Source organism: Xenopus laevis, chromosome 4S (assembly GCF_017654675.1).
Source record: "Xenopus laevis strain J_2021 chromosome 4S, Xenopus_laevis_v10.1, whole genome shotgun sequence".
In the NCBI taxonomy this organism is placed as follows: domain Eukaryota; kingdom Metazoa; phylum Chordata; class Amphibia; order Anura; family Pipidae; genus Xenopus; species Xenopus laevis.
Genome location: NC_054378.1, coordinates 34,869,396 through 36,022,828, shown reverse-complemented (window position 1 = coordinate 36,022,828; position 1,153,433 = coordinate 34,869,396). Strand labels below are relative to the sequence as shown.

The following is a 1,153,433-nucleotide window of genomic DNA, read 5'->3' as shown; positions in this document are numbered from 1 at the left end:
AAATACTGCTGGTCATATACGTACCTCTGTGCTCTTCCACTGCCATGCCACTCTGTCAGTCAGTACAGTGGCTTCTGCTACATTCCATAATAAAATGATAACTAAAGGTCCATTCAAAGCAGTTTATAAGTCTGCTGCACTCTACATATATAATCTCAAAGTATTCTACTCATTGTGTTCTTCTCAGTTTTCTCCTTCACGTCTTACTTATCATGTGCCTACAGTGAAGACATTGCAAGAGCTATACCCCTTCACTCAACCTTTAGTACAATTCTCAATTGCTTATCTATCTCTCTACTTAGTGCAACAGGGACTTTTATATCAGTTAATCCAGGACACCAAGTTCAATTCTTACAAATCATAGTACAAGTTGTTTATAGTGCAAGTTGATCCAGGGACTCATCCGATTGATTTTGGAGTCAGGAAGGAATTCCCCCCCCCCCCCGAGGCAAATTGGAGAGGCTCCAGATGGGGTTTTTTGCCTACCTCTGCATCAACTGGCAGTTAGGCAGGTTGAAAAAAAAAGTTAAAAGGTTGAACTTGATGGACGAGTCTTTTTTCAACCTAACTTACTATGTTACTATGTAACTATGATACTATGTAACTACAACTAGCAGTGTTATAGCCAGTTTTGCCTCCAGTAGGGTTATGCCTAATCCATGATCCTTAGGCCTACATAGCACAATACTAAAGGAAATAAAATGATAGCTCTTCTGAGAAAAAAATTTATAATCAGACTTGACTTCAACTATTCAGACAGTGGAGTCCGTTTACTAAAGTGCGGTAAATCAGACTTTTAGTTTCCGCATGTTATCGCTGAGAATATTTTTCCGCCAGAATATTCGCAGCGACAGAAGTCGGAAGTCATTGCGATCACTTGCGGTAACTACTTAACGAACCAGCTTACGTTAGCGGTACTTTTAGCGAGTTGCAAATTTTCTGGTGCCAAATTAAGTTTTTGAGAATATTTATGCTATAAAATAGTCTTGTTTTATGGTGTTTATTATGGCAATTTTTACTGTGACATTTATGGTCAGAAATGCATCTTCAAAACTCATAAATGAATATACCATCCAACAACATTACCAGAGTAACATCAATTAAACATTTATGCATCATATAAACCCTTCTGCCAATAGAATCATATGAACAAGAAATCATACCAGTCAATGTCTTTGCTTCCTATAAATGCACAGTTTAATGTAGCCAATCACAGTGAAACCAAAAAAGCGTAGAGGCTGACTAATCCTTGGACTGTGATGCCCGTTGCCAATAATACGCCTCTGAGCTGAACTGCTGCTGTTGCAACAGATAGAAGCAGAATCCAAAAAACCCTGTCAGCAATAGCTACAGATCTCTCTCCTGCCAGCAAAGAATGATGAGTAAAAAAAAAAAAAAAAGTATTATGGGATATTTCCTGCTCCTTGAGAATTTTCTGGCGAAAAAATACTTTACCGCAGGTTAGTAAACTGGCAAAAACATATTTGCCGACAAATTTGTCTATATTTTGTGCGCATATTTTTACCGCACTTTAGTTAACTGATCCCTTTGTTTATGAAAAATTTAACACACATCCAACATTAAAGAAGCAGTGGTTCCTAACACAAAACTAACAGTAGTAGATTCACATTAACCATGTCTGATTACTCCACTTCAGGGTGGTCCATGAGATTCAGAAATAAATTCTCGTCTTTATGCCTGTTGCCTTAAAGATGTTCGGTCATCTTCATTTGAAATATTAGAAAGTCATACCATATGGTGGGGGGGCATTTATATTAATTCATTTATTCCACCAAGATGTGAAAACTATGACTTATACTGAAATACATCACATCATTATAGTTTATATATGTAAAAAGGTAATTATTAAGACATATACTCCTGGTCAAATCTTTTCTGTAACTTAAAGAAATCTTTCACACTTTTCCCAAAACGTTCCTTTAGTTTTTATTTATGACAAGATGCCTTCATTGACAATATTGCAGAATAAAAGGCAAAACAAACTTACAAAAGAGGACACGTAATAATATAGATAATGAGCAAATATTGTAAAAGTGCATATTATGCATCAGAAGAGTAGAACAGTGAATAATATTACACTTTGTATAACATAACATAATGTTCACTTTGTATATACAAAGGCCTTTGATTTATGTTGCTTTTTATCCAAGCCTTGTCAAAAGCACTGTAATGTACCATAATTTACTGAGAATGGCCCAAAAAACATAGAATTCTTGCACAATAATGCAATCAAAGCTTATGGATAACTGGTAAAATATGTCTTGTAGATAAATTGACTTTAATCTTGTCCCATTCTGCACTGACAAAACTGAAATAGGATTTTGAATAAATTTTTCCCCCCTAGCCTTCTGGTATGTTATAAAATGTCAAAAAGCTGTGGATTCCTACATAGCACAATATAATTAGTATTATGATTAAGCTGTCCAGTGAGAGCTTTAGAGAGAGTTGGTAATAAACTGAGCTTATTATATTTTGGTGCGTGTCTAAATATGTAATCATTCATAGAAGCCCTGAACCTACTTCTCCTAGGAGCAATTGGTTATTAGGAACAAGAATCTGCAATTTCTCCTTCATGAATATTATGGTTAAAACATTAGTACCTCTTTGAATAGTCCATATTAATAACTTAGGGGGTATTTATTAAAACGATTTTTTTTTAAAAATCGACCAAACTCCGAATGGCCTTAATTTACTAAAAACGGAACAAAAAAAGCATGTGCAGGAAAAGTTTTGCCAAAATCAATCTGCCATTGACTTCTGCATGACAACAGGTTTTCGCTGGAGTATTTTTGGATTCATATTTGTCGCAGAAAAAGTTGTGCTTTTTTTCCTGCGACTTTTTCCGAAATTTTGGGACAAAAATCCAGAGCAGAAAATTTCAACCTTCAATAAATATGCCCCATAGTCTATAAAAGTTACCCAGAATACAAGATAGTAGGAACACTACTCACTCTATTCTTCCAGCACTTTGCCTTTTATTACACCAGAAAATGACTTGTGCAGTGAATTCAACATTTTAGGGGGATAAACCCTCCCTTAATCCGAATGTTTTAAGTGAATGTTGTTCCTACTTTCTTGTATACTGGTTAATGGTGATGCCCTGTAAGGCATCCAGGAAACCAAAGCACTACTAAGGAGTACAGGTGAAATATATATATATAACTATAAAAAATAGGGGTATTCAGGGGTGCTTCGCCAATGAGACGAGTTGAGGCTGTTGCCTCAGGCGGCAGCGCCCCACTAGGTACCAGGGGCAGCAAAAATGCTGCTCCTGGTACTTTAAGAGCGAATTTCCAGGGGGGGGGAGGCGGCGGAAGGGCCAGGATCGCCCCTGGGGGTATTGAAACTATTATCTGGAATACTTGGGACCTAGGACTTTCCTAATACTGTGTATTTCCATAATTTTGGAGCCTTAAGGCTTCGAAAAACATTAAAGGGGTCATTTAAAAAAAGGTGCTGAGTATGTTACCGATGACAATGGTCATCTGTTTAAAAGCAAATGTTTTATTTGTTGCTATGGGCTTCTGTCTTTGGGCAAACCCAATGGGTTTATTACATATGGAAGAAAATCATTAAAATGCCCATTAAGATTATTTTGCCACCAACATGACTTGTGCATAGGCAGGTGTTCAAAAGGGATCTTTAAACCTTCATTAACTACTGATGTGTGACTAAATAAATCAATTTTTAATGGCTTTTTCTATTACTGCAGAAGCCATTAACAGCAATGATTTTTAACAGACTGAGGGAAAACATTTAGCAGTTGATAATTTTGTTCTCTGCTATTGTAAGTGTTAGTGGTAAAAAAACATTTTTAAAACGTGTTCAGTTTCAGACTAGCCCATCGGCATACAAGGAAAACTCCCGGTGGGCCCAGGTGTCAGTGGGCCTCTTGCTTCTAACCATTTAGCATATTTCATGGTCATTCCCTATTTCTTTATGGAGAAAAATGCTTAATAATGGAAGACTATAAAAAGTAGATATAAAATACTAGGAGAATAGGAGAGGAGGAATAATAGTTTGGAAGTGGGTCCATGATCTAAGGTTTTCTGGACCAGGGTCAAAGGTTTTCTGGTGGGCCCCTGGCACCCCAGTCCGACACTGAACGTGTTTCAATGCAAAGTTGTTCATGTGAGACCTGTGTGGGGCAGTCCTTATATATAATATACAGTATGTGTCTCCACTTCATTGCAGGAGTGCTCCTGTTTTTCCCAAAAGCTCCAGGTGAGACAGGCCTTACAATGAACTGCCTGAACATTCCAGTATAAGGAATAAGTGAGGGATATCTGCAGTTGTGGCAAATGCCTACTCAGAACTGTCCCATGTGTAATAAATGTTAGATGTTTGGTAACTGAGTATTTATTAGTAGAAGTGTTGCGTAAGGATGAACACATTTTTTGCCTGATACAGATTTGCAATGAAATTTGTTTTTCTCCATGCAGAAAGAAAAAAAAAAGCCCATTAAATCCAATACATTTGGCACAAAAAAAAACATTTTTACATTTACATTTTGAGAAAAAGTTCAGAGAAAAATGTTCATTGACTCCAATACATTTGGTACAAGGAAAAACACAGCAAAAATGGCAAATGCATTTGGAGAAATTTTGGCAACATTTCACCATTTCCCAGTTTTTTTGGGGATGTAGTTAGCAAAATAACTTGGGATTGGTGTTGGGGAGCAACACAAACATGGAGAAATACCCTGTGGGTGCCAAATAAGGGCTGTGGTTGGTTATTTGTTATTCCATTTGTGGACTGGCATCTACTTGACAGTACACCTAGTTTTTATGCAATTAAAAATAAGCTCCTGCTTTGAGGCTATTGAGATCAACATCCAGGGGTTAGTGAGTGGCATGTTGCTCACAAGAAACTAGTTGGAGATCAGTGGATTAGAGTAACAAACCAGACCAAGTTGTCACTTGCATAGATTATCCTTTGCCTGTGCTTACAAAAATAAACTTTGTACTAAGCAACAACAAAAATGGATTTTGATTTTAATTTAACCCTTTAAGGAATTATAAATTGATATTGAAATGTAATATTCAAATTATGAATTACGACATATAGAGATCATGCTATATGTCTTAATTTCCACTGTGATTAGAGACAATCTTCTTATTTCAGCAAGGTAAGCATGCATTATTTGAGAGGATGATTTTTTTTTTATTAATCCATTCGGTTACTATGAATATGTATACAATACAAAATATTCCTTAAATATAAGTGCATACTGCATTTAAAATATAAAATCCAAGAGCAATTTGCAAACATATTTTGTATACTATCTTCTGTTACACTGCTGACTGCTGTTGGAACCAACCTTCTTCTCCCTTAGTCCTGTAAAATAATCACACAGACATTTCCAAACACAGCCTATTAAGCCTGTGTTTTGTAACCATGCCCTTTGCTTAAACTAAAAGTGCCGTTCAGCTGTCTGCTAAGAGCTGGTACTTCTTGATGACGAGAAAAGAACTGACAGGGTTTGGGCTGACTTATGAGCCAGTGCCCTTAGCTTATGTCTAACAAGGACATTCTTGTGTGAAGTATAAATATTTCTTGCCAGCTTACATCTGTCACAGTAATGATCAAATAAAAAAAGTACTACTTACACAATATGCCTAACAAAACAATAAATATATTAACCTCTATTGTATTCTGTATAAATAATGCTAGAATAACTTCCATTCAGCCTCCAGCTGTGTCAGTTTTTTTTTTTTTTTGCTATGTTTGAAATTGTTTGGAATTGTAGTTTATGAATTTAATGACCATCTCAGTTCTTGCATTTTATAATGATAAATCTCTTAATGTATGATCTGCTTAAACATTGCTGCTTTGCATACAGTTGCCCATATATTTCTTATTTTGCCTGCTTCCTGTGTGCCTTTTTGTTATTCATTACGTTGACGACAGTGTTTGAGATCTGGATAGCAAAGGCATGTATGGAACGGTGCTATCAATGTCATTGTAAATACATTTGGGTTAGTTGCATTAGCAAAACCACAACAATGCCAGTACCTTCTCAAGACCAAAGGTACACATGCTAGAGCTGGAAACAGGTCTAGTAACATGTGAAGGCCTGTTTATCAACAGTCTCATTTTAGCGGTTTTAGAGGTTTTTGAAACCATGACTAAACTCACTTTCCCTAAAACCATAAATGTTTTGAAATTCAGTAAAAGATCAGATTTGAAAAAGCACAAACGGAAAAAGTTTTGAAAACCGCAACTTTTCCAAATTGTTGCTCAATAACTACGACTTTTTCATATTGGCAAAATGCCAGCATCAAAAACACCCCAAAAACTCTAAAACCACGAATCAAAGAAAGATCTTACAATTTTAAAAGGGACATCTGACATTGACTTCTAAATGATTTAACAGGTTTTAGCTGGAGTGCTTTTAGAATTGTTGCAGATTTGCAGCAAAACCTGATCAGAAAAAAGCAGCGGTTTAATAAATCAACCCCATAGTATCCATAACAGCAAGTAGCATTTTCTGATCACCTGAAATAAAACATCATACAATGGTTACTAGACCAAGCACAATATTGTGCCTACTATTACATTACCTTATTGTATTACTGTTCCTATAGCCCAAACAAAAATACTAATTATGTTAAGAGGTATAATTACTTGCTGCATTTGTTGATGCCTTTTTTGAATCTCCTAACCAATTGTATGTCAAAAATTATAAGGAAAAACCATTACCCTATATACTCGAGTATAAGCCGAGTCTTTCAGCACCCAAAATATGCTGAAAAAGTCTACCTTGGCTTATACTCGAGTCAGTGCTGAAAAACTCGTCTTAAACTGGTTTGGAATCTACAAGAATCTACAAGAACTGTGAAAGACAACAGGGCTCACGCCACCCCCCTCCTCTCCTCTAGACCCATGGTTTACTTACTGCCGTGATCTCTGGCGGGCCCAGTGGGGGGAGCGGGCCACTGTTGCATTCATCGGGCTTGGTCCTTTGGTGCGGTGCTGCCCGGGTCATGTTCTTGGGGGGTGCCACCTGCGGTGGGGGGTGCTGCAGTGCACTCTGCATGGTGCGGGAGTGGTCTCTCCTTTGGTCCGGGGGGTGGGGCTTCCCTTTGGTGGCACTGCCCGGTGTGGCCTGTTTCGGGGTGGGACTAGCGGCAACTGTGTGTGGGATGGGTTGGCTGGCTGGCGGATTGTGGGGGGACTCTTTGCTGCTGGGCATCGTGTTGTGCATGTTGGCGGTCGGGGGATGTTCTTTGCAGGGTGGGAGAGGTTGTGATTCTGGGCAGCATTCTGATGGTGTGATTGCAATTGCACACTTTTAAAAGTGATTCATTAAAAAAAGAAGTCTACCAATTACCCAGCGTTCCAGCGCGGATCACTTCTACTATAATGTCACAGCCTCGAACTCGATTTGAGCCGATGATCTCAAAAGGGCAACACAAGTTCTTAAAGAGGAAATGCCGTCAGGGTTAGTATTTTTCATGGAAAAACAAGAAGCTGGTACAGTGAGTTTTAGATTTGGACATTGGTAGAGTAATTCTAAAAATGTAGCAGGGTATTGATTTTCTTTTCTTGTCTTCAGGAGGTAAATCAACTCATATAGTCGAATAAAAAATAGCTGAACCCTTGACCCTTTTCCCATAACCTCTAAACATAACTGGCTATAACAATTATTTAGAATAGAAAATGCCTATTTTTACAGCATTGAAAAGTCTATGTTTACCTGCTGCATTTCTCAGCTTTTGTAGGTAAAATTATTACCTCGGCTTATACTCGGGTTGGCTTATACTCGCGTATATACGATAAATGTATTTTGTAAAGAATTACAGTATAGTTTCATAGATTTTTTTTAAAGGAATTGTTCACTAGCCTTGCAGTTTGTAGTTTGCTGTAGATAGGCATACAGTATTTTGGATTAATCAGAATGTGTACTTTAGAAAATACATGGTTTTCTGGGCTTGACTCACTAATTTGCCACTCTTATCCCACATAAATCAGGCAGTATTTATTTGGGTAATAGAAATATCTGCTATGAAAGGTGTATGAACATCATTTTGGGGTGTCTAAACGCCAGCTACTTTGGTAATACTATGCACAATTGGCATCAAACTGTTCAGTGGACCCCTGGAATTGATATTTTTTCTTTGTACCTTATGCTTTGTGGGAGATATCATGCTAGAAAGTGGAAGCTTTGAGGCGATTTTCTGGCATTTCATCAAAACAATCAACTTCTGGAAAGCATTGTGACTAGTTTGAAGTAAAAAGACATAGCCACCCATTTTGGATTCACCTGTGTACTTTTGGAAAATGTATGGTTTTTTTGGGAGGGGGAAAATATTTCTTTGTGTTTTTACCCTCCCCCCAAAACAGCAGTAAATGTGTTGATTTTTCAGTAGCAAAAGTTACCTCTGGGACAATTTGTATGTGCTAACAACATTTTGGTGTCTCTAAGCTTCAGCACCTGAATGTGTACTTTCCAAAAATATATGGTTTTGGGGGGATCAACGTATTTCTATGTGTTTTTTTTTCCCCAAAAAATGTAGTACATGTGTTGATTTTTTAGTAGCTGCAGTGACCTCCAAGGCAATCTGTATGCACTAACTTCATTTTGGGGTCTATAAGCACCAGATACTTTGGTAATTCCATGCACAATGGGCATCAAACTGTTCAGTGGACCCCTGGCATTCATATTTATTTACATGCCTAAGTATATACTAATGTAATAATGATAAAAAAAACATAAATGAATTAGTAAGAGCCGCCCACCCATGACAGGTAATAGTCTGTGTAAAGGGACAAATAAAATATAAAATGTCAATTGCAACCCCAGTTTTCTAATACGCAGAGACTAATCCTAAGCCAGGTGGACGCAGGAGGATAATTGGTGGTCCAATAAACCACTGTACTTACGGTAAACCTGTACTTATGGTAAATGCCTTGCCAAGGATATAAAAACTTGGACAAATAGGCGTGATACTTGAAGCTCTTTATGTCATACTTGTTAAGTATGACATTGTGACAAGCTTTCCAAGACTCCTATGTTTTGCGTGTACAGTATATGCTTTTTTATTTTCAGTATCCAAGTATAATATAAATGCGAGTTATTCATTAAGAGGCATATTTATTATGCTGTGTAAAACTAAATTTGGACAAAAACCGGTGTAAAAAAGCTGTGGAAAATATTTGGTGAATTTATCAAGATGTGTTTTATTTTATGCCATGCAAACACCAGATTTATTGTCGTTATTTTACATTGCATCTGGCAGAAGTAAAATTTACGACATTGTTTACACCGTGAAGCCTGATGATGTGTGGTGTATTATCCTGCCATTTATTACACCACATAATAGAAATGCTGGTTGCCATTCTGCTTAAGAGATGTGATAACCGGTAGCTCAATCTCATGTGAGCCTGCAGCTTTCTTTAGACAGAGGAGAAACTGCACACATACACCATGTTTTTCTTGCTTCAAGAAGACAAAACTTTATTAACACTTCTGCATTAGCAGACACAGATCATGTTACATGACACTGGGGGTCATTTATAAAGTTAGCGCAATGCATATTTTTTCGCAAATGGTTGTATTGCTCAGTTTTGTTGTATTATTGGTTGTAAATGGTTGTATTATTCAGTTTTTTCCTGAATGCTAAAATATTGCACTGCTGTTCCTGTCTTTCTATTTTTTGTGAATTTGCATTGAGAATAAATTTTCGCAAATGGTTTGCAAATGAGACGTGTATTTGCTTGAGTGCGCCCACTGTGCAAGGTTGTTGTGCATGAAAATAGTATTGACAGTAACTTAAATTTGCAGTTTTGTGAATATTTTCTCTGCCACCAAGGTTGTGTCATAATTCAAACGAAGAGTGCGCAAATAATATTCGCAATTTGCAATTATTGCCATATTTAAAAAGCTATTGTAGGCATTTGCAGTGTGAAAAAAATACACAATTCTCTTATTCAGCTTTATAAATGTAACCATGTGCAGGGCAAATATATTCACTGTGCGAACCAATCTGCCCTGTGCAAGGTTTATAAATGAGCCCGACTGCGTCAGTATCAGATTACTGTGGAATCTGTATGAGAGTACACACATTAATACATTTCTTAACACCCCCACTTGCTCTCATACTACAGAAAGACATATTTGTCATAAATGTATTGTGCATTGATTTATACTCCAAATAGGTAATGTACAAATGTAAAATACAAGTTTAAACTTTTTTACTGGCTTAGTCATAACATCTGCTACCATTTTGTTTGTAGAACAATTCTCAAGAGTTATCTTTCCCATTTTTAGTACAGATCTAAGAAAATGGTATTTGATATCAACATGTTTGCACCTTTGATGACAAACTGGGTTATTTGCAAAAGCTATTGCACCTTGATTATTTTCAAATTTTTTTACTGTCTCATATTGACATTTACTGTCCATTTCTTTGAGTAACTGCACAAGGTATAAACTCTCCTTTGTGGTAGCAGCCTATGCTATATATTCAGACTCACAGAAAGACTTTCAAGAAATCAGTGCACCATTTCTGGATAGACTAAAACAATATGCTGTTGTGCTTCTTCTGCCATTTAGGTCTGAGGCCCAACTAGCATCACTATATGCCCCAAGTTTTAAGTTCTCCTTACATTTTCTGTAGCTCAACTCAAAACCAATAGTACCTTTCAAGTATGTTTCAGTTCCATATGCATTGCTTTTTATTGCACAGACCCATCTACCCCCCCCCCCACACTGCATTTTTACCTTCTGGTAGAGTGATCAGTGTGAACTTATCATTCTTGTCATGAATGGCACCCTAAATCCAGAACAAGTGCTAGGCTCCCTGGTCTCAGCTCTGCTTCCGTCTGTAGCAGCCGCCTTTCACTTCGGGAGTAGTCCTACGCTAATCGGATGCTGCAAGGTCTTAATAAGAGGGGAGCCAAGCAAGAGTTCTGGATGAGCAAAGGGGCACGATTGTTTACCAGGGATTTAGGATGGAAGGCCACACTACTCAGGAGGAACAAACAGAATACTGTGGTCGGACAGGCCGGATTGAGGAGACAAGAACTATTTGGCATGCGTCCCTGTAGGAAGCGTGGTGGGCGTCTCCACTGGCCACTAGACCACCAGGGTAAGCTATCATTACAATTCTCTTTTAGTGAATCTATTTCATATTTCATTGCATTAAGCCATATCCGTGACTGGGGTGAAGTTTGTGATACATCATGTTCTCTGTAACAGTAGTCAATGTTTGTCAGTATCTGATCATTACAATCTGACTTTAGTACATAGTCATCTAAGTACTGTTTTTCTGTCCCTTTTTGGGGTATCTTGTACAATGGCTGAGTTGTATTTGGCCATTATCATTACCCTCTGCACTCTCAACTTCAGATACTGTAACCTTCCCTGGATTTGGGTTTAATATAGGGCACACACACCTTTCCCTATAAATGTTATCATCAGCAGTCACACTCTTTGTAATGAACTTTACTAGCATGTGTTTAAATAACTTTCCAGTGCTTGGCTAATACACCAGGTATGAGGGACTATTTTTGTCATATCCTACAAAAATTCCCTTTTTACACTTTGAGTCTAGTTTCTTTCTGTCATACTGGTATGCGAAGCATTCTGACCCAAAAGTTTTCATCTTTGATAGATTATGTTTTCTCCCAGTTAGCATATAGTATGGAGTTTGCCTTAAACGATTGTTAAAACACCTGTTGTCAATCATAGCAGTAGTCATTACTGAATATGTCCATAACACTTTCGACAATTTACTCTCAAGTAACATACACCTTGCCATCTCAAATAGTCTTGGGATGAGTAAGGTGCTTAGGTCTTACTAAGCAGTGACTGAAAGATCTTTGCCATAAATTCTGTGCCATTATTAGGCTGTATACATTTGATAGTCCCATAGGGAGCAGTATCAGCAATGAACTTTTCTGTGGCTAATACTGTATCACTCTTATTTTTCAGAAAGTACACAAATACTGCACCAGAGTAATCATCAGTAATTGCTATGACACATCTAAAACCATCTTTTGCATATTAGCTTTATGGGGCCTTCTAAATTAGTGTGTACTAGTTCAAGTGATTGTTTGGCACGGGTGTCTGACTCTCTGTTTCTGTTCTGAACAAATTTTCCCTGGGTGCAAATTTCACAATTTAGGTTAGACTTATCAACCGTTAAAGAGATACGGACACCAGAAATTTAACCTTTTTTTTACATCTACTATAAAATTGACTTTGCATGCTTCTTATAATGTTGCCATAAAATATTTGCCCAATGCTTTTACATTGCCTATCTGACTCTGAGGGGGCTGCCATATTTGTGCAGCAGGAGTCAGCATTAGAAACTTTAAGGGTAGGACTACACAGACATTTTTGGTGCGATCCGACGAGATCCTAACTGACAGGCTGAGATGGGACAGACAGGTTGGCAAAACAGTCAAGTTTAGGAACTTCAACTACCAATTACTTACAAACACAAACCTCTTGGCAAAAAATAATCAGCATGACCTATAGGTAACGTTTAATGTACATAGTAAAAAGTTTAAAAAGTAGTTTTTTTGTGTCAATATCACTTTAATCTTCATTCCATCAACTATGCTTTGTAGGTTTAAAAGATCATCATAATTACAGTGACCAAGGATTTCATGCCAGGTTTGAATATCATAACAACTATGACAACTGTCACCAGTCTCATCAAAAGCGTTCAAATAATAAAGTTGATTATATTTCTTAATGGTGAATTTGGAACCGTTCTTAGGGATCAGTTCACTCCCATCTTGCCGAAATTTTACAAATGCTCCGTTGCTGCTTCAACAGAGAAAATGTCCTATGGATATGTGGGGATATACAGTGCATTTAGTCTTAACTCTGTTCTCCTTGCTGTCAGTCAGGCACACTTCTGCGTCACCTCTCCTTAGTGCTACACCAGAAGTCTTTTTAAAGGGATCCTGTCATCGGAAAACTTGTTTTTTTCAAAACACATCAGTTAATAGTGCTACTCCAGCAGAATTCTGCACTGAAACCCATTTCTCAAAAGAGCAAACAGATTTTTTTATATTCAATTTTTAAATCTGACATGGGGCTAGATATTTTGTCAATTTCTCAGTTTCCCCTGGTCATGTGACTTGTGCCTGCACTTTAGGAGAAAAATGCTTTCTGGCAGGCTGCTGTTTTTCCTTCTCAATGTAACTGAATGTGTCTCAGTGGGACATGGGTTTTTACTATTGAGTGTTGTTCTTAGATCTACCAGGCAGCTGTTATCTTGTGTTAGGAAGCTGTTATCTGGTTACCTTCCCATTGTTCTTTTGTTTGGCTGTTGGGGGGGGAAGGGAGGGGGTGATATCACTCCAACTTGCAGTACAGCAGTAAAGAGTGATTGAAGTTTATGAGAGTACAAGTCACAAGACTTGGGGCAGCTGGGAAATTGACAATATGTCTAGCCCCATGTCAGATTTCAAAATTGAATTTAAAAAAAATCTGTTTGCTCTGTTGAGAAATGAATTTCAGTGCAAAATTCTGCTGGAGCAGCACTATTAACTGATTCATTTTGAAAACATTTTTTTTTCCCATGACAGTATCCCTTTAACGTCTGTCAAATCCATGTACTGACTCTCGGTTTGAATGTCTCATGAAATCTTTTAAACTTTGTAATGTTTGTAATTATATGCGATGTTGCACCTGTATCCACCATTACTGCCTTTGGTGTTAAACTGTTTGACTGCCTCTAACTTATTTTGAAGGCAAACGTTTGCTCTGTCATCAGCTGCTTGCTCAACTGTTTCTCTCATAATCAGACTTTTATCATCCAAAAATTTAATTAACTTAGCATAAGCCTCATATTTTATGATAGCTTCTGCGGATTTCCAGTGAAATTCACGAAACGGCATGAAACGCAAATTTTTATGCGGCATCAAATTATTTTCCACGCCGCCGACAATTCTGACGCCCATTAAAGTCACCAACATCAGAATCGTCTTTTGATGATAGTGAATTTTTCGCAAATTTAATCGCCGGCGGTGAAATGAGGAAATTCACCGCAAATTTGCGGCTGGCGAATAAATTCGCCCATCACTACTCATATTAATTACTTCTGTCCTCATCCAAGTTTGTGTCCTCTGTGGGTTCACGAAGGATGGTTTTTCTAAGATTCGCTTGTGGCCTAGAAACGTTGTCTCCCATAGTTCATAGTTCTTTTCATCACCATCAAAAATCAGCCTGCTCCATCAGTTTCCTCCCTCTCTCCAGGGCCCATAACCTGTTGCCATTCTGCTTAAGAGATGGGATAACCGGTAGCTCAATCTTATATGAGCCTGAAGCTTTCTTTAGACAGAGGAGAAACTGCACATAGACATCATGCTTCTCTTGCTTCAAGAAGACAAAACTTTATTAACACTTATGCATTAGCAGACAACAATCATGTCACATGACACTGTGTCAGGAGGCCAACCCTTTCGAGCAGAGGAGCAGAACTTTCATTTGAAGTAGCGTAGGTGGTTCTTCATAGTAAGAACAGTGGGGTTGTGGATTGCACTGCCAGGTGATGTTGTGATGGCAAATTATGTTAATGCCTGTAAGAGTATCTTGTATGTATGTATAACTTGGATGATTTCTTGCACTAGCATAATATAAAAGGCTATTGTGACAACATTGACTTATTCTTTAATGTCTGAGGCACTATCGAAGAGTAGGATTCCTAGGGTTTCAGAATGCCAGTGAATCTTATTTGGAAGAATTCATTTGAACTTGTTTATTTGCATTTGTTGCATTTTCTTGTGGGGAAAGTAGGTAAAAAGTCACAAAATTTACACAGGGTCGAATATCTCATAGCCACCAATAGACCAGTAAATATAACATGCTAATTGGAAACTATGGATTACTTGACATGATGCATACTTTATTGATTTACATTGGAGTTCTAACCAACAGTGATATTCAATGTTTTAGCCCAAAAAGAACCAGGATTAACAATAAGTCTAACATTGCAAATTTATTAGGAGACATTTATGGTAGAAAGTAAAATAGTAAAAGGAAGACTTTTATGTTTTTAGTTATTTATTTTTGTTCACTGCTCTAAGACCATTGTTTCCTTCAAGATCTCATCCATAGCTATTTTATTTCTTTCCAGTGTACAGTAGTTCATATCTATGTGGGCAAAATCCATTATTTTGTAAGCTATCCTTCATCAACTGACACAACAGTGTAAATATTTTCTTCCCAATGAGCAGTACTGCATCATAGTTTATTTCGATATAGCCATCCTTCCTGACTTTTATGAATTCAGTATAACGGACCACATGAGATTGGATTTTATCTGCGACTGTGCGCATTATGATTTTTTCCTTTGATCTAAAAATAAATAAATAATTCAAAACATATGAATTAACAAAGCTAAGGTTATAAAACAATTCCAGTTTTTCACTTGAGAAAATATGTCATATGTCATTTTTATTAATGCTTTTGGTAGAAACCATTCCAGCAGATATGACGGATAGGAACAGGTGAGTTTATGAAGTCTCTGATTTAGAGGTAGGAAATTACATTTACACTCTGGGGTTTCTGTACTGATGGAATAAGTTCATTTTTCCATCTGAAGAAAGTAACTAATCCTAAAGGGAAACCAAAAAAGTTTAAAATTTGGGACAACACAAATTTGTTCTCCGTACAGGTGGATAATCCATCAGGACTAGAATTACACAGATGTGAAATGTGCTAAAGGTTTCTCAGCAAATATGTTTTTTCTAGTCAACTTATCGATTATAGACTATCTGAAAACAGATTACACAATTACACAGATATTTTGTCCTAGAAATGTGCATTTTTTCTTTACTCTTTATATGGCAAAAATGTTTTCCTTGACACTACCTCTGAATGTCCTAGGCAATAATAAATTATCTCCCATATCTCCCATAGCGAAGCGAAACGCCCCAAATTCGCCCATCACTACTCTTAAATAATAAAACAGTACCTTGTACTTGATCTAAACTAAGACATTATTAATCCTTATTGAAAGCAAACCCAGCTTTTAGGGTTTATTTAATGTTGAGATGATATTAAGCTATGAAGATCCAAATTATGGAAAGATCCATTATCCAGAAAATCCCAGGTCCCAAGAATTTTGGATATCAGGTCCCATACCTGTACCTCATTTCAGAGCAAGAAAGTAAAGTGAAATAACAAAATGGAGCAAAAGGTTACACCTAATATTTTTACAAAGTATATGAACGAGTACTAAAAAGCGTTAAAATGGTGACATAGAGTAGTACAGAATGCTAAAATTCTTAGGCTTCTAAGGAGTTAAAATAAAGAATTTATTTAATAAATATACAGTTGTGTTCAAATTAATAGCAGTGTTTTTAAAAAAGCGAATATAACTCAAAATCCTTACAATCACTTTTATTTCCATACATGCAAATGCATTGGGAACACTGCACATTCTATTCTAATTCAAAATATGAAGCAAAATGTATCAAATTTGTGTTATTCCTTTACAGAGCGTGAAGAAAAGGCAATATTAGGCTGTTTCAAAAAACAATATCAGTATCTACATGAATTTTTGGGTGTTTGATGCTGTTTTTCGCTCAAAAACTTGATAGATTTGATTTTTGCAAGTGACAATTTGAAGCTGTACGATGCGAATTGAAAGTTTTCGATTTTTTTGGTTTGTAAACAAGTTTTTCGTACCTGAAATTTTAGTAAATAAGCCAAATTCAGGGATGGAAGCTAAGTGGAGTTTGTTTCTTGTAAAATATAAGAAAAAAACAAGTTTTAATAAATAACCCACTCACTGTATAAACTAAAAAATGATTCAAGATTTTGCTTTGCTTTGAATCACTATTTAGTTGTATAAGCAATGTTTCTGAGAACTGCTGCACATCTGTGTTGGAGTCGACCAACTTCTGGTACCTGTTACATTCCACAATTCTTCTGCATTTCTTGGTTTTGCCTCAGATACAGCATTTTTGATGTCACCCAAAGTTTTCTATTGGATTAAGGTCCGGGGGTTGGGCTGTCCACACCATAACGTCAATCTTGTTGGTCTGGAACCAAGATGCTTGTTTAATGGTGTGTTTGTTGTCTTGTTGAAACTCCCATTTCAAGGGTATTTCCTTTTTGGAATATGGCAACATGACCTGTTTTGAGAAACAGCCCCATATCATGATGCTTGCACCACTGTGCTTCGCTGTCTTCACAGTGTACTTTGGCTTAAATTTAGTGTTTGGGGGTCATCTGACAAACTGTCATCTGACTCAAAAAGAACAATCTTGCTTTCATCAGTCCACAAAATGTTGAGTCCTTTCTCTTAAGGCCAGTCAATGTGTTCTTTGGCACATTGTAACATCTTTAGCACGTCTTTTTTTTTCAACAATGGGACTTTTTGGGGCCTTCTTGCAAATAGCTTGGCTTCACATAGGCATCTTCTAATTGTAATACTACTCACAGGTAACTTTACACCTTCTTTGATCTTCCTGGAGCTGATCATTAGAGTCTTTGCATTTTCTTCCACGTCTTTCAAGTTTTGGTTGCCATTTGAGATCATTTTAGCTGAGCAGCCTACCATTTTCTGCACGTCTTTATATGTCTTCCTCTCTCCAATCAACATTTCAATCAGAGTACTCTTCTGAACATTATCTAGAACGACCCAGTTTACTCAGATTTTCAGAGAGAAATGCACTATAACCAGCATGCATAACATTTGCTGCCTTCCTTCCTTAAATAAGGGTCGTAATTGAAACCTGTTTTTTTCACAGAATAAATTACGTCACTTATTGAACTCCACACTGCTATTATTTGGAATTAGCTATTATTATTTTGACGGGGAGGTTAGTACTTTCAGGCTAGCTAGAGAAAAGCAGTGGCACATGAGTTCACTTTAGCATTGAAAGTTAGAGAGGGCTAGTGATTTTCAGTTGTCCCGACAAGCAGTGACTAGGTGGGGATAGCGCCCCTGAGGCAATTGCACCAGTGTTAGGAAATTGAACATTAAGGTATAGGTTTTGATAGAGGGGGCCTATGGTGGATGCTTGAGCTTTTTATGTGCAGTCACGCCAAAGAAAGGGGGAGGGAAGCTTTCTGGAACAGTTAACGGCACAAGTGATGAGCAAATTTTTTCGCCAGCCATGGATAAGCTGCAAAAATTTAGCATTTCACCATCTGCGACTTTTTTCCCTAAACTGCTGCAAAAATTAGTGTGGAAAATTTGCTCCAACAAAAAAGTCACACAACAAAAAAATGCTGAGCCCAAAAAAACTGCAGATTGACTTTAATGCATTAGGAAAAAAAAAACAATTGTTGCACACGTCAAAAGATTGTTGCACGGAAAAAAAAAATTGACGGCCATTGATTTGCGTTTCGCTAATTTTTCATTGTTTTGCAAATTTTTCACAGCAAATTTTTAGGTGATGTGAAACAGAACAAATTCACTCATTCCTAAATTGCACTCTGCTTGTGCATCCCTGCAGGACAGGAGCCCTGGAGGCCAAGAGAAGAAGAGAGAGAGATAGAAAGAGTGAGAATTTGCTTAATAACTATTGTGCAACTATAATCATTTGTCAGCAACCAGAGCCCCAGGTCTTAAGTCTGCCTCCCTTCTAGAAGCTGTTCACCAATATAATGCGCTTGGGTACATCGCACTTTTATGAAGATGGCTAATTATTTCAGCAAAGACCCTGTATGAGCATTTGACAAAAGTGGATGTCTGCCACCCACGGGTAGGCATTTTACAGGCTGAAACCATTCTGGGCATTTAACCAGTTGCAGCTCTAATATTAGTTTGATAATCAGGAATAGGAGTAAACCCAAACTGTATGCAATACTGCAGTGGCTGCAATAATAATAATACAAATATGTGCCAGTCTACAGTACACATTATTAGTCCATGCTACATTGAGTAAAAACCCATGCAAAAAATGCACCGTTTCAAAACTTTGTAATTCAGCTGGCAAAGGGGATGGTGCAATGATGCTTTGTAATGGGCGGCACTTTGACATCAGAGGGCAGTCCTGTAAAGTTTGGAGGAGTACCAGGTACATTGGGACTGAGGTTATAGAGTCACAGGCCAATAACTGAATGGAATGTTGACATGGTTTTACAATGCCAGAAAGGAAGCTTTAAACTTGACAGCCCTTCAAAACCAGAGGTGTCAATTCTAGAAATACATTTTAGTGAGTGTGTAAAATGAGGTTTGTGCTTAAAAAAATCTTGCAATGCTTTTTCCATGGTACAGTGTTTACTTGTAGTCCAGTCCCTGGTTTACTGGGAGCAGTGTGAGAAGAGCCGCTAATAAATTGTATCACTATCTCTGAAAAACCCTGTTGTGTGTTTGAACAATGCCATATGAAATAGCTAGTGGTGGGCGAATTTATTCGGCAGGTGCAAATTTGCGGTGAATTTTCGTGGTTAGCTGGCGGCGAATAAACTTGTGAAATTCTCGTGAAAATTCACCAGCACCGGCAAATAAACGAGTGAAATTCTCGTGAAAAATCACCGGCGCCTGCGAATCGCTTTTGTCAATATTCCTATTTTCACGAATTTCATGGCGAAATGGGACACATTAGCCCATCACTAGAAATAGCTACTGTTTTACAATCTTACCTTTAAAAACACTCCATGATGCATGGACGCTAATTATACATTAGGCTTATCTGAAAGGAGCAGAATATTGATAATTTGTGAATCTGAGACTGAGGGGACATAATTTGGGTCATGAATTTACTTACTCTACAGCTTTTAAAAATAGGGAAAGTTTACTGTTAAGATCATGAATAGTTGAACAGGCCTAAAACATCATGAATAGAATAACAGGCCGAAAACTCTCAGGTCAAGCTTACTATGATTTTTTTTTTTGTTTTACTTATATGAAATAACATTGCTTACTTTATTTTAACCGGAATTTGTTGATAAGTTGTTTTATCCTTGGAGACGTTTAGTACCAATGACAACAAACATTCTTCTTGTGTAGAAATAAGGGGGTGATAAGGAAAATGCATAATAGCATAATGATAATAATGTATGTGTAAAATGGTATAAAAGGGTATAAAAATTAATTGTACTAATGAAAGGAAAATACGCTTCTTTGTCCAGAGCTGTTGATGGCTGTTTTTGCTAATCTGCAGTGTTGGTGCACCTCCTCAATAAACCTGATCTTCTCAATTTGAGCATTATTCGTGTGACTAGGTGTGGTGATTACCAGAGAGATAAACTACAGAACTCTTCATTACTTTATATTTTAATCCATATACACATGGCGGCTCTCAACAGATAATATTTATAGGTACAGTAAATACATTTAAAAAACATTTAAATAAAACCATCTCATTGATCAAAGAACCAACCAGAAACTAAGGGGCACATTTATTAAAGGACAAATGTTTCTGGTCACAAAAAATCTGAAGAAGCAGCAGGAAAAAAATGCAACTTTTTTGGGATTATTAATCCTAAAATGCTCCAGCTAAAATTAACCTGTGGAAGTCATGTACTGTAGACATCAATAATCAATGTCCCTTTTACAACTGGAAGATGTTTGTTCAAAAAGTCATGATTTCCGATGAATTAGAAAAAGTCACACAATCTGAATTGTCGTGACTTTTCCCACACGTGCTTTCATTCAGATCTTTTAGTAAATTAAGGCCATTCATGGTTGGAACGTTGGTCGACTTTGTTTTTAAAAAAAAAAACAAGTTTTAAAAAATACCCCTCTTAGAATCTACTATGTCTGCAATATGTTTGCTTTTTGTGAAAGCCATAGATTTTATATTTGGTGGAACTCAGCTCCTCTATTCTAACTGTATTTTGTCATACCATACCTTTTTCTGTGGGTTCCCTTAAATTCTGCATTTGGTGTTAATTCACACACCTGCCAACATATTGACATACCTTAAAATATTAAATGCAAACTTTCAGGATGAAGAAACATTACAACAGATACATATTTGTTCTGCTTGTTATTAAAAGCTATTCAAATTATTTCAGATGTATTTCATAATGATCTCAAGGTCACAGGAATGTTCCTTATCGTATATAGAGAATCTATGGCAACATCACTGATCCAACCAATGAACATCTGTTATAAATACCAAAGAATGGAAAATGATGTATGATGTTACATTTTGCTTCTGTTCTGTTGAGCTGATTTTAAAACAATTTACTATGATTTTTCTTTGTCTCAATCTTTACAACTTGACATCTGGAGGAAATTAAGAGAGGATTATCCTTTATTCACTGAAGTACTCTGAACTAAACTTGCTAAGTAAAATGACATAATTCAACTTTCAACACATTATGTTCATGTTAAATGGCCATCATCCACCCATTACTAAAATAGTATTCTTCCCCCATTGCCAGATAACTATCATAACAATGCATGTTGAAGCATATTTCCTTGAGAGTTATGCCTTGCATCTTCCTAAGCCAACTGAATAAGATGTTAGACATCGCAAGCTGTTTTTGATGACTGGGAGTTGATAGTGAGTAACCTACAGCACTATTGTTTACCTGTTGACTGCCTAAGACAGATGGTGTGAATACATTAAAATCTAAAGTGTTCTTTGGAATGTTAATTTAAGGAATGCTTGATTAAGTTTTTTTTTACATGTTTATTTACATCATCGCAGCTATCTCATTAGTTATGTTTTTATTGCGGTTCTTTTGAAATATACCTTCCCATACAGCATACAGTTTGATTAATTTTCTTTATATAATTGAGTTTAAGGTTTGCATGTCTATGTATATGTTTTAACTTTTTTAATGTTGTATTAATGTTTGTCCAAAGTCTCGACAGATCTGTGACCTTCTGCTTATCCTTTGCATACTACAACAGTTTGTAAAATGAGGCAGCTGAGTCTTTCTCTCTCAAGATAAACAATATACCTGCAATAACAAATGAAGCAAGGCTCTCACAGGACTTTGTGTAATAATTTTTTTTCAACTTATTGCATAGTATTATGAGTGCCTTGCTTCATGCGATATTGTATATAAGCTTAATTTGCAATCAGGCACCTACTTAGGTAAGTGAGTGCAGCTATTTTTGTATATATAATATGTTAAGAAATAGATGGACTTTGTTCACTCTAAAGTCTAAAAAGACAGAACATGTGTTGAGAAACCTCTAAAACAGGGTTGGGCCTGGAGTGAAATCTTAGTCCAAAAACCGAGAGGCAAGCTGGTGGAGCTTGTTGGAGCAGTAATTTAAAATATTTGTATTTTATTGATCTAATTTGCAGTAATAGGGTATTTTTTTACAATATGCAAACCAACAAGTTGAAGTTCATTCTTTAATGAACTGACACTCAGAATACCTCACACTGTCAGGACTCATTGTGTCATCTGAACTAGAATGCTGAGTAGGAGGCCTCTTATACAAGTTTTCACGTAGTGTACACTTAAATGGAGATATAGAGAGACTGGTGATAGAGGGCTATGAGAGCCAAGAATCATTGACAAAATCTGGTTAAAGCTGGGTGAGACAAGCCGAGGTCAGGGGCAGGCAGGACGTATCAAAATGGTAGACAGGCAGGAGTCAAAACCAGAGAAGCAAGCAGAATCCAGACAAGGTAAAGAGGGATTATCCAAGAGGCAAAGTCAAACACAGTCTGTAACAGTAGTAACAAATAATAATACAAATACTATGGAGTTAGTTTGGATGCTATTACATAGTTAATTTTGTTTATAAAAAGACCATTGTGAATCAAGTTAAACCCTTCCACACAAACTCCCCATTGTGCTACACCAAGAATCTAGGTCTATGTTCACCAAATGAGCATTTTAAATGATCACTGAATCTGATTGTTAAATTAACCACACAATAGGTATGAGAGCCGTCTATTACTATTTGCCATCCATATTTATTATCTGACTCACACTTAAACAATCATTGTCATAAATGTCCATACATTTATTTGTGATTGATGGTGCCATAACCACAAAGAATGTGAAATGTTTTTCTCATAAATACAAAAGTGTTTTTGCCTTGGAAAAAAATAGAGAAATGTGCTATTGGAAAAATGGAGCAAGAATTGGCAGGGTTTTTTTTGCCTACTTTGCATATGATTTTCAAGAAAATATAAATAAGCTTCCCACCCCAAAAACCAGTAAGTGTCAATGTTCATTACTAGTTTGCTTTACTATTGCAATAACATTGGTTAAAATAGATCTCTAATGCGCTAATGAGTTCCAGTGATAGTAAAATGTAGTATCTTGGCAACTAATCAACTGAAACAGTATCTAAAATTTAAAAAAAAAGATGCAATTAGTGGCATCCAGTGGGAATGCAAATTAATCTATATTGGTTAATTATGGCTACAAAAAATCTAAAACATCTGAAATTCTCCCTTCTGATTTAGCTGTTGACTTTAAACTTAGCCAATGAGTGATCACAATAGACTTGTTATAATTTAGAAGCTAATTAATAAATAGCTTTGCTTTTTATTTGTGTATTATGATGTGTTGGTGATCACTCTAAGGGGGTTATTTACTAGGCTCCAAATACCCAAAATTCCCCGAAATCCGAAAAATTTGTGACTTTTAAAAAAATCACACATTTTTCGGAATTTATTAAACCCCGAGGGCTAAAAAGCCTGAATATAAAAACACGGCATCTCAAACCTGTCGAGGTTGCAAAAAAGTCAATGGGAACCGTCCCATTGATTTTTGGTTGTGTCGGGGGTTTCGGGCAATTTCACTATGTTTTCGGAGCAAAGCAAATTTTTCGGGAAAATTTAATAAGTGTTAAAAACCCGAGTGGGTTAAATTGGAGTTTGTAGCAGCCGATATTGAGATACATTTCGGACCTTGATAAATAACCCCTTAAGATTCACAGCTGGCCCTTATATTTTTTGGTTTGCCCTGACTGGTTCCGATAACTTCCTTACGACCTGTTTGCGGCATTAATCAATGGCTGCCATCATCTCACTGTTGAAAGCTCTGAAATACCAACTGCACTTTTAACTCACAAAATCTATTGCATTCATCGACAATAAATCCATCTACTCTAATAACTTTCCAATGATTTTTCCCTTGCCGTACTCACACTGGTTTGTAAAATGCAATTTATCAACAGAAACTTGCCTGTATATCTCGGTCATGTTAAAGTTGTGCTATGAAAAACTTTTATTCTGTTTCAAAAAAGCTGGAAAATATGATCGCTTTCAATACTCTTACTAAATATTGATTCAATCACATGTATAATATCTCTTAATTACATGGTGCTATAGTGAAAAAGATATATATTAAGCACAAGTGCTGTTAAATGGGCTAATGGGTATGCTCATGTGCCTATTAGTGTCCTTGCACTTACGCCCCCTGGGTTGTAAATGACCCCTTATTAGTTTTTCATTTTTGCTCGATCTATAGGAAAGATTTCATCTCATGTTTTTTGCACAAATTTGTTTCTTGTATTTAGTGCTACATTTTTTTAATCTGTAACATTTAGAGGCCTATATAAGAATGTGTGAGCCTTCAGGGAGAATTTTTAAACTCTTCCATGGTTTCTTTATTCAAATACCTTGGCTTTTCTGTCATTCATTTTTGAGCAGGTTTTTTTTTTAAAATAAATAAATAAAAAGCTTGTTATCTAAAACCTGAGCTTTTTATTTTATTGATTGATTTATTTTTTGTTGAGGTAAAAATGATGGGCTGAAAGCTAAGGTTGTTTCTAGTAACCAAATTCTGTTTAATGGAATTACTAACTCAGTTTAAAAATCCTCAGATAAATCAACTATAAAACAAATCCAGGTATGCCACATTTGATAGAGTTGATCTTTCAGTACTAACAAATTAGGGGTTGGGGAGCACCATCCATCAAGTACAAAGAAAGGTGTGCAGGGTCAAATAATGATTAATATAAACAAAAGAGAAGAAAGAAATGACCCATCTAATTGCACCACCCCATTCAAATATTGCCAAACTCAAGTGAAGTAATTAATAAAACTTAACTTTTAATGAACTATTAAAAAATAGTCTAGAAAGCACCATTAAAAAGAAGGTAAAGGTAAGGAGGCTGGTAGACTGAAAACCAGGGGGTTGGAGGGGTTTTCTGAGTCAGAAGTGACGGTTGGTTCAGGAGAGCTGATGTATAAACAACCAGCACATTGTTAACACTATATATCTGTACGTACACCAGTAGTGCCCCGCGTGCAGCCACCCCTTCACCCACTTCAGAATCCCTCCCTTCAGGTGTGCGGGCGAATCGCTAAGGATCCGATTAGCAAGCCTCAGTACATTTAAATCGTTCCAGAACTCTGTGTATTGGAGTATTAGCTTCAATTGGTAAACCCACGGATCGTATATTGAGCCAACCCCTTCACCCTCGAGGGTGAAGGGGTTGGCTGAAGGGCTGAAGGGAGGGATTCTGAAGTGGGTGAAGGGGTGGCTGCACGCGGGGCACTACTGGTGTACATACAGATATATAGTGTTAACAATGTGCTGGTTGTTTATACATCAGCTCTCCTGAACCAACCGTCACTTCTGACTCAGAAAACCCCTCCAACCCCCTGGTTTTCAGTCTACCAGCCTCCTTACCTTTACCTTCTTTTTAATGGTGCTTTCTAGACTATTTTTTAATAGTTCATTAAAAGTTAAGTTTTATTAATTACTTCACTTGAGTTTGGCAATATTTGAATGGGGTGGTGCAATTGGATGGGTCATTTCTTTCTTCTCTTTTGTTTATATTGATCTTTCAGTACCTTGCAAGTTATTAAGGAGAGAAAACATCAGCAAAATGTATGAGAAACCTAAAAATAAAACAATCTGCAAGAGAAATGCTTTTTTTAACATGATATTTTTCATTACCACAATCTTGATCTTTATTAAATCAATTACTATTCACATACATAACTAAATATCTTGCAAAGTGATCAGCAAGTATTTTGGTGTGTTCACATTAGTAGATTTTTAGCCAATGTGTTTGGCTTCAAACAAACAGAATATGATTGTAATGCTACTGGTTAAAAAATATGAATTTGTGTGACCATGTGCTTAAATTGTGTACCCAATATTAGGACCATATTTTCTAAGTAATTTGCCAGCCCAAGCACTAAGGATTTGCTGACTTCTGAAAACATTCAGTAGGCATAGTACATATTCATTTTAGGTTTTGGACCATGTATGTGGCAGAGGTCAAACAAATCCGTGAGAGTGCCCAATACATAAATGTCACTTTAAAAAGTACTAAATTGTAACTTGAAAATCAGCCATAGAATTCAATTTTTTTTTCAAAACTTAAACATCATTGTGCAGAAATTCAGCTCTATTTACTGTCGACATTTTTTCAATAATGGAATTCAAAAATACACCATTATAGCAGGAAAACCAAGTTCTTGTTATTAATGACAGTCTGAAACTAACTCTACATTTTAATATGAATTAATTGTCATAAAAGATTCTAATAATTCAGAGGATAATAATGCAAATAGTATCATATAATGGGTATTACCATCTGCCCGTCTCCTAACGTTTTAGCCAGACATCATGCTGCAGAAAGCTGACCTCTTTTATACATTTAGCCTGTGCAAAAGCATAAAAAGATTAAAAGCTGGACTTTCCAAGAGATACAACATCAATTTTTAATGTTTAATATGTATTACTATAAATAATTAGCAAGTTTTATGCATTTCAATAATAATGTATGAGCGAATAAACAATACAGCTGGTAGCAAAAAATATGGCCTGGGCCCAAAATGATTAAATTTGGCAGGTTCAGATTCTGTTTAGTTTACACATGAATAGAAGCAATCTGCATTTAAATACAGACCCCCAGCATAGAGCTCAGTCGAAGGAAATACTGAATTTAACAGTTAAAATATAACAATGGCAACATCCCTATGTGATAATTCTTCATTGCTAAAAATCCTTAGTAATACAGTACTATACTCTTTATTTCACAAATAAATTCTTTAGGATGCAGAGTACAGAGAAGTTCAGTTGAATTGTCAATTGAAATGCTTCCAGGTCCAAATTCTAATTATGGCTTTGATTTTTGTCAGTAGAGATGAGGCCCTGCTACTGATATTTGTTTTGCCAAGGTACAGACCGACATGACATTACCTAGGAAAATAGACATTCCCACAAAGTCTGTATCTAGGATTTATTTCTGTCACTTCATTTGCCAGTTATGTACTGCTGTGCTTTAATTCCATTGTTGCAACTCCTTTTTAGGTCTATAGGGCTTTTTGTGCAATGCATTGTGTAAAAATTTTTAAATCAGTCGAACATCAAAGATAATAAAAATAATTCTATAAATATTTATATTAACACTTAATGCAAGTTTTTAAATCAGTCGAACATCAAAGATAATAAAAATAATTCTATAAATATTTATATTAACACTTAAGTTATGCAGATTTATATATATTTATTGTATGGCTGAAGCCCAATACATGGGCTAAAGGAAGGTAGCTAAAGACTACATTTCTGATCCAGACATACATTTGAGATCTGATAGGATTAGCTAACCAATAACTCAATGCTAGATAATCTGAAGTAATACCAATAATGTCTAAATGAACAGATAATTACTCACGTTTTTAGGAAATTGGCAGACCTTCAGACGAAGGTTGAAGCTGGCTGAAATATCCTGAAAACTTTGGTCTGAAACCAAAGTTACAGTTACATTCAGAAGTCAGAACACCAACATTGCTACATATTTCTGAATACATCAATGAAATATTTTGGGCACTAAATCCTGTATACTAACAATAGCATTGCAGCATGAGATTTGCACTTGTAACAGCAGAATATACATTTAGAACAATAACTAATACACACCACCGTTACCCACAATTACCTTTTGGTAAATCTACTTTCAGACGTAGCAATTGAAGCCCCTGGTCTGTTTCTAACCAAATCTAACCTTCTTCATTTTTTTTCAAACTCTGGAAAACTAGCATATCCCTTTTGTGTTTAGTAAGGTCTCTTTTCTCTAAATATGTTTATGCACTGTTTATGGTTCAGCTTAATCCAATTAGTTTTCGTGGAGGTGTGCAAGCAAGTCTTTGGAGCTCTGTATTGGGTCAGTTGTACCATGTAAGATGAAATTGTTCCAGTGATTCAGAGATCACAAGGACTGAACAATATATTGAAGGAGTGAGAGTGGAATGAAATGAAATCAAGTATTGTTTCTAAAATATGAGAAACATAGGGGCCTTCGGTTTATTACAACATATAGTAATGAGCAGTCACAACTGAGGTCTATTCCTCAATATTCCTGGAATATTGTATTGTCTGATCTGGGTCTGTTTGTGTTACTGAATGATAATGTGACTTGTATGGTTTGTGCAACAACAAAGACTCATCATGAGGGCCTTGGGTTTCCATATATGGGAGTAAATTACTCCCATTCATAATAGGAATCATCCTTGTGGATGCTGCAAGACACATGTATACTTCAAACAAAGGTGCTACTTTTAATTTAATTAAAATACTGTCAAAACATGAAATAAAAAGCCTTCAAATTTGTTTCTCCTCAAAATGCAGTAGTGGTGATCGCAGGCAACAAAAGCAAAAAGGAGCAAAGATAAATGTTAGATTAGCTTCTGCTTATTTCTTTTGGATTTACTTTGCTGCTTTTATGTCAAATGGAAAAAGCAAATGCATTCCCCTATTTCTTCAATATAGCATCTAAAATACCCAGAAGATTATCAGTGGCTAGGTCTGTTCAATTTGAAAGTCATGATAGAAGTTAATTAGTACTTGAACAAAAACTATTTTTAAACAGGAATTTCCAAGATATTGTTTCATATACAATTGCGTATCCTTTAAAATAAAACGAATGCTACCTTTAGAAACAAGATGGAAATCAGATAACGGTCATCTTTATTAATGCAAGGAATCTCTGAATTAATAAGGGGAAAACTAAGTACAGTGCAGCTGATTGATACCCTTGTATGTGTGTGAGTATGTGTGTATGACTATTAGAATTCATGCTATCTAGCAAAGGGGAGTATAATTAGGAAGCATTTTGATTCATCTTTTTAATAAAAAATGTTGGGTATTGCAATGTTTCTTATCCCCAAGCAGTTTCCAAATCTTATGAAATAACCAAGTTAACTGTATCAAAACCAGACAGAGCTCTGCATTCAATCTTATCTTATCTCTAAAAAACATTTGTTGAGCCCAGTCATTTTGAATTTTTTATGCTATGTTTTGTTAGACAACACCCAGTTTGGCACAGATAAAGTGAAGCCTGAAACATATCAAGAACCTACAGCTCTGATGGTATATTTGTATCAGTGCTTTAGATTTCACATTGTGTAGCACATAAAATGCATAAAAGTTTGCACATACTAGCAAAAATGAACAAGGGGAAGACTCAACAGGTCTCATTTAAGGATGCAAGCAAAAGTTTGGAAGTCATGTTCCGGTCCATCTTAATAATGAGCAAATAAACACACACATGGAAGTGACCCTGGAACTGCCACCATTCCAAAAGTGAGTGTGATTCAAGGGTGGTGTCAATAGTTGCAACCAATTTGCACCAAGTCATTTAGAAGTTAAAGTCGTATTTACATCACAGACTCAATAGTGGAATTTGTACACTCCTGTTTCTGTGCCCATTGATACACACACAATTTTTAAAATCACATGACAAAGTATTTAGCATACCTTCTTAATATATACTTTATATCCACATTTAAAAATATTTTCATGAGTTTAGAAGTTGCCAAACACTTGCACAATCCCATATTTTCCCTGTGTTTGTAACAATTGTGCTCACATATCAGACATTTGCAGAGGCAGACTAACAAAGGCGCAAGTGGCATCTCTGCAGTGCTTTATTATAAAGAGGATTATGAACAGGCTGTAGAGTACAAACTATATGTTTTGCTTTCTAGTTGTAAGAACATCAGTTGCCTCACTGAGACTAAATCCTTACATCTTACACTACTAGCAAATTTTAAAGGTCATGGAGGTATGAAAGCGTTGAACTTCCCAGTGCTGAAAGTATTCTACTTTAGCTTTTCTCCTTACTTTTTCTTAAATGAAACTGAAGGCTAGCACATTATATTTAGCAAGAGATCAGAGGGGGAAAAAATTTCAGCTACAACACTTGAACTGGTAGAGGAGCATCATTTAAATTTGTAATAAACCAGATTTTCTCATGCTTTTCCAGATTAAAGAGGACCACCTCCATTGGCTTGTTATCAGCAATCAACTTCATGCTGTGGCCAGAGAACACTAGCAGAGAAACACTAAAATAGTAATTTTTTATTACTATTTTGAACAAAATCGACTGATAAAATAGGTTATGATTCTGCACTTAACAATTTAATCAAGAAAGTGGCAGAACATTCCGACTACAGCTAAAATTCTAATATATTATTGTGGAGAACTATACTGAACTAGTAACCCATTGCGTTTATTTTTCATCTGAACTTATTTAATTTCATTCCCAGGTTATAATGAATCATTGACCAAATTATATATGAGTATGGTTATAAAGTACCCCCTACTGTTTATTATAAGGATTTTATTATTGAAAGGCAAAAGACTGCAGGACATGAATACCTTACTGAGTGCCAAGGTGGCCTGACATATAGAACATATAATTACGAATATGTTACATGTGATGCAGTCAGTTTACCATCATATAGTTGTGTCTTTTTCACTCAATTTTTTATTTCTATTTTAAGCCTATCAATAATTTGCCAATTATACCCACTAAGCCAACAAACACTGTAAATCCAAGTCTTAGCTGTACTGAAAAAGTACTTGGTTTTGAAAGGATGTTCCTCTTTTATTCATCTATAGTTTATATTGATGTGCTCCTTATTAGGTCCTGCAAGTTTTATGTTACTAAATATATTCAGTTTGTATGAAATCATAGATTTTGTGGCATTGTTCTTTGGTCTTGCCAAGCTTTCTTTTCCCAGGCAACAATTAGTTAAAGCCTCAAATTTCCATTCAATAGTGTAAGAAAAAGGTTTCAGATATGATTTCAGGCAAGTGTAGGAACCCACTTGATCCATATGGATCCCAAGTAATATTTTCCTAGTTGCTAGTTAGAAGCCTTTGTATATTATCATATATACATATTTAATAATTACTGTTCCACTTTAATATACTGAATGTAAAGGGCTATCCTCTTTGGCTGCCATCTTCCGACCCAGGTGATGTGTCTGGGAAGCCTGGTATTAACAAGCCCCAGCAAATAAGTCCTGCCCTAGAGGGACAACCATTCTAGAGAAAGTTGGAGAACAGGGACTTTGTAAATGAGGTTTAGCCAGATAAAGAACTAGCGTTCAACTAGCCTAAAATGTAGGGACCACGGTGTTGAAGGGATTCAAGTTTAGTATTCCCTAGCTGGTAACCTAAATGTTTTGTTTTTTTTAAGTTTTTATTTTTGCATTTTTCTCATAACAAATCATACAAACACGTACATAGAAAGAAAATAATAAAAAGACATACGGGGGCCAAGTTTTATAAAATGTGTGAGAACAATATAACCCCGGTTTTATTGCCATTTTTTAATTCGATCTCTAAAGCTTCTCCCTTAAATTCAGATTTTTTGTTGGCCCATATATCACTTATACCGAAACCGGAAAAAGATCACTCTGTGTGTGGAAATTATAGGCCGATCTCGCTTTTAAATTTAGATTTAAAAATTTTTACAAAGATATTAGCTCAGCGATTAAAACCAATCCTTCCCCATTGTGTTGGCAGAGATCAAGTAGGATTTGTTCAAGGACGGGAGGCGAAAGAAAATACTATTAAAGTAGTTAATTGGGTGATTTGGAGTAAATATAAAAAGATTCCCTCGCTACTATTATCGACAGATGCCGAAAAGGCATTTGATTGAGTGCAATGGGATTTCTTGGAATTGGCATTAGAGAACATGGGCCTACCACTTAAATTTCGGGAAAAAATTATGTCGCTATATACGATTCCTGCAGCGCAAATTAGGGATAATGGTACTTTGTCTTCCCCTTTTAATATTCGTAACGGGACGCGACAAGGTTGTCCATTGTCGCCTTTATTGTACGTGATTTGCATGGAGTATTTGTTGGTAGCAATTCGGAATAATGTAGATATTACTGGATTTCATACCTCGTCCCACGACTATAAAACAGCGGCCTTTGCCGATGATTTACTTTTCATAATATCTAATCCAGTAGTTTCATTGCCAAATATTATTAAGGAATTTACTACTTATGGTCGTTTGTCCAATTACAAAATTAATATGGGGAAATCGGAGGTATTGTCCATAAATTTACCCCCCAATTTAGAACACCAATTAAAACATTCTTTCGCATTTAAGTGGCAAGATACTAAATTGAAATATTTAGGTGTGCAGATTTCAGCAGATCCTGGACAGTTGTTTGATCTTAATTATATGACACTTTTGAGTGATACTAAAACCACCCTGATGAAATGGGCGACGAAACACTTTACGTGGAAAGGGAAAATTAATAGTATTAAAATGAGCATTTTACCCAAATTTACTTATCTGTTCTCCACTTTACCTATCGCAGTTAATACCACGTATTTTGCAAATTTAAAAAAGATTGTTTTTTATTACATTTGGCAGGCAAAGACCGGGAGAGTTAATAGGGAAACTTTATATATGCCTAAATTGAAAGGGGCTCTGGCTGTGCCAGATTTTGAATCGTATTATCAGGCTGCGGTGCTCTCTACTTTATTAGAATATAATAAACTGAATTCACTTTGTCAATGGCGTAAAATAACTGACCTATGGACTGGAAATATGCTTTGTAGCTTGCCGTGGGTACAGAAAGGTAGTATTCCTCAGCAGTTTAAGGGCCATGCTCTGTTAGATAATTGCTTGGCGATATGGTTTAAAGTGAATGCTAAACTGGGCTTAGCTCCTTACCCCTCACCTTTGTTCCCAATTAGAAATAATTTAGAATTTTTACCTGGGCAGTCTGATACTGGATTTGATACGGTGTTTGCTTGTATTAACCCATTATTACGACACTTTATGGGCTCGCAGTTGGACCCAGTTCCAAAAGCTATACAGACGAAAGAAAGATGGTCTTACAAGGATCATTGGCGATATCATCAGGTGCAAAATCTGTTACACAGATTTCACTTAAAAGGGACAATAGCGAGACCCCTTACAGCATTTGAACAACTTTGCGCATTAGACGCCCCATTAAAGCATACTTTATCATTATTATATGGTATAATTATAGATAGGAAATACCCTGCTTATCCGACCTTTACCAAGCAATGGGAAAAAGACTTGAACATTATGTTATCTGATTGTGAATGGGATAAGGTGTTCCGAACAATAAGTAAATGCTCTATTAGCAATAGGTTACAGGAATCCTCATACAAGTTGTTATCTCGTTGGTACAGGACTCCAGTGGTTCTTAAGAAAATGGGGTTGGTGCCTACTGATCTTTGCTGGAGATGTAACAGCAACCCGGGAACATTAGATCATATTTGGTTCAATTGCCCTAGGATCCAGATATATTGGAGGGAGATATTGGATATATGCTCTTTGATTGTTGGGGAGCCATTTAAGAAAAATGCACCTGCTATATTGTTATTTCATGATTTTGCTCCTGACGGTTCCCAAAGAAGTGACTTACTGAGACACCTTCTTATAGCAGCTAAAGCACAAATTCCTATGTTATGGAGAACTACGCTATCCCCTAGTAAGGAAAAGTGGTTTCAGTTAGTGACTGAGATATGTGTAATGGAAGAACTAACAGCCTCCCTAAATAATAAATATGCAAATTATATCGCTACATGGTTGCCGTGGAGCCATCAGTTAAAGTACCCTCTCATGCAAAACACAATATTAGTGGGTGTCTTCCATCCAAGTGCCCTCAAACTTTTTGGGGCAGCCCCTAGTTATATAAATCAATTTTTGGTAAGGCAAGATATTGTTAAACTCTCCCCTCCAAAAGGCAATGGTCAATTGACTTCCAGTGTAAAAGGATAGATTTTTTTTGCATAGTATAAAAGTTGTAGATAGAAAAGTTTGACAGTAGACTTCAAATCCAAATTGTCCATCCCAAAAGACAAACCAACGGGGTTCTGAAATGTGGGACTTCCAAGACTAGAGAGGTGTGTTGCAGAACCCCCTACCAGAACCCTTGAATTCTCGTGCACTCCCAGAATGCATGTATAACTCCTGGTTACATTTGATACATTGATCTGAAACCGCAGGATATAGTTATCTATAAAGCAATTTTTATTTATTTCCCAAAAATCTTTGTTTTCTGTAAAGTAAATGAAAATTGATAATCTATTAATACATTGCACCTATTGCATTGATTTCCAGCAATCAAAATGTTACTTTAAAAATGTTACTTTAAATATGTTCCAGTTTATTTTTTGTAGTTGCAATTTAGGAATGCATAATATTTAAATTTTGCCCATAACTACTGCCAAGCATTATGCAATATACATTTATTTATATTGATGAAGCAGCCACTTTTTACCTGGCACAGAGTGACAATAAATTAGGGATGCACCGAATCCAGAATTCGGTTCGTGATTCGGGCAGGAGTTGGCCTTTTTCAGCAGGATTCGGCTGAATCCTTCTGCCCGGCCTAACCGAATCCTAATTTGCAAGGGGCGGGGAGGAATATTGCATACAGGTACATTTGTACTAATTTATTACTATCCACTGCCGTAAGCAGCTGTATGACATTTTGAAAGAAATTATATAGAAAACAATATTTTATAGATAACTTATGGTGAGTAGCACTAGGGAGTCTGAGAGGTATTTGCATTTGGAATCAACTCTTGATATTGTTATATAAGTATTGTTTTATTATTATTATGTCAAGGTGGGATGGAAAGGTAAATCAAGGAGGGGTGGTTTTTATTAGGCAGCCTTAATAATTTTAGTCACTTACCCTGCTATCCCAGATTGGAAAAGTTTGCTAAGTGCTGCGCCACTACATTCTTCGGGCATAGTGTGCCCCTTTGTGCTTGGGTGAGCACATGCACAATATAGAACTTTTTCTGAGATATCTGTATTGAGCATGTCCCTTTCTAAAACTGGTACAGAGGATTCCTGGCAGAATAAAAGAAGATGTTGGTACAATGCTCAGCAAACAGTAGCAGTTAAAAAGTAGAATCATTGAGGGGTTCCAAACAACATGGTGCCCCCTTCCTTCTCCTTAAATTGACTGCTTAAAGGAATTGTTCAGTGTAAAAATAAAAACTGGGTAAATAGATAGGCTGCGCAAAATAAAAAGTGTTTCTAATATAGTTAGTTAGCCAGAAATGTAATGTATAAAGTCTGGAGTGATTTGATGTATAACATGTCAGATCACTACTTCCTGCTTTTCAGCTCTCTTGATTTACACTGACTGGTTACTTGAGGGGGGCCACATGGGTCATATCTTTTGCTTTTGAATCTGAGCTGAATGCCGAGGATCAATTACAAACTCACTGAACAGAAATGTACCATGTGACCCCCCTTCAAGTCGCTGACTAGCTCAGAGTTATAGAGCTGAAAAGCAGGAAGTTGGATTCTGGCTGTTTTATTAGACATGTGTTCACTCCAGCCTTTATATATTACATTTTTGGCTAACTAACTATATTAGAAACATTTTTTATTTTGCACAGCCTATCTATTTACACAGTTTTTATTTTCACACTGAACTATTCCTTTAAAGCTTTATGTAAGTTTACATGTTTATGGATGGATGGACACAAATGTATTGATGTCCAGCCATCAAAATCTTGACCTGTAAAGCTGCAAGCTACAGTATATCAATATTTCCTGAACTCTGATATAAAAATAAAAGTACAGGACGTTTCGTATCTCCTGTTCTTGTTGTGTACAATATGTACAGTATATTTATATACACCATTTGTGGTCAGTCTGTATTCACAGTAAAGCATTACAATATGTGCATCAGATTTATTCTAACATGAACAGGAACCTGCTTTAAAACTATCAATATCGCTTGTTTTTCTCAAAAAGAGCCAGTCTGAACTGAGACATGTAACAAATGTACTGCAAAGTGATCTAAGCAAATCATCGGACAATATTGCTGCACAGTGTGAAAACAATTGTATATTCTGTATTTCCTGGGGAGCTTAAAATGCCACATACCTACTTTGGAGAAAATAGAAAGAAGCCTATTTATTTGATGGTCACATCTCACAGAAAGAAGGCAATCATTTTTAGTTTTGTATAAAATATTGTCTGACCCATAGACAAAACCAATTCAGTGTAATGATATTCAAATTGGTATACACACTCTATACTGAATACTATTCTCACATAACAGACTTGTTAAATGAAATCTATCATATAGTACAATGGCTTTTTGTTGTTCTTTTTTAATGCAAAAGTGCAAGAGCAAAGTGCTCATTTATATGTTGGAATCTTAATATTAGTCTACTCTCAGCAATGTTCTAAAGAAACATAACAAAAAGTAATTTTAACTTGCAATATTGCATAATCCTTTGTCTAACATTTTTTTTTAATATTGAGAAAATGAAATGCCCTCTTCTCAGAGCGATTAAACTTCTTGGGGGTCTTAGAATATTTCGAATATTCTTCAGACATAAAAGGCTTACTTGTTGCCATGGGGATCATTCCAAGTTTTCTTCTAACTGGTTGCCTATTCAGCTGTTGGTTTTATTTGCATAAACTTAATAGCAACAACTTTGCATAATAGTTATTTACTTTTGATAAAATTTTGTAAAAATAAAATTAAAATGAGGAATTAGTCAGCCTTAATACATGTTGTATTTGAAAGAAGGCCTTTCAGATCTCAGGCATATATTGCAGCATTCAGGTTGTTTTCTTACATTTTGGCAGTATTTTTAATAATTACTGAGCTTACATAATGCAATATAATTTTTATGTTTGTAAGTGATGTTGTGTTCATCCCAGATCTTCTTTACCTTGTGTGAGACATTGCATTGCATGGTTACAAAACCTTTCTTTAAAGTGCATATGGGATCCCTTATCTAGAAACCCATTATCCAGAAAGTTGTGAATAAAGGAAAGGCTATCTCCCTTAAAGTCCATGTTAAGCAAACAATTCTAAATTATTTCCTTTTTCTCTGTAATAATAAAACAGTACCTTGTACTTGATTCTAAGTAAGCTAAATAATGGTGGCAAACAATCCTATTGGGTTAATTTCATGTTAAAATTATTTTTAGCAGGCTACAGTGACCCAAATTACAGAAATATCCCATATCCTGAAAATTCCAGGTCCCAAACATTCCAGTTTTAGCAGTTATCCTATATAATAAAGTTGAAGTGTCTCTGCGTCCAGTCCCTGTGTCCATGGGATTGCGCTACTGCGCATGTGCCCCACGGACCGTCTCTGGCGAATTTTTTTTAGACTAGAACAATTCTGTTTTTATAAATGTTTGACTACATATGTTCTAGCGCCCGTTAATTTAACGGGCTTAATGTCTAGTCTCTTATAAATCCTTGATTTTTCCTTTTGCAATTTCCACAGCCCTCCCTACCTGTTGCAAAATGCCTCTTAACTTTGTTCTAACTTTTGATATAGATTACTGTGAATTCAACCCTCTCTCAGTTGGTTGCAATTTTGTAGACCTAGATGCTTTTATAAAATAGCCTGTCAGGATTGCTATCAGGATTAATCACAGCTGTAGTACTGCTTCAAGGAACCTATGTGCTAGGTAACCAGATAGAAGCAGGTCAGTGCTTTACACAAAAATAGGAATTAACTGCAGTGCAATAAAAGATTTAATAAGTGATTAGTGATGGGCTAACATTTTAGGCAAGTTTCGCTGGAAAATTATGACCATACACTCTAATGGGTGAAAAAAATTATCGTGTGTCAAAAATTTGTCACGCAATTTGTTGTCTGTCTAAAAATAAATGTCACCCCTAGACTTCAAAGCATTTCTGCAAGTGTTTTACATAGGAGCAAACAAGTGGCATTCTCTCCTGAATACATTATTGATAGAGTAAAGCCTTTCAGCAGAGTCGCAATTTAAAAGTGAAGTTACCTGCATACTCTTTGTTATAGGGCTGGATCGTTCTGTCAGGATTGCTAACAGGCTTAACCATAGCTGTAGTCAGTGCTTAACTATAGAGGAAGCAAACCAGGTAGGATCGCCGGGGGAGAGGGGAATTAACAAATGTAAGCCAAAAATGCAGGTTAAAGACAAGTTAATATGCAGGCATTAAATCAGGGCAGTGGTAGAAAAACAAAGTCCATGAGACAAGCCAAGGGTCATCCCGGGAGATCAGTAATGACAACTAAATAAAACCAGGATACTCAGAATAGACTTGATCACTACAAATAGTTGATTGATCCAGCTAAGAAAGCAAGAAAGAGAATGATTGAAACAGCTCTTGTGAAATTAGCTGTAGCTGGATCAGATAACTAAAAGGTGTGAACCAAAGAAGGCAAAGGCATGAACAGTCATCATCATTATTTACCATTCTGAACTCCCACTGACTCCTGTGGCTCAAGCAGGGGGGCAGCAGTGCATGAACAGGAGATTCCCAGCCCAAGACTGAAGAGATCCTAACACAGTCTGTCATTGCCATAAGATAGGAAGGAAATGAAAAGATAAGCAAACAAAATTAGTTAAGCCAAAGCAGAAATAAACATGAATCTATGCATTAAAACACTGAAATGCAATAGTTACTTTTCAAAACCTAAATTTATATGTCTGGATTGCACTGTATAGCTACAGGAACGCAAGTGTGACCTTCAATGCTTGGGGAAATGTTGGATTTTACATACATTGACCATGTACTAACAAATCAACATCATCAAAAAATGGATTACTTTGAGCTATCAGATTTTTAGGCAAAAGGACAACCATGAATGGATTTCTTACGTTATAGTCATTCATAACATGGTGTTATACACTTATGAGTTACATGAGTCAGGCTAAAGGGCTTAAATCAAATGTGCATTCTCAATATCCACATGCAGAAAGTGTTTCTTTTCCACATAAACATGCACTTTGTAGTTTGTGTCTTTCTGACTGTTCTGATAGATCAAGATCCATATCAACCTGAGCTGCTCAAACCTCACTCTTTATGCAATCTTGACATTCAGCTAATAGCATCAAGCATCATTAAGTGATTTTTGTTAAAACGGGCTTAAAAGCTCTACTAATCTTCCTTAGTCGCTTTGTGATATAGGTATTAATGTAAAATATAAGAATTTTAGTAGTCATGAGGCCTACCATGATAAGTCCTTACATGCAGATCACAGAACTAAGTAGTAAATTAAATATGTTTTTTCATATACAAATATTATAAACTATTTTTGCATGTTATCACATTATAATACACAAAAGCCATGAATATCCTGTAAATTATATCCTTATAAACGGTGAGTAGTGATGTCATCAGTTATAAACGGTGAGTAGTGATGTCATTTCTGTCACATGACTCACTAAAATTTGTGTATTATAATAAATAAAGTACCCCCAGTTGTAAAATATGAGGATATTAGAAGTTACCTCGGAGTTCCATGACCTGTATAAAAACACTCGGCCTTCGGCCTCGTGTTTTTATATGGTCATGAAACTCCTCGGTAACTTATAATATCCTTATATTTTACAAGAGGGGGTACTTTATTCACTATATATTTGTATCTGTATCTTAGTATTACCACGAGTATTTCTTATAAATACCTTAAATCAAACAGGTAAAAATTCAGACTACAAGGATAAGGCATAGGACAATAAGTCTGATTAAAAACATTTGTTTTATGGAGAGTTTTGGTTCTCATTCTTATTTCATCGCCTGTTTATCAGAAGCAATGACCAGGCCAACAGGAATCATAATTATAGGTATAATTACAAGTGACTCCAGTAACATTACTACCCCCACCGAGCCTGCACCCGGGCTCCCCTCCAAAAGCAATTTTTGCAGCGTATTGATGCACATGCAATCCACCGATGGGCCCTGATGCAGTGGTACCTCCAGTAGTTCCACCACTGAGTGACTTCCAATTCTATAACACTGTTAAATGCATTTTTACATAGCTCCATAGAAAATGTTGCAACTATAACTTTTCAGAACATTCTTAGAACCCACATTTCTGTTCAGAAGATGAGAACATTTACATTTAGCTGGGCTTTATAAAGAAAAAGCAGTTGATATTGCCTAATTCAGTATGTGTTGCAGCATTGTCATGTCTGCAACAACTTGCTACAACAAAGAACATATGTAACTCCAGCACAAGTAACTGCTGGATTCCTCCCGTGTTTAATTTGAAGCCAACAAATATTACATTTCGGGGGCATACCCCTTCGTCATGTGACCTGGCTTGACGAAGGGGGTACGCCCCCGAAACTTTGTATTTGTTGGCTTCACATTAAACACGGGAGGAATCCAGTTCTGTGTGCTGGAGTTAACTATGTTAGTAGAATTGTGCAGGGGCCGTCCTCCTATTACCCAGACACCGTACGTGGTTAATTGAGAGGCTAGGTGTGCGTGTGCAATTCTTTGACTAAATTGCTACAACAAAGAACCTGGAACTTGTTAACATAATTATGAATTATTAGCAGAAACCTATAGTTACATATTAACTAAAATTATAAACTAAAATCCCCAATACTTCTGCCCCATTTCTTACAGAAAACAGCTTATTGCTGTTTTACAAGAGAATGCTTTATTATAATATTTTTATGTCTATTATCTTCCCAATTGGCACTCTGATGTGAGAACAATAGAGAGTTAACTTAAATAAAGGACTTAAATGTTCAGCAAAATGCCATTTTAGTTATGAGCTTCCTTTAGTGACATCTCTTTAGGAATACACTTTTTTTAAAACTGCAAATTCCAAACCCTCCAGCTATATGTGAATACAATGAGACAACCCTCTCATGTGTGACAAACCTTGGACCTGGCAGAGTAAATCCTTATATTCCATTCAGCAAAAAATAGATCACCCTGTAATGAGAATATAACAGTTAATCATCAAGATGTGATTGTGACTGATACTTCTGCACAGAAAGCTTAAGGGGGTCAATTTCAGCTTTGGTGCTATGGTGCACCAATCACCTATGACGTATCTCAATAAATGCGCTGTATTGTTTGCTATTTACTTTGCCACTGTAGAAAAAGATCATTCTTTAAAACAAACCATAGAACTAAAATAATATTGGGAGGAATGCAAAATAAAATACGTCACATGCACATTCAAAGCTTCACTAAAATAATTGCTAACAAATACTCCTCATGCGACTGCAGCATGTCGTTTTATGAAATTGATTCATTGAGGTGATAAAACAAAATGGCTGCCAGTTCTGCCTCATGAAAATAAAGTAGGCAATGATGTTGGTACTTTACACGATTTGCAATGAATTTGAGCAGAAGCATCCTTAATGCACTTCAAGATGTAAGAACCTTAAATTATTGCATATAGTCTCTCCAGTGCACTTCTGCAAATGGTAAGGTGAATAGTATTTCCTTCCAGAATGATAGCAATGTTTGTGCTGCTTGTGGATCTTCCTTAAGTTTCATTAGGTTGATTAGTTTAATGCGTTATTGGAATGCTTGCAGTATTTACTGTATAAAATAGTCCGGGGGCCAAAGATGAATCAAACACATTTACAGAATAACAAAAAAGAAACATTTAAAAGTTAAAGAACCTTGCAATAAAAGGGATATCATCATTTATAATGAAAATCCCTGGCATTTTAATCAGAGGGCCATCGTTCTTTGACAGGATGGATATAAACACACTCCTATATCTAATCTATTTATTATTCTATGCCTCTCAGCATAATACATTGATGACCATTTCAATGGCCTTCATTACTGTATAAAAATGAAGGGCATTTAATGTTGTAAAAGCTCTCTGTAAAAGTCCTTCATATCCATGCAGTAATGGAGACCATTTAAAGCATAGATATCTGAGAATGCAAACTAATAAAATATTCCATCCAGCAGTTTAAAAGCATAAAACACAGGACTATACTGGGGACTACACAAGCTATGAATTTATTATTAATTAGTTCTATCCCACTTAGATTGTAAGCTTTACTGGGCAGGTAGCTACTTTCTTCTGCATCTCTGTATATTTATACCTATTTATTACAATGGTTGTCCTCCCTGTGTGTACTTTTCTATACTGTACTAGTGTACAGCACTGTGTAACCTGCATATACCAGTAATGATTTTTCAATAAAGTTATGCATACTGTATTTGCATGTAATAGAAGTATGGGATCTGTTGTCCAAAATGCTTGGGAACTGGGGTTTTTCCAATAAGTCGTCTTTCTGTAATTTGGATAATCATACCTTTAATCATTTACCTGTACTAAAAATAATTTAAGCATTAAATAAACTCAGAAGGATTGTTTTGACACCAATATGGATTTGTACAGATTAGTTAGGATCAAGTACAAGATACTGTTAAAGTAAAAAGAAAAGGGAAATCATTAAAAAAACAAATAGAATTATGTGTTATCTGTGGGAGATTGCCTTCCAGTAGTTCGGAGCTGTAAGTCTGTAAATATGTTTGTCATCTTTGGTTTCTGACCTTTTTGATATAGTACTGTACATAATGCAAGTATTAAAATAGTAATTCTAATTACAAATTAGCCTAATGGTTAGTTAAGGTTTTCTTCCTGGATAAAGTGTTTCGAGAAACAGACCCCTAGTGATGAGCAAAATTTTTAATCAGGTTTTGCCGCGAAAAAGGCCCCATAGACTCCAATGGGTAAAAAAATTGTTGCACATCAAAAAACAAAAGCCACATGTCAAAAAAAAAATTCTTGACCAAAGCAAAACAGGTCAGATTTGCACATTACTACAGACCTCCATTCATGTTGACCTGAATTACTATTACTAAGCATGGACACCCCGAAAACAGTATTTCAAACTCAATGTCACAATATTAGTACAGGTATGAGACCTGTTATACAGAAAGCTTGGGACCTGAGATTTTCCGGATAACGGATGTGAAAGGTGTTTGCTGACTCCGTGGGCAGCTACGTATTTGCTTTTGCAGGCAATGTGCTCAGCTCATGGCAGAAACCCCTTTAAATGCAAGGTATTGTTTTCATAGTAAACTTGTCGATTGTACTTTTATTCAGTTCAACACAAAGTAACGATCTTTTTCAAAAGTCAGAACAAGCTTTTCTAATTTATTCTAATTGATGTTAAGATTGATATAGGGGTATGTTGTAATGGGCAAGATTCAATTGCTTGAGAAAATATTATCTAATGGTTTATCACATGAAAACTCATGGATGTGATTCAATTCGAGGAGAAAAAACTGTTCTCCAAATTCAGTTCTAATTCTTTTCACATTCACTTCGATTGCGTTTTCACATGATAAACCGTGAGATATGTTTTTCTGAATTGAATCTCATACATACGTGATAAACCTTTTTCTCACTTAATTGAATCTCGCCCACTATCGACAAAGTCTAATCTGGACCAGTAAACATAGTATCCAATCAGTAATTAGAATTAGTATAATGCATTTATAATAACTAAACCTAAATCAGTAAAATGTTAGTGTATTTCCAAATGGCATCAGTTACAATAAATTGCTTTTATTAAAGAATCTGGGCTCAGATAAAGCTCCTGTAAAGATCCTATGAGAATGCCCATCTCCCATAGACACAATTTTACCCATATAATCCAAATATTGATTTCCTCTAATTTTTTTCTCTAATAATAAAACAGTACCTTGTACTTGATCCCAACTAAGATATAATTAATCCTTATTGGAAGTAAAATCAGACTATTTGGTTTATTACCAAAGAATCCCAAGTACAACTGTGAAACCAATATCCCTTAGGATAAATAGGTGGATTTATAAAATAAATCTGTTTAGTCATCTTATTTTATTCTGTGGCATATCTGTGTATTATTTGTTTTCAATGGGAACTAAAAACCACTTAGAAGAAGATGACACTTAGGGGTCTATTTATTAAATCTTGATTTTTTTTTTCTGGTTGAGTTTTTAAAGGGAAAACCTACATTTTCAGATGGAAAAAAATAAAAAAATGGTACGATTTATTATGCTCTGAAGCTGCTAAAGAAATGAATCAGAAAATAATCCAGTTAAAATCTGTTGAAATCATGTAGAAGTCAATTGCAGATGGTCCTTTTAACAATTGGAACCTGTTTTTATCCTTCAGCATTCTCGATAGTTTCGTGCTGTTTGCACTTGTTTTCGCTCAATAATCTAATAATTTCGTGTTTTTTAGGCGGTTCAAAAATGTCACGCTTTCCGCGGCAACGAGAAAAAGTCAAACCATTCGAATTGATTTTATCACGACTTTTTGTCAAATTTGGTCGTTTGGTGAAATTTCTTTTTTAATATAATGTGAAGAAGTCAAGTTTTAGTAAACAATCCCCTTATAGTTGTTTCTTGTCTTGTTTTAATAGTCTAATTTTTCCAGTTTTTCTTTGCTAGTTCTAGAATAATGCATAATAGCTATTCTGTGATTTCAAATGCTGCTTTCAATTTAAATTACAAATTGCAAGTTCCCCTCCTCCATGACCACCGACTTTATGAATGAGGAAGTGTACATAGGAAACAACATTAATTTTGTGCTACATACCTGTAGGCTCTAAAAGGGAAAGTCTGCTGAAGCCAAAGAGAACTAATGAAAAAGCATTTTTCATGTCTGTTACATTTGACTTAACACTAAGTTGCTTAATAAATTACATTTCATATTCACTTACAGGCTCATTAAGGATTTACATACTAACATTTTTAAATGATAGATAGAGCAAGTGATGAGTTATGAGAAAAGGGCTGTAAGTTGACATTGCTCTCAAAATCTCTGCCAGAGGCAGACTAGCATTTTTTTTAAATGTGGGATAAATATGCAAAAATCCATAATCATTAATGTTTGAGCAGTAAAAACAATTCATGATTTCATGCGGTATTGGAAATGCATCAGCTTCTGCACACTGGTTTATGACCTTGGCGTGGAGGTTCCACTTTAATTCCATCAGTTTAGTGTTGACAAATGATTGCCGTTAGCTATTTCCAGTTGGTGGAAGCTGTAGTTCAATAACAACTAGAGTGCCACAAATTGGATATCACCAAAAAAAAAAATGTAAGTAACAGGGTCAGTAGCTGTAGTAAAGGAGGCGGTTATAATATGTATTAGGACTTTGATATACAGATGTTTTGGCATATTTAAATGACAACACCATGCTCCAAAAGAGATTAAACCAACATTTTGTATAAAGCAAGGGGTACTGATATAAAGTATTGACTCTAGTACAGGTAAAACCAACTCAGTTGCAAAAGCTCATAACAACAAAGTAAATGACATTTAGTAGGCAGTACTTGACCCCTTTCAGGGAACATGTAACACACAAATCATTTGTGATCATTTTCAAACCTATTTTCATCCATGTCATTGAGTTAAAGTTCTATTCTTCATGTAAAAAAAATACAAATCAAATATTGCTTTATAGGATACTAAAACTTCTTAAAGGGGTGGTTCACCTTTAAGTTAACTTTTAGTTATTATCTTTATTTAACTTTTTTTATTTTCATTCTTATAGTTTTTTTAATTATTTGCCTTCTTCTTCTGACTCTTGCCAGCTTTTAGATGGAGGTCACCAACCCCATCTAAAAAACAAATGCTCTTTAAGGCTACAAATGTATTGTTTTTGCTACTTTTTATTACTATTTTTCTATTCAGGCCTCTCCAATTCATATTCCTGTCTCTTGTTCAAATCAATGCATGTTTGCTAAGGTAATTTGGACCCTAGAAACCAAATTGCTAATATTGCAAACTGGAGAGCTGCTGAATAAAACGCTAAATAACTCAAAAACCACAAATAATAAAAAATTAAAACCAATTGCCTCAGTACAATTTCTTCTTATACACAATTCTTCCATATACTCCAGAACCTGGCATAAATGGACAGAATTATGGTGACCTTGCATAGATTGTGTGTTATATTTGATAATTAGTCCACCAGCTTGTAGTTAACACTGAACCTCCTAATTACTGCATAATGCCACCTCATAATACCAGCAAGGGAGGTTATCACAATCTATCTAGAATGAGCCTAATGTCACCTATGCACTTTGGGATCAAGTTCTGTGTTGCATAAATCATTTTAGGTTGCATAGTTGGTTATATGATTCGATTAATTGCCCTAAAGTAACAGGGATGCTGATTTATGTATTAATTTATACCTGGAAGACAACTCTTAAAGGCTACAAGGATCAACAGTCTCAATGTGATTCACTATTTCCCTTGTAAATTCCATGTCAGACAGCTCTCTACTATTTAACTTACCCTTCTTTGTTCCAATTCATCATTGTCTCCTGCTTGCTGTCCTTGCTCTTTCATGTGCTATAAACTTACTTAAAATCATTTGAGCAGTGATAGCAAGTCAATAAAGTTAGAGAAAGAGCACTCAGAGATGAGCAGAGCCCTTACATGTGGCTTTGTCCTTCACTACCTACAACTTCCATGACTATATCTGGTGACACTAGTATACTTGCAGATTTTCAGATGTACAGAGAGCCCTTTACAGCAGCTTTGTCTATGTCCTTATTAATAAAATGGAATATTATCTTTCTCCAACTTCACAGAATATGTTGGACATGAGTCTATTAAAATGAATCAGGCACTTAGAAGTGCACAGCAGGTCTCACAGGATTACACATAGCAATCACTGTCTGAGAATGTCAGCAATGCAGTAATGCACATGAATACAATTAGGATGATCAAATCAGGGAACTGCGCCAATTTACCAGGACAAGGCACAGGCTGATTATTGTGTTATGCTCTTTAACTGGCCTTGATAGTGATTGTTGTACTAAGGAGTCGATACCCTTGACAATTCATTTTATTTGTAAAATCAATTTTCCCTATTCAATGGGTCTCTACTGGACTGTAATTTACTTTCCACAACCTGTCACTGACAAAATGATTGGTAAGATTTCTCTTCCAATTAGTTATTTAACAAAAAAAAAAAAAAAAAACGCCCAACAACAGGAGATTTTATAAATGCATGTACCTGTAGCTTTATATCCCTATTGGGAAACAGAAATAAATTAAAATCAAATAAATATGACAAGTGTGATACATAAAAGTACAACTCTATACGTGATAGTAACAAGGGAGACATACAGGATGAAAATGTACAAAGGATGTTGCCTTTATGAGCTTGCACTCTAATTTAAATGCATTTCTTCCAAGACATTTGTTAAAATAACCACATACTAAATTATTCAGGAAACTCCTTGAGGGCCACTTACAGGCCACTGTGCCAAGGTGCCTTATAGTTAAATGTATTGATTGCTTAAACAAAGAGGATGCTTGATTGCATGTTTCTGAGGGAAACCACAGAACTTTGGCAGATCAATGACTCTCAAGGCCTGAGTCAATAATGTCTGTATGTGTATCCCTGTATAACATCCCTAGTTTAACTCATCAATGTACCCAGACTTAGTGCAGGCACAGTTGTCCCTAACATGTAGAGGTATTGAATGGTGAGTAGTAGTGATGGATGAATCTGTGCCGTTTCGCTTTGCCAAACAAATCACAAAATACATTAAAATCAATGGGCATCAAAATAATTTTGACGCGAGTGACAATTTTTATACGCGCGACTATTTGGGCCAAATGCATTAAAGTCAATGGGGCAAATTTACTAAAAGGGCAAAGTGACTAATGCTGGAGAAAATTCGCCAGCATGACGTCATCTCGGAACTTCGCTGATTTACTAACAGGTGCTGGCGTAAATTCGCTAGCGAAGGAGATAGACTTTATCGATACTTCGCACTCTAACGCCAGGCGAATTTTCACTCTGGCGAATGGACTTAACTACGCAAATTCACTAAAATGCGGATTTTAATGAACGTTACCTCTTGCGCTAGTCTTGCCTTCGCCACCTCAGACCAAGCGAAGTGCAATAGTAGATAGGAGTTCCACAAAAACAAAAGTCCCAAAAAAACACTGGTGACTTTTCAGTTTTTCAGGGTGATAGGCTGCAAAAGATTGTAATTTTTTTTAGGGTACCTGGCTTCCCCCCTACATTTGGCACATAAACTATACACTGGGCACATGTGTAGGGCATTATAACAACTCTATTTTATTTTATTAAGGTTCCCTGGGCTTGTGTAGTGTAATGTATTTGCTGCAACATATACGTCCATGGAAATTTAACTTCCCGCCATATGCAAATTAGGCAGTGCTAGAGCAACTTCACTTTGCTTGCCGAATTAACGCTAGAGATACTTTGGCATCGTTCGGTGCCCGGGACGCAACTTTGCATTTTAGTGAATTAGCTTTGTCCTGGCGAATTTCCGCCTGCCGTAGTGTGGCGATGTGAGCGAAGCGTCGCTGGTGAATTTCCGGAGGTTAGTGAATTTGCCCCAATGGGCGTCCAAATAACTTTGACTCGTGTCAATTTTGCCACATTGTCGCAGCAGTTTCTACTTGCGTTGAAACATGGAAATTAGCGCCGAATTTGTGTCTGGCAAATTTGTTCACCCATTACTAGTGAGTAGAAATGTAATACCCTCTTTTACCAATCCCACAACCACCACACCCTATACAATATCCAATCCCACTGTAGTCCATTCTTGTTTTTGTTTATTTTTTTACTTAAACAATACAAGTCAAAAGAAAGCACATTTATTAGCATCAGAGATGCAACAGATTCAAAATTATAAGTGGCCCTGCCACCAAAAAGTGATATATTGAACTTCAATGTACTTGAAAATATGTGTACCATGTTAAGCAAACTTTGTGGTTATATAAAAATAAAATACCTACGGTATTTTTACTAATACTAGGTTTGTAGCTTTTGCAATTAATGAGCAGGTGATAAACTCTGTATAATTATCATATAGTATTTAGGTATAATGTTTTATTATTAAAAAACAATACTATAAGTAGAGAATAGTGATTGGCAAATCTGACCCATTTTAGTTTCGCCAAAATGCTATTGGCATGGGCATCGAATTTTAAGGGGCACCTAATCTCTCAAAAAAGGTGATCAACTATTGTGTACTTGTGTATATTTATAACTTCTCCAGTTTAAAGCCTTTCATCAGTAGCCACTTTAAACAAAAAATAAATCAACCTCCTCCTTTTACTATTACAATGGCAGTGAATATGCATTTGCTTTGCTGAAGTGAAATGGACCACAAAATAATTCTTTGGATTCACTTCCGGATTTATGGAAAAAACAAGCCCTGTCCCATTTCACCTTAAATTATGAATTTCACAGTAATAAATTAGGGAAGTCCCGCGAGAATGCAGCTATACCTAAGTCTCTAAATTGACAGTATGTTTGGCATGTTTTGTCTCTGAAAGAAAAACAACATTTTAATACAATAAACAAAGCACCCAAAGATGAGAGAAATTGCTGAAGTGTTGGGCTGCTGCGGGCTACTTCTTCACACATTGGTGCCTGAGTTCCAAGATTTCAGTATGACAGCCTGACTTTCCTGCTGGCATCATTATATACTTTATTACATTATTTACTTCATGTAAAATAACACTGCATTAATGCTCCTTCAAGTCCTGCTGCTTTTCAGAGTTCAAGGGGGGAAAAAAGATTCAGTCGAAGCAGAATTCTCTGCTAGCAGCTCGTTAATACAGCTCGGAGATCATTATTAAAGAGACTGATATGTGCCCATTATTTCATGCCTCATTTTCTGCTTCAGCTAGATTTGTATTTCTGGGGTATTGGTCTCTAGTGAAATTAGCAATACAGAAAGCACTGCTGCTTGCTTTAGTGAAACAGACTGTTTACTTCCCACTGCTGATAGAATCATTTTTACAGTTTCCGTCTCTTAGTCACCGCAAATCAAGGCAAGTTATTCTTGCTGCACAGATGGTTAAAGGTCATGTAAAGGCAAAAAAAATAAAATCCCATATTTGCTTTCTTTAATGAAAAAGAAACCTATCTCCAATATACTTTAATTAAAAAATGTGTACCGTTTTTATAAGAAACCTGACTGTATGCAGTGAAATTCTCCCTTCATTTACTGCTGTGGATAGGAATTGTCAGACGATCCCTAACTGCTCATCAGGGAAACAATCATACTTATGAACAACAAGGGGGGGGGGGCGAGCCTTACTTCCCAGTAATGTTGCCACCTTTTCTGGAAAAAAAATACTGCCCTTCCTTTATATTTATCTTTTTGCCCTATTAATAACATTGGGATCACCCATAATTGTTACCGTAAAATACCAGCCAGGTGGCAACCCTACTTGCCAGCCATGCAGAACTCAAGCAGCTTTGTTTCCCTGTAGAGCAGTCGGCGACTGTGTAAAGGTTTGTATTGGAGTTTATTTTTACCTTTACATCCCCTTTACAGTTTCCAACTCCAGCTGCAGGGACAAAGATCATGGAGCCAGATTTAAACAGATAAACTGGGATTCTTTTTGGAGGATTATCTTGCTGGTTCTGCAGAGTTGGAGAAAGTTTGTATTAAATAATACAAAAACTATAAAATCCACATTAGATTACATGGCAACACAGGACCCAGTGCAGTCTGCATATTCTGATTATTAATCAGTCTTGCTGTATCGGCTTCTGGCAAATATTATTTGACTTGTGTTGTTTTGATAATCTATGATGATCCCTAAGCAGGTCAGACCACACTGAACATGTGTACAGTCTTGGTCTTGCAAAGATTTTTAACAAAGTTACAAGATGGTGACCCCCTGTGGCCAACTTTGAAAGCATAAATTATTTGTTTGATTAGGCTTGTGGTGCTGCAAATTCATGTTTATGTTTAGTATACAAAATACAGTATTTCTAGCATTATTCTATTTTAGACTTTACTTCCCTCTTAAATAAGGCAATGGGTATTTTGCAGAGAGATTTGTATTGTACTGAAATAACAATGAAATGGGGTTAAAAGAGTCAAGATCAGTAAAAAGGTACAGTTATATAAAACTGACCTGAGAGATGTTCCTCAGCAATCAAACATATATCTGTGCCCGCTGCATCTGTATTTTGTTTAAACTTGCTTTGTAAAGAAATTGCTTTTACCATGAGTATTCAGTTTAGGCATTAGCTTTCTAAAAGCCTGCAGTCTCTAAACATCCAAACTTAGCTTTCTTTGTTTGACATTAGAAAAATAATGAAGCCTAGAGAGACAGCAGTCTGCCACAATGGCGGGTCTTTTTGATGACAAGTGTCTACAGAGTATGATGTGAAATGGGTAAATACAGGATATTGTGTGAATGAAAGATTTACATTTCACACCAGAAAAGGAATGATTGATAGTTGGTTTAATAACCCCTGTGGAAAACAGGAGGGCACTGTTAAGTTGGGCTAAAAAAAAAAGAGAAACATTAACATGACTGTACAAATTTGAAACTACTGCTTCCTCTCAGAAATCTTTAGGCTCTGTCACCGCAGTGCAGGCACCAATTGTAATCGTTTTTTCTTACTTGTGTTATCAGTTTTGAATCTGCCAGGGAGATTCACCTAAAGTCAGTAACGGCAATACAGTGTTCAAAGCACTGAAAAGAGGAGACTGTTAGAAGGGGATGCAATAAAAGGTGGGAAGTTTGTTGCAACAAATAATATTTTACTGTATTACTACACCCCTTAACCCTTGGAGCTGGTCCCTGATTTTTTTTGCATTAGAGATAAAGGCCAAATACAGCTTTTGCAAATTGATAATGTTTAGTGATGGGCGAATTTGCGTCTCGTTTTTAATGCCGGCGTCCATTTTTGTTTTTTGACACCGGGGAATTTTCACAGCCCTTTCGTGAATTTATTCGCCGGCGGCGAATTGCGCAAATTTGCCGCAAATTCGCGCCTGCTGAATAAATTTGCCCATCACTAATAATGTTGCATAGCAGGCCATAGTTAATATCTCAAGTACCTAGACCCAGTTACATATGCCCCCAATGTTAGTTTGACTCAAAAAGCTATATTGTATTTCAGAAAAGTACCAGCAAGCCAGCTAATAATTGAAGCAATCAAGTTTGGTCCTGCAATGCCAACATTAAACAGCTGTCTAAAATAAAAAATCAGACATTCATTTTCCAAACAAATTGCCCCTGACTCCTGCTTTAATGTGTTACTGGCCCTTGCCCTATAATAGTGAGAGGGAAATGAGTGAGATCAATTTTATAATCCACTGGTTGGACAGGAGTACAAGGGGAAAGAGCATCAGAAATATGGAATAAATCCTTTTCTTTATTTTAATCATGATTTGAGAACACAAATGACAACACATATGGCTCATAGAACATTCTTATTTTCAGGATTTAGGAATATGACATACCTACAAAGAAACAGCACAGCATCATTTGCACCGCCTTCTAATGCAACAATGATTGTCTATTCAAAAGTGTAGGACAAAAATACCATTAGGCACAAAAAGATGCCCAACAGGTGCCTTTATTCACCATCATGCCAAATCATAAAGGCACCTGTGCAGCATCTTTTTGCACCTAATGGTATTCTTGTCCTACACTTTTGAATATTGGATTTATGCTGTGGATGGAAGCTGGGATTAAAGATACCTAAAGGAATTACTTCAAAGGATGATTATACCCAGGGCAGCCATCAGGGGGGTACAGGGGGGAGAGTTATAGGGGGCCCAAGGGTAAGGGGGCCCTGGCCCCGCCCCCATCTTTCTGAGAGCTGCTGACTTCGGCAAGTCATGGACGTTTAAGGGGCCCTTGCCACCAATTTTCTTATAATGTGAATTGGCCGCCAATTTTTTTTTAGCCACCAATATTTTTTAATAGGGGGGCCCTGACCACCAATATCTTTTTATTTCCTGGGGGGCCCAGGAAATTCTGTCGTATGGGGCCCTGCGATTTTTGATGGCAGTCCTGATTATACCAGTTCATGTGATTGACTACATGTGAAATCTGGAAGTGCTCCATATCTGTAGTTCATCATGTTGGAGGAACCTCTTGTGCTAGCCAATCAGTTTCCTCGCTCTGTCTAAGTAAACATTTATTGTGGTATGTAATATACAGAAATACATTTGCAAAATATAAAAACAAACAAAATGTAAATGTAATAATGCTCATTAGACAGTTTAATACACTTAGGGGGTTATCAAAATTCAAAAATATCAAAAATTGTTTTCTGAAAATGAGAAAAAACTCGATATAATCTTGAAAAAAATCCAAATTGTATGATTTTTTTTGGATTTTGCCAATACTGTGACTTTTTCAGATTTGATGAGTGAAACCTCAGACTTTTGATTTGACACCAGAAAACCACTAAATCTTAGGAATATTTAATGAAACCCAGCACAAATCAGGATATCAATGTGATATCTGCCATTGACTTCTGCATGAACTCTGAGTTGGAATTCTTTTTTATTTGGACTTTTAACACCATTGGGGTTTAATAAATCATAAATAAATCATGAAATATTCTAGGTTTTTTTCAACGAAAAAATTGTGTTTTTCCCATTTAAAAGTCTGACCAGAAAAAAATCGTACTTAATAAAAAAAAAACATTAAACTGCCAAAGCATGTAATCTGTCTCTTTTTTTACAGTTGAGTCCACTGTGTTTGCAAAACATATCTTTACTTACAAAGAGAAAAAAATTAACCACACAGATGGTTTACACTTCAATGCTGTTTATTACTTATTTGGTTCATGTTTACTGACAGACCCTTTGTTCAGCCCTAAATTAGAACCCACATACAGTAGTTTTATTACTCAACATAACTTTTGCTAGAATACATCTAGACTAAACTAAACTGGTTTAAAGGTTGGAAGATTAAAGGTAGACTGTCAAGGTGGGAGTTTTCTTCTCTGAAAAAAAAGACAATTGCATGGGGACGATTACTCTTTATAAGTACATTAGAGGACATTCTAGACAGAGAGCACAAGATCTTTTTGCCCAAAATGGATAAGCACAGAGGCCACTTTTAGACCAAAGGAAAAAAGCACTTTTATTTGAAGCAACATAGTTGGTTCTTTACAGTGGGGTTGTGGAATTCCCTGCCAGATGATGTTGTGATGTCTGATTCTGTTAATATCTTTAAGAGTGGCTTGGAGGATTTCTTGGACAAGCATAATATCCACATCTTAAGTGATACTAATATCTACAATTATTATAGATATTGATCTATATAGTTTATGTGAGTATATGGAGGGGTCAGTATAAGTGTGTGTATGTATGGGTTTCATTTGGAGGGGTTAAATGATGGACTTGGTCTTTTTTCAACCCAATTATCTATGTAACAATGTTACTAGACAGTCTTTAAAGCAGAAGGAAAAGTAAGATCACTGGGGTTTTAGCCTCCTTTTCTTCAAAGAATGCATTCGTTTTTGGGTAATTATAGCCAGAACTGCACCACCATATTGTCCCTGTGTCCCAGGCATCCCTGATACTTGTTTATGAGCAGTCCAGCTAAGAATCTCTGTAATGCACTGACTGAGACAAGGGTTGGAAGTTAGCAATGAGAATCATTGAGGTGCCTAACAATTCAGTATCCCCCAGTGATTTTACCTTGCCTTCTCCCTTAATAATCAATAAACTATGCAGTTCTAAAAAAAGTGCAACTCTACCATTTCACTAATTAAAAAGCTGTTCGGTAACATCAAAACACACCTAAAACACTATTTCAAAAGAATGTTGTTTATTTTTCCATTGAAGATTTATGTAAAACTCCAAGACAAAGGGTATAGACATCGCAATCCCAATGCAGTTTTATTATTATTATTTAGCTTTATTAATCAGTTATATGATCAAAACAAAACCTGGAACACACACATAAAAGTGAACTTTGCTAACATTCGAATATGATACATTTGTTATTCTCTTAATTAAGACATATAATTACAGTTTTGCCAGAAAAGACTACCAAATATTCTTTGGAGCAGACAAAAAGTCAATAGTTTAATAGCACATGCAATTTCTTTCTTCACAGAGAGCAGACCCAAATGTTACATAAAGTCTTAACCACTGATGAACCTTTGAAGACATATAAAAGCCTTAAATGCAGTTGAAAATATTAATACAAGTATTCTGAGTTCCTGGGATTAGAGGTGATTGTCTGTCAGTGATTCCTCTTAAGCGCTTACATGTTATTACTTCAAAGAGAAGTTGTTTGTTTAGAAATTGTGAATAAGGCAAAAGGAAATAGGACCTAATGCAAAAAAAGTCAGTATTTCTCTCTAGACAAACCTTCAAACAAAATCATTTTGCTCTCTTATCCACATCTTTCTCATTCCGTTTGGTTTTTGTGTAGTTCATCCATGTCAATCCATTCATGCTGCTCTGTTTATCCTAAGCACAATGCAATTTCTTTTCCCACTTACTGATCTGCTTTTTCTATTGGCTTTTAAATTTGACACTAATAAATGTTAAGTAGAAACAAAAGTCAGTCAGAAAAAGTTCCTGCTGGAAAATCCAAGTCAGGAAGTTCTACATCCCTAATTTACACTAAAGAGGGAGATACAAAACTATACATTTACATTTTCCATATTATCTGCATTTGGGTAATAAAACAATAAAAATAATTTATTATGCTGTGTAAAATGAAATGTAAAAAGCTGTGTAAAATAAATGGCAAATTTACCAAGCTGTGTTTTATATTATGCCATGTGAATGTCAGATTTGACTCCATTATTTACTTTGTAAATAAATTCCGGCATTTGTTACTCAAAGAAAAAGCAAGTAAAAAAACACCATTTTATACTGTTTTGTACATGGCTATCCCTGATGATTTGTGATGAATTCACTAAAATACTAGCCAATAGGTTTGAATTAGTGATATCACAACTAATTCCATATATCTATACAACATGGAAACCCTGGGAGCAGGATTGTAGTGTCTTTGGACACTGCCAAAGCTTTTGACAGATTTAAGTGGCAATATTTATGGGAAACATTGAACCACTATAGATTTGGCCCTATATTTAAAACCTGGAAACAGTCACTTTATGCTCACCCACGGGCTAGGATCTTGGTCAATGGAAGGCTATCTGGTCAAGTACTGTATCTTTGGAGAGAGGTACCCGTCAAGGGTGTCCCCTCTCCCCGCTGCTTTTCGTCCTTGCCATTGAACCGCTGGCCATCCAAATCAGAGCAAGTAAAGAGATAAAGGACTTACAAATAGGAAATGTAACAGAAAAAATATCACTTTATACGGATGATATGCTGTTGTATTTAGCAAATTCACACCATGCCCTAGAAAATCTCCTAAAGGTGGTTTCTGAATTCGGCCAGTACTCTGGACTTGAAATGAATCACTCAAAATCAACTATTTTCCCCATTGACCCCCTTTCCCGGTGCATGCCAGATTGCATATCACAACTGCAGGTCGTGTCCTCATAATGACCCATATGGATCCAGATAAATATGAACTGCTAAACTTGAACACTGTGGTACAAGCACTGACTAACAAAGTTTGCATATGGCAAGACCTTCCTTTATTTCTCCCTGGCAGAATCAACATTTTTAAAATTATTTTTCTTCCCAAGTTTTTGTATGCTTTACATAATTGTCTTATAACTCCTCTGGCTCAATTGTTCAATGGGGTGGACAAAATAGTAAGGGGAATTTTGTAGGTGGGAGAGCACCCATGCCTGAATGTGAAGGTGCTGCAAACCCCTTTATCTGAGGGAGGTCTAGCTCTACCCAACCTTAAGTTATACTTTCTTGCTGCCCAATTAGTATATGCCCACTGGTGGATGTTGTCTAAAGCAGATAACCCAGCAGTGGTTTTAGAAGCTGCAACAGTGGGCTCCTTTGAAGCTCTATCCAAACTCCCTTACCATGAGAACTCTCCCTACTATCCTACCACACCCTCCATGGTTACAGTCATACAGGCCTTATAGAAGGCATTGAAGATTGCACATGGTTCCTCAGAGGCTCATTCTCCTTGGACCCCTATGGGGTAACATTCATCCCCCTCATTTTTACACTCTTCCAGGTATTGCTAGGTGGGCACAGCTGGGTATTAAAACCTTAGGTGACAGTGACAGTGGGTTAAAGCAAAACCTATGATCTAATCCAGCAAGAAGTCCAGGCCCCCCTGACATGCTATTCAGGCACCTGTAGCTTCGGCATGCCTTTAATATACATTTCCCGACAAGACATATAACCCTATCTGTAACAACACTTGAGACCTACCTTCATAGACAAGATCTGACCAAACCCCTGTCTTGGTTCTACATTTTACTATGGTCGGCAGGTCCCTCTCCTCTGGAAAAAAAACAAGATTAAATGGCAGAGATATTCCCTTGCTAGATGATGAAATGTGGACTGACACCCTTAAATTGTTTCCTGACACCCTTAAATTGTTTCCTGACTTATCAATCACTATGAGAGATAAATATATACAGATATACAGGGAGTATTTGACCCCGTATCACCTTTTCAAAAATGTATAATAATGTATCAGATCAATGTCCCAAATGTAGAGAGGAAATAGGCACTATATTTCATGTCTTCTGGACCTGCCTGGCAATTCAGAGATTCTTGGGCGAGGTGCTGCAATTTTTGAATGAGAAGCTTGCACTTCCAAATATCCCCTCTCCAGAATTGTGTTTATTAGGAGTAATAGGCAACTTACAACTTTGGCCTACTCCAGAATATCTACAGTTGCTATATTATGCCAAAAAAAGCTATCCTAATGCACTGGAAATCTTTTGACCCTCCTCCCCTATGATTTTGGCAAAAGTTGGTAAATGATTCCCTTAAAAGTCACTTACTTACCTAGCAAGAGGTTGTCCAGAGAAATATAATGCTATATCTGCAATATCAACATCTCCTTTATTTTTTCTAATTTGGTGCCTTAGTCTCACTTTGTATTGCTTTTCTCTTTCCTTCCTTTCCGTTTTCTCTCTCCTTTAACTGCTTGTTAATTTTAAAAGAAGCCTAATGCAATCCTACTCCCACCATATTCCAAATTTTCAGGATGTAATAATAAGATATTTGATGGTAAACAGATGGTTGCTCCTACCATCTAGCTAGGGCAATTGGTGTCCAAGATCAAACTCATTAGTAGTCATATAAACACTGGGCAAATTTCCACCTAGGTAGTAGCCCATGGCAACCAATAATATAATTGCTTTCGCTATTCAACCTGCAGCTGACTAAAAAAAACTAATCACTGATTAGTTGTATGGGTATTTGCACAGGTGCAAATTTGCTGAGTGTTTATAAATAAGCCTTACTGATTATTTATAATAGGACAACCCACCAACTGCTTGTTATTTTGATGAGGTAGAGACGATAAGTATTTTTTTCTGAGGTCCCTTTAGTCACTCATTGGAACAAAAAAATAAAGAAGGTACCAATATATATAATTACAAAAACAGCTACAGCAGTTCTATTTGCTTATCAGGAAACTACAGCCCTGCTATGATACTTCAGTTTTCTTCTAATGAATAACCTCTGTACTACCATAAGTGTTGCCACATAAAACTGTGATAACTGGACTGAATGCAGTTGCAGATTTCATAAATACAGGGAGAGGGAACCACACATACAGCAGGGAATACAATAGGACTTGTATAAAGAGAAGCTATACCCATGAACATTGCAAGCCTCTGTAAAAACATATCACATGAATCAGTCCATATGTAAAACACTGCTTAATCTAAAACCATTTCCATCAAAAATATATTTTTTACTAGTATGTGCCACTGGATAATCCCAAATAAAATAACGGGCATTTAAAATAGAAAGGTCCTCTGCCTGGCTCATATGATTCACTTTGCTCACACAAACCAAAGGCACACATACATTCTAGGTTACATTTATATTTGTGCGTGTGTTGTGTGTGTATATATATATATATATATATATATATATATATATATATATATATATATATATATATATATATATATATATATATATATATATATATATATATATACAAGAATTTCCCATCTGTCCAATTATATACACCCTCCCGAAGATACACAAAGGTTTGACATCACCTCCTGGTCGTCCTATCGTTAGTGCAAGGGAATCAATCCTACAGCCTTTAGCCATCTTTGTTGACCACTTTTTACAACCAATCGTGAAGAAGACTTCTACATATATTTAAGACTCGGGTGATTTCCTGATTAAACTGCACTCGGCATCACCAGTTCCTAGGGAAACTAAACTTGCTACCATGGACGTGTCATCCCTGTATACCGTCATACCCACAGACGAGGGCATTGAAAACATCAAGGACTTTCTATTGAAACATCCCGCCCGTGGTAGACCTCCGATTGAGTTCCTGTTGCAACTTCTCCGTCTTTGCCTCACTTGCAATTATTTCAAATTCGAACACTCCTATTTCTTACAGATAAGTGGGACAAGTATGGGTTCAAATGTCGCGCCAGCATTCGCTAATCTGTACATGGCCAAATATGAGGAAACGTTCATTTTGTCTAAATATGGTCCTTTTATCCACAAACTATATTGTTTCATTGACGACCTGTTCCTTTTATGGACTGGCACCACGGATCAATTTACTGCCATGGTCAACGAACTTAATACTCTACCAAAGAATATACGATTTACGGCCACCATCAATGACAAACAAATTTCTTTTCTAGATTTGACTGTGACGCTGACTGACGACGGATTCAATACTACAACATACAGGAAACCAACAGACCGTAACACCCTGTTACATTATACTTCCTGTCACCCACCACACATTAAAAAAAGTGTCCCCTACTCACAGATGGTACGTATGGTGAGGAACAATTCTGACCCGGTGCAACTACGTATACAACTTGATGACTTGATATCGAGATTATCCCAAAGAGGTTACCTCCTGCATGAGCTACTCTCCTGTAAGGAAAGGGCCTTATTTTATACACAACACAACCTCCTCCATGGTTCTATAAGTACACCGAAGGACACCGAAAAAGAGACCCTGTTTTTTTTGACCACTTACACTCCAGAAGTAAAACCTCTGACACGTGCTATACAAGAACACTGGACAGTACTTGAAAGAGATACAACACTCCCGTCCATTTTTCGGACCAGACCTTGAATAGCGTTTAGGAGAGGAAGAAACCTCAGGGACATCCTGGTAAAGATGGATCCGAACCATTGTTACCAACAGGGCACCACCCCCACTTGGCTCAACGCGGAAAAGAAGGGCTGCTTTCGCTGTCCATCGTGCATCACCTGTAATCATCTCATCACTGGTTCTACATTTAATCACCCACATTCGGGCAAACCCATTGCTATTAATCACAAACTGACTTGTACCTCCAAGTTCCTTATCTATTTCATCAAATGTCCCTGCGGACAGTTTTATGTAGGTAAGACAATAACCACGTTTCGCGAACGGATGGCCAACCACCGTTCCGCGATTAGAACAGCACTCTCATCAGGGAAGGTGGACACACCGGTTGCTGCTCATTTTTTGCTCCACAGACACACACTGGCAAGTCTACGCTGTATGCTGATCGACCACGTTCCCCAACCAATTCGGGGGGGCAATCGTGAGAAGATGCTGCTCCAACAAGAGTTAAGATGGATCCACAGACTGAACACCATTAGCCCACATGGACTGAATGAACTTATTTCTTACGCTCCATTTATCTACAAGTAATTCAAACTGAATCCAACATTACAATTAGTTGCCAATGTTTAACCATTTTTTCTTCCACTGATTAATCGTTTTATTAATGATATCTTTTGAATTGTTGAATATGTGACCCTGAGATGTAATAGTGCTCGAAATATACAGCCTGTTTTCAGCAGTAATTTTCGATAATAGTACAATAGATATTGTATGCATTGTTTTTACTCCCCTTTCTTTACCTCTATCGTTCCTTGATGTGCTCCCTCATCAATTTATCTTTCTGAATTCAACTCGACGTTATAACGGAATAACTTTTTCGGTGCTGTTGTTAATCAGCTCTTTCAGCTAACACTCCCCTGTTTCCCCTGTACAATGCTGTTTTCTCACCATCTTTTCTTACCTTCTGGTTATTTTTTCTTTTTCTTTTTCTGTTTCATCTCATTTTTATCTTGATTTCTTCTTCTGCTTCCCTTTATTTTTTCTTTTCTTTTTTTTCATTTTACCATTTTTCTTTCTTCTTCTTTTTCATTCCATCTGTTTGGATTCTTTATTTAGATTTTTTATATTTTTTCTTTATATTTTGTTTTCGCTAGTCAATCATAGACTCTATATACAGCGGAACCCTGGAGGGCCCCGGCCAGCTCATTGAGCAGCGTCAGATGAACTCATTCTCCCTTGAACTCACTGCATCAGAGGGGGAATATTCATCCCGAGGGTCCGGTGTCCAAACTAAGTCAAAGTATACGCACCGCACTGCCGGTAGATCTAGCCTTAGATGGCTGATGACAGGTTGGTTCATTGAATCGAGGAATGCCTCATTCCATTAGCCCAATACTGGGCTTAACTTTTATGGTAGTGCCGTGCAGGTAATGCCTTGTTAATACAACTAACACGTTCAAGGCACTGTGGACGGAGATCACCCCGCAACAGTAACTTTGTTTCAGTTTGCTCTGTATTTGGACACACAAAGCGATCTTATCAGTGATCCACTTGCCGATTTGTCCAAGTTTGACATCCATCAATGTATTGTTCGGCAATATCCCTGTCAGCGATGCGGCATCACACTGGATCGATCAGTGCCACTAGATCGAAGGGACTTATAAGCCTTCTAACATGTGAGCCCTACTTGGTCGATGTCCTTATTCAAAAGACAAGTGACATAGTACCCACACCGATGAAACTTACCTCGATTTACCGAATGGATTACACTTTAAGCGGTCAGTTTTCGTACAGACCAACATGGCTATGGACCCTGCCATACTGGCTGTCTCACCACAGATCTGTGTAACATGATCCTACGGACTCTGCGATGCTTACAGTAAGCTAACGTTATCCTTATTTAAGTCTGGTCAGTGCCCTCACTACATAACGTAGTGTTCATTTCGTTAATCTCCTAATTCAGCATAGCTTCGTCCCCCATTTTCCATTTTTCCTTTGTTCATTTGTTTATATATATATGGTCTATATATATTTATTTGTATTTTTTAATTTCAAGTCTTATTCTCTTTATTTTATTTTTACGTCTCATCTTTTCGTTTGAGCCTATACTCTACTTTTTATTTTTTATTCTTATTTTTTATTTTTTATTTTTTTATTTTTAAATAAATTCTTGATTTTTTCATTTTCCGTTCCCATATATATTTTTCACCTGCCTGCTCGCTACTTACTATTTCAACTTTCAAGACTTACTTACACTGTTCTTTGCTTTTCCCCCCTTTGTTCTGTCTTCTACACCGATCCCTTACCATATCTAGCTGCTCTCCCGTTCACTACGTAACTGCTTATCTTAATTGACACATCCGTCAATAACTTTGTAACATTCTGACATAGCGTCCACTTTCTTTTGACCCGTTGCTAAATTGTGCTGTACCAAGCAACATGCATATAGCGCTTACAGAGGGTTGATTGATCCTGTTTTTTAGGGGTGTTTATTCACGCAAGCGCACAGAGGCTGCACTATGTGTTAAATTTTGAGTTTAGACTTTCTTTTCATTCATGCTTTATTTTCCAGTTTTTCGTTTGTGATTTATGTGTTCGTTTTCTTGGTTTCTTTCCAATTGTTTGTATTTTTACTAAGATGTTTAATTATCATTTATATTGCCCCTGACACGTCATTTCCTCTGCCCCGGTGTTTTCTCTTGTATTTGATTTTGTTCCCGCCTTGCTGTGTATTTATATCCGTTTGTATGACACTTTTTTCACTTTGAGAAAGGCTGTTGTCTCAGCCGAAACGTCAGCACTTGTCCACAATAAATTTTCTTTTTCAATATTAAGACCTGTGAGTGCGATCTCTACCACTTCTAATATATATATATATATATATATATATATATATATATATATATATATATATATATATATTTACATATATATACACACACACACACACACACACACATATATATACACACACATATATATACACACACACATATATATATATATATATATATATATATATAGCAAAAAAAACGCACTCACAGGACTTTTTAAAGGTGCAAAATCCAAAAATGATGTTTATTTCAACGTTTCGGCTATTCACTTAAGCCGTCATCAGGAAGTGAAACACACACAAACAAACACTCCATTTAAAGGCCCCCCTTGGCGCCAAAACCTACTGTATTCAAAACCCATCTGGAGTGTCAACCCCCACCACATTGCTTCATTCATTATGTGCATAGTAATTACTGTGACATTAGTGAACACCAGGACCTTTCAGACCGTATCCCCAGTGTACAATAGTGTGCTGCAAACAACACATTATTTTCGTAATGTTCCCCCACATCTGTGCTCGTATCGTTGCCACATGTGTGGCCAGTGTGTGAAAGAAACCAGACCCACCAGAGGATATGTTTACTGCTCCGCATCAATATCGCCAGAAATGTCCTAATCACAGTTATGCCACAAAAGTCATAATGTTCAACATGTTCAACATTATGACTTTTGTGGCATAACTGTGATTAGGACATTTCTTTCTTTATTTGTTTTTATACTTTTTATCTTTTTTCCAGATCCACGGAGGAGGATATGTTGGGGACACAGGAAGGTGGGCTGAACACTGAGCTTCGCATCACGCTGCCCATTTTTGCCTTGGAACAACTAGGAATCGCTGTACAGCCATGAATAGGTGTACAGCATACTGCTAACCCTGATTGCCATAGGCGAAGTGCCCTTCTAGCTTCCTCCTAGCTCCCTCTAAGTATGTTTGTAGGTTGATATACCCCTACCCGGAATGGTGTTCCAACACTCTAGGCGCATGGGTGCCAAATGGTGACCTAGGCTCCTGATGTGGAGACCAGGGAAGCATAAAGGGATTAAGTAAATCACTGCTGCGAGGAGCAGTATGACACATCCATATACCTATTTGATATGTGCGGTAGCGAGAGGAGGAGTATCACCGGCTTGAGGCTGGGTAGGGCTCCCCATTGGCTATCATCACAGAGGAGAGGAGGAGCTAGCTCCACAGCAGGCACGGGAAGGCTCCGTGCATATACGGAGATGTAGAGCTGAGTAAGCATGACGGGCACAGTAGGAAACGGAACCGGCACTATTGGCAGCTTATGTGATGGCGGAAGCTACAGCTGGTGGCGATATTGATGCGGAGCAGTAAACATATCCTCTGGTGGGTCTGGTTTCTTTCACACACTGGCCACACATGTGGCAACGATACGAGCACAGATGTGGGGGAACATTACGAAAATAATGTGTTGTTTGCAGCACACTATTGTACACTGGGGATACGGTCTGAAAGGTCCTGGTGTTCACTAATGTCACAGTAATTACTATGCACATAATGAATGAAGCAATGTGGTGGGGATTGACACTCCAGATGGATTTTGAATCACTATGCACACCCACCTATGACGTCATACAGTAGGTTTTGGCGCCAATGGGGGCCTTTAAATGGAGTGTTTGTTTGTGTGTGTTTCACTTCCTGATGACGGCTTAAGTGAATAGCCGAAACGTTGAAATAAACATAATTTTTGGATTTTGCACCTTTAAAAAGTCCTGTGAGTGCGGTTCTTTTGCTTTATACATGTGTTATTATAACCAGCACCTAGGCAGTAGCGCTTGTTTTGTGTGCACCAGTATTTGGACTATATATTATATATATATATATATATATATATATACTGTATATATATATACACACACACAGGTTTGGGACTTGTTATCCAGAATGCTTGAGACCAGGGGTTATCAAGGTAATGTAATTTGGATCTTCATACTGTAATCTACTAGAAAATAATTGAAACATTAAATAAACACAATAGGCTGGTTTTCCTCCAATAAGGATCAATTATATCTTAGCTTGGATCAAGTACAAGGTTCTGTTTTATTATTACAAAGAAAAAGGAAATTTTTAAAAATCTTGATTATTTGGATAAAATGGAGTCTAAAGGTGACAGCCATTTCATAATTCAGAGCTTTCTGGATAAAGCATCCCATACATAAGGGCAGGTATACTTTAACATTATTGGTGTAGTACAGCTGTTACACCTAACAATGTATTTACTACATCCTTTCGAGTAGATGAATTACTGGAAAAATACCAATGCTGGCCTCTGATGATCCTTTAAAATACTATTGACATTTATTTTTTGGTTTTGCTTCTTCCTCCCTGGAAATGTATCCACACTCATAAAACAAATGTGCTTACTTATGTGTAGCAATATTAGTAAAATATACAAATTAATCAGAATCATTCCATCAGACATTGCATATGCTGGAAAAGTAGTGCTAGAGATCGTTATATCTAAATTGTAAGATATATAAATGTAGACTCTCAAGAAAGATTTGACTCAAAATACAGATACAAAAACTATCTAAAACCAATTAGATTATCCCGTTGATTTCGGTTGGTATTTAGCTAGATCTGAGCTTTAAAAGAGATGAAACATCCAATGGATTTAAAATTGTTATATCAAAAAGTTAAAAAATTAATTGCAAAAGCATAAATCACATGACATCATTTGACAAAGTCATGATAAATTAAGGGTAAAGTCAATTACCTTGCATTTGCTTAATAAACAGGAATGCTTAACTTTAACCTTAGCCTAAATGTGCCCCTCAGCCCCACTAAGACTGAATCACTGAGCACTGTTGAAAGAAAGTGGTGAGATACTCATTTCCTAAGGGCTTACCCAAAGTGTTCCTTCTAACACTTTTTGAACATGCCATTTTACTGTTTTTCTAGGCAAGGGTTTTACTTTCCGTAATGTGCAGCAGCAGGCCTTAGGTTTTCTATTTCAACAGAAGAAAAACAAATAGGATTGCTTTGCCATCACCACACATTTATGGGAATTTAAGTAAGATGAAGTACTGTATAAGGTCTTCAATCTCATTATTGAGATCAAAAATTAAGAAATGCTTCTGACACATATGAAAAATGCTGTACATATATTTACATTAATTTATATTGCTGGGAAGAAAGATAGTTACATACAGTTACATTCTTAAGTTGGGTTGAAAAAAGACTATCAAGTTCATCCCATCGAATTTGAACCCCAGTACAAATAAAAACACATATACACTAACCTATACAGACCTAACTATACAAAAAAGATACACATCTATACAAAAATCTGGTCCTGTATGTAAGCTGCCAGCCTTTCCAAAAATGACCTTAAAGAGTATTAATAACTGGAGGTGTCATACTGTATGCTACTCTAGGAGCAAGGGACCCAAATGAGTCACATTTTTCCTCTTAATGTGTTTTTGGCTTGGAAACGAAGGGGCTAATTTATTATGCTGTATAAACAGAATCTTGGTGAAATGGAATAAAATGCTGGATAAAAAAAAATGCTAAATTATCAACATTTGGACGCCATTCAGACCTCACGCAATCCATTTGAATTGAAAAAATTCTAGCAGCAAGTTTGTTCTGCTGGAAGTTGCTTTAGGAAAAGCTACTTTAAGGGGTCCATTTACTTAACTCGAGTGAAGGAATAGAATAAAAAAAACTTTGAATTTCGAATGTTTTTTTTGGCTACTTCGACCTTCGACTACGACTTCGAATCGAATGATTCGAACTAAAAATCGTTTGACTTTTCGACCATTCGAAAGTCGAAGTACTGTCTCTTTAAAAAAAACTTCGACCCCCTACTTCGCCACTGAAGTGCAATGTCCCCATAGGCTTTCTAATGTTTTTTTGGTCGAAGAAAAATCTTTCGATCAATGGATTAAAATCCTTCGTTTGAACGTTTCGAAGGATTTAATTATAACTTATCGTTTGATCATTCGATCAAACTATTTGTGATTTACATTCGGCAGTCAAATATCGAGGGCTAATTAACCCTTGATATTCGACCCTATGTAAATCTGCCCCTAAAAGTTGCCATGCCATATTTTCCCACAGCATTTTCAAGCGGTTGCTTACAGTTACACCAAATTTGTTTAGAATTTTATTCACAAAGGTATGTGGTTGATGAAAATCAGTAGAAAGCTTGATAAGTACCCTGACTTTTATGCAGTGGTGCCTGGTGATGCGTGGCAAATGTTTTTTTGCTGTTTTTATTTTCACAGAATAAATAGACTTTTATCAGGACGAGGTGTAGTTTGGAGAAAACAATCAATGTAATAGTGTTTTTGATTGACAAATCCTTACATTAAAGTTACCTGTAGGGTTTATTACACAAAAATAACTACATACCCTAGTTTTTCAGCATCCAAAATGTGCTGAAAAAGTCTACCTCAGCTTATACTCGAGTCAGCGGTACCCGACCCGAGTAGCTGAGATTGCAGTCATTTTTAATCATTCCTATACCAACAGTACACTTGGGGAGAGACTGCAATATCCCACAATGCCCTCTGTTGGTTGTATGAAAGAATAACAGTGCACCCTCTGTTGGTTATATGAAAGAATAACAGTGACTGCAATATCACACAGCGCCATCTGTTGGTTGTATGAAAGAATAACAGTGACTGCAATATCACACAGCGCCATCTGTTGGTTGTATGAAAGAATAACAGTGACTGCAATATCACACAGCGCCATCTGTTGGTTGGTTGTATGAAAGAATAACAGTGACTGCAATATCACAGCGCCCTCTGTTGGTTATATGAAAGATTAACAGTGACTGCAATATCACACAGCGCCATCTGTTGGTTGTATGAAAGAAGAACAGTGACTGCAATATCACACAGCGCCATCTGTTGGTTGTATGAAAGAATAACAGTGACTGCAATATCACACAGTGCCCTCTGTTGGTTGTATGAAAGAATAACAGTGACTGCAATATCACACAGCGCCATCTGTTGGTTGTATGAAAGAATAACAGTGACTGCAATATCACACAGCGCCATCTGTTGGTTGTATGAAAGAATAACAGTGACTGCAATATCACAGCGCCCTCTGTTGGTTATATGAAAGATTAACAGTGACTGCAATATCACACAGCGCCATCTGTTGGTTGTATGAAAGAATAACAGTGACTGCAATATCACACAGCGCCATCTGTTGGTTGTATGAAAGAATAACAGTGACTGCAATATCACAGCGCCCTCTGTTGGTTATATGAAAGATTAACAGTGACTGCAATATCACACAGCACCCTCTGTTGGTTATATGAAAGAATAACAGTGACTGCAATATCACACAGCGCCCTCTGTTGGTTTATACGAAAGATTAACAGTGATGGCAATATCACACAGCACCATCTGCACATGGTAGTGGGACAGTGGGACAATGCACACAGTAATCCGTTTGGCAATTCTCTGTCACCACCAACTTTGCAAAGAAGTCCGGTTGATCGCTGGGGGGGTCGCTTTGGCAGAATGTGCTCTGCTGGGAGACAGGGCTGTAGTTGTGTCTAGGCTTATACTAGAGTCAATAAGTTTTCCCAGTTTTTGTAGGTAAAATTAGGTACCTCTGCTTATACCCGGATCGGCTTATACTCGAGTATATATGGTACATCAAATAAGAAGACTGATGTGGTCCCTAGCAACCACAAGTATATGCCGAAAATTATATTGGAACCAGTGTTGTATGTATAGAATATATATGTTTTATGTGTGTTTCAGGCATAGCTTTGCTGATAGAATCAAAGTTTCTACATATTCCTGCCTACGCTGATTAATCTTGTATTGTTTTGCAGTACACTCAGTTTTTCTCTGCTGGGCTTTCTCTTAACTGTGACAGTGGCCTTTTACACTTTCTGAAATAAAGAGCAAATTATTATGGATCTAATGTACTTAGACTTTAATATGTATAAATCTATGAATGGCCTTTGGGATTTAAGTATGTATTACAAAATGCTTGACAGAATTTAACCTTTCAGGAAAAAGGGCTCGGAGTCGGTATGGTAAAGGTCAGAAATATTAATACGGGTTTCAGTGAAATTCCATACAGTAAGTGATGTGACTTTAATCATAGTCAGATGCCCTGCCTTTTGAAAATCCTTATAAAAACAATAGGATCTGGGTAAAAGCCTTACAGCTGCAGGCCTATGAAATAGAACATGAAGGGTGATGGAAAGGAAGCCTGAGCCTCGAAGTGACAGTTGTCCTTATTTTTCAGGCCCACCATCAACATACATATACTGAATAATATGACAGAGCATGCAGGTAAGGATTTAATATTGACAAGAGCTGGCACTGAAAAGAGCATCTCAGCATGCTAATTCTCATCAGTAGCATGCAAGTGCACTTTCTTTTTCAGGAGATTATCAACTGGTGGTCAGATTTATACCAATCCTACTAGTCCCAGAGGGATTAATTAGGTGCCTTAGAAAATAGCTGCAACAAGCAAATCATTGTATCACCTTTTGAAAGATGGGTTTAAGAATGATCACATTCTCCTGAGAATCTTCTGAGTTTTGGTTGAAAAAACTGCAGGTTTTAGTGATGGAACTTTTGGAAAAACAACTGAGGGGCTGTTTTAGTTCTATAACTGCCATTTTGGTGAATTTAAAATCTTGAAATGCCAAAAAGACCTAAAAGAAAATAACCCAGTTTAATAAAATAAACTACATTCAAGTGTGAAAAAAAAAACTCAATTCAATTATTAAAGCTCCATGCTGCAAAAAGTCAGAATCTGAAAATCTGGCATCTCAGACCTACTGTACCAAGGTTGTATATAAGTCAGTGGGAGAGATCCCTATCTTATTTGAAATTTTCTATGGTCTGCACTGGAATCAGCCCGAAAATACGTCTATTTCAGACTTTTTGGGCAAAAATCGGAAAAATTGTGCGATTCGTGAAATAACTCTGTTCGATTCAGATTTTGCTCTATTTTTTCGGGATTGTCCCAAATCCGATTAAATTGTGCTTTTTTTTAATAATAAATAAGCTCCAATTTGGTCTGAATTTTTTCATTAAAATAGTCCAAAAAATTCGGATTTTGATAAATAAGCCCTGTAGATCCCCTTTACAACTTATTGTTTGTTTGGCATCTCCAGTTCATTTTTTGTATGTATAAATAGACATGAATTATGTGTTGACTTGGATATTCTGTGTGCTGATGAAATTGATAAACAGTGCAAATTTCAGTATGAAACCGTTTTTAGTCACATAACTGCTAATCTGCCATTTAAACAGGAAATATTTACATACCAGCGTGAATTTAATTTATCAAGGAATCCGATGCTCAATTCTGTGACAGCTGAAGACTTTTTGATTTGATTCCCATCTCAATTGCTTTTTAACTGTGGGCAAGGTATGCCCTGTACAGCCTACACTTCTTTCATTGCAAAATACAGTACACTGAAAGCCCATTAGGGCAATGACTGTCTCTGCTTTCTGCCTAAAAATCAGCAGGACAGACATCTCATTCTATTCCAGACACTTTTTTTTACAGACTTTGCATCCCCATGAAGACAAAGATGCAAAATGCAGTGTTCAACCCCTGTCACCAGCGAGACACAGTTCTTGTTATTTCAGGAGTCAAATCTTGTAACCATTGCCTAAAAGTATTAGTGATCCTCCTGGCACTGAAAAGGTGAAACTCCGTTCTCTGTTGTAGCAGCATCACTGTACGCCACCTCCATTGTTCAGTTTTTATACAGAACCCTGGCTGAGACAGCCCCCTTGATTAAGAGAAATAGCAACAGTTTTGTTTTAAAAAACTATGGCCGAAAGAATAGGTAATACATTATGCGAGTGTGGGGGATAAAGAAGACAAAACAGCATCAGTAGCAATTTATGGATTTGCCATCTTAAAAGCTTATATTATAGTCTGTCGTGTTGGTACCTGACGACAAGTAAATCTTTTTCTTTGCAGTTCTATTCTTCTTCACAAAGAGGCAAAAGCTTTAAGTCACACCGGCTCACAGTATGACTTTATTACTTTTTCTTTCTATTTTCTGGAAATGCTACTTTTCCCGCTTGCAGTTCGCACAGAGAGCCCACGGATTTGCTAGCAAACACTGTTCCCCTTTTTAATTCCCCTTGGACACACACAGAATAGGAATGCATGACACAGATTTAACCCTTTTATAGGGTGCTATTAGGAAAGATGAGGAAATGAAAGGAGGGTAATGCCATATGCCAGTCAGGTAAATAATCCTACAGAATAGTAATGCCTGACCCGACCCTCAAATAATCTAGTTTATTAAATCCATCCCAAGAGGAGAAATGGCAAAGGCAAAGACAGCAGGTGGAACGCATTACCATCACAAAGCCATGAGGAATAGTCACCGCATAGCAATATGAAATGGAATGAGCTGGAGTTTTATAAAGTCACGCAGTAATAATATTGCTAGTAATAACTGTGCAATGGTAATGTAATAAACTCTAACCTTATCTTGCTTATTTGCATAGTGCAGCATCTGTACCATGAGTGCTCTTTAATTTAAACACCTTTTTTTGTAATGCTGCTCTCTTTCTGCATTTTACAGTTTCTCTGAACTTGACGATTACATATATTTGTGGATTTTTTCTCTACAGTATCTGTTGTTGCCCTCTACTGGTTAATGATTTTAACTGCTGTCACTGATTTTTAAATGTCACCTCAGCATCCCATATGGAATTGCTGTCTTATTTTTTTGAGAACTTTCAATAGCCTGAACAACCACAGACATTTTTTTTTATTAATCCTTTGCATTTTCCAACTATGTCAAACCTTGTCCTCCAGGCCTCCTCCGTACTGTGCAGATTTTAGCAATATATTAACATGAGCACAGGTGAGTCAGTCAGAATGATCAAGGCACTATATCATCCCCTTAGTGTCAGGAAATTCTGTTGGAGGGACCCGGTTACAAAAGCTGGGAGCCCATGAGGAGCAATAAAAATATACATCTTCCATCTAGCCGATTGCTGCAGATAGCTAGGATATAAGAGTACTTCACAAGGAAGGCAGAGCTCATTCTATCTCCTGTGGAGTTGCTGAATACAACCTCTGTATCAGCTGCTCCTGTCCTGCCAGAGAAATTCTTTGATTTAGATTCATACAGAAAAACGTCGGCAGTTATTTCCCTTTCTCGTACCTGATGTGAGACGCCAGATCTTTTTCAAGTTTGTCCCCTTGACTCAATGATAGAATATGTTTTTTTGGATAGCCACACAGCTGTGCTAGACTGTAAACTCAGGGGTTAACGCTGAATAAATTCAGATGCAGAATTGTCCACTGATGCCGAGGCCACAGTTTTAGGAATAAAAAATTGTACATGTCAACATAGTCCTTTAAATAAGGAGCCTTGTGAAGAAAATATAATGCAAGCCCACACACAGATTTGCAGATCCATGCACAAATGTGACATGCTGTATGTATAAGATATTTTAGTGCTGGATATTACATTTTATTTTGTATATATGCAGGGGCGATCCTGGCCCCTCCGCCGCCTGAGGCAGCAGCAGTTGCTGCTGCCCCCCCCTCCCCTGGAAATTCGCTCTAAAAGTACCAGTAGCAGCATTTTTGCTGCCCCTGGTACCTAGTGGGGCGCTGCCGCCTGAGGCGACAGCCTCAACTTGCCTCATTGGCGAAGCACCCCTGTATATATGTTAACTATACTAGGTTGTGTTGCACATGAAACCTTATCTGCATTTTTTTCACATACAGTTGCTTGTAAATTCAGCCATCACTGCTCAGGCATAAAGGCCCACAAACGACAAAACATACTTTCCTTTCTATTAAATATTTAAAGCAAAATAGTATATTTTTAAGGCATCCCTAATATGCATTTGTTTTTGGGCTATGCTGATTTAAAGTGCTATATGCATCTGCCTTTTGCCTCTATTCAATCAACCAGTATCCGTGCATTCAATCATATTTCTGTTTGTGCTTCCTATGCAACCCATTGGGTCCTCTGCTTACTGCTATGAGTCCTTTCTGTGGGGCCACATGCAAACTGTCGGACCTTTCTCCCCAACTTGCAGTGGCACAAGCGCTAAATTTTGTTAGTGCTTTTCTCTACATGTTATGAATCAAGTTGCAGATTATATAAATACAGAAAGTACTGTATATATGTGGGATGGCAGTGGATGTGATTTACTTAGACTTTGCTAAAGCATTTGATACAGTGCCACACAAAAGGTTACTGGTTAAATTAAGGAATGTTGGCCTGGAACATAGTATTTGTACCTGGATAGAGAACTGGCTAAAAGATAGACTACAAAGAGTGGTGGTAAATGGAACATTTTCTAATTGGACCAGTGTTGTTAGTGGAGTACCGCAGGGCTCTGTACTAGATCCCTTGCTTTTCAACTTGTTTATTAATGACCTGGAGGTGGGCATTGAAAGTACTGTTTCTATTTTTGCAGATGATACTAAATTGTGCAGAACTATAGGTTCCATGCAGGATGCTGCCACTTTGCAAAGTGATTTGTTTAAACTGGAAAACTGGGCAGCAAACTGGAAAATGAGGTTCAATGTTGATAAATGCAAGGTTATGCACTTTGGCAAAAATAATATAAATGCAAGTTATACACTAAATGGCAGTGTGTTGGGAGTTTCCTTAAATGAGAAGGATCTAGGGGTCTTTGTAGATAACAAGTTGTCTAATTCTGGGCAGTGTCATTCTGTGGCTACTAAAGCAAATGAAGTTCTGTCTTGCATAAAAAAGGGCATTGACTCAAGGGATGAAAACATAATTATGCCTCTTTATAGGTCCCTGGTAAGGCCTCATCTGGAGTATGCAGTGCAGTTTTTTTGGACTCCAGTCCTTAAGAGGGATATAAATGAGCTGGAGAGAGTGCAGAGACTAAGTGCAACTAAATTGGTTAGAGGGACGGAAGACTTCAATTATGAGGGTAAACTGTCAAGGTTGGGGTTGTTTTCTCTGGAAAAAAGGCGCTTGCGAGGGGACATGATTACATTTTACAAGTACATTAGAGGACATTATAGACAAATGGCAGGGGACCTTTTTACCCATAAAGTGGATCACTGTACCAGAGGCCACCCCTTTAGACTAGAAGAAAAGAACTTTCATTTGAAGCAACGTAGAGGGTTCTTCACAGTCAGGACAGTGAGGTTGTGGAATGCACTGCCGGGTGATGTTGTGATGGCTGATTCAGTTAATGACTTTAAGAATGGCTTGGATGATTTTTTGGACAGACATAATATCAAAGGCTATTGTGATACTAAGCTCTATAGTTAGTATAGGTATGGGTATATAGAATTTAATTAAAAGTAGGGAGGGGTGTATGTATGGATGCTGGGTTTTCATTTGGAGGGGTTGAACTTGATGGACTTTGTCTTTTTTCAACCCAATTTAACTATGTAACTATGTACTATGTAACTATATACATAGTAAGATACAGTAGTAACATAGTAGTTGAGGTTGAAAAAAGACACACGCCTATCAAGTTCAAACTTTTAAGTCTATATATAACCTGCCTAACTGCCTAACCCATTTGAAGCCTCTGAGGGAGAAAAAATTCCTTCCTAACTTCAAGATGGCAATCAGACTAGTCCCTGGATCAACTTCAACTAATTCACTAATGTCTTGTTAAACCGCTAAAAGGACCAAGGGGCAAATTCAATAACCAGCGAAAATTCGCCAGTGAAGGCTTCGCTGCCATCGCCACACTTCACCAGGCAAAACTTCGCTCAGGCAATGCAAATTCACTGAGTTGCTAAGTTTTGCCGCTGGCGCCGAAAGGTTGCGCTACCGTTAATTCTGCAAGCAAAGCGAAGTTGTGCTACCGCCAGCTAATTTGCATACGGTGGGAAGTTAAATTTCAATGGACGTATGTGTTGAAGCAAATACATCACACTACACAAGCCCAGGGAACCTTAATTAAAGAAAATAAAGTTGTTACATTGCCTTACACATGTGCCCAGTGTACAGTTTATGTGCCATATGTTAGGAAATGTAGGGGGGAAGCCGGGTACCCTAAAAAAATGTACGATCTTTTGCAGTCTATCACCCTGAAAAACTGAAAACTCGCCAGCGAGTTTGCAGGTGCATGACTTTACGTTTATCAACACTGAATCTCAACTGCCACTTAGTTGCCCAGATTGCCAGTTTGTCAAGATCCTGTTGCAAGGATGCCACATCCTGGATGGAATTAACTGGGCTGCTTAATTGTGTGTCATCTACAAACACTGATACATTACTTACAATAGTCATTAATGAACAAGTTCAATAAAAGTGGACCCAATACAAAGCCCTGAGGGACCCCACTAAGAACCTTACTCCAAGTAGAGAATGTACCATTAACAACCACCCTCTGTACCCAATCCTGTAGCCAGTTTCCTATCCATGTGCAAAGGACAGACCTTAATTTAAAAGCAGTCGTTAGTGGGGCACGGTATCAAACACTTGTGGGTAAATCCAAATAGATCACATCTACTGCCCCCCCACTGTCCAGCATCTTACTTACCTCATCATAAAAAGCAATCAAATTTGTCTGACATGACGTATCCTTCATAAAGCCATGCTGATTGCTGTTCATAATGCCATTCATTAGGACAAAATTTTTAATGTGATCCCTTAGCAAGCCTTCAAATAATTTGCCCACCACAAACTTACTGGCCTATAATTACTTATTTAGAACAAATATGTTCTTTGTGCGATTTCTGCCCAGTAACCAGAACACTGCTTTGCTGAGTGCCTTCATATAAACATTACACATATGAGGATTCCATGAAAATCTGATCTTGAATAGTTAAAGTGCATTGCGGACTTGAGATAGTTTCACTCAATAAGAGAAAGCAAATATTGTAGGTGTAACATTGTGATTGCTTCATCGGCTGGTAAGTCACTGAATCAAGGCAAGTCTTCAGACATTTTTAAAATCATTTGGCAGCTCTCCTCCCTTACATCCTAACTAAGCCACAAAAATATCATAAGATGATTTATTCACTTTGAATATTCTAATAGGGCTTCAGCTTTGGCCCCCTGTTTTTGGGCAACAGGGGCATATCTGCAGTGTGCCTTATACTGTTACTAAGTCAATTTTGCTCCAACAGCTTGGCACACAGACACACTGCTTTAACAGTTTAATGGTGAGCTAATTGCAGGTACACTAAGTGCTATACACATAAGCTTCGAGGGATTGGGTTTAGTAAGACAGATCCAGGCTAAAACAACACAGCCACCAATTGCATTTTAGAGGCATCTTTAACTGACAGTACTGCCTCCTGCAAACATGTAAACCAGAAGTGCCAATACTTTACTAATGCGAGGTCTACTTTTAGTGATGTTGTCCCATCTACATCCATAAAAGCATTGTTAGAATTCTATTGCATGGAAAATATTACTTAATTACTGATTAATGGGAAAATGTATATTGATATATTTACCAAACAACTATTTTTCATGTGACCTTAACATAATACATATGTGAATGAAAAGCATGAAACAGGAGGGTGATTTAGACAAGCTGTTTGTTGACAGAGTCCTGAGATCTACTGATCACCAGCTATCTACTGGTCTACTGGTCTACTGGTAGATTCTGATCGACCTTTTGGGCACCCCTGATGTAAACGTTTAACTAACCGATCTGCCTCTTACATTTGAAGTGATCTATAACAGGTCTAACCTACCACTTGTACTGCACCAATGTGTTACAACAGGGCAAAGGGGACATTCCCATTTCCAAAACTCTCACAGACCTCAGCCTGCAAAATCGCTTCCCTTATAGGGAGTATTACAGAGGTCAAACTTTAGGTTTCACTGCCCTCTTGAGGCCCACATAGAAATTACCATTAACAAAATCTGCATCAAACCCTTCTAAACAAAACGTACTAAATGACAGCAAAGGTTCAGCCAAGAACATACTGGTATGATAAATTGTTATGTATGACCCCAGTGAGCAAAAAAAAACTCTTTGCCCCGTGGCAGACAATCACATGGGTATTTCTCTGCTGAATCTCCAATAATAATTTTAATTCACATCACAGTAACTTACTTAAGTGAAATGTTATTAGCTGTATATGCTACATATCTATCCAAATAGCCATTAACTCTAAAAATCCATTTCGAAAGGGATGGGGGCTCAGTAAAAATCTCCACGGGATACAGGCAAACTGACAGATATAGAACTTAAAGACTCTTCTGCAGAACCTCTTGAGAAATGATGTTAATAGTTCTGCAATGTGAAAAGTCTGCAGCCTTATGCACAGTGAGAATTACGAGCTGGCTCTGCAGTAGATTGTGCTGCACAGAGCTCTGTGGTCATGTGTGCCAGTTCACCTCACATTACTATTAATACACACACTATCCCCTTACGTACAAATGGCTCACTAACGTCTTGTACTGTCTGAGGAGACTTTTATATGTCATTGTTGCCTAAAATGCGCAGTTCTGTCCTGAAAATGAGTGATTACTGATATCAATTGGGTTCTCTTCACGCCAATTCTGAATGCAGCTGTTGCTCTTTAATAACTTGTTGCCAGGCTATTAATGTGGCCTGCCTGGCACAAATGCACAAAGACGAACATTGAAATATTAGGAAGTAACCCAACAGAAAAAGAGCAAGGGTGCCATCTAGTGGTAAACTTAGTAAATCATTTCTTTTATGTTGTCTGGACAGATCAGTGTTTCGATCATTTTGCTTGTCTTAAAAGCAGTGAAAGTCTCAATCAGGGATAAACAGAATGATTTGAAATGAACGTTGTACTTTCTTGAGAGAAATACAGCTGTGCGTGTGTGTGTTTAAGTATAGAAGTTTTCAAATGCCGTAAGTAATTTCCTTTGCATCCTTTCGTTTAAGCAGTGGCAGAAAAGTCAATGAACATTAAGGGGCAGATGTATCAAGGGTCGAATTTCAAGTGGTTAAATCCCTCGAAATTCAACTGGGGAATAGAATCTAATAGGGATACGCGCTGGCGAATAGTCGAATGGGCAAATAGTCGAGCGATCGAATATTCGATCAAAGGATTTTCATTTGATCGAATGATCGATCGAATGCCTTTTTATTCGATCAAAAACTTAGAAAAAAAGCCTATGGGACTTTCCCATAGGCTTTTAAAGCAATTCGGTAGGTTTAATCTGGCGAATTAGGCAGTCGAATGATTTTTAAAGAGACAGTACTTCGACTATCGAATGGGCGAATAGTGGCAGCGTTTTTTCTCTCGATCTATTCGAATCATTCTACTCAGGCGAATTTACGCCAATTGGATAGTCGAGGAGCACAAAAAACTATTCATTCACCCGAGTTTAGTGAATGTGCCCCTTGGTATCTGTGCAGCATCTGGCTATTATTAGCATGACTCCTATAAGGATACAGAACAGAGTACATACCCAATGTTAACTATATTATAGACTGGCCCATTCTAAGCAAATTTGTAATTGGTCTTCATTATTTATTTTTTATAGTTTTTTAATTATTTGCTTATTTCTCCTGATTCTTTCCTGCTTTCTAATGGGAGTCACTGACCCTATCTAAAAAACAAATGCTTTTTAAGGCTACAAATGTACTGATATTGCTACTTTTTAATGCTCAGTCATATTTCTATTCAGGACCTCTCCTATCCCAGTCTCTTTTTCCAGTTATTGCATAGTCAACACAATAATGTGGACCCTAAAAACCAGAGCTGCTAAATAAAAAACGAAACTCAAAAACACCAAAAAATAAAAATGAAAACTAATTACAAATGGTCTCAGAATATCATTCTCTACATCATACTAAAAGCTCAGATGTGACCAACCCCTTTAATAAACGCTAAGGGGTAAATTTACTAAGCAGCAAAAATTTGCCAGCGACGGCTTCGCAGCCATCACAACACTTCACCAGGCGATAATTCGATCAGACAATGCTAATTTACTAAAGCGCAAAAGTTGCGTCCAGGGTGCTGAATGTTGGCAAATTTTTGCTAGCGTTACTTTGGCAATGCGAGCAAATCAAATTGAAGATGAGTTAGCATTCAATTCTGCCTTGCGCAACTTCGTTAGAGGTCTTTGCTCAGACTAATTTGCATACAGTGGGAAATTGAAAGTTGAATGGACGTATATGTTGCAGCAAATATTACACAAGTCCAGGGAACCTTAATAAAGACAATAGAGTTGTTATAATGCCCTACTCATGAGACCACTGTATAGTTTATGTTCCATATGTTAGAAAATGTATGGGGGAACTTTTTTTAAGGACTTTTGCAGGCTATCACTCTGAAAAAAGGAAAAGACGCCAGCGTTTTTTGGACTTTTTCCACTAAAAGATATGATGTAAGTAACAGAAGATTGAGGAAGATCAATGCACTCCAGTGCACTTCTCCTGGTCTGTTCTGGCGAAGGCAAGCCTGGTGAGGAGGTAACGTTCCGTAAAATCTGCATCTTAGTGAATTTGCGGAGTAACGTCCATTCGCCAGAGCGAAAATTCGCCTGGCGATAGAGTGCGAATCACCACTAGCGTCTATCTTGTTTGCTAGCGAAGTGAATGCCTGCGCCAGTTATTAAATCGACGAAGTCCCTGAAAATGTAACGCTGGCGAATCTTCACCTTTGGCAAATCTGCCCCTAAAGCTGATGAGGTGAAATCTTAGTCAACCTTACCTTTATAAATATATCATAATTATATTTATGTTTAAGTCTTGGTATGTTTTTACATTCTGAAACAATGTTACAGCAGAAATTTTGGGGGGTAAGATGCAACTATGAGTAGTGTAAATACAGATTTGCAAGCACTATGCAGTAAATATGGCAATACTAATTCACAAAAAGATTTTTTTTTTTTTTTCCGGTAGCAAAGGCTGGTTGCACATCATATAAATCATACAAGTCAGCAGAAGCATTCAGAGCTAGAATTTATATAACACTATGCTTTGCTTAACATCATGGCACAATGGTATATTTCCCTGATTGCCCCTCCTGCTATGAATAGATTAAACTGGCAACAAAGCCCTTATACACATCAGCAGAGCTCTGTCTTATCTCGCTGCCCAGGCACTGCAAACATTATTGCAGGAAAAGCACATGTTGTCAGATAAGCAATAGCTGTGTTCTTCATCAGTTCTCCATCTTGTACCAATGCCTTAATATATAGAACTTTGTGGCATGTACCTGCTGCTTTACTAAGAATTACATTAACATTTCAGTAAATAATAAGAATCAACCCCATATGCTAGTAACAGATTTGTCTGCTAGTTAAGCTTATTAGAAAAGAGACCCCTGACAGTCAGTTTAATTATAATCAGTATGAGCTGCTGTCATGTACAATTATGCCCTAAAGGGAGTATGGCAAGCAGACTCTGATACCTCAAATTATTTTTTTAAACACTACAGTCTCTATAAAACTCATAGCTTGTTTACACTAAAAACTTCTGAACGTTTATTATAGTTACTATAACGAAAGGGGTTTAGGTCCATCCTTGATCTTGCCATATTACTCATGGAAAAAAGTCTAGACTTATCTAAACAAGAGAATTGATTGAATTTAAAGACCTACCGAAAATACCAAAAATTAAAATAATTTCTATCCATTTATATTTCATATCTGCCTGTCTATCTAATGAAAATATAATATTTCTTGATAACATCAAGGGAAAAAAGGGCAGGGGAGACAACAGAAAACAGTGCAAGGTGTGAATGGCTTTGACCTGTTATCAGATAGCTTTATTATCTATCATCTATTTCTGTATATGTTTATATATACTTCTCTATATTGGTTAATGATATAATATTGGTAACGATGGATGTGCAGAGTTTGTATACCTACATACCCCATGATGCAGGCATGTGAAGAGGTTTAATACAGGTAATCCAAGTTACAAGGATCTTGATTATGTGTTATTGTTGTAGAGCTTTGTAGTTCATAGAAATTATTTTATTATTTTACATTTGAAAAGCAGTTCTATGTACAGCGCACCTGGACCATCATAGGTTAGTGAGTGGCACCTTTGTGTGCTAATGCCTTTATGCATGAATTTGAAAAAAAAACTGTATTTTCCAACATATAATATTTAGGAAAAATGAGGCATTCTACAGGTGTTGTATAGACAATCTGTTTTTATATGGACAGGAAGAGTACTGGAACTTAAGTTGTTTGCACAGAGAATCAATGTTTTGATAAACCTGTTAATTTAACTCCAAAGCCATCAGTTTGCTGGATGTTCTTGTCTATAAAGATATGATCATCTCCAAACAAGTCTTTATAATAAGGCTAATGATAGGTATAACCTTCAACATTATGCCAGTCATCATCCCAGGCATTTGCTTTTTAAGGATATACACAGCTGAATAATAATAAATTATACATAAATGTACAATTCCTAATCCAGAAATCCTCTGTCCAAAAAACTCCAAATTCTGATTAGAATCTCGCATGGAGTACATTTAAAGCTAATCATTTTATTTTTTTTAAATGTATTTTTTTCTTTCCTGTAAAAATAAAACAGTATCTTGTACATGATGGTAACTACGCTGCATGAATCCATACTGGTGGCAAAACAATCCTATTGGATTTATTTAATATTTGCAAAACATTCTAGTAATATAATAATATGGTACTGCAAGAAAGGAAGTGATATGATTCTTACAATATATTCATGAAAGGGAGCCATTAATACAAGACTGTTCTCCAAATTTGTATTATATGAATACACCTGCTGATGAAATTGGATTTTTGGTAGAGTTTAGAGAATTTTATCTGTTTTGCCAATAATGTATAGCTTCTTATTGTGTCCATAAGATTGGATTGAGACCACTGAACTTCTGCCATTCAGAAGGTATGTCTAGTTACACTAGCTAGTGTAGGACTCATAACTGCTGCTTGGGCAACTGTCATGCAAAATACTGTAGATGGGTTTGGAGAAAGAGGTGTAAAATGAACTGACATATGGGATGTGCCAGTGTTAATTAGAATGGAACAGGGCTGGATGTACATCTGGAAATGCCCTAGGCATGATTCCCACTGCCCCCAAGCATATCCAGTTTGTAAATACAAAGAAAAGTATCCCTCGTCCTTGGTTCTTCCACCAGATTTAGTTGCAGTTGTCCAGTTTTAGGTAAGGGGTATTTTAATATTTTTTTTTAATAAAATATATAGGCACCCATAGGCTGGTTCCCTAAAGCTCCTACCCTAGGCATGTGCCTCTTTTTAATATAGAGCAATATATTGTGGTACACCTATTTGTTAATAAGTAATATGCATGCAGATTATTAATTAAACACACATACATCTATTGGTGCATTTATAGTCAAATAATCTTTTGACACTACACTTATATTCTGCCATTGCTTTCCTCTGTAATAGATCTGCAAATTCTTCTTTATTTCCCAGCATTTCACTCGAGTTATTTGGAGAATTTACTAAATATTACCATTACAAGTTTAGCAAAATGCACTTATTTAGAACACTGCAAAGTTATCATATGGTTAGCAGGAAACAGAGCAGAAAAATTAACAAAATAAAGTAGTGTTTGCTATTTCCACTCTGCATTATCTCTGCACAGAAATCAATGTGCCATAACACTGGACCCCACGCGGGGTCTTCATCAGTTTTTCCCCCTGAAGCTAATGGACTTCTTAAAAATTCTGGCAAGGGCCATTACCTGCATGTGAATTATTGAACAGTGGTTATTGTCAGGAGCTCCACTACGACAGAATTCTGATAAAGCAATTATATTAACAGTGAACTTTTGTTAATTAGAAGAATATGCTCACCACTGACTAGATCTAAATTGAAATCCTTCTAGATCTAATCTATTTTCAACAAAAAGAAAAAAAAACTACAGGCTGCAGTTACAGCAGATTTTAAGCCCCATTTCACAAGCAAGAGCTGCTTATACTGGTGTATAATCTTTAGACAGCTCTCTTGTGCCTTCTTCATATGGAAATCATTTCTTTTTAATGCCAAAAAAGATTTTTATTCAAATGAGATTTTACATACTCTGGAAGCAGATCTGCACAGAACACGGTGATTAAAAATACGAGGTAATTTAACTCAGATCTGAATACATTTTTTCATCCATCCCTGTCTATCCTTCAATTCACAGGCTCATTGACTGCTGTGTGAATCCATGTAAGGATATGTCTGCATTGTTAAGTGGTTTTATAATGGAGAAAGCTTTTTCATATGGCACACAAACCAGTGCATGCAGATATTTACACCTATAATAATATATTTACATATAAGCCTGGATGTGAGAAGGAAAATTATTTCACGTCTTGTTTTCTTTTCAACTTTGAAAAGGATTTATTAGAAAGAAAGCCGTGACTGCTAATTAACTTTGCGTTATTTCCCTTTTATTATTTTCTCTTTTTTTAAAGTAATGGGTGGACTTCGACACTATCAGCAATGAGTTTATATGTTCTCTTCATGTCTTACACTGAAGCACAGCACATGGAACACCTGCTCAAACTGTTCAAAATGTATTTAAAAATTTTACAGACATGTGTGGTCCAAAAAAATTCTTATTGAAGGTGGGATAGAGAAAATTAATTCCACTGTTAGGGTAGGGGCATGGACACAGGGACAGAGAGAAATGAGACAAAGACAGAAGTAAGTATCTCCCCATATAGCAGATAAAGGAGGGATGGGCACAATGGTGATAGGGATAGAGTAAAGTGGATAGGGACATCCAAGAGAAACACGATAGTATGCATTGTTGCAAATTACCTTGCTTATGAGGTCTCTATTATCAGGAAAGAAGTCTTGTTGCAAAGCATCTACATTCCATATGAAAATTCGACATTGGAGCATGCAGTGTTGAAGCAAAATAATCTTTTATATAAAGCCTAGGCCTAGGGCTTAGAGTTCCAGGCTTAGGCATTGTACAGGCAATACATTTGGTCAGCCAAATTGTTGGGGGAAAAATTGTCTGCTATATATTCTAAACATGTAATAACATAACAGAAAAGTCCAGATATACAGGAGCTTTGAGGCTCTCAAGTGTGTGCAATATGAGGTGAAATTCTTGATAAAATGAGCCATGTGAGTTATTTACCATATCTTCATTTCTAATTTAAACTAGTGTCCCCTGATGAACCCTGAGTCAGTAATCACCATGATAGTTTCACCCCCTGCTCCCATCACAAGGACCCTCCCCAAATCTTTAAAAGACCAACCACACCCACCTGCCAGCATCTATTTGGTCCTCCTGGCTTCTGATTTTGCTCCCATTAGAAACAAAATTTCCATTTTTAACCTTAGGAAAGCATTAAGCCTGCCCATAAGGCATCTTAGGAACAGGGGTTTTTGGTCCATGGGGCTTTTTGTTCCCCCGCACCTAACCTCATATCTTGAAGTCTTTTATGTTTCAGCTCCTGGATCAGATAGGGCACTGGTGTGCAATATTTTGTATCCCATATCTGCCTGCATTTCAGTTGTGTTCCTGTATTGCTGTCAGAGCATCTGGTGTCAAATGCCTTTCCCCACATCCATGTGCCCTCCTGGATTGCCAAAAGGTGCCCAGTGGTATACAGTATGTGGCCCCTACACCCCATTTTGTTTTAAAGATATGGCACTTCATAGTGTCCATACAGGCCATCAGTGCACTCTGGTAGTTTTTAGGGGTTGTCCTAAATAAGTCCAGTTGTGTGCATAATATTGTAGTATTTTGTTTTTGTGTCTCATACCTCAATATTCAGATTATACGAGTCCTTCAACCAGCAGAGTGGCTTGGCATTAGAGATGTCCTTTGTTTTCATGCACTTCAGATGCTTAGTTCTAAATATCAATTGATTGTTACTCAGCCTGACTCATTACGTACTTCTGGCAGTTAGATTTTTCAGGTTATAGCAAAATTAAGGTATGGTTTGTACAGGATGAATGCTCTGTTAGGGGTAGGAGTCTTTTGGTTATACTGCTGGCAAAAGTGGAACATTGTGGTGGCTTAGAGGTCAGGTTTCTGCTCTGAGTCTAGAAGGCAGACTTATTTTGCATCTTTTTAGTCTATTATGTGTCCAATCTCCTGGTTATTGGGAGTTTAGGATACATGGCTTGCTGTTGTATACAGATAGGTAACTGATTTAGACTTCACACTATAATGTCTTTTAAAGTGTAGTTACTTGGAGTGGCCTAGTCTTCACCTTATGTAAGGTGTTTGCAATTATTGCAGGGTGGTGCTGCCTGGTAATGCCTGCTTCTATCAGCCTTGGGGATTTTATATTTTGTGGATAATTCAAATCACTAATGCTGCAATTTTATCAAGCAGGACGTTTGGATGTATTTTGTCTGTTTAGGCTGAGAGATTGTTTCCTGTGGAGTTTTCCCATTTACCCTGGCAGAGCATGTTGTGTATATGGTACATAGTTACAGGGCTCTCTGTCTAGGTAATTTTCTAGATATGGCTCTCCTATTCTGGATTATTTCATGTTATGTTGCTCTGTAGAAGGAGGGCATTCCTTGTGAGGCTCCACCACTCCTGATACACTAGTTTCAAGAAAACTTGAGTTGATCTAACCAAGTAATGCTCTAGTCTGATGGATTAGCAGCCCTTCCGGCATTTATTGGAATGGCCAATTCAGTACTAGATTCAGCTTGGTTGATGGGGGTCATATTGTGTAGGATGGTTGATTCTTTCTAGACTTAAATATGTTTCTTACATGCAGGATAAGGACAGACTGGCTTTTTATGTGTGATTCTAATCACCTGCTCAAATGCTACAGTCTGCCTCAATGGCTCATGTGATTACATTTAGCATCATTTGGGTTATCTTATTTTTGGACCTGGTTAACCAGTTATACCTTTCTCACAAGGTTTCTATTTTCTGCCATCCAACAAGAGTTCTGTTTCCTTAGGTAGTTGCTCGCTGGGTGATCTTTTCTATATAAGGAGGTTGGTACCAGTGTTTCCCATTGTTAGTTGAATTTCCCTCACACAGGATCTTAAACTTTGAAAGAAATTCTCACCCCAAGTAGGTCTCACAGGGCCCTTATCCCTGTTCTTTAGCGATCCGTTTTCTGTTAGAACAGACCTGATTGCTAGGCAAATAAGTGTTACATGCCTCATGCGTGCCTCATTGTATTGTATGTCCGGCGTATCTTGTAATATTTTAAATGAGTCATATCTAGAAAGGGTCTGTTTTGGGGTTCTCATTTACGGATTTATACAGGAGCCTTGAGATCTGCTCTAAAACTCAGCATATATGTGATGGATCCTTCCTGGTGAGTAGGGGATTAAGTATTTCAAACTTTGTTTGAGGTCGCCATGTACAAGCACATCTAAATATTTCTCTGTCTTCTGAGAATGTCAAGCTGTTATGTTATTGGACTCACTTTTTCCTCATTCTGGCAACTTGCTGTCGCCTCACTTTCTGTACTATAGAGTCTATACTGTAGTATTACACTTATCCTTGTGGACATCTTATTTCTGGGGCTTTCATCTGGAATCTTTACATTCACTTATAGAAGTTACATGGTTGCGTGCTCTCTCTTTCTTCATTTTTCTGGCATTCCTTATTACAGGTTCCTTTTAGAGCCTATTCCCCTACCATTGGGAAAATAGTAGCTTGCTACAGCCTGGTGAGTACTGACATGGAGTTCAACAAGGTAAAAGGGAAGATTGTGTAATAATACCTTTTCTAGATGAACTTCATGTCAGTACGGTCCACTCTTTTCTGGTGGTTTTATAAGCGTGTTACAAAGATGCCAGTAGGTGGGTGTGGTTGGTATTTTAAAGCTTTAGATAGGGTCCTGCTGATTGGAGCAGGGGGAGGGACTATCCCGGTGAGTACTGACATAGAGTTCATCTAAGAAAGGAGGTTACAGTTAGTTTGACACAATCTTACCTTTTTTGGGGGGCTGGGGGAAACCACATGCATCCACATGGTCAGATATCTTGCTCTATCACACCATATTTTATGTTGCAATTTTTTATGTAATGAGTTTATGGTCTCAAAATTTAATTTATAACAATTTAATGGTTAGCAATCCCCACACTTTACTACCCCAGCCCTCATCCTGTATAACTTCAACTGTTTTTATACTTTACAGTGACTAGCATTTTTATCTGGACATGGGAGAGGGGTGTGCCGTTGCCCACAGTTCGAGATGGGGGGGTGGGCCTGGGTTGCCAGGGACATCCGTGCCCAAAAGGGTTTGGGCCCACCAGGTTTTTTCCCGGTGCCAAGCCATCAGAGAGATCGTACAGTTGTTGTCAGTCTCATTAAATGGTATTTAGTTTTTAATAATTTTATGCCATGGTATCGATTATAACTTGTCTTTCATCTGCATAACATTTGCTGTCATACTGTTATCATTTGTTTAACATGAAAATCAAATAAAATATTTTCAAAATAAAAATAAATAAATAGAGAGATCGTACATACTGCTTCAAGCACTTCACTTCAGGATAGATGTGCTAACCACTGAGCCACTATGCAATTTATTTTTTTTCTTTTCCCTACAAGTCAACATTTTTGGGTAAAACGGTATTTGTTCTGACCCCTGTACAATTCTAGAGTTCTCCAAAAATTTAATTAAAATATGTGGTTTTGTGAATTGTAACCAGTAGGTGTCAGTCTACAGACATTTCAAATTAAATCAGAACTGTTCTATGGGTTGTTTCTGCTGCTAATTGCTTCACGGACAACTGAAAAAAAATTATGTACAAACATTCTGTTTTTCAGCAGTAGAGAAATTACATTACATTATAATTACACCTAGAACATGTCAGATGTGCTGTTTTGTTAACATAAATGCAGACACTTATTGCTCCCTTTGACTTGCACTTACACTGGAATTTTGGAAAATAATGCTGGATCGGGGGTAAATAATAGTGGATTGCATGTGAATTTAGCAAAGTTACCTAAAGTTACCTATAGTTATGTAAATAAATCTCTTGTAGTTTGGAACTAAAGTTTTTTTAGTGCAACATTGACAAAAGCAAAAGAATGGTATATGACTAGTACCACTGCACTAGTCATATACCATTCATCTACAGCTGATCTGCAGCATGTCATACAGTGTCCATCTTTCTTATTCTTATTTGTATGTTTTAGGATTACCATACTGTATCTATTATTAAGATACTGTGGCTAAAAGAGGTAGGGTTAATTACATAATCTCTATTATATTTGCCAAACTGCAATTTTAATAAGGCACACAAGCTTAGAGAGCCTCCATTTTGAAGGTTCTAGCAACAAGACCTGATATTATGTTCTTCATTTACTGGAAGTATACAGTCTGCTTATTTACACGTTTCTTCAGGGCAAGCATTAAATGGCTGTTCCTTGAACAGAATAAAATATGTGCTAGTCAGTCAAGGCCCATGAGATAATAATGTGAAACAGAAGCCACAATTTATTCTTTCTGCGATTAAATCAATTTTTGCTTTAAAAATTGTGATCTTTGCTTACAAATCTATTTCCATTGAGATGTCCAGCTTTTTTCATAGGGACAAGCACGGATTGGATGCCTGTGTTGTTCTTCAGCTCACACATAATTACCCATAAGATGAAATGTTGTCTAATTCAGGTATTTTCTTTAAAAGGCTTCAGATCTTTTTCTCCACCTGTTCTGACTAGAGACAATGCTTACAAACCTCATAAACAAGACAAAACAAACATCCTGAGAATAACATCAAGTCAAATGGCATATTTAATACTACATCTTTAATCTGGAGAGATGTAAATGCTTGCCAGTAGTGATGGTCGAATCTGTGAATCTGAAACGCATGGAAGTCACTTATGGGGTGCCATTTGTCCCAAATACATTCTGTATACAAAACTATCCCTAATACACAGAATGAACGTCTCTCATGGTATATAAGTATTTGTGACCATATAAATATAAAAAAATATACAAAAGACTTATTTCTATTAAAGAATGAGAACAAAATCTGGTTAGTGCACAAAAGGATGTAATTATATTACAAACTCCATTCTGTACATTTTAACAATCAATCTGTCTCAATTTATAACATCCATATAAACACGCTTATGTGCAAAGTTACTTACAGAATGAATTATGTAAAAAACTTGGACATAATATATAATAGTGTGACTAACTACTGCATGCCAAGCTAGATTCTAGTGACAAAATAGATATTTATGATAGAAAGCAAGATTTTATAGAACAGGATTAATTCTTTTAACAAAATTAAAGCTCCATTTCACAAAATATATCCATTCTGTGAAGCAATATTACTGAACCAATAAGGACAAAGCTTATTGCCATATAACAAAACTATCTGTCCTGCTATAGAGGGTACACTCTAATGTCCCCTGTGCTACATAGTAATAAACATAAATATGATCCTTTTAGCTGATATGGCTATTCTTATTGTAGTAACCTGCTTGTGTGGACATTTTGGTTAAGGGCATTCCTGCTGTTTTGCCATTGTCTTATGATTCATATTCCTGTTCCCTCTTTCTCTAGCTGAGAGCAATTATGGGGCAGGCCACACCTACCTGCCATGTTGTAATACAACCTACCACAAAATGATTGTTAGACTCAAATGTCTCCTCCTGGCTGTAATCTGCACCAGTTAGCTTTTAGCACTCTCTTAATAATGTGCTTAGCTATAGTTCAACTACTACATAATAGGTTTAGCCAGAGACATGGGACTGATCATGTGGACACACATTCTGTATAGTATGATGTTTAGGTCTTATGAGCAGCCACTCCTGAGTACTGTGTTCAAAAAAAAGGAGTCATTTATGCAGGGACAATTTTAGGGGATCATAATTTATTAATATAGCAGCAGCAAGCTGCACAATGCTTTACATTAATTTATAACAAAAGGGGTCTAATGATGCCGCCCCCCTTACCTACCCAGTGCTTACCCCTTTCTGGGCAAGGAACTGAGCAGTTCAGATTTGGCAGTGTAGCGCTATAGTAAACTGACTTTGTTTTGGTCAGTGTGAGCTACTATCAGTTTGTGGTTATACCACAAGTGAGGCTTTCTCAGGGGTAAGCCCTCGCAGCGAGGTGGAGGCAGGGTGTAGTGCAACTGTAACCAGGTGCAATAGCACAATGATGGGCACAGTAGTTCTTTAACTCTTAAACAATGAACTGTCTTTATTCAACATAGCACAAATCAGATATCCACAATGGAGTATAGAACAATCAGACAGTATAAAGGTAGCATATACTCACAGAACCAGTATAGGCTGAGTCACTGCAGGCCAGGGAATATACAGCAGAGAGTGTGGCAGCTTGTGAGGGGGTATTGCCCAGTTTTCAGGATCTCTGTCAGTGGCAGTCTAGGGCAATTCCTATCATGCACAGATTTTCAGGGTCTGACGAAGTGCCGGGAGAGAAGGCACGAAACGCGTAGGTTTCCTCACCACCCCACTGCCAGAAGTTCACTAGATGTGCCAAATAAAGCCGCAAGAAAATTGAACTTAACCGTCTCTTGTGATTCCTTTGATCAGCGCCGTATAACGGGGTAAATCTGTGCACTATAGTTACCTCCTTAGCGAGGTGAGGAGGATCCCGCGAGAGCTGCGACCGAGGGGAGAGACACTGTGCTATCAAGAAGGGTGAGCTCTGATACAATTTCTATACCTATTTTTGTGCCAATTCCTATCATCCCTAGTCTCAACACTTTAGTCCCTACTCTGGGTCAGTAATACCCTGGGATCTTAATCCTTCTAATATCTTCTCTATCACTCCTAGAGTGATCTATAAAAGAGTATGCTATCTAATTACTAGGGCCAATGCGCCTAGGGTCGACATGTACCCATTCCCTTCCAGCCTGCTTGGTTGGGCTAAAGTAATGGACCCAGACCTCATGGTTCCCAAGACCTTTATACTACTGCACAGTGCCATCTGGTGTACACTGTGAGAACTACAGGGGTTACATAAGCACAAGGTCCCCATAAGGACCCACTTGGGTGTCCATATTACTAGGGATGTGCCTGTCTGTAATGTGTAGGGGTGTCTAAATTTTCACATCCCTACAGCAGTATTAATTATACAACATCCCTAATAACCAACGCTATGCATTGTACTACATAGACTTTAGGGGTCATTTACAACTGCAATAGCCATGTTTTTTTAACCACAATTCATCACATTCCCCATAATGTAGGTGCATGATCAGTCTCACATCTCTCGCTAAACCACTATAGCTAAGTTCATTATTAAGAAAGTGCTAAAAGCTATCTGGTGCAAGATTTAGGAGGAGACATTGGAGCCCAACAATCATTTCTGGTACATGTATTACAACATGGCAGGTAGATGTGGCCTTCCTGATAATTGCTCTCAGCTTAGACAGGAAATGGGAAACAGGAATATGACAAAATGACAAAACAGCAGGACTGCCCTTAACCAAAATGTCCACATTAGCAGGTTACTACAATAAGAATAGCCATATCACCTTAAATTATTATATTTATGTTTTGCTTACTTTTCTTTCTCTAGAAGCATTATCAGTGCAACATTATATTTCTCATTTGTAAAAACATCCAATTAGAAACCAGTATTGTTTTAAGAAATGTTTGATCATATTCATTGCTATGCAGCACAGGGGGGGCTATGCAGCAGAGGGGACATTCGAGTGTGCCCTCTATAGCAGGCCAGATAGTATCCTATGCATTAGGAATGAAGCAACCATGTGAAGCAGAGCTGTCAACTTTTAATCTTGTTTGCTACATGGCAATATGCTTTGTTCTTATTGGTTCAATAATGTGACTGACAGTATTGCTTCACAGAGTGGATATAGTTTGTGAAACAGAGCTTTCATTCTGTACTATAAAATCTTGCCTTCTGTCATAAATATCTATTTTGTCATTAAAATCTAGCTTGACATGCACTAGTTAGTTACACCATTATATATTATGTTCAAGTTTTTTTTTACCTAATTCATTCTGTAAGTAACTTTGCACATAAGTGTGTCTGTTACATGGAAGTTATACATTTGTGAGACAGATTGAAATGTACAGAATGGAGTTTTTTTTACTATTTACATAACAAAAAAATAATTTTGCATGATTTTTACTCCTTTCTACAATTCCCCTTTTCATCTCAATTTTAGCTTGTCAGAGCTCTGACTTAAATTCAAGTAAACATCTGTGAGATGGACCAGGTCTGATCTCAAACATTAGTGACCAACCTCACTAATGATATTGTGATTAAATCAAAGAAAATTCCACAGTGTTCCTAAATGTAGTGGAATACCTTCCCAGATGAGTAGATGGTCTTCTAGAGCAAAGGGAGGATCAGCTTGGTTTTGCGGGTGTCCAGATATTTTTGATCATACAGAAGTGGTTGTTCTCTCATCTCATCATCTGTTCATCTCATCTTATCATCTACTTGTTTTGCAAGGTCAGCAAATACAATATTTTACTCAATTGGCCATAAACATGCTTGGCCACATCAACATGACACAATAATTTTTCCCCTGGAGTGCAACAATTCTTAAATAGTGCTGGCGGATGCCAGAGCCTTTACATATGAAATTCATATCACTGACGAAGTTTGTTTTTGAAGTATAACAAACATTATGAGGAAAGAATTTTTTGTGTAAAATTAAGCACACCAATTTATAAATTTTCCCCTTTATTGTGCTCATCTGTTTAGTGGTGTCCCTTAGACCTCTCAAAACAATGTAAAGCTTAAACTCCACATAAAAAATACAATTTAATTGATTAATCAACTGTGAATATGTTTTATTCAGCAGTGTGAACAGCAATCGGGATGGGCGAATTTTTTCGCCTTGTTTCACTGAAAAAAATGATGCCCATAGACTTGTATGGCGTTGTGCGTCAAAATAAAAAGACGTGTGACAAATTTTTTTTTTGACGCCCATAGACTTTAATGAGCGTCGGCAACATTTCGTCAGCTTCAAATTTTTGGCGAAACGGAACGGGTCAAATTCGCCCATCCCTAACCTACAGCAATAATACTTACCACCTAATATAGTAATTTACATCAGAAAAAGACACATGAATAACATTGGTCTAAATAAAATCTGATACTTGATAAAACATTCATCAGAACTTTTCAATTTAGCAGTTATACACCTTATATGATTTAATAAATGTATAATTTCAATAATAGTGTCCTGACAGATGGGGAAGTTTTGACAAATGCAAAAACAGCTGCTGGGATCCCCCATTTTGATCTCTGATAAATTGGATTCTTTTTTTATTGCACCAGCCATTTGAACAATTGGCATTGACTCATTACTTCCAGTTATAACTATTTTTATACCGGCACAGATGTGTCTCTGTATGACATTGCTTTGTTACACACAGCTTTATGATTTTATTGGAAAAACGTACAGCATTCTGCATGTAATGTAAAACATAAATAATACAACTCTATACAACTATTGTACATCATATTATGGGTTTTGGACCATTCTAATTCCAATGCACAGTTAATAACAATGTATAACCCCTTTTAGTGCCAGTGGAGCTATTACACAGTGATAAAAAATACACAATTCACAGATAATAATTCATTATTATAATAATTCATTATGTTCATATGTTTAAAATTATAAAAACTCACACACAGACCTGTCTGTTGGACTTTGTTTTTTTGTGGGTTTTTTTTTAAATACAGTGTTTCAAATACAAAAATATATTTGAATATGGGCATAAATAAATGCATGATTTTCCCAGAAGTTTTAGAATTGCCGCCAACAGCATAAACATGATAAAAGAAAGTTATTAAAGGCTCAAGCCAATAGTTACTTAGTCTGGCTCTACAGTTTGTATGTAAGGACTAATTTGTAAGCAGAAATCCATAAATATATTTCATATTGCCACTCCTCAGAAAATTATAGTAGGACATAACCATGTCTGAACCTCATTGGTTTGGCAATTCAATCATTTATTTATTTGATCTTTTTTTTTTTTTTAACCTAATTTGGATTTAAAGAAGCATTATGTACTACCTGGACTCAAACCAAACATCTACAGGCAATCACTGCACACAGCATTTCTAATGGTAATGACATATATTCATTAAATATATATTTTAATTCACCTAGGGGCAGATTCATGAAAGATCAAAGATTCAAATAATTTGGAAAATAAATAAATAGATAAACTCCAGTATTTTTTTTAAATGTTACGCAATGCATTGCTTGTAAAAAATAAAATACAAAAAATTAATTGTAAATTGTCTGCTGCCCATATACAGTATACTGTACTGGTAATTGTGCAGTATATTAAATAGGCATTTTGCTTTTATTTGAATATATTTTTAATTTACATACACCTTCCAGCAATTGATGTGGATACTATTCAAAACTGTCTTTTTATTGTAGTGTTAGGATGCTTCTGCTATTGCATGGGAACACCTTACATTTCATATGTAAAATGTACAGTTCATAACAGCCAGACCATTCTTTAGTTTAGCACATGCACATTGTTAAGCATTCAGTCTCCAAATACTCTGGCATTCAACCGATACTATCTGAAATTTCAAGTTAAAAACTACTATTGTGCTTCGTGTAACTTTACAGTATTTTTATTTGCCAAAATAAATTAATACATTTATAAACCATTTTCCCTCAATGTTTTTGTTTTGCTATAGCTTGTTCTAACTGTACTTGTTTATTTTTTACTACATGGAATCTAAAACAGTACGAATCATATTCACAAAAACTTGCTTTTCCAGCAGCAAGCCAGGTAATAAGCACCACTAAAAATCTTTTTTGTCACCTGAAAGTTTTTCAATCTATGATGTATTGTGCCAAAAGGAGTGTCCTGGATCCAGCATTGTCACAGTATTCATATTTTTCATACAAGTTCTTGCCAATGGATATTAAATAAGGTGGAATATTATTCTGTTCCAAATATATTCAACAAATCTTTGTTTATCCAGGTGGAATAAAAAGTTGTTTTATTGTGAGGAGATTGTAATTGGCCCATGACCTGTCAAAGAATTCATTGGCCTGCTGTAAATTATGTTAAAAATATTTTTCTAGGGTCCAGCCCGCAAAATAATTATGCTCAGCACCATATATAATTGGACAGCACCAGTTTAACCATCCATCTTATGACAACAATTCATGAGCTCCTAAATCTTTCTTAACTACTAAATCTTCTTAAGACTTAGTCAGTAATAAAAATATCCTGTTTCTTCTTGGTTTTTCTTTGAAACAATCTTGAAAAGTCATCAGAATTAATATCAGTCCTCAGAATGCTAATGAAATAAATTGCATTGTACAAGTGCTTTAATTAACAGTCCCTCTTAAAACTGAAACTGTAAGACCTCGCTGTGTGGGCTCAGAAGTGACCTCTGTTTCTTTTGACAAAGGCACTTCAAAACATAATTTACTTCCAGGATGATCTCAGTCTTAATTCTGATAAGTTAAAACGTTTTCTTAAAACAATTAAATAACTTGCAACTGGAGGTAAAATTCCACCATCGCTCAAAATCTCTCGACTTTTCTCCAAATGTTTCAGAACTGATGGTCTTGCTTATTCTCTGGATACCAGATACCAGAAAAAATGTTAGCTGTGATATATTAAAAAAAGATGCATTCAAAAGAAGCTCAAAATGTGTCCCTGTAGTTTCTCTTCCTTGCACATGATTTACAACACTGTTTGCCATAGAATTTATGGTTACAGACACCATGCTGGGGGACCAGGGAACACCAGCTGTAGTAATCAATGCAAGATGTACTTTCTGTATAGAAACAAATCAAATAAATAAAGTTTGATGGTTAGTTCTTTGTACATTTTCAAGCAACTCGGACAGATTAGAAATACACATTTAGCAAAAGCAGTCGCAGGCCTACAAAAATAAAAGTATTATACAATAGTATAGTAAATAGAAGTACAATAGTATAGTAAAAAAAGTTCTAATAATTTAAATGAGGGGCCATCAGCTACTTCCTTCTTCAATTAGAAGTAAAGTTAAGGAACAAATAGCTGGAAATCATTGGTGACATACAAACTTTTAATTATAGAGGGCCTATGGTTTTACTTGCAATGTATTTATAGGTTGTGCTAATGTAAAAACTCCTAAAGGTACAAACTGGCCACATACAACAACTGGGGTGATAGGTGTAGCTAATAATAAAAAAATGTTCGCTAAGGCTGGTGCAAAGCATGCAGCAAACAAATGAACATGTATATTTAAAAAAAAAAAAAATAACATATTCAGGTGTGTAGATGCAAATTAGGGAAGAGAAGGAGGGAAGAAAATATTTTGATCCCCTAAATCAATTGACCTAAAGTCCCATCATTTTAAGGGTTCAGATTTGGTTGGTCAGGCTCTTGGCTTCGGCCAAATCCTGCTAAAGAAGGCTCGCATTTAGATCCCGGATTCAATGCATCCCTAATTATAATTATAATTTTTTAATTATATTTTAATTCTTAATTTCAGTAGATTTTTTAGGTAGAGAGATAAAGTTTGCTGGCAATAAGGGAACCAAGGTTTATTTCTTTGTAAAAAGTTTTTTTAATTCTGAAAATCTGGTGTTGAGATAATTCATATCAGAACTAGAATACTCATTCACAATAAGACCAAGCACATTCACAAACTAGGCCATATTGTTCTTAATCAGTAAACAATAAGTCTATGTTTTTATAAATATCATATTACCATGTGTTCCTGAAGTTGGGCAAAAGTGTATGTTACAAGCTTGAGAAGTTGGAGGCTTCTGATATGGCATACATCCAGTAGCTGGTCTTCCCTGGAGAACGCATTGTACACTCCGGGTTTGCACTCCTCCACCACATGTAACTGAGCACTAATTCAACATAGACATGTATTTGTTATTCACAAATGCACTGATGCACTGAAATAAATATACAATATAAGCTTACTGACATTCATGTGGTGATTTATCAAGGTTTGAATTTAAAACTGCCAATATTCAAATTGTTTTTGCACAAAAACTCAAATGTCTGAATTTATTAAGCAAAAAAAAATTAAAAAAATTTGAATGAAAAAAATCAGCATCTAAAAGCTGACGTGTTCATGTAGAACTCAATGGACGTTGTCCTAAGCAAAATTCAAGCCATTTTTTTAATTCAAGATTTCAAGTTTATAAGATTGTAAATTCACAACTTCAAGTTTTTAAAGCTTATAAACTTGAACATTTTGAGATATTCAAGGCTTTTAAGCCTATAAACTCAAAAAATTCGAGATATGAGTTGTTTTCATTATTGTATTCAATTGAATTTCTTTACATCTGGATTTTTTTCATAACTGAGCAAACATTCAAGTTTTTTTAAATTGCGAGTTTATTCAAATTAGAAAAAAACTTCACAAATTAGATTTTTTATAAATAAGCCCATCAAAGTGAAAACTGAAATTGGGCTATGGAATTTATAAAGCAAACACCATTTTTACTCAACCATTGGGTAAATTTATCAAAGGTTATTTTTTTTTCTGCTAAAATGTTGGGGTTCTCCTCAAAACTATTTAATAATTCATATACATCAAGTTCAACAAAAAACTTTTTTTGAGCCAAGTTTTAAAATTGATTAAAAAAAACTGTCTATTCTTACCTGTTGCCATGGAGATGCATGCCATCCATTTAAAGTACTGTATGGTGTATGCACAGGACATGGTGCGCTGTTGCATGGCTGTTCCAGAGCTATATTTACTTTTTTTACACTGCGGCATCTTTTTAATGGAAAGGGTATGAGTTTGCCATTGGAATCTTTTTCTACACACTTCAGTTCACGCTTCTTCATACCAGGACCACATGTTGCTGAACACTGTGTATTAAATATAGAGTAAAAAATGTTAAAACTAGGGGAATATGATTTTAATTTTTTTACATTATTTCTTGAGACCAAAGTAGACTTGACCTCTGTTGGTAGAACCACACGTAAAGTAAAGTAAAAATTAAAGTGATTTAGTGCCAGATTCAAATCAATAAGAAAACATTGTTTTGTAGTTTATCAAAATTGAAAAATTTAATATAACAAAATCTGTTTGCTCTTTTGAAAAATGGATTTCAGTGCAGAATTATGCTGGAGCAGCACTATTAACTGATGCGTTTTCAAAAAAACATGTTTTCCCATGACAGTATCCCTTTAAAGTAAAACATTGCTGAATCAGTAACTGCTTTGGGTCTTAGGATGGCAATTCTGTGGATTGCTAGCCGCTGTTCTAAACAACTGGATTTATGCAAAACAGTTTGATATTTATTGAGTCTTGTTATATTATTACCTCTGTCCAAGCAGATATTGCCCACTGGAGTTTTTCATGTTTCTGGCAGCGTGCTAACATACAGGTTTCTGAAGATTCTGGCTTCGATTGCATGGGACACAGATTTTCTGGAAGGATTTTATATTTTCCAGAATTCATATTTCTGCAGAAAACCTCTCGCTTCTTCAATCCCTTGCCACAGCTTCTGGAACACTGAAAACAAATATTGCCAATGATGGGTAAGAAATCAGGTATCTCATATGATTACCAGATAGTCCTGTCCCACAACTCTCTGCAAGAAACTCTGCTCCATACACTCTGTGCATACATTGCTGACATTGAAAATGTAGGTGCCACAGACACAAGGGGTCCTCCACCCAAACACAATTTTTTTGGACGCCTGTGCCAGCAAATTTGTCAAAAACGGATGCCGGTGTCAAAAACAAGACGCCGGCGCTGTTTCGCGAACTTTTCGTCGTTTCGCGAATTTCGCATAAAAATGGTCTTTTTAGCTGATGGACAAATCATACATTTAAGCAATCATTTCAGGATCTTACAATAATGAAAATATCTTTTAAAGATTTTAACATCTATGGTCACCTTAAGGTTTGATGTGCCCATTTAATCTTTTCATCTTTAGTCTGATCTGTATGGGCACAATACATGCATGGAACCAATTCATTTTTTTTTTTAATGAAAACACACTGTTGCAATGACATTAGAGCTTATTAATAATAATAATGACAACCAGTTTCCTTAGTTTTTGATTCCACTTGCCTTTATGTCTCAGTCCTTATTAGGTCTTCTATAAAGTATAATATACAGTTTATTCTAATTTTTGCTATTAAATACATCATATTAGTGGCAGCAGGAATTACATTTAATGTAATGCAGAATAAAAATGACCTCCTTATAAATAAAGACAGTACAAGTTTCAATGCCATGCTGAGGTCTCTACCGTTAAAATCATTAATAATTAGATTTATGAGAAATTAATCATATTTTTTAAAGAAGTAAATTGAGAAAATGCAAAATGGTACTTCCTCTTGCTGTGCTCTTATTGCAGGACTACGTTCATAATACTAAACAGGCTTAATCAGGCTTATCAGCAGTTATAGCTTTAAATCCAAAAATGCCAATGATACAGACAATATTGTTTAAACTACAAAAAGTCTGAAGGCTGTATCTTGAATACCTGAGACCAGGGTCCTGAGCTCCACTCTGCTGGGCAATCCTGAATGTTGCAAGCCTGCACTTGACTGGGAGTGATCACTGGACACTGTGAATGGCCCACCAACATCTCAGTTTGCATTGTAGATTTCTGCACGCATTGAATTTGGCGAGTTTGTTGTCCTCCACCACATGAAACACTGCAAGAACTCCAATCACTAACTGACCAGCTGCAAACAAAACAATGCTTAGATGAAATTTTAATAAAGGGATTTTTTGAATGCATATCATGTGCAAATGGGCCACATTCAACTGAGGCCTATTCACAGTAGTTCACAATACACATCTGTTGTGTACTTGCAATTAAATATACATTTAAAACTTACTATGCTGGACATGGCTGGTCATTGCATACTTTGGTACCAGAATGTGGTTTGCTCTTAAATGCACACAACGAGGAATCAACTTGTATTTGATGATCTTGTAGACAAACAAGTTTTGCCATCATATGACCTTGAAGTGACATAGAAACAGATTTAATATGTGTGACAATTTAGGGTAAAGTATAAAAGAGAACACAGTACATGAAGCAATACAAAGAAATAATGCAAGAATAATTAATGCTCACCCCCACCGCAAGTGACAGAACACCCCGAATACACAGGGAACCAAGAGAAGTTCTTTTTTATAGCCGTGGTATTTTCTTTTGCAGAGTTGGGTAAGGTGTACTCCCAAGTAAGTCCTTGATTCTTTCCTTGGAAAAGAATCTGATTTAATGAAAGAAAATAAGAGAAAAGAAATGAGAGAAATGTTGTCACATGATGATAAACCATAAAGTAATGTATTCTCATTGATTTGAATATGGCCCTATGAGACTAAATATTATATAACTTATTCTTATACATTTTACCTTGAAATGTAACTATTCACAGTATTCCTCATGTTTCACCTAACTCCAACTAACTGAACAAACACAATTCATGACATTTTCCATATTGCATTGTCAACCAATAAATATACAGGGCAAGAATACACATGCATAACATTGTGTGAATGAAGAATAACATTTTGATCATTTCATATTGCTGATATATGAGATGGAGGGAGAAAGATGTAGAAGGATAAATATTTGTATAGCATTGTATTCTTTTAATAGAACAAAAAAAAAACCCTCAAACAACCAGGTTTTCTGTGAGTGATGCCACACAATAGCTTATCCTTGAGTTATTCCTATTGCTAGAAATGGGACGCAGCACGTGGAGTTATTGTTTTTGATAAAGCATTTTCAGCAGAGTGGGGGAAACGTGGGTGAAATACCCCAGCATCTCTTTACCCTAAGGAAAGCTTAGCAGTTGTTTATCATCTGTCGGGGTTGTTCATGCTGGAGAGATATGTATAAATAGATCATATAATAATCTCTCTAATGCTTTATTTACCAGTAGATCTTTCCAGCTGATGCGAGGTCACCCATTCCAATTAGAAGAAAGGAGGTTCCATCTAAATATTCAGAAGGGTTTTTTTTACAATGAGAGCTGTGAAGATTTGGAATTCTCTCCCTGAATCAGTCATACAGGCTGATACATTAGATAGCTTTAAGAATGGGTTGGATAGTTTTTTAGAAAATAAGGTGTAGGGGAAAAGTCTTGCAGGCCTTGCTTGGCCCCCCTTAATGGAGTGAACAGTTTCTAGGTGCCCATGAGGCCCTTCTAGAAACTGTTCAAGGTTATGTGTAACATCTGTGAGAAGGTTCGTATTACTGTTATGTTTTTGTTCTCAGTAACAAGGTGCAATATCTTTGAAGCTCGCACATAGTGGTACTCCCTTTATTTTCACATAACTAGCTAATCACACTGACTTGTACTCCTCCTCACTCCCTATACTCCCTTCCGTACTCCTTTCACATACCATTCCCATGAAGTTCCCCACCAGAGGGTATATAATGTGTGGTCAATCTTTTGTTTCTCAGTTCTGACCTACTTGTGTATCAGAACCCACGGAGCTCGTGTATGTTTATTATATAAATAATAAACCTGGATTATTCCTTTTACCTCGGTGATCTCCGGTCTTTGGATTATTCCCTAACAAAGGGAATACAGGGTTATGGAGGATAGCTCATAGTACAAGTTGATCCAGGGGCTGGTCTGACTGCCATCGTGGAGTCATGAAGGAATTTTCCCCCCTCTGAGGCAAATTGGAGAGGCTTCAGATGGAGTTTTCTGCCTTCCTCTGGATCAACTGGCAGTTAGGCAGGTTAAAAGGCGGAAATTGATGGACATGTGTCTTTTGTCAACCTAACTTAGTATGTTATAATAGCAGAAATCTTTAAAAAAAAAATGTTTCCATAAAAAATACCCCAATCTCCTAAAGCTGTGTACCCCATTAGAAAAATTTAAAAAGTTATAGCCCATACAAGCACAAAAAGTAAATATTTTAACATGTTAAAATGAAGCAATGTTCAAAATGTATTTCAAAAGCAGCAAAAAAAACTTTACAGCTGAAATGATTTTAAGAGATCCTCTGCCAAGCACTTCAGTATGTCTTTTGGCTACAATAACACTGTACTTTAAATCTGCATAATACATTGATTAGTTGCAGTAGCTTGTAATGTGTGTAGTGTGAAAAATAGAAAATATAGCAGTCATAACAAAAATCTAAAGCTATCATCCAAAACAATGTAATGATTCTATTAATAGAGATTCAGTGGAAGTTTTCCAACCCTAATTTAAGAAATCTCCTAAAAAATAAATAAAGCCGTTTCCTAACAAATCAGCAATAAAAGTCTGTTCTTAAAGCCAATAATATGGTGCTTGCAAGCTGGAAGGACCTCGGTTACAGTCTACTTGGCTGGACAACATCCAGATCTTACTCAGCCAAATACCAAGTGTTCTCAAATTTAAAGTTGGTAAGCAAGTTCCCTACCAATAGTGTGTTGAGCTTAAGATGTACGCCTAACCCACTGACCACCTGACCAGACACAACACTCAGCAAACTTGACCGCAAAGAAAGGAGTTATAAAATTTACAGCTTCTTAAGTTCAAAACCACAGACGCTATGACTGGAGTCTGCCAGATGCACAAAAGTAAAATATTATGTTATTTCTTGTTTCAGCTGATATCTTTCCATACAATTTTTAGTACATTTTTTACTACCTACAAAACCAAAATTACCCCCCCCATAAAGGGGCCAAGAGCCCTTTAGGTGTTTCAAATATTGGCCTACTGCTTTTTTTTTAGCTAAAATGTATGAAAATATCATTAACCTTTAATTACAGATGTGTGGGTCCCTGTGGTCAAGTCTGAAGTTTTCATGAGTATCCATTTGTGAGGTTTATGTCCAAATTAATAAATTATTAAAATTAAATATCAATGTATTTTTTTCTTGAACAGTCACCTAGAGCTTTGATAGTGATGGGAACAATAGCTTGGGAACAACTATTGATGTCTTGATTCTATTTCTCAACTTTATCATGGAATTCTGACAAATGGTGCCAATTCAAATTTTAAAGCACCTGTGATGACAATGTTGCACTAAATTTTCCTAACCTGGGCTTGCACAAAAAAAAACAACTTCCAAGGTGGTATTTAAAAATGAATTGTATTTGCACAATGGTAGAACAATAGTACAATATTACATCTTAAAGGTAAACATACTAGGCAGCTTATATCATACAAAACAGTTCGATAAGCGTAACATAAGAATTCCCCTTGATAAAGGCTTATTGCTGAAACGTTGGGGTAATTCTCTTTCTGTGGCCAGTATATCAGCTTCCTTTAGCTTTTGATTACACTATGGTGGTATGTATCTATATTCTTATTATTATGCTTATTGAACTGTTTTGTATGATATAAACTGCCTAGTGGGGTTACCTTTATTATGTAATATTGTTGTCTTAACACCTGCCTATCTGTCTGTTTCCCAGCCTTCAGCTTGATCTCGGTTCCAAACAATAGGACCACTGACCCCTGTCGTGACTGACAATAATAAAAAAAAACATATTTTTTAATACATGTTATTCTATGTGCCTTTAATCCCACACTTCTGCTTTGCTAGTGCATATAAAGTATTAATAGTCAGTGCTTTGCCTGCTTAATATTTATCTTTTGATTTCCATAATAATGCTATTCATTGAAAGATCAGTTGCCATGACAAACATCCATGAGCTCCTTCTATACTGTGATTAGTTTTAAAGGAATTTTTGGATACTTTAAGCAACCATAGCACATTGGTGCATTTCCATGAAGTATACCATTAAGTATCATTGACTGAGGTTTGACATTTGATTCAAAAATGTCACACCAATTTCAGAGACTGGGAATAAAATAGCAAAGACTAAAATTAAAATTGCAGAGTAAATAAGTAGTAACTACAATATACACATTTGCTCTAGTGAAATACTAGGATGTTAACATTTTAAAATAGTCAATATTAATGAGTCTTATTTAAAAATAAGGCATATGCTATAATTTCTAATTAAAAGATTTACAAAAAAAAGCAGGTCCTTCTGATATATAAAAACAGAAAACACTTCTGGATTTAACTTAGGTATAGACACTTAGGGGCAGATTTATCAGGGGTCGAGATTTGAAGTTAAAAAAACTTCGAATGCAAAAAGACCAACCAAATAGAGGTCGAAGGTTTTTGGGGGTCGAAGTGGTCCGTATTCAGCTTACTTCGAATTGTACGATCGAATGAATAGCGCCTTCAATCTACTTCAATTATAAGTTTTTCCCCAAAAAAATTCGATCTCTCAAACTCCACCAATTGCATCCATATAGGTTCTAGGATGTCCCCCATAGGCTAAAACAGCACTTCGGCAGCTTTTAGGTGGCACATTTCCCAATAGAAAGACAGTAGGGGTGATTCTGAAGGGGGCAAGACAACCCTTTTAATACATACATAAAAAACAAAGAATATAATGCATTATCAGAAACAATTAAGTCTAAAAGCTTACTTCAAAGATCAGTGTCTCATTGGTGGGTCCAGCTGCATAAATGCTTTCAGGTTGCTGGAAAGATCGTTGATAGTCAAAAATAGTGCCAGCAAATGAGAACTTCCTAGGCCAGTCAATAGTCCAATCAGCAGTTAGGTAATATTTTTTCTTTAGGTTGCGCACTGCAAGATAACTTGTAGATGCTTCAAGTTCACGCACATGTATACTTCTGGCCCCAGCTGGAACAGTTACAACTGAATAATAACCTATCACAAAATTAAAAAGAAAAAGTAAACTATAGAGAAGTTAAATCGATAGCAAATGTGTCTAAAGGAAGGGTACTGAAGAAAAAGATTTATCAAGTAAAAAAACAGTACTTTTTTTGTACACAGATAGCAGGGAATCTTTTTTCACATAGACATTAACAAGAGGATACTCCTTTAGACTTGAGGGGTTCTTCACAGTGTGGGAAGCAAGGTTGTGGAATGCTTTGCATGGAGTCTAAAGTAAGTTTTGTATGTGTAAACATTAAACTCACAGGGCTTAAAAAATGATTTTAGATTTTCAGTTTTGCTCAAAGAACCTTTCTGAAGACATACTGATAGAACTGAAATGTTGACTCTAAATATAAGATATACATAGATATTATATTAGATATAAGGCTATGCTTAAGTATCATCAAAAATATTTTAATATTTTCCTGTCTATAGCACAATAAAACAGAGAGAACAACTAAACCCATGTGGTTACAGTGATAATGAGCCATTTTTAAAAAGCTCAGTTGGGTTTAAAAAATCCAAAGCAGGGTCATCATCACTCTTATGGCATGAGGCTACATGACATTTCAGGAGGAATACAAATTTTATTTGGCAGAAAAAAAAATCTCCATTTTTATCATGCCAAAGAAAACCAATAGAATTCAGAAAGATGTCCATGTCAGATTAGTTTTTATTCTATGTATGAAAAATAATCCTGAAAAAAAAGAATAGATTAATAAATTCCATAACCTCTTTTATAGTTTTCAACTCAACAGGATGTGACCATATTTTTGCAGCACTTAATATCACAGTATATTAGACATGTTGTGTTCATGGATTGTTAAAATTCAGATATAAATTAATTGGTACAGGCCAATTACTTTCTTACCATTGGTTTTGTGCTGATTCAGATTCTGCCCTCTGTAGAATGTACATGTTGAATTATCACCTTTACAAACCCCACAGGCATCTAGAGTCGCTTTTGATCCAAGAATATAATCACACCCTACAAGCTGCCAACATAATTGCAAAACAAAAACAGCATTAAAAGCCTGTTAATGTCAGAGAGGATCATATCACAGGATGCAGTGTCTCATTTCTTCATGATAAGAGCAAAGCTGAAATGAAAATCTGCTTTCCAATTTATACCACTAACTGGATATTACACCTCTGTATATAATGAAAATCTCAATGCAGACAAATAATAATAACCTCAGTGTGCTAAATGGAACTGCTGAAATTATCTGTGCCGTGCATCTTATGAGAGAAAGAAAGAAAGAAAGAAAGAAAGAAAGAAAGAAAGAAAGAAAGAAAGAAAGAAAGAAAGAAAGAAAGAAAGAAAGAAAGAAAGAAAGAAATTTTGTACCCAGTTCAAAAGTGCAATGTTGCACTTAAAAAAATATACAACAGGGTACATGTAAAAAGATTTTGGTAAACAGTATTTGCATATTATACACAAATACACAATATCTTGCCCCCATGTGGTGTAGGCCTAAGGCAAATGCCAGTTGAGATGTTTTATTGGCCAAAGGAAACCACACTCCTGATGGGCAACAAAGCACCCAAAATTTATTTAAATCACTATCTATATGTCAAGCACCACAGTTAAAATGGACTTAATTTATAATTACAGGTATGGGACCTGTTATCCAGAATGCTCGGGACATGGGATTTTCTAGTTAAGGGTTCTTTCCATAATTTGGATCTGTATACCTTAAGTCTACTACAAAACCATTTAAACATTAATTAAAACCCAATGGGATAATTGTGCATCCAATAAGGATTAATTAAATCTTAGTTAGGATCAAGTACAGGGTACTGTTTTATTATTACAGATGTAAAGAATTATTTTTATAAAAATGTGAATTACTTGATTAAAATAGAATCTGTGGGAGATGGCCCCCTGGTAATTTATAATTACAGATGACTTCATTTATAATTACAGGTATGGGACCTGTTATCCAGAATGCTCGGGACCTGGGGTTTTCTGGTTAAGGGTTCTTTCCATAATTTGGATCTTTATACTTAACGTCTACTACAAAATCATTTAAACATGAATTAAACCCACTACAATAGTTTTACTTCCAATAAGGATTAATTGCATCTTAATTAGGATCGAGTACAAGGTAAAGTTGTATTATTACAGAGAAAAAGGAAATAATTGTGAATTATTTGCTTAAAATAGAGTCTATGGGAGACAGCCCTCCGGGAATTTGGAGCTTTCTGGATAACGGATTCCTGAATAATGGATCCCATACCTATAAAATATTTATAAACTATTTATAGTTTATTAATAGCCTTGGATATTATGATTGTCCAAGAAATCATCCAAGCCACTCTTAAATGCATTAACAGAATCAGCCATCACAACATCACCCGGCAGTACATTCCACAACTTCCCTGTCCTCACTGTGAATAAGCACCTATGCTGCTTCAAATGAAAGTTCTTTTCTTCTAGTCTGAAGGGGTGGCCTCTGGTACGGTGATCCACTTTATGGGTAAAAATGTCCCCTGCTATTTGTCTATAATGTCCTCTAATGTACTTGTAAAGTGTAATCATGTCCCCTCGCAAGCATCTTTTTTCCCGAGTCAACAACCACAACCTTGAGAGTAGTGATGGGAGAATTTGTCCCGTTTCGCTTTGCCACGAAATGCGCGAAATTCGAGAAACAGACGAAAAATTTACAAACACGAATCTTGACACCAGCAACAATTTGCTAGCGTCAAAACTGATGCCAGCGACATGACCAGCACCATTTGACGCACATTAAAATCAATGGGCGTTAATTTAATTGTTGCTGGCGTCTAAATTGACGCCGGCGTCAGAAGAATCGTTGGCAGTAAAAATTATTTTTGTGGCAAATTCGTAAATTTATTCACTGGTGGCGAAACGTGAAAATTTTACGCATATTTGCTCCTGGCAATAAATTCACCCATCACTACTTGACAGTCTACCCTCATAATTTAAGTCTTCCATCCCTCTAACCAGTTTAGTTGCACATCTCTGCACTCTCTCCAACTAATTTATATCCCTCTAAAGGACTGGAGCCCAAAACTGCACTGCATACTCCAGATGAGGCCTTACCAGGGACCTATAAAGAGGCATAATTATGTTTTCATCCCTTTAGTTTATGCCCTTTTTATAACAAAACTTTATTTGCTTTTGTGGCCCCAGAATGACACTGCCCAACTTGTTATCCAAAAAACCCTGAGATCCTTCTAAGTTAAGGAAACACTCAAAACACTGCCATTTAGTGTAAACTTTGCATTTATATTTTTTGCCAAAGTGCATAACCTTGCATTTCAAGTTTCCTCATTTTCAAATTTGCTGCCCAGTTTTCCAATTCAATCAAATGACTCTGCAAAGTGTCAGCATCCTCTATGGAACCTATAGTTCTGCACAATTTTGTATCATCAGCAAAAATAGAAACAGTACTTTCAATGCCCACCTACAGGTGATTAATAAACAAGTTGAAAAGCAGAGCCCTGCGGTACTCCACTAACAACAAAATGTTCCATTTAACACCAGTATTTGTAGTCTATCTTTTAGCCAGTTTTCTATTCAGGTACAAATACTATGTTCCAGGCCAACATTCCTTAATTTAACCAGTAACTTCTGTGTGACACTGTATAAGTGAGTTTGTGGTGCCTGATCCTCTGCTTATTTCTGCCTACAGACACTGGAATAAAACTTTGCTTTGCTTGATCGTTGATAGATGCTGGAACTACAGCATATGTTAGCCATTTCCTTCATTCCTCCTAGCCCTATAGAGCACAACAACTCCAGTGAGATTTCTTCAAATGAGATAATGTTCATTCCATTAAAAGAAGGTGCTACACTAAAACCACTTTTTGTAGCACTGGGTGCAAGCTGCTTACCCCACTATAAGTGAAGAAACCCCACTCTGGGTAGGCATTATCAGCCTACCCAGAGTGGGGTTTCTTCACTGATAGTGGGCTGGTTTTAAACCTGAAACTTCACAACATTTTTTGCCACAAATAAACACATTTTGGAGTGTTACTGTATGATTGCTTTGAAATATAATGGTTAATTTAATTGATATCACTTACAGTATGTTATACCAATATAAAATGTCATACTATATACTGTTTGATAGTTAGGGATGTAGCGAACCGCCGATAATGTGTTCGCGAACGCCGTTCGCGAACACCGGCAAAAAATGCGAACAGTTCGCGAACAGTTCGCGAACTTCGAACATCCGAAAATCGTTCGATTCGAACGATCGAAGGATTTTAATCGTTCGATCGAACGATTTTCGTTCAAATCGAACTCGATTTTAGCGACCGAATGGTCGAACGATTTTGACGCGAACGCCTATTGGCGAACGTCGCGCGACGTTCGCGAACTTGCGGCGGACGCGAACAGCCGATGTTCGCGCGAACAAGTTCCCCGCAGAACAGTCCGCGACATCCCTATTGATAGTGTTATGCAAATAAAGAGAAGATCCTACCTCACAGCTGCCATCAATGCAGACATCATAACCAGTTGTGGAACATGGAGTGCCATCTTTTACTTTGTTGGACATTGCAAAGAAAAAGTCAAAATCTTCAGCTGTACAATAAAGTTTACAGATATTTTCCTCTGCAACAAAAAGTAAATCACTATCAATCCACATGAAATCCTGATGTTTTATAAAGAAAATAGAAAATAGTATTATTAAAAAAAAGTTGCTCCCAAATCTGAACTGCATAGAATCATTTTGTGTTGTTTTGCAGAATGACCTTTTTTGGGGGGAGATTATTTTCAAATGTATGGCTTCTATTTAAAACATTTTGCATTAACCAAAATTAGCTGCACCTTACAGTACACTATAGGATATAATTCATGGCTAGCATATGGGTTATTTTACTTTTTATTTGTAATATTGTATTGAAGTCACATTTATAGCTACTGGTATGTTAATATATATTCAGCATATATATATATTCACCAGGGGTAGGCAGAAGAGGCACCTGCCTAGGGTATATCAATAGAGGGGCACTGTGCAGGTACGTGTTAAAGTGTCATGTTTGCTGATCTCTGTTGCTCTCCCCTCCGTTGCCCTCCCCTCTGTTGCTCTACCCTCCCTCCCCAATGCTATGGGCATGCATGGTGGGGTGCGTGTGCTCACACATGGGAGGGGCTTTGTCCAGTTCTGATATTCAGAAATTTGTTACCTGTAATCTTATGAAAAACATTCAACCACTACAAAAAACCTCAGCACACTTACCTTCTACCCGAGTATAAGGCTTCCATTTATAATACCAGCCTCTGAAAGGCTTGCTGTTGTACTCTGCACATTGCTGTGCGCGGAAATCTACTGTATTTGGTGGACACGACTGAATATTGCAAAGCTGATAAATACGACTGGAACCCTGACAAAATTTTCCTCCAAACTGTGGTCTGTAACAAAAAATAGATTTGCTCAAAATGGGCTCTATGGGAGATGGCCTCCACATAATTCAGAGCTTTCCAGTTAACAGAATTTCAGAATAGGCATCCCATAACGGTATTACATATTTACAAAATTAGGTAAGATAATGGATGATGAAGAGTTAAAAAAAATCTTTCAGCCTTACTTTGGTTTGTTGCAATGCCTCTCTTGATACATCACTCCACCACCACATTTTCTAGAACATTCTGACCACTCAGACCAATCTGACCATCCACCGTTAACTGGCTTTGGACCATGATCCCCAAATTTTACACACTGTCCTCTTCGACACCACTGTAAACAAATAATTTTATTACCACTTACAATAAAGCTTTTGAGCTGCTGAAGTAAATCACAAGGGCTCATTTATAAATTTTTGCCTAATTTGCACTTAATTTGCAGCAACCAATCAGTGATTAGCATTTTTAAGCAAGATGTATCTAGAACAATTCTAGCAAACATTTGATTGGTTTCTCTGGGTTACTGTCCAGGTGCAGATTTGCCCACTGTTAATGCCAAAAACGCTATTTAGGGATTAGGGGATTAACAGGCCAGATTTGCATTTATTTTTGTGATAAGGAATAACATAGGGAACAAAACTAGTAAAAAATACACTAATTGCATTAAAGTGAGATAAATGAAAATAAATATAAGAAAGCAGTTCATTTTCACATATAATTATTGTTTTTTTACAGATTTTAAAAAAGTAGTTTATATTATTTTACCATATTTAGACCACAAACGGTGCCTTCTGCTGCCGGCATGAACTTTGTCTCACACCTATGCCCAGCTTTGTGGCACCAAAGTGACTTGCAAATGTCCTGGAGACAGAAGCAAAATTTTGAAAATTAAAAAGGATAAGAAAATGTAGCCATAAAAATACCCTTATGGGCAATACCCTTTTTTATATTAAGGCTAGGTATTTTAAATTACAGTGGCCATCTCACAAAGAACTTACGAAATCATAACTCTATGACCTGTCAGTTGTGATATATTTATAGAGAGATATGCAATATTCAGGGCTATAGTTTGTGCAAAGTAAAATAAATAAAAAAAACCTAGTCAATGCTGCACAATATGTTGGCACTCTAAGAATACATGGTAATAATGATAATTATACCTTGACAAAACTCAGGCTGCATTGCTTGGCCCTCGGTCCAAACTGCCATTTGCACTGGATATCTGCATCATATATCTGCCCAGGCAGTTTATTGGGATATTTGAAATCTCCCAACTGCTTTGGCTCATCAATAAGACATGCAGACTGAGCTGTGCTGCAATAAATTGCAAAGACATTTTTTTAAACATATACGTATTACTTATGTAACCTTATTTACAATAGCAAGCACAATGTGAAAAGTGATAAAATAGACATAAATTGCCATGTTTTTACAAAAATGCTGCATTTTCCAGAGCTATTGTGAGTACAGAAATAGGATCCATTATTCAGAAACCCATTTTTCAGAAAGCTCTAAATTATGGAATGGCCATCTCCCATAGACTCCATTTTATCCAAATAATCCAAACTTGTACTTGCTCAAACTAAGATATAATTAATCCTTTTTGGAAGCAAAACCAGCCTTTTGGGTTTATTTAATGTTTGAATGATTTTATGGTGGATTTAAAACATGAAAATCCAAATTATAGAAATATATGTTATCCGGAAAACGCCAGGTCCTGAGCATTCTGGATAACATGTCCCATACCTGTATTTGCTAAACAGCAAGCACTGAAACTTGCAGGTCATTCACAAATTTGCATTGATCAATCATACTTAAACTGAGGTGCACAACATTTTAAGGGGGGTTGCACCAGTTTGGGGGGTGTGAATGTGTATAGTGTCAATAACACTGGTAATGCAGGGGTACCTGATATCCACTGAGCACCAACAGTGGGCTGCAGATTTTGTTAACCTTTGAGATCAGGAGCAGTTTGTTATACAGAGAGCTTATTTGTGGACTAATAATTTGTTTTACTAGCATCTTTTCAACAAACAATGACCCCGTGAAATTGGTTATATTTTCTTGTTTATGGCAATGGCACACCACGAGATCGATTGCCAGCAATAAATCCCTGCTCCTCCTGTAAAAATTTCCCGACCAGCAATAATGTGAATCACTGGTGGTAAAACCCTTGTGTTGCTTCCCAATATGGCTTGAAGTTGCCTCTTATCCCTGGTAATTAATCTCCTGCTGTGCCATTGTGCCTAAAGGGATACTGTCATGGGTAAAAAAAAGATTTCAAAATGAATCAGTTTATAGTGCTGCTCCAGCAGAATTCTGCACTGAAATCCATTTCTCAAAAGAGCAAACAGATTTTTTTATATTTAATTTTGAAATCTGACATGGGGCTAGACATATTGTCAATTTTCCTGCTGCCCCAAGTCATGTGACTTGTGCTCTGATAAACTTCAATCACTCTTTACTGCTGTACTACAAGTTAGAGTGATATCACCCCCTCCCTTTTCCCCCCCAGCAGCCAAACAAAAGAACAATGGGAAGGTAACCAGATAGCAGCTCCCTAACACAAGATAACAGCTGCCTGGTAGATCTAAGAACAACACTCAATAGTAAAAACCCATGTCCCACTGAGACACATTCAGTTACATTGAGAAGGAAAAATAGCAGCCTGCCAGAAAGCATTTCTCTCCTAAAGTGCAGGCACAAGTCACATGACTGAGGGCAGCTGGGAAATTGACAATATGTCTAGCCCCATATCAGATTTCAAAATTGAATATAAAAAATGCATTTGCTCTTTTGAGAAATGGATTTCAGTGCAGAATTCTGCTGGAGTAGCACTATTAACTGATGCATTTTGAAAAAAACATGTTTTCCGATGACAGGATCCCTTTAATGCAAGAATAAAATATGTGTTTACTTAATTGAAACAATAGGCCCTATTCCTTAAGATCCAATAAAAAAGTGTATATTTGGCCCCTTTAAGGGTAGTGGCAGATGGGGAGATTAGTCGCAAAGCAACAAATCTCTCCTACTTCGGACAACTAATCTCCCTGAAATGTCTACCTGCCAGCAAGAATACGAATTGCCGGCAGAATGGCATACGAATCGTTTTGGATTTCCGAAGTCACCCGAAGTTTCCTAGTGAGGCAACTTCAGATGACTTCGGAAATGTATGCCATCCCGCTGGCGATTCGTATTCTTGCCACTACTCTAAAAGATAAACATCTGAATTATACAGCAGTTTTTACAGACTTTTATAATGACCTGAAATCTATTCTGAAAATAATTAATTGCCTCTGACAATAGCTATGGATGTTCAGAGAACAGTTGCACAGAGTCTCTACACAAAGGAAAAATTCACAAATTCTCCAGAAGTAGAATGAAAGGTGAATGTTAACAGCAACACCTGGCAAGCAAAATAAAAAAGTCAATTTCTAAAATGTTAAATGCTTCAAAAACAAGAGGAACATCTGGTCTGCTCTTCTTCATAAGGTAACAATATGTTGGCTTGGGAGCTGTGCTGTCACACTGACAGAAGTGATAGGTTTAGAAACTCATAAAGCTGTTGTGGTCATTTCTGCTAGTATTCTTGGCAGCATTACTACCATTCAAGTGAAACAATTTAATAAGTTAATTAAATTAAGAAAATTAACATCTGCAGAAAGATGACAGTCATTTCCCATTGCAGTGTAACAGATGGCAGTTGGCTCTCACCTGAGAAATTTCTTAAGATATTGCCTGCTGCATGCAGACCAGGAAAAGAGACCATTGTTTCCTGTTAGCGTGGGAGACATGATGTTGCCCTCTGCCTTCCCACATGGGTTGCCTTCTCCATCATGGATCATTCCAAAACTGTGAACAGTACGAAGCAAAAATGTGAGAGAGAGAATGTCACTTTTAAAGTAGAACTAAAGTTTAACAAAAAAAAGTAGGGCACAAATGTTGTACATTATGTTTTGGGCTTCTATGCCTGCCCAAGGCAGTCACAGCCCTTTAAAAGGAAAGATTTGGGTCTCCAAAGATGTCCCTGTGGCTCCCCATCTTCTTTTCTGCTGATTCACTGCACATGCTATGGACTGCAGTCAGTTATTGAGCTTAGGGGCCAATGCACAATATATTGTATACAGGTATGGGACCTGTAATCCAGAATGCTCGGAACCTGGGGTTTTTCAGATAATTGATCTTTCCATAATTTGAATCTTCATAACTCAAGTATACTACAATATAATGTAAACATTAAATAAACACAATAAGCTGGTTTTGATTCCAGTAAGAATTAATTAAATCTTTGTTTGAATAAAGTACAAGGTACTTATTACAGAGAAAAGGGTAATCATTTTATTTATTTTTTTAATATTTGATTAGAATGGAGTCTATGGGAGACAGCCATTCCATAATCCGGAACTCTCTGGATAACAGGTTTCCGGATAATGGATCCCACACATGTATATGCAGTATAATATAAATGTCACTTTATAAGGATGATTAGTAAATAATTCAGATTATTTGTACATGGCGGCTCAGAAACTAGCACAATTAGCATCAGAATGTAATAATCAACCCCTGTAGCATGAGCTCTGAACAGCTGCAGAGAGCCCACTGAGCATGTGAGTGTCGCAGACACTCCTAACAAGATCCAAGATGGGAAACTCAGATGACAAATTTGAAGGTTTCGATGATTATTACTAGACTTGTTCCATAAATTCAATATGTAAAATATGGCATTTCCTGCCAAATTCATTCATAAAGTTTATAAAGTAAATATTCATTCATAAAGTTCAGTTTTAATAAGTTTTCTCTTAACAGGTTACTACAGTATATCTCTATAAAAAAAAATTCTCTAAATCAGTGCTATTCACCTGGTGGCCTGCGGGCTGCATCCAGCCGCAACCCATCCCCCTGTGTGGTCCCCCACATTAAAGTCTGCCTGCTGTGACTGCTTCCCTTGTGTAAACTTTAAAAGGAATTACTTTATTTTGGACCTGATAACTAATAATACTGAACTCATCTCTAACATTTTCATGGTTAAGCATTTAGTGAATAGTGATCATAACACGGTCCTCTTTGAGATCTTTTTGCAGAAACAACGAAATGAGGGAGTAACTAGAACAATAAATGAAAACCTTGCCAGTATATGGGCATCTCTACAATATATTAACTGAGAAAGGCTTTTCAAAGGATTAAACACAGAAGAAAAATGGGATGTCTATAAAATGCTGCTTAATAAATATATATGTCAGTATATTCCATTTGTAAGCAAGGATTGTTGGCACAAAGCAAAACCGTTGTAGTTTAACAGAAGTGTTGGTGTTGAGGTTGGTAAGAAAAGACATGCTTTTAAGGCTTTCAATTAACTTGGACAGCTGAAATGTTTGTCATGTACAGTATAAGGAGGCCAACCAATCATGCAAAATAGCAAGCTAAAATTGATATGGAAGGGTATTGCAGGAAAGTGGATTTCAGGCAAGGGGAAATTCAAAAGAAACTAGAACATGTAAAGATAGACAAGGATCCGGGAACAGATGGTATTCATCCCAGGGCACTAAAAGATCTTAGCTGTGTGATTTACTTAATGTTTCAGAATTCATTGAGGTCTGGGATGGTGCCTAGAAAGTGGCAAAAAGCTAATAATGTGGTGCAGCTATTCAAAAAGGGATCTTGTTCTCAGCTTCAAAACTATAGGCTGGTTAGTCTGACACAGTGGTAGGAAAGCTTTTCGAAGGGGTACTAAGAGATAAAATACTTGACTTTATTGAAATCATAATACTATGAGTTTGTGCCAGCATGGTTTTATGCATAAGCAATCTTGCCAAACAGATTTCATTGCCTTTTATGAGGAAGTGAGCAAGAACCTCGGCTCTGCAATGACGGTGGATGTAATCTACTTAGACTTTGCTAAAGCATTTGATACAGTACAACACTGGTTACTGATTAAATTATGTAATATTGGCCTGGAGCACCGTATTTGTACCGGGATAGAGAACTGGCTAAAATATAGATTACATAGAGTGGTGATAAATAGAACATTTTCTAATTGGACCATTGTTGTTAATTGTGTACTGCAGGGATCTGTCCTTGGCACTTTGTTTTTTAACTTGTTTATTAATGACCTGGAGGTGGGCATTAAACATACTTTCTATTTTGCTGATGATAATAAATTGTGCAGAACTACAGGTTCCATGCAGGATGCTGCCACTTTGCACAGTGATTTGACTGAATTGGAATTTTCAACCCTACTTAATTGTGTAACTATGTAACTATACAACTTATGACTTAGATAGAAAAAAATAACTTACTTGTGACCAGACTCATGAGCAATAGTAAAAGCCAAACCCAAACCAGTGTCCTCATTTATTGTACAACTGCGGTATTTGCTGCACATTCCATTGATAGGTGCAAAACCTGAGTTACAAATAACAAATATTTAAAAAATGAGTGTTTGAAGGGGAAAACTGCAAACTGCCAATGCTGGACCATTCCTCAACTATTGTTTGAGGAACTCCTATCTACTCTATTGCACTTTGTCTGGTCTATGGTGGCAAAGGCAAGTCTGGCGCAAGAGGTAACATTCAGTAAAATCTGCATCTTAGTGAATTTGCATAGTTACATCCATTCGCCAGAACGCAAATTCGCCAGGCATTAGGGAGCACTTCACTAGTTGTTCACCAGCAACCATTAGTAAATTGGCGAACTACCGAAATGACGTCACGTTGGCGAAATTTCACTAGCGTTAGTCACTTCGCGATTTAGTAAATCTGCCCCTATATTTTTTCTTTCTGTAGAATGGATATAGGGCACTAATGCAAACATTCGGCTAAAAAGACAGATATTTGGTAGGGCTAGCTTTGATAGGATAGATCAGATTTGTACTTATGGATTTGTGGATTTGTGGAATGGCACAGATTAACATTGGGAATAAGATTATATCTACCCATCTTTAAACATCTCTATACATCTCTGTATACATATGTGCATGCACCTGTCAGCTTCTACATTCAATTTATGGCTAAACTAGAGTGCGCCAGGCCCCCCTGCAAAAACATCCTCAGAGGGGCCAATCGTACTCTCATCCCCCTCTGATCCCCCATCCTGCCCACTTCCCATCCCGCCTCCACCCCATCCAAGCCCCACGCCTCCGCCCCACCAACTCCCCCACTACTTGCGTCCCCCTTCTTTGCCGTAGGTAAGAGATCGGCTGGGATGTAGGTTTTTTTCATTAGCTATAGAAGATGCTGACCCAACAGGCCCCCTGCAACTGCTGGGTCTGCTTCCTCTATAGTTACTTCACTGGTTTACAATGTTTTATAATTTACTGAAACAATATGAAAAAGGAATTTCAAATGTTAATAGAATCCCCTTAGTGCAACTGTAATGTCCTGTGCTTATTGAAAGCTTAGTAGTTTAATTCTATTTACCTAAAGTATCGCAAGGCTCATTTTTCCATGAACAGATATCTAATCCCGTTAAAAGTATGGCATGGTCGTGCCTTTTCCCATGCTTTCCCGTTAGAGCTGACTGCCACTGACAAAAGTTGTTTAATGATTGATCAGCGTGATGATTGATTGTAAATCCTGCCTGTGAGGGGGGGGGGGGGACAGAAAAGGAAAACTAATTATTCACAGGCCGTAGCTAAAGGTGTCAAACAAACAGTTTTGTCACATGCTTTATGCAGGTTGGCAATAGATATAACTGATGTACCTTTGGGAAGTGGGATCAGTGAAACAATGTGGCTGAGACAAGGTGACAAAAATGACTTCATTTATTTACACTTGGAAAGCAGCAGATAAAAGGTAGAAGAGAAAAATCATTCATATGTCAGAGACCCGGGAGCTTGTCTCTATATGGCTGCAGTTCCTAACACTACCATTCCAACAAATGCTGGGAGTTCTACAGCAGGCTGCAACTCCATAACCTATATTCAGGACAAGCTTATCTTAGTTGCTTTCATTCCCTGTCAGTAGTTTAGTTAATAACTTCAAGTTATTTATGCTGCTGAACACGTTTTATTTTGCACTTTGAATGGGTATTGTTTATTTCAACAGCTCAAGCTTTCCTGTATATTAATGTAATTAATATACATTTTCCATGGAACTACAATATCCTCCTGATAATGCCACTGATATTGTCTATATTGATATACTGATGGAATAGTATTCCTAAAAGATTAGAGCCCTCATTGGAAAAGGCTGGGCATTGTCATTCCTTATCATTGAATACCTTCCTCCTGAAAATATAACAGAAAAATACACTTAAAAAAAAAAGGTATGTGACCCACTGCCCCCATCTCAAAAAAATAACCTTAGTGGTTTAGGATATGTGTGCTTCCATTTTATGGGCATAACTCCCAATAATAATCTTTCTGACAACCTAGTAGAACAACATACCTGTTCATCTTCTAGTAGCAAAAGGCTAACAACCACGATATTGATATCTGTTCCTATTGTCCCATCCTTGAAAAGACTTGAAACCTAAAATACAATTGGAAGGGTATGTATGTGTCAATTGATGCTCCATTTTAATGTTATTTATATTTTTCTTTAGACCCACCACTACGCTTATGAAATTATGGTTTCCAAAATACTGTCAGATTAGGATAATTAGGCACTAGCAACCTGATAGTAGTTAAAATTCCATAATTACACCTGCACAACAAACAATGTTATAATTTATAATTTATAATTTTTTTATAATTTAAAAAAAAAAATGTAGGCAAGTAGAATTACGTCTTTGAATTCCACTTGAAATTCATTTTAGTGTGAACTACTGCCTTAATAGTGATCCCTATAGCTGGTGTCTTGCTGAAAATGTAGTGGGGAGACATACAGTAACATCTTGCTTACCAAGTTACATAGACATATTTCTATGCAACTTCAATAAGCAGTTACCGGCAAGACTTAGGGGGCTCTTTATAAAAATTCAATTGTGCGACAATTTGAATTGCTCAACTTTTTCGAATTGTCAGCCCAAAAACTTGAATAATTCAGACTAACAAACAGAAACCACACGTGTATCAAACATGTATGTATCAAATGAAAACCAGCATCAAACAGCCCAAAACTCTCAAAAATCATGTAGGCAAAAAAATAATTCCAATTGTAATAGGGGTCATCTGCCATTGACTTTTTAATGACTTCAGCAGGTTTTAGTAGTATTTTCAGAATTTTTCAAGTTTGTTATCTCTCTAAAAGTTAGAGTTTTTCCCCTTAAAAACTTGACCAGAAAAATTTGAGGTTTAATAAATAAATCCTAAAGGTAACCATACAGTACATGCTCTGCTTGTATTTAGAAGTTTGCAAATTAAAAGATCTTAATTGGCTTTTTGGGTGGTGACAAATCAGGCTGACCCGATCATTTAGTCCATGGATTACATAATTACGTAATGGATTACAGATTACATAGGGGTCTATGCTCACAGTTCAGGAGAAGACCATATCTACTACCTTATGTGATCCTTATCTGATATTTTTTTATCAGCCCAACAGATGTCTGACAAAAACCCAAGTAGATATTGATTGAGGAGGCTGGAACAATAAGTTCCAAAACCATTGCTGTTTACTGTTACAAAAAAGCAATAATGTAATATATTATATACTTTAACGTAGACATACCACAGTAGAAGTAAAGATTTAAACGTCAAAATTAGGTACGGTTCAGGATTTCAAAACATAGCACAACCAACACTAGGATTTGTAAAGGCTAGCCTTTACAATAGCTTTCATATGAATTCTACATTCATTTCAACATACAATAGATCCCACCTGATTTTCTAGCCATAATAACAACTTAGCGGTTAGCTGATATTATCTAATGTATTTGCAAATATGTATTTGATGTTTATGTTTACCCAGGTCTAGTAACCCCAGATGTCTGGTTTCATGCAAGACCACCAGTTAAGGCAGCCTGCTAATTTTCTTGAGCAGCCTAAAATAACCTCTCGATGCAACTATGGGCTACTTTGAAAAGTGATGCATATGTGTTCACCCTGGTGAGTTACATTATTGCCTATGGGAAAGCATTTTCAGGGGAGTAGCTGTCCACAGTAGAACAGAATTAGAGCAGGCGACTAATTTCCACATCTGCCATAGCCCTTATAAACAATTCAGATGTATAGTACATGTTTTAGGTTCATGTCAAACCCCAAGACCTTACCATATTCATAACCGTCAGTATATAAGTGGTTACGCTGTCTTTGCCATGTTTGTCAACCATTTTCTTATCTGCCACAACTAGAGTTTCAACTACCAAGCCCCCTGAATGTTGGGATTTTGTAGCAGATCGCTTTGCTCTTGATAAATTTCCATATTCATCGGTTCTTGCATAAGCATCTTTTGGCAATAAACTCTGTGAATCTATGATGAAAAGTTATTTAGACACCTTCATCAATACATATATACATTACAGAACATTACCTAATTAAGAAACATTTGCCTGAAGATACCAGTACACTGTTTCCATATTGTAGACGCTCATAAATTCAGACAACCTTTAGTTCACCATTGCAAATTTTCAGACAGGACAGTTTATCTTCAATCAGAGAGTATTGCAAGAAGATATGATATAACCTAACCTCTGACCTGGTATACATGCCCAGATGATGGGCATTGAAAGACGGCACACTACAAAGCCAAATCTGAGCATGTATAGCCAGCTATAGCGTTATTGAGATGTTGACCAATATATTTATTAACAGAGATGGGGAAAAGTGCACAAGATCCAAGCTTCAAGCAAGAAAGATTGCAAAAGCAGAACGGTTGATAAAATTGCCTGTCCTGACGACAGCCTATATGACCGGAACAGCAGGAAGAGAGTCAGAAGTGCTGAGTGGGGGTATTATGTTTGGCAGAGGCTGCAGCTAATTGTTCTGACTTATAAATTTAAATCATTTCATCTAGGGCCCAGTCTTTAAAACGAATTAAAAGATAATATCATCTGAAATATTACTGAATTTATTCTTTTAAATATTCTCCACTCACATTTGTTTTGCCTTCCACAAAAATGTTTCTGCAAGCTATGAGATCCACTTAAAGATGTTTGATCAGAATCTGCTGGATGCTTCTCATTGGTATGGCTGGAATGCACCTTGTTGGGGGCAACTTTGTCTTCTACTGACCGCTTATATAGTACGTGTGGATGGTGTCCATCGGGTGATGTATAATTGTGCTTTTCTGCAAGGTGTTGAGGTAATGGTGATATGAAGAATTCACTGGTAGGTGTCCTTAGGAAACCTGACTAAAAAGAAAACATTTTTAGAGTATTTTGTTAACTCTCAATGCTATATAATTTGTGACACTTGCAAGTTGTTTTTTTTTTATTATTATTTAGAGGTGTTTTAAATCAATGCCAAATGGATGAATTCCACCATATGGATGAAGTTATCCAGAGGTTTTGGCATTTTCTTGGGTTAGGCTCCTCTTTAGTGTGCCAGCATTTTAAAGACAAGTAATAAAAGGAGAACTAAAAAAACGTCAATACAATTGGAATTAATTGAGAGGAAAGTCAAACACTTAAACATTACAGTAAATAGCTGTACCACTGTTATAATATTCTGATCGGACACTGATCCAATGGAAACTTTTTCCACCTTTTATATATATTTTATATAAAAGGCCATACTCAAATCAGTTTGGATGGTAATCGGTGACTTAAAAGCTAAAAACTGTGCACTGAACTGGCAAATCATTATTCACACTATTGCAAACCATTGATGAAAAAAGTCCCTTGGTTCTTGGTCGATCCCGTATCACTGGATATTCATTTGCTTCACCTCTTAATGTAATAGTAAAAAAGTCCAGCATGCTTTATAAATAATTTTCAGTACTATTATGCTTGCTTAAGGATGCATAGTGTATTTAAAACTATTCAGTACATAATCCTCTCTGACTTGTGTTCTCAGGTACAAAAGCCAGTACATGAATTATAATCCCTTTGATAAATGCACACATATCTATTTCCGCTTGGCTTCAGGGTACATATTTTAAATGGAATTGGCAGAGCAAAGCTACAACAAGACTGTCATTTGGGAGAATAATAATCTTCTTTATGCTAACAAAAGGGCAGCTATTATTTTAATGGCAAACTACATTTCTTTTTATTCTGTGCTGTGCCAGAAAAAGCAATAGTAATGCATTGTTGATAATTGTTCCAGTGAATTCCATGTGGTTTAATGCACAGGATATTGTTTGCATACCTCTTTAGTCTCATTCATCTTCTAAAGGAACTTGTATTAATTAAGATGTTTTGTTTCCTCAGCAGTTTAAAGATACAGCAGTTGAAATTATTTTATTTTTTTTCACTAAAGATTTACAGTAGTTAAAATCAAAATCAAAAGTTTCTAATAATTATTTGGCAAAATTAAACAAAAATAAATTTTTTATAGGACAAGTTACATGCCATAAAAAACTGTTGTTTCTTATTATTACTCCTCATCTTCATAGCATGTTTGCAGTATTATCTTTGTAATTTTCCATTCACATCAGACATTGATCTAAGCTTCTAATGAAGACAATAATCCACCAAAAAAATGTTATAAAGTATCAAGTCAATGAGAGAGTGTCAAAATCACTGCTGGTTACTTAATACATAATAAATTGATTTCTAGCCTCATACAAGGTAAACCATTAAAAATGACAATATTCAATTTTAGGCCACTTTTATAAGGATCTGCAGGACCGTCTAGCATTTTGAAAAGTAACAGTGAACGGAATAAACAGAAGCAGTAGAAATTACAAAGATATGCCAGAAATACATAAAACAGTTTAATTTGATATATCTTTATCAAAGATGCTGGCTAATTACGCATTTGACAATTTATTGTTTGAAACATGGATGTGACTCCTTACCCCCAACTTGCAATTTGCAGGTATTGAGCATGATTTTTGGTGGCTCAAAACAGAAAAACTATTTTGGACAAATTGATACTGCTAATGAATAGTGAAAATTATGACCAGTTTAAAATAAAGTACAGTTTAAAGAGGGTAAATAAACAAGCAGCCACAAGCACCAATATTATGAAACCAATTTTGTTATAAATGAATCAATAATATGCTCAGTCAAGAAGTCATCTAAACCCTTCTTAATGGCATTAATAGATTCTGCCATCAAAATGTCACCTTTTCTTAAAGAAAACAAGCTCAATGTGTCTTTCCTCATAGATTTATTGTTCCATTCCACTTACCAGTTGCACGTCTCTGCACTCTCTCCAACTTATTAATATCCTTCTTAAAGGGATACTGTCATGGGAAAAAAAAAAATTTTCAAAATGAATCAGATAATAGTGCTGCTCCAGCAGAATTCTGCACTGAAATCCATTTCTCAAAAGAGCAAACAGATTTTTTTATATTCAATTTTGAAATCTGACATGGGGCTAGACATTTTGTCAATTTCCCAGCTGCCCCATGTCATGTGACTTGTGCCTGCACTTCAGGAGAGTAATGCTTTTTGGCAGGCTGCTGTTTCTCCTTCTCAATGTAACTGAAGGAGTCTCAGTGGGACATGGGTTTTTACTATTGAGTGTTGTTCTTAGATCTACCAGGCAGCTGTTATCTTGTGTTAGGGAGCTGCTATCTGGTTACCTTCCCATTGTTCTTTTGTTTGGCTGCTGGGGGGGAAAAGGGAGGGGGTGATAATCACTCCAACTTGCAGTACAGCAGTAAAGAGTGATTGAAGTTTATCAGAGCACAAGTCACATGACATGGGGCAGCTGGGAAATTGACAAAATGTCTAGCCCCATGTCAGATTTCAAAATTGAATATAAAAAAATCTGTTTGCTCTTTTGAAAAATGGATTTCAGTGCAGAATTCTGCTGGAGCAGCACTATTAACTGATTCATTTTGAAAAAAAAATTTTTTCCCATGACAGTATCCCTTTAAGGATTGAAACACAAAACTGCACTCTTTAAAAAAAAAAGGAAATCTATATAGCACTTTTCCCTGTGGGACACAAAGTTCTTTTACTCTTGTCCAGGGTCACAAGGAGTTGCCACAGGGAATTCAACCAGGTCGTTAGCATGAGTTACTACATCAAGGGCTAACCTAGAGGTCAACAGCTTCTCCTCATACTAAAAGTGAAGCCTTACCAGGGACCTATACAATTGTGTTTTCATTCCATGATTTAGCATTTGCTTTAGTATTCACTGACTGATGTTGCCTAGAGTTTGTTATCCCAAAAATCCCCAAATCTTTCTCAATCACAGAGGCTGCCAAAAATGATTTAGTGAATAACTAGCATTTATGTTATTTTTGTTCAAGTGCCTTTCATTTATCAACAATAACTGGAAAACCCCATCCCCATGCAAACAGAACAGAGGTTCTAGCTTTATAATAAATCAGATTAAACCCATTTTTCAACACTGTTCTACAGTGATTAATTTACCAGAATATATTGTTTTCAGGCACAAAGAAACCTTTTTTTTTTTAATGTTGAGGATAGTTTCCCTTTAGATTATAGGTAACTCTACTGAATATTCCACATCATTTAACTTACAAATACCTATACAACATAAGAATCCACATCAATAATCTATACATTGTTTTAATCCTTGCTAAAATAAAACCCACAAGATGTTTATATTTTTATAATTACATATGATAACTATCACTAAACCACAACTATCACTAAACCACAATTCTTATCAGTAAAGGAAATCTTTAAATTACCGTGAACAATAAATGCATACTCAACACAATGATATAAACGGTGACATAATTCTAGCTTGTTAAGAGCTCAACTTCAAACTGGCTTAAACTGTTCAAACACAAAGACATGCGCAGGCACGTAGCAGAGACAGGGGGAAGTAACAGGTACAGTACTACAAATCAAATGCACTGATCCAAGAACTGAAATCAATCCTTGATGAATCCACTCATTGTCTAAGCAGCCATAGTGCATAATAAACCTGCTGCAGTTATCATCACCATCAATTTTTGATTTTTAAAATACCATGATTGCCCTCATAAAGATAGACTTGGATGTTAATTGCACAGTGAATACAAAGTGATTCTGGTTGGAAATACAGAATACCATGAAAGTGTCATTCTTCTGTGTTTAAATTGTGTTAGCAATTTATTAGTATTTAGGGAGGCCACTGCATAAATTATTATTTCTCCAGCTCCAATCTGTGTAAATTACTGAAGGTTTTCAATTATGTTTTAAAGGGAAGCGATCATTCTAAAACAGAGTTTACGCAAAAGATGTAAATGAGCTAAGAACCTTCAGAATAAGAAATGCAGCCTTAGAATGTGAATCATCAGATATTTGGATAATGAAATCAATTGCAGCCCCATATCCAAGGCCTAAATTGATGTGATGATTGCAGATTGTATTTAGGTCTTTAAGGGGCCGATTCACTAACTTCGAGTGAATTTCGAAGTGTTTTTTGGGCTACTTCGACCATCGAATGGGCTACTTCGACCTTTGACTACGACTTCGAATCGAAGGATTCGAACTAAAAATCGTTCAAGTATTCGACCATTCGATAATCGAAGTACTGTCTCTTTAAAAAAAACTTCGACCCCCGAGTTCGCCATCTAAAACCTACCGAACTCAATGTTAGCCTATTGTGAAGGTCCCCATAGGCTTTCCTAAGTTTTTTTGATCGAAGGATATTCCTTCGATCGTTGGATTAAAATCCTTCGAATCGTACTATCTGCACTAAATCCTTTCGACTTCGATTTTCGAAGTCGAAGGATTTTAATTCCCAGTCGAATATCGAGGGTTAATTAACCCTCGATATTCGACCCTTAGTGAATCGGCCCCTCAGTGTGGCTTGGATGACTTATTGAACAATATCCATGGCTATAGTAGTCTTGGGATTGCTAATGTAGTGCCCGACAAATAATCTGACATCAGTGGTAGAAAATCTTTTCGAAGGGGTATTAAGAGATAAGATACTTGACTTCATTGCAAATCATAATACTATGACTTTGTGCCAGCATGGTTTTATGTGTAATAGATCTTGCCAGACTAATTTAGTTTCTTTTTATAAGACGGTGAGCAGGGACCTCGATTCTGAGATGCCAGTGGATGTGATTTACTTAGACTTTGCAAAAGTATTTGATAAAGTGCCACGCAGAAAGTTACTTTTTAAATAAAGGAATATTGGCCTGGAACATAGTATTTGTACCTGGATAGAGAACTGGCTAAAAGATAGATTACAAAGAGTGGCGGTAAAAGGAACATTTTCTAATTGAACCAGTGTTGTTATTGAAGTACCACAGGGCTCTGTAATTGGTCCTTTGATTTTCAACTTGTTTTTTAATGACCTGGAGGTGGATATTTAAAGTACCATCTTCTAAATTATGCAGAACTAGTTCCCATGCAGGATGCTGCCGCATTGCAGAGTGGTTTGAATAAATTGAAAAACTGGGCAGCTAACTGGAAAATGAGGTTCAGTGTTGATAAATGCAAGGTTATGCACTTTCTCAAAACTAATATAAATGCAAGTTATACGCTTAATCGCAGTGTGTTGGGCAGGGGCACTGCTGCCATGAGGAGAGTTGAGAAACACGCTTAAGGAGGCAGCAGCTCCCAGGTCAACAGGGGCGGCAGAAAGCCTCTCCTAGTAACTTTAAGAGCCGACATTTCTGGTCATTAAACCAGAAATTCGTCTCTTTTAGTGCAGAAAGCACAATGGTGCCCCCCCGGACCTTGTTCCTGCTCAAAAAAGGTAAGTGCTGGGGAGAGAAGGGGGGCTGTACTACCGGAGCAGTCTCAGGCAGCAAGAGGCATAGAATCGCCCCTGGTGTTGAGAGTTTCCCAAACTGAGAAAGATCTAAGGGTTTTTGAAGATAACATGTTGTATAATTCCGGGCAGTGTCATTCTGTGGCTACTAAAGCAAATAAGGTACTGTCTTGCATAAAAATGGCATAAACTCAAGGGATAAAAAAATGGTTTTGCCTTTTTATAGGTCCCTGGTAAAGCCTCATCTGGAGTATGCAGTGCAATTTTGGGCTACAGTCCTTAAAAGGGATCTAAATGAGCTGGAGGGAGTGCAGAGACGTGCAACTAAATTGGCTAGGCAGATGGAAGAATTATGATGGTCGACTGTCAAGGTTGGGGTTGTTTTCTCTGGAAAAAATGACGCTTGCGAGAGGACATGATTACACTTTACAAGTACATTAGAGAACATTATACATTATACTATCCAAGGCTATTGTGATACTGAAATCCATAGTTAAAATAGATCTGTTTATTTGTATGTATGCTGGGTTTCATTTGGAGGGGTTGGACTTGATGGTCTTTTTTTTTTTTAACGCAATTTAATTATATAAATATCTACAGTTAGGAGCCATACAAAGGTGGCAATGCACAAAGCACAACATTATTGGATTGGTGGTGGTGAATAAATAACAAATGAGTGTAACATGTGTGGCTGGTATAAACAGGTGTACACCAAACTACCAAAAGATCTTCATGCTTTATGTTTAATCACAAAAAAATATTTGTACAATAAACAACATCTTTCCCTTATTCCCTTTATTCTAATGAATGTCTTACAAACATATTTTATACAGTGGCAAGAAACCATGGATAAATCACTTCATTCTATGAAATTTGTATAGCCATGTTTTTCTTAAGGGTGTAATGAAATATAAAACACTGCTGGTAAAAGGTCAATCTAAACATCTAATATGAACTTGCAAAACAGTAAGAAACAGCTAAACATTTGTCATCTTCTTAGAGTAATGATCCATCATCTTCAATAGTCTTATAATACAGGAATTAGAACTTAAATACATTTTACTGGAAGAAATCTCTGAAAGGAAATATAAAAGCATTTGCCCAGGTAGCCTTCTACACTAAAGTGGGCAGAAACAACTTATTGTAAGCACAGAACATTGTTTGTTCTTTTGGTTTTGCTACAAGTTTAAGAGGTTCAGTTAGTTTCCAGAGTATGTACCCTTCAGTTGCATCTGGGAGAAAGAAGGAATGGTCAGTCATCGTTTACAAACAGGGGCAACTGGTATTCTTTATGTGTGTTTTTTTCTTTTGGGGGGGGGGGAATCTGAATTAAAGGGGTTGTAAAATAAAATATTTTGCATAATGAAAGCAAATGCAATTCTAAACACAATCTCAAAAAGAAAAGAATTAACTAGCAAAAATGGGAGCAAGCTCTTTCATAAGAAAGTTGCATCCAAAATGGATTACCCACTGTGTTTGTCTGTTTTGGAATAAGGGCCAGAAATTGTCAAGCTAATAACCAAACCAATAAAAGCTTGGCCTGTCACTCAGAATTCAACCTCAACTGCTGCTGCAGATTATTGAGGCAGAGACACACATCTGGGGGGAAAGTATTGGACTCAAACAACTAATTTAATCAACTATACTATTACAAACTAGTAAAAGTTTGTTATTTTAAGGAGATCTATTTAATATGATTCCACTTTAAATGAATGGATATTTGAGGGCCCAGAACTGACATAATTGCAATGATTTGTTTGACCAAGTTCAGTTGCTGGTTTTTGTCTTTTAGAGAATTTATTTTAAACTGCAAAGAACAAGCTGTGAATTCTCATTGTCATCTTTAGATTGAGGAATTCTGTTTTTATCACTGATAACATGAGTTTGAAATTCTACTTTCAGAACCATAGATAATAAGGTTCATTGTTATTTACTGTATAATGATTATGGAAATGCCATTTCTTGCTATGATAGCTTTTATTTTCCAATCACGTTCAATCCTAAATTATTTATCAATCTCAGGACCCACACCATGTTTGTGTTGTTAAGTAAAAAAATATATAAATTCCCAGGGTCCCAAAGGAAAGGCTAATCCAAGATTAGTTACTAAGGTGACCATGAACTGAATATCTATCAGGTAACTTGCTTATAATAGATAATAATGTTTTTTTATCCTTGGTCAAAACAAGCGAGCCTTTGAAGGGGCTTGAAAGCTATCAGAGGCCATTAAAGGAATTGTTCAGTGTAAAAATAAAAACTGGGTAAATAGACAGGTTGTGCAAAATAAAAAATGTTTCTAATATAGTTAGTTAGCCAAAAATCTAATGTATAAAGGCTGGAGTGATTTGAAGTATAACATGTCAGTCAGAACCCAACTTCCTGCTTTTCAGCTCTCTTTGTTTACACTGACTGGTTACCCTGGTTACCAGGCAGTAACCAATCAGAGACTTGAGGGGGGGGCACATGGGTCATATCTGTTGCTTTTGAATCTGAGCTGAATGCTGAGGATCAATTGCAAACTCACTGAACAGAAATGTACCATGTGCCCCCCCTTCAAGTCACTGACTAACTCAGAGTTATAGAGCTGAAAAGCAGGAAGTTGGATTCTGCCTGTTTTATTAGACATCTGTTCACTCCAGCCCTTATAGATTAAATTTTTGGCTAACTAACTATATTAGAAACATTTTTTATTTTGCACAGCCTATGTATTTACACAGTTTTTATTTTCACACTGAACTGTTCCTTTAATGTTTGTTCTTTTAAAAACATTCCATGTGTATCAAGGATTGAGTGATGTTTTCTGTACAAATCAACAGCAGTAGTACTTTAGGTTTTACGCAGATCAAGGCAACCTTAACTTAAAAGCAGGTTTGTTGTTCATTGTCTGTTCAGTACAGAGTCACACGACTAAAGGATCTGATCTTTATAATGCAATTGATTCACCTTCCATCACCACTGTAAATTGCTATCTTCCTAAGGTAAGGATGCTTGCCAGAGTTTATCATCCATCATCTTTTTTCCATAAATCCAGATTAAAGTCATATTTCTAAAGATAATGCGATAAAATAAGTTGCAAACTTTATCAAGTCATTTCTGGTATTCACAAAAGGTACTTATGCCCATACATGCTCCTATAAATGTGTGCCAATTTGTGCAGCAATGAATAGCTTGCAAGTGCCAGTCCGGACATGGCAGTAATTTCCGGTTTCCCTTAGGGGGTTGCATGAGTAACCACAATTTACGCATTGTTTCCAAAAATGTAGCTAACTTTGTGGACACAACTTGGCGAGCACTTGTGATTCCTAAACAAGCCTTATATTAACTTATTAGCAAATGGCATTTAGTGGTATCTTGTCTGAAAGCAAGCAAATGATTGGTCTTTTATTTTATAACACCCTTAAGTTACTGTATATTACTTTTTTTCTGCCAGTCCCTTTCTGCTGCTCATAACAAGTTGGTCTCTCATTAATGAGTCTCAAATTGTTCAACAATTAAAAGATTAAAGTTTTAAATCAGTTACATATACTAGGATAATTTGGTATACAAGTAAACATCTTTCTTTGATTAATATGGTTAATTATGCCTAGGTACACAATGATGTTCCCATTTGTTTATATTATATATTATATTATATATTATGCAACAGGCAATACAATATGAGGCTGACATTTTTTTTAGGTAAAATCACGGCAATCAGCCACCAGTTATCACTGGTTGCTTCCCTGTAAGGATCAGCCGGGACTTGAACTCTTGGGACTGGTGTTTCTGGACATTCGGTACACAAGTAGTTAGAAACCATAGCCATCCCATGGCTGAAATGTTAACACTTTAACTTTTAGATCCCATTCTTGTCAGGAACTACCTAGTGACAGATATAGGCCCATGTTTTTTTGCTAGATGTTTTTTGGCTGCATTTCAATAATGTCTCCATTAATAGAATGCAACAAAATCTGTATAAGGTTTCAGATTAGCTCAGATGACTAACTGATGGGATAAAAAGAAACATTTTGGGAAGCCTCTAACATTTTGCTACAATTGCTATTCCAACTCCTTTTTTCCTTATCAAAATAACACAATTTGTTCAGCTCCTTCTGGTTTCTGTTGAAATGTGTCAGCAAATTTCTACTGTCACAACTAAGAGTAGACACAGGAAGATGCATTGAACACAGATGCCACTGGTATGTTGTTTCTACCTTCTGCATCACCCCAGAGTTTGCCCCCAATTCCCTTATGCTAAACTAAGGCTAAGCTAAATCATGTAATTTTACCCAAAACATCTTCTACCAGCTCATCTTAGAGCATTCCTCCAAATCACTCAAAAATAAACATCAAAATAAGGAGATTATGAAATATCCACTGAACAATGTTCTTTGTGTCCAATTAATGAATATGTGCACATTGTCTCCAAATTCAACCGTATATATGGGTCAAAAAATTTTCTTGGAACTTAAAATGCATCTTCATATGTGTAATTTCCTCCCACTAAAGAGGCCTTTGTACACCACTTTATAATTTGCTGTTTATATATTGGTGTTAAATGGGCGATTACATGTAAGTGCCTCTAAATTTAATAGTACTTAAGGAAGTATTTAATGGGTTTGATGCGTCATATAATATACTGTAAGTATATCCAAGTAAAAATCACGTTTGAACATTTTCGGTTAAAGCACAGGTTTTTAATTGGAAAATTACATTTTTATAGGAATATATTTGGCTTCTATACTATTGGCTTCAACCTTAGCCTCTACAGGAACAGGCACAGTGTTTATTGATATAAACACTATACTGAAATTGATTATGTCCTACCACTGTGTTGCTTTGCTTGACTGAGCAACAATACGCAATGTACAGTGCTATGGGCACTTTGATAAGGCATCCCTTTCTTGGCAGCCTTTGTGTACTGTGCCCTCTCACTACTTATTGTGTTCCTGTTAACTGGTGCACCAATTGAGGTTACAATATATGAGAAACCAGCCATGTTACATTTATGTTATGTCAATATTGACTAAGTCACAATTATCACACAATTTACAAAGCGACATTTCTCGTGTGCTCAGAAATGAGTGAAATGATAGAAAGACTTGGGGAAAATGCTGCATTAAGGGTACAAAACTTGGCTAAGAAACTGGATCATTTTCAATAGTGCAGATTAAGTGAACATTAAATGTAAAGACTATTACAGTGCTTTCATTTCCTAGTGTTGCTGGTCCATGAAAAGGAAATGATGACTGGGAAACAAATTTAACAATATATAACAATAGAGATAGCACAGAAATATAAGAATTGCTGCTGCAGTCCTGTTAAGGTCAAAGTGACTGTGACTACCTAAAGGGACCTCCTATTTATGTGTATGAGAAACATTCTGCTTATCGGAGACAATAAAAATAATTAGATAGGTAGTCACATAATGCCCTTTTTTCCGTAGTACTGTATCTTATTGTAACAGACATTTATCAAGCTGTGTTATTTTCTGTCATTGTTGAAAGTCTTTTTTGTTTAAACACTCTACTCTACTCTTTTATGCGTAATAGATCTTTCCAGACTAACTTAATTTATTTTTATGAGAAGGAAAGTAGAGACCTCGATTCTGGGATGGCAGTGGATGTGATTTACTTAGACTTTGCTAAAGCATTTGATACAGTGCCACACAAAAGGTTACTGGTTAAATTAAGGAATGTTGGCCTGGAACATAGTATTTGTACCTGGATAGAGAACTGGCTAAAAGATAGACTACAAAGAGTGGTGGTAAATGGAACATTTTCTAATTGGACCAGTGTTGTTAGTGGAGTACCGCAGGGCTCTGTACTAGATCCCTTGCTTTTCAACTTGTTTATTAATGACCTGGAGGTGGACATTGAAAGTACTGTTTCTATTTTTGCAGATGATACTAAATTGTGCAGAACTATAGGTTCCATGCAGGATGCTGCCACTTTGCAGAGTGATTTGTCTAAATTGGAAAACTGGGCAGCAAACTGGAAAATGAGGTTTAATGTTGATAAATGCAAGGTTATGCACTTTGGCAAAAATAATATAAATGCAAGTTATACACTAAATGGCAGTGTGTTGGGAGTTTCCTTAAATTAGAAGAATCTAGTAGTTTTTGTAGATAACAAGTTGTCTAATTCTGGGCAGTGTCATTATGTGGCTACTAAAGCAAATAAAGTTCTGTCTTGCATAAAAAAGGGCATTAACTCAAGGGATGAAAACATAATTATGCCTCTTTATAGGTCCCTGGTAAGGCCTCATCTGGAGTATGCAGTGCAGTTTTGGACTCCAGTCCTTAAGAGGGATATAAATGAGCTGGAGAGAGTGCAGAGACGTGCAACTAAATTGGTTAGAGGGATGGAAGACTTAAATTATGAGGGTAGACTGTCAAGGTTGGGGTTGTTTTCTCTGGAAAAAAGGCGCTTGCGAGGGGACATGATTACACTTTACAAGTACATTAGAGGACATTATAGACAAATAGCAGGGGACCTTTTTACCCATAAAGTGGATCACCCTACCAGAGGCCACCCCTTTAGACTAGAAGAAAATAACTTTCATTTGAAGCAACGTAGGGGGTTCTTCACAGTCAGGACAGTGAGGTTGTGGAATGCACTGCCGGGTGATGTTGTGATGGCTGATTCAGTTAATGCCTTTAAGAATGGCTTGGATGATTTTTTGGACAGACATAATATCAAAGGCTATTGTGATACTAAGCTCTATAGTTAGTATAGGTATGGGTATATAGAATTTAATTAAAAGTTTGTAATTACAAACTCTCCAAACTCCTATACTCTCTTATACCAACATCCAAGCAATTTCATCAGCTCTTGGAGGAAAAAGGTAAACTATACAGTATGTTTTAAACTCTTTTGTATATATGTATATATACTTGTTTTGGTTTTTTTACAAAGAAGACCAATTTTAATAATTTTAAACCTGTGAGGAGCACCCACTGGTGCTCCTCTCCTCTTCCTCAAATGTCAGCACACCAGGATTTGGTACAAAATTCAAACTTAAATATAAGTTTGCCCGTTAATAGTTTCTACTTCTGTACGTTCCTGGGTATGCTCCTTCTGTATTTTTGAACTGATTCCTGATCTCGGCTTTGTCCCTTGACTACTAACCTCTTCTGCATGTATGGACCCTTTGCCTCAATATGACCACGTACTTGCTTAACCCTTCAGATACTTTGCTTGGATTGTGCTGTTCTTGGTCCCTACTATTGCTATTTGAACTGCAAGGCCCTGACAAAACCTTATTCAGTTATTTGTAGCTTTCAGAATTCACAGACCCATAAATTTATTGTGCCCCATGACATGATGAATTGGTGAAAGTATCCCTGCTGTGAATTACAGGTCTGGAAGTAAAGAGGAGATAAGAAATGTGTAAATCTTTAGTGATTTGATGTCTTCACACAGTTGTGAACTAGGGAAGCAAGTGTATGGGTTACAAATTACATTAACAATGGACTTCCTTGGTGCAATGTGCCATAAATGTACAGAGTTCCCATGCTCTTCTATTTGATTGTGATAGTAAAAAATGCTTTAAAAAGATCAGTAAACATTACTTAAATATGTCCCCTATTCACAGGCTTAGTAACACCTTTATGTCACTGGTCGTTAAATCTTATTCATTAAAGATTAGTATTAGGGACTTCCTCTGCAGATGTAAAAATAAAGGGTGAAAAGATTCCCAGCAGTGTTTAGGATTTAGCAAAACTGATACATTTATTCAGGCTCATAATTAGGGCATATCTTCACTAAGTGGTAAGGGTGTGCTTCAATCCTACAGAAAAATTAAGTCTGCTTAGTCGATATCTGGCCTATTTTAGGCCAAAAATTGATTGGGGAGGCCTGTCAGTGGGCCCCATACATGAGCAGGTAGGCTGCCAAATCAGTCTAAAGGACCCAAATCTGCATCTTAGATCTGTATGCGTATGGCCACCTTAACTTGCACACTTGAATGAAAGACAAATTAAAGAATAGGCAAGGGCTTTTTGTAAATGGTTTCCACAGGTGAAAATGACTCCTATCAGTGCCCTAAGCACTGAAAGTCAAGATAATTGTTAATCTCTGGTACAAATCAGATGCAGGGATTAACTGTTAGGACATTAATTTTGCAAGATGGAACAATTCATTCTAGTATGGAAAATTATTATGGATTACTGAACTTGAAAAATGTGCATTTATAAAATTTTAATACAGGGTAAATTTGCTAAACTGCTAATAAAAATTATTTTCTAGCATTATGTTAATGTTAGATACACACAGTATATGTTTTATAGACAGCGCAAAATGGCAGTTTGCCCCCACAGTGGACACTGCAGCATTTTATAATGCTTGGAGACTATTAGTTAAATATATCTGACACAAAGAAAAGGAAACAGCAAGTTGGTACAGCATAGGCCAACCTATATGTGCATTTAAAAGTAACTTAACAAATTAAACCATTACCATGCGTAGAACATAAATGTACTGTTTTGGAAGACTTTTTGGAGACGTTTAGAAGACTTTTGGGAGGCCATCTATAATAAATGTATCCTAGGTGTGCCACCTAAGTTATAATTTTCTGCACAATTCTAAATCTTAAATTAAAAGGAAAACTGTAACATTGATTACCACTCAAAGGTGACACCAGAAGCGCTTAAAGAATATTTGACTAGAGCTTTTCCTGTTCGATGAATCGAAACACAATAACATGAACTACTTCCTGTTGCTACATGATTCTAATTTACAAGTTTGTGTTACTTGTTCGTCACTGTGACAGGGTTCAGAGTGAAATAAACTTCTTGCCACAGATCTTTAACAAAGCAAAACATCCCTGTGTATGTGTGTATTTCTGTCAGTCTAAGATCACTCAGCCTAGCAACCCTTTCTAAATGAGTCTTTTCATTCTGAATTCTTCTATACAAGCATCAGTAGACAAGAGAGCTCAGAATTACTGAATCCTTTCGGTCATCCAAATATTAGATCAAAGAGACCCTCCAGTCTATTGAAATGCAATTGCTTCCAAATGACAGTGCAGAGCTGGGGGCTTGAAAGAATGGGTCACTGCCATTTTATTGTTAAGAAGCTACTGCTAATGAAAGGGACAATGAAAAGATAAGGGCTGCCAGCCATACAGAAGAAACACCACTTTCTGTTTAATTGCACTGAACAAAAGAAATGGGAAAGAAGGGCATCCAAGTGACGAAAGTAATTGGTGTAAAGAGGATATTGAGGCTATTCAGTCTTGATAATATTGTTGAGACTGGCAGTGTGATGGCTAAACCTGGATTGTAAAGACTGATGTATGAACAATCCATTGTGCAAAAAATAAAAACACAGACCTTTTTAAATACTGATTCACAACCCATCTAGTCATGTATCCGCAGGCAACTATCAGCTCTATTAGGTTATAAGTAAAAGAAATGACATGCCATAAGGTGAGCACATAGGATGCCTTTAATTGTCCTAGTTTATCAGCATCCAGACTGCCAGGAACGTTCAAACACAGCAGATTATTAGGTAATTAAAAGATCTGCACTGTTGAACCCAGGAAGGGTAATCAGGGGATTACATGATTAAAAAGACTGACACATTATCATGCCATTTTCATTCGATTTGGATATCTCTTTATTTGACAGTATTTAAAATGCTGGATATTCCGTTCACAGGGATAAAAAGGATAGGCATTTGACATGAACTTTAAAAAAATAATATGTTTTGCTACCATTCAGAGGAAAAAAACCTCTAAAATGGCATTTGTTTTGCTATGAGAAATCAAAGAAATCATAAAGTAATGAGAAAACTTCAGGAGTTCACTGGTATAATCAGTGCCAGGCAAGGCCAGTCGAGCTCCCTAGGCAACCCCACTGGGCTCATCGCCTCTCAACCCCTGGAGCCTGCACACTCGAGCATGTGAAGGAGAGCATGCATGTGCACACTTTAACTATGCCAGTGCAGAACACCATGAGGGCCGAACTAGTGGCAGGCGACATAGTAGGTATGTGCCTGATGCCCGCCTGCATTGTGCCCTAGGCACATTCCTCTTCTGGCTACCCCTAGTTTCTGGCCCAGGCACAATTTAGCACCTATGTTAGTACCCATACTGTCATCAATATGGAAAGTTTTATGTTCTACAGTCCTGTTTAATACTGTGTAAAATACAGTGGCCTGGTATCAGCTGATGCTGCAGTACATCACACCAAACACAAACGTTTTCCAAAGTGTGTAGCTGTGCCCCCTGAAAGGGTTTGGTGCAGTGACAGAGGGGGCTTAACCTGAAGGCCAGTTAGAGTGAGAATTGGGGTAAATGTCCATTTGTTCTCCAAGATACATGTGAAAGTCAAGCTTAAAGGTCAGTTGGAGTGAGACTTAAGGCGAATAAGTGTTTGCTGAACCATCTAGTAGGGCTTTAATTATAAAAGTTTGGTAACTACTGCCATACACTGTTGGGCCAGAGCAGGTTATGAAGCCCCATCCATAATGGAAAGCATGGAGACCTCAGTGTTCTTTCAAAAACTGAAGATGCTGTTTTTATGAAAACATATAACAATTATGGTTTAAATAAAATTAAAGGAAAGATAATTTCACAAAAAATGCATAATTCACACATGAGGGCTATGATTAGCTATGAAGAGTGGCTGAGCAGTTACAATTAATGCCAATGGGACCCATAGCAAACTGTGGTTGTACACCACTAATTATTAATATGCCTTGGGTTACCTTGTTCATATTCAAACAGTATAGTTCTTGAAGGGAATTCACTGCAAATAGAAGAGATTTCTCTTATTGCTACCTAGGTATTAAGTTTAAAGATCTAAGGCACTGAAATATTTGTACTAACCTTATAGTTAACCGTATTAAGTGCTGTAAGGCTAGTGGCACACAGAGCTGTTTTTGCACATGAGTAGAATACTAGTATACCTATATATCCTACGGTTTTCCCTGTCACTAAAAAAACTTTTTTGTAGCTAAGACTAAAAAAGCAATGTATGCAGTGCTATACACCGATCTACCACCCTGGATGCATTTCCATTTTTTTACACCTTTGGTCATCATGGAAGCTTCCTCTAGGAATATACTAACCAGATATTGTCCCCACCCCTTTATAGCACTTGAAATATCTAATATTATAGCCAATAAGATCCTACTAAGATAACCGAACAATTATAAAGTGCATTCAAACATGTTAGATTTGTTACTGCCCTCCTAAAGCTTCTACAATAGAACAGGGATTTTTTGGCCCATATAGGGTATATACACATATATACTGTACCTTTGCCAGCATTTAGGGGCTTATTTATTATGCTGTATAAAACATTGGAAAACCAGTGCAAAAAGCGGTATAAAATAAATGTCAATCTTGTGAAAGTTTGTGATATTTTAAACCATATGAATGCCAGATTTTCTGCTGTTATTTTACACTGCTTGAGACCTTTGTAAGTTCCAGCAGAAGTTGCTCAAAGAAAATGCCGCTTTTTACACAACTGTGGCTGGCAATGTGTGGCCAATTATTTCACCATTTTTTACACCACATAATAAATCTGCCCCTTACTGTTCAGTGTACATTGTTCAGTAAAGTTGCCTTTCCTACAAGAGTAATATTTTCCTTGAGTACATCACCTAATGCCACTTTGCATGCTTCTAAATCAAACATGTTCTGGAGTGTGGTGAAAAAAACTGCTTACTGTAGTTCAATTATTATTTGGCCAAGCTGAGAACAGAACAGATATCTGCAGAGTCCAATAAAGAAGCCAATAATGAGCCTACTCAAGCTTAGGAAAAGCTAAAGTCATAGGCAAAATCAACTTGAATGGCCAGCTAAATTCCAGATAAAAACAAATCTCATCTGATTTCTGTAAAGAACCATCCCACATGGGAATGTAATTAGTACTGCAGGCCATTTAAATAATGAATACAGCATATCTGTCTATGTAAACAGAGGACAAAGTCTTCTGTGATCACACCAGTGAACCAAAAATATAAAAGTTCACCAAGCAAAGCTAAACCCTAAAAACAAAAAGAAGCTGCATGTGTTGAAAGGAAACATGACCATGTGATTGTTTTACTTACAGACAAATTATGTTGCCACATGATTTGACTTCTACTAAAGAAGCAACCAATGCGGAAAATCTAATCTGGATTTGGTAACACAAAAGGCCCAATCAACCTTTGACAAAGGCTTTAAAGACAGCAGGCGGGCAGAAGACTAAAACAATCTCAACATATGGAACCCATTGTTCTGTGTTAATCACCTGTAACTGAATACAATTATCTGAACTCTGGGTGTCCCTGTCCCAAGCTTTTCAGGATAGAAGGAATGTTATCCCAGGTTTATGGCATTAGTATTGATGGAATTAGACCACCTGAAAAATAAACACAACGCTTTGTAAAGTGTGGCATTTGAAATACTTACCAAAGTCACATGACCAACTAAATGACATAACATTGTGAAACTAGGCTTTTATATTGAATAACACAGCCATGGTACCTTGTAGAGAAAATATATCCCATTTGTATATTTGTATTTAAATATGGTTAGCAAAACATACTTAGAACAGCTAATACTAGCTTTTGCCAAGGAAAAATGGAATGTGACTCAAACAGGAACAAATTATCATATTCCAATTCCTTAGGAGGACTCCACAGTTCGCTTTGCTTTTGTACAATATTTTTAGAGTTCTCCACTGGCAACTGCCCTTTTATAAACTTCTATAAAATGGTGCCCACAGTGGCTCCATTATCATTATTTATTATATGCTTTTCTTATTTTAATAACCAGAACAAAGCACCTTTCTTAAATGAGACTATTTTTGATTGTAACAGTAAGACAAGTTATACAAGATATCTGTTATTTTCAACCTTAGAAAAGAAACATTTCTGTAATGTTAAAAGTAGTATGGCAGAAATAAACCTACAAACACATAGAACATACAAACCATGGTCATAAAAATACCAAGGACTTCTGCACTGCAAGGTAACAATAACGCCTGAGCCACCACACTATAATTTGAGCACATAGTTACTCTTGCCGCATATTCATACATATAGCAATGGCTCATTCCACTTATCTGTATATCCAAATAATCCAGGGCCCACTCACCTTCAAATCATTAAATGTGAAAGTATGACACAATATTCATCCATAGATATGAACAATGTATTGAATTTCTGTTACTTGTTTATTTAAATGACTTACCATGCCATCACATGTGGATATGGCGACAGAAGAGTTTTCATAGTTTCTAATAAAGCCTTGGTAGAAACACCATTCAACTTCTTGTTCCACATCTGTTACGGATCCATTTCTACCAAGCACTTGTACATAAAATTCATCTGATAGCACAGAAGACTGCTGGAGCTCTAAGTGCAGTTCCTGTCCAAATGCTGAAAATCTGTAGTGCAGGGAAGACTTTAAACTTCGCACTGATCTCCTTTTTCTACTGATGTGCAAAATATCATGGGAAACATAGGCTCCGCTAGAGTCCACTTCAAAGGGGGTTACAAAGTAATAATCTGAAAGTAAACAATAAACACCATCATTTTCACACAAAACGTATAATGATCATTGTAGAACATTTCCACTGCCTTCTTTAGTACCTTCTACAGGTACTGTAATAAAGAAGAAATGAGCTCACTGCATTTAGTGGAGAAGTTTAGGAATTGTAGCATGGAGTGGATAATTTATTATCTAAGCATTGGTTCCTTTAACCTCAAACAGATTAGGGCATGAACCTTTCAATGTGACACTTTTATTAATACAAGTTGTAATAGTAAATAGGTTTTCTATTGTCTAATGACTACATCGAGAGGAATGGCCAAAATAAGGGATGAGGATGCCTGTAATTATTTCTGTCAAGCTATTTGTCAACACCAGGAGCTTTGGGTAATTAATCCCTCCCTAATTAGCACTCTCAGAGGGCTATGTGATTTCCAAGATAAGCACTAAATGTGTGGCATTTTTTTGTTGTCACTCATTTCTCTGTTAGTACTAACAATTTTGAAACTTAATAGCCTTTCTCCTTTAAACTGTTAAAACTGAAAGTCATAAGATCAGTTATACTTTGGATTTGCTACATATTCAGTATTCAGAATCCCCTTTATGCCTTTGGATCTTCAGACTAATCTGTTCCTGTATATTAACGTGTAGATGTTTCACTAGATCTTTGGCCCCTTTGGTTGCAAGGGAGAACTAATTGCTCAGATCATTTAAAAAAGTTACCTTGGTTGGAGGCTAGCCATGCCTACAAGAATTAGAAGCCCAACTCAAGGTGGGCAGCATTTGGTGCAACTGAAATCCTATACTTGAATTTGGACATATATATTGTAGCTTAATCTTATCGACAGTAGTTTAATGCTATTCATGTCTGGCATATTCAGTGATTTCTTGTATTTTTGGAGTAAATTGCAGATGTTATTATGATGATGATGGGGAAATTATCTATTCAACATCAACCCCTCCAGTCTATTTATAGGTATACCAGTCCTGCTGGATTCAAGGTGCAGCTGCCTCTCCAGGAATGTATCACACCTGGAACATGTCTTTGAATGCTTTTGGGTAAATAAGGTATTAGGTAGCGATATAAGAAATAAATCATGTTCTTTCCTTTAAACATCATGTAAAAATCAAGCTCCATACACTAACTTAGCAACCCATGCCCTAATATAGCAACCAGAAAGCTGTTCTGCTTTGGAAAGCTTTTACATGCATTCCGGTACGCTAATCTATATTATCTCTTTGGCACATCAAAAAAAGTTATTCTTCATCTCTTATCCAATTACTTCCAGTGGCCAAAATATATGATGGGGAAAATGTTAACTTTGACAGAAGAAAATGTTCCCATTAGAATTAACCCACTACTTTCAGGTGGTCCAATAATTCCCTGCTCTGTACATTACATATGATCCATCTGGCCAAGAAAAGGGTTACATGAGCCCAGCCGCTTTAGATATGCATACGTGTAAATGCACAATACATCAAGGACTTTTTTACAAATGCTGAAATAAATGAATAGCAGAGGTTCCCAGGGCTGCAGGACAGAACATCTGCAGGAGCAGGCAATTCCTTAGCAACATTGAAAGGCTATGCACATAGCATGCGCTAGACCTGTCATTAATTCATAATATCACAGAGAGCACTTGGTTTTACAGCCCCACTGTGATGCCTAGTCTTTAAATCTGACAATAAATTAATCCTGTCAGTGCAGGGAAGTCATGCACTCCAAAGCCTTGAAAGGGTTACTCATGGCTATTCATCCTGCCTAAAAACCTTTGGATAAACTTGCTAAACACTGTTCTGCATACTGAAACAGTATTTAAGATATTGTTATATTATAGATACAATAACTAAGCCTTAACAATGAATTCATTTTTCATAAAAGCAGGAAAAAAATAAAATACACAGTTAAAAATGAATGCAGAATAGGATATTGTACCTTTCGGACAAGTGAAAGAATTACTGTACTATTATTGCTGTGCAAATAACCAATATCCTCTGTTTAGCACTGCAGTAACTGTTAACTGATCATTTGCATTAAATGGAACAAAAATCCTGCCATTTAAACAGCATTATGTTTCTAGAGGATGCATGGAGTTAAAGGTAACGATTTCACAAACCATGGTTTAATCCAACCCCGCTGTCACTGTTCAAAGATGCTGCAAATGATACACAGCATAGGCAGTACAGCTGAAATGTCTGTAAAAGAAAAAAAAAAGAAGAGAAGACAGAGTAAGAAAAAGTAAGACAAGAGCATGCTTAGGTACAACATCAGAGATTAAATGGAACCTGCCTTATCTAAACTTCCAATCCATAGGATTGTCAAAAGTTGCATGGATGTGCATTTCAATATAATGACAGGTAAAGTCCATAGGAAGAGAGCTAAATATTCCATCTTCTGTAGAACTTGCAATCTTATGTCCACTCCAAGAATCCCAGAGAAAGAAAGAGAGCATATTCTCAGCATGCTGAAACAGATGGCATTCTTGAATTCAGTGCAAGAAAGTTGCCTGTGATCGGTGATATACTTAGATAGCAGAGGGAGACTGACTGACCCACTGCAGGGAGAGAGTGTCTTGCTGTACTGATCATTTTATGCTCATTCCAACTCCAGCTCCACAAAGCAGCATTCCTAAAGAATACAATACCATTCAAGCTCAGCATAGAATTTCTACTCCTCTCTCCGCCTCACCTTGTCACACCTCCAGTGATGTCACCTGTCACTCAAGAAAGTGCAAGACTATAAAGTACTCCAGGCAAGGTAAAAGTACCCCCTCCCTAGCACACACTTCCTCGCTCATCCCTCCACCTGAGTTAACTTCACATTTGGAGATGAAACACACATAAAGTAACAAAACCGAAATAAGATCTGCATATATTCATGCATAAATATATTGTTAGAAAAAAACCTATGGAGCAGTACTGGGTGAGCTGCTCATAATTCTTTTCCATGAAACATTTGGCGTGACATTAGAAAACATTTCACATTTTGTCCAAAAATCTAAGCACACGTTTTTAAAACTTAAATTATAGCTTTGTTTCAAAAAAAGAGTTTGCTCTTGTTTTGAAATGACTTGGCAGGCTAAATAGAAAAAAATATAGTTTTCAGGTGAAGTAGTTCAGTTGCTAAAGTGAAATGAGAAAAATATCTTTGTAAACCTCTCTTTTGGGATATCAGTACTACATACACCCTATTATAAGATAAGATAAGATTTTTTATTTGTCACATGCATAGTTATACAAGTACAACATGCAGTGAAATGCATCCTGATCCACTTTTTTAGACTGTGCAAAGTTAAAAAATACTAGTTAAATACTACAACTAAGTAAAAAAAATAGTATTAATAATATTAAAAATAATAATAATAATAATAAAATCAATTTTTTCTAAATTAAGTATAGCAGCAGAGCATGTGTATTACAAGATTAACCATGTTATTTACATAAGTGACAGTGAGTGTAAAAATATAAAATATAAAAATATCAGTGCAGTTCAGTATACCAAACCATATTATGGTGATGGTGAATATAATAAAAGAAAACGGTGCACTAACAGTACACAGTATTAAAGTGCAATATTTGTGAATTGTATAGTTCTGTATTGTGGTGATTTAATGTGTCACATACATCAAGTAGGTGCAAGTGAAAAAAGGGAGAGGGGTAGAAGATATGGGTAAGGTGACATAAACCATATTATTTACATAGTGACAGTGAGTGAAGATTGTATAAAACATATAGAAATATAAAAAATAATATAATAATGCATTAATAATAAATGATGCTGAAAATTAACTACATATTTTAACTACATATCCAGTTTATAATTTTTTCACATATTTTATTCTATCTTATTACAGATATGGGACTTGTTATTCAGAATGCTCAGGACCTGGGGTTTTCCAGATAATGGATCTTTCCGTAGCTTGGATCTGTATACCTTACGTTTACTAGGGAATTATGTAAAAATTAAATAAACCCAATAGGCTAGCCTTGATTCCAGTAAGAATTAATTATATCTTAGTTTGAATCAAGTACAAGGTACTGTTTTATTGTTACGGAGAAAAGGGAAATCATTTAAAAACATCTGGATTATTTTGATAAAATGGAGTCTATGGGAGATTCTGGAGCTTTCTGGATAATGGGTTTCCAGATAACACATCCCATACCTGTACCTAACTCTGTGTATTTTCTGATCTGTGCATCTTTTCTACTGCTTTAAGGCATATAAGGCATTTTCATCTGATCAAAACACCTGAAAACTCCAGTAGAAAATAATTATAAATGCTTTATCTGTGCTAGTGACAATCTAAGGGGCAGATTTACTCGAGGGTGAAGTGGCTAAAACTAGCATCAATTTGCTAGCGTTATCCACGCAGGAACATCAGAAATTTACTAATGGGCACAGGCTTGCGAAAGAGATAGACACTAGCGGTCATTCGCACTTTATCGCCAGGCGACAATTCGCTTTGGCAAATGGATGTGTAGGGGCCCCTATGGGTTAATCTGCCCTGCAGCTTTAAGGCCCCCACCTTTTTCTTAGAGTGATCTTCCAGGAGAGAATGACACTCCCCTGCTACACTGCTATATAGTGTGTGTAGGGAGTGGCCACTTCCTCTTTTGCCTGTGGATGGTGATGCAGCTGGGTCTGCTCAGGGAAGCCTGGGTACAGCTAGGCCCAGAAAGGCCCATGTGCTTTGGAGAAGAAGTTGGGGACCAGGAAACCCCGTGAATGAGGAATAGTTACACTAGGGCAGACTTGTCATAGTCTCTCTAGGAGAGAAAGGCAGATAGGATAGAGAGAAAGAGCAGCTGAAGCTCCAACAAGGATTTGCAGTAAGGAAGTAGCTTCCCAGAGGCTCTGTGTGTTGCCTCCAGTCAGGGACCTCAGTGAAGAGGGATTGTAGGGTAGAAGCTGCTTTCCTGACAACTTCCAGGAGGGAAAGGTTGTACTGCATTTGCCTGTGTACTCTCTGTGTGAGCCTGCCTTTGATCTGTGTGAACTCTCAATATGTTGTTTTCCTCAACTCTTGCGTGAGTACTGAAACCTGTGGTCATTTGCCCTTTTTGGCATAATAAACCGTTCCTGATTGTTAAGAACCTCCTGGCGCCCAAGTTGTTTTTGTGTGCACAGTAGCCTGGGGGGATGTAGTTGCACTACACCATAGAGGGAACACTTCCACTTAGCGAAGGCCCTGCCTTGGGTGTAAGTCGCGTGTAACCCATGCTCTAGTGTTCTAGCTGGTGAATTAACCCCGAGTGGCCCAAATAGGTGTTACATTTGGCGCCCAACGTGGGGCATTAACCCTTTAATTACCAGGCTGTGCAATTTTTGCTATTTTGAGTACTTTCTCTTTAAATTTTGCTGACAGGCTGCCAGACCAGATAGGCAAAGGGCAGTCCTGCACGCAAATGTCTGTTTTTGTGCGAGCGCATGCTAGGCCGTGGGTTCGGGCTTGGAGGTTTTTCCCGATTACCCTTTTACGCCTGCGCCACTACTAGTCACGCCAGGTGAGATTTCACTGGCGTCCATTTGTTCCCGCGCAAGAGATTTTTCGCGAGCTTGGATGGGAGGAAGATGGATGTCCTGGATGGAGCCATTTCCTGCTCATGTGTGATCCTGGATCATGGATCTGGAAGAGGAGAACCTGGAGGATGGATTCTTCTGATGTTTGCTACAGCTCTTCTATGGACTCCTGCAGAGGGAGATGCCTAGAGTGCTGCTTGCTTGTTTTTTTGTGGCTAGAAGGACTGCTGGACTAAGTGGGTTCTAACAAAAGACTATTGATCCCCACCACCATTTCTTCTGCCTTCACCTACTCGCTGAGTAGTGTTTCTGCACCCAAGGATTGGCCTGTGTGGACCCTTGGGAGGGGGAGAAGAATTTTTGCTGATGTGTAATAAAGTTGACCAACTGCAACTGTTTATTATGCAATTGAAAATGTTTTATACAGTATTGTGCATGCTGTGTTTCCTTTACAGTGACCATTGTTACCAGGTATGCCTTAGGAGAGGATACCAGACGTGGATGTGATGGTACTGTAAGTTGATATATGTTGGGGATGTTTGAACCATTGTCGGGACGAAATGGGTTTTTCCCCCGGGTGTATGTAGGGGCCCCTATGGGTTAATCTGCCCTGCAGCTTTAAGGCCCCCACCTTTTTCTTAGAGTGATCTGCCAGGAGAGAATGACACTCAGGGGGACTGAGTGCAATAGGCCCAGAAGAAGGCATGTGTCCAAGTCGGGGACCAGGATACCCCGTCAATGAGGAACAGATATACTAGGGCAGACTTGTCATAGTCTCTCTAGGAGAGAAAGGCAGATAGGATAGAGAGAAAGAGCAGCTGACGCTCCAACAAGGATTTGCAGTAAGGCAGTAGCTTCCCCAGAGGCTCTGTGTGTTGCCTCCAGTCAGGGACCTCAGTGAAGAGGGACTGTAGGGTAGAAGCTGCTTTCCTGACAACTTCCAGGAGGGAAAGGTTGTACTGCATTTGCCTGTGTACTCTCAATATGCTGTTTTCCTCAACTCCTGCGTGAGTACTGAAACCTGTGGTCATTTGCCCTTTTTGGCATAACAAATCGTTCCTGATTGTTAAGAACCTCCTGGCGCCCAAGTTGTTTTTGTGTGCACAGTAGCCTGGGGGGGATGTAGTTGCACTACACCATAGAGGGAACACTTCCACTTAGCGAAGGCCTTGCCCTGGGTGTAAGTCGCGTGTAACCCATGCTCTAGTGTTCTAGCTGGTGAATTAACCCCGAGTGGCCCAAATAGGTGTTACAGATGTTACTCCGCAAATTCAATGAAATGTGGATTTTACTGAACGTTACCTAGGCAAAGTGCACTGGAGTGCATAGATCTTCCTCAATCTTTTGTTACTTACATCATATTTTTTAGTGGAAAAAGCTTCTAAGTCCAAAAAATGCTGGTGAGTGATAGCCTGCAAAAGTCCTTACATTTTTTTTGGGGTAACCGGGTTCCCCCATACATTTTCTAACATATGGCACCTAAACTATACAGTGGGCTCATGTGTAGGGCATTATAACAACTTTATTTTCTTTATTAAGGTTCCCTGGAAATGTGTAATGTAATGAATTTGCTGCAACATATATGTCCATTCAAATTTAAATTTGCCGCCATATGCAAATTAACCTAAGCACAAGACCTTTAGCAAATTTGCACTAGGCAGTAATGAATGCTAACGCATCTTCGCTTTCAATTGCTTGCATTGTCGAAAGTAACGCTAGCGAAACATCGGTAGCGTTCGGTGCCCACGACGAAACTCAGCATTCCAGTGAATTAGCGCTGTCTGAGCAAATTTTCGACTGACAAAGTGTAGCGATGGCTGTGAATCAGTCGCTGGTGAATTTTCGCTCTCGAGTAAATCTGCCCCTAAGACTAGACAGACGTTTGCTGAGATTTGTTCTGAGAAGTGATAACATGGATTTTGCCCATTGGACCCCAGTGGTTTCTAGTTAGGGCACCAATGTAGTCAAAATGTCCTGTTTGCCATAGGCCTAAGTCTAATGTCTCACATGATTTTTTCCCCACATGCTTAAAGGACCAGTAACATAATTTAAAAAAAAAAAATAATTTGTACTTAACGAAAAAAAAAAACACCAAGACACTTTTAACTTTAAATTCGCAAAAGTCTTTATTAAGAAATAACGTACCGATTCTCTGCTTGCGCTCCTCTTCAGAAACGGCACCAGGGCGACGAACCATCATTCAGTACTCGATTTCTCCTCCCTGTCTATTTTCTATAGAAGGCAGGGAGGAGAAATTGAGCGCCGCACGATGGATTATCACCCTGGCAACATTTCTGAAGAGCAGCACAAGCGGAGAATTGGTACGTTATTTTACATAGTAACATAGTAGGTCAGGCTGAAAAAAGACATGTCCATTATATTTAACCTTTTCTGTCTTATATAACATACCTCCCAACATTTTGGAAGTAAAAAGAGGGACAAAAAAATTGTTTTGCACGTAGCGCAGCAACATTTTTTGACCATTCCCCTTTGTGTGGCCACACCCCCTAATTACCATGTTCATTTTACAACATTTGGCAGGTTATGAAAGTTCAGAAAATATTTTTTCTTATCTAAACTGTTTTTTTGTGTCTCAAAATTGTTACAAAGTATCTTATTTGAACCTGTTAGGTGTGCTGTGCTCTCTGCTAAAAGCCAATTAAATTAGAAACTTTGTTTCTTTTTCTGGCTTTTCAGTGCAGAGAAAATAGGGACTTTCCAGTACAAATGAGGGGCTGCAGGTTGAGCTGTCAAAAGAGGGACTGTCCCTCCGAAAAAGGGACAGTTTGGAGGTATGATAACCTGTCTAACTGCTAGTTGATCCAGAAGAAGGCAAAAAATAAACCATACAAAGCTTCTCCAATTTGTCTTCCTTCCAGACTCCAAAATGGCAATCGGACTAGTCCCTGCATCAACTTGTACTATGAGCTATCTTCCATAACCCTGTATTGCCTCACTTGCTAAAAAGCCATCCAACCCCTTCTTAAAGCTATCTAATGTATCAGCCTGTACAACTGATTCAGGGAGAGAATTCCACAACTTCACAACTGTAAAAACCCCTTTCTGAATTTTACCCCAGATGATTCCTGTTTTCATAAATTAATAGGTATTTTCAGGAACTTTGTTACCCAGGGGAGAGGCAATTTCTTGTAGGAGTCCCCTACTATCCATATGACACAACAGACCAGATTCAGTCTCAAAATCAGACATGTCAGCTCACAGATTTTTTTTTTTTAAATTCTTTTTATTGAGATTTTCAATAAAATACAAGAATATGACAATATGATAAACATACAGTGTTTCAACAAGGAGCAAAAGAAATATTCTTAAGCATAACGGTCAAAGCATTTGACATGAAAGAAAGGTAAATAAATAAATAAATAAAGAAAAAGGGGAAAATACAAATAGCATTAAATATTAAAATATTAGAATAATAATAATGAAGTAAAATAAAATTAAATTAAATAAATAGACCTGTTATTCTTTCCTTACAGATTAAAACCTGACAATGCAAAAATACATAGAGAAACATTTTTGTGAATGTTTTGTTAATATTTCTTTTAACGTATCAATAGCATTAATCTTGTCCCATAAATTATTTTCTTTTTAACAAATGCTAAGAGTTTTTAATCATTTTTATGTTATAGTCATAGCCCACATCTTATTTTTTGGGTTTTAGGCAACGTTTATATGTTATGTCATTGCACCCTTTCAGTTTTCAGTATTACATTGTTGCAATGTTGCATGTTGCCAGCACACACACACAGTACAGCACAGATCAAATGAGAAGCTGGAACTGTGCAATTGTTTGCCTACCTGTCAATTCAGTGTCATTTGAAAAGTTGATAGATCTGTAAACTACTCTCAATCAAAATCAGTCGTGTGCACATCTGGTCAGTCACCTGGGAAAGTGTGTACAGTGCAGGTGCAGACTAATAAAAGGAACTTCCCTACCCTATACATTCCCTTTGTGCTCGTTTCAAATCTCTCAACAGGGCTGCTATTAAGAGCCCTAGATATTTTGTGAAATCCCAATAATTTCACATATTCTGTACATAGTGAGAGTCATTTCTGAAATGAGTGATCCTTTGTGAATAATAATTGCAATCAAGAGCCACCATAGTTGAGCAAACACTAGTATAGGCGCTATTATTCTTTCAAGTGTAGTTCACCAGAACACCGGGGTGAACTAACCTCATTTTTTTTCTGTGGGTACTGTAATCACAAGAGCACATTCAAATACAGAATGAAGATAATATGCTGTGTGACATATTTTATTTGTGTTCATCTATTTCATTGTGCTCCTGCGGCTCATGTACGGTATAAGAGCACTTACTAAACATTTTAAATGAAATACTTTCAGTCTCTGCTGCATTTCTTTAAAAACAAAAGCTGCCTTTGCTTCTGGATAGATGCATGAAAAATGAATGTCACCTTTCTCTGTAGAATCATATTAGTTTTCCATTATTTGGAAAACAAATTGTGAAACAATTTGCTTCACACAGTTTGCAAGTTCATTTTTAAATGTGCACCATCTGTAAACAAAACTTTCCCAGGACCTAAATGCTTTACAGTTTAGTCTAAGTGGTAATATTATTTATTTGGCACAAACAGAAGACTTGCCACAATAGAATTTTGTATATGTGTCCAAGAGTTGCTGTGTAGGATGCTCTTTCATCTTGTGGGTATAGCCTGTGGTACAGAACATAATTATAGTTATTTCAAGTTTAAGCCCACGTTTAAAATGCAGGTATAGGATCTATTATCTAGGAAATCTGTTATCCAAGAACCTCCAAAATAGCCATCCAATCTCACATAACCCATAATCACAAAGTCCAATTTAAATAAGTCTTCATGGTTTACAGATTTCATTTTTTCGATAAAAATAAGACAGTACTTTGTACTTGGCGTTCACTAATCCATGTTCTTGGCTACACAATCCTGTCGGTGTGTTTTAGTTTTGGTAGTCTGAAACCAGGAATTTTGAGGAATGAGCATCTGCTTTGAGACTATTGCAAACAGCATCAATGGGGTGTTGGACAACATGTTGTTTATGAATAATTTTTTGGGGATCACTGAGCTAAGGTACAGGACCTTTATTTGGAAAAACCCCAGGCATTATTTTGTTAGGTATATATTGATTCTGACATTATGGGGCCGATTCACTAACTTCGAGTGAAGGATACGAAGGTAAAAAACTTTGAATTTCTAAGTTTATTTTGGGCTACTTCGACCATCGAATGGGCTAATTCGACTTCGAATCGAAGTAAAAATCGTTCGACTATTCGACCATTCGATAGTCGAAGTACTGTCTCTTTAAAAAAAACTTTGACCCCCTAGTTCGCCATCTAAAAGCTACCGAAGTCAATGTTAGCCTATGGGGAAGGTTCCCATAGGCTTGGCTAACTTTTTTTGATCGAAGGATATTCCTTTGATCGTTGGATTAAAATCCTTCGAATCGTTCGATTCTAAGGATTTTATCGTTCGATCGAATGAATTATCCTTCGATCGTTCGATCGAACTATCTGCGCTAAATCCTTCGACTTCGATATTCGAAGTCGAAGGATTTTAATTCTTAGTCGAATATCGAGGGTTAATTAACCCTCGATATTCGACTCTTAGTGAATCGGCCCCTATGGGTTACCAATTACCATACAGCAATGCTCAAGTAATACATAAAGGCTATAGCACAGATTTCGGGTGAAATGGAAGCTGCAATGTATGGTACAAAATAGTGGAAAAAATGCATAATGCAATTACCAAGATGAATGTGGTCAAATCATTTGTGTTGCCTTCTCCTATCAGTAATTTCTCCATACTGATTTTTAAATGTTCAGCTTAGGGGGCTGTATATATCAGTTAAAAGTTGTGCTTGGCTGAGTGAGCAATTGTACTTGAACAAAACCCAGTACCTTTTAGAATTTTCTAAATAAAAACTTTTTGAATGCAGATTTTACCCCTTTTTTCTGCATACCTTTTTTGACACTAGTGTAAGCAGGCCTTTTAATTTGTGTACAGCTCTGTAACAATCAATCAGTTGAGCAGCAGATACTGATCTCTGGTGGCAGTTAGTTGGAATAATATCTGCATCTGGTTCCAGGGCTTCCTTAAAAACAGTGTTTCCTAAACCATTTACCCCACCCCAAGTGCTTGTTTTCTGGACATGGGCACAGCTACAGAGTTAGCAGGGGGGCTCAACAGTGTATGGGACCCAGTAAGGCCCTAATTAAGAAGCAATTTCAATAGATATTGCTATAATAGGCCAAATAACCAATGTTTTGTGGCCCTAAATGTAATTTGCGGTGGGGCCCAGTAACATCTTGTTATGCTACTGTTTCTAGATATCCAGTAATTAACTTTTTAAACTGTCTTTGGACATTTTTGGGCCACTAAGTCTACTGCTACATGGGGCTGATTCTCAGCCAGTGGATACACACAGGCCTAGAATAAGCCTCTACACTATCATCAGCCTTCACATGGAGCCACTGCATTAACCCAAGTGCAGCACACAGAGCAGATTTAGGTGCCAAAATGCATACTAGTTTGCATAAGGAACTGCAGAGTAGTGACTAACAGAGTAGAGATTTTTACATTGCTGCCAAAATTATTTTTACAGGGTTAAGTTTAGGATCAGTAAAACCAGATGAAGGTTTGCCCTGTCTTACTGAAAATTAACAAAAATACTGTACAAGGTGTATTAAGTTTGTTTCAAACACAAATATTTTTTGCATTGCTACTCATATTTGTTCTTAGGGTTAAGTTCTCCTTTAAGTAAACCCATGTTTTATTAAAGCCAAGTTAAGCAACTGTGGAGTTTTACCAGAAATTAAGCTTTGAATGTGCAAAGTATTCTTGATAATTATAACTGAAAAGCACAAACAATGCACAAAAAATAAAAAATGAAACTTTTAATTGTTTTAGTACAATAAAAATCATCCACAAGTACAAAGTAGAATTACTGGAAGATCATCCAGTGCATATTAACTGGTTTCAAGAAATGGCACCATGAGAGAAAACAGCTGTATTCCCCCTCCGCCCCCTTTTTATAATGGTAATAATGACAATATTAATTCTTCCCTGTTTAAATTGCAGCAAGATGATGCATTGCAAAGGAATATCTGGAATTATTCCAGCCATCTGGAAATCCTTCATAAGTACCTGAAATGAAACTTTAGTGCAACATATCAAAATGCTTAGAGAATCTACCTAAAGACTATCTAGGTGGCCTAAGGCTACTGGAACATAATCCAAGAGAGGCTACCTGCCAAACCTGCTATTGCAATATTCACACTCAAAACTGTGTGGTGCTTTTATTAGCTAGGTATGTCAGGAGAGGGTTTTAAAAAGCAGAAGTTCTCTTTTCTTTCATGTTGTTTTCTCTTTAAAAAAAAATGGTTTGCCATGTTCCTGCAAGAAAAATGTTTGTGCTTTGTAACATAACATGAATTAACAGGAAGCAAGCTAAAATACAACTTGCTATCATACAGTATACAGGGATTTATGTGTATGCTGTTTTATGTAAAACACTTTTATTGATGGGCGAATTTATTTGCCAGGCGCAAATTTGCGACAAATTTGCGTGATTCGCCACCGGCGAATACATTCACGAAACGGGCGTGAAAATTTGTTTGCGTAAAAAAAAATGGACACCGGCGTCAAAAACTAGACGCCTTCGATGTATCACGAATTTTTCACCATTTTGCGAATTTCACACAAAATTCTCACATTTTTCGGACAAGCGAAACGCCGCAAATTGCCGAGCACTAAACACTATTTATGTGCATATCTGTCCATGATCTTGAACTTGAGAATGTTAAAAGGCTAAGGAGCCAGTTAATCTTTTCATTTCTAATATTTTGGTACTTGTTATAGAGCATAGCATAAGTGTGCCTAAAATTTCTATAAATTCCTAGATTACTATACATTACTATAAAATCCAAAGTGGGAAAAAAAACTCAGATTTTTCGAGATTTATAATACACTGAGGCTGCAAAAAGTCAGAATCTGAAAATACTCCATCTTCAACCTGTTGCGTTCCTGTAGAAGACAATGGCAAAAGGTCCTATTTGCAATTTGAAGATATTATTGTCTGCACTGGGTTCTTCCTAACGTTATTTACAATATTGACATTCTGTGCAGTGCCAGATTTTTAGGGTCCCAGCAAAACAGGGCCTCATAGAGCTTATAACCAGCCGGGCACCCCACAAAAAATCTTTTGAGGGTCCTGGGCGCACAGCAGCCCCTACATGGCCTTCCAACCCACCCACTGTCTCCCGGCCACTCACACCATGATTAGTAAGCAAGAGGAGACTTATTAGAAATATAGAAAAAGCAGACCACGCAATCTGGACCCCTTGTTCCAAACTCTCCTATGCTTGCAGGGTTTATTTCTATAATTATTTACCCTTTATACTTCCCTCTGGCTACCTTTTTGGAAAGTCATTACAAGGCCCACTTTATCTATTGCTTTGGTGGGTTTTGCTATAAGTTTAATGTATACATCTGTTTATTATACAACACTTCAGAAATTGCAGAAAAATAACTGACTTCCATAGAAACATAGAAAACTTGCTTTTATTTTTAGTAGATTGTTCCAAACTATCTGCAGATTTTATGCTATAGGTAATTTTTAACCTACATTACTAAATAAGCATTGTGAAGCAGTGGTTAGCAGTGCTAGGTTTTTAGATTTGATCCAGTCAGGGAACTTTAACCCAAGTGGGTTCTGTGAAAGGAATATTACACTGCAAGCTTCAGTTTGGCAGCAACTAATGAGATTTATAATATCTGGAAAGTGCTGCAAAATATTTTATGATCACATATATATTTTTAAAGTGCAATACTGTACAATAAATGAATACATTGACCATTCAGATTTGCATACAAAAACAAACAATTACCAATATAAGAGTTAAAAATGACCCAAAAGAGCTTACACTCTAAAAAATAAAAATATCAGTGCTATATAAATAAAGATTATTAATAATAATAATAATAATCTCCATGGTGGTCTAAAGGTTATTTCCCTGAGCAACGTAATAGGCAAAATTAAACAAATATTATTTAGGGGTTTTGAGTATTAATTTAACTATTCTGGTAATAATGATTCTCCGTTGATTGGTTCCCCACATACTCTTAAAAAATACATAAATATTACAGGGGTTAATAATAGGACAATATGCAGTTTTTGTGTAAAACTATTTTAGTACTCCTATATTCCTCCAAAGACAGGATTAATGGTCTAATTTTAAGATGGATACATATTTTACAGTAGGTGAATCAATAAAGCATCAAGGGTGAACGTAAAACCATAATAAAGAGGCCTGTTTATACATTGGAATAAGGTTTAACTATAGAGAAAGCTTCATCAAAAGCTGTTGAGACATCCCCATTCACGCTTGGGTAGGATTGTGGGCCAGAAGAGGGAGATACAACTGGGTGGAGGGAAGCTACTGGGTGAGTGTGCTGGGATTGTGATGCACGCCAGGCACTTTCAGAGATTTTTTTGTGAGGTAACCCAGCACCATATAGTTACACCACTGGAGAGGAATATTTGTCTGCTTTTTGTGTTGTTCATATTATTGGGTAATGATTGTGACATGCTGGGAAGAGATGGAACTTGGATGAATCCCTGGCCTGACAAGGCCTCTATTATCTTCTCTGTGTGGCATCATGATTTCTAGCAACAGCCACTTAGATTACGAGATGATCCTGCTACTTCAGTGGTTCTCAAACTGTGAGTGTGCACATCTAGCAATGGATTAGATCAGTACTGTCTAACTTCTGTGGTACAAAGGGCCAGAATTTTTTTTTGCCTATGTGGTGGAGAGCAGATAATGGAAGCCAGTGTTGACCACTCCCTGTTTTTAAACCACACACACTGGTGGTCAGTACTTAAAATTCCAAAACTTGCGACCAAGGTTCACTTGATAAAGGGTATTGTACCCGAAATATGTTGTTACTACAATCTGGAATAAAGGTATATATACCTTTATACACCCATGTCACCACAAGAACTTTTAAGATCATGTCCCTATTAATAGTGGTAGCACACCAAAACAAAAGGAAAAGATTGGTGCTCAGCAGTGATATCATTCATATGTAAAAAATGTAAATCAATATGCCTCCTCCTTCCCCGTGGAAAATACAGCACCCTTCCCAGCACATGATGAAATACCTTAGGGGCCCCTACAATTTCCAAATGCCAACAACCCCCAGAACAAACCTTACCAGGCTAATGTCCAACTAGTAGCATAGGGCAGGCACACACAGGTAGCATAGGGCAGACAGAGTATGGCACACACAGGTAGCATAGGGCATGTAAAGTATAACACACACAGGGAGCATATGGCAGGCAGAGTTTGGCACACACAGGTAGCATAGGGCAGGTAAAGTATAGCACACAAAGGGAGCATATGGCAGGCAGAGTATAGCAAACAGAGGAGCAGAGGGCAGACAGAGTATGGCACACACAGGGAGGATAGGGCAGGCAGAGTATTGCACACACAGGGAGCATAGGGCAAGCAGAGTTTGGCACACATAGGAAGCATAAGGAAGGCAGAATAAAGCAAGTGACAGGGACCACTCTAAGAAGAAAAGATCATACTGTTCTACATACAGTGACACAATGCTGGTGCTCCTTCGACAGTTTATATGAGCTGTGAACTGGTGAACAATGCGAGCGCATTCAGTCTGGATATGAGGGTTGAACCGTACAAGGCTTGTGGGGTGGGAACAATAGAGGTGTTACAGGTGTGAACAATGCAGGGCATTAAAAGTGTGAACAATTCATGTTACTGTGTGAATTTGAGGGGTAAATAAATCAGGGACCAACACCAAGGGGCAGATTTATCAAAGGTCGAGGTGAATTTTCGAATGAAAAAAATTCGAATTTCTAGCTTTTTTTTTGTGCACTTCGACAAGGGAATAGTCCAAATTCGATTTGAAAAAAATTCAAAATTTTGAATATTGAAATTTATCTGTCTCTCAAAAAATTCGACTTCAACCATTCGCCATCTAAAAACCTGCCAAATTGCTGTTTTAGCCTATGGGAGGCCTCCTAGAACTTATTTGGAGTCAATTGGTGGACTTTGAAAAATCAAAGGTTTTTTTGGGAAAAAAACTTTGACTCAAATTCGCTATTCCTTCGATTCGTATGATTTGAATTCAGCTGAATATGGACCTATTCGATCGAAAACAGACCTATTGGACAAAAAAAAACGACTACATTTCGGTTGGTCTTTTTGAATTCAAATTTCAATGTTTTTTCAATTCGAAATTCGACCCTTGATAAATATGCCCCCAAGTATGAGTTCCTCCAAAAAGTATTCAGGCAGCCCATATTCCCATATTCTTATTTGGACATTGTATTGACTTTGTAGAGCTTTTCACAGGTTGGATGAATCATACTCTCTTTTTGTCGTAAATAAATCAGGGGCCAGTTATTTCAGTACTAATAACTTTTTAAGCTTATACTAGGTAAGCAGTCACAGAAGGCAGACTTTCATGTGGATGCCACACAATGGAAGGTAGCGGCCCCCAGTTGGACAGCACTGAATTAGATAATCCTATTAGCGTAGTTGTAATTTGTGCAATTTATTTTTTATGGATTGGCAGCATTGTTAAAAGGGAAAAGGGTACATATAAAATACTATGCATGGGTTTGAGGACCTCCAGTAACCAATTGTAATTATACATTACAAAATGAGCTGTTTAAAAACAAGTATCTTATTGTTATATTTGTACATGAGAAGAAGACATAAAAGGGTAATTATGATACAGTATTTTGCTACAAGTTGTAACTGCTCAACAAGAAAACTGAAAGCCTGATGAAATGACTGGAAGCATCTAGTCAGGTGAGTTCTATGTAACTGTGTTACTCTGCAAGTCAATGTGCCAGTGCAGGAGGAGCGAAGCTCTGTGTTTAAAATGCTGAGCAACTAAAAACACTGGGAACAATAGTATACAGGGTATGTTCTAGCTAAGCAGTTCTAGATGTGATTGGTCTACTGCACACCTATGTTTCAATTACACTGCACTGGTGGTGCAGGTTAACCGTTGACCAGGCTTGGTCCCTTAGCAACTGTACAATATATATACGGATCGGCACACACAATGTTTTGCAGTTGGGGAGCTTACACCATTTATTACATCACCAAAAGTATCTGTTTTGGGGGGGTACACCTTCCTTTCATCAGGATAAAGTGGATCAAAAATAAAGTATACTCACTGCCAGTGGGGCTGTTACGTATACCCTACCCATTATGTGATTCCCCCCCCCCAGCATTTCTTATATTCCCTGCATCTCTAAACCCCCCCCCCCGAACTGTTGATATTTTTGGTGATGTAATAAATATGGTAAGTTCCCCAACTGCAAAACATTAAGGGTGGATCTGTATATACACTATATATTAGCTAAACAGTTTACCAGGCTGAATCGTGCACAGGGGAATCTAATAATTAAGAGATGCACCAAAAGGATTTAACCAAAAGAGGAACGTATTCCATATCAGGCTACACACAAATTTTAAAATAAACACAGCACCAAAGGATTAGACAAATTCATAGTCACACTAGCCAATTCTCAAACACCGATTATGTAAGTTTTTAGGAGCACCCTTACTAACACAGAGAAAACCTGTTTGAGCAACGCCAGTCCAGCCCTATATAAAGCCTCTCACAGCTCCTGATTGGTGCAAACGACAGCAACAATTAACCCTCATCCTTGCTGGATAGGGCAGCCTGAGAAACCCTAACACTTATTAGCTATAGGTGACTAGACCAGTAGCAAACAGTATACTTTTTGTTACACAACCCCATAGCATTTATTGATTTATTTTAAAATCTACAAATGCCTTTTACAGTGTGGCATAAACTGTTGATCTTATTATTAATAGTTTATATGAGGGTTAAGAATAAAATGATTATAAACCACTAATCTTTCCAAAATGAAGAATGAGGAAGAGAAATAAGTTATGTTATCAGCACCTCATACTAAACTACTTAATTTTAATTTAACTTTTTAAATTTTAATTTTTATATAATAACTAGTTAAACTGCTAGTACAGGCAGTTCTCAGCTTGCAGATGCTCATTATATTGTTTCTGGTCAATAACAAGAACTTTACTAGTGTTGGTCAGTTTCCATTAAATTTAAATGGATTCTGTCACATGAAAATGTGTTTTTTTGTTTGCATCAGTTAATAGTGCTGGGGCAGCAGAAATATGCACTAAAATCAAGCAAACAGATTTTTTTTATATTTAATTCTGAAATCTGACATGGGGATAGACATACTGTAAATTTCCCAGGTGCTCCCAGTCATGTGACGTGCTGCACTGCAAGTTGGAGTGATATCAACCTCTCAGCTCCGATGCAAACCGCATCCTTATTAATACATTTGACATCACCCTCTCCCTTTCCCCCCAGCATCCTAACGATGGAACAAATGGAAGGCAACCAGATAACAGCTCCCTCACACAAGATAACAACTCAATAGTAAAAATCCAAGTCCTACTGTGACTCCTTCATTTACATTGAGTTGGAGAAACAATAGCCTGCCTGAAAGCAGTTCCATCCTGAAGTGTTGGCTCTTTCTGAAAGCACAGGATGAGGCAAAATGACCTGAGATGGCTGCCTACACAACTAAAAGAAATATACTTGTTGGTTCAGGAATATCATTTTATATGGTAGAGTGAATTATTTGCAGTGTAAACAATGTAATAAAAATGACACCATAAAAATTAAGACAATATCTCTTTAAAGATTAGAGACAATTGCCAGCTGAAATACACCAGTACAGAAAACACCCCAGGTAATATTAGCCTTACAGTGTCCCAGCATTCCATCAATTTGTTTCACTGCTCAGTGTATCACTGTCGACAGGCTATAATAACCTCATTTGTAAATGCCTCATACACAAACAAGTTGCCTGCAACAAATGTAAAGAAGTCATGCATGCTGAATTTTTCTCTGTGTGACACAGGCATGATGTTTACTCAACATTAGTACTACAATGATACTGTATTTAATACAAGCTACAGTTGGCATCCAAGCAACCAAATGACAAGATGAGCCATCCAGACACAGTTTCCTTTTTAGGGTGTTAAACACCATAAAGAAAAAGTAAACATTCAAAAAAATATATGTAAACTTGCTCAGGGGGCTTTTTTAAGCACATCTGCAATTTTCTTTCACTATTTTTCTTTTCAGTTTAAGAGCTATTTAAGTTTGTGTCAACTGCCAATAAAATGCATTTTGTAACAGCAACACCACCTGCCTGCCATTCCTGTAGCAGAATAATACACTTTCAGAAGGAAAACTGATGTTACTCTGCCCAGGAAGGAGATGGTAAAGGGCATCTGAGGCTTCTAATCTCTTTCTTCTTGAGCAAAGCAATGTTGGTTTAGCTTTACTTTAGAAGTTTTACTTAACTTTTAAGCTGGCCAAACACTTAATGATGAAACTGTACAATATTTTGTATGATATTTATGAGTGGGGCAGTTGGCATTCTGCATCACTGGCTAGTGACATCTAATCTGCCTTTGGGCTGGAAAGTTGAGGAGTAGTTTGTGTATTCCAATTCTATCTCTGTTGACCTGACCCATTGTTTACCCATTGCCATCCCATTGCTTAAACATAGACTCTGAGACTGTATAACCCTCTTCATTCCTTCCTTGGACTTGTGCCAGTCTATTTTGCCTGGGCGTGTGTCTTGCTTGCCTTATATATATCAGGACTTGCCTTCTTGATTAGTCGCTCGTTCCTCAATAAAGCGTGCTTCAGTTTTCAAGTATCTGCCTGCTGATGTACCAGTTAAAATTCCCTCACTAAACCCTTTAAGAACCAGTAGCTTCTGAAATGAAGACCAGGAACCTGTTTATGACAGTATGTTTGGGCCCCTGGTTGCTGACAATTTTGTCAGTCAGACAGGTTTTGAAATGTCAGATGTGAAGAGACCATGTAAGTTAAAGCATAGAGCAGGGATCCCCAACTTTTCGAAGCTGTGAGCAACACTCAGAAGTAAAAGGAGTTGGGGAGCAACACTAGCATGATAAATGTTCTTGGGGTGCCAAATAAGGGCTGTGATTGGCCATTTGGTAGCCCCTATGTGGATTGTCAACCTACTTGATACTCTGTTTGGCAGTACACCTGGTTTTTATGAAACCAAAACTTGCCTCCAAGCCTGGAATTCAAAAAAGGCACCTGCTTTGAGGCCACTGCGAGCAACATTTTGGGGTTGGAGAGCAACATGTTGCTCACAAGCTACTGGTTGGGGACCACTGGCATAGAGCATTGTCATTCAGAGAAACTATTCAGAAGCAAAAATGATAAAGCATTGATGTAAATGTTATAATGTGAATATTTGTGTAGCTTTGTAGCTGGTAAATCCCCTTGAATGCATTGTAAGCCAGAAATACAAAACAATTTTTATAATCCCTTAGGCAGTGGCCTGTTATTTGAAATGTTAACATGGGATATTTGAAATTGCTTTTAAATAGTTTTATGTTAAGTCAAAAATAAATATGCTCTCCTTTTTTGTTAAACATTGCTGAATGAAGCCATTCTGATCAAGTTATTATTCTGTGACTGTGACTACACCCTACTGATTAAGCTTTTGCCTACTGAAGCTTCAAAGCTTCCTCAACAAGTGCTTAGTGTCCGTCACTTTTATAAAGTAAATGTGCTTTCAGCACTCCCAGCCTACTCTCAGGTAATCAGCAGGGTGATGAAATGTGTTATACTTTATTTTATTAAGCTTTACCTCCAACAGGGTATGGTATTGGGTCACATATAGAAATTCTAATGATCTATGTCAAGTAGCATGCATTTATTCTGCAATAAAACCAGATTAATCTTAAAAAAAAAATATTTAAAAAGGCAACACCTAGCCAAGCATGGGGTGTATGTTGCAGTAACATATTTGTACCATGACATTTGGTTTGTCACTTCCAGTACTTGCCTTTAAAATGATAGGTGCAAGCATGCTCTACCTATTGACAGCAGGTAAATGTGGGAAAGGGTTTCCATCCAGTTGTTATTTTACTGTCCAGGTCAGTAAGATACCTGGCACTATTACAAATTTACCAGAAATGTACTTGCGAGTAATTTCACGATTAGGCTGAGCCCCTGGTCTGCCCATATCAGGTCTTGATCCGCCGCTGATCCATACAAATCTTACCCTTTCTCTTCTGCTATCAATCCATAATACAGTCTTGACATATCCTCGCATCAATACTCTGCCTCCATCATCACCCTTATCCCTCGTGGCAAAACCACTCCATCATTTGTCACTGCCCACTCCACCAGACTTAGTGGCATTGAGCACAATTATATGCAAGGTGAGCTTTTTTGACACCAATAAGTAAATGACCCTATACTCTTACAGGAAAGGCAATAAAATCATCTGCATTTGAAAGAAAGGTGTCCATTGCTTGACAAATTAATCTGACAAACTGCACTGTTGTCAAAACAGTTATTATTCTCACTTGCATAAAAACTCTTGTGTCTTTTGGAAATTTATATTATGCTTTAAAAGATGACCAATGTTTGTAAAGTCTCTGGATTAACAATTTTAATATTAATAGCATTTAATAATTCTTAAACATGCACCATCATTGCAAAAACATATGTACAGACCAAAAGCCAAGTCTGTAAGTTATATGAACCATAGCATTAGAGCAGAAAAATTTAAACTTCATGTGGATGCAAACACCAAGCCGAATATTAAATTGAGATTTTTGGAAGCAAACATTTGCTATGAGACTAGAAACTTCATTTCTAACAAATATAAGAATTATATTAGTCCAATATACTATAAATCACGGATGTATTACTTTAAAGTCACATTTCTTTTTTGTTACCAAACCCTTCTACCTAGACTCTTACAATGTCCCTTCATAATTTTTTTCCCTTTTTTCAGTATGTTGTAAGGAAATACTGCAGTGCACAAAATATTGTGATTTAAGAGTTGAAACAAGTTCAGTGAATTGTTTTCTCTTTATTTTATGAGGATATTGGGGCTAAAACAATAGTAAACACGGGGAAAGAGGTTTGACTAGATAAGGAAGCGGCAGGCCAAAGTGTGTTAGGCAGTTTGAGAGAACTGGCAGCTGACAAAATTTGAAGGGTGCAGGGCAGTGGCAGCAGTTGTGTAGGTGGGGGGGGGGGTTCTGCAGTGCATTCACTCCTGAGAGTGATGTATTTATCTGGGAAGGTAAGAGGTAATGCACATTGATATAGCAGAAGTTATTCCATCTCCACTTTGAAAATGTGTGCCAGAACTACCCAGAAATCGGAGCCATTATTTTACCAACTGATATTCCACATAATGCAGTTATATTTAGAAGGGAAATTAACCACTTCAAATAAAAGGCTGGTGGTGTGAAAGACAGGGGGTAACACTCTCAATAACCCCTTTAATTTCGAGTACAATATCACAAATGGAGAAACACTACATTAAAAAAATATTGCACGATCATATAACTTTTTCTGTTGTACAGAAAGTGATTAGGGATTAATGAAGATTATTTCCCCCCACAAAGCCTGGTTCCATTACTATTATGGCTGTACCATGTTTTTATAAATTAATTTAGTGCTGTATGGCTGAGAATGAGCTAGAAAAGCTAAACAATAATGTAAATGTTCTAGACAAAATTCAGTTACTACCAATTTTCATATAGATCTGAGGTTCTTTTCTCCAGTCACGGGAAGATAATATGGGTGGATTTCTATTTATGCAAGTTTAAAACTGTCATTTTGCAGGGCAGGTTACATCATGAACACCGTGGTGGTGTAAAGGGAGCAAGGAGATTTAGTTCTAATTCTTCTGTAAACAAAACTTCAAAAGATGTAACAAAATGTTGTCTAGTACACTCGAGAAATAAAGCAGTCTAGAGACAAATGTTTATTTTACATAAAAAGTCATCTTTCCTACTCTTCTGATTATTTTAAAGTGCATGGGAAACCAATGCCTTGCTAATCTAGACTACAAAAAAAAAGACGTTTGATGCCAATAATGAAATGGCTTTTAAAAGAACAAAATGTATATAATCTGTCAGGGTTATCATTCATACAATAAATGGAATGCAATTTAATAGGAAAAGCAAGGCTAAAAAACACTATAGCTGTCAATGTTAACAATTTGTTTCTATGTTATACTTTTAAATCAGATAGTAGATCCTGTAAATCCTGAACAAATATACATTAAAGACAGTTAAATCCAGGTCCAGATTTAATTAAATAAGCGCAATTTTAAAAAACATTTTATAATATGGTCTATGTAAATCACTGATGGCCTTTCTTGGTGTCACTAGAACATCACCTAATATTTTATTGTAATTGTAATACAGTTGGCTGTCAGCAATATTATTTTAGTTTATATCAGAAAACACTTTTGCAATTAAAGGGGACCTGCCATCCAGACATAAAAAGCTGTATAATTAAGTCCTTTAATACCTAAAAAGGAAGTTCATCCTTATATGTTATCAATGAACCTATTCTAAGAAACTTTTTATCAACATATTTATTCTACTTTTTTATAATCAGGTTTTGCTTATCTTGCTTTTCAGGCCCTCTCCTACTAATCTATTCTGACTTCCAAGCTGGCTGGTTGCTAGAGTATTTAAGCCTTTGTAAAAAAGAATGAATGTTTCAAAACCAAAAAAATTATATTTTAAAAAACCACAAATATAAAGACTACTTGCTAAATGACTTAGAAAACTGTTAATTTATAACATACAGCATATAAACATACATTTTAAGGTAAAGTAACCCTTTAAGACTTTAAACACAAAAATTCTTACAGGGTCTTCCTATGGCTGCTATCTGGGGCAAGGACAATTTGGGCAACTGCTAATAACCGATGACGGAATCATGTAGGAATTAAATCCTGATACTTCTTAAACAAACAGCATCCTTTGGGATAATTTAAGTGAAAGCAATCAGAGATGTTGTTTTGTACCAGATGAAATCATGTACGCACTTCTTGAGGCCCAATACTTTAGCTATATTATAGAACATGGAAAATACCATGATTTGAAAACAATCTGAAAAGGTCATTAATAAATATTTTTTTCAGGTTATATTATTTTAGGTTTCAGTTTAAATCTTTTTTCATCTCTGACATTCTCTGGCTCAGTAGAAATGTAGGAGTGTTTCCCCCCATGCAAAATTCATCCTTCAGTGGTTTGTGGAAAAGTGTTTTAAGAATAAACCATGTATACAATTGTAGTTAAAGCAGACTGTTGTAATGATATGCAGCTTGTAATTACACTGTCTACTGGTTTTATGTTTTAGTCATATTTTCTCAGTACACTCAGTATTCCATTCCAATTAGTAAACTGACACTGATTTTAGAAGTGTTTCATTCACTTTTTATAATACACCTTTAAGTCTTTAGTAAGGATGGAATAGAATATCAATAAAAGTATATTAATATTTGAAAAATACAATAAATATTACAATCCCAGATTAAAAAAGCAACATTTGTCCCTGATTTCTATGGTTATTTTGATTAAAAACTAATTGTGGTCATGCTAGGAGAATCCCTGTTCCGGTATTTTTCTTTCATTGTTTTTTTCTCTTAAGTTTGGGACAGAGAAGGAGGACAAAGTTTTAGAGAACAAAATATGATTTCCCATTTTAAATACCTCCATCATTTAGTCTAATACAAAGCAATTGTTAAATCAAGTGGGAGATGCAGTGGAAAAGCAATTTAAAAATTGTCAGGACAGAACGTCCAGGCAATAAAAAATAATCTCCCAACATAGAGAGAATATTGTGCAAAATATCTCTGGCATTTCCTCTTCTGCTGGGGTAAAATGTCTTTAAATATATATGAAGTAGCTAGTTTGGCTAGAGATAAGCAGCTATAATGGACTCTATCCCTAAAGGCCAAATTAATTCACATTTCAGTTTTTAGTAGTATCACATAACTAAAACAGAAGGTCAAATAAGTTTAAACAATTCTGTTTCTTTTTAAGTGGTATTAGTCTTATTTTTGAAAGTAATAAACAATGTCCAAAATGTACAATATACCAGCCATTATAATTGACATATTGACACAGAGGTTGTCATCCTTTTATAACTATTTCTGTATTTTTCACAGTTCTAATAATGCTAGTTTTGTTTTCATTTTTAATGAAAAAAATGCTGACAGTGACTTGACAACCTGCAAGGATCCTATCATAAATTCCCCACTCAACCAAAGAATAGAACTGGAATGAAAGGTTGGAAAACCATATAGAACCATTTGACCTAGAACACGTTTAAATGGAACTTTATTAATAATTCTCTTCTACATGCCTCCTACTTGGAAATTGTAGGTATGTAGGCATGCCTAAAGCAAATATTTACTTGAGTAGGGAGGCTGCTTTTGTGCCCATGCCCTCACCCAGCACCAGTACTTACACTCATACCTGTAGAATTAAAGAAATGTATTTATGCTTTAAATTGCCTTGTAAACTAGTTCTATTGGAAGGTGTTTCTTTGGCTCAAACTCAGGGGTCTCTTGATCTTATGAGGAATGGAAATATTATTCAGGCCAGTTATGGACAACCATTACCATAACCCACTGTATTATTACTTCACTATTAAAATGTTTAATCAAACATTCATGATGGTTTTCTCACTGGAGTTTTTGATATATTATCCACGGCACTCCCTCAAGGAAAAAAACAGTTTCAGTTTCATTCATAAAATTAATTAGTTGTATTTACCTGCCAGAAAAAAAGCTTGGTTAAGCAACTATGCCTTATTCATCAACTGACACATTTGAAATGTAGATGTTAATTCTTTAAGTGCTTTCAATAGTTCAGCCATGTGCACACTTATACTTCTGCTTAAAAGACAACTAAGCCAGTAATACAGAACTTTATTTGTGTATACCTACCTATGAAAGAATAGGTATTAGATAGTAGATTTAAATTATTCATTAAAGGTAAATCAACACATATATCCATGTTATTCTTTTATTTCTACCCAAAAGCATTTTGACAAATCTAGTTTAAAGGGCTAGTGTAATTTCTATTGGTCTTAAGAGAATGATTTTTTTTCTTGTAAAGTATGTTGTAATTTCAATTTTATCTTATTAAACCACATATTTTTATTATCTCTTTAAAATTGTTTTTGTAAATTTTTTTATAGAAAAAGAAAATCAAATTATAGTACATATTATCACATTAGTGCAGTTAACAGTTAAAGACGGAAGAAGGAAGGAAGGAAGGCAAAAATAAACAAATAGCAGGTATAAGAGTATTAGTGCTGCAAATATAGAATAAGAATAATATTATAGATCTTCATTGTGTATATAGCCTTAGAAAACAGTTAAATATCGGTTGATATTGAAGTCTAATATTATATTGAACAATGGTAGCATCGTTGTGTAAAGCCTTTAGGCAGTCTCTTCAATATTGATATTAGAAGAGATATTGTCAGATGTGAAATCATTTTTCATTTAGCTGATGAAATTAAAGTTGGTAAGTCTATTTGTAGATCCAAAAAGATAAATCTAGTATCACCAAATGCATTGAAAAGTTAATTATTTCTAATTTGCTGCAACACTTTTTATTGAAGTAATTCGGAGTCTCCCCATAATTACAAAGACCTCATAATTAACACACACTTCAATACTTTTTTTCTTTAGTTACCACAACAATTTTTAAAGAACCTCAGTCAAGTTTACTGTTGTTATAGTTTAAGATCTTTTTTTAGTTTACATACATAAAGGTTAAGCTTGACAAACGCAAATCCTTGACAAACCATGTAGGGTACTTTATTGTTCCAGCCATCTTCAAAGAACTGTGTAACTGGCTTTAAGGTTTGAATATAGTATGAATCAGAAATTGATTGTTCTTTTTATCTACTACACTAAACTATTCCTGTGCCTTTTTCAACCTTTTATGGTGTTATTTTTTTATCTGTGCTCTAGTTCTTATTTGTTGATGTTTACTCCCACATTTAGTAACTTTATGAGTGATTGGCAAGGCTCAAAATTACTCTGTGTTTATTTCACCTGCAATTGTAAGAGCAGGTATTTTGTCCCCCACCAACAAGGCTATTTTTTCCTTATATATTTGCATGGGGCTGAGATAAATTCTTATTGTACTTTTAGTATAAATACCAACAGACAATGTATATTATAATAAGTGACCTATTTAAGAATATTATCATATCATCATAAATACAGTATATCAGTAAACATTTTCTTTCTATGTGCATTTACTATGACCCACCATTTTGTGATGCTGTGTGATCCATTAGAGATCACCTACAGCGCAAAATACAGCTCTAAATGTGACAAAATGCAGTGTAAAAAGACAGCGCTCTGTCCATTCATTGACTGATTTATCTCTTAGAATGTATGGGTGCCTCTGGTTTGTGGGTGAGAACAGTGAACGGCACAAGTTAAGGGCAGCGCTTATTGTTTAAATTGGTTATTGTTTATTTTTGGATTATCTAATGGTACATACTACCAGAAAAATATTAAATAAAAAATAGTTTATTAAGATAAAACAGTGTTTTACAAATTACCCACTTTTTGAAATATATTTTTGTAAAGATTTGCATGTCCATAGGAATAGTTTAATAAATTCCAAAAAATTTGTGATTTTTTAAAAGTCCCATTTTATAAAAAAAAAAAAAAAAAAAAAAGTACACATTTTTCATTATTTTTGCATTCGGAGTTTAGTAAATAACTCCCTAAGAGTGTCAACAATGCTAATTGTCTATGTATTTTCTATGCATTTTCTGGATTTTTACCCCTTAGGTCGTTCTCAGTTGAGTCAGTATTAGAAGTCTAAAAATAAAAATATTTAATCTTATATAAAAAATATCTAGAAAATATCTCAGAAACTGCTAAAATTGTAAAAGTGCTCAGAGAAGCACCAAATAAATTATTTCATGGATGATATAAATCAAATACAACTCTGATCACTTTCAATCAGCATAGTATTTAAAGGAACATTCAGTGTGAAAAAAAACTGTGTAAATAGATAGGCTGTGCAAAATAAAAAAATGTTTCTAATATAGTTAGTTAGCCAAAAATATAATGTATAAAGGCTGGAGTTACTGGATGTTAGCTCAGAGTTAGAGAGCTAAAAAGCAGGAAGTAGTGTTCTGACTGATATTTTAGACATCCAATCACTCCAGCCTTCATACATTACATTTTGGCTAACTAACTATATTAGAAACATTTTTTTATTTTGCACAGCCTATCTATTTAGCCAGTTTTTATTTTTACACTGAACAATTCCTTTAAAGGAGCAAAGGAGTTAAAAATCGTATGTTCCATATAAATGACATTTTATCTTAGAAAGATAAGGAAAAAAAGCATCATTTAAAATAAATTAATTGTTCAAGATTGAAACCACAGTTAATAAATAAAATACAGTTAGGTTCATCAATATTTGGACAACTTTTTTTTCTAATTTTGGTTCTGTATATTAACACAATGAATTTTAAATGATACAACTCAGTTGCAGCTGAACTGCAGACTTTCAGCTTTAATTCAGTGGGTTGAACAAAAAGATTGCATAAAAATGTGAGGAACTAAAGGCTTTTTTTAACACAATCACTTCATTTCAGGGGCTCAAAAGTAATTTCATGGGCAGGTGTGGGTAATTCCTTCGTTATGTCATTATCAATTAAGCAGATAAAAGCCCTGGAGTTGATTTGAGGGGGGGGGGTGCTTGTATGTGGATGATTTTGCTGTGAACAGACAATATGCGATCAAAGGAGCTCTCCATGCAGGTGAAACAAGCCATCTTTAAGCTGCAAAAAAGAAAAAAACCCACGCGAGAAATTGCTTGCTACAATATTAAGAGTGGCAAAATCTATAGTTTGGTACATCCTGTGAAAAAAAGAAAACACTGGTGAACTCAGCAGAAAAAGACCTGGATGTCAACAGAAGACAACAGTGAAATGAAATAAAGATCAACCTCTACCAGAATGATGGGAAGAAAAAAGTATGAAGAAGGCGTTGAACAGCTCATGATCCAAAGCATACCACATCATCTATAAAACATGGCGGAGGCAGTGTGATGGCTTGAGCGTGCATGGCTGCCAGTGGCACTGGGACACTAGTGTTTATCGATGATGTGACACAGGACAGAAGCAGCCGAATGAATTCTGAGGTGTTCAGAGACATACTGTCTGGTCAAATCCAGCTAAATGCAGTTAAATTAAGGCATTTCATAATACAGATGGACAATGACCCAAAACATACAGCCAAAGCAACCCAGGAGTTTATTAAAGCAAAGAAGTGGAATATTCTTGAATGGCCAAGTCAGTCACCTGATCTGAACCCAATTGAGCTGCATTTCACTTGTTGAAGACTAAACTTCGGACAGAAAGGCCCACAAACAAACAACAACTGAAAGCCACTGCCGTAAAAGCCTGGCAGAGCATTAAAAAGGGGGAAACCCAGAATCAGGTGATGTCCCTGAATTCAAGATTTTAGGCTGTCATTGCCAATAAAGGGTTTTCAATTAGAAATAAACATTTTATTTTCAGTTTTTTAATTTGCCCAATTGCTTCTGAGCCCCTGAAAGGAAGTGATTGTCTTAAAAAAGGCTTTAGTTCCTCACATTTTTATGCAATCTTTTTGTTCAACCCACTGAATTAAAGCTAAAAGTCTGCAGTTCAACTGTATCTGAGTTGTTTCATTTAAAATTCATTGTGGTAATGTACAGAACCAAAATTAGAAAAAAGTTGTCAATGTCCAAATATTGATGGATCTAACTGTAAGTGCAAATTAGCTTTTTATCAAAGCACAGATTGTACAAGTTATGTCCTATGAGTTTGCTGTTCTGTGATTATAATTTACTAAGCACATATTGAACATGCTGTAATTGAAAAGTCCTTTTTTTTGTCTTGGAAATATAGAAAAGCTTAGAAAGTATAAAAGCAACCCTCATTAGCATTTGCTGTCTTTGATGGCAAGTAATTAAAGTTCTGAAGACTGACACTTCTTCTAGGAATAATGCATAACAATGATAATTGTAATATCTGAAATTATCTGTGAATTCTTTGAAAACTGTCCAAGAAAATCAGAGACCATTTATCTTTCTAAAGAGGAGCAAAAAAGAACGCAATGTAAGCCCTTGTGTGTGATTTTCTGCCCTAATTAATTACAAAAACTGCTAATTGTGTGTGTGGAAGTAGTAGCAGAAAGCTTTAGTACTTCTGTCTCACCATTATGTCTGAATTAAAACTGTAAAGGTTGTGCACCATTGCTAACAATACTCGTATTTATATCAAAACACTGCTATTTGTTAATATAAGTAGACAAGAACATTATCTGCCAGTATTTCAGTAAAATAGGACTTAATAGAATCAACATACTGTAAAGCAATTCCGAGTAAATGTATTCAAAATATTGGGTCAAAAATCTTTTAAAGAGATTTAATTTGATTTCACAAAAGTGTTTTTCAAATATTTCGTCTTTGGTAAAAAACACCAAACATTGTGCAGAATAATAGGTATTCCTCTAAAGGTTGATATTATTGGTAGGTTCAACAATGTGGTCAGTACTTGGCTACCATTTCAACATCCACTATATAAATTTAAAATATTCACATAGCCTTCACCCACATTCACTGTAGCAACAGTGATTCCCTTTTTTTAAAGGATAAGTAAATAGTGATGGCAAATCTGACCTATTTTGCTTTGCTGAAAATTCGCGAAACTATGAAAAATTCACCAAATGCATTGAAGTCTATAAGCGGCATTTTATTTTTGACGTGCAACAATTTTTTTCACCCAATGGAGTCTAGGGGTGTCTTTTTCATTGCCTTAAAAACCTTAAAACTTCAATAGCTCTGGAACTGAAAAAAATAATGAATGTAAATTGCAATTTTTTTTAAGAAAAGCTCCATTGGGGAAAACCATTACTTCACTGTCCTAGCTGTTGGTATTTTAAAATAATGATGTATGATCAGTGCTTATCTATATGTCATAAACCATAAAGGCCTAGGAGCTAGGGACAAGGAATTTAATACTTTAGAAATTTGCTGTAATTTTCCTTTTTTTAAAAAAAAATTGGACCTTTAAAATGCTCATACTCTAAAATAGTACTGTTCAAGGTGACCCAGTTTCCATAAAACTATTTATTTGTATAGTTCCATGGATTTGAGGTTTTCAGTTTGTATTTATTTTCTTATTTTTGCACTCTGCTCATGATTGCAGTGTAGTGTTAGGTTCAAGTTTACTAAAATTCACTAGCGTGACGTCATTTTCGCACTTCGCAAATTTATTAACAGTGACCCTGGCGAAAATTCGCTAGCGATGTAGATAGCCTAGTGCAACTTCGCACCCTAACGCTGGTGTAGTTGCACTTTTGCGAAGGGGGCAAAACTACGCAAATTTACTAAGATTGCTTTCTTTCTGAATGTTACCTCCTTCGCCAGAGTTTATTTCGCCAGGTGAAGTTCAGTAGAGTAGATAGGAGTTTGGAAAATAAAGTTGAAAAATTTTCTAAGTCCCAAAAATATTAAAAAACGCTGGCGTTTTTTGGGTGATAGGCTGAAAAAGAGCAAAATTTTTTTTAGGGTGCCCACCTCCGCCCCTACATTTGATAACATATGGCACCTTAAACTATACTATGGGCACATGTGTAGGGCATTAGAACACCCCTATATACTTGTATTCACTTTCCCTGGGCTTGTGCATTGTAAGGTATGCGCTGCAGCATACATATCCATTCAAATTTAAATTTGGCGCCATAAGAAAATTAGCCTTCGCTGATCGTAACATCGCCGCTGATCGTAAAATCGCTAGCGAAACTTCACAAACGATTGGTAACTTGTGCGAAACATTGGATTTTCGTGAATTTGCGAATCTACGCCTGGCGAAGTGCGGCGAAGACAGCGCTGGCGGATTTTCGGAGGTAAGTATATTTCCCCCTTAGAATTTAGATTGCTAGTTCATTTTTGGGTGAGACTGAAAAACAAAAAAATATATTTTAATGATAGTTTACATTTACAGACCTGATGCTCATCTGGAAACAAGTGATTTGAAATTAAGTAACATAAGATGATGCCAGTATTTTACTTCAGTGCTTTTTGATTACAGCAGAATCATGCATCCACTAAAACATTGTAAAAGCTGCAAATCCTTCAAGCAAAATTTTGTTTGAAGCTGTGTTCTATTTAGCAATGCTTATATCTGTATTGTAAGTATAAACAGTTTTACTGAAATAGCTATACATCCCCATGGGGCTGCAAAATTTATTGCAAAGCCAGTTCACATTACAAAGAGATCCTGCACTTTAAATGGACGGTTACTTGGTAAGACATGCTGCAATTGTTTCTATAACTAAAATAATGTAAGGACTACAAAAAAAAGAATAATCCTTAATAGTGATGGGCAAATAAATTCTTTTTCAATTTTTTGTCCACAATGCCCCTTGCACCAACTTTTAGTGCATATACCGGCTAGCTACAAATCTTTGCACTATTAGAATCTGTGAGCATTTATGAGTTACCTTTTAATTGACTGAGCCCCAATAGTACCAGCAGAGCATGAGTGATTATTATTAAACTCAATACATGGAAATGGGTGTATTTTGCCACCTACTGAACTGGCCACACTGCTAACAGTTTAGCGCTACTAAACACATAACACCCCCATTTAAGCATGTCGTTTTCAAATAATTTAAATAGCAAAAATCCTTCACCTGAATTCTAAAAAATTGCATTTGCAATTCGTATAATAATATTCTGTTATATTGTAATGATATTCTGCGGCAGTAGAAAAGACAGTTGCCTTGGTTGGAATGGTTCCATTTTTCAAATCCATGTTTGTAAAAGAAACTAATTTATGCAAACTTTATCTTGTCTATACTAGAATTTGAAAAAAATAAAAGAAAATAAGGTATTTTAAGGTCACAGTTGTACATTAGTTCTCATATCAGCAATGTGATTCATTTAAAAGCATTTTATGCAGAAAAAATAGCAAGTCATTGGGTAACCGTTTGGGCAAAGAGCCAGAAATGTGATCTTTAATCTCTGTCTGATCGACACTAATCGCTGGGCTGAAGGTGCCATCCTATGTAGGAAGAATTATTTATTTTCAAAATTTGGGTTATATGTAATTAGATGAGAAAAACAACTAAAGGTTTACAGTATGTGAAAATTCAGAACTGTACTAGGATATACATTATTCTCACCAATATAATCTGCCTAATTTAGAGCAAAGCATGAAATAATTATTTGGTTTTATAATCCCTCATAGACTGAAACTGGGTAAAAACCTCATGTTTTTGTATTATTACTACCTAGAGTACTTTAGTGGAATGAGTACTGTATTTAAGTTGTTTTGCATTTAAATAAATGAAAGGCTATCTACAAATGACCATGCTCACCAGGCTTTTATACAGTGATATATACAGTTGCTATTTCAATGCAATGATTCATCCAGAAGTTATACTTTAAAATACTGTGATGATAATAAAAACGAATATCAATATCATCCTACAATAAACTCCCCAGTCCTGAGGCATGAATTTTAATCTGCCTCAATAAAACTGCCCATTAAAACACCTCTCTATTTTCCTTAGGTCTTTATTATTTTTCCTGTTGTCCACAAATACCACAGCTATGTTTACACTACATTTATCTACTCCATTCTAAGCTGGCTGAGAAGCTTTGTATTGTTCACCTTAATGCCCAATGGGCAGACATATTACTCCTAAATCTTACATTAGCAAGAAGAGTACCAAACACTGAAGGCAACTGAAGTAGGGAGATCCCCTGCATGTTTATTTAGTCACTTGACATCAAGTGACTAAATAAATGTGCAGGGGATCTCCCCGCTACACCTTCCTTCAGTGTTTGGTACTCTTCTTGCTAGAGTAAATTGGGAGAGGTTGCCGACCCCTCCAACTAACATGAGGCATTCAATTTCCGGAGAGACTTGGGGAAAAAGGAAAAATTGTTTGCTACATCCTAAATCTTACAGGCTGGGTTTCTAGATGCTGGTTGTAATATATTTTATTCATTAAACTAGCATGTTGAAACAGAATATGATATATCTTCATAGCAGCAAAACAAACCATTGCTGCTTCGTGGAAAAAACGTTCCATTCCTATAATTATATTTCATCAAAGGATGAACTGGATAATGATTAATGAAAGATTGTTAGGTATCACGACTGACAAATATATTGTTTTTACCAAGATCTGGACGCCCTGGATGTATTATACTAGTATGTAATACTGTCACACTATTGAGAATTTTTTCCCCCAATTGTGTACCTTGTTTCCTACACTGCCTGGGTTATCATGTCGAGTTGAAACCTCTTTGACAATATTTTACTGTTCTTTAGCACTATTCTTGGAGTAAGTGATAAACAAATATGGAGAAATACTCAGCTGTAGACGGTTTTGTTTGTTAGTTAAAATTTTTATTGGTATGTAATATATAAATGGAATGTCATCTCTCCTTGTAACTGATTGTACTGCTGGTGATTCCCTCTGTGTAGGTGAACATCTGTTATCTGCGAAAAATCAGAAACATGGTTACTTCATATCGTACATGGATGTAATATGGTAAACCAATAAAAAAGTTTTGAAAAGAAACAGAATATGATGACGTGATGTGACAAACCTACTGTAGCTGTTTCTGAAATGAGCCTCAACAGAACTCAGTTTTTAGATACGGCAAAAATTATTCATCGTTAAGTCAACAATTGAAAGATCAATCAAATACTGTATGTTCACCCAAAACACACAATGAAACCATCAAAAGTGCAAAATGGACTCTAATAGTTATGGCTTGGAACATTTTGCACACACTATGTGGCTTTCACATAGAATTTGACATTAGAAATGCTTCAAATTGTCGGCAAATGGAAACAGTGTGACTGCGTTTTCAGATAAGAATCACAAGAAAACCACCTCACTTTAAGGCAAAGATCCCATTTAGGTATTTCCACCACCTTTCACATGATCCTCAGCTGAATATTAGGTGGAAATCATGCAGGGCCGGAATTAGGGTAGGCAGAAGAAGCATGTGTTTAGGGTGCAGAAGCAGTTGCCAGGCATGTACCTCTCGTTCCATCTACCCCTTGTTCCCTCACCGCTGGCTGGTTTTAATCTGCACTCTGGGTTGTCGTACATGTGAGGCGGGCAAGTTGGCTGCATGATTGGCCAATTGTGTGCACAAGGTGGGGACAGAGAGTTGGCCTGTCGTGTTGCCTAGGGCACTCGGCTGGATTGGTTCGCCTCTGAAATCATATACTTTCTATAGATGTTAGGTAGAAGCAAACTTTTTATTCTTAATCATGCACTAGCTTTCCCACCAAAATCTGTCTTCTCACAGTGTCATGTTTTATTTGTGGCTGCTTAGAATAGGCTTATTTTAGCAATGATATCACTACATTTACAATGTTATGTTTGTTTTAATTCATATGACTTTATATTTACTTAGTCATCCTATAAAAACGTATCAAATGAGGCAAGCATAGCATTTGTTTACACCTATGCAATTATGTATAATTTGCCCACAATAACGTGGTTACTGGTTTGACTAAACTTGTCGTTTTCACATTATATTCTTTAATATGATGAGAAAAAGGGTGACGCAGTTCTCATCACTTTAACAGATGAAAGACAGATCTACCTTTGTAGTAGAAATAACAATTGATGCAAAGGTGATTCCTTTAGTGCCTAATTGAGTTTACTTCCTGCTCGCCAGGTATAACATTTACATCATAGATTTATTCTTTCTTAGAAAGGAAGTCCTCTCTTTCATCTTTTAATGAACATACATACTGTATTAAAAAAAACTCCTCTTTTCATTAAGTAACAAATTCTATACTGAAATTTTTGGTATTGTTATTTGAAAGCATTTAAATTAGAAAAAATAGTTCTTAATATGTTGCTAACATAATTATCCAATTCCCACACATTATTACTTTTTAAGAGCAAGCTTTGGAGTACATTTTACCATCTTTGCACTCTGATTTTGGCCCATTCCTTCAGGAACATATTCTACAGGTTGTTCAGATTAGCTGTCTGATGCTAGTGCAACTCATATAGTGCTACGGCTTCTCTTGAAGTTTTTTTATGTTTTGTACCATGCATACTTCTTTCGGTATTAAAAAGATACCCAGTCTCTTCTGATGAAATGTATACCCATAGCATGAAGCTACCAGCAGCATAGTGCAAAAATAAGGCCAGTTTTACTGAGAAGGATTTCAAGATTTCAGGGCTGAAATTTTCTTGCTCAGCCAAAAGGTGAGAGCATAGAATATAAATGGCACAATATAAGGCTGATTAATAATGAATGCAGATAATTGCTACATAACAGCACAGAAACCAGTGCAATTAGCATCAGAATGTAAAAATCAGTCCTGTAGCATTGGCTTATATTATATACAAACCTCATTTTCTACTCATTTGTGTTGATCCCTAGGCTTAGCTTCTCAACAGCTGCTCAGAGCCCACCGAGCATGTCAGTGATGCAGACACTTTTCAAAATGGTGACCCCCTGTGAAAAGTTTGAAATCCTGGATCATATATATAAATATATATGCACATACTGGAAGCACTCACGGATATAGAGCAAGTTCCTTATTAGAGCTTCCTCCTGCTCTCCCCAACTTAGAACTGCCAGCTTCCGGCGCCTGAATTTATAGGCTTCCGGTGCCGGAATTTGTAGACTTCCCTGCCCCTTTTGTGACATAACTTCAGGGCGGGCGCGGGTGTATAAATAAAGGGGAGTAGCGGGCCCGGGTCGGATGCGGGTAGGGAGCGGGTGGGTTAGGGTCAGGTGCGGGTCGAGAAATTCTCGACCCGCACATTACTATCCATCACATCTGAATATCTGGATGTGGGGGACCATGTGAAGCTTTAATAAACAATCTTTCTCTGTATCTGTGAGTTCTTCCAGTATGTCAGTGTGTGCATCTGTTTGAATGAATTTAGAATCACTTGGAACTCGTTTGAAATATGGTGAGTGTTGGTATTTACAAGAAAAGAATCACATCACAATTGCAATGTTTCAGGCACTGTTTGCCCTTTATCAAGCTATGTTAAATACAACTCCCTTTATCAATTGGATGGTGTCTTTGGAAGAGATCATGCTAAATAAAGATAAAAGCACGTATGGTCTTTCTCCCCCCAAAGATAACACTTTATCTTTTCACTTAGGATAGGACTGACGCATGGACACTGCCTTGACAGGGCGCATCAGCTTATGTATGCTTTGTACAAACTTTGTAACTAAAAGTGTCTTTTTTTAAGAAAGCTACAGTTCAGTTGGGCAAGAATATTTTTTCAGGGGGTTATATATTTAGAGTGTTGGGGCTAACTTGTTTAGTATGTAAATTAAGTCTTGCCCACGTGTACCCAATAAGAAAGGTGAGGAGTGGCATTTCAGCTTGTTTTAAAAAACTATATATATACATATATATATATGCAAATTGTGAGACTGCTGCACACACTTAAAAGTAAATAATGCCCTGGTGCCAATAGAATATTTATATATTAACTAGAAAAAAGAGAGCTGTTGCAGGGGCTTTGTGAAAAAGTAAAAAATGTTTTATTTAGATCAACGTTTCGACCCTCACTGGGATCTTTATCAAGATATATATAACTTGGGTAGTATTAATGGGTACAGTGTACAGAAGTGAAGTTTAGTTGGGCAACAAAGTTTTTATGATGAGTAGACAATTACATGACGGGGAGATGAATACCCATGAGCCATTTTATTAGACCTTTTTCTAATTTTTTAACATTTATGTAAGACAGTTCACAGAATTCTCTTGCACCGAGTGATCTGTTAAGTGAAGGATACAATGTTACGAGCTAACAGATATAAGAATGTTACATATTGTTTTGTTTTTAGCTTCACTTACCACTATGATACTTTAGGAATTATTCCGTTTGAAGTATATATGGGTAAATTTTAACTTATTATGGACTATAAACTGCAATAGGCAGAGTGTTATTTAAATCATAGTCGCTTACCATATGACGACACGGACCAGTAACCTTGCTGTTTTTCCCGCCAGTATGTGTATTTAAACAACTTTTTCTGTTCGGTACTTTAAGAAAGGCTCTGGAAGGGCCAAAACGTTAGTCCATAGTTCTTCAATAAATTATTATTTGTTTTTTTAAGACCTGTGAGTGCTGATCATAAAAGGTGACATAGCAGTTATTTCAATCCTGTATAAGTAAAAATATTTTCTCTGATAAAAAAACACTGCAGTATGGTGCTATCAGTTTTGCTGTGTTCAGCCATCTTTAACCTGTCTTAACAAAGCTCTACCTGGTCCAGTATGACCTACCCCCAAAAAACCTACATGTATAGCTGTTTTTTTTTTTTTAAATAAGAAATTTAACTTCTGGATATAATACAGAATTAACAAAACTACGGACATAAAGATTTTTTTTTAAAAAAAGTAAAGAGTAAAGATTTTTTTTTTAAAGATTTAAGTTGCCAAACTTTTCCACACACGGAAAAAAAAGATTGACGATGTTCTCAAGCCCAAAACCCTGAATGACTTCATTAACTGATGCAGGGTTTACTTAAAGCTTGCATAATCTTAAATAAGCATTTAGTGCTTTTTCATTTCTGGTGTTAGTGGCCCATTTAAGGTGGAAAACCATAGGAATGACTAGCCTAGAGTAAATGTATTTTGGCCACAGACAAGGATGGCAAATGAATCCAATGATTTAGGCCCCTGTTCAGGAGAAATAATGTGTTATAAAGCTAGACTGGCAGACCAGCAGAGCTGAGTGCCACCTGCTGGGAATACTTGGAGGATACTTTTTTTTTTTCAAACTGGCATTTATGACAAAGGTTGAAACTACAAAGCTGATATAACTGAATGGCTGTCTGCATGCTGAACACCAGCATTCATTAGGCCTCTGTACGGTGTGTATCGCTAAAGCATGCAGTGCCTGAAAGCTTTTATATTTAATCACATTAGCTGTTTACTCTACAAACATAGCAGTCACTCTGTTAGATAAATCCTGTAAATCCAAGCTGATGAGAAAATACTATACAGAGTATTGTGATTTTGTCCAATAGACCTGAAATTTGTCTTGCTCTTCTCTGGCTCATAAATGTAATTGGTGCAGAGAACACAGCTTTAACACATGAATGGAAAATGCAGCATAGTTCAGTTTACTGAGAATTTAGCAAATCTTTGAAATGCAGACCACTTTGACAGACCTGTCCTTGCTTGTACATATCACATGTCCAACATTTCTTAGCTGAACAAGCAAATCAGTTCATGTTTTTTTTCCCCTAAGTAAATTTTGTTCCAGTAGCTCAGTGCTAACAGATATTTTTCTAGTTTCCCATCTGACCAGCTTATATCATAAGCTTATATCATAAACTGACTTATATATGCTTGTTGTCAGATTTATTCAAATATTATGAGAATGAACACAATTTATTAATAGTTAAAGGGGTGGGTCACCTTCAAACAACTCGTTGTTTTCAGATAGATCACCAGAAATAACGACTTTTTCCAATGACTTTCTATTTTCTTTTTGTGTGACCATTTTTCTAATATTGAAGTGTAAAGTGTAATTTTTCAACTTCTGAAGCAGCTGTGGGAGGGGGGTTCGCCGAACCTGTAAACTGTTCTAAAGTGATACATTTAGTTGATACATTTCTTATGTTTGTCCCTGCAGAAGCTCTGGGTTTCATTACAGGCAGCTGTTAGAATTGATACAATAGTTGCTAGTGCTCCAGAGATGCTGCTGAGAAATGTATCAACTAAATGTTGCAAAATTGTAAAGGTTTGGAGTCTGTACCTCAATTACTGAGCTGCCAGACAAACACCAGAGATGGGAACATTCAACTTTAAACTTAGATTTTGGAAAAACAGTTAAAAAGAAATAATGGATGTAATCGAAAAAAGTCTTTATTTTGGGGTAACAATCTAAAAACAACTGAATTGAAAAAAAGTGTTTGGAAGGTGAACAACCCCTTAACAGAAATATAAAAAAAAAATAAAACAATCATTTACTCTTAAATCCCAGCATGCCAGATCTGAAATAGCTTTATTTTTAAAATCTTCTATATCATTTAAAGGAGAAAATAAACCCTAAAAAATTAATATGGCTAAAAATGCCATATTTTATATAATGAACTTTTTGCACCAGCCTAAAGTTTCAGTTTGTCAATAGCAGCAATGATCCAGGACTTCGAACTTGTCACAGGGGGACACCATATTGGAAAGTGTCTGCAACACTCACATGATCAGTAGGCTTTGAGCAGCCGTTGAGAAGAAAAGCTTAGGGGTCATCACAAATTATCAAGCAGAAAATCAGGTTGGCCTGTAAGATAAGCTGAGGCTAAAAGACTGAATATTACATTCTGATGCTAGTTGAACTGGTGTATGCGCTGCCATGTAGTAATTATCTGTATTAATTACTTTTCTGCCTTTTATTGTGACATTTATATTCAATGTGTACTGTATATTGTGAGTTGGTCCCTAAGCTCAGTAAGTGAAAGCAGTACAGAGTATGTGCAGTGAATGAGCAAAAAAGAAGATGGAGACTTACTGGGGCATCTTTGGAGGAACAGATCCCCCCTGCTAGAGGGCTGTGGTTGCCTTGGGCTGGTACAGAAGCCCAAAACACTATGTACAAAATGTACTTCTTTAATAAAGCTTTAGTTCTCTTTAAAGAAAACAAGGTTTCCATTATTAAGAGCATGACATATAATGGAACTGAGATTTTCTTAAGTCTTAAGTGAGGGTGACCCCATGAAGAAAATAGTATTAATAATAAACCCAGTAGGTTCAAATGTGGTATTAATTTAGAATAAAATATAGGGTGACCACAGCCACCAACAGGAAACATTTTTATTGCCTAGTGCCTGCAGTTAAATATAAACAGATTACAGCATATACTGGGGGTTTGTGATTTGAGGGTTATATGAGGGATGAGGGGCAGATAGATGAATAATTCAAACATATTTACTACCATACACACAGACAATATTTGTATATTTAAAAAACAACTCAAAAACATAATTAAAAAAATGTTTGACTTAAATCAAATTGGGTCACCTTCCAAAGTGAAGTTGCCAAGAGCAGATAATCCACATGGCCCTTACTTACAGGTGTTAGAGGAATACAGGGCCGCATGTGAACCTATCAAATTTTATCAATATTGTCACATGGTATAAATGCTGTTTCACTGATGCTGTGCCAACAAGGAGTGAGTGCCCAAACTGACATATTTCGCTTCATAGGCAGCAAATATTTATAATTTCAGCAACTTCTCATGGTGTTTAATCAACATTTCTAATTTAATAGCAATGTCACACAGGAATGTGAAGTATTTGAATAAAGGAATAAAAGTCAAATTGGAATGTAAGGAATTTTTATCATGTTGCAAAATAAGAAGGTTTTTTATTTATTATTATAATGGGCAAAATTGCCTTCAAGATTCAGCATTGCTACTTTGTCAATGTGACTGGAAGAGTAACAAAAAGTAGAGCAATGCTTTCTGTGGCATCTCACAAAAATAACTATAGAATGAGTCTGAGGCTCACTTCATAGCTGCATTGATGGTTCAGCTCAATCTAGTCAGTTGCTGACTCCGGATATCATCCATAAAGCTTTAATAAAAATGAATGTAAACAAGGCTCCAGGGCCTGATAGCATACACCCCCGGGTTCTAAGAGAGTTTAGTTCTGATTTTCTCGGATTCGCTTTTATCTGGTATGGTACCTATGGATTGTAGAAAATCTGAGGTCATTCCAATATTTGCAAAGGAATTACGATCTCAGCCTGGCAATTATAGGCCAGTAAGTTTGACAACTGTGGTGGGCAAATTATTTGAAGGCTTTTTAAGGGATCACATTCAAAATTTTGTCCTGGTGAATGCCATTATGAGCAGCAATGCATGGTTTTATGAAGGATAGGTCATGTCAGACAAATTTGATTGCTTTTTATGATGAGGTAAGTAGGATGATGGACAGTGTTGGGGGGGCAGTAGATGTGATCTATTTGGATTTTGCCAAAACATTTGATACCGTGCCCCACAAACGACTGTTTTCTAAACTAAGGTCTGTTGAAGTCGTTTGTACATGGATAGGAAACTGGCTACATGATTGGGTACAGAGGGTGGTTGTTAATGGTACATTCTCTACTTGGAGTAAGGTTCTTAGTGGGGTCTCTCTGGGCTTGGTATTGGGTCCACTTTTATTTAACTTGTTTATTAATGACTTAGGGGAGGGTATTGAAAGTAATGTATCAGTGATTGCAGATGACACAAAACTATCCAGCCCAATAAAGTGGCAAATGAGATTCAATGTTGATTCAATGTTGATAAATGGAAAGTCATGCACCTGGGATGTAAAAATATCCAAGCCATTTATCCCCTTAATGGGACTGCACTAGGCAAATTCATTATGGAAAAGGACCTTGGAGTCCTTGTAGGCAAATAAGCTCTTGAGCTGTATTAAAAGGGGCATTGTTTCATGGCAGGAAGCGGTCATTCTTCCACTTTATAGAGCACTAGTAAGGCCCTCAATCACTCAAACAGGACATTATTATATAAAAAGGGCAGTTGCGCCCGAAACATGTTGTGTGTGGATTAAAATAAAATTTGGCACATTTGCAGTTATCCTGCGATTTGGTCCTTTGTTCCAGACTACAGATATTGGATTGATATTTTAGGTGCTTGGACGGAGCACCATAGGAACAGTAATATGATCCACTGCAATCCTCCGTGTGTATCAATCACATTATTGAGGACATTATTATATTAGAGAAGGTACATAGAAGAGCAAATAAGCTGGTAAAAGGTATGGAAAATCTTAGCTATGAACAAAGACTAGCCAAAGTGGGTATGTTCACACTGGAGAAGAGGTGTTTAAGGGGTGAAATGATAACTCCTTAATATAATAATCTCTCTAATACTTTATTTACCAGTAGGTCTTTCCAGCTGACACAAGGTCACCCATTCCATTTAGAAGAAAAGAGGTTCTGCCTAAATATTCGGAAGGGGTTTTTTACAGTGAGACCTGTGAAGATCTGGAATTCTCTTCCTGAATCAAGTGTACTGATACATTAGATAGCTTTAAGAAGGGGTTGGATGGTTTTTTAGCAAGAGAGGGAATACAGGATTATGGAAGATAGCTCATAGTACAAGTTGATCCAGGGACTAGTCCGATTGCCATTTTTCCCCCTCTGAGGCAAATAGGAGAGGCTTCAGATGGGTTTTTTTCGCCTTCCTCTGGATCAACTGGCAGTTGGGCAGGTTAAAAAAAGTTAAAAGTTAGAACTTGATGGACATGTGTCTTTTTTCAATCTAACTTACTATGGTACTATGTATGTAATGTAAGAATTAAAACTAGGGAAAACACATTTTCATATTATTAGGATCAAAACTCTAGAGAATAAAAGTGTGACAATATCTAAAGATGGTAAAAAATATTATTACCCCAGTGGCCAGAAGCTCAGGGATCAAGGCATAATGCCCACAACTCCCTGCTGATTAGCAGAAGGGGTTTAGCAAAAAGCGATTAAAAAAATGTTGATAACTGTAAAGTCATGCACCTGGAATGAAAAACTATGCAAGCCACTTATACCCTTAAGGTCTACACTACACAAATCCATTATGCAAAAGGACATTGGAGTCCTTGTAGATAAACTTGGCTGTATCAAGCAATGCCAGTCAGCAGCATCAAGTGCAGGGGTAGGCAACCCACGGCACCAGGAGCATCATGTGGCTCTTCATCCTGCTTGCTGTGGCTCGGTCTTGCGGCTTCACATCGTCTATACAGCCCTTTCACCTGCTGGCGGTTTCTTGAGTGTGCGACCGGGGTAAGCTAATGGTTAGCTTACCACGGTTGCACACTCTGGAAGCCACCAGAAGGTGTGAGGGCTGTATAGACCTCCCAGTGAGTGACAGGCAAGACCGAGCTGCAGCAAGATGATTCATCATGGTCCTTACCATGGTCACACAATTAAGACAAGGGAGGGAAGATCAGCATGGAGCTTCAGAAACAGAAGTCACATTAAACAGATGAGAACATTTATTTCAAAGTAGGACTACACATACACATTGCACTTCTGTTTGTTGTATTCTGTTTTAACAGTTAAAATTAAAAAAAGGTTAAAACTTTTTAAAGTTTATAAGCTGTGTTATGTTTTGCGGCTCAAGACTATTTTTCTTTAGTGGAAGAGGGGGTAAAATGGCTCTTTTGATAGTAAAGGTTGCTGACTCCTGATCAAGGGCAAATAAAGTCTTGAGCTGTATTAAAAGGAGCATAGATTCAAGGGAGGGTGGTTATTCTTCCAAGAACAGATAACCGGAAATGCCCCATCTAGAATACGCCGTACAGTTTTGGTCTCCAATGCTCAAATGGGACATTTTTGAATCAGGGAGGGTCCAGAGAATCACAACTAAGCTGGTAAAAGGTATGGAAAATCTAAGCTATGAGGAAAGACAGGCCAAGTTGGGTTTGTTCAAACTGGGGAAGAGGCGCTTGAGGGGTGATGTCTTGCAATCTATATATAATCTATATCTATATATATTTATACATGTCCTGTCAGGTGTGGGAACAATATTTTTGTGTGGCTATTGTATTTATAAATTTCTAAAACACTTGAAGCTGAAATCCTGGCTAAATGTATAGGCTTACCACTTGGGTCCGGGTGTTCATGTCCCAGACTTTCAGCAAAGCAGAGTCATTCATGGAAAATTACAGTTGTAGGTAGGCACCATTCCGCAACATCCAAAAGTAGAACCAAGGAGCCCAATGTTCAGATAATACAAAAATATTTATTTTACATTATGTATAAAAGATAATAGCCTTACATGTTTCGTGTCATCAAGAGACACTTAATCATAGGTTAACTTTTTTTAGACACCCGCACCTTGTTTGTCTTTTAATTTGTTTTAACCTAGATTTGGGGCATGGTTGTTAATAAATACTGCCTTTTTAAACTACTTGGATCTTGTTCAATTCAATTCATTGATAGAGCCCTGGAGGTTAAGTCCCTTTTTTCCTATTTTTGATATTTAACTTTGTTATTTGTGGACACTCCTTGGACTCTTTTCAATGACTATAATAATAATTATCTACTGTCTGGCTTGTTTATTTTTTAAGTGATAGTGAAAAATTGCTGTTTTGGGATTCTCTACTTTAAGAATGGTAGCACTAGTTCCATCTTTAATATAAACATTGGGCTCTTGGGCTCTACTTTTGGATGGTCCGGAATGGTGACTGCCTACAGCTATAATTTTCCATATTGTATACATCAGATAGATGTATTTTTCTTGGACCACTTAATTGTTTTGCATTTGTAGAATTGGATATGCCCTTTACTGTACATATTTAAATATTAGCTCCCTTCTTGTGTGTAGTCTTAGTCATATCCAACGGGTACATAGGTACTGATAAGTATAAACAAAATAGTCTAGTTTCATTGTGACACCTGACCTATTATTGAGTTCATTTTGAGCTTGGTGTGTGGCTTATTTTAATATGTGTTTGTTTTAAATATATATTTTTGTCTATGAGGAATAAATAAAGGCATTTGGTATTTTCTGTACCTTGTCTAGGGAGTTATTTACTAAACATTTTTCTGGCCGGAGATTTAAAGGGGAAAAACTTTTTGTGATTTACTTAACCCCGGTGCTGTTAATAGTCAGAATAAAAAAGTACTCCATCTCAAACCTACCAAGGTCACCTAGAAGTTAATGGCAGATGCAGGGCCAGATTTACATAGTAGGCACCCCTATGCCCACTGAAGTTCATTGACTTGTCCCCTGCCTTTTATTCACTCAAATTTTCATCATTGGGACCGGAGCAATGGGGATTGGTGCACGAGAAATTAAAAACACTATTTTATCTTCTGTGCATCCCCAGTGTTTCTGGACCAAAGTGGGTGTGGTTGGGCAGCATGCCACCCTCTAAAATCTTGCAGCCCTAGGCCCAGGTCTTGGTGGCCTTTCCACAAATCAGGGCCTGGGCAGATGTACCATTTACAATAGGAAGATATTGTGATCTGTGATGGGTTTCATACAATAATCCAATTGATTTGTGTTTTTTGGGTGATAATCCAGAAAAATATGAGTTTTAAGTGGTCAAATCTGCAATTCACGATTCAATTTTCCCACACCCGATTTTTTCAAGTAAATTTATTGATAAATAAAGTAAAAATGTGCACGGTAGTTTGGTCAAAGTGGTTTTAATAAAATAGTGAGAAATTTTCAGATAGCTCCTTGTATTTAGGGGTATTTAGGGGTTTCTTCTGTTCTTGTATTTATATGTTATTTATTGTCCTATGGAGCTTCCAGAAATTTGGGTTCATTTGAGATGAGGACTTTCGGTTTATTGAGTGCATCTTGAATGCATCTGAGTATTGAGTACATCTTAAGGCCTGCTTAGTTCTCCACTGATTTTTAACTTTGTCTAAAGGGAAAATAAAGTGTGATGTATAGTGATCTTGGGACAGAAAACTCCTAAATGTGAAATGTGGTAAATTTGATTGTCACTAGTTCCACTGCTTGATGAACTCTTTTGAGTAAGATGGCATGCATAGAATCATGTTCTCTGGCCCCTTCTCCTTCATAATTTACTACCAACCTTGAACTGGGAAATTAATCAGTGTCTCCTTACCAGATCAAACAACATTATGCAAGTAAGAAAGCTTAGAATGTTATGTGTCTGTAGTGAAAACAGGTTAGAATTATGTTACAAACCATTCAACGCTTATAAATGCAAAGATATGCATATGGGGAACCAAAAGAATCATGCCACTCACACCACAGGCCATTCAAACTTAATACTTCACGGATAAGAATTTGTGATGAATTGCAAATGATAAATACTGCATTCATATTAAAAGGCTAATAGTATCATATACAGAACTTATACAATACCGCCTTTCTAAAAGAAAAGAAATATATATACTGTACATATATATTTTTTCCCTAAGCATTGTAAGTCTTCTCTCGCTTCCAGTGTTGTTTTCCGTTAAAGAATTGGAGACATTTCACATACAAACTACAAAATAAATACAGGTATCAAAAGTTATAAGTATAGGATAACATGTTGTTTGATCTAAACGGAAAAAAGGTGCCCACGAGGGTTATGTGTTCTATACACAAAAAGAAAGGTGAACAGAAATTACTCTCCAGGGACCTTTTCCAACACAGGTTTGCACAAAGAACAAAAGGTCATTAATTAACACTGGAAGAAAACGGTTTTCAGCTTCAGAGATAGAAAGATGTAGTAATCATAAAAGCAGTAAATGTATGTAATTTATTGCCAGAAGAGGCTTGCTGGAGGATAATTTGCTTGTAAAGGCATTTAATAAAAGAGTTTGTGCAGTTCTGCAATAATTTCAAACAGAAAACACGGATTAATAAAATGTAGGTATTGCGTTAAAAATTACATTCATGTGACTCTGTGGGGGTTATTTACTAAAACTCGAAAAAAAATCGGATTAAAAAAACTTGCATTTTTTCGAGTTTACTGAAAAAAAATGAGTTTGAAATGGAATCGTATAACTTTATTGATTACCACTCGAAAACTCGAATTTTTAGAGTGAAAACTGGCATCAAACACCACAAAACTTCCGAAATTTGTGAAGGTTAAAAACATCTTCAAATGGTAAAAGAAACAGCTGATATTGACTTTTATCTGAAAAAGATTTTAGCTGGTGCATTTTTGGTTTCAGACTTTTAGCTAAAAGACTTGATTAGAAAAAATAAAGTGTGCGTGTTGGAAGATGGGAGGTGATTATGTTGTCTGGATTGGCATCAGGGAAATGGATTATTTTAAGATGATTGCACAAAGCGTATATTCTCCACCTGCATACTATGTTTTAGCCAGCCAACCATTTTCAGGCAGAAAAGCACCAGGGCCAACAATATCACATACCTCTATTGAATGGGAGGCAATAGCGTTGGTTTGAGCTGACATATGCAGGCAGAATATGTGCTCCATGTGCCATAGCTGTAGGGCTAAAATAAATGAGGATGTTGTATCCAAAACTGGCATTCTTAGTGGCTTCATTTTGATTATAATATTTTAAGGAGCTGCAGATTGATAAATTGATTTAATTTGAATCCACATCAAATTCCATTCCTCAGGTTACAGTTAAATGGGAAGCTTTCAGATATTGAGAGTGGTAACTAATATTACAGTGCTGAAAATGTTTACACCCCAGGATGTATTTCTCCCAACATTCTACTTTAAAAAAGGAGACGATTGATGAACACCTGATATTGTAATGGACATGCATCAATACAGCTCTCCATAATAAGTTTGTCATTATTGGCCTTATTTAATGTATAATACAGAGAAGAATTTGTGTGAGGTTCTGGTGCCTGAAAGATCCATCCTAGTGACATTTGTTTAGTTTCATTTTCAATAAAGGAAAACCATACCCCCCACAGACACACACACATAGGTCTCTATAAAAATATATTGCATAAAACAGCTCATATAAAAAAACAGTGTTGGACTGGCTCACCGGGACACTAGGAAAACTTTTTTTTCTAACCATTTTGCCAATTTCATGGTCATTCCCTATTTCTTTATTGGAAAAAAGAGACACTATTGGAGAAACAGAGTATAGTAAGTAAATATTGAAGACTAGGAGTATAAAGAGGTTGAGTGAGGAGAGGAGGAATAATAGTTTGTAAAGTGGGCCCACGGTCTAAGATTTTCTTGTTGGCCCACGGTCTAAGGTTTTTTGGTGGGCCCCTGCATCCCAGTCCTACAGTGTGTAAAACCCTGCTTCATCTAAATAAACCATTTTCACAATAAAATACTTGTTTATAGTATGTGCCATTGGGTAATCCCAACTAGAAATTTTAAAATTTTAAAAAATAAGGCCCCCCCGGGATACTACAATTCACGGTGCACACAAACAAACCATACATGTTAGGTCACATGAGTCAATTAACAGACAAAGTTCCATCTTTTGCTTTCACATTTCTCCCTTTTACAGTTAGAGCTGTAGTATTTCTGGTCAGGTGTTCTCTGAGGCAGCACAGAGACCATCACAAAATGTTGGTTCAAGGCAAGAGATGTAAAAGGGCAATATTTAATTAAATATATATACCAGTTTGGTAAGATTCTTTAATATGCCACTTCATTTAATATAAACTATCTGTTGCTTTAGTATTTATTTTGGGGGTATAATTTTCCTTGAAGAGTAAGGTATACATTCTCAGGGCCGATACCACACCCACACTGATCTGCAACCTCAGCTGCCTCCACCACTCCACCCCCTTCTGTGCTTTGAGCTGGCTTGGGGAGCAGGTGTGCAAAGCCAACTGGGCACCCAAGGCAACCTGGCTGGCCAGCACCTTGCCCCCCTCTTCGTGCGCATGTGTTACCCAGCAGAGCAGACAATAACAGCCATGGGGACAAGGGCTGGAATGGGGGTAGGCAGCAAAAGAGGTACATGCCTGGCGCCCCTCTTCCACTGTGTCCTAGACATGCGCGATGCGCCCTAGGCATGCGCCTATTATACCTACCCCTAGTTACAGCCCTGGAGCACGGTGTGACAGGGAGAATGGTGGGTCACTGTGGGCTCCTCTTTCCACCAGGTCCCCATGCAATTGTGGTGCCTGCTGTATTGTTAGTTATGCCCCTTGGTATGCCAATGATGTACAAACATCTGATGCTGGCCTTCACAATTATGTACAAACCATTTTTAACTTTTAATGAAGAATTTAATTTAAAGAAGAATGCCTGTGAGCAATCTCATAATGATTAAGCACCATATTTATTTACACAAAGTGTGAATTGGTGCCAGCTAAAACGCTTAAGATTTTGACAGACTTTTGTGTTGCTTGTAAATAGCCTCTGTGTGACCGTAGGATAATGATTGGAACTTTTAGTCCTCTAACTATGCAATATGCATTTTTATTTTGGCTAGTAGTGTAACAAACAGTTAATTAGGTCTATCCATTTTGTTTGCATATAGAAAGGAAACAAAAAATTTGCAGGCTACTAAATCATGTTGGATCCCAAATGTTCTGCTCTTACCAGAGAAAAAAAACTGAATATAGCCATTTCAATCAAATTAATTAAAGGAAATAATGATACTAATTCTGTCTGGTTTCTTTTTATAAATTAGCTTGGTTTTAACAGCACTGTTAAACCTTATTTTAAAGGAGTGTATACATAGTTTATAAAGTGTCCTCAATAGACCCTCACTAATGAAGGCCTACAATGCGACATTGTAACTTTAACTACTGATGCTTAGAATCAAGGAAAACTGACCTTGAAATGGAAGAAATAGCTACCAAAAACATCACATTTGTAGTGGTACATAGCATTTGGAATACACAAACATTTTGAGGCTAAAAGCCAATGCTTTGCTTGCCATAGTGTGCATTTATTCAGATATCCCATAATAGTAGTGTGGTAACAGCACTATAGTTAAAATGAGGCACATGTAATTACTGCTTACCTTGCATTTCTGGTCTAGGTCACAAACTTAACATTCCATTAAAATAGCCCATGTATGTAATTTAGAACTTGTTGGGTTCCATTCAAAGCACAAAGACTAAAAACAAAATTCAGAACACAAAAAAAGACAAAAATCTCAATGTTTCTTAAAGTGTTTCTCCCACATTAATATGAGCAATAAATGTTAATAATTTCCTTTTTCATTTATAAAATAGAAAGGTTACAAACTTCTCACAAATTTAAAGCAATGGCGCACATACACGTACCCTTCCTTACTTATATTTATCCTAGCTAAATTCAGGGGTAGTTCAGCAACATTCAGTATAAAGGACCTCTAATTCCACAAGATTAAAACTCAGTAATCCCATGCAAATTATATGTACTACATCAAATATATAATGGTTTTAAAAATATTTTAACAAACAAAATATAGTCCTCTGCAAAAATCCATGAGTATAATAAAGGATCTTTAGACATTTTGTAAAAAAACCAATTACAAATGTCAATAAAGTCCTGTTATTGCTAGTACATCACTTTTTTTCTTTTGATTTAGTCTTAATGCCAGCATTTTTCTATTCAGTTATACAGGGACTAAAATTTACCTGAAATTTTCCTGCTAAAGTTAAAACTAAGTAAATAGCTATTTTCTACACCCCCAAAGGATCACCTTGGTATAAATCAGGAATCAATGCATTATATCTGTTTGTATTATTTGGTCACAGCCTAGTTATACCTAAACTGTACAATTTAAAAACATTTAGTAGTGAGAAGAAATGCAAGTCGCAATATTAAGGGTTAGGGTTTTATTCATCTAAAATTATAAATCCTGAAAATATTGACAGTCTTAATCTGAATCCGAGATTTTGAACAACCCCATATATTAGTTTAAAGAAGCAGTGATAGGATTTTATAGTAGCAGCAACTGTTTTATATAGAAGTATAAGGTTGATAGCACATGGGGCACATTTCACCATCAATTGGCAGGTTTGATCATCACACAAGCACCTAAGAGTTTGCACGTCTGGTCTGATTTTGGAAACAGGTAGGGTCACAGTTTAAAATCCACCAGAGAGATTTCATGGTAGATTCACATTGCCAATGGAAAACACAAACATATAGGGGCAAGTTTACTTAGGTTTGAATTTTTGCTTCGGAAAGCTTTGCCATACTTCACGCAACTACATCAGATGTTAATTAGTCACGTCTACGCGTATTCATCAAAATGCAAGCTTCAAATTGTTAAAAAAAGTGTAAATAACATACATTTAACAGTTACAACTTTTAAACACAGTCCCACGTTAGAATATGAAAAAACACCAGTGTTTTTTCTGTTTTTGTGACTTTTTTTTGAATATAGTAGATGATGTCACTGACATAGTAATGTTGAAGATGTCGCTTCATCTTAACAATTCACCAGGTAGAACCAAGTGAAGTAGACTTTGGCAAAAAAGTTAACGTATTGGAATGTTTACACTTTGATAAATTTGAGGATTAATGGTCTTTAGCCTGAGCAAAAATTAAACTGGCAAAACAGTGTGAAAGATCTCAAGCACTGAAGTTTTCGTTAGCAAATTGTCCTCTTAGCCATTTAGTAAATAGGCAATGCCATGCCGAATTATCTTTTTGGTAAATTTTCGCTAAAACTCCCACAATTTGGCCCTTTAGTAAATGTGCCCCAAAGAAAGAATTCAAGGTTGCTCAGGAAACACAAAGTCAGGAGAAGAAATCAGGTCGATGTCAAGACTGTCAACAAAAACTAGAGGTCATGACACAGTCTGGTTACAATATACAGCAAATTTGCAGAAAACATATTTAGGTCATTACTAAATGCAAAACAGTGTTTTGTTTATATCATAACTGCATACATCAATTGACGCTATATTGGTGTATGCAGAAATGCTTAAGTGTATCCACACTCCTAGGACTTTTATTAAACCTCTAAATTTTCTAGTCAATTTTTTTAAATGGGAAAACTGGAATTTTTGCAGGACAAAAAAAAAACTTTTGTCTAGCTTTATTATGCTCTGAAGCTGCTAAAAAATTGAATCCGAAAATACTCCTGCTAAAACCCGTCAAAATCATGTACAGTAGATGTCAATGGCAGATAGTCCTTAGAACATGTTTTTTACCTTCAGGATTCGCCATAGTTACAGGCATCAACGTGAAAAAGTCATACGATTCAAGCGGCAAATCAAAAAGGTTGTACAATTCAAATTGATTATTTTGTCTGAATGTTTTTTCACACCAATTTTTTCGAGAATAATTATTGATAAATTAAAGGGATTCAGGTTTGGGAGAATTTTGTTTTAAATTATAGTGAGAAAAAAACAAATTTTATTAAACCCACTAAATACCCATCTATAGATGTCAGAAAGTGTTAAACCCTTAAAGGGTAATGATAGATTTAAAGAAGAGAAAAAGATAACTGGGATATAGGTGCCAACCAGTAATTAAGGTGTATAGAGAAACTATGCAGGAAGAGTTACAGTAAAACTATTTAAAGTGGAGGTCCTTAGATATTGAATTTGCAGATATTTATGTGAAATCAGAAATCAGTTACCAAGTTTTTTTTCTCACCGTCATGTGTTAATACAGTACATTTCACATCAGTCACAAATCTTGCAAAATTGATGTGGCATTTAATAAACTGGCCCCTATATATTCCTTTTGTTGTCACAGTGGAAATTCCATTTTGTTGTCACTTGTGCGTAATGTAAAATTCTTCATGAAAAAAATGTACTTGAAAAGGTAAAGGTAATAATATATTAGAATGGGGATTATATTGGGTAGATGGCATACAAAAGCTGACATTGAGGTTACCCAATGGTTCATAGTCCAATCAGGCAATTCACAAGAATAACCAAAGTAATCTGGTTTTCTTGAGTGGTTAATGACCTGAATAGTGATGGGCGAATTTGGGGCGTTTTGCTTTGCGGGAAAATTTGCGAATTTCCCGCTAAATTCACAAAATGGCGCCGGTGTCTCGTTTTTGATGCCATCATCCATTTTTGAAGCCGTCGTCCATTTTTTTTTAACACCGCCGAATTTTCGTGGTGGTTTCGCAAATTTATTCACCGGTGGCGAATCGCGGGAATTCGCCCATCACTAAACCTGAACAAGAAGCTCTGAAATGAAGGAAGGAGGCTCTCATTGTCTGCTTTTCTAATACCATGTCCATTAACAGGTGGGAAGCTAAATTTCTTGTGTAGACAGATGTGATCCTGAAAATGTGATCCTATGGAATAACAATAAGATCTTAACTGCCCCCACAGATATTACTTGCTTTGGGGTTGATTGGTCAAAACATGCAGCCATGGTAGCTGTATGGTAGCCTAAGGCTAGGGCCACATAGGGGACAGAAATCAACCCTACTGCGGGCAGTAGCCTCCACTCTTTTCTGCATTAAGCATTGAATCAGCTCAGCGTGAACAAAAGAAAGGAGGTTACTGGTAGGCTTCAAAGTTCATATTATGAGGTATTAAATCATAAAACATAGCTTAGTGTGCCACTATTTGCCATTATTGCTTTTAGCACAGTCTATATTAAATGATCCGGTCTCCCAAGATTTTCTTATTCACAGTAGAAGCCTCATTTAGCTGCTGTGTAATGCTCATTATTTCCAGTGTTTTGTACTCAGTCCAAGCAGGAAGACAATGAAGAAATGCATTAGTAATCAAATTTTAAAGTAAAATGAATAACTTCTGAGTAACTCTCTGAATAGACACAAATTGGCAGTTATATCATTTACTTAAGGGAATTCCCTTTTACTTGCAGTTAAAATCAAATGTGCCTTTGTTTGACTAGTTAATGGTGCAGTTTTTTTTGGACAGGTAACAGATGTGAGGCTATGAATATCAACACTCCATAAAACCATTAATGATTTATATTTTTTCTGGAACATCATGAATTACATTTACATTACATTTTAGAGGGAACTATTATGGCACACTGTATCTTTTATCCAGGGGCATATTTGCAACATTAACAGGAAAACTGGCAAAATACAGGTATTTCCAAAACATTGTTTTTATTACATTTCTTAAACAAAAACACAGTAAAAAAATAGAAACTGCCATTAAGACATATGTGTATGTGGTGTTAGATGATTATCTGGCATGAGAAAACATTTTACAGCATTATAACTCAATTTATAGCTAACACAGCTTTACTCATCCCATGTTTGCTACTATTAACCAGACAGCATGTGGATTTCAGAACTTTACGGGGCAGATTTACTAAGGGTCGAATTTCGAGGGTTAAAAAACCCTTGAATTCGACCCTCGAAGTAAAATCCTTCGAATTCGATATTCAAATTCGAAGGATTTACCGCAAATACTTTGATCGAACAATCAAATAAAAACTAACGATTCGAACGATTTTAAGCGATCGATCTTAAGCGATCGATCGAAGGATTTTTATTCGACCGCAAAAAACTTAGAAAAGTGCTGGGGAAGGTCCCCATAGGCTAACATTGAACCTTGGTAGGTTTAAAGTGGCGAAGTATGTAGTCAAAGTATTTTTTAAAGAGACAGTACTTCGACTATCGAATAGTCGAACGATTGTTACTTCGAATTGTTGGAATCATTCGATGCGATCGAATTCGAATTCAAATTTGACCCAATCGATGGTCGAAGTACCCAAAAAAATACTTCGAAATTCGAACTTTTTTTCATTCGAATCCTTCAATCGAGCTTAGTAAATCTGCCCCTACATGTAGCCTTAATAAAGGATGACATGGCAATTAAAGCTGCCCTGGGCACTTCATTATGGAGTAAACATGGGCCTCTGCACTGAGAGCAAGTTATTTTTTACATATTACAGGTATGGGACCTGTTCTCCAGAATGCTCGGGAGAACAGGTCCCATACATGTTGGATCTTTCTGTCCTTTTAATCATCATATTTTAAGACTACTAGAATATCATGTAAACATTAAATAAATCCAATAGGCTGGTTTTGCTTCCAATAAGGATTCATTATATCTTAGTTTGGATCAAGTACAAGGTCCTGTTTGTTATTACAGAGAAAAAGGTAATTATTGTTTAAAATGTGAATTATCTGGATAAAACACAGTCTATGGGAGATGGTCTTTCCATAATTTGAAGCTTTCTGGATAACGGGTTTCCGGATAATGGATCCCATACCAGTACTTGTATTTCTTTTGTGTGGAACCCAGTACCTGTCCCATAAATATATATGTATAAATGCATATAGGGTTATATATAACCCTGATTGTTGCATCAGCACATGGCTAATTGCCTGCTTATTGTTGTCTACTGACTGATGGGATTGGTTCGATATGGGGGTTGATTTCATTACATGGGCATGCAGAAAAAACAGGTGCCTTGGATGCATATAAATCGGTATTTTTAATTTATTAAACGCCATTTGAACATCAGTCATACATAAACATGCATGACAAAAACATCATAAGAACTTCCAAATAAGGTTGCGATTGGCTATTTGCTAGCACCATGTGGACTGGCACTGGTCACTGGTGAGACTGAAGTGACAGTTATGCAATCTGGCTGTCATTGCACACACAGGGTTGATTTTAGGGCAGAAAATGCTTGTTTACTTTAAAAGCAAGGCCAAATGTACAGGCACAGGATGGTCAAATCAGTGTTTTTTTCTGATGGATGAAAATTGCCAGTGAATGCTCCTAAGATCATCATCCAGAACAGACTCAGAATAAACTGAAAAAAAAAGTAACATATAGATGTTATCTCAGAGGATTTGATTGATATCTGGTGCCTCTAGACTGGATCCATAGTGAAACATATACATGACTACTTACAAAACTCTGAATGCAAAAATCGAGAAAAATTTGTGATTTTTTTTTCATAAAATCTGACTTTTCGGAATTTATTAAACCCGAGGATGGAAAACTCCGAATCTGAAATCCCGGCATCTCAGTCCTGTCGAGGTTGCATATAAGTCAATGGGAAAAGTCCCAATGATTTTTTGATGTGTGCTGGGTTTCGTGCCATACCCCAAAGTTTTCAGAGTTTTCGGTCAAAAAGCATAAGAAATCGTAATTTTCTGCTGAAAAATCCAAAAAAAATCTCGAAAATCTGATTTTTATTTCCCTGCAAAGCAAATTTTCGGGAAACTGTGATAATAAATAATCGTAAAAAAACAGAGCGAATTTGATGTGAGTTTGTAGTAGAAAATGCTGAGATAAAATCGGACTTTAATAAATAAGTCTAATCATTATTGGGCTTAAAATCAATTTCAGTGATTAGTGCATTATGTCATGAAATACCAGATACATAATTACAACAACAGCTGATTTATGACATCACACTGGTTTTATGTAATTAGAAGACTTTAGGGTTATTCACTTACCAAACCGCATTTGCAGGGCAGGTCACATATTGCCAGCAGTTGAACTAAACATCCCATTCATTGAAGTACATGAAAGGTACATATCACCATTCCCTCCTTGAATTTCTATATAGTTGTGCTCAGCACCGCTACAGCAGTTGTGCCTACTGATGCACGACCATGAAGTCTTCACCACAAAGGTAAAGAATCCAGCATACATGTCACTCAAGCTGAACTACAGAAATTTGCCAAACAGCATTGGGTGCATCTACCCCTGGTGGCCACAATTAAGCTGGGCTCATGGGAAAACACACAGCATGATGGGTAAAAATCCTGGCTATTGTAAATTTTGCACTATGAAATATGCAGTACAGAGGTAAATTAACCCTTTTAATTTTCATGCATATTGCCCTTATCCATTAGACTCATGTAGGGTCTGTGAGCCTTTAACCAGGAAAATGAATTCATGCTTAGGGACCACATTTTAACTTTCAATTTATTTTAGATATAATGAAGACAATTGTATTCTAAGGCAGGTTACAATTTGTCTCTTTTTCTTCTTTTTTGACATTTTATCGTTTCCCTTTTTTCTCCTACTGCTTTACAATTTGGAATTTAGATCTGGTTGTCTGGGCTCCCACAAACCATAACTTTGTTTGAATGAAAGACTGGAAGATTATTTGTAAAGGATACTAAAAAATCTAGTTTTTGGGCCGTGTTGGGTGTTGCTGACTGGCAAACAGATAATTTTTTTAAAAAAAATGAAAAATATACAAAAATAAAAATGAAGACCAAAAGGTAAGTCATCTCAGAATACCACTATTCACATCCTACTAAGTTTAATTTATGGTGAATGTCCCATTAAAGCTGAATTAATTGTGTCCCTACTGTGATACTATAAATATGCAGTAGCTGAAAGAGCTATCATCTATGCAGGCAATATACAATATTATGCTGTGCGATGCTAGGTCTGCTTCATTAATGCAAACATTTAAAATTCATAACCCTCCAGATAATCTTAAATCAGTATTGGCTGGGGGTTCTACATTTTTCAACAGCTGGAAGGCCACAACTTTGTCAGCCCTGGCTTCTGTTAGAGAGAATTGCAGCTAGGACTGAACTAGATCAATGCTGCTGAGAGCAGTATATTTTGTCTGTCTTGCAGGTCATTAACATTGCTTGTGTCTCGCTGTCTACTGTCTAGCAGCCTGCAAGCTTCCTCCTATTTTCCCGGCTGGAGAATTTCCAGTCTTCTGTTCATGTGGTTTTATTTTGTTGGGGCAGGATGGTTTTCAGTGTATCTTTCTATCAGATTTCTCCCACTGGAAAACACTTGGTTCATGGAACATGATCAAATGCATAGTGCTGTTAATTAGAAAGTGAGATTTGACTTCGCAGATGTTCTATATTTTGACTTTGGGTTTGGGTGCAATCTAAGTATCTTTTTTATAAACTCTGCCATATGTCTATCATAAGACAAAACACACAGCTAAGGTCATGCATGTTATTGCACCCGTTAGGAAAATTTAAATTAACTTGTTTACTTCATTTTCCACTTTGTTTTACTCTCCAATTAGGCATTAATCCCCCTACCAAATTGTTATGCATAATACTTTCAGAGCTTACTATTACAGCACTGCCTTTAAATGCACAATGTCTAGCTCATATCTTCTTGCTGTATTTTTTTCCTTTTTTGTAATTAGAGTTACTGTTTATTTTATAACTCATGCAGTCTTGGTAACTGCATTGATGTGTAATCCTTCTCTATTCAAGCCTTATCATTTATTATCAAGGCAAAGTAGTAGCCTTCATACAATCTTACAGGATAAGCATAAGATACTGGACTTCATAACAAATCACAATACTATGTGTTTGTGCCAGCAGGGTTTTATGCATAATAGATCTTGCCAGACTAATTTGATACAGTGCCACACAGAAGGTTACTGGTTAAATTAAGGAACATTGGCCTGGAAAATAGTATTTGTACCTGGATAGAGAACTGGCTAAAAGATAGACTACAAAGAGTGGTGGTAAATGGAACATTTTTTAATTGGACCAGTGTTGTTAGTGGAGTACCGCAGGGCTCTGTACTACAGATGCAGCCACTTTGGTTTGTCTGTTTGACACAGAATAACTAAACACAGATATCCCATTTATCTCATTTAACACAGAAAACTGTGTCACAACAACCCATCTAATTAAAGCATTCACCATTGTGAACAATGGAGCTTTGGTATGCTAATGAAAAGGTTAAATGCATTAAATGAGTTAAGATGACTTAAGATAACACAGTTTCTTCAATTACCCCTGAGTCATGACGCATTTAACTCACAAATCCAAGTGGCTTCATCTGTAGGTCCCTTGCTTTTCAACTTGTTTATTAATGACCTGGAGGTGGGTATTGAAAGTAGTGTTTCTACTTTTGCTGATGATACTAAATTGTGCAGAACTATAGGTTCCATGCAGGATGCTGCCACTTTGCAGAGTGATTTCTCTAAGTTGGGAAACTGGGCAGCAAACTGAAAAATGAGGTTCAATGTTGATAAATTCAAGGTTATGCACTTTGGCAAAAATAATATAAATGCAAGTTATACACTAAATGACATGGTGTTGGGAGTTTCCTTAAATGAGAAAGGATCTTGGGGTTTTTGTAGATAACAAGTTGTCTAATTCAGGGCAGTGTCATTCTGTGGCTACTAAATAAAGTTCTAAAAAAGGGCATTAACTCAAGGGATGAAAACATAATTATACCTCTTTATAGGTCCCTGGTGAGGCCTCATCTGGAGTATGCAGTGCAGTTTTGGACTCCAGTCCTTAAGAGGGATATAAATGAGCTGGAGAGAGTGCAGAGACGTGAAACTAAACTTTATTATGAGGTATGGAAGACTTAAATTATGAGGGTAGACTGTCAAGGTTGGGGTTGTTTTCTCTGGAAAAAAGGCGCTTGCGAGGGGACATGATTACACTTTACAAGTACATTAGAGGACATTATAGACTAATAGCAGGGGACCTTTTTACCCATAAAGAGGATCACCGTACCAGAGGCCACCCCTTCAAAATAGAAGAAAAGAACTTACATTTGAAGCAACGTAGGGGGTTCTTCACAGTCAGGTCAGTGAGATTGTGGAATGCACTGCCGGGTGATGTTGTGATGGCTGATTCAGTTAATGCCTTTAAGAGTGGCTTGGATGATTTGGACAGATATAATATATAAGGCTATTGTGACACTAAACTCTATAGTTAGTATAGGTATGGGTATATAGAATTTATGTGAAAGTATGGAGGGGTGTGTGTATGGATGCTGGGTATTAATTTGGAGGGGTTGAACTTGATGGACATTGTCTTTTTTCAACTCCAACTAACTATGTAATGCCATTGTTTGAAAAGTATTTTTATGGACATGGGGAGGCCCATTTATCAAAGTCCGAATTTATCTCATTATTTTGTGAAAAATACTCCCACCAAATCCACACTGTTTGTACATCCACCCGAAAACTCTGATTTTTTCAGATTTTTGACCAAAAACCACAAAATCTTCAGATTATTGCACGAAACCCAGTGCAGATCAAGATATCTTCAGGACTTCAAATATTTTCTGAAAAGAACTCCGACCAAAACCTCACAGGTTTTTTCTCCATATTTATTAATACACTTTCCCGAAGAATTTTGTTGTTGGAAAAAAAATGAAAAAACATCATATGAATTTTTCGGATTTTCCACCTGAAGATTTTTTTCAGATTTTTGCCCGAAAACCACAAAATATTTGGATTATTGCACGAAACCCAGCGCAGATCAAAATATCTTTGGGACTTTTCCCATTGACTTAAATGCAGCCTCGGCAGGTCTGAGATGCCGGATTTTCAGATTCGGACTTTCTCCATCCTCAGGGTATAATAAATCCAGAAAAATTTGTGGGTTTTTCTTCAATAAAAGTTTGAATTTTATAGTAAAAAACCCACGATTTTTTCAGGTTTTTGGCATTCGGTGTTGAGTAAATAACCCCCATAATGATCTTCAATACCTTAATGCACTTTCATTTTAAGCATTTCTCTTTAATTTTAACTTTAGCTTGCACTGAGAATGAATAGGGTAAAAGGTAATGAATGCAATGTTTGAGTTACATGGTTACATATTTAAATTGGGTTGAGAAAAGACAAAGTCGATCAAGTTAAACACCTCTTTTTGGTAGTTGCAGTCTGATTTATCACACTCAGTTGCCTTTTGTTAGAACTTCCTTTATTCTTACCTGCTTTATCCTGTCCCCTGGAGGTTCTTATTGCTTCACCCACTGGATTTAATTCATCGCTCTTTTCCTGAAAAGTGGACTTCTTTCTACTTTTGAAATCCCATGCAGAATTACAACCAGGTGTGAATGATGAACAATAGTTTCATCAGTAATATAAAGTGAATAATAGTCAGGAAATGTGAATTGGCAAGCAGAAGCTGGTTAGGACACTTAAACCTGAAGTACAGTATATATGTGATGTGATTGTTTCCCATTCTCACAAATTGATATTGGCCTCTAAGTTCTCGACTAATAAGATAGCCATACACAGGCTGAACTTAGGGACTTCCAGTTTCTTAGCTCCTTGTCCAAACAATAAGATACTTTATGATAAAGAATTGTTTTGTAAATGCAAGAACTCAAAGAATGGACACTTAGACCTACAATCAATCTATAGAAGTGGTAAGAATGCCCTAATGTTGATGCAGTATATTCATGCCTACATTTGTGTTATTTAGGCAAGTGCAAATTCTGTATATATTGGCTTTTGCATAAATGTTTTGCATAACTCTATTTCTGTAAGATTACGTGCTTTATTTTAACACACTTTTTAATATGCTGCTGACTTTTTCCTACTGATCATTGGCAAAACATAATTTTATCCATTTATCATATTCTTCTTGTTTTCCATTTCTGTGTTTAGATCTCATTTGGATTGTGAATCTTGTTGTGCTTATATTTGACTCTATTGAACATTTCCATACTCATTTATCATTCATTTTTCAAGCAAGTGGTTTGTTCATTTCCATATTCATGCATTTTTTGTTCCGTGGGCAGCTTTGTTCTTCCACTTTTATCATACTACAGACCTACATTCTCTGTACTGGTATGCAGTCATGAATTGACCTGTGTATCCTTGTTTACTGTACATCAAATAAACGTTTTAATTATATTCAGCCTTAAAACAAAAAACATCCAATAAAATATGTGTCTATTTGATGTGCAGTTAAAATGTGTGAGTAGGTCAATTCAGAATTTTTGTCTCTATAAATTTGCAGTTGCTTCTCTAGCTAAGCATTATTGTTTGGCTTCAGTTACTCGCATTTGGAACTAAAAGAAGCTTGGCTCATTCTGTAAGCTGACTGACTAAAAACTCTTCCTGGTTTATTAGCCAATAATGATTCTGGCAAGGACCAATTTTCCTGGTGAACACAAATGTGTACTCATTTTTGAATACCAGTGGTTAAAAACCTGCTGTATTTGAAGTCAGTACCCCACAATAGATCTTAATGCACTTAATACAATTAAGAAAATTAGTGGGATACTACAATAGCTGTTAACACCAGCTGAATACTATGCACTTAAAGCAGTTATTTGAGTTTATGGGAGCCAATATTTCTAGAGGACTTTCAGGAGAAATGTATTTAGTACTTTGATAAAGGATGGTGTCGTTTCTATGGGGCACATACTGTAGCTATGCAATATTCCCTTATGAAATAGGCCACCTTCAATATTGGCTCAACCCTAAGGTCTTTCTCTGAGACATACAATATGTAATTTTAATGAGACATTTGCTAACACAGGTAAAAATGTACAAATGCAGAACCCCCAATCATTTTTACCAATATAGTTATATTCAGACAAATGGGTTGCTTATCTGATCACTGCTGATTTTCAGCAGTTGCCGCCTGCATGTTTCCAGATGTCTACATTTAAAAACTAAAGAACAACATTGCCCAGTTGAGTTTTAAATGGAAAAGCCTGGAAGTCAAGAGCATACAAAGGATTTTAAAAAGAAGGTTATATTAAACATTTATATTTAGGAAAAAAACATATTCATGAATACTACATTTTGTCTTATACAGACTTTTCTTCAGGCTAATTTGTTTACTGAGTAAATGCTCCTTATTCACATGAATCCATTCTTTGACTTTGATATTAGTAAATTAGAGCAGTAGGAAAGCTTCAACTGCTTTGCAGTAAGGTATAACCATACTCTCGGCAGGGCAACAATTTAATATTAAACATGTGTGGAAAAAACTTATATAAATTGTATTTCAGCACCTTAGGCTAAAATCACACAAGGTGCTTTTCAGCCAGCTGACAATGCCTGTAATCCCAACATTGCCTGAAATGAAAAAGCTCGGAAATACCCTGTAATAATGCCTTTAAGTCAGAAACTGTTCTAGTGAGCATGTTTTTGTTTGAAAAACTCCAGTACAGGAAGAAATTTCAGGCAGTTTCTCAGTTAGCTGAAAATTTCCCTGTGCGACATCAGCCTAAATTGATAAAGATGGGGAAAAAGGCAGCGTGTTACAGAAACTACTTCTATATAAAAGGCGAAACAAAATAAATATTTGTAAGTCACCTGCAACCCAGCCTTGTGTGCCCCATGTTTGTGTTCACAGGGTCTACACCAGGAGAAGTATTTTATGTGGTTGGAAAAAAGCAACACTTTATTTTACGATTTCATTGTTCTCTCAGCACATTCTCCTAGATCAGGGCAAAGTACAAGCATGTTAGCAAAGCTCAACAAAATCTTTAAATAATTAAAATACAGAATACAGAATTTTTTTTATTAAAATACAGAAACCAAGAAAAAAGCTACTGTGCAGTATGTATTCAGCTTGCAAAGAGCTGTATAATATTGGGAAAAGTTCAGAAGTGTCAATAATTTCTAAGTCAGGTTGAGGGAGTTGTTGGTTTATATGGTAGTAGTCATATTGTTTCAACTGCTTCTTCAGTAATATAATTCTAGAATACTAATGGCCTACTACCTTGAATTGCATTTACGTAGTTGTATTGCCTTTGTCATTGTTAATGAATCATTCTTCTCCAAAACAACATGTTTCTGACATATCAACACCTCAAATACTCGATTTAAGCATTTTATGCAGCACCTAGGCTCCTACCTGCCAACTACTCATCCGTGAACGTATCTGACAAAACAATTATTATCAAACTATATTCGCAGTTTGCAGAAACAAATTCTTTTTGGTTTACAGATTTTGATCCTGCAAGATTAGCCATCTGCCTTGCCTACTGCCACATGCGGAATTTGTTCTTACAAGTTTGACAAGTTTGCTAGCATAACCACCATAAATCCAGTCAAAAGTCAAGGGGAGTTAACTACCAAAGCCATCAATGTTTTCCTATGGTGAAGGTCACTAACCCATAGCGGGCGACAATCAGTTAAGCAACAGGCTGAAAAATACCTCAGCTATAAATTTAGTTGGAGCAGATTATATGACAGTAGGCAGTAGTCAGTGTCCCATTTCGCTTTGCTGACAAATTTGCGAAACTGTGAAAAAAAATTGTGAAACAGCTTAATTTTTTGAAACACATTAAAGTCAATGGGCGTTTTTACGCGCAACAAATTTTACACACGCAAATTTTTTCTCACTCCAAATGCATTAAAGTCAATGGGCGTTTTTTCGTATGGCAACTTTTCTCACCAAATGCATTATAGTCGATGGGCGTTTTTTCTTATGGAGACTATTTTTCCAAATGCATTAAAGTCAATGGGCGTTTTTTTCTTATGGTGACTATTTTTCTCCAAATGCATTAAAGTCAATGGGTGTTTTTTTCTTATGGCGACTTTTTTCTCCAAATGCATTAAAGTCAATGAGCGTTTTTTTACTGCAAATTTTCGCCACAGTTTCACAAAACAAATTGTTGCAAATACATGGCTAGAGAATAAATTCGCTCATCACTATAGTTAAGCATTGAAAAATGTCAACCAATATCCCAGTGAAAGAAATTTACATGCAGATTGCAGAGTAGTAATGAGTCTTTATAAGTAGAGTATTTGTATGTGTATTAGGTACATGTGGCAAAAGTGAAAAGGTAGATAGATGATAGATAGACAGGCTGTCCACTTTCTGACATTTTTTTGAATAAATGTTAGTATACATTTATTCACATCACTGCTAAATTCCTAACATAGATAGATCATGATCAAACTGTGGGCAAATTTGCACCTGGGCAATAATCTATGGCAACCAATCAGATGATTGCTTTCAGTGCCAACCTACAGCTGGCTGAAAAAAGCTAATCACTGATTGGTTGCTATGGGTTACTGCCCAGGTGCAAATTTGCCCACTGCCATGAGCACCAGTGTGTATGATCTTTGTGTACATAAACCCTTCTCACTATTTTCCGCAATACAGTAGAAATTACAATTTTTAAAGGGACCAGGCAAAAAATTGTGTAATATCCTGGAAAAATGTTAAATCAGGGAACTGTGTTAAAGTAAAGCTGGCCATAGACTCAAGATTCAATCATACGAATCCTTGATTTGTACGATTTTCGGACCATGTGTGAATGTCCCGGCATTTTTGTCCCATGGAGATTGGTTGTTTGGTCGATGGGCCAGGTTAAAAGATTTCTGTCGGCTGCTGATAATATCTCTGCATGTATTGCGATCTGATGATTTTCAGTGGGAGACTGTCACCAACTTTGTCGGACATAAAATTTCTTACGATTGCTGTTAGGGGCAGAGCATCGGCTGATCTGTTATTTTAATACATCATTCAAATTGAAGGTTAGTGGCAGGTCGGGAGATGGGGAAATCCACTCGTTTGCGGATTCAAACAATCGGATCTTTGCATCTATGGCCAGTTTAACCTATTGCTCAGGTACTAGAAAAGATAAAAGCACAGGAGTCTGTTTTACTTTGAAATACAGTATTTAAAGGGATCCTGTCATCGGAAAACATGTTTTTTTTCAAAACCATCAGTTAATAGTGCTACTCCAGCAGAATGCTGCACTGAAATCCATTTCTCAAAAGAGCGAACAGGTTTTTTATATTCAATTTTGAAATCTGACATGGGGCAAGACATTTTGTCAATTTCCCAGCTGCCCCAGGTCATGTGACTTGTGCCTGCACTTTAGGAGAGAAATGCTTTGTGGCAGGCTGCTGTTTTTCCTTCTCAATGTAACTGAATATGTCTCAGTGGGAAATGGGTTTTTATTATTGAGTGCTGTGCTTAGATCTACCAGGCAGCTGTTATCTTGTGTTAGGGAGCTGTTATCTGGTTACCTTCCCATTGTTCTTTTGTTTGGCTGCTGGGGGGGAAAGGGAGGGGGGGGTGATATCACTCCAACTTGCAGTACAGCAGTAAAGAGTGATTGAAGTTTATCAGAGCACAAGTCACATGACTTGGGGCAGCTGGGAAATTGACAATATGTCTAGCCCCATGTCAGATTTCAAAATTGAATATAAAAAAATCTGTTTGCTATTTTGAGAAATGGATTTCAGTGCAGAATTCTGCTGGAGCAGCACTATTAACTGAATCATTTTGAAAAAAAAAATTTTTTTTCCCATGACAGTATCCCTTTAATGTATTTGCAGCATTAATGTTACACTATGGGGATCACGTGCAAGACACAGAGATTCAAAACCTAAAACAATAAGTGATTGGTGCATAACCTTATGAGGTTCAGTGAAATGATAAAAAAGTTGGGGAGCAACACAAGCATGAAAATTATTACTGGGTGGCGCAAAATAAGTGCTTTGATTGCCCATTTGGTAGACCTTATGTGAACTGACAGTCTACAGGAGACTCTGTTTTGCAGTAACCTGGTTTGTATGCAACCAAAACTCAAAAATAAGCTCCTGCTTACAAGGGGTTGGTGAGCAACATGTTGCGCACGAGCCACTGGTTGCGGATCACTGCTTTTACGTTTCACTCAACCAGGGCAGTCCAAATCAATCTGCAGCCTGCAACAAGATGTGTCTGCCCATTTCCCTGCACTCTCTCTTCTCAGTTTTTGCTTTCAGTGGTTATTGAGCTTACAGTTTTGATGCATTGTCCTTGTATTGGTCCATGTTGGGGTTTAAATACTGACACTTCAGTTGTAAGCCCATTTAAATTAATATTGGACGTAGTGATGGGCGAATTTGGGGCATTTCGCCGGAAAATTAGTGAATTTCCAGCAAAAAATTTGTGAAACGGTGCCGGTGTCTCGTTTTTGGATGCTGGCGTCCATGTTTTTTTTTTACGCGGGCAAATTTTTGCGCCAGTTTCACAAATTTATTCAGTGCCGGCGAATCGCTGTAATTCGCCGTGAATTCGCGCCTGGCGAATAAATTTGCCCATCACTAATTGAAAGCATAAACCAGGTAAGACACCCAGATTACCACTGGGCTCTATTAATGGATGTGTGTTGAGATGTTCTAAATATGCTTCTGCTCATTACACCAAAAACACCTCATTCAAAACACTGATCACTTTAATTATACATTTTGTGTAATTTAAGTAATGCAAACATCCTAAATACTCAGCTATATCTTCTATAGTTTCCATAAATTTTTGAACTTTTTAAACCTCTTCACCTATAGGTCAGGAACACTTATTTACTGTATATATACCATTATTTGTGCCTTCCCATACAGATCAATTTGATATTTTTATATCTGAATGTGAGCCCTTTTTTTTTTCTTTTAACGTATACTGAGAATATATTTACTGTACATAGGCTACATCAAGCTATTAGGAGATTTGCATGTTCTTAGTGGGTGAGTCTGATGAAGATTAGAGTGTAGAAACTTATCAGAAAAATTCAAAAATAGTCAGCAAAATGTACTGTACGTTCACATCAGCAGCATGAGAGTAACTGCAACACACACAATTTCATATGCCTTGTTTTCAATAATGTTCCCTTCACAGTGCTATTACATATATTATACAACATATTTAACTGTTTCCTACCCCCTGTTTTAGCCCATTTATCATCACTGTAACCCCAGTTTTCTATTAGCTACCATAAAGGAGCATTGGTCTTGTTTTTTTTTATTGTATTTTAATTTCAATTAAATAAAATTATTCAAAATAATCAGGTTGTTGTAAAGGAATATGCCTTTGTATGCTGTTTGAATCTTTCCCCTTTGAGAGATGCATAGCATAGTATCAGAAATAAATTGTGTGCTTTTGTTCCCTATTATATTACAGTATGCTAACAAATGCATCTGTGGTAAAAGCCACAAAAGGCCAACCTCTATAATTCAGCTGGTTAGTTAAGCCAACAATTCTAGCTACATCATCATGATTGCAATTTATTTTTAAGCATTTTTAGTCCAAACCAAATTAAAATAAACCATGACAAAGAGAAAAATATTTTGAACCAAATTTCATTGGATAGATTCTAGATTTATAAAATATTGGAATGCATGACTATATTTTAATTTCACACAATTCTGTCCAAACCTGTAACCCTCTCTTAAAAATGTGCAACTTTTTTCCACATGACACCAAACATTTTGGAATAGTCATTATATATTAAAAGTTATATTTAACTTTATATACTGTACATCTACTTCCCTTCAAGTGGCAGTACGTTGTATCACAACTACAATTTTAATTTATTACTTTATTAAATATTGCCTTAAGCAAATGTGAAAAAGGAACATGCATTGTTCGTGTTACTACTTTTACTTTTCAACGATGATGTTGCTGCCTATGCTGCCACTGTCTTCCCTACTAGAAATACTGCTTAGGAATTGTAGGGAATCATTGGCAGAAATACTGAAATTAAGTAACTAGCTGTTAGTGTTCCTTTTTCTAACATATGTAACATAAATACATATGCTGTGCTGTCTGTTGACTAATGTATTGCGAACTAAATAGATTCAAGTGCTGATTGTGAGGACATGCTGGGTAGCTCTGTACAACCCAAATATTGTTCAAGTATTTAGGGAGGGCTTAGTGGTTCGCTTCCAGGAGATTGGGGGGGCGGCACTGCAGCTGGGCCTAGGGGGGCAAGGAAGGTAAATCCGGCCCTGCATGTCAGGCGTTAACTACTGGGCTTCCTTGCACCTATAATTGCTGTGCTCCATAACTTGTGATACATTATTAGTCTGGAACATATTGCCTTGTAGGTGCCCTAGAGAGCACCTCTATCCAATATAAGTCATTTAGTGTGCCACATACTTTACACAGAGTAATAGAAGAATGGACAAAACATTTTACTTGTGTTCTAGGAAAATTATCTCTATGACATCTCAATGATACTTTGGGATTTTTTGCACATGAACTGCATGAAATGGTCATGTATAATTAACTACTAGTAATGGGCGAATTTGGGGCATTTCGTTTTGCCAAAATATTTACAAATTTCCAGCAAAATTCACGAAATGGTGCCGGCATCACGTTTTTGATGTCAGCGTCCATTTTTCTGGCAAAAATCCAAAAAAACAGATGCCTGCGTCCATTTTTTTTTGCCGGTGAATTTTTGCGGTTGTTTTGCGAATATTTGGTGGTGAATCGCGGGAATTCGCGCCTGGCGAATAAATTCGCCCATCACTATTAACTACTGGTTTTAATGCATAAAAAGCCTATTTTGTCTTTAGTGACCTTTTAATAGCAATACAGTAAAATGACATTGGTTACAAGTCAATATGATAAGATGCACAAAGATTAGTCAAACAGGTCATTCTGATGTATTCCTACTTTGATTACTACCAGGCATACAGATACACCATGCATGGATTAAACAAGTCTTTCTGAATATTATTTCATTAAAAATATGGCAGCCCATTGAACAGTGGCCAAAGCAATAGATTAACATACCAGATATCTTGTATGGTACAGTAGTTGGGTATCATCCAAATATATTTTACCTCCCTGTTTTCATTATTAATTAATGGAAATTAACTATTTAGAAATGATGGCAAATTTCAAAAATAGATGTTATGTGAGCAAATAAAATAAAAAGACTTTCAGCATCCTGGCAGCCTTGTACTAAATAATAAACATTTTATTGCATTGGAACCCAAGTTTGCTGTTTGCATTTAAGAACATTTAATAATGCTTTAGTCTTTAAACCTAAATTTGGTATTCTCAGTATCGCATTGACATGTAAATGACCTGCAACTTTGTTATACCAAAATCCATCTGTTTCGCTTTTTTATGTTCTGATTTTTTTTCTTGTTGCTCCTGTGATTATTCTCTATGCCAAGACTACACTGAATAAAATGATAAATTATACAGTGGCACCAGCAGTTCCAACTCTTATACATGCACATAAATCTTAAGGTTGTTACTGTATGCTAAATTATGCTTACATGTTCAGACCTCTATGAATCTTTAACTGAACAATGATTGCCATCAGTGTTATGCATTTTGTGACACACCTGCCATCAGGACAAACTACAATGAGACAACAGAGCACAAAGAGACAATAATTGCACTTATCACTTTCTTAAAAAATCATATGGTCATCCTAAAAATGTGCAAAAAAGTGGGAAAAAAAGTCTATCAATGCAAAATGTGTCAAGTAATCTATAAACTAATTTGTAAGAGTGGGACATTAATTCAGTGCCCATGAAATACTTAGGGGTTACTTGTTTCATCTCATAAATAGGCTATGAATTGCCCTATTTAAGTACAGTACATCTAACTTAATAGGTACTTTTTTTTAAGTACTGTACTTACTTAAGTACCTGGCTACTTATGTATTTGCTTAATTACTTATGCAATTATTTTTTAATCAAAAAAGAAAATGAAGCAGGAAGGTCTTATTATCAGAGGGGGGGGTGAGTTGTTGATGAGATTCTAAAATGTTATTTTATGTCTGTCTATACAACTAAGGGACAAGCTAATAAATGCTTCATTTTTAATAGACACAATGCTAGTATTGCTACTACTAATATATGGGTCACTCAAGAAGAAATTTGAAAGAGACTTGAACATGTAAAGATAAACAAAGGTCCGGGACAGGATGGTATTCATCCCAGGGTATTAAATAAGCTTAACTCTGTGCTTGTCAAACTTATTTGCATAATTTTTCAGGATTCTTTGAGGTCTGGCATCATGCCGAGAGACTGGCGAATTGTGGTGCCAGTTTTTAAAAAAGGAATTCCATTCTCAGCCAGAAAACTATAGGGCATAGGAATTGTAGTTCCATACAAGATGCTGACAAAACTGGGCAACAAACTGGAAAATTAGGTTTAATGTTGATAAGTATGTTGGGAGTATCATTAATTGAGAAGGATCTAGGGATTTTTGTAGATAACAAGTCTAATTCCAGGAACTGTCATTCTGTGGCTAATAAAGCAAATGAAGTACTACTGTATCTTGCATAATAAAGGGCATTAATTAAAGGAATGAAAGGATACTTTTGCCTATTTATAGGTTACTGGTAAGTCCTCACCTTAAAGGGGAACTCCACGAAAAAATAACTTGAGTTTTTTAAAAAGTAAACATAATTCCAGGCAACTTTGCAATTTACATCAATTAAAAAATATGCAGACTTTTCATGATTTTTAATGGTATGGAACATTCCCTAAGCCTAGCCCCCGGCTCTCCTGCTGCAACTTTGCTGAGTTGGCTGACTACTGTTACTTTGAATCAACAGCCACCTGTCCTCAGCCACCAATGTGTATAAGAAACGGATCCGCACACATGCTGATTAATGCAGTCGGGGAATATCCCCTTTTATTCAGCCACCAAACATTCCACATTTTGGGTGGGAGCACCCACCCTTCACCAGGATACCATTATTTGTGCAGTAACCAATTTATACAAGAAATGTAACCCTTATATGAAATACAACAAAACAATAAATTTTGATAAAATTGACAAAATGTATTTCATATAAGGGTTACATTTCTTGTATTCCACATAAGGGTTAATTTTTGTGGCAAGTTGCATGATGGGAAAAGAAGGCGTGGGAAGTTGGGTTTAAATTGGTTACTGCACAAATAATTGTATCCTGATGAAGGGTGGGTGCTCCCCCCCCCGAAACGTTGAATGTTTGGTGGCTGAATAAAAGGGGATATTCCCCGACTGCATTAATCAGCGTGTGTGCGAATCTGTTTCTTATACACATTGGTTGCTGGGGGACCCGGCCGGGTCAACGGAAGGAACGCACCACCAATTGCAGGATTGGTGAACTACAGGTGTGCGGTAGGAGAATTACATTGTAACCTGTCCTCAGCCTGCATCCTCCAAACCCCACAATTCCCTGCACATGTGATTTCAATAAGGAATGGAACATCACAGTGCAATGCATTGTGGGTTATGTAGTTCCTGCATGCTGTCTGTAAACTGTGGAAAAGTTGTTACAATTTGTAACATCAGTATGTTATCCCTCCTTCCCTGCCTGGATTTCAAATGATGCAGAAATGGATTTCAGCATATAAAATGGCATTTATTCATACTTTTTGAAGAAACCGGTAACTGTGATGGGTATATTAGGGGGGTGTGTGTTAGGTGGGCCTCTTTATCAATTTTTTTTATCAAAAACCGGAGTTCCCCTTTAAGGAAAGCTCCAATGCAAGAGGGTACCAGATTTTAGGACATCCCCAAAGGATTGTAATGACTTGCCTGATACCCCAGGCTGGTGCTCCTGTTAGCAGAAAACAGCAAGCAATGATCTTCCTCCCTTCTTCTTTCTTTTTTTTTTTTTTTTTTAATTCTTTTTATTCATAGATAATGAAATAAGTACAATTGATAAATGTAATAATATGGATAACCACAATAACATTAACAATAATTACATTAAAGGTAGCAAACCTGCCAGAGTAAAATAAAACAATATAGTATAAAGTATAAAGTATAGATTTTCTGTACGTCCAGAGTTAAGTACCTTCTTATTTCTTCAGAATTCAAAGGCTGATGCTAAAAAGCCATCTTTCTAAAAAAAAAAAAAAAAAAAAGTTCAGCTTTTACTGAAGATTTATTTGCACCAGTTCAAAGAAAGAAGGAAGGAAATTGCTTGCTCTAAAACTTTGCACCCGTCTTGGATTGGAGCTTCCGTTTTTCTTTAAGAAGGATAATGAGCTGAAGAGAGTGCAGGGATGTGCAACTAAACTATGTGGTATGGTGACAAAAAGGTCCCCCGTTTCCTGGGGAAAAGTGATTGATGGTATGTATGTTGGGCCACGGATTCTCAGATATCGTTACTGAGGTGAGACCACTAGTGCTGTTAGCAGAGAAACACTATGTATCTCTACAATGTTATTGTAATTGTTGATCCGGGACTGGTCTTACTGGGAATCCGCAAGAGTAGGGTGGGACGGATTCCCAAATCCGTAGGCCAGGTTTTCAAGAGGCCCTAGGTCTATTTAGTACACCTGATACTGAGCAGCAGGGCTGAATGTGTGTGTGAGAAAAACTGCTGGTGTTCTCAGCTTCAGGAGAGAAAGCAAAGCATTTGTTTTTGTGTTAACCAGAAGGTTGGATTTTTCTGTTGAACTGCTGTTTTTCAGTTACCTTCCCCCTGCGAGGGGAAATTTCTGCAGCCGTTGGAAAATAAACGCGGGCAGGAAGCCCTTAAATCGATCCTGGTGTGTGAAGTCACCTCATTTGCAGCCTACCAGCGCAACTGGTTAAATAGATGGAGGATTTACATTTTAAAGGGAAGACTGTCATGGTTGGGGTTGTTTTCTATGAAAAAAATATGCTTGCAAGGGGACATTATTATAGACAGATAACAGGGGCACCTTTTTCCCCCAGAGGGACCATTTGATGTATGTGTTTCATAGCGTCACGCCTTTTCCTCCGAAACAATCACATGACCCATACAGGACCACTTAAATAAATACACTGGGGAATATACATCCATAAAGACATTAATCTCTTAGCATACCTTCCAAATGAAAAATTATACCAATAAAAAATATAACAAGCATATCAACATTTAAACCAAAACACAACTCCAAAAAAAGGGAAAGAAAAGAAAAAGGCATAAATCAAATGTAAATAAAATTCCTAAAGAAGTTACAGCTATGCTCAATAGAACTACAAGAGTTCCCATTCCCTGTACATACCACCTAGAGTAGCGGTCCTCAACTTTTTATTCATGAGCCACATTCAAATGTAAAAAAATTGGTGAGCACAACACAAGCATGAAACAAGTCTCTGGGTTGCAAAATAAGGGCTGTGATTGGCTCTTTGGTAGCCCCAGTGTGAACTGGCAGCTACAGGAGGTGCTACTTGGTAGTACACCTGGTTTATATGCAATTTAAACTTGCCTCCAAGCCTGGAATTCAAAAATAACAACCTGCTTTGAGGCCACTGGGAGCAACATGTGTCAAGTGTCTTCAGGTGGTAAATTCAGAAAGCTTCTTTTTTTCAGTAACCGCCTATCCAAATCACCCCTTCTTATATGAAGCTTATATGCAGCTTCATGGATTTACCACCTGAAGACACTTGAGTCTCTAGATGGTATGAACAGGCAATGGGAACTATTGTGCTTATATTGAGCATAGCTGAAACTTCTTTAGGAATTGTATTTGGTTTTGGTTTTAGCTTTCATTTTGTTTTAATTTTTATATGATTTGTATCATATATTTTATATTGGTGATATAATGTATCGGTTGGAAGCGATACTAAGGGATTAATGTTTTTATGTGTGTTTTCCCTGGTGTATTTATATAAGTGGTCCTGTATGGGTCATGTGATAGTTTCTGAGGAGGTGACGTGATTCCACGAAACGCGTTAATCAGAAGGTTCCTCTTGTGTGTTGTGTAAAGTTTTGGCAGTTGTCACTGGTGCTCTGCCTGTAGTTTCTGTGTTTTCAGGCAAAAATCCAAAATAATTCATGATTTTCAGGGGGGGAACACGAAAAAAATTGAGCGATTCAGGAAAAAACTCAGAAAAATCTTCAGATTAGGGGTTTTGATTGCTTTTATCGAATTTTTAACCAAACTGGTTAAACCAAGCTTTTTTAAAACAATAAATAAGGTCAAATTGTTTATTCTAGTTTGGTCAGACTTTTATTTATTTAAAAAATCAGAAAAATTCAGATTTTGATAAATAACCCCCTAGATGTCCAGTTGCCTTTGATTTACTTAATTCTACTTCTGAAAATACAAAAAAAATACACAAGATCTGGCTTTTAATATTTCCTATGGTGTACAAAAGAACATACAGCTGTTCTGGTACTGTTAGTGATTATCCTCAACTCAAAATACGATTAAAATCAGCAATGAAACATGTGCTGGACCATAAAATATTTGGGAAATGTATAAAGATAGGATAATCTAAAGAAACAATCACTTATCAAGCAGTCCACTCATCAAAAGCTGTGGACCATTAAGTCACTTAATTATTTTTAACTGAGAGTAAGTATGGCCTCTGTTGTTGAAGGAGCAGCTTCCAATTTTCCACTGCGAAGTACATTGTACATTCTTCTTTCCACTGATGGGTTCAATAGAATATTAACCTTTATTGCACAGAGGTGTGAAAATCTAAAGCTGTATTATAAAATCCTATTGTTTTCTAAGACATCAAGTAGAGTAGCTGACATCCCAGATTTGTCTCAGAAATAAATATGAAAACAAGAGATTCATGTAGTGAAAGCTGATATGCACTAGTGGGTTTTTCAGAGTCAAACATAATGAATAACATAAGCATTTTCTCTAAAATCTGTTTTATACTGAGTTTATTTTAAGGCTGTGTTATGTCAACAATACTTTAACAATATGTATGCAGCTATAAGAACTAGGCAGGCTGACAAAAGTTTTATTTTTCTGGATTATTTACAGAAGTTTCCTTCAAAGAGATGCACATTACAAATGTTGCTTCATTATATTTGCCTGAAAGGGCATGTGGTTTTAATTCTTTGTTATGCGATGACTGTTAAAATTTAACAGACTTGATTATGTTGTTGAGTAAAACTAATAAAACCATTGTTTAGGGTTTAAGTGATGAGCACTGCTTTGTAAATTTGCTAGTTTGACCACCTCCCCTGGGGTTTTAGAAGTTCTTTTGTACTTATTCTTGAAATAAATTATACTTGAAATAATAAAACTGACAAAGTCTGTAACTGTAACATAGATTATATGGTATGGGATCCATAATCCAGAAACCTGTTATATATATTGAAAAATAATTCTAATTTTTAAAAATGATGTTATAACCAGTACCTTGTACTTGATCATGACTAAGATATAATTAATACTTATTGGAGTAAAGACAATCGTTTGGGGTTTATTTCATGTTTAAATATTTTTGTACTAGATTTAAGGCATGGAGATCCAAGCTATGAAAAAACCCTTATACAAACTCTGGGCATTCAGGATAACAGGTCCCATACCTGTATAGGGAACAGTGTAGACTGTAATGTAAAATGTAAGGATCTTGGAGTTCTGTAACCAGACAGGCCTCAGGCAGAAGGCTTTTAGAAAGGTCATATAACTTCTTAGAAAAGGGGCTACTTTTTTAATGAAACACAGGTTTCACTGAATCATGTGACGAAAATGACATCAATAAGCACTGTTTATAACAGCAAGATGCTAGCCATAGTTTGCTCTTCACAGATCAGAACCCTACAGATAAAAATCCTCTGGCTTATTTGTGGTCTGAAATTTGGTGCCTTGGAGCAGCAATGGATGGTTCAGCTGAAGGATGGTCCACCAGATGGAGACTGTCAGACAGTGGAACAAAGAGCTGGAGGTGATTCAGATTTGTCCTTCGAGAGTGCAGGCTGGGCAAGGGTCCAATAGAACACAAGTGTTGTTCGGGAACCCCTCAGTGAGATCTATACTTGGAGGAATGGAGAGATGTACAATGGGACAATCTAGCTGTGTAGCAGTTGGAAAAGGCAAGGTCACTTACCTCCAGGTTGGGTGAGGGTTGGGATGGCCACTGTTGTAGGAGTTGAACCGATTGAGTGACAGAGATGGACTGCTATACTGCAGAAGTGAATGGGAAAGAAAACATTGGGCATGCTGACAATTAGTGTCTAGTGTTCTAGTGTTCCCTGGCTGTTTATGTGTAAAAGCAGACCCCACCAAAGATCAAACAGCACAACAACCACCCATTTTATGGTTTCATTCTGCCTTATGGTTGCCATTCCAATGTCATTCGGCCATGTGGTTGTCCCCAGCAGTTTCTGTTGGATCAGGGATCAAACTTTGAACCTTTGCAATTTGAGGCTACAGGAAATTTTGCTAATCAAATATTTGTATCAGCTCCATGACTGCCACACTCTGTCTGCTCATTGTTCAAGGCAGTAGTTTCTATCTTATATGCTATTTCAGGTGTGGAATATTGCAGAAGCAATTTTATTTTGGTAACAAAGCACCTTCCATCCTTATTATATTTGCTTGCCCTGGTTACTTTTCCCCCTTTTCCCTTCAATCCTGTGCTGTTTAATCATCATAGCACTGCCAAAATTGGTTCCAAACATCAAGGGTTATGAGTTGCTCAATACAAATATAGTGACATACATTAATAAAACACTCCTGTGTTTGCCAGAACTTCATTAATGCCAAGTTTGAAATTATTTCCAGTCTGCCTAGAAAATGTCAAATGTATTTCTACTTTCAAGGAAAATCACATTGCACATGTGTTCCCCAGCCTTGGAGTGGGTATCTGGGTAATTCAAAACTTTCCAGATTTTTTTTCCAACTATTATACAGTAGATATTTTATAAAGGCCCTTTCAGCTCCCATTACATTTGCTTGTTCTGGTTAACATAATTTTAAATGTGGGTCAAATCACCACAAAGAGCCTTGTACCCCAAAAGGGCATATGTGAACTCCACCAATTGTTGAGCTTTTCCTCTTTGCCAATGGTGCAAAATAAGAAGAAGAGGTTTCTTTATTCTGATTCTGGATTTGCAGGCACTTGCTTTATGACATAACAAATGCCAAAAATATGTCTGTCAAGCTAAACAGCGCTGCAGTGGTTTAAATACCTAGTCAAACAGTGACATCTTCTGGTGTGTGTATATATATATATATATATATATATATATATATATATACATACATACATATACATATATATATATATATATATATATATATACATATACATATACATATACATATATATATATATATATATATATATATATATATATATATATATATATATATATATAAGCATTCACAAAGTACCTGCACTCCTTCCTTGTTGTTCAAATGTGGGTGCTTGGTCAATCAGCGTATACAATGTTCAAAGTGGACCAGCACACCGAAGTTTTCAATCAAAAGAGTTTTATTTTAACATCACTCATGTGTCCAACGTTTCGGCCCACATCCTTGATAAAGGCCCTAATGTGGGCCGAAACGTTGGACACATGAGTGATGTTAAAATAAAACTCTTTTGATTGAAAACTTCGGTGTGCTGGTCCACTTTGAACATTATATATATATATATATATATATATATATATATATATATATATATATATATATATATATATATATATATATATATATATATATATATATATATATATATTAGATTAGATTCAACTTTATTGTCATTACACAAGTACAAGACAATGAAATGCAGTTTAGGTCTAACCAGGAGTGCAATAAGCAGTAAGTGCAGGATAAGGTATAAATTATAATTGATATGTACAAGAATGAACTGGATAATATTTACAGAGGGATTTACAGTCATATGAACATAATATACAGTTTGTATTAACTATAACCAGGAGTTACAAGCAGATGAACAAATGTACAGGTTGCTGCAGTAATTATGAATATGCAAAAGATATGAACAAAATTTACAGGTTTATTTATCAGGGATTGACATATGTATAAAAATGTATAATTAGAAATTTACAAATGTATATGTGCAATGGATATGTACATTTACAAGTGGGTCTGTACAGTGTAGTGCATTGACTATGTGCAATATTGAATGTGCCAAGTAGGTAGTGCAATGGTAATGGGGAGAGTGTATGGTGGGGGGGGGGGGGGTTTAAAGGAGTCAGTAAGGTGCAGAGTTCAGTATGGAGACAGCTCTGGGGAAAAAACTGTTCCTCAGTCTGCCTGAAGACAGGAGAGAAAACAGTCTGTGGGCAGGGTGAGAGGAGTCCTTAAGAACACTGCGTGCTTGACGAAGACAGTGCTTCTTCTGGATGTCCTCAATGGATGGAAGCGGAGTCCCTGTGATGTGCTGGGCAGTTTTCACCACTCGCTGCAACACCTTGCGCTCAGCAACAGAGCAGCTCCCATACCACACTGTGATACAGCTGGTCAGGATGCTCTCTATTGTGCAGCGATAAAAGTTCACCAGGATGGCAGAGGAGAGCTGGTTCTTCTTAAGTGTTCTCAAGAAGAAGAGGCGCTGGTGAGCCTTCTTGACTAGACTGGAGGTGTTGGTAGTCCAGGACAGGTCCTCCGAGATGTGGGTCCCCAGGAACTTGAAGGATGACACAGGCTCAACAGCCATCCCGTTAATGTGGATGGGATCATGAGAGCCTCTTCTCTTCTTCTTCCTGAAGTCCACAATGAGCTCCATGGTCTTGGTGGTGTTAAGGAGCAAATTATTGTCTGTGCACCAAGTGGCCAGATGCTGGACCTCCTCCCTGTAGGCAGTCTCATCGTTGTTGCTGATGAGACCAATTACTGTGGTATAGTCTGCAAACTTAATGATGGAGTTAGATCCATTTACAGGTCTGCAGTCGTGGGTGAAGAGGGAGTAGAGGAAGGGGCTCAGCACACAGCCCTGTGGTACACCAGTGTTGAGTGTGATGGTAGTGGAGCAGATGTGGCCTGACCTGACATGCTGTGGTCTGTTGGTCAGAAAGTCCATAATCCAGTTGCAAAATGAGGAATTAATGCCCAGGGCTCTAAGTTTAGTGATTAACTTAGAGGGTATGACAGTGTTGAATGCTGAGCTGAAGTCAACAAACAGCATCCGTGCATAAGTGTTTTTATTGTCCAGGTGTGTGAGCACAGAGTGCAATGCTATGGAGACTGCATCTTCTGTGCTCCTATTGCTACGATAAGCAAACTGGTGTGGGTCTAGAGTTGATGGGAGAGAGTATTTCAGATGTGACAAGACTAACCGCTCAAAGCACTTCATGATGATGGGTGTGAGTGCTACAGGGCGGTAGTCGTTTAGGCACGATGGGCTAGAGTGTTTCGGCACTGGCACAATGGAGGTGGATTTACAGTATGTTGGAACAGCTGCTTGGGCAAGAGACATGTTAAAAATGTCTGTGAATACCCAGGTGAGCTGCTCTGCACATGCTCTAAGTACGTGTTCAGGGATACCGTCTGGTCCAGCAGCCTTGCGCACTTTGATCTGGCTCAGTGCAGTGCAAACATCTGAAGTGGCCAGTATGATGGGTGAGTGGTCGGTTGAGGGGGAGATACTGGTAGCGGGTTGGTTGTTGTCTCTTTCAAAGCGAGCATAAAAGTCATTAAACTCATTCAGAAAGATGACATTAGTGGTTGTGGGGGTGGAGTTGCTGGGTTTGTAGTCTGTAATGGCCTGAATGCCCTGCCACATGCGTCGAGGGTCAGCGTTAGAAAAGTGCTCCTCTAGCTTTAATTTGTAGCAGTGCTTGGCCTTTTTGATGCCCCTCTTCAGATTTGCCCTGGAAGTCCTGTAGGCCTGGGCATCACCTGACTTGAAGGCAGTGTTACTTGCCTTTAGCAAGAGACGTACCTCCTTGTTCATCCAAGGCTTCTGAGTTGAGTATGTAGTGATCTGTTTCTGGGTAGTAACACTGTCAATGGTGGAGTTAATGTAGTCCAGAACCAGGAGCTTGTTGTAGACAAAACCCTCCTTTATCTCCAAAGACAGGCAACACACCTATTTGCAGCTAAAGATCAAAGATGCTTTTTCAAGCTGATGTATTATAGATGAAAAGGGAAAGCCAATTCTTGTCTAAATACACTTGAGCTTCGTTGTTATTGGAGGGAGCCACAGAAAGTACTTTTAAGCATCTAGAGATGATCCTAGGGTGTTTTGTTGTGTCAGACTGTATTTCTAGCATGGGCAGTGGCATAACATGAATGGGCTCAGGCCCCCGCAATGGTACCCTCAGGCAGTCCTTCCTCAACCACCCGCTTGACCGCCCTACACTTTGCTTGTTGGAGGTGAGCAACAAAGTTAAAGCTGCAGAAAGTGTTGGGGAGGGGGACTATCATACCCACAGTCCATGCCAGTCTGTCCCTAGGGTTTCTGTCTTTTCTAGAAAATATTACTGTATATGTTGTTTGTCTTCCCTATTACTAACATTGGCATCAAATATAATTTTTACTGGTACTACACCACTGCCCGTTGGTGTCTTGATAACTATAGAGGAACATATCCTCCTGCAACAGCTTACTCAGCTCTGTTTTTACAGCAGCACTTATAGCTAAAGGGGTCCTGCACAGTGGGGCAGAATCACTAAAGGGTGAAGTGGTTGTGGCTAGCGACAATTCGCCAGAAATCTCATCCACAGGGACATTGCCAATTCACTAACAGTCGTAGAGGACAGAAGAAAATTGCAAATCATTCAAAAAACTATGAAAAATAAATTATGAAGACCAATTGAAAAGTTTCTTAGAATTGTCCCTTCTACAATATACTAAAAGTTAACTTGAAGGTGAACCACCCCTTTAATACTAATGAATTAATTGAATTAAAAAATTAATTTATCAGGACTTGAATACCCTGTGCTTTTTCCTCACAAGGACATACAGTAGAAAGGTGAAAAATGTATAGACGGTGGAGAGTTGCTCCCAAGATTCTAACTATTAGGATTTCCCTAGGAGCACCAATAAGTTTCCCTAGGAGCACAAAATGTACAGTGATTAACTTTGTGTTCTGTATAATGGTACTGTGTAATTTTTATAGATCATTAACATATGTATGGAGTATATTTGCACTAGTAATGCACACACTACTCTGTATGATGGTATGGAGTATCTCAGTATAGATAATGCACCCACTCATCTGCTCTATATGTATGGAAGCTGAAGGTCCCACACCGGCTGCAGTTTATTATTTACACAGTGGGTTAGAACTGTCACTTATTTTACTTATTGTATTTATACTTTGACTTTAGGCTGCTATACAGATGATCACGACATTCTTGGCCTGTCACAAAATATTACAACACGGAACCCCAACACCAGCACCAATCCTTGTCTAGGGGAAGGTTCAGAAACTGCTGGTCACTCCTCGGGAAACCACACACTGGTACGTACCTGGGGCAAAACTAATGAAAATAATGAAAGCAGCAATTTGACTGGTTGCTACTGGTTACTGCCCATGGGCAATTTTGCCCAGTGTTGATAAATGACCCCCACAGTGTACTATTTAGTCATTTCTTGGCTGCTACTAAATACTTTACTTTTAAGTGAGTACTGATTTTGCACTGATTTTTGTAAGAAATATTGCACTTTCGCCATAATATTGCAAAACATTTTTCATCTTTTGAGGAATGGATATCCGACATTACTTTAAAAAACAGAAGCTTCATGAATCAGAGGGAACTTCAGCAACTTCATGTCAGGAAGCAGCAGCTGCAAAATGTCCATCTCAACAAAAAGTGGTGGCACTTGAAGTTCAGCAACAAGGATCATTGGCACTTCCACTCCAACAACAAGCAGCAAATGTACTTCCCTTTGAACTGCAATCTGAAGGTCTTCAAGTTCCACAAACAGGAGAACAATTTCAACAAACAACTGGATCATGTCCACCTCAGTTTCCATCATCTTCACAGGAGGAATCATCAAGGTCACTTGAAGGTACAGATACCCATGAAGGTGCTGATGTGAATGACATTGGGTTATATGTTAAGTTGGCAACACAACTTGTAGATGAGAGAAAACATGAGCTGCTTATGAAGGTTTTCACTCCCTCTGAGGCCTATGATTTTAGGAAGGATGCCAAAGGGCCACGTTGTTTCCGCCATGTGTGGTTAAAGCAATATAATTGGATTAGTTATTCACCATACCTTAAAGGAGTACTATGCAAATATTGTGTAATTTTTCCCCAGCCTGTCCATCGTGGCTTTCAAGGTGCCTTTATAACTGCTCCTTTCTTGACGTATAGAGACTTCACAACAGTGCTAGAAAACACTCTTTAACTACATGGCACAAACAAGCAGATGATGATGCAACACATTTCATAAATCTAAGAAGTCACCCAGAACAGAGCATTGTGTGTCAAGTTAACAGTGCACTTAAACATCAGGTTGAAGAAAACAGAAAAAAACTGTATTCAGTTCTATCAACAATCGTTTTTTGTGGAACTCATGACATTGCTCTACGAGGGAAAACAAGCACAACAGGCAATGTACAAGCCCTCTTTGAGTTTCGTATTGAATCAGGAGATGAGATCCTAAAAAATCATTTGAAAAATGCACCTGTTAATGCACGTTATACATCAGTTCGTGTAGAAAATGAACTGATAGCACTCTGCGAATACGTCTTACGGGAGAGAATAATTTCTGCTGCAAACAGCTCTTTTGGTTTCTCAGTTATTGCAGATGAAAGTGCTGATATATCTGGGCATGAGCAGTTGTCTCTTGGTGTAAGATTTGTAGATCTAACTATTACCCCAGTTAAAATCAGGGAAGAATTCCTTGGGTTTGCTACATTAAAGGCATTTGATGCCACATCCATTGCTAATGTAATTATGGAACAATGTATAAAGTTTGGTCTCAATATGGACAAACTATATGGTCAAGGCTATGATGGTTGCTCTACAATAGGGATGTAGCGAACTGTTCTGCTGCGAACTAGTTCGCGCGAACTTCGAACGTTCGCGAACGTTTGGGAACGTTCGCATTTTGAGTTCGCGTTCGATTCGGATACAAGTCGTTCGACCATTCGAATTCCTTCGACCGCTAAAATCGAACGATTTCCATTCGTTCGAACGATTGTAAGCATTTGATTCAATGAAAAGCATTCGATCGAATGGCTTCGATCGTTCGATTCAAATGAAAATCCTTCGATCGTATGATTAAAATCCTTCGATCGTTCGAATCGAACGATTTTAGCGGGTGTTCGAAGTTCGCAAACTGTCCGCGAACGTTCGCATTTTTTGCCGGTGTTCGCGAACGGCGTTCGCGAACACCAAATCGGCAGTTCGCTACATCCCTACTCTACAATGGCTGGCAAGGAAGGTGGAGTACAAGCAAAAATCAAAGGAAAATACCCAAGAGCAATTTTTGTTCACTGTGCTAGTCATAAATTGAACTTAGTAGTGAATGATCTTAATGCTGTTCCTGAGATAAGAAATGCTATTGGTAGTGTGAAGGCCATTATCAAATTTTTCCGTGAAAGTCCAAAACATAGATCTCTGATTCCTAATGTACCATTACTTTGTGAAACACGCTGGACTGCCAAATATAAAAGTATCAGGGTTTTTTCAGAAAACTTTGACAGAATTTTTCAGCAACTGCAGGATCTAGTTTCTACAGCTTCTGGTAAGACGTCACAAGAAGCACACCAACTAGTATGCTGCTCGAGCACTTCCACATTTCTTTTCTGTCTTGTTATTATGGCTACTTATTCAGCAAGACTTGAGCTTTTAACTCAAGCTATGCAGGCTGTTCAGATGGATATAACAAAAGCACATAGCCATGTTCAAGAGCTTGTACAAATGTTTCTTAACCACAGACAACGGGCAGAAGAATATTTCAAAGATATTCTTGTAAATGTTCAAAATATTGCAGACAGAATTGAAACTGAGCTATCTCTTCCAAGACAATGTGGCAGACAGAAGCATCACTCAAATGTTCCAGGCTCAACTGTTGAGGAATACTATCGTCGTGCCATCTATGTGCCATACCTCGACTCTCTTATCGCATCATTAAAAAGCCGGTTTGATTGCCACAATATAACCAATTTTAACCTTTTCTCTCTTCACCCACACCAAATGGCAAAAATAACACAGCAAGAATTCAAACAAAAGATCAAACAAATTACCAGCATATATAACATTGATAACTTGGATGCTGAAGCTTTGACCTGGTTTGATATGCGGTCAGGGAAAGAAAAACAAGACTTTCAAAATGGCCTTTTGGATTTATTACCATACACAGATCTAATTCCAGCTGTTCGACAAGCAATTTTGATTGCCCTTACCTTACCAGTCACTACTTGTACTGTGGAAAGATCCTTCAGCTCAATGAGAAGGGTGAAAACATGGCTCAGGTCAACAATGACCGTGAATCGTTTGTCTGGACTCTGCATGATGAGTCTTCATCATGAGATAGTGAATGAAAACAGGCCACAGTTCATACAAGAAGTTATTGACAAATTTGGCCAAGATCACAGACGTCTACAGTTCTTTTTTCGTGCTAACTGAGTATACAGTTTTTGGTCGATAGAACATAATTCAAGCTAAACAATCCTACTTCTATTTCAGGACTTCTTGAAACTGTATGTTGTCAGTATATGTGATTTACTGTTCTACGGGTTCCTTGTCTCAAGTTTTGTGACATTTGCACATAGCTTTGCACTTTGTTCAATGCTATTTATATTATTTTCGGAGAGTACATATATATATAAAGTGTTGTGGTTGCAGAATCATCAGTAGTTTCAATTTAGAGGAACAGTTCAGTGTAAAAATAAAAACTGGATAAAAAGATAGGCTGTGCAAAAATAATGTTTCTAATATAGATAGCCAAAAATGTAATGTACAAAGACTGGAGTGAGTGGATGTGTAACAGAACAGAACACTACTTCCTGCTTTTCAGCTCTCTAACTCTGAGTTAGTCAGTGACTATAAGGGGGGGGCCACATGGGACATAACTGTTCAGTGAGTTTGCAATTGATCCTCAGCATTCAGCTCAGTCAATTATGTCCCATGTGCCGCCCCCCCTCAAGTCTCTGATTGGTTACTGCTTGGTAACTAATCAGTGGAAAACAAGAGAGCTGTAAAGCAGGAAGTAGTGTTCTGTTCTGTTACACATCCAGTCACTCCAGCCTTTACACTTTACATTTTTTGGCTAACTAACTATGTTAGAAACATTTTTTATTTTGCACAGCCTATTTCTATTTACCCACTTTTTATTTTTATACTGAACAATTCCTTATACTGATGATATATTTTTCTTATTTATTTGCTGTTTAGAGCAAACCTGTTTTGTGCCATGCTCAAACAGAGCACGGGAGTCTGTTTTATTATGTTTTAAAATGTATTTTTACGAATAAATTATTATTTTTGATCCATCTATTGTGTGTATCTGAGTACTGAATGTTAATAGTAGGTTGCTGAGTAGAGCAGAGTAGCCGTAAAAAGCACTCACTTGTAGTACAGTTGTAAATGTATTCAGTAATCAAAATAAATTCAGCTAGAATTGTTATTTTTTTTTTTTTACATACATACATACATACATCTTCTTGATCTTGTACCTCAAAATCACAAATTGGGCTTTAGCGCTGGTACATTGGAACTTTATATATATGTGTATATGTATATATATATATATATATATATATATATATATATATATATATATATATATATATATATATATATATATATATGTCTGTTGGGGGATGCTACCCTAAACTAAATTACTTGCCCCCCCCCTGGGAAATTTTCTGCAGACGCCCATGGGAGGGGGGTCACAGCATAGGCTTCAACCATGTTTGTGTATACATGGTCCAAAGTTTTGTTTCCTCTGGTGTGACAGGAATGTTTTGATGAAATTTGGGGAGTATTGTCTTTAAATTGGAGTGATTAAAATCCCCCGCAACAATAAATGCAGCCTCTGGGTGAGAAGTCTGTTGTTTACTGATGGCTGCATGAAGTTCCTTCATAGCAAGCTTGGCATCAGCATCAGGTGGAATGTAAGCAGCAGTTATAATGGTGGATGTAAACTCCCACGGCAGATAAAATGGTCTACACTTAACCATGAGAAACTCTAGGTTAGCTGAGCAGTGTCTCCCAACGATAACAGAGTTCGTGCACCAAGCTTTGTTAACATAAATGCACAATCCTCCACCTCTGGTCTTACCGGAGTCATCTGCCGTTCTGTCTGACCGGAAAGTGTGGTGCTCAGCTAGGGCAATAGCATTGTCCGGTATTCCACTGTTTAGGCAGTCCAGGCAGGCTGTGGTACTTTTGAACATTTATTTTGTTTTTAAGACTATCAACACTACCCTAGTCCTGTACGTTTTTCACAGAATGTCGATGGCCTGGTGTGAGCACTGGTGTGGCACTGTTGATAATCATTATAAAATCAGTCAGAAGTATTTTTTTAGTACCCTGACAGACTGGGTGCTAAAAAGCCTCCTACCACTATTTTGGGTGATTACCCAGGACCAAACACAATACATGCGTTGAAGGTGAAGGGTTAGGTATTGCCAGGCAATGAAGCACCCCATCTGTCAGGGCCATTAAACTGTTTCTAACATGGAAATAAAGGGAAAATGTTAAAGATCTTTAACAAAGCACCGTGCTTAAGATGTTTCCCTTGATGTGTTAATTGTTTTCCTTCCTTTTTTTAATATTGAACCTTGCATTTTATTCATGAGATATTCAGAACTGTAAGGGGTGGCAGCTCATACAAAAGAACACATCTGAGTTTAGTAGCCCTTTTGCAGTACACTGAGAGTAAGTTAGGTAATAACTTAGGAGTAAGGCAAATGTCATACGAAGCGGGTTCTCTGCAGATAGAACCCATGCCCAAAATCATCCATTATACTCAGAGCCGCCATCAAGGGGGTGAGGGGGTACGAGTGTCGGGGGGCCCGTCAGTGCTGCACTTTCGAAAGAGCCAGGCCCCCCTTGACAGCTCCAAAACCTGCGGCCATTTTCGAAGTCCCAAACAGCCGAAATGCAGAAGTGCTGAAAAGCCAATCAGCAGAAGTCCCAAAGTGCCGAAAAGACCCGAAGCCACTAAAATAGCTAAAGCCGAACTCCCGAAGTGGCAAAGTCATGAAAACCGCCGAAATTGAAGTCCTGAATCGGCGAAAAGACCTGAAATTAAAGTCCTGAAGCGGCAAAAAGACCCAAAGTCACGAAAAGAGGTGAAGTTGAAGTCCTGAAGCCATGAGTTTAATTCTACGGAACATCAATTTGTGTTTTTTTTATTGTTTTTTTTTATTTTATCCCCTGGCCACCAATGTATTATTTTAATATTCTATAAGCCCCTGCCACCAATGTTTTTTTGAGAAAATATTCTTTGGGGCCCCTGGCGCCAATGTTTTATTTAAAAATATTCTTTGGGGCCCCACTTTTTTTTTTACTTGTAAGGGGGGCCTTGGCACCAATTACTTTTTTTTTAACTTGTAGGGGGCCCTGACCACCATTTTTTAAAAAAAATTTAAGGGGGGCTCTGGCACCACAGTTTGTTTTTAACTTATAAGGTGGCCCTGATCATCAATAGCTTTTTATAACTTATGTGTGGGGAGGGGGTTACCTTTTTTAGCACTGATGCCTGTGTGGTCTTTTAACTGTTGTGTGGAGTGGGTGGGATCTGGGTGGGGCTTGGGGGCTGGGGGTTGGGGGCTGGGGTGGGCGGGGCCCAGGGGGCCCCAAAAATGTTGTTGTACGGGCCCCATGATTTCTAATGGCAGCCCTGATTACACTTACATAGACATGTAAAATAAACAGTGCCTGCTAAAGAAGAGAGGAATAACCTTAACTCGACACCTCACACCCTATTTTCTAATGGTTATTGAGCCCGTTATTTGTGAAGGCACGATGGCACGTTTGCCACTTAACCACTTCTGCTGGGTTGGTAAAAAGACACGTTTTCTTGTCACGTTCGCTTACTCAGCTTGTAGAGCTTGTTGATGGGAGAATGAGAAGAAAGTTTATCTGATCTTCATTAGCAAACACCGTGTCCACCCAGTGTCTGGGGGCAGACCCACAAGTGCTCCACATTCACTGTTACATACGAGCAGCATCTCCCAGGAACTTTAACACATAGAGATCTTCCCGAGACCTGCTACTAACACCCAACAACAGCATGAAGCAACCTCTGACAGTCCTATCTTGGTCTTTCTGATGAGTGCGTGAAAAACACACGTGGTGAATGTAAGGAGTAACCTGACACCCTATAGTAAGATTGGAAAGTTGTGGAACTACAACAATGAAAATCTACTACACTTAGATTTCCCTTTATGCTGCATTTTTGTTTTCTCAAGCTTTTTAAGCTCTGACTCATACAGACTTTGATATTGTGAATTTCTACCCGAGGAGAAACGGGAATACTGAGTCGGAACAAGTGGGGAACCCCCAAGACTGTGGTTAAGCTATACCCAAATAAATGTATTGTATGCAACCCACTTGCTGATGCAGACAGTTTTTGGCCTCAATGGACACTTGTGTGTTTTGGGAGTAAAATCTGCCTGTATCAGTTATAAAAACCACCTTCCATAAAAGTCTATGGGATGCATCATGGTTTGAGCTGTTCCCCTGCCAGTGGAGAATCTGCATTGTAGCATAAAGTTTATTTGAAATTTACAATTTGCCTTCACTTTTTTTTACCGTGGCAAGATTTTGTTTGACCACGTCTATGTTTGTACCTAAAGACATGCAGGAAACAAGATTCTACTAAAGTTGCATTTTGAGTAAATTTTTATAAATTTCATCTGCTTCGCTACTCTCCCTACACACTCAGAAGCCATGTTCCAATATCTTGCACTGATGAGATCTAACAAGATTGATACAGGCTGTCTGAAAGTTTGGATATATGGCTCTAAACTATTAGGCTGTATTTGTGCTATAAAACTAGCCATTATGGATGCATAGTTGACCACAGGGATATAAAAGGGCGATTTGTATGTCGTCACCCATAGGGGCAGATTCACTAAAGTTCAATAAAGTGAGTGTTATTTATAGCATGGCGTAACATTTTTATCACTTATTATATTTTTAGAATTAACGATCGATTCACTAAAAGTTTACTTGTCTAACGTAAGTGTAACACCCCTATCTAAAGCAAGAAACATGAACAAGTGCTGCATAGACAGTCTACAGGACTACATATCCCAGCATGCCTCAGAGCTGAGGACCTGGCTGGGGCTTTAATCCACCAATGATAAGAAAAAATGTTTTGAGGACCACACTGCTGGACTATAAAAAAGGGAGAGAAGTGTGTGTCTGCGGGGGGGAAAAACTGCTGACTGCTGCCTACCTGCTTTGCGTGGGAGAACTGCCAGAAGGGAGAGACATCTGCAGGGATCCTGCCCCAGGGGAAGCTGCTACTGGGAGAAGCTGACCCTGCTATCCCAGTCCTAGACTAGCACCTGTAAAAGAGCTATCAGTGCTAGCCAGAAAGGGAGCAGGGGGAAACGGCCTGCGGTTGGTGGGAGAGTCCTAGGCTGACATGCTGCAAAGAGGCCCAGGTGATTTCAGCTGCTAGAGAACAGAGCTGCCTGCATCCCATCTGAGGTCTGTTACTAAAGGTGATACAGAGTTTGGAGCACAGACTGTGAGTAACCTGCAACACCACACACTATTGGGGAACTGTGTATTATCAAACCATAGGAGCTAATCCATCTGTTGCTAACTATACACTCTGCCAAGTCATTTCTCACCTGGGAGGAAAGTGTTTCTTCACTAAGTTTATAGAGTTATACTGCTAACCGACAGAGGAAATGATCAGTGCTATTGGCCAATAAGCTAAACTCAATAAGGGCCCCAACGTGCACAAATCATCTGGGACTGTGACAGGGAAATTAAGTTACAACATTTAGCACATATATTTTCTGCATACTTTGTATTAGCAATTTAAATGGTGTCATTGTTGGTTGGTGTATTGTTATACATATATATCTTGCTTTAATATTTTAAATCATAGTCGGATCCCTGCTGATTATTTGTTACGCTTAATAAAGAAAAGGGATATCACTGTTTATCATTATTGTGGTCCGTTAAATGAGGTGTCACTGAGCGTGCTGGAGTTACCCATATATATATATTAGTCTCACTCAAGGGTGTGCTACATAAGTGATATTTTTACATTCATTTTAGCTGAATTGTGTGCAGTATTTTATATCATGCATTATTTTGTGCTTTATTTTGTGCGATATTTTAGGGCATTTGATATAGTAACACGTTATTAGTGCAATCTATAGCACCTAAGACATTTGGGATACCACTGGCAGAGTAGAAGTCTCTTTTTACAGTATTCTGGTCATTCCTTTCCCTCACAGTGCATTCTGGACCTGCCCAAGGTATCATGAAAATGTGTTAGTGGCAGTGGGTAAGGCTCCAGTTCCTCATAAAGGTCTTCAACTGCTGCCCTACAGCTCCTCACTACATCTTCCTCTATTAACTCTATTAATCCATCTGATGTTGTTAAGTAACGCCTACTCTTAGAGGTGTTAAATTTCACAGAAATTATTGCACTATTTTATGCTTTTATCGAGTAAAAGATGTTAGTGAACAAAGCATTTACAATTAATTCTATTCTATAAGTATTGCAATGCCATTAGAATACTGATGTGCAGAAATGTAGAATTTGCGATATGTCTATTAGCACATGGGAAAATACTTTGATGAATTGTTACTTAAATAACGCGTCTTAAATAACGCACAAAACAGTGCGTTAATGAATAACGACCTTTAGTGAATCGGCCTCATAATGCCTTATGTTAGAGTTAAAGTCTAATTTTTGGTATTAAGGCAGTGTTACGTGTGTAGCATGAGGCATGTACCTTTTGTTTTCAGAAGGCTTTCCACTGCATGTCTTGCTTTGTGAAGGGTTTTTGCCTCCTTTTAGTCCATCTAACCCTACCCAGGTTGGTTTCTCTATAATGTTATCAAAACTGCAAATTTTAGGAAGGCTTTGCAGTTTCATAGTTTAAAATATGTACCCTATATGGATTTCCAAAAATATATGGCTTTATGGGGTGAACTTTTTTGTGACTTTGTCCAAATATAAAACCCAGTAAATGTATTGATTCTGCAGTAGCTGAAATGATACATGTGATAATTTATATACATTGTTTTTAATTTAGGGTCTCTACATGTCAAATTCTAAATCTATGCACATTGGCCATGAAATTGTTTGGTGGACCTCTGCCATTCATATTTAAAATGTTTTATCTTGGTACCTAATGGCATGTAGGAGATAAGTGTCACGTTCAGAATCCCAAACTGAGAACAGATGCCAAGGTTCTGGTCATGGCTCACGCTTCTGCCTATAACAGCTGCTTTTCACATCAGGAGGAGCCCTTTGCTACTCAGATGATGCCAGGTCTGAAAGTGAGAGAACCAATGCCTTTGTTCTGGGCAGGCAGAACCAGAACATGTGACTGGATTAATGGAGAAAGAGCAGAGCCTAGTTGGGAAACAGCCCCGGGTCAATAACCAATCACCAACTTAAATGGTTCCTGTTAAAACTGACTGTGTTGTGTCAATATCATAAGGACTTAGCTTGTAGGCTCCACAGAAGAAGGGAATGAAGCATAGTGATATGCAAAATAGCATGGTACTACATAAAATAACAAAAATTATAATCCTGTAAGTATTCGCTGATATTTGTGTTAGCATTATCGGGCTTTGCAACAGGACCTTCTTATAAATTAGGGTTGCCATTTGTCCAAGCACCACATATTGGTGTTTATACATTTTATACAATTACATTTATAAATACGTTTAAAATCACTTTACATTTGCATCTAATGTATATTACAAAGTTGCTTAGAATAACATTTGCAAAAAAATAATATATTAAACTTGAAATCCTATGTGTTAGCATAATTATCATTTGGCATCCTGTTATTATAAAATATATCTGGAACGGTCTAAATCCTAAGACGGACGAATGGCTAGTGTCAGAGGGTTGATAGTTGTCATCCCCCACCCTCTATGACGCCATAACGCTATAGGGCCCAAGGCAGGATGGACTATAAGGGCTAATGGTCTACTGTGGACAATGGTCACTCATATAGCTTATACTAGGCCATACAAACAAAGGATCATCACTCTGTTACTTAAATTCCAGAGTGTCAGCATAACGCCAGCCTGTCTGATGGGGCCCCTTTTAGCTGAAGTGCTGCTCAAATTACTGGAAATACCACAATGGCCTTGGTTAGCCAATAGCTGATTGCGAGGTTGTGGACCGTTGGAGCTAGGCACAGTATGTTACAACATTCCTTTGATAACATGTAAGACTAAGTAAATCATTTAGACATTAATTGTACAAGGAGGAGTCAGACTATGTATGGTATTTCCGTGAACCCCTTGTCACAATTACTGAAAATGCCTTCTGAAAAATAAACCTATTTAATTTTGTATAGAATAGAATAGAACGACAAGACAGGAAAATAAGCCTCCCATATATACAGCAGAGTGTGGGGCCGAATAGATTGTATTGTATAGTATATGGATTAAAGTTTTAGATTGCATTCTCTAATATATATGGTCTTCTTTAGCTCCTGTATTGGTTAGTATTTGTATACATCCTTCTTTTGTATAGTGCTAGCAGAATGTGTCAGGGCCGGAACTAGGAGTAAGCAGAGTAGGCACGTGCCTAGGGCGCAAAGCTGGGAGGGTGCCAGGCACGTACCTCCTCTGTCGCCTACCCCAAGTCCGGTTCCCTTCTCTGCCCGACTCTGCATTTTTTCTTGCTTTTTTGCGCTTCTGCTCATGTGCACGAACTTCAATTCGTGCATGTGCACGTGAGCACAAATTCGCGCAGGCGTCGCGACTGCCGGGCCTGCCTAGGGCGCCTGCCCAGCGTGGCCCGGCACTGGAATGTGTTGATGCTCTATAAATACCTATTAAAAATAAGAATTAACAATTTTGTTATCCAGGTTATAGATTCCTGCACAAGTTGCATTTTTCATACAAGACCAGCAGATGTCACTGGCCAACCAAGTAAACCACCTATAATAGTTGCCGTTAGCCTGAAAGACTAGAAGAATCAACCAGCTGTGTTCGCATCAAGCCCCACTAAATAAAAAAGCCATTACGAAGTGCTATTCTATTTGATATAAATATATTTTTATTCAATATTTATTTTAAAACCTTATTATTCAACACACACATGAATGAGGAAATAACTGATACATATATTCCTAAATGGAGATATTCAGAAATGGCATCAACATTTCAGCAGATAGAAGTTATGAAAATGAGCCAATGAGCTTGCCTGTATGTTTTTGGGGTGTGAGAGAAGTTGAAGGAGAGTAGAGACCCAAGCAGGTTTTTGCTTAAGTTTCTGTTTAAGCAGTCATTTTCATTTGCATCTTGTCATTTTATGTACAATATGAACACTGCCTAGTAGTCCTTACAAAAATGCTTTATGTACAGTTGTAATGAACGTTTTTAGTTCTTATAGAATGAAGATCTGCTTTTTAAAGCAAATTCCACAGAAGAGCAAATGGTAATGGCAGATTAAAAGGCATCTGCCACCTAGTTACAATTGCGTGAAAAAAGAGGTTTAAAGGAGAACTAAAGTGTAACTAAAGAAGTGGGCTAGAAATGTTGTACATTAAATTTGGGATTTTTTACCAGCCCAAGTAAACCACAGCCCTTTAGCAGTAAAGATATATTCCTCTGAAGATGCCCCAGTAGCTCCCATCTTCTTTTCTGCTGATTCACTGCACATTCTCTGTGCTGCTGTCACTTACTGAGTTTAGGGACTTACTCAAAATATACAGTACACATAGAATATTAATGTTACAATATAAGACTGATTCGTAATTAATACAGATAATTACTACATGGCAGATCATAAACCAGTGCAATTTGCATTAGAATTTAACAATCAACCCTATAGCATCATCTTATATTACAGGCCAGCCTCATTTTCTGCTTGATAATTTGTGACGACCTCAGCTTAGCTTAGTTTATTTTAGATTATGGGCGTCACAGACACTTTCCAAGATGGTGACCTCCTGGGACAAGTTTAAAATCCTGGATCATTGCTGCTATTGAAAAGCTGAGACTTTAGGTTGGTGTAATCATTTCTGTATATAAAATGTGGCATTTTTAACCATATTCATTGTTAAGGTTTAGTTCTCCTTTAATATAGTGCCCCATGATGGAAACCATGGGCATGTGTAGGTGTGGGCAGGAATTATCTTCAGGCTGGTAAAACATAACACACTGTGGTAAGGAAAAAGTACTGCATGAAAATGTATTAACTGCGCACCTAAAACAAATGTATAGAAGAATCATTTGCACCAGAGACAAAGTCTTTTTGCGTAACAGCAGCTCAAGGTAAATCATGGTGTGAGGGAGCAAAGGTTAGCTTACACTTCAAACAAAAGTATGCACTGATCAATAGTAACCAGGCGTTATGCATTGCCCAGTCCCATTGCATGCTGGCCATTGTAGTTTTTTGTTAACCTTTGCAGCAAGCCTAAAGCAGGTATGTCCAAAGTGCGGCCCATTTTCAAATTTACACCGGCCCTCAGCCTCCATCATGAAATTAATAATAATGAGGCCCCCCAGCACAGTGCGATCAGGAATCACGTAGCAGTAATTTTAAGGCACATTAGTGAAATGATCTGCCACTTGGTCTATACTGCTGCCTGTGTGCTGAAGGTGTTAGCAATAGACACGTACTGGCACGTAGCGACGCGCTGTTTTCGCATACTTCTTTAGGGATGAATGTGTCAATAGATGTACTGATGTGCCAGTACAGTAAACTAAAGAAGTATGGTATCTCTACATGCCAGTACATATATTGCTAACACCTTCAGCACACAGGCAGCGGTATAGACCAAGTGGCAGATCATTTCACTAATGTGCCCAAATATTACTGCTATGGGATTCCTGATGGCACTGTGCTGGGGGCCTCATTATTATAAATTTCATGATGGAGGCTGAGTGGCAGATGTGCCCAAATATTACTGCTACGGCTACGTGATTCCTGTAATTTAATGTTAATGATTCAAAGAATGTCAGGCTGAATGGGCGGCCCCCACACATTTTCACCTCACCAAATCTGGCCCTCGTTGCAAAAAGTTTGGGCACCCCTGGAAGAAACATCCACATGACCCAGCATGCACTGGGACTGAATGAGGATTCTCTGACATCACAGGAGAGGTTTTTATTATACAAAACCCACCACGAATTTGGGTTTGTTTATGTACCCTTCCGAATGTGCCTGGCCCACTTTCTGCTAATATCAGTAAATCTTCAATTAGGCAATACCCCATGCATGCTGGGTAATGTAGTTTTACTTCAACTTTTTGCCTACTGCAAAGTTCCTGTAAAACTACAATATCCAGCATGCATTCGAGCTCGGCAGAACAGAAAGAAGCTTCCTATTACGTTCCTGCTAGTAGCAGGAGTAGCTTCGCCTTCTCAGTCCCAAACTGACAGCACTACTGCCTGTTTTCAGCTGCATTTGGTTTGTGAAGCTTCTGTGGGTTTGTACTTGGGAAACGTACTAACTTTTTCTATTAATTGTATTATAAAGTGTAACTGTGCAAATGTTGCATTCTCGGTAATGTAGTCTTCTTTTACTTTGTGCCTTCTGCAAAGGTTAATGTAAAACTTAGGGCAGGACTACACGGCCGATTCCGACGCGCTGCGCAAAATTGCAAGTGTCCTGTCGGATGCAACGGAAATAAGGTAAGTAATTCAATTGTCGCATTGTGTCGTTGCATTGATGCAACACGACTGTTGGATGCAGACGCTGCACACTGCGTCTGCATCCAGCAGTCGTGTCGCGTCGCATCAACAATGCGACACGATCCGACAATGCCATTACTTACCTTGTTTCCGACGTGACGCCTGCGATTTTGCGCAGCACGTCGGATCGTGGCAGAATCGGGCGTGAAGTCCTGCCCTTAAATACCAAGCAAGCAATACCTAGCTAGGTATAGCTCCCTAGTCTGTCCCTTATAGAGACAGCACCAGCAACTTCACACTCTCAAGCACTACAACTTGCATGATAATGTTGGAATTAAACACACACTGTGATTCATAGTTGAACATATCCGTACATATATATGTTTATACATGTTCCACAGAACTTCACATTTGCCCCAGTGGAGCTTTAAATCCAAAATACAAATTTCAATTGCAACTACTAAACAACTTTGAAATAATTTCTTTGGACTCTGAAGCCAGATTTGCACACATGGAGGAGTGTTTTTAGGGATCCCACCAGTGATTGGCAAGTAGGGAAAGAAAGACAAGCTGCAGCATTCTGATAACCATTACTGTGCTTTGTTTTGTAGACCTGCACCCAACCCGGATTCTGATAAACATCAGTACACAGTCTTGAGCCCAAAGTCCTGCTACCAGCAAGTTAAGAGACATGAGGCCAGCATCGCCACTCCAGATACTGGATAATGATTACAGGTATGGAACCTGTTAGCTGAAATGCTTGAGGCTGGGTCAGGGTTTTTTTTTTTTATATAATTTAAAAAACTAAAAAAGCATTTAAAACTCCCAATAGGCTTGTTTAGATACCAACATGACTTTATGCAGCTTAGTTATCTTCAAGTACTCTGACTTTTCATATATTATATACCAGTAATTGTTAAAAGTGATGTGCAAATATTTTTAGGATCTTGACAAATACTGACCCTTAATGTAGGAAGAGTCAGAAAATAACAAGAAGAAAACTACCGGCCACTTGCACATGATGGCCTCTCCTCTTACTTCTGCCCATTGATTTTAATTAGAAGGGATTGGCACCTTCAGAAGTCTTTAGGCAGGAGTTAAAACAGCACAATATGGCGATTGCAAGTAGGGCATGAGCATCTCCATAATTATTTGCAGAAAGGAAGTTTTTGGGGGCACAGCCATTCGTGTCAGACACAGCAATCACTGATCTATATATCTATATCTATCTATCTATCTATATATATATATACTGTATATATATATATATATATATATATATATATATATATATATATGTATATATATATATATATATATATACTTTTTAGAAATGATGGACAGCACTCACTCTTAATGCAAAAATTCTGTATTAAATATTAAAATACATCACCGTGTATGTGCACATTATTCAGCGACGTTTCGAGCCAAACTTGGCTCTTTCTCAAGCCATATGTGACATGGTGCAAGCATTCAATCTGAATCATCAATGATTTTTAAAGTCCAAAAAAGGAAGTGACATAATATGCAATATGATTCATTCAGTGCAGGGATTCCACCCCGTAACCTGAATAAAAAAACATAATCAGCATAAATACAATACCTCAAGCTATTCTCTTTATAGATACAAATATAAATCATAATCTTTGTTTAGACCATGTGGATGTAGTGTGTTCAATTTGTTAATCCACCATACCTCTCTCTGTTTCAATCGCAATTCACGGTCCCCTCCTCTTTTTAATGGGGGCACCGTTTCCAACACCATGTATCGCAATTGGTCACTGGTGTGCCCATATTCCTTAAAATGTCTTGAGAGAGGTAATGCTAGATTCCCCAGTCCTAATGGTTGATTTATGTTGGGAAATTCGTGACTTGATTTTCTGCACGGTTTCCCCAACATATAACTTGCCACAGGGGCACACAATGACATAAACCACAAATTGGGACAAGCAAGTATAATAGCCCCTAATTTGGATTGCCTCCCCAGTCTCTGGATGAACAAAGGTTTTTCCTCTGATAACATTTCTGCATTGTACACAGTTTAAACATTGGTACATACCTGTATTGCGAGTACCTAGGAACCTATCCGTATGGTCCTCATCTTTCCTTACTTCTGCTCTGGTGACTAATGATCCAATTGTTTTTCCTTTTTTATATGAGATCAATGGGGGAGAGGCAAATTCCCTTACCATGGGGTACGCCCTGCGCAGTATGTACCAATGTTTACGTAAAATCATATTGACTCTGCCACTTAGTGGCCCAAACTGGCTAACAAAGGTAACCCTAGATTCTCCTACTCTTCTTTTCTTTTTACTGCTAATAATTCTCTCCGCTCTGTCCAATGTCTGTGCTGGATAGCCCCTCTGTCTAAACTTGCCTTTCATCTGTTTGATTTGTTGTTCCTCACCTTTGGATTACTTACCAATCTATGTACCCGTGTCAATTGGCTGATAGGAATGGACTGTTTCGTATGTAACGGATGGTTACTGGAAAAGTGTAATATCTGATTTCGATCAGTGGGCTTTGAATATAACTTCGTTTGTAAGCCTATTTCTCTATAGATTACAATGTCGAGAAAAGAAATTTCCCTCGAGTTGAACGTATGTGAGAATTTAATTGAGGGATGAAATCCATTGATGTGGGCGTGGAACCGAGATAAGGAGTCAACGTCACCCCGCCATATCACAAATATATCGTCGATATATCTCCACCAGGCCACACAATGTGTCCGGTAGAGATCATCGCGATAAATGAAAGTGTCTTCAAGCCAAACCATGAAGGTATTGGCGTACGACGGGGCGACGTTCGATCCCATCCCGGTTCCACGCAACTGCAAATAGAAAACATCCTGAAAAGTAAAATAATTCATTCTCAATATTATCGCAAGCATCTCAAGGAAAAAATCAATTTGTATATCCTGGAATTGACCACTGCCACGTAATAACCATTCACAGGCTTTTATCCCCTCATCATGGGGTATGGAGGTGTATAAGCTCGACACATCAAATGTGGCAAGCATTATTTCCTCCTCATCCTGTATATTAAGACCTTCCAGTCTTTCCAAAAAGTGTCCACTGTCTTTTACATATGAGACAGTAGTGGTAACCAACGGTCCAAGGATCCTGTCTAGAAATATTGCCAATGGGCAAAATATAGAATTAATGCCCGACACAATCGGACGACCTGGAGGATGGACAGGATCCTTGTGGACTTTAGGTAATGTATACAGTGTCGGTATACGTGGGAATGTCACAACCAGATATGTTTTCAAACTTTCAGATATCACATCATTATTCACTTTATCATTCAACATCCGTTCGATTTTAGCTGCAATCTCTGCAGTAGGATCATGATCTAATTTTTGATAAACAGCCCCATCCGATAATTGTCCCAGGATTTCATTGATATAGTAAGAAGTATCCATGATCACAATCGCACCCCCTTTATCAGAGGGCTTGATTGTGATCTTGTTATTTTTCGTTAATGTCTGTAATGCTTCACGTTCTGTTTTAGTGATATTATGTAACATGCTAGGGACATCCAGTCCCAGCTGATACATTTGTTGCAAATCTTGCTGAATGTTATTGATATATGTCTCTACAGCAGGGTAGGTAGTTGGTGGAACATACCTGCTTTTGCTGCGGAGACCAAATTTATGTGGTGTCAATAAAGCAGTCTCTTCCATCTCAAGTGCTTGTGTATCTGTAATGTCTATAGTAGAAAAATGTACCTTTAATCGCAGCGTCCGGTAAAACCTGTAAAGGTCGATATCCATTTGGAAGCGATCCACTGGAGCCGTTAAGCCAAAATTCAGGCCGTTTCCCAGGACTGTGATCTGTGTATCGCTTAACTGGAAAGAAGAGAGATTAAATATCACTTGTTCCCCTTCTTCCCTTGTTTCTGCCTCTGGGGTAATATTCTCTTTTTGATGGCTCCCGTGTTTTCTCCCACCTCTACGTCCCCTGGAACATCTAAAAAATGACTTGTATTGGGGTTGATATCTTCTCGTTGCTGCTGTACCCGTGGCAATCTCTCCATATTACGTGGTACACTTGCACTCCGTGCCCCATTTCTATTGCCTCCTTCAAAGCGGTTCCATGAATATACTCGCCCTCTCTCATAATCAACCGTATCTCGATCAAATTTCTGTCTTTTTTGTTGTTCATTCTCAGATTTATATTTATTTAGTTTGGTCTGCATCTGCTCTTTTAATTCAGCTAATTCCTGCACAGTAATACCAGTGGCAAGCTGGTCATTAACCTTTTGCATCTCAGTATGAACCACTTTTAACTCCTTGGAGATGTATTCCACTGTCAAAGTCATTATGTCATACGAGCATTTATTAAGGATTTGTGCATACCTTAGTCTGAATTCCTCATTGTCCACAAATAGCATGGGTCGAAGCGAAACCCGCAGACCACGTGGAATACGCTTATTCATAAAGTATTCGGCAAGCGTCTCCGCGTGCAATTCCAGATCTATGGCCCGGCGGTTGAGTCCCTCCAGTTTTCTCTGCAGTGTCGATGACACCGGGACTCGCTATAATCCCGCCGATTGAGCAAATGTGGCCACAATCTCCTCCGCTTGTGCCTCAGTGTAACTAAATGCCTGGCGGTCTGGATACTGTGGAGCCGCCATATTCAACTCTTCCTTTCTCGGACTGGTTAATCAATTAACCCGTGCGGGTGCGCGTTACTCCCGGAAATATAAAAAACAAAAAAATTTCAGTAACAGCACTCACGCTAAAATCCGTTGTTGCGGTGCACGTCCTTAGGAGCTCTCCGGTAGTTCCTCCATAATATACTTTTTAGAAATGATGGACAGCACTCACTCTTAATGCAAAAATTCTGTATTAAATATTAAAATACATCACCGTGTATGTGCACATTATTCAGCGACGTTTCGAGCCAAACTTGGCTCTTTCTCAAGCCATATGTGACATGGTGCAAGCATGTCGAGTATATTCATGGAACCGCTTTGAAGGAGGCAATAGAAATGGGGCACGGAGTGCAAGTGTACCACGTAATATGGAGAGATCGCCACGGGTACAGCAGCAACGAGAAGATATCAACCCCAATACAAGTCATTTTTTAGATGTTCCAGGGGACGTAGAGGTGGGAGAAAACACGGGAGCCATCAAAAAGAGAATATTACCCCAGAGGCAGAAACAAGGGAACAAGGGGAACAAGTGATATTTAATCTCTCTTCTTTCCAGTTAAGCGATACACAGATCACAGTCCTGGGAAAGGGCCTGAATTTTGGCTTAACGGCTCCAGTGGATCGCTTCCAAATGGATATCGACCTTTACAGGTTCTACCGGACGCTGCGATTAAAGGTACATTTTTCTACTATAGACATTACAGATACACAAGCACTTGAGATGGAAGAGACTGCTTTATTGACACCACATAAATTTGGTCTCCGCAGCAAAAGCAGGTATGTTCCACCAACTACCTACCCTGCTGTAGAGACATATATCAATAACATTCAGCAAGATTTGCAACAAATGTATCAGCTGGGACTGGATGTCCCTAGCATGTTACATAATATCACTAAAACAGAACGTGAAGCATTACAGACATTAACGAAAAATAACAAGATCACAATCAAGCCCTCTGATAAAGGGGGTGCGATTGTGATCATGGATACTTCTTACTATATCAATGAAATCCTGGGACAATTATCGGATGGGGCTGTTTATCAAAATTAGATCATGATCCTACTGCAGAGATTGCAGCTAAAATCGAACGGATGTTGAATGATAAAGTGAATAATGATGTGATATCTGAAAGTTTGAAAACATATCTGGTTGTGACATTCCCACGTATACCGACACTGTATACATTACCTAAAGTCCACAAGGATCCTGTCCATCCTCCAGGTCGTCCGATTGTGTCGGGCATTAATTCTATATTTTGCCCATTGGCAATATTTCTAGACAGGATCCTTGGACCGTTGGTTACCACTACTGTCTCATATGTAAAAGACAGTGGACACTTTTTGGAAAGACTGGAAGGTCTTAATATACAGGATGAGGAGGAAATAATGCTTGCCACATTTGATGTGTCGAGCTTATACACCTCCATACCCCATGATGAGGGGATAAAAGCCTGTGAATGGTTATTACGTGGCAGTGGTCAATTCCAGGATATACAAATTGATTTTTTCCTTGAGATGCTTGCGATAATATTGAGAATGAATTATTTTACTTTTCAGGATGTTTTCTATTTGCAGTTGCGTGGAACCGGGATGGGATCGAACGTCGCCCCGTCGTACGCCAATACCTTCATGGTTTGGCTTGAAGACACTTTCATTTATCGCGATGATCTCTACCGGACACATTGTGTGGCCTGGTGGAGATATATCGACGATATATTTGTGATATGGCGGGGTGACGTTGACTCCTTATCTCGGTTCCACGCCCACATCAATGGATTTCATCCCTCAATTAAATTCTCACATACGTTCAACTCGAGGGAAATTTCTTTTCTCGACATTGTAATCTATAGAGAAATAGGCTTACAAACGAAGTTATATTCAAAGCCCACTGATCGAAATCAGATATTACACTTTTCCAGTAACCATCCGTTACATACGAAACAGTCCATTCCTATCAGCCAATTGACACGGGTACATAGATTGGTAAGTAATCCAAAGGTGAGGGAACAACAAATCAAACAGATGAAAGGCAAGTTTAGACAGAGGGGCTATCCAGCACAGACATTGGACAGAGCGGAGAGAATTATTAGCAGTAAAAAGAAAAGAAGAGTAGGAGAATCTAGGGTTACCTTTGTTAGCCAGTTTGGGCCACTAAGTGGCAGAGTCAATATGATTTTACGTAAACATTGGTACATACTGCGCAGGGCGTACCCCATGGTAAGGGAATTTGCCTCTCCCCCATTGATCTCATATAAAAAAGGAAAAACAATTGGATCATTAGTCACCAGAGCAGAAGTAAGGAAAGATGAGGACCATACGGATAGGTTCCTAGGTACTCGCAATACAGGTATGTACCAATGTTTAAACTGTGTACAATGCAGAAATGTTATCAGAGGAAAAACCTTTGTTCATCCAGAGACTGGGGAGGCAATCCAAATTAGGGGCTATTATACTTGCTTGTCCCAATTTGTGGTTTATGTCATTGTGTGCCCCTGTGGCAAGTTATATGTTGGGGAAACCGTGCAGAAAATAAAGTCACGAATTTCCCAACATAAATCAACCATTAGGACTGGGAATCTAGCATTACCTCTCTCAAGACATTTTAAGGAATATGGGCACACCAGTGACCAATTGCGATACATGGTGTTGGAAACGGTGCCCCCATTAAAAAGAGGAGGGGACCGTGAATTGCGATTGAAACAGAGAGAGGTATGGTGGATTAACAAATTGAACACACTACATCCACATGGTCTTAACAAAGATTATGATTTATATTTGTATCTATAAAGAGAATAGCTTGAGGTATTGTATTTATGCTGATTATGTTTTTTTATTCAGGTTACGGGGTGGAATCCCTGCACTGAATGAATCATATTGCATATTATGTCACTTCCTTTTTTGGACTTTAAAAATCATTGATGATTCAGATTGAATGCTTGCACCATGTCACATATGGCTTGAGAAAGAGCCAAGTTTGGCTCGAAACGTCGCTGAATAATGTGCACATACACGGTGATGTATTTTAATATTTAATACAGAATTTTTGCATTAAGAGTGAGTGCTGTCCATCATTTCTAAAAAGTATATTATGGAGGAACTACCGGAGAGCTCCTAAGGACGTGCACCGCAACAACGGATTTTAGCGTGAGTGCTGTTACTGAAATTTTTTTGTTTTATATATATATATATATATATATACACAGACAAAGTGACCTCACTAAATTAATTTACATTATACACTCTAAAAGATTTTAAGACCATGTAATCCAGTGATTTATGTTATTCAGTGTACAGTCCATAGTAGTTTGACACAATGGATCAAAGTTATTGGTCTGTATTTGTTATTGTACAACACTGTGGAATATGTTGACCTCACAGTATAAATACGTGTTAATAATAAATATAATAATGGCAGCAAAAGCAATTATTTAACCACTTCAAAATTAAAACATACAGTCACTACCTTACTCTAACAAACCTATGCAACCTGGCAGTTATTAGCCTGGAGCGTAAAATCCCAGATTTGAAGCAGCCTTTTTCAGCAAATTGACATTTGTTAGTGAATGGTAATCATGATTAACATAGTACTGGCTTTTACTTTTACTAGATGGCTACAACAACAGTATTATAAAACAAATCTATAAATGATATGCAGTCTAGAAGTAAAACTAGGCTGTGGTTAAAGGGTTAGCCTAAAATACTGTTCTCATTGTTACCTATTGCTCAAACACTGGCACCCTCCAATTAAACTATAACAAAGGGGAATGGTCACTATAATAGATGGGCCTGGGTTGGTGGGTAGGAAGAAGCAATATTTAAAAAAATGAATAAACATAGACGTCTAACTGTATCTTGGTTCACAAATACAACATGTTTTTACCAGACAACAATTTTCCAGTACCATCTTACTATAATACACTTGTTTTTGTGTAAAATAATTTTTTTGTATCTTTGTTGAATTTCTTTTCTTTTTTTTTTAAGTAAGAAGATCAAGAATATCATAAAGAAATATGATACTGGGACCTGGTTTGCCAGTATACCACTTCAAAAAGCCTCAGTTCTGCTAACTCTTTTTATAAAGGAAGGGAAATTCCATTTGCTATTCACTGTCAGGTCAATGAATGTATGTTTTTATTTCACTTAATGGAACATTTAGTTGCTTCACATTTTTAAATTGAGATATAATGTTTGTAACCCAGGATTTTCCAAGACGGCTCTCCTGCACAGCATGGTACTGGGTATGTGATGTTCATGCTTCAAGTGGTAAAGGATCTTTGATTCAGGACAAACATGCACAGACATGTGCCATAAGACTATATAAGATATATTTGAGTGATGACATATACAGTATACAAGTTTTTTTATTTTGTGAAATTTATCATATTATATTTGTAATAGATTATAATTATATTTGTAATTGCATAAACATATTTATTACTTTCCAGCTTAAGACCATGCCAGGAGATGTGTGTTTTCCAGGAGGACGGCGTGAGCAAACTGACATGGATGATGTACAGACTGAACTCAGAGAAGCCAAAGACTAAATTGGCCTTTGTCCTGAGCAGGTGGAGATCATTGGCCGACTTATTCCATGCATGTCATGTATTCACATTTCCAATGAAGACACATAAATACAGTTAATGAGGAGTCTTTTTCAGACATGCAGTACTGTGCAAAAGCTAAGGCACATTAGAAAAAGCATGGAACAAGACACAAGGTGGTCATCCTGCATCAGCAAGGAGAAATTTTGAAGACACAGATGTTTCCAGAAGTGCTGCTCAAACTCTGCAACAGAAGTGCAAACAAACCAACAAGGTTTAGGAAAGGCAAAGCATTAGTTGGTCAGGGTTCCTGAGTGCAGCAGATAAGAAATATATCAAGCTTACTTCCCAATTAAATCAGATCTCCAGAAACGCTAGCAGAACTGGCAAAAACCACTGATACCCTGGTACACCCATCTACAGGTGGGAGAACACTTTTATCAGAAATGATCTGCATGAAAGAGCTGCAATCAAAAATGCATTATTCTCCCATTGTATATACCTTTGCTGGTCATTCAAACATACTTGTAAGTAAATTTAGGTTACTTAGGCGCCTTTGAACATTGTACTAAATACTTGGGGGTTGGGGAAATAGCCCACTTAAATTAGAAGGAAACCCTTTAGAAAAAACCCCGTACCCCCCACCCCATGTAGACCCCCGTCCCTCCTCCCCCCCAGGCTAACTCCCCCCCCCCGGGGAAATGCCTCATACTTTATAGTTACCCCTTGTCCCACATTCTGGCAGCGGACTTCAAGGCATCTATCTTCCGGGTCCTCGGTAAGCTGACTGGGTGATCTGCAATATCCGTCAATTTCGGCGCATGCACAGTTGTCGAAAACCGGCAAATTGCTCCAACTGCGCATGCGCCGACATACTGCTCTCCCAGTCAGCTTACTTTGGACCCGGAATATGGGTGCCGGGAAGTCCACTTGCAGAATCTGAGACAAGGGGTAAGTATAGCGTATGGGGCATTTCCCTGAGGGGCAGTTAGCCTTCTCCTTTAAGGCAGATGTATTCTCTGTAACACCAGATTGCTGGCCTCTCTCTCTCTCTTCTTGAGAGATGGACACAGACACATATATATAAAACTTATATATGGAAACTGTCAGCAGACAGATTTGTATCCATCTGCTATACCATCTGATTGGTCCTGACTTTCTGTAGCATGACAACAACCCCAAGCAAATGGGCACAATTATAGGAAACCATTTGCTGTGAAACAAAATAAGGAAAACTTGGCTCCCACAGAGCTCTGATGTCAATATCTTGGGTTACTGTCAGAGAGGAGCACATAAGGCAGGCAAAGACTGTGGCAAGTTCTACAGGATGGTTAAAACTACCTACCACGCAGGTACCTCCATGTGTAACTGCTATTTTTTTACAGCATACCCTCTAAACATAATTTTTTTCACAAGTGCCTACAACTTTTGCACTGTACTGTATAAAACATTTTCCATATATCTGTATATTTTTGTTTGTTACAAACTCAGCACCTTGCAAAATAACATTCTACAATGAAATTTTGTTCTAAATTATATTTACATTTCTATTTAAAGAAGGCTGTTGTAGTTTCATCTGATACATAAGAGGAAAAAAAGGGGGTACAGTATATGTTATCTGCATCACCTATACAATCCTTTGCTATGTCAAAGTACAAATAGTGTTTCTTTCATCCACCATTACATGGCAGCCTAGTAAACAATATTAATTACTTCCCCTCAAATTAATCCTCATTTAGGTAGTAGCATCAATCCAATCATTCCATATTTTTTCATATTTGCTAGGACAACCTCTGGTTAGATAGGTTAGCTGGATAAGTGGGATGTTTTGTTGGATAAGGATGAGCCATCTCCATTTGGGGGGGTTTTTTCCCACATCCATTCCAGGATCATTGTAATGACCTCCAGAAATCCCTTTTTTCATTGGTAGGCACAAGCTTATCATTTATGCTCAGCAGGAAAACCTATGGGGAAAATGACTTTTTTTGCAACATTTAGTTGATACATTACTCAGCAGCATCTATGGATTATTAGCTATTAACTATTGTATCAATTCCAACAGCTGCCTATAATGAAACCCAGAGATTCTGCTCAGCAGAGACAAAGATAAGACGTATCAATTTAGAACAGTTTACAGGGTCGGCTCCCAGAGCTATTTTAAAAAAATTACACTTTACAAAACAAAAAATCTAAAGCAAAATTTCCTTAAAGTATGCACCAAAATCATAACACAACAGTGTGCTAAGATTATATGTAATTAGCCATATTGCTGCAGAAGGTGGCTCTACAAAATATTAAAAGTGTGGGGCATACAACACTGATGCAGATAGTGTTATTATTAATATAAAGTTCAATACTTTTAAAATAATTAGAAATCACATGAATTATAATGCATCAAAATGAGATAGCATGTGGAATCTATATTACTTGTAATCCTAATATAATTTGCTCTTGCATGCTGCTGTTCCTGTTACATTCATTACAGTCTGTAATAAGACAATGAAATGTGGAAGGACAGCACAGGGGTTATTAAGTGATGCTCAGTGTAAGAGTGTTTCCAGGTCCTGGTTATACAGAATATAGATAATGTAAGACTAAGAACTTGTGTGTATTGGTAGTGAATAACATTTGGAGTCACCAAATTAAATCAGAGCAGCATTTTAACTGGTATGCCTTTAAAAGTACCATATAAGCTTGATTGTGGAAGCAGTAATTTATTTACAGCATTAGAGCAACCATTAGGTTGCAGTTTGGGACACAGGATATAGACCAGGGATATCCAAACTTAGGCCCAGACACCTATGTGTTAATTGCATTAACTTCTTGTCTTTCAGTCACCAAGATATTTGATCACGCTAGTTGTTGCAGTTGTAGAGGATCCACCGTATCAGCCACCAGCCCCCATTTTTCTCTAGCATGGTGGGTACGCCAAATAGAATGGTGGGTATTCCAGATTGCATGCTTTGACCCAGGTATCTTGATGTAACGTAACACCTCCCAGAAAGGAAACATCCAATCATGGGCCACACATGCATGATCCATGCAACACTTGCAGGATCCCGTACCAGCCACCAGCCGCTTGTGTTCTCCAACACAGCTCAACCATGCTGTGGAGACCAGCGCTCCGACAGCCCAACCACGCTGTGGAGACCAGCGCTCCAACAGCCCTTCCATGCTGTGGAGCTCCGCGCTCATGCAGCCCTTCCACACTGTGGAGCCCCATGCTCCAGCAGCCCTTCCACGATGTGGAGCCCGCGCTGCAGCAGCCCTTCCACGCTGTGGAGCTGGCGCTCCAGCAGCCCTTCCACGCTGTGGAGCCTGCGCTACAGCAGCCCTTCCACGCTGTGGAGCCCACGCTCCGGCAGCCCTTCCACACTGTGGAGCCCCATGCTCCAGCAGCCTTTCCAAGCTGTGGAGTCCCCACTTTCCAACAGCCCTTCCACGCTGTGGAGCCCGCGCTCCAGTAGCCCTTCTACACTGTGGAGCATGTGCTCCAGCAGCCCTTTCATGTTGTGGAGCCTGCGCTCCAGCAGCCCTTGCGTGCTGTGGAGCCCCGTGCTCTGGCAGCCATTCCACACTGACACCCGAAAAGTTCGAATTTTTTGTGAAATCAGCAGAAAAGTAAAAAAGGTTCTGATTATCCTACGAAACCCAGTGCAGACAATAATATCTTCAAAATGCAAATAGGAGCTCTGCAATTGACTTCTACAGGACCTCGACATAAAATATAAAATATGCCATATTCAGACTTTTTGCAGCCTCGGGGTATAATAAATTTCGAAATATGAGGTTTTTTTCCACTAAAAATTCGGATTTTATAGTAAAAAAAAAAAACTTGAATTTATCGAGTTTTTACCATTCGAACTTTAATAAATAACTATCATAGTGTATTACTTTTTTCTCATGACTGTATGCAGTTTGCTATGTTATGATAAAGGAATACAACAATTCTGGATTTGTGTGGGCATCTGTTCTCTTCACATCAGTACAGTTTTTAGGCAGCATATACTGTAGTCATTTAGAGATAACCCAATACTGTGGTATCATTTTGGTAATTTAGGTTCAACTAAAAACACTTATCAATGCTAGGGATGTAGCGAACCGCCGAGTATGTGTTCGCGAACGCCGTTCGCGAACACCGGCAAAAAATGCGAACAGTTCGCGAACAGTTCGCGAACTTCGAACATCCGAAAATCGTTCGAATAGAACGATCGAATGATTTTTAATCGTTCGATCGAACGATTTTCGTTCGAATCGAACGAAAATCGTTCGATTTTAGCGACCGAAAGGTCGAATGGTCGAACGATTTTGACGCGAACGCCTATTGGCGAACGTCGCGCGACGTTCGCGAACTTGCGGCGGACGCGAACAGCCGATGTTCGCCGCAGAACAGTTCGCTACATCCCTAATCAATGCAGACATGTTTGAGTGGTTTTAAAAAAGTGTGGGCAAAGCTCCTCCTATGTATTATCATTAAAGATTAACTATAGATTTAAAGTTATGACATTTTCTCTCAAGTGTGTCCATTAACTTGGTGTAGTGTTTATACAAATGGCCTGTAGATGTCACTGTGTTCAGACATACTGTGCATACTTCCTGGACATCTTAAAAAGTGAAAGTTAGTGTTGTGTAATGGCTGCATAAGTCTGCTAATAAAGCACTGTTATACTCTACTCATCCTCGGCTACCCAAAACATAACAGATTGATGACGAGATGGATCTTCTACCTCTGTAGCAGCTTGCACCTTTTCTTCCAAACCCTGGTGAGCCTGCCATACCTTTTACTGCTTGAATCCATATGTTTGAAAATTACATTATTGCTGCTGACCAAGGGGAGATTTCTGCTGCTAGAAAGCGTGCTTTACTTATTCACTGCCTGGGAGCAGAGGGACAGCGTATATTCTATACATTACCATTACCTTATGATACTTATGAAACTGTTCTTACTGCTATAAAGAACTTTTTCATGCCAAGAGTAAATGTGGATGCAGAAAGACACAAATTCCGCCAATGTGGGTAATGGGGAATCAACAGAACAATTTGTAGCAGCTTTGAAAGAGCTGGTTGTAACCTGTGAGTTTGGGAATCTTATCTAACAGATGAAATGCTAAGAGACCTAGGGGGTAAATTTATCAAAGAATGTAGTTCCGCCACTAGAGTGAAATTCTGCAGCTCTCCATTCATTTCTTTTTTTTTTGTAAGTCTTTATTTTTCATTTTCATATGTAGGGGTACAGAAGAAAGAGAGGGAGGGGAGAAAATCCATAAAACAAGGTAAGTAACAGGTGTAATTAACAGATTAGCATGCAGTACATACCTGTCTATTGTAAGCCATTCTCTGTTATCTCTAGGTATTTTTTTTTTTTTTTTTTTTACGACAAAGTTTTCTCTGGTCGGTATACTGCTGCTACATAACTTGTGAGGGGGGGGGATGATGAAGGGTTCGGGTAGGATGGGGGGGGGTGATGGGGTAGGGGAGCAGAAGCAGAAGCTTTTTTTTTTTTTTTTTTTTTTGATCATGTTAATCTGTTCATGAACAACTTCATGTGTCTTGTGGTCTATTGATTGTTTATTCTGGGTTTTCTTGTTTTTCTTGTTTTTCTATCATCTTCGATGGTTGTTTGTTTAATTTTGCATTTCTTGCCAGTCTTTCCATATTTTTTCAAACTGTTTCATTCTGCCGTTTTTGAGTGCTATCAGTTCTTCCATCGTCCTTGTGTCTTCCAATTCTCTAATCCAGTCCATTTTTCTAGGGGGTTCTGTTTCTTTCCATTTCTTCGGTATGGTCATTCTTGCTGCTTGCAAAACATGTAGTATCAATCGGTCTTTTATTATTATTCCTGTGGCTTTGTTTACGTTGAAGATCGCTGTTTCTATACTTTTTGTGTAGGTTCTGGGTCTTAGTTTGTCTATCATTTTGAAAATCTCTTCCCAATATCTTTTAAGCTTGCCGCATTCGAACCAGATGTGGGTGAACGTCCCTCTTTCTTTTTCACATCTCCAACAAGTCTCAGGTACATTATCATAGATTTTATGTAATGTTGTGGGTGTTCTGTACCATCTGCTCAGCAGCTTGTAATTTGCTTCTTGAACTCTAGTCGATCTAGCCCCTTTGTGGGCCGAAAGCATTATGTTTTCCCATGTTTTGTCTGTAAATCTGCTATTGGATTCCTTTTCCCATTGCTGTTTGTAGCTTGGTTCTTCTTTCATTGAGTCGTTTACAAGTTTTTTGTAGAATTTTGCTATGGGGTGGCTGATTAGTGGTTGTTGCAGTAGAATTTCCCATTCCGTTAAGTTCCTTGTTAGCTTTCTGGTGCCCAATGATTTGATATAATTATTTATTTGTAAATAGTTCCAGTAGTCTCCTGGGTGCTTGCCCCATCTAGTTTGTATTGTGGTAAGCGGTATCATTTTCTTCTTCTTGATAAACTGTTTTAGTCGAGTCGGTTTCCCCTTCATAAATGTCCACCTATCTAGTTGGCTCTTTTCCCAGCTGGGAAGAAAATCTGGGTTTCTCGACAATTCAAGTTCTGGTGAAGGGTAGGGGGCAATGTTAAGTTCTTTTTGTAATTGGTTCCACACCGCGATTGTAGCTCCCATTATTGGGTGTGCTACTGTTTGTAGGGGGATTTTGTTGGTTCGTATGTTTGCGAGGTTTCTTAAGTTGATTTTTGTTTCAAATTGCTCCACTTCTTTCCATAGTTTAAATATCTCAGTTTGTTTCCAAGACCAAATTCTCTGAAGGTGTACTGCTTTATAGTACAGTTCTGGATTTGGTAGCGACATACCTCCCTGTTGTTTTGGCTTCATTAGTAGTGTCAACTTAAGTCTAGCTTTTTTTGAGGCCCATAGGAATCGTGAGAAAAGTGAGTTTATTTTCTTGAAGAACGTTTGTGGAAGTTTTATGGGGATCATCTGAAACAAATATAACAATTTTGGCATAATCATCATTTTTAGTATGTTTCCTCTTCCGAACCACGAAATACTCTTAGTGTTCCACTGGTGGAGCAGGTTTTGAATTTCTGTCAACAATGGTAAGTAGTTTTCTTTATACAAACTGTTTGGAAGTTTTGTTAATTTGATACCTAGATAGGTTATTGAATGTTTCGCCCATTTAAAGGGGTATTTTTGCTCCAGTACCTGTTCCAATCTTGCCGGTAAGTTGATGTTGAGGATCTCTGATTTCGTGTAGTTTATTTTGAAGTTCGACAGTTCACTAAACCTGTCGAATTCTGAGATTATATTAGATAGGGAAGTTCCCGGTTTAGTAACGATCAGTAGAAGATCGTCTGCAAAGGCTGCTGCTTTGTGGACTTGCGTTCCCAACTGTAGTCCTGATATGTTCTTGTTCTGTCGTATAGCCGTTATTAAGGTTTCCATTGTGAGGATGAAGAGAATAGGGGATAGGGGGCAGCCCTGTCTTGTGCCGTTCTTTATTGTTACTGTTGAGGATAGGATTCCATTTACTTTGATTCTTGCATGTGGAGACTGGTATAACGCCATTATTCTATCAATTATCTTAGATCCCAGACCGAATGACCGTAGTGTGAGTTCTAAGAAGGACCAGTCAACCCGGTCAAACGCTTTCTCTGCGTCTGTTGTTAATAGCAAAGTTGGTATTTTCTTTTCTGTTGCATGATGTATCAGGTTGATCAGTTTGGTAGAGTTGTCCTTTCCCTCTCTCCCCTTCACAAATCCTGCCTGTTCCGGGTGTATAAGGGTAGGGATGACGTCTTGCAGTCTATTGGCTAACATTTTGGCGTATAATTTCTGGTCTAGGTTTATTAACGAAATGGGTCTGTAACTTCCACATGTTGCTGGATCTTTATTGGGTTTGTGGAGTACTGTAATCTGTGCCTCTTGTGCTTGTTTTTGAAAATGTTTTTTATCAGATATGGAGTTAAAATGTCTTAGCATTATGCTAGTAATCAGTTGTTGATATTCTTTATAAAAGCCAATACTGTATCCATCAGGGCCTGGGCTTTTGTTTTGTGGGGCTTCTTTGATTACTCTCCATAGTTCTTTTTCTGTGAAGGGACTATCTAGCTGCTTTATTTGTATGTCCGAAAGCTTGGGTAATTGCAATTGATCTAAGTATTGTTTCATTTTTTCCAGTTTCTCCTTGGAATTGCCTCCTGGGTTCAGGTTGTAGAGTGCATGATAGAACTCTTGGAAACAATTCGCAATTTCTGGGTAAGTATGATGTAGTTTTTGTTTATGGTCTTTCATTTGTGTTATGAATGTTTTGCTTTTTTGTTCCTTTATTAAACTAGTCAGGATCTTTGTGGGTTTGTTTCCCATTTCGTAAAAGTCTCTTTTGCATCTTAAATATGCTTGTTCAGACAGGATGTTGAGGAGTTGTTTTAGTTGGATCCTTTTATTTTCTAATTCCTCTTGTGTCTGTTTCATTAATGTTTCTTTGTGTTTGTTTTCTAGTACTTGTATTTCTTGTAGGAGGGTTTGAATTTTCATCTCATGTTCTTTCTTTCTTCTTGTGCTCAAGGCTATCAAGTTGCCTCTAGTGACCACTTTAATCGTTTCCCATAAGATAGATGGGTCTGTGTCTGGTATATCGTTATGTTCTATTGTTTCTTTTATATGGTTAGATATAATTCCTCTATTCTGTTTGTTTAATAACAATCGTTCGTTAAATCTCCAAATGTATGAGCCTTTTAGCGTATTTGGGATTTCAATCTTGATGATATAAGGGGCATGATCTGTTAATATTGTTGTGCCAATCTGGATATCTTTTATGAGATGTAGCCATTTCTGATTTATAAAGAAATTATCAATTCTGGAATAACTGTTTTTTGGGTGAGAGAAAAAAGTATAGTCTCTTGTTTTAGGGTGGTGGGTTCTCCAAATGTCGATCAAGGACAATCTGTTCAAAAAAGTTTTAATTTTCTTTATTGCTTTATAGGTTATGGACGATTTCTGAGAAGAACAATCAAGTAAAGGGTTAAGAGTTACATTAAGATCTCCGCCGATCAATATTAGTCCTTCTGCGAATTCCTGTAGCTGTGATGTGACTTCTTTCATATATTTTATCTGTTCCTTATTTGGTATATATATAGAGCAAAGCGTCATAGTTGTATTGTATAGCTTTACTTTGGTCATGACATAATGGCCTTCCGTATCTTGTTTCGTGTCTAGCACTGTTAACGGAATGTCTTTGTGGATTAAGATTGCTGTTCCTTTCACTTTTTTTCCCGTATTCGAGCTGAGAAAAATCTGTGTATACCATCTATTTCTAATCACTGTCTGGTGGGACTGTTTGATATGCGTTTCCTGTAAATAAACTATTTTTGCTCCATGTCTGTTGCAGTTGTTGAGTATTTGAGCTCTTTTTTTTGGGTTATTTAGGCCATTCACATTTTGGGACCAAATTGTCAAGTTAATGTTTCTGTTCATTTTTTTTTTTTTTTTTTTTTTTTTCTGCTTCTGATATGTAAGATAGGATTGAAATGAAACTGGGGGTTGGATGTGGGTGAGAGAGATTTAGAGGTAGGGGTCTCAGTAATGCTAAGGTGGTAATTCTCTAATGGGTCCGTTCTGCCTAGCTTTCTCCAGCTTTTAGTGCAGTTGACCTCTGGGGGGGATGGTGGTGGGAAGTGCGATTAGAGAAAGAGTTGCTTCCCGAGTGCTCTAGCATAACCAGCTTAACCAGCTTGGCCCACTGACTTTTTGTAACTTTGTGATAATAATACATTTAACTTACATATTGTAACTTGCATCTAGTCTGATTATTATTTTAAAAACATAATGCTTGCAATAACTGAGTACCAATATTTATAACATGAGAGAAAGAGACAATATAACCATGAATAAATTGTCCTTAGGTAAGTATTTGTTGACTTTGAATATAATATGCATTTACATTTCACAAAGTTGAAGAGGAATAGCATAGTTAAAGATAAAAGATGGAAGGGAGAGAATCCCAGTATAAATTTTTTTTTTTTTTTTTTTTTTTTTTTTTAAGTTTTCAGAAGTATTCAGGAGAAATTAGGAGAGAGAAAAGACAGGGTAAGTCAGCTTGTATTAATGCTGATACAGTAAGATATAGCAATATTGAGTATTGCTTACTCCAGACCTCTGTCCTTTCAAGTCTCAGTCCAGTCTTTGTTCGGTGTTCTCTTGTTAGGGGTCTGCATCTTATTCGGTTTGGTTCTTTGATTCTTGGGGGTCCTCTGGATCAGGGGTACTTCTTGCCATATGTTGTCCAGGTCTTGGGATCCACCTTGGTGAGGATTCTCAATTTCAGTCCAGTTTGGGATGTGTATGTCCTCCAGTTGAAACTTTAAGATGAAGTCTCTTGTGTCTTCTGGATATCTGATGATGGCCTGTGTTCCATCTTTTGTAGCCGATAGACTGAAGGGGAATCCCAGCGAAATTGGATTCCTTTTTGCCTTAGTTGATCTGTAATTGGTTTCAGTTGCTTCCGCTTAATCAGTGTGGAGAGAGATAAATCTTGCAGTAAAATAATGCTTTTTTCCTGGAATGTGGCCCGTTTTCCTGCTCTTGCCTTTGATAATATTTCCTCCTTCAAAGGGAAGTCGTTTATGTGGCACAGGATATCCCTCGGGGCCTCTGGGGGTACATTGCGCGGTTTGAAAACTCTGTGTGCCCGATCCATATGGATCATAGTGCCAGGGTCTCTCTCCAATATGTTATTGAAGATTTGGAGGAGTGTAGGGATAATCTCCTCCCTTGCGACAGTCTCAGGGATCCCCCTTACTCTTAAATTGTTTCTGCGGCTTCTATTTTGCAGGTCCTCTATGTGTCTATGCAATTCTTTAATCTCTCTTTCCTGCTTATCAATGAGTGCGTTATGTTGCTTTTGGTTACTCACAATTTTGGATTGATTTCTCTCCAGTGTATCCGTTCTCGCTCCTATGCTCTCCATTTCCTGTCTGATGCCCTGGAGGTCGCTGCGTATTTCCGCCATTACCGAGTGCAGCATATCTTTTATGTCTTTCTTCGTAGGCAGCCGTCTGAGGTAAGCTTGTGTGTCTACGCTGCTGTCCGCATCACTTTCCCCTTCTGAAGAGTCTTGTGAGCGGTAATCCGGCATCTCTCTTCCGTCGCTCGCGGTGAGTCTTGCGGGCGCCATTTTGGAAAGTGATGCGTCTTTGTTTTTCTTACCAAACATCGCCGTGATGTCTTTTTGCTGCCCAGGGTGTTTGGGGGTTTTGCTGTTCTCTTTGATGGGTCGGATTCCTTGCGACTTGCCCATGGCAAAAGATGCTTAATGCAGTCAGTGGGTTGTGGGTAAGCAGAGCTCCGGATTATGCGGCCATCTTACTCAAGCGCTAGCCACGCCCCCCGCTCTCCATTCATTTCTATGGGATTTTAAAAGGTGTATTTATCAATGGGTGAAAGTGAAATTTCACCCTTTGATAAATACGCCTTTAAAAACCCCATAGAAATGAATGGGAAGTGGCGGAATTTCACTCTAGTGGCGGAACTTCACTCTTTGATAAATATACCCCCAAATAGTGTAAAAAAACAAACTCACCTCGCATTAGTGAGAGACTGCTCCTAGAGAAGGATTTAACCCTTGCAAAGGCTATTACAGTTGCTAGCCAAATTGAAACAGCAGTGGCAGAGGCTAAAACTCAGCCAGGGAACTGCTGGGATTGTACAGATTGTGAATTCAGCACTTTGGCCTATTAATGCACAGTCACAGGCAAAATATAGGGCTAAGGAAAGGGATTCACCAACATTGCAAAACCATACAGCAAATACAAATAGAAAATACTGCTTTTGCTGTGGTTCAACACAACACACTGCAAATCATGCAATTAAGAGTACAAGTGAAGCTCACCAAATCTCTTAGTCGGATTTTCCCACGGGGTATCCTGTGCGTGATATCCCAATTAGGTCAATCTGTAGAAATATGTAGAGGTGTGGGACAAATCCAAGGCAGCAACTGGACTGCAAAACTTCTTTATTGGGGATAGAGGTACACAACATGTTTCGGGCAGCGCCCTTTGTCAAGTGTGCTGCAAATCATGTTACCTGCAAAAGCTAAACGGTGCCGCAAATGCACAAAAGTAGGACATTTTGCTAAGATCTGCTGTAGTTCTGCTAAAGATGTTCATGAAGTCACTACTACAAATGTCACAGTATTAAGTGTGGATAAAGCTGATACATTTATTCCAGACAAGTTTATACGTGTCAGTACTGCTTCAGCTGACAAGGGACACTCCATTAACCTGATGCTTGATACAGGTTCAGCTGTTTCTATGCTACCAAAGAATATTTTCTTGAATTATTGAATGTCTGATTGGTTATCCAGAACACTTCTGTGATTGGTGTTTTTTCATTTAAATATCACTGGTTGTATGCTATAACTCTAGCCTATGACTAAGTGCCCAGAAGGCACAAAACGTGTAAGGCCGCCCTCTGAGATGATTCTTTTTGTACAATAAAAACTTTTTTATTTGCATCTATTTTTGGAGTGAAGTCCAGTTTTTGTGCCAGCCTGCCATTGCAATTTAAATGTTTCAAGATGCCTCCCCGAGCTGAAGGTCTGGGACTTGAGCACCTAGACCCCCTGTTGATATTGGTAAGTGTACCTTACCTCCTATAAGTCTTTGCAACTACTGGATATTATTCCTTTTTCCTGTATCCCATGTTTTCCTACGGCGCGCTGTTAATTGCATTGCCATGGGAACAGCTTTTTTCCAACCTGTTGGAAAGCTTCTAGAAAGAAGAATGCAATATGCCAAGCTTTATTCCTGTGAGGATTCATTGTTGATCCCCTGGCAACAAAGAGATTTAATATTATACCTTCACACGAAAAGGTGAAATATTACTTTCAATATTTTTTCCATTATCATATATAACCTTCTGAAATAAAATTCTCTATGATCCCGAAGCTGATTGCTAGCAGGTCAAACACACTAATAATTATAGTGTTTATCTATTGCTACACAGACAAATATGATCATGTTTTTCTGCCTTGTGTTTTGTAGGGAAAAAAAAGTGCAAACTGCTGAAATAGAAGCAAATTTGATCATGCATTAGTGCTATTCCCAAAGATACTGATGCCTAGACATGGGTCTAATAATTTGTGGGCCAGCAACAATACACCGACCAGTCTGAACCAATTATTTCCTTGCAAGCACACACATAGGCATACGAGAACCCTGGAATTACAGCTAGCGTGAATACAAAAATAGTTCCAGAGTTTCACTGATTGAAAGCCATTACAGACTTACCCCAAGTGAACTGGACACTAATGCTTATTAACAGTGCTTGCTTTGGCACCAAGGAAGTGATGTCATATTTATTATTAAGTGTTTATTGCAGCTTGCAATTCAGCAGAACTAGGGTTATGATTCTTTGGGGCCCAATATTTTTCAGTAACAGGAGATCCAAAGTACATTATTCATTCATGCCCAAGTAGTTGTTTATGGTAACTTAATAAAGACCTATAATATAATACACGTGATTCAGCAATTCACCAATGTTGGTGTATCCACTATTGTGTATATGGGATTCCACTATAAAATACTGAGAATAAATATGATAAAAATTATAAATATGTATACCACCACTTCAGATCTTGAATAGTTTGTAGGAAAATGTAAGGTGTCAAGTAAGTTCCATTGGAAGTTGATCTGTAAAGACTACAAGTTCCAAAAAAAGGGGTGATGGATAAATGCTGTATTTTCATACCATTTTCAAGCACCTACGTTTTTCTCATACAGTTCCTCGTTCAAAGGCTTCTAATTGCTTTGTGTCAAGACTGATCACAGGTGAGTGGCTGGTAGTTAGGAGCCTTGGTGCTGTATAACACGAGTACAGCGGTATTTGAGGTTTTGATAGGCCGGAAACATGTTATGCAGAAGAATATTTTAATAATGAAAATTATGGCAATATAACAGATGAACAAAAGATAAAAAATAATATAAGTTCACCAGGCCAGTTGTCAAGGGCAGGCAACAATAAAGGCAAGTCCGAGAAACAGGCTGCGGTCGGGGGCAGGCTGATGGCAAAAACAAGTCCGTATGGCAGGCGGAGGTCGGAGGCAGGCTGATGGCAGATTGTAGTCCAGTAAACAAGCCGAGGTCAATTACCAGGAGATCCAACAGAGTGCAGGTAATTGGAAACTGTAGCAGAGAACACAGGCACACAGGAACAGGGAACCGGATGGAGACTCAGGAACAAAGCAGGGATCAGGAACAAAAGCAAGAATCTCTGGTCTGTAGAAACAGGCTGTGATGCTTAATGATCAAGCACCTGGTCATGGTTTGCAACAGGCTTATAAAGCCCCTTAATGGGCAAGCTATACACACCTGTGTTTGATGAAGGAGGAGGAGGAGTTGAGCAAACACATAAGGAAACCAGAGTGTCTATCATCAATTCCGTAGAGTCCAATCTCAAAGGTCTCCAGTGGATAAGTGAGGTAATGCAGGAACTTAAAAGTATGTAGTCCAGAGTTTGATTCCAGATAGTTCCTGACACTTTGTCTGTTTGTCTTTCTTCTAGGACAGTGCTGTCCAATTTCTGTGGTACCAAGGGACGGAATTTTTCTGGCCTACATGGTGGAGGGCCGATAATGGAAGTGAGTGTTAGCCATTCCCTGTTTTTTAACCACACCCATGTTACCACAAGACCATGTCAACATCAATGGTGGAAGAACACCAAAAAACCAAATGGTTGGTGCTCACTGCAGGGATATCACTTATCACTCAAATGTGAAAAAGTTGTCATATCAAGATACAGTATACCCTTAAATTCATATGCCTCATCCTCCCCTGTGGCTAACACAGCACCCAACCTCAGCACATAATTAAATACTTTAGGGGCCCCTAACAATAATTTTCAAATGCTGACAAGAATAAATACCAGGCTTATGTTCCACAGGCAGAGCAGGGCACACACAGGCAAAGTATGGCACACACAGGAAGTATAGGACTACTACATACAGTGACACAATGCTGTTGCCCCTCCAGCAGTTTGTATGAGTGTGAACAATGTGGGCTGTTTCAGTCTGGGTCTCAGGTGTGAACAGTACAGGGATTTATTAGTGTGAGCAATAGAGGTGTTACAAGTGGGAACAATGCAGGGGGATTACATGTGTGAACAATACAGGGGATTTGTCTCAATTTGATTAAACAATACAGGGACCAGTTAATCTCTGTAGTGATACCTTTTAAAGTTTACACATAGTAAGAAGACACAGCAGGCAGACTTTCATGTGGGGGGCAACACAAGGGGGGGTCACGGCCACCAGTTCGACAGCCCTTTTCTAGGTCCAACTCAGACCTGCCATGTTCATGTTGAAGTCAATCCCAAAGATATCCTGATTTGCACTGGGTTTCCGAAAAAGTTTTGGCATATGGGCGTCAAATCTGAAAAATTTGTGAATTTAGATTTTCTTAAGATCTTATCAAGACTTTTCTTGCACAAGAATTTTTCATGAAAATTTAATGATAAATAGGGGGGAAAGTTTGTGTGGATTTGGTCAGAGTGGCTTTTCAAAAATTGTGAGATAAATTCTGATTTTAATAAATAAACCCCCTAAAAGTTACCTATAGGTCATTGGTTTTTCTGCTTTTTTAAGTAATTGTTACGTGAAGCTCCTAAACCTGACTGTTTTGCCAACATAACTGTCCCATTAAAAATCTATTAGCTCATTTCCACTGTTTCCAAACTTTTTTGCAGTCTCATTTATCTGCTAATAATTATTATACCAAAAGAGAGAATATTCCAGGCGGCACTCCGGATATGTATAAAGAGGTGTCTTTATTGTATCATGGTGGGTAACATCATTGCCTTACGCGTTTTGGGTAAAGCATTCCCTTAGTCACAGGCATACAAATTCACATACATTGCTTCCTTAAATAGTGGATGTCACAGTGACCTCTAGTGGGCTAAACATAAAACAATTGCCCAACAGGTTACAAATGTTTTTTAAAAAAGAGAACAAAAAAATTATTTGTATATATACATAAATATAGGGAATGGTGGGGGCAGGCTGCACACCTTGAAGTACACCAAACGACCTGGGTGCTCTGGTTATAGAATAAATAAGGACTACACTTGGTACCGGCACTCACAGGATTTGCATGAAGAATCAAACGTTTTGATATGGTGAAAATTAAAATTTAGATTTATTAAATCCGAAGTTTCGGTTCCTCACAGGAACCTTTCTCAAGTTTTTCCTTGAGAAAGGTTCCTGTGAGGAACCGAAACGTCGGATTTAATAAAACTAATTTTTTATTTTCACCATATCAAAACGTTTGATTCTTCATGCAAATCCTGTGAGTGCCGGTACCAAGTGCAGTCCTTATAAATAAATATATATATATCAAAATATTTCAAATCTATTTCAAATCTATGTACCAAAATTACTAAAACCAGCTTTTATTAGTATATTAAAAGGAACAAAACAGAAAGAAAGCTTTTGGTTAAAATCACTTTTGTTTAATAGAAATTGTTACCCAATTTTGAAAATGATCACTGTTTATTAATTAATTGCATTAAGATATAAGGCTGCTATAGGTATCAAATTGCATATTATATTTGTCTAAAGTGACTCATCTGTTGTTGCCATAGGTATTAAACCATAATTCTGAAAACTCAAAATCATGTGTTATATAAATACTTATATGGGAAATGGGAGAAGGAAGAAAACGTAAGGAGAAAAAGTTCTTTTATTCTGCTTTCTTTTTACTTTTAGGCTAGATCAAGGAAAATATTAATATAAGTATGCAAGATCATGCCTGGTATTCAGGCCCTTGGGGACCCTAGTATCCAAATTAAAAATCCAAAAGGCTTCTATCAGATTCAAAGGACGTAGAATGTCCCCACCTCTGGGGGGAATCTTAACCGGTTAGATAATTTTTACTCCCAAATCGAGGGGGCCCCTACGGGAACAGGTTGCAAAGTGTTTTCCTATAGGGGATTTTTCCTCCTTCTTTTCAATATCCCATATATGCTCCCGTATTCTATCCTTCAAAGTGCGGGTCGATCGCCCAACGTACTGTTTAGTGCAATTTTTACATTCTAACAAGTAAACTATGTTTAATAAAATTATATATTTATAATCTACATTTGAGTCATTCTCCTAAAGGACCAAACTGTAAATTATAAATCTTTATAAACAGTGCGCTCCTATCTAACTATAAAAATGCCATTTATAACTTATGGTGTTATACTTTCTCCCCTTGAACACTGTCTGTCACTTGTCTAACCTAAGCAATTATTATTTTGAAAAAAAAGTACTGGAAAAATCCTATGCCACATTTGTACCAGTCAAAGCTCTTGACTAACACAAATCAATGGAGGGCACTCCAAACAGCAAAAGAATCTTTTTAGAGTAACACAATTGCAAATGTAGGAGGTGCTGATAAACCAGGGATACCACCAACAAGTAACCCAAAACTCAATATCACATACAGTGGGTTTACACACTCTGAATAATATACAGACAGGAGGTGGTATAAAGTGACTTTCTTTTTATATAGATATGAAATGTACATCAGGTAAATCAATATCTTATACCAAACAATTTATACATAATACATCCTTTGGCAAAGTGTATCCGTTCCTTGTGGTTTGTTTTTCTCCTTTTTGCTTTGAAACTGGTGGTATGTTTATTCTTGTCAGCACTGTTATGTATAAATTGTTTGGTATAAGATATTGATTTACCTGATGTACATTTCATATCTATATAAAAAGAAATTTACTTTATACCATCTGCTGTCTGTATATTATTCAGAGTGTGCGAACCCAATGTATGTGATATAAAGCTCTTGACTAAACTATACACATTTAACTGTAGATTATAATGAATAATATACCCTCTGCTAAAATTTATTTATGAGTAACTTGACCTGTAGAAAAGCATTCAGCCTGTGCTTTTATATTGCCTTGTAACTCGTCATTGACTAATAATATCTTTATAAATGACAGTAGGAGGTACATTATCCACTGTAAAAGTAACATGTCACCAGTAATGATGAGTGAAATTTTCCACCAAGTTTCTCAGCAAAAAAGATGAACATAGACTCCAATGGGAGAAAAGAATTACAAGCGTCAAAAATATTTGTGTCGCGCGTCAAAAAATGTTGACACCCATATACTTTCATGCACTTTGGCGAATTTTCGCCATTTTGCGAATTTTCCGCAAAATGGCCCAGATTCGCCCATCACTAGTCACGGGGAGGTCATTTATCAGTGAATAGCTTTTTAAAGCCAGCTGCAAGTAGAACAGTGGATGCAGCAATTTGATTGGTTGCCATGGGTTACTGCCCATGGGCAAATTTGCCCAGTGTTGATAAATGACCCCCAGGTCTCTGTTAATAAATCCATCTAGAAGTTGGTCAAATTCATAGAAACACTCTAGGCTAAGGGGTTGATTTTCCTTTCCAGCTATTCTGTTTGTGTTTGTCATTGTAAATTACATTTAACCTTCTAAATAGGAATTGATTTACTGTTGATTTACTGATTGATTTCACATCTGAACCACAGGAAAAAATTATCTGTGACATTTTAAGATGTTGCAAGAGTCATTATTCATATTTATTTAAAATGAACAGTTAGCAGGACAAGTTATTCATTCTTATATATTAATTCCATGCATTTACAAAACTGAACATCCACACAAGATGCAATTCCTTGTGACATACATGATAAGCACACAACCTGCAGTATACACCTACATCTACACTAATCTTTCTTTGCACTAGTTAATAAAGATGTACTATTATAGTTATTTATCAACGATATTTCAAATGTTCAAATGCTTACCAAATTCTTGCTTTCTTTTCAATTCCATGATTCTTAGTTCTTGGCAGTTTATTTTGTTCCTGTTAATTTTATTTATTTTTTGGTTGGTTTTCTCTAGCATTCTGAAATCGACTATATGATTAGGGATGTAGCGAACGTCGGAAAAAAAGTTTGCGAACATATTCGCGAACTTGCGCAAAAACGCGAGCGGTTCGCGAACGGTTCGCGAACCCCATAGACTTCAATGGGAAGGCGAACTTTAACATCTAGAAAAGACATTTCTGGCCAGAAAAATGATTTTAAAGTTGTTTAAAGGGTGCAACGACCTGGACAGTGGCATGCCAGAGGGGGATCAAGGGCAAAAATGTATCTGAAAAATCTGCCTGTGTGTGCTTGGAAGAGATAGTGTAGGGGGAGAGCTGTTAGTGATTTCAGGGACAGATGATAGTAAGTTTGCTGGCTAGTAATCTGCTTGATACTGCTCTGTATTGGAGGGACAGAAGTCTGCAGGGATTTGAGGGACATTTTAGCTTAGGTAGCTTTGCTGGCTAGTAATCTACTGTTCTCTTTAAACAACTGCCATACGTTGACCTTGTAGGCATTGTTTGCCCAGTTTTTTTGGACGCAGCCACTGAAGCACAGTTGCCAGAAAAAATATGCCATATAAATGCTGAAAATAGTCATTTTTCGCCATACGTTGACCTTGTAGACATTGTTTGCCCAGTTTTTTTGGACGCAGCCACTGAAGCACAGTTGCCAGAAAAAATATGCCATATAAATGCTGAAAATAGTAATTTTTCGCCATACGTTGACCTTGTAGACATTGTTTGCCCAGTTTTTTTGGTTGCAGCCACTGAAGCACAGTTGCCAGAAAAAATATGCCACATAAATGCTGAAAATAGTCATTTTTTGCCAAAAAAAGTGACTCCGGTGTTTTTTCTGGAGACGGTAATATTATGGATATTTAGACAGAATGGGAACAAGGTCACACAGCTCGATGGCGGGTTGAAGAAAACAGTGTGCAAATAATGCCTACAAGGCCAACGTATACACTACTACAGCGGTGGATACGGATTACGTAAAATATATGAATGCTGCTTGAAAAAAGTGACTCCGGTGTTTTTTCTGGAGACGGTAATATTATGGATATTTAGACAGAATGGGAACAAGGTCACACAGCTCGATGGCGGGTTGAAGAAAACAGTGTGCAAATAATGCCTACAAGGCCAACGTATACACTACTACAGCGGTGGATACGGATTACGTAAAATATATTATGGCTGCTTGAAAAAAGTGACTCCGGTGTTTTTTCTGGAGACGGTAATATTATGGATATTTAGACAGAATGTGAACAAGGTCACACAGCTCGATGGCGGGTTGAAGAAAACAGTGTGCAAATAATGCCTACAGGGCAAATAATGCCTAAAAGGTCAACTTATACACTACTACAGCGGTAGTAAAATAAAAAAAAGTAAAATAAAAAAAAAATGAATATTAAAAAAAAAAAATTAAAGTTGGTGCTGCTGAACTACTAGGAGCAGCAGATTAGCACACCAGTCCCACTCCCCAACACTGCTAGACTAATAGCACTGGGCTCTTATAGTAGTAGTAGTAGTAGTAGTAGTAAAACAACAAAAAAATAAATAAAAGCAGTCCTTACAAGGACTACTGTTATTGCAGCAGTCAGCAGATGAGATCAGAAGCAGGACAGCTGCCCACTGCAGCTACATACAGAGCACTGCAGTAGAAGGTAGATTACTAGCCAGCAAAGCTACCTAAGCTTAAATGTCCCTCAAACCCCTGCAGACTTCTGTCCCTCCAATAACAGAGCAGTATCAAAACGATTACTAGCCAGCAAACTTTCAACTGTCCCTGAAATCACTAACAGGCAGCAGCTCTCTCCCTACACTATCTCTTCAGCACACACAGGCAGAGTGAAAAAACGCTGCAGGGCTTCGGTTTTTATAGGGAAGGGGAGTGGTCCAGGGGAGAGCTTCCTGATTGGCTGCCATGTACCTGCTGGTCTGGGGTGAGAGGGCAAAAAAAAGCGCCAACAATGGCGACGTTCGCGAACTTCCGGCGAGCGCGAACACCCGATGTTCGCGCGAACACCCGATGTTCGCGCGAACAAGTTCGCCGGCGAACAGTTCGCGACATCTCTATATATGATCGGTCCAGCCGAAGGCAACCACAGCCCTTTAGCAGGGAAGATCTGTGCCTCCAAAGATGCCCCAGTAACTCCCTGTCTTCTTTTCTTCTGATTCACTGCACATGCTCTGTGCTGCTGTCACTTACTGAGCTTAGGGTCCGACTCACAATATACAGTACACATAGAATAGAAATGTCACAATCAGTGGGGTAACAAGATATTACTGGGCCCCACAGCAAATTATTTTTCAGGCCCCCGAAATGTTTAGAGGTTGACTTTTTTTACCAATATTTATTGAAACTGTATATGAATTAGTACCTCCTGTGGCCCCTATACCTCCTGGGCCCCCCTGCAGTTGCAGGGTCTGCTTCCTCTACAGTTATGCCCCTGGTCATAATATAAGGCTAACCATGTGAGTGTCACAGACACTTTTCAAGATGGTGACGCCCTGTGACAAGTTTGAAGTCCTGGATCATTGATGCTAATGAAAAGCTAAAACTTTAGGCTGGTACAATACGTTCAGCATATAAAATGGCATTTTTAGCCATTCATTTTTAGGGTCTAGTTCTCCTTTAAATACGTTCAGCTATACCTTCTTCATACTCAAAGAGTTAAAAACATTGGAGTTGACACCTGCCATTAAAGCAGAAGGAAAAGCATCCTGCACTTGGGGGTGCCAAATGTTAGGCACCCCCAAGTGATTGTATTGACTATTGACTTACCTGAAACCCCGGGCTGGTACTGAGCAGAAAACAGCACCGGCCCAGGGTTATACCAGTGAGCACCACAGAGCGATCCTCTTCTGGCTTCATCTTGCTTCAAATTTCCCGGGGCAAACACATGCGCAGTTGAACGAAATAGCCAGCTTTTTAGTTAAAGTTCGGGTTTTCGCTCTACTGCGCATGCACAGCCACGCGAAGAAAGCGGAAGATGGAAGAGAAGCGCTCTGTGGCGCTCACTGGTATAAACCCGGGCCAGTGCAGTTTTCTGCTGATAGGAGCACCAGCCCAGGGTTTCAGGTAAGTCAATACAATCACTTGGGGGTGTCTAACATTTGGCACCCCAAGTGCAGGATGCCTTTCCTTCTCCTTTAAGAGGTAAATACAGTGTAACCATTCAGCTCTTGCCTTTACATAAGCAGGGGCGATTATGGGGCTGCTGCTGCCAGATACCCCCCCCCTCCTGCTCCATGCTTACAAATTGAAGCTGGTCAAAGGGGGGCAGCATTGCAATAGCATTCTCTGCACTAGCGGAGTCAAACCTGGAAATGCAGCTCTTAAAATTACAAGAAGTGGCATTTAGCCTCCCCTTGTAAAAGGCCACTCCCTGCCGCCCAAGGCAAGGTTATCACTATGCCTCATTGAAGACTGTCCCTGTACAAAACAGACCTGGCCAGGAGCTGCAGTATTTCTGTTTTTGTTACAGTTACAGGATTAAAACTACCACTTCATTGCCCTTTGCCGGAAACAGAATCACAAATGCTGGTGTGACTGTTTGCCCCAAGGCAGGACATATGAAAATTCACTGGCTCATGACAAGGCCTTGGGCAAACTGCTGTGAGAACAACAGTTATTTAAATTAAAGTTATTTAAATTAAATATAACAGCCTCAACCATTCCTAATAAAATGTTATGATTGCTATTCATATATTGCTCTTGTGTCTGTGAGAAATTTGGTTCAGTTATAATTTTGACTGAACTGTTATTAAACATTGCAGAGGTTAGTTATTTAGGCAGGGCAGAACATTTTCGGTTTAATAGGCAATTCAAAATTGTCATTAGTGCTAGCTTAATTACATGCTTTGTTTGTGCTGATTGCATTGGAAAGTGAAAATAATGTAATGTCTAATTGCTACAGTTTTTTGCATAGCTACAGTCACAGAAATTCTTAGAGGGCTGGTAACACAAATAAAATACATTATAATAATAAAACACGAGCAGGGTGCAGTAATGGGTGACAGTTCTAATTTATGAGGGGCACAGTGATATTCAGTATCACAAATACGCAAGTTCAGACCTTTAAATACTTTAAGTCAACATATTCAGAATCAAATATTCGTAGAATATTTTGAAATACAGATATGGGGTCTGTTATCCGGAAACCTGTGTAGCGCACTGGTAGGTGCTGGCAGTAGTACATATATGAGTCTGCTTTCCTTAACCAGGTGACACCCCAAGGCCCCAGTAACCAGGCACACAAGATGGCAGTGCAACAGGCACAATCTGACTTTATTAAACAGCTGCAGCTGTAAGAGATGATTGTTTAGAAAATGAACAATATTATGATAATTAGTATTCTGCTAACACTGCAGTAACTATGACAATTCATCCAGAACCGCTCCTGTAAAACCTAAGTTCCGCAACAGTTGTGTACCGGTGGGGGGCCCCCTTACTGGGTTGAAAGTACTGGATGGGCTGCAAATGGCACAGCAGCCTAAATGAATGGCAAATTCCACTTTAAATTTCTGCTCAACTGGGAAACTGGATTATGTTCCTGGGTGTAATGCCAACAAAAGATGGTGATGTGTCCCTTGGTAAGGGTATAAATGGTGCTCCCTCTGGTGCTGTTGGAAGTGTGCAGCAATGCTGTCAGTTCTCCTTGCACAATATGTCTCACCCTCCAATGGACTAGCAGGATAATGTCTGTTACTATAACTCCCAAACTGGCAGCACAAGGGTTAATACCTTACAGTTGAGAAGGAATCTTGCTTCTCTCCACACTGTGGCTTTCTCCTTATCAACATGGCTGACTACTCTACTCCTGGATCACAGTGGGAGCCTGACAACAAAACTTCCTCCAGTGAACAGCAGCAACTAACTCCAAGCTGGCTGCACACTGCAATGTTCTCCCCTTGCAGGTTAATAGTCTCTCTCTCTGGATGGGCACTCAGCAGGCTGGAACACAAACTGCCATACGTAACGCATTTTAGGACATCCTCCGGCAAAATACTTGTCCTCCATGTGAATGTCCTACGGCTTAGGAATGCCGCATTGGGTGCTTTTACCATCACTCATCCTCCAAATCTACCCTCCCTTCTCAGCCGTCAGCCATACGAAGTTCACCCTCATCCCTCCGTCTTCCACCCTCTGTCCTCCGCCTTCTGCACTCCGCCTTGCACCCTCAGTTCTCCACCGTCAGTCCTCCGCCTTCCGCCCTTCCTGCTCAGCCCTCTACCCTCAGCCTTCCGCTTTACCTCTTCATCCCTCTGCACTTTGCCAGTATTATTATAGAGATGTTTTAAACACATTTCTGCTTTCTCAGACTGAAAATGCTCTCTCACCACTTTAGGAGCTTAGAGAGAAGACTGACGGAGGAAAAGAGAGTTCTGAGGGGGGAGAGCGAAGGGAAAGTGCAGAGGGGTAAAGAGGTAAAGCAGAAGGCTGAGGCAAGGCGGTAGAGGGCTGAGCAGGGAGGGTGGAGGGCTGAGGGCGGAAGACGGAGGGATGAGGGAGGAGTTCGTAAAACGTGTCAGTATGAAGTAAATGCTGCACAAGGAATAGTTCCCCAGCAAATAACCCCACCCACCCCCACCCGCAAAGCCGCCCCCAGCCCTGCGCACCTGACACAGCTAACTGATCTTCTGGGTTGCTTCAGTGATGCTGGGCTGGGGGCAGAGTGATCCTTCCATAGGCTGAAGTCCTGTTTTGATTTGTAATCAGCCTATGGAAGGATTGCACGGCTCCAGCCCAGCTTCAATGAAACGGTTAAGAACATCATTTAGCAGTGTCGGAGGGTAGGGTGAGTGCAGGTTTGCAGGGGCTGGGGCGGCTTTGCGGGGGGCTTTGAGGGGAAATATTCTTTGTGCAGCATTTACTTTATACTGACACGTTCTTATGATTTTTATAGGAACATGTCAGTATCACTTTAAGCTAAAAAAAAATTGAAATGCTTGCAAGGTCAAGTAGAAGTCCATGGGAAAAGATCTTGCAGAAGCTCAGGAAAAATGTACATTATTAATTCAATTTGAGTTTATTAAGCTCTGTTGAACTTTTTTAATTTCTTTTTAGGCATTTTAGTTTCTTTTGAGTGATTGTATACATTCAAGGTTTTATATTCTGATTTTTTAATAAATAAGATATCTTTTTTTTTTTACATTGGGAATTTATTCAAAGTAGAAAAAAACTGTAAAGTTACACAAGTCTGAACTTTCATAAATTAGACCCTAAGGGGCAGATTTATCAATGGTCGAATTTCAACTTTGAAAAACTTCGAAATTCAAATAAAAAAAGACCAACTGAAATTTATTATAAAAAAATCTAAGTTTTTTTTTTGCAGGTGAAAAGTACGTATTTGTCCGAATTCGAATTGCAAGAATTGAAGTAATAGCACATTCGAATCATTACGAATCAAAGTTTTTCCAACTTTGATTTTTCACCAATTGACTCCAAATAGATTCTAGGAGGTCCCCCATAGGCTAAAACAGCAATTCGGCAGGTTTTAAATGGAGAATGATTGACAGTACATGATATATTTCGATATTTGATTTTTAGATCTTTTTTCAAAAAAGGCAATTTGGACTATTCCCTAGACTAAGTACACATAAATTAGCTTGAAATTCAAATTTTTTAAATCGAATTTTCACTTTGACCTTTGATAAATCTGCCCCTAAGTGTATCAATATCTTCTGTAACTTCCAAATACATATATTCCATGAGTAGAATAGAAAAGTTGCACATTTATGGATTTTTACAGACAAGCCTTTTTTGAGAACACAGTCATTTCATGAGCTGGGGGGAATGTGCAATCACTCATAGTTGTAGAGCAGGTAAGTCACATAAACAGCAATATAAAGCATGGGTCATGCATCTACAGTGTCACACTAATTACACATCATGATTAATGAACAGATTAACACCTGGCGAAAAAACAGCAGAACATTCCCCATAAACAACTACATATCTGGTTAGAGTGTAGGTTAGTCTGAGAGCTGGCCAGATAGTAGTGCTTTTTTTACAAGCTCTTAATTAATATGCTAAGCATTTGCATGCCCAAAATAGTCAGCCAACTGAAAAATGTCTGTTGAAGGGTTAGATTCAATTAAATCTCTTTCTCTTTTCTGTATGTTGTACTTACCCTTTACTTAAGTTTGCATATTTTTCATACCAATTTCCCACCCATAGTCCCTCTCCCCACTGATAACACGGGATGTCACGTTCTTATAGAAAACATTAGAATTTTAGACAAAGAGACTTTTTGAGATGTGTACAGGAACGATTCTGTAAGACAAAGAACTTTATTCAGAGATGGCATTGCTTACATTACTGCATGGTACTCAAGTATGAACAAATACACTGAGATTCTTTTTCTTACAGTTTGAATGCCAGAATGTGAATGCAAACCACCTTCTAGAAACAATGCTCTGAAAAGAAATTGTTTACTTTGTTGCATATCAAATTCTTTATAATGTTTTTTTTAATCTTATTATACAGTTATGGACACCTTTGCACTTTTTTTCAAAAAGACTTCTCAAGAATAAATTGCTGTACAACAAAATTATTTTGAAGCTTACAAAACCATGTATCTGCAGCTTCTAGTTTTGCTAATTCCGTAATTCAGAACTTTCTGGATAACAGGTTTCCAAATAACGGAAACCTGTCTATCTATCTAATCTATCTATCTATCTATCTATCTATCTATCTATCTATCTATCTATCTATCTATCTATCTATCTATCTATCTATCTATCTATCAGAAGGAGGCTCGCACTCGCAGGTCTTACCAAGAAATAACTGTTTTTATTAGTCAAAAATAAGAACTAACGTTTCAGCTAGCACTCTAGCCTTTCTCAAAGTGAGAAAGACTAGAGTGCTAGCCGAAACGTTAGTTCGGACCGTTTTTTCCAGAGCTGTGGCAGCAATTCTTATGGAATGCGATTATGCGATATTAAGCGCATGCGCACTTGTGCTTCCTCCGCACATGCGCGCTCTATCACCCATGTGCACTCACGATTCCTCAGCGCTTGCACTTGTCTGCGCATTTGTCAACGGTGGGGGGAGACATAGTGGGCCGGGTTGCCTAGGGCGCCTGGCCCACTTGGCCTGGCACTGCTGACTGTTAGCTGCATGCCACAACCTGTGCTCTTTGCTGATGGTCCATATTTCCAGTCTGATCTTCTCCAATGAATAATTACATAGGTGGCTAACCCCAAGTAAAATCAGCAATTTGTATTTTTGCATATCCTATATGTCTCGTTTACACGTGCTTCGTGAGGTTTGTTAGTGACTGTACCCCCAAAGCTGCTTGAGGAGGACACCCAAGCATTTTGAGGCGTTACATTTTTTTACCCAACTAGATCAATAGCATTAGCCACAAAACAGCTTCTGTGCTTGATGTCCCTAGTAACTTTCCTGAGCGCACACTGGCTAAGTAGCACTATACAGATGGGAAGTGCTACAGCAACCAAACTGTGATACACACACAATGCATCGTGACTAGCTATGGGTCAAATTTATTCACCAGGCATGGAATTTCCACACTTCGACGCCCACGAATGCTTTTGCGAAACTGCTGCGAAAATTTGCAGTGGAAAAATTAGCTGAGACAAGAAAAAATTGTATTCAGACACCCATAGGGGCAAATATACTAAGCATCGAAAATTCGCCAGTGACGGCTTCGCAGGCAGTGCAACACTTGGCCAGGCGAAAATTCGTTTAGACAACGCTAATTCACTAACATGCGAAGTTACGTCCAGTGCGCCGAACGGTGGCGAAGTTGCACTAGTGTTAATTTGGCAAGCAGAGCGAAGTTTCGCTAGCGTTGACTAATTTGCATACGGCGGGAAGTTAAAGTTGAATGGACGTATATGTTGAGGCAAATACATTAAATTACACAAGTCCAGGGAACCTTAATAAAAGAAAATAGAGTTGTTATATTGCCCTACACATGAGCCCAGTGTATAGTTTGTGTTCCATATGTTAGGAAATGTAGGGGGAGAAGCCGGTTACCCCAGAACAAATTTACGCTCTTTTGCAGCCTATCCCCCTGAAAACAGGAAAAGACGCCAGCGTTTTTTGCGACTTAGAAAAATTTTCAACAAAATTTTGAGGAACTCCTATCTACTCTATTGCACTTCGCCTGGTCTGAGGTGGCGTAGGCAAGTCTGACGTTCAGTAAAATCGGCATCTTAGTGAATTTGTGCAGTTCCATCCCTTCGCCAGAGCGCAACTTCGACTAACAATTGAGTGTGAATGAGCACCAGCCTCTTTCGCTAGTGAAGTTACGCCTGCGCCCGTTAGTAAATCAACAAAGTAACGAAATTATGTCATGCTGGCAAATTTTCGCCAGCATTAGTCACTTCGCCCTTTAGTAAATTTGCCCCATTGACTTTGATGCATTTGGACAAAAGTCTCACGCATATAAAATTATTTTGACGCCCACTCTGACTTCAATGCGTTTTGTGACTTTTGCTGTGTCGCAATTTTTTTCTGAGTTCCGCGAATTTTTCGGCGAAACAGGACAGTTTCGCCCATCGCTAATAGTGACCTGAATAAAAATACTTTTACCCCATCACCATAATTCATGAAAACTAAATCAATTACATTATGTTATTTGAGTATTTACACTTCTATGCCTGTACATTTGAAAATGTTCTTGGATGTATGTTTTATTTCATTATATGCAAACATCAGTTTTGGGAAGCAAGTGCAGATACTGGAAATGAGATAGTCACACAAAGTACAACATGATTGCACCCTCGCAGTAGTCACATGACTTGTATTTGATGAATATTTAATTAGGTGACACCCTCCAGCTCCGGCTGCCAGTGTCCCTCTTTAACCAATATCCATCAAACTGCCGATTATTAAGTCACAGGTTCCACGGCATCCACTCTCCTCTTTGGGCGCATTACTCGGAGTGTGCGCGCAGCTGTGCTCGGGGCGCTGTGAGGCGGAGAAGGGCAACGCGCAGCTAGAGCGCGCATTACGGTAAAATCAAGGACCAGCGCCTGTAGTCGCAGCTCAGCCCGAGCAGCATCCCGTTCAACTGGAGCCATTACCCGTGACCATCATGGCCAAGGAGCGGCCAGAGAAAGCAGAGGAGACGGAGCAAATGATAGAGAAAGAACTGGGGAAGGAGGCGGCGGAGGGAGGAGGAGCCGGGGATGGCAGAGACATGAGAGCCGTGTTACTCTCCGGCTTTGGTGGGCTCAACAAGCTGCGGGTGGCCCGGAAAGTGATGCCTGAAGCACAGGAGGGAGAGCTGAAGATCCGAGTCAAAGCCTGGTACCCCATATTTACCGTCACAGATACAGTGGCCCTTGTTACTTTGCCTGGTAGTGAAAGTGTTAATGCATGGCAGGGCCCTATTGGGTAGGGTTTGGATTAGTCAGGCTGATGCCCTCTGTGCCAGAACGAGGCTGGGCAGGATAAGGGCCACCTGGGCTGGAGTAGACTGTACATTAGGGAGGAAAAGGAACAGCAGGGAATTAATGGGGCAGATAAAGGAGTCAGGATGAGGCAAATCAGGGAGGAGTAGGGTTGCCACCTGCTCCGTTTTTGTAAGGCCTGTTCTGGTCTGAACTTTCTGCTCTGTTTTCAGCCTTATGAAACCCGAACAATAATCTGGCCGATACATAAAAAAAACATTTAAATACTAAGATACTCGCCTCAACTTGACTTAGTTACTATCAAGTGCAGTTAATTTCTTATTACTACAGATACAAAAAAAAAGCAAATCAATCAAATGTTTATTTCTAAATTAGCATTGCTTGTATTTCAGAGCTTTCTGGATAATTGATTTCTGTATAATAGATCTCATGCCTGTAATTAAAGGATTGGGTTTACTCATCAAGCAGAATATAGCTAGAGATAGGGTTTTGAACATTGTGAAAACTGAATAGAAATCCAGCCAGTTGCACCTAAGTGAATAGCCTCGCCCCGGTGTCATAAGTCAACCAACATCATTGTGCTTATCTCTGATGTCATCATGCCTGTTCCTACATCACTGCCCCACCCCCAATGCTATCTGCCCGCCCCCCGTGTTCAGGTTTTGCCATCAGCAAAGGTAGCAACCCTAGAGAGGAGTGAGTTATAAATTAGGAAAACTAAGGGACCTCAGGGAATTAGTGGGACATTAAGCTAGGAGGAGATATTTAATATAGGATATAAAATTGTCAGGGACAGGGGTATTGGGGGAGGCCTAAGCTATTAGATAGGGAGGATAAGCGAGAGTGAGCTATTAAATAAGGAGCCCAAGTAACATCAGGGTGGAGCTGTGAGTATAGTATCTGCTATGGGGGAAAAAGAACATCGATTGTTGAGCAGGCTGTACCTTCTAAAAGGGGAGAGGGTGGTAAGGGACATCAAAAGACTGAGAATAAACTATAAATTGGGGTGAGTAAGCAATGTCAGATGTTTAGCAGGCTATGAATTAGGGAGAAAAAAGGAAATTGTGGTGGAATGCCCTGTACCTGCCAGGGAATGAGTGGGATATAAATTATGCAGATAAGGGGTATCAAGAGAATGGTTGACCATGAACTATGTAGAATAAGGAACATCAAGGAAGGAGTAAGAAGGAGTTTATGTGCGAATGGATGTAGTTTGTCTAACTTGCATAGTGCCTGATGAATGGGTTAACTAACTCAAAGTCTTTCTTTTCATCAGTCCCTTCAATTGTAACATAAATGGTTATCCTTGCTTGGCAACCCCTGTGCTGTCCATTGGCTGAACCCTGCCACTTAACGGTTTAACAATCAGGCAAATCCCTGCCTTGGCAGTCGTTCCCTACCTATGCTGAGACTAAGCACTTAGCTGTCACTATGGTAAACAAAGACGAATGAAGTGGGTGTTGGTCTCTGGTGTAGAGAAGGGGTTAATATTTTTAAGGGGGATAGGATATTATGATTGATGATTGTATATTCTCTGTAAAGCCCTGAAGAATATGTCGGTGCTATATGAATAACAGGGACGCGTCTGAGAAATGTGGGTTTAGAATATTGTTTAAAGAATTGTTTATGAAACCTTCTCTTGTAGATTTTGAAGATTGAGTTCCACAGAGTGCATACAGTACATTTATTTTCAATGTTGGCACCCCCAGTCTATCCTGCCCTCATTCATATGCTAGTTATAAAGTATACTGTGATGTGTAGCTACACAAACTTTTGTTTTCTGTTTTCTTGACATAACTTAGGCATTAAACTGTAGTGCAAACTTTGGGTCTGGTCCCAATAGGTACCCTAGAATGACTTTGTGGTGGTGCCCAGCATGAAGGCCAGTAGGGTCTTAATATATAATAATAATAATAATAATAATATATAATATATTCTTAAAAACTCTTCCTCAGACCTGATGGAACCATGCCAAGTAAAAAGCTAGATATTTGAGAAGCTTAACTAGATAGACACGGTTGACATAATTATATTTAAACAGCCTAAACAACAAAGCTCATAGACAAAGGACTGATGCTGTGTCATGATTAGGTTCATCAATATAAATATTACTTAGTAATAAATATTATGGGCAAAAGCCCTGTGAGCTTTTTTTCTCTTTTTTTAATATCAAAAATACAGCCCCCCACACACAGAATGTTTATATTGTTTCATATGCTATATGCTTATTTCACCAGAAATGCATAATATTGTTCCCCTTTTTTATATTACGGCTATTCCTAGCCACAGCCTAATACGTTTTCTGGGCAGATGTTCAACAACATGTAAATCAATTTATTTAAATATCACACTGTGTGCCTTCTGTTTTGTCCTGTACTTCTTGCCGCTTGCGTGTTGAGGGATTAGTGGATAAAACAGAATGCATTTTTTTCCTTTCATTTGGCTTCTTTTTATTTCACCTTTGTCCACTGTTAAGTCATTGGGATTTATTTAATATTTGATGATGCCACCATATGTGTGCATTATCCAAAAACGTCAACTCCATTGCAGATGAAGGATAATTCGATTAATTAAGTGACTTTCTAATGAAACCAATGAATCATCTCCCCCCCCTACACTTTTATTTTAAGCTGCCTTGAAGGTTTGCTCAATGGCTGCAGCTACACTTACTAGTCTTGGAAAACCTCACTATACCTCCCCTGAACCTTGCAAAGGAAAGTATAGTATAGTATATTTTTAATACTCCTCCATAGAGAGTACTGTTTTGAGATTTTCTGTGCCTGGGGTATAATAGACCAACAGGTGTAATAATATTACCTGTGCGGCGGGGTCGCCCGCCACGTGGTTCCTTGGCGCCAGATCCAGCGCCATCTTGATTTCTAGGGCGCGCGCGGCGCGCCTCTTAAAGGTACAGGCGTGCTGGCATGATTACGTTTTGGCGCGAAAATTTTGTGTATTTAAGGCCCATTCTGACCCCCAGCCAGTGCCCGTGATAGAACTTGTTTCTAGTGGTTTCTTGAGCCTTGTGCATCCGATCTGTTCCGTATGTCGTCTGTTTGATTACCCGTGTTTGACCCAGCCTGTTCCTAACCATTCTGCATTCTGTATCCTGACCCGTGCCTGCCTACGACAACTCTTCCTGCTTAACCCCTTGATTGACAACCCGGTTTGACCCTTGCCTGCCTGACGATTCTTGATATCTGCCTGCCTCGACCCAGCCTGTCTGACGATTCTCTTGCCTGCTCCATTTGTACCGTGACCTTCGGCCCAAAAGACTAACAGCCATGCCCCTTTGCCAGCCTTCCACCTTTCGTTAAGTCCAGGTGGCACCCAAGTAAGCTGAGGGCTCCCCCCCGAAGCCCAACGGTGGTCACACTACTGGTGAAGCTGAGCCGAGACCAGGGTGCTTGGCACTTGTTCTGGTATTGGGTGCCGGTTGTGACAACAGGCCTCTGGATTTCCTACAGCTGAGTGGGACAATGCCCTTACACACCCCATACTGCATACTGGAGAGATGGTGATGGTGTAGATCAGTGCTGTTTAACTTCTGTGGTGCCAAGGACCAGCATTTTTCTGGCCTACGTGGAGGAACACCGATAATGGAAGCCAGTGTTGACCACTCTCTAATTTAAACCACATCCACCTTAAACCACACCCATGTAATAGCAAGAACTTTTAAGGCCACGTTAATGGTGTAGCACACCTAAAAACCAAATGGTTTGTGCTCATTGAAGGGATATCACTCATATGTGAAAAATGTAAGTCATATTAAAACATACACTTAAATCCATATGCCTCCTCCTCCCCAGTGGATAGCAATGCACCCCCAGTACATGATTAAATACCTTAGGGGCCCCTGACAACAATTTCCAAATGCTAACAAACCTTACTAGGCTCGTGTCCCAAGGGTAGTGTAGGGGAGACAGAGTATGGCACACACAGGGAGCATAGGGAAGGCAAAGCATGTCACACAAGAGTATAGCAGACACAGGGAGTATAGGGCAGGTAGAGTATGGCACACAGAGGGAGCACAGGGCAGGCAGAGTATGACACATACAGGGAGCATGAGGAAGGCAGGATATAACACAGAAAACTATCAGGACCACTCTAAGATGAACAGTTCATACTGTGCTACAAACAGTGACAAAATGTTGGTGACCTTTCAGCAGTTTCTCTGAGATGTGAATAGGTGAACAATGTGGGCAGTTTCAGTCTGGGTCTGAGGTGTGGACAGTACTGGGTTTTAGGGTTGTGAACAATGCTGGAAGATTACCGGTGTGAACAATGCAGGATTTTACAGTTTGAATTTGAGGTGTAAACAATGCAGGAGTCAGTTAATCTCAGTACCGATATCTTTAAGGAAAAGCAGTCATGTGGCGCTAACACAAGGGGGATCTGGCTCCCATTGGACAGCTCTGGTGTAGGCCACCCATTGGACAGCTCTGGTGTAGGGTTATAAAGAATTTTAACTGATGGTGTTTGTAAAGACACTGTTTAGTCAACTTGTGAAGAGAAAGTGAGACGTAGATAACTCTTTCCCTCCCTATTTTCCCAACGTTGGGCTAGGATGAACGAATGTTTTGGTGATAATAAACTCCAACCTTATAACTTAAATAAGGACAGGGACATTAACTTCAGACAGATGTATATTGACAAAAAGCCCACTAGGCCCCACAGCTGGTCTGAGTAAAATCTAAATATTAAAATAACTTTTATAACTCAAATACATCCAAAACCCTTCAACAGCACCCCTTAATCTTTTGTGGGGGAGGTTAACAAAAATACTTCCTGTTGCCTCTTTCCCCTTATTTTGGCATTAGGATTTATAATGCACAATTACATGTAATTGACAAAAGTAATTTTAATGGCTAGACTTCTCCCGTGTAGTGATCTGAAACGCTCCCTTTAGCCACCCGAAACACAATGCATTAAAAATATATTTGTGATAGGCAATATAAATGTGAGATCTTAGTGGACTGCTGATACTGTATACTTGAAAAGCTCCCCCTTTGATTAGATGCAAATATATTATAATTATAACCGTCATAGAGAAGAATTTCCCCTGATGTTTTGTACAACATTTGTTTTGCATATTGTCAAATCTCTAGTGGAATATTTGGAATCTCAATAATAATAAAAAAAAAATACTTAATACATCCCAAAAAGCAATGAAGTGTTCTTATTGTCTGTAATGTAGCATTAGATTTTCTTACCGTAGCAGTGGTTAGAGTTTCTGTAAAATTAAACAATTATCTTTAAGGGTTTGTTGTATTTACTAGCACCTATAAATTTAATCTTGCTGCTAAATACAGAGACATTAGTCCAATTTCAATGCTGAGCAGCTGTTATAAAATTGAATCCTACCAGTTAGAAAACAAATGCAATCCATTCAATTACTGCCGAATGCCTGTTCACACTATGGTGGATGGGCCACAATTACAGCAGATTATAGAAATGAATACACAAATACAAATAATTCTAGTAGAATCAGATTTTAGTATTGACAGTTTTAATAAAATTTGGACAAAATGGGGGCTTTTTGTGCCCATAGGTAAAACTTTTCTAGTGTTGCCATCAGGACAAAAACGTACAAAATGATTACAAAAAAAACTACTGCATGAGATTACTTTTGGGCAAAGAAATTGCATGTTAGTGTCAGACTAAATATCCCTTTATATTTATACACTAACTTGTTATACTGGTTTGGGAGCCATTATCCAGGAACCCATTTTCCAGAAAGATCCGGATTACGGAAAGGCTTTCTCCCATAGACTCCTTTATAATCAAATAATCCAGTCAAATAATTTTCTTTGTAATAATAAAAATATTATATAATAATAATAAAAAGTACCTTGTAATTAACCCCAACTAAAATATAATTGATCCTTATTGGAAACAAAACCAGCCTATTAGGTTTATTTTATATTTACATGATTTTATAGTAGACTTAAGGTATGAAGATCCAAATTACAGAAAGATACGTTATCTGGAAAATCCCAGGTCCCAAGCATTCTGGATAACAGGTCTCATACCTGTAGTACAGTAGACCTTTATGGTACATTAGACCTACAGTAGACTTACATGCTTGCCATAGGTATGGAGGTCCATGGTAGTTTTACATCTGGCCCTTCTACAGAGGTTTTCTTTTTGACTTCTTCAAAATGTAAAATCTGGGTTTGATTGTAAGTTAACTGACTATGTACCCTTTTCAATGAGGGTTGGTGAGTGCAACTTGACTAAACTTATACTTTAGAGCAAGTGAACTTGTATCTTGGATACTGCCTCCCCCAAGAGAATAATGAGCTGTTACTTCTATCTGTGTTTGGTTAATATTATATACTGGGTTTTTTTGTAATTCAAGTTTTATTGATCAATTTGTCAATTTTTTTTTTTTTGTGTATAGACATAGGCCTAGACAGTGTAAGTAACATCGAAAAGTATTAGTATATGTCACGATCCTATAGTAAGATTAGCTACAGTTGAATAGAAATAGTAATACCATACCAATAGTTGAATACTGTACCTGCGGAAAGTAAAGTAACTAAACCTTAAAATTAATGACATATTTAATGAACTTACTGAACTAGCCTAACTGTTCAGCCTCTCTATAGTAGTAATAATCCAGGACTTTAATGTTGTCACAGGAGTTTCCTATCTTAGATTTCGTTAGGAGTGTCACTAACACGTACAAGCTGATGCTACAGGGATGATTATTAAATTCTGACACTTAGGGGGTTATTTACTAAACTAAGAATTTATCTAGTCTGGCTTTTTGGGGCAAAAATTTTTTCGTATTTTGTTTTTTAAAAACTCACATTTTTCAAGATTTATTATAGACCGAACCAAATCCAAAAATCCGCCATCTCAGACCTGCGATGTTGTGTATAAGTCAATGGCATAGGTCCCTATCCTATTTAGAAGTTTCTGTGGTCTGTGCTGGAATTAGCCTGAAAATCCAACTATTTCTAACTTTTCTGGCAAGAATCCGAGCTTTTCGGGAAAAAGACCAAAAAAAAGATTGATTTGGGTAAAAACTGAAAAAAAAAAATTGGATTTTCGCTTGATTTTTTTTCGGATTTGTCCCTGATCCGACTAAATCATGCTTTTTAAATAATAAATAAGCTCCAATGGTGAATTCTAGTTTGGTTGATTCTAGTTTTAATTAAAATAGTCAGAAAAATTAGAATTTTGTTAAATAAGGCCCAAATTGTGCTGGTTTTGGAGTTGTCGTACAAATAATTTGAATTATTTACGAATCAGCCCAATATTGTGACATTTATATTATATATATTCAGGACATTGTGCATCAGTCCCTAAGCTCAGTAAGTGACAGCAGCACAGAGCATGTGCAGTAAATCAGCAGAAAAGAATATGGGGAGCTGCTGGGAAATCTTTGGAGTCTCAGATCTTTACTCAGATCTTTACTGCTAAAGATTGGTTGCCTTGGGTTGGTGCAGAAGCACAAAACATAATGTACACTCTTTCTACCTTACTTCTTTAAACGGGTGGTCACCTTTTACGTTAACTTTTACTCCCTACATCATACTAAACGTTAATTTAAAGGTGAACAACCCTTTAGTTCTCCTTTAATAGCATATGTCAACATGAGTACTGTAGTTATCTTGTTTTATTTGCTAAATTATCTACTTATATTAAACACTGTTTTGAAGATGAACTTTCATGACTGAAGGTGACAGTGAGATTAGTTTTTAGTTCATGTGCAACTATTTATATGTAACATTGATTGAGTTATTATATCCTCTGACCTATGGATGATGCAGCTAGTTATGCAACACTGATATATTCACATTTGATACATTAAGATCTGTGAGATTCTACTGTTATAACAAGTTTGCTATGTTTTTTTTTTTATCTTCCTACTCTCACCTCCTGATCTCTCACTTCGCTCATGCTACACATTCCGTGGGAAGGATTTTAAGTATTTTGTGTCACATTTCCACTGTCAGTTGCAAAAATTAGGGTATTTGTTGTTTCAACAGTAGAGCATATACATGTACAAGGATGTGGCAATATTGTTGAACTACAACTTCCACAACCAAACAATATCCGGAAGCCTGCAGTTTGTCAATCTCTGATGTATGCTATAAACTTTCATTAAATTCCGTGGCAGATTTTTTTTCTAACTATTCTTTACACAACAATGGTTTTCAATCACCGTTTCACCCAACCGTAACTGTTTAAACTTCTGAAAAGTTTGCTTGGTGCTTAGTGTTTCCTCCTCCACTGAGTTTCCATGTTGCTATCAACATTGCAGAATTCTTTTAGTTTTCATATGATCATGTCAGGTAGTGGAAAATTACTTACAGGCAAATAACTAAATCAAATAATAACTGGTTTCCGAAATATAGCATGGTCGCTAAATTCTTGTGGCCTGACGAAAACTCAGAATAAATATTTCCTTTTAGCTCAGCTGAGGAGACTAACAGCTCCCTTTTATGACTATAAATAAGAAAAGAAATGAGAATTATGGGGAGGGGCCTGCATATTAAAGGGAAACTCCACAAAAACATAATTTAAGCTTTTTGAAAAGTAAACATAATCTGAAGCAACTTTGCAATAATCAATCCAAAAATATGTAGACTTTTCATGATTTTTAATGGTTTCTGACAGTTCCATAAGCATAGCCCTCTGCTCTTCTGCTGATCTTTCTGACTACTTTGCTGAGCTGGCTGACTACTGTTACTTTGTATCAACAGCCAGCAGTCCTCAGCCTGCATCCTCCAAACCCCACAATTCCCTGCAAACATGATTTCAATAAGGAAAGGAATATCACAGTGCAATGCATTGTAGGTTATGTAGTTCCTGCATGCTGTCTGTAAGCTGTGGAGAAGTTGTTACAATTTGTAACATCAGTGTTTAGTCCCTCCTCCTCTGCCAGAATTTCAAATGATGCAGAAAGAGAAAAACTGTTACACAGCTGGATTTCAGCATAGAAAATTACATTTATTCATACTTTTTGAAGAAACAGGTAACTGTAATGGGTATATTAGGGTTTCTGTGTTATTTGGGCCTCTTTATCAAATTTTGGTTACATTGTGCCCAATGTAAAATTCTGGTATAAAGAGCTGCCAAAATGTCTGTGTTAAAAACTGTTATGGTGACCTCTTTTTTCTCTTTCCTCGAGCTCCATTGGCCACACATGGGGGGGGGGTAGACATTCTCATCTCTTCATGCTGTCATTTATCTTTTGAAGTGCAGCCTGTAAAACTATTCCACTATTTTTTTGTTGCATACGTTGCTCTTAAATAATGATTTAAAAACAAATTTTGCCATCACTGTGTTCCTGGATATAACCATGCTCCTAGAACTCGTAGTTATTGAGATTGTCACTTTGCAACCATCTGAAGGAACCACAGAGTGAAAAAATGAGCCCTCAAACTTTTGCACTAATTATTAAGTGATAGGGGTGCATAAGTGATAGGGGTGTACTAGGAAACAATATTGAATGTTTTTCATAGTTTTTCAGTAAATTGATGCTTTTTGTATCTGATTGTGGTAGTATCGAATTCCATGCTGATTCATTATTGTAGATTTCCACAGCACCCACTGCACACGTATCCAGTATGTTGTATAACCTTAGGCAATCCTAAGTAACAAATGTGTTTGAATTAAATTAGCTTTTTCTAGCATTCAACCTGCCGTCACTTCTACTGGTTGGGGATGTTGACATTTCTTCTTCACACACCATAAGGCTTTCTGTGAATTGCCTGCAAATAATGCCAAATGCTTGTATGAATGTAGATGTGCATAACATATATTTCCAAGTACCTAGAATCTATAGTGATTTTTTCATTTTTAGCAGAATTTTAAATTTGAAATTTCCCTTTATCTTACTTACCTGACAAACTGTCAGGGAGCCGGGAGCTCCCTCCAGGGAGGTAGTCTGGATCAAGGAGGAAGCCCACTGTGGAATCAAGGTCGCGGTATCCAAAGGGTAATCAAACGGTTTATCAAAGTCCAAGCAAGAGTTCAAAAGGCAGGCAGAATACCAAGCGAAGTCCAAAGGGGTCAGGCAACGATCAGAAGCAAGGTAATATCTTAATAGTTCACAGGAAACCCAGGAAACATGTAGGAAATGGATCCTATACTTGGGCGCCATTCAGGCGTCTTGGTGGCGTTTAAATATTTGAATTTGGCAACAACGTGACGTCACTGGCGTCCTTACGCCGACGTCGACGCGCTGGCGTCATTGTGCCGGCGCCGCTACCCACGTGGCGGCCCTGGGCGCCGCCATTTTGGAATCGCCGCCGGCAGGGAAGGAAATTTTTTTTATTAGTAGAAAAATTTAAATATTAGCTCCATCTCCATCCACCCAGGGTGGAGCTAATATTTAAATTTTTCTACTAATAAATTTATTTTTTAACTGAATATCTTTGGTCTTGTGGATCCATATGAGTGCTGGTCAGACCTGCTTCTTTATCTAATGCTGTACCGCTCCCTGAAGCTGGGGGTCTGGGGCTGGTGCACCTGGACCACCTTCACTGTTTGTTGAGTTACTTTATAACTAATTCTGGAGCAACATGTCACCCATAATGTAGAAACACGCCAGCGTTTTTTGGGACTTAGAAACAATTTTGACTTTTTTTGAAGCAATCCCTATCTACTCTATTGCGCTTCGCCTGGTCTGAGGTGGCGAAGGAAGTCTAGCGTAAAACGTAGCGTTCAGTACACTGCGCGCATTAGTGAATTTGCGTAGTTACGTCGCTAGCGAAACTTTGCCAGGCGTAAGGGTGCGAAGTAACACTAGCGAAACTACGCCAGCGTTCGTTAGTGAATTTGCGCAGTAACGAAAATGCCAAACGCTAGCGTTCGGCGCTTCGGCGCTTAGTGAATTTGCCCCGTAATGTCCTCGTCCAGTAGCAAAGTGTCCCTTGGAACTTTTTACAAATGTCGGCTGCTATTAGCTTTCTTCATTAATCTTCATGCGATGCCTGAGAAGGTTCATTCTGAATTGAAAGTTCTCTAATCTCACCAATATGCTACTCAAAGATGCAGGCAATGGTTTCTGATCTATCTCATATGTAACTATGTGGAAGGGAGATTGTGAAAAAAAAATCATTAATCAGCTAATTATTTTATATTTCAAACACTCCATTAGAGAAATTTACATCAATAGTTTTTGGAGCTTTAATTTCAAAGCAGACACTGTGATATAAATAGATGAGTACAGTTATATTTTAGCTTAAATTACCTTCAGTCAGCACATCTAGCAATCTGAACAAACTTTCTATAAATAGAAGCTCATGAATCTTAATATTCCCTGTTCTAAAGTGATTAGGTTGGGGATATAGTCTTTAGTTAAACTACTAAGGAGCAGGAGCACAGAAACTGGGAAAGTGGTTTAACCTGCTGCATGCACAAGACTCAAATCTGAGCATCAGTGTTTATTGTTTGTACTGATGAGACATGTGATGAAGTTCACTGACTAGCTGTCAAGGTTTCAATATTGTATGCTTGTTTAGTATTCAGCTACATTGGTTTATAAAATTTAATATGGAAAAAAAAGAGTTGCCAGAGGTAGATTTCTAATTTCCCATTTCTCATGCATATTTTCATTTTGTTGCTCTTTTCTTATCTGCCAACTAGAAAGAGACACCCTTATTTTCCTTACAAGGGTTGCCTTGCTGTTCATTGCTATACTCTTCATGGGGGATGTATTAGGGTTAATAGATCGCTGGAGCATAACTAATAAATGCATGTTGCATTTTTACAGTAATAGGTGCCCTTTAAAGCCAAATATTGTTATACAATACAAAATATTGTTGGACCTTTTTTCATTAGTACCATAACTGAATGTGCATTTGTGTCAGCCACACCTGTACAGAGGAGTAGTTGTTGGTAGGATCAGTGAGAGTCTGTATTAGGTGCAGTAGCAGTAACATTTTATGCCTGCAACCAGTATTTGTTGAAATAAAATTCTCAGTACCCACTGAAGGCTGGTGGGGGTATTAGAAATTGTAATTCATAGGGCATAGGATGGTCCTGCTTTATATAAAACAGCTGGCACCTTAAAAACTGTTCTTCCCTGGGTCCTATAACTACTAAACAACTCTTGGTGACTCTCCTAGCATTTGCCATTTTGAACTAACTTGCAAGTGATTGGAAGGTTTAAAAATTGTTATTTCAAGTTTATTTGTAAACAGCAAAATAAATACAAGCATAATACACTAACTTGATTTTTTTCCCCAAACTCTCTTCATTTATAGTGGTCTAAACTTCATTGATTTGATGGTCCGACAAGGAAATATTGACAATCCTCCAAAAACACCACTGGTACCTGGTTTTGAGCTTTCTGGGATTGTTGAAGCTATCGGAGGAAATGTTACCGGCTTTGAGGTAATGATTATTTCTTTTATGAGATCAGAATATTTGAAAAATGACATTCATTTGTTTTTATTTTAATTGGGACAAGCTATGCAGAAGGGTTAGGGCTTAGAGCTGTATTCTTTTGGATAGATGTTATATGTACAAATTATGGTGAATCAACAAAAAGATTATTATGTGTAAAAACTGTTCACCTAGGATAAAACTGTACGAAGAAAATAGATCTAAACTCCAATCTGGTGATTATCTTTAATGATAAGCACCCCCATAGGCTTTCTAACAATTTTTAGGTCGAAGAAAAACCATTCGATCGATGGATTAAAATCCTTTGAATCGAACGATTCGAAGGATTTAATCGTTCGATCGAACGATTTTTTGTTTGATCAAACTATTTGCGCTAAATCCTTCAACTTCGATATGTTGAATTACATTAATTAACCCTCGATATTCGACCCTATGTAAATTTTCCCCTTTAGTTTCTCTGACATAAAATGGTTATTTAATCACCACTACGAAAGTACATGACGTTTTGCAAAAAAGGAAATGTTATAAATGTAAAACTTGGGGGCTACATATTGGCTCAGACTTAATTAACCACATTACCATTATCTACCACATTACCATTATCTGTAATGGGAAGAAAATGTAAATTATCTTTGATATTTTGTCATTGAGTGCATTTCTGATTGATTGCTATGGGTTAATGCATTAGTGCAATTTATCATCTATAGCAATAAATGAGCTCTACATTTATTTGGTTTATTTAAAAAAGCTTGGTGGCAGTAAAACCTTAACATTTTCTCTAATTTGAGTATCTCTAATATGGTGTGCACCTCTCAATTTTGGTCACCCATTTAATACAATGTATAAAAAAAATATATTTCTATGTGATATTAAAGAAAGATTTCTGTTATTTTTAATTGAAGTCTCACTTTCGGTGTTTGTGTGCTGCCGTGATAAGTCTTTCTCTCTCCATGGCAACAATGTCTGGAGAAGGGACTAAAGGGCTTGCACGGTGGGGCAGTAATTAACTGAGTAAGAACCAATATTATACATTTCACAAAAATAGTTGTGGTTGACTAATTGATTCCCAATCCCAGTCCACAAGAGATCCCCCCCTTGAATGCAAAGCAAAAAACAACTATTGCTTCTACTATTTTACACCATACTTAAATATTTATATATGAAATATTGTTATCCATGTGCTGTTTCCGGTTTGTTGGTAGAATAGTGCTTTTGGCCTGGTCATTTTATGATCTCTCACAATAATGTCCTACTAATGCAGCAAATGCAATTTTAATAAAAAGAACATAGTACAGTTTACTATGATTGTATCATTGTATTATGCTTAAGAGATAAACTACACGGGGCTTTTTGTAGGATCATGTCATCTACTGATCAAATTGTAAAAGTTGGATGTATCCAGAAACTCATTACCCAGAAGGCTCCCAATTACGGGAAGACCATCTCCCGAGACTCCATTTTAATACAAATATGAATACATACAATACAATTTCGTAACAATAAAACTGTACCTGGTACTTGATCCTAACTAAGATATAATTGATCCTTATTGGATATAAAACAATCCTTTTGGGTTTAATTCAAGTTTAAATAATTTCTTAGTAGACTTAAAGTATGGAGATCCAATTTACAGAAAAATCCCTTATCCTGAAAACTCTAGGTCCCAAGATCTGGATAACATACCTGTAGTTGCTTGGGTCAAATACAGTATAATGGCATTGATAGAAAAATCTGCTGTGTAAACTCATGGAAGGTTTGCCATCTGTGAAAGGTAAAACTGAAGGATGCTTCTGCATCTGGTAACATAAAATCTGATGGAGTCTGAAAGACACTTTGTTGTCACTGAAATATATTAGGGTGCATTCACATACCAAACTGCGCATGCACAATGTGGCAAATCGGATGCAGTTGCTCCAATTATTATACGGAAGCCCAAAGAGTGCATTTGGATGCAAATACCTTTAATGAAAGTAGTTTTATGAAACTCAGTGCAGGGAAAGGCACAAGTTTCCAATTGAGCCTGTCGTTGTAAATAAGCCCTATTAACTGTCACGATCGCCGCCCGGAGCTCCGGGCGGCGCGTCCCTCCTTGCCGGCGTCGCTCCCAAAATGGCGGCGACCATGGCCGCCATGTGGGTAGCGGCGCCGGCGCGATGACGTCAGCGCGTCGACGTCGGCGCAAGAGCGTCAATGACGTCAGAATGGCGCCAAATTTGAAAATAAAAGCGCCAACTAGACGCCAGAATGGCGCCCAAGAATAGGAATACTTTCCCTAAAGTGTATCCTGGGTTTCCTGTGTGCCTTATTGCCAAATCTTGTTCCTGATCTGTTTCTTGACCCTTTGCCTGGACTTTGGACTTTGTTTGTATTCTGCCTGCCTGTGAACTCTTGCCTGATCCTGACTATTCTTCGTTTAACCCTTTGGACACCGCGACCTTGTTCCCTCAAGAGGGCTTCCTCCTTGATCCTGACAACCTCCCTGGAGGGAGCTCCCGGCTCCCTGACATTATTCTTGGGCCATGGATCCTTCTGAGGAAGCCACACCTGATGTCGGACGAGCACTCCGCGGACTGGCATCCCGCATGGAGGACTACGAAAACCAGCAGGTTCGCATTGGGCAAGCACTCGATGTCCTGCTTGCTCGAGTGCCTTCTGCGCCCTCCGCTGCTCCACCTACTTCAGATCCCCCCATGGCGGCAGCCTCTATGAACGCAAGCTACCCGACAGGTGAGCCTCGCATTCCACCTCCCCTTCGCTTTAGTGGGGATCCACAAGCCTGCAGGGGATTTGCCACACAGTGCCAAATTCAATTTGAGTTCCAACCCACACAGTTTCCAAGTGAACGTTCCAAGGTGGGGTATGTGATGTCTCGATTGGAAGGCAAGCCACTGGAGTGGGCAACGTCTCTTTGGGAGAAGAATTCCCTGGTGACTTATGATGTTAAAGACTTTCTCCAAGCTTTTCGCATAGTCTTTGATGCTCCAGGTCGGGTCACGAACGCCCCTGCCCGTCTCTTGCAGCTCCGGCAGGGAAGCCGCAGTGTCAATGAGTACGCTATAGACTTCCGAACACTGATGGCGGAGACTTCCTGGTGTGATGACGCTTACAAGGCCGTATACTACCAAGGCCTATCCATCCGCATCAAAGATGATCTCGTCTCCAGAGAGACTCCTGACACCCTGGAAGGACTGATCGCTCTATCTATTAAGGTGGACACCCGCCTCAGAGAACACCAGGTGGAGAGAGAGCGCAGCAGACGATTTTCTCCCATGTTGGCCCCTCGCTTTCAAAGGCCGATTCTGCAAGCACCCGCTGTCCCTGTGACTCATGTGTCCACGTCTCCCCTGGAGGAACCTATGCAAGTAGGAAAAGCTCGCCTCTCCGAGCAGGAAAGACTCCGAAGACGTATGGCAGGGCTCTGTTTGTACTGTGGTGGGCATTCCCATTTTGCCAACGCCTGTCCTGCCAAAGCCAAGAGTTTTGTACCCCGAGGTATGTCTCAGGTTTCTCATGTAGGGGGCATCACTCGAGGTCCTCAGGAGAAGTATCAAGAAAATTCACGCAGACTTCTCCTTCCTTTGCAGATTCATCTGGCAAGTAAGTCTATCTTCGAAAGGGCCTTCCTCGACTCCGGTGCGGATGGCAATTTCATGGACGCCTTCTTTGCCGAACGCATGAAGATTCCCCTGCTTCCATTGTCTTCACCCCTGCGAATTACCGCCATAGATGACAAACCCCTGGAGTTTGAATTCGTCACAATGTTCACGGCGGAACTATCTGTACAAGTTGGGGCGCTGCATCAAGAAAAACTTTCATTCTTCATCATTCCCTGTCCTTCTACTCCAGTAATATTGGGTCTTCCATGGTTACGTCTGCATAACCCCACCATAGACTGGTCCACTGGGCAGATCTCTCGTTGGAGTTTATTTTGCCTGCAACATTGCCTTCCGCCAAAACCCCTCGAGAAGGTGAATGTCTCCACTGCGGAACTAAAGACTTTGCCCTCCACTTACAAGGGATTTTCCGATGTGTTTTGTAAAAAGTCTGCAGAGTTCCTTCCCCCACATCGCTCCTATGACTGTCCGGTTGAACTCCTGCCAGGAGCCATGCCCCCCAGAGGGCGCACTTACCCTCTCTCTCCTGCTGAGACTACCGCTATGAAGGAGTACATCCAAGAAAATCTCCAGCGAGGGTTTATCCGCCCTTCTACCTCTCCTGCAGGGGCTGGGTTCTTCTTCGTGGAGAAGAAGGACGGAGGCCTTCGGCCTTGTATAGACTATCGGGGCCTGAATAAGATCACCGTGAAAAACAGGTACCCCCTGCCCCTGATTGCCGAGCTCTTTGACCAGCTGAAAGGAGCAAAGATTTTCTCCAAGTTGGATCTCCGGGGGGCCTACAACCTCATTCGCATCCGGGAGGGTGACGAATGGAAGACGGCATTCAACACTCGGGATGGGCACTATGAATATCTTGTCATGCCCTTCGGCCTATGCAATGCTCCTGCCGTCTTCCAGGAGTTTGTTAATGATGTGTTCCGAGCAGGGCCGCCATTAGAAATCACGGGGCCCCGTACAACAAAATTTTTGGGGCCCCCTGGGCCCCGCCCACACTGACGACCAAGCTCCACCCCATATCCCGCCCACTCCACATCGCAGTTAAAAGACCACACAGACATCAGCGCTATAAAAGTAACCCCCCCACACAAGTTGTAAAAAGCTATTGATGGTCAGGGCCCCCTTATAAAAAATTGGGGCCCCAAAAAAAAAAAAAAATTTTTTTTTTTTTAAAAACATTGGTGGCAGGGGCCCCCTTATAAATTAAAAAAAACTTGGGGCCCCAACAAAAATTTTTTAAAAAAACTAAAAATAAACAAACATTGGTGGCAGGGGCCCCCTTATAAGTTAAAAACAAATTGGGGCCCCAAAAAAAATTTGAAAAAAAAAAAACCATTGGCGGCAGGGGCCCCCTTATAAGTTAAAAACAAATTGGGGCCCCAAAAAAAATTTTGAAAAAAAAATTTTTTTTGAAAAAAAAAAAAAACTGGTGGCAGGGGCCCCCTTACAAGTTAAAAAATTAAAAAAAATTTAAATTTAAAAAAAACAAAAAAACAATGGTGGCAAGGGGCCCCTTACGAGTTAAAAAAAAAATTGGGGCCCCAAAAAAAAAGTTTTAAAAAAAAGATTGGAGGCAGGGGCCTATAGAATATTAAAATAATACATTGGTGGCCAGGGGATTAAAAAAAAAAAAAAAAACACAAACTGGTGTTCAGTAGGATTGAACTCATGGCTTCAGTACTTCCACTTCGCCTCCTTTCGTGACTTCGGGTCTTTTCACCGCTTCAGGACTTCAATTTCGGCTCTTTTCGTGACTTCGGGTCTTTGCGCTGCTTCAGGACTTCGGCTTCGGCTGTTTTCGTGACTTCGGTTCTTTTCGGCGCTTCGTGACATCGGCTTTTTCCGTGACTTCGGGTCTTTTCGGCGCATCGGCTTCGGCTTTTCGGCACTTCCGCATTCGGCACGCAAGAGGCAAGACGTACGGCTCGGGCGCTCGTAAGGGGGGCCCGGATCTTCAAAAAATGCAGCGCTGCCGGGCCCCCCTTCATGCCCGGGCCCGGTACGCTTGTCCCCCCTGTCCCCCCCTGATGGCGGCCCTGGTTCCGAGATCTCCTAGGAAGGTTCGTAGTCGTATACTTGGACGACATCCTGATCTTCTCCAAGGACCTTGAAAGTCATCGCTCCCAGGTGAAGGAGGTACTCTCTCGTCTGAGGAAGAACTCTCTCTTCGCCAAGTTGGAGAAGTGTGTCTTCGAGGTATCCAAGATCCCCTTCCTAGGGTACATTATCTCTCCAGAGGGATTTGAGATGGACCCCATGAAAGTGTCGGCCATCCAGGAGTGGCCTCTCCCACTGAGTACCAAGGCAATCCAGAGATTCATCGGATTTGATAATTATTATCGACAGTTCATCCGGGGGTTCTCTTCCCGCATTGCACCTATCCTGGCCCTCATCCGGAAAGGGGGTAAACCAAGCCTGTGGCCTCCATCTGCCTTAGAAGCCTTTCAGTCCTTGAAAGAGGCCTTCACGTCCGCTCCTGTTCTCCGACATCCCAATCCCGCACTACCCTTCTGCATCGAGGTTGATGCTTCAGAAGTCGGAGCCGGAGCTATCCTTTCTCAGAGACACTCCACTGATGGAAAATTGCACCCCTGTGCGTATTTCTCCAAGAAGTTCTCATCCGCAGAGCAGAACTATGATGTCGGAAATCGAGAACTCTTGGCAGTCAAGCTTGCCCTTGAAGAATGGCGTCACCTCCTGGAGGGCTCTGAAATTCCTGTCCAGATTTACACAGATCACAAGAATCTGGAGTTTATACAGTCCCTCAAGAGGCTAAATCCCAGACAAGCCAGGTGGGCACTTTTCTTTTCTCGATTTAACTTTGTTTTGACTTATCGCCCAGGTTCCAAGAATCTGAAGGCCGACGCCTTGTCTCGTAGCTTCACTCCGGTGGACCGTGACCCTGAGAGGCAGGAACCAATCATTCCACCAGTCAAGATCATTGCCTCTCTGTATCCCCAATTTGCCGACCAGATCTTGGCTGGGCAGTCCTCGGCTCCTCAAGATACTCCGATTGGCATGGCCTTCGTCCCTCCAGAACTTCGCCTGGCCATCCTGCAACAGACCCACTGCTCCAGGCAAGCTGGACATCCTGGTCCGGCCAAGACCCTTGAACTCTTGAGGCGCCTAGTCTGGTGGCCTGATATCCGCAAGGATGTAAAGGACTTTGTGGCTGCTTGTAATGTCTGTGCCACTTCTAAGCCTAGCCATTCCCGCCCCAGCGGGTTGTTACAGCCTTTGCCGGTTCCCTCTCGTCCGTGGACGCACCTCTCTATGGACTTTATTGTCAAACTTCCTCCCTCCGGTGGGAATACTGTGATCTGGGTTGTCATAGACCGCTTCAGCAAAATGGCCCATTTCATCCCTTTGAAGAAGTTACCCTCTGCGGTGGAATTATCCCAACTCTTTATCAAGTACATCTTCCGCCTGCATGGTTTCCCGGTGGAGATCGTCTCCGACAGAGGCACCCAGTTTACCGCCAAATTCTGGCGTTCCCTATGTAAAGACTTGGGAATAACACTTCAATTTTCGTCTGCCTACCACCCGCAGACGAATGGGGCAGCTGAACGTGTGAACCAAGCCCTGGAACAGTTCCTGAGGAACCACGTATCCCTCTGCCAGGATGACTGGTCTGATCTCCTCCCATGGGCGGAATTCGCTCATAATAATGCTTGTCATTCCTCTACAGGGAGGTCTCCGTTCATGTCGGTGTATGGTCAGCATCCTCAAGCTTTTCCCCAAGACTTTGTGCTATCTGACGTCCCGGCTGCTGACGATTCCGCAGCCCATATGTCTGCTATTTGGGCTGCTACCAAGTTGAACCTAGAGAAGAGCGCTCTTGTTCATAAGACTTTCGCGGATCGTCGTCGAAGATCCTCTCCTCCCTACAAGGTGGGTGATAATGTCTGGCTCTCTTCCAGAAATATCCGGTTGAAGATACCATCTCCCAAGTTGGGTCCAAAATTCGTGGGTCCATTTCCCATCTTGGAGATAATCAACCCTGTGGCTGTCAGACTCCAGCTTCCACCAGAGATGAGAATCCCCAACGTGTTCCACGTGTCTCTGGTGAAACCCGCCATCACCAACCGGTTCTCTGGCGGTCAATCTCCTCCTCCTGCCATCTCTGTGGAGGGTCAACTCGAGTACGAGGTGGAGAAAATCCTAGACTCCAGGATCTCCAGAGGGTCCCTTCAGTACCTCATTCAGTGGAGGGGCTTTGGTCCTGAAGAATGCTCCTGGGAAGGACACCGTGATGTTCACGCTCCTCGTCTGGTGAGGGAGTTCCACTCCAAATTTCCCCAGAAGCCAAGTCCTGGTGGTCCGGAGGCCCCCCGTGAGGGGGGGGGTACTGTCACGATCGCCGCCCGGAGCTCCGGGCGGCGCGTCCCTCCTTGCCGGCGTCGCTCCCAAAATGGCGGCGCCCATGGCCGCCACGTGGGTAGCGGCGCCGGCGCGATGACGTCAGCGCGTCGACGTCGGCGCAAGAGCGTCAATGACGTCAGAATGGCGCCAAATTTGAAAATAAAAGCGCCAACTAGACGCCAGAATGGCGCCCAAGAATAGGCATACTTTCCCTAAAGTGTATCCTGGGTTTCCTGTGTGCCTTATTGCCAAATCTTGTTCCTGATCTGTTTCTTGACCCTTTGCCTGGACTTTGGACTTTGTTTGTATTCTGCCTGCCTGTGAACTCTTGCCTGATCCTGACTATTCTTTGTTTAACCCTTTGGACACCGCGACCTTGTTCCCTCAAGAGGGCTTCCTCCTTGATCCTGACAACCTCCATGGAGGGAGCTCCCGGCTCCCTGACATTAACCTTTGGATGTAGATGCATGGCCTAAACATACCATCTGGGATCAAAATGTAGCATCCCACAAAACTCATGCTTTTCTGTGCTGTTGCATAAAAAGATTTTAAAGGTCATACTTGCAAAATCTGACCAATCCCCCATGTAGTTCAGCCCTTAGAGTTCAGAAAAACTAATTTCAACTGGGTCAAGTCAATCATTCTGAATATTAGGATTATTCTATGGTAATCTGAGGTGTGTAATGGTATGATCTCACTGTTTCTAGTCTGTTTGTGTTGGCTCAAGCTTTAGTGTTTGATTTCATATTTATTAAAAAAAAACAGGTTAAAACCTAATAATAGGATAATAAAAAAAAGTGACAGTATTTTTTTTTAAGACAACCCTGTAAAGACAATATATTTTAAAATGTATGAAGAGTAATGGCTTACTTTTAAGCATTCAGACTGAGAAAGAATAAAATTCTATGTATGCAGATTCCACAAGAAGTGCATCATATCATATTATCATATATGCTTTAAAGGAGAACTAAACCCCAAAATGAATATGGCTAAAAATGACATATTTTATATACTGAACTTATTGCACCAGCCTAAAGTTTCAGCTTCTCAATAGCAGCAATGATCCAGGACTTCAAACTTGTCACAGTGGGTCACCATCTTGGAAAGTGTCTGCGACACTCAAATGCTCAGTGGCTCTGAGCAGCTGTTGAGAAGCATAACGTACTGAATTAAAGCAGCCCGTACCAGACATGTTTTATACTTATCTTATACTTACTTACATATGGTGTTGGTAAGTCTGCCCTATGCAATGGCTAGCTGTAGTGATGGACGAATTTTTCCTGTTTCACTTCGCCACAAATTTACAAACAACAATTTTGAAGCTGCCGATTTTCTACTGCACGGCTTGCGAATAAATTCGCCCATCACTAGCTAGCTGCCAATATTTCCCAGTGGTTTAAGGGAACAACAACAGCTCTGGCATGAAGTAGTATTACTGTTTAAATTTTTTTTCTGTCTTGGAAGTTTGTAAAAGTTGAAGCCACAAAAAACAAACAATTTATGAAACGTACATGCAAATGCTTTTAGCGATAAGGAGTGGGGAGAAATTTCATCAGAAAAGGCTTTTGTTTACAGTGTGCATTACAATAACTTACATTTCTTACCACAGGAATTAAAAACATTGTTCCCAAACCTGTATATTTCTGCCCCAGATAGGTGACCGAGTTATGGCTTTTACCAACTACAATGCATGGGCAGAGGTTGCGTGCACACCCGCAGAGTTTGTCTACAAGATCCCTGACGACATGAGCTTCTCTGAAGCCGCCTCTCTTCCTATGAACTTTGTCACAGCCTACATGATGCTGTTTGAAGTGGCCAATCTCAGAGAAGGAATGTCTGTTCTGGTCCATTCTGCTGGTGGCGGAGTGGTAAGTCATTTGACTTTTTATCCATCGAAAGCTTTCTCATTCAACATGATACATTCTTATTATTCTAGTTAATGGGGTTGTTCACCTTTAATGTAACTTATAGTATGATGGAGAGAGTGATAGTCTGAGACGATTTGTTCATTTTTTATTATTTGTAGTTTTTGAGTTATGTAGCTTTTCAGCAATTCATTTGCTAGGGTCACTAGCACGTTGCACATTACTCTAGCAACCCTGCACTGATATGAAAAGGAAACAGTAATAGGACCTGAATAGGGCCTGAATAGAAAGATGAGTCATAAAAATTAGTTTCACCTATACATTAGTAGCCTTACAGAGCATTTATTTCTTGATGGGGTCAGTGAAAAAATGAAGGCATATTGAAAAGTTGCTTAGAATTAGCCATTCTATAACATGCTAAATGTTAACTTAAAGATTGTTCTTCTCAACATACTGTATCATACCTGGACCTAGAAACGAGCAATATATTGTATCAACTATTTTCCTTTTTTTCAAATTTATCAGCAAGGCACAATTTTCCACTGGAGTCTTATGGATATTAAAACTTTCTTACACAGTACATATCTGACACATATTCTTATGTCATTGTTGTAAAGGTTTGTTCATGCAAGCAACATCATTTTGAAGAGAGTTTGTGAATTTAATTATCATATCATTTGTTACGGGTCTTACATTGGTTTATCAATTAGAAGTAAATAACACCAATCATTCCCAGTCTTGTAAATAGCACAGTCCAATCCCAGAACAGCTACAGTATATAGCCCTGCAAATCTGAGTTTAATTTGATTGAAGTCAACTGTGTATGCCAGTAAATCAATATATGTTGACTCTCAATATTATGACTTATTAATTGGATTTTTTTAAATGTAACACATAAACCTGTGTATAATCTGTAATATATATATATATATATATATATATATATATATATATATATATATATATATATATATATATATATATATATATATATATATATATATATATACAGTATCCTTACAAAAGTTGCTTGGCGATGCCACTTTTGATGTTACATCAAAACATAAATATAAGGATATAAGATGTTATCAAGGATGCCCGCTACTGATTATAGTGGTTTTAGAGACCACAAAAAAAACTCTTTCTCTAAACCCACAAATGCCAACTAATTTATTTAAACAGCCTAATATAAAAAGCACAAACCAATACAAATGTGGAATTAATCTAAATCAGGGATCCCCAACCTTTTGAACCCGTGAGCAACATTCAGAAGTAAAAGAAGTTGGGGAGCAACATTAGCATGAAAAATGTTCCTGGGGTGCTAAATAAGGGCTGTGATTGGCCATTTAGTAGCCCCTATGTGGATTGTCAACCTACATTGAGACTCTGTTTGGCAGTGCACCTGGTTTTTATGCAGCCAAAACTTGTCTCCAAGCCTGGAATTCAAAAATAAGCTCCTGCTTTGAAGCCATTGGGATCAACATCCAAGGGGTTATAGAGCAACATGTTGCTCACGAGCTACTGGTTGGAAACTACTGCTCTAAATCCTCTACTTTTCTTGTGCAAATAAAACCTCAAAACCCCATAAAGCTTGAAATAAAGGAAGATTTTTTAAATTGGAAAAGGACAGATACCATTTACATCTATATGACCTTGACCTTTGTTAGCTGTCAACGTTTTTTTTATTTAATAAATCACTAATTAATTGGTTTAGTTAAATTAGTATAATCCATAATTATTATTACCGTATATACTCGTGTATAAGCCGACCCGTGTATAAGCCGAGGTACCTAATTTACCTAAGAAAACTGGAAAAATGTATTGACTCGTGTATAAGCCTAGGGGCCCCATGTCAGATTTCAAAATGTGAATGTGACCCGGCCGCAACAATTGGGGGACACTGGGCAGGTACCTGTTAAAGGGTCCTCTGTCTACCCCTATTTCATGTTTGCTTCCCACGTGGCGGCCATGGGCGCCGCCATTTTGGGAGCGAACGCCGGCAGGGAAGGGCGCGCCGCCCGGAGCTCCTGGACCTGCTCCGGGCGGCGACACAGTCAGTCACAGACAGTCCTGCTGGGGCCGCGGAAGGAGGTATGACCCGCGTATAAGCCGAGTTTGAGTTTTTCAGCACATTTTGGGTGCTGAAAAACTCGGCTTATACGCGAGTATATAAGGTATCTTTAAAAAAATATGATTCTGGGAAAAGAACAAAATAAGAATGTTGGGAAATCGACCCAATGCCATTCGGCTCCCAACCCATGTTTGCATTTTTTTCGGTGATGCCTCGTTCACAAGAAAAGCAGAACTTTTTAAACATTTTCTGACTTTCTCAGTTTGTGTGCTTAGTGTTTGCTAAGCTGCATAAAAACAAACAGATTGCCTCTGTGTGGTTTCTTATATCTTTTAGCTCATACTTAAATGACTGAAGTAGAGCTACAGACAAAGGACTTCAGATCTGATTATGAGTCAAAACTGTTGCCAGCAGTGCCTTTATTACAGACAGGGGCAGAAAGGGCTCAGATGATGTAATTGATGGGGTGATTCATGTTTGTCTTCATCTCAATCTGGATTAATTATAGCAGTAGCAAGTGGCAGCTTGATTCCAAAACCTCTTTGATTTCCATGTAATACCTGCTAGAATTGTCAGATAAGGTGCAAGCTTATTGCAGAGACAGTAAATAAATAGAAAAGAATAAAAGTAAATGGCCTGAAGGGATTACACAGTAATATTGTCATGCAGGACAGCAAAAGCACAAGTTGTGACTTTGTGCTGATACAGGGAGCAATTTGTTGGTCTGAAAATAATGGAATGACTGGCAAATTACTACTTATCTTTATTAAGTTGGGCTTATGTAGAAAAGGTGCATACACACATACATAAATGTATTTTTTTACACAGACTTTTTTGGTTGAACAGATTGAAATGAACCATTTCACACTGACCTTGTTCCATTGTAAAGTGATTGATTTGGAAAATGGAATCCCTGTGCTTCCCATTGTGAGTAGTGCCCAGACTTTTTGGGCAGCAAAGGGGCTTCAAGAATTAAGGGCAAGCACAGGAAGGGGTTGCATGACTGAGAGCTTAAAACTATGATATCTCCACCTGTGGATAAATGTAGGCAAAATCAGCCTTTCTGCTGGCATTAACCTTCTCATATGCCTGCACCCAGAGCCACTGATTCGACCCGGGTGCAGACACACATAGCGCATTTCGGCCCATGTGACATTAGCCTAAGGAGGGTAGAGAAATAGATTAGAGGCAAACTATCATGGTTTCCTTTTACCAAGTGGAGTCATTTATATCCATTTTTACATAAGCCGAACTGAATGAGCTCATTTTAAAAGGGGGTACCGTATTTTTAACTTTAATAATAGCTGTACAGTTTAGCAGATCAAGACTGGCAATTTGGGCTCACTTGGAGTCATTTGAAACTTTGCACAAAAAATGGTAATTTGTAAATACAATGGTAATTGTGCAGGTAATTGTGCACAGTGGTAGCATCCATTGGCAAGCTCTCATACATTAATGTTGATTCCTAGTTCACCACACTCCATCTGTAGCATTACAGCATTACACTCCAGGAGGAGGCAAACATCAGAGGCTGTGTATGATGAACAGTACATTAATTATACCAACTGTAACACTGATTTACTAAGCCTCGAATGCAATTATTTTGCTAATACCTGCATGAATAAACCAATTCAGGTTTTAGATTTTGAAAAGGGATGTCTTTATATGTCTTTAGCAACATATCTGTTGTCCATACATTGAATACAAGGCAAAGGAATTCTGAAAGTATATTAACTGAAAATCTTTTTGTATCAATTAACAAATAAGTTACTTTGTGATATAGTTATTCATAGATTCATATAACAATAAATATGACAATAATAAGATAGATATATATATAAATATACCATGAGCAGTATTTTGCCAGCCCTGGTAACCTATCTTTTTCACCTTGCCTCATGGCAGGAGTTCCCCTATATATAGTAACAATAAACTTGCATGTTCTGGGGAGTCACATAAAAAGTAATAATTTTGTTTGTCGCATTCCATGTAGATGTGTGCTGGAATTATTATGCAACTCATAATATAGTAGGCATTTATTTTTTATAGTAAATTTTAATAAATGTAATTAAATAAATTTAATATAATAAAATTGCACTTTCAATTGTGTGGCTGTTTGTGTGTGTTCGTGAGTATAGATAGATAGATAGATATGGGACCTGTAATTCACAATGCTTGAAACCTGGGGGTTTCCAGATAACGTATCTTTCTGTAATTTGGATCTTTATACCTTAAGCCTACTAGAAAATCATGTAAACATTAAATAAACCCAATAGGCTGGTCTTGCATCCAATAAGGATTAATTATATTTATTTATTATTAATTTATTTATTAATTATATTTTAGTTTGGATCATGTATAAGGTACTGTTTTATTATTACAGAGACAAAGGAAATCATTTTATAAAATTTGGATTAAATTTATAAAATGGAGTCTATGGGAGATGTCCTTTCCGTAATTTGGAGCTTTCTGGGTTTCCAGATAACAGATCCCATACCTGTATATGCTTATCACATACAAAGAAACCTCAGCAGGAGTATTCCTGAACTGCCAGCCCATTGTGGGTTTCCCAGAACCCCTTCACTGAAATGGAAAATAAATATGTAAGTTGAAGTTGGAAAATAAATATGTAAGTTGAAGTTGGATACATTGTGCTAAGACTAATCAGTAGTAAAACTATAAACTATTGGCATAAAATTCCCATTGTGTTTTGTTGATCTTGAGAACCCACTTCTTCAGGGGAAATAATCAACACAGATATTTCTAAATACTTTTGTGGGAATGTAATAAAAGTCACAAAGAGAAAAACAATTTGCACAAATAAGAATAAAAATTTGCATTTGTATTTGTAATGTAATATTCTTCCTTAAACTGTTATTGCATTGTGAATTTTAACTGTGCACTTTTAAGAATTGCTTGAAGGTGTCGTAATCTGTCGTAATTTTTTTCACATACAATGTGCACTTGTGCTAACTAGAATATTCCCAAACCTTCTTACACTGTCGAAGAGGTCACTAAATATCAAAAGCTATTTTAAATGTTTGTGCAAAGGCATAACTTTTTGCATTGCGAATGTTATTTCCGTTAGTGACTTAAGGAACCCTGAAAATTAGTACATATGTTATAAATGCTAATGGAATTTAGAAATATAATGAAAAGGGATGATAGACATTGTAATAATTTCTTTTGGAATAATTATATTAAACCCTCTTTAGTAATCTTTATTTATCATAGAACAAACGAGTATAATTATTGGTATGATGTGAAAACAAACACAAGGGCACAATGTTTCTCATTAATTAATGCAGCCAAATTATTAAAGCCAAATCATTTTTAACATGGCACTTTGGTAATTGTGGTTATTCATTTTATTTGTTTTTCCACTGGATACAGAATAATATAGACTAGAGCATAACATGAGATTGGCTTAATCCTGATGTCCAGATAACAACTATCAACTGAAGAGATTCATTTTAGTCGTTTCGTTTTTTATTGAATGAGGGATGCCATGACATTCACCCACACTTAATGCAAACTGTAACCTTTTATATCATATGTACTTTATGTGATAGCAGCATGTCTGCTAACAGGTCTATCACAGCATGAGAAACCACGTTGAAATGTCTCATCTACAGAAAATCAAATCTGTAACACTGGTAACGAAGCTAAGTTTACACTTGATGAGTCACATTAGACTTGCGGTGCAAATATGCACTTTAAGGGGCAGATTTACATATGGTTGAATATCGAGGGTTAATTAACCCTCGGTATTTGACTGCCGAATGTAAATCCTTATATCGAAGTCGAAGGATTTACCACAATTAGTTCGATCGAACGAAAAATCAAACGATTTGAAGGATTTTAATCCATCGATCAAAACGATTTTTCTACGACCAAAAAAACATAGGAAAGCCTATGGGGACCTTCCCCATAGGCTAACATTGCACCTCGGTAGGTTTTAGGTGGCGAAGTAGGGGTCGAAGTTTTTTTAAAGAGACAGTACTTCGACTATCGAATGGTCGAATATTCAAACGATTTTTAGTTCGAATTGTTCGAGTCGAAGTCGAAGTAGCCAAATTTTTTTTATTGTATTCCTTCACTCAAGCAAAGTAAATGTGCCCCTAATTGTTTAGACTCTAGGTTCATAAAATATACTTTCATTTTACTCAACATATATTCTTTTTGTGCATTAGATGCTGAGTAATATGATAACATTCTACATTTCCCATGAAAATGATCTTATCTGGACATTCCATCCTCCTGAGCCTGTAGCCTTTTTTTAAATTGGAACATTTAATTCCACTATCATCCTTTTTATACCATTCAATGATTTTTATAGGCACTGCTCTGAAATTGTATCCCTGTGCATGGCAACAATCTGAATTTAGAAATAAGAGAAGACAAGTACAACTGCAGGAGAAAAATCAATCACAAAAATGATCTGAAAATGAAAAGAAAGTTTATACAAAGATATAAGTGGTTCTTATTTTCTTGGAGATGAGGATTTGATACGCATTTACCAATCATTCAGCATGCCTACAGGAATCCACTCATCTTTCCTTATACCTTTAGTTTTAGCATGTCCAAAATCTAGTACAATGGGAAAAGCCTAATAAATGGTATATTGATCACCCCAAAATATCCTTGGCTATAAAGTAGGACACCACCACACAATTTCTAAAGAAACACTATACCCCTGAACCTAAACGGTTTTGATAAAAAAAGCTCAGAATTATGGAAAGACAGTCATAGACTAAATTTTTTCCTAATAATCCAAATTTTTAAGAATGATTTACTTTTTCTCTGCAATAAAAAAAACAGTAACTTGTGCTTGTTTGATGCAAAACCAGCTTATTGGGTTTATTTAGGAGCAGATTTATTAAAGGTCGAATTTTAGAGTTAAGTCGAATGAACTCGAATGACCTCGACATTCGAATAGTATCTTATTTAAGAAAAAAATCTAATATCTAAAACTCAAACAAATATTACTGACCCAAAAACTCGAATCTAATTAGACTAAACACAAATTGATTTTTTTTCTGAAACAAACTTGAATGCCAGGAAGGCTATTAACATCTTCAAATGGGTCACTGTGCCTCTGCTATTGACTTCTACATGAACTCGGTAGGTTTTAGGTGGCGAATAGTCAAATTCTAATTGTTCCTTTGTGAGTTTTGACCAAAAATCCAACTCAAAAATTTGGATTTCCAATTTGGAACCTTAATGAATCTGCTCCTTAATGTTTAGATTATTTTCTAGAATGTATGACAATTCAAATTATGGAAAGAACCATTATCTGGAAAACCCTCAGGTCCCGAGCATTCTGGATAACAGATGCCATACCTGTACTAGTACAATATGTGCCAATTCCTCCTTACCAGATAAGGAGATCTATCTGTTACAATGAAAACAAGCAAATAGTAAACTTAGATCTAAATCTCTGTTAAGTAGAAATAATATCAGTGCAAGTTATTCACTAAGGGGCCGATTCATGAAGCTCGAGTGAAGGATTCGAATTAAAAAAACTTTGAATTTCGAAGTGTTTTTTGGGCTACTTCGACCATCGAATGGGCTACTTCGACCTTCGACTACGAATCGAACGATTCGAACTAAAAATCGTTCGACTATTCGACCATTCGATAGTCGAAGTACTGTCTCTTTAAAAAAAACCTCGACCCCCTACTTCGGCAGCTAAAAGCTACCGAAGTCAATGTTAGCCTATGGGGAAGGTCCCCATAGGCTTGCCTGAGTTTTTTTGATTGAAGGATATTCCTTCGATCGTTGGATTAAAATCCTTCGAATCGTTCGATTCGAAGGATTTAATCGTTCGATCGAAGGAATAATCCTTCGATCGTTCGATCGCAGGATTTGCGCTAAATCTTTCGACTTCGATATTCGAAGTCGAAGGATTTTAGTTCCTAGTCGAATATCGAGGGTTAATTAACCCTCGATATTCGACCCTTCATACATCTGCCCCTAAGTGTTAGTGTGTCCTTAATTGAGAAGGATCTGGGGATATTTGCAGATAACCATTTGTCCAGGCAGTGCCATAACATGGCTTCTAAGCAAATCAAGTACTGACTTGCATCAAAAAGGGCATCAACTCAAGGGATAATATGTGACTCTTTAAAGTATAAAACTCTTTTTTGGTATCTGGTAAGGCCTCACCTTGAGTATGCAGTGCAGTACAGGGCTCCAGCCCTAAGAGAAAGATATTCGTGAGCTGGAGAGAGTGCAGAGAATTTAAATTATGAAGGTTGGAAAAAGACATTATATTTTTTTCCATAAAATGATCAGCGAACCAGAGGTCACCCCCTTTAGACTGGAAGAACAGAACTTTCATTTGAAGTAGCGTAGGTGGTTCTTCACAAGTGCAGTGAGGTTGTGGAATGCACTGCCGGGTGATGTTGTGATGGCTGATTCTATAATATCTACAATAATTTCTTGAGCAAGAATAATATCAAAGGCTATTGTGATACTACAATCTACAATTAGTATAGATATTGGAGTATAAGTCTGTGCTACTATATATTATTAAATGAGTGTATACATATGTACAGTAGGTATGAGTGTGTGCATAAATGCAATGGGGTTTGTTTGTAGAGGTTGAACTTTTTTTTTCAACTCAACTTACCTATGTAAATATGTAACTTAACTAATAATGTTACTATGTCTTGTTTTTCCTTTCTGAGATGTTATCTCTTAAACTCACAAACAGCTTTTTGTTCCATTTTGTCTCTTTGACTGACTTTAAGTAACACAGACTACTCAGTCTAATCTGAGACACAGCCTGGTACAGGGAATTCATGATTCCAGGCGCACCCAAGACTTGTAGGACATGATGATTACTACACAAGTTGGCGCATTTGGGCCACAAAAAGGGTCTGCATGCTTGGGTTTGGGCAAGTCCAATGCTGGTATTTTTGTGTCTGCTCCTTCCTTTTGCTTACCTCCTTGCTGTTCCCTTCTCCATTGGTGGGGCCTATTCTCTATAACTCATGATGTTACCAGCACGTTTGGATTACAGTTGGAATGCAATGAGTTGGAATTGGGATGCATGTTATTTAGGAGCTTCTAAGGGTTATATTTTTTTTCAACATTTGCATCACTAGAGGGTATGAAGGTTGGAGTATAAAAATCAATTTAATTGTCTAGACATACAATGATTTTTCATACTTAAATTGCCTTTATTTAATTCACTCATATTGGGGGAAGAATTTACACTTCTAATAATATAAATCAACCATACAGTTTATGTGCTGTGGGCTGAACATGCACAGAAGGTCACTGGCAGCTCTTGGGAACAAGAAAACTCTGTATGTTATATAACATGGATGTGTGCAGTCAAACACCAACCTTTTGAATATATATATATGCTAAATAAGTTCATTATTTTCATACTTTTTAGGGACAAGCAGTGGCACAGCTCTGTTCCACAATTCCAAATGTTACAGTTTTTGGAACTGCTTCATCCTTCAAACATGAAGCTATTAAGAATTCTCTCACTCATCTTTTTGACAGAAATGCAGATTATGTCCAAGAAGTTAAAAGGTAAAATACATTTTTTTTATTGATGCCTTTTAATATGTATGTTTGGATGGGGGGTATTGTTTATATTATATATGTATAGGATATTAAGTTGAACGTAAATAACCAAACACCTTGCTATCCGCTGTTATTATTGTAGTTAAAGGTGTTCTGTCATGATTTTTATGATGTTATGCTAAATTAAACCGTTTACACTGCAAATTATTCACTCTACAATATAAAATTTCATTACTGAATCAGCAATTGTATTTCTTTTAAAGTTGTAATATTGGTGTGTAGGCAGCCATCCCGGGTCATTTTGCCTGGTCATGTGCTTTAGCTAGCACTTTAGAATGGAATTGCTTTCTGGCAGGCTGTTTCTTTTACTCAATGTAACTGAATGTGTTGCAGTGGGAGCTGGATTTTACTATTGTTCTTAGATCTACCAGGCAGCTGTTATTTTGTGTTAGGGAACTGCTATCTGGTTACCTTCCTACTGTTCTGCTGATGGGCTGCTGGGGGGCGGGAAGAGAGGGAGGTGATATCACTCCAACTTGCAGTACAGCAGTAAAGAGTGACAAGACACATGACTGGGGGCAGCTGGGAAACTGACAATATATCTAGCCCCATGTCAGATTTCAAAATCAAATGTAAAAAAAAATGCTGTTTTGAGAAATTGATTTCAGTGCAGAATTCTGCTAGAGCAGCACTACTAACTGATGCGTTTTGAAAAAAAAAAACATTTTTCCCATGACAGTATCCCTTTAATATGTATAGCACAAGCATATTACACAGCACTTTTACAGAGACTATTCATAATCTTCCTCCCCAGTGAAGCTTACAATTTAAGTACAGGTATGGGACCTATTTTACAGAATGCGCATGACCAGGGGTTTTTCAGAAAAATTATCTGTTAAAAAAAATTTAACTATGAAATAAACCCATTCCACCATCAAGTACAGGGTACTGATTTATTACTACAGAAAAAAAGGAAATACTTTTTAAAACTTAGATTTATTTGTTAAAACAGCACTCTTTGTGAGATGACCTTCAGGCCCGGATTTGTGGCGAGGCCACATAGGCCCGGGCCTAGGGCGGCAAAAAATAGGGGCGGCATGCCGCCCAGCCGCATTATGGGGACATGTGCCAGCTTTTTCGCCGGTGCGCTGGGAAGGGGAAGTGTAGGCGGGCGCTAGGAACGCACGGCTGCCTGGTTGGACCTCGCAGCCTAGGGGCGGCCGGCAACCAAATCCGGTGCTGATGACCTTCCCTTTATTCTCAGCTTTCTGTATAATGGGTTTCCCGATAACAGGTCCCATACCTGTATCACAGTTACACATACAGGGGTCAATTTAATCAGGGGCCAGTTAACCTGCTTGTATGTTTTTGAAGTGTGACAGGAAACCCATGCAAATACTGGCTGAAAATAAACTGGACCCAAAATTCCAGTGATGCAAGGCAGCAATGCTACTTACTGAGCTGTTGTGCTATTATCTGGTGATTTAGCTGAAGGCAGAGCAGTAAAATACAACAGTGATTAAGTTATTTGGTTGTCTGTACTAAAAATAATATATTCATTAAACATACAGTTTAGATTAAAACAATAAAAACCTTCTACAACCACTTTCTCGTTCTTTGAAACAGTATACTGTATGTACCACTACACTATACAGTGCTAATATGGGATCTCTCTGGGACCCAATATCCAGAAAGCTCTGAATTAACGTTGTTTTTTCAGTAAAATTCAGCAACCCTGAAATAGCATAGCTCAAAACGGAACTGTAGAATCTGCAGTGTAGACACAAGGGTACTTTATGTTTTTCTTTTACGGGTCCATTTATCTTTTCTTTTTCTACAGATCGCTCTCTTTCACCTGCTGTTTTGTTCTTGCCTTTTCAGTCTTCCCTTTCTTTTGTAAAAGGAATGTGTAAATCAGTATCTAAACATTGTGACAAAACAAATGTAATGTTCATGAAACCGCTTCATTTTCATGTCAATTATTTCTTAAAAAAAAAAATTAAGATATAAAAAAATGTTTACAAAATTGCTAGTACACTGTGCCTAAAGACATTGCTTTTCTCAAGCTTCACTTTGTGCTATTGTCATACCAGCATGTTTCTTGGCTCATGGTGAAATATTCTCTGTGAGTGTGCACCCAGGCTGAAGCAGTGGCTAAAGGTGCAGACACAGATGTGAGCAGATTGGCTGATTCTTACCCTGGACTCAAGCTGGCCATAGACACACAGATCCTATCGTACGAATCGAGGATTCGTCTAGATTTTCGGATTGTATGTGGAGAGTGCCACCGGCGGAGATTGGTCGTTTGATCGATCGGTCAGGTTTCATATTGACCCGACCGATCCCGCCGGAGCCCATTGCACATCGTAATCGGATCGCTCGGACATACGGCCGAACAATCAGATTACCCCCGATATAGCCATGCTCGTTAATGGCATATCGGGGAAAGATCCGCTCATTGGCGATATTGCCAAACGAGCGGATCTTTGCGTCTATGGCCACCTTTATACATAGCCAGAGGTGCACCCTAGTCTGGCATTAGCCTACCAAGCAATTCTAAATATTCTAATACTCCTTAATGGGGATCTCCAAATGTTATGCACCCCCAAGTGATTGTATGTACTTACCTGAAACCCGGGGCCGGTGCTCCTATCAGCAGAAAACTGCACCGGCCCAGGGTTCTTCCAGCGAGCACCACAGAGCGATCCTCTTCCGGCTTCTTCTTTCTTCTGTCGGCTGTGCATGCCCAGTAGAGCAAAAAGGCGGCTATTTCGTTCTACTGCACATGCGTCTACACCAGAAAATTTGAAGAAAGAAGAAGTCGGAAGAGGATCACTCCATGGTGCTCGCTGGTATAACCCAAGGCCAGTGCAGTTTTCTGCTGATAGGAGCACCAGCCCAGGGTTTCAGGTAAGTTCATACAATCACTTGGGGTGCCTAACATTTGGCACCCCCAAGTGGAAGAAGACTTTCCTTTTCCTTTAAAGGAAATTCTAAGCACTTTTCCAATATACATTGCTTAAACATATTGAAAGTATGGAAATGTAATTGCTGCTGAAAGGAGTAATTACTGTATCTACATTGGTAAGTTGCTTAGAGTTACATTTTGTTTTTTTAGTTAAAAAAACAAAACAAAACAGTTTTTGGTTAGAGGACCCTAACTAAAGCCACTTTATAAAGTTCCTTAGAATAAACGAAATGTCTCAGAATATTATGCCATATTTTGAAGTTCTTAAAGCTCATAAGTTTGGCTTTAAATGGTAAGTATACACTCTTTTTGTTCAACATTGGTTCAAAGAACAAGGCAAGTTCTGATCATATTTATTTATCAAAGGTCGAGTAATGTGAATTTATTCAACGCTAATAAATTCGATTTTATTCACAATTTGAATGGCATGTTATTAATGAAAACATTTTTTTCTCCCATCTTCAAAAATCGGTTAAGAATATGTAATAATGTCAATAATATCTATCCAGTTGCAGAATGTAATAATCTGTCATAGTGTTCGGTGATTTTATTTTTTTACTTATTGGCACATGCAGTTTGACCTGCTTTCCTGCTTTCTGCTTTACAGAATATCTCCTGATGGAGTAGACATTGTTCTAGACTGTTTATGTGGTGAAAACACTGGAAAAGGCATTGGTCTACTTAAACCACTGGGAACATATATATTATATGGTTAGTTCTTTTATTGTGTATTGCATTAGAAATGTTCTCTGCTTTCAATATAATACCTTGTGAGTCCCATTTCTCTGTCAGATCCTTTTCACCTGTTGAAAGTCATAATGACTGGATGACACCAACACATGTAGTGATATGCTTATTATCTGGGGTTATTTTCTGACTTGGGTTGTGGGATCAGTATTTACATATAGCCATGTATGTTTACAAGCTGCACTTGTCATTTGGGTAAACTGTCAATCACTGAAAACAATAGCCTGAAGCATATATTTATATATGCTCCAGGCAATTATTTATTTTTTATATAAAAATATGCATTATTTATATTGAATCCTGGCATTGTTACAGAAAAATTACAAACTTTTAATTTAACTTGTGTTTTAGGCTCATCCAATATGGTTACTGGAGAAACTAAAAGCTTCTTCAGCTTTGCTAAATCGGTAAGACTTCATATTTCCTTACTTAGAAATATGTTATTCAATTTTTTCTTGTCTTAGTACACAATAATGGTTTAAAAAAATCCACTTTTTTGTCTTCTATTTAGATGTGTTTTATGGAAATGTAAAGGGAAGAAGCAATGACTATATTTTGTCTTGTCTCTGTAAAGGTGCTTCTTCCTTGCCATTGTTCTTTTCCCTCTACCATACTTCCACTCCTTACCAAATCTTTCCTCTGAGACTTCACTAACAAATTAGGGACATCGGGATTGAACCAGAGGAGCAGGTAATGGAAGTGACAGATTTGGGTTTCACAGCCAGGAACAGAATCTGTTAAGAATTAGCCTCAGGGACTAGTAGTATTGACCTGGAGAAATCAGTTCAGACTTCAGGTACACTAAGTAACAGACCAATGTTTAGGACTGGTAGCTAACAGAGTAAAGTCAAGAATCCAGGAACAGGTCTAGGAAGGTAAAAAGGCAAAGAAAGGATAGGAATATAGATTAATGGAGAGAAAGATAAAATTAAAAAAAAAAAAAGAAATATAGATTAATGGAGGGCACAATATTTACCACTGTAATAGTAATATAAGTAATACATCAGTGCTCCCCAACCAGTGGGTCATGAGCAACATGTTTCACACAACCCCTTGGATGTTGCTCCCAGTGCCCATAAAGAAGGTGTTTATTTTTGAATTCCAGGCTTAGAGACAAGTTTTGGTCGCATAAAAAACAGGTGTACTGCCAAACACAGCGTCCTATGTGCTGCCAGTCCACATAGGGGCTACCAAATAGCTAACACAGCTCTTGTTTGGCACCTCCAGGAATGTTTTTTATGCTTGTGTTGCTCCCCAACTCCTTTTACATTTGAATGTGGATCATGAGTAAAAAAAAAGGCTGGGTATCCCTGTAATAGATAAAAAGTGCAGGGTCCTCAAATCCTCCCTCCCCCCATAGAAAGAAAGAGGGCCTAAATTGGTATACTACCAAATATATAAATAGCCAACACAGCTCTTGTTTGGTACCTCCAGGAACGTTTTTTATGCTTGTGTTGCTCCCCAACTCCTTTTACATTTGAATGTGGTGTTCATGAGTAAAAAAAAAGGGCTGGGTATCCTTAATAGATAAAAAGTGCAGGGTCCTCAAATCCTCCCTCCCCCCATAGAAAGAAAGAGGGCCTAAATCGGTATACTACCAAATATAAATACAATAAATAAATCACACAGGATTGGTACCACAAAAGTTCATCTTTACAGGAAAAGTATTGCACATTAAGGGGCCAATTCATTATGTGTTGTAAAAAAAACACAGAATAATTTGGCAGGCATTGCTGTATAAAAAACAGCATAACATTTTTTTATGCTTCTTTTCTTTGAGCAGCTCCTGCCAGAACTTATTAACAAAGGTCTGAAGCAGTGTAAAATAATGGCGGCAAATTTAGCGTTTGCACGGTGTAAGATAAAATACACCTTGATAAATTGCCATTTATTTTACATAGCTTTTTACACAGTTTTTTGGCAAATTTCGTTTTACACTACATTTTTTCAAGCAAATGAAAATTACCCCAACTTTTCAGCAAAAACCCTTTATCAAGGGGCTTTTTGCCAAAACAAGTGAGCCATCACAAGGTGGAAAGGTCAATTAACTCTTCAGTGTTTGCTAATAAAAAAAGGGAAATGATAAAATATGTCTAGCAATCTGTCAAGTAAATTCAATTCTCTGACATACTCAAGCAAAGAAAATGTAATTTGGGTGAATTTAAGAAATCTATTCTCCAGAAAATAATTTACATTTTCATGATATTATCTTTATCTTATTACATTTCATAAATAAAGCTAAAGCACACTTGTATTGTGACAGCTGACTAAGCTCCATTCCATTCATTTCTGTCTTGGTTGATGCCTGAGGGCAGAGCTTCCAGCAGTAGAATAACTGTGCACATAAGCTGACATGGTGTTTTTTTACCAAACTGGTCAGTGTCCGTTGCAATCAAGTAAATTAAATGACTGCTTTGGAACTGTAAGCATGGCAGAATAATGTCTTTTGGCAGAGAGGGTGTCCTCTGCTGAGTATCTGGTGGCCAAGATGGCTTCAATAAAATTGCTAATTATAAATTATTCCGCGATTGTAAAAAAATGGCGGAATAATTTGCCTCACATCGCCAGGCATCACTGTGTAAAAAATGGTGTTACAATGGTGTCATTTTTTTATGCACTCTTTCTTTGAGCAACTTCCGCCTGAACTTACTTACAAATGTCTGAAGCAATGTAAAAAAAAAACAACCGAGGCAAATTGGGCATTGGCATAGAGTAAAATAAAACACACCTTGAAAATTTGCAGTTTCTTACACAGCTTTTTTCCAGTGAATTTAATTTCACACAGCATACTAAATAGGCCCCCTAATGTGTTTTTTTTAATACTGATGGGTGTCATAGTTTTGTATGAAAACAGCTGTAGTGAACCTTGAATCCTTTGCCACATTACATATTTTATGTGTACTCTTGCACAAGAAAGTCTACATGGTATTTAACAAGTGCCACAGGATAACTTGTGTGATCTTTTGGTCTCTCTGACTTGCAGCTTTAAAATGATAAATGTGGGGATGGGAAAGTTGCACTGTTTAGGAGAAAGGAAAAAACTAAAATGCCTTGTAAGGCTAATGGGATGCAGGGGAATATAAGGATCATTTCAGTGTAATGGCAGCCATTATCCGAGTTGTGTCCACCACAATTGTACCGACTCATCAAAACAGACACAATTGCACACAAATCAGGCATAGGTAAAGGGTGATGTTTTTGTTTGGGTAGGCCAAGTCTAATGTTACATCAACAGTTTCTTCACCAGCGATTTTCCACTGGCTGAGAAACAGCTGATTCAGTCCCATATTATAAGCACTGGCAAAAGTTGTAATTTTCTCAGCACATAGGGTGAATATATGTTAATTGCACTACACTCTGAAATCTGCCCCATACATGGGCTCACTTAAAAGCTATTACCTGATGGGCCCAAAGGCTTCATGGTTAAATACTAATCATTTTTCACTTGACATGGATGAAGCCCAGACTATTTGTAAATTAAATGCATAGCACTACTTTTTTTAAAAAAAAATCTTTTTTTGTGTTCAGATTTAACGTAAATAACAGAAATATTCCAACCAGATCATAGCACTATCTTATTAAAATTATAAAAAAACATTCAGTTCATCCACATTACTGGAAATCAGGACTTACGCTTGGGTTGTTTAACATTAAACTATGTTTATTGGTCTACACGTAAAACACAAGGGATATGCTAACTGTGTCATTTATGAGGGATCTTACATATAGAAAGTATAAATCAGATATAAGCAGGCCTGTATTTGTGACGAGGACACAAAGGCCCAGGCCTAGGGCAGCAAGTTGGTAGGGCCTGCATAACATCCAGATGCTTGCTGAGGAGCACTGGGGACGCGCAGCTCCCCAGTGCTCCGGTGTGCCTGCTTTAGGGCTCTTACAGACGAGCGTTTTTACCTGCGCTCCCCTGCGTTCCGTTTTTCTGCGTTCAGCCACAGGAAAAATGCAGCATGTTGCGTCTCAACCTGCGTTCGGCGCCTACACGCGCCTGTGTGAGTACAGCCCCATTGGAAAAAATGTAATGCGTCTATCCCTGCACTCCCCTGCGGCTGAACGCAGAAAAACGGAACGCAGGTAAAAACGCTCGTCTGTAAGAGCCCTTAGCTAGAGACAGTGGGCGCTAGGACTGAGCGGCCTAGGGGCGCCCGCCGCTGAAATCCGGCCCTGCATATAAGTTGGTCCCCTTGCAAAGAACAGTGGCTGCCTTTTTACTGCAGTTTCAAAGTAATACAGTATAACAGTAGACGAGGTTAAATTCAACTATCAACACAAAATTTGTGTGTAAGTGAATGTAGCCTACCTGATCTGCTAACTGAGCTAGAGCAATGGGGAAAAACATTAAAGGCATGTATGCTGCAGTCTAAGCTGTGATACAAATGAAGGCAGCACTCCAGTAAGAAGGAATGGCATATTTATTTGCCAGGCAGCTAAGGGTACAAGGCCTTAAACCCCTTAAAGGAGAAGGAAAGCCCCAGGGCGCAAAACCCCTCCCTCCCTCCCGTGTATTGCCCCCTCCCTCCTCCCCCCTGGCCTACCCCTCCCGCTGGGCAAATGCCCCTAACTTGTTACTCACCCCTCTGCGCAGGTCCTGTCCACGGAGTTCACAGTCGCCATCTTCTCCCACGCGCGTCTTCTTCCTTCTCTGACCGGCGTCTTCTGGCGCATGCGCAGTAGGAACAGGTACCGGTACAGCTCTATTGCGCATGCGCCGAATGTCACGAAGTTTTCCGATTTCACTTCGTGACATTCGGCGCATGCGCAATAGAGCTGTACCGGTACCTGTTCCTACTGCGCATGCGCCAGAAGACGCCGGTCAGAGAAGGAAGAAGACGCGCGTGGGAGAAGATGGCGACTGTGAACTCCGTGGACAGGACCTGCGCAGAGGGGTGAGTAACAAGTTAGGGGCATTTGCCCAGCGGGAGGGGTAGGCCAGGGGGGAGGAGGGAGGGGGGGCAATACACGGGAGGGGGGAGGGGTTTTGCGCCCTGGGGCTTTCCTTCTCCTTTAAGGATCAGTCACCAATATCCAATCACAATGTTTCATTGAACTCTACAGGTAGGTGTTGGCAGAACTCACAGAGGTGTGAAAGTGTGATTTGGCTACAATGGCACCATAATGACTGCATCACACCTTCAAAATGTTTTAAATATTTAGCTAAAACCTAACAGCATAATTCAATGAAACTACCATTGACGATGGTATTTATGTTTTGTGCCAATAACCCCTTGCAATAACTCCTTCCAGAACTCAGATGTCATATAAGTATTAAACAATCCCCACATACCAGACAAACAGGTGGAGAATAAGCACCTGCTTTGTCTATTGGCCCTGATTCCAAGCACAAATAGCTAACCCGGGTAAAACTCAGTCACACCTATTCCCTAACTGTTCTTGGCACACAGGTCAGCTCTTAAGATTTCCCATTCTAAATATTTTCTTTTAATTTTTCTTAGCAGACAGGTTTGGGGAGGCTTAGCTTCCAAAAAAACATTAAAGGAAAACTATACCCCTGAAATGAATACTTAAGCAACAGATAGTTTATCAAATTAAGTGGCATATTAAAGAATCTTACCAAACTGGAATATATATTTAAGTAAATATTGCCCTTTTACATCTCTTGTCTTGAACCACCATTTCGTGATGGTCTGTGTGCTGTCTCAGAGATCACCTTACCAGAAATACTACAACTCTAAGGGGCACATTTACTAAGCTCGAGTGAAGGATTCAAAGTCAAAAAACTTCAAATACTTCGACCATCGAATAGGCTACTTCGACCTTCGGCTACGACTTTGAATCGAACGATTCAAACTAAAAATCGTTTGACCATTCGATAGTTGAAGTACTGTCTCTTTAAAAAAAAAACTTCGACTACCTACTTCGCCACTTTAAACCTACCGAGCACCAATGTTAGCCTATGGGGACCTTCCCCATAAGGTTTCTAAGCTTTTTTTGATCAAAGGAAAATCATCGATCGATGGATTAAAATCCTTCGAATCGTTCGATTCGAAGGATTTCATCAAAGTATTTGTGGTGAATCCTTCGACTTCGATATTCGAAGTCGAAGGATTTTACTTAGATGGTCGAATATCGAGGGTTAATTAACCCTCGATATTCGACCCTTAGTAAATGTGCCCCTAACTGTAACAGGAAGAAGTGTGGAAGCAAAAGACAGAACTCTGTCTGTTAATTGGCTCATGTGACCTAACATGTATGGTTTATTTAGTTAGTTTGTGTGCACCGTGAATCATACGATCCAAAGGGGGGGGCCTTATTTTTTTCAAAATGGCAATTTTAAAAAAATCACAAATTTTTCATGATTTTTGAATTCGGAGTTTAGTAAATAACCCCCTATGACTTATGACAGAGGAGAAAATAAAAGTTTTACTTGTGTGATATTGGCCAAAAGATATCTGTTGTACCTAAATCATTGAATTATGCAAAACACTGTCTAATTGAGATCATGCAAATGTAATCAAAACTCTTATGTTTCTTTACATTCTAACAGTGGTGGCAAGTGGAAAAAGTGAATCCCATCAAGTTGTATGAAGAAAATAAAGTAATGGCTGGCTTTTCACTCCTAAACCTGCTATTCAAACAAGGTCATGCTGGAGTTATAAAGGGGGTGGTAGATAAACTTCTTGCACTGTATAACCAGAAGAAAATCAAGCCTTTGGTTGATTCATTATGGGCCTTGGAAGAGGTAGGGAAACTTTCCTCCACATTAACAGTTGCAACTATTGAATATTCCACCAAAGAGACATCCTTAATGCAATAAATAGGTTTAATTAAGGAACCCTTTGTATTTGATACAGAAATCACCAGTGAGACAGACTTGGTACTTGTTTGCTTAGCATATGCATGAATATTCAATAAGCACATAAATCTGCATGTTCAAACAGTTTTACAGTGTGTCTAGTGTTGCAGCTATAGAAATAATCAGCAGCTTTACTCTGTATATGTGAGTGAGGCCTTGTAGGCCCAGAGGGTGCATTTACAAGCCTGGAATAGAAGGGAAGAATGTGCAAAGCTGGTAAAGGTTCCATGCAAAGATATACAGTATGGAGGTATTGTAAGAAAAGTCTTGATTGGTTTCCCTTACTGGCAGAACATTTCATGTCAAGCAGAATTTACATTTCAAGGATAGAAGCAGTTACTGACAAACTGCTTAAAGGAGAACTAAACCCTAAACATGAATATACAGTAGCTAGAAATGGCATATTTTATATACTGATATTTTTGGACCAGGTTAAGAATCTCTATGGTAGTAATGATCCAGACCTTCAAAGTTGTCACAGTCGTTTCCCATCCTGGATTTTGCGAGGAGTGTCTGTAACGCGCATGCTCATAAAGCACTGCGTATCTTGACAGCGCTATATAAATAAATGATGATGATGATGCTCATTGTGCTTTGAGCTGCTGTTGAGAAGCTAAGCTTAGCGGTTGTTGCAAGTCATCAAGCAGAAATGAGGTTTGCCTTGTGATGCTATAGGGCTGATTAATTCTGATGCTAATTGTACTGGTTTCTGATTTTCCATGTACCAATAATCTCAATTATTTACTAATCAGCCTTATAATGTGACATTTATGTGATATATATCTGGCAGTGTCAGTAATGACTCATGAGCTATTAAATGCACTTTGGCCAGTCAAATAAAGGGCCAGCGTATATGGATTACTCACAACAGTCAAAACAAAAGTTGTCCCATAGTGATAGGCGAATCTGTGACGTATTTTTTATCGCAAAATTTGCAAAACTGCGAAAAATTTTGAAGCAAGCGTCAATTTTTATGCTATTTGGTCCAAATGCATTAGAGTCAATGGGTGTCCAAATAATTTTGACATGCAACAATTTTTATGTGTGCCACAGTTTCGCAAATGAATTTGCTTGCGGCACAACATGGAAATTCTACGCAAATTTGTGCCTGTCGAATTTATTCGCCCATCATTACCCAAAATCTAAAAAACTATTCAAAATTACACATTTTATTTAGAATTCCATATTAAAGGAATATACATACAAGCCCATTCTTCCTTATTCGTTCATACCCTCCGGTACTTAATTATAGGCAATCATGACATCATTACGACAATCAGAATTTAAAATGAGCATAATACTTAGTTTGCTGTAACTTGGAATCCTATGCTGGGTGACTTAAACCTTTTCTTCTTTTCCCCAGGTAAAGGAAGCTATGCAGAGAATCCATGATAGAGGGAATATTGGAAAACTTATCCTGGATGTTGAAAAAGCACCAACCCCTTTGGTTAGTTTCCAAAAAAATATTTTTAAATATACAATGGCAAAATTACTATAACTTTTACATGGCAAAACATTTTGAAGCTAGTCAAGTACCTTGGTGGGTTTTACAGTCACCCCCATTCATAATTATGCTTTGCATGTAAGAGATAAATATATGTGATGGGTCTGCGACATACCATAGCCCTCAGTCCAATTGGTGCCAAATAGGAGTTTCATTTTCAACATTCTGTTGTTCCTTAATATTGTAGAGCCTGGATTCAGTGTCAGAGAACCATATGACAGGAGCATTATGTGCATACACACCTACATTACAAAGATAGAGTTTCCATCTTGTCTTAGGGAATGAACCAATTGCTTTTTAGGTCCATTTAACTTGTAATGTGTTGAACACATCGAAATGAACACTGGTAAAAGTGCCAAATGTACAAGAACAACTGTGCCGCAGCATTAGGATTAGGGGCCATGCACATGCCCCCCGGACCTTGACCTTCACCGACCCCTGCACCAACCGCAGTTCCCCTCCCCGCTAGCTCATACCTGCCAACACTTACCAGTGCGTCGGGGTTCAGGAGGCAGTGGGGAGTGGGTCTGGGCCAGAGGGGCCGACCAGATTTTTTCCCAGTTCGACCATGTACTGGTATTCATCTGTGGTGTGTTATATGAGTGCTGAAATTCAGCACATCAGACCCAAAAACACTAATTACCTGAGAGTATATGCAATCAAGGCAATTATTCAGCTTGTATATTATACAGTATCACAATATCCACTGCATGCCCCTAATAATAATAACCTCTAGGATTTTTTTTCAGTGATCCTAAGGCATCCAAGCATTCTATAGATCAGTCTCATAATTACATGTATATTCTCCTGCTCTCCACTCTTAGTGATTTTCAGTCGGTACACTACTCCAAAAACGATTTTATTCTAGGAGCTGCAGTGCAACAATCCCTGGATTATAAAATGAAAGCAGAGGGGGTTAACAGTGGGACTTTGCAAAACAAAGTGCAGTTTGTACACTCACACAAACAGTCTATTTGGCAAAGAAATTTTGCAAAGGTAGAAATGTTTATACAAAATCTATCTCAGAACATGTCTGAGCATTGATGACTCAGGATGTTGTCATTATGCTACAGGGCCACCATCTGTTCCATGCAGCGCAGGCACAGTAACGCTTTCTTCCCAAATGAGATGGCCGGGAGTAATGTACCAAAAACATTTAACCAATATGCTTGTTAAAGAAATGTTTTGTGCACAGCCATTTGGAAAATACTGTGCTTTTAGTGTTCTCTTAAGAAGCTAACATTATCCCTGATTATTTTATGCTCTACGTCTAAATCTTTAAAGACATGTGTGAATCTATACATAGCACAGAACAAGATTTTATGCAAATATTATATAAACTAGGACTTAGCAAGACAGTGGTACATACTGTACTGTACTTTTCCCAGATGAGAATAGAAACGGAAATTAAGCTGTACTTTATTATACATAACTGATATTTTTTATAATAAGCCTATACTTTCTATATATCTGTACAGGTATAGGATCCTGTATCCGGAAACCTGTTATTCAGAAAGCTCAAAATTACGGAAAAGGCCATCTCCATTTTATCCAAATAATTGCAGTTTAAAAAGATGGTTTCCTTTTTCTCTGTTCTAATAAAACTACTTAATCCAAATGAAGATATAATTCATCCTTATAGAAGCAAGCTTTTATTTAATGTTTACATGATTTTCTAGTTGACTTAAAGGGGTGGTTCACCTTTCAGTTAACTTTTAGTATGTTATAGGATGGCCAGTTATAAACAACATTTCAATTGGTCTTCATTATTTATTTATTTTTATAGTTTTTTAATTATTTTCCTTCTGACTCTTTCCAGCTTTCAGATGGTGGGTCACTGACCCATCTAAAAAACAAATGCTCTGTAAGGCAATAAACTTATGGTAACTGCTACCTTTTATTACTCATCTTTCTTTTCAGGCCCTCTCCTATTCTCTATATTCCAGTTTCTTCAATCAGTGCATAGTTGCTAAGGTAATGTGGACACTGGCAACTAGATTGCTGATATTGCAAACTGGAGGGCAGCTGCATAAAAAGCTAAATAAAACAAAAAACACAAATAATGAATAATAAAAACCAATTGCAGATTTCTCAGAATATCACTCTCTACATCATACTAAAAGTTAACTCAACCACTTTAATGTATGAAGATCCAAATTATGGAAAAATCCATTATCCTGAAAACCCAAGGTCCTGAGCATTCTGGATAACAGGCCCCATACCTGTACTGAGTTCTGTTTCCACAAGGCTGAGTGAATTATGTAGGTGACTTTTAATATCCTATAAACAGTTGAGTGGGGGCCTGGAGGGGTATGATGAACTGGAGGGGTATGATGAACTGGAGGGTTGATCTGCTTAAATGGCTGTTTAAGTGTCTCCAAACTAATCTGCATATCAAGGCAAACTCATTTAAAATAAACTTAATTTATTATGTATTAATATCAGTAAGTGAGTTTTCCAATTTTTTGTTTATTGACAATATGGTTTGATCCAATCTGGCAGCCAGGAAGTGGCATATTTGAAAAAACTATTCATATAGTTTTAATTGGCTGCTTTGTCCATAATGTTAAAGGGAACCTGTCACCTAGATATAAAAAGCTGTATGATAAAAGTAGTGTTCAAATGATGCATGAAATCCCAAATTATTTTTTTATTACAAAACCCATGCCCGTTATAAACTTGTTTAAAAGTCTCATTTGTCAATCATATATTGCCTGACACTCCTCTATGCCTGAGGCAGTTACTGCCAATCACTTTCCATTCAGCTCTTCCTAGATGTCACTTGCACGTTTCACATTTCCCCTTCTGCTCAAGGTCTAATTGTGTTGGTTGTGCATAGGCACTGGTTTCAGATGCTTCATTCTGGAGCATAAACTCGAAATTGATGCAAATCTTGTCTCAATAACAGTGTCCACAATATGGTGCCTGTTTGCTTGCTGTAATCATGAATTCCAATATAACTAGGGGGTGTAGGAATATTCGTAAAATTGCACATACGAAAAAAGAAATTGCTGGCTCTAATCCCTCTCAAGACCAATTAAATATTATCAAAAAGCATCAAAATCTAATCTTGCTTATAAAACATTCAGTGACGGAAAGCCAGCTACTGGGTAGTTCTCACCGAGTGGAAAGGGTGACCTGGGTGTCCAAACCCCAGGTCCGTCACTTAAAAGATGAACAATTCAATTTCAATATTGAAAAAGGTCAGCAGAGCTTACACTCACCAAATTGGCCAAGTGGCCCAGGTGCCGTGCCCCGAACCCGTAGTTTAGGCAATGCAAATCATCCAAAATAAATGTGCACGCACTCCTGCAGCCAAGGCATTAGAGGTTAAAACTTGTAACTTTATTCCATCTTGTTAAAAGATATGCGCATATCTTTTAACAAGATGGAATAAAGTTACAAGTTTTAACCTCTAATGCCTTGGCTGCAGGAGTGCGTGCACATTTATTTTGAATGTTCGTAAAATATTTTATTACATTATTCTCCGACATGAATGAAAGTTAATATATACATAGGAACTATTCACTCTATTTTAGGTATACAATGTCTACTGTACAAAGTAGTATGTTGAAAGTGTGAGGTTAACCGGCAACTGAAAAAGCATTGCAAATGTTACATAGGTCCATTTTGGCGACCTTCGTATCACCCATAAATGCTAATGACCTCATTCGCTCACACTGTATTAATCCATCAGCATTAATCTGCAGCTAGTGCAGCTCAGATACCAATTAGGGAGGCCATTGTTTTGGTCTCATGCATAGGCTAATAGGCTAAGGACTGCAGAACAAAGTCACCAAAAAGTCACCCAAACATGACTTTTACTATATTCAGGTTATAATATCTGGTCAGGGGCTATTCCCAGTCTGTCGAATTGACATTGTTGCAACTGTTTGCTTTCTTTAGAGTTCCCAGGAAATATACTAGTAGAACACTCTACTCTGTAAAAATTTGGTGTTGCAGGCCATTTTCTGTTCCTATATCACCATAACCTGCAAATAGCAGTATCAGCAGCAGTGAGCTACTGTCACTTGGAGACCGCTTCCTAAATACTTCTGAAAAGAGTGCCTCTAATGACATTTGTTCTGTCTCTGCAGTCTATTGCCAAGAGGATTCAAATGTCAAAACTTACTTAAAGGCCAGTGCCATCAAATAAAATTTTCCTAGTTATTTTCTAAGTTGCTGAAAAATTATTTGTCTTTCTTGAACCAAGATGTCTTACTTCTCCAAGTCTCCTAGATTTATAATGAATATCCAAAGATATACAGTACACACTCTGTAAATGTAGCTGATCCTGACATAAATATATATATAAATAAAAACTTTGATTAGACAAGATTAGAGACTGTCTGGAAATACGGCAGGCCATGCAAACATCGTGAGTAGAGAAAAAAATTAGTTTCTTTTTCAAAAGCTACACAGCCGTTTATTATTTTCCATCAAAATCCCTTTAAAATGAGTATTTAACAATGATACTGTATATCGATGTAATAAAAGGACTGAACTATCCCATAGCAATATATCAGCTGATACGTAGCATTTGCTGGTCTACTGCTTAAAGGAACAGTAACATCAAAAAATGATTTTTTTTTAAAGTAATACAAATATAATGTAGTGTTGCCCTGCACTGATAAAATGGGTGTGTTTGCTTCAGAAACACTACTATTGTTTATATAAATAAGCTGCTGTATAGCAATGGGGGCAGCCATTCAAATGAGAAAAGGTTCAGGTTACACAGCAGATAGCAGATAAGCTCTGTAGAACATAATGGTGGTATCTGTTATCCAGTATTTAACCTGTGCCATATAGCTTTTTTTCAATTTCTGCTATTGCTGAACAGCAACTTGTTTATATGAACTACAGTAGTGTTCTGAAGCAAATACACCAGTTTTACCAGTGCATGGCAACACTACATGCTATTTTCATTCATTTAAAACACTTTAAAAAAAATTTGGTGTTACTGTTCCTTTAAAGGAAAGGCTAAAATTAAGTAAGCTTAAACAGAAAGGTCTATATACGGTAAATACACCAGTGAACCCTCAAAGTAATGCTTCTCTGAGTCCTCTGTCAAAATAAACACATAATTTATTTCCTTCTATTTTGTTGGGCTTCTGTATCAGACTTCCTGTTTTCAGCTTAAACCTCCAGGGCTAGGGCTTGAGTATGCTCAGTTTGCTCCTCTCTCTCTCCTCCTCCCCTCCCTGCTGTAATCTTAGCCCAGAGCTATGAGTGAGCAGGCAGAGACTCAGACCGGAAGTGATGTCACATCAAGCTAATATGGCAGCTGTATCCTAAACAGAGTGCTTCTAGAGCTGTTTACTTAGTTATGGTAAAGTATTCTGCTGAATAAATTTAGTGTTATAGCTTGCACCATTGGGGCTAATATATTGGCAATAAAAAACCTCTGTAGCTTTCCTTCTTCTATAAAATAAATATTCTCTTGCTTACTATGGGTTACTAAAATAATAGAAAACTTTTCATCTCTAATCCAAAATGTAGTCAGAGTAATTTATTTTAATTTTGTGTGGTATCAAAGCTTTTCATTTGCTATTTCCTATATTTCTTTGTTTCTAGATGGCCAATGACAGCACCGAAACCAGTGAAGCAGGGGAAGAAGAAGAAGACCATGAAGGAGACACTGAGAACAAGGAACGCATGCCTTTCATTCAGTGAATATATCCTGAGAAAGTCTGATGAAAAATCTGGAAACTCTACTCTGTGCATCATTGAACAAACCTGCTGTAGTACAGTGTGTGTTGTATTTGTCTGCAGTCAGCTGAGCTCTAAGCTGTTGAACAATGTTGTTTTTGATGTGGCAGTAAATGTCTAGTTGGCAGCCTTTAGTGGGGCTGGCATAGCATGGAATAGGCTTAACACTCACTGGATTTTTAAATCCTCTGCAGCCAAAGGCCTGAGAACCAAATTATTCAAACAGTTAATCAGAAAATTCCAGAGGTTTAGCCATAGTGGAAGCAAAAACCAATGGCTGCCACGGATGGCTTACATTCCAACTAAATGTTGCCAAGAAGCAGAACTGCCATTATTACTAAGTGCCAATCCTTGTTCAGTATTACTGTGTTTCATAGTGTGACCAAAAGCCACCCATTCCACCCACTTCATATCCCAAATGAGTTAACCACTTCAGGACTTCAGGAAAAAAAATTGTGTCTGAAAATTCTGAATTTGATTAATCAATTAGAGCCTTACCACATTTTTATTCTAATTGGATTATTACATTTTGTAATCCATCATTCCACAGGAACCAAGGAGAATGAGTGTTAATTTGTTTTACCAATTTCAGTATCCTTGTTATAACTAAGAACATAAATCAAACATTTGGGGCATTTTTGTACCAACTGTCCACTGTTTCCACATGAGAAAATACCTCATTTAATAGAATTAGCAAGGGGCAGGGTTATTCCACAGCATTATTAATTTAGCATCAACACTGGTTCAGCTTGAATTACATTAATCAGGGACTTAATAAAACCAGTGGTATTTTTCTGCTCCTTATTATCCTAGATAAGAAAGTACTGGATAAGAGAGGAAATCATAAACAATACAATATTAATGTGTGGGGCAAATCACCTAAATAAAACACACTAAAATTATGAATGCTAAGGACAATTGAAACACCATGGGGCACATTTACTAAGCTCGAGTTAAGGATTCAAAGTAAAAAAAACTTCGAATTTCGAAGGTTTTTTTTGGGTACTTCGACCTTCGACTAAGACTTCAAATCGATCGATTTGAACTAAAAATCGTTCAACTATTCGACCATTCGATAGTCGAAGTACTGTCTCTTTAAAAAAAACTTTGACTACCTACTTCGCCACTTTAAACCTACCGAGCACCAAGGTTAGCCTATGGGGACCTTCCCCATAAGCTTTCTAAGCTTTTTTTTGTCGAAGGAAAATAGTTTGATCGATGGATTAAAATCCTTTGATCGTTCGATCAAAGTATTTGTGGTAAATCCTTCGACTTTTATATTCGAAGTCGAAGGATTTTACTTCGATGGTCGGATATCAAGGGTTAATTAACCCTCGACATTTGACCCTTAGTAAATGGGCCTCCATATGTTTGTATATTACATTCCACATGAATTTCTTTAAATAGGTTGGTAGATTTTCATCAGGCCACAATACACACTTTTAGTGCTGGTATATGAAACTTTATATAAGTGAGTAATACTAATGTAAAATAATAATAAAAGTTGCTATGTTTATACCAAGTTTGGTAACACAGAGCAACCAATAATACATTTCAGTACAAACAGGAGACTAGTAAATACTTGCTAAGTGGCTGCTAACAGTTACTAGGCCTGGTCCCAAAAAGTCTTAGTGGTGTTTTCCTGTAAAATACAATTAACAAGTTGTAGTCTTTTTGTTAAAGGGAAGTAAACAAATAAAAGGCATTTAAATATCCTTTCACCCCCCCCCCCTCCCCAGAATAAATTGAATTCTTCAGGAAAAGAATAAGAAGATCACCAAACAAGTGCTTTAAAATAGAAGGTAGGGAAAAAGTATACCCAAGTATACTTCTAAATTGTTATAATAAGACAAATGCTCAGATGATTTATAACACACACCATTTATAATTCAATTATTGGAGCCAAATCAATTTCATCTAATTATATGAGCATAGAACAGAACAGACTTTCTTCACCTTCAGTCACATAAGAAGCCATTTTTGCCCAGTAGTATGGCTTGATATATTACAAAAATAAGACTTAAATGCAAGGGATCTTGTGAAATCAAATATGTGGGATGTGGAATATGGGATATTTAAGAGTATATGACCATGATTCCATTGCTAAAACATGCTTGCACTGCATCCAGTTATAACTAATGGGATATATTGGGGCGTGGGTGTTAATACTCTAAGCTGAGAGAAATCTCATAAATTCTCAGAATATTTGAGAAATGTGTATTTATGATCTAAAATACCAAATTTTGAGCACTAATACCAAATGTATTTTGACCGTACAGTATTAAATATTCTGTAAAACTCTGCTAAGTCCATATGATGGCTCCACTGGCGAGGACTGCTGAACCACGGGACGTAAATATTGTTGTCCATAGAAATCCACAGAACATAATTAACCAGTGTGCTTTAATGCTGGTGTGGTGGAGTCATGTTTAGAGCCTGACCCTTACTTTTCAGACATAACAAGTCTAAAAGTATGTTCACTATTTTCATGATTACACTGGCTTATTTTCACTAACTTTTTTTCCTCTTGTTTGCCTTAATTCTTTCTATATTACTCGATCTGCAACTGAAGCCAATGTGAAATAGAGTGAGACATTGTTTGATTGTGTTTGTTGCTATAGAGCTTTTGTTATCTTGTGCCTACAAAACTGTTTACATGAAAAAAATAACATATATAAAATGATCAGCATAGCAATGTATAGTTGTACGTTAAGTTATTGTGCAGGGTTTCTCAACTGGTTTCTTAAAACAAGGGCTCACCTCGAGTGGGAGGGGTTGAATTATTGGGGTCACAGAGGACACATGAAGGACCTGACTGCTGGAAGAAAAATGATTGCAACAGGAGGTGGTTTAAATTACCTGAAACCAGTATTTTCAAACACATAAAACACATTTCATACTTTTATTTCACTTGTGTGCTCTTGTAGTACACACTCCAACAAACGAGAGAATAGCTAGAAGATAGAAGTTGGGCTATTTCCATTGTTTTCTGGAGCAGCACTCTACTCAAATGATTACCTTCATCAATTCTTTGAATTAATTAAAGGTCTCATTAGGATCATAAATGTAAATACAAAGTGCAAGATTTAGATTTAATGGTATGTGTGTATGTCTTTGTATAGCTTGCGCTTCTGTGTGCACAATGCTGTACGTTTAAACAATAGTACAACTAGCACAGAGGGGCACAGACACAAAGGAACCTTGGAATAAACACCTGCTTTGAGGCATTATACCCCTTTTTATGTGTTGCACTTTCACTCGCAACTGAATTGCACCTAGTGAATTGCATGCCAGTGCCTTTTCTGAAGCACCATCTACAATTACTAAGAAAAAACAGCATAGCAACTTAAATGCAATTTGTTAGCACTGGTCCCTGTCTACGTTGCGGCACACATTATTTTGCAGGCACCTGCTGTTGGAATTCCGTTAAAACTGGTGCATTGATGGTTAAAAAAATGCCAACTTTTATGCATCTAGTCCTTTGAACTTGTGTTTATAAGTGAGCCCTCAGAGTGTACTGATATGGGTACAGGAAAGAATCTTATCACTGGAGCACTAGAGACATTTAAAAGACCAGTAACATAAACTTTTATTTAAAAAAATGAATTTCTACATGACAACACATTTAACTGGATCGTCACCCTGTTGCCGTTTCTAAAGAGGATCGCAAACAGAGAATCGGTAAGTTATTTCTTAATAAAGACTTTGCGAATTTAAAGTTAAAGGTGTTTTGGTGTTATTGTTTTTTTTTGTTAAGTACAAACAAATTTATTTTTTTTAAAAAAATATGTTACTGATCATTTAAGTAGAGCCTAAACTGCTTGGCTAGAGGCGGGGGTTTTGGAGAGCTTCGTTATGTTAAGGTTATCTGAGAGCAGCTGCTGCTTCAATGAAGAATATATTGCACTGTATGTATATGGGAGTCTGAAAATTATATGGGTGTATGGGTTATTACTTTGGTATCTGTGGATCATAGACCTGCTGGATTATCACAAGGGGTTCAATAGAAGTGATAACTGGATTTACCACAAAGGCCTCACTGAGTGGCAACAGCTTTGACATCTTCTCAAGAGCAAGAGCCATTACAGAACTAAAAGCCTCACAGTTTAAGAAACACTATTGTATTTGAATAGTGTACCCATACCAAACAGATATTTTATTTAACAGCCCTTACATTTTAAGCAAAATGGTTAAAGGAGAAGGAACGTTAATGATAGTGTATAACAGCTCACAAAAAGTAACAAATGTGTTATGAGGGACGCTCTTTCATTAACCAAACTGTGACCCTTTTATGTTTATAAAAGCCAGAGAGGGTCTGGATAAAATTAGTTTAACCATAAAAAAGAAAATAGAGATATCCACTTTTTTACAATGTGGAGTCGGTGGCAAAAATGACAATTGGTCTTTGTTTGGAGCCACTCCTGTTTGGCATCTGTAGAACAATACTTGGAGTCCTACCTCAATCCTCACAACTTAATGACTACACGTATGATGAAAAAGAAAATGATTTTCACTTCACATAATTTAATGGATGAAAATTACTAGCAGACTCATTAGTGATTGTATCACTTTATATTTGTCCCTTGTGTTTGTATTTCTTTTTAGTCCCCACCATATGTTCAGGTAAAGTTCTGAAGCACCGAAAAGACCCAAAGTCACAGTAACAGCCGAAATTGAAGTCCTGAAGCGGCAAAAGACCCGAAGTCACAAAAACAGCCGAAATTGAAGTCCTGAAGCGCCGAAAAGACCCAAAGTCACGAATGGAGGCAAAGTTGAAGTCCTGAAGCCATGAGTTCAATTCTACTGAACACCAGTTTGTGTTTTTTTTTTTTTAATCCCCTGGCCACCAATGTATTATTTTAATATTCTATAGGCCAAAAACCAATGTTTTTGTAAAAAATATTTTTTGGGGCACCAATTTTTTTAACTTGTAAGGGGGGCGGGGGCCCTGGTGCCAATGTTTTTTTAAAAAATATTCTTTGGGGCCCCAATTTTTTTTAACTTGTAAGGGGGGCCCTGGCGCCAATGTTTTTTTTTAAAATATTCTTTGGGACCCCAAATTTTTTTTAACTTGTAAGGGGGGCCCTGGCGCCAATGTTTTTTTAAAAAAATATTTTTGGGGGCCACAATTTTTTAACTTGTAAGGGGGGCCTTGGCACCAAGGTTTTTTTTTTTTTAAATATTGTTTGGGGCCCCAATTTTTTTAACTTATAAGGGGGCCCTGACCATCAATAGCTTTTTATAACTTGTGTGTGGGGGGTTACTTTTTTAGCGCTGATGTCTGTGTGGTCTTTTAACTGTGATGTGGAGTGGGCGGGATCTAGGGTGGGGCTTGGGTGCCAGTGTGGGCGGGGTCCAGGGGGCCCCGAAAATTTTGTTGTTTGGGGCCCCGTGATTTCTAATGGCGGCCCTGCGCTACATCATACTAAAAGTTAACACAAAGGAGAACAACTTCTTTAATGAGTCACTTTAACACGGTAAGAGTCACATGAGATTATTCCCTTTAACATGGTATCCAGAAATGAAGTCTAATTAAGATTCAAGCAACTAATGGAATTAGGTGGGAATAGCATTGTAGAGGGACAACATTTTCTTTAAAAAAAAAAAAAAAAAAAGGTCACATAGTAGAGAATAAATGAAGAAGCAAGCTTTGCTGGTTTTATGGAGCTATGGTCATTGTTAGTGGTCTCTGTCCTTGTACTTTCTGTCTTTGGTGATAGCAGAGTTGAAACTGTTAACTATTGTTAATTCATGCTGGCAAAGCAATACTGACATACTTAGTTCTGCAATAGCTGTAACAGTGGTTCCCTACCTCAGCTACAGACAAAACCTATGAAGGGATTAGCATGATTTATTTCAAAGGGATTCCATAAATGGTATTCTTCCAAGATTGTCCGTTAAGTTTTAATTAAAGAATGAAACAATACACTACATATTTTCAGAAAGAGGTTAGATAAGGTGAGTCACCTTTTTTTTTTGCCATTCGCTGCACATAAATTTCAAGGCTGTTGCTAAAATGGAACATAAAGTCAGCTGTTGCTGCTAAGCAACCATCTGTCATTTTCTTATCAGTTTCAATTAACTATCTGAATTTCTTCCAATAACACATCTGGTTTAACCCCTTGCACTCAGCGGCAGATCTCCACCCTCACTCACTGGAAGTGGTTAAATCAAGTACAGAGAGGAAAACAAATTAATGATTAATATTTTAGGAGATTATTGCTTTGGTGTCCTGCCACAGAAATCCCTGGAGATTTGCGCACCAATTCCTTGGTGATACAGGGCTCGTTTGTGATCTACAAAGGTTATTTGTCATTTTTAGTCAATTAACACAAAGGCCAGCTCCCCAGTAAGCATTGGAGTTTGTTCAGGGATGAGCTGTTTTTGATTGGAGTATGAGCTTCTATTGCCTGTTTAGACTTTTAGCTTGTTCTCTCTTTAGGCTAGGGTCAGACATTTGTAGATCTTGGCCTGCATTTTCATAGCTTGGCTTATAATTCTCAAAATGTTATGTTAAAGGGAGCATTCTCTTATTTTAGTGCTCATTCAGAGAGCATTCTGTCCTGGCTGTGCTCTGAACGTTGTGCCAGATATAAAAAAAGGAGAGTGTGGTCAGCGAGTGCAGACAAGGTCTGTCCCTAATGCCTGTCAGGTTTCAGATTTTCCCACACACTCTCAATATAGTCCCATGACACTGGACTTATCAGGTACACTTTAATGGGTGTCCAATATCAGTCCAGTTCTTTGCTTGAAGCACCCCAGGGCCTAATACTACCCCATCTGTAACCCATGGGATACCCACCAGAAACCTACTGTCACATGGGACAAGCCCAAAACACAGAGGGATTGACTGGGTTCTGGTCTAGGCATTTTCCTGCCCATAACATCCACCTTTGGCATCAAAACTAGCCCTCAGCTACTCAGGTGTCATAAGGTCTTACCGTATGAGAAAAGACCAAATTAGACAGCCAGGCAGTCCAAGTCAGTACCAGAGAACAACTGCAGAATCATGAGACAAGCTCAAAATCAAGGATAAGCTGGGGTAGGAAACATGGGACAGGACCAGGGAAACAGGAATCTGGGAATAAGCAAATTCAATCTGCAACGAGCAGTGAATTAGCACAGAGTTGGGGATTATATAAGCAGCCTGATGGCAAGCTCTCAGCACCTGTGGCCAAATTAACAACAGCCACAGCCTACCTGAAAAGCAAAAACACAAAACCAAAAGAACACAGCATACTGTATACAAGGAGCTTTTCTGAGCAGCAGTAATTCATGGTAATCAGCAGGTCAACTGTTTTAAGCCAGACATGATGTTACAGCTACTTCCACTAACTCCTTGTTGTGACTAGAACTGCTTGTTCTACCTGATAGGGATGTAGCGAACGTCGGAAAAAAAGTTCGCGAACATATTCGCGAACTTGCGTCAAAAATGCGAACGGTTCGCGAATGTTGCGAACCCCATAGACTTCAATGGGAAGGCGAATTTTAAAAGCTAAAAAAGACATTTCTGGCCAGAAAAATGATTTTAAAGTTGTTTAAAGGGTGCAACGACCTGGACAGTGGCATGCCAGAGGGGGATCAAGGGCAAAAATGTTTCTAAAAAATACATTGTTGACACAGCGCTGCGTTTTGTGCTGTAAAGGGCAGAAATCACACTACATTTCTAAACCTGTGTAATAAACTGCTTTAAAACGTCCAGCGTCTACATGTAAAGGTTACAGCCTGTTCACACGCAAAGACGAAACGCAGCGCTTACTGCAACGCAAAAAAACGCAAAGAACTTTAATGAATGATACCGTCAAGTGAGCAAATAATAGTTGTTAATTACTAGTTGAGCTTGTCACCTCCAGGATGTTCGTCCTGTTGGTGGCAATATTTCTGTAGTGGTGTGTTTAGCAGTCACCGTGCTTGTGCGCACGTGCACGGTCAGGCAGAGGTAATTCCATATACAGTGAAGTGAACCAAAAAACACTGATTCTGCAGTGTGGGCCCAGTTTTGGTCTACTTTATTGATCACCTGCGGTGACAATAAAAGATGCGATTTTGCCACTGTTGCAGAACCCTGAAAAATTAGGCATGTGTACTTTCCTGAAAAATTATGGTTTTTTTGTCGCAGCCACTGAAGCACAGAGGCCAGAAAAAAATATGCCATATAAATGCTAAAAATAGTCGTTTTTTTTGTCGCAGCCACTGAAGCACAGAGGCCAGAAAAAATATGCCATATAAATGCTGAAAATATTCATTTTTTTTTGTCGCAGCCACTGAAGCACAGAGGCCAGAAACAATATGCCATATAAATGCTGAAAATATTCATTTTTTTTTTGTCACAGCCACTGAAGCACAGAGGCCAGAAAAAATATGCCATATAAATGCTGAAAATATTCTTTTTTTTTTTTGTCGCAGCCACTGAAGCACAGAGGCCAGAAACAATATGCCATATAAATGCTGAAAATATTCATTTTTTTTGTCACAGCCACTGAAGCACAGAGGCCAGAAAAAATATGCCATATAAATGCTGAAAATATTCTTTTTTTTTGTCGCAGCCACTGCAGCACAGAGGCCAGAAAAAATATGCCATATAAATGCTGAAAATATTCATTTTTTTTTGTCGCAGCCACTGAAGCACAGAGGCCAGAAACAATATGCCATATAAATGCTGAAAATATTCATTTTTTTTGGTTGCAGCCACTGAAGCACAGAGGCCAGAAAAAATTTGCCATATAAATGCTGAAAATATTCTTTTTTTTTTGTCGCAGCCACTGAAGCACAGAGGCCAGAAACAATATGCCATATAAATGCTGAAAATATTCATTTTTTTTTGTCACAGCCACTGAAGCACAGAGGCCAGAAAAAATATGCCATATAAATGCTGAAAATATTCATTTTTTTTTGTCGCAGCCACTGAAGCACAGAGGCCAGAAACAATATGCCATATAAATGCTGAAAATATTCATTTTTTTTGGTTGCAGCCACTGAAGCACAGAGGCCAGAAAAAATATGCCATATAAATGCTGAAAATATTCATTTTTTTGGTTGCAGCCACTGAAGCACAGAGGCCAGAAAAACTCAGGATTTACCTGGATTCAAATGAAACCAGTAGGGTTTGCACCCTAGTTTGTAACGGTGGCGGAGGGAGGAGGACGCTAAAGGACAGCTGTGTGTGGAGTCATGAGGCGTGCAGAGAAGGACAGCTGCATGGGGAGTCAGAAACTCAGAACAAGTCTTCCGGCGTGCAGTAACCCTCCGAGATCCACCCCTCATTCATTTTAATAAAGGTCAGGTAATCCACACTTTTGTGACCTAGGCGAGTTCTCTTCTCAGTTACAATCCCTCCTGCTGCACTGAAGGTCCTTTCTGAGAGGACACTTGAGGCGGGGCAAGACAAGAGGTTCATGGCAAATTGTGACAGCTCTGGCCACAGATCAAGCCTGCGCACCCAGTAGTCCAGGGGTTCATCGCTCCTCAGAGTGTCGATATCTGCAGTTAATGCCAGGTAGTCCGCTACCTGCCGGTCGAGGCGTTCTTTGAGGGTGGATCCAGAAGGGTTCTGGCGCTGCCTTGGACTGAAAAACATTTGCATGTCTGACGTTACAGAGTGGCCAAAGTGCTTTGTCCTTGCAGGTGCGCTCGTGGCAGGATTACTGGCACCTCTGCCCCTGGAATGTTGATGAGTTCCTGAAGTGACATCACCCTTAAAAGCATTGTACAACATGTTTTACAGGCTGGTTTGTAAATGCAGCATCCTTTCGGACTTGTGGTATGTTGGTAACATTTCTGCCACTTTATGCTTGTACCGAGGGTCTAGTAGCGTTGCGACCCAGTACAGGTCCTTCTCCTTAAGCCTCTTGATACGGGGGACCTTCAACAGGCATGACAGCATGAAAGACCCCATTCTCACAAGGTTGGATGCAGAGGTATCCATCTCCGCTTCCTCGTTATCAAGGACTGCATCATCCACTGTCTCCTCCCCCCAGCCACGTACAAGACCAGGGGTCCCCAAAAGGTCACCACCAGCCCCCTGGGAAGCCTGCTCCTGTTGGTCCTCCTCCTCCACAAAGCCACCTTCCTCCTCTGACTCCACTTCTGACACCTCTCCCTGCGTTGCAGCAGGTGCCTGGGTTCGTTCTGGTGATTCCGACCAGAAATTGTGCGCTTCCTGCTCCTCGTCACGCTGGTCTACAGCCTCATCTGTCACTCGTCGCACGGCACGCTCCAGGAAGAAAGCAAAGGGTATTAGGTCGCTGATGGTGCCTTCGGTGCGACTGACCATATTTGTAACCTCTTCAAAAGGGCGCATGAGCCTGCAGGCATCGTGCATAAGCACCCAGTAACGGGGGAAAAAAATCCCCAGCTCTGCAGATCCAGTCCTACCACCCAGTTCAAACAGGTATTCGTTGACGGCTCTTTGTTGTTGCAGCAGACGTTCCAACATGAGGAGCGTTGAATTCCAGCGAGTCTGGCTGTCGCAAATCAAACGCCTGACTGGCATGTTGTACCGCTGCTGAATGTCAGCAAGGCGTGCCATGGCTGTGTATGAACGTCTGAAATGGGCCGACACCTTCCTGGACTGCCTGAGAACGTCCTGGAATCCTGGGTACTTCGAGACAAAACGTTGGACTATTAAATTCAGAACATGTGCCATGCAGGGCACATGTGTTAAATTGCCCAGTCTCAGTGCTGCCAACAGATTGCTTCCATTGTCACACACCACTTTTCCGATCTTCAGTTGGTGTGGGGTCAGCCACCGATCGGCCTGTGACTGCAGAGATGACAGGAGTACAGATCCGGTATGGTTTCTGCTTTCCAGGCACGTGATCCCCAAGACAGCATGACAACGGCGTACCTGGCACGTCGAATAGCCTAGGGGGAGCTGGGGGTGCACAGGTGTGGAGGAGGAGGACCCAGCAGCAGAGGAGGAAGAAGATGAAGAAGACGAGGTAGAGAGCGAAGGAGGAGTAGAGGTGGTGGCAGAACCGCATGCAATCCGTGGCGGTGACACCAACTCCACTGTCGTTGTTGAGCCACACATTCCCTGCTTCCCAGCCATTACCAAGTTCACCCAGTGGGCAGTGTAGGTGACATACCTGCCCTGACCATGCTTGGAGGACCATGCGTCAGTAGTCATATGGACCTTTGGCCCAACACTAAGTGACAGAGATGCGGTGACTTGGCTCTGCACATGGTGGTACAGGTGTGGTATTCCCTTTTTTGAAAAAAATTGCGGCTGGGTACCTTCCACTGCGGTGTCCCAATTGCTACAAATTTGCGGAAGGCCTCAGAGTCCACCAGCTGGTATGGTAAAAGCTGGCGGGCTAAGAGTGCAGACAAGCCAGCTGTCAGACGCCGGGCAAGGGGGTGACTCGCAGACATTGGCTTCTTACGCTCAAACATGGCCCTCACAGAAACTTGGCTGGGGGCAGATGACTGGGAATGGGAACTGGTGGTCAAGGTGGAAGGCGGAGTGGAGGGTGGTTCAGACGGGTCAAGGACAGCAGAGGTAGAGCAGTAAGATGCTGGACCAGAAGGAGGGTGGCTTTTAGTTTGCCTGTTGCCTTTGAGGTGTTGCTCCCAAAGTGCTTTGTGCTTGCCGTTCATGTGCCTTCGCATAGAAGTTGTACCTATGTGGCTGTTGGGCTTCCCAAGACTCAGTTTCTGACTGCACTCATTGCAAATTACAACACTTTTGTCAGAGGCACACACATTAAAAAAATCCCACACTGCTGACCTTTTTGAAGCTGGCAATCTGGCGGTAACAGTAGAAGTTGGCGGCGTTGGCGGCAATAGCGGGCGCGTTGGCCGGCTGACCACAGGTGCCGATACATGTTGTTGCCCTACTGTTCCCTGCGAGCTGTCCTCCCTGCTTCTTCTAAGTCTTATTCTCCTCCTGCCTCTCTGACTCTCCGTCTCTCCATCTGAACTATCCTCCTCTTGCTCTCTTCTACTGGGCACCCACAAAACATCAATCTCCTCATCATCATTCTCCTCAGATGCATCAATTTCTTCTAACAGCTCACAGAAGGAAGCAGCAGCGGGGACCTCCTCATCACTCATTATGTCCATCTCTGTTGTGTTCTCTGCCAGAATTAAATCTGGTGTAACGTCCTCATCTCCTTCATCTTCTTCTGCCAATAATGGTTGCGCATCACTCAGTTCAAGAAACTCATGTGAAAATAACTCCTCTGACTCCAGTGAAGAAGGGGCGCCGGTGGTGGAGGAAGTGTTACGTGGGGTGGCCATAGCAGTGGAGGATGAGGATGTTGTGGTAAAGTTAGAAACGGTAGAGGATGGGGTGTGCTGTGTAAGCCAGTCAACTACCTCTTCAGCATTTTGGGAGTTCAGGGTCATTGCCTTTTTAAAACTGGGCAATTTCCTAGGGCCACAGGATAGCATAGCAGCACGGCCCCTAGTGCTGCGTGGCGGCCTGCCTTTGCCTGGCATTATTTTTAAAACAACAACAACAACTCAGGTGGTGTTTCTGGAGACGGTATTATTATTGATATTTAGACAGTATGTGAACAAGCTCACACAGCTAGGTGGCAGTTGTTTGAAAATGAAGAACACACTGGGCAAACAATGCCTACAAGGTCAACGTATACACTACTACAGCAGTGGATACGGAATATATTATTGCTGCTTGAAAAACGTCACTCAGGTGGTGTTTCTGGAGACGGTATTATTATTGATATTTAGACAGAATGTGAAAAAGCTCACACAGCTAGATGGCCGTTGTTTGAAAATGAACAACACACTGGGCAAACAATGCCTACAAGGTCAACGTATACACTACTACAGCAGTGGATACGGAATATATTATTGCTGCTTGAAAAACGTCACTCGGGTGGTGTTTCTGGAGACGGTATTATTATTGATATTTAGACAGAATGTGAAAAAGCTCACACAGCTAGATGGCCGTTGTTTGAAAATGAAGAACACACTGGGCAAACAAATTGAAACAATGCCTGCAAGGTCAACGTATACACTACTACAGCAGTGGATACGGAATATATTATTGCTGCTTGAAAAACGTCACTCAGGTGGTGTTTCTGGAGACGGTATTATTATTGATATTTAGACAGAATGTGAAACAGCTCACACAGCTAGATGGCCGTTGTTTGAAAATGAAGAACACACTGGGCAAACAATGCCTACAAGGTCAACGTATACACTACTACAGCAGTGGATACGGAATATATTATTGCTGCTTGAAAAACGTCACTCAGGTGGTGGTTCTGGAGACGGTATTATTATTGATATTTAGACATTATGTGAACAAGCTCACACAGCTAGATGGCAGTTGTTTGAAAATGAACAACACACTGGGCAAACAATGCCTACAAGGTCAACGTATACACTACTACAGCAGTGGATACGGAATATATTATTGCTGCTTGAAAAACGTCACTCAGGTGGTGTTTCTGGAGACGGTATTATTATTGATATTTAGACAGAATGTGAAACAGCTCACACAGCTAGATGGCCATTGTTTGAAAATGAAGAACACACTGGGCAAACAATGCCTACAAGGTCAACGTATACACTACTACAGCAGTGGATACGGAATATATTATTGCTGCTTGAAAAACGTCACTCAGGTGGTGGTTCTGGAGACGGTATTATTATTGATATTTAGACAGTATGTGAACAAGCTCACACAGCTAGATGGCAGTTGTTTGAAAATGAACAACACACTGGGCAAACAATGCCTACAAGGTCAACGTATACACTACTACAGCAGTGGATACGGAATATATTATTGCTGCTTGAAAAACGTCACTCGGGTGGTGTTTCTGGAGACGGTATTATTATTGATATTTAGACAGAATGTGAAAAAGCTCACACAGCTAGATGGCCGTTGTTTGAAAATGAAGAACACACTGGGCAAACAAATTGAAACAATGCCTGCAAGGTCAACGTATACACTACTACAGCAGTGGATACGGAATATATTATTGCTGCTTGAAAAACGTCACTCAGGTGGTGTTTCTGGAGACGGTATTATTATTGATATTTAGACAGAATGTGAAACAGCTCACACAGCTAGATGGCCGTTGTTTGAAAATGAAGAACACACTGGGCAAACAATGCCTACAAGGTCAACGTATACACTACTACAGCAGTGGATACGGAATATATTATTGCTGCTTGAAAAACGTCACTCAGGTGGTGGTTCTGGAGACGGTATTATTATTGATATTTAGACAGTATGTGAACAAGCTCACACAGCTAGATGGCAGTTGTTTGAAGAACACACTGGGCAAATAATGCCTGTTAGTGCACTACTATTGGTGCACTACTATGAAGAACAGCAAACAGCACTGTACACGTTAAAGAACAGTAAGATAAGTAAAATAAAAAAAAAATTATATGTATATTAAAAAAAAAAAATTCTCGGGTTGGTGCTGCTGAACTACTAGGAGCAGCACAGTAGCACACCAGTCCCACTCCCCAACACTGCTAGACTAATAGCACTGGGCTCTTATAGTAGCAACTAGCAAAGTAAAACAACAAAAAAGAAAATAAAAGCAGTCCTTACAAGGACTATTGGGTTATTACAGCAGTCAGCAGATGAGATCAGAAGAGATCAGTGCCCACAGCAGGCAGCTACATACAGAGCACTGCAGTAGAAGGTAGATTACTAGCCAGCAAAGCTACCTAACCTGAAATGTCCCTCAAATCCCTGCAGACTTCTGTCCCTCCAATACAGAGCAGTATCAAGTAGATTACTAGCCAGCAAACTTACTATCAACTGTCCCTCAAATCACTAACAGCTCTCTCCCTACACTAGCTCTTCCAAGCACACACAGGCAGAATGAAAAAACGCTGCAGGGCTTCAGTTTATATATGGAAGGGGAGTGGTCCAGGGGGTGTGGGGGTGGTCCAGGAGGGACAGCTTCCTGATTGGCTGCCATGTATCTGCTGGTCTGGGGTGAGAGGTCAAAAAAAAGCGCCAGGTAAGGCGAACCCAAAATGGCGAACGTCGCGCGACGTTCGCGAACATTCGGCGAGCGCGAACAGTCGATGTTCGCCGGCGAACAGTCCACGACATCCCTACTACCTGACACTGCTACAGGGTGCTCTTACTGAACTACCCCTGTCTTAGTTAGACCTTAGCCCTTTTCACATATAGGGGCAAATTCACAGAAATTCACCAGCGACGGCTTCGCTCACATGGCCACACTTCACCAGGTGAAAATTCGCCAGGACAACGCTAATTCACTAAAATGCAAAGTTGTGTCCAGCCGCCGAACGTTGGTGAAGTTCCGCTAACGTTAATTCAGCAACCAAAGCAAAGTTGCGCAAGCGTTGGCTAATTTGCATATGGCAGGAAGTTAATAGAACCTTAATCAAAATAATAAAAAAAAAATTATATTGCCCTACACATGAGCCCAGTGTATAGTTTATGTGCCATATGTAAGGAAATGTAGGCGGGAAGCCGGGTACCCTAAAAAAAAATACGATCTTTTGTAGCCTATCACCCAGAAAAACTGAAAAGTCACCAGCGTTTTTTGGGACTTTTTTTTTGAGGAACTCCTATCTACTCTATTGCACTTCGCCTGGTCTTAGGTGGCGAAGGCAAGTCTGGCCAAGAGGTAACGTTCAATAAAATCCGCATCTAAGTGAATTTACGTAGTTACGTCTATTCGCCAGAGCGAAAATTCACCTGGTGTTAGAGTGCGAAGTGGCGCTACAGTCTTTCTGCTTCACTAGCGAATTTACACCAGTCCCGAAATGACGTCACGCTGGCGAATTTTTACCAGTGTTAGTCACTTTGCCCTTTAGTAAATTTGCCGAATAGTGTTGGCTGTAAGTTTTCAGTAAACTGGCTTCTGCTTCAACCCTTCCTTCCCATGATGCACACTGTACAAGGTGACCTGGCTCCTTTTATATCCTCATTTAAAGGGGAACTATCGGGAAAATGAAAATGTAATATTAGCTTCAGCAATGTACTGTTTCTCATCAATCATAATCAAGTTTATCTTCACTATTACTCTCTCAGCATCTGTTTCTCCTCATTCTGTCTTCATTCAGGAGTTGGGTGTCAGATGAATGATCCAATATATCTTATAGGGGGACACCTTTTGCCTAGAAGATGTATTAGAGCTTACTCTATTAAAATCACCAGAAATCCTGTCTCTCTACATGCAGGATTTGTGCAAAAGGCAGTTATTTTGTTATATTTTGTTTATACTAGAATCATTTGAGTAAGCTCTAATACATCTGCTAGGAAAGGAAGCCACCCCTAGATATATTGGATCATTCATCTGACACACTGCATCAGAGGTGATGTGCTCCCCTAGTAAATCCACTTAAATACAAGAAAACCAACATGACTGACACTTAAATGAACATTTCAGTGTGAAAATAAAAACTGGATAATTAGATAGTCTGTCCAAAATAAAAAATGTTTCTAATATAGTTAGTTAGCCAAAAATGTAAACTATAAAGGCTGGAGTGACTGGATATCTAACAGAACAGAACACAACTTCCTGCTTTTCAGCTCTCTAACTCTTAGTTAGTCAGCCACTTAAAGGGGGGCCACATGGTACATTTCTGTTCAGTGAGTTTGCAATTGATCCTCGGCATTCAGCTCAGATTCAAAAGCAAACAGTTTTGACCCATATGGTCCTCCACTAAGTTACTGATTGGTTACTGCCTGGTAACCAATCAGTGGAAACCAAGAGAGCTGCAAAGCAGGAAGAAGTGTTCTGTTATGTTAGACATCCAGTCACTCCAGTCTATATACATTACATTTTTGCATAACTATATTAGAATTCAAAGTCCAATTAAGGAAATTAGGTAAAGGCACTGGCCTAGCCACACGACAGAAATAATGCAAATAGAAGAAATGAACATCAATACCTTGTCTGCTGCAAACTAAGTGTTCCCAAAATGTATTCCATGGTCCACTTTACAATGCTCAAACGTTTCGTGACCACATGGCCCTTCCTCAGTGACAAAAAAACCCAGAGAGACTGTGCAAATTTATAGGCAAATAAATTGCCACCCCCTAGTGGTGGTCAACAAGTGCATGTAGATAAAAAAGATATTTAATTTTTTTTGTCTATTTTGGATTGAATCCATAATCATGTTAGCAACATCACATAATATTATACGACAGATTCGCAATCATACGAACTGTCAGCGGGCCCGAGGGGGTGCGGGCCCTGGTGCACCTCCTGCAACCCTGGTAGTTCCGTCACTGAACTGAAATAACTGACTTTTTTTTAACCGTATCCACCTCTCTGTACCTCTTTGCTAAACATCCCTTGTAAACACTGTCAGTTCTTCCTATGTCCACTGATGATACAGTAGTAAATGGGAGGCATTCATTCAGTGAAAACTGACTGCTTGAGAAAGGCAAAAATATGAAGACAGTGCAAATAAAAATATCAGAAGAGCATGAGGAACAAGAAGGTACCTTGTACTCTTGGCCAAGTAAGTATTTAACACATTCATAAGCAAGGAGCAGAGCCAGCTGTGTCAGAGCTGACGTGAAGCAGCTCTATTTGAGTTGGTCTCATTAGCCAGGTCCAGCTTCCCCATTACTTTCTTTAGGAACCCTGTAAAAGAAGCATGGCGCAGGCTGGACTTCTCATTTGTCTCTTCATTACCATACTACTTTTGGATCTGACATGCACACAATCTGCCAAATTAAAGACAAGGAAGGACCGCAGAACTAAAGAGAAAGGCGAGTATATGTGGCAAAGTAAATAAATAAGTTCTATATTTAACTGGGGAAACCTGTATATTAGTGCAGCTGTCTTCATTCAACAACAGCCTTGTTTGAAGAATAAACAGACATTATTATACACAATGGCCATAAAGTGTATGCTAAGACATTTTAACATAGTTTGCGTTCATATTTTATCCTTACAGTACATCAGTATCATTTTTATGTGTCCGGGTTAATTACAGACAGCAAGCAGGTTCTCCGTGATACAAGACTAATGCCAACTGCTCTGGTACAGGTTACTTTTAAAAGATGTGCTTGTCAAAATGTAACTTAGGACCAAGGGATTTATTTAAAGTTAAATACAGAAACAACATAGGTTTTTGCATTTTAAAGTGAGCTCAGTTAAATGAACTTCACTGGGGTTATTTATGGGACAAGGGCAAATGCTACTTTGGCACAGCTGGCACGTGATATTTTATGGTGCACTAGTCAAAGTATCAGAATTCTAATGCCTGACTATGGCGTTGTTAGTGAAAGGGATGTCTTGGTACCTGGGCACTTCATTGTGATATTTTAACTTTGAATAACAGTTAAAAGTAAAAAATCTATAGTTTCATATGCCGACTAGGGTTAGTGTCTGTTAAAGGAGTTGTTCACCTTCCAACACTTTTTTTTCAGATCAGTTGTTTTCAGATAGTTCACCAGAAATAAATACTTTTTTTTCAGTTACTTTCTATTTTGTATTTGTGACCATTTTTCTAATATTGAAATATAAAGTTTCATTCTTCACCTTCTTATGTCTTTCTAAAGCCGCTCTGGGAGGGGGTCACTGAGTTTAATTAAACTGTAATAATTGATACAATAGTTGTTAATATTCCATAGATGCTGCTGAGAAATGTATAAACTAATGAACATTTTAACAGTTCAGAATCTGCACCTGGATTACTCTGCTCTCAGACTGAAACAGGAACATTAAAATGTAAACATCAACTCAGTTATTTCTGCATTTTGTTATAGAACGCTGTTGCATAAAACTGTCCATTTAGCTTGCAACTGTTGCAGAACTCCAAACGATCAAACTCTAGTTCTCTTAAAGTTTGGGAACAGAGGCTGATCTTCGACAAGATCTTAGACATTGTCTTATATTGCTGTAGATCCCAAACATTGGGGGTCACTGGTGCAGTGGAAGAGGGGCTCAGTCTGAAGGCCAATTATGGGAGATTTGGGAATAATTCATATTAGCCCTCCTATATATATATATATATACAGTACCTGAAACTCAGCTGGAAGGCAATATTGGATAAGGTTTATCTATATAACATTATCTACCTGTATAGGCTAGCCATCAATTATATAGTGAATAAAGTACTCCCTGTTTGAAAATATAAGTACAGGTATGGGACCTGTTATCCAGAATGCTCGGGACCTGGGGCTTTCCAGATAACGGATCTTTCCATATTTTGGCTCTTCATACCTTAAGTCTACTAGAAAATCATGTAAACATTAGGGGGCCGATTCACAAAGGGTTGAATATCGAGGGTTAATTAACCCTCGATATTCGACTGGAAAATAAAATCCTTCGACTTCGAATATCGAAGTCGAAGGATTTTAGCGCAAATAGTGCGATCGAAGGATTATTCCTTCGATCGAACAATAAAATCCTTCGAATCGAACGATTCAAAGGATTTTAATCCAACGATCGAAGGAATATCCTTTGATCAAAAAAAGTTAGCCAAGCCTATGGGGACCTTAGGATACTGTTTTTTATTACAGAGAAAAAGGTAATCATTTTTAAAAATTTTGAGTAATTTAATAAAATGGAGCCTATGGGAGACAGCGTTTCCGTAAATTCAGAGCATTCTGGAAAACAGGTTTCCGGATAACGGATCTCATATTATAAGTCAACGAGGAGTTCCATGACCATATCAAAGCACAAGGCTGAAGGTCATGGAACTCCGAGGTTACTTCTAATATCCTCATATTTTCCAACAAGGGGTACTTTATTTATTATAAAACACAAGTTTTAATGAATCATGTGACAAAAATGACATCACTAAGCTCCGTTTATAACTGATGACATCACTGAGAACCATTTATAAGAATATAATTTACAGGATATCATGGCTTTTGTGTATTATATTTATGATTATTTTTGAGCCTAAGGTGAGCCTTTCATAAATTAAAAATGGAAAAGATAATATTCTTGCAAAACTCATGTGTTTGTCTGTTTTTTTTTTTTTTTTGAAAGATGGTGATCTGAAGACACAAATTGACAAGCTGTGGCGAGAGGTTAATTCTCTGAAGGAAATGCAGGCATTGCAGACAGGTAGGACCATAAATATAACTCAGACCAAACATGGTCCTGTCCTTAGAATATGGGCTTGTTGTGTCTTTTTTGTTTCTAAATCTAATATTTCCTAGTTTATTAACACTTGAGTTAGTGCATTTACCCATAGCAACCAGCACATATATATTTGATCTACTGAAGGCAGAACAATGAAAGCATATTTCTGAGTGGTTGCTGTGAGTGACTGCCTTGTAAATTGCTACTGTAATCTTACTAGAGTTTCATTGTTGTGTCAATATCCCCATTAAGGGGCATATTTATTAATACTGGAGAAAAGAATCGCCTGTGATGTTTCCCATAGCAAACAATCAGATCTTTCCTTTTGTTTTATAAATTGTAGGTGACTGTTCTAATCTAATAGTTGATTGGTTGTTATGGGCAACATCACCGGTGATGTTTGATTTAAGTGTTAATAAATATGCCCCTAAATGTTGACTTATTGTTCAGTGTGGTCCTACTTGATGTAGCTGAATTCAGTATTCTGCAAGCTTATAATGTTTAAGCAACATTTAGCATCTGTTAACATATAATGGTAATTCTAAACAATTCTCAAACAGTCCTATATTCAATGTGTAAATGCAAATTTGCAAATGAGTATTGTTTCTGCAACAATAAATGATAGATTTATACATATACATAAATATGTATATATATTTACAAATATAATTGAATCAATACTTCTGAAGGTGTTATATGTTTCTATTGCAAATGATCCACAATATAAAAGCAAAATTCAGACTGTCAAGTACATATTATACAAAAAAACCCTCACAGCCCAACTTTCTTTAATTGAGACAATATTCTTAATTATTTTTCATACTTCTAAAACCCTGCTTCATGCCTTTGTAGGGAAAACACATAGTCAGGTTGCTCAGTACAGAAAAATTATTTTAGCCTTTACAGTACATCCCTGTCCAGCAATAACATTTCAGTAACCACTTGAAGAAAGGAGGATTATGTACTTTCAGTGAATCTTTCATGAATTTCAGTACAGATACTTTTTATTAGTTATTTACCCAGGCCAGACTACATGTTCTTTGTGTTGGCTCTGAAATAACTAAATCACAGTAACTAAAAGTCCTCCGAATTTCATGTTGTCAGCTTGACCTCCAGGTGTAGTTGTGCCTATTGAGTAATTTACAGGAGCCACATTAGAGATATTATGTAAGTTCCTACACTGTATATAAATCTTCATTGAGTGTTATATTTAGAGATTTTTGAAATATAATAAAAATGAAAGTATCATCAACAGCCGAAAAGAACAGAAAAGACATATGACTACTGATTTGTTAAAAAAGTATTTTGAAGTATTTGTATGCATAATATTTGCTTAATAAATTGGTAAGAGTATTCATTTATTTATTTTAAGGTACCTAAATTCTTTAGAACACAAACATTGGTAGTCACCCCTAAACACAAAGTACAGGTATGGAACCTGTTAGCCAGAATGCTCAAGACCTGGGGGTTTCCGGATAATGGATCTGTCTGTAATTTGGATCTCCATACCTTAAGTCTACAAAAAATAATTTAAACATTGATTAAACCCTGTAGGATTGTGTTTGCCTTGAATAAAGATTCATTATATCTTAGTTAGGATCAAATACAATGTACTGTTTTATTACTACAAAAAATGTAATTATTTGCTTAAAAGGGAGTCTATGGCAGATGGCATTCCCTTAATTCTGAGATTTCTGGATAATGGGTTTTCAGATAATGGATCCCATCCCTGTATTAACTTTCATATCGACATCCAGCAAAGACGGCTTTTGTTCAGAGTGTACACAAGCAATTACTTGGCTCAACAAAGAAGGTTCACTCTCCCTTTTTTTCTTTTTTCTTTTTTTTTGTAGACAAGCAATTGTTTGTTTTACCCAGAACAAAAAAAGTCTAATTAAAGAAAATAATGAAAGGCACGTCAGTCTCATAAACAAAATAATTGGTTAACTCCAAAGTCAAAACAAATCTAGTTATAGTTGTTAGCAATATAGATACACTGAAAAGTTAGGTAAGGTATCCATAAACCCAAACTGAAGGATCACTACATGCATTTATATTTTTTATAGACTCTATCATTGTTAACATCCAAACCAGAGGGTCACCACTCCTGTTATTTCAGTAGTATTCCTTACAGGGAGGCTCAGTAGTCCCTTAGTATCAAAATCCATGTCTATGGCCAAATCCATTTAGGTATCAGAGGCAGAAGAAGAATCCTAGTTTCTCTAAGCTCTGTTTCCTGACTATAGGGGGAGTTGGATGTAGTGTTTTGCAATATTTGTGGCCCGTGGATGATCCCCATCCTATTTGGGTTACATAGTTAGATCAGGGTGAAAATAAGACCAAAGGTCATCAAGTTCATCCCTCCAAATGAAACCCAGCATCCACTCATACAAATCCTGACTGCTCCATACACCCACATAAACTATATACTGTATACTCAAACACTACCTATAGATTTTAGTATCACAATAGCTTTGGATATTGTGCTTGTCCAAGAAATCATCCAAGCCACGCTTAACAGAATTGGCCATCACAACATCATCTGGCAGAGCATTCCACAACTTCATTGTCCTCACTGTGAAGAATCACCTATGCTGCTCAAAATGAAAGTTATTTTCCTCTAGTCTAAAAGGGGTGGCCTCTGGTGCGGTGATCCTCTTTATGGGTAAAAAGGTCCCCTGCTATTTGTCTATAATGTCCTCTAATGTACTTGTAAAGTGCAATCATGTCCCCTCTCAAGCGTATTTTTTCCAGAGTACACAACCCCCAACTTTGACATTCTCCCCTCATAATTTAAGTCTCACATCCCTCTAACCATTTTAGTTGCACGTCTCTGCACTCTCTCCACCTCACTTATATCCCTCTTAAGGACTGAAGTCCAAAACAGGTGAGGCCTTACCAGGGACCTATAAAGCATAATTATGTTTTCATCCCTTGAGTTTATGCCCTTTTTTATGCAAGACAGAACTTTATTTGCTTTAGTAGCCACAGAATGACACTGCTCAGAATTAGACAACTTGTTATCCACAAAAAAACCTCTAGATCCTTCTCAGTAAAGGAAACTCCCAACAACACACTACCGTTTTAGTGTATAACTTGCATTTACAGTATATTATTTTTGCCAAAGTGCATAGCCTTGCATTTATCATTATTGATTTAACTTTAAACTTACATTTTAGAAAAACTATAAAAAAATAAAAGATGGAAAGCAATTTAAAAAAGTATTTGTTTATGGTGAACAATCTGAAAATAGCTGAACTCAAAAAAATGTTTGGAAGGTGAGCAACCCCTTCAACTTTATCTTAAGTTAGTATTAGCCAGTTTTCCTTGTAACAGAGGGACATCCTTAGCTGGTAAACTGTATGCTCACTCAGCTCCCCTTGTCTACTTTAAACACTCCTCCAACCTCTTAACCATTCTTTCCCCTAGCACAGTGGACCCCCTTCCATTAAGGTGTAAGCCGTAATAGGTTGTACCCCAAGGAAAAATCATCCCAGTGCTCTAGGAACCCAATCCCTTCCTCCCTACACCAACACTTGAGCTACACATTTAGCTCCCTAAGCTCCCACTGTCTTCCTAAACTTGCACATGGCATGGCAAAATTTCAGAAAAAATTACATTGGAAGACCTTCCCTTAATCTTAGACCATAGATCCCTGAACTCACTCTTTTAGGTATTTTATCTACCATTAATTTTGTCGTTAGTACCAATATATACGAAGACAGCTGGTATTGTCCAGCTAGGGTTGCCACCCTTTCTAGAAAAAAATACCAGCCTTATTATATATTTATCTCTTTTTTCCCCTATTAATAACATTGGGATCAACCATCATTTTTACTGGCCAGGCCGGTAAAATACCGGCTAAATGGCAACCCTATGCCCAGCCCCACTCAATAATTTGTCTGCCTAATCAGCCACAGATCAAAAAACTGGAATAAAAAAAATGAGGGCTTAGAACAAAACTTTCGACATAGTTTGAACCTTCTTTAGTTTGAAGCTCCTATGTTTGCAACTCCACTTATAGAGAACCCACTTAAAGAGCAAACACCGAAGAGAAGCTATCCACTACGCATGCTCCACTGGAGTCCCAGGGGTTCTATTTATACTGTCTGTTCAGGTGTACTAATCAAACCCCACCCACCTCAAACTGAGGGAAAATCACCTGCAAAGTAAAGCAGTTTGTGGAAAACTTGCTGTAAGCAGAATAGCACACCAAACTTTGCTGTTTAGCACCCAAGACAGAAAAAAACCTATAAAAATTAAACCACAGTACTTTAATTTACAACCCTTACTTTAAAATAACAGTTAATAAATACTTTTTTATTTTTTACTTTAGTTGCTTTCACCAGTCAGCAGCCTGTTAGTAATTGGTTTATTATACAGTATATCAGCACATTGGTTCACCACCAGGGATTTTCCATGCAGTTCATACTTCATACTTGCATGTCCAAATGATTGCCAACTAGGTTAACAACCAATGCCTTTACTCACTGTTGTTTGTCACAGTAGTCCAAAACTGATCAGTTTGGTTTATATATTGAAAAAAGATCATATGTAGTGATGGGTGAATTTATTCACGAGGCATGGATTTGTGGCAAACTTCTGCACTTCGCTGACTGCAAATGTTTTTGCAAAACTCGCCATGGAAATATTTTCTGTGACAAAATTGTCGCACATCAAAACTGACGCACTTCAAAATTATTTTGATGGCCATTGACTTTAATGAATTTGGACAAAAGATTTGCGCCTGTATAAATTTTCACTTGCGTCAAAATTATTTTGACGCCCATTGACTTCAATGAGTTTCATGAATTTTTCGCCGTTTTGTGAATTTTTCTGGAGTTTCGTGGATTTTTCGGCAAAGCGAAATGGGACAGACTTGCTTATCACTACTCATATGATATAAACACACTACATTCATATACTACAAAAAGCTAAAACTATTTTTAACTGTAGTAAATAAAGGATAGTCAGTTACATACCATACAGTTTAAATTATTTTTTTTTTTATGTGAAATTATTCTTAAATCTTAGAACTTAAATGTAGTTTGCTTCAGTTAGACAGGGTTAACAGCTTTAGAATAAGTTTCTATGTTAACTTTTAAACATCTATGGAACCACTCAACAGGATGGAAAATAAGAAACATTATGATTTGAATAGGTTGATCGCTTATTGTTTAACAAGCTTGCAATTGTTTTTTCTTCAGTATAATGGAAAAAGAAATGGAAAATGGAAAGAAATTTTTTTCTAAATATGTCTCATTACATGTTGTCACACTGATCTGTTGAGACATTAACAGCGAAACAATATGCAGATCAATCCAGTAGGGGAGATTCTATGTTTACAGCTCAGCTCTTGCCACATGGTAGGCTAACAAGTTGTTTTCTGTTAACAGTCTGTCTGCGTGGTACCAAGATTCATAAAAAGTGTTACCTGTCATTTGAAGAAACAAAGCACTTTCATGAAGCTAATGAGGACTGCATAGCCAAAGGAGGAACACTGGCCATTCCCAGAGATGCTGAAGAGAACAATGCTCTCCGGGACTATGGAAAGAAGAGTCTTCATGGTTCTGGAGAGTTTTGGCTGGGTATTAATGATATGGTAAATGAGGGAAAGTTTGTGGATGTTAATGGTGTTGCCATTACCTATTTCAATTGGGAGCGCCCGCCTAATGGGGGAAAGCGTAAAAACTGTGCTCTCCTAAATCAGGCTTCCCAAGGTAAATGGGTTGATGAAGTGTGTCGGAGTTTAAAGAAATATATCTGTGAATTTATTATCCCTTGAATGCTACATTTTGAGAAGCAAGGATTCACAGACCATGAATGATCTGTGAGAACATAAAACATATTTAGCCCATATTTACCAACATGATACCCTTACTTGGTGATACACAAGGAAACCATCTACAATCAACTGGTGAATTTTCCAGTTGGGCTAAATGTCCATAAAAAATAATAAATTTGGAAGTAGAGAAAAAACAGCCATAGTCTAGTGACCATGATAACAGAATAGAATAGAAATGTTCGCTTGAGTGTAACGAATATGTTGGTATTTGAAAAAGTAGATCAGTGTCTATTGAAGGGAAATCATGTTTAATTTAGGAATAATTAATTAAAAACAATATTTATTTAATTTAAAATGTTTTATCTCAAGTGGCCGAACTGTAGAATTTGAAAGTAAAATACATTTTTATTTTTGTTATTGTTTAAAGCTATATAAAAATATGTTCCCTGTTTGGTAAATTAAGCATTCTATAAATCTTCCTTTGTCAGTTGAATTCTTTATCTGAGAATCGAAATGTGATATTAAATGGTGTGGTACATTAAAGTACAGGTATGGGATTTATTATCCGGAATGTTTGGGACCTGGGGTTCCTCTGTAATTTGCATCATCATACCTTAGTTCTGCTACACATTAAGGGGCAGATTTATCAAGGGTCGAAGTGAATTTGAAGGAAGTAGAAAAATTTGAAGTAATTTTTTGGATACTTCGTCCATCGAATAGGATACTACGACTTTGAATTTACTTAGAATTCGATTCGAATAAAATAGTTTGAATATTTGAGTATTCGATTATCAAAGTACTGTCTCTTTAAAAAAACTTCGACTTCAATAGATCGCCAAATTAAACCTGCCGAAGTGCTATGTTAGACTATGGGGACCTTCTAATGCATTTTTTAAAGTCTTTGGAAGTCTAAGTAAAATCCTTCGATCGATCGCTAAAATCATTCAATTCGAACGATTTAATTGTTCGATCGTTCGATTTTACTTCGACCGCAAGAACCCCAAATTCGAAGAAAAAAAATTAAAGTATTTAAATCTGCCCCTAAATAACGATATTATTTTGCCACAAATATGGAATCATGCAGCTTATGATCAAATACAGGGTTCTGTTTTGTTATCACAGAGAAAATAATTTAATTAATTTGCTCAAAGTTAACTTTATGGGATGTGGTCTCCCCAGAGAGGTCTTGACATCAGGTTTCTGATAACAGATTCCATATGGAAAAACAAAAAAGTTATTTTTCATTTTTAAGGGGCAGTATACCCCTGAAAATATGATAATTAGTTCATCATATTATCAGTGCACAGGTAATTTCCCTGGTCAATGTACTACTGCTAATAAAACAAACGGGTAAAAAATGGTAGCATATACTGGTAATTTAATTCTCTACCTTGCAAGGATCAAACATGGTGTAGCTTCAGTTTCCCCTTGTTTCTCTTGTTTAGCAAAAAAAAAAAAAAATGATTTAGGGCTATGACACATGGAGCTACCTGTAGCCAGCTACTGGTTGTGGTTTCAAAATGTCAGAAAATATCCTGCCATAGAAAATATTGAGTACAAAAAAAGAGTTATAAAGGATTTATTTGTGCTAAATGTAGATAATTCTTAGAGATCTATAGGAGTATAGCTAACATGAAATCAAATTTGTGAAAAAAACTTGTAAATGCTAAAAGTTACTGTAAACAAGATCCAAAAATAATGAAACTAATTTAGTAAATTTATGAAAGTAAGGAATTTTATTGTGAAAAAAATAGCAAACAGCAACATTGGGACAGGTTTATGTAATTTTAAGTACAATGGGGAAATGTAATACAAACCGCAAATGGAAAAATAATTTGCATAAATGTTATGACTTTTTCAAATTCCCTCAATTCATTCTTTTCTTCTTGATCTAACAGGCTGAACCCTGCAATTTTGTGTGAGAATGTCTTAGGGTAGGACTCCACGAACGATTTTGTAGCGATCTGTCGCGCTGCAACAAAATGCATGCAACAAAACGCTCCAGCGTCTGCATCCGACAGTCGTGTCGCGTCGGATCAACGCTGCGACACCATGTGACAATTCTATCTCTTACCTTATTTTTGTCGCATGCGTTTTGTCGCAACACGTCTGATCGCTACAAAAGTGTTCGTGGAGTCCTACCCTTAGATTTATGGCCGTAGACAAAATAAATGACTTTCCCGAGGCATTTAAAAAATGCAGAGTGATCTAGCAAAATGAGGTGTTTGTTTTTAAAACATTAATGCTTCCTGCTGATTGCTATGGATTACTAGACCTGGTACAAATGTCAGGTTTTGCTGGGCATGCACAAGTACTGCAGAACATGGATATCTCCAGCTAAAGCTGCATTAGGTGGGTCCATGTTAAGCAACTTTTTAAGTATGTGGTCTGTAAGACTTAAAGGAGAAGGAAAGGTTAAAACTAAGTAAGCCTTATCAGAAAGGTTCATCTAAATATACCAGTAAACCCCCAAAGTAATGTTGCTCTGAGTCCCCTGTCAAAAGAAACAGCACATTTCTTTCCTTCTATTGTGTACACATGGGCTTCTGTATCAGACTTCCTGCCTTCAGCTTAAACCTCATTGCCCTGGGCAAGAGCATGCTCAGTTTGCTCCTCTTCCCCCCACCCCTCCCTTCTCTACTGTAATCTGAGCCAAGAGCAGGGAGCGACTCAGGCAGGAAGTGATGTCACACCACATTAATACTGCAGCTCCTATTCTAAACAAACAGAGAGTTTCTAGAGCTTTTTACTCAGGTATGGTAAAATATTCTACAGAATAAATATAGTGTTATAGCTTGTACTATTGTGGCCAATCTATTGGCAATTAAATGCCTCCGTAGCTTTCCTTCTCCTTTAAAGGAGAACTAACGTCTAAAATTAATATGGCTAGAAATGGTGTTTATACTGTATACTGAACTTACTGCACAGCATCTTAATAATAAAAGTTGACACAGGAGTTTCCCATCTTGGATTTTGTTAGGAGTGTCTGTGACCACACACATGCTAATTGTGCTTTGGGCGGCTATTGAGAAGCTAAGTTTAGGGGTAATCGCAAATCATCAAGCAGAAAAGCAGTCAAAGAAGTTGATGTTTTAGAGCTGATTATTAAATTCTGATACATATTGCACTGGTCTCTGAGCTGTCATGTAATATGAATTAGAATTAATTAAGAACCCCAAAACATAATGTTCAGTATCTCTAGCTTACTTCTGTATTAAGCTTTAGTTCTCTTTTAAAGGCCATGCCTGTCAGTCCTGGTAGATCATCGGCTAGAAGTGGTGTTTCCTCTGCTGGCATATTTTCCCTGGAGAAGAAATTGCTATCAGTGATGTTAGCCTCCACACAAAAACCCTGTGCTGTCCATTTTTGGTTTTGAATGGAGTTGTTTTTAGCTGTATATTTGGAAACAATTAAAATGTTAGTTAACCAAGTTCTATATTTTCGTTAAGGCTTAGATATAAGGAATTTTTCTCACCTACGAAGCCAGTGTTAACCACTTCCTTTGTAAACCACATCCATCTTATCACATGAAATTTTAAGACCATATCCACATTAATGGTGGTAGCCCATGCAAATAACAAATGGTTGGTGTTCACTGCATCGGTATCATCATGTGAAAATGTTTTTACCATATTAATACTGTACATACCTTTAAATCCATATACCTCCTCCTCTGTGGATAGCATCTACCCTCAGCATATAATTAAACACCTATGGTACTCCCTAACAAGTATTTCCAAATGATAACAAACCCCCACCAGGCTCCCACAGACAAAGCAGGACAGGCAGAGTATGGCACATGCAGGTAGGGTAGAGCAGGGCAGGGAAACCCATAAAGACCAGGTAATGACTGATCAGCATCACTCTGGGATGAACAGTACATACTGTACTACAGGGTCCCTAACCTTTTTTACCCGTAAGCCACGTTAAGATGTAAAAAGAGTTGGGAAGCAAAGCAAGTGCAAATGTTCCTGTATGGTAAAATACTGCGACTGGTCATTTGGTTGCCTCTAAGTGGATTGACAGCTACAAAGGGCTCTGTTTGGCAATACACCTAGTTTTATAAAAAAAAAAAAAAAAGAAATTAAAAAAACAGTGACATCCAAGGGGTTGGTGAGCAACATAAGGCTCATGAGCCACTAGTGGATCACTGCTGTACTAGGTAGAGTGGCAGTGCCAGTGGTGCTTCTACAAGTCTGTCTGAGTGTGAACATGTTAACAGTATTGGCACTTACAGTCTGAATGTCAAATGTGAACAATGTTGGCTCTTACAGATGTAAACAATACAGACTTTATACAGCCTGAATCTGAGGAGCCAGTTAACCTCAGTTCTGATACCTTTTAAAGCTTACACAAAGTTTAGCAATCACAGCATCCAAACTTCAATGGAGGGCCACACAAGAGGGGTTGGTGGGCTGCCAGTTGGACAGCACTGATATGTGAGCAATAAGGTAGCAAAGTAGACAGTGGAAAAGACCTGAAGATGTTTCATTTCACTGATATATGTACAACATATGAAAGAACTGACATGCAGATACACCCATGGATCTGTGAGGCATGTGAGCAACATTTGGTCTTCCAAAAGATTTTTATGGTGTCCTGTCTGTTCTGTTATGGTGCTCCACAGACTTCTTTTGTGTGGCAATCACTTTAATTTATTTGATATGGGGAAAATATTAACCCAGTACATGTAAAAAGTTAGACAGTTCTGTCCTAGGGAAAGTACAGCTGTGAGGTACAGTAGTAAAACTAGATTAATAAGAAAATGTACATGAATTTGCATTTTCCATGTTCACTGGGGTTGCACTGTGGTGTGTTAAAGGGTGTCTGTAAGATTAAAGTAAAAGGCTTCTATATTTGTTTCTTTTTAACAACCTTACATCCCATTATCTGAAGCTTGCATCAGCAGTGACTTTAATACTCTCAGGATTCAGATTAAGAAAATCCCCTATCTAGTCAGTTCCTGGAAAGATATATCTCTTGTCTTATTGATGCAGACATTCTTGCTTTCACTGACTGATCATCCTATTACTAGGATGTCCAAATTTGTTCATTCAAACACTGAGGCTGAAAGTCCATGAAACCTAAAGTCTTCTACAACTTGTTTTGAATGCTTTATTTTAGCTGCTAGTGCTTCAAAGATATCATTCTGGTCCACAGCTGTAGCGACTTTATAAATAAACTCCTCCAGTGATTCCAGACCTCGAAGCCCAAGGTTAACGCCACAGCCTGCAAGATAACAGAATACTCAGTGAAATGTACATTTTCCACAAGGGGCACGGTCTGTTTCTTTTCCTGCTATGTACGGTATGCCCCTTGAGAGAGAGAGATAGAGAGAGAGAGAGAGGCAAGCCCCTTGAATAGAGTTCTGTCTGCACTAGGCAAGAGTCGGTGAAGGCAGCTTAGTGCTTCAGCACTTGCTCATCAGTATATGACCCCTACTACATGTGCCCACGTACAATAATATATAGCAGGTATCATCAGCAGGTTTCATTTTCGTGTGACCTGTTTAAAAATGAACATCTTGGTGGTTGCAATGGATTACTGCACAGAGGCAAACTTAGAAGCATTTATCAAATATGGTGGTTTCTCTCTGATCCCCGGTTTATATAGCAGGCCCTTGGCCATGAGGTGGCACCTAGTCAGGACACAAACTTAACCTACGCACCCTCCCCTCTTATCTACTACTGCGCTGTTTAATCCAGGCAGGCGTAAGATAATAAATGATGGGGGTGGCAGGGGCAGGGTTGTTAGATTTTAGGGGGGCTGCTGTTAAGTTAGTCAGTTGACAATCAAACAGGCATTTTGATTTAAATTTGCATTCCAATATGGCATCTCCCAAAAAAAGTCTTGTGTTATATATACCATTTCTTCAGTTAGCAGAGAAATGCCCAACCTTCCCCTGATCCCACAAACCCTTGCATTGTATAATTCATATAATGTATTATTTTACGTGACACACTCAAATGTGTATTTACACAGACCAAAAACAAGCAGGGAAGGGAGGCTTCAATTCAGAAACAGCAAGCACTGGGTTCACTGGCGTTTCTCTGCTGAAATATGCAGGCAGAGAAATTTTATGTGGCAGATTTATTAAGGTTCTAATTGGAAACTCAAATTCAAATTAAAATTTTCAAGTTGGATTTTTGGTCAAAACTCACAAATTCGAGTTGGGAATAATCGAAACTTGAATTCTAATTAGAAATGTATCATACATTGTATCATACCCTGGGAACAATTCGAATTAGAATATTCGCGACCTAAAAGCTGCCAAGTTCATGTAGAAGTCAATGGCAGAGGTCCAGCGTGACCCATTGGAACATGTTAATAGCTTTCCTGACATTCAAGTTTTTTCCAGATTTCGAATTTGATTCGAGTGTTGGGTTGTAAATATTAGTTCGAGATTTAGCGACTCAATTTTTTTCTTAAATAATAATAATAATCAAGGTCATTCGAACTTTACAAACTCTAATATTTGACCTTTGCTAAATTTGCCCCTACATGTCATGCAATCCTAAGGGGGAAGACACACAGAGCTACAAGTAGCAGATACTTGTCACAGCTACAAAATGCCAGAATATACCCTGCCATAGACAATGCTGAGAATTGCCTTCGCTAAAACACATGTAAAGGCAGCAGTTAATTGTAGCTGCTACTAGTCTTCACCCTTAGAGAAACTTTCACACTATGATTTAATTTTAGCTAATAAGAAAGATGTTCTATAGCATGATCTGAATGTTAATAACTCTATATTTAAAAGAGAGCTAAAGAGACTTCAAAATGAATAAAGAAATGCATTCTGTGGCTAATATAGCCAGAAGGGGGAGCTCAAGCATCTTACTGTACATGCAGCTTTATTATAGGTTTTAATTAAATATCAGAGACAAATGCAAATAACACATGCATCTGGCATCAACTCTGCCAGCAGGAATTTAAAGGTCATAAACTAGAATTATGGGCAATAATGGAATACATTCCCCTCTGTTAAATACTTGCTTTTTAAGGTTTTACTGCAATCCTCTGAGCAACAGAACAAACACAATACAGATATTGTGTATAATTAATTTAAAATAATCATATTTAGAAAACCAATACCGTATGAACTGTGACTGACCTGTATCAAAGTTAAGGACACGAGCAGCTTCCCCTTCTAAAGTGACTGGTATATTTTCTCCTTCAATAAAAGCAGCAGTTACCCTTCTATGGGACAGCAGTATCTCAAAGAGTCTTCTGCTGCACTGCAGGTGTGGAAGGGTTAAGTCGCTGGCTCTTGGTTCTATGTCTGTTTTGTAGGCATTAAAAGACTCATGAAATATGTTCTTCATGATCTGAAAGCAGGAAACAACTGTCAAGATGTAATTTGCATTTTGTATACAAATATAGACTGTTACAGCTTTGTATAATTGGTGAGATGCCATTTATCACTCCAGTAGATGCATTTCCACTGCTCCAGAGTCAATGACAGTGACCTTTACTCCATTCCAAACAACAGGCATTGAGCATAGTGATGTTAGGCTTCTGGGTGGTTGCTAACCCTTACAAGCCTCATGCTATAGGTCAATAGATCTTTTTTTTATATCTAGAGATCCAGAGATAATTTGGAACTCAACAGTGAGTGTTGTTTAAACTGAGGAAGAAAGATTTAGATGATATAGTCAGATACTTTTGGCAATATGGTGTAAAGCTGTATGCATAAAGTACAATAATACAATAAAGTAAATATACCTTAGAATTAGATATACAGTAGTATAGATCTTGCGCAAAAATAAAATAAAACACTGGATGCGCAAAGTACAAAGGGATTCCGTCCCTAAAAGATTAAAACAATTGGTTTGATATGCGCTTCCGTTTATAGAATAAAGTACACCAACTTTTGTGTCCCCCAAATGTCTCAAAAGTTCCCTGTATTCTACAGGAATCCGGAGCCAAAAGATTTGTCCCGATATTGCGTTCACAACTGGCGATCGCTTCTTGTCTTTAAAATAAAAGAAAAGACAAAACGCAACAATGTGAAATATCGTAAGAGCCGGTATCAGGGGCCTGCTTAGTTAGTACTCACAGGATTTCCCAGACACGGCTACAGATAGAAACCGATCCGCAGTGTGGCAAGGCTCAACCCGTCCCTCCAAGCGGTGTTGCTGCTCTCTTCACGGTATGTTGCGCTCACTATCTTTGCGATCTCGCTCCTGGACGCACTAGTTGCCTCGTGTCCCACAGTCTCGGCGTCTTCTCATCCACTTCCTAGTTCAACCAGGGTCAGATCCTGTACAAGCAACAAGAGGGAAACTCTTTTGAAGTGTAAGTAACTACTATGTTTATGAATAAAAGACATTCAAATATTTGAGTTTCCCTCTTGTTGCTTGTACAATTCCCCAGTACAAGGCATCTCTTATCCGCTAACTTATCCCGTGAGGATCTGACCCTGGTTGAACTAGGAAGTGGATGAGAAGACGCCGAGACTGTGGGACACGAGGCAACTAGTGCGTCCAGGAGCGAGATCGCAAAGATAGTGAGCGCAACATACCGTGAAGAGAGCAGCAACACCGCTTGGAGGGACGGGTTGAGCCTTGCCACACTGCGGATCGGTTTCTATCTGTAGCCGTGTCTGGGAAATCCTGTGAGTACTAACTAAGCAGGCCCCTGATACCGGCTCTTACGATATTTCACATTGTTGCGTTTTGTCTTTTCTTTTATTTTAAAGACAAGAAGCGATCGCCAGTTGTGAACGCAATATCGGGACAAATCTTTTGGCTCCGGATTCCTGTAGAATACAGGGAACTTTTGAGACATTTGGGGGACACAAAAGTTGGTGTACTTTATTCTATAAACGGAAGCGCATATCAAACCAATTGTTTTATACCTTAGAATTAGGTTTGCCACCTTTTGTGGATGAGCAGGTGAGGTCAGGGGCTGGGCGGTTATGTTTTGGGGTGATACTAGGACATGGTGATAGATGAGTGGCTGTTTTTGACACCACCCACTTCTCCTTTAAAATACTTCAATAATGAAATATGAATGAAGTGCCGCCAGTTCTACCACAATACCTTTCAAGAACTAAGCATGATGTAGCTTCACTCTCCTGTTCCCATTGATTAACTCAAGAAATAACAAACGCCCCCTATTTTTAGTGATTGAAACAATATGCAAAAATATGTTCAGTGCAAGCCACATTCATTGCACTCATGTTGAACAAGTATATTGCCTTTTTAAAGGGAAGGATAAATCTTTTATTCACAATTCCCTTATTAATCTCTGAATACTGATTTAAAGTACAGGTATGGGACCTGTTATCCAGAATGCTCGGAACCCGAGTTTTCCGGATAAGGGACCTTTCCGTAATTTGGATCTTCATACCTTAATTCTATTGGAAAATTATATAAACATCCATTTACCACATTTATATTTTTACACTGAACTGTTCCTTTTGTGAGGAGATGCCAGTGCAACGCTTAAGAGTGTTTTTGCATTGGCTGGTGCAATTGTCTTCTAACATGAGCAACCACCCAAGGAAAAACAGTTCAATCACTGAAAGGAGCAAAACATTTTAGCACCCCTAGTGAAATTGACTTGACATGTCCTTTAAGACCCATGCATAATGAAATGGAAAACCTTCTAATGTAGAGACAGATGGATTTATATCAGTACACAGCACAAAAACTTTCACTGATTTTATGTCCCTGTACTACAAAGTGCTTCCTAAATGTTTATACAGAATTAATTAAAATTGAATCTTCAACAAAACCATGTAGTAAATCAGATGATCAAAGACCTACAATATCCTGCATTGTACTTGTGAAAATACCCAGAAAGAAAATGTGTTAAATTAAAAAATAGGCTGTTCCTTTCCAGGTTAACCTGGTAACCAAATGAACAAGCAGGTTAGTGACTGAACTGAATAGATGTAATTTAATCGGATGACTCACTGCTAATTGCAAGTGCAGTAATGATGCTGAGGATATTAATTACACTAACAAGAAGTGGAAAATGACCTTTAAATGCAGCATGGCTTACATTTTCTTTGGCGTGGTTACTATAGAGTGCTGTACTTCAATGAATGAACACCTTCTTTCTTTCCTCTCTACACTGAGAAAAAAAGGAATTGTTCTGTAGGTATAAAATTAGTGATTCTGGAACTGACCTGTATTTACTTACAATGGTACGGCTTATAAAGCAAAAACAAAAAAATTTTACTCCCATTTTGTTTTTGCTTCAATGCAGTAGCCCATTGCAGGAAGTTACCAATAAACTTTGAGGCAGTTAGAAAAATGCAAGGGGATTTAATGACTGGTATAATAAGGATATTATTCTAGCCTACAGAATGTTTGGAAATGATTAACAGACTTTTGCTTCTATGCTTGTTGCCTTCTCTAATTTATGTATATATTTAATGTGTGGAGTTTGGTCCAATATTGAATTTTTTATTAGATCCCAATAGCAGAGACCTGCAAATTACAAGTGACAAGAAAGGTAATGGTATAGCAGGCACATAAATACAAGACTAAGGACAAGTATTATGCAAATACGTAGCTGCAAATATCGAAGCGGTACCTGCACTGGTTCCAGGTACTACCTTGCAACTAAGTATCAGACAAGGAATTAGCTGACAATAAAACACAGAGAAACCAGCAGCCTGCAAGCTTCTAGAGACAATGGAAAGACAGAAGGAATGGCTGAACTACACAACAGTACAGTTTTAGGAGCCACACAATTCAGAAGTCAGACAGGCCAGGTCTTACACGGCATGACAAACAACCTAAAAACTGTATCAATGGATTACTCACAAAAACAGGGTCAGACAAGCCAATAATAAAAACTAAAAGGCCCATTTATTGAAGTTTACAATTAAGTGGTATTAGAGCATTTTGAAACCACAATTAAACTCTTTCTCTAAAACCACAAATGCCATGAGAGTTATTAAAAGTTAGTAAAAAGTTAGTAAAAAAAGTTGAACAATGCGCTAACAATACAAAAACCACTAAAATACAGATTTCCAGATAATTACTAGAGAAAAAAAATTCAAAAGCCATCAAAACTTTGAAAGGCAACCTGTTTGCTCAGGCAAGGAACTGCATTCACAGGGGTCCTATACATAGTCTCTGGCGACACCTGATTGGTGCAGACACAACATGAAGTTAACCCTTGTCCTTGCTGGATCAAGTAGCAAGTCTAACAAATTCTGAAATTTCTTATTCTTTTTAGGCCCTTATTTTAGTAGGGTGAGAGCAGCAATTATTTATTTAATAATTTAATAGTTATTTAATTTATCCTGCAGATTGTATAGCCCAGACCAGTTTTTTCTCTATGTTAGACATTGAAGTCTGCAGTGTCATGGGTACAGACCTACAAGACAGTTTGAGATCAATTAACACTTTTGCTGCCATGAGGTGGAATCCACCAAATGCCAAATTCAAGTGCAAATATAGAGGAAAGTATATGAAATTTAGCATATAAAATTCTGACTGGAGGCAAGGGTGTATTTACAATATACGCACTCAAAGGCCTGCCAGTGCTGGGTTTGCTATTAAATCTGGCAGCAGAAGTTGAAGGTAGGGGGGCTCTTGCATGGCGCGTGGTGGAAGTGATGTCACACCGATGTGTGTTGCATCATGATGTCACTGGGGGAGCTTGTAGGTCCAGTGCCTAGAGAAGCACTGGACCTGAAAACTCTCCTGAATGGAGGCCAGTATGACCATCCATCTATTGGATTAGGAAAATATCCACGGCACACAGGCTGCTGTGGATATTTTCCTAATTGAATGAATTGTGAGGTGGCCGAACCTCTACCATTGAGCACCAGACATCGCATCTTACACTGGGTGTGAGAGAGCCAGCTTTTGTTTTACATCCATCTATTGGTTCATACTATATAAACATTATTATTCAGTTTGTGTTACCTTATTTCCATTGCCAGGGCTACCATTTTATGTGCATGTAGCAAAGCAGAAATATTTATCTGTAATGGCTTTTAATCTACAAGCAAAGGCAATGTTTTCCTGAATTATTTAATACTGTGGTTTATTTCAAGTACTAAATGCAACCCAAGATTTCAAGCTTGCATTTCTATAATTGCTTTGTCGAGATATTACGCACTTTTAACCGTTTGCCTGCCATAGAGTGTAAATGCTACAGTGGTTGCTGTGAGTGTCCTGACTGCCAGTGTTGAAGGATTTACACTTCCTGGTTACTATGCAGCATAAATCAAAGAGCCCTGGTAGGCAAGGGGTATAAAAGCATTTCAAGAGTCCTTGAAGAACTGCAGTGCCAATCATACCATTCATCACTGACATCAAAGTGTAATCCTGTTATAGCTAAAACCTGTTAGTCCTCCTAGTATGATTTAGTTTAGTTTTGTGATTTATTATTTAGAAGTCTGGTTTATGAAAATGCACCCTTAACAAAATATCATATAATAGTAGTATAATAGGGCTGTCGAGGTTAAAACTGCCTGTCCAGATTTTCAATGTAGGAAATCCAGACAGGTCTCGAAGTAGGGTTGCCACCAGAAGGAAATCCTAGCCAAGGGTCAGAATTACAAATTTACCAGTACAGGTATGGGACCTGTTATCCAGAATGCTCGGGACCTGGGGTTTTCCGGATAACGGATTTTTCCTTAATTTGGGTCTTCATGTCTTAAGTCTACTAGAAATTCATGTAAAAATTAAATAAACCCAATAGGCTGGTTTGCTTCCAATAAGGATTAATTATATCTTAGTTGGGATCAAGTACAAGCTACTGTTTTATTATTACAGAGAAAAAGGAAATAATTTTTAAATATTTGGATTATCTGGATAAAATGGAGTCTATGGGAGCCATTCCGTAATTCGGAGCTTTCTGGATATCGGGTTTCCGGATAAGGGATCCTATACCTCTAACGCATTTGCTAGCAAATTCATAACTGTCTGTCATTCTGACCCACCACCAATCCTTTCGAAATCCCTGCTTCTAGCTGGAGCTTATTGCCCATACTCCAAAAATGCCAATTGAACCCCAGTCAGCCCACGTACATCACTGCTCTCTCCCTGCACCATTGTCCTACCCACTTCATGTCATCGATCCGCTCCATTGGGGTGCCAAGGTGTCAATGAGTTAAGCAGTGATCTGCCAATTACCATTTGCTTCATCACAGCCCTGATGTCACTGACCTGCCCATGGCCCATTGGCTCCCCCCATTCAGAGTTCACTGAATCAAAAGGTGGCAACCAGAAGTCAAATATCTCAGTTTCTTCAATTGTAAAATGTTCATGGGGGGGTTATCTGACATTCCCAAGACAATGGGCTTTTTCTTTCTTCTTTTTCTTTTAAGAATGTCTTTGCGTCCACTGGCATAGTTAGTGATAGTTAGTTCTTGTTAGTTTCTATTTTATTTTACATATTACTTCATTGTAAATTATACATTCTGTATAATATGTCATTGTATTAATCTTCTTATTCTGCATACTATTGTTATCATATTGATTTTACTGCTTTATTGTGAAAACCAAATAAAATATTTCAGACCAAAAGGTATCCTCCTGTCACAGATTTATCAAGCTTGATTGGAATGTTCCACATTTAGGGGCCCATTTACTTAGCTCGAGTGAAGGAATAGAAGAAAAAAAACTTTGAATTTCGAATGTTTTTTTTGGCTACTTCGACCATCGAATGGGCTACTTCGACCTTAGACTACGACTTCGAATCGAACGATTCAAACTAAAAATTATTCGACTATTCGACCATTCTTTAAAAAAAACGTTGACTACCTACTTCGCCACCTAAAACCTACCGAGCATCAATGTTAGCCTATGGGGAAGGTCCCCATAGGCTTTGCAATCTTTTTTGGGTCAAAGAAAATCTAACAATTCGAAGGATTTAATCGTACAATTGAACGAATTGCAGTAAATCCTTCTACTTCGATATTCGAAGTCGAAGGATTTAAATTCGGCAGTCGAATATCGAGGGTTAATTAACCCTCGATATTCGACCATAAGTAAATTTGCCCCTTACTGTATGTGCTTCTTTTATATTTTCTCTCTCCTTTCTTTCTTTTTCTTCTTATATGTATATATATATATATATATATATATATATATATATATATATATATATATATATATATATATATAAAAAGTATATATAATATTACTTGTTTGTAATCTCCTGACGAAAATCCCTGTGGGGGATTGAAATGTCGAGTGTAATAAACACATTTTGCCTGCAATGAATGATGAGTGTCGCTCTTCTTGAAAATATCTACTACTTTTTGGCTGGCACCCAGGTCGCTACAGAGTTAACGAAGTGCACCTTTGGACTTGGTATATATATATATATATATATATATATATATATATATATATATATATATATATATATATATATATATATATATATATATATATATATACATATATACATATATATATGTATGTATGTGTATATATATATATATATATATATATATATATATATATATATATATATATATATATACACACATACATATATCCTCAGATGTTAGCCTTTGTGGCTTGTTCATTTATCATGATCTCAAATCTTTTTTTAGAATTTTGAGGTTATTCTAGAAAAGATACTAGCATTGTATCCTCACATTGCACAAGTTCAGTACACTAAGGACTAGTACAGTGATGACGAAAAGGTTGCAGAAGTTTGTTAACCCATAGCAACCAATCAACAATTACTATTATTTTAAATAATGAAAACAAATGTGATTAGTAAGAGGTACAAGATGAGGGAAATGCCCCAGTTACTACATAGACTATAAAATGAAATATTTCACAGGAGTATTGCAATTTGCAACATGGTGGTCAGGAGAGATCTCCAAGAGAAAAATGTCTTACCTCTGTTTAGTTTCTAGGCAACAATCTGCAAAGCTATACTACTAGGTGTGTAAAATTCATTCTGTATTACAAACTGTTCATAAAGGTTTAAAATGCACCTCTACACTTCTCTAGGAGCATTCTCTAGGATGCATTTTAAACTTTACATTTATGATTTAGCAACATCTAAAAGATCCTTTGCTTCACTTTACTTGTAGCTATAAATTAATTTGTTATAAAAATATGCTTTTCTGCTTGTTCTAAAAACGAGGGCTAGACTGAGATGGTTGCTGCATGCATATTTTGCCATGTGTGACATTATTCTAAATATGCCCACTTCAATAAGTCTGCATATTAAAAAGTCAGCATTATAGGAACAGAAAAAACTATAAATGTAAACACCACTATAGTTTATATAAATACAGTAAGTTGCTGGGTTTCCATGGGGGAAGCCATTCAAGTACAGGATACACAGTAGATAACAGATACACTCTGCAGAATTCCATTGTATACTATATAGCTTATCTGCTCTGTATCCTGTGCCTTTTCTCCTTTTACAGCTTTGAATGGCGGCCCCCATGGCTACACAAAAGCTTGTTTATATAAACTATAGTAGAGTTTCTGAAGCAAACACCCCGGTTGTAACAGTGCAGGACAACAGTAGGTATGGGACCTGTTATCCAGAATGCTCAGGACCTGGGGTTTTCCGGATAACGGATCTTTACGTAATTTGGGTCTTCATGCCTTAAGTCTACTAGATATTCATTTAAACATTAAATAAACCCAATAGGCTGGATTTGCTTCCAGTAAGGATTAATTATATCTTAGTTGGGATCAAGTACAAACTACTATTTTATTATTACAGAGAAAAAAGAAATCATTTTTAAAAATGTGGATTATTTGGATAAAATGAAGTCTATGGGAGACAGCCATTTCATAATTCAGAGTTTTCTGGATATCGGGTTTCCGGATAAGGGATCCTATACCTGTACATGATATTGCTATTCCTTTAAAACACTTTCAGTTTTTGGTTACTGTTCCTTTAAGTCCTTTTTTTTTGCATTCATCCACGTCTAAAGCTGTTTTTTTATAGAAACAGGGTGTTAAATGCCAGGAACGTACATGACATCAGATTAGTGCTCTACTAATTGATACATCTCTGTTCAGAACACAATCCAGACTGACATATTCAGAGAGAAGAACAGTAATCTATGTAACAACAGACTGATGCAGTACTGCAAGGTCTTAGCATAAACATCCATATACAGTCTTTACAATATTTCCAAATCCACTGAGCCGTCTGACCTCTTTCTTTCCCTTATCTTCCAACAATACATGGCACAAATTGGCCACCTTCCTCTCTGCATCATCCATACACCACCCTTTCAGTATGTAACAAAGTATCCTTTTATAAAAAAGTGTTTAATTTTAACCATTTTTAACTATTTGCCTTGTTCTTCTGCCTCAATTACCTATTGTTTTTAAAGCTATAATTGTATGATTATAGCTCCTTTTATTAATTATTTTTATGCAACCCCAATCCTTATCATATTCCCGTCTCTTTATTTATTTAATATTTCATGATAGAAAGCAGAGCTGGGTGCCTGTTAAAAAAACTGCTTTAGAAACATTGGTAATTACAAAGACATCTTGTTTTTACACAATGCCCCTTGACCTGCTCTCTAAGGGGCAAATTCACTAAGGCGCGAAGCGCCGAACGCTAGCGTTATTTCGCTAGCGTTTGGCATTTTCGCTACTGCGCAAATTCACTAACGAACGCTGGTGTAGTTTCGCTAGTGTTACTTCGCAACCTTACGGCAGGCGAATTTTCGCTAGCGACGAAACTACGCAAATTCACTAACTTGCGCAGTGTACTGAATGCTACCTTTTACGCTAGACTTCCTTCGCCACCTCAGACCTGGCGAAGCGCAATAGAGTAGATAGGGATTGTTTCAAAAAAAGTCAAAGTTTTTTCTAAGTCCCAAAAAACGCTGGCGTGTTTTCTACATGATGGCTGATAGGCTGAAAAAGATCGAATTTTTTTTTGGGGCTCCCCTTCCTCCCCCCTACATTTCCTGACTCATGGCAACTTACCTAGACAGTGGGCACATGTGTAGGGCAAAATAAAATTTTTATTTGCTGATTTGAAGGTTTTCTAGGCATTTGTAGTGCAGATACGTGTTCCTCCATTGAAATTTGAATTTCGCGCCATATGCAAATTAGCCTTCGCTAGCGCAACTTCGCTTTATATAGCGAATCAACGCTAGCGCAACTTCGCAAACTTACGCTACCCCTGTGCACAACTTCGGATTTTAGTGAATTTGCGGAGCGCTGGCGAAAATTCGCCTGGCGAAGTGCGGTGAAGAGCGGCGAAGTTGCGCCTGGCGCACTTCAATTTTTAGTGAATTTGCCCCTAAGTCTTCATTGTACATGGTCCGTATATTAGTTTTATTACTGACAACATAAAACCCTGGTCGGATTTATTTTTAGCTACATGCTTACTGGTAGTTGTCCTCCCAATCTGTTTAACAGAAGGGTAAGTTATACCAAGTTATTTAAACAAAAACAAAATGCCTTCCAAAAGAACTTCATGAATGTGAATACAAGATCAGAATTGTGGGTTGGTTTTCCAAAGACTGAGCAACAACCAAATATGATGATTAATAACCTTTCATAGTAAGGACACTTGAAGTCATCAAGAAGTCAATGACCAAGAAAAGGCACAAGCTCTTGGATCAATTTCAAGGTGGCTTCTATTATTCTTTTCTCTATTATACTCACTATTTTACAAAAGGGGGTGCATTATTTTGTTATAATACACTGTCATGTCACAAAGTCAGTACTAAGCACTAATTATAACAAGCATTTTAAAAAAACATTCATGCCATCTGAATAATACATAATGTAGTCAAACAAACCCAGTTCATGAATGCTTAGTTATGATTAAGATTTAATAGCAAAAGATAATATATTTTCAAAGACATATGCACAAGTCTAGAAGCATTACAGCTGTTACACTATGTTGTCTATTTCTCCCCACAACTTTATTTCACAATGCAAGTTTGGTTTAAATGATTTTCATTTATGTGCAGGCAGACAAAGATTACATTGTGGTCTTCTGTTTAATGGTATTATTAGTATGGGGAGACAAGCCAAATTAACAAAGCAAGCAATAACAAGTCAAGAGAAATTAACATACATGCACAACAAATTCAGATTTTAGCTTGGACTTCAGAGGCATAGATTTTTGTTTTAAGTTTAATTTTTAGTACGGAACTGAATAACTATTTGCCCTAATATGTCTGTGAGTAGGTAGATGAAGACTACTAAATTTCATGCTTACAATAGTCAAATATGCAGTAAAATGTACTTTTGCCAACAACTGCTTTTGGAGGCCAATTTTGAGATTACTGCCAAAAATTCTGGGAAGTCTGGTCCATGTTAACATAAAATGTAATCACCCAGTGCCACCTTTTTAACATAGGTATGAGACATACACTAATTTATAAGTGAGAGAAAATGCTTCTCCCTTTTAAACCACCAGCCATTTGGTCATTGATGTGCTATTTGGTTGGATAGCTAATATAAGCTCATATATATGGCTTCCCTAAGAGCTAATTAACATTATAGATGTTGCTATGATTTTAATTTGACTAAGTCACAAATGAGAGTTATTATATATAAACTGTGAGTATCAATATTAGGTGGTAGAATGACGCAGAATGCAGGAAAAATCAAAGAGGAAGAGCAACAGCAATCAAGTTATTCTAGGTCAAGGAAAGCACCATAAAAGTGTTTGTCAGAGGTTCAATAAACACAGTAATCAAATATTTTTCTGGGTGATAAGTCCGGAGTCGAACCAGGTCCCCTTGAGATATTGATGATAACGACAAAAAAATACATCAGTCTACTGAACTGAAAGATTAGCTGAAGCAACACTATTTACAGTATATAATGGATATAAAGGCACAGGCACAACATTTTCCAAACAATACACATGGTGGTTTGGAAAATTTCCAAATTATACACACTTCATATGCAAATCTTGTCTGTTGAAAAATTATATGTAGATTAAACAGTGAATATTGGCTATTGAACATCCATTTACATTGTAACTGGAAAACATATGTATTGACAGAAGCTACTGATCATTATCCAAGGCATTACGGTACTTACTGAGGAATTTGGTGTGTTTCGTAGAAATCTAACAACTTTGGCATCGGAAGATGGGCAGGCCAGAGCCAAGTATCGATTCCGGAATGTCCCATATATTTTCAAGTGAAAGCCAGGCTTCATTCCTAACTGGTGACTGGTGGCTTCTGTTCCAGCATTATTGACATCGATCCCATAAGTAGAAAGGTCAAAGTATAAATTGTGTGCCCTTATTTCTGGGGTTGGTACCTGGAATGTTTAACAAAGTAACATAGTTAGTTAGGTTGAGAAAAAACACATGTCCATCAAGATCAAATTTTTTACTCTATTTTAACCTGCCTAACTGCCAGTTGATCCAGAGGAAGGCAAAAAACCCCATTTGAAGCCTCTCCAATTTGCCTCACAAAAAATTCCTTCCAGATTCCAACATCAGACTTGTTCCTGGATCAACTTGTAGTATGAGCAATTTTGCATAATCCTGTATTCCCAACCTTGCTAAAATGTAATATTTTAAACAAACAAACAAAAAAGAGTGTATATGATTCAATACATACAAATTATTTCTGGTCATGGTCATGAATTATTTCTATTGAAATGGCATACAAATACAGACAATAAAATCTGAACATTTAAGGGCCAATAATAGCACTATGAAATTTAAATTACCCAAATGTTTTTCCACATAATGTTCACACAAAGGGGAACTGTTGCAATTAGAAAAAATCACTAAACTGTTAATGTTTAATAGATCTGTTCAACAAATAGTTCTTTTTTATTATTATTTACAGACATTTATAGCTTTAATTATCTTTTTTCTAGTTCCTTAACCCAAGATATTATTCTGGCTGTAACCAAACATTCATGCTGTGAGTCACCTGGTCGGCTGATTTCAGAATGAGCAGCAGTGTACAGTTGATCAATGCTGTAATTGAGTATTTTACAGTTAGAAATAAAAAGTCAGGTTTTGGAAGCATACTAATAAACTATTTATATCTAAAAAAAAAAAAAAAAACTACAAAAGGGAGAGCAGCTTCTTTTTAATTTACATCAACCTGTAGATGTCCAGTACAGTAACTAATAAAGGGACCAAATTGATGGTTTTCATTTTTATATTTTGGGTTGCCATCTGTCCCGTTTTCACCCGGACAGCCCCGTTTTAGGAAGGGCTGTTCAGGTGAAAACTGCCTTTCTGGATTTCTAAATCAGCCACATCCCAATCCTGCCCCTGATGTCATTAGCCCCATCCACGGTGCCGATCCCACCTCCTACATCACCCACCCCACCCCTTGATGTCACCCTCCCCTGAAAAGAGTTGGGCAAAAAGGTGGCAACCCCATGTACAGTACTGCAGAAAATCAACCATGTTACAGGTTCCTGTAGAGTGTAGATCATCCAAGGAATCCAAACGTTTTAAAAAGTTTTCTGTAAGTCATTTTTCAAGCTAGTCAACTTTTCAAGAACCAAGACATTTTCTAATTTTACTTTAATCAAGTGAAAGTGTAGATTAGGAGATTTACAGGGAGTAGCTTTAACCTGTTTTGAGACTGAGAAGAAATACGTTATTAATTTTCTGAGGTATTTGTTGCCTCCTGATATTCTCTTATGTATAGTATTAGTTCTTCCACAAGGTCTTTTCTTATCGTTAGACCAGTAACATTCGTTATTTATGTGAAGATGCAGATCCAGAACCAAGTAGCTTTGGGACATTCCCGCCATATGTGCATTAAAATTCCCTGTTGGCCACAGTTCCTAAAACATAAAGGAGAACATGAGGGATACCAATTCGCCAATCTAGTTGGTACTAAGAACCATTGATGTAAGACTTTTTGGGATGTTTCTTGAATAGCTACATTAATTGAGCAATGTACAGTGTCTTTAATCATGTCAGACCATTGGTCTTCCTCCATGCATATGCGTAAATCTTTCTCCAAAGCTGAATAAATATTAGTTCTTTTTGGGAAGTCAAATGAGTTAAGCAGTGATCAAAATTCAGTGGATTGTAGAAGGAAAGAAATGGAAGAAACTCTAGTAGGGCCAGGCACATCATTTTTGCCTGTAGAGATCTAGTTTTCAAAATTCTGATTTGTGTAGTTTTAGAGGTGTTTTTCAATTTCAACTAAACTCACATTTCCATAAAGAATGCAAAAAAACACTTGGAACAAATCCAAATAAGAAACTGAAAACTTTGAAATCCTCATTTCTGTTACAATTCCCATGAAATCACAAAACTCAAAATGAAAAAAAAAAACCTCTAAAAGCTCAAACAAAATAAATAATTTTACATTTGGCAAAGGACTGCTCTGATTGACTTCTACATGACCTTGCCAGCTTTTATATGACAAAGGTTTATACTTGTATCTGAGTTTTTCGTGGTTTTTTCACTTAAGAATTTATCATAGTTTAGAATAATTCTTGTAATACAGGTACATGGTTTTTCTGCTAAAATGTTCAATTTGGGGAAAATGAAAAAATTATGAATGTTAATAAATTAGCCCCTAACTGTTCAAAAGGAGGATCTCCCCCCCCCCTTCTTTGTTGACAAAACATCTACTTAAGTGTGGTGATGAGTATTTGTTATTCAATGTTTTGCTTTAATTGTTGAGGCAATTTGCAATGTAATTCAACTTCATGCCACATCATACACCATCACATTAAAAGTGGTCAAACACTGTTCAACCCAGAGTTAATCCAATTAGTTGTTAGTTCACCCTGCACTTCCCTGTGCATCTAAACAAATCTGGATTTAATACTTCCCCTGTGGTGGGTCTGTCAGCTTTTATCTTCCACTGAGTGCAGCATATTTTCTCCAAAGTCAAGGGTTTATTTTTCTTGTAACTACTTGCCATATACTTTATGGCATATGATATTCATTAGTTGCTGTGTTGAATGGATGCAGCATGCTTATTATGAATACATAACTAATGTCCATCTAGTGTGGCGTGTTCTTTTGCTATATAAACAAAAGGATATTTCAGTACAGCAGCTTTATTGTTAGTATATAGACATCATCATTACATGCTGCAGCATGTTTGTTATTTGAAAAATTCTGCATACATTTCTGTTTTCATAATTATTGCCCATAAATAATTATATTTCTTTTGTAATGGCATGTTCATTTAATGTACCACAAGTTGTACAATATATGGATATAAGGATATAAGAAGGCACCAAGGGGTTCAATGACTTTATATAAATAGCAGGGCCAAAGGATGGGTGCTTTTATACTGGTTAGGAAACTCTGAGGATACTTCTAATATAACTTCTAATATACATAGTTTCTTTAAGTAGGTGTGCATTATTTGTCAGAATGTTTACACTTGTTTCAATGACTCATGAAATACAAGAGTACTGTTTATAGTGATATTTTAAAAATGTCTTAGATTTACTTGTATTACCTAGGGCAGTGATCCCCAACCAGTGGCTCATGAGCAACTTGTTGCTTACCAATAGGGATGTAGCGAACGTCGGAAAAAAAGTTCGCGAACATATTCGCGAACTTGCGCAAAAATGCGAGCGGTTCGCGAACCCCATAGACTTCAATGGGAAGGCGAACTTTAACATCTAAAAAAAAAATTTCTGGCCAGAAAAATGATTTTAAAGTTGTTTAAAGGGTGCAACGACCTGGACAGTGGCATGCCAGAGGGGGATCAAGGGCAAAAATGTATCTGAAAAATCTGCCTGTGTGTGCTTGGAAGAGATAGTGTAGGGGGAGAGCTGTTAGTGATTTCAGGGACAGATGATAGTAAGTTTGCTGGCTAGTAATCTGCTTGATACTGCTCTGTATTGGAGGGACAGAAGTCTGCAGGGATTTGAGGGACATTTTAGCTTAGGTAGCTTTGCTGGCTAGTAATCTACTGTTCTCTTTAAACAACTGCCATACGTTGACCTTGTAGGCATTGTTTGCCCAGTTTTTTTGGACGCAGCCACTGAAGCACAGTTGCCAGAAAAAATATGCCATATAAATGCTGAAAATAGTAATTTTTCGCCATACGTTGACCTTGTAGACATTGTTTGCCCAGTTTTTTTGGTTGCAGCCACTGAAGCACAGTTGCCAGAAAAAATATGCCATATAAATGCTGAAAATAGTAATTTTTTGCCATACGTTGACCTTGTAGGCATTGTTTGCCCAGTTTTTTTGGTCGCAGCCACTGAAGCATAGGGATGTAGCGAACGTCGGAAAAAAAGTTCGCGAACATATTCGCGAACTTGCGCAAAAACGCGAGCGGTTCGCGAACGGTTCGCGAACCCCATAGACTTCAATGGGAAGGCGAACTTTAACATCTAGAAAAGACATTTCTGGCCAGAAAAATGATTTTAAAGTTGTTTAAAGGGTGCAACGACCTGGACAGTGGCATGCCAGAGGGGGATCAAGGGCAAAAATGTATCTGAAAAATCTGCCTGTGTGTGCTTGGAAGAGATAGTGTAGGGGGAGAGCTGTTAGTGATTTCAGGGACAGATGATAGTAAGTTTGCTGGCTAGTAATCTGCTTGATACTGCTCTGTATTGGAGGGACAGAAGTCTGCAGGGATTTGAGGGACATTTTAGCTTAGGTAGCTTTGCTGGCTAGTAATCTGCTGTTCTCTTTAAACAACTGCCATACGTTGACCTTGTAGGCATTGTTTGCCCAGTTTTTTTGGACGCAGCCACTGAAGCACAGTTGCCAGAAAAAATATGCCATATAAATGCTGAAAATAGTCATTTTTCGCCATACGTTGACCTTGTAGACATTGTTTGCCCAGTTTTTTTGGACGCAGCCACTGAAGCACAGTTGCCAGAAAAATTATGCCATATAAATGCTGAAAATATAAATTTTTTTGGTTGCAGCCACTGAAGCACAGAGGCCAGAAAAATTATGCCATATAAATGCAGAAAATATGCATTTTTTTGGTCGCAGCCACTGAAGCACAGTTGACAGAAAAATTATGCCATATAAATGCTGAAAATATAAACTTTTTTGGTTGCAGCCACTGAAGCACAGAGGCCAGAAAAATTATGCCATATAAATGCAGAAAACATGCATTTTTTTGGTCGCAGCCACTGAAGCACAGTTGACAGAAAAATTATGCCATATAAATGCTGAAAATATAAATTTTTTTGGTTGCAGCCACTGAAGCACAGAGGCCAGAAAAATTATGCCATATAAATGCAGAAAATATGCATTTTTTTGGTCGCAGCCACTGAAGCACAGTTGCCAGAAAAAATATGCCATATAAATGCTGAAAATAGTCATTTTTTGCCATATACGTTGAGTCAACGTATGGCAAAAAATGACTATTTTCAGCATTTATATGGCATATTTTTTCTGGCCTCTGTGCTTCAGTGGCTGCGGCCAAAAAAACTGGGCAAACAATGCCTACAAGGTCAACGTATACACTACTACAGCGGTGGATACGGATTACGTAAAATATATTATGGCTGCTTGAAAAAAGTCACTCCGGTGTTTTTTCTGGAGACGGTAATATTATGGATATTTAGACAGAATGTGAACAAGGTCACACAGCTAGGTGGCGGGTTGAAGAAAACACTGTGCAAATAATGCCTACAAGGTCAACGTATACACTACTACAGCGGTGGATACGGATTACGTAAAATATATTATGGCTGCTTGAAAAAAGTCACTCCGGTGTTTTTTCTGGAGACGGTAATATTATGGATATTTAGACAGAATGTGAACAAGGTCACACAGCTAGATGGCGGGTTGAAGAAAACACTGTGCAAATAATGCCTACAGGGCAAATAATGCCTAAAAGGTCAACTTATACACTACTACAGCGGTAGTAAAATAAAAAAAAGTAAAATAAAAAAAAAATGAATATTAAAAAAAAAAATTAAAGTTGGTGCTGCTGAACTACTAGGAGCAGCAGATTAGCACACCAGTCCCACTCCCCAACACTGCTAGACTAATAGCACTGGGCTCTTATAGTAGTAGTAGTAGTAGTAGTAGTAAAACAACAAAAAAATAAATAAAAGCAGTCCTTACAAGGACTACTGTTATTGCAGCAGTCAGCAGATGAGATCAGAAGCAGGACAGCTGCCCACTGCAGCTACATACAGAGCACTGCAGTAGAAGGTAGATTACTAGCCAGCAAAGCTACCTAAGCTTAAATGTCCCTCAAACCCCTGCAGACTTCTGTCCCTCCAATAACAGAGCAGTATCAAAACGATTACTAGCCAGCAAACTTTCAACTGTCCCTGAAATCACTAACAGGCAGCAGCTCTCTCCCTACACTATCTCTTCAGCACACACAGGCAGAGTGAAAAAACGCTGCAGGGCTTCGGTTTTTATAGGGAAGGGGAGTGGTCCAGGGGAGAGCTTCCTGATTGGCTGCCATGTACCTGCTGGTCTGGGGTGAGAGGGCAAAAAAAAGCGCCAACAATGGCGAACCCAAAATGGCGAACGTCGCGCGACGTTCGCGAACTTCCGGCGAGCGCGAACACCCGATGTTCGCGCGAACAAGTTCGCCGGCGAACAGTTCGCGACATCTCTACTGAAGCACAGTTGCCAGAAAAAATATGCCATATAAATGCTGAAAATAGTCATTTTTTGCCATATACGTTGAGTCGACGTATGGCAAAAAATGACTATTTTCAGCATTTATATGGCATATTTTTTCTGGCCTCTGTGCTTCAGTGGCTGCGGCCAAAAAAACTGGGCAAACAATGCCTACAAGGTCAACGTATACACTACTACAGCGGTGGATACGGATTACGTAAAATATATGAATGCTGCTTGAAAAAAAGTAACTCAAGTGGTTTTTCTAGAGACGATAATATTATCAATATTTAGACAAAATGTGAACAAGGTCACACAGCTAGATGGCGGGTTGAAGAAAACAGTGTGCAAATAATGCCTACAAGGTCAACGTATACACTACTACAGCGGTGGATACGGATTACGTAAAATATATTATGGCTGCTTGAAAAAAGTCACTCCGGTGTTTTTTCTGGAGACGGTAATATTATGGATATTTAGACAGAATGTGAACAAGGTCACACAGCTAGATGGCGGGTTGAAGAAAACAGTGTGCAAATAATGCCTACAGGGCAAATAATGCCTAAAAGGTCAACTTATACACTTATACACTACTACAGCGGTAGTAAAATAAAAAAAAGTAAAATAAAAAAAAAATGAATATTAAAAAAAAAAAATTAAAGTTGGTGCTGCTGAACTACTAGGAGCAGCAGATTAGCACACCAGTCCCACTCCCCAACACTGCTAGAGTAATAGCACTGGGCTCTTATAGTAGTAGTAGTAGTAGTAGTAAAACAACAAAAAAATAAATAAAAGCAGTCCTTACAAGGACTACTGTTATTGCAGCAGTCAGCAGATGAGATCAGAAGCAGGACAGCTGCCCACAGCAGCTACATACAGAGCACTGCAGTAGAAGGTAGATTACTAGCCAGCAAAGCTACCTAAGCTTAAATGTCCCTCAAACCCCTGCAGACTTCTGTCCCTCCAATAACAGAGCAGTATCAAAACGATTACTAGCCAGCAAACTTTCAACTGTCCCTGAAATCACTAACAGGCAGCAGCTCTCTCCCTACACTATCTCTTCAGCACACACAGGCAGAGTGAAAAAACGCTGCAGGGCTTCGGTTTTTATAGGGAAGGGGAGTGGTCCAGGGGAGAGCTTCCTGATTGGCTGCCATGTACCTGCTGGTCTGGGATGAGAGGGCAAAAAAAAGCGCCAACAATGGCGAACCCAAAATGGCGAACGTCGCGCGACGTTCGCGAACTTCCGGCGAGCGCGAACACCCGATGTTCGCGCGAACAAGTTCGCCGGCGAACAGTTCGCGACATCTCTACTTACCAACCCCTTGGATGTTGTTTCCAAAAGTGTGGCCTAAAACCAGGTGCTAATTTTTTAATTCCTGACTTGGAGGTAAGTTTTAGACATCCTCCTGTAGCCTGTCCACATAGAGGCTACCAAATCATAGGACTTATTTTGCACCACCTAGGAACACTTTTAATGCTTACGTTGCTTCCCAACCCTTTTTACATCTGAATGTTGCTTTCAGGTACAAAAGGTTAGGGACCCCAGGCATGGAGGGTATTGTACCCCCAAAGTATTTATAAGGCTATTAAATATCACTGTGAAGTTCCATGACCATATAAAAGCGTGGGGGTATTTTATGTGAGTGGGGACTTCTTCACTGTTCTTTTACCCAGTCAGTATTTGGGCTGTAGGGGGCAAGCTGTGGGTGAGCTGTGGAGTGCAGGCCAGGGAGAGGTGCACACTTGGTGGAATGTGTAGCAAGGTGGATGGGCTGTTCATTGAGAAGGGGGCAAAATGGTAGTGAGGGGAGGTTGGGGAATGCCATGAGACACACACACACAGAATAGTCTGCATGTACTTTAAGTTACGGTATTAAAAATGCATTTGACATATATTTGTGATGTATCACAATTGTGACATTACTCATATCTTAACAAAAAAGATTAGAGGTCATTTACCTGTGCTCTGGACGCAAGTGATAAGGCATTGACTTGCTCAAATCCAGCACAAGGTGTAGAGCTGCATGCTGAATGACACTCAAGTTCTGAGAAAGGCAGGGAAGGAAGAGAGGATGCCTACATGCCACTTCCACCTATCCCTCATTAATTCAGTGCTGCCAGACACAGAGAGAGTCCTTTATTAATTTAGGGAAGTGCAGGTTCTCACATACTGTATTAGTAATGGCTCTGTATCAAAAAATTAAGTGGATCCACACTGCTAAGTCTTATTGAATCTGACCAATTAAGTTTGTGTTTGGCTGTTGTATGTCATAATAAATTTATTACCTTTAGGCATATTTCTATTTTTTGCCTCCCTCTCCCTCTCCCTCTCCCTTAAAAATGAAGGGACTTGAGGCTGTGTGCCAGATAATGTCAAGTGATAGGTGTGTAGAGCTGAAGAATGAAGGTGTAAGAATACCCGGTGGTCTAGTGGTGTGGCAGGGACTGCTGCTGTGCCCTCTTTCTTCACGCACTTATGAGAAAATGACACAAGCTTGTGCTGCTTCTAGATTTTGTTGTAAGTGCTGCTTCTGACATCATCATGCTTGGTGCAAAATCAGGCCCGGACTGGCAATCTGTGGGTTCTGGCAAATGCCAGAGGGGCTGCTATAAGGTGCCATAGAAAGTCAGTATTTAGTGGGCTGGTGGGGGCTGTTTGGGCCTCTATGTGGGCTGATTGAGCCTCTGTGTACCTGAAATGGCAGGGCCTATTTTAATTCTCAGTCCGGACCTGTGCAAAATTCAAATATTGAAAGGGGCTACGGCCAATAACTCATTGCCCAATGTAGGTCTATATCCATACTAATTGGTATCGACCAGGCATGTCCCTTGACCACACTACTTGTTCCCGGTTCCTCCTGTAAATGTTTGGTTCCCTTGTCTGCCCACAACTCTCTCCTTGGTCCTCTCACATTAAGACCTGGAGGCATCTGAGTAGCAGAGGGCTCCTCCGGAAGTGAAAGGCTGCAGTTATAGGCAGAAGAGTGAGCCAAGACTGGGACCGTGGTGTTTGTTCTGGGTTTGGGATACCCATACGACATTACAGGATAACTTGCTGTCTTTCAACATGAAAAATAAACATTGCATGTTTATCTTTGCCAGTACTGTATTGAATGCATTACAAAGAATATCTTTCCATTCCAGTGTGCTTTCATTTTCAGACTACAGACTGTTCAGGAGGAATTGTCCATTGTCCATACAATGGACAATTCTATATTATTATTTTTTTAATTCTTTCTTATTATTTTATGTTTTAAGTCTCCATCTTTTTCTAAAAATAATAAATCAGCACTAGACTTTATCATATGTCTGGAATAAATAGAATGCAGCTTTATCTAAATTCTAAAATAAAAATAGCATTACCTGCCTTTGATCTGGTCTCTCCAATGCTGCGTTAGCGCCATATGCATTACAAGATTCCACAATGTACTCTGAGCAAACACCCAGGAGAGAGCTGGATTCTCCACAAGATCCATCAGCCACAACAATTATCTTGGGCCATTCTCCCTGTGGAATCTTCCTCAAATAGTTTTCTGTGAACTAAGAATGCAAAATGAAATTACTATTTGTACTTTTGTAAATTTGCACGTGGTCCAACTACACATTTGCATAAAAGTGGATTGTATAAAAGTATTATTTATAATAATAAGCAAAAGCCATACAGAACCTGCAAAAAAGAGGAAAGAAAAAATAACAGTTACTATCCTTTGAGTAGTATATATGCCCTGTGTGCAATAATGGTTGGGCTACAAAGGAGCTAGTTAGATTAGACCTAAATATGCATTGGACTTGTCTTTTAGTAATGTTAGCAGTATGCGAAAGCAAAGGCATTTTTCAAACTAAGGTCAACATGTATGCGCATAGTGGAAATAAAACAGACAATGAATGAATGATTAAATATTCTTTCTGTAAACAGATGGATAATGTGTTTGAACTATACTCTTAGATGATAATAACCATATAAAGTGTATCATGTCATGAAAAGTGATGCATAACTCTGGTGGTGCTATATAAATAAAATAAATGGCAATGATCATGATAATAATGTTTTACCAAGGTGTCGGCAGAAGAGTTAAGATAATTGTTTGATCCACAAATAGTGATGGTTGAATCTGACCTATTTCACTTCGCTGAAAATTTATGAAATGGTGAAAAATTCACTAAATGCATTGAGGTCTATTGGCGACAGATTTTTTTTGACAAGCGACCATTTTTTTCACCCATTGGAGTCTATGGGCGTCTTTTTCACGGTGAAACCTGGCAAAAAACTTTACTCATCACTATACACAAATAGCTTTGCTGTGCAGCTTAAAACCTCCATATTGCTTGGATAGTCAAGCAATTTAAACACTGCAACTTTCTCCTCTTTAAGGCAATTCTAGCTTCCTAAATCTAAGCATCTTTACATTACAGTATGGTTAGTATGCAAGGTTATTTGTGGGCCTTTGAGAGGAACAGTATTTTTGGGTGGATTACATGTACTGCCCTGGGCAATGTAGGCAAATTTGGACAATAATCAACCAAAATGCCAGATATTTACCCTTAGGTTATGGTCTAACTACATTAAGGGGGATATTTATCAAAATCCAGAATTTGCCAGATATTTACCCTTAGGTTATGGTCTAACTACATTAAAGGGGTTATTTATCAAAATCCAGAATTTTCTCACTATTTTCTGCAAACCACTCCGACCAAATCCGCACAGACTTTTCTCCCCAATTTATCAATACATTTTAACATAGATTTCTTGTGTGGGAAAAGACTTGATAAAATCGTGGAAAAAGCTAAATCATACTTTTTTCGGATTTCTCGCCAAAACCTGCAACTTTTTTGGTTTTGACACCTGAAACCACAAAATCTTCGGATTGAAACCCATTGCAGAGTTGGAGTATTTTTTTATTCAAATGTTTAACACTATCAGGGTTTATTAAGTCTCTAAATATTTTAGTTTTTTTTTTCTATGACAAATTTTTATTTTTCCCCTTTAAAAGTCCAAACAGAAAAAAATGCACTTTAAATAATAACCCCTTTACTGCTGTTAAAAGTATTTGTCTGATTGGCATATTGGCATGCAGGCCATGGGATGAACAGCCCTTACTTCAGCCTAACCTAATACAGGTATTTCACGTTATTTTCAAGTACTAAGAAGCACTATGTCTACTATACATTGTGAAATAAGTCAATATTAGTATTTACACAGCAGTCGTATAACCAGATAAACGTTTACATACATATAAATGTTATATATTACATATTCTGGGCTATTACATGAAGAGGCCTGATATATTTTGGAATAAAACTACTTGACATCCTTGTGGAAGAGTGGAGGTCCCTGGACATACCAAATATATTGCATATGGTATATATTGCAGGAGTAAGCTCAAATGGCAGAAGAGGCACACCCAATGTAGTTTTCATACAGATATTGTATATACCAGTGTTTTATTCACAGCAGGGTCTTCTGCAAAACAGGGATTTTCCTAAGTTTCCTAAGTTCCTTCTTCAGGAACCAGAACTAACTGATCCACTTTATACCACCGTAACCTGCTTTTTTACCACTACTAATGCTAATTTATCCATATTATTATTACTGTTTTGCTAAAAATGTTTTTATATTTCCCCTCAGCTCTCAAACCATGAGCTGAGTCTCCAATTGCTACTTCCTGGACAGAGAGCTCACACCCATCCCCTATCACAGCACCTGCACTGGCCTTAAGCTAGTGAACACCTTATCCTTTTCATCTTCTCTGTCTCATAAAGCAGTCTAGAAAAGTTATACTGTCTTTATCCTCCATGTCCTTTCCAGTTAATCTGACACCATATCCATATGTTATATATTACTTCACAGGCTATTTATTACATATATGTTTCACATTACATACTGTGGCAGATTTATTATGTGGTGTAAAAAAAACTGTGGAATTATTCGCCACACAGTGATATCAGTAAAAGGGGTGGCACATGCAATGTCCATTTAGATACCCCCTTGACTTTCATACAAACTAATTAATGACTGATCTTAATTCAAGGACATATATGGGTAATGTAATAAAAGTTTCAAAGTTTGTACCATGTCCAGTAACCCATAGCGCCAATAAGTTTACAGCATTCAAATTTCACCTGTTTAAAAGTAAACATCTGATTCGTAGTGAACCTGCTGCAGCTATTGCTTTAATGACATTGCCCCAATATTGAATTTACTCCTAGACACTGAACAGACAAAATCACAGACATATGGGGGAATGTAATAAAAGACGGTAACGGAAAAAATATTTGCAATGCGAAAAGTTATGCCTCTGTGTGAACAAATTTGCCTATGTGCAAATTTAATATAGCTTTTGCGAGCCCGGAAACTGTTTAGCGACCACTTGCGACAGTGGAAGAAGGTTTGTGAATTTTATAGTTAGCACCAGTGTGCAGTGAATGTAATAAAACTTCTCACTGAAAAAGTTATGTTTGCTCCAAAAGATTACGGCACCTTCAAGCACTTCTTAAAAGTGGGCAATGCGCAATTAAAATTCGCAATGTAATAACAGTTTAAAGAAGAATATTACATTGCGAAATGAGACTTTTTATTCTAATTTGTGCTAATTGTTTTGCTCTTTGCAACTTTTATTACATTCCCCCAATAGTAACTTTTCTATTAATGTGATACTGTGCATAAAATGTATGTTATCTGCAATAAATCAAATGAATCAGTAAAATACTAACATGTATGAACATGTTTATGTTTTCTATGTTGAAATAAAAAAAACAATTATAACTTAAATGTGGCACACAAACATTTCACCAAACCTGCAGTTCTATCTATTTAATTTTATCTGGGTTTACTATTTCTGAATTAAAATGCTTACTCTGTGTTTTCTGTGTTTAAGTTCAACTTGCCATGGCAATAAAAATGTTTAGAAAGTCATTCTGTTGGTGTGGTTTAATAAAGTTATTGTTTCCCACTGCGGAGACTGGTCTGACTAGTAGTTATTGGTAGTTGCTATTGAAATGTCTCAGTCTCATCAGTTAATGAGAACACAGAGTTGTTTAAATAATTGCAATGAGTGCCCTCTATAAAATTAATGAATACAAAAATACAATTCCTCAGTGCTGTAAGAATACAACATGAATTCTGGTGTGCCCATCAGTAGTACTTTGAACAAGAGGATTCTGATACTTTCTGATTGAGGAATGCGCATTGATGATGAGAGTAGTGCCGAGCCTTATAGCTGATAGTTAAACTTACATGTACAGCCTTGTTGCATATTTGTTTTCAAATTGGAATCATTAAAGCAGCAGTTGAGCTAATTAGTATAGGGAGCATCTTATAAGGAACCAAATTAAAGGACAAGGCAACTGCATATGACTGAGTTTCCCCCATTTGATAGATCCCCCTCTGTTGTACTTAGTTGCTTAATTATATTTTTGCAGTAGTGCCTCCTTCACTTACTTGCCACATAAAAACTTCACCTCTAGTGTAATTTGCACCGCTATGTTTCTTTCTTCACCATAACCAATATGGTGTATGCTCTGTTTGTACACGTGTCATGATGACTTGTTTCTGCAGTGTTATTCTCTCTCACAATTGCTTTCTGTAAAACTATGGCAACCAAGTGCTGGTTTAGTAAGCCTGATCTGGTCCCTCTGTACACAGCAGCGGCAAACCTCTGTAGAAGAGTATTACAAGGCTCACAGCTTTTCCTGTCTCTGGTGAATTGCTTAGAATTTAAAAAATAACTTAAATAACCCTTTTTTTTTATGAAATTATAAGAATAACCTAAAGGCTGGTTAGAGTAACGAAGCACATACTAAATTTATTTGATACCAAGTGTGTACATGGTTATTTATTTGTAATACAGAATCTCACAAATGTAGCCTTTACTGTATACACTACATTAAATGGGTTTCCTTTCAAGGATATGCATTTGTATTTGTAATATATCCCCACTCTTCCAAATTAGACTGATTTCATAATGTTGTTTGTTCTCATTGCTAGCATATAACCTTCAACTGACTCTGGCTTCTTTCTGCATTTTTTTAAAGCCTATTATTTTATTCAAGACCACATGACATTACGTGATTAAATATTTTAATATAAAAACATAGGTCCAGCTGTCTGTTCTGTTTCTGTAATTTTCTGTAATCCTTTCTGGTACTTAAAGGGATACTGTCATGGGGAAAAAAAAAAATCAGTTAATAGTGCTGCTCCAGCAGAATTCTGCACTGAAATCCATTTCTCAAAAGAACAAACAGATTTTTTTTATATTAAATTTTGAAATCTGACATGGGGCTAGACATTTTGTCAATTTCCCAGCTGCCCCTGGTCATGTGACTTGTACTGTGATAAACTTCAATCACTCTTTACTGCTGTACTGCAAGTTGGAGTGATATCACCCCCCTCCCTTTCCCCCCCAGCAGCCAAACAAAAGAACAATGGGAAGGTAACCAGATAACAGCTCCCTAACACAAGATAACAGCTGCCTGGTAGATCTAAGAACAACACTCAATAGTAAAAACCCATCTCTCACTGAGAAACATTCAGTTGCATTGAAAAGGAAAAACACCAGCCTGCCAGAAAGCATTTCTCTCCTAAAGTGCAGGCACAAGTTACATAACCAGGGGCAGCTGGGAAATTGACAAAATGTCTAGCCCCATGTCAGATTTCAAAATTGAATATAAAAAAATCTGTTTGCTCTTTTGAGAAATGGATTTCAGTGCAGAATTCTGCTGGAGTAGCACTATTAACTGATGCGTTTTGAAAAAAAAACATGTTTTCCCATGACATTATCCCTTTAAGCAATGTTTCTGCTAGTAAAACTACTAAATGACTACCTAAACGACTACCTTTTACCTTGCATAAGACAGTACACCTCTCCTTTGTAGAATTCATATATGTTACAGCTATCGTTAGTTAGAGCCACTTTGTGCTGTCTCTTTTATATGTTATTATTTGTGTTGTAATTTATAACACTAAGGGGCACATTTTCTAATAATTTTTCAAGTTACTACCGATCATCGTAATACAGAGTTTTTTTTCCAAATCATTAAGCCCCTATTAACCTAATTTAAAATGCAATGCTTTCCTGTAACTTTACAATTTGGCTGGGTTGTAGAGCTCAGCTGTGCTCCTAACATCTAACACCCTATAGCAAAGTATGGCGTTCTAATGCATTCTGCCATTGTCTAATATGCATTCGCCCACTTCTGACACATTGTTCAAAGAAGTAAACGCTTTAATATATGTTAAAATGCTTTCCTTACTGTCGTCTGTGGGTTGACATGTTTAAATATATACAACATACTTCTGGCTTAAAGACTAGAGTCAGAATAAACATTGGAATACATTTATTATTAATTGAATAATCTCTACTAATGGAAAGATGTATTAAAGGTAAAATTTTGAATCTATGTGAATTTTTTTACTCTAATATATTCGAATATGCTCACAACTCGAATGGGAAGTTATTTATGAAAAAATAAGAATGTCTAATAAATGATCAAATAGTCTAGACCCGAAAATTTGAATCAAATCTAGAAAAAAATACTTGAATGTCAGGAAGGCAATTAACATATTCAAATAGTTCAACAGACCTCTGTCATTGACTAGTAAATGAACTTGGCAGGTTTTAGGTGGCGAATACTTGAATTAGAACTGTTTCCATGGTTGAGTTGTGATAAAGCTCACATTCAAATTGACATTCGATTTGGGGGATTAAAATTCAAATTTGTGAAATTTCACACCAAAAAACTATTCGAAAATTTGGATTTGAATGTATTATTTGACCTTTAATACATCTGCCCCTAAGTGAAGAAGAGTTCAATTGTGTCTGTTTTCTAAATAAAGGAAAAATCATGTAAGGTAAAGACTGTGTAATAACTTACCCTTGTGGGGGTCGGCGCACACGTCCATTCTTAAAGGCACAGTGATGCTGGCGCATGACGTCAGCGAGCATGGCGCCAAATTCAAACAGGATTTAAAGGAGCTTCTGTGCTGTGTTCCTTGCCCATTATAGGTTTGCCTCTAGCAAGTTCCTTGTGCTTCTGATTTGTATCCTTTCTGTTTTCTGAATACCTGTTGTGACCCTTGCCTGTTCTGACTATCCTAACTTCTGGAATCCTGACCCTGCCTGTAATCGACTCTCCTGTATCCTTAACCCTTGTGATTGATCTCCTGGTTTGACCCTTGCCTGTCTGACTCCACTTGTAATCTGCCTGCCTCGGCCTAGCCTGATTAACTACGCCTTTTTTGTCTACGCCTTGCACTGCGACCTAATGTAATCAAATGTAGGGGGGAAGGAGGGTACCCTTAAAAAATTATTTCGATCTTTTTCAGCCTATCACCCAATAAAAAGTAAAAGACCCCAGCTTTTTTTTGGGACTTAGAAAAAATGTAAACTTTTTTAAACCATCCCTATCTACTCTATTGCACTTCGCCTGGTCTGAGGTGGTGAAGTAAAGTCTGGCGCAAGAGCTAACGTTCACGAAAGTCCACAAGTTAGTGAATTAGCGTAGTTACGTCCCTTCGCCATAGCGCAACTTTGCCTGGCGTAAGGATGCGAAGTAGTGCTAGAGTAGGTCCACTTCGCTCGCGAATTTACGCCAGCACCCGTTAGTAAATTGTCGAAGTGGCAAAATGACATCATGCTGGCGAATTTTCGCTAGCGTTAGCCACTTCACCCTTTGGTAAATTTGCCCCATAGTCCCAGCGTAAAATGTATAATGAAGTAATAGAATTCTTAATGAATCAGATGCGAGTTGAGTGTAGGACTGGCCATAACAGGGATGACTTTGATGTAGTTGGCCATCTTAAATATATTGCAATATATTTATAAACAATACCTGTTTTGTCTAAAGGGTAAAGCATTTTTTGGTAGCTTAAGGCACAAAATGTCTCATTGTCTTAAATATATTGTAAATGGGTTGAGTGCAGAGGACCTCTTGTATTTGTTTGTGTGTGTGAAATAAAGACTTGTATTACTTATTTATTGGTCATTTCCTATAATTTTCAGGCAATAAATGACTCTAAGATTGTCAATTAGTGCTCCAGTCCATGCTTAACTACCATTTAAATGGCTCTGTGACGCACTCATCCAAGCATTATAAAGCAACCTGCTTTCAACTACAGAGCAGCTTGTTTAGTAATGACTGCAAGCAAAGAGAATGATATTAGCTTACAGTTCTATATATATATAATATATAGTATCACAACTATTTGTACAACTACAAATGCAGAAAACTGTCTTTAGAAGACTAGAAATGTATTTGTACTACACAAAAAACAGACCCTAGCATGTAAAAGTGCACATACAGTTACATTAGTATAGGAAATTAAAAAACACACTGTACTTTATCCTCTGTACTAAATCTTGCACCAATTTAAATATATTCCTGAATATTTTGATCCTGTTATATAAATACATGATGATGATGATCCTGTTACACTTCTTTGTTTATTTCTTTGTGTTGGTGCTATAGATGATTATTCCATTTGTTATGTGTGGGTAGCAGATTGGTATTTCCTGATGTCCTTTTCTTCTAAAGTTTAATGTGAAACAAATGAGCAGGGGCATGCTTTAAAATTTCTTAGAGGAGAGAAGAATGACAAAAACAACAACGTTTCTAATGTGAAGGGTTTCACTGGTATGATCTCAACTATTTAACAAACATTTATTTAGCATTTTGCCCTTTTAAACCTTTGTTTTATTATTATTATAAAATGACATTTATGATGTGAAAAAATGCAGGTTGGGTCAAAATAAAAAATAAAAATACTTTAGTGTATTAAAAAAATCAACCAGTAGATACTGTCAATGCCAGTGTGACAAGTTTCTGTGATTTCTAGAAATACACTAATTCAATTAAATGTTTCGAAGCCTAAGCTTCTATGATAAAAGGAGAAAAATATTGCATTGCACTATCGTTAGATCTTACCTTTTTTGCCACCTTAGCATTATAGCCCTATTTAATTGGAAATCTGCCCTAGCTAAGCAATATTCTTAACCTGTGCAGTTTATGTGCAGAGCAAATATATGAATATGTTGTTGCACTTTGAACACCACATGGCACATTGTATGTGAGCCCTTTATAAATAACCCTGTGGTTTGGATGGATCATCGTCATTGCTGTGTGTAATACCATGTGGCCTGGTGAATAAGGATATTGACATAAAAACCAGCTTTTTAACGTAGGCATGCTAATGTTAGGATACATGCTAACCTACTATATACTAAGGGGTCCATTTAATAACAATCAAATTTCTATTTTTTCCATGAATCTGGAAAAATTTGTGGCTTTCCTATATTTCTTAAAATTTCTAAAAATGTATTGTATGTATGTATGTATGTATGTATGTATAACTTTATTTGTAAAGCGCTGTTAAGGAGCCACATCGCTGTACAGTGCATAAAAAAAAAAAAATATATATATATATATATATATATATATATATATATATATATATATATATATATATATATATATTAAATATATACAGTATCATTTCAGGATAAGGAGCTTAAGTGCTATGTGGTAAGAGACATAGTGGGAAGGATGTCCCTGCCCCATAGAGCTTACAGTCTACAGTACAGTACTGGCACAAATTGGAGATGTAAAAAAAGTGCACAAGATAAGGCATAGTCAGTAGGCACAGAACTAGGCTAATGTTCTAGTGCTCCAAAAGGTAGGCTCTTAGTTTTTTCTCGAAGAGATTGAGAGAGGGTTCCTTACGGAGGAATTCAGGGATGGAATTACAGAGGTAAGGAGCAGCAAGATAGAAGGGTTTGAGACAAGAGGTGGCAGTGGATGTGGATGGTGTGAAGAGAAGGTGGCTCTGAGAAGACGACTAGAAACATATAGTGAGACAAGAGAAGAAATGTAGTGAAGAGCAGAGGAGTGAAGGGCTTTGAATGTTATTAGAAGGGTTTTATATGCTATCTTAACAGGCAGCCAGGCTAAGGATTTTAGTTGGGGTTGAGCAGGTTCCCATTTAGGAGAGAGCAGAAGAATCCTGGTAGCAGAGTTCAAAATTGATTGGAGGGGAGAGAGATGGGAGTCAGGAAGACCGGTTAGGAGGAGATTGCAATTGTCTAAACGGGATAAGATAAGGGCATGGATTAGTGTTTTGGCTGTGGTTTGAAAAAGGAACGGACATATCTTTGCTATATTACGGAGGAAGAAACGTCAGGTTTTGGCAGTATTATTAATATAATTAGAGAAGGAGAGGGACTGGTCAAAGATAACCCCTAAGCAGCGTGTGAGTTAACAGGGTTAATGGTCATACCATCAATAGTAATGGTGAAAGGAAGAGAAGGGCTCAGCTTGGGTGGAAAGACCAGCATGCACTAGGAACAGAGCACCCACCACCTCAGTATGAGTTATGGAAGGGACAAGGTGTTTGCACTGTGAAACTCTTTTCACGATAAGTGTCACTCTCCCTTGCTAATCAATCTGTGCCCTTTTCTGATCTGAACCGACACTAGAAAGATAAAATACTTTATAGATTAACTCTGACAGTCTCTGAAATTTGGCTTCGGTACAAGTCAAAGGCTGATAACATTAATAAAGGGCTCTCTACTAATCATTTGCCCAGCAGCACAGACAATTCAATAAGTTGGCAAGCTAAAGCAGTGATCAAAATACTGTATTAATTATCTATATGCAAAAACACACTTACTTTGGTTCCCAGAGATATCCTTATGTCCAAAGCTTGCTTTCTTTGTTCCAGAATACTTAGAAGATGCTCTTGAAAAACACCAATCTTTGTAAAAAAGTGGTCATTGTGCCAACATCCTTCAATGTTATCAAAGTCAACACCGAGGTCAAGTAAAAATCTGACACTACGAGGGTCCAAAGCGATTTGTTGGGGTCTGCAGAGTAAACCAGCTCTGGAGCGTTCATCCAAGACTGTCAAATTCAGCACCTTTCCAGATCGGACAGCAACAAGTGCAGCTGTCAATCCAACAGGTCCTGCACCCAATACAAGGATTGATACACAGGCCCTCCATTGCCGTACCCTCTCCATGCTTAACTTTACTGCCATATACACCATTATAACCACCAGTGTGCTCATAGCTGTATCCAAAGTAAGACTTTCATATTTTACTTGTGCACTATTCACCTGACCTTCTGGCCTCTCCATTTTACCTGAAACAATTGGGAAAAGGAGAGTTGGAACCTTAACACCCTTGTTTTCCACAGGCTAATGGTGCATTGCTGAATTACACTCAATAAAAAAGAAAAATCCTTACAGCCAGGAGCTCCTGCTGAATGAATCATAATCAAAAGGCTCTAGAAAGATAAAAAATCTGATTTGCTTTCTTCCTAAAACTGCAGGCGTTCATGATCAGCGGACTCCCTACAACATTGTGGTCAAGGGAAGAAAGAAGCTGATACTAAACACACAGCACTACAATGGCTTAAACACTCATGCACTTCAAGGATAACCTCCACCTCTATTCTGCCGATAAACTATTGATTTCCTCCTATTGGCTGCTGGTTTTCATCAGCTTCTGAATACAAATTTTTTTCCCCGTGGCTTATGTGTCTGGCTCAAGCTACACATAAATCACAGTGCATTTTCCTGCTCTCTGAGCCAATTTTCTGCAAGATCCTCATGCAAAATCATCTGCTAATCTTAACTCTCTCACTGCTGGATGCTTCTTGTTGCAACACTATGACATACAAGCATTGTATGCCCAGCCTTTATTTCCGAGTCCACCTTTCTATGCTAAAAGGGCATTCCTATGTTGTTACTGCAAAATAAGGTGTATTTACCATGACTTCATTGTTAATAATGGGCTGAAATGTCTGTGCAATGCAAACAACACATTTACAACACACCCTTTCAGCATGAAACTACTTTTAATATGAAATAAGAACTATTATTTCCATAACTCAAATGAAAAGTGCATTTTTGGAAACAGATTTAGTGAATTTATATATGTACAGTGCTGCCTGAAAATAAACAAGTGAAACAAATGAAAATGTTTCATTCCTTATCCCTACAGCAATGGAACACTGTCCACATTCATCCTGGTTTACTAGTGTTGGGAGAATAAATTTGCCAGGCACGAATTTGCCGCAAAAATTTCTCATCAAAAGATCAGCTGCAACAAAACAGTCATGCTTATTGACTTTAATACATTTGTACAAAATAGTCGCGCGTATAAAAATTGACGATAGCGTCAAAATTGTTGTGCGACAAAATTATTTTGACGCCATTGACTTCAATACGTTTTACTAATTTTTTGCCGTTTCAAAGATTTTTTAGTAGATTCTCGAATTTGATGGAAGACCATTTACCCTTCAGGGCAATGAAGAATGATCCATAATATGTAGTTGCTGTGCACAATTTCCAGGTTGCAGTCAGGTTCCAGGTTGTAGCTTACTTTAAACACTGAACATAATTTTTTTGCATATTAGATAGGGCAAAAACATACCATGCCTTGTGATTGCAAAGGGAAGACATGCCGGCTATCACTTATGAGCTATATTGCAGATGAGGATGTTTTGCCCTTGGTTAAATAGTTACAGTACTATACAGACAGCACATAGGCACAGTTACTAGCAGCACCTGGGTTCTAGTTTGATTCCAGCCTGGGTTCTATCTGCAAGGAGTTTGTTCTCTCTCCAAAAACATACTGTGCAGACAGATTAATTAACTTCTGATGTTGATCCTAGTGTTTAATAATAGGGAGCTGAGATTGTAAGCTCCACAGGGACTGATGTGAATAATAAATGAAGCACTTTGTAAGTATATTGGAACTATATAAATAACACAATACAATAATTGTACTGATTAATATAGAAAGGTTAAAGGTCATGTAAACCCCATTCACAAAAATGTAATCAGTGAGCAGCCTCTTTGAAATCTTTACATAACTGCCACTCTGGTTGTTAAAAGGTTAACAGTAAGGCTGCAGCATCTCCTTAATTGCTTAGAAATTCTTTTACTCCTCTAACTCACTCTGCCCCCTCCCTCAGGATTTTCCTTTGGCTGTTGGCTCAGGAGCATGCTCAGTTCTTCTCAGTTCACATTACTAAACACACCCTCCAATCTAATAGCCAATAATGAAATAGCATTGCTGGTTCCCATAGAAACTCTAGCTGTCTGATCCTATTTTTTTCTCCTAACCACCTCTAATGAGCTCTGCTCAACCATTACAGTGCTCAACCCCAGCAGAACTTTTCATGAAAGTATGTTGTGCCTGTGTAAACCTGCATTCTGCACTGCATGAACTTTACAGCATACATGTCCTGCTTGCAGGTGTCAATGTTACTGATGATTTGTCAGAGGGAAAATGGCCACCGGGTGAAAGCTATTTGTTTTTGGAAAATAGAGGGGGTATATGCAGTACAAATAATGTGGCTTGGGTTGGAAGATATGCCCAACTTAAATATGGTAGGAAAATGTAGGCTTTACATGTCCTTTAAAGGAGAACTAATCCTAAAAATGATTATGGCTAGAAATGCCTTATTGAAGCAGCCTAAAGGCTCAGAATATCTAAAGTAGCAATGATCTAGGCCTTCAAAGGCGTCCCAGTAGTTTTCCATCTTGGATTTTGTTAGGAGTGTCAGTGCTATATAAATAAAGAATAATAATTATACTGCCTTGCAGTAGATCACAGAGTTTCAGCACCTCTCATGATACCCATTACAGTTTACCAGTACCAAGTTTTCTATTGCTTTCATAATCTCCCAGTAGACTTTATAATATATTACAGACCAAACAGCTTTTCGCTGACTAGTAAGCTGGCAGGATGGTCTTGTTCATAGCAGTCAGTTAGAGCTATGGTCTGTCCCTGAATGGTTCTCCAGGTCCATGAACTTACTAAAGAAGTCATCATATGAATTCCTGTATATAGAAAAGTACAAAAAGATTTTTACGAGAAATAATAATAATAATAATTGCAGATGGCAATGCCAGCAGAGAACTCAATAGATATTACTAGTTAAATCTGAATACTAATAAAAGATAAACTAAACTACTATACAAATGTAACGCTTGCTTGGCCTAATCTGCCAATTAGAAGTTAAGGGTGACCAGCTAGGTAGTGAGCATGGGTTACATTGCGAATCTTCACCCAGGGCAGAGCCTTCGCCAAATGGAAGCTTCCCCTTTAAACTGTAGTTGAACTACAACTCACAGGCATTTAAGTGCAAATAGAATAATGGACGCCAGGAGGTTCTTAAAGGAGAAGGAAAGGTTGAAACTAAGTAAGCCTTATCAGAAAGGTCCATCTAAATATACCAGTAAACCCCCAAAGTAGTGCTGCTCTGAGTCCCCTGTCAAAAGAAACACCACATTTCTTTCCTTCTATTGTGTACTAATGGGCTTCTGTATCAGACTTCCTGTTTTCAGCTTAAACCTCATTGCCCTGGGCAAGAGCATGCTCAGTTTGCTCCTCTCCCCCCACCCCTCCCTTCTCTACTGTAATCTGAGCCCAGAGCAGGGAGAGACTCAGGCAGGAAGTGATGTCACACCATGTTAATACTGCAGATCCTATCCTAAACAAACAGAGAGCTTCTAGAGCTGTTTACTCAGGTATGGTAAAGCATTCTACAGAATAAATATAGCATTCTAGCTTGCACTATTGCAGCTAATCTATTGGCAATAAAATGCCTCCGTAGCTTTCCTTCTCCTTTAAAAAAGGTAAAACAGGAGCACAGATTTATTATGCCAGAGGCAAATGACCACAGGTTTACTTACAAATATACTGAGGACACAGCAGGTGGAATCACTTTGGACAGTACAAGGTTCACAGTCAGACAGGTGCGACTCCCAAAAGATATTGCAGATAGGTGTACATCAATTCCCAGTTCAACCGACGTTGCACAGTGAGGGGATCGGGATCTATCAGGTAGGGTACAGGTAGTCCTTTGCTCACCTAGATGCCTATCAACTGAGTTCCCTGCTCTAAAGGCAAACAGGCCTTGTGGGAAGCTACTCCCTACTACAATCCTCGTTGGAGCGACAGCTGCTCTTTCTGCTACACCTCTCTGTCTTTCTCTCCTAGAGAGAACTATAACAGTATCTTACTATTTTAGCTGGTCCTCGTTCACGGGGTTACCTGGTCCCCGACTTAGCACCAAAGGTGTCAGGTCCCTCTGGGGTAAATGCTTACTGGGGCCTATGGTGATCCCAGGCTCAGTGGAGATTCACCTAGCAGCAGCACCAGGAGCCAAAGAGGAAGAGGACACTCCCTGCACAACACTATATAGCAGTGTGGCAGGGGAGTGTCATTACACTCTTTGTCCAATAAGTGTGGTTGTTACACTTAACCAGTTACAAGGGCTTGGCCCAATAACAAGGGAAAAGAGAACTACATACAAAAGGTAGGGGATTAACTCTATAGGGATAGGATATCCTATAGGTCCCTACATACACCCGGGGGAAAAATCCATTTCGTCCCGACAATGGTGAAATGATATAGACACAATAGTAACAAAGTGAATATATAAGTGCAAACCAACAATACCATTGAACATCACTCTTCTGGTATCCTCTCCTGAGGAATACCTGGTAACAATGGGTACTGTGGAGAAAAGAACAGTAAAGAGCAAAAGTGCAATACTGGATTGGATAAGTTTCAGTGCAAATAACATCAGTTGCATAACTTTATTACATTCATGAGGTCCTTAAAGGAACACTCAGGCACTTAACTTACGATACTTGAACCATCCATAGTGTATCAGGAGGTCCAGGCACAGGCTTGGCTGAAAAGAAAAATTAGCAAACATTTCTTTTCACACATGAACACTCATTTTCAGTGTAGTTGAGTTACATGACCCCACCATAACCAAAAGCTTTATTCCATATCACACCCCCCCCCCTACCCAAGTGTACAAAGTCACTGAGAGCCACTTGGGGAGTAGTAAGGGAAAGAATAAAGGTGCTACTCAGCGAGTAGTTAGAGGTAGAAGAGTTTTTGGTGGGGGCTCAGCAGTCTTTGTCTCATGAACCCAACTATTTACAAGTTCCAGACAATGTTCAGAAGTCCAGAAATGGAACAATGAGTGAACAAAACAATGAAGAAGGCCCAAAACTTGGGGCATCAATCTTGAAGAACATCAGGAAATGAAGAAGGCCCAAAACTTGGGGCAATCAAACAACGTCCTCAAGGGTAAACAAATCATCTCTAAGAGGAATTCTCTCTCATAGAGGCATACTGAAAAGTTACAACACACAGGGTCCAGCCGGAACCACTGTGGACAGCTCAAACATTCACCCCATACTTCTCCAGGGTGTGTTCATATGATAGATAGTAGGAAGGGTGAGGTTTTTCTACCTTCCCTCCATTAGGCAGAGTGGTTGACAAGCTGAAGAAGCGGTCCTCTTGAAACTTCCCACAACTTTTAACATGGTGCTTTAATATGGTACGCCCATACCACCATTCACTGAGGGTGTCACAGAGGAAGACCATGTCACGCTGCCGCTTCTGTGGATCGCTTTGAAACAATCCCTTGGGTCCCACATCTGTTTTCTTTAAAAGTTCTCCATAAAGCCATTCCTCCAAATTCTTCTCTAATTCATCATAAACCCACTCAGGTGCATAGGGCATTGGATAACCCCACCGGTCACGCACACGGGCATTGATGATGCGTTGCACCCTAGACACTGTGCGTGCCTTCTTAGGGTCGGCCCTTCCCTGAGAGACCCAGAAACCTTGTGCCTCTGGAGAAAGCAAGGGTTTTGACAAGCAGGCAACAGGCTGCTGAGAATTTGAACACACTGATGGAACCACTGTGGATGAAGCCTCATCTTTAGGTGCAGTGGTTGGCTTTGGAGTAGCAGGCCTAGGCGTGGCAGGCTTGGGTGTGGCCGGCCTAGGAGTAATAGGCCTAGGTACAACATCAGGGTTCCTGCGCATAGTACTCCCCCTCCCTCTGGGTGGAACACGTGGATCCTCACTCTTTGTGGCTGCATCCCCACTAGCGCCTACTCCCTGTGACTGTGAAATACACAAAGCTTTTATAGGAGTGGGCAGACTTTGGATGGTGGGTGGCCGCACTGAGGAGAGGTGATGAGGATATGCGGGAACAGGTGCAGGAGCAGAGTCTCCTGACACTGAAGACAGTCCATCTGTGTCTGTGGCGATGGATTTTGTCTTTATGCCCTTTTCAGGATCAGCATAAAGTACATAGGGACCTAACCAACACTCGTGAAAACAATAGGGACACGATGAGTGAAAGTTGCAGGTCTCTGTGGATAGTTCCCGGGTACAGTGCCGCAGTAGGGAACAACTATCCGGTTAAAGTGGACATTGAGTTTTTCTCCATATGTCCCGGCCCAAATATATCTAAGGCCAAAGTCTACATCTTCAATGCCCTCATCCGAGAACAGCGGGGCCCCAGTCAGGGTTTCTTCCGCATCCGCCCAACCCTCCCAGGAATGGTCAGCCATAATAATGGGAAAAAGGTTTTACCGGTATGAAGAATGTAGGTAGTAAGTAGGGATGTAGCGAACGGCGGAAAAAATGTTCGCGAACATATTCGCGAACTTGCGACAAAACATGCGAATAGTTCGCGAACGTCGCGAACCCCATAGACTTCAATGGGAAGGCGAATTTTAAAAGCTAGAAAAGACATTTCTGGCCAGAAAAATGATTTTAAAGTTGTTTAAAGGGTGCAACGACCTGGACAGTGGCATGCCAGAGGGGGATCAAGGGCAAAAATGTATCTGAAAAATCCATTGTTGACACAGCGCTGCGTTTTGTGCTGTAAAGGGCAGAAATCACACTACGTCACTCAGGTGATGTTTCTGGACACGGAATGTGAAAAAGCTCACACAGCTAGGTGGCACTTGGTTAAAGACTGGGCAAATAATGCCTGCAAGGTCAACGTATACACTACAGCCGTTGGATACGGAATATATTATTGCTGCTTGAAAAACGTCACTCGGGAGGTGTTTCTGGAGACGGTATTATTATTGATATTTAGACAGCTAGGTGGCAGTTGTTTGAAGAACAGATGCAGATGAGAGATCAGCAGCAGGACAGCTGCCCACAGCAGCTACATACAGAGCACTGCAGTAGAAGGTAGATTACTAGCCAGCAAAGCTACCTAACCTAAAATGTCCCTCAAATCCCTGCAGAGTTCTGTCCCTACAATACAGAGCAGTATCAAGTAGATTACTAGCCAGCAAAGTTACTATCAACTGTCCCTCAAATCACTAACAGCTCTCTCCCTACACTAGCTCTTCCAAGCACACACAGGCAGAATGAAAAAACGCTGCAGGGCTTCAGTTTATATATGGAAGGGGAGTGGTCCAGGGGGTGTGGGGGTGGTCCAGGAGGGAGAGCTTCCTGATTGGCTGCCATGTATCTGCTGGTCTGGGGTGAGAGGGCAAAAATAAGCGCCAGCTAAGGCGAACCCAAATTGGCGAACGTCGCGCGACGTTCGCGAACATTCGCCGAACGCGAATAGTCGATGTTCGCGCGAATTAGTTCGCGACATCCCTAGTAGTAAGTCCTCCACTATACCCGCAGCCGCAGGGTAATCAGTAGTGAAGTCCGGAAGGTCCGCACGTGGATGGGCCACAGCAGTGGTCCGTGATGGTGCAGCACCTTGAACAGGAGTGATGCAGAAATCCTCCAGTTTTGCTGAAAAAGAAAACGGTAGCAAGCAGGTACCGATTGGGGTGAAGAGTAAGTAGTGCAGTGACACTTTCTAAGCAGCCGCCGGAAGTCCACAGGCACACACAGGTAGAGTAGTGATGAACACGTCCTCTCTCTGTAAAGTCTCTTCACAAAATGGCGGCGGGACGTGACGTCAGGGACCGCCTTAATCCCAAAGCGCGCCAACAGTTACTGCGCGGGAAAAAGATTGGCGCCGGCGAAATCTCGCGCTCGCGAGACTTGAGCTATGGCGCAGGCTCGTGTATCGGGAATAGAACCTCCAAGCCCGAACCCACGGCCCTGAGATACTAGGTTAAAAACCTAGCAAATTTAGTAGAAAAAGACGTGCAGGCAGCCTTTTGCCAATCAGGTCCGCCGCCTGTCACGAAAATTTAAAGCGACAGTGCACAAAAACACTAAATCACTAAACACTAAATCACAAAAATACAAAAATAGCCTGGATTTAGGGGCGTGGCCCCACGTTGGGCGCCAAAATGTAACGCTTTCTTGGCCTAATCTGCCAATTAGAAGTTAAGGGTGACCAGCTAGGTAGTGAGCATGGGTTACATTGCGAATCTTCACCCAGGGCAGAGCCTTCGCCAAATGGAAGCTTCCCCTTTAAACTGTAGTTGAACTACAACTCACAGGCATTTAAGTGCAAATAGAATAATGGACGCCAGGAGGTTCTTTAAAAAGGTAAAACAGGAGCACAAATTTATTATGCCAGAGGCAAATGACCACAGGTTTACTTACAAATATACTGAGGACACAGCAGGTGGAATCACTTTGGACAGTACAAGGTTCACAGTCAGACAGGTGCGACTCCCAAAAGATATTGCAGATAGGTGTACATCAATTCCCAGTTCAACCGACGTTGCACAGTGAGGGGATCGGGATCTATCAGGTAGGGTACAGGTAGTCCTTTGCTCACCTAGATGCCTATCAACTGAGTTCCCTGCTCTAAAGGCAAACAGGCCTTGTGGGAAGCTACTCCCTACTACAATCCTCGTTGGAGCGACAGCTGCTCTTTCTGCTACACCTCTCTGTCTTTCTCTCCTAGAGAGAACTATAACAGTATCTTACTATTTTAGCTGGTCCTCGTTCACGGGGTTACCTGGTCCCCGACTTAGCACCAAAGGTGTCAGGTCCCTCTGGGGTAAATGCTTACTGGGGCCTATGGTGATCCCAGGCTCAGTGGAGATTCACCTAGCAGCAGCACCAGGAGCCAAAGAGGAAGAGGACACTCCCTGCACAACACTATATAGCAGTGTGGCAGGGGAGTGTCATTACACTCTTTGTCCAATAAGTGTGGTTGTTACACTTAACCAGTTACAAGGGCTTGGCCCAATAACAAGGGAAAAGAGAACTACATACAAAAGGTAGGGGATTAACTCTATAGGAATAGGATATCCTATAGGTCCCTACACTAAAATGTACAAAGCTGTATTTTATGGCTGCAGTATACGCGTGGTTCTGCATGGAGCCTACTTCAATAAACAGCAGACATTGGACAACATCGTGTAGTTTCTTGTGCATTACATATACCATTTGCTTAATGTAAATAATTACACTTTTAGCTCATATTTATACCAGAATAAACTCTAATAGCATAGCATTTATTAAAAGTATGTCAGTCATCTTTCTGACACAGTAATGGGCAGATACTCTTTCTCTCTGCATTGTTCAGTGGCATATGCATAATATGGGCAGAAATTGTGAGAGTGATATCTCCCATCAGTGATTATACTATATAATAGACAACTGAACCTGGTTATTGTGAGATAGGCTAAAAGGAGCCAAAAAGCCCTTCACAAGCAATTACATGCAAAGCAGCCTGTTTCAATCTTGTTAGATCTCATCAATACTGGATATATGGCTCTGGACCATTAGGCTGTATCTGTACTTAGACAAATGCACTCAAACCATTATCAATATATTAAGGACATTAAAATATTTTGTGCCTTAAGCTACTAAAAATGCCGTACCCTTTAAACAAAACAGGCATTGTTTGTCCATATATTGCAATATATTTAAGCTGGCCAAATACTTCAAAGTCATCCCCAGTATGGCCAGTCCTACACTCAACTTGCATCTGATTCATTAAGCATCAATTTCTTCATTATACATTTTACACAGGGACTAAGTTTTACCTGCAACTTACTTGCTAGTTTAAGTAAAACTCCCAAACTCCCGCCCTTTTATTGACCACCAGTGGGATCACCTGACTATAGCTGGAAAGGGTAGGAGCTGCAACATGGAGCTGGCCACTGCTCCTGTATAAATTATAACAAACAAGGGAAAGTTGTGCTAGCCACTAATTTTTAAAAACATTAAGCAGGGGTATCTGTATTATAAAACCAGCGGTTCTGGATGCATAGTTGGACAAAGGGACATAAAGGAGTGATTTGCATGTCTCCGCACATGATGCCTTATGGGAGAATTAAAACTAATAGTCTAAATTATGCAGCAAAAGTCCCAATTCAAGCTAATATGTTTTCACCCAAAGTTCTGAAGCTTCCCTGGCATGTTGCATCTGCCTTTGGGTACTCAGCACATCTTAATCCAAGTCACAACTGCAATGAAATTACAAAACAAAGTTATTACAACTTTAGGAGAAGAAAGTTTATATATATATATATATATATATAACACAAGTTATAGGTGGGTGCTCTTAGAAAAAAGATATAAGGACTCTACCAGTGGGAAATCTAAGTTTGGTGCATAGATAGAATGGAGTAGGGGATGAAAGGTTGGGTGGTCACAACATGATCTACCAAGCTATTGACCTCTGGCCCCTGACTAAGTAGTAGCAGTCATGGTTTACAGTTTATTTCAAAACCTGTTTAATTTTTCATCCAAATGGCAACAGAATGGGTGTAGGAAAGAGCACATCTTCTTCCACACACCCCTAGTGGGTGTCCGGAGAATCCCATGGTGTTTCTTATCTGCTACACCAGGCACTACAGTAGGGAAGGTGGGATTAATAGTGTCCCAGTGCCCATTTTCCCAGCATCCTTTACTTCCTCTTACACTGCAAGCAATGTCTACTTTCTGTCTAACTCTCCACTTAAGCTAAAAATGTCATTGCACATTAAGCACTAAGAGATCATTGTAACCAGCAAACGCATTACGTCCTTTTCCTTGTCCCCTGTGTAGTCGAGCACTGCCAGCTATTTTAAACAGCAAAGCCCAAACTCAATTGGCATAATTGCATAACTTGCCACATGCCACTTGCTCATCCACTTACTTATGCATTAAGGAGTAGGGTTGCCACCTTCTCAGTTTGGGGAATGGAAGGCGTCGGGGGATGGGGCTGGTGACATGGGGGGAGGGGACTGATGAGGATCAGATATTAAACGTCTCTTTTTGGGTTTCAAAAAGGACAATTTTTGGTGCAATTTATTTTGAACGCCACTGAGATGTGTTATATTTTTAAGTAAATTAAAACGTTTTTGGCAGTTGTCCACCTGTATTTACATACTCAATGTGATTCACTTTTAGTATGTTTCTCTGCCATAATAGCATACCTCCCAACTGTTTTTAGCAGGACAGTCCCGCTTTTGACAGCTTAACCTGCACTGAACAGCCAGAAAAAGATACAAAGTTTCTTACTCAATTGGCTTTTGGCACAGAGCCCAGAACAGCCACCAGGTGCAACTAAGATACTTTTGTAATAATTTTGAGATAAGTAAATAAATTAAGTAATTGTAACAATTTAGATAAACAGGTCTCTTGGGAGAAGTTAGACTCACTTAGCCAGCTTAAAGGGCAATTCTCCTTCATTAGCAAAACTAATAACTAAAAAAAAACAGAAATATGTTAAAACTTTCATAACCTGCCAAATTGTGTTATATAAATTCTAATGTCTAATAGACATTATGTAAGATATACAACTGGGGTTGGTAACTGACGCAGTGGCAGAGGGGCAGTGTCTTAGTTTTAAAGGGGAAAAACACAAATTTTTCGTAGTAACAAAATACACATTTTTTTCATGATTTATTAATCCCGATGCTGATAAAAGTCTGAATAAAAAAGTATTAATCTCAAACCTGCTGAGGTCATGTAGAAATCAATGGCAGATGTCCAGTTTACAATTGGAAGATATAATGATCTGTGCTGGGTTTCGTACATTAATGAAAAAATATATCTATCTATCTAAACTTCACATGATATCCCCTCATCTATACAGTCAAATGAAAAAGTTTGGGAGCCCCTGTCAACCTGCATAATAATTTACTCCACTTTCAACAAAAAAGATAACAGTGGTATGTCTTTCATTTCCCAGTAACTGGGGTGTTTTCTGAACAAAGATTTTTAGTGAAGCAGTATTCAGTTGTATGAAATTAAATCAAATGTGATAAATTGGCTGTGCAAAAATGTGGGTACCCTTGTAAATTTGCTAATTTGAATGCATGTAACTGCTCTATACTGATTACTGGCAACAACAAATTGGTTGGATTAGCTCGTTAAGCCTTGAACTTCATAGACAGGTGTATCCAATCTTGAGAAAAGTTATTTAAGGTGGCCAATTGCAAGTTGTTCTTCTGTTTGACTCTCTGAAGAGTGACAGCATGGGATCATCAAAGCAACTCTCAAAAGATCTGAAAACAAAGATTGTTCAGTATCATGGTTTAGTGGAAGGCGACAAAAAGCTATCAGAGGTTTAAACTGTCAGTTTCACCTGTAAGGAATGTAATCAGGAAATGGAAGGACACAGGCACAGTTTCTGTAAAACCCAGGTCTGGCAGGCCAAGAAAAATACAGGAGTGGCATATGCCGAGGCTTGTGAGAATGGTTACAGACAACCCAAAGATCACCTCCAAAGACCTATAAGAACATCTTGCTGCAGATGGTTTATCTGTACATCGTTCTACAATTCAGTGCAATTTGCACAAAGAACATCTGTATGGCAAGGTGATGAGAAAGAAGCCCTTTCTGCACTCAAACCACAAACAGAGTCACTTTATGCATAAAGCTCAGAGTCGCTTTGTATGCAAAAGCTCATTTAGACAAGCCACAGTAATTTTGGAACAAAGTGCTTTGGACTGATGTTACAAAAATTTTGTTATTTGGTCATAACAAAAATTGCTTTGCATGGCGGAAGAAGAACACTGCATTCCAAAAAAAAAACACCTGCTACCTAATGTCAAATTTACTGGAGGTTCCATCATGCTGTGGGGCTGTGTAGCTAGTTCAGGGACTGGGGCCCTTGCTAAAGTCAAGGGTCTGATGAATTCAACCCAATATCAACAAATTCTTCAGGATAATGTTCAAGCATCAGTCACAAAGTTGAAGTTATGAAGGGGTTGGATATTCCAACAAGACAATGACCCTAAACACACATTTTGAAATCTACAAAGGCATTTATACAGAGGTAGAATTACAATATTCTGGAATGGTCGTCACAGTACCCCGACTTGAATATCATCAAAAATGGGATGGTTTGAAGCAGGCTGTCCATGCTCGGCAGCCATCAAATTTAACTGAACTGGAGAGATTTTGTATGGACGATTGGTCAAAAATACTTCCATCCAAAATCCAAACACTCATCAAAGGCTACAGGAGGCATCTAGAGGCTGTTATATTTGCAAAAGGAGGCTCAACTAAGTATTGATGTAATATCTCTGTTGGGGTGACCAAATATATGCACCTGTCTCATTTTGCTATGATGCATATTTTCTGTTAATCCAATAAATTTTATGTCACTGCTGAAATACTACTGTTTCCATAAGGCATGTTATATATTAAAAGGAAGTTGCTACTTTAAATGCTCAGCCAATGATTAACACAACTCCAAAGAATTAAGAGGGGTTCCCAAACTTTATGTTGTCATGCAACAGTGGCTCCCTGACAGGTACAATTGCAACCACAAGCCCATCACAGAAAGAAGGCATTGAGCTGTCTAGCATAGGAATGTGCCAGGCTATAAAGGTTTTACACAAATCTGCTGACATAACTGCAGCCTTCACTGAATTAACTGTGACGTTTCCTATATTTCTCTCTCACCTTTCTGCAAATATTGTACAGGAAATGTGTATCTTGACAATAGGAAGGTTGGACATCTGGAGGCAAAGCCTCATGGGAAATGTAGTTCTTGTTTTGCAGTCCGGCAAGTGAAGTGGGAGTGAGAAGTGGTTACATGCTCCCCCCATACACACACACATTGTAAAGAGGCCTATTTAGCAATGTGGGGAATGTGAGACAAACACAGCTCCATCTGTTGGTTGAACATAAGAGTACAACCTCCAGCTCTTCACACTAATTAAATGAAGCACAACCAAGTCGGCGATATAAAACTTCCACAATGCTCTAACTACTCCCCAAAAGTACCTTAATAGGAGTATAGAGATTACAACTTTCATTAAAATGTAGGGAATACAGCATAGTGCCATCTTTTGGTTCACCAAAAAATTTTAACCATCACCTCTGCACTCTGGGCGTGATTAATCTAATGGGGCACAAGCTGCGAGTGACAGGATAGTGAAGTTCAAAAATGAACTACACAGTGTAGTATTTGTGAGGCCAACTACACCCCAAAGTACAGAGATTGCAACCTTTGTCATAATGTGACACTTGTCACAAACATAGGGGCAAATTCACTAAGCTCCGAAAATGCGCTAGCGCCGGCTTTGCCACACTTTGCCTGGCGTAGTTTCGCCAGGGCTGCGCAAATTCACGAACATCTGAAGTTGTGCACAGGTTACCAAACGGTTGCGAAGTTACGCTTGCGATAATACGATAAGCAGTCCAAAGTTTCGCTAGCGATGCCTAATTAGCATACAGCGTGCAGTTAAAGTACAATGGGCGTGTATGCTGCGGCAACTACATTACACTACACAAGGCCAGGGAAACTTAATAAAATTAAATAGAGGTGTTATATTGCCCTACACATGTGCCCACTGTAGGTGCCAAATGTAAGGGGGGAGGAGGGTACCCCAAAAAAAATGTTCAATCTTTTTCAGCCTATCACCCAGTAAAAAGTAAAAAACGCCAGCGTTTTTTGGGAAACTCCTATCTGCTTTATTGCACTTCGCCTGGTCTGAGCTGGCAAAGTCAAGCCTGGCGCAAGAGTTAAAGTTCAGTAAAATCCACAAGCTAGCAAATTTATGCCAGCACCCGCTAGTAAATCGGCAAAGTGGCAAAATTACCTTAAGCTGGTGAATTTTCGCTAACGTTATGACTATGAAGATTTTAATTCATCCAGGTCATGGTATATCTAATATAGGTCAATCTAAAAACAACTGGATTTGCTGAGTAATCAATGAAGACGTTTCACTACTCATGTGAGCAGCTTCTTCAGTTCAACTGACTGGTGTGGGAAGTTTTCGGTGTGAAGTTTTTGGTGTGAAATTTGTTCATCAGCCGAATAAATATATAAAAATATTACAAATACATATATATATATATATATATATATATATATATATATATATATATTTGTAATATTTTTATATATTTATTCGGCTGATGAACAAATTTCATGATGCCCTGATGATTATGAATTCTGAACATACTGTACCTGTATTAAAGGAATAGTGACACAATAAAATGCACATTTAAGGGCATATTTATCATGCTGTGCAAAAAAGAGCAGGATAATACAACACCTCGTCAGGGTTCACCGTGTAAACAACGGCGTAAAAAAAATGGTATCAAATTTTTTACACGTTTTTTCTTAAAGTGCCGTCCACTGGAAGCGATGCAAAATAATGGCGTAAAATCTTGCGTGTAGAATTACACACACCTTCACCAATTTTAAAAAAACTCAAAGGTTTTCTTATTTTTTTAAAAAAATCAATCTGAATGTAAAAAAACTTGATCAAATCATGACAAAACTAAATTTTTGGAGTTTATAGGCTTAAAGGGAAACTAAACCCCCCCCTAACAATGTAGGTCTCTATAAAACAATATTGCATAAAAGAGCTCATATGTAAAACCCTGCTTCATGTAAATGAACCATTATCATAATAATATACTTTTCTAGTAGTATGTGCCATTGGGTAATCATAAATAGAAAATTGCCATTTTAAAAAATAAGGGCCGCCCCCTGGGATTGTTCGATTCTTTGTGCACACAAACATACCAACAGACTATATACTTACTTGTTAGGTCACATGAGCCAATTAACAGACATAGTTCTGTCTTTTGCTTCAACACTTCTTTCTGTTACAGTTAGAGTTGTAGTATTTCTGGTCAGGTGATCTCTGAGACAGCACACAGACCATCACAAAATGGTGGCTCAAGGCAAAAGATGTAAAAGGGCAAGATTAACTTAAATATATAGACCAGTTTGGTAACATTCTTTAATATGCCACTTCATATGATGTAAACTATCTATTGCTTAAGTGTTCATTTTGGGGATATAGTTTTCTTTTAAAAAACTCAAATTTGTGCGTTTACAAACTCGAACTAAAACTTAGTACAACTCCCATTGACTTCTACATGAACTCGTCAGCTTTTAGATTTTTTTACATTCAAGTTTTTTAGCCTTTTTTGCGTAATAAATACCAGACAGTTTTTGAACTATATACTAGACATTAAGCCCGTTAAATTAACGGGCGCTAGAACATATGTCGTCACATACCTCCCAACATTTCAGAATGGGTAACATTAGTAGGCAGGGCCCCCTTTGTAGCACTGGTGGCCAGGGGGTTAATGCTGGTGCCCAGGGGGTGTTAACATTGGTGGCCAGGGGGGTGTTAACATTGGTGGCCAGGGGGTGTTAACATTGGTGGCTAGGGGGGTTAACATTGGTGGCCGGGGGGGTTAACATTGGTGGCCGGGGGGGTTAACATTGGTGGCCATGGGGGGTTAACATTGGTGGCCACGGGGTGTTAACATTGGTGGCCACGGGGGTTAACATTGGTGGCCAGGGGGGGGTTAACATTGGTGGCCAGGGGGTTAACATTGGTGGCCAGGGGGGGTTAACATTGGTGGCCAGGGGGGGTTAACATTGGTGGCCAGTGGGACTTACCATTGGGGTATCTTAAAAACCAATTTGGGAGAAATCCCTGCTTTTCAGGATCCACCTGTCATGTCGTATAGAAAGGCACGCACTATAGGCTCCATGTTGGTTAAGGCGGACATGGGTTCAGGAAAAGAGAACAGACAGACAGTACTGCCTCTGATAAAGAAGGGCACATTTGCCTGTTGCTCGTGTAACTGCTGTAGCAACATACAAAAGGGAGAGGATATTCATCACCCGAGAAGTGGTATCCCTGTTCCTATCTCTGGCCATCATTCATGTACTACCACATTTGTGGTTTATGCCATAAAATGCCCTTGTGGCTTAGTTTATGTGGGACAGACCTCACGTATGGCCAGAGATAGGATTAGGGAACATAAGTCAGCCATAAAATGTAAAAGGATGGACCAGCCGGTCGCCAAATATTTTACGGAATTGGGACATACAGTATCACAACTAAAATTCCAGATTTTGGATGCTGTCCCGAAGTTGAAAAGAGGAGGTAATAGGGTTAAAAAACTACTATATAAAGAGGCTTGGTGGATTAGAAAATTGGATACTTTAGCACCGAATGGGCTTAATCTGGAATATGACTTATCTCCTGTTTTTAGATAATTTATATATTGTTTTAATATGGTTTTAATGTTCTCCTTTTTTACAGTTTATCTGAGAATACACTTTGCTACTTTCTCTGAAATGGGACTACTAATTGACATATTGTCAGATAAGTGAAACAATGTTATGTATTTTGTTACTTTGGTGCAGCCCCACTAGAGGGTGCTATGATAACAGTGTATAAAAGGGAGATTTTGTATAATGATATGCTATCTTGACAAAGAGCCGTGCGAGACTCGAAACGTTGCTAAGCTGCCCTGCTGTTTGTAAATAAAGGCAATTTTTACATTATCCTAGAGTGCTGCCCATCTCTTCTCTGATTCCTGTGGTTTAGTGTGGAAGGACACTGCGGGAGGTACACCCAAGCTTGAGAAAATTAACCAGGTGTGTGCCCCTCAAATCTTCTTGGAACGGCCAGTGGGACTTACCTGTCAAGTTCGCCGGGGTCCTTTCACGCGGTTTCTCCTTAGTGACGTCTTCTTCCTCGGCGGTGGGTTCTTCTTCTCCTTTGGCGGCGGTGGATCCTCTCTTTAGACGTCGCAGTGGATGTTCTCTTCAGACGGCGGTGGATCCTCTCTTCAGACGGCGTCGGTGGATCTTCTCTTCAGACAGCGGTGGATCCTCTCTTCAGACGCCGGTGGATCCTCTCTTCAGGCGGCGGCGGTGGATCCTCTCTTCAGGCGGTGGATCCTCTCTTCAGGCGGCGGAGGTGGATCCTCTCTTCAGGTGGCGGTGGATCCTCTCTTCAGGCGGCGGTGGATCCTCTTCAGCCGGCGGTGGATCCACTTCAGGCAGCGGTGGATCCTCTTCAGGCGGCGGTGGATCCTCTTCAGGCGGCGGTGGATCCTCTTCAGGCAGCAGGCAGTGGATCCTCTTCAGGTGGCAGGCGGCAGATCCTCTCTTCGGACAGGTAATTCCAGCAGCTAACTCTTCTTTCTCCTAGGCGACAGGTCACAGGCATCTTATCTAGGGCTGCGCCCGTGCGTACTGACGTCATAAGTACGCACGGGCCGCGCCAGAGACGGTCCGTGGGGCACATGTGCAGTAGCGCAATTCCACGGACACAGGGACTGGACGCAGAGACACTTGAAGATTATTATATAGGATTATAAATAATTCCAATTCAAAGGAGTGATCTGGTAAGTTTTCCAACTGGAGCTGCATTTCTATTGTTTCAATCATCTATGCAAAGAGTGCAAATGGAATAGTAGCAGCTGCAGCTCCTCATCTGTAGAAAGTCCACCCACAGGCTGACTGACATGGTTCATCTGCAGATAAAAGTTTCAAATCTGCCTGATCACCAAATCGAACAGTATCCAAAGTACAAGGATATCTGTCAGGATTGGCAGGCCTGCATATACCCACAAAAGGGTGCAAACTTGTACACAAAACCCTATTCATGGTATGATGGTATTACCCTAATACACACACCTAGCCTCTAGTGCCAATGTGCTAGTTAAAGAGAAATAAAGTTTAACTAAAGAAAAATGTTGTACATTATGTTTTGGCCTTCTGTACCAGTCCAAGGCAACCACAGCCCTTTAGCAGTAAAGATTTGTGTCTCCAAAGATGCCCCAGTAGCTCCCCATCTTCTTTTCTGCTGATTCACTGCACATGCTTTGAGCTGCTGTCACTTACTGAGATTAGGGACCCACTCAAAATATACTGTACATGACAAATATAAATGTCACAATATAAAGCAGTTTAGTAAGTTTAGTTCTCTGTTACAGAAGTAAACTTCTTTTTTTATTATCTCTCATATTGCTCTAAATAGAGCCCTAGAATAACCTACCTTAGTCCCAGCATGTGATGGAAAGGGAGAGTAGCTCCCTTACGAAGCAGCGGTGGCTGGTGTTACCAGATGATGCCACTATTTTGATATCTGACTGGGTAAAGCAGTTGTGGATGGCAACTTTTCACCCAATTTATTTATTTATACTTCCCATACCTCCCAACTGTCCCATTTTCTGTGGGACGGTCCTGATTTTGACAGCCCAGCACGCAATCACTGGTTTCTTAATGAAATGCCCCAGGTTTCTCTTTGATTCTTTGCACTGATGCCAAAAAAAGATACAGAGTTTCTGAAACTTAATTAAAATGAAAGGCTTTCTGGCACAGAACACTAAACACCTGCTCTTAAAAACATTTGTAACAATTTAAGATAAGCAAAGATACAATTGTAACTATTTAACGTAAGCCAGTCTCTTGGGGATAATGACTCGGCAATTTCACCTTCATTAGCAAAACTTTTTTGACACATAAAACATTGCACTAAAATTCACAGAAATGTGTTCATACTTTCATAACCTGCCACATTTTGTAAAATGGATATGGTTATTAGGTTATTATAAGTGAGCCTGGTCGTAAAATTTCACCTCACTAAAGCTAGCCATAGACGCAAAGATCCGATCGTACGAATCATGGATTCGTACGATTTTCGGACCATGTGTGGAGAGTCCCGTCATTTTTCGTCCGTCGGAGATCGGTCGTTTGGTCGATCGGACAGGTTAGAAAATTTCTGTCGCCTGCCGTTAATATCTCTGCGTGTATTGCCGATCGTACGATTATCAGTGGGAGACTGTCACTAGTGTTGTCAGACATAAGTATCGTACGATTGCTGTCAGGGGCAGAACATTGGGTGATCTGTTCTTATTTGATCGGAATGGTAAAGACTTTGATCTGAATGGTTAGTGGAGGGTCGGGAGATGGGAAAGTCCGATCGTACGTTGATTCGTACGATCGGATCTTTGCGTCTATGGCCAGCTTAAGAGCAGCACAACTTTTTGTCCCTCTTTCTGTTTTTCAAATGTTGAGTCTATGCTCCAAAAAGGGTGGGGGGTGGGGTATGCAGAGCAGAGTCTATGGGGCAAATTCACTAAGATGCGAAGTTGCGCCAGGCGCAACTTCGCCGCACTTCGCCAGGCGTAGTTTCGCCAGGGCTCCGCAAATTCACTAAAATCCGAAGTTGCGCACAGGGGTAGCGTAAGGTTGCGAAGTTGCGCTAGCGTTAATTCGCTATATAAAGCGAAGTTACGCTAGCGAAGGCTAATTTGCATACGGCACAAAATTCAAATTTCAATGGAGGAACACGTATCTGCACTACAAATGCAAAAATTTAATTTTGCCCTACACATGTGCCCACTGTCTAGGTAAGTTGCCATGAGTCAGGAAATGTAGGGGGGAGGAAGGGGAGCCCCAAAAAATTTTCAATCTTTTTCAGCCTATCAGCCATCATGTAGAAAACACGCCAGCGTTTTTTTGGGACTTAGAAAAAAAATTGACTTTTTTTTAAACAATCCCTATCGACTCTATTGCGCTTCGCCAGGTCTGAGGTGGCGAAGGAAGTCTAGCGTAAAAGGTAGCGTTCAGTACACTGCGCAAGTTAGTGAATTTGCGTAGTTTCGTCACTAGCGAAGATTCGCCTGGCGTAAGGTTTCGAAGTAACACTAGCGAAACTACGCCAGCGTTCGTTAGTGAATTTGCGCAGTAGCGAAAATGCCAAACGCTAGCGAATTAACGCTAGCGTTCGGCGCTTCGCAGCTTAGTGAATTTGCCCCTATGCTCTTTTACTAAACGTGGCCAAACTGCCTTAGCACAGTAATCCATAGCAACCAATTAGCACTTTAATCAATTATTTGAAAGTGAAAGATTGAAAGCAAATGCCTGAATGGTCCATATGCTATTGTACTGAGGTATTTGTACCCGAGCAAACCAAGAGTAAGAGATCGCTCTCGATCAATTTCACCCAGTGTTCTCCTAAATTAACCCTTGTTCTGTCTCTGCATTGTGAACAGTCGGTACCTAGTTTATACTAAAATACTGGAACTGTCAATGAATAAACAGCCCTAAAACTACAATTGTCTGTACCTCAAAAATATAATTTCAACTGTCCCTTGTTTGCATAAAACACCTTCCCTTTTTTTTATCAGCTTGGGAGATATTGCTGGCAACAAATAAAAATAATTGTTGCTCCCTTTTGCTGTAAGCCGAGTCAAAAATAAGCAGCACTTTTGGTTAATAGCTGGGAGACTTGAGTAACAGCTATTGCGCTTTTGCCAGCACCCACCAGAAAAAAATGGGCGTTCTGCTCCCTGACACAAGTATAAGTTGTAGCAAAGAAAACAATATGTTTAGAGCTGAGGCTTTGGTGGCAGTCGGCATTGCTGGACACCACCACGAAAAAACCCTAAAAGCATTTTTTCCGAATCCTGACAAAAGCCGAGCTACGAGCAGAAGAGATAAAAACTGTGAAGGGACAATTGTACACTGCCGTGCCCACCATTGAACACTGTACGGGGGGTCATTTATAAACACACATTTTCACCTGGGCATTAAGTAACCCATAGCAACAATCAGATGATTGCTTTGTGTTCAACCTGCAGCTGGTTGTAAAAAAGCTAATCACTGATTGGTTGTTATAGGTTACTGCCCAGGTACAAATGTGCCCACTGTTTGAGCCCCTGTTACCAGAAGCTTATGGTTGTGTTAAGATAGAACGTTACAGTAGTTTCTAAATTCTTCGCTTCATTTCCCTAAGCAGCTGCGTGCTGCGTCACTGCGCTTATATACTTGGGGTTGTTTGACAGCAATCTCGGGAGACGGAATTTATGACGCGCTGTCACTTTGAGCCGATCTTTGACTAAAGCGTCGCGGGGCGTTTAAGTGACTCTTGATTGCGTTAACAATATCGGAACTCTCGGGCGGGAAGTAATTGGAATTGTTGGGCTGTATGTTATGCGTGTTCGCCCATTTCTGTGTTTGTTGGACTCAGGGACCTCTAATGCTGAAAATTGAGACGAGTCCCTTCCCTATACTGTAGGCTTTGATTCTCGGCTGATCCTTTTAATTGTTAGTAGCGTGACAATTGCATCCGCAGTGGCATGGCAGCCCTAGAGTACGCAGGCTTGGACCATACGGATAGTGAGGATGAACTGCCGCCTGGATGGTAATAAAAGATATAATTAGTCTTTATTGGGAGCAAAATCAGATTATCGGGTTTATTTAATGTTTACATGATTTTCTAGTAGACTATGAAGATCCAAATTTTGTAAAGATCCATTTTCCAGAAAACCCCAGGTCTCGAGCATTCTGAATAACAGGTCCCAAACGAGCAAACTTAGGGGCTGTTACTGTTGAATTGTGCTTAGTACAGGGAATACCTATGCTGCCATAGTTTTATGAGATCTCTCTGTACAGACTATAAGCAAAAGTAGGAGCTGTTCCTGCTGAATTGTGCTTAGTACAGGGGAATACCTATGCTGCAGGCCCGGACTGGCCATTTACTGGTTCGGGCAAATGCCCGACGGGCCGTTTGCTTTGAAATGTAAATGGACCGCTTGACGAAAAATGCTAATTAGGCCCGCCTTTAATATGTAAATGAACTGTTCCCACAACAGAGTTAACACCTTCAGCAATCAACAAACCGGATAATAGAACAAACAGCCTGCTTTGAACAGAGTGGCATAAGAGGTGGAGAGACTGGAGATATGCTAATCACTGTTCTAATGCCTCGCCATCTAGTGGAAGTGTAGGGGAAGTGCATATACGGGTATGAAAGGTCACAGAAGAAGGCCAGTAAGCTTTTCCAGTTGTGTTAATATAGAACCGAACGAATGTGTCTGTGTGCACCCAAAGATAGGCATTGGCATAAGATCTGCCACACTTCTCAGGTAATTGCAGGCAGTTGGGCTCCAGCCAGGCATGCAGTATGGCAGCATTTACTGTGGGAAGTGTGTATGGGTTCTGTGAGGACATGTTTATGTTTATTGGTAACTATTCCTGGGGGAAAACGTAGTGCTTTTTTATTACTTATGGGGGAATGGGAGTAGCCACAGGAACAATCTAAGAGACAATTAGATGATAATATATAAACATAATATTTTGGACTGTGACACATGGTGATCAAGCTCTCTTAGGCCACGAATCCAATCCACAGAATAGCTGTGATAGAAACTGGGGTGAGATATTTGTTGCAAGGGTCAGTTTAAGCATTTAGGGTGTACAATAATGCTGGTGATTATATGATAATGGACCCTGCTTGGTACAAGAAATAGAGCTCTTAAAATATTTATTAATAAACACTAGTTCTAGTTCACCCTAGTCCTTGGGGTTGAAAATATATATATCATGCTTTGCATTGGCGAGAAAACATGGGCTGCTTTGATACTTTTGCCAGGGCTGCTTTTTCCTCCCAGTCCGGCCCTGCTATGCTGTCATAGTTTTATGGGATCTCTCTGTACAGACTATGAGCAAACTTAGGGGGCTGTTCCTGCTGAAACATGAGGTGACCATCTGACCATGCCCACTATGGGGGGAATATTGAATATAGACAGCTAAACATTTCTTTTTAAAAAAAGACACTGATGCAATTAAGCTTATTAAAACCCAAAAGACACAGTTGCAGTTCCATGTATAATACCTCAGAACTAAAAGCAGGATGAACACAGTGAGAATTCCATAAATACCCCCAAAAATGGCACAAGGAAAGGGAACAAGGAAAGGGTTAAAAATCACAAGGCAGTGTAATAAAAATGATTTGTATCCTTACTTGGGCCAGCATTCTTTCTGCACTGATAGTGGGGGGGGGGGGTGAAGAGATTGAATCTGCAGCGCCAGTGTCTGCCATCCATCCTGCCTGTTCAGTACTTGCCTGTCATTTGTCCCATAGCTGAGGGCAGAAAAAAAAAGAAAAGAAAACAAGCACGGCCCTTGGGACGGGCTCTTCAGACAGAAGAAAGTAATCTTTCTCAATCACTGTTACTACGCACACAGGGGATCGTTTGGTGAGGAAGGAGATTTTGCTATGGTGCGGCCCATTTAATTTGCACAGGCAGCGGCCCAACGGGCAATTACCCGAATTAACAGATGGCCAGTCCGGGTCTGGCAGTAACCATAGCAACCAATCAGCAGGTAGAATTTGCTGGTTAGTGCCTTATATTCCATATGGGGGATAGACTTCGGGTCTTTTCGCTGCTTCGGGACTTTGGCTATTTTTGTGACTTCGGGTCTTTTTGCCGATTTGGGACTTCGGCTATTTTCGTGGCTACGGGTCTTTTCGCCGATTTGGGAGTTCGGCTTTTCGGCACTTCCACATTTTCAGCTGTTCGGGCCATACGGCCGAATGATCAGATTACCCCCGATATAGCCATGCCTGTTAATGGCATATCGGGGAAAGATCCGCTCGTTTGGCGATGTTGCCAAACGAGCGGATCTTTGCGTCTATGGCCACCTTAAGGAAACCTACTTATTTGGAAGAATAGTTAACCACTCTAACTCCAGCAACAGGTGGTATTTCGTTGTGGTATAAAGCTCTAACCCCTCTTACAGACATCAAACAAACTACTATTGTACAAAAATGGGAGAAAAGGCTCCATGTGAATTTATCAGCAACAGAATGGAAACAGATATAGTCCAACCCCTCTGAAATTTCTGAAATTTCTAAATGTATAACACACTTGGAAACATAGAGGAAAATCCTGTACGATTGGTATATGACACCAAACAAGTTAAATCGTATTTATAAGAGTATTTCAAATAGATGCTGGAGAGGGTCATCACAATGGAGACCTTGTACATATTTGGTGGAACTGTCCGAAATTGCAATCTTTTTGGTCACAATTAGAATCATTCATTGATTCAACCTGGAATGTTCAAGTACCTATTACTGCAGAACTTATTATTTTGGGACTAATTCCTTTAACAGTACCAAAGTCTTACCATACAATTATCCATCATCCATAATCTATGCGACAAGACAAATAATTGCTAGGAACTGGAAAGGTACCCATATTCCCGATATTACATTACCAATATGATAAAATAGTGGCACTAGCTAACAATAAGATTAGGAAATTTTACATTTCCTGGGAAAAATGGTCGGCACTAAATGTTAAAAGATCTGTAAGTAGCTCATGCCACCCTTTCCCCTCCATTTTTTTTTCTTCCCTTTTGTTTTTTCTTATGTCTGTTTGTATTTTTGAGCATATTGCTCTTGTTGTTTGTAAAACTTGAAAACGAATAAAGAGATATACACAATCATAATGGTAGCGTGTATGGAGAGCTCAAGCTCCCAAAAGCACAGCCAAATTGTGGTGTTAGGTGCTGTACTGGAGGGCCCACACCTGCCTCAGGGCCATGACCTTGTACCATAAAGAATTATGAGCAATGACCAAATCAATTTATTTAGCCCAGAAACATACAAAAAAGGGCAAAGTTTCGGCTTGATAAAGGGTCCTGAGGGCCAGAAACGTTGCCCTTTTGTGTGTGTTTTTGGACTAAATAAATTGATTTTGCACAACTCACACAGTGTGCTGCTGGTAATTCTTTTTGAATCACCATCATAATGTCAGAGAAGCAGGGGGCGCTTCGCCAATGAGGCGAGTTGAGGCTTCAGGCAGCAGCGCCCCATTATGTACCAGGGGCGCCAAATATGCCGCTCCTGGTACTTTAAGAGCCGAATTTCGGGTTTTCAAACTGGAAATTCGGCTCTTCTATCGTAGAGAGCGCAGTTAGGCTCTCTGCTCTAGCGTACTGGCGATTTCTACCACCCACTTGGACCCCCTGGACCCCCTCAGGCACAAAAAGGTAAGTGCACGGGGGAGGCGGCAGCAACTGCTACTGCCTCAGGCGGCGGAGGTGCCAGGATCGCCCCTGCAGAGAAGGGACTATGAAAAGTATATTGCAGACCAAGAAATGGCCAGGGCTTGTGGTGAAATAGTAATGCTTTGAGTAGATCATACCCATGGGCATAATGTGGCAGATTGGGGGGCATTTTTTTTAATGGGATGATAATACATTTTCATCATTAAAGTAAAAGTGATAATCTTCTTTAGAATTGGTTAACTGTCCTTTTTAATCCAGGGTTTCAGGGTTTAGGATCTGAGACTAAACTAAATTACTGTAAATTCATAGTGACTTCCTTTTGCTTCTACTAAGAATGATTTATGTCATGAAACTGAGTTGAAAATGAGCAAGATGAGTCTGTTACTAGCATAATGCATTTGTGCACTCCTTTGGAGTATGGGGAATTATTGCAATATTCAAGGTTTATGCAATCTAGGACATGTATCACGCTATTAATATTCGGGAAAAAATTGAGCATAGTGCTACTTTTTGATATGTACCATGTGCTTTAGATGTCGCTTACTATTTATATCTCTGCATTCCCTGCCCTCTCCTAAAATAACATATGTTGCACTCCCAGGGTGCTTTAGACAATAGGGGTGCATTACAGAGAATATGTGCATTTCAATTTGAGGTGAATCCAATGAACAATGAAACAATCTTTGTGCACTTCATTCTCTCCCCTGCCTTTATTTATAGATCTTCCCTATGGTTGGGAACAAAAAACAGATGAAAATGGACAAATCTACTTTGTTGAGTGAGTTATTTTTAACTATCATTACTATTGCTATTATCTACCATAATTTCTAACTACTGTAAAATGAAGGTCTACAAAGGTGCTATGGAACCCATCTACTTATTTTATATTAGACTGCTGACATTTTCTTTCTGTAGCAGCTGCAAATGCACATTATTAGGTTTAGGCTAATGTTATGTACTACAAAGTTTGCACCATTTGAATTAACCCCTAGCAAACATTGGTCTATTTACCAAAGGTTGGTAGATCTGGTGCAAACTTTAAGCTTGTTATAATTATAATTTTACCTGTCTTACATTTAATACTTGAGAAAATTGCCAACTAAAATGAGAATTATAGGACAATAAAAGTTTAATAAAGCGGATATGTGGGGTAATTGAATGCGCTGCCACGTAACTGGATGACAACTCAATACAGGCTCATTTAAAAAAATACATTCCTATTTGAAAAATCCTATATTTGTTCGGCAAAGGGGGATTAATATTTTTGACCATACATCCCCTTTAAACAAATGTGTCAAAAACATAATGCTTGTTCATTTATTGCTGGATTTCAGAGGTCCTCATAAATCTTTATATGAGCTATGAAACACAATTTTTGTATTAAAGGAGAATTCAATCCCTCCCCCCTCCCCTGTGTTGCCCCCCTCCCTCTTCCACCGACCTACCTCCCCCCCGGGCAAATGCCCCTAACTTGTTACTGACCCCTCCATGCAGTTCCGCTCCTGTTGAGTTCACAGCAGCCATGTTTGCCCGTGCGCTCTTCTTCCTGTATTTGCTGGCATTTGGTGGCGCATTCGCAGTAGAGGGATTTATCAGTAAGGATCTACTGTGCATGAAATTGGAAACTTCGTGACTTCCGGGTGCATGCGCAGTAGATCCTTACCGGTAAATCCCTCTACTGCGCATGCAACACCAAATGCCGGTGAATACAGGAAGAAGAGCCCACGGACGAACATGGCTGCCGTGAACTCAACAGCAGAGGAACTGCACGGAGGGGTCAGTAACAAGTTAGGGGCATTTGCCCGGGGGGGGAGTTAGTTCAGGGCAACACAGGGGAGGGATTTTAGCGCCAAAGGGGTTGAATTCTCCCTTAAGACTATAATAGTGAAATGTTTTTCTGTAAGGGCTCTTACACACGGGCGTTTGTTTCTGCGTTTTTCAAACGCACGCTGAGCCTGAAAAACGCATATATTGTTTAAACTATTTTTTTTTGTCACAAATGCAACCTCTATCTATTGATAGCTGAATGTGTGTCAGGTGCAAGAAAATGCAGCTTGCGGTCTTAACATAAGCACTGCATTTTAACGAGCTTTTAGTGCATAAGAAAAGCTTAAGAAAGGCTTTAGCACACGGGCAGGTTCTGGGAGATTTAGTCACCTGGCAAATAATCGCCTCTTCTGCGGGCGACAATCCCCGAACTGCTTTCCGCCTGCTATAATGAGAAAGCGCCAATGCACTCGCGGCGCTTCGATTTCCGAAGTCACCTGAAGTTTCCTCGTGTTGCCCCGCAGAAGTGGCGATTAGTCGCCAGGCGACTAAATCTCCTCGAATCTGCCATGTGCTAGCTCCCTAAGGCAGGGCCTCCACACTCACACCTGAGTATCCACCTATCGATTGAAACACCTGACTCCTAATGAACGGAGAATACTAGAGGTATATATGATTTTGCCACAGATGCATGTTTTCCTCAACAAATTAAACACATCTGTCTGGCCTAAAAATATACTGTAACGTGTACATTTAATGTTCCTAGTGCAGATCGTGTTAATATTCCCTCCCAATTGGAAATTAGGTGGCAGCTGGGAGCAAATCTTTTACTTCCTGTACTTGGATGTCTGGAGGAGACTATCCAATCCTACTGTGTGTGCCTGCTTGAGAGAGACAGTCCTTGTTGTTCCTATAGTGTGAGAGGAAGCCTGAGAGAGACCCAAAGGGCCTATGGAGCCTGAGAAAAAGAGACAGAATGCCTGAACTTGGGATAGAAAGTGAGTGCCAAGGGACCTGTGATTGGAGAAAGTGAAGCTGACTTATAAATGGACTGTGCGGCCTGTCTGAGAAAAGTTATCCAGAGCTGTGAGTAACGGGGTGCTAGTTTTGTGGTGGTCCTGTGTCTGGGGGAGGCCCTGGGGTAGTTAGGAAGACTATGATCATGTCTATGAGCGAGATTTTATTTTATTTTTTATGCCATATGAATAAGCAACTTGTTAATGTGTCTTGAGTGAATAACTAAATGAACTTTAATGCATTTTTTTGCCCAGTCTTTGCGCTGCATGAGAAGCCCACCATTTCAAAAGCTAATTTTCCCACAATATTTACAATATAAAAAGTGTTAAACAAAAGTCAGATAAATAATTAATTCAAATTCACATTATATGGCATTACCCTCATTTAAACACCAGAGGGAGTTAGTCTCGGTAGTTGCTTATTAAAGGCTTATGTTAATCTAGGTATTAATCACTGTAGCATCCACCTCTGACAGATGAAGCCTCACTTACTGCTAATGATTCTTTTTACCTAAATTTAGCTTCTCAATAGCAGCCCAAAGCTTGCTGAGCATGTGTGGTGTTTCTGGCACTCATAATATGCCCTATCAAGATCAAAAGATGGAGATCTATTGCAGACAACTTTGAAAGCAAGGATCATTCTGCAATAAGGGGGTGCGGTGTAAGAATACAGTATCTCTAGCTGTAATACATTTTTAAGGGGTTACTTCTTTAACCTTTTCACTGCTAGAAGTATTTTGCGCTATAGTTATGTGACTGCCAGATCATTTTTAAACATTTTGAAGGGCTGGTGGAGCAGGGCAATGCTGCTAAAAATGCTGTTTGTCTTCTGTTCAAAACTATATAGCTCAGATCATGCAATATTTAAATTATTATCTTCCGCATGTCATTAGGTACACATCTAAAACATCCTAAATATGAATAAAGGAGGTCTGCTGAGCAGTTTGATGCCCCTTGTGCATGGGTATACGTGTAAAAAATGGGGAAATATGTCTTTGTACTCCAAACGTAGCAGTTTTTAATTATATTTATAAAAGGGGAACTATCGTGAAAATGAAAATATAAGCTTCATCATACTGCAATATGAAACTTTCTAAATAAAATTAATTAAATATTTTGCATTGTTTCTGAAATAATCAAGTTTATTTTCCCTCTCTCAGCATCTATTTCTCTTTATTTTCTCTTCTTTCAGCAGTTGGATGTTGAATATTCATTGACAGCTAGATCAATTATATCTTATAGGGGGTTTCCTTTCTAGATGACTTAGAGCTAATTCCAGTACAAAATAATCGCCTTTTGCACAAATCCTGCATGTAGAGAGCAATGATGTCTGGTGATTTTAATGGAGTGAGCTTTAATACATCTCCTAGGCAAAAGGAACCCCCATAAAATATATATTGGATCTAACTGTCTAAATGAATATCCGACACCAAACCCCTACATGAAGAGAGAATGAAGAGAAACAGATGCTGAGAGAGAAATAGTGAAGGTAAACTTGATTATTTTAGAAATGTGGGAAGTAACCAGAGTACCTAGTTATTTGAAATAGATCTTCCCCTAGGTTTGGGGGATACCTAAAATTTGGCTGTTGCCCTGTAACATTTTTAGTTTTACTACTGGGGAATATAGGACTGTAGTACAGATATGTTTATTGGTTATGTTTATTGTGGTAGAATACCCTGACAGCTCAAATACTACAGTTTTTACATTTACACTTACTCAGGGTTCCTTAAAACCACCTAAAATATAATCTGATATGGGATCATCAGAAAATGGCTGTGTTGTGATAAAATGATCCATATGACAACGAGGAGGGATAAACACTACCTTTTGGAATTTACATACATTCCACACCCACATGTAATTTATTTTCCAAATTGTAGGGAATAGTGGAGACACTAGTGCATATTTGGTCACCAAGCAGACTGAGTGGACCCATTAAGCCTCTGTTTAGTGGCCAAACACTTTTTGACTGTAAGTTCTGTTCCAAATTGGAGAAGTACTAAATTTAAGGGCGCCCAGTATGCAAATTTCAGAACTGTATTATGCTGTACTTGATGGAGAAGGGGTGTGAAGACAATTGAGAAAACACTACACAGTTATGTATACCCCAAAATACACCTCACAATCACAACAGCCAAGGATGGTGATGTTATGTATTAAACGTTGGAAAGCATTCAGCATGCAGTCCAGACATCAATTTACTCAGGATAATCGGACTACAGAACACCGCAAATTATATAAATTATTAGTGGGTGACATGCTTGAGTATTAGAAGACATCTGATGCTACCCACTACCAAGAGGTGAACCACATTTCAGTTTATCTTCACATCATGCAACTTCAGAATGGGCCTTACATCAGACTTGTAATCTACTATGGCTCTGTCAAAAACAACTTTTATGCACGATTGCAAAAACTGCCTGAACCGAACTTAAACACAGGAAAAATGGATAAAAATGTTGAAATACATTGGCAATATGTCAGAGCCTTTAAGATTATATACAAAGGATGTGGCACAATACTGGCAATTCTGGTGGACTTGCCCTGAAATTTGGAAAGTTTGGGACAAGTCTTTCCATTTTATATTGCAGCTAAAAGGCAAAGATTGAAGGACAGCTTTCTTAAGAAAACTGGATGCTCCTCATCCTCAAAAAACAAATTGTATAGGCCAAATATGTACTGCAACAAGATGTGCAGTATTAAGCAAATGAAAGGGCCCTTGCTCGCTCTATATCTCACATCACGTGATGCGCTGCAGCTCCACTGATTAAAAAAAACAGAAATAGAAACTAGCATAGAAAAGAACTACATGGAAACACACTTTGCTGTTATTCTGGTGTTCATCAACACTGTAAGAATTTAACATGCTGCATGAATATAGAAGTGCTACAATCCATATATGCCCTCCACATTAACATAAGTGCGCATTACACTTAACATAGTTATTGAATTGCCCATTGATTACACTGTCCATTACATAGAGCGGAGGTGGTGTGTTTTATATATAATAAAACATCTGCACTATATTTCTCCTTTCACTCTATATGATTGATTATGATGTATTGAAGCTTGAGGAATATCAAATGTTGAACTAGAAAAGAAGATACACACCTATTACGTGATGTTTGTCATGACTTATATATTCATCTGGTAAGTGGGCAGTTTTACCATTAGAAGCAGTTGTGGGTGTCATTTATTTAAAGGGGAACTATTGCAAAATTAATACTATGGACCCGAAAACTCGAATCTAATTTGATTTGATTTTTTTCAAACTCAATTTAAATTTCTTCTGAGCAAAAAACTCGAATGTCAGGAAAGCTGCAAACAAATCCAAATGAATCCCAGGCCGTCTTTAACAGCAATTGGGCTGTCAAATTTGAGTTCTTAAAGGGCCAGTGTATGATAAATCTCAAATCCTACATTTTTTATATACTCAAATAGAATTTTAACAATTCCCTAGTCATAAATAAACTCGAAATTTGAATTTTCACTTTGACCCTTGATGAATCTGCCCCTTTCTGTCCCAGGCTTTCTAGTGTTGAGCCAAGTAGGTGTAATGGAAGCCCACATGATCCTTAGGTTTAATGCTCTAAATCAGATTCATTTTCTAAATATGGACACTGACTGTTTATTGTTTGAATATATAAATAAAAAGGAAATAATTTTTGCAGCATCTTTATTTTTATATCTGGAGCCCTGCAGCTTTGTTTGTACAGATCTCTTTGTGTAGTTTAGCCTATCTGTATAGTTTTTGTTCACTTGTATGTTTTTAATCACATCTGTGCAAGTTTACTTAAAGCCTGGCGCCTGTTGCCTATGATTGGTATTTTTCTTAACGGGAATAAAATGGGATTATATATTACCAGGCAGTAGAATAAAGTGGTCAGAATCCCATGTGGATTTTTTGTGTATCTAGCACTGGTTTATTAGTTTTGCTGTAGGAAAGACTGATATTTGATAGACAGAATTGTTTTTCCTAGACACTCTTACAAATACACAAAGAAGGAGATGGTCCAGGAAAAATAAAATGTGGTGAGAATTTCACTTTCCCAATAAAAACTCATCCCTCTTTCACAAATGCTCTAGCAGGTGGTGGAATTTGACTATTGCTTGAATAATATACATTGTGCCAAGCCACTGGAGTCTCTGTTAATCACTGCCAAAGATACACTTAATACCCCTCTTCTTTGCATGCTCCTTCAGGAGTCTGTTGCTTTTAGCTTTTCAAAGAGCTTTGCTTCTTGGCACAGTATTGATATCAGCCCTGCCAAGCTTAAATCCTGGGGTAAATTATGTTGGGGGCTATTATACTGAGAAGTTGCTTTGTCTATTTCTTAACCCTTATAATATATCTTTGCCCAACTAGGATTTTGCAAGACTGCCTTAGTAGTGCTAAAAGTACATCATTTTCTTTTCTGATATGCACAAATCCTGCAGCCCATAAAAACTAATAATTATCTATGAGCTAACTGCCCAACAATGACTGAAAACATGTGCCCAGGGGAAATGTATTTTGCTGCCCTATTGTTTGCTTGAAGCTCAATCTGTTTAATGTGTTACAAGAGTGCATGAAAGTTGGAACTCGCTTTCTTTTCCATTATGTTTTTTTTTTTGTAATGAGTTTAAGTAGTTTTTGTTTCTTGAGTGAGAGGGCCCTCTACATGTAAGTGAGGAGTTGGGACACATGTCACAATCACAATTAGGCACAGCTTGGCACAATCAGGTTCAAAGGAAGGTCTAGTAGCATATTGGAATCTGAAGGCATCAATGTATATCCCCTTCGGCTGTTGACCTCTACTATTTCCTGGCAAAAGAGTAAGGGTAAAGATCTATATTAACCTTTGCCTTGGTTTACATGCACATCAGCACTGGGCATGAGGAAGGCAGGGTTCTAATGGGCCCCTCCAGCTGTGCTCCCTTTGCGCAGCACTTTGCCATGATATAAACTACCTTTTAAAGAGGTAGTTAATCTTTAGATTAAGATTTAGTATAAATGTAGGTTCTCACCTGCAGGATTTCTTATCCCATGGTTTAGTAATGTTTTGAATTTCATGTCTCAATCTTTTTAAGTAATGGGGACAAATTCATATAAATATAAAGGCTGTAAAGCACTGCAAGTATTAATTATATACTTTTTTTATTACATCCAGATATAGTAAGGTATTAATACCAAAACGCATGCACAAGGGGGCAGTATAGCCTTACAGAACCTTGCCAATAAAAAGCTTTTCTTTACACCTTGATTCCTTACAACCTTGTTGAGATTATGCCATGTGGTTCAATTCCTGCTTTTTTTCTATTCTGAGTCAATTACACAGATTTTCGCTAGGCATGTAAATAAACGTTTTTTTCTCTCTTTCCTTTTCTTGTTGTTCTGTACATATTTTATGGCGGTGAAAGGGAACCGGCTCTTTCTGTACAATATGCATGAAGCACTCTCTCTCTGTTTGTTATATCAGATCTCAACGGTGAGAAGAAGACTTTCAAGCAAATGTTAGTTTCTTTCTTTAATGCTCTAAAAATAGCACAGGAACCAGTCACGGTTGTAACCCGGCGGATAATTATGTCTCACAGTTTTGCCGATGACTGTAAACTGCTCACAAGCTTGGAATTTACAGATGCTAGAAGAATCCCTTGACAGTGTTACAGACTCACTCCAGCTGTGCCTCCAACCCTTTATCCTCTGTGTTTGTATGTGAGATGATTTATGGCCTGTGATGCATTGCTTAGCTGCTACAGATAATTCAATAGCCCAATCTGGTTATTGCCCTCCATCCTGGGCATTACTTGTAACCCCCTGCAGTCTCTGAGCATACTTGTTAGTGCTACATTTTTACTTTATTATATAGGGGCCGATTCATCAAGAGTCGAATATCGAGGGTTAATTAACCCTCGATATTCGACTAGGAACTAAAATAGTTCGACTTCGAATATCGAAGTCGAACGATTTAGCGCAAATCCTACGATCGAACGATCGAAGAATTATTCGTTCGATCGAACGATTAAATCCTTCGAATCGAACGATTCGAAGGATTTTAATCCAACGATCGAAGGAATATCCTTCGATCAAAAAAACGCAGGCAAGCCTATGGGGACCTTCCCCATAGGCTAACATTGAGTTCGGTAGCTTTTAGCTGCCAAACTAGGGGGTCGAAGTTTTTCTTAAAGAGACAGTACTTCGACTATCGAATGGTCGAATAGTCGAACGATTTTTAGTTCGAATCGTTCGATTCGTAGTCGAAGTCGTAGTCGAAGGTCGAAGGTCGAAGTAGCCCATTCGATGGTCGAAGTAGCCCAAAAACACTTCGAAATTCGAAGTTTTTTTAATTAGAATCCTTCACTCGAGCTTTGTAAATGTGCCCCTTAATCTTACTAGGGTTTTGCTTTCGGAGAAGGTCATAGGAAAGCAGTAGATAGAATTATTTTCTCTGCTTTGCACCCTCTGGCGACAGATCTGCTATTGCTGTGTTTTTTGTGACCCTATCTGTTTGTGCTTTACAGAACTCACACACTCCTAAGACCAGGGCTTAACTAGAGTCTCCCTTGGGCTGTGAAATTTACAGAGTTAAACTCTTTGCCAAAAATCACACACATTGCAAAGTGGGTAACGGCAATTATAATATTGTGAGTTTAGTTCACACCTACTGCTGTTTGCATTCATTTCCCTACCGGCCTATAGCAAAAGTGCCTTAAAGGGAAAGTAAAGTCTAAAATAGAACAAGGCTAAAAATGCTGTATTTTGTATATACTAAACATAAACATGAACTTACTGCACCAAAAGCCTAATCAAACAAATGATTTATGCTTTCAAAGGCCACAGGGGGTCACCATCTTGTTAAAAATCTTTGTAAGATCAAGACTACGCACATGCTCAGTGTGGTCTGGGCTGCTAAGGGATCGTCATAAATGATCAAAACAGGGAAACAAACAAAGCTGAGTTCTGCATGGCTGGGAAGTAAGGCAGGGGCTCCCCCTGCTGTTCATAAGTATGATTGTTTCCCTGCAGAGTAGTTAGGGACCGTCTGACAATTCCTATCCACAGCAGTAAATGAAGGAAGAATTTCACTGCGTACAGTCAGGTTTCTTATAAAAACGGTGCACATTTTTTAATCAAAGTAAATTGGAGATAGGTTTCTTTTTCATTAAAGAAAGTAAAAATGGGATTTTATTTTTTTGCCTTTACATTCCCTTTAAATACCTCATGCTTACTAAATGTTCCATGTTGGATCACAATTGCTGCTCACGTTTAATTGCATATTTGAAAGTTAAATAAGCACTTGGTATATTCATTGCATACATTCAATTCAATTATAGTAGTTGAAATGTAGTAATGGTTGCTATAACCACACAGGCAGTGTGGTCATTTTAGACAAACACCTGTAAACAATACAGCTTCTGATATTTTTTTACATAAACATCTTCCAGTTGTTAAAGCGATACTGATGTTATGTAATTACCCCTTATTTTTTTTTTAATCACATTTTTGAAAATTAAATTTACTGATTTTCTGTAATGTTAGTAAATTAACATTACATTTACTTTATCTTTTTGAAATGTTTATTTTATGTAAGCAAAATAATCTTATCTCATGACATTGTCTAGCATTTGCCCCCCCTTTCCCCATAATTTTCATCTCATCTGAATCTTGACTTTTCAATCCTGTTCCATCCAGACTTCTGAATCACACCCCTTATTAATCTATTTAAGTTAAAGATTAAGATGTCGCCAGAGGGTGCAAAGCAGAGAAAATAATTCTATCTACTACATTCCCATGACCTTCTCCGAAAACAAAACCCTAGTAAAATTAAATAATAAAGTAAAATGTAGCACTAACAAATCTTTGTACACCTGCCAGTTGCAAATCATTAAAGTTAACACACACACAATCAGTATGTGCACACCAGACCACAGATCTGTGGCACTTTAATGAGCTGAATGTTCACCATCTTATATCTTATACTGTTTGTGAATACGTAGATCTGAATCTATCAGAAGTGTTTCATATGACAGAATTTTTAAATTGTGCCTGGTGGGCCCTGCTGACCCAGGCCCACTCTCTCCCTCCCGATTTTGGCAAGAATGAGGGTATGCAGCCATGGGTGGTGGAGTGTTACCTCATCTTAAAGGAGAAGGAAAGGTTAAAACTAAGTAAGCCTTATCAGAAAGGTCCACCTAAATAAACCAGTAAACCCTCAAAGTAATGCTGCTCTGAGTCCCCTGTCAAAAGAAACACTGCATTTCTTTCCTTCTATTGTGTACACATGGGCTTCTGTATCAGACTTCCTGCCTTCAGTTTAAACCTCATTGCCCTGGGCAAGAGCATGCTCAGTTTGCTCCTCTTCTGTAATCTGAGCCTAGAGCAGGGATAGACTCAGGCAGGAAGTGATGTCATACCATGTTAATACTGCAGCTCCTATCCTAAACAAACAGAGAGTTTCTAGAGCTTTTTACTCAGGTATGGTAAAACATTCTACAGAATAAATATAGCATTCTAGCTTGCACTATTGCAGCTAATCTATTGGCAATAAAATGCCTCTGTAGCTTTCCTTCTCCTTTAAGGCATGTTCCAGTTTAAGGACTGTTGTGGTTTGTTAGTGGCTTAAGTACCAGTGGCATAAGGTGGCTTTAACTGCCCATGGATAGGACCCTCTAACAGGGCTGCCTGACCAATGGTTAAAAATCGGCTGGGCAGGTTTGATCTTCACATCGGAGCAAGGACCGTATCAGCTCATATTGCACATACCAGGGGAAAGATCTGCTCTTTTGGTGTCCTCACCAATCGATCATATAAGCCTGAAATCTTCCATCCCGAATGATCATATTAACCTGAAATCTCCCAACCCAAACAATCACATTAGCCTGATATCTCTCATCTTTGCTGGGCTGGGTGGTCTTGCAAAAGGAGCAGATTTTATAATGTATGGCCACTTGTAGAATACAAATCCATCTGCCTGTAAGTCTGAGTATTAGTAATAGAGTAATAGAGTAATGTTTTTTTGTTTTTGTTTTTAGTGGTTAGCATTCTTAGACCACTAATATCAGGCTTTCTTTTTAACAGCCGTGTTTGAAGGTCAGAGTGTCAGTCTATGCCCTTCCTGTATAGTAAAAGTCTGGTCTAAAATGGAAACCTCTAAAAGCAGAAAATATAGTAAATTGCAAAAGTGCTCCGAAGATCATGCAATTCATATTTTGGGCTTAGCTTATCTTTAGAATAGGTGTTTAACTTCAACCAGTCATGTTGCCCAAAGCAATCAATCAGATGGATTGCTTCTTTATAACCGAGAACTGTTGAGAACTGATTAAATTGTTGAAGAGGTGATATTTTTAACTGCGCTGTTATAATTTAGCACGTTAGCCCTTCATATTGAATCTAACAGAGGGAGGCATGAGGTGTACTTTTCTAAAATACAAACACCAGTATAAAAAATAAAGGACAGTTTAAAGATTTTAATATTTAGAGAATACAATACCTTATTGGCTATCCTTGAAAATCTCAGTTTAAATTTTATGCAATCATGTATGCACAAGCTAGGGCATTTCATTATAATATCAGACACATAATCTAAGGGGAATATTTATTATGCTGTGTACAATGAGATTTGCAGAAAAAAAGGTGTAAAAAGCTGTGTAAAATATCCATGTGAACTCCAGATTTGCCGCCATTATTTTATATTGCTTCCAGTGGAAGTCATTCTAATTTTAAGACTTTAAGACTTTTTTTGTGGTGTATTACGCCACCGTTTTTCAAAGTTTTATGGTCCACGTTTTTAGAGAAAAAACGTAAAAATTTGAGATGTATTATGCTCTGAAGCTGCTAAAAATCCAAATCTGAAAATACGCCAGCTAAAACCTGTTAATCATGTAGAAGTCAATGGCATACGGTTCCTTTAACAATTGGAACATGTTTTTTACCCTCAGGATTCTCAACAGTTTTCGTTCTTTTTGCTATGGATTTCTTTCGATAATCTGATAAATTTCCTATTTGTATGAAACTGACATTTCTGGCTTTTTGGGATTGCCATGTATATTCCATGTAGAGATTTTGATCAATGCTTTCTTAGCAAAACATAATGATGGACTTTCTCAATTTTATTATCTTTGTAGCAGTAGTAGGTATTAACAAAGACCCGTTTCACTGTTCTGGAGAAATTAATTGTTGTTTTGGCCCCTTTGCTTAGGTTTATTATAATGTTAACAAGACATTTTTATCTACCAATTCCAAGCATATACAGAAGTTGCAACGTTACTTGATGAATCTATAAACAATTCTTTTTCAGCTCTCAAGGCAGAAGTTTGGTGCTGATTCAGTCTTATGGAGTGTTCATTGCTGGTTGTCATTTGGTCTTTCCGTGTTTTCTGTTTGCATTTAAACACAACTGCTTTACTAGGAAATCATTTTCCAGCATAACCCATAGCAATATAATTAAGGCCATTTCTTTGCAGCCTCAAGATCGTTCATATCAGCCTATGGTATCACTACTAGCCAGAAAAAAATACATCATTATCTGATCACAGTGATTAAACACAAGTTCAAGTTAAAGCTGTTGAGCCAGGCAAGGGATTGCCAGTGGTACGGTAAATGTTCTTAAAGCATACATCTGCTTAGCAACCCTATAGACTGACTGCTGGCTTTATGAGTAGAAAAGGAGTTAATCTCCTTTGTCGCGAATACAGGATAATGCCTGTTCATTTTGTTGCTGGCAGTCTCTTTTGCTGCTGCTGTGGATCTTCAGATCAGATTTGAGTGATTTGTGTAAGTTTGCGCTAAACGCTTCTTGGCTTGGTGCTGACGTTTTATCTTTTGCAGCTTTTATACTTTTGCCAACTTCAAATTAAACCATTTGCTATTCTCTCCCTCATGTGGGATTTGCCATATTTTCTAAATCACTGGTATCAATTTCAGTTTGAGAAATAATGCAGTCTAAAATGGTTTTTCCAAATTTCTTTTTTTTTCCTTTGTGTTTTTTAAGGAGGAAATACGTGACTGATGGAAAGACATTTTGATGTGACTGCTGTCAATATATTTTGGGATATTTTATTCCTGTTAATTGCAAACATATTTCCTAATAGTTGAAAAGAATATTCTGCATATATGCATACCTCCAGGAAGCAGCAGATGCTTAAACAACTTTGGTGAAGATGGCAGCTTTATCTTCTACAGCTTCTTCATCACTGCTCTCTATGGGGTAAATTCACTAAGCCGCGAAGCGCCGAACGCTAGCGTTAATTCGCTAGCATTTGGCATTTTCGCTACTGCGCAAATTCACTAACGAACGCTGGCGTAGTTTCGCTAGTGTTACTTCGCAACCTTACGCCAGGCGAATCTTCACTAGCGATGAAACTACGCAAATTCACTAACTTGCGCAGTGTACTGAACGCTACCTTTTACGCTAGACTTCCTTCGACACCTCAGACCTGGCGAAGCGCAATAGAGTAGATAGGGATTGTTTCAAAAAAAGTCCCAAAAAACGCTGGCGTGTTTTCTACATGATGGCTGATAGGCTGAAAAAGATCGAAATTTTTTTGGGGCTCCCCTTCCTCCCCCCTACATTTCCTGACTCATGGCAACATACCTAGACAGTGGGGCACATGTGTAGGGCAAAATAAAATTTTAATTTGCTGATTTGAAGGTTTTCTAGGCATTTGTAGTGCAGATACGTGTTCCTCCATTGAAATTTGAATTTCGCGCCGTATGCAAATTAGCCTTCGCTAGCGTAACTTCGCTTTATATAGCGAATCAACGCTAGTGCAACTCCGCAACCTTACGCTACCCCTGTGCGCAACTTCGGATTTTAGTGAATTTGCGGAGCCCTGGCGAAACTACGCCTGGCGAAGTGCGGCAAAGTGCGGCGAAGTTGCGCCTGGCGCAACTTCGCATCTTAGTGAATTTGCCCCTATGTGTGTTAGAAACCCTGCTTGTGTAAAAAAACTGAAAATATTGTTTGTAGCCTGTAAAATTTCTGATCAAATACCTACCTACCGAGGTTGAAAAAACAATGCTATGCCTTTTTTTAGTTATTTCTTACATGGCATGAGAGCTTAACGGCTATAACAAATTGTGTATTGCATGGGTTTTGTGTTATGTACACATTTGATTTTGCTTCTATTGTATAATACAGAGGTGTCCATAAGAACTGCACCAGAATATCAGGCTTTGCATTTTTCTTTGCTATTCTTAAATAGGGATGTAGCGAACTGCCGATTTGGTGTTCGCGAACGCCGTTCGCGAACACCGGCAAAAAATGCGAACGTTCGCGAACAGTTCGCGAACTTCGAACACCGCTAAAATCGTTCGTTTCGAACGATCGAAGGATTTTAATCGTTCGATCGAAGGATTTTCATTCGAATCGAACGATCGAAGCCATTCGATCGAATGCTTTTCATTGAATCGAATGCTTACAATCGTTCGAACGAATGGAAATCGTTCGAACGGTCGAATGGTCGAAAGATCGAACGCGAACTCAAAATGCGAACGTTCCCAAACGTTCGCGAACATTCGGCGGACGCGAACGGTCGAAGTTCGCGTGAACTAGTTCGCGGGCGAACAGTTCGCTACATCCCTATTCTTAAACTGAATTGTCACTGGAGGGTCAGATTAGAACTCATTGAACCTCAGTTATGGCATGAACAGCAGCCAGCCTCAGGTCATTCCTGCCTCTTGAGATTTACAGGCCAGTCACTTGAAATTCATTATAGGGTTTTGCAAAACATTATTGCCTCAAGAACATACTCCTTTGAGAATCTGTGCCTGCACTGGCTATTCTGTACATCTTCACTGTCCTCCTGTGAAATAACATCTTTGAGCTCTTTCATATTCTACCGTTTCATGTTAATGGCTTGGCAATAAACCATCATAACAGCTAGTTATAAAAGCAACGTTTCTCTTTCGGTGTTTTAGTAGATATTCATTTAAAAGTATAGTTTGCTCTAATTTACAGTTTATTTTACGAGGTTTGGTGTGGCCCACATTGTTCATGAAATGGCTTTAAGCAATTTACAGTAAATGATCATACATTAATACTTTGGAATAAATGATCCTGGTGTTTGTCTTATTAGTGCTGTACAGTGTAAAGTGTTTAACACCTTCAAGCTATATATCTCAAGTTATAGAAAATCCTTATGGTGCTGCCAAAAACATTTTGTGCTTGTGTATCAGTGTATGTACACATACACAAACACACCAGAGCCAAATCTGCCAGCACTCATGTCTATGAGAATGTAGGATGACTGGGTGCAGTCCAATGTGAAGGTGTAATATATATATATATATATATATATATATATATATATATATATATATTACTATATATATATTACTATATGCTTAATATATAATGAGCAAACCAAATGTGATGATCATGCCATTGATACCTCAGTTATGTCGGAAAATAAAAAATGGCATGAATACTCTTCTTAGGCAAGTGAATGAGATGAGTAAGAAGATTGTATATTAAGCTGAATTTGCAAAAATACAGACGTTATGACAACTGGACAAGGCTTGATTTGGTTGCAGAGACAAAGAAAGCATAGGCAGCTTTTGCAACTAGCGGTAAAGCTATATGTCCCAGACTAACACCACAGAAAGACTTCAAAAAGTTGTTTAAATGTACTATTACTGTATATATCACACAAAAATGCCTTTGAATTTGGTGTTGATGTAGAGAAAATTGTAAATAACAAAGAAAATCAGGAGCGGATACTTGACGGAATCAAATCTGATTTTCCTCGTGAAGTACTAAAATACATTGAATCTTTGCTATTTTGTAGTTATTAGAAGTTATTAGAAGACCACGTTAACTGTAATAATTATGAATGAGAGGCGAGAATTTAGGGGAAGGGGAAGGAGCAGTGATTATATATGTTATATGAGATTATGGAAGTCGGAGGCAGTAAATGGGGGAATTCTGCTGCACATAGATTAGGGGAAAGTGCATGTGCAGTTTTAAATTCTCATCTCTAACGTTATTTAGTGTCAAGTGCTTTATAAAATCTTATCTAAAGATTATATTGGCATACGTTGAAGTTGGTGCTTTAATTCACCAGTGCCTTGTCAGTTGCTGAGCAAAAAACGCCTGGTGCTGTATTCCACGTTCTGAATTTTAGCACTGAAAATATAACTAATAGAATCCTGTATTACATTATAGATTAATTCTCATAATGATATTGTCTTATACTTGGCAGCTTTTGTCTAATTAGGAAAAATAAAACTGAAGTGTTCTTCGGCAGACTAAAAATGAAATTAATACTTGCTTTGTTCAACATATTTTGTGCTCACACATCTGAATATTGTGTTCATTACTCTGTTTTAGTCAAACATCTGCATTCCCAGAAGCTAGGGTTGATTACTGTGCTATTCAATTGTAAAAAAATAAACTCTCAATCTTTCCTTAAAGGGATACTGTCATGGGAAAAAAATTTTTTTTCAAAATGAATCAGTTAATAGTGCTGCTCCAGCAGAATTCTGCACTGAAATCCATTTCTCAAAAGAGCAAACAGATTTTTTTATATTCAATTTTGAAATCTGACATGGGGCTAGACATTTTGTCAATTTCCCAGCTGCCCCATGTCATGTGACTTGTGCTCTGATAAACTTCAATCACTCTTTACTGCTGTACTGCAAGTTGGAGTGATATCATCCCCTCCCTTTTCCCCCCCAGCAGCTTAATAACAGAACAATGGGAAGGTAACCAGATAACAGCTCTCTAACACAAGATAACAGCTCCCTGGTAGATCTAAGAACAACATTCAATAGTAAAAACCCATGTCCCACTGGGACACATTCAGTTACATTGAGAAGGAAAAACAGCAGCCTGCCAAAAACCATTTCTCTCCTGAAGTGCAGGCACAAGTCACATGACATGGGGCAGCTGGGAAATTGACAAAATGTCTAGCCCCATGTCAGATTTCAAAATTGAATATAAAAAAATCTGTTTGCTCTTTTGAGAAATGGATTTCAATGCAGAATTCTGCTGGAGCAGAACTATTAACTGATTCATTTTGAAAAAATGTTTTTTTCCCATGACAGTATCCCTTTAAGAAATCCACCGGCATATGTGTTTTAGGGTGTTTGTAAAATCTTTATTGATGTATTCTAGCTATACAACATAAGTCATATTTATTAAACTTCCTTTTATTTACTCTTTTTTTTTTTTATTGCAATATCTCGAACCAAAAAAGAAAGACAACAGCACCAGATATGAAACACAGAAAGAAATCACCAGCGCTTGGTCTAACCCACACTCTGGAGTAGTTACCAGAGTTGTTACCTCTTCCTTGTCCTTTAAAATTATCCATGCATGTAATTATTGATTGAGATACAATTGTTCAGTGCTTTCGATTTACACATTTTAGAAGTGCAAAATTTTCCATATGTATAGATGCTCCTTCAGAGTAAAGTATCCGACATCTTGAGTCTGTACAGGTCTACAAAAGATGCAGCTGCATTCATGCCCACTTATGCTTTCATGTAAACCCCTGTCTAGCAGTCTGAAGCTTCGCATTCTAATTTCTTACATTCTGCGCACTTGCTACTTGAATGTCCACATAATAGGACTCATAAGGGCTGCCTGTACAGCTAAGTTTTTAGGCTGCACATTTAAGTGTTCTTTAAGTTTGACTTCATTAGATTCACTTGTATAGAACTGATGGCCAATTTATACACAATTGTTAAAATATTACATTTCTGTTTTGATTGTTCTGCTAGTATATTCAGTTTTGATTATTCTCATTTTTGTAACTGGCAGTTTGGTTTGATAATGGTGCTCTTCAAGTAATGGAGCTTAATGACAGAAATGCATAGCCAAAAATCTGTGGAGATTGTCATAATTCCAAATCACTTAAGTGTATTTACATAGAGTAATTCCAGATATTTGCAAAGTACATTAAACTGCATAATTATACATTCTGTCTTTCTCTGCTTAATAGGGAACATATGGTTTCTTCATCAGTCCTGCAAACCACACTTAATTTCTGAATGCTTTTATTTGAGGTATAGTACAGAACACAACAATGAATGGGTCCCTTGGGGGGCTGTGAAAACCAAATAGAGTTCCCTCAGTGTGTTTAGAATTATTCAGTTATCCCAGCTAACTCAACACTATATTTTCTGCTTGTCTTCTCTGTAGAGATCCATGGAAGAGCTGTTTCTTTATACACCTGCCTCTGTAGTGAGGCCAAGATGAATAAAAGTGTCACATGCACTTATTTTATTGGATTAAGTGGAGCACTGAATAAGTAATTCTATCACCTGTTTGTTATATGCAAAAGGATCAACTCTAGGCAGGGAACACTACCCTGATTCACCAGCATCAAGCAGAACTTTTGCATTACAAGCTAGGGACTATTACTGAAGATTTTCATTTTACTTCTTGCATTTATATGGTATTACAATTGTCATACTATATACAATTGTATGTGTATAGTATGTGTATGTTTCTCTTGGGGTTCTATATTGGAGTGCTGGGGTTAAACTTTGTGTAATTTATATATATAACCTGTTATCCAGAAAGCTCAGAATTATGGAAAGGCTGTCTCCCATAGAGAGTGTGTGTGAATGTCTATATATATATATATATATATATATATATATATATATATATATATATATATATATATTTACATGAAATATATTTTGTTCTGGGCTGGCACCTTTCAAATGGCCCTCATGTATTCCACCTGTAGAATCTGCATTTTACCTTATGTATTAGTCTGCCAGTGGTGCTACAACTCACCAGAAATTGTAGAATATTACCCTATGCCATTTGTGATGTCTCAAGCAGGTTTCTTGATTGAGCTGAGCAATTTTAGTTCTGCACTGCATAACATACTTCCACCCCTCACCCCTGGCATTCATTTCTTTTTTTGTTGTTGTTGAATTCTTGATATGGTTGCAGTGTATTACATTCCACCATATACATTTAAATCCATTTTTGTGTAATTTTAGAATGTTTTGCAACATTCTTCATTAAAAAGATTTGATGATCTATGATTTACAGTTTACACTCATGGGAAGGTTTGTAATTCTGCTGTCTTTTTGTTGTTATTGAACTAATACTGCTTCTGAAATCTAATTTTGTTGTTTGCAAATAAAAACTGTCTATTTAGTACCTGTTTGTTTTGCTTTTGAGACTTTGAGACTCTGTGGAAACCTATCATTGGGACATAGGCCAGATTACGTTTATGGAGAAAAAAAAACGTAAAAATTCATGATGAAAAGTTCATTGTAGTGTAAAGTGAAATCTAGAGACAAACTTCGTCTAGAGATAAGCGCTAATCCTTTTCTGGGAAAGAGACCATGGAGATCATGGAAGCTTAAACATTTGCATGGGGCTCATTTATAATCTATGGGCAAATTTGCACCTGGGCAGTAACCCATAGCAAGCAATCAATGATTATATATATATATATATATATATATATATGATACAACATCCAATTGTAACCTCCTATAGCATAATATATGTGTATGTGAGTTATGCATACAATGGGGCTCATTTATCAACATTTATCAAATTTGCCCATGGGCAGTTGCCTATAGCAACCAATCAGTCATTAGCTTTTTAAAGCCAGATGAAAGTAGAACAATTAATGCAGCAATCTGATTGGTTGCCATGGGTTACTGCCCATGGGCAAATTTGCCCAGTGTTGATGAATGACCCCCTATATGTCTTATTTATTGTTCTCATTTACTGACGTATTCTCTGAAGGTAATTTATCAATCCCTTTCTATAGGTATAATGTTACCTGTAATGCAAGTCTTGCCAACATGAGCAAGGCCATTACCGTATATACAAGCCGAGTTTTTCAGCATCCAAAATGTGCTGAAAAGGCTACCTCGGCTTATACTCGAATCAGTGGGCAGTAGCTGAGATTGCAGTCACTTTTAATCATTCCTATACCAACAGTTCGCTTGGGGAGAGACTGCAATATCACACAGCGCCCTCTGTTGGTTATATGAAAGAATAACAGTGACTGCAATATCACACAGCACCAACTGTTGGTTATATGGAAGAATAACAGTGACTGCAATATCACACTCTGTTGGTTATATGAAAGAATAACAGTGACTGCAATAACACAGCGCCCTCTGTTGGTTATATTAAGGATTAACAGTGATGGCAATATCACACAGTGCCCTCTGTTGGTTATACGAAAGATTAACAGTGATGGCAATATCACACAGCACTCTCTGCACATGGTAGTGGGACAGTGGGACAATGCACAGAGTGATCCGTTTGGCAATTCTCTGTCACCATCAACTTTGCAAAAAAGTCTGGTTGATCGCTGGGGTGGTCGCTTTGGCGGAATGTGCTGGGAGACAGGGCTGTATTTGTGTTTAGGCTTATACTCGAGTCAATACGTTTTCCCACTTTTCGTAGGTAAAATTAGGTACCTCGGCTTATACTCGGCTTATACTCGGGTCGGCTTATACTCGAGTATATACGGTACTTTTCTATAAGAAAATTATAATGGTGATTAATTCCATATGCTTCAATATGAAGTGAAAAAATTTGGAACATGCCTTTTATAAAATTTGTTTTGAGAGCAGTGAAGCACAAATGAATTACAGGCTTTTCACTGAAGTTTGGTCTGCAAAACTGGTTCCAGAAAAGTTTGTAAAAATTCAGAAGAAAAAAACATAATATCTGTTTTAAGACACAGTTGCTTTCATACTTTTTGTCTATACCACATGTTTTTTCTGTATTGAAATAAATTATTGCTTTTTAACTTCTTTGTTGTCAGGATTTGAAACGTCAAGATCCTTGGCCCTACATGGTGCGCTTGTGATTCTGGCTTGTAGAAATTTGCAGAAGGCAAATGAAGCCAAGCATAAGATTTTGGAAGAGTGGGTAAGACTGCTACACTTGGAACCAATAAATATTTTCTTTTAACCATTAGGCAAACCTAATTTTGCCTAAATTTCCACTTATATAAGTCTCTTCTAATTCTTAAAAGAGCTTGGCAGTGGAAATAAATGCATTAACAATGGTGTTGGAATACAAGCCGACTTATTCTTGAGTGCTTTTGAGACATGGACATTTGAGCTCCAGACATGGTTTTCACTACTGCACTAACCCACACTAACCCCTTTTTGTATTACAGTTTTAATTGTGTACTTGTCTAAGCTCAATATTTCTTTATAATGAATTCCTTATTGCAGGAGATTGCAAAACGGGACAGTTGGGAGCTATGCTATAGGTGCTACTGTTGTCATATTCTTTTTATGCCCTGGAGAACCTTTATGTTTTGTTTCTAAAATAGTTATCTCCTCCCAAAGTATATTTGTCAGTTTTAGCTCGGGAGAGGCAACCTGCCCACCATCAAGTCCTTTGATGTGACCTAAATAACTAATAAGAATGGAATAATTATATAATAAAGTGGAAACACTGCAATTGTTTGCACCTTTAACCCATTATACTTTGGATTTATACCACACAATACAGAATCCATGGCGCTGGCAAAAAAAATACCAACATACTGACATATTAGATTCTACAATTTTGGGTTCCCTTTTGATTTATGCTGCACTGCATGTTTACTGTCTGAAAGGGTTAATGGACAGACCATGCATCTCAGCTAATATACTGGTTGTATGAGTGATAGAAAAAGAAGACGTGAGTGCATTAGACTTCACTGTGTATGACCAGGTTTAAAAAATACCCTGCACAAAGGGATTGCAGATATTAAAACCAGTATATTTTGCAGGTTAATTAACAGCAAATAAATAGAGGGAAACAGAAGCTGGTTGCCCTTACTGTGGTGAGAGATTGCACTTGCTCTCTGTGCTTTTGCTGATAATACATGTTATACTGCTGTTGTGTTGAGTCTGTTACAACTAGGCACATATACACACTGGTTATTCCACCATCAGATATTTATCAAAGCCATTTTAGCAAAGCAGTAAGACCGTATCTATCATAGGTCTCATTTGTTGCCTACTTAATATGAAATATTATTGTGAACAATTCTGCAGTTTATTGCCAATGTAATGTTTAGGTAATTTATGGACTGTTAATTAGGCTTCCTAACTTATGTCACCACTGTGTGAATAGTTTTTTTTATTATCTTAAAAATGATGGTAAAATGGGTCAGAATATTAAGCATGTAGCAAAGAAATACCTACTATGATTTCTCTTGTAAATCCCTTGTGATATCTGCATGTATATCATTGTAGGCAAACTGGAAATACACCCACTTCTTTTTATTCACCTTCTATTTAGCTTTTCTGAATGATACTGTTTCTTTACTTACATTTTGCCGAAAAAGGAATTTTATATCTTTTGGCTGGGTTCACTTGATTAGACAATAGATGTTAGATTTTTTACTGTATTGAATGGCTTCCCTTCCAGCACAGAAAGTGTTAGTCAGTGTTTGCCAAGGCAGAATGTATAGAGTCCCTTGAAGGTACCAGGTGGCTGTTGTATCACAAACACATTCTCACAGATCTCCGGCTATAAGTGGTAGCAGATTGCCTTGTGGCTTTCGCTACTTAAAAGCTCTGCATAACTTCACCATTTGCCATCTCTAAAGATTTTTGGATGGAAAAAAAATATCCCAGCATGTGCTCATTGACAAACGGAAGAAAGGCTTTTGCTGTATCTCTGTAATGACTTTGTTGTTGTTTATTGAGAGGGGCTAATTAACTTTGATTATTGCACTAATATTATGGCACTTTGACAGTGCTTCAGATTTATGAGTCTGAGAAAATAAACAAATGAAATGCAGGTGCTGGAGCAGAAAGAATAAGTTATTACTGAACTTTGATTACTTGCTCTGTATAGCCAGGAGAGAATTGGTTGATTAATTACAGGATGCCTGAAATTTACATTATATTTTATGTAAAAAATATGGATTCAGGGCTGTTGCTAAAAAAAATCTAACATCTGGGTAAGTTTGATTGCTCTCATTATATCTATATTTATTGTTAATCATAAAAAAATACCTCAGAGGCAGTAGAGTCAGGCAGGAAAATCATAAGCAAACATTCACTATTTAGCAATGATTTTGATTGGTCAACAGAGGAAGGGCCACTTTAAATGCGATCAACTTTGTAGCAGAATTTGCTTGTTTCTAGATTTGCCACATAAGGTTCATCAGCTCAACAGTAAAAAATACCATAACTGGTAATTAGGTGGTAAGGACAGGACAAGAATTGATGACTACAAGTAGATAGCTCATCTTTATGTTCTTGGTCTGTACTTTCCCAGAAGCATTGTGTCTGCTCAGTATATTCTTTGTAAAATGAGCATCACCAAGTTATGCATGCTGTATGATGTTAGTAGCTAAGGGTTTTTTTTGGTCCTTCCAACAGCACCAAATTTAAAATAAAATAATTGTTTTATATTTTTGTCATAATTTTGTTTGTGTCCTCCATGGATTTCAGGGTGTGGTAAGAGGGACAAGTTCCATCCATCGAACCATCCATCTGAACAGAACAGTTCAAAACTCAAATTTAAATGCAAAAATGGATGCAATTTGGTTTTCATGTCATACATGGAAGATCTGAGGACCTAGGGCCATTAAGTAGTATGTATTTAAGTTAATGTGATTTGTGACAATCCCATTAACATGATGTTAATTATCTGTAAAGATAACAAATATATTATTTTGTCATGGCACGATAAAGAACTTTTTGATTTGACTGTAAACTATCAGAACAGAGTATCAGAAAGGCATTGGTAAATATTACATTACTGCCTGGTAAAACATTCTGTGCACTATTCTGCACCATAGTATGTCTTTAATATTGATAGAAAAGTTACGTAAGAAGAAGTGAATGTCATATATTCTCTCTGAGTTTTGTTCAAAGAAAAATATTTAACATTCATAAATGCAAACACGAACACATAATGGAGCACTAGAGAACCCTTAGTTGTCACATGTAGGTAGTTCTCATTTTTTTATATCAGAAAATTCCATAACTATTGTAAATTTTGTTCATAGTAGCAGTGTAGATTCTAATTTTGCGCTCACTCTAATCTGAATGGGAACTGTTCTCCAGAATGCTTGGAACCTGGGGTTTCCGAATGAGGGGTCTTTCCATAAGTTAGGTCTCCATATTTTTTTTTTCATAGTCTAGAAAAAATCATTTAATCATCAGTAGAACACAATTGGATAGTTTTGCCTTCAATAAGGATTAATTATATATTGGGATCAAGTAAAAGGTACTGTTTTATTTATTATTACAGTGAAAAAGGAAATAATTTTCAAACATTTTGATGATTTGATTAAAATGGAGTCTATGGGAGAGGCTTTCCCATAATTTGGAGCTTTCTGGATAACATGTTTCCAGATAACTAATCTCATACCTAACAAATGTTTTTTTAGCACCGTCATTCCGCAGAAAACGTAGAAAAGGAGCTTTTCCCCAAAGATTAAAGGGAGAGCTGTTTGTAATCATAAATATAACCAAAAAAGAGTGGCTTTTAACAAATAGAGAGGGATGAGAGCGCTGAAATGTTCATGTTGTTTTGCGCTAGAATACATTTATTGTACACACAAATTTGTTTTTAACCCATCCCTCTTGTACTTTATTATTAAAAATGATACATGTGCAGAATGTTTCGGCAGAGATGTCAGAAGTAAGGCCCATAGGCTGCATTAAGCCCTCCCAGAAGACCTTCAACCACTAACCAGTTCTTGACTTCAATTATTAACTTAGTCTTTAAGAAAATATTTTGTATAAAATTGGTCCAAACCAGCATAGACGTGCTAGCCTTCTTTCCCTACTGCTAGTGTTGGACAAGAGATAATTATGTATTTTCCAAGCCTGCTATATGTTCTTAAAAGAGATACCTTGTGCATGACCAGGTTAAGTAGCAATCGTCAGATGCTTGATATTTTATTCCCCTAAAAAGTGGAAATTAGAACTGTAAAGCTGTGATTTCTTTTAATCACAAAGATATTTTCTAACATAAATCTCATCTTGAGTAGTGGAAAAGCCCTCGAGCAGCCAAGGGAAAATATCAATACTTTGTTAAGTAGGAATGATCGTTCCAATACGCAACTTAATTGACTTTAAGACTTAACCCTTTCACTGCCAGCCGATTTGGCTGGTTTGCTACTTTGATTCCAGACCATTTTTGAACATTTTGCTCTTTCACTTTAGGGGCCTTTCCTGGGAAGGGCTTTTAGTTTACTCGTTAATATCAAAGCAGAAATGCATGTTAACTCACTTCAGACATTTATTAGTGCAAAATCACCTAAATCAATTCAAACAATGTTAAATGATTCATTTCTTACATACCACTTGGCAGTGTCCTATTATTGTCTCCATACCCCATACACTGCCAAGTGGTATGTAAGAAATTAATCATTTAACATTGTTTGAATTGATTTGGGTGATTTTGCACTAATAAATGTCTGAAGTGAGTTAACGTGCATTTCTGCTTACCACTATTGGACCCAAGCATGAGACTCACTCCTAGATAGCATATAACCATATTATATTTGATATATAGGGTCTTTTAGCTTACCCAGGAAAACAATATATTGTTTTTTTCAGGACAACCTAAGCTTTGAAAAAATGCAAGAATTTATTACACTTCTGTAAAAAGATATAGGCTTCTAAGTATCTAAAAAATGAAAAAAAAAAACCCACATATTTGCTATAATACAAACACATATATTGGAAACATAATATATTTAACGTACGAGAGCACAGCAGATTTGGAATGTCATATGTCTCTTGAGTGCACCAACATATGGATCAAAACTTCCAAGCAGTACACTACCAAACTTCCAAAGCATCTTTCCACAAAAAGTTTGTTTACCCTAGAATTAAAAAGAACAGATTCTGGCAAATCCAAAATAGGTAAATATATCTATATACGCCAAACTACCAAGTTGCAATTCTTTCCTAAAATTATAATTTTTTGAAAAATGACCTCAAAGTTTCAAGTCTACAGCATCATATCTCACACATATCATTAGCTGCCAAGGTAAAATACCCTAAATATGAATGCCAGGATTCCACTGAACAGTCTGATGCCCAATGTTTTTGGTTTACAGGGGCCCCAAAACGAAGACACCCCATTAAATCAACACATTTACAGCATTTTGTGGGGGGTGGCAAAGGTAGAAAAAAATTAAGTTCACGCCTGAAAACCATAGATTTTCAGAAATCACACGTTCTCCCTACAACAAATTGGATATGCATGTGTTTCTACACCAAAGCACCATGCTACAAACCTTTCCTAATGTGGCGATTGTGGTGACATTTCCAAAAATCCTCTCAAAACTTCCAATTTGAAGCATCTTATCTCCCACACATCATTAGGTACCAATTTAAAACACACTAAATATGAATGTAAGGAGTATACTGAACAGTTTGATGCCCAATGTGTATTGGTTTACCTAAGTATGTGGCATACAGGGGCCCCAAAATGAAGACACCTCATTCAAGATATCAGATTCTATACAAATAATGACAGATACAGGAGGTAAAGAGGGTCATTCTCATTAGCTCTTACAACCTAGAAGGAGAATGTGTATGAGATGTAAGGTGTAGGAAAAGAAAGCAATTTATTTGCACACACTCATATATAACCTAGAAAATAAAAAAAAGCTATTTATAATGGAGCTTATTTTTGTTTTCTAACTGTATATTAATGCATGAAATAGTATGCACTTTTGTGCTCAGGCAAAAGTGATCTTGCTGTGTGCCATACTATGACAATGTCAGATACAACCGGTCCCTTTGCCACAATTTGCTTTTCATTTCTAAAGTCAAACATACTTGACAGCAAAGGTGGAGCTACATCCAGGTTTCTTGCAGCTTGAATGACATCCACATGGAGAAATTGTTAAAATCTTCTCTGTTTCACATTGCGATCTAAACATGTGGCATGAATTTTCTGCTCTCATTATAGATATTGAGAGAAGGCAAAGACAAATATTTATACTACATTCATGTTCTACAGTAAAAACACGGTTTGGCTTGTTTATACAGCTTCAATGTTATAATTTTTATGGTCTGTTTAGAAACCACTGTAAACCTGGATCTAAATCATAAAGGAGATTTGTTCTTTTCTTTATGTAAAGAAAACATATACAGTATAGGATCGACTTTCTACAACATCAGTCCAAAGTCTGCAAGCTGCATTCAGTGCATATCTATATTCAAACATACCCCAGAGCAGTTCATTTAGATTTATTTTGATTATACAAATGAAGAACTTGGCATCTTAAATTAATTAAAGTTATTTTATTAAGCAGATTGTCACATAATCATTCTGTTGAGATTGGCAGAGTGGAACCATTCATTTTTTCGACAACTGTGCAGTTCTGTAATGTTTCAGATATTGTTTCCACTTATAATTAATTCTTCCCTTAACAGTTTACTTCTTTCTGCAGAAGTGTCTTGTATATTTGTTTGTTATATGGTTGCTGTTGGCTGGCAGAATAATACAATACAATACAATGATTATATAGAGACTTATGTATGCATGTATATACTACAGTTTTATATATTATACTGTGTATATATATATATATATATATATATATATATATATATATATATATATATATATATATATATATATATATATATATATATATATAATACACAAAAGCTATGAATATCTTTCTTGTAAATTATATCCTTATAAACGGTGTGTTCTGATGTCATCAGTTATAAACGGTGAGTTCTGATGTCATTTCTGTCACATGACTCACTGAAATTTGTGTATTATAATAAATAAAGTACCACCAGTTGTAAAATATGAGGATATTAGAAGTTACCTCGGCGTTCCATAACCTGTATAAAAACACTCGGCCTTCGGCCTCGTGTTTTTATATGGTCATGAAACTCCTCGGTAACTTTTAATATCCTTATATTTTACAAGAGGGGGTACTTTATTCACTATATACGAGACGAACTGAAGCATGGAGTCTTTTACGTTGCTGCACAAGTAACACACTTGAAAAAGGGAAGGAGGAATTCCAGAAACGTTGCGTGAGTGCTAATATGTTGCAATAACATTTGGACTTTGTTCAGATAAGTTACCAACTCTGTTTCTAATGGAACCTTTTTTCTACTATTCTATTTGAATTTTATAAAAGCAAATAAACACTATGTTTTAAGTAAGGAGTGCAATCTGGCTGGATGTTATATATTACAAGAGTGCAGAGTGACTCACCGCAATTAATATCTGCACCCTAGCAATTACTTCCACTTAAAATTCATCTGAGGTAGCTTTTAAGATGTATTTGATGCTGCTTTGTCAGACATAGATGCAGCTGAGACCCTGGAGAGGGACACTCTTTTAGTAGAAGAACATCAGGAGTCAGGAGAACATCAACCCCCCTAAATTATCCTGGTTGGATGTATGCTCAAGCAGCTTAAGGGTAAGTCCACACAGGGCATTTTGGGGAGATTTGGTCGCCTGGCAACTAATCGCCTCATTTTTGCAGCGACCAATCTCCCCAAAAGCCTTCCCTGAATCTGCGCCGGCTAAAATAAAAAAAATGCCGGCGCTTATCACATACAGCGATTCATTTTCTGTAGTCGCCTGAAGTTTCGTCATGAGTAAACTTCGGAAAATGAACCAGTGCTGGCGTTTTTTCATTTTAGCTGGCACAGAGTCAGGGAGCATAGGGCAGACAGAGTATGGCACATATGGAGCATAGGGCAGGCAGAGCATGGCACATGCGGAGCATAGGGCAGGCAGAGTGTGACACACACAGGGGGTATAGGGCAGGCAGAGTATGGCACACACAGGGAGCATAGGGCAGGCAGAGTATGGCACAAATGGAGCATAGGACTGGCAGAGTATGTCACACACAGGGAGTCAGGTGACCAAATCTCCCCAAAACGCCCTGTGTGGCCTGACCCTAAACCCTTGCCGGGGTAATGTAATTCATGTAACATAGAACACATTGTTGCACATTTTCAAAGATAAAAAAGGGGCCCAAATGTCACCCAATCTTTGACCAAGATAAAATCACTTTATCATCTTTGCAAACGGAAGTGCCACAGTGTGTTCTAAGAGGGAGTGATTTTGGGCAGCAGCTAGTTAGAAAGAAGGACAGCATTGCCTAAAAACACAGCATGTGAACAATTTAAGAGAAACCTAGGAACACTCTGTATTTAGAAGTTATATATACACATTTAAGCTAATAAACAGATAAACAAGAGAAATCAGTAATAGTATTTATGAATTATTACAAATTGACAGAGTAGTGCAATGGGTCTGTGCACACTGCCCCAGAAGTACAGCTGAGTACAAACTTATCAACATTTGAAAAATGTAGAGGGGCAAAAGCATCAGGCGTGCAAAATGTTCTTGACTGTGCCCATTTTATGGCCACACCTCCATGTTCATTTTACAAAATTTGGCAGTTTATGAAAGTTTGAACACATTTCTGGGATTTTAGGGCCATTTTTTATGTGTTATAACAGTTTTGCTAATGAAGCTGAAATTGCCCTCTAAAGGGGTTGTCCACCTTCCAAAAACTTTTCGGTTCAGTTGTTTTCAGATTGTTCACCATAAACAAAGACTTTTTTCAGTTGCTTTCCATCTTTTATTTTTTACCGGTTTTCCAAAATGTAAGTTTAAAATGTAATATTCTTGTCTCTATTGTTTGTCTGGCAGCTGAGTGATCCAGGTGCATTCTGAACTGTTACAATCTGCTACATTACATTGATACAATTAGTTTATACATTTCTCAGCAGTATCTGTGGGACATTAGCAACTATTGAATCAATTCTAACAGCTGATTTTAATGAAGCTGAGGGATTCTGCTCATCAGGGCAATGTTTTGAATTTAAAACTGTTTAAAGAGTCGGCGACCCCCCTCCCAGAGCTGTTTTAGAGGGTGAAAAATTTGATTTTACACTTCAATATTAGAAAAATAGAAAGTAAGGCGAAAGGAAAAGAAAACCCTAAAGTAAAAACCCTACCCCCCTAGCCTAGCTGCTACCCCGGGCAATTGCCCCTAAGTCTTCCTTCGGTGCAGATTCTGTCGAGCAGAGTTCACGGGCGCCATCTTCAGCCACTTTGGTAACCTTCGGGTCTTCTCCCGGTGCTTCTGCAATTTCCGTGCGTTTCAGCGTATGCACAGTTATTGCGAAACAGAAAATTGCTCCAACTGTGCATGCGCCTATACGGCACTTACTTCCCAAAGATTACCGAAGAGAAGAAGATGGCGCCCGTGAACTCTGCTGGACAGAATCTGCACCGAGGGGTAAGTAAAGACTTAGGGGCATTTGCCCAGGGTAGCAGCTAGGCTGGGGGAAGGAGCGAGGGGGTCTATTTACGGTGTGGGGTAGGGTTTTTTATCTTTAGGGTTTGCTTCTCCTTTAAGCTGTGAGTCTCAGTTTCCCCAAAAGAGCTGCTTATATTGGTTACAATTGTTTATTCGCTTATCTTACATTGTTGTATTGAAGTGCAGCTGCTCAGTCTTCTGGGCTCTCTGCCAAAAAGCCTCTTTTTTTAATTAAGTTTCAGAATTTCTGTATCTTTTTCTGGCATCAGTGCAGGAGATCAAAGAGAAACCTGAGACTGCAGGCTGAGCTATTAAAATCGAGACTGTCCTGCATAAAACAGGAGGTATATACTTATAAGCACTAATTTGTTCCTAGTCATTAATCCATGGCAACTGTTGTTCAACCTGCAGCTGGCTGTAAAAAAGCTATTGGTTACTGCATAGATGCAAATTTTCCCAGTGTTGATAAATAATCCCCACAAAATGATAAAGCCAAAATGTTGCTTTATGCAGTGTTGTTTTGCATAAATCGCTTGAATTAAGCTATAATTATTACTCTAAAGTACTAGGTCAGTGGCCCCTCACAATGATGTAAAATAAAGCATGTAACAACTAAACACACCATAGGACAGGCAGTGTATGGCACACACAGGGAGCATAGGGCAGGCAGAGTATGGCACATACAGGGAGCATAGAGCAGGCAGAGTATGGCACATACAGGGAGCATAGGGCAGGCACAGTCAGGGGCGCTCCACCAATGAGGCGAGTTGAGACACTCGCCTCAGGCGGCAGCGCCCTCCTGGTTGCCAGGGGCGGCAAAAATGCCGCTCCTGGTAACTAAGAGCCGAATTTCCGGTTTTCAAACCGGAAATTCGGCTCTTCTAGTGCAGAGAGCGCTATTGCGCTCTCTGCACTAAGCGTCGCGGACCGCCCCTGCCCTCTCCGGCGCTATAAAGGTTAGTGCCGTGGGGAGGGAAGGGGGCGGCGAATGAAGGCCGCCTCAGGCGGCATTATAGCAAGAATCGCCCCTGGGCACAGTATGGCACACAAGGAGCATAGGGCAGGCAGAGTATGACACACACAGGGAGCATAGGGAAAGCAGAGTTTGGCACACAGGAAGCATAGGGCAGACAGAGTATGGCACATATGGAGCATAGGCCAGGCAGGGTATGACACGCACAGGGGGTATAGGGCAGGCAGAGTATGGCACACACAGGGAGCATAGGGCAGGCAGAGTATGGCACACACAGGGAGCATAGGGCAGGCAGAGTATGGCACATATGGAGCATAGGACAGGCAGAGTATGTCACATACAGGGAACATATGGCAGGCAGAATAGAGCAGGAGACAGGGGAGCCTATAAGAACTCTTAAGATGGACAGTTCATACTGTGATATATACAGTATCTAGTAGAATTAAGTCAGTCAACTTCACATTAACAGGGGAATGTAATAAAAGTTTTAAAGAGAAAAAAAAATTGCCTTAATAAGAATAAATATTCACAATTCGCATTTACATTCGCAATGTAATATTCTTCATTAAACTGTTATTACATAGCAAATTTTAATTGCGCACTTTTAAGAGGTGCTTGAAGGTGTCGTAATCTTTAGAGCAAACATAACTTTTTCAGTAAGAAATTTTATTACATTTACTGCGCATTCGCACAAATGATAAAATTCACAAACTTTCTCCCACTGTCGGAAGTGGACGCTAAACAGTTTCCTGCAAAAGCTATATTAAATTTGTGCAAAGCAATCAGAATCTTCATAGATATGTGCTACATACTGTGACACAATGCTGGTGCCCCTCTAGCAGATTGTCTGAAGTGGGAACAGTTGAACAATGTGGGCACTTTCACTCTGGGTCTGAAGTGTGAACAGTCCAGGGCTTGAGGGGTGTGGACAATACAGGTGTGAACAATGCAGAGGGGTTACAGGTGTGAACAATGCAGGATTTTAGGTGCAGATTTACCAAGGTTTGAATGGTAAATTCAAATTTTCATATAATTGTATTGTTTTTTTGCAAAACTCACAATTTAGAGTTTAAAACCACCAACTCAAATTTCTAATTAGAATGTGAGATTTATCACACCTCCACCCTGAAAACAGCTCCGTTTATGTAGAAGTCAATGGCAGAGGTCTGTTGAACCATTTGACGATATTAATAGCCTTCCTGACATCCATGTTTTTTTTAGAGGAAAACTCTATTCGAATTTGATTCGGATTTCCAGGCCATTCCTATTCAGTCAAGTGTTAGACATTCAAGTTTTTTCATATATAACCTCCTCTTTCGAGTTGTGAGTACATTGAAATTTATTAGAGTAAAAAATAAAATCCACAAAGCTCTAAAATTCGATCTCTTTATAATAACCCCCTTAATGTCTTAACTTTAGGTGTAAACAATGCAAGGCCAGTTCATCTCAGAACTGATACCTTTTAAAGCTTATACAAGGTAAGAAATCACAGCAGGCAAATTTTAGTGGGGGGGGCACACAAAGGGGGTTTGCAGGCCGCCATTTGGACAGCCCTACCTTAATGGAAAACTATACACCCAAAATACTAAAGCAATAGATTTTTCAACAGTATATAAAGTATATTCCCAAGCTGTTGCATATATTTGCCCTTTTACATTTATCCAGAAATATTGCAGCTCTAACTGTAACAGGAAGAAGCGTAGGCGTAAAAGATAGACAGTAATTGGCTCATGTGATCTAACATACAGAATATGGTTTGTTTGGTTTGTTTATGTGCGCCATGAATTGTAGGATTTTAGAATTATCCAATGGCACATACTACTAAAAATGTATATTGTTGGGAAAATGGTTTATTTAAATGAAGCAAGGGTTTTCATATGAGCTGTTTTATGCAATATATATATTTATAGATTATATTTTATAGAAACCTACATTGTTTGGGGATTTAGTTTTCCTTTGAAGGGGATGTCCACCCAGAATAGTTTTTTCATAATCAGAGATAATATAATGCTAAGTATATTTTCATTTGCAACCAAAAGCAACTGAAAACTGTAGGTACCTGTTTTATTATGCTGGCAGTCAGGTCCTTAACAGAGTTTTCAAGACTATGGCACTCAAACAGTTAAATAAGCAAGGTCAAGCTTTAAACACAAAGATAGCCATTTAGAAGTCATACTCTCTGGTTATTTTATTTCCTTATTAGTTTAACAATACAGATTGTATACTAAATATTATGATTACTTACCTAGAGTAAAATGTGTGCTTTGTGTATTTCATTGCATTCACAGTACTAGGCAAACCTTGTATTTTAATAACTATTCTAGAGGAGAAAACTGAAATTAGATAGTTATAAATATCACACCTCCCACCCATTATATTGTGCATAGAGCAACCGTTTAATAAATTGTATTAATGAGGAAGGTGAGCTGGGTTTATGGTAAATACAACGCTAAGTGTTTACTGTACGTTTAATATTGTACATGACTCCCTTTATAATTCTGCTTATCTGAACATTTGAATTCCCTCCTGGTAAAATAAAATAACCCCCTAAAGACAATAATTACTGTTTTGCTCCTTAACCAAGGCTGTCTTAGCAAAGACAAATCTGAGTTGCTTTCTAAAGAAGGCATTTTTGAACAAAAAATGCAAATAAGCTTCATTGTAACTACATTAATTATCCACCTAGCCCCCTATTACCATGTTTGTATTGTTTGCTAAATCTATTTACCATTGTGTGGAAATTAACAATACTAGACTAAAGAAAAGAATGTAGTTGGCGGCCTGTGCTTTGGAACCAATTAGGGTGAACCTTGTGTCTGTGAAGACTCAGTGGGGGAGGGAGCACAGCCTTGCAATGTCAAATAATAACATTAGCAGAGACTATATGGATACTGTACTTTAATTACGTTATTGGCCCTATTTGCTGCTGAACTGATTTGTACTTCAAAATTAGTAGGCACAAAAGATCCAGCTAGCTATTCAAAAGGCACAGATTTTCTTTTAGATGAATGCTTAATGAAACTGTGTGTATATGTTTCATATTTAAAATTAGAAGGCACACAGGATCATACATTATGTTTTAAGATATCAGAATTCTATTGTTCAAGTTTGTTTAATACGCCAACAAAGGGGCTAAAAACTCCAAATAAGCACTAGTAACACCAAAAAATTCAAGATTTTGAATGTATTTAATTATACTGTAAATCATGGCCACCCTGCACTGTTATAAATTGTTCTATTTAAAACAAAACTACAGTTTCTTTCAAATGTTGTGTAATTATGAGGCAGCAATTCAGATTGAATTTTTAGAAATACATGTACAGGACCTGTAATCCAGAATGCTTGGGACCTGGCTTTCCGTAATTTGGATCTTCATACCTTAAGACTAGTGATGGGCGAATTTGCTCCGTTTCGCTTTGCTGAAAAATTCGCGAATTTCTCGCGAAATTCGCGAAACGGCTAAAAATTTGACGCCGGCGTCCGTTTTTTCAAAAAAAAAATTTGACACTGGCGTTTTGCGAATTTATTCGCAGGCGGCGAATCGCGCAAATTCGCAGCGAATTCGCACCTGGCAAATAAATTCGCCCATCACTACTTAAGACTACTAGAAAATCTTGGAAACATTAAATATTTCCATTAGGCTGGTTTTGCTTCCAATAAGGATTAATTATATTTTAGTCGAGATCAAGTACAAGGTACTGTTTTATTATTACAGACAAAAAGGAAATAATTTTAAAAAGATTTGCATTATTTCATTATAATGGAGTCTATGAGAGACGGCCTTTCCGTATTTCAAAGCTTTCTGGATAATGAATCCCATACCTGTATTAGGAATTGCATAGTCTGTAAACAGTATGACTGTTGCTAGGTTTATTCACCAGGCATGGATTTGTGGCGAATTTGCGCACTTCGCCAACTGCAAATGTTTTCACGAAACTGCTGTGAAAATTAGCCGTGTAAAGATTAACTGTGACAAAAAAAAAATAGTGGCGCGTCAAAATTATTTTGATTCCCATTGACTTCATTGTCCCATTTGGACAAAATTGCAGCGCGTATAAAAAGTGTCGCTCAAAAAAAATTGTCACGCGTCAGAATTATTTTGACGCCCATTGACTTCAATGTGTTTAGAGAATTTTTCACCATTTCGCTATTTTTTTCGTAGTTTCTGAATTTTTCAGCAAAACTAAATGAGACAGATTTGCTCATCACTAGTGACACCTCCCAGTCCATAAGACTGTTAATTCTATGGCAGTTAATTTACTGGTGAGCAGTAAATAGGAAAATCTTTTTTTACACTCACGACTTGAATATAATATCCTGCCTGGAGTTGAACCAGGGGACTTGGTGTTTCTAGGCTGTCTGAGTTACCATTGTTCTATGTGAGCAGACAGCTCAGGCCCTGGTTCACTCCTATTGCTATACTAGTAATTGCAAGTAGTGCAGGGCTTTGTTCACCTCTATCCGGTCCCATGTGATCAGTGTATACCATTAGGCTGTATATAAAGACCCCTGCCCTGCACTGAATCATTGCCCAATATACTGTATACTGTTTGCTAGTTCCTGGGTGATATTCCAAAGTTGACTAATCTTTTGGATCCCGCTCTGCACTTTGATATCGGTGTGTTTTGACCTGGGCTGTGACCTTGATTACTCCAACATCCTCTGAATCTGTACTGCCTGCTCCCGTTTGGGTATTGACTCGGCCTTTCCCTCGACCACACTTCCGGTTCTCCCTTGCCTGCCCAGAACTCTCTCCCTGGTCCTCTCACGCAAAGACCTGGCGGCACCCAAGTAGCGGAGGGCTCCTCCCGAAATTAAAGGTGGTTGTTATAGGTGGAAGACTGAGCCGGGACCTTGGGGATTGTTTTAGGTTTGGGATACCAATCATAACATTGAGCTGCCAAATATATGGCTAGATACACCAGGGAAATATTTTCGTCCTACACTCACTGCTTAAGCTGTCAAATATATGGTTAGATACACCAGTGACAACCTGTCTCATTTGTAAGGGAAATCGGACATCTTTTTGTCCCCTGTGTAATGTCACAGTACCATATGCAGCACAGGTATAATGGTGGGTGAATCTGCCCCGTTTCGGTTCGCCGAGAAATTTGCGAAACTCCAAAAAAACTTGCGAAGCATCGAAAAACGTGTGAAACACCTTGTCAACAGCATCAAAATTATTTTTTGTCCAAATGCATTAAAGTCAATGGGTGTCTGAATCATTTTGACGTGTGACAATTTTGATGAGCGAATTCTCAGTTTCGCAAAAACATTAGTGGTCGGCAAAATACGGAAATTCACTGTGAATCCATGCTTGTGAATAAATTCGCCCATCAATAGTTATGAATAAAAAAGGTACTAAAAACTGTGCTGCTACAATTCTGCCTGATTGTAGATGGTCTGATCTGCAATTTCAGACATAACCTTTGCAAAATTTGATATAGGCCACAAAAATCGAAATATTTAATCAGCTTCAATAACATCAGTAAACGTCCTATTTTCCCCAACTTGCCACAGTGGTTGTTTCTGAAATAAAAGGAATTGAAATGAGATTGAGTCTGAAGCCAGGCATATGACTCAATCAGGATCAACAACAGTTTTTAAGTTTTAGTTGGAAAAGAGCAAGATTTTATTTCAAATTTTGTTTCATTAGGGCAGTGTGCTAAAGAAAAAATTCCTTTTGGTTGCCAAACTGACAGCTACTACTTAGATACAAAAATTATGTAACAAAAATCTTGGTCTTCACTAAAGTACAGTTTATTTCAATGTGACATCAAGCAGGTTAACAGACTCTTTCAGCTACAGTAAAAGTCAAGCCATTATTTACCAACATGCTATTATTAATACGAGCAAAATATTGTTTTCATTTTAACCTTCAGTATAATGTGTTCAAATTAAACACACTAGAATGAAACACTAAATGGGTGGGCAAGATGGACCTAATGATTCTTTTTGTTACCCTGTGTTTTTAACATTTATTGGGAAAAATACTGTAGACAGTCAAAAGGTTTTTAGCAGTTTGGTAGAATTTCCGCCAAAGTGCTCTTAATATTCAAAATGTAATGTAAATGTTTTGAATTCATGTGAATTTTTTTAAATTTGAATAAACTCACAATTCAACTGGGAGGTTATTTAAGAAAAAACTTAAATGGCTAATATTTGATCGAATGGCATTGCCATTGACTTGTAAATAAACTTGGCAGGTTTCACTACTTATCTCCTTGGATATGTTAAAAATTCAAATATAAACTATTGAAAGAAGGACTGTTTCCATGGTCGTAGATAGTGGATAGACAACTGCTTTATCAAAAAGCAATAAATGCTAATTGCCTTTTTTCTTTGAACTAGCATTGACTGAATGTTTTAGGGCTCTTACTGACATGCGGTTGTAGCTGCGCTACCCTGCGTTCCGTTTTATTTCTGCGTTCAGACGCAGGGGAGCGCAGGAATAGACGCATTACGTTTTATCCAATGGGGCTGTATTCACACAGGTAAATGCAGCATGTTGCGTCTCAACCTGCGTTCGGCGCCTACACGCGCCAGTGTGAGTACAGCCCCTGAACACAGAAAAACGGAACGCAGGGGAGCGCAGCTACAACCGCTCGTCAGTAAGAGCCCTTAAGCACATCTATTTATTCACTTCTATAAGATAATCTAAGAGTGAAAATAGTATAACTCACATGTTTAATTCAGCAACCTATGCTGAGCTGGTGAAATTCTGTATTACTGTATATACTCGAGTATAAGCCGAGTTTTTCAGCACTGAAAATGTGCTGAAAAAGTCTACCTCGGCTTATACTCGAGTCTCAGTACTTTTATCTCCCCTGCTGCTGCGTGCTCGTTCCCGTGACGCGCCCAGTATCAGACAAGCCGCTGCCTACTCCAGCCTCTCCTTCTGGTGACGTCACGAGCGCCATTATTGCGCGGCGGCTTCTGGGATCTCAGTTCGCTTAGGTGTTTCCGTCGTTGCTCAGCATGGTCACCGGAGGCAGGGGACTGGACCTCGTTCCCTCCTGTGGGTTTCCCTCACTGTGACGGAGGAAGCGATTACGGACGGGGCTAAAAGCGAGGAGCAATGGGAGGCAGCCGGTGTGTGTGTTACACCCTCCTCTTCCGGCAATGGACGTCGACCGGCTCCAGGAGGCTCTGAAAGGTCATTGTCCCGACAGTTTCATGGCTATTGGGGCGAATGTGACGTAAACTAGGCATCTAGTCTAGTGGGGCTTTTAACCTCTGGCTGATTAGGGATCATGGGAGATGTAGCTCAGTGTAGGCTTAATTCCTTTCTATGCGCTGAGCACTGACACATGCGCAAATGTCACATAATTCACCTGAAACAGCACCTTCTATACTCGCGCGTGTCAGTGCTCAGCGCATAGAAAAGAATGTTCGGCAAGGAGCAAATACACAGCCAGTCTCCCTTTATTTCCCGTGCCTGTGTGTGTGGGAGGCGGTGTTACAGAGGGAGAGGAATGTATGAAGAAACGTGCACGGGAGACCTGAAACTACAGAGGCTGCTTGCAGGGGGGGGGAGCTTTTTTTAGAGCTTTCTTTCCACTTGCTTGTCTGGGAGGGAGCTGCAGAAGGAGAGCAGCTTTTAGTAAAATGTAGCTGTGCCAGAAAGGAAAATGTGACCCTGCAGGCAAAAGTGTAGTATAGGCTTATACTCGAGTCAATACAGGTTCACAGTTTTCCTAGGTAAAATTAGGTACCTCGGCTTATACTCGGGTCGGCTTATACTCGAGTATACACGGTACTATCACCCAGGACTGTTTTAAGGCCTTGGTGGGCACTGGGAAGAGAGGTATTTTGCAGGCCCCAATACTCTGTGGCATTGCTGAACCAACATTTTTTTCAAAACCATGCCTACTGTTTTGTTTTCACCCCTAAATACAACACTAGTTACCAACACAACCCAGATAAACCAGTATAATTATTATACAAGATGAATAATTAGGATATTAACCCCAGTTGTGCCAATTTATTCCCTAAGTAAATGGATAATGGACACTAACCCCAGGCGTGCCAGTATAAATATTACAGAAAATAAGTGATAATTACCCCAGATGTATTACCACAATTGCTACTGAAAATGGATAATGAGTATATTAACCCCAGCTGTGCCAGTATAATCACTGTAGAAATGACCAATATGCAATCCATGAATCCCAGACAAGCCAGTAAGATCACTGAAAAAAAGTCCAATAAGCACTCCATTAACACCACATATTCCAGTAAGATTGCTGAAAAATGACCAATAAGCACTCCATACATGCCAGTAAATCAGTGAAAGCATTTCCTTACACTTGCACACGCAGAATAAAAGTAGTGAAGTTTACTTCCTTGGTGCGCCCACAGCTGCTTGCCATGTGCTTTTTCTGTATGCGTGGGAAGGTCAGAGGGAGCAGAGGCAGCCTGCAAAAAATTCAGTGGGCCCCCCCAAAATCAGTGCACTCTGGGCAGATGTCTGATTGGCCCTATGAATATAGCACAAAAGTACATGCCAGACTATAGAAGGATTATGCAATTTGTGTGGGTTAGGTAGATTTTTTAAAAATAGTGTGATCCTTCTATGTCAGTGGTACTGATAATCTGATTTAAGAATTACACAATGATAGGTCAGTGCTTTGACAAATATCACCATATATTATTCTTTTTAACACTCAATCCATCTTTTTATTGACCTGTGAGCTACCTCCAATGTGGTTGTGACATTGCATTTATTCTACAATAAGGAGCGCAACAGCTTATCACTGCTCGCAGCTTTGCCCATCAGTGTGCCATTGGTGAAAACCAACCTTCAATGGCTGGCTAAATAATTTCTGCCAGTTAAAGGAGATTCACCTTAATATTAGAAAATGTCAAGAATAAGAAGTAAAGCTAGCCATACACATTAAGATCTGCTCATATGACAAGGTCAACAAAAGAGAAGATCTTTCCCAGCAGCCAAATCTGCAACATAAAGCTGCCTATGTATAACCCACCTTAAGTCAGTGGTTTATCCAAACAGATGTTATTTTGCCTTTTATAAACGATAAGTAAGCATCTCTCAAACAAAATACCAACCCTTATAAAGATCCCACCATATATAGTCACTTGGTTATGGTAATCACCATTTAAAATATTTTTTGCATTGTAAATTAAACTTCAGAATAAAGATTTTTTGCTTTCTATCTATCCATCCATCCATCTATCTATCATTCTATTCTTCTATCTATGTATGCTTATACTACAATATTCAAAGTACATTTATCCAAGTACTGCTCATTTCATGTTGGGCTGAGGATCAAGATGAAAGAAAAATTAAATAGTATATTGAAGAGATGTTAATTGAAATACACTGCATTTAACAAGGGAGCTTCAGATGCTGACATTCAATATCGCACAGAATTTTTAATGTGCTCTATCACACAGTTGTAGATGTGTATTGACATTCACACAGAGAATGTTTATTTGTACAACATAGGCCTACAAACTTTTCATTTCCAGCCTTTTCATGCAGTGGGCTTGATAAAATCAGATAGCAAGCAATACGATGTTAGTAAACAGAAACAGTTTTATCTAATGAAATTATTTAGGATTTTTTTTGAAGGTGGGAAAGACGAGGGCTATGCCTTTACTTATTACATTCTTATACAATCAAATTACGTTCAAAGCTTCACAGAAAATGGACTGATGATCAACCATCTTTGTTGCTGTTAAAGGCTCATTTAAAATGATGGTTCTTTCTAGATAAAACTCTAAAAATGGCTCATCAAAATGTTTTCAATATATATTTTATCTCCATTTCCTAAGGCTGTGTTAATTTCTTTTTGCAGTTAATCTATTGAACTGGTAAAATGTTATACATTTACCACTAAGAGTTCTTTAAAAGCTAAATTATTTAAAGACATCTGAGGTAGGGGGTTTAGATGATGTTCATTATTAAACGACTTTTTAAAATAATATCTACAATTCATTTTCTTTAGTGATAAGGATGAAATAACTAAAGGCATTTCTAGCATTTAAACAGATTTGCGGCTTTGTTATTTTAGAAATAGCTCTGAAAAGCTCTGCTGACTATTAGTAGGATAGCTTAAGCATAAAAAGCAGCTTATTGTAGTTCGAAACTGCTGGTTTTTAAGAGGGGAATGCTAAATTAGACTTTTAACTTCAAATTCTGCCTGATTGTTCATTTTACATATTAAATATTAATCTTTAAAGGGATACTGTCATGGGAAAAATTTTCAAAATGAATCAGTTAATCCATTTCTCAAAAGAGGAAACAGATTTTTTTATATTCAATTTTGAAATCTGACATGGGGCTAGACATATTGTCAATTTCCCAGCTGCCCCAAGTCATGTGACCTGTGCTCTGATAAACTTCAATCACTCTTTACTGCTGTACTGCAAGTTGGAGTGATTCACCCTCTCCCTTTCCCCCCCCCCCCAGCAGCCAAACAAAAGAACAATGGAAAGGTAACTAGATAACAGCTCCCTAACACAAGATAACAGCTGCCTGGTAGATACAAGAACAACACTCAATGGTAAAAACCCATGTCTCACTGAGACACATTCAGTTACATTGAGAAGGAAAAACAGCAGCCTGCCAGAAAGTATTTCTCTCCCAGGGACGCCATCAGAAATCACAGGGCCCTATACGAAAAAATTTCCTGGGACCCCTGGGCTGCGCCAACCACAAGCCCCACCCACAGGTCCACCCCCCACCACACACTACAAAAAAAAACACATTGGTGGCTATGGTTCCCACATGTTAATAAAAAAATATTGGTTGTCAGGGCCCCTGTCAGGGTACCTGTGCGGTGGGGTCGTCCGCGGCGCCACCGGCGGGGATGCCCGCCGCACCATTCACCTCTCTAGCCGCGCCAGCCGGCTTCCCTCTAGGGCACGCGTGGCACGCCTCCTGGGGATTTAAAGGCGCGCTGACGTCATGCGCGAAATTCAAATAGTATTTAAAGCCCAGGGTTGCTGCTTGTAAATTGCCCGTGATAGAATTTGTTCCTGGTGCTTCTGAGCTTAAGCTATTTTGTCTGAACCTGTTTGTGATTCTTGTTGTGACCCCTGCCTGGCTTTTGACTATTCTGACTTCTGGATCCTGACCCTTGCCTGATTACCAACTACCTCTTTTGATTAACCCTTTGATTGACAACCCGGTTTGACCCTTGCCTGCCTGACAATTCTTGATATCTTCCTGCCTCGACCCAGCCTGTCTGACAATTCTCTTGCCTGCTCCATTTGTACCGTGACCTTCGGCCCAAAAGACTTTCTACCTGCCGTGCCCCTCTGCTAGCCAGAACATCTTGCCTTGTACCCCTCGTTAAGTCCAGGTGGCACCCAAGTAAGCTGAGGGCTCCTCCCGAAGCCCAACGGTGGTCACACTACTGGTGAAGCCGAGCCGAGACCAGGGTACTTGGCACCTGTTCTGGTATTGGGTGCCGGCCGTGACAGCCCCCCATTGAAAAAAAAACATTTGTGGTCAGGGCCCCCCATTAAAAAATATTGGTGGCTAGGACCCCACATGTGGAAAAAAAATTGGTGGCCAGGCCCCCCCATGTTATAAGAAAATTGGTGGCTAGGGCCCCCCTTAAACGTCCATGTAAAAAAACTTGCATTTTCTTCCCTAATTGGTCACAGAATTTCAAGTCCTGGGAAAGCTGAATGCTGATTGGATGAGCTGGAGGAGAAGTTCAAACCTCAGCTATCCAATCCCTGAGCAGCTCAACCGGGACTTAAACTCAGTGACCAATAAGTGTAAGTAATGGACAGAAGATACCTCCCCTTGTGCTCCCGCCCTGCCTTCCCGAAGTCAGCAGCTCTCAGAAAGCAGTGGGGCCCGGCTAATCAAGAAAGTACGGCGTGGCTGGGCCCTCCTTACCCTCAGGGCCCCCTACAACTCTCCCCCCTGTCCCCCCCTGATGGCTGCCCTGTTCTCTCCTATAGTGCAGGCACAAGTCACATGACCAGGGGCAGCTGGGAAATTCACAATATGTCTAGCCCCATGTCAGATTTCAAAATTGAATATAAAAAAATCTGTTTGCTCTTTTGAAAAAGAGATTTCAGTGCAGAATTCTGCTGGAGCAGCACTATTAACTGATGCATTTTCAAAAAAACATGTTTTCCCAAAAATCTACGGATTTTTGCACGAAACCCAGAGCACATCAGGATAACTTTGAGACTTCTCCCATTGACTTCTTCATGAACTCAGCAGGTCTGAGTTGGAGTACTTTTTTATTTGGACTTTTAACACCCTCGTGGCTTAATAAATTCCGAAAAAAGTTTTTTTTTCACTATAAATTCAGATATTATAGTTACAAAAACTCGCATTTTTCAAGTTTTTGGCATTCAGACTTTAATAAATAACCGACTGGGAGATGGGATTAGTTGAACATGAACTGGCCAAATTAAATTTATAGGCATTGCAGTCCAAAGTCCATTGCTGTTATAAGTGAGATTCTTGAAGAGGCAGAATAGATAGGATAATGGCAGTGTTCGTGCCTCCTGTATGGCCCTTGCACCTTGGGCAGAAGTACTTTTTATATTTTTTACTTGAGACAAATATGCATTTGCTCAGAAAACTTCCATTACTACTCAGCATAAGACTGTTAGGGCTTCGTTCACTCTGTTTTATGCAAAATAAAGTTAAAAAGCAAACTGAAGTTCAATTAAAATAAAATGAAAGAAGCCTTTTATAATGGTATTGTTAGCATAATTAAAATTCCCATTATCTTCCTTCAAAAGTTTAATATTTTTTCAATTGAAATGATTAAAACTAAAATGATACATTAGTCACACACTCAAAATATAATTGAACTAATTAATCTGAATAAGACATAGCAAAAGTAAAGCTCTAACTAATTCTACATATCTGCTTGTTTTCATTTCTTCATGCGCTTTAATGCACATTGCTATTTCTTTACTTTTTGCTCTTTTTATCTTTTAAGTGCTATTATTCTTTATTAATACATGCCTAAAGCAGCTGGTGTGTGCTTTTAAGGTTTTAATGGAACTTAGCCTATATACTTATAAAGTTTGGGGTGCAAAAATACTAATTAGGTTTATTAATGCAAAACATATTTATTCTATCATTATTAGATTTATTAATGCAAAGCGTAATGTATTATTTGCTCATTAGATTTATGTGTGCAAAGTATATGCATCCTGTGCTTATTAGATTTATTAGTGCAAACCATATGTAGTCTATCTTTATAAGATTCTTTAGTGTAAAGTGTTTGTATACTATTTTTGGCCTAAATGGCAATTTCATTCAGAAGGTCCCTGACGGAATAAAAAACACAACTCTATTTTTGAATGAAGTAACTTTGCATGTGTGTGCCCTTAGTTTGAGGAACATTTTATCTTTCATGACTGAGAGCAACTTACTAGTACCTAAAAGGGTACAGTTTCAATATGGTATAATCCAATAACACACACTATTAAAAATTCTAAAAATGCTTTATATAAAAAAGTGCTTTAGGCTGCTTCATACTAGTCATATGCAATGTTCAGAATGTTAAGAGTTTAGGTTTAGTTTAGTTCCAAACATTACACATTTCCATGCCAAAAAAAACTAAGGAATCCTCCCTTAATGCAACATTTTCAGGAATCAGGATTTTTTTTTGCAAGATATGCACAAATTATTCATATTTTAGGGGCATATTTATTATGCTGTTTAAAAAAACAGCAGGATAATACACCACACATCGGCAGACTTTGCACTGTTAAAATTGCATAAAACCTAGAGCAAATTTTTTTTTACATGTTTATTTCTTAGGGTAACTTTCGCTGGAAGCAGTATAAAATAACGGCGTCCAATATGACGTTTGCATGGCGTCACACACACCCTGATAAGTTTTCCATTCATTTTATACAGCTTTTTTACACAGCATAATAAATATGCCCCTTGAGTGCTTTTTATGCAGCAATTGTATAACCCTCTAGCATTCGTCTTGATTGTTAAAATCTGTGTTAACCTACAAAATTTGGGGCCACTTAAAGAATGGGCTAGAGAATTCAGCTACTAAAACCATATAAGAGTTCCTAAACTCTTGAACTTCGACTTCAATACTTCGCCAACTTGAACCTGGCGAAATGCTATGTTAACCTATGGGGACCTTCCAGGGCAATTTTCTACGTTTTTTATTATCGAAGGAAAATCGTACGATCGTACGATAAAATCGTTCGAAGTACTATCGATCCAATTCGATATTCCTTCGTTTCCAACTATTCGAATTCTTACAAATACGGACTTATTCGATCCAAAACAGACCTATTTGACCCCAAAAAAACTTTGACTTCATTTCTATTGGTCTTTTTGAATTCAAATTTCGAAATGTGTGCATTAGCCTTTTCCCATGCTCCCAAGTGGCCTTATCCCTGGAAATAAGCAGTGCCAACTGCATAACTTTACTCCAGTGATCAAAGGTTTGAGTAGCACCCATTTAATAGAATAGAAAATAAAAACCATTATTTAATGTGCAGCATTGATGGCTGATCAGCTCAGCTTTGTGATTTTTTTGAATTCTAATATGCAATAAAATTTTAAAACTACTTCCAATAAAGCAGACACATCACGGAGGCTTAATTTTTTTCTCTGGGGATGGTGGTGGGTAGCACTACTTGCATGTGATTGTTAAACTGAAATACCTTTGCTTGTATAAATAAATTGTATAAATTATTTTTGTTATGCTTCATTGACTCAGGATTGAATGCAAACTGGATGTATGTAACCTAGCTAGGGAGCAACGAAAAAAAAAAAAAAAAAAGCACGGAGATAGAAGCCACTCTTTATTAAACACATCCAGGAATGTTTGTTAATGGTTATATGTTAATAGGTTTCTCCCTCAGATGTATTTCAAGCTCTTCGGGTAAGTGTATTGAACGGCCTATATGGAGCAGTCAGACAGAACAAAAAAAAAAAAGAGTTCCTTGCTACTTACGTCCCTGCATTAGGTGATAATATTTTTTTAAATGGGAGAAGGCCTACATAATACACATCCTGATAACGACAACAAATCTAATCTAAAGTGACAACTGGGAGAATCTCCCAGATATTTCTCTCTTTAATGCAACAAGAGTTTAAATTGAAGCAGTACCACAGTGATTGAAAATCTCTCACAGCTTGTCTCCCATGATTACATTTCTGATCTGTACAACTTAATAATTTAACTCAGCGTTCTGTGGTTTTTACGAAGATTTAGGTTTTTTCCTAAAAAAAAAAATAAAATTTGTAAACGCTATTCACAGAGCCATTTTTAGGGCAAAGTAGGCCACGTGTTTGACTTGGCCACAGACTTGGAAGACTTGGCCACAGACTTGTTGGAATTTAGCCTCTTTGTTGGAAATTAGATCTATATAATGTCGCATTTAAAATATATTGTATTTACTAGGGATGCTGAACTTGAGCTGAACTACATGGGAGCATTTCCTTACTGGATATTTGAACCTCTACAAATTCCAGCGCTCTCTGTTAAGCATTTCTTCTATTTGACTCAAAGGGGCATTCGTTTTGCTTTTTGACTCAAGGTTTCAATTATTTTTCAACTAAGAAATAACCTTACTTTGTTCAATATAAAAGTTGCATTTGGTGTATGTTTTTATTGCACCACTATTATAATCAAGCAGTTTTTTTCAATTCATTATTTTCTTCTTGTCATTTTATATTTCTTACTATTTAACAGCATTTTTGGGCATGTTTGTAAACTAATTTTACAAATTAAAACTGGTTTTGTGTACAGGTATGGGATCTGTTATCCGGAAACCCGTTATCCAGAAAGTTCCGAATTACGGAATGAACATCTCCCATAGACTCCGTTATAATCAAATAATCCACATTTTTAAAAAGGATTCCCTTTTTCTCTATAATAATAAAACAGTAGCTTGCACTTGATCCAAACTAAGATATAATTAATCCTTATTGGGAGCAGAACCAGTCTATTGTGTTTATTTAATGTTTACATGATTTTATAGTAGACTTAAGGTATGAAGATCTAAATTACGGAGAGATCCATTATCCAGAACACCCCAGGTCCCGAGCATTCTGGATAACAGGTCCCATACCGGTACTACTTGTGTGAAATAGTTAAAGTGGAATATTATTTTGCTGTGATGTACCTATTGCTATCCCTTGAATAAGATATTGTTTATTAATATATTATTTATAACTTTATGGCATTATCAGCTAGTACTAGGCAGTGAGGTAAATAGACCCCACAAAAAAGCTTTTAGAGCACATATACACCTTGGGTAAGATGGCCATTTAGAGTAATAATAACCACATAGATGTAAAATGTAAAGACTCACCAGCTGACAAGTTGGATTTGGGTCCCTAGCCCCAAACCTACATCCCTAGAGAGCCTATCTCTGCAATGGGTACCGTGCAGCATAAAACGTTTAAGGCTTTTATGGACATGTACACTTTGAATTCTTTGATTGGCTAGTCAATTAGGTTTAATATGGCAAGATGCCAAGTTTTACAAACTTACACTGCATTTTATTTATGTGTCTTGCCTGTTTCAACATATTGATGTGATATAAGATAGGCAAGCTTAATTGTGTGGTGGAAATGCTTGCACTCATCTTATAACTTTCATTAGCATTAGTATTAATGTTAGTTTGTCAGGAATTTGTAATACGCCAACAAACTTACATTAGATAATAATTAGGTAATATGTTAGCTGTCTCAGTACTTACTGCCCAGCCATCGTATCTATGTAAGAAAATTCTCATATGCAGGCTACCAAGTTGTTGGCTGTCCGAGGAACAGGGCAAGTGTGAGACACATCCAAACTATATAGTTACATTTCTTATAATATTAAGCTTTTCTAGGGACAGAACATTATTTGTATATCTGAGAGCAAAACGGAAAAACTTAGTTTGCTTTTAGTTAGTCAATTTAAACTGTTTTCATTATGATTTTGTTAGGTCATACTGCAGAGAACCCGTTATAAGGGTAGACTGTCAAGATTGGGATTATTTTCTCTGGAAAAAAGGCGCTTGCGAGGGGACATGATTACACTTTACAAGTACATTAGAGGACATTATAGACAAATAGCAGGGGACCTTTTTACCCATAAAGAGGATCACCGTACCAGAGGCCATCCCTTCAGACTAGAAGAAAAGAACTTCCATTTGAATCAACATAGGTGGTTCTTAAAAGTGCTGTTTCCGTCAGTCTTGGAAGCAGGCAGGAGCCATTTTGTGGTCTCAGGCACAATAGTGGGGCTGGTAATATTTGATTGATAGCTCAGATATTTAAAAACCTTTATAACTGGTATGAATATTTTAATGAAAAAAAGAATTTGGGTCCCATGTTTACTTTGCAAAGGACTTTCATTATACAGCTTTGTATGTATTGGTGACAGGTCCGAGTGAATGACTGCTCACAAACTGTGGCAATATGCACTGTCAAATTGTAACTCGAATTATATACGTTTAAACATGATTTATAAAACTGAGAATATTTTACACCATGAGATGAACAGCCACTTATTAGTCACTAGTGTGACTTTTGATCTCTTTCTTATTTGGCAAACCTGAGATAATGACATATCTGTCCCAAAGCAAAAGTTTGGGAATAGTCAGATTGTATTTAAATTAAATATTGGATTTCTTTTTAAGCCTCACAGCCAAGGGTTTGCACATTTCATATGCAATGCTGTTAAAGTATATTCTAAAATGTCTAGCAGTAAAAATCCAGTGAAGAGATCAAGGGGCAGATTCATCAAGGGTCGAATTTCGAAGTTAAAAATACTTCGAAATTCGACCCTCGAATTGAAATCCTTCGACTTCGATATTCGAAGTCGAAGGATTTCAATTCGAGGGTCGAATTTCGAAGTATTTTTAGCTTCGAAATTCGACCCTTGATGAATCTGCCCCTTGATCTCTTCACTGGATTCTTACTGCTAGACATTTTAGAATATATAGCGCTAATCCTGCGATCGATTAAATCCTTCGAATCGAACGATTCGAACGATTTTAATCCAACGATCGAAGGAAAATCCTTCGATCAAAAAAAGGTTAGCAAACCTATGGGGACCTTCCCCATAGGCTAACATTGACTTCGGTAGGTTTTATCTGCCGAAGTAGGGGGTCGAAGTTTTTTTTAAAGGGAAAGTACTTCGACTATCGAATGGTCGAATAGTCGAACGATTTTTACTTCGATTCGTTCGATTTCGTTCGAATTCGAACAAATTTAACCAATTCGATGGTCGAAGTACCCAAAAAATACTTCGAAATTCGAATTTTTTTCATTCGAATCCTTCACTCGAAGTTAGTGAATCTGCCCCCAAGTGTTTCAGAATGTTCTGCCATGGACGACAGTAGTTTTTTTTTAAGATTATGTTGTCAATTTCTAAAGCAACAAAATAAAAATACCAAACTAGAATGCAAAAAATGTTTACCCTATATTATTCAGCCTTATGACCAGTTCATGGAAGCTTTGGGGGTACACTTCCCTTTGTCAATTAAAAGGAAGGGCATATCAACCCCCTCACAACATTGATACACTGGTGGCATGACAGAATAAAAGTGGATTGCTTGTGATTCTTTTTTTGCTGCTATACAGTAAGGTTTGGTGTTAGTCTGATCTCTGGGAACCGCTGCCACCATATATTCAATAACAAAAAGTGTAGGTGAAGCTAAGTAACATTAATTGCACAAAAAAGGGAAACATTGCATTATAGTGTCACATTGTATGTAATAATATCCCTTTAAAGTTTGCTTCTGGTCTAATCATTTACAGAAACCAGGAGGAAGCAATTACTGGCCGCTTATTTAAAAGCAAACATATTTCTATGGGTTACTGCACCTGGGCAAATTTGGGTTAAAGGAAAACTATACCCCCAAAATTAACACTTAAGCAACAGATAGTTTATATCATATTAAGTGGCATACTAAAGAATCTTACCAAACTGGAATATATATTTAAATAAATATTGTCCTTTTACATCTCTTGCCTTGAGCCACCATTTTGTGATTGTCTCTGTGCAGTCTCAGAGATCACCTGACCAGAAATACTACAACTCTAACTGTAACAGGAAGAAGTGTGGAAGCAAAAGACACAACTCTGTCTGTTAATTGGCTCATGTGACCTAACATGTATGGTTTGTTGGTTTGCTTGTGAGTACAGTGAATCCTACGATCCCAGGGGGCGGCCCTTATTTTTTAAAATGGCAATTTTCTATTTATGATTACCCAATGGCACATACTGCTAGAAAAGTATATTATTATGAAAATGGTTTATTTACATGAAGCAGGATTTTACATATGAGCTGTTTTATGCAATATCTTTTTATAGAGACCTACATTGTTTGGGGGGTATAGTTTTCCTTTAAAGGGGAAGGAAACCTCGTCGGCGCTAACCCCCTCCCCCCTCCTGTGTATTGCCCCCCCTCCCTCCTCCCCCCTGGCCTACCCCTCCCGCTGGGCAAATGCCCCTAACTTGTTACTTACCCTTCTGCCCAGGTCCAGTCCAGGGAGTTCACAGGCGACATCTTCTTCCACGCGATCTTCTTCCTCCTTTGACCGGCGCATGCGCAGTAGGATCGTTTCGCCGGTACGATCTACTGCTCATGCGCGTGACTTTTGGCGCATGCGCAGTAGATCCGTACCGGCGAAACGATCCTACTGCGCATGCGCCAAAACGCCGGTCAAAGGAGGAAGAAGATCGCGTGGAAGAAGATGTCGCCTGTGAACTCCCTGGACTGGACCTGCGCAGAAGGGTAAGTAACAAGTTAGGGGCATTTGCCCAGCGGGAGGGGTAGGCCAGGGGGGAGGAGGGAGGGGGGGCAATACACGGGAGGGGGGTTAGCGCCGACGAGGTTTCCTTCCCCTTTAAGCACATTTTTACCTGGGCAGTAACCCATAGCAACCTATCAGTGATTAGCTTTTTTTTCATCAGACTGCAGGAAGAAAAATTAAACTGTTATTGTTTGCCTGGGGTAACTGTCCAGGTGCAAATTTGCTCAGTCATGATAACTGACCCCCTTTAATGTTAAAAAAAATTATAAATTAAATTTAGATATATAGTATTAAAGGTATTACATACATTATGCTCCATAATTTTAGAAGCATCAACAGATTCCTTCTGTCTATGGTGATTTTGCATTGTAGGCAGGCCCTGGGTGGGCAGTCTCCATGCCCACCCATGCCATGTTTATTAAGGATGTAAATAACAACGCATATCTTTTGCAGGAAATCATTTTTCCAGCTTGTCTATTCCTTACTATTCTATTGTTCTTTCATCTTCAACAACTTGTGGTTGTATAGAACCAAACCCCATAGCAGCTAGGGAAAGGATTAGCATGCAGGCAGTAGTTTTATTAAAAGTGGCATTTTACAGGACTGTCAGCCGTCAGGAATGTGACATGAAAGATAGAGTAAGGAAGATTACTGAGCTCTGCCAGGAAAGTTTCCCCTTCTGTTCTGAGATAGCAGGTTCTGATATTTTAAGGTTTTGTTACTATGTTGAGTGTCAGCTTTCCGGTTCATTGTTCTTTAGTAACAAATTCCTTTGAATGGTTAACATTAGAACAGGGTAATGCAGCGTGAACTTCACATAACATTCCTCCAAGTGTTTAACCACTGAAAGCATCACAGCCCATTCAGTTAATAGCAACATCAAGATTAAGCTCCCCGACTCTAGCTGAACAGATGTGAAATTGAGGAATCCTAGAAAATCAGTAACCCTTATGTAACAGGCAGCCCATAGAGAATATTTTGGTTGCATAGATAATAACATTAATATTGTATGTGTAAATATGATATAAGGGCTTCCTTCAAGGATTGTCTTCACCATTACCTGGGCATTTTATATACACTATAAAAATTAACTGACACATAAAAGGTTATGTAAAAAAAGGTGCAAGTTTAGTTACCCAATAGCAACCAATTAGATGCTTATTTTTTTAAACACTGATGTTGTATGTGTAAGTATGATATAAAGACTCCCTTTATATACACTATAAAAATGAATGAACACAGATAAGGTAATGTATTAAAAGGTGCACAATTTCTAGTTAACCATAACAACCCAACCAGTGTTTCTTTTTAAACAGCTGACCAGTGAATGCTGCTTAGATCAGTAGCAAACAGTACATCGAGTAATACCCTTGTGAGGACTAAGTCATGTAAATGGTTGGCTTTTACAATGTGGCCTCCATATCACTGAAGGGGTATGAGTACTAATAAACTGCACTGTGTGAACTGTGTAGTCTCGGGCAAGGCTAATATGAAGAGACCGTTTTAAAGTTATTTGCAAACATAATTGCTGAGCTCAAAGTAGGATTTGTTCATTTATGTTCATCGCTCCTTACTTTTGAAACATGCAAAATGTAGCCAAAGTTACATTTCCTGCAGGTATATTAATCAGCTTTTAGTAGCAGTTACAAAATTATTTTAAAGCTACTGTTTAGCTCAATCTACAACATGTTTTAGAAATTTATTTTGAATTACACTTTTCTGATTATGGAAAAATGATGTCTCCCTTTAATGTTTCCATTAGATAATGACAATGGGAATATGGGGGGCTTCTTAAATTATGAGAGGCAGTTAAAGTAAGAAGAGTAAATGAACCATATGACTGGTGGTCAGCAAGATGCTTTAGGCTGTCTAGTCTGATGTCTGAATTACTTTCTAGTAAAACCATTTATTGCATGCTGGTTTTGTGGGGCAGCAGATATTTCATACTTGTGTATTAAAACCAGAGACAAAATTGAGATTTATTAGCTTCTCTTTGGAAAAAAAACAGCTGCAAAAGCAAATTATGGCTGCAAAAGCCAATGATACTATTGACCTACAATGGAGATTTTTCTGTAAATGATCCCTTTTGGACATTTTGCAGCCATTATTTTATGTGGCATATTGCAGATGTTGCATAGGAATACTTAAGCCACCATCAAAATAGAACGCTGTTGGTTTATTAGTTGTATATATCTTTTTGATGTATTTCATGTCCTTTTTTTATGTGATCACAACACTAATCAAATCATATAATCCCAGTTATCTTCGGAAAAAAAAAAAAAAAGCTTGTTTGATAATTTACCAGTAGCAACATTTACCTTGGTACCTTGAAATCATCTGAGATGTAATAAAAGCACATTCAACTTTATTAGACAGGGAAATCAAAACTGTATCACTGCCGATTCGTTACAGAAGGTGGTCATACTGGCTGAAATGCTAGAGGCTTGCAAGTTTAACATTACTGCTGCCAAAATGATAAAAAAAGACTTTGAGACACAATGGTTTACCTGAATTTGTTTCACATGGTCTACTTTAGTCTCCTGCAGCATTAACTCACGCTCAGTCTCACAGTGAGTCTAACTGCATGCAAGGGTTGGATCAGGAAATTTCTTTCAACAGTTGGTTTTTCAGCAAAGCCGATGTCATCAACCAAATAATCTCTTCATATGACACCATCCAGCATTGCAGCTATGACGTGTTAGTCCTTTGATTACTGTCCATGTAGTTGTGCTTGGATCTTACTGGGTACACACAAGTGATGCTTATTAGATATAGCCAACGGCAGAGTTTTGGCTGCCCACTTATTCAAGAGTAATACTGTGTAACAGGTTGGGCAATGTCCCAAACTGTGGGAAGACCACAAACTAGGATACAAGGAACAAACTGCCATATGTAATAAAATATTAAACGTTTGTCCAGGTGCAGTTACCCCATAGAAACCAATTAGACGTTTGCTTTTTAAACAAATGACCTGCAAACACTGCACCTTCATAACCCAGGCAACTTGGATTCTTCAAGGACCATAAGCACAGTTTATCTCTCCCCCATAATTCCAGTGTTATTGTGGTCTCAAGGTGTTTAATTAAATGAAATGAAAACTCTAAAAAAAACTCTCTATATATAAATATTTTCATATGCTTTGGAACTACACTGTTTATAAACCAATACACTTTACATATAATCTGCTATTCTCTTCTGGTTTTCCAAGTATTCTCTGCTTTGATGCTTCTTGGCTCTCTAACATCCAAAATATAAAACATATGAATTAAAAGTAAACATGTCACTAAGGTCCATACAGCTGTTTTCCTCTGCTTGCTTTGAGTAGTAACATATTTCTGTGTAGTGTATTATCACCATAGTTACAGCCCTGCAGACTTACAATTTTTAGGGAAAAGTGCATTCTTATCTCATCATTTCTTAAAGGAGACATTTTACATAACCTTCATATTCAAATATATAACTCATCCTTCCTCAAAACATGTAATGATGCAGAAAGAAAAACATTTTGGAAGCATTTTACCTCCTAAAACTGTTATTATATCAGAGTTGCAGAGAGATCTTTACAGGTCTGAAGCTAGGCTGAAATGAGGAGTAGGAGTGTCTATTCAATCTCCCACAGGAAGTGGTCACAGCACTGACTGACAGTCTGAACTCTGCAGCTGTAGCAGCCAAACTCCTCCCACCCTCTGTCCAGTGTGTTCCATGCCTGCACATAGCTGTCTTATGCTGCTGCCTGATCATTCACCTATAACAATATACCTTAAATGCTCAACATAATGCAGTAGATGTGAAGTTTAACCCTTTAAACACCAAGAACGTAGCTCCTACTGTCTGGCATAAAAAGCCTCTAAGCGACAGGAACGTAGGAGCTACTTTCTTTGTGTAAAGAGCTGCCTCTCTGCACTTCTGCCAAAATCGAAGTGCAGAGAGGCTCTCCTGGCTGCTCAACCCCCTAGACCACAAGATAAGGGGTCTGCCACGCGGGTCATGCGACGTCTTACCTCCTCCTGTGCTCTGTAGCCTGATCCCCCAGTGCTGCTTCTTCCTGAACCCGACCTCGTGTGAAGCTACACCCACTCACTTCCTGCTACTGATCTCTGCGATCCTGGACTCTCCAGCTCTGCTAAGGACCGCTTCTTCTCCTAGAAGCGGTAAGTGCCCTTCTTTTTACATATTTACACACATTCATGCAGTTACACATACTGTACATACATGCATTTACACATACATATATGCATTTGCACATACATATATGCATTTGCACAGTACACATAGGGTTGCCACCTTTTCTGGAAAAAAATACCGGCCTTCCTATATATTTATATTTTTTCCCTATTAATAACATTGGGTTCAAACATAATTTTTACCGGCCAGTCCGGTAAAATACCGGCCAGGTACACACATAACTAAAGGTATTTTTTAAAAAAAATTCTGGCTTTTTTGTGTGTGTGTTTGTACATACACATACACAAACATTTATACATAAGGATCGAATTTTGAAGTGAAAAAAACTACGAAATTCGACCATCAAATAGGGTAGTCCAACATTCGAAGTCTCACAATTTCAAAAAACTTAGCCAAATACTGGCTATAGGTTCTAGGAGGTCCCCATAGGCTAACATAGCAATCCAGCAGGTTTAAGGTGGCGAAGTGTTGAAGCTTTTTAAAGAGACAAGACTTTGATTTTCGAATGGTCGTATTTGTAAAGTATTTTCAATTCGAATCAAAGTCGAATTTGGCCTATTCGATGGTCGAAGTACCCAAAAATTACTTTGGAATTCGAAGTTTTTTTAATTCGAAAATTCACTTTGACCCTTAGTAAATGGGCCCCTTAATGTATATTGTGTATTGAAACTTAATTTACTAACATTTTGCAAAAACAATGTTTTTGGGTGGTGAATCCCTTTAAGGTTTGGATATCTTTAGAACCATTGGAAAAAAAAACACAATAAAAAACAGTAACAATTTAGTGGAATCAGAATTGGTCTGCCAGGGACACCAGGACAAAGTGGGAACAAATTAAACTGTTAAGACTGTTTTGGTGACATGCATATGCATAACGTTTAATATGCTTAAAGTATTGCTTTCTTGACTGAGGGTAATAATGCCCTGTATCTCTGGCCACTAATAAAACAAAGATTCCATAACCTAGCACTAGCACTAGTATTTTCAATTCGAATCGAAGTCGAATTTGGCCTATTCGATGGTCGAAGTACCCAAAAATTACTTTGGAATTCAAAGTTTTTTTAATTCGAAAATTCACTTCGACCCTTAGTAAATTGGCCCCTTAATGTATATTGTGTATTGAAACTTCATTTACTAACATTTTGCAAAAACAATGTTTTTGGGTGGAGAATCCCTTTAAGGTTTGAATATCTTTAGAACCATTGGAAAAAAAACACAATAAAAAACAGTAACAATTTAGTGGAATCAGAATTGGTCTGCCAGGGACACCAGGACAAAGTTGGAACAAATTAAACTGTTAAAGGAGAAGGAAAGGTTAAAACTAAGTAAGCTTTTTCAGAAAGGTCCATCTAAATATACCAGTAAACCCTCAAAGTAATGCTGCTCTGAGTCCCCTGTCAAAAGAAACACAGCATTTCTTTTCTTCTATTGTGTACTCATGGGCTTCTGTATCAGACTTCCTGCCTTCAGCTTAAACCTCATTGCCCTGGGCAAGAGCATGCTCAGTTTGCTCCTCTCCCCCCACCCCTCCCTTCTCTACTGTAATCTGAGCCCAGAGCAGGGAGAGACTCAGGCAGGAAGTGATGTCACACCATGTTAATACTGCAGCTCCTATCCTAAACAAACAGAGAGTTTCTAGAGCTTTTTACTCAGGTATGGTAAAGCATTCTACAGAATAAATATAGTGTTATAGCTTGTACTATTGTGGCTAATCTATTGGCAATAAAATGCCTCCGTAGCTTTCCTTCTCCTTTAAGACTGTTTTGGTGACATGCATATGCATAACGTTTAATATGCTTAAAGTATTGCTTTCTTGACTGAGGGTAATAATGCCCTGTATCTCTGGCCACTAATAAAACAAAGATTCCATAACCTAGCACTAGCACTGGTTTATTATCTTCAAAGCCTATTAATAAGTGCCCCAGTAGGCACGAAACGCATTAGGCAGTTATCTGTATGTCTTAATAAATGATTTGACTTTTTAACTATAATTTTGGGCTTTACTTTTGGGGAAAACTCACAACTTTTTGCTGTTCCAGATTTTAGAACCCATTGACTGGGGTGAACTGTGAGTATTTTTCTCCTTTCATTCAATTGTTTTGGAGATTTTTTCTTTTTTGATTTATAATGGTACAGTTATTGGCATAGTGCACTAATTTCTTTAATGTTTGAGGGTAATAAAGGCCCGTATCTCTGGCCACTAATAAAACAAAGATTCCATAGCCTTGCACTAGCACTGGTTTATTATCTTCAAATAAATACATTGATGGAACACTCATTATCTCTAACAATTATAAACTGTAACGACAGCCATCAGAATGCAGGCAAAGAGGACATGATGAGTCACAATTTGCTTAGTTACATAGTTACATAGTTAAATCAGGTTGAAAAAAGACAAAGTCCATCAAGTCCAACCCCTCCAAATGAAAACCCAGCATCCATACACATACCCCTCCCTACTTTCACACAAATTATATATATCCATACCTATACTAACTATAGAGTTTAGTGATACACATATGATGTGAGGTATCATTGACTTGCAGTGACTGTGCATAAAATAACTGGGTTACTAGGTTTTCTGGAAGACTTCTTCATTTAGCCCTTTGTGCTGTATTTCTGGCTGCTCTAGTGTAATGTATGTAAACCTCATAGCACTTTATTGCTGGCCTTTATGGACTAATATACTTGAAACCCTACTAAAAACAACTTAGTCATTCACAAACAACTTTAATTTGGTGCAACAAGCCAAACTAATTAGAGGTCAACTATATGGAATGCCCAAGTGCCACACAGTTTTTTTGCAGCAAAATTAAAGTTTAGGGAACACACATTTAAACAACATATTGCTCATAAACTAATTAAATAAATGACTGTCAAAACATTAGCAAATTGTTTGCAGCATTTTCTTCCCTTCCCTATTCAGCTTCACGTTGATCATTAGAAACCCCATTTTTTATATTCTTCTATCCTGTTTACAAATTTCCCTTAGTTGCAATCATCACAAGCTTAGCTAAAGGTAAGAAATCCGCATGATAGATCTTGTAATTCTTTTGTTATTATGGATGGAAACTGCAGATTTTGCAATGATCCTCCATTTGGCCAGATTACAGATTCTCACAAGATATTAGTGTCTGGGATGCTGAAAAATAATTCTAATTTGGGATATTCCTTTAACCAAATACTGGATGTCCTAAGAACATGGATAGTAATTTTAGAGGAAAACTGTCACTCATGGTGAGATAATGCTTTTATATAGCCAAGAGGTCCACCTTCCGTCAGGGAGACAAGGTATATTTGTTCTTTTAACATGTTTATTTTTAGCCATAAATGCTTTAATTGCCGCTGATGCATTCTTAAAGGAATAGTTCAGTGTGAAAATAAAAACTGTATAAATAGATAGTCTGTGCAAAATAAAAAATGTTTCTAATATAGTTAGTTAGCCAAAAACGTAATATATAAAGACTGGAGTGAACAGATGTCTAATAAAACAGCCAGAATCCAACTTCCTGCTTTTCAGCTCTATAACTCTGAGTTAGTCAGCGACTTGAAGGGGGGCCACATGGTACATTTCTGTTCAGTGAATTTATAATTGATCCTCAGCATTCAGCTCAGATTTAAAAGCAACAGATATGACCCATGTGGCCCCCCTTCAAGTCTCTGATTGGTTACTGCCTGGTAACCAGGGTAACCAGTCAGTGTAAACCAAGAGAGCTGAAAAGCAAGAAGTAGTGTCCTGACTGACTTGTTATACATCAAATCACTCCAGCCTTTATATATTACATTTTTGGCTAACTAATTATATTAGAAACATATTTTATTTTGCACAGGCTATCTATTTAACCAGTTTTTATTTTTACACTGAACAATTCCTTTAACAAGCAAATCTAATTTTTAATTTTTGAAGACTATAGTAGCAAGGACTTTTAGGATAATGCCATGAGAAAAAGATGTTCCACTGACTTTTGTTTCCTGAATGCATGTGCACTGACAGGTATAGGATCAGCCTGGTCGTGAACACAACCGATATTGATGTGGAAACAAGCTATGGCCGGAACTAGGGGTAGACAGAAGAGGCACTTGCTTAAGCCACAGCACTGCTGGGTTGCTATAAACATACTTGTTTTCTTTTCTAGTTTAGGACTACCACTCACAAACATGATCCCCTTCCCAACAGCTCCCCCACCACTCCCTGGTGTTTGCTTATCTCTCTACCAACCCCTGTTGTCATCAATGTGAGCACAGGCGGGAATGGAGTGTTGTAGCAGCCCAGGTTGAATAGGATGCCCAGCACTGTTTTTGCATTGCAATCTGCTGTTTATCTGCTAGGGATGCAATGAATCCAGGATTTAGTTTAGGATTTGGTCCAATCTGAGCCTTTTTCAAGGACTTGGTCAAGAACATTGCCAAACCAAAATTAAACTGTTAAAACCATATGACTTTAGGTCACAATATAAAGGAGATTGATTCCTCCCCTTCCATTCTTTCTTTTTCCTACCAATCCCTAATTAGAATATGTAAATCGGAACTTTGATTTGCTTCAGGAGACGGCTGAATCCAATCTGAAGATGGAGTTCGACCGAATCCCAAAAATAAGGATTTGGTGCATCCATAGTATGTGCGCTGATGGACTAATCCTGTAATTGTCACTGCACATGCATTCAGAAAGCTGAAGATAGTGAATCATACAAATGCCAGTGAAGAAAATAACCTGTCTGACATTAACCTTACAGTTCAAAATACAGCCCAAAAAGAACAAAAAGGTGTGTAACCTCATACAGGCGCAGCAAAGATTAATTTTTGTACTTGGAATATATGTTGCAGTAATTTGGCTTTCAGAGAGACCTAAATGTAATTACAAGAGCAGACCAATCCTTTTAGTCTGTTTAATTTGTGTCTTGCTTTTTCAAGTAGCACGCCTTATAATTGGAAAACCATTTAGTAATCTAGGGCATAAAGTATAGCTAAATCCAATAATTTCCTAGGTGTGTTATATGGTCTATAAAAATGTAAATGTTTCAGCTTGTTTCTTGCTTGCACAGAGCGAGGCACTGTACTGCCATTTATAGTTTCCTTGGCTGTAACGGAATGAGATTGGTGTGTCTGAATTCTACAATTACACAATTCTTTTCATTTGTTTATTTTGTGGTAAATATTTGGGAAGTGTCTGTGTTTATTCGGCCACCAAGTTTGTTTAACTGTTCTTTTGGACCTCTGTGTCAAATTAGATATGCATTCCCACTATTTTCTTTTCAGAGCTTGCTTTTTTGACTAATTAAAAACTTCTGGTGCCAATTAAAACCATCAATTTTTTTGTCCTCCACCTCGTATCTGTTTTTCTTGTCTGGTTTTTAATTCTCAGAAGTCAGAATCACATTAAAGGAAATGTCAGACAACCCGTTTTAATGCGAGCACTGAACATAGCAATATATTTCCCATGTAGATGGAGTAAGTGTGTTAAGCAGAATGAAAGATTTCTAAACATTATGGTTTATAGAGTACAGATGTGGTGTTCCATTTAGTTTCAGATAATAAATGTAGTGAATATTCTGTGCTTTTCTCTATTAATCTGACACTCTTTCAGACTGAGAGATACATTTTACATGCTTTATTATGTTACATAAATTGACTTTTTGCTTGATAGATCCATATTTTCTTATTTCACTTAAAAAAGCAATGCCTTTGAGCAATGATTACCACTTTCAAGTTCCTGGCTTGGTTGCGTCTATGAAAACAAATTATCAGATATATTGACTTTAGCATGCTTATGTTCGAATGCCTTTATTTTGTATGTAATCTGCTAAGCCTCAGTTTTATAAAAAGTGGAAATAGGGAGGGTGTTGTGAAACCTTTGAGTATTTGTATGTATTTAAATCCTCATCATAACCTATAGCTACTGGCCCATAAAATTATTTAGCTCAAAATTACGTGTATTTGTATTTCAGTTTCACTGAGCAATCGGGTAAAACACATTTTAGAAGTGTCATTTGAATAACCCAGAAATTGATCTATTTTCAGATTTGCATGTATTAAACTGATTATTTATTTGACATTTTCATTTACAATACCGTGAAGAAGCAGAGCTTATTTTTAATCGGCAGTAACACTTGAAAATTCAATTTCACAATGGAAAGGCTGTTCAGAACAAAATAATGCTTTGTATGTTTTTTTATACATGATCTGACAAGCATATTTTAAGATCTCTTAATTTGTAACAACCTAATATAGTTAACAAAAATGACTATAAACATGATTTTATTGAATGAATGAAGGGGCAAATGTATATGACTAAAGGCACTAGTCAGAACAAATACTTGCCTGTTGAGTAAAGACTTGCTTGTTTCCTGTTGAGGTTTTGTCAGGTGCTAAACATGTTCAGCAGGTTCATTATTAAATAACTGTGCTATGTTAAAGGAACAGTAACATCAAAAAAATTAAAGTGTTTTAAAGTCATAAAAATATAATGTAAAACTGCTGTGTTTGCTTCAGAAACACTACTGTTGTTGATAAGAATAAGCTGCTTTGTAGAAATGGGGGCAGCCATTCAAAGCACACAAGGCTCAGGTTACACAGCAGATAGCAGATAAGCTCTTTAGAACATAATGATGTTATCTGTTATCCACTATTTAATCTGTATCATATAGAACAGAAGCTTGTTTAAATGAACTATAGTAGTGTTTCTGAAGCAAACAGATCAGTTTTACCAGTGCAGGTCAACACTACATGATATTTTCATTACTTTAAAACACTTTAATTTTCTGGTGTTATTGTCTCTTATTGTCTCTAAGCATGCCATACAGGGAAAGAGGCAATTTGGCTACTCAGATGGTGGGTCAAAATTTGCAAAGTTTGTTTTAAATATCAAACCAGGCCCTACAGCTGTTTTACTTACCTTAAAGGGATACTGTCATGGGAAAACATGTTTTTTTCAAAATGCATGAGTTAATAGTGCTACTCCAGCAGAATTCTGCACTGAAATCCATTTCTCAAAAGAGCATACAGATTTTTTTATATTCAATTTTGAAATCTGACATGGGGCTAGACATTTTGTCAATTTTCCAGCTGCCCCATGTGACTTGTGCCTGCACTTTAGGAGAGAAATTCTTTCTGGCAGGCTGCTGTTTTTCTTTCTCAATGTAATTCAAGGAGTCTCAGTGGGACATGGGTTTTTACTATTGAGTATTGTTCTTAGATCTACCAGGGAGCTGTTATCTTGTGTTAGGGAGCTGTTATCTCGTTACCTTCCCATTGTTCTTTTGTTTGGCTGCTGGGGGGGGAAAGGGAGGGGGTGATATCACTCCAACTTGCAGTACAGCAGTAAAGAGTGATTGAAGTTTATCAGAGCACAAGTCACATGACTTGGGGCAGCTGGGAAATTGACAATATGTCTAGCCCCATGTCAGATTTCAAAATTGAATATAAAAAAATCTGTTTGCTCTTTTGAGAAATGGATTTCAGTGCAGAATTCTGCTGGAGCAGCACTATTAATTGATTCATTTTGGAAATTTTTTTTTCCCCATGACAGTATCCCTTTAATTAGATTTGTTGGGAATAGGGTATTTCTGTTGAGTTTATCCAGACACCGCATGTAATTTCATTTTATTTGCAGCTCAGACTGTATTTGGTAGAATCTTTTAGGGCCATGGCACCGAAATCACTCAAAATCACTCCCTGCTGCCTCTCGTTGAAAGGAAATGGAAAACCTTCACTTGAATGGGGTGATTTGGATCACTGCTCAGCCAGCTAAAAGCACCCAATGTGCCTTAACACAGCCCCTGTAATAGATAAGTTTCATAGAGCAGCAATGGTGGATTAGTAAGTTAAAGGAAGGATCTCTAAAGGGAGCAGTTTCCAGTGCCCATAAACACTTCAAGATGAACTTTTCCAGTTCATATTTCCCACCAAGCTATTTCAAATTGCTTTTTTGGTGACAATTGGAATAGCTATCCTAGATGTGATTTTGGCAGTACAATACCCTATGCAATCCCTACTTAATATTCTATCAGTATGAGTGTGATAAATAATGCAATATGTTTCCATCCTAAAGTAACATATGTTTAAGTTTAATTTCATCTTTTCCATCATACCCGCTCTCAAGTTGCAACCTAATGAGACTGAAACATAGCTGGTGGTATGATAATTTGTATTTGTGCTGTGGTAGCTACAGTTCTATGATGAGAAATATACAAGGTTAAATGGTGATGATTGCATTCCATTTTCCAAACCGTGTGTTTTCTTGGAACCATAATAAGGTTACCCACAGCAAACCACCTTCACAAAGAGTTCAAAATGCAGGTACAGGTAAATGCAGGTCCAGGTTCAAAATGCAGGTTGTGACTAGATGTAGCTCGATGTGTAAATCCTATGTAAAAACCCCGTTTTCCACCTCTGCAGGATCCCTTAAGGCAGTGATCCCCAACCAGTAGCTCGCGAGCATGTTGCTCTCCAACCCCTTGGATGTTGCTCCCAGTGGCCTCAAACCAGGAGCTTATTTTTAAATTCCTGGCTTGGAGACAAGTTTTAGTTGCATAAAAACCTGGTGCATTGCCAAACAGAGCCTCAATATAGGCTGACAATCCACATAGGGGCTACTAAATGGCCAATCACAGCCCTTATGTGGGTCCCCAGGAACATTTTTCATGCTTGTGTTGCTCCCCAACTCCTTTTACTTCTGAATGTTGCTCACGGGTTCTAAAGGTTGGGGATCCCTGCCTTAAGGGAATGAATTATCAAGGTGAGTGAGATAAGAAAGCTTAGCATAACAAAAAAAACAACACCACAGTTTAAGTGTAAAATTTCAATAGAAATATGCAAAACAGGAAATTTGGCAATTATAATGGGTTGGAATTGTATGAACATATATATTTAGTGCAATCTGTAAGTATTGAAACCTTTACCTATGTGCTGTTAAAGTTAGAAGAATAGCTGTGTGATCAGTTGCCCAGAAACCCATAAGTATTTATATGACAGTTCCCTTTATCCTGTTTAGATTATTCTTCAATGGTTTTCATGTGTTTGTAATATTAATACAGCATATTTTACTGGATATTAACTAGGTTAGCATAAATTCACATTGGTCACAAAAAATCATTTTTATATTTTCCTTGCTGTTGCATAAGCTCCCTAAATGCCACTTGCACCCCCATTTAATAGAACAAAAAGGTCCTGGCAGCGCCAGTAATAGCTTTTTTTCAATATAACTGCTTCCTATTCAAGTCAATGGAAAGTGAAAAGGGTTGGGTGCTTCTCTGACTGCTAAAATGTGTCCACATATAAACCTGTGTGCCATCAGCCATAATGTTTTAGTAGCTTAAATACATGGTGTTCTGCATTACAGAAAACCCCTTATCTGAACACCTCGCATACCATGCATTCTGGATAACATATTCCAAATAATTGTCTATATTTTAGAGTTAACACCATTATATTTTCTTCAGTGATATAATTGCAATTCAGAACACAGTAAATTAAGATTTAACACCTGAAAAAAAGTAAACCCGTTATGACCCTTATCTTTCAAGAACCAAAATTTTCTCTCTGAGCTCTCATTAATTTTTCACAGACTTGTGATGGATAGTTTTTATTTATTCAGGTCTGAGGTTCTGTTGTGTAAAAAGGACTCATTTTATACCATTACATATTCATGGCCAGGGATATATGGGATAAGGAACTTATTATTAATGTGTCACAGTGGGAAACTTACGCTGCCTTCATTTGTGATCCTTGTTAAATATGGTGTGGTCAGCAAACAGCAGTGTTTGAAGAATGCTTTTGTTAGTGGACAGAAGAGAAAAAAATCAGTGTTTCTCTGAGAAAATATATATATTTATACGCTCACATACTTCATAAAATTCTCTTTTGACTTTGAAAATCAAAAACTGCTGTTCTAATGGGCATACAGCAATGTTACTTGTGTAAAGGTCTGTTTGTTTAGTTCCATATTATCTCAAAGCACTTTCTAGACCTTTACCTTGAGCCCCCCATTTTACGACATTCTCTGAGATGCCTCAGAGATCACCTGACCAGAAATACCAAAGCTCTAATTGAAGAGGTGTAGGAGTAAACTACAGAACTTCCATTAATTAATATAGAACTGTCCCTTAATTGGCTCATGTGACCTAACATGCATGTGTGCCCTTGGTTTGTTTGTGTGCACCGAGAATGATATGATCCCAGGGGGCAGCCCTATGTTTAAATGGCAATTTTCTAATTAGGATTACCCAATGGCACATACTACTATAAAAAGTATACTATTATGTAAATGGTTTATTTAGATTAAGCAGGGATTTAGCTATGAGCTGTTTATTGCAATATTTATTTATAGAGAACAGCATTGTTCTGGGATATCGTTTTTTTTTATTTTATTTTTTTTAAACAAATCAAAGAAATCATTATATGTAACTCAAATCAAATTAACCCACTGTTGATGAAGATAACAGAATACTAACAGCTATAATTTCTATACCCTAGCCTGGCTTTCTTTGCACTGAATAAAATCCATGGTCATATGGAAGTTATCTTAAAAAATTGCAACCTGTGTTTTGATTCCTAATGTAACTTCAAATCAGTTTGTAATTGTGATGCCATTTTCAGCAGTGCAGCGTAGCTGGGCTTTGATGCAAAGTCCGTATATATATATATATATCATTTCTATTTTTCTTAGGGCAAGATACAGCATAGTATGACATGGATTTGCTCCAAACAGTTGTTGTTAGAAATGCAATGTGTCCCATATTATGACTGTAGCTATCATGAGTAAATGTGTTGTGTAACAAGGGCCTCCAGGAATAAACAAACCCCACCTTTGGGAAACTAATGAAATCAGGTGTTGTTGGGCATGTGATATAATAACTTAGAAATACTAATTACAGGGCTCCAGTGCATTCAAGTAACCCACTTTAATGTAATATGTTAAAGTGAACAACATATATTGACCAACTGCAAGCTGTAATATCAAACTACTTAATGTAACCATAAATACAAGGATAGCAAATCCCCACGTTAATTGCATACACGTAAATTGGTGTACTGGGGATTAAAGACTTCCCAGGTTAAATGCACCAATATTTAACTGCAACAATAGTAGAATCAGTTGGATAGGTCTAGTCTCCATGCTACCTTATGTACTTGATAAATGGTCTTATATTAGGTCCAAATGTGATTGGCTGGCCTTATACTACATTACAACAACCATTTCCCAACTTTGCCTTAGGTTTGCAATTTCATGCAACCCTCCCATACCTTGTGAACTGATTGATTCTGGGACTTGGAGTCCTTCTTATTTTCATAGTGAGTGGTACACAGTTGGTCTGGAAAGCAGAGGGACTTCAAATACCAGAATCCATCACTTCACAATGGAATATGGCAGGGAAATGGTCCATACAAGCAGTCATAGATTACAATGGAGTCAGTTTAATCTGTGGAATCACGTATGTTTGAGGGGAAAAATACTTTTACTGTATGTCTATTTTTGGAAGTTCATATAGTTTTTATGCACCTCTCTTTACATAAGACCAACTGAATAAGCTGCATAATGATTTTTACCCCAGACTACTCTACTTTACAAAACATTACACATTATTTTAAGACTTTTTTTATCTGCTAATGAGATTTTTTATTATTCACAGTTATTTTCCCTTACCAAAGCTTGCAGTCTACTATAGTCCATATTATATCGGACACACAACTGACACTTTCATGGTTTTGGAGCGGAGGAGGAAATCAGAGCATTGTAGGAAACCTAGATAGTCATGTCCTGAGTCCTGTGTGGGTCTGACTTCTTGGAGACATGCAGACCATAAGAAGGAACCAAGCAGGTTAAAGCATGCAGTGCCTAGAGCAATAGCGCTTTCCAAAAAGTGACTTTTCAAATTGTAGTAGAGAGTAGGTAAAGAGTAGGTAAAGAGTTAGCTCACAGGGTCATAAGAATGGCCAATATTTCTTGGATAGCCCTCTGTATTTCTCAAGCATATTCAACTAGCATATTACACTTAATAAAAGAACAAATAAGGTGAGATAATTTTATATTCTGTATACCATGTTCTACGGTGCTCTCTACCTTAGCTTTGGAAATAGGCATGTTGTAATATAATGAAATGTGTTGGTTTTAATGTACCATTATATGAACTTTTACGAAAAAAAGTTTAAGCAAGGAGAGGGTGACATTGCAAACTGATAAGCCAGCATTGTGTGATTTTAACTTAATTAAATGCAACTTTCTAAAACTGTAATGAAAAAAAACCAATCTTTAAAAAAGCCCTATACTAATTAAATTATGCTATTTTTCTCCTACAGTAAATTTGGTTGAAATGTTAAATTCTATACAAAAACAAAGTATATTTCTTTTAAGTGCATTTCATTAAAATAATCCCTAAAAGTACTCTATGAACAAATGTTTGAGATGCATCCAATTTCCATTTCTAGCATCCCGTCCCTGCTTCAACTGGTACAGTTTCTGTGGTTAAGACAATCTGGGCACCGAGAGGATTGTAGCCTGTAAAGATTGCATGGGTTTTCTGCAAGCATATTCAGTGAAATAATATCCAGTGTAATGTGATGTGACAGTCAAAATTACAGCTTTTCTGCAGCCGCAAGGGTACAACTCTGCCAAGCACCGTAATATTGTTGTAGTAGTGTTCATGGATGTCAGCAGTTTTAGGTTTCTCTGCAGAGGGCTATAACTGTGTGAGGAAGCATGGAGCTTCCTGTCAAGGGAAAAACAATAATTTTGATGTATATTTGTTGGTGCCAAACTGCAATTAAATGGATGATGGAAAGATGTTTATTCTATCCAGCCTGAATTTGAGAATTGATAAGTAGAATCTTAGAATTATATTTTGAGCAGGTCACCAGCATTAATAGTATATGAGAGGGCTGTAATATCCATCAGTCTGCTACTGGATTTCTGTCTTCGCCAAATTAGCGTACTTCAAAAGCTTTCAACATATTTTCTCTTGCTCATCCGTCTGTTTTTCCTCATTCTCATTTATTTGCTTTACCTAAGAGTGACTAAGTGAACCTTACAGCTGGGCAAATGAATATTTGGTTTGCTTAACAATGCCTTCAGTTCTGCTGTGTCCTTTTCTGGATTCTTCCCAAGGAAAAAAAAAATCATTAAGCCAGATAGTATAAGCCATAATTAGTTTTATACTGCACAGTTATTCTAATGTTACTTATGCTTATTTTCATTTTAATACTGTTAAACTTTGCAAAAGCAAACTGAATGTAATCTGTAATAGTAGATTGATTGTATTATTTCTAACATTAGTTTAACTTTGCAGAATTGGAATTATTATTATTATTATTATTATTATTATTAATAATCTATAGCAAAAAATGGATGTGAAACTGTTAATGTATATTAAGGATCCTTTAATTTTAACATATGAAACAACTACTGGTACAGTGAGAGTGCAGAAAAATACACGTTTTATAATATTCATTAAATCTTAGGTATGCATCAGAAAGGAACATCTGATGCACTTGCCCAAGCACTGGGTATGGGAGTTTATAGACAGTTGGAAGTGGAGGTGAGTAGAAATGAAGTGCAGTATATGAGGTGATTGCTATTTCATTGGCATAGCTGCAAAAAAAATTTAATTCATGTTATAGAGTGTGACTTTTGAAACTGCTTACATGTTCATTGGGCATTTCCCCCCAAACTCCAACTCTCCCCTATTGTGATTTCCAAACATGATCCCAAGCAGCTTTGAGCAAATTCCTTTATCATCTGACAAAATGTTGTATAATAATGGGGTTCTGAGAGTAAAATTCCAGCTCCAGCGTTTTTTCAATATTTGTTACTTAAATATAGGGTTTGAGGTAAGGCTGGGCTGTAGTGATGCATTGGTAGGGAATTCCCAGACCCACACCCAGCCCTTACCTGCCATTTCTATTCCTAGGCCCAATCAAGTTCAAAGGAGACTTCAGATTCTCACAGCCTCTTATGATATCAGAGATGACATTGTATTAGGGTGGACTGTCTTTGGTCGTTTTATCACAACATCATGTCAACCCAACACTGTAGCTAGGAAGTCTGTTCAGCGAGTGTTGGGCCTACCCAGACCCCACTACTAGGGAGTTGTATGGACCAAGGCATCTTAACACTTTTTATTAACCAATACATGTGCATTATTCAAAGGAATTTGCTTTGACATTAAACTGTTGTGTTTTCCATTTGTAATTAACCTTCTGTATGATCCTGCGGACCCTGTGCAAAGTGCTGTTATATGTTTGCAGAGCTTTTTAGCAACTTTCTACAGGGTGAGAGAAGGTAATTGTAAGGATCACAACTTCATTTTTAAACCTGTTTTTTTGGTAACTATTTTGTATTAAGTATTAAAAATATATAATGGCTAAACATATGTATCAATATTTAATTGACTTATAAATAGGTCTAAGAATAAATAGGTAGTATACATATACACCTATACGCTCTCATATATAAAATGGACATGTAGCCATGCATGAGACACTATAACACTATTTCTTAAGCTGTAGAGGCAGGATGAGCTTGATTTCTGGATGTCAAGAAAGAGCTATAAAAGTAGACAGATTGCCCTCTAAGCTTCACTTTATTGGATATTGTAATTGACATATAGTTGTCATTTATAATCATCTGTCCATTCCTGTGAGTAGGGAGCAGTAAAGTTAATTGTGGCTGCTCATTTGCATTAATCTCACCTCTGAAGGGTACTGTAACCCATTAATATCATGTCATGATGAATTATTACAAATAACATTGAGCATATTGATTAATGATCTCTGAGATTTGTATCTCGTTAAAACATTTTGTTAGCTCTTAAACTTTTAAGCAGGCAAACATGTGTACACAAGACTACTCACAGATCCAGGGAAAGGGGATTTTTGGGATTAGAATTGAAAACTTCCGCCCCCTATTTGCTAATAAAATTTTGGCCTGACACAATGGTTAGAGGGCTTGCTGTAAAATAAGGGAATGTCTGTCTGCCACTATGGTACTTAAAAAAAAGCTGTCCTATGGCTCAAAAACCTGGCTCCACATTTCATATTATGTTTCATATCATGTAACCCTTTATAAATGTTTATGATTTATTTAAAGCCAGCAGGAGAGGAGGTGCCATTGCTGCCGCCGTGGGCAGGTACCTCTTCGCCTAGCACTGTTGCAAATGGAGTGCATACTTTTAGATCTGACATTGCTTTTTGCTTTATTCTGGCCAGAGATCATCTGGGATTTAGGGGAGTGACTCAAAATTACTGATCATGGGTCAAAATGGCTGAACATACTAAACACACAAGCAACTCTAGTACATTGCAACTACTATATGTACTTTTACAGTAAATTAATTAAATTATTCATTTTGACATCCCGCTGAGAAATAGGGTAGATACAATATGGCATTGTTGCGTTTAATTCTAGTCTCTTTCACTTATATTAACTTAGAATGATTAGATCAGTTTATCACCCTGCAGGTCCCTTAGTTTGCCCAGTGTCTTCTCAGTATTAATAATAGCTGTTAATTATAAACATGTCTCATCTGGAAAAACCTACATAAATCATATAGATAGATGAGTCCTGCTCGGTTTTAACCCCAGTATTGACTGGAGACCATGCAGATGCATAAAGTTTGCCAGATGTTTAGAAAATGTTGAAGTTTTATTATTTAACAGCCTTTACACATTTTTATTTTGGTTGCTTTGCCATCGACCTTGGTCCGATTAAAGAACCCCAGGATCAAAACAGTGGATGACTTCAGTCCTGTAATATTTTGCAAAATTTGGCAACTTTAGATTCTAATCTATACATTCAGGAAATTATAGCCAAAATGGAGCTTGCTTATACTACATATTTAATATTGGAAATTCAATTTGCTTAGATAATTTGTCTGTATCATTCACTTTCTTTATAACAGAAAGCTGCTGTTGACTGTTTATTGCAAACCAAGCTATTATAACTATAGTAAAACCTAGGACCATCCTTGTCTAAATCCTTGTCTATTTCTTGTGAATTTGTGCTCATATGTTTACAAAATGTAATCCCAAGTTTCTCTACCAAATTGTGATAAATCAAACTTGTACAGGATTGGACAGACTGGACTGCAGAAACTTTTATTCATTGAAAAAACCTTTATGGGACAGAAAGGTCCATTTGTCATGAGTTTCACTATAATTTAAAGGAAAAAAGGGGAGAAGTACTACCTTACAGTCTAATTCATCATATAATGTAGCCTCTCCTCCTGCTAGGCACCACAGGCTCAGAAGCCCCCTGGTGTTGACCATCCAATTATGTTGGAAACCTTCTAATAACAGCAAAACTGTTTTACTGCTTTTCTGTGTCATGCTTTAGCTTTGTTTTTCCTTTCTTTATCCTAAGTTATAGGAGAATGAAAGCTCCAATCGATGGTGGTTGCTAAATGTTAGGGAGTCCCCGATGATTGCAATGACTTACCTGATACCACGGGATGGTGCTTCTGTTAGCAGAAAACTGCACCAACCCTGGGGACTTGAGACTGATCCTCTCCTCCCTTCTTCTTTCGTAAGAATCCAGTGGCCAACACATGCACAGTAGAGTGAAAAAGCCAGCTTTTGTGTTAGTCTGTCTTTTAATTTACTTACACTGTATAGATTATTTAAATCTTGTTTCCCTCAGTCTTGGAATTACACAATTACAGCAAGCAGGCAGGAGCTATTGTGTGGACACTGCTATTAAGGCAAGTTGTGTATCACCACAAAATTTTGTGTATGCGCCAGAATGGGTGACCTAATACCTATGCACAGTGCCCTAAACAAATATAAAGCGTGAGGACAGAGGAGGAATGTGAGCAGTATCTAGGAAGTGCTGAATGGAAACTTAAAGTAATTGATTGCCCCACATCTATGCCTCAGGCAATATATGATTGACATCTCAGATATTTAAACACTTTTTTAACGGGTATGTATATTTAAAAAAATATCTTATATCTGGGTGATAGGTAATCTTTAACTTGCTGAACGCCTGGTAAGTTCACATAGATAATTGTCCTTTTAATATGTGATTTGAAATGTCTGATTTGATTCAGATTTATACCAATTTCCATTTGTATTTGACTTAAAAACAGTTCATTTCCCTACTGTTGTTAGGGAGGGCTTCTATACAGATTGCCTAAGGGTAGTATTTTCACAGGTAACATCTTCTTGAATGTTATGGAAGACAGAACATAAAGGACTTGCGATCTTCTAATTGATGGATGTTCTCAAGTGCTATTGCTTCTAAAAAGTGAATCTCGCTTATTTTTATTTATTTTATTTTTAACATAAAGACATACAAATGTAGTCTTTATTTGACCCATGGTATTAATTTTCATTTTTAAAATCTATCTATTAAAGGAAATATTTCTTTTCAGGTCATTAATCAGTTGTGAATTTCATTCCCTTGTTTTGTAAAAGCTGCTGCAATAGTTTTTTTTTCACAAGGCAAAAATCCAAAAGATGGATGCAGCAAGCGTAATTAATTGTACCCAGTTACAGAAGATCAGCAAGTTTGGAAGATTCACATGCTGCTTTACCATATGGCTGCCCAGTAGGCGAAAAATTTGATTAATGTTTTGAAGTGGATTTTTTCAGCAATATTAGAGCCAGATGAGGAATTCTCCTTTCTAATAGTGATGAACTTATCTGATTTCACAGCCACGTCTGGATGGATTCGTGGATGCCCAGCTCAAAGATACCCATGAGTACATTTGTAAGCAAATGAAACAGAGTAAACTAATAAATGGTGCATTTTGCAAATATCATAAAATATATAATTTTTTTTTTTCATTCTGTTCTGCATTGTAAGCAGCAGATGTGAAAATGGCAACATAGAATTCTTTAGTCCAGTTTTATGTTATAACTCATTGCAGTTAAATTGTGCCTGCAGAGCGGATATTTTGTTAAAAAGAAAACACAAACCATCTATTGTATTTTTATTGCTCTCCTACTGCCTTTGTTGGTAAGCCCCTCATATAAGGTGCTGTATCATTCAATATTCTTATCATTTACAATATATTTTACTCAGGTGCATGCAAGTACTCATTGGGGCAGATTTACTAAAGGGCGAAGTGGCCATCAAAATTCACCAGAAATCCCATCCACATGCACATTGCCAATTTACTAACAGACCTTGAGGACAATTCGCTAGCATAGTTTCATGCCCTATTGCCAGAGTTTCCTTCACCACCTTAGATCTGGCGAACTGATAAGATGAAGCTACATCCTCCTCAATCTTATGTCAGTGACATCGCTGAAAACTCATAAAAGTTCTAAAAAACGCTGCCATTTTTTCATATTTTAAAGCGGGAATGCCTTCAAAAGTTCTAACTATTAAAGATTTGCCACATTTGTTTTTGGGTGGGCTCATGTCTAGGGCTTAAGATGATCTCTTTTGTCTTTATTGTGCTTCCTTGGATATTTGCAATGATATAATAAGTGGCCACTTCAAGCATTTGCACCAACAAGACATATATACGCCCTATATGTACCCACCCTGTTCAAATTGACCTAAGTGTACTAACGAAGTTTCGCTAGGCAGAAATGAACACTAGTGAAAGTTTGCTATGAAATGCTCGCACTTACCAATTAATGCTAGTGAAACTTCACCAGCGTTCAACTGCAGAGACGCAACCTTGCATTTTAGTGAATTGGTGTAATAGCCAGCTTGTGCCTGGCGAAGTGGGACAGAGCCTTGACTGGCGAAAATTTGCCCGTTAGTGAATTTTCGCCATTGTGTTTATAAAGTTTTTCACTGCAAATACATTCCTCAACTAGAATCAAGTATTTAAGGCCATAATCTGCACACATGATCCTAGTATATATTTGCCATCTGTGCTGTAATCTAAAAAATTCAAAAGTGCTGTTTGACTCAAAACTGTCCAGGTTTCAGCCGTGTAAAATCCTAATAAAATGTGTCTCACCCCTATGTCACAGCCTCATTACTTACAACACAAACATTCCTCCACATATTATCACCTCCCCATATGTCACTGCCTTCCCATGATGCCATTGGTTTGCCCATTTGTCTGGACTTTGTGAAGTCAAAAGATGGCAACCAGACCCTAGAAAATTGTCACTGTGCAAATCCACTGTAAAAAGTTTTTTGCTGATAGACTGTACTGACATATTCTATAGAAATGTCATTCTTAAAACAACCAGATGAATTAGGCAAAACTTTCTAAAGGAGATCCCATGATGTGCCATGGGTGTTGAACTTAAGATCCCAATATAGCAAGAAGGAAAAGGTTTTGATTCAAGTCTTGTTGACTTACCAACAGCTGTTGTACAGATGACCTACCACTTTTTGTATCCTGTAGGCTTTATTTAGCCAGTTACTGTACATTTCTTATCCATTGTACCAAATTCTGTTTAGATTCTCATTTACTGTCTCTACTGAGTAATCAGTAGACGCTAACATGTATACTGGCACATCTTTTCACACAGGTTAAAGTCTCTAAGATAAAACAATACAATTTATAGTACACAGGCATTAATACATTTAAGGCTACATTTTTAATTGCTCATTCACCAGACTCCTGCATCTCTGTAAGGACTTTGTGAATGCTAGTGATAGCTTGTGGGAGATCCACAGGTAGCTCCACTACTTTACCAAGACAGGGCCCCATTTCTTTGGAGCAATCATCCACCATAGTTCACATTCTATGACATACAGGGCAATCATGATGTTGTCCCTTCTCAGAATGCTTTCTATGTCTCCTGTCTGTCATTCCCTAATTTTGGTTGGCTTTCTACCAAAGTCTCCTTCTGGATCAAAATCTCACTGGCTTCCTGCCAATTCCCTAATGGTTTCTGGTCCTTTTCCTGGGAAGACATTTAAATCCATCTGTTAGATGCTCTAGAGACGTTGGCTGAGTAGGTGAGTTTTGGTGCTTTTTTTTACCTCCTTACATGTTACTTTAAGTCTATAATACTAAATTAGTGACCCTTCTCACAGTCTTGTACAGTTCACTTAATCTGAATTATAGATAATTTAAGGTCTATAGTTCAGGGTTCCTTTTGATCACCACTACTTGCAGTGGTTAATAGATTCCCTTCCATTAACATTAAAGGCAAATGCATTGGATTGAGTCCAAAATGAGTCATAGAACATACAGTAGTTTTGCATGCTAGAAGCATGTACAACTCATTGATGTCTCATTGATGTGTATGGAAAGCAACATACAGTAGATAGCAGTTAGTGATGGGCGAATTTATTCGGCAGGCACAAATTCACGGCGTATTCCAGCATTTCGCCACTGGCCGGCATCCCTTTTTTTTGACGCTGTTGCATTTTCGCTGGCGACTGTGCACCGGTGTCCAAAAATTGAAAATGCAAATTTTGTGCCGTCTCATGAATTTCACGGCAAATTCGCAATTTTTTTGCCGAAAAGAAACGGGACAAATTTGCCCATCATTAATAGCAGGCAGTTTGATAACGATTGCTACAATGTGTGCTATCCAAATTTGTGAATGATTATTGAACATTTTGTTTTTATTGTGTTGCCAATGGTTAAAACTTTAATGTCCTCTGTTGTTTATAATTTGCAGAACAGTATAGATATTTTCTAGTAAATCTAATTCTAAAATTCCAATAAATCCAATGCTCACTACGGTTTCTACCTTTTTCACATGCCTAGTGGCGCATTATAAAAATAAATTACTGTAAGATCTTTAATCGCATTAAGTATATCTATGCTATCTCGAGGTGATTTAGTAATATTTAGTAATGACTTTTAGGTAGGTCTTTTTCAGTGTATAAATGATTTAAATTTATTAAATTGCTCAATATGTTTTTACAGTTTGATTTATCACACATTTTCTACCTCTCTGTGAATATTAATGACTTCTTAAGGTCTTTATTTTACTGTAGATTAACTGATGGATGAGCATTTTTCCTTAGATAACAGAAATGCACCTTTGCTGGGCAAGTGTTCCCTTTGCTGCTATTACTGCAGAAAGCAGGATGTCTCCATTCTGTGTGTGGGTGTAGTTTTAATTTAGTTGTTTTTTAGAAGTAAACTGGACGAGAACTGTAGAAAATTGTTCCATAAATACAAAAACGCAGCCAGTTTATTATTCCTTTGTTTTCCCTTTTAATTTTTAAAGAAATGCTGCCCTATATATATGGCTTTAAGTTCAACCTATATTCTCTACAGTATAATCAATTTAAAGATTTTATTATTATTATTAACAAATATAGATGGAGCTTCAGGACGGGTGATCTCTCAAAAGTAGATAGTTCATAACCAAATGGTGCTAAGGTTAGGTTCAGAAGCTTCTTAGTAATCTTGTAAGGCTTCTTTTTTAAATCATTTTTAAAAATGCAGCATTCGTTATCTTGAATTATCCCTTCTAATTGGAATATTTTGCTGTGGGCATCTGAAATGTGGATGTGCCCCCATGTGTCATCTTTGGATAACTGATTCCAAATCTGTAATATATCTTTTTTAAGTGTTAAAAACCTAATTGACATCTTTAAAATCACTATATTATTACTGACAAATGTTGCCTGCATGGCTTCTGACTATTACTGCAGAGCAGAAAATTAACTTTCCAAATTGCACACAAGGTGTTTCCTAATGTGCTTTTTCCTTTAGTAGCATTAAAGCACTAATATCTTGTTCCTTGTTGGTTACAGTAATTGTGCAAGAAAGTCTATATTGTAAGGTGTGTTTACTTTTAAAAGCATCAGCTGAAATAGGTTGTTATATCATAATCTTTATTTTTAATACATGTGTTATCAGGACCATTATAACATTATCTTGGCCATACCCCTGACTACAGTACCCCTTAATGGTGGCCCTGATAGATATACAGTATATATATATATATATATATATATATATATATATATATATATATATATGGTCCTCACACTTATATCAGCAGTGTGTTATTCCAAACATGTTACCAACACTATACACACACACAGATATATGTTTGTGTGTATGTGTGTATATATAGTTAGTTAGTTAGTTATTTTCAGAATAATAGCAGTGTGTTTAAAAAAGTGAATAAAGCTCAGAATCCTTATAATAGCTTTTATTTCCTTGCATGCAAATGTATTGGGAACACATTCTATTCCAAACGAACACATGAAGAAACATATCCAATTTGTGTCATTAGGGAATATTAGGCGGTTCCAAAAAATAGTGTCTGCATTCTTCTTTAAAAACTGAAAGATTCACTGTATAAACTGAAATATGTTTCAAGATTTGGTTTCCTTTAAATCAATTAATTAATATTTAGTCTGTGTTGCATGGAGTTTACCAACTTCTGGTACCTGTTACATTCCACAATTCTTCTGCATTTATTTTATTTCATTTTTGAGGTCACCCCCACAAATTTTCTATTGAATTAAGGTCAAGGGATTGGGCTGACCACTCCGTAACGTCAATTTTGTTGGTCTGGAACCAAGATGTTTATTTGTGTGTTTGGGATTGTTGCCTTGTTTAAACACTCATTTCAAGGGCATTTCCTCGTCACCATAAGGCAACATGACCTCTTCCAGTATTTTGATATATTGAAACTGATCCCTGGTATGTGATAAATAGGCCCAACACCATATTATGAGAATCATCCCAATATCATGATGCTTTCACCAGCATGCTTCAGAGTGTACTGTGGTTTTAATTCAGTGTTTGGGGATTGTCTGAGAAACTGTCTGGGCCCCCTAGACTCAAAAAGAGCAATTTTGCTTTCATCAGTCCACAAAATGTTGCACCATTTCTCTTTAGACCAGTCAATGTGTATGCAAATTGTAACCTCTTCAGCCTCTTCAGTCTTTTTTTCAATCTTTGGGGCTTTGTGGGGGGCTTCTTGCCGATAGTTTGACTTCACATAGGCATCATCTAATTGTAACAGTACTTACAGATAACTTTAGACCTTCTTTGATTTTCCTGGAGCTGATTATAGTCCAATCCTTTGCCATTTTGGCTATTCTTCTATCCATTCAAATGGTAGTTTTTTTGTTTTCTTCCACATCTTTCAGGTTTTGGTTGACACCTGTTTTTTTTTCAGAGAATGAATGACCTCACTAATTGAACTCCACGCTATTTATTATTAAGAAGCTTTTGTTATTTTGAGGAAGCCTCAATTAGAGTTATAAACAGAAACTAGATACATTTAAAGAGCCTTATAAATCAACAAATTAGCCTAATAATCACTTAAATATATTAGAAAATTTTAAATGCTTAATTTGTTTAGCAAAGCATTGGGCAGCCAATGGAGTAAAGCATTTGCCTATGGAAACTGCAAATAGTGCAGCCAAAATAATTAAAACTGCATCCTTAGTAACAGGGAACACCACACCCATGTGATGTTCTGCTTTATTACTTTAGCATGCAAAGCTATGCATAGCCCAGCAGAATGTTTTGCTTTTCTCACAAATCCATGGCCAGTGCAGAATCTGCTGAAGTAAAGAGAGAGAATTTGAATGCTGCAGAGAGCAGAGCAGGATTTATTGAAAATCATGCTGAGATTCTGGAGTACGAAGAGGTGAAGAATCACCCAGAAACAACCTGTGTAGCAGAACATTTCCATTGTGTATACTCCTGAGCCTCGGGCCATTAGAGGTTAGAATGGACTTGTTGAGATGCCAGAGACATTTAAAGTTACTGCCTTTTAAAAGTGACAAGAGGGGCTGCTGCAGAGGACCTTATTTATTGTGCTTCATTTCACTGATTTTATTCCTTTTCAAAAGCAGTCGGTCCAGATAAAAATGTTTCAAACAGCCATTAGATCGATAAGAAAGGAATAGTATTCTGTATAAGGGTTCTGGTGAAAATAATAGATTTTCTAGGCAATGAGATAATGCAGAAATAATAATCAACACCCGGTAGGTGTAATAAAAAATGTATATTGGCCAACAATGATGACCCCACATCTAAAATGATTCCATTTTTGCTGGAGAGCAATGTAAGGTTTACAAAAAAAAAGTAAATAATTAATCAAGTCCCCTGCCAAAAGCCAAAAATTAGATTGTGATTCTGTTAATTAAAAAAAACACAATTAATAATTAAGTAATAAGTAATAATTGTAAGCAAATTTCCCTTTTAAGATGCAAAATGAAAACAAATGTAATTGTAATTGCTATTGTGAAAACAATGTTGCATTATTCACCTCCTCTTCAGCCAATACTCCATTTCCCACAGTGCTGGAAAGCTGGTTAAAATTACGTTCTCTGTCATTTGACCACATTTTCATATTTTATATAATTATTTGCATGCATTCCAATGAGAGTAACCTAATATTTTGTTGTGAAAGCCCTGAAAAAGCACTTTCACATCACCTCCAATGGCACTGTATCCTTGCTAGAAATGATTCTGAATGTGATACAGATATATAAAGATACCACAGCTTCTCTGGTGTTACTGCTTTGTATGTAAAACATACTGTATATTTGTATGTTGTTTATGCACTTGACAGATACCTTCATAGCCTTTATGTTATAATCCATAATTTTTTTGTAGTTCACATGTTTAAAATAATGTATTTGGGTTCATCCCTTTAAGGGCAGATTAAGTAGCAAACGGTTTAGCATGTTAGTGTAGCGCTATAATAAACTGACTTGTGCTAGGGCAGTTTTAGCTACTTTCCTTTGTGGGCTGAGACCACAGATGAGCTCTCTTTCTCAGGGGTAAGCCCTCGCAACGCAGTGGAGGCAAGGGTGTAGTGTAACTGTAACCTAGTGCTATAGCACAATGATGGACGCCAGTAGTTCTTTAACAGTTGAACAAAGAACAGTATTTATTGAACAATAGCACATAGATCATTTAGCACATTGATCCACAATGGAGTATAGAACATACACAGCAGTATAAAGGAAGCATATACTCACAGCACGTATAGGCTGAATCCCCACAGGCTAGGGAATATACAGCAGAGAGTAAGTTGACAGCATGCGATGGGTATTGCCCAGTTTTCAGGATATCTTCCAGTGGCAGACTAGGGGAAATCCTACCATCCCTATCTCAACACTTGGTTCCTTACTCTGGGTCAGTAATACCCTGGGATCTTAATCCCTCTAATCTCCTCGGCGGAGCCTTGAGCTGCTCAACTATTTAACCTCTCTATCACTCCTAGAGTGATCTATAAATGAGTATAGCTGTCTAATTACTAGGGCCAAGGCACCTAGGGTCGACACTACCCATTCCCTTCCAGCCTGCTTGGTTGGGCTAAAGCAATGGACCCAGAACACATGGTTCCTAAACCTTTTATACTCTGGCACATCTGGTGTACACTATGTGAACTACAGGGGTTACATAAGCACAAGGTCCCCATAAGGACCCACTGAGGTGTCCATATTACTAGGGATGTGCCTGTCTGTAATGTGTAAGGGATTTTCACATCCCTACATTAGTTAAAGGCAAGAACACAGGCAAAAGGAGGCAATCATGTATATACATGAATCAATTATTTTGTTGATGTTTTGAATAATTGTGTTTTTTTACTTTAAAAATACATCCTTCTCTTTGTGTCTAGAGCCTGGGCCCAATACACAGTCTAGCACAAAGAAGTTTTGTGTCTAGTAAGATGATTTGCTTCACTGAATAAATATATGGCCACATTAGAGAACAAATACAAGAGGTCCTCTGCACTCAACCCATTATCAATATATTTAAGACAGAGACATTTTGTGCATACTGCTACTGAAAAATGCCTTACCCTTTAAACAACACAGGGATTGTTTGTCCATATATTGCAATATATTTAAGCTGGCCAACTACGTCAAAGTCATCCCATATCTGGCCAGTCCTACGCTTAATTTTCATCTAATTCATTAAGAATTCAATTGCTTAATTATACATTTTACAAAGGGACTAGGTTTTACCTGCAACTTACTAGCTGCTTTCAAAGTAAACCCCCATACTTGGCTGCCCTTTTATTAGACACCAGTGGGATCACCTGACTATAGCTGGAAGGGTGGGAGCTACAACATAGAGCTGATCACTGCTCCTGTATAACTATAACAAACAAGGGAAAGTTGTGCTCACCACTATTTTTTAAAACATTAGAGAACAGCAGCGAGCATTTGCACACAGTGAACAGCAACTGCTACACAGCTAATCACTTTATTGTGTGAAATTTATTTTGCCTCAACTAATATGTTAATAGGTTTCACAGCATTTTAATTAATTCACTTTTGATAAAATTGACCCTGTAGTTTGTGAATATGATCGGGACCTTAGACACAGGGGCAGGGGCTGATGTTACTGATGATTTGAAACTGATCCATGATCACTGGTATGTAGGGATGTAGCGAACTGCCGATTTGGTGTTCGCGAACGCCGTTCGCGAACACCGGCAAAAAATGCGAACGTTCGCGAACAGTTCGCGAACAGTTCGCGAACTTCGAACACCCGCTAAAATCGTTCGATTCGAACGATCAAAGGATTTTAATCGTTCGATCGAACGATTTTCATTTGAATCGAACGATCGAAGCATTCGATCGAATGCTTTTCATTCGATCGAATGCTTACAATCGTTTGAACGAATGGAAATCGTTCGATTTTTAGCGGTCGAAGGAATTCGAATGGTCGAATGGTCGAATGATTTGTATTCGAATCGAACGCGAACTCAAAATGCGAACGTCGCGCGACGTTTGCGAACATTCGGCGGACGCGAACGGTCGAAGTTCGCGCGAACAAGTTCGCCGGCGAACAGTTCGCTACATCCCTACTGGTATGCGATAAATAGGCCCAACACCATAGTATGAGAAACATCCCCATATTATGATGCTTGCGCCACCATGCTTCACTGTCTTCACAGTATACTGTGGGTTGAATTCAGTGCTTGTGGGTCATCTGAAAAATTGACTGTGGCCTTTAGACCCAAAAAGAATAAATTTGCTTATATCAGTCCACAAAATGTTGCACCATTTCTTTCCAGTCCAGTCCAGGCAAATTGTAACTTCTTAAGCATTTGTCAGCATATGGGACTTCGCGAGGGCTTCTTGCCAAATGCCAACTTGTCCCGTTTCACAGAAAAACTTGCGAATTTACCTCAAAATTCATGAAACTTATTTCGACGCCTGTGACAATTTTTATATGTGCGCCTATTTTGTCCAAATGCATCAAAGTCAATGGGCGTCCGAATAATTATTTTTCAAGCAGTGGATTTGTTTCCGGCAAATTTTTGCAAGTGTTGCAAATTTATTCACCAGCGGTGAAACTCAGAAATTCACCCCAAATTTGCGCTTGGCAAATTTGTCCGCCCATCACTAATAGTCATCTTCTAGTTGTAAAAGTACTCACAGGTAACTTTACACCTTCTTTGATCTTCCTGGGGCTGATCGTTGGCTGAGTATTTGCCATTTTGGCTATTCTTCTATCAATTCGAATGGCAGTTTTTCATTTTCTTCCAGGTTTTGATTTCCATTTTGAAGCATTTGAGATCATTTTAGCTGAGCAGCCTGTCATTTTCTGCACTTCTTTATACTTTGTCCCCTCTCCTATCAACTTTTTAATCCAAGTACGCTGTTCTGAATAATGTCTGGAACGACACATTTTACTCAAATTTACAGAGAGAAATGCACTATAACCAGTAGGCGCAACATTTGCTGCTTTCCTTCTTGCTGCTTTCCTTCCTTAAATAAGGGTCGTAATTGATAACCTGTTTTTTCACAGAATGAATGACCTCACTAATTGAACTTCACACTGCTATTATTTTGATGAAGCTATTATTATTTTGAACACTGCTATTATTTTAAACAATCTTCAATTAATGGTTCTATTACACAGAATCAGCGGCATGCATATCATGACTGTTGGGTCTGTTAGTTTTCTATTACTCTACTACACTTACTAGCAAATTATTTGCCATGTAGAAATATAATTTCTACCAAAAACACTGATTGATCAGGTTAGAGATGTCGGACTGCTGCTATTCTCAACACAGCTGTATATATAATGCTCTGAAGAATGTAGAAACATCAAACATTCTTGTTACTTAAAATGTTTGCAGCTGGTTATGTTGAATACAGAAATTAGAACATAAATATACAGTACAATACACCCCAGTTATTTTCTCCCTAAGGCGGTACACCTTGAAATTTAAAGGAAAATAAACTGCTTTGGTGTTGGTCATGTGTTTGTATAGCTGAGAGCCCTTAGCACATTTTTAAGTGTTTGCAAAGTATTGGATCTCTATGTGCAGTAAGCTTTCTAAACTATGAAAACAAACATTTTACAGTAGGGTAGTGTTGTTGCAACAGTAGATAATTAGAAGTTCTGAAGCTTGTTATAAATGTACAGTTTTCTTTGTCATATTGTTTTGCACTCTAGATTATCAGACATCGCTATGTTAATGAAATATGTTGATAATTTTAACTAGAAAACATGTAGAAGACATTTATAATCTCACTTTATTGAAGATCTTCAGATGCATGCTTCATTGCTTTCCATATTCATCAGAAGGTGCACTTGATTGCTGGGGACATATAAGGTGAACATACACAAAGCAACATTGGCATCTTTATCTTTACTGACTGTCACTACATAGACCCTTGGAAGGCAATTTCAAAAGACCCTCCTGCTATTCCACTGGCTCAGAAACAGAAATGCCAATCCATTAATGTCCCTCATTGAAACCGGTGGGAGTATCGTCAATTAAATCACTGTCATGCAACTAACTGTTTCGAGTGCTTAACCCACTGCCTGCCATAGATGTTTAAACAGAAAACTCTGGCTGCCAAGTAATACATTCTGTATTTCAGTCTTGCATTTGATCTATTCTGTGCCGAGATCAAAGGGGCCTGGTGGGAAGAAGGTTCAGGGGTTAAACTTATTTGACCAATGTCACTATAAACAAATATCCCATGTCTCTCAATCAATTAATTTCTCAGCTGTGATTAATTTGTAGCTTGCTGTGTTCTGTCTATAAAATTAATACACACTTTTTTTTCCAAAGTAGAATTTAATTTCTCTGAATGCTAATTATAATTGATATGTACACAAAATAAATGATTCCCTGATTACAATTGACTGGCTTTCACAGACTTTGCCCTAGCTCCTTCCTATATCACAAGTTCAGTTATCTGACAAGGTTCTGGAATTTGGGTAGAGCATGACCTGATGTTTCATGACTTTCTGTCCTGTTGTCAGTTTCATTTTACCCCACCTAAATCAATAAAGTCACAAGTATATAAGTGTAGAATAAATTATTGATTAAGAAGACGTAGAGCTCTTAGGAGAACACCTTCTCCAAAGACATGTTATTCAGGCTGAACAGAATGTTCTGATTAAATGCATACATTACTTGCTCATCATCTCTTTCTATTCCAGGAATTTAAATATTTCTTTCTCTATCCCGGCAAAAAGGGGAGGAGTGATATGATGGTTATTGTTTCAGCTGTGGAATTGCTTCAGACTTGTGTATGACCTTGCTTAAGTCACCTTGGATGATATCTATCAAAATGACACAATTTGTTCTCTAACACAAAGAAGAATAATTTACATCTGCATCCGTTTGACATTTGATGAGAAACCCTTGGGGGCAGTGATTTAAGCCACCTAATTTAGGCAGGCATAAGTGAGGTAAAAAGGACATTTTCACTGCTTATAGATGCAGATATTGATGCATCATCTTGTAATAAAGGGTAGTGTTCTCGACAATGACCTCTATATAAAAAGCTGTACATGATTTCAAGTTACATTTCCTTCAAAATTGTGCCACTTTTCCTCCGGTAGTTTTGATATCGATGATGGAATAGAAATTGTGCAGAAATCATAGCTAATGTCCAAAAATAATAATGGTGGTCACAATTAAAATTCTAATATGTGAGGCATCAAGGTGCCTCACCGTGTACTAAGTATTTAAAAGAATAACTTTATCAATTATTTTGAATGATTTTGCATTATTTCAAATATTTGCATTTTATTATAATTCATTTAGTCTTTTTACCCAAGGAAAGGGGTTTGTTCACTGCAAATTGAGCTTTGTCCGATTTAAGCACATCATTAATAAGTTTAACTAAACAAAACAAATATCTTGTTTATGGCATGAAAACCACAACGACTCAAAATAAAGGTACATTGATTAGAAAATGAACAGATGTGTAAAACAGTATACGAATTTGTAGTAGTGTTGTGACTTTTATGGTTTATAGTATGCCATAATCCTTTGAAAAGTAAAAATGATAGCCACAATCTACAGTTTTAAACAAAACAGCATGAGGTCCCTTATCCAGAAACCCATTAAAGGGATACTGTCATGGGAAAAAAAAATTTTTTCAAAATGAATCAGTTTATAGTGCTACTCCAGCAGAATTCTGTGCTGAAATCCATTTCTCAAAAGAGCAAACAGATTTTTTTGTATTCAATTTTAAAATCTGACATGGGGCTAGACATTTTGTCAATTTCCCAGCTGCCCCAAGTCATGTGACTTGTGCCTGCACTTTAGGAGAGAAATGCTTTCTGGCAGGCTGCTGTTTTTCCTTCTCAATGTAACTGAATGTGTCTCAGTGGGACATGGGTTTATACTATTGAGTGTTGTTCTTAGATCTACCAGGCAGCTGTTATCTTGTGTTAGGGAGTTGTTATCTGGTTAACTTCCCATTGTTCTTTTGTTTGGCTGCTGGGGGGAAAAAGGAAGGAGGGTGATATCACTCCAACTTGCAGTACAGCAGTAAAGAGTGATTGAAGTTTATCAGAGCACAAGTCACATGACCAGGGGCAGCTGGGAAATTGACAAAATGTCTAGCCCCATGTCAGATTTCAAAATTGAATATTAAAAAATCTGTTTGCTCTTTTGAGAAATGGATTTCAGTGCAGAATTCTGCTGGAGCAGCACTATTAACTGATTCATTTTGAAAAAAATTTTTTTCCCATGACAGCATCCCTTTAACCAAAAAGCTTCTAATTATGGAAAGGCCATCTCCAATATACTCCATTTTTAATAAATAATTCTAATGTTTTTTCTCTTTTTAATTATAATTTCCTTTTTCTCTGTAATAATAAAACAGCACCTTGTCCTGAATGGCAACTAAGCTGCATGAACCTATATTTGTGGCAAAGCAATCCTAGTGGGTATATTAAAGAAATCATTTTTAGCAGACTTACGGTATGGTGGTGCTAATAAATTATTTATCCAGAAAACCCCAGGTCCCATGCATTCCAGATAATAGATCCTTTACCTGTATTTATTTTAATAAGGAGTTGTTCAACACTGGTAAAATGTACCCTAGTCCAGCTGCTCCCACCATCCATTTAGTTTATTATTAATGAAGTGCAAGTAAAATAATTAAGCATAGTTCTAAATGCTAAATGGTGGCATTGATTATTGGACTCAATAACAATTTGCCTATTTCCTATGTAAACCCTTTAAAATGTGTATGTGTAGTAGTCAATATAAGTGTAATACCTGGAGTATGAAAGGGAATGCAAACCCAAATATAAAAGTTTGGCCAATAAAAGGAAATTCTAGCCAGCCTTCCAAACTACATTCACTATTAATTACATTTTTTTAGTAGGTGTAGCCATTTGTAATTTTATTTGTAAGTTGACCATCCTCTTCTGCACTTCTCTTTGACTCCATTTGCCACAATGCTTTGCATTTTCACAGGTCTGCTATTGCTGCATTGTTTCACAAACCAGCAGTGCTAATAATGGCATAGGAAAGGCAGATACTAATTCCAATATCAATTACTTTTGAAAATGTCTTTGAAATTGTAGAAGGTGTTTCAAAACATATTAATTCTCCCACCTCATATTTCCCAGTTGCAGTTGTAAGCAATGTTTGCGAATCAGGCCATCAGTTATGTAGATGGGAAAGTAGAGTACTACTGTAACTACTGCAACTTCAAGAAACTTCTGTAAATACTTTAGCAAGCCTTAAACCTTTTATTTCCACATATCTCAAACCTCAATGCTTATCTCATGGGAAGTTTTGGAGAACAGAAATGTAAATAATGTATTACTTAACTGTTGCTTTATACAGCAAGGTTCTAAAACCCATCCTGCACTTTGTGTGGCATCAGAATCCCACTGTTCATCAGAAAATCCATCAAGCGGAGCAGAATGTTCCAAATTAAAGTTGTACTTGCTGTACATTTAAATGCAGTGCTATAATGAACTAGCATCAGCTTTATATACTCTGTATATGGACCGTTAAGTGCCCTGCATGTTTTAGAGTAAATGGAAAGTGATATAAATCTCTTGTCTTATCACAATGTTGTTAAAAACTAAAATGGATGTGTAAAGAATGTCAGAGTTTGAATGTTAGGAAAGCCATTTGAATCCCAACATCTATTAGTGTGCCTGATAAATCACAAGCTTCCCATTATATGAACTAGACATTGTAGTAGCTTCTGTTGTGTAACAGTTATTTGATTGTAAGAAGCCTTGCTGGGTTTATTTTGAGACTGCTTCATTGTAACCGTTGTATGACTATTGCTTTTCCAATTGTTCTATTGCAGGATTTAATGAGTGCAATTAAATGGAAAAATCGCCTTTTTAACTGACAATAGTCCATTAGTGTCTCTGTCTGTTCAGGAAAGAAAAGAAGCAAATTATTGGAATGATAAATGAGTCAAAGTTACCACGGTGATGGAGAGGTGCGATTTCCTTTCACATAATCTTTAATTAGTGATCTTTCTAAGAGGATGTTTTTCAAAAGGGTAATAGAGAGGTAATGAGATCAGAAGGAGGTCAAACCAGGCCTCCTTCATTTGGCAGCTTGATGAATTTATTTCTCCTCCTTGTAGATTGCTTTCGGGGGCTTGTGTAACCAATTGTATTCCACAGGAATGTACTTGAAGTGACTGCATGCATCAGCCTTTTGGGTATTAGGGCAGCTTGATCTTGCTTGGTAATCTTTGACCAACTTAACTCAGTCTTTGCAGCAGGTTTTCAAATGAAACACCACAGGCATGGCCTTGCTTCTGCTTTTTACAGTGTGTAGGTAGTGTCATTTGGAAAAGCGTTAGCACCTCTTGGCAAACCCACAATGATTAATTATAAAGCAACAACATATTCCACAATATAGAATTAAAGATTAACTTTTTTGGTTACTTTTCTGGCTGCAATTTCTAATGCCACAATATGCCGTATTTTTAAATTCAATCACAATAAATTTTTTAGTCCATATATTGGTATAATTACATTATCCATGCATCTAGGCAAAACTACAGCTGATTATTGAAATTATTAAATTAATCTGAGGATACCTTAATACTTAAACTAATAGTTAGGTTACTTTAAGATTAAGACAGATAATTTATTTATGTGTCTGCTTTTATTATAATATTTAGTCCACAAATATTTATGTATGGTAGCATTAACATCACGTTAGAACTCAGTCTGGATAAAATAAATACATACCTAAAGGGGAACTATCACAAAAATGAAAATTTAATATACGCTTCATCATGCTGAAATAAGAAACTTTGTAAATATAATCAATTAAATATTCTGCGTTGTTTCTGAAATAGAAAGACGTTTATCTTCACTGTCCCTCTCTCAGCATCTGTTTCTCTTCATTCTGTCTTCATTTAGGAGTTGGGTGTCAGATATTCACTGACAGTTAGAACCAATATATCTTATAGGGGGGGGGCTCATTTTGCCTAGAATATGTATTAGAGCTCACTCTATTAGAATCACCAGACATAATGTCTCTCTATGTGCAGGATTTATGCAAAAAACAGTTATTTTGTTAGATTTTGTTTGTACTGCTGCATGAAGAGAGGATGAAGAAAAACAGATGCTGAGAGGGATAGTGAAGATAAAGTAAACTTGATTATTTCAGAAAATGATGCAGAATATTTAATTGATTATATTTAGAAAGTTTCTTTTTTCAATATGATGAAGCCTATATCAAATTTAGATTTTTCCAGTTTAACTGTAACCATTGAAATATGCCTTGTCTAGTTTTGTTAGGGTGTTGTGGCCTTTTGGAAAAAGAAGTATGATGTATCAAGACTAATACAGTTTTAGAGACATCTATTTTGTCTGCCATCTTCGAAAACTAAGTTTATTAGTTTCTTCTTCCTATATTTTGGTTTACATACCAAAATTCTTATTTATATACCCAGAATTCGTTAACCCATTTCTGCATTTCAAATGTTGTTACAGGATTCCCAACTCCCAGCCACGAATGTCCTTAATTTACTATAAAAATTCAAACAAAAAATGCACATGGGGGAAAAGCCTTGACAAAATTGTGTGACTTTTTCTAATTGTCGCTCAAAAACCATGACCTTTTTGGATTATTACACAAAAACCAACATCAAAATACCTGAAACACTCGAAGATCATGAAGGCAAGAAACAAATTCCAACTGCAAAAGGGACATCTGCCATTGACTTCTAAGGGTGAAATGTAATAAAATTTGCAAAGAGAAAAAATTTGCAAAATTTGCATGTCGCAATGTAATCTTCATTAGGCTTTTATTGGAGGTGGTGTAAACTTTTGGAGCAAATGTAATAACTTTTTCATTGTTTTACATATACTGCACACTATCACAGGCTATGAATTTTGCAATGGCTATCATACTATCAAAGTGTTCTCAAAGGGGCAAAGTGCTCACAAAGGCAAAATTGTTCACTTTGCAAACATTTATTCGATTTTAGCTTTAGCAACTAATATTATATTCCCCCATGTATGATTTCCACAGGGTTTTCTGGAGTATTTTCACATTTGTCTCAGTTTTGTTGCATAAATAATCCTGAAAAAGCCTGACCAGAAAAATTTGACCTTTAATAAATGTGCACCTATGTGTAGAAATGATCTCAAAGAAAATATTAACTCATCTGCACTAATTAATTTCTTTATACTTGATTCACACTAAACCTTCCTTCATATATCAGTGGTATGCTAATGATTTATATATATATATATATATATATATATATATATATTTTTTTTTTTTAATGGGAACAGTCTTTAATTAACAGTGTAAAGGAATGATTCAATAAAAAATGCTTAGGTTTTGTTCCCTTAGCAAAAGAACACAACAGGAGCATTTTTTTGCCTTTTAATATCGGGAGCCATGTAAATGGAGAGGAAAATACTTTGTCACACCAAAATCAGAATATATGAAAACATGATAGGAATGGAATTATTTGTGGTATTACTAGTGCAGGCAAGGCACTCTCTGACAGATGTTTATGGTCATTGTTTTTCATTCATGTGCATGTGTGCCCAGAGGTTTTAGATTTTGATTACTTTTGTTGGGCATGTTCTTCCGTCGATTGGTTTGTACTTGCTTCTGCCTGATGGCTCAAAATCTGCCTGTTCAAGCTGTTGAGTTTCCAAATCATTTTCACTGAGCAATTACTGTCTGCAGTGCGCAATGGCATTCAGAAAAAACTGTTTTCAAAACCTCTGGTACAGATGAAAGTATGTTGTAATTTAAATGCACACTTGCAAATTTTTCTTGACTTTATATAAGTTAGAAATATATTGTAACAATAATATTTTTTAAAGTGGACCTGTCATCCAGACACAGAAATCTGTATAATAAAAGTCCTTTTCAAATTAAACATGAAATCCCATTTCTATTTTTTATTAAAGCATTCATAGCTGTTGTAAGCTCATTTAAAAATCTCAGCTGTCAATCAAATATTGTCTGCCCCTCCTCTATGCCAGTGGCATAGAGGAGGGGCAGACAATTACTTTCACTTTCCATTCAGCACTTCCTAGATGTCACTGCTCTCCCCACATTCCCTCGTTCTCTTTACCATTTAATTGTGTAGCCAGGGCAAGGAAATGGACATCAGGTCCCCCATTCTGGTGCACAAACAAGATTCTGAGATGATGCAAGGCTTGCCTTAATAAAACTGTCTACAAAATGGCTGCTTCCTGCTTGCTATAATTATGAATTCCCAGACTGAATTTATATAGTGTAATTAAAGTTCATTTTGCTTGACTGATGTAATAAAATAGGATTTATAATGTTTTTTTCGTTTGACGGGTCCCCTTTAACAGATATACTGCAGTACTAATCTTGCTAAATACATGGAAATTATCAATTTTAGGGCAATGTTTATTCAGAAGTTTTTATTGTTCATTGTTAAAGTTAGTGTCTTTGTGGGCAGATAATGTCGATTGAGGAAATGCCAATATTGTTCCATTGACTTCATTTGTCACTGAAAACACTACAACATGGCAGATTGTGGGCAAAAATTGACACTTTTTGGGTCCAAAATCTGCCCTGTGAACACAGTGGCAGTTATTGTTAAATCAAATGACTTTCTGTACAGGTAATCCATAGCCATATGGAATTTTTTGGTGCAAAAGTCTAAAAACTGGAAGAGAAAATGCAAAATTATATTTTAGCCTGATTGGATGATTGCAGTTCATATACAGTACTTCCCAGTGATATTCTGCTGTCACATCCTATGGAAAATAATAATCACGAGCTGTAGACGTGTGAAGTGGTATTACAAGTGACTCATCATAAAAGCTGTACAAAACATAAGCATTGTTTTCTAGAGTCACTGACCTTAATGAACACATAGCATTTTCAGTTGTTGGCCAAATAGGAAGGCTAAATAATTCAAAGAGTAAAACCAATAAAAATGTATGATCTAGAACTATACTAAAAGGTTAGGTTAAATCAATATTCCCATTTAATGATGGTTTTATGTATTTCGATGGTGCCCAGAATGATGCATTTAATCAATGTGATTGGACTTGATGTGATATCAGTTGGTCTGAATGTACAATCCCATCACCCAAGGAGCACAAGCCATGACCCTGTGCAGCAATATAACTGGTTCTGCTTTGATCCTGCATAGATAGGTAAATTTATCATTTCCATTTGATTTTTAATACTGCATTTCAAAGGTTTTGGCTCAATTTTATCTAAAGAAACAAAATACTAAAAAGTGCCTTTTATAGTTTTTTTTTTCTTTTTTCCCCACTGATTAATGTGGGAATTTATTTTATAGCATAAAGGCAGCAGCTTTGTTTGGCTGCAAAGAAAAGAAAAATACACCTGGAGTAGAATTTTATTTTACTCTCCATAAGTAAACAGAAGTAAAGCCAGTAGCTGGCCATTATCTGTCTATTATTAACTGCCAACTTGAAATGATATCCAGCATATGGTATTACTTAGTAAGTACAAATGAGCCAGGCTTCAGAATCTGAATTTCCTGGATACATTTTTGTATTACATATCCAATATTTCAGTCTCCTAGGAATCTGTAATATTATTTTACCAAATATTGTGATCTGTTTACAATTTGAACAACTGTTAATCATTAAGTTCTTCTAAGTCTTTCTAAAAATATGCTGAAATACCAAGCTAAAAGGGTAGGCATAACAAACTTAAAAAATCAAACAAACCTGAAAATATAAGAAAATGCTACTTTATATCCTTGCTGTCTCCAAAACTTACCCATCTGTCAGATGGGTAGGTTATAAACTATCACCCATTGTGCAGCCAAGCTGGGGTTCTTCTCATTTTACCCTGCTGCTTGTGACACTTGCCATTCACTAGAAAACTGAAACGTTATGTTAAATGAGTACTTCAGGTCCCCAACACATTTTACTGTCCAATTGGTTTTTAAGCGGGTCACTTGCCGGTGGAACAATACAGTGAGCCTATGAACTTGGAAGCTAATTTGTAACACTGTAGAGCTCATTCAACAAAGTGCTCTGCACGAAGTACAAAGTGTGTATTCAAATTTCCTAAAAAAAAATTAAACACCATTAAAAGGGTCCGCTAAATATCATGAACCTCAACTGCATCTGCAAACTACTGCTCACTTTGTGAATTATGTGCAAGGTGCAGCACTCTCTGTGCATTTTTCTAATTGCATTTGTATGCAGTTGGCACCGTACAATAAATATGTTAGATGTTTCCCTGAATGTACCAATTGTGTGTCCACTTTAGCTCTTTGATTTTAAAAAACACGATTGCCTGTAGCTTGACAGATACTTCCAGTGTAGAACCCATGATTGAGGTGTTTCTTTCAGTTTTACGGTATATCATCTTTTATATCTTGGCTGCTCCTTATTTATAAAATGAACAGGAGACCCTGTCAGCAAAGCACCTCTGCATAGTTTTGTCTTCTGATAGAAGACAATTTACAAGCTTAACCATATTCAGAAACATTTTTGGTAAAACTTATTATTCTGTTCAAAATTCTGTAACCATTGGATAGTCTTATGAATTTGTTTTTATTTATTAAACTTCAGTGTCTAATTCCATATTTATCTACTAATTTCCCCTATTTAAAAAAAAATACCTGCATCTTACAATACATAATTACAAATTAATTATAATGATTGGTATAAATTTTGAAATTTCAATTGAAATACAAAGACCTATTATAATTTCAGAATACAGACTTCATCCACACTTTTAAAGCCTATTTAAATAATCTAGGTACTTAAATAAAATTTTTATACAAGACCCAATACTGCTTTCAGAGTGTCCTATAGACACAAAGGTATTCAATTGGATTGATATAGATAGATACTAAACTCCTGTGTCTTCATTTTCTTTCTATATTGTAAAAACATTTTTTTCTGCCCTACCTGTTTGGCTTACCTTGTCTGCAATCTCATTCAAAAACTGGCATTGAATTAAGGAAAGCACTCAAGTATTAAATAAGATTTGTTTTTGCCCAAAAAGATGCAAATATAGATTGTTTTGTTTTATTTTTCATAAATTTTAAAGGACATGTCACCCTAACAAATATGTTTTGCCTTTTTGTCTAATAAAAGAAAACATAATTCGAAGCAGCAGTATATATTCATTACAAATTATTTGTATTGCTATTGGATGCAGTGTTTGTCCTTTTCTATTCTCTGCCTTGGTGGCTTTGGCTTTTACTGGAGGAGATTGGCTTTTACAACATTGTTTTAAAAGTAACAATCAGGAGTTAAGCAAATGCTGCTATCAATAGCAATTACATTATACAAGTAACTTTTAAAGCACTAACAATTTTTAATTTTCAACTTGAAATTGGAAAGTTGTTTAAATTGTGTTTTCTTTTATTAGGCAAAACATTTTTTTTGGGTTGACGACCTTTAATTGAACACATTTTCATGTTTATTTATAGGAACTGATGTACTGATTAATAGATTTTGGTGGTATATGTATTTTTTAAATTTTCATATTAATCCATAGACTTCACAACAATAATTTAGGACTAGTAGTGTATAGAACTGTACTGTCTCAGTTTCTGTATGGTTTGCACTGTAGGAATGAAAGCCCATTTCCCCAGTTAAAAGTTCAAGTAGAATCATGAATCAAGTTCTATCTTTGGGTCATTATCAAAATAAATGGTGGCTACAGAATTTGTAATGTTTTCTTATATTGTTGAAATGAATGAAATAAAAAAAAATCTGTGTTTCATCTATATGAGAATTACACTTTTTTTACACAATTGTACACATTTCTTTGTACAAAATCTCATTTCCAGAACAAGGGTATTATTAGGAATTTGGCCCTTCCCTTTGTTACTCTTTCCGCTATATTTTGGAACATTGTTTGTAGTACTGTTTGTTGGGCAGTCAGCATTATTAATCATCCCACAGGTGTTTTGTTGGGTTAGGGCCAGGCCACTGTGCAGGCCAAGTTGTTTCACCCCCATCTCAGCAAATTTATTCTGTACAGACCTTACATGGGGAAATATTGTGCTAAAATAGGAAAGAGCCTTCACGTTGTTAAGAATGTCTTGTACTCCGTAGGATTACTCTGCTTTCAAGGAACCAGAAGTATTAGCTCCAACCATGGACAGCAGCTTCAGACCATTATTCCTCCTCAACCATGTATTTACTTTATAGTCCAATGGAGGTAACATTTATGCAGTTGTAGCTGAGCATTTAAACTGAGGTCATGTCATTTTTTTACAGTGTGCTGGATACTTCCAAATAAACTGTACTTTATAATTTAAACGAATTAACCCTGGTGTGATTACACTTCTTGATCAGGCAATAGTTAAGAAACATATCTTATTGTTTAACCTGTTAAGCATACGTAGTGCTTTTATACAGGTCACATAACTCCGAGGTGACTTCTGATATCTTTATAAATTTCTAGTAGGGGGTAAATTATGCATCATAATCTACATTTTGTGGGGGGGTCTGAGGGGTCGGCGTCCAAATTTTGGTCGCCGGCGTCAAATTTGGGCACGCCGGTGTCCCTTTTGGGCACGCCGCGTCAAACTCCGACGCGCTGCGTCAAATTCTGACGCAGTGCGCCAAATTCGAAGGCCTGGGGGCCCCTTTTATAAGGATATAATTTACAGTCTGGTCCCATAGGGAAATTCCGAAGTGATGGCAGCACTCATGAAAAATGCTACTTAGATGCCTGGGCTACTTAGATGCCTTAGTAAATACTTCATGCAAACCAAAAATGAAGATTAGCACTCTCAGGACTTAAAAATAACAAATAATGATGTATTGCAAAGTTATGGACTAACGTTTCCATGGATTATATATTATAACTTCAGTGCGATGTTTAAATGAGTCGCTGGATTTATGACGATGTATGCACGTCATTACTGCTGTTTTTCCTGCCAGTACGTATATTTAAGCCAATATTTAAAGGGATACTGTCATGGGGAAAAGAAATTTTTTCAAAATGAATCAGTTAATAGTGCTGCTCCAGCAGAATTCTGCACTGAAATCCATTTCTCAAAAAAAGCAAACAGATTTTTTTATATTCAATTTTGAAATCTGACATGGGGCTAGACATTTTGTCAATTTCCCAGCTGCCTCTGGCCATGTGACTTGTGCCTGCACTTTAGGAGAGAAATGCTTTCTGGCAGGCTGCTGTTTTTCCTTCTCAATGTAACTGAATGTGTCTCAGTGGGACATGGGTTTTTACTATTGAGTGCTGTTCTTTAGATCTACCAGGCAGCTGTTATCTTGTGTTAGGGAGCTGTTATCTGGTTACCTTCCCATTGTTCTTTTGTTTGGCTGCTGGGGGGGAAAAGGGAGGGGGGTGATATCACGCCAACTTGCAGTGCAGCAGTAAAGAGTGATTGAAGTTTATCAGAGCACAAGTCACATGACTTGGGGCAGCTGGGAAATTGACAATATGTCTAGCCCCATGTCAGATTTAAAAATTGAATGAAAAAAAATCTGTTGGATTTCAGTGCAGAATTCTGGAGCAGCGTTATTAACTGATTCATTTTAAAAAAAAAAGTTTTTTCCCATGACAGTATCCCTTTAAGCCAATTTCACTGTTTGTTGGGTACTTTGAGAAAGGCCCTTCAGAGGCCGAAACGTTAGTCCATAACTTTGCAATAAATCATTATTTGTTATTTTTAAGTCCTGTGAGTGCTGATATTCTTTTTTGGATATATATATATATATATATATATATATATATATATATATATATATATATATATATATATATATATATATATATATATATATATATATATATATATATATATATATATAGAGATATAGTTAAGAGCACTTTTATTGGAGTGTTACAATCTACCCCACATCAACGCGTTTCGGTTCTCTCTGAACCGTCGTCAGAGAGAACCGAAACGCGTTGATGTGGGGTAGATTGTAACACTCCAATAAAAAGCCTTTTTTCACAACACCCGTGAGTGCTCTTAACTATATCTCTATGCTCTCTCTTGAAGAAGCACCCAGGATTTGATTGATTGATGGTGAGTGCCGGTTCAACAAATTGACTGTATATATATATATATATATATATATATATATATATATATATATATATATATATATATATATATTCATACATATAGATAAACTGACCTTAAATCTACTGAAACACATTCAAACAGTAAAGTAAGTAAGTAAGTAAACCCAGTAGTATTGTTTTTAATATATGCATATATATTTATTTATTTATATGTAGTTGGAAAAACCGCACTGCTGAGGTCTAATTAAAAAATATATATATTTTTATTTGGGGACATACAGAGGTTTTGGGTCCTTTATATATATATATATATATATATATATATATATATATATATATATATATATTATACAGTCAAAACCATCATTCTCTATGTCTGTATGTTTCCTCTTTCCAGATCTTATTTCTTTATTGGTGTGAGCAATCGGTAATAAACCATTTGGTACTTATCACTACAAGCCCACTGGATTATTTTTACAAGTAAAATGGGGCAGTGCATTATTATAAGAGAGCATGTTGTTGGAGTGCTAAATATTTCATACATTTTGCATAATGGGTAGCCTTGTTTCAGTTCAGTATGGTAAATGGAAAGTAAATCCATGTGTACTTTAGACAATAAAAAAGCATTGCTTTATGCTGCATCATATAAAGATGCAGATTTGATTCCCACTCTACTCTCGCTGTAAAAAGAAAGTTTTAAAGTGGTTAGCCCTACCTGGAAATGTAAATGCACTTGCCTAATGTAATGTTGAGGAAAAATTAAGACAAATGATACTGCATTGCTGCCATAAACTGCGGCTAGTACAAAATTTAGTTTAGTTATTATCCTATGAATGCCTTTACTAAACCTCCTCTGTGTATGCACAATTTATGTTGAATACAACATGAATCATTTTAATAGACCAGGCAAAAAAATTCCCCAAAGTCAATTTTCAGATTATGAACCTTGGGAAAAAAGAAGGGGGGAAAAGGAGAAAGAGCTGACTTTGTTCTAATCAACTACACAGGTTGCTAACCCTTTAGCTTCCATGCACACATATGCAGAACAGGTTAGAGCACATTTTCCTGATTTGCGAATAAAATAAAACTGAAGCTTAGGATACTAACTAATAGAAGTATGTTGACTTTCATTGCACACATAATCATTCTTGAATGACAGCAGTTTACATTCTAATATAACTTAACTAGTTAAGCAAATTAGATCTGGTTTGTGAGTTACCACATCTCCTGAATGAAGAAAGTATATTTGTTTTGTTCTTCCGGTATTTCAATCAAACACTAATTAGTGTTTAGACTGGAATTCACTGTACTTGTCTGAAAATACCCTATTTTTTGTAATTTTTTAACCACATAGAATATTTTTCCTTGTTTATTTCTTGTGCAATTGAACTGAAATTCTTACTGAAATATGCATGAATTTGTTGCTGAATAGTGGCTAGTATAAACTTTTAGTTTACTGTGTCAGTTCATTAACTGTGCAATCATTTACTTGTCTAAAATGTTGGTAAAATGGTTATCATTAACTCACTCTCTCTATAAAATAAGCTTAGCTTTTCTGTCTTGTGACACAAACATTCAGAGCTGGTTTTCTTTTTAGCGAGGGCCAAAACAATAATGTGCAAAACTAATTTTTAGTGAATGTGATCTTTGGTTGTATTGTCTTAGCTTCCGGCACATTCATACTTTCCACTGAATAACATCATTTAAGTATACCCATTGGAGTGTCCCTTTTCAACTCCTTGTAGGACTATCCTGTGGTCTATATTTAAAGATACCCAATAAAAGTTATGTCACACAAGGCATCTTGACAGGGGCGATTCTTGTCCCCAAGCCATCCTGAGGCGGCTGCTGTGATGTCCCCCTCCCACTCATACTTTTGATGCATTGGAGGGGGTCAGAGGGGCTGGCTGCATCGATAGAAGAATTGCTGCACTAGAAGAGCCTAATTGACAGTTTTTTTGCCTCCCCTGGCAACTTGCCGGACAGTGCTGTCTGAGCAAGTTTTTCATGCAGGTTCGCCCCTTGTCATAAATGTCATGCTCGAGAAATCAAATGTCTGTAAGTACTGCAAACGTGTCCCGTCTGTCTGTCCTCCAGACTGTCTTTCTGCACTCTCCAAAAGTTCAAACTTTACAGACCATATTTACAGTTAAGGCCCTGAGATATGGAGGGAAACCATGTCCTGTGTTAAAAGTATTCTGTCTCTTCTCATTATTAAGCCTTTTTAAACCCCATCCATATTTGCCCAGGTAATAAAGTGTGGTTGTAAGTCATCCTTGAATGTAAATGGACACCATCCATAAATAAATAAAAGAAAACAGAAATACTTTTTTGCTATTTAAAACTGGGTAACAATTCATCTTTTGACACAAATAGCATTTTCGAGTGCATCAAACTTTCCAAATCCCTTCCAGTTACTCCCGTTGCTGCCTGTGTAAGTTTATGGCATAATTTTTGTCATGAAAATAAACACAGCAGGCAAAGCAGACCAAAATATAGCATTTGATGCGCTTAACCCTTAAGCCTGTTTGGGCAATGAAGTGCAAAAATGAGTGCACACTACCAATAATTATTTTGTTTCTCTTACTCTGTTTTTACTTTTGATTGTCTTGATTGGGTATGTTCATAAATCTGCCCCATCTTCTTTGCTGCTGATTCACTGCACATGCTCTTCTACTTTTCCGGTATTTCCATTTTTTTAATATATATTTATCTTTTTATATTTCAATACATATATTATTTTAAGAATATGCACGCAATTCTAAATAATTCTGCAAATGGAAAATATGAAATCAAACTAATTAAATCAATCTATAACTGAGTCAGTGGCTTGCTTGTTCTATAGTATAATATGGTGTAGAATGTTACTAAATTGTACAGAGGACTTGGGTCCCATTCCTACACCTGCTGTATGTTATCTAAAATAGTCTTAGTTCAGGTTTAGGATATCTAATGTGCTTGGTTTTATATTTCTTTACAATTCTTCTTCAGTCTGCTTTCTCATTAGTCTTCCCAAGTACAATGAGGTGTATCATGCAAAGGGCAGTAGGAGAAGGTGTGCAAATTAGTAAATTACACATTTCCAAGCAGAGTACTCAGCCAGGTGTAGAAGAAATGTCATAGTATTTATGAATAGATGTCATTACATTGACAGGATGATAAATGTTGCTGCTTGGCTTTGGTAGGTAACTTTGTCAAGTGGAGTCCCATGCTCTGGTCAATACAAGGACTTTCAATTTGTAGGGAATCCTGTAAAATAACAAAACAGTGTTGGCAAGCTGACATAGTAGAATTTAAATATTGAAATTTACACGAAAAAAAACCTTAGTATACAGCCTTAATATATTTTTAATTTATGTAAAATCATGTTTAAACACAGGTGTGATTACTTATTTTACTCTCTTAAAACTGCTTAGTATTTTGATTATATTTTTTCACAGTACATTTTTATCTTTCATGGCTTCATACCCGCTCCCTGCTTGTAGTTACACTACAGAGCAGAGTTGAAACCATACACTGTTTTTTCAATGTAACTGTCTTTACTTTTCAATGTAACTATTCATTGAGTTTTGGTTGTGTTACAAGATCGAACCTTTTGGGAATTCTGGAAATAACTGCAGTTCCTTCTAATAAGAAGTAATGGGTTTGCTCTATTATTGATTAAAATCATATAGCAAGATTTCTCTGGTAATAAAATGGAGTGCTGAATATGTTTTAAGACTGATTGGTTTTCCTACAGAAAGAGAGGAATGAATGCACTTTATAGGGCTATGTGTCAAATTCCTGAAATGTTCATCTGAACCAAGGGAAGAACTAGTCATGGCTTCAGCTATCAATGTCCAATGTAAAAATCTTATTACCTTTTAAGAAACGTATTAACCTGTTTGCTCTGCAAATGGCTAATTGACTCAAGCGATTTGGCATCTCTGCCAAGCTTTTTTCTGCATTGTTGCTCAGAGACATATTTTCAAAATGGCTGTTATTTCCAGGAAAGTTGTCAATTTGTGTGAATTTCTATGCATAGTATATATTTTGCTGACACATAATAATTACTGTTTTATACACTGTGAAAAAGTAAAAACTTAACTTGACACTTGTGATTTTTAGACGTTTAATTGTAGTTACAATTTAACAACTAACTGGAAGGAAACAGACCAAGACTTATTTTGGGGGCAACTTCATAGTAAAATGCATTTGGGTATGGGTTTAACCTTTTTTATCTGACATTTTGCAGTGCTGAATGATCACTTCTAGCCAAGGGTCTGTATTGGTAATAAAGAACCCAGAGGTTAACTTTTCCCTACTGCCAGAACCACAAGCCCTTTAGGGTGGAAATATTCCCCATGGGCCTAAGGGTGATATACCAGTTCCTGGTTTCCTAATGTATAAAAGCAGAGGAGGCATGAATGGCTAAATACAGGAGTCCAATACCAAGAACTGTGGTAACCAATACTTATTTATCAAAATCTGAATTATTCTTAGAATTTAAATAAAAAAAAAGTCAGACCAAACTAGAATCCATGACTGGACCTTATTTATTATTTAAAAAGCACAATTTCATCGGATCAGGAACAAACTCAAAGTCAGATTTTCAGGCTAAATCCAGAGCAGACCACAGAAACTTCCAAATAGGGACCTCTTCCATTGACTTATATACAACATCACAAGGTCAAATTTTTTGAGTTTTTTAGTGAAGCAAGCAAGAGCAGTCCCGTGGGGTTGATATTGCCCAGGCCACACCTGTCTAACTGTAAAGACAAGAGCTGGAAAGGGATTCAAGTAGTAACTTAAGGTGGCCATACACGGGCCGATAAAAGCTGCCGACAGACCGAGTCGGCAGCTTATTGGCCCGTGTATGGGGCCCCCGACGGGCTTCCCCGATCAAGATCTGACCGAAAAATCGCATCCGATTGCGGGCTCATCTGTTCGTTGATGTGGTCCCGTGATCCTACCACGCCGTTACCATTTGTTAGGATCAGATCGTTGGGCCCTAGGGCCCACGATCCAGCGATCCGACCACTCCGTTACCATTTGTTAGGATCCGATCGTTGGGCCCTAATTTTTTCAATTACATAGGGTTTGAATTTGGTTTGGCGAGGCTCTTGGATTCTTCTGAATCTGAGTCTTGCTAAAAATAGCTTGGTTTCGCCAAATCTTGAAACAAATCCGGGGTTTGGTGCATCCCTAGTAACAATTCTCTACTGATCAGCAGCTGTGGTTTTGAAGGAAAATATTTTAACCACCCCTTGTTACAGTAATAATGTTTTCTTTTTGTTTTGCTTTTAATTTTGGATGCAACTTGATATTCATATTTTTGTATCATGAGTTTTATGTATCCCGCTAGACTTGCAGTGATCCCATAATACACCAAGAAATACAAATAGCTTGAGTAGTTTTTCTTTTTTGTAAACATCTGAATTTGTTTCCTGAGATCCCCAAACTTTGTTTCTACTGACGGTCCAATTTAAAAGCACAAGAATATTTTTATCATGCCTCTAGAGTGTGCCATGTTCCCTTTAAGAATGAGACCTTGGCTGTAAGCTGCAGCTATAAGTGGGAGATGGGCTGAATATCGTGTCTGTACAGAGATTTTCTTAGTTGGGAACAAATTCCCTGACACAGTTGATATCCCTAAAGGAAATGCTGCTGCTTGTTGTAATATATGTGAGCAGTCATGGAAAAGTATTAAAAACATATTAAAATAAGCCTAATGCTACTTTGTTAAAAGCCACATTACCTGAATAGATGGTTTTGCAAGTTCAGCAATTACAGGGAAGTTAAACAGAAACAGCTTCACTGACTTTAATTTTACCAGTGCCCTTGACGAGGTGCAGAATTGTCAGTATTCTCGTAAAAATCTTCAGCGAGGGCTTCTTCTGTTCTCTTTATTTCCTTAAGTGAACATCTGTCTAATTGTTCACCTCCATTGCTTTAGTGCTTTCCTCATGCTTTCTTTGTTTCCAGGCAATAAACTTTATTTTCTTCATAAGAATTCAATCTACATGAGGGTATTAGGCAGCTTGTTTGCACCTTCCAATTTCTGGATATTATCCAGAATTATTATTTTTTTTGTCATTTGATCTCCCCCCCCCATTTATCAGTGGCTCGTGTAACTTTACACAATGTGGTGTTTAGGTTTTCCTTGTATTGGTACCTTCTGCTAGACCACATCTGTTTTGTTGTGTTTCCAACACCATCCTTCTCTATTTAATACACAGAAGGAGTGTTTGCTGCCGTTCTTTCGCGTTTACATAACCTGTAGCAACCTGCGCATCTGGCCTCTGTGGTGTTGTTTTGCCTGCGAGTAGGTAATGGGTCAGCCTGGCTTGGTCACACCTAAGAAATTACATTTGTAAATGTTTGCTGGTTTGAGATTTGTTTTGCTTTTGTTCCATAGTTTATAGTAATTCTCAATGGACTAAACCGCAGTTTACTCATCCAACAGAAAGAACATCTTAATTATCTTTTCACCCCTTCAGTGCCTGACAAGTGTTTCCAGCCTCAGGCAGTGAAGGATTTTAAATCAGCAGTAACTGCTATGGATTTAGCATCTCATTAAGGAAAGAACTTCTTCCCCTGAATTGTATAAAGCAATTAGGAATGTGCTGATGGTCAGGACCCTATAAAATGATGTCTGTTGCAGGGTTCTAACACAGGCCATGAAGGATATTTCAAGCTGTGCTGAATCGCTACTGTAAGATAAAGCTTATCATGATGTACGTCTCAATGATAGCTCTAAAAATAATTATAGGCTAAATGTATTTATCACTGCAAATGACTTGAGTTCTCACAGCAATATATAAGTGAAATAAACGAATAATAATTTCTCACAACAGGATTAAAAAATAATCGTTTCAAGAATTCATGCTTGAAATCATAATTTTCCTGACCGCTAAGAGGCAGATTTAGCACTGGTATTTAGGTTCAGGTATGGGATCCATTATCCGGTAACCTGTTATCCAGAAAGCTCCGAATTACAGAAAGGCTGTCTCCAATAGACTCCATTATAATCAAATAATCCAATTTTTTTAAATGATTTCCTTTTTCTCTGTAATAATAAAACAGTTCCTTGTACTAAGATATAATTAATCCTTAATGGATGCAAAACCAGCTTTTAGGGTTTATTTAATGTTTACATGATTTTCTAGTAGACTTCAAGGAACAGTAACATCATGTGTAACCCTGCACTACTATTTTTTATATAAATAAGCTGCTGTGTAGCAATGGGGGCAGCCATTCAAAGGAGAAAAAGATCCAGTTACATAACAGATAGCAGATAAGCTATGTAGAACATAATGGTGTTATCTGTTATCCACTATTTAACCTGTGTTATATAGCCTTTTTTTAAATTTCCGCCATTGCTACACAGCAGCTTGTTTATATGGACAATAGTAGTGTTTCTGAAGCAAACAGATCAGTTTTACCAGTGCAGGTAAACAGTACATGATATTTTCATTAGTTAACAGTAATTGTTTGGTGTTACTGTTCCTGTAAGGTATGAAGATCCATATTACGGAAAGATCCGTTATCCAGAAAACCCCAGGTCCCGAGCATTTTGGATAACAGGTCCCATGCCTGTATTTGTAAATACGACTGAATGTTGAAAAGTTCTTACACACTTCCCATAAGCCACTTCTGGCGCTATTTAAAAATAATCCTGCACAGATTGAACAGGACAACTACAGCATTAACAGTTAGCAAATGTTGGATAAATTGGCCCTTAAGTATTCATGGTTATGCAGATTTTACAGCAAATAAAAGTTTACTTGGTACATAACAAATGTGACTTGAAAATCTTTATGTTGATTGACAGAGCTCATTATCAGGTGGCTACACAGCATAATAATATTTAACATAGGAAAAAGTGAAACATTTGCTTCTCTGAATATCATTCAAAGTGACAAAGTTCCTTTGTGCTCATGTTTGTACTAATTCTAAATTTAAATCACAAGCTAGTCCTATGAAAATTATTAATCACTTTAAGGATTAATGGCATGGTTACAGTTTCTAATTCATTCAGATATAGGAGCCAACTGTCTTTGGTTAGAAACCGAATTGCCATTTGGGCTGATGTTCCTTTTTGCATGATTGTGCAAACCAACAGCATATCCGCCAAGAGTCAACCTTTGATTCCAATTGTTATCAGGCCAAACAGTGGTTGAAGCATCTACTTTAAATCAGAAGTATGACCTATCAATAAGTAGAAACGATTTTCCATGTGCAGTAATACAGTATCTTTTTATCAGGTTTTCAGGGGAGCTACAATATTTTTTTTAAGATGAGGCATTTTCATTAAGATACAACATGACAGCCATATGTTATACAATTATATAAATTAAATATGAAAGATTATGGTTTTTATATATGTCTATAGTGCAACAGAAAAAGCAATTCATTCATACTTCACTAATTAAGACTAGTGTCAAGTGCAGATGTGACACTGTTAGGTGGCACTGGATCCAGGGGGATGTGAGACCTTAGACATTTTGGCTGCTCTAAGGTTGGAATATCACGCATGACATCTCTGGTTTCTTGCCAGACAAGTGTTTGGTTTCTTGCCATTCAAACAGCAATCATAAGCACTGCTCCAAATACTTCTGTTTCATTGTCTGCCTTTCTGGCCCCTCATTTGAAGAATCATCACAACATTACTATTATTAATCTTTATCAAAAATATTAAAACAAAAAAAGTCTATTTCTCAGTTAATAATAATACAATGTAATAATAACAGTAACATTTTTATAACATTTATTTCCCAGGGTCGTCAAATTGCTTAATGTATTATTTCTTGATGAGATGTTCCTTATTTTACTAAAATTCATAGGTGAACAGATATATTCTGAGCTTGTTTTTAAAATTATTCACAGAAGATTAAAGCACTACGTAACTTGATGGCGCTATATAGACTGATGATGATGATGCTTCTCAGATTTTGTATGGTCATGGCTCCTATATCAGCAGTTAGCACCAAATACATACCATAAATGAGGTGCTTGTGATGCTTCCAGAAAACGTTTACTTGGTACATTACAAAGGAGAGGGTTTGGATGCATTGCAAAAAGTTCTGGAATCAGAAATGGTGAGCTACCAGTTTAGATGAATGCTGCAAAATAATCTTACAAACAGTAAAATAATTTCATTGGCACAGTTGAGAAGTGATACAGGAGTGCTAATATGCAGTGGTGCATGGGTACGTGGTGGTGGTTGACAAAAGGAACTTTTTAGACAGGCTTGTTTATTAGTGATTGGCTACTACTGATTACATTTAATTATGAGGTTTTCTTTTAAGGCTAATTTATAGGTTGTTTACCTAGATTTGTATGATGTACAATGTTTTTCATTCTACTCATGGCTTCCAAAAGGGCAGGCTGCCCAGAACATCAGCGATCATACTCTTATTACTTTGTGTCATGTATAATCTTGCTTTTTCCTGCAACAAATACAGTAAATCTCTAGTTCTCCCTGCAACTTAAGAAAAGAACACAGTTGTGGTTACAATATAATAAAAATAAACTGTTTGCTGTGACTGCAGCTGACGTTTATCAGCCCATTCTGGGTGCATTTTCTCTCTCTGTGTATAACACAGAACATAATTTGTCACTTTGTAAATACATTCCAGTCTAAATCCCTGCCAGCATATGTTAGTGTCTGTAGGATGAATGCATAGTTCAAGTCTGCACTTCCAGGCAACGAATACACAATATGTATAGTCTTGGAACTCCATGGGAGTTGTACTATCAATTTATTGTGTCCAGTAAATATTGTAATTGGTGAAAACAGATGTGGGTTCCACTTAAAGTAATATAGCTTTGACTCTATCAACAGCCATAGATAGAAAGGAACAGTGTACAACAGTGTTTGCTTGAAAGCTTGTAGACATTGTTGATGCATGTTTTTGTAAGACAATGTGAGAGGAACCCAATCAATCATCTGGAAGTATCCCATGGGCAACTGCCTCGTTGGTTTGTAAGTTTAATGTTCAGCATTTTCTAGTTTTTCTATAGATTTTAATCTTTAATTTTAGTGGAAAGTTTAAAATGCATTCCAGCATTTTTAGAGAAAGTAACTGGCATACATTTTGACCAAGTTAAGTTTCTATATGGCATTTTAACCTGTTCCCCCTGACTTTCCAGATAAACAGGTTTATTATTTAAGTGCTGTTGTAAATATTTTTGTGCAGGATCTTAGCTCAGTGTATGGTTATATTGTAATGCTCGCTGATTAAATAAGCCCCTGTCCACCCTGGTGTGTTTCCAAAGCTCTTTCCAGAGGTGTATATTACTTACCGATAGCACCGAAATGCCAATTTCTTTTATTTAGAGGCATCATCTGTGTATGAAACGAGAGTTGTCAAACATAATGGCATGTGTTGAAGGACACTTTGTCATATAAATTTACCTGTAGTCATGTATTATTTATTTAATCTATTTTATATGCCATTATAATAAGTATTATGGCACAAAAAGCTTTTATGCTCCAACTCATTGTGCTGTCTCTCATTTCCAGCAGTTCTTCAGGCTAATGTAACCATGCTTTACGCAGATTTAACGTAAATCATTTTTCACATTAGAAAAAAAAATTGCTTTTGAAATTACTTGAACTCTACTGTTGAAACATAAAGGCACAATCCATATCTCTGCAAAATCCAAATGACTGAGCTCAGATTTAACCATTACTTGGATATGTTACCGTTTATTATATTTGACGCTCTATTGCGACCTGCTCAATCTTAACTCTTGATGCATCATAAGGTACCTTTGAAGGCCTCAAACACCATCTTAAAGTGACAATACTTGTGACCCATACTGTGTTAAGAAGCAGTTATGCCAAGCTTGGGGACAGGGCTAAAAATGTTCACTCGGGTGCTTCAACTTTTTGTTCATTCTCCTAGCCAATACCAGTCAAGGCTAGGATGGTATTACAAATTTACCAGCAAAGTGTGTGAGGACATGACTTCACCTCTCTATATCATGATTCCGCCAGTATACACTTATTTAAAAAGGTGGCAACCCTACTGGAGATGAGTTGCAATAGTCACCAGCATACCCTGGCCTTTTGCAGTGTGTTCCGCCTGGTGCTCACTGTCTCCTGGGGGATGGGCACCCTCCTCTTTGAACTTGAACTAATATGGCGACAGGCACCCCAGACATTTAAAGCGGGTTTAAACCTGCGTGTTTATTAAGTGCAAGCCATGTACATGTGCAAAGCCCTACTGGAGAAGCAATTACATGAAAATCTTGATCTGTCGTTGAATATTCTTGGCAGAAACATCAATGAATTAGTATCACTTAAATGAAAATAAAAATTCTTGCCTTAAGGCAGAGCATAGGCAAATTAATTGCAATAAAATATATCTAGTAAATGTACTAGATATAAAAACCCTGTATGTTAATGCATATTATTTTTTAGTTGCTGAGCTAGTTAAAGGACCAGTATCAAGTAAAAATATTTATTAAAATAAATATTTATTTAAATGTAAAGTCTGATTATTCAGCACCTACAAGTAAAAAATGTCCTTAAATGAGAGAGGCTTTTTTAGTCTGTAATCCTGCAGGGAGCTATGAATGACACTATCCTGGGATTTTTCCATCGAGCATTAAGGAGCAATCATCTTCCGGCTTCTTCTTTTTTCTCACGTATGCTTAGTATGCTTAGAATGCTTAGTGTTGTGAAAAGCTGAACTTTAGCAAAAAAGTCGTCTATTTCGTTCTACTGCGCATTCATCTGTCCAAGGAAATTTGAAGATAGAAGAAGCCAGAAGACAATCACTCTGTGGTGCTCGCTGGAAGAATCCGAGGCCGGTGCAGTTTTCTTCTGATAGGAGCACTGGCCCGGGGTTTCACCTAAGTACATGCAATCACTTAGGGGTGCCTAACTTTCCTTCTCCTTTAATAAAAAAGTCTTCTTTACTTTACTGCACATGTGCCAGCCCAGGGCTATTAAAGAGTGAAGAAACAGAAAAACATTTTACATTTCCTTATGTTTTAACAAACAAGAGTTATAGAGTAAAAAAAATAACTTTGGCCAAAATCTCTTGAATCTCTGAATATATGTGAATGGTGTAGTATGCAACAAAGTAACAAAATTGTGCTGGGCCCTCCCCACCAAAGAGATCTTCTGAGGGGCCCAGCACGCATAACATCTACTACCCGTAACCCCTTCTCCCCCATTGCATGTTTTTGATGTCGCACATTTCAATTTAAAGAAAAGGACTGGCAAGAAGGGGTGATTTTAATGCTATAGAGGAAGCCAGCCCCACAGTCTAGGACCCTCTGTCGGACCTGCTTCTTCTATAGTTACCCAAGGGTAGTATGTCTAATGTTGTGATGATATGTTTTTGGATAAGAGTTGTAGCATGTAAAGATGTAAATTTGAGGAGTGCCCGTAGCTGAACATAGCCTGAACTTTCAAGTTCGATTATGTAAGTAGATTTGTTGGCCATCCATAATTTACATAGAAGTTACAGAAATCACTATTTTTGTGGGTAACAGTTACAATGTAGCATGAGACTTTATATGCACAGGTGCATGGAAAAAAGTACACCAATGTTAAATAGTGTTAAGTAATGCTTTACATCTATACTATAGATAGGGTATTTAGTGACACTGCAATGCTACATTACAAGGCAACATTTGGCTGTGGTAACATATTTATTCAGATGATTTACACTTTCTCTGGGCATTTCATATTAAACAATCAAATTATACAGTGCATTAAGTATAATGGGATGCCCTGGTCCAAGTTTGCAGTTATTTATCATTCTGCATTTCTGTATTTTCTCATTGCAGCACAAAGCTAAGAAGTGATGAGTTTGGACCTGGCCTCTCTCCGCAGTGTGCAAAGCTTTGCTGAAGCCTTCAAGATCAGAAACTTGTAAGTAATGATGGACTAGATCTTAGAAAACAAGTTATGGGCCAGACTCAATAAAACTGCTTTTCAGCTACAGTTACTGTTCTTGAAATCTCTTTCATCCCTTTAAATGATTTATTTTTGAAACCAGATTTATTATAGATCCAGGTGGGAGATCCAGGAGTTTTCCAACAGTCTGGTCTGTTTTGCAATTTTTTTTCCTGACTGTCATGAAAGTTTGTTAGTAAACTTGACACCATTAGCATAGCTGAAAACCTGCGCCAATTTGTCCCACTTGTCACACTGCCCTATTGAATGGTTACTTATTGCTGATAAGCAGCAGCACAAAGAAATATCAGCAATGACCCATGGAGCCCAGTGGTGACACACTTCAGTGACATCATGTGGCTGATATTTGTAGGCATGGGAAATTAAAGAGAAGCCAAGTGGATATTTGTGAATTGATACTTTAGTTCCAGAATGGCTTGGGATTAAGGCATTTGGGCATTTTTAATTTAGGTATTAAATGTAGACTAATAATTTAGTCAACGTCACAAGTGGTGACCCCTTAGGCCAACGATCCCCAACCAGTGGTTTGTGAGCAACATGTTGCTCTCCAACACCTTGGCTGTTGCTCTCAGTGGCCTCAAAGCAGGGGCTTATTTTTGAATTCCAGGATTGGAGGCAAGTTTTGTTTGTATAAAAACCAGGTGCACTGCCAAAGAGAGCCTCAATGTAGGTTGACAAGCCACATAGGGGTTACCAAATGGCCAATCACAGCACTTATTTTGCACCCCAGGAACATTTTTCATGCTAGTGTTGCTTCCCAACTCCTTTTACTTCTGAATGTTGCTCACAGGTTCAAAAGGTTGGGGATCCCTGCCGGGATGGAGGTGTATATCGCATTGAATGTGTATTGAACCACTGACTGCAGTGTAGGGCACTTGAAGTACAGCTTCAAATTTCATGGTGATTCTGGGTTATTGCATCTTAAAAAGAAGTGTGGAAATTGAAGCATCCTGGCCCAGAAGAAGCTTAATAGTGAAACCTGCATCTGCTGTGACTACTGAGGGGGAGAGGACGCAGTTAAGCAAACAGAGGGTGAAAGAAGACAAAGTGGCTGATTTACATTGATAAGAGTTATTGGGGGTTGGCCTACCAAATGTTTGTAGGAAACTGACAGCCCTTTGATATTTGGAAGATTTGAGGGAATTTGTTATAAGAACAAATACAGTAAGCTGCATTGTCTCATGAGTCAGTTGAAATTTAATAACAAATAACTTAATGATACTATCCCCCTTCTTTCTCTCTCCCCCTCTCCCCAAAAGTGTTTTCTTTTTTTAAAAACATGCCCCCCTATGATTAATTTTGTATGTGGTGTGGATTTTGTGTATTCATACATGCAGTTTTTGATCGGATAACGGGGCCATGTGTGTTGAATTGGGTCAAGGTTGTGGCCTTTGGCAGCCAGTAACAATCACAAATAAAGGAATTTTGCCACTTTTGAAATGTGTAATTAGAGTGCCTGTGTTTTTTAACTTTCCTTTTTCACTATTTTCAATGGAAGAAGTGCACCACCCCTTCAATAGGGGGTACTGTTGGATGACCTGTGCCAAGAGTGCTATTTAAAGTACTGAGCATTATTACCTTGGTGAATTGTTGCTGATACTATTGCATATTTAAAGACAAAATTGCCTTTTCTACGTACGGCCCTACCTGTCAGTGCAGGACGACTGGGGTTAACTTGCTCCTCTCCGGAGGCAGGACAAACTATTTTGAAAAACTCCTCCTTCCTGGGATCTCCACCTCCTCACCAGTTTTTAGTTTGTCCTGCCATCGGAGGCAGCAAATTCTCCTCCTCCTGCATATTTATATTAAGCTACGCTTGTGAGCTCTCTGACTTTTTCTCAAGTACCAGGTTGAGCCCAGCATCGCTTCTTATAGTACGAGGCAAGTGGTAGAGCCCTTCAAGTGTGCTCCCTTTGCAACATACAGGCCACCGGGTGAATCCTTCACTGTGTGTTTCCCCTGTTAAAAGCTGGCCGTACTTGGGGTAATAAGTGCTCCCGCTATTATTTAATAACAGGTTGAGCCTACCCGAACATCCTAATGGCTGAGGTAAGGACAGATATGTTATCATAAGTCCTTCACTGCCGGTGCGTTTCAAGAATGCGGTTGCGTTCCACGCAGCCTGTACTACTTCGCGCACTTCTGACGGCAGCCATATATGGTATTTGGCGCGCTCAGGTCATAGTTACCGGCGGCCATATTGGATCATCCACACTGCGCGGCTTGTAGTCCCGACTTCACATTGCTGCGGTCACGAACACACCAAGCGGTAAGATCGCGTGCTACGCATTAACAATATCTATAAGCCTGCAAGACAAGTTACGCTACATATAGCGACTTACTATGGCCTCAGCAGATGAGGATCTGGTGTCCTTAATTGAGGAGATTGACTTGCCAGATAAGCAGCGCAAGCTAAAGGCAAGGATCAAGAAGGCCCCTAAATCAGCTCCTAAGCGTAAGGATCGATCACGATCTAATTCGCCAGTACAGGCACACTCAGCAAATCAAACCACGCACTCTGCACTGGGAAATACTGGCATAACTACAGCTATAGTACATGCCCCTCAGGAGGCCCAAGCACAGCCTCCATTACTATCTACCAGTCAACCTTCAGGTTCCAGACATGCCATTACACAGGATCAGGCATCTCCTAAATTTTTCTCAATTCCTCACCTGGTTCCAATCGACCATCTAAGCCACCATAGACAAGACAGTGACAATGAGGTCAGAGCCTACACCTAGCTTAGGTGGAAAAAAGAAGCGGAAACGATCTCCCTCTCCCACTTCAGAAGAGGAAGAAGTGTCCCACAATTACCCTGATCAATCGGAGTCCTACTCCTCTTCAGAGGAGGGTGCCATTTCAGACTCTCAATCATCTTCCTCAGAGGACACATCTAAGCAACCAGAAGAGGTTAAAGACCTCCTCAGATCTATTTTCTCAACTTTAGACATTAAAGAGGAACAAATCTCACTCTCTAAAGCAGACAGGGTCCTAGGGAACTCGTCCAAACGCCCGAGATCATTTCCAGTATGTAAGTCTACTACTAAATTAATTGAATCTGAGTGGGCACAACCAGATAAGAAGAGCAATATACCTCCAAAATTTTTCAACTCATACCCAGTGCAAGAGGAATTTAAAGTATGGGATAAGATTCCCAGGGTAGACCCTCCTATTGTCCGACTTTCTCGTAACACTATGCTTCCAGCAGAAGATGCAGGATCCCTAAAGGATCCAATGGACAAGAAGATGGACTATGTCCTTAAAAAAGATTTTCAAAGCGCGGCGGCCATTCTAAGACCAGCGGCGGCAGCTTCTACAGTGGCCAAGACAGCCAAATATTGGTGCCAAGAGCTCATCCATTCACCGCCTACTGACCCACTTCAAATTGGGGAAGTCATGGAAAAGATTAAATCGGCATTATCTTTCCTTGGAGAGGCAACTCTCGACATAACAAGACTTGCTGCAAGGGCATCAGCAGCTTCAGTAGCAGCTCGTAGAGCGCTGTGGCTCCGCAATTGGACAGGTGACACAGCCTCCAAGAATAGACTCACCTCCCTAAAATTTGCCGGCTCTCAGTTATTCGGACCGGAGCTTAAACAGATTATTTCAGAGGTCACTGGAGGTAAGGGGGCCTTCCTTCCTCAGGCTAGACGCCAGCGGCGTGAGTTTCACAGACGAAATTATCACCACAAGACATGGTCTTCCAATAGCAGCAAGCAGTCTCGACTACCAAGACCACAGTATCAAGGGCAGCCCAACAGGCGCTACAGATCACATTGGCAACCTTCAGGTCAAGGCCAACAAAGATTTAAAAAAAAAAAACATATCGGCCAAAGGTCAGGATTCCTGACTATCCTACATCTCCTACAAATACCGCTCAGGTCGGAGGAAGGCTAAAAAACTTTGCATGCATTTGGCAGCAGTCCATCACAGATCCCTGGGTACAAAACATCATCACCAACGGCTACAAAATTCCATTCCTTACCAGGCGACCCAAGAACAGGTTTGTCCCTTCTTCAATTCCGACCCAAACAGAAAAAAATCAAGCTCTACACGACATCATCACCAACCTCCTCCTGAGCGATGTTATAACTATAGTACCAGGACACCAACGCTTTTCCGGGTTTTATTCAAACCTTTTCCTGGTCCCCAAAAAGGACGGAGGTTACCAACCAGTTCTCAACCTTCAGTCCCTCAACCGCTTCGTACGATACGACAGATTCAAGATGGAGTCACTGCCCTCCATCATCAAAGCCCTAAAGCCAAACGCTTGGATGTCGAAAATAGACATAAAGGATGCGTACCTGCATGTACCTATACACGAAGATCACCAATGCTTTCTAAGATTCGCCGTTGCTCAAAGGCATTTTCAATTCAAAGCGCTGCCCTTCGGCCTATCCTCCGCACCACGCATCTTTACGAAGATCATCAATGCCCTTCTCGCCACACTAAGATCACAGGGCATCCATGTCACGGCCTATTTAGACGATCTGATAATCTCAGCGAGTTCCAAAGCCTTGATAGACAGTCACACTTAGACATGTCTACAGACTCTTCGTCTCCATGGCTGGTTAATAAATTACAAAAAAAGTCAAATCCTTCCATCACAACACTTAGACTTCCTAGGTATGACAATAGACACGGTGCAACGCAAGGTCTACCTGCCAGAACACAAGGCCATAACCTTAAGAGACTCCACACTACAAGTGATCAGAAGCAGATGCACAACGGCGCAAGGCGTCCTAAGGCTACTCGGTCTCATGGCAGCAAGCATAGAGGCACTTCCATTTGCCAAATTTCATCTCCGACCGTTGCAATCCTTTTTCCTGCGGCATTGGAACAAAAATCACCAAGATCTGTCGCAGGTCCTCAGTCTATCGGAGAGGACCAGGACCAGCCTAAGGTGGTGGACATCTCTGCCTCGCCTGCAGCAAGGCAGAGTCTGGGACCGACCGGTTCAAGACGTAATAACCACGGATGCAAGTCTGATAGGGTGGGGGGCATCATGGCACCCGCGAGTCTGCCAGGGGAAGTGGTCACATCAGGAGACCAGGTTACACATCAATACACTCGAACTGAGAGCGGTTCACAATGCCCTCATGCACTGGCAGCAGCACCTCCAAAACAGACACATACGTATACAATCAGACAACGGCACCACAGTGGCATATCTCAACCGCCAAGGGGGCACCAGAAGTGCAACAGCACTGAAAGAGGTGTCTCAGATCATGGCCTGGGCAGAGCGGAACAACAACCATATCACAGCGATTTTCATTCCAGGGGTCCAGAACTGGCAAGCAGATTACCTCAGCAGAACCACACTGGACCCCGGAGAATGGCAGCTCAAACCAGAGGTCTTTCTGGCAATAACAAAAAGATGGGGGACTCCATCAGTCGACATGATGGCCTCTCGATTCAATACCCAGCTCCCCAGCTTCTTTGCCAGAGTTCGCGATCCCAAAGCAGTCGGAGTAGACGCTCTGGTGAGCCCGTGGAGATGTCAGCTAGCATACATATTTCCACCCATTCCACTCATTCCCAGAGTCATTCAAAAGGTACTAATGGAACAGGTGACGACAATCCTAATAGCTCCATGGTGGCCCAGGCGAACGTGGTTTGCAGACCTCATTCAGTTGTCCCAAGAGGAACCATGGGTTCTTCCTCAGATTCCAGACCTTCTATCTCAGGGTCCAGCTGTGGCAGACAACTTACCACAACTAAAATTGACGGCGTGGCTATTGAATCCAAGCTGTGGCGCGACAAGGGCTTCTCTGCTAAACTCACGTCTACTCTCTTAGCAGCTCGCAAACCATCTACAGCTAGGTCTTATTATCGTACCTGGCAGAGATTTATGGGATGGTCGCAATCCCACTGTTTGCAATGGAAAAACTGTCAATCTCCACAAATAATGGAATTCCTTCAACATGGCCTAGACAAAGGGCTAAGTGTATCGGCACTGAAGGTTCAATTGTCAGCCCTCTCATCTCTATATCAAACGCAATGGGCTCTTCTACCAGAGTTTAGGCAATATTTCCAAGCATTATTACATATTTATCCTCCGCACAGAGATCCAGTCCCACCATGGGACTTAAATTTAGTTTTGTGGGCCCTTCAACAAGCACCCTTTGAACCAATGGATACAGTGGACATCAAATACGTATCTTGGAAAGTGGCCTTTTTACTCGCTATTTGCTCAGGACGTAGAGTTTCGGATCTCACAGCTCTGTCCTACAAACAACCCTGGCTGGTCTTTCACCTGGATAAAGCGGTGCTGCGCACAGTACCATCTTACCTGCCGAAAGTTACATCTGCGTTTCACATTAATCAAGAGATTGTGGTCCCTTCTTTCTGCCCTAGACCATCTAACCATGCTGAACGACAGCTTCACAAGCTTGATCCGGTTAGGGCATTGAAATTCTACCTCAAAAGATCTTCGCAGATTAGAAAAGCAGATGCCCTCCTGGTGCTTTTTGGCTCTAAGAAGTCAGGTCTCCCAGCTTCTAAAGCTACGATAGCTAGATGGATAGTATCCACTATTTCCGAGTCCTACATTAGGGTAGGTCAGAGCATTCCACCCACTCTTAGGGCTCATTCTACCAGGAAAGTCAGCGCTTCCTGGGCACTACAGAACTCAGCTTCCCCAGACATGTTATGCAAGGCAGCTACTTGGAGCTCCTTGCATACATTCTCAAAATTTTATCAACTAGATGTTCTCGCTTCTTCAGAAGCAGCGTTTGGCAGGAAGGTGCTGCAAGCAGCAGTGGCACCTAGTTAGTTCCTGTATAGTTCAATTTCATTCTACTTTTTGTGGGCACACTACCCATAGTTTTAGTTCGGTTAATGTTCTTCCCCCCAATTTTGGACGGCTCTGGGACATCCCCAGTCGTCCTGCACTGACAGGTAGGGCCGTACGTAGAAAAGGAGATTTTCTTACCTGAAAAATCCCTTTCTCGTAGGCCCGTACTGTCAGTGCAGCATCCCACCCTTTTTTTGGGTAGGGTGCCGGGTATTTTTGCTGCTCGTCATTAGACAGTTAGGTCAGTTAGGTTAATCACTATCTCCACCGACAGGCTTGATAACAAAAACTGGTGAGGAGGTGGAGATCCCAGGAAGGAGGAGTTTTTCAAAATAGTTTGTCCTGCCTCCGGAGAGGAGCAAGTTAACCCCAGTCGTCCTGCACTGACAGTACGGGCCTACGAGAAAGGGATTTTTCAGGTAAGAAAATCTCCTTTTCTCATTTTTACAGCTTGAATGGCTGCCTCCATGGCTACACAGCAGATTGTTTATATAAACTATAGTTGTGTTTCTGAAGAAAATACACCAGTTTTACTAGTACAGTACATTATATTTTCATTACTTTAAAACACTTTAATTTTTTGGTTTTACTGTTCCTTTAACTTTTAGGGGCAGATTTATCAAGGGTCGAATGTTGAGGTGATGGGTGTTTTTTAAACTCCCATCACCTCAAAATTCTAATAAAAAAAGACCAACTGAAATTTATTTAAAAAAATCAAATTTTTTAACTTTGGGTGAATAGGCTGTATTTGATTGTTAGATCAAATTTGGATCAAAGTATTTTCCAAAAAATACTTTGATTTTTCAAAGTCCACCAAATGACTCCAAATAGGTTCTAGGAGGTCCCCCATAGGCTAAAACAGCAATTTGCCAGGTTTTAGATGGCCAATAGTCACGTCAAATTTTTAACGAGACAGTACATGATAAATTTTGATATTTGAATTTTCGGGGGGTTTTTTTCAGATAAGATTCGAATTTGGACTATTCCCTAGTCGAAGTACATTAAAATTACCTAGAAATTAGAATTTAAAAATTCAAATTTTCACTTTGACCTTTGATAAATCTGCCCCTTAAGTGTAAACTTTTGAAATAGTCTTATTTATTTTGTATGCAAAATATTTATTTATTTTGTATGCAAATTGTTAATAGAGCAACTACCCCCTAGCAACCAGCTGTGTTCAGTCTCTGACATCATTTTCAGTTTACAAATCTTGTAACAGTATTTGTATGTACTCATAGTTGCAAAAGTAAGATATTACTTTGCTTCATTTGTATTTTAACTATCCAAAACAAGAGCCTTACTGTGTTTGTCCATGTCAGATCTACATGATATGTGGATTGTCCTAGTGCTGCTGCTATCCCTATGGGCAGAGAAGACTCATATTTTGAGCACTGCATGGAATTTGTGGAGTGTGAATAGAAACATACAACTGTTAAGGGCTTTGTGAACTCTATTACAGCTCTGTATTTCTCTTAGGAATAAGAAGAAAAAGTTGTCATTGGAAAGAAAAATGTTCCAATACACACAAGGCTTTAGTCAGAATGATATGACCATAATATTGAAAGGCATTTTAAACTCAAGAAGGCACTTTTTAACTCATGAGCAATATTGTTTGGGCATCTTTGAGTTAAATGATTTGGAAAAAAATAGTAAAACTACATAATTAACCCATAGGTTACATTTGTTGCCTACTGATTATACTGTGTAAACTGAATTTTGCCAGAAAAAACAGGAGTAAAAACACAATGGAAAAATAGGAAAAATAGGGAAAATAGGGAAATATCACATAAAAAGCTTCAATGAATGATTGGCATATTTTCCCATAGCATTTGCAATAGGCTGCTTAAAGTTTGCTGGATTTGCTGGTGGATATACGCAGTTGCCAAAAATGATTGGATTTATTTCCTTATGTGACTTCCGATGGAAGCAATGTAAAATAACGGCATAAAATCTGGCGTTCACATGTCTTAAAAATTACACACACCATAGCCATTTATTTTACACAGGTTTTTACACCGTTTCTTCTGTGAATTTCATTTTACACAGTATAATAAGTATGTTATAAAAAAAATATATATATAAAATATATAATAACAATTTCAAAGCAACTATTCAAGTGGCTTTAATTTTTTTAACAAATTTTTGAATTATTTGTCTTCTACTTCTGACTCTTTCCAGCTTTCAAATGGGGGACACTGAACCTATCTATAAAACAAATGCTCTTTAAATCTACAACGGTATTGTTTTTTTTTTTTTTTTGCTCAAGAAGGTTTATTAGAAACCATTGTACAAGCATGTAACTCACAGGTACATATTCATTACTTTTACATATTAACAGGATATTCACATTCTATAGGCATAGAGTTTGATATAGACAGATATAAAGTAGGTAAACAGCTATGTTTTAAGCATTCGTGGACTCTTGTGACCTGAACCAGTTAACCCAAGTTTCTTCATATTTCTGGTAATTACCATTTTTGGTAAAAATAGCTTTCTCAATACTACATAGGTCTCCAACCTCTTTAAGCCATTGTCCATATGTCGGAGGGTCAGGATTTTTCCACTGGTATGTTATGCCCTTCCTGGCCCGAAATAGCACTCTCTGCAGGTAAGCCTGCTTACCCGGAGGTACATCTTGAACAGCCATTATCCCCAGGAGGCACATCTTGGGGTCTCTAGGCAGCGGGAAGCCTAGCTGTTGGGAGAGGGTGTCCAGTATCTTTGCCCAGTACTGTTCCAATTTAGGGCAGTCCCACAGGGTATGGAGAAGAGTACCTTGCTGTTGGTTGCATCTGTTGCATAGGGGGGATATTTCAGAATTAATTTTGTGCAACCTGGATTTGGTGTAGTACGCCCTATGGATTATACATAGCTGTATCATCCTATATTTATAGTTTAGGGATATCTGCGAGAGTACCTTAAGAGCCTTGTGCATGACATAACTTCCACAAGTGCATGACATAATTTTCGGTTAGCAGGAGAAATGTCTTTTTAGTGCATGCCCTGACAGCCCTGAATGTAGCATTTTGGCTAAAGGGGAAAATTTTCAAATTCCGCCAAAACTAATTGCTTACCTAAAATACAAAAACAGCTAGAAAACAATGAAAAAATAAATAAGTGGGTGCTTTATTACGAAAAATATTTTTTTTTGAATGCATGTGTTTCAAAGGTTTAACCTAACAGAGAATTGCAGTGAAATAAGACGTGAGAGCACTTCCCCCTCTGAGATTCCAGCAAGGGATATGACAAATGAATGTAGCCTGAAACAGTAATGTCAAGAGATTATTTTGAATCTTAGGGGGATGATTTATTGACTTTGGAAAAAATTATTTTAAGAATCTCAACCTCTGACCTATGTTGTTGCTGAATAAATAAATAAATAAATACATTTAGTGTCATATACTATTATAAACAATTTAGGCAGTGTCTCAAAAAAAAGGCAGCATGGATCAGACTATGTACAGTATGGCCAACTTTTGGACTTATTTCTAGGTTATGCTGCTAAGACTATGTAGCAGGTTTACTAATGAACTGGCTAAGGCAAACCTATGAAGAACTTTTATTTAAAACAGTTCCAAGTACTGTACCTACTAGCTTAAAAATTAATTCCTTTTGTATTGAAGGTAAGTATAAATGAATAATAAAGGTTAGTAATGCCCTTTATTAACCTGTCGTAATTGCCTTGGCACAAAACACTTTCCAGTCTGAAAAATTCTCTGCTGTCTCCCATTGCATTTAATAAATTCATAGATTAGCGCCTCTTCAAGAGGCAGTTTCCGGATGTTTTCATCTGCCTGAAAAGCAACTGTGTCATAATCCTTAGATTTTTTGTCGGTATCGTTTCTTTATCAATATCTGTGGGTGATCAATCAGATCACACTAGCCACTCATAGTTTACTATTTCCACTTAGCATAGAACTGAGAATAACAACCATTGGGGAAAATAATGTAAATCCAGTTTATTGGAGCTAGGTAGCTCTAAATACCTAGAAGGATTCCCGTTGACACATCTAGTGATTATTTATTTGAAGAACACGTTATGTTAGTTTTGGTGCATTAATTATCCCCATATGAGGCAACAGCTAATCCAGTACGTGGTGATTCAGGCTGATAAAATGAATCAATCTAGGACACAATACCCAAGATTTACTTAAATAGCACTGAGACATTTGTTTGTGTATTTATAGCCCTTAATTTTATTTTCCCACCTCTCTCTGTTCTATTCTCCCAGGGAAATAAGCTTCACTGGTAGAGATTGCTTCCTTTGCTTCTTTTTTTTCAAGCCCACTATGTATGCGACTATTTTTCTATATCTCACTCTGAGGGTTCACGTGATAACCCCCTTTTTTCTGGATGCTAAAGCAGTTTGTGTTAGCAGATTTTTCAGTGAACGTTGTCAATACAAACTGCATTGGGGTCTGTATAACAGACATTTGCACTTTACTACATTCCCTCTGTGAAAATTAAAATATAGTTACATTGAAGCATGGCTTTCATAATAATCATTCAGATCGAACCCTGGGAGGCGGATATTGACCTCACGGTCAGTTTACATTACGCCTGTTTAATTGCACAAGAGAGCCTTACCTACAATAGCTATAAGACAAATTATCAGTATGCACTGTACTCAGTACAGCATTGTCTAAAATGTCCTTGGTGTTTTATAGAGCTGGTTAACAACATATTAAAAAGAATATAGTTTATTGGAGCATGCATTACAAAAGCCGACACATTCAGGCATAAGCCTCCGAGAACAGGTATTCTTTGGTTTTAAAACCACTGGTGAAAGAGTGCTAAAAATTTAAACGACTACCAGGCCACTACATACACAGTTTGTCAAAAGCCGATTTGAAATCTGGCCTCGTCCCTTATGCTTTTGAGGTCAGAGCCTAAACCTTGAAATAATTCAGGTGTGAGTTTTGATAGGGTTGCAAAGAGGTCACTTTAAGATAACACAGACATATAGCATTGGAGAAAATATTTTCTGGCTTGTTTTCTGGCTTCACTTTACATGTAGTGAACCTTTTGGTTTCATACATTTTAATGCATCAACACAGACACCACCACTCTACATAGAGGAGGGGTGAAAGCATCTGCTTTAGGGAACGAGGGGACACAAGGCAGGTGCTTCCTTTTAATTTCACAAGGCTTTCACCAAGGGAGGCTGCAGGGTCACTTGACAAGTGACAAAGAGCAACTCACATCTCTCTACTCACCTTGTCATGGCAGGTTAAATCCTTCACAACATTAGTCCCTTCACAAGGGTCAATGTATACACAAAGCCCTAACGCTTTATAGCCTCAAAGTTCACACTGTACGCCAAACAAATTGATGTTTTCTCCAGTGGAAATGCTAGGTATAACTTTGACTTGCCATTTCAGTGACATTTTGAAAATAAAAGTGGATCTGCTTTTTACAGCTGGTCCTTTTAACTAAGCAAAATATTCTGTGATGTAGCAGATTTACAAGAGCAGAGGGTTTATATAGATATCAGGAATCTGCCCATACAATCAATGGTAAGGTGTGTAAGCATGAAATTGTTATTTACAAACACACAAGAAATAACAGGCTCCTTGGCTGCAAAGTAAATGCAAATTAAGTAAATTTTATTCAAAGTCATAAAGCAAAATAACATGAGTAAACCGGAAACTTGCCTGACATCCAGTCGAGCACAAAATTTACAGTAGCCTTTTTTTTTTTTTTTCCACCATTCAAGCTTTGTTTCGTTTTAAACATATACTGTAAAATAACGCTTTACAATCTGTCTTTTTTGCTATACAGATTTTTTGTACAGTCGTTATCTAAGGATGGAGTAGACCTTAATGCATTATTTCATCATATTTAGCAAAATAATTGTTTTTGTCATTTGCTGCTTTGTGACTCTCCCTAGGCACTGGCCCTCGGTATGCCGAGGTATTACAGAAGTGACGTCACTTGCACAATGGCTTTGTCACGCCTGACATCACTTCCGTTAACAACTCTCTTGGTAAACCTTATCCCCCAACTCTGCCACCAGATTTGAATAGCATGTCTCCGGCGGCTGGGGTGAAAAAGTAAATAATCTATTATATAGGCACATGATGACCCCCCCCTTGAAGCTACCACCCTAGAACCAGACTCTGGGTGCCTGTATATAAACAGGGCCTTGGTCCTTTGCCATGAAAAGCTAACTGATAGCCTGGGCATTTTGGAATTTATACTGCAGAGAAATGTGCTAAATTGTGCTCCTTGGGTTTAAGATAGAGCTTGCCACAGTGTGCCGAAAGGAAATTGTACAGCTCTCTAGCCACTTTCTAGGACCATAGGTGATCCCTATATAAATATCTTTTAAAAATGTATGGAGATTACCTCTTTATTTAATGTAAATAAATTCTGAATACTATAAAGAAAAAGAAAATATATCAATGTCGCTGAATGTAATACAAGGCCCAGTGTAACATTAGTTAAAATCTGAAACACTTTTATATATGTGTAAGAGGCATTTGTTTTGTTTTTTTATTTCTTTAAAGTCATGTACTGGGGAAATGAAACTGAAGAGCAGTTAGCACTGCAGGATGGCCACTTGAACCATAAGAAGACTTCATTCTCAGGGGGAAAAATAATTGGCATTTCTGTAATTTGGAGCTTTCTGGATAACGGGTTTTCTGAACAACCGATCCCATGGCTTTAGTAGTGGTCAGGCTTCAGTTATTACATGTTTGAAAACAGATGCACAGATTCCAGATTAAGTTTGGGATTCAGCCAAACCACAGTACTTTTTGCAGGATTTGAATTTGGTTTGGCACAATCCTAAAACCAGGGGCCGATTAACGCTTAGGCGGTTTATTATTTCTATTTCTTTTCCTTTAATATTTCTTTTTATTTGAGCTGCTGGGTTTGGTTGGGTGCACCTGGCTGAACCAGACACGACATAGAGAGCTTGGGTGCATGCCTGCCTGGATCTGCATGTATCTGGAACCAGCAGTAGCCTAGAAGTTGGTCTGTGGATGTAGCCTATGGGCCCCACGTGTCATTAATCTGCAACTGTTTAAAAGTCATGAGACAAATGAATGCAAATATTTTTTGTTCACAAATGATGCATTTTTAAAATTCATATTTGAAGATGAAATCATATGGGATTAGGTTTGGTGTTCAGCCTTAACTTTTGCAGAGGGTTCGATATTCATTCCTAGTTTCAAATTGCATGACTCTGGTTGGGTTTAATTGTTTCTTTCACACTTCTGCTGATTTTTGGTGGCTAACATACTGTACATTTTGCAGTAAATTTCCTAGCATTTAAAGTTTCACAGACAATCTCGAAAACAAACACTATTTTGCCTGAGTTCACCTCAGAGGTTGTTTTGTTTTGTTTTCAGGGCTCTTCATGTGCTTATCTGCAATGCTGCCTGCATGGGGGGACCCTGGCAGCTGACTGAAGATGGGCTTGAAATGACATTTCAAGTTGATCATCTTGGCCACTTCTACCTTGTCTCTCTTCTTCAAGATGTGCTTCGCCATTCTGTACCATCGAGGGTTGTTGTGGTCTCATCAGAATCCCACAGGTAAAAAACTAATTAGATTTATGTACAGAAATATATATATATATATATATATATATATATATATATATATATATATATATATATAGATATATATATATATAGATATATATATATAGATATATATATATATATATATATATATATATATATATATATATATATATATATATATATATATATATATATATATATATATATAGATAGATATAGATATAGATATACAGGTATGGGATCCATGATCTAGAGATCTCCTAATGACAGGAAGGCCATTCTATTGAGTAAATTTTAAGCAAATAATTCTTATTTAAAATAAGTTACGTACAAACACCCACACACACACATACAGTTCATAGAATAAAGACAGCACAACAAGAGAGCAGAAAGCCTTGACATGACATGGTGTTGACTAGTGTTCTATGAAAGGAGATTGTTTGGGTGTTTTATGATTTTCCTGCTTGTAGGATTTAGAGCTGGTGCAAGTTTGAATAAAGTGATAGCTAGAGGCGCATTACAGACGTAGCCACATTAAACAGCCTCTAGTTTCTAATATTAAGTGAGCCAGATTTTAATAGAAAACAAGATAACAGCAGTGTAAAATGTGCATAAATTATGCATGCAACTCATAGGAAAATGCCTACCGATTGTCTGTGGCGTTCTTGCAGTGTGTATGTAGCCACTTTTCATGGCCATTCTTTTGTTGATTTCAGAACGAACACAAATTAAAGTCAATGCTGTTGATCCTCATCTTGTTATGGGCCCCTATCTCTCCCATCTGAGAGGTGTTTTACACACATATAGAATATTTAAATAATCCCCAACTGAACCCTTGATATTCCTATCTATTCCTTCCAGGGGTTTCTACCTTATTACTATGTGGCAAATTTACTAAATTGTGTGATTAGTACTCATCACAGAAAAATGTATCTTTTCTATTCATTGCTATAGGATGTTTATGTATTACTGGGCAAAAGATAGAGTTCACTATTTTACAGTATTAGTACCCATTTCAGGCTGCAGAAAAACAGCACATGTAATATGGTGCATCATTAGTTTTGAGGGATAGTTTAAAAAAAGCAAAAAAATAATCATAAAGATCAGGAAAATGTCTATTTTGTTATCCCTGTAGACAGATAAAAAAGACAAAGCCAGCCCATTTCCATTGAACATCTTTTATCTATTTATTTTTCAACAGTGCTTTACTATAAATCATTAATTATTGATTATTTTGTGACAAAATGGCAAGCAATTGTTTACTGAACACACGCATACCCAAAGATTGCAAATAAATGCACAATTATCCACTTCAGTTTGGGCATATCTTTTGCAGATCATTGCAGGAGGTGGAAATGTATGAAGTACCAAGGGATTCTTCTAGGGGGCTATACCTTATTACTGGACTAGGCAAAGTTTGGTCATATCAATTTTTTAAATAATTTTTCTTGGTTCTATGGCAGCTTATAGAGTTAAAATGAGCTTATTTCTCTAAAAGCAAATAGATATTCAGATACAAATGCACATAATTTTTACGAACTTCTTTGAAAAGTGCATTAACATGCATAGCAGCTTCCCTTTCATTTTATGGTATTACTGGCTCTTTAACTCTACAGATATTGGCTAGCCTTTGGTTTCATTTGGCCTGATACTGGACTGCAGCTGGCTATGTTTTTCATGGCTCCACTTACTTGTTATTTGGGTAATGGCTTGTGGCTGAATTTCTATCTCAACTTAGGCACAGTACAAATTGTCCTCATTAGTCAGAGCAGCAATGCACTAATAGATGTTTTCAGTGAATTAAAATGAAAAAGGAAATATTTTAAATGAAATTGTCCAAATTGCAGAAGACCAGTTGATAAGCCAATTAGTTAGCATAGCTGGTAATATAATTGTCATCATTTTAGTTCAAATCAGTGAAGGCCAAAGAAAATATATTTCTTGGAAGAAGACTTCCTAGATTATGTTTAAATAGCTGATGCCCTCACATGTGTCTCCTACTCCTAGTCAAGCATACTGAGAATTCTGTGTTAAAATGAATATTTAAAGCATTAGAAAGCAAAGTTTATCTTTCATTGGGCTTTGCGTAGTGTTTACTGTTTTAAAATAAGATTTTGGATATTTGTTTGTATAAAAAGTTGAATGGAAAATGGAGCTGGCTGAGGTATGCTCCAAAAGTATCTAGGGTATCTTCCTTTTGAATATGGATAGCTGTTTCAACATTGCTTGAACAAAAAAAAATCTTGGTGATGAGCTTAAATTTCAATGTCCTCTTAATGGAAGCTTACTCACAGGTCCTCTGAAGATCATAGTCAATGTCTCTTGCCATCTACAGCTGTTAGGGTCATCTTCTGGGATTTAGGAGCCTTTACTGGTGGCTCCCTTTTAGGTCAGAACAATAAAGGACACCCAGTTCTCCCTGTTTCCCTGGAAGTTATTTACACTGTGGCTTCTTCCATTGTGCCAAAGCAGGGCTTCTTCTCCATCCTTCCAGGAGTGCGTCTCTTCTGCAAATATTCCTACCTTTCCCAGGCCTCTAATAGCCACATGGGTATGTTCCCACCCAGCTGCAAGTGACCTGAATCTGCAGGGGCTTTGTGGTTATGGGATGAATAGCTGAGTAAACATTGACTGACCCCCTACAGTAGATATTGAAGGAATGTTAACTATGATATTTGTTCATGATATTTAATAATTAAAAGATGAAATGAATTAAAGAGCAAATGCTGCTGTTTATTTTGTCGCCTTCCTTTACAGTTCATAACAAGATATCTTTTTAGTAGCAGTTTGCCATCTGTACTTAGTACTATAGGCTTAAAAAAGAGTGGCTTTCATTCATTGGTCCTCTGCTTTTTGGATGGATTAAATAACTACTCCTAACGGATGTTGAGCAAGAAGGATGCAGATTCCTAGCTCTCCATGGCAAATTATGCTGTAGGTGTACACCCTCACAACTTACTGCCTACAGAACCCCACAATCCAGCACCCACGCTATCCTGGTATTGCTGGGAGATGATGGGTGGAAAATCGGCACAAAAAAAGCATCAAGAACAAAGCAGCAGGCTTGAGCAGTTCATCAAACATCCAGGCCAAGATGGTGCCGGGCAAACAGTGCAGGAGACGGCCTCCTAACAGCAACCGCATGGCCCACCTGACCGATAAAATGTGATCTCTCCCTAATAAAAACTGACTTGCAAACGAGTGCACGACTGAAGTGGAGATCCGCGTGGGCTTCTTGGTGACTCCTGCCGTCCTATACCGACACAAATAAGAGAACTCCAGCAACAGATCCAGAAACAGGAGTAACGTCTGGACAACTATGAAAACCGACAGAGGTGGAATGATGTTACAGTGGTCAGGCTAACGGAGGGAGCGGAGGGCGACAACCCAACGGACTTTGCAGGATAATGTCTGCGCACGCTGCTACCAAAAGTGCAATTTACTCAACACTTTTCAGTGGAAAGGGCCCATAGAGTGCCAGGTGCGCCACAGCACCCAGGGGCCCCACTGCACCCTTTCCTCTTTCAGCTTCTACACTACAGAGACTGGCATATAGCTCTGACAGCAGCACGAGAGGCACAACAGCTACAGTCCAATGGGGCAAATGTGTCCCTGTACCCGGACTACTCGACAAATAACAGACACTTTGATTCCGTATGTGTAGAACGTTGCATATAGCACACAGGAGTGAGCTAGGATGGATATTATTCGTCTTGTCATGCTTTCTCAAAGTCTTCTCTTGTTCACCATAGAAAGCTTATGTAGGGATGTGAAAATTTAGATACCCTTACTCTTTATTGACAGGCACATCCTTAGTGATATGGACACCTAAGTGGGTCCTTATGGGGGCTTTGTGCTTATGTAATCCCTGCAGTTCTCACAGTGGATGCTAGATGGCACTGTGGCATAATATAAAAGGCTTACAAACCATGAGGTCAGGGTCCATTGCTGCTGAACCTTTCCTCTGTTATGTACAGAGGTTAGGGGTGGTGGAACTTAGCCTGAGTATAGTGAAGTGATAGTTATACCCTTTAATAGATCACTCTAGGAGTGATAGATAGGGTATGTAGTTGAGCAGCTCAACGCTCCGACAAGGATATTAAGAGCGATTAAGATCCCGGGTATTACTGACCCCATAGTAGGGCCTAAGTGTTAGACTCAGGGGAATACGTAGTCTTCTGAGTTATACCTAAGGTAATCCTGAAGATTGGGGAAATACCTTCTCACAAGCTGTGTAACTCTCTATGTGTACTCTCTACTTTGCAGAGAGCCATTCTATGTTTGGTTCAGTGAGTATATATTGTTATATTGGTTGATCTATGTGTTACTCTGTGTTCCATACTCCATTGTGAACTCTGGTTTTGGTTAATAAACTCAGTTTATGTTTAAGCAAAATAAAACTACTGGCGCCCAATTACAGTCGCACTACACCCTGCATCCAACCCCGCTGCGAGGGCTTACCCCTGAGAAAAGAGTCTTATGGGTGGTATTAACCCACCCGGAAAGTAGCTAAAACAGATTTCTATAAAGTCTGTTTATTATAGCGCTACACTTACTTCCTAGATAAAATTTAAATGTCCACCAGTGGTTCAGGGTTCTGTGATTGCTCTTGGTGACCAAAGTGCTGTGTGTGCTATTGTTCTTATTATTTTGTGTTTATTACTGCACTTAAAGGTCTAGTTGTCAAGGGATATCACGTTAATACTTTCTAGGTGCTTATGGCCAGCTGAGACTTTTGGGAGCAGTAATTCATAAACAGCTGGTGAGCCATAACATAATATTACAGTTTTAGAATGTTGTGCCCTGTACATTAATACCAGTCTATAGTTCAGATGGAATTGGGATCAATTTAGCTCTGCAATTTTACAGCCTAAATCTGCAGGACACTTTCGAAATGAGGGTTAAGTTGTGTTTATCAGTAACCATTTATAAAAAAAAAACACGGCTTTTCATTGCACTTTAGGCCACTCATTGATCCTTCTCTGAGATGGAATAATAATTGATTAAATCTGAATGCCATGACCTTTATTGATTTGTCATTCAACAACTTCAGCATCTAAACAATAAGAATGTGAATTTGTTCTTGAAACACATACAATCTACTTAGAGACTGTGAGCTGAAACTCAATCACTTTATAAAGCAGAATTCATTGCAGTCATTAGGAACGTGAGGACAAAAATTAAGTGGTTTTTGTCTTGCCTTTGTGTTTAACAATATCGGTGGAACAACAGAAGAGCTTCATTTTCATTTCCATTACAGAAAATACATAATGTGACAATAACAGATTATTGTAGCCCATTATTTTCTAGACATGGTCAATTCCATCAAGTGTAATCATTTAGAGAATAAAATTTAGTAAATACATTCAGGGCCGCCATTATAAATCATGGGGCCCCATACAACAAAATTTTCAGGGCCCCCTGGGCACCGCCCACCCGGCCCCCAATCCCCACCCCAGATTCTGCCCACTCCACACTACAGTTAAAAGACCACACAGACCTCAGCGCTAAAAAAAGGTAACCCCCCACACACACAAGTTATAAAAAGCTATTGACGTCAGGCCCCCTTATAAGTTAAAAAAACTGTGGTGCCAGGGCCCCCCATAATTTATTTTTTTTAAAAAATTGGTGGTCAGGGCCCCCCTACAAGCCAAAAAAAATAATTAGTGATCAGGGCCCCCCTATAAGTTAAAAAAAAAACATTGGCACCAGGGCCTCCAAAGAAGTTTTTTTTTAAAAAAAAAAAACATTGGTGGCAAGGCCCCCCTTACAAGTAAAAAAAAATTGATGGCCAAGTCCCCCCCCACGAGTTATAAAAAGCCATTGGTGATCAGGGCCCCCCTGCAAGTAAACAAAAAATTGATGGCCTGGGCCCCCCCACAAGTTATAAAAAGCCATTGTTGATCAGGGGCCCCCTTGCAAGTAAAAAAAAATTAGCCAGATTCCCCCAAAATTTTTTAAAAAATTGCTTGCATGTATTTTGTGTCTAAGGGGGGCCCGGCCATGCGTCACTTACTTGATTTGCCGGGCCCCTCCTGCTTTCAGCGTGCTGCTGCACAAAATATGGCACAGCAGCTCCGTGCACGGAAGCTTTTCTCCTAATAAGATTTTCTGTACGCTCATGGTCCTTTAAGAATAAGTCCCGGTAAAGCTGTACAGGGATTGAATAAGGGGATCCAATCCCAATGCAGATTTACCAGAACTTTTTCTTAAAGGACCAATGAGGGTACAGGAAATCTTAATTGGAGAAAAGCTTCCGTGCACAGAGCTGCTGTGCGATATTTTGTGAAGCAGCACGCTGAAAGCAGGAGGGGCCCGGCTAATCAAGTAAGTGAAGCATGGCCTGGCCCCCCTTGGACACAAAATCCCGGGACAACTGTCCCCCCTGTGACCCCCTGATGGTGGCCCTGAATAAATTACTGTTAGTATTTATTCAAAAAGACAATCTGTATCAGCTGCTATATATTGTGGTGCAGGAGCTGCTGATACAAATGTAATTGTTCAGTCCTCCTGAAATGGCATTAGATATACATCCCATAGATGACATTAGATGACATGACAAATCTTTGATTCACCACGGTCACTGTACTGAGCAATGCTATGCTGGGTTTACATCTATGTCTCGTGATAAGTGGATATTGGCATTTATTTGGTTTCACTTTTATCAAATCAAAGTGATCAAAGTGCTCTTAAAGGCTTCAAGGAGTGCTGGCTGAGACAGTGGTAATAAAAATGTAGTGAGTTCTAATATTCTCATAAGTGACATACAGTAATTTATAACTGATTATATCTAGTGATGGGCGAATTTTAAAAAAAAATGGACGCCGGCGTCAGTTTTTTGGACGCTGATGCATTTTCGCCAAAACAACGGACGTCGGCATCAAAAAAACGGATGCCGGCGTCAAAAACGGGAACACCAGTGCCGTTTCGCGAATTTTTTGCCCTTTCGCAAATTTCACACGAAATTCGCAAATTTTTCGGCGAAACGGCGCTAATTTGCCCATCACTAATTATATCCCATACCTTCACTAAAGACTGTTTTTAAATATATATATTTGCAGGTTATTCACAGTTCTTGCTTATTATTATAAAATACAGTCCTTTCTAGAGAATTGCCATTCATGTCATTGTTGACATTCAGATTTTATGCATTTTATTGACCCTGAAAACAAAAGAAAAAACCCTAAGGAATAGTAAAGCCAAGACTTATTATAAATATGACTCTGTATATCTGAATTGCAGTGCATACTGTTTCAGTTTCCTATATGGCAAGGAGTTAACTGTGTCATTCACATTCAAATAAATTAGTGTAAAGCATAACATTTATGGAATATGAGGCCATACACAAAGTCTCACGCAAAAAAAAAAAATCGAATGCTTATTTCTAAAATGCTTAAGTGACCCAGAATAGAACTTATTTTTTAATCATGTTACAATAAATGTAACCCTTGGGACTGAAAGTAGAGAGACCAGCCAAGGGTCAGACTGAAATCTTTATCACTTCCAAACACAGGGGCTTATAGTATAAATGACACACTGCAGAATGATTTACTTATACCATTTAAAATTTATGGTATCTGAAATGAAAGGAGGCAATAGAGTGCCAGAAATAATCCCACCCTGCACTAAAGCATGAAACATCGCCTAATTAGGTGGGAGCTAAATCTGTGCATCCTTATCTGTGCAAATCACATCGGGTTTGGGAACCAAAAGTTCAGATTAGTTATTAAGCAAAGGGGGCTACTGTGGGGCAGGCCAAAGTAGCTTTCAAAACAAAAATCTGCCAACTCCCATCAATTGCCAGATGTGGAGGGCACCAGGGGATATGTTTAAATGAGCTGTTATTTAATAGGAGATTATGTTGAATTGTCAGCTGCTTGTCTAGCTTTGTAACCTTGTGCCTGAAATATTATTTTCAGTCATTTCTGTTGGCTTCATTTCCACAGGCTGCCGGCCTGATTTGGATCAGGCTTTTGAAATCAGCACATTCTAGAGGCTTCCCACAGAAAAAAGATCAGCCAAAGTTTATAGCAACATGATATTAGGGTATAATCACTTGTTTCTTTTTACCCCTTGTGGTGTCAGTAGACAACAACATGAAATTGCCACAAAAAATATCACACATTCTAATAACTTTTTCCCCTTTTTAAAATATGTTATATTTTATAATTATCAGATGAGCTGTCCTCCAGTCAGGAGCTCCGGGGAAGACAACAATTCTTAAGTGGAATTGAAATACATTATGAAACAATTACCACAGTTCAACTGTGCCTAAATAATCATGTGCAAATGACATAATTCCAAAGGCAAAAAAAATTCTTTGAACTGCATTAAAGGTGTTGAAGTATGAGTGCCTTTGTGTGCTTTTTAACACTTCAGATGTATCTCCCCCAGCCAACCACAATTTTGATGGAATGATAGCAAAAAAAACCCGCTGTATTGTCAGCAAAACACAAACTGTATGTGGGCATGTAATAATAGTCGGTAATGGAAAAACTATTCGCAATACGATAACGCATGCCTTTGTGTGAACCCAGAAACTGTTTAGCGACCACTTCCGACAGTGGAAGAAGGTTTTTGGATTTTATAGTTTGAGCCAATGCGCAGTGAATGTAATGAAACTTCTTACCAAGAAAGTTGCTATGTTTGTTCCAAAAGATTACGACACATACAAGCACCTCTTAAAAGTGGACAATGCACAATTAAAATTGCAATAACAGTTTAAGGAACAGTATTACATTGTGAAATGCAAAAATTGTGCAAATTGTTTTGCTCTTTGCGACTTTTATTACATTTCCCCAACAGTGATTGCTCTTGAAATTGCACTTTTAGTTGTAAATGACGTTGTATGTCTTTACTAAAGAGAAAAATTCAAACTATGTAGGTTTTTTCCCAAACATTTCATATAAGGTAGTTACGTCCTATAGTCATGCTTTGTACCAACTTAGAAATAGTACAAAACATACTCATTATTTTCATTACCAGATAATGAAAACCTTTTGAAAAAAAAAAGGTTTATCTTTGTGCATTTATAATCTGATCTATCTGAAAATGATAGTTTTGTGTAGCCTGGCTACAAGAACAAATATATATATATATATATATATATATATATATATTTATATATATATATATATATATATATATATATATATATATATATATATATATATTTGTTCTTGTAGCCAGGCTACACAAAACTATCATTTTATATATATATATATATATATATATATATATATATATATATATATATATATATATATATATATATATATATATATATATTTGTTCTTGTAGCCAGGCTACACAAAACTATCATTTTCAGATAGATCAGATTATAAATGCACAAAGATAAACCTTTATTTTCAAAAGGTTTTCATTATCTGGTATTATATGGGCCATTTATTTTGAGACTGTGTTTGTGGATAACTGTTTTGATCCCACGGATCCTTTGGGAAGGTGATATGTGCCTATTCAGTACTCTTTATAAAGAAATAACACATTTGAACCATTTAAATGTGACCACTGCGTCTATGAAGCTGCACGGTATTTGTTTTCTGTTCAATCCATCACATTTTATGCCTGCATGTTTATAACCACTCCGTGAAAATTCAATTACATATATATTGAACCGATAAAATGAGCTAAGCAGAAGCAAATCAAGCAACAAGTGGATAAATTACTGCCACTTACATTCTAAGATGTTAAATACTGTATGTTACAAAGCTTATAAGCATGGCTGCAGCACTCTGTTTTCAATCAAAAGCAACCTTAATCGCTTGTTGGTCTCTTAATGCAGCTGTTCAATCTACTGTGTCTAGTAAGAATACCTCTTTTGGATGGTTTAATCTTTAAACAGCTGAGGCAACACTGTCATTTTTACAGTTCCTCTGCTGGGTTAAGGGATTGAAACTAAGAACATTTTCATGAGCGGTTAGTCAGAAAAAGTCTTACAGGGGAATGTAATAAAAGTCGCAAAGAGCAAAATAATTCGCACCAATAAGACTAAAAATCCACAACTCGCAATGTAATATTGTTCCTTAAACTGTTATTGCATTGCGAATTTTAATTGCGCATTGCGAATTTTATTTGCGCATTGCGAATTTTAATTGCGCACTCATAAGAAGTGCTTGAAGGTGTCGTAATCTTCTGGAGCAAACATAACGACTTTTTCAGTAAGAAGTTTTATTACATTGACTGCGCATTGGCGCAAACTATAAAATTCGCAAACGGTCTTTCACTGTCGGAAGTGGTCGCTAAACAGTTTCCGGGCTCGCAAAAGCTATATTAAATTCGCACAAAGCAAAATTTGTTCGCTCAAAGGCATAACTTTTCGCATTGCGAATAGTTTTTCCGTTAGCGATTTTTATTACATTCCCCCGTTAGTGTTTGCTGCCCCCCCCATCCCTTTCATGCTAAGCCTTAAAGTGAAGATATAAGGGATAATTGGCCCTAAACATGAAAAAACGATGTACAGTGTAGTTGATTAATACAGGGAAACAAGTTCAAATGAGTGGCCTCAAAATTTAACAGTAACAGTAGTGCATTTAAAAAAAGAACCATTTAAAATCACCCAACTTAAAACAAATGTCCGTGTACTTAGTCACCTGGATTTAAATGTTGAAACTTTTATGTACTGTCCTCCACCATCCAAAACAAACCCAAATATATTGTGTACTTTGAAGAAGTTACACAGTATTATTAAAATTGTTACACAATTACACAATTCATAAAGAAACTCAAAATTTGTGATAGGTGCATGTATAGATTCTAGTTTAGGCATTTTTTAGCCACTAGTAGCTACTGTATGTTTGTTCTCAGCTACCCATATGCCTTAAGTTCATAATATGTTACCAACTATATTCAGGCAATGTATATTCTAAATAATAACATTCAGAAGGTGAAACAGTACATTGTGAGTTACAATGTAACTCAGGCTTTTAAATTGATGGGCTGCAATAACAGGACTTATAACAGAGAATTAAACTATTCGAAATATATTGGGGACCCTAAACAGGTCGGGGGTCCAGTGCAAGGGCCCCAATGTATTTTCCCTTACACATCAGTAGACTTGTAATGCCAGTTAATAATGGCTCAAGCACCAACTTTTTTGTCTATCTGAATTAAAAGTTAAATTGGTTGGATAATCTTATTCTCTGCTCAAAATAGTTTTTAAGCTCAGCTGACTGGCAGCAGTCAGAGCTAAATGAGCATGTAAGCTAAATAAGCTAAACATATATATGTAGGTTTACTTGTTTTACAATGTAGACAAAATACTTGCCCACAGAATTCCAAATAGCTGAAAAGCTTCATTTTAAATTCTGTCATTAGGGGGGTTTGTATCACACACGTCATCTACTGTATTTTATTATCGTCTGAATGCAAATTAAAAATATGTATTGATTTAAAAAAAAGATTTAAAAAGATGCCTTATATTGAAAGTCTGGAGCAGGGACAAATGTGTTGAGCGTGGAAACTGGCTCTAAACATTCCTTTAGGACAATTTTCTACATTTCTGCCATACCAAAAGGAAGAAGAAAGCAACAAGAAAAACAGCTGGTGTTTAATGGTTCTGTCAGACTCATTTTAAAAACATCACCTTGTTATTTTGATTTGTGGAACGCCATGCCATGGGTGCACTTAAAAACATTATAGTCTGCCAAAACTCATTTGAATGTTGTTATATTTATCTATTAAACAGAACTCTGTAGAAAGCAACCAAGGTTATCATTTCAGCATAATAGTGTCTGAACAGATTTTATTGTATTGTGGCGCATCCATGGAACATTGTGAAAATATATGCAATGGAATTATTATCATTATTTAACATATATACCCATTTACCTTCCCTTAGTTAAGCCTACTTATCGCTGGGACAGTAGCTATGATCCTAATGTTAGCAGTGAATGCCTTGATTTGTTCAGACATACAAAATGTTTAAAAATGTAATTTTCCTTTGTACTATGTTAGCAACTGAATAGTGCATTGACAGATGAGTATAGGGGAGCACCCCTTGTTATTTTTTAAGTTGGCTTTGTACACTTTAAACTGTACATTTTTATTATGATCCATGGAACATTATTAAAAAGCCTTTATTGGTATCCTGGCTCAGCTCTCATGCAAAAACAAAGTTTCAGGCCTTGTACGGCCTTTTTTTCAAGTTACTGAATTACACATTGTTGCAGAGATTTATACTCTCAATTACAGCGCCACCTATGGGTGTATATCCCAAACCAATCAATCCTTTATCAAGGATGATAAAGGCCCTAAGGTGGGCCAAAACTTTGGGTACACAAGTATGAATAAAATTTGATATATATTCAAGAAATCAGAGTGCGGGTTTGTTGAAGAATAATATATATATATATATATCTATATATATATATATATATATATATATATACATACATATATATATATATATATATATATATATATATATATCTATCTATATATCTATATATATATATATAGATATATAGATATATAGATATATATATATATATATATATATATATATATATATATATATATATATATATATATATATATATATATATATATATATAGCCACACTCATTTAAATTTTGCTCACAGCAGCTCAATAAGTATGAGACTGGGAGAAATGGACTACATTGGCATTTGCATTTTATTACCATTTTTATCTTGAGCAAACTGATTAATCTCCATGATCCCGATAATTATCTACCACCATTATTATGGGTTCATAGAGAGATAAGATTTTATGTACCTAGGTGTTTTTCCCTGAAATTGTAGTAGTTCCTAAAGTAGAATATAGTGGCAAGCATTGTGAGACCAAACCCATAGGAGACCAAACCCCCAATAAATAATAAGTTCCTGATTATGTGCGCTGTAGCAACATAAGATAGACAGTACTTTTGCTTCATGATTGACTGGAATCCTTAGAAGTACCCAAGAGTGTCTTGTGCAGATGATGAGTTGTATGAAGTGTTCTACTATTATGCTGTTGTGACAGTGTTCTGGTGCTGCTTTGTCTTGACATTGTTCAGTAAAATAGGTTCTATGTTTAAGAATCACTAGTGCCAACAGATTTGTTAAACGTTAAAAGGTGCACCATATTGGAAGCTATTGTGACAGGCAAACCAGAGTGTAACTGGTACAGGTATGGGACCTGTCATCCAGAATGCTCGGGACCTCAGGGTTTCCTGATAACTTATCTTTCCGTAATTTGGATCTCCATACAGTACCTTAAGTTTACAAAAAAATTATTTAAACAGTGATTAAACCCAATAGGAATGTTTTGACTCCAATAAGATTCTTTAGTTGGGATCAAGTACAATGTACTGTTTTATTATTACAAAGAAAACAGAAATCATTTTTAAAAATGTTAACTATTTGCTTAAAAGTGAGTCAATGGGAGATGGCCATCCCCTAATTTGGAGCTTACTGGATAACTCATTTTCGAATAACGGATCCCAAGCCTGTATTGTGTTCCAGACTCTACTGTTCCAGTAGCTTAAGGGCCAATTTTGGCAAATGTATTACCATGCAGGAAGTATCTACTAGAAGTAGCTGAAAACATAACATTCTCAAAGCTAATTAAATGAATGCCAACATTAGCAGTATATAGATAAATAAGACCTATTCAAAGCAAAACCTAAGCTGAATTATGAGTAAATATTTGTAAAAAGAATTACACAACCTTTAAATTCTTAATTTTCGTTATATACCAATATTGCATTATACAGCACAAAAGCTTTATTAGGTTGTTTTAACAATGTTATCTTGTATTAGAGTCTTTCCTTTTTTTATTGAATTACATAAATTATTCTTAATTTGCATTTCTTTCTGTTCAACAACTTTAACAAATAATAAACTGATTATAGCAGAGGCTGGTTACTTCTTGCTGGATTGTAGTAAAGTTTTACTGGCAGGATATCTAAAAACATTGTTCACTGTTTTCCCTTTAGATTTACAGAAATTAAAGATTCATCAGGGAAACTTGACCTGAACCTGCTTTCCCCATTGAAAAAAAAACTACTGGGCCCTGTTGGCTTACAACCATTCCAAGTTGTGCAATAACTTGTTCTCCAAGGAGCTGAACCGCCGCCTTTCTTCCCATGGGGTGACGTCTAATACAGTACTTCCGGGAAATATGATGTACTCCTATTCATCGCAACTAGTGGGGGTATACATTGCTATTTGCTTTGGTACGACCGTTCACAAAGTCCATGGTGAGTGAAACATTTTACATATCTTCTGTTTTCTGAGTTGAATTAAAATGTATAAAAAAATCCAGATGTACACTTTGCATTCACTTTTTTTTTACTATTTGAAGCTGTAGGTTTTATATTAAGACTTTCTATGTGATCTTGAGATGGTAGTTATCTTAAAATGACCCCTCAAGTAAAAGTGAGTGTCAGACAGTTCAGGACTTGTTTATTGGGATAATTGCTTGTTGATGTGCAATCCATTCATCTGCAGAGTAGAGACAAATGAAATTTGATCTGGTAAAAATCTTGGGAATTGGCTCTTCAAAATAAGGAGGGGAAAAGGGAATTGTGCTAAATATGTTTGCCTGTAATTTATTGAAATAAATATGTGCCCAAGAAAAATTTGAAAAGTAGTGAAAAACAATGCTGGTGACCTCGTCAACTTTATTTTTGGTTGCAGAAAGACAGCATTATCTGTTTTGTACATTATAGCAGTAGAGTTCTTGGCAAAACCAATGTCCTTTATAAGCACACTTAAATAAATGTTTAAATCTGTGCAAAGGTTTAAATCTGTTTGCTAGCTCAATTAGTAAATTATGAAGTCAGATATTAATGTGAGCATGTAATACTTTGTGCATATCTGAGTCACAATTAATTGTGGGCATAGGCATATTCTTCGCCTTGATGTCACTTTAAATATCATGAAAATAATGTATACTGTTTTTTTTCCAAGTGGCAGCTAGGTGAAGGGAAATACACAGACTATAAGCCCTATTTATAAATGAGGTATATTTTCTCTTTACATTTCATTAGTGTAATGCAAAAATCCAAGTGGCTGTTGGCAAACTGGTGAGATTGCATAAATATATTGATATTTTTGTGGCAGGCCTCAATAGGAGGATTTTACATCTGCTTCTTAATGATGAAATTATAACTTCCAAATTTTGGATGAGAATTAGCTTCAGAGAATAAATTAACTGGTATAAGCTTCTTTGATGTCTTCCACGTACAGACCTGTAAATCTGCAAGTGCTGAGCCCAAGTTACTATTATCACACATTGGCTGTAGCCTTTGATAGAACCAAATATTTTTGTTGGCAAGGATCTGTACAGAAAAATACCATGTGTTAGGGGGCAGCAAGCGCTTAGCAGATTCTACAAGGAACTCAAGTTTTAAAACCCTTATTTTTTAACATTTAAAGTGGGTCGGGTTTGTTGAAGTTCTGAGCCTATTCAGTTACATTTCCTGTTTCATTGGAAAGGCAGTCATTGTGCTAGAACTTTAACAGATGTGCTGTTCCCGTTTTTAATAGATGGGAATAAAACTCTGGTTCTCTTGCAGAGTTATAAATTACAGCATGAAAGCACAAGCTGTCACCATGTTAACCTCAACTAGCCACAGCAGCATGAATCTGCCCTCAAATAACCTGATGCACAAAGATGTATAACTCTAACCTGTACCGAATTCCAGAATGACTGAAGGGCTCTGTCAGGTACAGTTGGGAATTTTTAATTTTCAAAGGAAATGGAGAAGGACATTGTGATTGCTTTGTGACTATCCATGAATACAACATTGTTATACAAATCACATATATGAAAAAGGAATGCCTCATGGGGAAAAACAACCTTTCTAATTGTGGGGAATTAAAGCCCCCCCCCCCCAAAAAAGTATGCTAGAGGGGTATTTATCAAGGTCCGAATTTATCTCAATATCGGCTGCTACAAACTCCAATCTAACTCACTTGGGCTTTCCACGCTTATTTATTAATACATTTTCTCAAAAATTACCTTTGCGGGAAAAGCTCAGAATTTCACAATTTTTTTCGTGAATTTTCCCCGAAAACTCTGAATTTTTCAGAGTTTTCCAAAAACATTGTGAAATTGCCTGAAACCCACCCACACAACCAAAAATCAATGGGACTGTTCTCATTGACTTTTATGCAACCTCGACAGGTTTGAGATGCTGTGGTTTTATATTCGGGCTTTTTAGCCCTCGGGGGTTTAATAAATTCCGAAAAATTTGTGATTTTCTTTTAAAGCCTATTATAACACAAAAAACAAAAACACATTTTTCGGATTTCGGGGAATTTTGGGCATTCAAAGCTTAGTAAATAACCCCCATTATGTTTTGGGCTTCTGTTCTAGTTTAAGGAGACCACAACCCTTTAGAACTGAAGATCTGCACCTCTGGTCTGTTTGAAAATGCCTAAATGATATATGTAAATGTTGAATACAAGGCTAATAAGTAATTCACATTACTTGGCAGTTCAATGCATTCTAAAGGTTTCTGGTGACCCCTAAGCTTTACTTCAGTACAGTTGTAAAGAGAATACTGCAATGTAGTCGTCTCTCCCTGACTCAGCCGTTCTGACTTATACATTAGATAGTTTTAAGAAAGGGACTGCTTTTTAGTAAGTGAGGGAATAAAAGGTAAGATAACTCATTGCCATCTTGGAGTCAGGAAGGATTTTTTTCTAAGGCAGAGCAGAGAGGCTTCAAATGGGGTTTTTTTGCCTCTGGATCAACTAGCAGTTAGGCAGGTTTTATATCACTTAAAAGGTTAAACTTGAAGGACGTGTCTTTTTTTTCAACCTAACTCACTATTTTTCTATGTAGGTGTCACTGAATCAAAAGGCCTTGATCATTAATTTTATAGGGCTGATGAACTTCTTTGCTGTTATTGTTGGTACTGAAAGTTCAGTATAGAAAATACAGCATTTCTAGCCATATTAATTACAGATGTTGGTATATATTTGGCTCAATTTGCACCAATATTCTTTTCTTATTAAGTGTTTTGTGTATTACACTGTTCATAAGAAAACAGCAACTGAGATTTAAATCCCTAGTGTCAGGCAAGGGTCTCCGCAATTCTGAGATGCACCCGCTAAAGTACAAGGTTATATTTTAGCCTTTTGTTAAATATATTCAATTGCAGTATCTATCTATCTACTAAATGAGGATTTTGGGGGGAATATTCAATATCTCTACATATTATAGAGGAGGGGGTAGTGCATTCCAATAAGCAGGCCTTGCTATGGCAAAATGCTGCACAAGTTCAGTACTTGCCAGAATTGGATAATACTGGTGTTGTATTTCTAATGAAAGTTTACAGCCTGTTTTTATTAGTTTTGCTTTCTTTTAGCCCATTAAAGTTCAAGTATTATTTTAGAGTATTGCTTCCAAAAAAAAGAGTTTCCATTTTGTTATTGCTATTTTGTTATTTGGAAAAGTTAGCAGGCACAATCTGTAAAGCAAACAGAGATAGTTACACTTGAATTTTTTTCTAGCCCTGGATTTACAGTAACTGCACCCCTAGGCCAGTCTCCATACATGTTTGCACAATCAATCCTCCTCGGTCCTGGTGCAAATCTCCTGCTCGGCCATTTTGCAATGCCCTGGAAAAAAAATCCAAAATGTGGCTGGACGCCAGGCTGCCCCTAAAATTTTGCCACCACAGGCGCAAGCCTTTGTTGCTTTGCTTGTGCTTGTTCTTTTCTAGAGACATTTTACTTTACCCTCTAGTAGGTTCACCAAAGTTAGATTGGCAGCCCTTTTACGATTCTAAATGTAAGAGCAGCTATACTCATGTTTGTAATTATACTTTGGCTCATGGTTTATCCAGTCCTTTATAACTTTGGTTCCCTTGTCATTCTTAACTAACTTAGCATTCCATGTCAAGTACCTGCATTTCCTTATTTAGTCATTGATATTTACAAGAGATATTTTAATATTGGACTGTATCTCTTTAACCTCATTTACACTGAAGTCAGATTCACAACTTCTTCTTTAGTACAATTTTACCCAAGACTACTTTACTGTTATTCTGGTTATCTGAGCATTGTCTGTGTGTGTGTTTTTTTTAAGAATAAATTATTGTAGTCTGCTCTGCAGTATTTCGATACAGAGTCTAAATACTTTATTTATTATAAACTGATGTGGGTTTCATGTGCCATACAAATGGGCTGCTAGATTACAAAAAAAAACATTTTGACAGCTAGAAGGTTATTATAGATCTGTTTTCAGTGTGGCATTATGGTTAAGCATCAAAATAATTTGCTGAGTATTTCCATTCTAGCACCTCATTTAACAGTTGATGGTGTGTATCGAAAATGTTGACAGGACGCGGTCAAGCTTTATGTATATTGGATCAGTAGGAATGAATTAAGGGTCCTGCAGGAATTTTCTTTAGTTTATGATACAAGATGTGTCATTGTGATGCTTTTGCAGTTTCCTAATCTGCCCTTATGGATGTGGCTAATCTAATAACTAAAGATCAAACTGCTTTGAAGCAAAAAGATTACTGTGATTGTTCTGTGGCTTAAATTGCATAGCTCTGTTTATTTGTACATAAATGTACTAGTATGTTATTGCATAGCAATTCTTGTACTATAGAAATGTTCACTGGGCACAGTTCCATTTTTGACTTGAGGCAAAGTAAGAACCTTTTCTCAGGTGGCAGAAAGTCACCCAGGTAAGCATGTAAGGGGCATGGGACATCAGAGGGCAGAATTTACACTATCTGGGCAAATCTCCAGGTTTGGCTTTAACAGGCCATGCTGTGATCAAACTTATTCTACCTGCTGAAATCTGCCATTTTGTTCAGTGTATTGTTCATCTGCAGATGATGATGTGAAGTGGAGACACAGGTCACTTTCTGCAGTTGCTGCTGTTTGTCACGTTATATTGTTTGTCATAAGCAGATCGTTTGGTCATTAAATTGGTGTGGGTATATTCACAATGCACAAATACAGCCAAAGTGTGAAAAAATTCAACAAATGGATACTGTCTTTTTTGCATCTTAAATAATATAGAACTTCCCTGAAATGCGTGGGCTCTTTATTAAATTTAATACAATTCTCAAATCACTTGATTTAACCCTCGGTATAATTCAGGTTTGGTATGTCTGATTTAGGTTCTTACCAAGCAAAGCCTTTTTTTTTGCTGATGTTCTTAAAACTATGGTGCCAAGCATTATCTTACTGGTCTGGCCAGTAATAAACGGGCCAGGTTGCAAGTCTTTGTAGAGAATAGAAATAATTTGCAAATGTAGTTTATGCCAACCTAACTCAGTGTTTCATGTTATATTGTGTGTGTGGTTAGATATTTGTTCAATTAGAATTGTGTTTTATCTCCCACTTAAGCCACTAAATTTTAACAAAGAAGTGAGCTAGAGATACTGTACATTACATTCTGGTGTTCTGTACCAGCCCATGGCAGCTATAGCCCTTTAGCAAGAAAGATCTGTGCATCCAAATATGCCTCCAGTGTCTCTACATCTACATCTTCTGTTGATTCACTGCACATGATCTGTGCTGCTGTCACTTACCTGAGCTTAGGGACTGACTCATTATATACTGTGTAAATAGAATGTTAAAGTCATGATACTGGGTTGATGAGCAATTAATTAAAATTCACCGCAGAAACACAATTAATCATAATTTAATAACCAGCCCTTTTGCTTCAGGTAGTTTTTCTGCTATACGACATGATGACCCATAAGCTTAACTTCTCAACAGCTGCTCAGAACCCATTGACTATGTGCATGTCACTCCTAACAAAATCCAAGATGGGGAGCTTCTGTGGACACATTTTTAGGCCTCAATCATTACTGATGAGATGCTGAACCATCAGGGTGGTACAGTAAGTTTAGTATATAAAATACAGCATTTTCAGCCATATTCATATATAGGATTTCATTCTCCTTTAAATAACATTATATAAGTCAAAATCAAACAGAATAATATGTACTTTTTTCAGCTGAATATCTTATTTATTTGAAATACTGAGAGAAATCTCTCTTGATATATTGAAAAAATGGGAGCAAATAGAGGGATGTCCAAGAATTGTTCGAATGGTCTATATCCTGTTTCCACAGAAAACACAGTAAATAAAATGTGAAAGTCTGCTTTTTATATAGTTTTTTTAGGCTTTTTTTCCTAAAGAAACCAGGGTTCCCCGAATGTTAAGCTAAATTAATAATTTGTTTTGCTCTTATAATCAGGATCATCAGGAAAATAGAACATTTTAGGAGATGGCTTGGAGGCTGATAATTGAGAATGGGTTCTGCCATGCTGCTTCCTCGTCTCAGAGTATATGAAATGGGTCTTTTTGTCACCCATGGGAAATTGCTTGACCTATGTGTAACAAAACACCTGAAACACCCTTCTTTTATTTCATTACTATGATCAACACTTTGGGCCATTTTTTTCTTTTGCAAGATTTTAGTAAGTATTGGTACATTAGCAGTAGTAGAGATTGACTCTGCATCCCACATGCATTCTAGCTGGACTTATGACTTTGAGGTGTTATTCTCATTTGTTTTTGTCCATCTTTTAGTATTGTAGAATGTACAGCTTCAGCATAAAAGTAGCATAATGTAGACCATAGATTTTATGTTTTGGGCTTTTGTTTTAATCTGTGCTGATAAACACTGTCAAGCGGGATGCAGTAAAAATCACACCACCATACCACTGTAAAGGTGGCCATAGTCGTGCAGCTTTATCTTCACATTGGACGAACGATTGTTCAGTGCCACCACCGAACCTGCTACTTACCATTCAGATCAAATTAAGTAGTAAAAGAACAGATCAGATGATGTTCTGCCCCTGACAGCAATCGTACGAAAGTTACGTCCGACAAAAGCTGGTGACAGTTTCCCACTGATATTTTCAGATCTGCAATGCATGCAGAGATATTATGGGTAGCGGACAGAAATGTTCTAACCTGTCTGAATGACCAATTGCCACGGCACGAAAAATGTCAGAAGACTCCACACACGGCCCGAAAATCGTACGATACAGAGATTCATGCGATCGGATCTTTGCATCTATGACCAGCTTAAGGATTAAAACAGGAGTCAACCTGGCAAATAGGGTAATTTTTCATTAGAAGGGTAATTATTTACTACTGGGTTTCGTAGACTAAAGCTATCATATTCCCTTTGCAGTGATAGAACCCCTCTACATGAAACAAAATATTAGAATGTCTTTTTTCTATTTTTCTTTTTGTATGCCTGTAGAATTCATGCTCATTTTCAGACACATATAGTACCTGGAGCACATAGTTAAAAAATATATATAATCCAACCAGCAAGAGGTTTGACTGAACATTAAATAAATATTCTAATCCTTGTGCTTTTCATCCATAGTTTTAGTTTTAGTATAGTTAAAATGTGTAAATGTTGTGCCTACCATGCCTCACAGTTTTATTTATTGGGAGGGGGGGTCATAAAACATCACACCCTTTCCTCTATATCCATGCCTTATAAGCATACATGTAGCATTTGACAGCTGTGTAATAACAACGCTCGATCTCTAGTTCCAGCTGCATTTAAGGAAATACCGATTTTATGTTCCTTGCTTCAATCAGCCAGAGCCTGCCATATCCCAGTCCAAGGACCCTCAGCAGACCATTTTCAGCATTTTGCTGCAATTAAACTCCTCTGGTTTTAGCCCACAGGCAATTTAGTACCTTTTTACATATGCACATTATGAACTTTTGACCAGGAACTGGTAGTCATATATTAGAAAGCAGCTTCTGAAAGCAGACTTAACAAGTTCCTCTGAGTATTAGCCGGAGTCAGTTGCGGAAAAGGGTAATTTAAACAAGTTGCAGAGAGGCCATTCAGAATCTTACTGATGAACCTAAATATGTATTTTTCCCTGTGTTTTTCCACTGGAAGCTGGTTGCAGGAGCTCTCAGAGATGTGATTGATCTTTTATTCAGCAGCTAACGAGGGCTGTGATTCTATTAGTGCTCTACAAGGCAAGGGAGAAGTGATTTAATGAAGTGTCTAGTGAGCTGGCTGTAGATTTATCCTGTTTTGTCTAATTTGCAGTGCCCGTTGTGAGTGTAACAGAGACCGCACTTGCCTTTCCATTAGCCAGGTATTTCCTTAGTAAATTGTTGTAAGGTCAGGTGTAGTTATCTGAGAAAAGGCAATGCTTTCCCTCCTTCAAGTCTCCAGATGACAGGCGCTGCACTGAGCGTTCACTGAAGCGGAAACCTGAAGGGCAGAGGTCTGTCTCGAAGTCCCCCTTAGCTGATGCAGGAGCAGATGAACTGCCAAGCAGGACTAATAGAGTCATAATTGCCGATTAGAACTGAAACAGGGCAATAACATCTTAATACAAACTGGCGTATATTATACTTACTGTCAGTTGCATTAAAGTTCCACAGTAGCCTTTAAAAGCTCCAGCCCGCCTTATTAATTCACAGTTATGGGGCAATCAGTTTTAATAATCTCTACAAACAAACAGCGACATGTCAGAAAAGGTTCTACTTTTCAGTGACACAGTTAAGCCCTTGGTACTTGCACTACCTACAGAAAAAAACCGGCATGTTTTTAATGAGAGAGATGTTTTGCTAGTTGCACTGTCAGTCCCATTTACACCAAACTGACCTCCAGTTAATTTTTTTTTAATGTACAAATTGCCTCAGATGACTCGATTATTACCATTAGAAAATACAGCAGACTTTGGTTTTTAGGTATATCTCACCTTAAAGGGGTTGCTTATTTTTTTAGTTAAGTTGTTCTAATATTGAAGTTTAAAGTCTTTCCAAAACAGCTGTGTGGGGGGGGGGGCACTGAATGTAAACTGTTCTAAATTAATACGTTAGTTGATGCATTTCTTATTCTTGGCCCTGCTGAGCACAATCTCTGCGTTTCATTAAAGGCGGCTGTTAGAACTGATACAATAGTTGCTTATGTTCCACAGATACTGCTGAGAAATCAACTAATGTAGCAAATTAACAGTTCAGAATTTGGATCACTGAGCTGCCAGACTGAAACACCAGAGACACGAACAGTAAACTTTAAACTTCATATTTGGAAAAAAAACTGTAAAAAATAAAAATGGAAAGCAATTGAAAAAAAAAGAGTCTTAATTTCTGCCGAAAAATCTGAAAACAACTGAACTAAAAAAATTGTTTGTTTGGAAGTTGAACAACCCCTTTAAGGTGTTAAAAGTCTGTACTAGTTCTTATCTTCCTGATTACATTAACATTACATTTAACCAGTTACATGTTCACAATAAACATTTTTCCAGCTTACAATAATCATTATCATTAGGCAGGTGGGGATTTTTTTTTGTGTGTGAAGGCTAATTAAACAGAATCATAGCTAGATCAGAAGACTTGACATTCTTTTGTATGGAAGCTAACAAAGAAATTATTTATATTTTCCTGTCCTCTCTAAGAACTGGTTAGCATTCTGGTTGGAAAGTAGAAGCTATGACCCTAATCCTACTGGAGAAGATATGTAAGATAATGTAACCTGTTGTGTCCCAAACCCAGAACAAACCCCAAGGTCCTGGTCTTGGTTCACTCTTCTGCCTATAATTGCCACTGTTCGCTTTCGGGAGGAGCCCTCTGCTACTTGGATGCCGACAGGACTTAATGTGAGAGGACCATGGAGAGAGTTCTGGGCAGGCAACGGAACCAAACATTTACAGGAGGAATGGGGGAACAAGGACTGGCCGGGACCCTACCAATTAAACAGACCAGTACTGAATCAGGAGACAAGAACGTAGTCAGAGTCACAGGCTGGGTCAAAAAAAGAGACCAAAAGATCAGGACAGGCAGCAGGCTTGGGATGATCAGGGACAGGCAAGGTCAGGGAACAAGATCAGAACACTCAAAAGGCACCCAGGAACTATGGAGATAGGCCAACACTGGCCAGTGTATATTTGGCCGTGGCCCCTTTAAATATTTGAATTTTGCTGCACTCGGGTCAAACCCGGAAGCAGCACAAGCACGTCATTTACTGATAAGATAAATGATTGAGTGTATGAGGGATGACTTTGAAGTAGTAGGCCAGCTTAAATATATTGCAATATATGGACAAACAATCCCAGTTATGTTTAAAGGGGAGGACATTTTCTGACAGCTTAAGGGACAAAATGTCTTAAATACATTGATGATGGTTTGAGTGCAGAGGACCTCTTGTATTTGTCTCCAGCAAGCACCACGGAGCAATCGGCTTCTTTCTTCAAATTTCCCAAGGCAGACGCATGCACAGTAGAACGTTAAAGCTCGGCTTCTCACGCTACTGCACATGCGTACCTGTGCGAAGAAAGAAGAATAAGAAGGAAGCCGATCACTCTGTGGTGCTCACTGAAAGAACCCCTGGTCGGTGCAGTTTTCTCCTGGTAGGAAAGGTCACTTGGGGTGCTTAACTTTTGTTAAATACCGCCTTTCCTTCTCCTTTAAGATCTTTTTTAAGATCTTTCCTGACACTTGCATAATTTCAGAACATTCACATATTTCTCCAAACGTTCATACCCTTTTATTCAATCATTCTTTACATCATCCATTAGTTTAACAATCTTTTCATTGCATTGCCAGGCAACCATCACCTTATCTCCTCAGTTTTCTGCCCCTAAAGAGTTAAATCTCTCTAACTATATCCCTCTCCCAGGCCAGATCATTCATCTATGGTAGTTGCTAATAGGGATGCACAGAATCCACTATTCTGGATCCAGCCGAACCTCTGAATCCCGAACTGAAACGCATCCTAATTTGCATATGCAAATTAGGGGTGGGAAGGGAAAAACTTTGTTTTGTGACAAAAAATCACACTCCCTGCCCCTAATTTGCATATACAAAAATAGGATCGAGTGTGGCCTGATCCGAATCCTACTGAAAAAGGCTGAATCCCGAACTGAATCCTGGATTCGGTGCATCCCTAGTTGCTAATAAGGATTTCAAACTTTTGTAGTTAGAATATAGAGAGAGCTGCCAAAAGCAGTTCAGGACTGTATAATACAGTCACACTGCACGTTTCTCAGACACATGGTTGTCCTACTAACACAAATGTTTATTATTATTGTATGGGGGTCAAAACACTACTAGTGAACTGTCAAAATGCAATGTATCATTCCAGGTAGCCTAGCACCCTTACAATGAAAACTAATAACAGTGTTTATCAAAGTGATGTTATATTAAAAACAGGGGCCAAAAAATATTTTGGGTTTTGATGACCCATATCAGGGCCTGCACAGTGCAACTCTGTGTTATCTAAATAGTAAAAAGAAACAAAAATCTCCCTGAACACATCTTAAAGGCCATGGGTTAAATGTGTTTATGTGGTAAATGTAAAGGATTAAACTGCTCATGGGCTTATGTGTCAATGAAGATTATCTCATAACTGAAAAAATGCATTCTCTCTTGCTGCTCTGAAATGCAAAAGTGACCAGTTGTAATGGAGATTATCTCTCTGATTATACAACTGTGGGACATGACAGAACTATTAACCTGCTCAGCACAGACTAAAAAGGCTGTCACATGTTGAGTTTTGTTATCAGTGATCTTGTTGGGGAGAAATTAAGTGATCTAAATGCCCTAAACTGCTAGTGGCTGAATTGCCTTCTAGTAAATAGGGAAAACTCCAGTAGTACACCATGGCAAGTGTAATTGAAGAACACAGAAAATGACTGCTGGCAGCTCAAGGCATTTTGACCACTGGAGCTCTCTTTTAAGCAATAATCAAAAAGCTGTTTGCCATTTTGCTAAAGATCACTACATTGCTTAGAGGAAACTACTTCTTAAATTTCACAGACGTGGAAAATGTGCCAAATAATTACCATATTAAAATTCAGTCTATTGCTTAGTATAAGGAGAAAAGGACCTTTAAGACATCTAATTTTTGTGATTGCTGATGGAAATCTTTTAATTTGAATCTTATACAGTCCTATATTAAGCCACATTATTCTTTAAAGGAGAAGGAATGTCAAACATGAATAATCTTAAGTTTTGTTTGCCATGTGATGAAGAATACACCATACTCACAACATGGTTGCCTGCGGTCACCTTTATTTCTGTCAATAGAAACGCATACTTGTCACAAATCACTTTATTTCCATCTTATAGTTGTTTACAATTTGCCCAGGGCCAACACATATGTGCTATTAAATCCAAAGCTGTCTCCCAAATCTTTTTTTCCACCATGATCACATTCAATAAAGGAAATTTTTATTTGCATATTCACATTATCCTGCAGCTCTGCTGGGAACTGATGCTTAAAGCTGTTAATATGACAATTTCAATCTAGCTATTGTTTGCACAAATGTTTTAAAATAAATATAGCGGTTCCGATGGGGCCAACTTGGGTAACATACAGTATGGTGAATATTGCACAATTACCATTCTTTCTTCTTTAAATAGTCACAGCATTGATGTTTTTGCTAGTATTATTATTATTTGTAGTATTATATATGAAATTAGCAGTATTGCAAATATGACAATGAATTAAAGGAACAGTAACACCAAAAATAAACATGTAAAAGTAGTGAAAAACATAAATACAGTGCACTGCACTGGTACAACTGGTGTGTTTGCTTCAGAAACTCTACTATAGCTAGGCTGAGGGGGGTCTATGTAAGGTAGGGGAGTAGGGTTTTTATTTATTAAGGGGTTGTTTTTCCTTAGATGGTGGCCATAGATGTTACAATTACGATCTTTCCTACAAAAAAATATTTCCAGGAAAGATCGTTTGTCAACAAATATACAGGTAGAAACAATACAGGGGAATGTAATAAAAGTCGCAAAGAGCAAAACAATTCGCACCAATAAGACTAAAAATCCACATCTCGCAATGTAATATTGTTCCTTAAACTGCTATTGCATTGTGAATTTTAATTGTGCATTGCGAATTTTAATTGCGCACTCATAAGAAGTGCTTGAAGGTGTCGTAATCTTTTGGAGCAAACATAACGACTTTTTCAGTAAGAAGTTTTATTACATTGACTGCGCATTGGCGCAAACTATAAAATTCGCAAACGGTCTTTCACTGTCGGAAGTGGTTGCTAAACAGTTTCCGGGCTCGCAAAAGCTATATTAAATTCGCACAAAGCAAAATTTGTTCACGCAAAGGCATAACTTTTCGCATTGCGAATAGTTTTTCCGTTAGCGATTTTTATTACATTCCCCCGATAGAATTCTACCTGCATCTGACGATTTAGCATTAACAATGGTGAAGAGTGCCTTCAAAGCGCCCAATCTAAAGCCTACTTTCTTTGTGAATGTATGTTATGCTGCAAATCTAAGGGTATTGACATTAGAAAGAGTTGAAGATAGAGTGAGTTAGGCAGAGTATTTGTTTTACTGTACCTATGTTTATATCTAATTACATTTTAATATAAAATATAATCTTGTTTTAGAATGTCTGTAATTAATTATTCCCATACTAATTACATTGGGGTACCTAAACACCTACACTGTTCCCAATCTCATCAATCTGTATGAGTCAATTGAGGCCTTCAGCAGATCACTTGACTGAAGCCTGTACATACTGAACCCCAATAGTTACCCTATTATCTATCTACCCAGCAGACTTACTGACAATTACAGGGTTACAGGGTTAAGTTGTCCTGCTGAAGTTTGCCTGCAAGAAGTTAGAGCCCCCTGAAACAATGTGCCCGGCTTTGGAGCTGTTCAGATGCTTCAGGTACTTACATAATGCCATTTCTCCCTTTACAGGAAGCATGCCTATAATTGAAAACAGCTTTTATGGAATGAGCAAAATGCAAGAAACATGAATAAAATAACACATAAATGGAAAATTAAGATTTTTTAAATATATATATGTGTGTGTATTTAAAAAAAACAAAACGTTGAAGAAGTTCTTATAGTGGACACAGCAACGTTTTTATTTGGAGACTGTTTCAACCTCAACGAAGGTCTTGGAAAAAAAAAATGAAAAACACCTGCTTTGGACATTTCCTTTGAAGGCATTTATTAATAACTCCTGTTATTCTCCTATCTGAAAAATACTCTGCCTAACTCACTCTGTCTTGACCTCTCTATCTAATGTCGATCTCCTTAGATTTCCATCATAACATACAGTAAATACATTCAAAAAGAAATTAGGCTTTAATAAATGAGCATTCTGCTAAACAATAGCCATGGTAGCCAAATTTGCATGCATGTGTGTATTCATTTTTGGAAAGGGGTTAATAACTGCTGTCACCGACAACTATACTTCTTACAGTTTCTTTTTGTACTTTCAACATTTTTCATTGTAATTTACAGTTATGGGAAAGATAATCTGTACTGAAGGCATAATTTCACAGTCTAAGTGAATGAGCCGCCCATGTAATTTTCTAGTATTGACACTTGTGTCCTAGCACCATCTCATTATTGTATTATTGTCTACCGATCTACCATTTCATTACAAGGTCTACAATAGAACTAAAATCTAAGCCTTTAGTCCATAGCTCATTGCACAGGGAAACGTTGGAAATGGCTTATTGTATATGAGCTGATGTGGATCAGAGCACATCTGAATCAATAAGCAGCTAGTCAGAACCTGGCAAAGTATACTTGGTTGCCTTCCTATGCATACATAAGAATTCTAAAAGACAATGTCAAACGTACAATCAGCCTAGAAAGTGTTGCCATAAAACATTATCTTGACACTTTTGTGCTAACAGATTAATACTTAAACTCCTTTGACCTTTTGAAAATGCCTCTATGAATAAGAAGATACTGAAAAGATTGCACTTTTCTACATCATATATGATGAGATAGGGATGAGTGGGGTGCAAAACTGTATAGATAGAGAATGAGTAAATAACCCACTGGCCTTGGAATGTTCTATAAAAATGACATTGAGTTCAGATTATGGAAGATTTGAAGCAAATTCTGGTCCCCAGTTGCATGCTGGCTCTCTGAAAGTGTGTATGCATCACCTGTGCAAATGAGTTCATTGTGAGCAATGGCTAGATCCATCTTTTAGTTCTTCAACCCTATGGGGGAAATTCACTAACGGGCGAAAATTTACCAGCGCTGGCTTTGCGCACATCGCAACACTTCACCAGGTGTAAATTCGCCTGGACAATGCTAATTCACGAAGATCCGAAGTTGCGCACCGGGTACCGAACGCTTGCAAAGTTGTGCTAGCGACAATACGACCAGCAGTTCGAAGTTACGCTAGCGTTGGCTAATTCGCATACGGCGTGCAGTTAAAGTACAATGGCCGTATATGCTGCAGCACATTACACTACACAAGGCCAGGGAACCTTAATAATATTATATAAAGTTGTTATATTGCCCTACAGATGTGCCCACAGTATAGTTTAGGTGCCATATGTTATCAAATGTAGGGGGGAAGGAGGGTACCCCAAAAAATTTTTCGATCTTTTTCAGCCTATCACCCTGTAAAAAGGAAAAGACTCCAGCGTTTTTTGGGACTTAGAAAAAATTTCAACTTTTTTTGGACCAAGTCCTATATACTCTATTGCACTTCGCCTGCTCTAAGGTGGCGAAGGCAAGTCCGGCGATAGAGGTAACGTTCAGTAAAATCAAAAACAGTGAATTTGCGTAGTAACGCTCTTTCGTCAGAGCGAAAATTCGCCTGGCGTTAGAGTGCAAAGTTGCGCCAGAGTCTATCTCCTTCGCTACCGTAATTACGATTCGCATCGGCGAAGTGCAGAAATGACATCACGCAAATTTTCGCCATTGTTAGCCACTTCATTCTTTAGTAAATTGGCCCCTATATGTGAAGTTTTGGGTAAACTCTAAACATACAGCTTTTTAGTCTGATTTTTACACACAGCCTTTACAATTTTTATATGCTTTTTTGTAGTTCAGGTATGGGACCTATTATCCAGAATGCTTGGGACCTGGGGCTTTCCGGATAACGGGTCTTTCTGTAATTTGGATCTTCATACTTTAAGACTACTAGAAAATCATGTAAACATTAAATAAACCCAAGAGGCTGGTTTTGCTTCCAATAAGGATTAATTATATCTTCGTTGGGATCAAGTACAAGCTACTGTTTTATTATTAAAGAGAAAAAGGAAATCATTTAAAAATTTAGATTATTTGATTATAATGAAGTCTATGGGAGACAGCCTTTCTGTAATTCGGGACTTTCTGGATAACGGATCCCATACATGTACTAAGTAAATTCTGTAGGTAAAAGATACATTCCTAATTGGCATCATGTGCTTTACACAGACTGAATAAGGTATCCATATTTACTTTAAAAGACAACTAAAAAAAAAGAAAAGAAAGCTTTTCTGTGTCCAGTTTGGTACATGCACATCATTTTTATTCTTATTTTGGGGGGCTGTAGCTGCCATTGAATGTGCTATAGACGTGTTGTATGAATGAATAAAATTGCAGGAATGCCAGTCAATCAAATACATTTAGCTTTCTAGTTATTGGCTGTGTAATTCCCTCTTTTAATCAGTATGCTTAATTTAAATTACAAATCTAAATGTATAACAAGCTTTGGAGGAACGAGGCCCACATAGGGTCGAGATGAGTTTAGGCTAGGCCCCCTCCCCCGCTAGATGTGTATTGTGAGTATCGGCTGTCAGCCCCCACTCTCTCTCACAGGGAGTTACAACAATAGGGCCCCCTTTTCGGCGGGAAAAAAGGGGGCGGGCTGAAGGGCGGAGCCAGGGGGCAGGTAAGCCAGGAAGGGGCTTTTAAGGAGGAGCAGGAGGCCAGTAAAACATAACCTGTTTTTTCTTTCATCGCACCGGAAGGAGAAACCGAGAGGAGGAGGAGAGTTGGATCCAATGGAGAAAGGAGAGAGAGCAGAAGGGAGAGGAGGAAGTAGGACCTTCAAGACGGCAGGAAGGAAGGGAGAGGGCTTCATCCAGTACAGAAGGGCAGTCTTCACAGAACGGCGACAGGACCAAGGTGCCTACACGGAAGACTACTATGGGTGAGTTGAATATTTCTTTTGATTCAGAATCTGATTTTGAGGGGTCAGATAGTGAGACTGAGGGAGGAAAGATATTATCATTAATGAAAAAATTCTTTAGAGGAAAAGGGAAAGAAAAAGGTTTAGGAAAAACAAAAGAAAGTAGTCAATCAATGGTGCTAGTTGGAGCAGCAGATACTTACGCATGCGCATTGACAGAAACAGCAGATCACTTGCCGAGGAAAACTAGGAAAAATATTGAGGCTGGAAAATTTGTGGATATCTATGAGTTGACTAGGGAAGCTGTTCAGGCAAAGGAGGACGGGGTGAAAACCGAAGAGAAAGGAAAAAAGGGAAAAACAATTTTCGATTGGTTGAAGGGATTCTTGGTTTTTGCAAGCGTATACTTAGAGAAAAAACCAGAACAATGTTTGAATATTATAAAGTACATAGACACAATAGTCGATACATATTTGTTTTATAAAGGCTCTTCATGGTCGGATTACAACAGGGCTTTTAGGAAGAAGATATTGAGTAGCAAGGTCTTGTCTTTTGGACAAAAGGATATAGATTTGTGGACGAGATTGGTTTCAAAAGATAATGGTTCAGCTGGCAATGGCAATAAAGGGTCATATGCTTTTAAGCCCAGAAACATCTGTTTTGCGTACAACGAGAAAAGGTGTACTAGGGGCTATGCGTGCAGGTTTAAGCATTCTTGTTTGGCTTGCGGATCTTCTCATGCGGTATCTGAATGTAATAAAAAGAAAGAAGGTCAGATAAACAGGCAGCCTTTTCGAACAGCTTACCAGAAGAGCGGAAACGCCAATACAGACAGCCAGGCTAAGTAAAGAGTTGGCAAGTTACCCAGACAAGGAAGCCGCAAAATTTTTAACAAAAGGTTTTTTGGAAGGTTTTAGGATCCCAGTTTTACACCCTCCCCCACCCAGCAAAGTTTTTAAAAATTTGAAATCAGCTAGTCGACATACCGAAGTTTTGAAGCACAAAATTGAAAAAGAAATAAAAGCAGGGAGAATGGCAGGACCATTTGAGGACTTGCCTATTGAGGGGCTAGTAGTGTCACCTTTAGGTATAGTCCCAAAAAAAGGAGTCAGGAAAATTTAGAATGATACAGCACCTTTCATATCCAGATGGAGAATCGGTGAATGATGCTTTAGACGAGGAACAGTGTAAAGTACAATATCAGTCTTTCGATGAAGCATTGGAAATAGTTAGGAGTCAAGGAAAAGGGGCATTGTTGGCAAAGGTAGACATCGAATCTGCATTTAGGTTGTTACCCTTACATCCAGAAAGCTTTAGATTGACAGGTTGTCATTTTCAGGGAGCATTTTATGTCTACCCATGGGCTGCGCAATCTCTTGTTCATTTTTTGAGACTTTCAGCACCTATTTGCATTGGCAGTTATATAAAAGATCAGGCAACAAAGCTATAGCTCACTATTTGGATGATTTCCTGATCATAGGCCCCAGACACTCTGCAATCTGTCAGGACACATTAGCAATATTTCTGCATATGTTGAAGGAATTAGGAGTGCCAGTGGCCGTTGACAAAACAGTAGAACCAACCACAAAATTGACCTTTTTGGGTATTGAGATTGATACAGGGGCCAAAATGTGTAGATTACCAAAAGAAAAGGTAGTAAAAACTAGGCAAGCAGTTAGGAGATTGGAAGCAGCGAATAAAGTATCACTGAGGGAAATGCAACAAGCCCTAGGTCTATTGAATTTCGCATGCAGGATAATACCAATGGGTCGCATTTTTAACAGGAGATTGGAAAAATCCACATCAGGGGTTAATAAACCATTTCATAAAATAAGGGTCACAAAGGAAATGAAAGCAGATTTGAAAATATGGAACTGTTTCTTATCTAAATTCAATGGTGTCAGGTTATGGTTAGCAGAAACACAAATTAATCAAGAGGTAGAGCTTTTTCACAGATGCAGCCGGAAGCGTTGGCTTTGGAGCTTACTTGGCAGGGAAATGGTGTGCGGCCAGGTGGCCGCAAGCATGGCATGACAAAGGTCTGACAAAGAATTTGACATTGTTGGAGTTATTCCCAATCTTGGTAGCATTGGAGCTTTGGGCAGAAGATTTGAAGGATAGGGCAATTAAGTTCTTTTCTGATAACATGGGAGTGGTCCACGCAGTGAATAACCTGTCATCAGACTCAACCCCAGTAATTGGACTACTAAGACATCTGGTTCTGATTTGTATGAGGTTTAATATATCGTTCAGAGCCCAACATGTACCAGGGGTAGAAAACACTATAGCAGATGCCTTGTCTAGAGAAAAGTGGGATATTCTCTTTAAGTGCGCTCCATATGCGGAAAAATCAGCTTACGCATGCCCTAAAAATTTATGGCAGCTCGTGACCCCCTCTTAAAGAATTGTGTGAAAGGGCAGTATCCGAAAAGACTCTTTCCAGCTACAAAAGGGCCTGGAAGAGATGGCAGATATTCTGCAGAAGCGGTAAGAGCAATCAAGGCACTAAGGATTTGGTGTCATTTTTAATGGTCCTGTACAGAGAAGGAAAGTCAAGAGCAGGAGCCAGCAACGCATTAGCCGCAATTTCTCATTTTTCCATAGTAAAGGGTAGAGCAGATATCACACATGATCCATTAGTTAGGAAAATAATGAAGGGATGGGCAAGAGTTGAAGGCCCCAGGGTCGATAAGCGAGAACCCATAATTGAATGCAGACTAAAAATGATTCTGAACTCTCTTGAGGAGGTGTGTTCAGACCAATTTGAATGTATTTTGTTTAGAGCAGCCTTCGCTCTGGCTTTCGGAGGAGCATTTAGGATAAGCGAATTGGTCCCCCCATCCAAGAAGGTAACAGATAAAGGTTTAATGTATAGCCAGGTTTTATTACAGGACAGGAAGTTGTTAGTTTACATCAGTAGATCAAAAACAGATCAGTTGGGTAAGGGCAGATGGTTCAGTATAGAAAAAACTTCGAGAATAACATGCCCGGTCAAGGCCTTGCAGGATTACATAGGGATGCGCCCAGCAGGGGGGCACCTTTTGTTAATTCACAGGGACTTATCCCCCATGTCAGCATTTCAATTTAGGCAAGTGCTCAAAAAGGCAGTCATTGCGAAAGGATGGGATCCTAAAAAATTTGGATCACATTCATTCAGGATAGGGGCAGCAACAGAAGCAGCAATGAGGGGAGAAACAGAGGATAGGATAAAAGGAATTGGGAGGTGGAAATCAAAAGCATACAAAAAATACATACGCCCCATAAATGTAACACAGTAGTAATCCTACAATTTTTAACCTACCCCCCCCCCCTTTTTTCTTTGGTTTGTTGCTGCAGGGGGAAAAGCTACCTGCAACATTTTGATCATAGGCCACTCCTTTATTTTTTGGGCAAGACAGCATGCAGCAGGCAAGCAGTTGGGGTTACCGGAGGAACACATGAAGATTACATGGCAGGGGTGGAGAGGCATGAAGTGGGAACAAATGAGAGGCCGGTTGTATAGTTCAATACAGAAGTTCAAGTTCATAAACCTGGTGATAGTACATGCTGGGGGAAATGACCTTACGTCAATCAAAACCCCAGCGTTGATAGAAAGCATGAGAAAGGACTTGGAGGATTTAATGTCCAGCAACAAGATAGGGGGAGTGGCTTGGTCAGACATCATACAGAGAGGAGAATGGCGAGGAGCAGTTCCCCCCAGGGCATTGAAAGAGCCAGGAAAAAAGTAAACCGGGCCATGCACAAGATCATGTGTTCCTCAGGTAACGGGGTAATTAGACATGACAATATAAGGTACCGACAAACACAGCTTTTTAGAAAGGATAAAGTACATTTGACAGAGGAAGGTTTGGATTTGTTCTGGGCAAACTTCAGGAATTATATAGAAGAATGGTGGAGGTCGCAGGAGGTCTAGGTGGGCCATGGAAAAGGATAGGTGGCACCCTTCCCTTCTTTTCCATTGGGTGGCATCAGTGCGGCTCCAGGAAGATGGATGGTTTTTTCAGTGAAGTGCAGGCCTACCCTCGGAAAGTCGCGAGTGTGGAGCAGACTTTGACTGCACGGTCTTGTCTGTGTCATGCGAGAGGCTGGGTTAGCGCCATTATTGCACATGATAGGGAGCAGGGGGATGGGCTACTGGTTGGTCAACAGCGGGCGCTCTGCCCCATGATCCCTGCTCTCTAAAATAACTGTTTGGTACGGTGTGGGCACCAGGCCCACGTTCTTGGCGATTATAGGAGCCGCAGCTGGTGGTCAGGGTGTACCTAGTCCTTGGCACATATATATATAACTTTGTTAATAAAATACGTGACCTCCACAGATTTTGCCACCTTAAGAAGTCTCCGTGTCGTTATTCAGGTTTTTATTCAGGTTGGTGGTAAGCACAACGGAAGGGGGTAGGGGGATCCTTAGCCTAGGAGGAACGAGGCCCACATAGGGTCGAGATGAGTTTAGGCTAGGCCCCCTCCCCCGCTAGATGTGTATTGTGAGTATCGGCTGTCAGCCCCCACTCTCTCTCACAGGGAGTTACAACAATAGGGCCCCCTTTTCGGCGGGAAAAAAGGGGGCGGGCTGAAGGGCGGAGCCAGGGGGCAGGTAAGCCAGGAAGGGGCTTTTAAGGAGGAGCAGGAGGCCAGTAAAACATAACCTGTTTTTTCTTTCTCCCACCCTCCCATCCCAGGTAAAGAGCAAGAAGATACGAAAAGACGGTGCTCCAGGGTTTCTAGCAACCGATCGCCCTTATGGGGTCAGGAAGGAATTTTTCATCAGGCTGCTAATTGGCCAAAAAAGCACCTGAGTTTTTTGCCTTCCTCTGGGGCACCATTATCTGTGTAGGTCAATAGGTACCACCCTGACACAGCTGCGTTTTCAGTGACAAGGCATCAGTGCGGCTCCAGGAAGATGGATGGTTTTTTCAGTGAAGTGCAGGCCTACCCTCGGAAAGTCGCGAGTGTGGAGCAGACTTTGACTGCACGGTCTTGTCTGTGTCATGCGAGAGGCTGGGTTAGCGCCATTATTGCACATGATAGGGAGCAGGGGGATGGGCTACTGGTTGGTCAACAGCGGGCGCTCTGCCCCATGATCCCTGCTCTCTAAAATAACTGTTTGGTACGGTGTGGGCACCAGGCCCACGTTCTTGGCGATTATAGGAGCCGCAGCTGGTGGTCAGGGTGTACCTAGTCCTTGGCACATATATATATAACTTTGTTAATAAAATACGTGACCTCCACAGATTTTGCCACCTTAAGAAGTCTCCGTGTCGTTATTCAGGTTTTTATTCAGGTTGGTGGTAAGCACAACGGAAGGGGGTAGGGGGATCCTTAGCCTAGTTTCACTTGGCAAAGACCCTAGAAAAAAATAATGAAATTACATCCATCTCCATATGCTTCTCTGCCTTGCAGCACACAGACGCATAACCCGATTTCATACAAATAGTAAAAATAAATGGCTCACAAAGCCGTGATAGCTAAATGAAAAAAAAAAGGAAAAGTCAGCTTGGTTTTGATTGTTTGATCATGTTATTGTCATTGTTTGATCATATTATTGGCCTGTTCAACCTATATATTTGCCCAAGCCATTAATAATGCATGCATTCCAAATCTATGTACATTAAGGTCTTTGATCTCGACATGAATTCTGTCTTTGTCCCTGTACATGTTGCCACTGAAGGCACTGGGTAAGAACTTTGCAGCAGGGGAGGCCACCAATCTTGGCTAATGAAATCCGTATTTTAATAAATTATGAAAATCCCGTGAAAACGACTGTAGTTTGCAGGTAATTTCATATATCGAGTAGATTAAAACAAAATGTTAAGACGTTCGACTGTGAAGAGATGAAAGACACAAATTTCATTGTTCTATTTTACTGTTTATGGACTTCAAAAAGACTGCTGCTTTGAAAACAGTGGATAATGTCTTCATTAACAGAAACCGTTTCTCTGAGTTCCTTTCTCTCTGCTCCTGCTTCAAAGAAAATTAAAATAAAGTTTTTCTTGCACCGCTTTATTTACTGATATCCTGCGAGAGACACAGAAATGGAATGTTTTTCTCCAGATAACATAATGAAATGGATTCTATAATTAGCAGGCACATTTTGCAATGTATAAATGTGTAGCGTGGGAAACAGGAAAATAAAAGGTTTTTTTTTTTTTGCTATTAAACAATTTTTTAGGCACTTGGGGAACACTTTCCAGCGATACCATTAAGTACAGTTTTTTCTGCTTGTTTATCTTTATTTATCTTTGAAATATATATTCGTTGGGCCTGTCAGTGTTTTTAAAAAAATGTGTTTGCCATGTTGTGTGTGTGATCCATGTGTTCCATGACATGGCAATGTAGGTGTTAAATGTTCTCATTGTTGCTGGGGTGTCTGTACCCATACAAAAGAGGCCAATGCTCTATGCATTCCTAGGCAATTTTTAGCATTGGTCTATTTAACTGTTGGCTACTGACTTGCTGGGAGGGATAAGATCAAATAATGCATCCATTAAACTGATAACTGCATGCATACCCAAAAGCAACCAATTATATATTTGCTGTCATTATTCAAACTGCACTATATCAATACATGCTTGTTGCTGGTTAATGAGTTGGCAATGGTGATAAAAAAAATTTTTGCACCTGCATTTATTCCTACCACCATATTTTAAAATTGGGGAAAAAACTAAGGGGCAGAGTTCATGGGATTTTGTAAAAACTCCCATAAACTCCCATGAACTCGAAATTTGAATAAAAACGCTCAATCAAATTTTTTTTAAAAAAAATTTAATTCACCGAACTCGGGTGAATGGGATCGACCTGCAAACTTGAATCAAATTAAAATCTAATTTGAGTTGAATTTGATTCGAGTTTTCTCTCTTCCGAAAAAAACCCAACAATTTTCTGGAAGGCTGCGAACAACTCCACATTGATTCCATGATGTCCCCCATAGGCTAAAACAGCAATTTGCCAAGTTTAGGGTGGCAAATTTGAATTCTTAAAGGGCCAGTAAATGATAAATTTGAAACCTTTGAAAAATCTACCCCTAAATGTCTGCACTTGGCTTTAATATTTAGGCTGTAGAAGATTTACAGACATAGGAGCTAAATTGCCCAAGTGCAGTTGCAAATAGCAACCAACAGACCTGATTGGATTTTGTTGGCAACTTGCCTTAGTAAGTAAGCCCTTATGACATCCTCTTTTTTTCCAGCCAGTAACAGTAATCCTTTTGTTTTGGGAATGGGAGAGTTGGAATTAAATATCCCTACTGCTACTTCGCTACTTTACATACGGGCTATTTGAACACAGTATTAGTCAGAAAAAAAAAAAGAAAAATAACTCAACACCATTTTGCTTTCTTACCCCATAAATTCAAATTTCTGTTCTTATTTACAGTAACATAAAGCCCATGCAGTAAAACTAACAAACTGAATTCTGGCCTTTTTTCCCCCAAAAAGTTTTGTTTTTAATTTTCTTGAATATAGAAATAATTTTGTTGATCTACCTGGGATCATTAGCAGTAGACCCACAAGTACAATGTATGTGCTGCAGAAACAGTGTTACAGCTAAGTCCTGTCATTTGGAAGCTTTAGTGTACAGCTGTTGCTTTCAATTGCCACCCACAATGTTCTGCTGTGCAGGGGAACACATTTGTAACTCAGCAAAGTTCATATTGCAACTATCAGATTAATGTATTCCTAGCTGTATAGCAAAATGTGCTTATATAAACATCTGGATTGAGTAGGCCTTCGTCTTCCAGAGCACATGGTGGGTGGCTCGAAGCCTCATGGACCTGCAGCTTTCAGGCTTAGCTAATATTATACACAACCACTGAAACAGAAGAGGTTTTGATAACCTGAGTATGTGAGCCAAACGCCTCCACCTATACTTGTGTCCTGCAATCATAAATCATCCCTTCCAGTTTTTTTAATAGTACTTGTGGAAACTTTTAATTTTGAAATGTCAATCCCAATATCTCAGAAAATGTGCTTGCATAGTAGAAAACATTGAAACTAAACACTGCCGGGATCTCTGCCAAGTCTCTATCTATAGAAAATGGTGAAAAATATTTCACAGCGCAATGTATCAACACCAGATTATGTCTATGGCATTATCCTGTCACTGCCTGGAGACTTATTGCACAACTCAGTTAACAGAAAGGTTTACCATGTTTTTTAGTTCAATTTCAAATCAAAGTTCTCTGTGAAGCTTGTACAAGAAAGTCCTAACTGGGGCGCCCCCAACTTCTTAACTACAACCAATCATTTTAGTGCAGTGGGGGGGGGGTAGAAAGAAAATGTTTGTTTTCAGTTTATACATCAAGGATGTCCAACTTTCATCTTTCTCAACCTTATGATCCCACCAATAGCCAAAGACTCCTGCAGGATTGACCTTTATGACCACTCAAATGGAGGCCACAGTCTTTCTCTTTCTCCATGGGTCCCTATAGTTTAACTCTGGCCTTGATTAAAGAGTGTTCTTCAATAGTTTCTGAGTATGGTTAACAAAAAATGTAAGATAAATAGGGATGCACTGATGCACTGATCCAGGATTAGGTTCGGGATTTGGCCAAGATTCAGCCTTTTTCAGCAGGATTCGGATTCGCCCGAATCCTTATGCCCGGCCAAATTTGCATATGCAAATTAGGGGCGGGAGGGAAATCGCGTGACTTTTTGTCACAAAACAAGGAAGTAAAAAATGTTTTCCCCTTCCCACCCCTAATGTGCATATGCAAATTAGGATTTGGTTCGGTATTCGGCCGAATCTTTCGCAAAGTATTTGGGGGTTCGGCCAAATCCAAAATAGTGGATTCATTGCATCCCTACAGATAAATTAGCTAAGCAAATAAAACCAAAACAACTTATAAATAAAACATGTTTTTTTGCTTTCATTTGGTACAATTTTGGTTAGCATTTTAAAGGCATATGGAAAAATAAATGTTATTATTAAAATAAGCAACTTTAGGATTACCCATCCTTGTTTCCAGTGGTTTTTGTATACTTGCTAGACCTTTATTGCCATAGATCCTATTGCATTGATTTTTCTTGGAAAGACCCTCTACTCATCCATGCCAGCAATCACTCTGTCTATAGTGCATTGAGATGCAGGGAAGGTCACTTTAGCCTGAATGAACTGAAGAAAAACTCCCAAGTGAGCCTTCTATCTACCTGCTCCCTGTTTTTTATATTTTCCCTTTAGAGACATAAATGAATTTGCTGCCCATCCAGAACTAAATGAACAGATAATTCCAGTTTCTCTATATTTCTTGGGCATTCAATTAATTATTTATCAAGTGTACACACTCTTGAATCAGTATGATTATCCAGGGCACACAGAGTATAAACCACTTGAAGACTAAATCCAGAGACAGATATTCCATGGCACGTCCAACAATCTAAATATTGCTCTTAAACTAATCGAAGCAGCAGGGGTAGTCACAACATTTGATGGACTATTTTTCAAATTGATTTAAAAAATGTATTTAAGGGGATGATCTTCCACTGTAGATTACCTATTGATTTTTAATATGAAAAGCTCATTATATAGGCAGTAACTGAATATAAAATCCCAGCAAACCTTTGCATAAATCCTTTAATTGAATTTCAACAGCCTGTGTTTTTGTAATTAAATCTTTCTTTTTACAGTGTTGCTATGTAATTTGCATGCTGTGAAACAGGGTCTTTTCAGACGCTGCTGATTGTATGCAAACCATTTACTTGCTAGAGCCATCAGCAAGAGCAAGATAAATAGTTGGTTAAAGCTCACTTTAGGAACTGTTCCAACCTCTCCTTGTGGGGTGGGTGGGAGGGAACGTAATATTTTTGATGACAATGCCTTTGTTGCTGGTGTTAGAGCATTATGGAGAAATAAAAAATGCTTGTTAAAATAGAAAAATATAAATATGTGGCTTTGCTTTAAAAAAAAAAAGTGTAAATACCCTTACACCCTCCCCAATGTTCTCCAAAAGAGTGTGCTAGCTTACTGTTCCATCAGGAAAAAGTTTCCCCCTAAATAAACAGAGGTCACCTGGGAGGTAAAGTGCATAGCCACAGTATCTGAATAATATTCTAGCATGATATCTATTTATGGGCATAAAATGATCATACTTGTTTATTTATAGTTATAGTATAATTTCTTATTCATAAAAAAAATCTTTCCAACAGCCAATGCCAGGCATTGTGATTTAACAGCAGTGAAACCATGTTCCTTCTTGTGCCTAAAAATAACAGTTTAGGTTTTAGGATAGCAACTACTGACATATTTTTTGTAAGTCTGCTTCTTTCTGCACATTACTTAAGGCCCATAGGATGGAAGGAGATGATGGCAAGTCATATAGTACTTGGGAATGAACCAATGTGCCAGCACTGTAAATGTGTTTTTGGGCTTCTTTAAACCTATGTTGTGCCTCATGTTTATAAGCAGCAAGAATACTGAAAGGTTTATTAGTCAATTAAAATGGATATTTTTCATATAATTCAAATTATGTTTTAGAATCTGTCCTTTTTTTTTTCTTCTGATCACACAGCCAGAAGCATAGGAAAGTAAATATAAGCAGGCTTAGTTATTGTCCATTAATGGAATGCAGTATGAGCTCTAACGTTTATATTGCAACTTCTTTAATCATAGAGAATTGCGTTCTTATGAATGGGTGGAAGGATTTAGCAAAAATGTATCAGAAAGGGAACGGGAACATAATTGAAAAGTGGAAACAGTTTTGGAATAGTGTTGATGTTATGCATCCAAACATGGACTTAATCTAAATTGCTCACATTGGTTGAAAATAACTAAATTATATAGCTAAATTGTCCCATTTTTAATTTGTGACTGAGAATGGATTTATTTCAGGTAATCAGTCATACTAAAAAGTCATAATAACTGTCTTTGATAAATGGATGTACCTGGCCAATATTGTCATAGGATATAATCCAACGCAATGATCTGATCAGGTTAACCTAGCTGATCAATATCTAGTATAGGTCAATCTAAAAACAACTGGACTTGCTGAGTAATCAATGAAGACGTTTCACTACTCATCCGAGCAGTTTCTTCAGTTCAACTGACTGGTGTGGGAAGTTTTCGGCATATAAACTCTTCCACTTATCCATTTACAATGGCACAAGAAACACCTGTATCTAGGAGTTGCATGACACATTGGATAATCCTATCACAACTACACAGAATCAACACCCCAACCTTTTTTTTTATTTGTGAGACACATTTAAATGTAAAAAAGAGTTGGAGAGCAACACAAGCATGAAAAAGTCCATGGGGACTGTGATTGGCTGTTTGGTAAGCCCTATATACACTGGCAGCCTACAGGAGGTTCTGTTTGGCATTACACCTGTTTTTTATGCAACCAAAACTTGCCTCCAAGCCAGGAATTCAAAAATAAGCACCAACTTTTATGCCACTGGGAGAAACATCCAAGGGGGTTGGTGAGCAACATGTTGCTCGCGAGCTACTGGTTGGGGATTACTGCTGTAGAAGCTGCCGTGATTGCATTTTGTAAGATATTAATTGTACTTGTAGCTCTAGTCCTTTTTCAAAATGAAAACCAATTACTTCACTCATATGGAACTACATTATCTTTTAACTTAGGCACTAAATACTGCTAAACATCCTAAACAATGTTTATATTTTCCTGAATTAGAAGATTGAATTTATTATACCCCAAGGCTGGAAAACTCAGAATCTGAAATTCCGGCATCTCAGACTTGTCGAGGTTGCATATAAGTCAATGGGAGAATCCCAATGATTTTATTGATTTGCGCTGGTTCTCGTGCCAAACCCTAAAATTTTCAAAGGTTTCGGGCAAAAATATGAGGTTTCGGGTAAAAACTCCAAAAAAATCGTGAAAATGCAGTGAAACCTCCAAAGAAATCGTGAAAATCTGAGTTTTTACTGCAAAGCAAATTTTCGGGAAAATGTAATAATAAATAAGCGTTAAAAACCCGAGCGGCTTCGATCGGAGTTTGTAGCAGACAATATTGAGATAAGTTCGGACCTTGATAAATAACCTCCTAAATGTTCCTTTAAGTGGGTTTCTCCAGGTCAGACAGATTGTATAGAATCAGCTTAATCCTCTTTCCTGCTGAAACAGTATCGTCCTGCATACTTCGGCTGTAAGACTGACTTATGGGCACACTGTTAGAAGCGATGGATTTTAACCACAAGCTTAAAACGATACAATGATCTGTTTTTGACTGCAAATGCTACATTTGTTTGGAGTGCAGATATGAATGCCAATTTTCTTCTTCACCTTTAATAATACTTAACATTTATTTAAAAGCAGTAACATACCCCAGAGATACGAGCGTAATCAATAGCAACGCAAATATAGCCTATAGTAGCTGAGTTATGAAACTGTTAGAAGTGGCTATAAATTGAAAAGCAAAGCAAATTAGCCGAGGTTTAAAGTGTAATCAATTTCCAGGTTGTGTACAAGTACATAGAGGGAAAAACACAAGTTGTGGCATTTTTAGAAAAGGCTGTTACAAAAAATGTATTTATTACCGTCTCCGTTCCCATTTTATTGCTCATTAATGTAGAAAGTAAAACACAGCGTATTCATCTTCCTGGGCATTTTTAAATCCCCTTAAATGACAATTTTAAATTGAACTACTTATCTCATTTTATATGCTTCTTACTGCAAACATGCTTTGTGTTGGATAGAAATATAAACTGGATTCCCACTGGGACTTAATATAGCAAGAGCGAGGCCACATGCATATGGTAGGGCTTAAAGGAAAACTATACCCCCCAAACAATGTAGGTCTCTATAAAAAGATATTGCATAAAACAGCTCATATGTAAAATCCTGCTTCATGTAAATAAACCATTTTCATAATAATATACTTTTCTAGTAGTATGTGCCATTGGGTAATCATAAATAGAAAATTGCCATTTTAAAAAATAAGGGCCGCCCCCTGGGATCATAGGATTCACTGTACTCACAAACATACCAACAAACCATACATGTTAGGTCACATGAGCCAATTAACAGACAGAGTTGTGTCTTTTGCTTCCACACTTCTTCATGTTACAGTTAGAGTTGAAGTATTTCTGGTCAGGTGATCTCTGAGACAGCACAGAGACCATCACGAAATGGTGGCTCAAGGCAAGAGATGTAAAAGGGCAAGATTTACTTAAATATATATTCCAGTTTGGTAAGATTCTTTAATATGCCACTTAATATGATATGAACTATCTGTTGCTTAAGTGTTCATTTTGGGGGTATAGTTTTCCTTTAACAGATGAAGAATTATGGGACTGCTGTATAATGAGGGTACACCAATTTTCTGGGGTTATGTTCTTATTTCCTTTTTTAAGGGTTATGCTCTATCTATTATGCTATAGATAACTTTAATAGCAGCAACAATTCTGAAAAGGATGGTATATATGTATTGTATACAAACACATAGAATTCCCTTTGCTGCAATTATAACACTATTTTGCATGTGTAGTAGAAATAGTCGCCAGGGGTTTTCTCCTTAAAATATCGGGTGTACTGGTGGACCAAGCTCAGGATTCGCAACATGGTTAGTATATGATAAGCATAGGATACGTTATGTGGAAAGGCATTGCCCAGAAACCTTTGAATTATCAGAAGGCCATCTCCCATATATTTAATTTTATTCAAATAATTCCGATTTTCCATTTTCACTGTAATAATAAAACAGTATCTTGTAATTGATCCCAACTGAGATATAATTAATCCTTATTGGAAGCAAAATACTCCTGTTGAGTTAAATGTTTATATGATATTTTAGTTTGCTTAAGGTATGGAGATTCAAAGTACGGAAAGATCCGTTATCCAGAAAATCAGGACACGAGCGTTCTGTATAAAGGTCCCATACCTGCACTTATAAGAACACAGCTGTGCAAATTTACTTTGTGTTTATTTATTGAGCGGTTATATGCCTTTTATTATGTTTAAGCAAGAAGAGAGCAAGTAGTACAAGTAAATGTACACAGTATAAATGTAAATTGAGAACTAATTATAAATATATGAATTTTTATGTTCTTGCCTTTGTTCTTTATCTGTTCAGACACAGAATAAATAATTGCAATGAAATTCTCAGGGCATAAAGGAATACGATCTGTTATCTGGAAAAAGGCAAGGGGAGGTGTTTGGCCAGAAATGGTTTTGTGCATTTTATTGTTGAACTGGTGTACTATTTGCTTATTAACAGGTATATTTCCTACTTTTCAATCCGCACACATATGTGGCAGTTTTGGCTATTCTCTGCTTTTTCACCAGCGGCATTTTTCTGCTTGTTATGAAAAAGTGTAATGTTCCATATTCTTCCATATTCTTCCAACATCATCCCCCAGTAAGCAGTTGAGCTTTCATATTAACTAAAGGTCTCCTTTTCATACAAGCTGCCTAAAGTAATGAAAAAAAAAACCCAGACTAGATCAGGGCTCACTGGTTGGATCTGGCCATTCAAGGGATTTATTTTCTATGACATTATGTTAATATAATCTGGCCATCAAATATATTCTTTATTGCATAGTTTGCCCATGACATTATGCACACAAAAAAAAGCCTATATCACAGATGTTAAATTTGCCCTTGGTTGGACTGCAGTCCTAAAAAGAAACAATGGCACTCACAGATATTGATTTCTGATACTTGCAAGTAATAGGTGTTGGAGTCATTGTGATCCTGCAACTGTACGCCAACTGGATGTTTTGGATCTCACACTGGGGACTTGCATCCAACTTCAATAGATGTGCTTGCCACTAAACTGTTATTTGGCTGTGATTAGTACCAAAACATAGACCTGAATTAGACCAGAATGTCCAAACTGTCAAAGGCTGCACCTTATCTGCTAAAATGATGTATTTCTAGTTGTACATACAGAATTCAGCAACTTAAAATATTCTACTTGTTATATATGCAACAATTATTTATCCATTTAAGTGTTTACTAGATTAGTATTGATTGATATATTTTCTCTTATTATAGCTCTCTAACAACATTTGAAAAAAGGAAATAATGACCAAAAGATCTGCCACATGTAGTAATGTCTATTTTTTATTTTATTTTATTTTTTGCAAATTAACTTTTATTAAGTTTTCAAACAAGAGAAAACAGGGATTAGGGTTACAGAAAAGGGGGAGGGGGAAGGGGGAAGCACACATAATCCAAAATCACAATCTTCAGTGTGAGTTATAGGTCAAAATATTTTCATACATGAGGGTAACAAAGGAATGGACAAGGTTAGGGGGAAAAAAGAAGGTGAATAGCCCACTCCTTATATTGAGGTCTGTTTATAATAATCAGACTTCTTAAAGGAGAGCCAACGCAGCCACTTCATGGTATAAGCATCTTGAGAATCTGTCAAAAAAAGGGAAAGTTCTTCAAATTTATGTAACGCTTCTACTTTTAAATACCATTCACGTAATTTGGGAGCTATGTTTTGTTTCCATTTTAAAGGAATTAACAGTTTGGCAGCGTTAAGTAAATGAGGTTCAATCGTTGAAGTAAAGATTAATGTCAATATTTTGACCATACCCATGTTTTGGCCACATCCCCTAATAATTACCATGAAGTTTTTCAAAATTTTGCAGGTTTTGATGTTTAAACACATTTCTGGGAGTATTAGGGTCTTATAATGAAGGTGAAATTTTGCCTTTTTTTAGCTGTGAGTCTCAGTTTCCCCAAACGATTTGTTTATTTTAAATAGCTACAATGGATCTTTGCTTATATTAAATTGTTACAAATGTATCTAAGTGCAGGTGCTGTGTGCTCTGGGCTCTCTGCCAAAAAGCCTCTTATTTTAAGTAATTTTCAGAAACTTATCTTTTTCTGTGCAGGAGATCAAAGAGAAACTCTGGACTTTTTACTAAAACTCAAGGACTGTGGGCTGAACTGTCAAAATCAGGACTGTCCTGCAGAAAACAGTACAGTTGGTAGGTATGCTCTAACCCATATTGTGTTTTTTTTGGTAGTAACAAGATTATGTGCTTTGTTTAAATAAAGGATGCACATTGTAGCTAGCTGCTTTTATATTCTCTGTCCCCAGCAGAAGAGGTAAGTGTATGTGAAGATGTGGACAGTAAGATTTATAATATATTTGTGCAAGCTGATTGCCAACAGAACTAGCCTTTCCCAGTGGTGCTGTACTCATACTCAGAAAATCAATAGGGATTAACCTATGACCTCCTTCACATACTTATACTGTGGTCTGCATTGCTTACCAATATTTCATCTGTTTCTCCTAAATGCCGTTACTCAATAATGTGCAGCATTGGACTAATTAATTACAAAAATTCAGCCTCGCTGAAAAAGTGATTAAATATCACATGAATTATCTTTGAATGGAGAGACTTTTAATTGGTGGCATTTATTAATCTCACATCAGTTATTATTTGTCAGCCATTGTTTCTGCCTTTTAAAATGTACAAAGTTAAATTAATGATAAAAGCAAAGTCTGTGCCCATTGGCTTTCCAGTAAGCTGAGAAGGAAATAAATGAGAGTGGAATAATTCTGTTTATTAGCATGTTCTCTGTTAGCTCAAGGAAAACTATGTCCTATATATTCTGTAAATATAGTTCCAGGAAGTATTTCTGTGTACACTCTGTAGCAAGTTACCATATTCTTCAGTTCAAGTGCCCTACTGCTTTTTTTAATTGAGAACTATAACCTGAAAGTTATACCTAAATCTCGTTTAATTTCATGGTGAAAATGAGGGCCATAGACCTTTCCCTATTCTGCTCAAACCCCACCATTTTTCAGCAACCCAGCATTAGAATTCTGGAGAGGTCCAGTAAAATTGTTATAGAGTATGGTAATCGCAGCAAGATACAGGGCATGTCCACTCTGCCCCATCCATCTTTACCGACGAAAGATTAACCATTGATTGGAAATTGGACATTTTCATTTAAATAGGTATCAGTTATAGACCACAATCTGATCCTAAATGAAATATGTTGTAGCAGTGAAAACCTAAATAACAAATGATCTTTATCTTTTCTTTACTTAGTAACGTCAGTAGGGTTATGATAGGGTACTTTTATTACAGGTAGGGGTCTGTTATCCAGAAACCCATAAAAAAATGTCCTTTTCTCTGTAATAAAAAAACAGTATCTTGTACTTGATCCCAACTAAGATATAATTAATTCCTATTGGAGGCAGATAAATTCTATTGGGTTTAATTCATGATTTAAAATGTGTTTAGTTGAAATGATTTTTTGGTAGACATAAGTAAAGGGGATCCAAATTATGAAAAGATCCCTTATATGGAAAACCCTAGGTCCTGAACATTATCTGTAACAGGTCCCATACCTGTACTAAAGAAAAAGTTTTGTCTTTTTTTTAGTAAATTGTACTGAAGTGTGCTGACATTTTTGATATTTTGTATTATAGTATTTCTAGTTTGCTCAGGCACCCGGGCCTATACTGTTTTTATGCCATACTAAGCCTTTTTGCTCACTACAGCACATTTCACTTGCTGGACTTTGGAGGAACACTCATTGCAAACTTAAAAATCATATTGACACCACCAGAGAGTTTGGATTTGCAACAGGAGAATGAAGGGGACAACAAACCGACTGCTACTGGAACCTTTGGATTTCGTCTGACCAACAATGCCTAGTATTCCGGATCCGGGGAACTTGCACAAAGAAACACCAACGAGTGGATCAGGATAACAAGTTCCGTTTATTGAAGGTCAAACATAGGCTTATATAGGTTATAAGTAAAGACGTCCCAATATAGTGACGTATCAGCATAGTTATTAGCATAGTATATGTCTGTAATAGGTATAGCATTCAGGATGGAGAAGAGAGACAAATATGTGCATTGGCATTAGCTAAGATATTTTGTCTGAGGCAAGCTGATAATATTGTTTTTAGTACATGATGATACTTATGCAAGGTTGTCTAAGAAGAGACAGTACAGGGTCGTACAGAAAAACAAGTACAGAGGCCTACAAGGGTCGGCACATAGGCATGTTAACCCTTCAGAGAAATTGCCGGTCCTGTTCACTGAAACCCACTTGATCTTACTAACAAACTGTCTATTCGTCAGTGAGTTAACACTATTAATATATTTTATGAACATTTGAAGTTAAAGGAAATGGAGATTGATTTGCAACGTCACTGGGTGTTCCTTTCCAACTACCACAAGCAAAAATAGATTCCTAGTGTTTTCAGAATAAGCAATATTCCAACAGTTAGTTGCAACATCACAGAGTTTTGTTGAAAATTGTGAGGGATTTTTAAATGATGCTCTTCGGATGTTATTGTTGGCTCAACAAATGGGGAAGGAACTGGTGGCACTGAGGGAAGAAAGTAAGAGGACAGATACACTCAAGGCTGACCAAAATTTACAAATGTTGGAAACAAGGAAAAGGAGAGATGCTTCACCAGGCATGGGGGACAAAAACACAGACCCAAACGGAAATCTCTCAGGGGCAGAAAACATGATCTTAAATTTCAGTCAGGAAATGCTTAAGCTGTTAAAGGAGCAAGGCTCCTGAACCTCTTGACCTTCTTATTGATTACCAAAAGTTATAGCTGAAACTAAAGTTTACTAAAACTGTATAAAAAATTCCAAGTTGTGTTGTTCCCTGCAATTTTAATCCTCCAAACTCTCAAAGGAGAAGGAAAGGTTAAAACTAAGTAAGCCTTATCAGAATGGTCCACCTAAATATACCAGTAAACCCTCAAAGTAGTTCTGCTCTGAGTAGTGATGGTAGAATTTATTTGGCAGACGCAAATTCGTGGTGAATTTCTGCGTTTCACCGCTTGCGAATAAATTCACAAATTTGCATCGAAAATTCGTCAGCGTCAAAGTTTTTAAATTTCGACGCCAGCGTCAACTTTTTTAGCCCGTTTCGCGAATTTTGTGGGAAATTCTCGTAATTCATGGTTAAGCCAAACGGGACAAAGTCGCCCATCACTAGCTCTTTGAGTCCTCTTTGAAAAGAAACACTGCATTTCTTTCCTTCTTTTGTGTCTACTATTGTGCTTCTGTATCAGACTTCCTGTCTTCAGCTTAAACCTCATTGCCCCGTACAGTATAAGTGAGCAGGGAGAGACTCAGGCAGGAAGTGATGTCACACTAAGCTACTACTGCAGCTGCTATCCTAAGAGAACCTCTAGAGCTTTTTACTCAGGTATGGTCAAACATTCTACAGAACACATATAACATTCTAGCTTGCACTATTGCAGCTAATCTATTGGCAATAAAATGCCTCCATAGCTTTCCTTCTCCTTTAAACCTGTATTCATTTATTCTCCATGAATTAGGCATAGTAAAATGTAGTGAAGCACTGTGATAAAGCCTTTCCTTCAGAATCTGTCATAGATTTACTTGGTCAACAAGAACAACTCTAAGTTTGAAAACAAGTGGATGGCACAGCTGTGAGCTTTCACCTTCCTACTTCAACCAAGTCATGTAAAAGATCAAGTAGCAGTATGTTATACCTTTAGCAGTTACCCATATACTTCTATACCAACAGTATATAGCTCAGTGAATTACCTTTAAAAACTCACATTTACTTTTGATACCACTAGTATTGATTTCCCTGACCTAAAGATTTTAAGGAAGGGCATCAAACTCAAATCTTAAATAAACCTACTGAACAAGATACCATTCTTTGTGCTGCCAGTTTACAACTCCCCTTAACCATTTGGGGTACCCCCTATTCACAAGTTTTCGCGATCATAAGTATCCATAGTAGTGTCTGCATTCTTCTTTACAAAATCAAAGATTCACTGTATAAACTGAAAACTGTTTCAAGATTTTGCTTTCCTTTGAATCACTGAACTAGTATTTAGTTGTATAATCAGTGTTTCTGAGAACTGCTGCACATCTGTGTTACATGGAGTCCACTAACTTCTGGCACCTGTTACATTCTACAATTCTTCAGCATTTCTTGGTTTTTCCTCAGAAACAGCATTTTTTATGTCACCTCACAAATTTTCTATTGGATTAAGGTCCAGGGACTGGGCTGGCCACTACATTATGTCAATATTGTTGATCTGGAACCAAGATGTTGCTGATTTACCGGAGTGTTTGGGGTCATTGTCTTGTTGAAACACCTATTTCAAGTTGATTTCCTCTTCAGCATAAGAAACTGATCCATGATCTCTGGAATGTGATAAATAGGCCCAACACCATAGTATGAGAAACATCCCCATATTATGATGCTTACGCCACAATGCTTCACAGTGTACTGTGGCTTGACATCTTCAACACACATCTTTTTTCCAACAATGGAACTTTGCAGAGGCTTTTTGCCGACAGCTTGGCTTCACATAGGCGTCTTCTAATTGGAACAGTACTCACAGGTAACTTTAGATCTTCTTTTATCTTCCTGGAGCTGATCATTGGCTGAGTCTTTGCCATTTTGGCTACTCTTCTATACATTCAAATGGTAGTTTTTCCAATTTCTTCCACATCTTTCAGGTTTTGGTTGCCATATTAAAGCATTTGACATCATTTTAGCTGAGCAGCCTATCATTTTCTGCACTTCTTTATATATTTCCCCCCCCCTCTCCAATCAACTTTTTAATCAAAGTACGCTGTTCTTCTGCGCAATGTCTGGAACGACCCATGTTACACAGATTTTCAGAGAGAAATGCACTATAACAACATGCACAACATTTGCTGCCTTCCTTCCTTCTTAAGGGCTGTAATTGACACCTGTTTTTCCACAGAATACATTTCCTCACTAATTGAACTCCACACTGCTATTATTTGGAACACACTATTATTTTGAACACTGCTATTATTGTGAACAAGCCTCAATTAATGGTTCGATTACACAGAATCAACAGCATGCATGTCATATCTGTTGGGTCTGTTGGTTTTCTATTGCTCTACTACATCTATTAGTAAATTATTTGCCATGTAGAAATATAATTTCTACAATAAACACTGATTGGTCAGATTAGTGTTTATAAATGTGGCATAGCAAGGCTTTCATCACAACAGAAGTTATTACAGTAGTTGTTTGCAGATTTATGTTAGCAAAACCTGAGTTACACATCCCTAGACTTCTGTACATCTACAGTTGTGATTTACATTTTGTGCTTTTGTGGATTATGATATGTGGACAAAACCACTTAGGAATCATATTGGCAGCCTGTTGCAAGACATTTTCTGACTACAGGTATGGGATCCATATCCGGAAACCAGTTATCCAGAAAGCTCTGAATTACAGAAAAGCTGTATCCCATAGACTCCATTTTACCCAAATAATCCAAAGTTTTAAATATGATTTCCTTTTTCTCTGTAATAATAAAATAGTACCTTGTACTTGACCCAAACTAAAATAAAATAAATCCTGATTGGAAGCAAAACTAGCCTTTTGGGTTTATTTAATGTTTACATGATTTTCTAGTAGTCTTAAGGTATAAAGATCCAAATTACGGAAAGATCCATTATCCGGAATACCCCAGGTCCTGAGCATTCTGGATAATAGGTGCCATACCTTTATTGGTATACTTACCTTTATATGTATGCCTTCGATTTTTAGCCTACTATAAGTAGGAGAGTGGGAGGACAGACATTTGGTGCTGCTAAAACAGGAATCCTATTGGATTCAATAGTTGGACAGTCTGTCCTTGAGGACCACCATTAGGATTAGACATTTGATCTTATATGTTGAAGTTTTTAAATAGGTTAATACTATGCAAGCTTTCCTTTTGTCATTTGTATTCAGTATTCATATGCTGTCAGCCCAGTTAGTAAAATGCCCTGATGCACTTTACTATACATTTTACCAATTACTTTCTTTGCAACTGTGTTTCTTTTCCTTTCCCCTACTACTGCTTTGTTACTGTTTCTTGTTTATCTGTGTGGTGCTGATTTTATATAACTTCATGGAAGTTTGTTTGATTTTGAAGCCAAAATATAATATGTTTGGTTCCTAGTAGTGATGGGCGAATTCGCAAAATGCTGCCGGTGTCTCGTTTTGGATGCCGGTGTCGGTTTTTGCGCCAGCATCCTAAAAACAGACGCAGGCGTCTGTTTTTTTTGACACCTGCGAATTTTTGAAGCAGTTTTGCAAATTTTCGTGGCAGTTTCGCAAATTTATTCACCGGCGGCAAAACGCAGGAATTTGACGTGAATTCGCGCCTGGCGAATAAATTTGCCCATCACTAGTTCCTAGCCTAAGTACAGCCCCCTATTTGTTGCCTTTAGCAACTCATAGAATTGGTTAATTCCTTCATGTATGACTATGGCTGATGCATTCGGGCGGAATGACATATGCATTATGTGCTGCTCTTTGTCTGTTGCAAGTGAGCCCTCAGTGATGTTTAAGCCGAGACGCCTGGATATGGCAATGGCTAACTTAAAAGCCATGATATGCATAATCATGTTGCCAAGCAACAATACATAATCAGTGACTGGCATGGATGCTCGATGGGCTACTGTGTGCAAACTCACCATTACTTTCCAGGCTATGTTTATGTATAAAACCTTCTGTTATCTGATATAAGACTCATGGGTGATATACTGTAATTCTCCTGTGGATTTCAGGTCATGATAGATGGTTCCACTATGAAGTTCAATCACAACAATGAACTGTGCTACTTCACTGTTTATTGTTCTTAATTTCTGATCTCCTCTTATTTTAGTCTCTCGGTCTGCATGCAGCCTTTCAGTATTCTTTCTGTTTCTGTTCTGTTTCACCTTGTGCATACTTGTGCATACTTAGCACAACTATTTTTGCTGCCAAAATCCGATAAAGGACATATATATATATATATATATATATATATATATATATATATATATATGTGTGGCACCTTTGTGCCTGTATAGTGTTTCAGCTGTGATTCTAAATGTAGAGTTCAGCGTGTACGTGTACCTTCTCCCATGGGAATTCTATTTATGCATGCAAACCCCTTGATATGGTCAATGGCTCTGTAACAAGTTTAGGATAGCAGATACTTCTTACCTGATCTATAACTTTCAATGATGCATTTGCAAATTGATTAATCCTTACAGCTAGACTTATTAGCTGCATTCAATCAACGTGCTAACCCCTACTGACTTGTGAAATGGATACGCATGGTAAAACCCCATTTATATTTATAGGATTTTATACAGGGAGCACAATAAATATGAACCAAAATTAGATTTACACATTAATGGAGCTTTTTTTTTCTCCTGAAATTTGATATTATCTGCGTGTATCTGATGTATTTTCAAACATCATTAAGACTTTTTAAGGTACTTTCATGGGTTTAGCAACTCTAAATGTCTCTTTTAACTTACCCAAACCCAAAGTGGAGGATATATAGAATTCTGTGCACATCTCCCATCACATTACATATAAACTTTGTTTCATTTTCATAATTATCGACCGATTCTTTCAAAGCACCAACATATTCTGTATCAAATGTGTGTGTGTGGGTGTGTCACAGCAATTTTGGCATGACATTGACCTTATCCTTCATGGATATGCATGTAGGACAGCTATTAATGATGAAGTTCCTGGGCTGGTGTGGAAAAATATATGTGCTTAAGTGGGATGGATTTAGCCGTGGGTTAATTTGCCATTGTGGCCTTTTCCACAAACAATGGCTATATCTTAAAGTTCTGAGTTTCAAATAGCTGGCCACTAAACAGTGTGTGTTGTGATAGAGACAGAATTGCCATAGAATTGTATTGATCATAGATCAGATCATCAGTATACTGTATATAGATGTGTAGTGAAGGCACCAGTAGATGATGAGACTTACTTGTATCGAAAGCAAAAGTAGAATGTAAAAAATAGTCCTGCGTTTCCTACTTTTCTAGCAATCCATAGTAAACAATCAATTTCCATTTACTGGTCAGTTGTTTGAAACAAATATCTGATTGGTTGAGGGTTACTAGATTTAAGCAAACTTAGGACATTTTATTATATTACCCTGTTAGGTCCTAGTGCAAAATGTAAGTTAGAGCCTCCACTTGAAACTCCCCAATAGCTATACCCTTATTTACTACCTGTTTTTTAGTCCCTTGCCCTCTATTCAACTACTGTATGTTCTTCCACCTTTGCATGTACGTTCTTATGTTGTCTCAGTGGTTTGTAGATTATTTTACAGGGAAAGGTCTGGTGCTTTGTACCAGTGGAGTTTCTCTGTTTGCATGCTGGCAGGAGAAATACATGCACATTTTGCTTTATGCACCATTTACAGAAAAAGAGAGCATTGGACATATTTGAACACTACAGTCAAAACTTTGTAAATGATCACTTTAATCTGCCACTATGTCTGCTGATGACAACTGCTAAAATGTGTTTTTTTTTCCTTTTATTGATAACGTATACAGAATATTTGGGCTATTCACTCTCAATTTAGTATTTTATATGGAAAAAAACTACAAAGGGTTTGTTCTACAGGGTTTTGGTAACAGTGACATTACAAATCTAACTAATCTTCTGTCAAGAATTTGGGACAGATCCCAGGATTTAATGTTGCCTAATAAGGCCCATATTTTTGGCACAGCAGCATGAACAATCACATTTTTCTGTTTCTAATAGTATTATGGCAGACTCCCCCTATACTGCCTTTGTACCCTCTTCCCAATGCTTTTAGTAAAAACAAAAAAATACATAGATGACAGCTTGCATTTTGAATAGTTTTTTCTTTGCAGTTATTTGTATTTGATGCTAGAACAATTATGATGGAGTTTGGAGTCTTTAAGGCTCATTTACATCAACAAGTGCAGTGAACAGTGAGGCCAATCACCATAATACCCATAAAATGCATTTTTACAGAATTCCCAAATTGTTATGTACACAGACGGAGTGTCTGGTGCAATTGCATCTGATCCACCAAATTAACACAACTACACTTGCATTTTGTTTCAAATCAGATGCAATTTCATTGACGTCTACCTACTTAATTTGTGGTGTTCCTGTTCGGTGTACAAATTACATCTACTCCTATTGATGTTCCATACAAAGAGTATCCGGAGCTACCACCTGGTCAGTCAATAGGTAGGGTGTGCAATACAGTAGGGTGTGCAATACAGTAGGGTGTGCAATATTTATTTTTATAATTTACATAATATGTCACTATGCTTCATTTATAAGGATATGTTTTACAGGCGTTTTACATGGCCTTTCTGTCTTATTAAGTAATTGCTTCTTAAAATAGGGTGAGCCAAATGTTCGGAGGTGTAGCATCCAGACTGGTGTTCTATGAACAAAATACAATACTGCTAATTACCAAATGCTTGCTCTGAATTCATTTTTCATTAGGTGCACCTGTATGTGTGGCTAAAACCCTAACTTGTTACGGTTTAATGTTTTCTAATATATTGGTGTTGAATCTTCCTAATTTTTTTATCCAGACTTGCTCAGTGCAGAACAGGAAAACGAGCCCTTATTTTAGAACTATTTCCTGTCCATCTTTATTAATTTCCCCTCACAGAAGTCGTGCTGCACCTGAATCCCACTAATGCTACAATGTGCTCCAGATATACAGCTCGAAAACAGTTTTATCCCTCTGTGCGATTTTTCAACATCATTATTTGTGCTTTGAAATATTACTCAACAACCTACTCAATTAATATATACTGTGTTCTTTATTTAATGGGATGGGGAACCTGTCTCACAGCAGTGTGTTTGTTCTGGTCGGTTTTGAAAAAGCGCTGCCTGCCATGTGAGGGACATCTGTTCACAAATGAATGATTGTGCTTTTGATTTGGAGCATCACCGTCCCCCTTAATCCTGGCTGCAGATGAAAGGAACATATTGTTGTGATCCTACTTTTGTTGAGGTTTGCCTACCCTGGATGCACTTCATGTATTATTGAGAGAAAGCTCCTGTCTCCAACTATGTCTCCCCGTGCACCTTCCCTTCCTCTGGTATTCACAGTGTCAGCATACATCACTTGCCTCTCAGCGAAAGGTAGGCCAGGAAGATTAAGCAGATAAATTATTTACCGAGTTTAATTATGGTTGTACAACATTATTAAAGTTTTTGGTTACCTAGTAACTGAAGCTGCATCTGAAGAAAAGTTCATTACTGCTGTGAAAGGGGATATAAAGTTTTCTATATCATAAAAGCTTGCTCTGAGTAGCCCAGTAAATTGAATTTCGTGAAACAACTTGTTTTCTTATGATCCTTTGTGGACTTATAATACATTCCTAGCTTAAGGCCTTTCAATGAATGTGTAAAGGTTTTACTAACATCTCAGAACTAAATATACCTGAGATCATCAATTGAACATGGATCAGACCATTCTGGTCACCTGTCAACATTTCTGTTACTGAAGATAAAGGCACATGGTGTTTTATATCAGCAACTACATTTAAAACACTATATAAAGATACATGAGAACAGTCAGAATGAATAATAGAACAAAGATAATATATACAAAAAATATGTTCATGGACACGTGTTAAGAGACAAAGGAGTAAGGAGACCACTGTCCATAGAGCTTATATAATTTATAGACACAGATGGGAGGGAGAAGTGCAGCCAGTCACAGTGCTAGGGAAATCCGTCCATAAATAAAACTGTAAGCATAACTTAAGGTGGCCATACACGGATAGATCCGCTCGTTTGGCGAGGGCCCAACGATCGGATCCTAGCGTTCGCCAAACGGGCGGTCGGATCGCGGGACCGCATCAACGAACAGATGCGGCCGCGATCCAACGGGATTTTTAACCCCATCCGATCGAGATCTGGCCGACTTTCGGCCAGATCTCGATCGGGGAAGCCCGTCGGGGGCCCCCATACACGGGCCAATAAGCTGCCGACTTGGTCTGTCGGCAGCTTTTATCGGCCCGTGTATGGCCACCTTAAGTTTATAAAGCTCTACTAGGAAATGCAGCACTATACAATTTTGCATTATGGAAAATTACATACAGGAAAAAAATAAATAATATTACATGAATGTTAGTATAGATACAGTAGTAACCCCATTTTATGTTTTTCAGGGGACATGAAAAAAAATATGTAAAATCCGGGAAAATGTAAAATCAGGGAAATGTGTTAAAGTAGCTTTTTCTCCAAGTACTGAAAAGTATAAGCACAGGAGTTAATTTTACTTTAAGATACAATATTTACTGTGTTAATAACAAGGGTTAAGCATTGCAGAGTTAATGTTACACTATGGGGGGCATGTGCAAGACTCTCTGTCACATACACAACCTAAAGCAATAAGTGATTGGTGCAGGACTGTATAAGGGGCAGACTAATTGTAATTGACCATTTACAGGCAGAACCATGGAAAAATATAAATTTGGTTGAATTCCTTTATTTCACATTTCAACTGAAAAAAACAGTTTTTGGGAACATCAGGACTAAATTTGGAATGCAAATCCAGGAAAACATAAAAATCTGGGAAATGCACCTATTGAAATGTTTTATAAATTGGTGGGACCACAAAATAAAATGTAAAATTCGGAAAAACTTAAAGGGATACTGTCTTTGGAAAACATGTTTTTTTCAAAACGCATCAGTTAATAGTGCTACTCCAGCAGAATTCTGCACTGAAATCCATTTCTCAAAAGAGCAAACAGATTTTTTTATATTCAATTTTGAAATCTGACATGGGGCTAGACATTTTGTCAATTTCCCAGCTGCCCCCAGTCATGTGACTTGTGCCTGCACTTTAGGAGAGAAATGCTTTCTGGCAGGCTGCTGTTTTTCCTTCTCAATGTAACTGATTGTGTCTCAGTGGGACCTGGATTTTACTATTGAGTGTTGTTTTTAGATCTACCAGGCAGCTGTTATCTTGTGTTAGGGAATTTATTTATTAAATTCAATATAATACAAATAAACAAACACAAAGATAATCAGAACATTATATCATCAGAATGAAAACATCAAAAGGAGATATTAACATTTTCCCATAATCTAAGATTTCCCTTATAGATTTTAACCTCTTGTGCCTTAATAACGAGGATTTCCCTTAACACAGCATTGACAGTATATTCAATAGAATCAACATCTTGACCTGTTGATTTCTTACAACGTAAATGCCATAAATAATACCGGATTATTGCAATTATGATATACAGTGTTTCCTTATTACACAGACAGTCCCGGATCAGTATCCCGTATGCAGCTTCAGAGAAACATAAATTACTCCAAAAACCAAATCCCAGTTTTTTACTGACTTGATCATAAAATGTTTTTGTTATTGGAGATTCTACCAAAAAATGCTCCTGAGTCTCAGCCTCCCCGCAGTTCCATGGGCAGTTTCTATCCACCACATTCAGGTAACTGAGATTGCCTTTAACAAAAAGCTTACCCTGAAAAGCCAACCAAGAAATATCAAATAATTTTTTAGGTAGCCTTTTACTATTCAGATACTTTATACTTTCTTGTTCAGTGGCACCGGGGCAGTCTCTCAGGACAATGGGGGAACAAAAATGAGTCTTTAGCACTTCATTATAAAGGGTCTTTCTAGGGGTCAGATTCAACGCTCTAGGGCTAATACCCCACTTTCTCAGCATTTTCAGAGCCAACGCCAAATACAATGGGAGAGAACCACCACGAACCCGAACCTCCTTCACTCGCCCTCCCTGCAACCATTCCTTAGTAAAGGGGAATATCCAAGATTTTACACTGTTTTCCCACAGAGACATATTGTTTTTAGATAAAACCTCCAAATTAAACTTAAGAAAAATGATACCAAAGAACAAAATGGGACATATCATAGCCAGACCCCCTTCCTCCCTTGGCAAGAATGTTATCCCTCTCTTCACAGGATTCAGCCTATTTCCCCAAAGCATTTGAAAGAAGAGCCTGTACATCCGGGCATACAAGGCTTCTGGTAAAGGAAACACATATGAAATGTAAAGAAAAATCGGAATCAATAGAGTCTTTATAACAGCAATTCTTTCTTTATAAGTCAGTCTCCAGGATTTCCATCTCTGAACCTTTGACATGGCAGTTACCAGTTTTTCTTCCCAATTAACCTGCGCGTTATCACCTGTTCCAAATTTGATCCCTAATATATTAACCTGGGAAGAGGCTACAGGAAAATCCCCACACTTAAAAACAGGTTCAGTCTCCAAAACCCAAAAAGCTTCTGATTTGGCTCGATTGATGCAAGAACCAGAGGCCCTTGAATATTCTTTGATGTGCCTATCCACAGCCACAACTTCATCTGAATTAGAAATGACAATAGTCACATCGTCCGCATAGGCTACTAATCTTGTGGGCTGACAGTCAGAGACACCGATACCCTCCAATCCACATTCCTGCAATGATCTTAAAAAAGGGTCTATTGCAAAACTATACAAGAGTGGGCTTAAAGGGCACCCCTGCCTTACACCTGACTCAACTTCAAAATTTTCCCCTATCCAGCCATTGATCAACGGAAAACTTTTTGCCCCTGCATAAAGTTTTCTTAACCAAATTACAAACTGCTGGGGAATACCATACCTTGAAAGCAGCAAGTTAAGTTGCAGGTAATACCTAGTCCCTTTGTAAAATGTATAATGAAGCAATAGAATTCTTAATGAATCAGATAAAATTGAGCATAGGACTGGCCAGATATGGGATGACTTTGACGTAGTTGGCCAGCTTAAATATATTGCAATATATGGACAAACAATCCCTGTTTTGTTTAAAGGGTAAGGCATTTTTTAGTAGCAGTATGCACAAAATGTCGCTGTCTTAAATATATTGATAATGGGTTGAGTGCAGAGGACTCTTGGATTTGACTATATGTATTTTGTGGTCACAGCCTCATTGCACCCCCGCCTAATGGTTTTAAAAAATAGTGGTGAGCACAACTTTCCCTTGTTTGTTATAGTTTATACAGGAGCAGTGACCAGCTCCATGTTGTAGCTCCCACCCTTCCCAGCTATAGTCAGGTGATCCCACTGGTGTCTAATAAAAGGGCAGCCAAGTATGGAGGTTTACTTTGAAAGCAGCAAGTTAAGTTGCAGGTAATACCTAGTCCCTTTGTAAAATGTATAATGAAGCAATAGAATTCTTAATGAATCAGATAAAATTGAGCATAGGACTGGCCAGATATGGGATGACTTTGACGTAGTTGGCCAGCTTAAATATATTGCAATATATGGACAAACAATCCCTGTTTTGTTTAAAGGGTAAGGCATTTTTTAGTAGCAGTATGCACAAAATGTCGCTGTCTTAAATATATTGATAATGGGTTGAGTGCAGAGGACTCTTGGATTTGAATACCATACCTTGTCAAAGTAGCCCATAAGTACTCTTGGTCAATGTTGTCAAAAGCTTTGGCCTGATCTAATAACAGCAGAAACTTCCCATGGCCATGAGTCTTACACCTCTCCAGAATTTCCCTTATTGTTAACAAAGCTCCAAAAATATTCCGCCCTTTAACCGTGCAGTACTGAAAGGGAACCAGAAGTGTCTCAGAAAGCTTAGAGAGTCAGGAAAAAAGAATCTTTGCTAAAAGTTTTCTGTCAGTATTTAACAAAGCAATTGGCCTCCAGTTTTCTACCTGTCTCGGATCTTTCCCTTTTGATAACAGGATTAAGGAAGAAACCCTCATAGAGAAAGGAAGACCCCCACCTTGTAGACAGTCATTGAACACCTCCACCAACACAGGCACCAATAGATCCCTGAAACTTATATAGAACTCAGCAGTTAACCCATCTGGTCCTGGAGCTTTCTTTTTCCGTAGCTGCTGTATAGCTTCCACCACCTCTTCACCTGTAATATCTGCTGTCAGGAAGGAAAAGTCTACATTACCAATGTCAGGCCCAGGGGTCTCTTCCAAAAAATGTTTTATTTCCTCCCTCTGCAAAGCTTTTGTTTTAAACAAAGCAGCATAGTAATCCCTCACCACCTTTAGGATACCTTCCTTTGTCTCAGCTAAATTACCATCATTATTAAAAAGGCCACTGATCATCTTTTTACTAACGGATTCCTTAAAGTTCTGAAAAGGATCTGGAGAAGCAGATTTCCCATAATCCCTCTCTAACACCAACGATCTGAATCGACTGTACTGGCACTGTTTCATTAAAAACTTGAGTTGGGTAATTTCCTCCCCATCAGCCCCTACTGATATACAAGCTTCCAGTTTCTTTCTTAAACACTGATACTTTTTGTTATTATAACGCACCCGTTTAAAGGACTCATTTTTGAAAAATACACGTAACTCCTCCTTAGCTCCCTCCCACCACTGGGATATAGAATCAAAAAAATCCACTTTTGACATCTGACACTGAAAAAAATCTTTAAAAAGAATTTGAACTTCTTCATCTTCCAACAAACTTCCATTAAGTCTCCATATTCCTTTTCCCCTCCTAAACCCTTCTAATCCCCCAAAAGCACAGGATACCCTTAAATGGTCAGAATATTCAACTGCTTCCTCCTTAACATCAGAGAATGACTCCCCCTTTTTTATGAAAATCATGTCTAACCTACTGCTGCGGTCAGCACAGAAATATGTATGTTTACCCACACGTCCCCCCCAGGTACCAATATCAACCATACCTGCCTGACTCAGAATATTGTCAAAAAACTGACCCTCATATTTGTTAAACCTCCCAGTTCTGGGAGGACTTGATTAAAGCACGGAGGACTTGATTAAAATCACCTGCTAGAATAACTGGGATGGAAGTGCACAAAAACTGCCTAACTTCAGTCAGATATTCTCTGGGGGCCATATATATTTATTAGCCTTACCAAAACCCCTTCAATCTTAACATCAATCATTAGACATCTGCCTATTTGTATTTCTACCAGACGGACTACCTCCAAGATCTTAATACCCTTAAAAAGGATGGCAACTCCTCCTGCTGAGTCTTCTGCTATAGACCATAGAGAGCAGCCATATTGCCAGTCCCTCTTTGCTCTAAAAATCTCAACTGTCTTTGTGAGCCGTGTTTCCTGAAGGAAGATAACATTAGCCCCCGAATCCTTCAGACTCTCGTATGCAACAAAACGTGCTTTATCTGATTTTATACTACACACGTTTGATGTTAAAAATTTAAAGGAAAAATCTGGCATGGTATTACTTTTTACCTCCCCCATTCTCCTCCTCAATAGAACCTTTTCTCTTAACCTGAAATCTGGGCTGCCCATCTTCTTCATCCCAGTCAGTCACCTCATCTTCCTCCATTGATTTCCACTCTTCCTCATTAGAATTCCGATCTTTTTTCTTTTTAACTTTCCCCCCTTCACTTGTCCTACTTCTCTTCCTCCTGGTTTGCCCGAGGACCCCCTTAGAGCATTTCTCCTTCTCCTCCTCAAGTCTCCTCAGATCATCCTCCTCTGCAAGTTCCCCCCAACTTTTCCCATCAGGGAGAATGAATCTGTTTGACACAGGGATCTCTTTAGCAACAGTTATTTTGTCTTGCTTCTTCCTTGACTTTTTATCAACCACTGTCCAATTACCACCTTCTTTTTTGTTTTTTACCACCTCCTTTTTACCTGCCTCAACAAATTCCTCTCTTTCAGTACCTGCACCTTTCTTATTTTTCCTTCTGACACTGTTCTCCTGATTGATTCCTTCTTGCTCTGTGGACTGTTCCGTATTTCCATCTGGGGAAGAAATCTGATCATTTTGAAATTCCCTCTCAATATTTGGGCAATTTTTCAGCACATTATGCCATGCCTCTGTGCAGTCCCGGTGTATATGGCCCAATTGTTTACACAAATTACACCTTATCTTATCACATTCTTTACTGTCATGGCCCAGACCTTCACACAAAGCACATTTTTTTACTTCACATTTATTAGCAAAATGCCTGTTGGACCCACACCTATGGCACAATTTAGGCTGACCGGCATAAAAACAGACCCCCCTCTCTCTGCCAATGAAAAAAGAGTTTGGCAGATGTTTGGGCACATGCAACTCCATATTCAAACGAACCTGCACTTTCCAGCCACAATCCCAGAAGCCTTCCTCATCATACACCTTAGTGAGAGGGGAGAGCACAGTGCACTGCCTTCGCAGCCAAACCAACACATCCTCAGGGGGGACAGATTCATGTTTAAAAGAGACAGTTACAAACTTAGTGTCAGGTTTAGAAACAGGTACTGCTTTAAAACCTTCCCATTCAGCCGCACCCTTTTTCTGTTCATATTTACACCAAAAAGCCTCTAAGGTTTGTGTTAACTTAAAGCTTACATCATATTCACTGTCAGATATTGTGATTAAAGCAAAAACCTCATCAGGTGTAAAACCCAGAGACTGTTTAATAAGGTTTCTTGCTACAAACCTCCTGCCAGGCTCCTTCCCTTTTTCTCCAGTCCACTTGATTTTTGCAACATTTTTTCTCTTAAATGTATTCTGATCCATGTTACTATTGTTCTGACCCAAACTGCTCCATCTCCAAACAGTAGTTGAGTCATTTCTTGCTTGAAAATCCACTTTTCCTTTTTCCACCCCCTTCCCCCGCATCTCATTAGAATCATTGGGTTCAGGCAACTTTGCATTATCAGTGATTGCACTGCTGTTCCCACCTGAACCTGCTTTCTCTGCAACCACCTTTGCTTTTGTGTTTAACCCTTCACCCACATCCCCCTGCTTCCCCATACTCATAACATTTAAAACAATATTATTAGATACATTGCTAACCTTAGAACCTTAGAAACATTCAATTCATTTCTGCTGTGACTATTTTCACCCTTTTCAGTTTCATTACTTTTGCTAAGTGCATTTGTATTTAAATCTTTTTCCTTTAAACCATTACTTAGTTCATTTTCACTAAACTCATTAGGGTTTGAATCGTCCAAAATAGTCAGTTCCATGTCCTGCACAGCTTTACCAGAAAGCACCACTTTAGAAACAAATTCCTTCTGTGCTGCAGACTCTCCTTTCTGCATTTGCTGAAATCTCTCTTTATTACTATATGTCTCTCTCAGGGCTCAATCTTTTTAAGAACAGTCTCCATTTCACTTTCCACCTCCTCCAAATCTTTATTTAACATTGTAAGCTCCCGTATCTTCCTTGCTCGGCTCTCACCCTTTGCCAATTTAATGTCCATTGCAATCCTACAGATGTTACTGTCCAAAAACTGCTTTTTCTTGTTCAACCCATCCATGGCTCTAAGAGCCCCCACCACAAAGTCAGTGTCCAGAACAGAGTCTTTAGCAAAACTTTCCCCATTGTCAGTATGCTTAAAGGGATACTGTCATGGGAAAAAAAAATTTTTCAAAATGAATCAGTTAATAGTGCTGCTCCAGCAGAATTCTGCACTGAAATCCATTTCTCAAAAGAGCAAACAGATTTTTTTATATTCAATTTTGAAATCTGACATGGGGCTAGACATTTTGTCAATTACCCAGCTGCCCCATGTCATGTGACTTGTGGCTGCACTTCAGGAGAGAAATGCTTTCTGGCAGGCTGCTGTTTTTCCTTCTCAATGTAACTGAATGTGTCTCAGTGGGACATGGGTTTTTACTATTGAGTGTTGTTCTTAGATCTACCAGGCAGCTGTTATCTTGTGTTAGGGAGCTGTTATCTGGTTACCTTCCCATTGTTCTTTTGTTTGGCTGCTGCGGTGAAAAGGGAGGGGATGATATCACTCCAACTTGCAGTACAGCAGTAAAGAGTGATTGAAGTTTATCAGAGCACAAGTCACATGACTTGGGGCACCTGGGAAATTGACAAAATGTCTAGCCCCATGTCAGATTTCAAAATTGAATATAAAAAAATCTGTTTGCTCTTTTGAGAAATGGATTTCAGTGCAGAATTCTGCTGGACCAGCACTATTAACTGATTCATTTTGAAAAAAAAAATTTTTCCCATGACAGTATCCCTTTAACACAGTCTCCATAAACCTTCTCATACTGATTAGGCTCCTTTGCTGTTTGCCTCTCCTGCTGCCCCAAATCACTCCAGCTGGCAGTGTCTCTTACCTCTGCAGCTTGTCCCTCTTCAGCCTCTGCCTCCTGCAGTACTCCTTCTGCCACTTGTGCTGCCACTTTCCCAGCCTGAAGTTCTGCTGTCGGTTCTTCACAGACATCATCACCACTGGCAGGTTCCACCACAGGGCTTGCACACTGGGAGTCACATGGTCCTGTAGGAGCTTCCACCTCCTGGTTAGGCGCCATCTTGCCTGCCTCTGCATTGGAAGGTGTTGCTGTACACTCCATTTCCTCACCATCAGAAGGCACAGAGACACTTTCATGGGACTCAGCTGATTTTATATTTTCCATTGCTTTTGCTCTGTGATCACTTGACTTCTTTTTGTCAGGAGCTACTGTCAATTCTTTCATCTTTTTACCTTTCCCTGGCCCAAGCCTGGAGCGTGTACATACACTTCTGGGGCCAGCAGCATTGCCTTTCGGCATACTTGATGTAAAACAGAAAAAAAAAAAAAAAAGGGGAAAAACGGCTACAGTATATCTTTCTATGGAGAAAAAAAACTCACCCAGACCCAAAAAGGGCCTGGGCAAATCACAAAATCCACCAGAGATCCACCGAGGAACTGCTAGCCTGTTGTTACCCTCCTAAAGGGAGGGGGTGATATCACTCCAACTTGCAGTACAGCAGTAAAGAGTGATTGAAGTTTATCAGAGCACAAGTCACATGACTTGGGGCAGCTGGGAAATTGACAATATGTCTAGCCCCATGTCAGATTTCAAAATTGAATATAAAAAAAATCTGTTTGCTCCTTTGAGAAATGGATTTCAGTGCAGAATTCTGCTGGAGCAGCACTATTAACTGATTCATTTTGAAAAAAAAATTTTTTTCCCATGACAGTATCTCTTTAAAATCAGGGGACCTAAAATCGAGGTTTCACTGTATACAGAGATTCTGAAACACGGTAGAAAAAGAACCCCTACCCCATAGAGCTTGCAATCATATGCTGTGCTAGTTTTCTGTGAGTTAAGCTTTGAGTTGAGGCACAATTCCAGTTACAGGGGTTTGGTGGTTTTTGGTGCAAGAGGGCAGGCTGACAGGGCACTGAGCCAAGGGCAACAATAATTTCCTGGCCTTTTTCCGATTTAGTGATAAATATCCAGATGTAAGAAGCAGTAAGAGGGAAAGATGTGAGACCGGAGACAGCAGATTGCAAATTGCTCTTTGTTCACTTTGCTTCTCCTATAATATCACATGGTCATCGCAGACTCCCTTGACAGCTTTTTGATTTAAATGCAGCACATTGACCCAGTAAGCAGTGCTGTTGGGTTTTTGCATTCAAGAGGTTTGTATGTGCCCCATGTCAAGGGTTTGCTCAAAGTTCTACAGATTCCTCCCACACTTAAAAACATGTAAGCAGGTACATTGAAAATTGGCTCTTGTGTGTGTTTGTAATGCCTGGATGTTATAGGAAATCAGATGCTACTGGTGCAGGGACTGATGCTAGAAAGCTCTGTAAAGCTCTTTGTGTGTGTATGCGTGTGTATCTGCACAAAATAGTCTAAGTTGGTGAAGTGAAATTAGAAAAATAAATATAAAAAAAGAAAAAACTGAAAATTGGCATGTGCATATGTATTCACCGCCTTTGCCATGAAGCCCCTAAAAAATCCTGGCTCAACCAATTACATATAATTAATGAAATGAAGTCCACCTGTGTGCAATCTAAGTGTCACATGATCAGTCCTTTTCTGACATGATACCACAACAAACCTGCGAGGGCCGCCCACCAAAACTCACAGACCGGACAAGGAGGGCATTAATCAGAGAGGCAGCACAGATACCAAAGGTAACCCTGAAGGAGTTGCAGAGTTCCACAGCAGAGACTAGAGTATCTGTCCATAGGACCACAATAAACCATACACTCCATAGAGCTGGGCTTTATGGAAGAGTTGGGAAAATAAGAAGGCATGTTTTGAGCTTGCCAAAAGGCATGTGGGCAACTCCCCAAATCTATGGTGAAGGTGCTCTGGTCAGATGAGACTAAAATTTAACTTTTTGGCCACCAAGGAAAATGCTATGTCTAGCGCCAAACCAACACATCCCATCACCCCAAGAACACCATCGCCACAGTGGAACATGGTGGTGGCAGCAGCATCATGCTGTGGGGATGTTTTTCAGCAGCAGGTACTGGGAAACTGGTCCGAGTAGAGGGAAAGATTGATCGTGCTAAATACAGGGATATTCTTGAGCAAAACTTGTGTCAGTCTGCTTGTGATTTGAGACTGGGACAGAGGTTCACCTTCCAGCAGGACAATGACCTGACCCAAAACACCAGTTCTTTTTAATAAATAACCATTTTACTTTTTAAGACTTGAGAGTGCGGACATTGTTGTTTGATTATGTGTATATATATATATATATATATATAATATATATATATATATATATATATATATATATATATATATATATATATATATATATAGTGAAGGGAAAAACCGGCACTCACGAAAATGTCATCAATTATGCCTGGGTGCAGTCCTAGTTGAAGTTTGAATATAAAGCTGGAAATGGAGATCGCACTCACAGGTCTTAGAAGTGTTTAAATGTCTTTATTCAGTGGACAAACGCTGACGTTTCGGCTGACACGACAGCCTTTCTCAAAGAAAGGCTGTCGTGTCAGCCGAAACGTCAGTGTTTGTCCACTGAATAAAGACATTTAAACACTTCTAAGACCTGTGAGTGCGATCTCCATTTCCAGCTTTATATATATATATATATATATATATATATATATATATATATATATATATATATATATATATATATATATATATATATATATATATATATATATATATATATATATATATATTAGATATTTTCAGTAAGCTTAAAAAAACTTGTTGCATATTTACTCATTTCAAAAAATGTGTTAACCCCAAAAGCATAGACCGACAATAAGAGATTAGAATGAAAGTTAATTTTTACCTTTTAAACTTAATGCCATATTCAAGGACAGGTGATTTACCCTTTTTCAGTTAACTACCAAATTGTGACTCAATTACAAAATGACATCAAATACAACATGAATACAATTAAAATGATCCCCCCCCCCACATCTCAATGTCCTTCAGTAAACCACTATAACAGGTTGCGTTTATATTTGATGGTCATTGCTATGTTTGCAGTCAGTGAGCTGTTTAATTACTTCTCACAAGCTGTGGTCAGCATTGGATGATAGAGTTTTAGTCCAAAAATGTTTAAGGGGCTGGCATCTCTATATGGCTTTAACCTCAAGTCTAAATAATGGTTTCATTTCTAAACACTTTGCAGAATAATAGTCTAAAGAAGGAGATGCTACTAGAGTACTTGAGCAAGTTCAGCTTTTATGTTACATGTGATGATAGACAGAGAATAACCGTGAAGGTGTACGAATGAGCAGTTGTGATAAATTTAAGCCACAGTGAGATGTAGTTCACAAAGGAGTCCAGCAGGAGGCATTGGAGATTGTTTGTGAAAGGAAATAGCTCAAGTCGCAGAAAATCTCATAGTTAACAATATTTCAAATACAGTATACACAAAAATGAAACACATTTCTGGAAAATGTCTTTAACACGTAACAACCTTTAGAATTGCAACCACAACCCGTAAATGGGTATATTTACTGGTCATTTTGGAAACAAGCAGTAACTCTTAAAGGTATACTGTCATGAAAAAACATGTTTTTTCCAAAACGCAACCCCAGCTGCCCCAGTCATGTGACTTGTACCAGCACTTTAGGATGGAATTACTTTCTGGCAGGCTGTTATTTCTCCTACTTAATGTAACTGAATCAGTCTCAGTGGGACTTGGCTTTTACTGTTCTTAGATCTTCCAGGGAGCTGTTATCTTGTGTTAGGGAGCTGCTATCTCGTTACCTTCCCATTGTTCTGTTGTTAGGCTGCGGGGGGGGGGGGGAGGAAGGGGGTGATATCACTCCAACTTGCAGTACAGCAGTAAAGAGTGATTGAAGTTTATCAGAGCACAAGTCACATGACTGGAGGCAGCTGGGAAATTGGCAATATGCCTAGCCCCATGTCAGATTTCAAAATTGAATATAACAAAATCTGTTTTCTCTTTTGAAAAATGGATTTCAGTGCAGAATTCTGCAGCACTATTAACTGATGCGTTTTGAAAAAAACATGTTTTCCCATGACAGTATACCTTTAAAGGATACATAATGAAATAACAATTTTGCATTTCTCCAGCAAAGACAAACTGCCCTTCAGTTGGACAACCCTTAAATGGCGTTTTTATCCATGTAACACGATGTGATTCTGTGCTGCAAAAAATCTTTGTTACAAATTACTATGAAGGGCTTTTATTTCTCTGTTGTTACTCAGTGAAAATGGACAGTTTGCAAAACAGACACACAGGTTTTTTTTTTTGGGGGGGGGCAGGTAACTTCAAAAATGTTATGCCTTTTTGGACTTATTATGACTTATTTACAAAGCAGCAACAAACCCAGTAGTGAAACACAATAGAATAGCTGGTGACTATGAACAAGTTCCATGTAGGCCTTGAAAGGAACTGTAATTTGACACAGCTTTCCAATATAAGTTAATTAAAAATGAAAAATGATTGTAAATGTATCATTTGGAAATGTAATTGCTTTTAAATTGTATCAGTCTAATCATTTCTTTTATCTGCATGGTTTATACTGACTGGTTCAAAATATGTCACAAAAGTTATAAAAAATTAGGTAAATACCTTGCACCTCATTTTACTGCAATTAAGCGATTCAAAAATATTGTCCATCTAGCGATTCCTGTTTGCCGCAGCTAAAAGGTGTCGTCCACAGGAAGCACAGACTTTTCCCAGGTGACAAAACATTTTAACTGTCTGTCATTGCTCTAAGTTAGACCTGCAATGGTTTCATTTTTTTTAATCTTGGGCTTAAATAGTGCTATGACATTTTTTGTATGTATTTTAATGGACTTGCTCTGCTTTAAATTGCCTTTCCCTGGGTACTCAGGATACTGTTTTAACTCCTTTAATACAATGGGTTTTTATATCCAAACACTATATTAGCCCCACTCTTCAATAAGTAAAGGAATAATGCTTTATGTATTCTCCATACAATAGACATGTAAGGCAAACAGAGCTGTGTACAAATGCAGGCAGAGAAAATACGACGTCCTCCCAAACAAATGCTCAGCCTGCAACATAGCACAAAAAACACGGATGTTTGTATCTTGGTGACTATATCCTTGCGTGTGTGTGTGCATGTGTAAGAAGGAGCACATCGGCTTGCAACAGCTTTTTCTCTGCTTGCATTTTTTACTCCACTAACTGTAATGGTAAGAACAGAAACTAAGCTGTTCAGTTAAATCATCATTGTACTCACTTCAGAATATTATATTCCAGCTACTACTACTATTTGAGGGCTTTGACATACAAATCGATTGTTTTTTGGGTTTTTTTCATCGTCCAAGTGTTTAGTAGCTCCACTGGAGGGTGAACGAAAAAATTGCTTCTCATTTATGTTACGTAGCAGTTATGGCACAGTCTGGGCCTGCCACACTCTAGTGTGTGACAATAATTCAGGAGCACACTTTTGTAAACTTTTTTAGAACCAAACCTATGCTGACAAGTTTACCAACATATTTTGTTATTATTTGATGATTATTTTTAGATGACGCTAGGTCAGGGGTGCCCAAAAGGTAGAAAGGGATCTACCAGTAGACCTTTAGCTGGTGATCAGTAGATCTCAGGACTCTGTCAACAAACAGCTTGTCTAAATCACCCTCCTGTTTCATGCTTTTCATTCAGATATTTATTATGATAAGGTTATATAAGAAATAGTTGTTTGTTTTAATATTTAAGTAATATTTTCCATGGAACAGAATGCTAATAATGCCTTTATGGATTTAGATCATATTGGGACAACATCACTAAAAGTAGACCTCGCATTAGTAAAGTATGGGCACTCGTGCGCTAGGTATATCCACTTTTCTTTTTTTTTCATGTTGGCCATGAACATTTATCTATAAGCAACTTTTTCTTATAGGCTCTCTGTATGTCTTTTATTGTTTTACTTTCTGTTGCAACCTTCCCTTTGCTATAATTATGCAGAATAAATCACTACTGTATTTATGAATTTTGTTGTGTGAATATGCAGAATTCTGTGCAAATGCATGTTAGGTAAAGATAAGATCAGTATGTGGCATGCAATTTGTGGGCAGCTGTAGGTTTGTAATGCTAAGTCTATGTATTTAGTTCTTGTTATGACTGTCTCTTTGCCATACACTTATTTATTGTTAGTTATAGTTATCTTTCAAGGGGATCTAAAACCACAAATTGAATTGATAAAAACTTAGTCTGAGCAGTTATGCAGTTGAACTTAATTTTATATTATTTAGTGGTTTCTGCGATATGAACAATTTTATTCTTCTGGTAGAGATTGCACCACTCTTTTGGTTCAGCATCTTGCAAACTGCAGAGCTGCTAAATAAATAGCTACATAACTCAAAAACCACAAATGATTAAAGATAAAAAACAATTGCAAATTGCATCAGAATATCACTTTCTACATCATACTAAAGGTTAACTCAAAGATGAACAACAGTTCTTGGAAACGCAGAGAGTCAGGAACCCTAGGGTTAACTGACTGGAGAGCTATTCAATTGAAAGCCTGCAACTTGCATTCTAAATATCTACCCCTCCCCACCTGTCTTTGCAGGGCCCCCTGCATTTGCTGCCTTGCTTCCCCTAAAGCAGCAGTCCTCAACCTTTTTTGGCTGAGGGACCGGTGTAAAGGCCCCCGGGGGGGCATCAGCTGCATACGGCACATACATTTTATGCACGCCATGTCCAATTTGGTGTGCCCGTGCCCGTGTTTTCCTGCTGAATAAATGCTTTGGATGGGACATGTTTAAACAGTGGAATATGCTTTTGCAGCCACCTTACCCTTTTTAAGTCATCAGTTAAAGTGCTCATTTTCAGTAAATGTAAGGGACATATTTATTAAACCTGCCTGTTCAGTAAGGGGTCTCTTTATCATGCTGTATAAAAAGTGAAGTAAAATATTACTGGTGATGTTGCTCATAGCACCCAATCAGATCTTTGCTTGTTTTGTTTTTTAACTTTTGAAATCTAATTGCTGATTGGTTGCTCTGGTCAACATCACCATTAATGCTTCACTCCACTTTTTACACAGCATGATAAATAGGCCCCTACATTTTATGTTTTTCTTCCACCACTGTCATTTATCAGGCCCACTTTAAGTTTATACTACAATGCACATTATAGGTAGGGGCCGATGTGTGTGTGTGTATAGCCCCCCCAAAAAAAAAGAAGCTGCACAGAGAAGTCACATGCCATCACTTTCAATGTATTTTGCATTTTTTTTACCGAGGCGAAATGGGACAGATTCATTGACCACTCATGCTAGCCAGTGATACAGTAAATGAAAAAGTGAGATGATCCACCTTGCAGCCAGACCAGAATAGGATCAAAGTGGACTAACATTACAATAATTATTTATTATGACTTTGTATATATTTCAGTTTCTTCTGTTTCACAAGGTAATTATGCATAATTATATAGTTATACTTATAAACCACAAGAAGAAAAAAGTAGTAACCCCACACTGTTACTTTATTTGTCTCAATTTCTATAATAAATAAATAATAAATTAAGTGGAATGATATAAAGTGCTTAGTGCTCAATATAAGTGCAAGAATTATATGTGCAATTAATTACTTACTTACTTAATTACTTAATTACTAACACATGATTTAATCCATCTTTTGGTTGTTTCAATTAATTTATAAATTCAACTTAGTACTTACATTCCAATTAATAAGGGCCTGATTTTCTCTGGCCTACATGGTGGAGGGCCGGTAATGGAAGCCAGTGTTGACCATTCCCTGTTTTTAAACCACACCCACCCACCCAAGCCACACCAATGTTACCACAATAACTTCAAAAACCATGTTAATGGTAGTAGCACACTAAAAAAACAAATGGTTGGTGCACACTGGAAGGATATCACTCATATGTGAAACATGTAAGTCATATTAAAACATTCCCTTAAATCCATATGCCTCATCCTCCCCTATGGAGAGCAAAGCATCACCTAGCACATGATTAAACACCTTAGGGGCCCCAGGTAGCATAGGGGAGGCAGTGTATGGCACACACAGGGAGCATAGGGCAGACAGAGTATGTCACACACAGGGAGCATAGGGCAGGCAGAGTATGGCACACACAGGGAGCATAGGGCAGGCAGAGTATGGCACACAGAGGGAGCACAGGGCATGGCACACACACAGCCCACAAGGCGAGCAGAGTATGGCATGCACAGGGAGCATAGGGCAGGTAGAGTATGTCACATACAGGGAGCATAGGGCAGGCAGAGTATGGCATGCACAAGGAGCATAGGGCAGGTAGAGTATGGCACAGTAGAGTATGGCACACAAAAGGAACATAGAGAATGCAGGAGACAGGGAAACCTATCAGCAGTTTTATGAGATGTGAACAGGTGAGCAATGTGGGCACTTTCACTCTGGGTCTGAGGTGTGAACTAGAGTTTTAGTGGTGTGAACAACAGAGGTGTTACAAGTGTGAACAATACAAGAGGATTACAGGTGTGAACAATACAGGGGATAACTGTCTAAATTTAGTACACTGTGAATATAAGCAGTCACAGCAGACAGACTTTCATGTGAGGGGCCACATGCCATGGCTCTTCAGTTGGACAGCACTGCACTAGGCTATCCTACCATTAATTCGGCCTGTAACATGCAGATATGATTTTCACCATCAATAAATATTTGTTAAATATGTTTTAATTTTTAGACTATGCATGAATTTTGTTATTATAGTTAAGGTCATGTATGTGAGACACAATCAGTGCCGGGCCAACGCGGGCAGGCGCCCTAGGTAGCCTGGCCCGGCAAAGCGCACAATACCTGAGTGCGCATGCACGAAAAGACACAAGTGCGCATGCACGGAAAAATACGAGTGCGCACTTCCGTTTGTGCAATAGTATTTTTCGCGCACTCGCGCAAACACGCATACGTCGGCCAGAGCAGGGACCGGACTTGGGGATAGCAGAGGCAGAGAAGGTGCGTGCCTGGTGCCCCTCCAGCTTTGTGCCCTAGGCACGTGCCTACTCTGCCTACCCCTAGTACCAGCCCTGGACACAATGCACCTATTGGCCTGGTAGAATAGCAAGGGCTTCATAGAATTTTGAATATGCTTCCCTTATATTATTCTTATCACATTTTTTTTAAATAATAATTGTCCTACATAGTAACATAGTAAGTTAGGTTGAAAAAAGTCTCCTGAGCTTGGTAGACTAACTGCACCCCATGAATCATTTAAGAATTTTGCTACGTTCTCTCCTTTATTATGCAAGGAAACTTCCATTGATTATCTTGACAAGATATGGGGAACCAGGGTGGGAACACATTTATTAATGTTACCATGAAACCATTAACCACCTCAGCATGATGTCATCACATGTTTTTGTATGATGATGACTTCACACAATAATTCTGTATTTCATCCGTTGCCCTCTCCCATTCTGCATCCCTATCCCCGTTGTTAAAAACTTAACAAAAAAAACGTCTGTTAAAAAAATATGGAGGGGGGGGTCTATGTATCAGCCATGCATTTATGTGAAACATACAGGTATTCTTTGTATCTAGTATTTTGTTTCCAGACAGCTGTCACTCCTAGTACTACAGCCAGCTCTGTAGCCTGCAGACCACATCAGATTTTAGTATCCTTAGGTATTTGCAACACTTGGCCAACAAAGCATATCTTTTTCACATAAGTACTTAGCATATTCTTAAGCTGGCCATAGATGTAAAGATTTTTAAAAGACCCGATCGTCATCGTGAGACCACGATTATCTTGAAACGATCATACGATCGTACAAATTGGCCATCAACTAAAAAGACCATTTCAAGATGTACAATCATGTTCGAATACCACTAACCGCACGATAATTTTGAAGGATTCGTTAGACTTCGTTAAAATTGGTTGTTCGGGAAGAAAAATCTTTGCGTCTATGGGGACCTTTAGCCTGGTATATCCCTGCATCTGCAAAAGATTTGTGCAAAACACATATTGAAGATTAAATAAATGGAGTTAGCAGTATCTATCTGTTGACATTGTTGCCAAATACCATGAAAGCAGCCATGGTTAGGGATGTAGCGAACTGTTCTGCTGCGAACTAGTTCGCGCGAACTTCGACCGTTCGCGTCCACCGAATGTTCGCGAACGTTTGCATTTTGAGTTTGCGTTCGATCGTTCGACCATTCGACCATTCGAATTCCTTCGACCGCTAAAAATCGAACGATTTCCATTCGTTCGAACGATTGTAAGCATTCGATCGAATGAAAGCATTCGAATGGCTTCGATCGTTCGATTCGAATGAAAATCCTTCGATCGAATGATTAAAATCCTTCGATCGTTCGAATCGAACGATTTTAGCGGGTGTTCGAAGTTCGCGAACTGTCCGCGAACGTTCGCATTTTTTGCTGGTGTTTGCGAACGGCGTTCGCGAACACCAAATCGGCAGTTCGCTACATCCCTAGCCATGGTATCCAGTTGTTCTCTGGGTGGTGTATCTCCTATGAAAACAACCAATCACATTTGAATAGAGTGTATGTCTACTATATTTTCAGTACTACATGACAAAAAAGGGGGGAAAGATTTCCTTGGTTCACCAATCCAGCCAATGTGTGACAAGTGCCTTGTTGTAGTCCAATGCACATCCAAGGAATTAATTAAAGCATTCACAACAAATCTTTCTGTTATTAGTCTTCAATCTGGGTCCTCTCTGCTTAAGCCCCCATGACAGGGAGCACTAGCGCATTTGTATGGCTACATACTGTATGCCTCTGCTTTCAGTTTAAACACAAATTATTATGTGGTGTAGATATAATATCACTTTCTTATCTAATTTTCATAATCTGGCTCTGATGATCTACATTAGGCAACTATCATCTTAATATTGCTATAAAATATATCTTCAGGTTTGTAATTGATATAGTATAGGGGGTTTTTCCTCCATCATTGACCATTACATAAAAAGCACCAATACTGTAGAATCCAGTTTTACGCACTGGTGTTATTTAGAAATACATAATGCTTTACAAATGATTGTGCAGCACAGTTGTTTTTAAGTTAATTATATTTTATGTGTGCCTATAATGTTCATGTGTATTGCAGTAGTAAAACTAATTAATCTTTTAATAACACCATTATTCTACTACCAGTCCACTGACATCCAATAAAATCGTGTGTACTGTTAATGATCGGTGTATATATTGCATAAAGTTTACGATACCCAGTTAAAATGTGCATAGATGACTGTACCTTTCTCCACATGCATCCTTGTATATTTCTTGATATTCTGATGGAGTACTGCATTTAGACAGTGGTTGCCAATAAAGTTTATTGTAGAAGCTAAGTGTCAATATCTGTAGCACCCCCCGCCTGCAGAGCTTGTAATTAAAATGCCACAGATAGTCTTGGAGAGGCATGAAAATTTGATAGCAAATTGATTTCAGGTTCATCTTCAAATTTGTCCTTAGCTGGACTCGATACTCTTGGCAGACACTGGATGGCTTTTGTCAGAGGGGTTTGTTGGGGATGAGACATAGATGTGTTGATCTGAATTTAAAATACCACAGTCTGCTTGTGAAATGTACCCTCTGTTTATGTATTGTTTTTTAATTAAATGTGTAAATTCTGTACAATAAAAACAAAAGGGACGGAGACCAGGCAGTTTTTCTTTCAAACCCTTACGAATATTTAACCCTTTGAGTGCTAAAAAAGCCATTAAACCCCATGTATGTTATTTGTTTTAAACTGCAAGTCCCAGAATTCTCAGTTTTTGAAATGTTCATCTTTTTACTGCTGTAAAACAGGACTTCCCAACTATAGGCCTTCAAACATCCGTGATTTCAGTTTAGTTTCAATTTTGATTGACTGCCTGTTTTGTTTGAAAAAAATGTACAGTATTTGGGAATGAGAAGCATTGTGTGACTCTGGAACTGGGACACATGCACATGTACGATGGATGAGAAGCAAAATACTAAACAATTTATAATTCAGTTTATCTCACTGATCTGAGTGTTTCCCTATTTGGTGGAACATGTGATACTGTGCATGGACTTAAACCTGTGTTGCCTGTTTTATGACACATGCCCATACAATCTGCCGAAATAATGCAGTAGCTTTAAAAGTTTTAAGCAGAAGCAATATAAAACCTTCCCTTTTTTTACATCATTGCACAATGTGTTTAAAGATAAATGTGCAGCTAGAGGTATTTGAATATGAGATTAGATATAAATCAGACTCCTCAATTTGACCCTTCACTTTGAGCCACCCCACTGAACCCCATTGTTACATACCTTAATGAAACCCCAGCAGACATAAATGGGGTAAAATGGCCACAACATTTATTCACATTTTATCAAATTAAAGGACCTTGCCAGCCAAACCCCAGGCAATATTCTGAAGGCAGAATTAGATAAAAGATCGCTACTATGCTCTGCTGCTCCTCAGTGAAGACTGAAGTGTGTCGATGATAGGAAATCCAAGCAGGCTGCCCCCTAGCACAAGCAGTAGTAGCGTCTGTATCAATCAATCCACCATGCAGTCACAGGAGAGAACCTCCTTTCTCCCTCTTCTAAATTTAGCTGTGTAGTACTCTGACAAGGTCCTACCACTGCTGTGACAAATAAAACTTAAATTATAATATCATATATCCACTGCCAGAGGAAGGCAAAAAACCCAGTCTGAACCCAGTGCCAATTATACCTCATTTGTTCTAAAGATACACAAATAACAGTGAATTTAGGAAAACATCCACATTCAGTTAATAGATAATATGCAAAGAGGGGAAGGGTGCGTAGGATATTTCTACCTGCTCAGAAGATGAGGAAGTGAACTGCTTCTTCCTCTGACATCACATCCCTCTCTGTCTCTGCCCCTGGGCCCAGCCATCCCTTGCCATAACTCATTGCGTTTTACCCAATCACAGCTACATGTGATTCTACCAATCTTTAAACATAAACCAGTGTTATCTGGCTGCTGGTCATTTGGATGACAAGGGTCATGCAGCCCCTGCACTTATAGCTCCAGGGCTTTCCCTTTCCTTTTTATTTCATGTTTACTATGTAACCATTCCACTTAGATTCATCTGTATGGCCTTTTCCATTATATTATTTTGTAGTGGTAACTCACTTTGGTGGAGGAGGGTTACAAACAAGTATAAATAATTGTCTAAAATACCGTTTCCATGCTGAGCTCTTTTTCTTCAAAGCTTGTACACTCTTTGCATAGGAGAGCTCATTCATTGTTATGACTTTAATTATCATCTGAATGCTGATGGCGCTATAATCTATTTATCTACATTTGCCGTTACTCCACAGTTGCAATCATGGATTGGTAATTATCTAGTCACTAACTCCTTCTGGATAGCAAGTCCATTGCCCTAAAATCAATTTATCCAAAATAATTTTAATTTTATCAGATTCTGTACCTGGTTTCAAGATTGTAATAGATGAACCAAGATCACTTGTGCATTTGCTGCAGATAAACGTTCTTGCTAAACTTGGCTTTCTACTTAAGGTAATGGAAAACTGGGTGATATTTAGCTTAGGAGGGCAGCAATATGCAAATTGCCACTCTCTTTACCTGCTATGCAACAGGGAGCTTTTGCAACAATAGCACACATACTGACTTTTTTTTCCAACTCATGTGGAGTGACAATACTACAAATCACCCCTATATTGACCCCATTAGGTTTGCTTGAAAATGTAAGCACTTGCACTTGGGGTGCTATACTATGGGATGCTTTACATGCAAGAATGGCTTGATAAGTTTTGGTACTTGTACCCAGGCAGACTGGGAAGATATCTGGGATGAGTAAAAAAGTAGTGGTTAGCAAAATTCCACATGTATATTGTATGTACTGTTGTCTGTTGTGTGCTATAAAGTGCAATACAGAAGAAAAAAATACCATTAATACTATAAAGTATAGGAGGTAATCTATCTTCAAAAACAACTGCATGAACATGTTGACTATTGACTTTGAAAATCGAATGCAGATTTGATAAAAAGAAGCAACGGCCTTATTGTTGTGAGTTACAACATGGAGTTGCAATGTGATTTAAAAACAGTTTGATATCCGTATACATTTGATTAAAGTTTTGGGATGAGCTCTCATGAAGTTGGACTAGTTCATTATTGCAAATGAAAACCACTTACTGGGATAAATAATCATCAGTGATAAATTCTTGTTTACATTTAAAGGTATTTTCTGTGTAGGTGTGTGCCGTCTTAGAGAAGAGTTAATATGTCTTGCTGCCATTCAGTGATGCACCCTCCTCAACCTTTCCAGGCATTTCCGTGTATAAATGCAAATACAAGGACTCATAATTTACTGTCTAGTTAAGAGAAATTGAATTGGCCTCATTTTACTACTATTTATTTACAGTGAGTGGTTTCCATAGTTGTGTGGATTACTAATGATGCATCAAATCCTAACATCTATAGGCCCATTAGCAATTCAAAAGCCAATAAAGTCATTTGCAGTTTAACACACCACTTAGGTCCATGGGCGTCATAACAAATAACATATCTCTATCATTTACAGGCAAACACAAATTCTGGTCAGTTTTGTGATTGGTTCAATGGAGGTGATGTGTCCATATTCTGCCCCGTTTATGGTGTAAATGCAATGAACCCACCTCTCACTTTTTGTGTGATACTGGCACCTGATAATAATGTTACTAAGGCAAGGTGGTAAATATGCCTTAAAACACTGCCAGAGTTGGCCATTTGACAAGTGTGGCATTATGCCTCCCCCCCCCCACACACACATAAACACTGTCCAAGTACAACCAGTCTGGGATAGTTAGTGCCAAAAGCAGAGAAACTGTCTTGGGAAAGGTGAAGAGAAACAAGAAGCTCATGTAATGATGGCCCTCTTAAATAGTTTGCTGGTGTGCATATTGCAAATTAGAAAAAATCTGCAATTGCAGACCCTTCCCCTCCACAAATGGTGCCTCTAGGCAAGTGCCTCTATTCCCTGGCCATAGTCCCACCCCTAAAAATTCCACCTGACTGGAAAGATAACAGAAAACTTCACAATATCAAGGCAAGGCAAGTAAAATAGCAGGAAATTTTAGACTTTGTAGGGATACCCCCCAGTGTGCAGCTGGGATATTTCCATTCCATTATTTGTGTTTTAATGCTCACAAACCTTTAATTTAACATTCTTACTTTTTCACAAGACCCGTCAATGCTTTCATGTAATGCAAAGGAACTGCAGAATGGAATCTTCAGAAAAGGAGATTATGTATATATTTCTTAAAAGGAATATTATCTTAAGTTAATTTCCAAAGAGACTTATGATGTATATAGATTGACTGATAATTTGTCAATGAAGCGGCTGCAATATTTTGATAACTGAAGACTGAACTTTGATAAATCACAGAAACCATGCAGTCCTAATATATGTGTTGTAGACCATGGCAGCACTGAAAGTGGAATATGTATAGTGACTCTGACCTGTTTTCACCCTGTCATAAGTAGCAGGTAGAGATGTCGCGAACTGTTCGCCGGCGAACTTGTTCGCGCGAACATCGGGTGTTCGCGCTCGCCGGAAGTTCGCGAACGTCGCGCGACGTTCGCCATTTTGGGTTCGCCATTGTTGGCGCTTTTTTTTGCCCTCTCACCCCAGACCAGCAGGTACATGGCAGCCAATCAGGAAGCTCTCCCCTGGACCACTCCCCTTCCCTATAAAACCGAAGCCCTGCAGCGTTTTTTCACTCTGCCTGTGTGTGCTGAAGAGATAGTGTAGGGAGAGAGCTGCTGCCTGTTAGTGATTTCAGGGACAGTTGAAAGTTTGCTGGCTAGTAATCGTTTTGATACTGCTCTGTTATTGGAGGGACAGAAGTCTGCAGGGGTTTGAGGGACATTTAAGCTTAGGTAGCTTTGCTGGCTAGTAATCTACCTTCTACTGCAGTGCTCTGTATGTAGCTGCAGTGGGCAGCTGTCCTGCTTCTGATCTCATCTGCTGACTGCTGCAATAACAGTAGTCCTTGTAAGGACTGCTTTTATTTATTTTTTTGTTGTTTTACTACTACTACTACTACTACTACTATAAGAGCCCAGTGCTATTAGTCTAGCAGTGTTGGGGAGTGGGACTGGTGTGCTAATCTGCTGCTCCTAGTAGTTCAGCAGCACCAACTTTAATTTTTTTTTTTTAATATTCATTTTTTTTTTATTTTACTTTTTTTTATTTTACTACCGCTGTAGTAGTGTATAAGTTGACCTTTTAGGCATTATTTGCCCTGTAGGCATTATTTGCACACTGTTTTCTTCAACCCGCCATCTAGCTGTGTGACCTTGTTCACATTCTGTCTAAATATCCATAATATTACCGTCTCCAGAAAAAACACCGGAGTCACTTTTTTCAAGCAGCCATAATATATTTTACGTAATCCGTATCCACCGCTGTAGTAGTGTATACGTTGGCCTTGTAGGCATTATTTGCACACTGTTTTCTTCAACCCGCCATCGAGCTGTGTGACCTTGTTCCCATTCTGTCTAAATATCCATAATATTACCGTCTCCAGAAAAAACACCGGAGTCACTTTTTTCAAGCAGCATTCATATATTTTACGTAATCCGTATCCACCGCTGTAGTAGTGTATACGTTGGCCTTGTAGGCATTATTTGCACACTGTTTTCTTCAACCCGCCATCGAGCTGTGTGACCTTGTTCCCATTCTGTCTAAATATCCATAATATTACCGTCTCCAGAAAAAACACCGGAGTCACTTTTTTCAAGCAGCATTCATATATTTTACGTAATCCGTATCCACCGCTGTAGTAGTGTATACGTTGACCTTGTAGGCATTATTTGCACACTGTTTTCTTCAACCCGCCATCTAGCTGTGTGACCTTGTTCACATTCTGTCTAAATATCCATAATATTACCGTCTCCAGAAAAAACACCGGAGTGACTTTTTTCAAGCAGCCATAATATATTTTACGTAATCCGTATCCATCGCTGTAGTAGTGTATAAGTTGACCTTGTAGGCATTGTTTGCCCAGTTTTTTTGGCCGCAGCCACTGAAGCACAGAGGCCAGAAAAAATATGCCATATAAATGCTGAAAATAGTAATTTTTTGCCATACGTTGACTCAACGTATATGGCAAAAAATGACTATTTTCAGCATTTATATGGCATATTTTTTCTGGCAACTGTGCTTCAGTGGCTGCGACCAAAAAAACTGGGCAAACAATGCCTACAAGGTCAACGTATGGCAAAAAATGACTATTTTCAGCATTTATATGGCATATTTTTTATGGCAACTGTGCTTCAGTGGCTGCGTCCAAAAAAACTGGGCAAACAATGCCTACAAGGTCAACGTATGGCAGTTGTTTAAAGAGAACAGTAGATTACTAGCCAGCAAAGCTACCTAAGCTAAAATGTCCCTCAAATCCCTGCAGACTTCTGTCCCTCCAATACAGAGCAGTATCAAGCAGATTACTAGCCAGCAAACTTACTATCATCTGTCCCTGAAATCACTAACAGCTCTCCCCCTACACTATCTCTTCCAAGCACACACAGGCAGATTTTTCAGATACATTTTTGCCCTTGATCCCCCTCTGGCATGCCACTGTCCAGGTCGTTGCACCCTTTAAACAACTTTAAAATCATTTTTCTGGCCAGAAATGTCTTTTCTAGATGTTAAAGTTCGCCTTCCCATTGAAGTCTATGGGGTTCGCGAACCGTTCGCGAACCGCTCGCGTTTTTGCGCAAGTTCGCGAATATGTTCGCGAACTTTTTTTCCGACGTTCGCTACATCCCTAGTAGCAGGCAGTTCTGGCCTTACTCTCGTTGCAGGTACTTGTTAATTATGTATGAATGCCGCTATGCAGATAGCAAGGTGAAGAGTTTTCGTATTTCCATGCTGTGTTTCTTCTTTTTTTTTTTTTTTATCCAAAATCTTGGGTATGCCAATTAATACTTTCTGGAGATGAGCAGGACAGTTATAATGGATGAGCTTGGTGAGCTGTCTGATTTATGATGAATAGATTCACTGATAAATGAACAGAAGCATAACGAATCACAATTTACATGTCATTCTCTTTTGGTATGTAGGTTTAAATGCAGTCAAAAGATGAATCCATTGCCTGTGTTTTGGGGGTTGACATTTTTAAAACAGCCACAAGCGCGCAACCAACTAAAAATATATGTCAGGAACAAATGCTAGCTTTCTAAAATTTCATCTTTTTTTCTGCACTAAGAATAAAAAGGGACTGTGTTTCTGAGCCGATTCCCTGCTATGTAAGCATGTCGTACATATGCATTTCCATACTAAATTAGTCTGAGATCACTATTCTTCTTATTTAGCTAAGTTTATCTTGAATAAAATATTTCTGTTAAAATAAATGTATAATATCCAAGGGGAAATGGAGTATGAAATGCATTTTTAGTCATTGTTCAACATATACTTCTCTTTTCCTATGGCTCCCCATGCTTGTGATAAAAGGATTTCTGCTATGGTCTTTGCATAGATCATTTTTGGGGGAGAATGTCCCATAGTTTCCAGTTCTGGTTGATCTCCATGCTGCACCCATAATAACATACCTTCCTAAACCAGAGTTACTCTTTTACATTCTGATATACATTTACTGTTATAATATCAACAGTTTACTATTAGGAATATGCATAGAGAGTGAACTTGAACTGATTAAATTATACAGGGTTAACCTCTGTCCCATCACAATATAGGCTACTTGGCATATAAAAGAATAAATGGGAGCACTCCCCCTTCTCTCACCTGCACGTGAAGATTCAGCAAACCTGTGTGCTTACACGCAAAGAGCCCCCGGTAGTGATGGGCGAATTTATTCGCCAGTCGCGAATTCGCGGCGAATTTGAGCGATTCGCGTCAGGCGAATAAATTCGCGAAACGCCCGCGAAAATTCGCGGAAAAAATTCGCCGGCGTCCAAAAAATTTTTACGAAAAAACGGGACGCCGGCGCCGTTTCGCGAATTTCGCGCAAAAAGTTGTGGAGCATGTCGGTCACTGAATCTTTAAAATCTTCATTTATTGGAAATTGTTAAAAACATGAATGACAATGACATGTTCCCCTACGCTTGACGCGTTTCGTGGCGTCTCGCCACTTCCTCAGAAGCATAAGGTATGCTAACCCCCATATTGGTTAATATAGCACCTCAACAAGCAGACACACCCATAGAAACGCCCATAAAAACATTAACCCCAAAAGGGATTTATACATAAATAGGTTAACACCAAAAAATACCAAAAAACCAACAAAATATACATAGTGAATCACATACACCCATCCCAACATACGCTGGACAAATTGAGTGTTACAAATTTGCTACTATGAAAATAAGAGAGAAAATATAATATACAATGTTTGATAATGGTTATGTAGTATCTTACAATTAAAGCATCTCAATGTAGCAATTTGGAGCTGTCTGACATGTTCTTAAAGGGGTAATTTTAGATTAATAGCGTGTTATGGATATTACATATTATAATCTCAAAACATGTACACTCATGCAAGTATCCAAAACGTTTCACAGCACTGTAACTGGCGCAGGGTTTAAAATTAAACAATATTTTAACTGCGCATCAAAAGGAGTTATATATATGGCAACCTGCAGCTGTGGATCCCAATATGTGGGGAAGACTATCAGGACAGCTAGCATTCGGGTGTCAGAACATATGTCAGCTGTGGAACGTTTGGATACTAAATTATAGACAGACCACGAAAAGATATGAGGAAGGGTGATTTAGATAAAAAATTATGTCGCCTTGAGGCTTTTTGGATATATCAGTTGAAAACCACTGAAAATTATGGAGGGCTAAACAGAGAGTGGGAACTCGCTTGTTTCTGCAATTAGTGCATTCCCTAGCGTGTTTATACTTGTATAATACACAGTATATATTTATCTATTGTTATTTTTTGAGATTATAATATGTAATATCCATAACACGCTATTAATCTAAAATTACCCCTTTAAGAACATGTCAGACAGCTCCAAATTGCTACATTGAGATGCTTTAATTGTAAGATACTACATAACCATTATCAAACATTGTATATTATATTTTCTCTCTTATTTTCATAGTAGCAAATTTGTAACACTCAATTTGTCCAGCGTATGTTGGGATGGGTGTATGTGATTCACTATGTATATTTTGTTGGTTTTTTGGTATTTTTTGGTGTTAACCTATTTATGTATAAATCCCTTTTGGGGTTAATGTTTTATGGGCGTTTCTATGGGTGTGTCTGCTTGTTGAGGTGCTATATTAACCAATATGGGGGTTAGCATACCTTATGCTTCTGAGGAAGTGGCGAGACGCCACGAAACGCGTCAAGCGTAGGGGAACATGTCATTGTCATTCATGTTTTTAACGATTTCCAATAAATGAAGATTTTAAAGATTCAGTGACCGACATGCTCCGCAACTTTTTGGTTTGTTTCTACTTGGCATATAACATCTTAGCTTGTCACTCAAAGACAGATACAAATGTTGGACATGATTGGACAATGCTTCAGAGGTAATCATTTGGGAGAAGGGCATCTGGTGTTATTTTCACCCTGTAACCTTTGTTTGTGAAATTATTGTAGGAACCCAGGGTAAGACAGCTTCCATTGCACCTCAGTGATAAATAGTAACCCTCCTAGATATATTTGACTAGATGTCATTCATGGAAAGCAAAATGATGCATCCTCCTGAGATTCAGCTGGCCCACTCCTTGATAATGATGATGGCTGCTTTATTAAACAAATGTATTCATATTGACTGCAAGCATACATATTATTTATTAAAACTACAGTCATACTGTTTTAAATGACCAGATGACTACATTAAAAAAACAACAAAACACATGTTCATCCATAGATTAAAAAGGGGAAAGAGCACACCCGTGCATTGATAGATGTTTACTTCGTATGTAAAAAAAGGAAGAAAACAAAGCATTGAGACCATTTAGTGAGACATTTCTGAACCAAGCAGGATTTTTCATAGGAAATACTGTAGGCAGAGTGAATGCCATTCAAGTTAATGTGACTATGAGGATTTTCAAGTTAATGCCTTGCTTGAATTCCACTGTTAAGAAAATGGCCTGCCACTTTTCATTCATATAGTTGCCTAATTATATTTTGTTGCAGATGTGCACAAGCAGCAAGATTTAATGATCAGTCTTAGCTCATCCATCTAGGCTTTTCAATAGATACTTTTACAATAGTGTCTTCTAAAGCCCTTGCTGATCTTAAATGTACATTTCCAGGTTCATGTTTGGCTCTAGCAAATCATTCTCCTCCTTAAACATGCCTACACTATCTATTTATGCATCTTTCTTTTTTTACAAGTTAAAGTGAAGATCCCCTTCTACAGTGCAGTATATCTCATGAGCTCTCCCTGTTTGCACATGGTATAAAAATGTACATTTTAGGGGCATCTTAAGTAACATTGGAGAAAAACATCATTGGTGATATTGCCCTAAATAACCAATCAGCAATTAGCAACAGAATGCTAACAATGCTTTTATGGATGTAGATCCTAGTGGGACATCATCACTAGAAGTAGACCTCAAATTAGTATGGACACTCCTGTTTTAAAGGATGTTTTGAACATTGTAACATTAGGCTTGACAAAGGGCCTTGTAGGCCCACAACGTTACCTTAGGAATGTTTTGGGCTGAATAAATCTGCTTTACACTACGCATACAGTGTGCTGCTGGTAATTTTCTTTTAACTATGTAACTATGTGTGGCAAAAAGTGTGCCATATTAAATGTGTAATATGCTGCATGTATGTCCTTGACATTTCTGGTACCCTTCAGTAGTGTACTGTATGGACATTATCAAAGTATGGGAATAATGAGTTTTTCAGAGATTAATCTGTTTTGTTTTAACTAGTGATTTATTTGCCATGCATGGATTTCGCCACCTGTGAATTGTTTTGCGAAACTGCTGCAAAAATTCACAGTCGAAAAAATTTGATACGACAAAAAAGTGGAAAAATAGACGTGTGTCAAAATAATTTTGATGCCCTTCAACTTTAATGCATTTGGACAAAAAAAGATGCACGTGTAAAAAAATTTGCGCCTAAAAAAAATTTTGATGGCCATTCACTTTATTGCATCGTGTAAAAATTGTCGCGGATCAAAATAATTTGGTGCCTACTGATTTCAATGTGTTTCATGATTTTTTTGCTGTTTCGCAAATTTTAACATAAACACACACACACACACACACATATATATATATATATATATATATATATATATATATATATATATATATATATGTGTGTGTGTGTGTGTGCGAACAATGGTGCTGGTGGCGTCCCGTTCCCCTGGACAACAGGGGCGGGGCTAAGGACATTTCAGACGTAATGCGTGATAAACCAGGAGGCATCCGCGGACCAATCAAGCAGTAGGGGGCGGAGCCTCATAGGCGTAATACGCACATGACACAGGCAACGGGCAGTCACATGGTAGGAAGCACCGTATGATCCTTGGAGCTTCTGTTGCTTGGCTCTGCAGACGACTACTAGGGCTACAAACACCTTATCCGCTTCCGTCCTCTGACCCCCTGGGGTAAGTAACTGTTTTTAAGTTTGTCACATCACTATGGCACGATATTCACATGGCATATTGCCATCACTGTACACCTAGGGTGAATACAATACCTACTGGAGAGATAGGACACGGATATAGTGTTTGTTTCACTTAGCAGCACGGATCATAAATACACAAAATGGTCTGCATATTATTCCAGACAACATGATGTTTTCTATGCACTTGGGGGTTTGTTTACCTTTGTGATTACACCCAGAAATGATGTCACCCGACACGCCCACATGTGATGTCACTAGACACGCCCACTAATGAGGTCACTGCCTGAGTTGGCGCCATTTTTAAACTATTTAAGAGTGTGTTTGTTGTGCTGTGTTCACTTCCTGATGACGGCCCGAATTATGGAGCCGAAACGTTGAAATAAAGTCTCACCTTTTTGCACAGAGGACAAAGACCCTGGAGTGCGGTTTGTTAATATTTGTATATATATATATATATATATATATATTACAGTATATAAAACATCATTAAATATAATTTACTCTAGTTCTGAATGGTTAAATCTGTATGAAACGATTGTGGTGGAAAAAAAATGTTGTGCCCATTTCCAGGGCTGATTACAGCCATTAGCGAAGAAATGGTTATGTGTGGTAGTAGGGCATGTTTGATTAATAACTATACCAGCCTGCAAATGCATGTCAAGGGATTGAGAGCAGTAATGAATGGATCATATGTTGAACAAAGTGAACTTTGCAGGAATTTCCTCTACAGGAATAAAGGTTGCTGGTATTCTTGTAAATGCCCCAGATGAAAAGAGGTGTAAGGTAAGTTAATTAAAGCTAGCCAGAAATGTGAATATTCTTATTTGCAGTATGATGCTCTGTGATCATGAGGAAAGAAAATATAAATTACAGTTCAGACAAGGAAAGAGAATACAGGAGCCTTGTGAGCAGACGCTGTTTGGCAGCTCTCTACCTTATATCACAAAGTTTAAAGGGATACAGATGTAAAGTGCCTAATGGAAATTGCCCCTGCTGTCTAGCTAATGCTGAAATGAGGTGCTTTTAATTTTGCCTGACCAATGCGGAGTAGCCTGAATCACAGCAGTGTGTTACTATAGGTAGTACTTATTAATACGCAGGGTATCTTATAGTTTCCTGTTTTATTTTTCTCTTTTCTGCTATATTAGATTGCACAGTTTCTCTACTGAGAAGATGTTTTAGGCTTTAGTTGTTGAAAAAATATGTTCAAACCAATGTTTAAGGGACACTGTATAAGCAAATTAACTTGCTTGAACTGGTCAAATTAGAATTAAATTAGAACCATTTTTTAACCTTAGTTCTGTATAGTTTCATAATACACTATAAAGAAACTTGTAAAGTAATAGTAAGAAAAAAACTCCATGGAGAATGCTTAAGTATTTGGAGGTAGACTAAACACAGTGCAACTAATCAAATGCCAATATCTCCCACTGTTCAATACATAGGAGGCAGGTTATATAGAACATGGGAACATCTTAATCCTGTTTGGTAGTCTTGTTTTAAAGAGGCTTGTCAGTTTAAGGAATATACAATATGAGGCCTATTTATTATGCTGTGTTGAAAATGAAATTAGCCAAAAAATCGGTGTAAAATAAATGGCCAACTCAAGGTGTGTGATTTTATGGCTTTCGAACTCCTGATGTGCCACCATTATTTTACACTGCTTCAGAACTTTGTAAGTAATTTCCGGTGGAAGTTTATACTGATTACTTGTGCTATTAATGTATGTTGCATGCTGGGCTCCTCTTTTAGAGCCTGTTGGGCTACATTGTTTTGATTAGTTATTGTACTCAGTAATTTCTAATTGCTCCAAATTGTATCTTTATACAATATTTTCTTATTTTCTTTATGCTTTAAGGGAAGGATACCACTTAATACCAGATTGAGTATCAAACCTAGTTTTTAGTAAGGCTATTGTGTTATGTGGCGGTTTATTTATCTAGTACATTTGAAGTCTAAGTAAGCGATAAAAAGTATGTCATATAAGTGTATATGTAATTCACCATACAGCAACAAATTGTAATAATTTTCAATGATTTGTTTCAGCCTAACCTGCGGGTTTTTACTCCAAAAGAACTGGTCTTGATCAGTGCAGACTTAACCCTTACAATGAACTTAGCTAAAAATTCCATATTTTACATATTGAACTTATTGCACCAAAGTAAAGTTTCGTCTTCTCAATAGCAGCAATGATCCAGGACAGGGGGTCACCATCTTGGAAAGTTTCTGTGACACTCACATGCTCAGTGGACTCTGAGAAGCTAAGCTTAGGGGTCGTCACAAATGATCAAGCAGAAAATGAGGTTGTCCTGTAATATAAGTTGATGCAACAAGGCTGATGCTAGCGCTAGTTTCTGCAATGTAGTAATTATCTGTATTAATTACTAATCACCCTAATATTCTGACATTTATATTTTATGGAGCATAGAATTTATGCTGTGTAAAACGAGATTTGCCCAAAAAAAAAAAAGATGTAAAAAGCTGTGTAAAATAAATGGTGAATTTATCAAGAGGTGTGTAATTTTCCGCCACGAGAAAGCCAGACTTGATGTCCTTGTTTTACGTTGCTTCTGGCAGAAGTCACTCTACTCCACAAAAAATGGAATAAAAAATGTATGCCATTTCTTACGCTGTTTTTTACACATCAAAGCCTGGAGATGAGTGGTGTGTTATCCTACCATTTTTTACATAGCATAATAAACATGCCCCTATGTGTACTGTATATTGTCGGTACCTAAGCTCAGTAAGTGACAGCAGCACAGAGCATGTGCAGTGAATCAGCAGAAAAGATGAGTTACTGGGGCATCTTTGGAGGCACGGCTCTTTACTGCTAACGGGCTGTAGTTGCCTCGGGCTGGTACAGAAGCCCAAAACATATTTTACAACATTTCTAGCCTACTTTTTAAGTTAAGCTTTAGTTCTCCTTTAAAACAATTATCAATAAGTTTGGAATGCTATAGAACACATGAAAATCCAAGGTACATCAGATGAAGCTTATAAGACCACTATATACTTAACCAAATTAGTAAAAGATATAGAATTCACTGAATATATGTAAAAGGAAATAAAAAAAAATGACTTTACAGCCATGTGTGAATGTCAGCTGTCTATGGGTAATATCCAGGATAGTTACAGGGTCCCCCAATCTTACACAAAGAACCAAGTAATAATAGGCTGGATAGGAGACCTGCTATGCAGCATTTTACATGCTGGAACATCAGTAGACTTGGATTGTGGATTTGTTGACTAGTAGCCCCACTGCTTGTCCATATAGTATGAGATATGGGCACAAAAATTCAAGCGTAGTGTAAAGTAATTATTTTGACTTATAAAGCTAAATCCATTGATTCCTGTTATTATTTTTATACCTGTTCTATGACATTTACAAAACTGCCACTCATTGTTTTTTCATGACATCTTGGTTAAACAACCACTGATTTATAGCAACATCTGTTCTCAGCCAGAGCCCGTACTTTCTTTGCATAGCTTACATTTAGCAGTTGAGGCACAGGGAGAGAACCGAAAAGAAGCTAATCTGAGACCAATTTTATAGTTTATCCAATTAAGTCTTCCTGAACTCCTGCAAGGCACAGTCTATATTAATTATACTTTTCTTCTAAATTCTCTCTTGTGTGTGTATGTACTGGTTCAGCTGATTGATTCTGATTGTATATTTTATACATGTTTTATAAAATGGAAGGATGTCATTTGTTGATTCTGCTAGAAGAGAAATGATGCAACTTCTGAAGCATGAATTAATGCAGGTTGTACACACTAATGCCATTGTTGCAAGATTCATACTTTACATACCAGATACACAGAGCTTATTTAAAAATAAATTCTGGATATTGTTCAACCTGATTGAATCTGTGATACCTCTGTTAATATATTTGTTCGAGTTACTTGCTCTCAAAAGCTTTTAGGTGGAATATCAGTTTTTATATTATTCATAGCAATGTAATTCCCCCTATAATCTCCTAAGGGTTTCAAATGAAGTCGTGATACACAGTTCAGAGGAATTTGGAGCCACCATTAATCAATGTGTCTTTTTGTCCATCTGTTAAATCAGTCAGTTGCTGATGGTCTGTGATTTGGGAAACCGTGTAGGTTGCACAAATACATGTAAGCACTAAGAAGGTTTCCACAGCAATTAGGCATTGCAGTAGTCTTTTCCCCCCATCATTTAAAGGGCTACATAAAAGCAGTCTGTTAAATAATTTAACATTTTCCTCTTGTTTAGGTGTGCTGTTATTTTAAGTGATCAAATATTTATAAAGTGGAAAGAGAAATCCTACAAAAATATCTGGTTTGAGGAGTACTGATTTTGTTTGTGCTCTTTGTTCCTTAGACTCCTTAGTTTACTGGAATACAAAGTTTTCAGTTTTATTTTCATTTGGGCCTATGCAGTCTGGTTTGGGAGATGGTCATTTTACCATCTTGTGTGATCATATTTCCAAAAATAATTTGAGAAAAAAAATCTGTATCCTGACTCCAACAATGCGGAACCAAATAAAGACTGCTAATTAAAAAGGCTATGGAAAGGAACAAGCATTCATATAGAAATGTATGAGTTTTAGCTCAGAATCAGAGCTGGGCCAAGGCACTTTGTTGCTCAAGGCAAGAGTAACACTCTGCAGGCAGAGTAAGTGGCAGAGTAAGTGGCAGAGTATAGTATCCCAATGTAGCAAGGGGAAGGCAATGAGCTGTTTCTAATAGTTAATCGAATTTATACAATAAACATTTAGGGGGTTATTTATCAAAGTCCGAATTTATCTCACTATTTTCTGCTACAAACTCAAATCCGCTAGGGTGTTTTACGCTCATTTATTATTACATTTTTCCGTAAATTTGCTTTGCGGGGAAAAAAATTCACATTTTTCCGTTTTTTTAAACCGATTTTCACATATTTCAAGATTTTTGGAATTTTCACCCGCAAACTTCGAGGTATTGCACAAAACCCAGCGCACATCAAAAAATCATTGGGACTTCTCCCATTGAGTTATATGCAACCTCACATGACTGGGGGCAGCTGGGAAATTGACAAAATGTCTAGCCCCATGTCAGATTTCAAAATTGAATATAAAAATATCTGCTTGCTCTTTTGAGAAATGGATTATAGTGCAGAATTCTGCTGGAGTAGCACTATTAACTGATGTGTTTTGAAAAAAAACATGTTTTCCAATAACAGGATCCCTTTAACTTTAAGCACAATGTAGAGGGTAATATTCCGAGAAACTTTGCAATTGGTTTTCATTTTTTATTATTTGTGGTTTTTGAATCATTTACCCTATTATGCAAGTGCTACTATTTAAGCAATCCTGTTGCTAGGGTCCAAATTACCATAGCAACGATTCACTGATTTGAATAAGAGATTGGAATATGAATAGGGTGGGCCTGAATAGAAAGATGAGTAATAAAAAAGAACATTTTTTGCTTTACAGAGCATTTGTTTTTAGAGGGGGTTAGTAACCCCCATTTGAAAACTGGAAAATACATAGTAATAAAAAAACAAAAAATAAATAATTAAGACCAAATGAAAAGTTACTTAAAACTGGCCCTTCTATAACATTCTAAAAGTTAACTGAAAGGTGCACCACCCATGTCGTAGTGTTGGGATGGGGATCCAACTCTGGGATAGGGTTTTGTTAAGAGCAGTATTTTAAGAAAACAAGTGTGTTGGCTTCCTCAGTCATACTGACAGTTGTTTTGCAATTTATATGATTATGTTACTATCACTTTAAATGAAACTCTGCGCTTGTGTTGGTGACAATAAATAATGGCCAGAAGATTCATGCAAACCCAGGTTCCCCTTGCAGATTCTCCTACAAATTAGACAACTTCAAACAGTAAAATGTAATTTGATTTATACCAGCCCATCTGCCTCCATAAAGGTTTTTTGGCATGTGAATCTTTCATAATATCTGAATCCTAATGAATAAAAGCTTTGAGAGTCCTTTAAATCCAATAGCTTGCTTCTTTTTATATTTGTATAGTTTATTATCACATAAATCTGCATCCAGTATTTACTGTTAGTTAGGCAGGGAAATTAGCTCCTGCACATAAATTTCTATATAGCGAGAACTAATAAGAAAAATGACTGTGCAATCTGGGGATTACCAACTGCATACATGAATCAACAGTGCATTTTATTGGCTCAGACCACAATTAAAAGCCTGTGGAAAAAGATTATTAATTCTCGATATAGCCATAGACGTTTGAACAAGAAAAATGGCTACAGGAGAGGAGCTTGTCAGATTTTGGAACCTACCCATAACAATTAACTGTGTTATCCCTAAAAATGCACAGACTCATTTTAAGCTGTCCCTGCATGATGTAAAAATGATGTATGATGTTCTGGCCGCAATCCACATTTGACCATTGTCAGTAACAAAGCCCACTGTTGCTCATGTCCATAAATTCTGGTTTTTGTGGAATTGTGTACACACATGCAGCTGTATGGTTGTTAAAGCAGATCTAAAGAAACATTTTTAAGATTTCTGAATGGGAGTAATTTTCTTTTACAAAGTAGACAGAAGTATTTAACTGCAATCCAACATAAGACATGGAATAGTATTCTACACAACGGTTGCCTAAACCAATGTAGAATACTTGTCTACATTACCAATTAGTTATTCACTTTTAAAGGAAAACTATACCCCCACGGACCATGTAGGTCTCTAAAAAAAAGATATTGCATAAAACAGATCATGTAAATAAACCATTTTTATAATAATATGTTTTTTAGTAGTATGTTTCATTGGTTAATCATAAATAGAAAATTGCCATTTTAAAAAATAAGGCTTCTACTACATGCATTTTAGTGTACATATAAGGCTTCTACTGCATGTATTTTAGGGGGTTATTTATCAAGGTCATAATTTATCACAATATCGGCTGCTACAAACTCCGATCTAACCCGCTCGGGTTTGTAACGCTTATTTATTATTACATTTTCCTGAAAATTTGCTTTGTGGGAAAAGCTCTGATTTTCAAGGTTTTTTCCTGAATTTTCCCCGAAATCTCCGAATATTTCGGAGTTTTCCCCCAAAAGCTCTGAAAATATTGTGAAATTGCCAGAAACCCCCGACACAACCAAAAATCAATGGGACTGTTCCCATTGACTTTTATGTAACCTCGACAGGTTTGAGATGCCGTGTATTTATATTTTATGCCCTTCTAGGCTTAATAAATTCCGAAAAATTCATGATTTTTTTTAAAAGTCAGATTTTATATAAAAAAAATCACGAATTTTTCGGATTTAGGGGAATTTCGGGTATTCGGAGCTTAGTAAATAACCCCCTTAGTGTACAGGTATGGGACAGAATGCTCGAGACCTGGATAAGGGTTCCTTCTGTGATTTAGATCCCAAGACTTTGTCTAAGTAATCATTTCCAATGTATTAAAACCAATAGGATTGTTTTGTAACCATTAAGGATTCATTATGTCTCAGTTTGGACAACTACGAACTGTTTTATTATTATTATTATGAAAAAGGAAATCATTTAAAAAAATTAAAAATATTTCATTAAAATGGAGCCTATGGACGACATAATTTGGAGCTTTCTGAATAAGGGGTTTTCCAGGATTACGGATACCTGCATATTAAAAAATACATTCGTAAGAGTAGGAACTGCCAATCTGCTGGCTTCAGCTGAATGCTATGTTGCACTTAAATCAGAGTGCAATGTGCTAGATGATTCAGGAATATGAAATAATCTCATGTGGTTGCACAGAATGACAAAGTTCAGCCATGTGGATATGTTAAAAAAGCCACATCTTCAAGCACAGAACAGCTAAGTAACCCGCAGCCAAACTCTGATGCAATCTCAGACCCCAAAAACAAGACTGGCCAATGATCCCCATGGGCATATCTTATGTTATAAAGCTAAAACATAATAGGGCAATACTTTGGGCCTTATCAAAATCCGATTTTTTTTAAAATTTAATTAAAAAGTCTGACCAAACTAGAATCCACGATTGGAGCTTATTTATCATAAAAACAAAACACAACATGATTTAATGAGATTTGAGACAAACTCGAAAAAAAATTTGGGCTTTTTCCTGAAAATACAAAATTTTTCAGATTTTTGCCCGAAAAGTCCGAAATAGTCGGATTTTCGGACTAATTTCAGTGCAGGCCATAGAAACTTCAAAATAGGATAGGGACCTCTCCTATTGACCTATACACAACATCGGTAGGTCTGAGATAAAGGATTTTCAGATTCTGTCCTTTTCAATGCTTGGGGTATAAAAAATATAAAAAAATTTGTTTTTCGATTCCTTAACGTCCAACAGCAGCACACACTGAGATTTCCTCTCTCCCCCTAATTAGGACAGTAGGACCAATAGCCAAGCTTTTAGAAGCCATAAGAACCCTCCCCTTCCCCCCTTCCATCGTGTTTTTTTCTGTCCTACCTGGGACAGTGGGATATTTTTTTCTTTTCTTTTGCAGAAGGGCTCGGTAGTGAGCCCTGGGACGTTCCAGGGAGCCAGCTTTGGGTGGTGGTCCTTGGGGAGGGTAGAGGACAGAGCTCCTAGCCCTCCGCATTAGCTGACCGCATGGATAATGGATAAAGCGCGCAGCCACGGACCGGCTTTCAGGAGGCGCACAGCCATGACGTCATCGCACAGTGATGAAGCGGCTGGTTTTAAAAAGGACAGCGTGTGTTGCATTAGGGGCCCATTATGTGCTGCAAATACAAGCGGTCAGACTACAAACAAGGGCTGTGTTACCTGGAGAAGCAATTAAGGTATTGCTGGTCTTCCTATTGCCCAATATGTGTCCCAATATTACAGATTACAAATATTGTTTTTTCATTGCTCTCTCTACAGATGTCCAGTCTGGAAATTAGGGGGAAAAAGCAGTCTAAAACCAGACATTTGGTCTGCAGACAATGTGATGTTCCGCTCCCAGATAACTATGAGAGAGGTCGCTGTGAAGCCTGTTTGGCAAAAGCTAATGAAAACGCTCAATCTGCTGAAACTGCAATGAGTTGGTTTAAAGACTTTATTCAACAGTCTTTTTCAGAAATCAGGAGTTCTTTATCTCAAAACCTAATTAATCCTGCTGACAAGTCACCTATATCTGTAGATGAACAGGATTACACGGTTATTGATGAGGTGAATTCTTCATCAGAGGATGAAGTAGACATGGCAGTATTCCAATCTGAATCAATATCAAAATTAATAAAAGCAGTTAAAGGTGCAATGGAAGATCAGGAGGGGAAAAGTTCTGAACCAGAACAGGAGAAAGGATGGTCAAGGAAAATGCCTAGAGCTTTCCCCGTACACCCAGTGATAAAAGATCTAATGGAGTTTGAGTGGAAAAATCCAGACAGGCCACCAGTAATTAACAAACGCTTTAAGACTCTTTTTCCTATATCAGAAGAGTCCAAAAAATGGGAGGATCCTCCCAAAGTGGATATGGCTGTGGGCTGACTTTCAAAGAGAACCACAATTCTGGTGGAAGATGGTTCAGGCCTAAAAGATGTGATGGACAGAAAGGCGGAGACATCCTTAAAAAGAATTTATATGACTTCCGCTACTCAGTGTAAGCCATTGATTGTGGCCGCAGAGGTGTCAAGGGCCTTGAGAAACTGGTTAGTTCAGTTGGAAGAAGATATTCAGAATAAAATTCCGAGGGAGGATTTGGTCAAAAGTTTGAAGACAGTGAAACTGGCATCTGAGTTTCTCTGTGACTCTTCCATTGAGTCACTAAAGCTTGCTTCGAAGAATTTAGCACTCTCTACTACAGCTAGAAGGGCAATTTGGTTAAAGCCATGGAGAGCGGATTCAACCTCAAAAATGAATCTTTGTAATATGGATTTTGAACCAGGTCAATTATTTGGATCCAAACTTGATTCATTAATGGAAAAGCTATCAGATGATAAAGGGAAATAACTTCCACAAGATAGACAAAGGAACTGGAGAGGATCCTTATATTCGTAGACAAAAGAGATCTCCGCCAAGGAAAAGACAGGATAGATTCTATGAAAAAGAAAAAGAGAGAACACATCCCTTTCGACGGCAAGGATCTACAAGAACCTCTAGAGGAAGAGGAAAACCTCAATTTGGCAGACAGAAAGAATTCTGACGCCAGAAGTTTGGAGGTTGGGGGAAGGCTTTCGCTATTCTACCCTCAGTGGGAAAAAAACGTGACAGATTCCTGGGTTCTACAACTAATAAGAGAAGGCTACAGAATAGAGTTTTATCAAGAACCACCTCCTCGATTTCTAACCACCCCAGAGGGTTCTTCTCTTCAAAGGCAACTGTTCTTAGAAGAATCTATCCAGAATTATCTTCAGATGAAGGTCTTAGAAGTTCCAGATTGCGAAAAGGGCCAGGGAACCTACTCCATCGTTTTTTTGGTCCAAAAGCCAAATGGAACTTTTCGCATGATAATCGATTTGAGAATGGTGAATCGATTTATAAAGAAAAAGCATTTCAGGATGGAATCGATAAGGTCCGTTATTCAGATTCTCGAAAAAGGAGATTATCTGGCGACAATAGATTTAAAGGATGCCTATTTACATCTACCCATCTTTCATCATCACAGGAAATTTCTGAGGATAGCAGTGGTTATTCAAAAGAAGATACACCATTTCCAGTTCAAGGCACTACCTTTTGGAATAACTTCTGCACCACGAGTCTTCACCAAGGTGGTGGTAGCTGTGGTAGCAGTGCTAAGAAGAGAAGGAATACACATAGTCCCTTATCTGGACAATTGGTTATTGAAAGCAGTCTCAGCCTCTCTTCTAGAAAGACAGATTCAGAGAACCCTGGAGATCCTGGGAAATCTTGGTTGGATAGTCAACAAAGAAAAATCTTCCCTCTTCCCAGCCAGACAGAAACAGTTTCTGGGGAACAGACTGGATACAGTCAAGATGAGGATTTTTCTGACTCAGGAGAGAGTGTTGTCTCTTCAAAACCAGATTGTAGCTCCGGAGAATTTTGGGGCGATATCTCTTCGTCAGAGGATGAAAATTTTGGGCCTCATGTCAGCCTCTATAGAATCGGTACAATGGGCAAAACTGCATATGAGGCCACTACAGCAAGAACTGTTCTCCAGATGGGACAGAGACATAGAGTCACTGGACAAAAAGTTCTTCATATCTGCAGAAACAAAAAAGTCACTAAGCTGGTGGCTGCAGGAAGGAAGACTTACACAAGGGAAAAACATAGAAGAGCCAGAGTGGATTGTTGTGACAACAGACGCTTCTCTCAGTGGTTGGGGCGCTCATATGAGAGGCCTATCTGCCCAAGGATTTTGGGGTCCTATAGAAAAGTCCCTTTCGTCAAACTTCAGGGAGTTGAAAGCAGTTTTTCTAGCTCTAAAATCTTTCCAGAGGCATCTAACAGGCCAGGCGGTAAAGGTTCAGTCCGACAATATGGTGGTGGTAACCTACTTGAACAGACAAGGGGGCACAAGATCCAGAGTACTCCTAAAGGAGACCATGAATATTCTTCAGTGGGCAGAAGAACATCTTCTATCTCTGATGGCAGTACATATTCGAGGTCAAGACAACAAACTAGCAGACCACTTGAGCAGAGTTGCGTTGGATCCAGGAGAATGGTCTCTGAATCAGAGGATTTTTCAGAAAATTATCAGAAGATGGGGAAAACCAGTGGTAGACCTGATGGCAACAAGAGAAAATTCCAAGCTGCCCAGGTTTTGCTCCCTTTACAGGAAGGATCAGCCTTGGGTCCTGGATTCGCTATCCATCAAGTGGGACTTCAGTCTGGCATATGTCTTTCCCCCTATTCCTCTCATAGGGAGGGTTCTAAGGAAGATTCGCATAGACCAGACTTCAGTGATTGCGATCATACCATTCTGGCCGAGAAGGAGCTGGTTCTCACTCCTAATGAAGATGAGTCGGGGGGAGTATTGGATCCTTCCCTGCAACAGATGTCTATTGTTCCAGAAGAAGGTGTTTCACACAGACCCTCAACGTCTGAACCTGACAGCATGGAGGTTGATAGGCCCCTATTAGAAAATCGGGGTCTTTCTGAAAAAGTAATCAGTACCTTAATGAGTGCAAGGAAAGAATCCACCTCCAAAGTTTACTCCAGAATTATAAAGGTCTTCAAGAACTGGTGTAGCCTAGAGAATGTTGAATTGTCTTCAGTCTCTGTAAACAACGTTTTAGATTTTCTTCAGAATGGCTTGGATAAAAATCTAAGACCTAATACACTCAAAGTACACATATCGGCAATTTCAGCTTTTCTGGGGACAAGGTTTGCTGAAGAACCTCTTATTAGAAGATTTATAAGAGCATCCTTCAAATTAAGACCAACTGTTCTGGAGCCGTGTCCACAGTGGGATCTGAATATTGTATTAGAAAACTCTGTGACGCTCCCTTTGAACCTATGGAGAGTACAGATATTAAACATCTTTCCTTTAAATCACTATTTCTAACGGCCATCACCTCTGCAAAGAGAGTAAGCGACCTTCAGGAATTATCAGTTAGAGAGCCTTATATAAGATTCTTTCAAGAACAGGTGGTACTTAGGACGGTGCCTTTTTTTAGACCCAAGGTGGCTTCTTGGGCTAATATTAATCAGGAGATCTGTCTTCCTGCATTTTTTCCTCAACCAAAAACTCCAGAAGAGAAGAGACTTCATCTGTTGGACGTGACAAGGGTTCTAAAAGAGTATATCAAAAGAACAGAGTCATTCAGGAAATCTGAGAAGCTCTTCATTTCCTTTGGGAAGAACAAAGGACAAGGGGCTTCAAAGTTAACCTTAGCCAGATGGATAAAGGACACCATACAGACATGTTATGTTGCTGAAAACAAATCTCCACCAATATTTGTAAAAGCACACTCTACTAGAGCGACAGCAGCATCTTGGGCAGAGAAGTTTCTAGTACCGCTGGACCAGATCTGCAGAGCAGCCTCGTGGGCAAGTCCACATACTTTTGCTAGTCATTATAGACTGGACATCAATGCTTCCCAGGATGCGGCCTTTGGAAGATCTATTCTTCAATCAATGGTGAAAGAATCTGGAATCTAATCCCTCCCTTTATTGTTACTTGCTATGTCTCAGTGTGTGCTGCTGTTGGACGTTAAGGAAAGTTGAAATTTACTTACCGTAATTTCCTTTTCCTTTTAGTCCAAACAGCAGCACAAGTAAACCCACCCTATTAAAAAATTTGGCATTCGGTGTTGTTGTATTACTTGCAAAGACACGATGGAAGGGGGGAAGGGGAGGGTTCTTATGGCTTCTAAAAGCTTGGCTATTGGTCCTTCTGTCCTAATTAGGGGGAGGGAGGAAATCTCAGTGTGTGCTGCTGTTTGGACTAAAAGGAAAAGGAAATTACGGTAAGTAAATTTCAACTATTTTTGGCATTCGGTCTGTGACCAGAATGCCAGTATAAGAAGTCCAGAGTGTGTTACTGTGATAATTTAATAAAACAAGTAAGGATTGTCAGTTCTTAAGCTCTCCAGCTTTTAAAAACTGCTACTGTATTTTTTCCTAGCCATCTCTGTCTTAACAAATAAAATAATTAAACACTGCTGTTTAGTATTGAATACACTGAAACCTACACAAATTGCTAAGTATTTAGTAACATTTATCACCCTTACATAATGTTTTGGGTTGACATTGCTTTATTATACAAAACATCATTCGAGCTCCCATTCCTCATTTATGTATAAGAAACTGTATGTTTAGTGTAGTTTGTAGTTTCAGTTCAATGAGACCGCCTGTGTACTGCAATCCAGGGAATAGGGAACCAATATGGGAATGCTCAGCACGCTTGTGGTCCATCCGACCCTAGCTATTAATCATCACCCTCCATTATTTACTGAGGATTCATTCATTGTTCCGTTAAGGTACCAAGAGGGTCAATTAGAGAATACAGACAGGCTTTTTCAAAGACACAGGAGGGTCAATTAGGCCCTTATCATAATTTTCTGCTTTAACAGCAAATGCCAGCCTATCACGCAACAGATGTAGCAGGATTTGGAAATAAACAGGGTGCTGTTTAAAAAAACACTGGTAACTGTGCTGGTCTGTTGTATTTAACATATGGTTCTCTGTCACTGTGGGTTCAAATAAGAAAATCAGAGATTGTCATCAGTGGGGCTCCAATGTGCACAATTTTCAGAGGGTCAGGGCACAGATAGTGATTTGGGAATTCCTGTGATGGAATAGTATGTTGCCTTCTTAGAGGTGACTCATTTATCTAATGAAGGGTCCTCTGGTCCACACATTCCTATCATTTTACCTGTGTGTGCATAGAAAAAGTAAAATATCAGAATTGTAAGTGCCTTTGCTATTTATAAAGCCAGAGAGCTGGCTCATCAGTTATATTCATGCATAATAACTTACTACAATTTAATCATCATCATTTACACTGGCCAAACACACTAACATATGTTAATTTGGTGAGGTCACCAAGGAGTAAATCTTTGCCTTGTTTTGCTATCCAGGTGCTGGGCTAAGGAACAATCATTATATTAGGGGCCTATGCAGACCTGTCAGGAGACGACTGCATGAACGGTGTGAAGCTTACATAACTATACTATAGGCACATTAGACTAGGGGCAGCATATAGGCACACAAGACTAGGGGGCAGCATATAAACAATCATGACTTTGGGCAGCAAATAGGCACACACAAATAGGGGCAGCATGAGCAGTTAATATTTGGGGCAGCATATAGATACACAAAAGTAGGGGCAGAATAAGCAGTCAATAATAGGGGCAGCATATAGACATGCAAACTAGGTGCAGCATATAGGCACGCAAAACTAAGGGCATCATATAGGCAGGCAAGAATAGGCGCAACATATAGACACACAAGACTCGGGCAGAATATAGGCACTGAAATTAGGGGCAGAATAAGCAGGCAATAATGAGGGCAGCGTATACACACACAAAACTAGGGACAGCATATAGGCACACAAGACTAGGAGCAGCATATACTGTAGGCACAAAAGACGTTGGGCAGCATATAGGCATGCAAGACTAGGGGCAGCATAAACAGTCAAGACTAGGGTCAGCATATATATGCACGCAAGACAAGGGACAGCAAACAGTATAGTTAGGTGGTTGAGTAGAATCCAAGAAAGCAGTTAGTCACAGTATATGTTTTTTTCAAAGCCTCTATAACGTACACATTCCATTTAATGAAAACTCGGCTTTTAATATTTTGATAACTATTTGTTAAATAAATAATATCAGTCTATAGCATTGTCTGTTTAATACACCAATGTACTTTTTAATACACCAGGTATTATAATGTATTTTTTGTTACTCAAGATATGTAGTATGCACAACATAACTTATTTTAAATCTATTGTGTTTCTTTTGTTTGTTTAGCTTTCACCTCAGTGAAAGACTTTATAGGCTATAACACTGTAAACAATAGGTTATAGGCTGAATCCGTGACCACTGTGATAGAATACTTTGTTGCTAAGATGACTGAACTATAAAACAAGACTGCTGCTTTTAAGGGAATGCATTGCCTCTAAAAAACAGAAATAGGCTACTCTGCTCAAACACAAAAATGACAATACCTTTTTCAGATATGAGAGCGTATATTGTTTTTCAGGTGTGTACAATAATGTTCCCCTTTCTTACTGTTGCGTTATATTAATTCAGCAATAAAAAGTTTTCCACATCAAACCTGGGACACCCATAAACTTTCCCCTCTTTGTCCGTAACATGAATTCTGTAACAGACGTGACCATGGGGCTGTTAAACCAGAAGTAGAAAATCCAGTACAAAAAAAATCCACAATGAATTACTGTAGGTCATGACACCTTTGTGTTTATCCGTTTGCTGGTAGGCAGGAGTGAATATAAATTGCCTTGTTTTTTTAGCAAAAGCCCAGTTTATTTCTTGTTGTTCCATTAAGGAGCCTCTTTAATTAAACACATCACAGTCCTGATTTTGTTCAAGCACTAAAGCAGCATTACAAGTCTGCCGGTTAACTATCTTTATACAGTATGATAGTGAAGATGCCATAAATATGACAGAAGGTTTGTAGCCTGCTTAGTTGCTTTAAGACTTTAAGGCCATCTGCGGACAAGCTTAATGGTACCTACAAAATCATATTTACACTGGAGAACTTGTTATTTTCTGAAGCTCTGTAAACAGATGAATAGCATAAGTCAGAAGTACAGAGATATTGTCTTGTGTAAACGCAATGTACAAGTACTGTTTGTCAAGGTATGAGGCTCATTGCAGATGGCACAGATAAAAATAAAACCAGCCACTAATAAAATCATCAAGGCTCAAACAAGTTACTAAGAGGGTTCCCTTGTGGAAGAGGCATACTCTTCTGGCCTCAGCATCTCTTTTCCTTTATTCCTTTTATATGATGCATCATATACTGCTGTTCTAAAACAACTCAATAGCTTAGTAGTATCAAATCCCTGTTAATCATAGCACTATAATTCCAATGCCATCAAAATAAGAGAGGTTAAGTAACATTTTCAGTGTAATTAGGACAAATGTAATCCAGCATGCTCTATTTTGTAATCTTCTATAGCAACATTATTGACCAAGTAAAGTATAGCCAGTAATTCATTCCTCATTCCTGATTTTATTAAGATATTCTGTTATATTTATCAAGCATTAAGTGAGTGAGTTAGGTGACGGTTTTTCTACCTTGATTAAACTTGAATTTGGAATGTTTGAGTATTTATGAAAAAATCTCTCAAACACTCAAATGAAAAGACGACAGGGAAAAAAACTCTAATGATCAAGTTTATGTCCTGAAAAAAACTTGAATCGATCGAGTTTATGTCCCGAAAACTGGTATTGATTGAGATTTCAGATAAAAACCCTCAAATCAACCATAAACGTTGCCACTGACTTTTATATGGCCTCGCCAGCTTTTAGATGGCAAATTTATACATTTAAATTTTCGGGTTTTTTTTGTTTAATAAATACCAGACATTCGTGTTTTCGAAAATACAACTAAAATGTGTGAGTTTGGGTGCAAAAAAATTTGAATCGTGGAAGAAATCAAATTAGATTTTTGATAAATATACCCCTAATACTATTATATGTTTTTTGCTGTTTTGTCCATATAACATGATACAATTAGAATATACTTTCCTGGCAGCTTCTTTTAGTATCAAGCTTTTGATGGTTTTCCTGAATAGGTCAGAAATAAAAGGGAAAGAATAGCTAGCTATAGGAAGAAAACTCTACTGGGAAGCCACAGAATTTAAAACATTAATGGGGGAATATAATATATTTTATTAGTGCACAAAACATTTGCAAACACCTTTGGCAATGTTAGCGAGTTGACTGATTAAAGACCTCAACGACTTCCTCGCAAAGTTTGCTACCAAATTGCTTTGAGAATGTTCGCAGTGTATTTAATAACATTTTGCAATCGCAAACCATTTTTTGTGACAAAATATTTAACTAAACTCCAGAGCAGCTGTTAAAGGTTCACTAAGCGCAATTAAAATTCACAATGCAATAAAAGCCTAACAAAGTATTTTACATTGCAGCAGGCAAATCTTTATTCGCAAAGTTCTGCTCTTTGCCAATTTTAGTACATTACATTGAAGTTGTGTTAAGGCCTTCTTAGAAAAACTTTGGGCGCATTCACACACAGTATCCCTTCTATAGAATATTTATACATCAACCAATTAAAATTATGTTATCCTTAAGGTGGCCATAGATGCAAAGATCCGCTCGTTTGGCAACATCGCCAAACGAACGGATCTTTCCCCAATATGCCATTAACAAACATGGCTATATCGGGTGTATTCTGATTGTTCGGCCGTATGGCGGAACGATCCGATTACGATGTGCCGTGGGCTCCGGCGGGATCGGTCGGGTCAAAATCAAACCTGACCGATCGACCAAACGATAGATCTCCGCCGGACGAAAGATGTCGGCACACGATCCGAAATTCGTACGAATCCTCGATTCGTACGATAGGATCTGTGTGTCTATGGCCACCTTTAGTCTTTCTATAGTTGAACAACTGGAGTAAAATGTTGATTGATTGCTGCAGCTTACTACTTTAGACTAAAATCATAACAGTCTGAGAATTCACCCCAGGAAGGACTAAAATGCATCAATGATGACTTTCGGTTTTCTGAGTAGTGCAGACATCACTATAATATACAACAACACTTTAAGATATTCTGGAAGAAAAAAAATATCCATTATACAAAACAAAGACTTGATAAAGGTCTAAGACAAGAATTGAAATACCAACTTGTCATAAATAAAGCTGTTGGAATTTTATAGAAGTCCCTGGAGTGCCCCATTCTATAGTTGATGACCGTAAATACGTAGTTATTCAACCAGCACCCAAGCAGTGATAAACATTTATGGAGTCGTGAGTGCAAGTGGATTTTGTTGTATTATGGATAAGAGAGAGAGTGATAGATAGATAGATAGATAGATAGATAGATAGATAGATAGATAGAAATTGGAACATGCCAAATTACAAATTACATCTCCTGTTTTAAGCAAATATTTATATTTTTGAAAAATGATTATTTGATCTTAAATAAGTTGCCCTAAATCCATAATGATGTCATAATGATATATTTTTAATGGATGTGCGGTTCACGTTTTTCAAAATTTGTCCCTTATTTTACACTGTTTGTTGAGGTCCCACCAATATATAATGTATTTCCCTGGTTTTACATTTACCCAGACTTTACGCAATTGTTTTCTGATCCCCTGAAAAATTTAAAATAGGGTTCTACTGTACATAATTGAAATCAACAGCTAGCGAAAATAACAAATTATAACCAGTCTGTGGCCCTTTTTTTCATTAAGCCCTGCTGTTCTAGATCTATTTCTTGATGACCTTCCCACAAATCCAGCCAATCATACACACTCCATTGAAATGAAGATGTTCCTGATTCTATCAACATTTCATTTAAAACATTATCAATTTGAAAAATCCACTCTGTATTTTACAACTGCACATGCATAAAATCTGTCAGGCCCCTTATACCGGTATTACTAATGAATCTTGTGATATCGAGGTTCCGCAAAGATTTATGTTCCACTTGTTGCCAGTTTATCCATTAAAAAGTTTGAACTGCATTATCCTGATTAGCCATTAACACTATACTAATTGATAACTTGAGCTCTGCAATTTTGCATCCTAAAGTACCTGCAATGAAATGCTTATTCCCTGGTAAATAAGACAGCTGCTTCTATTAAATGAAAAATTTTTTTTTGTTCACAAGGTTACATATTTTAACTTTTCATGTGAAATAATAGATATTTAATATACCTTTTTTAATTCAATATAATTTTTTCAGACCCTCTCCCTGCAATGGATTATCCTTTATTTATGAGCCTTTTTTTTTAATCTGAACTATATGGAAATTTTTTGATTGGAGCACATTGCGTTGGGAATGCTTTGTGACAGGATTCTTTCAGTTGTTGAAATTAGTATGAATTGTGTAAATACCTTTTTAAAAAAAAAAGCAGTCAGGAAGCTTTGAGTTTCCATCTACTAATGCACATATCTGTGTTAGTATGTTTTCTTACAGGAGCTGTAAAGTTTGCTAAAGTGTCCATGGTCTGACATTATGATTAACTTAGCACTTAGTATTATGACCTCAGCCTTAGATAATCGACTTGGTAACTTAAGAATCACTGTAGGTTCTACTTTTTCAACCAAGGAACATTTATATTTAAGTGTCTGAAGTTCCCAAAACCAGTTGTTGAATAGTACCTGTCACTTCAGTTTCATTCTGTGCCACTAGCACAAGTCTTAACAGTGTGTTACATGAACAACAAGGACATGTCTTCACCCAAGCAAAATGTCTTCCTTTATCTAGACTATGTATAAAACACAAATGTCCCAAAGACCTTTACAAGTCAAGACAGAAAATGTGAATTCTTCTTGCACTGTACTGCAGTGGATGTTCAAAGTTCCTTTTTCATAAGTAGTTTTTTTTCTTATAGTTTTCAGGATATAAACACTTTATGAATGTGTTGGTCATCCAAACATTTTTGTCTTGCAACTGTTGACAGGTCTGGTAAAGCATGAATACAACATATTCTTACTTTTAACATAACTTGAAAATGTTAGATCCAGAATACATTTAAAATCTTCATTTCAGCAGCAATTCCTGACACATGGTCCCTATAAACCGCAGTCAGATGCTGTACTCCTTTTCATGATGTCTCCCCCTTTACAGCGCCACCTCCGCTAAGTGTCATGTAAATTCTCTTGAGCATGTGCATTCAGTTTTATCAATTCATTTAATGGCTTTAATTGAGTTAATTAATGGACTTAATGTTTATCATGTCACTCTTATTATGATATTAACATTGGCACTTACTTGATCAGTAGCAGACTGAGGGACAAATGTATAGTTGGCACAATATTGATCTATCAGGCAGAGTAGCAATATAACAGACGCAGCTGATGTCTGTCTGTTAATATGCTTTAATATGCTGATATATTAATAATAGAATAACATATTCTAGATTTCAAAATTTCTTCTAAAATAATGATTGTGTACTAAAAAAACTGCTGCCATGACAATTTGTTTTTTATCAACAAGCAATTCTCTTGCAATAAAGTGGAATTGTGCTCCTGCATTCAGTCTCACCCTATTCACTCAGATCACATTCCACGAATACAAGCCTGGGCTTTGTTTATAACAGGCCATGTTTTGCTTTCCATTCATTGTAAGCAGAAAGCTATTTGTAAAAAGGATTATACATATGCTCATTTGAACTAATTGCTGTTAGACACCAAATTAATTAGATAATTAATTTCTATGAACATGTGGCTATTGTGTTGCTTGGGCTTTAAGCCAACATTTCTGCAGTAGAAGGAGAAAAAAAACAAGCTCACAGTATTTTTTCTTTCCATTTGTACTGTTATTATTACTGTTCAGGAAAAATACTTAACTTCCTGAGTTTCAGAGGATTGCAGTAGGCACATTTCTGGTGCAGGATATATTAAATACATGGGGGTGTATGTGTGCATGTGTGTATATTTGTTTAAAGGACCAGTAACATCAACATTTTTTGAAAAAAAAACGTGTTTGTCTACTACAAAAAAAACCCACCAACACATATTAACATTAAGGGTAAGGACACACAAGGAGATTCAGGGAGATTTTGTCGCCTGGCTACTAATCGCCTTGTCTTTTGAGCAACTATCTCCCTGAACTGCCTCAGCGTTTTTCCCCATAGGCTACAATGAAAAGTCGCCTGCGCTAATGCACACACGGCGATGCGTTTTCAATAGTTGCCTGAAATTGCCTCACTGAGGCAACTTTGGGCAACTAATGAAAACGCATCACCGTGTGTGCATTAGCGCAGGCGACTTTTCATTGTAGCCTATGGGGAAAAACGCTGAGGCAGTTCAGGGAGATAGTTGCTCAAAAGACAAGGCGATTAGTAGCCAGGCGACAAAATCTCCCTGAATATCCTCGTGTGTCCTTACCCTTAAAATCACAAAGTCTTTATTTAGAAATAACTTACCGAATCTCTGATTGTGCTCCTCTTCAGAAAAGGCGACAGGGTGACGATCCATCAAGCGGCGCTCAATTTCTCCTCCCTGGCTATCTCCTATAAGGACGGCAGGGAGAAGAAATTGAGCACTGCGCGATGGATTACCCGATCGCCTTTGCTGAAGAGGAGTGCACGCGGTGATTCAGTAAGTTATTGCTAAATAAAGACTTTGCGATTTTAAAGTTTAATATGTGTCGGCATTTTTCACCATACACAAACAAATTTCTTTTTTAATTGTTTTTGATGTTACTGATCCTTTAAGGTCCCTCTAGTTAAAAAATGCCTTTTTATATCGGCATGAATTTTTGTAACGTCAGTGTAAAAGGGGTTTGTTTTTAACCCTTTTCATATTGCATTCTTTTTTTCCCCCACCCTCCATCTCAGAAATTAATAGTATTGATTTTTCTAGATTTACGGTCAGCTGATGTAAAAAGTGCTCTTTATGTGTAAATGTGATGTGACATAGTATCAGCCTCTCTTTGGCTCCCACTGAAGATTATGAGTGTCGCCAACCGGTTTGAAGAAGATTGCTGTTATATCAGTAAATTGTCCATGTGCCTTACCTTTTTCATCAAGGTTACCTGTCAGCAGAATTATCTCTTAAAATGGGCCTTCTTTGCTATAGATGACAGAGAATCACACAAACCAATGCTGTCTTAAGCTGATTTCTTGTGCTCTGATTTGGTAAGGTTCCATGCTATCAGTTTGGATATACTCCATTTGAAATTAAAATGTGTGGTCCTAGAGGTGACCTCCAAGTAAGTGACCCCCAAATCTAATCACATTGGAGTTTGAGAAAATCGACAAAAATGTCAGCAGTGACTTTCAGCATCCAAACACCGAAAATATTTATTCATTGGCAAAGCAGGCTATATCAGATGACATTGTTACTGTCTGTTATGTGTGTATTTGGTGTTATAAAACCTTCATATTTTAAGCATTCTTTGAGAGAGCGATATTGATTAGTAACTTTTCAGACACTGGTCATAAATAGATCAATAACTGGCCAAACCACGTCTTTCACATCCACGCAAAATGTGATCTATGCATTCCGTATTGATGCTCTTCACTTTCAATTAAGAGAACATTTTGAGATTACCTCAACTTTTTTTGTGATTACTTAAAGATCATGATTAATATTTAAGAATATTGACTGCAGATGATTGATGGGGATGATACTTTACAGCAGAGTATATTGCAGCTGAGTCTTCCATGCCAAACAATTTATAGCATATAGTTGAAAAAGAAATGCTACAGAATATGAGTAGGTTATATTTGGGCCTTGTACCTCAGGCAAAAAAAAATATTGTTATTTCTCCATGTTTCTATAATAATTCTATTGGCAGCTACTACTAGAAAGCACAGGCATGGTAACAGTAAAAGGCGCAAAAATTGACTGATTGTTATCAGTTGCTAAATCTGGGCAAACTACTTTTCTGTTATTACATTCCCCTCAATTTATTTGGGGGCACAAGGGGGAGGGTATACTGTAGGCCTGTTGTTCAGATATTCCACAATAACCAGAAAGGGCTAACCCATATGTAAGAAACCTACCTTGGTGGTCTAGTGGGCAGCGGGGTCCACGCCGCGTCCTTGGCGTTGAATGCCCGCAGCACTGCTCCTGTCCTCCCCTTGCCGGTGTCATCTTGGATGCCTAGGGGGCGCACCTGTGCGTCTCTTAAAGGCGCAGGCGCGCTGGAGTGAATTTGCGCACGTTTTGGAGCAAATTGGGACCCTATTTAAAGCCCATTCAGATCTGTAGCCAGTGTCCGTTATAGGATCTTATCCTGTGGTTTCCTGAGCCTTGTGCTACCTGTTCCTGAATTTGCTATCCTGACTGTTCTTTCTGTGTTTGACCCAGCCTGTTCCTGACTATTCTGACCTCTGTATCCTGATCCTGCCTGTTCATTGACTACCAAGCCTGCCTGATCCTGTTTGTCTGATTACATGGTTTTGACCCTTTGCCTGCCTAACGACAACTCCTTTTGCCTGATCCAGCCTGTCTGATTACCTGGTTTTGACCCCTTGCCTGCCTGACGATTCTGTTATCTGCCTGTCCTGATCCGGTCTGTCCTGTTTCCGTTTCCACCAGACGCCTTGTCCTTGATCTTCTGCCCAAAGACTCTTGCTATCCAGTCATGCCCCTTTGCCAGCCAGGACACCTCGCCTTGTACCCCTCGTTAAGTCCAGGTGGCACCCAATTAAGCTGAGGGCACCTGCCGAAGCCCAAAGGTGGTCACACTACTGGTGAAGCCGAGCCGAGACCAGGGTCCTTGGCACTTGTTCTGGTATTGGGTGCCGGCCGTGACACCATATTAGTGATCCCAGACATTTCTAGAACATCAACAGACAAGGTAGTCTTAAAGGAGAAGGAAACCCATTTAGTGCAGGGTTGTGCACTCTTTCTATTTAATGTCACTAGTGATAAGTATACTGCTGGCACTAGTGACTTGTCAAATGCTGAAAATGCAAGCCAGGTATAACAGTCACGTATCAGAATCCAAAAAGTGCCTTTATTATACAATGACTTGCATTTTTCAGGATATTCCTGCCTAGGAATATGAAAAAATGTAATGGCATGCATTTGGTTAGGTTAAGTTAGCAATGGTAGAATAAATGTTTTGTTCATTTCATAGAAACAGTCCTTGATTGATGACTATTAAATCTTTCAGGTAGAGACCCATAATGCCCTGTTCCAATAATTTGCTCATGCACTGAGTCTCTGACTGTGTGGTCCCTGTGCATTTGGAATAATCCAGATTTCATATGCTGCAAAACACAGTAGGGATTGTTTCTATTTTATGATTCTTCTCAGTTCCCATGTATATAATGGAATACTTAACAGGAATGCTACTTAATGTGCACAGTTCCTGGCTACACTAAAGTTAATATAGTGGCAAGTCCCAGAGGTTTAACAGATAATAAAAAATAATGAATTCCATTCTGGTGTATTTATTTATATAACGAAAATAATGTTTAGACTGATGAAATCATTTCTGTAACATGTACTTTGCAAACATTGTCTCCTATTCCCCCACCCCCTTAACACAGGGGAGAAAGTGAGAAGGTTGGCGTGATCAGGAGCCTGAAACAGACTAGGCTTGCTGTGGCACAGTACATTAAGGGGCACATTTACTAAGAGTCGAATATCAAGGGTTAATTAACCCTCGATATTCGACCCTCGAAGTAAAATCCTTCGACTTCGAATATCGAAGTCGAAGGATTTACAGCAAATACTTCGATCAAACGATCAAAGCTAAAATCGTTCGATCGAACGATTAAATCCTTCGAATCGAACGATTCGCAGGATTTTAATCTATCGATTGAAGGATTTTCCTTCGATCAAAAAAAGCTTAGAAAGCTTATGGGGAAGGTCCCCATAGGCTAACATTGTAGCTCGGTAGGTTTAAAGTGCCGAAGTAGGTAGTCGAAGTTTTTTTTAAAGAGACAGTACTTCGACTATTGAATGGTCGAATAGTCGAACAATTTTTAGTTTGAATTGTTCGAATCGAAGTCGTAGTCAAAGGTCGAAGTAGCCTATTCGATGGTCGAAGTACCCAAAAAAACCTTTCAAAATTCGAAGTTTTTTTCATTTGAATCTTTCACTTGAGCTTAGTAAATGTGTCCCTATTTGTGTCAGTATTTACATGTTATTAATATTTATTCAATGCATACCAGATTACTGCCATTGAGCTAGTTCATGAGGCTGACCTGCCACTAATTGTGTCTGTTCTTAAGGAAATTATTGCACTGCTTTTTTAAATTAGGGTAACTGAAATATTGTCTACATCACTTAAGTCTTTGTCACCATGAGGAGATCATTTTGTCTTTCCTTCACAGATAATTCCTATAGAACTAAGCTTGTTTAAAGATGTGCCACCTTCATTTTTTTTCCACTTTCTCTCCTGTTTTCATGAACTGAGCATTTATTATAATTCTTATCCTATTAATTGAGGTCACTCTAATTAATTAATTTTTAATTACCTTTTACTATATTTAATTATTCTGCACTATTAAGCACTTTATAATTTATGAACTAATTCCTCAAGCACAATTTGATGGGGGAATAGAAGCATCCAATTCTCAAGCAACGTTGCTATTTACAACATTTTAGTGGTTTTATTCCAGCTAAGGGTAATTGGTGCCTTATAATTTGTTTAAGCCTGGGCACAAGCATCAACTTTTGTCTTTTAAAATTGAATCACTGAAGGGATGATATTGCACTGCACTTTATTAATTTATTAATGATCAACTTAAGTAATTGCTTTTTAATGAACGTAATACAATTATAGCACTGCACTTTATACTTAAACTCGAGTTATAAGGTAATTGAAAAAGGCTACAAGTTGGCCCGATCTGTGACTGCTGTTATTTGAGTGATTAAGCGGGGTACTTTTTATCTTTCTATTCAAAATTTTAATTTTGGAGCTTTATCAGCCAACAAAGAGGAGGCTCATTCATTTAAGCCAAACCAGTGAAAATAGAAATGTAGGCTTGGTATGGATATTAGAAGGCTGGTGGGGTGCTATCCTGACATTAAAAAAACTACTTAATGTACTGTAGAAGGATAAAGGATAAAGTACCACTGGCCCTTTAAGGGTTGTAGAACTAACACTCTCAGTAGTCTCTGACGTTTGTTCCTGAAAAGTGATCCATATGATTAACCATGTTGTAAATGGCAGCACTGACAACTCTGTTGCAGCTGGATCACCCTCTTCAAATAAAATAAGAGGTGCCAAGCTACATTTAACTTTTAATTTTAGTTTCTACAATGCCCCTTTCAGTGGGGTGAACGTTCATAATGCCACTGACATAATTAGAAATAAATGTGTTTTGGAAGGAGTAACTGGGCCTCATGCGATGTTGGAAATGTTGGACAATATCCTGCCTTAAAAACATTTGTGGAATTACTCACTAGTCTTGGCCACAGTGGATCCTCTATATCCCTTGGTCCCTAAGCAATTGCATCATCTGCTACTTTTTTTTTTTTTAGCTCTTTCCATATTTCATTCATATTTTATGATACATCAGAAAGAAGGAGAATATACATTGTACATTGTTCTAACATTTCACATTCTCATCTTTTTCAAACATGCACAATATCAATACAATTTGTTTTAACAGAAAATGTGTATGAAGTGTAACTGAAACTCTGTGGACCAACATGTTCTTCAGGGAATTGTCATTGGATTTTGTCATTTAGATCAGGGTTCTAAGTCATATACAAAGGCTGCAATATCTTTCATCATATTGACCTTCAATATACTATTTTTTGTGAATGCTCCCAATATTGCTTTCTCTTATAGGCAGATAGTAGGCTGAAGCAACCCAATAGATCCAAAACTCATTATTAATTAGAATTTTTATTAGATCCTTGCACTGTGCTATTTTTTGAAATATTGATTATTATCAGATGATTAGGCATTGTGAATCTTAATTGTGTATTGTGTTTAACACCTGCTTGAAGGTGGGTAAACTTTTGGAGCAGAAGTAACAACTTTTTAATTAAGAGCTTTTATTGTATGCACTGCACACTATCACAAACTATTGTATCACTATCACATACTGTTGTATGAGAGGCAAAGTGTTTGCATAGGCAATATTTTTCACTTTGCAAACATTTATTAACATTGCGAACAAATTGTGTACGATTTTTGCTTTAGTGACCAATATCACACTCCCCCCATTAGTCTTTAAAGGACATCTTTCAGTGGAAAAATGTCCAACTGGAGAAACATGTCTCTTTCTCATGTTTACTAGTAACAAGTGGAAAGAACAAAAACCGACAACACTGTGGTTAGAAAGTGCAACTACAGCCAATATACATAGTTAAATTGGGTTGAAAAAAGACAAAGTCCATCAAGTTCAACCCCTCCAAATGAAAACCCAGCACCATACACACACCCCTCTTTTAATTAAATTCTATATACCCATACCTCTACTAACTATAGAGTTTAGTATCACAATAGCCTTTGATATTATGTCTGTCCAAAAAAATCATCCAAGCCATACTTAAAGGCATTAACTGAATCAGCCATCACAACATCACCCGGCAGTGCATTCCACAACCTCACTGTCCTGACTGTGAAGAATGTTGCTTCAAATGAAAGTTCTTTTCTTCTAGTCTAAAGGGGTGGCCTCTGGTACGGTGATTCACTTTATGGGTAAAAAGGTCCCCTGCTATTTGTCTATAATGTCTTCTAATGTATTTGTAAAGTGTAATCATGTCCCCTCGCAAGCGCCTTTTTTCCAGAGAAAACAACCCCAACCTTGACATAATTTAAGTCTTCCGTCCCTCTAACCAATTTAGTTGCACTTAGTCTCTGCACTCTCTCCAGCTCATTTATATCCCTCTTAAGGACTGGAGTCCAAAACTGCACTGCATACTCCAGATGAGGCCTTACCAGGGACCTATAAAGAGGCATAATTATGTTTTCATCCCTTGAGTTAATGCCCTTTTTTATGCAAGACAGAACTTTATTTGCTTTAGTAGCCACAGAATGACACTGCCCAAAATTAGACAACTTGTTATCTACAAAGACCCCTAGATCCTTCTCATTTAAGGAAACTCCCAACACACTGCAAATATATATGGCTTAGTAAATGAGAGCCATAATGAAATAATTCGATTAATTAAAAACAGAATGTAGCCCAAACCACCTGCTTGCATATTTCCTGACACACATGGGCTTGTCTTCTTTCCTTCAATCATGTGGTTTAGCTTAGTTTCACACTAACAATGTCTTTGGTCAGTTATCGCACCCTGCACCCTCTAATCGTTTAATAGCAATATTAAGTCATTTAGATAATGACCACTGGAAGGTAACAGAATAATATGCAGCTAGGAAAAGTTTACAATAATAATGACAAATTGCAATTATTTCTTGACAGTAAAAAAAAATATTTTTTTAATTATTTCTTATGCTTTAGGATATCATGGCCTGGTGTGAATCCTTGGGTGAAATATTGTTATGCAGAATCTCTCTCTCTATATTCTGCTTTTCATGTAACATAATGATAATACTGAAAGTTAATGTGGGGTACCGTATGGACCTAATTAGTTAAGAAACCAACACTAATTCCTGCTGTGTACATCTATTTCAATATGGGGCAGCAGAGCTAACTATGCACAGTATGTCCTCCTTCTCTACTACTGTGACTGGCATGGGGTCGTACCAGACAGCAGCAGAGTCAGTTATCCTTATTGGCAGGAAACATAAATGTAACTCACACACACCTGTACATTGCAGTCTGTGTTTTCTGTAGGGGCTCCAACAGCTATTTAAATTTACTAGTGTGTGCGGTAACCCACAGCTTTGGTACTTAATGGTCACACTTAACCATCATATATCTTTAATATTTTTTGGAATGTACTTGCTGAACACAGAACACAGAACCCTTGCCTTTAAAAGTGCAAAGAGCATAAGCATTATTTCAGTGAGCCATGTATCCCTTTGCATTGTGTGGTATGATGCAATAACTTTTTATTTTTGAGAGATTTATCCCTGCAAAGAGACAGATAAAAAGTGCTCTTCCTCGGTACATTAATTTTATTTCTCAAGTACAGCATGTTACATTTTCATGGAGCAGTTCTCAAGAAAACAATTTAAATATATAAATGAACACTTTGCATGATATTATGAGAGCTCCTAATTTTAATGGAGCGCACTTGTATGGATTATCACACCCTCCCAATATTGAGAGACTTTGTGCTCAGTTTAAAGATCTGCTTTGTAAGTACTGTTTAAAGTGCTTTTGTTTATTATTGGACGAGGGGAGAGGACCTTGGGGATCTTCAGATTTATGCTCAGTGAATAAAAAAAAAGTCTGATAATAAAGTACTAGTGGAGTATTCTGCCAGATTTTTAGTTAAGCATAAAAACATACTGAATTATTGAATGATACCGATCACAGTAAAGGATGATCTTGGTATCTCTGTGAAAGGTTTGATCTAATATTGGCATTAAAATAGCAGAGTCATCAGTCCATTCCTTTAATAATATAGAATGGCAATTTGCAGCCCTATTTTATTTATTTTTTATTTAATTGTAAACATATACAGTATATAACAAAATATGTTATTATTATTATCATTATGTACTACTACAGGTATCTGATTCATTATCCGGAAACCAATTATCCAGAAAGCTCTGAATTACAGAAAGGCTGTCTCCCATTGACTCCATTTTAATCAAATAATCCAAATTTTTTAAAAATGATTTCCTTTTTCCCTGTAATAATAAAACAGTAACTTGTTCTTGATCAGATCCCATACCTATACTACTATTTTTTTTTTAAATCAACACTGTTGGTAAGATGCATTAAATTAGAGGTAGGGTAAATTAGTAATGGCACAAAGTATTTTCTCTATATGTATAAAAGAAGCATATTATAGTTATCAATAGAATTTATATACACTTATATATATATATACATATATATAATAATGACTCTGAACCGAATTGTTCCTTCTCTACTTTCATACCCTTTTCCTAACATTTAAGTGCAAGTAAGTAATCTCACACATGCACACTGGCATATTTATGTCTGACTGGGTTATGGCAAAAGCACAGTTTCATTATTTTGCAATGACTTTAGCCTATATGTCATGCTGTGTACAAAAAAACGGTGACCAAATGCATCGCATCACCAGGCATCTCTGTGTAAAATCGGTGTATTTTTCAAGCTGTGTATTGATTTTCAACATGGCGTACGTTTATCACCAGAACTTACTTGCTGCCATTGATTGAATGGATATGTAAGGTCTGATTTGGTATAAAATAATGACATCAAATCCGATGTTCAGGCAGCATAAAATGAAACACACGCCTTGATAAATGTGTCATTTATTTTACACAACTGTAAAAGTTATTTGTTTTAGATACGTATGATAAACAGGCCCCCAAAAAGACTATTTTAGAGTGTGTTTTGACAGATCCTACTCATTGCATCATACTCACATAACCCATTTTTGTGAATATGGCCTTATATAGTCTCTCACATTGGGATCCCTTACACTGAACAGCTGACTTTACTAGTAATGATTTTATTGCAGCCATTTTAACCCTTTGCCTGCCAAGCACGTACGGCGTACGTGCTGGCAGGCAAATGCTCAGGCTGCCAAGAACGTACATTGTACGTTCTTTAGCAGCTGAGCGCTCTCTCTGCTTCGGCGGCTTTTGCCGCCTCCGCAGAGAGTGGGGAGAGAAGACAGCCCCCTAGGCAACGAGGCTGGGGGGCTGTCAAGTCGGATCTGCGACTCGATTGTCGCAGATCCGACTTCAAAGTAGCAGACGCATCGCATGGAGCGTCTGCTACTACACTCACCTTCTTCCTGCCTGCAGAGCCGCCCACGCACTTCCTGCTGCGCAGCAACTCTGCAGACACGCTGCCAGGACTCCTCCAAAGAAGACAGCGATTCTCCTGCTCCAAAAACGGTAAGTGCACGTTTTTTTACACACTTACCTGCACCTACACATACTTACAGTACATTTATGCATTTTAGTAAAGATTGGAATTTTTTAAAATTTTTTTTTAATTTTAGCACACTTGGTCCCTTTTGTACAGTTATTTACACTTATTTACACTTATTTACATGTATTTGCACACTCAGATAACTTTTATTAGTGCACAAATATGTATACACAAACAGGTGTTTTTTTTTTTTTTACGAATTCATTATACTGTTATCTTTTGTTTTTTTTGCCTAAAAACGTGTTATTTTGGCAGCGTGACTATTGGATAATCGATTTCGGCCACTAATTACGCTGTCAGAACAATTATTTTGTTATTTCATTGATTTACGCTATTTTTGTGGTTTTATTGCAATTTTATCCCTGCATTATTGTTCCCTATGTATCTTTAGTATCGTTTTGCTGTTTGGTGCTTTGGTATAGAAAGATAGATTTTACTTAGTTTGATCCGCCAAAATATGTGCTTTCCAAAAATATATGGGTTTCTGGGGGTCTTTTTACAGTTTGGGGGTCTTACGGCACATAACGTACAGTTAGGGTTCTCTTTTCTGCAGCTTAGTTGGCTAGCGTGAAAATTCATAGTTACGTTTTTCATTTGGGGTCCATACACAACACATACTTTGGTAAATCTATACATATTGGGCATCAAACTATTTATTAGACCTCTGACGTCCATATTTAGAGAGATTTTTCTTTGTACGTAAAACATTGTGTCCGATAAATGCGGCAAACTGCAACATTTTTAGGCGATTTTCAGAAATGTTGTAAAAACCTATATGTTTAGAAAAGCTTTGCAGTTTGGTAGTTTCGTGTAGAAAGACGTCGTTATCTTTGTTGGAATCGGCAGAATGTGTACTTTCCAAAAATGTATGGTTTTGGGGGGTCATTGCTGTTAGGAGGGTCTTGAGGCAAATAATATGAAGTCAAGGGTCTATGTTCACAGAAGGCGAATGGGCAGCGGAGAAAACTCATATTCACTATTTTTATTTGGGGTCCGCACATGCCAGCTGCCTTGGTATATCTATGCATATTGGGCATCAAACTGTTCAGTAGACCCTTGGCATCAATATTTATGGTGTTTTACAATTGTATGTAAGAAATTGGGTGAGATAAATGCGGCCAATTGCAATATTTTTAGGCGATTTTCAGAAATGTAAAAACAGTTGCTTTTATCGCCAAATTTAGGAAAGGCTTGCGACTTGGTACTTTGGAGTACAAAGACATGCATACCCAATTTGGATTCGCAGGAATGTGTACTTTCCAAAAATATATGGTTTTATGGGGTGAACGCACTTTTTTCTACCTTTGCCCCCCCCAAAACAATGTAAATGTGTTGATTTTGCAGTACCTGAAATGACAGACCATATGGGGGTCTTTGTTTTGGGGCCCCTATACGCCACGTGCTTGGGTACACCTATACATATTGGGCATCAAACTGTTCAGAGGACCCCAGGCTTTCATATTTGGGGTGATTTGTCTTGATACCTAAAAGTATGTGGGTAATACAATGCTGCAGGGTCGAAATTTTGAAGTCATTTTTGGAAATGTCCCCAAAATCACCAAATTTAGGAATGGTTTGCGGCTTGGTACTTTGGAGTACAAAGACATGCATACCCAATTTAGATCCGTGGGAATGTGTACTTTCCGAAAATATATGGTTTTCTGGGGTGAACTTACTTTTTTCTACATTTTCCCCCCTCAAAACAATGTAAATGTGTTGATTTTGCAGTACCTGAAATGACAGACCATATGGGGGTCTTCGTTTTGGGGCCCCTATACGCCACGTGCTTGGGTACACCTATACATATTGGGCATCAAACTGTTCAGAGGACCCCAGGCTTTCATATTTGGGGTGATTTGTCTTGATACCTAAAAGTATGTGGGTAATACGATGCTGCAGGGTCGAAATTTTGAAGTCATTTTTGGAAATGTCCCCAAAATCACCAAAATTTAGGAATGGTTTGCGGCTTGGTACTTTGGAGTACAAAGACATGCATACCCAATTTAGATCCGTGGGAATGTGTACTTTCCGAAAATATATGGTTTTCTGGGGTGAACTTACTTTTTTCTACATTTGCCCCCCTCAAAACAATGTAAATGTGTTGATTTTGCAGTACCTGAAATGACAGACCATATGGGGGTCTTCGTTTTGGGGCCCCTATACGCCACGTGCTTGGGTACACCTATACATATTGGGCATCAAACTGTTCAGAGGACCCCAGGCTTTCATATTTGGGGTGATTTGTCTTGATACCTAAAAGTATGTGGGTAATACGATGCTGCAGGGTCGAAATTTTGAAGTCATTTTTGGAAATGTCCCCAAAATCACCAAATTTAGGAATGGTTTGCGGCTTGGTACTTTGTAGTAGAAAGACATGCATACCCAATTTAGATTCGTGGGAATGTGTACTTTCCGAAAATATATGGTTTTCTGGGGTGAACTTACTTTTTGCTACCTTTGCCCCCCCCAAAACGATGTAAATGTGTTGATTTTGCAGTACCTGAAATGACAGAACATACAAGGGGGGGTCTTCCTTTTAGGGCCCCTATATGCCACGTGCTTGGGTACACCTATACATATTGGGCATCAAACTGTTCAGAGGACCCTAGGCTTTCATATTTGGGATGATTTCTCTTGATACCTAAAAGTATGTGGGTAATACGATGCTGCAGAGTAGATATTTTGAGGTGATTTTTGGAAATGTCACCTAAATCACCAAATTTAGGAATGATTTGCGGCTTGGTACTTTGGCGTAGAAAGACATGCATACCCAATTTGGATTCGTTGGAATGTGTACTTTCCGAAAATATATGGTTTTCTGGGGTGAACTTACTGTTTTCTACTTTTGCCCCCCCCAAATCGATGTAAATGTGTTGATTTTGCAGTACCTGAAATGACAGACTATATGGGGGTCTTCATTTTAGGGCCCCTATATGCCACATGCTTGGGTACACCTATACATATTGGGCATCAAACTGTTCAGAGGACCCTAGGCTTTCATATTTGGGGTGATTTGTCTTGATACCTAAAAGTATGTGTGTAATACGATGCTGCAGGGTAGATATTTTGAGGTGATTTTTGGAAATGTCACCTAAATCACCAAATTTAGGAATGATTTGCGGCTTGGTACTTTGGCGTAGAAAGACATGCATACCCAATTTGGATTCGTTGGAATGTGTACTTTCCGAAAATATATGGTTTTCTGGGGTGAACTTACTGTTTTCTACTTTTGCCCCCCCCAAATCGATGTAAATGTGTTGATTTTGCAGTACCTGAAATGACAGACTATATGGGGGTCTTCATTTTAGGGCCCCTATATGCCACATGCTTGGGTGCACCTATACATATTGGGCATCAAACTGTTCAGAGGACCCTAGGCTTTCATATTTGGGGTGATTTGTCTTGATACCTAAAAGTATGTGTGTAATAAGATGCTGCAGGGTAGATATTTTGAGGTGATTTTTGGAAATGTCACCTAAATCACCAAATTTAGGAATGATTTGCGGCTTGGTACTTTGGCGTAGAAAGACATGCATACCCAATTTGGATTCGTTGGAATGTGTACTTTCCGAAAATATATGGTTTTCTGGGGTGAACTTACTGTTTTCTACTTTTGCCCCCCCCCTAACGATGTAAATGTGTTGATTTTGCAGTACCTGAAATGACAGACTATATGGGGGTCTTCCTTTTGGGGCCCCTGTATGCCACGTGCTTGGGTACACCTATACATATTGGGCATCAAACTGTTCAGAGGACCCTAGGCTTTCATATTTGGGGTGATTTCTCTTGATACCTAAAAGTATGTGGGTAATACGATGCTGCAGGGTAGATATTTTGAGGTGATTTTTGGAAATGTCACCAAAATCACCAAATTTAGGAATGATTTGCGGCTTGGTACTTTGGCGTAGAAAGACATGCATACCCAATTTGAATTCGTGGGAATGTGTACTTTCCGAAAATATATGGTTTTCTGGGGTGAACTTACTGTTTTCTACTTTTGCCCCCCCAAAACAATGTAAATGTGTTGATTTTGCAGTACCTGAAATGTCAGACTATATGGGGGTCTTCCTTTTAGGGCCCCTATATGCCACATGCTTGGGTACACCTATACATATTGGGCATCAAACTGTTCAGAGGACCCCAGGCTTTCATATTTGGGGTGATTTGTCTTGATACCTAAAAGTATGTGGGTAATACGATGCTGCAGGGTCGAAATTTTGAAGTCATTTTTGGAAATGTCCCCAAAATCACCAAATTTAGGAATGGTTTGCGGCTTGGTACTTTGGAGTACAAAGACATGCATACCCAATTTAGATCCGTGGGAATGTGTACTTTCCGAAAATATATGGTTTTCTGGGGTGAACTTACTTTTTTCTACATTTGCCCCCCTCAAAACAATGTAAATGTGTTGATTTTGCAGTACCTGAAATGACAGACCATATGGGGGTCTTCGTTTTGGGGCCCCTATACGCCACGTGCTTGGGTACACCTATACATATTGGGCATCAAACTGTTCAGAGGACCCCAGGCTTTCATATTTGGGGTGATTTGTCTTGATACCTAAAAGTATGTGGGTAATACGATGCTGCAGGGTCGAAATTTTGAAGTCATTTTTGGAAATGTCCCCAAAATCACCAAATTTAGGAATGATTTGCGGCTTGGTACTTTGGCGTAGAAAGACATGCATACCCAATTTAGATTCAGGGGAATGTGTACTTTCCGAAAATATATGGTTTTCTGGGGTGAACGTACTGTTTTCTACCTTTGCCGCCCCCCAAAACGATGTAAATGTGTTGATTTTGCAGTATCTGAAATTACAGAACAAACGGGGGGTCTTCCTTTTGGGGCCTCCTATGCCACGTGCTTGGGTACATCTATTCATATTGGGCATCAAACTGTTCAGTGGACCCAGGATTTTATATTTGGGGTGTTTTACATTGATACCTAATGATGTGTGGGAGATATGTTGCTGTAGAGTGGAAGCTTTGAGGTCATTTTTCAAAAAATTCACCAATTTCTATAAAACACTATAACTTTAGGAAACAATTGCAACTTGGTGGTTTGGAGTACAAAGATATTTCTACCCATTTTTGATTCACCAGAATCTGTTCTTTCTAGTAATGGGTAGTTTTCTTGGGTAAACCTACTGTTAGTGGAATGTTTGGCCTTGAAATCAAAAGTATGCCGTTTGGGGAGTGTTGCTTTGGAAATTTGGTTGTGTACTGCTTGTAGATTTTGAGCTATACAAGTGAGAAATCTCCATAAAACTATATATATTTGGTATTGTCGCGTTCAGGAGACATAGACCTTTCTAAATCAGCTGTGTTCTCGTACGTAAAATGAATGATGTTTCTGATATATGTGATTGTTCTTCGTGCAACATGATTTTTTTCATTTTATTTGACACTTAGAATCCAATATTTTTTTAGAGAAGTAGAATTACACCAAAATTCTTGCATATTGTGAAAGTTCAGGTTGTCCTGAAAAAAACAATATATTGTTTTCCTGGGTTAACTAAAAGACCACCCCAGGAAAGGCCCTTAAAGTGAAAGAGTGCAAAATATCTAAAAACTGCTTGGCAGTAGATGTTCGCATCTAGGACAAAACGGCTGGCAGGGAAAGGGTTAAGGAAGATTTAGGATTATTTTACACAGCAATTTATTACAGATCTACTGGGGTGTCATTATTTATTGATCTGATATCACTGTGTTGCAACAGTATTAAACTCAAAATCAGTGGTGTAACTAGCAGGGGTGCACAGGGTGCCATTGCACCCGGGTCCACACCCAGTTGGGGCCCATGGAGCCACAATGACTTTTACAGTGCACACGCCGACAGCATTCTGGTGCAAGATTCATAGGGAGGAGGGCCCGACAGGGGGGGCCCGGGTGCCCATCCTGTACAAGGGCCTGCCAGCGAGTAGTTACGCCACTGCTCAAAACAGAGGCAGTTGGGACCCTCCATAAGCTTAAAGAGGATGCGTACCTTTGTACAAGTTGCCTTCTAACAAAAAAGTGTCAATTTAAAAATATCCCCATTGTACAAAAATGCACAATTTAAGATATATTAACCCCCAAAATTGCATGGATGCACAATGGTCCTTGCAGTGTTATGTTTGATTGCAACAAAGGCATTGTCTGTAAGGAGTTTGTATGTTCTCCCCCATGTTTGCATGTGCTTGTATGTTTGTATGTTCTCCCTGCATAAAGTATCTCCCAACTGTCCCGATTTCAGAGGGACAGTCCCTCTTTTGACAGCTCAACCCGCAGTCCCTCGTTTGTACTGTAAAGTCCCGTTTTTCTCTGCACTGAACAGTCAGAAGAAGTAACAAAGTTTCTAACTTTTTTGGCAGAGAGCCCAGAACAGCCACAGCTGCATATAAGATACTCTTGTAACAATTTCAAGATAAGCAAATAAGTAATTGTAACAATATAAGATAACAGGTCCCTTGGGAGAAGTTAGGCTCGCAGCTTAAGGGTAAGGCCAGACGAGGAGATTCAGGGAGATTTTGTCGCCTGGCGACTTATCGCCGCGTCTTTTGCGCGACTATCTCCCCGAACTGCCTCAGCGTCTTTTCCGCATAGGCTAGAATGAAAAGTCGCCTGCGATGCGTTTTCAATAGTCGCCCAAAGTTGCCTCACTGAGGCAACTTTGGGCGACTATTGAAAACGCATCGCCGCGTGTGCATTAGCGCAGGCGATTTTGCGCTGTAGCCTATGCGGTAAAGACGCTGAGGCAGTTCAGGGAGATAGTTGCGCAAAAGATGTGGCGATAAGTCGCCAGGCGACAAAATCTCCCCGAATCTCCTCGTCTGGCCTTACCCTAAAGGGCAATTCACCTTCATTAGCAAAACTGTAGTAACTGGGAAAAAAAACACAGAAATATGTTCAAACTTTCATAACCTGCCAAATTTTGAACATGATAATTAGGGGGTGTGGCCACAAAATGGGTGTGGTCAAAAAAAATTGCCGCGCTATGTGACTTTTCTGTCCCTCTTTTTATTTCCAAAATGTTGTGTGGTATGTCCCTGTGTCCATATGGGTTTCCTCTGAGTACTCTGATTTCCTCTCATACCCCAAAAACATACAGACGAGTTAATTGGCTCCTGATAAAACTGGCCCTAAACCATGTGAAAGGGACCTTAGACTGTAAACTCCACTGGGACAGGAACTGATGGGAATGATGTATAATCTCTGTAAAAGCTCTAAGGAATATGGTGGCACTATATACTGTAAAAAAGTGCAATAATAATTTCCACAAGACTTACTTTGGGTGCAACACCTACTCCCAGAGCACGTGGCCGATCCAAATAGCTTCTTCGTTTATGCTACCTACATTAACACATTATAAAATTCACAGTACAATGTTTCAATATGAGGAATACCTAGGGAAAATAAAATGATCTGCTCCCACAATGACAGTGTAATATAACTGTGTGGCAGAGTTTAGTGCTTTAGATAACAGCTTACAAGTTGCTTCAAGCAAAGTAAAGCCCATAGCTAGGTGCTCTAAACCAGAGACATCTTCCACTCATGGGCTTTAAATAAAAATATAAAATAAAACAGTTTTTCAAGTACTATAGTAACTGCCACAAAATATACAGTTATATTCAGTTAGTAGAACCCTATATGAAAATTCCTCTTTCCATCACAAATGCTATTGGTTAAACTGCCACCCTGCAAAGGCCGCCTTACATCCTGTGCTTTTGATCAGCCACACGTTCTGCTTTTCTGTGATACATATTAACAGCTTGTTCCGTAGCTCCCCAATTTAACATGTTATACATTTTAAGCATGTGTCCTTTTGTGCGTAGTCCTTGCAAGCTATTTTTCTCTCTTTTAAATTCAGATACTTCCAGCTAAGTTTATTCCCATCGTCAGCATACTTTATCATATCAAAGCGTTTGCAGACAGTGTAGACCAACTGAGTTATGTTTGGGTCATGTTTTGCGGTGTGCCCTTTAATACTGTAGCTTTAGAAATGCAATTTTCAGCCTCTGCTTATTACAATATGATAAAGTATTCCTGGTCTATGTCCAGCTCCACTAATCTCCAGACTACACTTCATGAATTAGGCATGAAGATTTTAGTCAATGTGCTTTCAAAGTCCAATGTTTAGGGAATCATGGATTTTCTACAAGCTGAGTTAGAAATCTATAGTAGGAGGAGCTCATTTTCAAAGATCTCTGAAAGAAATTACCTTTTCTGGCATACAGAATAGAACAACATCTTTATCATATCTAGTAGTCATTAGAAAAAAAGGGGAAATAAATAGCTTTTTTTATTTGTAAATCGTGCCTTGAAAGCGTAGTGTACGTTTTCACACGCAGCATAACAAAGAGCTTATAATGAATGAGTTCAGTGTTGCTGGAATTAGGGGTAAACGTAAAATATTTATTTTTATTTTCTCTGGATAATGAAGCTTTCCTTTAACTTTATTCAGGCCCTGAGTCCTGAATTGTGTGAGGATTAGGCACACCTTGGTCAACTTTCTGTGCCTTCACAGCTAAATTTCCCATCATACTCAGTAAGGTCCAGGGCAGATGGTTACAATTCATTACTTAATGAACATATAGCACAATATAATTAGGAGTGTGTTTTAAGACACTTGTAGCAGTAAATATAAAATATATCAAAATTAATAATTCATGCCATACCCTATCGCAACCATATTTCTTTCTCGGTTTAGCAAAGTAAACACCATCTGTTATCTGCCATTAATATTAGTATAACATAGGATATTATCAAGCAGTCTCAAGCATTCCCCCATAACTGGAATGTTACTTCAACATATAGAAAATCGCTGTCAGCCTTTCCACAAAATAAGTAATGATGTCATGAGACTATCTGCCCCTACCAACACCCAGCAGGTGGGTTGCACTGTTAGGGGATTATTTATTAAAGTCTGTTTTTTTTCTGGTCAGAATTTTAAAGGGGAAAACACAGTTTTTAGGAGAATGAAAAAAAACCCAGAGACTGCTAAAAGTGCAAATAAAAAATGACTCCATCTCAAACTTGACGAGGTCTTGTAGAAGTTAATGACAGATGCCCATTTAAATTGGAAGATATCATGATACAGATTCTATTTCGAATAGGCTTGGGTGAATTTGCCACCAGAGAAATGTCGCCAACGCCTATTAAACTCTATGGGCGTCAAAAAAATTTGACAAGCAGCTAATTTTTTTTGACGTGCGGCAATTTCTTTTTTTTGACGCACAATGCCATACAAGTCTATTGCCGTCATGGTGAAATAAGGTGAAAAAATTTGCCCATCCCTAATTTTGAACATTATATAAATCAGCACCTTAGTGTTCTGACATAGCCGTTAACACCAGGAGCTCCCAACCACTGCTGGAGCCACTATCAAAAATTAACACTCTATTGGGCGGAAACCATATTAACATGACATGTGCCCTTTAAGGGCTTTGTGGGTCCCTTTGGTCCAGTCCAGTTGCAATATGGCCACTTATGTTGAGAGCCTAATAGAGCTGTTATGTTTTTTCAACCTGAGAGGTGAGTGAAAAAGGTGAGTATCTGTCTCTTAAAAGTTATGTTGGTGCTGCCCCTTCCATTAACTCAGTTTGTCAATTGCCTCCCCAATAGTCAGACAATATCAGACTGATCTAACCACATGAGGGTTCTTCTGAGCAGGCTTTAATGGCAATCTCAAATTACAGGAGCAGGATTTCTTGCCTTACCAGTGTGAGGGAGCCAGGAGCTCCCTCCAGGGAGGTAGTCAGGATCGAGGAGGAGCCCTCTTGAGCGAGCAAGGTCGCGGTGTCCAAAGGGTTAATCAAAGGAGTAGTCAGAATCCAGGCAAGAGTTCAAAAGGCAGGCAGAATAACAAGCGAAGTCCAAAGTCCAGGCAAGGGTCAGGCAACGATCAGAAGCAAGGTTATATCTTAATTAGTTCACAGGAAACCCAGGAAACATTTAGGAAATGGATCCTATACTTGGGCGCCATTCTGGCTTCTTGGTAGGGTTTTTATATTTGAATTTGGTGCCATAGTGACGTCATCGGCGTCCTTGCGCTGACGTCGACGTGCTGACGTCATCGCGCCAGCGCCGCTACCCACGTGGCCGCCATTTTGGGAGCAACGCCGGCAGGGGAGGACACGCTGCCCGGAGCTCCTGGAACTGCTTCGGGCGGCGATCATGACAACCAGTAAGTAAGTTGGTATTATGCATGGGCCAGTAAGTTGTATATTTGGTCAAGAGCCAGCAGCCAGTATTAGCCATTGTATCGGTGCTTAAAGGAACAGAAAAAAATTAAAGTGTATAAAATGTAATGTACAGTTACACTGGTTCAACTGTTGTGTTTGCTTCTTAACGACTACTATAGCTTATATAAACAAGCTGCTGTGTAGCTAGGGAGCAGCCATTCAAAGGAGAAAATGCGCAGGTTACATAGCAGATATCATATACTGTAAGCTCAGTAAAATACTATTATATTCAGGGCCGGAATTAGGGGTAGGCAGAAGAGGCACCTGCCTAGGGTGCAAAGATGTGGGGGTGCTGGCAGGTACCTTTTCAAGATTCTTATGCCTACCCCTAGTTCCGATTTGCTCCCGTCTGCAGCTCTCACCTACCCCTGTCACTCACTCCTCTCCTCTGTCCTTCCCCTCCCCTCTGTCTCTCCCCTTACATTTCCCCAGCCCTTTTCGTTGCTCTTCCCATTTTCATAGCGTGAATGCAACTGCGGGGGCGGGGCAAGAATACTGGGTTGCCTAGGGCGCCCGTTCGGCTTGGCCCGCCCTGATTGTGTTCTACACAACTTATCTCTTATCTAAGTATTGTTGCAAAAGAAAACACACAACTTTTACCAGTACAGAGCAACACTAAATTATATTTCAAAATTTTTTGGTGTTGCTGTTCCTTTGTTTGAAGAGATGCTCAAAACAGAACAATGGCAAAGCTGTTTTTATTAAACATAAAATAAACTTTTTAAAGTCAAGCTAAGTTTGTAGAGCTTGCATCTGTCTCTGTGTGTCTGTCTGCCTGTCCATCTGTCATTATCACTTACAAAGGCTTATTTAAAGACACTGGATAAATTTGTCCTAGTGCAGTACAATTGTTTACCAATTGGTCTACTGCAAACTAGAAAACAAAAGCAAATCTTTGGTTTCTATGGGTCACTGCCCTTGGTCCGACTCTCTTCACAAGGACATTTTGCCAGTGGACTGGGGGGAGGCGATTTTGGTTCTTGTTGAGTGTAATGTAATTAGCTGACATGTTAGTCTGTACGTTATATTAATATTGTGGTGTAAAGTTTTCAATAAAAACCCTAATACTTATACAGAGAAAAAGTTAAGACCCTTTACACGCTTTAATAAATAAATCCTCATTGCTTCTTTGGATACTTTTAAATTACTGACCTATAAGATGTCAGGACATCATTCATTTTAAAAATGAGTGAGGCATTCCTATGGCCATAATATGCACTGTTATGTACACAAACTGGACCCAAAAGTTGTGTTATAAAATTCTATGCCTAAGGCATTCAGCATTGAGTCGTACCAATTTAAGGATAAAACCGCTTAAACAGAAACAGAGCATTTATTGTGTAATGAAATATATCGCTCTATAAACCATGTAAATTTACTATGCTGTTAAAAAGATTTAAAATACATGTTTGCTGAACATTTGTAACATGAAACTCATTTGGAAAATGCATTTAGTTTTTAGACAGACATTCAGACAGATTCGTAGCTACTGCTTTGCTGAAATTACTTTGCAGGGGAAACTTGTTTAAAATAAAATGTATATTTTGCTGAGCTTCTGTCTCTTTACACTAAAAGTTGTTGTCTTTAAAAAAAAATAAGAAAAACATGGTATTTTTGTTAAAAAAAACTGTATAACTTTCTTGTTGTTATGTTTGTGCAGCTTACACAGCATTTTACTGAGCTAAAAGTTCTCTAAACGATACAGTTTAGCTAAAAAATCCATGCTGATGTTGTCCAAGTTTTAACACAACCAGAATCCAAGGGATGCAAGTTGGAAATGGTTTAAGATGCAGATTTTAGATTGTATACTGAAAGAGTCAGTGAAACAGTTCAAAGATTGACATAACAACAGCAGTAGCTAAGCGGCAGTGGAACCAAAAAGTTGGCCATAATCATATGATTTAAAGGAGCAGTACACCTCCTTGTTCAACCTTTTGTCTTTAATAATCATTGTTATTTATTGAGCCAAAAGGGGCAAACACGGCAACTGAAATACTTCATTGATAGTGCACAAGTAATTGCCCTACATAGAGAAGGCGTTGCTTATAAAGAGCTCACTACATTTTTAATGAAAGGAATAGACAAGCTACAGTTGTGTTCAGCATAAAGTCAATGTACAGTATATTGCTTATGATGTTTATAGGTGAATACGGATTAATTTCTGGACGAATACTACAAAGAAAGTATTAAAATCTATTTCCAGAGCCATTCTCTCAATTCTGTTGAAGGGACATTCAGCTGAGAGGGTGGTATTGGTCGACATGAAGTACATGTTGACAAATAGTGACAACTCTGATCCCCTCATAAATCCTTTAGAATGTAATGTTTTTTTTTTCTTGTTTCATTTTATGAAACATTCTCTGCATTAAAATAAAACACTAATTACTGCTTATCATACTTTTAAGTATACTTTGGGTATATTTGGTTCTTGAGAGTTGAAGATGCCCAAAATGGCCTGGGAAAAGCACTGGGAAGAATAAACAATTGAGCCATTGGATGTTCAGTTGAATCTCTTTATAACACTTGCCTTGTTTTCCTATAAGTGTGAATTTAGTTATCTTTCCTTTAGGGGTTTGGATTGTTTTCTTCTTAATAACATACAGTTGAGCTCTTGTGGTTTTATTGGAATCCTCCAGATAAACTTTCAGAGTTTTGGGAAAATAGCATTTTCACTTCCAGAACATACAAGTCAAAATGTTGACATTGTTATTCTCATTTGGGAAAATGATCTTGCGTCTTTCCTTTTATATTATTGGAAGGTAAAGTCACAGAAACAAATGGTTGCCACACATGCAATAAGTAATGGAGTTCCTCCCAAAATATTAATACCTACATTGGCCTTGTTAAAGTTAAAGGGGTAGTTAACCTATTTTGCAGATGGTTTTCATTTTTGTGTGTGATATATTTATTTAGGTTGTGTAGCAGCCCTTCAGTTTGGAATCTATCTACCCTAGAAATTTGATATATATAAACAATAGGAAAAAAGTACGTTATGTATAAAATTATTTTTCATTTTATCTCTACAAACAGATAACTGTACTTTTGCTCGACCAACCAATATTTGGTTAAGCAAGCATATACAGGTTTGGGACCTTTTATCCAGAATGCTCAGTACCCGGGGCTTTCTAGATAATGGATCTTTCTGTAATTTGGATCTTCATACCATAAGTCTACTAGAAAATCATGTACACATTAAATAAAGCCAATAGGCTGGTTTTGCTTCCAATAAGGATTAATTATATATTAGTTGGTATCAAGTACAAGGTACTATTTTATTATTACAGAGAAAAGGGAAATATTGTTTTAAAATTTGGATTATTTTGATGAAATGGGAGTATATGGTAGACGGCCTTTCCTTAATTCTGAGCTTTCTGGATAACACATTTCCAGATAAAGGATCCCTATACCTTTGTCTCCCTTAGTATTAATAGCTTGTGTGTACTATGTTTTTGTATATGTCTAGGATAAAATGTGCATAGGATTGCGGGAGTGCCTGCAGTGAGGACACAAATGCTAGACCCAATGGACGGATGAGTATCAGGGAGGCAGTGGATTTAGATCCAATATACAGTATCCATATTTGTAATTTTCTTTGTAAATTGTATGTTGAATAGCACATGTACAGTATCTTGGTATTTGAGGAGTGCATCTTGTAATAAATCTTTTTTCTTTTTTTTTAAAAACATCTATAGTTTTTTTTCTTTTTTTTGGAGTTGTGAGCTCTTGTGATTTCCTATTAGGATTAACAAATTGTTATGGTGATATTGCAAATATATAATCGTTGTGTGCTTATTTGTTGCCATATAATATTTTAATAATGTATAATTATAGTTTATTTTAATAATGTCAGAACATATGAATGACAAATACATTTTAGGTAACTGTATTGGTCTTGTAAAAAATATGAAAAATGCAAGCTCAAGCTACTTCTTGATGTACTAAGGCAATCAAGCATTTCCTTTTGTTGGTTTGTAAGTAATTCCATGTGTGGAATTCCATGGAATGTTCGTTTTAAGCTGGTGTAGCCTTTAAAAAAATCTGAGTTTGTCACCCCATTTTCCCCTATATTTGGCTGAGCTGGAGTGTTTCATCAACAATAGTTTTTTTTAAACCAATAGGTTTTTTTGGTAACTAAAGACTAAACAAAACCCAGGAAATTATGATTTATACTCAGACCATTTCAATATTCCATATATCTGTTGAATAGTTTTGAAACCATGTATTGAAACCATGTATTGAAACCTTGCTCTGATGAACTCCTTTTTTTATTAAAAACCCTGTATTTTCCAGCAATCTTATTGTTGACATAAAGATTTCTTTGAGGTGGAGGCTTTTTGGCTCACACTCATTAATCTTACGGTTGTCAGCGTAGTAGTTTGCTACTGGTCAGGTCAGGTCAAATACATTGTGAAACCCTATGGTTCAGTTAACATTACAACTTTAAAGCTGGATTGAAGTGAGCATATAGGTCATGTTTGCAAAGAGTACATTTCTGTACATATTAGACTTTTTTTCTTTAAAGGAGTATAATTGTCACATTTTTCCTTAACCTTCTTAGAGCTGGGCATTGTTTTTGTTGTTGTTAAACTATATCTTTAAAATTAAGTTTAAAAGTTAGAAACAACAAAAAAGTTACAAAAATGCAATCTTGAGTTATAATTTCTTTATTTACCTCATTCTTATCCCCTTGCTTTCTAAATATTTTTGTCTTTTTTTTCTCTATGTACACTCAACAATGCACACCATCATATCATTGATATAAAAGATGTACAAACAATGGTAACTTTTTCAACATTTAACCATTTTTTTCTGTCCTTTATGTAAATAAATACAGTTATGGGACTTGTTATACAGAATGCTCGGGACCTGGAGTTTTCCTGATAACAGATCTTTCCATAATTTGTAGAAGAGTAGGCTGTCTTTAAAACACCGAAGGCAAGAGATTTTGGACACCATCCAAACCAAAAAGGTGACCAGCAGATTTTACCCAGTATAGAATGTCATTTATAAAATCTCGGAAATAACGTCACCAATTTGTTTTTCATTTTATGCTGGCCTAGTATCTGTTTTTCATGTTTAAGCAACAAAATTTAAATTGTACTTGAGCCAAGTAGAGCACTTTCTAATTAAACATAACACACATTAACCGAAACATTAGCTTTCTACAATTAGTACAGGTATATTTATTTAATGGAAAATTAGCATTATTTTATTGACCCCACGTAACAATTTTCCCTTTTACCATTCCCTCGTGTATATATTTTTCACTTATCAAATAAAAAGAAAGAGAGTGATAGCTGGTCAGCTTAGAAGGATTTGCAATTAAGCTTATTAGATGTTGTTGAATTAGTAAGAATGTTTATTGCAGTTAAGAGGGTTATTTATTAAAGTTCAAATGCCAAAAACTCGAAAAATAAAAAACTTGAATTTTTTCGGGATTTATTATACATCTTGGAAAAAGTCAGAATCCGAAAATCCAGCATCTCAGACCTGCCGAGGTTGTATATAAGTCAATGGGAGCTGTCCGAAGATATCCTGATCTGCGCTGGGTTTGTGCACGAATCCTAAAAGTAGGTGGTTTATTGGCAAATATCCCAAATAAATCTAAGTTTTTGGGAGGAAAATCTGAAAAATTTGTATGATTCAAATTATTTCCTGTAAAAGGCAATTTTCGTATTGATAAACCTGTGTGGATTTGGTCGAGTAGATTTCAGAAAATTATGAGATATTTTCAGATTTTAATAAAGTGCAGCCTTAAAATACCACAACATTAAATAATCTGTCATTGTGTTGAGCTTTTTCAGTGCCCCTTTGTGCCTTGTTCTGCCAGGTGCTACACAGTGCAGCATAGTTCAGAAACACAGGGGCAGATATACTAAAGGGCGAAGTGGCCGTCGCTAGGGAAAATTTGCCAGAAATCCCATCCGCAGGTACATTGCCAATTTACTAACAATCATAGAGGACAATTCGCTAGTGAAAGAGACCATCGCTAACGCATTCACGCCCTATCGCCAGGAGAGTTTTCTCTCAGGCAACCAATCGTTACTCCCCAAATTTCCTAATGTGTGAATTTTACAGAACGTTATGTCTTTCTCCAGAGTTTCCTTCTCCAGCTTAGACCTGAAGAACTGATAAGCTGAAGCTACATCCTCCTCAATCTTATGTCAGTGGCATCATATCCTGTATCCCGAAAAGTTATTAAAATGATAAAAAATGCTGGTGTTTTTTCAAATTTTAAAGCGAGATTGTCTTTAAAAGTTGTAACTATGGCCACTTTTGCAAGCATTTGCACCAACATCTCTAATAAAGACATATATATGACCTATATGTAACCACCCTGTTCAAATTTACCCAAGTGTACTAACGAAGTTTTGCTAGGCAAAAAAGAACGTTAGCGAAAGTTTGCTGTGAAATGCATGCGCTGATGAATTAACGCTAGTGAAACTCCGGTTCGGCTGCCAAGATGCAACTTCGCATTTTAGTGAACTAAAGTCGTGGCAGCAAATTTGTGCCTACTGAAGTAGAGCAAGTGTGGCTAAGCCTTCGCAGGCGAAAATTCGCCTTTTAGTGAATTTGCCCCATAGAATCTACAGTATCTGTCCATTAATGCCAGATAAAGTAGATTCTACGTCATGTGGCACCAAAAGGGTTATATTGGTGAGGCATTAGCTCCTTTTTTCCCAGCACACCAAAGATACTATCATTGCAGTTCAGAAAGCCTTGGAGCTGTTAAGAAAAGCAGGCAAAAAATCAATAGTCCACTTGTTGAGGATAAGTGAATTAGCCTTGTGTTGAATGTAACAGAGTACCTGAACACTTCAATGAACAGGCCTTGTATATTGAGCATTCTACAGCTCCAGTGATGCAGACCTCCAATTAACTGTACTTCAGAGGATGGACTGAGTCATTTATGTGAGTGCTAAAGTGTGAAGTCGCTCTATTGTGCCTCACAGCTTTTCTTACTTTATCAGGCTGAGCAAACCTGTGTATGATCTCTGAGCGTAAAACAAATGCAATGATTGAAATGTAGATATAGAGCATTCAACGGAGATAAGAGCTACTTGTGATAATGGTTACTCCCTTAGTTCAACATTATCTGATTTCGATTCTTAATAGAAAATAGTAAGACGTAAATGAAGCAGTTATGTCCAGTAGACTACTACGTAAAGTGATACTGACACTAAAAAATTATTATTGAAAATATTAAAGTAACTTATAGCTCATGTTGATCGTTTTTCACTCATAGGGCTAATTTAATTGTTACGTGAAGTTCCTAAACCTGACAACCTGACTGTCCCTTCTCAACATGTCAGTTAGAGTTTCTAATGCTAACAGATTACTGCTGCACAAATATGGCAGCCCTTCATAAAGGAACATGGGGGATCAGATGGGTAATGTAAAAACATCTGTGAATACTTTTATGGCAAAATTATAGATAACATGCGAAGACAATATTACCGTATATACTCGAGTATAAGCTGACCCCTACGAAAACTGGGAAAACTTATTGACTCGAGTATAAGCCTAGACACAACTACAGCCCTGTCTCCCAGCAGTGCACATTCCGCAAAAGCGACCCCCCCATCGATCAACCAGACTTCTTTGCAAAGTTGATGGTGACAGAGAATTGCCAAACGGATTACTGTGTGCATTGTCCCACTGTCCCACTACCATGTGCAGAGGGTGCTGTGTGATATTGCCATCACTGTTAATCTTTCATATAACCAACAGAGGGCGCTGTGTGATATTGCAGTTACTGTTATTCTTCCATATAATCAACAGAGGGCGCTGTGTGATATTGCAGTCACTGTTAATCTTTCATATAACCAACAGAGGGCGCACTGTTATTCTTTCATATAACCAACAGATGGCGCTGTGTGATATTGCAGTCACTCTTATTCTTTCATATAACCAACAGAGGGCGCACTGCTATTCTTTCATATAACCAACAGAGGGCGCTGTGTGATATTGCAGTCTCTCCCCAAGCGAACTGTTGGAATAGGAATGATTAAAAGTGACTGCAATCTCAGCTACTGCCCACTGACTCGAGTATAAGGTAGACTTTTTCAGCACATTTTGGATGCTGAAAAACTCGGCTTATACTCGAGTATATACGGTATGATAGATGTAAAAAAAGGTTTAATTTCTGGTGTAAGTATCCCTTTAAGCTACTTAAGGGAAAAGGGTGAACAATCCTTTGTAGTTTATATAAGCATGAGCCACAAAAGCATTGTGTTAATTTTAAAGCAGTGCATGTGTGTGGGGCAACCCTAAAAATCAGTATAATATTTTTCCTCATAATTTAAATACTGTATCTAAAAGATTCAAGTAAAAAAATTGCAAGCCCTAAACAGAATGGTACATATCATTACCACTCAAAAATAATGCTTTGTAAAGCTGCCCCTATGTGCAGAATCAAGCACCCATTTAATAGAAATGGGCCAGATTGTTTGCTTTGATATAATGGAGACAAATGCAGGGGACCCTGGTCGAGGTGAGAACTGCTCTACATATTTATATACACACTGTGCCTGCTCCAGAACAGTGTCATTAGGAAATTTATTTTAAGCTTTTTGCTTAATTAAAGAACCTGCCATTGTTTTCAGTATTTGCTTTTAATTAACATCCTTTTGGTGACACTTTTAAAATACTTTTTCTTTAGACTGATGAAATGGCGGTGCCTGTTAGAGAATACATGTCATTTAATTACAGCTAGTGACAATTGCTTTATGAATCCAGATTGAGGATACCTTTTCTGGAATTCTGGTATTTTGCTTTTGAGTGCCCTCTACTGAAGAAATTGGACATTTTTTCTCAGTAGTTTCACTTATTAAATATACCTTTATATGAGTGCTGGTTTATGGTATTTCATATTCACAATTACGTAAAGGAGTGTAAAGTGTAAACTGAAAACCACACATATAGCATGAGCATACCATGATCAGCTCACATACTCAACATTCATGCACCACCTTCTAATTAAGAACAATGTGGAAAAGGCCATAACTTTATTTCATTTCACAATTGATTACATGAACAATTCATATTAACAATACTTAACAAAAAAATGATAATGAGTATTAAAATCCCTGAGAGCATTTCACACTGTTTCTTTGTAGTTACTTGGCAAAAGGACAAACCCATCCAAACACTGAAAGTTTACCATCCAATACCACCATTGCCACTGTATGCCCTTACCCAGCATATGCTGCCACCATTATGGGCCCTTATGTACACAGGGGCTCCAGTTACTTAAGTCTACCAGAGTAGACCTAAGTCTACCTAAATTTCCAGGAATTAAGTTATAATTATCCTAGGGCAATTAAACCTTCAAAACCAAAGATAACTCTTTAAATTATTATGGCTGCTGCTTTTACCACCAATTGCCTCCATTGTCAAGGCCCCTGCTGCTTCTGTTAAAGGAGAACTAAATATTAACTAAAGAAGTAGGTTAGAAATGTTGCACATTATGTTTTGGGCTTCTATACCAGCCCATGGCAACCACAGCCCTTTAGCAGGGAAGATCTGTGTCTCCAAAAATGCCCCAGTAGCTCCCCATCTTCTTTTCTGCTGATTCAATGAACATGCTCTGTGCTGCTGTCACTTACTGAGCTTAGGGTACAGTGCACATAGAAATGTCACAATATAAGGCTGATTAGTAATTAATATAGATAATTAATACATGACACCAGTGCAACTAGCATCAGAATTTGATAATCAGCCCTATAGCATCAGCTTTTATTACAGGCCAACCTTATTTTCTGCTTGTAAATTTACGATGACCCCTAAGCGTAGCTTCTAAGATCATGTCCCCCTGTGACAAGTCCTGGATCATTGCTGCTATTGAGAAGATGAAACTTTACTCTGGTGCAATAAGTTCAGTATATAAAATATGACATTTTCAGAAATATTAATTTTTAGGGTTTAGTTCTCCTTTAAAGCTGTGACAATGGACCTATATGAAATGGACTGCAAACACTGACAGGAATGGGAAGATGGGGACACTTTCTGTTTCTAAGCTAAAACTGCATCCTTAAATGAGAATTCAACCCTTTAAGAAAAAAAAACGTACCCCCCACCCCACATAGACCCCCCTCCCTCCTCCCCCAGCCTAACTGCCCCCCTGGAGAAATGCCCCATACTTTATTTTTACCCCTTCTGGCATCCGAGTTCCACGCAGCCATCTTCAGGGTCTTCGTGTCTTCTTTGGCGCATCACCAATTTTCATGAATTTCAGAGCATGTGCAGTTGTTGCGAACTGGCAAATTGTTCCAACTGCGCATGTGCCAATATGCCGATCTCCCACTCAGCTTGCCGAAGACCCAGCAGATGGCTGCGTGGAACTCCGATGCCAGAATCTGTGCCGAGGGGTAAGTATAAAGTATGGGGCATTTCCCCAGGGGGGAGGCAGTTAGGCTGGGGGGAGGAGGGAGGGGGGTCTTTGGGGGGTGGGGGTACGTGTTGAACCCCCAAGTGTTGAATTTTCCTTTAAAGTGATACTGACACTAAAAATTTTCTTTTCAAAATATCAATCTACATTAAAAATTACCTATAGGTCGTGTTGATTTTTCACTGATAGTTCTGCTTTTGCAATTAATTGTTACTTGAAGTTCCTAAACCTGACTGTTTTGCCAACCTGACTTAACCTTCTTCTTCACCTGTCAGTTAGAGTTTCTAGTGCTAACAGACTACTGGTGCACAGATATGGCAGCCCCCTCATGGAGGAACATGGGGGTAAGTAAGGTCATGTAAAAATATCTGGCAAATACTTTTATGGTAAAATTCTAAATCGTATGCAAAGACAATATTATGATAGATATAAAAAAAGGTTATTTTCTGGTGTCAGTATCAATTTTACATTCACTTATTTTCAAGTTTCACTTATCCTTTAAAATGATGACTCCAGAATGATGCAGGTGAACAGAGATTGTTCCATGACAGTACTAAATACTCAACTGTGCTGCAATGTTGAAAGCAACCTTTTAAAAATTACTAAAATTTTATTTATTATAAATAAATTATTATAAAATTATAAATCCTTCCACATCAGCATTTTGCCCTGCTCTGCATTCATACATCTATAGCAGTTCTATTCAATGAAAGAATTAGCAGGACAGAAGCATATGGTAGCACACATCTGCTACAACTGTAGTAACACACACACACACACACACACACACACTTTTTTATTATTTTTTATTATTTTTTTTAGAGAACATATGTTGGGCTTTTTTAATTCAGTCAGTACAGTGTGTACATGCATGTGTACACTTATAAAACCTTTTGTGCTATAAAAATTTTTGAGCTACCCCATACACGGGCCGATAAAAGCTGATGACAGGGGGAAATGTACTTACCTCCGCAAATCCACCAGCATTGCCTTCGCCGCAGTTCTCCGCTTTTCACCAGGCGTCAGAGCCGGGCCAACCCAGCCAGGCACCCTAGGCAACCTGGCTGGCCACGGCATTACGGCGCTATAGCGCGCATGCATGAAACTGCGCTATGGCGCGCATGCGTGAAACTGCGCTATGGCGCGCATGCGCGAAGTTGCGCTATGGCGCGCATGCGCAAAACTACGTACACGCATGCGCAAAAGCACAATTAAGAAAAAATATCCACGGCAGTCGGGGAGAGACAGGGCCGGACAATGGGGTGGGCGACAGAGCAGGTACGTGCCTGGCGCCCCCCCAGCTTTGCGCCCTAGGCACGTGCCTACTCTGCCTACCCCTAGTTCTGGCCCTGCCAGGCGTAGATTCGTCAGGGCTGCGGAAATTCATGAAGATCCGAAAATTGCATCCAGGGAGCCGAAAGGTAGCGAAGTTGCGCTAGCGTAAATTCGTTAGACAAAGTGAAGTAGCACTAGCAAAGGCTAATTTGCATACGGCGGCAAATTTAAAATTGAATGGATGTGTATGCTACAGCGCATACGTAACATTACACAAGCCCAGGAAAAATGAATAAAAGTATATAGAGCTGTTCTAATGCCCTACACATGTGCCTATCTACTCTATTGAACTTCGCCTGGTCTGACCTGGCGAAGTAAACTCTGACGAAGGAGGTAAGCTCAGAAAAAAAATAATCTTAGTAAATTTGCGTAGTTTTGCCCCCCTTCGCCAGAGTGCAACTTCGCCAGGCGTTAGGGTGGGAAGTTGCGCTACTCTATCTAATTTGCTGGTGAATTTTCGCCAGGGCCACTGTTAGTAAATTGGCGAAGTGGCAAAATGACTTCGCCGTTTAGTAAATTTGCCCCCAAGTCGGCAGCTTACTGGCCTGTGTGTGGGGCCATCCGATGGGCTTCCTCGATCGATATCTGGCCAAAAGTCGGGGAGAGATACGCTCATTTTGTCATGTTTCAAAGGTGTGTGCAGTGGGAGGGGGAAATACATCTTGGAGATATCAAAGCTTGTATACAATGTTTATACAAGTACTTCAAAGGATAATATTTTCCCTAACACAACCCACTCAATTCTGGTGTTCTATCATTTGCATTTAACTTAAATGTACCATTTAAAAAGATGCCTAATCTGTCTTAGTTTTTAAATGTACTAAAAATTTGTCAAAAATTATTTGTTAATTGTAATGTCTAGGAAAGTGTCTGAAACATAAACACAATCCCTAAATAAAATAGAGGGATATTTGGAGGTATAAAAAAACACTGTATGATAAAATGCAGAATCAATTTATGTTAGTTTTTTACTTTTTACTGTACAGAAAAACATTTATATGACTTTATCAACATAGCCAAAGCTTTCATATCAATGTATATATCTGTATCTGTATATTTTCTTTACTTATTTTCTTCTATTTTATGACGCAGAGCTTTAACTCCATAAACCTATAAATGCCATTGTTTCATTACATATTTGAAAGGACACTTTTTTTTTTGTTTTTTTTCGCACCATGCAGCTAATTTCAGCACATGTGACATTGCAGTGGGGAAAGGGCTGCTACAATTATCACTGCTTATCAACAGAACACATTTTATTTTGGTCCTTCCTTAAGTAACAATGATGCTGACGACCTTTATTTAGTAGAAAGTAGCTCCACTCAGCGGCTGAATGTACGATTGTGATCTCGTGTAGAATGCTGTCTCAGCAAGATTCCTTTTTCTGGTCTCTGGCAAGGTCCTGCTTCATTCTCAAGGTGTCCTCACTTGGTGCCTTTGAAGGTTTTTTTTTAATGGATTCGCTTGATATACCATCCAAATGGAGTACTTTGTGCGTTAATTCAGTTTGTGATAAAGATCCCTTTTACCCTTCTTTTCATAATTCTTCCCAGAGATATGAAGTACAGTAGAAGGTTAGATGTGGCATTTAATTTTTCCACAAAACCTAGCCCTACAAGAAGGGAGAAAAAAAAGATTCAATTTCATTACTATTCATGTGTAAGAATATTGAAAATGGTTCTCTAAAAGAGATAACTATTTCTTCTATCATAGGAAGAACACATCTATCTTGGAACAAGTAACTTGATTCTTATTTAAAAGATAAGGTCAAAGATAAGGTCATTAACGACACCTATTACTATAAGGCTTCAGTGTTTCTGGAAGGTGGCAATAGGAGTTTAACCTCTCTACTTCCAGAATGAATTGTAATGCAAAACAAGTATAGAATTTATCTAAAAGCATAACTGCATTTTATCAGGATCCCTACACGTTGAGAGGTATTGTGAAAGCTGCAAAAACTAAACAGAACATTAGATTAAGCCCCTGCACTTACTAAATAATACAGTTTATTAAGTGGTTATTTTTTTTACCAATATTTAATTGTATTATTATTTATTTTGAAAGTATTTGTATTGTTATACTTCTACTTATACAGTATCTGTTTAAAGGTGGCAATACACTACATCAGGGATCCCCAACCCTTTTCACCCGTGAGCCACATTCAAATGTAAGAAGGGTTGGGGAGCAACATAAGCGTGAAAATAGTTCCTAAGGATGCCAACGGAGGGCTGTGATTGGCTATTTGATAGCCCCTATGTGAACTGGCAGCCTACAGGAGGCTCTGCTTGGCAACATAACTGGTTTTTATGCAACCAAATCTTGCCTCCAAGCCTGGAATTCAAAAATAAGCATCTGCTTCGCACACTGGAATATGGGACACCTGGATATGAAATAGACTTATTATTACATTATTATTGATGTTTCCTTGGGAAACGCATTCATATCCATCCTGGCCCTTGGGTTGCAGGTTGGACACCCCTGCTTTAACCTGATTGTTGGCCCTAGGGCAACAGCAATAGATTTAAGCAGGGATTGCATCAACTAGCTGATTAGGTCCCTGAACCGACAGAAAGATCAAACCTGCCCAATCGACATTTGGCCAATTTTTGGGTGATATCTGTTGGTGGGTCCCATTTGAGTACACACTATGTGGTCGATAAACTGCCAAATCGATCTAAAGGGCCTGAATTGGCAGATTAAATTTGCCCATGTATTGCCACCTTTATATTTCTCAATATTAACTGCACCAAGCTTGTCCTTAGGCAAAGTAAACAAATTGTTGAACCTGCTTTCAAAACAGTGGGAACATATTTAAGTCCACAGAAGGATTTCAGGTTTTGCAAATCTGTTCATCTTACCCACAGGTAGGACAAATGGATTCCCAGCGAGCTGTGATGCTGCCGTGTTCCTGGCTGGTTGATGATTTTAACCTTGTTCCTTTTAGGGACTTTGGCCGATGTGGTGCAGTTTGATTACCAAAAACCATCATATGAGGCCGCCACAATGCTCTACACTGTCAGTCTGAATGCAGTGAATTGGGGGAACTGCTTTATCTGTGTTGTTGGCTTCACAGTGCTGTGAATGTTAAAAAAATATTTTAGTCAAAGCAAAGATAGATACAGATAGATATACATAGTTTGTATCCATTCATCCAGGACTTACAAATAAACTATGTCCTGTTTTATATGACAGAGGATTTCATTCAATAGTTCTGTAGAGAGCCTAAGGCATTTGACTCCCTGTTTATCTTTTCGTAATTAACACTCTATATATGTAACTAAAATGATTGGAATCTACACATTTTATCTATCTGCTGTGTAATTGTATGTCCTTATGCTTTAACTTTAATGGCTGCCCCAATAGCTACACTTGAGCTTATTTTATGTTAACGGTTGTATTTATGAAGCAAAACTGCACTTTTTACCAGTGCAGGAAACATTTCATTAAATAAAAATGATACAAAACCCTTTAATATTTCAGTGTTAGGGATTCTTTCAAAAAGATACAATTAATGAGCAACCCTGCTTTGTCCCATGCAAACCCCACTGCAGAGAAATGTCGACTAAATATGTTATTATTAGCAAAACCAAAATTGATTGGCCTCTATTTTGAAGGAATTCCCCACTAGGATTTACATGTTAACTCGTCACAAAACCTACAAGTATAGTAGTAGGGGAATTTGTACACCCTCCCCTACAATGAAGAAAATCACGCCACCTTTGTGGTTTGACATTACGGTGGTCTTAGAATTACACTGAAAGTAACTTAAATAATACTACATATAAACCACAAGTAAGTTCTGGAAGAGGAAGCTTAAGTCCCCCAACTGCTGTGAGGTTGCTGTGATCTATTTAGAGAATGAAAGCTTCTGAATCATCATGTTTTGGAAACGCTAGGTAGAAACATGTGTGGGCCGGCCACATTAAGTTCCCCCGGATTTGGAATTACTGAGTAACCTGCAAATGTTTTTTCAGTGCTATCTTGTCCTGCCCTGTCACACAGTACTGGAAAGACAAGCCACTTACAAGAAAAGGAGAATGTGATGAGAAGCAGGCACGAGCTGTGACTCCTGTGAGGGGAAGTGAAACGGATACAGATTTGCATAAAAGCGAGCTATACCATGAACAATGCTGCGTTATTTATTTCATCTTGATTAATGTGACCGCAATGTGCTACCAAAACCTTCAACACTGCTCACATTCAGCATTTTGCCTGATCTTTGTATACTCTATGAAAATTTGTGAAATGTGTGATGACTGCTTTGAAATGTGAGAATCTTCTATTGGCTTTTGCTGTTGTTTTACTTATCTATATCTCTAAGGTATGAAAGCTCAGAGGAAAGTTTTATGGAAATCTGTAGTGAGAATATCTCTACTATCTTGAAACCCCCAGCGGAGCATAAAAGATTTAGAGGGGTAAAGGGGTAAATGATAGCCATAAACAGCCAAACTGTATCTTTACTGGGACACTAAGGGGGTTATTTATCAAAAGTCGAATTTGAAATGTATGTGAATTTTATTTTTTACTCTAATAAATGTCAATGTACTCACAACTCAAATGGGAGGTTATTTATGAAAAAAACTCTGTCTAATATTCGATCGAATAGTCATGACCCGAGAATTTGAATTAAATTCTGCCATTGACTTGTAAATGAATTCGGCAGGTTTTAGGTGGCAAATATTTGAATTAGAACTGTTTCCACAGTTGAGGTGTTCTAAATCTCACATTCTAATTTACATTTGAATTGGTGCTTTTAAATTCGAATTTGTTAGTTTTGACACACAAAAAAAAAATCAAAAATTTGAGTTTACACCTGGAAATTAAGCATGTCCTTATCGAAAAATGTAGTTATTACTTTATTTAAGGATACAACAATCTTGGGTTTATTTTCATAGCCAACACTTTTTCGATAAGGACATGCTTAAAACACTTTTTCGATAAATACAACACTATAAAGAAATAATTAGGCTAAAAGGATGTGAAACAAGGGAAAAAAAGATTTTGGAGTACTGACTCAAAATCACATAAAAGTTAAACAGACAGACTAATATGTAACCGGAAATATGCAGCAGATAATGGCTATAAAGTTTTTCAGAATTTAAAGGTTTGGTAACTTAAATATTGTCAATATTTCCATAATTTCCATAAAGTGACCTTCAATAATACATTAAAGGGAACCCCTCCCCTTAACACGAGCTTGTTCAGTTCAACTTATTAAGGTGCACTATCTGAACTGACAACAAAAATGTAATGTATTTTTACATAGAAGTTCTTTGGTTCAACATATTGAAAGGAAACTATCTATCTAGTAGTCAAGTGAACCATTTGCTACCCCTCCCTCTCTATGTTCTATTGTGAACTTAAAGACTCTGCTTACCATAGCGGGTAATGCACAGATTCTCTGGAAAGCAGAGTGACTATTCCCAAAAAGAGGAATCATGTAAGTATCATGCAAGTATCATGTGGACTCCCAGCTCTACCCTTTCCAGCCCTGTGATACCTGATTCTTTTGCTTTTTGACAGTCACTCTAGAAATGCTGGATTTGTCAGAGACACTAGTTTGGGCGGCAGTGGAATCCTCAGCTATTTTAGTACAAATAGGATGGGAGGGAACACAACAACAACAACAATCTGGAGTTAAAATGCAAACAGCACTTGCTGGAGTTAAAATGCAAACAGCACTTACTGGAAAAAATTGCTGATAATATCTTTCTTATTTTTAACTTTATCTTAAAAAGCAGCTGGTATTTATGCAATGCAATTAATTTAATCTTGTTAATTATTAGCCCGAACTTACATATTTCCCAGTAGCACTTACACAAAACAGACTGCCTTTTCCCACATAAAACCATATCTGTAACAGTGTCTCTGTTTCTTATATGTGACTGTTTCTGTATAAACAGACTAATCTAATAGCTAGCTCAACCATCTAACTTTGGCAGAATTTCAGAAAATCACTCATTTCTATGACTGAACTGCATGCCAAAGGGGAAAAAAAAACTTTTTATTGCAGAAAGATCTTTCTTAAAGTTGTTTTTCATAAATGTTATATAGCTATCATTTGGAATACTGCTGTAACTTGACATAAACTTATTTATTGCACCAGGGCACAAAACAGAGTTGCAGTCCATTATTCAATGAGTAATACATTGGATGTTTTTTTTTTTAAATCCAACATATCAACTATATTGGCTAGAAAAATATTCTCTGGACAATAAAACAGATTTGTGCTCCGTTGCTCACTCTGAATCTTGCAAACGATTGTTAGAATAAATCAAGGTAATTAGAATGCAGACCTTATGGAGATTTCCCTTTCATTTACAAACAAACCCTTCTTATTTTCCCAGAATGCATTAAAGGCAAAGTAGAATCTAAAAGGTTATTGATAATGCTACAAATAGAGAATTCGTAAAAAGAATGTTTTTTCATAATTGTCTACTACAATGTTATGATATTTTGTTTGCTTGACATCAAAAAGTGTAACAGGAAATAAAAATATGGAACCTGCTTTTCATATATCGATATGGAATATGTATTAAAGGGGACTTAGTGTCCTCTGCACTTTGCCTTAAAAGAATCGGTGCACCTTCAGAAAACTGTACTGAATACATGTTGTTACATTTACATGGAAATACAACAATAGCGCCACACTCTTGCTGCACTCCTGACTCTTAAAGCAATGTAACAGAGGTCAGCTCTCTTACAGCCAAGTCTCCATCTGCCACAATGTCTTTGCATGTGTTTTCACAGGTCTGCTATTAGCTGGCTTTGCAAAGAACAGCATTCTACTCCTAAAAAATTCTGACATGTTTTGAGAGATATACAGCAGGTAAAATAAATATTGAAACATCAACTTTTTTCTCAGTACATTTCTAATAGGGCTATTGACATGAAGTTTACACCAAGTAATCAACAAAGAAATCAAAACAAATATGTCCATTAATTAAGTTATATGTAATAAAGTGGAATGATACAGGGAATAAGTATCGAACATGCTTACTCGATTTATTTAATACTTAGTAGAAAAGCCATTGTTGGTACTGACAGCTTCAAGACTAGGGATGTAGCGAACTGCCGAGTATGTGTTCGCGAACGCCGTTCGCGAACACCGGCAAAAAATGCGAACAGTTCGCGAACAGTTCGCGAACTTCGAACGATTTTCATTCGAATCGAACGATCGAAGCCATTCGATCGAATGATTTCATTCAATCCAATGGCTTCGATCGTTCGATTCGAACGAAAATCGTTCGATTTTAGCGATCGAATGGTCGAATGGTCGAAAGATTTTGACGCGAACGCCTATTGGCGAACGTCGCGCGACATTCGCGAACTTGCGGCGGACGCGAACAGTCGAAGTTCGCGCGAACTAGTTCGCCGGCGAACAGTTCGCTACATCCCTATTCAAGACGCCTCTCATATATGGAGAAACTAGTCGCATGCATTGTTCAGGTGTGATTTTAGCCCATTCTTCTACACAAACTGCCTTCAAATCTTGAAGGTTCCGGGGGCTTTTCTATGAACTCTGATCTTCAGTTCTTCCATAAAGTTTCGAATGAATTCAAGACAAGTGATTGACTGGGTCATTCTAGCAGCTTTATTTTCTTTCTCTGAAACCAATTGAGAGTTTCCTTGGTTGTGTGTTTTGGATCATTGTCTTGCTGAAATCTCTACCCTCATTTCTGTCATTCTGGTAAATGGCAGCAGATTTTTATCAAGAATGTCCCTGTACATTTCTCCATTTGTCCTTCTTTCAATTATATGAAGTCTGCCAGTACCATATGCTAAACACAGCCCCACACCATGATGTTCCCACCTCCAAACTTCACTGTTGGTATGGTGTTTTTGGGGTGATGTGCAGTGCCAGTTATTTTCCAAACATGGTTTGTGCAATGACATCCAAAGAGTTTAATTTGACCACACTATATTCTCCCAGAATTCCATTTGCTTGTCCAAATGTTGTGCAGCAAACTTTAAAAGTGCTTCAAGAAGCAGTGGAGTCTTGCACAGTGAATGTGCATAGATTCCATGTTGGTTGAGTGCATATACTGGTTGAAACAACTGTACGTGCTAATTCAAGGTCTTTCTGAAGCTCTCCATAAATGATTCTCTTGGACATCTCTTCTGATTATTCTTTTGACTCCTCTGTCAGGGAGGAACACCTGGCCATGGCCAGTTTAGGGTGAAATGATGTTCTTTCCAATTCTGGATTATGACCCCAACAGTGCTCATTGGAACATTCAAAAGCTTAGAAATATGTCTGTAACCAATGTCATTGGTAAATTTTACAACAATAAGGTTGCAAAGGTCCTGAGAGAGTTATTTTATCGCTTTTACCCATCACCAGATGCTTCTTGCATGATACCTTGGTCATGAGAAGCCTTTTCATTGGCCATCAATTAGGACTAAACCAGCTTTTTTATTAGGCAAAATTGGATTTTGGGGTGTACATCACTTTATAATGCCTCTGCTACAGCATAGTCTTCTCTACAGCACCTCCAGGTAAATGCTTCTCCCATCATACTGCCCAGTTGATCAGAGTTATTTTCCTGATTGGTTAGAACTCAGTGCTGCAGGTGCTCCAGGAACATGGGGAGAGCTCTTTACTGCATGTGATGTGGATAGGAACCCGCTGGAGCTGACGCATTTGAATAATATAAAAAAAGACAAGCAAGGGCACAATTTTCTTATACTCCAAAGTATTTTTAAGGTAATGTTGCCAAGACATTTTGCATACCCTTTAATGACTCAGGATATTTGGGATGCCTCAGCTAGGTAGCTAAAATTGACATGGCAGGGGGTCACTGTAGGTTTCTCTCCACTGACACAAATGGGAAGCAATGAAAGTTGGAAGGATCTTGGAATTGTAGTTAACACCTTAAGGGGTCTCCTGTTACCTATCCCTGTCATGCATCGACAAGGTTAGTGCAAGAAGAGGTCATTAATTGAAATTCTCTTTTAATCAGAGGGAAATGTCCTTCAAAACCTGTTAGGTCATCAAAAGTTTTCTGGCAGTTAAATATTTTAGGCTGTTTTGGCTCTGAAATGACATATTGGCCAATATTGCTAATCTTACCAAACGTTTGTGTGGGTAAGTTATTTAACGTATTGAAAGCCTGCTTTGTTTTATGGTTATTATAATGTATCAGAAAACTGTCTAAAACTGTCTAATTTCTCATAATTCAAAAGGCTGTAGAGTAGGCAGATATCATTAAGCTGTTATTCCTTTCAGCTTTCCTCCTGTGTATAACAGCACCTGACTTTTTCTGAATGCCAATGTTAATTGTTACTGACTATAATAGAATATGAATATTAGAGATATTTGACACCAATGTAATGGTTCTGACTTTTCCATGTTAGCATGAGTAGGAGGCTGAGCGGGATACAGGGTCAAAGGAGAGATAAAAGCTTTTCTGATTCCCTCGTAAAACATTAAAGCTTCTTGAATTTAAAAATGCTTTGCATGAAACGTGCTACTGACTTATGAATGAGCTTTAATATACTGTTCGATGAGTGACATTATCACTGACTCTTCACCTAATTTAGGCTAATTGCTTAGCGCAAGGCACCATTTTGGGTTACTGGAAGCAATACCCTTCCGTAAACCTTTGGATAATGTGCCGGTTAAGTACCTTATACTGAAAATAATGTACATACCATGTAAATCAGCTATTTTAAACCTAATTATGGCAAATTACATGGGTCGTTTGTTTTGCAACTTTTTTTATTTTATTTATTAAAAATATTGTGGATACCTATTAAGTCATTTTTTAAATCAAAGAATCATCACATGATCCACAACACCCCCCCCCCCCCCCCCGATTCCTTAAATCTAGTTAAGCCAAGTTTTTTCATTATTATTGCTACAGATATAGTGTGTAGGTTGAAGGAGAAGAAAAGAAAAGAAAGAAGAAGCAAGAAGAGGCTTGCTCCTTGGTTCTCTCTGAAAAGTACCTCTGGCTGGTGTACTAATATGAGCACTAGCCCAGGGTGTTAGTAAGTGATTACAATATTTGGTGAATTACTAACATTTGGAACCACCCCAGTGATTTTTCCTTTTTATGCAAGGGATGTTATTTATGTGGCTGGTTCAGGTTCTTGCCTAATCAGGGTGATGCCTCTCCTTCCGAACCTTACTGCCTGCCTGATCCTTAAATGGAACTACTGTAAAAATGGAAATTTATTATTAGCTTCAGCACAATAAAATGAGAAGTTTTCTATATACAATCAATTAAAAATTCTGTACCATTTCGGAAATAATCCAGTTTATCTTCACTATCCAAATTTCAGCATCTGTTTCTCTTTATTCTGTCTTCATGCAGGATGTGGGTCATGCAGGATGGTCAGATATTCATTGAAAGTTAGATTCAATATATTTTATAGGGGGGCTCATTTTGCCTAGAAGATGTTTTAGAGCTATGAAAATTACCGTGCATTGTGTCTCTCCACATGCAGGATTTGTGCAAAATGCAGGGGGGTTTTTTGTACTGGAATCAGTTATTTGAATGAGCTCCAACACATCTGCTAGGAAAGGAAGCCTCCCATAAGATATATTGGATCGAACTGTCAATGAATATCTGACACCTAACTGTTGCAAGAAGTTAGAATGAAGAGAAACAGATGCTGAGAGAGGAATAGTAAAAATAAACTTGATTATTTCAGAAATGATGCAGAATATTTTATTGATTGTATTTAGAAAGTTTCTTATTTCAATATGATGCTTATATTCCATTTTCATTTTTCTATAGTTCCCCTTTAAGTATGGTGGGGGCTGTGACAGAAGTGGGCCTAGTCTTTCCTGTTTGGAAAGGGCCTGCCTATAATCTCCATAAAATATGAAAAAGTCAACTGAGAAGACTAAAGGTCTTCTATAGAAGTTTAGAAATGCAAATCACAATTTGAGGAAACATAGTAAAATTTGTGAACTGAGGGATATAAGCAAGCTGCTTTTATTCATGCTTTATGTCACCAAAACACAAAAACATGGATCTGAGGTTTGGAATTAAAAAAAAAAAAAAAAAAAATAATAATTAATTAGCAGTTTGGAAAGATATACCTTTTAATTGCTATTGTTTGTAATTTCTAGGTCATCAATATATTCGCTTTGTTCATTAATAAACTGGCACATCAAGTAAGAAAAGCTGCAGAAATATAATTCTCCCCCTAAGCTCTTAATCAACTGTAGGCTTCATCAAACAGAAAAAAAGGGAAAAATGTAAATCAGCTGCATTAATTCAGCTGGCAATAAATAGGGAGAAGAAAACATAAGGAAGAAAATCTAATTTCACCAAGCCGTCTCTGTACTGAGCGAATGAAATAGGTAGTTAAAGTGCCTTTTAAATTGTGACTGACTAGGGGATGGTAGAGGTTTATGTATGGATTAGCCCAGTGATAGACCCCGAGTAGCCAGCGACAGTGACTAATTACCTGACAGAGCAGCACAGTGTTCAGCTTGGTCATTGAAATTAATTTTCTGTTTTCAAGACTAGCAAAGAGCAGATGCAGGGCTGCAGCTCAATACTTAAATGAACAACGAGTCCATGTTATTACTTTCATTGTAAAGTAGGAGATGGATAGGCTACAAAATGTATCTGGACTGTAATTTCTTTGGGAAATAGTTTAAAAAAATAATAATGGAATTAATCCTTTGAAGTAATTCAATTAAAATCAGAGGAATGTTTCTTGTATGATACCGGAGAAACACCGGAAAGAAGGCTGTATTCGGTAGCATGTACTTGAACACTGAAGTGCTTATTAATTGAGTGATTATTATCAGTTGTGGGTGTCAATGCTGGTGTATTCTCATTCTGATAAGGTCCACTTGAAAACTGAATGCAATGTTAAGCTTGCAAAAGCCCAAGTGGGAAGGATTGCTTGTCAGATCAGCAGTGCTCTTTATAAGACAGCAACCTTTGATATTCTTAAAGCGATGCCAGCATACAAAGATCTTTACAGGGTTTTTAAGGTAAAGAGAATACCTAAAGGAATACCATGCAGGGTATATTTGAATGGGATGTGACATGAGGTGGGAGGGCGGTGTGACTTTTCCTAATCAATGCAGATATCTTGAGAGTGAAGAAGAGAATGGTTGAAACTGACACAAGGAGCAGAGCGGCCACAGAGAACCCTTGGGATTTGTCATTGTAGTGATCATTAGCTGCTTTGATAAGAATAGCTTTGCAAGGATGGAAAAACACAGTTGAGTCTGTATATGACTATTAAGGAGACTGCATTTATTAAGAGATAGAATATTCTACCAAGAAGTCTTGGTAGGTGCTTTCAGTTGTGTAAAATAAAAAAGGAAGTGTTGGGAAGTCCTAAATACTTGCCTTTGAGCTGTGCCATAAAGTGCCTAATTAGCTGCCAGTAAGAAAATAATGGAAGAATAGTCACTCTTTATAATGTGGTTTACGTATTTCTCTGAATCTTTAAAAAACATGTAGACGGGTTATTTCGTCTGTAGAGATCTAAATATCTGCATACTTTTTAGTGTTGGTATAAGTGAGAGCTGCTTATTGCTCCTTGCAAGGTTACGTACTCTTAGGAGGAACGGGATGCAGTTTTCAATTCAGCCCAGGAGAACAGGAGTCCCATGGATCTGGGTTGAAAGTAGTTGTGTGGGTTAGGTTTGGTTGATGGTGGGTTTAGATGACTACACTAAGGGGCAGATTTATCAAGGGTCGAATAAATTTGAATTTGAATTTTCGAGTTTAAAAATTCACCCATTCAAATTTTATTCCCCCTATTTAAATGCAAATTCGAATTTTGTTAGAATGTTAGAGGTGGCAGAGGTCCATTGAGCCATTTGGAGATGTTAATAGCCTTCCTGACATTCGTGTTTGTTTTTCAGAGAAAAACATGAATTGTACTAATGGAATATGAATCGAATATGATTTGAATTTTCGGGTCGGAACCATTCGATCAAATATTAGACATTTTTTCTTAAAAAATCCTCCAGTTAAATTGGAAGTATATTCGAATTTAAAAAAATTCACATTTGATAAATGAGCCTCTAAGAGAGGACATGGACTACCATGAAAGTGAGCTTTCCCCCTTAACCCATGGCTGCTACATCACAAGTAGGTTCAGACTGAGATTGAGTTAAAAAGAATGACAGAGCACTGTAATTCATGATGCATACAGTTTGTAAAAGGCCAATTTTAAATAAGGTTAATGTTAATGTGTTTTACCCTCTCATCGATATCAAGTAATAATATATCTGATTTCTAGCCAGCTACATATAGAAGCTGCTACTGCTATTGTTCTTGTGTGAAATATGCAAAAAGGAAGCATATCAATAAGAAATAAGTAAACATTGTCTTTATCATTGGTACTTCATAGCTCTGGTGTGGTTTTTTGCAACTTTAAAAGAAAAAAAGTCTGTGTCAAATACACAGGATATGCCATACACTCAATGCACTTGGAAGTCATACAGACTCATAGTACATATATAGCTACAAATGAGGTGGGCTGAATAGTGCATCTTACCTTTACATATTTAAAACCGCCATTAACCTTAAAGGGATACTGTCATGGGAAAAAAAAACATTTTCAAAACACATGAGTTAATAGTGCTGCTCCAGCAGAATTCTGCACTGAAATCCATTTCTCAAAAGAGCAAACAGATTTTTTTATATTCAATTTTGAAATATGACATGGGGCTAGACATTTTGTCAATTTCCCAGCTGCCCTTGTGCCTGCACTTTAGGAGAGAAATGCTTTCTGGCAGGCTGCTGTTTTTCCTTCTCAATGTAACTGAATGTGTCTCAGTGGGAAATGGGTTTTTACTATTGAGTGTTGTTCTTAGATCTACCAGGCAGCTGTTATCTTGTGTTAGGGAGCTGCTATCTGGTTACCTTCCCATTGTTCTTTTGTTTGGCTGCTGGGGGGAAAAAGGGAGGGGGGTGATATCACTCCAACTTGCAGTACAGCAGTAAAGAGTGATTGAAGTTTATTAGAGCACAAGTCACATGACTTGGGGCAGCTGGGAAATTGACAATATGTCTAGCCCCATGTCAGATTTCAAAATTGAATATAAAAAAAAACGGTTTGCTCTTTTGAGAAATGGATTTCAGTGCGGAATTCTGATGGAGCAGCACTATTAACTGATTCATTTTGAATAAATGTTTTTTTCCCATGACAGTATCCCTTTAAATGTGAGAGGTTAATATTTTATCCCTTTTCCTCTGTAAATAAAACATTTTTTATTTATTGAGTGTTCTTTAAAAACATTGCATTTTCCCAACAAAAGCTTGGCACTAACTTTGAGTTACAAGCCGTCATGTAGCCGAAGTCAGATCTAAACTCTTCAAGGTGCTTTCTTTGACACGACTAATATTCTTTGCAAATGAGTTCAGTATACAGTAAACCAGAGCAAAACATCATCTGCTAATTTAAAACTAGATGATGTTCAAAACTCAGCCAAAGAAAGCCCTAGGGTATGTTCAGGATATTAAATATACACACAAGTAAGTAGGTAACATGGAAAACAATCATTTCCATGTCTGTTGAAAGAAGTGCATAGAAAACACAACTCAAAACATCTCCAGACCATTTGCTTCACAATCAATAGTTTCTTTACAGAACTATTTGTTATATCACTGTTAAAAACAATTCACCAATATATTCTATACTACAACATTACATATCTTTGTACAAATTTGAAAATTTGGTAGTTGTTAACTTAAAGAATTTTGTATAATAAAAAAACTTTAAGCAACTTTCCAGTGTACAAATTCTGAACATGTAGGGGCAGATTCACTAACGCCGAATTTGCGCTAGTGTCCACATCGCTAACATCGCAACTCTTTGCCAGGCGTAAATTCGCCAGGATAAAGCTAATTCACTAAAATCCGAAGTTGCGTCCAGGGCAGCGAACGCTGGCGAAGTAGCGCTAGCGTTACTGCAGCAAGCGAATCGAAGTTGCGCTAGCGTTGGCTAATTTGCACAAGGTGGGAAGTTAAAGTTAAATGGACGTATATGTTGCAGCCAATACATTACACTACACAAGCCCAGGAAACCTTAATAAAATAAAATAGAGTTGTTATTTTATCCCATGATCCCAGTGAATAGTTTATGTGCCATATGTTAGGAAATGTAGGGGGGAAGCCGGGTACCCCAGAAAAAATTTACACTCTTTTGCAGCCTATCAACCTGAAAAATGAAAAGTCGCCAGCGTTTTTTGCGACTTAGAAAGATTTTCAACTATTTTTTTTAGGAACTCCTATCTACTCTATTGCACTTCGCCTGGTCTGAGGTGGTGAAGGCAAGTCTGACGCAAGAGGTAATGTTCAGTAAAACCCGCATCTTAGTGAATTTGCGTCCCTTCGCCAGAGCGCAACTTTGCCAGGCGTAAGGGAGCGAATTACGGCTAGAGTCTATCTCCTTCGCTAGTGAAGTTACGCCTGCGCCCGTTAGTAAATCGGCTAAATAACGAAATGACGTCACATTGGCAAATTTTCGCTAGCATTAGTCACTTCGCATTAGTGAATCTGACCCGTATTTTGTTGTAAATGTCAATGCTGTATCTTTTCTACCCTTGCCATTCCCTGGTTCTAACAACGTGTATGATTAAAATAAAGTTGCAATAGTCAGCTCCCCCAGCTTGGGAAATAGTGTATGGGCTGGGGGAAGCTGACTACTGCTACATTTTTTCAGGGGTACGTGTCGTCAGAACCAGCAGTGCAGAAAATTAAATGGACAGAAAATGATTCCTGTAAATAATGTGTATTCGTAACATGCTTCGAATTAATTTGATTTCACTTTGCAACAGATATCATTTATATTCAATTGCGAAACTGCAGCAATGTGTATTCGTAACATGCTTCGAATTAATTTGATTTCACTTTACAACAGATATCATTTATATTCATTTGCGAAACTGCAGCAACATTTTGTCAATTTTTTTTTTGATGTGGCAAATTTTTTGCCAGCGAAATGTTGCTGCAGTTTCGCAAATGAATTTGCTTGGGACGAAACACTTAAATTTGCTGCAAATTCACTATTCACAAACAAATTTTGCTGTGTTTCACATAAATTACATTTATTTTTTTTCCGAATTTTTTTATCAGTCACATTAAAATCAAAATGTATTAGGTTTTTTTTTTCAAAATGTAATTGCGAGTAATAAATCCACCCCATAATCATTTTCAGAAAAAAGCAGATGTATATAATGGATTAAAAAAAATGATTAAATGGGAAGTGCACCCAGAATAGAAAGTTTTTTTCTTTGATGTAATTGTTTAGCCTCCTTCTGTAAGGGACACTTACGGCTCCGGTGCTGCCTCCTCGGCGTCTCCTAATCCAATATGGCAGTGCCCACGGAGTCCTCGTGGTCGGCACGGACGCCAGCATCAAAATAGACACAACATAGTGACGCCGGCGACAGAATGGACACAGCGTCACAACACCGGTGACAGAATGGACGCAGAGTCATGACGCAATCACGCTTGATTTTGGCACCAAATGATGACTATTTAAAGCGCCAGAGCACTGCAGTCAGTGCCCTTGTATAGGTTCCACATAGTGAGTTCCTGGGTGCGCTATTCTACTTTCTATTAGATTCTGAACTTGACCTTGCCTGTTAAACCGTGTATTGAACCTTTGCCGCCTGAACCGACCCTGATTGCCTGGACCTGACGACGCCTTTCTCTTAACCCCTTGGATACCTCGAACTGGTTGGACTGTGCTTCCTCCTTGGTCCGCTACCCCTGGTTGAGCTTTCGGGCCCCTCACACCTTCCAATAAAGTAATTAAGATTTTAAATTATTTTAAGTTCTTTGTATATGAAATTGCAAAAACTTAATGTTCTTCAGTATATCCTTTGCTATTAACTTTTCCGTTTGAAAACAGAATGTAAAATAATCAACTCTCCTCCAGTAAAGACTCCGGTTCCCACATTACCTTGCACACTGTTATTCTGTATGCAAGGCATTGTGGGTGTTAGCAGAGTTACTGGGTAATCTGGAGGTGCAGTGACAGTCAGGACTTTTTTTTAATCCAGGCAAGTTTATTGAATTAAAAAGTGTCAGCACATACAATCATCATTTTCCTTTACAATACCGTATTGCAATGTCAAGTTTTACATTACGCAAATAGTAAGAACACATAGTTGTTGCAATTTTGCAGTAAATTTAACAGCATTTTTATGGCCCATTTTCCCTTAGGGTTAATTATCCAATACTTATCCCTTTTATCATATAGAGTCCATTAGGTCATATTCACTAAACAGTTAGATCCAACCATTGTCCCCATATTTTTTTAATTTTTTTAGTAGATCTTCTAGATAGTTTTCCAATGTGCATAGGTGGTTAACTTCAGAGAACCATTGTGCATATGTGGGTGGCAGTGACTCTTTCCACCTTCTAGTTATTAATTTCTTCCCAAGAAATAAACATTCCTTGACTAGCATATTATGATACTAAGGGGCACATTTACTTAGCTCGAGTGAAGGAATAGAATAAAAAATACTTCGAATTTTGAATGTCTTTTTTGGCTACTTTGACCATCGAATGTTTCGACCTTCGACTACGACTTTGAATTGAACAATTCAAACTAAAAATCGTTCGACTATTCGACCATTCGATAGAAAACTTCGACAGCCTACTTCGCCACCTAAAACCTACCGAACATCAATGTTAGCCTATGGGGAAGGTCCCCATAGGCTTTCTAGCCAATTTGGGATCAAAGGAAAATCGTTTGATCGATGGATTAAAATCCTTCGAATCGTCCGATTCGAAGGATTTAATCGTTCAATTGAATGTTTTTTCCTTCGATCGTTCGATTGTAGGAATTGCGGTAAATCCTTCGACTTCGATATTCAAAGTCGCAGGAATTTACATAGACGGTCGAATATCGAGGGTTAATTAACGCTCGATATTCGACCCTTAGTAAATGTGCCCCTAAGTGTACTGTTCTTTAAGCCCTATATACAGCAAACACGCTCGAGGGGTTTGTGGGACTGTCTCCACTAGGACTGAGTCTAGTTTGTCCAGGAGCTTAGTCCAATATAAGCCATGTGGAGCAGTATAGCTTTATCAGAGTGACATTTAGGACATTCAGACAAACTTTGTAGCAATATCTGGTTTAGCTAAGCAGGGGTATAGTATGCCTTGTGGACAAAATATAGCTGTAGCATTGAGGGAGGCCATGTGTGGAGAGGAGACAACTTGTCCCTTCATCATCATCTATGGGCCCGAGGTAAATTTCCAATTTCCCTCTCAACTTTTCCAGTGGTTTGTTGGATAGTTCATCACGTAGAGCTGCATATATATTAGTTATTATAGTAGACCAAACATAAGTGATTCCCATGCCTTTATCTTGTTCATTATGATCTCCCTCATTGGGTGTATGTTTAATTTGTGGTATTCTGTTTTTTATAAATATTGAACACATGTTTTCTGAAAAGCCTCACAGCACAGGTAACAACTAGACATTTGCTGTCAAACAGCAGACCAGTAAATGCTGCTTGTTGATTAGTTGCAATAGACCAATAGATCTGTTACATAGTTACATAGTTACATAGTTAAATCGGGTTGAAAAAAGACAAAGTCCATCAAGTCCAACCCCTCCAAATGAAAACCCAGCATCCATACACACACCCCTCTCTACTTTTAATTAACTTCTATATACCCATACCTATACTAACTATAGAGTTTAGTATCACAATAGCCTTTGATATTATGTCTGTCCAAAAAACCATCCAAGCCATTCTTAAAGGCATTAACTGAATCAGCCATCACAACATCACCTGGCAGTGCATTCCACAACCTCACTGTCCTGACTGTGAAGAACCCCCTACGTTGCTTCAAATGAAAGTTCTTTTCTTCAAGTCTAAAGGGGTGGCCTCTGGTACGGTGATCCACTTTATGGGTAAAAAGGTCCCCTGCTATTTGTCTATAATGTCCTCTAATGTACTTGTAAAGTGTAATCATGTCCCCTCGCAAGCGCCTTTTTTCCAGAGAAAACAACCCCAACCTTGACAGTCTCCCCTCATAATTTAAGTCTTCTGTCCCTCTAACCAATTTAGTTGCACTTAGTCTCTGCACTCTCTCCAGCTCATTTATATCCCTCTTAAGGACTGAAGTCCAAAACTGCACTGCATACTCCAGATGAGGCCTTACCAGGGACCTATAAAGAGGCATAATTATGTTTTCATCCCTTGAGTTAATGCCCTTTTTTATGCAAGACAGAACTTTATTTGCTTTAGTAGCCACAGAATGACACTGCCCAGAATTAGAAAATGTGTTATCTACAAAGACCCCTAGATCCTTCTCATTTAAGGAGACTCCCAACACACTGCCATTTAGTGTATAACTTGCATTTATATTATTTTTGCCAAAGTGCATAACCTTGCATTTATCAACATTGAACCTCATTTTCCAGTTTGCTGCCCAGTTTTCCAATTTAGACAAATCACTTTGCAAAGTGGCAGCATCCTGCATGGAACCTATAGTTCTGCACAATTTAGTATCATCTGCAAATATAGAAACAGTACTTTCAATGCCCACCTCCAGGTCATTAATAAACAAGTTGAAAAGAAAGGGACCTAGGGCCCTGCAGTACTCCACTAACAACACTGGTCCTATTAGAAAATGTTCCATTTACCACCACTCTTTGTAGTCTATCTTTTAGCCAGTTCTCTATCCAGGTACAAATACTATGTTCCAGGCCAACATTCCTTAATTTGACCAGTAACCTTTTGTGTGGCACTGTATCAAATGCTTTAGCAAAGTCTAAGTAAATCACATCCACTGCCATCCCAGAATCGAGGTCTCTACTTACCTTCTCATAAAAAGAAATTAAGTTAGTCTGGCAAGATCTATTACGCATAAAACCATGCTGGCACAAACTCATAGTATTATGAGTTTTATGTTGCAACGTTGATACCTTTTCTTACATTTCCCCCAATGTGTTTTAGGCCTAAGCACTGGAATGCCTGTTTTGTGCTCGTCCCTAAAACCATAAGGGAGAGAACTGTAGACTTTTAAGGGGTGATGTAATGAGAGATACAGTTTGTTCCAGTCTTAATAAATCATAGGAACTAGTAGGTAGCATTTACTACAGAGATTTCCAAGCTTTTCCTCAAAATCCCATAGCCATGCACTTATTTTAATATCCTTACAGAGACACTGGTGGGTCAATATGTGGATGGTTAATTCTGAAGCATCCACCCATGCTACTCATTGATTTTGTGTTGTTGTGTGTTCATCCAGAAAACAAGCACTGTTGGGGAGACCCTAGGAGAGGTTGGGGATCCAGTGACCTATAATATCCATTTCAATATTCAAGAACATTTAACTGCATTCTACAAAATACAATATTTTACCTCTCATTAAATGGCAATTACAAAGCTGCCTATTTATAATTCCTCGTATACCAGTCCCTAAGCTTCAGCTATTTTAATTCATATCAATAGATTGCATTGATTTCCTGTATGACTATATCTAACTAATACAGAGTGGGACTAGGCAGTTATTTGTCTGGTTTTTGCCATCCCTAATCAAACATTTATGATATAGTGATTGCTACAGTGCCTTCTTGAAAGGTCTTGATCATATTTATCTTTACTGTTAGGGTATGATCAGTGTGACATGACTGTAATAAATCTAAGCTATGAAAAATCCATCACCGTCTTGAAAGCAACGTTCTGTATGAGTTATGTTTGAGTTACCACTGGCTATGGAGAAATATGCCTAGACCTTTCCCATTGTGTCTTTTACACAAAGCAATGCATTATTAGATAAGTGGAGCAACTATTGTGGGTGCAGCTGCAAAGGGTCACACTGGTAGACTTGGCACAATTATGTCAGGTGCTCTGGGTGCCTTGCTGCGGGGGGAAACTGTATGCGTTGGACCCTGAACCCAATTTTATCTATGCTCTATAATCTCTAATTACATGAATGTGTAAACTTCTTTACCTTCTAGTATATTTAGAACTTTAGCATCCCATTTTCCTTTCCCCAGTTTAGTAACGTTTTTCACCATTGAGCCATGGATGCTGGGAGTGGTAGTGCAAAGTGAGTATTACTTCAGTGCTCTTCAATCAATAAGCAGACTTTTCTGTCTATAAAACAAGGTCTTTACAAAGAAATAATGGGACAGGAGATTGGGGTGTACCGTATATACTCGCGTATAAGCCGAGTTTTTCAGCACCCAAAATGTGCTGAAAAACTCAACCTCGGCTTATACACGGGTCATACCGTAGATATGCCCAGCAGTGCGACCCCCTGTGACCCGGCCCCAGCAGGACTGTCTGTGATGCCGCCCGGAGCAGGTCCAGGAGCTCCGGGCGGCGCGTCCTTCCCTGCCGGCGTTCGCTCCCAAAATGGCGGCGCCCATGGCCGCCACGTGGGTAGCGGCGCCGGCCGGGTCACAGGGGGTCGCACTGCTGGGCATATCTACGGTATCTACGCCGGCAGGGAAGGACGCGCCGCCCGGAGAGTGGACACAGTGAACCGTCCTGCAGCTCTTTCACAGGGCCCCTGGCGGCCATTGTTAAAAGGTCCTAAAGCTTGATTCCAAGTTTGCCAGCAGCAGAGTGCTATCTGTGGAGCTGTACATGTACATATAAATTGCCTTGTCACTCCCCTTTCATTCTGTCATCATTACGCCAGGTACATAGGGCGGGGGAACAATGCTGCCTGGCAAGTTCTTGCTGTTGTCAGATAGAAACATGCCAAGCTTGTGACTTATGGTGGGAGTCACAGGGAACTCCAACATTCAAATGTACTGGGTGCCAGTATGTGAGGTTCAATGGCTATTTATAACCTGGCCCACACTGATCCTTCTCAGGGTAAGCATATTTTTGCAGTGTCATGTTCCTGCTGATGGAATTATGGGGAGGCTCTTTTAAATAGTTTTAGATAGATTTCTATGCCATAAAACATGATTACACATTTACACATTCACATTTTGAAATCTGACATGGGGCCCCTAGGCTTATACACGAGTCAATACATTTTTCCAGTTTTCTTAGGTAAATTAGGTACCTCGGCTTATACACGGGTCGGCTTATACACGAGTATATACGGTATTTGCTTTTACAAAGTATAAGTTTGCAAGGGAATGCAGATATCATGCGTAGTCATTTAAGGAGTAATGGGAGTTGACATGTATCACCCTGAGAGCTGCAACACCCGTTCAATATGATGAACTTGGGACGGCTTTCTTAATGAAAGAACTGACGTTTTCTGTGCAGTGGTTGCATTCATCAGGCTGCCCTCTGTTCATTACACTACAAAGGCCTGCCAATGTGAATGTGTAAAATCATTTATATAACGGTGGTGATCGGGATACTACAGTACGATGGAGGGGGCTTTGTGGGATTTAAAAGAGGGGAGATAGGGGTTGGTGTCAATGTGCATTTAAGGCCAATGGCTGCCAATAAACATAAGGTACTATACAAGTAACATAATGAAATATACAACAATTCAGTAACACTAACATTTTACAAGGTGTCATTCTTATTCTCCATATAGAGTTTTAATGTACACTCCTGTTAAGGCCAGGCAATATGGCAATCCCCAATGTCCTCATAAATGTAAATTAAAATAGGGGTAATATTTGTGCCTGCGCAATTAGCCATGTCATCTTGTTTATTATCCATTTAAGAGAAAATAAATGAATGAATAAAGATAAAAGCATCTTATAAATACTGTGTATTTTACACACTGATGACAATGTAATGGAACGCATTACTACGTAAAACCTTACCATGAAAAATGTATAAATAAATAAAAGATAGAAGCCTACAACGCATTGTGCAGATAATAAGCTTTTACACTGTGCATGCTGCTGAGTTTTAGAAATTACACCCTTGAGAACATTGTCTTGCAACTGTAAATCTGCAGATGCTCGGGTAATTCTCAGCTGAATATTTATTAAAAAGTAGACGGAGTCCCTTGTGTTGATTTCATTTTCAAAGCTGGGTAGAAAGTGCATTACACTGGTCATTCAGTCTCCCTGTGTACGCAGCTCAGCTGCTTTATTGTGTCGATTCATCCTGGAGCAAGAAAAGGGTGCCGACAGAAATATTGTGTTGCGTTTTCAAAGGTTTAAAGTTGCTGTTTCTGTGCTTGTCATTTGTACTGATTATGACATGACAGCTTTTGAGTCTCCAATGATAACAGCCATCTGACTTGATCTTTGTTCAATGGATTTTCACTAAAATAGAATCATTGCCTTAGTGATGGATAGAAAAGGCAGAGCCATACATCCTGATAAATGTTCCTGTTTCCCATAGTCCTTCTCGAGTTTGCCCTTGTGCAGTCTATGAGTCAATGGAGCTAAGCCCGGATGAGTACTGGAACGTGTCGCGGTTTTAACATTTAAGTAGCTTGGTAGGTTATCAATGGGGTAAAGGTAAAATGACTTAAGAAACAGATAGATCATGTTTAAAGGGCTTATAGGGAAGCACATAGCATCAAGGTCAGTCTGCAAGCATGTCTTGACATAACAGCTAAAACACAAATTCACAGCTCCCATCTTCTGTGCTGCTCATGATCAGTGAAGGGTGTAGTGTCAAAAAAAGTCCATTACCCTGAGCGTTTGTGTTCTTGAAAAAATTGTGCTGCTTGAAATCCCTTACACCTTGAAACTAGATTGCATTTTTATTACGCCCCACACGCCACAATCAAGAATCAAGCAAAATATCCATATTTAGCTACATATTAAAATATTTTATATTTTGAGTCCTCATGTTTGCAGTATGCTGAAATTTATTATATCAATAATTTGGTCCACTCCTTGCCAGAAATAGGGAATTCATAATGAGGTGCATGATAATGGTAGTACGGCTGCTCAAGGAGCCAAATCCACACATTCTCCATAAAGCACTGACTGCTGACATGTCTTTGAAGAAGGCAGGTCACTCCAAAATGTCTGCAGAGATTTGATATCATTAATAACTCAAACAAAATATAACACACTGACCATGACACGTTATTATTATTTCATGCCATTACCACCTTTATAAAGAATTGTATTTTTTTTTTTGTGTTGGCATGTGGGCAGCTTCTTTTCAACTTATCAAAGGTTTGTTATGGTTCTGGATACCATTTTTCTTTTGAGAAATTCTTCCTTCTAAGGATCAGGATATGCTTGAGTATATAATGCTTGAGTATATTTTATTGCATTTAACCTTTAAAATATGCATGCTGAAGAGTTAATATATTTACATTTTTGAGTTCTTTAACTTTTTTTATAGAATTACATAAGAAAAAGTAATGCACTGGTTTCAGTTAAAAAGGTTACAACTAGAGTAAGTCACTAGCATATTAGTTAAGACTTCTTTAGGTACTATTGGGCCTTGCTTGTATGATCTAAAGAGCTTCCAAGACACAGTAAACATACTTTTTATTTCCCTTTGGTTGCTCTTGGATATTCTTGGCCTCTAAAAATAGACCCAGGGTCCCCAAATTTATTGGACCCAGTGTCCAAAAGCTAAATTTTTGCTCCTAAAAGATGAAAAATCTCAGAGAGACATTAAGCAAGTGAGCTAAATACCAATGCAGTAGAAAGACTACATTGTTAGTCTTAAATAATTCCAGTTTGGAATACCGTACATGCATTTTTTCCTGTTATGTGACTAACGCAGAACCACCAGACTGTCTACAGCTGCTAAACACAAAGCCCAGCTTCTTTGCTCGTTATCAGTATTTCTTTAATACATTAGGTTTTGTGACTAATTCCTACAGAACATTATATTTCCCCTGAAAGAGTTTTCTTAGACTTTGATAACTATTTGATAACTTGAACCCCCCGTTTCTTTGCTGAAAGCAATGATAACCACTCACACCAGGAGATTTATTACCATTTTATGCAAATCTGTTATTACCATTCTCCACTTCCTTAATTATCCATGTTATTTCCACAACCCCTTCTTTGATGTCCCTATCCTGTTTTTAAATAGCATACGATTACTATCGCATCCTCCCGTAGAGGTTTGCTTCACAAAAAAAAAGATTGCCAACAGCAGCTGTTTTACATACTGTTGGGAAATGTTTAATTGGTTAATCCCATTAGAGATGTGCAGAGGTATTGCAGCACAGAAAAAAAGTCAGAAGCATGTAAAGGCCTGGCCAGGAGACATTTGCTTAAACCTACAAGGCCTCCCCTATAATGGAGCCCTGTAGACTTTTGTGTTTCTTGGCAGCTCCTGCTGGAAATAAATTCAAAGGAAATCCCTCGAACTTTAATGAAATCTGCAAAGTGATGAAAATTTTTGATGTAATATTTTGGAAAGCAATCTAAAAGCTAAGCCCTGTTTTGATTTGATTATCCTTTTATATTACTTTACCAAATCCTATTTTTGACTTTTCAGGTCTTCTCACAAGTGGCTTTTATTATATTTCAGGGTTGTCCAACTCTTGGCCTCAAAAGCTTTAATACTTCAGGGTTTACCATGTCCCTGCTTAAGTACAGGTGTAGTCCGAAGTCCTAAGTGATTCTGAGATCTGATCTGCCTGTCCTTAACTGAGGTTAATTCTTGGCCTGGAGTGAATTCACAAAAGTTTAAAGTGGAGTAAAATGTTTCAAAAATTACATTACTTCAAATTATAAAGTTCTTGAGTCCAGATTCAGATTCACTGTGGTTGTTTTTTCTATTAATGTCAAAGTTGGAGACAAGCTTAACACCATTCCTTTGAATTTGTCATTTTAGACAGCAAAATAGATTTAGTAACTCCAGATATGTCACACCAAACTGTGATAAGTTGTTAAGTTCGATATCTGTGATTCTTAATGTATTCTTCAAGTTCATAAAAGTAGCTGCCAGAGTACTGTTCTTTTTATGGCTTTGTAAGGCTATAATTTTTCTTACTCCTATTATAATTTTCTCCACTTTTGTGAATTACTCGCCTAGATCTGTGTGTGTCACCAAAATTAAGGGGTGATTTGCCCAGCTATCCTTTAGGCAACGCGTACCATGCAGATAAGCCAGGGGTGACCTAAATTTTAGTTTGTTCTGTGCTGTAAAAAACTTTTCCTAAGATTTCTGTACTGTGCATAGACTGTCTTATAACTGGTGCAGGGAAACCTGGGAGAACAAAAGAAGATGGCAGTAAGGTACTAAACAAACACTATCCCCTACTCGTACATTTTGTAAAGAAAAAGAGTGCCAGTACAGAATAACAGGTAAGCAACTAGAATCAATGAGGGGTGCCTAACAAATTGACATCCCTCAATGATTATACCTATTTTTAGGTTAAGCCAGAATTTAAAGGGACAGATTTATCAAGGGTCGAATTTAAAATTTAAAATTCAAATTCGAAATTTTAATTTTTCCATTTTTTTATGGTCAAAACTGTCAAATTAGACTATGGAGTTATTCAAATTCAATATGAGTTTTTAAAAAAATTCGAGATTTATCATACGCTGGCCCTCGAATTCGACTAAAACCTTCTAAATTGCTGTTTAAGTCAATAGGAGCCGTCCAGGAATAAATTCTGAGTAGTTTGCAGCCTTCCTGACATTCGATTTTTTTTGGAGAAAAAATTTGAATCGAGTTTTTAAAATTCGAATTCGAATTCAATTCGTATTCTATATGAATTTTCGTGTAAATTACATTCATCCAAGTTTATAAAAATTGATTTTTGATCGAATTTCGAATTTATGGGGAGTTTTTAAAAACTCACATCAATTCGAAATCCGTCCTTTGATAAATGTGCCTCCAAGTGTACATAACAAGCGTCAATGAAAATTAGAATTTTGACGCAGTTTTTTTTACATAGCTTTATATATACAGTATATGCTTCTATGCTTGCTGTTACTAAAGAGTTGTAACATTTTATCACATATTTCCCTTTTCTACTGTAAATGTCTACTTTTCTACTACATAGAACCCTGCTATCTTTCCAGTTTTCTGGCACTGCAGGTATGGAATCCATTATCCGGAAACCCATTATCCAGATAGCTGTAATTACGTAAAAGCCATTTCCCATAGACTTGATTTTATCCAAATAATCTACATTTTAAAAAATGATTTCATTTTTCTCTGTAATAATAAAACAGTACCTTGTATTTATCCAAACTAAGATATAATTCATCATTATTAGAGGCAAAACCAGCCTTATTTAGGGACTGATTTACCAACAATTGAGTTGGCTTTTTATTCTCTAAAAAAATAAGGATATAGAAAAAACGTTCGCTTGAATATTTTGGCAAAAATTTTTTCCTTCAATAAGCTTCCATTACAGAAAAAAAAGGTGCATGAGTATTGTCTGCTTTTTTTTCTCCTCGTCCATGTTTTTTTCACATTCATATATTGATAAATCTGACCTTTAATGTTTTCATGATTTTCTAGTCTTAAGGTATAAAGATCCAAATTACAGAAAGATCCTTTATCCAAAAACCGCTAGGTCCCCCTGAGCATTCTGCAGAATAGATCCCATACCTGTACAACTTTTTCATGTTTAAATAGCTATGCATCAAATCCATATGTTTTTTTGGTTCAACCAACTAGAGAACCCTGTAGAAAAAGATTCAGATAAGTACAGACTAAATTTTTAAATCTAATATGTAAGATCTGAACACAGTAAACCATTATTTATAGTAAAATAGCTAGTGTTCTATGTTGCATTAAGAAGTCTTGATCTTCTCTTTAGTTTACTTGTGGCTCCCCTTAGTATAGTTAAGTGATAAGTAGGAAGCCTGCTGCTTATAAATATGGCACCATAACTCTCTCCTTGTTGTGAGTTTATTTAATAATATGACCTTCTGATTGGCTGCAAATAAATATAATGGGGTTGGTTATGGAATGTGTTCTGTACTGTGAAGTCTAGTCTGCAAGTCTTTCTGACCATGCTTGATCTCACAAGCAAAACAAAATCTTGGTTCATAAAAAAAAAGTCTTTTGATATGACTTTATAATTCTGTGTTTGTGGTTGAATTATTTTAAGCAAAAAGATTTTTTTTTTATGTAAAAGTATGCCATGATAAACACAATGTAAACTTTAAGAGAAACTTAAACATATATCCAGAGGTGTAACCCTTACTTGAACTTCTCCTTACAAAAAGCATTTTTCCTTTTGCTTGAGCACTAGGTTAAGCTTTTTAGGAAGCCCCACCCAGAAGTGTGGATTGCACAGTTTCATCACCGCAAAACACATTGTTCCTACTCAGAAATTATACAGTCCAGAATCATCATCATGTATTTTCATCAGGATGAAATATCGTGAGCCCCGCTTAGTGCAAGGTTTTATTAATGATGTGCTGTCAGACTCTGGATGCTCTGCATATTTGCATATTAAACAGCTGAGTGAAGAAACATTCCTTTTATTGCTGTGGGGAATAAATCAGTTTAAAGTAAGTTTTCATCATTTATACTCCTTTCAGCTAAGTCTCCTTTTATTGAAATAAATTGTTGAAGTACTTTGCTGTTTCCTTGAATACTGATGAAATGTATACCTTGATAAGGTTTATATATATATATATATATGTATATATATATATATATATATATATATATATATATATATATATATATATATATATATATATATATATATATATATATATATATATATATATGGCAAAACATGCATCTTAAAGCAACAGTAACACCAAAGAATTAAAGAGTTTTAAAGTTTTAAAAGATTTATCAAGGGTCGAAGTAAAATTTCGAATTTTGAAATTTTTTGAAGTTTTTTTGTGGAATTAGACTAGGGAATAGTTAAAATTTGATTTCAGTTTTAAAAAATGTTTAATTCAATTTTCAAAATTTATCATGAACTGGCCCTTTAAGAATTCAAATTAGACTATTCGCCACCTTAAACCTGCAGAATTGCTGTTTTAGCATGTGGGAGGCGTCCTGGGATCAATTTGAAGTTGTTTGCAGCCTTCCTGAAAATCTTGTTTTTTTAAAAAGAAAAAACTTGAATCAATTTTGATTCGAGTTTGCAGTTTGATCCCATTCACCCGAGTTTGTAAAATATGAATTTTTTGATAAATTTCAAGTTTTTATTCGAATTTCAAGTTCACGGGAGTTTATGGAAGTTTTTACAAACTCCCATGAATGGGAAATTTGACCCTTGATAAATCTGCCCCAAAATGTACTGTTGTGTCGCACTGGTTTTGTTTCAGAAACTCTACAGTAGTTTATATAAACAAGCTGCTGTATAGCCATGGGGGCAGCCATTCAAAGATGAAAAAAGGCGAAAAGGAATTCAACTAGGGAATAGTTAAAATTTGATTAGAGATATTAAAAAAAATTTATTTCAATTTTCCAAATTTATCATGTACTGGGCCTTTAAATAATTTGAATTGACTATTTGCCACCTTAAACCTGCCGAATTGGTGTTTTAGCCTATACAGCCTCTGTAGCATACTATGGTATTCTTAAGAACTTATTTGTTATCCCTTGTGTATCCTGTGCTTGAATGGCTGCCCCCATGGCTACACAGCAATAACCTTCGAAATTCGACCCTTGATAAATCTGCCCCTTGGTGTTACTGTTCCTTTAAACCTTAATGGTGTTTCAAGAAAACCCCACGCTCAAGCTTTCTGAATAATAGCTGTGTAGATAAAATTCTATACTTTTTTTTATTCTGGTATATAAATGGTTAAAAGCAGCAGATTTGGACATATTGTCTGTGTTGATTGACGTCACAATCATTTATTTATGAAACATTTAAATGCTGACATTCCATGAAACACTTTATAATAGGATCATATTACACATTACACTCTGCCCAGCAGAGAATATAGTTAATCTCTGGCAGGAAAGCAAATAAAGGCTCACAGTCATTTATACTGGACCATTAATTGCCCATCAAGACAGGAATTAAAAAAAAATGCCTTAAACGATTATTTGTTGATATATGAACAGAAAGTAATAGCAGCAGCTGAAACACAAATCATTGTCTCCATTCAGTCTGTTGGTGGCAGCCTGTGTCTGAGCTAATGCACAAACAAACCATGGCATTGTTATACATTCCTATACTCTGCTTTGTTCATTTCCAAAGGAGTAAAAACATCTGGGTATCTTTCTTCCTGTGTATGATAAGTTCATTCGATGGGATTTGAATTAATAACGATCGTGGTACATTGTGTTTTGATTAAGAGGTTCCAAGAGTGAGGTCAGTATTTATTTGTGAAATAGATGTACGGAGACATCGACATGCGATTTTCACATTTTTTCCGATTATACATATTCTGTTTTAAAGCAAAACAGATAATGTTTCTCATTATTTTTTTTCTGCAGATGACACTGATAACATTAACCAAAAATACATTTCCCTGCATTATCATCCAGATGATATGAATCTGTTCTGTGAGGCAAAGTTAATCAAAGTGCAGTAACCAATAGTGCCCGTATAACTTATTACCATAAATTACTATCAAGGTAAGTGGTTAAAAAAAGCACATGCCTTATTTATTGGGTGTAGTGATGGGTGAATTTCTACCGTAAAATTCGCAAAATGGCAAAACATCTGCGAAAAATCGTGAAAACGTAAAGTTCACAAAAAATCGTGAAATTCGAACGTTTTCATGAAAAAATAGTGCAATTCGAAAGTTTTCACAAAAAAATCGAGCAATTCAAAAGTTTTCACAATAAAATTGAGCAATTTGAAAGTTTTCACTAAATTCGAGCGATTCGAACGTTTTCACTAAAAAATCTAGCAATTCAAACTTTTTCAAGCAAGACATTTAAGCAATAGGAGGGTGGTAACTACTATGTATATCTCATGGGAACTTTGACAGTGTCAACAACAGCCTCTAAGGAGATCATAAAATGAGGGAGAGGACAAGTCCTTATTCGGTATAAACTGATTGGTCTCACCTCTCACAGTCTTGCTTACATCTTATATTAAAGGAAAACTTTACCCCCCAAAATGAATATTTAAGCAACATATAGTTTATATAATATTTAGGGGCAGATTTATCAAGTTAAAAATACTTTGAAATTCAACAATCGAATTAAAATACTTTGACTTAGAATTTCGCAGTCAAAGTTTTTTCCATCGAATTTGGCTATCCTGCGGTCGAACGATTCTAAGGATTTCAGCGATCGATCAAACGATTTTACTTCGGCTTCCAAAAACTTCGAAAAATGCTCTAGAAGGTCCCCATAGACTAACATAGCACTTCGGTAGGTTTAATTTGACCAAGTATGAAAATCAAAGTTTTTTTAAAGAGACAGTACTTCGATTATCGAATGGTTGAATATTCAAAGTATTCTACTTCGAATTGAATTCAAAGCCATTGTATCCTATTGTATGGTCGAAGTATCCAAAAAATGACTTCGAATTTCAAATTTTTTAACTTCGAAAATTCGCTCGAATTCACTTCGACCCTAGATAAAGTGACATATTAAAGAATCTTACCAAACTGGTATATATATTTAAGTAAATATTGCCCTTTTACATCTCTTGCCTTGAACCACCATTTTGTGATGGTCTGTGTGCTGCCTCAGAGATCACCTGACCAGAAATACTACAGCTCTAACTGTAACAGGAAGAAGTGTGGAAGCAAAAGACACAACTCTGTCTGTTAATTGGCTCATGTGACCTAACAAGTATGGTTTGTTTAGTATGTTTGTGTGCACCGTAAATCCTACGATCCCAGGGGGTGGCCCTTGTTTTTTAAAATGGCAATTTTCTATCTAGGATTAACCAATGGCACATACTAATAAAAAAAGTATATTATTATGAAAATGGTTTATTTACATGAAGCAGGGTTTTACACATGAGCTGTTTTATACAATATCTTTTTATAGAGACCTACGTTGTATGTGGGGTATAGTTTTCCTTTAACCATTGATCGCTGCTTGAGCTATTAGACATTTTACATTCTCACTGAAATCAGAAACAATTAAGCTCACCATACACTTTATAATTCCCTTGTTTTGCAAAATTTCCAAATCTTGTTTATATGAACTATAGTAGTGTTTCTGAATCAAATATATCAGTTTTACCAGTGCAGTGCAACACTACATGATATTTTCATTACTTTAAAACACTTTAATTTTTTGGTGTTACTGTTCTTTTAAGTGAGCTGGGGAAACAAAGCCGCCTAATAAAAACTTTAAAATCCAAATGTTGGTAAAGGCTATCCTTTTGTTCTCAGTGTATTTGTTTCATCAGACAGAGTGGCTGAGCTTACCTTATCTTCATAAGTCACAATATAACACTCTGGAGAACCTTTGCTTCTCAAACACGTAGGGGCCGATTCATCAAGCTCGAGTGAAGGATTGAAGTAAAAAAACTTCGAATTTCGAAGTGTTTTTTGGGCTACTTCGACCATCGAATGGGCTAGTTCGACCTTCGACTACGACTTCGAAACGAAGGATTCGAACTAAAAATCGTTCGACTATTCGACCATTCGATAGTCGAAGTACTGTCTCTTTAAAAAAAACTTCGACCCCCTAGTTTGGTAGATAAAAGCTACCGAAGTCAATGTTAGCCTATGGGGAAGGTCCCCATAGGCTTGCCTAAGTTTTTTTGATCGAAGGATATTCCTTCGATCGTTGGATTAAAATCCTTCGAATCGTTCGAATCGAAGGATTTAATCGTTCGATCGAAGGAATAATCCTTCGATCGTACGATCGCAGAATTTGCGCTAAATCCTTCGACTTCGATATTCGAAGTCGAAGGATTTCAATTCCTAGTCGAATATCGAGGGTTAATTAACCCTCGATATTCGACCCTTGATGAATCGGCCCCGTAATCTTTTATTGAATTGCACTACGTGTTCTTTCCTAGTGTTCTTTGCTAGTGTTTACTAGGATCACTTTGATCCGAAACATGTAGTGCAATCTAATAAAAACTTTACTGTTTTATATAAGATCTGTGAAGTGCGGATTCCTATGTCAGTGTTTGACTCTTCCTTGATGAACTGCACCAAGGTGCATTTGCCATGTAAGTGCCAGCATCTATATGTGTTATGTAAAACATAACAGTACATTTTCTTTATCACAACTGATGCATTTTTAAATAAAAAACATATTTTTTGCAATTATACATATGGTTTTGTGTCGGGTTTCATAAACATTGTTTATGGACCATATGATTTTTGTCAAAAATTATGGATTTGATGCATCTCTAAAATAATTTTACTTACAGCTGAAGTGGGGTGCATAAAAAAAACCCATAGACTGCTGCGCAAAATGGCTATTACTTGAAAATTCCATAAAATGATTGGTATGCTTCTCCACAACAGGTTATTATTAAGGTAAATATCATACATAAAAGTATCTGGTGCCTTGGTTTCTAGATACAAAGACTGATATAAGGTCGCTTTTAACTCAAGGTAGTAGTAGTACTCATGTACTAGTAAATTATAGGGTGAATAGTCATAATTCTGATGCAAAACTCAATTACTAAACAGTGGTATTTGAAACAATATTGACCAAGTGAGCCTTGAGGCTATGGGGTGTATTTATCAAAGAGTGAAGTTAGAGATCGCCAAAGTCCTCTAGAGTGAAATTCCTCCAATCTCCATTCATTTCTATGGGATTTTGAAAGGCGTATTTATCAAAGGATGAACTTTCACTTAAACCCATTGATAAATACTCTTTTAAAAATCCCATACAAATGAATGAAGAGTGGCGGAATTTCACTGTAGAGGACTATGATCTCTAACTTCACTCTTTGATAAATAAACCCCTTTATCTCTACCCTGGGCTCCAATGGGAAGTTGCGGTTCAGATAAGCTAACTTTAGCAGTAGAAGTTCTCTGTGATATTTGGCTTATCGTTTTGCAGTTAGTCTCTATTATCGCTGCCTTGGGATGTACTCTTTGACCTTTCTACAAAGTTGCATTATAACACAATGAAAGATGATATAATACCTGCGAGTAATTCTTTTGATTGTGAGTAAGGCAACCGGCAACTGAGAAACAGCTATTTTTCTCCATGTATCATACACCTTGTATAGGCTTCTTTCTAAATTGAGTACTTATACCTGGTGGTGGCTCCTTCAGTCCCCAATAAATTAATGAGATGTGTGAACAGAAGGCAGCAGGTTTAAGCAGTCTTAGTCTATTCCAATCGAAGGGCTGTAGAAAGAAAAAGAAAAAAAAAACTGATAAAAAATTTTTTAATCCCTTTATTTTTTTTATTCCAATCTGAAGAAAAATATTATTAATCTAGACTGCCTGCTACTTTCATTTACCACGTTGCTGCTCATGGGATTACAGGCACAAAGGTTTCATAAATTTCAAATGAAATATGTTGTCAAAACACAGTTACTCTATAAAAGCTGTGTTAGATAAAGGCCAGTTTTTTTATTGAAACATTTATATCCATTGACATCCATGTTTGTTTCAGTAAGCAGAGCATTTTTTTTAATACTGTCAATTTTCTTTTTATTTACTTTTGATCCCTATGGCATGGATTCCCAATGGAGAACACGTGCCTACTGGATAACTTGTAGTCCTAAATTTTGGCAGGCTGTTAGTAATAGTAAAGCAATACAAGAGCTGTGTCCATAAATACATTCGGTGTGATGACTGCACACTTCTCATCCGTATGGTGTGATATTATCCACTAATGCTTTTTTTTTTAAATGCAAATAAAAAATACGTTTTACAATTTTATAAATTTGGCCCAGGTGCATTGTGAAAGGAGTAAATCTGATTATATGCTATCTGTATTATATACCATGTCCTGGATGAATGAAAGGGGCAGGAACACTGGAAAAATTGAAGCTGGAACATGAAGCTACTAAAAACCACATGTTTAGTCTCATAGAAGAGGTTACATTGTAGACTGAATTATGTTGATCAGAACAAATATGGGATTTTTAGGAAGTTTATGGTTTTCATCATTATTATTATTATTCTGCACTTGTGGAGGAGCTTAAAGTACTTTTACACAAACAAAAAAAATGGGCTAAACAGAATTAATGATCCTCCAGACATTTGCTCTCATGCAGAGACCAGTAAATGCTAGCAGTCAGTAGAACTGGAGAAAAGGTTGCACCTATTATTACATTGCTCCTAACTTACCTTTCTATGGTAAATAGGACATAGCAATGAGTTAGGACTCGGCAAATAGGTCTGTGGCTTGAGATCCACAACTAGATGCAACAGTGCTAAGGGCAATTTTAGCAGTTTTGCTAAGTAAACTCTGGAGGCCATCTTTTCCTGAATCCCAAGATTATTGCAAATGGCTTATTACTGACTAACTATAACTGCCAACTACTCTATATGGTTCCATTAGTTGGATAGTAAGTAACTGTTCAAAATAGTGTTGGATGGATCACACAGTAGGCAGGCTCTGCTGCAATAAATTTTATTCAGATCACAACATGTTTCGGATCTACATGCATCCTTTTTCAAGTGAAAAAGGATCTATGTAGATCCGAAACATGTTGTAATCCGAATTAAATTTGTTGCAGCAGAGCCTGCCTACTGTGTGATCCATCCAACACTATTTGAATGATTACATGTTGGTCTACTGGTGTGGCCCGGTTGGAAAGTGAGTGGCCCGGTTGGAAAGCGTTGGACCAAATCCATTATAGTAAGTAACTGCCAGTGGTTTCAGATTAACTCTGTTAAATTCGAATATACTCGAAATTCGACTGGGGGGTTATTTAAAAAGAAAATTGAATATCTCAAACTATGACTAATTTTTCTGATTCGAAAACTCGAATCGAATTAGACTAAACTCAATTTGAGTTTCTTCTCCGAAAAAAAATTGTCATGGGAGGCCACTAACATGCAAAAATTGGTCCCTGGACCTCTCCTATTGACCTATACATGAACGGCTAGCATATGATAAATCTTGAAATTCGAATTAAAACAATAGAAAATCCAAAAATTTTAATTTTCTATTTTACCCTTAATAAATCTGCCCCTTAATGAATGTAAGTTCCCCAAAAGTTTGTTATTCTAGGTAAGTCATAAACTGCCTGCATATTCTGCAGCACTGTACCATGAACAGGGATAGAACACAAAAAGTAGGAAAGACAAAAACAAAACAATTACTATAGATTGAAGCAGCAGAAAGGAGCTACAACAATACAGTTAAGGCACCGTGTAGTGTTCACAGTGTTGCATATAATACTGTTAGGATAAACCTTCTGAAAAACTATATTTAGAAATATGTTAAGCTCTTTTTTATTTGATGTTTATATCCCTTTATTACAATAAGTATTCATTTTATTTGTTCTCAGCCATGCTGGGGAGGGGCAGAGTTCATTCAAATTTGGGAATTTAAAATTCGAATGTTTTAGATCTTGTATCAAATTTATTATACTGTACATCTTCTTTGAGTCCTGCTGAATGCCTGGTTCAGATCAGTCATACATTCCAAGATTGAGCTAGAAGAGGAGCATTCTATTCTCGCTATGGAACTGATCACAAGACAAATCTGTTTAATAATAAGCAGACATATGTTGCTGCTGGGTGAATTTTGGAAACGACTTTGTGTACTAAGTAGCTGGATTCGGAAAGACTGCTAATGCATTGACAATTGATTCGTTTCAAGCCATTGGCATTCTAAATTCTAATGCTTCATTTAGCAGCAGTGGCACTTATTTCTAATGCTTTCTGAGCATATTTAGGATCCAAGCTAAACTGACAGATTTAGTATGACTATAAGTATTAAGTATTACTTTGGCTTTGGTAGTAAATACAGGTGCTAATTTTTAAAGGGACAATACATTGCATCTTTAGCTCCTGGGTGCCTTTTATGAGCCTGTTTGGAGGTCACAAAGTGATACCGTGTACAAACCACCCGAGTTACTGCTTGGACTAGGAATATTTGGCAACAACTATTAGTCTGTCTGTCAGGATATGCTTCTATCAATTTTGCACATTTAGATTTGTCAATACATGACCATTTTTTTTATACAAAACTGCTTAGTCTGTCGACTTTCTTTGAAAGAAATGATGGACAGCAATCTTTGTCATGTTACATATTTGTAATTGAATTTTTGTCAGGGATCCTACTAACTGACTCAAGGTCATTTAGCTTTTACTTCATTAGATGCTCCACTTAAAGGAGAACTAAAGCCTAACTAAAGAAGTAGGCTAGAAATTCTTTACATTATGTTTTGGGCTTCTGTACAAGTCCAAGACAACCACAGCCCTTTAGCAGTAAAGATCTGTGTCTCCAAAGATGCCCCAGTAGCTCCCCATCGTCTTTTCTGCTGATTCAGTGGACATGAACTGTGCTGCTGTCACTTACTGAGCTTAGGGTTGACTCAATATATACAGTACAAATAGAATAGAAATGTTACAGTATAAGCAGGTCTAGACTGGAACTCAAAACATGACCTGGTATATCAAGTACACAGAGGCCCAACCAGTCTCCCATCATCTTACAGCAGATCCTCTGTCATTTGCCAGAACTCACAGATTGCCAGTCCGGATTCGAGTATAAGGTTAATTAGTAATTAATACAGATAACTACTACACAGCAGCACAGAAACCATTGCAACTAGCATGAGAATCTAATAATCAACCTTTTAGCATCAGCTTATATTACAGGCCAACTTCATTTTCTGCTTGATAATTTGTGACGACCCCTAAGCTTAGCTTCTCAACAGCTGCTCAAAGCCCACTGAGAATGTGAGTGTCACAGACTCTTTAAAAGATGGTGAGGCTGCTGCAATAAGTGCAGTATATAAAATATATGCATTTTTAGCCAAATGCATTTATAGGTTTTACTTCTCCTTTAAAGGAAAACTTTACCCCTCCAAAATGAATACTTAAAGGACCAGTAACATCAAAAAAAAATGTTCAAAAATTCGTTAGAGCACAACAAAAAATGAACACAGAGACAAATGAAACTTTTAAATAGCAAAGACTTTATTAAGAAATAACTTACAGAAAATCCACTTCCTGTCCTCTTCAGAAACGGCGAAAAGGCGACCATCCACACTGCAGCAATCGATTTCTTCTCCCTGGATATTCACTGACATCCTCCTCTCGTTGTGTCTAACAGCAGCTGGTTTGTTCCTGTGCTGGCGGCGATGAACTGACAGCAGCGAGTCCTCTCGCTTCCCTTCCACTGGCCTGGTCGTCTACAGTCTCCCAACGGCACACTTGTTCCTGCACTTTCACTGTGCATCGGCTTCCCTGCTCCGCTCTCCTCACCTCCCTCTCCGTCTCCCCTCCTCCCCAAGCTGCTGCCTTATCAATGGGCTGCTATAGACATCACGCGTTACTGTGAATATAAAATGTCTGGACTAGCCGGCAGTGCAGCATGCATGTGTATATTTTCAGCAGCAGTAGAGCCGATCCTGCCCAGACCCTAGGGAAGCAACTTCATGTACAATCAGCGCGCCAAGCCGCGTACTTCCATTCCGACCTGGATCGAGTGGTTACTAGCTGCCCTTCTCTTCCTCCTCCCTCACTCACACCAGCGAGCGCCACGATCGGCTTTTGGGAAGGAAAGCTCAGGAGGCAGCGGCCGCGCTGTGGGAAATGCTGCCCCGGATTCCAATTCCAGCGCCGGGGAAGTGAAGGCAGAGCACGAGCAGAGATCCCAGACGCACAATCTGTCCCCTTCCCAGAGAGGAAGGGAAGCCGATGCACAGTGAAAGTGCAGGAACAAGTGTGCCGTTGGGAGACTGTAGACGGCCAGGCCAGTGGAAGGGAAGCGAGAGGACTCGCTGCTGTCAGTTCATCGCCGCCAGCACAGGAACAAACCAGCTGCTGTTGGACACAACGAGAGGAGGATGAATATCCAGGGAGAAGAAATCGATTGCTGCAGTGTGGATGGTCGCCTTTTCGCCGTTTCTGAAGAGGACAGGAAGTGGATTTTCTGTAAGTTATTTCTTAATAAAGTCTTTGCTATTTAAAAGTTTCATTTGTCTCTGTGTTCATTTTTTGTTGTGCTCTAACGAATTTTTGAACATTTTTTTTTGATGTTACTGGTCCTTTAAGCAACAGATCTAAGTGGTATTTTAAAGAATCTTATCAAACTTTAATATATACTGTATTTAAGTAAATATTGCATATTTACATCTCCTTACATCACCTGACCAGAAATACTGCAGCTCTAACTGTAACAGGAAGAACTGTGAAAGCAAAAGACAGAACTTTATCTTTGTTTTGAGGTGACACATTGATTCATTCAGTTAATACAAAATGTTTTGTCCAATAACTAAACTACACTGATAGGTTGTCTGTCTCCCTTGAAGTAATTCAGCCACATTATTTCCTAAATGCTTTCATGTTTGCTGTTGCTCTTTTATAGTGATAGACAAATTTATTTCGTCAGGTGCGAATTCATGGCGAAATTCCACATTTCGCCCGGGGTGAAATTTTTTTTGAATTTGCCGGAAAAATTCAGACGCCAGTGACGATTAATGGACGCCCATTGACTTTAATGGGCTCCAACACCAGTGCCCATTTTTACGCCGGTGTCAAAATCTGCGTTTCGCTAATTTTGCGGGACAAATTCGCCCATCACTACTCTTTTACCTTTAGTATTGATATTTGAGAAAAATTAGCAGATACTCGTGTGACTTGCTTAAAGAATTGCAGAAAGAGAGGAGACAGGCAGCAAATATGGGGAGAGTTAGGGAAACACTCTAATTGGATTAAGTAGTCAACGCCCTTATTCCCCATGTAATCCACTTTTGTGGAAAAGAGGCCACAGTTTTCCATTTTTTTATCCAACTGCTGAATTAAAGAGTGGATTACACCTTCCTCCAGCCTTCTGCTATTCCTCAGGACACTGGTGATGACAGCCTCCAAAGGTGTTATTTCATGATGCTGTACTCTGGCGTCTGGATATGCTTGAATATATCTGTATCACAGCTTTTTTACAACAAGCCACTTGTTTAAATCACCGTTAATGTAGGTAAAAGTTTTGGAAAGCAGAACATTTAATTAATAGTAACCCATCAGTTTCCAAGTTAAGATGTGATTTGAAATAAGGAATAAAAAGATTGATGCCGTATAGTAAAGCATAGTTAGGTTGATTATTAAGTTGAATATTAAAAAATAATAATAGAATGTTTAAGTGAAGTACCTGTGGGTCAGAAAACATCTTTAATTATGTTCCTGCTTTCATCTTTGTCATTTTCAGAGCAAGGATTGTGATGAGGAGTGAGTGTTTGTAGCTCCTCTATACAGATGCCTGTCACATCTTGGTTATGAGAGTGAGTCGTGGCCACTGCATGACAGTATCAGTCATTCCCTGGATGACTGAGCTCATAAACTTAAACGGTTCCTGTAAAAGCATTTCTTTTTTTTCCCCTCAATCCCTAAAACTTGCATGTGTCCTCTGACAGCTTTATGCCAGTAAATTTCCATCACAATTTATTACCACTTCTTTGATGTCCCCAACCTCCTGATCTCTTTCACCTTACTTTTTTCCCTTTTTCTTAATTCAACTCTCAGTATTTTATATGTAAAGTCACATCCTTGGCTTTGTCTGTACTGCTAGTGTGGATACCTGCAAAAGTAGAATTTTCTGGGATCCACAGCAAAGTCATTTTAGGGCCCATAAATTTAAAGTAAGACGACTTGTTTTGCAAACATCATATGAAACCAGGCCCAGAGGGCTCCAATATATATGATATCATGATACCATAGACAGCCAATATTTATTGGGCCTGTGGGCGGGGGAGGTGGGTTGTTTCAGCCTTGATATAGTGAAACTGCCAGGCAGGGGGCATTTTTGGTCATATTTGGAAATTGGTTATTAATTGGGGGCTTAAGACTCCTGAACCCCTAGCAGTGCAGGGTGTGCTACCACCCCCCCACCCTTATTGTTACACCCCCTGGGCCTTAATCTTTAAGCATATTTAGAGATGTTTAGAGTTTACTGCTCTTTGTTAAAGCACACAGAGCACACATCCTCTGACATTTGGCCCATAGAAGTTTTAAAAAACTGTGATTTTTACTCCTTTTTTTAATCCTGCAAATAGATTGCTCTTATAAATTATTCACCTCTTGTCTCATGAATGCTATATAAAATGTGCAGGTCCAGCTAGTTTTGCAGGCATTCAGTTAAAGGGATACTGTCATGGGAAAAAAATTTTTTTTCAAAATGAATCAGTTAATAGTGCTACTCCAGCAGAATTCTGCACTGAAATCCATTTCTCAAAAGAGCAAACAGATTTTTTTATATTCAATTTTGAAATCTGACATGGGGCTAGACATTTTGTCAATTTCCCAGCTGCCACTGGTCATGTGACTTGTGCCTGCACTTTAGGAGAGAAATGCTTTCTGGCAGGCTGCTGTTTTTCCTTCTCAATGTAACTGAATGTGTCTCAGTGGGACATGGGTTTGTACTATTGAGTGATGTTCTTAGATCTACCAGGCAGCTGTTATCTTGTGTTAGGGAGCTGTTATCTGGTTACCTTCCCATTGTTGTTTTGTTTGGCTGCTGGGGGGAATCGGGAGGGGGGTGATATCACTCCAACTTGCAGTACAGCAGTAAAGAGTGATTGAAGTTTATCAGAGCACAAGTCACATGACTTGGGGCAGCTGGGAAATTGACACAATGTCTAGCCCCATGTCAGATTTCAAAATTTAATATTAAAAAAATCTGTTTGCTCTTTTGAGAAATGGATTTCAGTGCAGAATTCTCCTGGAGCAGCACTATTAACTGATTCATTTTGGAAAAAAAATTTTTCCCATGACAGTATCCCTTAGCTTTGTGTCTTACTTATAGTACAGGTTATATGCTAGAGTTGGAATGTCTTTCTGAAATGGTTTCTCCCCAGTTCAATAAAATACAAAATAAATGTGTTTCTAACTGGTTTCAATATCATTGGACACATAAGTTGCTTGGTCATAAAACATATGCGCAGAATAATTACTTTTACTAGAAGAAAAAGTGACAAAAAAAGGATCCAAGCTGTCGTGCTTTCAGTGGGGATTATTTATGAAGTGGTTGCAATGGTTTGTCCCCAAAGAGGCTCTACAAGAGCTTCTTTACATTCTTCTACCTAGTCACAATTACTGATTATTGGGTAAATTAGCTTAAAGAATGCCATACTTAAACAAATGAGTTTGCACGCCTGACTGATCTCACCTGGTCTTAGCAGTGACATGATGCCTTTACATGGTACTTTTCATTGAGACAGCTTGTAAATTACTTGAGATGAAATCTTCCTGTCTCAGACTTAATTTAAAGCACTACAGCACCCCATGTTTAAGAGAAATGTAATAATTACATGTATTACTGCAGGAAATATTTAAAAAAAAAATGGAAAGCTATTATCCAGAAAGCTCAGAATTACGGAAAGACTATCTCCTATGAATTCCATTTAAGCAAATCATTCTATTCATTCATATTTACATCGTACAATCTGCCTTTCCTGCAAATCTCACAGTTACATTGCCTATTGAGTATTGAGCTTTTGCTCTGTAAACACTAGTTAATTTGCTATATAGCCTTTCAATAAATATCAGCATTTTTACAAAATGCCCAGTTTAACTTCTATTTTTAAAGCGCTTGCACTCAATAACAGGCAAATTAAACAGCTCTATTCAATGAAATCAGGCATGGCCAATATACATATCTCCTAATTATTTCCTAATAAGTAGTAGAAAATCACTCTAATGCATTCTAGCCCTTCTAATCCTTTTAATCAAAGGCCTTAAAGACCCACAAACCATGAGGGTTGTAAGCCTTCATTAGTGACTCCATTTGTATGACTCATTAAAGAATAAAGTCATTACACTGTGAAGCCAACACCCTATGTCACTAACATTGTAAATACTTTATCCTTTTGCAGCATTTTATGGTTTCCTCCTTGTGACACCATTCTTATATTGCAACAAAAAAAAAGAAAACGAACTTGCCTGATGAATGTAGGATCCATTGTTGAAAAGGCCCAGGTCTCCTGTTAACACAATACTTTTATCTAGTTATCACAGCCTGCGGGAGACAAAATAACAATTCATCTGGAAAACGAGATTAACTCATTTAAGGTAGGCAGTGATCAGAGAGAAACACTGTGCTGTTATCTGTCTGAACGATAGCATACAGATTTGAGGGCCATTCCGGTTCATAGGCCCCATGTTCAAGCCAGGCTTGTTGAAAGTAATTGGACCCTGTCAGGGTATGCCTTTGTGAGATATGGAAATTACAATGGAATCCTATTAATCTCTGACAAATCCCCTCTCATCTGATAAAGACTGTATCCCTCTTTTCTTCATTAGAACACCTTACTAACCAGTTTCATTTCTCCTTTGCGTTGTTATAACTCCAGACTAGTAATGAAAACAAGATCTGCATGTTAATAGCTTTTAGTTTTAAAAAAGGCCTGGCGGCTTGCTTGGTACAGGCCTTTAGTATTGTTGTAGTGTAGCAGACCAAAAGATTCTCTTTTCAGCGCGTCTGGGAAAAACTGCACTGGTTTGGGAATTGTTCCAGCGAGTACCACTGAGCGATTGTCTTGCGACTTCTTCCATCTTCAAATTTCCCTTGCAGACGCATGTGCAGTAGAACGAAATAACTGACTTTTTCATTAAAGTTCAGATTTCGTGCTACTGAGCATGCACAGCCGTGAGAAAAAAGAAGAAATCAGAAGACTATTGCTCCGTGGTGCTCGCTGGAAGAATCCCAGGGTTTTAGTTAAGTACATGCGATCACTTGGTGTTGCCTAACATTTGGCTCCCCCAAGTTAAAAGACATTTCCTTCTCCCAAATCACAAAAGATTTTCATGCTGCATTTTAAAGATAAAAGAGCAAGAAAACCAATGGCCACATGGATATGTATTATGTAGAGTTTGCTTACATTTCCATTTGTGCATCAGCCGTGTAAATGCTTTTTCTTTGTTTTTATATCACGCCAAGCACACCTGTCATGTGTCTCTGAACAAAACATGTCACACATCCATTGGAACAGAATAAAGTGTGATCCTCCAACTGTACTATAGTTCACACTAACCTAGTAAATGTATTAGTAGACCTTAATATTGGTGGTTAAAACTTCCCATGACATTAACAAGAAATGTTTATCCGATAGATAGTTGAGTAGAATTCAAGAAAGCAGTTAGTCCCAGTCGACTCAGCTTAACCTTATGACTAACATGACTTATTATATACAGTTTTCCAGTATTTCCAGTATCCATTTTTCTAATCATCATTTAATTTTCCCTTAAGTTGTTTTAAGAGATAGGAAGCCAAGCAACAGATTCTTCAAAATTTACTGTCAATCATTTTAAACTCTCTGCTTCTATTTGTGTGTTTTGCTGGCACCTTTTAAAGATCTATACATATATTATACAGTAAGGGGCCGATTCACAAAGGGTCGAATATCGAGGGTTAATTAACCCTCGATATTCGACTGGGAATTAAAATCCTTCGAATTCGAATATCGAAGTCGAAGGATTTTAGCGCAAATAGTGGGATCGAACGATCAAAGGATTATTCCTTCGATCGAACGATTCGAAGGATTTTAATCCAACGTTCGAAGGAGTATCCTTCGATCAAAAAAAGTTAGCCAACCTATGGGGACCTTCCCCATAGGCTAACATTGAGTTTGGTAGCTTTTAGATGGCGAACAAGGGGGTCGAAGTTTTTTCTTAAAGAGAAAGTACTTTGACTATCGAATGGTCGAATGGTCGAACGACTTTTAGTTTGAATAGTTCGATTCGAAGTCGAAGGTCGTAGTAGCCCATTCGATGGTCGAAGTAGCCCAAAAAACACTTCGAAATTCGAAGTTTTTTTACTTCGAATCCTTCACTCGAAGTTAGTGAATCGGCCCCTAAGTGTCCTTTAGCTGCTTTTATTTGTAAGAATGAACAATAGGGATGGGCGAATTTGACCCGTTTCGCCAAAAATTCGCCGCCCGCGAAATGTCGCAGATGCCCATTAAAGTCTATGGGCGTCAAAAAAAATTTGTCGTGCGGCGCAATTGTTTTGTCGCGTGTCTTTTTTTTTTGACGCACGCTGCCATAGAAGTCTATGGGCGTCATTTTTTTGGCGAAACGAGGCGAAAAAATTCGCCCATCCCTAATGAACAAGTCTGCAGTGTTTGGATGTTGTGGAAGCGAGTGCATTCCTTCAGTACAATGCATACATTCTGTTAGGCCGTGCCTCACTCCTGTTCTCTATTGGTATATAAAAGCAAAATAAGTAAAAAAAAAAATAGTAATACAGTACATGTATGGGACCTGTTTTCCGGAATGCTTTTGACCTGGGGTTTTCTGGACAATGGATCTTTCCTTAAGTTTTATCTTCATACCTTAAGTCTACTAGAAAATCATGTAAACATTAAATTAAAACTAATAGGCCGGTTTTGCTTCCAATCAGGATCAATCAGGGCCAGGCCGCGCCGCTCAGGCACCCAAGGCAAGCCCGCTTAGCGCTCCTGCGCATGCGCAAGGTGGTGGCATGAGCATGCGCGTATCGTTGCAAACGTGCTCATGCGCAGTGACGTGAGCCTGCGTTCACGCGCAGGAGCGCAAAGAGAAGTAAAATGAGACAGGCACAGAGGGGACCGGACTGGGGGTAGGCGACAGAGGAGATACGGGCCTGGCGCCCCCCCATCTTTGCGCCCTAGGCACGTGCCTACTCTGCCTACCTCTTGGCCCGGCCCTTAGATCAATTGTATCAAGTACAAGGCACTGTTGTATTAATACAGAGAAATCAGTTTTAAAAATTTGGATAAAATGGACTCTATGGAAGATGGCCTTTCTGTAATTGGGAGCTTTCTGGATAATGGGTTTCTGGATAACATACCTGTTGTAATCATTAGAACTATTATGGGGTTGGTAATGAACAACACAAAAACACAGCATGATATAGGCAGCAATTATAGAAGAACCAGAATAAGCTGAAGGCCAGGGGCAGCATTTGACATTGAAAAAAAACACTATATAGAAGCACATGATGTGAAACATGGAGGGCACTAACTTTCTGTCACAGTCAAGGCAGCTGTACATATGTACGATCTAAGAATTTCACAACATGCCATTTTATATAATAGTAAAGGTTTCTTCTCTTTAGTTTTTTTACCCCTTCTGCTGGTGAAATCATTTGAAGCATGTTTGAAAGCAAGAATGAACTGAAACCAGGCCACATTACACCTCTCTGTCTACTAAGCTGTGACAAATCATGATTGACAGCCAGAGGGAAAAATAGGCATCAACGTGCACTTCTTGATAAATGGTACCTTTTTTGATTTGAAAATGCATTTGATGACAATAAACTTCTATTTTCCATATAGCAGACTAATTCCTACTGCTTGACTAGGATGTGGGTTCAGACGAATAGAAGCAATATGCACAAACGTTTCCCATCTCATCTGGTCTGACCATGCCATTCCACTGCCTCCCGCTGAGCATAAACACATCAAAGTCATGTACAGACAGTAATGTGGTCTTTTACTACCAGTTACAATATTTCTATGCTATGTGTTTGAACAAAAAGCAAAGCCATTCCTTCTGTCTTTTTTGGATTAAAAAAAAAAAAAAAAACGTCCACAGAGAGTAAAACTAGGTGCAGAGAGCACTGATGGTTTTCTTTTTATTTCCCTTCCCTTTAAGTTGCCTTATTTGCACAAGAAAGTAAAAGACTTTAACATAAATACTATGAGTTATTACAAAAAGGAACATTCTGGAAATATGCTGACAAGATAGATATATAAATATGAAACAGACTTTGTCATCTTTGAACTATAAGATGTCCCATTAATGTATTAGTTTGTCTACATTTAGTCTGCAGATTTCTTTCTTTTTCTGTTTACATTTTTAACATCTCTGTTTTTTTGTGGGTTTTAGCCAAGATACCAGGCATAAATGTATCGACTGATTGTTTGCTTTCATATGCAGAGTCACTTGCACCCCTGCTAAAAGATTGTCCCTCAAATGTATAAACAGAGAAACAAGCAACGTAGTAAAAGTAAAATAGAATTTGCAGTCCAATAAATGAATCCATCAGAGAGATATTTCAGCTTCCCTGTAACCATGGTGTAGAACAGATTTTGTAGTGTGTTGGTTGGTAGCCTACTCTAAACAAAGGCATAAGGGGGGACTGCTATGGGGTAGTTACAAATGCCAACCAATCAGACTTTTTCTTTATTAATTTTAATGTAGTTAATTGATAGTAGCTAATTTCTGATTGGTTGCTGTAGTTCACTACTTCAGAAGGAATATACATTTGCATATTATATCAGATAATATCAGATTTCAGAATATCTTTCTGCTGCGATTGTTATGTGAAATATGACATCCGTTTAGAGCATCTCCACATCCACCACAAATCTTTTTGCACTTTGGAAGCCATAAGGCCTCTTGTTGATGACTTCACTTTGCACGCCTTTTAATGCATTTTGGTTTTTACATTCTGAAAACTATTTTATGTCATTTTACTCCCGCGTAAATCTTAACCAGGCAGTCATTTTGCCTCGTACTTCTGCATCATACCTCATCTGAAATTATTGCAAGGGAATATCAATGCCACATGAGTTGTTTAAGATTGCTGTGTTCTTTATGTTGATAAGATGTTTTCAGAGATGATTAAATAGTTGGGTTTTATTTAACTGCTCAGAAACGTGTCTCCACAAATGACATGCATGAAGAAACACGTGCCTACAAATGACAAAGGTGGAAGTTTGGGATTGTCTTTGACTAGGTGTGATATGCTGTATGTTGGTCAAGGAAATAGCATCTAATATATGTGCAGTAAAATAGAAATACATCTGCATTGTTTATATTGTATTGTATTATTATATTGTAAACGCTATTATCAAGCACATTGCAAAGGGTTATGGTTCATGAGTGGGTTATGGAGCATATTTAATACTGGGGACAAAAATCACTGATGATGCTGCCCATAACCCATCTTTGCTTTTTTATTCTGGCTTGTAGGTGACTGTTCAAATATAATTGCTGATCACCATCACCAGTAATGTTTGCCTACTCTCCAATGTTAATAAATACACCCCATTGGTGCACTGTTTTTCTTCCATGCTGAAAATACAGTTTTATTCGGGCAAAGCAAAACGCGTGGTACAATTGTAGCTCAGATTTACAGCACCCGCAATACAAAAGAGAGACACACATTATTAGAGGCAATAGAAAAGGAGGAGGGGTATTTATGTTTGTTTGGCAGGATTTAAAAGTAAATACTGTATAAAGGAGGAAGTGGTGTTCGAAAATGGGGAGGATGAAAAGAGTGGGGTTGAGAGTGTTGCTCCTTGAAATAATGTATGGTTGTAACAGATACAAAAAGCAAATGTGCTAAATCAGTTCTTTTCTTCAGCGTATACAATAGAGGAGTCAGAGTTCCCAGGCTCCCTTCATAGCTGCACTGTTGGCTCAGCTCAATCTAGTCAGTGGCTGACTCAGGATATGATTCATAAAGCTTTAATAAAGATTTATGTGAACAAGGCGCCAGAGCCAGATGGCATACACCCCAGGGTTCTAAGAGAACTTAGTTCAGTTTTAGACCGGCCCCTTTTTCTTATTTTCTCAGATTCGCTTACATCTGGTATGGTACCTATGGATTGGAGGAAAGCTGGTGTAATTCCAATATTTCAAAAGGGATTATGATCTCAGCCTGGACAGCTAAGTGGCAGATGACATTTAGGGGTACATATACAGTAATTAGCTTGAGTGAATGAATAGAAGAAAAAATACTTCGAATTTCGAAAGTTTTTTTTTGGCTACTTCGACCATCGATTTGGCTACTTCGACCTTCGACTACGACTTTGAAATGAACGATTCAAACTAAAAATCGTTCAACTATTCGAACATTCTATAGTCGAAGTACTGTCTCTTTAAAAAAAACTTCAACCCCCTACTTCACCAACTAAAACCTACCGAACATCAATGTTAGCCTATGGGGAAGGTCCCCATAGGCTTTCTAACAAATTTCTGATCGAAGGAAAATCTTTCGATCGATGGATTAAATTCCTTCGAATCGTCCGACTGGAAGGATTTAATCGTTCGATTGAACGATTATTCCACTAAATTTAGCGAATTGCTAATCGGCAGTCAAATATCTTGGGTTAATTAACCCTCGATATTCGACCCTAAGTAAATGTGCCCCTATATGTTGATAAATGTAATGCACCTGGGATGTAAAAATATCCAAGTCACTTATACCCTTAATGGGACTGCAACTATGCAAATCCATAATGGAAAAGGACCTTGGAGTCCTTGTAGATATTAAACTTGGCTGATGCAAGCAATGTCAGTCAGCAGCATAAAGGGCAAATAAAATCTTAAGCTGTAAAGGGGGCATTGATTCATGGCAGGAGGGGGTTATTCTTCCACTGTATAGAGCACTGGTAAAAACCTATCTAGAATATGCCATACAGATTATGTCTCCAGTGCTCAAACAGGACATTATTGTATTAGAGAGGGTACAGAGAAGGACAACTAAGCTGGTAAAAGGTATGGAAAATCTTAGCTATGAGATAAGACTGGCCATATTGGGGTTGTTCACGCTGGAGAAGAGGTGCTTAAGGGATGATATGATAACTATATATAAATATATAAGGGGATCATATAATAATCTCTCTAATGCTTTATTTACCAGTAGGTCTTTTCATTTGACATGAGGTCACCCATTCCGATTAGAATAAAGGAGGTTCCAGCTAAATATTCTGAAGGTTTTTTTTTACAGTGAGAGCTAGGAGATGTGTAATTTTCTCCCTGAATCAGTTATACATTAGATAGCTTTCAGAAGGGGTTGGATGGCTTTTTAGCAAGGGAAGGGAATACAGGGTAATGAAATATAGCTCATAGTACAAGTTCATCAAGGGACTAGTCTGATTGCCATCTTGGAGCCAGGAAGGAATTTTTGGACCCTCTGAGGCAAATTGGTGAAGCTTTAAATTGTTTTTTTTCCCCTTCCTCTAAATCAACTAGCAGTTCTGCAGGTTATATATAGACTTATAAGGTTCAACTTGATGGACGCATGTCTTTTTCCAACCTAATTTACTATTTTACTATGTACTCATAGCAGAAGGAGTTATCTACTCAGGTTTTTCTTTGGTGGGTTAACTTGGATGTGTCACAAGGGGTTGAACTAAAAAGAAAAGCCATTTAAGTTTTCATACCATTTTCTTCTGTTTAAAATTAAGCTGTGACCCTTTGTTTTGCTGATTTTGTTCTGCAGGTATCAGATACTGGTCTCCTGTTAAAAAGCAAACATATAATTGGTTTCTATGGGTCACTGCTAGTGATGAGCAAATCTCTCGAGTCTCCATAACCAGTTTGGAGATGCCTCATTTTACAACTTTGCATTTTTGTTAAATTCCTACTTGTTTTGGTTTTAAAACTCAATAAAAACATTTACATGATGAGCAAATCTGTCCCATATCTCCCATATCTCCCATATCCCCCAAAAATTTTGCAAAACTAAGAGAAAATTAAAGAAACTGAAAAAAAAAAATTTGTGAAACACATTAAAGAAACAGTTCAGTGTAAAAATAAAAACTGGGTAAATAAATAGCCTGTGCAAAAAAAAAAAAAAAGTTTCTAATATAACTTTGAATATTCGACCATTCAAAAATTGAAGTACTGTCTCTTTAAAAAACTTCGACACTTAGCCACCTTAAACCTGCTGAATTGCTATGTTAGCCTATGAGGACCTCCTAGAACCTATAGCCAATATTTGGCTAAGTTTTTAGAAGTCAAATTTTTTTTTTGAAAATCGCTCGATCAATTAAATCGTTCGAACCATTCGATTCAAACCATTTCCATGATCGAACGATTTTAATTTGATTGAAAACTGTTAAATTCAAACAAACAAAAACTTTGACTATTGAATTTAGCACTTCGAAATTCGACCCTTAGTAAATGCGCCCCTAACTCTGAGTTAGTCAGCGACTTGAAGGGGGCCACATGAGACATGGACTGTTCAGTGAGTTTGCATTCAGCTCAGATTCAACACAGTTGAATTTCTCATTATTTTATTAAAACCACTTTGACCAAACTCCCATCCACATTTTTTCTTATTAATCTGGAAAAGACTAAAAAAGTGAAAAAATTTGAATCGCACGATTGTTCATCTTTTATAACCTAAAACTCAGATTTATTTGGATTATCACCGGAAAACCACAAATTAATCGGATTGTTGAACGAAAACCAGCGCAGATCAGGAAATCTTCCAGTTGTAAAATGGACATCTGCCATTGATTCTCCATGACCTCTGCAGGTTTGAGATGGAGTATTTTTTAATTCTAAAGTCAATTTGTTGGAATAAACAGCTTCAAAGCAGTATTTTCAAACTGCATGTGTTTTATTAGCAGTGCAACACACTACATGTTTCGGGCCCAAATATTCACCATCCCACTAAAGGTACTGAGATCATTTTGAATACTTTTGCGACTTGTACCAGTACCCATGTCATTTATGTGCTCAAATGTCCATGTGGCATGTTGTATGTGGGGAAAACGATTAGATCTGTGAATATGCGAATTATGGAAAATAAAAACACAATTCGGAATTATGAACCTGAGACACATACTGATACTTCTGTATCAAGGCATTTTTTTGAGGCTAAACACAATGTGAGTCAGATGAAATGGAAAGTGCTGGAACAAGTAAGGAGACCCCCAAGAGGAGGGAATTGGGATAAACTCCTGCTTCAAAGTGAAGCACGGTGGATAATGAAATTAGATTGCATTAAACCTAGGGGCATGAATGACCATAATAGCCTTAAATGTTTTTTGTAACAATGTTTCATGTAACAATGTCTTTTCTGCTCTTAAACCTTTTTGCTCTTAAAAGCTAAATAATGCTAACTATTATTATTCTATTCTTTCTCTTAGATATTAAATATCAGATAGCGGTGTTGAATTTCACGGAACTCCTGCCGTGTAAGTAATAACTAATATGTACTAATCAGTGTAAAGTACTGAGACAGGAGTTACTTATTTAGATATATTTACATATGTTTATTTATTTATATGTATAATATATATATATAATATATACATGCTTCTTGTGACCCTTAAGTAGGCATTTTTTTGCAGTACTTTTGAATTTTTTGTATTTTTACTAGGGATAGGCTGAGAATTGCAATTTCCCGGTTATGGATTTTATACTATACACTGGATTTGTGGATTTCACTTACACCTTGGAATGACACCAGAACACTTTGGATTTGTTCGTTTGGACTTTTAGACCAATATTTATTCAATATTTATTCAATATTTATTGTTCCAAACTGTGGAGCTTGTTGAATCTTGACTTGACTGGGGGAGGTTCCTGGAGGGGAGGAGGGTATTTAACCTCATGTTTAATTGCACTTCCTAATACACTTGAAAAAGGCTTTCACCCGAAACATGTAGTGTGTTGCACTGCTAATAAAACACATGCAGTTTGAAAATACTGCTTTGAAGCTGTTTATTCCAACAATTTGACACAGGCTCCTAGTAATTCACAGCGATACAACTCTTGAATTTATACGCGGGGACCAGCAATTTGTCTGTTTTGAAGCTATTTTTTAATTCTGACTTTTAACAACTTTTGGGTTTAATGAATTATAAAAAAAAATTGAGTTTTTTTTCAACGAAAAGTTGCGTTTTCCCTTTAAAATGCTGACCAGAAAACTTGGGACTTTAGTAAATAACCCCTTTAAAGCCAATAGGCAGTTTGTCTACTGTGACTTTTTTGTCTTCTGCGTGATATTTTTTTCTACCGTGCATCATTTTTGTTGCACACCAAACTTACTGTGTGGCAAAGTTACTGCAACGTTTTTTTGCCTTTGGTGAAACTCAGAAATTTGCTGTCAAACCATACATGGCGAAAAAATGTACTCATCACTAGTTACTTTGTGCTGTTCAGTATATATATGACTTTAAGACATAAGACTTTGTCCACTGGTATGGCTGCTTTTTTTTCTCAACTTGCAGTATGTATATTAATTTATTTGGACATGTATGTTATGGTCATTATTATGTAAGGTTCATATAGGGAGTGTTACCTTATATTCTGTGGGTAAGTGTACAATTTCATGTAAAGTCTTTATATAGGATTTGCTTTTTTGCAGTTATATCTTTAAATTACATGTAACCAGGCAGTGGCCTCTCTAGAACTGCGGCTGCTGTTTATTTTAGATAAATAAATATATTCATATCATTTACTTTTTCTCCACAGTTCAGTCACAAAGTGCATATTACAAACATTTCATATTATTCAGTCAATGACAAAAGATATAAAAGTGGAAGCCTGATGATAGAATCCACCCAACTGTTTAAAACCATTTTACAATTTGTTCTGTTTTATGTGGTGATTCTTGTTATTCTGCTGATATAGTGCCTATTTGTTCCTTTTTCACAGGTGGTAATGTAACAGAGGACCTCATTAAAGGCATCTGTTATCTACGTTCATATTTTATTCTACTTTTAAGAGAACTTCATCTTGAGGGATTAAGTCAAGAAAGAAAACGCCATCAATTTTCTTTTATTGCTTTTTTTTTTTTTTGCTTAAGAAGGAAACAAATCTTGCTCTCAGCATTTGATATTTCCCGAGATTTTGTATGTGTCTAACTATTAATGCATACAACAGCTAATATTTTTTGTCCTTTACCCAACTTTTTGCATCAAACCTATCATTTTACTAGTGATGGGCAAATTTGGGGTGTTTCGCTTTGCCGAAAAATTAGCCAATTTCCAGGGAAATTCGTGAAATGGCGTCAGTTTTTTTGGATGCTGGCGTCTGTTTTTGGCGAAATTTTGCGAATTTATTTGCCAGCGGCGAATTGCGGGAATTCACCGCGAATTGGTGTCTTGCAAATAAATTTGCCCATCACTACATGTCACACCAGTTTTACTTGTGTTTAGCTGAATTGGTCTATGGGCCTGAATCTGTTTTATTTACAAATGAGTTTTGTAAATGTACAGAACAAAGATAGAGACTCATAGATTCATCCTCTGAAACTATATAGGCTGCTTCCCTTGCTGCCTGCATACAAAGAGCTTCATTTTTTTTTATAAAGCTTTAGCTGGGACATAGCTGCCTGGGTGAATCAATTGACCACTTTAGGTGTCCAAAAAACAGGGGAAACTGCATGAGTAAAATATCTAGCCCTCAGGGTCTCTACACTATTAATTATACTCACTTGACAGTGAGGCAACATAAAGGTACTACCATGTGAAGACTACTTTTGCTTACACTGATGGGTTAATGTTGCCAATATGATTGCTGCATGGCTCTGCTCTCTGTTTGGCAAAACACAAACTAATCATCAAGTCTTGTTTTTCTGATAACTCTAATGAGGAATCCTTTTTGAGTATTTTTTTAATAGAGGAATCCATTCCTCAACTTATATATTTGTGGCTGTCTACTAAAGAGCCAGTTTTTTCCTGGGATATTGATCCGGCCTTGCATGAAATACTTTCCTTTCCTAGCCCCTTCTGACCTTCATAAATCCAAAAACATTGTGAAGTGTTATTTTTTTATTCCACTAATAACTTCTAGAAGAGATGAGCATGTTGGCTTTGCATTTTAAACTATTCCTTCAACATTCTCATTATTCTTCAGTGTTTCTTTATCTACAAAAGAAAGTGTTCTCTTTGAAACCTCTCAGATGTTAAATCTTGAGTATGCTTCTGCATAATAATTTTGTTTTTAATTTTATTTGGAAGACCCATCAAAAGTCCTGAAATTCTTTTGACACAAGTCAACTTTATTTATTCATTTCATGTAATTATGCTCCCTGCTAATTTTATTCATGTTATGACTAGGGTTGCCACCTGTCCAGTTTTCACCTGGACAGCCCGGTATTTTGAAGGGCTGCCAGGGTCAAAACTTCCTGCCTGGTTTTCAAAATTAGGAAAACTGGCAATCGGGCAATCAGTCTGTAATACAGACGTATCCTCTATTAATGAGAGTCAAAGGGTTGAGTTCCCAGTATATAACATGTTTACTTGTGTGTTATCTATTTTTTTCTGTCTTTAATTGTTTAACAGTAGTGATAAACAAAACGCAATAAAGATAATGGCCAGTTTTTCACTGTGACTGCTACTTTTTTGTTTTTCTATGCAATGGTTTTGCTAGTGTGTATCTGCCCCACAGGATTATGTGTGATGATATGTTATTCCATGTTTGACTTATTTTTATTTATTAAAGGAAGCAAGCAAAGCCTGTTATTTAGTTACTATTGGTGTTGCTGATTGTAATTATTTATACAGTGATGGGGATAACTAAACAGGCGGCAACCTCAGTAACCTTTCCTTTGGGTTGATGTTTTGTGTAATAGTGTAATGGCAATTTAGCAAATTAATTTTGCTGCACTAAAAAAAAAATAGGGTGGGCCAAACTTCGGAGCTTTCCCCGAAAACTCTGAATTGTTCGTAGTTGTCCGAGTATTTTGCACCGAAACCCTGAAATCATCGGATTTCGGTATGGACATCGGCGCAGACACTGGGACCTTCCCCATTGACTTATACAGGACCTCGAGAGCTTTTAGATGCCGGGGTTTCAGATTCTGAGTTTTTAGACCATCGGACTTTAATAAATCTCAAAAAAATTGTTTTTTTTTTTTTTTTTGCTCTGAAAATTACGAGTTATTCGAGTTTCGAATATTCGGAGCTTGATAAATAACCCCCTTATTGTTTGCAGAGTGTCATGCCTTGGCATGTGAAGGATTTAAATATTGGTTTTGTCATCCACCAAATTTTAGGGGTGGTTATAGGCTGAGTAGTCTAGCTGCAGCTTTGTGGTATACTAACAGATTTTGACCTCACATCTTTTTTGTAGTCTAGACAAGCTACACGTAGTCTGCATTACATTCAGAGCTCAATGATATCTGAAGGCAATAACGTGTCCTCATTATTTTATCTGCACATCTAATGCATTACGTGTACCAGAGCAAACAGTGGTGCTATTGTTAAGAACACATGTATGGTGATATATTATCTTTAAATATATAAATGCATTACAATATGAATATACTGTATGTGTATATTTTCCCAAGTATCAAATATGTGTCACAGTAGAATTTCCCCTGAGTGTCCTTCACAGCAAACACAGATGATACAATCTCCAGAACTCTTTTTTGTCCCATGTGGCAGTTCAACTCCTGGGCTGGGGGCAATATGAGAACGAGTTAGACACAGAGCTGCCTAATGCGTTTCCGTTGCTTGGCCACGACTTCTTCAGAGGCGAGCGTCCCTTATTATGTTTTAAGCTTGTTTCCTGAAATTGAAATTCAAGCCTTTGCTAGAATACTCTTGGGAAATCATTCAGCCTTGGGGGCACTGCATGAAATTACTAAATTCCCCTTGCAAAATTTGCAGTGGACCCTTGAACTTAACACACAGATGCTGAAGTGAGAGGTCTGTAGGACAGCTAAGAAGACTGGCATAGTTATGCTTAACTGTTTTATTCTTAAACAGGTGTTATTGTGGGAGAGAGGTAGTACAGATTTGTTGTTCTGTTGTTCTGTACACTGTTTAAAGGGACAGTAACACCAAAAGAAAAAGTAATGAAAATATATTGTACTGCTGTGTTTCACTGGCAAAACTAGTGTGTTTGCTTCAGAAACTCTACTATAGTTTATATAAACAAGCTGCCATGGGGGCAGCTATTCAAAGCTGAAAAAGGAGAAAAGGCAAAGGATACACAGCAGATAACAGATAAGCTTGGTAGTATACAATGTGATTCTTTGTCTCTCTGTGAATTCTGTGCTTGACTGGATGCCCCCATGGTTACAAAGCAGCTTAAATATATAAACTATAGTAGTGTTTCTGAATCCAACACACCAGTTTTACTAGTGCATAGCAGTAGTACATCATATAGTCATTCCTTTAAAACACTTACATTTTTTGGTGTTACTGTTCCTTTAAGGCAGGATATGCAGGAACACAGGTGGTCGTGTGGAGCATAGTAAATGCTACTTAGTTTGTGGATGGTTAAGCTTACCATGAACAACATCATTCGGCTCTATAAATTATGTAGTGTAGCACTGTTTCCCAAATATGGTGTATAGCTCACTTCTCTGGTTATTTTGTTAAGGGTTGAACCATTCCAGGGGTTCTAGTCCAACAGCATCAGGGTTCTACTATATTGCTTAAAGGAGAACCAAAGCTTAACTAAAGAAGTATGGCAGAAATGTTTTACATTATGTTTAGGGTTTTAGTACCAGCCTGAGGCAACCACAGCCCTTTAGCAGTGAAGTTCCTCCAAAGATGCCCCAGTAGCTCTCATTCTTCTTTTCTGCTGATTAACTGTACATGCCCTGTGCTGCTGTCAATTACTGATCTTAGGGACCAATGCATAAGATACTGAATATATAATATAAATGTCACGATAGAAAGCTGATGAGAATTTAATAATCAGCCCTGTAGCATCAGCTTATATGACAGGCAGAACTGATTTTCTGCTTGAAAATATGTGATGACCCTTAAGCTTAGCTTCTCACCAACTGCTCAGAGCCCACTGAGCATGTACATGTCGCAGATACTCCTAATAAAATCGAAGATGGCAAGATGACAACATTGAAGATTATTACTACTATAGAGATGCTGTAGGCTGGTTCCATAACTTCAGTATATAAAGTATAGTCATTTTTATAGTTTGTTCTCCTTTAATAAAACTTCTTTCAGCTGGCGGATGCCACTCCCCTATTACAATGCAAGAACTCTCCAATGGGCATCCAATCTGATCTCTACTAATATGACTTTGCTCTTGCCCCTTGAGCTGGCAACCATTTTTATTAAGCCAGTATATTGTTAAGAAATAGCACAGAACATCTAAAGACCCGAAGGCCAAAGGATCTTAACTCTTGGGGTGAGAAATGGGATGGGGAGGAGAGTAAATAAATGTAATTGTCACCTCATTCATACTGTGTGACCTGTGCTTGAAACACAGATGCAGTTCCCTGACACCAATCCTCACTATCCATTGTAGTGAAGTTCCTTAAGAGATTGTAAAAAAAAAAAAAACTTCAAGCATTTATGTTTGGATTTTTTTTCTCTCCTTTCCTAGAGTTTATTTTCAGCCATCTCTAATGGTACTTTCCCAGGCTGCCCTCCTCGTTAGTTTAAAACCCACAAACTTTGCAGTGTATGTGGAATAGACAGCAATTACTATCCCATAAATTTAAAGTCCATTGGGACTTGGCAAAGCTGCCGGAGCTGCACTGCTAAGCTTAGTGATAAAACATGCTCAGATATAAAAATGACCTGGTCAAAGCTATATTGAAAATAATATGTTTGGCTCCTCTAACGGCTATTCTGGCTACATTCTTAGAATGCCCCATGCTTTGTGTGTTTTATTGCTTGGAACATAGTTATCTGGGCTTTTTATAGTGCTTGAGAGTCTAAGCATTTTGCAGTTGTAAGGCAATTAGTATTTGAAGCTCACAGTTTGTTATACAGATATGATTTAGATATTTGTCAATAGCAGTGCAATGCCTGTATAGCAAAAAGCAGTTATCTACAGCTGTAGTCCTTTTTTTTTTTTTTTAAAGGGCCCTGCTAGCATTTTCTGCATCTGGTTTTGTTAAACAGAGACTGGTTGGGGGTCAGGGTCCATGGTCTTCTTAGGGAGAGCTGCAGTAATCAAAATGCCTCTGCCCAGTGGCACCTGCATCCTTTTTCTTTGAATGTGAAACTTGCAGCCCAGGACACACATTAATGTTGTTCATTACTAAGCAATCTGGTATCTGTTATAGGCAGCACAGATAATGGGAATTCAAATGAATAGAAACTAACTGCAACTAGAAGAGAGCATACTGATTAGAGAGGGCCAGACCTTTGTGGCATGTGATTTAAGGTGAATTCAAGTTATGCAAGTTTTAACTTTAATTGCAAATGCTTTATTTGCACCATACATGTACATTTAACAGAGAAGCATGCCAAGAGAGGCGATTTATCACATATCTGCTCCAGTTACAGGCATTCTCTCTTTTCTAAACTAAATCAGTGTCATGAGTTTTACAATTTACACTACCATCTATACATATACAGAACTAAAACTCAACTCTTCATAGTCAACTCGTAACACAGTTTTATGCTTCTAAAATGTAATGCATTTCGCCTTTTTGCTAATTTTTGGCTAAGCGAAACAGGTCATATTCACCCATCACTACTTTCTTGGTCTCCCCTAGTAACTACAACTGTCTGCAGCTATGAACATACTTCTTTAAGGTGTGGTGCATTCAACTGAAAGGTACTACAGTATGGCTATGCGCCCCCCGAATGGACTTGTCAGGTCCAAATACCATGAACAGAGCTACGTTCTTTGAGCAGGTATTTACGGAGCCATTGGTTAATTGCCGGGGTTTGCAAGGGCACCTATTTGAGGGCATTATAACCCCAGTTTGACTGCAGTGATTATTTGCAGGGAATCAGACATAAATTGTGGCAAGATTCCATCTCCGTCGCTCTCACCAGATAATGGTATATGCATTGGTTGCCTTGGTATCTACACATATAGCAACTGTAGGCCAGCACACAAACACCCAGTGCGCATCTGCACACACCCACCGCTAGGCTGCTTTCAGATTGGACAGAATACCGCCAACCGGACCACCGGCTGCTAGGAGAGGAGTCTTGTTGAGTAGCGTTTGACTTGCACGGTAAGATCGTCTGTTTCTACTTGTAGCCCTGCATTAGCTATTTCTCCTACTTGTACTTCACTTCCACTCCTTAATCCCTGCACACTGTCACACTAAGACTGTTGATCAAGGATATATTTATCTAAATATGTATATGTATTCTCATATACACATGTACATAAGTATTCCTGGTTATAAGGGTTCTTTAACGAAAGAGATAGTTCAATCAAAATATATATATATTTATTTACAAAACTATTGACACATATCTACAGAAATAATACACATACACAAGTTACACTACATAGAATGTATAACACATTGTTACAAAGACAATTACAAATATGTATATGTTGGATCTAAATCCACTGCCTCCCTGAGACTCATCCTTCCATTTGGTCTGGCATCTATGTCCTCACTGCAGGAACTTCAATTGGAGGACACTCGCACACCCGTTGTGTAAATATTAAAGCTCGCTCGGTGCACAGTGATTGGAGGATACGGCAACCTCCCAATGAACTGCATAGAAAAGAATCACACTGGCACACGAGACTTGTGTCTGTAGGGCAAGCCCTTGTAAAAGTTTTTTGGTGAATACAATAAATCCTCAAGAATTAAAAACATATCAGTCAATAAGAACTTAATATAATTCATCCCTTAGTTACATTAGTTTAAAAACAAGACAAAATAGCAAACTCAGATGTATCTATCTTACAACTTTTCTAAACATTGTTGCTAGTTAGTCACTTGCTGAGTAGTTCTTCCTTAATTTACAAAGCTCAGCTGTTCAGTGGAGTTTCTCTTTACTATAATTCAGGGCATCCCAATGCCTTTTATTTACCATGGTTTTGTATCCAATTAATTTACTTTTATAGACTTTAACTAATAGTGCTTTTCTAAGTTACCTTTGATTTAACATATCTAAACCCTCTTATGTGTTTCTTATGAGGCCACAATGGTGTTAAGTTAAACTCCGGGGTTCTGTCTCGTTCTAATTTTATTTATGCTAATTTTGAACCTTGCCTCACTATCATTAACCTATGGGGAACTAATTGAATTGCTGGGACATGACACATACCCCCCTCTGGTGTGTTAGACTCTAAGGATCAAAAACAGTAATATTCTGTAATCCATCTTAATAAAATAATAAATGTATAAAAAGTGATATTCATATTACTATATGCGATAACTTAATATATATATGTACTGTATATATACATATAGCACGGAATGACTGATGAATGAACTAAATTAATTGATTGATAGTGTGATATCTGTGGTGGCAGTGGGTAAAAGGGTGAATTTTAAGTTACATGGGAAAGATGAATGTCTAAAGTTTATTATCAGTTTCTGACAATGTTTAAGGCAATTTGTTGTCCTTAAGGGGCCCTGGACTGCATGCAGGGCCCTTGGGATATACCAGCTCTCTAACTGATACAGAAAGCCTGGGATTGTAATGCATACTGTAATTACACCTGCTCAGAAACATAAATATTTTTGCAGTGAAGAGGTCTTTCTAATATATCCCTCATTTATGGGTTTTTTTCCTATATCTTCCTACATAGTACTGCGAGTTCATAGCAGGGAACCCAAGTGTTTTTCATCTCCTTCTGTCTTCAGCCAAGTCTCCATCTGGCAGTATTTAGCTTTTTTGTTATTAGGCAGGGACAGCTTACCAGGCTGGCCTCTTCAGGTGCAATGCAGTGCATGGGGATTTATCCACTTCCATCATTCTGACCGGCTTTACTGAGAACAGCTGTTATATTGCATAGGTCGGCTGATGACCCATATGATGTACGCCACAGCCTCGGCTTGTTCTACAAGATGTAAACAGTAGAATTGCTTCTGTTTTGTGTAAAAGCAGCTGCCCTTAATGATTTGTTTTCTAGTTTACACATCCTTTGCATTCTTGACTTTTACACTGCATTCCAGTTTTAAATACGTTAAGAAATGCTATTGGTGGAATACTATTATGTACCGGAATCAGGATTATCAAAAGTGGCTAAGTTTCTATAGAGTTAAAAAAGTAGCAAAGTTTGTACAAGTTTTAATAACCCACAGCAAGTAGCCATTAAAGTAGTATACTACTTGCACTTAAAGGGGTGGTTCACCTTTAAACTAACTTTTAGTATGTAATAGAATGCCTAATTTTAAGCAACTTTGCAATTGGTTGTCATTATTTGTTTTTTATAGTTTTTAAATTATTAGTCTTCTAACTCTCTCCAGCTTTCAAATAGGGATCACTGAACCCATCTAAAAACAAATGCTCTGTAAGACTACTCATATATTGTTACTGCTACTTTGTATTACTCCTCCTACTATTTGGCCCTCTCCTATTCCTATTCCAGTTTCTCATTCAAATCAATGCATGGTTGCTAGGGTCATTTGGACCCTATCAACCAGATGACTGAAACTGCAAACTGGAGAATTGCTGAATAAAAAGCTAAATAGCTCAAAAAACACATCACCAAAACCAATTGCAGACTGTCTCTGAATATCCCTTTAAATACACTGTCCAGAGCAGCTCCTTGAAATTCTATATAATTACCCTCAATGTCATTGTCTTAATTTTGCCTCCTCTTTATTGCAAGTGTGTCCATTGACACACCTCTAAAGTCAGAACTGGCCAGTAAAAATGATGCTTGATGCCAATGTTATTAATAGGAAAAAACTGCAAGAATATAGGAAGGCCGGTATTTTTTTCCAGAAAAGGTGGCAACCCTATATGCATCTAAAGACAAACATGAAGCCATCCGGCATTTTCAGCATCTGATTTGTTTCAGTGCAAAGATAAGAGAATTTTACTGGCTGAAATTGTGCGCAAAGCATCTCCCCCTCTGCCCCCACCCTATCGAACTGTGGCTCACTGGAACTGCAAAATCAAGGCCCTCATTGCAACCATTTGGGGCCCTCCTCCCGACATGCCCCTTATCGCAATCCGCTGCCTTAACTTGGGTGGCTGATCAGGGGAGCAGTCAGGGACGGCGGGCCCACCATGTTTTTGGGCATCTGGTAGCCCTTACTGTAGGATAACATTACATTCATATTTTTTAGAAATATTGCCAATAATTCGGCTTGGCTTTATTGTACATTAACCAAAAACCATATGTGTTCACCACAATAGCGTAATGGCTCCCATTCTTTTCTTTAACATCATAGTGCTCTTTAGTGTCAAGGTTCCACATTACCGGCTTCTCTTATTATAATATACTCCCTAATTCACAGCACACCATCTGGCCTGTGGATTTTAAAAGGACATGCAGGGACACCTCCCTCCCTGTCTTTTACTCTGATCTATTCACCATGGAAGGGAAAATGAACTTTCTAAGAGGGTAAATGCTGATTTTCTTTATCATTCCATTTACCCTCTACGTGAAAATAAAATATCTGTGTTTGATCAGGCTTGCATTCATGGAATAACTTTTTCTCTTTTTTTCCCCTTTACAAATTTGGATTGATTGTCTGTGTAGTTTCTCGTTTAGACCTGTTTTCCCCCACCCTCTTCATGTCAGCAGCAAATAAATATATTACAATAAGCAGTGAGATGTATAGAGATGTATAGTACAGTATAACAATGATAAATGGTGTTGTGTGTAATTTTTCAACTATTAACATAAAGTAATATAAACTGAAGGACACTAGTCTATTGAGAGAGTTAGTAACTAATGTTCCATATCAGATGTGGGCAATGTCAGGACTGAATACAGATTAGGCAGTGTCCTTTTCTCCCTGGGGGAATTAAATTTAGAGACACCACTCGCTGCCAGTGGCTTTTCTGCATTTTGTTGGTGCCCGTGGTGCTTTTTTGGTCTGTTAATTCCAAAGCCCTAAATGACAATGTGAGTAAAAAACATTTCCAGAGGGATGTATTTCACTTATGTATTCTTGTATCTACAATACCTATTCATTCCATTTTGTCACACTATCTGTTTAAAAATTGTGTAGATTGCCTGTATATCGTAATTGGCCAGAGCATGTTCTCGTTATAGCAGATTAGATGAGCAGTTTTAGAAAATTGTAAAAAGCTGATAATCTGACTCGCTGTAGCTTTCAAGCTTGAGAGCATCTTTTATGAAGATCCACCTTTTCTAAAACCGTTGTGTACAATGCAGAGCTTTGAGAACTGAGTACTTGTAAAACCATCCGAGAAAGTCTTTTCTGCTCCCCTCTCTCTCTCTCTCCAAAGGCATTAGACAAGAAAGGCTGCTTTATTTTGTTTTTAAGCAACTTTCCCATTGGAATAATCTATAATTGTGGTTAAAAGCCCTGTGTTGGTGTGCCTTGTAAAGAAGTATAATTAATTCGATTTCTGTCTTTGGGTTTCAGCTACACCCTAGGAATGATGAAAAAACTTGTAGAACAGTTTAATTCATTATGTGTACTTTTTAATATATAAAGTATAAGAACCAACTTTTATGTGTGAACAAATTAGATGAGCTGGCTTGGAAATATAATAAAAAAATAATATATTGCATAGAAATCTAAACATGCCAAATACAAGGCTGGCCAAACTAACAACGTATGTTTGAGTCCTAAGTGTCAACATAGGTATGTAGGTAGGTATATAGATAAGTTGCTGTGTAACCATGGGAGCAGCCATTCTTTTTAAAAAAAGGAGAAAGGGCACCAGTTTACAAAGCAGATAAGCTTTGTAGACTACAATGGGATTCTACTGAAATTTTCTGTTTTCTGCTACAGTATGTAACCTGTGACTTTTACAGACTGTATGGCTATCCTCCATGGCTACACAGCAGTTTGATAATTTAAACTATAGTAGTCTTTGTGGAGTAAACAAATCAGTTTTACCAGTGCAGCACAACAGTACATTATATTTTCATTTAAAACACTTTCTCTTTTGGGGTTTCTGACCCTTTAAACAGTGTAGTTAAGTTACTCCTACGATTATACACATTGCAGAACAACACATCTCTACTACTGCTCTCCCACAATAACACCTGTTTAGGAATAAAACAGTTAAGCGTAACTATGTCAGTATTCTTAGCTGTCCTACAAACCTGCAGGTCAACAGAACATTACATTGTAGTTACTTTAAAACACTGCTTAATAAATGTTTATTGCTGACACAACATATTTCCGACCCCTTAACCTCACTGCATACCTCCCAACTGTCCTGTTTTTAGAGGGACAGTCCCTCTTTTGACAGCTCAACCAGCAGTCCCTCGTTTGTACTGGAAAGTCCTGGTTTTTCTCTGCACTGAACATCCATAAAAAGAAACAATGTTTCTAACTTGATTGGCTTTTGTTAGAGTGCCCAGAACAGCCACAAGGCTTAGATAAGATACTTTTGTAACAATTTCGAGATAAACAAATAAGTAATTGTAACAATATAAGATAACAGGTCCCTTGGGAGAAGTTAGACTCGCAGCTTTAATGGCAATTCTCCTTCATTAGCAAAACTGTAATAACTCGGGAAAAAAAACCCACAGAAATATGATCAAACTTCCAAAACCTGTCCCTCTTTCTGTTTCCAAAATGTTGGGAGGTATGACCTTAGTGCTCTTTATCAAGTGTGGGACACTAAGAGGCCCAAAACGTGTCATATTGTAAGCTGCCACTAAAAAGTTATTAAGCAGTTATTCTGCGTTCCTGGTGCTCTCCTCTTTAGACTGTTTGTCTACTGGCAAGACTTATTGCACCCAAAGCTACTTTAGCCACCAGCTCTGACTGCAGTGCACCTTCTTACTATAGAGAGAATAGTGGAGGTGGGGAAGCTTTGGGAAATCTGAAGATAATCTACAATTCTACAGCCATCACCAAAAACAATGGTTTTGATTTTAAGCAGGAAAGACTTTGAGAAAGCTAGGAAACGGACCCCATTTTAAAAACATTGTATGATTTATTACTTTTTATATTTATTATCTCGCACTGGAAACTAATGGAATAATCAGTTACTATAAGGTTCTATTTTGTTTACAATAAAGTATCTATGATAACATGATGCCCGGTGGACTGACTTTTCCAAGTCTGGGCAATATGTAATTATTTTTAGTTTATTTGTTTTTGAAAACATAGTAGAAGAGGCTGAAAGATGTAAGGCCTTCAGGATCAAATATACACAGATATGTGACACTTCATTCTCTCTATCTGGTCCTATTAAAACAGTGTGACTAATTCCTGGTGAAGTAAAATGGGAAATCTAGGTAAAATCTAACAAAAAATGACCCCTGTAATAAACATTTTAATGGACTTAATATCAATTGTATAAATGGAATGTCCTGCTTATTTTAAAGAAATTTCCGACTTGAATAATATTTTTAAATCTCATTGCAGCGAATAATTTTGTTTGCAGTGTTTTTTCAATGTTTCTCTTTTTGAGAATTCCCAAGACTTACTTTGGATCAGAGACGTAACTATAGAGGAAGCAGACCCTGAGGCTGCAGAGAGGACCAGGAGGTATAGCTGCCTCATGAGGCTCTAATTCATATACAATTTCAATAAATATTGGTAAAATAAGTCAACCTCTAGACATTTTGGGGGCCTGAAAAATAATTTGCTGTGAGGCCCAGTAATATCTAATTACGCCACTGCTTTGGATCTTTCATACAGATTAATCAAATTCATGAGCTCATTTTCTTCAATCTCAGCTAATTTTGCCGCCTTTCTCTTTTTGAACTCTTACAACTTTTTTGTTTTTAATTCAAATAATTTTTATTGAATACGCAATACAAGTCTTGGTGGCATAGACTGTTGAAACAAAGACAAGCAGACCTGTCTTTGCTGGGAAACTATCCCTCATATGTAATATAAGGCACTAATGGTGGCCATACACGGAGAGATCCATCTCTCCCCCTGATCTGCCCACATTGAGGTGGGCGATTATCGGTATGATCCTAACGATGGGTAAACAGGCAGTTTGATTGCAGGACCGTATTAAAGAACATATGCAGTCTGCGATCAGACGGGATTTTTAATCTTGTCCTATCGACATCTGGGCGACTTTCGGACAGACATCGATTGGGGAAGCCCGTCGAAGGGACCCATACACGGGCCAATAAGCTGCCGACTTTTAACAGCCTGTGTATGACCACCTTAAGTTTGCAGTAACTCATACCATAGACTTGCCCTTTAAGACTTTCGGTTCAGTGTAACACTAAGGTGCTGGTAGAGTTTTTAAAGGGGAAAAAAAGAACTCCAATTTTTTGAGATTTATTATGCTCTGAAACAGCTAAACATCAGAATCTGAAAACACTCCAGCTAAAACCTGTTGAAATCATGTAGAAATCAACTGCAGATGGTTCCTTAAACAATTGGAATATGCTTTATACCTTCTGGATTCTGGATAGTTTCAGGCTGTTTCAGGCAACTTTTTCCCACACTGATTTTTTTTTTTTAGAAGATTTATTTAGTAAATTAAGGGGATTACGGTTTGGGAGTTTGGTCAAATTCTTTTTTTAATTATAGTGAGTGCATACATCTATATCTATATTTATAATTTTTATAGTTAAAGTTTAGAACGCTGAATCTATTATTTTTAAGAGTCTTCAATGAATGACTAAATTGCTCTGGCTACATTACAGACAGTATTATAACATGCATTTGTGTATTTAGTTTCCTTCTGCGTTGTGACCTGTTTATTACTGATCTGAGCACAGTGTGTTTAAAAAATGCCCTCAGTATTAGTCCTTAAAGCTCATATTGCTTGCTGTGGAAGCCAGGGATGCTATTACGCAGGAATTATGCACATCATTAGGGTGGTCTTTGATATGATGTGTTTGTCATGCTTTGTAAATTTAATCTTTCCACTAGAAATAGGAGAGCATATCTTCAATGCAATTATAAAAATGTATTAGCATTAGGGATGCACCGAATCCACTATTTTGGATTCGGCCGAACCCCCGAATCCTTCGTGAACGATTCGGCTGAATACCGAACTGAATCCGAACCCTAATTTGCATATGTAAATTACGGACGGGAAGGGGAAAAATGTTTTACTTCCTTGTTTTCTGACAAAAAGTCACGTGATTTCCCTCTCGCCCCTAATTTGCATATGCAAATTAGTGTTCGGATTCGGTTCGGCCTGGCAGAAGGATTCGACCGAATCCAAATCCTGCTGAAAAAGGCTGAATCCTGGCCGAATCCCAAACCGAATCCTGGATTCGGTGCATCCCTAATTAGAATGAGGATTGAGAAATAAATATGGTGCTGGATGAGGTTTTTAATGATTTCCTGTGTGTTTGTCATTCGGGGGAAGAAAGTTGCTTTCATTGTGAACCAATATCTTAATGCATCTGTTTGATCTTGGTCAAATCAAGTCCTGTTTACTCACATATTGAGTTCATACCATCCAAAAATTGAAGTTTGCCATGGTTGAAAACATCTTATAAAATTCAGTAAAATATTTATCCTACAAAAACTGTTCCAATATCGAAAGAATTGCTTCACAGGAAACAAGTTGATAATATAAAAGGACAGTAAAATGCCTTGTTCAGTTTGAGTGTAATAAATAGGACTTGTGCTGAACATACTTTCTGCCTATTGTTTGTCAGAAAATATCTATGGTTTTTGTTATGTTGTTAAACAGGAATACCAGGAAGCTTGAAACTATACCTCGTTTGGTTCTTTTGATGTATTTAGATAATCAAATAATTTCCTTTGAGTTTATGTGCATACATATGTGTGTGATGTCACTTCCTCTGATGTTACCAATCTGGAAAAATTCTATCCTGCACTCTCCTTTTTTTTCTATGAGGCTGATTTGGAATCCAATGATTGAAATAAAGCATACGGTACATATGCATGTGTACTAGGAAAATTGCAACTAGAAATGTGGCTATAACTTTTTTAAAATTAACCCTGTAAGTTCCACAGACAGAGGATTTTATCATATGCAGAACTTTTGGGTGCAGAAGCAGATCACTTGCTTTTATGGCCACTCGTCCCTTTCTACTTTCTATTGGCAACAATTAGGGGCAAATTTAGCCAGTGACTAATGCGGGTGAAAATTCGCCAGCGTGACGTCATTTCGGTACTTCGGCGATTTACGGTCGAACTTCGCTAGTAAAGGAAATAGACTCTAGCGGTACTAACACCTGGCGAATTTGCGCTCTGGTGAATGGACGTAAATTAACTAAGATATGGATTTTAATGAATGTTACCTCTTGCACCAGACTTGCCTTCACCACCTCAAACCAGGCGAAGTGCAATAGAGTACATAGGAGTTCCTAAAAAAAATAGTTGAAAATTTTTCTAAGTCCCAAAAGACGCTAGCGTCTTTTCCTTTTTTTAGGGTGATAGGTTGAAAAAGAGCGTAATTTTTTTTTTGGGGGGGGGGGTAACCGGCTTCCCCCCTACATTTCCTAACATAACTATAAACTATACACTGAGCTCATGTGTAGGGCAATATAACAACTCTATTTTATTTTAGTAAGGTTTCCCGGGCTTGTGTAGTATAATGTATTTGCTGCAACATATACGTCCATTGAACTTTAACTTCCCGCCGTATGCAAATTAGGCAAAGCTATCGCAACTTCGCTACATTTGGCACAGTAACGCTACTGCTTGGCAAAGTGTTGTGCTGTGAGCGAAGCCATCGCTGGTGAATTTTTGGAGGTTAGTGAATTTGCCCCTTGGAGCGAAGATTTTGCCCCAAGACCCTAAACAAAAGTGCACATAGAAGTCATGTGTCTGCTGTAGTAACTGCTCCCTGAGCCCCCCAGTGCTGCCTCCCTACCACCTATGAGCATATGAAGGCATTCCTTCTGTTTCTGTAGAAGGTTGTCCCCATGGCTTCATACATAGGTATGATTAGAGGCAGCATTTTATTAACATACTTTACCCTGGCCCCTTTCTTAGGAGGAAGGGGAGCCATCCATTGCACAATCATCATTTTTTTTAGCTTAGCAAAGCAAGGATCTTATCAGTATCCTCTTATGGTTTGTGGGGAAAGACAGCCACACCATTTTTTGGGGGTGCGTGTATCTGGAATTTTAGCACACATAATTCATGATTGGAAAAGCTTACACATGCGGTGTAAACTACCAGTTTCACTACACAGAAGTTTCTTATATTACTTTGTTCATTTTTATTGGATTTCTTTTTATTTTATTGCATTCTGCATTGTTCTTGATAACATGTTATTGCCCATTTTGTGTTTTTTTACATATATAGCTTTGTAATCCTGTTGGATACTGGGGATCAAAGTGTTCACCATTGACATTCGTATGTATGTTTGTTTATCACTATAGTTATTGTTATATCGGACTCTGTTAGTGAAAGCTTTCAGGTGATTAGAAGACATTTCATATGAAATAAAAATGAAATTGCGTTGTGAAAGTTGGGGTAGAAAGACATACCTAGTCATTTTAAATAAATAAGAATGTGTAAATGGCAAGAATTTATATGCTTTGAATGTGGTGGGGGGGTCAACTTTATTTTTAGCTTTTACCATACACAAAGAGGCAGATTTATCAAAGGTCGAGGTGAATTTTCTAATTGAAAAAAATCGAATTTTGAGCAGTTTTTGTGGACTTCGACTATGGAATATTCCAAAATTCGATTTGAATTTGCAAAAAATTGTAAAATTCGAATATCGAAATTTATCATGTACTGTCATAATTTGACTTCTACCATTCGCCATCTAAAACCTGCCGAATTGCTGTTTTAGCCTATGGGGGAACCTATTTGGACCTATTGGTGGATCAAAGTTTTTTTGGGGTAAAACTTAGAATCGAATTCGATCGAATTCCTTTGATTCAAGTGATTTGAATTTGGCTGAATACGGACATATTCAATCGAAAATGGACCTATTCGACCCAAAAAAAACCTTTGACTTAATTTTGGTTGGTCTTTTTGAATTCAAATTTCGAAGTTTTTTTCAATTCAAAATTCGACCCTTCATAAATCTGCCCTAAAAAGTTGGCAGTATGTTTGCAGTAGCTGCCAATCATGTAGATTAGCTTGTTTAATTTTGGAGTCTATTTATGCCACAGTGCAGAATGTCTAATATCTGTGACATGTGGGGGTATGGGGATAAGTTACATGGAAGTCACCTTTATAAAAAAAATGCCACATTTAGCAAAGCTTTTTAGCTTGGAGTACAAATATATTTACATCTGTCCATGGTAGTGCTTGCAAAACACCACACGGCAATCTTTCTCATCTCCTCGGAATATCTGCTTCAGTTTATGCAGCCACGTGCACAGTAGAGAATTTCTGCTGAGATTTCTGTACTGCACATGCACCCTACAAAATTGACAAATGGAATCCTGTGAGAAGAAAATAGATATTGGTGTGTTACTCTGCAAGTTGTACCCCTTGCAGGTGCATTTTCTATCCAGCCTGGGGTAGCAGGAAAACAAATAGAATCACGGTGGTATTCCCAACAACTTGGCACTCCTCTTAAAACGATTGAATATTTTTTATGAATGTATATTGGAAAGATGGTTGATATATAAAAGGCCATATAATATATTTGAATTTACTAGCCCTTTAAAATGGGTCATCATACCTTAGCATACCTACTACCAAACACTAAAATACTCACAGTAAAATGATTTTGACATGACTATAGATGTGTTTTAGCTCTAGTAAAATAAGGTACTGCTTCACTATAAGCTAGAAAAAGCAAATAAGGCAAAACTCAAGAATTGTTTGTTTAAGTAGAAACCTTAGGGAAATGGCTTCAGTATATTTCTGAGCTTTCTGCGTGATAGGTATCAGATTCAATAACTGTTTTAAAGACACACTGTTTACTTACTTTTAATATTTTGAAAATATATACTGTATATATTATATTACATAGCTTTGTTAATTACAGGGCTCTGTTCAGGGCTACTTGGCTTTTGCTTAAGTTTTAGCTGTGCCCGTAAGTCCATTCTGTTTATTTATGTCAAAACCTAGCACGTCAGTCTGATATAATTTGCTTTGAAAAGCCATAAACACCAACAAGCCATTGTTAATTAAACGACCTCACTGTACCATTCTTTCATCTCTGCTGATACAACATTAGGATAAAATACACCACGTTCCTGGAGTGTTTAATGTAGCGCCTCAAATATATACTACCCCTCCTCTGCGTATTTTCTGCAAAATACATTGCACCCTCCATCATAAATTCCCAGACCTGACACTGTCTAAGTCTGCTGCTCCTTTGCCCTCAATTTCAGTGAGATGGGCCATTGAAAACTCATTACAAGCTGTTTAGACTCTGACTTTGACTTTTGGTCGACAGCGAACAAAAATTAACAGCTCTTGGAGGGAGCAAAAAAAAAAGGCATTGTGCCAAATAAATAACAGATAAAAAAGAATTGCAACAACAGAAAAGTGACTTTGTATTACTGTCATTCTCTGTTCAAAATGCTTTAGCATATCACTGCAGACAGAAGTGTTGGTGTTACAATAGCTGGCTTGAGGTTCCTACAGAACATGCATTTCCATACATTACAATAATACAGGTATCCAACAGCAAAAGCAGCAAAAAATGGTTAAATATGTCAGTCTCCTTGTGTACAAGCCTATGCAATCTGCAGAGGATTGTCAATCTGAAATGTAGACTTCCATATTGTTTCTATGTCCTTAAGGCCAGGAAAAACATTGTTACGCAACACCAGGAAATACTAAGAAAATTAGGGCATATTAGGGCTCCCAAATTCTAGAAGTGAACACATTGGGGAGGGCTATAGGGGAGAGCACAGATTTGGATATCTTTGAGGATAAGGCCCAATCTAATCAACCCCCATTTTAATATAAAACTTCCTTGTTTGTTTTTATGGCGCTGGCGTCCTTTTTTTTCGAAAAAAAAATTTTTGACGCCGGCAAATTTTTGAATAAATTCGCCCATCACTAGAGACGATCGTTCGTCCGACCATCATTCGTACAGCATCAACCATCCCATAGGTTATTGTTACTATCGTAATGTTCTTAATCGGTCATTTGGAAGTCACATTCTGTGACAACTCACCTCCCTGGTGGTCTAGTGGTGCAGCGGGGACGCCCACCACTCCTCTTTGTCCAAAATATTTGCTTCTTAGGGCGGGCGCGCATCTCTTCTCTTTAAAGGCGGATTGACGCTGGGGTATGACGTCAACGCATAATGGCGCGAAATTCAAATGCTATTTAAAGGGACATTTTGTATTTACTCATTGCCCATTATAGGATCAGATTTTGTGAGTTCCTGGTGCTTCTGAGCTATTATTCTGTCTGTTATCTAATACCTGTTGTGACCCCTGCCTGTTTTGACGATTCTGATCTCTAAAATCCTGACCCTGCCTGGTAACCGACTCTTCTATATCCGTATCCCTCCTGATTGATCTCCTGGTTTTACCATTGCCTGTCTGTCTCCGCTTGTACTCTGCCTGCCCTGACCCAGCCTGATTTGACTACTCTTTCTGCCTACGCCTTGTACTGTGACCTTTTGCCCAAAAGACTTTTGCTTTACCTTAGTGCCCCTTTGCTCATCCAGAACCCTTCGCTTGGCACCTCTCTTAATAAGACCTGGCGACATCCGATTAGCCAAGGGCTCCTCCTGAGGTGAAAGGCGGCTGTTAAAGGAAGAAGCAAGAGCCGAGAACAGGGTGCTTAGCATAGGTTCTGGATTTAGGGTGCTGACCATGACACATTGTACAATCTTGTCAGCCAGACAAAGCAGTTATTCAGGCATGCAGCCCCTACAACTCTATGCTAACAATTCTACATTGTTTCAGGCACACGTAGACTTTTTATTTTAATGACCTTTAACGAGACATGAATGGGTAAATAACAGAGCTTGAATTTCTAAGCTAACAAAAGAGAACACAAATGATCAAGGGAGAGCTTAAAATATTACAGTAGTCTAGCATTAAATAAAAAACATTTGTAAAAACACACTGAAATGTGTAACTTTAATAATGGCTCTCAACTCACTGTCCTAAATTAATAAATTAAAAGTGCAGGGGGCAATAAATCCTGGGAGCCAGCCCCATTAACTGCTTACTATAACAACCAGTCCATGTCCATTTCTGTGTTGTGCCCTGGTGTTTGCAGCCTACCTTGCCTGGATCACTCATTTCATGGCTTACCTTTTAGAAAGGTTAACTATAAGTTCCAGCCAGCTTTGTGTCCATTTATAGAATACTCTGATTTCTCGTTTGAATATTCTGATTTCTCGTTCATTGGCAAATCTGTGCTACTAAAAATGTTTTACTGACAGGGTTAAAGCCACATCTTTGTGTGCTCAAACAGTAATATAACACAGATATATAAAGGAAAAGCCCAAAAAGATGCTGCAAACTTTTTCAATAACAATATAAGATTTAAGTACACCCTCGAACAAAATTTGCAGCATCTTTTTGTGCACGGTGTACCTTTTTTTGTGTGAGGCTTGCTGTACCATAAAACAAAAATATTCAAAGGGAAAGGAACACCATGCGCAGAAAGATGCTGCAAGTTTTGTTCATGGGTTACCAATCACCTCAAAGAGTCTTTGAGGTGGTAATTTGGCAACTGTAAGGAGGAAAAATATTTGCACTGGCGGGTAAATTGCATGTAGCAACAGGACAGCCCTCAGAAGTCATCTGTATGTGTACTTGCTCGTACTTTAATTGAGCCTAATACAACTGGACCTTAAAGAGCGACATACAAGTCCTGTACTTAGGACTGCCATCAGTAATGATGGGGGCTTATACAGGTCCAGACTGAGAATTAAAATAGTCTCTGGCATTTCAGGTACACAGAGGCCCAATCAGCCCACAGAGAGGCGCAAACAGCCCCCACCAGCCCACTAAATATTGACTTTCTATGGCACCTTATAGCAGCCCCTCTGGCATTCGCCAGAACTCGCAAATTGCCAGCCCGGGCCTGGGCTTATACTTCTAAGCTAGCAGGGCACTCCCTCATGGGGGTCAATTATTAGCCCAATAGTCACCTTGTCCCCCATGTCCATTGGGCCCTGCCAACAAACAGAATATTCTTGCTGTGAAAATAAATTGTGTGCATTCATCCAAACTCCATTTGGGCTTTGATTTCAGTACCAGCTTGGTGCTCAATATTTGAAAAGCAATAGATGCCATCACTGGATTCTGTTGTAATGGGTGCATTTCTGTGCTTCTTTTTACACTTAAAATTATTACATACCATGTTTATTTGGCAGTATACTATACTATTGTTTATTAAACAGAGAGGTGTACCACGTCGACTTGCTAATATCCCAGCAATGTAACAGAATGCTTATTTTACTGCATAGCACCGAAAGACTTTGCTTCTAAATAGTTAAGTGACAGGTTTATTGTCTATAAATCATCTTCTGTGTGAATTCTGTTTGTGGATCTGGTATTCGCACCCTGTGTATCTGTGTTTTGTCTTCTATGATGCTAATAATTCAAATCCATTTCTTCTGCTCATACTCGCCTGCATCATACCCAAAACTTTGTCTACGTGTAAACCAATGAGCCTTTGCAAACTGCACCATAAATTTAACTGTATCTTGTTTAAAAGCAAGGCAGCTTTTTAATTTAGTGCTTGGTAGTTTTTATGTGAGATGTCTGCGAAGCTATTTATAGCAAAAGTAACCTTGATTAAACAGGTAAGAAGGCAACAAAACTTATAAAAAAAGAACATTTTCTTTATTATCCTCCCAAATGAAATGTAATTTGGGTGTATTTATGACTGTTATCAAGATGAAGATGGTAAATCATATAACACACATCTGATATATCTTTAATGCAGACTGTCAAAAACACAAATCTTTGTAACAGACAAAGTGAAAAAATTTGTCAACTGTGTTTATGCCCTTTATGTACATTGGTGTATGTTTAAACATAAGCGTAGCCTTCTCTTTTTTTATAACTATTAATTAATAACTGGACTGTATAGTTTAGCTTTCCCTCAGCTGAAGGTTCAGGGTTGTGCACCTGGACCCCTTCTCTAAACTGGTGAGTTCTTCACTTTACTAGTGTTCATAATCCTAGTTTAGCTTTCCTACCCAAGGCCTCTATGAAATTTTGCTGGCACTGTGTCTCAAAAGCGACTTGTTGCCCTGATGTTTCTTAAATTGGCATATCTCTAGGATGAAAATCTTCTTAATAAGCTTAGAATACCATGTTCTGTTTTCTTGTAAACATAAAAAAGCAAGAATATATATAACACTTGTTTTACAAGAGATGATGTATTCTTGCCAGGTGGCTGATTAAAAGAAACCCTGATTTATCACAAGTGCAGTCCAGATTTTGCAAATGCTGAGTAAACTGGCAAACAAGCAGCACCTATTCTTCAGGAGATAGTAGCTTTTAGCAGGGCCGGAACTAGGGGTAATCAGAAGAGGCAGCTGCCTAGGTCTCACAACCCTCAGTCTTTCTCCCCTTCCTTCCCTTTATCACCCACCCCTCCATTGCTCTTCCCTCCCTCCTGTCAACTTCCCCTCCCTCCCAGCCGTTGCTGTCCCCTCCCTCCTCTCCCATCCCCTCCGTCACTCACCCCTCCCTCCCCTCCCCTCTGTCGCTCTCCCCTCCCTCCCCTCTGTCGCTCTCCCCTCCCTCCTGTCACCCATAAGTAATTACAGATCAAGTTAAATTCTTAAATATCCATGAGGTCTAACTCTACCTCAACTACCTTGCTGTTATCTAACATAGGGAGAACAAGAACCAATCAAACATCAGAAGGGAGAATAGTGTGTTTTGGTGTTTAGTGCTAGAAAACAGAAGTGTAATGCAAATGATAAACAAAGAATAGGGAAACCAAATGCACACAGCAAAGGATACTCAGTAGATCATGCTGTATCAAGAGGGCAGCTTCAGGACAAAGCTTGATCAGTCAATGGTGTTTTAACAAGCCATACCTGATGATGGAGTTGCAGTGCAGTTACATTTTAATAGGCTATGCTTGAGACGTGCTATAGAAAGCACTATGTAGAGGCTTATAGTAAAGTGCCAAGTGACACCCACACTCCCAAATGCACTTCTGAACACATTCATTTTGGTAAATTCTGGGGCTGTACCATAACCACTGCATAAAACAATGTGGTGCAATTTTGCTGTCAGAATAGTGTATGTCAAGTAGGGATGTAGCGAACTGTTCGCCGGCGAACTTGTTCGCGTGAACTTCGACCGTTCGCGTCCGCCGAATGTTCGCGAACGTCGCGCGACGTTCGCATTTTGAGTTCGCATTCGATTCGAATACAAATCGTTCGACCATTCGACCATTCGAATTCCTTCGACCGCTAAAAATCGAACGATTTCCATTCGTTCGAACGATTGTAAGCATTCGATCGAATGAAAAGCATTCGATCGAATGCTTCGATCGTTCGATTCGAATGAAAATCGATCGATCGAACGATTAAAATCCTTCGATCGTTCTAATCGAACGATTTTAGCGGGTGTTCGAAGTTCGCGAACTGTTTGCGAACGTTCGCATTTTTTGGCGGTGTTCGCGAACCAAATCGGCAGTTCGCTACATCCCTAATGTCAAGGGGTTTGTAGGCCATGTCACATTATGTTAAAGTGTCTTCTACTGCTTCACACATTCTCCACCTGCTGTTCCTGAGGTAGACATGAAAACATATCTTCCACATTCTGAAAACTATTTAAAAGCTCCCAAACAGCTCTGGATGTCATAATACACCCACAAAATCATTTAGTTACCCATATTGTATAACCTATGAGCATAGCTTATACTGTTCTATTTAGAGAAGCCTTTGGTGAAAGATCCTTTTGAATGGCAGAAGCATTTTTAAATGAACAAGTAACAGGCCTACAGTGGCTACAGTTCATAAATGGTTAAATTTAGTTTTTGTTTTTTTCTAGGTTCCCTGTTGAAGCAGGGCCAAAGATTTCCCATTATCTTGAGCTAAATTTAGATATCTGCGTTGTAACTGACCAAAAAAAAATATTTTTCTTTTAAATCATATTAGTGGCCTTGATATTTTATGGCTGTTTTAAGGTCTATTAATCTCTGAATCATGAGACCATGTAAAACCTGACAGCCTTAACAGTTATTCCTCTCAGTTTATTTGGAAGGATTTAATGTCAACAGCAATTTTAATTATTATTATTAGTAAATGAACTTTCAGATACCAAGAAATAAAAGAGAAAAAAAGGAGCAATTTATACTTTAGGGAAACATGTATTTAAATTTGTAGAAGTTTATTTAGTATACTGAGTAGAGTATCTTACAAGCTTGGGGAGAACATACAGACTTCTTTAAGGTGGTTCCCAGCTGGGAACTGAATTAAAAATATCACTCTGGAATTTAATGAAGCCCATAAGTGGGACAAGTGATCAACGTAGGGTTGCTACCTTTCTTCTCTTGGAACATCAGACAGGGGGTATATGGTGATGTCCCGGGACAGGATAGGTGACGAGACAGGTGACATCAGGGTGTGGGACTGTGAGAGTTCACATGGTCCCTGCCTGAATGTTTAAACTACCTGCTATACTGTATAGTATATATACATACTGTGTGTATATATATATATATATATATATTTGAAGTTTCAATTTAAACTAAATAGGCCCTTTATTTGTTGTATTTCTCTTACGGGCCTATTCCTCTTACCATGTACAGTCTGCCTTATTTCTGAGCTGTATCAATCAATTTCAGTGCATATCTCTTTCTTCCCAAATCACTGTGCACTTCTTTTCAAGTGTCAACATTTATTTAATTTGTCATGTGTCAGACAAATTACATAGCAGATTTAAGCTGGGCTTTTTTTCCTTGTTTCCTGAATGTTCACTATCCAACGATCCAATTTTGAATTATCAGCAGTTTTTGTCTAGTTTGCTGTTGGATATCTGTCTAAGTCATTTGTCTAGATTAGTATCCGTTCAGGGCTGACTGCTAACCCCACAAGGCTTCTCAGAAAATTTTACCTAGTCTGTTTTACATATATTTTTAATGAGCTGTTGATTCTATTTTTTCTGTGTATAGGTATGCAAAACATTGATCAGTGAAGGAATTTGTGTTCTGCTGAAAATAGAAAAATCCCAAATTGTATTGTTTATGATGGCCCAACAACTGATTTGTTAACTAAATTAGTCCTTTGGGTATGTAGCCTTCCCATGCATTGCATAGAATAAGCTGGGGAAGTTTTGACAGAGTTCTGCTTCACATAGAGGAAAACAATACTCTTAAGTACCTCAGTTATGTTTTATCTCACGGGCATTAATGCGTTTGTGCTTCTTTCCTGAACCATGTAACCTTTCCAAGCTAGGTTAAAAACTCAAGAATGCTTTTAGCGATCTAGTTTCTATCTTTTCTGTTTAAGATTATGACTACACAAAGTACGAAATGTGGTCTGTAATCTTTTTTTTTTCGTTTTTTCCACCTTGAGATCTACTACTTGCAATTTTATTAGACTTTGCCTAAAAGTTTTAAGACAGGTCAGTGCAGACAAAGCATTGTGTTGTATACTTCAAATCCTAACCAATGTCTATTTGTCTTTAATAGTATGTGTACATCACTATGCCCAAGAAAAAAAGGTGGAAAAACAAAACAAATAAAAGGAAGGCCCATGAGCTTGTGGTTTTCCCCTTTACCCCGCTGATTATCTTACTTATCGCCTCTAAACCCCCGGTGCTGTGGGGCAGATTACCAGCTTTCATATTTTAACTTCTTTTTCCAAATCTTTTAATTTTTTAACAAATGTGGCATGGACTGCAGAAGTCCATAATCCCTTTCTGCTCTTTGATTACTTAATATGACACCAGACAACCATATTGGACCTGCTCTATATAATTTATCATAAAAGTTTTTCTGCTTAGCATCAAAATGACAATGTATACGTTAAATAGATTTTTACTTTACTAAAGCCAGATCATACAGGGACATGTTAGAGGCAGAAAATGAATATAAGGTTTGGCTAAACTTTGCTTTAAATTTGCCAATGACAATGTTCATGCAACAGGCAGCCAATTTGGCCATTGAAAAAGGACACTGAGCCAGCACTAATTATGTCAACATGTAGTTCATGTTTAGTCCTTGTTAAGTCAGGCACATCAATTTGCTGAAATCTGAATGCTGTTCTGTTGTGTAAGAAGCTGAGTGTAAAATACAGAAAATACTAAATACAGATCAACTTAAACATAAACACTATAACATTCTGGCACCTAATGGTTTTTTTTTACATAAAATTGTCAAAGCAGAAGAGAATCAAATTTTCATCACATTTTGATTTTGGCCCTGAAACACGAAAGAGTTTATTTCATGGCAAATAGGCAATGCACATGAGAAGTGTATATTTGTGTAAGGGCGTTTTTGAATACTAATAAAATATTAACATATTAATAACAATAACATATTAGCATCCCCCCTGCTTTAAGCTTTTTTTCCTTTAATTTGTACCCATGACTAAAGTGGGGAGAGTTGGGAGCTAGTAAGGCCAGTTAGTTGAAGATGAAGTGGTCCACTTGGGATTGAGCAAGGACATGGATGAGTATCTTAACCCCATATGTAATAATGCGCAGATATTTCGATGGAACGATCGAAGGATTATTCCTTCCATCGAACGATTAAATCCTTCGAATCGAACGATTCGAAGGATTTAAATCCAACGATCGAAGGAATATCCTTCGATCAAAAAAAGTTAGCCAAGCCTATGGGGACCTTCCCCATAGGCTAACATTGACTTCGGTAGCTTTTAGATGGCGAACTAGGGGGTCAAAGTTTTTTTTAAAGAGACAGTACTTCGACTATCGAATGGTCGAATAGTCGAACGATTTTTACTACGAATCCTTCGATTCGAAGTCGTAGTCGAAGGTCGAAGTAGCCCATTCGATGGTCGAAGTAGCCCAAAAAAACCTTCGAAATTCGAAGTTTTTTTACTTCGAATCCTTCACTCGAAGTTAGTAAATCGGCCCCTGAGTCTCCAGCTGAAGCTTTTTTAAATTTACAATATATAAATATAAATATGGGCTTGTTGACAGCTTAAAATCATTGTAAAACATGTTTTACATACAGACATTTTATCACAGTGATATCTAAGGCTTTTCAGCCTGAGTTACTTATACTGTAAAGTTACTTAGAAAGTCTGAGTATCTAATAAGGCATTCTGAAGTCACAATGTCTTCTCACATCATATAAGTTTATAAAAAAGATGCATCCAAAACAAATCTTTTTATTTAATCCCAAACTGCACCTTTAAGAAGTGTTCTAACCTTGCAACAACCTCATGACATCATCATTTTTCACCTTGCTTCTGTCTTATGAGATACATCCTCCATGGGATGTACGAGGGGAAAAGGTTTCACAGCCATGAAGGCAGATAGCTTGCATGATAAATGGTCTAAGAAGTCAAATCATTTTTAACCTAAACAATATAACTTGCTGTGGTTATTTTCTTTCAGTGGTGGACAATTCAATTAACCCCATCTGCACACGGGGAGTCTTGACCCAATTGACAAAGTGGGAATTCTGGATCTCCCATAAATTGAAATTGCCTATTGTCTCAGAAGAGATGCTTTGTTAACCCCTTTGCCACAATGGCCAGTTTATTTATGTCCTGAAGGAAATGAGCTGGGCTCGTTTTTACATTCTGGATGCAGCTTTCTAGGCTTGTATTTGTCTATCTTTGTCACATACATCTCTCACACGAGCATGGTAGGAGCAACGTGAGAGTCACAGAGAGAAAATCTCTTAAGTTAATAATAGTTTTTTTAATTCCTTCTGATGAGAGTAATAAACCCTCTTTCCACATTGGTTCTGTCCATACTTTTATGTTTCTACTGGGCTTTGATAATGTAAGTAAAATAAAGATCTTTATTGTGGCAGGAGGAATCCGCATACATTGACTTTGTCATCAGTATTTGCTTAGTTTGTTATTTGAAGACCATGGAGCATTTGACTGCCACATCATTCCTAACTGTCAATCTGTGCCATGACTTTGTAGCCCATCATAAGCCATTCACTTTCTTAATATTATTAATACTTTAAAGGGATCCTGTCATTGGAAAACATGTTTTTTTCAAAATGCATCAGTTAATAGTGCTACTCCAGCAGAATTCTGCACTGAAATCCATTTCTCAAAAGAGCAAACAGATTTTTTTATATTCAATTTTGAAATCTGACATGGGGCTAGATATTTTGTCAATTTCCCAGCTGCCCCTGGTCATGTGACTTGTGCCTGCACCTTAGGAGAGAAATGCTTTCTGGCAGGCTGCTGTTTTTCCTTCTCAATGTAACTGAAGGAGTCTCCGTGGGACATGGGTTTTTACTATTGAGTGTTATTCTTAGATCTACCAGGCAGCTGTTATCTTGTGTTAGGGAGCTGTTATCTGGTTACCTTCCCATTGTTCTTTATTTTGTCTGCTGGGGGGGGAAGGGAGGGGGTGATATCACTCCTACTTGCAGTACAGCAGTAAAGAGTGATTGAAGTTTATCAGAGCACAAGTCACATGACTTGGGGCAGCTGGGAAATTGACAAAATGTCTAACCCTATGTCAGATTTCAAAACTGAATATAAAAAAATGTGTTTGCTCTTTTGAGAAATGGATTTCAGTGCAGAATTCTGCTGGAGCTGCACTATTAAACGATTCATTTTGAAAAAAATGTTTTTTTCCCATGACAGTATACACTTTAATAATAATTTTGGAGTTGAACAAATTAATGAAACCCCATCATTGGCATCACACTACACTGAGAACATTCCCACTTGCATTTTTATAGAAAGGGCTCCTCTACAACTCTGGTCCTTGGGCTGCTTGTACCGTCTTCCAGTGACACAGTAATTAAAGAATTTAATAGTCCAGTTGGAATCCTTTGCTGCTGCACTCTGTTAGTAATAATTAATCCCTGTCTGCTGGGGTGTGTTGTAAGTAAATGTGGTTTGGTTTGTTTCTGACCAAAAAAATTATTTTACCCTGAAAAAGATGCATGTAGAAATAGCTTTATAGCAGTGATATTTTAATTCACCTTTGGCTGGCCAACTCAAACAACTCTTTTATATGATATTTTGTTAAAAGAAAAAGTAAATAGGATACTGCATACCACATTCCCCAAAGACCCGTCTACCTTACTATTAGGGAAAAAACCAGACAAATTTCAGAATGCCGCTCATAAACTGAGCCAACACATCTTAATGGCAGCCAGGCTCATCATTGCTAGCCACTGGAAAAAGCCTACACTTTCTTTGGCAACCTTGAGAACTAAAATAATGTACATCGCAGCAAGCGAAAAACTTACACATCTCCTTAAAGAAGACATGGAAACTTTCGACGCAATTTGGCTACCCTGGCTGGCCCATGAACAAGATCCACAACTATTACTGGCTCTACATGTTTAACTCCGACTGGGGGGAATCCTCGATCCGTAGGCACGCCTCCATGAAAAGAAGGATGGACACTTTCCAGTTATCCCTTCCATAGATTATGATGGACACTTTCACTCATGGACTCTGCTCTTTGAATTCAGGACTTGCAGCCAAAACGCTTGTGTTTCATTTTTTTTTTTTTTTTCTTTCTTTCCCTCCCACTCCCCCTATTCCCTGGATATACATCTATGTATGTTGTTGCATATGAGAAATTGCTTAATAAAACTTTCAGTTTAAAAAAAAAGAAAAAGTAAATACCATAACATAAACTGGAAATTCCTGGAAAACAAGAATAAAAAAGCATAACCTAGAAACAATAATAATTATAGCTGTTCTTTAAATGGTAGTTTATGAAGCTAATACAGAGTGTGGTCACTGACAGATTACTGACCCTACTGACCGACCATAGAGCAGATCGTTGCTATTTGACCATCCATGTACATGGCCAAACAGCTACAGTATGCATTTGTACCAAGAATTTTAAATTCAAAATTGGGAGGTAAATGAGTGAGAGCTTTGGGCTCATGTCAGATTGCTAAGAGAACCCCATAAATCTGTAAAGTGATGAAGTGGGCTCTAGCTGCCAGCATAACAGTTAAACTGGAAGGTGGTCAGAGAAAGTATTACGCAGAGCTGTGAGTCATGCTTATTTAGTTAACCCTTGAGCTGTCAGACACTGATGAGCCAAAAGCTTAATATTAGCTGTAAACTTTAAATCTTTATCTTTAAAATAGAAAACATTCAATTCCATTGCAAAAGTACTGCCACTCCAAAAAAGAATACTTTTTGTGATGTTTTATTTTATTCCAAAGAGGGATGCTTTCTAATTTTGGTAAAATTTTGTAGTTAAATGAAAACCATGTGACATATTGTGGACAGGGCCTGATTTATAAACTGTTTGCCCATAGGCCGCCCAACCCGCTCCACCTCCGCTCCACTCACACCCGATCCTCTCCCACCCTGCACCTGACCTGCTCCACCAAACCCAACTCGATCCTCCCAGCGCATTCCCACTGCTCACCTCCATTGCTTTCTCAATACCCTGTTTGCCAGCGCTGGGGACTAGATGGGCAGGAGATTCAAACTGCCAAATCTCCCCAATTTGATCACAAGTTTAAGTGTGGCCAGCGGGCGGCATGCCACCCCCAGCTCTCTGGCGCCCTAGGCCTGGGCCTTTGTGGCCTGTCGACAAATCCAGGCCTGATTATGGGAAAAGAAACATTATGCATAAAGGGCAAAGAGCAAAGTCCTGGCCAAGGTTTGCAAATTTGTTAATATATGACTCAAAGGAATTATATGTTGGGATTAGAATTGGTAGGAAACACACAAAGCTGTGTTTTATTCCCTGTGTTTATTAGCTCATTTAGTTGGTTATGTAGAAAAGGTATATAAACACTAACAAATATTTTATTTCTTTACACAAATATACTTGACTCCACAGATTAAAAGCAAACTATGGTATTTGCAGGAACCAGGTGATGGATTCTTTTGATGAAGTATTTTTGCTTTGCATACTTTACAATTCAACAAGGTGAGGGAGGGGTTATTAGACACGCTACGGTTGGGCTTTTTTGTATAAGCTCTGAATGAGCACATACCAAAAAGAAGGGTTTATTTTCTCTTTAAAATCTAACACTTGTTGCACCACACAGAGATGAACTGCTAATATGGAAAACAAACCCAGATTTCCAAAATTCAACCAAGCAAGTCACTTTGTGTTTAAAAGAATTTGCCCCCTGTGCTATGATGCCTGAAATAAACATTGAAATTAAGCTTTGTATCCTTATGCCTATGGCACTTTAATTGTTAAACTCCTGTTTCTTGTATGAACACACAAAAACATATATACACACTCTGTCGTTCTTGCTCTCTTTTTAACTTTCCATCAAATAAATAAAATGTGTTCTTTAGTGATATCACAATAGCTATACATGTATATACATATTTGTAAATGAGTGTAGACCTGTTCAGCATTCATAGCCCATGAAGGCCACAGGGAGCAGGCCATTTGTTTCCTTTGTCAGTCTTTGCTTATTTTAATTTTATTTCTTATTTGGTACCTTATAAAACAGAAGGGTTAACCTTCATATTGGATTATAAATTGTAATCATGTGAGTTCAACTTTTCCCTAGAAACAACATGTCATAATAATTATTGCTTTGGTTAACCCCAGCTAGGTGAAACATTGCTTGGCTTGCTGAAACTATTTTTAGAACATTTTCTCTATTTATAGCATTTGTACCTTCATGCTGGGCCAGACAGGAATTTCTGCGTGGTATTTAAACACCAAGGGGCACATTTACTAATGGTCGAATATCGAGGGTTAATTAACCCTCGATATTCGACCGTCGAAGTAAAATCCTTCTACTTTGAATATCGAAGTCAAAGGATTTACCGCATTTCCTACAATCAAACGATCGAAGGAAAAATCGTTTGATCGAACGATTAAATCCTTCTAATAGAACGATTAGAAGGATTTTAATCCATCAATCGAACGATTTTCCTTTAATCAGAAATTTGTTAGGAAGCCTATGGGGACCTTCATGAACATTGATGTTCGATAGGTTTTAGGTGGCAAAGTAGTTGGTCGAAGTTTTTTTTAAAGAGATAGTACTTTGACTATCGAATAGTCGAATAGTCGAACTATTTTTAGTTTGAATCGTTCGATTCGAAGTCAAAGTCATAGTCGAAGGTCAAAGTAGCCAATTCGATGGTCAAAGTAGCCAAAAAAAACATTCGAAATTCAAAGTAGTTTTTCTTCTATTCCTTCACTCGAGCTAAGTAAATGTGCCCCCAAGTGAGAGTTTTTAGTAGTGACTTACATTGTCATTCTATGGTTTGAATGCAGCCACAGAGATTAGTTGAGATTCATTAATGAACCTTACAGCCAATGCTTTCTAAACAAAACATAATAGTCAGGTGCAGCAGTACATTGTCGGGTTTTCGATTTATGGCCACTTGGCAGCACAACTTATGGCAACAACCCTTCTTGAAGTGTCAATAGGGATGTCCTTTGGTGGGTCCCAATTTGGAGACATTGCTAGGCAGTCACACAGCTTACTTGTCCAGTCATTATCTAGGATTGTTCATAGCATTTGTAGTGCTAATGACATAAGATAAAGGCTTTGCCAGTATCAGAAAGAATTAAAGGCATAGAACTGTCAACAATCGCTGGGGGATGCCAAAAGTTAGGCACCCCCCAGTGATTATATTCAGTTACCTGATACCCCGGGGCTGTTGCACCTATCAGCGGAAAACTGCACCGGCCTAGGGTTCTTCTAAGCAAGTACCACAGAGCAAACCTCTTCATGCTTCTTTTTTCAGTGGATGTACGTAAGCAGCACAGTGAAAAGCTGAACTATAGCAAAAAAGCTGTATTTTTCACTGTATAATGCATATGCTGGGCCTGGAAAGAAACTGTATAAAGTGATCAGAAAGAAACACAGATAACCCCTATAAAGCCTTATATCTGTTTGTTACGAGTAAGGAAAAGATTATTTCCCTACACCACCTGTAGACAGGTGCCTGAGATGTACCTTAGCAGCTGCTGCAGTGAATAGAAAGCATTGCCCTGGATATAGCCTTGTAGCCAGGATCTAGCTGAATGGCAACCAAGACTTTGCTGCAATACAAGCTCCCTGATTGTGCCTTTGTCATACAGTAACTTTCTCACGTATACAGTACAGCATTTAATCATGAGCCTTTTTGCCAGTGTTTCAAAGGGCAGAGTTATTATTAAGACACTTTTTGACATAAATGAAGCAAAACTAAATAGAAAACAGTGCAGTGAATGTCTATTGTGATGATATATTAAGGCTTTAAAACATATCAGTGTCTCTAATTTCAGCAGCGGACCTTACTTTTCCCTTCCATTTTCTGAAGGTAAACATGCAAGGTCACCAGACAAAACATTGTTTTTAGAAAATTGAGTCTTGGTGAATCCTCGTTCTTAATGCAATTTTTGCAATACCTATTGATAGTGACAGCTATGGTCACCAATCTGTATTGTGCTGTGTTTTATTTAATAGTGTAAGATGTCATCAGTATGGATTGGAGGTAACATCTGAGCTCTGCCTTCTCTCTTGGGGTTTCTCTTCTCAGACACTTCTCTACTTTGTATCTGTTAGCTTGTTTTTCCCAGTTGTCCTTCAACATTTACACACAGAGCTTTGTTCAGTTAGTGTTAAAAATGCACACATCTTTATCATAAACATCTGCTTTACCCCCTTAACAATAATGTCATTCACCACAATGCATTTCACTTTCCTTCAGAGCTGATTTATAAAAGAAGGTGCGTATGAGCAGTGTCAACTAAATGTTTTATGCAAGGTCAGAATGTATGTGACGATATCAAGCTTTCTCTTTAAACCCAGATTTATAAGGCATAATGCTTACACCAGTTTTTAGGATTTGTTGTAATGTTGTGTACCTGATTTGTGTTTATATCTCCCAAGTTCCCACATTTGCAACCTCTTTTACAAATGTGACCTGTGTCCAGAATGGCAGTTTTTCAACAGCCAGTGACAAAATATTTTGTACACTCATGCTATACATATATGTGACAAAAGAGTAAAAACAATATTTTAGGCAACAGATCAGAATAATACAAAATTACAATGTAAGCAAAAAAACAATTCACTCCTTTTTTTAATTTTTTTTAGAAAAGTAGGTGAAAATGCTAGGCATATATCCACAATACTGTATATAGTCAATATGTTGGATGCTCACTGAACACTGATTTACAAGTTCAAAGCTGTCTCTGGAAGCAACATTAGCAACAGAACTTTCAGTCTGGAGCAATGGGGTGTTTAATGGGTGAGCAGCTTCACACAAGGCTAAAATTATTATGCTCAATATTGTGTGTTGTAAATGCCATTGAAATTGTTCTGTGCCATAAGGGAGCGGAGAAACTTGACTGGCCTGTACAGATTCACAAATTAAATGGAGACAAATGCGTGAGATAAATTGGAAAGCTGGAATTTAAACCCAAAAAAATGAATTGAGGTAAACTTACTTAGGGTGCCTCTGTTTGCCTTTTAAATTCATTTTTTTTTTTTAGGTAGTTTCTGAGATAATTGCATTTATAGGCTGCTAATAGCCCATTTTTGGCTCACATGGGAGTCAGCAAGGTTAAATGGAAGTACATAGACAGAGTCCCTGACACTGTGGGTTTTTAAAAAGAACTGTTGAGTCAAGCCTACTACTAAAAGTCTAAAACTGCTGATATCTTATAAACCACTTGAAAAAGAAAATGAATGTAAACTGCAAAATACATTTTTTTAGGGTTTAAAATCTCCTTTAATGGAACCAAATCCCTCCCAGCTAGTAGTGGAAAGTCTTCATCTAGATAAGATATAGTGTAGAGGTAGAGAGAGCTGGATTTATGGAAGCAAATTCGAAAAACATTTTCTCTGACAATCTGTGATGTGCCATTTACAGATTTTAGCCAAAGAAATGTATATGCTTTTTTTTTTTTAAAACTGTGTTTATAATTTGTGATGGATGAGTTGAAATCAGCTGCCCCCATTCAGAAATATCAAAGTACATTGGTTTGACAATCCACCCCTCCCCCCAACTATCTTTACTCCATATCGACCTACATCTAATCCCACACATCCACAGACTATATGTTACCCACATACTGTGTGCCGCAAGGCATTCTATAGTTTCCAATTGGAAAGACTGTTCACCTCCTAACACAGAACACATCCTATTTCAAGCCTCTCTCAATTTAGATATGGAAAAAAGATTGAGAGGCATAAATATCTGATTACCCGGGGGTTTCTACTTAGCTATTTATACAATATTTGTTGTTCGGTTGTTACATATCTCAATGTAGCGTCCTGATTTTCGTCCATTCTCTAGATGATTTTGCCTTTTGTCCGAATAGGAGCATTTGTCTCCATATTTTGGGAGGATTTGGGAGCCTTGTTATTCCAAGTAGTTGTTATTCTATTATGTTACTCTGAGCTCTTGTTTGAAGTTCAAAGCATGTGTTAATATGGAACTGGCAAACCACCGAACTTTCTGTAACTGCTTAAATATGTAATGATACCATAATTACTTCTGAAACACTGTATTCTTATAAAAGGTTTGCATTTCTTGCTTTTATGAAAATCTTCAATAAAACTTGCTAAGTTTAAAAAAAAGAAATCATCTGCCCCCAGTTATGTGACTTGTGCCTGCACCTTAGGAGAGAAATGCTTTCTGGCAGGCTGCTGTTTTTCCCTTCTCAATGTAACTGAATGTGTCTCAGTGGGACATGGGTTTTTACTATTGAATGTTGTTCTTAGATCTAGCAGGCAGCTGTTATCTTGTGTTAGGGAGCTGTTATCTGGTTACCTTCCCATTGTTCTTTTGTTTTGCTGCTAGGGGGAAAAAGGGAGGGGGTGATATCACTCCAACTTGCAGTACAGCAGTAAAGAGTGATTGAAGTTTATCAGAGCACAAGTCACATGACTTGGGGCAGCTGGGAAATTGACAATATGTCTAGCCCCATGTCAGATTTCAAAATTGAATATAAAAAAATCTGTTTGCTATTTTTAGAAATGGATTTCAGTGCAGAATTCTGCTGGTGCGGCACTATTAACTGATTTATTTTGAAAAAAAGAATTTCATGACAGTATCCCTTTAATATTTTAAATCTTTATTTCGAAAACAGAAACATGGTTTGGCATTGATAAAATTGTACTTCGAATTATGCTAAAAATATAGTGGATACGAAGGCCTTCCTCTAATAATATTGCCCAACGATTAGTTCTGTATTCTGTACTCATTTGATAAGCTACAAATAGTATTTATTCAAGTCCCAAGCTATTTTTTGTTTTCTATTTTTATATATGAAGAAGGGTGTTTTAACTGGCTTGTGTGTGCATTTAAATATTTAAACTTTTAGTTTAGCATACTGTGGAATACATGGCATTGTTTTAGTTAGTATGTGTTCTACAATTAGAGTCAGCTTGCTTGAAGGCATTGTTACAGATCTGCCTATAGAAAGAGACCAACAAGTCCTTAGGAATTTGATCACACAAAAAATTCCCACATTTAAAAAGACTGTTTTAGCACACCCATTTACTAGGCGACAAACCATAGGATTAAATTACAGATGTAAAGAGTTGCATGCAGTCTACATTCCTTTGCAGCACACCTAAGCCTGCAGTCTAAGAATACAAATTTAAAAAGGTTCTGTATAGTTGTGAAGGTTAATCATGGTTATTCACTTCAACAAACATTTATGTTTCAGCTCTGTGGTATCTATGTTTTTTTTCACCTTTGGTTGCCCAGTCTCAGTGCTCAAGGGCATCCAGCAGCCAAGAACAAAACCAGACCCTCAAGGGACATTCACTTGTGGCTTTTCATCTGTTGTTAAATGACTGTACTGTGCTTCCCCTCCATAGGTAGACACAGATAACCTGATGGCAATTAAAGATTGTAAAAGCGGTAAAGTATTTCATTTCTCTTAATGTTATATTACATCAAAAAAAATCTTCTGCTTATTGGCACAGGTGGGTAATTATGACACAAACGATTTCAAAATCGTGTCTAGATATTCATTAGATCTGAACACTCAGTCTTGGATACATATGATAATCAATGGAAGCCCAATATTTTCAAATGAACTGGGTTTTAAACCATGTGTAGCTGATGTATAGGTTGTGCCTTACTCTGGAACACTTCATCTTGGATAAATATGATTTGATTAACAGAGCTCTAACCAGAAAGACATTATGCATACCTATCAAAATTCTCAATTCAAATTCACTTGTTCTGCTCTTGCAGGAGTTTTTTGCATGAGTTTTACTGAACACTTCTTTGGGCACTGTTTTTTCTTTTCCTTTGAGAAATGGAATCAGGACTTGTGAATTATGGTTCAACAAAGTTAAGAAAAATACCACAAAAAACTGTTTTTTAACAGTTTTAAAGTTTGTTTAAGTTCTGTGGCAACAAACACCCCACTGAATTGATAGACCCCATGAAATGACACAGAAATAACAAGAATTGATGAAATATTACTCAATGCATGTTAAAGGGGGGATTACAATTTCAGAAGAAGCTTGTTGTGTATCAGACAGTAGAGGCACGTGCCTAGGGTACAATGGTGTGGGGGACACCAGGCACATACCTCTTCTATCTGCCTACCTCTAATCCAGGCGCTTGACCCCACACCACCACCTGCACATAACTGGTACTTGTCCCCCATTGTTTTGCTGTCTTGTGTGCCAATGCTTTCTCTGCCCCGGCACTGTGACCATGCATTTTCCAAGCTCATTTGAATTTTGGGTGGGGGTGGGGGGAGACAGGTGGTTGGTCAGGTTACTTTGTTGTTTATGCATTCAGACACAATACAACCAAGAGCAAGCCTTCAATATGCCATCCATTTATCCCAACATCACATCTGCCAAGTGACATTGATCTGACTAATAAAATTACAGTACAGGTATGGTATGGGACCTTTTGTCCAGAATGCTCAGATAATGAGTCTTTCTGTAAATTGGATTTCCCAATCTTAAATCTATTAAAGAAAATATTTAAATATGAATTAAACCCAATAGGATTGCTTTGCCTCCAATAAGGATTAATTATATCTTAGTTGGGGTCCAGCTTGGGGTACTGTTTTATTATTACAGAGAAAAAGGGAAAGTTGTGCTCACCACTAATTTTTAAAACCATTAGGCGGGGGTGCAATGAGGCTGTGACCACAAAATACATATAGACAAATACAAGAGTCCTCTGCACTCAACTCATTATCAATATATTTAAGACAGAGACATTTTGTGCATACTGCTACTGAAAAATGCCTTACCCTTTAAACAAAACAGGGATTGTTCGTCCATATATTGCAATATATTTAAGCTGGCCAACTACGTCAAAGTCATCCCATATCTGGCCAGTCCTACGCTCAATTTTATCTGATTCATTAAGAATTCTATTGCTTCATTATACATTTTACAAAGGGACTAAGTTTTACCTGCAACTTACTAGCTGCTTTCAAAGTAAAATGAATCAGATGAAAATTGAGCATAGGACTGGCCAGATATGGGATGACTTTGACGTAGTTGGCCAGTTTAAATATATTGCAATATATGGACAAACAATCCCTGTTTTGTTTAAAGGGTAAGGAATTTTTCAGTAGCAGTATGCACAAAATGTCTCTGTCTTAAATATATTGATAATGGGTTGAGTGCAGAGGAATCTTGTATTTGTTATATATATATATATATATATATATATATATATATATATATATATATATATATATATATACCAGCACCCTCGACAAAATTTGTGTGCCTGGATGCAGAAGCCTTAAAGTACTTCACGAAGAATCCGCACTCTCAGGGCTTATTCTGTAATTAAATGTTAATTTTACTTTATAAGCCCTGACAGTGCATATTTTTCGTGAAGTATATATATAAAAGGCTAAAGCAAGCTTTATTTGGGATGGTCCCAAAACTAGCTTCTGGTTGCATATACTGTACAAACAGATCAAATACATGTTGAGATTAGTTTGCCTTCTCCTTGTTAAGTCTTTAAATATAGTGAGCCGGAATGGTCTGGGGCAAAGGTTATTGCTAATGCATGTCAATGAAAAATTGTAGAAAATCTAATTTATGTAATGAGTGTTAGTAACTTTATATGCTCCAACTTTCCTGCCAGAGGGAAGGATGATTTTAGGATAGTGCATTTGCCTTGAGCCTCTAGCCTTACTGGGCCTTTGGCTAATATATGTCATTGACTAAACACAGCTGACATCTACTATTACTGTTTTTAGTAACCAATGCATGTTTATTTTTGGTATTTGATATTTTTTCTCAGTTTAAAGTCCCTGCTTTGCTCCTTTACCGTGTGATTCCTCTGGTCTAACTGCAGGGCTGGAGTTACTGAACTTTGGGTCTTTAGGCAAATGTAATTTTCTGCCAAATTAATTGTCAGCACTCAACTAATAATGTAAAACTGCAACTGATACAGAAAAATCTGTGTGATGTATAGAACTTTCCAGACAAATAGACAGACCTAAAAAAAATCCAACACTGCTACTGTATGTCTGACATTGACATATTAACCAGGGCAATATTTTTATGGTGTGGAATGTCATGCAGCATATGGAAAATGAAATCAATACCTGTATTTATGTTATATGATTGTAAAGTCTATCTAGATTTAAGACACTATTAAGATAACATTACTTTTATTACCAATTTATCAATAAGAGCAAACATGTTTACAATACCAGAGACAAGACAAAATAACCAACCCTGTCCATTTTTCCATGTGCCTTATCTATCTCTTTATGATCTTATATAGAGGATTGTAAGGGGAACTAAAGTCACAAAATAATTTGACCACAAAATAATGAGTTCCCATGCACAGTAGCCCTCCATAATGTTAGGTCCTAACTTCACAATTACTTTCTGGTACTCTCTGATCTTTCTATAGCCGCATAAGTATGAGTGACTCTATTGGTGCACAGAATTGCTGCTTGTGGTGAACAGTTTATCAAATGTCCAACTAACCACAAGGATTATAGGTTTAAAGGAGAAGGAAAGGCTAAAATTAAGTAAGCTTTATCAGAAAGGTCTATTTAAATGTACCAGTAAACCCTCAAAGTAATGCTGCTCTGAGTCCTCTGTCAAATGAAACACATCATTTATTTCCTTCTATTGTGTATACATGGGCTTCTGTATCAGACTTCCTGCCTTCATCTTAAACCTCCAGGGCTAGGGCTTGAGCATGCTCAGTTTGCTCCCCCTCCCTCCTCTCCTCCCTGCTGTAATCTGAGCCCAGAGCTATGACTGAGCAGGGAAACTCAGGCCAGATGTGATGTCACACCAAGTGAATATGGCAGCTGCTAGCCTAAGCAAACAGAGAGCTTCTAGAAATGTTTACTCAGGTATGGTAAAGCATTCTACAGAATAAATATAGTGTTATAGCTTGTACTATTGTGGCTAATCTATTGACAATAAACTGCTTTTGTACCTTTTCTTCTCCTTTAAGGACAAATGATTAGTTGCCTGAAAAATACTTCTAGATAAAGTAGCTTGATATAATAAAGCAGACTTGTCTTTACTTGAAACAACTTGCTTCTATGCATTTGGAGATTCTGTTGTGCTTCTCTCATATTTTGATGATGCAGATCATACTCCACATTTTGTGTATTGCAAGGCTGGAGATTGAATAGGCTGAATGATAAGTTGCAGTGGTTTCTCTGCAGCCATGTTCACTGTGTTCAGCAACAATATTGGATTTAATGCTCTGTGGTTTTCCTGACACTTCATGCACTACTGTTTATCAGATAGCGGCCAAACAGTTGCCAATAATAGGGACTTTTTAGGTCATCCACCATCCTCCCTGAGTCTTAATATTTGTGTCACTCTTACGCATTCTGCATTAAAATGTGGCTTCTGGGGATGCATTTTGCATTTAAAACTGGACAAACAGAGCTGCCCTGTAGTTTACTTGTACTATCCAAGGTGCACTGCTGGTTGCTTTGCACTGACATGAAATGTTTTCAATTTTTGCAGAGCAGTGTAGAAGCATGACACTGTAGTATAAACTGATCAATAATGAAGTCCACATATTTAAAAGTTGTATAGGTATGCATAAGATTGTACCCACCTAATATATAATACCACACAATTAGTGATGGGCGAATTTATTTGCCAGGCGCGAATTCGCGGCGAATTTGCGCGATTCGCGGCAGGCGAATAAATTCGCGAAATGCCCGCGAAAATTCGCGGAAAAAAATCCCCGGCGTCAAAAAAAAATTTTTTCCGAAAAAAAACGGGCCCATCACTATACACAATAATAATATTCTAATACATAATAGGATTCTGTTTTTTATCCAGCTGCCTATGAGGACATGAGATTCCTGAATTCACAGTCTGCTCCTTTTTGAAGTCGTCTGTGGTCCCACACCTGCCAAGGCCACCTTCTGGGTAGTAATAGATTTCAAATATTTATAAAACCTTGCAATGACTTCTGCCTCTGATATCCGAGCCCCTGTTCCTTTACTTTTTGAAGGTCCCATTCTGTGTAGTTGACTGTGTAGCGGGATTATCCAGATTTCACAGACAACTAGTTTCACCATCCTTCTAAATACGTTCAAATAGATTTCTGTTAATTTACCATCTGATAGGTGCCTGAATAGCCGAGAGTTTGAAAAATAGATTACTGTCTTCATTAATACAGGTTTGACCTACAAAGTCTTCACGTACTTAATGATTAAAAACCAAAGTACTAAATAATAAATTATAGGAATTTATAGGAGTCATCATCTTGAAATTAGCTCACTGAATGTTCTTATCATAATAAATCTGAGTGGGTGTCTAATTCACTGAAATTATATGTTACAGGCAGATAAAGGGAGATCTCTTTTGTTTGAAGACAACTGCAGTGAATTTAATTGGTACTGACCTGAAAGGCAAACATATTTTGTAGCTGGCGCTCTTTACAAACTTTGGGAAACTCAGATTAGTGGTGCTTGAATTAAAATCAAATGTCTGTGAGAGTACAAGACAGTAAAAATATTCTGTTTCGGTGACATGCTATTTACTTAAACACGTGATGTGGTAACATTACATACTTGGTAGTTAAAGTACTTTATACTCAAGTGTATTGTAAATGCCTTTCAGCTTGGAGGTAGCTAGACAAGGAGGACTATGTTTTCTTTAGTGGAATGCAAAGTGACCTGCTAGGTTTAAACTCTCTCTGCCAGAGGGCAGGCACTGATAGAAATCTCATGATGCATACTTCATCAATAGAATGCAAAATTTTCATCATCTGTGAGCGAAAACTGATGTAATTTTGTATAATGCCCCAAAGCTTCACACGTCATACAAGAGACTCAGATGCAAATCAAAATAGAAGATGTCTTAAAAATGTATTCATATATATATGTATCTTATTGTAATGTGTGCCTAGATACTTTGTATAAAAGGTAATTACTGGTCACAGAAAGAAGTGAGAACTTATCTTGTTGTGAGTTATAACAGGAGAGCGGAGAAACATTGTAAAATGAATAGTAATAGCTAAAATAAGTGTGTGTATGTATGTATGTATGTATATATATATATATATATATATATATATATATATATATATATATATATATATATATATATATATATATATATATATATATATATATATATATTTCGGCACTCACCATTCATATAGTTAAGAGCCGGGTGCTAACCAAATTTGTAGATATCAGTCCAGCGAAAGCACTCACGGCATTGACTCCTCAAATGTATATCAAAGGATTTTTATTAGTGCATGGTGCCTTTTTATTGATGCACCATGCACTAATAAAAATCCTTTGATATACATTAGCTCGAAAATCGAAAAATCTGGAAAAATGAGCATTCGGTAAAAAGATCGTACAATTTGGAATTTCGCTAGGTTTTTTTGTGTTTGTCTCCGATCCAATTAAATCGGATTCTTCTTCTTATTATTATTATTACAGATATGGGATATATTACACGGAAACCCATTCCGAATTACAGAAAGGCCATAGACTCTATTATAAACAAATAATCTAAGGGGCACATTTACTTAGCTCAAGTGAAGGATTAGAATAAAAAATACTTTGAATAATAATTTCGAAGTTTTTTTTTGGCTACTTCGACCATCGAATTGGCTACTTCAACCTTCGACTACTCGAACGATTCAAACTAAAAATCGTTCGACTATTCGCCCATTCGATAGTCGAAGTACTGTCTCTTTAAAAAAAAATTCGACCACCTACTTCGCCACCTAAAACCTACCGAGCACCAATGTTAGCCTATGTGGAAGGTCCCCATAAGCTTTCTAAGTATTTTTACTGAAGGAAAATCGTTCGATCGATGAATTAAAATTCTTCGAATCGTTCGATCGAACGATTTTTCCTTCGATCATTCGATCGAACGAATTGTGGTAAATCCTTTGACTTCGATATTCGAAGTCAAAGGATTTTACTTTGAAGGTCGAATATCGAGGGTTAATTAACCCTCGATATTCGACCAATAGTAAATGTGCCCCTACATCTTTAAGAATGATTTACTTTTTTTCTGTTATAATGAAACAGTAGCTTGTATCTAATCCAAACTAAGATATAAGTAATCCTTATTGGAAGGAGGACCAGCCTATTGGGTTTATTTCTTTTAATTTATTACAACTAAGCAGTATGATTCCATCTTGGTGGCAAAACAATCCTATTGGGTTTATTTAATGTCCAAAACATTTTTAGCTAACTAGGTATTGAATTTCAAATTCTGAAAAGTTCCTGAGCATTCTGGATAATAGATCATACACTTGTGCATAATTTATATTGTACATAGAATTTATGCAGTGTTCAATAAAAGTAACAATGGATCAAGCAGAGATGGTGAAGAACATGAAAAGAAGACATTGCCATTAGGCTTTCAAACTAGAAGAATGATAAGCACAAATCTTATATTCTTATAGTCTGTATTTTGGGTATTGTAGTAAAAGTTAATGTTTCAGTAGAGGGAAGTGTGTTAAAAGCTATGAAGTTGTGTGGCATCTGAATGGGAATAGATGCCTATAAACATTTCTTTTTTTAAAGAGCAGGATACAATTACCTCCATTAAGAAACACTTAATACGCGGATGACCATTATAAGGACAACTCCATATCTAGTCCTTTAATGACCCTTAAATGTTCTAATATGGTTAAATTATCACTAAAGGTAATAAGGGAAATAAGTATTTTCGGAATAAGAAAGCAGTCATATACAAAGAGCATATTGGGCTGTTGGCCCCACTTTCAGCCACATGTGAAGCATCAAGATTAAAACATGTAAGCAATGTGTTAAGTGACCTGGCAGCAACATTCAGTATTCCGCAACTCTAGTATTCAGTAACATAACTAGAGGGGGGCGGGCCCTGGTGTGTGACGCGCAGCCGCCACAACCCCAGCCCCCCTCCGTATGCAATTTTCGGCCCGCATTTTAGTGGCGCGTGGGCCCCTGAGGGGGTGTGGGCCCTGGCCCGCTCGCACCCTCTGCTCCCCTGGTAGTTCCGCCACTGATGGCATTGCTTTTAGTTATCTTTATTTAGTATTAGTTTTGTAGTAGAGCTTTTAAACAAGGTTATATCTTGGGTAAAGTATCTTTTCAGTTATTTATTTTCTTTTAATCTACGACAATGAAACCACGATTTGTCCCCTAAACCATGGCAGTCTGTGTATTATCAAGAAAACAGATGAGTCTTGTGTCATAAGAAACAGGTTTCAGCTATAGACAAGGAGCCTATATTTACAGTATTTACATGCACACCTATAAATTAAATTTGAGCCAAATGAATCTTCTTTTTGCAGAATTATTTGGTACCCTGCTAGTTACAAGGAAATCTTGGTTTGACATGCTAAGTAGAGTTACAATTCATATTGTTTCTAGACATCACTACATGGCAATATTCCAATGCCAGTCCAGATATGAATCCATAAGCCCAGTCAGTGCTAATATTTGGTAAATGATTAAACTGCTCAACAATGCAGTAGCAAGGCTAACAATTGCATTCTCATGTTTCCCCTTTGTATGTGATTCCCTAACATACTGAAATTTGCATAAATTATTAAGTACAGTCACATATCAAAAATGGCTGTGTTGATTAAGGACCTACAGATTTACAAAACAGATAAGTAATAAGCAAACAACAAATTTCTCTAATATACTTAAAAAGCATTTTCATAGTGGAATTGCTTTACTGTTAAATATCTTGAAAAGTATTGATTGTCTAGAGCCAAGAACTAAACAGAAGTGACAAGTCAAGGTCATTTGCTCTCTTGATGATATGCCCACCAAACCTAATTGTAAGACTGAAAATACAACCATTAGAGACTAAGACATGCAATTGACCAGAAATCTAATTACCATTGCTATAATATCTCTCTGCTTAATAACTTATTGTACCAATACAATATACTATGTAATATACTATGCAATATAAATACCTTTTTAAAACAGGTACACTCGAATACAATCAGACTTCCTAGCTGGTGCTCTTTGAAAACTCTTAAGTTCACAATAAGTGGCTATAGGGAGGAACATAAAGCATATGCTAGGGCCAACTCATGAAAAGCTATTACCAACTGAGAGATGGCTCTGATTTACTGTCATCCAGCAGTAAAAAAAAATGCTCATCTCAGTCTCTGCAACTCTCTAGTGCTAAACAATATGATGAGGCAACATTTGGCTGCTGGTTTCATTTTATTGCTGAGAAGAGCAAGGATATGGCCAAACTCAAACACAGCATGTTGTAGAAAAGCTGTGAAGCAGCAAACCAATGGACATCTTAGGAAGATCAAATGCATGTGAACATAATATTTGCTGTGAAAATAAATGTATTTTTGGTTACTACTTTTTATGTTATTATTTTAGAATGTACACATCTAAAGGTCCATCAAATAAATAGTTTGAGTATGTTTAAAATACAAATGTTCTCAGGATTTATGTTCCATACGCATAGATACATATCACTTTCATACGTCCACACAATCGGGTCTATTTTTTTATATGTCTTTAGGTACAGAAGACCAAACAGTACCAGTCGATTTGATGAACATCACACCACTAAAGATACAGAGCTTTCATCCTACTCTAATGTGTATACTCTAGATCAGGGCTGTCACATGCGCCCCCCCCCTTGTGTGGCCCTTCACATGAAAGTCTGCTCTGTGCTCACTGTTTGTGCAATACTCTGCCTGTCCTATGCTCCCTGTGTGTGCCATACTCTGCCTGTCTTATGCTCCCTTTGTGTGCCATGCTCTGTCTGCCCTATGCTCACTGTGTGTGCCATACTCTGCCTGCCCTTTTCTCCTTGTGTGTGCCATACTCTGCCAGTGTGTGCCATACTCTGCCTTTCCTATGCTCCCTGTGTGTGTGCCCTGCTCTGCCTGTGAAACATCAGCCTGATATTTGTTCTGGGGGTTTGTTATCAAATTGTTAGGGGCCCTTAAGATGTCATGTGCTGTGGTATCCGCAGGAGAAGAGGAGGTATATGGATTTAAGGGTGTGACTGCAGAGATATGAGTGATAGCCCTGCAGTGAGCACCAACCATTTGGTTTTTTTGGTGTGCTATTAATGTGGACATGGTTTTTTGGAAACATGGGTGTGGTTTAAAGTGGGTGTGGTCTAAAAGAGGGAGTGGCTAACACTGGCTTCATTATCGGCCTTCCACCATGTAGACCAGAAAAATTCTGTCCCTCGGTAGCACAGAAGTTGGACAACACTGTGCTAGGCTATTACATGAACTAGATTCATAGATAGGGAGCCAATGGAAGTGTATAATGGTGTCATTGTCTGTGGACAAGAAAAAAAGGAATTTCCAATTTTTTTTCTACCATCTATTTGGTAATTATCTGGGCATAATGTTTACGATTGGTAATAGTAGAAATAAGGTTAGATTTTATTTTTACAGTATATCTTATGAAGGTAGGAGTATATTGTCAACTTTTGTGGAAGTGAAGTGTTTAGCTGCATAGTTTTTTTTGTTTGATAACATTCTTCTTGACCAATGCCTATATATTAGTAACTGAACAAGGGAATATCTTGTAAATATCAAGCTGAGGTCTTTTAGAGAAAGGTTATTCTCCTAAAGTAGTTGTTTGTGCATTACAGAAAGATATGGATGAAGATTGGGGGAAATATATTAATGAATAAAGCCCCTAAGAGTGTCTTTATGTGTGATGTAAAGGGCATGGGCAATAGAAAAGATGCAAGTAATGAGAAAATGGACAGCTCTGGTTATTTGAAATTGTAAGGCTATCCATGAGATTTTATCAGGCAATGTCATTGAAACATTTTATTGAAGGACAGGGAATTCAGTTTTAGACCTTATATATTTAACATTTCAATATATAGTAATTGTGTTGAATATATTTGTGATGAATTGTATTGATTTGTTGTGTTCTTAGATTTGTTTGTTTTCTGAAGTGAATTTATCTTAATCTCTGACTTGTAGGCCATTATTTTAGTACAAAAATATTTTACATTACATTATTATGATAAAATGTATTTTATCATTGGGAAAGTGAGTGTGCTTAAAACTGTGGAATTCCTTTCAATATGTTCACCTTCATGTTTGTGCTCTCTGTCCTTATTCACTATGCTGATAATTTATTTCCAATTTTCTGAAGCAGAGTAGGGACAATTAAATCCTCTGGGACTTTGTCTATGAGGTTGTGTCCTTGTCTTGTATATATTTTTTTCAGAAACCCGAGAAAGGAAACGCTATCAAGCAATGGTATGAATTAACAGGGCTCCCCCTTTTATGCAGGAAGGCCATCAGGTAAAACAGAGGGTCCATCTGAGCTAAGCCTGGAAAAAAGTATATGTACCTTCATATGCCTCATAGAATTGTTTTACTTGTACAGAAAAAAATCTCCTAGAGAATCTCATTAGTATAGTTGATGTTTTTGCACGTATATGGACATACAGAGGCCCCTTGTACAACTGCATCATCCAAACTCCCAAAGGGACCCTATTTCTCTATACCCAAGGGACTAATGCAGAATTGCACAGCACAGTTGGTGTCCTCCATGTTTGGCTATGTCACATTATGTCAAACAATATATGACTGTGAACATGGAAACTGAAATCCAGGAGCAGGTCAGCTTTCAGTGAATATGCTGTAGCTCAGCAATGACAGTCCTAAAGGATGACAGCTGAACACAGTGACCACCAACTATGTTGAGCTCTCAGTTGCAAGGGAATAGAAGCGTGCATGATATGGTTAGGTAGAGGGGGCTAAGCAGGGGCACTAGGGGCAATATTTTTCATACGATATACACTGAGAGACATGTTATGCAGATGAGGGGTCTTTCTGTAATTTGGATTACCATACCTTAAGTCTACTAAAATCATTTAAACATTAATTAAAGCCAATAGAATAGTTCTGCCTCCAAGGAAATGACAAAACCCAGAGCCTTAATACCCCCTTAATAAGTTCACATTCATTTATTTAATTTTTGTTGGTTTAGATTTTATATTGGCAACATAATGTAAAAGCATCCAATACTTTTTAAGTTAGAAAATCATGCAGCCTGCCACAAGTAGTTAAATTATCCTTTTCCCTTACATCTAACAACCACATACAGAATATCAATGGGCATTTGCCCATTTACTGGTTTGTTTTATTGAAATGATTTGCCTTATTGTTCCTCTTTGCCTGTAATGCCAGTGAACATGTTTGCTCTTTATAAGCAATTGGCAATTACAATCAAACTGATTGCTTTCACAGGAAAATGAGGGGACATGCTGTGTGTCTCTCATTATGAAATATTAGTTCCTGTTTCAGGAAACCTATTACCACAGTAACCAATAAACCACTGGTTGCACCAAGAACAGTTTTGTACTTTTTCATCATTTAGCATGTTAAAATTTTTAGCCAAATAAATACACAGATGAAACTTTGTTTATTAAATTAGCAGCAAGCAGCCACACCACTACTCCCATAATGGTGGCTGGAGTGCATTGTGTGCGCCATATGCACAATGGAAGACTGCTCCTTCTGTATCTTATTTGTGTCTTCTTTTGTCTATTTTACTGCTCTTGCTATGATTTTAATCTTTAAAATATTGTAATTGGCTGCTATTAGTTTATTATTATACTTATTTATGTTGTTCCAAAAGGTCCTTCGCCCACACAACACACACACACTATGGTAACAATCATCAACCTGCCCATAGAATAAAATATATTAACTGCTAGATACACATTCATATAATTATACATTCTCTATTGCAAAGTCTTCTGTTGGAAGCTTCCACAAACATAAACGTGACCCTCCTTCCCAGAACCATCCTAAATGTTTCTGGATTGTGGATACATAATGTGCTGGTCAAAAGGTGCAGGCTGTAAGTCTGCATTGTTAACACTGTCCTACTGTGCTGCCCAGAGATGATTCGTTCATGTTTGATTAAGGGGTTACCATCTTTTTGAAAATTACTTATCGGCTAGCTGGGTGTGGAGGCAAAAGGAGTTAGTCTGTGACATAAAAGGGACAGGGTAATGATGAAAGTGCACAGCTATGACATCATGGGCTGCTTGAGGATTGATTAGGGAAGAGAAAAGGAAGGGAAAAAGGTAAGTTTTGAGCAGACCAGGGGATTAAGTGGTTGGGCCAGGGGCTAAACTTAAAGGTATTAAAATTTGCCGCCAACTACAGGTATGGGACCTGTTATTCTGGATTCTGTGACCTGGCATTTTATAGATAAGGGGTCTATCCATAATTTGGATACCTTAAGTCTACTAAAAATAATTTAATTCTACTAAATAATATTTTAAACATAAATTAAGCCCAATAGGATTGCTTTTCCCTCAATAATGATTAATTATATCTTAGTTTGGATCAAATACAAGACCCTGTTTTCTAACGACAGAGATAAAAGAGCCTATGATTAAGTGTCTGTGAGAACATGAAACACGTAAGGCTGTAATCCATACCTGTACCTCAATAAATAGTTTTTAACTACAACTGCCTGGAGGATTTGCTCTTTGAGTGCTATTTGATTCAAACAGGATATATAGGAGATGGGCTCCCCCTAATTTGGAGCTTTGTGGATAACTGGATTCCAGATAATGAATCACTTACCCTGTAGTATAATTGTAATACTGGCCCGGCCTTGAGCAAGTATTTGTTAGCTGAATCCATATGTTTTTGTTAGAATCATTTAAAGTGTTACTTACAACTCCATAAAATGAATGGAGATATGTAGCTATAGTACACAGTGATTAAACCAATTTTTGGACACAGGTTGCAATTTTGTGTTTTGTCTTATGTTGCAGAGTAACACCTCATTCTCTTTTAATCACTTATTTTTGAAAGGGGTGAAAACATAAGATTTTAACCCACATCATGCAATAATTTGAAATAACCAGTGCTCCATCAATCTCTAGGGCTTTTATTAGGGATGCTTCCCCAAATATTAATCCAAACAAAGACTCTGTATGCTGTATATGTCCTGTAATGATCTCAGGTAGATAAAACTGTAAAAGATGTGGTTGAATAGCAAATATGTGTCTTCAACTGCATGATATGTGTGACTATCCTTGTGTTTCTTGACTATACTCATGAATCAGTTTCACTTTGGGCCAGACAGGTTGCTGGTATGATTTTGTACTTCTTCACACAAGGAGAACATAGACTAAGCACACAGTAACCCTTATATCTACATATAACAAAGCGTTTGTTGATCGACCATGACACCCTCTGTGCAAGTTATATTTATATAGTACAAACCAGTAAAAAAAAAATGATTCGCTAAAATGGCTAATTGAAAAAAAAAACCTTGTCTATCAGTTGTTCAGAACAATAAATTTTAAATTTAGTAAACAGAATATTTTGTATTTAAACCTCTGTTTACTTTGCTTAAATGCATGTTCAAGAACCTTTTCTTTCTTACTGAGAACCTAAGAGTTCATGGCTTTAAAATATTACCACCCTTTAAGCAGAATATTAAAGGTAGTCTCATGTTATTCATAATTGGTTCATATCACAGAAAATGAAATAAAAAATAATGAGCCAGAATTCAAGAAAGAAGTGCCTTAAATGCTTTATGTATCATGCTTTACTAAAAGAGATATTCGTTTAAAAGCCTGCTGTGCCCACAGGAACATGGTTTCTAGGTTGAATTTAAAGTAAATTAACTTTTTAAGCTCCCATCGGAAATTTTTGAAATTATGACTGAAGTATTAGATTGAAATGGGAAATGTGAGTTCACAGCATGAGTTCTATATTTTCTGCTTGATGGGCCATCATAAAATGTAACTGTGGGGAACATTAGACCATAAATAGCATTAGAGACTGATACAGAAATACCCATTTGATACATACATCAAAATAAGTGCATCCTTTCTTTGGTGGATTGAGAAGTTTGATTATGTTTGTACACATTAGGCGAAGGAGTTAAATATGTAAGCCATTTAAACAATACTTGATTACAGTTTTTTCCTGTGAAGGAACTATTTCCATTTCTTTCTTTTTTTATCCATGTGTCCATAAAAGTTGTAAATAAAAAAAGGCATTGGTGAATCTAGTGTAAAGGGTAATAAAATTGATTCTATACCTAGAATGCTCCAGTTCAATCAGACTTTAAACACAGCGTTGTTAACAAATTGAATGTTTTTGTCTGTGTCTGGTCTGAATCCGGTACCTATTTTCTTCCTGGAATATTAAAAGGTTGTAATCATCCATCAGTAACTGCCTTTCTCATCTTTGTTACAATGGTATGCAAGCTCCCTTTCAACAAAGGAAAAATCTGACTTATTTCTTTCCTTTAATTCCACCTTCCTCTTCATTAGATCTTAATAAAATAAACTAAAATAGATATATATTATTATTATTTGTAAAAAGTTTAGTAATGTAGTAATTATTCATTTGAGTGGGAACTGCCTTTATGGTTCTTCCTCACAATAAGAGGTATTGCTGTCCTTTTACATATTTCATTTCTCATATATGCAATAATGCACACTCCTTTGTATATTATAAGAGTATAGGAAGTAACAATAGAGGTCTGTGACTATATGAATGCATGACAAATACCTAATGACTATCGCTTTTATACAGCTCATAGAACTCCAAGGTGCCTTTTAATTTCCTCATATTTTGTAAAATACTCATTGATTACATATAAAATCCTTTGTAAATGGTCTCCAGTGGAGTCAACTAATACAGCAAAAAATGCATTTATGCTCTAAAACCTACTATTTGACATGATGCCCATCCTTAACCATCAGTGTTTATGCCTAAACCATAAAGCCACTGTTGTATAATTGCAAAAGAACAAATGATTTAAAGAAACATAGCATCAAACCAAAGGATAGGACAGGCATAACTAAAAAATATGGACCAGATTAAATTCAGTGTGAAATATATTAATTTCATCTTAAGTTCAGAGTGATCGAATTGTTCGATTCGAAGGATTTAATCGTTCGATCGAAGTATTTGCGGTAAATCCTTCGACTTATATATTCGAAGTCGAAGGATTTTGCTTCGATGGTCGAATATTGAGGGTTAATTAACCCTCGATATTCGACCCTTAGTAAATCTGCCCCCAGGTGTGTAATAAATTAATACTGAACCTTTATGACCATAAAAGTGCAGCCATAAGATTGTAAAGAAAAAAGCTCATAACATCATTTATAATGCCCCTACTTCCTCATCATGTTTCCCGTTTGAGGGTCCTTGTCTCCCTTGGCCACTAGTTGGTTTTACTAGGAGTCTATTTTATGCTTCTCAAAATGATAAAGCTGCAAAGAAACAATGACTTATTTATAGAGATAGCTAACTTACAGATCCTGAAAACTGGACAGGGCTGCCATCGGGGGGGGGGGGAGGTTTAGGCAGGCCTGGACTGGCAACCTGTGGGTTCTGACAAATGCCTGAGGGGCTGCTGTGTGGTTCCATAGAAAGTTACTATATAGTGGACTGGTAGGGGGCTGTTAGGGCTGGTAGGGGGCTGTTTGGGCCTCTATGTACTTTGAATGACCGGGTCAATTTTGACTCCTGGTCCAGGCCTGGTTTTAGGGCTTAAGGGGGGCCCGGCTGTGCTGTACTTACTTGGATATAGCTGGCCCCACTGTCACTGAGCTGGAGACTTCGGAAGGGAGAGTGGGCGGGAGCTCCAATGACTGCAGCTTCTATCTATCTGCTCTGATTTGCAAATAAAATGTAAGTCCCGGATAAGCTGCATGGTGATTGGATGGGTGAATTTTGAAACGCCCCTCCAGCTTATCCAGTCCCCATACGGCATTACCAGGATTTACACTTCACCTGAGCTCCACTGAATGCTACAGCTGAGGTAAGTACACTTATTTATTTTAAATAACTTACAGTGGTCCTGGCTTTCAATTTTTAATATAACTTGCAGGGGCCCTGGCAACCAATTTTTTTTTAATATAATCTGTAGGGGCCCTGGCCAGCAATTTTTTTGTTATATAACATATAGGGCCCTGGTCACCATTTTTTAAATATACAGTAACTTGTAGGGGCCTTGACAACCATTTATTTAATATAACGTGTAGGGGCCCTTGCCACCATTTTTTTTAATATAATGTATAGAGGCTCTGGCCACCCTTTTTTTAATAAAACTTGTAGGGGCCCTACAATTATAAAACTTACGAATATTTCAGTAACATTTGGTCAAGATAAAATCCTTGTCAGCGCCATAAATGAAAACTTTTTGGCTCTTGAGACCACAGCTATCAGGCAAATTAATTCTGAATTGTTGGAAAATACTTTTCATTTTGTCTAAGCATTTTCCACAATACATATTACGATTAGATTATGAATCAGAACTCTTGCTTAAAGTTTTCCCTGTGAAACTAATTACAAGTAAATAGTAAACTACGTATCAGCAGGATACAACACACTTAATGGTGCTTAGATAATGTTTTCCCCAAATCTACTGTCATTTTTATGAGGATCTTACATTTAATAACTAAACTGGGTTTCAGAACTCTGTACCTGACTGATACTTTATTCATACCACAAGCAGGAATGTTCTTGATAACCTTAGTTTTGAATAACTGTCATATCTTTGCAACAACTGATCATGAATCTTAAGAATATGAAAAAACAGTAAACTATGTTTCACCTTTAGCCATCTGAAAGCTATTTAGACTTGTAAAAACTTGGTTCTCTGTTCATACTTCTTATGCCATTCAATTTACCAGCCTAATAGAGTTATTGGTATGTTATTGGTCTATTATTATTATTATTTATTTAGTGACATTGTCTCTTGCAGGACTTTACAGTGTAAAGGGATACAAATAAAATACACAAAAGTTTATCTAGAGTATACACATAGGCAATTCACTAGAGTAGGATGAAAGCTCTATATCTTTAGTGGCCTAATGACCTGTTCATCAAATGGACTGGTACTGTTTGGCCTTCTATTTAGGGATGTAGCGAACCTCCGATTTGGTGTTCGCGAACGCCGTTCGCGAACACCGGCAAAAAATTCGAACGTTCGCGAACAGTTCGCGAACTTCGAACACCCGCTAAAATCGTTCGATTCGAACGATCGAAGGATTTTAATCATTCGATCGAAGGATTTTCATTCGAATCGAACGATCGAAGCCATTCGATCGAATGCTTTTCATTCGATCGAATGCTTACAATCGTTCGAACGAATGGAAATCGTTCGATTTTAGCGGTCGAAGGAATTCGAATGGTCGAATGGTCGAACGACTTGTATTCGAATCGAACGCGAACTCAAAATGCGAACATTCCCAAACGTTCGCGAACATTCGGCGGACGCGAACGGTTGAAGTTCGCGCGAACTAGTTCGCAGCAGAACAGTTCGCTACATCCCTACTTCTATTCTTAAAGCCATATCAAAAAGTAGACCTGATTGCGTGGACTTATGAAAGTGATAATTCTCTATGGGTATGAGTATGGAACAAAAATCCTGAGAACATTTGTATTTTAAACATACTTTATTTGATGGACCTTTAGTTGTGTACATTCTAAAATAATAGCATAAAAAGTAGTAACCAAAAACACATTAATTTTCACAGCAAATATTATGTTCACATGCATTTGATCTTCCCAAGATGTCCATTGGTTTGCTGCTTCACAGCTTTTCTACAACATGCTGTGTTTGAGTTTGGCCATATCCTTGCACTTCTCAGCAATAAAATGAAACCAGCAGCCAAATGTTGCCTCATCATATTGTTTAGCACTAGAGAGTTGCAGAGACTGAGATGAGCATTTTTTTTACTGCTGGATGACAGTGAATCAGAGCCATCTCCCAGTTGGTAATAGCTTTTCATGAGTGTGTGTTTTGGATCAAGTGAGCTCTTATAATACAGCACAGTGCAGGGTTTATCTTCCAGCTTGGTATTATTTGTTATAACACTTTCTACTGCTGAGGCCTTTGCTGTGCTAACAACGCAAAAAATGGCAAATGTCCTCTCCAGCTATGCCCTTACTTGTCTCATGCGCTTTGCTAAGAGCGTTCTTCTAACCACTCAGCATTCCACAAAAGACTGTTATCAATTAGGACTTTTTTATTTGTTGTTTTATGGAGTTTGCATTTTTTTTTTAAATCCAGCATGCTCTCACCAAACCAACTTCCAGAAGTTAATTCTCAGTTAATATAAGAATATGCTAATATAATTTAATGTAATAATATATGTGTGTTTTACTACTTTTTGCTTGTAATATAAGCATTTTCCTCATAATAAATGTGTTAATGAAATACAAAATTTCTGTACTATTCTGTCTTTGAATTTAACTAAAATAATTATGATGAATATATATTCTTGTTGCAGGAGTTTCCTGTGGTCCTCTGATTGAAGATGGTCTGTACAGAAATAATTGTTCTTGTTCCCTGTCTATATTCTCCTAATCCAACCTCAAAACCCATTTTTTAATCTAATTATCTCTTGATATACTTTCTAAATAAAATGGTGTTCTGACCCAAAGGCACCAAAAGAGCAGCCACAGGAAAAAAATTATAGGATGAATGTATGTACATTTGTTGCTGGGTTTGGCTACAGTCTTATAGAAGTGTTTCTAACTGTTAGAATAGGGATGCGAAACGAAATGGCTCAAATTTGCTCATCCCTATGGTACCTACAAAAATCATTGCTCTCTTTTCATGTCTGTATCCTCCTAACCCCACCCAGAACCCTCTTTTTAATTGTTTAATCTCTTGATAATCTTTCCAAATAAAATGGTTTAGTGACATATTCTGACCCAAATACTGTATGTCAAGAGAGTAGTCATAGGAGTGGTAGTCTTCTAAATATGCTCATAGTGTGCACTGAGAAAAAAAACCATATTCCCTGTCACTCCATACTAGGGACAATAATTTTTATGATGGGAATAATGTGCAAAAAAAAGTCTTTCTTAGTCGTTCTAAGTAAATTATAGTCAGCCAAAGTGGCCAAGTAGATGTTTAATTTAAAACAGGTGACTAGTAAATAGTAAATAATAATGCTATGGGATACTAGGTATAGTACAAATACATTTAACCCTATTTACAGGTATCGGACATATTATCTAGAATGCTCTGGAACTGGGATTTTCTGGTTAAGGGGCATTTCTGTAATTTCGCTATACCTACAGTCAACTAGAAAATAATTTAAACATTAATTAAACCCAATAGGATTGTTTGTCTTCAATATGGATTAATTATATATTAGTTGGAATCAAGTACAGGGTACTGTTTTATTATTACAGAGAAAAAGGAAGCAAGTGTAATGATTTGATTAAATTGGAGTCTATTGGAGATGGCCTTTAAAGGGGTGGTTGATCTGTAAGTTAATGTTTGGTATGCTATAGAATAGCCTATTCTAAGCAACGTTGCAACTGGTCATTATTTCTTTTATAGTTTTTTTAATTATTTGCCCTGTTCTTCTGACTCTTTCCATCTTTCAAATTGGTCTAAAAACAAACTTTGGAATACCAATACATCTATGTATTGGTATTCCTACTTTATATTACTCATCTTTCTATTCAGACCCTCCTCTATTCATATTCCAGTCCGTTATTCAAATCAATCCATGGTTGCAAGGGTAATTTGAACCCTAGTAACCAGACTGCTGAAATTGCCACTAGAAAGCTGCTGGATAAAAAGCTAAATAACTCAAAAACCAAAAACAATAAAAAATGATAAACAATTGCAAATTGTCTCAATATAGTACACTCTGTCCCTTTAAGTAAATCAAAGCTTTCTGTATATTGGATTTCAGGATAACAGATCCCATACCTGGATTTTAAGTGGATATTGTATGTGCATTGAAAATCTGTTTAAAATTTCATTCATTGGGGTGTATTTATTAAAACAATTTTATTTTCAAATTGTTTTTTAAAAAAAAGGTTGGCCAAACTCCCAATCATGAATTCCTTGAGTTAACTAAAAAAACATCAAACATAAAAGCATGGGGTGGCATCGTGACAAAATCATGCAATAATTTGAAGTGTGCATCTTTTCCAAATTTGTCCCTCAAAAACCACAACTTTTTCATATTGTCTCACAAAGACCAACGTCAAAATACCCAAACCCTCGAAGATCATGAAGGCAAGAAACATCTTCCAATTGTAAAAGGGACATCTGCCAGTGACTTCTACATGACTTTGACAGATTTTAGCTGGATTACACAATTTTGTTGCGTGATAAATCCCAAAATGAAAAGCCAGACATGAAAAATGCAACCTTTAATAAATGTATCCCTCAGTGTTTCTAAGCAATCGGACATTTTTAAACCTTTATCCTTAATGCAATAGATGCACAATACACCATATTTTGTATTGAAACAAATCGATTTTCCATGTTTCTCTACTCCTGAATTGCAGGATAGTAATAGTATTTTATAATGCTGAAAATTGATGGCACATAGAGTACGGAGAGAATCTATAAAAAAAAGTATGATTTTCTAGGCCCTTCATTTGAGAATCCATCTCCCCACACTGACAGCCCATGCTGGGTGATCTCACAGTTTTGCCTCTTTAAGTGTTTAACAGTAATTGGTTCGTGTCTCTGTGTTCATTGAAAATCCCAGACATTTCATGTAAAATCTTATTAATGAGGAGATGAATTTTTCATTCACATTAGAAAGCTCAGTCTGACAAACAATTTCTAAATAAAACTTTAGCGACATGACATCCCGTATTGGACTTGACAAAGAGGACAGGTGCATTAGAATAAAACTCTATGGCGATCCTTCAAACTGTCAGCCATGAATATTTCATTTCTTAATGAATCATCTTTGTGAAATGAACTTTCTTGTTGTAGTACCAGTGTCATTTACTACAGAAAGCTATTTAATAACCCTTAGGTACCCAAAGCAGAAATTTGAGTCTCCTTAAAAAAATGGAAGTAAAATTGTACAGGCGATTTCAGTGAGGTTAAACTGTCATGTAGCAAACAGCAGTTCTCAATAGCCAATTACGTAAAGATTATTATATACTCTGTATTTAGTTTGACAGTGGGAAACTGATCATATAACTGCAGGCAGAATTGAAAAACAACGAGGATGGTGTAACAAAAAAATATTATATTAATGATCCAGATTCTGTTTACATACAAAACATTGCAGATTGTACTTACATCTATGATTGTGATGTTTTTGATTGAGGAGACAGCCAGTCTTCACTTCCTAGTGAACTTGTGACAGTGTCCAAACTGTTAAAGAACTCAAGAGAACAAAATGCTTTTTCTAGGGCATATTCTCCTTGCAAGATCATAACCCCACCCTTCAGAATTATCGTTCATTAACACATAGCATTTGCAAACAGTTGACTTGACTAGAGCTTCATCGATAGCAATATGATTACACCCGTGCAGCAATTAAATTAAATTCTAAGTTAATAATTGATGCAAAGGATTAATGTGAGAACATCTTCAGTTACTGAAAGTTTTTTAACATGGCATAAAATATTGAATTGTTGCCTTCAATTAGGTCTGCTGTCAGTTCCAGGTAAGATTGTTCTTACCATAACCAGTGTGGAAGGCCCTCCAAATAATCAAAGAAAATGTAAGAATATCCTCAGACACCAAAGATAGGGGTCTGTATGAGAAATTCAAATGGGAATAGCATTTTTCATCCTTAGAAATGCAACAGAAGGTGACTGGAAATTTTAACATTCTTATCTTGCTGCTGGGAAAAATGCTTACTTTTTACTTTTATCCTTTTGCTTTCATTTGCCTACAAATTTAAGGTTTATTTTAGTGTACAGGTATAGGACCCATTAGCCAGAATACTCATAACCTGAGGTTTTACAAATGTTTCTGTAATTTGGATCTCCGCACCTTAATTCTACTAACATTTAAACATGCATTAAACCCAATAGGCTTGTTTGACCTCCAATAAGAATTACTTATATCTTAGTTTGGATCAAGTACAAAGTACTGTTTTATTATTACAGAGAAAAAGGAAATCCTTTTGAATAATCTGAATTATTAGATTAAAATGGAATTTATGGTATATGCTTGATAATGGGTTTCCAGATAACGAATCCCATGCCTATACTGATTCATACCTTTCTCAGTTGTTCCTCAGCAAATTTAAACTAATGCATTTTGGACTCTAGTCCACATGCACAAGTCTGGGAAATGTAAGTAATATACATTGAAATCAGCAGTAACTTATATAACTTGTTCCAGCTAGAAGCACGCCAAGCACTAGAGCAAGAACTCCTTAGTTAATTGATAGGAATGCAAAACAATGCAGCTAAGCTTCTAATCATCACAGAACAATATATTTTCATAAATAAATCCCATATTGATTAATATTGTTGTCTCTGTAACATCTTTTGTATGTTGATTATTTAAGTAATTTTATGGGGCTACCAATGTAAGTATTCATAGAGCCAGATTCCAGGTTGCCTGTTCAATTATATAGTAGTAACAATGTGCACTGAGATTGTATCAGAATCATAAATGGCATAACATGCACTGCATTATTAGTGAACTGATCAGATTATAAACGAAGACAAGAACGAGGCAACAGCAAACACTAGGATCATGGAGTAGCAGTGTTTATCTGGGGATAATAATAATTATAATTTTGATAACGTCTTTAAATGAGAAAAAAGTCGCTTGCAGTAATAGGAATTTATGAAACGTAGTAGAAAATGCTTGAAATTGTTGTAGAATTTGTTAAGACCAGAAGTACACGAATTTGAAAAATAAATACAGTTGCGAGCATTTATTCACAGGAAATTGTGTGTGTGTGTATGCGTGTGTGCTTAAATTCTCTTTTCAGAAAGGGCAATGTATCTCTAAACTGTTCCACATTAAAGAAATTTGTTCTCATAGTGTTTTCTTTAAATATCCTGTTTATTGACACTAGATACAGTTCTTGCATTCTTATTTTTGGAAAAAATATTCTCAACACTATTGAATATCATTAAAAATAATCTCTTTTGTGCATTATATAAGAGCATTCTTCCCTGAATCTTGAGTTATCCTTTTTGAGGAGTCTGAAATTATCTTTTCAAAATTCATTATTTTTTATTTCACAAATGTTGGAATTGCTAGTGCTACACACTCCTTCACCAGGACTTTATATTACACAAATGTAGTTATATGTAATTCAGGTGGTCAATTCATTCAATTAACAGTATATCTAAAACTCTACTTTTCTTCATAGACTTGCTATGTTCTGTGTCCACCATACATTCAGATTGGCCATAACAACATTATTTTGTGCTCTATGGCTTATAACAATGCACCCAGTTCTATGTTAAAACCTCCACCATAGTGTACTTCATAGAACAAGCTGTATGAGGGACAATGTGGTGTGCCGTTGCTAGCTCCAGTGAGAATCAGGTGCTTATAAGGAAGCTCTCACCATGTCAGCTTTGATGTGACTAAGAGACTGAAGATCAACTGCGCTGGTCCTGAAGTGCTACCCAAAGCCAATGCTTATGCTGGATACCAGTTTGATAACTATATTGATGCCCAGTATCACAGCATTCAGACCACATCACAAACTCCCCTAGGCATTTTTTTCCAGGAATGGATTACGTTTTTGATGAAATATATAAATATTTCTGGCTTCATTCTAATAACTTAAATTAGTTTCATTCCATGTTCTAATCTAATATAGCTTTCAGTACATAGTCAGCACAATTTAAATACAATTATTGTAGTGCTATTTAGGATTCTGCAAATCTCCTGAGCTTACTGTACTTTGCTTAAATCACTCAAGTGCCAGCTTTTTATATAAAATATATACTCCTGGCCTGAATCCCTTGGTACTTGGAAATATTATTTCTACCCCCTCCTTTGGAAACAAAGTTTTAGTAGTGCTGTGTATAAAATGTACAGTCCTACAATGTTAAAAATATCTACATATTATTTTTAAGGGTAGATTTGATTTATGCCTTTTGTGGGTGTGTTAGGCTAATAAGAGTAATAATCAACATCATGCAACCACAACTTTATTTCTAAAAAAAAGATTATTCAGAGTGCTGTGCCACCCACAGTGCAGCACCCAGTCTCCCCCTAACTAGCTGTACATGCAGCACAGGAGAATGGAGAAAAGAAAAAGTCTGAAATTAAAATTTTGCAGCTGGACTTTGTTATAATTATACCTGATAACTAAAGGTGGCCATACACGGAGAGATCCGCTCGTTTGGCGATGTCGCCAAATGAGCGGATCTCTCCCGATATGCCCACCTTGAGGCGGGCAATATCGGGCTGTTCCAATCGTGGGCCCTAGGGCCCAACGATCGGATCCTAATGATGGGTAACGGGCGGTCAGAAGAGATGCGGCCGCGATCCGATGGGATTTTTAGTCCCATCCGATTGACATCTGCCCAACTTTCAGCCAGATATCAATCGTAGAAGCCCGTCAGAGGCCCCCATACACGGGCCAATAAGTTGCTGAGTCGGCAGCTTTTATCGGCCCGTGTATGCCCATCTTAAGGCCCCTTTCTATCTCTTTACACAAGATATGTGGGCTCAGAAACTGAGAATTGCTAAAGCCTCTGTAATTTAAATACCATCTTCATTAGAACATTGCAAGTAATGCATGCTTTTGTGATGCACAATATCTATATAGTCACACACGTATTTCGAATCTACTCACTATGTTTTGCGGCCAAAATGTCATCCTTCCCATAACAGGCCAGTGTAATTTTACAAGAATCAATGAATCAATGAGTGTGCTTTTTGCAATTTAATGTCAAAAAATGTATATTTTCCAACCTCATGACGTCTGTTCTAAACTAATTTCTATGTAAGTTGTACTAGAGAAAAAATTGTCTATTAAAAATTGTCACCCTGTCAGTATCAGTAAACCCTTGTCCACTGTTATGTACCTATGTTTTACTGGGCTTTTTGATTCCACAGAAGGGAGGAAAAATCCCTCTTTAGTGGATAGACGATGTCTTGTCTATCAAGTGCACTTTCAACAGAACTTAAAAATGGGTCTTGGGTAGAGTCTGGAGTAGGAGGTAATACCAACTTTGTGACAGTAGTTTAACTGTTTTTGTACTATGTAAACAAAGAATGGGCAGCATGTGAAAGTCTAAACTATTGTAATGTTCTAAGGCTTTCTGACCCATAGCATAAATCTGCATTTGCACAAAACACAGAAAACTAAGTGAGGATTAGTATAATCAAATATTTCTCTGCTCACCAAAACTGAGTGGAGTAATAACTAAGCCTCCTCCAAATAATTTTTCCATACATAGAATAGATCAACTTGTATTTAAATTTTTAGGTGTTACTCAGTGTCGGACTGGCCCGGCGGGAAACCGGGAAAAAAACCCGATGGGCCCCGACCCTCATGGGCCCCCGCCGGGCCAGACCCCTCTTCTGATATAGGAATTCTAAAAAAAAAGTTTTCTTTCGGCGCCCGCTGTTCGCTCATGCACGCTTTGTGCGCATTCATGCGTGTGGCCCGATTGGCACCTCACCATAGGGGGGGCAGAGGGGGCCCTGGACAGAGGTCCCGGTGGGCCCAGAGCCCCCCAGTTCGACCCTGGTGTTACTGGTCCTTTAAAATGGCTTTATAACAAAACAAATAAAATAAAAAAGAAAATCCCTACCAAAAGGGGAGTTCTTAAGAATTAAAAAAAACTGGTCTTCATTACAAGTGTTTAAAGAGAAGGCCAAAGAACTTAAGAGCAGGCTTAAATTGAGGGGATTTTCAGGTAAATGTGTAAAAAGAGCATACCATAGAGCTCTTTATACAGACAGATCTACCCTATTGGAAAAAAAAACAAAAGGTTATGGATGGAGAAGTGGTAAGATTTATAGCCATCTATAATACCAACAGTAATCAAATACAGGATATTCTCAACAAGCATTGGCCTATTTTACTTGAGGATAAGACCTTAAAATCAGTGTTACAGGAAAAAATTTGCTACAAAAGAAGTCCCAATCTGAAGGATATTTTGTCCAGGAGTCATTTTCAAGCTCATCAGATCAAAACTAAACACAAAGGTTGCTTTCCATGTGGCAGCTGTAACATCTGTGAAAAAGTAGTTAAACTGGTCAAATTTAATGACAGATTCGGTCAAGAACATACTGTAAATGATTACATTAATTGTATAAGTCAGGGGGTCATCTATTGCTTGGAGTGTCTCTGCTATAAGAAATACATAGGAATTACAACCCAGATGTTTAAAACTAGAATCCAACAGCATTGCAGCTCTATTAGAACTGCTGGGAATATAAATAAATCGGAAAAAAACATTGTCAACGGTAGCACAACATTTAAAAAAAAAAAAAAAACACTCCATGGACCCCTCCAAGATAAAAGTATGGGCCTTAGAGAAAGTGAATTTAGGAATCAGAAAGGGAGACCTGGAACAAACCCTGCTAAAAAGGGAAAGCTTTTGGATTTTTAAGTTGGATACAGTTTCCCCTAGTGGGATCAATGAAAATAATCTATATACCGCTCTTATTTGATCTATATATGGTGTAATAAGAGTTTTTAATTGTTTAATTGTTATAATAAATGGTAATTTTTAACTACCGTATATACCCGAGTATAAGCCGAGTTTTTCAGCATCCAAAATGTGCTGAAAAAGTCTACCTCGGCTTATACTCGGGTCAGCGGTACCCAACCCGAGTAGCTGAGATTGCAGTCACTTTTAATCATTCCTATACCAACAGACTGCAATATCCCACAATGCCATCTGTTGGTTATATGAAAGAATAACAGTGACTACAATATCACACAGCGCCATCTGTTGGTTGTATGAAAGAATAACAGTGCGCCCTCTGTTGGTTATATGAAAGATTAACAGTAACTGCAATATCACACAGCACCCTCTGTTGGTTATATTAAAGAATAACAGTGACTGCAATATCACACAGCAACCTCTGTTGGTTATATGAAAGAATAACAGTGCGTCCTCTGTTGGTTATATGAAAGAATAACAGTGACTGCAATAGCACACAGCACCCTCTGTTGGTTATATGAAAGAATAACAGTGACTGCAATATCACACAGCGCCCTCTGTTGGTTATACGAAAGATTAACAGTGATGGCAATATCAAACAGCACCCTCTGCACATGGTAGTGGGACAGTGGGACAATGCACACAGTAATCCGTTTGGCAATTCTCTGTCACCATCAACTTTGCAAAGAAGTCCGGTTGATCGCTGGGGGGTCGCTTTGGCAGAATGTGCGCTGCTGGGAGACAGGGCTGTAGTTGTATCGTAGGTAAAATTAGGTACCTCGGCTTATACACGGGTCGGCTTATACTCGAGTATATACGGTATACACAAATCAGATCCCACAAAAATACTAAGTATGCGATTGGCTTATGGCTATAGAGTTATCAATCTCCAGGCGCCTGTCGGGACTAATAGATAGATGGTGTCCAAATAGGTTGATTGAAATTAGCACTAAGTGCGAAATCCCGCGATAGTAGAAAACACAGTTTCACAGAAACAAGATTAGAGCCCTCCCCTGTGGTGTACGCTGGTTCTGGGGCTGAGCAAAATATCACAAGATCGCGTGACGTCATCACGTTACTATGAACGTAAAAGTCTTTAAATAGTCGGCGTCCTCGAAACGATACATACTTGCTGCTTTGAAAAAGCTGGCATAGCGAAACCCGCGTCAGCACTAAGATACTTTAAAAGCTACATTTTAAAACTTCTTTTAAAAGAGTGTAACGATCGTTTTCATTATGGATCTTTTTACTATTTAAGCACTTAACAGTCTCCTCCCCTTTTTATTAATTTGTGAGTCATTAGTCATTTGGTGGTGCTTCTGCTGAACTCCATATGGCATAGAATTCTCTCTCTTCTTGTCTAGAATTCTTAAAGGTTAACGATTTGTGGATCGCATAGATAGCTCTCCTTGAAGTTAGTGTAAAATAGTATTGTGACCACAGTCCAGTTTACTTTGACTGCCTTTGCTTTGTGGTGTCCCAAAGTTAGCAAAGAATTGAGTTAGTTTCTTTTGGTACAGCTCCACCGTCTACAATTTCTTTTTCCAACCTATTTTCCAATGAATTCAAGCCTTATTAATCTAAGTGTGATTAGCAATTCATTTTTGAAGTTTATTAATTGCTTTAATTGATTAGGTCTAGGTCATTTGAATTGAATCAACTTAAGAAGCAAATAGCATTTTTTCAACTTTATATGAACTTGTGGGGGGTAGATCAAGTTTTTTCTATTTAATATAAGCACTTTTTGGTCTTTTTGGTCTTTATATCATTCAATTAATTCTTCTAGATTTGAATCTATTAATAATCAAATATTACTTATAACGCAATAAGCACTTTATTCACCATTATTTAATAAGGAATATTAATACCTCTTTTTAGAATAATTATATTAATTAAATGTGGTGGTTACTTATGTAATGACATTAGGGAAATTATTATGATTTAATGAATTGGTCTATCTGAAAATATTAATTAGGGAATTTACGGGGGTATCTTTTTTTTCTTCCGGTTTCTACAAAGGAGGTGTGGTGCTAGTTCAATGAGAGACAATTGCTAAAAATATTGATCCAGACTCTTGGCAGAGTTAAATAATTTTAAATAGTGCTATTTAGTCCAAAACCCAGGGAGGCTTATTTTAAAAAAAAATCTCATTTGTGAATCTTAGAGTTTTTTTCATAAAAATACTCAAATGTGTGCTTATTTATGACAAAAAATAAAATGTAAAAAAAAGGTGAAAATTCATATTCTACTTATCATGTTCAATGGGTCTACCAACTCTCACAAATAGGAGAATATTTTCAAAAACTCAATTAAATTTTGCTTTTAGATGCTGAATTTTTACATTTAGGGTTTATTTTCACACTTTTTTTTATCAAAGTCTGAATTTATCTCAATATTTTCTGCTACAAACTCAGATCAAATCTGCTCGAGTTTTTAAAGCTTATTTATTAAATTTTTAAAAACCCAGCGCACATCAAAAAATCGTTGGGACTTCTCCCATTGACTTATATGCAACCTCGGGAGACTGAGATGCCAGATTTTCAGATTCTGACATTTTCATCCTCGGATTTGATTTTTTAAAAGTCTGAGTTTTTTGTGAGTTTAGTAAATAACCCCCTTAATCTCTAAAATTTGAGTATTCAAATTCAAGCTTGTTTATTTTAGGGCAAAAAAATCTGAATCACAGTAAAAATGTTAAAATTGAACATTGATAAATCAGCCCCTTATTATACATAGCATGCATTTATAAATCACAAATCTATAAGTACAAGTTACACTCAGAACATGTGATTCAACAATTCATGCTTTAAAGTAAATAACCCATCAGTCTCCCCCAGACAAATCCCTTTGCCATAGAATGTAACTAATGCAGAACAAAACATGACTGCTATGAAAAGTTTTTCTTTACTTACAGAGGAGCACAGTAGTGTGGCCTAGTAATTTTAGCTGCTGGAATATAGTCTTACATGTTGTAAATAGAATTTATAGCTTAGCTTAGGACATACACTATATAGCAGCCGTGCCAGAGTTTTGTTGACATGGTATATTATTTTTAACCTTGTTATCTGTGCCTTAATTTACAATGTCGTTTCATAAGAGCCTTGGCATAGCCAGTGTTAATAAAGTGGAGATTGGACTTCAGCTCCAACAAAGACTTTGCATTGGAGGAATTATGTGTGGTACTATTATTATGGCTGGTTGGGGCAAATGCTTTAACCTGTGCTACTATTAATATTTATCAGTTATATTGCTGATAATTGTCCCTAGTACACACATTGCCTTTATTTTAGCACATGTTGCAAATGCTAAGGTAAGTGAATGAAAGGTGTTGCAATGTGCACATCATTGTTGCAAATTAGTTTTTTTGGTTTCAGATTGAGGTAATGCCTAAAACATTAACTTCCCTTTGGAACTCATACACAAAGCTTGAGCACAGTTGCTGTAATCCATAGAAAACCAATCAACAATAGGAACTACTGTTCCTATTGGTTTACTACACTGGATTAATAAATCACTTTCACATGTGTGCAGGATGTTGACTAAACTGGAGAATTTGACCACAAACTGGCAATTCTATCTCTCTTGGAGATTCTTTGTTGCCCTGCAAAACTGAAGAGATGCTTCAACTCTCCAAGGACTATTGTGCAAATTAATATTAAGATTAAAATCGTTTTTGTTTGCTCTGAAGTTCGAAACTGAAACTGCTGTCTAGTCCTGTGCTATCTCTCCCACACTCTCCAAGGTACACATATTAACATAAATACAGCCTATTAACACTTGTTCCTCTCTGTCAGGACATAAATTAAGTCTGAAGGTGTTCAATGAATCTTTACCCTTGGTATTAATTAAACTTTGATAATTAGGTTTGTTAAATTCAGGCCTTTAAGATGATATTCCCTCTTTGGGCAAATCGGATATCTGTAACATGTAAGGTCTCTTTTTACTAAAGGATGATTGTAACCTGCACTATGAAGTTATTTCATCTAGGTGCAGATTTAATTAATACAGTATTTACCTTACAACATCAAAAAAAAATATTTCTATTTGTAGAATTGTATACATCGTTGTTAATAAAAATGGAGCAGTTATCATGAAATAATCCCATTTCTACAATCCCAGAAAATTCTGCAGATCCAAATTCTCACAGTGTATCCTAGTATTCAAGGCTAGTTCCACCTCCTATATATTGTTTTTGAGCACAATCTACAAAGCTACATCATCTGTGAACAAAACATTTTCCTTATTTGTCAATGGCAGCACAGTCACATTGTAGTAAGAATTTAGATTTGGCTTAAATGAATACAAATGATGCAACAAATCCACCTCAATTTAGCCAGCCTATCATTAACTTACTGTTTGCAAGCTTAGTAGCTCTTCTTTCTCTTTTGCATTAATATCCTTTTTAAAGGAACAGGTCAGTGTGAAAATAAAAACTGGGTAAATAGATAGGCTGTGCAAAATAAAAAACATTTCTAATATAGTTAGTTAGCCAAAAATGTAATGTATAAAGGCTGGAGTGACTGGATGTCTAACATAATAGCCAGAACACTACTTCCTGCTTTTCAGCTCTATAACTCTGAGCTAGTCAGTGACTTGAAGGGGGGCCACATGGTGCATTTCTGTTCAGTGAGTTTGCAATTGATCCTCAGCATTCAGCTCAGATTCAAAAGCAACAGGTATGACCCATGTGCCCCCCCTTAAGTCACTGATTGGTTACTGCTTGGTAACTAGGGTAACCAGTCAGTGAAAGCCAAGAGAGCTGAAAGCAGGAAGTAGTGTTCTGGCTATTATATTAGACATCCAGCCACTCCAGCCTTTATGCATTATATTTTTGGGACTGTGAGGAGGCATGTGCTTAATGTGTAGCAACCTACCATCTTAGCTGTTAATACACTTAACATATAGAAAAATCACGCTGAGACAAGAATTCCTTTATGTGGGTGAGGGTCGGCCACAGCTTTTATTTGAACAGATTATTATTCATAACGTAAACAGAAAAAGCTTGCCATTACATCACTAACCATTAATCTCCAGATGCCAGCCACCGCAGCCGCGGTGGGCATGTAGGTTACGCCAACCAGATACAGTATAACCAATGGCAAGGACACTTTTTACCCCGCTGTGACAATGAAAATTAAAAGCAAATGGAAGGAAAGTTAGATATATATATTTTTTTTTTTTTTGTATTATAAACAACGGTAGAAAGATATAAAATGACATAACAACCACAGAGGAAAAAGACGGGAGGGTGGGAGGGCAGCTCCACCAGCGCTCCAGGATCCGGGGGAAGAGGAAGCAGGTAAGTAATTGTCATTATATATACACACCCTCCCCTTCCACCCCAAACTATCCTGCTCTAACCACCTCCCTGGTAACCAATCCCCTGCTCTGCCATCCCTCCTCCCAGTCACTGGCACCCTCGCTACACCCTTTGGTGCCCTCCAGACTGTGAGGAGGCATGTGCTTAATGTGTAGCAACCTACCATCTTAGCTGTTAATACACTTAACATATAGAAAAATCACGCTGAGACAAGAATTCCTTTATGTGGGTGAGGGTCGGCCACAGCTTTTATTTGAACAGATTATTATTCATAACGTAAACAGAAAAAGCTTGCCATTACATCACTAACCATTAATCTCCAGATGCCAGCCACCGCAGCCGCGGTGGGCATGTAGGTTACACCAACCAGATACAGTATAACCAATGGCAAGGACACTTTTTACCCCGCCACGGAGGAGTTCATGTAAGCCTACACTGAACTCCGACCCCCACCCAGACGCAAAAGAGCCTCACCGATACCATCCTGCAAACCAGAAAGAAAAATGTCCATGCCAATATCATTTAAATGAACACCATCACGCAACATGAGTCCTTGATCAATACCTTCTAACTGCCGGTGCCGGACTACAACACCCCCCCTGTCGCGAACAAAATGGGAAATTCTAGTATTAAGAAGATGCCGTGCTCTCTCTATCGCAACTGGATCCCTAGCGCCCCGCCAGGAGAGCCGGGGAACAATTTCGGACCAGACCAGTACCATTTCAGAGAAAAAGGCTTTAAATCTGGCCATGTCGGACCGCATCAAAGACAAAAGTTCCGCTACGCGCACTTGTCCGAGGTCATTCCCACCTGCATGAATAACTAGCACAACTGGGGGGGAAGTAACTCTGCTGATTGCCACCACCTCTGGTAAAACCTGTAACCAGCGCAACCCGCCAACTCCGCGCCATTGAAATTGAACCCCTCTAAAACCCAAGGTGTCTCCTCCAGGACGAATGGACGCTCTTTGTTCAGCCCGACGAATATAGGAGTGCCCGACCAGCCAAACCGTCGCTGTCGGAGGCCCTGCAAAAAATTAAAGCGTCAGTAAATCAGGCCGAACATAAGTAGTAAAACATGCTGATTTCCAGCGACCCAACTTTTTGATATGTTCATCGTTGAGACCGCTCAGACTCGCTTCCGTCGCCGATCCAATGCGGAACGAGTGAGTTCCGAATTCAACTGGGTTGAAACCAAGTCGAGCCAAACAACGTTTAAATATGGACGCGAACTGAAAGCGGGTCAAAGGGGAACCATCAAGATGCGAAAGGAAACGGACACTAGGAGCCCTAATTGAAGAAAAATTGGAAACTAACGTGTAAGGACATGCCGGACCAGCTACAGCTGTTAACGAGATCCAACACCCCTGTCCCATAACATCCGTTTTGGACCTCCGAATGCGTAAACGAATGGTATAGTTATGACTGAAAACGTCATCAGCTAGTAAACCTCCCGGTTTGAACTTACTCGGCGGGACCAGTTCGCCAACCCGCAACGCTGCAAAAAATGCCAGAGCAAAAGCCGTTCGTAAAAGGAAGACCTCATAACTAGACGTACACACGTCAGGCAAAACTGCCAGCAGTCGGCACAACAGTGCAAAAGATACAGGTCTCCTGGACTCTTTCCGAACATAACTCCTCCTCCAACCTTTCATAGCTTGCAGAATGGGAAATCGTTTGGTGACATCTTCCACCCCCAAAAGTTTAAACAAAAAGGCTAAAGCCGACAGGCGTTTCCTTGCGACAGCTACTGAGTGTCCGTGGCCCCGAAGCTGTAAAATGTACTCCACCGCAACAGCAAAACAGGTGTCGGATGACCAAGCGACGCCAATGGGAAACAAAGATAACCACTCCACCCAAGCCTTACCATGCGTAACCCAAGTTGACGGAGCCACTGAAGATCGAACCATGCTCATAAGCTGCGCTCCACTATCTCCCACAAGGAAATTGGGCATTCCCGACCAATGGAATCGGCCTCCGGGACTAGGTCTCTGAATTTCTGCCACTGTGAACGAGAAAGAGCATCAGCTGCTGTATTGTCAACCCCTGGCACGTGCTTTGCCCGAAACCAAATGTTATGTATTAAGCAAAGCAGGACCAGGTGTCGTAACAAAGATAAAACAGGTAAAGATGAAGATGTTAAGTTGTTAATGGCAAACACAACACTCAGATTATCAGTCCAAAAGCAAACTTTTTGATGAGACATGGCTTCGCCCCAGAGGTCCACAGCCACCACTATGGGGAATAGTTCGAGTAGGGTTAGATTTCGACAAAGGCCAGCATCGACCCAGTGTTGTGGCCAAGCGCCGAAACACCAATGGTTGCCGAGGATAGCCCCAAAAACCTATTGAGCCGGCAGCATCTGTAAACAAGGCCAAGTCGCTATTAAGGACTTCGTGACTCAACCAGCAAGACCTCCCATTGAAAACCCGTAAAAATTGTTTCCAAACTTCTAAATCGTCCTTCAATTGTCGAATGATCCTGATAAAGTGGTGAGGTGATTTAGCTCCTTTAGTGGCCAGGGACAATCTCCGGGAAAAAACCCTTCCCATGGGCATGATTCTACAAGCAAACACCAGTAAACCCAAAAGGGACTGGAGTTGTTTTAAAGTAACTTTGGATGCACCCTGGACCAGTTCGACCAAAGCTAGCAACTTAGCCATTTTGTCGCACGGAAGACGGAATTCCATCTCAATGGTGTCAATCTCAATTCCGAGGAAAGTCAGCACAACTGTAGGACCTTCAGTTTTAGCCTCGGCGAGAGGGACACCAAACTTTCGAGCGAAAAAACGAAAAGTGGATAGCAGGTCCGTACAAATGCTACTGGACGCCGGGCCAACAAAGAGGAAATCATCCAGGTAATGAGTTAAAGAATGGGAGCCTGACTCCGTTTTAACCACCCACTCCAGGAAAGAGCTAAAAGCCTCAAAATAGAAACACGAGATAGAGCAACCCATTGGCAGGCACATATCGTAATAAAATTGGTTTTGGAAATAACAGCCCAATAGATGAAAACAATCTTTATGGACGGGTAGGAGCCGGAATGCGGATTCAATATCGGCTTTAGCCAAAAGTGCACCTCTACCCGCCTGCCGAACCAAAGCGATTGCTCGATCAAATGGGGCATACGACACCGAAGCATCTTCCTTGCTAATCCCATCATTAACAGATCCACCTTTGGGGTAAGATAGGTGATGAATCAACCTAAACTTACCGAGTTCTTTTTTGGGAACCACTCCCAAAGGTGAAACCCTCAAATTGGGAAATGGTAAAGCATCAAAGGGACCAGCTATCCTGCCTAGCTCTACCTCCTTTTGTAACTTGTCCGCTACCACACCCTGATGTACTTCAGCTGATCTGAGGTTAGTGGCAAAGAATGGCTTGAATTTCAATTGAAAGGGAATAAAAAATCCAAAAAGAAAACCACACCTAAGCAGGGCGGCTTCCCGTTTCTTGGGGTACCGATCTAGCCAAGGTGACATTGCTAGTACGTTCACTGGGGTTCTCCGTCCTACCTGGGAGTTGGGGAGCTGAGAGGGGTTTGCCCTTTTTAAAGCACCGAAGGGCTGAGTGGGCTCCCCCACATATGGAGCATTCATGCTTAAATTTGCAGGTGCCGAAAAATCTGCAGTGGCCCTCATTAAAGAGCCAGCAGACCCCGGGCCGTCTGGGGGCCGCAGAGCTGACCTGTGAATGCCCAGCGGCCCCCGCAGAAAAGGGGGGGGGGTCGTTGGGCCATCATGAGTCTGATCCACACATCCGTAGCCTTCATGTCCCAACCTAGGTCTGGTCTAAGGGCCAGCTTCCTCCTGAACTCTTCATCATATCTCCACCAGGCTGAACCCCCATGTACTTTGTAAGCCCCATAAATAAGGTCCTGATAAACAAAGAGCTGAGAACACTTCTGCGGATGCTTCTGACCAATAACGCCCGCAAGCACAGAAAAGGCTTGAAGCCAATTACCAAATGTTCTTGCCACTCTAGGCTTCTTGTCCTCACTTTTGTCGAAACGCCTCTCTTTGTCCACTGTCACTTGATCAGGGGAGATAAGGGACCAAATATCAATAAACTCATTTTTCCAAATTTTGTCCCTGATCTCTGCCGACAAATGAGAGCCCAGCGGGCTAACCCCACAAAAATACACATCTTTGTAAGTACTAGCGGATGGGAGTTCAGCCTGAGGAGTAGCAGAAGAGGCATCTAATTTGCCTAAAATATGTTTAAGCGCCACGAGAACTTCCCTATTCTGATCGCTAGCACCCAACCATGCCCCTGAACACTCATACTCACCTGGTCTTGAAGGCAGGGGTGAAGGAGAAGCAGGACGCAGTTGAACCCCATCGTCATCTCTACGAGAACGGCGAAACCGGCGGGAACCCCGGTGTGTTTTGCGCCGTTTGGTCCTAACCCGATCCTCTGAACTCCCATGTGAGGAAGAGGAGGGGGAGTATGTAGCTGGAGACTTGGAGGAGTGATTGGAGAGTGGGGAATGGACCCGGGAGCCCTGGCTGTAGGCAGTAGCCTCAGGTGACCGGGTACCTTGCCTTACCCGACTACCGGTGGAAACCTGGCTATGATGCTTGTCGGCCCTCCGGGAGGCATGGCTGCGCTCAACAGAACAAGGCCTCCCGTGAGTGGGGGTCAGACTAGGGGATATGTGCACCCTGTCAAGGTGCTGGGAAAAGTGTCCATGTGAAAACCCCCTTACATCCTGCTCAGAGGGAAGGGGAGACTGTGTGGGGTCGCTATCCCCCCCAGAAGATAAAGGGGGAGCAGTCAAATTATCAGGGGGGAAAGTAAGAAGTGGGCCCCTGTGCAGAGGTACATGCGCAGCTTGCTTAGAAGGCTGCGCTGAAGCAGGCAGGCGCACTGCTGTCACTGTAGCAGGGGGAGGTGTGGGGACGCGGGCAGCTGGGCGTTTGCCTGCCCGCGTTCTGGTGATCCTTTGAGGCAGGGTAGGCGTGCTAACAACCGGAGGGGCTCCTGCCTCCGTATTAGCCGCCTTGTTCCTCACTGATGCGCAGCGCGCGGATGCTTTTTTCTGTGCGCTGCGTGTGTAGGGCCTAGGGGGACTAGGACTGAGGCGGGAGGGGGGGCGGGAGCGGCGCGCAGGCCCCTCTGCTGTGCGCTTAGCAGGAGGCCTGCTGCGACTCGTCCCTGGCGTGGATGAAGGGGGAACAAGCTCAGCTAAGAGCTCTTCCACCCAACCAGATCCGTGCTGCAAAACTCTGTCCCTCACCTGCGAGGCTAAACTATCGGCCATGATGGGACTGGACACGCTTCTGGCAGCAGCTCCACCAGCACTCCAGGATCCAGGGGGAAGAGGAAGCAGGTAAGTAATTGTCATTATATATACACACCCTCCCCTTCCACCCCAACCTATCCTGCTCTAACCACCTCCCTGGTAACCAATCCCCTGCTCTGCCATCCCTCCTCCCAGTCACTGGCACCCTCGCTACACCCTTTGGTGCCCTCCAAAACAGAAACATTTAGAAACATTTTTTATTTTGCACAGCCTATCTATTTACCCAGTTTTCAATTTTATACTGAACAATCCCTTTAAGAATTGGAGACCAAAACTGCATTGCATATTTGAAATGAGGAGTTAACGGTGCTTTATAAAGAGGAATATGACCATCTCCTCCTGTAAATCTATATCTTTTTAATATATGCCAATACCTTACCAGCCCGTCCTGCTGACATTGGCTGCTACAGTGAGGTTTATTATCAGGTACCTCCAGGTCTTTCTCAGTCGAGGAATATGTGTAACTTAAAGGAGAATTCAACCCGTCGTTTAAAAAAACCCTTCCCCCTACCCTGGGTAGCCCCATTCCCTCTTCCCCCCCCAGCCTACCTGCCCCCCCCCCGGACAAATGCCCCTAATTTTTTGCTCACTCCTTGCGGCAGATTCAGGCCTTTGAGTTCACGGCAGCCATATTTTTCTTCTCCGGTAATCTTCGTGTATTGACGGCATTTTCGGCTTAAAAGAGGGAATGTCAGAAATTGAAAAACAAAACTCATGTTACAGGAAAGATTACCTTGATAAAATACTGATCCTGTTTTATATAGCAGCCTTCCCTGCATTATGTGCTCACTGTTGAGCTGTTAAGATTGTTATTAAACTTTATGGACCATAAAGCCCGTGGAAACAAGGCAAGTGAACAACTATGCCATTACAATAGTGTCAAAACAAGAGCTGTATATCATATGCTTTGAACTGCTAGTCGACATTCAGAATGTAAGTGCTTTTCCTCTGACTCAACCTTCCCTGTGTTTTTCAGCCTTAGACTATAATGCAACATGGCTAATTTATGAACGTTGAACTCTACATATGCCATTTAGCTCAAAGTTCTGCGATAAATCCTGATCTCTTGTTTTTGTCTTTTGTATTATAGGCAAGTGCTGTTTGTTGAGATGTCTGATACATATATTGTCTTTTAATATTTCTTATACTCATGGTTTCTTTGATTGAAAAAAAAACCAACTCACCAATTATGACCTGAAAATGTCTACACAAACATTTTGCCCAGGGTTAATGTAATCATATATTGGTTCAAATGTTTTGTAACGACCTAAAACATACCCCCAGGTAACGGGCTAAAGCATTAGCATTTCATATAATAAATTATGACCCAGATAACAGTAATGTTGTGGGAGGAAATATATGATATATGTAATTCAACATTCAACACTACTGCAGATTTACTAATACCCATTCCATTTCTAAAAGGCAGTTTCAGGGTGTCACAAGGCTCCTCCTGTAAACTTATAAATCTATCCGCTATCCGGTGCCCATATGATGTATTACCCAAGCTATAGTAATGCGTGGGTTGGTGTAACCATTGGATGTATTTTTGGCTACTTAGACACATTTCAAGCACAGGATACACAGTAGATAACAGATAAGTTCATAAGAATCCTATTGTATACTACAGAGCTTATCTGATATCTGCTATGTATCCTGTGTCTTTTTTCCTTTTTCAGCTTTGAATGGCTGCCATCATGGCTACAAACCAGCTTGTTTACTAAACTATAGTAGAGATTCTGAAGCAAATACACAAGTTGTATCAGTGCAGGACAACAGTACAGATGCAGCCACTTTGGTTTGTCTGTTTGACACAGAATAACTAAACACAGATATCCCATTTATCTCATTTAACACAGAAAACTGCGTCACAACATCCCAACTAATTAAAGCATTCACCATTGTTCACAATGGTGCTTTGGTATGCTAATGGAAAGGTTAAATGCATTAAATGAGTTAAGATGACTTTAGATAACGCAGTTTCTTCAATTAACCCTGAGTCATGACGCATTTATCTCACAAATCCAAGTGGCTTCAGCTGTACATTATATTTTCATTACTTTAAAAGGTTTTAATTTTTTTTTGGTGTTACTGTTCCTTTAAACAAGACCCAAACCGTGGAACCTTGCCACAAAATAATGCCCAACGACTCAAATTTATTTCTACAAGTTTCAATGTTTGTTGAATTTTTTGGCAAAGCGAAAAGGAACAGATTCACCCAACGTTAGCAGGTAGCATTTACTATTCACCTTTTTAAAAGCATACATCTTACTGGTTGGTATGGGTTACTGTACAGGGGCAAACTCATTTATTACATACTTACATATTCATTGCTAATGTCAATGAACTCACCTGGATTATGTCATTGGGGTGCATGTAAATCAGTCAGTGACTCCAAGTCATTGTTTGGCCCATGGCAAGCATCTAGCAGTGTGCAGGTCAATACCTATTTAAAAGATATACAGACCTACTAAAACCCCTACAAACAAATGTATGACATAATTAGAATTAGCTAGTATTATTGAAATTTAGAAACATATTGATGGCGTCTTATGTTACATCACTGACTAGCCTGTAAAGGTAAAGAATCCAGAGCTATATTGACAGCAATCCAGTATGCTCATATTCATTTCCACCAAGGTATTTGGGTGGACACATTCCAGAGCAGGAATCCTAACCCAGTATGTCACTTCGTTTTACATTGCACAGGATAAAGAGCAACAATAAGGCACAATAAATCATTTTTAAGGGCTAAGTCATTAAGTCCTACTTGTGACAAGCATTCAGAGGGTTAGGCTAACCCTAAAACAAAGCAATGTTCTTGGGGTGTACGGCTGTTGGTACCAATGGTTAAATGTTTCCCCATAATGATTATAAAAATTGCAGCCTGCTGGAAAGTTGCTTTACAAAGAAGATCTTTCACTTTCACACACATCACAGCGAGCATAAATATATTAGATATAAAGTGCATAATATCTACAAAACGGCATTAAATAATAATTCGCATGCACAGCGAAATGTAGCATAGTAAATCAAATGGCAATAAACATCCTCATGTCTGTTTCAACTAACAACATTAATCTGTTTCAAGAGAAAGATCAGTGTACGAAAATTCAAATACCTAGCTTTTAAGTAAACAGTATTTCAAAGTGATCTCACTGCGTGCTGGCGTAACATCAACTACGGCTGTAGGCAGGATAATGTTTGCTCAGACATACGGTACTGTGTTTTCATGTTATACCTCATTTACTCACAGTATATAAATTGGAATTTAATCACACTTTTTTTGGAATGCATATCTATGCGAGGCAAAGTACAGACCCTGCTTTTTGTATTAATAAATCTCCCCTTATAGAAGTAATCTATTTATTTTCCCATCTGGGGTCACACTGATAATATGGTACCTTTTTTCTCCTTCCTCTTCTTATTTTGGGCACTTTGAAATCCAAAGAGGTGCTAAATGGAATTGATCAGCAACAGGACTCGCTGTAAACGGAATTTTTTCTTTCTGCCTCGCTATTTGATTTTTATCTGTATCAGTTTGCAGCAAAATAAACTCTGAATAAATCTGCCTGGTTTATGTACCATGAGAATGGATTATTTGCTTTGCTTGAAACATGGAGTTTAATTTCAGATTTTAGCATTTCCAAATTAAAGGTACAAATAATAAAAAAAAAATAAGGAAACTAATATATTCAATTAGTCATAATGGATTGTAGCTATAATAAATAGATGTATTGGGAAAGGATTTAATTCTTAAAATGTGACACTGTACAGTGAGAAATTCCAATAGCAGTGTCTCTTTGGGACTTTCAGTTTAACAAAATCTTTGTGCCAATGTGGCCATTGCTGCTGGAGAATTATTCACTATTTATTTAGAACCATTTATAGGACACACTCTAAAATATTGTTAAATGAAGTGGCAATTTACCAACATAGCACGTAAGCTTATTGCTATGGTAGTTATTTACAGCACTAAATTCGGTTTACTAATTCATTATTTTTGGCCATAATAAACAGCAGCTCAGATGTGGAAGGAGGTTGCACTTTTACATGATTTGTATACTCACTTTATCCCAAATATCCTTCATTCCTAAAATGATTTAAAAGTTCAGATAACCCCTCCCCATTAAAAAAAAAAAAAAAAACAGGGCACCCACTACCTACATAAAGATCTTATAATGTAGGTGTGGTTGTATGTTGAGAAATGTATTTTTTTTTATATCAGAAATGTCTACATTTTTCCCATTGACTTTAATGGATAACTACAGGTCTACACGTAATTATGAATTCCGCAACTACAGTAGTTCTTTGAATTGGATGATGTCAACAATTGTGGTGCAGGGAGTGATTTATGTCTTGCCCCACATTGGTAAGTTTGTGTTACCATTCTACGCAAGTGTCATTGTGACATTGCCTTAAAATTGCCCAATTAAATTTAGCAGCATGTTTGGAAAGGTGTGTAAAAATTAGTGTTGGAATATAATTAACATTACTGATTTAATGCCATAGTATATCATGAAATTAAACTTTACAATGTTTTATGCGAATTTGTTAAATCTGGACTAAAGATAAGTGTTAACTTTAAAAAAAAAAATGTGCCCATTTTTGTATCGTTTTTGTGTTCATAATAGATGATGATTATTATGTGGAGGAGTAGGAGACTTAATTATTTAACCCTAGAGACATACAGATAGGGTTTTGGAAAATACTAATTTTAAATGACGCTGAACATATGTTGCTAAAGCAAATTTAGAGATGCAGTATCGTCATGTTAAAATGTGTGCCCCTTGATAATTGTATATTACATGGCTCATGAAACAACACATAGTATAAATTGAATATAGAGTCCTTGGTAATGCTTATTTAAGGGAAGAGTTCTGAAATAGAGATCAATAATAATTGATTAATAATAACCAATAATGGGGCTAAAGTCAATAAGGCTAGATACAAATTTGGTTAACAAAACTAAAGCAATAAAGTGGGCGAACCTGTCCTACCACCTATTCATTTTGTGTGTCTGTGTGTATATATATATATATATATATATATATATATATATATATATATATATATATATATATATATATATATATATATATATATATATATATATATATCTGTCTAAAACAGCACGCTTTCTTTAGGACAGTTACTTATTCATTAGCACATTGTGCCCATGCACACTATCCACAAAATAAGACCAGCAATAAGTGTATTTAAAATGCATGTACAGCCAAAGTGATATTTTGGTCAGAAGACATTTCTAAGCAACTGGCGGCTCAACTCTGCCTCCAAGCCAAACATCCAGCCTCCTCTTTCAAATGCATGCCCACTGATTGTGTTTTAGATTTACAACGGGGTGGGGACATTGACTGTATCTTGCTCCAAAGAGAAGCTTTATATAAACATATAAACTGAACTGGGTGACTCCTAAGGGCCCAAATAGCTCATTATTATTTTGTATCTATGATTCTGGGGGTTACAGTAGGCCCCACTGACTCTTTTCCTAAGGATCCAACTTAAACAAATCAGTCTTTCCTGCTCTAGTTCTCTGTCAGCTAATAAAGGAAAGCCTGAATGTCCTCTAGAAATGTGCATAGGAGAAAAGATATCTGCTATTAGCTTGCACTCAACACAGCAGCATCTTAAAGACCACTCTGTCAACAAATGCATTAATAAACTAATAGGCAAGATGCCTGACAATCCAGTGTCAGATTTTGAACATCAGCCTTGTGGTGCACGTCATTCAAGTCAACGCTCGGCCAAGATTTGACACCTGACACTGGGTTTCACTGCCCACTAAAGCAGTGCAGTTTGTGGGTTTGTATGAATAGGGTTCTGTAGCTGTGCTATTTTAGGCTTCCTCTAATTTTCTGCTATACATTTTCTCTTCAGGAACTGGCTGAATGTTAAGTCCTTCTCCTAAAAGTTTTTTTTTTTTTTTTAAATCAACATAACATTCCATTCCAAGCAGCCAAATATATTCTGAGAATGATCCTGCTGCATGAGTGTAAAACTTGCAAACTGGAATTTAGGAAAATAACCGCATATACAATTTGTACATCTAATATTGCTCCCCAAGGAGCTAGAGATTTGCTTTGCAATTACAGCTTAATTAAAATGTTCCAAAGAACATAGCAATGGCTTTTCAGTTATGGACAGATTGTAAAACATGCTTTTTCTTCCCTTTTGCAGAGAATAAATTTTACGTGCAAAAATGTGCTTGAGAATTTGGAAGGATTCCAAAACTGCCGTGTTTCAAATGTTTACAACAAGTCAATGCTGTCAAAACATTGAAACCACTTCCAAATGTGTTTAAGTTAGAAGTACAAAACAGTCAGGAAAAGACAGGCTTAAAGGAACACAGACACTCCAATATGACTTGTTCTCTCTTTTGAGAGAGAGTGTTCACATTTGTATTTATGCGAGGTACAAATAAAAGGGGCACCAGCAGCCACCACAGACATGATTCCTAAAGTTTCTTTTGTTTTTATGCCTTGGACTTATGTTATAAATCTAGCATGGGAAAAAGAATGTTACCAACAGAACATCTCAACCTCATTCAGTCAAGCAGTATGTTAAAACCTGCACTGAGCAGTGCAGTAAAGCTATCATATACGGTAAAGGGGAAGTTCACCTGATTGTATTTTACCATCTATCTCTATTCATTTTAATTGTGTTCTTTAAACCTGTGCCTGACCAATGAGCACTAGCACATCTAAAATAATTGTTCTGAAAAACTGTGGCTCCATCGTGTCCCTGTCCACTGCTGCTGTGCTGTAAAACACAAGCAGAAGCTGTTTATTTACAAATGGTTATGAGCAAAGATGGGGGCACTGGTAAAACCATTTTCTTATGAAAACTTCCAATATTAAAATCAGCATATGATCCATTTGAAGGTAACCTAGAGTCCTGCACGGGTCTATTTTCTTATGCCCGTACCAGTACCCGACCCATACTCGTGACCCGTAACCCAGACCTGCAGCCCTCAAATTTCCCCCACTGATCCGCTACCTGAGCGACCAACTTTCCAACCCAAGGACAGACGGAAGCGGAAGTGACATCACATTGGACCAGACGTAACGTCACTCCGGCGCCAAATCTTCACCAAATAGGAAAAAACTACCAGAGCCACAGGGGAGGGTGTGAGGGATCAAAATCGCACCTTTGAGTACCCAGCCAGGTTACCCAAGGACTGCCCGAACGCCCAGGGAATCAGGGACTTTTTGCCTGAAATCCAACCACTTTGTGGATATTCTGTGGGTATTCGACCTGGTGTAGGACCCTAGAGTAAACCCCACTTCCTCCTCATACTCTGTCTACTGTGTGAAAATGCTCAGGCTTGTGTTATAGAAAGGTTCATGTCACGGATCAACTAGGATTCTGGATAAAACTTGAATCACCTAGAAAACTCTGTTCTTTGCTCCTTTTTTATTAGCTGCTATATTTTTAGTTACATTATAGCCATAGGAATGTTACATTGTTTTGTCGATTTCGTAAACTTGTAAGACAAAAGTTCCTTGGGACAAAAAACAGTTGCATAATGCATTGCTTATATGGATAGTTGAAGATATCCTTCGCTATAAGCAGCACTGTGTTAGGAAAAACAAATATGGAAAGAAAAATGTTTTGGTTAACTTTCCTCACAGGTGCAAATGAAAGTGAACGTGTCTCCTTAGGAGAACATATGGCAGAGGTTGAGTCTGAAAAGGCAGATTCATTGAAAGAATCCTGTGCCCAGGGCTATGCTTTGCTGCAACAGCTGGTTAGTTTTCTTTAGTTTATTGTTTGTTGGAGATGAAAGATAAACCATACGGCCATGATTGCCTTTAAAATCCTTTTGGAAAAATTGCCTCAAACTCAATCTTTTTAATTGGTTCAATGTTCTCTGTTAATTGAAACATCGCTGCAATCAACACTTTATTCAGCTTGCCTTCTCAAAGGAGGAACAGTCGGTCTACGAGAGTGCAAGTTTGATAGAATTCTAGCTTAGCCAGTTTTAGGAACAGTTTACACATGCAAATAATTGCATCTATGGCGGGTGCCTGCATTACATGTGTGTGACATTGTGTTTTTGCTATATCTGTTACACAGCATGGACTAATGTGCTCTGTTTTCTGCTATGTGTCTTTTCCTGAACTTAACAGTATGTGTGTACCAGATGTCCCAGTGAGACAATGTTAAAATAAACATTTAAAATTGTATGTCTAGTACAGACTAGAGCAGAAATTCTGCTCTTCTAGTGAGCCAGAATTGCCCCGGTCCAGTACAATACCACTATGATGCAGTGACACACTGTAGTCTTTATTCCCTCTTCCCAAACAGGACCACCATCCCATCATATGGTCTCCTTTAACTGCTGCAAAATTAAGTTACTAAGCACAAGTTTAATTTTTTTAACATTTTACTACTCAAACTGGAACAAAGTGCTTTAAAAATCCCAAATTTCCCCCATTTCCCCCCTCTGTTTATACAACATTGATTTACTGTGATGAAAGAAAGGAAGAATTTTAGATAGGCGCTTCGCTGAGCCTTGTTTAAATCGACTAACACATACTTTTGGTGGCAAAGCAAATATTAGGTTACCTGATGGAGGCATGCACTGCCATAGAATACTTTGTGTTCTTATCATAAAGCAGGAAATTATATTTGCCATGTCTTAATAGACGTTATATTTTCACAAATGGCTGGGTGGTCCTTAATAACTTTAACTTCCTGCTGCTTACAATTTGCGTCTTTCTGAGGAAGAATAGCAGTACTATTGCCCACTGTATATACATCTCCGATTGGCAAAGCTTTGTCAAGGAATGTCATCTAGTTTTTCCTTTTGTCTGCGGGAGATTGCACTTTTAGACTCAGTAGGAAAGAAAATCCAATTAATGTAGGAGATCATGTAAAAATCATGTTCATTGGCAATAATTATTTTTTTGCGTAGACTGCATGGTTTTCAATAAAATATGGTCTGACATGATAAATGAATAATATTTATCCCTCTGCACCACCCACTATGTTAAGCAGAGGGAATTCATCACTTCACAAGGAAATAATTTGAGGGAGGGGTTAAATGAATGTAAGGGGAGTGGGGAAAGGATTCCTATGAGTTGGAGATAGACTATCATGGTTTCCTTGCAATTTGTGGAATCCGTTGTGTCTGTGTAGATTTAAAAAAAAGTGTACTTATGTTTTGGAGTGTCACGCTCAAGTGAAAAAGGTGATATATTTTCCCTTTAAATGAGCTGTCCTTATACCCTGGTTCAACTCACTTCTTTACCTGTACCCATACTAAGCTAACTGTAGTGTAGATCATAAGATCACTATAGCCTTGGATATTATGCTTGTTCACCTCTTAAAGAGGTTGTTCACTTTTAAATTAATTTTTAGTATGATGTAGAGTGATATTCTAAGACCATTTGCAATTGGTTTTCATTATTTATTGTTGGTGTTTTTTTTAGTTATTTCGCTTTTTATTCAGCAGCTCTACAGTTTGCAATTTCACCCATCTGGCTGCTAGGGCCAAAATTACCCTAGCAACCATGCAATGATTTAAATAAGAGACTGAAATATGAATATGAGAGGCCTGCATAGAAAGACTAGTCATAAAAAGTAGAAATAACAATACATTTTTAGCCTAACAGAGCATTTGTTTTTAGATGGGGTCAGTGACCGCCATTTGAAAGTTGGAAAGAATCAGAAGAACAAGGCAAATCATTTAGAAACTTTAAAAATTAAATAATAAAGACCAACTGACCATTCTATGACATTCTAAAAGTTACTTTAAAGGAGAGCCACCCCTTTAAAGGCATTAACAGAATCAGTCCGCAGGGCATTCCACAACCTCACTTCCCTTACTGTGAAGAACCACCTACTCTGCTTCAATTGAAAGTTAATTTCCTCAAGGGGTGGCCTCTCATTTTTGATCTTAGGTATTTAAAGATCTTGGCTGTCAGTCACCCAGATGCCCCCATTTTGAAGCATAAACTCAATTTTGGGATGATGCAATACTTGCCTTAATAACAGTGTTCACAAAGTGGCACCTGTCTGTATTCTCCAACTTTGGATTGCAAAAGAATGAAGGAAAACAACAGAAATAACAAAATGAAATAAAGTTTATTTTGATCAAATAACATGATAGGATTGGAATTATTTCTTAGTGTGACAGGTCCCATTTAATTATTCCATCCCTCTTACCATTCTAGTTGCACATCTCTGCAATCTCTCTCTCCCTCTTAAAGGAACAGTAGCATCAAAAAATGAAAGTGATCTAAAGTAATGAAAATATAATGTACTGTTTGTTTTCAGAAAGACTACTATAGTTTACATAAACAAGCTGCTGTGGAGCCTTGGTGTCAGCAATTCTGTAAGAAGGCACAGTTAATTACAGATAAGCTGTGTAGTATACAATGGGATTCTTCTGCACTTATCTGTTATCTGCTGTTTATCCTGTGCTTGAGTGGCTGCCCCATGGCTACATAGCAGCTTGTTTATATAAACTATTGTTTTGTTTCTGAAGCAAATACACCTGTTTTACCAGTGCAGTGAAATAGTATATTATATTGTCATTCCTTTAAATCACTTTCATTTTTTTGTGCTACTGTTCCTTTAAAGACTGGTGCCCAAAATCTCACTGCATACTCATGAGGCCTTACCAGGGACCTATAAAGGGGAAAAAATGTGTTTTCATACCTTGAGTTGATTTCCTTTATTTGCTTTAGTATCCACAGAATGACACTGCCTAGAATTAGACAACTTAGCTACAAAAATCCCCAAATCCTTCTCAATTAAAGGGATTCTGTATGATTTTAATGGTGTCGTTTGTATTTCTATTTTATATAATATTTACACTTCAAATATTTCACTCTACAATGTAAAAGTTTATTCCTAACCCAATAAGTCTATTGTTTTTTTGTTGTAATGTTGGTGTGTAGGCACCATCTCAGGTCATTTTGCCTAGTCATGTGCTTTCAAAAAGAGCCAGCACTTCAGGATGGAACTGCTTTCAGGCAGGCTATTGTTTCTCCTACTCAATTTAACTGAAGGTGTCTCAGTGTGACATGGATTTTTACTATTGAGTTCTGTACTTATATCTACCAGGGAGCTCTTATAAGGTTACCTTCCCATTGCTCTGCTGCTAGGGAGGGGGTGATATCACTCTAACATGCAGTGCAGCAGTAAAGAGTGACCTGGGAAACTAGCCCCATGTCAGATTTCAAAATTGAATATAAAAAAATCTGTTTGCATTTGAAAAACAGATTTCAGTGCAGAAGTCTGCTGGAGCAGCACTATTAACTGATGCATTTTAAAACAAGCATGTTTTACCATGACAGTATCCCTTTAAGGAAACCCCCAACACATTATCATTTAGTATATACTAAATATACGATCATTCTTGGACATACCAAAGTGCATAACTTTTTTAAAATAATAATCTTCCCTGAGTATATTCATGCTGAGATGGGAGCCACCAACCTTCTATTTGCTTCCAAGCATCCCTTATGCTGTCCTGGGTGGACACATGCTTCGTACAGAATTTTTTTTTATTCTGAGCTCTGGTATAAAGAGATGTTTTTGAGTAAAAGTCAGCAATTTTAGTCATGGGGTAATACATTTGCACTCATCTGGCATTTTTACCTTTCATACTCAATAACCCTCTGGTATACAGTATTTATGATTTATAAAAGTATGAGTATACAAAAACTTTCCAACTTTTGCCTTTTACCATGCTCAACCTGCTGCTGGGCCGGGCCCTCTGGTTGTCAGTTCACACTCAGTGCCCAATAAATTGTCAGCCTTTTGATAATTTTGCTGTGGGTGTAGTAAGAACCAATCAGATGTTTAAATCAGCGTCTGCTTGGACATGCCTGAGGACAGCTTTCAAATTCGAAACATTCTGACTTGTACAGGTTAAAAGTTGTCGTTCAGACTCTGTCTCTGCCTTTACTTTAATTTTAATAAAGGGGTTAATGTGATTCAAAGTACTTAATTAATAGTTTGTAAATTATCCATATCCTATCCTATTTCTGAGTTAATGGCCGGACAGGATTTCCAACACAGCTCCACTAGGTGGAAACCATTCCAAACTGTACTATAATGTGCAGTTAAATCCCCCATTACTTTCTAGAAAGATTGGTGGATGGACAGATAGAAAGGAACCTGTCTTTTCCATTGTTTAAATATATTTTAAAATACCTTCTCCGAAAATCATATATTTAAGATGAAGGTTACTAGAAAGCAGCACACTAGAAAATTAACTATTTTAAGTTAATATTAAAACCAGGTTTTCCCTTTAATAAAAGAATGTATTTTTTGTCTTCAAACTTTTTCTTTATCCCCTTAATATCATGTTCGTGATCTGTGGCCTGAATCCGGCAAATGCACAAAATATATATCAACTGCTCTCATAACATATACATTAAAAGAAATAACCTCTGTTAGGTTTGTTTACTGTGATATTTTGATTTATGAGTTACTGCCGCATACTATTCAAGATGAAAAATAAATATGCAAAGTGCTGGATGACTTTTAATGGGGTTACCATCCCAGCTGAGCATTACTCCACAGAAACTGACCTTGAAATTGCTATTTCAACACAAGTCAAAATATGCAAATTTGGAAATAAAAGCAGGCTCTCAGAATCTTTCAGCTGCGTTCCACTTAGAAGGGAAAGAAAAAGACGTAGAAATTCACATTTTTCAGGTGTTCTTTCTCTATCTATAGTATCCCATTTCTGCTCAATCTACAGCGTCCTTTTCAAGTTTTTGGTGGGGTTGTCCAAATTTAGGTTAGATAATAGCCTCCTTAGAAGAAGTAAGAATCTTTTTTTTTTTTTTTTAGGGTTAGTCAAGTTATTCACCTATTTAATCCTATATATGCAGTGTCGGACTGGCCCGGCGGGAAACCGGGAAAAAACCCGGTGGGCCCCGACCCTCGTGGGCCCCCGCCGGGCCAGAACCCTTTCCAATCGCAAAATAAAATTTCTGGCGATGCGCAGCGCCGCCTGCGCATGCACGCCAAACGGCGCTGTTGCGCGTGCGCACCGAAACACGCTGTTGCGCATGCGCGCCGAGCGCCGGTGTTGCTGGCCCGACGCATTTTAGTAGGGGGCGGGGGGCGGGGGGCTGGAGGGGGGCCCCTGGACAGCAGTCCCGGTGGGCCCCAGGCCCCCCAGTCCGACCCTGTATATATGTGAACTTTATCTAAAAGGGCAAAAATACATAAACTCTCTTTGGTTCATATTATAATTCATAGAAAGAATGTATATAAAAGTACTCCTAATCCATATACTGCCAGAGAGAATAAGACACCAGAGTTCTACAGGTGCATAGAACTTTGCCGGTTTACATTTTTTACATAAACATATGATGGAGCTGCCCTTACTCTTGCCTTATTTAGGGTACATATTGACATTTTCTATTTAAAAAGGCTTCAATGGCATAACTTTTAGGTGTTGCTATTGTTGTTTATGAAAAGGTGAGTTATGCCCTTCTGTATTGCTATTTGTTTTAGTGAAAATTAATGTTTTTCTGTGTTTTTTCTGTGCTACTTGCGTAGTTTGTCTTCATTTTTTTAGTAAATCTAAATATAAGAAAGTTACTCAGAAAGAGCAGCATGGTGTTGACTGAGGCTGCAACCTTCACAAAAAATCAGTTTATGAAAGGTTTGGCTCCAGTTTAGCTGAGCGCCAATGATTTGGCTGAAGTTGGGTGCTGGATTCAGTGCATCCCTAATTTGAAGTGGGGAATCCAACTACACTAACAGGCTTTAATTAAGCATTCTAAATCAATTAAGAAAATATGTATTATTGTAGGAAAGATGCCAAATATATTTTGTGGCTAAGGCTAATGTCACGCATAGCTGTTTTTCTGTCAGCAGAAACAATGAAAATTGTGGATTAGGCCATCAAGCACGCAATTGATGGCCAATTGATATAAACAATACAAACACTTTACACATGCAAGGAGAAACACATGGTACATGGCTGAGCCTTCCTTAAAAGTGGGGAATTTGTGACTTATTTCTAATATAGTTTTAAAGGAACGCACATTGAGTAACCTATATCAACCCATTTACAACTGACTTGAATAAATGCAAGTTAGTTTAATGCAGTGATCCCTAACCAGTGGCTCACTAGCAATATGTTGCTCACCAACCCCTTGGATGTTGCTCTCAGTGGCCTCAAAACAGGTGCTTATTTTTGGATTTTTGACTTAAAGGCAAGTTTTGGTGGCATAACGGCATATGTACTGCCAACAGACCCAACTGTAGCCCACATCAATTACAGCCCTTATTTGGGGACCCAGTGACTTTTTCATGCTTGTGTTGCTTCCCAACTCTTTTTACATGTGAATGTGACTCACAAGTGGAAAAGGTTGGAGACCCCATGTCTAATGCAAGCAACAGTGTGATTCGTAGTTATGGTTTATTGCATTTGTTGGTATATATACCGTTCGTCCATCTGCATAACAAAGAACAAGCTGAAGGGCAGTAATGTAATATAAGAGAGATGAAAGGTACAAGTAGCTCTAAACATAAACAATTACTTTGCTTCAGTGTAGTATTTGAGCAACCGTTGTCTATATAAGGTCCCTAGAAAGTCAGTTCATCTGTGCTTAAAAGAGGGAAAGTCCCAAAGGTCTCTTATGTTGTAAAGTGCCCACTAATGTTCATGGTACTCCTATGTCATTTGATAGTTCAGTCTAATTTGAGTGTGTTCCAGGACTGGTTTCCAAGCACACAGATAACTTTTTCTGCAGAGTCTGGAACCATTTCAACTTGGTTACTAGAAGGTACCACTACCCGGTTGCTTTTTCACCACCAAAGAGAACTATTCCTCACCATGCTTTTTATGTAGGAGAGAATGATGATTGAACTTCCCTTAAATGTGTAAAATCTCCAAGTTCTCCAATGAAAACTCAAGGGAGAAAAACAGGATTGGGTCCAGGTTATAATTAATGCCACTAGCAGTAAAAGGACATTAGGGATGCAGAGTGTTTTGATTATTCCTTCATTTTGTTTATGTACAGTTACTCACGCGGTTGTGTGGCTACTGCCAAGTAAAACCCTAGAGACAGAGCCTTAGCTGCCTCTCTGCTGTAGCTGCATCATTACCCCGCTCCAAACAAAGTCCTTTTTTGTCAATAGAGGATGAAAACATTATTGGATTCAAGAGCTCATAGAAGTCTTGTAATCAGCTGGGGACAAGGAGGATAGATTTATGAAATTAACCATTTCAAATGGTATTATCTTCCTACAGTGAGGTGCACCTTTCATAAATCATAAGAGAGTGCTTGGAAAATACAGCATTTGTTATTTGTGCTATGTGGCGTATTTGCATCCCCCACAACATCGTTTTGTGAATAGTTTCCCTCATTCAGTACAATCAGACTATGCTGTGCAGCCTGATAAACTATGCTTAGCATAGGCTAATGTGTTAATTATATATATAATATAAACCTCCACGGAAGAAGCTGCACTCACAGGACTTATCTCAAAAATATAAATACTTTATTCAAAAACTAACGTTTCGGCTGCAACTCAGCCTTTGTCAATAAATAAAGTATTTATATTTTTGAGATAAGTCCTGTGAGTGCGGCTTCTTCGGTGGAGGTTTATATGCAAGATTTTTTGCACCCAGGCAACGTATACGGATTTATTGTGAGTGCTGTAATTTTGGGGAAGTATATATATATATATATATATATTATGTAAGCTGCAGGATCCACAACAGGCACTTTTCTTCTTTTTAAAGGCAGTTTATTTACACACAGGGGTGACCATTTCAGGATACAAAACAAATCATAAATATAAATCCTACCCACTGGGCTCTACCTTCACACATGAAGAGTTCCCTTACTACACTGGGCCCCTCATGGACTACCAGTAAGAAAACACATAAGTAGGGGTCACCCCTGTACTCACAAATCTTCTGGGGGATTGCTCAGCCTCCTGGCTTTCCTCAATCAGATAGACCCTCTGTCACTTGGTCTCCTCTCTCTGCACCTTGCAGTAGCAAATGGCACCCCAGCCCCTCTGGGACTTCCTCACACAGGCAGGTGTCCTTCCTGCTCTGTGTCCTGCTCTGAGAGGGATTCCTAACAGGCTCACTAGAACTAAATACCTATATATATAGTCCCCAATGGAATGCACACCAAAAGTTCAATCAAAGCCTGGGTGCCAGTCTGTTTTTGTTAACAATGTAAAAGTCTTCTGGTGACGACACTCCAAGTAAAGTAAATAAAACAAAACAGTTAAACTAAAGCAGGTTTATTGTATCCAATGTTTCGGTTCTATCTCAGAACCTTCATCAGGGAAAGGAAGATTAACAGTACACAAATTGACGATTTAAACATGCAAGTTTTGGCGCCTCTAGGTGACATTTTGAACAATGTTACACAATGTATCTTTTTGATTATAATATCAAGTGTCACAATGTGGGAGCCTCGCGTGCAGGCTATGTAATGCAATTGGACACGGATGCTGTAAATGGGTTGCTAGGCAACACGTCTACGAGATCCCACGCTACTCTGCCCGGTTCTTGCGGAAGTTCCGGTTCACCTCTATAGTACCACGGACGGGTGATCTTGCGGCTTTAGGTGTTTATATGTATAATTGCACGTGTATACACTCTGACATATCCAGGGGACTGATGAGCCATCAACATGTGGTTATCATTCTTTTCACTTTCACTTTACCCATACATTGCTTCTTTTCCCTATTATACACTGGTTGCTAGGGCTCCCTAGCAACCATTTTTGGCGCCAAAACTTGCATGTTTAAATCGCCATTTTGTGCACTGTTAATCTTCCTTTCCCTGATGAAGGTTCTGAGATAGAACCGAAACGTTGGATACAATAAACCTGCTTTAGTTTAACTGTTTTGTTTTATATACTTTACTTGGAGTGCTGTCACCAGAAGACTTAATGGTTTTAAAAATTAGTGGTGAGCACAACTTGCCCTTGTTTGTTATAGTTATACAGGAGCAGTGACCAGCTCCATGTTGTAGCTCCCACCCTTCCAACTATAGTCAGGTGATCCCACTGGTGTCTAATAAAAGGGCAGCCAAGTATGGGAGTTTTACTTTGAAAGCAGCAAGTAAGTTGCAGGTAAAACTTAGTCCCTTTGTAAAATGTATAATGAAGTAATAGAATTCTTAATGAATCAGATGAAAACTGAGCATAGGATTGGCCAGATATGGGATGACTTTGACGTAGTTGGCCAGCTTAAATATATTGCAATATATGGACAAACAATCGCTGTTTTGTTTAAAGGGTAAGGCATTTTTCAGTAGCAGTATGCACAAAATGTCTCTGTCTTAAATATATTGATAATGGGTTGAGTGCAGAGAATCTCTTGTATTTGTCTATATGTATTTTGTGGTCACAGTCTCATTGCACCCCCTCCTAATGGTTTTAAAAATTAGTGGTGAGCACAAATTTCCCTTGTTTGTTTTATATATATAGTTTGCAATATGTATCTGTTGTGCTGTGATGCAAAAGTGCGTGATGAGTCTGCTTATGAAAATTCAAATCTTCAGCATTTAGCACCTTATTGTTTACTGGCCCCAGCAGTTATCTTTGTCTCTGATAGGTTGGTGCTATGCACTTTGTCTCCTTGCCAGTGGCCACACCCCCTAATTACCATGTCCATTTTACAAAATTTGGCAAGTTATGAAAGTATGAACACATTTCTGACAGTTTTGGGGCAATAATTGTTTTGCTAATGGAGCTGAATTTGAGTCAGATTCCCCAAGTGACCCGCTTATCTTAAATACTTACAATTGTTTCTTTGCTTATCTTAAATTGTTACAAATGTATCTAAGTGCAGGTGCCCAGTGTTCTGGTCTCTCTGCCAAAAGCCTCTTATTTTAATTACGTTTCAGAAACTTTCTATCTTTTTCTGGCATCTGACTCTGGAGTCTGCTTTCACTGTAGTTACGCCACTGTGTTAAGGTCTTCCTACTCTAAGTTGACTTTTAATAGTCTCATGTTTTATAAAAGGGGGATACATTATTTTTTTGATACGCAAGTTTAAGTGAATCACATGACAGAAATAACATTACTAAGCACTAAATATAAAGATATAATTTAAAGGGTATTCATGGCTCTTGTGTAATATGAATGTACAATAATCTTTCTGTGGCACATGCTTTTATATATCCTGGAACTCACTGATGAGGCTTTTAGCATTATCTTTATATATTACATTATATATTAGCACCTTGATTAAAGTAAGTGCTAATCCTGATGATTGCAGCAGATATTATACAGTCTAACCCTTGGGAGTACTGATAGTACCCAGTGGGATGTAGGAAATGTCTGTTCCTTATTTTGATAGATAACCTCAATATGCAGCCTTCAATGTAGAAGTTCCCAGTCATATAATAACATATCTGCTGGTATCTTTGATGATATTAATACAATACAATTCTCATTAGTGATGAACGATATTTTTTGCCATAAAAAAGGCGCCCATAGACTCTAATGGGTAAAAAAAAATTCGCGTGTCAAAAAAAAATTGTCACCCATTCATATCAATACATTTGCCAAACTTTTTGCCGTTTCGCAAATTTTCGGTGAAGCAAAATGGGTCAGATTCACACATCACTAATTCTCCTCTGTTCTGTTGTTTTTTTTCTGCAAGTGCTTAATGGGTTCCAATAAAAACGCGAAATGTATGATTAAAACTGTTAAGACTTCAGATTAGGTGCTAAGAGTTACTCAACCTTAAACAAGCTTTGCACCTATTACATAATGTGCTAATTGTCATTATAAAGTCAGCTTAGAGTATACATGTGTTATATCCGAACCCAAAAATAGATTCAAATTAATACAAATATGCATGTACACACTTTATTCAACATCAAAGGCAAAAAAAAATCCTAGGACTCTTTTCAATAACAAGTGATATTGATGCTAGGTGATCGGCGTCTCAATTGGATACCCCAACCTCTTGGATACAGAATTGAACTGGCAAAAGGCCAATTGAAAAATGTAGACATGAGTGAGTCTACTGTAGCTAAATATGTAATTATATTGACATACTGCTTATATTTTATTAACTAAGGTTCCTAATGCCTTCGTTTAAAATAAACCCTGTACAAACATACATGAAGGAACCTTTCAATACATTTGAAGCTCATATTTCTTTCCTGAAATACACAATTCAATAGACCCCTTCCCCACTTTGCCATTGCATGTTCCACAAGGACAGGTGCTCATTGAAGCTAGAGCAGGCCAAAGGAATTCGAAACGGTGTGGTCCTATAATGCATAATGATTTTCACATAATCCCCTCAGAAATATTGATATACAATAGTATTATCCTTGTACATTACAAATATCAGTCTTTGTGACTTTTCCAGTGGCTGATCTTTATATCACCCATTCCATGCTTTGAAAATAGATCTTCTTATGCTACAGGCTGACAGTTCACTTTCTAGGTTAGCTTAACCTCCCAGCAGAAAGTAGAGGTTATTACAGTATAGGTACTTGGGAAAGGCCTGAGGCTGTTATTAAAAAAATGGTGACCAAAGATCAAATGGTGTCTACTATTACAAATCAGGTGGGCAGAAGGGAAAAGCATGTGAGGCATGTTCCTGTTTTCAGCTTTGGAAGTTATAGCAACAAAATATATTCTTTTGCCTATCTCTACTCTCAATTGAGCCCCATTTTGTAATTACTAAGCTCACATAACAAAGGCCATGCCTCTTGGTCATGATACTTGGTTATTATAGGTTTATGGCAGAGGACTGAAGAAGCAGACCCTGTGGCTGCAGGGGGGCAAACGGTATAGGGGGCCCCATGAGGTTCTACTTAATGAGCAATTTTACGTTTTGGTAAAACTTGACAAAACCTCTGGATATTTTGGGGGCCCTAAAATAAATTTGCTGTGAGGCCCAGTAAGATCTAAGCCACTGGTTTAATGGAATATCAAATGCAACACAGAACAGACATAGGGGATTGTAAATTAAATAGAGACTACACTAACTGGGAAATGTAATATAAGTCGCTAACGGAAAAACTATCCGCATTGCGAAAAGTTATGCCTTTGCGCAAACAAATTTTGAATTCCACGAATTTAATATAGCTTTTGTGAGCCCGGAAACTGTTTAGCGACCACTTCAGACAGTGGAAAACCGTTTGCGGATTTTATATTTTGCGCCAATGCACAGTCAATGTAATAAAACTTCTTGACGAAAAAGTCGTTATGTTTGCTAGAGAGTGTGCAATTAAAATTCACAATGTGCTATTAAAATTTGCAATGCAATAACAGTTTAAGGAACAATATTGCATTGCAAGATTAGGATTTTTAGTCTTACTGCTGCAAATTATTTTGCTCTTTTTGACTTTAATTACATTCTCCTGTAAGAGCTCTAGGACCCAGGTGCCAAGTTGGTGGTCCTTCCACCACCCTCTTCAGCCTCTTCAGTTTCTGTGTATATAGAATAGAGCAACAGAAGAAATCTTGGCAATATTGCAGCCTCACTGATCTGACCCTCCTATTTTTAATATTTAAAATGTTTTTATTTGCCTAATAAGCACCAACTGATTCCAGAGCACTGCACATTACATTAAAATTGATAAATGTAAACATGCCAATTGCATACAGTGTGATAAGTTAAAATAAGAGGTCAAAGTGCTCTTTCAGTGAGGACTTCCAATAACACAGCCTACCTAAATAAAAGAAAGCAGCAAAAGAAGCAGCTAAGATTCATATTGCTTTATAATACAGTAAACCTATTATCCATATAGCTCAGAATTATGGAAATGTCGTCTCCCATATATTCCATTTTATCCATATAATCCAAATTTTGTAAAATCATTTAATTTTTCTCTATAATAATAAAACAGTAGCTTGTACATGATCCAAACTAAGATATAATTAATCCTTATTGGAAGCAAAACCATCTTATTGGGATTATTTAATGTTTACATGATTTTCTAGTAGACTTTAATAATGAAAATCCAAATTACAGAAACATCTGGCAGATTTCCTCATTTCGGCACCTGTGAATTGTTTTGCGAAGCTGCTGTAATAATTTGGCGGCGGAAAAATTTACTGCAACAAAAAAGTTGCGCGTATAAAAATCGTTGCGCCTCAAAATGATATTGATGCCATTGACTTTAATGCATTTGGACAAAAAAGTTGTGAAGGTTAAAATTGTCACACGTGTAAAAATTGTTGCGTGTCAAAATAATTTTGACGCCCATTGACTTTAATGTCTATGGGAGCTGGCCTTTCGGTAATTCTGAACTTTCTGGATAATGGGTTTCCAGATAATGGATCGCATACCTGTATTTGGTGTATTTTAGAGATATTTTATGAGCTAATAATGTTTTTCAGGGGCATAAACTTATGTCATTTATACAAAATACTTATCCAGTGCCAGTGCTAAGCACACAAGGATGACTTTTGGTGTTCAGAGGGGGAAATATATTACCACTGGTGACTTTCTAGTAATGTATATGCTTAAGAATAGAGACACAGACTGCCTACAAAATGACGGATGGCAGAGTATTGAGCTTAGTAAGTTGAGAACAGAGTTGTCAAATGTCTTTGTGCTTTGGCTTTTAGGGCTACTGTTTTGTCTTTGAGAGTGATGAGGTCCAACTGCAGCACACCTGGAGTGCCTTTCCTTGAGCGTAACCACTGTGATTCGCAGGACAGACACATTACTCATTAACGTTTTGCTAGATGATATCACTGTGAGCTGAAATCGAGGGATATTTTCATTCAGGAGCTTGATTTATGCTCCCCTCCTAAAAAGGACTTTATGTTGCAAGGAACATTACTGCCATAGAAGCCAACATTTTTTTATAACTCCAAAGCCCCACAAAAAATTATTAAAAATGTTAAACTCTTAATTCACCCTTATAGTCATAGGATACCGAGTTTACCTTGTTGTGCATAACAACTTAGTTGGATTCTTCAATTAAAAGGGAACTAAATGTTAAACCACTGTGGGCACAATAAGGCACCATGTAACCCCTACCAACCATGCCTGCTTGTATTAATATCACTTAGGGAAATCAAAAACTGGCAATATATATATATATATATATATATATATATATATATATATATATATATATATATATATATATTTATCAAGGCCCCAATGAGGGCCGAATGTTGGATACACGAGTGATGCTATAAAAAATTATTGAATTGAAAATGCTTGGAGTGCTGGTCCATTTCGAAGATTACATACATTATTTGACCAAGCACCCACGAGTGGATTAACGAGTAAGAGTGCGGGTACCTCCAGAAACATTATATTTATATATACACACTTTGGGGCAGATTTATCAAAGAAGGGGGGGTTGTGGGTGCACACCTAAGGCAAATTTCAAAATATTTAAAGCCCTTTCTAAGTAATTCAAGTAAATATGCAAGTGCAGGTAATTTTAAAACAAAGTTATGATCATAAAATTGATAAGCCACCATACCACATCAAGGTAAATCCCACAGGGTGGTCCCTAACTTGTTTACCTCTAATCATAGTATTAAAGTTCCTGTGCCTCTCTGCTTAATAGCATTAGTATACCTTGACGTGATTTAATGTAGTATACCTTGACGTCTCCCATAGACTCCATTTTATCTAAATAATATAATTTTTATAATTAATTTTTTATGCCCTTGTTCTCTATAATAATAAAACAGTACCTTGTACATGAGTCTAAGATATAAGTAATCCTTATTGGAAGCCGAACCAATAATGTTTACATGATTTTCTAATACACTTAAAGGGATCCTGTCACCAGAAAACATGTTTTTTTCAAAACGCATCCATTAATAGTGCTACTCCAGCAGAATTCTGCACTGAAATCCATTTCTCAAAAGAGCAACAGATTTTTTTATATTCAATTTTGAAATCTGACATGGGGCTAGACATTTTGTCAATTTCCCAGCTGCCCCCAGTCATGTGACTTGTGCCTGCACTTTAGGAGAGAAATGCTTTCTGGCAGGCTGCTGTTTTTTCTTCTCAATGTAACTGAATGTGTCTCAGTGGGACATTTTTAAAATTGAGTGCTGTTCTTAGATCTACCATGCAGCTGTTATCTTGTGTTAGGGAGCTGCTATCTGGTTACCTTCCCATTGTTATTTTGATTGAAGTTTATCAGAGCACAAGTCACATGACTTGGGGCAGCTGGGAAATTGACAATATGTCTAGCCCCATGTCTGATTTCAAAATTGAATATAAAAAAAAATCTGTTTGCTCTTTTGAGAAATGGATTTCAGTGCAGAATTCTGATTCATTTTGAAAAAATGTTTTTTTCCCATGACAGTATCCCTTTAAGATATGAAGATCCAAATTACAAAAAGATCCTTATTACAGAAAGCCCCAGGTCCCGAGCATTCTAAATAACAGGTTCCATACCTGTATATCATATGCTAATTCATGGTTCAGCCATAAAACCATGTCTCCAATTATATTTATTGGGAAGTAACTTTCAGTAAGCAGTAATGGGCTGGAAGTGGCTCAGGGTTTTAGAAGTGTAACCTACAAACTAATAAATCCTTCAAAAAAAATTTCCCCAATCCAGGTATTTAAAACATAAATTGCACGTCCATATAGACTCATCCTTGTTCCTCAGCTTTTCACAGCCCAACCATTTCTGGTAGACCATATCCATTTAACATTTTTGTACCTGCAGTATAGTTCCATGAAATAAAAGTACCTGGGAGTATGTAAGCACATGTCGATACAATACCCCTGCTTTAATACTTTTTGTGGGGGATTATTAATGAATCAGTTCACTTTCCTTAAACTAAGCAATGGCACACATTTCTACATAGGCTATAAGAGTTTCTACATACATCTAAATTCACAAAGCAGTTTAGTTGTCTAAAGGCAGGACAATAATATAGCTTTAAAGCTTGCCTAGTTAATCCCTACATCTTTATTTCAATATATTCTGCTGTACTAATGAACCTATATAGTGTTGGCAAATAATCTGCTATTTTACTGCAAATCCAATGCAATCCTTGCATGTTTGACTAGACAGAAAAATGCAGGAATCCCCTTGGGAAATATATGCTAACAGTAAAAATGGATGCAGCTCATAAAAGAGCTACATTTAATTTTCAGTCTTAAATTGAGCTCAATGGAAGCGTTATATGGCCCTGAAATAATGTAAAATACACCCATGTAGATTTCTTGGTCATTGTTTAAAATGTTTTGATGGGTATTTTACAATACTATGATGAATAAATAGCCAAAATATAAAATGATTGAACTGTGCTTGAAATATAAATGCCATACTAAGGTTGCCACCGTGCAGGTGTTTTTAATGACATGACCGGTAAAAAATTATATGTAATGCCAATTTTATTAATAGGGAAGTAAGTTAAAATATAAGAATGCCAGTTCTTTTCCTGAAAAGGTGCCAACAAATATTAAAAGGAGCAATTAATTTTCTTGTGCCAAGTCACCAGGATTGAAAAGAATAGAAACACCTCCATAATAACGGATGATAGCAAGTTGTGGGCAAGTTAATTTCCAATGCTTTTTATACTATGATTTTCAAAAATTCTATGATGTTCAGTACAATAACAAGAAAAACCTTAAGAGGCTGCACACAGAGCAGGTCAACCTTCCATCATCGCTAATTGTAGAACTGAGCTGTCAGACTACTGTACACGATTGTTATCTGACCCATACTGAGGTCAGTTAAAAATCTGATGTCAACCATTTAGGGATTCAGTGTATTGCTGATCAGCAATAGGACTACTGGGAGGTTTGGTGGGAAACAGGAAACCATCGGAATACAGTTACATGGTTACTGGAGGGCTTATTTGTCTGAATTCTCCCCAAGAAGAAACCTGAGTAATGAAATCTCTTACAGGCTTCCTAAAGGTTAATTAAGTAATTAAGTTAGTAAAGTAATTTTGCAAAAAAAAAAATGACAGCCATAGTCAGTTTCTTATGAGCACCTTACTAATTAATTCACTAAATTAATTATTATTATACATTTAGGGGCAGATTTATCAAGGGTCGAATTTAGAAGTACAAAAAACTTCAAAATTCAACCATCTAATTGAAAAACTTCAAATTCGAATATCGAATTCGAAGTTTTTTCACCAAATTTGGCAATCCTACGATCCAATAAAAAATTGTTCAATCGTACAATTAAATAGTTTGAATCGAACGATCCGAACGATTTTAGCGTGCGATCGAAGGATTTTTATTCGATGTGTAAAGACTTTAGAAAAAGTTTGTAGAAGGTCCCCATAGGCTAACATAGCAATTCAGCAGATTTAATTTGGCGACAAGTTTTTTTCGATTCGATTATGGAATGGTCGAATATTCTAACGATTTTTGCTTCGAATCAAAGTCGAAGTCGTAGTATCTAAGAAATTACTTTGAAATTCAAACTTTTTGTACTTCGAAAATTCACTCGAACCCTAGTAAATCTGCCCCATAGCCTATTTTAAAGAATTCTGTTTTCTTATTGGTCTCATTCCTGGGTATTGTCTCCCTTAACATTATCATGCCTTTACCTAGCCCAAGTACTCTACTTTATATTTAGGATATTTTTAGGACTAGGCCTATGCATAGAGACTGTTTTGTACCTATATGTTTCACAAGCTGAATGCTGCAGCTTTTCCACTAAAAAATTGATAATTTTGCATTAGCGTCTACTATTTTGTTTAAAAATAGCAATGCATTTGCTAGCTGTGTAAGAGTTTTGCAATTATTTGATCCATAATAAAGTGCAGTGGTCAGTCCACATAATGTGACCAAACTGCTTGCCCCCACCTCCTACAGGGATTGTTTTTATTGGCTGAAACACTAAAGCAATGAATGACAGCAGACTTTATTGATATTATTAGTCTGGTCTTTAGTTTAAGAGTCTACACTTATGTATCTCTGCCCTTTGAAGCACATTGTTATCTAAGCAATGTTTGTTTTACTTTCTTGTGTTGAGACCTATGGCCAAATCAGCAACGGTGACCACATCAGGCCAGTGAGGCGTTTAACCATTTTACATAGTGATAGTATGATTGAATTTCAAGTACAATTCAGAAAAAAAGATAAAAATGATATTCAGGCAGTTTTGATCTTTTTTTTTTTTTTTTAACAAACATTCTGTTCCTGTTTATGGTTTTGAAAATGTGACTGGTAGACCAATTTCAGATGTCAATTTGTGCAGATCTGATGGGCAAATAATATAAATTATATAAACAAATAGGATCAAACCTATGGCATTTTTCAGCCTTTCAATATGTGAGACCTTTGTTTTACTCCTACACATCCTTTGGCTATCTCAATGCACACAAATAGTTTGTACAGTAACTATGAGCTGCTATAAGTAAGCTGTAAGCAATGCATTCACTTGTTTAGAGTGGACTGCTATGTTTCCACACTTCTACCAGTTACCCTTAGATAATTAACCTTGATACTGTCAGGATGTGAGCCAGACCTTCTACTGCTCTTAACACACTGTGCCACTTAGCCCCCTGCTAGTTGTAGCTTAACTGTACTCTCTTCCAGAACATAGAGTGTGGAGCCTCATTTCCTACTCATTTCCATCCTGATCTACTTCATTACACATGCAATTTGGTGCAAAACATACAAATGGCTTATTTTAATTACAGATTGTTGTAAAAACAGTTTTCTGTTATAGAAAATAATGCAATTTGAAACAGACTTTGTTTTAGTCTGTTTGTTTGTACTTCTGGTTATGTAATAATATGTTTTCTTTCCTATAAATACTTGAATATTGATGTGTTTTCTAGGGTTTGCTAAATCCATGAAATCATTGTGGTTCATTTATTAACACAGGGCAGATTTGCCTTTTTGCATTAACTCCAGGATAAGATATTTGCTTTCTTTGTTTTTCCTGCAGAAGAGTAACCTAAGCTAATACTTGATTGGATTTCTAGTTCAGCAAGGCAACTTCATTCAAAGTTAACTGAGCCCTAAACATCTGCTTTAGATGCCTAAATGGAGTTCAACACTTGTGAGATTTTGTGTAGCCGTACCTTTTGCACCTAGGGTGAATATCTTCATAATTCTTATTAATGTGAATGAAGAAAGTGAGTATGTGCCAAAAGTATATGACAGCGTGAGACCGACACAGTAACTGCTGCAGGTGCAAATATTGTGGGGTCCATTTAAGGAATATTATTGCCAATCATCTTCTTATGCATTTCTTATTCTGCAATATATTTAACCATTTCCCATTATGATTTACTCGGGCCTAAGATAGGAATAAGCAAGCTGGGTTGTGGTTTATGATGGATAAACAAAAACTTTGCCCTTTAAATACCACATTATAGACCATTATATTGTTATTTGTTTTAATCCCTTGGGCTTGCTTGCAAACTATCCAAACGGAACCATTGGCTGGTATTCTTATTCTTCATTCTAATCTAATAATTATTCTACATATATTCTTACTCTCTCTCTCAAAACATGACTTATTCTTGCTGCGCCTATGTCTCTCTCTTGATTTTGAATAAGGAAAAACTCACATGTCACCGTCCAGGAGGTCACTCCTTTATTGTGCCTATCCTGCACTTGTGTGGGTCTCTTCTTACTGGTCTCCATTCCAGCAGACATCATGTTTCAGGGATATAGTGATTGAGAAAACCAATCCACATGTGCGGATTAAAATAAAATCCATCTTTATTTGAATATTAAAACAACAAACAGGCATCCATAACAGATGTACTCCTACCCTATGACATGTTAGATCACCTGACGATTTTTTATGCCTCCTTCTGGCACTTCATCTGATGATGAGTACATCTGTTATGGATGCCTGTTTGTTGTTTTAATATTCAAATAAAGATGAATTTTATTTTAATCCGCACGTGTGGATTGGTTTTCTCAACCACTATATCTCTCTTGATTTTCCCTTAGACCCAAGTGACCTCCAAGTCCTCCTACTCACCTTCAAGGCTTTTTATTCAGCTGTACCCCTCCCCTACATTTCAACCCATGTGCTCTCTCCATATGTTCTTTTGCATCACCCGCACTTTTCAACCAGCAGCCTACTTTCTACATCATCTCCCTCCACTGATTTCTCTCTATAAGACAATACTCCCTTACTGGCTGGAAGTCTCTGCCCTCCAGCTTACATCAAGAACTGTACCGCTCATTCTTCAACTCTAACCTAAAGTCTCTGCTTTAGAAATATAAGCAAATAATATTTTGTTTTGTATATGACTGCATATATATGTTAGAAATTTTTCCCTCCTCGTTGCTGCTGTAAACACTGCATTTTTTTGTTTGATTTTAGGTAATTGTCTGGATATATTTATTTCTTTGTACATATTAAGAACTGTAAATAAGGCAAAGGTTACTCTGCTCCTATCTGATTAGTTGTACAAAATGCCAACAAAACCCAATTAAAATGCAATGTGTGGGCCTTAATGGGCTTTCCCTTTTTTCAAGTTTTTTATTGGTGTCCTTCATTTTACTTGGCACAGTCTTACCTTCACGCTGGTAAATACTGGTGAAAATGCCCAGCCTGGATGCTGGGTGGACTGGTCCAGCTACAGAAAGTGTCATTTTACACATTCTCTTTTAAGATAACCTGTGGGAAGGCTATTAGGCTACAAATGATAATACTTGTAATACTTCCACCTGTATAATCTCTAATGGCTGATCATTTCCGTGACTTTCTAAGAAGTCTGGTAAGAATGCAAAAGCACAGATCAAGGACTAGATGTGGAAATAACTGAGCAAAGTTTAATAAGGTAGCAGAGTCATGTACTGCATGTGGCTGTGTTATAGCAGTATCAGTTTAGGGGCTGTTCTCAATGGAAATCAAGTTTAGAACAGTTTGCATTGTTGTCAAGAGGCCAAGTTTGTTATGCCAGGCTCCTTTACTGATAAACCTGAACAATTGAAATAATTTCCAAGGGGGGTATTGGCCCTGCTTGAACCGATAACCATTGCTCCATATTTTCCATCCAAGCCACTTGAGGTCCAACCTTGGGTTGGGGCATAGAAATAGAAAATATCAGTATATGTCATCTTTAAATATTTACCTTGCTGGCATCAAGGCTGAGCCCCCCTTGCTACTGCTTTAAGTCCCTCCACAGCAGAGGACCGTCCCCATAGTATCGGACAATGACGTGAAATTTTTTGCCCACAAAAATCTCCTGAAAAATACAGTAACGCATATGTTTTAGCACTGATGATTCACTTTATCTCCAGTGGGGAAGTTTTTTGAGGAGATTAGTTGCCCGCAGAGGAGGAGATTTGTCATGGGCAACTTCTTTTCTATCATGTTAGTGGAGCAAAATAAACTTTACTTACGCTATATTTATTGTTTAAATGTTGTTTCCTTCAGTCTTGGAATTACACAAACACAGCAAGCAGGCAGGTGCCATTTTGTGGAAAGGAGTGTGAGGAGGGAAGGGGGAATGTGAGGAGAGCAGTGACATCTAGGGATTGCTGAAAGTGAAAGTTATTGACTGCTCCACTTCTATGCCTCAGGCATAGAGGCGGGGCCAGGTAATATTTGATTGACAGCTCAGATATTTAAGCACTTTTATAACAGGTGTGGATGTTTTAATGAAGAAAATAATTTAGGTTACATGTTTAATTTGCAAAGGAGTTTCACTAAACAGATTTTAAAATGTTTTGGTGACAGGACTGAAAAAAAAACCCAGTGTCAGAATTCCTCCAGGCTAAAAGTAGAGGCATCTAGCCCTCGTGGTGTACAGTATGTGCACACTCTGCGTATTATCATTATGTATTTATGTGGTGATTCCAAGCTTAATTTTGCTTTTCAGTGGGGTAGCAAACAATTTAAGAGAGCATGATCATTAACTGAAATGAGAGATGCTGAAGAGCTCATTAGATCCGTAAAGCTACACTGTTGTCTATGGTTTACCTGAAAAGCGATGTAGTATTTAATTAAAGTGACACTTTAATTAAACTCTACATCACTTTTGTGCATTTAACAAAACCTGAGCAGCCCTGCTTTTTTTCCCCTGTATCATATAACACATGTAGACACAGACACTGGAACTGTATAAATTGCAATACAGGTGCCTGTATTTAAACGGGTAAATGGTATATTTCTTCAGTGTTTATATTACTGATTAGGATAAGATATTAGCTATTGGTTTTGTGCTGGCAGACATCAGAAGTGAAAATGCAAACAAGGTACTGGAGAATACGGTATGATTGCAGCATGTTTAGGAATAAAGCTGATACCATTTTAATTCCTTAAAATTATTGATTTTTCTTTAACAATCACACTTTAATATGTTATGCTTAGCAGTACTACACACACAGGGAATTAGCATTTGCTGCCTAGTCTGTGCCTATGAGAGCTATTGGATTCTCATGTTGTTAGGTCCTAGTGGCATCCACACAGAAAAAAGTCAGCTCCAAGATCAGTAGTGGCTGTTTTACCCACTACTAAGGCTAATTTTCTTTGGTGTGGGTTGCTTGAACCATAATTCATACCACACTTGTGTTATGATTAGTGATGGACGAATTTATTCGCCAGGCGCAAATTCACGGCGAATTTGCGCGATTCGCCGCCAGCGAAAATTCGCGGCAAAAATTCGCCGGCATCAAAAAAATATTTTTTCGAAAAAACGGGCGCCGGCGTTGAAAAATGGGCGCCGGCGTCAAAAACGAGACGCTGTCGCAGTTTCGCGCAAATTTTTCGGCGAAACGGCGCAAATTCGCCCTTCACTAGTTATGATAACATTACTGCAACATTTTAATCAATAAATCACATAATCACATTTTCCTATAATTACCCAACATTACACTGTATTATGCTTAAGACTTTTTTTCATTGTGACCTTAATTGTTTTCACTCATCCACCATAGGGGAAACATTCCAAAGGATATAACCCACAATGTATTTCCATTTCTTTACCTTTCACTTATACTTCCGGTTATAGTATGAAGGAAAACCTTTGAAGTAGATTGATATCCATGATTCTGAGTTTATGTCTCTTTTTTTGGCAAACACAAAGCAGAATTGGTTCTACATTTTTTTACAGTTGGGCTGCTGCCAAGACCTTCAGAAAATTGTTTAATAGATAGTAAATTCCCATGTACTTATTCCCAGTTTACCTCACATGAAATACTAGCACATACCCTTTTCTTAGAGGAGCTGGCAATCCAGGCAAAGATAGCAGGCCTTATTACAGAACCAAAGAGCGCAGCTTCTGTTGATGGAAGCTCATAATGAGTAATTAAGCTACATTACAGGAGTCAGGGCTGTCACATTGTGAAATGGATACTCTCCCTCCCTGGTGGATGCAGTTCAGAAATGGCAACGTGATAAAGGAAAGGAAAACAGAATTGCTTAACAGAGATCTTTTTCATGTACTGCAGCTTTCAGGCCTCTCCACAGGGCCCAAAGGAAGCCTTTCTTCCATCCCCAACCCCTGTCTTTTTGTATTGAGGGCTCCAAACCATTGCTTCTTGACTTTGTGCATAAATTTTGATGTAATATTGAAGGCTTTTCTCATGCAATTATTCTCAGTGTAAAGATGACCCCTGCCAGTACATGGAAACAGGGATTGTACATGTTTTATTGTGTAACTGGCAAGGATGTGATGCCAATTTGCTTGTGTATATGCAGAAGTAAGTTATTTGTCTGACAGTTGTTCCCTTTATCCTTTTAGTTTTTTTTACAAATTTATTTGCAAGTGACCTTAAAGGGAACTATAGCAGTTTAATTTTCAGATGTATGTACACAAACTCTATCTGCCTCAGTTAAACCCACTCTTAAAATCTTTAATTAAGTTCTGCTCAAATTCTACATCATGGGCAGATTTATCTAAGGACGAAGTGAAAATTCGAATTTAAAAAATTAGAATTTTGAGCTAATTTTTTTGCGTATTTCGACTAGAGAATAGTCCAAATTCGATTTGAATTTGAAAAAAAAACTTGAAAATCCGAATTTCGAAATTTATCATGTACTGACCACCTGCCAACTTGCTGTTTTAGCCAATGGGGAACCTGCTATAAACTATTTCAAGTTAATTGGTGGACTTTGAAAAATCTTGGAAAAACTTTGAATCAAATTCGATCGAATGAGCTATTACTTCGATTTGTACAATTCAAATTCAAAACTGACCTATTTGATCGAAAACTGACCTATTCGCCCAAAAAAAACCCTTTGATTTAATTTCGGGTGGTCTTTTTGAATTCGAATTTCAAAGTTTTTCAAATTCGAAATTCTACCCACAAATATAAAATCCTTGTTTCATGATATGATATAAAGAGCGCTATTTGGAGACAATGTGCAATTGGTTTTTATTTTTTATTATTTGTGGTTATTTAGCTTTTTATTCAGCAGCTTTTCAGTTTGCAATTTCAGCAGTCGGGTTGCTAGGATCCAAATTACCCTAGAAACCATGCACTGCTTTGAATAAGAGACTGGAATATGAATTGGAGAGGGCGTAAATTGAATTGAAAAGATGAGTAACAATACATTTGCAGCCTTAAAGATAATTTTTTTTAGAAGGGATCAGTGACCCCCATTTGAAAGCTAGAAAGAGTCAGAACGGGAAGGCAAATAATTCAAAAACTATAAAAAATAAATAATGAATTTCAATTGAAAAGTTGCTTAGTACTGGCCATTCTATAAGATACTAAAAGTACATTGTGAAATGCAAATTTTTATTCTTATTTCTGCAAATTGTTTTTCTTTTTGTGACTTTTATTACATTCCCCCATTTGGCCACCACAGTTACACCCCAGCTCAACTTTATTTGCAACCAGTCACTACTACACCTGATTAAGCACAATTTAGTAACTTTTTAAAAGCTTCCTGTCTACAGGGTCACCGCCTATTTTTTTTATTGCACCTGTGCAATATTATGTTTACTCTTTAAAAAGAATAAAAGTGTGCAAATGCATATGGTGAGAATTGAATAAATCATGTATAGTATGCAAAACCTTAGCACCACTTCTGGCAGAACAACAATTTATCTTACTACCAGAAGGGCTTGCTAGGGTTGGATGGGAATTGTAGTTCCACAAGACTAGGAATGACTCACCCACTATTAGTTGATAATTCCTTACTTCATTTACATTTTTATCATATATATCAGTTCTAGTTAGAATATTATAAATATTGAATAAATCTAGAACAAATTTTTTTTTTTTATCTGCTTAAATGAAAAAAGAAGCTGTCCAGCAATCCATTACCTGTGCTATCTGCCCTTTGGTGTTTTAAACTATAAACATTCTGCTTTACTCTACATATTTTTCATTAGCGGATTAAAGAGACATTAAACAGACAGTCCTCTGCTTCTTTTGATATAGTGAATGGTGCAAACAGTTGTTTAAAGGGCTATAAATGTAGGCTTAAGTGGAGATAGATAAATGGCCAAAGGATTGAGAATTTTCTCTTAAATAAAAATATTCTTTGCTAGGTAAATACTGGCTAGCAAATGTATATACATGCCCCTTACAGCTACCACAGAAATAGTAATATGCAACTATACAAAACTGACAAATGGAAAAAAGATGTGTAAAATACAGTAATCCAATGTGCTTGGTATTTGAGATATTTAAAATAATATATCTGTTTATTGGTCCCAGCTTGATTCACTTCTTTTACCTGTGAGTGACCTTTATGATTTGCAATGATATTAACAGTACTTGAGATGCCATAAGAGGGGCTGTTGGTATTGCCACAGAAGTACTTACACCTAAACTGAAATTGGTACCCCTTAAGTTACAGTAGGGTAAAGGATGCAAACTATGTTGAATCATTGGGATAATTACAGCATGTACCGCTGGCCTGACATATATGTGACTGCTTGTAAGATTTACTGTATTATTATCTCAATTGCAAACTACCCTAACTAATCATCACCTCACTAGTAGTGATGAGCACATTTTTTTTCCAGGCATGGATTTGCAGCGAATGTCAGTATTTCGCCATCTGCAATTTTTTTCGTAAAAAAAGAGGCAGAAATCCACCTCGGAAAATTGTTGCCGAGATAACAAAGTCGTACGTATTAAATTTTGACACCCATTAAATTCAATGTGAATTTTTCACTGTATCCTGAATTTCTTCGCATTTTCAGAATTTTTTTGGTGAATTAAACGGGACAGATTAGCTCATCACTGCTCACTAGTAACTTGTGCCTCCATCATGGGAGTTGCAGACAGCATTACTTGCTTACAAAACCCCAATTACAACAACCAATCATAGACACGGACACTTGCATGGTGGAGAATGGCCGCAGCTGTTGTTTATTAAATATCATATCAATCAGAACATTAATATTGCTAATGATACTAATACCTGTTCATACATATCTTCCCAGCCAGCCTCTGCATCAGATCTCTGCAGCGGACCGCCTTAAAGCTTGACCACAAATATCCTTAAGCCCCGCCAATTTTTTTTACCTAGCCAGGAGCATACCTCCACATGAAACTTCACTATAAACAACAATTAACTGCTGCGACAATATTGTTTTTTTTTTTTTTTTTTTTTTTTTTATTATATATGCATTCATATATTATATACCATAACAGGGTGGGTGGGTGGTATTTCCAAGACGATCCTCTCACGTCGGCTGCCGGCGAAGAATGAAGAGTGTTCGCCGGTTCGTCCTTTTATAGCCGGTCTTCGCGGCTTTTCCTGTGAAGCCACGCCCCTTTTTTGAATCGACCAATCAGAAGGCTTGGGATTGAAAATTGACCAATCGGAAGAGAGGTAAGTTTTTTCCACAGAACTACACGAGGTAAGTAAAAAATACATCAAACGGGGGGGAGCTGCCGCACTCCCATGTTAGGGGAGGTTAAGTCACTCCCCGTTCATGGGAGTTGCAGACAGCATTACTTGCTCCCAATACCCCCTGGGGATCTTTTACTCTGAGAGACCGACTCACTTACCCGAAGGGCACCAAAGAACGACACAGAAAATAACAACGTAAACAACATTGTTTCAAACCGAGAATAGCATATTTGAGGTAGGACCGAAACGAGATCTTTCAACAATGATAATGTGATGGGTCTCCTAATGTCTACAGATCGTGTAATCCTACCAACACCCCGAAGAATTTGTTTAACCAAAAAGGATTTAGTTATGTCAGCCTCACCTTGAACCTTTAAAAAGAAAGATATGCCTGCTAATTTTTTAGTTATAGCTGAAAGAGAGTACTGAGCCTCAACTTGCTCCAGTACAAAAGACAATAAGACGTCACTGTCCCTTTGATAATGCTCTTTAGGAAAACTTGTTTTGAACTTCATCCACTCATTCCAGCTTGCGATGTAAGCATGCCAGGTTTTGTCTGCCAATGACATACTTAACCATTTTGAAATTCTGGCAATACTAAATTCCACAGATGTTGGGGGCATGGTGTTCCTTCTTTGTCCAAATAATTGGCGATTTCCCAGAGCTCGTTGAACTGAAATCGAGATAATGCGTCAGCCACAACATTGGTACAACCAGGGATATGCTTTGCTTGAATCAAAATGTTAAATTTAAGAGCTCGGAATACTGCCTGCCTAAGTAATCTCAGTACTGGGGGGGAGTTAGAAGATAGATTATTAACAACTTGCACCACACCCATATTATCGCAGTGCCAAACAATACGTTTGTTAGCCAATTGGGGGCCCCACACTTCCAAAACAACTAACAGTGGAAAAAATTCCAGTAACACTAGATTTTTGGTAAGCTTGAGTTCTACCCAGAAAGATGGCCACGCATCCGCAATCCAATGTGTGCCAAAGATAGCACCAAACCCAGCTGAAGCCGCGGCGTCTGTATACAGATTCAAAGCTGCATTCTCGAACAATTCTCCTTGCCAATAAGAAATGCCATTGAAATTCTCTAGAAATTCCTGCCAAACAATCAGGTCATCTTTAACCACCTGAGGGATTCTTATGTGCCAGTTAGGATTATCTAGGCCAGACGTAAGTGCAATAAGTCTCCTGTTAAAAACCCGACCAATAGGAATAACCCGTGTAGCGAAATTCAGATGTCCGATCAAGGATTGTATGTGTTTTAATTTAACCTTTTTAGATTTTAAAGTTGCGTTTAGAATGCTTCTCAGCTTAGCTACTTTTCCTTCGGGTAAGCGAAATTCACGATTTACAGTATCTATCTGAATACCAAGGAATTCTAAAGTTGTAGTAGGGGGTATTGTTTTTTCAACAGCTAGTGGAATGGCAAATTTCCTAGCAAACCACGTAAAAGTACTTAACAAAATTCCACATGAACTAGAATCTGCAGGACCGACAAATAGGAAATCATCTAAATAATGAATAACCCCCTTAGAACCAGTTTCCCATTGAACTACCCATTGCAAAAAGGATGCAAAGGCTTCAAAATAAAAGCAGGAAAGGGAACAGCCCATTGGGAGGCATCTGTCAAAATAGAAACTGCCTTCATAATGAAAGCCTAAAAGCTTATAACAGTCAGGGTGTATGGGCAGTAGCCTGAAAGCCGATTGAATGTCACTTTTAGCCAATAATGAACCTTGACCAAATTCTTGAATTATCGATATTGCCTGGTCGAAAGTCGTATATGAAACTGAAGATAATTCATGACCAATTCCATCATTGACAGATGCCCCCGAAGGATATGATAAATGGTGAATTAAGCGATAGCTTCCTGGCTCCTTCTTCGGTACAAGTCCTAAAGGCGAAACTCTGAAATCCTCAAATGGAGGATCATCAAACGGGCCATCAATTCTGCCCAATCTAAGCTCCTTCTCAATTTTTTCCTTAACTACTTTTGGGTTTAGCTCAATTGATTTTAAATTCTTGGGAAATGATATGAGGGTTACAGGATCTGCTGATGGTATCCAAAAGCCAACTTCAAAACCCTTCTCTAAGAGGCAGGCCATCTGGCGCTTTGGATATAGCTCTAGGTATTGGCGCATTTCTGGTAACCTCACTGGGGTTATCTGACTTACTGGAGTCCCTACCACTGTGCTTTGTAGCAAATCGTTTGATGCAACGAAAGGCAGGATGGTTGCCAGCACAATGAGCACATTCATGTTTATATCTACAGTTTGCCTGAAAGCGGCAAGTTGACTCATTGAATGCCCAGCAAGCATTGTATTTCACAGGAGTCTTGTTCCCCGGTAATGGAACTAATGGCTGTTTGGGAATAAGCATTCCCATCCAAAGGTCAATATCCTTTGAACCCCAAGATATTGACTTCTGAATGGACATTTTCTGTCTGAATCTATCATCATACAAAAACCAGGAAATACCCCCATAGGCTTTATATGCTTCCAGAATAATGTCAATGTGTTTAAATAGGCCTGGACCTAATTGTGGGTGTTTTTCACACAATACATTTGAATAAATACAAAATGCCTGTAACCAATTAGTGAATGTCCTTGCCACAGGCCTGCGTCTGTCCATTTCAGGATCTGACTGCTTAACTTGCTTGCCTAAAAATTCCTTTGATGATGGCAACAGTGAGAGCATGTCAATATACTCCCCTTTTGTGATTTTTTCCTTTATGGCCTGTGGCAAGTGCAAACCCAAAGGTGTAGCATCACAGAGTATTGAATCTTTTTCCACAGAACTACACGAGGTAAGTAAAAAATACATCAAACGGGGGGGAGCTGCCGCACTCCCATGTTAGGGGAGGTTAAGTCACTCCCCGTTCATTATCTTTCTGGGAATATGCCCACACTTGGAACCAGTCTTACTAAAAAGCTGTCCAGGTTGGATCCTCATTTTACTAGATATATAGCGAGACTAGAAAATAATCTCACAAGTAACCTGCCCACACTCTCACTTATCAACTAGCTACTGTAACTGCTGAGACTCTATTGTTAATGGCTTGCCCAGGCTATAACATTTAACACAAACAGATTGGATAATCTTAAACTATTTACACTGTGCAGTTAGAACAGTTCAGTGTAAAAATAAATACTGGGTAAATAGATAGGCTGTGCAAAATAAAATTAGTTTCTAATATAATTAGTTAGCCAAAAATGTTTTATAAAGGCTGGAGTGACTGGATGTCTCACATAATAGCCAGAACACTACTTTCTGCTTTTCAGCTCTCTAACTCTGAGACTTGAAGGGAAGCCACATGGGACATAACTGTTCAGTGAGTTTGCAATTGATCCTCAGCATTCAGCTCAGATTCAACAGCAACAGTTATGACCCATGTGGCCTCCCTCAAGTCACTGATTGGATACTGACCAATCAGTGGGAACCAAGAGAACTGCAAAGCAGGAAGTGGTATTCTGGCTATTATGTTAGACATTTTGTCAATCCAGCCTTTATACTTTACATTTTTGGTTAACTATATTGGAAACATTTTTTATTTTGCACAGCTTCTCTATTTACACAGTTTTTATTTTTACACTGAACTGATCCTTTAATGTGGTCTAGACTGTAGGCAATACTTAGGGGCAGATTTACTAAGGGTCGAATATCGAGGGTTAATTAACCCTCAATATTCGACTAGGAACTAAAATCGTTCGACTTCGAATATCGAAGTCGAACGATTTAGCGCTAATCCTACGATCATGCGATCGAAGGATTATTCGTTCGATCGAACGATTAAATCCTTCAAATCGAACGATTCGAAGGATTTTAATACAACGATCGAAGGAATATCCTTCGATCAAAAAAACGCAGGCAAGCCTATGGGGACCTTCCCCATAGGCTAACATTGAATTTGGTAGCTTTTAGCTGCCGAAGTAGGGGGTCGAAGTTTTTCTTAAAGAGACAGTACTTTGATTATCGAATGGTCGAATAGTCGAACGATTTTTAGTTCGAATCGTTCGATTCGAAGTCGAAGTAGTAGTCGAAGGTCAAAGTAGCCCATTCGATGGTCGAAGTAGCCAAAAAAACACTTCGAAATTCGAAGTTTTTTTAATTCGAATCCTTCACTCGAGCTTTGTAAATGTGCCCCTTAATCTTATAGGACATATCTGGTCATACGGCAACTGGGTAGGCCAATTATAGGCAACAAACTTGATTTCAATTCAATCCAGTGATGGTATGACAAAACAATTGGTCTGCCCAGATCAAATTATTACCTCATAGGTAAATAACAGACAAAATCCCTGCTTATAGTCTGGATAATTATTGCACAAATCCACTGATAAAACTGGATATTTTTACTGTTAACTTGCCCAAACAATATCATCATTGTGCTTACAACCTGCCCACGCTAGATCTGTTTCTTCATGATTCTACTGGTTCCCATGTTTAAGTTTGATTGTCTGGTAACTGATTGGATATAACTATTGACCAACACAAACTCAGTATGCTATCTCATTGGTATCCTTCCAAAGACTGCGGAATTATTTAGCTTCCAAAGACTTTAATGTGTGATGGGTGAACAGCATTTTTGCCGCTCCTGGCAACCAGCGTGGTGCTGCCGATTGACATGAGTTATTTATGCAGCACCCCTGTGTACAATTTGGTGCAGGCTGTTTGCAGAAGGATATGTCAATTAATGACAATGTATAAAGTTAATGCTATTATTTCTTCAAAAGCTAATGAAATATTGTGGTGTACAAGAAGCTGCAATGATGATGAACCCAACTGTGTCATTGGACCTAGATTATTACAAACATGGCAATATTCATATTTTTCTCTAAACCACAATTAAATCATTACATCCATAAACTGTTTGATATTTTACTTTTATAATGTCAAAGACTCCTGTTGTTTTACTTGTTAATTAGCAAGGACATCACTGTTATACTACTTTGAACAAAATGCATTCCACTCAATATAACCAAGCCTGGATTCTAATGAGGTTTAATGTGTAACCAACAGTAACTAGTATACCTAATAATACAAAGAAATAGTTTTTAAGTGTGTTGATGGAACCCTTTACCACTTTAGCTCCATATTTTCTACTTACTTCTGCACCTTCTTGTGTCTTCTCACATGCATATAATTCAAATCTCACTCCTGCATCAAGCAATTAACTTATGAAAGTGAGATCTGAGTTGACTAAATAGACCTGTCAGAATACAACATGCCTCCCTGAAATACATGCATGTTCAAGTAACCTGACTTAGGCAATTAAACATCAAGACTCTGGGTGATTCAGTCTCTTTGCAGTTCACCAGAAGACTTATGTGAGTTCATTTTCATATTGTGTGTCTGTGTCTATGTGTCTTTAGACATGAACTGACAGTTACCCGCAGTGAATAGACCAGAGTTATCAATTATATGGTTAGCTGTGCGTTGCATTGTATGTGGCGCGGCTCCTGAGATTCCCTGACAGAGAAGAGAAAATAGAGATAGGAAGTGAATAAGTTTGGATACTGAAGCAGTTTAACTAAGATTTCAGTGTGAGAGGAGATAGCCTATTATAAAACTGGATGGGCTTAGTATCAAATAGCTGTATTATTAAATATACATACTTTCTAATACAGTACATCAGTTGTATCAAGTGTCATTTATGTGGGGTTTGATTGACCACTGTCTTGTGGAGAACTATTCTATAAAACATCATTTCATTTTTTTACGTTGTTATTGTAAAATAGTGTTGTCCAGCAAGTCTTTGGCCATTGGTGAACAACCATGCCAACTTTTGGGGAATTAATGTTATTGGCCAGAGGGTTGCAGGATATTTTACAGTGCCGTGTAATGAATGAATTGTTGTCGTCTACCTTTCTGCTGGTGAGGAAAGAAATTAAAATTCATTAAGCTGTCTGTGTAAGTTCTAGGAGTTGGAGTCTAACAACAGTTTGAAATCGTTTCCTAAGCAGACATAAAAGTCAACAGCCAGAAGTTCCTTTTTTTTTTTTTTTTTTTTTGTGATTTGAAATATTTTATTTGGTATTCATAATAAACCATAAAATTCAATATGATAACAAATAGTATGCAGAATAAGAAGATTTGCCAGAAGTTACTAGTACTGAGTATTTGTTAATTTACCAGATCCAGCTCTATTTTTGATTTTGATCTTTGTAATCCTAATTATGCCAGAAATACCTCCCCATGTAATGGTTTGACCAGATTTTGTTTCATGTATGGTTGGCCAAAACTCTTATAGTACAATCTGCATGACGTCACTGTTCTGAACCCTTGGAATGGTTGATACCTTATACTCCTGGATAGGAATGCAGACACAATAGAATAGTATTGGCAGCTGGGGGACCCAGCATTGAAAAGCAGTAATCTACTTACAAATAATGAAGGTCTTTTAATGCTACGGAATTTAGAAATATAGAAATAGAGTGTTCACTTTTTCTCTTGTAAGGATATCATTGCAAATGCTGAAGCAGATTTTATGCTTTCATGGATTCCAACCCCGTTATCTTTAGCCCAGACCTTAGGTTTCAAAGACAGGGTGGACTGTTTCCAAGTTGAGAATATACCAAGGGCCAAAACTCAGTATGCACTCTTATCAAAGCATCACATACTGAAACATTTGTCAAGATCTTTTCTCATAGTGAAATCAAAGCAAATGTTCAGTTTAGCCACAGGACAGTCTCTCTTGGAGCCTGCATTTTTGTTGTGTACTCACTGACCCTTTAAGTTTGAAGGATGTTCTATAAAACCATCTGGTTCAATGATGAAAGTTAACTTGCTGGAAAAGTAATTGACATGAAATAACTGTTTAATTATTATTGTTTTATTATTATTTATGTCACGTAACGCAGTTGATTTACCCCATCTATAAAAGCTGATGGCAGAGTTGTAATAGCTGCATGTGCTACCGAGGCCAGCTTCTTTTAAACAAATATTTTCTAAATGAAATAACACCAGTTCTAAGTGCAGTTCATGCTGATAGTTTGCGATTCTGCATCTGATATACCTACAGCACAGTTTGGGACTCATGGGCCCCACAGAGTGCCCATTTCAGAAATTCAGCAACGTAGATTGTAGAAACCTCTGAGCTGAGCTTCTAAAATATTTTGCTCAGGCATTGTTATGCAATACACCCTTTGCAGGACTAATTTAACCTATGTCAGGGACTGTGTTAGGTTTTACAGATTGTATAACAACCTCACGGCTTTCTTGGCTGACTGGTCGGATCTACAACTTCCAATAGTTGACAACAGTCTACAGAGCCTACAGTTTGGCATGTCTATTTTGAGAGACCTGATTGAAATGTAACTGGATAAAATGTCCCCAGAGTTGATAGTCCGTTCAAAATAAACCAACTCAGCAGTTCCAGCCAGTAAATATGCATTGCTTGAGGGATGTCTGTTATTTAAGCAGCAAGAAGAATGGCAATTATTGTAACCTTTTCTAAAACTTTGATTGAGTAGAAAGACTGCTATGTAGCTGTTCCCCAGGTAGGAGCTATTAATTCAAGAGAAATGAAGGTGCCTACTGCAGATGTTCATATTAGACATTGGGAATGACACTTTAAGGCAAAAAAGTACCTATTAAAAATATGTCTCCTTCCCTTGTAAAGATATATAAGTATATACTGTAAATAAATATAAACACCCATTCCCATAAGTGCTTGAATTTACTTTTGAATTTATAAATATGACCAGGATATTCTAAACTGACTTATCAGGAGTAATCTCCATCTTCAGTACCACATTTTCACTAGGTGACGTCATCCATAAATTTTGCATCTTAGTCCAAAAGCAATGTTTGATGTTTCTTATTTCATAGTCAAAAAGCATACCTCCCAACTTAAGTTTCTCGCTTAATTGGCTTTTAGTAGAGAGCACAGAACAGCTAACAGGTACAAATAAGATACTTTGTAACAATTTTGAGACAAAAAAACAGTTTAGACAAGAAGAAATATTTTCAAACTTTCGTAACCTGACAAATTTTGTAAAATGAACATGGTAATTGGGGGTGTAGCCACAGAAAGTTGCGTGGTCAAAAATGTCGCTGTTCTACATTTTTTGTCCCTCTTTTTACTTCCAAAATGTTGGGAAGTATGAAAAAACCAAAACAATATTACTTTATTAATATCTGTGCTGTGTACAGCAAACACAACTTATTTTATTACTCACATAGCTGCTATGTACATGGTGTTTGCCTTAAACTGGTACGAAAAAAATCTCTTTTTCTGTCACTTCCCATTCCATTTTTGCAATTTCCACATGTAATCTTTTTCATATAAATGCATAAGTGTGCCTTATTTTGGATTGGAAATGTATCTTTTGTGGGAAAGTGATGTGTTTAAATTACAAAGTTCACATGCTGCGTGTCTGATAATTGCAGTAAGATACTGAAGCTGCAGCCAAGATTTCAGCTAACAAAGGAAATAACCAAGCCTGTCTGCAGTACATGGAGGATAACAGGGCCGAAATCCTTTTTGGAGCCATGGGGGAAGGACAAGATTCCGAAAACTGTTCTTCCTTTTTTTTTTTTTTTATAATTAAAAAGGGAATCTCTGATGTCTTGTATTTACAATAAAATCTTCAAATGCTTGTCAAGTGGGGGATGTGTCATTAGCAGGAGCTTTTGCCTGGACTTGAGTCTCTTCTCTGGGACATGACAGTGCACCAGGATAACAGAAGAGTAATTATAGTTCAGCAGGGCTGCCAGGTGTGATAAATGAGTAATCAGCACACAGGAGCCCCAGTCCTCAAAGGAGGACTATTACAGTGTTATCAGCTGCAGGCCTGGCTGTACTGCTGCCTTGTCAGAGACAGGCCTGGCCCCAGAGCCGTAAGATTCAGCACAGACGCCTGCAAGACTTCAGCTGCCTTTAGTTGTATCGTTGGCCTCTTTGTTTCCGCCACACAGAATACTCTCTACTCTCTCTAATCTCTGCTAGTCTGTCTTTGGGGTTTTTTTTTTAAAGTTTTAAAACTGTAGGTCATAAGAGGGGTAAAAGACAATAATTTATCATTATTACAATAATTTAATATTTTCCTTTTTATTGTTTCCATGCTGCAAAGAAATTTGCCCACCTACTTTTAGCACAAGACAACAAAACAGCTGTTGTATTTTATTGCTTTGTGTATTGTGCATGGTTGTGTAGGGTTTTAGTTCACCTCTGTAGGGATGGATAGGTTCTATAAATTATAAAGTCATTCGGCATTTATATGCAAAAATAGCAAACAGAAATCACAATTCAATCACATTAAAAATGTAATAAAAATGGTTTAATTGGCACTGCAAATTTTGAAAATTGTATGACTGATCTGGCCAAAACATTTTCTGCTGACCAAAGCATTGCTGATCTGAACACACATGCTTAGTGACTGATCACTTTGAGGGGTACACTTTGTAAAAGTCAGATAATAATAAATACTTGCTATTTTCAGCTGTTTACCCTAGGATTTCTTTGTGGAATTGTACAGATTTCCTTCCATGGCATTTACATGGTATGTCCAGAGGCGTAACTACCGGGGGAGCAGGTGGTGTGAGTGGGCAAGGGCCCGCACCCCCTCAGGGCCCCCCGGCAACTCGCGCAGCACTGAGTTCTTCACTTATTGAGGCCGTTTCTGGGTGTAAGGAGGTGGGCGGGGGCCCGGCTGCATGTCTCGCACCAGGGCCCGTCCCCCTCTAGTTACGTTTCTGGGTATGTCTCTTTACATGTCTAAGCCCACAGCAAACAGCCTCTTGTGTTAGCATGTGTTTTTATTGATTTTGAAATTGTCTCAAAGGAACAGTAACATCAAAAAAATGAAATTGTTTGAAAGTAATACAAATATAATGCAATGTTGCCCTGCACTGGTAAAACTGCTGTGTTTGCTTCAGAAACACTATTATTGTTTATATAAATAAGCTGCTGTGTAGCAATGGGGGCAGCAATTCAAATGAGAAAAGGCTCAGGTTACACAGCAGATAGCAGATAAGCTCTGTAGAACATAATGGTGTTATATGTTTCTGAAGCAAAAAGCAGGTCAGTTTTACCAGTGCAGGGCAACAGTACATGATATTTTCATTACTTTCAAACACTTTCTTTTTTAGGTTTTACTGTTCCTTTAAGCTGGCCAGATAATGACTGTTAAAAGCTGCCAGTCAGCAGCTCAATGGCCCATATATATATATATGTAGGGCATTCAAGAATAACTGTCTGAAAGATATCTGGCCAAACATTAGCCACATACTGTATCTACTGGACAGTTTGAAAATCTCGTAGGGACCACATAAGTCCTCACCCAACAGACCAGCAGTGTAGACTTATTTTGGCAACCTTGGGGCTCATTTATAAACTTTGAGCAGCACACAATGATTTGACAGTGAATATATTTCCCTTGTGCATGGTTATATTTCTAAAGCTGGATAAGAGTGGTTTAATTTTAATGTTCCAACAGAATTGTAAATCTATTTTTGTGCTGTGAATGTCCAGAAGAGCTTTATAATTGCATATTTATGCATACACTCTGGGTTTGAGTTACGCCACGCCTTTGGTGGAGGAGAAAATATTCGCAAAACAAGTTTAGCAAATTTAAATTACTGTCAAAACTTTTTTTTCAAGACTTCACACAGTGGCCACACTGACACAAACGCCTGTCTCATTTGTGAGCCATTTGCGAATATTTGTGCACAATGCAAATTCACAAAACAACAGAAAGATGGGCACAGTATTTCAGCATTCAGTAAAGGACATGGGCAATACAACCATTTGTGAATAAATATGCACTGAGTATAAATTACCCCCCAGGTGTTTTAAGTGTTTTTACCCTTAGAATCATGGAAATGCTGATTTTGCACTGTTATGTCACTTTACTGGGAAGGATTAACAAATTTGTCTCTCTCCTGCAGGAGACCAAATGCTTTTTAAAAACAATAGATGTTTCTAAAATCCATTTGGGTTTCAGATCTTCACTGATGATTAATAATTTTTCTGCTAATGTAGAATCCATAAATTTTACTAGTTTTTATAGAAAAACATCAAAAGTCCATTTGATTAGTGAGTAAAATAAAAGAACTTAAACGGGCAGTTGATACAAGATACAACTTTTTGTGATTAATTACATGCTCAGCATAACTTCTACACTGGTGGTCCATTTAATTACTGCCAGAATATGCATCGCACTTACAATGGGTTTGGCTGCTTGTTGATTTAGATTGTGGACTTGAGTGCTACAAGGATAGATGTTGCCTGTTGATTATCAGTAAAGGGTCCGGCAGCCATGAAAGAGCTGACTAAGGATTGTGGGAAGTTGATGCAAGTCCAACATTATGATATATCCCTAGCCAAGTCCATTTTACAATGAGCAGACGAGATGAGCTCCTGCTGCCAGAATAATAAATCTGACCTGATAAACCTGTTTTGGCTTCTTGTATCAAGGTGGAAATTATTTTGTTAATAATTTAGCACTGGAAATAGTATGAGTAACACAAATATAGTACATCAGGGTAATATGGGTAAAACTTAGCTGAACTTTCTACCGTGTATCATTTTCCAGCAGACTGGGGGAAGCAGTTTCGAGTTGCACTCTTATCTCCCTGGTACTGTGGTTATATTATATTGTTTTAGTTCACACTAGGAGGTTAAAAGCGCAAGTGAAAAGGAAACTGCTGCAAACTTTAGAAACCATTCCAGTGCTTTTTATAATGAAAGTAGTCAAGGCTCAATAGTTTTATTTATTTTCCATAACTAAAAACAATGCATGTGAATTTACCACCTTCTTATCAAGTCGATGCTTGTAATGTATTGCAGTTATATTGGACTACAGAGATTTCAAAACAAGTACAACATGGTTTTTCCCTAAGTCAGACTCACGTGCTTAATGTGACCTCCTCACACCAGTATCAAAGTCACGTTGTGTAAGGTGAAAAGAGCTGTTTCACAAGTTATCTGCTAGGTATCCCAACAGTTCTGCACCAGAGGGAATGAATAAAAGTCTCTGACCTACAAGCTTGGACCAGAAAGACACAATTACGCATCCTGTTTGCCCTTCCAGTGACCAGTTGGGAGTATTTCTTTCTACTCCCCCACCCCCAATATAACAATAATAGCTTCACAGCTCTTGAAAAGAACGTTTGCGCAACAGCAAATGGTGCAGAACGCAACAGATCCCTTCGTCTGTCGCACAAGCTCTGCTATAAATAAAGCCCTTCCTCTCCCTTTATTTCCTTGCCATTAACTGTGATGAAATTAGATTTTCCCCTCTTTTGATTCTTACAGTACCCATCTTCCACATTCTCCCCCCCTCCCCTAGGCTGACTATAAAACGTGTGACCTGCTTGCTCTTATCCTGCGATTATTTCATAAAGCCATCCTTTCATTCAGCGCTGTAAGTTCAGAACTACAAGGTTATCTGTTTGGAAAGCAATGTCTCATTCCTCATATTCATTTGTGAAATCAGATCTTGGAGATAATGACAAGCCTGTTGTTATTGCATATGACTGATGATATTCTACATGGATGCCTCTGGAAGAGGAAATAGCTGTCCATTCCAAGTGCTAGATTTTGCTAAATGTGTACAAATAATGGGGCAAAGTTTTTTACGAGTCCACAACAGTTCATATTTTTTTTTCTTGCAGGAGAGTATCATTGAAGATAATCTTTCCCAGAAACTATTGCAACATATAAAATCTGAGATGCTGTTTCAGGTCTATGAGAAAGACTCTGCATCATTGCAGCCCCAAAAATATACCATAAACAAAGCTTGAGTTTTTATTAAATTTAGAGTCATTGTTTTTGGAGATTTGTTTTCTAAATTTACATTAAATTGCCAGCACAGAAAATTGTGGAGAAGATTTATGAATGATTAAACTGGGAAACACTGACAGATCACCATCAATTTAGTATTTTTCCAATTTAATGACATTGTTTCAATTTAACAGAAATATTTATTGACAGTCATGATAGCTGACACATTTGCTAAATTCGATGCCTGTATCAGTTTGTTAGAATGTATTTGGCTGCTGTGAGCATCTGAAGAGTGCAGTATTCTGTTATGTAGGGGGAGAGAGCAAAGAGGGAATATTAAGAGCACCAATGAAATAATTAGGCCAGGGTGCAGTGTGGTTGTGACCACAAAATCACATGGTTTCTCTTGACCTTCCTCTTGTTTATATGCAGAACCATAGGGGGTAATATCTATTTGTAACATGCTAAAGAAATAACTGTAAATTAGTTAACTGTGCTCCATGCTAAACCAAGGACATTAGCAACGTGGTTAAAACCCAGTATAACAATTAAAAATAAAACACACAGTTAAAAAGAAAAATACTTATTTCATTCCCTAGTAAACGTTAACAGAGGGACGTTGTCATGAGATTTTTAAACTGAATATTGCCATATATTGTTATCAGTGGTATTAATTGCAGCCACAGAAAAATAATGCCGGCATGCACTAGATGAGTGACTTTGTTACCTGTTCATTTCTCTATGTTCTACACAAAGGCACTGTGCATTGCCAGGTTTCCAGTGGCTTTAGGCAATCAGCAGTATTTCATATCACATCTCTTTTACACCTGGACTACTAGAGAACTGCAGAGCTCATTTGGCTGATTCTTTGCACTCAGTACCGCATAGGTCAATATAACATCTGCTGGCTTCCATGTGACTGCCTCTAGAACAGTTACTGCTTCTTTTCAAGGAGTCCTTTCCCTTCACGGAATGTCGTGCTGCTATCTGCCCTGGAAATCACATAAAACATTGGAGATTTTAGAATAGCATTTGCTACAGTTGTTATCCTCATTTCACTTTTGATACAACTTCCATTTGCCTGTAAAATAAACTAAAGAAATGGTACGGCACAGGTACCTAGAGGAGAAAGTAATATACAAGTTTAGGTCAAGTACTGCAGAATATATCTGTGCTTTATGAATCAATTAGAATAAAAATAATAAGTATTCCCTCTAATACCTTGTAGGCCATGTGTGTGAAAAATATATTGCATGTGCACTTCTTAAAACTGCTTGTGCAGGCTTTACAGTTGGGTAGAGCAGTTACTGTGTGCAGACAAATGCTGGGTATTCCACAATTTGTTGTGTACACTGGTGTCATCACATTAGTGCACCATATACTGTACAGGCAATTCTGGACAATATGGAAGTGCATATGGAATTGCATTAAATACAGCTAATACAATAGCATTTATTGGGAGACCTAATTAAGATTCACAAGGACACACAAAGGGGCAGCTTGCAAGGAAGACTGCTTGAGGGAAAAAATATTATTGTCTTTATAAATAAACCAGGTCACTGCTAGCAACGATAGTTGAATTGATTTTCAGGTGATTTGAAAAGGATTGAATGTGTGTCATTTCTTTGAAAGGCATGAAACAGTTTAGTATGACTTTTCTTTGTTTCTGAAGTTCTTCTGCTTTAATGGAAAATCATGGTGGCAAAGTTGCAGCTATTGTCAGATGCTCCTTTACAAATTGAGACACAAAGTGTAACTTCAGCACTGCCAGTAACTTTATGATACTGGAACCTTTTGCCCAATGTATCTTCATGGGGAGGTCTTAGTGAGAAACCTAAAGTTAAGTCTTCCTGGGTACTAACCCTGGTCATAATAATTAACCAAATGCTTTTGCAATTGCCTTTACCAATGGGTTAATTGCAGGGCAGCAAGGCGGTTGGTTTCACCCAAAGTTGCCTCACAAGAAAACGTAGACTGAATTAGGTAAATGAAGTGTCATGTATGTTTTTCCACTGGTGATATATATATTATTGTTGGTGGGAAAGCACTTGAAGAGATTTGTGCCCACAGTAGCAAATATATCCTTGTGTGCCAGTATCATTATATTAATCTACTTGACCACACAGTGGTTCAGCTACTGCAGAACCAAAATACAAAACAGGGACAGAGCTGAATATTTTTTTATTTGTGTGTATTCTTTTAGCAATCATAATAATACACTTTAAAACTTTATTTCCTGTTAAAAAGGCTGCAATATGAAAATCTAATTTGGTTAATGGTCTTTCATAGGTGCATACCAGACCTAGGGTAGCCCTACATTTGGGGAATGTAAATGTATGTGCTAGGGATGGGGTATCAAATAAAATAAAGTGATTTAATAGTGCAGATAAGTAGAAAAGCTCACTATATACAAATAGCAAGAATGGGAAGAAATTCTTTCTTTTATACTGCAATCCTATGCTAGCAATACAGTGTACATTTTATTTAAAGGATTGACGAGTATTTGAAGTTGTTGTTACTGTTGTTTGAAAAAAAGAGGCTCATTCTATGACCCATCTGTTGAACTATTGGTCTCTCTTTTCTCATTCTCAGCATTTTTGTGACCAGTGTATTATGTAGAACTTCCCTGTCCCAGGGGAACCTGCAATTTAATAGTAGGCACTTTCTTAAACCCTCCTGCATTGCCTTATGCCTCATAATTCTCATAATATGATTACGTTAGAGTCCAAATAAAGAAACACAGGCTCATGTTTTCCCACTGACAGTTCCTTCAAGTCTTAAGTGTTTTTGGACTGACCCAGTAATAGTGTCACTGCCCTGGAGTCAAACACCTGTTACTCTTAAAAGACTGTATATTGCAAGTGTTTCCAATGTAATCTGTAAATGATACATAACAAAATAGCATTTGTAAGGAGATCACATGATCCAGCACCCTCCTATTGGATGAATATTTTTCTTCACTATAGGTCTTTTGAATTATTAATTAAAAGACCACAGCTTACTTGTGTAGTTGCACATATATTTTACAAAACAGTATTCTCTTTATTCCTTGTTTACTGATTAAGTATATTATATATGATGAGGGATCATATGCTGCTGTATGGTAAATCTTATTGATAGAAATAACTGAAACTAGAGCATGCAATGCCCAGGCCATTTGAATAATCTACCGATCACTCTGCAAGAGTTTTATAAAGTTATACTTGAGATTATGCTTGAGATTTGAGCAGATACATTGTGGAAGAAACATTACCTGTTGGCAAGAAAAATGTCTCAAAGATCATTTTTGGGAGAAACTCACTTTGTGCAGTATCTGGGGGTCTCTGAGGAATTATGTAGTTATGAAACGCGTCAGACTTCGAACACTGTTAAACTGAGCAATCCTTGAACTCAGGATTGCGCTGCAACGCTTGATAATTTTTGGTGCTATTGCCTCCCTTAGCGATGGACTCGGGCAGCAGCACCCAGGTCATTGGTGAGCAGTTATAGAGTTTACCAATATCATTAGAATTGGATTGGTGGGAGTTTAATAGACATGTAGGAGATACCCGTTATGGGTGCTGGATATATGTTTATATCATATCTGGTAAAAGGCTTGAGCAGGGCGAGCTAATGACTTACTTTCAACATTGTAAAGCAGGTGACCAACGGATAATTTATAAATTTTGAGCAGTGCATATTTTTTCTCATATCAATATTTTGACGTTTTCCCCTAAAGACCTGCATATTGCACTGCTGTGCATGTCTTTCCTTTTGTTGTGAACAGTGGTGAAATGCATATTGTGCACAAATATTTTTAAATGAAAGGGTGCTGGCGTGAGTGCGGCCACTGTGTGATGCGCAGCAACAACAACTTTGCAAATATAAATGTGCAATTTGTGATATCTGCTAAACTATTCATTTGCACCACCACTTAAGTTGTGGCATAACTGAAACGCAGAGTGTTTTCATACATTTTGTGCAATTATATTCTTATTAATCTGTGCAAAGCTTATAGATGAGCCTGTGTAAATTGAAAATTGGAAAAGAGCTTTGACCTGTTAAAAGGAAAGTCAAGTTTTGTGCAATTGAGTGAATTGACGATAATCACACTGATGCCCAGTGTTTTCAGTTGTGAGATGGGAGAATATTAGTGATGGGCGAATTTGGGGCATTTTGCTTCGCTGAAAAATTCGGGAATTCCCTGCGAAATTCACAAAATGGCGAAAAATTCGCAAAACTGCGCCGTTTTTTTGGACGTCTGTGAATTTTTGTGGTGGTTTCACGAATCTTTTCGCCGGCAGCGAATCGTGGGAATTTGCCTCGAATTCGCGCCTGCCAAATAAATTCGCCAATCACTAGAGAAGATGCCTGACCAAAGTTCAGCTTGTATGTCTGTCTGTATATCCAGAAATGTGGCTAAAGTTCACATTTCCTCATCTGGTATCTGCCTTGTGAATGACAGGACTGTGAGAATGATATGGTATCTGATGGTATCTGTGCAACTATGCCTGTTACCACTCTTTTATATCTCATATGAAGGAGAATTTTAGCTGGTCCTATCAGAAAAATGCATGCAAGTATCATTTTCTTAGCAAGTTTGAGGTCACAATAATGGATCATTGATAAAGCCCCCCAAATTGATACTCCAGCCAGAATAATTTTGCTTTAGGACCATGGCACACAGGGCATATACTCTGCTGACACTTTTCATCTTACTAAAACATTTATGACACCCCCATATCTTCCCCCCTCCTCCCCCCTCCCATTTATGTGATTGGAAATGTGTAGCAGTGCTGGAACTGGAGCTTTTTAGACTGAAAACTCTCACTTTTGGCTGAATAGCACTAGTGAAACTTGAATAAAAGCCAGAGCTTATATTCTAGTTTTATTAAAGTCTCTTGGCATTTGGTCATAATTAGGACCTTTCGTGAAATGTTTGACCATTTCAGAAGTTGACAGATTATGACTTTTTTTTCTGGTTCCAACCCTCAGGCCATAAAGTTCTTGCCTGTGATGTAGACTGTAAAACATTCATCAATGTATATCACATTCAGTGACACTATTAATAGTACAACCCATTAGAACCAACCCTTTGACACTCGGATTAATGTGTGAAATAGGAAATACAAGCTGATAGCTGATACACGATCCTAAATTACTTCTGGTCTCCAGAGTGATGGGTGCTTGAATTTCACTGGTGTGTTAACGGTCTGTCATTTGCCATGCTCCTTACTTTTTGATATGAATATGAGTACAGTTAGCTGCTATATTACTAGCACTGTACGCATGCACAGCAGGGAAGCACACTGCAGAATACCTACTGGAAATTAACCTCTTTAAATAAAGTGTCTTGTGAAAGAGTATTTCTTTCATAACCCTATGGTATTCCTGATTTGCTGTCCATTTAGCAATAACTACTCCCAGAGAATAAATCATAAGTTTACTTTGCTCAGTTTTATTTCTCCTTAAAATCAGAGGCTGGCCAAGTAGTATGGCTGCCCAAGGTAGAGTCCTGCAGCGGGTTGGGTACCTGCGGGAAGGTAAGCGGGTCCAAGCGGGTAAGAATGCAGGTTGCGGGTCCGGGTTGCGGATTGCAGGTTACAGGTACGGGTCTGGTACAGGTTCCATAAAATGGACCTGCGCAGGACTCTAGCCCAAGGCAATATTGGCCAAGCACCATGCCAGCTGCCCCCTTCCCAATTGCTCTCCCAAAACCCCCCCGCCAACATTGCTAAGGCCACAACCCTCGCCCCACCGGGTGTCACTCGCTTGCTTGCTTCACCCTCCTGAATCTCAGTTTGTCCAATAAGTACTATGCCCCCTCCATGTCCTCTGGGCATGTGCCTAACCCTAGTTCCAGTCCTGCATAAAATATTCTTTATTTGCAGTATGACCCCTGTGAATTAGCATACAAAGTGGATACTCAAGAACCTCTTGAGGAGCAGAACTAGGTCAGCACTGCAATATTCTAACATACACAACCCCATGCTGAAGTTTGCCTTGGCTCCTCTTCTAAATAAAAGGTAGCTGGTATCTTTCTGCTTCTTTGTTCGATAGAAGATTATAAGGGCAGGTCACAGTACATTGCATTGTATAAGTGTGGGACCTGTTATCTAGAATCAGGACCTGGAGTTTTCCGGATAAGGGGTCTTTCCATAATTTGAATCTCGACACCTTGTCTGTTAAAAAATAATTTAAACATAAATAACCAATTGGATTGTTTTGCTTTCAATAAAGATTAATTATATCTTACTTGGGATAAAGTACAAGGTACTGTTTTATTATTACAGAGTCTATGAAAGACAGCCTTCCTGTAATTCAAGGCTTTCTGGATAACAGATCCTATACCTGTATTTACTATACCATCGCTAGCATGAGCTTTCAGTATCTTCCAAAAACATAAACACTACCTCTCAGAGCAAATGCACAGTATCTGATTTAGTTTTGAGCACTTCCCCGGGTACTATGAGCATGTGAATTAACCATCATCACATTTGTAAATCACTTCTGCTGGCACACCACATGGCACATAGCGGTTTGCAATTTCTAGCTTATGGGCACAGTTCAATACATTGAAAAATATACCTTGAAAATAATGGCATCTTCATGCAGCAGTTGGGTGTCAGATATTCATTGACAATTAGATCCAATGTATCTTATAGGGGAGCTCCCGTTCCTATCAGAGAAATTAGAGCTCACTCAAATAACTGATTCCAGTACAAACAAAACAAACTGCCTTTTGCACAAATCCTGCATGTAGAGAGACAGGATTTCTGGTGATTTTAATAGTGAGTTCTAATACATCTTCTAGGCAAAATGAGCCCCCCTAAAAGATATATTGAATCATTGACCCAACTCCTGACTAAAGACAGAATGAGGAGAAACAGATGCTGAGAGAGTAATAGTGAAGATAAACTTGATTATTTCAGAAACGGTGCAGAATATTTAATTGATTGTATTTAGAAAGTTTCTTATTTCAATATGCTGAAACTTATATAAAAATTTTATTTCCGTGATAGTTTCACTTTAAGAAGAAAATGAGATCAGTGCAACATGGCATGACACAGTGCACACAGTGTGGAGGGAGAGATTGGATGTCAGGAGGGGCCTCCATGGTGCAGCCCTGGTGGGCCTCAATGCTCCAATCTGATGCTTAATAAACATTAATTATAGATTTTCAGTGATTTTAACATTTTTTGTAAATAATTGTAATCATATCAATTTGCCAAAACAGTTAAATATTCCAATGCCCTCTGGTACCCCATTCAGCCAAAGCAAAGCTTTCCTACTCAGCAAATTCATTGTATCTGTTATCATTACGAACACATTAATGTGCAAGGGCTAGCCTCTTCCTACACACATTGTCTCAGTACAGTACAGTACAGTTCAGTGGAGGAATCTATGCATTAAAAAACATGACATTTGATACAAAGGGCTATTTATATAGTTATGACTGCATTCACCAGTATTCAGTTTCATGCTGTTGCCTCTTCAGGTCTGCTACAGTGTTTATAGAGATGAATACGCAGTAAGGTGATCTTTTAAAATCATAGTATCTTTTTCAATAGGTGTTTTGCGAGAATTTGATCTTTTAATAAATGCTAGGGTATTGTTGTGTGGTGTCATTTTTTTGTGAATATTTTTTTTGACCTTGTCTGTATATTGGTTAGCTTCTTATCACATGGATCATTGGACAACTCCTTTATGTATAAAATTATTTACTGTTATTCTGGTCTTTAAATAGTAATATGATTCAATATAAGTCAGAAACTTCTATGTATCAATAAGGATAGAAATGCTGTATTTTGTATAATAAACATGAACTTACTGCACCACAAGCCTAATCAAACAAATGATTTATGTATAACATACGAAAGGTTAACTTGAAGGAACAGTAACACCAAAAAAGTAAAGTGTTTTAAAGGAATGACAATATAATGTACTATTGCTCCACACTGGCAAAACTGGTGTGTTTGCTTTAGAAACACAACTATGATTTACATAAACAAGCTGCTGTGTAGCCATGCGGGCAGCCATTCAAGCACAGGATACACAGTAGATAGCAGATAAGTTCTGAAGACTCCCATTGTATACTACAGAATTTATCTGTTGTTGGCTGTGTATCCTGTGCCTTTTATTCCAACTTGAATGTCTTCCCCCCATGACTACACAGCAGCTGGTTTCTATAAACTGTTGTAGTGTTCCTGAAGTAAACATGCCAGTTTTACACAGTTCAAATGCAATACTACATTATATTTTCATTACTTTAAAACACTTTCATTTTTTGGTGTTACTGCTCATTTAAAGTTGTACTGCCCCTTTCTGTTTCGGAACAGATCCCAATTCAGTAATAACCTTTTATTCTCAATGGTATAGGCTTCTTGAATGTAGGTTTCCATGAATGTGTCCAGCTACAGAAAGAAAATGCTTTCAATGGGTAGAACAAATAGGTTAACTATACTCCATTCTAATCATCTGACCTTTTTCTATAGCTGCCATGTGTATTAAAATGATTTCACTTGTGAAATCAGCTTTGGAAATGTAACACAGTTTATACCCTTTTCCCGCTGGGACTGATAACTATTGCTCTTTGAATATTACAGCGAGCCTAACGGAAACCGAGAATATACTTTGTGTGTATACTCTTCTAATATTAATAGTTCTTTCCCTTCCTCTTGTGATATTATCCATCCATATTCCACACGCTGAAAGCTTTTAGTCGGCGTTGGACCCAGATCTCCAAGGAGGTACAAAGAGTGCATTTTCCTCTGTTTATTAATCTGCAAAAGTTGTCTTCTAAAACATATCTACAAAACATTTGGGAGTTCTCCGGAGCAAAGCAATTGTGAGTTCATTTGTTATTTCCAAGACCTGATTCTTTATGATTCAAACAGTGCCGGATAACAAATGGAAATCTGTTTCCAGGCTGTTTGTAGTCATATATTTTTCATTTGGTTTCACTTGAAAGACTGAAACATCATGTCTCCTTGGAGGAATGATGATGTTACACAATCTGTGGCTTTTTTTTTTTTACTCTGGTTCTTTTGTCAGGTGGCATGCGATACGCTTCTCGGGCGGTAATTTAGAGCCTGTCAGTTTTACAGTTGCCACTGGGGACCTCACGATTGCATTGCTCAACTTGTGTCTCTGCGAGAGTTCTCTGTGTGTCTGCATGTGAGAGAGCAAGGCTTAGCAGGGCACTCGCTCATATCACGTGCTGGAGTTTTTTAGCATCTTGATTACAGGGACCTATCTGTAGAAAGTCCAAGAATGGGAAGTTGTACGTTTTCTTAAATGTCATAACACAAATTTTTCTTCATAGGAACCTACTCTGCCATGTAAGCTCATAATAATGCAACAAATAAGACAAAATGCAAGGTTATTGTGTTGTGTTGTTGTGGCTTATATAAGGGCAGTGCAATCTCAGACATCCATACTGTTATGACAGTGGTCATACATTACATAGGATGTAAAATTTTGTGTGTTTGCAGCAGGGTCTAAAATTAACTTTGCTGCATGTACATCACATACTGTACACATGCTCTTGACTTGGCCACGTTTCTAGAGTACTCTCCTAATTTTTGGTCCCCCGACCTGACATCTAGGCATGCATGGTGGTGAAAAATCCTTGTAATTTGTCAGTAGTATTGTATCTGAACAATCTTAAGCCAGTGGAACATTTTGAATAAATAAAAGTATGTCTGTGTTGAAGGTACAATTACTGTAGACACTCAAAACCTTGCTACCCCACTGGCATGTAGTATATGCAAGTAAAGAGACTTCTGGTTACACTATTGTACAGGTTGAGCGTGATATGGAATTGGAGTAGAGTCGTAACTTCTCTATAGGGAGCCATGTTTTCAGATCCTCGCTTTTGTATATAAATAACATCCTAATATGGGAATAAATGTCAGCTCGTTGTCTATTGATGACCCATAACAAAGCCACCTAAGTTAACAAAATGGCAGGATTTTAGGGGGCAGCAAGCTGCCCAACCACACCCACATTGGTTCAGAAACAATGGGGATGTGCAGGAGATAAAATAGTTTTTTAAATTTCCTGTGCACCAATTCCCATTGCTCTGGTGCCAATGACGAAATTTTAAGTGAATAAAAGGGAGGTGATAGGGTGACGAATGACGAAATCCAGCCCTGGATGCATTGAGAATGCTTGCCACATAATAAAATGTCTCCATAGGAACTGATAATCTGACACACAAACAATTTCAGTCTTTAACGATAACTCCACATATCTCTTAAAAATAATCCAGCTGCTTCACTGTTTTCCACAAGCTTGTATGTTTATTAAAATGTTCTAATAACTAGCTGTTGGCCTTTAACGTGGCATCTCAAGTTGATTTTGATATTGGCAGGGTCATTTTTTGCAAGAAATGGGCAGAGTTAAAGTAAATAGACAAAAAGCAGTGTACTTCACTGCCCCTGCCTCTCATAATAAAGAGCAATTTGCAGAATATTTGTTTAAAAGTATGTATTCCACTATAATACTGCCGGTGTCCTTCTTAATTAGAGCAAATAAGGTGCAGTCTGAAAATCCTAGTGAACAATTTTAATCAAAGTCATTTTAAAATATTTTTAAAATGTAGCTACTGTGTTTTCTGAGGCCAGGCATTCATTATCTATGGAGAAGTTTAAATAATAAGTGGTATGCCTTAGTTTTTGCACTTTTCCAAACAATGTTACTGTAGCTTCATAATGAGCACAGTCTCCAGGGTACCTGGCTCCTACCAGCTACTGGAGATCTGAATTGATGTGTATGTTTTGCAAATTAAGAAGATTTATGATACATTTGGGAAATATATCATAACAGAAAATCTGCCTTTCTATTTATAATGTGAGATATATTGATGATAAAAGGTTTGATTGGTGATGTAGTGCTTCTGCTGTGACTTGTTAAAGGTACTGGAACCTCTATTTATTTCTAAAATACGACTTTTTTATTTACAATTTTATTAGTGCGATCTTTATTGGTTTTGTGGAGGCAGTTTTACCTTTGCTTATAGAGTTTAGAAAATGAGCTTTTAAAACACATTTAAAAAAGATGTCTTTTTAATGCACCATTTATGTTAAAAATTATATTTATGATCCTAGAGGTACCATATTGTGTGATGTGAATTCAATCTGCATTTTAACATACATTCCAATCCCTGAGAGGTTACTGCCTAAAAAAGAAGGCAGGATGAAAAAAATGGCATGCTTGTTTTTTTTCTTTTAATGAAACAACCCAGAGGATATATACTTTTGCATCATTAGTGAAAAAGACCCTTGAATAGGAAACTTATTTTTGTGATCTCCAAACATTACTGAGAATTACTGCATAAGTATAGTGTTGGTAGAAGAATAGTAGAAAATTAAACCAATGGCTATAGATTGTGCTATGGGTTCTTCTTCTTATTTTTAGTTTTCATGAGCTCTGTGGTGATACTGGTAGGTAACTCAGCCCTTTAACAGGATCCTTAGTAAAACAAGGAACACCCTTATTGACCCATTTGCCCATTCCTCCACTGGTTGGGCATCCCTTTTTCCAGCTATTCTCACAGATACTCCACTGCCCAGTGCTAATCCTCACCTGAACAAATTTACTTCCTGTCCGTATTTAGCCTCCTCTCACCAGTCCAAAATGAAATGGTCTCACAAGTTCTAAGCCTACACACTCATATCCCTACTCTGCTATGGCCCGACAGGGTGCTAGACAAGGATTGTTCACACAACTCTACTCCTATGTCTAACTGCTAGAAGTTTTACAGGACTAAGCATTATATTCTTGTTTGTAAGACCTGTTCTCCCTGATTTCTCTGAGATGGTGTTACTTCTTAAGGCTTTCTTACAACCCTCTTATTGAGACCTCCTGACTCTGGCTCTCATCACCAGGCATTACCAGCTGGAATTTCCACATGGAATTTCCAGCTTTATCATGGCTTACAGAAGCCTCTCCACATGCCAAGGAACTTGCCTGGATGGGAAGTGCTAACACCAACCAATACTATACTGTACCTGCACATAGTCTATGTATCAAATGGGACCTTTGGATGCAGTGGCAGATCATTAGTGATTTTATCTGGAGCATCAGCATTTATGTCCATACCATTTCTCTATTTCTCTATTCAGTTGGTGTGGATCTAATGGGCAAAGTTGTCTAATGACAGTTCCTCCAAGTATGCAAAGATCACATTTGATACAAACAATCAGGAAAAATGTAGGCAGATCCCATTATGTGGTTCAAGAATTCTTATTTCACCCATACTTGAAATTCCTGTAGTCCTCTTATTTTTATTTTAATAAATAAAGCACAAAAATATGTTTATGCACAATTTCAAGCGCAGTTAATATTCCTGCTCTTCTTCAAGTACCAATTAATATTTAAATATTGCAAATCCTTTGCGCACTGAGGATACATCTAATTGCTAACATTCTCCTTGCAGTAAACACAACTGAATTAACATAAACCTGTTGCCAAATGTATCTGATGATTAAGCACAGAAGAAAAAGTAACGATAGCATAGGGCTACGGTAACAGCGAATGATGGGACAAAGTGAAACAATTGAATCCCTTTCTTTAATTGTTTCTTTGTTTGCACTTGAACAATCGGTCCAATTTAAAGAGGGATCTGTTTGCCTCATTAACATGGTTTTCATGTGAAACAGGGCCTTTTTTATAACCTGTTAAAGGAGAAGGAAAGGTTAAAAATAAGTTAGCTTTATCAGAAAGGTATATATAAATACACCAGTAAACCCTCAAAGTAATGCTGCTCTGAATCCTGTCAAAAGAAACACCACATTTCTTTCCTTCTATTGTGTATATATGGGCTTCTGTATTAGACTTCCCGTTTTCAGCTTAAACCTGCAGGGCTAGGGCTTTAGCATGCTCAGTTTGTTCCTCCCCCCTCCCCTCCCTGCTGTAATCTGAGCCCAGAGCTATGAGTGAGCAGGGAGAGACTCAGGCAGGACGTGATGTCACACCAAACTAATATGGCAGCTGCTATCCTAAACAAACAGAGAGTGTTTTTAGAGCTGTTACTGTTTACTGGTAAAGCATTCTACAGAATAAATATAGTGGTATAGCTTGCACTATTGTGGCTAATCTATTGGCATTAAACTGCCTCGGTAGCTTTCCTTCCCTTTAAGTGGTAAAAGGTAGATAAACACGCACATGACATTTTATGTTTTGCAACAGCTGTTGGATATTTTCAGATATTTTACATCATGGTGCTATTAAGGTTCAAATTTACATATTGTCAGTAGGTCTAAAATGTCAGATTTTACCTAGTCTACCTAGTGTCACTTTCGTGAGAACAATAGAAAGTAACATATTTGCTCTGCATTTCTGTTCTATTTATTTTAGATTTAGTTTAGTGTTTATTCTGTTTCTGTTTATTTTATAATGGATGTAAAATGTGGAATTTCTCCCCTACTACATGACGTTTTCATTCTACACTCTCCTTAGCATGAAATATACGACAAGTCTGTGTTTTACAAACCCAACTAGCCTTTGATATATTGCAATATTCACTCTTCTAGTTGGCTGCCATTCATAAGCTGTCCAAGCCTTTATACACTGGAGTCCCTCAAGTGAATTACAAGCCCCTATTCACTCTGGACCATCCATCCATTATAAATGTATGCTGTTCTTCCTTTGAATGCTGCTGTTTTTTGTAAATGATATTCTTCTTGCTTTCAGAGCAAACCGCTTTACACAATCTGCATTTTTGGAGTTTACCATCACCCTGACAATATTTACACAGTGAGTCCATTTATTGTTGAGATGCCTACATCAATGTATTGACTGTTATTGTTTGAACATACTTTTCATGTCGATGGCCCCTTTACAGTTGTCAGTTGTCAGTAATCAAAAGGAAAGTACTGAAGAAATGATGAGTTTGACGACCATGAGGCTCTGTCTGTCTTATGCATATTTATTGAGACTAGCCTGCTGGAAATGCAGTCTATATATATCGACCAGCTATTTGTATTATATATTATTTTTACCATTTTTTTCTATTCCTATTATAGGCTCACAAAACACACTTTCTGGGCTTTGTTTATAAGCTTCCATAATAAAAACGACTGTTTTATATTGACACATTCATGGGGCCTGTGTGCCCACCTATCTTCATTTCAAGGTAATCTGCTCCATCATGAGGAAGTTTTGGGGCATGAGCCCTGTGTGACCTTTATGGAGTCCTTGTAGATGATAAACTTGGCTGTAGCAAGCAATGCCAGTCAGCAGCATCAAGGGCAAATAAGATCTTGAGTTTAAATATATATCAGTGGTACAGGCTGATATATTAGATAGCTTTAAGAAGGGGTTGGGTGGCTTTTTAGCAAGCGAGGGAATACAGGGTTATGGAAGATAGCTCATAGATACAAGTTGACCCAGGCCCAGGGACTAGTCCAATTGCCATTTTGGAGTCAGGAAGGATTTGTTTCCCCCTCTGAGGCAAATTGAAGAGGCTTCAGATGGGGTTTTTTTTCCTTCCTCTGGATCAACTAGCAGTTAGGCAGGTTTAAAAAAAAAATTAAAAGGTTGAACTTGATGGACGTGTGTCTTTTTTCAGCCTAACTTATTATGTTACTATACTACTCAATTATGTACACCCAGACCCCTCAAAACAGGTTTGGAACTAGGGGTAGGCAGAAAAGGCACCTGTAGAGTATGCTAGGCATGTACCTTTTGAAGAATCTTCTGCCTACCCTTATTCCGGGTTGTTCCCACTGCCACTCTCCCAGGGGTTAAGGTGGCCGGCTGGGTTGCCTAGGGTCATCACCAGGAATTAGTCTCCCCTTTTATTCCACAAGGGAATTGTTATTCCAAACAATCTATGTTATTAATGCCAAGAGTGGGAATATTAAGTCATTGTTTCTCTATATATATATATATATATATATATTGCACATTTGCATTGGGCAGTTCTGTATTCATGAGGGTTTGAGGGTTGAATGGAGTAGCCGCATGCCCTAACCGAATGCCCAAAGTTAATGACCACTAAGAGGTGCAATATTTATGCCAATTTTGGGTGTATTTAGTCTGTGAATTGTCATCACCAAATTCAAAGGTGTCACTATGACCCTCAGTAATATGTCTTGGTCCTTAGAGTTCCTTAGAGTGATTTTCACTTGTTTCTTTTGGTAAGTGTCCCTGTGTTTTATTATGCATACCTGAAGAATGGAGGAATGTTGGTATATATTATTATTATTATTATTATTAACAACATGTATTTATATAGTGCCAACATATTGCGTAGCGCTGTATTGAAAAACCATAGATAGATAGATAAATAGATAGATAGATAGATAGCATATACTGTATATTACCTTTTTCTATAAATGCAATTTAATAGTAAAAGAGGAAATTGCAATAACTGACTTCTCCTACAGTAAATAACACATAAAACTACACGCATTCATGGCTTATGAACCAGTATTTGTTTCCAAAGTAATACAAGTTAATTTATTTGTGCTATTTGGCAACCCAGATGTTCAGCATATGTGGAGTTACGGTTGGTTCTAGGCTGTACATCCATAATCCTTTGGGTGTAATGTTTTGTTTGTCCCATGCCGGGAGGGAAGTAAATGCAATTGTCATGTTTAGATTCTCTTCTCAGCTGGTTGAGCTGCCAAATCATTCAGTGAATTGCAGCAATTTCTCTTTCCCAGACGACGGATGTAGAATTCAGAGAGGTCTGGAAAACACAATAAACCTTGAGTTGCTGGCCGTGTTTAAACAATATTTTTATTACAGTTATGTCAAACAGTCCCACAGAAGTCAGGCAAATAATAGTTTGTACATTTCGTAAACAGACAAGCTTAATGGAGTCTTAATAATTGCCACATTATGTCTTTTGTACGCCACTTAACTTTACATTACAGTTGGACTTATACAGGAAACCGTTATTGGCGAGATGTTATAGTCTATCTGAAACAAGGGCCACACATATAATATGCATTACTGCATGATTAACCCTTTTGAGGTGTTGGTTGAATTATCCTCCCCCTCAGAATGAAAGGAGTATGCTTCCCTCAACCCTGTTCTTAAAATGCCAGTAATTCTCTGACATTCAGGAGTGCTCCAGTTATATGCCCATGGCTGCAATAAGCTGACACTGTCATAGTGTTGTGCCATGTGTGACGTCATCACGCATTGGTGTAAAATTTTAAATTAAAGGACCCCAGTAACCTGGATTCAGTGCCTGAATAGAGGTTCATCTCCTGAGAGTTTCTGGGTGCTTTATAATTGCAATTCAGCCAATTCCTGGATCCTGACTACACAGATTGCTTCCTGCCTTTGACTTTTGCCTGGAAACCCACCTTGATCTGCTCATCCCTGGTGTACCACATATTGGACTATTTCCTGTCTGTTTGCACTCCAGCCTCCTCCTTGGTCCTGACTCCTAGTTGAGCCATTAGGCCTTGATAATGCAGTTCAGAATATATTCATACTACTGAATTCTGAATATTGCTAGTCTATGGTAGCTTTTAAAAAAGCTACCATAAACATTAAAACAGACATACATGCCTAAAAAGAAAAAAAAATTATGACAATATTCCCATTGTTTCCCCTTAAGTAAATCGCAACTTGTGAGTGTGGCTTTGTGCATTGATTTGTTTGTATATACTGTGACAAGCCGACTGCCTGTGCACATATGTCATTTTTGGGAAAATTAACTATGGTAGGCAGGTAAGCAGAGGATCAGGAGCATAAAGGCAAAAACACAGGATTATTTAGGCAAACTCTTCCCAACATAAAGTCACAGGCACAGTTCATTAGCGTTTTAACAGCACACATTCAAGACTTTTCCCCATACAGGGTGGCTTTCATACTTTCATACTCTGGAATATTCTTGGCTTCTCACTAAGCCCTGCTGACTTTCCCCTCCTGCTCCTGGGATATCAACTCACCAGCCTCTGGTCTGACTCTCCTTCTGGCTTTCCTCAATCACTTTAGACTCAATCACCTGGTCATGTCTCCCTCTGCTCCTTGCAGTGGCAGGCAGCACCCCAGCCCCTCTGGGTGTTCCTAACTCACAGTTAACCTTCCTGTTCTTTGACCTACTCAGACAGATCATTTAACTGCAATTAACCTTTTCACAGGACAGCCTTCTATGTGAGCTGGACCACTGGAATGGATTGTCTGGATTGCCTTTTCCTTCCAGAACACTATAACTTCACTTGCAGCTTTCATCTTCTATTGGGGAGAAATTAAAGGCAAACACACCCTTTGTATACATTTCCTTGGGTACTGTACCACAAAACATATACATTTATGCAACATACAGTACACAGCAGAAGCTGCCATATTGTTTGCCATTGTCAAATCATTTTACAGAGACAACAGCAGTACTAGTAAGTTCTTTTAAAAACCTTTGCACTGATTTATTTCTCTGGTGCAGCAGAAGGTTTCTTGTGTGGAAAATCATGATGCACATTTTCATTGTCCCGATTTTAAAGGGGATCAAAACTCAAAAAAATGAAGAAACGTAAACTTATGTAGAATGGTTGTCAGGTCACTTTTAAAATTGACATTCATTTTTTATTTTTTAGTAGTTTCTTTAATATTATTTTTAGACTGCCAATACTTAATGAAAGTCAGAGAGTCAGCAACCCGAGGTTTTTGCATCGAAAGTAAATAGACAGCCATTGAGTGAAAAGTCAGGTATTAACAGTGTAAAACAGACACCACTAAAAGATTAAAATTCATTTAAAGTGCTCAGAAGACCACTGTAATTAAGTTTACGTTACAGATACACACCTTATGTGTTTATAGCGTATGAGCTCTTAAAGGTGTTGTTCACCTTTCAGTTAACTTTTGGTATGATGTGGAGAGTGAAATTCGGAGATAATTTGCAATTGGAATTCATTTTTATTTGTGGTTTTTGACTTATTTAGCATTTTAAATAAGCAGCCCAGCTTTTAATTTTAGCAATTTGGTTGCTATAGTTCAAATTACCCTAGCAACCATGCATTTACTTGAATAAGAGACTGGAATATGAGTAGGAGAGGACCTGAATAGAAAGGTGAGTAACAAAAAGTAGCAATAACAATAAATGTGAAGCTTTACAGATCATTTATTTGTTTAGAGGGGGTCAGTGACCCCATTTGAAAGGTGGAAAGAGTCAGAAGAAGAAGGTAAATAATAAAACAACTAAAAAAAATAAATAATGAAGTACAATCATTTAAAAAGTTGCTTAGAATGGGCCCAGGCCCGGATTGATGGAGAGGCCACGAAGGCCCGGGCCTAAAGCGGCAGGATTTTAGGGGGCGGTATGCTGACCAACCACACCCACATTGGTTCAGAAACACTGGGGATGTACAGGAGATACAATAGTTTTTAAACTTCCCAGGCGCCAATCCCCATCGCTTCAAAAATGTGCGTGAATAAAGGGGAGGGTAAGGGGGCAACAAATGACAGAAGGCCTAGGGGCGCCCGCTATGTAAATCTGGCCCTGAATGGGCCATTCTATAACATACTGTACTAGTTGGGAGTTAGTGTAAAACCATTGCACGTATCCCTGTAAGAGATTAAAGGGATACTGTCATGGGAAAAAAAATTTTTTCAAAATGAATCTGTTAATAGTGCTGCTCCAGCAGAAATCTGCACTGAATCCATTTCTCAAAAGAGCAAACAGATTTTTTTATATTAAATTTTGAAATTTGACATGGGGCTAGACATGTTGTCTATTTCCCAGCTGCCCCAAGTCATGTGACTTGTGCTCTGATAAACTTCAATCACTCTTTACTGCTGTACTGCAAGTTGGAGTGATATCCAGGCCTGGATTTGTGGAAAGGCCACCAAGGCCCGGGCCTAGGGTGGCAGGATTTTAGGGGGCGGCATGCTGCCCAACCACACCCACATTGGTTCACAAACACTGGGAATGCACAGGAGATGCAATATTTTTTTCCTTCCTTCCCCAGCAGCCAAACAAAAGAACAATGGGAAGGTAACCAGATAGCAGCTCCCTAACACAAGATAACAGCTGCCTGGTAGATCTAAGAACAGCACTCAATAGTCAAAACCCATGTCTCACTGAGACACATTCAGTTACATTGAGGAGGAAAAACAGCAGCCTGCCAGAAAGCATTTCTCTCCTAAAGTGCAGGCACAAGTCACATGACCAGGGGCAGCTGGGAAATTGACAAAATGTCTAGCCCCATGTCAGATTTCAAAATTGAATATAAAAAAATCTGTTTGCTCTTTTGAGAAAGGGATTTCAGTGCAGAATTCTGCTGGAGCAGCACTATTAACTGATGCATTTTGAAAAAAAAAATTTTTTTCCCATGACAGTATCCCTTTAAGCACAGAGTCTGAGTCTGTCTGTGTGCTGTAAGCTGTTACCTAGCAACCAGCTGTTCAGTGAACTCAGTGCAGCAGGAAATGACACAGCAGCAAGTGAGTGGCTGGCAGGAAGAGGAAGTAGCAGATGCTGGTAAAAGAGAAACGCCTGGCAGAGAGAACCACATGGTGGACAGAGAGAGAGAGACTAGAGCAGAGGGAGGAGCTACTGGTGAGCCCAGAGAGTTGAGAGCCTCCACCAAAAACATTCATTTGGATCAGGCTGGCACAGATAAGATAGATACTGTGCCTGGAGGGACAGAGAGTGTGAAAGGAATACAGACTGGGGGAACAACTAGCAGGAGATTCCTATCTGAGCATCCAAAGGGACTGGTAGTCGCACCGTATGTCGGAATGTGCTGGACTCACCCAAAGAGAGCTCTAAATCATCTAAAGAGTATTTGGAGTGAGTATCCGGTTTAAAGGGACAGTACCCTTAAGAAGCGCTTGAAGATACAAAGACTGTGTGGGGGAAGGACATTAGAGGACTTTGCCTTCTTTAGTTTGCTAGACAGATTGCTCAAGCAAATTAATTAGTGAGGCCCTATTGTCACCTGTTAGAAAGTGCTGCATGTATTAGGTGCCCATTTATTTTAGATAAACCATTATTCAGTTTAACAAATACTGTGTGTTATTATTATATTCCTAGTAGGGTGCATTCAGGGCTGGATTTGTATTTCCAAAGCCCCCAGGCCTTAAGCAGTCTGTCTGCTCCCCCGCCCCCTGCCCGCCCAAGAAGCGTATGTGCACATGCGCTCAACCCAGGATGCACATAGTAACTCCCTCATCTCCCTGTCACTTTCGGCACTGTGGACTGCGTGCACAGGCAACTTAATGGGAAGTCCTCGGAAAATGAGGCAGCTGGGCGGCATGCCGCCCCTGTGCCGCCCTAGGCCCGAGCCTTTGTGGCCCTGCTACAGATCCGGGCCTGGGTGCATTCCCAGATCCCACTAGGTGGAGGCACTGTGCTAGTAAGTACCAGGTACCCAGTCTGTCCCAATACCACTGCGGAGTGTCTCAGGTTTGTCCAGTGCCATCAGGTAATCGCCACACGTGGAGTGTAACACCGACAAAGGGGTGTCAAAAGGGTTACATACTAAAGGTTAATTAAAGATGAATAACCTCTTTAAGCTCCACCTGAATTTAACAGTTTGAGGGAATAAAACTGTGTGAGCCATATGAAATCTCACAAGTGTTACCTTCTCCAACATTCTTCCTCACCGATGCCTCATTTGCCTTCAAATGGACTAAAATATTGATTGTTTTATTACATGTATTTTATTTTGCTATTCATAAGCCATAAATTCTTCTGAGTTATGCTAGATTTTGCATATTTAATACTTCCTTTAATGCTTCCCAGAATTTCAATTAATATTCTACAGGGAGCAGAAGTCTTGGAGGGTTTCAGAAGTGTTTTGTCTTGTGCCAAATTCGATTCAGTGTCTCTGCAGATACTAGAAAGTGTCTGTTATAAATAGCTCTTTTTTTTTTCTTTACCTGTAGCTGATAGAATTACCCATCCATATACAGGTCTGCCAGCCTTTAACGTTATTGGATTTCTTTCCATCCTTCTTTCTGTCTATATTGTAGTTAATTATATAGCGGTGTACTTTAGGGGGCCGATTCACTAAGTTCGAGTGAAGGATTCGAAGGTAAAAAACTCGAATTTCAAAGTTTTTATTGGGCTACTTCGACCATTGAATGGGCTACTTCGACTATGACTACGACTTCGAATCGAACTATTCAAAGTAAAAATCGTTCGACTATTCGACCATTCGATGGTCGAAGTACTGTCTCTTTAATAAAAACTTCGACCCCCTAGTTCGCCATCTAAAAGCTACCGAAGTCAATGTTAGCCTATGGGGAAGGTCCCCATAGGCTTGGCTAACTTTTTTTGATCGAAGGATTTAATCCTTCGATCTAAGGAATAATCCTTCGATCGTTCGATCGAACTATCTGCGCTAAATCCTTCGATATTCGAAGTCGAAGGATTTTAATTCCTAGTCGAATATCGAGGGTTAATTAACCCTCGATATTCGACCCATAGTGAATCGGCCCCTAAGTCTTGTTAAGTGTTAATCATCTTTCAAAAGTTGATTTTTTTTTTTTTAATGCAGGTGAGTATATATGTTACGGGAGACCAATAAATCATAATTATTATTATTTATCATTCTTATTGCCTGCATTCACATAGATGCTTTTGAATACTGGCTTATCCCTATATTTTATATGCCCTTTTCTAATTTTGAATGCGTTTAAAAGCTTCATCAATAAGACCTGTAGGTGATTCCCACAATGTAACTCAATCAGGCTTACCAACTAGTTTGTCAGTTGCCAGGTCTTATAATCTAATTTTAAACACTCTCCTGTGTGCTGCATTTTTCCTAGTTAAATGGAGAAAATGCATAAATAAGAGCAACAATTTGTATTTTGAATGGTAACATTCCTCGTTAGCCTATGACATTGCAAATTTAATTGCTTTAATGTAGAAATTTCTTTTAGGGAGGCAGATTTATTCCAATTTGAGTATAAATTTTGAGTATAAATTGAATGAGTATTTGTCTAGATTTCTCGAAAATCGTGCTTATTTATTAAAATGAACCTTGAATTGTTCAAAAACAAAAAAAAATGCAATTTTGGCAAATTGGGACTGTGTAAAAACATATTATACCTTGAAAGTTGACAATGCACATCACCATTGAATAATAGAAGAAACTTAGGGGCATTTTTATTTCGAATTGAAAAAACGTAGAAATTCGAATTCAAAAAGACCAGCCAAAATTAATTTGAAGGTTTTTTTTGGGGTCGAATAGGTCAGTTTTCGATCGAATAGGTCTGTATTTGGTCGAATTCGAATCATATAAATCGAAGGAATAGCGAATTCGATCGAATTTGATTCAAAGTTTTTCCCAAAAAAACCTTTGATTTTTCAAAGTCCACCAATTGACTCCATATAGGTTCTATGAGGTCCCCTATAGGCTAAAACAGCAATTCGGCAGGTTTTAGATGGCGAATGGTCGAAATTGAATTTTTAAAGAGACAGTACATGATAAATTTCAATATTCGAATTTTCTTCAAATTCACCTCGACCTTTGATAAATCTGCCCCTTAGAGTCCATTTTAAGCAAATCATTCTAATTTTTAAAACTGATTTTGTTTAAAAAAAAGGAAACAGTAGCTTGTACTTAGTGATCCAAACTAAGCTGCATGAATCCATACTGTTGGCAAAACAACTCTACTGAGTTTATTTAAGGTTTAAATGATTTTTAGAAGACTTAAGGTATAATAACAGAAAGATCACTTATCCGGAATATCCCAGGTCCCAAGCATTCTGGATAACTGATCCTATACCTGTAAAGTTAACAATTAAATAGCATTATCAGAGAGCGAGAGAGCTAATAAAATAACACCATAGGATTACGCTGTGACTCCTAGCCCCCAAAAATCTCACTTGCATTAGTGATGATTCAAGAAACACCCTCCTGTAGACCCATTTACAAGTTCTCCCTTCTTCCTTGTGCCAATCACTCATGGACAAGGCACAGCATGAACACGAGAGCATCCTGTTTATCCCATCCCATGTCAACCAATGACTTTTCATCTTTAGTGTATATTTTCATTTGCTTTGAAATGTAGCAAACAATGAAATATTACACTTTGCATAGCAGAGCAGGCATTTGCACCAGGTCCTTCTTACTTGTATAATATGTAACACATGCTATATCAGTGCCTACAGCTATTTTGAACTGCCTAAGTGTCAGTTGTATATTTGTATATTTTTTTTCAAGCTAATCATTTTTTTTTTTTAAAAAAAAATCAATATGTTATTCATTTAGATGTTTAGATATAACGTTAAGATGTTTGCTTGGGGGCTCCATGTAATTGAAAGACAAAAAATGTCATTACTCCAGGAGCAAAGCAGTACTGGAGCTGAGCCTAGTAAGCCCTTTTCTGTAAATGCTTTCACCAAGTTATGATTTGGCATCTAAAACAAAACCCATTAGCAATGACAGGGGTTTTTCCTTAAAGAGTTTAACACCAGCTCATGAAAAAGCCTTGAAGCTATAATTGGGGCAGTCTTCTGTACTATGTGAGCCATGCTAACAGTTTTTTTTATACAAGGATCTTTACAAAGAAAGCAGACTCTCAGGGGGTTATTTATTAAAGTCCAAATGTTAAAAACTAGAAAAATTAGATTTTTTGTGAAAAAAACCCCTAATATTTTGGGATTTATTAAAGCGCAATGCTGCAAAAAGTCAGAATCGGAAAATACGGCATCTCAGACTTGCCGAGGTTGTATATAAGTGAATGGGAGAAATTCATATCCTATTTTGAAGTTCCTGTGCTCTGCGCTTTCGGACAAAAAATCCAAAAAATTTGACTTTTCAGGAAAAAGCCTGAAAAAATAGAGCAATTTGGGAAAAAATATCTGATTATATTGAATTTTTCCTCTATCCGATTAAATTATGCTTTTTTATTGATAAATAAGGTCAAGTCGTGGATTCTAGTTCGCTCAGCCTTTTTTTTAAATAAAATATATCAGAAATATTTGGATTTTGATAAATAACCCCCTCAATGTACAGTATAAAGCCTTTGTTGAATTGCTTCACATATTATTATTGTTATTATTATGGAGCTTCAGCAGACTTTTGTTTCTGGCGACAGAGACTTGAAACAATAAAATGTAAAAGTTGTCCAATTTATTTCCTATTCTTAAAAGCATTTTAGTGACTTTAATCCAACTGTATATTTCAGGTGGAGAAAGTCAATGTAACCTCACACAATACCTTGGGAGTGTTGGAACTGACACATTCATGAAATATACAATAACATTTATGCAAATAGAGGAATTTTAATATATCTGCTTTATGGCTGTATATTTTATCATAGGTATTTTTTTTTACAGTTATTTTAATTACCAATTTGAGCACCATGTATAATTAACTGCAGCAAGCATGTTAGTCAAAATCTGCACATTACTGAAAACTCAGTTCATTTTTATTTCATTTTTCAGTCTAAAAGTTCTCTGTTGCTTGCCATAAGATTATTTAGTAGCATTTAAAATTATATCGGTACTATTACATTTCTGGATCAAGGCCTTTCATATATTTGCATTCATGAGCCAGAGCTGGAGTCCATTATCATTTTGAGAATTACTGACCGAATCTAACAAATTTAAGCAGGACACTTTCATTATGATAAAAGACTAATTTCCTGGCATTCTGCATTTTGAAGTCATGGCCAATATAGGTCATTGTATTTGTTACAGTGGAGAGATGGGAGTGAAAAAAGGAAAAGAACTTCCTCTAACCAGCTGTGCTCATAATCCCTAACACATCCCAACACAGTGATCACATTAAGTCTGCAACATTACACTATCTATCCATATGTTTTGCATTATTTGAGTTGGATCTCACCGTGATCACTTCATTGACATCTGGCTTTCCAGAGACTTTAGGCAGAGAGGCATTTTCTCAATCTGATTACAGCAAAGAACCCAGGAAGCACAACGTATACAGTAAACCAGAAATAAAAATATATATGAGGAAAAACTTAAAGGGGTTGTTCACCTTCAAACTACTAGTTGTTTTCAGATAGTTCACTAGAAATAACAACTTTTACCAATTCCTTTCTATTTTCTATGTGTCGCCGTTTTTCTAATATTGAAGTGTAAAGTGTAATTTTTCCCCTTCTAAAGCAGCTCTGGGAGGGGGGGTCGCCGACCCTGTAAAACTGTAATAAATTGAACGTTTAGTTGATACATTTCTTATCTTTGTCCCTGCTGAGCAGAACCTCTGGGTTTCATTACAGGCAGCTGTTAGAATTGATACAATAGTTGCTAATACTCCAGAGATGCTGCTGAGAAATGTATCAACTAAATGTTGCAAAATTATAACAGTTCAGAGTCTGCACCTGAATTACTGAGCTGCCAGACTGAAACACCAGAGACAGGAACATTCAACTTTAAACTTAGATTTCGGAAAAACAGTAAAAAATAAGTAATGGAAAGTAATTGAAAAAAGTCTATTTCTGGGGAACAATCTGAAAACGACTGAACTGAAAAAAGTTTTGGACAGTGAAGAACCCCTTTAAAATCAGGGTATGTAAAACTGAGGTTTCATTGTATTTTTTTTTAGTTTCAACCCATTCCTATTATTATTATATTGTATATCAACAATAAATCCCACGCAGAATGCACACATGCTGAAATTCTCAATTCTGTTTTATTTTTTCCAATGGCATATTTGCAAGTATCACTGTAAATATTCGTTTCATTGTCGCCATAGCATATTTCTCTGAACCATATGGTGAGATTTGGGAACTGTAATGAAATCACAGCACCAGATCTAGTAATTTATGGCAACTGATGTGTGGTGTTTGCATAACAACAGCAACCAATATGGTAACTTGCTCGTTGTTTTTTACACCTGATGCAACATTTATTATGCATCATAACTATAGAAAATATCAGTATCAAGTATAAAATGACAGACATGTTAGAGCATATCTACGTCCAATATTGCAGTTGCGTTCATGCAAATTTCCCTGAAGTCAGTTGCATATAAAACTTTATTTATTAATAAGGTACTCGAGTCAAAATGTGCTCTTTAAACTTCCATATAGTTGCGCCCTGCACTGTTCAGTGATTACTGCCCACTGTTACAAATAGGGTTGCCACTTTTTCCCGAAAAAAATACCGGCCTTCCTATATATTTATAATTTTTCCCTATTAATAACATTGGGATCAACCATCATTTTTACCCGCCAGGCCTGTAAAATACCGGCCAGGTGGCAACCCTAGTTACAAATAAAGCACACTTACAGCTATTGGTGTAGGAAACCCATGGAGCTGCCGCTAGCTCTGGACCAGGTAGAAATGACACCAATCAGACTTGGAAAGTGTTCCGCACAATTGTTTTTGATTTACAAAGTGTGAGATCAATGGCATTAGACGAGAAAACATGGTGACGAGCAGAGTCTGCCTAGGGGGGCTCGGTATGTAAATCTGGGCCTGGGCGCTGAATACGACCCATTGTTTTACCCCTTTTCCTAATTTATAAATTTTTATTAATTTCTTTCTAACATACATATACTTTATACTACAGTAATCCATCCCTTCAAATTCACAGTATAGTTAGAAATGTTTAGATTTCTGTAAAGCACTGGGTAATATGTTAGAGCTTTAAAATGGTCTCCTTTCAGTTGTGTCAGATCATTGGCAGCATAGGACCATAGATATTCAGTGCCCAAGTCTTGAAACATCCATTCATTTTATGCTACAGTATCTCTGCCCAAAAAGCATTCAAGCAAAGTCAGATCATTGTGGTCAAAGAATAACATTTTCATCCCCCACCCTAATATAAATGTTGTTAATGTTAATTGATTAGATGTCTAAATTAACCTATATAACCATGTTTGGGCAAATTTAGTCTCAGGATGCCTTCTCTTTCTAAACAGGATTTATACTGTTTTTTAAATGTGCAATAGATCAGATTTAAAGGAGAAGGAAAGCTAGGAAGGCATTTTATTGCCAATTGATTAGCTGCAATAGTGCAAGCTAGAATGCTATATTTATTCTGTAGAATATTTTACTATACCTGTGTAAAAAGCTCTAGAAACTCTCTGTTTGTTTAGGATAGGAGCCGCAGTATTAATGTGGTGTGACATCACTTCCTGCCTGAGTCTTTCCCTGCTCTGGGCTCAGATTACAGTAGAGAAGGGAGGGGTGGGGGGAAGAGGAGCAAACTGAGCATGCTTTTGCCCAGGGCAATGAGGTTTAAGCTGAAGGCAGGAAGTCTGATACAGAAGCCCATGTGTACACAATAGAAGGAACGAAATGCAGTGTTTCTTTTGACAGGGGACTCAGAGCAACATTACTTTGGGGGTTACTGGTATATTTAGATGGACCTTTCTGATAAGGCTTACTTAGTTTTAACCTTTCCTTCTCCTTTAATGGAGAAGGAAAGCTCAAAGACAGTTTATTGCCAACAGATTAGCCACAGTAGTGCAAGCTAGAATGCTTTATTTATTGTGCAGAATGCTTTACCATACCTGAGTAAACAGCTCTAGACACTGTCTCTGTTTCTTTAGGATAGAAGCTGCCATATAAGCTTGGTGTGACATCACTTCCTGCCTGAGTCTCTCCCTGCTCACTTACAGCTCTGAGCTCAGATTACAGCAGGGATGGGAGGAGGGAGGGGGAGAGGAGCAAACTGAGCATGCTCAAGCCCTGTCCTGGAGGTTTATGCTGAAAACAGGAAGTCTGATACAGAAAGCCCACGTATACACAATAAAAGGAAAAAAATGCTGTGTTTGTTTTGACAGAGGACTCAGAGCAGCATTACTTTGTGTTTATATAGACCTTTCTGATAAAGCTTACTTAATTTTAGCCTTTCTTTCTCCTTTAACTGAAAAAAATCAGGCAAGATCACACATCTTTACTGGAGAGCTTACAGTATTATTAAATAACACTAATAAGGGAAAATGTTGTATTGATGCAATCACGCAGACGTGCATTACAAAAATGTGAACTCCTGCCTAACTGCCTGCTGTGCATCTGTCAGATGAGGCAGACCGCTTTGCAAGTGGCATTAAAAAAACAGTACAGTCATGAATGAGTTTTATTTATGTACCCATTGGGCCTCTGTGTGGAAACACTCCAGGAATTCACATGGCACACTCTGTTTGTGTGTGGAGGGACAAATGCCCTTTTGCCCTTCATCATGGACAGCTATTGATTATATTTCCATGCAATAATTACTTCAAAGGACAATCTACACCAATCAATCCATATCATTTTGCAAAGAAAAAGAGCTGCGCTGCTGTGATTGATTTGAGCTATTCATCCCTTTTCTACCTCGACTTTAAATGGTCAGACGGGTGTCTCTTTCATGCAGGGAAAAAATATCTTAAGTGGCACATTCAATAAATTGTGGCTTTGTCTATTTTTAGAGATCTTTAGGGTTATATAATTGCAATGAAATCTGGAGCAGATCAACTACATATGCAGGCTGTGTTGGAGTTATCTGCAGTTAATCATAAGACAATTGAAACTGGTCGGCAATTTTTGCAACAGCCTGTGAAAGTACCTGTTCCTTTATTTTTTTTTTAACCCAGGGGATCTTGTCATCATTTGTCACTGAAGGCATTCTGATAAAAATGGTGGCATTATTGTAAGGCCATGGGAGAAGCATATTACATATTCAAGTAAAAGGCACCTATTTCCTTCATTTTCACATGGAATAAATTGACCTCATTGGTGCCTACCCATGGAAAGAGGTAGCGAATGCTTGATTATATAATTGGCTCTTTTGTGACATCATTTACAACATGAATCTGTGATAGATGGAGTCCAGTAAAACAATTAACCTATGGAATGGCAGGCGAACTGTCTGATTCCAAGAAATGCAAACTGTCCCCAGAGACACAGTAGTTTCTCTTGAAATGGAGAGTATCTGGCTGAATCCAGAAATGACTATGCATTGACATGTTATGAAAATGATGTGGTACAGGGAAAGCTGTGCAGTTCTTTAGCAGGTGACAGGCCATACACATTCCACCTGCAGGTCAGAGCATTAAACAAGCAGAAGAAGTCCGCTGGATATTTTTCACTTCTGCCCTTCAATTCACATTGTTGAAAAAAACTAATATGAATTTCACTGTTTTCTTGCAGTGCAAATTGATACTTCATAAAAATGGTTATTGTTTCACCAAGTATGATGTCTTATTCAATAACAGTCACTTCAAGGCCACTGTCATGCACTAACGCCTTCTGAAGTCATACGCTCTTTGACTTTGCAGTCATGCACCTAACAATAAATGTGAACTGTAAGAATTCATTTGTAATGAACCTTTATTGATACAAGGGGCAACGAACAGATGTAAGCATCAGTGACCCTGGTAAACCCAAAGACAGCAATTATACTGTTGAGTTTTTTTTATTTTACATCCTTAAGATTCCTGTATTAATATCTAAGTTCATTTTTTGCACTGAATACTTTACACGTGCTCATCTGAGTCCTGACAATAAAGAAGTTGAATGTGACAAACCCTACTCTAAGGCTCTCTCTCTCTCTCTCTCTGTATATATATATATATATATATATATATATATATATATATATATATATATATATATATATATATATATATATATATATATAGGATAGGGCCAAAATGTCAGGCTGGAGTTCTGAAAATAAAGATTCATTCTGTACTCTTAAACCCTGTGAGTACGGATTCTTCCTGAGGTACAGTGACTATTTGATGTTTCTGCACCCAGGCATATTCAATGACTTTATCGAGAGTGCCGGTAGCCAATTGTAATATATATATATATATATATATACACACACCCACTGTACAGATATGGGACCTGTTATCCAGAAACCCATTCTCCATAAAGCTCTGAATTACAGAAAAGCGGGACTTCATTTTATCCAATTTTTTTTAATTATTTCCTTTTTCTCTATAATAATAATAAAACATTGAAAACAGTGCCTTGTACTTGATCCCATCTAAGATATAATTAATCCTTATTGGACGCAGAATCTGGCTATTGGGTTTATTTAATATTTACTTGATTTTCTAATAAACTAGTAAGGTATGAAGATCCAAATTATAGAAAGATGTGTTGTTTGGAAAACCCCAGGTCCCAAGCATTTTGGATAACAAGTCTCATACCTGTATACACAAGAGATTTGCTTATATAGGGGAATTCCTAACACTGTGAATCACTGTCATCTCACCTGATCTAATAGGCTGATTCTAAATGGACAAACAGTATAGCTGAGTGTCTGTACTTTACTATTGTAGGTGTACCTGTTATTGGACCCATTTAAAAGATAAATTAAATATCTTATCACTCACAGAACTTGCTTAAAAAATGAAAAAAAAATTTAATTTTGCACAAGATATATATTTTTTTATTTTATAAGCAAGTTCTGCAAGAATCATTGCCATGGATGTGTTTGCTGAACTACCAGCCGGCACCCAGGCATTTGGTAGATTTTTTTGCATGTGCACCTCCACTACTATGCTGTATATATAAATTCTACTACATAACCTGGGCAATGCAGCTAACAGTAAAAAAGGTACAGTAGCTCATAGTGACGTCAGGAAGCTGTAGGAGGGAAGCGACTGCGCCTTTCCAGATCTGTAGGGAGGGTTTATGATAGCTGGTGATTATTGCTGATGAAAGAAGCATACTGCTGCTAATTTAAATCACAGATGGTAGCCCTGTGATATGATCCCTCACCCTGCCTACATATATTTATCCATAAACACATGTACAGACACACATTATCACACTATCCAACACAAAGCAAAGAGTCTGGGGTGCACCTGGATATCAGCCATACTTGTTTACAAATGACCCTAATTTTCTGCTTGATTCAGCAGCAACTGTTTAGACTCCCCAGTGATGTAATTAGGCCTTCAGAGTTCACGTGTGCCCATTATATTCTCTCTTGTGTTTTGCCTTGGTATCTTTTTGTAACAGTAATCATATATATATATTACATGTTTGTACCAATTGTTTGGCTAAATTATGCACAGTGGGCCACGCTGGCCCTAAATTAACATAAAGTATGCTAAACAAGGTGTTTTTTCCCTGATAATTATACTCTAAAGCTTCAAGAGCTTATTTTAGAAAATGTACCTTGCTTGTGATCGCTCGTGCCTTTAGCTTTCATTTGGATATCTGGCTGTGTGCAGACTCCATGTGCTCTGTGCTGTTTACTCAGCTCTCTTTTATGAACTTTTCATTTCTTTTTGTTTGAATCTTCCAATTTCATGGCTGATTAAGGAGCGCTTTTTTTTCTTGAGAAAGGTAGAGAAAAGTATGCATTCAAACCATACATGCTCAGCAACTTTGTGTTAACTCTTCCGCTGTAGTCATTGCCAAGTGAATAGGACTTCAGCCTGGCAGTGCTACTAAGGTCTACAAAGTGCTACTAAAGCTTGGGTGAATAACAAGGGGTGTTGCTATCTTCTCACTCAAGGCACATGGCTCTAACTAGGCTATTGGACTAACTGCATGAACTTAAATATCTGGCGAGTATTACTATATGCACACTGACAGCACAGATAGTATAAATGCCGCCAGCAGGGCCGCCATCAGGGGGGGACAGGGGGGACAAGCGTACCGGGCCCGGGCATGAAGGGGGGCCCGGCAGCGCTGCATTTTTTGAAGATCCGGGCCCCCCTTACGAGCGCCCAAGCCGTACGTCCTCCCTCTAAGTTGCCGAATGCGGAAGTGCCGAAAAGCCGAAGCCGATCCGCCGAAAAGACCCGAAGTCACGGAAAGACCCGAAGTCACGAAGCGCTGAAAAGACCCGAAGTCACGAAGCGCCGAAAAGACCCGAAGTCACGAAAACAGCCGAAGCCGAAGTCCTGAAGCGGCGCAAAGACCCGAAGTCACGAAAGGAGGCGAAGTTGAAGTAGTGAAGCCATGAGTTCAATTCTACTGAACACCAGTTTGTGTATTTTTTTTTTTTTAATCCCCTGGCCACCAATGTATTATTTTAATATTCTATAGGCCCCTGCCACCAATCTTTTTGTAAAAAAAATTTTTTGGGGCCCCAATTTTTTTTAACTTGTAAGGGGGCCCCTGACACCAATGTTTTTTTTAAAAAAAACTTTTTTTTTTTTTTTAATTTTTTGGGGCCCCAATTTGTTTTTAACTTATAAGGGGACCCCTGCCACCAATGTTTTTTTTTTAAAAAAACATTTTTTTTTTTAAAAAAACATTTTTTTTTTAAAAAAACATTTTTTTTTTAAAAAAAACTTTTTTTTTAAAAAAAACATTTTTTTTTTAAAAAAACATTTTTTTTTTAAAAAAAACATTTTTTTCAACTTGTAAGGGGGCCCCTGCCACTTTTTTTTTTTTCAAAAAATTTTTTTTTAAAAATTTTTTTTTGGGGCCCCAATTTGTTTTTAACTTATAAGGGGGCCCCTGCCACCAATGTTTTTTTTAAAAAAACATTTTTTTTTACATTTTTTTTTGGGGCCCCAATCTTTTATAAGGGGGCCCTGACCATCAATAGCTTTTTATAACTTGTGTGGGGGGGTTACTTTTTTTACATTTTTTTTTTAAAAAAAACATTTTTTTAAAAAAAAAACATTTTTTTAAAAAAAAAACTTTTTTTTTTTAAAAAAAACATTTTTTTTAAAAAAAAACATTTTTTTTAAAAAAAAAACATTTTTTAAAAAAAAAACATTTTTTTTAAAAAAAACATTTTTTTTTTAAAAAAAAACTTTTTAAAAAAAACATTTTTTTTAATTTTTTTTTTTTTAAATTTTTTGGGGCCCCAATTTGTTTTTAACTTATAAGGGGACCCCTGCCACCAATGTTTTTTTTTTAAAAAAACATTTTTTTTTTAAAAAAAACATTTTTTAATGTTTTTAACTTATAAGGGGACCCCTGCCACCAATGTTTTTTTTTTTAAAAAAACATTTTTTTTTTTAAAAAAACATTTTTTTTTAAAAAAAAACTTTTTTTAAAAAAAAACATTTTTTTTTTAAAAAAAACATTTTTTTTTAAAAAAACATTTTTTTTTAAAAAAAACATTTTTTAAAAAAAAAAAACATTTTTTTTTAAAAAAACATTTTTTTAAAAAAAAAAACATTTTTTTTAAAAAAAAAACATTTTTTTAAAAAAAAACATTTTTTTAAAAAAAAAACATTTTTTTTAAAAAAAACATTTTTTTTTAAAAAAACATTTTTTTTAAAAAAAACATTTTTTTTTAAAAAAAACGTTTTTTTTAAAAAAAAAAACATTTTTTTTAAAAACATTTTTTTTAAAAAAAAACATTTTTTTTAATTTTTTTTTTTTTTAAATTTTTTGGGGCCCCAATTTTTTTCAACTTGTAAGGGGGCCCCTGCCACTTTTTTTTTTTCAAAAAAATTTTTTTTAAAAATTTTTTTTTGGGGCCCCAATTTGTTTTTAACTTATAAGGGGGCCCCTGCCACCAATGTTTTTTTTAAAAAAACATTTTTTTTTACATTTTTTTTTTGGGGCCCCAATCTTTTATAAGGGGGCCCTGACCATCAATAGCTTTTTATAACTTGTGTGGGGGGGTTACTTTTTTAGCGATGATGTCTGTGTGGTCTTTTAACTGCGATGTGGAGTGGGCGGCATATGGGGTGGAGCTTGGTCGTTAGTGTGGGCGGGGCCCAGGGGGCCCCAAAAATTTTGTTGTACGGGGCCCCGTGATTTCTAATGGCGGCCCTGGCCGCCAGTCTCCAGAAGATTTTAAAAACAATCATTTATATTTCAAGTGTGTTATGAAAGTTTGGACATGTACCCCTGGAGTTTAGGTCCTGATTTCTCTAATGGTTAGTTCTGTCAGCTTGGGCTCACAATGAAATTCAGGTCTGATTTGCTGGTTTTAAAAGCAATGGAACTCCATGTCACTCTGTAGAGAGCACATCTGTCATTGCAAATATTCTGGCGAACATATATATTAATGCCTATTATAGCATTCACGCTGTCTTGAAATTTTTACTAAAGATTATCACCAGAATTGTCGCCAAATATAGACAAAATTGCCACCAATTTTTATAGCCATCCAGAGGGTTGCGTTATGTGAAATGAAGACAGAAATTGGATTGCAAAAGGGAAGTATAGTCAGTTTTTTTACACATAAGCAGGGAAAATTTGTGATTGCACTGGGGAAGAATGATAATTTTAAATGTATTTAAGGGAACTTAGGAAAAATTTATATAATGAGAAAATAATTTATTTCTGTTAGTACTATTAATGCATATATATATATATATATATATATATATATATATATATATATATATATATATATATATATATATAGATATATATATATATATATATATATATAATTAGATATCTTCAGTATCCGCACATATATATATATATCCAGAACCAAAGCAAGCACTTTCAGGTCTTATTAGTCCAATAAAAGTGCTGACATTTCGGCTAGCACTCAAATGAATATAATGATATATATATATATATATATATATATATATATATATATATTCATTATTGTGGTGCCAAATAGTGTTGCCAAAAAAACCTTAAAAATTTAAAGCAGATTATCCAGTTAACCTAAATGAGCACTCCAAAACTCGCAATTCGCCAGAAATATCGATGGAATGAACTGCTACACTTGTGTAATTAACGGATCTTACTGCAAGACAAATTTGTTTCATCGCACTTTAGTAAACATGCAAGTGGCGTTCCTTTTTTCACAAGGATATTCTCAGGGATTTTTACGAACTTTACAAACTGACCCCTTAGAGTGATCATTGTTTTAGAATTTTTAGGGTTACTTTACAATATATTAAAGTGAGTTAATCCTCATGAACCAAGTCAGAGCATAATCTTTATGGAAAATCCACTTATGACAATTTATAACTTATAACGAATTTAACTTAACTTTTCTGCATGTTTATAGAAGTGTGGAAGAAATCTGGAGCAACCAGAGGCAACCCGTGAGAAGAACATATTTTTTATAGGAATTACCTGAGCTGAAATTGCACCTAGAACTACAAGAAAGTGCTGCCCACTGTGATCTCTAGGGGGATTCTGAGTTGTAGTGTAACAACACATGAAAGGGTGCAGGCCGGACATCTCTGCATTAAGGTGACGCTGCCTAAATATGGTAGGAATTTAGTGCAGAATATGGTAATCATGAATGTGAATGGCCCAAGATAATGATATACCAAAATGAATAACCAATTCAGTATTTAAAACTTTAGATGAATGACTTTTTCTAATTTGCACAATAAGGTAATGTGAAATTGTTATGGCAACTTGACTTTCTGCCTAATCCACTGAGTGGATATTTAATCTTTTTTATACCAATACGAAGGTACGAGTGAAGATATGAATATTAATCTAATCGTATGCAGATCACTTTAATTTAGCTAATGTTTGAGGTATTAAAAAGCAACTTTACAAATTGGTTTAGGTTGGGAAAACCTTTTAGAGGATTTTCGGTTTCATCAGTAAGTGCACTTTGGAGGATTTGGAAGTGCTACATTAAGTTTACAGTTATGCAAATGAGAAATGTTAATCCTGGTCTTTTGTTAGGAGAATTTCAAGGTGTAGACCATAAAATGAAAGCTCGCTGTTGTACAGGGGGTACTGTTAACCTGTGCTTGGCACCGGGGGGGGGGGGGTACAGCTCTCTCTGCTGAATCCTTAAGAGGTTTCACACCCTAAATAATCAATGTGCTTCTCAGACATTGCATGAAATATTGGCTTGAAGGGAAAGACGTGATATTATTTCACCCAGACATATTTACCGTATTTGATTAAAAAAGTGCTCCTCTGTTTATGTTTAAAAAATACCTAAATATAATACTGAAGTGTAAAATAACCCAGTTTCTTTCCAGCGTGCTGCTTTCCTCTTCAATTGTGGCATCTGAAAGAAGCATCTGCTGTCTTGTTAGAAGCTTTTTTTGTTTTATGACCTCTATTTCCTTTAGGGAGTTATTTATTAGTCCGATTTTTTCTGGCTGGAATTTTAAAGGGAATAACACTTTTTCGTAGGGAAAAAAACTCAGATCTGCCAAGTTCAGGTAGAAGTCAGTGGCAGATGTGTCCCTTTGACATTTTAAAGATATACTGATCTGCACTGGGTTTCGTTCAATAATCCGGGTGTCAGTTTAGAAAAAGTCACAGATTTCGGGCGTCAAATCCAAAAAAGTTGCAGTTTTCGGTGACAAAATCCAAAATGCTGTAAAAAAAAAAAAAAACAGTTTTCTCCTTAAAGTTGTAGTACATAGGTGAGCACTTCTTCAAGCACTTGTTATTTATTTATACTCATGCTGGTGAAACTGATCCATTATCTTTAATTTCCATTTGAGCAGTTTGTTTCAAGGTGTAGAATTCTAATCATGATGCAAACATATTATATAATCCTGCATTAAAGCAAAAATACTCTAAAAAATAATAAACTTTTGTTTGCACTACAGTTAAAAGGGGTGTTATCTCCACTTACCAAAATGTTATATTAGGAGTGAATTACAGTAAGCATTATAACAGCTTCCTGTTATATTCTTTTACTGTATGAAGTGAACAAATCACCATGTTTTTTGCACTTTGTCCACTTTTCTGCACCTTGTGTTCATAGGTGTATTTGTGCATCAGAATGGAGTGCAAAGAAATGTGTATTTGTCATTAAATACAGTGCTGCCAACACAAGGTGCAGCGCGTAACTATACCATGGACAAAAATGCTCTGTAGCTAGATACTAACGGGATGAGATTCTGCTTTTGCATTACAGCCAGTGTTCTTCTTGCATTGGCAGAAAGCATCCTATTTGTATATAAGCTCTCCAGTCCCCTGCAGTGCGATACCTAGGGGCCCATTTACAAGGGTCGAAGTGAATTTTTGAATTCAAAAACCTCGAATCTTGAAGTCATTTTTTGGTACTTCGACCATCGAATAAGGGTCAAAATTCGATACGAATTGAAAAAACATCGAAATCGAAGTACTGTCTCTTTAAAAAACTTCGACTTCGACACTTCGCCACCTTGAACCTGCTGAATTGCTGTTTAGCCTATGGGGGACCTCCTATAACCTTTCTGAGAGTTTTTGAGTAGTTGAAGTATTTTTTTGTAAAATAATTTGAAAATAAAAATAATTTAATCGATCGATCAAACGAAGATTTTTTACTTTGATCGAAAACGTCCGTTTTCTATCAAAAAAACACTTTGACTATCGAAGTATTAAATTCGATTTTTTAACTTCGGAATTCGACCCATAGTAAATGTGCCCCCTAATGTTACTGGGCCCAGTAGCTACCCCAACATATCCAGAGGTTATACTGTATTGCTTATATATATTGAATACGATCAAATTGATTAAATTAGGCCCTCATGGGGCCCCTTATACCCCCTGGTCCCCCTGCAGCTGTAGGATCTGCTTCCTCAGTAATTAAACCCCTGGTTGCCTTTCTTTGTAGTCGAAAAATAATGGTATTTAAATCAAATTTGTAAACTACATAAAACTTTCACATGACTAGCGAATGCTGCTTGCTGTTTTCATACAATGACCCCTGACACAAATTATTGAGCACAAATTGTTTTTACACTTTGCACCCTGCCCCACTGTCAGTAAATCCTAGAGCCCGATAGACTTGTTTCTCAAAAGGATGAAAACAAGCATCTGCCTTTATCTCATCAGATTTGATATTAAAACATAATCCTGTACTATTGTGTGTATTTAAATGACAATATTTTATAGGGGAGAAAATAGTGTCTCCTGTGTAGTTCTACTTTGGATAATTAGCAACCAGAATCAGTTTTCTAATTTGCAGAGGAACAATACAATAATTAATTGCATATGAAGAAAAATATAAATAACCAGGCTAGGGGTGAAGACTTTTTGTCTCCCAAACTCATGGATTAAGAAAACCCACAAAGCCAATTTGATTTCTGCTCTGATTAATCTCTATAGACCTGTGAACAAAACATCATACACAGACTCCAAAAGTAATAATGGACGTGCTGGGCCTCTTGTCTGGGATTTGCCACTTTCATTCCTTTAGCCAATTTATTGGTAACTAACAGGTTGTTAGGACCAAACAACATTCTTTTTTCCCCCCAAAATTATCTTTCTACACTTAAAAAATAGTGAGGAGGAAAGGTCCAAAATGTGTACTAAATGATGTTTTTTCACATTAAAATATTGTGAGCAACACAATTGGTTTATTTTGAGGCCTAAACATTCGAGTGGAGCCAAGACTAGTTTGTGATTTTAAGTAGCAATGGCATAACAGAATGGCATTTTAGAATAGCATTCTGAAAAAAAATTCTCTGGCCATTAGACTGCACAAAGCAGACTTTTTAAAATGGCTTTTATAAAATGAAAAATAACCTTTGTCTACAAAGATTAACCTCGGAAAATGAGTACAGAGAATTTCTCTGAAAAGTAACAAGGCATGAATGGAACACGTTACTGCACAGAATGAGGCTTTAATGTAATTCATGGGAATATTGCAATTTGTTTACTGTATTTGTACAGTTATGGGACCTATCATCCAGAATACTCGGGACCTTGGGTTTTCCAGATAGCAGATCTTCATACCTTAAGTCTACTAGAAAATCATGTAAACATGAAATAAAGCAAATAGGCTGGTTCTGCTTCCAATAAGGATTATTTATATGTTAGTGTGGATCAAGTTCAAGGTAGTGTTTCATTATGACAGAGGAAAAGGAAATAATATATACAAAGGGGGTATTTAAATAAAATTGAGTCTTTGGCAGATGGAGCATTCTGGATAATGATTTTCCAGATAACGGATCCCATACCTGTAGTGAATTAAGCTGGACTGTAATGTAAATGTATCAAATAGACAAAAAAAATGAAGCTAATTAAACTTAGTGAGAGATGTAATGCAACTGTATGTGTCAAGAAAAAAATCTATGAAAATGTGTAATGATTAGAGCAAAAAACCCCTTTTCTGTCACTACCTATACAGGGAGCCCACCTACTGCTAATGGGTTATACTTCAGGAAATGCCATTAGGCAATAAAATACAGACTGGCTGTCCCCACAAATGATTCTTGGTTGGATATTTAAAGGTGCAGTTCAATTGCTGGTACAAGTCTCTTCCCTAGGGCTGTTATACTGCGCCTATGTAACAAACAACTCTAATCTGGGATGAAATTGCCACAGCTTTATTAAACAAGTATACAAACTACTTATACATTTTAATAACCACATACCGTAACCAAGTTGATATAAAATGCGCAGGCTGCTATGCTGCATGGTCACCTACGAACAGAAACCAAACCATATCTCCTGGCATCCAACTGTGCAGAGAATGCACAGAAATGGCCCTGACTGATATTTCATTTTTACGTAGGCAAGCATTCTGCCCTCCATTTTCAGCTGTAATAAGAAAATGATACTGCCCTAATTTTCTAAAGCCGCAGATAATGAAGCAGAATGAAAAGAGCCCTTACTGCTCCATTCCCTAAGTCTTCCTGTTCCTATTCCAGAACCACCAAGACCTTCAAGCTTTCTGGTCGAGTCAAGGTTCCTTTCTCTATTGCTTTCCTCACAGGTTCAGAGTTACCATCCCAACTCAGGAGGTGTATAGCAAATAGTGACATAGAGAAAAAGCAAATCGTGATATAGAGAATCACTTTATATTGATGGGCCATACACCATCCCAATTGCAATGGATAGTATTACAGGTTGTTGAATACCCAAGGAGGGTAGGGGATTGGGGATGGACTCCTCCTCCAAACAGAATTAAAGTGGATTGATAAATTGACTACTAAAGCCCCCAATGGGATTCAATAAGGATATTCATTATTGTTGCTTGTATTGAAATGGAACGATCTTAAATAGTGTTGCATGTTATAAAATGTTGGATCAAGTTTCCCTTTAAAAAATTGCACGGTTTCTCTTTAAACTTGCAATGAATTGATTCAACCATTAACTATATTTAGTGCACTATTGGCTAATCAGATCAACGCTGATGTAACATGATGGTTTCATGAGAGGGCAGGGCAATATATTGGGCAGCCAAGGAGAGTAGCTAGTAAGTTGTCAGGAACAGGGGTAAATCACCTATTTTGTAAAAATGCCCTAATACTTGTTAGGAACTATACATATCTATAGACAAGCAATGATTCTGCATTTTGAAAACTAAACTCCCAGGGAAGTATGAAGCAGCTCTGACATATCTGAAGAACACATGACAGCTGAAAGTGGGAGAGTGGAAACAAAAGAATAATACAAAAATAGATTTTTCAGGGTTTTCTTATAAAATATTTCTAAGCAGGAGTATCATAGCACTAACACTAGAAGATCCTCTTCAGCCTTTAGCCACCGCTTAACTCATGTCATAATTGGCAAGGGTGAACCCACTGTGTGGCTTCAAAATTACACACGCTGATAGTTATCACAAAATAAGATCTACGGTTGGGAGAGGAGCTTATAGCTGCAGAGTCTTTAAAAAAGAAAAAAAAATATATAAATACATTTTATATTATATTAATATATATATATATATATATATATATATATATATATATATATATATATATATATTTTATATACATTTCTATTATAAATATAAAGCATATTTCTGCTGCTCTGTTGCCCTTCTGCACACTATATAGAAAACAATCGATAGCACAACCAATATCAAAAAAATAATAGAAAAATGTATTACAAAAAATAAAGAAAATACAAAAAATTATACAAAAATAATAAATAATGAAACAGAGAGCCCAACGTGTTTCGACCTTAGGGGTCTTCCTTAATATTGGGTGTGCTATCCATTACTTTTAGTATTTATAGTCTTGTCTGGAGACCCTTGTGGGGAGTCCCCTATGGATTAGCACCCCTCATTTTACTTTAATGGGTGTGCGCCTTCTCTCTATATTTTGTTCACTATATACAGTAGAAAGCAGCAGTAATGACTGAATCTGACAGGGTATCAGAGAAGCAAGGTGGCATCGTAACACTGACTTTAATTCCCCTTTTTTTTCTTTTACAAGTAAACTCTTTATTCTGTTATTAATCAGAGATCGGGAGACCTAGAAACACATGTGTGTAATGCAAGAATCCCAGCACCATTATTTACTGTGCATTTAAAGAGCTGGAAGAGTGGTGACATCTGGTGGGGAGAGAGTTACAGGTATTTCAATTGTATCTACTCTCCATCTTGTTGAGTAATAATGTTTGGGCTCACTGGCACTGGCACAGTCCCTGAAATAGGTAACGTACATGGATGGCAATCACACCCTTTGAAAGTTGAGGACAATCACCAACGCCACAAAGTATAAATCACGTTACAAACCGTGTGATTGTACCCTGCAGGGAAATAGACTGCGTGTTTATAGGGCTCTTCACCAAGCACTTAGGAATAATCTGATATAAAGCAGCAGGGGAGCCACGTAACGACAACTCCAAACTAGTTTAATGAATGTCTACATAAAACAAAAGCTTTTACACCAACCCAAAAACACAAAGTGACAGCTTCCCATTGTGTTTTACTGCAACAAGATCTGATCAGTTAAAATGACAGAGAAAAGGCCCCTTCTTAATTGTTTGTGCAGGTAAGGGGCTTGGTGCACTATATGGCTGTGTGTTATTCTCCCAGCTCAATAGCATGAACACCTTTCTACATTTTTAACACTGGAATTACAAATATAGTTAAAGTGATATTGACACATGAAGGGAATTATCCCCAAACCTATTATTTATAAATGATACTAGTTTTACTAAACAATGATTATGGACGAATTTCTCCAGTTTCTCCGAAAACTATGAAAAATTAGCAGAACTCAAAAATTGGCAACTGCAACAATTTTGATGCCTGTGTCAAAACTGACGAGGGCTGCAATTTTGACGCCAACGTTTAAGTCAATGGGTGACCAAATAATGTCGACGTGCAGCGCTTTGATGTAAGTGACTTTTCGGATGCGTGTCAAAAATAATTTGCCGGCTAATTTTTGCTGGAGTTTCACGAATGTAATCTCGGCACCGAAAGTGGAAATCCGCAGTGAATTCACGCCAGGTGCATTTATTCGCCCATCACTACTAAACAATAATATAAAAAGGACTTGCTGTAGATTTTCTGAACTTGGCTGCAAGGATAACATCCCATCCCCTCGCATGATGGTGAGTGGGGCTTAAAGGAGAATTCAACCATTTACCAGAAAAACCCTAACCCCCACCCCACATAGACCCCCCTCTACATGGTAAATAGTTGAATTCTCCTTTAACTAATGCATTAAGATTTTCCTCTCATTCTCTTCACTAGGTATTCAAACCATTTCATCTGCAGTCGTCACCTGACCTAGAGGCTTAATTTTAGATTTCTGGAGGGCTGAAAGCTAGGGTGCAAGCTTTGAAGTGGCATAGACAGGCTATCTGAATATTACAGGTCAAATTATGTAAATACCCAGTGAGGAAGTAGATCATGATGTTAACTCCTATAATAGCCATGCCCAGCAGGTTACTTAGAAATAAAGGTAATACCCCCTTGACAGATTCAGAAGGCTATCAAGCAAAGGAATCTGCTGTAAGTTTTGCAAATGATTTTTACACGATTTTTAAATATCAGTATTCATTTATAATTGCTAGGCACAACAGTTGTGAGCAATAAAATAACACGTATGATGGCTTAGGCTTGCTAAAACATATCTATACTAGTGGTGCCATATGTTTGCCAGTAGTGCCTACTTTGGTGCATGAGGCAAAAAGCAGTGCAATGGAGCCTTGCACTGCCTCATTGTACCCCCGCCTAATGGTTTTAAAAAATAGTGGTGAGCACAACTTTCCCTTATATATAAATATATATATGTATATTATACCTGTACATGGTATATTGGCTGAAAGAGAAAAATGTGTACTCAGCTACATATTGAATCCGCATAGCAGTATTTTGAGCATTACACCTACTCCATCAGAGGTTCCATAGTTATGACTCTGCTATACTGACCTGACATAAATTGCTATCACTTACATCAACTTCGATTACTTTAAGCTATATATTTATTATACAGGCAATTTCCGATTTTGTACACAGCAGAAAACGTTGCATTAACAGATTACTTTAACACTCTGGCTGTTGCAAGATCAGGTACTTCTAGACTTCTCATCCCCATTGCTGTGAATCTTTTTTTTTTTTTGTCGACCAGATCCAAGTTGTTATTGACAAGCTCTCAAACTATGGCCTTCTGCCTTCATCAATTCATCACATACATTAGACTATATGCACTTAAGTGCAATAGTCATTATCTGTCTTTAAATGCAATTCATGGGAAGTAACAGTTGATAATAGCCATCGCATCTAAACCCCCCTCCTATCTGTCAGACTGATCATGAGTGCATTGCTTTGCATGGTTTATTTATTAACCCTATAGTGGAGCTTCTAATAAATAATATATTCGAGTAGTCCTTTTTATTCCTTCTTTCCACAAAACCGATGTCCTTTTTATTAGATTAACCAAGAATACCATCAGGTGTTTAATATTCATCTTGAGGGTTCAGTACACGTTGTTGCCCGTCCCCATCTTCAGTCACCTCCTATTTATTTCTACTAGCTAACGAAATATTTTATTAAAAAGAAACTCTTTGTAATCCAATCTCTGAATAAGAGAAACCTATCTCCTTAGTCATGAACTATCTATGGTATCAAATTGGGGGGGATAACATGCATCGCCTGGTCAGTCGCAGCGCCCAATAGGCATGCACATGCACAAAAAGTATGCACACTCTGCCCAGAGCAGACAAAGGGAACCTGACTAGGGGTATTAGGCAGAGAAGGTACACGTCTGATGCCCCTCCAGCTTTGTGCCTACTCTGCCTACCCCTAGTTCCGGCCCTGGTAACATGTTTCTCCTACATCAGTATCATCTCTCTCAAACTATTTATTTAAAAATATCTGTTATGAATGCATTGCATGGAAAGATATAAATGACATTTTTCTCTTCAGAGTTCCTTGAAGACTTCCATGTTTCAGTGAAGACTTTGAGGACCCTGATGCAGTAATGTCGATAGTTCAGATATCAAAGGGTAACATCAGAAATCAAGAACAAATCAAGCGTGTCGTGCTACTTAATGGGTCATTGATTGAAGCCAGTCAAGATAAATCTATTAGAATGTTGTTCCAGGAAAAGTCAGTGTGCTGATTTATTTACCAAGAAAGCAGTATCTATAACAAACCAGTTGCCCATGTGGCTGGTACCAATATGCTTAAGTAAGCCTTTCTCAGAAGTCAGGGAGGACAAAAATTTCTTAATTGCACTGAAGATGTGCAAACAGAATGGGTTTATGGTCTTTTCTCTTTTAACAGGCTCTAAAACAAGTAATTGAAATGACTAAATTATATTTAATTTTGTTTTCCTTAAAAACTCATTAGGCTGATTTACTGGCAATTAGTAAAGTGCAGTTACCCCAGCAAGCAACAATATCTTTGCTATTATTTTGTAACGTCTAGTAGACTGATCAAAACAAAATGCTGGTTGGTTGCTCTTGGTTGTGGCTGCAATTGTTCAGTAGCACAGATGTTAGTGCATCAGCTCCATTGACCATATAGTTTTCTCTACATATATGAGATTCTGAATGATCTATCCTTTCATCTTAAGCTTAAACAAGAGAATGACTTTACCATTTCACCAGCTATCTACTGTAGAGGCATGTTGGATAATAGGCATCTGCACCTATCCTGCGCCAAGCAATGGTCTTCATGCAGAAAGGGACAGTTATGACCCTTCTGTGCAGTGAGCCTAGTACATTGTTTGGTGGTTGAGATTATGCTTCCCTCATGAAATTACTAAAAATAAATTTGATTTACCCCAACTACCATTTTTTTTTACATTTTCTAGCAAGCATGTTTTATCTTTGTAACACTACAGTACTAGTTGCCTCTAGTGATGGGCGAATTTATTCGCCAGGCGCGAATTCGCGGCGAATTTGCGCGATTCGCGTCCAGCGAATAAATTCGCAAAACGCCCGCGAAAATTCGCCGGCGTCAAAAAAATTTTTTCCGCGTTTCGCGAATTTTTCGCCGTTTCGCGAATTTCGCGTGAAATTCGCGAATTTTTCGGCGAAGCGAAACGGCGCAAATTCGCCCATCACTAGTTGCCTCTAATTCTATATCTGAATTTAAGGATCCACTTAACAAGGGTCTCAAGTGTAATTAGACTCAGGGCCCATCAAATTTGAACAACAGAGACAAAGTTTTGTCACAGGGTGTAAAATTATGTGGTCTCTGTGCCATAATAAACTGTCCTTAATAGTGATTTTATTGCCCAAGTATTGGCATTATGAGTAAGAAACAGTTCCATGCAATAGTAATTAGCATAGTGAGGTAAATTTGACTATAAAAACTCCAGTAAATGAGGTTTTTAGGTTTGTAACTTAGCCCATGTCTAGTAATATCTGAATTGTTTTACAGACCTTACTGACAATTCTTATGTGGAGCATAATTTTGACTCATCTTAAAGGAGTGATTAACTTTTACTATGTGATAGAATAACTTTTCAATTGCTTTTTATTATTTATTTGTTATAGTTTTTGAATTATTTGCTTTCTTCTTGTGACTCTTTCCAGCTTTCATGGGGGGGGGGTAATTGACCCCATCTAAAAAACAAATGCTCTGTAAGGCTACAAATGTATTGTTATTTCTACTTTTTATTACTCCTTTTTTTATTCAGGCCTCTCCTATTCTTATCCACATTCCAGTATTTTAGCAGATTGCTGAAACTGCAATCTGAAGAGTTGCTGAATAAAAGGCTAAATAACTCAAAAACCACAAATAATAAAAAATGAAAACCAAATGCAAATTGTCTCAGCATATCACTCTCTATATCATGCTAAAAGTTAACTCAAAGGTGAATAACCCCTTTAAAGGAGAACTAAACCTTAAAAATGAATGTGGCTAAAAATGCCATATTTTACATATTGAACTTATTGCACCAAAGTAAAGTTTCATCTTCTCAATAGCAGCAATGATCCAGGACTTCAAACTTGTCACCATATTGGAAAGTATGACCTGAGCAGCTGATGAGAAACTAATCTTAGGAGTAGTCACAAATTATCAAGCAGAAAATTAGGTTTGTCTGCAATATAAGATGGTGCTACAAGGCTAATAATCTGAATTAATTACTAATCGGTCATATATTGTGACTTTTATATTGTTTATATACAATATATTGTACATGGGTTTCAAAGTACAGTAATTGACAGCAGCACAGAGCATGTGCATTTAATTGGCAGAAAATAATATGGATAGCTACTGGGGCATCTGTAGAGGCACAGGTCTGCACTGTTAAAGGGCTGTAGTTGCCTTGGGCTGGTATAGAAGCCCAAACATACTTAACTTTAGTTACTAAGTTAAGTTGGCTGAAGCTCAGTCTATATATCCAAACACAGCCTTCAGTTAAGTTACATGTAATTGAAATATTGAATTCAGGGTGCCAGCCATTCCCACTGAATGGCTGTTGGCTGTCTGGCTCCCAGTTGGGATGAGATCTCTGATCACAACTGGTTGTAAAATGTTCATAAATTCTGCCTTGAAGCATCCTAGCTGTAGACTCATGAATATGAAAGCAGCACGTTTTCTGTGGAGTGTTCAAATAAAAGCCTTTTTCCAACCTTATTTTTCCCCCATCTCTGACTGATTTATAACCTGTACTTATTACATATATTGATGGTGGCTGCCTCGAGGAAGCTGTTTTGCATCCAGTTAATGTGTTGTTAGGTTGGCTGGATATTTTTTGGCACTATATGAATATATATATATATATATATATATATATATATATATATATATATATATATATATATATATATATATATATATATATGAATATATATATATATATATATATATATATATATATATATATATATATATATATATATATATATATATATATATATATATATATATATATATGAGAGAGAGAGAGAGAGAGAGAGAGAGAGAGAGAGAGAGAGAGAGAGAGAGAGAGAGAGAGAGAGAGAGAGAGAGAGAGAGAGAGAGAGAAAAAAACACACTAAACACAGACACTTGCTAATCCATGCATTTCTTTTGTCCATTTTTCAGCCGTTTGGCAGATTTAGGCCACTCATGTCACACAATACGTGAGCAAATGTAAGCATGCTACTACACTTTCTAATTTCTATATAATTAATGCTACAGAATGCATGCTGAATGTAGAAATCTCAGATAGATGAAAAAAAGGCTAGAGACTTTATCCTCTGCCTATTTCAAGGTAGGCTTTAGACTTGTGTTTTTAGGAAGTGCCCAAAAATGTGAATAAATATTGCTGCTACTATATTTCTGTATATGTTTTGCTGTTTGTTGCTGGTTTAGACCCTATGGACCCTGACTTTTGACCTTAAAAAAGGTCTGAAATTGACATTCTCTACTGTTGTGTATTCAACATGGAAAGGGTTGATTCTGGCTGGAAATAGAGCCTTGACCCTCACTGACCAAAACCCAGCAGCAGTCTGGCTAATCAATTCCATACTTTGCTCCAACCAGGGTGGAAAAGTACCATTCTCTGTTTTTACTATATTGCTTAGAATATCTATCTAAACCACATCTATCTAAACCACATGCCTGGTAGTGGGAAATGATGTATAGTACTAGAAATTGCCAGTGCTTATATGGAGCTCATAGACTGTGTAAACTCCACATTAATCACTATCAAGTGGTGCTGCAGCCTGCAAGTGCCAGCAATAGGGCCAAATTATTGGAAAGCCTTTCAAAACAGCTTCATTTGGCTGGCAGACCAGATCTCATTCCAAGTCTGTTTTCAAACCCCCTACCTTCCATATCTGGTTTATTTACTCGTAATCTCAGAAAATCACAATACAGAATACATATTAAGACCTTTCATAACTGTGACTTTTCCTATGGAAGTTTTTGATCTAACATTAATTCATTATTAGATTCAGGAAATAATACAATTCATTTTAATAGTTTTATTTAGAATAAAAAATATATGATGTTCAAGAATAAGCAATTAAATATTGCTTTGCGAATCCATTCTCGGATTATAGATTTCGACTTTTCTGCTCTGGCTGTGCTTCCTTAAATCTACATGAATACAATTTAATTTTCTCCCATTTCCTCTCTCATGTAGTCTTGTCATCCTGATGCGTTTCTTATCTCCTTTTCAATTTCTTTTCTATTTCTCTTCTTCTCTGTGTCCCAGTTCCTTCTCTTTGCGACTTATAGAAGCAATTTATTATATTCAGAAGGGAGGGCGTGCTAAGCACATAGGAATAAACCCTTTTTCATATCACTTTATATACTGAAATTTGATTATATTTCAAGAGGTTGCACATTTCAAGAGGTTGCACCAATAATAAAGTCCAGCCTTAACAAAACAAAGTAAACTAAGAACGTATCAGTCATATCAGGACACAGCTCTTTGAATATTAGAGCTCTTTGAACAAGAATTACAATATATATCGTCTTTATGTAGAAGGTGCATGTCACACATGTTCAAATAGCAGACGTTACTAATCTACAGTTGTTGCTGTTGCCAAGTTCTCTTACTGCTTTTTTCAGTGAAATAGTGCCTGGGATTCCTTGTTAGCATATGGGTGGGTTTGACTCAGTAGTTTTTTTCTTTTGCAGAATCCCACCCTTACAGTTTCAGTGGGATTCAGGTTGGTTAACCACATACAGTATAGCAAGTCGAGGAAGTTACTTGGGGGTGTTACTGTACAGGGCCGTTAGCTGTTTCTCATGCTCTGCTAAAGCATAAAATATGAGATAATCACTAAAGGGAAGACCAAGTTGTTTGAGTGTTGTTGCTTTCTTTATCTTATCTGTATCTACAGATACCTGGTATGAATATCGAAGCAACCGTTTCTTTGCCAGAGTAGTCTTTTTAGGAGTGGTCTGATTAATGTCCCAGTAGAGGTTGCTTCTTATTCCTTTCATGCATTCATGTAGGTTACTCCTGAGAAAACTGCTGAAAAAACATAAATGGAGTTAATTATTAGGAAAACCTTTCACATCAAAGGGAAAATTCACCTTTACATGAACATTTATTATGCCATAGTTTGGCCTGTAATGCTATAAATATGTTCCAAGCCCAACTTGTCAGTTAGTCTTAGTTTTTGTTTTATTGTTCTTGAATATGTGACCAATGATGAAGACTGTATTTGGGGTCACTAGCTTTTAAGGTTCAATAGCTGCTACAGAACATCCTGGACAGTAGCAATGCATTTGCATCCATTAAATAGGAAATAGATTCGTTTTTTACTCACCAGAAGCAATAAACACCAGAAATTAGTATTTATTTTGTTAGATATCAGAAATGTGAGTTGATCTCTGCACAGTAATTTGAATTACTCTTTTTACCCACCAGAATCAATAGGCAGACAAAATGTTCCTTGGCTTTTGATAAATGAAATGCCTCCCACTGTATGACCCATATTATAATGCAATGTGAAAAACTCTTGAATATTTGTAAAACATACCTTCATTGGATGTGGTTTAACTCAGCTGTCTGTACTTGGGATGAGGATTGCCCAATGTAAATCTTATAAGCACTATAATATTTTTCTCTATTACAATCAACACCGATGTATCATTTATTCTGCAAGGTGATTTTTAAAATGTGCCTTGAATATTATTGAACAGCTGTGAAAAAGTGGATGAAAAGTAAGCATTTATAATGAAATGAGTAATACAGTTGCCAAGGGGGACTTTGGAGTTATACAACTATGCACGATCTGTCTTGCAGCAAACGTCATTCCTTCTCGTAGGCTGTTGTTTGCTTTCAGGTAATGGACCTCGGTGAAACCACTCTTCTGCATACTCATACGTTATTTTATTGAAATGGTCTTCAGACTTCATAAAGAAAGTCATTTTCTATTTTTGCTTTCACTTATAGGCAGATTTTCTATGAGATGACATTTAAGGAGAGGCAAATGCAGCAATCTAGCTTAAACAGTGATATTGGCTAATGGGACACAGTTGCCCATTGACTGAATGTAGAGGTACCAGGATATAAGCAAGTTACTGTTTTACAGAGTGGGCCAGATGTGCAGTTGTGATAGCTTCATAATGGCTCGTAAATGGGATGTTCACCTTAAGAAAAAACAGCCCATCGGATTAAAATTATTTTTCAAACTGATGTTGGTTTTTGAAAATTAAGCTTTACCAAGATATTTAGTTCAGCAGCTCCTCTTTGTGCACCTGAACTAACCTCAGATTCTTCGTCCAGCTTGGTTTACTGTTTCTGCCCCTGTATAAAAAACCTGAAGTGTTATTACACATACACCTTTGTCAGGTTAACTTGCATATCAGTAATTCAATTGGCTGTAACGCTTCAGCCAATCAAATAAATGGCATGCTAATTACAGTGGCATGGCAGTAGCATTGAATCCTGAACTTACTACTATGTCAAAATTAGATAATTATTTGTAAAGGCATGGGCTGTTCATTTTCAGACATTTGTTGAAAGGTGAACGTCCCCTTTAAGATGAAGTTGCCTGGTGGACCTCAAAGGGCTGTAGGCACTACCTCTTGCTAATTACTGCATTTCGTCACTGCATCTCTATTTTATTTTTCTAAACACATGCCATGTATAATAATAAAAGTCCAACATATGTATTGCACACTCACTTAGAGGCAGTGATTAAGCTATATTGGGTGCGTTATCTCAAAATGTGGTGAGTCACTCCACTCAAAATATACATTGTCCAACGAGTTTGCACACCATTGTATAAAAGTTTAAAACATAGCGTTTATTTTATAAGCATAAAAACAGCCAATGTCATCTTAAATAGATTACAATTCCCAGAAACTCGCTTAAGCCCTGTGACCACATGGGACGCCACAGGGCTTAAATGAGCTTCTGGGAATTGTAGTCTCAGTATTACATGAGCTTGAGAAAGATAGCTTTTTGTTATCTGAAAACTGCAAATATGAAAAAGTGTCATACTAAGTAGTTTGTAAGTGTTTGCCTATATCAAGTTATGATTTTAGATTGTGTAAAATGAGAAATGTAAAATGTAAAAATTAAACCAATTACTGTCAACACAAGAGCAATCGAATTATAAGAAAGAGGGGGAGAAAAGGGAGATTGGAAAAAGTAAATAACACGCCGGCCTCCTCCGAGATGAAGCGTTACACATCAAGCCACAGCAGGAAGTGGGTAAATTGTGTTTTTATAATTCTCATGGGAACAGATTTGGAAAGTGCTGTGGTGAAGGTATTTGGAAATAAAACAGCTCTGATAGTGCTAAAAATAGTGCAAGCTTTCTTTAAAAGCAGATGATTAATAATTATTGTTACAATAACTCACGTTGACATTTAGCAATGCAGAGCCCGCAGGATGAGATGCCACTGCAATGCGATCAGTTGTCTGTTTATCCCTCTCACTGCTGGAGGCGCATTACTGTAAATCAACACACTGGGGCTTTTTTTTTATTTTAACTAGAAAAGGGATTAAATAGAATTCCTTTTTGTGCATTTGGCTAATGGACATTACTTGTGCTGGAATTTGTGTTTGGATTCATTATTTCAACTTTACATTCTTTATCTCTCTTTGTTCCTTCTTCGTTAATAATTTTGAATCTGTTTTTCACCGATTTTAGCTAAGTAATTCACACTCACACATCCTCACACAATGCATTTTGCACTATTTTTCCCTTTTAACCTTCACACAATGCATATTATTCTATCTTTCCCTTTAACCTTCTATACTGTGCTGCAGCCTAATATATAAGCGTTTATCTGTCCACCAAAAAGAGCCACTACACTACTTTATTCTAAATGGCTGGTCAAATTGTACTATTCTGATTAAAATATCCCATGGTGTTTAGCCAGTGTACCCATGTACATGCTTATGAGGGTTATCACACAACTTGACCACACTTGATGAGCAAAATTAAACAGGTAGTTCAACAGATGGATCAATACGAAAGAAATCCACGGCACACAGGCTGCTGCAAGCAAGGATCCCCTTGCACGTTTAATGCGGAAGTGAGCAACGTTTCGGGGTCACGCCCCTTTGTCAAGCCTGGACCACTGAGCACCGGACTTCGCATTATACACTGGGTGTGCGAGAGCCAGCTTTTGTTTTACAATTAGTTCAACAGATGGGCCACACGATTGATTTACACAGGATCCCGAAAACACGAGGTCAACAAATGACTGCAGTTGAGCAGCTGGTCAATATTTAATAAACTGTGGCCAGAAAATGTACAGCATTAGACAAATACAAGAGGTCATCTGCACTCAACCCATTATCAGTATATATAATAGATTTTTTGCATGCGTTGGTGGAAATTACATCATGCTTGTGACATCATGTGACATCACTGCTGTGGTGGACCGGACCTAAATACAGAGTATTTCTGTATGTTTGCATCTCAAACATACAGATTTCCAAATGTTTACATTTACTGACTGTTCTCCTATGAAAAAAAACAACTAAAATAGATACCTAAAAAACACACACATTATTATATCCAGATCTCTAGAGTACTCTCTAAAAGATTCGGGTGAAATATACTTTACATACTTTTCTTCAATGTAGGAGAATTTGTACTGTCTGTCAGTGTTAGTTTTCCTCCTGCACCATCAGTTCTGTTTCATGTATAATGTGCCCTCCTGACAGCAGGAGAGAATAAATGATCCCTCAGTTTTGTTTACTGAGCGGATGCCTGTACATCAATGCTGAACTACAGATGTGGCTTGAAATAAACCCCTCCTTTCAAGACATTTACTTGAGTTTGCTCACTGGCAGTGAATCAAGAATGCAAGGAATGTTAAATGCAAATTTTCTAAGCTGATTTAACATGCAGAGAAACTACAGATGTGCAGTTTTTCATCTTTTCGTTGTATCGGCTTTTTGGCAGAAATGACGAATAATCTCAATCAAGTACTGAAGGCCTTACTTGGGTACTTTCAGAATAGCTGCTCTATGTAAATTTACTTTTACGCATTTAGTTTAATACTTGCATGCTGTTCGGAAGTGTTAGTTGCTAGTTTGTCAAATATACAGCAGTTAACTGAGACACTCAGCTTTCTTGTCAGGTCACCATGAAATAAATAGCTTTCTTTTAAAACTGTAAATGAAAAAAAAACCATATAACCAACAAATAGGGGGTTATTTATCAAAATCAGAATTTTTCTGATGCTTTAAATAAAAAAGTCAGACCAAGCCAATTTGGAATAAAAGCGACTTTTCCGTATTTTCTCATGAAAATCAAAACTTTTTCTGATTGTCATCCGAAAAATCAGTGGAAAAGCTGAAATGTTCAGATTACTGTACGAAACCCAGCGGAGACAATAATATCTTCAAATTGCAAATAGGACTTCTGTCATTTACTTCTACAGGACCTCAACAGGTTGAAGCTGGAGTATTTTTGGATTCTGACTTTTTGGAGCATCAGGGCAGGGCCGGGCCACGCCGGCCAGTCACCCCAGCCAGCCATGGCGCCCCTTCCACCGTGCGTGCTGGAAGTACGTGCGCATGTGCGCTGACTGACCGGCACCCCCTTCCGGTAAGCTCTCTTCCTGTACGTGCACGCATGCGCAGGCGCACAGACAGTACGCAGGACTGAAGAGGAGCGCACTCAGCCGGACTAGGGGTAGGAAGCGGGGAAAGGTACGTGCCTGGCGCCCTCCAAGCATTGCGCCCTAGGCACGTGCCTACTCTGCCTACCCCTAGTTCCGGCCCTACATCAGGGTATAAAAATCACAAAAAATTGGAGGGTTTTTTTCCACTAAAAATTCGGATTAAATGTTTGCATTTTTAGCATTTGTACTTTAATAAATAAATCACATAATGTTTATCCTAATAATTTACTTTCAGTGCAGATCTGATTTGCTTCCATAGCTCTTCATTTTCAAAATTAGGACTTTTTCTTGTGTTTTCTCATCTTATTGTAACTTGTAGATTCCATATCTCTTTAACCCAATAGCCTCTACTTTCCATTTCTGCATAAATGGGAGCTGCTAAAAAAAAGTAATAACATTGCTGGCTTTTTATGACCTGTGGCATAGTTTTCTATGGCAGGATTTTAAAACAGGAAATCAAAAATTGCTTTTTTCATGTACCGTTTACAAGATATATATAATTTAAGGATATTTAACATGCTTTACACAACAGTCATTAAACTGACCCTCACTCCACAATGCCTTTCTGCACCCTAGACAATCCTGACAACATGCACATCTCTGAAGCGCTTAAGTTAAAGTTTTCATATATGTATATATATATTTTTGCCCTGGTGTGCTCCTACAATCTCCATTGTTAACTGACAGAGCAGCCTGGTTAGGGTTATTATATATAGTGCCAAAGGGTAGAACAGTGGAAAACAAGAGCTGCTTTGGACAGGGTGTTGGGTGGAGCAAGAAAAGAAGGAAAAGAACTAGCTCTACAACTGATGTTGATGTTGAATTAGTGAAATTGTGGCTTTTCTGGCAAGGGCCAATACTAAAATAAAATAAACTGCAAACAGGCTTAAGATGGATAGTATGAATGATGCAAATTATTATATTATAATATAAACTATGGTATCAGATGCTGGGCATTTGCTTAAACAGCACAAACCTCCAACTGTCTCTTTACAAAGCAGTTAAATTGCAGTCACATTATTTTAGCATATGTTTAAGCTGACATAAATATTTCTGGACTTTGTTCTGCCAAACATCCAATTATATGGCAGTGTTGGACTTTGCAAAAGTTCATCTTCCACTCATTATGGTCCTATCTTAATTTGTGGCCAGTGATATATTTGTATAAATAAAAAATGCTACTATCTAGTGCAGGCCAAGAATAACAATAATTTGTTATAAGCCATCTGGCTCCTTATTTTTTTTCCTGATAGGGAGCCAATGATATGTTGAGCCATAGAATAGGATGGGGCACATGTTCTAAAATGCAAATAGGTGTCTGGTGCCAATAATCCATTAGTATTAATGCCAACACAAAGTTGTAAGACAACAGTTGTAAGAACATATCTTAGATCAACTCTTGGAACCATATTTTGTTTCATTTAAAAAAGATTTTTGTGGTATGTGCAGAAATATAAGTTCCATGCAGGTCATAGCCTCTTTGCAGTGAGATTTGACTAAATTGGAAAACTGGGCAACAACCTGGAAAATGAGATTCAATATTGATTAATGTAAGGTTAAACACTTCAATAGAAATAACATACATGTGAGATATACGCTAAATGGCAGTGTATTGGGGGCTTCCTTAGTTGAGAAGGATCTGGGGATTTTTGTGGATAAAAAACTCTGTAACTAGGGATGTAGCGAACTGTTCTGCGGCGAACTTGTTCGCGCGAACATCGGCTGTTCGCGTCCGCCGCAAGTTCGCGAACGTCGCGCGACGTTCGCCAATAGGCGTTCGCGTCAAAATCGTTCGACCATTCGACCATTCGGTCGCTAAAATCGAACGATTAAAAATCCTTCGATCGTTCGAATCGAACGATTTTCGGATGTTCGAAGTTCGCGAACTGTTCGCGAACTGTTCGCATTTTTTGCCGGTGTTCGCGAACGGCGTTCGCGAACACATACTCGGCGGTTCGCTACATCCCTATCTGTAACCCTAGGCAGTATCACTTAGTGGCTGCGTGAGTTAATAAAGTACTGTCTTGAATAAAACAGGGCATTAACTTGAAGGATGAAAACATAATCATATAACTAAACTTGTAAGAAGAATGGAAAAAGTTAAGCCATGGTTGCGGTTGTTTTCTCTGGGAATGATTACTCGTTTCAAGTTCATTAGCCCTCTTAACTGACTTTTAAATTAAATTAAATTAATGAAAAAGATGTTATTGAATGGATGTACATTTTTATGATCTCCATCTGATATTTTTGTTTATTTCAGTAAGTTGCTAATGTTTAGAAAGTTGTATTAAAGAATACAGCATGTGATTCGCCTTGGTTTTAAAATTATTTGTATGATCCTGTTTAGGTATATGTAATGTCACATGACAATGTCAAAACAAATCTAAAAGATAATGGTTTGTGGTGCATTGAACTATTTGTGTATAACAAGGAACACTTTGGATAAAAAAATGCACTAAATTGCATCTCAAATATTTAACAGGGCTTAAATGGGGAAAAGCATGCCCATAACCCTTTTCGTTTGTGTCCACAAAATTTAAATAGTAGGTTTATCTCCAGAAGGAACCTTACTTCTATCTACATATGTATTTATATATGTTGTGATGTGTAAGCCTCAACGTTAGGCAATAGACAGACATAGTCAACAAAATCAACCAGAAATATGATAGAATGGTACTTTAGTTTTACTGATCTTTATCCTTACAATTAATCTGCTTTCACACAGAAGACAACCCTGGTTTTACTCAATTGGAGAATATGTTCTAGACAGCCCACTGTTGTGTTCATGAGGGCAACTTGACATACTGTAGGTTTGTAGCATTGTCCCATTGTTGTCTGCAGACAATGGCTTTTTGATCATCACAGTTGGGCTATGTGCCTGAGCCTGGAAATCTTGCACAGTAAACAATTTTACATATAGATTTCCTACAATTGTATGTTGGGTTTCAGGAGCTATAATATTGGGGTTATTGTGGTTCCCCAGTGTACCAAGAAAATAAGTCATAAAACTCTGGGTAAATGGGTTTGACTTCTTTCTAGATGTCTATGTAGTTGTGGCTAATCTGCATTAGGTGAACAAAACAGTTTAAACAAAATGTATATACTATATCAGGGGTCCCCAACCTTTTTTACCTGTGTGCCTCATTCAAATGTAAGTGTCCATGATTACATGTAAGCCAACCAGCCCCATGTCATGAGGTAATGAACCTGATTTATGGACAAAAGTGCTAAATTGTCCCATTGCCCATAGAGAACAATAACATTCTTGTTTTAATTAAGTTTATTACTAAAGTTGGAGCAGACTATTCAAAGCTTGGTTGCTCTTGGTAACTGCACTTTTGCACCTATGTACATACAGTAAATCAGCTATAACAACCTTTAATACATCTGGCCCCTAGATTGTGCACTTATTTCTAACAGGTTTTTTAAATTATTCCACACTTTAGCTGATTTCTCATGTACAATTGCATTAATCTTAACCTCTCACAGTCTTTGGTAAAATGCCCATTATATTGAGTGACATCAAGGTGTCCAACCTGTGGGTCTACATTATGCTGTCACATATTTATTTTTGTCTTTCCCTGTTGTTATTTTTTTGTAAGTAGTCTTGAAAACACTTGGGTTGTATATCATGTTAGAACATCTGGTGTAGTAAAAGCTTACAATTTACTGAATTAATTCCTGTAGATTGTAGGTCGCTCATGAGATTTCTGGACAGAAATGTGAAGGTTTGGCACACATACATGGAGTCAATCTGGAGACTGATAACATTTTTTTCAGAGGGAGCAAACAGGGAAAATAACCAAACTGTGCAAGTATCCAGTGCCCTGGTGTGTTTGTAAGCAGGCAAATGATACATGCTAGGTTTCTGTGGATAAGCTTATATAACTGTAATAAATGATAGTTCAGCAGCACTCCAATTATGGTGAAAAAATTGGTACTTTATTCGTGCCTCAAGCTAAGTGACGTTTCAAGCTTTTCCAGCCCTTTATCAAGCTTGATTAAGGGCTGGAAAAGCTCGAAACGTCGCTTAGCTTGAGGCACGAATAAAGTACCAATTTTTTCACCATAATCGGAGTGCTGCTGAAGTATTTTCTTGTACGTGAACCAGACCTGGGCAGATAGGGTCACAGACGGCACCCGACGCTGCAAAGAGCGGTGAGAGTGTGTGCGTAGCACTACTTTGTGTTTGTTGTAATAAATGATAGGAGTCTAGTTAAATATGATTTATGTAAAATAAATTGCATGGACAGGGCAGAGATAAACCTTTATTTATTGTTAGTGTCTCTTGAGAAGATGTAGCTTGTCATGTCTCCAACTTGGAAAGCACAATTTGGGCCAAAACATTAATTTCTCATTTATTTCTAAGAAAGCAGTGACCTCGGGTTGAGAAAATACAATCTTACGCCTGGTGCTTTCCCACATCCTTGTTATCAATCTGTTCCTTTTGTAACATTGTTTTTCATAAGAAAATGATCTCCCTAGATGTGGCTTTTAAAGGACTATTGAGCAGTACAGAGAAGGTTTGTTTAACAGATAAAGGCAGCTAGTTCATCTTGATAAGTCAATTCTTGCTGTGAAATTAGATGAATCTGAACATTCTTCTGAGAACTGATGTCTCTTCCGATGAAAAAATTGTGCAGAACTACAGGTTCCATGCAGGATGCTGCTACTTTGCAGAGTGATTTGTCTAAGTTGGGAAACTGGGCAGCAAACTGGAAAATGAGGTTCAATTTTGATAAATGGAAGGTTATATATAGTTACATAGTTAAATTGGGTTGAAAAAAAGACAGTCCATCAAGTTCATCCCCTCCAAGTGAAAACCCAGCATCCAAATACACCCCCATCCCTACTTTCACATAAATTATATATACCCATACCTATATTAACTAAAGAGTTTAGTATCACAATAGCCTTTGATTAATGATGGGTGAATTTATTCGCCAGGCGCGAATTCGCGCGATTCGCGAAATGCCCGCGAAGATTTGCGGCAAAAATTCAAAAGTCAAAAACGGGCGCCGGCGTCAAAAAACGGGTGCCGGCGTCAAAAACGAGACACCGGCGCCGTTTCGCGAATTTTTCACCGTTTCGCGAATTTCACGGCGCAAATTCACCCATCACTACCTTTGATATTCTGTCTGTCCTAAAAATCATCCAAGCCATTCTTAAAGGCATTAACTGAATCACAACATCACTCGGCAGTGCATTTCACAACCTCACTGTTCTCACTGTGAAGAACCCCCTAAGTTGCTTCAAATGAAATTCTTTTCTTCTAGTCTGAAGGGGTGGCCTCTGGTACGGTGATCCACTTTATGGGTAAAAAGGTCCCCTGCTATTTGTCTATAATGTCCTCTAATGTACTTGTTAAGTGTAATCATGTCCCCTCGCAAGCGCCTTTATTCCAGAGAAAACAACCCCAACCTTGACAGTCTACCCTCATAATTTAAGTCTTCCGTCCCTCTAACCAATTTAGTTGCACTTAGTCTCTGCTCTCTCTCCAGCTCATTTATATCCCTCTTAAGGACTGGAGTCCAAAACTGCACTGCATACTCCGGATGAGGCCTTACCAGGGACCTATAAAGAGGCATAATTATGTTTTCATCCCTTGAGTTAATGCCCTTTTTTAAACAAGACAGAACTTTATTTGCTTTAGTAGCCACAGAATGACACTGCCCAGAATTAGACAATTTATCTACAAAAACCCCTAGATCCTTCTCATTTAAGGAAACTCCCAACACACTGCCATTTAGTGTATAACTTGCATTTATATTATTTTTGCCAAAGTGCATAACCTTGCATTTATCAACATTGAAACTCATTTTCCAGTTTGTTGCCCAGTTTCCCAAAGGTTATGCACTTTGGCAAATATACTAGTCATACTAGTTCTTTAAACTTCATTAACTGTGGCAGTCTGACTTTTTCTAAGTACAGGTATGGGATCTGTGATCCAGAAAGCTCAGAATTATGGGATGGTTGTCACCCATAGACCTAATTTTATACAAATAATCCATATTTTAAAAAATATTTCCTACTTCTCTGTAATAATAAAACAGTAACTGTAAGATATAATTAATCCTTATTAACTGTAAGATATAATTAATCCTTATTGGAGGCAAAGCCATCCTATTGGGTTAATTGAATGTTTAAATGATTTTTGGTAGATTTAAGGTATGAAGATCCAAATTACATAAAGATCCATTTTCCGGAAAGCACCAAGTCCTGAGCATTCTGGATAACATTTCCCATCCCTGTATTGCAAACCAATCTGCGAGCAATGAAAAAGTCTTCCAAAATCCAATAAATTCTGCCAGAGCTGGGAGTAGGGGTAGGCAGAAGAGGCACATTCTTAGGGCCCAATGATTGCAGGGGGAGGGGGGTTACTGGTCATGTACCCCTTCTTTCCGCCAATCTGTACATTTGTGGGATTTTTGTGTGTGACTACTCAAGGGGGTGGTGTTTGGGCTAAGGCTTGTCTTGGGTGCCGAAATCTTAGGCTGCTGGTAATGTGTTTAATATAATGCACTCTGCCGCATAACCTCCAGTTTCCTGTAAATGTGTTCTTATCCCAATCCCCTTTAATGCTGACAGATTATTCTCCAAATTGTTCTGGTACCCAAGATAGTTGTACATGTTCTGCAAGTGAACAATGAGGAGGGCATTTACAGTGAATAGGATGCAGGGGGTAAATGACAGGGATATTTTCTTTGCATGGAGCTTTTTAGTTCTCTTTAATGAATTGAAAAGATTTTATGATTTTCCCTTCAGTGCAGGGGTCTTGAGAACAGGGTATTTTAGTTTAGGATTCAAGGATTTATGTTGTTAATCCTCCTGACTAATTGTAATTTATGGGATTCTGCTAAATTAATATGCAGTCTCTGTCATAAAGTATGGGATAGTGTCCGACATGCATAAACAATTCTGTTACACTCTAATTTATTCCCAGCAATGAGCCATATTAAATAAAGTCAGCACAGGGGTATTTCTCCTCAACTATACTTTTCATTATTAATCTATAAATTTATGGATGTCATAAACACATTTTTATAACACATTTTCCATTCAGCTCTGTAGATTCTGACGCACGCAGTCCTGGAAAGTATAATAAACCTTGCCCAAAAGAGGACTGTATCACATAAAATCTAAATAGCAGGGCTTTATTAATTTAATATGGACATTTGAAAATACTGATATCTGAAATCAGCCCACACTTTCATATGTTCGTCACCTTGGTGATCTAAGACATGATTAAGAGTATGGAGTTTTTAGTCTGTTAGGATTTCAAAGATATAAGATGCATTGAATCTGTCAATGAATATCTGACACCCAACTGCTGAAAGAAGACAGAAAGAAGAGAAACAGATGCTGAGACGAAAATAGTGAAGATAAACTTATTTCAGAAATGATGCAGAATATTTAATTGATTGTATTTAGAAAGTTTCTTATTTCATTATGATAAAGCTTATATTAAATTTCAATTTTTGTGATAGTTCTCCTTTCAGTAAAATGTTTGCTGAAGAAACATGATATTTTGCTCCCAGATAAAAGTATTTTAGACAGATAAAAAAAAACCTAATTTATGTAGTTAAAAAGGAAAAAAAAAAACCCCTAGACTTCAATATATATTATACATACTGTACTGTATGTAGTAGATACCCGATAAAGGCCCACATGGGGACTGAAGATCAGTTTCACAATGAATAATTAATATTGCATATATAATTATATGTCCATGAATTTAACAAAATTGAGGTTAAGCTAATACACTAACTAAACAGTATTAGACCAGGTTAATACCTGGTTAGACCAGGTATTAAATGACAACTGGAAGTGGAAATAAGTGAAAATAAGTTAAAAGCTAGTTTGTTTTGTGTTCTTCTCTATAATGCATCTATACAAGATTTTGTAGGATCCTACAAAATCTAATCCCCTCTGATATTATTCTCTACTTCTGTCCCTGGCTCCCAGTTAGTTACCTTAGTATGTCTTCCCTCCCTTACGCATTTTACTGAAGTGGTTTCACTGATATTGTTAGCTTTTTTACTGTTCCTTTTGAACACTAAACATTTACTAAAACTCCCCCTCCTGAAGGAGCAATGTGATCCTATCAGTTGTCCTTTTTCATGTATGCTTTTGTACGATCACCAAAGGTCTGTACAGTGCGGGCTTTCCATATGCACAGCACAAAATCTTGTCACTCATTCACTGTTCATAAAATTCATTGACAGTCATCTCTCGTTTTATGGCTGCGGTAAAACTCCCCAGTCAATCGTAGCCTTTAATAGCTTCTAAACTTGCTTTAAACTTAAATAATAAATATTATTGAATGGTGGGATATTAAAGCAATTCATTCTTGGCAAAAGCAAGAGCGGATTTGATTTGATTCTCTCCCCAACCTATCAGACTCAAGATGAACAAAATGCTACTTCTTCTGTGTTGTAGATTTTAATATAGTCACCTTCTCCTTTAGGTCCTATTAAGTAAAATCTAGTAGTATTCAATTGCTAACAGAAGATATTAACCCAAGATGTGAAATTTGTGCATGTCACTAGTTTATTGGTATCAGTATGTGTGGGGCTGCAGGCATGCATGCACACGTGTGCACCCCTAACTATGTCTATAGTATGTGTGCCTTAGTACACAAGCAGGCTTAACTGTTCTACCATGTCTTTATCCTACATTTATATTTATATCCTCAGGTGTCAGATTGCAGATAAATGTCTCTAGATACTGAACTGATAAAGTTCTGCCTTGGGATTTGCATTTTATGGTTGTTATGAACAAGAAAGCCACGGCAGAAATGATCAGGATGGCTTTGTAGGTGCATATAAGCTCATGGTTTACAATACCACCTCCGTGTATAGTTCCATATTGTTACATTGCTTGCAGAGTAGTTGGGAGAACCTGGGAGCTTGTTTTGAGACCACAAATAGTAATAAGCAAAAAATAATGCCCATGGACTCTAATGGGTGAAAAATTTATTACATGTCCAAAAAAATGTCACCCATAGACTTTAATGCATATCGGCAAATTTTCGATGTTTTGTGAGTTTTCCGCATAACGGTTCACATTTGTCCATCACTAACCACAAACACTATTTTCAACACATAGTTGAACTTGTAGTGGCAAACTAAGAATGTGCATTGTCATCTCTGCATACTTTTCTGTAATTAAAAAGAGCAGATGCAAAATTTTTGGGACTCAGAAATATGCCCTTATTTTATTGATATGAATACATACAGAGACAGGTATGGGACCTGTTATCCAGAATGCTTGGGACCTGGGGTTTTCTGTAATTCAGTTCACCATTCCTTAAGTCTCCTAAAAAAATAATTTAACCATTAAACAAACCCAATAAGATTGATTTGACACCAATAAGGCTTAATCATATCTTAGTTAGGATGAAGTACAAGGTAATATTTAGTCAACTCATATTGCAATTATAGATCACATTCACAAGCTCCATTTGGTGCACAAAGTAGTATGGAAAGGTAATATAATAAAATTAAAAAAAACAATAACGCTTGTCCCAGGTCTATTAGCCCATTGATTGTCAACAGAAAAATGGTGACTCTGCTGGTTGGCTGCTATGGGTTCATGGAACCGAGGGACAAACTTTGTTTAAATCGCAGACCAAACTGTAAATATACGTATGTATCATGTATACATTTTCATGCTCTGAAATACACTGCATCGCTGCGAGTCTAGAAACTACACTCTACTGTATGTATGAAAATCATTATACTCCTGTATATATCAGTATATGTGTTACGGTGAACAGTACATTAATGAAAAGTGTTAATGAAGCCCAGGTGCTGATCTGGCTGTTCCACCACATTACTAACCATCCTATGCCCAGCTGCTTGCCAGATCCATCTCCAGTTGCTCATACCTCTCTCTCTGGCTTCACCACCTCTGGGCACAATTAAAAGCCGTAGACTGCATCTCATCAGGTTACGTGAGAATTTAAGGCTCAGCCAAAAAAACTAAAGAAGGGAAATGAAGGAAAAATCCATCTTTTACTGTACTCATTGTAGATAGTATGCACCTGTAAATGAAACTTTTACAGTGTAACACACTATGCAAGTGAGAATGGAATAAAACAATACTCCACACAGAGATATGTTAGAGAATACAGACCCATGTAAAATTAAAATCTAAATTGGCCTGACACTGGTACCCTTAATTGTCAACCACCCTGGGCCTTTGTAGAGGCAGGCTGCTCTTGCTTCTTATTATCAGTTTTAATATCTGATGCAGTACCATAGGAGCTCCATCCCAAACCTGCAATTGAAAAGACAACAATATAGTGGCTTCAATAACAAGTATCCAAAAAACTGCATCACATCCTGAACAGACAGGTGTTATATAATTGGTTCTTCATGGAAACAACCAAAGAGCACTGTTTATTTATTTTGAACCAATAGCATAAATGAGTAAATGAGGAGGATCTGCCATTCATTTCACTTCCTGATCTGGCAATGCACTACCCACCTGAAAGCTGCAATGGCAGGTTTCAGTCATTTGATTTTCAGGTATAGGATCCTTTATCCAGAAACCCGATATCCAGAAAGCTCCGAATTACGGAATGGCTGTCTCCCATAGACTCCATTTTATCCAAATAATCCAAATTTTTAAAAATGATTTCCTTTTTCTCTGTAATAATAAAACATTAGCGTGTACTTGATCCCAACTAAGATATAATTAATCCTTATTGGAAGCAAAACCAGCCTATTCTAGTAGACTTAAGGCATGAAGACCCAAATTACGGAAAGATTCGTTATCCAGAAAAGCCCAGGTCCGGAGCATTCTGGATAACAGGTCCCATACCTGTATTAGATCATATGAAGGTTCATGGAGACTGGAGTCCCAATGGGGACATTCAGGCCAAATGGTCAGCCAACAAGAAATTGCCCACAAAGTCTGAACATAACATAAGTCTTAATTGGTATAGCCAACTAAACAGTGGCTCAAATGCAAGGATAAAGTCAACTGTACAATGTGCTCAAAACATGTTAATGGCAAAATTAGTGAAGTGGCCCAATGTTTTGGCTGGCTACATGTATAATATACTGCATGGATTCATGTAGTAAGTTGCTGAAGAATTGGTCACTCTCTTTTATTAATTATAGCCATTAGGTATTTATTAGCATATAGCATTTCTTCTAATTCCAGGTGAAACTGGCTGGCATATGTGCTACTTTAAAAAAGTAAGTTTGTGATGGATGTCTCTATCAGGTATTATGTTTTAGCATGTCTATCCTCCAACCATGTGCTGATGCTTCCAAATTTGAAAAATGATAGTTACTCCAAGCCTATGTTGGCCAATGCGGGATGGGAGGTGGGCAGGATGGGGTGTTCTCTGGAACACCCCTAGATTGCACATCTCATACAACATGCCAGCGGGGGAGCTCCAGGGAAGGCTGTAGGGTTGCCTATATTTAATGGCTGCTTAAGGGAAACAATAAGGATAGAGTTTCCTTCCACCTTACAGAGACAAACACTTTTTTTATATTGCATTTTAATCTGGTGCTTAAAGTGTAAGGCACAATTCTGCATAATCTTTGTATGGTACATATAATAATGTAGCTGTGGGCTATAATCAATGTCAATAATATATTTTGTCACAAAAAAAATTATTACATTTTCCTTTTCTGTAAATTGTAGTGTTAGAGAAACTTGTGATGGAAGTTTGGAGGGGGTTTGCTTGGGGGGTGCTTGCTTGAGATATAAAACCACAGTCAGTTCCATTGTACAGATCAAACTGCCAAAACCTTGAGACTATATGCCCTTATCATATTTCATAGCAGCAGCACTCTTTTTAGTGTAGTTGCTATCTGGTTCTTAGATGTGTTGGCCAATTTGGGAGGAAGGGTTTCCTTTGGGAACCAATGAGACTTTAGATCCAAGATCAAAACATTGAATTGTCTTAGTTTCCTACATCTTTAGAAACAGAGAAATGTTAAATGAACAAGTCACACAAGAACGGTAGAACGGTTATGACTGAAAAGTAAATTCTGACTCCCCATGGCCTTAAACTCGACAGACAAAAGTATCTTTGTTATCCAGTATGGAGGAAAGCAAGGCCTAATACAATGGTCAGTGTGACACTGCTGTATTACAATGTTGTTTTTTTTATTATATTCCCTGGTAAACAAGGTTGGAAGAGATTTGCACATTTAACCCCATTAGCAAGTGTGGCTTGTGATATCCAAACTGAGGAGTCTAACTGGGAATAAAAAAGTGTATAATAGCTGGAGTTTCCATACATTTAGTTATGCAGTAACAATACACATGCTGTAAGAATAGCAATGAGACAACGATGACCTTAAGATCAGCAGTATTTTGAAGCTGTTACTGGAAAGCAAAGGGTCTCTGTCTCTGCTATTGCGTATTAGCTGTTAATATGCAGGAAGAATGGGAAGAGGTTTGATTTATTAAATCCTAACGTTTAATAATTATTTCATAAAACAGTGGCAAAAGACTGTTGAACAACTTTATACATATTTTTATTACATGTTGCATACAACAGATAACTGTGGTCACTCAAGTCAATTTAGGTTGTTTATTCAAAATGTTACTGATAACAACTATTCCATTTTTTTGGTAATAGGAGCAAATAGATTTAGTGGTAGATAACAGAAACATTTAATCCTTTCCTATGAGCCTACAATACATCAATAAATCTGGGAGAACAGAACTCTTTGCAACATTTCAGGTATCATGGCCTTATCTTTGCCATTGTTTTCCTGGTGTAAGAAAGAACCTGCTCATCCCCATTTTCCATATTACATATCTAGTTGTGTTGCATCACTTTATCCTGCATGCTGTTAAGGTATATATGGAGAAGTATTAGCACCTATAGTATAATGGTGCTGCCAGGAGCAAATGTATCAAGTAGTTCGCTGTAACACATGTGTGAATGTGGTACATATGGATAAATAATAATCTGCTTATACATAGTGAACAAGTTACCTTGAACCATCTCTTTAATTGCACATAGCAATGCGGCTAAACAGGTGGGTGCAGCAAACTTTAAGGCTAATGGTATGTGGGGTGTTGATGCAGATATGTCAGTGGTGAAAAGCCATTCCTCTTTAACTATACAATGCAACACCCTCTTTTCTGCATTGGATTTATGAAAATGTGCAAGTCCCTTCTCTCTGCATGCAGTTTATATTGAGTTGTTAGGATACAGGTGGGTGACAGTGCTTACTGGGCTATACCACCCCACTGAATAGAATAGGGTTGTACACAGGTACCATGCTTAATTAATACATCAATTCATTAAAACCTATCCTGACTGTAAGGAAAGTTGTGATAAATGGGGACACTGCTGGGAATCTTTTAGGATTCCACAATCTGATAAATGATAAAGATTCCCCATAAGGTATGTGATCTTTCTCTGCACGATATTCCATTGTTTTTTTTCTGCCAGTTAATATTGTGTGTAATATTTGCCCCATATTGTAGTTTAGAATTTCCATTGTAAGATTAAAATGGTTATTTTGACCTCTGCAACACACTGTATGTAGTAAACACGGAATTACCTACATATTCTGTAAGCCATTAGAGTCAATAAACTAGTTAATTGATACTTGTAATGGAAAGAACTATACTTCTCCACAACAAACATATGGTTCTGGCAGATAAAATAGAAAATAAGAAATGGAATAAGACACAATTTTCATTATAATACAATATATCTGATATCTGCTAAAAAAGCAAATTGCTTAAAAGGGCATGACGAGGTAGTAAAACGCCAGGAGATTTATTGCCAGTGTATCTAAACCAGAATGGGTCTTTATTAATAGTCATAGTTCTTTCATTAAATCAGATCCTTCAAGTTCTCATTTTGAAGTTATAAAATTTCAAAAGAATGTTTTAGAATCAAGAAAATTGTAGCATACAAGAGAAGAGAACTCTCTCGAGCCTATAAATCAATTCTCGAGTAATAGTAAATTAAATGATAACCTTGTCATATTTAATGTCACTGCAGAACGATGTATGGAACCATTGTCCCTCTCCAGAAAATCAGAGGAAAGGAATTAACTGTACCTGCATGTTCTCCAAATAAAGCTGCCAAGTCACATATGGCTATTTCGTTTTATTCTGATCTAATGCAGGGAAGTCGGGTTTATTGCCCTCCATCTGAACTTCATTTCCCATCATCCATAGCAGGCATCAGATATCCTTCATCTAACGTTTTCTTACAGTTGCTTTGCCTTTAAGAAAAACAGAAAAAACAATAATATTAATTTTATTTATACAGTTCTATATGCAAAAATGTTGGCATGTATTCAAAAGATACCTTCGCCCTCTTTGCACAAACCACAATATCCTGCTGTGGTTTCCAGCTCAACAGCGGTACATGTCACACACATTTTACGTAGAACACAGCCTATAAGGGAAGGGTACAGCTTTAAATTGCTGAACTGATGAGCAACAAAATAAATATGCCCACAAAGATAAACCTTGTGGATATCAGGTTAACTTGTGGTGGGAGATTGGAGCTTCTTAAAATTCAGTGGGCATTACTGCCAGATTTGAAAACCTTGGTCTGTCTGATGAATGTTATAAAGCCACCATTGTTCTGTTTCCATGAAGCAGTATCCTACTTGCACTACAAATGGTTCATTTTTACTGTAATGTCAGAAATGGAAATTGATAGCACAAAGAAACTTCATCCTGCAATGTGTGCAATGTAATATCTTAGCTATGCATTTGGTCCCTGTTGTTCATTAAAGAGCAATATATATGTATACTGTATATAGTTTATAAAGAGATAAAGATTTGGCTGCTTCCAGGGTTGGATTGGGCTGGCAGGACACCAGGAAAACACATGAGCCCCACTGACCTAGACTCGCCCCTCGCTGCCTCTTGACCTGTAACCATTGACTTCTGCTACAAGGTACACAACTGGGGTGAGGCTGCAGGTGAAGGGGGAGTTTCAGATAGAGCAGGGGGCTATGGGTAGTGTGAGGAGTCCCTGAGGCAGAAGCCGATTGAGCCCTGGACCCCCAGTCAGATGCTGGATGTGACTACACTGCAACTGAAATCTGCATGTCTTCAAGCCTATACTCTAGGGTCAGATGATTGCGGAATCTCTGCAAAATGTAGCATTCCTGTGTCGCGGTGGAGCAGATTCTCGGGCTGCATTTCTCTGCAGGCTGAGATCTGCAATTATCTGACCCTAGCCATATTTCAGTTACTGTTGCACTTTACATTTAACCAAGTCATTAGTTCATTAAACTTACAAAGCAATCACCCAAATCTTAAGAGAAAACTTATTGCTAGCAAATTGCTGAAGAATACCTACTTCGGAGCCACATCTGGTTGTTCAGACCCTGGGCCAACAATATCATCAAATGATTTCACATAAACCCATTGGCCAAATACACCATTGGCTGTGGAAGCCTTCCTTGGGTATTTGCCTGCCCCATCTGACACTACCACTGGCAAATAAGCTGGGAGCCCACCAACAAGTGCCATCTAGAATGTAATCATTTTTATGTCTCTCCCCTAAACACAATACCTACAATTGCAACCAGGTTCCTAATTAGGGATGTAGCGAACGGCGGAAAAAATGTCCGCGAACATATTCGCGAACTTGCGTCAAAAATGCGAACGGTTCGCGAACGTCGCAAACCCCATAGACTTCAATGGGAAGGCGAATTTTAAAAGCTAGAAAATACATTTCTGGCCAGAAAAATGATTTTAAAGTTGTTTAACGGGTGCAACGACCTGGACAGTGGCATGCCAGAGGGGGATCAAGGGCAAAAATGTATCTGAAAAATACATTGTTGACACAGCGCTGCGTTTTGTGCTGTAAAGGGCAGAAATCACACTACGTCACTCAGGTGATGTTTCTGGACACGGAATGTGAAAAAGCTCACACAGCTAGGTGGCACTTGGTTAAAGACTGGGCAAACAATGCCTGCAAGGGCAACGTATACAGTAGTGGGTACGGAATATATTATTGCTGCTGTAAAAACATCACTCAGGTGATGTTTACGGACACGGAATAATTATTGTTATTTAGACAGAATGTGAAAAAGCTCACACAGCTAGGTGGCACTTGCATACCTCCCAACTGTCCCTCTTTTGACCACTCAACCCCCTGTCCCTCTTTTGTACTGGAAAGTCCCTCTTTTCTCTGAACTGAACAGCCAGAAAAAAAACAGTTTCTAACTTAATTAGCTTTTGGCAGAGAGCTCAGAACAGCTAACAGGTGCAAATAAGATACTTTGTAACAATTTTGACTCTGGTTGGTGCTGGTAGTGGTGAACTACTAGGAGGAGCAGCACACCAGTCCCACTCCCCAACACAGCTAGACTAATAGCACTGGGCTCTGTGCTGTAGCAAAGTAAAAAAACAAAAAAGAAAATAAAAGCAGTCCTTACAAGGACTATTGGGTTACAGGCAGCAGTCAGCAGATGAGAGATCAGCAGCAGGACAGCTGCCCACAGCAGCTACATACAGAGCACTGCAGTAGAAGGTAGATTACTAGCCAGCAAAGCTACCTAACCTAAAATGTCCCTCAAATCCCTGCAGAGTTCTGTCCCTACAATACAGAGCAGTATCAAGTAGATTACTAGCCAGCAAAGTTACTATCAACTGTCCCTCAAATCACTAAACAGCTCTCTCCCTACACTAGCTCTTCCAAGCACACACAGGCAGAATGAAAAAACGCTGCAGGGCTTCAGTTTATATATGGAAGGGGAGTGGTCCAGGGGGTGTGGGGGTGGTCCAGGAGGGAGAGCTTCCTGATTGGCTGCCATGTATCTGCTGCTCTGGTGTGAGAGGGCAAAAATAAGCGCCAGCTAAGGCGAACCCAAATTGGCGAACGTCGCGCGACGTTCGCGAACATTCGGCGGACGCGAACGGTCGATGTTCGCGCGAATTAGTTCGCGGGCGAACAGTCCGCGACATCCCTATTCCTAATATGACCCCCATTCTCCACCATATCCCTTAAATTTCATAATAAAATATGCTACATTCTCAGTGTGCCATTTATTTTACAACTACACACTTCTTGCAATGAAGTTATTAGTATATGCTTGTTAAATACTCCTGTGCTATATAATTTTTTTTAAATATCTGTAATTAAATATTTAATATATTTCTCCTCTGGAAATAAGATTTGTGGAATTGAAAATGCTAAATGCTCAATCTTGAGTGAAAGTTGAATAAGATTGCCAGTCTGTTTGCACTGTGTTTAATTTTGCACTGAAAGCATGATGCTGGCACATTAATGAGGCACACTTTTTACTTTGTGAATGTGGTTCTCTTTCCTGTTGTTAAACTTGAATCAGTAGAAAATAATACATTATACTTGGCTCATCACTATACAGAATGCTAACAGTCACCTTATGTTGTCATAAACAGCAAATAGGTTGTTTCTGTGATGAGTTATGTTCAACCAACTAAATAAATGTCTTGGTGAGTGTCAGAAGTGTTCCACAAAGGTAAAGTAAAAATCGTATTAAGAGGCAGACAGATGGCTTAATCCCTAAGCTATCTCTAACATGCCTTTAAAGAACACTGCATCTTTCTCCCCTAAACGTCAAGCAGTAAAATGCGAGGCCAAGTGCTATAGATCCCTGGTGACATATTCATGGGAATACAAAGGGAGGATATCAAAGAAAAAAAATTGACAAGGAATGTTGCTGCTGAGAATATATAGTATGTCCCAGTTTACTGAACATGTTGTCAGCAAGACTTTGTTGCCTGGAAATCACATAAGGGAGTAATACCTTATATATTGCTTTGTAAGTATTTCCCTCAGTGCTCTAGAGAGGGAATATCTCTGGTTTAGTGAGTATCTGGCCATAGTGAGTATCTGGCAATATAAATGTGGTTGCTTAAGGGCAATTTCACACTGGTGATTTTCCCTGCGCTCCTCTGCGGTGGATCTTTCCTGTTTTCCCCTGAAGTGGAAGAAAAGCAGCCCGCATCAGGTTGCACTCACTCAACACATGCAAGAGCTGAATAAAAGTGGAATGCATCAAGTTGCGTCCACCTGCGTCTGGCACGCACCTAAGTAAGTCATGCAATAATAATGATGGTGACTTTGGGCGACTATTGAAAACGCATTGCCGCGTGTGCATTAGCGCAGGCGACTTTTCATTGTAGCCTATGGGGTAAAACGCTGAGGCAGTTCGGGGAGATAGTCGTTCAAAAGACGAGGCGATCAGTCGCCAGGCGACAAAATCTCCCCGAATCTCCTCGTGTGGACTAGCCCTAAAACTGCACGTGCAGTGTAACTACGTCAGTTGTTTTCTGTAAAGTGCCAAAACTGAATGTTGGTTAGTTAAAAGATGGTAGAAAAAGTATTTACACAAAGTCCTATTTTTCTTTCATAAATTCCTGCTCACTGATTCTCTTGTGCTTAATACTCACTAGGAGACTGGGAGATGTATGGGAACCTTATTAGACAGGTTGCTAAGAGGTGAATTGAGTGAGCCACAAATTACAGAGATATTGATTACTTACTAATCTGTCACAAGGACACTACTGCAACACATTTATGTATTTCCTGGTATAAATATTATTTCTGCAGAACTTTACAGAGATTATACAGTACTTCATTCACATCAGTCCCTGCCCAAGTGCAAATTACAGTCTAAGCTCCCTATCATATTCACATTATGTGCAATTTCATGAGAAGCCAAACCAGACTGTATGTTTTTTGGGGTATGGGAAGAAACCAGATTGCCCGGAGGAAAACACGCAGACATAGTCAGAACTGCATGGGCAGGATCTGCAGGCCCACCCTACCTGGCCTGGATTTTTGGAATCAGGAGGAAAAAGGAGGTACATGGTGAGGTGGTGCACTGGAGCATGTCCAGGTTCATGACAGGGGGGATGGCAGCAGATCCTCAGTCCCTGTGGGCCCCTGATGCCCAAGTTCAACATTGGGGAGAACATGTCATTTTCTTGCAGAATATACTCAAGCTGGATCTTCCAGAGCTGCAAGGCAAAAGTGCTATCCACTGAACGAACATCCTACATGTATGCCTAAAGATATTTAAAGCATCTTCTTGTATCTGCTTTTTCTGAAAATGTCTGTTTTTGATGCATCATTCCACTACACTAAAGTCAGGTCATACTTGCAAGGCCACCTGACTATGCCTTAATATTGGTTTACTGTAAATGGTTTATCAGAATGGGAATGTTTGGCATGAGTTAAAAGTAGAGATGTCGCGAACTGTTCGCCGGCGAACTTGTTCGCGCGAACATCGGGTGTTCGCGCTCGCCGGAAGTTCGCGAACGTCGCGCGACGTTCGCCATTTTGGGTTCGCCATTGTTGGCACTTTTTTTTGCCCTCTCACCCCAGACCAGCAGGTACATGGCAGCCAATCAGGAAGCTCTCCCCTGGACCACTCCCCTTCCCTATAAAAACCGAAGCCCTGCAGCGTTTTTTCACTCTGCCTGTGTGTGCTGAAGAGATAGTGTAGGGAGAGAGCTGCTGCCTGTTAGTGATTTCAGGGACAGTTGAAAGTTTGCTGGCTAGTAATCGTTTTGATACTGCTCTGTTATTGGAGGGACAGAAGTCTGCAGGGGTTTGAGGGACATTTAAGCTTAGGTAGCTTTGCTGGCTAGTAATCTACCTTCTACGGCAGTGCTCTGTATGTAGCTGCAGTGGGCAGCTGTCCTGCTTCTGATCTCATCTGCTGACTGCTGCAATAACAGTAGTCCTTGTAAGGACTGCTTTTATTTATTTTTTTGTTGTTTTACTACTACTACTACTACTACTACTATAAGAGCCCAGTGCTATTAGTCTAGCAGTGTTGGGGAGTGGGACTGGTGTGCTAATCTGCTGCTCCTAGTAGTTCAGCAGCACCAACTTTAATTTTTTTTTTTAATATTCATTTTTTTTTTATTTTACTTTTTTTTATTTTACTACCGCTGTAGTAGTGTATAAGTTGACCTTTTAGGCATTATTTGCCCTGTAGGCATTATTTGCACACTGTTTTCTTCAACCCGCCATCGAGCTGTGTGACCTTGTTCCCATTCTGTCTAAATATCCATAATATTACCGTCTCCAGAAAAAACACCGGAGTCACTTTTTTCAAGCAGCCATAATATATTTTACGTAATCCGTATCCACCGCTGTAGTAGTGTATACGTTGGCCTTGTAGGCATTATTTGCACACTGTTTTCTTCAACCCGCCATCGAGCTGTGTGACCTTGTTCACATTCTGTCTAAATATCCATAATATTACCGTCTCCAGAAAAAACACCGGAGTCACTTTTTTCAAGCAGCATTCATATATTTTACGTAATCCGTATCCACCGCTGTAGTAGTGTATACGTTGGCCTTGTAGGCATTATTTGCACACTGTTTTCTTCAACCCGCCATCGAGCTGTGTGACCTTGTTCACATTCTGTCTAAATATCCATAATATTACCGTCTCCAGAAAAAACACCGGAGTCACTTTTTTCAAGCAGCATTCATATATTTTACGTAATCCGTATCCACCGCTGTAGTAGTGTATACGTTGGCCTTGTAGGCATTATTTGCACACTGTTTTCTTCAACCCGCCATCGAGCTGTGTGACCTTGTTCACATTCTGTCTAAATATCCATAATATTACCGTCTCCAGAAAAAACACCGGAGTCACTTTTTTCAAGCAGCATTCATATATTTTACGTAATCCGTATCCACCGCTGTAGTAGTGTATACGTTGGCCTTGTAGGCATTATTTGCACACTGTTTTCTTCAACCCGCCATCGAGCTGTGTGACCTTGTTCACATTCTGTCTAAATATCCATAATATTACCGTCTCCAGAAAAAACACCGGAGTCACTTTTTTCAAGCAGCATTCATATATTTTACGTAATCCGTATCCACCGCTGTAGTAGTGTATACGTTGGCCTTGTAGGCATTATTTGCACACTGTTTTCTTCAACCCGCCATCGAGCTGTGTGACCTTGTTCACATTCTGTCTAAATATCCATAATATTACCGTCTCCAGAAAAAACACCGGAGTCACTTTTTTCAAGCAGCATTCATATATTTTACGTAATCCGTATCCACCGCTGTAGTAGTGTATACGTTGACCTTGTAGGCATTATTTGCACACTGTTTTCTTCAACCCGCCATCGAGCTGTGTGAGCTTGTTCACATTTTGTCTAAATATTGATAATATTATCGTCTCTAGAAAAACCACTTGAGTTACTTTTTTTCAAGCAGCATTCATATATTTTACGTAATCCGTATCCACCGCTGTAGTAGTGTATACGTTGACCTTGTAGGCATTATTTGCACACTGTTTTCTTCAACCCGCCATCGAGCTGTGTGAGCTTGTTCACATTTTGTCTAAATATTGATAATATTATCGTCTCTAGAAAAACCACTTGAGTTACTTTTTTTCAAGCAGCATTCATATATTTTACGTAATCCGTATCCACCGCTGTAGTAGTGTATACGTTGACCTTGTAGGCATTATTTGCACAGTGTTTTCTTCAACCCGCCATCTAGCTGTGTGTATTATCGTTTCCAGAAAAACCAACTGAGTTTTTGTTGTTGTTGTTGTTTTTTTAAAAATAATGCCAGGCAAAGGCAGGCCGCCACGCAGAGGCCGTGCTAGGGGCCGTGCTGCTATGCAATCCTGTGGCCCTAGCAAATTGCCCAGTTTTAAAAAGCCAATGACCCTGAACTCCCAAAATGCTGAAGAGGTAGTTGACTGGCTTACACAGCACACCCCATCCTCTACCGTTTCTAACTTTACCACAACATCCTCCTCATCCTCCACTGCTATGGCCACCCCACGTAACACTTCCTCCACCACCGGTGCCCCTTCTTCACTGGGGTCAGAGGAGTTATTTTCCAATGAGTTTCTTGAACTGAGTAATGCGCAACCATTATTGCCAGAAGAAGATGAAGGAGATGAGGACCTTACACCAGATTTAATTCTGGCAGAGAACACGATAGAGATGGACATAATGAGTGATAAGGAGGAGGTCCCCGCTGCTGCTTCCTTCTGTGATGTGTCAGAAGAAATTGATGCATCTGAGGAGAATGATGATGAGGAGATTGATGTTTTGTGGGTGCCTAGTAGAAGAGAGCAAGAGGAGGGTAGTTCAGATGGAGAGACGGAGAGTCAGAGAGGCAGTAGGAGAATAAGACTTAGAAGAAGCAGGGAGGACAGCCCGCAGGGATCAGTAGGGCAACAACATGTATCGGCACCTGTGTTCAGCCGGCCAACGCACCCGCCATTGCCGCCAATACCGCCAACTCCGCCAACTTCTACTGTTACCGCCAGATCGCACACTTCCAAAAAGTCAGCAGTGTGGGATTTTTTTAATGTGTGTGCCTCTGACAAAAGCATTGTAATTTGCAATGAGTGCAGTCAGAAACTGAGCCTTGGTAAGCCCAACAGCCACATAGGTACAACTTCTATGCGAAGGCACATGAGCGGCAAGCACAAAGCACTTTGGGAGCAACACCTCAAAGGCAACAGGCAAACTAAAAGCCACACTCCTTCTGGTCCAGCATCTTACTGCTCTACCTCTGCTCTCCTTGACCCGTCTGAACCACCCTCCACTCCGCCTTCCACCTTGACCACCTGTTCCCATTCCCAGTCATCTGCCACCAGCCAAGTTTCTGTGAAGGCCATGTTTGAGCGTAAGAAGCCAATGTCTGACTGTCACCCCCTTGCCCGGCGTCTGACAGCTGGCTTGTCTGCACTCTTAGCCCGCCAGCTTTTACCATACCAGCTGGTGGACTCTGAGGCCTTCCGCAAATTTGTAGCAATTGGGACACCGCAGTGGAAGGTACCCAGCCGCAATTTTTTTTCTAAAAAGGGAATACCACACCTGTACCAACATGTGCAGAGCCAAGTTACCGCATCTCTGTCACTTAGTGTTGGGCCAAAGGTCCATATGACTACTGACGCATGGTCCTCCAAGCATGGTCAGGGCAGGTATGTCACCTACACTGCCCACTGGGTGAACTTGGTAATGGCTGGGAAGCAGGGAATGGGTAGCTCAACAACAACAGTGGAGTTGGTGTCACCGCCACGGATTGCACGCGGTTCTGCCACCACCTCTACTCCTCCATCGCTCTCTACCTCGTCTTCTTCTTCTTCTTACTCTGCTGCTGGGTCCTCCTTCTCCTCCTCCACACCTGTGCACCCCCAGCTCCCCCTAGGCTATTCGACGTGCCAGGTACGCCGTTGTCACGCTGTCTTGGGGATGACGTGCCTGGAAAGCAAAAACCATACCGGATCTGTACTCCTGTCATCTCTGCAGTCACAGGCCGATCGGTGGCTGACCCCACACCAACTGCAGATCGGAAAAGTGGTGTGTGACAATGGAAGCAATCTGTTGGCAGCGTTGAGACTAGGCAATTTAACACATGTGCCCTGCATGGCACATGTGTTAAATTTAATAGTCCAACGTTTTGTCTCCAAGTACCCAGGATTCCAGGACGTTCTCACCCAGTCCAGAAAGGTGTCGGCCCATTTCAGGCGTTCCTACACAGCCATGGCACGCCTTGCTGACATTCAGCAGCGCTACAACATGCCAGTCAGGCATTTGATTTCTGACAGCCAGACTCGCTGGAATTCAACGCTCCTTATGTTGGAACGTCTGCTGCAACAACAAAGGGCCGTCAACGAGTACCTTTTTGAACTGGGTGGTAGGACTGGATCTGCACAGCTGGGGATTTTTTTCCCCCGTTACTGGGTGCTTATGCGCGATGCCTGCAGGCTCATGCGACCTTTTGAAGAGGTGACAAATATGGTCAGTCGCACCGAAGGCACCATCAGCGACCTAATACCCTTCGCTTTATTCCTGGAGCGTGCCGTGCGACGAGTGACAGATGAGGCTGTAGACCAGCGTGACGAGGAGCTGGAAGCGCACGATTTCTGGTCGGAATCACCAGAACGAACCCAGGCACCTGCTGCAACGCAGGGAGAGGTGCCAGAAGTGGAGTCAGAGGAGGAAGGTGGCTTTGTGGAGGAGGAGGAGGAGGACCAACAGGAGCAGGCTTCCCAGGGGGCTAGTGGTGACCTTTTGGGGACCCCTGGTCTTGTACGTGGCTGGGGGGAGGAGACCGTGGATGATGCAGTCCTTGATAATGAGGAAGCGGAGATGGATAGCTCTGCATCCAACCTTGTGAGAATGGGGTCTTTCATGCTGTCATGCCTGTTGAAGGACCCCCGTATCAAGAGGCTTAAGGAGAAGGACCTGTACTGGGTCGCAACGCTACTAGACCCTCGGTACAAGCATAAAGTGTCAGAAATGTTACCAACATACCACAAGTCCGAAAAGATGCGGCATTTACAAACCAGCCTGCAAAACATGTTGTACAATGCTTTTAAGGGTGATGTCACTTCAGGAACTCATCAACATTCCAGGGGCAGAGGTGCCAGTAATCCTGCCACGAGCACACCTGCAAGGACAAAGCCCTTTGGCCAGTCTGTAACGTCAGACATGCAAATGTTTTTCTGTCCAAGGCAGCGCCACAACCCTTCTGGATCCACCCTCAAAGAACGCCTCGACCGGCAGGTAGCGGACTACCTGGCATTAACTGCAGATATCGACACTCTGAGGAGCGATGAACCCCTGGACTACTGGGTGCGCAGGCTTGATCTGTGGCCAGAGCTGTCACAATTTGCCATGAACCTCTTGTCTTGCCCAGCCTCAAGTGTGCTCTCAGAAAGGACCTTCAGTGCAGCAGGAGGGATTGTAACTGAGAAGAGAACTCGCCTAGGTCACAAAAGTGTCGATTACCTGACCTTTATTAAAATGAATGAGGGGTGGATCTCGGAGGGTTACTGCACGCCGGAAGACTTGTTCTGACTTCTATGCAGCTGTCCTTCTCTTCAAGCCTCATGACTCCACACACAGCTGTCCTTTAGCGTCCTCCTCCTCCCTCCGCCACCGTTACAAACTAGGGTGCAAACCCTACTGGTTTAATTTTTTCTGGCCTCTGTGCTTCAGTGGCTGCAACCAAAAAAACTGGGCAAACAATGTCTACAAGGTCAACGTATGGCAAAAAATGACTATTTTCAGCATTTATATGGCATATTTTTTCTGGCAACTGTGCTTCAGTGGCTGCAACCAAAAAAATGCATATTTTCTGCATTTATATGGCATAATTTTTCTGGCCTCTGTGCTTCAGTGGCTGCGTCCAAAAAAATGCATATTTTCTGCATTTATATGGCATAATTTTTCTGGCCTCTGTGCTTCAGTGGCTGCAACCAAAAAAATGCATATTTTCTGCATTTATATGGCATAATTTTTCTGGCCTCTGTGCTTCAGTGGCTGCAACCAAAAAAAATTATATTTTCAGCATTTATATGGCATAATTTTTCTGTCAACTGTGCTTCAGTGGCTGCAACCAAAAAAATTTATATTTTCAGCATTTATATGGCATAATTTTTCTGGCCTCTGTGCTTCAGTGGCTGCAACCAAAAAAATTTATATTTTCAGCATTTATATGGCATAATTTTTCTGGCAACTGTGCTTCAGTGGCTGCGACCAAAAAAATGACTATTTTCAGCATTTATATGGCATATTTTTTCTGGCCTCTGTGCTTCAGTGGCTGCGGCCAAAAAAACTGGGCAAACAATGCCTACAAGGTCAACGACGTTGACCTTGTAGGCATTGTTTGCCCAGTTTTTTTGGCCGCAGCCACTGAAGCACAGAGGCCAGAAAAAATATGCCATATAAATGCTGAAAATAGTCATTTTTTGCCATACGTTGACTCAACGTATATGGCAAAAAATGACTATTTTCAGCATTTATATGGCATATTTTTTCTGGCAACTGTGCTTCAGTGGCTGCGACCAAAAAAATGCATATTTTCTGCATTTATATGGCATAATTTTTCTGGCCTCTGTGCTTCAGTGGCTGCAACCAAAAAAATTTATATTTTCAGCATTTATATGGCATAATTTTTCTGTCAACTGTGCTTCAGTGGCTGCGACCAAAAAAATGCATATTTTCTGCATTTATATGGCATAATTTTTCTGGCCTCTGTGCTTCAGTGGCTGCAACCCAAAAAATTTATATTTTCAGCATTTATATGGCATAATTTTTCTGGCAACTGTGCTTCAGTGGCTGCGTCCAAAAAAACTGGGCAAACAATGTCTACAAGGTCAACGTATGGCGAAAAATGACTATTTTCAGCATTTATATGGCATATTTTTTCTGGCAACTGTGCTTCAGTGGCTGCGTCCAAAAAAACTGGGCAAACAATGCCTACAAGGTCAACGTATGGCAGTTGTTTAAAGAGAACAGTAGATTACTAGCCAGCAAAGCTACCTAAGCTAAAATGTCCCTCAAATCCCTGCAGACTTCTGTCCCTCCAATACAGAGCAGTATCAAGCAGATTACTAGCCAGCAAGCTTACTATCATCTGTCCCTGAAATCACTAACAGCTCTCCCCCTACACTATCTCTTCCAAGCACACACAGGCAGATTTTTCAGATACATTTTTGCCCTTGATCCCCCTCTGGCATGCCACTGTCCAGGTCGTTGCACCCTTTAAACAACTTTAAAATCATTTTTCTGGCCAGAAATGTCTTTTCTAGATGTTAAAGTTCGCCTTCCCATTGAAGTCTATGGGGTTCGCGAACCGCTCGCATTTTTGCGCAAGTTCGCGAATATGTTCGCGAACTTTTTTTTCGACGTTCGCTACATCCCTAGTTAAAAGGTGATCGTGGGAATAATAAAGAGCAAAGACAAGATATGGCAGAACCTACAAAAGAGCTTCAGTAAGACCTTTATAAGCTATATATTACCTAAAAATATGATCATAGAGGCCACTGGAACAGCACATATACCTAAATATTTGCTATTAAAATATCTGCTTTACCCAAGTATGCGGGTACCAAATGACAAAATAATACAGCTTCACTATTCTGAAAAAATCTAGCAAGAAAGGCCAATCTTTCTTGGGTTATTTTGAAAAGGGAAACAGGGGCTGACTGCTAAAAGAATGACTTGGAGACTTAAAGGCAAATTTCTGAGCACTGAGGGGGAACAAATGCTTACTTAATTTAAGAAGCATAGCAAAGCAATTAAAAATGTATCTTTTTTAGTAAGCCTTTTGGAACACCCCGATGACATCCTTCATCAGGGTTATGCTTTTAACATTGAAGCTTATTGCATATCGCGCTGCACTTGCAATCACCTACCACTTCTGTTTACCATTTCAAAGTGACAGCATTGCCTGGGGCAGCAGTACAAAGCTTCCTCTTGGTGTTTGCTTGCGTGGTGCTCTTCATTTTAAAGACATTTGGCTCAAGGTTGGCCTAGTATTAAAACAGTGTCAATGTTCAAGGGTGAACAGCGTTTTCTTTTTGTCCTCGCGTTTCCAAATGTAGTGCTTAATGACTTCCAGGTGCACCCTGATACACTGCAGATTTGGCTCAGATTCTGCTCATTTTGGGATGGTGCCTTAAAAAACATTGGTGGAGCTTTGAAGTTGTTGCAATTATGTTTGTTAAAAGGGCCCTTCTCCCTGCAATCCAAGATGTAAAAATATTTTCAAGCAAGCAAGCTTTTCAGCATGGAATGTTAATGCAGGAAAAGTGCTAATTCTTTTCAACTTTAAAAGTATAAAGTAACGGATGCCTTCTGCTCAAATTTGTAGCAGCAATAACATCTGGATTCGCTCCCTTGAAATTAGACGTGTGTAGGAACACCCTGAAATTCATTTTCTTGGATGTGTCGTTTTCATGTTTTTTTTGGTCAATTATAGTGTGTAAAGTTCATGTTCATCATGCTACTTGCTGAATAGCGTAACAAATGAATGTTTCCACCTATTTCTAAGTCTGAACATCCGTTACCATGCCTGTTAACGTATATATGATGTTTTAAATCTAACAGTGTTTTTCTACAGGTTATAATCGTGTGGACTATAGGGTCACATTCTAGCCTTTAGCAAGTCATCCAGCTGTAGACTTTGAAGAGAAGCTCCTGGTTCAAATTACTGTTATAAAGTTACCATATCTTCTAATAACATTCTTGTCTCCAGTATATTCTGTACAATCCATGTTTAAAGAACATTGAACTGCATGTTGACAAGAGGAATCTTGGCTCAGTGGTTAGTACTGCTGCCTTCCAGCACTGGGTTCAGTTCTGGCCAGGGGATATCTGTAGGGTGTTTGCTCTCTCTCTATCTGTGTGGGCTTTCATGTGGGTATTCAAGTTCCTTTCCACTCTCCAAACACAGGTGAACTTGCTTTTGATGTCTATAGCATTTATGTTACATGTGTACATTCTACTTTCTTGGCATATTTTTTTTATGAAAAACAAAAATTCCAGGGGGCTGTTACGCAATAAAAGACTCTAAGTTGCTTTGCAACCAAGCAACAGGTAGCATTTACTGGTCAATAGTTTAAAAGAAAATCTTATTGGTTGTTATGAATAACTGCTCCTTGGCAAACTTACTGCCTTTTATAATATATGGGGGTCAGGGTCGGAACTAGGGGTAGGCAGAGGAGACACCTGCCTAGGGCGCAAAAATAGGAGGGGATGGACAGGTGCCTGTTCAAGGGTCTTCTGCCTACTCCTAGTTTGGATTAGCTCCCCTCCTCTGTCATTCTCCCCTTCCTACCTCCCTCCCCTCTGATGCTCACCACTACCTCTCTCCCTTGCCCTTCCTCCCCTCCCCCTCTGTTATAGTTCATGCGGGGTTAGCCGACTGGGTTTCCTAGGGCTCAGCTCAGCCCTGATGAGGGTTCATGTAAAAAAAATGAAAAACAGCCACAATTCAAAATATGGCTTATTCACATCCCCTCTTGTAAGCCCCAAATCTTTCATAATAGGGTTCTAATCCCTGACTAAAAGTGACAAGAGAGCTTTGAGTGGAGGAAAAAAAGTTTTGGAATCACAACATGAACAATGCACAATGCATCTGTCAGCAAGGTTGTATATACACATTTATGGAAACTAAGGAAAGCTTTGAGTATGGAATATCATGATATATCATTCTTGTAATAAATAAAATGTAATAAAAATGTTAGATTGAAGGATAAAAAAATTAGAGTATAAAATAATAAAATAAATACATTTAAAATTTTAAAAAAAAGTGTGGGGTGGTAAATCAGTGTACAATTAAAATTCCAGATTATATATATTGTTCTTTGGGTATTTATATTACACTTTGACACTACCATATTTAGCCAGTGGCTGCTTATAGAAAAATGCATTATTACACTTCACTATATTATATAAGAGTGACAGCAAATAAGTGATTGCAGTCAATCGCCAGCTCATGCAAAATAAGACTGAAATTTAAGACCTCGGGCATTGTACTATGGGATAAGCCATTGGTAGGTGCTCAGTGCCATTTTAATCCAGGTTGTTGTGTCTGGATCTGTTTGTATTCACTATGTCTAAAGCTGGCCATAGACGCAAAGATCCGATCATACAAATCAAGGATTCGTACGATTTTCGGACCACGTGTGGACAGTCACAACATTTTTCGTCCGGCAAAAAATGACGTTTGGTCGATCGGACAGGTTAGAAAATTTCTGTCGGCTGCCGATAATATCTCTGCGTGTATTGCCGATCATCATTTTAGTGGGAGACTGTTACTAGGTTTGGTCGGCCATAACTATCGTACGATTACTGTCAGGGGCAGAACATCGGCTGATTTGTTCTTTAACTACGTATTTGATCTGAATGATAAGACTTTGATCTGAATGGTTAGTGGCAGGTCAGGAGATGGGAAAGTCTGATCGTACGTTGATTTGTACGATCGGATCTTTGCGTCTGTGGCCAGTTTTAGGGGAAAAGTATGCAAATCCACATCTCTACCAGAAAAGACTAAATAATAACACTTCATTCATGTCATGGTACAGCTTGTCGGGAAGGTCCAGCCTCCACAAAATTGGCGTTTTCATCACCATAATCATTGCTCACTTTCTCAAAGCTGCATCCACTTTGTTTTCTGTGCAAAACAATGGGGGGGGGAGATTGTTGGGTGGAGGTCCCAAGGAGCAAGATTAGCTGACCTGTGTTGACAGAGAGGGTGATGGATGACAAAAATACAATGTGGTTTCTGTTTCAGCTCAAGTAGTAAAGAAGTAAAGATATATTATATAAAGAATTACACCTGCATGGAAAGATGGATATTGAGAGAATTCTTAATGACATTGTGTACTCATTTAGAACAGTTTGTTTTAAACATGCACATAACGATCTTAGCAATGTGTTATATTGCTTAGTGTTATGTTTCCTCTTGCTCTGCTGTGTACCTCAGTAATTAGGAGATTAACTGCTTCCGCCATCTTTTTATTGACTCCTTTTCTTATTTCAATCCATTGTCTCTGTTGCGAATATCACTCTTTTATATACAGTATGTATATACTGTATATATATATATATATATACACACAAACATTTTTCTCTTCAATTTCTCATATCACTGCAAATAGTGTACACTTTCCACAAAGAGATATTTTCAACCAATCATCATCATCATTTATTTATATAGCGCCAACAAGGTACACAGTGCTTTACGTTCGTTATAACAAGCAGGGAATAAATGGTAAAGGGTTTACAGAGTACAATAGGACTAGAGGGCCCTACAAATTAGAGTTTACAAGGTATCTGCATAATATTTGTATGTAAAGAGACAGATTGGCAATAATTAAAAAAGTATTATATATAATACATGTAACTGCTTCTGCAACATCACACTATATAGAGTAGCCACTCAGTAATGCCTTTCTATTAGTTACAGTAAGTAAACATATTTTTTTTTTACAATTGAAGTCCCTCTGCTTCCCAGAGAATCTGTGCACCACCACAGAGAGACTTCAAGTTCCAGAATTCATCATTTTACAATTAAACAAAGTGAGGAAGGGAGTTGCATTACATTCTAAGCATAAGGGATCTTGGGAAAATATTTGTACGAGTATCATGGGTGAATAAGTTATGTTTGTGTAAAAAAAAAAAAAAATTTGTATAATAAAAATATATTTATATTTATCTCTGGAAGTTTCTGGATAGTGTTAATGCACATTTTCTAGATAGGCACAGCTGAATGAGCTCTGAATACTCTTTTACTAAATACTTTTCACAGAGACGTCCTACAGCTGTCTGTTCTGGCCAAGTTTTACACTGACACATAAAAAGAAAACAAAACCCATTATAAGAGCACAATGCCCTTCAGGAAAAACTTGGAACCCTTTCCAAAAAGAGACCCTTTAATTATTATAAACATACAACAAGTCTTTAACTGTACGAGGTCATTTGAATTGTAGGAGGGGGGAAACAAAAATGAATCTTGGGCTCTCCCATTGGATTTTGGCTCAGTAAATTAAGTGCTTTTAAATGTAGTTTTCAATAAAGGAGACTTTGATGAATGTTCTAGTGAAGAATGAAGAGGGCCTCTAAAGCACTGCACATCACTAAAAGGTTACAGCAGTAATTAGAAACAGATACCAGTATTTTCAGAGAGTCCCTTGGCAGCTTTCACCCTTGAGTAAACTGTGTGTATTAATAGAAATATACATTTTAAAGGAGCCTGGAGAAAAATGAAAATGTATTAATTAATTAAAAATAAAATATTAATTAAAAACATTTTCAGATCTGGGGTGTCAGTTTTTTTTTTTTTTTTTAAACTTCTCTTTATTTCACGTTGTATCTCCATACAAAATAAAGGCATTTATAGTACATCACATTACACAATGTCTTAAAATATAGCAGTATCACATGTACAATCAATACCTGAAAAGACAGTATAACTAGTGTCTGAAAATAGAGCGACAACTGAAAGAATTGGTCAAGGTAGGTCAAGCAGACCAACTAGTTTAACTAGGTCAATTAGAGCAGCTAGGTCACCAGGTATGTCCGCCTATTACATATTATGATTTAATTCAACTCAATTTTACTCAACACTTCAGGGTCATGTGGTAGACAGTGGGGCCGGGTGTCGGAAAGACTGCCAGTCAGACCATATTTTGTCAAATTTCGAGTAATTGTTTTCGTTTCTGGCTGCCATCAACTCTTTATTAGCTCTGTAATCGACTGCTATTAAAATTTGTTGAAAGTCTATCAGACCAGCAGTTTTCAAGTTTTTAGCAATCATAAGTGTTGTCGCATTGAAGATGTGAAACAAAAATTTCTTCTTAAATTTTGTGACCGTGTCTGGCAGGTTTAACAACAAAGCTGCATCCGGTGTGTGTGGGACCCCATATTGTAAATCAGCATTTATCAGGGTGAAAACTTCGTTCCATAGATCCACTACCAAAGGACAGGACCACCACAAGTGCAATAATGTCCCTTGATGCCCACATCCCCTCCAGCACAAAGGGGTGTCAGTTTTTTTCATTATTAGTCAGCCACTGTTTTCATCCCAACTATGCACTTTTTGGTGAATAGGGATTGGGATTTCTTTTTCATTTAGATCTACTTTGCCTCACAGCAAAGTTAAGAATAGTAACACCCCTCTGGGACCCCCCATTTTTACTACAAATGCTTCATATTTTGTCCTATTCTCTAAAGCATTACCATTGGTTTTCTCACCAAACTTTTTAGTCCTGAGTTGGGTAAAACCATTATAACCTATTGTCAAAATCATAGCAAGTTTGGGTACAATTTTATATGTTTAAAAGTGAGAAAATAATAATACCAGTGATATACACGATATATATATATATATATATATATATATATATATATATATATATATATATATATATATATATATTTGTCTCTTTGTTTAATTAAAATAATATATACTAATATGATAAATAATATACAGTAAATCTGCCCCAGTAATATACTCGTGGAACCTTATCATGTGACTGTGATTGTATTTTATTTTTTATCTGCAGCAGATGTGTTTTATAGTTAGTTTGATGGAATTGTACTTAAAAAAGTATAATACAATTTGTATTTACTAAAGGGACATCTGTTGATTTCCCCAGTTTTTATACGTATATTCATTTTCTCAAATCTTACATAATATAGGTTATCTATTTATAAAGATAGGAGATGACCATTCAGTATTTTCGTTGAGTCTGCAAGGGAATACCACCAAGCCTTAAAGGGTCTCTGGAAAATGTTTGTTTGTAACCCTAAGAAACCTAATGTTTGCTTTCATTATTTTAACAACACTAGACCACTGCTTGGTTGCTTGTTGGACTGAGACAATATTATTCTAATTATTTTACTATAACCTCCCCCTACCCTACAGTTGCAATGGCAAAATCTAACAAACAATACAACTGATGTAAAACCTAAAATATGCAGGCCAGCAAATACTACGATCGATTTAATTTAAAAACACATTATAAAAACAAATATCAGGCTTTTTTTCTCAAACTCTTTATCAGCACGCTCCTTTATATACATTTGGGGATTGTTATATTGTTTTCGATGTTCAAAGTCATTTGTAGTAAAAGAGCTGTATTTGCTGATCATTTCTTAGCTTGTATTTTTCTTATCATTATGACCCATTTCACCATTTAAAAAAAAAAAAAGAAAGAAATGAGTTCACAAAGGGGCCCATTTACTTTACTTAGTTCGAGTGAAGGAATAGAGGAAAAAAAGTTCGAATTTCAAATGGTCGACTATGGCCAGTTCAACCATCGAATGGGCTACTTCGACCATGACCTTCGACTTTGAATCGAACGTTTCAAACTAAAAATCGTTCCACTATTCGACCATTCGATAGTTGAAGTACTGTCTCTTTAAAAATTTCTTCGACCCCCTAGTTCGCCACCTAAAACCTACCGAGGCCAATATTAGCCTATGGGGAAGGTCCCCATAGGCTTCCTAACAATTTCCTGATCGAAGGAATATCCTTTGATCGTTCGATCGTAGGAATAGCGGTAAATCCTTCAACTTCGATATTCGAAGTCGAAGGATTTTACTTCGACGGACGAATATCGAGGGTTAATTAACCCTCGATATTCAACGTTAGGTAAATGTGCCCCTAAGTGTGTTACTAATTTCAGGACCATTAGGCTATATGGATAACTTTTTGGGCAACAGTCACTGCTACCTCTGGCAAACAGTTTGGATGTTTCAAACTTGTCTACAGATTGCAATTAACAGCAGACATTAACTTATATATATTAGATATTAACTTTTGTGGTCCACCATACAAGATGTGGCAGTCATGATGTGCGTATAATGTGAGGTTTAACTTGGTGTGACCATCTGCTGATGTCAGCTGTAATGATGGCCATTGATGCACGATAATATAATACAAGTATGATATTCTGATATGGCTGGGTATCGGTCGGCTTGTTGATCAGGCTGACTGGAAAATTTTAATAAGTGCATGCACATCAGCTACTGGTAGTGCTGAATTGTCAGATACAGGTAGAATTCTATTTTTTCTAACTGTATATCTGACAATTCAGCTCTTGCACATTTGTATTACGAACAATATTCCCTGCGACCATTGGTCATAACTGTTACATCTATAGCCCCCTTAAGTTTGTGTAAGTTATGGATATAGGGACCTACCTTTGGGGTAGACCCAAAGGTCACATGCTGGCTAACCTGTCCACATAGATACAGTATCAAGTGACTACCTTCTAAAAGCATGGACATGGGTTTAGGAGTGAAATTGCAGTTCTGCAGTTGTTCCAAAAGTATATTATACCACATACCTTCTAGTCCACTTCTCTATTTTACTTTGCCTCACCTCAAGTCTGCAGGATATGGCTTCACTTTCCAATAATTTTGCAGTGAATCAGCCATCTCCTTTTAGGATCTGTTAACCGGAAACATGTTATCCAGAAATCTCCGAATTATAGGAAGGCCATCTGCCATAGACTTCATTTTAACTAAATAATTAAAATGTTTAAAAATGATTTCTTTTTTCTCTGTAATAATGAAACAATACATTATACTTTATACAAACTAAGATATACTTGATCCTAATTGGAGGCCTAATAATACTATTGGGTTTATATCATGCTCATATTTTAGTATTTTAGTAGCTTATACTTTTAAAGTATGGTGATCCAAAATGACAGAAAGATCCCTTCTTCGGAAAACTCAAGATCCTGAGCATTCTGTAACCAAGAAAGGCTCAAGAGTACCTTTACATTGAATAAGCTATTATTGTTTAACTGTTATGGGGCAAATTTACTTATGGTTGAATAACGAGGGTTTATTAACCCTCGATATTCGACTGTCGAAGTTATATCCTTCGACTTCGAATATCGAAGTTGAAGGATTTACCGCAATTCGTTCGATCGAACGATTAAATCCTTCGAATCGTTCGATTCAAAGGATTTTAATCCATCAATCGAACGATTTTTCTTCGACCCAAAAAAGATTGCAAAGCCTATGGGGACCTTCCCCATAGACTAACATTGGTGCTCGGTAGGTTTTAGGTGGTGAACTAGGGGGTCGAAGTTTTTTTTTAAAGAGACGGTACTTCGACTATCGAATGGTCGAATAGTCGAACGATTTTTAGTTTGAATCATTCGATTCAAAGTCGAAGTCATAGTCGAAGGTCGAAGTAGCCCATTCGACGGTCGAAGTAGCCAAAAAAAACATTCGAAATTCGAAGTTTTTTTTATTCTGTTACTTCACTCGAGCTAAGTAAATGGGCCCCTATGAGTCCGACCAGTGTGCAAGCTGACACCAGAGGGTTAAGAGAGATATATGCAGATATAAATTGGGCACTAAAGATATAAATACGAAAAAAAACTTGAAATATCATTTGTGGTTATTATTTATGTATGTGCTCATGAATCAAATTATTCATGTAAAAAAGAAAACACTGTTTAACCATTTATTTTACACATTGGCATAATTAGTTCAGTTTGGACAAGAATTACCCAACTCCTTATGCGATTTGCATTGGGGAATAACTATTCAGCTTGGTGCTGAGCACTAACACCCCCGGTGATTGAACACATGCTGACAGACTGACATCGGTTTGATAAATGTGCCAGTTCATTAAAATGTTTTCTTGACTGTCCTAACAATCATACAAATGTTGATAAATGGTAAAATTATGGAACTACTGGGAATCATTCTGAATTTCCCTATTCTATAACTGATCAGCTTTCGCTTTGGTAATTATTGAAAGAGAACTGAACAATCGCATCATTTGTATCCCATTAAGGCTTAATAAACCAGAAAAAAAACTTATTTATAAACACTGGTCAAATTTGCACATGGCAGTAACTCATGGTAACCATCAAATGTTTGCTTTCACTATACAACTTTCAGCTGGTTGAAAAAAAGTGAATCACTGTTTAGTTACTATGGATTACTACCCTTGTTCAAATTTGCCCAATGTTTATGAATGAGCCCCAGTGCATTTAGCGGGGATATGGAAATCTGTGAAGAAAAAGATATTTACTGATTTTAACTTTTTCATTTTTATTCTTTAGTTACATAATGGCAATTTATTAAGACATTGTTCATCATTTACAGTATTAGTGAACCTATCTCATTGACAAATGAGCTAGGGTCATTTTATGTAAGGATCAGTTAACCTGCCTGTGTGTTTTTGAAGTGCGGAAGGAAATATACCGACTCCCTCCAGATAATGCCCAGGCAGGGTCGAACTGGGGAGCCCGGGTGCAGTTTGCGCAGTATATGCAGTAAAACTTCTTAAAGGAAAACTATACTCCCAACACGAACACTTAAGCAACAGATAGTTTATATCATATTAAGTGGCATATTAAAGAATCTTACCAAACTGGAAAATATACTTATATAAATATTGTTAATTGGCTCATGTGACCTAACATGCATGGTTTGTTTGGTTTGTTTATGTGCACAGTGAATCCTAGGATCCCAGGGGGCGGCCCTTATTTTTTAAAATGGCATTTTTTTTATTTATGATTACCCAATGGCACATACTACTAGAAAAGTATATTATTATGAAAATGGTTTATTTACATGAAGCAGGGTTTTACATATGAGCTGTTTTATGCAATATCTTTTTATAGAGACCTATTTTCTTTGGGGGGTATAGTTTTCCTTTAATGAAAAAGTTATTTTTTGCTCCAAAAGTTTACGCCACCTTCAAGCAGGTGTTAACGGTTCGCAATGCACAATTAAGATTCGCTATGCAATAAAAGCCTAATGAAGAAGATTACATTGCGACATGCAAATTTGTATCCGCAAATTGTTCTCTTTGCAAATTAGATTACATTTCCCTCTTGGTGCTCAAATACTGTAGCAAAAAAATGCGATCAAAATGAGAAATAATGAAAAACGTTCTAGGAATCTAGTTACTTACACACTTACTGGTTCGAATCTGCAAAACTGAGCAGTGGGAACTGGTGTCTTGCAATTGAGTGCAGCTTGTGATTGCATTAGGTAACATAAGCATGCTAATGGTTCTGGTTATGCAGAGTGCAATGAAAGATGCCTATTCTCATTGCATGTAACAGTGATCCCTGGGGAATGCATGTCCTGTAAGCCTTAATATAACCTTTTCTAAGATGAAGGTGTTTATAAACAATAAACTCTATCCTTATTCAATATTATTTTAATAATATGCATTACTCCCTATATGGTGGCCAGTCAAGAATTACACAAAAAAAGACCATTTTGCTTTTTACTTTTTGAGTTTTTCAAAGCAAGTCTGTTAACCTTTAGAATTTTATAGAATGTACTGTTCTTACAAAACTCTCATTTGGTCTTCCTTTTAAATCTCTCTTTTATTTTTTAGATTTTGAATTATATGCCCTTTACTACTTTGAGGTCACTGACCCTGGTGGCCGTTAAAACTATTGCTTTTAATTCTGTTCATGCCTCGTTATGGGTTATAAATTCGCCTGGCACGAATTTGCAGCGAATTTCCGCGTTATTTTTTCAGTGAAAACGTTCGAATTGCTCAATTTTTTCATGAAAATGTTCAAATTTCACGACTTTTTCATGAAAACTTTTTCCGCCATTTCGCCAATCACTATTCATGCCCTCTCTTATTTATCTTCCAGTCTCTCATTAAAGCCATTGTCTGGTAGCTAGGGTAAATTGTACCTTAGCAACCAAACACCTGCTGGAATTTAATACTGTACTAAGTTTTCTTTCACACGGATGATTTGATTTTGCCTGTTTGTACTTATTGTGGCTACTTTCAACGCAACTGAATACTGATACTGAATACTTTGAATACTTTTTGTGCTGCTGAATACTTTTTGTGCTTGACACGTTCAAAATATAGACAAAAATAGAGACAAGTGTGTTGAACTAACAGAAACACATTTAGTTGTGTTAAAAAAAAAAACATTACGCTCAGTATTTGCTATTAAATCAAAATAAGCCTATAAATCATTGGCAAAAGACTAGAGTTTAGGTCTTGCCTTGACACTGCCACAGTTAATCATTTTGGACCTGGCACTAAAACCTCATTAGCTACTGTATAATAGCTAGATCTGATAAATAACCCATGATGGCACTTTTTAAACGTTTAGCAGAATATCAAAACACGTGATATTTTTTTATACCACATTTGCAAATTGTAAAAATGTTTAAAGGGGTGGTTTTGCCCTTTTAGTTAACCTTTAATATGTTATAGAATGGCTAATTTCCTTTCAAATGGTCTTCGTTATTTATATTTTTATATATTTTTTTTTAATTGGCTTTTTTTTTCTGACTTTCTCCAACTTCCAAATGGGGGTCACTGATCCCATCTAAAACTCTAAATGCTCTGTAAGGCTACAAATGTATTGTTATTGCTACTTTTTATTACTTGTCTTTCTATATGGCCCTCTCCTATTCTAATTCCTAGGGCAAATTGGACCCTAGCAACCAGACTGGGGAAACTGCAAACTGGAAAGCTGCTGCATAAAAAGCTAAATAATTTAGAATCCTCAAACAATAAAAAATGAAAACCATTTGTCTCAGAAAATCACTCTCTAAAATGAACAAAAAGTTAATTTAAAGGTGAACAATTCCTTTAAATTGCTACACTTATAAGATCATTTTGCTCATTTTGCTTATTATTTTATGAATGGTCAACATTTATTGTAGTAAAACTGTTTGTTTGCTTTTATCCATATGCCCCACACAATAGCACTTCCAAGAATGTTTGAACATGGGCTGCTATTAGTGGATTTTGGGGGCCCAATTAAAAACAAGGCTAGAACTTTTTTGTTTTAAAGTTACTCTACTGACAACGCTTATCCAGTAATCCTCACCTCTTCCTATCGGATTCCAGAAATGAATCTTAATTTTTGTTTAGTAGTTTGTGCTATATGGATAAGTTCACTCAAGAGGTTCTTTTAGCATTAATGGTGAATGTGTACTCTCCATTATCAGTAGTGATGCGCTTTACTGAAAAATTAGTGAAACCGCAAAATGACTCCAAAATTAATTAACTAAAAGGAAGGCAAACTGATATTGCAGTTAAGGTGTGTTTAGCTCTGTATTAGCATACACATTGTCCTACCTTGTTAGAGAAGCTCCTTTCCCCTGTACTGCAACTACTATTTATAGAAAAAAAAGACTCCTATATTGGGAATTTCTTGTAAATACGGGAGGGTTGAGAAAGTAAGTAGCAAATAAACATAATGTTTTCTGGTGCAACATACTTTCCAGCTAAAATGACCGCAGGGCACAATTCTAGCCTGGATCTGGATTCGCTATTCCTTTTGCTGTTAGTACTGGGCAATATCCGTAATCATAAATACATGATAAATGGTGATATAAATAATAGCTCAAAATGGGTCTTTTCTATGTATGAATGATGCAAAATTAGAACTGTAGCTACGAGCCCAGTCTGACATTTAATTTAAATGTCTAAATGAAATGCTTTCAAAGCATTCAGCATGCTGTATGTACATGCTATTTATGTATATTTCAAAAAGAAGCTGAATCAGAGAGCCAATAATCCTCACTGCCACCTTCCTATCAGATCCCCAAAACTGCACTAACTTGGTAGTTTGACTCAACCCATAAGGATTATGACCATTCGTATTACAGATGCAAGAGTTTATTTACTAAAGATCAGCATTAAATAATGCGTAATTGCCCAAAATATAGGATATGGACCCCCTCGGCTCATCAAGGTGGTACCACATAAAGTCATTTCTTTTCATAAACCATTATCTCTCCAAAATAATTAGTTTTGTTATTAAATTCTACATTTATCACATACCTAAAGTAGAAACAGCCATTATTAAAAGAAAATAAGATAAAAAACATAGAATAAAATTGTCAGAAAAACGGCGCATTCCCATTCATACATTTTACTCATTTCAAAAAATGCTGACATGCCTGCTTATAACATTTTGTCTTTTAGGGTTAAACTGAAAATAGTTCTTATACTCCAGCAATCGATTAATAACAGGCATGCTAATGCCCATTAAAATGCTAATGGAATACTGATGTTGGACCTGTAAGTCTTGTTAATTGCAACAAAACTGGAATGCAGAAAACCTTGGTACTGTTATTTTGGAGATATCTAACATGTAAACACAATTCCCTATTTTTTTTCTACAGTTTTCTCACTTATATTAATCATCATTAGTACTACATATGATACTAAGCATAAACAGCCATAGAACTGTTATTCTATTTCATGATTAACAATGACCAGATGCCCTTCGAACCAGGTTTTTCAAATGGAGGCCAATGGTCTATATATGCATTAACATTTGGGTAGGACATGAGTGTTTTATCATAACATGGCCACTGGACATTTAGTAAGTGGACAATTGGGCTACTGTTTTAATATAGTTGGATAGAACTCGACACAAACATGACACAAACACATTCCTTCTCTTACCAGATAGAACTCTACTATTTAAAATTGGTAGTCTCAATAATTATGTGTGGGAATCTTCTGTAAATAGCACTGACAGGAAAAGAAGCTAATTGCCTTTATAATGAATGTATTAGAGTCAATATTTAGGGGGTTATTTATCAAAATCTGAAATGTTCTCACTATTTTCTGAAACCACTCTGACCAAATCCACATGGACTTTTTCCCCCTATTTATCAAATCATTGTAACGAAAATTTCTTGTGTGGTAAAAGACAGTAAAATCGTGAAAAAATCTGAATTGTACGATTATTTGGATTTGACGACAAAAACCTGCAACTCTTTTGGATTTGACGGGCAAAAACCTGCATCTTTCTTGGATTTCATTCATGAAACCTGCAACTTTGACGCCCCGAAAACCACGAAATATTCAGACTATTAAGCAAACCCCAGCGCAGATCAGTATATCTTCAAAATGTCAACAGGACATCTGCCATTGACTTCTACATACCTGTAAATTCGGCAGGTCTGAATTGGAGTACTTTTAACACCACCAGGGTTTAATCTTAATGTATTGGTTTGAAGCTGCAAAACAAAACCAAGTTCATGGAACTCTACTCTACAGTAAATGGTAGGCAGATGTGTTTAGAATATATACAATTCAAGTAAAAATAATACAGTACCATGTTAGCGGTTTTTTTATTTGGAACTACATTAAACTTAATCTCAGTACCTCATGTATTGATCCCAATATACTTCATGGTTTTGCAGATGAGAATCTCAGTGAAGATCTATGATTTCCAAGAAATTGTGCTCAGGTTAATGCATATAGTGACGATGATTTGCACAATATTAAGCAGGAGGATGCAGTTGGGGAGGAAACCACTTGAGAAAAGTGTGTGTTGTATAGTAATTCTTCATTTAAGTTCTGGTATTGTACTAATACGTCCTAATCTAAAAGAGCCATTTATATTTGATTTGTCTTTCAGTTCCTTTTGTTCAGTTCATATTATGTTAGTTAGAAGTGATGTTTTGGGGCCTCCCTTAGCACAAGAACCTAACATGTTCTTTTAAGCTGAAGCCATAGCACAGAGAAATTCTTATTTATTCATGACTGATTCTCCATACTCGTTATAAAAACTATTTGTACCTTTTCCTAATCTATTTATCTTGTAACAAACCACAAGTCATGTATCCTCGTATTTTCACAATTCAGAATTTTTTAACTTTTTCCTGGTGTTTAATCAATGTCTTTGAATTTTGTGTTGTACATTTGTAGGTGCTATATGAATAATATTGTAATAATAATGTACTACAGCCTGCCTAAGCACAGCTTGGAGATGATTCAAAAATAATTTATTAATCATCATAGTAGCGATGTACAGCTATTTGGCAACTGCAAGTGCCAGAAATACAGTGTTAAGGGGACTTATCAGATGACAAAGAACACGATCAGGGTACATTTATGTTCTTGCCACTAAATCTGTGTAATGGGACCTGCTTTAAACTACATTTATACATGCAAATGTGCATTTTTTCATTAAACAGTGGGGCACGTGTACAAAGCAAATGACCATCACACTGTGACCAAAGTACGGCAACTTTATGACAACTTTTGGTTTGTTCGTCCAAGAAAAACACTGATCTGGGCCCGAAACATGTTGTGTCAGCAAGTCTGAAATAAAACCTCACTTCAGCAGTAATCTGCTTTGTCGAGTGCTCTCCTTTCTACAATCCGTGGCAATTTATCCAAGGTGAGCAGAACACCTTTAAAGGATTGATGCACTTGGTCAATAGACAGCAAAGGTAGCGCACTGGAAGATAACCCTTGTTTTTGAAAAAAAACACTGCACCGCATCATGGATAATAATTTGTCTAACTGCAACGTACTCAATAACTGTGCTTTAAAAGAGATTCCTCTTTTTGGGGATAAGGGGGCGTAATCACAGGAATTACATTTTGAAGCATAGACACCATTCCCAGTATTGTTTTATATAATCATATGTATCTTGTATAGTATTTGTAGACAAAATAAGTTTAAATAAAAATCTGAAGTGCCAGAGTAGGGTCAGTAGTCATTATTTGTACTCAGTACATATTCAAGTTTATATTCTCAAACACTTCAGTGATGGAATCAGTTGTTCAAACTTTACTAGTTACCAACAGCAGGTGTCGTTATTGGTCAGCTAAATGGTCAGCTGGAACTAGGAAGAAAACATGTAGGAAAAGTGGTCAAGTACCCTTGGATTTGTCAAGCTCTGGTGAAAAAAGATAGCCTGACCTATCTCCCTCCCCCCACATCCAGAAACTATTATACAATACTTCATTGTATGTACAGAATTTCATTGTATGTGTTAAATGCAATAATCATGAACAACTGCTAACACACAATTCATGCTTTTGCATTTCTTTCACTGTAACCCTCATGTGGCTAATATAGGACAGGCAAGGCCTATTGGTAAAAAAAAGCTACAGGTGACAGGTACAGATCTGCTGAGAAAACAAACAATGTGCTCCACAGAAGCAAAAGCAACAATGCACAATATTCAGTAATTAATTATTTTGCTTCCAGACTGTTACCAGACTCCATGTGCCCTTGGAATTATCTTACTAGGCATGAAAAAGACAGTTCATCCAAGCTAATTTGGTAGCCGCTTAATAGCAAATCCCAAAGGTGTAAGGTAACCTAAATTAAGAGGAGAAAAAAACTTCATGTACTTATAGCCAAGATATAATAAACAACAAAGAAAGTATTACAACCATGAGCAGTCATTTTCTACTCTGCATATATTGGTCTTTGTTCCTTTCTATCTTTTATCTGTAGAAACAGCAGCCAATGGCTGTAGGGTGACCAGGCCAGTAAATATATTGTTACTGTCCTTTAATTATATAGGGCATACATATTATGTAGCACAAAGATGAGCTTACACTCCAAGGTCCCTAACTTAGAGACATACACACTATGGTTAATATCATCAGTTTATATTTGTGTGGGAGAAAATCAGAGCACAGGGGGGAAATCAAATGCAGGGAAATAGTATAAAAACTACTACTATCAAACATAGGACCCAAGTACAGCAAGGTGACAATACTATTCAATAGTTATTAATTAAGAGAACATGAATAACTTTTCAAAACCATCATAAATATAAAATTACAATAATTTGCTTAAAAAAACTAAAAATATTCATTTTTGTTATATTTTATGAATTGACATGTAGTCAGCCAATGACTGTCAATGTTTTAGTGTGAATGGAATAAGGATTCATGCTGGATTCATGCTGGGAAAGTACCATCTGCATTAGAGAAACCTTCGGCAGCTTAGAAAAGGGAAAAACAGAACCAAGTGATTTCTCCCCTTTCACCCGCTCCTTTTTTTTCCCTCTTATGTCACATAGATTTGAGTAAATATTCTTTAAAAGTGAATAAAATTTTATATCACTTTAACAAGAGAATATAAAAGTGAAAAAAGGTCACCATGGTAATAGACTAATCTCAATTATCAGGGCAGCCTCTGAAACCCCCTACTCCCACCTAATCTCATTGGGTGCACACGCAGCGCACCGTGCGACTTCCAACACGGCTAAATGAAATTATAAAGCAGTGTTAAATTTATTAATCATTTAATTAGCTAAATGTTCCTGCAACTACTCGAGAGATGAATGGCATGTCATTTTCTAATGCAATTTGCCTTGCAGCCAGGCTGGGTCAGTAAGGAAGCTACTGGCATCTGAAAAGATGTTTTTATATCACATCTTTTTTTTCTTTAAGAGGTGGAGTGCCTTGAAGAACTGCAGCTGAACAGGAAAAAATTACATTAGACCATCCTTAAAAATGTTTTATGCTGTAAAAATATATTTCAGGCAACAGAGATTCATCTCAAAGTGATTTAACGGTAAAACCCTTCTATAACACTGCTGATGTATATTGTAAATGAATAATTATAAGTAAATGTAGGAAAACAGTGCTTAACCCTTATTACAAGTTGCAGTGGGGAAAAAATATGGAGTCATAATGTGATAATATCTGCTAGAATAAAACAACCCGACCCTTGTGCACAATTGTTTGCTGCGGTTTCGCAAATTTATTCGCCGGCGACGAATCGCGGGAATTCGCAGCGAATTCGCGTCTGGCGAATAAATTCACCCATCACTATTTGTAATGCATACAAATGATTAAGCAACCAGAATTTATTGGTAAAAGTAAGCATCTGATGGTTACTAAACCTGTTGCAAATGTTGCAGCTGCATTGCTCTATACTTATACTTGGAGAATGAATATAAAAGTGTCTATTCATTTCCACTGCTTGCTGACTTGATATCAGGTGGTCTTATGTGGAATAGAACCAAGATACAGATGGCTACAAATTTCCAGAAATCTGTTTGTATAATAAAACATGAAACCCAATTTTTTTTAATTAAACATCCATTCCTGTTAAAATGTCTCAGCTGTCATCATATATTGCCTTCCCCACCTATGCCTGGGGCACAACAAGTAATTTTACTTTCATCTGTATACTCCCTATATGTCACTGCTCCCCACATATACCCCCTCTCTAGTCACTATCTTTCATTGTGTAACTTGGGCATGTGCATCTGGTATCCCATTCTTGCACGGCACATACATTCGATTTTGGAATAATGCAAAGCTTACAAGATAATAATAGTAGTTAAGATTATTAAACACAGTGAAGAGGGGCTCAGGTGCACCTGCAGCTAGGAGAACAGAATCAACCAATTGTGTAAAAGCAGGCACTCAGTCCTTTAAAAAGTCATGTCAAATGCAAAGTAGAAATGTACATATGTGCAGAAGAAGTAGCCTTACGCATTTCATGTACTATTAGCACTGTTATAGTCTCACTTGAAAATGTATATTGTGTAAGTAAAGTTTATTTTATTTGACTAACACAATAAAATAGGATTTTTTGGAATTATTTCTTTGGAAGCCTTTAACTAAGGGTTGCAAAGTACTAGTGCTTTGGACAAATTTGAGTATACTGAACAAATCCTGCTTCCCTGTAGAATAGTTATTATTGCTAGAGGCATGGTCTGATTAGGAACCAGAGATCACAGCTAAAATGATTGTGGGCCTTAAATAAACTGTATTGTTTTACTTCCAATTCTATTATAGCTGACAATTATGACATTATTATATTTAAACTGTGTTATTAACATTCTGTCAGTTCTCAAATTTTATACTATTGAAGTAGAAAGAGTCCAAAGTAGGGCAACTAAACTGGTTAAGGGTATGGGTATGGAATGTCTCGGTTATGAAAGACTGGTCAAGTTGAGCTTGTTTATGGAGTAGAAAAGGTGCTTATGGGAAGATAAGATAACTATGTATAAATATTTAAGGGAACCATATACAAATTTATTTACCAGCAGATCCTCCCAGCAGACATGAGGGCATTTATTCAGATTTCAAGAAAGTGGGTTCCATCTTAATATTTAAAAAGGGTAAGAGCTGTGAAGTTGTGTAAGTCTCTCATTGCAGTTTCTAAGCCCTGAATCAACCATCCAACCCCCACACAGTGGCATCTGATTGGCATCTTGGGAGTCAAGAAGGAAAGGTTTCAGATGGGGTTTCCTCTGGATCAAAAACAATAAGGCAGGTTACATTTAGATGAATAGGTTGAACATTTGTCTCTTTTTTCAACCTGACTATGTCACTAGGTATATTCTAATGATCTAAGTCTAAGTGACTACAGGTTAGAATTAACACACACTTCTTTTTGCAAGTGTAGTTACACTTTGTTTTTTCTGCTAGCGTTAACATTAACCACTTCAAATGTGGTTACATACATGCAAGACATGAAACTCATACAAACAAACCAAAAAAAAGGGGGCAGATGTCATCTATCATTGAGCAAATCATATTTGCCAACAGAATTTCATTTGGCAACATGATCACCACATTACATTTTCTGTTCCCATAGAGATTATGTTAACAATATATCCACCTACCTATTCTCTGTAATAGTTTGGGAGTCATACAAACAACATGAGATAACGTATAAAGTGTGCATAAAGAAACAAAGGTTCTAACATTACTGCTCTTCCTGCCACAAGATTTCTCATTTGATAACAAAAGAGCACCTTCATCGGAACACATTGCTTTACTAGTTCTTTCCATCCACCCCTTGTGTCTTTAGGTGTGAGTGGATTCTGCAAATTGTAAAGTGCAGTAAACGCATGCACAAATGTGTGGTCTGATATAATACAAAATGATATTTCCTTTGTTATTGAACTAAATTAATTAAAAAATATTTGTATAGGGAATTACATTCTTGGTCTTTATTCAGATCCCACAGGATGCACAGAGGCTGGGAAAAGCATTCATCTCTGATAGTGTAATGCTTCCTGGGTAATCATATTGCAGTTTAATGTGTGAAATTCCATTCTTCCAGTATACAACCAGACCACAGCAATTTATGAGAGCACCAATCAGAAAACTCATACATTTTGCAAGCTCTATCTTTAGGGTCCATGATTAGAGAAACTCCTTGCAAAGTCGGGTGGGGGGTTGCAGATTTGTAATTATGTAAGGTGGTGTTGTATAGGGGAAAATTAGTTACTTCTGAAAAGGTTATAGCAAAATTTGCTGAAAAATAATGCCCATAGACTCCAATGCATTGTGCAATTTGGAAAAAATCGTTCATTGATTTCAATGTGTTTCACGAAATTTTGCAATTGCGCAAATGTTTCACCAAAGCTAAACTGGATGGATTCGCCCTTCCTTAGTCATAGGTACTTGCCTGCTGCTCATTTTCAGGCAAGAAAAACGGTCCCTTCTACCTTCTTGTTTTACGGCAGATATTCTGGATACACGCAGGGGCGTCCCAGGTACCCTCAATTGGAAGCAGACCCTTTTCACCCTCCACGATTAAATCCTTTACATCTGAGAGGGTGGATGGGGTCCAATAGCTAGTGTCCAGAAAGCACAACTGAGCCAAATTGGCAGGAGCAGACATGAATACACTTTCAGGAACATGTATTTTGTCTGACTATACACAGAGCAGAATCGTTTACGCTTTTTGTAAAAGGCTTGCCTACAATTACTACACCGCTGCTTGGAGGGGTCTATGTGTAAGATATACAGAACAAAAGAACAGAACAAAGAAAACCAGTGAACTTGTAACAAAATCTAGGAGGGGAGAATAGTTTGCTCAGAGGGCAGTGTGCACAGTCTGTGGTTAGCAATATACACATACCTTGTCACACACTGTTGTTTCCAGTGTTTCCAGTGTTCTTAGAATCAGTGCTTTACTAAACAGTTATACCTTTAGGGATTGGAAAATAGACATTGTTTTGTTGTGAAGTCTGATATTTACTAAGTTCAGGAATTGTTATAATACAGTGCTTTCTTGTATCATTCTATAAAGTTCCACGGATTTATATTCATGTGCATGTATCGGGAATGCACCAATGAACATCTTATCAATAATGGTGGCAGTTATTGTACATTTGATGCTATATATGACGAGTTAACCCACACAAGGATAAATGGTATCACTTATTTTTAAATTGTAAGGCATTATGGAACTAGTTCTATACAAGTCCCCGCATATTCTTTCATAAGAGAGTTTGTTTCTGTTTGTTGTTCTTTTTAAGATTATAGAGAGCAAAATGACCTCCCACTGTTATTGTACCACAGTCTCTTTATGGCCACGGTTCACAGTTTTACATCCCATCCTCATTATAATAAATGTAAAAACTTGCTTAGAAATATTGAGACGTCCTTCATAATTTCAGAAATTTGCTATCAGGCTGAAGGTGGTCCTACAGAACGGGATGGATGCAATTGTATCTCTTTATTACTGATAGATTAGAACCTTGCTGCCTTGGCACCTTTTCAGCTTGTTCACATGCTTTACCATGAAATCCTCACACCATTTTTTCTGCCTCATCCTGATATAAAATCGTTTCCCGACACATCATGTTTCCATTGTCTACTATAATATTGCTTTTTTTCAGTCCTCGCACCAGAACATAGAACTCTTCCTGCAACTGCTTTACCTTCCTTCCCATGCTGCACTGCATGCACATTTCTGTAATTTTGTAATGTTCTGCAAAAGAAAACAAAAAATAACAACCTAAGGAAAAGCGTAACCTAGTGCAGCATTAAAATTAACCATTTCCGATACAGGTAAGAAAATTTCAAAAGTTGGAAATGACAGATTTTAGTCTTGTATTTAAAGAGTTAAGATGTTGCAATTGGAAGTTCACCTTGTGGTGTTAAAATAATCCAAGAACAATATATAGATAACCTGCACGTGGATCAGAGAAATGTTTGTCCTTTACTTAAATAAAAAAAGGGAAAAAAGTACATCTAATTTATCAAGCTGTCCGTTTTGGCCAAGCATATGCTTAAGCGCACAAATCGGCGAATATGGTACCACTCCTTTATGAACTGTGATGCCAGGGAAAGGAACGTTAACTTTTCCCCCTCCTCCACTTAAGGTCAAAACCTGCTTAGTTTTGTCCTCCTTTTTTTGTCTGTGTATTTAATAACACGGCAGCCTGGACACCTGTGCTCATTTTGCCAAACTTTGACTTACCAAACTTAGAAAGGAAATTATCAAACACCAACTCTGGTTCCCCTGTGCAGAGCAGGGGAAGAGATGATTTGCTGGCATAGGGGGAGCTTTACCTGATCTAGGAAGACTCAGTACAATGATATATGGGCTCAACCCCAAGCTGCATCTTTGTTTAGAGGCAAAATGTCTCAGACTGTGTTCACCGTTTTTACTGTTTAAAGTGATAGGAGTATCGTCACCAATAAAATGGCAGTTTCCATAGCCTCCTTTTGCAATCCCATGGGACTTTGAAGGAAGACAACACAGTAAGGTTCCCCATGTAGTTATAGGAATTACAAGGCCCAGTAACAGGACATAGGGCTGCTATTAGAATTATTTTTAATTGTATCGCATATGAAGAAATGCAGGGTTAAAGTCATTGATTGGGTTTAACTATTTTTCTTACCCTTTATTTCCTGTTATTCCCATCTTGGCCATATTCATGACCCAGGAATTTGTTTTACTCATTTATCCAATTTATACCAGAGAAATCAGCAGTTCTGCCTGGCACATGGTTAATATGTTGTGTGGAAAATAATCGCTGCTGTAACAGAAAGTGGACAGCAAAATGAGTAGCCATCTTTTTTTTTTCTGACGAGCTGCCCTTGTGGCTGCCTGCCTGACTTTGAGGTCCTCATTATTGTGGGTTTAAATGACGGATGTTCACTCAGGCAGAGAGAGGGGGAGGTCAGCTAGCAGAGCCATAGTTATCTGGCCCTTCTATCAGGGCAAGTGACAGAATTCCAGAGGATGAATGCAGAATCTCTCAGTGGAGACCTCAGGCTGACACTAAAAGTGACTCCCTGACTCTAACCTTGAGAAAAAAAAAAGTTCCTACTTTATTAAAATGAATTTCGAAAGGGCCGCTCTGACAGCTGCATAATTAAATATTGGAGTGTCAGCGATAATTTATTCTGATCACATTTGGTGGTCAAAGCCTGCTCACGATAGGGTCAGCGTGCACTGGGAGACAGTCAGGATTGCAAGAGATATTAGCCGGGGAAAATGCTACAGTAAAATAAATCTAGCTGCCCTGGTATTTGTAGTTGAACACAATGAGGTTGCAGTATTAGGCTAGATATTCTATACAGCCCTGCACCATAGACCCTTCATGTAGTTACTTTTTCTGCTTTAATTCATTATACTATTATATAAGTCTCATATTCCTTATACAGTGAAGCCTTGATTTTAAGTACCCTGATTTTAAGTTTTTTACTTTTTTTATTTGTGGTACTTTTTTCAATGGGTGTATTTCCCTGATTTTAAGTAATGTTTTCTTAGATTTTACATTAAAATTTTGTCCAGATGTTCCCAAAAACAGCTTTCTTCCTCTATGAATGTTATTATTTGTGAAATAGAGGTTTTAGAATACTAACCAGGTGTATAAGTTGCCATGGATCTGCCTGTAAATGGTTAATTCCAATTAGTCTGCCCCTTATACAGTCCTGCACCAATCACTTATTGCTTTAGGTTGTGTATGTGACTGATAGAGAGGCCTTGCACATGCCCCCCATAGTGTAACATTTACGCTGTAATGCTTAACACTTGTTATTAACACAGTAAATATTGTATCTCAAAATAAAATGGACTTCTGTACTTATATCCTTTCAGTACTTGAAGAAAAAGTTACTTTAACAAATTTCCCTGATTTTACATATTTCCGGATTTTACATAATTTTTCCTGGTCCCCTAAAAAATGTAAAATGGGGGTTGTATTGTATGGTCTCATATTCTTAGGGACATATACTTAAAAAGGTATGGAAAATGATTTACACCAAGAGGCGAATTTATAAAGTTATGTATATAAATACACCTCATAACCTGAGTATATAGAAAACTGAATGAATTCTGGAGCATGTGTAAAATTTTGGTGTAAAAAGGTGTATTTGCAAAATGCTAAATCAAAAAACAGCACTCGGATTCGCTACTTACATTGGTGAGTCAGATCATTTCTGCAATTTCTCTTTTAAGTGTCTCAGTGACATGGGTCATGCCATAATAAGTTGGTGTAAAATAATTGTGACTAGATAAAGACCTTTAAAAATACAGCAATTAGTTCTTTATGGTAAGTTATTGCTAATGCATGATGTTATTTAGCACTTAAGGAGAAATGTGCACCATTATTGTTTAATACTTATAAGTAGGTTTATAAGTTTGCTTTACTTATAAAACAAAAATGTTCTGCAACCCCTTCCAGACATTATATACCAGTTCCTATCCCAGTGGAGGTTACATTCTAAAGCAGGGGTCCCCGACCTTTTTTTACTCATGAACTACATTCTATTGTAAAAAAGCAACACGTGCATAAAATAATAAGGGTGGTGGTTGGCTATTTGGTAGCCCCTATGTGCACTGACAGTCTAAAAGAGACTCTATTTAGCAGTAGCCTTGGTTTTTATGTAACCAAAACTTGCCTCTAAGCCCAGAATTCAATAAATAAGCAACTGTTTTTAGGTCACAATTAGCAACATCCAAGGAGATGGTGGGCAACATGTTGCTTGCGAGCCACTGGTTAGGGATCACTGTTCTAAAGCATACACATACACTATTGTTGGATATTATCAGGAGTGAATTATTCATAATGTATGTTTTTGCAGTGTGAAAAGAACAACCAAACTCCCTTTGCTGGAATGAAAACCTGCGACCAGCAATGCAAGCAATGGTGTAACTATAGAAAAACTGACCCAGCGGTTACATGGGGCCCAGGGAATAAGGATTCCCAGGACAGGGTCTGTTTCCTCTAAAGTTGTATCTGGGACATAAGTGACTAGGTGGGTGGGTAGCGGAGGACAGTAGAGGGGTGGCTGTGCATGCTGGGGCCCTTTGAAGATTATTTTTTACAAAATGCCCAAGGCAAATATGTCTCACTCTGCTTCCACAGGCATGGATGATTTGTGTGGTGAAAGGTAGTTTTACAACAAACACTTGTCATGACACCCTGATACAGGAACATCCTCTACCTCTAATGTGCATATTGTAACTGTGTTAAAATATACCATACCTGTAGATCATTGCTAGTGCATTTAGGAGTACTTGCATTAGGGGCTAGTTTTTGGGTAAGCCATAGTGTGTTATGTGTTTCTGATGGAAAAAAAGAAATAATTATACAACACACACACACACAAATATAGTTGTCCTGTCATTTTACATTATGCCTAAATAAAAAAAATGATCATTTTAATCATAGAAATCAAATTTCATCTGCAATGTTAATGCCACACAGGCTTTATAGATAATAAACCCCATTCCAGAGTGGCAGTCTATACCTGATTTTGTAGCAGTATACATTAGTGAAGTAGGTCTCTACTATTATTAACCCCTCCAATACAAGCATCATCTCTCACAGAAGATGGATCTCTGCAATCCCCTTCGCAGAAAGGCTGCAAGCAGTACTAGTAATGAGACTCTGTGATATTTATCATTCATATCTAGGCAGCATATAGCTCATGAGATGGACACTATGTATACAGTCATGGAAACAGTAGTATTTCAGCAGTGAGATAAAGTTTATTGGATTAACAGAAAATATGCAATATGCATCATAACAAAATTAGACAGGTGCATAAATTTGGGCACCCCAACAGAGAGGTTACATCAATACTTAGTTGAGCCTCCTTTTGCAAATGTAACAACCTCTAGATGCCCCCTATAGCCTTTGATGATTGTCTGGATTCTGGATGGCGGTATTTTTGAACACTCGTCAATACAAAATCTCTCCAGTTCAGTTAAATTTGATGGCTGTCGAGCATGGACAGCCTGCTTCAAATCATCCCATAGATTATCGATGATATTCAAGTTGGGGGACTGTGACGGCCATTCAAGAATATTGTACTTGTCTTGTTGGAATATCCAACCTCTGCTTCAACTTCAACTTTGTGACTGAAGCTTGAACATTATCCTGAAGAATTTGCTGATATTGGGTCATCCGACCTTCAAATTTAACATGGGCCCCAGTCCCTGAACTAGTCACACAGCCCCACAGCATAATGGAACCTCCACCAAATTTGACAGTAGGTAGCAGGTGTTTTTCTTGGAATGCAGTGTTTTTCTTCTGCCATGCAAAGTACTTTTTGTTATGACCAAGTAACTAAATGTTTGTCTCATCAGTCCAAAGCACTTTGTTCCAAAATTACTGTTGCTTGTCTAAATGAGCATTTGCATACATATTTCTTATCACCCTGCCATACAGATTTTCTTTGTGCAAATTGCACTGAATTGTAGAACCATCTACAGATACACCATCTGCAGCAAGATGTTCTTGCAGGTCTTTGGAGGTGATCTTTGGGTTGTCTATAAACATTCTCACAATCCTCTGCATATGTCGATTCCTGTATTTTTCTTGGCCTGCCAGCCCTTGGTTTTACAGAAACTGTGCCTGTGGACTTTTTTCTGATTATATTCCTTACAGTTAAAACTGACAGTTTAAACCTCTGAGATAGCTTTTTGTTGCCTTCCCCTAACACATGATACTGAACAATCTTTGTTTTCAGATCTTTTGAGTTGCTTTGAGGATCCCTGCTGTCACTCTTCAGAGGAGTGTCAAAAAGAAGCACAACTTGCAATTGGCCACCTTAAATACCTTTTCTCATGATTGGGTACACTTGTTCAAGGCTTAACAAGCTATTCCAACCAATTTTGTGTTGCCAGTATGAAGCAGTTACATGCATTCAAATTAGCAAAATTACAAGGGTACCCAAATTTTTGCACTGCCAGTTTTTCACATTTGATATAAAACACCCCAGTACTTCCCAGTTCCTGGGAAATGAAAGGCATACCACTGTTATCTTTTTTGTTTAAAGTGGAGTAAATTATTATGCAGGCTGAGAGGGGTTCCCAAACTTTTTCATATGACTGTATAATTACCCTTCTCATTTAAATAACATGCATGTAACCAAACTCTCTTGTCCTGTCTGCTGGGTTAATATATGTATCAGATGGGATTCTGTGATATATATCTACAGGGTAGGGATTCTGTACAGAAAGGCTGCATGCAACACATGATCTAGGATTCAATATTTTGCTAAAAGTTAACATTTTTAGTAATTGGTCTAGGTGATATGCAGAGTTAATTTACAATTATTCTTCATATGCATTGCTGTGATTTTTGTACTAACATTTGTGCTAAGCAGCAATTGTTATGTAAACTCCTCCCATGTAGGCATCATATAAAACAAAATGGAATTCAATGACACCCCTTAGTACAGAAAATTAGACTATGGGACAGGCAACACTGTGACAAATTTCAAGACAGAAGAATCAGTCAGTTCCAAGGCAGTGTTTTCAAATGACAAGTTTCTTAATACTGCCATGGAGCTGTCTGATTCTTCTATCTTGAAATTGGTCATTTACTTTGTGGCGCTGCTCAGACACCTGGAATCTACAGCCATACAAATGTTGACTGATCACAATTGAACCATTTTGTTTTTCAGGCAACACTGTGGCCTGCTCTGTAACTTTAGCAGTTTGAAGGATACTGATCTATGATGTCACAGCTTCATATTTGGCACCTTATTTATTCATAGACTGATGATAGATCGATAGATAGATAGATCGATAGATAGATAGATAGATAGATAGATAGATAGATAGAAAGATAATTAGTATTGAATCATAAATATTATTCCCAAAATATATTATTTCTCTCCCATTCAGAGGCAGTATGCCATGTCAGGGTACATGTAATACAAAGAACTTTAAGCAAGAATACTGGGGGCTTTACTATATACTGCACCTCTACTACTGAATTTGTAATCTTGCTGCTTTTAGCCCTCTTCTGATTTGTCAGAAAGCAAAGTATGTGGCTTCCAATTAGTGTTGAAGTCAGGGAAGTAATACATTTCCATAAGAGAGGGAGTTCCTATGACTCTATAGTACCTGGTCAAAGTAATAATGGATGAATATTGGATTATTGCCTCTTGCGTATGTATGTCCTGAGAAAGGTTCTACCGGGCAATTATATTGATACTGATACTGATTTTGCCAGAATGATTCCTTATACAAATCTTTTTTTTTAAGTGATAAAATATAGAAATTCTGGTATTTTTACATCTTAACTTGGCGTTTGCCCTTTTTAATACTTTTTAGGCTTCCACTGAGTTATTTAAACAGTTCTTGTGAAGTTTACAGAAGAAACAACATACACGTCAGGGATATTTTTGGGGTTGTAGATTATTTTGTGGAAATAGAAGAGGAATTCAATTAGCTGTTGTGTGGTATGATTTCACAGGAGGTCAGAAAATATTTATTGTTTATGTGGATATTGTATCACATCCGCTATCTATATGTAAATGATATGAGGGAGGATTAATTGTTTGCAATACTATGTAAAAATGCCCTTGGTAGCTACTTAGTATTAATAAAATATAGCATGTTGCCAGGCCAGTTGTATTTGTCCGCATGAAGTAGCCAAGTGTATTCCTCCAGGCATGTGTTAGCACAAGAGATTACATCTGTGGCGGCAACATCATTTTGCCTTGCTGAGTGTGGGAAAATATGTTGTTAAAACAATACATCAGATTGGGCTCAATTTAACGTTAAAGATGACTAAAGGCTATCAATTAGATTCGGTGACATGGACAATGAGAGTCAATGCAAAGCCAGAGGAGAAGCCTGTATAATAGCTGTTAGTAAATAATGCCTCCAGTCATAGAACAAGTCTATAACAAGAAGAATTATGTTTCTGAACTGTACATTCTTTAGTAATTGATTGTACTACGTATCGTTATGCCTTCTACTGCCAGTACTTATAGACCTCAACATCCTTACTGTGTACAAGTTTTTATTTATATATATATATATATATATATATATATATATATATATATATATATATATATATATATATATATATATATATATCATACAGCACTCTTCAACCAAACGTGACGCAATTTCTTACATTTGTAAGCTTAGCAAGAATAACACGGAAAGCCACCAAAACGCTTTAATTTCCCTTCGTACATTGTGATACTGATGTACCTTTTATTAATACTGTTTCCACCATGGTGTTCTGCAAAGAGTCTAATCTCTCTCTCTCTCTGCTTTATGCCTCGTGGTAGAGTGTCTGTATAGCACTCTACTGTACGCTGTTCTCACAATGTGTTCTGAAATTGGAAAAGGTCAATCTTCTTGAGAGGAAATAAGAATTATGAGATTATGTACTACTCAGAACAGATGGTATAAAATGAGCCTGAAGTGGTCCCTTAAATAGAAGAAATCAGCTGATTATATTTGCATTTTTAAGATCCCAATGATCTAATGTGAATTATTTTGAATATCAACCTGCACCAGTTTTACATTCCCATCCTGCACTATAGTATTATAATGTTTAAGAACATTGAAAGAAGAAGACCGCACCTCACTAGTTATTTGTCTTTGACCCGGATTGTTTTATGTGCCCTTCCTGCCCTGGCTTCCAGAATATTTATTTCTGTTCCTCCTGTTATATGATTAGTATTTTTGGGAAAATGTAATTTTGTTTAGGAGCTTACTAAAATACTTTTTATGCTATAGAGTTTTCTAAGAATTCAGCTGAAGGGTATATTTGTTCTCTCATAAACCTGTCTGACAAAGTAATATTATTTTTAAGTAAAAAGGGGAAAAAAAGAATTTTGTTCTTGATTTATAACAGTCACTTTTGGTTTGTGTTTGCATAGAAGAATGTTCTTAATGACACTTCTTCTTTCCTGTCAAAAAACAGCAGCCCTGGCCCCTGTCATCTTGTGTGGCAATGTTTTTACCTATATGAACATGAGCTGTAAATGAGTTAAAGGCAAAATAACACCAAAAATATACACATTTTTTTATAACATTCGTATATAGATTGCTTTGAAACTAATTTATTTGCAGAGACAGTGGGAGGCAATAATCCAAACCTTATTGAGAACACCGTTTTAAATGCAGTCTACCTTCAATGCAGCAGCAGGAAAGATAATAACTGTTGTCCAGGTTAAAAAATATATCCTGCCTACAGCATGAGGAATGACCTCATGTGTTATATCACCCATGCCCCCCCCATATTGTATAGCTGGGGATTCATTGTTGACAACAAGGCTTGATGGTTCTGCATTCCCCTGGGAGAAAGGAAAAATACATCTGAGAGTAACAGAAGACCCTACTCATGACTGGTATTAACTACAAATTTTGTTTAGTCTATACTATTTGATCCTTTGCTTTTGAATGTGCTGAGCAGAGATAGAGCCACATGTCTTATTTTCATTTCCAAGAAACTCAAGTAAAAACAGTAAGATTTCTGATTGTAAAAATCATGTTCATTGCAAAGAGCACCAGGAGATTTAACAGAGATAGTTAATGGATGAGAGATGTTATTTGGAACTTGGTTAGAACAAGGCTCCATGAACACTGTTCTGATGGAAGCCAATTACATGGTCCATTGACACTGGTGAGTAAATAGTTTCGGTCTCACCTTCATTCAGACCAAGTTAAATCTAAGACCAAATTGGCTTCAGTTTCCACATTTCCATGCTCAAAGACCCTGCTTTCTGACGAAAAATATTAATTGTACTGTTTAGCCAGCACTTATCAGTGGTTTCTTTAACAACCAGGAAGACATTGCTATTTAGTAAAGGTTTTTATTGTATCAACATAAAAAAAGCATAAAATAAAATATTAGGATTTTTTCTGTTGATACAAAAAAAAACCTTTACTAAATAGCAATGTCTAGCAGGTTGTTAAAGAAACCATTGATAAGTGCTACATAAACAGTACAATTCCAACTAAAGCTTACTATGTATTCCCAGATTTAGTCATGCAGTTTAGTAGACTGGGCCTGTACTATCCAAACATATACAGTTGTGTTCAGAATAATAGTAGTCCGACATCACTAGCATGATCAATCACTATTTTTTTGTTAGAAATTATATTTTAACCATAACCATAACATGGCAAATAATTTACTAGTAGGTGTAATAGAAAACCAACAGACCCAGCAGTCATGACATGCATGCTGCTGATTCTGTCTAATTGAACCATTAATTGAGGCTTGTTCCAAATAATAGCAGTGTGGGGTTCAATTAGTGAGGTCGTTCATTCTGTGAAAAAGCAGATGTCAATTACAGCCCTTATTTAAGGAAGGAAGGCAGCAAATGTTGTGCATGCTGGTTATAGTGCATTTCTCACTAAAAAATGGGTCGTTCCAGACAACAGCATACTTTAATTAGAAAGTTGATTGGAGAGGGGAAAACATATAAAGAAGTGCAGAAACTGATGGGCCGCTTAGCTAAAATCATCTCAAATACTTTAAAATGGCAACCAAAACCTGAAACCTGACATGAAAGAATACAGAAAACAACCATTTTAATGGATAGAAGAATAGCCAAAATGTCAAAGACCAGCTCCAAGAAGATCAAAGAAGGTGTAAAATTTATATTGGAGTACTTTTACAATAAGAAGATGAAGAAAAAGCATTTGTGCACTGGAATTTATTTGGGAAGGTGGGTTGAATTTTTAGGACTTTTTCCCCCTAACCCAACAGCTATGTAACACATTTTATGTATTTTTAAAGTAATTTAATTTGTCTGGACAAAATAACAATGCAGCAGCAAAAGCTACAGCAATTTCACTGGAAATAATTTGAACTTTTTTTTGCATCAAGAGGTTGAAAGGAATGAAATGATGTATATTTCTACACACAACTGCTAATGTAAAACAAAAATAACTACAGAAAGAGCAGAACAAGCAGTTTGTTTAAGTTGCTCATATCATGCCCTCAAGTTAATCATTCATCCTATTTTCCAGACACCGTAAAATGTTTGTTCCCCAGATAGAAAAAGGAAATATCCCCCATATGCGAAATCATCCCACACCAAGATGTTTCATGCAGTCAGAAATTCCCTTGAAAATAAAGGTCACTTTTGTGAGCCCTGTGTAATTAGTTAGATTGGTGAATTCACTGGCTCATTAGACTCTGTAGTTGTGGAGTGCGACGAGTCTACAGGTATATCCCAGGAGAGACGCCAACTCATTACTATTCCAAATGATGAAAAGGACACGTACATTGTGAGTGTCTATTAAACAATATTACAGAAACATTATCAGAGCATGGCTCTTGCTATCTAGGGCTTAGGAGAGGGACTCTGAATTGCACTTTCTGTAACAAAGGTAGAACCAAACCGATAGGTTCCATGATATTTTTCCTCTAAGATAGAGGAAATGTGCACCATCCTGCAGTGGTGTAACTACCATTGACCAGACCTGGGTGCAGGATGTGCACCTGGGAAGGGAGCACAATCTTTGGGAAATGAGCACAATCTTCTCCGGACAAGTATGCTCATACCGTTTCACCAGCAATAAGATGCCATCGTGTCTCCAGCAGGTCCCAAGGGGTTGCAGGCCAGGGTGCAATTGCACAAACATTGGTGCCCTGTGTCTGTGCACTATATCTAGATGCAGCAACACATTTCAGGAACATTTGCTGCTTGGCTACAAAGTATTCCCATATGGAGTTTTAATGCTCTCCTGTGTACCAAGTTCCCTCTATGTTTCATTACGTGGAGCTATGTAGTATGACAATGTGTTTTGCATAAAAACATGATATCAAGTTGCTAAGAAGCTGTTGGTAACAGACACAATAGAAATCCTATTATCGCTACTTTTGCTGGCAAGACAAACCCATCCCCCACCTTGTGAAAGCTCTAAATAAGGACAAATTGTTATTAGCCTCCCTTATGTTCACTCTTGCCTCTGACTTAATACAGTCACTACTAGTGATGGGCGAATTTATTCGCCAGGCGCAAATTCGTGGCGATTTTGCGCGATTCGCCGCCACCGAATAATTTCGCGAAACGCCAGCGAAAATTCGCGGAAAAAAATCGCCGGCGTCAAAATTTTTTTTCTAAAAACGGGCGCCGACGTCGAAAAAACGTGCCTATTTTTTTGCTGTTTCGCGAATTTCGCGCGAAATTCGTGAATTTTTCGGCGAAGCGAAACGGCGCAAATTTGCCCATCACTAGTCACTACAAGTATAATGAAATCTTTAATTGTTTTAGCATATGTTGCTTTTATTAGGTGTCAATAATTAAATTCAGGGGATCACATGCAAAGTCTTTCAGCAGATAAAACTGAAATGGTTTCACACTGTGTGCTCAAGTCCTTGGGATCTCTGCAGATTTCCCCTTCAGTGCTCCCTGTCCCCCTCTCCCTGTGCGGCTCACACTGAAGTGTGACAAGAGGCAGTTGACAAGTGACACATGCTGGATTTTATCAGCACTGAGAGCAGGCATGGGCTCTGAGTGAGGAATGATTGTCATTTCTACACCATTTATTCCTCTCTGAGTCTCACTGTTTGCCTACTCTCACAGGAAATTTGGCCTGTTAAAGAACTGAGCTTGTCGTGCCACTTTCTCTTCCTTCTTTTGCTTTTTTTTTTTTTGTAAAAGATTTGTGATTGTCATTTATCTAGAGAAGGTATTATAAATGATCAGCTGTATTTGCTGAGATTGTCTAGATTTTGTTGTTTTTTTCCCCCTACAACAATGGCTGGGCATAGTGATTTTTACAAAGTACTTGAGCCCAAGCTTATTGACTGCATCTGTGGGGCCTTTCAAGTTGGATTATTCTATGACACTTTAACCATCTCAAAAATATACCTGATATATGTGCTCTTTTAGCCAGTGCTTATAGTTTTCCTAGTCTTAAACATATGTATGTAGTAAACCAACAGTACTTGTTTTAGAGTCCTGCTCAGAACCAGTTTTTGAGATCCAGACCCGACCCACAGCCCACGACCCAAACAACCCGAATGTTTACCCACTTGGATCCGCTACCTAACCCCGGCCAGGGCCGCCATCAGGGGGGCACATGGGGTACTGTTATATGGGGCCTGGGCCTGAAGGGGGGCCAAGCTGTGCTGCACTTTTCGAAATCGCTGGGCCCACCTTGACATTTCTGAAGCTGTGGGGAGCCTGCTGAAGTACAGAAGAGCCGATGTCCCATAGCAGCAAAAAGACCCAAAGAGTCGTAGTCGCGAAGCCACAAAAAGAACCGAAGAGCTGAAGTCCCGAAGCCGCGAAAGGAGCTGAAGTTGAAGTCCTAAAGCCGCGAATAGACCTGAACCCATGAAAAGAGCCAAAAGTCCTGAAGCCACGAGTTCAGTTGTACTGAACTCCAATGTGTTTTTTTTTGGAGGCCCCGTGATGTCTAATGGTGGCCCTGACCCCGGTCCACAAATGCCTTATCCGCAACCTGATCCGCAACCTGCCGACCACCATTAAACAGGAAGTGCTGTTGCTGCAACCAGAAGTGATATCATCAAAAGTGTTTATGCACCTTTTTTAGTCCAACTAAATGAGTTAATATGAAAAAGGGGGGATTTTACTCCATATTGATGCAATTTCTTTCCATCAGATTTACCGTTTGGATATATTGAGAGATACACTATAAACAAAGGTACAAGGGCTTTTGAGTAAACATGAGCAATTATAGTTTGTAGGACACAGCAGTTGAAAACCAGAGGGGTTTAAAGGGGTTGTTCATATTCCTAACACTTTTTCAGTTCAGTTGATTTTAGATTGTTCTCCAGAAATAAAGACTTTTTCCAATGGCTTATCATGTTCTGGCATTTTAGTTTGGCAGCTCAAGGTGCAGATTCTGAACTGTTACAAATTGCTACATTTAGTTTCTAGATTTGTTGATACATTTCAAAGAAGCATCTGTGGAACATTAGCATTGTATCAATTCTATCAGTTGCCTTTAATGAAACTCAGAGATTCTGCTCAGCAGGGCCAAAGATAAATCATTATCATTTAATTTATTTTTATTTTTAAAACAGTTTGCAGTCAGTGACCTCCCTCTCACAGCTGCTTCAGAAAAGACACAAGAAGGTGAAAATGGAAATTTAAATGTCAATATTAGAAAAATGGTCACAAATAAAAAATAGAAAGTAACTGAAAAATCCCTTATGTCTTAAAGCAACTGTACTGAAAAAAAAGGGTTTCAAGGTAAACAAACCCTTTAAGAGTTTACTTTAAGACCCCCTTAAGGTCCATTTTTTGGCAAAGGGCTCATCTGAGCTCAAAGCAAGGTTACAAACACTTGGAAAGATTGTTGCATCTGTAATTCAGCCCTAAAAGGCAAATATTTTAAAATAGCACTTGCTTTAGCATTAACCGCCTCATCCTGACTACATGGCTGCAAACTAACTACCCCACACTCCAAACCACTTAAGAACTTTCCTCTAATCTCTCAGTTAATGTTAGTAGAGTGGACAAAAGATATTTTGTACAACCAATGGTCATGGGAAAGATCGTAATTGTAGCATGTATGATACATTTTTCATGACAGTGTAACAGTCAGCTGAGTGCGCTATATAAATAATAAATACAAGTGTGTTGATGTAAATGATGTATAATCTCTTAAAGCACCGAAGAATATTTAGGCTCACTATAAATAAAGAATAATAATAACTATACAGGTATAGGATCTATTATTCAGAATTCTTGGGACCTGGGGTTTTCCAGACAACCCGTTTTCATTTGTCAATGTGCGACAAATTTTGTTGCTGTTTTTTGCACAGCATAATAAATAGGCGCCTGAATGTGAGTTGCAGATTAATAGGGGATATCCCACTGTAGTCACTCCAAAATACAACTAACAGGGGAATGTAATAAAAGTCGGTAACAGAAAAACTATTCTCATTGTAAAAAGTTATGCCTTTGCGCGAACAAATTTTGCCTTGCGCGAATTTACTATAGCTTTTGCAAACCCGGAAACTGTTTAGCTACCACTTCCGACAGTGGAAGACTTTTTTTTTCTCTTTGCGACTTTAATTACATTCCCCCTTGTTCTCCTATAATACTTATTTTTGCCCTGATGAGAACTACGTATTTGTAATTTGTAAGTCTTGAGCTGGTTTTTCAAGAACCCCCAAGAACAACCTATCTGTGCAAACATAAAATCACCTAAGACTGTTTTGTCTTTGTCTGTGTCGGAAATTAGGATGAAAGTTTTGATGGACATGGAACTTGTATCTCTTGTTTTTACTCTTGTACTTTTTTTTTAACAGCAGTGGTAACCTATTGCCATTTTACAGTGTATCTTTGTTCTTGCGTGGCAGTATGTGGCTTGCGCTGTAGCACTTCTGCTGATGTTTTTTTTTAGCACAGACAGGATAATAAATAGATCAAAATGTTCATAATGCAGGCAGAGGCAGCAGGTCAGGGCAAAGTGTGTTAAATCGTAGCTGCCAAGGTGTTATTATGTTCCTTGCTCTTATTCTTCTTGCTCTGTTTTTGGAAGGACAAAGGTAACATGGGCTATAGTAGCTTCTTAAAATTGGATCACCCTGTGAAGCCATAGATCTCCGTGACAGTACAATGCTGAGGGAAAGTTTATGACAGTTCTGCAAGCATACATTATCATCAACAGATGTTGTTTTTCTCTGATGGTTATTGGTCGATTGAGGAGTACTGTGAATTACCCAAAAGTATGTAAACTTGCAGCAACACTAGCATCCAAGGCATATATTAGATTGACCTATCTGCCGTGCTCCTAATTTTTCTGGTATTATTCTTTTCCTTTTTAACTAAACCTGAGCTTTATCATGTTTTAAAGCATTCTCTTCAACCATACTTGATAATATTTTACATTTCTGTTTTAATTGAGTAGTAATAACCGTGCTGTGTTGTCCTGAACTGCCTGTGATGCTCTTTGCTCATAAATGAACTTCAACAGCAGCCGAAAATGTTCAGTCTGGACTTATTTTGATCAGTGCAGGAAGTCATTTAGTCATGGCACTACAGTAGCTCACTTTATTTATTCAACATAGAAATAAATTCTTTTAGTATGGCTATATAATAAATTCTAATAAATAATGTATCACTGTTGTTCTGAGCCATCAGTCTGACAAAAGTCCAGGGTAACAGAATGTGCAAAATACAGTATCTGCAACATTTAGGGGAAGATTTTTTTTTTACTTTGAATGACCCCTAATGACCTCGAAAATTCGAATGGTATCTTAATAAAGAAAAAACCGAACGTCTAAAATTCGAACGAATATTACTCACCCGAAAACTCGAATCGAATTCGAACAGAAATTGATTCAAGTTTTTTCTCTCAAATGGCAGGCTATTAATGTATTCAAATGTTTCAATGGACCTCTGCCATTGACATCTACATGAACTCGCCAGGTTTTATTAAGTTCAATTTACTTCCAGGGTCGAGGTATGATAAATCTTGAATTTGAATTCGAGTTTCAAGTTTTTTCTTGATTTTGGGAGTTTTGAACAAAAATTCAACTCAAAAATTCGAATTCAAATTTACCTTTCGAACCTTAATAAATCTGCCCCTTAAATATTGCCATAAACAGGATTTAAATACCTACAATATGTGCTTTATTGCATTTCTTACCAAATGCACACTGTTACGGTACTTGGAAGGAAGGATAAAAATAGTTGCATGGAGCCATTAAAAAAATTTAATATATATGGTAGTATGACATACTGTACATTAAAGGCAGTGCACTCATTGTGCCTTCCTTGCTTTAAAAACAAGAACCAAGTATTTCTATTACCATAATGCAAACGTTTTTTGGGGTGAATTATGTGTTCTCTGCTTGACTGTGATTTTTGTCATGTTATCTGCTAATTACCTGACAGAAAAGCAGTCTGGCAGAGAAGGGTAGTGCATTTAGGGACCCACTGTATTAATTTTTCCAGGGCCGAGTATATTTAAATTTTTTAGAACTTGTTTCAATGCTTCTAAAATTTTATATTGAGCTATTAATATTAATATGCGAAAACCTGCCTGCATATGGCCCCCTTAGTTATCCCCCAACTGGCTGATGAGCCCCTACAAGCACTAAAAAGCAATATGTAACATGATATAGCTTCAGTACTAGAGCTTTACAATTATATATATATATATATATATATATATATATATATATATATATATATATATATATATATATATATATATATATATATATGTATGTATGTATGTATATATATATATCCTGACGACGGTTCAGAAAGAACCGAAACGCGTTGATGTGGGGCAGTTTGTAACACTCCAATAAAAGACATTCTTTTTTCATCAGAACCGTGAGTGCTCCTATTTATATCTATATATATATATATATATATATATATATATATATATATATATATATATATTTAGTTGCTGTTAAACTAAATCAATAAGATCACATAAATTAAATATATATTTTGCCAAATTGAGTATCTAAGATTTCTAAAAATAACACAACACAACTAAAGCTGTGTGTATAAATATATAAAATGATCTGCCCTCTTGTAACAGTATGTAGTATATTTTCCACCAAAACCTGGAGACCTGCTAAAAAGGATAAATGTGACTCACATGGGATACCGATGACTTTCCATACTTATTACCAATTGATAAATCAGGACTTTCTGTAACAGCTGCAAATCTTCTTTGGCTGTAGAAAGAAAACATTATAATATGATATTGGCTGAAAAGCAGCCAAATAAGTAATCACAATAACAGATCTTCTCTTGCAGCAAGTTTGAGATAAGTGGTTGTGGGCATAGGAATTACCTTAACATATTTTATTGTATTTTTGGCCATTGTGAAGGGATCAGGGGCAGTGAAAACACTCATCCAGATTACTCTGTATGCCTTTTGTTTTCATATTTTTTTTAACCAGGCACAGAGGAAGAGGGGACAATCTGGTTGAGTATCCCTGTTTTTTCCATAGGATGGAACTTTGCAGACTTTAGGCTACATTTTGTATTCACCCCTATTACAACATATATAGGGTGTAGGATAGACCCAACAGTCATGACATGCATGCTGCTGATTCTGTGTAATTAATTGAGGTATGTTCAAAATAATAAAATCTTGTTCCAAAAAAATAGCAGTGTATAGTTTAATTAGTGAGGTCATTCATTCTTTTAAAAATCAGGTCTCAATTATGTTCCTTATTTAAGGAAGGAAGGCAGAACATAATATGCATGCTGGGTATAGTGCATTTCTCTCTGAAAATCTGAATAAAATGGGTTGTTTTAGACATTGTTCAGTAGAACAGCATACTTTGATTAAAAAGTTGATCGTAGAGGGGAAAACATACAAAGTAGTGCAGAAAATGATAGACTGCTCAGCTAAAATGCTCTCAAATGCTTTAAAATTAGTGATGGGCGAATTTGCGCCGTTTCGCTTTGCCGAAAAATTCGTGAATTTCGCGCGAAATTCGCGAAACGGCGAAAAATTCACGAAACGGCGCCGGCGTCTCGTTTTTGACGCCGGCGCCCGTTTTTTCGACGCCGGCGTCCGTTTTCGACGCCGGCGTCCGTTTTTTGCCGCGAATTTTCGCGGGCGTTTCGCGAATTTATTCGCTGGCGGCGAAACGCGTAAATTCGCCGCGAATTCGCGCCTGGCGAATAAATTTGCCCATCACTATTTAAAATTACAACCAAAACCTGGAAGTATACAGAAAACTACCATTTGAATAGATAGATAGAAGAATAGCCAAAATGGCAAAGCCAATGTTCAGCTCCAGGAAGATCAAAGAAGATCTAAAGTTACCTGTGAGTACTGTTACAATTAGAAGACGCCTATGTGAAGCCAAAGCAGTAAATGCAGAAGAATTGTGGAATGAAGCCCAATCATCCTGGGCTGGAATTCCTATTTACAGGTGCCAGAATGGGGCAGACTCCGTGCAACACAGATGTGCAGCAGTTCTCAGAAACAGGGCTTATACAGCTAAATATTAATTCAGTGCATCAAAGGAAAGCAAAATCTTGAAACATTTTTCATTTTATACAGTGAATGTTTGAGTTTGTGCATATATATTGTGGTATGGTGATAAAAAGGTCCCCAGTTTCCTGGGGAAAAGTGATTGATGGTATGTATATTGGGCCACGGATTCTCAGACATTGTTACTGAGGTGAGACGAGTAGTGGTGTTAGCAGAGAAACACTTTGTCTCTTTGCAAGGTTTTTGGTAATTGATGATCAGGGACTGGTCTTACTGGGAATCCACAAGAGTAGGGTGGGACGGATTCCCAAGCCTATTCAGTACACCCGATGCTGAACAGCAGTGCTGAATGTGTGTGAGACAAACTGCTGGTGTTCTCAGCTTCAGGAGAGAAAGAAAGACATTTATTTTGTGTTAGCCAGGAGGCTGGATATTTCTGTTGAACTGCTGTTTTTCGGTTACCTTCCTCCTGCAGCTGCAGGAAGCCCTTAAATCGATCCTGGTGTGTAAAATCGCCTCATTTGCAGCCTACCAGCGAGTGAACCCCCACGATATCTATCTATCTATCTATATGATTTTTTTCCCCACCCCATCCCAACTGGAGTTGCCATGCAGCTGTTTTCTAACCCTTCTCGCATATTCTTTATGTAATACTCTTTAGCTGCATGCAGTAACCTTTCTGACTTATAAGGTTAAAAGTCAATTATTAGTAAACATAGGCTTCCCCAAATAAATACAGAATGCCACTCCAAACACTTGCATTAAAGTAATGGTAATGAATCAAAAGAACATGAAATGTAACATATTTCATCAGTATAACATTGGCTTATTGGCTTAGATATTATTACGCTAGATGGGGCTTTTCATGATTGCATAATAAAACAAAAGGTCTCCTAGCAAACTAGATTTAATGTTCACTTAATGTGCAGCAGAAACTGCTGATATTTATGGAGTTGGCTCTTTAACAAACTGCTAATATGCTGTCCACCCATCTGTGGTCTTTGGCATTCTTTCCAGTAGTCATTTACTACAATGTTCCCTTAATGCTGAACAGAATAGGTGTCTGGGGCTAGTCAGCTGGTGCCCACAGACACAATTTAGAGCATCTACTGTATATTAAAGTCCATGATTTTTTTTGCCAGACTTCTAGTGCAATATAATCATTGCCTCTGTGACATCCCTTTACCCTACAGACATTCCAATATCCAGCCTGGGGGAGTATAAACAGTAATGTGCCAAAAAAACAGGCAACTGCAAGATTTTACAACAAATGGAATAAACAGAGATATTGCAACAGTGTTTTTGGAAACCTTTTAGATGAGTTTAGTTAAGTTGTATGTATTTGTCTATGTATAACTTTATTTATGTAGCCCTGCAAGGATGTGGAAATTAATAAAAGCACACACAGGGAGGACAAGTAACATAATAAATACATTGAATTTGTACAAATACACAGAGATTAGCTGCCATGTGGTAAGAGACAGCAGGAAGGAGGTCCCTGCACCATAGAGCTTACAGTCTAATTTAACAATACAGGTATGGGATCGATTATATGGAAACCTGCTATCTAGAAAGCTCTGCATTAAGGGAAGGCCATTTCCTATAAACTCTATTTCAGTAAAATAATTCAAATTTTGAAAAAATAAATTTTCTCTGTAATAGTCAAACAGTTGTTAATTATTGTTTTGCCTCAAATAATGATTCATTTTAAGATATCCTAGCTAAGATAAAATGAATCCTTATTGGAGGCAAAACAATAATTAATGGTTAAATTATTTTTAGCAGACAATATAATCCAAATTACACAATAAACCCTTATCTTGAGTATTCTGGATAAAATGTTCCCTACCTGTATATAGTAATACATAGTTGATTGACTGGGTCTATGGTTGGCTGGAAGTAGCAATGACAAAGTGAAACCAGTGGTATCACTGGTGAATTATCATCACAGTGACTAGGCTCAGTTAATTTTACAAATATCCACTATAGCACAACTATTAATATTGATCAACTCCCATCTATTAAAAACTCAAGGATACTTGACCAGAAATACCCGTGTGCATTATTAATGAAATTCCTCTACAAAATAATCCTTTAGGGCTATTGCATATCCCTGAGGGTATTTATATGCAGATAGCCTTTATGAGAACTATAACGAATGGTCTATAGTGCTTCTAGGATTTTTAAATGGACTTGACTGTTTCCTTCTTTTAATGCTAGAAATGTCCCAATCTTCATAGAGGAAAGCCTAAGACATTTGAAATATATAATGCAGCAACTTCAGAGAATGTTTGAGGTTTTTTTTTTTTTGCTTTCCTTCCTTTGGTATATAGTTATGCCCTGAGACATGCATTAATAATTTAGAAAACAAGATAAACTATTGCTTTTCTAGCTAATGGGTGTTCTCCATATTAAACTTGGGTAATTTATTGTACAAAAAAGTTTTATGAAGGTTGACAAAAGAAGCTTATGGGGTTGGATGGTTCATACAAGTGTTTAACCCTTACACTACATCCATGTTTATTGAAATAACGTATAAGCTATAAACCAGAGTGAACATGCACACTGATTTAAGATTAGCAATTAAAATGATGCATAAGATAAAGCATCACCTCAAACAGAATGGGAGTAACATCTTCTGGCTCAGTGTCAGAGGGTGGGGTTTCTGCTCTAGCTTATGTACTGTAGCCGTATTTTGCTACTGGGAGAAATCTGGCACTGATTTCCTTATTTGTTGTATTATAGAAGCCCTGTGTCTATGCTACAAGGCAGGGTACATTATAGTCCAGTGTCTGGACAGACTGCACTGTAATTCCCTTCTCTGGGAATTTCTCTGATCCACAATCACACACAAAGGAAAGGTTGATGGGTTTATTTGCAGGGCACTGCACTCTTAAATTGCCTTGATACATATAGACTGCTAGCCAAAAACAATGTCACATAATATTGAGATTGCTTGGGGGGGGGGCAGGTCTGGACTGGGATTCAAAATAGGCCCTGGCATTTCAAATATAAAGAGGCCAAACCAGCCCACTCCACAGTGACTGTCAATGGCATCTTACAGCAGCCCCCTGGCATTTGCCAGAACTCACAGATTGCCAGACTGGGCCTGGGGGGGTCCCATTAATATGGCAGTTTATTTAAAGACCTGAGAAGGACTCCCTTTGGCTTTCCATGCAATAAGAGCATGCTTTACTCTTTAGTGTTCCGACAAGGAATACCTTTACTTCCACATGCTAAATAGAACACACTTTTCTGCCACTGAAGTTCCTCGCTGACTTTATACACACACACACACACTAATATCTAGGATCTTGCAGCACTTTTCTCTCACTCTGCTGCTTCTCTCCCAGCATGTATTCTGTAGGCCTTCCTTCCTGTCAGATCGCTGAGGCCGCGACTCCTTCATCTCCTTGCATAGAACAAAATAGAGGAGATACAGATATTTACATCCTCCCATACAGTACTGGTACATGCCAATATTAGGCTCTCATCTTGGTACATTTTTTGCACCTTCCTTTTTGTTATAAAATTTTGTATTTAATGAAGGACTAAGCGTGGCCTCACATTACATTGTTGTACATAGCCAGTTTATATCAACTCTGCTTTCTTTAAAGAAATTATTACATGCAATGAAAATGCTAATTTCCCTAATATGTAACTGCAGTTTAAAGAAAACCTAACTCCTAACAAAGCATTAGGCTATCTTACAGTCTTATTTACAATATATTTCGAGTCAGTCCAAAATTCAAAATTCAAGACTTATTAGCAATTCATTCATATTCCCATTACATGGCAGAACAGAAAATCAAAAATTTAGTCTTACTTGAAATTTTCCTTTTCTTTAGTCCGAAAGGCAGCACATCACAATTGGGTAATAGATTCCATTTCCCCTGATAGGACAGAATAATAAACAAGCTTAATTAACCCCTATAAGAGTCACCTCCTCCCCCCAGGCATCAGTGTTCATTTTCTAGCTTCTTAAATAAAAACACACCACTACTTTAAATTTATCGGGAGGGATTATTGTGCTGCCTTTCGGACTAAAGAAAAGGAAAATTTCAAGTAAGACTAAATTTTTGATTTTCTTTACGTCCTACAGGCAGCACATCACAATTGGGATTTAGCAAGCTAAACACAGGGAGGGATCATTATTTCTCTGCCAAGGCCGATACCCAAACTGTACTGCTAAAAGGCTGCTTCTTGAAAAGGCTGCTATGTCAAGCTTGTAGAACTTTGCAAAAGTATGTACATTACTCCAAGAGGCTGCTCTGCAGATATCTCAAATATGCACTTGTGATCTTTCTGCCCAAGAAGTGGACACTATCCTTGAATATGCTTTTAACTCTGCTGGAGGTTTCCTCCCTGCCATAAAAGCTTTCCTATCCAAGGATCTTTAAATGGTGACTCTTCCACAGGAATTGTTGTTCTTTTAGAGTCTTGCGATCAAAACATCCACCTGAAGTGGCTCCTCCCAGGGTGCCTCCTTAGCATCTATAGGAAACATCAATTAGAATCTTTTTATCAATTTGGGTGTGTTTTCCACCTAAAATAAATAAAACCGTTCCTTAGATTTGTGTTGTACTAATGAGGAAGCATCACTATCAGCAACTGAATCAAGATTCTAAACTAGATTACAAATCTCTAGAATGTCAGCAGGTGACATACGTGTATTTATATTTGATCTGACTTCATCAACATATTTTGACAACAGTTTCTTGAACCAGCTAACAAACTGTTCCTCGTTATTTACTGGCCACTTGAAATACATGATTCACGATTTGACTGAGAATAATCTTCAGGCAATGGCTGATCACATCCTGAACAAATATTATATCTGGATTTTCGCTTTTTCCTGGAAGATCTTTCTCCAGACACCTAAAATATATGAAAAGTGAGCATAAGTACACATATTAACTTTGTAAATGTGACCCCAGTAAATCTGCTACACATAGTACCTTTAGCAGCCTAATCACAGTCTAGCAGCTTCCGCTACAGGAACGGACACACAAATGGCAAATGCTGCAAAATACATGCTTAAGGGGATACCGCACCCTTAGCTGTGAGTTTCCTGGAAATATCTTAAACTCCTCATACTCACCATATTTTGCATGCATGTGGTATAAATGATGCTCCCTAACCAGTAACAGTTTTATACTGGTAAAGGTAATAGAATGCAGGACAGCCTAGGAATGGTAACAGCAATGATAATTTGCAATCATTTGAATATCACATTATAACAGATTTCTAAACACTCATTTGAAATTGTAAACTGCAGATGCAATACCATAAAATATAACTGTAAAGGAGTAATAGGATATTTGCAACCCCTATATCTTTGTAATATAGACAATAAAATTCAAAGTTTCCTGAATGCATTGCCCTTGTACTCTACAAGGTCATGAATTAATGGTGGTGAACTGCAGTGCCGTATAAAAACGAATGCAGCATAATGGACAAGGTACCACTAGCTACAATCTACACCCACATACCTCGCATGCTGAGGGATTATAGGGACTTTAACTACATTATATTAATAACCCCTTAACTAGAACATTAGTTAAAGTACAGTTCTGTATGTTTGGATCTATATGTCACTTAAAGCTAGTCACTTACAACTGGGTAGTTGTATCATTAGAATAAGACACAGCATTATCTATTTAGTATCCATATATTTTGGAATTAACAGATAACCTGCCAAAATCCGCATCCATAAATGTAGTAGAGTTAGTGTTGATATACTTAGCTATTGAGCATAGTCAAGATTACCTACAGAGTACACCGTAGGATAGAAACACGGAAAAAGCCACAAACACAGTACAAATACTTCAGAAATTGGCATGTGATAGTAGCTGGAATAACCTAGAGAGATACTAAGTATGGTAGTTGTAGAAGGAAATAAAAAGACCTGAGGCACTATGTTAATATGGTGCATAAACCAAAAAATTCAGACAATCCATCATGAAACTATTTTCACCGCTGTAATGTCATAGCAATGAACTTCTGAAAATGTTTACTTTTAACATTTACATAGCTATTGTAATAGTGCTCATTTCTGCAGAAATTGCAATGTGGTAAACACATTGTATTTCTGGAGTGCCCTTTGTATTCATCTGCTTAAATGCTGTCAACTGTAAAGATTGCAATATGTTAATATTTTGAATTGCACAGTACAAATAATTCAGCACCTTGAATGGTTATACGATAACTTTGGTTGCAACCTAACTTGTAGTATAGTAAGAGTGAACTGCAGCTGTGCACATAAGATCCATAAATTGAATGTATGACCTTATGGACAGGTTACATGCAGATGTCATAGTAAGGCAACAAGTGAAGTAAAGGGTGCCCTTAGTATAATGCAAGGGGATGTTAGTAAAACTGAATGGTTATATCATGATAATACTGATGTTTGCAGACCTATATAGTTGTATGAACTACAGGACTTCAACTGGCCTCCATATTCTCAATGACTATCCTGCTAGTACTGGTTAAATGCAGACATTCCAATATGGTAATATAGAGAAATGTAGGCGAGTATTTAGTACAACACTCTGAAAGGCTATACAATGATAGCTTTGATCATATCATTACATAAATTGTAAATAAGTAATAATGAAACACAGAAGTGCACTTAATATCCATATACTGAATGGCTATTCTGCTATTACTGGTAAAATGCAGACGTGACGATATGGTATTATAGGGAACTATGGAAGCACAACACACTGAATGGCTATACAATGATAACTTTGATTACCAATAGCATATAGTTACATAAGTTGTAATATAGTAATAATATCTGCAGAAATGCACGTAATCCAAATGCTGATGGACTATTCTGCTAATCCGGTTTGATTGCAGCCATTACACTATAGTAGAATAGGGAGCTGTAGTTGAACATTTAGTAGAACACCCTGTGCAGAAGTGCACTTAATCCATACACTGCATGGCTATTCTGCTAATCCTGTTTGAATGCAGCCATTACACTATGATAGTATAGGGAGCTCCATTTGTTGCATGGCAGCATCATGGTATCACAGGTTAATGCAGATGTTGCCGTATGGTAGCAAAATTAAGATAGCCATGCACTTAGTTTGAATGCGGTCATTACATATGATATGTTGTATGATGATACTGCTTAATACAGGTATTGTGGTACAGAATCCTGGTGGGGAGCAAGGGTGTGATTAGTGTAACACAGTACACTGTATGGTTATATCATGATAGTACTTATGTCTGCAGACATAGTAATAATAATAATAATAACAACCATATATGCTGTTAGAATTCATATGCTGAATGGTAGACATTGTAATTCAGGAATGAACAAACATTTTTACACACAAGAAAAATTGCAGGTAAGAACCACCGCTTGAGGATTAAATCCTGCAATACTCACTGCTTCATGGTGAAATTGGAGTCTCATGTGGTCATTTACCACCATTTCCTACTAACCATAACAAGTAACCAGTTTAGTAGCCATATTGTTGGGAAACACTGTGTTGAGAAAGTGACAATACTGTGTATATCCCAGGGATTTGGTTAACCATACCCGCAACAGTTCCAATGCTTTTACTGAGATAGCCGAACAGCTAATTTGTTACGTCAGGCTCAAATACCTGCAATCCCAAAAAGCTCATTTGCATGCCAGAGGCAATTAGTGCACCAGGCTCCTTTGCATTAGGAGCCTTTCCCTTAAAGGGACAGCACATTTGCTGATGTAGGCTGACAAAAAAATAAATAAATAAATAAAAACAGCGAATATTACTGAGGCTAGTTTACCAAACTTTCCATAATGATGTGGATCCATCCACTATAGTTGATAAGGCTGCACAATCTGAATGCTATCTGGCAGACTGCAGAGAGCACAGTGAGGAGAGGCCCATACTCCTGCTTTCCATAAAGTTCCTGGTTTATACTGCCTTGTCCACTTAGACGCGCACCTACACAGAACGGTAGTGCGACGTCATCAGCATACGCCCGGTAATACCGGCGTGTAGCGCTGAACCACATCCAGACACATTCTTCTTCTCTCTGCAGGTCCTCACCCTCTCTCCCAGCAGTCAGGTTACTAGTGAGGACTCTGCATTGCCTAAGGGAGTTTTTCCTGCCTCCCCGAAGTGACCCACGCTGGCGTGGTCACTTCTACGGCCTTCAAGCTCTCAAGCCTGGATCTTCAGCCTTCCGGCCATCTTCTACGTCCTATCCTGGAAGGACAGGAAAAAAAAACACTGATGCCTGGGGGGAGGAGGTGACTCTTATAGGGGTTAATTAAGCTTGTTTATTATTCTGTCCTATCAGGGGAAATGGAATCTATTACCCAATTGTGATGTGCTGCCTGTAGGACGTAAAGAAAACAGTGAATTCTGCAAAATCACGGATTAATAATCAACTCTGTAGCATCAGCTTCTGTGAATGTTTCAATTTTTACTGGCTTCTGAAGCTTTGCATGGTCAGTGTCAAGCAAACTCCAAAAATGGCCCTAACCTGTAATCCAGAAATCTCTGAATTACAGCCATCTCCCAAAGACTCCATTTTAATCTAATAATTCTCATTTTTTTTAAATAAAAGTTTATTTAATCTAATTTACTTTTTACAGAACATTCTAGAACAAATGAATTATGACGTGATTATCAAACTTTTTTTCTTCAAAAGAGTCCATCTTATACTCAAGATATGAAACCAAGCAGTCTTGGGATTTATTTTTAAAAAAATGTATTGTTCAGTTTTTACAGTTCAGGTGAATATCACATCAGGAAGAAGAGTGATATAAAGTCATTATTAATAGGCTGTTGAATCTGGTGCTTTACATTGTAAGGAAACATTAATAAAAAGAATCTGGCAACCTCTGATTTCAATTAGACTAACAGGGTAGGAAAAGCCCAGTAACCTCCAGTTTAATGATGCCGAAGGTGGCGATAACCTATTAATACAATCCCTTTCAACAAAACAGGGCAGAATAAATAAATATAATAAATCTGCATGGATAGAAACCAAAGTGCTGCAGAAACTATAGTGCAGAAGAATTGGTAGGCGTTTTTTCCCCTAAATGCTATAAAGCATTATATATATAATTTGTACAATGTACAAGAAAATGTACATCTGCAAAATCCTGCCTTCACTAATTTTGTTAACCACTTCCTGGTGGGAATACATACAATCCTAGAGTCCAGTGCGGCTTCATTAGATAACTAGATAAACTGTGAATCTGAGATACCAGTAATCGCCTTTGTAATAACAGAATATTAATGCCAAATTTAATTTAAAACCTCTAAAACTCAATATGTTATGATATGAATTTTGGACTTCAGGATTTAAACACACTATTATATTTTACTATGTATTCATTTTGAATGTATAGCATTGTCACAGTTGAATTTGAATCTCAGTACAGGTATGGGACCTGTTATCCAGAATGCTCGGGACCTGGGGTTTTCTGTAATTTGGATTTTCATTAGAAAATCATGTAAACATTAAATAAAGGCAATAGGCTGGTTCTGCTTCCAATAAGGATTGAGTATATCATACTTTGTATCACATACAAGATACTGTTCTATTCTTACAGAGAAAAAGAAAATTTTTAAAACTAGGTTTATTTGGATAAAATGAAGTCTATGTGAGATGGCCTTACCATTTCCTGTCTATACAGCATCATACTGTATGTTTGCTATGATCCTTGACCCTTTTATGGGTCTCTATGAGTTTGTGAATGTCATGTGCTTCTGTATGTAATTAATCTAATGAACCCCACTGAAACGAGCTGCTAGTAACTTCCCAAGTGTTAATCCTGTAGAACTAAACACATGCTATCTACAATGCAGTGAACTATTTGGTAGAATACAAACTGTGGGAAAACTGTCAAAACCAATGTCAAGGTCTTGTGATGTGACGTTGAGGGAACACTGTATTATATAAGAGTAAATACAGGTATTAAAATATCGTTATTGGTGTCTATAGAAAGCAAATCTGATATCCATGCAGCCTATTCCTCCACACCTATATATGTTTCTTAAGACAATAGTAACAATCACTATAACATGACAACTTTTTAAACTCCACATTTATCATTCACCCATAGCCGTTCAGTATCTTAATATCCCTAAATATTATGTAAATGTGCAAAGTGGGAAATAAGCGGTGATGCTGCTACACAATAATCTCATTACTAAGGTTTCAGAACTGAGAGATATCTGAATGACAGCGAATAAATCTGACTGACAAGCCATTGTTTTTGCGCACTGTCTCACATCTAAAGTTACTTTTTTGCTTTGACTTTTGAGCGTATATGGGGTTTTTTTCACCTATTAGACACATGCAGATATTCGCAGGATTTGATATTTTATATATGTGGATTTCTTGCTAAAAGTCTATCTTAAAGTTAAAATATATTTGTGAATTCTAGAGGGAAACCAAACCAAAGTCAGTAACAATTACTGTATAGCATAATTCAATGCTTAGTGAAATCCCATGAACAATTAAAACTTTTTTAACTTTATTATGAGAAATAATGTGCCTCTACAACTAGGTATAGGACCTGTTATCCAGAATACTCGGGACCTGGTGTTTTACGGATAACAGATCTTAATGTGATTTGGATATTCATACCTTAAATCTACTAGAAGATTCTGTAAACATTAAGGGGCACATTTACTAATGGTTGAATATCGAAGGTTAATTAACCCTTGAATTCGACCCTCGAGGTAAAATGCTTCGACTTTGAATATCGAAGTCAAAGGATTTATCGCAAATCCTACAATCGAATGATTGAATGATTCGAAGGATTTTAATCCATCGATTGAAGGATTTTCCTTCAATCAAAAAACCTTAGCAAAGTAATGGGGAAGGTCCCCATAGGCTAACATTGTACCTCGGTAGGTTTAAACTACCGAAGTAGGTAATCAAAGTTTTTTTTAAAGAGACAGTACTTCGACTTTCAAACGGTCGAATAATTGAACGATTTTTACTTTGAATCATTCGCATCGAAGTTGTGGTCGAAGGTCGTAGTAGCCTATTCGATGGTCGAAGTACCCAAAAAAACCTTTGAAATTCGAAGTTTTTTTACTTAGTAAATGGGCCCCTAAATAAACCCAATAGGTTGGTTTTATTTCCAAGAAGGATTTATTATATCTTAGTTAGGATTAAGTACAAGGTACTGTTTTATTATTACAGAGAAAAGGGAAATTATTTTTTAAAAATTTGCATTTTTTGGATAAAATGGAGTCTAGGCGAGACCGCCTTTCTGTAATTCAGAGCTTTCTGGATAATGGGTTTCCGGGTTAACGGATACAATACCTGTAACATATAATGATATTAGAACTTTCATGACTATTGATGGGCAAACTTGTCCCATTTTGCTTCAATGAAAAATTTGTGAATTTCCTGCGAAATTCACGACACGGCGAAAGATTCGCAAAACCAGTTTCGCACCAGTTTGAATAAATTCGCCCATCACTATTCATGACTTATTGAACTGTGGTCTATTCTATTTTGCAATAGGAAATACCTTATATCCAATATATGCAACCAAGCCTGGCATTACAGCATGTGAATTATACATCTCAAAGGCATTTGGAAAATATGCTCATGATATGTTTTACTTGGAAACTAATGTGTCTAATGTTACAAAATTATACACAGAATAGCAAATAGAGTATATGTTCATACATGATATCATACCCTGTTAGAAATACATTTTAAGCCTGTTATTTTCCCATTGTCTCCACCATTACCACCTCTGTTGGGAAGCAATTCCATGGTTGTTACAATCACTTATTTATAAAGCTTCCAAATTCATCTGGACTGTATAGTATAAGGAGAAATACAGTAGCTCCAATTGCTGCGTCCCATCCCATGAAGTATTTCCTGACTTTCCCCATGGGGTTACAGCCCTCCCATCCTTAGGGCATGGAAAGTCCATTAAAATGTATCACAAATAACACAAGTATTGATGTGTTCTAATCTCCATAGTATAAAATATTCATGGATTTCCATTCTACATAGTGCTAGTTTTGTAACCAGGGAAGCAAATTCTATGTATCTCCTAATTTGTGAATTACCAAATGTAAAAATGAATTGGTATATATACAAGACATGACTCTTTCTTAGGAAGGAACCACCAGAGAGCCTGCATTACATCAGTTCTCTGAAGATACATTAAGTACAAATACAATGTACTGCATTTCTGACAATTAAATAAGCATCGCAGAGTAAGAACAGAACAGCATACTGTATAAGCATAGCTATATATACTCTATATATACAAGAAGAGGCACATAGGGACCTAGTTATCAAATACTGGAAATAGAGATTATTATACCGTTGTTTGCTGAATGTCTAAATTAGTTTTGCATTTTGATTTGAGCAGTGTGTTGTAAAACACAGTTTTTTTAACACATAAGTTTTCAATATAAGGATTCCTCTGCCATGAATACTTTGTTTCCATTTATTGTTGCTGTATAACTTATAAAGTAGTGAGTGAGATGGCACAATATGAATATTAGACGAATGAACTTTGAGGATTAGCGCAAAGTTATATTAATGCCAAGTGTATTTGCTTTGTTTCTCATGTTTTACCTATTCAGTTTAGCAACTCTTTAATTGGCCCTCACTTTGGGCCAAATTTACTAAGCACCGAAAATTCCCCAGCGACAGCTTCGCAGGCAGCGCAACACTTCGCCAGGCAAAAATTCGCTCAGACAACGCTAATTCACTAATATGCGAAGTTGCGTCCAGGGCGTCGAATGCTGCACTACCGTTAATTTGGCAAGCAGAGCAAAGTTGCGCTAGCGTTGGCTAATTTACATATGGCGGGAAGTTAAAGTTGTGTGGACATACTGTATATGTTGAGGCAAATACATTACATTACACGAGCCCAAGGAAGCTTAATAAAGAAAATAGAGTTGTTACAGTATATTGCCCTATACATGAGCCCAGTGTATAGTTTATGTGCCATATGTTAGGAAATGTAGGGGGGGAAGCCGGTTACCCCAAAAAATGTTACGCTCTATTGCAGCCTATCCCCCTAAAAAAAGGAAAAGACGCCAGTGTTTTTTGGGACTTTTCAAATAAATTTTGAGGAACTCCTATCTACTTTAACGTTCAGTAAAATCCAAAACGTAGTGAATTTGCGCAGTTACATCCCTTCGCCAGAGCGCAACTTTGTCTGGTGATTGATTCATATTGCATGTCTCTAATTCAAATCAGTGGGTAATTTGCAGTTAAAATGCAGTTGCCCCATATTTCAGCTTATCAAATAATATGTTAAAATAACTTATATTTTAACTCATCAATTGATATCTCAACTGGGTCTACCTGTTTTTATTTATTTGGGTTCATGTAGTCCCCTGTAATAATAAAGCAGTAGCTTCTGCTTGATCCTAACCAAGCTGCATGAATCCATATTAGTAGGAAAACAATCCTATTGCATTTATTTCACTTTTAAATGATTTTTTTTGGCAGAATTAAGGTGTGGAAATCCAAATTATGGAAAGATCTCATATCTGAAAACCCCCGGGCCCCAAGAATATAGATCCTATACCTGAATTTTATTGTCTGCTTTTGGATCAACCAGCAGCAAACGCTACTGGCAGTTATTTGTCTTTGTTTACATTAGTTTATAAATAGTGTAAATGTGTTTAGCTCCATTCAGATATAGCATTACATACATACTGCTGAAAGTAGCTATTCCACTTTAAACAACATTTGTCATCGCCTCAAATGTGTTTAACTTCTAGGTAGATCTATTTATTTGCATATATACCTTACATGAACGGGCTGAAATTAATCTCTGAGAAAATAAGCAGCATTTGTTTTAGCAAAGTGTTGACTGTTCATTTAAGCACCAGTCCAAAGGTGGTCTCCCAAGTGGCAAAAAAATATCAATTAGAACCATTTCTTTCATAAGGTGCAAAATTAAACATCCAAACGAAGATATAATTAATCCTTATTGCGAGCAAAATCAGCCTATTGGGCTTATCTAATGTTTACAAGATTTCTAGTAACAGCTATGGAACCTGTTATCCAGTATGCTCGGGACCTGGGGTTTTCCGGATAATGGATCTTTCGATAATTTGGATCTTCATAACTTAAGTCTTCTAGAAAATATTGTAAACATTAAATAAACCCAATAGGCTGGTTTTACTTCCAATAAGAATTACTTATACCTTAGTTGGGATCAGGTACAAGGCACTGTTTTATTATTATTATTACAGAGAAAAGGGAAATAATTTTAAAAAATTTGGATTATTTGGAAAAAATGGAGTCCATGGGAGAAGGCCATCCTGTAATTCAGAGCTTTCTGGATAACAGGTTTCTGGATAACGGATCCCATACCTGTAGATGTAAGGTATGAAGATCCAAATTACGGAAAGATCATCATCATCATTTATTTATATAGCGTGACAAGATACGCAGCGCTTATCCATTATCTGGTAAACCCTGGGTCCCGAGCATTCTGGATAACAGGTTCCATACCTGTATATATCTTTAACATATTTCATTTTATTAACAAAAAGTAAGCAGCCTTTCCTTTGGCATCAGGGAGTAATATGGACATAGGAAATCTGGTTTATAAAATAATAAAATAATTTCCCTTTAACTAGCACATTTATAATGTGCACAAAAGGCTCAGACTCTATATATTTGTAGGCAAGACAAGATTAAAGTTGCTATTGTCACTATTTCTGGTTTGAAGAGACTTCAGGTACTTAGAATCTCCCCTAGAAACCCCCGTCCCCCCAGACGTAGTTATGCTGGTAATTTAGCACAATGACTTAAAGGCAATCCCCTTAATACATAAAAGATAAATTTAGCTCCGACCAGATGAATATGAAATCTTATGCCATTTTAATCAATGTTTTCAATTTCAGAAGCTTCTTCAGAGATTACAAGTCGTTCTCATATTTGGCATTATTTTGTTTGAGTGAAGGCCGCATTACCAGCACAGAATCTCGGGTTTCTTGTAAATGCAGTTAGTCACCAAGCGAATATATGTTGTCACCGGCTGCGTGGTGTGTGACTGTGTAGGCTGCTTACAGATAATTGCAGGTGGAAAACAATTTGCCGGGTCAGCTTCTCTAAAACTGGTAAAACACTCTTTCTTTCTTTTTCTTTTTTAATAAGTGGTTTATTTTTAGATTTACCTTATAGAGCTTGTCATGCCTCCTTTTTTTGTATGTTTATTTTATTATTGCAGTATTTGTCTTGGGATCTGCAAGGATAATGAGTTACTCAATATGAAAGTAATGAACACCCTTGAAATAATATTAGTTTCCCTGGTTTAGGTTATGAAAACTCCTACAGGATTGAGTGTGGGAGGATGCCGTGCTTTGGATTTATTTCTCTGTGTGTTATCAGAGATCTCCCAGCTAAAGCAGATATCGAAGTGAGAAGACATGCATTATAAAATATTGTTTGCTGTGTTCGGAAATCCACCATTTTATTATTTCTGCACTTGCATTTATTTACCTTCACCTTAAAGAAAGGTAACAACCTTTGCTGCTTACGACTTTAAAGTTTCTCATTGGAAAATGACTCTGGCTTTGGCTGGAATCCTCAGCCTGTTCAGTTCAGTGGTAGACAATGTGTACCAAGACTCTTTATATCTACCAATACCTTGTAGCCATTGCTTGTGCTGTATACAGAAAATGAAATGGAATGACATGGAAGTCAGGAATGTCAAACCCACACACTCCAGCTATGGATGAAATATAAAGGGGTAAGTCATGGGCAAATAAATTCACCAGGCGCGAAGTCGCAGCAAATTTTTGCGTTTCACCGCCGGTGAATGAATTTGTGAAACTGCCACGAAAAATTTGGACACATGTCAGAAAAGTCGCTTGTGTGAAAACCGTTGTGCGCCAACATTATACGGACACCCACTGACTTTAATGCCAGCAGCAAAATTGACACGGGTGTCAAAATTCACTTTTCGCTGATTTTACGCTGTTTCTCGAATTTCTCGGGAGATTCGTGAATTTTTCGGTGAAGTGAAATGAAAAGATGAATAATAATGACAAGCAAAACTCTCTGACCCTTTCCACTGACCCCAAAATACTAAGCTGTTTCTAGATTAGTCAAATCAAAATAACCAAATGATGTGAGAAAAAAGACAATATAGTAAAAGGAACTAAAGGGTCAGTATATTTAATTTAAAACATAGGATCCAAAGTGGAGTCTACCATTTGTAACCTACAGCTATAGTGTAACATGTTGAGTTCATGCCCAAGTTCTGATTTGCCATTCATTTCTTATACATGCACCATTTATTGCAGAATTAAAACAAACTAAATCTTTGGTCGACTTGCTGAAGTCTGTTGAAGGGTATGGGAACAAAATGACGCCGGTCTCGAAATTCTAGAATAGAATTCAGCAACAGCTAGAGGCCAACAGATTGACATCCATTGTCTTATTATGTATGTGTGCTGCACAAACCTAATACATGAACATGAAAATTATATGGCATTCAAATAAATAACATAAAAAAAATGTTAGCGCTAACTTCCTGCCTGATTATCTGCATTTTCATGTTAGTTACCAAAAGAATTAGCAATAGTCAGAGTGAATTCTCTTTCCCTAAATCCACTTAATGTCCCCACAATGGAATGTCTTTCTAGTATTCTTAAGGGACTAAAGCATTTAATGTGCATTCTGCTTTTTAAAGAACGATTGCTTGATCTGAATCTTTCTTTTAGCCCTCATTTTTGGGTCATGTAGTGGCTTATTCGTGGGTTAAATTGGGGCTTGTTGTTACCAGAGCAGCCAAAATGTAATTAGACACTTATGTTATATATGGAGTTCCCAAAAGGGAGACTATAAGTCAGCTTTCTTTTAACACTGTCATGTGTGTTTTGTTTTGTGGTTTTTTTTTTTAATTAAGTAATGTTTGTTTCTTACATAATCTGGAATGTAGAGGGCTGTGATAGACATATTTATGCTCATTAGCTGGTGTGGATATCTGTCTATTATATCAATGATGCGGGAACAATATACTGTTGAATTGCATTAGGCGGCAAAGTATTTTTCAGGCCTGAACATTAGAATTCAAAAGAGATACAAATATATTCAGGTTTTAGGGAAATGTAAGGTTGTCATGTGTTAACATTAGTTATGAGTGAAATGTTTCTCCGCAAAAAATTACCATAGACTTGAATTGTCACATAAAAAAAATCGCACAGTAAAAAAAAAAGTTGCACAGTTCGCAATCAAAAACTCCCACTGACTTCACAATGTTTTGCCTTTTTGTGAAATTATCAGGGAAGCAAAACAGGACAGATTAGCTCATCACTGGTTAACACCTCTAACTTTCAGGAATTCACATAACAGGAGGTGGGGGGGGGCTGGTTTCCTGCAGAGACATTATACTGACCAATTTTGGAGATTAAAAGGGAGTGGGGTTACTTTCCCTTTTTCCGTTATGTTGTAGAGCTGTCTGTTTACTGTGTTATAATTATAACATAATATCATTCTACATGGCAGAAAGACGCTATTAAGAGGAAGATGCTGGTAAGGTTGAGAAACAGCTGGAGAACCACTGGTTGGTATTACAGGTATGGTAGTGATGTGTGGGTCGAGAATTTCTCAACCCACTCAAACCGTGTGCCCGGGCCCACTGCTGCCCTCTATTTATTGACCCGTGCCCGCCTGCAGTGACGTCACAAAGGGGTCAGGGCAGGGCGGGCAAAAGTCTACAAATTCCGGAAGCCAGAACTGCTAGGTTTCTGGGCGGGGAGAGCAGGAGAAGAGCTCAACCCACATCTGCCCACGACCCAAACATTTTGTGCAGGAGTCGGCCACAATCCGCCCAACCCACAGTTATACCCGCGGGTCCCATGGGTATCAGGATGGCCCGCACATCACTAAGGTATGGGCCTGTTGTCCAGAATGCTCTGGACCTGGGGTTTGCCAGATAGCGAAATTTTTGTCTACTTCATACTTTGTCTACTAGAAAATCCTGTAAACATTATATGGACCCAATAGGCTGGTTTTGCTTCCAATAAACATTAATTATATCTTAGTTGGGATCAAGTACAGCGAAAGAGGAAACCATTTTTAAACATTTTGATTATAATATGGTAGTCTATGGTAGATGACCTTTTCTGTAATTCACATAACAGGTTTCCAGATAACGGATCCCAGACCTGTATTTTTCTGTTGAGATATTCTGAATTTGTACATTTTTCAGACTACATACACAATTGCTACTGATGTAGCAGATGCTTCCATATTTCTTCGGATTGGGGCTAAGTCTCTTCTAACGAAGACACTGATCCCCACTATTAGTCATCTGTTTTTGTAGTCTGACTTTGGCATTAGCCTGAAGTGTTGTGCCCTTGGCTGGCAAATCCTTTTAACCCGGTCGAGTGGAGAACATGAATACTGCGATTGTTCCCATGCCTGTTATTCTCTTGTGTTTATCTGACTGAGCTGTCAGTCAAGCCATTATAGTTGCAGTGCACAGAAAAAGCACTTGTCCACTCACAAAAGGCAAGTCTGTTTATGATAAGCTAAACAAAATTGGAGAAAAGCTCTTGCCAGAAACTTAGCAATGAACCTTAATGCATCAGGTGTTAACATAATGGTGATCCCGATACAGCGACTGGCAGGCAGCAGTTTATACTTAAATGGGGGAATGATAGGATGGTTGTCTAGATTAAAAGACACAAAAGTAGATTTCTCTCTCCCCCCCCACTCTCTCTATACATACTATATATATACATACACACAGGTATCCATCAATTGACAGCAGGATTCCAGCGAGATAAATGGTTAAAGCAAAAAAAGGTTTATTGTGTCCAACGTTTCAGTTCCACACAGGATCCTTCGCCAGGGAAAGCAGCACACACTCACATGTGCTTGCATAATCTCACAACCCTTATAAATAAATATACTATGGGGCAAATTTACTAAAGGGCGAATTGACTAACGCTGGCAAAAATTCGCCAGTGTGATGTCATTTCGGAACTTTGCCGATTTGCTAACGGTCGCTAACTTTGCTAGCGAAGGACATAGACTCTAGCTGTACTTCGCTCCCTATCGCCAGGCGAATTTGCGCTCTGGCAAAGGGACATAACTACGCTAATTCACTAAGATGCAGATTTTACTGAAAGTTACCTCTTGCGCCAGACTTGCCTTCGCCACTTTAGACCAGGCGAAGATCAATAGATTAGATAGGAGTTCCTCTAAAAATAGTTGAACATTTTTCTAAGTCCCAAAAAAACGTCTTTTCCTTTTTCCAGGGTGATAGGCTGCAAAAGAGTGTACATTTTTTTCCCCCTACATTTCCTAACATACATCATAAAAACTATACACTGGGCTTATATGTAGGGCAATATAACAACTCTATTTTCTTTTATTACAGTTTTCCGGGCTTGTGTAGTGTAATGTACACTATTGTATAGTGTAACATATACGTCCAGAACTTTAACTTCCCGCTGTATGCAAATTTGGCTACGCTAGGGCATCTTCGCTTTGCTTGGTGCAGTAACGCTAGTGCAACTGGTGTTCCTCTAGTGTTATGCTTTTTATTAGCTAATCAGCAGGTTGCATTAACTGCCTTGTTGCTTGAAAGCAAATATCTGATTGAGTGATTGATTCATTGATTGATTAGTTGGTTGTTAGTGGTGTTACACACTTTTTAGTTTGAATATATTGCAACTTGTGTCTATATTGTTTATGAAACAGAAGCACACATTAAATCATTTACAGGTATTTCACAAGCTGATACACCACGTCAATTTCTTTATTCTTTTTACAAAGCTTTTTGGCACCTAATATAGTTGATCTCATTTTTAACTATGATTGTAAAGCACTGGTATTTCTAAACACATCTGATATGGGGAGCCAATGCAGGCATTATCATATTGGAGAAGCTGATGAAGAGAGGGAAAATACATTCATTTGCTAGTGTTGTGTTTGATGGATTGTCTCAGTGATAGTCGGGCTATTGGAGAAACCTGCACTTGGCAAAGCAATGGAATTAGGAAATGTAGATTTGTAATCCAGAGGAACAGACTGAAATTATAAATGATAGCCCTAAAAACTGAGATTGCAAAATCTTTGAAAATCTCTTGAGCTCTTAGTAGTGTTGGAAAAGCACAGTTTTTTTTTCCTGGCCTAAGAGGTAACAATGTACAAGAAGAAAGGGAACTCTTTCAGAAGACTGAATGAAGTTCATTTGGACCAAAGTTGAACCTCTGAACAGCTTGACCTAGTTTTGTCTATTTGTCTTGGAAGTGCAGCTCTGCCCACTGCTACTAATCTAGCACTAATTATTTCCCAGACAACGAATGGCCTTCAGAATTCGATATGTTTGGATGTGGTAAGAAGTCTCTGCTAAGATTCTCACTGAAAGCAAAAGTTGAAGAATCTATACTGAATTAAGCTAACATGCATTTCTCTATAAACAGCCATCATTTATTTAGCTGCTGGCCAATGCTAGTGAAGGGAAACCGTGCACTCCCTCCTAGTGTGAAAGTAATGGGTTTTATCAAGAAAAAGATGAGAATCCTCTCAAGCATTCTACTCTTCCAACTGAGAGAATTGTACAGCTGCACTTGAGCACAAAGCCCATGCCAGCTTAACATTTCAACACTCAACTTAATCGTCTCCTCTCAGCCTGGGAGGCAAAGAACTCTACAACACAATGATAACTTTGTGCAGTTTCCATTTCCAAACATGATCTGGATGGGATGCCATGTTACACCCAACACAACAATCCATGACCAGCAAGCAACAGCTTTCCCTTGATTTTTTATAAATGCATCAATTATAAAAGGAGATTTAAAATATTTAAAAGGAGGACATTTAAAGAAATATCTATATTTTGAAGCCCAGTTTGGTTTGCCGCCTTTTATTTAATGTAGAAATGTATCTTTTATGTGTCAAAACTTGCTCTATTCTTCATCTTCCATTAGAACAGATTATAAATACATGTATATAGCATATTGTAAGGAAGTAAAAAGGGAAATAAAGGATGAACAAGTAGATTATATTTAATTTTGTGAAACTGAAAGTACTTGTAAATGTCTCACCGAGCATGGCCTTTAAAGCCAATATATCATTACTAAATTATATACGGAAATAACGCCCGTAGACTTTAATGGTAGAAAAAAAACCTGACACATAAAAAAAAAAAAATGTTGCGCATCAAAAAACATTGGCAGGCGTATAAAATATTTTGTCGCCCATAGACTATAATGAATTTCAGCGAATTGTCGGCGGCGACAATTTTTGGTAAAGCGAAAGGGGTTCAATTCGTCCATCCCTATTTACCAATGCTTTTGGGCCCTAAATTGAATTTTCTGTGGGGCCCAGTAACATCTTGTTACTCTACAGTATGCTACAGTATGTGTCATGCAAAAAACAAAGTTTGTCCATTCTGTATGTTGCATTAGATAACAGATTATGGAAGTTGTAACCATACCTTCTCTGTAAACCTGCCTTTTCAAAAGGGAGCTAAAGCTTTGCAGTCTGGTCCCATATGTGCATAATAACGATTGCTCTGAGTGGGCAGAACTGTACATTGATGACCACATATGCTGTAAGAAGCGGGGCATGGCATTTGATTAGTTAGTTCAGCTTTGGTGCATTTAACAGTTCCTGGGGCCAACACAAAGGGGCAGATTTATCAAGGGTCGAATTTCGAAGTACAAAAAACTTCGAAATTCGACCATCGAATTAAAAAACTTTGAATTCGAATATTGAATTTGAAGATTTTTCACTGAATTTGGTAATCCTACTTTCAAATAAAAATCGTTCAAACGATTCGAAGGATTTCAGCTATCGATCAAAGGATTTTTATTCGATGTGTAAAGACTTTTTGTAGAAGGTCCCCATAGGCTAACATAGCACTTTGGCAGGTTTAAGCGACAGTACTTCGATTATCGAATGGTCGAATATTCTAACGATTTTTACTTCGAATCGAAGTCGAAGTAAATTCAAAGTCGTAGTATCCTATTCGATGGTCGAAGTATCCAAAAAATTACTTCGAATTTCTAATTTTTTAACTTCGAAAATTCTCTGAATTCACTTCGACCCTTGATAAATCTGCCCCAAAGACAATTTTTACATGCTGTGTTTGTAAGTGCATAAAAGAATGGACATGTGTAAGAGCTTTAAAAGGAAACCATATATTTAGTGCTGGAGGTCTGCTCAAAAGAAACACACACACAAAAACAACTACCAACAAAAAACCATATGAAGATAAAATCAATTACTAAGGTGCTGATTTATAATTATGTTGCTGAGCAGTGGCATAACTATGAAGGACTCAAACACCACAGACATGGAAGGGCCCATGGCAACCGGAAAACTGTTTTGGGGGGAGGCCCTTGAAGTTACGCCAGCGTTACTTAGCAGTAAGCTTAGTTAACTCTTGGTAAAACTTTTCTGATCCATTATATTTAACCACATATTTCTCAGGAAAGTTTTGATAAATGGATAAAATATAGAACCATTGGAAATCTTTTAACATTCCACATTTGGATATTTTTGAAATTAGCCTATTGTGTTTATTTATATTTTCCTTTGTGTTCCTTGGTTATGTACAGTACCTTATTATGTACAGTATATTTCCATTGCACTAATGCAATACATAGCCTGAGTACATTTATACATACATTGTATGCTGTTGCAAGGAGCAGAACATTTTGCAGATGTTCATGATTAGGGCATTTTAGCAATTGGTTCAATTATATTTCAATTCAAAATGTTTTAATTAGTTTAAGATGAGGATCAGCTTTTGAACAGAAGTTAAACAGCCATGTAAATGAGTCTTAAACCCTCCTGCTAAAATGTTATTTTCCTTTATTAACACTTTCATGTCTAATGTCAAGGGGGGAGTGTTTCGGTTGTAGGGTAATTATGCATGGTCATGCACATATATTATCCCAGAACCAGTGGTCCTGAGGCAGTACAGTAAGGTCAGGGACATGTTTAGGTTTAGTAGATGAATCATACGGAAAAGGAAATGACCCACTTTACTGGCTTTTCACATTGTTGAGTGCTTCAGAAGGTTTCTGGAATCTGAATTTCCTGCAGACAGGGTTTAAGACAGTGTAACAACTTATCATTATGCATGCATTCATGCACACTGTTTTCAATAGTAGTACGGAGGTATGGAGTTACACCAATGCTGCAAAACCATGGAAATGCTTCAGTAAGTTATTTTAAAAGGGATTTCAATACTCGGCTTTTACTTTCTGTAAATAAGAGCTGCTCCATTGCCCTGTGAAAAGGGGTTAATCCTGACAAAGGATAGTTATGCCACTGACACAGTCATCTTGCAGGCGAGCAATAAATGGGTGAAATCATTCTGAAGGAGCCATGTTTGCCATCAATTCAATCCAGCAAGTAGAGGACAAACAATGTTGCTGCAGTGTTAAAGGATTACATCCCTTTAAATTACATTTTAATAGACTAGTATTATAATACAATTTGCAGTTGATCTTTATGTGAACAGCAAAATGTTAAATACGTTATTGCCTCCCTGTTAAAGGGCTGGGACTCTATTGTTGCAAGGCAGTAGTACTAACCATTCATCCTCTGTACTGCATATAACAGTACCCTCCCAAGTGTTGGTAGTGAGTTGGATATGTGCTGTCTGTAGTTCTGCACAGTGGGAACTTGTTGTATTACATCTCTCACAATTTTCAGTAAATCAAAATGAGTACCAGAAGTACAGACAATTTTTTTCAGTAGGGGAAAGCAAAACCCTTGTTCCTGGAGAGACTCAACCCACACCAGCTTTCTCTCCAATAATGCCCTTACATTGATTTAGCTGTGTGTGGTGATACCTGTGAACTCTACTGCACAACTTTGCTTACTGGCACTGTGTAGGGTTAATTATTGGAGAACAGGTTGGTGAAGTATGCTGTCACTTAAGGTATTTAAAATGTTTTCTCCAATATTTTGATACTTTCTTGGCAGCAAAGGATTGGTTCATGTCTTTACATCATAAAATACCAGACATGGCCTTAGTCAGCCACATGCATAACATGTCACTATTTACAGTCTACAGGAAAAAGTAGCATACTTAATTTTGTCTAATTAAATAGCAGCACATACCTATAACAATAATATTAAACCCTTTGACCTTTATAGCACACCTTTTATGGATAATAATAGCAGCCTTCTCCCTGTTTATTTGATGTTGATATTACTTATCTACTTGAAAGAAGATATTATATACAACTGTATACACAGACTATGTTATGACGCAAGCTGGCAATTTTATATCCTTTTCTGTTGCCCCCTATTACCCTTCTTTCCTTCTGTACCCCCACTCTTATGAAAATGCAATAAACAAAAATGTAATGAAATAAATAAATAATACCGGTCTTCGTATATTTTTTATCTGTCTCCCCTATTAATAACATTATTTATTATAAGCATTATTTTTACCACACAGGTCAGAAACCACTATCACTGGCTAGGTGGCAAGTCTATTTATCAGAGATACAGTTTAGTAGCAACTGGAACACATCTGAAGGCATTTGAAGCAGTGATATTTCTAGAGCAAATGGCCCTTGTTAGCTATGTCCCTACCCACGGTCTATGTGTAAATAGTGGATGTGGTTTTTGTAGGTGGTGTGGGGGAATGGCTCTTTAGGTAGTAGCAGCAGCAACTCCTTTCACACAGACAGTAGACAGTACACAGGTTTCTGTGTTTATCCTCCCCCTCTGCTCAAACTTGTTGGGTTGAGCACACTTGGCCACCAGACAGTGTACCCTAGAGAGAGCATCAGCATTTCCCTGTTGACTCCCTGGTCTGTGTTCTACTACAAACTTGAAATTTTGTAGTGCCAGAAACCATCTGGTGACCCTGGCGTTTTTCTCTTTGTTTTGCGCCATCCACGTTAAAGGAGCGTGATCAGTCACTAACCTGAACTGGCGCCCTAAGAGATAGTACCTTAGGGCTTCTAGAGCCCACTTAATGGCCAGACACTCCTTTTCCACAATGGCATAATTTCTTTCCACTGACATTAGCTTCCTGCTAAGGTAGGCCACTGGGTGTTCTTCACCACTGATCACCTGGGACAAAACAGCGCCTAGTCCCACATCTGAGGCATCTGTTTGAACTATGAATTCGCGGTTGAAATCAGGGGTAATCAAAACTGGGCACTTACAGAGAACAGTTTTTAGATTTTGGAATGCTGTCTCTGCTTCTGGGTTCCATGTAACCATGGCAGATTTTCTACCTCTAGTTAACTCTGTTAGTGGGGCTGCGATAGTGGCAAAATTTGGCACAAATCTCCTGTAGTAGCCCACCATTCCTAAAAAAGCTCTTACTTGTTTTTTTGACAGTGGCTGGGGCCAGTTTTGTATAGCCTCAATTTTGTGTATCTGGGGCTTAATTACCCCCCTTCCAATTACATATCCCAGGTAACGGGCCTCTTCTAACCCAAGGGCACATTTTTTTGGGTTGGCTGTTAAACCAGCCGCTCTGATTGAATCCAGAACAGCCTGGACTCTGGGTAAGTGACTTTGCCAATCTGTGCTGAAGATGACCACGTCATCAAGATAGGCTGAGGCATATTTCTGATGGGGCTTAAGAACACGGTCCATCAGCCTTTGAAATGTAGCTGGGGCCCCATGTAAACCAAAAGGCAGTACTTTGTACTGGAATAACCCTTCAGGGGTAGAAAAAGCAGTTTTCTCTTTGGCCCTGTCAGTTAAGGGAACTTGCCAGTAACCCTTTGTAAGGTCAAGGGTGGTTATATACCTTGCTGGGCCAAACCTCTCAATCAGCTCATCTACTCTGGGCATGGGGTATGCGTCAAATTTAGAGACTTCATTTAATTTTCTGAAATCATTACAAAAACGGAGACTGCCATCTGGCTTAGGAATTAAGACAATGGGGTTAGACCACTCACTGCATGACTCTTCTATTACCCCAAGCTCTAACATCTTTTTAACTTCATCTGAGATCGCCTGCCTGCGAGCTTCAGGCACCCTATAGGGTTTCAAGTTTACTTTTACCCCAGGTTCTGTCATAATGTCATGGTTAATCACCTTGGTTCGCCCTGGCAACTCTGAAAACACATCCTTATTTCTTTGTAAGAACTCTTTTACCTCTTGGGTTTGACTTGGCGACAGGGTCTCAGATATTTTTACCTCTGGAACCAAACTACCTGCTGTTTCCCTAGGGAAGGTTACAGCCACAAGGGTCTCGCGGTCCTTCCAGGGCTTAATCAAATTTACATGATACACTTGGTAGGGTTTCCTTTTCCCAGGTTGATGAACCTTGTAATTAACTTCTCCTACCTTCTCTACAATCTCATAAGAATTTACTTTCTACTGTGGGAACAAGAACCAGTACTCTATCCCCCGGATTAAAGGTTCTCACCCTAGCCGAGCGATTATACACCCTCGACTGGGCCTCCTGAGCCTGTTGCAAATGCTCCCGTACAATAGGCATAACCTTTTCGATTCTATCTTGCATTTGACTGTTCGATTACACTCTTAAAGGGAGTGGCTTCCTGTTCCCAGGTCTCCTTAGTAATATCCAGGAGACCCCTTGGGTGTCTACCATACACCAGTTCAAAAGGAGAGAACCCAGTGGAAGCTTGGGGCACCTCCCGTATGGCAAACATGAGGTAAGGTAAAAGGCCATCCCAGTCCTTACCATCCGAAGCTACCACCCTCTTTAACATGCCTTTTAGCGTTTTGTTAAACCTCTCTACCAGCCCATCTGTTTGGGGGTGGTACACTGAGGTACGCAGTTGGGTGATTTTCAATAACTTACACAATTCTTTTGTTACCTTTGACATAAAGGGTGTCCCCTGGTCAGTGAGGATCTCCTTTGGGATCCCTGTACGTGTAAACATCAGAACCAGCTCTTTGGCAATGCTTTTTGCTGAGGCGTTCCTTAGTGGAATTGCCTCGGGATACCGCGTGGCATAATCAAGTACAACAAGGATATATTGGTGTCCCCTAGCAGATCTGACTAGAGGGCCTACCAGATCCATGGCAATCCTGTCAAAAGGTACCTCAATTATAGGCAAGGGTATAAGGGGACTTTTGAAATGTGGCATTGGGGCCGTTAACTGACAAATGGGACAGGAATCACAATATTGTTTTACCTCTCGGTGTAAGAAGAATTTCACCGGCACACAGGAATTGTAGTAGCAGGGCAAGCCCTTGCAATTTTATTATGCAGTAGTGCAACGTTTCGGGGTCACGCCCCTTTGTCAATGCTTGACAAAGGGGCGTGACCCCGAAACGTTGCACTACTGCATAATAAAATTGCAAGGGCTTGCCCTGCTACCACAATTCCTGTGTGCCGGTGAAATTCTTCTTACCCTTGTTGTGAGGCTGCCGATTCCTCTATCACTGGGCACCAGGATAAGAACCTTTGGGAGTGTGTGGTGTGCGGCTTCTCCATATTCTATTGGACTTACCTCTCGGTGTACCCCAATCCAGTAAAACCTTTGTAACACCCGGTCTTTCGTTTTCTCATAGCCCAAATGTCCCCCTAACACATGGGCGTGTGCCAGATCCAGCACTGTACGTCTATGGGCTTGGGGAACTATCAGTTGCTCTATCCTCTCACCCCGTACTTCATTTACTCTATACAGTAAATCATTTTCCATTGCAAAATGAGGAAATATTTTATCAGCACCTGGTTCCTGGGGCACCCCATTTACAACCTTTATTTGTTCCCGAGCTTTACTTAAGGTGGGGTCCCTTAGTTGGGCAGTGCCGAAATTATCCCGAGAAATGGGTAGATCAGGCAGATCAAGTTCAGGCTCCGCATCCTCTCCTACCAAGACCTCTAAAGGGAAATTGCAATTTTTATCTGGGGCCACTCCTACAGCCTCACCTGGGGAAAAACACTCTAAAGGCTCAGGACATATGGGAAGATTAGACTCTAAAGATTCAGGACATATTGGGGAAATAGACATTGGAGGCACACTTCCCTCCTCGCACCCTTTTACTTTACCCCATAAGTCCCAAAACACAGGAAAATCACGTCCCAAAATAACATCATGCATTAAATTTGTTACCACTCCCACTTCATGAATGCAAATTCCACCAGCCGTTTCAAAAGAGAGGGAAGCTGTGGGATAGTTTTTAACATCCCCATGTATGCAAATAACTCCCATCTGGCATGACTGTAGCTTCTGCTTGTCTACCAGGCTTGCATGAACCAAGTTACCAGACTTCCAGAGTCTAGAAGGCCAGAAACTTCCTGCCCGTCTACTTTGACGGTACACATTTGTGGCTCCACTTCTGCACCAGGTTGGGCAATACACACAGGCTTAGCAAATAAGGACAAATGTGGTTGTGCAGTGCTACAATCCATGGGTTCCAGGGTAAGTGGGCAACTGGCTGCCATATGCCCTGGCTCATGACAGTGCCAACAAATTACTTGTCCTCTATCCCTAACTTGCAGGTCTGGTTTAGGGCTTTGCCCTCTCAATGGCTTGGTCATGGAACCATTTCCACCTTTTGGGGCCTCTTTCCACCCTTTAGTGGTTGGTATGTCTTTACCTATACCCGGTGCCTTTTGACTCTTAGGGCCAGCACTTTTAGCTGTTGAACTTTGAAGAAAATCCTCTGTGGTAAGAAACCGCTCCACCAGGGCCACCATCTGGTTAGCATCAGTTGCATCAGCTTGGCCTGCAAAACGTTGCAGCCGAATGGGTAAAGCATGGAGAAAACGATCCAGGACCACTCTTTCCACTATTAGTGCAGGAGTTAATTCCTCTGGTTGTAGCCACTTTTGGACAAGATGTATTAGGTCATACATCTGAGACCTTACAGGTTTGACCACATCAAATGTCCAGGCATGTACCCGCTGGGCCCTCATAGCCAGGGTTACTCCCAACCGGGCCACTATTTCCGCTTTTAACTTTTGGTACTGATGGGCATCCTCAGGATTCAAATCAAAATAAGCCTTTTGCGACTCTCCGGACAAAAAGGGAGCAAGCACCCCCGCCCACTGGTCAGGTGAAAGTTTTTCCCGCTCTGCCACTCTTTCAAATATGGCGAGATAAGCCTCCACATCATCCTCTGATGTCATCTTTTGTAAAGAGGTTTGCACTCTTTTATACACAGAGACGGGCTCTCTTGATCCACTTTGGAACTTTTCCATAGTGTCGATCCGTTTTAGAAGCTGACTGTTGATAGCCTGTTTGAGCAGACTCTGCGAGTATTTGATTAGTCCGCTGCTGATGAGCATTGGCTTGCAGCAGATGCTCATTGGCGTGCTGCTGCTGAGCATTGGACTTTACAAGTTCTTTTAGAATCTCCTCCATATTGGCAATGTTTTGTGAAAGTCACCCTACTGTGCTTGATATAACAATCCTTTAATATGACTGTCTCTTTAAGGAGCTGCCCGCATCCTCCACCAATTGTGGGGGAATGGCTCTTTAGGTAGTAGCAGCAGCAACTCCTTTCACACAGACAGTAGACAGTACACAGGTTTCCAGCTGATATCACGTGTGCATTTATTTAACACAGCAGCTTAAACAGCAACATAACAGTTCATACCCTTTGGGAAGGCAGTAAACAAAAATAGTCCAGCTGTACTGATAAATGAAAATGTCCTTTTCCCAAAGGTCCCACAGTCTCCCACTGGGGCAATATAAGTCCAGCAAACAAAATTAACTGTTAACTCACAGTCCTTTGGAGATTCCTTGTGCTTTTCTCCTGGAAGCAGCCGCTCCCCAAACACTTAAGGCAGTAGCTGGTAGCCAGTCCTTGCTACCAGATAACTTGTCTCTTTCTGGAAACTTGTGCCCAGCAATAAAAGTCCTTATGCTTTGAACACAGGTAACATGCAGTTACTAAGCAAACTTTTAACACAGCCCTCCAGTAGCTCTCCCTTCTCTCTCTCTCTCTCTCTCTCTCTCTAGGGCAGAGAGCAGCCTAATGAGACCCCACCTTTTACTCCAGGTGAGGCTAATCACCTCCCTGCTACTCAGAGCCTCATTTTCACATCCCTCTGCACTGATTCATAGAGAATTCTGGGAGGGATATACTTTCCATCTATGATTTTCCCAACCATGCTACAGTGGTTAATCAAGAACCACAAGTGGAGAAATTCGCCCATCACTACTGTTAAAACATTTATTGCACAAAGCTCTTTGGTGGATTGAATTAACACCCACTAATATCTTGTTATTGCTTCTTTCCTAAAAGGTCACATTCGCCAGCACAAAACTGACTATTTAATGATATTTAGGCTAAATGGCTTTAAGGGGAACATCATCCTAGTCACTTTTAACACTGTGACAATATGATTTGTTTTTTATACCCCGTTTTTTTACCCAACATGATCCATTATCTGGTTCGATCTAAAAGTCACATGTACAATGCTTGAAGTTGCACTACTTGGAGAGGCAAAATGCCCTGCAGGACTGGGGTACAGAAGGACAGATGTTTAAATGAGATTCTTATTGCAGGGGTGAATTGCTAGAAAAGATTTCCATCAGCAGTGACATCCCAATGGGAACATCCTGAGCCTGTTCCCCTCTGCTGTGTAGGGATGTAGCGAACGTCGGAAAAAAAGTTCGCGAACATATTCGCGAACTTGCGCAAAAACGCGAGCGGTTCGCGAACGGTTCGCGAACCCCATAGACTTCAATGGGAAGGCGAACTTTAACATCTAGAAAAGACATTTCTGGCCAGAAAAATGATTTTAAAGTTGTTTAAAGGGTGCAACGACCTGGACAGTGGCATGCCAGAGGGGGATCAAGGGCAAAAATGTATCTGAAAAATCTGCCTGTGTGTGCTTGGAAGAGATAGTGTAGGGGGAGAGCTGTTAGTGATTTCAGGGACAGATGATAGTAAGTTTGCTGGCTAGTAATCTGCTTGATACTGCTCTGTATTGGAGGGACAGAAGTCTGCAGGGATTTGAGGGACATTTTAGCTTAGGTAGCTTTGCTGGCTAGTAATCTGCTGTTCTCTTTAAACAACTGCCATACGTTGACCTTGTAGGCATTGTTTGCCCAGTTTTTTTGGACGCAGCCACTGAAGCACAGTTGCCAGAAAAAATATGCCATATAAATGCTGAAAATAGTCATTTTTCGCCATACGTTGACCTTGTAGACATTGTTTGCCCAGTTTTTTTGGACGCAGCCACTGAAGCACAGTTGCCAGAAAAATTATGCCATATAAATGCTGAAAATATAAATTTTTTTGGTTGCAGCCACTGAAGCACAGAGGCCAGAAAAATTATGCCATATAAATGCAGAAAATATGCATTTTTTTGGTCGCAGCCACTGAAGCACAGTTGACAGAAAAATTATGCCATATAAATGCTGAAAATATAAACTTTTTTGGTTGCAGCCACTGAAGCACAGAGGCCAGAAAAATTATGCCATATAAATGCAGAAAACATGCATTTTTTTGGTCGCAGCCACTGAAGCACAGTTGACAGAAAAATTATGCCATATAAATGCTGAAAATATAAATTTTTTTGGTTGCAGCCACTGAAGCACAGAGGCCAGAAAAATTATGCCATATAAATGCAGAAAATATGCATTTTTTTGGTCGCAGCCACTGAAGCACAGTTGCCAGAAAAAATATGCCATATAAATGCTGAAAATAGTCATTTTTTGCCATATACGTTGAGTCAACGTATGGCAAAAAATGACTATTTTCAGCATTTATATGGCATATTTTTTCTGGCCTCTGTGCTTCAGTGGCTGCGGCCAAAAAACTGGGCAAACAATGCCTACAAGGTCAACGTCGTTGACCTTGTAGGCATTGTTTGCCCAGTTTTTTTTGGCCGCAGCCACTGAAGCACAGAGGCCAGAAAAAATATGCCATATAAATGCTGAAAATAGTCATTTTTTTGGTCGCAGCCACTGAAGCACAGTTGCCAGAAAAATTATGCCATATAAATGCTGAAAATATAAATTTTTTTGGTTGCAGCCACTGAAGCACAGAGTCCAGAAAAATTATGCCATATAAATGCAGAAAATATGCATTTTTTTGGTTGCAGCCACTGAAGCACAGAGGCCAGAAAAATTATGCCATATAAATGCAGAAAATATGCATTTTTTTGGATGCAGCCACTGAAGCACAGTTGCCAGAAAAAATATGCCATATAAATGCTGAAAATAGTCATTTTTTGCCATACGTTGACCTTGTAGACATTGTTTGCCCAGTTTTTTTGGTTGCAGCCACTGAAGCACAGAGGCCAGAAAAAATTAAACCAGTAGGGTTTGCACCCTAGTTTGTAACGGTGGCGGAGGGAGGAGGAGGACGCTAAAGGACAGCTGTGTGTGGAGTCATGAGGCTTGAAGAGAAGGACAGCTGCATAGAAGTCAGAACAAGTCTTCCGGCGTGCAGTAACCCTCCGAGATCCACCCCTCATTCATTTTAATAAAGGTCAGGTAATCGACACTTTTGTGACCTAGGCGAGTTCTCTTCTCAGTTACAATCCCTCCTGCTGCACTGAAGGTCCTTTCTGAGAGCACACTTGAGGCTGGGCAAGACAAGAGGTTCATGGCAAATTGTGACAGCTCTGGCCACAGATCAAGCCTGCGCACCCAGTAGTCCAGGGGTTCATCGCTCCTCAGAGTGTCGATATCTGCAGTTAATGCCTGGTAGTCCGCTACCTGCCGGTCGAGGCGTTCTTTGAGGGTGGATCCAGAAGGGTTGTGGCGCTGCCTTGGACAGAAAAACATTTGCATGTCTGACGTTACAGACTGGCCAAAGGGCTTTGTCCTTGCAGGTGTGCTCGTGGCAGGATTACTGGCACCTCTGCCCCTGGAATGTTGATGAGTTCCTGAAGTGACATCACCCTTAAAAGCATTGTACAACATGTTTTGCAGGCTGGTTTGTAAATGCCGCATCTTTTCGGACTTGTGGTATGTTGGTAACATTTCTGACACTTTATGCTTGTACCGAGGGTCTAGTAGCGTTGCGACCCAGTACAGGTCCTTCTCCTTAAGCCTCTTGATACGGGGGTCCTTCAACAGGCATGACAGCATGAAAGACCCCATTCTCACAAGGTTGGATGCAGAGCTATCCATCTCCGCTTCCTCATTATCAAGGACTGCATCATCCACGGTCTCCTCCCCCCAGCCACGTACAAGACCAGGGGTCCCCAAAAGGTCACCACTAGCCCCCTGGGAAGCCTGCTCCTGTTGGTCCTCCTCCTCCTCCTCCACAAAGCCACCTTCCTCCTCTGACTCCACTTCTGGCACCTCTCCCTGCGTTGCAGCAGGTGCCTGGGTTCGTTCTGGTGATTCCGACCAGAAATCGTGCGCTTCCAGCTCCTCGTCACGCTGGTCTACAGCCTCATCTGTCACTCGTCGCACGGCACGCTCCAGGAAGAAAGCGAAGGGTATTAGGTCGCTGATGGTGCCTTCGGTGCGACTGACCATATTTGTCACCTCTTCAAAAGGTCGCATGAGCCTGCAGGCATCGCGCATAAGCACCCAGTAACGGGGGAAAAAAATCCCCAGCTGTGCAGATCCAGTCCTACCACCCAGTTCAAAAAGGTACTCGTTGACGGCCCTTTGTTGTTGCAGCAGACGTTCCAACATAAGGAGCGTTGAATTCCAGCGAGTCTGGCTGTCAGAAATCAAACGCCTGACTGGCATGTTGTAGCGCTGCTGAATGTCAGCAAGGCGTGCCATGGCTGTGTAGGAACGTCTGAAATGGGCCGACACCTTTCTGGACTGGGTGAGAACGTCCTGGAATCCTGGGTACTTGGAGACAAAACGTTGGACTATTAAATTTAACACATGTGCCATGCAGGGCACATGTGTTAAATTGCCTAGTCTCAACGCTGCCAACAGATTGCTTCCATTGTCACACACCACTTTTCCGATCTGCAGTTGGTGTGGGGTCAGCCACCGATCGGCCTGTGACTGCAGAGATGACAGGAGTACAGATCCGGTATGGTTTTTGCTTTCCAGGCACGTCATCCCCAAGACAGCGTGACAACGGCGTACCTGGCACGTCGAATAGCCTAGGGGGAGCTGGGGGTGCACAGGTGTGGAGGAGGAGAAGGAGGACCCAGCAGCAGAGTAAGAAGAAGAAGAAGACGAGGTAGAGAGCGATGGAGGAGTAGAGGTGGTGGCAGAACCGCGTGCAATCCGTGGCGGTGACACCAACTCCACTGTTGTTGTTGAGCTACCCATTCCCTGCTTCCCAGCCATTACCAAGTTCACCCAGTGGGCAGTGTAGGTGACATACCTGCCCTGACCATGCTTGGAGGACCATGCGTCAGTAGTCATATGGACCTTTGGCCCAACACTAAGTGACAGAGATGCGGTAACTTGGCTCTGCACATGTTGGTACAGGTGTGGTATTCCCTTTTTAGAAAAAAAATTGCGGCTGGGTACCTTCCACTGCGGTGTCCCAATTGCTACAAATTTGCGGAAGGCCTCAGAGTCCACCAGCTGGTATGGTAAAAGCTGGCGGGCTAAGAGTGCAGACAAGCCAGCTGTCAGACGCCGGGCAAGGGGGTGACAGTCAGACATTGGCTTCTTACGCTCAAACATGGCCTTCACAGAAACTTGGCTGGTGGCAGATGACTGGGAATGGGAACAGGTGGTCAAGGTGGAAGGCGGAGTGGAGGGTGGTTCAGACGGGTCAAGGAGAGCAGAGGTAGAGCAGTAAGATGCTGGACCAGAAGGAGTGTGGCTTTTAGTTTGCCTGTTGCCTTTGAGGTGTTGCTCCCAAAGTGCTTTGTGCTTGCCGCTCATGTGCCTTCGCATAGAAGTTGTACCTATGTGGCTGTTGGGCTTACCAAGGCTCAGTTTCTGACTGCACTCATTGCAAATTACAATGCTTTTGTCAGAGGCACACACATTAAAAAATCCCACACTGCTGACTTTTTGGAAGTGTGCGATCTGGCGGTAACAGTAGAAGTTGGCGGAGTTGGCGGTATTGGCGGCAATGGCGGGTGCGTTGGCCGGCTGAACACAGGTGCCGATACATGTTGTTGCCCTGCTGATCCCTGCGGGCTGTCCTCCCTGCTTCTTCTAAGTCTTATTCTCCTACTGCCTCTCTGACTCTCCGTCTCTCCATCTGAACTACCCTCCTCTTGCTCTCTTCTACTAGGCACCCACAAAACATCAATCTCCTCATCATCATTCTCCTCAGATGCATCAATTTCTTCTGACACATCACAGAAGGAAGCAGCAGCGGGGACCTCCTCCTCATCACTCATTATGTCCATCTCTATCGTGTTCTCTGCCAGAATTAAATCTGGTGTAAGGTCCTCATCTCCTTCATCTTCTTCTGGCAATAATGGTTGCGCATTACTCAGTTCAAGAAACTCATTGGAAAATAACTCCTCTGACCCCAGTGAAGAAGGGGCACCGGTGGTGGAGGAAGTGTTACGTGGGGTGGCCATAGCAGTGGAGGATGAGGAGGATGTTGTGGTAAAGTTAGAAACGGTAGAGGATGGGGTGTGCTGTGTAAGCCAGTCAACTACCTCTTCAGCATTTTGGGAGTTCAGGGTCATTGGCTTTTTAAAACTGGGCAATTTGCTAGGGCCACAGGATTGCATAGCAGCACGGCCCCTAGCACGGCCTCTGCGTGGCGGCCTGCCTTTGCCTGGCATTATTTTTAAAAAAACAACAACAACAACAAAAACTCAGTTGGTTTTTCTGGAAACGATAATACACACAGCTAGATGGCGGGTTGAAGAAAACACTGTGCAAATAATGCCTACAAAGTCAACGTATACACTACTACAGCGGTGGATACGGATTACGTAAAATATATGAATGCTGCTTGAAAAAAAGTAACTCAAGTGGTTTTTCTAGAGACGATAATATTATCAATATTTAGACAAAATGTGAACAAGCTCACACAGCTCGATGGCGGGTTGAAGAAAACACTCTGCAAATAATGCCTACAAGGCCAACGTATACACTACTACAGCGGTGGATACGGATTACGTAAAATATATGAATGCTGCTTGAAAAAAAGTAACTCAAGTGGTTTTTCTAGAGACGATAATATTATCAATATTTAGACAAAATGTGAACAAGCTCACACAGCTCGATGGCGGGTTGAAGAAAACAGTGTGCAAATAATGCCTACAAGGTCAACGTATACACTACTACAGCGGTGGATACGGATTACGTAAAATATATGAATGCTGCTTGAAAAAAGTGACTCCGGTGTTTTTTCTGGAGACGGTAATATTATGGATATTTAGACAGAATGGGAACAAGGTCACACAGCTCGATGGCGGGTTGAAGAAAACAGTGTGCAAATAATGCCTACAAGGCCAACGTATACACTACTACAGCGGTGGATACGGATTACGTAAAATATATGAATGCTGCTTGAAAAAAGTGACTCCGGTGTTTTTTCTGGAGACGGTAATATTATGGATATTTAGACAGAATGGGAACAAGGTCACACAGCTCGATGGCGGGTTGAAGAAAACAGTGTGCAAATAATGCCTACAAGGTCAACGTATACACTACTACAGCGGTGGATACGGATTACGTAAAATATATGAATGCTGCTTGAAAAAAAGTAACTCAAGTGGTTTTTCTAGAGACGATAATATTATCAATATTTAGACAAAATGTGAACAAGCTCACACAGCTCGATGGCGGGTTGAAGAAAACACTCTGCAAATAATGCCTACAAGGCCAACGTATACACTACTACAGCGGTGGATACGGATTACGTAAAATATATGAATGCTGCTTGAAAAAAGTGACTCCGGTGTTTTTTCTGGAGACGGTAATATTATCAATATTTAGACAAAATGTGAACAAGCTCACACAGCTCGATGGCGGGTTGAAGAAAACACTGTGCAAATAATGCCTACAAGGCCAACGTATACACTACTACAGCGGTGGATACGGATTACGTAAAATATATGAATGCTGCTTGAAAAAAGTGACTCCGGTGTTTTTTCTGGAGACGGTAATATTATGGATATTTAGACAGAATGGGAACAAGGTCACACAGCTCGATGGCGGGTTGAAGAAAACAGTGTGCAAATAATGCCTACAAGGCCAACGTATACACTACTACAGCGGTGGATACGGATTACGTAAAATATATGAATGCTGCTTGAAAAAAGTGACTCCGGTGTTTTTTCTGGAGACGGTAATATTATGGATATTTAGACAGAATGGGAACAAGGTCACACAGCTCGATGGCGGGTTGAAGAAAACAGTGTGCAAATAATGCCTACAAGGCCAACGTATACACTACTACAGCGGTGGATACGGATTACGTAAAATATATGAATGCTGCTTGAAAAAAGTGACTCCGGTGTTTTTTCTGGAGACGGTAATATTATGGATATTTAGACAGAATGTGAACAAGGTCACACAGCTAGATGGCGGGTTGAAGAAAACACTGTGCAAATAATGCCTACAAGGTCAACGTATACACTACTACAGCGGTGGATACGGATTACGTAAAATATATTATGGCTGCTTGAAAAAAGTCACTCCGGTGTTTTTTCTGGAGACGGTAATATTATGGATATTTAGACAGAATGTGAACAAGGTCACACAGCTAGATGGCGGGTTGAAGAAAACACTGTGCAAATAATGCCTACAAGGTCAACGTATACACTACTACAGCGGTGGATACGGATTACGTAAAATATATTATGGCTGCTTGAAAAAAGTCACTCCGGTGTTTTTTCTGGAGACGGTAATATTATGGATATTTAGACAGAATGTGAACAAGGTCACACAGCTAGATGGCGGGTTGAAGAAAACACTGTGCAAATAATGCCTACAAGGTCAACGTATACACTACTACAGCGGTGGATACGGATTACGTAAAATATATTATGGCTGCTTGAAAAAAGTCACTCCGGTGTTTTTTCTGGAGACGGTAATATTATGGATATTTAGACAGAATGTGAACAAGGTCACACAGCTAGGTGGCGGGTTGAAGAAAACACTGTGCAAATAATGCCTACAAGGTCAACGTATACACTACTACAGCGGTGGATACGGATTACGTAAAATATATTATGGCTGCTTGAAAAAAGTCACTCCGGTGTTTTTTCTGGAGACGGTAATATTATGGATATTTAGACAGAATGTGAACAAGGTCACACAGCTAGATGGCGGGTTGAAGAAAACACTGTGCAAATAATGCCTACAGGGCAAATAATGCCTAAAAGGTCAACTTATACACTACTACAGCGGTAGTAAAATAAAAAAAAGTAAAATAAAAAAAAATGAATATTAAAAAAAAAAATTAAAGTTGGTGCTGCTGAACTACTAGGAGCAGCAGATTAGCACACCAGTCCCACTCCCCAACACTGCTAGACTAATAGCACTGGGCTCTTATAGTAGTAGTAGTAGTAGTAGTAGTAAAACAACAAAAAAATAAATAAAAGCAGTCCTTACAAGGACTACTGTTATTGCAGCAGTCAGCAGATGAGATCAGAAGCAGGACAGCTGCCCACTGCAGCTACATACAGAGCACTGCAGTAGAAGGTAGATTACTAGCCAGCAAAGCTACCTAAGCTTAAATGTCCCTCAAACCCCTGCAGACTTCTGTCCCTCCAATAACAGAGCAGTATCAAAACGATTACTAGCCAGCAAACTTTCAACTGTCCCTGAAATCACTAACAGGCAGCAGCTCTCTCCCTACACTATCTCTTCAGCACACACAGGCAGAGTGAAAAAACGCTGCAGGGCTTCGGTTTTTATAGGGAAGGGGAGTGGTCCAGGGGAGAGCTTCCTGATTGGCTGCCATGTACCTGCTGGTCTGGGGTGAGAGGGCAAAAAAAGCGCCAACAATGGCGAACCCAAAATGGCGAACGTCGCGCGACGTTCGCGAACTTCCGGCGAGCGCGAACACCCGATGTTCGCGCGAACAAGTTCGCCGGCGAACAGTTCGCGACATCTCTACTGCTGTGTTCTTGTGATAGAATCACAGCACCAGAGCACTTCCCGGCAGGACGTTCTACACATGACTCTGCTGCCTGTAGAAACTAATTCAAATCTATTAATTATCTGTATTATTCTGCCTCCTTCATTCCCATTCTTAAGACAAGCTTTCCAACATGAATTGAAGTTACCGCAACTGCCCATTCCTGGAACCAGAAAAAGGCAGAATAACCAAGGCGATTAAGGTTTCTTGGGTGTATGCAATCTACGTTTATTGTGAAAAGTAATTGCTTGAAGTCTTTTGGATATAATGCAGAAGAATTTGACTGAATTTGTTCTAGTTTCTTTCAAATGCATTGCATATATTTTATATTAGATATACAGGCTGGGGGCAAACTGGTGTGGCCCAATTATAAAATTGTTCCATCTAATACAGGTGGCACTTTTGGCTGCACAAGTAGTCTGCATGGCCATGTTGTGTTGTAGAGCAACGAACATTACTTGCTGAGTGGTTGCTGTGGACAACTGCACTTCTACTGTTTAGCACTAGAGATGTCGCGAACTGTTCGCCGGCGAACTTGTTCGCGCGAACATCGGGTGTTCGCGCTCGCCGGAAGTTCGCGAACGTCGCGCGACGTTCGCCATTTTGGGTTCGCCATTGTTGGCGCTTTTTTTTGCCCTCTCACCCCAGACCAGCAGGTACATGGCAGCCAATCAGGAAGCTCTCCCCTGGACCACTCCCCTTCCCTATAAAAACCGAAGCCCTGCAGCGTTTTTTCACTCTGCCTGTGTGTGCTGAAGAGATAGTGTAGGGAGAGAGCTGCTGCCTGTTAGTGATTTCAGGGACAGTTGAAAGTTTGCTGGCTAGTAATCGTTTTGATACTGCTCTGTTATTGGAGGGACAGAAGTCTGCAGGGGTTTGAGGGACATTTAAGCTTAGGTAGCTTTGCTGGCTAGTAATCTACCTTCTACTGCAGTGCTCTGTATATAGCTGCAGTGGGCAGCTGTCCTGCTTCTGATCTCATCTGCTGACTGCTGCAATAACAGTAGTCCTTGTAAGGACTGCTTTTATTTATTTTTTTGTTGTTTTACTACTACTACTACTACTACTATAAGAGCCCAGTGCTATTAGTCTAGCAGTGTTGGGGAGTGGGACTGGTGTGCTAATCTGCTGCTCCTAGTAGTTCAGCAGCACCAACTTTAATTTTTTTTTTTAATATTCATTTTTTTTTATTTTACTTTTTTTTATTTTACTACCGCTGTAGTAGTGTATAAGTTGACCTTTAGGCATTATTTGCCCTGTAGGCATTATTTGCACACTGTTTTCTTCAACCCGCCATCTAGCTGTGTGACCTTGTTCACATTCTGTCTAAATATCCCATAATATTACCGTCTCCAGAAAAAACACCGGAGTGACTTTTTTCAAGCAGCCATAATATATTTTACGTAATCCGTATCCACCGCTGTAGTAGTGTATACGTTGACCTTGTAGGCATTATTTGCACACTGTTTTCTTCAACCCGCCATCTAGCTGTGTGACCTTGTTCACATTCTGTCTAAATATCCATAATATTACCGTCTCCAGAAAAAACACCGGAGTGACTTTTTTCAAGCAGCATTCATATATTTTACGTAATCCGTATCCACCGCTGTAGTAGTGTATACGTTGACCTTGTAGGCATTATTTGCACAGTGTTTTCTTCAACCCGCCATCTAGCTGTGTGACCTTGTTCACATTTTGTCTAAATATTGATAATATTATCGTCTCTAGAAAAACCACTTGAGTTACTTTTTTTCAAGCAGCATTCATATATTTTACGTAATCCGTATCCACCACTGTAGTAGTGTATACGTTGACCTTGTAGGCATTATTTGCACACTGTTTTCTTCAACCCGCCATCTAGCTGTGTGACCTTGTTCACATTCTGTCTAAATATCCATAATATTACCGTCTCCAGAAAAAACACCGGAGTGACTTTTTTCAAGCAGCCATAATATATTTTATGTAATCCGTATCCACCGCTGTAGTAGTGTATACGTTGACCTTGTAGGCATTATTTGCACACTGTTTTCTTCAACCCGCCATCTAGCTGTGTGAGCTTGTTCACATTTTGTCTAAATATTGATAATATTATCGTCTCTAGAAAAACCACTTGAGTTACTTTTTTTCAAGCAGCATTCATATATTTTACGTAATCCGTATCCACCGCTGTAGTAGTGTATACGTTGACCTTGTAGGCATTATTTGCACACTGTTTTCTTCAACCCGCCATCTAGCTGTGTGAGCTTGTTCACATTTTGTCTAAATATTGATAATATTATCGTCTCTAGAAAAACCACTTGAGTTACTTTTTTTCAAGCAGCATTCATATATTTTACGTAATCCGTATCCACCGCTGTAGTAGTGTATACGTTGACCTTGTAGGCATTATTTGCACACTGTTTTCTTCAACCCGCCATCTAGCTGTGTGTATTATCGTTTCCAGAAAAACCAACTGAGTTTTTGTTGTTGTTGTTGTTTTTTTAAAAATAATGCCAGGCAAAGGCAGGCCGCCACGCAGAGGCCGTGCTAGGGGCCGTGCTGCTATGCAATCCTGTGGCCCTAGCAAATTGCCCAGTTTTAAAAAGCCAATGACCCTGAACTCCCAAAATGCTGAAGAGGTAGTTGACTGGCTTACACAGCACACCCCATCCTCTACCGTTTCTAACTTTACCACAACATCCTCCTCATCCTCCACTGCTATGGCCACCCCACGTAACACTTCCTCCACCACCGGTGCCCCTTCTTCACTGGGGTCAGAGGAGTTATTTTCCCATGAGTTTCTTGAACTGAGTAATGCGCAACCATTATTGCCAGAAGAAGATAAAGGAGATGAGGACCTTACACCAGATTTAATTCTGGCAGAGAACACGATAGAGATGGACATAATGAGTGATGAGGAGGAGGTCCCCGCTGCTGCTTCCTTCTGTGATGTGTCAGAAGAAATTGATGCATCTGAGGAGAATGATGATGAGGAGATTGATGTTTTGTGGGTGCCTAGTAGAAGAGAGCAAGAGGAGGGTAGTTCAGATGGAGAGACGGAGAGTCAGAGAGGCAGTAGGAGAATAAGACTTAGAAGAAGCAGGGAGGACAGCCCGCAGGGATCAGTAGGGCAACAACATGTATCGGCACCTGTGTTCAGCCGGCCAACGCACCCGCCATTGCCGCCAATGCCGCCAACTTCTACTGTTACCGCCAGATCGCACACTTCCAAAAATTCAGCAGTGTGGGATTTTTTAATGTGTGTGCCTCTGACAAAAGCATTGTAATTTGCAATGAGTGCAGTCAGAAACTGAGCCTTGGTAAGCCCAACAGCCACATAGGTACAACTTCTATGCGAAGGCACATGAGCGGCAAGCACAAAGCACTTTGGGAGCAACACCTCAAAGGCAACAGGCAAACTAAAAGCCACACTCCTTCTGGTCCAGCATCTTACTGCTCTACCTCTGCTCTCCTTGACCCGTCTGAACCACCCTCCACTCCGCCTTCCACCTTGACCACCTGTTCCCATTCCCAGTCATCTGCCACCAGCCAAGTTTCTGTGAAGGCCATGTTTGAGCGTAAGAAGCCAATGTCTGACTGTCACCCCCTTGCCCGGCGTCTGACAGCTGGCTTGTCTGCACTCTTAGCCCGCCAGCTTTTACCATACCAGCTGGTGGACTCTGAGGCCTTCCGCAAATTTGTAGCAATTGGGACACCGCAGTGGAAGGTACCCAGCCGCAATTTTTTTTTCTAAAAAGGGAATACCACACCTGTACCAACATGTGCAGAGCCAAGTTACCGCATCTCTGTCACTTAGTGTTGGGCCAAAGGTCCATATGACTACTGACGCATGGTCCTCCAAGCATGGTCAGGGCAGGTATGTCACCTACACTGCCCACTGGGTGAACTTGGTAATGGCTGGGAAGCAGGGAATGGGTAGCTCAACAACAACAGTGGAGTTGGTGTCACCGCCACGGATTGCACGCGGTTCTGCCACCACCTCTACTCCTCCATCGCTCTCTACCTCGTCTTCTTCTTCTTCTTACTCTGCTGCTGGGTCCTCCTTCTCCTCCTCCACACCTGTGCACCCCCAGCTCCCCCTAGGCTATTCGACGTGCCAGGTACGCCGTTGTCACGCTGTCTTGGGGATGACGTGCCTGGAAAGCAAAAACCATACCGGATCTGTACTCCTGTCATCTCTGCAGTCACAGGCCGATCGGTGGCTGACCCCACACCAACTGCAGATTGGAAAAGTGGTGTGTGACAATGGAAGCAATCTGTTGGCAGCGTTGAGACTAGACAATTTAACACATGTGCCCTGCATGGCACATGTGTTAAATTTAATAGTCCAACGTTTTGTCTCCAAGTACCCAGGATTCCAGGACGTTCTCACCCAGTCCAGAAAGGTGTCGGCCCATTTCAGACGTTCCTACACAGCCATGGCACGCCTTGCTGACATTCAGCAGCGCTACAACATGCCAGTCAGGCGTTTGATTTCTGACAGCCAGACTCGCTGGAATTCAACGCTCCTTATGTTGGAACGTCTGCTGCAACAACAAAGGGCCGTCAACGAGTACCTTTTTGAACTGGGTGGTAGGACTGGATCTGCACAGCTGGGGATTTTTTTCCCCCGTTACTGGGTGCTTATGTGCGATGCCTGCAGGCTCATGCGACCTTTTGAAGAGGTGACAAATATGGTCAGTCGCACCGAAGGCACCATCAGCGACCTAATACCCTTCGCTTTCTTCCTGGAGCGTGCCGTGCGACGAGTGACAGATGAGGCTGTAGACCAGCGTGACGAGGAGCTGGAAGCGCACGATTTCTGGTCGGAATCACCAGAACGAACCCAGGCACCTGCTGCAACGCAGGGAGAGGTGCCAGAAGTGGAGTCAGAGGAGGAAGGTGGCTTTGTGGAGGAGGAGGAGGAGGACCAACAGGAGCAGGCTTCCCAGGGGGCTAGTGGTGACCTTTTGGGGACCCCTGGTCTTGTACGTGGCTGGGGGGAGGAGACCGTGGATGATGCAGTCCTTGATAATGAGGAAGCGGAGATGGATAGCTCTGCATCCAACCTTGTGAGAATGGGGTCTTTCATGCTGTCATGCCTGTTGAAGGACCCCCGTATCAAGAGGCTTAAGGAGAAGGACCTGTACTGGGTCGCAACGCTACTAGACCCTCGGTACAAGCATAAAGTGTCAGAAATGTTACCACATACCACAAGTCCGAAAAGATGCGGCATTTACAAACCAGCCTGCAAAACATGTTGTACAATGCTTTTAAGGGTGATGTCACTTCAGGAACTCATCAACATTCCAGGGGCAGAGGTGCCAGTAATCCTGCCACGAGCACACCTGCAAGGACAAAGCCCTTTGGCCAGTCTGTAACGTCAGACATGCAAATGTTTTTCTGTCCAAGGCAGCGCCACAACCCTTCTGGATCCACCCTCAAAGAACGCCTCGACCGGCAGGTAGCGGACTACCTGGCATTAACTGCAGATATCGACACTCTGAGGAGCGATGAACCCCTGGACTACTGGGTGTGCAGGCTTGATCTGTGGCCAGAGCTGTCACAATTTGCCATGAACCTCTTGTCTTGCCCAGCCTCAAGTGTGCTCTCAGAAAGGACCTTCAGTGCAGTAGGAGGGATTGTAACTGAGAAGAGAACTCGCCTAGGTCACAAAGTGTCGATTACCTGACCTTTATTAAAATGAATGAGGGGTGGATCTCGGAGGGTTACTGCACGCCGGAAGACTTGTTCTGACTTCTATGCAGCTGTCCTTCTCTTCAAGCCTCATGACTCCACACACAGCTGTCCTTTAGCATCCTCCTCCTCCCTCCGCCACCGTTACAAACTAGGGTGCAAACCCTACTGGTTTAATTTTTTCTGGCCTCTGTGCTTCAGTGGCTGCAACCAAAAAAACTGGGCAAACAATGTCTACAAGGTCAACGTATGGCAAAAAAATGACTATTTTCAGCATTTATATGGCATATTTTTTCTGGCAACTGTGCTTCAGTGGCTGCGTCCAAAAAAATGCATATTTTCTGCATTTATATGGCATAATTTTTCTGGCCTCTGTGCTTCAGTGGCTGCAACCAAAAAAAATGCATATTTTCAGCATTTATATGGCATAATTTTTCTGGCCTCTGTGCTTCAGTGGCTGCAACCAAAAAAATTTATATTTTCAGCATTTATATGGCATAATTTTTCTGGCCTCTGTGCTTCAGTGGCTGCAACCAAAAAAATGCATATTTTCAGCATTTATATGGCATAATTTTTCTGGCAACTGTGCTTCAGTGGCTGCGACCAAAAAAATGACTATTTTCAGCATTTATATGGCATATTTTTTTCTGGCCTCTGTGCTTCAGTGGCTGCGGCCAAAAAAACTGGGCAAACAATGCCTACAAGGTCAACGACGTTGACCTTGTAGGCATTGTTTGCCCAGTTTTTTTGGCCGCAGCCACTGAAGCACAGAGGCCAGAAAAAATATGCCATATAAATGCTGAAAATAGTCATTTTTTGCCATACGTTGACTCAACGTATATGGCAAAAATGACTATTTTCAGCATTTATATGGCATATTTTTTCTGGCAACTGTGCTTCAGTGGCTGCGACCAAAAAAACTGGGCAAACAATGCCTACAAGGTCAACGTATGGCAAAAAATGACTATTTTCAGCATTTATATGGCATATTTTTTCTGGCAACTGTGCTTCAGTGGCTGCAACCAAAAAAACTGGGCAAACAATGTCTACAAGGTCAACGTATGGCGAAAAATGACTATTTTCAGCATTTATATGGCATATTTTTTCTGGCAACTGTGCTTCAGTGGCTGCAACCAAAAAAACTGGGCAAACAATGTCTACAAGGTCAACGTATGGCGAAAAATGACTATTTTCAGCATTTATATGGCATATTTTTTATGGCAACTGTGCTTCAGTGGCTGCGTCCAAAAAAACTGGGCAAACAATGCCTACAAGGTCAACGTATGGCAGTTGTTTAAAGAGAACAGTAGATTACTAGCCAGCAAAGCTACCTAAGCTAAAATGTCCCTCAAATCCCTGCAGACTTCTGTCCCTCCAATACAGAGCAGTATCAAGCAGATTACTAGCCAGCAAACTTACTATCATCTGTCCCTGAAATCACTAACAGCTCTCCCCCTACACTATCTCTTCCAAGCACACACAGGCAGATTTTTCAGATACATTTTTGCCCTTGATCCCCCTCTGGCATGCCACTGTCCAGGTCGTTGCACCCTTTAAACAACTTTAAAATCATTTTTCTGGCCAGAAATGTCTTTTCTAGATGTTAAAGTTCGCCTTCCCATTGAAGTCTATGGGGTTCGCGAACCGTTCGCGAACCGCTCGCGTTTTTGCGCAAGTTCGCGAATATGTTCGCGAACTTTTTTTCCGACGTTCGCTACATCCCTATTTAGCACCTGGGTTTGTAAGTGATTTTTGGAGCTGGCTCATATAAATCCAAGCATCAAAGACATAGTTTAAGCATTTAAAGTTGTAAAATCAAACCAAAGACCCTCCAGCACTTTACAGAATAATGGGATAAAACAACAAAATAAGTTTACATATACTATGTAATAGTTAATCGGATCAATTACAATTGCATAAAGTTAGGAGCCAGTAGGATGAGCAGTCCTGAGTACTTCTACCCCATATATCTAAATAACATTCTACTGCTCAAAGCAGTCATATCATAATTTAAAGGGGAACTCCATAAAAACATAACTTGAAACTTTGCAATATACATCATTTAAAAAATATGCAGGCTTTTTATGATTTTTAATGGCTTCTGACAGTTCCCTAAACCTAGCCCCCTTCTCTCCTGCTGATCTCTCTGACTACTTTGCTGAGCTGGTACTTTGTATCAGCAGCCATCTGTCCTCAGCCTACAACCATCAAATCCCACAATTCCCTGCACAAGTGATTTCAATAAGGAACAGAACATCACAGTGCAATGCATTGTGGGTTATGTAGTTCCTGCATGATGTCTGTAAGCTCTGGAGTAGTTGTTAAGACTTGTAACATCAGTGTTTTAGTCCCTCCTTCCCTGCCAGGGTTTCAAATGATGCAGAAAGAGAAGAACTGTTGAACAGCTGGATAGAAAATTCAACATTTGGTTTGGAAGCCTGAGTTCCCTTTTAATAAATATAATGAAATGACACAGGTATCAGCTTTGATAAAAGTGGCACTTTGTTATATCTTGACTATCAGGAAACTATAGTTCATTGCACACCAATATCTATAGAAATAAGTCAAATCAACTGGACTTGCTGTGTTTGACTTATTTCTATAGATATACCATGACCTGGATGAATGAGAATATTCACAAACATAATACACTCCAAGGGACTACAATTACAAGTCTATTCCTTAATTGGGATCTAGCATAGCTATAAAGTGCACTCAAAATATGTTGGATGTTTAATAAATCTGTTTCACAAATATATATTATTTCATTATTTTTTTACTGTAACCAAACAATATCTTCCTTCTGCAAAAAATGAAACGGCCCATATACTAAATACTGACATGGGGAAGTTTGATATTTTAACCCGAAGGTCATGGCAATGTTTAATGAATTAACTCATCAGTGTCTCTATTCAGAAAAACTCAGCACCTGAATTCCATTTTGTGTTATGGGTTGATAGAGCTCAACAGCAGTGCTGAGCTCTAACACCCAACCTAATCTTGAGCACCAGGAAAGTACACAATGCAAGTATGGGGACTACTGAATGATTACTGAATGAGTCCAAACTTTTACTGTCAAAACAGTGTGCGTGTCATAAAAAATTGTTTGCAATAAGAGTGGGTGCAAAAATAATTGAAATTTGTGAACTTTGTAAACTGCACTGCATTTGTAAATAAAGCTTCATAAATGTCAGTGTCTACCTGTAGCACCCTTGTAGCGGGAACCAGTTTTATACTATAAAATGTTAAGGAAGCAAGACATCATAAGATTTGGAATATCCTTTGAATTATTTTAAATGGGTCCTTCTAAATTCTCTTGCGTGTCTAAAACACTGAAATAAACTTGTCTTTCTAAATGCTTCACCCTGTTTTAATTCAAACAGCAGACCTACTCCTACCTGCCTGCTTTTGGAAAAAGCAGTCTACAGTTGGTGACACCAATAAAGCTGCTAGAACTGTACGAAACAAACAATCGGGCAGTTGGCCTTACTGATCTATGCCTCATTTGTTTACACCATAAGCTGGACGAGCAGTTTGGGCTTCGTTTTTCACTAATATGGTTCTAATTGTTCCAAATATAAGCTAGTCTATTATTTAGAGGAGGCTGGCATTTTTCCAGGGTTGCCTATGCAATGGGTAAATTATGCGTTTTTCTGCAATTTTGTTTTTTTTCCTTTCTAAAACCAGCCTTTCCGTAGCTGCCATATATATGCCAACAGGAAGCATACAATTTATGATTTTTTTCAAATACAGTTTAATTTTCAAATGCTGTAATATAAAGGGTTATTTTCAGCACCATATTTCAGCACCATATTTAACAAGTAAAGGGATTCCTGAGAAACTAACTGGGTTTTTTTTCTATTGATAAATGAGATGCAATTTATTTGCCCCACTTTATAACCCTGGAGGCTTTGGCACAATATCATATTATTCTTTAAATAGATGAAGATATCATTGGTTAATATTCAGAGGGTTATTATCAACATGGCTTCCCCCTAAAGCAACCTGGGGCTAATGTCAGTATAAAATCCTGTCATTTACATGAGCTGGTATTAATCAAATGCATGCAAATGCATGTAAGCTTTACAGAATCCCCTGTTTCCATGTATGGATCCAAATAAACTTAGAAGGAGCAAACTGGTCACAAAATCTGTTTTTCCATCACTGTTTTATTAGGGCTGTATAACTACATGGCATGTTAGTGCTCAAAGAGGTTGTTCACCTTTGAATTAACTTTTAGTATGATGTAGAGAGTGATATTCTGAGACAATTTGTTCTTCAATTTGCATTATAAACAATCTGGTAGCTAGGGGCCAACTTACCCTAGCAACCATGCATTGATTTGAATAAGACAGAAATATGAATAGGAGACGACCTACGTAGAAAGATGAGAAATAAAAAGTAACAATAACAATAAATGTGTAGCCTTACCGGACATTTGCTTTTTAGACATGAAAGCTGGAAAGAGTCAGAAGAAAAATGAAACTAAATAATGAAAATCAATGGAAAAGTTGCTTAGAACTAGCCGTTCTATTACATTCTAGAAGTTTATATAATGGTGAACCACCCTAGGATCAGGCAGAAGAAAAATGCAAATAAATAATGTAAATCAATGGAAAAGTTGCTTAGAACTAGCTGTTCTATTACATTCTAGAAGTTTATTTAATGGTGAACCACCCTAGGATCAGGCCACACGAGCAGATTCAGTGAAATTAGTCGCCTCTTATTCGGGGCGACAATCTCTCCGAACTGCCTTCCCCCTGCCCTCCGCCAGCTAAAATGATAATCGCCTGTGGCAATTCACATGTGGTGCTTCATTTTCTGAAGTCGCCTGAAGTTGCCTCACAAGGAAATGTTGGGCGATTTCGGAAACGAATCGCCGCAGGCGATTTTAATTTTAGGAGGGCAGGGGGAAAGCGGTTTGAGAAGATTGTCGCCCCAAAGATTTGTCGCAATTTGTCGCTGGGGCGACTTATCTCCCCGAATCTGCTTGTGTGGACTGACTCTAACAGCAATGTAGATAGTGGTGATCACTCTTGTACTTGACTGCCTTGTTGTTACACAACCCATAAGGCAAATAAAGTCTGAACTATGTGAGAGTTTGCTGCAACTACGGAGGGCTCTTAAATAGTTTTAGTTACTCTTTCCTGAAAGTGTTCCTCGAAGGATCAACAGTAATTATTGAATTCTGCTCATCTAACACAAGGGTGGGGGGATCAATAAAAATAACAATATTATGTTTTATGTTGATTGACTTATATTGACAACCTTTTTGTTTTATGAGTGCAAATGCTATAGTTTAGAAAATGTTTGTACCATAATGATCACTAACGGGTTACCTAGTAAAAGCTGACATTTTAAAAAACAAATATGAAGAAGAGAGTCATGTCAAACCCCTTAACTACTATATATGGCACAGAACTCTTTCTTATTAAGTGATGGGTAGTGTTTCTTAGTACACTCTGCATCTCATATGGGTTTGATGCTAAATTTACATAGAACTCATCTTATTTTATTTACAGATGTTTTGTTAGATTTGCACTAACAATTCCTATAAGTTGTCCAATATAAATTAGCTGGTTACTTTGCAACAGAGCAGATAAACCCATTTCCTTGTAGATAGGCCTGTCATTCCTTTGGGAATGGAGGAATCATTGCAGCGTACAACACGAATAAGCTTTCTACAAAAGCTAACTTTCCCAGCAGTGGTTGCCTGGGTAAAATGCTTCTGACCAGAAATGTATGGACAGGTTTGGCTTGCATCCCAATTGCACTTTGCGTGATGGGCCTAATTGGAGTGCCTGGGTTAATTCTAAACCATATTTTTATATCAGATGTGTCATACTATATTGCTCTGTAGCATTAGCCGTCTCGGATTTTAAAGAAAGAGCGTCCATCCTTCAAAAGAAAGATTTTACATTTAATACCCTTAAATAAGAGCCTTCGATTGATTTCTGGGAAGCCTGATATAGGACCTGTATCAATGGCCAAATTACTACAATAACACAAAAAAATGGGCAAACAATTCTTTCCCTTTGCAGATAATGAATTTAACATTTGAAATCCAGATTAAGAATTTCACTGCTTATAATGTGCTATGATAAGATTTTACTTATCACGTGTGTGACGGGGCCTTAGTCAAAATTGCAAAAATATACTGCAGTTTGGGTAGCCCTTGATTCTGTACTGTCATAGCCTTTTGTAATCTCACCAGTGTTACCAAGCATAATAACATAATGAGGCATCAGAGATGCAAAATATGTCGGCGCTCTATAAATACATGTTAACAATATTAATAATAATTATGGCCACAGATCAGTGGTTTTTTAGACTTTTTTTTGGCTTGGGCCCCCAATCTGTGTTCAGAAATGCATATCAGAGAAAATCAATGCCACAATCTAGTGATGTGCGGGCCAACCAGATACCCACGGGTCGAGGGTTTGGGCCGACCTCGCAGTGCTCCTCGCGGGTGGGGGGCGGGCCACCTTCAAATGCCGGCATCCGGTTTCCGGTTTTATAGTCTTGCGTCTGCTCGCTCCACCCCTTTTGTGGTGTAATTGTGACACGGGTCTCAGCGCGGGTCTATAAAAGGACCCCGGGGTTGTAGCAGGGCAGGTTAGGGTTGGGTGCGGGTCAGGGAAACCCTGGCCCGCACATCACTACAGCAATCAACCTCATATTTAAACCCAATTTGCCTAGAGGAAAATCTCACCCCTTTATTGCTTTAAGCTCCCCTAGGTCATCTGCACAATAGTTTTGGTGTCATACACATAATTATATAAGGGGCCGTTTAATTAATGATGTAGGTATCTACAACTTTAGGTAGCTTCTCACTATGGAACTATAGTGGGCCTATTTATGAAACCTCGAGTTTGAGTTTTTAAAGGGGAAAACTTTAGAGGGGGGGAAAAAAACATTGACATTTTCAAGATTTGTTATATTACGAAGACGCAACAAATCCAAAAATACTCCATCTAAAACCTGTCATGTCATAGTCAACAGCAGATGGTCCCTTTTACAATTGAAACGTGTTTTTTGCCTTCATGATTCGGGCTGTTTGACGCTGCTTTTTATTCAATAATCCAAAAAATTTGTGGTTTCTGTTTGATAATCTAAATAGTTTGAGTTTTACAGGAGATAATTAAAAAAAGTCATACTTTTCAAATAGTTTTTGTCGAGACTTTTCAACCCGAAATTTCTGTAGATTGTGGTTGGGAGTTAGGTTGAATTTTCATTATTAATATAATAGTAAAGATGTAAGTTTAAGTTGTATTTCACTGGATGAGAGGAGTAGTTCTTATTGAATACATTATTTGCTGAACATGCAGTTTTAATATATAGTGTGGGGCTGCGAAACCTGACAAAGGCAGAACCAAACTGCTTCTTCTGAGAATCAGCACTGGCATTATCATACAGTTTAAGCAACAGACGTCTGACCTTGTTGCTCTTGCTGCTTTAGAGCTACTGCACCAATTATCCAATGATGAGAGAGGATACTTTAATACAGCCAGAGGTTGTACTTCCCAGGTTTATATGTGAATGTTTCGGTTAGTGCATTTATACAGTATATCAGCAGGTATGTCAGGAGTTCCAGGTTACTGCAAAGATAATGATCCAGTCCCTGTTCTGACAAATCATCTCTTGGCCTTTACCATTATCCTCTTAAAAGGAAGAAGGCATTAAACATACCAGAGTTGGAACATTATCACTAGTGACCCAGAGTACATTGACACATTTAGCAAAAACTTGCTACTTAATGCCACATTATTCTGTTATGGGAATTTATAGACAGGGTTTGGGTTAAGCTATTATATCAGCAGTAGTATTGTGAAGGGCTACTATACCTTAATTTTTGGTTTAGCTTTGTATTTGTCTATTGGGAGGAAAATGTATAATTTTCATATCAAGCTTTTTATTCACTAAGCTGTTTTGCAGCATGTTAAGCATTCACTATTATCAAATTTTCTGTCCACAGGCTATTGTTCCTAGTGCTGTGTTACAGTGCCTTAAGAAAATAGTTGGGGCATGAACTAGCAGTGCAGGGGTATAATCCAGCCAGGCATAGCTTTTGTATGTGAAACTCCTTAAACCTGCAAATGCTTTTTCGTGGATGGACAGGCAGGAGCTTACCCTGGTGAAAATTTAAATCTAAACACAAAACAAAAACTGTGGTAGCGTGTTAGCCAGAAGCAACAATAACAAATAAAAAAAAAGAAACAAATACAAAAAGTATTGTAGAAGTGATACCTATATTGGCTAACAATAAAAAAAAATACATTGCAAGCTTTCGGAGCACCAAGGCCTTTTTAGCTTTCATTTGTATTTTGCCTGACGAAAGGGGCCTTGGTGCTCTCAAAGCTTGCAATGTATTTTTTTTTATTGTTAGCCAATATAGGTATCACTTCTACAATACTTTTTGTATTTGTTTGTTTTTTTATTTGTTATAATATCTAAACCAAAACACTGTTCATTTTTACTGTTCTGATATAATGCTGCTATATTCGTATTCCTATGATATAATATCAAGCAGAGGCATAAAGCTTGTGGCTATCTATCACTTGCATAATTTACAGTATACAGTATACCTGAATCAATCAGATACTGCAGAAGATACAGATACAGTGGGTCCTTGTTAAACAATTCTAATTTTACACAGCATGCTTAGATATTCATATTATCATTTTTACTGGTCTAATATGAATTGCAGGATGTATGATAACATGGCTAGACCAACCCTTTAATAAAGATTTGCTTAAAAATAAACCCATCAAACAAGGAGAACATGTATGGGGTTATTTCCACAATCTATCAAAAAGTAAAGTTACACCACACAACTAGCAAATGCTCAGTATAAAGTGTTATTCTTCCTTATGATGTGGAAACACTAGTGTAGGCTTTGCTGTTCTTACTCTGAGTATTTTTTGCTGGCTGAGAGAAGCAGATCCTTTCCTGCCCCATCTATATTGATTTGAATCACTTCCTCTTAAATGCGATTATATGCAGCGGAGCTTAGCTCTGCCTAAAAACATCTGCCTTTGCTTATTTGGGCCGACCACCACTGTGTGTGAGCACATGCAAGCAGAAGCCATTCAAATTGCAGTGGAGCTGCCTTGAAGGCATCTTTCGTTCCCTATTACTCCCTACTCCATTCAAATTAATGAAGATGGGGCACGGAATAGATCCGCTTCTCTCAACCTGCAAAAAATATGTAAGAACAGTGGAGCTTACTCTAGTGTGCCCACAGCCTTAACTTAAAACTCTTCCTCTTAAGGAGGTAATGGGTTAGTGGAATAAATTGTCATCTCCACAATGTGCTTATACAGAGTAGTACAAGATGCTTTCTGAAAGACATAAGAGAACATAACAGAGTTGGAACATAACATGGTTCTGTAGTGCAATTCTCATAGCAATGGGTTAAACTGCTAACAAATAAATGCTGTTGTGTATTAGTAGTAATGACTGCTTTACAACAAGCATATGAAAAAATAGTAATGAGGTGGAACTTTAGTTGCACATGGTACACCAAACTGATTAATGTATGAAACACTCTACAAAGTCAAAGTTTCTAATACAGCACTAATGCTGGAAGGCTCTATGCTTAATTAATAATACCATTAAATTGATACATCTCTTCTCTTTTTAATTCCAGCAACAAGGGGCTGCTACATCTGTCTACTGTGCTGTCTCCCTACAGCTAGAGGGCCTAGGAGGAATGTACTTCAACAACTGCTCACAGGAGGCCCAGAGAGAGGAGACAGCCATGGCCTTGTGGGAACTGAGCGAGAAGCTTATCCAAGAATGAATTGGCAGCCAGTCCAAATAGCAGGGGGCTGCCATTAGGATCAAAACACATGGAAGCTTTCCAACCTTATCATCTAGAGGGTTTCTATATACCTCTGATACTGATTAACTAGTGTTAAATGAAATAATAGCAGTCACAACATAGTGAAAATGTTAAGTACTAACAGGACTGGGGGGTTTCTGTAGGATTAAAGGGAAATATCTCTTTCTTGTTGTTAGTTAAGCATATTTCTTCTGATTGCAAGTCTAACCCATGCTGCCATGCAAGTTGTATCCATAACAAAAAAAAAAAGATCTTGCACAGTGCTAAAGAGTTTATATAAAGTCACCTATATGTTTTACCAGCCAGAACTTAAAGGAAGTTCTACATTAACAAGATTATAACCTTGTTCATTTCAGACCTCAGATGTAACGTAATACATAACAGTATGTAAATGTAGAAGAGCGGCAGAGTAGGTGTGTGACCCGTGGCACACAATATTTGCCATACACTGCAGTCAGTGTGATATCTGAGGTTGGAAACTAACATGGTTGAATTCAATATACATTTTCTGCCCATTTCGTTATGGCAATGTAAAGTTAACTTTCATACCATAAAAATGTATTTCCGCGTTAGTATTTGTCACGACTTTACATAGAAAGTAAGAAAGGGAAGTGCTGTACCCTGCCAGAGCACCCAAAAATAAATTAGTAAGAGGTTCCTTTTTATAGGGTTCCTATGCTTTTAGGTGCATCTTTTTGTTGGTAGAATTAGTTGTAAAATTGAGTGCAGATCAATGTCCAAAAGACGTTTTTTTTTAGCGCCTTTGTTTTCAGGAGGAGTTTTAGCAGAGAGTATGGAATAGTCCTCATGCAAATGATGATACAAATGAACTCCCCTTACTATACTTGTTCTACTAAAGGTCCTGCTGCACTGAAATACCCGTAGCCCACTTTTTAGTTAGCTTTCTTGAATGATACTTTAACAGTAGAAATAAAAGTTATGTTTTAATCACAGAGTTTCCCCAAATAGTGTTTGCTTTGCTATTGATACATAGAGAGTACTTGGAGAGAGTACTTTAATGCTTCCATAAATACTCACTGTCTTTTTGGAAAATCCTTTGTTATAGTATAATACATAAACCTTAAAAAAAAGAGATAGCCTGAAATGCTTACATTACTTAAACTAATTCCTTTTCTTTAACTTTAGAAGAACTTTCTTACTATAAATTCATCTTGTACCTTCAATATTCATGACCAATAAAATTTTCATGCAATTTATCCTATTTTTTTTATTACAATATAGCCACATAATACAACATTAAGCATACAAGTAGGAGCGGGGGTAATTTACAAAGCACAGGGCAGGGTAAAAAGTACAATACTGCCTAATTCAGAAAGTTCTGTATTCACGGGACACTCCAAAATAGAGCACAGAAGGTCTGTGTGACCCCCATAAATACAGCACTGCCTGCATTACACAGCATTCCTGGGGGGGCAGGAATGGTTCCCCCCCCCAGACCCCAACCATACATAAGGACAACGCTGCCTTGCACCCACCAGTGCTGTGCTCTGCACCTACAGCCAAATTGGAAATCCAGTACTAGGTGCGAAGTACAGCCAGATCCCATACACCAATGTTTTTTCTAGTTTTAAAGGAGAAGTAAAGGCACTCTTTGCTTGGAGGTGCCAAAACTTAAGCTGGCCATAGACGCAAAAATCTGATCATTCGAATCGAGGATTCGTACGATTTTTGGACCGTGTTGCTGATCACTCTGTAGTGCTTGCTGGAAGAACCCTAGGACTGGTGCAGTTTTCTCCTGATAGGAACACCGGCCGAGGGTATGAGGTAAGTATATATAATCACTTGGGGGTGATTTCAAGCTGTGAATTTCCATTATATGTAATATACCTCATCATTCATGGCCATGCGGTATGAACACACTCACCCACCCACCTGAAGTGACTATTAATACATATTAAAGTAGTGTATTTTTAATTTTAAGAATATTATACGAATGAGAGAAAATGTTGCTAGGTATTTGCCAAATTTATGTAGCAACAATGTGTACAAACTATAACAACAATGGCTAAACTACATGGGAGATTTTGTAGGATGTGGTCAAATGAACAGAATGCACCATACAAGTCAGATGTACAGTAGTTGCATGGGTCAAAATATAATGGGATATATATAAATTCGATGTGTAAATGTCATGGGAGATTTGGCATTCATGGGTGGATTTTCATTAAGGCTTGGGAAGGCTTAGCTTTACGTAACCTGGCTGTCACTTCCAAAATAAAAAAATAAAAAGGGCAAAAAAAACCCCATCTGTTACTAGTTTGCTAGTTCTAAGCCAATGCGGGATTACATACCTTGCAAATCATTTTAAGCGTTATTAAATCCAGTCCTGGCAGTAGCAGTAGAAATATAGACAGCACCCAATCAGTTGCTGTTGTGATGCCACAGATAACCTGATGTGATTCGTGCCAAGTACCCAAACTTTCCAGTTACTTGATTTGCTCTAGGGGCTGGGATGAAACATACTGTAGAATTGCCAGCATTTTGAAGTGGGAGCACAAAGACTCACCAGCACAGGGACACAAGTTGGCTTGTGTCAACAAGTTACATTAGTTGACACCCTGGTATGCAGGGGGCAATTCTGGGCCCCTGGCCACCCTTCCAGGTTCCTCCCCACTACTTGCAAATTTGCAGAAGCTGAATCACTTTGATAACCAGAATTTTGGCTCTTGAAGTGGCTTTTTGCTGGTAACACTGCAGCCTGAGGCAAGTGTCTCACCTGGCCTCATGGTAGCAGTGCCCCTTCTGGTGTGTTATGGAAAAGACTGTGTGCTTTCGATAACTCCCTCACATCACCTCTGCTTTCCTGTGAGGTTGCTGTCTGTTAAAGCACAAGCCTTTTCCTAGATCACTTGAGCAGCTACCATTGTACCACGTATGGAGAAGGAGCTTTCATGTGAAACAGTTTTTGGAAGCAAATGGACTCCCCTAACCAAAAATGTCACCCTCCACCAATGTCACTAAAAAGGAAAATTCAAAAGGATTCCGGAGTTTCAATACTGTAGCTGTTTCTTTTCCGTTCTCCAACCAGTATAAATCTTACAAATCCAAACATTGTGAAACAGTGCTTCTGAAGCTAGCTCAGGAGAAGACAGCAAGAAAAATGAAAAAATGTTCCAAGATATAATGTAGTATGTTTTGATCTATTCACCACCTCTCTGTGTGAACACTCTATGGTACTCAATCTCCCGTGAAACCCACTCCTTTATTCAGCGGACCAAGGTCATACTTTTCCTTAACTTCCAGTGATCCAACACCAAGGGAAGAAGGGTACTTACAAACGTTTTAAATGGTTATGTGTCTGTCAGATACTTCAACTCAATGCTTGTATCCAGATTCCGCTCCGGATTTGTTAGGGAAAATGCACTTCATGCAGTTTAAAAAACTTTAATAAACATCAAATAGGTTTAAAATTACATTCACATAAAACAAAGCAGATTGGTGCTTATGGGTCTTTCCAGGTTTTCTTGCGGTTATCCAGTTCGCTGTATTCAGAGTCGAATTACTTAAGCTGGCATATCTCTCTCCTTGCAGCTTGTTTCTTCCTGGGCGCACCCTGGCTGACATCACTAAGCCCCACCTGATGCGTTTGGGCACTCTGGACTTCCTCAGAAGCTTCTCCAATTCTCACATTGCTTGACTTCTTAGTATGACCTTGGTCCACTGAATGAAGGAGTGGGTTTCAAGTGAGATTGAGTACTATAGAGTGTTCATACAGAGAGGTGGTGAATAGATCAAAACATACTACACTATTTAGTAAAAGTCACGAGATTTAGATAATTGTTTTTAGAACAGGAAAAAAGATACTTACCATAATTATGAAAAGGTAGGGTTTATAAATAACTGCTGAGAATGGAGAGTGTTCATCAGCAGCACAAACACATATTCATAGACAATATTGTGCCATAGGCAAGTGTGTACTCTTTGTACCGCTAGTACCTGCTCTGCCATTCTGAATCAATTTTGTATGTATTGATGGTTTTATTCTTATCAATTCTTTAGATATTGTAATATTTGTCGCAGTCAGTATATAATATAAGACCCCTGTTACATAACCACTAAGAATCCTTTACTGCAGGATCCATTTAACCTGCATATATGTTTTTATGTGCAAGAGGAAATCTATGCTAACACCGGTGGAACATACAAACGGCTTGTAGATAGGAAAAGAAACCCAGCACTACAAGGCAGAAGTACAAACCATCAGCTGCCATGGTTTCACCCCTATTGGAACTTGTTCAGACAAATGACTCCTCTTGTTACATAGAAAGCATAACTGTGAGTAGCAGACAAAAGATGACCAAAAGTAAATAACATGCAGCAGAGATCCTCATTCAGATATTTTCTAAGCTCATTGGAGCTTTATATTTAGAACATCATTTTACTGCATTTACCTGCAGTCTTTCCTGACCATGCTTAGATCCATCTGAAAACCCAATGTCAAGATGTGATTTATTGCGTTACATTCCTTCCATTTCATTTAGCTCTTCAGGCTTTGATAGAGTCAGTCTGTTGGCTGAAATCATCAGCATCGCAACTTTTTTCCTGCAAAGACAAAGAAGATAATATATTTATTGATATTATAATCTAAAGCTATAAACCTGGCTATAGTACTAACAGTATTGTAGAAATGTCAAGAAATCAAACATTTTTTATATCTATAACAACATTGTCTTTGTATGCTATTTATATTTTTGACATAAACGCATTTGACCATTGCTTTTACACTACCTATGTGATCCCCCATGTTCCTCTATGAGGGGGCTGCTGTAGCCCATTTACATTAGATTTAGGAACGTCAAGCGATAATTATTTTCAAAAACAGACCTATCAGCGAAAAAAATCAACATGACCTTTTAGGAGCAGATTTATCAAAGGTCGAAGTGAAAATTCAAATTCAAAAGATTTGAATTTTGAGCTCATTTTTGTGTACTTGAAAAAAAAATTCTAATTTCTGAATTTATCATGAACTGTCTCTTTAAAAATTCGACTTCGACCATTTGCCATCTAAAACCTGCCGAATTGCTGTTTTAGCCTATGGGGGCCCTCCTAGAACCTATCTGGCGTCAATTGGTGGACTTTGAAAAGTCAAAGGCTTCTTTGATCGAAAATGGACCTATTCGATCAAAAACTGGCCTATTCAGACAAAAAAAAACCTTTGGGTTGGTCTTTTTGAATTCGAATTTCAAAGTTTTTCAAATTCGGAATTCGACCCTTGATAAGTCTGCCCCTTAATGAACTTTAATATTTTGAAAAGTAGTTTTTTACTGTCAGTATCACTTTAATAGTTGTCATATCCTTAAAGGACAAGTAAAGCATTAATCATTGAGGGTGCCAAGGTTTACCAATCTTCTTTTCAGTCTTCTTTGCTCTGGTCCTGGCCTGTACACATTCATATTATAGTAAAAATACATTTTTATGGATTTCAATTTTACTGTACTGCAAACGTGAACCGCTGAGCCCAGCTGCAAGGGATTCTCTGAAAAGGAAAGAAAGTGGTAGTGTGGTGCTCACTAGAACAGGATGGGCGCCAAACTGTTTGGTAACCTACCCCTAGAGATTAATTATTTTCTTCTTATATAAATTCTGTTATGTAGTTCTCCAATTTTCCCTTTTCCACTTTAAATTTGGTTGCTAGGATTCCCCTTACCCTAGAAACCAGAAAGTGGTTTTAATGGGAGACTGGATGAAAGGAGCTGACAACAATACCAATTTGGTTTCGTAGGAAGGGAGTCTGATTTTGGTTAGACAGTCATTGCTGACCTTGGTAAAAAGATGCAAAACATGCAAATAATTAAAATAACCCCCCAAAAAAGAAAGAGGCCTATGGAGGGACCCTGGAACCGGTGGAGCAGAGTAAGGCATGACTTAGGGGACAAATAGGAAATTTAGGGGAGGTCTTAATGGGGCATTCTGGGGATTGTAGGCAGGGCTGAGCCTTTAAAGGGAGCTGAAAAGTGCGGGAGAGCATTCTTACCTTTGGCAGAAGCAAGGGAAGCAGTGTTTCCCGCCCGCCCTGACGGAAGGTAGAGGTACCATGTTGCGGCTTTGGCGGTGTGGGGCTGCCCTAATGGGTAGCCAAGTAAGGGGGGCTGGAGTCTTAAGGTGAGATTGGCCTGGGGCTAGGCTTAGGGGCAAGGAGGCACAGTAAGTGAGAAAACAGGACGGAGGCTTGCTTAGGCTGGAGAATGGGTTCATTATGAAGAGTAATGTGAATGCATTATAAGATACTGTTAAATGTTATGCAGCCTTAAGCGGTTAAATGTTATGCAGCCTTAAGCGGCTATTATTTTATATGTCACAGCTTATTCATTTGTTATGCATTTGTTACATTAAGATTAACATTATGGGTATGTTGGTGGATGGTTTTACAAAGCTTGGTGAGTGTTAATAAATAAGCTGCGGCCTTTTTCCACCCATAAAATGTTGTTTTGTGTCTCATTGGGGTTAAAAGAGTTAATTTGCGTTATTGAGTCATACGTAAGTCATGATTGTTGCACTTTTTCTCAGAATGTCCACAATGTACAATTCGGTGCCAGGAGGAGGGACAGTTCAATGCTGTTGAAATAATTGCAGAGGGTGTTCAAAGCAAATTTCAATATATATTTTTAGATACATAAAGCATGTCCAGTCAGGGTCATTCTCCTATTTTGTTTAATAATAGACAGATAATCATGGATTTGGCCCTGTCTTTGTGCAATGTCTCAGGATCTCACGTGTAACTTTGACCCAGGGATTGATGAAAGTACAAAGGTCAACGGACAAAAATGAAATAACTGAATAAAGTTGAACTGCAATTAGTGATGCTGTAAAATCAATAAAAGAACATTTAAATAAACACTGGATAAGTTTTTTTTATTGGTATGTCTGTCAAGGTTCCCATTTTTATGTAATACTAGGATTTGTACGTTTGCCCTTAATAGAGTCTTCAAGATAATGAATTTCTCAAACCAACAAAATAAGTAGTTTAGATTACAAAGAAATTCCTCCCGTTACTTGGCAGGAAAAGAATCACAATGCAGCCCGAAAAAAAAACCTCTTTTTTTTTACATAATCATATAGCTTCTGTGTGAATAAAGAGGAATTATTCATATAAAACATTAAAAAAAATCCCTGGTGTGAGACTCCCTGATTATAAAGGGATTTTTTTAATACACAAACACCTGCATTAGTCATCAGGGCCAAAATCTGATCTTACTAGACATCATCTAGTTGGATATTGATCCATAGTGTATATGAGTGTTGCCATCCCCATTGTCCCCTTGAGCCTTAGTTATATATCCCTAACCCCATCTTCCCTTAAAGGAAAACTTTACCCCCAAAAGGAAAATTTAAGCAACAGATTTATATCATATTAAGTGCTATATTAAAGAATTTTACCAAACTGGAATATATATTTGAAAAAATATTGCCCTTTTACATTTCTTTCCTTAAACCACATTTCATGATGGTCTGTGTGCTGCCTCAGAGATCACTTGGCCAGAAATATTACAACTCTACCTGTAACAGGAAGAAGCGTGGAAAGCAAAAGACAGAACTCTGTCTGTTAATTGGCTCATGTGATCTAATATGTATGGTTAGCTTGGCTTGTTTGTGTGCACCGTGAATCATACAATCCCAGGGGCGGTCCTTATTTTTTAAAATGGCAATTTTCTATTTAAGATCAGCCAATGGCAGATACTACTAAAAAAAGTATATTATTATGAAAATGGTTTATTTACATGAAGCAAGGTTTTACACATGTATGCAATATATTTTTATATAGGGGTATAGTTTTCCTTTAATTGTTTTCTACTGTATTTTATACCCTTCCTCCCATTAAATTACCGGAATCATTTCCATTCCTTACTTCATTGTTTTTACGCTACCCTTAGTTAATAGTGCCGACAATAAGCAATGAAAGGTGGGTAGTGGTTGGTAGCGATAATCAAAAGATTTGTTGCCCCCAATAAAAATGCATGACTGAGGGCGACATATCTCCAAAAACTGCTCCATCAGCAATTATGAGTCAACTTTGAAAGAAAAAACCGACGCAAAGTTTTTACCATTGGAGAAGCATTTTTATGAGATTAGTCACCTACAGTCCTGCCCAAAGGCCATTAACGTTGCTGGATTTTACAGAATTCAATTTAATGTTTCTATTTTTTTCTCAACCCCCATCTCCCTTTGCAGCCATACCTTAAAGGAAAACTATACCCCCAAAATGAACACCTAAGCAACAGATAGTTTATATCATATTAAGTGGCATATTAAAGAATGTTACCAAACTGGAATATATATTTAAGTAAATATTGCCCTTTTACATCTCTTGCCTTGAGCCACCATTTGGAGATGGTCTGTGTGCTGCCTCAGAGATCACCTGACCAGAAATACTACAACTCTAACTGTAACAGGAAGAAGTGTTGAAGCAAAAGACAGAACTCTGTCTGTTAATTGGCTCATGTGACCTAACATGTATGGTTTGTTTGTGTGCCCTTCATTTTTAAAATGACAATTTTATATTTATGATTACCCAATGACACATTCTACCAGGGCCGGATTTACCCTGAGGGCGCCCGTCGCCCCCTCCCTCTGTGAAGATAGCGCGCATGCGCATCCTGTTTGGTTGCGCAGTATTAGCCTGAGGCCGGCGTCCTCTGTAAAGATAGCCCGCATGCGCATCCTGTGTGGTTTCAGAGCACTAGCAGTTCCGCGCTAGTGCTCCGCCAAGAAAACTGCTTGTGTGGCTGGACAGCATGCCGCCCCTTAATTGATGCCGCCCTAGGCCTGGGCCTATACTTCCTTGCTGCAAATCCGGGCCTGCATACTACTAAAAAAGTATATTATTATGAAAATGGTTTATTTACATGAAGCAGAGTTTTACATATGAGCTGTTTTATGCAATATCTTTTTATAGAGACCTACATTGTTTGGGGGGGGTATAGTTTTCCTTTAATCTTCTAAGGCTCATGGCAACTGGCATCAAAACCATGCATTTGTGCATACCATGGGCCTTAGCACAGTGTCCCTCTTCCCTTCCACATGTATTTTTCCAACGTTACTTCAAATTACTCCTCTTTTAATGGAGTGGTTGTCATACTTTTTCTGTTCAGACCCTCTCAAACCAACCTTAAAGCAGGCCCACACTCAAGAATATGACTACACATATGGAAAATATTGGTGTATCAGCGTAGTTCAAAGAATATCTAGGCCAGCAAATATTCACCCAAAATCTCACCCTAACTGACCTTCAAGCTGGTCATTTAGATACATTTCACAGAGCAAATTACCATTCTCCCTCCCACCCTAACTGGCCATCAGGCCAAGCTCCACCTGCCACTGATCAATGCCCGGGGGTCTCACCACGATGTGACATATTTATTACATTAGAGATATATTTGAAAAAAAAGTACATTTTGGTATCAAAATTGTAAATAAACAGGATCAATCAATAATAACATGTATTTCCCTTACTATTAATTCTTCATAATATACTACAGGTTGAATGATCATTTAGGTTGTTCCAATTCTACAGTCCTTTGTCTGTATGAATTATCCTACCCCCATGTGGAGGCTGTTGAACACCAAGAGAAAATAAAATGCGCTAGTCTTTATATTTGTATTTATTTTATTGCACAGAAAAGAAATTCCTTTTTGTAATACATTCGGCTTGATTTGGATGCAGTCACTTGAGAAGTATGTCAAGGTTGAATAAATTCTTGTCAGGTGTCCGACCCATGACCTCTCAAATGAGACCCATAATACTAAGCAGGTTAGCCTTTGATTGATCAATAATCATGTAAGTGAGAGTCTAGAGGGATCTTCTTTGATGCTAGAAGTAGCCGGGGTGTGAAAATTGATTGTAGCGGGAAACTGCAAAACGCATTCCTACATTTTAGCACATCTCACATTGGCTTTCATTCCTGAAAGTACAATCTGTTCGGCTCTGCCATAAGGATGTGCAGCTATTAAATACCAAAAATACAAAATATTCAGGGATGTTACATGACATTATATTGTATTGTTATTGATTAGACTGGATAGCATCACCAGCAAATGTCAGCTCCTAGGCATATGTTTACACACATCACAGTAGGAGCTCAGATTCACTATTTTTTCCGTTTTGGTGGCTTAATTTGTTTCTTTTTGTTTTTATACACAAAATATTTGCATTGATGACTACTTTAGTTTATTTAGAACTTTCATCTCGATTTCTAATTTGTAGCAAACTGATTGGTTGTTATGAGTAATGGCACAGGTGCACCCACTGCATGTCAGTAAACTAGTTGCTCTGCTGCTGCATAAACATGAGATTGGGAGCCAGTGTCGGACTGGGAACAAAGAGCCTTGATAATGGAAGAATAGAGTATAGTATGTAGGGAATAGTGACTATGAGAATAAAGAGGTTGAGTTAGGAGAGGAGGTATAATAGTTTGGAAAGTTGGCCCTCAGCCTAAGGTTTTCTGGTGGGCCCCTGGCATCCCAATCCAACACTGTTGGGAGCTGCCATTGAGGCATTGAAAATATATGTAATTATGGGATCCGTTATCTGGAAATCCAGAAAGATCTGATGGGCGATGGGAAGGACATCTCCCACAGACTCCATATTAATCAAATAATTCACATTTAAAAAATGATTTCATTTTTCTCTGTAATAAAAAAACAGTAACTTGTACTTAATACTAACTAAGATATAACTAATCCTTATTGGATGCAAAACAGTGCTGTTGGGTTTATTTAATGTTTACATGATTTTATAGTAGACTTTGGGGGTTATTTATTAAAGGACAAGGAAAGGCAAAAAAATAAAATCCCATTTTTACTTTCTTTAATGAAAAAGAAACCTATCTCCAATATACTTTAATTAAAAAATGTGTACCATTTTTATAAGAAACCTGACTGTATGCAGTGAAATTCTCCCTTCATTTACTGCTGTGGATAGGAATTCTCAGATGGTCCCTAACTGCTGAGCAGGGAAACAATCATACTTATGAACAGCAGGGGGAGCCCCCGCCTTACTTCCCAGCCATGCAGAATTCAAGCAGCTTTGTTTAGGACGATCTCTAAGCAGTCCAGACCACACTGAGCATGTGCAGGGTCAGGGTCAGGCAAAGATATATAACAAAGTTACAAGATGACAGCCCCCTGTAGACAACTTTGAAAGCATAAATCATTTGTTTGATTGGGCTTTGTGGTGCAGTAAGTTCATGCTTATGTTTAGTATACAAAATACAGCATTTCTAGCCTTATTCTATTTTAGACTTTCCTTGTCCTTTAAAGTCAGTTTTTTTCTGGTCGGACTTTTAAAGGGAAAAACACAATATTTTTGTGGAATTTTTTTTTCGTGATTTATTAAACCCCAATTGTGTTAAAAGTCTGAATAAAAAAGTACTCCAACTCAGGTCTGCCAAGTTCATGTAGAAGTCAATGGCAGATGTCCCATTGGAAGATTGGATCTGTGCTGGGTTTCGTACAATAATCTGAAGATTTCGTGGTTTTTAGGTGATAATCCGCTAAAGTCTCAGATTTCAGGCATCAAATCCGAAAAAGTTGCAGGTGTTAGCGACAAATTTGAAAAATGAGTACCCAGTGGGATCACCTGACTATAGCTGGGAAGGGTGGGAGCTACAACCAGTGGCGGAACTACCGGGGGAGCAGGGAGTGCAAGCAGGCCAGGACCCGCACCCCCTCAGGGGCCCCCGGCAGCCTGCGCTCCACTGAAATCCGTTGTGTACGGAGGGGGGCAGGGCCCAGCTGCGCGTCACACCACTGCTCCTGTATAAACTATAACAGCTATAGTCAGGTGATCCCACTTGTGGCCAATAAAAGAGCAACCAAGCTTGGGAGTTTTACTTTGAAGTTGCAGGTATAACTTAGTCCCTGTGTAAAATGTATAATGAAGCAATAGAATTCTTAATGAATCAGATGAAAATTGACTGTAGGACTGGCCAGATATGAGATGACTTTGACGTAGTTGGCCAGCTTAAATATATTGCAATATATGAACAAACAATCCCTGTTTTGTTTAAAGGGAAGGCATTTTTTAGTAGCTGTATGCACAAAATGTATCAATGTCTTGAATATATTGATAATGAGTTGAGTGCAAAGGACTATTTGTCTATATGTATTTTGTGGTCACAGCCTCATTGCATCTCCACCTAATGGTTTTAAAAATTAATGGTGAGCACAACTTTCCCATGTTTGTTATAGGTTCTACATGAACTCGCCAGCTTTTAGATGCCTTTATTTTACATTCGAGTTTTCGAAATTTTATGATTAATAAATTCCAGACATTTGAGTTTTTGAAAATCAAATTACAATTTGTGAGTTTTTGTGCAAAAAAATTTGAATTGTGGCAAAAATTCAAATTCGAACCTTGATAAATCACCCCCTAGAATATGGTTTTGCCAATGATGGCACTTGCTGATTCACATCTAAAATAGATTATACTGCTGGTTGTACAAAATGTGGCATTTATTTAATTTGTGTCTGCTTAATATGAACATAAATGGATTGTCATACATAAATGATGGAATGTTTACTTTTGTGACTAAACCAATGAATAGGCCTAGTGTCTGACCATACCGGATTAATGGGGAGAGGTAAAAAAAAGGTGCAAAATATGCTACTGCTCTAGTCACCTCTAGCAACCAATCAGCAGGAAGGATTTACATTTTAATAACAAATAAATCACTGCACCTAAGGAAACGTTGTGCCTTTATTTCATATGGTTGTAAGTGCTCATGTAACATAGTCTCTACAAGCAAATTGTCCTGTGGAAGGAAATTCTGTTTATTACCATACTGTATTCTACATTCTAAACCTAAAGGTCAAGCTCTGCCCTATGCTGTTTATGGTGGGTTTTCATGAGTTCATAATGAAACTACGAGGTGCATTATAATTATGTCAGAACATATTATAGGTTAGTGAAGCTGACTTAGATATTTACTTTAGATCCCCTGAGACAAAAGTTAAGAAACCCTGCCACAGAAGGATTAAGAGAGTTGATGTTCTCATGTTTTCTTTCCTACTGGTGCTCTACAAATTAGCTCCATGCTTTAAGAGAGAATATTGCTCTGGCAGAGAAGAGGGTGGCAGTAAAACTGTCATGAGCTTACAGATGCTCTGCCGTTAGAACCTGCTCTGTTATTTGTTAGATAGTCAGGGAGAAGAGGTAATGATCTGCAGCATATAAACAGTTTGCTGTAATCTTTTATAGTGGAGGGTAAAGGAGAGGAAGAGCCAGTGATTTGAAATAGTTGGACAGATGGAAATCAGGAGCCCAAGCGTTATCTACTAAGGGGGTTATTTATTAAAGTCCAAATGCAAAAAACACGAAAAATTTTAGTTTTGTTACTATTTCCCATTTTTAGAGGGAAAAAAACTCAAATTTTTGTGATTGATTATACCCCGAGGCTGCTAAATGTCCGAATCCGAAAATATTCCATCTCCAAGCTGTCCTGTAGAAGTCAATGGCAAAAGTCCCATTTCAAATTTAAAGATATCATGGTCTGCGCTGAGTTTTGGGCAAAAATCCCACAAAAAATGGGTGGTTTAGTGCGATTTCGCAAAGAATTTGTGCATTTCGGGCATAAAACCCCAAAAATGCAGGGTTTTTAACAAAAAACTATTTTATTGAATTTTTTCAATGAAGTCAAATCGTGGATTCGAGTGTGGTCAGACTTGCTTTACTTAAAAAATCTGAAAAAATAGGATTTTGATAAATAATCCCCTAAATGTGAGAGATATGCAGCATGGGTGGCCCAGGACAAAGGCCTAATTTGGCAATCTTAAAGATATATATTTACACCTGAAAACTGTATCAGACATTCAACTAATTAGATTATATTGATTTTGTACAAAGATATAGCCACATCCAAGTTGCATAAGGGAATCTTGCCATTAACGCTCCTTCCAGTCATAGAATTCTAGTTATCTGCAGAGGCATTTTCTGTAACCCTTATTTAAATTACCAATTAAGGGAAAAGCAAAGATAAATGCACACTAAAATTTTATGTTTCTGTTCCTTTTCTTATCACCTGTTTTGTGTGTGTGTAAAATAATAATTATGCTGCAGGAAAATTAAATTGTTGAACGAATAGGTTAAAAGGATGTGTTCAGTTATAGATGCTGCGGTCCTTCTACATGTAAAACATAATAACGTGCCTCTGATTCTATTATTGCTGAAATAAATGCCTATAGAGAGGGTCTATGCACAGACGCATTATATGAAGTTCTCCATTCCAAGTGGCCAGTTTATTTTAAATATGTTGTTGTACTGTATACATGTCTATTTACTGTCTCTCTGGTAATTTGATTTTTGACAGGTTTTAACAAGAGAAAATGCTGTACATTTTTTTGATCAAGGCTGGTTTTTCTTCCAATAAGAATTACTTTATATTTTCATTTGTATCAAGTACAAGGTATTGTTTTATTATTACAGAGAAAAAGGAAACCATTCTTAAAACTTGGATAAAATGGAGTCTATGAGAGACAGCCTTTGATGCACCTGCGGCATCTATCGGCCATTTTTTGATTTTGAAAATAGTTTAATAAATTGCAACTAACATATACAGTTTTGGCTACTTTCATTGTGGCACCGTCCCTCAACACTTTTAGAAAAGCCAGTTATTTGGGGCTGTACACTTCACTCTAACACAATAAAAATTTTCATTTAATACTGAGATTCTGTGGATCCTCTCTGCGCTACAATTATGTGCTTACCGAAAATGATTCAGCTGCGAGAAGATGAAATAAAAGGAGGGGTCTTATCTGTTTTCCAAAACATGGAGTATTTCAATCCCCACAGAGCAATGTAATGAAATAAAACGTTAAAATTAAGCACTGTTTTTATAATATGACACCTGTCAGACTTCCAGTTACTAAAAGACACGGGCAGTTGTTTATTTCAGAAATAATAACATTGCAGTGAGAGCGGATATATAAGGGCTGTCAGTGCTGGCAATTAGAAGTTGTTTACTAACTAGGAGAACAGCTCAAAACCCTTCACTGCAAAACAGAGTGATGTGTCTTTCTCCCAACAATGTTCAGTATAGCGCTCGGCCAGAAGTAAAATTTTGTATTAGGGTTGTGCCAGAAGTTGAAAGCAACTGTGTTTTTTCATTAAAACTTGTCTTTATCATATTTTCTCTAAAAATAGAATTAAAAAATATGTATATTCTATCCAGTCTGGTAATGTATGAGAGCAGAATTCCATTTCTTTCAGATGAGCATTCCTGCTCCATGTTCACTGGCAACCTACAGTAAATGGACAAGGAATTGATTATCATGTATTTGGCCAATCAGGTTGCGATAGCATGGGTCCCTGTTCTGCCCAGATCCTTTGGAGATGCAAAAATGCTGTTTTGGTTTTTGGGGGGGGGGGTGTGAGTGGAAGTGTGGACTCAGAATAATCATAATAGTTTAAGTAAAGCTATATGTAAATAAGCACAGTCATTTGTTTTTAAACTTTGAAGTGAGTGGTAGTAGGGAAATATAATGTGGGTGACCGTAAAAGACCGTACCTGCAGGAACTGGACAGATGCAAAAAAAAAACAGTAAAAAGTGTAGATGAATTACAAGGAAGAGCGCAAATATTTAATATACAGGCATGGGACTTGTTACCCAGAATGCTGAGGACCTGGGTTTTTTCCAGATAATTGATAGTTCCATAATTTGGGTCTTTATAGAAAATCATGTAAATATTAAATAATCCCAATAGATTAGTTTTGCATCCAATAAAGATTAATTATCTATAATCTTTATCTATCCAATAAAGAAAATATGTGTGTTATACATATATATATATATATATATATATATATATATATATATATATATATATATATATATATATATATATACATACAGAAGATCAGCACTCTCTGTAATTTAGTGAAACTGTGTTGATTTATTTCACAAAATATTACATCTTATCTGACGTTTCGGTCCCACATGGGAACCTTTCTCAAGGGATGAAACGTCGGATAAGATGGGATATTTTGTGAAATAAATCAACACAGGTTCACTCTATTACAGAGAGTGCTGATCTTCAGTTCATATATTATTCTATTTTGGATCGTGCACCTCTGGCTTCATTCTTCGGATTGAGTGCAGGCACTGTGGGACTTTATGTGTATATATATATATATATATATATATATATATATATATATATATAGATAGATATATATATATATATATATATATATATATATATATATATATATATATATATATATATATATATATACCAATAGTGAATAGTGGGTGTGATTTAAAGTGACAACATGGTGCAAATCATATCTGAAAACAATGAGTAGTGATTCTGCCTCCACTAACTATGCAGTGAGCTAGTTTATATTATACAGTATGTGGTATATTATTTATTTATAAATATACTACACCATACATATATAATATATTTTTGTGTGCATCCTTGTATATACACTTTTACTGCTTTGGAAACCTGCATAGAGGGGAGGATTAAGGAAACTGCAGTTATGTCCTTTTATTTCAAGGGGTATATTTATTATGCTGAAATTCCCTGAAAAACGGTGTTAAAAGCTGTGTAAAATAAATGGCGAATTTATCAAAGTGTGTGTCATTTTACGCCATGCGAATTCAAGATTTAACACCATTACCTTACATTGCTTCTGGCAGAAGTCACTCCAAGGAAAAAATCATACAAACTTTACACCATTTTTTTACTCAAAGCCTGCCGATGCATGGTGTAGTATCCTGCTGTTTTTTTACACAGCATAATAAATACCGTATGCCCCACTCAAAGTGCTGAACACATAGCAAAGCATAAGTAGTAGCGACTGTATAAAAATGGAAGGAGTAGAGCCGTCAGCTATCGGGGGCCCAATATTGAGCTTCTTTATCCCTACCTAACCCTCAAGGGATTTACAAGTAGGCTGGAGAAGGCTGGATTTTGGGTCACAGTGAGTGGGTGGTAACCATTTAATATATTTTAAAGGGGGCCCTGAGGGCTTCAAGTTACCCCTAAGCTTGTTTCTCTTTGTAAGCATGCATCCAGATATTGCAATGTAAAACTGTAATCTGTGATATGTTTGCATTCTATAGAAAGACAAGTGCTGCCAATCTATATTATATGTAACAGGAAAATCGCATGAAGGTCAACTCAAACCACTGAATGCATTTGATTTATGCCCTAAACCAGATTTCTAACAAAGACTCCCAAGATGTAAAATGAAATTAATTTATTAAATATGTAATGGCTGTATAAGGCACATGATGACAGAAGAAAGGCGTAAGCTCAGAATCTTATGAAGCATTGAGTCATTTAGTAATAAAGAGTTCATTGTCAGTTGAGAAGCTTGGCTTATTGTCTACTGTAAATTGAAGGGAAAAAAAAGCATATTATTCACTTGCTGAGTGGCAATAAATAACATTTAGGGCACTTTTCACATGTACTGTATAAAAGTTTCATTCATTTGTGCAATTGTATGGCCTTTTTACTGTTTATTTATCTTCAGCTAAAAGTTCAGTCCTTATCCTGAGGTGTTAAATGGAAATATATTTCATTTGATTAAGCAATTAAGTTGGGCTCTAATACACAGATATTTGATATAGTGCAGCCTGCTGAATGACTGATGGTATTGGATACTTTTTTCTCAAGACGTTTGTGGCATTGATGCATAAATTCTAGAGTTTTAATTCCTCTTGAAACAATATAAGTTGTTAATGCTTTACTAAACTGTCAGCTTTACTAAATTGTCAATCATAGTCAGTATTTTTCTCTCTCTTTCTCATTTCACCGCCAGTCACAGAAGCACTTGCTTCCTTTCATCATCCTTCCTAGGGTATGGTGTATCATCAAAATGAAACTGTCTGATGAAACAGACCTAATGAAAATATTGTATAGTTTCTAAAAATTATAGAGAAGTATTGTACTATATTAATGGATGTCGTGTTACTTAGGGGAAGATTTATTAAATGTCGAGGTGAATTTTAGAATAGTCCAAATTCGATTTGAATTTGAAAAAAAATTTAAATTTTGAATATTTAAATTTATCATGTACTGTCTCTTTAAAAATTCAACTTTGACCATTCACCATCTAAAACCTGCTGAATTGTTTTAGCCTATGGGGGACCTCCTAGAACCTATTTGGAGTCAATTGGTGGACTTTGAAAAATCAAACTTTGATTCGAATGTGATCGAACTATTACTTTGATTCGTACGATTCGAATTCGACTGAATACAGACCTATTTGATCGAAAACGGACCTATTCAGCACACATTCGGACCTATTAATATAATCTATCCTATAATATATAATTTTGATCCCCTTAAAGTCTCCTTTAACATGATTATGGTGGAGAGAAGAGCACATTTTAAGTAAAGAACTCATTTAATCCATCCATACAGTAATCTGAGTGTGCATTTTCTGTGACTAAGGACCAAGCAACAGGACTGGCAAGTGCTGTGCCCTGTCTCAAGGGGAATAATATCTCTATCAGGGCTTGTTGCTTGATAAATATGCCCCTTAATGTGTGAATGTGTGAACTCTTTCTTTAATATAACCTCGAAAAAACCCTTTCTTCTTGCCAGAGACTCAGCCTTTGTTATCTGACTAAGACTGAAATTGATTTAAGCCTTGTTTTGTTCTTATCATTTACTCATCTTTACTTTCAAACTGTTTCAGGTTTAAAACCTGTACTATTTCCAGCGCTGTCTCGATATTAAAGTCCTGGCAGTGGTTCATTCCTTTAAGGGCTATTCCACACGGGGAGATAGCCTTGCGTTTGCGGTCGCGGCGACAAAGCGCCGCGCCAGTCGCCGCGACCGGCGCAGGCGACAGTTTTGTATGGGCGCCTATGTAAAAACGCCTGTGCTAACCACACAAGGCGATGCGCTTTTCAACAGTCGCCTGAAAAAGCCTGGCGAGGCATTTTCAGGCGACTGTTGAAAAGCGCATCGCCTCGTGTGGTTAGCACAGGCGTTTTTACATAGGCGCCCATACAAAACTGTCGCCTGCGCCGGTCGCGACGACTGGCGCGGCGCTTTGTCGCCGCGACCGCAAACGCAGGGCTATCTCCCCGTGTGGACTAGCCCTAAAGGGGTGGTTCACCTTCAAACAACTAGTTGTTTTCAGATAGATCACCAGAAATAATGACTTTTTCCAATGACTTTCTATTTTCTATGTGTGACCGGTTTTCTAATATTGAAGTGTAATTTTTCACCTTGCAGCCCTGGGAGGGGGGGTCACTGACCCTGTAAACTGTTCTAAATTGATACATTTAGTTGATACATTTCTTAGCTTTGTCCCTGCTGAGCAGAATCCCTGAGTCATTACAGGCAGCTGTTAGAATTGATACAATAGTTGCTAATACTCCGGAGATACTGCTGAGAAATGTATCAACTAAGGGGCAGGTTTATCAAGGGTCGAATTTCGAAGTTAAAAATCCTTTGAAATTTCAAATTAAAATATTTCAAATTTGAATATTGAATTCGAACTTATATCATCGAATTTGGCTATTCTGCGGTCGAAGTAAAAACGAACGATCGAACGATTCGAAGTATTTTAGCGATCGATCTAACGATTTTACTTTGACTTAAAAAAACTTAGAAAACTGCTCTAGAAGGTCCCCATAGGCTAATATAGCACTTCGGCAGGTTTAATTTGGCGAAGTATTGAAATCGAAGTTTTTTTAAAGAGACAGTACTTCGATTATCGAACTGTCAAATATTCAAAGTATTTTACTTTGAATCAAAGTCGAAGTCGTAGTATCCTATTCGATGGTATCCAAAAAGTTACTTTTTTTAATTCAAAAATTTCCTCGAATTCAATTCGACCCTTGATAAATCTTCCCCTATATGTTGCAATATTGTAACAGTTCAGAGTCTGCATTAAGCTGTCAAACTCAAACACCAGAGACAAGAACATTCATCTTTAAACTTAGAATTTGGAAAAATAGTAAAACATAAATAATGGAAGGTAATTAAAAAAAAGTCATTATTTCTAAGGAACAATCTAAAAACAAATGAAATGGAAAAAAAAAGTGTAAAGGTAAACACTCCCTTTAGGGAAATGGATTGCCAATAATTCTTTTGTTTACTGTTACAGGTTTAACCACAAGCAAGATGATCAGACGGAGTACATTAAAGGTAATGTTAACCCAAAAAGTAAAATTTTGCCTCACAAAAGAAAACATAATTCCAAGCAATTTTGCAGTACACATTTATTACAAGTTATTTGTATTTGTATTGCTGTTGAAATCTGTGTTTTCTGTTCTGGTCACTGTTTAACAATTTAAGGCATACAAGACATTGTTCAAAAAGTAACAAGTATAAGTTAAAGGAAAACTTTACCCTCAAAATTAATATTTAAGTAACATATAGTTTATGTCATATTAAGTGACATATTAAAGAATCTTACCAAACTGGTATATATATTTAAGTAAATACTGCCCTTTTACATCTCTTGCCTTGAACCACCATTTTGTGATGGTCTGTGTGCTGCCTCAGAGATCACCTGACCAGAAATACTACAACTCTAACTGTAACAGGAAGAAGTGTGGAAGCAAAAGACAGAACTCTGTCTGTTAATTGGCTCATGTGTCCTAACATGTATGGTTTGTTTGTGTGCACTGGGAATCTTACGATCCCAGGGAGCGGCCCTTTTTTTTAAAATGACAATTTTCTATTTAGGATTACCCAATGGAACATACTACTAAAAAGTATATTATTATGAAAATGGTTTGTTTACATGAAGCAGGGTTTTACACATGAGCTGTTTTATGCAATATATTTTTATAGAGACCTACATTGTTCTGGGGGTATAGTTTTCCTTTAAAGGAGAAACAAACCCTTGCTACTAAAACTCCCTACCCTACATAGACCCCCTCCCTGCTCCCCCCCAGCCTAGGTGGTACCTTTGCTAAATGCCCCTAACACTTTACTTACCCCTCGGTGCAGATTCTGTCCAGCGGAGTTCATGGGCGTCATCTTTAGGCGATTCGGTAATCTTTGGGTCTTCTTGCAGCGCTTTGGGAATTTCCCTGACTTTCGCACATGTGCAGTTGTCGCAAAACAGAAAATTGCTCCAACGGTGCATGAGCCGATACGGCACTTACTTCCCGAAGATTACAGAAGAGAAGAAGATGGGTGCTGTGAACTCAGATGCCCTGAATCTGCACCAAGGGGTAAGTAAAGAGTTAGGGCATTTAGCAAAGGTACCACCTAGGCTGGGGGGGAGCAGGGAGAGGGGTAGGGTAAGGGATCTTAGTAGCAAGGGTTTACTTCTCCTTTAAGCAAATCATGCTTTCGATAAAAATTGCACTTACAAATAACTTTAAAAGCTCTAGAAATGTTAATTAAATGTATATTGGAAAGTTATTTAGCATTGTTTTATTTTATTAGGTAATTCTTTTATTTTTGGGTGAATATGCCCTTTAATGCTGTGCCTATTGACACTGAGGAACCCTGGAGCTACTGCCACCTCTGGACCAGGCAGTAGTGTCAATTGCTAAAGTTCAGTTGCGCGTGTTCCAAGCACATTATTTTCTGCCAGGTATAGGTTGGGGAGGCCTGTCAGAGCCCCCTATACTTGGGGCCATAAGCTGCTGCCTTGGTTTCTTGGCAGCTTTTTCTTTCATTTTCCCAATCAGTTGCAGGTGGGTTCCTGAAAGAGATCTGACAACCAAAATACCTAATAAACGTAGCAGCAAATACATTAGCTGCTCAAAACTCCCTTATAAGACGGTGCAGTTACTTTGTGGTTTATCTAGTGTGATTCAACACATTAAATCATCCAGTAATTTCCATATGCTGAAGACCAATTTTTTGCTCTCAGCTTTTATAAATCTATAGGGATTATATACTAAATGAATTTCTAATGTATCACATAAAATGTAAAGATGATAGTGACTCATGGTTTAGCAATATGCTATATAAAGGTACATATAGGAAGTTCGCTTGTTGTTGGATGGATTGACACAGAAAGCAAGTCTAGCATACAGCTGGGTCGGTTATTGCACCCCTTGACTTGCTATGCGTGAGAAACAAGGTCACTCTGAAGTGCACGGATGTTGTTACCCTCTATGAACCAGCATATAATCAGCACGCTACAATGTCTCTGCATGTTCTGCCTTGACAACAATTGTCACTGTGGGACTGGGACTGTCCCTAAATAAACTTAAGTTTCATATAATCTAGTTATGCAAATGTTAGCTATGGCTCTTCTATCACCTGTCTCCGCCATGAGACAAAATGAGTCAAGGTTCACAAAAATAACAGCTTAGAAGGAGAGTGTTGAAACTGCTTACTCTGAAAAGATATGTTTATGCTCACAGTCCTTGGTGAAACAATGGCAATATAAGAGATGTCGAAATACCAAGGTTTTATAAAGGGGAGTATTTAGTGAGGGGCCATAGGTGGTAGGCATACCTTCGCTATGGGTGATGCAGCTAGAAAGTAAATGCATTTTTGGTTTGGCAGCGTGGTAAGTGGCATTCTTTCCTCTAATGATAATGTTGTGGGGGGGAATTGAGATGTATTTGTTCTTTTTTTAACCTGGTGAGTCACAGCTGTCATGTGGGGGGGGGGCAGAGCCACTTCATAACAGAGTTCAATTTCATTGAGTAATGGTCCCGGGAGGTAAAGGCTCAGAGTAAGGCTTATTTAGGTTTGCCACCTGTCTGGGTTAGAACTGTCCAGACTGGATCCCCCTTGAATAACATAGCAATCGCTATGTCATAGTCCTGATCTGTGATGGCACAAACCCACCTTCACCTGCCCCAACCCCTAGCTGGACTTGCCAAAACCAAAAGGTGGCAACCCTTGGCATAAACTCCAGTGGAGCCAGACAGGCATTACTGTTAGTTTAATTGTTTAGTGCATAATTATTGATTACTGCGTTAATAAAGCTGTGGCCTTTTATTTCCATCCTGGATTCTCTGTGGGTTTTTTTAATCAAAGTGTGAAGACAGTAGGTGTTTAGTTCATGTTACAGGTACTAAATGGCTGGGTACTTCGAATTAGCACTGGTCAAGATACAGGCACCTCCTTGTAAATATACATGTCCCACAACGCACTGGGCCGAAGCTCTGTTTTGGGAACTGATTACCAGGTACATCAACTTAAAAACTATTTCAGACATCACCTCTTGCCTGCCTTCATTAATACAATTATCTAGTTCATAATTATGTACCTATTAACATACTAATGTTAAAAGAGAATACACAGTATTTATCTGAAGGGTATCTACATATGTTCATATCAACTGACAGTAAGTTTAATGAAACAGACAACAAACTGAACTGAACTTTGTTTTCGGGATACTTATTGCCATAGCTGAAAGATTCCCCATTGACACACATAACAAGAATACATTATATGTACTTAGGGATGCTGTTACTGCAAGCAAATGTACAAGTTCTCAGCCAATTATATAATATCAATGCACAGAAAAAGGTTATTCTGTTGGAATGCCCTCATAGTATGCCCACTGGTTGTCAGGTTCAGCACTGTTCCATCAATCTATGGTATCAGCCCTTAGAAATTTGTCCATTTATGTTTTTTTTCCAAATCACACTTGATTAGATTGCTTAAAATCATCCCATGACATTAGAATGAAGGTACAGCCAAGATGCGGCACATCAGGATGCGACAACCTCTACCCCAGTCTAAAATCAACTGACTCTTTTAACCCACTCTTTACAACACACTTTTAACCCAGTAAATTGATCAGAGCATTTATTAGCCAATTTTATTTAACAAAGCATTAACTGATCCAGCAACCGTTTGCATCACAAGCAATAACCAGGATTAAAGAAAACTCTACAGCAAGAACACTTGCTTCTCCACAACCTCATGACTCCTGTACACATTCTTAACCCTTTTCAATCACTCACTGATATCCTCACTCTAACCAACCTTGCAAAAGGAAGGGCTGCCCAAAATTCCAGTGCTTTTCCACTACCAGTCAATCCCATTTAACTACCCAATGACCATTAAAAAAGGTGGAGTTTACTACCTCCTCTCCCCTTTATGCCATTCTGCTCTACATGGTCTATGGGTCACTGGACTGCAGTCTTTGTTTGGCACAGCATTATAAAAATGTGAATAATACACCTTGCTTATAAATTGGTGCCATTTTTAATTTAAAGATACAAGTCTTTAACAGACAAAAATATATAATAAGTACTGCTCTGAGAATCCCAGGGTTTAAATCATGTTTTCTAACATATGGCTTTTGTTAGAGACATCCATATAATGAACGTAGTTTTTTTTATACGATATATATATAAAAAAGAAATGTAATATGCAGTCTTAAGCTATTGGCAAATGCATGTTGATGTGCTTTAATCATTCCACATGCTGGAGCCTGTTCTCACATACACTTACATTGTTTGAAACATATATATACATTATTTTAAATAAGTCAAGTGTAAGCAATTAGCGGCACTAATTTTTAAGCACTGTGCAGCCCCACTCACTTTCTACCAATGAGCCAGGCATACAGTGTAACTTGGTATCCATTATCAATCTATTAAAGGCTTTAGAAGCACAGGAATTGTGAATTGGGCCTTACGTAATGCTTTCAAAACCTGTGCATTAGGAGAATGGCTTGCAATTTAGCAATAAAAACCAGGAAACAGAATTAAGCATTTAATGTATATTGCCATATTTCTAAGAAGTCATTTATATTTACATTGGTTTTATCCTTTCCTCCAGGCTTTAAATATCATGAGCATAGAGACAATACAAACATTAATTTTCATGAGTATATCTTTACCATTTCAAGGCACTCAAGAAAATGATTGTGGGTAGAAAAGTCCATCATAACAGATACTGTAAGCACTAAGCAGGCACTTCAGCATTGTCTCCCATTCTTGACAAGCCAACAAACAGTCTAGATTGAAATGCAGGTAGCTCCTGTCTGCTACATTGCCTATATACTGAAAACAATCACACATGGAACATTGCAGGTGCTTGAAAGCATAGCAATTGCACTTAAAAATTAAATGTTTTATATAGAATGCATACTATATAAGCAATTAACTACACAGAAACTCTTTGTAAAACACAATACACAATGGAGTATAAGTTAAGGTGGCCATAGACAGCAGATATAAGCTTCTGATTCAAGCCCTTTAGACCAATTTGGCATCTTATATTACTGTATATGGGGCCCTTGGGCAGACCCACCAACCGATATTGGGCAGACGTAGATTGGACAGGCAGTGGCATAATTAGCTGATGCTGGGTTGGGCCTGCATCAGCACCTAGACCCCCAAAGAGCCCCTCACCCAAACGTGCAGGCACTGCACACAGTGCTGAAAAATTCCCCCACCCTGCCACCCACTAAATGCTTATCGTGGCTCTGGCAGGCTCCAATGGGGTGTGGGCCCAATGTGGGCAGGCCTGGTTTTCCCATCGGATCAAGATAAGCAGGAAATTGATCTAAAGAGTTTGTGAAGTCAACAGAAGGGATATTTATGCAGGAAATTGTTATCTGAAATATTGTCATGCTGCAAGGATGGGAAGTAGAATGTGTCTACATTTGCACATATTGTCAGAATCACACTTTCCAGACAGACAGATCTACACATTGGCAACAATACTCTGACAATGGTAAAGAAATAATATAATATATTTATAATAGTGCAGTGCACAAGACATACCGTACTAAAGGAGTTCATGTTAAGGCCCAAGATCCTATGGAAATATTCCAACAATAGGGCCTTTCTGTTAGCAATGAAAGGCTTGGTTTGTGGCAAAATTGCACCTTTCACCATCATTGATTTTTTTCGATAGAACAGCAGCAAAATTTCACAGTAAAAATCATGCAAGAAAATCGAAGGAAAAAAAACACCAAGAAAAATACATTGTGTGATAAAAAATGCAAAAAAATGGCTTCAACCTATTTTGTGAAAAAAAAGCCAGACAAAAACGTCTATTGACAATGCATATTACATGAAAAAAAAACACTCATTAACTATAATGAATTTTGTGCAAAAAAACCCATGAAAAATTGTGTATCGACTTCAATGAATATTGCTTGGAAAAAAAAATTAGAAAAACACAACCATTGACAGAATTTTTCATGTGAAAAAGTCCATTGACTTCAATGAGTTTTGGGTAAAAAAAAAACCTTCGACTTCAATGTTATGCACAAAAAAGCCCATGATTTCAATGTATTTTGCTAATTTTATTTCATCATTTGCAAATTTTCCCACGTTTCCCACGTTTCACAAATTGTTTTGCAAAGTGAAATAGGACACTTTCACTCATCAGTCCTATCTGTCTATTGACCCCACTATAAATCCAGGGTTGTGGGGTTGACACAGATTTGTGCTAGGACTTTTTACCCCTAAAATCTGGATCCAAACTGTGAGTTGCTGATAGCCCTTCACTCCTACTTACAAAGTTTTTTTTTCTTTTAACTCCTAAAGGAGCACTATAAAAAATAAAAGAAAGCTTGTGGACCTATTGTTGTACCACAAACAGTACCTGTATACTGTATAATCTGTTATATATATCTTGTATCTGTGAGTGATGCTAAATATTATCTCGTCTCCCATTCTAGGAATTCTGATCTAGACATGTTGAACTACCCTATATATAGCTAACAACTTTGCATTTGTGCAAACAAAGTGAGAAAGTGTCTTTTTATAACTTTCTACAGCTGTAATGACTCCTGGTCGTAAACCACTCTGTTAACTTTTATATGAATTCTGCCCACCTACTTTATCTACCAATTCTTTGCAGAAATATTTCATTAGGGATCTGTGTTCAGCGAGAGCAAGTCATAAAGATAAGAATACAGATTGCATTACGGTTGATCACTTTACCCTTAGAAATGTCTTTCACCACTACAAGTAAAGATGCTGACATTAACCAAAAATTAAGGGGGGAAGGAAAAAATGTTGATTTGTGGGCTCTAAAGGCGTCAGACTGAAAAAGTGAGATATAAGAAGAACCATAAATGAATCAGTTCTATGCTCAATAAGGGAAACAAAATCATCATTGCACAATCCCCGTTACGAAATTTGTTTCAAGGTGTCTCTGTCATTTGTAACTCGATTTGGCAGATTGTACAATGCGCCATTTGCACAACACTGATATGATTAAATTCTGCGTTGTTACTTAGGGCATTCGTGATTTTTATGTTTGCAGTATTTAATTACTTAGTTTGAGTACAATACACAGACAAATAAAATAGACAAGGCTGGGATAACAGAAATACCTATGATTAAGCACCAGAGGGTGTGAAACGCGTAGGGTGAATCATACGGGGTCAGTATGTTTATATCTTTTATTATTGATTGAATAAAAACTTGTATTTTTACTTTTTACATCAGGAAATTTTTTGGTGCATTGGTATTAGGATGATGCTTTGGAAACTGAAGCAAGTCCCAGATAGACAGCTGCCTTAATTTAGACTGGCAATTTGGACCCCCCAAGCTCAATATTATTCTTTGGGATAACAAATTGCTCATTCTCAGGACATCTGAATTTCTTGGCACTCACTCAAAGCATGTTTGGGAATCAGCATACCGACTGCCAGAGCTGTAGCAAAACAAGATATTATTTTTGTTTAAAGGTCCATTAAACGGTTACCATTTTTTTCTTTGCATTCATGTAATAAAAACATTAATAACTCAGTTTATAATATTACTATTGCATTGTTTTATTGCAGTTTTAGGGTAATAGCACACTGGTAAATTATGGCTCCATGGGGAGTCAAAATGTCCCTTGCCTCCTTCCCACTGGATAAAATGCAAAACACAAGTACTGAACCGGCATATGTTTCTCCACCAACGATTTGCATTTTAGTCTGTGGTAGGGAAACAAAGGATGTTTTATCACCCATAGTAGCAAAGATTTATCACAGGCAACAAAATGTCCCATGTACACTTACCCTTAAGCTGGCCATAGACGCAAAGATCCGATCGTACGAATCCAGGATTCGTACGATTTTTAAACCGTGTGTGGAGAGTCCCGACATTTTTCGTCCGGCGGAGATTAGTCGTTTGGTCGATCGGACAGGTTAGAAAATTTCTGTCGGCTGCCGATAATATCTCTGCATGTATTGCCGATCGTACGATTTTCAGTGGGAGACTGTCACTAGCTTTGTCGGACATAGATATCGTACGATTGCTGTCTTGCAGAACATTGGCTGATCTGTTCTTTAACTAATTTATTTGATCGGAATGGTTAGTGGCAGGTCGGGAGATGAGGAAGTCCATTCGTACAATGATTTGTACGATCGGATCTTTGCATCTATGGCCAGCTTTAGAGTCACTAAGGGGCATATTTAAGAATCTAATTTCTGAGTTGTGTGAGGGTTTTTCTACCTCGTATAAACTTGAATTTTGAATGTTTGCGTGTTAATGGAAAAATCAAATATAAAAAACTTGCATGAAAAATGACGGAGGAAAAAACTCTAATGATCATGTCGCAAAAAAACTCTAATTGATTGAATTTATGTCCCGAAAACTCAGTCAAATCGAGTTTAAAAAGCTCATTCTTATACTAATATTTTTGATTTTTTTTTCTTATTAACTCACAATTCTTATAACTGGAATGTGTGAGTTCGAGTGCAAAAAAAATTTGAATTGTGGTAAAAAAAAAAAAATCTAATTTTTGATAACTCTGCCCCTTAAAGTTGGCCAGACACTGGTATCTACCCATATGCTGGACAAACTCATACCAAACGAGAGGCCATACAAGGTATGAGCTGACAGCTAAAATGGTCAGAATAGTAGAAAGTGAAGAAGACCTGTGGCTCATCTTCATTTCCTCATCTTCCAATGCAATGCACTACACTGACACAATTCATTAGCAGATTATATTTTCAAACATGTCCAGTCAATGAACTGAGTGATATCCATGATACAAAGAAAAAGTTTAGAATCCTCAGTACAACATGCAAGTTCTTCAGCGTGTGTATGACCATGCTGAATAATGACCAAGATTCCATTATTCACTGGCCACAGTCTTATTTCCTCCCTTAGTTCACTTGTGATATTAAAACACCCTGATAAGAAGCCAGCAAGGTGCTAGGCCTAGTAACCCAGGGAGATGGTCTGATGCCAAAGGATGCCTATACAGAAAGATTACTGGCACAACAAATCAAGGGAAGAGACCCCTTCTAATTTATTACATAAACTGCAATGTTGTGATCGTGGGGGATTGTTTCACCTACAAAAGAGCAGAATTTTCAACTTGAAGCAGAGCACATGGTTCTACACTGCTATAGTGGTGAGAATGTGGAATGCCCTAACAGAATATATGGATGGTATATTGTCTTAATGCTCTTAAAAGGGGTTTGGATGTCTTTCCAGACAAAATATTAAAGGCTATAGTTAGTTTGTGTACATGAGTTTGTAGCAGTGTGTGTGTGTATGTTGACGTTAGGAAGACTAGGAGTGTCCACCTGCCACTGTACATCGATGCCTCTAATGTGGAGATCGTCAAAAGCACCAAATTCCTTGATGTCCACCTGACGGAGAACCTCACCTGGTCCCACAACACCAGCTACTTAGCCAAGAAAGCCCAACGGCCCCTCTACTTCCTGCGCAAGCTGAGGAAATCCCATCTCCCACCATCCATACTCAAAACCTTCTACAGTGGGACTATCAAGAGCATCCTGAGCAGCTGTATCACTGTCTGGGCTGGGAACTGCACTGTCATGAAGTGCAAGACCCTACAGAGGATAGTGAAGACAGGTGTCTCTCTTCCATCCATCACGGACATTTACACCACTCGCTGCATCCGTAAAGCCACCAGCATTGTGGCTGATCCAACACACCCTTCACACTCACTGTTCACACTCCTGCCATCTGGAAAAAGGTACCCAAGCATTAAGGCCCTCACTACCAGACTGTGTAACAGTTTCTTCCCCCAAGCCATAAGACTCCTGAATACTCAGGGACCGGAAAGATCTCTCTCACAAACACACTCCATCTGACCTTACTATATACCACAACCTTACACAGCCACTGTATGCCATTGTATGAATAAATAGACATTGGATACAATTGTTCTCTATGAGCACATACACCCATCATGTCTGACGTTTAGCATTATTTACATAACATATTACATCTGCTGAGTGTGCACTGTCCTGTCCCTGAACTATGCTGTCCTGTCTTGCAGGAGTAGCATATTTTTGCACTTGCACTTTTTGTCTGTTGTCTGGTACATCTATGTTGTGTGTAGCACCATGGTCCTAGAGGAACATTGTTTTGTTTCACTGTGTACTGTACATACGTATATAGATGAAATGCCAATAAACTCACTCTTGACTTGTATGTTGGTGTATTTAATTGTAGAAAAAGGTGAAAAGTCAACAAGGTTTTTAGGGGCATCTCATTGTTGCAGATGAACTTGGACAGTTGTCTTGCAACTCAACTCAATTAACTATACAATTAATTACAGGCACGCCTGCTGTACCAAGCGATGGAGGCAGCCTTTAAAGTAAGGAGTGAAGACAAATGTATATATTATATCTCAAATTCTGTTATGCTGTAGAAACACTGAATGCATTAAAGTACTCAACAAAGTCAAGGGAGTTGTTTTTCCATAAAGAAGTGTTATGGAACAAAGGGTCAAGCTCTGTATTGAGTAGATGGAAAACACATAAGGAAAGGCTGAATATTAAGAGAAGAGCCGTAAGTGATGCTCCAACTACTATGGTTAAACAAATATTAAAAATGACTGGAACAGTCGAAAGGCTACCCCAAGAAGTTTAGAGTTCATAATTTTATTCTAAACAAACGGGAATAGCACAACAGTTAGTTCTTAAATGCCGTCACTTTATTTTACCATACTGGATAGTATGTATATGTTGAATTGGATGATATCTGTATACTTGTTGCCACGATGAATGTTGTAATCAAATTTATGTCTACTTCTGTTATTTTTGTTTGTTTTTAGATACACAGCAGGGTTCATTTAGTTACAGGATAAAAATGTGCAAAACCATCAGTCAGTTAAAAATTAAAGCACTTTTAAGATATTTGACAAACACCTTCACAACTAAACTGGTAGTGGTCAAGAACCATGCATGAATTGCAGTATGCGGGCTGTTATTCCTATGTGGTTCTTAGATCTTTTTATGGGTGAATGAACTTGCCAAAATGTAAGCACTTTCTGTAGGATTTGGATTCTACTAAATCTTTGAGAGAGCCAAATCCTAATAAAACCATGTGACATTAAAGCATTGTCAATCGGAATATTTTGACAGTATTTTGACCTGATAATGCAATATTGCTTTGGATTTGGTTCAAATTTACATATGCTAATTAGAAATTGAATTCTGGATTATGCTGATTATGCTGAATATTTTGTGGAGAATTCGATATTGAACTATAACCAGAATTGACCAAGTCAGAGGATCCTTACGTTGTACCATTCTGAATCTTTAAAGATAGAAGTATGTACCAAATCCGTCATTTTTGAATTTGACTGCATACTGCATTCTTCACAATACATTGTCAGAATAAATAATAGAATTTGAGTCCTTAGATTGTAAGGTCTACAGGACAGGGACTTCTTAGCACTTAATCTTTAATGTAACTGTGTTTTGTATTTATTTGTATTTATTATTGTAATGTAATGACTGCTGTTTGTTTTATTAATGTTGGTGTATGTTGGTAATGTGTATGTTGGTAATGTTGGTGTAAAGCCTAAAAACAAATATGGGTAGAAATGTAGTATTTATATAATAAACTTACTGTACCAGCCTAGTGTTTCAGAATCTCCAGTGTTTGCGACATGCACATATGAGGTCTGGGCAACTAATGAGAAGCTAAGCTTAGGGTTGTTGCAAATAATCAAGCAGAAAATGAGGTTCACATGCCATACAAACTGATACTACAGGGCAAATTATTGAATTTCTATACAAATTGCATAGGTTTTGGAGCTGCCATGAGATCTGTAATGAGAAGCTGAATCAGCCTTGTATTGTAGTGCCAGCAGCACAGAGCATGTGCAGTGAATCAGCAGAAAAGAAGATGGGGAGCTACTGGGGCATATTTGGAGGGACAGATCTTATTTGCTTAAGGGCTGTGGTTGTCGTGGATTGGTAAAGAATGTCAAAATAGTTCTTGAATTTATTGTTCTGCTGTAAAGTGTTGCATACTGTTGCGCTGCAAAAATATTGAAAAGATATATAAAGAACATACCTACATAACATTGTTTCCTTTGGTTGTTTAGCAGACATTAAAGGGGCGTTGTCATGATTTTTATGGTGCCAGTATCTTATACTTGTGCTTTTTACAATAAGGTCTAATTAAATAATACTATTTTGTATGATTTAGGGGAACTGCCACTTAGAAATAAAGAGTTGTATAATAAGATTCCTTTTCAAATTAAACTCAAAACCCCAAATTCAATTAAAACACCCATACCTGTTATCGGGGCAAATAAAAATCTCAACTGTAAATAATATATTGCATGCCCCACCTATTTTACAAGCATAGAGGTGGGGAAGGCAATTTTATTTGCTTTCCATTTTGCAATTCCTAGAAGTCACTGCAGGCCTTACATTCCCTTTCTTTCCTCACAGTCTATAATTGTACAGCATGTGCATGGACATGTGCATCAGTTTCCCATTCCCACTCTAGTGCATAAACAAGATTTTGGTATAATGCAAAGCTTGCTTAAAGGACCAGTAACATCAAAAAATGTAATTGTTTTAAAGTAATAAAAATATAATGCAATGTTGCCCTGCACTAGTAAAACGGGTGTGTTTGCTTCAGAAACACTACTATTGTTTATATAAATAAGCTGCTGTGTAGCAATGGGGGCAGCCATTCAATGAAGAAAAGCCTCAGGTTACAGCAGATAACAGATAAGCTTTGTAGAACATAATGGTGTTATCTGTTATCCACCATTTAACCTGTGCCATATAGTCCTTTTTAAATTCCCGCCATTGCTGCTTAGCAGCTTGTTTATACGAACTATCGTAGTGTTTCTGAAGCAAACAGTTTTACAAGTTCAGGGTAACACTACATGAAATTTTCTTTACTTTGAAACACTTTAATTTTTCGGTGTTACTGTAAATTTAATAACAGTGTTCACTAAATGGCACCTCCCTGCTCTGTGATTGTGTAATTCCAAGGGGTATATTTATCAAAGAGTGAAGTTAGAGGTCCCGACAGTCCTCTATAGTGAAATTCCGCCACTCTCCATTCATTTCTATGGGATTTAAATAAATAAAAAAAAAGTGAAAGTTCATCCTTTAATAAATACGCCTTTCAAAATCCCATAGAAATGAATGGAGAGTGTGACTGAATTTCACTCTAGAGAACTTCACTCTTTGATAAATATACCCCCAAGAGTGAAGGATTTAAATAATTTATATAGTTTATTTAATGTGTATTTTGCTTGACAAACACATAGAAAAGAATTTGGATTTATTTCAGCAAATTTTGCCCTGATTAGAAATGTGGTACAACTACCAGTAATTTTAATTTTAGCAGAAATGGGGATGTAATGTCATAATGAAAACCAAATTAAACAGAAACAAGACTGATGTTTACATATATTAAACACACATATGTTACATATTTTGAATGCCACATTTTTTTGTCTGAAAGACTACAAATGATACAAAAAACGAGTCTAAAAAAATGAATAGGATAACTATAGGTTTCTTCTGTTACATTAAAATTGAAAAGAGTTGTTTGAAAGTGTAATGTTTGCTACACAATGGGGTAAACACCATAATGATTAAAATATAGAAATTGCAAATGCCACAGGCCTGCAGTAACTTTGGTCCCCTGGTTCCAGTGCTAAAACTTTGTAGTTCTTTTGTGCACATCAGAGCACATCAAGGAAGACATATGAAAATTGAGGCTCGCTATATGAAATAACCATGAAGTGCTATTCCTGAGATATTCATCACACAAAAGAAAATCGGAAAAATTAGGATTTTTACAACGTGCTGGTTGAAGTCAGGCTCCAGGCCGGAGAGCAGTAATGAAACATTTATAATTTCTCACTGTATGCTTCAGTGGCTGCTCTGATGCTTTATTATACCATAAATGTGCATTCAAGGTCAAAGATGCTTTGGTGTTAGTGGGAATTGAGGTGCCCATGTAAGACAAGATTTCAGGAATGTACAATACATCCAAGAACCAGAGGTCAAACAGATACTTTCTCTTTCGTCTTTATGCCTTCTTTTTACAAGCAGCCTTTTCCATTCATGCTCTAGTCTACAGCAACGACGTCTGTTTGTGCCTCTATGTGTGTGTTAAAAGGACACTATTATTAACCACTGTGCAGCCAGATAGGGGTCTTGCCAGAACTGCTATTGATTCATGCTGAAGAAAAAGAAAGAATCCAGCAAATAAAAAAATCGCCTCTTTCATGCCTCGTTCAAAACAGCGGTCTTCTTTCTCCAATATTTGGACCTTGCTATCTTCAAAGGAGTGTCCCTTGTCTTTTAGGTGTAGAAAGACAGCTGAGTCTTGCCCCGTAGAGTTCACCCTCCTATACTGAGCCATACGCTTGGTGAGCAGTTGTTTTGTCTCCCCAATGTATAGATCTGTGCATTCCTCCCTACACTGGACTCCATATGCCACATTGTTTGTTTTTCTTTAGGGGTTGGATCCTTTGGGTGTACCAGTTTTTGTCTCAGTGTGTTGCTAGGTTTGAAAAACACAGGCACGTGGTGTTTGTTAAAAATCCTCCTGAATTTCTCAGACACTCCAGCTACATATGGGATGACTATGTTTCGCCTACTATGTGTCTCCGGGCGGTTATTTCTATTGGTGTTCCTGTTTCAAAGCTCCTCTAAGATGTTTTTGCTCTTTGTCTTTGGACTCTGTATCAGTTGCCACACATTCTGCACTGGGGTGCAGAGTTCTAATGACACCCAGTTTGTGTTCCAGCGGATGGTGGGAATCAAACAACAGATGGTGTAAATGATCTGTTTGTCTTTAATTTGAATGACTATTTTATATATATATATATATATATATATATATATGTAACACTAATTTGGTTACTGTCTCTTTAAATCACCACTTACCCTTGGCAATCCAGGGGCCCTGAGTCCCTTTTGCATTGAAAAGTACTGGGAACTGGGAATTACAGCGCAGTGCCTCCACCTAGTGAACACTGAGGAAGACACCTCAGGGGGTTACACTAGGAATAATAAAATACACAGTTTGCAATTTGAACCAATATAAACTTTATATAAACAAAAGTAAACACTTGGGCAACTAATACACTCTGCACTCCTACACTGGGGACACGTGGGACACTCCCTAAACCACTATTAGGTGCTTAACTGTTGCTTCACACAGTCCTTGGTAGATATCACAGTCCTTGGTAGATATCACAGTCCCAATCCTCCTGAAGGGGTTAATAATCACACAGTTCAAATGATTTGTCCCTTCCCCAGAGCTCTTACTCCCCAGGTAGCGCTACCTTATTCCCCAAAAGTACCTCTCCCTTTTGAATGTTGGCAGCAGCTCTCTTGTAGCAGGTAAAGGGTTAAAAGCTGTCTTCAGTATGGGGCCCCACGCTTGTATCCGTGCCAGTATCCTCCCTTGGGTGGCTCACTCACCGGGGTGCTCTCAGAGGAATTCACACTGGAGATCACACACAGCTCTGCAGCAGAATCAGTCTCACTAGTGGCACCTTTCTCCTTCTGAGTTTGCAGCAACTTGGCAGGGGACAGGCTGGGCTCAATCTCCCCAGATTCAGCAGCTTCTTCTCTGCACCTCACAATCTTACAGCTACTCACGCTGGCTCTCTCAGCTCTCTTCCTGGGAGACCCTGTGCTTTTGGCTCCAAAGTCAGGCACACCCTTTCTCCCCAGGATGCACTGGGGTTCCCAGCCAATCGGGTCACTATCCAGCATGCAACTGGGCTGGATGATGTCACTGGAAGACAAACAGGGGAAGGATTCTTCCTGTCCCCTACATTCTCCCCTTGGACAAACCAGCAACGACCTCGCTTGCCGTATGCCCTGGCATGCCTGAACAGTAAAACAATCAATAATGTTGGTGTCACTACTGTTACCTGAGACCCTAACATTTGCCCTACATGAAGACCTGCGCTTACCCAGACCCAGTCCTTTAGATCTATCGGGGGTATCAGAGGTTTCAGGGACCACCTTCAGGCCAATAGGGTTCTCCACAGTAGTCTTCTCTCGACTCAACACCTTATCCTCTTCAAGGGAGTCACTCTCACAGATGGAAGGCTCATAATAAGACTTCTGTACTGTAACATTTTTGTAAGTCTTACAATTCCGGGCCTGATGACCCATCACTTGGCACTTGTAACATCTTCCAAAGAAACTTCTACGCCTGCGGCGTACTTTACACAGTGCAGATTGGGTTTCACCTTCATCAGGAACTGGACAGTTTGGCTGGATGTGGCCAAGCTTGCCACACCGGTAACACTTAGGAATTTTCTTAGCCTCAGCTGGGGGTGGTCTGGCTCTCTCTGACAGTTGAGCTTTTAACTCCTCCAACTCTTTGCGAAGCTTCTTGTTTTCCTCCAACAGTTTAGCATCAGCAGGGGATTTCTCTGTATGCCCTGAAGTGGGACTTCGTCTGACCCTCACATAGGCATCCGCCTCCTCTCGCCGCACTCTCTCCATCAGAGCAATGTACCCAGGGGGTAACTTATCCTGGTAGTGTGCTCTAATTGTCATGGCAACAGGGTCACTATTCAGGGTCCCTCTCTTCAATTGGCGAATTCTCAGAGGATCCATTTCACCGTCTGTAATTGCACCACGGCTCACTAGCAGTCTCAGGCCTTGTTCTAGCCGCACAAGATAAACAGACAAATCTTCCTTCTCTTTTTGAAAGGTAGAGTGGAAGCGATGAAGCATCTCTGTAGCACTCTCTACAGGGCCAAACGTCACCTCCAGGACTTCAATCAGATCACCTGAAGTAGCATCAGGGTGGCCAACCATATAGGATTTAACAACATCCACGGCAGGACTGCGGAGACTCTCAAGGATCTTCCTTCTCATAGTCGTCTCGGGGCCAGTCCAATCTCTCACGGACACAACAGTGGAGTCTCTCCAGCTCTCAAAGGACTCTTCACCAGTAGGTACAGGATCTGTGCCGGAAAACACTTTAAGTCTCTTAAAATTACCATTCCAGGCCAGCTGTGTTAGTTGGTCAGTCAGTTGTCCCAGCGCGCTCACAATCTCTGGGGTATCCAGCCGGCCACCAGAGCTATGCCGACTCCCCTTGGAGACCACGCTCTCACAGGATGGACATCTCTTTACTTGACTCTTCCCAGCTGGTGAATCAAACAATGTCTTGTCCCGCAACACACTTTCCTGTGCCTTCACAGCATACTGAGTAGTAAGGGCATCACCCTGGGAAGTTAACTCATCTGCATCATCAGACATATCAGGCAGAACAATCTTCCAGGGCCCTTCACTTTCAGCATCAATATCAGGGGGAACCCGGTCACGATCTATCTCTTTAGGGCTTTCTATAAGAACATTTAGTAGGACCCCAGCAGAATCTCTCCGTGACGCAGCCACTCTTGGGCGGTAAAAAGTCTGTTCCCCATCGAGAATTTGGTAAATAAATTCTTCTTTCACTCTGGGCACCATAGGCCCTACAGCGGCAACCTTTCGAGGGTTAAGTCCCAATGCAGTACACCACTGGCGAACAGTTTGTGGAGTTTCAAATGAAGACATATTTTCATCAAACATATCCAGCTTCCCAGTCGACATCTCAGCAGTGCCTCCAAAATGTAACACTAATTTGGTTACTGTCTCTTTAAATCACCACTTACCCTTGGCAATCCAGGGGCCCTGAGTCCCTTTTGCATTGAAAAGTACTGGGAACTGGGAATTACAGCGCAGTGCCTCCACCTAGTGAACACTGAGGAAGACACCTCAGGGGGTTACACTAGGAATAATAAAATACACAGTTTGCAATTTGAACCAATATAAACTTTATATAAACAAAAGTAAACACTTGGGCAACTAATACACTCTGCACTCCTACACTGGGGACACGTGGGACACTCCCTAAACCACTATTAGGTGCTTAACTGTTGCTTCACACAGTCCTTGGTAGATATCACAGTCCTTGGTAGATATCACAGTCCCAATCCTCCTGAAGGGGTTAATAATCACACAGTTCAAATGATTTGTCCCTTCCCCAGAGCTCTTACTCCCCAGGTAGCGCTACCTTATTCCCCAAAAGTACCTCTCCCTTTTGAATGTTGGCAGCAGCTCTCTTGTAGCAGGTAAAGGGTTAAAAGCTGTCTTCAGTATGGGGCCCCACGCTTGTATCCGTGCCAGTATCCTCCCTTGGGTGGCTCACTCACCGGGGTGCTCTCAGAGGAATTCACACTGGAGATCACACACAGCTCTGCAGCAGAATCAGTCTCACTAGTGGCACCTTTCTCCTTCTGAGTTTGCAGCAACTTGGCAGGGGACAGGCTGGGCTCAATCTCCCCAGATTCAGCAGCTTCTTCTCTGCACCTCACAATCTTACAGCTACTCACGCTGGCTCTCTCAGCTCTCTTCCTGGGAGACCCTGTGCTTTTGGCTCCAAAGTCAGGCACACCCTTTCTCCCCAGGATGCACTGGGGTTCCCAGCCAATCGGGTCACTATCCAGCATGCAACTGGGCTGGATGATGTCACTGGAAGACAAACAGGGGAAGGATTCTTCCTGTCCCCTACATTTATATATATATATATATATATATATATATATATATATATATATATATATATATATATATATATATATATATATATATAGAAATGATATACTAATAAGCTGGTATATCATTTAAAAAAAAAACACAAAAATTAGAATAAAAAATTGCACATCATAATGTAATTAGATTTATTAGGAATTATACTTGCACCCAATAAATATGCCACCTTAAAAATTGTCTTTATGCAACGTAAAACTTTATTTCATTTGAAATTCATTGTGGTAATGTACAGAACCAAAATGAGAAAAAAGTTGTCTCTGTCCAAAGATTTATGGACCTAACTGTAATTCGAGCTCTCTGGATAACTGGTCATGTCCCATACCGGTATAAGCTTCATAGCATCCACTGTCACAACATATGATAAAGGTTAGATTTATTAAAATGTAAATTCTTTCCACAAGTCAATAAAAATTAACAATTAAAGCAATTGGGTTTTTCTGATTTTTTTCTAAGCAGTCAAGAAAAAAAATAAGGTGATCGTGAAAGAAAACTTGATTGAATATATTCAAGATTTTTTTCTGTGATCATGTTTCTACATAAAAGCTTTGCCCTCATATTACTTCATATTAACCCTACTTATAATTAAGCAATAATCTCCAATTAAACCATACATACAGTAAGTTATATACTGCTAGTTTCAATCTTTCAATCCTGCTCCATACATACCAGCTTATAGAGTAGCTATAGATATATCTACTTGCTAGTTTTTTTTTTAATCAATGTTTGCACAAATCGCCTGCAATTGTTTGCCTGTCTCTACATCCAGCTCAGTGTTCCTTCACAGTGTGCTTGGCTTCTCTGCAGTGATAAAGTCACTACTTGCCGTAGTCTATCTGTCACTGTTTCACTAAGTACAAATACGCTGATAGGCAACATCAGTCAACAGCAACAAGTTCAGTTCTAGAGAGTAGGTTAGCTGCTATTTGTTGACTCAGAGCAGCCGTTTAATCATCTATAATACCTTTGTGTATTTGATTCTAGAGCAGACAAGTAAGGCACTAAACAAATATTTGTCTTAATTCTAATTTTACAGTTGGTTTGGACTTATAGAGAGAGAGAGAGAGAGAGAGAGAGAGAGAGAGAGAGAGAGAGAGAGAGATTTAGCATGATTTGTACCTTAATGTGCTGGAGGGAGTCCAGGACATCGGCGGTCCATAATGTCGACGAAGGGGTCCAGGGGGGTCTAATAGGCTAGTGCTAGAAAGCAATTGCACTCTCTGCACTGGAAGAGCTGAATTTCTGGTTTGAAAACCATCTGTTCGTTGATGCGGTCCCGCTATCCGACCGCCCGTAAAGCCACCGTTAGAATTTGATCATTGGGCCCTAGGGCCCACAATCGGATCAGCCCGATATTGCCCACCTCAAGGTGTGCATATTGGGGAGAGATCCGCTCGTTTGGCGACTTCGCCAAATGAGCAGATCTCTCCGTGTATGCCCACCTTAACAATAGATGAAGAAATCAAACAGCTCGAAGCAGTAAACATGTAGGCACATTTTATCACTCGAAAACATGTAGGGGCACATTTACTTCGACTATTCGACCATTTGATAGTCGAAGTACTGTCTCTTTAATAAAAACTTCGACCACCTACTTCGCCACCTAAAACCTACTGATCATTTTTCCTTCGCTCGTACGAACGAAGAAAATGCGGTAAATCCTTTGACTTCGATATTCGAAGTCGAAGGATTTTACTTTGGGGTGAGTCTTATCTCCGTGGTTGTGTGGGATACATCATAAAGGTGGCCGTACATGTTAAAATTATGATCTTTGGTCATAGGAAAGGTCACTCTCTATTGTTTTCACTACAAACATTAAGAGCTAAATTGCTAGATATGCAGGTAGAAACAATATAATTTTACCTCTATCTAACGATTCATCAGTAACCCTATGTTTGGGCTTCTTCAGAGATGCCCGATAAAATTTGCCTTCTATTCTGATGAGAAAACCAAAATCCAAGGCTGTTTTGGCGATATCTGATAGATGTAGATAGATAGATAGATATCTGATAGAGTACATCTGTTATCTTTAGGTAATGGTGGTGGCTTGATGTTTAGAAATAATAGATAACTGATGAATAAGGGAAAGCATGGGGTTTAAGGTGGACATAGATGTTACAGTTATGGTCACAGAAAAGATTGTTCCTTTTCAATGCAAATGTGTAGAGCTCAATTGTCAGATATACAGGTAGAAACTAGTGATGGGCGAATTTGCGCGATTCGCCACCAGCGAATAAATTTGCGAAACGCCCACGAAAATTCGCCGGCGTCAAAATGTTTTTTCCGGAAAAATGGCGCTGTTTCGCAAATTTTTCGACGTTTCGCGAATTTCGCGTGAAATTTGTGAATTTTTCTGCGAAGCAAAATGGCGCTAATTAGCCCATCACTAGTAGAAACAATAGAATTTCACCTGTATCTGACAATTCAGCACTACTAGTGGTCAATGTTCAGGTGCCTTCAAAGGCGCCCTATCAAAATTTTTCCAGCCAGCCCTGTTGACAAGCCGATTGATATGCCAGTCTTCTGCTGATATTAGTCGACTAGTTTTCCACCATACATGCAATGAATATCATACAAAATAAATTATTATTGCGTCTCTGGCCACCTTTACATTGCATTGATAACTAAATACCAGGAATGTGCATATAAAAGAATTAATGATACAGTGGAAAAAACATAGACAAGACCTCAGATTTATTGGTTCTAGGTAGCTAAATATGCATGAGCTTATTTACAAAGGCCAAAGAGTAATACATTTTATATAAACTATTATAAACCTGAAAGGCTGTAAGTTTATATCACGACTTTCTCATCACCAAGCAAGTAATATGGTATGGAGGCTGATAAGAATGATTAACATGTGTTCCCTTTCAAGGGTAGCATACATGTAGATACAATATAAATAACCAAGAATTGATGAAAAATGAAAAAATGAAAATATTGCCAACCCTCACACCTAAATTCTGAAAAAATACCTAATCTCCTTCTGATTTATTAGTTGAGTAAAACCTTTTGGAGGAAACTGAATAATTGCGTGAATCTGTTCCTTGTCCTGCAAAAAATTTGTGAAACGCATTGAGGTCAGTGGCCGTCAACATTTTTTTTACTGACAAATTTTTCTGTGAGCAGCAATTTTTTTCTCACTCCAAATGCATTAATGTTTAATGGGTGTTTTTCTTGTGGTGACTTTTTCAACTTGGCAACTTTTTTGTCTTTGACTTTTTTGTCTCAGCGACTTTTCTTATGGCGACAATTTTGTCTTGGCGACTTTTTTTGTTAAGGCAAATTTTCTTGCAGCTGATTTTTGCCACAGTTTTGAGAAAAAAATTGCTCATCAGTATAATTGAATAAAAATGTTAATGTATACAGTATGCCCATAATAAAGGGCACCCCGTGTCTGAGAAAATTTATTGTCCGAGCATTTTTCTTGAGGATGTAGCCATGAACAGATATAATAAAGGTATGAAATATACACCTCCAAGAGAAGGCTGTTGCCTGTGTATAGCTGCAGTTCCTGTTTAACAATGCCTACAATGGAGTTATAATTAGCACAGGATATTCAGAAAATTACTTGTACGTTTTGTGTTACATTTGAGAAGTCATCATCTTTTTGCCATGTGAGTTTTATGAAAATTGTATATTATATATGTATATGAGGCTACTTGCCTTCTTTTAAAAATAAAAACCCTAAGAGACCACAAGACCTCAGTTTTTACCTTGTGAAGTAAATATTTCAATCACACCTCATCTTACTGTTTATAGTTTTATGCTTGCTATAGTGAGAATCCAGTGCTGCAAATAAGAAATAAATCCCAAACTTGTTCGTAACTGACTATTTGATAGGATTAAGAATCATGCTAATATATCAACCTTTAGGTGTGGCACATTATACCCCCTTTTAGAGCTGCTCTTATGTAATACATTGACCCACTGGCAAATTGTCATTGGCAATTATTGTCTCCACTAAGAAAAATATACCTAATAAGATAAGGTCCTTAGAAACAGCTAAACTGTAACTATCATACTTATTAGGAACAATATGTACGGCAGGCATGGACCACTGCTTCCATTTAGAGCAAGACCTAAATGAAGCCCCAGGAAATTACTTTCAGATGTTGGCAATTCAACATTCTTCCAGTACCCGGTATAATCTAGTTTTTCCACAGGAAATATTCTAACTAGGCCAAAGCAAGTACACAAGTTCCCTATATTAATTAGTAGCCATTATGAGGTGTCTGAATATACATTAAAAGTAGCTTTTAGCTATGTACAAAGCATTAAGTGAAAAAACGCAAATGGATAAAGTTAAAAAAAAGGACTGGTATAAAATTCCTTCATTCTATTTGCCTCAAACACTTCCCTTTCACACCTCCTGCCCTTGTGCTTTCCATGACAGACAGGATTTACTTGCAGCAAGAAATTATGGGAAATTCCGGGGAGAAAATCACAAGAATAGAGGCAATGTCGTTTTTGTGCAAATCCCCATAGTAATGTGTACACCACATTTCATTTTGTAGGCTATTTCTTTATAAAGCCAGGAATTTTTTTTTTTTTGGAGTTTTGATTTTGTTGTTTTTTTTTCTCAGCAGTTGTATATTCTTTTTATTATTCAGTGGCTCAATGAAGAAACATTTACTATATATATTTAGACACTCCACTAAACCTTTTATCTTCAGTGAGAGAAAAAGAGAGAGAGAGAGAAAGCTGATTGATTTTGAAGTTAAATGTTGGCATCTGCTGTTATTCAAAAGCAGGACCTTGGATACACTTAGTCGCCATGATTTCAGCTCTGCCACCAGTGTGCTGGAAATGAAGACAAGCTGTTGTCAAATGAGAAATGCAAAATAGCCAATCTGTTTGTCTGTTTAATGTAACTGGGAACATAAGCTGCTAAAAACGCTACCATTCTGCACTGTCAGATGGGAGACACTCTTCTACAAACGAAAGCCTAATGACCCATTTTACTCCGGCACTGTGGATTTCCTCCTAATGGTATTTTCCATATGCACTTCAACATTCTTTTATCAACAACTGCAAATGGTACTATTTTTCTCTCGAACACAGCCGTGTAATCTATGTGTTACTTTTTCTTTTCTTTTTTTTCTCTTTGGCACCATGAAGGAATGCTGATGTTCAAGGAGTCTTGAAGCAGCGAGCATATTGCTCAAGCATCTGATTCTCATCTCTTCCTCACACCTGTCATTTTACAATATTAAAGGAGGTGGAAAAATCCAGTCATTAAACATGATAGATATGTTTTTAATAAGAAAGTGTTGTGCCTCACCAGGCAGATAAATAGAGAGACTTAAGTTACCTTCAGAGCTTCGAGTACAATTATAGGATGTAGTTAAAAGCTTACGTTGTTCTTCAAAGCCATCATGACAGGTGAAGATTTGGTTTATCTAAATGATCTAAGCTGCTGCTGGTAGCGAGTCTCTTTGTCGGCTTACTTTGCTAAAGTGTTGATCCTCAATTTTATAACAGCTAGTTCTTAATGGAATATAGCTTTCAACAGCTCTCATTTCCAAGTCAGGCAAAGTAAATTCATCCAGTGAGATTGCTGACCATTTATTTAGATCTTCACATAAACTCCCTGCAAAGTTATGTGTAAAAGGTTTTTCTCTTAAATTGCAGCCAGATTTGACAAATCAGAGCGCCACTCGCATGCCTCCACTTTACACATATGAAATCCATTTTTGTAATTATTGTTGTGTTGAAACTAGTTGAACCAATTTGAACTGGGACCCATGCCAAATGTGCCATGTTAGTAAAGTGCGCACAGTTTTAATATTTTCTTAGGCAAGAATGGAATTTAAAATGAGATGTTATGAATTATTTTATATATCAGTAAATGGCACAATATTTCACAATTCCCCTTTGACTAGAGGAAAAGACCTTGCATACAGCTTACCTAAATGAGAAATAGAAGGGATCATTTATTTATTGTGCACTCATGGCTGATGCCAAGTTACTCTTTTTGGGGGGGGTCAAGTTATTGAACTTTTTTTTATGCTCTGAACCAAGTTTGTGTAAAAGTCTGCATCATATCATATGTCTGCCATCATATCTAGCAACCTGACAACCAGACTAGGAAAGTAGTGCATGAGAGAGTTAGGAGATTGCAAATTCCACTCCTTTTCCTGCTCTGATTGGGTAATTTAATATTTTCAACCTGGTTGACTAGTCAGGGAATAATTTTTCATTTGCCATTCCTGCTCCTTATTTAGATCCAGATGAGCATTACCCCCACCCCCAAGTACTATAAAGTTTGCCTGGTGAACCAGGGGCGATTGAGTATGCAACCCAGTGGGTAATTAAGTAGGGTAGATTACCAATTATGGGTAGCTGGATGGATTGGCACCTCAAGAGAAAGTATACACTGTAAAGCAGGAAAGCCCAGCTAGTCCCTGTTTTCACAGACACCCATTTTGGGCCTTTAACTTTCTGCTGTGGTTCTATCTACCATGATTAAGTGCCCTGGTGGGTACGAAATGCGTAGGAGGGATGGAGATGCAAGTATACATTTTTTAACTTTGTAAAATAAAGATACATTTTTTAACTTGAACTTTTCTGGTCCTGTGGATCCCTTTGAGTGCCGGACAGCCTTCCGTTCTTTCTTTGAATTTTCTAGCTGGGAAGCTACCAACTTCAGAGTTCAGAAGTTCGAAAACAAGGTACAGGCAAGGGTCGAGCAAAGAGGAGTCAAAAACAGGCAGAGGTCAGGACAGGCAGCGAGTTGTGTGGGCAGGCCAGAGTCAAAAACCAGGATCAAATGCATGGAAGGGCTTGAGCAGGATCTGAGATAACTAGAAGCCAGCTCGGCAAGGAAAAAATGACAGAAGGGGTTTAAATAGGGAGTTTCACGCCAAACTACAGGAGGAAGTGATCCAGAGGAAGAAAGACAAAAGTATTGGTAAAATTACCTTATAGCTTCATTATGCGCTACTGAGCTTGTCACATTTCAACCGCATGCGTCAAAACCTACATTTGGTGATCCAACAACTGTCGGTCAGTGTGAACTGAGGAAGGAGAGTGCGCCTGCCCGTCAGCACGCCTTACAAATGCATTGTTATTGGCTATGTTTATGTTCGCTATGTACTGTATATGCTAAATATATGTTGGTTATAAAATGTTATATTTGTCTTTCTTTTTAATAAATGTTCTGTGGCCTTTTCATCCAACAAATGTGTGTCTGATGTTTATATTTGGGGCAGGAAAAGTAATGGGGGGGAGGTATTGGTGGTTGTTAGTTGGCCTGGGCTGGACAAATCCCTATGTTCTAGAGTACAAGTATGGAATCCCTTATTTGGAAAACTATTATCCAGAAGCTCCAAATTATGGAAACACCATCTTCTATAGAGCAATTTTAATTTTTAAAAATGATGTTCTTTGTAATAATATGACAGTACCTTGGATCATATGTAAGGAACCCATATTGGTGGCAATCCATTTTTTTTTTTTTTTTTTATGTTTAAATGATTTTTAGCAGAGTTAAGATATGGTGATCCAAATTACAGAAAGTTCCCTAGAAGCAGTCCAGATAACAGACCCTATACCTGTACAGTGTTACCTTGTGCTTAGGCCTTGAGGAAGAATATGGCGCAGTCTAAAGTCATATCCTTCAAACATTTGTGTTGTCTACAAAATATATATAAAATGTATATACAGTAAAAGTTGTGATGTATGTTGGAGAAAAACACAAAATGCTAGGGAAAATTATGAAAGAAGTGTAACATCCTGATGAAAATAATAAAATAAGCATCTTTGTTCCCATTTATGTTGTTTGAAGTATCTAACTGTGATGGTACATAAATACCTCTGGGGCAGAAGTGGGCACTTTAATGACTTGCATTTTTTGGTCTTGGTTGGGGTGAGCTGATGAGAATGTGTAGTCCAGGAGTGTTGGGTTAAAGAGTAATGTTAGACGGTTTGGTAAGAAAATCACACAGGATTTAGTGAAGAGATGAAAGGAACACAAACTGTAGTTTCAGTATTAGAACTTCTTTTCCCTTCCTACAACTCAAGGTGTAGCCATGCCAGGAGAAGTCTCCTAGTGGAGGTAACCTTTCTAAGCAGCAGAGTGCATCACTGTAGCATAGCTACAGCACTGGATCAATATGTTCACTTCTCACACAAACAGACCCAATCCCGAAAGACCTGGAGGACCCTTACTGATACTCCTCTGAATAATTGTTGCAGGCTTTACTGATACAATATCCAAGCAGTACATACAGTAGACACAACTGATGACTAACATGTTATAGGAATGGCTCAGAGAAATATATATTTTTTAAAAAAATGTATCTTTTCCCTTCACTAGAAAACTGAATGTGTGACTGAGATGTACCTATATAATGTTAATGCCAGCAGGCATTAGAAAATGTTAGGAATCATAAATAAATACCAAAGTTCGTTACCAGATGTCTTTCTTTAGTAAAATAAAGGAAAAGGAACTTTATGTAAGTTGGAAATGTCCAATAATCGAAGTATGCTTGGTAGCGAAATGTGCAGAAATGGCAATACATGCCAAGCAGCAGCACCACCACCACAGCATAAACCAATGTGAATGTTTTGTTGAGTGAAAAAGAGCAGCATTGGATGCCCAAACACTAGTATTTGGACAAGGCAAATTGTGCTCAGTGCTTTGCATTAGACAGTGGAGGCACAGAAGACAACAATTGGGGGCAAATTGCAATTTTTTTCCATGAATCTTGAACAAAAATGTGTGGTGTTCCTAAATTTCTTAAAAGCTGTAAAAATTCTAGATTTATTAAGTGCAAAAACACGAAAACCTCTAATGCAAAACTTTGTCAACTAAAAGTTGTCAAAGTCCTAAAAAGTCAATGGGATCTGTACTGATCTTATTGGACAGCTTTTATCAATTCAGACTTTTAGAATTGTCTGGAAAAACTCGTACTTTTTATATAGGGATCTTTTAATACATTCCATGGCAGTCGTGGTTTCAGAGAAAAGTGAGTTTAGTCATGATTTCAAAAGCCTCTAAAACCACTAAAATTAGACTACTAATAAGTAGTATTGCAAGGGAGCCCTGAATATAACATGTGCCATGAGCAAGCATTAAGTACAGGATTTTAGAGGTACCTGCAACCACCCTTACTTGAACAACATCATGAAAGACCAGCAAGTAAGGGGTGTGCCTGGGCCACCTACATAGCATTCGGCACTCATATAGGCTATTAGATGGCATGAAAAAAAGTTTATGGTGTCCTTCAGCACGGTATTGCTCTTAAGGGGAAATTGAGCAAGATCTGTGCATAATTTATACACCTTTTAAGCAGATACAGATTTATACTGAGTTACATCCCAAAATTTTAGATGAGGCAAGAAGGTTGCACTAAAGCCCACATTCTGTTCTGAAATGTCATCTAAATTCTAACCCATATGTGATAAACGGTACTAGTGATAAAAGGCACTAAAGTAGCACAGGTGGACTAACCTATGGCAACCAATAATATGTTTGCTTTCAAACAGCTGACCAGTAAATGCAACCTACCCATTAGTTGCTATAGATAATTAAACCTTTAGCAAATTTTGTACCTTTTATCTCATACCAACCCCCCCGTGCAACTTTTTCACGGTTCAGCTGCTGCAGTGCAAAATTATTGCAGAGAGCAGCTGACCGATATATTTCTAGCATTCACTCTATCAATCTAGTTTCTTTAAAAAGAAAAGTACAAATTCGACATTTAAAAATGTGAATCAAGCATCACCTTTATCATCAGTAGGTGGAGGTGCAGAAAATAAAAACCTGCAAACTTGAGTTTACCAGCCTACTGCACGAAATACACAAAAACAGGTTTAATAAGTTTATGTTAATTAGGTCAGATTTTCCTCGAAAACTCCGACCTTTCAGTTTTTAAAGATTTTCCTGCCTGACACAAGCACGCTACTAATGAAAGCACCTTCGCTCAGGTTTACACTTAGCCCAACAACTTAGCCTGTTGCAGTCACAGCTCAGATACTGGTGACATGTGAACATCGATCATCTGTGCATTCATATGAGATTATCACACTTATATTGTTCATGTCAACACACAGATGGTACATTGCTGATGCAAAGTGCAACTCTACTTATACCCTTCATATGTACACAGGTAGGCTTAATTACGTGCCCAAAGTCATAAAAATTCCATTTATATTTTTGTGATTGTTTTTCCTATTTCTGGACCATTTGTCCTGGTAGGTTGGATCCTGGTTTTTAGCTAAGTAAAGTCCCATACCTGTTATAACTACATAAAACAAAACTGCAGATATTGGCATGATTTAGCTATTATCTATATTTTGTAAAGATGGTTGCAAAAAACAGCAATATAAACAGTAATATCTAGCAATGAAAAACGACAGATTGCTTTCTTTTTGATATCTAGTTTATGAAAGAATTTTGTCTTAGCTGATGCAATGTTTTAGCTATGCCTTCATAATATAAATCAATCTGAAGATAAATAATAAGAATGAAACTCTGCTTATAAATGGACTATTTTCATTATAATTTAGGACCTTTCATACAATTGTAGTCTAGAGAGTTTCTGTAAAAGAATATCTGGTATGGAAGCAGTTAACTCTGCTTATAAATGGACTATTTTCATTATAATTTAGGACCTTTCATACAATTGTAGTCTAGAGAGTTTCTGTAAAAGAATATCTGGTAAGGAAGCAGTTACAGCTGTAGTCAGCGTTGAATCTTTAAACTTCTTGAATTATCCTTAGCCCCTTGAATAATAAAAAGGGAGTTTTTGGAACCACAAGATCATTACTGAGCACTAATACAGAACTGATGGCAAAATGTTCAAGTAATTTAAGCAATGTAGACAATGAAGGTTCTCAACCATGCTACAAAGTGTGACCTACAGGATCCTGTGAAATGAGTAATTATAGGCAATATCCATTTCAGCTTCTATTAGAACATCTAATAAAACAAGGTCATGAAAACAGACAAGGATCACATCCCTGCTAGCATCATAGCAGAGGGGAAGAGTCACATTGGTAGAAGTGGATTGTATCTTACTTGCTTTCCACAATGAATTAGCTCCTGACAGCTCCCCTGAGAACATTATAGGACTTTCTATTGTCTTTCCGCTTCCAGTGACATCACTTGCAAGTCATTGATTGTTGGCTCTCTGCTCTCCGAGGTGAGGAGTTGGTGGATATTTCTATAACTGCTGAGGGAGGTAGAAATGTCTGCAAGGGCAAGCATTTCTGCGGCAGCGGAGGGGGTGATGCACCTCCAGATCACGTCTCTGTAAAAAAAAGGACTTTTGGTATTAGAAATGCACGTAAACTAACTTTCTAATACTGCCAGTAAAAAACAAAGAAAAAAGACCTCTCCAAACACACTTTCTTTAAATGGCAGCTCCCACAGCCAGGTGTTCCATCCTCAGCATCCCCACTGTATCCATATATGAAATAAAAAGAATAGGGACGGCACTCTAGTTAAGGGATTTGTTGCAGCAAGCTGCAGGTTGCACCCATCTGCAGCTTATGCTCACCACTAATTTTTAAAACCCTTAGGTAGGGGTGCAATGAGGCTTTGACCACAAAATACATATAGACAAATACAAGAGGTTCTCTGCACTCAACCCATTATCAATATATTTAAGACATTGAGACATTTTGTGCTTACAGCCACTAAAAAATGCCTTACCCTTTAAACAAAACAGGGATTGTTTCTCCATATATTGCAATATATTTAAGCTGGCCAACTACGTCAAAGTCATCCCATATCTGGCTAGTCCTACATTCAACTTACATCTGATTCGTTAAAAATTCTATTGCCTCATTATACATTTTACAAAGGGACTACGTTTTACCTGCAACTTACTTGCTGCTTTCAACATAAAACTCCCAAACTTGGTTGTCCTTTTATTAGCCACCAGTGGGATCACTTTGCCTTGTTTGTTATAGTTTATACAGGAGCAGTGACAGCTCCATGTTGTAGCTCCCAACTTTCCCAGCTATAGTCAGGTGATCCCACTGGTGGCTAATAAACCAAGTTTGAGAGTTTGCAATGGAATTTAATTTTTTTTTGTATTTTTTAAAACAAACATTTTTTCCAGACCTGCCTGAAGGTCTTTTATTTTCCAGTAAGAAGTTATATTATAGGCACAATGCAAACACACAACCAGAAGCTTATTTAGCTTAATACCTTATTGTTTATACTAGATAAATGCAAGTTTTTTTCACAAGGAAAAAGGTTTAGATTGCGTTTATTCCTCCCCTCCCACAGAGAAAAAGACTAGACCTGAGAGTCCCAACCATAATTACCAATAACCAAACAGTTGTATCCAGCCAGGCCTTGGCAACAAAGCTTTATGGCAGATTTATTATTATTATTATTATTATTATTATTATTATTATTATTAATAATAATATTATTATTATTACATTTTGTTACTCAATAAAGAATGACTGTTGCTATTCAGTGTTTTGGATACTTTGGGGTGCCATTACGCTTATTTAGGAAAAAGGATAGTATTGATTTGCTAAGTCCTACACAGACATCCATTATAACCCCCCCCCCTCCATTATTGGAGGCTTAATGAGATCATAGGATGTTATAGTCACTGAAGTCAAATACCCACAGAAAAGTACTCAGCTACCTATTCAACTACTCAATACAGTCAAATTAATGACAAAAAAATGTTGATGTTGATAAACAAGTCAATGAAAACATTTGCCCTGTTAGTTAATAAAGTGTAAGAGGAATATGTATTAACAATTCAGTTTTTACCGCAATTCAAATTTTTTCACAGCAAAAATGAGTACAGGGAGTCCTCAAGTTCCATACACCTGACTTTCATACAAATCACACAAATGGAGGCTATTACAGTAACATGTATTGATGGGGGAATTTGTCCCGTTTCCCTTCGCCACGAATTTTTCAAATTTCCTGCAAAATTTTCATAACTTGTGGAAAATTCGTGAAACACAGATTTGAAGTTATGATGAAGTTAATGGGCACCTGTTAATCAGAATTTGCGCCTGGAAAATAAATTTGCCCATCACTAGTAACATACTGTGGTATGCTAACATAATAGCCAGAGCACTACTATCTGCTTTTCTGCTCTCTAACTCTGAGTTAGTCAGCAACTTGAAGGGGGCCACATGGGATATAAGTGTTCATTGAGTTTGCAATTGATCCTCAGCATTCAGCTCAGATTCAAATGCAAACAGTTATGACCCATGTGCTGATTGGTTACTGACTGGTAACCAATAAGTGGAAACCAAGAGAGTAGTGTTCTGGCTATTATGTTAGCAATCCAGTCACTCCAGCCTTTATACATTACATTACATTACATTATTAGAAACATTTTTAATTTTGCACAGCCTATCTATTTACCCACTTTGTACTTTTACACTGTAAAATTCTTTAAGAACAAACCTACAGACCCTATTTCATATGTAACCCGGGGACTGCCTGTATTCCAGTTTCTGAAGCTCAAACATTTATTAAGTGTGAAAACCTTGTATATAAAACCTTGTATATGAAAGATGTGAAAGGGAATTGTGCTAGCAAAATCGAAGTTATTTTTGGAAGTTTGAAAATTTGAGACTAATTAAATTATTTACATGATTTTTATTAATTATGAAGTGCACATTTCAGTTTTAACAATTTTTTTCGATGAAAAAAAAACAACATTTTTCAGAAACATGCCTCCCAATAACACTTATAAAATGAAAATGCTGAGAATACATAGAAATTGAACAAACTGATTCTTATACCTAAAAATGCAGAATTTTGGGTTTACGTCAGGAGTGCCCATACTTTACTAATGTGAGGTCTACTTTTAGTGAGGTTGTCCTATTATGATCTATATCCATAAAAGCATTCTGAAAATATTACTTAAATATTGATTTCTGAGAAAATGTATATTGCTATATTTAACAAACAACTATTTATTATGCTATCGTAACATAATGAAAATCTGAATGAAAAGCATGAAACAGGAGGGGGATTTAGACAAGTGTCTTGAGATCTACTGATCACAAGCTAAAGGTCTACTGGTAGATCCCGATCTACCTTTTGGGCACCCCTGGTTTACGTACTTTTGCAGTTTACTGAAATAAATGAATGACTTGGGTGTGCATGCATTCTCTTCCAATTCAAGGCAATGTGTACAGATAAAGTGACTTACCTGCCTATTGAGTACCCTGCCAGGTACAGGTTGTGTGGGTGACAACAGGGGGTGGGATTGTATCAAAGTCTGTGTTACTAATATTGGCAGATAATATTTGTCACACAGGGCACTCTATGCAGAGCAACCTATTTTACTTAGCTGGCCATTTTATAGTGTTAATGAAAACAACATTGTTTTGATGCCTATAAGTATTTATTAACCGGTGATGGTGAAAGGTATCAGAAGTATTTGTCTTAGTTCTTTAACTTATTCTTGCTGGATCCCAAAAGCCTTTGCAAAATCATTCTTCTGCTACAGTCCCCAGGATTTAAGAAACTCGTATAGACATACAGTATATAATTTGCAATATCTCTATAGCAGCTCTGTCCTTGCTGAAATCTTTTTGTGATACTGATGCTGTATACAATTCTGGCAGAAGTGTATGTTACACTGGCAGGTGCTGACAACAAAAGCTGTTACTGCTTTAGCTCACTGTGTCAGCACCGCTTCTGGGGTGATCCTTTAACCTGCGTGCTTGGCAGAATAAAAGAGGCAAAAAAACAAGAACATTCCCCAAATGACGCCTACAGGGAGTCTTTAAGCTGCATTTCTCTGTGGGTTTTAGTGTGCCTGTCCCATCTCCTCATTCTTGAACACTGAGACCATATCGGATCTTTCTGCTTGGAAAGCTTTGTGCAGCTGCATTCAGCAGAAACAGAAAACTCACAAATGCAGCATTTTTGCTTTTGGATCCATCAATTTTAGGAAGCCAGTTTCAAACATAATTCACTGATTCACCTGTTCTTGCTTGAAGCAAGAATGGCCCCAGGTTGATTCTGAATACCTTCACTATTAAACCAGTTGTGGGGCAGTTGTGGGGCAGCCCTGATAAGAACACTCGTGGTATTAAGGTGGTTATAAAACTTCTGATTCAATTACTGTTGTATAACAGATTTATGATGTACAAATGTACTCATAACAAACAAAGAATATGCATAGAGAAAAAATTAGATAGATAGATGGAGATAGATGGATAGATAGATGATAGATAGATAGATGATAGATAGATAGATAGATAGATAGATAGATAGATAGATAGATAGATAGATAGATTGATAGATAGATGTAATAAAAGTTATTAAAGGACAAGAAAAAAATAAAAAGTTAAAAATATTAGGCACCCCACTGCATTTAATTTCCCGGGCCAGTGCTCATTTTCTGGAAATTCTGAAGCAGTGCACCCTTGCCATCATTGCCATCTATCCCAGGCACCCATTGCAAAGAATGAGGCTTCAGCATGTGTTGTAGTATAAAATCAGAATTTTTTTTTACTCTACTGCACATGTGCAAGTCTAAGGGGATGATTTATCCAAAGTCAAGTTTGTTCTGCAAATTGAATAAAGAAAATCAGAAAATCAGCAGTCACCCAAACCACAGCTTCCTCATCTTCTATAGATTCAGAGAACTCCCTACGCTCTCCTACCGGAGAGCTAGCAGGGACAAAAAGACAGAAAGACGGACAAGCGGGTAAGCTTCCATTACAAGCCGGGACCCTCGGGATATTTTTGTTGCAGGGGGCCTGGCATGTTCTAGCTATGCCACTTTAGAAAATCGGGGTGAAAAGTGCAATATCAATTTTTTCTAATTTCAAGTTTGGCAAATTCTAATTTTGAAGTACAGGTATCCAGAAACCCGTTATCCAGAAAGCTCCGAATTGCAGAATGGCCTTCTCCCATAGACTCCATTATAATGAAATAATCCAAATTTTTACAACAGATTTCCCTTTTCTCTGTAATAATAAACAAGTAGCTTGTACTTGATCCCAACTAAGATATAATGAATGCTTATTGGAGCAAAGCCAGCCTACTAATAGTTCATATTTACATGATTATCTAGTATACGTAAGGTATGCAGATCCAATTTATGTAAAGATCCATTATCTGGAAAACCCCAGGTCCCAAGCATTCTGGAGACCAGGTCCCATGCCTGTAATTTATATTTATCAATTGAAGAAAGTTCTGTAGGGTTGATTTGCAGTTATAGGGTTGAAGTGCAGTTTAAGTAGTCAGACCACACATATTTTTGAGCAACAGGATCTATGAAATTAGAGATAAAGACTGCAAACTCACTTCAGCAATGGCAACAATACAGTCAGTGTTTATTTTGAGCTACATCTAACACAGAGTTCAACCGCACAATCTTCATTCTAAGTGACCTTCATTCCTTTCCAGCATACTCATTACTTGCCATTCTAATGCCATTCAGTTCTTTTATTCCGTAAAAATAGAAATCAATAAAAAGTCAGTTTCCCATGGTGTGGGAAATTTATAGGGTCCTGAGCAGGGAAATCCAACGCATGTTTCTTATCTGAAGCCAAATTCCTAATGCAGGGGGGTGATAGTTCTCATTGTGTGAAAGCAAGCAGATGCACTAATAATTCTTAGCATTTTCATGTGTTTCTCTGAAAAACATAAGGGAGATTAGATGACTAGTAAGAATTCAAGGGCAAGACCCTGAATGTCCCATCAGTTGCATGCTATTTCTTTATGTTTAATAAAAAGTCCAATGGACAGATTAAAATTCATGTTCAGCTTAGTTCAAATATTGTTATATTTTTGTCTCAGATCTATAATCAGATGTTAATGACTCTCCAAAGTTCCCCCTGCACATGTGTGTTAAAGCTCCCTTGCACTGGGCATTGTCAGTCACTCACACAAAATCACAGATTAGAGCACCAATTATATTCTAATGCAGGGTCGGACTGGCCCGGCAGGACACCGGGAAAAAACCCGGTGGGCCCTTAACCTTAATGGGCCCCCGCCGAGCCAGTCCCCTCTCCCATTCAGATACTACATACAGTAAAAAAGGTTTTTTAGGCGTCTTGCAGCGCCATCTGCGCGTGGCGCCATTCATGCAGGCGTGCCGAGCTGTGATTTCATGCAGGCGTGCTGAGTGGCACTTTCATTCATGCGCGCAGGAGGGGGGCCGGCGCTAAAAATGTCAAGTTGGGCCAAAGCCCAGACGTGAGTGTGAGTGGCCAGGTCCCAGACTGCTCCTGACATATGGACACAGCGGGTGCCTGTAAGATCTGGCCTTGTGCCAAGGGAATTCTCATCCCACCCATTGATGTGAGCGCTGCTGAGAAATATATATGTTCCCTGTTTCAAAGGAAATCAATGGGAGGGGGGGCAGTGATTATGATGGCTTATGCCTGGGTGGCTACTAAATAAAGCTCTGGCATAGTGCTGAAGTATTACTCAGGTAACGTTCCATTATTCACATTTCCAGAGACCAACCAGAGGGGTCGGATGGGGCCCTGGACAGCAGTCCAGTCCCCAGTTCGACCCTGGGGTTAATAGTGTTGCTCCAGCAGAATTCTGCACTGAAATCCATTTCTCAAAAGAGCAAACAGATTTTTTTATATTCAGTTTTGAAATCTGACATGGGGCTAGACATATTGTAAATTTCCCAGCTGCCCCAATTCATGTGACTTGTGCTCTGATGAACTTCAATCACTCTTTACTGCTGTACTGCAAGTTGGAGTGATATCACCCCCTCCCTTTTCCCCCCCAGCAGCCAAACCAAAGAACAATGGGAAGGTAACCAGATAACAGCTCCCTAACACAAGATAACAGCTGCCTGGTAGATCTAAGAACAACACTTAATAGTAAAAACCCATGTCCCACTGAGACACATTTAGTTACATTTAGAAGGAAAAACAGCAGCCTGCCAGAAAGCATTTCTCTCCTAAAGTGCAGGCACAAGTTACATGACCAGGGGCAGCTGGGAAATTGACAAAATGTCTAGCCCCGTGTCAGATTTCAAAATTGAATATAAAAAAATCTGTTTGCTCTTTTGAGAAATGGATTTCAGTGCAGAATTCTGTTGGAGTAGCACTATTAACTGATGCGTTTTGAAAAAAAACGTTTTCCAATGACACGATCCCTTTAAAGAAAAGATAGTAAGAAGGAATAATGTGAATGAGGGGTGGTGCCTGCTTGATCTGCAGAAAAGCAGCATTTACATTTTGGATGGTGCACAGTACAAATGTTTATATAGGATTTTTTGTGCGTCTTATTTGCCATCAGGTTTATTTGGTCTTTAATTTGACAACAGACACGAAACAGCACACAACATTTTTGCAAACTTTGGCTTCTTCTTTTCCCTTTTTCTAACAGTTAATTAATGAGTGACCTTTACTCTGAGGCAGAGGGCATGTTGTATTCATGCAATTCAATCTTCAACATTCTTAGCTGTTAAACATAAAAATGTTGTATAAAAGCCTACAGAAACAACGTTAAACATTGTTAACATTTTATTTTTCATAAAGTTGGCTCCAGACAGAAACAAAATGTGTCTCTTGTCATTTTACTAAACCAAGAGACTGAGATTATTTTACAGTAGAAAACGTGTCACATTCCCAAGTAATTGCAATTACCCAGAGTTTACCCTAACAAAAAAAGGCAAACATGATGGGCAAAATAAGCCATAAAGGACTGTCCTCTGGAACAAATTGAAAGTTATAAATACAATTATTACTATGTATTCAGACAAAATGGAGCAAAAACAGCCAATACTGCAAGACCAAAATTCACATAAATCCAATATAAAATACACACTGTAAAATAAATCTAGTAAATTCTGGAAACGATTACTAATTAACTCTCATCTCTTTTATAAGTCTTTTGTCAAGTCTTCTCAACATACTACCATGTTACCATATTTTTTTTTCATATTTACTGTATAATAAAAAAAATGTAGCAATAAATGCTAATGCCTTCCATTGGGGTGACATTATTTTTTATTCTTTAATTTAATTACGGATGTGCTGAATCCCTAATCCTAGATTTGATTTTGGTCAGACCCCTAAATATCACAGGATTTTAAAACAAGTTGCAACAAGGTAATTAGGAGGGATTTTGCTCTCTGAATTTGCAAATAAAGTTTCAGATTTCAAAAATTGTGGTGACGAATTCTGCAGTTCTTTATAGAGGTTGTACAACATTTAATGCCTCAGCGGAGCTTACAATATGAGGCCCCAGCAGAGCTTACAATCATTATCCCACACAGTGTAGTAAGTTTTATCAAGGCCTTCCTGTGAATTGTTGAATTGTGGTTGGAAACTGGAGTGCCAGAGGAAAATACCAAACATCACAGATTACCAGTCCAGGCCTGATGTGATGTCAGGAGAGCAAGCAGTTTGCTTCCTTCTCGCTTGAGCAGGAAACATCCACCACACACTCCCTCCTTTTTGGAATATTTTGTGAAGGCGGCAGCAGCTCCCGAGTTACCAGAGACAGCAAAAAGCTGCTCCTGGTAACTTTAAGAGGCACATTTTGGCCATTAAACTGGAAATTCGGCTCCTGTAGTGCAGAGCGCTCTCTACACTAGCGATGCAGCCACCGCTGGACCCGATACTTTGCAAAAATGGTAAGCATCATAGGGGGATGCATCATAGGAGGCGGCAAGAGGCAAATGAATGTCAAATGCTTGATTCAGGGAATGTTTCTGATCACCACTGGGGTCAGGAAGGAATTTTTTCCCTCTTGATGCATAATTGGAACTGGTTTCAGGCTGGGTTTTTTCCCTTCCTCTGGATCAAACCAGTGGATATATGATAATGCATTTTAAGTTTTATTTGTCACAGCAGTGGTAGGACCTTGCCAGAGAACTGCACATGTAAATTTAGAAGAGAGAGGAAGGAGGTTCTCTCCTGTGACTGCACAGGGGGTTGATCTATACAGATGCTACTATTGCTTGTGCTAGGTGACAGCCTGCTTGGATTTCCTATTATTCAGACACTGCAGATTCAGGACCAACAGCAGGGCTACTGAACTTCTCTCATGATGGGAGATGCAGCTCCTGTCCGTAGCAGAGTTTGGGGCCATCCTCTCTGTAGGTAGAGGCAGCCTAATACTAAGTGGTGGATATAATGACATAGTGCTGATCTCAAGTAAGGATTGGCAGAGCATAGTAGTGTCCCTTCTGGAATTCTGGCTTTGAATATTGCCTTGGGGTAAGGCTAGAAAGGTTTTATTTATTTGATAAAATATGAATAAATTGCTATTTTACCCCATTTCTGGCTTCTGGTGTTTCATATAGGTATGTAACAATGGGGTTCATTGGGATGGCTGAAAGTGAAGGGTCAATTGAGGAGTCCCCTTGTTATGATGTGTAGTAAAGTGCTCGATTAAATGTTTACTGAAGAAAATTGCAATTCATTGCTTAATAATGTATACTAGATTCATCAGTTTTACTATATTATTTTGCATAAAACTGAAGTGTGGTAAAATATATTTGGGCTCATTTACTATCAGCAGGGATACAAGTATTGGAACATTTGTGCCACAGATGCAAGGCAATGCCTACATGCTTGAAGTGGATACGGTTCTGATGCAATACTTGGCATTTTCTAGTGCTTCTTTCTTGTGGCTTATGCAGTAGGAAAGGAAAGCCCTGTAGCTATAAGTGCAGGGCTGCATGACAAGGGATCCAAATGACCAGCAGCCAGATAACACTGGTTACAGATGGGCAGAATCACATGTAGCTGTGTTTAGGTAAGAAGGAATGAATTAAAGCAGGAGATGCCTCGGCCCAGGGGCGGAGTAAGAGAGGGATTTGATGTCAGGGGAAGAAGCAGTTAAGCGTGTTAAGCTCACAAGGTCCTATTTATTTGATAAAATGTGAATAAATGCTTTGGCAATTTTAAACCCATTTCTGTCTCCTGGTTTCATTAAGGCAGTGATCCCCAACCAGTAGCTCATGAGCAACATGTTGCTCCCCAACCCCTTGGATGTTGCTCACAGTGGCCTCAAAGCAGGTGCTTATTTTTCAATTCCAGGCTTACAGGCAAGTTTTGATTGTATAAAAACCATGTGTTCTGCCAGTTCACATAGGGGCTACCAATAGGCAATCACAGCCCTTATTTGGCACCTCCCAGGAAAATTTTATGCTTGTGTTGCTCCCCAACTCTTTTTAAAATTGAATGTGGCTCATGGGTGAAAAAGGTTGGGGACCCCTGCATTAAGGTACATAATAATGGGTTTAGTGGGATGGCTCAAGGCGAAGACAAAGTAGGATGCAATCTACTCATTCAGGGAGTGCACTGCAACATAACTTTGGAAATGGACAATAAACATAAGCACTCTGAGCCCCCATTGCAAATAAGTCCTTTTGTCTTTTTATTAACAGTTTATTAACAGCATATCTAAAATAGTGGTGAAAGTGCGGCTACCACTGTATGAATGTGGTTATTTGTTTCTGAAGCAACAGAACAAATATAGCAAAAGGTACATGTAGAAACAAAGAAAAAGCATGCCATATTTAGAAAGTTAAATTAAACTAATTTTGAGGAACTGCTGATGTTAATGTTATAAAACCTGGAGCCACCATAAACTGGACTGAACACAAACATCCAATATCCAGTGATGTTAAACGGGTGTTAACCTTTAACTTTTAGTATGATGCAGAGAGTGTTCTTTTCCGAGACAATTTGCATTTTTTTTATAATTATGGGTTTTGAGTTATTTAGTCTCGTTTATTCAACGTCTCTCCAGATTACAGGTTCAGCAATCTGGCAACCATGCCTTGATTTCAATAAAAAACTTTAATATGTTCATTTTGCTAGACAGCAATTGCGGAAGGCCACCAATGGCTCCTTAACATCGACGGCTCTGGAAACCATCAGTACTCAGAGTCCTCTTCAACCGGGTGTCCTCAGTACCATATACCAACTATTGAATCAACCTCCTCAACAGTCCCAGAAATTAGGATATATGCTGAAATGGGAATCAGATCTTGGTACGACGCTCACGCCCACACAATGGTCCCACTGTAGTTTGACCGCACATAAAGGGAGCACTTGCGTGACTGTTAGAGAGACCTCTATTAAGTTGCTCCATAGGACTTATCTTGTCCCTACACGGCTCCATAAGTTCTACCCTGCATATAACCCACAATGTTATCGTGGATGCCCTGATTCAGGGTCGCTACTTCATACGTGGTGGACATGCCCTGTTGTGACTCAATTCTGGGAAGCTGTGGCAAATCTTCTCTCCGGAGTTTTTCACGCTCCGTTTCCTAAAGACCCTCTAATAATGCTACTCGGTAAAAAACCGCATGAATATAATAGCTCGGCCCATAGACTGAGTCAACATATATTAATGGCCGCCAGATTAATTGTTGCAGGACACTGGAAGAAACCAAACTTACCCCTAGATTCTCTAAAAGCAAAGATCATCTCCATCGCAACTAATGAGAAACTCACATATACTTTGAAAAATGATTTGGAAGCATATGATAAAATATGGCTCCCCTGGCTGGCGTACGAACATGACCCTAACTTATACGCGGCTTTGCAGGCATGATGAGGACTCAGGTTTAGTTTTTGCTTAACTATTTAATCTATATATACACTACATGGTTGAACAGTAAATAGTGCCCCACCGCCATATTTATTTATATTCCTGTCATTCATACTGCTTTAACAGGTAACTCATACTTTTATTTTAACTCTCTTTATTCCCCGTCCCTTTCTTTTTTCTTTTGTCCCCCCTCTTTCTATCCTGCTATTCCTTCACAACCATTGATCCTGTATTAATATGCTATTATTGAGAATGGGATACCGCATGTTGCGGGTTACCCTCTCAACTGCGATGTTGATGCTATGATATTCAATAAAACTTGTCAGTTTAAAAAAAAAAAAACTTTAATATGAATAGGAAAGGGCCCAAATAGAAAGATGTGTAATAAAAAGTAGCAGGTATCATCAATACCTTAGTAGCCTTACAGAGCATGACACCTATTTGAAAGCTGGAATGAGCCGGAAGAAGAAGTCAAATTATTAAAAAACTATAAAGAAAAAAAATTAAAAGTTTCTTAGAATTAGATTCTATAATATACTAAAAGTTAACTTACATGCGAACCACCACTTTAAGCTTTGAAAATATATATATAGAAGTCATGCAGAACATCTACATTGTTCATGCAATAAATTACAAATGCTGCAGCAAATGCATACTTTTTATAAACAAAGATCAGGACTGCAATCATTGTGTAAGACACTAGTACTGATTTACTAATGGAAGGTGATGTGCAAGTATCTATATATGCTTCAGTGCAACTTGTAGCTGGAGTTTTGGTACGCAGAACATACGCTTTACAGGCTCACAGATGCAAAGGAAGGTGTGGAATTAACACCTGCCACACACACAAATGCTGCATTGTGAGTAAAACACATGTGTAAAACACCTGCTGATGGTTACTGCACATTTGTTACATTTGAATTTTTCACTGCCCTCACACTTTTTATTTTAATTGATAGCAGCCCTTTAAGAAGAAGAACACAATAAATACAAAGGTTGGTAAATAAAACTAAACAGACCACAGCAATCATTCCGGGAGACACTTTCAGCACATAAAACGAAAGATTGCAAAATGATTAGATTGTTTAGATTACATTTCACTGGGGCGATTTAATCAAGTCAAATGTCTCATTAAACAAAACACAGTGTTTTGTTGCTTAACAAAGTAGAAACATCCCAAACCAGAGCAGCTTGATAAATCAAAAGAAAATAAACCTTTTGGTTTGTGTGTCAGACACACTGCGTCATAGACTTTTGCTGCTGCTGCTGCTAATGTGGTTTGAACTGTCTCCTGCAGCAATAACAGCAAACTGGTGTCTTGCCTTTTGTCTGCCTCCTGCATTCATCTTAATAATCCTCCAGTAATAAAATGGCCTTTCCCCCAATAATTACTACATTGTCTTAATTTATGGCTGCAAATGTTTTTGAGGTCATTGTTAATTCATGATTAGCGATTACTGTAGAGAGAGCAGACAATGTTACACTAAATTGCAAAATAAAACAAATAGATTGCTTTTTTTCCATAAGAGGGTAATATATTTTTTTCTTGGTCACTTGTTTCCTATGAGGATTTAAAAAGTATTTTCTCATTAAGCAATGTCTGGTTGAACTGAGAAGGGATTAATGGTGGCAACCAAGCCTTCTCTAAATATATTAAATTTTATGGTAGATAAAGCTGCTTGTCTGCTCTGCCCATCTTATTTTATTCTTGGCATTTGCATGCAGGGTAGTCTGATGCCAACTTTGAAATGTATTTTTAGTCTAATAGTATCTACAATATTGCAGCAACATTTCCTGAGATTGTAAGTCTCATTAAAGCTTGGAATTTTTTTTAAATTGGCAACAACATTTTCTCCAATGAAGAAAGGTCCATGATATTTGTGCACTCATTTACTAAGAATTTGCCCCAGTGCAGTAACTCTGAGCAGCTATTTAGACATTTACTTTGTGTTTTATACAATAGTCAGATTTTTATGGCTTAAGCTTTGGTCAGCCCCTAAAAATGTTCATGAGTCAAAATCTAGAACACTTGTATAAGCCATAATGCTATTGTTAATGGAAGTGAACCCTTACTTATAATCTTAGCCTAACTGGCCTTCAGGTTAGTCTTCTGTGGATTTCTAGACTAGAAAATAAGCATTAGCCCCCAAATTTCACCCTATCTGGCCTTCAGAAAGGGCCCAACATCAACTGACACATTCTAGGAGAGGAAAAATTCTTCAGTTTGCAAATTTGTGGTTAAGTGCATTTTGAATATTAATGCTGGTGATAATATGAACCTTAAGATGATACAGGTTCCAAGGATGACACATACTTTACACAACTGAACATGTTGCAGAGGAGCATGTTCTTCATAACAAATGAGAAAAAAAGGTATTGCCCTTGTTTCTCATTGTGCGCTATTATTCTGTTTTCATACAGTGAAATGGCCATGCTAAATTTAGCATTTTATTCCCAACTATTACTGCATCCTGTAGTTTAAGCATTAGTTTGAACATGCAGTCTGTACTCTTGATTTCAGTCTTCCGATATTCCCTGCAGGTGCATTCGTGGAGCATAAGCAAATTTGGAATTGGCAGGCAGCATTTCTTCTTACTTCCCTTAAAAGGGTCTTTGCAATATGGACATTCTCTTGTGTGGCCAAATTTTACAGCATCTGAAATTGGCTCCTTCATAGTTGCATTTTTCAGTGGTACAACCTAAAAATTAGGCTGTTTGGCCACTTTTATCAAATCATTCCTGTTGTCTGTTACACCTCACAGGAACCAAGTGCAAAATTTGTGGTTTGACTTTTAAACTATTGGAGTGTGTTCGAGTTCTATGTAAGCGTGAACATTTACTCCTGGCAAAAGCTCCGGACAATTACACTAGCAAGTTATGATACTATCTAGTATAATAAACCATTGAGTTCTATGTTGGTCAAAAACATTAATATTTACAAGTTTAATAAAAAATGCTCATTCATTTGATGTTATTGTATCTACAAAATGAAAGAATGGCTGGATTTATAGTTTTCTGGGATGTATCTGTCTCATTCTGTAGGCTGGGGCCACCTCAAACCCATGTTTTACTTAGTCCTCTACTTCTAGATGGTGTGGACTTTCTACTATCACACTATTAATGCATATTACTTTGGAACTAAAATAGTTTTCACTGCAGAGTACCAATCTATTCAATTAAAAAGATACTCTTTAATTCTCCCTATAGTTGGTATTGCCTTAAAAAAAGATCATATTGTATCATGCTTTTCCCTCACTGTAAAAAAAATAAAAAACTTGTCTTTTACCCTCAATTATGTCTTACAGCAATGAACATAAAATATATGCAATGACGGGCTGGCACAAAATGTAGTTTGTCAAATAATGTTCTGTATTAATAGCACCATTGCAATATTTATTACATAGCACGCCATTACTGCTGATAAAGAAAGAAAAAACTTTCCTTTGAAACTCCCTCAAGCGTTTATCATCACAGGGAGTAACCCAGCATTTCATGTTTTAGTTTTGTTGCAGAGTTTATTGCCCCTCATGTTTCACCTTATCCACTTCACGGTTACTGCCCTCTCTTTCATCTTGTAGGTTATTTTTGAAACTGTCCTACAAGATGTCATTCTCTTTAACCAATTCTATCACTATACCCTGGCAATGTCCTAATGCCGATAACTGTAATAATGTACATAATATATGAAACATCTATAACATATTCTATAAGGAATATTTCCAGTAGTCTGTACTGAAATTTGAGTCAGAAACAACAGCAAAAGGAAATGTAATTAGTAAAAACATATGATTGGATTGGAATAGGATCCAATAGGTAAATTGATAGAGAGAGAGAGAGAGAGAGAGAGAGAGAGAGAGAGAGAGAGAGAGAGAGAGAGAGAGACAGACACAGACAGACAGACAGACAGGTAGATATATTTTTTAAAAAATAGGGTGCCCCCATGTCTGTGCACCATGCTTCCCAAGGGGGCTAGCTCACGGTTTGGGAAGCACTGGTACAGAACTTCTATCTACCAAAGAAGATGAGAAGACCAAGAAGTGGGAAACCCCACTATGATTCACATAATATTTGCAAATCTCTAAACAAGCCAAATGTTTATATTCCAATATCCATATACACAGGGATGGGGTTACTGTGCACTTGTTCCCTGTAACCTTTCCCTATAGAGATAACTGCATATTAACTATTTCCACAGTGCTTTAAAGACAGGATATAAGAATGTTGTAGTCATTCGCCAACAAAAGGAGGTTTATAATTAGAAATCTCTTAGGATAAAAGCTTTAAAACGTTGTTCTCACATAACTTGTAGAGATGTCGCGAACTGTTCGCCGGCGAACTTGTTCGCGCGAACATCGGGTGTTCGCGCTCGCCGGAAGTTCGCGAACGTCGCGCGACGTTCGCCATTTTGGGTTCGCCATTGTTGGCGCTTTTTTTTGCCCTCTCACCCCAGACCAGCAGGTACATGGCAGCCAATCAGGAAGCTCTCCCCTGGACCACTCCCCTTCCCTATAAAAACCGAAGCCCTGCAGCGTTTTTTCACTCTGCCTGTGTGTGCTGAAGAGATAGTGTAGGGAGAGAGCTGCTGCCTGTTAGTGATTTCAGGGACAGTTGAAAGTTTGCTGGCTAGTAATCGTTTTGATACTGCTCTGTTATTGGAGGGACAGAAGTCTGCAGGGGTTTGAGGGACATTTAAGCTTAGGTAGCTTTGCTGGCTAGTAATCTACCTTCTACTGCAGTGCTCTGTATGTAGCTGCAGTGGGCAGCTGTCCTGCTTCTGATCTCATCTGCTGACTGCTGCAATAACAGTAGTCCTTGTAAGGACTGCTTTTATTTATTTTTTTGTTGTTTTACTACTACTACTACTACTACTACTATAAGAGCCCAGTGCTATTAGTCTAGCAGTGTTGGGGAGTGGGACTGGTGTGCTAATCTGCTGCTCCTAGTAGTTCAGCAGCACCAACTTTAATTTTTTTTTTTTAATATTCATTTTTTTTTTATTTTACTTTTTTTTATTTTACTACCGCTGTAGTAGTGTATAAGTTGACCTTTTAGGCATTATTTGCCCTGTAGGCATTATTTGCACACTGTTTTCTTCAACCCGCCATCGAGCTGTGTGACCTTGTTCACATTCTGTCTAAATATCCATAATATTACCGTCTCCAGAAAAACACCGGAGTCACTTTTTTCAAGCAGCCATAATATATTTTACGTAATCCGTATCCACCGCTGTAGTAGTGTATACGTTGGCCTTGTAGGCATTATTGCACACTGTTTTCTTCAACCCGCCATCGAGCTGTGTGACCTTGTTCCCATTCTGTCTAAATATCCATAATATTACCGTCTCCAGAAAAAACACCGGAGTCACTTTTTTCAAGCAGCATTCATATATTTTACGTAATCCGTATCCACCGCTGTAGTAGTGTATACGTTGGCCTTGTAGGCATTATTTGCACAGTGTTTTCTTCAACCCGCCATCGAGCTGTGTGAGCTTGTTCACATTTTGTCTAAATATTGATAATATTATCGTCTCTAGAAAAACCACTTGAGTTACTTTTTTTCAAGCAGCATTCATATATTTTACGTAATCCGTATCCACCGCTGTAGTAGTGTATACGTTGACCTTGTAGGCATTATTTGCACACTGTTTTCTTCAACCCGCCATCGAGCTGTGTGACCTTGTTCACATTTTGTCTAAATATTGATAATATTATCGTCTCTAGAAAAACCACTTGAGTTACTTTTTTTCAAGCAGCATTCATATATTTTACGTAATCCGTATCCACCGCTGTAGTAGTGTATACGTTGACCTTGTAGGCATTATTTGCACACTGTTTTCTTCAACCCGCCATCGAGCTGAGTGACCTTGTTCCCATTCTGTCTAAATATCCATAATATTACCGTCTCCAGAAAAAACACCGGAGTCACTTTTTTCAAGCAGCATTCATATATTTTACGTAATCCGTATCCACCGCTGTAGTAGTGTATACGTTGGCCTTGTAGGCATTATTTGCACACTGTTTTCTTCAACCCGCCATCGAGCTGTGTGACCTTGTTCCCATTCTGTCTAAATATCCATAATATTACCGTCTCCAGAAAAAACACCGGAGTCACTTTTTTCAAGCAGCATTCATATATTTTACGTAATCCGTATCCACCGCTGTAGTAGTGTATACGTTGGCCTTGTAGGCATTATTTGCACAGTGTTTTCTTCAACCCGCCATCGAGCTGTGTGAGCTTGTTCACATTTTGTCTAAATATTGATAATATTATCGTCTCTAGAAAAACCACTTGAGTTACTTTTTTTCAAGCAGCATTCATATATTTTACGTAATCCGTATCCACCGCTGTAGTAGTGTATACGTTGACCTTGTAGGCATTATTTGCACACTGTTTTCTTCAACCCGCCATCGAGCTGTGTGACCTTGTTCACATTTTGTCTAAATATTGATAATATTATCGTCTCTAGAAAAACCACTTGAGTTACTTTTTTTCAAGCAGCATTCATATATTTTACGTAATCCGTATCCACCGCTGTAGTAGTGTATACGTTGACCTTGTAGGCATTATTTGCACACTGTTTTCTTCAACCCGCCATCGAGCTGTGTGACCTTGTTCCCATTCTGTCTAAATATCCATAATATTACCGTCTCCAGAAAAAACACCGGAGTCACTTTTTTCAAGCAGCATTCATATATTTTACGTAATCCGTATCCACCGCTGTAGTAGTGTATACGTTGACCTTGTAGGCATTATTTGCACACTGTTTTCTTCAACCCGCCATCGAGCTGTGTGACCTTGTTCCCATTCTGTCTAAATATCCATAATATTACCGTCTCCAGAAAAAACACCGGAGTCACTTTTTTCAAGCAGCATTCATATATTTTACGTAATCCGTATCCACCGCTGTAGTAGTGTATACGTTGACCTTGTAGGCATTATTTGCACACTGTTTTCTTCAACCCGCCATCGAGCTGTGTGACCTTGTTCCCATTCTGTCTAAATATCCATAATATTACCGTCTCCAGAAAAAACACCGGAGTCACTTTTTTCAAGCAGCATTCATATATTTTACGTAATCCGTATCCACCGCTGTAGTAGTGTATACGTTGGCCTTGTAGGCATTATTTGCACACTGTTTTCTTCAACCCGCCATCGAGCTGTGTGACCTTGTTCCCATTCTGTCTAAATATCCATAATATTACCGTCTCCAGAAAAAACACCGGAGTCACTTTTTTCAAGCAGCATTCATATATTTTACGTAATCCGTATCCACCGCTGTAGTAGTGTATACGTTGGCCTTGTAGGCATTATTTGCACACTGTTTTCTTCAACCCGCCATCGAGCTGTGTGACCTTGTTCCCATTCTGTCTAAATATCCATAATATTACCGTCTCCAGAAAAAACACCGGAGTCACTTTTTTCAAGCAGCATTCATATATTTTACGTAATCCGTATCCACCGCTGTAGTAGTGTATACGTTGGCCTTGTAGGCATTATTTGCACAGTGTTTTCTTCAACCCGCCATCGAGCTGTGTGAGCTTGTTCACATTTTGTCTAAATATTGATAATATTATCGTCTCTAGAAAAACCACTTGAGTTACTTTTTTTCAAGCAGCATTCATATATTTTACGTAATCCGTATCCACCGCTGTAGTAGTGTATACGTTGACCTTGTAGGCATTATTTGCACACTGTTTTCTTCAACCCGCCATCGAGCTGTGTGACCTTGTTCCCATTCTGTCTAAATATCCATAATATTACCGTCTCCAGAAAAAACACCGGAGTCACTTTTTTCAAGCAGCATTCATATATTTTACGTAATCCGTATCCACCGCTGTAGTAGTGTATACGTTGGCCTTGTAGGCATTATTTGCACACTGTTTTCTTCAACCCGCCATCGAGCTGTGTGACCTTGTTCCCATTCTGTCTAAATATCCATAATATTACCGTCTCCAGAAAAAACACCGGAGTCACTTTTTTCAAGCAGCATTCATATATTTTACGTAATCCGTATCCACCGCTGTAGTAGTGTATACGTTGGCCTTGTAGGCATTATTTGCACAGTGTTTTCTTCAACCCGCCATCTAGCTGTGTGTATTATCGTTTCCAGAAAAACCAACTGAGTTTTTGTTGTTGTTGTTGTTTTTTTAAAAATAATGCCAGGCAAAGGCAGGCCGCCACGCAGAGGCCGTGCTAGGGGCCGTGCTGCTATGCAATCCTGTGGCCCTAGCAAATTGCCCAGTTTTAAAAAGCCAATGACCCTGAACTCCCAAAATGCTGAAGAGGTAGTTGACTGGCTTACACAGCACACCCCATCCTCTACCGTTTCTAACTTTACCACAACATCCTCCTCATCCTCCACTGCTATGGCCACCCACGTAACACTTCCTCCACCACCGGTGCCCTTCTTCACTGGGGTCAGAGGAGTTATTTTCCAATGAGTTTCTTGAACTGAGTAATGCGCAACCATTATTGCCAGAAGAAGATGAAGGAGATGAGGACCTTACACCAGATTTAATTCTGGCAGAGAACACGATAGAGATGGACATAATGAGTGATGAGGAGGAGGTCCCCGCTGCTGCTTCCTTCTGTGATGTGTCAGAAGAAATTGATGCATCTGAGGAGAATGATGATGAGGAGATTGATGTTTTGTGGGTGCCTAGTAGAAGAGAGCAAGAGGAGGGTAGTTCAGATGGAGAGACGGAGAGTCAGAGAGGCAGTAGGAGAATAAGACTTAGAAGAAGCAGGGAGGACAGCCCGCAGGGATCAGCAGGGCAACAACATGTATCGGCACCTGTGTTCAGCCGGCCAACGCACCCGCCATTGCCGCCAATACCGCCAACTCCGCCAACTTCTACTGTTACCGCCAGATCGCACACTTCCAAAAAGTCAGCAGTGTGGGATTTTTTTAATGTGTGTGCCTCTGACAAAAGCATTGTAATTTGCAATGAGTGCAGTCAGAAACTGAGCCTTGGTAAGCCCAACAGCCACATAGGTACAACTTCTATGCGAAGGCACATGAGCGGCAAGCACAAAGCACTTTGGGAGCAACACCTCAAAGGCAACAGGCAAACTAAAAGCCACACTCCTTCTGGTCCAGCATCTTACTGCTCTACCTCTGCTCTCCTTGACCCGTCTGAACCACCCTCCACTCCGCCTTCCACCTTGACCACCTGTTCCCATTCCCAGTCATCTGCCACCAGCCAAGTTTCTGTGAAGGCCATGTTTGAGCGTAAGAAGCCAATGTCTGACTGTCACCCCCTTGCCCGGCGTCTGACAGCTGGCTTGTCTGCACTCTTAGCCCGCCAGCTTTTACCATACCAGCTGGTGGACTCTGAGGCCTTCCGCAAATTTGTAGCAATTGGGACACCGCAGTGGAAGGTACCCAGCCGCAATTTTTTTTCTAAAAAGGGAATACCACACCTGTACCAACATGTGCAGAGCCAAGTTACCGCATCTCTGTCACTTAGTGTTGGGCCAAAGGTCCATATGACTACTGACGCATGGTCCTCCAAGCATGGTCAGGGCAGGTATGTCACCTACACTGCCCACTGGGTGAACTTGGTAATGGCTGGGAAGCAGGGAATGGGTAGCTCAACAACAACAGTGGAGTTGGTGTCACCGCCACGGATTGCACGCGGTTCTGCCACCACCTCTACTCCTCCATCGCTCTCTACCTCGTCTTCTTCTTCTTCTTACTCTGCTGCTGGGTCCTCCTTCTCCTCCTCCACACCTGTGCACCCCCAGCTCCCCCTAGGCTATTCGACGTGCCAGGTACGCCGTTGTCACGCTGTCTTGGGGATGACGTGCCTGGAAAGCAAAAACCATACCGGATCTGTACTCCTGTCATCTCTGCAGTCACAGGCCGATCGGTGGCTGACCCCACACCAACTGCAGATCGGAAAAGTGGTGTGTGACAATGGAAGCAATCTGTTGGCAGCGTTGAGACTAGGCAATTTAACACATGTGCCCTGCATGGCACATGTGTTAAATTTAATAGTCCAACGTTTTGTCTCCAAGTACCCAGGATTCCAGGACGTTCTCACCCAGTCCAGAAAGGTGTCGGCCCATTTCAGACGTTCCTACACAGCCATGGCACGCCTTGCTGACATTCAGCAGCGCTACAACATGCCAGTCAGGCGTTTGATTTCTGACAGCCAGACTCGCTGGAATTCAACGCTCCTTATGTTGGAACGTCTGCTGCAACAACAAAGGGCCGTCAACGAGTACCTTTTTGAACTGGGTGGTAGGACTGGATCTGCACAGCTGGGGATTTTTTTCCCCCGTTACTGGGTGCTTATGCGCGATGCCTGCAGGCTCATGCGACCTTTTGAAGAGGTGACAAATATGGTCAGTCGCACCGAAGGCACCATCAGCGACCTAATACCCTTCGCTTTCTTCCTGGAGCGTGCCGTGCGACGAGTGACAGATGAGGCTGTAGACCAGCGTGACGAGGAGCTGGAAGCGCACGATTTCTGGTCGGAATCACCAGAACGAACCCAGGCACCTGCTGCAACGCAGGGAGAGGTGCCAGAAGTGGAGTCAGAGGAGGAAGGTGGCTTTGTGGAGGAGGAGGAGGAGGACCAACAGGAGCAGGCTTCCCAGGGGGCTAGTGGTGACCTTTTGGGGACCCCTGGTCTTGTACGTGGCTGGGGGGAGGAGACCGTGGATGATGCAGTCCTTGATAATGAGGAAGCGGAGATGGATAGCTCTGCATCCAACCTTGTGAGAATGGGGTCTTTCATGCTGTCATGCCTGTTGAAGGACCCCCGTATCAAGAGGCTTAAGGAGAAGGACCTGTACTGGGTCGCAACGCTACTAGACCCTCGGTACAAGCATAAAGTGTCAGAAATGTTACCAACATACCACAAGTCCGAAAAGATGCGGCATTTACAAACCAGCCTGCAAAACATGTTGTACAATGCTTTTAAGGGTGATGTCACTTCAGGAACTCATCAACATTCCAGGGGCAGAGGTGCCAGTAATCCTGCCACGAGCACACCTGCAAGGACAAAGCCCTTTGGCCAGTCTGTAACGTCAGACATGCAAATGTTTTTCTGTCCAAGGCAGCGCCACAACCCTTCTGGATCCACCCTCAAAGAACGCCTCGACCGGCAGGTAGCGGACTACCTGGCATTAACTGCAGATATCGACACTCTGAGGAGCGATGAACCCCTGGACTACTGGGTGCGCAGGCTTGATCTGTGGCCAGAGCTGTCACAATTTGCCATGAACCTCTTGTCTTGCCCAGCCTCAAGTGTGCTCTCAGAAAGGACCTTCAGTGCAGCAGGAGGGATTGTAACTGAGAAGAGAACTCGCCTAGGTCACAAAAGTGTCGATTACCTGACCTTTATTAAAATGAATGAGGGGTGGATCTCGGAGGGTTACTGCACGCCGGAAGACTTGTTCTGACTTCTATGCAGCTGTCCTTCTCTTCAAGCCTCATGACTCCACACACAGCTGTCCTTTAGCGTCCTCCTCCTCCCTCCGCCACCGTTACAAACTAGGGTGCAAACCCTACTGGTTTAATTTTTTCTGGCCTCTGTGCTTCAGTGGCTGCAACCAAAAAAACTGGGCAAACAATGTCTACAAGGTCAACGTATGGCAAAAAATGACTATTTTCAGCATTTATATGGCATATTTTTTCTGGCAACTGTGCTTCAGTGGCTGCATCCAAAAAAATGCATATTTTCTGCATTTATATGGCATAATTTTTCTGGCCTCTGTGCTTCAGTGGCTGCAACCAAAAAAATGCATATTTTCTGCATTTATATGGCATAATTTTTCTGGCCTCTGTGCTTCAGTGGCTGCAACCAAAAAAATTTATATTTTCAGCATTTATATGGCATAATTTTTCTGGCAACTGTGCTTCAGTGGCTGCGACCAAAAAAATGACTATTTTCAGCATTTATATGGCATATTTTTTCTGGCCTCTGTGCTTCAGTGGCTGCGGCCAAAAAAACTGGGCAAACAATGCCTACAAGGTCAACGACGTTGACCTTGTAGGCATTGTTTGCCCAGTTTTTTTGGCCGCAGCCACTGAAGCACAGAGGCCAGAAAAAATATGCCATATAAATGCTGAAAATAGTCATTTTTTGCCATACGTTGACTCAACGTATATGGCAAAAAATGACTATTTTCAGCATTTATATGGCATATTTTTTCTGGCAACTGTGCTTCAGTGGCTGCGACCAAAAAAAATGCATATTTTCTGCATTTATATGGCATAATTTTTCTGGCCTCTGTGCTTCAGTGGCTGCAACCAAAAAAGTTTATATTTTCAGCATTTATATGGCATAATTTTTCTGTCAACTGTGCTTCAGTGGCTGCGACCAAAAAAATGCATATTTTCTGCATTTATATGGCATAATTTTTCTGGCCTCTGTGCTTCAGTGGCTGCAACCAAAAAAATTTATATTTTCAGCATTTATATGGCATAATTTTTCTGGCAACTGTGCTTCAGTGGCTGCGTCCAAAAAAACTGGGCAAACAATGTCTACAAGGTCAACGTATGGCGAAAAATGACTATTTTCAGCATTTATATGGCATATTTTTTCTGGCAACTGTGCTTCAGTGGCTGCGTCCAAAAAAACTGGGCAAACAATGCCTACAAGGTCAACGTATGGCAGTTGTTTAAAGAGAACAGTAGATTACTAGCCAGCAAAGCTACCTAAGCTAAAATGTCCCTCAAATCCCTGCAGACTTCTGTCCCTCCAATACAGAGCAGTATCAAGCAGATTACTAGCCAGCAAACTTACTATCATCTGTCCCTGAAATCACTAAGAGCTCTCCCCCTACACTATCTCTTCCAAGCACACACAGGCAGATTTTTCAGATACATTTTTGCCCTTGATCCCCCTCTGGCATGCCACTGTCCAGGTCGTTGCACCCTTTAAACAACTTTAAAATCATTTTTCTGGCCAGAAATGTCTTTTCTAGATGTTAAAGTTCGCCTTCCCATTGAAGTCTATGGGGTTCGCGAACCGTTCGCGAACCGCTCGCATTTTTGCGCAAGTTCGCGAATATGTTCGCGAACTTTTTTTCCGACGTTCGCTACATCCCTAATAACTTGTTTCACCTGCTACTTCAGCAGTTTAAATTCAGAATCTTTGTCAAGTCGCAGGATATTTGATATGTTCCACGAGTTGAAATCACACAAGCCAAAGTCACTAAACTGCACAGAAATGCTCTAAATGTCTATGCCACAATATTACTGAAATTTGCAAAAACTGCAAACTTTGTATAGAAATATTATTATACTCTGTGAAATAAATATATTTCCCCCATCTCAGTTGTATATATACACTAGTATGTATTTCAGTTTCTCTGTCAGTTGCACCTGATTGGGCCTCATGTTATTTTAATGGACAAAAACGAAAGCAACCAGTTATATTGAGAGTAAACTCTCCCCGGATTATTTATCTGCTTGTGGAATATAGACTGATAGTATTCCCCTTTCCAGGAGCACAGCTACAGTACAACAAAGGCATGATCTTGATTATAAGCTAATACCTTCTCTGCAGGTATAGAGTGACAGCTTCCCCAGAAACACGAGGTCTATCAGTGAGATATGGAGACCAGCTATTTACATATAGAGGTAAAGATTAAAAAAGAAGATTCTCTATTATTATTCACATCCAGGATATAACAAAATACACAAGCTGTTCTTTTAATTCCCTTGTATATAGCTATGCAAACCCCAATTCTGAGTATTTTACAAGCATATTTTTAAGATAAAATGTATTTAATATTAGAAGATCCTCTTATCTGAATGTTTCAGTAGTTATAGACTTTGGCATATTTGAATAGAATAATCTAAAGTTTGAGACCCCTGTTGTATTTATAACACTTTTAACATGATGGACCTGATCATATGATACAGCCTAGTAATAATAATTACGTCAGCAATAAGGTCACCACTGCGCAAAGCCACAACTGTAACTATATTCCATTTTAAATTATTTTTAGGGCATATTTATCAAAGATTAACCTCCCCCTTTGTTTATATCTAAAAATCATGTGAATACATAAATATTAAGAATTTTACTATTTAATAATTCTGCCAATATCTTGTGCTTCTATTTGTATTTATATTTGCAGTTTCTACTTAGGGCAGAGCTTGCAACCACACGCTTATCGTCCATATCCGATACAAAGACTCAAACAGCACAGATATTTAAATCTAGGTTATAATATTCACAGCTTTGGGTTTTCACTCTCTGCTTCACAGTATCTGGTTTTGAGATCTTGCTATGTTAGGTTGTATGAAAAGTGACAACCTCTAAATATAATAACGTATGTCAGTCTCACTGGCAACGCCAGTATTAAAAAAGGGTTAGAACACTAATAGAAGCTTAAGACATATGGTCAGACCTTAAATGTTGTATAAATAATTGAATTGCAGGACTTTAACACAAGACAGTGGGTTTACTGCACTGCTCACAAGAGTCATTAGAGATAAGGATCTGCTTCTCAAGGGACTCCCAGCCTCTGTATGCCTTTGAAGCTTATATCCTGTGTCCTTTTTTTAAAAGGGGATGCCATTATTTATTTATTTGTTTATTTATTTATTTATTTATTATAGCATGGTTGTAAACAAACTCAAGGATTCATTTTCAGAAGTAGATAATTGAAAAATTATTTGTTTTATGGAACTGTAGCCTTGAAAGGACACTGAGCTAGAACAGAAAATGGAGCATATTTCTGGAGGTGTGTATGTTGATATGTGATGTGTTTAAATAAGTCACATGTATGCATGCATGCGAATGAATTGATGAGCATTGATCGTTCTGAATCTGTGCAGTGGCAAGCAGTGGATTTCTACAAATCTATGCTATTTAAATAGTGTATAGTGATCTCAGTGCATCTGTGTAAGTGAAGTAATGTGAACTGACTGGTTTGATTCTGTTTAAGTGGAACAGTATCCACTGTGTGTGTGTGTGTTTGGAGATATTTGCACCAATGTCTGAGAATCTGGTCCGGTGGAGCACTGTGCAGGACTATACAAAGGCTGTGTTACCATGTAAACAAAGATTCTGTTTCACTACCCAAGATAAAATAATAAAAAATGCCTTTTGTTTATGGGTGGAGAGAGGGTATAGGATTATAACACTGGTGATGAGTACTGTCCATACTCAGCCAGATTCACTAGTTTGTTAAGGTCACAAAACAAGTTGGTTATTATTAGGTTTCCTCTCTCTTTGGACTTGAGCTGTGTTATGTTTTGATAACCGAGGATGAGTAGAGTATAACAATGCTTTATAAGCAGGTTCATGCAGCCATTACACAACAGTAAGCAACTCTAACACCACAAGCTGTATAGAAAGTATGCACAGTATAAGTCTTGAGCACAGTGACATCTACAGGCCATTTGTATAAACACCACAGGCTGCTTCATTCATTTTAAACACCCTTGTTCTTAAAATGCCCATTAAAAGTCAACCATTTGTGGGACTCAAGGATGTGTCAGCCATATATCCTGCTCAGAACCAGTCAGATTTGAAAATCCCATTGAACGAGGAGCGCATCTGTGCGTTGATGTGACCCCCATCTGATCAGTCTCCATGGGTCCTAAGTCACAGTGCTGCAATGTACCTTCTGTCGTTTGCTTATTCCTCAAAGAGAGACGACCATAATTTTTTTTAACTTATAAGGGGGCCCTGACCATCAATAGCTTTTTATAACTTGTGTGTGTGGGGGGGTTTACCTTTTTTAGTGCTGATGTCTGTGTGGTCTTTTAACTGGGATATGGGCGGGATCTGGGGTGGGGCTCGGCAGCCAGGTGGGTGGGGCCCAGGGGGCCCTGAAAATTTTGTTGTATGGGGCCCCCTTGATTTCTAATGGCAGCCCTGAAACCAAACATTGCAGCGTGCATCAGAGTTTCACTTTCCCTGCAGCTGCTGTGTTTCTAAGTGACCCCTATGGAGTTACAGATTGTGTAAACTAATCTACAATTAGTGTGGTTGTAGATGCTAGGAATTGTAAAAAAAAACAGCTAAAGAGACACATGATTTATATTCTATATCTTCCTGATTAACATTAGCTTAATTACTTGAGCTTTGGCCTTGAACCCCATTCAAGTAAAACAGGTTTAAGTTGCTAGTTTTAGACTCCTCCCCTTTCTAGGATCATTAAAATACAAACCTTTATTTTCCATATATATATATATATATATATATATATATATATATATATATATATATATATATATATATCTATATATATATATATATATGTATACTGTATATATATATATATATATATATATATATATATATATATATATATATATATATATATATATAGTGAATAAAGTACCCCCTCTTGTAAAATATAAGGATATTATAAGTTACCGAGGAGTTCCATGACCATATAAATGTACGAGGCCGAAGGCCGAGTGTTTTTATACAGGTCATGGAACTCCGAGGTAACTTCTAATATCCTCATATTTTTCAACTGGGGGTACTTTATTTATTATAATACACAAGTTTCAGTGAGTCATGTGACAGAAATGACATCAGAATTCACCGTTTATAAGGATATAATTTACAGGATATTTATGGCTTTCGTGTATTCCCTCTGCCCAGCCCACTGTTCCGCCGGTGGGGCAGGGGGTTCCATTCTCTCACCCCCTTCCAGGTTCCTGTCCTCACATGCATGAAAATGTAGGGAGGGCCGTACAGGGGACTCTAGACCCAGCCCTGCTTTGAGTCTCTCCCGAGCTCCCGGACCTGTTGCTGGGTGCAAATATACAAATTCGTTCTCATCCAGACTTTAGGGCATTGGCATCACCAGCCCTGTCAGCAGGGCTACCCAAGCGCCCTGTACAAGCCAACGAAAAGTGACTGGGCAGGACCCCTTGGGCCCATGAGTTGTGTTCTTCCCCCCGGGGACTTCCTGGGGAAGGCATCTGCTGCTTCTCTCCCTGAGCGGGCCTACAGTCAGGGACACTCCTTCCCCCTGATCACTTTCGCAAATGGGCATCAGCTGGCACGACAGGAGAGCCAGGCCTCCAGCCTGCCTTCTGCGTGTCCTCTGCCCAGCCCAAGGTTCCGCCGGTGGGGCAGGAGGTTCCCTTCTCTCACCCCCTCCCTGGGAGTGCCATGCAGGGGAGGCTAGATCCAGCCCTGCCTTGAGTCTCTCTTGAGCTACTGGAACTGTTTCTGGGTGTAAATATGCATATTTATTCTAATTCGGAACTTCTAGAAAGTGGCCCTGTCCACCATGCTCTCCAAGAGCCCTGTACAAGTAACTGAAACGCAACTGGGGACTTCAGGGGGAAGGGAAGGCATCTGCCACTTCTCTCCCCGAGCATCCCCAGGGTCAGGGACAAAGGGCCCTGCTCCTTCCCTCTAGGAACTTCCACAAATGGACATCTGTTGGCTGCATCTCACACATGCAGCCACAATGGGGTTAATGTTGCATGGTATGTACAAGTCCTTACATAAATAAAAAGGTACAGAGACAATAGCCACAGCAGCGCCTTCACGTCTCATTGTCCTTTGAAAGGTGCCTCTATCTGCATGGCATGATCCTCTTTCACCACACAGCACTAACATTAGCGTGACCTTTTTCTGCTAATTGGAAAATGGAAGGGAAATAAACCCTGTCAGAGAATGTGAAGTGTTCTCCCTTTAGGCGGCCAAACAACCTCAGAAGGGGGGAAGAAGTTCTGAATCTTAGTTCCTTCTGCTCACACTGCAAAATCTTTATGACTTCGGAGAGCCTTGAATCGCAGTAATGCTCCTCCAGTGCAACAAGAAGTAAATAAATTTTTTCTTATGACCACTTTGGAGAAACACACAACCAGATTTGCTCAGTAGGGATAGATACTGGACAAGATAATGAATAGTGAGAACACATATGACAAGGCTTTACTGCGGCTGCTGTCACTTTAAAGTTTTTTAATACTTCAGAAGCAGGATATTGAGCCCATTTCCTTAAAGATACAGTGTCTCTTCAGGGACAAGTAAGGCTATAAAAAGATACCATTCCACAATAACCCTTCAAACACGGGATGCCATTATAACATTAACTAATGCAGATTGAGGATATAAACTAGGAGTAAGAAGGGTTAATTTGCACTTATCTAACCTAAAATATTCATGAAACGCCTGAAATTAACTTGTTTCTCCCTTATTTAGCTACTTAGTAGTGATAAAAAAGCGAAACATTAAATTTGATGTTTTTTGGACGGCTTTATAAATTGGAGGGCTTTTATGATATTCTAAATAACACAATAAAAATATTAAATGGTGTTAACTGAACTGCAAGACCTACATTCTATATCATATGCATATGTCACCCCAGTGCAGAAAAATATTTTTTGTATTCCTATAAAAATGCATATGGAGGTAGGTCTGGACTGGCAATCTGTGGGTTCTGGCAAATGCCAGAGGGGCTGCTATAAGGTCCCATAGACAGTCACTATTTAATGGGCTGGTGGAGGAATGTATGGAGGCCCCTTTGAGGGGAGGACCTCCTGCACCTATTTGTAAAAAAGAAAAAAAAATTACCCCAATGTGCTGAAGGGCACTAATCTGCCAGCGAAATTAAAGAGGAGGGCGGAACAAATTGCTTCCGTGGACAGCGCAAGTGTAGAATGTACTGAGAATGCACCAATCACAAAAGGATGGGGTGATGTAAGTGGCCCTGTGTCTAGGCAGCACCATAGCCAAATACATTCCAGCCCTAGTGTGACTCATATTTGCATAATCAGTGCTGCATGGATTGATTTAATTAACATCTTGCAAATCACTACCCTGCTTTGAAATGCCTTTGAAAAACATTGGATATTATTGTCAAATTATAGGCCTTTATAAGCAAACACCCAAATGTAGACCTTGCTATTTAATTACATTTCTAGTAACACTGACATTTTAACAAGAATGTATAAGCTAAAGGACTATTTTGTTCAATTAACGGCTTCAGAACCAGCAGTGGAGTTGCTTGAGGTTGACTCCATGGGGCAAATTCACTAAGATTCGTAGTTGCGCCAGTATCCGCTTCGCCGCACTTCGCCAGGCGTATTTTCGCCAGAATTACGCAAATTCACTAAAATCCAAAGTTGCGCTCATGGGAAATGAAAGGTTTGCGAAGTTGCACTAGCGTTAATTCGCCAGGCAAAGCGAAGTTACGCTAGCGATGCTTAATTTGCATACGGCACCAAATTGAAGTTACAATTGAAGTATACGTAGCAGCACTACACAAGCCTGGGAAACCGTCAAAACAGCAAATAAAATTGTTATTTTGCCCTACACATGTGCCCACTGTATAGTTAAGGTGCCATGAGTTAGGAAAAAATTTTGAAGCAATCCCTATCTACTCTATTGCACTTCGCCTGGTCTGAGGTGGTGAAGGAAGTCTAGCATAAAAGGTAGCGTTCAGAAAAATGCGCGCGTCAGTGAATTTGCGTAGTTACGTCCATTGTACAAATTCGCCAGGCATAAGGGTGCGAAGTAACACTAGCGAATTTACGCCAGTGTCCATTCGTGAATCGGCGAATTAACGAAAATGCGCTATCGCTAGCGAATAAACGCTAGCGTTAGACGCTTCGTCCTTTAGTGAATTTGCCCCCATGACTCCTTCTATCAGAATTACAAGTATATGATATAAAATCACCATATTTTTACAGAATCAAAGAGCATGCTAACAAAAAGTGTTGGGATTTGGTTCATATGTGGTTACCTGGGTGTACCTGAGGTTTAGCTTTCCTTTAAAAGCTAATTATTAGTGATGGGCAAATTTGTCCCGAAAAATTTGCAAAAAGTAATGAAGTAAACGGGTGTCAAAATAGTTTTAACGCGAGTCAATTTTGATGCCCATGATAATTTTTATACACTCGCCTTTTTTACCAAAATCGGATTTTTCACCAGCGAATTTTTGCAAATGTATTCACTAGCGGCGAAATGCAGTTCAGTCCATCCTTACAGAAGGGCATCCTCGACATGGCACAAACAAAAGCTGGCCCATCTCTTAATCCAAATGAGGATGCAGCACTTGTACACCATCTAAATGTACAACATATTTACCTGCAACACACTGCATGGATGGAGCAATTGAAATATGTTATAGTGCAAATAAGGTCTTGAGCTGTATTACAAGGGGCATTGATTCATGGCAAGAATGGGTCATTCTTCCACTGTAAATAGAACTGGTAAGTGGTAAGGCCCCATCTAGAATATACCGTACAGATTTGGTCTCAAACTGTGCTCAAATAGGACATTATTGTGTTAGAGAGGGTACAGGGCAACTGAGCTGGTAAAAGGTATAGAAAATCTTAGCTATGAGGAAAGACTGGCCAATTGGGGATGTTCATGCTGGAGAAGAGGCGCTGAAGGGGTGATATGATAACTATGTATAAATATAAGGGGGTCACCCATTCTGAAGGGGGTTCTTTACATTGAGAGCTGTGAAGATGTGGAATTCTCTCCCTGAATCAGTTGTACATTTGGATTTTGACAAATAACCGCCTTACAGTTTTTAGACTACAGGGTTATTATAAGGCATTTGGCACACAGGATATTTCAATCACAGCTGTGCCCAGGCAAAGGCAGTCAAAGGGCACCAGTCTCCATTCCGATTAGACGATGTGAAATTCTCTCCCTGAATCAGTCATACATTAGATACATATTAGATATATTAGATAGCTTTAAGAAGGGGTTGGATGACTTTTAAGCAAGTGAGGGAATACAAGATTATGGGAGATAGCTCATAGTACAAGTTGATCCAGGGACTAGTTTGATTGTCATTTTGGAGTCAGAAAGGATTTTTTTTCACCGTCTGAGGAAAATTGGAGAGGCTTCAGATTGAAGTTTTGTTTTTGCCTTCCTCTGGATCAACTAGCAGATAGGCAGGTTAAAAAAAAAAGAGTTAAAAGGTTGAACTTGATGGATGTGTGTCTTTTTTCAACCTAACTTACTATGTTACTATGTTTTTTGTGGGTCTGAAATACAATAGATTAATAAAGAAGACATACAGAATAAATGTACTAAAATGTACAAATTATAAAATGAACTTGGAAGTTTAATATATTTAGTTAATTCATTATTACACTTGTATCTTCTAGAAAAAAGACTGTGTGTTAAATAAGGTGAGGGCACTACTGCCACACATTCATTATTGAGGAGGGTGATAGATTCAACAATAGATTCTTTGCCCGGCCCATCAAAGTCTCTTTGGTAGGTTCCTTATCAACTTCTAGCTGCAGGAACATTTTAAGGTATATTTGCCATTTATGTTGGATGTAAGAAATAATGTATGTATCCAGCTCTCTACATGCTGCTTTGGGTCTTAGAACATCAGCTAATTGCAGAACAGTCATTCTGGAATGGCACTTTGTATTTTTCCATAGTGCTGTTAGAAGATGCACCTCTCATATCTGTAGGATCCAGAGAAAGTTTGAATCAGTCACGGTCTATTTCTGAGCAGTGACATTATTTGCTCACCTCTGGATCTCGTTTTGTTTTAAACAAGTCTGTGTAAAATACATGTGTTCACTGTGGGAGCCTGTTGTTTAAAAGACTGATTAATTGTTTTCTTAGACTCTGCCCTGAGGAAAATAACAGACACCAAAGTAACAAACAATTTGCATGTTCCTTCTTGGCAGACATACTGCACAAAAGCTGGAGATGCATTTTAATCTCCTGCTTTCCCATACTTAAATCCATCTTTGCAGTTTGAGCCTAGCAGGACCCTTTTGGACCTAATACAGAAACAGCAGCGTAGTCAGGGAGACACCACATGAGATGCGAGGGAATTGTCAATTTGTTGACAGTTTCATGTAGTCGCAATCAGCTTCTCTAGGTTCGTTGCAGGCCAATGCCATTGTAGAAGTCTGCATTGTCTTTGCATTTGCTCATGCAGAAAACACTGAACTAAATGGATATCAAGCAGTTCCAAACATTTCTTGTTTTGTGCACTATAGCATAAGACGTTTCTTTAACCCGACCACACATTCTTATTCTTTGTGTGTTGGCATTAAATATCTTTTTAAAATTAATTGCACATTTGGGGGTTATTTATTAAAGTCTGAATGCAAAAAAACTTGAAACATTTGAGTTTTTTTAATCTATAAAATCAACATTTTTAGTGGAATAAAAAACTTGAATTTTCCAAGATTTATTATATCCTGAGGATGGAAAAAGTCCAAATCCAAAAATCCTCCATCTCAGACCTGCCGATGCTGTATATAAGTAAATGGCAGAGGTCCCTATCCTATTTGGAAGTTTCTATGGTTTACGCTGGAATTAGTCTAAAAGTCTGACTAATGTGGTCAAAAATCAAAAGAAATCTGACTTTTTGGGAAAAAGCCTGAAGAAAAAAGTTTTTTTTCCCTGATCAGATTAAATTGTACTTTTTTTTAAATAATAAATAAGGTCAAATCGTGGATTCTCGCTCCCCTCTGCCAAAGCAGCTATAGTGCATTTGTCTTATAATAATTTTTTGCATAAATACTTCAAAGCTGGTACTACTTAGGATGCAGGTACGGTGTAGTTAAAAGGTGGTGTGAGACTACACCTCAGCACTCTTCCCCTTAATCCTATGTGAAGCTAGAATGCTAAGAAGCAAATTTTGTTCCTAATAAAAGCCAGCCAAGCTGCATTTAAACCGTGAAAGTTGGTGTCAGTCTCCATCTCATTCCTTCTCACCCAATCACAGATACATCTGATTCTGCCAATCTTTAAATATAAACCAGTGTAATCTGGCTGCTGGTCATTCCCTTGTCATGCAGCCCCTGGGTTTATAGCAGGGAGATGAAGTACAGCTTTGGAATCCTAGGCTGACCTTCACAAGTAACATTGAGATGGATGTCTTTATACCGTCCCTGCATGTGTGTATCCACCTGATTGGTCAAACAAATGGGTTCGAGGAACATTGACGGAAATTGAAAAAAGGGTACAGATTAAATAGTGGATAACAGATAACACCATTATGTTCTACAGAACTTATCTGATGTGTAACCTGAGCATTTTCTCCTTTGAATGGCTGCCCCCATTCCTACACAGCATCTTATTTAAATAAACAATAGTAGTTTTTCTGAAGCAAATACAGCAATTTTACCAGTGCAGGGCAACACGGCATTGTACTTTTATTACTTTAAAACACTTTCATTTTTTTTTTTTATTTTACTGTTGCTTTAATGCATAGATGGCTTGATGGGCTCATCCTGCTATACCGAACATGGCAACCAGAACATCGCTTATAAATACGAAACCGATGCCTTAAACTAATGAACCATAGTGCAAGTATTAACTAGAGGTGATTACATCAAATAATAAATCAAAATCCAGAAAACTTTTAGCCATTTAAATCACCTTTATATACTGATTCATACCATGCTGCCACAAATTAAGTTGCAATCGACAAACAATGAATTCACATGCAATTTCCATGTATATAAAATTGCATTTTTGCAATTGGGATTGCAGAAAGTTCTGGTATGACCAATTTCATCAGTTAAAATTCATAGGCTACTTTAGGATTAAATTGATTTGTGGATAGGACTGAAAAATTTAAATATTTTTTATTGGGACAAACACCCCAATTTAATAGATGCGATCACATCAATATTTAAACTTTTTAGCTTCTCAGTGCAGAAACAAAGCTGGTCCTGTTAAAAAACAAAAAGGAGCCCAAAATGAATTTCTATGCAAGCTAACTTTCCTAGTCAGTTTAATATGCAGTGGATTCCTGGGCAGCATATTTTAAACAACTGATCAGTTTTATGCTTGGTTAACTTCTCATTAGGTCAGCATACTGTACAGTCAAAACCATCTTAATCTTAAATTAGCAGAGACATGGGAACGGTGCAGATTAAGCTGGCCATAGACGCAAAGATCCGATCGTACGAACCGAGGATTTGTATGATTTTCGGACCGAGTGTGGAGAGTCTCGATATTTTCCGTCCGGTGGAGATCGGTCGGTTGGTCGATCGGACAGGTTAGAAAATTTCTGTTGGTTGCCAATATCTCTGCGTGTATTGCCGATCGTACGATTTTCAGTGGGAGACTGTCACTAGCTTTGTCGGACATAGATATCGTACGATTGCTGTCAGGGGCAGAACATTGGCTGATTCGATGATTCGTACGATCGGATCTTTGCATCTATGGCCAGCTTTAGGAGACATGGCTTGGTCAGAGGCAATTGATCTTATGAATAGGGGAGCTGCCAGCGATTTGTAAGCCCAACACCCCAGAGAAGGAGGCAGTTTTTTTTGGGGGCGGCTTTTAATAATTTACAGCTTCCGTACAGAAGTCTGATAATGCAAAAGCAAAGTGTCGAAGTCTGATTAGCAATAGGGAACACAACAGCTTAACCTCTAACATGCAGCTTTCTCATCTAACTCAAATTACTGATCCTTATCTTGTAGAGCTGCTGCAAGCATCCAGGCAAGAAACATTACACCTTCTCAGGACTTGTCAATTTCTGTCTGCATCTTCACACAAACGCATTCATTTATCAAACCCTTCAGGAATCCAAACAGTAGACAAAACTAATTTGGGATTTACTAATGGTTCAACACAGATCACATTGCTTTTCACAAGGGGGCATTTAACTTTTATTAACACTGTTTAGCGGGTGGTACACAGAGACTAGGAACTGTGGGAAGGCTGGGGCCCCAAACTGAGTGAAAGAATATGTGTGTAGCTGTTAATGCTGCCTTTGACTTGCTGAGGGATTTTGGGAGTTGCAGTATTTATTGCTGGAACTAGATCTCTCAGTAGTTCAGATCTTACTTATATCATATATTACATTGTTGATAGTGTTAAGGTGGCCATAGACGTAACAATTACGATCTTTCTTGGAAAAGATCTTTCCAAGAAAGATCGTTCGTTTTAATACACACCTGTAGAGCTGAATCGTCAGATATACAGGTAGATATACGGGAAGAAACAATAGAATTCTACCTGTATCTGGCGATTCAGCACTAACAATGGGCGATGTTTGGGTCCCTTCAAAGGCACCCGATCAAAATTTTCCGTCCAGCCAACCGATATCCAAGTCTTCTGCCGACATCGGTCGGCTCTTTTTCCACCATACACGCAACGAATATCAGACGAAAATTAGTTTCGTATGATATTATCTGTGCGTCTATGGCCACCTTTACAGACACATACAGGGTAGAAGTAGCATCACTGGCTGTACACACACATACAGCTATTCAGCTCCAGAGTTGAAGGAATTATTTCTTATGCACTAGAATGTGTAATCTGGTGGAGGAAATTTAGAAAAGTGGAGATATTAATGCAAAATAAAAGAGGGGCATTTGTTAATGCCCCTCTAAAGATCTAGGGTCCCTTTTACAATGAAATGCAATAAAAGTATTTTATTTTTTTGCACTTTGCAGACTGTGTCCTGCATTGTGTAACTTGCTGCAGACTTCTGCATTGTGTTTATGCACTGTGTCTGCAGTTAGTAGTGTGTGCTACACCCAACCTGCCACTCACTAAAACAATTAGTATTGTTTTGGTGAGGGGTGAAGTGTAAAGCCATACCCTCAACCACCCCCCTATCCACCCCTAACTTACTCATCATTTACACACACAAGTTAGTGGGTGCCAGGAGGTGCAGCCCTGGCAAAGACCAGGGGCACAAACAATTTGTAAGTGTGCACTATGGGGCAGACTTCCATGCCCTTTGGCACTCCTGTACTAGTGACCCCAAGTGAAGTAAATGAACCATCAAATCCTTCTGCTCTGCTTGGCGGATCCTCTGACTTATATACAAACTATACCATGGTTACAAACAAATTCTTTTCAATAATGTAGGTAAGTTAGGATTCAGGGGTACATTACTTAAAAATGGATGATGGGCCCGATATAGAAGGTGACCGGATTAAAGGGGGCTAAAGCAGGATGATCCCCAAAACTGCCGTGAGCTGACATGTTTGATGGTGGTTGATACATAGTTAAATACTAGGCAGCTGGGAAATTAAATTGCCAAATGACTATGCTGTTTCCTCCATATGTAATAAAAGTTTTTATTTCATACATATTGTAACGCCATTTATCTTTTGGCAGCTAAAGAGATGCAAATCTGCACAGATTTTAGGAACATGTATAAATCTGAAGAGTAAAAGTTAAGCACATGAATGATTTTTCATAGTTTATTTTCCCAATAATATTTGCCATAGGTGGGGTCCACAATCAAGTGATCTGGCCAGTCAAACTGCAGCTGGGTAATACATTTTACAGTATCTGCCCAAATTTGAAAATAAGGCAAGCAGATAATCTATTATATAGCTTGAATGGTCCTGTCTGCTAATGTTGCACTGCATAGGTTTTTGCACTTCTTTTCTGAAAATATATTCTGTTTAAGCGTGTATCATTATGCTATTATTACCCATGTTTTTGTAATTCCATACACAAACCATAATCATTTGGTTTTTCAAATCATATTTTAGGTCTCTGCAATACCTTTGTTACTCAGCTAAGCCTTTTGCTTTCATTTGCTACTCGCATGTATCACTTTCTCCTCCATTCACCTCCCCCATAGAACATGTCTATAAGCCTTTAAGATAAGGGGTAATTGATTACATTGCTGTTTTTTGTCCTGTGTGGCCAATTTCTGCAATGTCATAGGGAATCATATGGGAGCAGGATGCAGGACTGACCTTTATCTTTCCATATAAACACTTGAAAATACTAGAAAACTAGAAAGTATATAAAAGGGAGATCATATTTTTTAAAAACATGGACACTAAAATGCCCCAATTATTTATCAGTGTACAGGTTACTATGCAAGTTGGTTGCTGTTATAATACTACTGATATTTTCCCAGCTATCATTTGCTTGTCATTTTGAGTGCTTAGGAGTTTATTAGGGCAAAATAGCCAACTGGTAGGCAATACTTGGGTCCCATGAGTTTGTGACAATTGGTGACTCAATCTCATGTAACCACTTGACCCCTTGGTTTTACTAGCTGGCATAACTCGTGGCCCAAAGTTAGTTTGTGATGGGTACTGACCGTAAGCATACCTTGAGTTCAATGTCTGTTGTAAATTAGACATTGATGTCTGTTATTTTGTTACTTATGTCTGTTATTTTCTCATTTGTTTAATTAAAATTGAAAAGTGGGATTTGTATAGTTGTGGTGGTGATACTAGATGTGTAGGTGTCACCCTCTTCATTTTGATGCCATATCTGCTGGTAAATAAGAACAGAATATGGCTGGGTAGATTCTAGCTATTTTTACCGTACGATATCAGCATCACAGTATAGAAGAACACTTGAAATGTTTGTACAGAAAGATATGCGGCTTTTAGAAGAGCAAAGAGACTTCATAATTTTTAATTAACTAGGCAGTTTTTTTGTGATTAAGTAAGAAGATAGAAAAGAACACTTTCAGTATTTTCCTGCAATGAAAAAAGAACATTCAGGTATCTATTAAGAACATTAATTAGCGCAGCATTTAACTGCAGGCTATAATACTGCTATCTTAATAAGCCATGCACTCCTGATATGTTTCTCTACTTAGTTGGGATCAGCCTGTTTCTTTACAATGGTTTTAAAGAGTCACTTAACATTATATACGTGATTTTTCCCTTTCCTATTTACAGAGAAATGTGTGAGCCTATTAATTAGCAGCAATCTGCTCTAAAGTGTGGATTTAACTGAAATTGAGCTTTGCTGGTACGAATAATGAGGAAAAACAGCAGCAATCAGACCAATTAGCTAGAATTCTGTTGGGGCCTTATTACAATAGTGTCTGGGCAAAGGAAACAGTGGTGATTCTCTGCTTATGTTTCAAAAGAAAAACTGCAAAGCTAATTTATACACACAGAAACAAATACAGACGCCATGGGTTTATAGTAAGAAATTAAAGGAACAGTGTACATTATACATGTTCTCCATAAACTATATGTATTGTTTTTCTCCATTTTGCTTTAACTTTGCAAATGCTATCAGTGCATGGCTGTATATTTTGTTTACTCTGCCTTCGGAATAAAGGTTGGGCTCTCCGATATTTTTCAATGCCTGTGTGTAGGAGCCCTTTTATTGTAGGTGAAGAAGTTGTCCTCTGTTGCCAGGATGGGATGAGCTGGTTTCTACTCCGCTTACCTGCATTTTGTAAAGGATTGCACAGCACAGTCATATTTGATAAAATGGGTTTTTATAAAAAAATACACGGCAAAAGTGACTAAGTGCCATTTTATTGCTGGTGGGGACTGGGGAGAATTCTGGGGATAAATGGAGTAGAATAAAGGGCCCCAGCTAGTGATGGGCAAATAAAATTCAGCAGAGACGAATTCACAGTGAATTTCTGCGTTTTGCTGCAAGAGAATTAATTCGCGAAACTGTGGCGATAATTCGACAGCATAAAAAAAAACTCAACTACAAAAACAAAAAATCTGTGCATGTCAAAATTATATTGACGCCCATTGACTTTTTAATGCATTTGGACCAGTCACGAGTATAAAAATTGTTGCTGCATCAAAATTGACGCACATCCAAATTATTTTGACGACCAATGACTTCAATACGTTTTGTGAATTTCACCATTTTGCTAATTTTGTTGTAAATTTGCTAATTTTCTGGCAAAACGGCAGAGATTCGCTCATCACTAGCCCCGGCACATGAAAGAAAACAATCATGTAGGAGTCACAAAGCTGCTCCTACTGCATTGCTTTCAGTGTTCAGTGTAATGTCACAGAGTTCGCTGTAGTTTATTTTGCATTGGTGTTTATGCTATAAATTAGCTGCCCTGCAATTCATATTCTTACGTCGGAGGGTGGACGGATACATATCAAAACTATTGTTAATCGAGAAACCAAACATGTTGACAGCTACAGTCAGAAATCCACAGTAATAAAACCAGATATTTCTTTTAACATCCTTGCCCGTGTGAGCCTGAGTCAGACTGAGCTTGTGATTCCTGTCCTTTCTATCAGCTTCATTAGTGACACCCACTGGTCAGAGCAGTGACTGAATGGAACGGAACTAAGGAACAGCCTTTCCATTCACATCTGTAAAGGCAGCATAAACCTTCTGAATGTGAATAAAAGACCAGGGCAGGGCTTATAGACCAAGTTATTCTTGGGTACATGTTACGGGTTGATTTTAGGGTCAAGATGGCACCTTAAAGGGGGCTGCCCTCAGGTGCCTATAATAAATAAAAAAGCCCCCACCCCCCAAAAAAAGAGCAGCTCTGGACCTAAATGCAGCCCTGCCAAGCCCTATACCCTATTTTTCAGTGAAAATAATAAATCTGTAAAATGAAATGCAGTCACATTATGGGGCCCATTTTCTAAACAATCGAATTGCAATTTTTTCCAAGAATCTCGAAAAAATTGTGGATTTCCTATATATCTAAAAAGCTCTAAAATTAGTATTAAGTAAAAAAAAACACAAAAGACTTTAATGCAAAATGGCAAGTAAAAAAACAAATTTAGAGGTAAAGATTTTTTTTTGCTAGGAATTGTCTGAAAAAACTGATTTACTGTTTTATACTTATTTATTATATCACTATTTATGACCACAATAAAAGTGACCACGATTAATGATTAGGCAACAATTAACAGTGTCTCCAGGTGGGTTGGAGATTGGAAGAAAAGTGGGAGATTTGGACAAGTTTACCATAAAGGAACTGTGCGCTGAATTTGTGTACAGTATATGTTGACATTCTCAGAATGGTAAAAACTTCACCAAATGGACATTTTTTTTTCTCGCACCAGACACATTAATGTCAATATTATTTTTTCAAACATAGTTTCTCCCACCAATTGCATTCTTGTCAAAGGGCATTTTTCCCGTGGTTGTTTCCTTTATAAAAGAATGTGTTTTTTGTCCGGTAAAACAAAATGCATGATATAATTGTAGTGCAGAAACCTTTTATTTCCACTAGAGATCCCTGACTGATTAACCTTAGTCAGTGGCCGCTCAGGTAAAAAATAAATCTCATAATCCCATAATATAATGGATCCACCACCCCAGTCAGTTAGTTATCTTACTACATTCCCATAACCTCATTGTACTGGAAACTAGTGATGGGCGAATTTTTTCACCAGCCATGGATTCATGGCGAAATTCTGCATTTCACCATATGCCCATTTTTTAGTGTAACTGTGACAAAAAAAAAACAAGAAAAGCCCATTGACTTTAATGCATTTGGACAAAAAAGTTGCCTTAAGAAAAAAACACCCATTGATTTTAATGCATTTGGAGTATAAAAAATTGTCGCATGGAAATAATTTTTGACTCCCATTGACTTCAATGTGTTTCACAATATTTTTGCAAATTTTTTGGCTAAGTGAAACCAGACAAATTCACTGATCACTACTGGAAACCCTACTGGACTTAAACTATGGCTCCATCCCTCAACCTGTACCTTTATCTGTCCCAGGGGTCGAGGACAAGGTCATTCTTGCTAACGCACCAAACCACTCCAAAATGTCTAGCAAATGCCTCATGAAATTTGAAATGCCAATTTACCTCATAAAATGTCCCATGTGTCAGAAACATTTAAACCTGTGCCCCAATACTCTATTTTGTGGTTCATTTGTTCAGCTTTGTCTATCTATTGTGGCTTCTCTGTTCTTGTTCCACAAGTAACTTTTTGATTCTGTTGTGCACTTCCCTATTCTGAAAATGGAAATCACTTGTCAAGAAACTAATGCAGCAGCAAAAGAGATCACAGGCATTACGGTTATTCAGATGCTTGTGGTACGTGAAAATAAATATATTGTTCTGTTTCCAGAATTCATACACACCAAAATTATTTTTTGAAACTGGAATTTTCCATGGATATTCTGTTGCTTCACAAACAAATACCTCACAACTAGGCCCCTTTCCCTCTAGACCACTCGGCTCCAGAGTATTAGGCGTTTATGTCTCTTTTGCGCTTCTGCAGTTAATGTTTGTAAAAGCGACTAAACTGTCAATAGGAAGAATATATTCCCTGTTGATACTCTTAATCCAAGGGTTTATTTTACCAAGGAGATGTCAAGTGAAGCAGAAAAATAGTTTCAGTTTCAGGAGTCGTAATGAAAACTTAACTGGTAATAGACACATGAAGCACATGAATTAACAATTAACTTGCATGGAATTATTATTTTTTTGTTAATAATAGATGTTAAAAATGGATATGAATAAAAGAAATATGCCTTCTGTATGGCTATGCAAAGTGTAATGTCTGTCATTAGCTGTAATAAATGTCTGTGTGGAGACCATAGCTAGAAAAGGCCAAATTTTCTTAAAAGCATGTTAAAATATTAATAGCTATATAAAATGGTATACTTATGAGTGCTACAAGTCTAGGGAAGGAATGCATCACAGTGGAAACTCTACTGAAAAAGCCAATCATTGCAAAGCAGACAAAGCACTGAGGACAGGCCTTATCGAAAATTTCCAAGCAGATTAATGCCAGTCCAGGCAATAAATTGGTACAGAATGAGGTTCTGTTTAAAGGCTTGTTCTGTGTAATTCAATTTTCTGACTGTAAAATGGACAAGTGTATATCAGCTCACAGTGGCCACATTTCTCCAGCTGTTAGATACAATTTCTAGCATCCTATCCTATGCACAGAATATACAGGATTAAGCTATGCAATGGAACATAATGCAGTTTGATTTTTACTTTCTTTTATTTATATAACACTAACATATTCTGCTGTACAAAGTCCCTACCACAAGGGAGCTCTCTTTTGGAGTCAAAGTAACCCTTTCTGCCATTACCCTAACCCCTATATATTTTTATATTAACTATTTTGTGTACCAGATTTTTTTTTTAATGTCCACTTCCAGTGTGACTACAGGAAGAAAATGTCATGGCTGTTGAGTTGATCACTTGTAGGGGTTCAAACAATGCTTAAGGGACCCATTCCTAAGGTTAGTTAGCGAGAGCCCCTCTTTTATTCCATTCTTGTATATTTTTGCTTATATAGCATAATGACTGTGAAGACCATATTTCCATGTATCTTTTACCTTGTTGAAAGCCAAGGGTGCTTGATCAGTCTTGGTTGGATACGTGAGGGATGTAATGAAGAGCTATGAAAACCTTAGGATTTTGTGTTCCTAGTATCTGGGGCTGAGGTTTATTACAATAGGCTTTAGAATTTCAATGACTTGTTCCACACAGAGATACAGAGATGTCTGGGAATAACTGACAAGTTTCTCTATATGATAATGTCCCTGGTTACTTTTTTTTTATTGGATCAATTTGCTTTTAACCATGACTGCTTCTCTAATATATATATATTGCTGAAGTAGCCGCACTAACAAAAAGATGTTTTATTGTAGGTGAAGAAACTTAAGTTTAGTCCTGTGAGTGTGGCTACTTCAGTGACTTCATCATGTGGAACTGCACCCAGGCAATACTAACTGCTTTTTCGTGATTGCAGGCATCTACTTCACTATATACATATATATATATATATATATATATATATATATATATATATATATATATATATATATATATATATATATATATATATATATATATATATATATATATATATACATATATATATATATATATATATATATATATATATATATATATATATATATATATATATATATATATATATATATCGAAAGGATCTGCACTCGCAGGACTTATAAATTAAAAGTCATTTTTAATTTAGAACTTCAACCTGACGTTTTGGCCCAAACCTAGGCCTTTCTCAAAGTACCAAAATAGCAGTAATCATGCCTTAAATCTGCATCTTGGCGAGAAAAAAAACAGCAATTGCTGTGACATAATAGCATAGTCATTATGTATCTCTGAGGATCCACGTCTAACACACAACCAATAAAAACTACATGAATTTACATTATTATACAAAAAATACATTGAATAGCAATCTGCCACTCATGTGTCAATTTCTGAGCAGCTGTTAAATGTAAAGCATATCAGTCGTTAAATAGCTACTAAACATTGTATACATACATATAAAATAGCTTAACCACTCCAGGTACTCACATAAATGCTATTCGCCTAGACATTTCTTTTAAGGTTAGTGCAGTACTGATCCCCTTACTTCATGAGGTGTGACTCATTTGCTTTATCATTTCTTATTAGCTGTTTATTATTTATTCATTGTTTAATTTACCACTCCATATTACTTATTGTCATATCTCTATTAGCTGTTTATTATTTATTCATTGTTTAATTTACCACTCCATATTACTTATTGTCATATCTCTAAAACAATCAATTTGATACTAATTGCCATGCTGCCTATAGTGTTGCCAAGGATTCTGTTGCGGTGCAGTTACATATTAAATCTCTATCCCCCTTAATTTATAACAGAATGTTCTATAGGGATCCCATTCTACTGTTTTAACTCTCACTGGGAAACGGGTCTTGGCTCCTACTCACTCATATTATCCCCCTGTTGTTCATTATACTGCTTGGTGATCTACCTTTTACGATCTCAGCGTACCTAGCCCCTCAAATCATAATATCAGTGGACAAAGAAAAATACCAAGAAACTTACAGCCCTGAATTTATACTGTATATTATGAACCCAGAATAGGGACATCTAATTTTATTAACCCTTGTGCGTACACAGTCACATGTCCCATATCAAAAGTGAAAAATCATTGTGAACACCATACACTGATGCGTGCCCCTGTCTTAGATATATTAATTATTAAACTCCATGTTATAATGTGTCATCCTCCAATCCATGTTGGAAATGTATTAAACGTCTGTTATGCTACTACCCACACAATTAATAAACCCCCCAAATTGCTCAAAAGAATGTTCAAAAGAAGTGTTCAAAGGAAATGATCAAAAGAATGTGCTAAAGAAAAGTCCCAATATACAAGTCAATATACAAGTGTCCCACTTCTTGGTTTCCTGCATCCGATCAATATCAATATATATTAGGCCAGTAAAGGTGGCCATCGCCAAATGAGCGGATCTGTGCTCAACATGCCAACATTGAAGTGGTCGATGTCGGGCTGATCCAATCGCGGATCTTCCACTTCATCTGTTAAAAATCGGTTTTTCTATTTTTCTTTGTAATGACTGATAGGAGTCATATATACTGTATATGCACCAAGACTTGCTTTTGTTTGGTATATGCAAGATACATAGTGAGGTTATTTGAGATATACCCTGATGACAGTTCCAGTAATAAACTAAAAGTCTGCTCGTAACATTGCAATGTGTCCTTAGTGCACAGTTTGTGCTACAGACATCCTGTGCTCAGGTCCCTCGCTATAGGGAACACATAGTTGGCTGGCTTTCTTGCTGCCAAACTTTTTGTACAGCTATTTTCGCAAGCAGCTTTATATTCTCTGCAGTTAATCTATTTGATGACTGGAACGTCTTGCCAGTATTTGGCATCTTATACAATAGCTTTTGCAAGTTCAGCTTCCATGTGAGCAATGATAAACTAAGCATTGTGGTTAGCAATTATTAATATACCAAATACTGAACCTTCATTTGCAATATTCATGTTTATGAAGTCACACAACTGCAAGAATTCAGATTTGGTTTAAGTGAAAGATTTGGTTCTGGCTCAGTTCTGCAAAGCATGCTGGGATTCATTCAAATCCAGTACCAATTCCATGATACGGTGTATCCCTATAACTTATAGTGCTCAACATTACAGAGAGATCACTTAACTGGAAACTGCTTTTTTTCATTCGTACTTTTCACAATCTGAACTTTTAATAAATTCAATGACAATGGTGGTTTCAGAGTTTGTGAGTTTAGTCATGATTTCTAAAACACCATAAATCTGACCTTCAAGAAATAAGTCTCTATGCATGAATTTGAAACACGGGGTTCCCTTATTTAACATAGGTTAAACTTCACATTAGTGCATAGTAAGCATTGTTATAGCTGCACTAGATTATCTAAAACTTCTGTGGTGCTTTGGTGCAAATATGCCCTCCTCCCCATGGTAATAAACAATGGCATATACAATCTTGAATATCACTAACACCATAAAGCCTATAGGACAGTCGGGCAGGGTTTTAGGTTACTTAGGAGTTTTTAAGCTCTGTGGGTGAGGGGAAAATGCTTGAATTTTGCCCCTTTCCCATTCTGGGAATCATTTACTGGAATTCATTCAAATCCAGTACCAATTCCATGATTTGGTGTATCCCTATAACTTATAGTGCTCAGCATTACAGAGAGATTACTTAACTGGAAACCTTAAAGGAAAACTATACCCCCAAAATGAACACTTAAGCAACAGATAGTTCATTTCATATTAAGTGGCATATTAAAGAATCTTACCAAACTGGAATATATATTTAATTAAATCTTGCCCTTTTACATCTCTTGCCTTGAGCCACCATTTCATGATGGTCTCTGTGCTGTCTCAGAGATCACCTGACCAGAAATACTACAACTCTAACTGTAACAGGAAGAAGTGTGGAAGCAAAAGACACAACTCTGTCTGTTAATTGGCTCATGTGACCTAACATGTATGGTTTGTTGGTATGTTTGTGAGTACAGTGAATCCTACGATCCCAGGGGGCGGCCCTTATTTTTTAAAATGGCAATTTTCTATTTATGATTACCCAATGGCACATACTACTAGAAAAGTATATTATTATGAAAATGGTTTATTTACATGAAGCAGGGTTTTACATATGAGCTGTTTTATGCAATATCTTTTTAGAGAGACCTACATTGTTTGGGGGGTATAGTTTTCCTTTAAGTGCTAAGCATTCCCAATTATAGATCCCACGTGTTCCTTTAACCTAAAAAATAAAATGTACTTTCCAACCAAAAATTGAGAACTTCCATGATGTGAATGAACTGTAAACATCATGCACATATTGGACATATGGTCCATAGTCAACTGACCTGCAGCAAGTGAGTTAGATGCTAATCCTGCTATTGGCATCTCCATACAGAAATGAAAAATGTGTGAAGGATGCACATTCATTTTGGTTAAAGATGCTGCATTGTAGGTAGAAAACATTACTATTTGCTTCTAAACATTGCACTGTGTTTGTAAATATGCCCTATTGCTACTTTATTTCTTGATTTGAAGAACCCATTAACTGGTACTCTTCAGGCTACCACTTTTTCCTTTCTGGCACACAACATGAGCCCTATCTTGCTTTATTGCAAGTATTCTAGATATGCTCTTAATACCAGAGCCAGGGTCCCACAGGACAAATCAAGATCAATTACTCCTTTTCTGAAAGGCTCATTAACATCTACTCCACTGCTGCTTGGGATGCCTGTGGCTTAGTTAACAATAAGACTCATGGCACAAAGAAACAGTCTGACACATGGATTTCAGTCTGAAAACATTTAAAGGGGTGCTGCTTCTGGCTAAAACCCACTGGTCTCCGGCAGATTTAGTTAAAAGGATGACAGGCTTATTTGCCGGGTTTGGGCATTTTTTTCCACCAGCCAAACAACGAAAGAGAAGTACAAGTACAGATATGCCGCTGTAGAAACACAGGCGCTACCACTACCTTTAAAGGGGACAGTAGATCCAGGGCTCCTCTATGTCAATAGACATACTTGTGCTCAGTTTAACTTTTGCTACAAAAGTGACTACAACTGTGGTTTCACTAGTAATAAACCCCTTAAGTGCATATGCACTTTGTTGTGGGCATATCTGTGCATCTGCTTGCTGTCGAATGAAAGAAAAATACATACATGTCCTGTTCTACTAAACACATTTCCCTAGCAGGATTTATAAGTTCCCTAAAATGTGATAGCTACTGAATCAATATTTCCATTAAAGAGACCAGCTAACATTTCACAGTTTTCTATCAGTCATTCTCTGCACCCCTACGTGAGCCTGAACAATAGCTTAGTAAATTAGATGGGAAGTCTATATACCATGCAGATTTTTTAACTTTCCTGCTGATAGGATATACAAATGTGCAGTGCAGATTGTTTTTTTTATGGGATTTCCTGCAAAGTATTTGCAAATCATTTAGTTCCTTCCTTTACTTCAAAACATCAACCCCATTAATAATAGTTAGTCAATAAGAGTCAAACAGAGGAAACATTTAATTGCTTAGTTCGTACAAAAACTACTATCCCTAAAACAGAAAGGAATAAGCACCATGGGTCCATTTCCTACACTAAATCCTATACTAAATCATGGATACATGATCAGTCTATCACATCATAAACCTCTCCAGGCTTTAGAGAAGTTTGGGAGAAATGGAATAAAAATGGAATAAAAATGAAGGGTTTCACAATGTAATATTCTTCATTAGCTATTGCATTTTAAATTTTAATAGTGCATAGTGCACACTGAAGCAATGCTTGAAGGTGATGTTCTCTTTTGGTGCAAACCTAAATCAAACTTTTATCTTTTTCAGTAAGTAGTTTTATTAAATACACAGCACACTGGTGCAATTCAAAACATTCCCAATGTTGGGGGCGTGGCCAACCTTGATGGAGGAAGCACGCACTGTCTAGGAGCTCCGTGCCTTAACTGACCTTACAAGCCCGAACTTCAGCAACCAGCTTATCCTGCAGCTTAGAATCGGGTCAAGCACATTCAGTGACACCTCGACATCTTCAATGGGCAAGAAAAAACCTAAAGATCAGGCCGCTACCATGTCAACGTACCTGCAACGGCCACTGACGCAGCACCGACATGCTGACAAGCAAGATGGCGCCGCAGGAGCTACTGCGCACCGCGGCTGTGATTCTTCCAGCGCTTCTCCCTCATCGCTGCCGCCGCATCCTGACAGTCCGCAACCACATCTCGCAGGTCAGTCTCTCGATGCTGATTCCCTCCCAGGCCACCTTCAGCCTGTTACTGCCCCAATATTGGCGCAACAGTTGGCGCAGCTTAAAGAGGCCCTGCAAGACACCATTGCGCAAGCAGTCTCCCGGGCAGTCACATCAGCAATTAGGGAGGTTCAAAGAGATCTGAATGACTTGGGTGAGCGAACTGACAAACTAGAGACATTTACTGATGACATTGCTCAAAGGCTGGGCCTTTTGGAGGATGAAAATTGTTCCTTACGAGATGAGCTAACATACCTTAAGGACAACTGTGAAGATTTAGAAAACAGGTCAAGAAGGCAGAATCTAAGGTTTCATGGGAGTCCCTGAAACCGTGGGTGGCCCAGAGATTGGGAAATATTTACAGGATTTATTCGGAATGCTCTGCCCTCAGGCTCCCTTAACCCTTTGGTCACTTGACAGGGCCCATCGCTCACTGGCCTCCAGGCCCCCAGACAATAAACCACCGCGTGACATTATTGCGCGATTCCGTTACTATGAGGGCAAGGAACTGATAGCCTCTGCGACACGTTCAATGCAGACGGTTGTATTTCAGAATCATAAACTGCAGATATTTGCGGACCTGTCCCCGGTCACCCTGGCTAAACGAAGGGAGCTTAAACCGGTTACACAGAAATTGAGAGAAAACGGAATTCCTTATCGATGGGGTTTCCCCTTTTAAGTTGATTGTCAACCATCGTGGCACAAGCCACACTCTCCTCAATCCGGCAAAGGGGAATAAGTTGCTGGCTGCACTAGGACTCCAGTCCAGAAGCTCTACTACCTCCCCCCGCCAATCTCCAGCTAAGCCACCGCTCACTCCTATATGGAACAAGGCTCCTCTGTCTTCGCAGGAACCCACACTTGCGCTCAGTCCCTCTCCTCCAGTGTGTGAAGGATGACTTTACCTTTCGGTTTGTTTAACCACTGATTTTGTCAGCTACTACAGGTCGGACGGCGCGATGCTGCCTAGCTTTGCGCTACTCCACGAGTTTCCTATCCCCCCTCAATAGAGCCGTCGGCTCTTTTTTTTGGCTCATATATGCCTTGGTATATTGAGCCTGCAATTTTTCTATCCGGACTTTTGTATTGCCACTTCGGCATTTCATATGTGTATTTTCTTACCGGAATTTTTCACCAGTTAACCCTGTTTTTATTCATGTTGTTTTCAGCCTTGGTATTTGACTCCCTATTTTTTTCTGCACTCCACTTTGAATGGTTAGTAAATGTGTATGTGATGTCTGGATGTCAGCTTCATGTTCCATTGGGTATGCTCTGTATAAATATGCAAATTGTTGTTTATGATGGGTTGTTATTGATGATGATGTTACCTATGAGACATAGAAACTCCGCCCCTGGAGAGACTTCCTCCTGTGTCAGTTTACCGCTCCCTCCTTGGATGATCCATAATGGTTAAGTTGATATCGTTGAATGTTAAAGGTTTGAACAGTATAACTAAAAGGTATCTGACTCTTAAGGAACTGAGACTCTCGGGGGCGGATGTAGCTTTTATACAAGAAACCCACTTTGATGCTTCCAAACCTCACAAACTCTCTTCCAAATATTTCCCGAACGCCTATTATGCTTCCGATAACCACAAGAAGGCTGGAGTAGCCATCCTAATTCACAAAGATTGCCCCCTTATGGTCACTCAGACCATCAGTGACCCTGACGGCCACTATCTATTGTTATTAGCTACGTATGCAGGCATCCCAATTAGCTTGCTTAATATATATTCCCCCAACAGGCAATGCACTTTCCTCTCGAGGACCCTACAGCGACACTTGGACACATTCCACCCTTATATTATCGTCGGCGGGGATTTTAATATGACTTTTTCCCAAACGATAGATCGCTCCCAACGGGCATCCAATCAACCTTCCCACAACATGTCCAAGAAATTTCGACAGTTATTGAGACAATTTTCTCTATTTGACGCATGGAGAATCAATCATCCCAATGAGAAACAATTCACATTTTATTCTAACCCGCACAAACTCCATACACGTATAGATTACTTCTTTATTTCGCATCCCTGTTTAACACTTCACTACTCCACAGACATACTCCCCATTACTTGGTCTGATCATTCCCCTATTACTTTGCACTTGCACCTTACCACACCCCCACGCAGGGAACCCCACTGGCGTTTAAACGCGACAATACTACATGACGCTGATGCGGTTACTATAATTGAGGAAGCATTGCAAGAATACTTCCGACTGAATATGGATTCAGTGCAATCTCTACCGATTTTGTGGGAAGCTCACAAGGCTACTATTAGAGGTAGATTTATAGCTCTTACTGCACAAAAGCGGAAGCTATGCTCTAACTCTTTCACTGATCTTCAAGCCCAACTTTGCACATTGGAGAGGTCTTATAATATTCAAAATTCGGCCACTGTGCTGACGCAAATTCTACAAGTGAGAAATAAACTTAAGGCAGCCAAATACAAAGATGTAGAGAAAGCTATAGTTTGGACTAAATTGAAATATTATGAGAAAGGGGACAAGCAACACACACTTCTAGTGAAAAAACTAGCAAAAGGCTTCCTCTAGGATAACTGCTATAAAGACCTCGACAGGACAGCTAACTTATAACCCTGATCAAATAGGACAGATATTTCATGACTATTATCGCCAGTTATACAATCTAGATCTCCAATTGCCTGTTAATAATGCCCCAGATTCTGACCCTATTACGGATTTTCTGACGGAAGCTAATTTGCCAAAATTCACGGATTTGGACCTACAGACCCTTAACCGGCCCATTACTCCGGAGGAGATAGCAATGACGCTTAAATCGATGCCAAACGCTAAAACCCCGGGGCCTGACGGATTCCCCTATGAGTACTGTAAGACTTTTCTCCATATTTTCTCACCTTTTCTTACAAAACTGTTCAATGACTATCTTAATGGTAATCCTATCCCACATACCGATCTCACTTCATACATAGCTTTGATTCCTAAGGAGGGTAAAGATGCAACATTGTGCTCCAATTATAGGCCAATAGCTGTACTAAACTCTGACTTAAAGTTATTCTCCAAAATCCTTGCCAATCGCTTAGCCCCCATTATGCCACGCCTCATTCATAACGATCAAGTAGGGTTCATTCAGGGCCGTCAGGCGGGAGACAATACCAGAAGGACCATAGATCTTTTGGAGATTGCCCGTAAACAGAAACGACCAATGCTTCTACTTAGTCTCGACGCCGAAAAGGCCTTTGACCGCTTAAGTTGGTCTTTTCTGTTTACTCTTTTGCGTCATCTGGATTTATCAGGCCCCTACCTAACAGAACTTAATAGCCTGTATAGCACTCCTTCCACTTATCTCAAACTTCCTGGCCAGGCTCATAGTCCAATTCCTATTTCCAATGGTACGAGGCAGGGATGTCCCCTCTCCCCTTTACTGTATGCCCTTAGCATAGAGCCTCTGGCTGCGGTTCTCCGGAACAACATTGATGTCTCTGGGGTACAGGTCAATTGTAAACAGTATAAGTTGTCTTTGTTTGCTGATGATGTGTTATTAACCATTACTAACCCCTTGTTAACCTTGCCATCTTTACACAAAATACTGGAGCTGTATGGCAGTCTTTCTGGACATAAAATCAATATGAACAAAACGGAAGCCTTACCGGTACACATACCGCCACTGACTTTAGAAACTCTGAAATCTAAATTTAAATATAACTGGAAATCGACCTTCATCACTTACCTGGGTACTAAACTTACTCCCTCGTACGACCAACTGTTCTCCCAGAACTTTACACCTCTTATCGCTCAAACGAAAGCTATCTTACAAAAATGGAATACTCATTCTCTCTCTTGGTTCGGAAGAATTGCTGCTTTAAAGATGAACATTCTCCCTAAATTTTTATATCTTTTTGAAACGCTTCCCATTTCAATTCCCTGTAGAACTCTCCAGGATATCCAGACTTCATTCCACAATTTTATCTGGGGAAATAAACGGCATAGGATTTCTAGGAATACACTGATGACTTCACTCAAACAGGGAGGCCTAGGTGTCCCATCCCTCCGGCGATACTACGAAGCATCCCATCTCAGACAACTATTGGCCTGGTCTTGCTGGGACTCACACACTGTTTGGGGACAAATTGAGAACGAGCAGCTCTCAGGGATTCATCTTAATTCTTATATTTGGTCTTCCAATAGGCCACCAGTCTCTGTATCAAATTTTCTACGCTCTACTCAACACACCCTGGGAGTATGGAACACTCTGAAACATAGATTTCGCTTGACCTCTGCTTACTCTTTGAATACTATTTACCTGAACAATGCGGACTTTTATCCGGGCACACTGCGGGAGTTTTGCTCTCGATGGCAGAAAACTGCCTTACATACGATCAAGGACCTTTTGTCTCCCACTAATTCGATTCTCACCTTCGGAGAAATTTCCCAGAAAGCCCCATTGGTCCAACTTCGATTATTCGAATATTTCCAATTGAGACACTTTCTGCTCCCTTATATATGACAGGCCGAATCCTCGGCTCCTCTACCTTTCGAGCTTCTGGCTAGACCGGGCTTACCACAAAAAGGTCTAATTTCCAGAATCTACAAACTGCTGATGGACGTTCCACCGGACGATCACTCGAAGCACCCATATATGCTCAAATGGGAAGGGAGCTTGCAGCAACAACTGAGCGTGGAGGACTGGTCCGCAATTTGGTTCAATGCCCAGAGAATGGTCACCTGTACCAGACAGAAAGAGAGCCTATATAAAGTACTCATGAGATGGTACCATACACCAGACAAGCTTCACGCTCTCTTCCCGGATCATCCGAATGTTTGTTGGAGGCAATGTGGTGAAGTTGGGACTTTAATTCATACTTTTTGGTCTTGTGCTAAATTGCAGAACCTATGGGATGATATTGAGAAATTACTAACCAGAGTCACTAACCTTACCTTACCCAAAGATATTTTGACGTTTCTTTTAGGGAAACCTTTCCCTTGGCTGTCCAGACAGTCCCAGACCTTAGTTAATCAGATTCTAACGGCGACTAGATTAGCCATAGCAGCCAAATGAAATCCTCCGACTTTGTCTGACGTGATAATCCGGGTAAATAATAATCGATTCTTCGAAGAGAGGATGGCCTTCCTCCAAAACAAAACCCAGAATTATTTAAAGGTCTGGTCTGCTTGGATACTCGAGGGTTTAGCAGAATGAGACTTCTTAACTTGTACTATACCCAAGAATGTCTTTGCTTATTTCCCTTCTTTTTGCAGAAGTCTTTTTCATATGCTGCTGTTATTAGCCTTACTGGAGTTAACTGTCCTCGGCTGTTTATTTTTGTACCTCTCTCCCCTCCCTCCCTCCCTCCCTTCCTCCCTCCCTCCCTCCCTCCCTCCCTCTTTCTTTAATCTTTATTCTTTTCTCACTCCCCTCCATGCCCTACCGTCTGTCTACCCTCCCCTCTTTTCTTTACTTCTTTTCTTTAATCAATCTTTTTTATTGAAGAGGCCTTATGGAACTAGCAACTGTTTCACATTGCTTGCGATGTGCTGTATTATTTTGTAAGGCTTATGATTGTGTATGTCTTCTTTCTTTTCTAATAAAAAATTTAAGTTACAAAAAAAAAAAACATTCCCAATGTTTCCCTACACTGGTGGATGTGGTTGCTAAACAGTCTCCAGGTTTACAAAAACTTTGTTAAAATTGACGCAAAGGAAAAATTTTTGTACACAAAAATTCATTTTTGCATTGGAAATATTTTTCAGTTCAAAAATGTTGTTACATTTTATATTGTACAGGTATGGGGTCCTTTACCCGGAAACCCGTTATTCAGAATGCTCAAAATTTTGGAAAACTTGTCTCCCATAGACGTACGTTGGAACACTGACTGAACTAAAATTCACTAAATGGCGGATTCATCAAATCTCAGAGACAAATCCTGAAGGACTTTTAGCAGTTTAATGTTTTTCCCATTCATCAAAACTTTCAATACCGAAAAGGTTTTAACAAATTAATACATTTAACAAAGGATACTGCACCCCTGTCTGCCATAATGTGTTGTATTGTTCTGAGCAGAGGAACACCATTCTGCTCAGTGGGTTGGCTATCACCCATATGAATCCTTACACCACTATGCAAATTGGATTTCATTCCAGCCTGCAAATAAATTGTTAAATAGAAATTTGCATAATATTTTGTATTGCAGTTACCACCCAGTAAGAAGTATAAGGGTATAACAGTTGTGCAGGGCCAGTTTAAATAAAAAATACAACATTTTAGTGTATCCAATGATATCTTTCTTTCTGTTGTAAAGCACTCTAAGGGCTTGGAAGACAAAAATATACTCAAGATTTGTTGGTGACTTCCTGCTAGATCCCAGGGCTTACTGTATATGTTATACATACCTGTGTATCCTGCTATGGAGCTGATACATTTCTGGGACTCATGATAGATAGGTAGATAGGTGTGCAAATTAATCCAACAATTTAAAATGATACTAATGTCAGTGTTATGCCTCCTGCAACGTAACATGTGATAATGCTGGATTCATCATCACATGGCCTCAGGATACAAATCACACTAGTAAGTGTCATATGTCATATTACAGAGAGTCACAGAAAGGGCACTACCTCTGGCAAAATAGTGTATGAGAATAGGGTAAAGTATTAGGGCAAAGTGTAGGTGGATTAAAAGACAGAGGCTAGAAAATTGGAAAGGTTGCTATGATTTTTGGTGCCATCTAACATTTTATAGACTATAGGAAAGGCCCAATATGATTAAGTAATCTGAATATAGAAACAGCACCTGTGATCCAGTCATATTGATGATTTATCTAACCAAATTAAACCACCGCAAAACTTGTTTTTAGAGGCTAAAACTTGCAGACTTCAAAAAAGGTGGGGCCACACTCTACAGGCTCAAGGTGTGTGCGTGTGAAGATGTGTAGAATAACAAAAATGATAGCACTCAACAGGTTTTAATAATAACAAAAACTTTTTTATCGGTAGCCTCTCCTAATAAATTTACCAGACTACCAGTAAAATAATTGCTGCTATTTTTAAGACCTGTTGAGTAATACACCTTCTTGTAATTACTTTTTTTTTATCAGCACCCAAGCATTTTATTTAAAGTGGTATGTGCACACATATATAATGACTTATTTGAAACCTAAGGCTATCAGTGAATGCGGAGGTTATAGTTCAGCAACAGCTGAAAAGATGCAAATATGGTATCCTCTAAAACAGTTTACATATGAGTGACTAATTAACATTTTTACCAAGGCTGATATCTGGCCAATAAGATTCTTTGAAGCTGGGGGTTGCAATTAAATAGAAAAAACAATTTTGGTTTGAAATCATAGGTTGCTTTTTTATGTAATATGTAAAAAAAGGCCAGCAATGTTGGTAGGAAAGTTCCTGGTAAGCAGGAGGGCTGGGAGAAGCATATGTTGCTGTTATTTTGGTTCAGAGAACAAGTCATTTTCTGACATCTAACAAACTATGGCTAAAGTGCCGAGTCTGAATACGTAAATGCAAGTGCTTCATCCTATGAAAGTACAGTACAACATGACATCCATCTTTCAGCTCAGGCCATTTATACAGTCCTGCCATAGCATTTCCTAAGGATATCCTGGCCTCATGAATGCTCCATTTATTTTCCCAATTAGACTAATCAGTAACTCAGGAGCTGGAAATGTCTGTTCTAAAGTTGTGAGATGGGATAAGCATGAAACATTAATAATGGAAAATGCCAAAGCAGAAAAAGCCAGAGCAAAGATTTGGGCTAAGGAGGAAATCTGCTTATTGAAGTTATGTGTGGCAGAACCACAGAAGTTCTGGTTATCTGAAATGATCTTCTAGCAGTAAAAATTGTGGAATAAAAAATATGTCTAATAAAATAAATAAATACAACCTCCTCCTCCGTTATAATATAATGTTAATTCAAATAAGCCCCTACCCCACAAACATTATGAAATGTCTTGCGCAAAAGCATTAAAGTTTCTAATCAATAAAAACCCCTTCATACTGTTTGTACCTCCGGAGCAATGTCTGGGTCTGTTATCTCCATTGTCTGCTATGATAGAGGATAATTGAATGATATTTAATATACAGGGGATTTAGACGTTGAAGGACTAGAATAAAACCTTCTGGAATACGTTATTTTAGCCACTGTGATTCATAAACACTTGTGAACAAATGGAACAATACATTTAATCCATGCTAGATTACTTTTTGTAGCAATTAGGAGTCGATTAAGAGGAGGAAATTAGAATCACTGAGAGCTAAATCTCATCCAGTTGTACAGTGAATACACCAGATGTGACACTTCAGATGTTACAAGTCTCTTAGGAGGTGCTGGCAGTGCAACTAATACACAAAAACTGAAGACAAATTAGGGCAAGGCAGTGTAATATTTAGACATCTCAGGAACATATGCACTTGAGCTCTTTATTAGCATGTTGCGTTATCGCTCTGTATCACTCACACTGACAATGTGAGGAGCAGAGCCAATGCCAAGTGATGTCTACCTGAGAAAACACATTTTATAAATGACTCTCAAGCGGCAGATTGCTGATTGTGTCACATTTTTGGGCTACTATTATGGAATTCTGTCTCAAACTGAATAAAGCGTGCATGTATGATTAACCCTATTAGAGTTGAAGGTCGTATAATGCACAGCACAGACACTGAAGTACTGAATTTCACATTTCTTGGGTTAGTGTTTATGCTATCATTTTATTAACTCTGAGTACAGAGTGTTGCCTGCACATCTCTGAAAATGTTAGCCACAAATTGCCTTGCATGTTCATGCACATGCTAATTAGCTTACATATTGGTGCATGGAGTGAAATTCCACCAAGGCAACTTAGCACATAAGGGATATTTACTAAAGAATAATTTTCTCCTCATCTAACCTCACCAAAGTACACCTCAATTTGCCAGGCATATTTTCCCAATACATCATATTTACAAAAAATCTTAAGTACACTGCTGCTAGATAAAAAATGATCAATGTTTTCCTACAATAAATTCCCTCATAATTTGACAATTTACTCCCCAATACTGTATAATATGGGGGAAATTCTCTAGATAAATAAATGATGTATGTGAAAAATTTGCATGGAGGAGGCGACAGATAATGAGATGCAAAAGTGGCTGCTCTGCCGTTATAAATGGCAGCTCTCCAGCCAGAAACTGGAGAAATGTCTCTTGGGGAAAATACATTATTGTGCTCTTAGTAAATTGTAGAATATTTACTAGATAAATCTGACAGAGAGAAATCTGTTGAATAAGTAAGAGCAATTTCACCTGGAGAAGGGAGGGGGATTTAGGCCAATGTGAAGTTAATATTTTTACCAGTGCAAAGTTATTTCTGCAGCGCTTATTGCTTGTACTCCTCCTTAACACCTTTTTAGTAAATTGGTGGGGAAATTTAATATTTGGTAAAAATACACCAAATTTTCTTTCACCCATTCAGTAAATATGCTGGAAATAAAGGTTGCGTTTGTGGTAGTAAAACATGGTAATTTGTGTCTGAATAGTGCATGTTGCACCATACTCTATGTTTGGAAATGGGCCCAATGCAGTTTATTAGTGTCTGCACTAAAGAAGCCTGGTGCAAACGGTGTATATTAAACAGTATATATATATATATATATATATATATATATATATATATATATATATATATATATATATATATATATATATATATATATATATATATATCAGTATGAAAGGCACCATACAGAAATGAGACAGCCACAAAAAAAATAAGACACATGTGGCAGGAAATGTCAGTTTCTCTTACCGCTTTCTTTGTGCGGGTTTTTGCCACAGCCTAGAACATGTTCTAATTCAGAAACCAGAGCATTGATATTACACTGTACCTGAAACCCCTGCTGCTTTTGTGTACAGCAACAGGAAACTCTGGCTTCAGTCTAGGTTATGGTGACTAAGGCCAGATGTCAGAATATGAGCAACGGATGAGCACTAATAGGGGCATATTTATTATTCTTTGAAAAACGAAATTTGCCAAAATAATGGTGTAAAAAGCTGTGTAAAATATACAGCGAGTCTATCAAGGTGTGTTTCATTTTCTGCCATGCGAACGCCAGATATGACGTTGTTATTTTACATGGTTTCCGGCGGAAGTCACGAAGAAAAAACATAAAAAATTTACAATGTTTTTCACAGCCTAATAAATATGCCACATAGATTTTCACACTTCAAAGCTATTGTGCCCACAGTTAAGAGATTATTAACATTTATGTGCATATAAGAAATTACAGCTATCTTGAAATTTTTCTCTATCAATTTTGTGAAAAAATTTTGGCCTAGTCAAAACAGTGTTATTAATACAGTTTATAATGGTTATTTTTCATTAATATTATTTTTCATTGCCCTTCTTTATACTGATGGCAGCTTGAAAAGCCTAGGCATTGTACTAGCACAGGTGCAGGAGGGTTGGGAGTGGTTGGTAATTTATGCAGATTGGAGCTTATTACTTACTGAGAGGAACCCTGAGAATTATAGTTTGGATTTTAAGATTGCAGCTGTTGGGCATTTTGGGGGCTGTCAGAGAGAAATTTGCTGGTTAAATAGTGGGCCATCATATGGACATGTTCACTGATAATAACCCCAACTTCTGCTATGTTTGGGTCCTACAGCAGAATTTATACATTATAAATTCCACCAGGTTGCTTATACCTTTATCTTTATGTGCAAGGTGGAAGCTCTTAGTGTTGGGTGATATGAGGCTAAAGGATGTTGAGATTTCCCCCACTTTGGGTTAGCAAGGCATGTTCTGGGTATTGCTGTGCCCTGGTTTTCACTGATCACTTGACGTAGTTTGAAGTTATGTTCTCAAATGTTCAGACAGCTGAAACTACTGACCAGCCTCATGAGAACATGTGTAATTTGGTTCTATGGGTTCCCCCAAAGTCTTCAGTCTGATCAGGTACCACATTTTTAGGCACAGGTTAATGTAGAACTGAGTAAAATCTTAGGGGTTAAGAGATCATACACCACCCCATACCATCCTCAGCGTAATGGTGTGTGAAAAGTGTAAACAAAAGCCTGTTGAACTTTTAAAGAGACCTTTGCCAGTTGAGTATACAGTATACATCATTTTTGTTCTTTTTTGGGTGCACACCTATCACTAGATTTGTATATCTGAGCATACAGAAAGCTGTAGCCCTGAATAGTGACTTCAGCTGCTTACAAAGAGGCTTCTGGCTGCCTGGGACTTGGTCCTGCAAGAAGAGGATTATGTATCCCCTTCAACTGACCCGGTTATTTAGGGAAGAAGCACACTGACTTATTCTGGCAAAAGCCTTTATCATATTTTATGGCAAAAGTTGAAGTGCTTCAACTTCTGAAATAAAATGTGATAAAGGCTTTTGCCAGAATAAGTCGGTGTGCTTCTTCCCTATAGATAACCTAGATGTATGTTTCACCTGGAAGCAGTATGTAATGTGAATGCACCCTGTAGACAAGTAAGCTGTGTGAAGAAAGAAAGAAATGTTGCTTTCCCCTTCAACTGAGCCAGTGATGTTCCATCTGGGGGATAACATGTTGGTACCCAACCCCAAGGTGAATCGGGAAACTAACACAACCACAGTGGAAATGTGAAACTAGGAGTGGATGCAGTGTCAGAGAGAGTAAATGATCTGATGTGCAGAATGCTCATGTGTTACCTACAACTCTTTCTCTAGATCAACCAATAGGCAAAGCAGTGGACCAATGTGAACTAAGGACTAGGGTGTTGAGACGACCCTTCTGAAAGAGAACCAGGAGGATGTCAAGGCTTGGAAATATAGATAAATTGAACTTCGGGGTCACTATCCGATGCTGTCTACTCATAATCAAATCCCAGCCCTCATCAAGTATAAGACAGAAGAATGCCTCATTTCTATATGGGGTAAATGAAATGGATTGTAATTTGCAAAAAAAAAAATTTGTTTACTTTATTGTTCATGCATTGTTTATAAAGTTTCTTTTTGGAGAATATATCTGTGGTAGACAGGAGACAGTAGAGAGAGAGGAAATAATTCAGCCATTTTGGCAGTAGTTAGGTTAAGGCAGTGATCCCCAACCAGTAGCTCGTGAGCAACATGTTGCTCTCCAACCCCTTGGATGTTGCTCTCAGTGTTCTCATAGCAGGTGATTATTTTTGAATTCCAGGCTTGGAAGCAAGTTGTAATTGCTTTAAAACTAAGCATGATGCCAAGTAGAGACGCCTGTAGGCTGCCAGTCCATATAGGGCTAAAAAATAGCCAATTATAGCCCTTATTTGGCACCCCAATGGACTTTTACATGCTTGTGTTGCCCCCAACTCTTTTTACATGTGCATGTGGTTCATGGGTAAAAAAGGTTGGGGACCCCTGGGTTAAGGTGAGAAGTCTGTGTAGGGAGAGAGAAAGGAACACTTACTAAGGCAAACTTACCCAGATATTGATTATTATTTTTTAACCATATACAAGGGCAAACCCTATTTGTAATTAAAAAGCACTAAGTTTGCATACATGCAGCTGAGATTCCCCTCTTTTGGTTTCACATCAACCATTAAGGTAGTTTGCTACCAGCTCACAATTAACACCTTTTTAATTACAGTATATAACTCCCAAAATCTGCAAGCACTGTTAAAATCATTATAAATCAATTAGAAGGCACTAACAATATTATCATTATCAAATTTTGTTCTGCAATATTTGCTTTAAACATACAAAGAAAAAAATCTAAAAAGCGGAGTAGTGTATTATGGGAGGTTTGTTTGAAATGTTATTCTATTAAGGCACTTTTTTAGGGAGTCTGTGTTTATCAAAGCATCTACAGCTGTGCCACTTATATGAGTGAAGACAGCCAATTGCAAAGGATTACACATTAGAGGTGTCAGTATTTTCTCATACTAATTACTGAGGTGCAACATCTCGCGTATAAAACTGCATTAGCCAGATTTCTAGTTTTAAAAAAAAGATGCCCTCTATAAAACCAAGATGTATCTCCCCAAGAAGCAGAATTTAGTTAAACTTCTCATGTATCAGGTTGGTATTTCAACATTAATTAAAACTGTTTAAATCCTAAAATGTAATCTTATTAAATAACATTTGTTATTTGTGACACGTGAGTAACATGTGAATTTCATACCATCAAACTATGGCTAGTATAGTGTTATTGCACGTAATGTAAAGATGCTTTGATGTAAATCCCTGAACTTTCCAGAGCTGTTCTCTCAGACCTTTGTAAATAATATTAAGGGGCGGGTTTATCATTGTCACGGTCGGCACCCAACACCAGAACAAATGCCAAGCACCCTGGTCTTGGCTCGTGCTTCACCTGTAGTGTGACCGCCGTTGGCCTTGGGAGGAGCCCTCAGCTACTTGGTTGCCACCATGACTTAAACGAGAGGTGCAAGGCTAGAGGTTCTGGATAAGCAGAGGGGCACGACTGTTAGTGAAGTCTTTGGGCAGAAGGTCGTGATACAAGGTGTTAAATGGGATCGTAGTCGGAACTGGCCGGGTCGAGGCAGGCAGAAAATGAGCATAAACAAATCAGGCCGTGTCTGGGCAGGCAGCGTTCAAAGCCAGGTCAGGCAGGTAAGGGTCAAAACCGGGAGATCAATCAGAGGGATACGGCAGAAGAGGTAGTCGAAATTCAGGCAATGGATCAGGATACAAAGGTCAGAAACGTCAGGAACAGTCAGGGGTCACGACAGGTAGTCAGAATTAAGCTCAGAATCAGAATAGCAAACAGCTAAAGGCACTAGGAACAAACCTATAATGGGCAATGAAAACTAGTATGATGGCCCTTTAAATATTTGAATTTTCATGCCGTTGCACGCTGACGTCATTACGTCAGCGCGCATGCGCCAATAAAAGCAGCAGAAGCGTGCCGCGCGTGCCCTTAGTTAGACCGGCGCCTAGGAAGGAAGAACACAATCATGTTGTGTAAAAAAAATGGTGGAAATATTCGCCACACATTGCATATTGGAGTGTAAAAATTACTTTTTTTTACATGCTTTTTCTTTGAGCAACTTCTAGCAGAACTTACTTTAAAATTTTAACATTTTATACAGTGTAATAAAGAGGCCCCTAAATGTTTAGCATGGGCTTGTATACCAAAGCAACCAATGAAATTACTGGTATTACTACCAATTTGTTGATTAGTAGGGGTTACTAAACCTGGGCAAAACTGCAGCTATCCTTAGTATGTAGCACATTGCATAACATTGTCTCTACCCTGTTTGAAAGTAGCAATGGTTGTGTTTAGGTGATGCTCTGCGTGTTGTTTATTTAGCAGAATTAATGGCCAATTAAGTAATGCAAGTAATGCACAGATAAATGTGGGCATCCTGCCTTCTGTAATTCTGCAAAAGCTTCTGATTTTGGGTCTGTCACTTGTGATGCTACAATTAAAGTAAGTTCTTGTAAACCTGATGATATCTGGACAAGAAAAACATACATTTACAATATGGTTCTTTGGACAGAAAAGCGGCTTCTTTACAGTAAAACACTTATCCTGGCTGTTAAACACAATGGTCAAAGGTAATATAGAATGTTGCTGCTTCATTGAATCAGTACATGGGTAGCTTGTCATTACTGATGTATCCAAAATAGTGTAAGTTATTGGTCAGTGAGCTTGAGCCAAACTGAAGTCCTACAAATGCCCCAACACAAACTACCCATCAAAGTTATGTATGGATAAATAATATCACTAAATATAACTTGGACTTGACTGGCAGAGCTGTCAGATACAGCATTTAAGATCTTATGTTACATTTTTCTCCATCTGCTGACCTTCCTACACATTAAATAGTTTTAATTTGTGCATTTCTTTTGCTAAGCCAAACTACAGTATTTATTTCTTCCTTTTCCTTGAAGGACATAGTTACATAGTGACATAGTTAAATTGGGTTGAAAAAAGACAAAGTCCATCAAGTTCAACCCCTCCAAATGAAAACCCAGCATCCATACACACACCCCTCTCTACTTTTAATTAAATTCTATATACCCATAACTATATTAACTATAGAGCTTAGTATCACAATAGCCTTTGATATTATGTCTGTCCAAAAAATCATCCAAGCCATTCTTAAAGGCATTAACTGAATCAGCCATCACAACATCACCCGGCAGTGCATTCCACAACCTCACTGTCCTGACTCACTGAACCACCTATGTTGCTACAAATGAAAGTTCTTGTCTTCTAGTCTGAAGGGGTGGCCTCTGGTACGGTGATCCACTTTATGGGTAAATTGTCTATAATGTCCTCTAATGTACTTGTAAAGTTTAATCATGTCCCCTCGTAAGCGCCTTTTTTCCAGAGAAAACAACCCCAACCTTGACAGTCTACCCTCATAATTTAAGTCTTCCATCCCTCTAACCAATTTAGTTGCACATCTCTGCACTCTCTCCAGCTCATTTATATCCCTCTTAAGGACTGGAGTCCAAAACTGCACTGCATACTCCAGATGAGGCCTTACCAGGGACCTATAAAGAGGCATAATTATGTTTTCATCCCTTGAGTTATTGCCCTTTTTTATGCAAGACAGAACTTTATTTGCTTTAGTAGCCACAGAATGACACTGCCCAGAATTAGACAACTTGTTATCTACAAAAACCCCTAGATCCTTCTCATTTAGGGAAACTCCCAACACACTGCCATTTAGTGTATAACTTGCATTTATATTATTTCTGCCAAAGTGCATAACCTTGCATTTATCAACATTGAACCTCATTTTCCAGTTTGCTGCCCAGTTTTCCAGTTTAAACAAATCACTCTGCAAAGTGACAGCATCCTGCATGGAACCTATAGTTCTGCACAATTTAGTATCATCTGCAAAAATAGAAACAGTACTTTCAATGCCCACCTCCAGGTCATTAATAAACAAGTTGAAAAGCAAGGGACCTAGTACAGAGCCGTGCGGTACTCCACTAACAACACTGGTCCAATTAGAAAATGAACATGAACTAGAGCAGTACTAGAAGTGGGGTAAAATGGACATAAGACCTGTCTATTTCCATGGAAGGCAACAGTAAATATAAAATACAGGTACATCACAAATTCAATGGTTTTGGGAATTAAAGCTAGAGTTTTATAACTTTTGCAAGGGGAAAACTTGCTATAAGTACATGTCATGGTGCATTTTTCCTGTCTAAATTGAGTCATTGTTGGTATGGCCATTATGAGTCATTATTGACATGACCACTATGATCCAATCAAAGATCTATACTTATTCATGGACTCTTTTCTTGCTTGTTTATACATTTACACACAAGAGTGTAGATACATGTCCTGGGAGTTATACAAGAACAAAATTGATTTGCTAAATTAGCTTCAGTCATTTGCAACTTATTTTAATCTCGCTGAATAAAATGTTCATTTAGATTCTGCAAATCATTTTTTTGATTATAAGAGAGACCAAGGGAGATGTAATAACATTTTGAAATAGAAAATAAATGCACTATATGAACCATTTTTCCTTTGTCCAGACATCTATGTTTTGTTTTGAGTGTATTTAGCATAGCTCCAAAAGAGTTTAGCGACCCATTCGCAAGAACAGATTGCACACATTGGGGTATATTCATCAAAGAGTGAAGTTAGAGATTGCCACAGTCTACTAGAGTGAAATACCGCCTCGATCAAATAATTTCTATGTGATTTTCAAGGGCGTATTTATCAAATGGTGAACTTTCACTTTCACCCTTTGATAAATACGCCTTTAAAAATCCCATAGAAATTAATGGAGAGAGGCTATTTCACTCTAGCAGACTGACGTGATCTCTAACTTCAATCTTTGATGAATATACCCCATTGTGTCAGTATGGAATGCATGTAATAAAACTTTGTACCAAAAAATGTTTTTGTTCTGAGAAACATCTTCAGATCACAGTTACTGCTAGCCAGTGATGATGCAACTCTTAGACAAGCTTCCTATGAGAACAAAATGAGTGACTTGCAGTGGAAATGTGGCTGATACTGAGCATTGAGTGGGTGTGACACCATTAGCCAGCCAACCCTTGTTACTCATTTCTCAAGAAAAACATTTTTGGTTAAACTTTGTTAAGGTAAGCAAATAAAGCAAAAGAACATTTTTCTTTGGTGGTGCAATTAGCAGCAATTCAGTTGCAAACAATAGATACGATCTGAATAAAGGGCAACGAAGATGCATGGAAACACCAATAAAACTTCAGTTTCAACTGAGAATGACAAAATCAGTAAGAAAAGATATGCTGGCTAAACCGACTTTTTCTACGTGCTGCAATAAAAATATCGACAGTACCTTGTCTTTGGTGAACATTTAGGAAACATATATTGTACACTGGAAGGACTTTTATGCTAGATACAAAGCTGCACATGTTTTCGACAGCATTTTCTACAATTTTTTTCTGGATTTGATAAAATTGTGATTGAGAATAAATGAATATAAAAAGCCTAAAACCTGGCAAGTTCTTAGCATTCAAAAGCAGTGCAGTATAAAGAAAAATTGTCCACCTTTTTCTCATTTCTAATATGATTGGTCTTGCAAACCAATAGATCCTTAATAATACCCTTACAGCTCTTTGGGGTTTTCCTTATAGAACTAAATAAGACCAAGACTTATAGTCTCCACGTGCACACTTCTGCTGCAAGGAATCAAAGACATGACTAAAACTGCTCACACTGGCAAGCTGAAATGGCCAATATGATCTCTTTTGCTGAAAGCACTGTATCAGAGTGCAGATCATTCACTTTTTCCACTCTGTTTTAGGGTGGCGGTAGAAGGGGAGATTAGTTGCCCAGCGACAAATCTTCTCTACTCCTCAAATATTCTCTACTGCGGGCAACTAATCTCCCGAAAATGCCTTCCTGCTGGCAAGAATACGAATTGCTGGAGGGATGGCATTTGGGGAGATTAGTTGTCCGCTGGGCGACTAATCCTTCGGTCTGCCACCACCCTTAAAAGAAAGATATGGATGGTACAAAGTATGCTTAGGATAAGGGATCTTTCTGTAAATTGTAAAAAAAACTATACTTGAAGTCTGTTAAAATCATGTCCAATAAATCCAATAGAATTGTTTTAAGATGAATGATATCTTAGTTGGGATCAAGTACAGGGTACTGTTTTGTATTTACAGAAGGAATGTATTGTAAAAAATTAAAATTATTTGAATAAAGACTATGGGAGATACCCTTCCCATAATTTGGAGCCTTCTGTATAACGGGTTTTCAGATAACTGATCCCATGCCTGTGTTGTGTTGCCACTGAATTATTTTTAATAACCCCAGAAGAATCCGTGCATAATACATTTTGCAGAAACACATGTTCTTATGCATCACTATATCCAAACAGATCAGGGTATGCTAAAATGTTGGCATTAAAGTGCAATGCATACTGGTACCTAGCAGAGCAAACTCAAAAGGGAGTGGGTGTAGTTTTCTTCTTTTAAAGTGGGTAGACATTTCTACTTAAACAGGTACAGTATATTGTGTCAAAATCAAGAAAACTAATCCGTACATTTCTATTATTGATCCTGCAGGGAAGAGCATCATTACACTAACTTATTAGACACTCACAGCACACACAGCCATAGGCCTTTCCTTTTCTACAGATTTACTGCTACCCATTCTCAGACATTTATTTTGTCTACAATGTGTACATGAAGATTCCATGTGTGCTCCAATTTAATTCGACTTTCTAACTCTAAAAACGGTTATAAAGCATAATGGTTTATGAAATGAAATATCAGATACTGTCCAGCCAGTAGGAAATAAGATTTTTTTTTTAATTATTTATAGTGGAACTATCTAACACAGAATGTGGAGTTACTTTGGCTAAGAGTTTAATTTAGTTCTTCTGAAATGACCTGTGCGGTTTGGAAGACATAGCACTAAACAATGCAGACAAAGATGTCAAAATAATAAAGATACACATTTCAGATGCAGTATATTAAACTTCTTTGACTGCTGTTGATATTCAAGGAGACGCGCATTCATCTTTGTGAAAATCACTTTGCCAAATTTGGCAGAAAATGAGTTAATTCTCATATTTCCACATCAAATTAGATAAGAGCACTACAAATGGATGATAAAGTAGCCTAGAGATTATGTTGAAGAACTCAAGAATTTCATGGGCATCCACTCAAAATATCAAAGAGATGATAAATGATGTAGTGAGACAGACTCTGAAAAGAGACACTACCTGTGCATCATACAAACCACTGCACTACAATATTAATAAAGCAGATACAGTATTGGTATTAATTATTCCCATAATAATATGATTTATACAGATACTTTTTCAGCAGAGCCCTTTTATGGATTATTTCCGAAAATGATCCCTAAATATTTGATACAGTATTTTTCTATTGGAGCTACACTATGGGAGCTCCCTAAATATTTGATATGTTCCTTTGGGAGCTGCACCGGGGTGTTTTATGGGAAAAATCATGACAACAAAAGTTTTACATGAAGGCAAACAAAAGTGCAAGTGCAATGTTAAAATGGACTCTACACCATTCTAAGGGGCAGATCTGCTAACTGGAGAAAAGTCGCCAGCGACGGCTTCACACCTATCGCTACACTTTGCCAGAAAATTTGTTCGCTAATTCACGAAAATGCGGAGTGGGCGCCAAATGCTGGCGATTTTCGCTAGCTAGCATTGCATAGCATACACTAGCATTCATTTCTGCCTAGCACAACTTAGCTAGAGGTCTTGCGCTCAGGTTAATTAGCATACGGCGGGAAATTTGAAGTTGAATGGGCGTCTTTATGTTATATGTTGCAGCAAATACATTACATTTCCACTGTTAATTACACATGTCCAGGGAACCTTAATAAAGACAATAGAGTTGTTATAATGCCCTACACATGAGCCCACTGTATAGTTAATGTTCCATATGTTAGAAAACGTATGGGGGAAACCGGTTACCCAAAAAAAAATTTCTACGACTTTTGCAGTCTATCACTCTGAATAAAGGAAAAGACGCCAAAGTTTTTTGAACTTTGATGCTTTTTCCACTCACAGAATATGATGTAAGTAACAGAAGATTGAGGAAGATCTATGCACTCCAATGTACTTCCCCTGGTCTGAGCTGGCGAAGGCAAGTCTGGCGAAAGAGGCAACGTTCAGTAAAATCCGCATTTTAGTGAATTTGCGGAGTAATGTCCATTTGCCAGAGTGAATTGTCGCCTGGCAATAGAGTGTGAATAAGCGCTAGCACCTATCTCTTTCGCTAGCGAATTGGCGCCTGCGTCTGTTAGCAAATTGCCGATGTCCCTGTGGGAGTTTGTGCTTGCACTTCGCCCTTTAGTAAATCTGCCCCATAACACTTCTAAACTGGAGGGATTGCACACTCCAATAAATATACAGTAACATACTGTAGTTAAATAGCAAAATAAAAAACAAAGCATTTAAAATTGCAAGGGTTTTCGTCAGAACCTAAACAATTAGATAAAGGCAGGATTTCACTAATGTTGTTTGGGTGTGCGTGATCTATCCTTGATAACCAGCCTAAACAATAGCCATGCATTTGTGGGTGCATCAGACTACTCTAATGAATTGCTCATAAGGTAACACATTGATTCAAGGAAAGAATGTAAGTAACACCACCCTGGATGCAGGCATCAAGCTACTCCATTCAAGGTGCTGGTGTTTGTGCTTAAACAGAGAACAGAAGCCTGCGGCTATTTGCACTATGCACACTGCGTGGGGCATTGCATATGACCCCATATCTCTAATAATTGTAGAAGTAAAGTAAAAGCATGGAAGACCAAGCAAACACAAATAAATAATTAAGAGTTTACTGTGTGTTTTACTAATGTATATAATGTGTAGTTCTTAGATCTGCTATACAAAATATGTCTTTTTGCAGTATGGAGGTCTCGCTTGCTGTGTATAGTTGAAGTTGACCTTTTATGCCTCTCCTTTTCTGCTCCTTAAAATGGAAATTTTTTATACTAGCTGATGTCTCCTAATGGAGTTCAGATAAGGACAACTGTGAGTCTCTCGTAGGCAGAGATGGGCAGTGGGCCAGACATGTGTTAGCAACAGTTCTGAAAAGCCATAGTACCTGATGCTGTGTGGTGACAGCACCTATCTTGTGCATAACTTTATAATATAAGTGCCAATACAAATAGAACCAAACCACAAACCTCCAAGGCATTCTAGGTATTCTGTAAACTTTCAAGAGATGGTGGAAGTGGTGAGTAGAAATCAGAAGTATCTACTTTCTCAACCGACAAAGTAGAGATGACCAATCAGTTAATGTCCAGAGACATATAGGGCCACCACATTATATTCCTTTGGATGGGCTGAAATATCCACTGAAGTGAGGCATCATTTATTAGTTACAGTAGGTGATGAAGCTCATACGCATTCTGTTGCACTGTAATTAAAGTAAAAAATTGTGTGTCTTAGCAAAGCAGGTCCAATGATTACTGGAATCCAAGCCATAGGTGATGTTATTCACCTACCCCTTCCAAACAGAGCAGGTTTAGGTGAATCCATGGGCTGTAGCATATAGATATAGGACCCCAGGGGTAGCAGTTTTGGCCATGAGTGCAGTAATAGAAATTTGTTTATAAAAGGTTTTAGAAAAGTTTTTAAAGGGGAAATATTTTTCAGAAGAAAAAAAAAACCCTCCAATTTATTTGCTCCAAAGCTGCTAAAAATCTGAATCTGAAAATACTTGTATAAGTCAATGTTTCTTGCCTGCATAATCTTCAATGGTTTTGGGCTGGTTTTTCCTTCGATAATCCAAAACTTTGATAATTGATTGGTAAATTAAGGGGATTCGGATTTGGGAGTTTTGTCGATTTTTCTTTATTATAATGAGAAAAAGTTTTATGAAATACTCCCATAAAAGTTTTAACTACTGAGCTTATAAAAGACTGCCACCGACCAGCAGTTCTGTGATTAACAAAAAAAATGTCAAAAGATAAAAATATTCACAAAACATGAAACAGTATCACTTTAAAATGCTGCTTATCTCCCAGCAGGACTGTAACTAAGTTTATATGTTAGCATGCCATAAATAGACTGTTGCTCGTAATTTAGATCACTTGCACAAAGGCTGAAGTAATGCCAAATATCATGTCTTTATGTTTGGAATTAAAAGCATATTTATTGTTAGTTTCTTTGACAGCCAAATTGAAAACTCCCATAATCCTCCATTGGCTTTCTGAGGAACTTGCTATTTTTGTGTAAAAGCCGATTGGATAGGCCATTTTCCTAAACCGTATGTGAGCTTATAGTTAAATATTTACAGATGCATACATGTAACATCTTCCTTACCAATAACTCAGTGTGGAAAATTTCCACTAGAAGCGTTTCATCTGCCTCCTTTTTCACATATGGTAGCGCAATCCCTAGGCTACTGCCATATGCAGGGAACGCCAAGTTTTAAGACTTATTGTCTGTAAGATTTATGGGGATGATCTATGATCAGCAATTTTTCATGTTCTCATATCATAAGCAAACACATAGGGCCAGTCCCTGCATATTCACAAGGTGGAATATTGCAAGAGCCCATGACAGTGAATCTTGGGGAATCTGTCAGGGAAGCACAAACTTTATGATTCTGAAGATGATCTTTGCCATTCTACAACTGCAGTGCTAGTACAGGCTAAAAACAGATAGAGAGCCAAGTGTAACTTATATTACTTTTTTATAAGGAAGTATGTTTTATTGATTCAGTAGAAAAACCCTCCAAACTCCAATGATAATAGCAGGATTGCAACATGTCTGAATGCTAACAAGACCAAGCTAAGCTTCATAATAGTTAAATAATGTTATACACTGGCATGTTCCCCCAGATATATATTCTAGATCAGTGATCCCCAACCAGTAGCTTGTGAGCAACATGTTGCTCTCCAACCCCTTGGATGTTGCTCTCAATGGCCTCAAATCAGGTGCTTATTTTTGAATTCCAGGCTCAGAGGCAAGTTTTGGTTGCATAAAAACCAGATGTACTATTCTCCTGTAGGCTGCCAGTCCACATAGGGGCTACCAAATAACCAATCACAGCCCTTATTTGGCACCATCCACGAACGTTTTTCATGCTAGTGTTGCTCCACAACTCTTTTTACATCTGAATGTTGCTCACGGGTAAAAAAGGTTGGGGACCCCTATTCTAGATATACAGTAGTTTCAAGATAAACTAAAGATGGTCATATTCTAGCTGATCATCCAATGTGGCCTGATCATCCAATGTGGCCTATTTCCCATTGTCCTGTTTGTTGACAGCCCAAATGATCACAACTGCAGGAAGTAAAAAGGAGCCAAGATAACATTTTCAAACAGGGTAGGATCCCAGATCAAATGTGATCAGAGAGAATTACACAATGGTTTCTTATAACCCAAACCTAACCTGGCATACATGTCCATACAGTTGGGCAAACTGGCCAGCCAATATGTGCACAATAACCAGGATAAAATTTAGAACTCATTTTATTGTGAACTTTAAAAGCAAATATGTGAAGGGCAATTCAGAGAAATGTTATAGTCCTAGAAATTTTCCATTCAGATGATATGCAATAAATGCTCAGAATTGGCCACATTCATTATAACTGCAATCAACTCAACCCTCGGGTACACTCAATGGATGGACCATTATTGCTTGAAAAAACAGAGTGCTGCAAGCGACTGCATATTTACCATTAAAATGAATGAGCTGTAAGCATTTTGTTTCCTATCTGTTGAGC

General features: G+C 38.1%; 3 protein-coding genes, 1 long non-coding RNA gene and 1 pseudogene across 4 annotated transcripts; 4 read left to right on the top strand and 1 right to left on the bottom strand.

Annotated features, from left to right (window-relative positions):
* Nucleotides 1-93,659: 93,659 nt before the first annotated feature.
* adamts18.S (ADAM metallopeptidase with thrombospondin type 1 motif 18 S homeolog) lies at nucleotides 93,660-142,385 on the bottom strand. Its single transcript, XM_041561135.1, has 23 exons — nucleotides 141,894-142,385; nucleotides 141,721-141,799; nucleotides 139,304-139,620; nucleotides 120,432-120,687; nucleotides 119,608-119,807; nucleotides 117,843-117,926; nucleotides 116,874-117,033; nucleotides 115,755-115,860; nucleotides 113,173-113,310; nucleotides 110,619-110,772; nucleotides 110,224-110,319; nucleotides 109,644-109,792; nucleotides 109,295-109,467; nucleotides 108,536-108,666; nucleotides 104,953-105,076; nucleotides 103,828-104,072; nucleotides 99,505-99,643; nucleotides 99,263-99,389; nucleotides 98,902-99,106; nucleotides 97,728-97,919; nucleotides 97,058-97,270; nucleotides 96,147-96,294; nucleotides 93,660-95,225 (listed from the first exon to the last, which is right to left on the bottom strand). Exons 1-23 carry the CDS (start codon nucleotides 142,065-142,067, stop codon nucleotides 95,092-95,094), a joined length of 3,744 nt encoding a protein of 1,247 aa, XP_041417069.1. The 5' UTR covers nucleotides 142,068-142,385; the 3' UTR covers nucleotides 93,660-95,091.
* A 131,750-nt stretch (nucleotides 142,386-274,135) lies between these two features.
* On the top strand, nucleotides 274,136-325,302 carry vat1l.S (vesicle amine transport 1-like S homeolog). The gene is made up of 9 exons (XM_018260474.2): nucleotides 274,136-274,596; nucleotides 286,928-287,057; nucleotides 296,698-296,913; nucleotides 306,390-306,532; nucleotides 310,102-310,205; nucleotides 310,593-310,648; nucleotides 316,762-316,956; nucleotides 318,434-318,517; nucleotides 324,149-325,302. Exons 1-9 carry the CDS (start codon nucleotides 274,382-274,384, stop codon nucleotides 324,245-324,247), a joined length of 1,242 nt encoding a protein of 413 aa, XP_018115963.1. The 5' UTR covers nucleotides 274,136-274,381; the 3' UTR covers nucleotides 324,248-325,302.
* Nucleotides 325,303-340,947: 15,645 nt separating this feature from the next.
* Nucleotides 340,948-350,563, top strand: clec3a.S (C-type lectin domain family 3 member A S homeolog). Its single transcript, XM_018259921.2, has 3 exons — nucleotides 340,948-341,975; nucleotides 344,209-344,286; nucleotides 349,701-350,563. Exons 1-3 carry the CDS (start codon nucleotides 341,861-341,863, stop codon nucleotides 350,087-350,089), a joined length of 582 nt encoding a protein of 193 aa, XP_018115410.1. The 5' UTR covers nucleotides 340,948-341,860; the 3' UTR covers nucleotides 350,090-350,563.
* Nucleotides 350,564-435,883: 85,320 nt separating this feature from the next.
* On the top strand, nucleotides 435,884-1,030,894 carry LOC108714966 (annotated as a pseudogene).
* Nucleotides 570,715-576,141, top strand: LOC121393221. The gene is made up of 2 exons (XR_005960864.1): nucleotides 570,715-570,917; nucleotides 574,233-576,141. It is a non-coding gene; the product is annotated as an uncharacterized LOC121393221 (long non-coding RNA).
* Nucleotides 1,030,895-1,153,433: the final 122,539 nt, after the last annotated feature.

Excerpts from the sequence above, each read along its gene's own strand:
- clec3a.S (XM_018259921.2), top strand. The coding sequence starts at position 341,861 with ATGGCGCAGGCTGGACTTCTCATTTGTCTCTTCATTACCATACTACTT. Across the intron at positions 341,976-344,208 it reads CCGCAGAACTAAAGAGAAAG|ATGGTGATCTGAAGACACAA; the intron begins GCGAGTATATGT and ends TTTTTTTGAAAG. Across the intron at positions 344,287-349,700 it reads AATGCAGGCATTGCAGACAG|TCTGTCTGCGTGGTACCAAG; the intron begins GTAGGACCATAA and ends TTCTGTTAACAG.
- vat1l.S (XM_018260474.2), top strand. The coding sequence starts at position 274,382 with ATGGCCAAGGAGCGGCCAGAGAAAGCAGAGGAGACGGAGCAAATGATA. Across the intron at positions 310,649-316,761 it reads TCTTCAGCTTTGCTAAATCG|TGGTGGCAAGTGGAAAAAGT; the intron begins GTAAGACTTCAT and ends ACATTCTAACAG. Across the intron at positions 318,518-324,148 it reads AAAAAGCACCAACCCCTTTG|ATGGCCAATGACAGCACCGA; the intron begins GTTAGTTTCCAA and ends CTTTGTTTCTAG.
- adamts18.S (XM_041561135.1), bottom strand. The coding sequence starts at position 142,067 with ATGCTGAGAATATGCTCTCTTTCTTTCTCTGGGATTCTTGGAGTGGAC. Across the intron at positions 139,621-141,720 it reads CGGGGTTGGATTAAACCATG|ATTATTACTTTGTAACCCCC; the intron begins GTTTGTGAAATC and ends GTTTACTTTCAG. Across the intron at positions 95,226-96,146 it reads CCCAACTTCAGGAACACATG|AAAGTACATCTTGCATTGAT; the intron begins GTAATATGATAT and ends GTTTCTATACAG.